Here is an 876,401-nt window from a genome sequence, read left to right as displayed (position 1 = left end):
AACGAAAAGTTTTAGTTGTAGCGATTCATATTTTTTTTTATTGTATCAATATCAAATTTATGTAAATCAATAAAAAACAAATTCCCTTACATATTCTATGTCAATTCAGGTTTTTAGAAAATTTCGAACAATACGTTTGGTCGCATAAAAAGCATTCTTCGAGTCGGAATCAAATTCAATCATATCATTCAAATATGAAAAGGATAACGAACAAAATTTGTAACAATTGTATGGTATTGCGTGTTTACTGCGATTTTTTCACGTCACCGCTGAAATTGTAATTACATGAATTAATTTGATAATAATTTGAAATAATCTACACAATTTAATAAAATTATGGCTTACATTTTTAGAGCAATAATAACGAAGGCAAAGGCAGGAGGAACCTCTTTTCGTTTGCCAAACGATGCTGACACAGACTCACAGTTTGAAACGTGCACTTAAAAAATATTCAGTTAAAACAATCAAAGTAACCATTTCGATTGAAAAAATATATAATTGTTACAAACCAAATATCGTTTATTTAAATCAATCGCATTAATGATGCAATTCAATAAAATTTATATATTTAAAGTGAATGGAGCGCTCTATTAATTTAAAAACTTTTTAATGAACAGAAACAAACCAAGGCATTGTATTAAAAAACAACAAAATATTTTGTTGATTCATTACAGAGCGTTTTTTCAATGTTGATTCGTTTACTTCGAGGTTTACACATGCTCTTCTATAAATTCGCCATGGTTATACGTCAAAATTGAGACCGAGTTCGACCTGCTAGAATTTACTTTACACTTGTTTTACAGTGTTTACACTTGTGCTGATATTAGGTTGGGTCGGCTCAGTGAACGCTAAAAAGGAGATCGCAAGTTGTTGCGATCTGTTTCGAGCGCTTATTATACAAAGCTAATTCTCGCGTAACATTTGAAAAGGGCCTATCCTCGTTGATCGATTCTCTTCATCGAGTTTCTCTTTGGTTTACCACGGCAACATAAACGAATTTCTCGCTAAGCTCGCGCCTGAAATAACACACTGAATGGGAAATTCATTTGCAGTCGGGTTATTCGCGAAAGAGAAAATTGACGAAGAGAATCGATCAACAATCATTGGCCCTTTTCTCGTGTTGCCCGGGAATTTAGGAATCATATGTAGGTAGTTAACAAAAAAAGATTGCACAGTTATAAAAAAAATCTTTATTATTAATTATTGCTTATTTCTCGATAAAGAAAAATTAATAATAATGAAGTGAAGTGATCTATTTTCAAAGTAGGAATCAAGCATTTACATTTGAGAACTCGAGAGTACTGCATATATTTAGAGTTGAACAAAAAAGAAACACATTTAAAATAAATATAATAATTCAAGATTGAATTTACATTCATGCACCCTTCGAGAGCTACATCTGTGCAAGTAAGAATAAGAACAAGCTTTTGAAATTAGTGGCGTCGGTGGTGTAGTGGTAAGCGTGATTATCACTCACCCCAGCAGGCCTGGGTTCAATCCCAGTTGGCGCCACCCTTGGCGGGGAATAGAAAGGTGACACAGTAGGAAGAAGTGCTAATTTGTTTACTAAAATGAACTATGCCCATTTTGTTATGGCAAGTTTTGCTATAAGAAATGCTCCTCGTGTCTATTAGCGAAATTCACATCAAAGGTCGATTAATTGCGTAGGAAATCAGTTTGGCACGCCATTTGTGACCAGCATACACCTTTCGGTCGTATGAAACAGGTCAACAACTGTTCAAATCCGCCCATAAAAAATTTTGTTCTGAATTTCTGTATGGCAAAATAGTGAACTTTTCGTTGAACATTAACGGCAAAGAACTCACCAACACTAGGAGACCGTGAGTTCCTGCCCACCTGTCATAAAAACATCTCGATACAGTAGGAATAAGTGTTAGTTTGTTTACTAAAATGAACTATGACCATTTCGTGTGGCAAGTTTTGCAATAAGAAATGCTCATCGTGTTTATTCGCTAAATTCAGATCAAATATTGATCACTTGTATAGGAAATTAATTTGGCAAGGCATTTGTGACCAACATACACCTTCTGGTGATATGAAGCAGATCCAAATCTACCCGTAAACTTTATTTGTTTTGGAAACCTTTTTTGTTTTGGAAAGTGAACTATTCATGAACCTTAACGGCAAATAACTCGCCAACACAAGCGGACCGTGAGTTCTTGACCACCTATACATATTCCCATCTTGATTGTTGGTGATGATTTCGAGAAGCCCGCCACAACCCGAGATGGTTTTATCACAGGTGGGCAGGAGCTCAATTTTATGGGCGGATTTTGACATTTTTTTACCTGTTTCATACGACTGCTGGTCACAAATGCCGTGTCAAACTGATTTCCTACACAATTAATCAACCTTTGATGTGAATTTTGCTAATAAACACGAGAAGCATTTCTTATAGCAAAACTTGCCATAACAAAATGGGCATAGTTCATATTAGTAAACAAACTAACACTTTGATAAAGCTCCTAGGCCGCAACCGATTGAGAAATAGTTTCTGTTAGATTGAGAGAGCGGTGAGGGGAAATATACGATGTGTCGATCTTCCAGCTTCCGGGTCTCCTAATCGTGCAGAGAACGTTAGTTTTTGACGGATGTTGCGTATGCAACGAAAGGGAAACACTTTTCCGTAATTTTAACTCGTATATTTGGGTGAAACGGTTAAAATTTCCCTATAAGTATACAAAATTGTGAGGAACAATAATTTAGAAATATAATGTTTTCTTACGTTTGTGAGGGTTTCCGATTTGTAAGCCGGATCTTCGTAACGGTATTCAGAGACGTAATCTTTCTGTATATTTTTAGTGAATTAGGAAAATTAGGTTTAAGCTAGGTTAATTCAATTATTTTTACCTCAACTTCCTCGATGATTATCGAATTATAGAGCGGACTCAATGTGCAGTTGTACGTATAACAATTAAATCCTCCTACGTATAGCAATGTTTCGTTTCAATGTTAGTTATTTTCATTATTTCATTATTGTGTGAGTAAACTGCCTACCGTACGCTAAGCCACTAGTTTAAGTAGTTTTAAGGTAATTGTATGCGCTATTTTAGGTAAATTAAACAGTAAATTGTAGTTTTTAAAGACGCGTGTTACACTATTGTCAGCTTTCTTCCACAATGATCTGCACTTTCTTCTTTCACCGCCGAATTGACAGCTCCGTATGGCCATTATGCCTCTGTCAGCTCCAACGCGGCGCCGCTGCATCCATGAGATATATTAGTAGGTGTGGCGTCGCACGAAGGGTGCACGCAACAACGGATTTTAAGACCATAAGGTATTTCACGTGTGTGCTCGAAGTGCATAAAAAAATGAGAAATCCTACAGTTAATACTACATAGAAATCAGATGTACAAAAAGATAGATTCATAAATTGTCCAGTTAAAAAGTGATGCAACTTAAAGCATTATCTTGGAACAAAATCAAGCAACATTGAAAAATAGAATGCAAATGGATAGATTACATTTAAGATTCATTTCAATCAATGTACGTGGATTTATAAATGTTGGTTATAAAAGTTTTACTAATTTCTTCACTTCCTCAACGGAGATTAATATTTTACTGAACACATTAAGTTGATTTCCGAAAACAAAAGCACTAAAATCATCAGTTTAAATTAAAAAAAAAAAACATAATTTCTGAAACCACCGTCTTCAATTTCCATGAAAATTGGCATAACTCTGGATAGAGCTGGAATTAAGGCCTAACAACTTTTGTAAACAATGACTTCTCTTGATGATTTCTAGGGAAGGACTTTCCCTATCCGATGGTTATGTTGGTCTGCGTGGGCGTGCCTTGAATTCCTAGAAATCATCGATAGAAGCCATTGTTTATAAAAGCTGTTACGCCCTAATTCCAGCTCTATCTAGAACTGTTCACTAATGTTACGCTATTGAAATTAAAAAAAAAACTTTTAATTTCACCCAATTTTACATATAAAAAACAGTCTATCAGTTTTTCTTATTTCCGGCCGTATCGGATACGTCTTATTTTTTGTATGGCGTACCCGGCCGAAAACAAGAATAAGGGTGTATATTTTTCTTGAACGTCCAATTATTTATTGACGTTTTCATTATGTGTTTTTTCCTGTGTTTATTGAAAAAAAAAATCTAAAACACATTTTTTTAAATGTGGCGATAATCTACTTCTAGGCTTTTACGCTTCTGTAGTGAGTGCTTTGCTGGCTCTCAACGTAGATTAATTTTCACAGCTATTAGTTTAAAGCTTTTAATACCAACCACCCGCATAGAAAAATACCATTTTTAGAACAGTTCAAACTTCACTTACACCTTAATAGTTATGTTAGCTTTATATAAAATAGCTTTGTTATTGTTTATGGAATGTTATAAACTTAAAATAAACAACACTATCTACTGTTACAGTTTCTCGTATGTTCCAGCTACATTTTGTTACGGTTAATCAACTATACTAGACTTTATTGAACTGTTACAGAACATTACGAATACAAATTGTAAACAACTTGTAAAACGCTTAAGTGTTTCGTTTATGGTTGTTTTATGTTTTTACAATTACAATTTACAGAAGAACGGTGGTCGTGAGCTCATAACGTCGAGAAAAATGAATATCGTTAGTTATATTAGCTTAAAGTATAAAGTATTTTCTAAAAGCACATGCATTTTATACAATTTTTTTAGGGACTTTGACAATCCCAACCATCATGGCTAACACAAAGGAGATTTTGATTCTCCTAGCTCACATTAACCAAAAAAGGAAATCGAAGCAGGTTCATTTTGCCAGGGTATGTTTATCTTCCAGAAATGGAATGGAGGTTCATTTTGTAGGGTGTCACCTTATTCTAACGTTAATGGAAAAATATTTTATGATATGGTTAAGCTATATATATAGTAACTTTGCAATTTTTTTTTAGAAAAAGTGAGATTACGTATGGTGAACGTTCTACCACACATTATTCGTATGGAAAAGCGGAGACGAACCAGCGTTCGGCTGAAAGTCTCCTTAATAAAGATAACTAACTAGCTAACGTATGGATAAGCCTTTGAAAGCCTTAATCAATATGGTCAAAACTATATTTAGGTTGTAAGCTTGTTGATATTACAAACAAACAGACGTATCTCTTTCTTCTCAATCGTCGTACACTCAACGATCAATTTAAATATTATTACTTTCATGAATCTTCCACCACTGCCGGATAACTTGGTCATGTTTGCAAGCAAGATTTTTTTCGAAACGCTCGTGAGATGTCGTTAGTGAGCGCCATGACGATATTTTAAAGAAAAATGTATTTAAAGAGTAACGTATGTTTGTCCGTTGTAATACTATGCCTTTAATTCGGCCTTTACCAACTAGTCTAGCTGTGGCCCCATAAGGAGATCATAGTCAAAATGACCGGGTTTCGGTAGAAATTTAAATGATTGCCCCCAGCGAAGAATTCTAGACCAACAATTGAAATAGGCGGAACAACCAAACGTAAACAATGGCTTTAAACGCAAATTTCTCGAAAATCAAGGTACATCCACGCAATCTAACACAAGAATCTGAAAGAGCAAACTTCCTTTATCGAATGACATTGTTAGTTTGCGTAGGTGTATTATGATTCACGAGAAATTTGCGTTTAAAGCCATTGTTTACGTTTGGTTGTTCCGCCTATTCAATTGTTGGTCTAGAATTATTCAAAGTTGCAAGAAAATCGGAGTAAGTTGCATCTGATCAATTTTTCAGTTGAAATGCTCAATCTAAAGATTGTTAGTTTTGAATTGTGAATTGTGTTTGTTTTGTTTTAATATATTACCGTGCACCCCCGGTAATCTAACTGTTTTTAATCTGAACACTTTTTATTTGGAATCCCGCTAATCTGCAAGAATTGCAAAATAAAAATGGGTCAAACATAATTTAGCACATGGAATGAAGTAAAACAAAATTAAAAGATTTGAAACGAAACGCAGAGTCAAATCAAAATAGCAAACGAGCTTAAATTGAAAATTATTCCCGTTAATATGCACGTTCAGATTAACGGGAGTTTTTGGTATATGGAATCCGTTTTCCACTATGTGCAAAGAATTGTATGCAAATTGTTAATCACCTAGAAAATAATAATGTGAAACTTCCTTTTTTATCATTATTATGGAGACTTTCAGCCCTGGGCTGGTTCGTCTCCGAACTTTTTTAAGTCATTGTTAGCGACGGAATCGATTTACACGTGTGAACGAAGGCTATATAGCGGTGCCGGTGGTGTAGTGGTAAGCGTGATTACCTCTCACCCCAGCAGGCCTGGGTTCAATCCCAGTCGATGCCGCCGGGATGTTCTGAGGCATAACATCTCTGATCACGCCTTCCTTCGGAAGGGAAGTAAAGACGTTGGTCTCAGGTGTGGGAGCTGGCGTTGGTAGCATTGGTACCAAGCACAGAAAACAAGATCGACGAAAAACAAATCTAGGGAAAAAAAAACACAGGCTATCGCTTGCTAACAGTTATTTTATTAGTCGGGTTAAGAAGTACTCGACCAACTGAAAGTTGGAAATCTTGCTGTTTTAAATTTTATTGAAATTCCCGCAGGCTGCAGGACTCAAAGCTAGTTGCTCTAACCAGGGTGAGAGCCTTTACCTATTGAGTGGAGAGAGTCTCAATCAATTGAGAATATAGTTTTTAGCTCAAGAATACCTTTTAGATTTTATGCCCAAGAGCCAGTGCTCTAACTATTGTGGGAGCCTATTCTACTTTGGGAATATACAGTTTTCTTGAACTAGAAACTTACCAAGGAGTTTTCTGATAAAAAAAACGACACAACCGCATTGAGTATCACTTATGAACTACAATTCATTTTCCTTATATAGAAATTATCGTCTAAAAATTATCCTTGAGTAGAAAAATTCCCTAATCTAATGTGTAGGTGAAAATGGGACAACATTAAATAACTAAATTCCTTTTTTTAACTTTTTATTTGTCCAAATTCAAAATAAATTACATTTCCTTTTAACCTAGGTGCTCCAGCTGCTACAGTAACTTACCAGCCTTAATTGTTATTATATATATCTATGTGTTTTTATATTGTTCCTGCCTTGGCATTTCAGTATTTTAAACAGGTTTTTTAAACCTGCATATCAGTATAACAATTGAAATCTTAAAACTAAAACTTAAACTATACTATACTATAAAGGGTATTAATCGTTGCAATTGAGGATTGCAACGATTTTTGCCTGAAATTATTAATTATTTTATTGGACATTTGTTCTAAAGTCTCAACATTCGAAATTCTATGCACTTCGGTAGTACTGTACCAGGGAGGCAACTTCAAAAACATCTTCAGAACTTTGTTCTGAATCCTTTGAAGTGCTTTTTTCCTGGTAGTGCAACAACAAGACCATATTGGCACAGCGTAAAGCATGGCCGGTCTAAAAACATGTTTAAATATTAGAAGTTTATTCGTCAGGCAAAGTTTGGATTTCCTGTTTATAAGAGGATACAAACATTTTATATATTTGTTACATTTGGCTTGAATGCCCTCAATGAGATGTTTAAAAGTTAATTTTTGGTCAAGTGTTAATCCAAGCTATTTCACTTGTTTTGACCAGGAAATTGGAACTCCGTTCATAATGACTATGACTACTACTAGGTTTCAAAAAGGAAGCTCTAGGCTTATGTGGAAATATTATAAGTTGAATTTTCGAAGCGTTGGGAGAAATCTTCCATTTTTGTAAATAAGAAGAGAAAATATCTAAACTTTTCTGCAGTCTGCTGCAAATAACACGAAGGCTTCTTCCTTTAGCGGAAATGCCTGTGTCATCAGCGAACAAAGAAAATGTTATACAATATAGGCCCAAGAATGCTACCCTTAGGAACTCCTGCTCTAACAGGTAGTCGATTAGATTTGGAATTTTGATAGTTTATCTGCAGAGTTCTGTCAGTTAAATAATTTTGAACTTATTTCATAATATAAAGTGTAAAATTAAACTTTTTCAATTTAGCAATCAAACCTTCATGCCAAACACTGTCGAATGCTTTTTCTATATCTAGAAGAGAAACTCCAGTTGAGTAGCCTTCAGATTTGTTCGAACGAATTAAATTGGTAACTCTTAAGAGTTGATGAGTAGTTGAATGCCCATGGCGAAATCCAAACTGCTCAGCTGAAAAAAAATGAGTTCGTATTGATGTGAAGCCTCAAACTAAATTCCTTCCTTCATAGCAGTGCATATGCTACAACTCTATGCTATGCTTATACTGACCTGAGCACAAAAACCAGATAAACAAACTGGACGTCTTGTAATCTTTCATTACACTTTCTTTGCAAGACGTTATGCTTTTACCTTTTTTACTTAATGAGGAAGCATGGTTTTTCTGAATTTCAATATTTGTCCTTCTCTGTTATTTCCTTGATAGTTATTGAGGTCTTTTGATTAGCAAACTTCACGTTCGCAACAGTCATTCTCCTTTTAACATGATCCAAGCATCACTAAAATCATAAAATGCTAAACGACGTTAGTTAGGTGATCTTCCAAACGATGATTTGAAAACGTCCAGTTTGAAATAATTTCTGAACCGCGTACGGTGAATACGTCCCTCGATTTGACGAAAGAAACTAGCAGCGCCTCTACCGATTTCTACAGCAACCGTCAATTCATTCATAATGTCCGAGACAGTTTCGTTCAATTTACTACTATACCGTGGATGCTACAGTAGTAGTTGTGTTGAAGCATATGCATACATAAGCGGATCAATGCATGGTGGCACTCGTAATTGCACATTCTCGACCGAAGAGGCCCGTCTCGGCGGCACCTATACACAAACATTACGATCGGTAGCGAGACTGTCTCGCGAATGGATTTGGATAATTTGGAACATTGTTCTGCTTCCTGGGGTGGGTGTGAGGTTGTTCAGCAAATATAAAACAGTGAATAATAAATTTTGTTGATTCTTATTTATTTTGAACTAAATATATGCAATAATATTGGTTATCAGAGAAAGAGCTCAGTTTTCTCTTCTTCGATCTTCGATCCCTCGATTTTTAAATCAAAATTTAATGCGATATTGCTTTATTTAATGTATTTCATCTGACCGTAAGTTGTATTGATACATAACTAACAAATTGTTAGCTCGCCCTGAAGTACTGCCGAGGGAGGATGATGATTTCTGCTATTGTAATCACTCTGTTCCAGTGTACCAAAATTGGGTTCTTTGGGAGTATTGAGGTTAATATATATTAGTAATCTGCAGTAAAAATGGAACCGAAATCCAAAATTTCATCAATATTGGTGCACTGGAACTATTTTAACTAAGTGCTATTACATTAGCAAAAATCACCATCATAGTACCAACAATCAATACGAAACTAACGATTTTGGTTCACTACTTTACTAGCCTATTGGTCCCAAGCAAACGATTAACGTACCCCATTCTAGTCGAAATTCTACTACTACATAACGTTTGTTTTGATTTGCTATGAAAGTTTGACAGATAAAATGAGGGGTTAGTGGATTTTCATATGTTTCGAGGGGTGAATCGATTAGCTTGGGACCGAAGAGAGTACCAGAGCTGAGCCAAAAAGTTGAGCACGTTATTTCGGGACCTTCTAGTCTTAGAGTTACCTCTATGATACTTTGTGGAACTTTGTATGTGAGCGAGTTATCAATTTGTTAGTGTAGTGCCAAACAGTGAAGTTATTATTTAGCTTTAAATCTTGATGTTAACAAAGAGATGACAATCTATCGGATCGAATAAAAATACCATTGTGCTCAGAGAACGAAGCTCTTTCAGATAATGCGTAAAAACCGATATTTAATATTTTAAAAATATTCGTGCTAAAAATAAACACGAATATTTTTGTTTGCTTTGACAGCTTTGTAATCAAAAATGAATATTTTTATTTAAAACATGATTTTCAAGTTTATTTTAAACGTATTTAATGTTTAGCCTGATTTTCTCTTTATTAATATAAATTATTATCTGCACTTTTATTTGGATTATCGCCATCACATGATCCGGATGCAATCACATCCCAACAAACAATTTTAGCTGCAGACTAGCTTATACAGGCAAATATTAGCCGTATAAGCCATTTTTAGGCTGTATAAGCTAATCTGCAGCTAAAATTGTTAGTTGGGATCCGTATGTAGGCATTAGTTCTCCATCCAGGGACCAGTTCTTCGCCGTCCTATCTTTCGTACACGAATGATGGGTAATCTTCCGGAAAACCTCCCCGGTAACAACGTGTGAATGTTCATTATTCACCAGCTCCAGTATCGCTCCGTCCAGCTCTTGATGTCATCGGCCACTACCAGATCCTGCAAAATGGCCAGCAAAAGAACTACCGTCTTCTGGGCCTTTATGACCACAAACCGTTCTCGCTTGGCCAGGTCCTACCGGACCATGATTTCATTCTTATTCGCCACGTACAGAAACCGATCATTGTCAATCAATCACTCAAACGTTAAACGTCTGTGACAGATGCTGTCAAATACAATTGTTTTCGATATTGTTGAAAGTTAGTTTTAAAACTGCTTTCAATTTACTTTGAATAATTCATATGTTTAGAGTACAAACATTTATATTTTTGATTCGAATAAACAAAATTCGTATCCGTGATGATACGAAAAAAAAAATGGAAATTGCTTTAAAAAAAATCAAATAAAGATATGGCACCTACAATTCACAAAAGAAAAATTAAAAAAAATTAACTACAAGGATTCAAATTTATAAATCACCGGGGTAAAATTGGTTGATTGTTGATAGATATCAAGAGAAATCTTGATAGCTTGTCATCATTATGAGAATACAATGGTAGCTTTGACGAGTTGCTGCATAATTTTCAATTTAGTTTATTTGACGATCAAATGTCCATTTTAAAACATACAAATCACAGGATTGGAGCGATTGTTGTCCTTAACTTGCAAGTGACATTTTTCATTGAAATAAGTGTCATCGAATCTTTTTTTTTTATATATGGAAAAAAAATGTTTCCCATGTGGAAATAAATGATTTTCTGTGAAATTACAAATGACATAAAAATGCCTATACTTAGGTGCAACTCCATTAAAACTCCATTAAAATTTAACTTTAATATCTGCTGAAAATATATTTCGTACAAAGGAATTTAGGGAGCCCATATTTAATAACAGTATCCCATTGAAAGTTACACGAAAGCTATTTGAGGGGTTTATTAATTTAATCCAATATTTTTCCAATTTGAGATTCACATTTTGAGAATTGCCAAACTCTAAACAAAACAATCAATATAATATGTAATTATGCAGAACGATAGCATCGCCGCATAGTTCTAAACTTCCCTAATAAAAAATAACCATAAACGAACGATAACTCAAATCATTGAACTATTCCACAAATGGTTTGGATGATACCCAGAACACGTCGTTAAGCAAATTAACCATACAATTTTTATTAGGGTTTACAATTACGTTCTCGGGTATCAACTGTTTGCCAGCACTATTTCATTTATCGTCCACCACAACCTTAAGCTCACTCTACCATTGCTGGTTTCAAGAATTCGGTTTATGGTGATGGACCAAATAACCATTTGGGTGAATGACGGTTAAGTTAACCCGCATAAATCACAACCATATGATTACCACATTGAAAATGGTTTAACTTCCTCTGAAAACCATAATGAGAAAGGTTCGGTCAACTTTAATCAAACCATACCTAGATAAAGTTTTGACCATATTGATTAAGGTTTTCGAAGACCCAACCATACGAACAATGGGTGGTTAAGAACGTTCACCATACAAAATCTCACTTTTTCCCATACATTTTTAGCAAAACAGCTATAGCCTTACCACGTCAGAAAAGGTTCTAGTTGGATATGTGAAACTATTTCCATTAACTTTCGAATAAGGTAGTACGGTTTAGAACTAACCATTGTTGTTAACTTCATGATATACTATGAAATGGTATAAATTACCATACTTATTGACGTTATAATAAATACTGTCGTAGCTTATCCGGAATACAGCCGTCATGGGTCATGGGAGTCTTGGTAACATGTTTATTGATCTTAATATAAAATGAATAAATAAATGAATGTTTTCTTAACTTGGAAATCAGCTCTCATTGTTTAATGAAAAGCTTATCGGATTTTATTCCTAATTATGACGATTTGGATTAGAGTTACATTATCTTTCAATAAAGTGTTAGTTTATCACATGGTCTTTATTTGCATCAAATAGGTTTTTTTTTCATTAAATGGCTTATGGTTTGTTAATATTGCATTGAAGTTCACAATCCTTAATATATTAAAAAACACTTCCCCTTATGGCATCTATTAATGGCGCTAAGCTTCAACTCGGATTAACTGTTAATACTGTCCCTGTTTACTAACGCTGATGTCAAAATCAAAGCAGCTGTACATTCTTGATCGGGATTTAATCCGAGGATAATACCGGTTGGAGCTTACCACCATAAATATCTCTTGAGGCTTCGTAATTTGGTTCTCATATCATATAACGTTGACTGAATGATGTCATATATCGTTACAATACGGAATACTATCTTTTAATCATGCTTATGCCGCGGACACCCTTGAATGACAAACTTTGAGCATGAGCGTTATTTGTATAATAAATTATAAGTACTTCCATGGTCACTACCATGAGCCTGTAAATGTTCTCTACGTTCTCATACGTAATTTCCATATTTACCTATAATGTAATAAATTTGTCCCGAACTACGGTGCTCAATTTAGAGTTGCGTTTATCGTCTATGTTTCAATGCTACATAAAACAGTACAAATCAGTATAAAGAATTGTAAACATCCATGAAGCATGCTTACATTTAGCTTCAATGTAGGTGTCCATTCTTCAATTTCAATCTTCTTAAGAACATTACTTTGGATGTTCTGCAAACAAAAGGAACTCAATTATGTATCAGTTGTCGATGTCCTCAAAGACCTTAAGGGGGTGAGCTGGCATTCGAAGTTAATAACACTCTGACTTGCGATTGTAGAATAATGTATATTTCAGTTTCAGTTAGTTTTATTAATTAACCAATTGCGCAGATAGAATTCAATATTGTTTATGCTGAATCTTTCCCAAGTCCTATGTTGATATGTTGCTTCCTGTTGTTTACGAATTGACCCGATACCATGTGGCAAAACTCACACGCAATCGATTATGCTTATTGCAAGTATGCTTAGCTATGCAAACAATCATTTCATTCATTGCGCCGTCTGCGTGCTTTGTTGATCGTCTTGCGCTTGACCTAGTAAACATGTTTATTGCATTTGGGATTTCTTAGGAATGTTTATTTGAGACCCAGTGGAAATGCTTGGTATACATTAATGTCATTTTGATTTACAAGTTTGTTTTTCGTTTATGTTGCGCATCGACACTTTTAACGGAAATGATTGCGTCTTAATCAAACTGTTTTTCAATTGGTTTGCGCATCCACCACAGGGGTATTCCACTCTGGCGGCATGAAAAATAGGTAATTTTACGAATTTTTTTAGAGGATAAATAACGATCAATTAAAAAAAGGAATGCATGGTTTTGTAAATTGAAATGTCCTCTCTAATTGAGATTTTTTTTTTGACGCGATTGGATGTCTCCTGTAGCCGCTGCACAAGGTTCCCCAGGAGACCTCCCGTCTGAGTCGTCGCGGGACGGGACGTCTGGCGGTCACACCACTGGAGCTGCAACAACAATTTTTTTGTGGTTATTCTCTGATAGATGACCCAGTCTTGTACGTAGCCGTTTTTGATTTGGTTGAAAAATAAAAATTTGGCGACGTTTTGAAAAAAAAAAAAACAGTTCCGCCAATTTTGAAAACATCGTTTAGAGATAATTGCGGCAGCAGTTGGAACTACTAAGACACGCCGTTTCACCGGTAACGGGCGGGTACTCCGAGCGCTCACCTGAGCACGCTTGGAGCGTCTGGACACGAGTCCATTAATCGGCCTATAACTTTGGAATGATGCCACTTGCGGACTTGTGGTCAAGTCTTTGTCAAAGTAAACATTGCAAAGTATTTTTTAAGCCAAAAAAAAAAGATTTTTTGAAATTTACAGAGTGGACTACACCCTTAATTTGCAATTATTCAAAGCTAATTTGCATATTGTGTAACTAAAATCATTTATAACTTTCCAACAGAAAGATAAATCAACTTAGTTGCTTGAGCAAAAACATGCGCCATCAAAAGTTATAAAACCGTTTGCAACTTTAACTGGTGTAAGAGAAATCAATGCAGAAAAAAGAAATATAAAAACTAATTTTTAGAAGTCACCCTTTGTTACCATTTTAAAACAATTAGAAAACGAGAACCAATATATAAGCAAATTTGTAATTTCTACAAAGTTGCTTCAAATAAAATTTTCTACAACTTTGTGGAACAATGTGCTGGTCACAAATTACTAAAACTGATATTTTCATCTCAATAACCATAGAGACCACCGTAAGTTCACTAACACGAAAAAAAAAAATCCACTTATACTTTTTGGCAAATTTCTATTGTTTATTATTCATTTGAGTTTGCTTTAAGAATCGCTCAATAATGGTCCACGGTGTGCTTTTATTTTATTTTAAGTTTTTGAGTTCGGGCTATTTTGGTGCTGGATGGAGTTTTCCGGTGCTCATAATTTTATTAGTTTTGTAACCGGTGCGCGATAACTTGAATTGGAAAAGTTTGTGCAGATGTTTTCCACTGTGTTACTTAGGTGCTTGGTGTGCTCTCGCTTTCCTTTGCTGTCGGTGAATACAATGCCCTTGTTTGAGCATGATGGAGATGAAAGTGCCAGGTTTTGATAGGAAATATCATGGATGCAGTAATTGTTAAATTAATTGTATTATTTATTTTTTTATAATCAGTTTAAGATTTAACAATACAGTAAGAGTGAGATCTTGGCAATAAAATATAATTTACTTTAAATCTTTCCCTAATTTGCAAACCTGATTATTTGTTTACATATGAAAGTTCACAACTGGTCGAATGTCAAAATCGGAAGTGGAATTTATGATAATTATACTAAATATTCTCTATTTTCAAAAATAATTGTCGAATCAAAGCAAAAGCTACTCATGCGACTGCTAGTTTTCAGCTCCACATTTCTCAAATTTATGCGACTACAATAAATGCAATGCGTGCCGAACGATACTCAAACGATTTCTCAATTATTTAGAACCACCCTCATCACACCATTAATCCAACTGTGCGGCCTTTCGTTAAGATGGATCTAGCACTCACACATTCGAGTCATGATTGCGCTCTTTGCACCCAAATCTGCAACGTCAAGTGTATGGGTGCTTGCGTTCGCTCGTTCGGCTCTTCAGCAGTGATGTCACATATACTGATTTTTCTGTGATGGAACGGATTTTAGACAATTTTCGGTACAGAAATCTGTATATCAGATTATAGATTATTAAAAAAAAATCTGCAGAATATAACGGATTTTAAGAAAATATCTACGAATTGATACAGCGCTTTTAAGCCAAAATCGATAAATATTTGTGGCAGTAAAATACAGATGAAAAATGTGGCATCACTGCTTTCCAGATTCACACGATGACGAGACCAGACGGGCGGCCTGCTGCGATTAGTGTTGAGTTGTGAGTTGTGAAGGCAGCAGCGAGAGTAGTTGGCACGGACTATACAGATCGTCGTTTGAAGAACTCTAGCTGAAGGAAACGCGTACGCGGTTTACGGTTTTTATTTTTTCCTTTTGTCGTCGCCGTCGTTTTGCTTGCGTGTTTTTTTTTTCTAAGTGAAGTGAATCTAAACTGCTTAACATTGTAGTGTATTGCAACATTTTAGAAGAAGACAACTAAGGATAAACAGTGAAAACATAAGAAGAATATACAGTTTCTGTCCAGTGCTAATGTAACTAGATTCTGTGAATAGAGTTGGTCTACTGGAAGAAAAGTGTGTTTTTAAAGTGTAATAATTTTTATTCCTATTCGAAAAGAGTATCTCTCTTGTACATCTGAAGAAGAGTGAAGTCTGTTTCCGTTCGCGGTAGTGCGAGTATTGGTGTATAGACGGTCGTGTGTGCGTGAATCGTACAGTGCGAAAACATTCTTGAATCTCGCTTGCTTGCTCGCTCGCGCTGAAGAATTCCAGCAGCAAGTCGCGAAGGTCTCCTGCGGAGTTGGTGCGGCCAGAAGAATCTTCTTTTGTCAGGGGTGTTCAAGAAGAACAACGTTACGACAACAATAACAACAACGGAGTGGCCTACTACGACTTCCAATCAACCAGCGATCATCTCGTCGTCGTAATCATCGAAGCAATCTGCAATTGAATGTAATGACGGGCAAATCTGTCGATGAATATCTTTATTGTTCTTTTCTATGATAGGCAAACAGCAAGCTTCCATATCTTAATTAGGGTACTGTAGTTGGGGTAAATTTTGTGGGAAGGTCTTTATTTTAAAGAAATCAATTATCACTGTTTTTAACCATCCTAAATAATCGGGCAATCATTTATTGTGATGCAACGGAGTCATAGCTGCCCTTGGCCGGTCGCTTCTACCGATACTAACATGTGCCGCCTGTTAGTCATGGGTTGCTGAGTGAAATTTTGCTGATAAGTAAATATTGCAGCGAAAAGAGTGCCTTTGCTGGCATTTTTAGAGGAGAATATTCTTTCCGAAGCGACTCCAGAGTAAAGAAGTCTATTTGGATGATAATCCATCCGGAGTAGTGTTTGTGTTGTTGCGTTTCTGTTTTGTTACTTGTTTCAAAATCGAAAAGAAGAAGAAGGCCAGGAATTACTAGCCGCAGAAGAAGCAACAAATCGAGCCCACAAAGGCTTTTAGTTGACGAGAAGAAAAAGAAGTGCCTGTGAGAGTGTATAAGTGCTTCCAATGCTCTGTAGTTGAGTACGTGAAGAGCGAGTATAGAAAGAATAATAATCGTGTGGATGCCTCGAAAAACGGGATAGTGGAGCTGTCTGTTCCAATGGAGAAAAAAAAAATAAATCAGCGGAGCGGTAGGTTTGGCAAAAAGAAAATGTTTACTGTCTACCGAAAACGGTGGACCGTCCTTCTCCTCGTGGAAAATTGCGTAACTCCTCGCCACAAGCCACATGTTGCGGACAGAAGTAACAGAAAAAAAAACCGCATCCAAATTGTCCGATCAAAGTAGCCAAAAAGAAGCAGGTATTGTGTATATTGTGAGCAAACAATTTATGAGCTGTTTGTGTGATTTACGGGGCCAATCGCCTCACGTAAATTGATAATTGAAAATAGGTCTTCATCATCTTCAGAGCTGGTTGGTGGTGAGCTCATTGATATTCGAACAAACTGTTGATTTTTCTCCTTCTGTGTGCGCTCTGAAAACTTGCCCACATCAGCACCATGTATATGCATCCATTAGCAACGAGCTACTCTTTTTCTTCGAACAGGAGAGCAAATCGATTGCACATATCTCTAAAATCCCCCCCTATATGCATGCGATCAATGTGCAAACAATTTGTGTGTGGACAGATGTATTTGGCACTCGGTTGCTTTTAATACTCGAAAAGTCTCAGTAGGTTGAGAAAATGGAAGAACTACTACCTGCCAAGTTCGATTGGCGTGATAGCTGGGTCAGGGTTGTGCAGGTTGTGTCCAAACTTCATTTTTTCATGCTTGTAAACTGTTTAAGTTAAGGTCTTTACGAACTAGTTTCACTAAGATGGTTTGTTTTTCTGAAAAATCTCGATTTTCTAAATGCAAAGATTGTTTCTAGTTGTACAGTCAACTTAACTCTTTCTTACTCGATCTCGCCCTAACGCGATGAAAATCCAAGTTACTTTGGCCAATTATCCCATACAAATTTCCAAAATTAACCTCCGTAGCTTGATATCCCTAGCTCAAGTTAGGAAAACTTGACTGTATTTATGAATATTATTTTTTTTTTCAAATTGCTGCCATTTTTGGAAATTGGTAGATTATCTACAGATCTATATTGATGGCCAGATCATCATGCATTGATGGTAAATCTCACTCGTGGCTCCAGGAGGGAAATTGTGAACAGTGAAGACAATGTTCACTTCATCGAAGACGATCACCTTTCGTTTATTATATTAAACTAGCTGAGAGTGCCCGGTAATGCTCGGGATTCAATGCTATATTGTACGTAGCCCCCCCCCCCTCTTATCTAAGGGGCTACCTCCTATGACCTCCACATGCCAAATTTGGTTCCATTTGCTTGATTAGTTCTCGAGTTATGCAGGAATTTCTGTTTCATTTGTATGGGGGGAGGGGTCTCGAACCATCATAAGAACCTTTCCCTACCCCTAAAACTCCTGTATACAAATTTTCACACCGGTCGGCTCAGTAGTTTCCGAGTCTATAAGGGTCAGACAGACAGACATTTTTATAGATATACTTTGTGCCAAGCAGTTTTTGCTATACTGAAATCGTAAATTTTAGATATTTGTGGATGCCCAAGATGTATTTTTTCTGATATTTTAAATATTACTGAGCTACACAAATCATAAATGGGCCATTATGTTGCATTTAAAAAGAGAAATTCGACAGTGAGCATGCAGAAGGGCGTACACGCGATGATCGATTCTCTTCGTCGATTGTCTCTTTTGTTAATAACTCGCTAGATTTAACGTTTCTCGGTGCGTTTGCTGTTGCTTTTGATAGCCAATACAACCTGTTACAACTCTGAATTGAACAAATTCTAGAAAAATGTTTCACTTAGCTGCAGCAATGCAAAGAGAAAATCGATGAAGAGAATTGATCATCACGTATACGCCCTTATGCATGCTCACTGTCGAATTGTACTTTTCAACTATTTTAGAAATTTTAAATTTTAATAGAGATCTGGGACCATTTTTCTAGATTTCAACTAATGTGCAATCATTAGGACTGTGGGACTACAGAGAAAAAAAATTCTAACGGATTTTGGGGCGATTATAAAGAGAATTGTATGGATAAAAATTCTACATAATAAAATAAAAAAAAATCACTTAGGATTTCTCGAAGGAGTTCTCTTTGGAATTCCATATTAGTGCTGAGGACTTCAAAGTTGATTTATTTATTTAAAAAAAAGGAGAGTGAGGAGAACTTCAAGTGAAATCTAAGGATTGCTTCTAAGGTTATGTTGATGACCACCTAATTCCTGGAGAATCTTAAGAATAATGCCTAGGAAGTTCTGAAATGATTTCCAAATTAGTTTCAAAGAAAATTCTAAAAAAATTGAGATTTAATCTTAAAATGAATTCTAATGAAACATCCAAGATGGTTCTAATTAGTCAACAGTGTTATTCGACCAGGTATTCGAAGTTTACAGCAAAATGTTAATAGATACTCGGCCATTTCTCACCTTACAAGTAGCCGAGAAGGTTTTGAGGCTGCAAAGCTTGATATTCGGTCAAGTATTCGTTCCAATACTATGGCGGCCGAAAATTCTGTGCATCACTAGTTCTAATAGCATCCTACATGACGATAATTAAAGGCAGTATTTGTGATCATCTAGCTCTAAGCGCTCCACTTTATGTTGTACCAACCGAATTTGAGACAAACAGCTTTTTTGCGGGATTGTTATCTGGCATTCTCACAACATGTCCCGCCCACTACGCTCTTGCAGCCTTGACAACTTTCTGAATATAAATAAATTTCATGGGGATACTAGGATCATTCCTGGAGAATTTTGAGGAGAAATTCAGCAAGAGTTTGAAGCATGATTTTATGTGAATTTAAGAAAAACACTCCAGAAAAATGAATTGTGAGGAGAATTTCATGTGAATTTTAAAAAGAAGTAGTGAAGAGAATTCCATTACAAAAGGCTATTCGGACTGGAATTCCAAAATAATTATGGGATTTACAATTCTAAAGAAAGGGAGAAATTTAGTGAAATCTCAGGTAAATTTCAAGATAGTTCTGAGTAAATTCCCAGGGCAATTCCGATGGGAGGCTATATTTTAAAACAAATTTCGTGGTGAATTTCTATGCAATTCCTAGCAGAATGTCAAAGCAACTCAAACGATAATTCTATGAGAACTCAGTGTAGAATATTGGCGAGAATTCCGGAGTTATAATATTGTTTGAAATTTGAAACGAATTTTCGGGTGAATTTCACAGTTACCTGTGGAGAATTCTTGCAGTAAAGGGTGTCCACGATGAAATTGCCACACACAAAATTGATTCGCAAAATTCGAGTTTTCATCCGATTGCCATCAAATTTTCAGGGATTGAGAAATAACTATTAAACTTCATTTTACCATTTTACTCGTATTTTATTTACAGTCCATACGCAAATGCCCGCACCTTGGCCTTAACCCCGGCCATAAGATTCTGCACAACCTGTGAATCAACCGTTTTTTGCATGTAAACCCATACTTTCTTCAGTTCCTCGACTGTCTTCACTACCTTAGGTCGTTTAAGAAGGTGCTGCTTCATAATCGCCCAGTACTTCTCGATGGGGCGGAGCTCCGGAGTGTTGGGAGGGTTGAACATTTTCGGCACGAAATTGACCTTATTGTCCGCATACCACTTCAGCACGTCCTTGGAGTAGTGGCATGAGGCCAAATCCGGCCAAAAGATTGTTGGGACGTTGTGGGCCTTCAGGAGAGGAAGCAGCTGCTTTTGGAGGCACTCTTTTATGTACACCTGTCCGTTCATCGTGTCCTGGGTCACGAAAGGTGCACTCCGCTTCCCGCACGTGCAGATGGCTTGCCAAACCAGGAATTTCTTCGCAAATTTGGACATCTTCTGAGTGCGGACATGCTCCGGAACGCTGAACTTATCCTTGGCCCTGAAAAACAGGTTGCCGGGGATCTGTTTGAAGTCGGCCTTCACATATGTTTCGTCGTCCATGATGCAGCATTCAACTTTCGTCAGCATGTTGAGGTACAACTTCCTGGTACGGGTTTTGGCGGACTTGTTCTGCTTCTCGTCGCGATTAGGGGCCTTTTGTACCTTGAACGTTCGAAGCCCAGCCTTAGTTTTGGCCTTCTGGACAAAACTTCGGCTTAGGTGCAGCTTCTTAGCCACATCCCTAACGGAGGCGTTCGGATTTCGGTTGAAGGCCCCAAGTACGCGGTTGTGATTTTTGGTGTTGTACGGAATACTTTTTCCTTCACTTCTGGGCTTCCGATCGGTGGTCAACCGTTCCTCGAACCGCTTAATCACTCGCGACACCGTGGAATTCGCGATTTCCAACGTTTTAGCGATGGAACGATGCGAGAGATCCTTGTTCTCGTGATGAATGCGCAAGATTTTATCACGCACGAGCTGTTCTTTCGACTCCATTTCCGCGAGTTTTGATCACAGGACTTTAAAACTTGCAGGATGTAAATAATGCACTATGAACTAAATCCACCCAAATTTTCATTAAATTCTACCCAACGGTTAAAAAGTTAGAGCAATTTCATAGTGTGGCAATTTCATCGTGGACACCCTTTATTGTAACCAAAAAACTACAAGGGGCAGCCCTATGGGGTTGTACGCAATGGTGATGTAGGACTAAGTGGTCTTATAGTTATTTGTTAACTGCAGCAAGAGTTGTGCTTGGTGTAGGAATAGGAATTTGAGCGGGGTTATCTCTGTTTATACTCATTAGTATAACGCGCTTGACATAGATGGCCCACAGCGACTCACGAAGAGTTACTGATGCCGATCAATAGCGGTGCGGCTTCTTCTTCCTTCTATCGATGCTCATGTGGGCTGTAGCTCGCTGCTTGCAGGCAGCCTTTCGTTGTGTACTGGAGAACAATGTTCAACGCCACGCGTCGAAAGCACTGCTGCTGTTGATGTCAACGACCGAACGCACGGTGATTGGAACTGAATACGATTAGCGGTTGAAGCCAGCCTTAATAGCTAGCTGCTTACGGAGAGCCTTTTGTTGTGTACTGGAGATCACCATCACTCACCACGCAGTGATTGAATAAACACCGTTTGGTGAGACCCGATGGGATTCAACTTTGAAATCTGTGTTAGGGAAATCACTTTTCGCAGGCAATCGGTGATAATTTTAATAATCATAGCCACAGTTGCACATTGGTGCAATTTTTAATAGTGACATTTTGAAAAATGATAAGGACTTAAATTTGACAGATGTGTAGACATATTTCTGAACGATTGGTGATACAATTATTGAAATTGGTCCAGGGGCAGCAGAGTTATTAACGTTCAAAATCTTTCATAATTTCGTTACATGTTCCATTTTCGATTTTCACAAAGTGTACACTTATAGAAACCATAAGTGTACCATATAGAAAACACAGGTGTAGTCCTACGTCAAAATCAGGGGAATACCAAAACGAGAGACAGTGTCCAGATGGACTTTCATTATAGAGGAAATAATTTGATAGTTGTATGGAAATTATTGAAATAAATCAAAATAAAGTATAGGACATTGAAATTTTTGGAGATCTGAAAATTAAAACAAGTTGCGTTATTCCGAATTGGGATTGTGCTCTCCCCTTTGTATTACACCTAGAGCTGCTTATGTTAATCATACAACATTTACAATGGACTTTAACAATCTGGCTTCAGAGAATTTGAAAGTTCGTCTTAGAAATAAGAAGCATTATAGAAACTTCTATAACATTGTTAGATTATTCCAAGTGCGGTGGCGTTTCATGACATTGCTTGTTATCCTGTGCATCAACTTTGGGATTTTGCTATGGGTCTATATCTAGATAAACATTTCAAAAGGTCCTATCTGCATTGATCGATTCTCTTCATCGATTTTGTCTTTCGTCAATAACTCAGTTGCAAAACCTTTCCCTGTTGTATTTGACGTTTTGGACGCTCCTTCATCGAACTATGTGGTAGAATTAGCGTGAAATCTGTTTGCATAGCAGTGGTTATGAAAAGAGAAAGTCGATGAAGAGAATCGATTAATCCAGGTAGGACCATTTGATATGTTCATCGAGATATATGCTCGAACCGGTTGCAAAATGCTAATAATTTTCTAATTTTACTGATATGTATTTATTTCAAGCAGTATTTTGAAATTTGTTAACGGTTTGAGCAGTGATGTTTCCTTAACCTCACTCTACCTGTGCACTAACTTTCAAAACATAAACAATTATCAAAATATTGCTTGCAATGGATAGATATCGAGTAAACTAGAAGATTAAGTGTATTTTTCATTCGATTCGAGCATGAACATGGCATTTAATCTGATTTTAAAAGTTGGTGCAGAGGTATAAAGTGAGGTTACAGGACGACACTGGGTTTTAGAGTTGTTGCACAGGTAGATTGAGGTTAGGGTGATGCCATAGTTCAAGTGTAAAGATTTTTGTCTTTTCATAATACTCTAAATTCTGTTTTTTCGCGACTTTCATTCATCTCTATTTTTGATCGTGTAATCTCAAACTGAGGGCAATTTCGCAAATATCAAAATCACGTAAAAACAGAACTAAGTGTATACATTTTTAATTGATTGAGTAAGCAACTCAATTAAAGGTCTTGCGTGATATTTCAAGGCAGTCCAATCATCAATATATTACAGCTGTGCGGTTCTGAAACATTTATTGAATGGGACACACTTTTAAAAATGTCATTATTTTGCGAAAGAAATAGCCTTTTCATTAAAAGTATTATGTAAGTTGGTATAATGTTTCTGTTTTACATTTTTTTTTTGAATTTCAAGGACGTTCTTTTAAAAATTTTACATGATCCATATGGCCGAATTTTAGCAAAAAAAAATGTAAATCATTGCCCATAACACACAATTTTCGCTTCACTTTTCAAATAGACCCATCTAGATTGATCGATTCTCTTCGTCGACTCTCTCTTTCGTTAATAATGTTGGCATTCATATGTCGACCTAACTTTTATACATAGTCAGTTAAAAGATAGTATTGTTAAGAGTATTGGATGATAAGAACAGCTGAACATGTTTTTGAAGTCGATTCGAAAGAGACTGCTGATGAAAAGAATCGGACAATGTAGATTGGTCTATTTGAAAAGTGACGCGAGAATAATGCAAAGTTTCATGCAAATCGGAGAAGGTCGAGTTTTGTTTTTCCGTTTCGTTATTTGGCGTGGAACTGCATATCAAAAAATCAGCGATGTGTTTTTTTCGGTTTTGAGTTATATTTTTTGAAGTTATCAAGTTTTGGATTTTCGCTCAATACTCCAAGGCGACTAGACCACCATGCGTCTCCATTAGACTGATGCAAAATTTGACTTTTTCGCTCCACTGTGCTTAAATGGTTTCAAATCGGGTCCTGATTAGCCTCCAAAATTTACAACTCATTTGGTTAGAAACAGACTTCGCACAAACCATTTGAAGTTTACATGTAAATTACTATGGGAAATCTCAACTTTTTGTTCGTTGCCTTCTTTTTCCATATTGAGCTGCGAAACAGTTCGATAGCCATTCTTATAGAAAATTTTCTCAGCTACAACTTTGCTGAGAATCGTTTCTATGTAAAACGAAACAGGAAAAAGTTAATAATTATTTAAGAGATTGGTAAACTTATGACATGATCAAGCAGCTGCTCTGTAGGCAACACTGTATTTTGCAGTGTGAAATAGTAGTTATGATTTTTGTGTCCTATTCAACGCCCCAGAAACATCAATGTTGCCTGCTGATCAGTTGATTGAGCATGATCATAAGACATCAGCACATTGAACCATTGATAGTTTCGATCCTTGCATTTAATCAAAAAATGGTCTCCAGCAAAGTTGTAGCTGGGAAAATTTCCTACAAGTACAGTTGAAATTTTTTGAAGCAAACCAATATGGTGAATTATTAGATAGACATGAACAAAAATCTTGGTAATTCCCATACAAACTTCAAATGGTTTGTGCCGTCTCAGTTTCTCACCAAATGGGTTCAAATTTTGAGAGGTTAGTCAGGATCAGATTTGTATCAGAAGTATTGTGGAGCGAAAATTTCAAATTTTGTATCACTCTAGTCTCCATTGATTTATAACGACTGTAACATGGTAGTTTAGTCGCATAGGATTATTAAGCGAACCCCATAAAAATTGATAACTTCAAAAAAATTTAACTCAAAAACGAAAAAAAAACATGAAGACCATAAAAAAACAAATACAATTAATGTTTTTTACTACAAAATCCAAATTTAATATCATTATATTTTTCCTTAAAAATATTTTAAATACCTTTCATTTGATATTTTGATCTTTGCAATCAGTGGTTCAAAAGTTACGTAATTTTTTTTTGAAAAATCGATTTTTTGGACCACTCTAACATGGAAATGGTCACCCTAATGATAAAATAAAATGCGCGTCTGACTAACACCTTTTACGAATAGCTGAATAACCCAAGTAACCAACAAGCCCGCTAATTCGCCTTTTTGCAATATAAGGCTAATCTGCGGCTAATATAAAGCTTAGCATGCCCTATGTTAGCCATGTATCAGCCTTATATTGCAAAAAGGCGAATTAACGGGCTTGTTGATTACTTGGGAAGTCTCGCCTTGCCATGCTACATTTCTAGACGATCACATTGTCCATTAGATTAATCTATGTCAGTATGTCCTGTGGATACGCGGTCCTCGTTACCCTCACAGTAAAACTCTTCCAAACGTACCCTGAGATTCTGAAGTTTTGATAGATCCGAAGTCTCTGAAAATTTCGGCAGTTTCCAGAGAATCTAGAAGTTTATGATCCCTACAAAACCTGGAGTTGCAAAAGTTTCCAGTGTACCGAGATTGTCTTCAGTTCCAAGAGTACGCTTAGGTGGAGACGGAGCACTTGGCCTTAAGTAAAAGGTTAATAATTTGCTGTCTTTGCCAAAGTTGTTCTGCATAGTTTTGTTCAATCTTAATCTGTGAGCAATATTGAGCCAATGTATGAGTTTTTGACAAGCAAATGAATAGTTGCTTTCAGTTTACTCGATAAATACATTAAAGCTCTCCCGCAATTCCAGATCGTAACCAAATTTGTTCAAATTCGGCAGTTTTTGGGGACTTCAATACAGACCACCCATCCCATGCAAAGCTGACCCACCGAAATAACCAAACTATTACTTTCATTTTCCTGAATTCCACCAAAAATCCTTGAGTCCTACCGTATCGTTCTCTGTGCCGCAGCTAGCTGACCGTATAAAACATTAAAGCCCCAATGCCGACAGACTTTCCATCGCTCTGGAGTTAACAAGTCGTCGGTCCCTACATTCACTTGACAGTTTTATGTTGTTTTTTTGCAAGCTTACCGAATTGCTTAACCCCAAGATACACACATTCCTCACGAAGCACATATCTTATCACTCCGATTCACGCCAACTTGCCTGACAACAAGCTGCAACCGAAAGTAAATAAATCTCCAAACGACTGGTCGTATGGCCGGAAGAGCTGCTTTTCTGCACCTCGGTGATCGTGACCTGCTAGCTTATTAAAAAAAAAAAACAATATTCACCTATATGGAACACTTAACCACTTTCTAAAGCCGTCCCCGAATGCAATTTGCGAAGGACGACGACAGCTCCGGCGATCCGATATCGAATTAAATTTTGAAAAAAAAAAACATTCAATCACAACAAGCCGGTGTTGGACGAGCCTTCCCTCTTAGAACGCATGCGCCTCCTCGCCACCTGTCAGATCACAACATCAGCTGGCCCCAGCATCGCAACAACAAAAGGGGCAGCGGTGTGAGAAACATCTCAGATGACTCGGACTTTGTAAACAACTCTCGTTTTTGGACATGTAAATACATCGGGGCCGCAAACGCACTTCTTTTTCGGTAAACGCGATTGTTTTGTATACATTGGTATAGGTTCACGTTCGTCTATTTTCTTTTGGACCGATCGTGCAGTTGAAGGTTATGAACACCCATGGCCAAGTCAGTGGTGTGCGGTTGCTTCCGGAATGGGTTCAAGTGAAAAAAAAAAAATGAAGACGTCTTCGCTTCTGTTGGCCCCTCTGGGGCACGGCGTGTGAGCAAGGAGAAAGTTTACACCACGGTTGTAACCTGCTTTTTGCACGGTCCCTCCAAATTAATACCCTTTTTTTCGGGGAGGCTAGGAAGCCCTTTGTATCATGCACAGTGAGTTTACCCAAGGGAAAAATCAGAAGATTTCACCATGGTTGATTTAATTTTCTTTTTCTTCAACAAGAGACCCACTGGGCACTCGCTAATTGAAATCGAGCTTCTTGCTCTGTGCCCACTTTTTGTGGTACTGCACACTGAAATCGATCGACTCTATGATTTCCGCGTGACTAATAGCTGCCGAATGAAGTTAAAGTTCGTTTCGCATTGATTGAATAGCGCCACGCCAGCGATGCTCAGCACATATGGACCGGGGTCCGTTGTTGTTGATGCTGCATTTAATGAGATAGTATGGCACCCGTAGTAGCCCCTCTGTTTGGGAATTAATCGCACAGGGAGGGCCCTTTTTGTCGGATCGTAATTCATCAGTAGATGAAACTTTGCTTCCTTCTTTCACAACGTCAAAGGCTGAAAAAAGATCCGAGAGCTATTGGAGATTGACTGGGTTGGAAAGTGCAAAATTTTTGGCAGGCGTAACTGCGAATCGGGAACCTTTGCGATCAAGGTGCAATTGAGTTGGTTCAATGTCATGAGGAAGTATCGTGCTAGGGTTGGGTGTAGGCGTAATTGTTGCTCGTTTGGATAAGGAGATTTTGTGAATAATTGAAGCTTGTAATAGGACAAGATTTGCTTGTTCACCTTCTGCTCATCTAAATTGTACGATTCAGTTGATTAATTGAATTTATTTTATGTTATTAATAGTTCAGCGTTTCTCAATCTATGGGCTGCACATTGCAATATGCTCCAAGGTGCGTCGCTATGTTTTGGGAAATTTGGATTTATTTTACTATTGGCCCATGGTTTTTTTTGGATGTGTCGCGTAACCTTACTTTTTACCTGTGCACACACTTTGGAAACCTGATTCAAATCCCTAATCAGGGAATAAAAAATATCTCATAATGCCAAAATGCCAAACGAAAAATGAACCCAATGATAACGCATTGTCAGTAACGACAAGTCTAGCGTTTTTCGACGAAGAACTCCGTCTGCAGTATAGCTTGATCGGAACGGTGGAAGGAAAAAGATTAAATTGTTTGCAGATTTCTTCACACCACACGCAGGAGAAGATTTACGTAAGTAAATGGGTAATTTTGTTTATGTCATTTCTCAGTTTTGATCAAGCTATGTCGTCAATAGAGTTTGTTGCAACAAAACTGGCATTTTTTTTTATCTTTTTTCCTTCAACCGTTCCGATCAAGCTTTATTGCTGAGAGAGATTATTGTGCTAGTCGTTGCAAGCATTTTGTCTGTATTGTTATTTACTCTCTCTCTGTTTTCATTCCCTGGCCCTAATTATGCTCGATTTAGTTGCAAATTTGACTCGAGACCTAAAAAAAAAATAGCTTCAGCTTTCAAAGATTCTTAGGCTTACGGAAATACCGTTACCGTTACCCCCCCGATGTTCCGGATGTTTTTAGGTTATGGCAAATGTGCTATTTTTAGCAGCTGTTAATTTTGAATGTTGGTTGAAAATCTAATGAAAACTATTTTTCTCAAAAACTAAAACCTATAGGAAGTCCATCACCACCAATCGCTGCATAAATTACTGAGATACGGCCGCAAAAGTGTTCAATATGGATATCAAACTTCTTGTTTTTTCAAGGTGGTGTTGAGGAAATCATTTTGAGAGCCACCATCCGCATCCGGGTGCGCACTTTCAGTTATGAGTGCGTGATATTTTAAATACATCGTACTAATTTAAATACTTTGAAGACAGTAATAATTTGAATTTAAATATCGAAAGAAATAAACAAATAATTAACGATAGTGAATGTAATTAAACTTAATTTAAATACATATATTTAAAATCATTAAAATGTTAATTTTTCCCAGTAATTTAAGTATTTAATATTAGTGTATTTAAAGTAATGAATGCTGAAATGGCAAGATTTTAAATATTTGCTCCGGTCATGGGACAACTAAAATTACTTCAGTATTCAATGACTAATGTATATATGGTAACATTTAATCTTTAGAGTGACATTTTGCTACATCCGGAGATGTTCTGAACTACTTCCGGGAAGTCCGGGTAAGCGGCCAGAACTTGTAACAGAACCGGCCATGTGACTCCTCAAATTGCTTCGGCATTTAACAACATTTTTCACATCCGGACATGTTTTGGACTAATTCCGAACAGTCCCAGGGATGTGGCCATCTTTAAAAATAATAAAACCGGTCATACCGAATATTTCTTCTTCTTTTTCTTGCTCTTCTTCGCATTTCATGTTTATTGCTTTTCGCATATTAGCTTATTGCCTGTTCTCAAATTAGTGTCCTAGATACAGTTCCACAGGTATTAATTGAGAGCTTTCGATGACTCTACCAGTTAATTGTGTGGCAAGTACAATCATGTTCTATGCCCCAGGGAAGTCGAGACATTTTTCAACCTGAAAAATTCCTAGACCGGACCGGGAATCGAACCCAGCCACCTACAGCATGGTCTTGCTTTGTAGCTGAGCCTTTACATATTGAGCTAAAGGAGGCGCCAACCAGTCATACGGCTTTTCAAATTGAATTATATTTGACTAAATGAGTGGACACCAGGGTGCCAACTGAACCGGGGAAACCGGGAATCGAAAACAATCGAGAAATTCCTGGGAAATAACCGGGAATTTGATTGGAACTAATAATAATTGATTGGAAATAATAAATATTCAAAGTCCGTTGCCTCGAATATTTCTCTAAGAATTGTGAATCCTGCCTCATAATATTGAAATGTTTTCAAAAACCAGAATCTTGAAATTTGTTCTCAACTGAAGTCTCAGAATTTTGACCATTTTTGTTAATCCTGGATCTTATACTTATGTCAAGATATGTTTTTTTTTTTTTTTTAACTCTTTATTTGTTCCAAATTCAAAATAAATTACATTTCATTTTAACCTAGGTGCTCCAGTTACTGCAGTAACGTACCAGCCTTAATTGTTATGATATATATCTAAGTGTTTTTACATTGTTCATGTCTTGGCAATTCAGTATTTTAAACAGGTTTTTTAACCTGCATGTCAGTATAACAATTGATATCTTAAAACTAAACACTAAAACTAAATCTTATCTAAGTATAAAGGGAATTAATCGTTGCAATTGAGGATTGCAACGATTTTTGCCTGAAATTATTAATTATTTTGTTGGACATTTGTGCTAAAGTCTCAACATTCGAAATTCTATGTACTTCGGTTGTACTGTACCAGGGAGGCAACTTCAAAATCATTTTCAGAATTTTGTTCTGAATCCTTTGAAGTGCTTTTTTCCTGGTAGTGCAACAACTAGACCATATTGGCACAGCGTAAAGCATGGCCGGTCTAAAAACTTGTTTAAATATTAGAAGTTTATTCGTCAGGCAAAGTTTGGATTTCCTGTTTATAAGAGGATACAAACATTTAATATATTTGTTACATTTGGCTTGAATGCCCTCAATGTGATCTTTAAAAGTTAATTTTTGGTCAAGTATTAATCCAAGATATTTCACTTGGTTTGACCAGGAAATTGGAACTCCGTTCATAGTGACTATGTGACTATTACTAGGTTTCAAAAACGAAGCTCTAGGCTTATGTGGAAATATTATAAGTTGAGTTTTGGAAGCGTTGGGAGAAATCTTCCATTTTTGTAAATAAGAAGAGAAAATATCTAAACTTTTCTGCAGTCTGCTGCAAATAACACGAAGACTTCTTCCTTTAGCGGAAATGCCTGTGTCATCAGCGAACAAAGATTTGTGGCAACCCTGAGGCAAATCAGGGAGGTCCGAAGTGAAAATGTTATACAATATAGGCCCAAGAATGCTACCCTGAGGAACTCCTGCCCTAACAGGTAGTCGATTAGATTTGGAATTTTGATAATTTACTTGAAGAGTTCTGTCAGTTAAATAATTTTGAACTAATTTCATAATATAAAGTGGAAAATTAAACTTTTTCAATTTAGCAATCAAACCTTCATGCCAAACACTGTCGAATGCTTTTTCTATGTCTAGAAGAGCAACTCCAGTTGAGTGGCCTTCAGATTTGTTTGAACGAATTAAATTGTTAACTCTTAAGAGTTGATGAGTAGTTGAATGCCCATGGCGAAATCCAAACTGCTCATCTGCAAAAATTGAGTTCGTATTGATGTGAAGCATCATTCTATTCAAAATTATCTTTTCAAAAAGTTTACTTATTGAAGAAAGCAAACTTATTGGACGGTAGCTAGAAGCTTCAGCTGGATTTTTATCCGGCTTCAAAATTGGAACAACTTTTGCATTTTTCCATTTATCAGGAAAGTATGCCAAATGGAAACATCTGTTAAATAATTGTACCAAGAAAGACAAGGTACTCTCTGGGAGTTTTTTGATGAGGATATAGAAAATTCCATCATCACCTGGAGCTTTCATATTTTGAAAATTTTTAGTTATAGACCTTACTTCGTCCAAATCAGTCCCCCAGGAATCATCAAAAATATTTTCCCGAGAGAAAATATTCAGAAAATCCCGAGCAACCTGATTCTCAATAGGACTAGTAAGACCCAAACTGAAATTATGGGAACTCTCGAATTGCTTAGCAAGTTTCTGAGCTTTTTCCAAATTTGTGATCAAAATTTTACCACCTTCTTTAAGCGCTGGAATTGGCTTTTGAGGTTTTTTCAAAATTTTTGTGAGTTTCCAAAAGGGTTTGGAACTCGGGTCTAATTTAGAAACATTATTTTCAAAAGTTTTGTTCCTCAGGGCAGAGAATCGCTTTTTAATTTGTTTTTGCAAATCCCGCCAGATAACTTTCATGGCAGGATCGCGTGTTCTTTGATATTGTCTCCTACGGACATTTTTAAGACGGATCAAGAGCTGAAGATCATCGTCTATTATAATTGAATCGAATTTAACCTCGCATTTTGGTACTGAGGCAGCTCTTGCTTCAACTATAGAAGTAGTCAGAGATTCAAGAGCATAATTAATTTCATCTTTGGTTTGCAAAGGAATGTTTGGATCGAAGTTATATTCCATAAATGTTCGATACTGCTCCCAATCAGCTCTATGGTAATTGAAAGTAGAGCTGTTGGGATTACAAATTATTTCTTGGGATATTTCAAAAGTTACTGGAAGGTGATCAGAACCGAAGTCAGCATGGGTAACCAATTGGCTACAAAGTTGACATGAATCAGTTAAGACCAAATCAATAGTGGAGGGATTTCTTGCAGAAGAAAAGCATGTTGGGCTGTTTGGATATTGAATAGTGTAATAACCTGCAGAACAATCATCAAACAGAATATTACCATTGGAATTGCTTTGAGCATTATTCCATGAGCGGTGTTTTGCATTAAAATCACCAATAATGAAGAATTTAGACCTATGACGGGTAAGTTTCTGGAGGTCACCCTTGAGAAAATTCTTTTGCTGGCCTACGCATTGGAATGGCAAATAGGCAGCTATAAACGTAAGTTGTCCAAATTTTGTTTCAACAGAAACCCCCAAAGTTTCAAAAACTTTGGTTTCAAATGAAGAAAGAATTTTATGTTTGATTCGTCTATGAATAATGATGGCAACGCCACCACAGGGTCCATCAAGACGATCATTTCTATAAATCAAGTAGTTTGCGTCCTTCTTAACCTTATGGGCAGGTTTAAGGAACGTTTCAGTTATAACGGCAATATGCACGTTATGAACTCTTAAAAAGTTAAATAGCTCGTCTTCATTATCTTTAAGAGATCGAGCATTCCAATTTACAATATTTAATGCTTTAAAATCCATTACTGAATTTTAAAGTCATGACAATATTATTTGCAAATTTTACTCCAGTTTGAATAGCATCAAACATGGAGTTAGATTTAAGCATATCAGAAATCATGTCAATTAATGAATTCTGTAAAAATTCCATTTTGGGGGCAGTAATGCTTCCTAAGTCAAAATTGTCAAAATTTCCATTAGAACGTTGGTTAGTATTTTGATTTCTACCCGCTGCAATAGCAGCATAGGTAGCTCCATTAACTCGCTGAACATTGTTAGCAGCGAGGGGAGTAGGTACAGATGAAACATTTGAAGCAGGGGAGATATTTGTACCTACGGGTACGAATGTAGAATTTGTTCCTCGCTGACCGTTGTTAACAGCAGAGGAATTTGTACCTGGTCGGAAACGTGGAGCGTTTCCTACCTGACGGTTAGAACGAGATTTGAAGATCGCTTTGCGAGTCTTACATTCCCAAAAATTGGATTTGTGGTTTTCACCACAATTTGAACATTTAAATTTCTTAGGATCTTCCTTCACAGGACAGTCGTCCTTTGCGTGAGAGGAATCACCACAATTCATGCATTTAGCTGGCATGTAGCAATTTTTAGTTCCGTGACCCCATCCCTGGCACTTACGGCACTGGGTGAGGTTTTGGAAATTTCCTCCAGTCTTCCTGAAGTGTTCCCACTTCACTCGGACATGGAGCATAAGGCTAGCTTTTTCTAAGGCCTTAAGGTTGTTTAGTTCGCTAGACTTGAAGTGAACTAAATAAAAATCATTAGAAATCCCGTTGCGCGAATCGCCAGGACGGGATTTCATTTTCATTTTGATTACTTGGAGTGGCACAACTCCAAGTAATTTTGCCAGTTCATCTTTGATCTGATCCAGGGATTCACCACTGGGCAGTCCTTTCATGACAACCTTGAACACACGGTCAGTTTTGGTGTCGTAAGTAAAAAATTTGTGCTTCTTCTCAGTAAGATACTTGAGAAGACATTTAAATCCGTCCAAGGTTTCAGCCAATACACGGCATTCACCCCGACGTCCAATTTGTAGTGAAAACTTAACTTTCACGAAATTCAAAAGTTCCATGCGAAGAGCATGGAAATCGGTAGTGGTTATCACAATAGGGGGAATCTTTTCCTTCTTGGCATTAAACCGGGAAAGTTTACTAGAATTTTTCTTGGATGATGGATCATTCTCATCATCCGTGAGCAAATCAAATTGATTACTCAAATTAATTTCATCAGAAGGGGGGTCAAGAGTTTGCCCCTTTCTTTTGCGTTTAGGCGCCATGGCGGCAGTAAATTTTTATCCAAATCGACTTCCAAGCAGATTACTATAAGAATCTGAAGGATCGAAGAGGAATTTTCCAAATCGATATCCAAGAAGGATTACCTCGGGTAGGGTCCAAACAAGGATCGAAGAGGAATAAGAGTTGAACAAGGTAGAAAATTTTTACAGGTTGAGCACTGAAAAGTGCTGTTAAAATTTGTTGTAGCTTTAGGTAGTAGTAACACTTCCTTCAGCAAAAAGCAAATAGATCCGCACGGCAAGAGAGCACGATGCGGACTGTCAAGATATGTTTGCACATGGCTCTAGAGTGTCCTTAGGATTATTTCAACATGTCTTCAGAATTACCTTAAGTTTCAGGATTCCCCTGAATAATTTGTCCGGTATTACCCTAGAAATTTTCTCCATAAAAAACTATTTTCGTGCAGAATTCTTTCCGCCAGAAAACTATAGAAATGTACTCTACATTTATCTTTGTGTCGTTAAAAGTTCTCGCAATAAATTGTTTTAATATCTCTCCATTATATTTACAATTGGCTTGAAATATTCCTCGTGGTATGCTATTTATAATTTAGAAAAGTGTTATAACATTTTTTTTTCATTTTTCCTTAGATTTTTTTTAAATGCTTCTCACAAAGCTTTTGAAGAGGATCTCTCCTGGAATTCTCTTGAAACTCTCCATAGAATTTCCTTAGACATTTCTTCAAAATCTCCTGGAACACTACTCAGAATTTATTTGGAAATATGCGTATTTCCAACCCTGGGCTGGTAGCAGATCACTTTTTAGTGACTTGGTACTTGGAAGTCATAACAAAATATGCATATCTGTTCAAAAATTAACAATTCTAACCAGGGTGACCAGTGAACCGCAAAAGTTCAAGGAACTTTAAAAAATCAGGACGAACAATTTGGTAAATGCTTTCAATTTCGATTACAAATCCTAGAACATACAGTGTATCTCAAAATTGATCGTACAACCTAGAAGATTTTTTTTTAAACATGATGGATGAACGTATTTTTTAAATCGCGGCTGGTGATTGAACAGATGTTCATTGATTTATTGCTATAATGTTGGTCTTTATGATATGAAGTTAGATTTATTTTAGTAAAACGCACGACTTTCAACTTTTTACACAGTGGACGAATTTTAGTAAAATTAGTGGCAGACGAATGACCTTTATTACGACTAAAAATAAGCAAAGTTTCAAGAAGTTATGTTCATTTTATTTCAAGAAAATCAGGTTTTTTCAAGAAAAAGGCTATACCTTTTTGTAAACTCAACCAACTATGCCCAATACTGAGCCAATAATTGATAAATGTATGCTGAGTCAGCTGCCAAAAATTCAGAGACGTATCTTTTTAACCGGTTTTTCTAAAATTTAAGTACTGCTGTACGATCAATTTTGAGATACACTGTATACCTCCTTTCTCCGAAAATAAATTCTAAACCTTGGAAACTTTTCAAGGGTATTTGTCTGTACTAGATTTTCAGAAGTCTTTGAAGAATTATCAAGAACTTAAAAAAATTCAAAGGAAATTTTAAGGGAATTTTAAAGGAATTCTAAAGATGACACCAAGATACTTCAGAGAATAATACCAAAGTACAAATTACGAAAGTTCATGTAAAATTAATTGGCCTGAGGGGCGATTTCTTTACCTTTGCCCATATAGTTAAAGCTGATTTAAGGTTTAAGCGGGGGTGAAAACACCGGCCTTAAACCACTGACACATACGAGTGTTGCTTTTGATTATTGTTTAAATTATTAAATATGCAAAATTCAGCTACGAAACAATTTTGCATTTTAACGAGAGTTCTGAAAAGAATTTTATGATGATTGGATGAGGATTCTAGGTTCAATTATAATAAGAATTCAAAATTAGATTTTTTAAAGAGAGCTCTAATGAGAATTCCATGGTAATTCCGTGATCTTCAGAGATGATCTATGCGGATAGTTCTAAAAGAATTCTGGGGTGCTTTCTGAGGATAATTCCAAGAGAACTCCAAAGAATTCGAAATAATTTCCAAGAAGAATTTCAAAGGAATTTTGAGAGCTCAATCTCAAAAAAATGAGAAGAGTTTCAAGGGTATTTTGAGATGGATTTTTGTGTTGAGAATTCTGAGAAAATACCATGGGAATTCTGAGGAGAATACGATTTGAATTTCCAATAGAATTCAGGGGAGAAGTCCAAGATTATTCTATGCAGAAATTTATGACATTTCTGAGGTTGACTGCATAGGAATTCTAAGGAGAATTCAAGTTAATTTTAAATGGATTTTTGGAAGAACCTTCAGGGAATTCCTGGAAGAATCATTTCCAGGACATCGACAATAATCTGCTTTAACTAATCATGTTTTATTACTTAAGGCGTGAAGTTAACGATTTACATAGTTGGAGATGATGTATATAGAAAGTAGAAAGGGAGTAAAGGACAATGTTGAGGAAGGTACGCATCGAGTAGAGTAATCAGGTGAGATGCTTACGTCAGATGGCGACTTGAATTTAAATGAATCGATAGAAATGTTTCTGCATATCGAAGGTACATGGACAAATCGGAGATCTTCCCTTTTGCCAGTGGTGACGGAGGGAAACACCCCTCACCATCTATCGTATAAAATGTTCACTTTTAGTCTGATATTGACGTCCAACTATGTAAATTTTACTGGCTGTGGTTTAGAAAACTGCGGGAAAATCTTCTTACTTCTTCTTATTCGCATTTCAAGCTTATTGCTTAGCGCATATTAGCTTATTGCGTGCTCTCAACTTAGTGTTCTAAATGCACTTCCACAGTTATTAATTGAGAGCTTTCGATGCCAATACCAATGCATGAATTTGTATATTGTGTGGCAAGCACAATGATACTCTATGCCCAGGGAAGTCGAGAAAATTTCCAACCCGAAAGATTCCCTCGACCGGACCGGGAATCAACCCGCCGCCTCCGGCTTGGTAATACCGTGCCTTTACTGACTAGGCTATGAGGCCCCAAAATCTGTTAATTGCTATTTGGGAATTTTTCAAATCACACTGAGATTCTCTATAATTATCGGAATTATGTGATTTTAAGTTCCATGACATTATTTAAATGTTACTATTGATTACTTATTTATTTTATTAAAGTCACTATTTGGTAACTATTTCTATTTAGTCACTAAAGTCACTACTATTATATCGCATCAGAACTACCAGCCCTGCAATCAAATCCCCCCAAACTTTTTGATAAGGCGTCGCGTGCCTCATTTGTTTACCTGTGCACCAAACTTTGTTCGTTATAGCTTACCACCACATAGGGTAAATGACGGCTTCGGCAATACCTTATTCTATTATCGTCAGGGTGTTAAACAACATCCTTGAGAGTTCAATTTTGGCAAGTGGATACATTGTGTTTCAGAGCATCTATTGGCCAAATTTGAGTGCTCTAGGACATTTTTTACCCCCTGACGATAAATAGGTTAAGGTATTGCCGAAGTCGACATTTCCCCTATTAGTTTTTGTTTTTTTTTTCAATTCTCCATGAATTCTCAATTACTATATTAATCACTACCTAACATAACATTTGAAGGGCCTATCATCTTGTGTAAACAAAACTTGTATGGTCCTTTTCGCGCTAACCAAAGTAGTAGGAATTTCAAAACTTAACTAATTCTCGTTTTGGCACAAGGCTAACTCTTTCGACTGAAGTGTGATAAAGAACTAACAGAACTAAAGGTATGTTTCAAGAGGTGATAGAAGGTCTGATTGGCTTACATCAGACATTTGGCCATTCACAAACTTGCTACCCACCACCAAAAAAAGCTCGCTTTTAGGTACACTATTTAAGGAGTTTTGTCATGGTAGTGATATCGACATGCTTAGAAATCAATGCATTAGGGATTAGGCAGACCATCCGAACTGAATTTAATCCGTTTTGAAGCAAACCATGGTCGATGATTTAATTGAGCCACACTATAAAACAGTGTATTCATGGTCACTTGTGGTCTGGAGCAGTCCTGTAAACGGTCACCGTAGCCGACACATTTTCTGTGATAATCGACTGCCTTTGCATTTGACATTTGCAAAACAAGCTATCAAATTACAGTACCAAACTAAAATGTCATATGACAGGCTCTGTCATACGACACTGTCGCCGAAGACCATCACGAATGTATGTATTTTGGTTTTTCGCATAGTAAGAGCTGCTGATGTTGTGCTTGTGTGAATTCTGAAAATAGAAAGCAACGAATAAAAAATCATGAAATGAAAAAAACTTGCGATCCCATGAAATCGTACCAATGATTCATGATTTCGTCATGGAAATTCATGATTTCATAATGCAGTGGAATCAAGACCGCTACAAGCGTTACACGTACTTGGCAAACCGTGTTCATAAACCACACTACATAGGTAGCTCTTATACGCTTTTTGTCTTCCATCTTATACAAGTACATGCATTTCTGATCAGAAGTGTATTAATTTACACCAAATTGAGGAATTAGAACGAAATCGCACATCCGGAGTGATTTGAGATTTGGGCGTAATTGCTTTTGTAAACAAACACGTCAATTACTGATTTCTCTTGAATAAAAGCTCAATCTCACAAACAAACTATACCAAATGATAGAGGAATCATCCCTCTACCTCATAGTGTTATTACTTTTCGAGATTGAGCTTTTATTCGCGAGAAATCGGTTATTGACGTGTTTGTTTACAAATGCAATTACGCCCAAATCTCAAATAACTCCGGACATGTCATATGATAGTTATTTGATAATTTTCTTTTTGCTCGAATGTTGTTCTACCGTTTGTGTTGTGTAAGAGAGACGATGGTAGACCATGAGAGTACGAATACAAACATAATGTCGCGCACGACAACGAAGCGAGTGTAGTAAAAAACGTCAACAGTTTCAATCCCTGGTCTGGAGTAAAGAAGTACAGCTATAATGAGACCATGAAATCTATAAAAAAAATCTAAACGCAATTTTTTTTTAATTATTTACACCTGTGTCGTGCACAGGTTGCACATGTGGACGCGATAACTCTTAAAAATTCTTATAAATTCTTTTAGGAATTCTCTTGATAGATAGATAAATAAGCTCGAAATTCTGCAAAGATATTTTAGCTTTAATAAGAATTAGATTCTCTTGGAACTAATATCCATATTTCATTGCAGCTCTCATCAGAATTTGTCTTTGGTTAATAGATCGATCAACATGTACAAGATTTTCAGTCGTAGGTGATTATTAGATGTAGGTTCAGGATTGTAGTCATATACCCTTCCGGATCCCTTGATTACTATTCACATTCCCCATAATAGTCTCTTGAGAGATAAAAAACATAAATTTGTTTGCCGAGATTTCAACAGTCGAGTAGTTCTGCAATTTATTTTGCTGCGATTCAGTAACACAATTCAGTAAAACAAATAAGATTGTTGTGGAGATCTCAGTGAACAAACATATATTTTGCAGAGATATCAGCAAAAGTAAATGCCGGGGTAATCGGCTATTGGAGATTTTACAGAGCTAGATTGAGTGTGTAACTTAGAATTAACCTATAGTTCTCCTAACAATTTTCTTGAAATACTTCTCAGACTTACCTGAAATTTTAGTTTAAATTCCTTCAAAATACTGCCCAGAATTCGTTTTAAATCACCCCTAGAACCTCCTCAAAACTCATTTATAATTGTCATCATAACTCCCTAGGACTGTCTAGAATGTTGTCCAAGTCTAAGAGTCATAGGGGAAATAGCTCTATTGTTGGCCTATGGATCTAATATTGGGTCCATCGCTAAAAATCTGCTATTTATCAATTTTATCTAGATGAACGCGTCTAATGGTTATTTTTGGTCGCTATTGAAAAATTTAGTCGATTGCTGATTCTGAATTTATGTATGGGCCCATATTAGGGACTTTTAGACCGACATTACATCCATTTCCCCTAATATGTTTACGTCGTAGATCTTTAAAATACGCCATATTTGAAGTCAAAATCTCGCAAATTCAATAATGTGAAAAACTGGCTTAGCCTCAAATTATTAGAAAAAAATCTCATTTAAAAGGTCGGACATATCTAAACTATGCTGATTATGAATTGTTTGAAATTTTCAAAATTCTGGAAATTTACACTGTTTTTAAATAGATGGGATAGGGAGATGGTTACGACGACTTTAAAGAACACTATGTTGAGGGTAGGTGAAAGCTTTTGCAAGAGCGTCAAAGCCAGGAAAATGATCCCCGATGATTTGTCCGATCTAGACTGCATTGAATGTTCTAGATGATTGAATCTTAGATCTATGATCTAAGTCTCAGAAACTACAAAAGATTATGTATTTAAGATCTTTATAAATTTTTAAGTTTAAAATGGAGAGGCTCAGTGGTTACTGTTTCTGCTTACTGAGCAGAAGGCCAGGAGTTCAATCCCAGGCCCATCCCCTTCCTTGCAATTTTTCACTTTGCCTTATTCTATCCCCACTAGATTCAAATGAAAACGAATTCTGCTTTAACCAACCGATCGCATCGCTTACCACAGTTGAATCCTGACCTAAAAATAACCCACCTCACTAATACAACTATCCTCCCCGCAAAAGCCGTGGAGATGTAGAGGTGTATTCGGTCTCTAGTAACCAGGCTTGCCAAAAGCTCCATCAAGAGTCATCAATAAGCATATTTTGATGATGATATGTTTTGCTCTCACGGAGCTATACTTGATGCTCAAGCTAGGCTCTTGCAAACCCGCATCGCTGAGAGGGATGCGGAGCTCGTTCTCGGGTGTACATCGACTCTGCCTACCGAGCAGAAATTTTAACTTCGTGATGCGCTCGCGCAAAGCAGTAAACTTGGAGCTTCGTGATGTATTCGTAGAGAGCTTGGCTCTTAATGGCTTTTCCCAGTGCGCATGAATGAGTGATTTTGTGTTGTATTCGATAAAGAAATGCAAAACCAAGAAATTAAAAAAAAAATGGAACGTATGCATATATTCCGTAACTCCAAAGTGGCAATTGTATTCGTAGGGTAACTGTATATATTCTCGGTAAACGCCCCTATTTTAGGCAAATCATAATAGCTCTCGTGTTTGTAAACTGAACCATGATTTCGGCATTTCAACTGTCTTGTCAGCGTATAGCGGATCATCTCTTGTGTTGAAAACTAAAATCGCAATTGAGATTCAAGAGATATTGGGCTATGCCGGGAATACATACATAGATACGGAGATAGAAACTTCTACGCGTCTTATGAGTTGCACATTGCAAATTTAATGTTATGCTGAATTTTTAGGTAGAGTAAATGCATTTTTTACCCAGCTGAATATTACCTATAATTATCACGCGTTCATTGAATACGTGTCAATTATCATTGATTTAAATTTCTTTTCAAATTAAAGTTGTGTTTTGTTTTAATTTTTTTCTCACAAGATTTACACTTAAATTCACCATCTACTGAATTTCCTAATTTGTTGAAGAACAGTACCAAAATTTGATTTGGGTTTCTGCGACATCAACAACGACATGCGACAACGCTACACCAACAATTGAAATAGGCGGAACAACCAAACGTTAACAATTGTTTTTAACACAAATTTCTCAAAAATTAATGCACATCCAAACAATCTAATACCATCATCCTTTATCGAATGTCAATTTTAGTTTACGTGGTAGTGTTTTGATTCTCGAGAATTATTTGTTTAAAACCATTGCTTACGTTGGGTTGTTCAGCCTATTTAAATTGTTGGTCCAGAAAGATTTCCGAGCTACCGTGCGTGCAGCGAGAGTAGCGAATTGAATGAATGAACATGTTAAAAGGCAACAGGAGAATACGAAAACACCACCAAGGGATAATCCATAAACGTAGTAATTAGTACTTTTACTAGTTTTTCCCTCGTACATTCTAAGTCAGAAATATAATTTCGGTTATCCACTCATAAAGCACTTAGCGGAAAAAAAAAACGATCAAAGATTTTTGGGACTGAGTTTGAATAACCCAAAAAGTGGTCCCCAAGTTTAAAAAACATCAATATCTCAAAATGTTACGTTCTCTGGGAATGGTCTTATGGTCCATTGAATGTATTGTTGTGTATCATAATATTGAATGGAAGAACCGTGCATCAATCAAAGGCCTTACGTGCTCTCTCCGAAAGCATAACGAAGCTCACCGTTTCACCGAGTCCATCCCGAAGTTCAAAATGTTGTTTGGTGAGCAGAGCCGATGTAAATCATTCCTCACCCAAGAACGACCCCGTATCACTCATCGTGATGCGTGTTTGTGGAAGTGCAGCTTGAGCATCAATCTGAGCTCGAGCACTTTTGCGCTCTTTGGATTTGACATCATTGCTCTTTATATGTGAGGGATGAAATAGCTCACGATAAATGAGCATCTATACGGCATAATCTGAGTTCGAGGAGTTTGGGCAAGCCTGCTAATAACAACGGACGTCGAACTAATCAACCTTCCCTCCCCAAAAGACCGTGAGGACGTGGCCAGCGCTGTGATTGATCTATAAATAGATTGAATTAGTGTGCTTGTACATTGAAGATGGAAAACTAATCCCATGCACCACTACGTGGTTCTCTGTGCAAGTGCATTAGTTCTGATCAATCACGGAGAAAAAAAATTGAAGTTTAAAATGGGCAACATTCTCAAAATCCAGTTTTTTTGGATTTTTTATATGTTTGAACAAAATCCGAGGTCTGGATAACACTGTGTCTGGGCCTTGATCTATACAAAATTAATGGAGATTTTGGTACTTTATTTTAAAACCTGGAAATTCTCTTGGCTCTGGAAAATTTTAAATCATCAAATTGTTTGTAGATTTATTATGCCCTAGAAATTATCTATGTCTAAAAAGTTTTGTTCTTTTTATGTAGGCGTTTGAGACTGTTCAAAATTGAAATTAGAAGAGCATATTTAGCTTAATACCTAGAGTGTTAAAAATCACCTGTTAAGGAACACCGGGGCAAGTTGAAACGCGTGGTGAAGTTGAAACGGTACGTGTATCTCTTAGCGGAAGTGATTATTCACTGTAATTATTTTTGAGAGGCATTGTGTACTACCGCAAATTATTTACTAAATTAGAAATAATCTCAGTGATTTTTCACTTCCGGAGATACAAATTCCGTTTCAACATCCCCACGCGTTTTAACTTGCCTTGGTGTACCTTATCTTTCGTTGCGTTGAACCATTGTCAACCGGATATCGTCTAAAAGTCTAAATTAAACTCGCGCCACTAAAAAAAATCAGGTGAAACAAAACTGCTGCAACAACATGAATTGAAGTTATAAATAAGTAGCCAAAAATCGTTATCTCAAATTCTGCTAAATTGAAATTGATTTCTAAAATTCCATATAGGTAGCAAAACAAAGCAGCTTAAGTTCCCCCACGCCCGTTTGCTTGCATTATCGCCAACAATTCTACCGTGGAGATCCAATTTCCTACAAAACCATCCATCACCAGGGCGCAAGTGAACGCGTTCCTCCGCAGTTGTAACACGATGAGCTCACCAAGTGCCACCCGGCGTTCACGTCACACTTGGACAATTTTCCAACTCGCATTCCATATCTCACCCGGACCAATCTCTCGCTGAACAAGGAGGTCTATCAGGTTCCATTTAACCTCTTTTTGTTACCGGTGTACCTTTTTTTTACAAGCTCTGCGCTCAGTGATTACCGTCTGATAACACCCATTACGATGACGATGACGACAACGGCGACGGCGTAAGATGACAATTACAATTGGAGAAACGAGTAAATCACAGTGTGGGAGCACGGCTACAAACGATATGCCACTCCGCGCTTTGAATAGTTTTAATTTGGGAAATGAGGTCAACTGGCTTTTCCTCATTTCGTATTTTTTGGTCTTTGATTGAACATTCACATTTTTTTTTTATTATTCATGTTCGCCATGAATGGAGGTGATGACGAACAACGACGACGTCGATCGGCGCGTTTCGCATCATTTTCGCGCTTTTGTTTTGATAAGAAACCACGCGTTGATGATGATGATTACGCGGCATATCCGTTCGTGGCGTAGCAAATTTTTTATTTTCGCGATCGCAAATTTGAAATAAGATTGCTGCAGCCAGCCAGCCAGCCGTTGGTAATCAATCATTTGAGAGAGCTGATTTGAATTCACGAAATAAAAAAAATAAAAATCTGCTCGATACAAGATTCGCCTTAATTAGGCTTCTTTCTTTCGCTGCTCGCGCCTGGACGTGTTTGTGCAAGCTGATGTACGGGTATAACACTGTTTTGAATTTTCCACTTCAAAGTCCGGAGTCTGTTTTGTAATTACCGCGGATCAATCGCCTTTTGGGTGGAAAGTAACTGGATTTACACTCGTAAAAACGGTGCTATCTCTTTATCGTTGGCCCTGCTCGGTTGCCTACCAGTGAGATATTCATCCGACATTTAGTTTCCCATGTCAAATTAGTTTATAAGTTAGCGGCCCAAGTGGTGACCACTCCCTCTCTTGAGTTGAAATGGGATGCCATAAACTTCAATCAAATTAAGATACGCAGGTTAGCGACACATATTTTCCCCTTCCCAGAGAGGCTTTTACGACCAGGAAGGTGCAGGAGAGTTATGTTTATTCGATAAATTGACGATCATCAACATCGTAGTCAGGCGGCCAAGACCAATCCAAGGTTTTATTCATAAGCCACACATACATTATGTACTCTCGACGTGTTTGTTTAATATGAGGGTCAAATACAGAAATTTTTTGGCACAGCACGCAGCAGCGAAACCTCGTTCGAGGAACCGAAAGCCACGCTACATTACCCTGTGTGCCTGCCTCTCTGCCATTAGGTTTGGGCTTTTCCACCGTATGTTGTCGGTGTGCAGATTGTTTTATACTACGCATTATTCATTAGCGGGGCGGGCAGTCGCGTGTTTGCCTTTTTGTTCATTCAGGCTTTTTAATTTGGTGGCTTATTCAGCAGACGTCATGCCCATTGATGCTAATTTTCGGCTTTTGTGATGGCGTGTTGAACATTGTAATTAAACAATATTTGCAGTCGACATTGTGTGGAAGGAGGTTGATGGTTTTATAATGTACAAATACCAATAATAAATGTGTGTGTCCTAATCGAATGAATGTAAGTTGATAGTTAAGTTTGTCCAATTCTACAAAAATGGACCATGAAACAGATTGGAAACTGTTTGTTTTTGATGTTTTATTGTTTCATTTAATTTTCAACATTTTACCAGTTGCAATGAATTCAGAGATTTTTTGGAGGATGGTTTTACTCTCGCTCCTTATTTAACAAAAAAAATACGACCAATTCCTGTTAAACTTGCTGTTACTACGATAACAACTACTCTTGAGAAAGATTTGTTATAGATTTCTGGTCAACACGTCTTTCCTAAAACTCGAATATTATTTCGTATGCGTACTCGTTCCTCCAACCGAATTGCAATGCGCTTTACCTTATATTAATAATAAATCCGATTCACACTAAAACTCTATAATGTGAAGGAGCTAGTGATTGGACTCATTATTTGCTCAATAACAAAATCGGTCGCCATTAGGCCACCGAGCTCCTTATTTCACAAAAAATGCAATCAAGTTCCTGTTCAACTTGCTGTTACTAAATTTCGGTAAGAATCTATGAGAAAAAAAAGGGATTTATTTAGTTTTTTGATATCTGTTTCCATTTTTTTTTTAGAAAAATCAAATATGATATCCGGTTAATCGGCTTCTTGGTCTCACGGTGGATCAAAACGTATACTATGTTCTATATCCGACGTTTCGACCTTTGGACTTGGCCTTCTTCATAGGGGAGATAAAGTTGTACCATTTAATCACAGGGCTGGTAGGAGTCACTGTTTAGTGACTTGGTCACTTTTTTCAAGTCAGTCACTAAAAATTCTGTTTTTTTTAAGGCCAAGTCACTAAAGTCACTTTTTTTTGTTAGAATTCACTATTTTCAAATTTTTTAGCGTGAAGTTATTTTAAGATTGATTATTTTGTGCGTTTTGACGTTTAATCGTCTTTCTCTATACACAGGATGTCTACTCATGCTTCTGGATAAAATTACCTGGGTTTGCCAATTAAGTAAGTCCAAGATCTAAACATATAATGTCTTGAATAAATGTGAATTATCGCGTATTTCTGTTGTTTATTACATGCCAAGTGAAATTCGACAACGTAATTTCATTTGAATAGCTTGTTCAACCAGGTCTTAAACAATCGTCACGTCGGTCATAGCTTGTTATGAGAAAATCGAAACATTTAACGTGAAAGTGGATCTTAATGAAGGCCTCTTTCGTAGCTTTTAGTTTAAGGATTTCAAAGATCGTCGGTTTCAGTGGCTTGCTTACTGAGCAGGAAAACGCGGTCCCAGATCATTTCATATTCAAAATATATGGTAAGATCGCTTGTTTATCGTGTATTTTGTAAAACTTTTCGTTGTCGTCGGTGCCGAGTCTGAATAGTTATAAAAACTTGAGTAACGCTATAATGTGATATGAGGGGCTCGGTGGCCTTAGAACAACCGGTTTTGTTTACTGAGCAGAACATCATGAGTCTAATCTCAAACCCATCCACATTCAAGATTCGTCAATCGTTTTATTTGTTAACATGACTACATGGTAATAACAGCAACTCGATGATTAAAAAGGAGTTCGTCTGCCTAGTGGCAAACGTTTTTGCTTACTGAGCAGAAGACCGTGTGTTCAAACCCAATTTCCTTCGCGTTATATGATTGTTAGGACATCAATTCAGCTTATCGTTTACCAAAACGAACCCTGCTGTAAACCCAACCCTATTACCCAATATCCCAGTGATTCCTCGTGGAAGTGCAGAGGTGTTCTCGGCTTCCATCAAAGCGAGTGTCACGTCAACATATTCCTACCCCTTCCTTTCTTGACCTGTGTTCGTGCGCGGCCGGCGCTGGTATTGCCTAGTTTGAGATCACCAGTGTTTACACATTGAGGATGATTGCTAGTCCCAAGCATCGTCTATTGGTTCTCTGTGTAATTACAGCTGGTCTGGCAATAACAGAGTAGCAACCGTGGGCGGTCAATCATGCTCATGCTCATGCTCATGCTGCTCAAAAATATAATGTCTTGAAGTTTCGTATTCCATCTACAAGTTCAAGATATTGAAGAGATTTAAAGTGCCAGAATTAAGTAAAAAAATATTATTTTAAGTTCATAATTAACTTTATGAAAGATTAAAGATCTTCAATGCAGTCCCATTAACTTTACAACAATTGTAAGAACTATGGAAAAGGATATGCTGACAGTTTCAGTGACGCCCTATAAACAAATTGCAGGAACATAAGGGAAGTTAACACGCTGAAAATATGGGAAACTTACTGGAAGCTGTAAAATCCTCAAAGCGGTTATTTTAGCATCCGTGACTTTTCAGGAACTTTTATGAAGTTCCTAGAATTTCAGAGAACTTCACAGGTGCTAAGCGAACTTGAGAAATTTAGAAAACTTGAAGGGTATTGTGCAATTTTTTAAGAAGTTCTAAGCACCTCAGAAAAGCTAGATCTAGAGATCTTTGGGGAATTCAGATCTTAAGAGCAGTTCCCGTAACTATAGTCCAGACTTTTGGAGCTGTTGAAAGATCTGTAATCGTAAATTTAGAAAAATTCAGGATAGTTCCATGATGTGCTGGAAAAAATCGAGAACCCTTCAGATGGACCGCGAATTTCAGGGAAGTCCAGAGACCTTCAGAGAATTTATGAAAACTTCAAAAATATTTCAGAAACTTCACAGAAGTCCAGAGCATTTCAAGGAAATTTAAAGGTTTTTACGGAAATCCTATTTATTTCCGAGCAGTACCGAGATCTGCAATAGAACTGAGAGCTTTATGAAAGCTTCGAGAACACCAAGACAGGTCAGAGCATTAAAGGGCAATTCAAAAAGAAGTTTCCAGAAACTCATTGAATTTCCGAAGCTCCGAGAGAATTCCTGGAACTTTATGAACATCCGGAAAACGTGAGAGTATTTTAAGGGTGTTATATCATGGAGATTTAAAGAACTTAAAAATGCGAAAATTTAGCTAAGTTGATTAGAAAACATCAACAAAGTTCCATTAATAAAAAAAAAGCGAAAAATTTCAGCAAGCAGCGATATCTTCAAGAAATTTCAGAGAACTAAATTTAGATATTTTTAGATAGTTTAATGATAATCAGCCAAGTTCCGAGTACTTCGAGGACGATCAGATAGCTTCAGAATAATCCCATTAACTTAAGCAAATTTGCAGTGACTTAAGTACAAAGAGTTTCGTGGTATTATAGGGTATTCCAAGAATCCTTAAACTTCAGAAGCGTCAGGGAATTCTAAATATGTATCAGATAGCTGGATTATTAAACAAATTTAGAGAACTTCAGGTATGCTAGGTACGTTCAGGGAAAATAAGCGAGTTTTACTTCTTCTTCTTCCTCGCATTTCAAGCTCATTGCGTATGGCATATTAGCTTATTGCGTGCTCTCAACTTAGTGTTCTAGATGCACTTCCTTAGTTAGTTATTAATTGAGAGCTTTCGATGCCTGCTACCATTTTTGCATTAGTATAATTGTGTGGCAAGTACAATCTTACTCTATGCTCACGGAAGTCGAGAAATTTTCCAACCCGAAAAATTCCTAGACCGGACCGGGAATCGAACCCAGCCACCTCCAACATGGTCTTGCTTTGTAGCTGTGCCTTTACCGACTGAGCTAAGGGAGGTCCCCGGGTTTTAATAATGGTTATAATACTTAAGGAAAATTTTTGAAACTTCAAGGCAAATTAATTAATTTCAGTAAAGTTGCGGGTTTTTTTTTAAATATTGATAAATTCAAGGCATTCTAGAGAACTTTAAAGAAATACAGTAATCGTTTAGGCACCAGAAAAGTCTAGACTATTGAAGAAGTTTTAAATTCGTGTCGATTATTTAAGGGAAGTTTTATAATCTTCAGAAATATCTTGAGAAATTCAGTGAAAATCATAGAACGTTCTAATTCCATGAAGATTGCGGGAGCACAAAAGTTCCAGAACTTAAGAAAAACTTCGGAAACTTCACAGAAGGACAGTGGTCTTCAGAAACGTTACTTCAAAGTAATCTATGGAGCTTAAGATGAGATCCACGAACTTCCGGAAATTTTATGAACATTAGCAAAATGCAGGAGCATTTGAAAGATGGTTAATAAGCTCCGAAAATTAGTTTCAGAAAATAATAAGGGAATTTAAAACAGTTCTCAGATTTTCAGATAACTTCAGAGACGTTAAAAAGTTATTTGAGGTCTTCGCATAGGTTCAGAAGTTCACTGAAGCTTAAACATTTTTAGGACGATTTAATTAAATTCAGCGCAGTACAACAAGCTTCATGAGAATTGGAAAAACTTAAGAGAAGTTTTGAGAATTTCAGAAAAGAACAGAGAGCAGTTCCGTCAACATTGGAGAGGTCACATAAATTTTAAAGTCGTTTAGAGAACTAAAGTGAATTATTAAACCTTTAAAGGAGATCCATGATCGTTAGAAAAATTGATGAAACTTTAGGAAGTCCTATACAGTTCTGGATTTGAGGAGAAGTATTGTGAGCATCAGGCTAGTTTATCAAACTACAAAAGAACTTCAAGGCAGTTTCATTAACTTCAGGAAAAATTTGAGAACTTTCAAAATAGTCCATTTAACGGCGCCGGTGGTGTAGTGGTAAGCGTGATTACCTCTCACCCCAGCAGGCCTGGGTTCAATCCCAGTCGGCGCCGCCGGGATGTTCTGAGGCATAACATCTCTGATCACGCCTTCCTTCGGATGGGAAGTAAAGCCGTTGGTCCCCGGTTCATGAGTTGATGGGTCGATACGTAGGGTCCAGGTGTGGGAGCTGCCTTCCTGGCACGTCGGTAGCATTGGTGCTCAGCACGGAAAACAAGATCGACGGAAAAAACAAACCAAAGGGGGAAAAAAAAAAAAAATAGTCCATTTCATATTGCGATTTCCTCAAAATCTCGATGAAGTTATCGGAATTACCTTGAAATTCTCCACAATTAGAAATCCTTTGGAAAGATTCTCCGACTATTGGAATTCTACTCAAATTGAAAGTCTTCTAACAATTCAATTCTAGCATTCACATTTCTCCTCAGAAATTCCTTAGATTTCTTCTCATAATTTGTTTGGCAAACCTCTCCTGATTTTGTTTTCCGAATTCCTTTGGAGATGTTGTGGAGTTATTCGCACATTCAATTGTAATCCTTTTAGTATTTTCAAAAAATGTCCAAAGACTTGTGCTTCGGATTCTTTTTTCCCACAAACTTTATGAAATTATCCTCAGAATGCCCTTGGAACATTCCGGTGAAGTTAACAAGAGTTGTGCTCATCAGAAATTCCTAAGATTTTTCATTAACTCAATTCAGGGTTTCTTGTCATTCTACTTAAAACTAAGGCTTCACATGAAATCTAAAATTCTTCAGAACTACCTCGAAAGGAGATTGCATTTGATTTTTTTGTTCCAGAGCTCCCTTGGAATGAGATCCTTAGAAATTATAATAAATTTCATCGAGTCTTTAAAACTGTGTATGGAAGTTGACTCCTGATTATTGAAATTTTCTTGAAGTATTATAGCTTTTAAGTCCAGAACTAGTTCAAATGATTTTTTTTTAGGAAATATGCATGTTCCTAAACCAAAAAATTAAATTTATATATTTTATTAAATTTATTCGTAGCTGAAGATTAATTCACTGTTAATCTTGTAAGTTCAAAATGTGAATGAAACTAACAAGAAAATTTAAATGATTGTATTTTAAAATTCATTATTTTCTTTAAAATATCCTAAGAAGAATTTTTTTATAATTTGAGCTTTCCAGGTATTTTAAGGAAACAAAAAAATTCATGAGGATTCCCGTGGGTTTGGTTATAAACTTCTTTCGTTTTAAAGGTTCACATCGTACATAAATGTTTATGAGATAATAATTGAATAAGTCTAAAACATCAAACATTTCTCGATGAACATTTCAAATGGTCCTATCTGCTTTGATCGATTCTCTTCATCGACTTTCTCTTTCGTCAATAACTCAGCTGCAAAACCTTTCCCTGTTGTATTTGACGTTTTGGACGCTAGATAAGAACCTCCTTTATCAAACTATGTGGTAGAATTAGCGCGAAATCTGTTTGCATAGCAGTGGTTATGAAAAGAGAAAGTCGATGAAGAGAATCGATCAAAGCAGATAGGACCATTTGAAATGTTCATCGAGATTTATTTGATGCGCTTTCTCTTAGGTCACTTTTTAGTCACTATTTTTTACAACCACAAGTCACTATTTGATCACTTATTTATTCAGCATGATCACTAAAATCACTATTTATGACAGCAGTGATCGTCACGACAAAAGCCATTTTCGGAACCCATTAATGCTTTCTTATGCTTAAATTCAAATTTGGGAAAACTTCACATAGTGAGCTAATGAAATTGTTAATGAACCACCTTATCAATCCTATCTCAAAGATCTATTGAGCTTTCAATTTTGTAATCAAGGTCACCACGATCAGGTGCTCAGCTTAGTGTTGACCACACCCTCGATGGGGCGGCCATTACTCCCTTGGCCAGGATGGCTGGTGCTAGATAACTTCTCCTCCCTTCGATTATCGATAGTTATGCAGACGCAGAGCATGCGAGAGAGAGAACTGAGGATCACCTTACCCAACAGCTCCGCACCAAACCGATTGCCGGTTATTTGACACCTGATTATGATCGCATTGATCCGCCTTGGATTAATCTTACTTTGTATTACATGCCTTTGGGGCGTTCCAACTACTGCGTTACAATCTCCCGTGCAGACACTCGCTGTTGCAGCAAGGTGGGTTGCGAAAGCGCTTGAATCTCACCTTCATAAAACCCTTCATTAGTACTAGGCTTGTTGTGTACTCGTTACCCATCATCATCATCAACAGCGTCGACGCCTTTGGTACTCGAGGAAAACAAGATAAGAGTACAAACTCTTTTGCTTGTCCACTCTGGGTCTGGGCGTTGGTGTTGTTGGTGGTGGTGGACTTCAATCTCCCCCGCAAACACCCAAAGAGCAACGCAACTTAATCACGTACCAACAAACTCCTATGCGTTTTATTACCCTTCTTATCCTCCGCTCACATCGTAACGAGCAAGGCATGCAACGGAATAGATTTCATAATCGCCTTGATTTATTTAAAGTAATTATGAATATTAACTACCATGCACTTATCAAGCTTATTTCCAGTGCCTTTTTTACTTCATTTAGATGTCTATTACGGGACTCTCCGGTTTGGATTAAGTACTTGATGCCTTTTGTTAACTGTAAGACACAGACTCCCATGCAGGGGGCAGACATAATCACATCCCCCGAGGAGCTGGAACCGGTCGTCATAAACTTCTTCCGAAACATCAACTAACACATTCGCTGACATGGTAGAAAACACACGGTCGGTACCAGTTTGCCAAATGCAAACAAACAAATGAACTTGTTCGAGATGGCGTTCCTGAACTGATAACCGACCGGTTGATGTTGAAAACTCCCAGCACACTAAACTGGTTGCATAAAAAAACCTCCAGCTCAGAATAGCTCCGATGCGATGACTAATCAAGCCGGTTAGAGTCTGGCACACCGAGCGGACGAACTTGGCTGATAATGAGGGAATGTATGTGTATATGATTATAAAACTTAAACTGCGGTTGCTTGTAAAAGTACATACGCATACGATGCATAAGAAGCCAAAGCTTAGAAGGAGAAGTAATCGGCCGTTGAGCATATGAGGAGCATGTACCGAACGGTTGATGGTTACAATCGCTGTTTGCTGCTAATGAAGGGTTCAGAAATGCAGTTGTTGTCGCTCACTTAGCGATGCAGGGGAAAATGCGGTGGCGGCGTTAATTTTTTTCCCCGACCATGAATGAAAAGCTTTGTTTCAGTGGTTGAGAATGTGACTTGACATGTTTTTTTGTTGGAGTTCAACGGTGTAAGCTTGTTGCCACAGAAAGATTGCTGGTTGAAGGCGTGGCGTTGGGATGTTGCATTGGAATGACTACAACATTCTAGGTTGAAGTTAACAATGGTTGATCGCTCTGAAATGAATATGAAATATAAAATCTATGAAGAAAGGACGATTAGCCCCGGAAATGCTCTTACATTGTTAAATAGAATGGGAACTTTAGGTTAAATTCTAGACTTGATTTACTAATAGCTTCATCGGTACAATTTTGCCGTTTTTGGAAAAGTTGGGCATTTTGATGATCTACAACTACCTCTAGATCAACATGTGAAAATAGCTTATGTGCATAATGTAAGCAATCACTGTTAAGCGTCGATTTCTCGCGGATAAGGATTCATTCCATGAAATAGTATAGGCTTGTTATGATTCGTGAGCAATCGACGTTCAAAGTCATTGTTTGGGTTTTGCTGGTAAGTCTTTTCACATGTTGCTCGTGACTTTCTGATACAAATGAATAAAAAAAACGTCGTTTTCCTCCCAAACCACTGTGCTCTTGAATATATTTATGAATAAAATTACGTCATATCATTCCCATCATATGATGTCATTTCATTCCCCAAATAAAATTAAAAGCCAGCATGCGAGTAACTAACCATCAAATCGTTGCCTACCAGAATTGCTAATTTATGTCCATTGATGCATAAACGTCTCGCATAACAATCCTCGCACATTATCACCGAACTCAATCTGCACCACCGCCGCCGTCTTTAAATTTCCCAAGAAAGACATTCATACGACTTTTATGAACCTCTTGCGGTATCCAGTTTCAACCACCAACTTAATTTTGGAACCCAAATTCACACAGAGTTGAAGAAACTCGATCCACCGCTTATATTCGGCGATTCGATTCTTAACGACCATCATCGCACACAGCTTCACATTTGAATGTTGCATTTTCAAACAAAGCTGCAATAATGTTTGCCGTTGCTGCTACCAACCTCCGAAAATTGACAACCGAGAAAAAGCAAACCATCACCATTAAGCTGTTTGCGTTGATGGGAATGTGTTCGATTTGCTCGTGCACGCGCTTAGGCTTATGATTGCATTTTGATAAATAGCCGTTCCCGGTTCGAAGGCCAAAACCGAGAGGGACCCAACGCGAATCGTCCGTCCCCCGATAGATGCGTGAAGCCATTCCAAGCAACAACCAAGGCAACAAAGTCAATCGATGGCAACTCGACTGCACTCGGAGCTTAAAATATGCGTGAGAAGATTTGAACTGGGATTAAGTGAAGATGAAAGTTGTTGATAGACGCCGCCACAGAGAGCCGTTTCGTCCCGGTCCCAATAGAATGTGGCGCAGTGTTTGTTGAATAATAATTGAGCTCTCCCCATCGTCGTCGTCCGAGCCGTTTTTCCGAAACAATGAAGCCATTCGTCGTTTGCTAAGCTTCGAGTTGAGCTGAGCAGCTGATTGCCTTGCGTTGATTATTATTTATTTTTAATCGCGTGATTATCCGGCAAACAAGCAAACATTGAAAAGAAAATATTCCATCTTGATCGACCTGGATTGGAAACGCCGACGACGACGACGACGGCGACGGTGGCATAGGCGATTGCGATGGCGCTTCCCGGTCGTCAGCTTCGGCTCATGTGAAGTTACCTAACTGCCGGGTGCACACACTAGCGGCGCAACAATTATTTATGTTTATTGATAAAAATCTATATATAAACATCATTCCGAGTGCATTTTCGCCACGCAGGAAAAACCCGCCGCCACAAGGCGGGAGGACATTCGACACTCACTTTCGCTTGTGGGGAGCTCAGTGGTGAAGCTAGAAATCGGCTCCTTGAAAGAGCCTCACGGTCAGGGTTTGGAAAATTGCTCAATCAATGATAACGTTCAGGGTATTGTGAGATTGATTTTTGCAACTGATTCTATCAATCAATGAGAGATTCTCTTCATCCGTGGCTCTGTTTCGAGAAAAGTTTCAAGGGATTACCGAGGATCATTTCAAGACCATTCTGAGGGGAATTTCTGAGTAGAGTGCTCCTAGATAACTCCGAGCAGAATGCCAACACATTTATCAGGTGAATTGCATATGAATGCAATGTATAAATCACGTAGGTTTTCGGGAGATTTTAACTCGTCCGTCCCCAAGCGTGATCCGTAACCATTTTTTTTTTGAGTCATTCGAAAGCTCCCTCCCCACACACAGTAAAAACTTTATAAATTTAAATGCGCCAAATTGATTTACTTTCTGGCCTTAGTTGAAACATAGATTTTTTTAAATACTATCCTTAGAATTCAACTATTTTGAACATATTCTCAAAATTTTATTCAAATATACTAGACTAAAAACCTCTCCTCAGGCAAAGATATCTAGTTAACAAGATATCCCACTAATCAATTCATTATACAAGGCATATAGTTACCACCCTTGTGTGATCACAGTGCTATCTGTTGAGTGCACATTGAAACTGTTGGGAGTTCCCCGCCAACTTTACCACCAGGGCTCAATAACTGACAGGTGTCAGCATGACAGATGTCAACGCGGACGTTGATGATCAGCCGATGGAAGAGACGATATCATCATCGAAGTCATCATCATTATATTACGATAGCAAGATTCTTACTTTTGTTTGTGATTGCTTTGATTTTCGCTCATTACCACTTTATACGTAACATAAACACTTGAGAAGACAATCACACATCCAAGCGCGCATCATGATGTGCTTGTAATATGTTTTGCTTTCGAGCGAAAGAGTTTCCAATATACCACCGGTATCAGTAAGATGTAAATCTCTAATAGTAATTGATAATTTGCGGAGCTGTTGTTCAATATAACCTTAATAAGCATAGAAGTAAACATGGGAAAACCCCTTCCCTCTCTCTAAAGAATTTTTCCAACACCCTAGCCACTGGAAATGCAACGTATCGAAATCATTGCTAAATATGCCGTCTTCTTTGGCCAACGCAGCACGCATTCCATTCAAAAATTACGTTGGAATAAATATTACTTTCCTATTTTATAACGTAGGAAGTATTTGACAAAGCCGGAGAAAACAAACGCAAACGGGAGTAGCCGAAGCTGAATGATGACGATGAGTGATGACACCACTTCGTGTTTTGATTTACGCTGTATAGTCCACTCAGTTGTGTGGGTTCGTACATATATAGATGTTGGTGTGCGTGTTTTCTTCCAACGCAGCAGTTCAACGTTGTCTCGTCACAAACCGTTTGGCGCTGTTATCTGTCTCTTTAAATTCCAAAGAGTGAACGGGGTCTGCCTCAGGTCTTTTTGCTTTGAAATTGTCATCAGAGTACCATTTAAATTCTGTTTATATTTTACTTTGAATATTCGTTAAAATTCTCTTGGAATTATTCTTGGATATCGTAGTAGGCCGCGCTTGAAAGCTGACGTGTTTTTCTTTTGCTGCGTATTTTTCGTAAGTGAATTAAACAGGTTTTGGCTTTAAATTTGTTAATTTGTGTGCTGAAATTTAGTTTCAAGTGTTCATAAAGTTATGATTTAGTGATATATCTTGTTTTGCCTGTGTTGCCTGGAGTGGCTCGGTTAACCTTGAATCTAACCTCCAAAATATACAACGCAGCTTCAGTTCCATTGTTCGGTGCCGATTTTCATTGCCTCCCGGGAGCCCGGTTCTCCGAGTTCGGATGCTACACTTTCGGCGTGTAGTTCTATTGATAGATCGGTCCGGTTGGTGAATTAGCCCGGGAACGTGTTGGTAATGTGTCTGTCGCGAGTTTTGGTGGTGATTCGGTGGCCGACTCTGCCCATGGAGGATCAAATTAACATAGTGAGACCAGTCCAAATACTTTTTACAATAAAAAAAAAAAAAAAAAAAAAAAAAAAAACTAAATACGTGCCTGGTTTGAAAAGAATGTTTTCGAACCTAGAAGCGTGTAGTATGCAATACCAATATCAATTTGATAACGGTGATGAATACATGCGGGGCTTATTGTAAGTGAAAGTAACCTCGGAATGGGTGTGACTCTCCAGACATTCTGAAATGGGTTGCTGTATCTGCAATAGAACTATCACCTTCTAACTCCCGGACTGAAGCTGTCTACAATGACCATAAATGTAGAGAGAGTTGTTCCATAATAACAGTGCCGGCCACAAAACACACAGACACACAAACACACACACACACACACACACACACACACACACACACACACACACACACACACACACAATTCGCTTGGAACTATTCTTAAAATTAAATTTATATTCTCCTCACTATGCCGATAAACTTCTCTTCTGAATCACCAAGTTTCATAGAATTTTTCTATAATTTACCTAGGAATTCAATTCTTCTCCTTAGAAATTATTTGGAATTTATCTCAGAATCTCTTGGGACATTATGCCATGGAGTCCTGGCCAGAACCACTTAGGATATTCACCAGAATTTTGTAGTTATTCTTCTCAGCTTTTCTCTTGAATTAACACTTTAATTCCTTGCATTTAATGCACGGTTGAAACAAATGAGAGTGATTCCAGAAGAATCGAATAATATGGATTGTTTTAAAAGAATTTCTGAATAGAAATTTAAGAATATCTCTGGGAGCATTCCTTGATAATACTGCGAAGAATTTGCAGGGGTAATTTGAAAACAACTGAGAAGAATTTCAAGGAATTGTGAGAGGAGTAATTCCAGACATCGTGTGCATGGAAACTTTGAGGAAGTTTTTAAAATCCAGAGTAAATTTCAAGGTGAATGCAGTGAATTTCAAGAGAATCTATGTAATGCTGAAAAGTTTACCAAGAAGATTCTAAGGAATATCCCATGAAAATGTGACAGAGAATTCATCATTCTGGAGGCAAACTTAATTGAATGTTTCGGAGAATTTATAAGAATATGATCATATAATGAATTCCAAAAGTTTTCATTTTAGGATTTTTTTTTAATATATAGGGGAAAAGTTGGCTTCGGCAATACCTTAACCTATTATCGTCAGGGGGTAAGCAACGTCCTTGAGAACTCAATTTTGGCATGTGGATACATTGTGTTTCAGAGCAACTATTGGCCAAATTTGAGTGCTCTAGGACCCTGACGATAATAGGTTAAGGTATTGCCGAAGGTAACTTTTCCCTTATGTTTTCAAACTGTGCTTAGTGGAGTACTTAGTGCTCCGACAATCCTTTAATAATTCTTCGTGGTGTTGCTCTTAAACTTGCTGTATGATAAAATGGAATTAAATTGCCACCAAAACTAGGTTAAATTTTTCAAGTATTGAAATTGGAATTTTATTCTAAGCCTACCAATCCTACTAATAGTTAATTATTCTAGGGTAGATGTATCAGTTCTGGCTATACGTTCCTATTATGGTATATTCCAATCAGGGTTGGCAAATGTCATTTTCAATGAAAGATCTTACGCGATATTTACAGAGATATTTCTGTCACTATCATTTAATGAAAAAACGATGATAGAGATTTTTTTCAAAATCTCATCGAAATTTTTTGTCATGACAGAATGTGACAGTGTTGTGATCATCGTAATTAATAGCTCATTTAATGCTATTAAAGTTACTTGTACCGAGGAAACCTTAATAATATATTCACTCTACCGATTACATACGGTTGTTTGCTTAAATTCATCTAAATCAGTTAGAAATGTTTTAGTCAAAACCGCATAAGAATTATTCATCGAAAAATGACAAGAAAGCTAATGATAGGTAGTTCGGTCTCGTGATAGTGAGAAGACCTGTTTTCTCATCGTCACATGACGGCCGTGATATTTACCAGCTCTGGTTCCAATTATGGGAATTCCATAGGCCATAATTGTAACATACCATAACTGGTACATCTACCCTGTCTCTGAAGCTGGTTTTCACTTACTTTTTGTATTTTTTTTTTTCTAATATCAGATTGTGTAAAAATCCTAAGCTGCATTCTGAGCAGCGTTGGAAACTATCGCGATATTTCACGAAGTTCACCAAGGGAAAAGTTTGAGTTTTGGTGAACTTTTCCAACACTGATTCTGAGATTTTGCCATTTCTCCTTATTTCAATCATAGTTTAGTTTTTTTTCTATTTGCGGTATGTCTCAAATATTTCAAAGTTTCACATTAATATAAACGAGGTTCATTTTTACTTTTAAGTCCAGAATCTCAACGCTGTAATTACGCATCTGTAGTACCCGATGAATTCTTCAATCTTGATATTTGGGTTCGTCTGATATCAATAAAAAGGTTTCTTGGAATCTTTCTGACTTTGAAATTGAATTACCAAAATATAGGTACAATCGGATGACGGACCTCATAGCCTAGTCAGTAAAGGCACGGTATTACCAAGCCGGACGTGGCGGGTTCGATTCCCGGTCCGGTCGAGGGAATCTTTCGGGTTGGAAATTTTCTTGACTTCCCTGGGCATAGAGTATCATTGTGCTTGCCACTCAATATACAAATTCATGCATTGGTATTGGCATCGAAAGCTCTCATTTAATAACTGTGGAAGTGCATTTAGAACACTAAGTTGAGAGCACGCAATAAGCTAATATGCGCTAAGCAATAAGCTTGAAATGCGAACAAGAAGAAGAAGGATGACGGAAAAAATTACTAATGGCCCATACAGACAGTTGAAGATTGACCCCCTTTAAACATGTGGGTGAAGCGTTGAAAGAGTGCAAGGCGTTTATTGGCAACACTACGAATCAATTGAAAGTTTCAAATCCTATTATCAAAGGTTTACCAAAGATTCACATGCCAGGAAACGAAATGAGGGAGATTATCTCGGCTGAAGGATCCCCCACTCATAAACTTGCCAAATGGCTAGTAAAGGAATTTCTAAATAAGTCTAATCCCTTTACCACTCGCTCAGTTAACAGCACACAGGAATTCGCAAATCAACTTCAGGCATCCTAAAGAGACGAACCAGCTAAAGGCTGAAAGTCTCTATAATAATGCAAAAAAAAAACCTTCAGGCGTCAGGAGAGATTCGGGAAGATGAAGTCATGGTTTCATTTGATGCCACAGCACTTTTTCCGAGTGTACCAGTAAGGAAGCCAACAGCCTTTTAGAGGACTGGCTTCTGAAGCAACGTGAGGATTCTACTTGGAAAAACAAAGTTCGGTCAAAACTCAAGCTTATTCGTCTTTGAATGGAGGAAAATTATTTCATTTTCAGAGGAATTTTTTATAAACAAACTAAAGGCGCTCCTATGGGCAATCCGCTTTCTCCAATGTTAGGTGAATTGTTCATGGCTAACCTAGAAAATACTCTGGAGGATAGGAATTTGTTCAAACTCTAACATCAGACAAATAAAGGAATTCGTAGATCGCCTGCATGTAGGGAAGATCACGGGCTCTCAATACATCTCTTACTTCGCGGAAAGGTGTGTCTAGATTCTTATAACTATCAATAAATCAAATCTAATTTACTAACCTAATTTAAAAAAAGATATTTTTTTGAAGAAAAAATCATAGGAAAATGACCTAGTGAGTAAATCCAAATTTCAGAAAGAGCAAAAAGAGCTTTTCCAACCTGAAGTGATGTCTGATAGAATAGCATTTTGGAAATCCTTAAAATTTGTCGAACCTCTTAACGGAATCTCTCTATGAAGAGCTTTGAGTGTGTTGGTTTATTTCTTTTAAATTCCGTTATAATTGCTTATATTTTGACAGATACGCGTATTTCGTCTACTACTTGCAGACTTCATCAGTGCCAAGTACTCAACACCACTGAAGAATCCATCTTTTATCTATGAGTTAAATACTAATCAATAGGTACCATGTCACAATTTACCTAACCAGGGACCTGAATTTAGTCTCCAACGGGTAGAGGCATGTTACGATGTGTGGTTTTAGGTAGCATGCTAAAGAGTCTCGAATATCCGTTTCCTTGATCTCTATTAAGTAATGTTGATGGATTATGTTTAAATATTTCTATACTTTCTGCTACGTCTAGTTTCCAAGGCGAAGATACACTCCGCAGGATATTAATGTTATCCTTTGTCAAATTGTGTCCCTTTGTAAAGATATGTTCTGCACCCTTGAAACCAACACACTCAAAGCTCTTCATTTTGGAAATTTTTATCTACTCACCTTGAGTTCTATCCCTGGACTGGAAACCTAGTAAATAAAGAAGAAAAAACCCTTGAGTTCTATGAATAGTGAAAACTTGCCTAGTAAGAAACCTAGAAACCCTATGAACTTAAAGATATTCGTGATTATTGAAACTTGAGATCCAGAAATTCCACGGTAGCAGACAGAGTTGAGTTTAAACTATAATTAGGTTTGGATACATACCCAATTTCTGAAATCATTCAGAGTTTTCCAGAAGTACCCAGATTTCTGATTTAATGTTTTATAAGCACCGAAGGCTCCTTAGGTTCCAGAAGTTTCTGGAATTTTTGAAGTGGATGTTGCTCTGGAACTTCCCAGAAATTCGACTTGCACACAAATGTTCGATTTTATTTTCAATTCTCAGACATTGTCGTGGATTCTTCAGGATCTTCAGCTTACAGAGTAGCTGGGGTTTTCTGGTGTGCCAGAAATTGAAGCATCTGGTCATCCAGAAAATCTGGAAAAAAATAACCAAGTTATGAAGTTGACCCTACAGCTCCCAGATTGTAGTTGTGATACTAGATTTAATTAGGGTTTGTGATATAAATATAAAATAAATAGTCGTCCAAGATCATCCAGATTTCATTAAAAGTGGTCATGGCTCCTATTTTTTTTTAAAACACTTTTAGTTGAGAATGGTGTGGAGATGTGTTTTGTTTTCTTGGAAAATTTCGAAATTTTATATATTTTTAAATCTTAGGCTTAGAACAAATTTTAAGATCCAAGGCCAAGCTTTCCAAATTCTAGGGTTGTTACGACAACGCAGATTTCGCGATTTTCGAGGATTTGGCGCGGATTTGCTTATCATATTAGCTCTGGCGTGGATTTGGCGCGGATTTGCTTGTTATGGAGTGGATTGGTTCAATAAAGTTTGAATTTGGTATTATATTTTTTTAAGTCTCCATTTGATTAAAATACTATTATACCGACAATTAGTTGAACATAAAACATATTCAAAGAATGATTAAACTACCATGAGCCTGTTTATTTTCAGTGCCAGGGTAGTTTATTCTCAGCGCCAGGGTGGTTAAATAGTTCCACCACTTCAAAAGCGACAAAGCAGTTTGCTTTTTAAGCTCTGACTGATGTTGAGTTGGTAACTTAGTACATCAAGTTGATCTTACTGCTACCGGATATCAAAGAGCAGGTTCTTTTTGAGATAGGATCAGCAGAAGTGACGGAAAAGTTGCTGAAGTTTCTTGAGACGAATGAGTTTATTCTTTTCGACATATATGATAGGATTCATTCATTTTTGGTCCTTATTGATTTCAAATTAGACAAATCTAGGATACACGAATAACTCGTACTTGTAAGTGTGAAATTGGCAGGTCAAACGTTTGATTCAGACTGTGATTTAGAAATTCTGAATCCTTTATTTCGAGATGGAAGTTTCTCAGAACTCAGCACATTGTTTAACATTGTAACGTATCGCATGTCAATGCAGAAGTAGAAAGGAAGTTTTCACAATCCAAGCATTTGATGCCAGATAACCGAACTAGGCTTAGTGAACAGCATTTCAATAACCGTAAAAATATTTTGAGTGGTATGCATTTTTTTTGTAACCAAATTTGTTGTTTCGAAGGATTTAATTTTGAATGCCAAGTTCGCGAGGAAATCTTATGAAACTAAGCAAAAACAAAAGAAAGAAGGTGAATTAATGCAAGCTCAGAAAAAGAAGGAAAAAGAAAGGAAGTTAGTCAGACACCACATTAAAAGACAAGAAGAAGTGATCGGAAAGAAACGAAAGTCAAAAGAAGATATTTTTAATTTGATGGAAAAAAGAAATCAGAACAATGATATCCAATAATCCAGAAACATCATTCTTAAAAGTTCTTTTGAAGCAAAAAGATAACATTGAGCAGGAGGAAAAATCAGAAAAGGAAAAATAGGCTAAAATGAATGCTAATTAAGATTATTAGTGTTTTTGATGCATACATTAAATAAAATAAGTGCTTGTTATATCATTGACAAAATATTAAAGTCTGTCGCTGACAGAAGCCTCCTTTACTTTATTTGTTGTCCTCCTTATTGGTTATTGCTTGTTTTCTTCTGAATTTCGGTCGACTTACGCGAAATTCTGTTCCGTTATAAGAACACATTTAAAGATCCTAGACTTGGAGATATGTTTACGAACTGGTACTTTTCATAATTCTAAATGGACATTAACATTTTCGTAACTCTACTTTAAAAAAATTCACATTCCTCGCGAACCTTGAAAAACTGCTCAGAATTCTTTCCACAGTTTGTAACCAGTTGTTTACAATCCGTGGATTTCCATCTGTATGAGTTATTGTTGGTTGGGAAAATTCACGTTTTGTTAAACCTAAAACAGTAGACACACACAAGAGCGAGAGGGCATGTGCCGCTTCCAAAACACTCAAAGGATACTTAAGGGAGGAAAATCGTAGCCAGCCAAACGAGCCAGCAACGCAATTCGGTCTTTCCGATTCTTTGCGGATATGAATGACTTCCTACTGGGCCAGCGTCCCAGCAAACCAGCATCAGTTTGTCTATGTTTCACGGTTGAAACATGCACGTTTATCCCTTAATGTTGTTTAAATCCTTGTTGATATCAATAGTGCACCTTCTGGGTTCAGCTATTAACATTATTTGAACCAACCGATCCTGTTTTATACTTGTTTTTAATGGTCGTCCAGTCCGTGGGAAGTCCTCAACGTTCTTCTGTTTCAGTTTCTTGATGTTCCAAAATCTTACCAATTGACACGAAACGTTAAAGTCCCGCGCAACTTGTGCTTGTGACCTTCCATTGTCTAGAGCTTGTATGACGGCTATGACGAAACGCGACGATTTATTCTCTTTTCGCTTTGGTTTATCCATTGTGTCTAAAACAACCCTAATTAAGTTATATTGTTACAAAATATTACTTAAAGAATATACATTACCAACAACACAGTTTAAAAAGACTTTTGAGCCGCAACAGATATGTAAAAGACGCCGTGAACAGCCGTGTTTGATAACCAACTGATGATTGTATTAAACGTAAACATTGCTTCATAGCAACATACAGAGGTATGATTGACAGGGGGCTCGTGCAGTGCTGCCAGAAATTTTCAAAAATAATTCTTTGTAAAATGACTTTTGAGCGCTACCTCTAAAATTCAGTATAATGACCCATCCAGCCCGATAGCGTTCGGCTATGCGACCTTAAAAAAATCCATGACTCGGGTGCTCGAGTCTAGAAAAGTAACTCAAATTGATTCTAAGTACCTTTAAAATAACGTGATATTGCAATCACTATTTTTAACAAATTTTAAAAATATTTTGATATTTGAACCGGGCAAAAACCGGGAATTTTAAAATGAAAATTCACTGGCCACCCTGTCATTATAAACCTGGTTAGCTCGTAAAATTAGCTTCTCAGTGAAGTTTTAGTATTGAAACGTTGCTAACTTACAGCATTTTGGAGGTGACAGAGCTGTTTTACGATTTTCCACCGGAGAAATCCGCTCCTGAATTAGCTTTTGGTTAAGCGTATTATCCGGAATAACTTTCTTGTCAAATTGTGCTCAAGGCAAACAAAATATAATGGGATTAAAAACAAGTGTTTCATATGTAAAATGCAGGGTGACCAGTGAATCGGAAAAACCTGAAAGAAGCTGGGAAAGATGACAAATCTTGAAAACTATACCTCGTCTTCTCTTCCAAAACAATAAGATTTCAAGACCCTTAGACTGGACTAGATTTTCAGGCTACAGTCACTTTGAAGAACTATTAAGAGAATTTCTGAATTTTTTCCATAACTAATTTTAGCAGATTTTTGAATGAATTCTAGGGATAACACCAAGGCATTTGAGAGAATATTTTCTAGGGAGCTTTAGGAAAATATCTAAGAAAGTTTTTACTGGATCTACCAAAAGTGAAGAGGATTCCAGATTCATGAAATTTCTAGAGAATTCGAGAAATTCATTTAATTTCCAGATGAATTTAGAGGGAACTCCATGATAATTCTGAGCGTAATTTGAAGACAATTCTTGGCGTGGGAATTTCCCCCTAATTTTATGATGATCCTGTTGTAACGTAAATGTTCATCTATTATTAAGTTGTCAAGTGATTTAAATATTTAATGAAAAAGAAAATGTTTGGATTAAAAGACTGTGCGGTATTCGGTAAATTACGGTATCGATTCATTTATTGTGTTCGCATTATAATTTATCGAATGACTCAGATCGCTGTCCAAAATCCAACAGCCTTGTACTCGTACAATTTTTTACGCATTATGCTGCGTAAATGTTGGCGTTTTGCTTGATAACAGTAATTGCTCCATGCTCCCATTCAGTAACCAGTTCAGAGCATTGATTGCATTACATAATTTATTAAAGTGATTGCGCTCGCACTCTGTACATTGTTCAACTTCCGACACCTAATGTATAAATAAATCGACGTTTCATCAACAAAAGCTGCTCAATGACCACATTATGATCATTTTTCACACACACACACACACACACACACACACACACACACACACACACACACACACACACACACACACACACACACACACACAGACACAGGTGCCATTGTTCACACATTTCAAAGAAGAAAAAAAACCAAATTTGCGCTATGAGCTTGACCATTGACCCTGCGCTGTGCAACATTTTCTTCTGATGTGCTTGAACAGATTTATTTTTTTGCCATTTCCTTCCCACCACCATCGATCATGCGATCATTCAATACGCCGTGTAATTGTGAACACATCAACAGAGTGCGCCGAAAAATTGTTATTGTTGTTCGCATTATAAAGGTTTTGGAAGGTTTTTTTTTCATCTACCAAGATAACATAATCAGCCATCGTACCGCACCGGACCAACTCAAGAAGCCGGTCGCCCATATGTATGTTATGGACATGCAGAAGGCCGACGGCGGCAGCGAAGTGAAGGAAGTAAGCCAAAGGCCAAAGAAACCAAATTTGCTGCCTCGATAATTTTGGGTACACACCTGAGTACAACTATACGCATAATGGCAATTGCTGTGCATTAATTGAAGGAAACGCGAAAAAGCAGGCAAATCTCGGTTGTACTGAATTTGTTAGATCTACTTTGTCGGGCTGTTTGTTCGACTGTAACAGAGAGCGAGAGAGAGAGAGAAATACAGAAAATCAGGGGTACGAGTAAAAAAGGAAAATACAAACACGCAAATTACACCGAAAAGGAGCGGTACATAATGACGAGGTGCAAAGTTGCAGCGGCTTTGTTGGCCTCTAGGATTCGGTGTGAAATCCTTTGCAAAATTAAAACCAAATCAGAGCGAACAGCTCAAGCAGACAACGAATGTGATAAGTGGATCGCACCTGCTGCCAAGGGGGGAGGTGCCGAGCGCAAATTAAATAATTTGTTTACATCACAACTGCCAGTGACTACCTCCACCCAATAGAGATGGTTTGTAGTATGTATTGCCCCAGATGAATAGGTCTAGTTTTTTGTCCTCTTCTCCACTTCGGACTATCTATCTATGCATGAATGGCAGATACGTTATTAGCGGCAATTGAATAATTTACGCATGGTGGAAGTTACTTCCTTCCTTGTGAAACAAAAACAAAAAAAATGACAGCATTTGTATGTTACATGTGATTTAATAGATGTGTGTATGCAGATTTGTTCATTGTATAACGTGTGAATGGTTGTTTCCTTAAGTTGGTTGATGTATAATGATCGGACAGTTTGTCGTTGTCATTTTTTAAAGTCCGATCGAAACAAAACAGAAAACTGATCATATACAATCACTGGTTCAAAATGTCCCTAATTATTTCTTTAGATGACATAAGCATTTTTTTGGCTGTGTTAAGCAATCAGCTATATGCAGAAACTAATCTAAAAAACCATTTCTCATTAGCATGTACATTTCACCCGTTTGACCCGGACAGGGTAAGACCATTTACATCCTTAATTCGAATTAGGCCTAATCAAAGCGCTTTCCGTTGCTAATTTGTGATAAATCGTTTCAAAATCGCAAGCTTCAAAACATAAATTCATTAAACATATCCGATTGATGGATAGGATCATTTTTCAACTGCCCCTCGTGTCCGACTTTTCCATCCTATACTTTTTGCACGCATAAAAGTGAGAGTTTTTGTTTCCTTCATTAGTCTATCCACAAAAAAAAAATCACTTTACCTGACAACGATCATTGGACGAGCAGCGGCGGCAGTGTTTCATAATTGAATCAAAATGTGCAAATCGCGTGCGATTAGGTATCAGAAAATAGTAGCCATCATCAGTTGACCACTTCGCGGCAGTCTAAATACTACCTACGTGGAAAAGAAGATGAAAAAGAAAAGCCGTCCCGCTTAAAGGTTAGCTGCACAATCAACCGGGCACGGGCACGGGCACACACACACGTTTATCATCTCCGGCTTCTTGCCAATGCCGATATTGAATCGCCTACACTAGACTAGGTATCGTTATGGATCGAATACCGGACAGTCTTTTAATCTCGGCATTTTTTTTTTAATTAAATATTCCATCCACTCCTCCATCTGATCCACCGATCAGATCATCATCTCAGAGATAAAGCAGTAGGGTGGTTGTTGTCGGCTGTATCATCATCAGCATTATTGACGGTTCTTCAGACCTTTCTCTAGCTAATAAATTATCACACTAAAGCTTCATGTTAGATAGCATTTCCAAGCAACTCTGAAAATCGTAAATTAACGTATGAAGTAACGTAAAACACTTTGAATGTAAAAACTCAAGGCGGGAGTAACCGTCAACAATGCTGATGGTGGTACAACACGCAACTGCTTTCTCTCTGAGATGACTACGTTGGCCATGACGAGAGGAGCACGTAGTGATGAAACGTCGCTAGAACTATTCCACAGTCGCAGACAGCCTTTCTTGCCGTTAATGTATGAGTTAGGTAAAGAAGTGTGCGTTTGACTAGTACTGTCCCATTAATGGCCCTTCGCTAATTTTCAACTTCTATTCAATTTCCATACTGCCGTACTCTAGCGGAAATATCAACTTACCCTTTTCAGACCTTTCTCTAGCTAATAAATTATTACACTAAAGCTGCATATTAGATAGCATTTTCAACCAACTATAATAATTATGTTTGGTGAACATGGACGACACTAAGTACACACTAATAATGGCTTCCCAATCATTTCTGACTGGCAGAACTGTTCGGTAAAAGTTTAAAAATTCTATGATAAATTAAAAAAATAGGAAATTTACTCCGAATTTGTACTTACAGTGCACAGTGGTCCAGAATGCAGATTTAGGTGGAATGATATGTTTTGAGCCTGAAATTGAAACTTTAGACTAAAAGTCTCTTCTACAAAGTTGTTCCTTATAGTGTTAGGCCCTCATTTTTATGAAAACGAATTCTAGGGTGGTTCCTATTATCATTAAAATCAAAAATCTAACTTTTTTGTTTGAAGAAATTAAGGTATGCAAAGTTATAGCTGAGCTAATTTCAAGCAACTTTGTAAAAAAAAAACTTTTATGTATCTCTTAAATTTACCGATTTAGAGCTATTTTCTTGAATTGAGTTAGGGTGTCTCTAAAAACATAGTTATTTTGCTCTAGTTTTCTTATTTCGAATTTCTCAGCAAAGGTGTCTTCAAATTTTCGCCGATCGCCTTTATCTTTCGCCGATCAAGAGTTATTAACGTTTTTATACTAAAAATATGCACTTTTCAAATTTTAATATCTGGTTGGGGCAAACAAAAAAAAAAGTTTTTATACGGCATTTGAAAGTGCGTTTGTTATTCTCAATAATATGAAAAAAATTGAGGTATCTTATTTTTTAAATTCCGTTATAATTGCTTATCTTTTGGCAGATACGCGTATTTCGTCTACTACTTGCAGACTTCATCAGTGCCTAGTAGACGAAATACGCGTATCTGTCAAAAGATAAGCAATTATAACGGAATTTAACGGAAATAAACCAACCCACTCAAAGCTTTTCATAAAGGGATTCCGTTAAGAGGTTCGACAAATTTAAAAGATTATTCATATTTTTTACTATATTTGAGTGTATCTTTTTTATTAAAAAAGATACAGACAGCAAATTTCGCTATAAAACATTCGTCTTAAAGAGTTTTAAAAGTCTCTACAAGATGACTTTCACGAGAAACTTCAAATTCAAAGCTTCAAACTCTTCTTAAGATCTAAAAGTTATTTGAAGACACCTTTGCTGAGAAATTCGAAATAAGAAAACTAGAGCAAAACAACTGTTTTTTTAGAGCCACCCTAACTCAATTCAAGAAAATAGCTCTAAGTCGGCCAATTTAAGAGATACAAAAAAGTTGTTCTGAACAAAGTTGCTTGAAATTAGCTCAACTATAACTTTGCCGAAGAATGTATACCTTAATTTATTCAAACAAAAAAGTTAGATTTTTTATTTTAATGATAATAGGAACCATCCTAGAATTCATTGTCATAAAAATGAGGGCCTAACTATAAGGAACAACTTGGTAGAAGAGACTTTTAGTCTAAAGTTTCAATTTCAGGCTCAAAACATATCATTCCACCTAAATCTGCATTCTGGACCACTGTGCAGTGGCAAGTGATCCAGAAAAAAACCTGAAAATAGTCGGGAATTTATAATAATATTAATATTAAATATTAATAGCTTCTGAATTTCACATAGATGTCTGATGCGTTTTTCTGCTGTCAATTCTGAGTAGATGTGCAATTATCTGCTTGGTAGAATTAGCACTTGTTCGACTTTTTTCAGCCTTCAACTATGACAATTTAGCTGCTTGCTTAAATGAATGAATTTCCTCTTTATTAATTCACTCAAAAACCGGATAAACTCTAGGAACATCCCACTCTAAACTTTGTATTTCTCCCGTTGCACATAGACAGTTCACTGGACTGGTATCTTAGATATTTGGAAGTACTGACGAAAGTTGAATGCTGCATCATGGCGACGAAACATATGTGAAGGCCGACTTCAAACAGATCCCCGGCAACCTGTTTTTCACGGCCAAGGATAAGTTCAGCGTTCCGGAGCATGTCCGCACTCAGAAGATGTCCAAATTTGCGAAGAAATTCCTGGTTTGGCAAGCCATCTGCACGTGCGGAGTGCACCTTTCGTGACCCAGGACACGATGAACGGACAGGTGTACATAAAAGAGTGCCTCAAGAAGCGGCTGCTTCCTCTCCTGAAGGCCCACAACGTCCCAACAATCTTCTGACCGGATTTGGCCTCATGCCACTACTCCAAGGACGTGCTGAAGTGGTATGCGGACAATAAGGTCAATTTCGTGCCGAAAATGTTCAACCCTCCAAACACTCCGGAGCTCCGCCCCATCGAGAAGTACTGGGCGATTATGAAGCAGCACCTTCTTAAACGACCTAAGGTAGTGAAGACAGTCGAGGAACTGAAGAAAGTATGGGTTTACATGCAAAAAACGGTTGATTCACAGGTTGTGCAGAATCTTATGGCCGGGGTTAAGGCCAAGGTGCGGGCATTTGCGTATGGACTGTAAATAAAATACGAGTAAAATGGTAAAATGAAGTTTAATAGTTATTTCTCAATCCCTGAAAATTTGATGGCAATCAGATGAAAACTCGAATTTTGCGAATCAATTTTGTGTGTGGCAATTTCATCGTGGACACCCTTTACCGTTGAATTTGATAAAGAATCAAACAATGTTGAGATATTATTAAAAATCTAACACTGCTTCTTGCTTCTAAATTCGTCCTACGCGTTTCAATTCCGTCCAAACGCATTGAAACGCCATTAGATTTCCTTCGTCCTACGGATAAACGGAGAAAAATGGGATGCGCTAGGAGCGCTTCTTTTGTTTTGAGAACAATGAGCGTAAATATGCATACAATGCGCTCTAATAGGATTTATGTCGTAGCTAATGAACTAACGCATCGGAACAAATGTATTATTGTTTTGTGCATGGTGAAATCATTGATATTATTGATGATTTCTGCTCGATAGAACGGAAATGGGCGATTACGACGAAGTAGCGCTCTTCCCTATCTCGTTTTGTTACTGTTGAAAACGATTTAACAGTGATTCCAAAAGCCCTTGGTTTTCAGATCGTACTCCGTAGAGCAAGGGCTCCGCGCATACCAACAGGCGTATATGGGATCAGCGAGCTTGCGAGTCAGTGGACCTCCGTGGTCTGAAAAACACAAGAAAGGGTTGTGATATTTTAAAGCATCAATATGGACTGTTTTGGGAATGGTTTGAAATAAACTTATACAAATAACTTGCGAAATGTAGGGCTGTTACAACAGGCGCGGATTTCGCGATTTTTGCGGATTTGTAGCGGATTTGAACTTTCAGTTGCGAAAATCGCGGAAACATTAAAAAATGTCGCGAAAATCACGAAAGGACTGATGTGCTACGAATACGGAATACGCTTTTCTATTTATCGTGTTTTATGATCTACAGAGCAGTGATGCCAGTTAATGTTTGTAATCTTCCAGTTTTTTAGAATTCATCCAGAGTTTTCCATATATTAGTATAATATTTTGAAGTATGATTACCAGTACAGCATGCTTACACTTTAAACTTTTATATTGTAATTGAAATCTGGAAATGCAGTATTTCATTTAAATGCAATATTGCAAGTGAATTGCTATTACTCGCTTCACAGCATCGACACGCATTTTGTAGGTTCGGTATTATGTTTTTTACCCTACCTGATGTCGAGAGCTTGGAACAAATCAGAAAGTTTCGGAACCATCACAAATCTTGCCGTCATTATTAATTATTTATCTCTTATCTACCAATATTATTTGAAAGTATTTGGGCTTCTTATGCATTCGTCATCTTCGCTTGTGAAGTAACATTTTAGCTATCTCTTATGCAGGGTGTCCATGTATGCTAATTCCAAGGGCATAACGGAATGAATTTTTAGATAATGTTAAGGAAACTTCCAAGCAAAATTGCAGAAGAACTTAGAGAAGAAGTCCAAGATAATTCTGAACAAAATTTCAAGATATTCTTAACCAAAATTCAAGATAAGATTCAAGATTCTGAAGTGAATTGTTTGGAAATTCAAATGCGAATTAAAGCTAATTTTGAGTAGAATTTGAGCAGGAATCTTCAGTGAATTCCTAGAAAAGCTGTAAAATTTGTAGACTGTTATAAAGATTTTTTTATGGGCTCTCAGAGATAATCCCAATCTTATTTTAGAAGAATTCTGAAATTTTCTTTTTTGCACTTCAGGGATGTTGGACTAAAGACAAATTTTAAAGAATTCGAACACAGGTCCGAATTAGTCTCGGGAAAAATGCTGCTGTCTTAGTAATGACCCATTTATCCCAGTGATCATTTCGGTTTTCGGGCTTATGCTTAAGTTTAGTGTATATGTGTTGTGCAAACCGGAAAAATTTCCAAATTTACGGGTAAACATCGGGAAAAAACCGGAAAATTGCCAATCGGAATCCACTGGTTACCATTAGATCTAGAAACATTTCAAAGTTGAAAAATCCCAGAATTTGAAGAATGAAGTCTCAGCCATTTGATATATTTCAAGCTCGCAACCTTAAATTTCAAAGTTCGATGTTTCAAATATTTTTGCTAGTTTTGAAACGTTCCCTAATCTGCTCCTTCAATGTCCGAAATATTTAATTTTAAATAAAACACCCTGAACAATGAAGATTTGAATTTTGGATCATATAATTTTCTAAGCATGAAATCTTTAAAAATCTTTGGCTCAGGATTTCAATTTCTTCCCAAACCTTGAATCTTGACCTTTTTCTGTGTCCAATTGTGGAAAAAAAATTAATTCTTTTATAATTTCCTTCACAATACACTTGAGAATCTTCTGCAGCACACTCTCTGAATTCACTCTGAAATGCTGAAATTACCTGAAAAAATCAGTTGAAGTTCTACTTAGTATTTATTCTTTTGAAATTCGCATAGGAGTTAATTTTTAGTCCTGCTAAGAATTTCCATTTATTCTTTGAAATGCTTCTCATAATTTCCTTGGAAATCTATTTAACATTATCTAAAAATTATCACCGGAATATTTTTGTACTAATCTTCAGAATTCGTTAGAAATGATCCTCAAGATGTTGTCAGAGCTATCCTCGGAATTCCGAATTTAATTTTTTGGAATTTTGGTTGGAATTATCTTAAAAATTTCATCAAAACTCCTAAGCAGTATTAATTTTGTTAAAAATGAAAACCTCAAATTAAATTTATTGCATGGTAATTCGTTTTGATTCATGATGGTTTTCAAATTAATTTTCATTTCAAATAATGTTTCAGAAAAGCTATGTCGCTTTTATTCATTTGAATCTCATAATGCGTTTTATTATGTTCACTAAATAGTCAGAATTTATACTACCAAGAACATAAATAACTGAATATGATACATTATTATTATTTTTTTCAAAATGGTGCACACTCTCTTAGCTCAGTCGTTAGATGCGCAGCTACGAAGCAAGTCTATGCTGGCTTCGATTCCCGTTCGATCTTTGCATTTTTTGGGATGAAAGATTTCCCGACTTCCTTGGCATAGGAAGCTCTTGATTAAAATGTTGAAGCACTTCAAAACACTAAGTTGAGAGCAAGCAAACAACGAATATGCTATAAGCAATAAGCTTGAAATACCATGTAGTAGTAATGCAAATGGTATTTACTAGCAATGAAAACAGTTTTTTATCTGTCGTGGATTAGTATTTGAAGTCGCGAAGAAGAAGAATCGCGGATTTCGCGGATAAAATTTTAAAGATCTTGTAACAGCCCTGCTTTTGAAATATGTGAGTTAAAAAGATTTACTTTGAAATAAATTTGCATATCAGAATTTGCCCCTATAGAACAGAATGGTGACGAACCGAGTGTATTTGTTATCCTCAAGCAGCAACTTCCTGTCCTCGGTACTTTCGAAACCTAAAAGTGTGAAAGCTATGTTGATTTTAAAATAAATCATGCGCTACTAGCAGGATACTCAACTCTCTCGTCAGCCCTAGATAATGCAATGATTCCGATATATCTGTTCTGTTCCACCAACAGAACTAAATGCTGCAGCTGTAATAGCTCTCTGACAAATGACTAGCTTATCTCCAGCAAAATTGACCTGCTTTGTCAACTACAATGTTCAGCAATACCAGCAATTCCAAAATACTTTTGGACTTTGGATGATGGACGGGCAAGTGATGAAAACCAGTTTGATGTTCTTCAATACCTCCGCTATCTGACGACGATTCCTTCAACCTGGATTCCTTCAAGTGTCCTCCATACGTTTCTTCACTTTGAGAATTTACATTTTTTTTTTATCAGCCAATGTCCATTTGTTAACTATCCCAATGCTGCCACTTGACTTGTATTTTTCCGTGAAACCAAAAACGTCTCAGCAATGGAGCAGAGTTGCAACCTATCACAATCACGATCGTCAAACAGCTGATGGTAGTAACACTTGGTACATTCCTATCAATGTGCTTGTCGAAGCACTCTCCATGACCATCCATCAAGCTTGAGCTTGCTTGAGCTTGATTGACCGCCCACGGTTGCTACTCTGTTATTGCCAGATCAGCTGTAATTACACAGAGAACCAATAGACGATGCGTGGGACTAGCAATCATCCTCAATGTGTAAAAACTGGTGATCTTAAATTAGGCAATACCAGCGCCGGCCGCGCCCGAACACAGGTCAAGAAAGGAATGGGAAGGATTGTGTTGACATGACACTCGCTTTGATGGAAGCCGAGAACACCTCTGCACTTCCACGAGGAATCACTGGGATGTTGGATAAGAGGGTTGGGTTTGCAGCAGGGTTCGTTTTGGTAAACGATAAGCTGAATTAATGTCCTAACGATCATATAACGTGAAGGAGCTTGGGACTAAACCCACGGTCTTCTGCTCAGTAAGCAAAAACGTTTGCCACTAGGCAGACGAGCACCTTTTTAATCACCGAGTTGCTGTTATTACCATGTAGTCATATTAACAAATAAAACGATTGACGAATCTTGATTGTGGATGGGCCTGAGATTAGACTCATGATGTTCTGCTCAGTAAGCAAAAACGGTTGCTCTAAGGCCACCGAGCCCCTCATATCACATAATACCGTTGCTCTAATTTTTGTATCCATTCAAACCCGGAACCAACGACAACAACGAGTTTCGCAAAATACACGATACACAAGCGATTTTACTATAAATCTCTTTGATATGTAAGGACCTGGGACCGCGTTTTTCTGCTCAGTAAGCAGGCCACTGTAACCGACGATCTTTCAAATCCGAAAACTAAAAACTACGAAAAAGTACTTAGGCCTTCATTAAGTTCCACTTTCACGCGACGTACAATGTTTCAATTTGCTCTTTACGTATTGTTCAGACTAGGCCCTTTTCAAAATTTACGCGAGAAATACGCACAATCGTCACCTACCTCGCAAAACTGGTTCCAAACGACAACAAAGACATAAGCATAATGAACTTTGCTGGCTCCGGTGGTGTAGTGCACAGCAAAAAAAAAATGTAATATCGATCAACGTAATTCAAGCTGATGTATGGAATAATGATGTAATTGTAATTTTGTAATTTATCAGCACACACCCAGGTCGACAACTGTAAACCAATCTGCCGTTCAGCGTTTTCGGTTTTTGTTTCTGGATCTTTAGTTGCCTCTGTGATATACTTACTTGCGGCATACTATTTTGGGAGTGTATATGAGCGTGTACCATGTACGGTAGCTCATCTCTCATCGTGATGGTGGGACATAGTAGACAAATTAGAGAGAAAACAAGGAGGTATTAGTATTAGTTATATGTAAACAAACAAAACAAAAGTTAGATAATGCGGCACTGTAACTACTACTACCTACTACCTCATACCTCCATGATTCGTCATGTTTAACTCAATGTTTCAATTGAGGCAAACTATCTATCTTACAATTACAAAAGCAAACCTAAACTTACAATTATATGCAAATGCAAAATGAAACTTGACAAATCATCGTCAATTCCCTTATTCCAGGGCAGGACCTGACGATTTGAATCTAATTTTGATCAGTGAACGGGCACCATATGGTACATTTTCTCACCATGAACCTATCATTTCCAGCCTATCTGAACTATTTAATAAATGGAAGCCATAACATGGGTTACGCTCCCCCTAAGCGGGCCCTCCGCATCCTGTCTCTGTCTTATCTCAAATACAAAATGCCAATGGTATGAATGTATCTATATATAACTTGTAAATGACGTACAATCAAATAAACCCGTAACCCACTCACTTGGTCAGGCTTCAGAATCGTCCAGTGGGCAGTGCACTCTACACTCCAAGTTCCCTTTTTTTCAAATTTACCGCAAATTTGATATTTTACCCATTGAGTGTTGATTAGTCACAATGAAACATTGTGACAGAAGTTGAGGTTACTAGTGTATTAAATAATCTAGGTCCTATTTAGGATTATATCTGAAAAATCCAAATCTGGTCAACGCCCACCCTAAACCTAAACCTGTTCTAATCCACCTGAAATGACTAACGAATGGAAGACTTTGACTACCCAGCCATGCAATAGTCTCATTCCGTGCCTTATGGCAACTTGATGATTCTATTGCGCTCATCTTCTGGCACCACCCAGGGGAGACTTGGTCCTGTACCCAATGCTTAACTCATCTCCATTCCACTCAACTACTCGCAATTTCGTGTGATATAGTGGGCGGAATATTATTATATGAGACAATTCAATGCAGACGTCTTTCCAAATTTGGCAGATCGACAGGTAATCGGTGAGTTACCACGATAGTTGCTATTCAACAACTCGACAACGTCCCATCGTCAACGCCTGCTATGAGAATTTCCCATAGCAGACGCCAACGAAATGACGTCATCGAGCTATCGATCAACTACCCTGGTTATCGCCTGGTACCTTATAGCACGATGCTAGGAGGCGAACCGGAAGAATCGATGAGCTACCTCCCCCAACTCTCCATGACCATCCATCAAGTTGACGAAAGAAGTGAAAAGCTACTGGTGAATGTCGTCTTCGGTGGTGATCCATCTGGTTGTTCCTGACAATCACGACACTCATCTGTGCTCGTTTTGAAGCAGTTGCTGCTTTGCTTGCTTATGTGAGTGTGTTGGTGATTGAGCCTAACAGCTTCCGTTTAATTTTGCCAGCTGTGTGCCGAGACAAACTTGGAATGCGTAGGCATTTTCTTTTGTCGTTTCGCTTTCCTCATGATCGTACTGCAGAAGTCTTCACTGTTTTCGTTGTGCTTTACATCATCAGCAGCGAGTGTTACGTTTTGCCTGTGAGTAGCGATCATTACTGGTGGTTGTTGTTTGCCATGGCTCTACCTCTCACTGCATGACAATAAGTTCTATCAGCGATAGTCGGTTGATGTGTTGACGGTTGTCGAGTGAGTGTCATGATATTTTGCATCACTGCAATGGAGTATGACTGTTTCGGCAATTCAAAAACCCTTTAAAACAATACTGATTTAAAATAGCATTAATGTGTAGGATTATCCTAATATTAACGTAACATTTGGATCATATTCCATAATCCACTTTTAAAATTTTCCGATTTTACGAACTAAGTGTCCGGATATCGGTGCATTACGGTGCTCACTGGAGAGAGGTGTCCGGCGATTCGCAGCGTGGCGATTAAAAAAGCTTCAAAGCGCTTGCGATTTGGTTTGTTGTTATTGCCGTTGTTTTTCTAGCTATTGCTGAGCCTGATGAGATGATTGTAGCAGTCGTCGTCAGTTGGTACTAACATCGACCATATGTCTGTAGTAGCACCGGCGGCGAAATAATAAAAACGATTTCCTATCGAAGATTTCAATCACAGTTTTGCGAGCTTTAAATTGCCTTCCCCCTTCAGCGATGGCCAGCATAGAGCGAGCGGCTGCAGCAAGCGAAGGCGGAAAGGAAGTTTGAGCGATCCCCCGCGGGATTTTTAGTGGCCAGCATGTGTGTGAGATTAGCAGCAGCAGCAGCAGCAGATGATGATGATGGAGGTTGTTTTGACGCGCGACGCGGCCGTTGCGCTCCCGGGATTTGAAAGTGACAGTGTTTGTTGCGAACCAGAAATTGCCTTAAAACGACCGATTGGAATGGAATACAATCGTGTTGTTAGCGAAAATTTATTCCCGTTAGTGGCTGCGGAGGCGCGACGACGGTGGAGGTTCGTTGCGTAGAGAACGGGTCCGAGTGACGCCTCTGAACCGAATCGATCCATTTTTACGATCCATGAATGGTTGTGTCGTGGGGAGGATGGAAACGGGTGGAATAATAATCGTATAATCTGATTGCTGCCATTAATCAATCGTAGATAATTAAAATGTAACAAGGAGAACCAACGGCAAACTTGGGAAATTGCTCAAAGGAAGTTGATTCCGTATGGCTGTCTCCTAAATATTCTATATATTTGTTTTTATTTAATGTTGTATAGGAGAACTTTTTATTTTCTAGTGATTATTTCAAAATAATTCTGTGGAGGATTCCTAGAGAACATCGGGGGCAATTCTGAGCTGAATTCCTAGAAAGTTCTAGGCAAAATTCAAAGTAAGGCCTAAGAAGTCAGTGGGATTGAAAAAAATATCGATGTGCTCAGAAAACGAAGCCCTTTTAGATGATGTAAAGTAACCGATGTCCTTTTCAAAATTAAAGAACCCGTAATTAAAATCATTAATGTAATTCAGAGAAATATGTTATGGGAAATTAGAGATGAATTAAGACCAGGATCTTGAAATTTGTTCTCAACCGAAGTCTGAGAATCCTGACATTTTTTGCTAATACTGGATCTTAAATTGCTGTTTACGAAATCTTGAAATGTTTTAATTCACTAATTTATTTCTTGGAGACTAATCTCAGGATATTTTTGCAAATTTCCCAAGGTTTTCCTTAGGATCATTTCCAGTGGCGTCGCGTAACCTCACTTCTTATCTGTGCACCAACTTTCAAAAACAGCTTTAATGCCATATTCATACTCGAATCGGTTGAAATCACACTTAATCTTCTTGATAATTGTTTATGTTTTGAGAGTTGGTGCACAAGTAGATTGAGGTTGCCACTGATCATTTCAAAATGTCTTCGGAATAACTTCAATAATCTTATGATTCCGTCTGGTATTCTCTAGAATTTTTCTAGTCTGTTATTTTAGAAATGTAGAAAAGCATTCTCCAAAAATGTCCATGGATTTCACCTCAGAATGCCATGGAAATTTATTAAGAATTTCCTAGAAATCCTTCTCAAGATGGCCTCGAGGATCTCTGTGAATTGGATTGGAATTTTCTTGAAACTCTGGTTAGAATTCCTTTGCAAATTTCTTCATAATCTCCTTGAACACTACTCAGAGTTTCATTGGAAATATGCCAGAAATTCCCTCAAAATTCTCATGAATTCTCCAAGGAATTCTCTTGAAGCTATCTTCGAGCTAGTTTAAAACCATTCAAAGATTTTTTTGAGCTATATTATGTGTTAGGTTTCCTTCTCCAAATTCCCTTGCAGCTCTCTTCAGAATGTCTCTTTGATTGCGTTCGCGCATGAGGCGAACATTTTGTTTGATTTTCTTGTATTCATTCTTTTTAGTGCTGATTACATTGATCCCCGTTCTCCGCCTCATATTATTTGGCAAAGTCCCATCCATTATCCCGAGCCGACCGCGGGTAATCGGTCACCTCACTAACTTCAACCCTTTTCCACTTAAACACACGCACTACCGAAAGTGAGCATGTTGACGCAAGCTTTGGCTCCTCCCACTAGAAGGATTTCATAGCTTTGCACAGCAGCCACGAACACGATAGCAAAAGAGGAGAAGAAGAAGAAGATTTTATCATATAAAAGTAGTCACCTTTTGCGCAAAGCGCACACACGTGTACCAACCATTGTATCGAACGGATCATCAAATACAAAGTTTAAACTAAACAAATACGCATTCTCCTTTTCTGTGACAAGCCAAAAACAATCAGCTTTTCTCAAGGCTAACAATGGGATAATTCCTGCAAGTCGAGCATTTCGTAACCCCCATCCTTACCTTTGGTATTCCCCTTGAAAAGGGAATTGGTCGTACAGCTGGGATCCTCCGAGCCGAGGATTTAACACACCATTTTCAGTGTCCGTGAGCGGACAGATTGATTGATTGATTAATCAACATTCAAGGTATTTTCAGCCATAGGTGATCATTGGCCGTAATTTTTGGATTGTAGTCCTATCATAATATAGTTTGCTCATTGATTCCTCCTTCGAATTCCCTTAGAGCACTCCCTGAAAATCCTTCCGATTTGCTTTAATTTTTGTAATTTTATTGATAATCCCCATAATAGTCTCTTCAGAACTAGCTTGGCATTCTCCTTTACTATTGTCTTGAAACAGTTCTCAACAATCTTTAAATTTGTCGAACCTCTTAACGGAATCCCTTTATACAGAGCTGTGAGTGCGTTGGTTTATCTCCTTTTAATTCCGTTATAATTGCTTGTCTTTTGACAATTTCGCGTATTTCGTCTACTACTTTCAGACTTCATCAGTGCCAACCCAAGTAAGTAACAATTTTGGTTTTATGATGGTTCTGTAGACCATGATTTAGACTTGTAGAATGCTATAAAACCGCGATAAAACCTGCAATTTTACTTGGGAAGTGGTGGGGGCGACCCCGGCGTAGTGGTTAACATCTATACCTCTCACGCCAAAGTCACGAGTTCAAATCAAGAGTGTTAAAGTGACTATAATAAAAAAATGTGCCAAGTGGTGTTAATTACTTGGCACTGATGAAGTCTGCAAGTAGTATACGAAATACGCGTATATGTCAAAATATAAGCAATTATAACGGAATTAAAAGGAAATAAACCAACACACTCATAGCTCTTCAGTTCTCAACATTTAGCCCGAATTCCTTTAGAATTATCCCTGGAATTCTTCTGCAATGCGTCTCAATTTATTTGGCATTCTCATCATAATTAACTGCTTCAAGTATATGAATGATAAAAATTTGTCGGTTCAGCAATGTGCAAACGTAGTCTATCCTTAAAGCCTCTTGAAAATATTCTCATGTAATCTTTGAAAAAAAAAAAATCAGTTTGGGAATTCAAAAGTTATTCCATAGATATCATCGTTTCAAAAATTATGTCTTGGCTGAATGTATAATTTCGGCCTAGTGCCTTTCGAATATTCTACATGAAACATAGTTTTGACTCATAGCACAAATTTGGACTCACAAAACCACTAAAATTGTTTACAGTCCAACTTTTTTTTTTCATCAGATGATCGAAAAAATATATGTTTACAAGTAAATTTTCTCAGGAATCTCAGGAAATACTGGTTTTTTTTTTGGTTTTTTAGATAGTTTTTAGAAAAATCTAAACAGGCCATACATTTTTTTTATGGTGGTAATGTTTAGAAATCCTTTGTTTTTTTTTCTTAAATAACGAGTGTGAAATAGTATTTTTTAATATTAACCAGGAAAACTGGCAATGAAACCTGACATTTTGATCATCCTGAAATACCTAAGTCCTAAAATACTAACGTTTTTGGAAATAGGGTAAAGCTTTTTGTCGGTTCAAGCGCTTATTTTCGTCCCATTGAAAAACGTCATTAAATACAACCATGATTTCAACAAATCAATAATCAAGTTTTTTGAAGTAGGACTTTGTTTTCTATATGGGGGTACACTTTGAGACTACGAAAAATGAGCATGTAACGAAAGGGTCAGGTTTTGAACGCATATATCTCCAAAGCATTAGTGTGAAATATGTCATGCAATATGTCATTCGCCGGGGGCTTACTCCAGCAATTTTGTGGCATATAGTACAAATACTGCAAATAGTTGAACAACTAAGAAATTTGTATCATCAAAATTTCCCATACATTTGCTTAAACCATAAGGTGTATTTCCTAACAAAGACATCACATAGTTGGTCCCAAACGAATCAAGCCGTTGCCGCATTTGCTTTCGAACTTCAGACGTGTTCGAAAGGCTCCACAAGCAGCTTGCTGCCAAGGCTGCCTGCAAGAGCGCTCTAGACAGAGTAGCAGTGATGAAGCCACACTGTCACTGTTTGGGTACAGTTGCTCATCGTGAGAAAGCATTGTGGGCCACCGTCATCAAGCACGTTATCGTCATGTCGAAGCTCACCCAAGCTCAAACTAGCTCACCGTATCCGTGGAGGTCTCAGAATTTTATTACTTATTACCAATGGAACAGCGCCATCTATGTGAAAAATAGCCTTGACTTAATGGTTCATTTTGTCAACATCCTAGCAAATAGGATTGGGCGATAATCAGAGAAAGATCAATCTTGACGATTCACTGATTAAATTGGTACCAAAGAATCGATCTTTGGTAGATCGATCTTTTGATTCTTATTTTAATACGCTTGTTTACGTTCGTACGCCAAGAAATTCTTTCCTTTATAATATTAAATTAAATGTTGTCGTGACGGTAAGGTGCTGTATTCGTAAATATCGGAAACGCAAATAGTGACGTCATTTTAGGTAGCGATACTGATGTTGACGTTATGTTCGTAAATTTACAAGGCAGTTTTTCGATGTATTGCGCATTTTGCACCAAATTAGAGTCCTGTGCAAAAAATAATTGCACAGTAATATTTTCGCACAGGCCAGAAAATTTAAAAATCGACTTATTTGAAAGCAGTAACAGCTTTAGAACATTACTAGCAAGCTACACTGTTGAATTAAAGCTCTATAAAGCATTAAGATGCTCCATATTTAACTTTTATGACCAGTGCGAAAATATTACTGTGTACTTATTTTTAGCGCAGGAGTCTAATCAGGTGTGAAATCCGCAATAAATACACTTTAAAAGTTTAACATCTATTTTTTGAAGATCGAAAAGATCGAAAGAAGAGATAGATTTTTTCGATCTCTTCGTGCACAAAGAATCAATCCGAAAAATCGTAAATCGGGATGTAAAAGATCGATCTTCCAAAGATCGATCCAAGATCGCCCAGTCCTACTAGCGAAGCACAACTCACATGAAAAATTCTAGAAGTTACCACCACGTGTTACAACCTGATTGGATAATGCAACTAACCAATCACGTGTCAGCAGCCACTATATAAGATTGGCGTCGTCAAACCGATCCCACCAAGGTGGTCGACCGTGTACTAAGTCTAGGACTAATTCTGTAAAACAAATTTTGAATTTTGCCCATACCTAAAGATGAAGAAAGCAATTAAATCACTTAGTAAAAATTTATATGGTAATCGTCCAAGTTAAACTAAAATAAAGATCATTTAAACTAAAAAACTAACCGATCCTCATTCTTGTGCTTTTGTGATTACATAAGCGTTGGATAGTCCTTACTTCTTTTGAGGGCCATGCACCATCAAAACGGCTCTTTTCAGAGCCACAAATCATCAAAACGGCCCTTTTCAGGGCCACCACAATTTTCAAAGAAAGAGTTAGTTTGGAATATTTTCTAACACAAGAATAATTACATATGAACTGAACAATAATCTTATTAGTATTAAACGGAAAATGGACACTGACCAATTATTACACTTCGGAAGAAATTCACGGATGTCATAATAATATCGGGAATTTTAAATAACGTTCGTTCAAAATAGTTAACATATGTGAGCGTAGTCTTACGTCAGCTGTTCGTACAACCCCATTGGGCTGCCCCTTGTAGTTTTTCTGATACGTTGGATCATATGAATAAAACAGTTTACTTTACTCGCTCTTGAAATAGAAAATTGCAATACTGAGATTTCGAAAGCTTTCTGTTGTGTCTGAAACTTATTTTTTGTTAATACGGCTTCTGAACCAGTGTGAATTGTAAGCTTCTAACCCTATGCCGTTTTTTGCATTCCAATGGAACATCTTCGACTGGGACTGGGAGTCAAACCCACTGACTTGCTTCGTATCTACGTATCATCGGAAGACCTCCCACACTCCCACAGGTTTCACGTAATCACCCAAGGCCCAAGACCGACACAACAATAGCGCTAAAGATCCCAGTCATGCGATACGGTCATTTCGTAGATGTCCCCGGAGTACACATTTTATGGTCGGTCGGTAGCTAGTTTTAGGAGGCAGGTGATACTTTTGTGCCGTGTGCGAATGTGTCACCTGATACATACCCAAACCCACCCCTTCTCAGTGTGTCACTCACACCCGGTATTACGACAAACACAAAACAAAAAATGTTATGGCGAAGAGAAGACACACACACACACACACACGCTTCGGCTAGTTCAAATGTCGCATGTACTGTTGACTTCCTCCTCGATGACTGCAGAAAATGCACTCGCACGACTACGGATAGCGCTGCTTGCGACAGAGCAACAGAAGAACGACTATCAAGTTTCGTAAGAAGAGAGCCAAAGTCTTCTTGGTCCGCTCGGTCATCCAAATGCCGCATTTAATGAATAATTCACACCAACTGGCGTGCTGTTTTGTTTACCTATTTCATTTTCTCTGTGTGTTGTTTTGTTTGGCAGCAATAAGTTGAAAAGTGAAATTTCCTCTTCGGGTCCCTCGTCGTCATTGTCATTTTTCCACGGGTGCCGTTTGCATCTGTTTAGTTACGTATTTATATGTCGTGACAAAAAGGTGAACTGATAAGAACCGAGCGGTCACAACGGGTGAAATGTGAATCGTAATCGTCAATCGTCTGAAAATTTCGTTTGCTATATTTTAACGTGTGAATTTAATATTTAAATTATAGTTGGCCATGAGTGCCAACGTCGGCTGGTTCAAAAAACGTGGCCTGCCATGGTGATTTTTTTCAGCCTTTTTTTCTTTCATCCAATTGAGTAAATAAGGGCAATGTCCCACTCCTTAAAGGCATGAATAGAAGTCTTTGTCAGAAGGTAAATATTGTCACACAAGTTTATCAAAATGTTGCTACAGTCATCAGAAGTCAATCCAAAAAGGTTCGTCGCCGTTGAAGGAATTTAAATCCATTGTCAAATATTTGGATACAGGCTTTTCTTACGAAACGCAACAGGAAATTACTTTCAATTAAGCGGCCGCCGAAGTAATATACAAGCTATTTCATACCAATTTTAGCACCTCTCTCTTATGCAAGCTCAAGTCCCATGGCGACTGCATCGAAGGGAACTTTCCCCCCTCACTCCGGTCGATTGCTAATGCATTTACGCACCAACGACCATATTCAATTTCACAGCAGGATGATCTCCGGGTCCCTCAGCCTCTAGTAATCCATTCACCAATGCATTCCATTCATCCATTCACACGCAACCTCTGGCTGTTTGACGCTCGCCGTATGACATTATCTTATCACAAAGCTTACTCACGCAAAAGGGAAAATTTCCACATATGTTTTCAATGGATAGCTTTTCTGATACCTAAAACGCACCTAATATTGAACATAAAAGTAAATTGTCCAATTTGACAACGTTTATCTTTTCGGGAAGCACTCGGACTTAAGGTCCAGTTCGGTCCAGTATGGATTGGCTCCATGGCCTTCTCTGACCTAACCATCTGTTTGTTTTTTTTTGCCTCAATAAATCCATTTACGGTACCGTTTGTTCCCATCCAAGTGGGCTTGACTGCATAGCCTGCCATGTCGGGACTGGGTTGTTATCTAAATTCGTTTTTTTCGCTCGCTCGCATGTTTGCTGATTCGCTTCCTTCTATCTCCACGTGCAACGAACCATAATCTATTGACACATTACTTATAAAACGGGAAATAATCATCATCATCCGTCGCTGCCACCGCCGTCTGTCGGTTGAATGAGAAAGAGATTGAGTAAAAAATAGTCCCTCCATTCCAATCAAACTATCCGAAAAGAGCATAACAGCAATTGGGTAGTTGGAACAAAGGCAGAGGCAGTGCGAATGCTGCCCCTTTGCCCATGCCCATCATAATGGTGTGCCAGGCGATAATCGGACTAGCGAGGAATAAAAGTGAAATGATTTGTTTTTTAAGCGCATAGTTTACCACTACGCAACAGGGCGTTTGTGCTTTTATACATAAGTTCAAATATCGCCGCTCGTTACATACCCAATCACTTATTGTTTCGAGGTAGGATTCGGAATCGGCAATAAGCTAGGAGCTCGGTTTGCTCGGTTCTCCCATCAGCATCTCTGTGGCGAATTGTGCGTGATGAAAGTTGGAGACAATGAAAGTTCGTCATTCGCTTTCAGTTTTCTTTTGCATTGTGAATGAAGTGGAGAACAAAACGCTGGAAAGATTTCAGCAAAACAACAACATAAATTGAAATATCCGATGGAATGTTTTGCAAGTTCGTACTTTGAATGTTTTGTTTTTGATCCGGGGTCTGGTATATCTTAGTTCGAACGTCAGTTTGTCTAAGTTTAAGAAGCCTCTCCAATTTCCAAAAATCGGTATAGTGCCTTTCGGTCAAGTGACCCATTCACCTAAAGGCGGCGGGATTTTTTTCTTCGAATTTCTAAAACAGACAAGCTTTCTTACTCTCTCATGTAAACGACAAAAAGGGAGGAGTTCGCTTTGAGAATTGTTCGAGAACGGTTGTGTGGTTTTGCTCCGCTGCGTGCTTTTATTTTTTTAAATTTTTTTTGAGCTTGTGCTGTCCTTTTGCGGTGCTCGCATTTGAATAATTTTTGGTCCCGGGCGCGATAATTTGATTTGGAATGGTTTGTGCTGATGTTTCCCCCTTATTGCTTAGGTGCCTGGTGTGTTCTTGCTTCCCTTTGTTGCCGGTGTGACTCGACCGCGCTGATCTATTGTTAGGTTTTTGCGATGTGCATTGCTTTTGTGCACAGAGTGACTCAGAAAAAATAACATTTAGTTATTGTGCGGTTGGAATCATTGGAGGAGAAATTCTAGACCAACAATTGAAATAGGCAGAACAACCAAACGTAAACAATGGCTTTAAACGCAAATTCCTCGAGAATCAAAGCACATCTAAGAAATCTAACATCATCATCTGATAGAGCAAACTTTGTGTTTAAGCCATTGTTTACGTTTGGTTGTTCTGCCTATTTCAATTGTTGGTTTAGAATTGTTTTAAAATTACTTGAGAAAAATATACGTGGAAGCATCGAGAATGCGCTCCCGGTGATTTGGTGAGTACGAAGAAGATTGTTCTTATACATTTCTCTATTGCATTTTCGAGGGAAGAAGACTTCCGATGGATTTTTTTTTAAGTTTTAACCTGGCATATGAAGATTTTTGTTAAATAAATGAAGTTTTTGAGGGCCGGTTTTGATAGATTTCGACGGAGAAATTAAGAGCGTTATACGAAGAGCCAGCTGAATGTCCTTTGGCATAATTGTGACACGCTTGGCGTGAATGGCGAGAAGACCGACCAGATAGGTCGTTTATTTCAAAAACTACTTTTTTTTTTTAAACTTAAATGATCTATATTTCTTGAATTTGTGTGGTTTACATGTATAACTTATCAAGTGACACAGATGCGTCTTTTCAACTTTAGTTCCTGTGAAATTTCAATTATTATTAATTATTATTATTATTAAAAGTTCCTAGTCCTATCGGGCCTGTTTTAGAGAATGACCACCTTGGTGGGATTGGTTTGTTTTAAAATTTGAAAAAGGAGACTACTTATAAATACTATTTACAACTACAACTAACCTACAACTACTATATACACCTAATCTACTATATACAAATTGTTTATCAAAGCATGTTCTGATAAATTACATTTTTGTGCAAATTTAGTCTTAATTTCGTTAATTTTGGAATCTATTTTGGCAATGCCTGCCTCTTCATGTAAATTTGTTATTCTAGTGTCGAAAGGACGATCAAGAACCATCCTCAGCACTCTATTCTGAGCGACCTGGATTTTGTTCCTGTGAGTCTGTGCACATGATTCCCACACCGGAGCTGCGTAGAGGATCGCAGGTGCTATGATTTGTTTGTAGACGGCCAGTTTGTTCACTCTTGAGAGGCGGGATCTGCGGCAAATCAGCGGAAACAGACACCTAACCAAGGTAGAACACTTGACTACAGTTTTCTCTACATGCGAACGGAAGAGGAGCTTTTCATCGAACAACATCCCGAGATAGGTAACTTCGGTAGACCACTCAACCCTTGTGCCATCCATGATTACAGTACAAGATGGAGCCGGTTTCAGTTTGGGCGATTGCCGATGGAGGAACATGATCGCTTGTGTTTTGGTGGCATTGATTTTGATTTTCCACGTGGTGGCATAATCAGCAAAGGCGTTAAGGCATCGTTGAAGTTTGTTCGTTATTTCGCGAGGCATCCTTCCTTTGACGGCTATTGCGGTATCATCTGCGAACAGGAAAAACACGCAACCGTCACCGAGGGGAGGAATGTCGGAAGTGTAAATGCTGTAAAGCAAGGGGCCCAGCAGACTACCTTGCGGGACTCCTGCTGGGATCGAAAACGTGTCTGAGAGACAACCATTCAACGATACCTTAAACGACCTTTGCTGGAGGTAGTTACGGGTGATTTTAATAAGATGTAATGGAAAGTTGAAGTTACAAAGCTTGTACACAAGTCCATCATGCCAAACATTGTCAAACGCTTTTTCAACGTCTAACAAGGCCATGGCTGTGGACTTGGATACAGCTTTGTTACTTCGGATGTTATTCATCACCCGTACTAGCTGATGATTGGTAGAGTGCCCCTTTCTGAATCCAAACTGTTCCGGAAGGAGAATGTTGCTTTCCTCGACAAACTTGAGCAAACGATTGAGAATGAGTTTCTCGAACAATTTGCTCAGCGCTGAAAGGAGGCTGATGGGTCTGTAGCTTGAAGACAATGTTGGATCCTTACCGGGTTTGCGGATCGGTATGATTTTTGCTACTTTCCAGATGCTTGGAAAGTAGTGCAGTTCCAAACATCTGTTGAAGATAGCGGTTAGAAGAGACTGCACTTTCATGCTGAGTCTCTTCAAGATCAAGTTGAATATACCGTCAAACCCGGGAGCCTTCATGTTCTTGGTGCATTTCAGCGCTGAGCAAATTTGTTGTACTGTAATCATATCCGCCGGAGGCACGACACAAGGGGAGGTATCTAGGTTTTGAACGCATTGCGCAACCTGATCATCAAGCGGACTTTGGATAGTCGAGCCAAGCAAATGCGATGAAGCGACATGCTTGCCGATCGCATTTGCTTTCTCCTGTGGGGTAATTAAAAGCCGATCGTCATCATTTTCGACTTTGAGAGGTGGAACGGGTTTGGGATGATTTTTCAGGACCTTGGCTACCTTCCAGAATGGTCTGGAGCGGTCATCCAGATTCTGGACAACACGCCCGAAACTTTCATTTCGGAGTGAGTCCATTCTGGAAGCAATCTGCCTATTCAGATCGGCCATTTCACGTTTTTTGCCCAGATCTCCAGTCCTCTGAAACTGGCGTCTACGCACATTTCTCAACCGAATCAGTAATTGGGTGTGGGAATCAATAGCAACAAACTTACCCCTCACAGGAACTTGTCGAACGTATGCCTCGTCAGCCATGGATATGGCCTGTTGGAGCCCTTCCAACGTCCGGTCGATGTCATCTACGGTGTTGAGTAGTGGATTTTCATCGATGTTGCTGTCCACCATTCGTCCGTACTGCACCCAGTTGACATGGTGGTAGTCTTTACGCAGGCAGCTTCTAGCAGGAACCACATTGACACCGACTTCAGTCACCACCGGTTGGTGGTCGGAGCTGAGATCGTTGTGCGCCTCCGGCTTGGATAGTCCGATGTTTGACAGGAAAAAGTCCAGCGTGGAGGGATTTCCCGCCGGAGAGATGAAAGTTGGTTCGTCCGGAAATTGCACAGTGTACAGACCATGTTGTGCGTGGTCGAACAATAGACATCCGTTCCGGTTCCTCTGATAGTTCCTCCAAGCTTCATGGCGGGCGTTCAGGTCGCCCCCAACGATGAATCGGGAGCTAGTACGGGTGATGGCGGTCAGGTCCTTCTTGAATTGGATTCCTAATCCGTTGCTTGCGGTACACTGGCGTGGGCAGTAAACAGCGATGAACCGGATGTTTCCAGTTGGTGATTCCACCTCCACACTAATGGCCTCGATGATAGAAGTGCGGATGTGGGGCAGAGTGCAAAACTTAATTCCCTTTCTGACGATGACCGCTACACCACCCCCCCTGGAGCTGGTGCGATCAAGCCGGATAATGTTGTGGTCAGGCAACCAGAAGCTGTCACCGGACTTTAGGTGGGTCTCGGTTAGAAGAACCACGTCGATGCTATGCTTGCGGAGGAAGTCGGCAAGCTCAATCTGTTTTGCTCTTACAGAGCAAGCGTTCCAAGTAGCGATGGTTAGCGGTTTAGACGCCATACTGGATGATGAACTTACCGAGCACTTGGATCTGTTCGGGCTTATTGCGGCACTTACGTAGAGCACCGGTCATGTTGACGAAAATTTCCACCAGTTCATCCGCTGAAAACAGATCGGGGTTGTTGTTTTGCGCTGGTGGTTGTCTCCAGAATCCAGGGGGGGATGGAGAGCTTTGGCCAGCAGAATCACCAGAAGTTGCTTGAGCGGAATGCACCCGCGAATTTGCTTGCCTTTGCTGAGGAGCACGAAGAGGCGGGAAATCCTCCGTCCGAAATGCCGGGACTTTGTCCTTCTTGCGTCCTGGTTGGTTGTTAACTGCCGCCTGTTTTCGGATGCGTTTGAAGTCCTCGCGTTTGGAGCACTGTCTGTCGGAACCTTGGTGAGCACCACCACAGTTGGCGCATTTTAACGCCACGGCTTCATCCGCAGGGCAGTCGGAAGTGGCGTGGTCTTGAGCGCAATTGCCGCAGCGTGGCTTAATGTTACAGTTGCGGGTGCCGTGTCCAAAGTTCAGACACCGTTGGCACTGAGTCACATCGCGATGGCCGCCACGGTATGGCTCCCAGCGGACGATGATGCAATTAATGGAGCGGATGGCTTTCAGCGCGTTGAGCGTCACCTTTCCCTTCTGGAAGTGTACCAGGAAAAGGCAATCCGGATACGCCTTCACATTCTCGTCTCTTCTTGTCATCCGATAGACGGCACTTGGGGCCAGCTTGTACCGGTCCCTGATTTCAGCTTCGATAAACTTCGGGTCGAAGTTTGGTAGGCCCCTGATGACGACCTTGAATGGTTTCTCACCGGGAATGTCGTGGGTGAAGAATTCCACCTTGGAAGTCCTCAGGTGGGCGACGACCAAGTCATACTCCGCTTTGGTACGGAGCACCACCTTGGTGCCGACTCTGCCCAACTTGTATTCGGCTTTAACGCCCAGCGTCGCTAGATCCGCGATGAGCTCATTAAGATGAGCATTTTTTACCACCAATGGAGGTAGCTTCACTTTTGCCGCACTCGGGCCGGCAGAATTTTCGTTGTCGATGGTGTCGCCGAAATCACCGATGTCGCTGGCGTTCGTTGCTGTGACGTCATCACGTCCACTCGCACTATCGGACTGGCCTTGGTTTTTCTTCCTCTTTTTGGATCGCTTCACCGTGGCGGAGGTGGTATTTCCAACATCGGTGGGAAGAGTAGCGTACCTATTTGAAATAGGTACACTCGTGCTACACTCACCACTGTTCTTTTCCGCTTTCTCACGGAGCCTGCTCCGGGAGCGCTGTCTTCCCATCACACGATGCGACCGACACTACTGACGACGCGAATAAACGTTTGGAATAACTATCGAACAACTCGACAGAGCGAGCAAATACCGGACTGTACTGCTTGACGAACAAGCAGAGAATGTCGTTTATTTCACTCATCGAGGGTATACTTATACCTGCGTCGAGTAGCATAGTATTAATACAGGGAGGGTACAATACATACAGTGGGAAGCAAAATACTGAAAAGGGGAGGAGTTTCGCTTCTTATGCTACGCGCACAAAACGAGACACCACCGTCGAAACGACTATCAGTTATTCTCTACCGAAGCGAACAACTAAACTATGGCACCGAAAACCAGTGGAAAGGCCGCCAAGAAGTCCGGAAAGGCGCAGAAAGTCATCGTCAAGGAAGAGAAGAAGAAGAGGAGACAGCGTAGGAAAGAAAGCTATGCCATCTACATCTACAAGGTGTTGAAGCAGGTCCACCCGGACACCGGAGTCTCGTCGAAGGCCATGAGCATCATGAACAGCTTCGTCAATGACATCTTCGAACGTATTGCTGCTGAGTCGTCCCATCTGGCTCAATACAACAAACGCTCGACGATCACCTCCCGCGAAATCCAAACTGCTGTCCGTCTGCTGCTGCCGGGTGAGTTGGCCAAGCACGCTGTCTCTGAAGGAACCAAGGCCGTCACCAAGTACACTAGCTCCAAGTAAATTCGTACCATCCAAACAATCAATCGGCTCTTTTCAGGGCCACAAATCGATTTCCAACGTGAAAGAGGTTTTGATGATTTATTGAACTTTTAAATGTTCGAAAGCAGCGTTAGCAAAGTTCGCGATAAGAAATCAGTTGATTTGTCTTATGAAAACAATGTTGACAAAAAGAATAAGAGGTTGCATCCATGACACGACCGTACAGTTTTGACGTAGGACGTCTGTGATTTCTATATGGAGGTACACATTGTGAAAACCGAATATGGAACATGAATTAATTGTGACACGGATGGCGAACAGATCGACCTCTCGCTGAATTCCTGTAGGGCCATTAACGGCCGAGCTCTGGAAGCGCAGATCGGTCTTGAAGTCCTGGGCGATTTCACGGACCAGACGCTTGAAAGGCAACTTGCAGTCAGCAGCTCGGTCGATTTCTGGTAACGACGGATCTCACGCAGAGCGACAGTTCCTGGCCGGTAGCGATGAGACTTCTTCACTCCTCCATCTATTTGAGAGAAGCCTTTCCTCTGGTGGACTTACGAGCGGTTTGGTTGGTGCGGCCATTATACGATGTGGATACGTTGAACGCAATCTGTTTAATAATAATTTTAATTACCCAGCACAATCATGGGCATTGACTCCAAGCAATATTTCATTAGATTCAAGACAAATCTGTACGATAGTAAATAGAACAGAAAATGAAAATATAAAAATGAGGTAAGGAAAATAATTAAAATATGGTTCAGATTAATACCTGGCTGAATACACATTACCATTTATTATATAAGACCACGTAGTCCTACGTCACCATTGCGTACAACCCCATAGGGCTGTCCCTTGTAGTTTTTTTTTATTAAAACAATTCAATTACTCACATGACGACCACAGATTACATGATTTGTCATATCGATGTAATTTAAATGGCTTTCTGTAATAGAGTGTTCGAACGATAGTTGTCCGCAATGTTTGGTTGGATTTCGGTGGCCTAGTGGTGACCGTTTTTGCATACTAAGCTGAAAATCGTACGCTGATTCCTATGTCCTTCCTTTTTATGAAGTAGTAATCAAATTGCGTTGTTAGCGGAATGCTTAAATAAAACTGCAAAATAGGTTATCTTCCATTTAATTCCTCTTAATTAATTTTGGTGTCCATGTACGTCGTACTACAATGTGCAGTCTTCAGCAGTGTCATTCCCACTAAAGAGTTATCCAAATCTAACCCCCTCAATACGATAAACCTACAACGTGCAGAATCGGAACCTACCTAACTAATAACCAAAGATTTAAGTAAAGTAAAGGATAAACATCTATACCATTCTTTAATAAGTAATAAATCATATTGAAGTAATGAAATTGGGTTGTTAGCGGATTGCTAAAAAAATATCTAAATCAGCTAAAAAAAATATCTTCCAATTTGAAGTTTTTTTTATTTTGATAGAAATTGAAGTTTAAATTAAAGTGATAATGTACCGAAATTTTCCATCAACCAACTTGATTGACACCCATTTAATGAGTTTTAAAATGGCAATCTATAAAGGAGCGAAAATGAACAATAACTTAGCTGAGCGTCAAGTGGAATAAATTGCCGTCTTCCGGAACTAAATCTGTCTCAATGCAACGGTGAGTCCAACTCACCAGTTATATTGAGATTGAAAAAAAACACTTGATTAGATTTACTGTTGACTTAGAAATGATTCTATGAAATTGTATCAGTGAATTTCTCGGAAAGATTCCCAAAAATCAACTATGGGAAAGCTTAGGTGTTCCTCATTTCAATACCTTGGTCGCTTGAAGTAAAACAATAGACTTAATTCCACCTAGTACAATAGGTGAATTAATGGCGAACTCAAGCGCATAATCGCATCCAATTTGTAGAGCATTCAATAATCACAATTGTACCTCAATGCGGAATGACGATTGATTAAAATCGCCTCGTGCTTTTTATGCGATGCTAATTAAACCCATTTAACGTCGAAACAATCTCGCAGCACCTAAATCACACAATCGACACCTTCCCTTACCACTACCATCAACAACACGATCATCATCGCCAAACAATACCAATCGACATACACTACTCGACTCCTGGGACCGGCGCGCTACAACCGGCAGTGGCAGGGTGGCCATAAAGTTGACAACATCTCGCTTAGTTTGCAATAAAATTGCAAACAAACGGTAATAAAAAATATCCACCGCGAATCGTTCGTTTGCTTACTCATTTCGTTCGCAACTCTGTCGGTTTAAATGTGTGGCCCTCCTCCTCCACCTCCCGCTCACAGTGCTGATTAATTTCCTCCATTTAAAATAAAATCGCAACTATTCTCGTTACAACATTCCTTAGCTGCGTCCAAAGTGCTCGACTCGTTAAAGGCGATGAATCATTACAGAAGATTGTTCATCTTCTTCCGCTAGGCGACTTCCAAGAACTTTTACCCCAGAAGCACAGTTCCCAAGCGAAACTTGCGGTTAACAACCGTCATCAATTATCATCATTAGAAGGAAAATGCACCGCTACTGCTACTGCGCCAACATGACGGGGTTGATCTACGTTGATCGTCCCAGAGATCCGGGATCGGCTGTCCGAGGGGAGAACTGGTTCAAGAAGAACCAGTTTTTGTTCTAATTATGACGCTAAGTCACGTTCTGTCGCTCTTCTGGCGGTTGACCTATGATGAAACATAAACCACCACCCTGCAGAAAACGAAGTGACATTTTGCCAAACCAAACACGCCAAGGTTGAACGACACATCGGCGAAACGAATGTGTATGCAAATTTTGTCAATGTTCAATTGATCGTTAACTGCCAGTCGCGGGACAGCGACAAGCTATAAACCGCGTGTATTATGCCTTCGGTTGGGTGTGTCCGAAGACGGAAGAACAACATAAACTGTGACTTCGCGACTTGTTTGCTAAGCATGGAGTGTTTCCCGCCAAAAATGGTTGAACGCTCGAAATTTCTGTGGATCACCAACACAGCCGCGCGATCGCGCGAAGGTCAGCTCAAGAGGATGATGATGCACCGCCTGGAGTCAACAAATGATCAACAATTTCGCTTTTCTCCCATGATGATGATCTAGCACTGAGCTATAAATTACACGGCATCTGCGCAGATAAAAGATGGGATATTTCCACGGGTACCAGCCAGCGAGGAGCGAAGCCTACTGCACAAAAAAAGCACACAAACTCGTGATGGCTTAATATGAAAACGGCAAATTTTTCGCCCACTTGGATCGAGGGCTACGAAAAGTAAAATGAAACGGGTGTGCCGGTTTATTGAATTAGGAGAGGAGTCGAAACTGCCCGAGAGCGGTGGTACGATAACCTTTGCAATTATACTATGGCAGCAATTACCACAATGGTGAGTGGTGAGAGAAAGAGAAGTATAAGGAAGGAGAAGGGGTTTTTCTGAGTTTCGTGGATTGTGTGGCAATGTTGCAAAAGTAGGTAAAGGTGTTGGCCAAAGTGTTAAGTAATGGGTACACTTGTGCCGAGTATTGTAATTATCAGGGTTTCGGAGAGCTTGAGAAATGGTAAGGTACCTTTTCTAGGGCAAAGGTTGGCATAAAGCGGAAGATCTGCAGAAGCATTGAGTTGTCAGATTATAATCATTTGCCTTGGAAAATAGAAATGGTTCAATGTGAAAACACTTTCTCGAAAGGGTTTCGACTTAAACGATTTAATTTTCTGTATATTTATTTACATTAAGTCTACTTGGAGGCAAATGGAATTTTTGCTTGGAATAATTTTGATTAAAGTTCACAATATTTCTAACTTGACGGTGCCGGTGGTTAAGTGGTAATATAGGGTGTCTACTACCTGTAAAACCTGGAATCGTCAGGAATTTTTATTTTACCTGATAAACATGGAATTCTCAGGGAATTTTCAAATTCTTTCATCAAGCTAATTTTTTCGACTACAATATATAGAAGTTTGCCAGAGAATCATCTCAGGAATTTAAAAAATATTTTATAATTCAACCAACCTTATCAAGACTATGGACATAGGACACATTTCTAAGAACCCAGATTTCAAATAAATGAAGGATTCTTGCAAAAGTTTCAAAGCTTATGACCTTTAATGAATAAATTTGATGTTAATTTTGAAGGATTTCTACACGCAAATCAGATTTGTATTACATCCTCTGTATATGCTTCATACAACAAATGTAATGGCAGTAATTAGTCCCATCTTTGAATGACATAGGCACAATTATTACTAATATGCTTGGCTTAATTTCCAGCGAATATTTTCACAACGTCTAACGAAATTCATCACAACTTTTTACCAATTTTAATATAAATTGATACAGCTTTAGTGGACACTGGTAGCAATTTCCAAATAAATTTATCATGAGAAATTTACCAATGATAAGTTTTTTTTTTTATTTTGTCAATGTGATTCCTTTAAAATTGCTCATAGTATCATTGCAAAAAGGAAAACTTTTAAATAAGTTGGTCAATAAATTTCGTAGGAAAGCAAGACAATGTTTCACCAGCAACCAAAAAATATCCATATGTATGCCTAGATCAGTGCTGGTAAATATCATGTCCGTCATGTGAGAATGACAAAACATGTCCTATCACTATCATGAAACGAAGCTATATGTCAACGGTGCTCAAACGGTTCAAAATTGGGTTCTGCTTAGCCTCGCAAAATTTGAACTACTTTAGTAAGAAACTGACCATTCAAGCCAAACAAACCATTTCAAGTTTATATGGGAATTACTATGGGAAAACTTATGTTTTTGTTCATATCTATCTAACAATTAACCAGATCACTGTGCTTCTAAAAATGATAGCAGTGATTGTAGCTAATTTTCTCAGCTACAACTTGGTTGAAAACCATTTTTCAATCAAATGCACTGAATAAAAGCTATTAATGATTCAAGTCACTGATCTCTTATGATATTCTCATTCAACTGTTCAGCAGGCAACATTGGTGTTTCTGGTGCGAAGAATAGAGCACAAATATCATGGCTACTATGTCACACTGCCAAACAATTCTTGATAGAGCTGAAATTAGGGCGTAACAGCTTTTGTAAACAATGACTTCTATCGTCGATTTCTAGGAACTCAAGGCTCGCCCACGCAAACCTACATAACCGTCGGGTAGGGGAAGTCTTCCTCTACCCGATGGTGTTGTTGATTTGCGTTGGCGAGCCTTAACTTTCTAGGAATCATCGAAAGAAGTCATTGTTTACAAAAGCTGTTACGCCCTAATTCCAGCTCTATCTAGAATTAATAACTATTTAATTTGACATTTGGCTGAAAAACGATATTCTGCAAAGTTGTAGCTTAGAAAAATTAATAATAGTAAGAATAGTTATAGAACTTTTCGAAAAAAGCAATATGGAAAATGGGTAGAAGACAATGAACAAAAAGTTTGATTTTCCGATAGTAATTTCCGTATAAACTTCGAATGATTTGTGCCAAGTCAGTTTCTTACGAAATTAGTTTAAATTTTGGGAGGCTAATCAGGACGTGATTTGAAGCCGTTTGAGCACTGTGGAGCGATAATTTCAAATTTTGAAATTTTGAGCAGTCCTGTCATTTTTCAATGACGAAGCTCACATGAGATTAATTCTTATATATTTTGGAAACCAAATTACTATTAAATTTAGATGAATTGTCACAAGCAATAGTATGTAATCGTGAGAGTGAAAATATTTTAAAAATTTCTGCAGCCGAAGTAACATATTTATTGATAAATGAGCTCGTTATTACATTTATAACAACACTGTCACGTTCTGTTATGACAAAAAAACGATGAGAATTTGGTGAAAATCTCTGTCACTGTATTTTCGTCTTATGATAGTGACGAACCTCCTATGTAAATATCGCGTGGAATTTTTCATTGACAATGACATTTTCCAGCACTGGTCCAGATGACATATTTTTATGGAAGGCCAACATTAGCACCATTTCCCCTATATATATTCTTATATTTTAAACGTTAAGCTGTACCTGGACCAACGAATAAAACCTATTTTGAAACTCAATCCCCTGTCTTCCGGCCGCCATCGAATAAATCACAGCCCTCGAATTCTTTTCCGACGGGTAGGGAAAACATTCCCCCATAATTCACCAGAAATCGCCTGCAGGGGCCGTGCTCCAGCCAGGAAACACGGGCCAGAGATAAAAGCACCTCCAGAAAGCCAGTGGTCCAGTGGCCGCCGTTCGTCGTTGTTGTTACAGGCGACGAAACGATTTTCACTCGATGTGAGCACGGAAGAAACTCTACTCGAAAACTTCCTCCTTCGCATGCGCCCGTGCGCGCAAAATTTACCTCCATTCAAGAAGACGTAAACCGGGTGCGCAAAGACCATATTCCGGTAGCATTCCGGGGCCACAAAATCCCAACCATTAATTTCGCGCTCTAGCGCTGCGCCGGCCTCTTCCCGATGTTTGATTTATCTGCTTGGCGCCCGGGCTTCCGTGCCCGTTAATCCCCCAGCTGGACGTTGTTTTTGTGATACAGCTGTTGCATGTCTGCCTGCCTGCCTGCCTGCCTGCTTGCACACGGGAGCTACTTAAATGCCAGCTGAGTATGCACGGGCGAAATGGAAGATAGCCGTCTTTGGTGGTTTTCCGGCGCTAGCCCATATTGTGAATTGGGAGCCGGAGCACCGTTCGAAAATTGCATCGTCGGCGGCGGCGTCGTCGTCATCGTCGTCGAACTTCGAATGCGGGCTGTCTTAATGTTTATGCAATGAGATTAAAAGCAAATTCATATTTCTCTCATTCATCGTGATGCACAGAGTGGATTTTGGTGCAACTTGTTCACCTTTCAACCGCCGCAGTAGTCAGCGTTTATTGATCGATAAAAAGTCCATCAATCAGAAAAGCTACTCAAGTGTGAGAAACCCATTCCGAAGAAGGTCTGTATTTCGCCAATACCTACCGCAGGTCTCAAATCTTCCCACGTGCATCTACGGACGGACGAACAAACGAACGATTACCCGCTTCGCTACCATTTGGGTTAATAATTTAGTTCAATCAACTTCGGTGGTAGAATTCTCGAACGTGACTGAAATGAGGCAATCTCCAGAGCAGAAACCACATTCGCTCTCATAAGTGGCTAGTGTGACTTAGACTTATAGTTCGCCCAAGTACGGTTTTCGGTGGGCAGTAAGAAGACGGCTAAGTCGAAGGCGAATGTTGAAGCCTGCGCTCGCTAACTACAGTTTTGTTTAATTTGTACCCATTACATCATCATTAACCAACCAACCAACCAAACATATAATATATACGAGTGATACGTCTCTATAAAAGGTGCACACATGGGCGACGACGACGGACGGTGACCGGCAAAGGTGTATACAAACACCTCCGTTCGAAGTGGAGAGAACTTGGGTATCATATAACTGAACCCGGCGTGGTCGGTGTGCACTACTTTGCAGTAGAACTGTGCCGCCCCCGAAAAATTAAGTTACGATACTTGATCGCCTGGGTAGGGTGATATGCACCAAGATGATTGGCATTTGGCGATCATTTCTCATAAATGAGGACAATTTCTGCTGCCTCAACAGCATTTTTTAAACAGGGCTTCGAAATCTAAAACAGTAAGAAGTTGTATCCAAGACACGACCGTCGATTTGATGTAGGATTAGGGTGCTTGGTATCAATATTCGGCGACTGTGTTAGGGAAACCACTTTTCTAATCAAGGAAATGCCTCGTTTTTACGCATTTTTGTGCACAAAACGCACGGAATTTTTGGTTTATTCAATAGATAGTTAAAAAAAAAGGAAAATGGATTGGAGGAATATTTTGTTAAAATTTTCCAATCGTGAGATATTTGCGATCAATCATATAATTCGAGATTTTTTGCTTTTTCCTAGCGTCCTGGAGATAACCTTACGTTAATTCGAAGTGTTTCTGGTTAATTAACAAGGTCATGTGGTATTCGGTCATTGCGGAAACTTGACGGTACCAAATGTTATCAAAGAGCTTTGGGGATAATGTGGCTGGCAGCAAGGCGAGTGAACGTTCAATGAAAATTAACTCTTAAACAACAATAATTTATGGTGGTCCTGAAAAGAACCGTTTTATCGTGATGGTTGAGTAATGCTGAGCTATTAGAGTGTTCAACATGGATGAAGCTTGCGAGCTGTATGTTATTTGGAACGAGCGTGACGAGTTTGGCATGAATGGCCTACAGCGACTCGCTACGAGCAACTGAATCCGATCAGTAGCGGTGCGGCTTCTTCCTCCTTCTTGGGTGAATCGAGGGTTCTTGAGGGCAGCCTTGATAGCTAGCTGCTTTTTCGTTGTGTACTGGAGAACAATGTTCAACGCCACACGCCGAAAGCACTGCTGCTGCTGCTGCTGATGATGACGAAGAAACGGAGACCACCAGACACGGTGCTTAAATAAACACCGTTCGGCGAGACCGGATGGAATTCGATTTTGAAATCTGTGTTAGGAAAAGCACTTTTTTGCAGGCAATCGGTGATAATTTTGATCACCATTGCAACAGTTTTACATTTGTGAAAATTGATTAAGTGTTAATCTCAGCAGGTTCATGGAATTTCCAATCGATTGGCTTGTTTAGAATTAAAATCCATCTGCTATTGACAGAGTTATAAGTAGTCAAAACCTGAACACTTTTCGTAACGCAGTCCCCCAATATGTTGCCGAAAAACGTAATCCTACGTCAAAAATACTGACGTCCTAGCTGTTAAAAGCTCTGGTTTTCAAATGAGTCTTATTTACACAACAAAAAATAAATTTTAGTATTACATAAATAAAAGAGGATGCACTTTTTTTTTTTTTTACTTTGGTTTGTTTTCCGTCGATCTTGTTTTCCGTGCTGAGCACCAATGCTACCGACGCCAGGAAGGCAGCTCCCACACCTGGACCCTACATATCGACCCATCAACTCATGAACCGGGGACCAACGGCTTTACTTCCCTTCCGAAGGAAGGCGTGATCAGAGATGTTATGCCTCAGAACATCCCGGCGGCGCCGACTGGGATTGAACCCAGGCCTGCTGGGGTGAGAGGTAATCACGCTTACCACTACACCACCGGCACCGTTAGAGGATGCACTTAAATCATGTCGAAAATCTCATGTAGTTTTTATGGCCACAACAATAAACAAATGCAGTAAAAGCAGCGTAATGTCAGCTCATGCTCTGTATTAATGATAATTTTGGTTTTAGTTAATGATTTTTTAAAATCAACGGTACACTCCATAAACAATAAATTTTCACAGTGGAAAGATCTCATCAATATCTACCTGTAGAAAAAATTTCATACTGATCTGACGTTTGGTGTTGGAGATAGAACATAGGTATTAAAAACGGATTTCACACGTCTTGCCGTCTATGACCGCACAATCTCACCTGTATAAAACATTCCCAATCGATCCCTAATTAATGTATCTAGATTATATCAAAAATTAGATTGTGCTGGGTAACAAAGGTTCTATACACCTGAGCGGTGGATCAATGTGGGTTTTTACGGAGCTAAATCGATTTAAAGATTGTATACTCGCCAAGCTTAAAATAATGGATTAGGTCATATTTTCGGGGGAAAAAATTCGAACACCTAAATATACCCCTCAAATCTCGAATAAATGATTTATGTACCCATCAGTCTTAAAATAATGGTTTAGGTCATATTTTCATGGTTAAAAATGATTAAAACTTTTTTGATATAGATCAGTTCGGCATATCAAGCGTACTTTTTGTTTGAACGCTGGTCCAAATACTGAGAAAAAGTATTAAATTTTTTATAAGCCGCTCTCCAGTTCAATTTATGTGTGCGTGTGTGTCATCCTCTTTTTCTCACCCAGCTGGGAGTGTTGGACAGATAGAACTGTGTGATAATTTGATCAAATCTAATGCTCTACAATGGTGCCCTCTATGTTGAGAATATCAGTACTTTAAAAAGGATAACTTGCCTCAAGACACAAGTTCAGGGCTGTTACAACAGGCGCGGATTTCGCGAATTTCGCAGATTTCGTGATTTTTGCGGATTTGTCGGGGATTTGAATTTTCAGTCGCAAAAATCGCGGAAACATTAAATGATGTCGCGAAAATCGCGAAGGGACTGATGTTATGTCATCAATTTTTTTGTTCATTTGGCTCTCAATTTTTTACCGGTTCATACCAAAAAAAATCCCTGAGGTCTGTCCAATGTGAGACATTTTAATTTTTTTTTTCAATATGAACATAGTATTTTTCGTTGTTAAATAATAAACGAATCGTATATCTAGATAGAGCTGGAATTAGGGCCTAACAGCTTTTGTAAACAATGAATTCTCTTGATGATTTCTTGAAATTCAAGGCTCGCCCACGCAAACTATCATCCTCATCGGGTAAGGAAAGACTTTCCCTATGCGATGGTTATGTTGGTCTGCGTGGGCGTGCCTTGTATTCCTAGAAATCATCGATAGAAGTAATTGTTTATAAAAGCTGTTACGCCCTTATTCCAGCTCTATCTAGATATATGCGAGTAATTGCCATGTATTCCAGATATTCTAGGTTCTCCAAATCGTCCTGGAGTTCAGTTGATTTGTTCTACTATATCAACCAAGACTGCAATAATGTCTGTAGTTTCGAAATATGTACAAACAGATTCAAAGTGTCTAAGTGGATTGTACCCGACCTATTGCTACGAATACAAGATGATATAGGTTCTGAAATCATTCTGGAGATCAGATTATTTTTCTAATAGATCACCCAAGACTAATTCAATATCTGCAGTTTGCAGTGTCCATGTGGATCATGCCAACCTATTTCCTTGTATGCCAAATTTTCTAGGATTTCCAAATCGATATATCAATACTACAGATATTATCCTAGTCTTTGTTGATCTAGTAAAACAAATCATCTGAACTGCAGGACGATTTGGAGAACCTAGATCATCTGGTTTACGTGGAAATAATTAAACATTATCCATGTAGATACTATGAATCTGTTTGGAAATATTTCGATACTACATACTTTATCCCAGTCATGGTTGATTTAGTAAGATAAATCATCTGAACTCCAGAACGATTTGGAGAACTAGAAACATCTGGTATACATGACAATAGTTCATGCATGATCCACATAGACACTGTGCATCTATCTGGAAATATTTCGATACTAAAGTTATTGTCCCAATCTCGGTTGATCTAGTAGATCAAATTATCTGAACTCCAGGACGATTTGAAGAACCTTGAACAATTGATCTAGTAGAACAAATCATTGATCTAGTAGAACAAATGATGTCCTGGACGATTTGGAAAACCTATAATTTCCGGTATACATAGTAATGAGTCGTGTATGATCCACAAAGTCAGATATATACGATTCGGTTATGATTTGACAACTAAAAGTGGTGACCAAGAAGTGTGACTTATAAAACTCTGGTAATTTCTCGAAAACTAGAACCAAATTAACAACATGAGGACAGCAAAATACGTTAGAGACGCAAAGGTTAATTTTGAAGAAAATTTGCATTTCAAATGAAAATAATGTTTCATCAAATCTAGGCCGGTTTTAATCAATACAATCTCATAATGTAAGGGTGTTTTATTATATTCACTGAAGATGATACAATGTTATTTAAAAAAAAATCAAAGGTTACAAACGATACTCCTTTAGCTCAGTCGGTACAAAGCAAATCCATGCTGGAGGCGACTAGTTCGATTCCCGTCCGGTCTATACATTTTTCGGGTTGGGCATAGGATGGTACAGGCATAGAAAACTCTCAATTAAAATGTGAAAGTACTTCAAAGAACACTAAGTTGAGAGCAGGCAAAAATCTAATATCCTATAAGCAATAAGCTTGAAATGTCATGTAGTAGTATACAAATGCTATATTTAGGTAATGAAAACAGTTTTTTTTTGTCGCGAATTAGTGTTTGAAGTCGCGGATTTCTTTTAAGAAATCGCGGATTTCGCGGATCAAATTAAGAAAATCTTATAACAGCCCTGCAAGTTATAGGAAAAGGATGTACTAAAGTCCACAACATGTACAGTAGACTGATGCAAAATTTGACTTGTTCGCTCCACAGTGCTTAAATGGTTTCAAATCGGGTTCTGATTAGCCTCCAAAAGTTACAACTCATTTGGTTAGAAACAGACTTCGCACAAACCATTTGAAGTTTACATAAAAATTAATATAGGAAATCTCAATTTTGTGTTCATTGCCTTCTAGTCTTTTTCCATATTGAGCTGCGAAACAGTTCGATAACCATTCTTATAGAAAATTTTCTCAGCTACAACTTTGCTGAAGATCATTTCTATGTAAAACGAGACAGGAAAAAGTTATTAATTATTTAAGAGATTGGTAAACTTATGACATGATCAAGCAGCTGCTCTGTAGGCAACACTGTATTTTGCAGTGTGACATAGTAGCCATGATTTTTGTTCAACGCCCCAGAAACACCAATGTTGCCTGCTGAGCAGATGATTGAGCATGATCATAAGACATCAGCGCATTGAACCATTGATAACTTTCTATCCTTGCATTTAATCAAAAAGTGGTCTTGAGCAAATTTGTAGCTGGGAAAATTTCGTACAAGTACAGTTAAAAGCTTTTGAAGCAGACCGATATGGTGAATTATTAGATAGACATCAACAAAAATCTTGGTTTTACCATAGTAATTCCCATACAAACTTCAAATGGTATGTGCCATATCAGTTTCTCACCAAATGGGTTCAAATTTTGAGAGGTTAGTCAGGATCAGATTTAGAATCGTTTAAGTATTGTGGAGTGAAAATTTCTAATTTTGCATCACTGTAATGTACAGCAAACCATTACATAGACGCCCTTATTCAGGGATAGAAGGAAAAGAAGAGCCACCGCAGACAACTGAAACTCTAACCGGGTACCTGGGAAACCCACAATACCCGCGGCATCCGCCCTCCAGTTAACCCCAAAATATGAGCCTGTGCAAAAATGGTAAAGATTGATGATGGTTTAGAGGTCGCGCAAATGTTTGAAATTTGTATTGGAATTGCTAAGGAAGAATTTTACAAATCACTTATATCGCCCTACCTTTGCTTCTGCTGGTCCAAATGTTGAAATTTAAAATGTTGTTGCTATGATAATGACCAAAAACGTGTTGTTGCTACAGTAATTCACCGAAAGCTTCAATCCATTGGCGGACTTCTAAACCACCATCTTACCGCAAAAGTTCAAATAATGGACGCAGTGGTTCAACTCCCCCCAACAAAAAAAAACCTTCATCAATATTTACCATATTTTACATAGACTCATATTTTAGGGTTTTGAATCGAACTTAATGGGGGCCTATAGCAGCATAGCATCCTAAGTAACAGTGTTACTTGGGATGTTGAATTTCCGAATCAACTTTCATCTATGTCATCTTAAGTTTTTTTTCTGGTAGAAATAATATCTTGTCAAATTCCTTCCACCTTACAGGTGGTGCATACCACCCTTACTGATCGTATGTAGTCCATTGATACGCTTCGGTGCACACTCGTGTACTCACGAGCACGTCATCTGGATGTCTGTAGGTCGCGGTTCATACTAAGGTATATCCACCCAGTCTCAACGATATCGTCGTCTGAAAAGTGCCTAAATTTACGAAAACGTGCACATACATAAATAGTTCATGCTCATTGAACTCCACACCCAACCTTAGCCAATGTTTTGTTTCTTCGTCTTTTGGCTTTTTTGTTCTTCACAATTGTTGTTGTCATGTGGTTGGCGGTTGACGGCCCTAAATTGGCTTTTAAATGGTACTCACTGTCGATAGCCACCGTCGGAGCAATTGTGTCAGGTTGAATGGCATGGCTTATTGTCGTGTAGGAACCCGTTTGGGAGCAAAGACAAAACAAAAGGGGTTACCCAATTTGAAGTGAACTATAATGCGATATTTTCGGAGGGTGCTACACAGAGTGACGAAATTAGCTTCCCGTCCATTAGTGGTTGGTGACTTGGAGGCCGGTGCGTTTGAGTTTGATGGATGATCTTCAGTTTCCGAAGCTGATACGGACGGAGGTATTTCGAAACAAGTGCCACGATGTGCTAATTGGATTTTGAAAATAATGTTAATAAAAGGGTGTACTTGGGAACGAAAATATCACTAACAATGTTTCGAATGTACTTGAAACTCTTCACATTGCAACACCACGACCACATCCCGTGTCCCAATTGCCATCGCTGCATGTAGCCCGGCTGGTTGGGAGTGGAGAGAAATATCGTCGGTCATATCGTTCACGATTTTTCAATCGGCACCGATGAAAAATAGACTGCGAAGTTTGACTAAAGGCCCAAATCAGCGGGAGACCTGGAGACGTGTTCCCAATCTACCCGGGTGATGATGGGCCTCAGCTGGGAAGCGAACGCAACATTTTACATATAGATATTGCAACAACCGACCTATAATCCCAAGTCGTCGTCGCTCGTCGCTCGTCGTGATGATGTTCACCATCGCATCGCATCGCATCGGTTGAAATATTGCGCGCCAACCGCGAAGAACAACACTGCAAACCAACCGACCCGGTGCCAACGGGGAAAAAATAGCGGATTCCAGCCAGAGAGACCAAGCGATTGCCATTTTTCCTCTTTCTCGTAGATTTTCCCGAGGGTTCCACCAAATGGGGCAGTAAAATCTAATGATTGATATCGCCTCTTTTGTCGGGGAACGTAGCGAACCCCATTCGAGAGGTTGTTTCTATTAATATCGGGACTTGTGTTGTGTCACCCGGTGTGGTAAAGGAGGAATCGTGTGCTGCTGGAGAGTTCTGTTGTTGCGAAAGTTACATCGCGAAGTTGCGTTAAAGCTGTTCTCACCATAAAGTCAGAATTAGCCCCGTGTCGACGGATGAAAGATGTGCGAGAAAACAGATTTTGCACTTGTAGTCTTTAATGCTAGAGCTGTGCGTGGTGGAAAGCTATTCAGAGTTTACGATAGCATCTATCACGGCATTATTGCCACCCATCCATTCGTCTGATCGTTGTCTGAGTTTAGCGTGGAAATTTGTAAAATGTGTTTTCGTTTATTATGGAGATTATTGGCTGACCTCTTTCTATCGTAAACGTATTATTTCATGTATTCATTTAGGAAGAGGTTGCTTGTTCGCTACAGTTTGTTGTAAGAACTGCCATTGCATTTCTCGTATGAAACATACATGTACAGAGAATGTATGCAACTTATACTCAGATCCTTGTATATGCCACTCAAGATCCTGGAATATTTTTTCAGGATCAATGTCATGGAGATCAGGTCCGGCAATGTGAATTTGTCATATCTTTTATTCTCTCGCTGTTCATTGTTGCAAACTCCGTGAAACATAAGAACAGCAGCAGGTGTAGTCGAAAAACATGAACCTGGAAAATCAGGGAATCTCAGGGAATTGCATTCAAATTCAGGGGAATATTTATTAATCACAGAAACTTATTAATAAGTATGACTGACTTTGCTAGATTCAATATATTTAATTACTCGGTGTAATTTGAAGATGGTTGTTCATTTTAAGTTTTAGATATAGTTGCGAACTTGTGGTTGCTCAATGCTTGATGCTTGATATTCTTGTAAGTTAAAAAAAAAATACTCTAAAAAAGGGTATTTCGATGATTCTGGGCTCAATATAAATTCAGCTTCCACTGAGTGTTGATACATTCCTGAGTTGATAAAAATCAATTTTCGTAGACGCTAGACGTTTGTAGTTACACCTAATTGCGTCTGACAAAATTCAACCTTCGAGTAGATTGGTGTGTCTGCTCGATCCAGCTGTGTCGAAAAAAGATCAATCCTTTGAGCACATAGAGCCCCCCCCCCCCTAAAATGGCTACGTAGTTCATGAACAGCCCCTTATTGTATTCTTAATAGCCGGATTAGCTCCGATAATCAATTAAATGAGAATTTAGGATAATGGTCTTGCTTGGAGTAGCACTTTATGATTTAATAATGATAAGATACGTAGACAAACATTGCCTTGACAGCATAGAGTGGCTTTATTGAGTATTCTTTTTCTTCATTTTAAACCTAACTAGCTAGGAAAATTATCTTTAGCATTGCGATGCTGCTAATATTGGAATTGAGATGGAATTAACTTACAGACATTTTAAGATGAGCGCGCTGTTTTTTTCGATTTCTCACTGGAGGAATCTGGCCGCGAATTAGCGTTTGGTTAAGGGTATTATCCGGAATAATTTTCTTGCGGAGCTGGGTCTCAAAATGTGCACAAGACAAAAAATATATACTGAGATTAAAGACAAGTGTTTCATATGTAAAATGTAGGAGAACTGTGTGAATTTCTGCCCGTAGTGTTGAGTACGGGATCAATCAGAAAAGAACTTCTAAAGTCCATGGCATGCCAATTTTCAATTACTCTTCTTCTTATTCTTCTTCTTCTTCTTCTTCTTCGCATTTCAAGCTTATTGCATATCGCATATTAGCTTATTGCGTGCTCTCTACTTAGCGTTCTAGATGCACTTCCACAGTTATTAATTGAGAGCTTTCGATGCCTGTACCATTTTTGCATGGGTATAATTGTGTGGCAAGTCCAATCATACTTCTATGCCCAGGGAAGTCGAGAAATTTTCCAACCCGAAAAATTTCTAGACCGGACCGGGAATTGAACCCAGCCACCTCTAGCATGGTCTTGCCTTGTAGCTGCACCTTTACCGGCTGAGCTAAGGGAGGCCCGAGAGACCTTTACTCGTATCATGGAGTAAATTGAGGTAAGAAGTGGATCATGAACTTGCTGAAAACTTTAAGCGATTAAGCAAGCCTTTTTATCGAGATGGTTCCAGTTTCCTTCACACATCGCTACAAATCATAGTAACATCCCGCTTTCTGCTTGAACTGATTAACGGGCGCTTACTACGGCTAAAATTAGCAACACATGATTTCTGAATTTTTTTGCATTCTATAATATGTATCGAACGCTTTATTTAATTTTAAATCGTACTGGACCAATCTTCATGTGTTAAAGGTCCATGTGGTCCATGAAAAAATTCAAGAAAGCACTAGTACATATCTGAGAAAAGTAATAGCTGTGAGGTCATGTTGCCAAAAATGGGTAGGCCTGTACCTGGAATTTTTTGAAAATTACCGGACAATCAGGGAATATCAGGGCATTTATTTTCACAACTTCCATGGAGTTATTTATAGAATTATCTAGGAATTCATTTCATAAATTTAATTTTTCTCCCCATAAATTTCATGCAATTCATCTCATAATTCCTTAGAACATTATTTCAGAACTATTTTGGAATTCTCGTCAGAACTCCCTTAGGATGTTTACCAGAATTTTGTAATTATTCTGCTGAATTAACACTCTAATGCCTTTAACTTCTCCTAACAAATCCATAGGAGTTATCCTCAGAATTCTATGATATTTTTTTTCTATAACCTTCTTTCAATCTGTAGATCATTAAAACTTTACAGGACCAAGATATTTTCTTTTTAATCTGTGAATATTCCAATATTCCACATTATTTATATTTTTTTCAATTCCTTGTTTAAAAAAAACATTTATTTTGTTTTATAAAAGACCTTACTGTTTTCATAAATATTTAACAAATTAAAAAAAAACACTCAGTTTAATCCTCTTAACAAATCTTAAAGCTACAATTTTTTTGAATATTTCTGTTGGTTTAGATTACGCAATTTCAAACATTTTCTTACTCCGAGATCTTCAACAAATTTCCCTAGATCTCATGTGTATCAAGTTGAAGATTTTGTAAACAATGTTTTAATTCGATCTCTCACTCTTTACAATTCGGTTTAAATGGCCATTCAGAAAATTCGATTTGCATAACTTTACTAAGTTTGAGACCTCTTATGTTTGCAAAGCTCGAGAACTTACTGAGCAACTTTGTTATAAGATTTTTTATGGTCACTATGCCGAACGCTATTGAGCTGATTGGGTCATCAAAACGAAATTGTAATGAGTGAGAGATTGAATTTAGAAATTGTTTAAGAAATCATTATCTTGGTACTTGATAAAAATAAATAAAAGTACACAGTGGGCTGACAGATTCATAATTACTATTAGCTGGCCCATAATTGTGGGATGCCTGTAAAATGGATGTGTAATGGATCAACACATTGTAAAGAATAAAGATCATTGGTTTGTTTTATAACATTCGAGCCATTTTGTTGAATATACCTTCATCTTTACCATTTTTTTCCTTGAAGTATTGCATTGAAGATAATTTACCCACAAATATCATGGCAAGTTTGCACTTGGTCACGATTTAAAAAAAATGTAACACTTTTTACTGAATATTATAAATCGGGATTTTTTTTTAAAGATTTGAACCGGGAAATCCGGGAAAACCGGGAATTTCAAAAGGAAAAATCGCTGGCCACCCTAGATCCGTGTTGAGTCATGAGCATAAAGGTCATCTGAATATCCAGAATCACCGAAAAAATTTCTGAAAGTAGATCTGGAAATGTGTATTTTTTTTTCTAAATTGCATACAATCATGAGCATAGAGGAAATATGCAATCACCGTATCGATTCTGTTACCAGGTGGCCAGAAAACGATCCTCTGGATATCCGGAATCACCGGGAAAATGGTCAATTCCCAATCTCTATCCACGATTTTTTTTCTCATAGATCATAGAGATCATAGATGAAATATGCCATCTTCATATCGATTCTGCTCCCGTTTGGGCCCTCCGGATATCCGGAGTCACCGGGGAAATGGTTAATTGCTGAAAGTAGACCTAGAAACCCACGATTTTTGTTTGTTCTAAATTGCAAGCAATCTTGAGTCAAGGAGGAAATATGCCAACACCATATCGATTCTGATTCCGAGCGACCAGAAAATGCCCTTTCACATGTTCAGATTCACCGAGAAATTTATTTGAATTTATATAGAATTATCTAGGAAATTATTCGAGAAATTTAATTATTCTCCCCATAAATTTCATGCAATTCATCTCAGAATTCATCCAGAATTCCTGTTGCATCTTATTCTGCTGAATTAACACTTAAATGCCTTTTAAATTTTTCTAAAAAATCCATAGGAATCATCCTCAGAATTCTATGATATCTATTTTTCAATATAACCTTCTTCCAATTTTAGAGCCTTAAAAACTTTACAGGAACAAAATATTGTTAGTTCAATCTGTGAATTTTCCAACTTCCACAGTTTGAGTATTTTTTTCAATCCCTTATTTAAAAAAAATCAAAGTTTTTGTTTGTTTTATAAATCTAAAGCTTACTGTTTTCATAAAAAAAAACACAATTTATTCCTCTTAACAAATCTTGAAGTTTCAAAGTTCAAAGTTTTGCCCAAAGAAAATTTCTAGAACGCAATACAAATTATATGAACATCTGGAAAATGTGAGAGTATTTCAAAGGTTTTATATCATGTAAATTACAAGATCTAAAAAATTTCGAAAATTTAGCTTAAACTTAGAAAACATCAACGAAGTTCCAGCAAGTATTACAAGCACCGATATTTTCTAGAAATTCCAGAGAACTTCTAAGAAATTTTGATATTTTTATATTGTTTCATTATATTCAGTGAAGTTTCGAGTCTTTCGAGGACGATCAGATAACATCAGAAAAATCTGATTAACTTAATTTGCTGCGACTTCCTTAGAATTTTGGGATATTCCGGAAATTCTATGATTAATCTAAAAACTTTCAAAGATTCAGGGAATTAAAAATACATATATAAGAAAATTTACCCGGAACATTTGATCAATTTAGAGAAATTAAGGTAAGCATAGAAAATTTCAGGGCTGGATTTTCCAGGGAAAACTAGTGATTTAAGGCAAAGTGCCGTGAGCGTTTATAAACTTTATAAAACTTAGGGAAAATTGTTGAACTTAATGGCAATTTAATCGATTCCAGTAAAATGATGGGTTCTTTAAAAAAAAACTTAGATATTCAGGGCAGTATAGACAATTTTGAGGAAATTGATAAATATCTTGGGCAGTTTTAAAAACATGAGTAAACTCTAGACTATTGAAGAAGCTATGAATTAGTTTCGATTATTTGAACTGCAGACAAATCTTGAGAACTTCAGTGAAGGTCATAGAACTATATTAATTATTTCATTACGGGAGCTTAAAGAAGTTCCGGAAATTTCAGAATAACTTCGAAAATTTCACTGAAGTACAGTGATCTTCAGAAACATTTAAAGAACTTCATACAATTCTATGTAATCTAAGGAAAGACGCGAGAACTTCAGAAACTAGTAGAATTTCAAATAAGTTCAGTAAAGCTCCAATTACAAAATAAATTTCCGGGGAGTTCAGTTCCATTAGTTTCACGAAATACAGCGGAAAATTTCAAGAAGCTTCCAGATTTTCAGAGAACTTTAGAGATGTTAAGAAAATTACTGAGGTTTTCACAGAAGTCCAAAAGTTTACGACAGCTTAAACATTTTTAGAACAGTTCAATTAAATTCAGTGTAGTACAACAAGCTTCATGGGAACTGCAAACACTTTAGAGAAGTTTCGAGAGCTCCAAGAAACATATTGATCTCGCTAATAAAGCTCTAAAAAAAGAACAGGGAAATTCAAGAGCAGCAAAAAAATACGATTTTTAAAAATGTTTCGAGAAATTTCATGAATTGTTTAAGTCTTAGAAAAGATTCATGATCGTTAGAAAAATTGTGGATACTTCAGGAAGTCCGAAAAAGTTAAACCATTGATGAGAAGTATTGCGAGCATCAGACTAGTATCTCAAACTGAAATAGAACTTCAAGGCAGTTTCATTAACTTCAGAAATATTTTGGGAATTTTTATGTTTTTTTTCTGAAGACCTCAGAATAGTCCATTACATATTCAACGGAGATTTCTCATGAAAATTCGCTCGGAGTTCTCCTTATCATTCGCTCATATTCTCCCGAAACTCTCATGGAAGTTTTTCAAAAATTCACTTGGAACGCTTCTCTGAATTCTCTAAAAAAACAACATCGCAAGAATATAGTTAGAATACTTCTCGCAATTCCTTTGAAATATTCCTCAAAATGTCGTTAAAACTATCATCGGAATTTAATTTTCTTTTAATTTTCCTAGGAATTGCCTTTAAATTCTCCTCAGTATGAAATCCTACGGAAAGATTCTCAGAATTTTCATTGAATTTATTTCAGATTTCCTTTTTAATCTCACTCCTTCAATATAGCATGCTTTTTTTTTTAATCGGCGCGTAAGCTCAAGCTAACATTGAATCCCGAGCAAGGCCGGGCACACTCAGCTAGTATCTGATAAAAATGATCCAACATTTAGTTAAGTGAAGTGGAATAATTTAAACTGTGGTAAAAAGTGTGTTTCGTAAAAAGGATCCGAAAGAGTACTAGTCCTCTCCGTCAAATTGAGAAATAATTGAATGAGGAAGACGACAGTTTGTTCCATCCGATGCCCAGTTCAATTATTTTTCCTGGATTACAATTTTTAAACTCACAAAATACTTGTCAATCAAGTATTGCACCACCACTTGATTGAAAGTTTCTGTAAATTATCAGTTATATATAGCAGCAGGGGCGAGTTTATCGTATGTGAAGATACCTTCGGCATACTTGCATTCTAAGCATAGGCTTTTGCAGCTACCATCTAACCCAAGGATTTAAGATTTTCGCTTCCAGATATTGGGAGTTGGATTGTAAATTCTCACACACCCTGCCGGAACCTCACTCAGTCTAAGTTGTCTTTTTGTTTATGTCAGTTCCCTTCAACCTATCTGTTTTCCAATGAGAATAAATGATTCAACCTTCGTTGTGTTGAATGAATACAGTGTATCAACAAAGTACGAACCGTCAACTTCCCTTCAAGTCCACACACGTTCGATCCAATTAACTAAACCGCATCGCATCGGAAATAAAAATAAAAAACACATGACAATTTCACATGTTAGCCATTTGGTATGCATGGATGTAAACCATAAAAGGATTTGTTTCTTTTTTTTTTTCATTTCGCTTGATTTACGACTGCGAGGGAGGAGGACCGTTAGACTTCATGGAAAGGAAAGCGAAAACTTCCAACGTGAAACTACTTCATTAAGTATATAGTCTCACTCCCTCGCAAACGCAAACTAAATCCGAAGGGAAAAAATCCTGACTATTGATTTTCGTACCCCGATTCCCCTGTGGGCCCCTTGGCCACAAAATCCGTCCCACTACTCGTTTGCGCGTTTTCATTCACTGCATTAGTTTTGCTCATTTGTTGTGCCCACACAGACTATCGAATAGCGGGGAAAATGTGTCGAGGACAAGGCCTCGCTCGAGTTTTCCGTGCCAAGCTGGATTTGATTATCAACACTGAATATGCTGAATGTTGCAGTGCGATGTCCGGAGAGCAATTTGGAAACACAATATAAAATAGCAATTAAGCGTGTCCGAGACAGGAGAAGTGGGGGAAAGGTCGAACACGGGGAAAATTTTCGACCATCACGGAAGCCTCTGACGGTCGATCCGAAGGGAATTGGATGAATATTGTGCTTCCGTGACTAATTGATTAGGTACAAATCGGAGCTCCGTGGAACGGTTGTTCATTATTAGCCTAATGTTGATTTAATCTGAACGATCGTGGGCGATGAAAACGACAAATTGAAACTATTTGAGGGTTAATCAAATAGTTTGAAGAGGCTTTTAAGACATGCACAGACGAGGATATTACTTGATTTCACTGAAATTGAAAATAAACACAGATACACATTGAGTGCGTGATAAGATCTGGCAATGTGTGTCAAATCACGGCATGAGAACTTTCTTTTTGAGGTAGGTCAAAAGGGTTTCGAGGGAAGAATTTGGGTCTACGGCCCTTTTTAAATGAACCCTTGCGCTCTGGGATTTCAAACGAGTGGGATGGATTTCAAACTCCTAGATATGAATCAACTGCTGAGAAAAAAAAAGAACCCGGAGAATCCGAAGCAATTTCTGCTCCCATGCTGAGCCACCACCACCATTAGGGCAACTGTCAGTCAAGTCACCAATATCCGACAGGGGTTTCAAAGGAAATCCGACTCTCAGCCTCTGCGACGTGCGTTGATTAATACTAATGTGCCATTAGAGTGGATCGGGCAAAATTCTTGACGGATCCCGGCTTTCGCAAAAGATATGCATCCAATCCGATGCCAGTCGGACAATGTGACGTTTGATTGGCCACACATTGTAGACTAATTACGGGGAGTGTGTGTCTTCTTTCTTCGGTATCCAGCGGAAGAAGACCCCGAGGGGGGCAAGATCAAGAGAAACGGGTGGATGATGGAAATTGGGTTAGAAGATTTTTAGAGAGCTTTTTACTTGCCGCTTTCTTTGAACATGAAGGGGCTACGAGGCCTGGTTGTCCCGAATAACGATAAACGGTTATGGGAAAGCAATTCGCCTTGCAAAAGCAACATGTAATCTGTGGCAGAAATGCCAAACTACTCTACTGAAGCATGAGAACGGTATGCGAAAAAGGACGGATACCGACTGATTCGTGGTTAAGTCATTTGGTGCAATAGGTAATGCTAACTACCCGACCAGGCAATCAACGAAGAGGGAAAAACGTTGTTAAGTTGTCGCGGGAAGAAAATTAGCTTTCTGGAGCTGTCGGCACCGATGATGATTTATAGCCGCTGGTTTTACGCCGCGTTGGTCAAAGCGATTGAGAAATTCTGTTGTTGAAATCTTAGGATACCCATACCACCCCGCTGCCACCTAGACAAAATCGATCAATTTTACCTTGGAGCCGCTCGTAAAATAAGGCCAATAAATATGTGCCATTCATTCATTCGCTCATTAATCTCTCTATTGGGCTTATTGTGTTCCCTAAAAGGAATCGCATAACCGCAGAGTACACACCACCGACGAACCGACCGGTGCAAATGTCCTACATTCCCTCGCCTCGAACCCTCGCGCGTTCCTGAGAGGTGAATGGCCTCTTTTGCACCAAGCAGCTGCAGCCCAGCAAAATATTCGCCCTTCACCACTCGAGTGACTTGACTGACTGTGGTGCTGCCGTCGTAAAACCGGGGTAGATTTTTCCAAAAAGATATTCGAAAGCTCTAAAACATGTTAATTTCGAAACACTACTGCGCACCGTAATAGTTGATCACTACCGAACGCTCTGCTGCTACATTATACCTGCCGTGTGATCAAATAGTTTCAAAAAGTCTGAAACGATCTACTGCTGAATGACGACGGCTGGGGTGGAGAAACATGGGCTGGCAAAAAACATATCCAAACGATCGACACACCAGAGCTAGAGCATGCGAAATCGTGTGAACACGGACCGACCGACGTCTCGGTTCGACGTTCGGCACATTCATAAACATTGTCGTAGCAACAACCGAACTACAGCGTGCAAAGCAGACAGCCACAGTGAGCAACAATCGTAGCGCACAAATTGCTCCTTCAAAACATCAATAACGATCTCTCACTTGATCGTCTCGACTGGCAGCAACAGATTGACGTGCGCACATAATCAAGTCATAAATGCAGCATAAAACAAAACTGGAACAGGCAACACTGCCGGAAGGCTGTTGTATGTGTGTTGGATGACGACGGCGTCGAGGTAGAAGAAGTATATATATGGCCAGTAGTGGTATTAATTGAACAATTATTTTGCTAAATTTGGCACTGCCACGTTCAAGCTCAACAACGTGCTCTGGTGGCTCAGAGGTGCCCCCCTCGGTTCAATCCGACTCGATTCTGCACGAGTGAGTTCAAGTGGCCATGTGACTGAAGTTGATCTAGTTGTATGAGATTAAAACTCGGTAAAGATAATGCATAAGTCAAGTTTGCCTCACACAATGCTCTTAGATAATTAGAATTGTTTTGTTTTAGACCATTAATTTCCTCGTCATTAGAGTAAAGTGGGGCAAAAGTACGCAGGCGGAAAAATCATGCATTGGTTCGAAAGTAAGGTAACAAGATGGACAAATGGAATTGAAGCCTCTACTGAATACAAGCTTACTAGAAAAATATTGTGTATTTTGAATAATCCACCTAAAGGTTATCGCCAGAAGCATGTAGTTTTTTTTTTATTTATAAGACTATATAGGAAAGACGTAATTAATGAGAGATCCTTTTCATTATCGAGTGGGGCAAGAGTACGAATGGCTTGGAGTGTTAGACAAATCGTTTCGATTTTTAAAAATGATTTTTTTTAATGATGCCTTTTTTTCAGGCTCATTTCCGTAGCTTTGCGGAGCCGATATTTATTGTTTAGATTACAAAATTACTCAAAACTAACGTTAGTAAAGCGGGGGCTGATTACTCGCGGCTATCTCGAGGTTAGGGGTAACAAATTGTAACAAATGGATGGCAGCGTAGGGTTTGGAGAGCAATGTGTTCTTGATCCCAAACTAAGCGACATACTGATGAAAAAGACAGATATGGGGTACACCGATGGGAAGCTAACAACTTGGGAGAACACAAGATGACACTAACTACTAAATCCTCAGATCTATCCGTTTTAAAAACACATAAATTAAATTCCAATAGTCGAGATCTCGGCTCGCCAAGATGTCTCTAACGGGCCGCATACGTTGTATTCCTCGGGCCCTGATGGATGCGAATAACTCGGATCTAGCAACACAATGGAGGTGCATGACCACAGCTTGTTCGACACCTGTGGGACAATAGCATATAATCATCTTCCTATATCACTCTCATTCATTGATGCCAGTTGGTGAGGACTTGCTGACCGGTAATTGAGAAAAATTCCGCAAAAACGATTTGTCGATCAACCTTCCATAGCGCCCACTTTAGCCAACGAGTCCGCTTTCTCGTTACCCAGAATAGAGCAATGAGATGGGACCCAGACTAAAGTGATGGTATAGGAGCAGTTAGATAAAGTGCTCAATTTGGCTAGGATTTCGGTCAGGAAATACGAGGAGTGCTTCATCGGCCTCATTGAACGAATAGCCTCCAATGAGCTAAGACTATCCGTAAAAATGAAATAATGGTCAGAAGGTAGTGAGGCAATTTGCTCTCAATCTTGCGTCTCATATCAACTGCAAAAACCCTGTTCCGTATATGTTGTGGAACTAGCAGCCATATTCTACTCAGTAAAAGAGACTCATGAATCTTGTTTGAGGATTTCTGTCGAGCAGCTTCTCAAAGCATTCAATTACCAATGGGTTCATTACTTCACAGCGGATAAGAAACCGGAAGGATAGTTCCGTGAAACGATCTGTCAGTGGAAGAAAACCCGCGAGTACTTCGAGGCCCATCGTATGTGTCGAGTGCATACAGTCAAGCGCGATTCGGAGACAACGGTATTGAACCCGTTGCAGCTTCAGGATGTGTGTTTTTGCTGCGGATTGAAAGCAGAAGCTACCGTATTCTAGAATCGATACAACCTGATCAGATCTTCCGGGTGAGCTCCCCACCAAGTTCCGGTAATTGTACGAAGAAAATTGATTCTTTGTTGGCATTTTTGTTTCACATACGCAATATGTTTTCCCCACGTGCTTTTGGAATCGAACCAGACATCTAAATACTTGAAAAATATACTTTGAGTGATTGTTCTACCCTTTAGTTGAAGCTGTAACTGTGCAGGATGATGCTTCCTAGAAAAAAACAATCAACTCAGTTTTCTCCGGAGAGAATTTTATACCTAGCTGCATTACCCAAGTGAGAAATGATGATAGAACCTGTTTTAAAAATTTAATTAGTAGGATTTAGTGCAATAATATATGAATTACATCAGATCTGTAAGATTTTATGTTAAATTCCAACACTAAAAATTTACTAACTTTCAACATATGAACAAAGAAAACAGAAGAGATCATACACATAATATTTATGACTTCGCACCGTCCATTCGATTCCTTGGATAATTGTAATACTTTAGTGAATACAGGTCAATATTTTGTCCGTCAAATTCTGCTTTCCGTGTGTTTAATCTTGTTTTTATAGGCCAAGGGGAATCGGCTGAAATGGACCACTTTTTGACGTCTGATCAAAGTAAAACAAGCTCCATTCAACTCCCCAGCTCTTTTTACATGGATAAACTTCACGGTGGTTCAAATCTAACCGCACCAAGTTCATCTTATGGATGATAATTATATTTTTTTTTCCAATATTAGGGGTGTAAATCGGGCAAAACGGTCCACTTCCCGAAGTCAATCCTAAACGATTCTCCGATTTTTTCACGTAAGATAAGCTGTTCCGCAGGACTCCTACCGTGCATTTTTTAGATTCTATCACTTTCGAGAATTATTAGGAGACTTTAGTTGAAAATTCTTTAAAAAAACATAAGGAGATTTTAGAATAAATTCTAGATATAACGATAAGGCATGCCAGAGAAAAATTCAAATGGAGTTTTTGATGAACTCTAAGAGAGATTAAACGAGAAGTCCAAGTCAACTGGGTGAGTTCAAATTTTCAGGTGGTTCTGTGGAAAATTTCATAACTATTGTAAAGAGGACTACAGATCCATTTCTAATGAATGAGAAGAGTGTTAACACTCCGAATACGGTGGGTAAAAAACTTTACGCCGACTACGAAGCCTTCGAAAAACGTGTAAAGGCAAGTTTGCAATAACATAACTTATTGGAGGCGAACCAACCTAAGGCTGAAAGCCTCCTAAATAAAGCTAAATAATAATAATAACATAACTTAGCCATTTCTTGATGAATTTCAAAAAATGTGGTACCTCTTGAATTCCTAGGGTCTGTAGATTATTTTGATCTTAAAAGGATTGAAAATAAGGTCGTCTACACGTTTTTTAAGGTGACTTTATGGGTTTTGCAAGTGCTTAAGATCTATAATTTAGATTTTAGTCAAACTTGGCCAAAACGTTTATTTTGACATTCTGAACAGACGCCTTTTTTATTTAGTTCTAAAGTGCCTAGATCCTTCTGGGCTACAACCCTGTATTTTCGAGATTTAAAAAAGAAATCAATTTTCAGATTACCCCACGTAGAACGTCAATTTGAAGGTTCTTTAATGTTAATTCTTATAGGTGTAACAAAATTTTTTTTTAAATAAAAAATATTAAATTGCCTCGATTTTCCACCAAAAAAGTTCAAAACTACCACTCACTCATCTGGTCATATCTCAAAAACTATTTGTCCAAATCATTTGCCCTTGGAAATACATCTAGTAGAAGAGTTTTCCAAAGTGTGGTGAAAATTTGAGCCCAAATGATTTGGAAATAAAAAAATTCCGCCCATGGTGAAAATAGGCAATTTTTTGAAAATTTGGACACCTGCCGGTAATCAGTCTGTTTACTGTAGTTACTATAACAAACCAAAATGTTTGTATATTTATAAGAATTAACATTAAAAAACCTTCACATTGACGTTCTAAGATCACGAATAGCTTATTTGGTTGTGGAGTAATCTCTTCTGAAATTGGATTTTTTTTTTAAATCTCGAAAATCCAGGGTTGTAGCCCAGAAGGATCTAGGCACTTTAGAGCAAAATCAAAAAAAGCGTTTGTTCAGAATGCCAAAACAAGCGTTTTGGCCAAGTTTGGCTCAAATCGGTGACATCGACCACAACTTTTTTAAATTATGTACCCACTTGAGCTGGAATTGTGATAGGGGAAATGACGGCTTTGGCGTGACAGACTATTTTCGGCAACACAAATTGAAACACTATTTTTACTGGATTTTCTTACGAAAACACTTCGCTGAATGCATGCAAACGATTCTTTATGCTTTCAGCTTCAATTTGACTATATTTTTACCACTGAGAAAAAGCAATCTAGCAGGGTTTTCTTGAAATGAAACACACGCACTACAAATTGTAGCTGATTTCGAGTTGCCGATAATAGAACGGCAGATTTACATGTAGTTCAAATGGAACGGTTGCCGAAGAAAAACTGGTTGCCGACAATACTCGCTCTCACTAGAGAAGATTGGAACTTTGTAAAAGCGTTTCAAAACAGTTTTTGACAATTCTTTCGACTGAAATTGTTAGAGCAGCTGGCAGCAAAAGATTGTAAACAAACCAATACTGCATATGTGTGCGTTCCATAGAGAAAAAGGCTATAGAAAGAAGGTCGCTGCTTAGGTTGCCGAGAATACGTAAATTCCTTTATAAGATAGAATTTGGGATCGTGACATAAACATGGTCCCATGGCCATCGAACCATCTTCCGGAAGATCCGGAACCTCCACAAAAGTGGTCAATCTATGAAACTGATCCTGATCTAAGAACTGTGATATTAGGAAGAATGTGGGGTCGTGACATAAACAATGACCCGAATGACCTTGGGACTGTCCTCCGGAAGATCCATAAAAGTGGTCCATCAATGAAACTGATCCTAGAGCTACGCAGTTTTTTTTTTCAAAAATATTAGGAACTGTGATATAAGAATGAATATGGGGTAGTGACATAAACATGGCCCGGATGGCTATGGGCATCAATCAATCAACGGTCTTGTTTATATGAAATTCCTCGACATTTTTGTAAACAAAGTGTTCAGCATCAGCTGAAGATTTCAAAATGGCTGAAGCTTGGCCAAAAATCTTGAATTGCACCAGCTAACTTTAACTGCGTATGTGTGTCCATGCAAATTTAGCAATACAGTTGAATTCGTGCAACCTGGTGGTGTGGAGATCTAGCCCTCACGTATGTATTGGTAGAGGGAAAAATGTAAACATTTCAGAAGACGATTAAAAAAACACGGATTTCTAGAATCAGTTTTATAGAATTTGCACTCTTATGGATGTTCCGGATCTCGCTGAGGATGGTCTCATAGCCATCCTGGTCCATGCTTACCACTTTTACTGCAATTTTTTGTAAAATACCCATCCCGGCATTTGGTATTTGTGGCACCTTGAATGGTGGGTGTATGAACTTTCAGTGTTTTGTGATCCATAGGGCAATAAAAGTCCTGTGTTTTAGTGTTTTATAATGCCCTCAAAGGCAGACCAGAAACCTAGCCTTTCGGCCGGAAAGAGTTGGAACCGGTGGGGAGCATTGTTGGAAACCGACTATAGAGGACGATGAATAGATTTCTTTAGTTTGTTTTGTGTGAGTTGCAGCATTATTTGAATTTGGGGCACTAATGGGATCTGATTAAATGCCTCTTTCTCTTGAGCCCACTATAGAACCTACATTTCGTATTTAGATCTGAACTGCTGGTCTGAGTTCCTCTGGTATATTCTAATAGAGGATGTTCCTGAATATACAGTAACAGTACGTAATGTTGTGAACAACTTCAATGACAGTTGTGCAGCAGTGCTCCCATTTTATTTACAACAATCCAATGCCAACGAGATTGTGCCGAAGGTGTGCCGATGGATGTGCCCAAGCTGTGTCGTATATGATTTCGGCACAATGTGCTGAGTGACGTACCCCTTGGATTTACCACTTTTACAGATTTATTTATTTATTTATTAACGCCGAGATGTTCCGGATCTTCCCGAGGACGGTCGCATGGCCATCCAGGTCAATGTTTACGTCACGACCTAATTTTTTTTCTCTTATATCACAGTTCCAAGCGTATAAAAAACCCGCGGAGCTCTAGTATCAGTTTCATGGATTGGACCCCAAATTATTGTTATATCACAGATCCATGTGTGTTCGAAAAAAACTGAGGAGCTTTAGGATCAGTTTCATGGATTGACCACTTTTACGGATGCTCCGGATCTTCCGTAGGACGGTCCCATGGCCATGTTTATTTCATGTACCTTGCCGTTACACGCTTTTCGGTGTGTTAAAAGAGTTCTGGTGAAAACTCGAAGGAGATTCCGAGTTTATTGCATTTTGAGGCCATTAGAAAGATAGTTTCAAGTGAATTCTAAAGAAAGCTCCAAGGTAATTCCGTAAGAATTCCAAGGGTTTCGATTTTTCAGGGTATAATTCCAAAAGAGTTCTGAGTAGAGTTTTATGGAAATTCCAAGGATAGATAGTTCCATGGGTATTTTGAGAAGAATTTCTAGAAAAATCTTCGAAGAATTTCAGGTGAATGTTTAGAAGATTTTACAGGTGAACTCTAAGATACTTTTGAGCAGAACTTCGAGGCTTATCTGAGGTGCATTGTATGGGCATTTTAATTTAATTAAAGAATTAAGGCAAATTTTAAATAGGATTATTGAAAGAAGCTACAATGAGATCTTGGATGACTCAATTATAATTCGAAGAAAATCTTAGGATAAATTCCATGTTTATTTTGGAGTGTTTTGCAGATAATTTCTGGACATTTAAAGACATTTCCAAGGGACGAAATAGATTCTCAAATTTATTTTATAGGAATTCTGAAAAGCACTCTGTGAACGGATATTCTTGGGAAAATTACAAAGAAATCCTGTATAGAGTTCTGAGCGAAAACAGACAAATACCTACAAGCGCAGAAACAAATTCAAGATCCAGGAATAATTCTGCTGTCTTAGTTATGATCAGTGTTCGGAAAGACTTAAAAACTAAAATCTCATGCATGAGTTAATTCGCCAATGAGTTCTCCCTTCTAAAATTATACATCCCAAACATTACCGATGAGTTTTCCGGTTCAAAAATTCATTGCTTTATATGTTGGTGCAATTAATTGTACATGTATAAGCATGCTATTAATTGACGTTTGAGTGGTTTTTATGAGTTCAAAACTGGAGTGATTTTTCGGCGTTCTTGCTGAGAGGCTCAATGAATGAGATTTGAGAATGATTTTCCGAACATTGGTTATGATCCTTTTAACATAATGCTCCATTATGTACATCAGCTACAACTTTGTTCAAGACCACTTTTCGAAAAAAAAGTTACTGATGACTCAAGTCACTGATGTCTTATGATTATGCTCAATCAACTGTTCAGCAGGCAACATTAGTGTTTCCGGCGCGTAGAATAGAGCACACAAATCATGGCTACTATGTCACACTGCAGAATACAGTAAACTGCTCCTTGATCATGCCATAAAATTATCACTCTCTTAAGCAATTAATAACTATTTAAATTGACGTTTGGCTGAAAATCAATCTTATGCAAAGTTGCTGCTGAGAAAATTTAACATAAGAAAAAATATAGAACTTTTTAACAGAGCAATATAGAAAAATGCTGGAAACCAATGAACAAAACAGTTTGGTTTACCCATAGTAATTTCCATATAAACTTCAAATGATTTGTGCCAAATCAGTTTCTTACCAAATGAGCTCAAATTTTGGGAGGCTAATCAGGACCCGATTTGAAACCTCTTGAGCACTGTAAAGCGAAAATTTAAAATTTTGCATCAGTCTAATGCTCAATGTGCTTCAACCATCAACCATCCTTAGTCGTAGCAATTAAATCAGTTCATTGTTTATGAAATTATGCTAAGAATTATTTAGGAGTTCATTTAAAAAAAAACTTCCTTTCTTTTTCCTAGAAAATCTTTGGAATGCTACTCAGAGTTACTTATGGTATCCTCTGAATTATCTTGTAATCCTGGACAAATTTCCCTTATGATGTTTGCCAGAATTTTGTAATTATTCTTGTCAGAATTTTCTTTCTTCTTTCGTTACCTACCGGAGAAGACCGCCACTCACCACGCGGTGATTGAATAAACACCGTTTTGTGGGACCGGATGGAATTCAAGTTTGAAATCTGTGTTAGGGAAATCGTTTTTCCCAGGGAATCGGTGATAATTATAATACCAACAGTTGCACATTCGTGCAATTTTCAAAAATGATAAATTCTTAAAGTCAACAAATGCGTAGAAGTATTTCTGATCGATTAGTGATAAAATTATTGAAATTGGTCCAGGGGCAGCTGAGTTATTAACGTTCAAAATTTTTCATAATTTCGTTACGTGTTCCATTTTCGGTTTTCACAAAGTGTATCCCCATATGTAAATCACAGACGTAGTCCTACGTCAAAAATAAGTAGCACTTTTTTCGACGCATCGTTTCAGATTGCAAAAAGCTCGCGTCGTTCAATTTCTTTCAACTTTGAAGCTTCGTCAACTGTAAATGGAAAGATTTGAGTATAGCATTCAACATGCTACTCGATGGGAAAGAGTCGAGTACCCCCAGTGTAGCATGTGAGATGTTTGCGAAACACTTTGCTTCTATCTTCGATAAAAATATGACAAGTGACGTTGAATCTGAATCTGCTGCCTCTGATACGCCTACTGACTGAGCACATTCGAAGTAACTCGGGATATTGTACTTTCAGTAGCAAGGAAATTGAAAACGTCATTCTCTCCGGGTCCTGATAGAATTCCGGCAGTAATTTTCTGCCGTTGCTCAGCTGCCTTAGCAGAACCTTCTGAGATCTATCGAGGTATCACCAGTCTTTCGGCAGCGTCCCAACTGTTTTAGAGCTTCCTGTCTTGAATCGCTCGAAAAACTACATTTAAACTGACCAGCATGGCCGGCGCCGGTGGTGTAGTGGTAAGCGTGACTGCTTCCTAACACCCCGATGGGTCTGGGTTCAATCCCAGCCGAGGTCGGTGGGATTTTTCTGAGGCTTAAAAATCTCTGGTCACGGCTTCCTTTGGAAGGGAAGTAAAGCCGTTGGTCCTGGCCCATGTGTGTTAAATGGGTGCGATATCCTACGCAGGTGTGGAAGCTAGCTGCCTTCCTGCACATTCGATTGTCGTCAATGGATGGCAATCGATGTCCGTCGGTTATTGGCACTAGATTGTGGAACAGAGACCGACGTTAAATAAAGGAAAAGAAGACTGACCAGCATGGATTTGTTCCCGGTAGATCGAAAATTCAATGGCAACCCTGCTTTTCATATCTGTTTTTGAGTTCAATACAATTAAAATGAACTGAACTTTTAAAATTTCTCTAGTTTGAAATCAATTTTATAAAGTTCGGACTATTTGCGTCGAATGGTTTTAATCCTTTCTATATCACAGAATCTTTTTGTTTTTAAATATCTTGATTTTATTTTTCAATGTCTGATCCATCGATTTTTTAAGAGGCAACTAACCATCACTCTATTTGCTTTTGCTTCTTCTTCTTGTATTCCTAAATCATCACTTTCTAAAAGTATTGGTAAAATTCGTTGGTAGTGTGCGTGCCAAAACAGTCAATGAATCATAAATATCAACTGGTATGGTGAGCAAAATCTACCATCTCTTTTATTCTTTTACTTTTCAATGCAACAGCAAATGTGACGTCACACATGCAAGCGTATAAGAATGTCGTAGACAAAACATTTACACTGCCAGACAACGCTGTATGGCATTTTGTTTACACCCCTCAGCGGGAAAGCCAACAAAAGGCTACATGCAATGCTGCCATCTTCCCTTTTTGTGTTTAATTCAATCTTTTTTAACCTTTGCAATTGGAACGTTTATGTTCCAAGAAAGGTCCTTTTAGTTTTATTTATTCAGTGTTTGATATTCATTCACCATTAAAATCATCCACTCATCTATGTTATTGGTTGAAACTTAGTATTTGCATGTAAACTTATGTTGACTGCTAGACGTAATACATCTGGCAACGCTTGTTCAATGATTCTTTTGCGTTCCCTAGCAAAGAAGTGGAGTCGGAGTGATTTTCTTGGTGTTTTATTTTGTTCACCAAGAGATTTGACCTCCAGTTTTTATTCATTTTGTGTATTCGATTACGTGAAATTGTTGAATTCTACGAAGAACACAAGTAAGCATTTATGGTGATGGTGTTTTACTCAGAAAATATACGATGTAAAATCATGAAATACTTGCTTTAAATTTTCGAATAGCTTGTGTGTGAATGTATGTGTATACTAATGATGATGATTGAAGAATATTTCAAAAACAAGAAGAATCCTAATTGATTGACTGTGTTTTGAGCCTTAAGGCTCTGTAATCTTCATGGTTTTTAGTCGAAGATCGATGCTATCCAAGCATGTGATTTCACAATATGAGAAAATTCTTGAACATATTCCAAGACATCTTAAACATAATTTCTAATCTTTCTGATCTTGAAATCGGTTTGAGTCCAAGATGTTTTTCTTCTTCTTATTCTTGAAAGTTGATTTTGGTTTTGCCCAGGATTTTCTAAAATGCTCAGTTCGTTTGTAGCTGTTGACACAAGCAGCTATGTATTTTTTTTTCGGTATGAATCACGCGATAGTCTGTTTTTCGATAGCAACTCATTGTTGCGGTGCTTGCCCATTGTTTGCAGTTCGTTCGCTTTTGCTGTCGAAGCAAACAATTAGTGGAGATGTCCGTGGAAATAAAACTGACGATAAGATCTAGCTTCCCACGTGGCTCACCAAAACTATCAATGGAAGATATTGCGAATTTTGTGAAATCGCTGGACGCGGGTCCCACTCAGAAGATTGCTACATACCGTATAACGGAGGAAAAATCTATGTTCATTAAGTTCAAATCAGAGGATTCGATACGTTACTGTTTACTACACAACCGTGAACAATTAATGTTCCATTATGTTGATGGAAAATCAGTCGAGGTACGCCGCATTTCGCCTGCGGGGTCAGTACGTGAGAGTGTACGAACTACCACCAGAACTCCCGGATAGCGATCTAGCATTGGTGCTCGGGAAATACGGTAATGTGAAGCGTGTAGTTCGGGAGAAATTTCCTGCGCCTTGGTCCTCGATATGCTGACAAGTGTGCGAAGTATATATATGGATGTAAAAAAGGAGATATCCAAACAAGCTGCACCTCAATCGAAAGGGGAACATGTTCTATCAAGGGAACAACATGTTGTGTTTCCTTTGTAATGCGGAGGGGCATCGGATGTTTTCAATGTATGATCTTGGCATTTGTCAACACGATTTGTACGTTTTTAAAAACCTAGAATATTGACAATTTCTTAAATGTTAAATTGTATTGAATCGCTCCCAAAGTTTAGGCTGTCGCTCATCGCTCACTGGTTCAAAATACGATTTCGGGATGTGATGGTTTTCGCGACAGAAAGGTTCTAATACGTCTGTAGTGTACAATGTTTTCTTTATTTCTACTGTTCGTTTTATACAGTGTTGCCTTTTGAATTTAGAGTACAAAAATATGATTATTTGAAGTTGCAAATATTAATTAAAGATTTTTCGTTATCTCACAACCGTTCAGTGTCCTTCATTAAATTTTACTGATCCTGCAACTGAAAAAAATGTCCGTGGTCTTTAAAACCTTTTTTAGATCTCATCCTTGATAATATAAATTTTTGGGATAAGATTAAATATCAGTAGTAAAATGGAAACACAATTATTGTGACCTTTTCAACAGTCTGAAAATATAGGTAGATTAAAAAAAAATCATTTTACTAGTAATTTAATGTTGCGTTGTTGAGTAACCTCCACCGACGGTTCTCTTGATCTGTGTATTGGTCTTTAAAGGCCTTTAAAGTTTTCTTTCCAATTTCCAACTGGCCCGAAGAGATCATTAGTTGACGACGGATATCCATTACACCAAAATGAGATCCTCCCCTGAGCAATTTCGTTTTGGCAAACGCAACATGAAAACAACAATTATCGATTCGCAACATTTTCGTAAATTGTTATATTGTGGGTAACGAATCCCCAGAAACAAAAGCGCAATTACTGGCCAGGGGAGGGGGGGTGGTCAACGCTGACGAGGTGCACGCAAAAAAGCAGATGATAGATTGTGTACCCATTTCTAACAGAGCAACTTCCGAAACCGAGCCCACCTGAAAGGCCATTGACCATCAGCCACCTCCGGATTGCAAAGTGCCGGTGAGAATTTGAAAATTTCGCTCTCCGTGCCATCATAATAGAGGGGTGCTGCATGGGGCAGAATTAGCTAGCAAAGTACCTTCCACCTCCTCGCACTTTCAGCGGACAAGCCACGGTGACCATCATCAAGTGAAAGGTACTGTGCGCGCAAATTGTCCGAAAGAAAGTGAATTTCCAGAGCGCCGCCATCAGTGGCGTCGTGTGCTCGCGCCCGCATTTGAACCTCCATAATAGTCAACAAACAGACGAAAAAAAGGTACCCTAGCGCGCATAAAAGAAGGTGGGTGGGTGGATAGAAGTAAGCAGAGGGGTCCTCCCCATGAATGGTCCCATAAATCGTGTGCTGCACGCGAGAAAGTGTAATCTTTACTGCGGCGACACGGCACAAAAGCGGTCGTAAAAGTGACCTTGCAATTTTCCAGACCGTCCGTCGTGCCACTCAATGGGGCCGCGATATTCGCCTCCAGGGAGGTCAACCCGCTTCAAGGGGGTTTCATCGATCGTTCGACGGGCGCTGTAGTCCCCAAAATGGAAGCGACGAAGCATTCTTCTTTCAATCAAATTTGTATTATCGATGGCTCACCACGGGAGGAGATCGCGCGACCGATAGCTCATAGACCGCCGGGCGAATCGGTGTTAAACACGTTTCGCGTGGTTCAATTTTGCTCCGTTGCTGGATAAGGATTCGACGACCGCCTGCTTGGATGTTGCCCTTAGGGGTGTCCAATTTCCATAAAAACGCGTCAGCCTTCTCACCGTCGTCGTTAATTGGTCAGTGTGTCTTTCTGTCAACTTTGCGACATAAATTGCGCGGTTTTCCAGCGACGACTCCTCGTGTTTCCGAGTAGTTTAAATTGTCCAAACCACAAGTGATCAAGTGGTTTTGTTTCATTTTTTTTTCCTTCTCCGACCGGCACAAGGTCGCTCAATCATAGCCTACTGGTTTTGTGGAGCTGTGCTGTGGTGTTTGTAAGGTATTTTAACTGCCCCCTATCACGGTGGTTATCTGCGCGGCGCGGTTGTAGTCGTACCACCAATTATCGCCGTTCGCCATAACCATACTCCATCGTATATGGTTCACCTGTTTCACCTGTCTGCCTGACCGAAAGGGGCAAGGAGGTGTTCAAATAAGCGCGGAGAGCAATATGAATTAGCTAATTCACATATACGCGCCATCTGAGCTCCGATAGATGATAGCTCATCGGTAAACACACTTTGCTGAAGATGAGCGAGCATTGCAAATAGTACAAGTAATAGAATTGCGGTTGCTCAATGCCCGGTTCGTAAATCAAATATTTTCCTTGGGCGCGTGAAGGACCATCAGGCCTCAATTTTTGTGTATGTTTGTTTACTCAATGCGTGAAGGCGGCTGTGTGTGTGTGCGGTTGTTATCACTACCAACAAGCAGAAAGCATTCGGTTCAGCCAACGTGGTTACTTCAATCTGTCTGTGCCGATGCTGATTCATGCTCAACAGGGTTGGAATGCAAATCGTCCAATTGACTGCCCATGGCTTTTTGTAAGGATTGTTTGAAAATTGACCTTTTCGGCTAATGTTGAATAAATTCAATCAATTGCTGCGCAACCCCAGCGCCGAACTCGATCGAACGAGCCCCACTTGGGTTACGAAACTGGAAAAGTTATGGTCACGATTTTTCGCCCGTTACGCGACGTCCGGCACCATAAATCCCTGGGAACCACTTTCTTCCCTTTTGCACCGACGCTGCGCCGTGAGCGATCCTTATCTTTCAGTCGAGGGAGAGACGGCACGAAGCGTGAACCAGTTTGGCAAGAAGCGTGCGTCCGAAAAATAAAATAAAATCGAAGCATGCCGCCATAGATCTCCGAGGCGGCGCTGATCGCAGGAGGCGAGGACCGATCAATCAGAAGATTTGTGTGTTGCGGGGCCGTTGCGTTTGTATATATATATGGGGAAATGACTCTAATGTTGGGCTATGGATTTAAAGATTGGGCCCTTCGATAAAAATATCACGTTCTTAAATTTCGATTGGAGCAATGCGTCATTTGGACAATATTTTTTATTGGTATTGAAAAAATGTAAAACATTGTTTTCCTTCGAAATTTATGTATGGGTCCAATATTAGGGACACTTGGGCTGACATTGGGGACATCAACCCTATCTAAGTGCAGATCTTAATCCGGTGGGTTCCGCTTTAGGATTTGCACCACGAACACGACGACAGTGATCATTATCGACACCTCGGAATTGTGTACGCGTGACTAGACGAAAACAGCATCGGCAACAAAAAAAAAACACAGCTAGAAACGCGCAGTAGGCGGCGATTCGGCACGTTTCCTTGTTGGTTTAAATTCGGTAGAGAAGTTTTTCGCCCGTTTTATTTGAATGCCTTGACATTATGAATGTGGCAAGGTGAAATAAATATTGGTTAAAAGCGAAACGTACGTTATTATTTTCCTTTGATGCTGTGTTTGGGGTTGTAGGTAAATTACAGAGTACACGCAAAACACGCTTACTTACATGATTTGTTTATAATTCTTACGAGAAATGAAACCATACCGAACAAGTAAATTCTTTATGAATGAATATTTTCGTACAAAACCTTGGACATGATGATGCTTTAGGTCCCAATTGGAGGAAATATTTTTATTGATAACTACAACTAGTATATATAAATTTTATATAATTAACTGAAAAGTCATTCGTCGGCTATATTACATAATCGGTCCCTGTTGATTTATTAAAAATTCTGCATTTAAAATACATAACGGATAAGATAATCTTACATTCATTGGGTGCTATTTAATACACTCTGTCCAACTCCAATAAGACCACCTACAATATTGGAGATTTCAGCATAACTATTGCGAATTTTGAATCAAGTTTTCCGTTTGCTGTTGAGTGCTGAAAATATGCTTTATTTGAAGCCAATTCACTTAAAATATATCATACATTCATTTTTGGGGATGGTGACAGCACTGCTGCTGCTGATGATGACGGACCAGACATCACCCCACACTGTCATTGAATAAGCACTGTTCGGCGAGACCGGATGGAATTCGATTTTGAAATCTGTGTTAGGGAAAACGCTTTTTGCTGGCAATCGGTGATAATTCTGACCAGTTGGACATTTGTGTAATTCTCAATAGTGACCTATTGAAAATTGATAAAGTGTTCATTTTAGCAGATTCGTAGAAAAATTTCCAGTCAATTGACGTGTTTAAAATTAAAACCAGTCTTGAAAACTGTCACTGTAGAAGTCACGAAATGGCTGATCATAGTCACATTTTTTTATCACTCTCGAATCAGACGCTCAATCAAGCAACGTATCAGTTGCTTTTGACAGTTGACAATGAAAGTTGGGCACTCACCGCTCCACTAAATCAGTCGTGCTGTTCACACTCTTCTTCATAGTGAGTATCATCTCAGCAGCAATTTTTCTATCAATCAGTATTAGTATAGTAACAATCGTTTACCTATTACGTTACGTTACAAAACTAGAAAGATCTTTTGAAGCAAAAGAAATTTCACTTGCTGCATTCCTTGACATTGAAGGTGCATTCGATAATTCATCTCACGATTCAATGACTACAGCTATGATGAAACGTGGTTTCGATCAAAGCATTGTAAATTGGATCAATGAAATGTTATCAAAAAGAGAAATATCAGCAAACCTTGGAAGCTCACTCATCAGTGTAAGAGCAACCAAAGGATGCCCGCAAGGAGGCGTGTTATCACCTCTATTGTGGTCTTTAATAGTTGATGATCTTCTCAAAAATTTAAAAGCCCATGGCTTCGAAATAATTGGCTTCGCAGATGATATACATAGTCATAATTGTACGTGGCAAATATGATTGTATTATCGGTAACAGAATGCAAATTGCTTTAAGTTTTGTCTCATCGTGGTGTGATAGGGAAGAATTAAACATAAATCCTTCTAAAACTACTATCGTGACATTTACCCCAAGGAAGAAATTTTCATTAGACAACATAAGATTGAAAGGCACACTTTTGGAACTTTCTAATGCTGTCAAATATCTTGGAGTAATCCTCGATAGTAAACTTAATTGGAATATGCACCTAGAGCAGGCAATAAATAAAGCTACTAATGCTCTATGGATATGCAAAAGAATATTCGGTAAACAGTGGGAACTGAAACCGAAAATGATCCATTGGATTTACTCGGCATTTGTGAAACCCAGGATTACTTATGGTGCATTGGTCTGGTGACCAAAAACAAAAGAGAGTGTTGTTCAGAGAAAGTTAGAAAAACTCCAAAGGTTAGCAACTCTCTCAATAACAGGTGCAATGAGAAGTACACCATCGAAGGCATTGGATGCTTTGCTTTATATGCTACCATTGCATAATTACAATTAGAAGCCGAAAAGTGTACTCTAAGGATTACAAGGTCAGTGAAACTCTTTGAAGGAGACCTTAGAGGACATCTTACGATTCTAAAAACTGTTAGTATCAGCTCTCTAGTAAGGAACAACGAAGACTGGATGGAGAAAAGATACAATTTCAATCGACTTTTTCAAGTAGTTGACCCTGGGCGTAATTCATGGCAATTTGGTGGCCCGGTTCTTCGTCCAGGATCGATTGTTTTTTATACAGATGGTTCAAGATTGAACAATCAAGTGGGAGCAGGAGTAACTGGCCCAGGGATAGAAATATCGGTTCCTATGGCCAACTGTGTTCCAAGCTGAAATCCAAGCAATTTTAGAGTGTTACGTTATATGTTTGCGTAGAAACTATAAGAGTTCAAATATATGCGTCATGTCCGACAGTCAAGCTGCTCTAAATGCTTTAAAGTCGGCGACATGTACATCAAAACTTGTCTGGGAGTGTGTTCAATCACTTCAAAAATTGTCTTGTCATAATCAAGTCAACTTATATTGGGTTCCTGGTCATTGCGGGATTGAGGGAAATGAAAGAGCTGATGCACTAGAAAGACTCGGATCTTCTCATAAGTTCATCGGGCCAGAGCCCTTTTGTGGCTTATCGGCTGCATCTCTTAAAAAGTGGAGGAAAACTGGAAGAACACTTCGATTGCTAGGCAGTCGAAGCGATTTATTAATCCAAACATTTCTGTGACCCACAAAATCCTGGATCTTTCTAAGAAAGATCTTAGTATATATGCAGGTCCTATAACAGGTCATTGTCCGAGCCGTTATCACTTGAAGCTGATTGGAAAACTTCAAGATGATGTATGTCGCTTCTGTGGCATAGAAAAGGAAGACTCGGAACATTTGCTATGCCACTGTCCGGCAATTTTCAATAAAAGGTGTAAGTTCTTCGACAAGGGGCTGATAGAACCCTTTGACATTTGGAGAACAACTCCCAGTACGGCAGTGCACTTTATTCGAAGTATAATGCCGTGCTGGGATAATGCTATTAGTCAAACGATGGTGATCACTCCTAATAATAGTGATACGGCATCTTGATATAGCTAAAGAAAAAAAATGGGGAATATATCACAATAGATCAGAAAAATGGTCGCAGTGATGAAAATACCCGACAAGGAAAAAAAAAATCATTGATGATAATCTTGACATTCATTTTTTCTATAGTAGCCTCCGGCTCTAGCGCACAGTTTTTGTGCTCTTCCCACACAGCACTGTTGCTGATTATGACGGACCGGCACCACCACGGACACTGATTTTGATATCTGTGTTAGGGAAAGCGCTTTTTGGTGGCAATCGGTGATCACCATTGTAACAGTTGAACATTTGTGTAATTCTCAATAGTGACCTATTGAAAATTGATAAAGTGTTCATAGTCACCCTTTATTATTTTATCACTCTTGAATCGGACGCTCACTCAAGCAACGTACCCGTTGCTTTTGACAGTTGACAGTTAAAGTTAGTCATTCACCGCTCCACTCTTCTTTATTTCAGCAGCAATTTTTCTATCAATCAGTATTGTTGAGAATCGTTTACCTATCATTGATGATAATCTTGACATTCATTTCTATAGTAGCCTCCGGTTCTAGCGCACAATTTTTGTGCCATTCCCACGAAGAAACTAAAGAAAAATGTATATATATATATATATTTCATTGATTAATGTCACCTGAAGGATTCCGACTTGTCAACGGTTGTTAGAAAAAGTTACCATTAAACAGGGTGTCTTTGATCGCAGGGGAGACTTTGATCAGGTCGTGCAGCGCTGAGCTGCTCAGGCATCACAATTATCCCTATCCATTATCCATTATTCAATCTATCATTGTATATTATCCCTATCGCTATACGGATAATTTTGAAGCCTGGTTCGTTTTTGTGTCAATAAATCTGGAGAACTTTGAGATTTAGACGTATCAGATTTTGTAACCAAACACGCTAATCACCGATTTCTCGCAAATAACAGCTCAATCTCGCAAGAAGACAATACCAAATGATATAGGAATCATTCCTCTACCTGATTGTGGTGTAGCAGATTCATAGAAAAATTTCCAATCAATTGGCTTGTTTAAAATTAAAACCCATCCGCTATTGACAGAGTTATAAATGGTTGAAACCTGACCACTTTTCGTAACGCGGTCGATTTTGGTTTTTTGAAATTGCACCCTCAATATGTTGTCGAAAGACGTAATCATGCGTCAAAAAACTTCACATTTTCCCGAGCCCACATCTTAAGTTGAAAACAAATCTACATTCTTGCTGCAGAAAAGCAAGCATCGCGTTTAATAGTGAGATCTTCTCGATGGCGATATTGGTGCCAGTGAAAACGCGAAGTAGAAGGATTCCGTGTCTTTATTGGACTTTTCCGATTGATTGGGCAAGTGGAAAAGAAGGCCATGGGATTATAGGGATATTTGTCTACCAGAAGCACGTAAACCCAGTCTAAGGAATAATACGTCTAAACTACTATACACAGGAATGTGTAAAAGTTATCCAAAACGTGACGTTGGTTGTACAGACTTTGTGTTGGAGATAATTTTGACATGCACATATTCGTCAATTGAAGAGAGACCAGAGTAACATACAAACATATTTTTTTTAATTCGAGATTGGCAACGTTAAAATAAGACACGTTTGGTTTGTTCCGTTTATAGAACTACAAGGAAGCACTTTTCTACCATATTAATCACGTTCCAGTTTAAAAATAAATGTATAAGCTATGTCCAATATTCCGAATTAGAATGACGCGACTCGTTTCTTATTTGTCCTAAAGTTCCATCACTTATGGATGCTTTCTTCAGAGTAAAGTCGTTGTGTTTGTGTTGCGTTCCACCTACTTTCTTCTCCCCATGTAAATTTATAAGAATCATAAAAAATAAAAGATAAGATCTATAAACATTCACAATTTATTTGAATTAGGATGCACTATTTCAAGCCAAGTTTTAATCTAAACCCCCATTTTTCAACAGTATTTATCAGCACCGCACCGCGCTGCTAATCCACCTTGGATGCTTAAGCTCATTCACAACCATGATTGATGAGCAAGCTCAGACAGGGTGCATTATTTCGAAGCAGTCTGCCAACAGCCGTACATAAAATCCACGATCATCATCATCCTCATCATCCGCAACATTCACCCAAAGCCTACTATAACACCTTCTTTTCACCAAGCATAGCTCAAGAAGAAGACGACCACGACGACGACGACGATGCAAAACGCACATCATCTTCGTGACTTCACTCACTGTCTAGGTCTGCTGCAACGGCGGTGGCGGCGGTGCTCTCTGGAAGAAACGATTATTGATGCACTTTACATGCATTTTACATGTGTTTTGCATCGCCGCATCGATCAAAGCGAGGTGGTGGCGCAATTTGCCTCACTCCAAAAGAGCGAGAAGTGCTTGATGAAACATGGCACAGCAGTCAACACCGCAATCAGGTTCCGTTCAATCCCGGCTCAGCCTGCGCTAATAACCATAACAATTTAAATAAAAGAAAATAGTATCGACCTCTGCAAGTCGGTGACGAGCGCTGCGATGTAGGACTATAACGTCCACATATCTTGATGGATGGTCCAAAGTGGACGTTGTGGAAAACTTGGCCTCCATGTGATGTTGACTGCAATTATTCGGTTGAAATCTTACAACCGTCGTCGTTGTCGTCAGTCGTCGATCGTTGGTCACAACGAAGGGAGACGAAATATTTTTGGAAAGCATTTCGTAATACGATTGTTCCATAGGGTTCCTTCCGTTCGTTCGTTCGAGTGGGTCCAAGTAGGCAATGATTCGGAACAGGCGCTCGCGCGAAAAGCAAGAGCAGACCGAAGCATGCTTGGAATTTTTCCTATAAATCAGCAAGTAGACAAAATTCAAAACAAAGTCGCGCGGTTAGTCTTTCGGCTAAGTATTAATTCACACACCATGTGTTGTACTGCAGTGAACTGCATTACTGCACTGTGTGAGTGGAGCACGCCCGAATCATTTGGAATGTTGTCTACGATTGCGGTTTCAGCAGCACCGGAAAAGAGGGCTTAAGTGTCGTTTTTCATCGGGCCGGTGCCGGAGAATTAGTTTGGCAAGCAAAAGTGACTTGCTTTGGCGGCACGTGTTGGCAGCAGTCGAAGAATCATGCGGTTTAAGTAGGATTTTGATGATTCACGTTCTTATTTATTGGGTGAAGAGGGGTTCGAGATTTGCTTTAGTGATAAATTTAAAAGGCAGTATGGGACTTTAACAAACTATGTTATTTGTATTTTTAGTACTCGCAAAACAAACGATGCATACTTTTAATGTAATAAATTAAGTATGTTAAATGTAATACTTTTTCTTACATCCTATGTACATGCTTCTAACGTGATTGTGAACAAGAAACAATTTTTGGCATATGATTCGAAAAATGTGATTCCAAAGAAACTTATCATAATTTATAGATGGTTTGTTTGTTGAATTACAGTTAGCTCAATTTGAATACATCTGACAATCTTCTTTTACTAAAACCATTGGATTAAAAATCCATGTAAAATAAACCTCTTTTATAACTAGGAAATGGTATATTTAGATTTTTTTTTTCCTTTGGTTTGTTCTTTTTTCCTTTGGTTTGTTTTTTCCGTCGATCTTGTTTTCCGTGCTGAGCACCAATGCTACTGACGTGCCAGGAAGGCAGCTCCCACACCTGGACCCTACCTATCGACCCATCAACGCATGAACCGGGGACCAACGGCTTTACTTCCCATCCGAAGGAAGGCGTGATCAGAGATGTTATGCCTCAGAACATCCCGGCGGCGCCGACTGGGATTGAACCCAGGCCTGCTGGGGTGAGAGGTAATCACGCTTACCACTACACCACCGGCGCCGTTCGGTATATTTAGATAATGTTGATTAATTTTTGATGAATAATTAATTTAATGTAGTTAGGTGGTTCACAAAAGTTCAGTTAACTTATCCAAAACGATTCAATATTCTACGAAACGCTGAGTTTTATTTATGAAATAGATAAATTAAAAAGCTGTTTAAAAATGGACCATTTGTTGGGCCAAATTATCATCAAACTGTCATCATACTGGTAAAACATACTTATTCATTTTGATGATAAATAACCTGGAAATTTTTAGTGGACATTGCTCTAAAATCTCGCATAAACTGTCTACGTAGTAAGTAATCAAATGTAACGAAAGAAATGATTGTACGTAATTCTGAGATCCTTTGCATTCTTAATTTGTGGTTAAGATCAATGGGTCTTCAATTGATGAATTATGTCAAAGTGGGTTTCGATATTAGCAAGATTGAGATTGAGTATTGGCCACTATTAACCACTTATTTTATATTTTTTTTCTTCCTTAGATTTATTTGAGGAAAGTGAGAGATTGTGGACGTTGAAATAGGAATACTTAAATTTTAATTGTTTTTTCAAGGAAATTTTCATTTTTGCTGAGCTTTGTACCTATCTATGCTGAATCTTGGACATTCAGATAATGACAATAACGGGATCAGAATGCGTTGAGGGTGTTTTTTTGTGTAATTCAACCGAAGTGCAAGAAATGCATTTTTGGCGATTTTTGTAGAATCAAAATGGCACCCTTTGACCGTTCAGAAGCACTTCTAACCCTTCTAGCATGCTGCAGGGGAATGTCCCCTGGATGTAGATAATGAAAATAATGGGAATGGAATGCGTTTAGAATGTTTTTTTTTTGGTTCAACCGAAGTGCAAGAAATGCATTTTTGGCGATTTTTGTAGCATCAAAATGGCACCCTTTGACCGTTCAGAACCACTTTTAACCATTCTAGCATGGTGCAGTGGAATGTCACCTGGATGTAGATAATGAAAATAATGGGAACGGAATGCGTTTAGCGTGTTTTTTTTGTGGTTCAACCGAAGTGCAAGATATGCATTTTTGGCGATTTTTGTAGCATCAAAATGGCACCCTTTGACCGTTCAGAAGCACTTCTAACCATTCTAGCATGCTGCAGTGGAATGTCCCCTGGATGTAGATAATGAAAATAATGGGAACGAAATGCGTTTAGAATGGTTTTTTGTGGTAAAACCGAAGTGCAAGAAATGCATTTTTGGCGATTTTTGTAGCATCAAAATGGCACCCTTAACGAGTTCAGAACCACTTCTAACCATTCTAGTATGGTGCAGGGGAATGTCCCGTAGGTGTAGATAATGACAATAACGGGATCAGAATGCGTTTAGGGTGTTTTTTTGTGGTACAACCGAAGTGCAAGAAATGCATTTTTGGCGATTTTAGTAGCATCAAAATGGCACCCTTAACGAGTTCAGAACCACTTCTAACCATTCTAACATGCTGGAGTGGAATGTCCCCTGGATGTAGATAATGACAATAACGGGAACGGAATGCGCTTTCATAGAAACTGGTATAATGCTACCAATATTTTCCGTGTAAAAAGCGTACTTTCCACCGCTAGGTGGCACTCTAACGTGCATCGTTTTTTTCACCTTTTGAAGCAGATATGAGCTTCCTTTCTTTGACAATATGTTATTTGACTTATGTCGCGACAATTGAAATCAAAATAAGTTTTCATTGATAACAACTGCAATTTTTACAACTGATTTGTTTTAATTTTGTTAACCGTCTTTGCTCGGGGAGTATCTAAAAAAATCTTTATTCAATATCTCACTATTGCAATTCGGTCTCGGTATCGTAAAGAATAACGGTTGGTTTTTGAATACACTAACACAATATAATTTTCCCACACAAACTTCTAAAATTTTCAATTGCTCACGAGTATTAGCCGGGATTTTTTTTTCATATCGTAGAACACATCAGAAATAACATGGGAGACTAGTAGCGACTAGCAGTGATGCAGAAAAGGACAACGAGTTCACAAATAGGTACGAAAATTAGACAAAAGGGTGAAGAAACTGCGAAAGTTGATGAGATCGTCTTAAATTTTTAATTTTTATTATTGCTCATATATACAAAGAGCGTATGGGATTGGGAGGGACCATGATTGAAGCGATTTGGATGGGAAGAGTGAAATTGTCAACTCCCTAGTCGAAAAAGGGCGGGCTCTTCTCCACACTCATTGGGGTATCCTTCTGTCGGGCGGCTCGTTTTTTGACCAATTGTATGATCATGTGGCTGGAAGGAGATTCTCTACCATCCCGTTGAGGTGTATAGGTGAATTTACCTATCGATCCACCAAACCCGTTTTTGGCTTCATACAGTCGGTAATTTCGACTTCGACTCCTCCGTTCGGTTAATTCCTTGCAACTTGAACTCCACAGCTTTGCTTTTGATACATAACATTCAACAAAACTAGCAACGCATTTATCCCAGAATGGTTCTTGCTTATTCGCAGCTTCCTATCCCAGTTCAACACTCAGGAAAGGAAGCACCCATTTGAAATTGGAGATGATCCCCCTGCCGAATGCCGATCGCCGACCGTTGAAAGTGTACACGGTGATGATCATTGCATTTCCTTCCACCATTTCATCCATCCTTCCATCGTCGAACACAGAACATAAAGTAAACTCACTCATCTCCTCCAAGCACGCACTTGTGTACTATTCACTCAACGGGAATTAGTTTGCTTTGGTGGCGTCTTCCTCGCCATCGTCTTCCGCCCGCCAAGAAAGAAGCGCTAGATCAGAACGCTAAGCGGATGAATCACAAACAAACAACGGAGTGTGTCTTCTCCGATCGGTTTGTGTTTGCAGGAAAGAGGAAATGCAAATAAATTTCAAAGTACCTACGTTATGAACGGGGCGACAACTCTCGCTCTCTCGCTGCGACAACTCTCGCTGCCGTATGGGCAGGAGGAAATAGTAATCTTCCAAATGGGGAACATCCAGTTGAAAAGAGGGCGTTGGGCGAGTTGATGACTTTGAAATATGACGAGAATCTATTTTGGGAAGTTAATAAACTGTCCTCGGCGGGTGCGCTACATTCTTCCGTTTTCGGAGCGAATTGATTCATTGTGATGTTTCATCGAGGTTCAGTCAATTTCATGCCTGGAAACGGTCGAGTCACGTTCAAGCCTAGCAGTGTCCGTGTCACACGTTGTTTATCTTATCGCCGCGGTCGATTTCATGAAGTCGTTCGTTCGAAGCTGAGTCTCTATTTTTCCAACGCATTCCGTTCCATCGCGAGATTGGTACGCGTACGCCCATAGTTTTATAGTAGCAGAGACGTCTTTCACTCACCGTTTAAGCTAAAACTATCTAAACTATTTCAAATTTTAATTCGATCCGAACGCGAAACTATGTGTGTTGCATACGAGATTGGACGCGTCCCACTGACGCTTTCGAACTAAGTGGATATATTTGTTCAGCTTGGTGGAAAATGCTGAGTCTGAAAAACAACAACGAGAAAACGAGAAGATGAGCAATTGTGAACCATAACGATGATGTGCAAAATACCCACTCATCATTCATGACGTTCGCTCGCAGGAGGAGAAAAGCCACAACAACGACGAGGGCGATACTAAACATTGCAATCTTATTTTCTCGAAGAGACTATGGCAGCATATTTTGCTATACATCCTATACACCACCCCCCCCATCACCGGTACTAAAGAAAATCCGTCGTAAATCGTCACACAACCTCGCAACCACCGCGTCGTGTCTGTTGGACATCTCATCATCTCACGGTAGCGATTAACTAGATTTTACACACCGCGACCGTATCGTGCTGCCAGTCTCTCTGGGTCTGTCTCGGTTGTGGTAAAGATCAGCACATAAAACTTTTCCTTTCGTTTCATACCGGTCGATCGTCGGGGAGCCGCCGCGCCGAGCCGAGTGCATTACGTAGGCACGCACCGTGACGAATCGATCTCTCGCCACCCTCCATGGGCCATTAGCGGGATAGTGGCGTACCTACGACTGATATCAACCGGCATAGTAATAGGTGGCACCGCACATCATCTTCATCGTCGTCCTCGTAGTGGCAGGTGATGGCCGATTTACTACCTACCGAAGCGCGGGGACGGAATGGTTACAGATTGGTGGCTTGTGAGGAAAGTGTCTGTGGAATTTCCACTCTCGGTTGTCTTTTTTTTTTCGCTAGGTAGGAAACATAGAAGACATTGAAAAACTAGGTGCATAAGATGTTGTTTCGAAACACAACATTAGGATTCAAATATGATCTTTTCTGACCTCTAAAAATGTAGGATGGTTGCAACTTCTACACCCAGTCGGAGAATGTAAGATTATCTTACAGTTTTTTTTTTGTCACAAAAACATAAGAAAATTCTGAAGAAACCTACATTCTAGATCTGTTAAATAACAAGTTAAATGATATTTAACGTATTTCTGGACAAAACGTGTTAGCTTTATCCCCAGTACCAGGGTGGCCACTCAACTGGGAAAACCGGGAATTGACCGTGAACGTGAGGAGATAACCAATTGCAATCTCTACATAGTTTTGAATATATTTTGATCGAATTATGTTCAGGAGAATCGCTGTGACATCCTCATTCTCAGGACCACTTCAAAAATTTAAGTGCACAAATATCAGCTTCTACGACACGTGCAACATTAAAATTATTACTGCATTGCAGCATACAATTTCTGGTGAAATGGGGCACCGATTTCCGAGATTTGTGTAATTTAAAACTCGAAGAGTAAGTGCATGTATAGCCTACGTAGCGGCCATTTGTGGACTCTACAAGGAATCACCTTAATCAGGTTAACAGTTTGAGAAAATTTAATAAAACAGAGGATAAAAAGTACATTTAGAGGAAAAATCAACTTCGGCCTAATCGCCCATTCCCGGCACATCGAGTACAAAACATCAAATGTATCTATAATTTCGGCGTGAACGTGTCAAACAAACGTTTGTTACGATGTTTCTATTCAATAGCTGCAAGACGAAGTGTTGAAGATCGCAAAATAAGATCTCGAAAACAAAAGGCGCACTTGAAGTGTGGAAAAGGCGCACGCGAATTCACTTTGCTTTCCGTTCGATAGGCCAAAGAGAATTCCGATGGCGTTTCAATGGCTAATAGGCCAAAGAAAACCTGTAGGCCAAGTAGAGCCGGTAGAAGCAGTTTTGCATTTTCAATACTAAACGAATATTTCGCGACCTATTATGGTCGCGGTACATATGGAAAGGTAAATAAATTTGGAAGCCATCTTTTACAATAACATTCCGTTTGGTGCTAAACTACGCTAGATTAAGAAAGACTAAGTGCGGGGTTTGCTTAATAGAAGCCGTAAATGGTGTAGTTAACCCTAGTTAATGTACATTTGTTTCCTGATTTGTACTTTGACGCTGTTCATATTCATTTATATGTAGAATTTTGAAAATTATTCCAAATTCTAAATCTTGAATTTCTGTGTCGGAGATCTTGACATATTTTCAAAGACAATTATGGATCTATAAGAGTCCTGTAGACCAGGATTTAGACTCTACATACAACTTTAGGAGTCCCCTTCAGGAAAAACTTAAAGTTTATTCTATAATTATTTTAGAATTCTCAATATTTCTCACAACAATGCGCTTAAATTGCTCTCCATAATTCTCTTTAAAAGTAACATTTTTGGAAATTTACTCTTTGAATATTCATAAGAATTCCCTTGGAATTCAATTTGGATATCTTAACAGAATTATAATGGGATTCTCGTCAGGATTTTTGCTAGGAATCGGTGGCGTCGCGTAACCTCACTTTTTACCTGTTCAACAACTTTGAACACGTTATTTAGGGTAATTTTTACATTGAAATCGGCTTCAAAAGGTGCACGACCGTCTAGATTTGTGATTTTTTTTTACGTTGTGAGAGTTGTTGAACAGGTAGATTGAGGTTAGGGTGACGACACTGCTAGAAATGCAGCTCATAATTCCCAAAACATCCTCCTAAAATTACATTTTCAATCCGAATTCATTTGGATTACTTCCAAAAATGCAGTTGAGATTCTCTCATAATTTGTCAAGAATCCTCCAAGAAATTTACTTGCAATCCTCTCTAAATCCCCTTGTAAACTACGTATTTTGATTCCACAACCACAGACCACATTACTAAGGGTCAAAGGTTCATTATAATCTTTGATCCAAGTGACAGTTTTGGTTTTATAATGCTCTTGTGTATCATCGATAAAACTTGCAATATTACGTGGTATATGTTTAGCTGTTTCCTTATGGAAACTGAAAATAAATCCGGGAAAACATTGTTATAAAAGCAGAATGTTGCTACAATAACTGTGCATTCATGAACCGAACATTTTGTTGTAGGCTATTTTCACATGTTTTCAGATTTAATATTTTTATTTTAAGTTTATTTGAACTGAAAATCTGGTGATACAAAAGCTATGTTTAGATTTAATTGCAGTCAGTAGCGTTTGCTTAACCTCAATCTACCTGTGCACCAACTCTCAAAACATAAACAATTATCAAAATATTGCATGCAATGGATGGATATCTAGAAGATTAAGTGGGGCCTCCCTTAGCTCAGTCGGTAAAGGCGCAGCTACAAAGCAAGACCATGCTGGAGGTGACTGGGTTCAAATCCCGGTCCGGTCTAGGAATTTTCGGGTTGGAAAATTTCTCGACTTCCCTGGGCATAGAAGTATGATTGGATTTGCCACACAATTATACTAATGCAAAAATGGTACAGGCATCGAAAGCTCTCAATTAATAACTGTGGAAGTGCATCTAGAACACTAAGTTGAGAGCACGCAATAAGCTAATATGCGATATGCAATAAGCTTGAAATGCGAAGAGTGTACCGATTCAGTATGAATATGGCATTAAATCTGGCTTTGAAAGTTGGTGCACAGGTAAAAAGTGAGGTTACGGGACGCCACTGATTGCTGTAAAATAAAATTTCGCTTGATTTATTTTAAACGTAGTGTATTGATTAAAAAAATATCCATGGTCCACGAGCCTCAGAACTTTATAAATTTATGTTGGTTTGTTCCGGCATTCTTAAGTTCACTTCTGGACCAAATTTGGAGACCTTTTCAGGAAGCTGGAACAAAGATAGATATTCCAGCTGTCAGACATTGAATATTTTCCAAGACCCCTGAAATGGAAAAAAAAAACAAACGAAACTTCATGAATAAATTTGAAGAAATTTGTCATCCAACTGAAGGAGAATTCCAAGGGTGTTCTGGGAAGAATTTTGAGGAAATATCAAGTGATTTATAAGTACTGTTTTCAATGTAGTTATGTGGGACTTAATATTTTTGTTGAAACCTAAAGAGAACTCAAAGGTTGTTCTAAGGTAAACCTGAATATCATTCAAATAAAATTTAATTAAAAAAAATCTGAGAGAATTTGCATGATAATTTCACGATAATTTAGAGGAGATTTCTGGTCATCATTTTAGGAGAATTCTTAGGACATTCTAAGGAGAAATACAATTAAATGAGATTCGAACAGAAGTTCGGAAGAGATTTCCAAAGGAGTTCTGACTAGAATTCTAAACTAATTTTGAAAAAAATACCAGCTAAATAATGCCATAGGTCTTAAGTAACATTGACAGATTCTCTTCTTCGATTTTCTTGTTGTAGTCCCATGTAATGCTATTTCCAGCTATTTTCAACACACAGTTCAATGAAAGAAGCTTTTACGGCAAAGACGAAATAAACGGTTTTGTAGCCAAGTTATCAACGAAAGACGATATCGATAAAGAAAATCTTACAGACTATATCGATGAAAAACTAACACTGAAAAATAAAAATCGGAACTCAACCATCGCGCAAATTCTTTTCTCGTTTAATTTTGAGATATAGCTGGCATAAAAACCGAATTTGTGCATACTTTTACACGAAATATACATATACAGCCATTCTATAGCAAAACGATATAGTAGTTCTCAGAATTTGGTAAAAAATTGTGGGTTTGTTCCTTATCGCAAGATATTAGACCCGTATTTTTTATTTTGTCATTGTGGTGACCAGTCCCATGTTAGGTACCCGTCTCGAATGAACTAAATTCTCCTCTTGCAGGGGAACAGTTTAAAGAGACGTTAATAGACTTATCCATAAAACAGCAAAAAAGGGTTATCTTCCATTTAATTCCACTTAATTAATTTTGGTATCCATGACAGATACGTATTTCGACTACAATGTGCAGTCTTCATCAGTGTCATTCCCACTAAAGAACTTATCAAAATCTAACCCCCTTAAGTACTCATCCCCTAGGTAAAAAAGTCAAGATCATAGGTATAAAAATGAAACTACAATGTGTTGAATCGGAACCTACCTAACTAATAAAAACCAAAGATTTAAGTAAGCTAAAGGAGAAAAATCTATAAAACTCTCTAAAAAGGAAAATCCCCAAAGGCTTGGTAGCCATCATAATGAAGTAATGAAATTGGGTTGTTAGCGGAATGCTAAATAAAACAGCAAAAAAGGGTTATCTTCCATTTAATTCCACTTAATTAATTTTGGTATCCATGACAGATACGTATTTCGACTACAATGTGCAGTCTTCATCAGTGTCATTCCCTTATCCTACTTATCCATGTTAGGTAGGTCCAAAAATCCACCAATTATTTTTCAAAAAATATTTTTTCTCAAATTTTTTAAATTTTGAACCATTTCCATGGGATGTGCTGGAGTCTACTTGGGGCTTGCTGAGCTTATGAGAAAAATTCTAGGCAATCTTAAAGAAATCGGAGGAGGAGAATTCCAAGACAATTATAACTAGAATTCCCAACTTATTTTGAAAAGATTTAGTTATGAAAACTGCAAGCTAATAATTTGGGGAATTCCGAGCGAATGAGGAGAATTCAAAGGGAATGATGGAAAACAAATAATCATTGAAAATTCTGAAAATAGTTATATTATTTCCTTAATTTGTTTTCCGTCAATCTTGTTTTCGTTGCTCAGGCACCAATGCTACCGACGCCAGGGAGGCAGCTCTCACACCTGGACCCTACCTATCGACCCATTAAACTCATGAACCGGGGACCAACGGCTTTACTTCCCTCAGGCGTGATCCGATTCCATCAAAGGGAGTGTCACGTCAACACATTCCTACCCATTCCTTTCTTGACCTGCGTTCGGGCGCGGCCGGCGCTGGTTTTGTCTAGTTTGAGAACACCAGTTTTTTCACATTTTGGATGATTGCTAGTACCAAGCTTCGTCTATTGGTTCTCGGTGTAATTACAGCTGATCTGGCAATAACAGAGTAGCAACCGTGGGCGGTCAATCATGCTCATGCTCATGCTCATGCTCCGAAGTAAGGCGTGATCAGAGATTTTATGCCTCAGGAAATCCCGGCGGCGCTGACTGGAATTGAACCCAGGCCTTTTGGCGTGAGAGGCAATCACGCTTACCACTACACCACCTGAAAATAGTTGCAAAGGAGTTTTTAGAAGTGTTCCCAACAAATTCTAAATACCGTTTCAAGGGAAATCCGGGGAATATTTAAAAGTAATTGAACTGCGCGGATAGTTCCAACGAAATTTCAAGGGAATACTCAGTACAGTTTCAAAGAATTTAGAGGACATTTTTTAAAGAATTGTAAGGATAATAGTTCCAAGAGAATTTTGAGGAGTATTACCAGAAGTTAAGGGGATGCTTACTGTTCGACAAAAAAAAAACTTTTTTAATTTTCTGAAAAATTTGGAAAGAGATTGGGGAATTAACGTATTCTCATCATTCTAAGCATTCTCGACTACCTGGAAAAAACCCTGTAAAATCAGGGAATATCAAATATTTCTTTATAACAGAAACATATCAATAAGTATGGCTGACTTCACTAGTTTCAAACAACTTAATTACTCGTTGTAGTTTGAGGATGGTTTTCAATTTCAAATTTTAAATAGAGTTGCGAAGTTGTGGTTGTCCATTGCGTGATGTTGCATTTTTGCAAGTGGATTAAAAGTTACTCAAATAAAAGGGTATTAAGACGTTGTTGGTTGTTACAAATTAAGCTGCTTATGGGAATGTGCGTCTCTTAATAGATGTTGTTCCTAATTGCGTCTGACAAAATTTAACCTTCAAGTAGATTCTGCGTCTCTTGATCCAGCTGTGTCCAACAAAAATCAATCTCTTGAGCGCATTGGAGTGCTTTTGAGTAAATGCAAGAATTATTAAGAGTTAAGCTGGGTTTAGACAAGGCAAGTCATTGATCAACTCAGTTGAATTCAATTGGCTTGAAAAGTTGAGCCTGATTCGACTTTTTTCAATTTAAGTTAGTTAAATGGCATAGTTTACACGTTCAAGTCATTTGAATTCAGAATGGAGGCGAACCAGCCTCAGGCCTCCTCCGAAAGCCTCCTAAATAAAGATAAATCAATCAATCAGTTGACTTGCCTTGTCTAAACCCAGCTTTAAGAGAAGATAATGATTTTTTTTCTGAATATTTCTAGTTCTTGTTTCTTATTGTGTTTTTAACAGCTTGATTAACTCAGAGAACCAACATAATAAGAATTAAGGATAATGGTCTTGCTTGGGAGTTTTTTATTGCTTGGAGGAACACTTTTATGATTGAATAACGATTCAAAGATACGTAGACAAGCATTGCTGCTATTGCAATTCAGATGAAATTAACTTACAGAATTTTGGAGTTGAAAGCGTTGTTTTTACTATTTTCCACGCGAATTAGCTTTTGGTTAAGCATGTTATCCGGAATAATTTTCTTATGGAGCTGTGACCAGTGAACTGGGAAAACCGGAAAAAGCTGGAATTTGAAGTCTACGGGAAAATCCCATGAATTAAGTTGACAAATCTGGAAAAATATACCTCGTCCTCTCTTCGAAAACAATAAGATTTCAAGACCCTTGGACTGGTTTAGATTTTCAGGATAACTACAGTCACTTTGAAGAACTATTAAGAGAATTTTATATATTTTTTCCAGATCTAATTTGAGCAGATTTTAGAATGAATTCTAGAGATAACACCAAGGTATTTCAGAGCATATTTTTTCAAGGAGCTATAGCAAAACCTCTATGAGAGTTTTTACTTGATCTCCCAAGAGTGAAAAGGATTCCAGGATTCCAGGATTCTTGAAAAATACCAAGGAACGCGAACGTGTACAGTTCCAAAATAATTATGCGAATATCTATAAGGATATTCCGAGTATAATTCCAAGCGCATTTCGAAAGGAATTTTTAAGAATGTGAATGAGAAGTCCATGCAATATTCAGAAGAATTTAGAGGAGATCGGAGGTGGATTTCCAGAGAGAAATTCAAATTTATTTTAGAAGAATTCTGGAAAGATATCTGTGAAAGGAAATTAATCTAAGGGAAAGGCTTGAGAACAATCAAGTAAAAGCCTGTAAAGTTTTGTACAAAATGTTCATATACAAATTGAGAAAACTTCGAACATGTCGCAGATCCAAATTCAAAATCCAGCAAAAGTGCTGATGTCTTATAAATTACCCATTTAACCTTCAGCTTAATCGCATTCAGTTTTGTGCTTAATTAAAATACCTAAACCGCGATAATTTCCAAAATTCTATGAGAAAAACGGGAAAATTGCTAATCGAGATTTGCTTGTCACCATGAAGATGAAGGAGATTTGAATGAATATATGCCCCTAGGGTAGAATGCGGATCCTTCCCGTTTTTGGCAACACGGGATTTCTGTCTTCTATAAAATGTATGGAACGCTTTATTTAATTTGAAATTCTACTGGACCACTCTTCCTGGGTTAGAGGTCCGTGTGGTATTTCATGAAAAAATGTCCATAAAGCACTTATATATTCTGAGGAAAGTAATAGCTGATGGGGTTGTGGTGCCAAAACCTGGCACTGCACCTTGATTTTTTTATTTTTTGAAAATTACTGGAAAATCAGGGAATATCAGAGAAATTTTGTTTTCTTCGTTGAGTCGACACCCTGATTCTATTAGCAATTTCTCAGCATCACGCATACATATGTCGTGTTCATTTGTTTACATTTATCTGATGCTATCCATTCCAATCGACAGAATTGTCCAAAACGGCTTGGACACGTTGATACAACTCTCCAAACTTTTTAAAGTGAATGTGACTATTATCGGCAGCCTCTTTTTCTGATAACCAGCTGTTCTATTATAGGCAACTCAAAATCAATTTTTACGCTGAGCTTTCCCTTAATGGGACCAGTCCAAGAGAATTCTGAGCATATTTTAGAGAGTAATTTCTTGATAATTTTGCGAGAACATTTAGATAATACTTCGACGAATTCCAAGATAATTCTTCGATGAATTTCTTGGTGATACTTCTAAAGTATTTTAGAATTTTAAAATTATTTTAAAATGAATTCAAATAGTGTTCTGCTGAAAATTCCTAGTGCTTTGGAACAAATTTGGAATATCAGAGAGAGTTTCTTAAGACGATGCTCGAGTAAATCATGTTTGATAAAATTCAAGGATATCAAGATGTTTCAAACATTCACATCAAATGTAATCAAAATCCAGGATTCGGAAAGATGATTATTTCAAATTTTCTGGCATCACCAGAACGTTTTTCGTTATTTTGAGAAGCTAAAATGTGTTTCTGAAAAAAGTGCCAGAACAAAAGATGTTCCATGCTATCTAAAATTATTGAATCAATAAGAAACAAATTTTTATTTTAAATCAATAGTATTTTAATTGTTTTTTTTTCAATAGTGCACGGTGAAGCTCTAATAAGTACTGACTATATAATGGAAGATTGACAAACACAAGACGAAAAATTGAGGATCACCGCACCCATGGGAAGTAGTGGGCTTACATTCGAGCAGAATCAAATCCGTCTATGCCAGATCATCGACAGCTCATGGCACTTGTGTGTTTATTTTTAAATCCGTTTTATTTTGCCCATTTTCGGTCGAACCAGCAGCAGAACAGAACCGTACCGAATCGACCGAATGTGCTGCGATGATAGGCAGCTCAGTTTGCCACTCAAGAAAAGAAGGAGGGACATTGACTCGAGTGCTAGATATGTAGTGTTGTTGACTTTGGCTAAAGTGGGGAACGGCCAACGTGTTGACGTTGTTACTTTTTTGTTTTCGCTGAATCAGATTCCTGGGTCCAAAAGTCCGAAGTGCGATCGATCGATTGCATGCTTACGGATGAAGCGCATGGGACGTGCGATATACTCTCAGGGCGTGACGAAGAACCTTTTCAATCTTGAAATAGTGGAAGCTTGCTGTTTGCGTCATAGTGTTTTTATCATACCTTTCGATCGGATATTAATTCGTGTTTATTTTCGTCTCTTTATGCAGATTTTCGTCATTGAAAATGTTCATTTTGTAAGCCAGAGGGGTACGACCATCCCCTTCCAAAAATCCAAATCAACCGACACCGGACTCATCGGAAAACGGACGCAAAATGCCGGTTTTCGCGAACTGCCAGCAGTTCGGAGGACTCCACCACTTCTTCATTCGATAAGAAGCCGGACCAGGAGACCTAGACCCGACCGGAGAAGCTATCCCAGCACAAACGACCACTGGCAATCCCCACACTGAATCGCAAACGGAACACCCAAACGAACAGACTGATATCGCCATGAAGCCACCGACAGGAGAGGACACAGCAGCGCCAGCCAAGCCCTTGGTTATGGCATCGACACCAACATCGATCAGCGCCAGCGGAATGTCCAACGTGGCTACCACTTCGACACAAACACATACACAACCACAACCACAACCGCAACCACAACAACAACCCAGCAATGGCAATGGAAAGAGCTATTGTAGCTCCACAGCATTTGGAACGGTTAACTATCGGATAAAACCCCCTTCAGCGGCAAATGCGGGCTCGTCATCTGCCTCCGGTTCCAATGCTGGATGTTTCATAAAACCATCGCTGTCGCTCAACTCGCTGCCACCGCAGGCTCCACCCGAGGGTTCGGAAATGGCACAGAATAGACTGAGAATCGATCGGCCATATAATAGCTTAAAGGTAAGTTCATGCGTATTTTTCAAAACTATGCTTAATATCATTCGTGATCAATTGCAGAAAAAGCGTGACTCGGAGCGTGAACTGTGGCGCCGGTCGTGGGGCAGTGGCCACAGCCATAGCTCGTGTAGTCTACAGAGCAGCACCACGACCGGCATTGGCAAGGACGACTTTTGGGCGGCACTGCAGACCAACTACAACTTTATCATGGACACAAATCTGCTCGACAGCTGCCGGGAAGCTCGAGGCGAAATCGAAGGTCCCGTCGTTCGAGCCGAAGAAGACGACATGGACTACTATCGGAGGGTGAGTGACTTAGCATCCGCACGTAGGTAACCTATTTTCGAACGCATGTTTTCAATCCCATCCCATTTTAGGCCATGTACAAACCCTCTCCGATGCAAACATTCTACGGTGATCCCCGCCTGCTGCGGCAGTGGATCAGGGAGATGGAGATTCGCATTTCACGGATTCCTTCGATTACGGAGACGAAGAAGCTGAACATCGAGCAGCTCCTGAGGCTCTCTGGAGAACATTCGGTGAGTAATTCAAATTCTTGGCTTCTATTTTCGGCAACAAACATCAATCTAAGTATAGGATTGCTTTAAAAATAATCACCAGAGTGATTCACTTCGTTTGCTATTACTAAACTGCGATACCGAATTTGGAACACTTGAGACGATTGATTGCTTGTTATAAGTTGGTTGGGGCACTTGAGAAAATCAAAATCGCCTTCTCCCGTACCGATAAATCAGCCTGGATTAGCGCTCTTGGATGGATGGACACGCAGTAGGCGGCGTAATCGCTCAATTTATGCACCGAGCTATTTGTCAGCTCCCATGCGATGTTGTTTGTTTTGTGTTTAGTTGACAGCGTGTTGTGCATCTGGCGGAGTAGGCTGCCGATTGGTTGAGCTCTTGAAGTGTGGCCTGCTGTGATGGTCCACCAGAGCGTCGTCAAGGGCCGATTTGATGTTTATTTTGGCGCAGTAAATAGATTGTTTCATCTTTACTACTCCGTCAGAAGAGCGGATGCTGCTGCTGCTGTGCTTTTCTTCAAATTGCTGCATTAAATGCAGCATTGGAGCAAACTGCGTGGTCGGACGACAGAAGCGCTGTGTGTGTGTTAGGATGTATTGATTATGTTTTGGCGTGGTAACCTAGATTTGGGACGCTTAGTCGAATAATGTTTGCCCATCCGGGGGCTGTAAAATTTTATAACAACATGAAGGATGCGTATGTCGTATTGTAGGGTTTTGATGATGTATTTTTCTTGGTTTATTACATAACAAGTTGACAGATGTGTGTTAACTGTCTGAATAAATAAGAATGATTGACATCGTGTGGAAATCTGTGGATCTTGCAGTTGTCGAATTGTGGATTGATTTTCCATCCATGGTCATTCAGCTGTTTTCAATTGATTTACATACCTACTATCCAAATAAAATTTGAATGAATAATATGATTGCGTTAAATTACACCCAATCTTTACGCCTACGTTTTTTTGTCCGTCGGTTACGTCAATTTGCATATTATACAATAAACGCGGCATCGATTTTAACAGTTCAAGATATCGGAGCTCACCTATGCAAATCAAGTACACCATCTTGTACGGGAAAGCTTCCTCTATCCGGTAGTGCTGATGGTAAGCGTAGACGAGCCAAGGAGTAAGTCTCTCAGCACATTGTGCCGGAATTATATTCTACACAGCTTGAGCACATCCATCGGCACATTTTCGGCATACCTCCGGCACAATCTCGTAGGCATTAGATTGTTGTAAATAAAATGGGAGCACTGCTGGACAACTGTCATTGAAGTTGTTCAGAGCATTACGTGCTGTTTGACTGTATGTTCAGGAACATCTTCTAACTGAATATACCAGAGGAACTTCGACCAGCAGTTCACTTATAGATCTAAATACAAAATGTAGGTTCTAGAGTGGACTCAAGAGGAAGAGGCAGTTAATCAGACCTCTTTGGTACTCTTAATTCAAATAATGCTGCAAATCACTCAAAACAAACTAAAGAAGTCTATTCATCACCCTCTATAGTCTGGCTCTAACAATGCTCCCCACCGGTTCCAACTCTTTCCGGCCGAAAGGCTACATTTGTGGTCTGCGTTTGAGGGCATTATAAAACGCTAAAACACAGGACTTTTATTGCCCTATGGATCACAAAACACTGAAAATTCATACACCCACCACTTCCCGTGTCATCCTCAATCCGATTTATCCTTGCGATTTCAAACCAAAACATTCAAGGTGTCAGAAATACCGGGTTGCCGGGATGGGTATTTAACAAACAATCGCAGCTTGCTCTATGACCGGCACAATCGACAAACTTGCGACACACTGACAAAAAAGATGACCCAAGATTAATGTGCGGAGTGACCTACCCCTTGAGACGAGCTCAGATTCGCGGGGAACAGGGCTGGTAGCTAGGTCACTTTTTTCAAGTCAGTCATTATTTCGTAAAATTTAATCACTAATGTCATATTTTTTACGATCAATCTCCGTAAAGAATTTACCTTTAAAAATTACATCCAATCTTTGATTTGGTAACACGAGACGGGAAGAATTGATGATGACGGAGGAATCACTAATGTTTTGATTATTTGTTTTTTAACTCCGTTATCTAGTCATTCATACACATCAAGTCCATTATCTCAGATTATAATATTTCCAGTGATCTCGAAATTGTTAAAGACTTATCATACATTTTTGAGGTTAAGAAAAATGTCTGGTCCCAATATCCTTGCTTTTTACTTCGTAATCTTAACAGTTTTCTAATGCAGGGTTTACATTTGGCGAGTTATAACATAATATTGAAGTGTTTTTTTCTGTAATAACAATTTTTATAACACGTTGAACAAGGCATAAGCTTAAGATGTCGAGAAATGGTCTAAGACAATTTTCAAGCCATTTGTTCAAATACCAGAAATTTGAAGAAGCACGGTTATTGACTTTATGAAAGATTAGTGATCTTCATTGCAGTCCCATTAACTTTACAACAATTGTAGGAACTTTGGAGAAGTTCTGAGGAATGAAAGGAAATGCTGAGAATTTCACTGAAGCTCCATAAACAAACTGTGGGAACATAAGGGAAGTTAACACGCTGAAAATATGGGGATCTTATTGGAAGCTTAAAGAACCTCAAATCGGTTCTTTTAGCATCTGAAAATTTTCAGGAACTTTAATGAAGTTCCTAGAATTTCAGAGAACTTCACGGGTTTCAAGCGGACTTGGAAAATATAGAAAACTTGAGGGGAATTGTGCATTTTTTTTTATGAAGTTCTAAGCACCTCAGAAAAGCTAGATCTAGAAATTTTTAGGGAATTTCAGATCTTAAGAACAGTTCCCGTAGCTTTGGTCTAGACTTTGGGAGCAGTTTAAAGACCTATAATCGTAAATTTAGAAAAAAGTCAGGATAGTTCCATGATGTGCTGGAAACAAAAATCGAGAACCCTTCTGATGTTCCACGAATTTCAGGGAAGTACAGAAGCTTCAGATAATTAATGAAAACTTAAGAAATATTTCAGGAACTTAGAGAAGTCCAGAAATTTTTTGGGAAATTTAAAGGTGTTTACGGGAATTCCTTTTAATTCCGAGCAGAACCGACATCTTCAATAGAATTGAGAGCTTTAGGGAAGGTTGGAGAACATCAAGACAGATCAGAGAATCAAAGGGCAGTTCAAATAATTTCAAGGAAATTGTAGGAACCTTAAAGAAGTTTCGAGAAACTCAGAAAATTTCCGGAAACTTCAGCAAAGCTCTTAGACAATTTATGGAACTTGATAAAAATTATATGATCACCCGGAAAACGTGAGAGTATTTTAAGGGTGTTATATCATGAAGATTACGGGGGCGACCCCGGCGTACTGGTTAGCATCCATACCTCTCACGCCAAAGTCACGAGTTCAAATCTCACTCCCGGACAAGTCACGAATGACTTAAGAGCGTTAAAAAGACTATAATAAAAAAAAATGAAGATTACAAGAACTAAAAAAAAATGCAAAAAATTTGCTTAGTTGATTAGAGGACATCAACGGAGATCCATTAATTAAAAAAAAAATGCGAGAACTTTTAGCAAACAGCGATATCGTTAAGAAATTCCAGAGAACTTCTGATAATTTATGGTATTTTTAGATAGTTTCATGATATTCAGCGAAGTTCCGAGTACTTCGAGGACGATCATATAGCTTCAGAATAATCCCATTAACTTAAGCAAATGTGTAGCTACTTACAAGGAGTTCCTTGGAGCTATGGGGTATTCCAAGAATTCTATGATTGATCCGAAAACGTCAGAAGCGTCAGGGAATTATGAATATACATATATCAAAAAAATTATCGGATTATTAAGCAATCTTAGGAAACTTCAGGTATCCATAGATAACATCAAGGAAAATTAGTGAGCGTTTATAGTACTTAAGGAAAATTGTCGAAGCTTCAAGACAAATCAATTAATTTCCGTAAAGTAGTTGGTTCTAAAAAATACTGATAAATTCAGGGCAGTCTAGAGAACTTTAAAGAAATTCATTAATCGTTTAGGCAGTTTTAATAATACCAGGAAAGTCTAGACTATTGAAGAAATTTTAAATTAGTGACGATAATTTAAGGGAAGCATCATGAAATTCAGAAAAAAATCTTGAGAACTTCAGTAAAAATCATTATTTCGTTATAATTCCATGAAAATTGCGGGAGCACAATAATTCCAGCAATATAGAAAAACTTCGGAATTTTCACAGAAGGACAGTGGTCTTCAGAAACATTTCGAGAACTTCATAGAAATCAATGGAGCTTAAGGGGAGATCCACGAACTTCAGAAATTTGTATGAACATTATCAAAATGCGGGAGCATTTGAAAGAAGTTTAGTAAGCTCCGAAAATTGGAGGAATTTCATGGGGACGTCAGTTCCATTAGTTTCAGAAAATTAGTGGGAAATTTAAAGCAGTTACCAGATTATCAAATAACTTCAGACACGTTAAAAAGTTAATTGAGGTCTTCGCATAAGTTCAGAAGTTTACTGAAGCTTAAACATTTTTAAGACGGTTCAATTAAATTTAGCGCAGTACAACAAGCTTCATGAGAACTACAAAAACCTTAGAGAAGTTTTGAGAATTTCAGAAAAGTACAGAGAACCCGTTATCATAAGAGAGGTCATTTACATTTTAAAAAAGTTTAGAGAATTTCAACGAATTGGTAAACTTTTAGAGGAGATCCATGATCGTTAGAAAAATTGAGGAAACTTTAGGAAGTCCTTTAAAGTTCATAAAAGTTTAAGAATATGATGAGAAGTATTGTGAGCACCAGGCTGGTTTCTCAAACTAAAAAAAAAAACAATGAGGCACTTTCATTAACTTCGAGAAACATTTTGGGAACTTTCTAGTAGTTCTGAAGACCTCAGAATAGTCCATTCCATATTCAACGGAGATTTCCATTAAAATATTCATCATAATTTCGATGAAGCTATCCTCTGAATTTGCTTTTCTATTAGTTTTCCTCGGAATTACCTTGAAATTCTCCACAATAAGAAACCCTTTGAAAAGATTTTCAGAATATTAATTGAATTCATTTCAGATTTTCATTTTGAATCTCACTCCTTCCCTTGGAATTCTACTCACCTTGAAAGTCTCCTAAGAATTCATTGGCATTTCTCCTCACAAATTCCTTAGATTTTTTCTCATAATTTGTTTGGTAAACTCTCCTGAATTTATTTTCCGAATTCCTTTAAAGATGTTTTGGAGTTATTCTCAGATTTAATTGTAATCCTCCTTTTAGTATTAAAAAAAATCCAAGGACTTATGCTCCGGATTCGTTTCCTCCCACAAACTTTATGAAATTATCCTCAGAATGCCCTTGGAATTTTCCTCTGAAGTTCAGGAATTCGACTCCAGATTTTTGAAATTTTCTTGAAGTTTTATTGACTTAAGTCCAGAACTAGCTCAAATTTAAAATTTCTAGGAAATAGGCAAAACCAAAAAAAAAACAAACATCTCAAGCCTCTGTTTTTTTTTTAAATTTATTTGTTACTGAAGATTAATCCACTGTGGATCTATACAGTTCAAAGTGTGAATGAAAATGTCGAGAAAAATTAAATGCTTGTACCGTATGTATGTATGAGCAATGTCAAAATTAAAAAAAAATCTTAAAAATTTCGTTTTCGAGTTTTTTTTTATTTTTTCAAAGGGGGGATGTTTCTCAGAGTCTTAAACTATGTTCATCATCGATCGAGTTTCCACTTGCTGCAATTACGGCCTCCACACGCTTCCGGAATGCACGGCAGGTTCTAATAATGTAGTCTGGATCAATTTCTCTCCAGGTACGGGTCAATGTTTGTCTGGGGCTTGCAGTACTCGGCCGGCGTTTAGAACAGGCCTTGGCCTTCATGACGCGCCATATTGAGTAATCCAGCGGATTAAGATCGGGGCTGGCCACATATCCTTCGCCCAGAACGGGAGATGTTCCTGCAACCACTTCTGAGTGCGGTTTGAGGTGTGGCACGGTGCCCCATCTTGTTGAAATACAACATTTGGCTTCGGATCGTACTGTTCTTTGAGCCACGGAAGAACATACTTACTTAAAATCCCGATGTAGACCTCCGTGTTGACCTTGTCGCCCGCCTTCTGGAATGAACACCGGGTCCATTTTTTTGCCATCGGAAGCCACCAAACCAAACACCATAACGCTAGCAGGATGCTTGGTCATATACACGTTCTTGTGCTCGTCGGCCACGTCTTTTACCGGAAGAGAACTAATGTACCGGTTGGTTCTGGAATTTGATACGGGATCGACGGTAAACATGCACTGGATTCACCCGAATCTTTCTTTTGTTAGCGGCGATAACCCTCGGAACCCGAGCTGACCTCGGACGACCTGTGGCCACCTTCGCGGTCCTTTCTTTTCTCGGTCTAAAACCCTTTTGACGGTCCTCCGGGACACTCCCGCGGCGATTGAAATGTCTTTTTGCGACATTTGCGCGTGGTGCAACTGTCAAACTAAGTAAATCATTTTCTTTTATACACAGCCTACTACGGTATGAGCTATAGGTTACGTGCAAAGAAAACCAAGGCATTGTATGCACAGGTGAAACGGGAACCTTATTTGTACGCTGGTGCAAACATTATCACGTATACGGTATTTAAAAATTCATTCTTTTCTTTAAATATCCTTAGAAAGAAAATTAATGCTCTGAGACTCCCAGGTTTTTTAAGGTAAAATAAAATTTCCTGAGGATTCTCGGTTTTCCAGGTAGACACTCTGACGAATACCGTGGGTCTGGCCATAAACTTTCCATTGAATCTTTCGCTTTAAAGGTTCATATCATGTTTTGAGATACTAATTGAATAAGTCTACTCCTGATTAGTAAATTTCCTTGAATATTAGTACAAGACATTGAAGTAGTATGTACATTGTAGACGAAATACTCGTATCTGTCAAAGATAAGCAGATAAGGTAGGGGAATTAAATCTAAATTACTAAGTCTACTCTCTTTCTTTAATATTATTAAATTAATTTTCAATGATCCTTTCAGAATTTGACATCACACAGTTATAAACATCTAACGCGAAAGAGAGAAGACTGATTAATAAACAAAATTGAATGCCTCTAGTTACTTTGATTGATTACGCTCAACAGGTGTTCGCATGTCACCTACGATGAGTAGACTTCATTTGTGTCGACTCGGGAATTTCTCCATGGCCCAGGAACATACAATCCATGGCCCAGGTGCTGAGCATTTCCGTCCTCTGGATGGTCGCAAATACCATCTTCATGTTCAGCACCTTCAGACCTTCTAGCAGTTTCTTTTGCACGATTTCGGTCGTTGAAACCACGACATGAAAAAATCTTCACCAAATCCACGGCCAATGGGGGCTGTACCTTCATGCCTAAAATCGCAATAGTGTCCGAGATTTACTCCCTAGATAATTCGAAGTGGCATTGCAAGTCAGCCATTCTGCCGATTATTCGTGGACGCTGGATCGTATCACCTTAATACCTACTTGTGGCAGCAATAAAAATAACATTAAGTTGAGAGCAGAGACTTATTTCAGTAGGAACTTAATAAGCTAGGATAAGGAGGTTCGATACGGTTCTAAGTAATATTTGTCCCTTAATTTTATGTTTTTCCCTAAAAGATGCTTAATTTTTTAAGGTAAATGTATTTTTGTTTTGTTTTTAAGAGTGCATTTATTTTGTAACAAATCCGTAAGTACTTTAGACAAAAAAAATGAAAGAGACGTTATGAAAATGCGAATGCCGTTACGTTTATCCAAGACACCAACCAGTGCCGTATGTGCTGAAAGGTGGATTTATATTTTATTCTCACTTCTGGCGCATAGGTTGAGCCTTTTCTGCTTCCTGGCTTAGTGTGCTCTGAAGCACTTTCACAGATATTAATTGAGAGCTTTCTGTGCCAACCAATGCTTCCATTTGTAATGTGTCTATGGCCAGTCGAGACAATTTTCATTTCGAAAGATTTTCCATTCCGGACCAGGAAGTAGTCTATTTTAAGTATTGGCGAAATTATCTGTAAAGGCTTTTATATAAAGTTGGTGTACAGGTAAAAAGTGAGGATAAGCAAGACCACTGGTTCTAGATAAATATTTATTGAGTCATATTCTACAATTGGTCCTTGTATAACAATAATGCCACATGCGTAGGTTTGGCAGGAAATTACCGAGAAAACGTGATGTGCTGGGACATAAGTAGTCAAGTGTGGTTGGATTTTTCTTTTCTGATTATCACCAGTATTCACGAAATTGTTCGGAGAACTCTTAAGAAATTTCCTACAGAAAAGCTATGCAGTTTACTGTAAATTTCTCTTGGAATATTCCTCAAAATTACTTTGGAATATGCTTTAGAATTTAGATACGTGAAAACCTGCTCAGAATTCGTTAGAAGTTATCCTAAGAATTGTATATTTTACTATCTCGATATTCTTCTAAGCATTTTCCTAAAACATCCCTTGGAGTTCTCCTTAAGGTTTCTTAAGAATCCTCCCAAAATTCACCTACGAATTTCATTCAAAACTCCCTAGATATTCAACTCAGAATTATCTTGAGGTTTTTTTTTTAAATTCATAGGAAATTCATTGGAAACTCTCCTCAAATGACCATTAAATGTCTTGTCTTCAGGCACCCCCTACTCTGTATTTCATTACAAATGTGGTTAAAATAGAATTCACTTAAAAAAGAAAATCAAGAATCAATTTTTTTCAACGATTTGGGCATTGAGAAGGTTTTAAGATTTCCATAAGACACCTACAATGCATACAAATATTCAACATGGCTGGCATCGATTTTGTTATTCAATTCGTACAAATTTCCCATGTAGTTATCTAGGACTTCGAAAGTTTTTAAAATTCTGCTACCATGGAAAACTTTCATAAACTATAATTATATGTAAATAAAGCCCCAAACTGTTATTCAAACCAGTGTCTGTTTTTATCATTTACCATCACACGCAAGGAGTATCGCTTCAACCCAGTGTAGATGAATTGCGTTTGTTTTGAAAATCTTCGCTGTAACGTACAAGTGAAATGAACAAATGAGTTCATTATACATCAACGAGTACGCGTTTGTTGATATTCTCCAGTGCTTGATTATCGAACTCAAAATTGCCAAAATCAGAAATGATCCTCAAAAGCAAAATAATCAAATTCATTTAGGGCAAAATGATTATTTTGAATATTGTCGACTCCAGAGCTTAAAACCGGCATTTTATCATCAGTTCAGCTTGGGGCAATAATTTGCCATCGGTTTGTGTGTAAAAACTAACACAACACGTCCTTCAGCGCTATATTTGAGTAAAACGAAAATAATCATTTTGCATTTGATCCTCAAAATCATCCCCACCAAGATGAAGACGAATATTAATATTGACAACAACGGAGGTGATAATGAACATCCAGCCACGAATGAAGAAAAACAAATGTTGGATACTCACAGGTTGCCTTGATCAAGAGAATGTTGTTGTGTGTGTGTGTGTGTACAATCTAACCCCCACTGTCCGGCAGTGTTATTATGGAAGAAAACTGCTTTTTATTACCCTTCAATTAAAGCAGGTTTAGTCCGGGAGTTAGAAGGTGTTAGCTCTATTGCAGCTCCAGTGACCCATTTCAGAATGCCTGGTAATTCACGACCACTCCGAGGTCACTTTTACTTACAATAAGCCCCGCATGTTCACTCTACGTTTATCAAATGGATAATGGTATCATAAACACACTTCCAGATTCAAAAAATATTATTTCCAAATCTGGCACGTATATAGTTTTGAAATTTGTTTAACTGTAATAAAACGATTTGAATGGACATTTCTTACCAATTTTGTTTCGAATACCTCTTGATTCATCTGCTGGCAGCACTTACTGGACCTTACCGGCGACCAACACGTCTGCCCGCAAAAGCAACAACGCCTAAATCTCAAGGCTCTCCGGACGTCCCCTCGAAAATGCAATCGAGATATGTACATATAAGAACAATCTTCAACTGGAACGAACTCACCAAATCAATACAGCCGGGAGTACATTCCCGATGTTTATTTTTCACTCGCATGCCCGTCGTCGTCAAACGGCAAAAAAGGGAACTCGTTGAGCAATTTTGTGATACGGAATTTTCACTGAACATAAACCGCGAATTTACGAACTTCACCACTCCCAACTGCGAAACACGTTCAGAAGCACTTTTGGTACACTTTCGATCAATTTCTTTCGAACACACAAAAAAAAGTTTCAAGCAGCGAGCCAACATCAACACCGATTGTCCCTTGATCAAGAGAATGTTGTTATGTCAAAATTCAGATTCATGCAGGTTATTGGTCTATCTGTTAAGGTTGTCTTCATTTTCAGCTATGTTGAGTGTAGAAGGAATGATTTTTATCAGCACTGATTTAAACATTTAAACAGTCTAATGGTGTTAAGCACTATTCCTTTCGGTTTAACCCCACAGCGCCCATAAGGGAACGTAAACTCATTTCTATTCGTCATTTGTTCGCGATTCGTTGGTACAATTGTTTTGCCCTTAGTTCTTTTAGTTGATTAAAATCTATAAACTTAAAACTCTTTAAATAATATAACAAATGGTGACCGGTTGTGTGAAAAGGGCCAATTCAATATACGAAGTGGAATAGATAACAACAGAAAAATAGTTGAAAATCAGTGGCGTTTCCTTAACCTCAATCTACCTGCGCACTAACTCTCAAAACCTAAACAATTATCAAAATATTGCATTCAATGGATATATATATCGAGTAAACTAGAAGATTAAGTGTATTTTTCAATCGATTCGAGTATGAATATGGCATAAAATCTGGCACTGATGAAGTCTGCAAGTAGTAGACAAAATACGCGTATCTGTCAAAAGATAAGCAATTATAACGAAATTAAAAAGAAATAAACCAACACACTTCAAGCTCTTCATAAAGAGATTCCGTTAAGAGGTTCGACAAATTTAGAGATTTATTTTTTAAGGCTAAGTCACTAAAATCACTTTTTCTTGTATTAAGTCACTATTTTAAACTTTTTTAAACGGGAATTTATTTCAAGATTGATCATTCTTCTGAATAGATTTTGTTCTATTTTTTTAACAATTCGAAAATGACAACCTTGTAGAGATTTTTTTTTTACGTTTAATCGTTCTTCTCATTGTCCACTCGTTTGGCTAAATAAAGTTTCCTGAGTTTTCCAGGTTTTTCAATAACTTTGGCGGATAGTTTCCAGGCTTATGACAAGAATTCTATTTAAAAAATGCGTTAAAAATATGTTTTTAACGCAAAAGTTTCTAAGACATGACAATCAGTTTTAAAGAAACAGCTTTACTATCAAATTCATTAAATGTTGAAGTTGAACACTTACTTCATTTTAGTAAGTCTAAGATCACAGCATTTTTAATGTCTTGACGTTTCGAACTAACAAAAATGTGGAAACTTTAATTAAGTTCTATTGATCTCAGAAAAGCTAAATCTAGAGATCTTTGGTGAATTCCAGAGATCTTAAGGGGAAATCCCCGAAACTTTAGCCCAGACTATTGAATTGGTTTAAAAATCTTTAAGCGTAAGTTTAGACAAATTCAGGATAGATCCATGATGTGCTGCATTAAAATCGAGAAACCCATAAGATGTTCCGAAAGATTCAGTACAGAGACCTTCAGAAAATTTATGAATACTTCAGAAATATTTCAGGAACTTCACAGAACTCCAGTGAATTCCAGGAAGTTTAAAGGTGTTTACGAGAATTCCATTTATTTTAAGGCTGAACCGAGATATTCATTGAAGTTGAGAGTCTTAGGGAAACTCCGAGAACATCAAGACAGATCAGAGAATTAAAGGGCACTTCTAAAAATTTCAAGAAAATTGTAGAATCCGGAATTTCCGGAAACCTCGGTTTGCTCAGAGAAAATTTCTTGAACGCAATAAAAATTATATGAACATCCGGAAAATGTGAGAGTATTTCGAGGAAATTTCAAGATAAAAAAAAATCGAAAAATTAGCTAAGTTGATTAGAAAACATCAACGATGTTCCATTAATAAAAAAAAGCGAGAACTTTTAGCAAGCACCGATATTTTCAAGAACTTCAAGAGAACTTCTAAGAAATTTAGATATTTTTAGATTGTTTCATTATATTCAGTGAAGTTCCTAGTAGTTCGAGGACGATCTGATAACATCAGAAAAATCACATTAACTTAAGGAAATTTGCAGTGACTTACAAGGAGTTCCTTAGAATTATGGGATATTCCGAGAATTCTATGACTGATCCGAAAACTTTAGAAACTCCAGGGAATTATAAATATATATATCAGAAAATTTGCCGGAACATTTAATCAATTTAGAGAAATTAAGGTAAAGCATAGAAAACTTCTGGGATGTCCAGGCTTTCCAGGGAAAATTTGTGATTTAAGACAAAGTTCCGTGAGTGTTTATAAGCTTTATAAAACTTAAGGAAAATTGTAGAACTTTAAGGTAATTGAATCATTCCCAGTAAAATTGTGGGTTCTTTTAAAAAAATACTAAGATATTCAAGGCAGTCTAAAGAATTTTACGGAAATTAAGAAATATTTTGGGCAATTTTAAAAACATCAGGAAACTCTAGACTATTGAAGAAGTTAAATAATTTGGATAATTTGAACTTCAGACAAATCTTGAGAACTTTAGTGACAATCATAGAACTATATTAATTATTTCGCTGCGGAAGCTTCAACAAGTTCCTGAAATTTCAGAATAGCTTCAAAAACTTCACAGAAGTACAGAGATCTTCAGATACATTTCGAGAAGTTCATTAAAGTCTATGGAACTTTAAGGAAGATCCGAGAAATTCAGGAACTTTTATGGACATTTCGGGAGCAACGCAAATAAGTTTAGTGAAGCTCCAAAAACAAAGGGAATTTCAGGGGAGTTCAGTTCCATTAGTTTCACTAAATTAGCGGGAAATTTTAAGAAGTCCCCAGATTTTCAGAGAACTTTAGAGTTGTTAAGAAAATTATTGAGGTTTTCACATATGTAGGTCCTGAAGTTCACGCAAGCTTAACAATTTTTAGAACAGTTCAATTAAATTAACGGTAGTACAACAAGCTTCATGAGAACAGCAAACACTTAAGAGAAGTTTCGAGAGCTTCGAGAAAGATATTGATCTCGCTAATGAAGCTCTTAACAAAAAAATGTGGTAAGAACAGACATCCTCAGAGCAGAGATATTCCAGAGTAGGGAAATTACATACATTTTGAAAAAGTTTCGGAAATTCAGTGAATTTTTAACATATAAGAGAAGATTCATGATCGTTAGAAAAATTGTGGAAACCTTAGGAAGTCCGAAAAAGTTTAGAGAAGTATTGCGATCATCAGGCTAGTTTTTCAAACTACAAATAGAACTTCAAGGCAACTTAAGTAACTTCAGGAATATTTTGGGTAGTTTTGTAGATCTCAGAATAGTCCATTCCATATTTAACGGAGATTTCTCATGAAATTCGCTTGGAGTTTACTATCTTAGGCTTAGGCTGCACATGAATTCTAAAATTCCTCAGAGATACCATGAAAGCAGATTGCAGTTGAGGTTTTTCTCATAGATTTTTTCCCCCAGAACTCCCGTGGAATGAGGTCCTTAGAAATTATAATAAAATTCCATGAACCTTAAAACTGTGCAATGAATTTGACTCCAGATGCTTGAAAATTTCATGAAGCATTATAACTTTTCAGTTCAGAATTTATAAAATTTGTGGGAAATATGCATATTCTAGAACCAAAAAAAAAAAATCATTTGAAGCCTCTGAATTTTAAAAAATGTATCTTTTAACGAAGATTAATCCATTCTGGATCTATAAAGTTCAATGTGTTGATGAAAATAACTAGCAATAATAAATGTTTTTATTTTAAAATGCATTCCTAGCTAGTAAATTATTAAATTTCCCGAATAATGATAAGATTCCCTGAGCCTTCCAGGTATTTTAAGGAAAAATAAAATTCCCTGAGAATTCTCGGGTTTTCATGTTTTTCAAGGTAGTAGAAGCTTGGAGGGTTAGTCATAAACTTTCTATTTCTACGATGCTCGTACATATTTAAGTGGTTATGAGAATCTAATTGAACGACTAATTTTCTTCCCTTAGGTTACTTTTGAGTCACTTTTTTACAACTATAAGTCACTATTTGTTCACTTATTTTTTCATCATGGTCACTAAAATCACTATTTTTGACAGCATTGATCGCTACCAGCCCTGTAACTTGAAGTTCAGAACGTCTAAAGGGTGTCCACGATGAAATTGCCACACACAAAATTGATTCGCAAAATTCGAGTTTTCATCCGATTGCCATCAAATTTTCAGGGATTGAGAAATAACTATTAAACTTCATTTTACCATTTTACTCGTATTTTATTTACAGTCCATACGCAAATGCCCGCACCTTGGCCTTAACCCCGGCCATAAGATTCTGCACAACCTGTGAATCAACCGTTTTTTGCATGTAAACCCATACTTTCTTCAGTTCCTCGACTGTCTTCACTACCTTAGGTCGTTTAAGAAGGTGCTGCTTCATAATCGCCCAGTACTTCTCGATGGGGCGGAGCTCCGGAGTGTTGGGAGGGTTGAACATTTTCGGCACGAAATTGACCTTATTGTCCGCATACCACTTCAGCACGTCCTTGGAGTAGTGGCATGAGGCCAAATCCGGCCAGAAGATTGTTGGGACGTTGAGGGCCTTCAGGAGAGGAAGCAGCCGCTTCTGGAGGCACTCTTTTATGTACACCTGTCCGTTCATCGTGTCCTGGGTCACGAAAGGTGCACTCCGCTTCCCGCACGTGCAGATGGCTTGCCAAACCAGGAATTTCTTTGCAAATTTGGACATCTTCTGAGTGCGGACATGCTCCGGAACGCTGAACTTATCCTTGGCCGTGAAAAACAGGTTGCCGGGGATCTGTTTGAAGTCGGCCTTCACATATGTTTCGTCGTCCATGATGCAGCATTCAACTTTCGTCAGCGTGTTGAGGTACAACTTCCTGGCACGGGTTTTGGCGGACTTGTTCTGCTTCTCGTCGCGATTAGGGGCCTTTTGTACCTTGAACGTTCGAAGCCCAGCCTTAGTTTTGGCCTTCTGGACAAAACTTCGGCTTAGGTGCAGCTTCTTAGCCACATCCCTAACGGAGGCGTTCGGATTTCGGTTGAAGGCCCCAACTACGCGGTTGTGATTTTTGGTGTTGTACGGAATACTTTTTCCTTCACTTCTGGGCTTCCGATCGGTGGTCAACCGTTCCTCGAACCGCTTAATCACTCGCGACACCGTGGAATTCGCGAATCCCAACGTTTTAGCGATGGAACGATGCGAGAGATCCTTGTTCTCGTGATGAATGCGCAAGATTTTATCACGCACGAGCTGTTCTTTCGACTCCATTTCCGCGAGTTTTGATCACAGGACTTTAAAACTGTAAATAATGCACTATGAACTAAATCCACCCAAATTTTCATTAAATTCTACCCAACGGTTAAAAAGTTAGAGCAATTTCATAGTGTGGCAATTTCATCGTGGACACCCTTTATTCTCTAAAGCAGGTCAGACAATAACAAAGCTACTCAAATATGGACCAATAGGTCTGTGTCATAAAAAGGGAGAATAACAAAGCCGAGAAACCGTTTGTCTGGCCCTCATCTTAACATGATACTATTGCTACAATCTGTTGGAGAAGATGTTTGGTTCGAGTAAATGTTAATTTTTTTTTTCAGGCAATGGCAATTGCAGTCCTAAATCAAATTGGTTTAGTGCCTTTCGAATTATTTACATGCAACTAGAATGCATTTCAACATTTTTAGACCTTTAAGAATATTTCAAATTACGGACTTCTTAAAAATATTTAAATTACTCGCATAATTCTATAATTTGTTACAAGCCACCCAATTAATTTTCAAAGTTCTGAAAATTTGTTTTGTTTTTCCTCCAGTTTAATGCATGTATAATAAAAAGCCATTATTTTTTTTTGTCACTGGCATAAATTTTTGAAATCAATCTTTCCAGTATTCCTATTTTGTCTTATTTAGCTGTTTTTATTTATTTTTTTTAAATTCAGTAGTCACCCTGAAAATGGAAAATTTTGTGGTTTATTTATTATTAAAATATGCCTGCAAATTATGCCTAACGTCTATTATGGCTTTCGTACATTATACCTATCGTCTCAATGCCTAACGGAGTGTGCTTATCCTCTTATCCTCGACAAATTCCTGCGACAAACGATTCAGGACTTCTGGTACGGACAGAATTAAGCAACGCTTGATTTTTTTTTAATCAAATTCATATTTTGATTTTTTTTTATAAAAAGTAGTGTGGAAAGAGGGTTGTAAAGTTGACTCACCCTAGTGTTCGGCATTTCACAGAATTATAATCATTCTTCATGTGGTACTAATTTCTGACTGAACCGGTTCGTAACGAAGCCATACAATGTCTTTACTTATGATTTTAAATGATTAAATATATGTTTGGGATTCCAATGAAATAAATTTTACTTCTTGTAATACAGGAAAATTGAGGGCTTCAGAGTTAATGTACGTACCCTCTTTCTGAACTGGTATTGAGATGAAAAAAATCACAGGAATCGGTTTCAAATTTGAAATCTAAGTGTAGCGATCAGAGAATTTTCAAATTTGACTATGAAAAAAAGCTGATGAGCCTTCATTTTGTATTCTATACCGTGATCGACTTAGTATCGATGTCACGTATGTTACATACAGTATTGAGTACACAAAAACAGCAAAGCATTACAAATTGCTTTTTCAAGTTCATTAGCCCGGCTAATGAACCTGTAACGGAAAACTGGATTCCTTCAAAATTGTTTTTCGTAATCATCAATTAAATTCAAATACCCTAACAATGAGCCTTAGTTTACAGCCGTGTGTTCTCCAACACATTTGTGGAAATTTTGTCCGCTCGAAAAACAATTCTTCAGTTTGCCCAATAATGCATCATTCGTACGTAATTCACGTTCGATCGTAAGAACAAATGTTAGATCTTACGAGGAATTCCTCTACAAACACTTGTGACTCTTGCACACTGATTGTGTGAAATTTTGCGTTCTCCGCTTTGCATGTTACGAACGTGAATTTAAATTCTCAAATTATCCCAACTAGCTTTTTGACTTGATCGATTTTAAATTCCGATGCCAAATGCATTAAAAGTAAAACATACCAAATTTGACGGAATTCCTCAGTCTTCTTACAAGTGTGAATTTGCAAATTGCGTTCGTGCAAATCTAACCGCACTGCGTGGTAGGGCGATTGGGGCATCTCCCAGGCCGCTAATTTCAATATTATAAAACACTTAATTGAATTAATTTTCGCTACTGTCCATAACGGCTAAGAAATGTGTACGATGAAGATGTTGATGATGAAGATGATGCAGCAGTAATAATCAGGGATATGGCGCATACACACACACTCTGCGCACCCTCGTCGATTGCGTGTTATTCGCTCCTAGCCGTTGTTTGAGGGATGCAACATCCGTTTCGTGTGTGTGCAATTACAGTCTCTTCATCATCATAGGAATCAGCCTGTTTTGCCAATATCGGTAAGGTATCGGTGAGCGGATGGACGGGGTGGCCGCCACCGCCTTACGAATCAGAGGCACTGGGTGATTTTCGGTGCAATGGATCCACTCCACTAAACTGATGACCTAGAAAGCGAGGCGAAAGTACTGCACTGCGAAGCGGCTGACCGTTTACATAATGCAAATGGTGTAGTATCACTTCGATTTGACGTTGATTGAGGGTTGTGCACTGGTGTTTGGTACTTCGATTTAACGGGTTAAAGTGCGTCTTGAAAAAACTATACGCGGGTTTGGTTATGTTGCTAAAAGGGACCATTTTCCTCTTCAAAGACACCGACCGAAGTCCATGCGATGTCCACGTCATGGCGGTGGTGGCTTGTAATGAGTGGGTATTGGAATCGTTCGGTGGTGTGAATTATGCAACCTTAAGAGTGAGAATCACTTTGCGAATGGTTACAGATGTTGTGCCATTAGAAAGAGGATATTGGGACGAAACGTACAATCATGGTGGACGGTTTTCAAGAACTCAACCCTACTTTATTAATTGTGGCGTAAGGTTCGCAAATATAAGCAGGCGTCTGGAGGAACTTTAGTGACTTGAATAACATTATGAGATTTTTCCTGTATTTAACTTTGCCATGGTGCAGTTTCAAAGCAAATGAACCCTATGGGAAAATAATAATATAATAGCGCCCAAAAATATCCATTAGTACCGTCCCATCCAAAAATATCCATTAGTACCGTTCATCTAGATAAAATTAATAAATAACAGATTTTTAGCGATGGGCCTAATCTTTGATCCATTGGCCAACATTAGAGCCATTTCCCCTATATCTCAGATCACACGTTTCTATCAAACGTCTTGCTAAAGAGCGAGATTTTGATCATTAATTATCCACGTTTGAAGAATGTTGAAGCTATTTCCACGTTCTTTATCTTTCCCGAATAAATTTGAATGCTCGGAAATTCTGAATATAATCTTTAAAATTTCAATGATTCTTCAATCGAAAAGGTAGGGGAAATGGCTCTAATGTTGGCCTATGGATCTAAGATTGGCCCATCGCTAAAAATCTGCTATTTATCAATTTTATCTAGAGTAACGCGTAATTGGGACGGTACTAATGGATATTTTTGGTTGCCATTGAAAATTTAGTCGATTGCTGAATTTATGTCTTCTTCTTCTTCTTCTTCTTCTTCTTCTTCTTCCTCGCATTTCAAGCTTATTGCGTATGGCATATTAGCTTTTTGCGTGCTCTTAGCTTAGTGTTCTAGATGCACTTCCACAGTTATTTATTGAGAGCTTTCGATGCCTGTACCATTTTTGTATTAGTATAATTGTGTGGCAAGTACAATCATACTCTATGCCCAGGGAAGTCGAGAAATTTTGTAACCCGAAAAGTTCCTAGACCGGACCGGGAATCGAAGAGAAAATGAAATCAAGTTTGAGATTCAGTAGATTTTTTTTCAATTCCATCGATTCTTGCAAAATTTTTAAAGTTAAAAATGTTCATTCATTCATCTTAGGCCAGCTACACTTTATTCGTTAAAATCTCTTAAATGTCCGGGTACCATGTTTATACAGCTATAAACCCTATATCCGAATACGTAGCTACTCAAAACATGTTTGGTACCTCTAAACAGCCATTCCATTGCAAAACGATATAGTGGTTTTCAGAATGTCGAAAAAATTGGTAGCTATGTTCCCTATCGTAAAATATTAGACCCGTTTTTTTTTTTTATTTTGTCATTAGGGTGACCATTTCCGTGTTAGGGTGGTCCAAATGAGTCTCCATTGATACATAGCTAACATAGTTGGTAGCGTGAGGTCCAAAAAACAGCGCGGGTAATCACACTGCGAGGTGGATAACTATCGGCAAACTTTCGAGATACAGGATAAATTAAAACAACGTGGGCTACTTCTAACAATTCAATTCTTGATCGATATTTTCTGATCAGGGTTTATATACCCAATAGAACAAAAGGCAGAAAGCTCAGAAAATTCCCTTTAGAATACAGTAAAGGAGAGATAGACAAATATTACTGTAGTGCCATTAGGTGTTATTTGGTCGATGCCGTTCGTGTGCGGCAAAATAATTCAATCGATTGCGGTTGCAACGAGTAGGGTAGCACTTCTCATTCTCGCGCCCACCAAATTACGAGTAGGAATTTCCGACCCATGTCTTCCTGGAACGTACTCGTCGCTGTCGGTTGGGAATCGTCGAAACTTCCTGACGTCTCTACGGAAAACACCCTTGGCTGTCTTGACCGAGACAACCCTGACGAGTCCATCGTTCCCCGGGAAAAGCTCCATAACACGTCCGAGGGGCCACTGCTGCGATTTTTCGTTGTCATCGACAAGGAGCACAAAATCACCTTCTGCGACATTAGGGGATGATGCTTACCATTTTGCTAGCCGTTGGAGCGATACCACGTACTCGGACTGCTACCGAGCTCGAAAATCTTGAGCGATACGCTGCACATAGTTCCACCTTGATAGCGAGCCTAACTGTTGTTCCAAATGGTTGACCTCCGGGAGAGCATCAAAAGGTCGCCCGATTAAGAAGTGTGCGGGTGTAAGGGGTTGTGGATCGGTGGGGTCGTCCGAAATCGCGGAGATCGAATGCGAGTTCATACAAGCAGCTACCTGTACGAGGAGAGTGGTTAATTGTTCAAAAGTGTAGTTGTAATTACCTCCAATTTTACTGAGAAATCCCATCGCAACCTTGATACCAGCCTCCCACAACCTATGATGTGGAGAGCGAGCGGGAATGAAGAGCCATTGCACCCGTCTGTTGGTCAGAAAGTCGTTGACCTCGTCGCTGTGTTCGATGGCATCTATCTGCTGGTAGAGTTCCCGAAGTGTTCTCGCTGCTCCGCGTAGATTCGTAGCGTTGTCGGAGTACATCTTGCTGGGTACGCCCTACCGACTAGTGAACCGTGTGAAGGCAGCGAGAAATGAAGACGCCCTTAGATCAGAAACTGCTTCCAGATGCACAGCTCCCGTTCCAAGGCAAACGAACAGGGCAATGTAACCTTTTGACGATACTGTTCACTGGACTGGCGTAGTCGACGCCCTTAATGGAAAATGGTGGAAGTGGCTTCAAACGGTCTGCTGGAAACTGTCCCATTTGCTGTGTTATACGTGCTGGTCGAGCTCGATTGCACGTTACACAATCACGGCATACGCGCTGCTACATCGTAGTATCCAGAACCTTGTACTTGAAGCTGCAAGTAACGACTGAAATCCGATTACTGCAGCCTTCCGCCCACCCTGACAAGACCGTTTTCATCCAGGAACGGATTGAGTTGATGTAGCGGACTGCTACGTTCGACGCCGAGATTTCTTTGCAGTCGACTGAGTTCTCCGTGAAAATTTTGCTGTTGTGTGTGATGCAGATACTTTCTCAAAGCAAAATCGATTTCATCTGATGATACTCAGAGTGTCCAAAACGAAGCATTCGGGCAGTTATATGAAGCAGAAGCTGGAGATTCGGGAAGTACCTGGCCATCATGTCATCCAAAAAACTATTATCATACACAGTGAAACAAACCACGGCTGTGACTCGCTGCTCTTCTTATATTTTCCGTCCCTCAATAGTGTCGAGATCGCCGTTCGGTGATGATCCGCTGTTCGTCTCCGATGGTTCCCAGACGGGTCCATGCCACCAGAGAGGGTGAAGCTGATCAGGAAATGCACCACGAGATACCAGATCTGCAGGATTGTAATGAGTGCCCACGTGATACCAGTTGATAGAGGGCAGATGAGTGGAAATCTCCGCAATGCGATTAGCCACCAGCTAGCCATGCCAAGACGACTTTGGAACGCTCGAACCTCGTAGAAATTCGTCGTAGAAAGAGCAGCTCTCACGTTTGAGGTAAGTCGTGCAAGAATAACCGCTGCACACAATTCCAGACGAGGAGTAGTCGTTCTGCCGTTGCCTATAGCTACCGTTGCCAGCTTAGATTTAGCGCAGAGAAGATGGGACGAAGTATTGCCGTCGTCGTTCACGGCTCGAATGTAGATGCAACATCGGATGCGTCGCAATTGCCGTGCAGGTATAGACGAGACCAATTCCTCATGTCGATCACTTTTCGGGGAATCTGAAACGAATGGAGAAGCGAGAACTTTCGAACAAAAACTAACCAATCATTGGTTAACTCACCGGAAGGAGTTGCATCCCAGGCCACCTTCAGCTCCCACATCCGCTGCATCACTAGCTTTGCCTTCACGATGATTGATGCAAGAAGGCCAAGCGGGTCGAAAAGGCTGGCGATTTGCGATAGGATGATTCGTTTTGTGGGTTGAAGGATCTCGGTAGACTGGTAGGAGAAATGGAACTCGTCACTGCACGGCTGCCACTGCATTCCGAGGGCCTCGATAGGAATTTTCACCTCCAAATCTGCATCAGGTACTCCTTCTGCGCTGTTCGAGGCGCATTTCCGAAGGTGGAATCCACCGGCCGCAAACATTTCGGTGAGTTGTTTCCGTAGCACCTTTGCTTCTTCTTCGGACGATGCACCAGTAAGAACGTCATCGACGTAGATGCCCTTGTCCGCCTTCTCAACCGCTACCGGATATTGTTGTCTGTAGGACTCTAGGAGCTGCTGAACACATTTTGTAGCCAAGTAGGATGCGCTTTTAGGTCCAAAAGTGACCGTATTTAGTCGATACTCGCTTATGACCTCGTCGTTTGTCCACCTCCACAGGACATTGAGAAAGTTACGATCGCGCTCATTCAACCAAACCATGCGATACATTTGCATCGCGTCACCAACAAGAACGATTGGTGGGAAGCGAAATCGGATCAAAATATTGACCACTGAATCTTGAACGACTGGGCCACACAAGTGACGACGAGTGACATGTGCTCGAGATCATTATACTCACGGATGAACGGATGGTACTCATTTTAAGCTGCGGGTTTCGGTCAAGCTTTCTCTCGATATGGTGAAGCTGCAAATTTGCCTCGATCTCCTAGTTGATGTGGGTCGAGCAATGTGTTTCCAAGTGCAAATGATTTGAACAAATAGTTTTTGAGATATGAACAATAATCGTACTTCTAAAGCACAACGTTTTGGCTGTATCCCATAGGAACGTATTTTTCAGTTTTAGGACCACAATTAAATTATGAACAGAAGTAAATAAATGAGCTAGTTATGATTTCATATAATGAGAATCCTGCCCAGAACATGTGAAAAATAACATAAACATATGCCATCGGCGTGAAGAAATTCAAGGAAAAATAATAAATATTAAATAGCATTGATTTTCCACCAGAAAAGCTTAAAATTCCAACTCACTCATCTGATCATATCTCAAAAACTGTTTGTCCAAACCATTTGCCTATGGAAACACATCAAGTAGAAGAGTTTTCCAAAGTGTGGTGAAAATTTGAGCCCAAATTATTAGGAAATAAAAAATCCCGCCCATGATGAAAATAGGTTTTTTTTTGCATTTGGTTACCTGCCGTTAATCAGCCTGTTTACTGTAGTTACAACACAAAAACAAAATGTGGGTGCACCTATAAGAATCTACTTTAAAAAACCTTCAAAATCACGAATAATTTATTTGGTTGTGGAGTAATCTCTTCTGAAAAATTAATTTTTTTAAAAATATTGAGAATCCAGGGTTGTAGCCTAGAAGGATCTAGGCAAAATCGAAAAAGAAAAAGGCGTTTGTTCAGAATGCCAAAATAAGCGTTTTGGCCAAGTTAGGCTGAAATCGGTGACATCGACCACAACTTTTGACGTAGGACTACGTCTGTGATTTCTATATGGGGGTACACTTTGTGAAAACCGAAAATGGAACATGTATCAAAATTATGAAAGATTTTTAACGTTAATAACTCAGCTGCCCCTGGACCAATTTCAAAAATATTATCACCAATCGATCAGATATATTTCTACGCATCTGTTAAAATTAAGACTTTATCATTTTTCAAAATGTCACTATTGAAAATTGCACGAATATCGAAAATGCGATTGTCTGCAAAAACCGATTTTCCTAACACAGATTTCAAAGTTGAATTCCATCCCGTCTCATCAAACGATGTTTATTCAATCACCACGTGGTGAGTGGTGGTGTTCTTCAGTACACAACGAAAGGCTGCCTGCTAGCAGCGAGCAGCAGCCCACATGACCATCCATATATGGAGGAAGAAACCGCACCGCTATTGATCGGAATCAGTAGCTCTTCGTGAGTTGCTGTGAAGTTTTTTTTTAATCCTGTACCCACTTGAGCTGGAATGACCCCTATATGGTTGGGATCTCGTGATATAAACATCTCAAACATCAGAATTTGCCACTTCATGGGTATATGTTTGCAATGACTCCTCCCCCTCCAAAAAGATACTCATATTTTTTTTTTAATCTGGGGTCAAATTCACCCCCATGTACAGGCAACAAGTATATCAATAAAAAATTTCCAAAAATTATGTTTTCAAGATTTTTGGAGCAATTTTCATCTAATATTACAGAGCTCCGGTGGACGCACCTAGTCAGGAAATAATCCATCGACAGATAAAAAAGTTACAGTCTTTCAAAGTGGCTTGGGGTCAAATTGACTCAAAGGTATAGACAAAGGGTTAATATTATATTACTTGAGTCCCTTATTTGAAAATATGTTGATGTTCATGATGGCCCTTACCGTTGATTAGTTCTAAATATCAACTTTTGGGTTATTCAATATAGACCGGCATAATGTTCAACAAAGTTGTAGAAGAAGTTAATTGAAACAACATGTTTAGATTTAGACATTTGAAAATAACGGTTTGTTTTAATAAATATTGTTTATAACTTTCCAACACAAATATGTATCAACTTGGTTGCTTGGACAAAAATGTGCGTCATAAAATGTTCAAAAAGTGTCTAGAACAAAACATCTTTAATAAAAAAAAAATCAATGCAAAACTCACAAAGCTACCGTTGGAAAGCCTTTTTGTTAGGGCCACCCTCACTTGCTTATTAAAAATCAGTATAAACCGAGAACCATTAGAGATAGAAAATTGATTCCTTCAACAAAGTTGTTTCAAATAACTTGTTCTACAACTTGTTTCAACATTATGCCGGAATAACTAAAAAGTTTATATTTAGAACTCATCATCAGGACCACCCTAGATCACCAAACGATCGAAAAAATAAATAAATAAAAAAACATTCCCGAAGACATTATTTACATAAAACTCATGGTTTTGCAACAAACAATTTATTCCACCTAAATACGGCTTCTGGGTTACTGTGGCTAGAAAAATAATTAGGTTCAACATTTTGAAAAACGGCAGATATTTTTCTGACCCTCCTAAAATTAGTCAAGGAACTTTTTTTTTGGCTTTTGATACCGCTTTTGAATTAATAATAATAGCTTAACTTCATAAGCTTAGCCAGTGAAGGAATCAGCGTTATCTCATAGAAAATCAATATTTAAAAGATGACCCACTGTTTTTTCACACGCATCTCCTTTTACATAAAACCGCATAAGAACCACCACCAAATTTATCCATGCCGCTTTGTCGGCACAGAAAATAAGCGAATCATAATGTTTCCGTGTTACCAGTATCAACAGCACCGCGCACAATCGGCTCAATGTGCTAAGCCGCAGGCCACACGACGACGACGACGACGATGACGACGGGCAAGTGTTGATTGGTTTCGTGTTATGCATAATGGCCTATGATGTGCAGCGCTGCTCTGCATATTGCTATGTTGCTCAGTTGCCCCCTGCCGCTGGGCAGTGCGTGCGAGAAACGAATCAATTGAACCCGCCTGATGACGATCATCACCATCAGCATAATCATCATTTGTGTGAGATTTACCTTTGCTTCACGTGCGCGCGGACGAGAGCATAATTAATAGGCCGCCTCGGCGCACACGCACTCTCTGCGGGGCTGCACTTTGTGTGCGCGATTGCCGATGAGACCACTGCTGGATAGATTGATCCCAGCATATAAAGATCGATCACACGATAGGCTGCGGTTGAACATCGATTTGGGTTTGCTGCACTTTTCATCGCTTGATTGCCACCTCGCTGCTCGCTAATTATAGGGACGCGTGAATGTAGTTGTACAACATTCAATAGCCTCAACAGATGTTAGAAGACGTTGTTGGAGGTCACTTACAAGAGAATGGACTTTTGCAATCTCCGGCAAACTTATCCGCAACGCTTCCAGAATCCGGAAAGTGGACCACGATTTTCTCTCCGATAATCTCCGACCGCAGCTGATCTAGTTCGTGATGGCTTAATTTCGCACGCTGCTGACATAAATATCTTTTTATCGGTTCCATAAAACTCAATCTTGTTTCCGCGGGGACAGGTTGACCACATTGCCGCACGTAGTAGGCTGTGGGCCCCCGCCATATCCTTTCATGTTTTTTTTCCGCTCAACACTCTGCGCCTACTAAGGTGATAAAAAATTAGACCAGCTATCGAAGGAGGCTGGTTAATGACCACAAGGTAGTTGCAGTACTTTTTTTCCCCTCATTTACTCGCTCAAACTATTTGTTGGTGCAATATTTGTCTGTGATTGATGGAGCATTGCGAGAGACAGAGAGAGAGAGAGGTGCGGAGAAAAAAATTGCCCTGTGGGGAAAGTCCCGCGAGCGCCTACAGCTCATTAAATTAGATGATTGACGTGGATCAAATAATGTTGTAAAACTAGTTCCAATCGGAAGGCTGCCTATTTGCCGCGGCATTGTGGGTCGTAAACATAAAACGAAAAACTAGCCAATCTCGACGAGGCGCGTGGTTTTTTTTCTCATCTCCAATTTCGTTTCAATCAAAGACGAAGTCGTTACTGTGACCAAAAGTGAATAGCTCATTTGCCAATCTGTTTTGTCGTTATTGGCTCTTAATTAGATTATCGTAATACTACCGGGCTTGATTGTTGGGACACTGTGAGATGTGGTTTGAGTGGTAGTTGGCTCGATAGTGTCACCCGATAGTGATTGACAGTGATCCCCCTGGCTTAGTTATTGGATGGGAAGCAAAAGCTTAGCTTTGAATAATTGCTTGATGCTTGAACAGATATTTAGCAACGTGTAGTAGTTCAACATCTGTCATGCGGATCGAATCGAAAATTCGAACCAATATTCTTCAAAAATGGCCTTCCTCTCCTGAAACACTTTCCCCGCCATTTGGCGGTAATGGCTGCCCAGCAATAAGAAGCTTTCGCTTTTCACCAACTTTGTTGCAAAGTTTTGGAGCTAGTGATGATAAACCATAACAACTCAACTGAATAAAGCCGATGCGAAGCAAATTCAGTTAGTTGCCCCAGCAGCAGCAGCCGCGCAAAAATCCAATTGATTAAGTCATTAACTAATCCTCTTAGTTTGTAAAAGTAGAGTTTAGTTTGTTTCGCCAAGAGAAAGGCAAGTAAGAAGACGACGAAGCACGCTAATGTAATCCAATCGGTTGCGATAAACCAATAAAAGATTTGCGCACACACCGGGCATCTTTGCATTTTTCGACGAAAGCGAAAACTATTTGTTGCTCACCGTAAAAGAGTGATGAATGGGAGTGGTTGGATTAGAAATTGAAAGGTGCTGGGCGAACTATAATTTCGGTGTGGTCTCCTGTGCGTTTAAGAGTGATGGTGCAGTTTTGCGTTTTGCTGTTATCAATGTGGTAATTATAATCCATAAACAAATTCATTCACTGTGATGGTTGTGATGTTAATTTTTAAGGCACTTCCTCAACTCAGAGCTTAGAAGTCTCCTGAAGAGCTCTGAAGTTCACAGATGCTTTCTAAAGTACCTTAAGATATCCAAAGCACGCTGAACGTATGTGTAGTTCGTCGAACCTATCAGAAGTTTTCCGAGCTTCACAGAGTTTTCTTTAGGCTCCCTAGTTTCCTGAGACTTTCTGAGAAATTCATAGAATTGAATGAACATTTTTTTTAGAAATTGTTAAGAATTTCATATTATTTCAAAGACGCACAGGGAACTTCACTGTAGCATAGGAAACCGCATAAATGCTCTTTGGAAACGTTAAAACGATCCCCAGTGATGTTCATGGTATAATCAATTATGTTTTATATGATTTCCATTTTTTGTACGTAGATTTTGTCCTCATTTATGATGAGTAGAGGCGTCGCGTGCCTCATTTGTTTACCTGTGCACCAAACTATGTTCGTAATAGTTTACCACCACATATTGGGTTTTGTTGTTTTTTCAATGCTCCATGAATTCGAGGGACATATTCTCATTTACTATATTAATCACTACCTAAAGTAACATTTGAAGGGCCTATCATCTTGTGTAAACGAAACTTGTGTGGCCCTTTTCGCGCTAACCGAAGTAGGAGGAATTGTAAAACATAACTAATTCTCGTTTTTATCACAAGGCTAACTCTTTCGACTTAAGTGTAATGAAGAATATCCGTCAAACACTTCCGAAAACATTTTTTTTTTTTTTTTTTTTTTTGTAATTACTTTATTTGTACAGGCTCAATCGAATAAACTTTACAGAGCCGAGTTATCCTTTGCGTTATACATTGTTACTGTCTTATATTTAAAGTTAAAGGAACTGGACCGAGTACTCGCGGTCGTCTCGAGGTTAGTGGAGATTTACAATTTTTGGATGGGAAAAGGGAAGAAGGAGGTTTTAAATGTGGTTTACGATATAACTTTTTAATTAATCCTAAAGCATGAAATTATTTCTATTCATCTTGAAAACAAACATTGAAAAAAAAACCCCCAGATGTACAAAACACAAACTAAACACAAGGTTAATCAAACTTACAATCTAAGGTTAATATCCTTAAAGTAAACATATATGAGTTTCATAAACTCCAGATCACGTCTAGCCAAAATATCCCGAACTGGAACATTAGGTTGTCTACCTCGAGCCCGAAGGGAATCATAAAAATGTGATCTGACCCCACGATACTCCACACAAGACCAAAGGATGTGATCAGCGTCCTGGTAACCTTGTCCACATTCACAGAGATTGCTGTCTCCCAACCCCACACGGAACAAGTGAGCGTTTAGACAATAGTGATTGGACATGAGACGAGACATCACGCGTATGAAGTCTCGACTCAAGTCCAACCCTTTGAACCATGCAAACTTCGACACCTTAGGGATAATTGAATGTAGCCATCGTCCCAAGCTACCCTCACTCCATTGATGTTGCCAGCTAACGAGCGACTGCTGACGATAAATAGAGAAAAATTCACTATAGGCGATCTGTCGATCATAAATGTCGCCTTCCATAGCGCCCACCTTCGCAAGTGAATCCGCCTTCTCATTGCCCAAAATTGAGCAATGCGAAGGGACCCACGCGAAGGTGATGATGAAAGAGCGCACGGATAAAGCACTAAGCAGTTCTCGTATTTTCAAGAGAAAATACGAGAAGTGCTTTACCGGCCTAATGGAACGGATAGCCTCGACAGAACTGAGACTATCCGTAAAAATAAAGTAGTGGTCTGGAAGAAGTGAAGCAATAGTTTCCAAAGTGTAGTGAATTGCTGCCAGTTCAGCCACATACACAGAACAAGGAGCTTCAAGTTTTCGAGAGGCGCTATGAAATTCATTAAATACACCAAAACCAGCGGACTCCCCTATTAGAGATCCATCTGTGAAAAACGTTCTTGCAGAATCAACATGGCCAAACTTTGCAGCGTATAATGACGGAGCAATCATAGGACGATGATGCTCTGGAATTCCGCGGATTTCCTGCGTCATAGATAAATCAAAATTCACTGAATTGCCGAAATCGGAGAAGACTACACGATTGGGAATATTTCTTGAAGGGCTGACATCCTGTGTTAAATATAGGTAGTACAAAGTCATAAAACATGTTTGAGGATTTAGCTCCAGAAGCTTCTCAAAATTTTCGATCACCAGTGGGTTCATTACTTCGCAACGGGTGAGGAGCCTCAGAGATAACTCTGAAAAACGGACGGATAGTGGCAACATGCCCGCCAGCACTTCGAGACTCATAGTATGAGTCGAGTGCATGCATCCTAACGCGATACGAAGACAACGATACTGGATCCGTTCCAGCTTGATGATGTGCGTTTTAGCTGCCGACTGGAAGCAAAAACTGCCGTACTCTAAAACCGATAAAATCGTTGTCCGGTACAACGTCAGAAGATCTTGTGGATGGGCTCCCCACCACGTTCCGGTAATTGATCGAAGGAAATTGATCCTTAGTTGGCATTTTCTTCTCAGATACTCAATGTGGGATCTCCAGGTGCATTTGGAATCGAACCAGACCCCGAGATATTTAAAAGACATGGAATGAGTGATCGGTTTACCCAAAAGTTGAAGCTTCGGTTGTGCTGGGCTATGCTTCCTAGAAAAAACGACCAACTCAGTTTTCTCCGTGGAGAATTCGATACCTAGCTGAATAGCCCAAGTAGACAAATTGTCCAAGGTATCCTGTAAGGGTCCTTGCAGGTCAACCTCTTTTGGCCCTGTGATAGACACTACGCCATCATCTGCAAGTTGTCTCAACGTGCAATTGTCACTAAGACAATTGTCAATTTCTCTAACGTAGAAATTGTACAAAAGGGGGCTTAAACATGAGCCTTGGGGGAGACCCATGTAGCTAAATCGAAAAGCTGTAGAGTTTCCATGAGAAAAGCTCATATGTTTTTCTGACAGCAAATTGTACAAAAAATTATTCATTAATGGAGACAATCCACAAGCGTGGAGTTTCTCTGAAAGAACTTCAACGGATACTGAATCAAAAGCCCCCTTGATATCCAAGAACACAGAAGCCATTTGCTCTTTCTTAGCAAAAGCCAACTGAATTTCCGAGGAAAGCAACGCGAGACAGTCGTTCGTTCCCTTACCCCTACGGAAACCAAATTGAGTATCTGAAAGAAGGTGGTTCGTCTCAACCCATTTGTCGAGGCGAAAAAGGATCATTTTCTCCATCAATTTCCGAATACACGACAGCATCGCGATGGGCCGATACGAATTGTGATCCGACGCGGGTTTATCAGGCTTTTTAATGGCTATCACCCTCACTCGTCTCCAATCGTCGGGAACAATATTGAGCTCCAAGAACTGATTGTACAAGTTCAACATGCGCCTCTTAGCGACGTCTGGGAGGTTTTTCAGCAAGTTGAACTTGATTCTATCAGATCCCGGGGCAGAATTGCCACACGAAAGGAGAGCGAGTGAAAGTTCCACCATTGAAAAAGGCTGACTGATTTCGTCTACCGAATTCGCGGTTTCGCGAGGAATCAACTGCGACGGCACGGAATCCGGACACACTTTTCGCGCGAATTTAAGAATCCATTGATCCGAGCATTCCTCGCTTTCGTTGTTAGTAGACCGGTTACGCATTCTTCGCGCCGTACTCCAAAGCGTATTCATAGACGTTTCGCGCGACAATCCATCTACAAACTGCCGCCAGTAACCCCGTTTTTTGGCCTTGATGAGGCTCTTGAGTTCGCGTTCAAGAGATGTGTATGCGTCGAAATGCTCGCGTGTTCCGCGTTTCCGAAAAAGTTTAAACGCGTCGGACTTTTTACGGTAAACCTCCGTGCATTGTTGATCCCACCAGAGCGATGGTGTTTTCTTACGAATAGACGATCGCGGCACCGGTCGTGTTTGAGCTTGAAGTGCGCTGTCGACGATGAGATTAGAGAGGAAATTATATTCCTCCAACGGCGGAAGCTCTTCCACTGACGATGCTGTATCGTCTATCGCGGATTGGAACTTAGTCCAATCGATGTTACGGGTTAGATCATACGCGACGTTAACGGATTCTGATGAGTTGAACCCACTGGCAATCGAAATTTTGATCGGCAGATGATCACTACCGTGCGGATCCTGGATTACATGCCAAGTGCAATCCAACGATAGTGAATTGGAGCAAAAGGTGAGGTCTAATCTGCTACCATTCGAGGATGGACCAGCCAAACGTGTTACTTCTCCATTGTTAAGGATTGTCATGTTGAAGTTGTCGCAGAGATCATAAATCAAAGTAGAACGGTTATCATCGTACAGTTCCCCCCAGCCTGTACCGTGGGAGTTAAAATCTCCCATGATCAACCATGGAGCGGGAAGTACCGCACATATGTCGAAAAGTTGTTTGCGATTAACAGAGACTCTAGGAGCAATATATACAGAAGCAATACAAAGGCTCTTACCTTTAATGGTAGCCTGACATGCGACAACTTCAATACCGGGGAATTCGGGAAGATTCACTCTATAGAAGGAATGGCACTTTTTGATCCCCAAAAGTACCCCTCCTCCACGTGAATCCTCACGATCCAATCGAATAATGTTAAAATCATAAAAAGGGAGATCAATTTCTGAAGAGAGCCATGTTTCACAGAGGGCAAATGCATCGCAATTATTGTTATGGACTAAATACTTGAACGAATCTAATTTCGGAATAAGACTTCGACAATTCCACTGTAGAACAGTGATCAAATCCCCGACCTCGTTTGGAAAATTATCCATCGAAGGAGATGATAGCTGCAAGAAGGGGCCATTTTGAAGTCAATTGCTTCAAGAAGGATTTCACAGTCGGAAGCAATGTGAGGACAATGCTTTTCAGAGGATCAGAAATGTTGAGGTATTTGAGAATACCGTCCACAATGTCATCAAATGAGAACAACCCAGATGAAGAAGGGGTTTCTGTTCTTAAAATTGGGGCATCAGGGGTTTTGGATGTCCCCGGAAGTGGTGGAAAATCCTGGGTATAGTCAGTTCTGCGGAATCCAGGAGGAGTAGAAGTCTCCTTTTTTCCACCACTCCTTGATTTAGGCAAGCTGATTTGGGGTTCTTTATTTGCAACAATCCGCGAACGGATGCGCTTTCGTTTCCGTGCAGAACCTTCCGGAAAACTGAAAGAAGTTCCCTCCTCAGCCAAGTCAGAGTCAGTCTCGTCATCTGACAAAAGAGAAAAGGGATTTTTGTCATTGGTCGATGGCGTGGCGGTCTTAAGCATTTCTGCAAAAGACCGCCTGGAACGTTCCTTAAGGGAGCGTTTCATTTTGTCCCCGAGCTGTTTGTACGCCGGGCACGACGAGAGAGCATGAGGAGGAGTTCCGTTGCAGTACACGCATTTTGGTGCAGTAGCTGCGCAGGCGCCATCCTCATGCTTCTCCCCGCATGTGGAGCAGCGTGCCTTGTTGCCGCAGTGGGAGGCCGTATGTCCCAACCGCTTACAATGCTGGCAGTTCATGACCCGAGGTACAAACAACCGCACAGGAAGACGAAGTTTTCCCAGCTCGATGTATTGAGGAAGGGCAGATCCAGAAAAGGTCACCCGAAACGAGTCTGTGGGGGTAAAACTCTTTTTACCCTCGCTGAGCGATACTGACTTCATTCTATGAACGGCCAGTATCTTTACCGGAGGAAGCAAGGGGTTCTTGAATCGGCCAACCGCTTGCTTCTCCAGTATCTCGGGGTTCAGACTCGCCTCAGTGACCACGCCTTCGATCTCCACATCAGAGGCTGGAATGTACACCCTATATTCCAGTGTGAAAAATTGGGAAACAGCAATTTCATTGGCCTGTTTCAGGTTAGCGACGGTCACACGAAGTTTGTTGTGCCTAACCTTCGTTATTTCGGTCACGGCAGAGAATCGCTTTGTCAGATCATCAGATATCTGAACAACATTCAAGGGTTTGTTTTTGGGCTGAAAATAGACAACCCATGGGCCAGTCGAGTCATTCGGGTAGGCCCGCAATCTGGTGCTTTTCTCAGCCTGCCCATCGACAGACTGAGACGACGAACCAGGGATGACATCATCATTCTTCTGAGATGAATGGTCATCCATGTCGTCTTCTGACAAAACATCCATTTTGTTCAACTAGTGGGAGCGCAAAACGCTCTCCCACTGAACGCACAGACACAATACACAGAAAACACTACAAACACAGAAATACAAAATGAAAATTTAACTAATGGGGGAGTAAAAGAAACAAGAAAAAAACAAAAACTTATCTGATAATCCTATACTACTACCACCGAGCGTTATATGTGTAGGCGTTTACACAGATAGCTGGGAAGCGACGCGCAGCGTGGATGACCTTCGCTGTGGTGCACTTGATCGAGGCGCGGCACTCAGCGAACACAGGCGCACGATGATTGATGAACGATGTAGATGTAGAAACGGGTGCTCACACTCGATGATGATGATACGTGAGCGGGTATGCGTAAGCGCGTATGCGTGACCACGCAACGATGATGCCCAAATTTGTTTGCGAATTTCCAATAGCACGGATTAATCTTTCCGAAAATGACACTTTCTACTAAAAAAAACTCACTTTTCGATCAATTTACCGGGAACTATGCCAGGAGTCACTTAGTGAGAAAAAAACTGATAAATTATATCAAGCGAATACCGAAAAAACTTCCAAAACAACGGAGCGCGAAACAAGTCGACCGTACTTCTTGCTAGGACGCAGTGGGATCGAAAACATTTTTTGATACATAACAGTGTCAAAATCTAAAGAAAATTCATGAAGTCCCCTGGGTAGCAAACTAGAATTAATCAACTCTTTATTCATCAGAACAACACTATCAGAATGAACCAGGGGAAGCTCAAAAGTTCTGACAGGCGCACCGGCGCAACCATCGGTAATTGAGAGATTTACAACTGAGAGCAAGCCTTTGCGCTCTCTCTCTACATTACTCTCTTTGCCTGCAATCAGATATCCAACAGCACAGCGAGAAATGCACGCTATAGGCACACAAACATCACTAATGTTCTTCTAATTTAAACTCACACATTCAAACCGGTCTGCAAGTACCAGACTGCTGTTTCCGTGTTGCTCCCGTTGGACGCGTGACTGCTGAAAGATTCAATTACAACTAGTGGTGCAAAAGCCATGCATTGTGGAAAATTTGTGTTATGTTTCAAGAGGTGATAGAACGTCAGCTTGGCTTACATCAGGCACACTCAATTCAATTTCAATTCTTGAGATCACACGATCATACGGAAAAAAAAATCAAGGGTTATGTTCCAAGCACGACATTCAATTTAAAAACTAAAAGGGACAGCCCTATGGGGTTGTACGCAATGGTGACGTAGGACTACGTGGTCTTATAGTATAATAAATCTTATTTGTTAACTGCAGCAGGAGCTTGTGTTTTGTGTAGGAATAGGAATTTGAGCGGGGTTCTCTCTGTTTACACTTGACATAGATGGCCCACAGCGACTCACGAAGAGCTACTGATTCCGATCAATAGATGTCATGTGGGCTGCATCTCGCTGTGTGCAGGCAGCCTTTCGTTGTGTACTGGAAAACACCACCCCTCACCACGCGGTGAGTGAATAAAGAGCATTTGGTGAGACCGGATGGAATTCAACTTTGAAATCTGTGTTAGGGAAATCGCTTTTCGCAGGCAATCAGTGATAATTTTCAAAGCAACATTTGCACATTCGTGCAATTTTCAATAGTGACATTTAAAAAAAAATCTTATATTTAACAGGTGTGTAGAAATATATCTTATCAATTAGTGATAAAATTATTGAAAGTAGTCCAGGGGCAGCTGAGTTATTAACGTTCAAAATCTTTCTTTTGTTACATGTTTCATTTTCGGTTTTCACTAAGTGTACCCCCATATAACTAAGTGTACCCCCATATATCATTTAGTAGAAAAAGAACAACTTCAAATATTTCAATTGCATTAGGAAATCAAACTGTAGACAAATGTGAAAGAGTTAGGGATTTAGGAATTATCTTAGACTCTAAGCTAACTTTCATAGACCATTACAATACAATTATTCACAGGGCAAATAACATGCTAGGCTTTATCAAGCGCTTTTGCTATAACTTTCAGGACCCTTACACAATTAAAACACTATATATTGCCTATGTGAGGTCAATACTGGAATATTGCAGCATTGTATGGTCTCCATTTTCAATCACGCACGAAGAAAGATTAGAATCAGTACAAAAACAATTTCTATTATACGCTCTTCGTAAATTAGGTTGGACTTCATTTCCTCTTCCATCATATGAAGCACGCTGCATGCTTATAAACATACAAACATTAAAAGAGCGTCGTGAATATGCAATGGTTTCATTTGTAAATGATATCGTTTCGCAGCGAATTGACTCAACAGAACTTTTATCAAAATTAAATTTCCATGCACCCACTCGGCAACTCCGAAATCGAAATTTATTTGCCATAAAACATCATCGAACAAATTATGCAAAATATGGGCCATTAAACCGCATGATGGCCTCTTACAATAAACACTGCGAAACCATTGACTTTACAATGTCTCGGCATAAACTAAAGCAATATTTTTATTCCATAAGAAATAACAACTCATAAAAGAAAAGACAAGAAAGCTGACACTACTTTTTTATATAAATATATATTTAAGAAAACAAAACTGTATTAATTAATTGTACTAGTCTACGTTGGTTGACGAAATAAATAAATAAATAAATAAATATAGAAATCAGTCGAACAAAATTCAAATATTCAATTCAAAGTTTTGAATATTGAACAAAAACATTTGTTTTATTTTATTTTATTTTTCTCAAAATTACTAGAAATTAACTAGAAAGACTATATTTTTCTCTTCAACTTTGACTCAGATTTTCGATCAGAAATGACGTTTTCGTAATACAATTTGTGAATAAATGTCAAAGATGCCATTTTGAAAATTAACTACAAGATCCAAAATGGTCTAATTTTAGCAAAATTGTGAATGATTGCCCATAACAAAGGATGGATCCACCTCAGAGCAGAACAAGTGAAAAGTAAAATTTCAACTTCACTCAGTTTTCAATACCATGTCCGTTTTGCTTCGACTTTCCTCTTTACAACTGAGGACGGCTGTTCGGAGAGCCTCTTCAATGTGAGGAAATCACATTTTGACACTCTCAAGAAACTCTTTGAATCCGATGATGCGAAGAATCAAGGAATGCATGCTTCTTTTGACGTAGGATTACGTATTTCGGCAACATATTATGGTGAAATTCAAAAAAAAAAACCCAGGTCGACCGCGCTACGGAAAATGGTCAAGTTTTGACCACTTATAGCTCTGTCAATAGCGGATGGTTTTTAATTCCAAACAAGCCAATCGATTGGACAGTTTTCTACGAATGTGCTTAAATGAACACTTTATCAATTTCCAATAGGTAACTATTGAAAATTGCACAAATGTCCAACTGTTGCAATGGTGATCAAAATTATCACCGATTGCCTGCAAAAAGCGATTTCCCTAACACAGATTTCAAAATCGAATTCCATCCCGTCTCCGCCAAACGGTGCTTATTCAATAACCGCGTGTCCGCGTGTGGTGAGTGGTAGTTTCCGATCGTCATCATCATCATCATCAGCAGCAGCTGCAGCAAAGCCTTAGGTGCGCGGTGTTGTACATTTTTCTCCAATACACAACGAAAGGCTTCCCACAAGCAGCTAGCTATCAAGGCTACCCTCAAGAGCCCTCGATTCACCGAAGATGGAGGAAGAAGCCGCACCACTACTGATCGGATTCAGTTCAATTTCTGAATTTAATCTCTCCCACTAACATTCGGTATGATTACCCATTCAGCTCAATCGCAGGGCTGGTAGCGAGTCACTTTTTAGTGACTTGGTAACTTTTTTTTCAAGCCAATCACTAAGTCTCTTTTTTTAAGGCCAAGTCACTGTTCATTGTAATCAGTCACTATTTTCAACTTTTTAGCGCGAATTTATTTCAAGATTGAGCATTCTTTGCTTTGTGACGTTTAATCGTTTTTCTCTATCTACACGCATTTTTCTTAATAAAATTACCTGGTTTTTTCAGGTTTTTTTCAGAACTTTAACGGAGAAATTCCAGGTTTATAATAAGAGAGCTATTTTTTGAATGCATTAAACTAGCTTTACAATCCAATCCATTGAATGTTGAAGTTTAAAACTTACTTAATTTTTCACTTTAATAAAGTTTAAAAAAAAAACTAACTTAATTTGAGTAAGTCCAAGATCTTAAAATATTCAGTGCCTTAAAGTTTCGTATTCCATGTACAAGTTCAAGATATTGAAAATTTTCCATCTACCAGAATTAAGTAAAAACATAAATGATTCATTTCAAGTTTGTTACTAACTTTATGAAAGATTAGAGATCTTCATTGCAGTCCCATTAACTTCATAACAATTGTTGGAACTTTGGAGAAGTTCTGAGGAATGAACTGAGAAACACTGAGAATTTCAGTGAAACTCTATAAACAAACTGCGGGAACATAAAGGAAGTCAATACGCTGAAAATGTGGGGAACTTACTGGGAAGCTTAAGAACTTCAAAGAGGTTCCTTTAGCATCAGACAATTTTCAAGAACTTTTAAGAAATTCCTAGAATTTCAGAGAACTTGACAGGTGTCAGCGAACATAGAAATATAGAAATCTTGAGGGGTATTGTGTAAATTTTTAAGAAGTTCTAAGCACATCAGAAAAACTAGATCTAGAGATGTATGGGTAATTTCAGATCTTAAGGGCAGTTCCCGTAACTTTAGTCCAGGCTTTTGGAGCAGTATAAAGATCTATAATCGTAAATTAAGAAAAATGCAGGATAGTTCCATCATGTGATAAGCTGTTCCGAGAATTTCGGGGGAAGTACAGAGACCTTCAGAGAATTTATGATAAAATTCAGGAAGTCCAGAAAATTTCAGGGAAATACAAAGGTGTTTACGGGAAAACCAGTTATTTCCGAGCGGAGCCGAGATCTTCAAAAGAATTGAAAGCCTTAGTGAAGCTTCGAGAACATCAAGACAGATCAGAGAATCGAAGGGCAGTTCAAATAATGTCAAGGAAATTGTAGAAACCTTAAAGAAGTTTTGAGAAGAGCGGTGCCGGTGGTGTAGTGGTAAGCGTGATTGCCTCTCACCCCAAAAGGCCTGGGTTCAAGCGCAGTCGGCGCCGCCGGGATTTTCTGAGGCATAACATCTCTGATCACGCCTTCCTTCTACGGCATGATAGGTCGATATTTAGGATCCAGATCCAGAAATCGAGAAACTCGGGAAATTTCCGGAAACTTCAGCAAAGCTCCGAGAGAATTTCTGGAACGTGATAAAATTATATAAACATCCGGAAGACGTGAAAGTTATTTAAGGGAATGTAGGAAAATGGCACTCACTGATGGTCACTAGCGAGCACAAAAGTGCTGGCGAATATCTCCAGCGCTGATGTCGACATTCATTTGGTTCATTAAAGAGTTGTTGTTGTGCTCTTGCTACACCATTAATACAAGAGAGAGACTTTTTCTGGTCTACAACCAGAGTTTAAAGACCTAACCTCCCCATCTACTACTAGTAGTCAATGGTCCATTTCAAGATTTCAGATAAATCGAGCTGTCGAACGGCATTGTGAAGGGAAAATACAATTTTCCTTTTACATGTTATCCTAGGGCATCTGCTGGTTCCAAAATGAGCTACCCAATGGTATTATGTTGTGCAAAAATATGATTGCAGCCTACTACAGGTTCCCCCCGGGGGATTCCAGTGACTTCGGAAAGTCCAATGTGGTCAATGATCGACTTCAAGTCTATAGAAAGCATATTAATGAAAATCCATGGAGAAAGAGCTGTCGCACGGCACGTTTTTGAGTAAAAACGCAATTGTCCTCTGCTACAGGTTCTCCCGGGGGCATCTCAGTGGTTCCAAAAGCGGCCAATGTGGTCAATGATTCCTTTGAACTTTATGGAAAGCCTATTGATGAAAAACCATGGAGAATGAGTTGTCGCACGGCATGTTTTGGTGCAAAAATGCAATTGTCCCCTGCTCCAGGTTCCCCTGGGGGCATACCGGAAGTCCCGAGAGTGGCATATGTGGACAATAATGCATTTAAAGCTTATCGAAAGTCTATTGACGAGAAACCATGAAGAAGGAGCTGTCGCACGACATGTTTTGAGTGATTAAATGATCTGCCCGCATTCAGAACCCTCCACCAGAACCGATTCCAGGGAAGTGGCCATATCTCGGTTGATTATAGGCCGATGTTAGTTCTTGGCATACGATTCGCTTTAGAAATGGTTCTTCTTTCTTTCTATTTACTAAAAATATATATTTTAACTAGCATGTTATATAAAATTTCATCAAATATTTAGCAAGTTAGACAAGCCTTGCGGAATCCCGGAATATCTCCGGTATCCGGATTATTTTCGTGTCCACACCGTAAAACAATATTAGTTTTCCAGCTGAATGCTCTTAAAAGATTTAAAATCGCATCGTATTTGATGAAATTACAACACTCCAAAGTTCACCAAAAATTTGTGTATTCTAGGTATTTTGAGTAACCTCTGTATATTCAGGCGTTTATGAGTTACAGAAATTTTTTGAATAAATTTGAAATATTTTTAAATCTTATTTACACTATTTAAAAAAAGAGATGTTCACGCACTTTTTACCTTAAATATTGCTTTATGTGTGACCGTTCAAAGGCCATATCAAGAATAAAATTATCCATCCAGCTAATTGAGACAAAGTCGGGTCATTACTGTATTAACATTTGTAGACTGCATTAGTTGAAATTACCCTTAACTTTTGAATGTTAAGCTATTTCCAAATATGTACTTTGTTCAGCAAAAATGTGCGTCATAATTTTCGCTACAACTCATTTAAAGTCCACTTTCGAAACATGTGAATCACAAAAGTTATAATTGAAAAAAAAAACTGTTTTTTAGGGGCACCCTAGTAATTCTAGCATGGTCAGATTAAAAGCTAGTTAAATTATGTCTAACTTAAAATAACAAAGATAAATTCCTGATTTAAATAAAAATATGGACCACCCTAATCATCGTTTCGATACAAAGAGAGCCCATTTAATTATGAACAACTTCTTTCAAGACATCAACTTCCTAAAATTAATAGAAAAGAAGTAAATAATTTATTCCAGCAGTGCACTCAATCACATGATTAACTATCAATGTTGTATGATTTGATTATTCCTCAATTAATGTTCACAGTAATGCAATGAGCACGAAAATTTTGTGTGCCTTATAAAAAAAAATCACACTCTATTTATAAAAATCACTTAAACCTAGGAAGTCACCATTGCCCTCAAACAATCACTTCAAGTCGATACACCACTCTGACCGCTGGACAAGTGGATATCAGAATCAGTTAATCTATCTCGTTACAAACTTGAAACCACTCCAATATCCGCTAGAAGATTAAACCGCTACATTTAATTATAGACACCATGCGCCCAACACTTTCTCCCTCCAAGGAATCGCGATCTCAAGTGGGGTCCATCTTCGCCGGTCAGAAGAAAAGCAGATCCCGTTGCAATTATCAGCATTTTATCTTCCCCTGCTCTCGGCGATCGTCTTCCACGGAAGGTTCAATAGCCTCGCCCAGATCGACTTAACAGGAATCGATTCCCATCTTACCCGCGTCATTCCTGATGATGCTGCGCCGGTGAGATCCGTCAAAGCTGTCATGTTTTCCAACAGCTCCGCTCGGTCGGTTGGTCGGGTGATTGAGTTATGAAAACCTGCACGCACCAAGAACCGGAGAGATTGATGCTCCAGCTCGAAGAAAAAAGCAATTATCACCCGCGGACGTAGAACATGTTCTACGCATGACCAAATAGGAACTGGACCGAAGGGCATACCTCGTCGTCATAACCTGTCCACTGCACGTCAAGAGAAAGTATCAACAAACGGGACTTATCCCACCAGCCGAGATCGTGATACGGAGATTGGTTAATTTTGTGACTGTCGATCATCTTGAACTGGGTATCTGAAAAATTGTTTTACAACTTTGTCTTTATGGGAACGCGGTGCACGTGTCTCGGTGAGTGGTTGAAAAATGTACTCCGTGCTCCCTTAGCTTGTCGAGGTGATCTTATCGCTCAGCCCCCTAACTTGCGATCACTACGGCTCCCGGCCTTGGTGGCCTTGAGGCGGTGGCAGAGAAATGCTCTCGATGTTCCCTTTGTCTACTTTGGGGTTTTCTTTAATGGACTTCTGTTCAAAGAAAGCCACGATCTCCGATAAACTAAGGGCCACAAATGCCGCTTTCGTGATTTCGTTAACAAGATATAGGGCCCTATATGACCCATTAGCGCGGCACGATAGCTTTCCGTTTCGAAGGGAGAAAATTAATTTGCTAGACAAAAGACGAAGTTAGGATTAATGCCGCGCCTGAATCTGGAGCAAACTTCCGTCATCCAACGCCTCCATCGAGACGACAAGAAATCGATCTGCACGCTTGTCACTCCTCCATCCAGATGCGTGACCATCTTATTTTCCTGCCTAAAATCCCACAGGTCAAAAACATGAAACAGCTCGATTGAAGTTTCATCATCAATATTTTTGCCGGCCCTTCGAAAGCTCGCTTTCGAACGGCAGCAAAAGAATGCATTTTTCAGTCGACGACGACGACGACGGCCCTTTCTTTGGACTAATGAGTTGGCCCTTGATCCCGGGCCAACATCAATTACGGTCGGCGGCCTTCCCAATGTACCGTTTTCTCGAACACACCCTTCAAAATTTGATCATTTTTCATCTGCATCTCACGCGATAAGAATTGATTTCAATTTCGGCTTCGCATGCACGCACGGTGCCCGGTTGTATTTATGATGTTACATGTTTTGGGGGGGCATTTCTGAAGTATGTTACAGCAGCCTTTTTACACGATGGACGGTGTCGAATTGAATAATGCCCCATTGTGTACGACGAGATGTAACGTTTAAACTCATTTTGCTCTCTAGCAGCAGGCCTCCTCAACTGGGTTGAACCCATTCATTAGTCGCGCGATGCATCTATTTTCTACACACACACACACACACACACACACACACACACACGCAGCAGAGATTCGAGAGAGCACTATTACGCGATATGTGTATCGATCAATCACCGTCAAACGTGCATACGAACGCCATTGAAATGGTACAAATTTAGGAAAATTTATTATTGGGCTTACAAGTGTATTCGGCGTCTACTCTAGGGCTTTATGTGCATCGTTAAGTTGGTCTGCCCTTTGAGTAGTAGGGCATTTTCTGTACACATTTCATCGATCTGATTTTATTTTATTTTTCGTCTGAAGTGACATTCAGGTGAACTCACGCAACCGCAAATTCTCGGTTGAGCATGGTCGCTTTGTATTTGAGTAACATTTGAATGTTGTGTCACTTTGAAAATATCCCGTGTAACTGTTGTTTTAAGATGAAGCATTTGCTTAGTCGATATCGACTTTTAGTAGTAAAATGTAAACACAATCAAAATGGTTCATGGCATATTATCGAATGTAGATATCTGACTTGAGTTATTATAGTTACTAATACGTATGCAGTAATAAGTCAGTAAAGTTCATTAAGCTAGTTTAGAAACTAAGATTTCTCATTATGAAGTATTTTAAAATTATTTCTTGTATTAACAGCAATACTCTTGTTTTTACTTTCTTTCTAGGTAAGTGGATGAATCGTGATAAACTTTATACAAATATTCATGGGTAAGCAACAATTTAAAAATGTCTACTTCTTCTTCTTCTTCGCATTTCAAACTTATTGCTTATCGCATATTAACTTATAGCGTGCTCTCAACTTAGTGTTCTAGATACACTTCCACAGTTATTAATTGAGATCTATCGATGCCTGTACCATTTTTGCATTAGTATAATTGTGTGGTAAGTACAATCATACTCTATGCCCAGTAGAGTGATGCAAAGTTTGAAATTTTCGCTCCAAATCAGGCCTCAGGTCAACACTTTAAACTCATTTGGTAAGAAACTGACGTGGCACAAAACATTTGAAGTTTATATGGAAATTACTATGAGAAAACCAAACTTTTTAATCATAGTCTTCTAATCATTATCAATATTGCACTGTTAAAAAGCTCTATAGGTATTGTTATGCAAATTTTTGGACAAATAGAATGAACTTAGGCCTGAATTTGAAAAAAAATCTAATAAATTAATAAATTTGTAGTTTCCATGTGTTGCAAATTGTATGATCCTGGATTAAGAAGAATCTTCAAGACTCATATAGTTTAGTTTTTAAATATTCAGGATATGTAGTCCTAACAGTTCGGAAAAATATACGAGAGTGTTAAATCTTAAAAACTAACTGTGTAAGGAAGCACAATAACAGTTATTTAAGTCGGGGCTTTTGACCATTCGCGTGAACTGAACGACCTGAACTTTTGTAATCTTGACAAATTAAATTTCAATAACTGGCGCCCTATAGCGTGTTTTGCGTATATTGGCTTAACATGATACATCAAGTACTCAGAACATTGCTAAATGGACCCTTGAACCATTTTGCGAATTCATATGAGTAAATGGCATATTTCGGTACCGTTCTTAACATTATAGACGCATTTTTTTTTTTTTTACTATAAGTCTATAATTCTATAACTCGATGGTTCCTTCAATATCGAATTATGGAGATTTGACTGTATTTTAATATTTTTTTCTTCTAGAAACCCGAGAAAATAGGGTTTTTATTTTGTTTTCCTTTATTTAATGTCGGTCTCTGTTCCGCAATCTAGTGCCAATCACAGACGGACATCGATTGCCATCCATTGACGGCAATAGAATGTGCAGGAAGGCAGCTTCCACACCTGCGTAGGATATCGCACCCATTCAACACACATGGGCCGGGACCAACGGCTTTACTTCCCTTCCGAAGGAAGACGTGACCAGAGATTTTTATGCCTCAGAAAAATCCCACCGACCTCGGCTGGGATTGAACCCAGACTCATTGGGGTGAGAAAGCAGTCACGCTTACCACTACACCACCGGCGCTGGCATGGGTTTTATTTATGCCTAGCTTGAAAAACCTGAAGTTTCCCCGCTGGTCGTCCCAAAACTGCTTGACTATATGATTAATTTTTATTTTTCGTCCCTACTCTAATCCGGATGTTATTAACATGAGCCTTAAGGGGAAGTTTATTGCTCCGAAAAAATAATAACTTTTCGATTTTTCTAAAAATTTTGGAAAAAGATAACAAAAATCTAAGAGAATCACATTTTTTTCTAATTTTCCCAAGAAAATTCAGGTAAAAAAAATATGTTTGCATAATGGCATAAAGTTGGACTCAAAAAACCAGAAAATATCGACTTTTTGGTTTTGCTGAGTTTTACATGTATTGTTCATCAGGAATCTTAGGAAGAAACTGATTTTCTTGGATTTTTGATAATTTTTCCCATTATTTTTAGAAAAATACAAAAGGTTCAAAAACAAAAATTTTATTTTCGGGCCGGTAAATTTCCCCTTAAAGTAAAATATTCAAGATGCTGGATTAAAAAAAAATCGTGTCAAAACCAAAACAATCTAAACAATTTACGGGATTGGATTTTTTACGGTTTCTAATCACAATTACCGTGCAGTCTTCATTAGAATTCCCATGGGATTAATCCCACTATTTCCGTGGAATTCTGCGCAGAATAGTCTTGGTCAAACTAATAGAAAATTCTTCTCATAATACCTTGGATTTCCTTTGAAACTTTCTTAAGAATTCCCACGGAATCCTCCTTAGAATTTCTTTAAAACTATGCTGAGTATCCCAAGTAACAATTTTGGTGTGTTAAGGGTTCTGTAGACCATGATGTAGACTTGAAGCATGCTTTAAAACCACTGTAAAGCTTGCCATGTTACTTGGGTATTAGATTTCTTTTAAATTCATCTCAACATTTTCTTTGAATTCTAGTCAAACCTCACCTCAGGAATCCCTCAAATTCCCCTTGAAAATTAAAGGGAGTTTTGTAGATGTTAAGAAAACGTTGCATAAATTACAAGACATTCTTCAAATATCCTTCCTTGGCAGCATGAAATATTCAAAAAAAATTCTGGATATTTTTTTTTTTTTATTAGACTTGGAGTTTTTTTTTTAGATTTCCTAAGACTATTTTTAATTTTGCTCAATTTTTTTAAATTTATCTCTGAATACGATTCCTTTGGTATTTTCCTTGGAATTCCCTTGAATCTGTTCCATTTATTTATTTCTGATCATAATTCTCTTTGAATGCTCATAAAAATTCCTTTAGTGTTGTGAAATTTGCTTGCGCGTTCCTGAAACATTCGGAACTCCACTGAAATATTTGAAACGTCGTTGAAAGTTTTGATATTTTACTGAAGTTTTCTTAGCTTAAGTTGTTCACACTTTGTTAAAGCTTCGCTTACTTTCTTGAAATTTTATAAAATATATTTGAACTTTGACGAAGATTTATGAACTTTGATGAAGATTTTGAAGCTTTTTAACGTCGATTTTGTTTTCCATACCGAGTATCAGTGCTACCGACGCCAGGGAGGCAGCTCCCACACCTGGACTCAACTCTTCTGGATCAACTCATGGCCCGGGGACCAACGGCTTTACTTCCGCCGATTGGGATTGAACCCAGGCCCTTCGAAGTGAGATGCAGTCACGATTACCACTATACCACCAGCGCCGCTTAGTTCTTGCATATCCGTAGGCATTTTTAAATCTCTGCTGATGTTTTTGGAACTTTGCATAAGCTTAGCCGAATTTCTTGGTGTTTATCACAAGTACTTGAAGTTCTTCAAAGTTCTTGGGATTTCTCCAAAGTTCTCGGAATATCTCCGAAGTTCGCAGAGCTTACCTCAAGTTTTTTTTAACTGCGTTGAAGTATTAGGAGTTTATCTTATGTTCTTCACGTTTCACTGAAGCTCTTGAACTTTCACTGAATTATGGAGGCTTGCTTAAAATATTTGAACTCTGGTGACAATATACGAATTTATCTGAAATTTTAACTTCTGAAGTTTTTTGGAAGTTTGATGAAATTTTTGGAACTTGTTGATGATTCAGAAAGTTCGCTAAATTTCTTGCACGTTCGATAAAATTCTCAAAGTTTATCATGTGAAATAGTCCGAAATCCTCAGATTTTTTTCAAGATTTTCGGAGAATTTTCGAGAATTTCGGAGCGCTTTCAAAAGTTTCAGGCAATTTCCAAAAACATCAGCAAAGTTCATATACATATCTTCAATAAAGTTCAAATATGTTTAGCTCATCTCAAAGAAATTTAGCGAAGGTCAAATAGAGACTTGAGATAAGCTCCGGTAACTTTGGAGTGATCTGGGAAGTAGTTCAAGCTTTTGAGATAAGCTCCTATATCTTAAACGAGGGTCTAATAAATCAACAAAGTTTTAAAAACTTCAGTGAAGTTTCAAAAATTTCCACTAAGTTCAAAAAAACGTAAGTAAAGTTGAAGGGGTTTCCTTGATTTGTTTTCCGTCGATCTTGCTATGCAACTATGCTGAGTATTAGATTCATTGGAAATTGTTTTAAAGAAATTTAAACTCTAGTCAAATCTCACCTCAAGCGGTGCCGGTGGTGTAGTGGTAAGCGTGATTACCTCTCACCCCAGCAGGCCTGGGTTCAATCCCAGTCGGTGCCGCCGGGATGTTCTGAGGCATAACATCTCTGATCACGCCTTCCTTCGGATGGGAAGTAAAGCCGTTGGTCCCCGGTTCATGAGTTGATGGGTCGATAGGTAGGGTCCAGGTGTGGGAGCTGCCTTCCTGGCGTCGGTAGCATTGGTGCTCAGCACGGAAAACAAGATCGACGGAAAACAAATCAAGGAAAAAAAAAATCTCACCTCAGAAATCATTTAAATGCTCCTCAGGAATCTCTTAGAATTTTCATAAGAACTTCGTAATTTTTTGTTTTAATTTTCTCATTTGATTTTGTTCGCAGGATACAATACCTTTGGTATTTCCTCGAAAGTCCCTAAAGTCTGTTCGGAATTCCAATTCGGAACTTCATTTATCATTCTCCCTAAAATCCCTTCGAATTCGTCTCAGAATTATGTTGGTATTCTTTGCAGAACTCCTTACAATGTTTCCAAGATTTCTGTAGGGATTCTATTCACTTCTTCTTCTTCTTCTTATTCGCATTTCTAGCTTATTGCGTACTCTCAATTTAGTGTTCTAAATATACTTCCAAAGTTATTAATTGAGAGCTTTCGATGCCAATACCAATGCATGAATTTGTATACAGCAAGCTCAATTATCCTCTATGCCCAGGGAAGTCGAGGAAATTTCCAACCCAATATACAAGAAGAGGTTGAAAGGCAAGTGTTTGACACATGAAACCTGTCAAATTTGCTTTCAGATAGTCACAATCAGCGATTTTACGACTCGCGAGCGCTCACTCTAAGTGAACGCTCACGAATCATAAGATCGCTGATTGTAACACTCTGGTAGTGATATTGACAGGTTTTATGAGTCAAACACTTGTCTTTCAACCTCTTTTTGTATCTAACAAGTACAAAATATCATTATAACCAGGGTTACTTCCACTCACTTGCTATAAAAAAATGTTTTTCTGTGTTATGAAAACATTAGATGTTATAATGATAATGAGTACTTGTAAGTTACAAGGAGAGGTCGTGAAGTATGTGTTTGACGCATAACACCTGTCAATATTGCTTTCAGTACGTTACAATCAGCGATTTAACGACTCGTGAGCGCTCACTCTGAGTGAACGCTCGCGAATTATAAAATCGCTGGTTGTGACGCTTTGAAAGCAAAATAGACAGGTTTTATGAGTCAAACACATACTTTACACGCTCTTCTTGTTACTAACAAGTACAAAATATCATTATATCATCTAATGATTAAAAACATAGTTTTATAGCAAGTGAGTGGAAGCAACCCTGATTATAACATTGGCCATGAACCCAGGGATTTTTCTTTAACTTCTGGGAACTTCGTAAAACTTCAAGGGCTTCTGAGAAGTTCAGGAAACATCGTAGAAATTTAGGAAACTTAGAAATTCTGGGAAATTCATAGATCTTCAGAAAAATTCGTAGAAACAAGGATCTTGAAAAATCTGCGTAGAAATGGAAAATTTATTTAAATTTGAGGAGCTTCGTAGAAATTAGGGGAACCTGATTTTATTTCAGGGAAGCTCATTATTGATCGGGAACCTCTATATAATTTTAGGGCACTTTTTTGAAGCCTCATGGATTTGCAATAGTTGTGGAAATTACGTACAAATTAAAGAAATTTCGTTCGTGGAACTTTGCGGAAAATTAGCGAACTGACACTCGAATTTTAAGAAGGATCTTGCAATTTTATCTTAGTCCTAAAATTACATATTTCATGTGCTCGGAACTGCGTGGAAGTGCTATGGACTTTGCTTAAGTGTTGTCGACGTTTTGTCTCTCGATTTTTTGCCATTGATTCTTTATCAGATATTCAAATTTCAAGCTCGCAGGCTTCAACATATTTTGTTTAATGATTGAAACTGATTTTCGAGTTTCTGAAACTTTATTCCACTGAATCATTCCTAATTTGCGGAAGTTTATTAACTTGATATGCTTGATATGAAATTGTTGGATAGTTTTGCTAAGACCTTATCATTTTATTCAAGATCCACAGAATTTTATTCTGCGCCATAAAAAAAAAATGCGAGAATCTTCAGAAATTTAGTTTGAACATTTTCGCATTTGTTTCAATGCGCGTACTGTATTTATAAATTTATCCAATTTGACGAATGTCTTGGTCTCATACATTCTTACATTTTTTAGTATTATTTGGAATCTTGTGTTAAATTTTTCGTCATCCGGAAGCCCCCGAAGTAACATTTTAAGTATTATAATAACTTTATAGCTGTCTGAATGGAAAATATCTTAAAGCCTTATTTAATACAAGTTGTATTGTCAGTGCTTCCTGCTAACCATTATAAAACTGCATTGCACCCAGGAGAGCCCACACTAAAAAATCATTATGTGAACCTTTGCATTTCTTACTTCAATGTCATCTAAACGTTTTTAAAACTATAATGAGAGAGAGAAGGATTAGTATTTTCCATTTAATTCGACTACTTTATTGGCTTATCCTTGACAGATACGCGTATTTCGTCTACAATGTGCAGACTTCTTCAGTTTCTTAGACGTAGACGAAATACGCGTATCTGTCAAGGATAAGCAAATAAAGTAGTGGAATTAAATGGAAAATACTAATCCTTCTCTCTCTCATTATACAGGTATTCATCAGGGTTTTTAAAACTGTTTTAAAGCAGATTTGCTCATATCGAAAGCTATGATTGATTTCAATAAAATAAAAAGATACTGCTGAGAGTATAGTTTACTTTGATGGTAATCTGTCGCTCATGGCATGTTTGTCCTAGAGAGTGTCTAGTATAAGAGAGGAGCGGACTGGCTGGTTTTGAGCCAAACGAACTGTCAAATCCAGAGCCAATCTAGCAGCGCCTATCTTGATTGGATTGGCAATGTTGCTAGAAATCATCTAGGCATAGGTTGCCAAGGCAGCTTATGCTAGACCTTCTCTAGTTTGTCCAAAAGCACAAATCAGCAAGCCGAGATTGGAGAATTTCTCGACTTCTCTGGGCATAGAGTATGACTTGCTTCACAATCATACTTATGTAAAAATGGTACAGGTATCGAAAGCTCTCAATTAACAACTGTGGAGTTGCATCTAGAATATTAAGTTGAGAGCACCCAATTAGCTAATATTCTATAAGCAATAAGCTGGAAATGCCAGATAGAAGAAGATGAAGAAGAATATAGAGTAGTTTTTTAATAATAGTTTAGCTCACTTAATTATACTATTCAGTTTTAGTTGAAAGGTTGTTGTTTTAAGATAAATTTAATTGAGGCTAAACATTTATTAGGCTCACTTTAAAAACCACATAATTTTTTTTTTTCGTTTTATCATGGTTTTATCATGGTTTTATCAAATAGCCGTACAAGAAACGTTACAAAAATATAACACATTAGTTTAGAACAAATAGTTTGGAATAATGCTTGCTCGCATTAAACTTTAATAAAACTCTAATAATGTTGAGAATGTTATTTGGGCTTGCAAGATTAATGCAAATCGGAGAAAGTCACGTCAGATCGATTCATCATTTTGTGTGTTACTGCCTCTTTTATGGCGCAATCCCATATACACAATGGTATCAGTTTTTGGCTCTACCCATTCAAATCACCTATATGATGACTGAAACATGCCAAAACTGAAGCAAATTTTAAGTAGTATCATAACTGGTGCACTTCCGGTATATCTTCTATAGGATTAAATTATAGGTTTAGAATTGATTAGATGAAATTATATCTTTCTACTTCAAATTGCAGCACATCACTTAGAAACTTAACACCTTGAACCCATAAACTAGATATTCTACTAGCTTCATTTGAACATCATTAAATTAAAAGCAATGTCGATTCATCAACACATTTAGTGAACATTTAAGTCATTCCATCGACCAATTGTTGAACCCACGGAAACGAAACTGCTCTCTTGCCTTTCTCACTCACTGTCTGGCTTTGACTCGCCAAAAAAAAAAAAAAGGAGCCATCACCTATGGTTCACAAAAAAGGCTCCACCAATTTTCAGTGACCGCCAACCGTGCATTTGAACAATCGTATCTCGTTCAGATCCTACTACCATTCACAATTTGACCATTCACCTACCATGCGTCCGCCGCGTGTGGGTCTCCTCGCTACAATGTACGAAAAGTGAAAAATTAATGTTTCATTTTTTTCCATTATTATTGCCGACCAAACTCCTCCCCAACTAACGAAGCTGAAAGACTGCTGGAATTGCACGCGAGCTCTAGAATTAAGCGTAGCCCCTCTCCGAAAATGGCAATTCCCCACAGCCGTGAAGTTTGACCTCGATGGTTGTTGCTTCTTTCTGTCTGCGTGTTTCGCCTTGTGCTTGAACGGAAATTTGATCTCCCAGGTCTTCAGCCGAAACCAAAATCGATGGTTTCTAGGTTTAATTTCGAACCGGGGAGCTATTGGTTTGGTTTTGGGAAGGAATCGCAAATTTTGCTTCCTATTCGAAGCGAAAAATTGGTGCAAAAACAAAAACACAAAAATCTATAAAAAAAAACGAGACTTGTCGAAGAGGAACAGTAGCAGTAAGAGTCAGAACCGGTTCTTGAAAACCGAAGTTGGTTGGCGATTGTATAACCCAAATACATAGAGAGGTGGGTACTCGCACTTTGCGGGAGCTTTTTTTTTTATAGGGGGAGAACAACTCCGAAGAAGTGAGACAGGAGAGAAAGGCTTAATATGCAAAACCACCAAATGCTAATAAGGGAGCTATGCTCGTTGTTTACTGTACCAAGCTGCCCCGGGAAGCGAAAGATGAATGGAGAGTGGAAAGAATTTCAAGAACAGATGTTTTTAGCAGAGGATGTTGTACATTATTGTGAGCGTTGAGTGAATTATTGAGTCTGGGTGGAAATGCTTTCCAGAGGTCGGTAGTCGGCGAATTGTGTGTCAGAATTCGGTCAAAGTTCAGAAGGTTTAATAATTTAGCCTCATCCTGCCAACGTCATATTTAGTTCGCTGTCTTCACGCAAACAAAAATGACATAAATATCAAATTTAAGATTGGATTTCTTACATACTTTGTACATGTTTCTTACAACAAATGTATTGAGCAATTTTCGCTGAAACCAGATCTCTTTTTCCGCGAGGTTCTCAAAAACTTTTTTTTTTGTTTTCATTCAGGAGTTCTAGTTATGGAACTAGGCTAAATCTACCGGCAAAGATCAATTTGATGGACCCCTCGGTTACTAGGGTCGCTAACAGTTTTCACAGGGCTGGTAGCAGGTCACTTTTTAGTGGCTTGGTCACTATTTTCAAGTTAGTCACGTTACGTTACGTTAACTAATATTTTATTTTTTTTTGTTTCAACTGTTCACACAACGGCGCCGGTGGTGTAGTGGTAAGCGTGATAACCTCTCACTCCAGCAGGCCTGGTTTCAATCCCAGTCGGCGCCGCCGCGATGTTCTGAGGCATAACATCTCTGATCACGCCTTCCTTCGGATGGGAAGTAAAGCCGTTGGTCCCCGGTTCATGAGTTGATGGGTCGATAGGTAGGGTCCAGGTGTGGAAGCTGCCTTCCTGGCACGTCGGTAGTATTGGTGCTCAGCACGGAAAACAAGATCGACGGAAAAAACAAACCAAAGGAAAAAAAAAAAAAAAAAAAACTGTTCACACAAATTCGCCCAGATTATAAATTTTAATTTTTTTTTCTCTTGCCTGTAATCTCGAAATTGTCATGACTGATCACACATTTTCTGAGGTTTTGAAAGAAAATTCTGGTCGCAATATCCTAACTTGTTTAAATTAGCGATCTTGAAAGTTTTCCAAACCTAAGATGCCGAAAAATGGTGTTGGAAAATGTTCAAGTTCGAAAAAGAAAAAAATCATGTCACTGAATCGAGAGTTCTTTTCTAAGATCATTCAAATTTATTGCTTTTTTCCAATACGGAATAATTTTCAAGCCCAGATTTCAGAAAAATAAATGCTATGATCATAAAATGTTTTACATGTTTCTGAGCATTTCAATTTTTCTAGCACTGTGAACTTACATTCTATATGTTATAAACAATTATTCCAGGCAGCACAATTTGTTTGTCTTAGATATCTCGAATTTTTATGTCCCAGCAGTAACAAAAGTTGTACAACATCTCTAAAATGTATCCCATCTTAATTTTTTTTTACTGGGATCCTAAGTCATAGATGAAAATGCCCGTGAAATTTCCATCTCGAAAAGTTTTTGCTCCGGAAAGTGTCTATATCCTATGCCTTTAAAATGTAATGCCTTAAAATTGTCAATTGTCGAGAATTTGAACATATTTTTTATGCCTCAATTTTTCGTTCTAATAGATAAATGTAAGCTGTCAGTGGTGAGATTGAACACCAAACAAGTAAATCGATTGGAAATTTTTCTACCAATCTGCTAAAATGAACAATTAGTCAATTTTCAATAGGTCTTTTTTTAAATTACACAAATGTCCAACTGTTGAAATGTATGTAATGTATGTAAGGTAGCCACCATCCTTTCAAGACTTGTCTTGGATGCAGCTCCACTTAATAGCATGATCAATTTGAGCTACCGATCTGAATTCACTATATCGCTGTATGAAGGGCCAAAAACGGAAGGGTGGACCCGTAAGCAGAGACACTTACGCGAAATCCACGGGAATTTAAGAATCTCCTTCCAACGATACGCTCCAACAAATCGAATAACACAATTCGCAATACTTATTAAGCTTCCTACTGGATGGTTTGTTAAGAAGGGCGCGTCAATCGCCCTGAAACTGTTGGAGTAGAATTCACACCACCACAATCGAATCGGTAGGATAAAGAAAATGATAGGGTTTATTCCCTCCTAGACTCCAGCTGTCAATCATACCATCGTCCAGTTTCAGTTTGAATGATACCCTGATGCTCCCTCCCAACCCAGTATTTATTTATATAATGAAAATATATGCAATGGAGAAATGAAATATATCAGAACATTAAAATATGACATAATGAAATACATTTATATGGATAATATAGTTGCTACTGCAATGAAGAAATATTTTACATATAATAAGATGCAGCTCTATACCTCCTCAGCTCACAATGGCAGGTGGATGCAGCACTGAAATGTATAGGGTATATAAGGCAATTAAATATATTTTGCTCGAATGGTACTAACAATAATGCTAAAAATTGTGATGAATAACTAACAGACGAAAAATATAATTTTATTTAATGTTGTTATTTCCTCTGCTTCATCAGCTTTATATTAATTTCGATGACTTGCTTGGGTAACTCGAATATTAAGCTAATAGTAATAGTACATCATGCAATGTATAATTTATATAATATATGTAGTGACATGCAACAATTAAAAAAAATAAACATGTTTTGTTGTTTATAATCATTGGCCGTGGTATGATTGAACTCAAATTTACCTATTTAATTAATCCACAATTTAAATAAAGAATCAATTTGCTACATAGTCGAGGATATCTGAGCATACAAGATTTATAAAAAAAGTATCAATGAATAATTCTTGAAAGAGCAAAATTCTGCAAAAGTAAAACAAATTAAAAACATTGGCCTAATGTATGATGATATTTAATTTATTCTCTGGGTAGTCCAAATTCTGAAAACCATAGATCATATTATATAATAATAAAATAAAATGTAAATAACAATGATTTGCTATTTGATACACCATCAGTATCTGCAGGACAACTATTTTCTGTAAATGAAAATTATAGTTATAATGATATAATGAGATTTTAAATATGTGAAATAAAAATAATTTACTAGTCATGCAATATATAAAATATAATGAATGTAAAATAAACAAGTATTACAAAATACACATAAGTTCAATTTAAGTTAACCGCAGTACATTTTTTTATTATAATTTTTGATATTTTATTGGAATTGAACAAACTCTTTATTATGCACCATGGAATGGTTTAACGCAATATGGAAGGTTTTTTTTTTTTTAATATTGGTAAGCTTTAATAAAGAATCAATAGTCACAAAAATCAAGGTTATTTGGACAGTTAACAGTTTTCATGCAATTGTAATCAGGCATTACAATGTATTTGTATTTTCCTGAACGAAGGCTGATAAAAGTGAATCATTATAATATTAATTTAAAAATGTTCCATCATCGAAGAGCTGAAAATAAACTTAAGGATTTAAATCAATAAATCCAGCCTAAACGGAGGGTTCGCGAACACAATAAGTTTCCACATCACGCATATTCCGAATCTGATTAAATAAGTATTTACAAGTATACCAATAAATATATCAACAAGTAATGTAATTTTGTCTCCTAGAAAGGAAAAATAGAAAGGTTAATTGCACTATAAACGGTGTGCATACATTAGAGAAAATCAAACAATGTTACTGTGCTTATTCCAGTTTGTTTTGCTCCTGTTTTAAATATGTATTATTGAATATATAATAATAATATAATAGATTCGGGATCCATTCAAACTCAAACTCCACGGCGGCGCCCCCCACACAAGAACAAGCCTCTACCACCAACGATCCTCCAAACCTGGAAACAAAAAAGGTCCCATTCCCTCATTAAATTCTATTCTTACACGACGTTAATAAAAAAAATAATAAGATTCTCTTCAATTGGTCGGGTCGCGTTCACTCCGGCCGCGGCCCAAGACCGGACTTTTCTTTTTCTAGTCACTTTGTGCACCAAAGCAATGCACATAATAAACAAAAGATCAGCGCTGTTCAAGTCAAATTATCGCGCCCGGGACACAAAACAATTTCGTTCGAAAAAACTTTTTTTTTGCAAGCGTACCAATCACACACGTATAAACGTCCGGGAGGCAGAGTGACAGCGCTAATCATAAAAGAAACAGCGTAAGATTAAATTAAAATCACTTACCATAATTCCTCGTAATCCAAATAGTCCAGTAAACGTATCTTACCCTAGATACTCAATTTGCTTCCATTCCATACATTCATTCTCACGTTTTTCACTTTCACATACAGAAAACTCGCAGTCACACAATCACACAGAATGAATTTTATCTGTATTCTTAAGCTCCAGCCTAGGGTTCCACTGAGAGTGTTCTCTTTGTCTGCTACACGTATTTCCCCTCTCTCTCTCTCTCTCGTTATCTCGGCCCTCTCCGCTCCAGAATCTCTACGCAGCGCAAGCACCGCTAGAACCATTCGAACACTGCTAGGCGTGTGTACGTTCGTAGAAATTGATTCGCTTTTCTCGCTCTTTTTTTTGCTCTCTTTTTTACCACTGCACACGCCAAATAACAGCGCCTTCCAAGTAACCATGAATCAATCACACTACCACTGTGAGCATATTTTTCTTTTCTGTGTTATTCTTACTATTTCGACCCTCCTCGCACTACGGAAACTTCTTGGCCTGAGCACTCTTTTCTGTATTGGTGGAAACGATTTTTTTTTTCGTTCATTCGCTTCCTCCACACTTCACTTGCTGTAGATTTTACACTCTCTATTCGTGTGTGTGTGCGTATGAACGTTGTAATCACTCACTCCGTTTTTTCCTATTTTCCCCTCCTTTGAGAGAATTCTATCGCCGTCAAAATGGCGCCCGAAAAATTTAGAAAATTTCACCAATTTGTAGCAAAATAAACACTTCACAGGTTATCCACTGCTACCTTCTTCCGACAAGAAGGAAATTTTGCCTCCCTACATATTTTTTGAGCCACTGGGTGGCACCAGCCAGAGACCTCACAAAAAAGAAAAAAAACGTACATAATTACGCTCGTTTCCGCACTGTGCAACACTTTTATTATTCCAATGACTGGCCTTGAATTAAATTTCTTCCTCGCTGATAGCAAGACACTTCCACTTTTTCTGCAAATAAGATTTTGCCAATTTTCACCAAATAGCACTGTTTTCACTTGATTGAACCCGCCGAAATCGTAATGTTCAAGAGACATTTCCCGATGCGTTCGCGTTGCTCGACTATCAGACACCGAATGAAATGTCCAACTGTTGAAATGGTGATCAAAATTATAACCAATTGCCTGGCAAAAAGCGCTGTCCCTAACACAGATTTCAAAATAGAATTCCATGCTATGTCGCCGAACGGTGCTTATTCAATCACCGTGTGTGGTGGTGTCCGGTCGGCCGTCATTAGCAGCAGCAGTGCTTTTGTCGCGTGTCATTGAACATTGTTCTCCAGTACACAACGAAAGGCTGCCTGCACGCAGCGAGCTGCAGCCCAAATGAACGTCCATTCACCGTTGAAGGAGGAAGAAGCCGCACCGCTACTGATCAGATTCAGTAGCTCTTCGTGAGTCGGTGTGGGCCATCTATGCCAAACGCGTCACCCTCGTTGCAAACAGCATACAGCTCGTCAGCCTTATCCGTGTTTAACACCCCAATAGCTCAGCATTACTCAACCATCACGACAAAACAGTTCTTTTTTATAATGTACCGAGCAACCGAACGTTTGTGGTCAAATGCCTAGCAGTATTGAAGTGGTACATACAAATTTTCGCAGCTTGTCAATTAACCAGAAACACTTCGATTTAAGGTAAGGTTTTCTCCAGGGGGCACATTGCGCATCTCGAAACGAAAGACATTTTGTACGAACGCTGTATGAAACAGTTTTTCGTTTCGAGATGCGCAATGTGGCCCCAGAACGCCGGAAAAAAATCTAGAATGTATAGGATTGATGGCGAATATTTTGCGATTGGAAAATTTTAGCAACAAATTCCTCCAAACATTTCTTGCTTTTTTTATTATCTATTGAATAAACCAAAAATTCCATGCGTTTTTTGCACGAAAATGCGTAATTATGTCATCAGAAAACGAGTCGCTTCCGTGATGGGAAAAGTGGTTTCCCTAACGCAGTCGCCGAATATTCGTGTCTTGGATACAACCTCTTACTTTTTTATTTCCCTATATATACATGCCTTTACTAATCATAATGGTCTCAAAATCTACATGCACGTGAAATCGTTACAAGATGCTATGGAGCTGCAAGACGACTTGGAGACAATTCAAAGGTGGTGTGAGATGAATTGCATGCTCTTAAATCCCAGCAAATGTGCTACAGTCACATTTCCGAGAAAGACGACCCTTCGGCTATTCCTTGATGGGCACTCAATTTCAGAGGGAAACCCAGGTTAAAGATTTAGGAGTGTTTCTTAACGAAAAACTCAAGTTCAGGCCGCATTTGTTTGTCGTACGTAGTCACGAAAGCCTCACGAAACCTTGACTTCATTTTTCGGGTAGCAAAAGAGTTCCAAGACGTATACTGGCGCTCATCGCAAGTCGGTCCCATTTGCGTTTTTGTCAAAACAGAGTGTTTCACCCATAGATTCATTATACTGCATAAACTCAACAACTTTGTTCTGGAAAAGTTTGGAAAAACAGCCATTACATAAGAAGCATTGGAACGAAGCTATCTAAATCACGTTTTTCTCGGCTTGCTGATTTGTGCTATATAGTATACTGCCTGAAATCACTATATTGCTCCCTGGTACGAACGACATTGTTCTCCAGTTTGAACAGTTTGAAGTACAGTTTCCAAAAAGGTGTTGAACGAATCGAGTCGGTACAGCGGCGTTTTATCAGATTTGTTCTCCGAAGATTGCCTTGGAGAGATTTTTTTAATCTACCGAGCTACGACAGTCGTTGCCTCATGATTCAGCTGGACACCCTCCAAACACGACGTGAGGTGGCTAAGGCACTTGTCATCGTTGATAGTATGGTTTGTCCTGCCTTGCTCGGCAACATTGAGGTTCAAGCTCGCTCCCGTGTGCTTGGAGGCAACTCTCTTCTCAGGATCCCACTCAAGAGATCTTACTATGCGGTGAATTCCGAGCTAATCGCCCTCCAACGGACGTTCAACCGAGTCTGCTCAGTTTTTGATTTTGACATGTCACGCGACTCTCTTAGATGACAATTTTTGTTAGCGAGATATCTTTTTATCATTTGGACTCCAAATTAGGCTGCTAATAACAAACAACAAATCAATTAAAATAAATAAAAGGTGGGATCGTCTTTTTATTTATTGGGGTCTCAATTTTGCATCCAATCAACCAGTTTTTGGCTCTTCCTAAAGCGACATGATGACAACTTAAGATCAAAAGATTTCTCAGAGGTGACGAACATCATACATTGTTTTATTTCAGCAGAGCACCAAAACTTAATTTATATCGGCAACACCGTTTGTGTGTGTGTATCGATTATCCTCAACTCCTTACTAGCACAGATTGATGTAACATTAATAGGAGGTAGGGTTGTAGAGTCTTCTGCATCTCCTTTAAGTAATTGTCGTATTTTAGCCTTTGGCCGCAGTATTCACAGATTAAACTAACCATGTATGGGAAAAGATATTTTTTAATTTTTCAGTCATATTTTTCATGATATGCCGACCCAACATCATAGCCTCAATTTTTTGATGGGACATACTCCTTTATTGTAACATTCATAATTTATTATGCACCAAATAACAAACAATGCTCTAGGATTGGAAGGGACCCGATTGAAGTTATTTGAACGGGGAGAGTAGGACTGCCAACTCCCTGTTGATAACATTTCGTGGATAAAGGGCGGGCTCTTCTCCCCACTCATTGGGGCATCTTCCAGTTTGGGGGCTTGTCTTTTTGACCAATTGGCTGATCAAGTTGCTGGAAGGAGATTATTTACTGCCCCGTATATGCGTATAGGCGACATTGCCTATCGATCCACCCAATCCGTTTTTGACCCTTCATACAGCGACGTGTTGAAGACAATCAGAGGTTATTAAGCTTGATCAAGACAAACCGAGAAGAGAGCCCACTGCTATCGGACTTGGTTTTCGTGATACGACGGGTGGTAGACCACTATCATGCATCAAAAAGAAGATAAAAAAGATGGTCTGGAACAACTTTTAATTCAAGATTACTGACTGGGACAATTTTTCAAGTTTTTGTGCTTAGATTAAGTAATTTGAAAATATTTGGCATATAACATATTATCAGCATGCTTGGCATGCACAGTTGTACACACCAGCTGCTCATTTGTTAATAACTTTTCACTCAGTTGTTGACATTTTTTTTTAAAGTAATTGATAGATTATGATGAATTTTTACACTTCACACTTCTCACTTCATTTTTATAACACAAAAACAAATACAATTTATTGCTGGAATTAAAATTTGCTTTTTCTTACGTACCTATAACAAGCTTAAACTTTATTCTATCTACTGCTTCAAACAGAACTATGTTTTGTCAACTGTGTTCAAAGTTATTAGCAAATGAGCAGTTCGTGACCAAAACTGTGTATGCCAAGTATGATTATCAGAACTATGAATTTGGATATTTTTTAAGATGTCCTATTTATAACTGAGACATTTTTACTCTTCGATTTTTTCTTCTTTCAAACAAAAGCTCTTCTTAATATGATACAAATTTCTGTACTTAAATAAGTCGAATACTGGTTTTTTTTTCTTTCGAGCTGAAAAGTCCTTTCAGTCCTTATTACATCATTAATTTTTGACATCTTGGATGACTATGTGCCTTCTGTTTGGTCCTGCTCATTCTTTTTTCTTAACCCGAAAGAATAGATAACTTTTCTTTTCATCCAATTGCAACCATTCAAACATTAACAACGCTGAATGATTTTACTGACTCGAAATAGGAAATTTACGACAGTCTCTAATGTAAGTGACGTGATTTGAGAAGCATATGATGAAAACTAAACTGCTTTCTGTTTTTCAACAATCATCTCCTCTAAAATGTCTCCTCGTTTTCACTCTTTCATCGACCTAAGTGGCTCGCAACAAGATTTTATTAGATCATGTCACATAAATCAATCTGCTAGGGAAGTTAATCAAAATCACTTTACGTAACTCCGGAAATCTGCCTCAAGCGCACCTGCCGTGCATCAAACCCTTCCCCGGAGCGTTATTGTCCGAAAACACCCCTCACCACACGACAGCGGTTCACACCCCATGGGTCGGTCTCTGAAAAGGGCCTTCACTAGGTGTCCGGGCGACAAACCTCAATCATAATCAGTATTTAATCCCTGTCATTTATCATTGACAGAAAATCGTTCCAAAATTGGACAACATCAGACCGCAAAATGGCCCTTTTTGTCTTTTTTTTTTGTTGTTGTTGATCAGTGCTCGCTTCGAACTATTGAATTAATTTCGGTGTCTATTGGAGACTTATTTTGATCGCACGTCCAGACGACAAAGGCTAAGAGACGAATCACGTCGCGTCGCCTAGCTTTGAGATTACGCACTCGCCCGAGAAAGGCTCTGCTTTCGCACAAGATTTTCAGCTGTTGTCCCACTGCTGCCGCCGTAAAATGAATTATTGCGAAGAAAACGAAAAAGTGCGTTTCTATGGCATGCTTGGATCGATGTGAAGAATATCGAGAGCGAAATTGCGCAACTTCCCGAAGGCTCTGTTGGCACGACGATAGCCTACTGCGGTGGTGATTTGATACAAGAAAAGAGGAGGTAAACTAGTTGTTTTCGGAATGAATGGTTTTCATTCAGCTTGCTCTGATTTTGCTACATGTGTAGCCTCCGTAGTCACAACAATGAATGTGCAACAGTGCCAAGCCAAGGAGGATGGAAAAAGGTAATGAAAAGTGAACACAAATAGTAGTTAAACGCGTTGATATCTTGATGCGATTTCGCGCCGTCATAATTTAATTGTGCACATTTTTCATTATTTTCTCTACGCTTGGGTGCGGCGCCGCTCCGAGGTCCGAAAAAAAACACGAGAGGGTAGCAGAGGCACCCATTTTCTTAAAGGCTTTTATCTTATAAGGAAACGAAGAAACTCGTAAAGCTGCCTACTCTCTGGTCTACACGGACGACGGTCGGCACTTGCATTATAGACAGTTTTAGAGTCAAAACGCATAGCATGGAAAATTGGTACAAAGATTGCACAATTCTCGACTTGAGGCTTGCGGTTGCTGCTCAGCTGTGCGTTACACCTGGCTGAGCTACGGAAAAGCGCTTTCTCGCCATCTTTGCCTCGAATATAGCGGCATCCTCTCGGCATTTGGCGATTATTAGGCGGAGGAAAAATTTGGTTTAAGAGTTACATTTTCGGCACTTTGCTCGCTACGTCTGTAAGCGGATATCAACGAGTGATTATAAAGCCATTTAAGTCGGTCGGTCACAGGCAGGGGTGTGGTCGACCCCGAATCCGAACGGCAGCCGTCTTAACATGACTTATGTCATTGGTGGTCCAACGGGTGAATAATAGTGACTTTTACCAAACTAAATGAGGCATAATTGCGGTGGAAAATTGAATAATGTTTGTGTGTCCGCTGGCCAGGTGCTTGTTTGGTTGATTGATTCTGCGGAACGGCGATCATCAGCGAGTAATTAAATAATTAGATTTGAAACAAGGCGCCAATTCGGTAAATTTGGTTTATTATGGGCAATTTCGGAATCGAACTCGGATATCGTTGGATTTAAATCGTCATTTGGACATCATCACGCTGTAATGGGTTTCTGATGTCATAATATTCCTAAAACAGGATGATTGTTGTGGAAGTAGGGAAGTAATTTGCTCGACTGATTGGTCGAATTTTGCTGGGTGTTGTAATATAATGAGAGCTTTACACTAATGTCCCATGGATTCAACGACCTTATAGAGGAAATTTCGATCCTTTGTCGCCTTCATAAAGTTTTCACACTTCCACCGGAATTTCACCCTTGTTATTACCAATGATATTGATTGTAAGTTGGAAACAAGTTTCACAAGAGAATGTCAGTTTAGGGGAAATGTGTTCCAGAGTTTAGAGACGTGATTCAGTAGCTTAGTGGTTATCTTATTTACGGAGATAAATGTATTCAATGATTTAGAAAATCCAAACACCCTTTAAATCTCGATTGGAGCTTATTTACGAAGATAGCCCCCCTACCCTGGCATGGAAAATCATTTGCATTCATTTCGTGCATTTATTTACATTCATTTGCCCCTTATTTTTTTCATCAGCAGAATTCCGCAAAATAATGTTTGGATCTTTTGTAGGTTTTATTATTATCTACAACTTTTGTTAACAACTCACATCCGTATCTCTTATGCAAGACGAACCAGAGCGAACAGAAGCCACTACTGTTTTTCAATGAATGTATTTTACATTCACTGAAAAACAGTAACAAGATCTGCCCGCTCTAGTTCGTGATGCATAAGAGATACAGATTTGAGTTAGAGGCAAAAGTTGTAGCTAATAACAAACCCTACTAAAGTTCTATACATCATTTTGTGAAATGCTATTGATGAGAATAGTTAGATGCAAATGAATGTAAATGAATGCATGAAATGAATGTAAATGACTTTCCATGCCTGCCCCTACCACCGCGTAGTCCATCGTTCATACAAATTTTTTTGGGTCAAACTGACGTGCGTTTCCAGAAGCATTATGCGCTGAATAATTTTAAATAACGATCTTTAAAAAAACATTGACTAATCTGATCAACATCAAATATTCTCAGTCTCCCCATGTACCTTATTCAAGTCCACTTCCAACTTGTTTAAAAATTGTTGTCCTTAACCTTAACCTGTCCTTAGCCCCGAGTATTCGGTCCCCGTTCTACTAACTTTAGTCATACACTGAACCAACGAGAAACGTAAATATCACTTGAATATTCAGGTAACTTCCTTAAGATTGTAATATGGTACGAATTACTTGCTACCTTTAATATTCAATGGCATGGTAATGCATTCCACTGGATTGACTGGTCGAGTTGAGGTGTCATACTGGTGAAAGTTATGTGAAATTCACGTAGGTTTTACGAAGTCGCATTAGTGCGAAAATTTTCTTTGTTTAATCATAAGTTCAATATGGCGACAAGAGAAATTGTGTGGACAAACCCTAAATCGTCTACTTGAAGTTTTCTTAGCGTGAGTTTAATATTTATCCTTATTTATTAAATCCTAAATTAAATTGCAGTATACGGAATCGGATTGATTGAGCTCCTCACAATCTCAATCGACATGATTCAAGACTTCTTTCCATAAACGGAAGCCATATGGAGGTTAGAAAAGAAATGTATGTAATCGATATTTGATAATGTCAATACACCAATAGTTAATTTCCTGTTTCTATTATTTCATACAGAAAATAGCAATCATTAACTTATTGAACAGCGAGGAAGGCATAATGTTAATCATCTACAACAACAAAAACCTGATTAATGAAAATGAAAATATACGAGATAGAGTTGAATTGTAAGCTAACAAAAAATTAAACTAAATTTACCGTCAAAATTATCCTCCTATCTAGAATTGAACAACAACCCTAATGAACAAATACCATAAACGAACTGTATCCCGGATGGTTTTATGGTTATTTTTATTAGGGATCGCATATCAGTGAATTGTGTTTTTTTTACTGTTAGAACTAGCATGCATTGTTTATGATAAATTTCTCGATAAATTCAATAAAATAATAAACAGAAATTAACATGTAATCTACCACCTTTCCACTTGAATATTACTATAATATCCAGTTACATTTACTTGAAAATTCACGTAGCTTTTAAGTGAAACCTATGTGTAGATCATCCGATAAAATTTACGTGAAAATCTCTTGATTTCTATATGAATCACATGGAACAGATTTTCATTCCCAAAACACGTAATTTTCCCCTGAAAGTGCGATGGAAAATATCTACGTACTTTTTCAGGTGAATATTAAGTGAGCTTTTATTGCAGTGTAAGAAATATTGTTAATATTCATTGAATTACGGCTCCACAAAGCTAATGTAATTGAACCTAATGATATTAAAAAAGTAGAATGGTCTGTGCCTAGGGGCATGAACGGAAGCTTGACGTAAACCGCTAGTGAACGAAACTAATATGAAAAGCATTTAGTTCTTTTAATTGATCGATCATCTATTATCTTAACTCTTTCCGTTTTTGAATTGTAGGCGTACCAAATTTGTAGCAATTTTTTTCAAAGAGAAAGTTGATGAAGAGAATCGACCAAAATCACTTGCATCCCTGCTTTCAAGTTTGGTTACAAGATTACAACTCTGGAGAGCATTTTGGGCAAACAGGCACAGATAAATTCTATTCCAACCCTTTACTGTAATAAGCTGGTTGGCCCTGAAACCAGACCGGAGATACGTTTGACACCACCTCGGCGAGCCAGACGACGGACGGCGGTTATCACGAGGAACCTTGCGATGACGCTTGGCGCCTTCTTTACCAAGACCTTCTCCTCCTTTGCCACGACCAGTCATTGTTGCTTATTAGGTAGAATAGTGGACTACCTAACCTGCTACCGCCTTCCTACTGCTGCTTCTGCTACCTGCTCACCACGCCGTCCGAAGCGAAAATGAGTTTAGGCTAGACAGCAGCACTCTTTTGTATCTTTTAAGGTTAAAGCAGAATGATGTGCAACCATGTGGTACTCGATTATGACGACTCGGTTTGGGAAGAACGTTTATTTCATGGAAATAGTGATACAGCTATCACCTTTTATTTGTACATTGGACAATGTTTGACATTACCACTTTTTCAATAGTTTCTTGTTGATAATCATCAGTCGGAAGCATTGATGATGCGTAGAAATATTTCTGATCGATTGGTGATAGAATTATTGGAATTGGTACAGGGGCAGCTGAGTTATAAATGTTCAAAATCTTTCATAATTTTGTTACATGTTCCATTTTCGGTTTTCACAAAGTATACCCCCATATAGAAATCACAGACCTAGTCCTACGTAAAAAAAAATCTCTATAGGAAGCTCGCATCGAATTCTACATGGCAAAAAAATTTCACGTCGATCCGACGCTAGGTTACAGAGATAAAACGATTTCCCCGTTTTACTTTTGTTACACTTCGTATAACGAAGGTTTTGAATTTGGATTTACCTTTACGTTTCGTCTGCGACATTTAGCAACCCGTACAACATGTCCACCTTTGTTAAACATGTTCAAACTATGGTTCTGAGGCCACTCTAATTCTACAGTTTAGCGCCGAGTAATAACTTTATTGATATCCCACGGTCACATTGGCCATCCCGGAAATGTTCCAATGCCCTCGAGGAAATGGCCAATTCTCAACAAGAATTAAAACTCTTCATGCGACATACAAAACTTAATGATTGCAGGGCTGGTAGCAGGCCACTTTTTAGTGACTTGGTCACTATTTTGAATTCAGTCCCTAAAAAGTCACTGTTTACACAAAAAAGTCACTTTTTCGCGACGAAAATAGAGTGAAATTTAAAAATAATAACAAAATTTTTACATTGAGTACTTGGCACTAGGGAAGTCTACAGTAGTTATTACAAAATATGCATATCTGTAAAAAAATAACAATTGTTCAGTGAACCGCAAACATAAAAAGCAATTTTAAAATTCCAGGAAAAATACAGGGAACTGCCTTCAATTTCGATTACAAATCAAGGAAAATATACTTCCTGTATGTATATTGTATGTATACACAATCCAACTTCCACTGTCCGGCAGTGTTTTTATGGAAGAAAAATGTTTGCAATATAATCTATTATTATCTTATACTGATCCCATTGCAAACAATTTTAGCCCGGAAGTTGAAAGGTGATAGCTCTGTTGAGACACAGTAACCCATTTCAGAATGCCTGGTCACTCACGTCCATTCCGAGGTTACTTTCACTTACAACAAGCCCTGCATACACGTAGTACCGATATAAAATGTATATTGGTACTGCGTGTACACTTCCATCATCAAAGCAATTCCTGCTTTGTAGATGGCACGTATTTCGTAGGATGCTTTTCAAATTTTTATATCTAGTTGTAATTAGTTAGATCTCACCGCTTATGTATTGTGTCCTTGCTGCTGAATCTTGATCATCTCGATTCTCGTTGAGTCCTGTTGAATAATCGGCATCTGTAGTGGCATCTGTAGTGGAAGTCTCACATAATTCTACCAGTTGCGCAATATTATCCAAAGCCGTCACCAAACTTCCTTCTCTCATTCTTTGCGAGTATGCGCTATTTTCACTCTTCTTCTTAAATTTCTTAAGGCACTTCACCCAGGTTTTTCAAGCACTCTAGAGGTACCCGTTTTGCCCGCGAATCGGTTTCGGAAGGTTCGCTCAGAGAAATAACGTTTTCTCCTTGACAAACACAAACAGCGAGCTTTAAAAATTATTTTTTCGGAACGGGTTCCCTCGACAAAAACACATTTCTAAAGATTTTTGTCTAAATCACGAACACTTAAAAACACTTTTGAAATCATCAATCGCGTTTGAAAATTGCATAAAATCATAAAACTTCATTCGAAAAAATACAGTTGCAAAAACAAAACACGTCAACTTTTCACCGCGGCCTACCACGATCTTTTCAAATCAGGGAAAGTAGGGTTTTTGATCTAATTTCCGTCCTACTAAGCACAACCTGCGCTTTACCTCTTTTTTTCTGAACGAGTTTAAACAAAAAATGGAATATTTCTATCAAAGATGACTTGCAAATTTATTCACCTTTCCATACGTACCGTTGGATTTGATAAAGAGTCACAAATTGTTGAGATATTGTCTAAAATCTAATACTGCTTCTTGATTCTAAATTCGTTCTACGAGTTTCAATTCCGTCCTAACGCATTGAAATGCCATTAGATTTTCTTCGTCCTACGGATAAACGTAGAAAAAGAGGATTCGCTGGGAGCGCTTCTTTTGTTTTGAGAACAATGAGCGTAAATATTCATACAATGCGCTCTAACAGGATTTATGTTGTAGCTAATGAACTAACGCATCGGAACAAACCTATTATTGATTAAAGCACGGTGTAATCATTGATATTATTGATCTTTTCTGATCAATAGAACGGAAATGGGCGATTAGGACGAAGTAGCGCTCTTCCCTATACCTCCTTTCCCAAAAATTAATTCTAAACCTGGGAAACTATTTGTCTGTGCTTGATTTTCAGAACTTCAGATTTTCATCAAGAAATTAAAAAATCCAAAATAAATTTAAGACAATTTTAAAGGAATTCTAGGGATGACACCAGGAAATTTCAGAGAAGAATATCAAAGTACAGACTACGAAATTCTGATGTAAAATTAACTGCTCTGTGGACCGATTTCTTCATCTTCGCTTAAATGTTTAAGGCGGAGGTGAAAAATCGGCCCTGAGATTGACACATGCGGGAGTCACTTTAGGTTATTATTTCAATGAAAAAATTCCAATATAATTAAAATAAGTGCTTCATGTGTATTTTAACAAAGGATCTGAGAAGAATTCTTTGATGATAGGATGAGGATTCTAGGTTCAAATTTTTATTCAAGAGAGCTCTGATAATAATGTCATGAAAATCTCGTCACCTCCAAAGATGATCTCTGCGTATAGTTCTTAAAGAATTCTGGGGTCGTTTTTGAAGATACTTGCAAGAGTACTCTAAAGAGTTCGAAAAAATTCCGAGAAGAATTCCAATGGAATCGATTTTTGATGGTTCAATCTCAAACGAATTCTTAGAAGAGTTTCAAGGGTATTCTGAGATGGATTTTTGTTTTCAGAATTCTGACGACATACCATGGGAATTCTGAGGAAAATACGAATTGAATATCCAATAGAATTCAGGGGATAAGTCCTAAGGAGAAATTTATGACATTTATGAGGGTAACTGCATGGGAATTCTAAGGAGAATTGTAGTGAATTTAAAATCAATGTATAGATGGAACCTTCAGGGAATTCCTGGAAGAATCATTAAAAATCGAAAATAATCTACTTTAACAAATCATGTTTTACTACTTCATGCGTGAAGTAAACGATTTACAAAGTTAGAGATGCTTAACGTCAAATATTAGTCCAGGGTGTCGACTACCTGAAAAAACCTGGAAAATCTGGGAATTCTTTTTTGGATCTGAAAAATCAGGGATTGTCAGGGAATTTCATTCAAAGTCAGGGAAATATTTCTTTATAACAGAATCATATTAACTAGTTTGGCTGACTTCACTAGTTTCAAACAACTTAATAACTCGTTGTAGTTTGACGATGGTTTTCAATTTTAAATTTTAAATAGAGTTGCGAAGTTTTGGTTGTGCAATGCTTGATGATGCAGTTTTGCAAGTGGAGCAAATGTTATGATTTTGAGCCAATTGTAAATTCAGCTCCCACTGGGTGTTGTCACATTCATGAGTTGAACCGAGATAAAAATTCAGTTCCGTTCAGACGTTGTTAGTTGTTACAAAATTAAGCTGCTTATGGAAATGTGCGTCTCTTAATAGCCTAGTTCATTTTTTTTTTAATTCAAGTCAGTTAAATGGCATAGTTTACACGTTCAAGTCAGTTGAATTCAACTGAGTTGATCATTTGACTTGCCTTGTCTAAACCCAGCTTTAAGAGAAGTTTTTTTTTCTGAATACTTTTAGTTCTTGTTCCTTATTGTGTTCTTAAGAGCTTGATTAACTCAGAGAACAAACTAAATGAGAAATTAGGATAATGGTCTTGCTCGGGAGTTTTTTTTATTGCTTGGAATAGCATTTTTATGATTGAATAATGATTCAAATATACGTAGACAAGCATTGCTTTGACAGTATAAACTTCATTGTAAACCTGGTTAGCTCATAAAGTTGTAAAGTTTTAGTATGGTAATGTTGCTGCTATTGCAATTTAGATGAAATTACCTTACAGAATTTTGGAGATGAAAGCGTTGTTTTTACTATTTTCCACCGGAGGAATCCGCCCGCGAATTAGCTTTTGGTTAAGCAAATTATCCGGAATAATTTTCTTATGGAGCTGGGTCTCAAACAAATATAATGGGATTAAAAACAAATGTTTCATATGTGAAATGCAGAGTGACCTGTTAACTGGGAAAACCGGAAAAAGCTGTCTACGGGAAAATCCCATGAACTTAATTAACATTAATAAATCTGGAAAAATATACTTCGTCCTCTCTTCGAAAACAATAAGATTTCAAAACCCTTGGACTGGTCTAGATTTTCAGGATAACTACAGTCACTTTGAAGAACTATTAAGAGAATTTTAGATATTTTTTTTTTCCAAAACAAATTTGAGCAGATTTTAGAATGAATTCTAGAGATAACACCAAGGTATTTCAGAGAATATTTTGTAGGGAGCTTTAGGAAAACCTCTAGGAGATTTTTTACTAGATCTCTCAAGAGTGAAGAGCATACCAAGGAACGCGAATTTTGAGGGTACGTTTCCAAAATAATTAGGCGAAGATCTATAAGGATAGTCCGAGTTTAATTCCAAGAATGTTAATGAAAATTCCATGCAATATTCAGACGATTTTAGAGGAGAATGCCAAGATAATTCTGAGCAAAATTTGAAGACAATTCTCGACAGGAGAATTTCCCCTGCCAGATGGTGTTGCTAGGGAAGGGGGATTACAAGTTTTGCTCAAAAAAGCTATTAGGGCTTTTTCAATTATTGGTCGTTGGTGAATTCTTCGGAGAATTTCAGGCAAATTAAAAAAAAAATAAAGCTCAAGTGAATTTTTAGAAAGAGTTTAAATTCTAAGAAAGGGTGAATTTTAAGAATTTTTTGGAGTGTTCTACAGAGAATTTCTGTACTAGGGAAAATGACTATAATGTAGGCCTATGGATCTAAGATTGGGCCCATCGTTAAGAATCTGCTATTTATCCATTTTATCTAGATGAACGCGTCCCATTGGGTCATTGGGACGGCACTAATGGATATGTTTGGTCCCTATTGAAAATTTTGGCGATTGCTGAATTTATTTATAGGCCCAAATTAGGCGCATTTAGGCCGACATTACATCCATTTCCCCATTTACAAAAAAAGAAGGGATTTCCAGAGAAAATATCAAAATTATTTTAGAAGAATTCTGGAAAGATCTCTATGAAAGAAAATTAATCTTAAGGAAAGGTTTAAGAACAATCAAATACAAGCCTGTGTTATGAGCGAAAATTTCAAACACAAATTGTGAACCTGAAGATCCAAATTCAAGATCCAGCAAAGGTGCTGCTGTCTTTAAAATTACCCTTTAACCTTCGGCTTAATCGCATTCAGTTTTGTGCTTAATTACAGTACCTACACCGCGATCATTTCCAAAATTCCGGGAGACAAACGAGACAATTTCTAATCGAGATTTGCTGGTCACATGAAGATGAAGGAGATTTGGATGAATTTATGGCCCTTGGGTAGAATGCAGATCCTTCCCGTGTTTGGCAACACGAGATTTCTGTCTTGTTTGCATTCTATAAAATGTATGGAACGCTGTATTTAATTTGAAATTGTACTGGACCACTCTTCATGGATTAGAGGTCCGTGTGGTACTTCATGAAAAAAATGTCCATAAAGCACTTATTTATTCTGAGGACAGTTATAGCTGGTGGGGTTGGGTTGCCAAAACCGGGTAGGCATGGCACTTGGATTTTTTTTTTTTTGAAAATAACTGGAAAATCAGGGAATATCAGGGATCTTTGTTTTCTTCGTTGAGTCGACACCCTGTTAGTCTCACAGTGGACATTTTATACGATCGATGAGAAGATGACAGTATAGAGTTGATAGTTCCGTTATAGTACTACAGCGTGAAAAGAAAGTAGAAAGCGAGCAAAGGACAATTTTGAGGATGGTACGAATCGGGTAGATGCTAACGTCAGATGGTGACTTGAGTGTGAAACAATCGATCTGTTAGTGCACATCGGAGGTACATGAGCAAATTGGCGATCATCCATTTTTCCAGTGGTGGCGGAGGGAAACACCCCTCACCATCCCTCATCAACAGATGAGTTTGTTCAAGAGGATTCTCTACCCGATTTGTGCCTTCCTCAAAATGGTCCTTTACTCGCTTTCTACTCTCTAACGGAACTATCAACTCTATACTTATACTATACTATACTAGGCATCTATTTACTCATCTATCGTACGCAATGTCCACTTTAAGTCTGATATTTGAAGGTTGGCATCTCCAACTACGAGAATAATCTATTTAAAAGAACTTTGTTGATTGTTCTGCAAAGAATTTCAAGAATGCAATATTATTTCTATTAATCTTATTTAATAGGCAAGAATCAAATTCAAGACCGTTTAAAAATTATGTTATTGTAATGATCTATTTAACCCTATTTAAGCTAGCTGCTCCATTGGTTTACACATTAATTTAAATGTATATCGCACAATCAGAACTATTTTAAAAACTCCGGGAAAATCCGGAAATTGCTATTTGCTGGTCATCATATATAACGTAATGAAAAAGAAATTAATCAAATCACTTCAAATGCTCTTCATAGGAAATTCTGTATGATTCAATATAATTAGAGGAATTTATGAAATGTGATTTCAAGTTCCATGACATACCAAGTTTATTTCAATTTCAAACCGTATTTAAATTTCTAAGTCACCATATGAATGTCACAATTGGTTACTTAGTTATTATTCAAAAGACACTATTTAGTCACTATATCCGTAATTTTAGTCACTAGTCACTACTATTATATCGCATCAGCACTATCAGCCCTCAGATTGTGTAGAACTGGGCCACATTTCTCGACTTCCCACTGGGCCTAATTGGGCTGATTAGACTGTCATTTTCGGGAAGGCCAGTGTGACCGTAGTCTCTCAATAAGGCATTACTAGCCGAGTTTTGTAAAATCATGAGGTTTGATATGTCGCACGATAGGTCTTGGCTCTTGTAGAGAATAGACCACTTCCCCGAGGGCACCGGAACATTTTCTGGGATGGCCAATGTGACCGAGGCATATTAATAAAGCCATTACCGCCCGAGTTTTGAAAAATCATAAAGTTTGATATGTCGCATAATGGATTTAGGTTCTTGTCGAGAATTGGCCCCTTTTTGGGGGCACCGGAACATTTCTGGTGACACCAGAACATGACCGGAAGGACTTGTTTGACTGTGGACTGTCAATAAGGCTAATACCGGTTGGATTTGGTAAAATCATGAAGTTTGATGTGTCGGACATCGGAACATGTTTGGGAGGGCCAATGTGACCGTGGACTGTCAATAAGGCCATTACCGGCCATGTTTTGTAAAATCATGAAGTTTGATATGTAGCACGACGAATTTTGGTTCTTGTTGAGAAATGGCCACTTCCTCGGGGGAACCGGAACTTTTCTGGGATAGCCAATGTGATCATGAACCATCGGTATAGCCGCCATTGCTCGAATTACATAATTTGAGTGAGAAAATATATGTGTATAATTATTACAGCACAGTAAAACCCAATGCCGACCCAGAGTGACCCCAGCGGAAACCGGAATAACTCCGGAACCATCTATTGATCAAATTTTTTTCCACACGGATTCAAAAACTTGAATAGATGTTGAATGTTAAGCAATTATAACGGAATTAATATTATTTTACTCAACCCGCCCCAAAAGCTCCTCATCTGAATTTCTAATTTGTGAGCCATGACACTTGCGACAAACTGAATGTTTCGAAATTATTTTTTGTTTTTATGATTTGCCAAATAATGTTTGGGCATCTGCTACAACAGACGTTTTATTTGCTCGATGAAGATAATATAAAATATAATGGATTTTTTCCCCGAAATCTGCAATCGTGCTGAATTTATTACACGAGTGCAAGCCAAAAAAAAAAAGTTGCCACAATGTACACCTCCCGTGTGCATACCTCTCTCGGAAGAGCCGTTCGAAATTCCTCTCTAATGACCTTCTTCAAGAAAGCGCGCACACAGTAATGATGAGTGTAATTGTTGCAATTCGCTTCGAATCTGTTAATGAACATTAGTCATAATCATTCAGCATGTTTGGGAGTTGCTCCGCTTTCGATGCAAAATTAGATTTCCACCGCCGCAGCCAGCCAGTCGCCACCGGCGCAAACATCAAATTTCATCTATATGGTAGCGCTGAGGCTGTGAATATGGCATTGCAGCAGCAGCAGCAGCAGCCGCAACAAGCGCAGATTTCATCTCCCTTAACAGATGCGATTTGGAATGGCTGAATGGCTGAGGAGTATGAGAAGGTGCTCGGTACGGAGTGCGTTCCATATTTGAGTACACACACATATCGCATAAGCGAAGCAATTATCAATTTGATCGAAGGAGGCCTTTCTCGAATTGTGAGTATGTGCCGTTGATAAGGTTGAGGAGGAGGAACAAAAAAGCAAGGCATCTTCGCACGCCTGCTTCGATGCGATATTGTGATGCAGTGAAAAGAGTTAGGACAAGGTAGGCGGTGAGCTACGATACGCACAGTCGTGGTAACCTAAATAGATGCTCGGAACGTGGCCCTCTTACGATAGGTAGGTATTCCGAAGGTGAAACGCAATGCAACGCATGCAACCATGTGATGTCCAAGGAAATTGTGTCAAACACGGGCGAGATTGCTGCACGCTGCGGGTTCACAATTGCCGCAAGAAATTGTCACATTTTTCATATGTTTACGCTGGAGATAGATGAGTTTGCGTGATAGCAAACCTTGAACGTGTAAAGATTGATTGAATTTGTCTTTTTCGTGTCCAACAACTCCTTTCGGGTTAATCTTACGTTCGATACAATCTTCTAATGCTTAAGGCTACTTATGTTGTCATGCATTCCGCTTTCAGTCGATTCTTCGACCTAGTTTCCAGCCGAACGTTAACACCTTTGTTTCACAAATCAGTCGTTTTCTCTTTCATTCCCACCGAACGTTGTTCTGCTAAATTTAATTTAGGTCTCCACGCTCACCGCGCCCATTCTCAATCGATCCGAGCCCACCACTCCCCGCACTGCTACCGAATATTAGCCATGGCATGCTGCTGTCGTCGCATGGTCAACCGCACTCAGTTTGGTATTGTTGTTTTGCTTGCATTTGGTTGCGTTCGTTGGATTCACATGCGTCACGGTCCAACGGTTTTATCGCTTCTTGTGTTGTACTCGCGCACGTGCAAATGGATGGGCGATTCACGAAAGTCCAGTGTGAATGTCAATGTCGATCCGGCCACATGTCATTCGATCGATCCGGTCGACGTAGGGCGGTAGTATTACAGCCGCTAATTCCACCTTGGTTCAACCGGGGTTCCGAAAGTCGCGTGATTGGCGTGGTGGCTGACTGCGGACGGTGGATTATGACGGTCTATTATGTGTGAAGGAATCCGTGTATGTTTACACTGTTGGGTTTATTTTCTGTTCTCGCTTTCGTTTGCTGTTGTCGTTTCTAAATTGAAACGGAAATCGAGGGAAAGAGAAACAATTGCTAATGTAATTTACTTACACATTTTTTTTTTGTATGCTCAGTAGACACTTTTGGAAAGTGATATGAAAATTTGGGTTCTGTGTAGTTGGTAAGTAGATGTATGACACGACACTGCACCGCCCTTCGGCTGCATGCTGAGAAGAGGAAGTATTGAATTACTTTGGCCATGTTCGACAAAAAGTAACAACGACTTGGTGGTGCGCGGTGTGGGCAATAAGATACAGTGTCGAAAGATGTTTGTTGTGTTTTTGAAACGGAACTTGTTGAATTGTCGGGAGGGGGTTCAGGAGAAGAGAGTTGCTTAATACTTATGAACTGTCAGTAACTATAATCTGATGCAACGCACACACACACACACGCTAACGATTATTGTACTAATGGAGTTTTCTTTTTCCGTTTCTGGTTCATTTACAGGTGAGTTGATGGACATAATTCCTTTCGATTTCTCCTGGACCTGCGAGACCTACCGCAAGGTGATGTCGGTAAGGGTAAGGTTTTAAATTTCGATAGTTTTCTAACTTATTGCTTAGTGCAATATTAGCTTATTGTGTACTCTCAACTTAGTGTTCTAAATGCACTTCCACAGTTATTAATTGAGAGCTTTCTATGCAAATACCAATGCATGAATTTGCATATTGTGTGTCAAGCACAATGATACGCTATGTCCAGGGAAGTCGAGAAAATGTCCAACCCGAAAAGATTCCTTCGACCGGACCAAACCGTTAAATACTTTAAAAATGAACACCATAGTCAAATATACATTTCTTTGCTTCACCGATAACCATGGTAAGGCGTCTAACATCAAAGTTGAGGAAGTGAATCTATTACATCTCAAAATCAAACGCATTATTTACTCTGCAAGCGCTGTAATCTCTATATTTTTATGTTGCATTGGCCAGAAATAAAATGAAGGGCAAAAGTCAAGATGAGGAGAGATGATTGATTTGTATAGCTGTATTTTACTGGCAATAGTTAAATCGTTTTTCAGTCGACATAGAATGCCATACTTCTTGGCAATTTTCTTGATGACATTGTCAATGTGAGAGTTGAACTTAAGTCAAGATATTTAATCTCTCGAACGCGATCAATAGTCTCATCATCAATTACAACAGAGACGTTCTCATTTACTCGATTCTGCGAAATTATCATAAATTTAGTTTTACTTGTATTCAATTTTAACTGCTTACACTTCCACCATCTACGTAGAGAACTAGAGATGAACTAGCCTTAGGCTAAAAATCTCTTTAATAAAGCTTTAAAAAAAAACTACGTAGAGAACGCAAATCTTCATTCAAGTGTAAAACGGTATCATCTAAATCCTTAGCTGCAATGAATAACACAGTATCATCTGCAAAAAGATTAATGTCGCAAGTCATTAATATATATAATAAATAACAGGGGCCTTAATACACTTCCCTGGGGCACTCCAAGGTTATTCCCCACGGGACTGGAAATATAATCATTAAAAACAGTCCTTTGAGTTCTGCCACGCAAAAAGCTTTCAAACCATTTATATGCAGTACTTGTAACTCCAAAGCGCTTGATTGATCGTAACAATAAGGGCCTAGGAATTGTTTTAAAAACGAAAAATAGGAACAATCGTATCTTTACACTCCAAGTTGTTTTTCCTCTTCACTAATACCAAATTCAACAAAGTTTCACAAGAATGACCTTCCCGATATCCCGATTGTTCTGGTATCAACAAATAGTTGCTATTCAAATACTCCAACAGCTGGCCTTTAACAACAAGTTCTAAGATTTTCTCTAATGTGTGCAACTGTAGATTCATCTAAGTTACCGGCCGCGAATGGAAAATCCACGCTCCTCTCAACAAGATTAGAAACAGCTTGCGTCGAAGATATCCTCCAGCACTTCAATTTTACAAAATTATCGTTACTATTAACATGGTTTAAGATATTAGTCACTAAGGTCTCATGATAGCATTCCTTGGATTTCACCACAGAATTACCACTGAATTTCCTTGATTTTTTTTTTATCAAAATGCCCTTGAGAGGATAAGTTGGAATTCCTTAAAATTCTTATGACTGCTCTCTTTGGAAATTTGAAGATAGCTTGAACTTCGACAAAGATTTGCTTTTAACTGTATTTAGAATGAGATCCCCTCAGAACGATCACCAATGTTTCCTTGCAGCTGATCTCGGAATTTCTCTTTGATTGATTGATCATCATTAATGGTTCCGTTGGATTCATTCTCTTTGAATCATCTTCCGAATTATATTAGAGTCCTCGCTGAAATTACTTTCGATGAACTTAAGAGCTCCATGGAGTTTTACTCACGGTCCCCATCGTAGTCTCTTCAGAACTGGCTTAGGATTCACCTTTAATTTTCCTTTACATTTTCTTGAAATGCTACTCAAAACAACCTCCCTCCCCATGGTTAGTTTTTGCACTTTGACGTTGGTGGGAGGGCTTAATCTCATGTCATAATGGATCGTTGGAAATGGCAGTGTGACCATATGGCTTGAGAGAACCGAAGTTCTAGCCGCTAGTGACAGTATCACACCCCAAGTAACACAGATTCATAGAATTAGGTTGAGTAAACTTCTTTACAACCAAATCCAGTCACATAAAGGTTATATAAACTGTTATAGAACATGTGTGTAGCTTGGGACCTGTATATATTTTATTCGATAGCCATGTCGCAGCACGTTTATGTAAAGGCACTTACTTTGGGCTTGGGTGTGGTACTAGCGGGATAGGCCGCAAGTCTCTCTTACTTTATTTTGATATATATATAGTTTGATTTAGTTTTGAAAGGAAAATATACTCTTTGACAGGGTTGCTTCCACTCACTTCGCTGTGGGGGGTGTTTTCGGGTTTGTGGAATCATTGAATGCTATAGCGGTATTTTGTGCTTGACAGATGCAGGAGGAGGTTGAGGGGGTATGTGTTTGACACATGGAGCTTGTCGGTTTCGCTTTCGGTGCGTTGCAGTCGGCGAGTTTGTGACTCGTGAGCGTTCACTCAGTGAGCGCTCACGAGTAGTAGAATCGCTGATTGTGACGCGCTGGAAGAGATGGTGACGGGTTTTGGTGTGACAGGCATGTTGTTTGCAAACTTTTCTTGTGGCTTACTAGTACTGATTACCAAAAGGAGGGACTTCGAATTATAATCTAAATGAATATATAGAGGTACCAGACATGTTTTGCAGTGTCCTCTGTGAACAATGATAGGAAAACATATTGTGTGTAGATTCCGATAGATGTCACCGCAAACAACAGCAGTGACATCTGATGGAACATGAATGCAGAAGCTTGACAATATGATTAATTAGCTGTTTTTATGCTGTTTCGCGCGGCGTTCGGAACTTTCTCCGTTTACGGAACTCACTTAGTTTAGATATTTTATACTTAAACAGATTTACTAATTCAATCGGAGTACTATGCAGACGTATCCTTTGTCTCGTTAATATGTTTATTCTATTTTGTCAAGTGCATTTTTAACTTTCCGCGACTGTCGGAGCTTACGGTATTCACAATTCAATACTAATTCAATCGTATTACTACGCTGATATATCTTTTGCCTCGTTAATACGCACTCACGTCACAGCATTTTTCCCAAACCTATCTTGAATCAATATACAGGAACCAGTGTGCAAACTGCCAAAATAGGCTAGTCCTATCCCTATGTAAATCGTTGACTTCACTCAGAAGTAATACAAAACATATAGTCAAAGTACATAACACTGGATGGGAGCTTACCATCAATTACTGTCATTGGTCGAAAGGTACAGTGGCAGCACCCACCCTACCGTGTCCCTCGATATCGGCAAGTCGACGATGACAGGAGCACATACCGTGGTAGAGGTAACAATAGCTGCAATTTCCAAACCTACGACTGGATGCCTTCCTTCAGATAACAACTTGAGTGCGGTAAAAATCGATAGAACTAACACATCGTCGGTACATGAGCGAGTCGGCGATCATCTCTTTTTGCCAGTAGTGGCAGGGGAATACCCCTCACCATCCCCATCCAACGGGGGAGTTTGGTAAAGAGACATGATCAAACAGATTTGTACCTTCCTAAAGTTGTCCTTGCTCGCTTTCTACTCTCTATATACAATTTTCACACTGCCGTACTCTAACGGAACTATCAACTCTATACTTTCATCTGTTCATCTATCGTATAAGAATTACCACTTAAGTCTGTTATTTGAAATTAGCATCTTCAACTATGTGGATTCTTGCAGTTTGTAGGATAGGCCCACATTTTGTTCTAATTTTTGAACAAACCTACTCCACTAATTTCGTTAAATAAAATTCCCTTAGTTTTCCAGGTTTTTCCATAACTTTGGCGAATTATTTCCAGGTTTATAATAAGAAAGCTATTTATGAAATGCGTTAAAAATATGTTTTTTTTTGTAAAACAACAACAGCAACAATTAACGCAAACGTTGCTAAGACATGTCAATCAGTTTTAAAGAAACAGCTTTACTTCATTTTCATCAGTGTAAGATCACAACATTTTTAATGTCTTGAAGCTGAGTACTAGCAAAATTGTGGAAATTTTTAAAAAGTCCTATCGATCTCAAAAAAAACTAGATCTTGAGATCTTTAGGGAATTCCAGAGATCTTAAGTGGAAGTCGCCGAAATTTTAGCCCAGACTATTGTATTGGTTTAAAAATCTATGAGTGAGTTAAGACAAATTCAGGATAATTCCATGATGTGCTGAAATAAAATCGAGAACCCTTAAGATGTTCCGAGATATTCAGTACAGAGACCTTCAGATTATTTATGTAAACTTCAGAAATATTTCAGGAACATCACAGAAGTAATCCATAGAATTCTAGGGAAGTTTAAAGATGTTCACGAGAATTCCATTTATTTTAAGCATCAAAACAGATCATAGAATTAAAGGGTAGTTAAAAAAATTCAAGGAAATTGCAGAAATCTTAAACAAGTTTCCAGATAATTTCCGGGAACTTCGGTTTGCTAAGAGAAAATTTCTGGAAAGCAATAAAAATTATATGAACATCCGGAAAATGTGAGAGTATTTCAAGGGTGTTATATCATGGAAATTTCACGATCTAAAAAATTTCGAAAATTTAGGTAAGTTGATTAGAGAACGAAGTTCCATTAATTAAAAAAAAAGCTAGAACTTTTAGCAAGCACGGATATTTTCAAGAAATTCCAGAGAATTTCGATTTTTTTTTAGATTGTTTCGTTATATTCAGTAAAGTTTCGAGTGCTTCGAGGACGATCAGATAACATCACAAAAAATTCCATTAACCTAAGGTAATTTGCAGAGACTTACAAGAAAAACCTTGGAATTATGGGATATTCCGAGAATTCTATGATTGATCTGAAAACTTTAGAAGATTCAGGGAATTATAAATATATATCAGAAAATTCACTGGAAAAACATAGAAAACTTCAGGGCTAGACTTTCCAGAGAAAATGGCTTAAAGCAAAGTTCCGTGAGCGTTTATAAACAATATAAAACTTAAGGAAAATTATATAACTTAAAGGCAATTCAATCAATTCCAGTAAAATTCTGGGGCAGTCCAGTGAATTTTAAGAAAATTGAGAAATATTTCGATCAGTTTTAAAAACATCAGGAAACTCTGGACTATTGAATAAGCTATGAATTAGTTTCGAAAATCGACAAATCTTGAGAACATCAGTGAAAATCATAGATCGAATTATTTCGTTGCGGAAGCTTAAAGAAGTTCCTGAAAATTCAGAAAAAAAAATTTCAAAAACTTCACAGAGATCTTCAGAAACATTCCGAGAACTTCATAAAAGTCTATGGAACTTAAGGGAAGAGCCGAGAACTTCAGGAACTTTCATGGACATTTCGGAAGCATCTCAAATAAGCTTAAAAAACAAAGGGAACTTCAGGGGAGTTCAGTTCCATTAGTTTCACTAAATTAGCGGGAAATTTCAAGAAGCTCCCAGATTTTCACATAAGTCCAGAAGCTCACGCAAGCTTAAACATTTTTAGAACAGTTCAATTAAATTTATAGTAGTACAACAAGCTTCATGAGAACTGCACAAACTTAAGAGAAGTTTTGAGAAAGTTTTGATCTAGCTAATAAAGCTCTAAAAAAAAAAAAAAAAAAAAAACTTCAAGAAAGAACAGATATCCTCAGTGCAGAGATAATCCAGAGCAAGTATTTACAACTATTATCGTTTAATGATGAGCAGTTGCTTGACTTTTGCCCGACACTGTATATGGACATTTCGGGAGCATTTCAAATAAGTTTAGTAAAGCTAAAACATCACGGGGAATTTCAGGGGAGTTAAAAAAGTTTCGAAAAATACAGTGAATTGTTAATGAAGATTCATGATCGTTTGAAATTGTAGAAATTTTAGGAAGTCCGAAAAAGTTTAGAGAAGGTTAGTTTCTCAAACTTCAAAAGAACCTCAAGGTCGTTTCATTAAGTTCAGGAATATTGTGATTGAACTTTCAAGTTGTTCTGAAGACCTCAGAATAGTCCATTATATATACAACGGAGATTTCTCATGAAAATTCGCTTGGAGTTCTCCTCATCATTCGCTCGTATTCTTCCAAAACTCTCATGGAATTATTTCAGAATTTCACTAGGAACGCTTCTCTGAATTCTCTAAAAACACACAAGAATATAGTAAGAATACTTCTCGCAACTATTCTCCGAATCCTCAGTAAGAAATCCTATGGCAAGATTTTCAGAATTTTCATTTCAGATTTCTTTTTTAATCTCATTTGGAATTCTATTAACATTGAAAGCCTCCTAAGAATTGATTTTCATTTCTCCTCACAAATTCCTTAGATTTCTTCTCATAATTTGTTTGGTAATCTCTCCTGGAATTGTTTTCTCAATTTCTTATGAGATTCTCATTGAATAACTTCTTCTTCTTCTTATTATTATTCTTCTTCTTCTTCGCATTGCAAGCTTAATGCTTATGGCATATTAGCTTATTGCGTGCTCACAACTTAGTGTTCTAGATGCACTTCCATAGTTATTAATTGAGAGCTTTCGATGCCTGGTACCATTTTTGCATTAGTATAATTGTGTGGCAAGTACAATCATACTCTATGCCCAGGGAGTCGAGAAATTTTCCAACCCGAAAAATTCGTAGACTTGACCGGGAATCGAACCCAGTCACCTCCAGCATGGTCTTGCTTTGTAGCTGCGCCTTTACCGACTGAGCTAAGGGAGGCCTCATTGAATAAGTCTAAAACATTTATGTATGTCATTGATCGCTACCAGCCCTGTCCCTGTGATTATAATTCTGTTGTGCCAAATCTTTACCTCTACCGTTGTGCTGTATGGGCAGTGATGTTTCACTGGAGACCAGGCCCTATGACCCCCTTCTGTGCTTGAAAATGTAAATGAAAATGAAATACTACTCAAAATAACCTGAATTTTTTTTAGCAAAATTCCATTGGAATCTCCTCGGAATTTCTTCAGAACTATTTTTTTTTATAAAATTCGGGGTTGTTAATCTTGCCGGAAAATTTCAGTGGAAGTTTTCGGAATTTTCTGGACATCACGTTGAAAATTCATAATTCATGAACCAAGCATCGTATAAGGAACGTTTGTGCCGGGAAATTGATAAGGAAATTATCTCAGCAATCCATAAAAATATAATCTGAAAACTGTATTCCACGAAAATTTTCACAGTGGAGGAAAATCGTTGGCAAGGTAATCAAATTTCGATGACGCCCAGTCTTAGTGGAATACCTGAAGAAAGAGAGAAGGATTAGTAATTTCCATTTAATTCCACTACCTTATTTGCTTATCCGCGGATTTCGTCTACTATGTGCAGACTTCTTCAGTGTTTTGTACTAATACTCGACTGAAGAAAACATTGTAGCAACAAGGTAAACTTAAATCCAATCTCCTCGTTGATGTGTCCTAGGTCGTAACTTGAAAAGCCATGTGTTGTGTCCGTTTCCTTGATCCCTGTTGAGTAAAGTTGAACTCGAGGCTTTCTGTAACATCCAATTTCCATGGTGTGGACACGGTTCGTTAAATCGTGATATCCTCCTTCGATAGTTAGTGGATCGTAGGATTACGTCTTTCGGCAACATATTTGGGGGTGCAATTTCAAAAAACTAAAATCGACCGCGTTACGAAAAGTGGTCAGGTTTTGACCACTTATAACTCTGGCAATAGCGGATGGATATTAATTCTTAACAAGCCAATCGATTGGAATGTCATCTACAAATCTGCTAAAATGAACACTTTATGAAATTTCACTGAGCTTTTGCAAGAATGTGCAACTGTGGCTAAAATAATGAAAATTATCACCGATTGACTGCGAAAAGCGCTTTCCCTAACACAGATTTAAAAATCGAATTCATTTTGTCTCACCGTACGATGTATATTTAATCACCGCGTGGGGTGGTTATCGTCATCAGCAGCAGCAGTGCTTTTGGCACGTGGCTATAGATTGCTCTTAAGTACACGACGAAAGGCTGCCCGGAAGCGCGAGCTGCAGCCCACTGAGCGTCCATTCACCGAAGAAGGAGGAAACATTTGTACCGTTACTGATCGAATTTCAGTTGTTCGTCGTGAGCCGCTGTGGGCCATCTACACCAAGCGCGTCACCCTTCCAAACAACATACAGCTCGCCAGCATCATCTGTATTGAATACCTTAATGGCTCAGCATTAATCAACCATCACGACAAAATGGTCCACCATAAATTTGTTAAAGAGTATTTTTTGGACACTTGTCAATGTCATCAATCGAATGTAAGTTCCCATAAGTATACATCTCACATACCATTGGGGGTGCAATTTCAAAAACCAAAGCTGGTTTGATTTTGATGGATTTTAATTCTTAATACGCCAATCGATAGGACATTTTTCTACGAATCTGCTAAAATTAAGACTATCAATTTTGAAAAGTTCTCCATTGACAATTGTACGAATGTGCAACTGTCGCTATGATAATTAAAATTATCCCCGATTGACTGCGAAAAGTGCTTTCCCTAACACAGATTTCAAAATCGAATTAACTCCGGTTTCACCGAAGGGTGTTTATTCAATCACTGCATGTGGTGAGTACTGGTGTACAGTGGTGATCATCAGTCGCAGTGCTTTCGGCGCCTGCGTTGTAGATTGTTCTCCAGTACACGACCAAAGGCTGCCCGCAAGCGCGAGCTGCAGCCCACTGAGTGGTCCATTCGCCGAAGAAGGAGTTGCACCGCTGCTGATCGGATTTCAGTTGCTCGTCGTGAGCCATCTATGCCAAGCGCGTCACCGTGAGCCATCTATGCCAAACAACATACAGCTCGTCAGCCTTATCTGTGTAAAACACCTTAATAGCTCCGTATTACTCAACCAAACTGTTTACCAATCGATACAGGTGCAAGGTATGAGCACCGTTATCATCTGCAAGAAAGAATTCCACAGCATTGTTCTAAACTGGATTCCAAGCTTTCAACCCATCGGCCCTTTTCAGGACCAAAAACAACTGATAAAAGAGTTAACTAAGAACTTCAAGTAAGACCTTTTATCCAAGACACATCGTCCAGGATTGGCTTCATGTACACTAACAGAGCATCTCAAAAACAAAACTCTCAAACTTCTTCCGAATTTCAACCTGTCGAATTTTTTCACTTATAACGTGCTAAGAAAATCAATTTAATATTCCCTATACTTTTGACATCAAAACTACCTTTCAATCCTACGTCAAATCTACGGTCGTGTCTTGGATACACCCTCTGCTTCAACACTTCTTATCTTTTACTGATGAAAATTTGTGAGAGTGATTTCTCGTACCGGTTTTGAGTAACGACCAGAAAAATTAACTAATTAGTGGATTGTCAAAGTATGTGAATACCGAACAAATTAGAGAGATTAACCAATATTTTCCGGGCTGTTTTACTTTTACGATTTTCCTTAGGATATTCAGAGTATAAGATGTCTGGGATAATCCAAAAATTTTCCGGAAAATGAATCACCCGAATCTTTAGAAATTGTTTTCGATCCGGTAACCATAAACTCTAGCTGTAGGTAAAATTTCATAAAATTTTGAGACCCTTCGGCCCATTTTGTCCGATAATAAAGAAGAATCCTCCTTTGTGAGTCCATAGAAAATAAAGATCTTAACTGCAGGATGATTTGAAAAATCCATGATGTTTTGTTAATAAATCTCAAAGCTCGAAGCTCAACGAATTCATTAATGTAGTCGGGAAATTGAGCAAAATTTCATTGAACAGGTAGGATTTTAAAATTTATTCTTCAGGACGATGCGGAGATCCTAATCTGCCGTGTATGTGTATGATATTCTAATTTTCAAATTATTTGTTTAAGCTCTACGTTCTAAAATAGAGTCAGGGATTGTTGACTGCATTTTAAGTAATGTTTAAAATATTTACAAGACATCCCTAGTACGAAACATATGTGTTTTTGTAATATTTAATTCTGAAGAGAATGAAAATTATCCAGCAAGGAATAATTGACTCTACCAATTCACATGAAAATATCCATCTGCGAAGATGTTTAGCCTTCAGTCATGCCCAAACCAACCGAACAGTCAGTCAACAACCTCATGCATGTTTCGCCGATAAGGAACTGCTATTACCATTTACTAATTGAATACATTCGCTCAAATAGGTTCCACAAAAGACACCAACGCCCGCGGTTCGCCTTCCTCATGCTCTCTATAATGTATTGTCAGTCTTCGTCCATTTAATTCGCACTTGGTAGGTACTTGTCACCCGCATAGAAAACATTGAGAGCTTCACCACCTACCCATTATCATCATCGCGCCATAACGCCAGCAACAGAAAAACGAAACAAAATCGTGTGTAACATTAGCGAATCATTTGGAGTGCAAGTCGAGCGAGCGTGACTGCAATTTCAATCGTCGGTTGTTGTTTTTTGTTTTCATGCGAACCGTCCGAAGTCACTCAATAGCACCGCTTTCGATCGGTTAGTCGATTATTCGTCGATTGAGCTCCTACCACCCACTTTTCTATGCTTCGTCGATTGTTGCTGCTGCTCCGTCGGGAGGCACTCACAGCATAGGTTTTTCCCTTCCATTCCATTCCGCACGAGAAAAGCTCCCCTTTTGTTGGGAGTGAGTGATGGTCGTTCGCGACCGCGAGCTTTTTCCCGAGCGTTGTGGTGGCACTCATCGAAGAAGGCGGCGAGCGAGTGGCGTTCGGGTTGTGTTCGCGCCCGCGCGGCTTTTCGTCGTCAGTCTCACTCTGGACGTTGTACGTAGAGCACATTTAGAAGTTTAGCGGAGTGCTTAGCACTAGCACGTGGCGACGTTTTTGTTGATCTTTTTCCTCCACATTTTCAACCCCTTGATATTCGTAGCAAAGAGAAGGCGCGCGTACCTTCACAGAACTGTAACGTTTTTTTATTTGGGTTTGTTCTTCTTTTTTTTCGGAGGATAGTGTGCAGCATATTTCGTTGCATGGCGCGGTAGTTTTCGTAACTCTTATCATTTTGTGTACAGTGTATAGTGAACAGAAAGCAGTTTAGTCGGTTTCTTTATGCATTTGTAAATGTGTTCTCCTACTCTTATCGTCGTCGGTGCTGACTTCTCACTCGTGTCGATAGTCTTGTAAATAATCGGTGCATTATTGCCGGTATTAATCATCGACAGTTGAGCTTTGAGAAAGGTTTGGTGCTAAGAAAGGATACATTAAAATTGAAAATCAAGTGAAAATCTGCCCATGTGCCTTATTGGACGTGTCACGGGTGTTTTTGTTTTCCGGTGATCAAGACGAAACGGACGACGGTGACGCTGTGAAACGCACGAAATGCCTATAAATATAAAAGTAAAATCGTTCTGACAAGAGTGAATTTTATAAATAAAGTGCCCAACACATCCGCACGCACGCGGTCTTGCACACATACGCACAAATGCACGTGCATAACAGAGCCAAGAATTTTCGCCGCTACGCCGTTTCTGCAGTCAGTCAGTGTTATTAGCGTTTTCTCGAACCACGAGAAGAACCATATCTAAACGAGCGCGAGAGCAGGAAAGAAGAGATCCCTGAAATAAGAGCACACTCACTCACTTACTTACTTACTTAAACCACGCTGCCACCGCACCGGGAAGAAAAAGGAGTTTGCAATCCGGTGGCGCATCTCAAGACGACGACAAAGAAGAAGAAGAGTGAAATTGAAGCTGGTGCTGTGGATCTTGGAAATTGTTGTTGTTGTTGTTGTATGTATATAGTGTTGTTGTTATTATTGGTGGTGCTGTTTTTATTCTTGAATGTTGTTGCTGTTGTTGTTTGGATGCCGTTTTTTTCTCTGTACGAAGAACATCATTAAAGGAGAAGAAAGAGCTGGTTTTCCATTCCTGCTGATGTTGATCATCCTGAGTAACAAGAGCAAGAAGAATTCGGATTCGGAAAGAGAAGTGTGTGGATTCAACGAGTGGGAAGGCGAACAACGAGTGAGTGGTGGCATTACACTGATCATCACATCTCGCATATACAATACGACGGGCAGTAAGGGAATTCCTGTTTCACGCTTTTCGGATTAAAAAGTGAGTTTTATTTCTTTCTCTCATTCGACTTGAAGATACACAACATGAGCCGGTGCGTTTGGTCTGTTTGTTTACGTATGTTTTATGTTTTTTGATGAGCAATTAAAAGCGGGTATGTTCATGAAGATGGTGATGCATAATGTGCTAGCGTGGTCCTTCGGGAATGAGTAAGATGTTGTGATCTTGGTTGTTGTTTTATAAAGACTGACAAATACTGGCACGAACATCGTATGTGTTTCGAGTAATTTGTTTATGCTGTGAGACATGCACAACTAGTTAATTGTCAAGTGTTAATTGCTTTCAATTGCAGTCAATTTTCCATTATTGGACATCTTTAAGCATCGACAACCATTATTGAACTAATGTGGAATCGAGCTTGCATGTGACTGTAGTAGCATAGTATTTTATTGTTCGAAATTGCTATAATGTTTTTATTGTTCATATTCATTAGAATGCCTTAAATTACATTTAAGATATTTACAACATTTTAAAGCACATGCTTTTTGTTAAAATTTTGTTCTATTTTCTTATTATTTTTCATCTTACCCTCTTCTACCTGTCTTTTTACATTTGTAAAAAATAGACACTTTCCCAAGGCATATAACAGGGTGTCCATCCAACCGGGAAACTCGGCAAAACTGGGAATACGTATTTACCGAGAAAACCCAATTTTCGTTTTATCATAGTCTTGTAGGCCATAATTTGGTCTTGAAGAATCCTTTTCACCTTTATAACACTTGCAATGATACTTGCAATCAATCAATTTTATATCATACACATAATTATTTCGTCTTGTTTACACATCTGTTTACAACTTTCATATTTAGTATCAAAAATCCTCAAAATTACAAAAACTCTATTCATTTCTTTATCTCGCAATCTGTTCGAAAACTGGGTGAATGGCGATTTTGCCTTTTGTTGTTTTTACGCTTGCTTACAGAATAAATTTTTAGAATTACTTTTGGAAGAAACGCGTTTGAATTCATTTGCTACAGTTTTCCGAGTATAGTATTTCTAGTATAAAGCCTGAGCGAGACATATTCTGTAAAGAAGCTACTTGAACATAGAGAAGCAAACTCCTTGCATGCCCGATAATGCTAGGTATGCAAATGTTTGACATCAGATATGATCAACGAGCTAAAAAAAATCATGAGATCGAAGAATACCTTGGTTAGTCTGTAAAACATATAGATCTGAATCGATACCTCTCACGCCAAAGTCAAAGTACTTAATTATCTTAGAGATAAATCGTCCAGCTCAATCCTTTCTAGAGGTAAACATCATTATCGTGAGTTAAATACTAACCGGAATAAGTCACAAATAATCCAAGATTGTAGTGATTTGGTCAACCGTCCGAGAGTAGTATCTGAAGGAGGCTTCAGAAACCAGTTTCCTACCTAGCTCCTTCCAATCGAAATTGTTATCCATTAACCTCGAGCCCGCCACGAGTAATTGGTACCCAATACTAACCTAGAACTACTGCTATTTAAAATGTAAATTCAAACATTACTGAGTTTGGCTCCGCAAAGTGTCACATACGACTGAGCCTAGTAAATAAACGAACTAGTTAAAAAAATATGATCTGAACTCCAGGCATTTTGGAAAATCTAATATAGCAAACAAATGATATTGCTTCACGATTGTTCTATCATTCAGTTGAACCATCGTATACCTTATTGAGTATGCAAAACTTCAAGATCAAATATCCGGGGTGACTTGGATAATCAAACAATGCTATTTTTAAACACAGTTAATAATTAAAAAAAATGTGTAAGTCTTCACGAAGCACAAAATGCTCAAAAATACTGAGTGGAAATCGAACAAGATTTCTACTAACCTGTACAAGCATGCAAATGGGACGTAAAAGTGTTTGTCATCATTATCAAATTCGAATGTTTTTGCCTCAACTTTGTATTGATCCCATCAGGCTTGTGAAGTAAAGCGTTAAACAAAAAGTTTGATTAGTAGAAATTCAAGCACAAATGTGAATAAATGCCCATAACCGTCAATTACCAATCTAATCAATAAACCTTGTTATTTGTTTATGACTTTCGCTTTGGACTCGAAGGAAGTGGTGTTTTAATCTAAATGTATAGTGCTGTTCCCTCCAGTAGATGCAGCCTATGGACTAGTACGGGGACTCGGATATTAAATTTTGGCAAGTAACAGATCTGCCATTCCACATCAGGTCACATGGGGACCTCAAAATCAACTTTTTGACAAATATTTAGAACAGTAAAAAATAAAACTGTTATAGGGAGAATAAATTTGAAATTTCACTATCCGGATATCCGGATAGTTACTATCCGCCTGATAACCATCTCAACGTTTTCTCAATTTATTTAATTTAAATATTGGGCACTAGAAAGCCTGATAGTCTGTTTACTGAATATCAATTCAACGCTATTTCATTTGTCTAAAAATAATATTAATGAAAAAAAAAAAAAAAAAAAAACTGAAGTAGGGTAGAGAACTAGTTTGGCCTAATCGCCAATTTTGGGCCTATCGAGCAGAAAACTTCAAATAAATCCATGATTTCAGAGTTAACAAGTCAATTATGCGTTTGGTACGATACTTTAATTAATAAGCTTCCGAACGAAGTTAATAAGAACGCATGATATGAAGGTTTGCACCCATTATTCCCTAAAAACAAAAGAAGCGATCCGACCGAAATTTTTTTTTTATCTTCATCCGATAGGCCGAAGTGAATTCATTGGCGTTTCAAAGCGTTAGGCCGAGTTTAGAATCCGTAGGCCGAGTTTGGCGTCAAGAAGTAGTGTTAGACTTTTGACAATATCTCAACGATTGGATTCTCTTTATCAAATCTTACGGTACGTACGGAAAGGTAAATAAATTGGGAAGCCATCAGCAATAATAACATTCCGGTTGGTGCTAAACTGCACTAGATTAAGAAAAACTAAGTGCAGGTTGTGCTTAATAGGCCGGAAATGGGGTAGTTAACCCTATCCGGATAGTGGAAGTCCCAGCTCTACTATGGACTAGTGTTTTCTAGCATTTACCAAAAATCATGTTTTCCGATTCCTGGGAATTTGTGCCAATTTCCCGGTAAATAAATTTAGGAGGATTTTTTAGTGAACGTTACAAGAAATTTGCCAGAGGAGTCTGAAGAAACTTTTAAGGAGAAAGTTTGGATTAACTTCCACAGGAATCTGAAGATGGTTGCAGAGAATTTTCTGAGGGAAGCCAGAAGAAATATCCGGGGAGGCCAAAAAAAAAAACTTTGGGAGCAATCAGGAGACATTTCTATGGAAAGCCAAAATGGCTAATCAAGGAAGTCGGCAGATAGTTCCTGGGAATGTAGAATTATGGGATGGTTTGAAACGACTGAATATGAATATGAAAGTTTTAAGAAGCTTTCTGAAAAAGTTGGATGAACCTTCTAGCGGAAGTTAAAAAAAAAGCTATCGTGGAATTTAGAAATACTTTTGGAAGAAGCTTCCGATAAAGTCACAGGAAAATTTCTAGGAAATTAGAAAGAGACTTCTGGAAGAGACTTCTGGAAGAATTAAGATATACCTTCTACGCCAAATGAAATCCCCGAGGGTAGTCTTAATTCCAAATTTCGAAAAAATACAAAAGAAAATCAAACTCGAAAAAAAAATCAATAGCAGCAAAATATTTAAATTAATTGGTTAAACTATTCCATATTTTATAAATCAGACTACAAAAGATAAAATATATAAATCCTGATGAGTATGTGTCATGACTTTATACTTGATACTTTTCTGGCCTCTGAACTAAATTATTTCCCGATTCCTGGGAAATGCCAGGAATTGCCGGGAAGAGCCATAAGCTCTTTGCCATTTCCCGGGAAACCAAAAATGATCGAGAAATGGAAACACTACTATGGATTAATTTTCTGATTTTTTTCCATTAGATTTGCGCCATTTTTGTTTACAGATTACGTAGAGCAGGGTGGCCAGCGAACCGGAAAAACCGGGAATACCGGGAAATATCCCGGTAATTTGAAAAGTAACCGGGAAATCCGGGATAAACCTGGGAATTCGATGAGAGAACCGGTGAAAATAAATTTTCCACACCATAGGAATTTTTTTTTGTTCAGAAGAACCATTAAAACAGAGTGATTATTTACCAAATGAATGTCTTTCTCTAATTTGCTGCATAATTTTCTTCAAATTCCCGTCTTATTGTTTTTAGTATTAAATCACTCAGTCATATTTCAAATTGATTTTTGTCGATTCAATTTCAGATGTAAAGTGCATGGTCCTTAAAACAAAATATTGAAGATGCTGGAGTTCAGAAAAAAATATTTGTAAAAATTGAATCTGAACTATTCTTTTCCGGGGTTTTAATTTTTAATCAAATTTCTCATTATATAAATTCCAGAATTAACTTGGAATTCTTCTCTGAATTAACATGGATTTCTTATGAAAATAACTAGAAAACGCTCCGCGTAATATTTACAACAGCAAAATCTTTCGAAATTTTATTTAGAAACCCCTTGGAGTATGGTAAAGAATTACTTTCTAATTATTAGCAACAAATTTTGTTGGAGCTCTGTGATGAATCATTCGCACTAGGGTTTTAATTATCGCCAGAACACTTTTAGAACTCTGTGTCTTGTTGGATTCTCATCATAATTTTCTTGGAATTCTTCTTTTTGTCTCATGATCCTCATGCAAATCTCCTCCGAACCTTCCAGGATTTTTCTTTAAAATTTTATTTTCACAGCTCCTTTTGAAATCTTCAAAAACTACCTAAGAATTTAATTAAGAACTTGCTATCTTTTCCACAGAAATCCCTCAAATTCTTCTAACAATTTCTAAGAACTTCATTTCAGAAAAATTCTGGAATTCTGCTCAGAACTTCTCCTTCGAAAACTATGAGGGAATCCTCTTGAATATTTGTTTGAAATCAACACATTGAATACTTTTAAATTTTACTAAAAATTCTAGGGTTTGTTCGCAAGACTCAATCAATTGTTCTGTAATTTGTTATAACCCTTTAAATGCTTCCAAGCCTCAGAGCCTTGACAATTATAACTGCACGACTATTTATTAAATATTGTATTTTTTTTTCTACTCTGTGATCTTGAACTAATTTCAAAATCTCACATTTTAACTTTTTTTTCTCCAAATTTTGCATCACGAAGATTGTTATTAATCTTAAATTTCGAAGAAAAGTTCTAGTTTCAGACTCTACACAAATTTCAAAGCCCCAGAATCTTGGGAATCTATTTAAATCAATAAGTTCAGGTTTTTTTTTCTGAAATATTTGTTTAATTAAATCTCTTATTCTTCACAATTCTGTCTTCCAGATAGCATTTGGCCTAGTGACGTTAATCTTCTTCTTCTTCGCATTTCAAGCTTATTGCATATCGCATATTAGATTATTGCGTGCTCTCAACTTAGTGTTCTAGATGCACTTCCACAGTTATTAATTGAGAGCTTTCGATGCCTGTACCATTCTTGCATTGATATGATTGTGTGGCAAGTCCAATCATACTTCTATGCCCAGGGAAGTCGAGAAATTTTCCAACCCGAAAAATTCCTAGACCGGACCGGGAATTGAACCCAGCCACCTCCAGCATGGTCTTGCTTTGTAGCTGCGCCTTTACCGACTGAGCTAAGGGAGGCCCCAAGGCGACGTTAATCTCTGTTACTCAATAAATTCGAGGGCTTTGAAATCATAAGATGTATGGACCATCATAAATGGTAGAATTTGATTTTTTAAAGTATTTCGAAAAATCAATAAATTGTTTTGAATACATAAAGTGATTCATAGAGTTGATTTTTTTCCTTACCTTTAGAAGATACTATCTGTAATTTTGCTTTTATTTTTCCCACAAATAACCTCCGAAATTTTACAGTTGGCCACGTTATAAAAAATTCGTACAATTTCGTTTTTTGTTGAATATTGACAACCGGGAAATTTCTATGATTTGAACCGGGAAAAACCAGGAATTTCAAAATGAAAAGCCACTGGCCATCCTGGTAGAAACTTATGCTAACTCACATTACACTAACACTTACATTTAAACTGATTATTCCTTATCCTAGATTTTAAAGTCTGTCTTGAAATATTAAAATCGAACGCGCATAAACATTGTTGAAAACACGAATGCAAGCAAATAGAGGGGGTTATTCCGAGAGTCGAAGTGACTTTTGTCACTAGTGAAGTGAGAAAAGTCACGTCGTGGTGACGTGACTCTCTGTGCAAATCAAATGAAGAGTCACGTTACCACGACGTGACTTTTCTCACTTCACTAGTGACAATAGTCACTTCGACTATTGGAACCTTTATGTTTTAAAGCGTTTTCAAATTAATTAGTTTACATCACCCTGGGTACTCTGGTATGGTAAGTGGATCACGCCACGGCAGCTGTTGCAAAGCGTATCTTTGCTTGTTATATTATAACTTAAAATGTTCATAGTACCTATTATGATATACACTCTTAACAATAGGTAATCAGGCGACTTGTAAATTTGATGAGGGAGTGGTGGTAGCCAGGTTCAAGTCATTATCATTTCTGCAGTTGACCGTTTCTATGACATACTCAATTGAGGCAAACATGACTGCTGACAATTTACAATGAGTTTGACGCGCCCCTTCATACCGATTTTGAACATTGTTCCAACATTTAACCAAAAATATTTGGTTTATACAAGAATCCCCTGGAGATCACAGTGCTTGGTGTCGGCTGTCCTTTAACTTATTGACGTCATTACGGCTATAAGAGCCATAGAATATCAAATATCAAGAACCACATGTGAAAAGGGCATACAAGATTTTTTATAAACAAACTGTTGTAGGCCCTTTTCTCGCCAACCGAGGGTCACCCACACAAACCAACAACATCATCGGGAAGGGTAAAGTTTCCCCTACCCGGTGATGATGATGATGGTTTGCGTTTTTGCCATATGGGTGGCGAGAAAAGGGTATAAGAAGGTTTGTTTACAAAAAGCTTGTATGTCCTTTTCACATATTGTTCTTGATATGCATTTTTGAAAAATTAGGTTTGAGTTAAAATGGTCGAATTCTAGTACAAAATTGGGTTTTTGCACCTAGCGAACAATTATGCAAGTTTCATGGAATTTGGAGTGGAGAAAGTTTGATTGATTTGCTCTACACGAATTATGCAAAAATCTCATGGAATCAACTCGGTAATTTCCGCTTATTCTCAATAATCCGCGTGAGGATTGGATTAAATTTCTCTCCATTACTATCCTTGAAATTCTTTTGGTATATTTCTTAGTATACACTATACACATTAGGATTTAGAATCCTTGGAATTCTTCTGAATATTTCTTCAACACAAGCTAGAATTTTTTACAGATTCAAATTTTCATCAGAATTCTCTTGAATTCTTTTCACAATCTCCAAAATTTGCTCCTGAACTACCTTGGATAAAGTAACAGTTCGGAATTGCTACTCCGTGATTGACCAGAACAAGCAATATTATACAAGGAAGCACGTACAACTGTAAACAGTAAAGCAGTCATTCCATAGCAAAACGATATAGTGGTTCTTAGAATTTCGTAAAAAATGGTAGTTGTGTTCCTTATCGCAAAATATTAGACCTGTAATTAGGGTGACCATTTACATTTTGAAAAATTCATAACTTTTCAACCACTGGGCCAATTTCTAAGATCAAAATATCAAATGGAAGGTAATTAAAAATACTTTTTAGAAAAAATATTATGAAATAAAAAAGTTAGGATTTTGTAATGAAAAACATTGATTGTATTTGTTTTTTTTTATGGTATTCATGGTTTGTAGACAGAGTGCGCAATACGTTTTTTTTATATATATATATTTCCTTGAGAATTTAGGCTTTTTTACACAACATATAAAAAAATCAGCGAAGTGTTTTTTTTTTCGTTTTTGTTTTATATTTTTTTGAAGTTATCAAGTTTTGGGTTTTCGCTCAATACTCCCATACGACTAGACTACCATGCGTCTCCATTGATTTATAGCGACTGTAACATTACATACATTTACATTACATACATTACATACATTTCGAAGGATAGGATTTTTTTTTTCATTTTGTATTGTCCAGATGCATTGTTCAAAGAAAAATTGTATAAGGTAAACGCTCCTATAGTTGTGGTACGTTAGAAGCGTTAGGTTCCTATAGTTGTGTATTGAGTCTCCATACACAACTATAGGAACCTAACGCTTCTAACGTACCGCAGCTATAGGAGCGTTTCCCCTAATTGGAGATATTTATCGATGGACCAATCTTTAGATCCATTGGCCAACATTAGATCAATTTTCCCTATCTCGGATTCTATTAATCCGTTTTCTTATGTTTTTATACCGTTGTAAACGATACTACCTCAACTTTTTAATAACCTGTTGGCCTAGATTCGTCGTAAAGGTTGAATACAAAAAAAATCCGGACTCGAAAATCTTGTTGGGGTTTAAAAATGCGTTGCATTTGTCATAGTTCAATGTAACAGCAGGTATTATGCTTATTCAGGGTGTCGGCTACCTGGAAAATCAGAGAATATTAGATAATTCATTTTCGAACCTGAAAAATCAGGGGGTTTCATTCAATTTCGGGAAAATATTTCTTAACCACAGAACCTTATTAATGCTGCTGCTTTCAAGTTTGTTGCGAATTTGTGGTTGCTCAATGCTTGATGTTGTATTTTTGCGTGTTGAGCAAGAATCAGCTCCCACTGGGTGTTGACACATTCCTGAGTTGAACTGAGAAGATCCTGAGGGTTGATAAAAATCTATTACTTAAGACACTAGATGTTGTAGGTTGTTGCAAAAATGAGCCTCCAAATAGGTATGTGGGTCTCTTAATAGATGTTACACCTAATTGCGTCTGACGTAGCTCCTTCTTGTTCCTAATTGTGTTCTTAACGACCTGATTAGCTCAGAGAATCAACGAAATGAGAGTTTAGGATAATAGCGAAGACCACAAATCAAGAAGACTGGCAACTTTGCCTGAATCCAAGCGACAGACACGGAAGCAACGCATAGAAAAATGAGCAAATCTACAAACCTTTCTTCTGAGGATGGGACTTTTGCTATCCAATTCTATAGGAGCATTTACCTTTGAGCGGCAGATGACGCGATTGTGCCTGTCTCATAGCGTCCGTATGAAAAATGGAAGAGTCGCCAGTCTTCTTGATTTGTTATATTCGATAATAGTCTTGGAGTAGCACTTTTATGGTTTAATAATGATTCAAAGAAACGTAGACAGCATAGGCTTTATTGAGTATTCTAGGTTGTCGTGATTTGTATTGTTTGCGAATCAACTCTTTCTGTGAGTGAGCAGGTGTATCAGGCAGGCCTTTCAAAACACAGGTCAAATTATTCTCGCTTCATATTTGTGTAGGCTGTATTGTAAATAGTTCATAAAATTGTGTTGCATTGTTATTTTCTAATGATAGGATTTATTTTTTTTCCCTCTGGTCGGGACCTAACACTACTGCGACCAGTAAAATGATCTAATGTAGTATATCCCGTGTCCTTAGTTTAGTGCATGTCGTATTACTCCATCACTATTGAGAAATGATGAAGTATTCGATTTTTTTACAGTTGACACTCTTGCATTTATCGCAAGGATCCGAATCTAATTGAAAGGTCCCGCTATTTATACCCTTCGGAGTGTTGAAACACCCTCCAAAGGTGCGCCCTTTGTCAGTCAAAATTGGATTCCTTAGCAAAAAAATTAAGGTATGACACCGATAATGACCATGCATCAGAACCCTAGTCTTAACCACTTCAAACTAGGGAACAACGAATAGAAGATTAGGAATCACATAGATGAAGACAACTAACTCATTTTTTTCCTTGTTTCAAGATCATCCTCGGTAGACAAAGCCGAGTCTTGTCACTATCAACAAGGCATAAAAAGTAACAAGGACTAAGATGTGTTCCTTGGATTACTGAAAAATCATGTTCCCCTAGTTTGAAGTAGTCAGGACTAGGAATCGGTGGTAGATCTTACATCCCGTAACGTACCACGAAAAGGTGATCTACCCACATTACGGGGCATAGGATTTATTAGTAAAACATTTGATTTTCCATGAGTATTTAAGAGAAGCAATTGTAGTTTACGATCAAGTTTACGTTTCACCTCCGGCCAAGGCAGGACGCCTCTTGGAGGCAATAAAACAGTACCAATTCAAAGTGTAAAATGTGTTTATTCTGATGCCCTGAGACGTCCAATATCTAAATTTGCTGATCTCCATAAACCCAACGTAGGGCCAAATCCTGGACATTACAGGTCTTCACTGTACATCTGGTTAGCTCGGAAAATTAGCTTCTCAGTGAAGTGTTAGTATTGCAGTTGCCATGAATTTAACTTACAGAATTTTGGAGGTGAAAGCGCTGTTTTTACGATTTCCCACCGAAGAAATCCGTCCGCGAATTAGCGTTTGGTTAATCGTATTATCCGGAATAATGTTCTTGCGGAACTGGGTCTCAAATTGTGCTCAAGGGAAAACAAGGAATAAAGGAATTAAAGACAAGTATTTACTAGGTAAGATATAGGAGAGCTGCATGGATTTTTGCCCCTAGTTCGGAAGCAGTCAGAAAAGAAGCAGTTACAACACTGCTTCTTAGGGTGAGAAAATCGCCATGCCAAGGATCCGATAATGAACGATCGTCGGTCGTAGCTTGTTGTGATGTAAGGGGCACGGTGGCCTTAGAGCGACCGTTTTTGCTTACTGAGCAGAAGATCGTGGGTTAAAACCCAAGCCTCTTCACATTACTGAGTTGATAGGGTCGCGTCATTTGCTTAGCAGGTTTTAAAGGATCACATCACTTTCCAATGTGAATCCATATCTAATTTACCCTTCCCACTAACAAAAACGTCCTTCCCGTGTCAACCGTGGAGATGCAGAGGTATACTCGGTCTCTAGTAGCAACGCTTGTTGAAATAACAATCCTTTCCCTCCCCGATGACCGTAAGGACGTGGCCAGCGCCGTTATTGACCTAAAAAATGTGGATTCTCCGGATTTTGTACACTGAGAATGGATTGCTAGTCCCAAGCCCCATTTATATGGTTCTTTGTGCAAATTTTGCTAAATCTGGTCAATCGCGGAGTAGCAACTACTGAAATGTATGGTCGTCAATGCTCATACTCATGCCAAGAATCTCTTCTCATATCATGGAGTAAATCGAGCAAACTTGCTGGAAACTTTAAGTGATTAAGCAAGCCTTGTTTGTAGATTGATATCGAGATGGTTGCAGTTTCCTCCACACCTAGCTATTAATCATTAATTATCGCGTAACATTCGAAAAGGGCCTATCCTCGTTGATCGATTCTCTTAATCGATTTTCTCTTTCGCTTACCACGGCAACATAAACGAATTTCTCGCTAAGCTTGCAGCACAGTTCGACAGAAGATGATGTTAGCTTGCGCCTGTAACATCACACTTAATGCAGTCGGGTTATTCGCGGAAAAGAAAATCGATCAACAATGATAGGCCCTTTTCTGGTGTTGCGCGAGAATTGAACTGATTACCTGGCGCTTACTACGATAAAATTTTGTGAATTTAGAAAAATGTGGTGTCTTCTCGTTTGATGTATCGAACGCTTTATTCAATTTCAGATTATACTGGACCACTCTTCATGGGTCCATGTGGGTATTTCATGGAAAAATGTTCTGCAAGTAATACCCAACTTGTGTCTGTATAGGATAGCTAGAATTGTTTGTTGGGTTGTCCAAATCTGAGGGAAGTAATAGCTGATGACGTTGTATTGGCAAAACCACGTAGACACTGTTCCTAGAATTTTGTTTGAAAATTACTGGAATTTCAGGGAATTTGGTTTTCTTCATTGTAAGACCATTATTTCTCGAACTTTTCTTCGTACACGGCCCATCATCTTTTTGGCTGTTAAATTCAATTTCCGCTTGAAATCCTTCAGTGCAGTTCCACCCTTTTTCTTCAGTATGTGCTTCGCAATTGACCAGTATTCCTCAATTGACCTTAGTTCAGGAGTATTGGCCAGATTCATCTTCTTGGGAAGCACTGTGACGCCATTTTCGCTGTACCGCTGATTGGTGAAATTTGAATAGTGGCAGCTTGCCAAGTCCAGCCAGAATAGGCAATCCACCTCATGCTGCTCCAGAAAAGGCTGTAGTCTCTTTCGTAGGCACTCCTCCGGGTAAATTTGCTAGTTCATGGTTCCAGAAGTAACGAAAGCTTCGCTTTTCACCCCACAACTGCAGATTGCTTGCCAGACAAGGAACTTGTTGGCGAATTTCGAATTCTTTTTGATCTTAAATTCTTCCGGTCAACCGAGGTATACAATTCGGAATTTGATCGAAAACTGCCAGGAGCGGATGGACCAGGATTTTCGTTTCGGGGCGTGCTTGCTCCGGTGAAGCCATGATGTAAACTAATGAACTTTTTCTGACAACCAATGCCTACTGTGATTCAATACTTTCTTAGCTTGATTCAGTTAAATTTTGATAAATTTATTCAGTTAAATTTTGATAAATTTTACTCGAAAAATGTTTTCAATGTCCCCGGATTTTTTTGTGTTTAGTATTATTTTTTAATAACATTTTGCGGTGGCCAGTACTCTTTCAATAAAACAATTAAAAAAATTAAATTAAACAATTTTAACTTGCTAAAACGGTAGTTCGATTTCAATTGATTAACCTAAAATGTAATTATCCATTGTTTTTGCCAGTTCTTGTCAAAATCAATTCAACCATTGAGGAATTATGTAGCAGATCTCTGAGCCCTCAGGAGTCCTTCACCGTAGAACAATTCACCCACCTCATCACTTCCGCCGCTGAAGCTAGTATCCCTAGAACCAGTGGAAAAGTGGGAGTAAAAGCTGTCCCTTGGTGGAATCCCGAAGTAGGAAAAGCAGTGAAACATCGTAGGAAGAAATTACGTACACTTCGGCGAATTAGCAACGACGATCCCCGGAAAGTTGAAGCACTCCAAGCTTTTCAAGCTGCCCGCTCAGTATGTCGTAAGATGATCTGTGAAGCAAAGCAGGGAAGTTGGGAAAACTTTGTACAAACCATAAATCCCAATAGTCCTAGCAGTCAAATATGGACCCGAGTCAATCAACTACAGGGGAAAAGAAAAAAACAACTCGATAACTCTGAAGCTCCCACGAGGAGTCACCAACGATGCACAAATAGTAGCTGACGCGCTTGCAGACGAATATCAAAGAAAATCATCTGACGAAAATTACTCAGAAAAGTTTCGAAGGACAAAACTAAAGGAAAAGCATGTAACATCAAAAACATTACGCCCGAAGGACCATAAACGGTACAACGAAGAATTTTCGATAGATGAATTGATGTGGGCCCTAGATCGACGAGGAGGCTCCTCCACTGGGAATGATAACATCGGTTATCCTCTTCTACAACGCCTACCATTCTCAGCGAAGTTGTCGCTTTTGCAGTTGTACAATCAAGTATGGACAAGTGGCACATTCCCAGATGAGTGGAAAAAAGACATAGTTATTCCAATTCCAAAACCTGATGGAGATCGGAGTAAAGCAGACGGATACAGGCAATCCCCTTCTAAGCTGTCTAGGAAAAACATTCGAACGCATGGTGAACCGTCGACTCCTCACAGAGCTTGAAAACAACGGCAAACTCGACCCTCGCCAGCACGCTTTCCGTGCTGGCAAAGGCACTGATTCACACCTGGCGCAGTTGGAAGCACTACTCAAGCTCAGCGAGAACCAACATGCAGAAGTAGTATCACTCGACATTTCCAAAGCCTATGACACCACCTGGAGACCCGCAATCCTCAAGACTCTGACAACATGGAAAATAAACGGCCGCTTGTTGAACATCATCATTAGTTTCCTTAACCACAGAACATTTAGGGTTACAGCTAATGGAGCAACATCCAGCATGCGTGTTGCAGAAAACGGTGTACCACAAGGATCTATTCTGTCGGTCACACTATTTTTAGTTGCAATGCAACCTATCTTCGAAAAGATTCCACCAAATGTTCAAATTGTAGTTTACGCCGATGATGTAATTTTGATTGCTAAGGGACGAAACTTTGCACAAATTCGGAAACACTTACGAAATGCAGTTACTGAATTAACCAACTGTGGTCGGGCTATCAAAGTCAATTGTACTCCTATACCACGTGTTAGAAAGATGCGAATTCTTGGTGTGTTGATAGATGCGAAAATTAATCTTCTTCAGCACTTTGCATAAACCAAACGTAGCTGTGTGCAGCGATTAAACATACTTCGAGTTTTGGGACGTCGTCTAGTGAGAAGCAACCGTTCAACTCTCCTTACCATTGGTTCAGCTCTCGTGACTTCCAAGCTACTGTACGGCCTAGGTTTCACCAGCATCAACATCGAAGCTATGGAACGTACTCTAACCCCAACATATAATGAGGTGATACGACAAGCTTCTGGCGCGTTCAGAACTAGTCCAATTACCTCCATTATGGCTGAAGCGGGGTGTCTGCCATTTCGTCTAATACTAATCCAGCGCCTATCACAGCTAGCAATACGACTTGTGGAAAAAAAACAAATCAGTAGCCGACCTACCAGTGGTTAAGCGAGCATCTGATCTGTTTCTAGCAGTAACAGGAGTCTCCATGCCGAACATCTGTAGTGTTCTAAGACTAACCAATAGAGAGTGGTATACTCCATCACCATCTATAAGTAACGATTTGAGGGAGAAAGTAAAAGCAGGCACTTCAAGTCAAGTTGTTGTGCCAATGTTTGTTGAGCTTGTAGCAAATAAATACTCAACACACAGGAAAGTATTCACCGACGGATCTAAGGACAATGAGAAGACTGGTGCGGGAATCGTTACAGATACCAAAAGAACTGCCTTCAGTTTGCCAGGAAACTGCAGTATATTTTCTGCAGAGGCTTTTGCGCTCAAAGCTGCTGTGTCAGAAATTAGCAAAGACGAACCAACAATCATATTTACCGACTCGACCAGCTGTCTAGACGCTCTTCAAAATGGAAAATCAACTCATCCTTGGATCCAAGCAATTAAACGCGAAGTTATTGGAACTAAAATTGTGTTCTGTTGGATTCCCGGTCACGCAGGAGTTCTGGTAAATGAGGAAGCTGACAAACTGGCAAATCAAGGGCGGAAGGGAATAGCACCAAACATGCCAATTCCACCCCAGGATGCTGTGCGGTTTATTAAACAAAGCATTTGGTGTGTTTGGGAAAATGTGTGGAGACAAACCTAGGCACACCTACGTCAAATCAAACCGACTGCAGGCAAATTTGTTGACAGAAAAAATTCATCTGAGCAGCGGACTCTTACCAGATTACGCATCGGGCACACTCGGCTGACTCACTCTCACGTGTTGGAAAACAAATCTCCACCAATGTGCTGTTTTTGTGGAACTCGACTTACTGTGCATCATATACTTGTGGATTGCAGAGGATTTGCCGAATTTAGGCAAAACTGTGGAATCGATGGGACAACAACAAATGTTCATGCAAACACCTCCAGCAAAGAAAAAGCAGTAATTAAATTTTTGAAATATGCTAATTTATTCAAAGAAATTTAGTTCGTAAGATAATTCAATCTGTCATAAAAAAGAGACACGAATGTCACAGAAGTGATAAAGTGTCATTAATAAATAATAATAATAATAATAATAATTCAACCATAGTTAAAGGAAAACTAATTCCCTTTCCAGCAAGATAAAAATATAAAAGAAACCGTTGGTGCTCAATGAGTTAAGATTACTTACTTGATACTTGATACTTGATGGGCTACGAATCACCAGGTTGATTCAACGCCGAACGAAGTACTCTTCTCCATTGGACTCGGTCCTGAGCCAATCGCTTCCAGTCGCCATGAACGTTTAGCGACCTGATGTCCTCCTCAACTGCAAATAGCCAACGTGTCCGAGGTCTACCCCGGAGTCGACGACCTCTACCGGGTTCTCTGCTGAATATAATATTTGCTTGTCGTTCTTCCGGCATCCGCACTACATGCCCAGCCCACCGTAGTCTGCCGTGTTTTATAAGCTTCACTATATCCGTACCGTTATACACTTGGTACAACTCGTGATTCATGCGACGCCGCCAGATGCCATTCTCCTGTTTACCGCCGAGTATTGTTCGCAGCACCTTACGCTCGAAGACACCAAATGCTCTCCGGTCAGACTCTTTTAACGTCCACGATTCGTGGCCGTAGAGGGCTACCGGAAGTGTGAGCGTCTTATACAGAGCGAATTTCGTTTTCGTTTGCAGGCTACGGGACTTTAGCTGGCTACGTAATCCGTAAAAGGCCCTGTTTGCAGCTGCAATACGTCTCTTCACCTCGCGGGTAACATCATTATCGCATGTCACTAGTGTTCCAAGATACACAAATTCTTCCACTACCTCAAATTGTTCATCATCTAACAACACTACACTACCAACACCACTATTGCTCCCACGCTGTCTACCGGCTACCATGTACTTCGTTTTGGTAGAACTTATCGTGAGCCCAATCCTCGCCGTCTCCCTCTTAAAAGGCACAAACGCCTCTTCCACTGCTCTACGGTCAATTCCGATGATATCGATGTCGTCCGCAAAGGCAAGGAGCATGTACGATCGTGTGATGATGGTACCGTTCCTCTGCACACCAGCTCTCCTAATCGCTCCTTCAAGAGCAATGTTGAACAGTAAGTTTGAAAGTGCATCACCCTGCTTCAATCCATCTAAGGTCACGAACGAGGTCGAAATCTCATCTGCAACCCTTAAACTTGATTTCGATCCATCTAGCGTTGCGCGAATCAGTCTAATTAGTTTCGCCGGAAAACCATGTTCTAGCATAATCTGCCAAAGCTCATTTCTCTTCACTGAATCGTATGCTGCTTTGAAATCAATAAACAGATGGTGAGTCTGCAAGTTGTACTCCCGGAATTTATCAAGGATTTGACGCAGCGTAAACATTTGATCCAGTCGTTGATCGGCCCTCACGAAAACCAGCCTGGTATTCACCGACGAAGGACTCCTCAAGCGGTCTCAATCTGTTAAACAGAACGCGTGACAGTATTTTGTACGCTGAATTCAGAAGAGTTATTCCTCGATAATTGGCGCACTCGAGTCTGTGCCCTTTTTTGAATAATAGGCAAATGAGGCCATCCAACCAGCTAGCAGGCAGTTCTTCGTCCTCCCATATCTTCGTTAGAATACGGTGGATTGCTTGATGCAGCTGCTCACTTCCGTGTTTGAAAAGTTCGGCCGGGAGCTCGTCCTTCCCAGCAGCCTTATTGTTTTTCAGCTCACGTATTGCCTTTTTAACCTCGTCTAGCGTTGGAGGCTCCACAGCTTGATCGTCGTCTGCGATGTTTACTCTGTTCCTCGATACTCCCTCACTCTCTCCATTCAACAATGTCTCAAAATGTTCTTTCCACCTGGCAGCCACCATTGTTTTATCTGTCAGCAAATTCCCCTCAAGGTCATTGCACATGGCGGGAGATGGCGCTGTTTTACTCCGCACACCATTGACAGTTGCGTAGAACCTACGCATATCGTTCTGTTCCATACTTTCTTGCGCCTCAACAATCACGCGTTCTTCGTACTGCCTTTTCTTTCTGCGGTGGGTTCGTTTCTCAGCTGCCCTTGCTACCTTGTACCGCTCTCTGTTCAGCCGGGTACCAGACACTAACATCCGGCTTCTGGCAACGTTCTTCTCATCCGTCAACCTCTGGCACTCCTCATCAAACCAGCCATTACGTGGTCGTCTTTGAGCTGTACCTATCACTTCTTGTGCTGTTGTGTTCACCGCTCCGTGGATTGTGTTCCACAGATTGTTGAGGTCCTCGTTCACGTTGATTTCGCTAATCCGCTCATCAAGCTTCTGGCGGTACTCTACAGCAACACCTTCTACTGACAAGCGATGGATATTGAAACGCATCGATCTCCGGTTCGTTGAATTCGTAACGGTCGATAGACGCGCCCGAATTTTGCAGACAACAAGATAATGATCTGAGTCAATGTTAGGCCCCCTAAAAGTCCTTACATCAATGACATCTGAGAAGTGCCGGTCATCCACCAACATGTGATCGATCTGGGTGCAAGTTTCGCCATTTGGGTGTCTCCAGGTGCGCTTTCGGATATTCTTGCGTGCAAAGTAGGTGCTACTGATGGCCATACCTCTAGCAGCGGCGAAGTTTATCAGTTTCAGGCCGTTATCATTGGTTACTGTATGTAGGCTCTCTGTACCAATGATTGGACGAAAGAAATCTTCCCTCCCGACCTGCGCATTTGCATCTCCGATTACAATCTTCACGTCGTGTTTTGGGCACTCATCATAAGTTTTATCGAGACTGTCATAAAACGCGTCCTTCACGTCATCGGATTTATCGTTGGTTGGCGCATAGATGTTGATCAGGCTGTAGTTGAAGAATTTGCCCCGAATCCTTAATACACAGATGCGGTCGCTTACCGGTCTCCACCGCATAACACGCTTCATCTGCTTCCCGATCACTATGAACCCTACTCCATGTTCTGCCCTATCGCCACCGCTGTGATAGATATGATACTTGAAGGAAGTGTTGGCGATGGGATCCACCGCCCGGAATTCACGTTCTCCGGATCTAGGCCACCGTACTTCCTGAATAACAGCTACGCTCACATTCACTTTTTGCAGTTCACGAGCCAAAAGGCCCGCTCGTCCAGGTTCATTTAAGGTTCTGACATTCCAAGTACCGAGTTTCCATTCATTGTCCTTATTTCGTTGCCGGGTCGGTTGCCGAAAATTCCGTTCGTTGTTTTCTCTTTCTTCGTTTTTCTGAGTAATGTTGGGGGTTTCAGTATGCTACCTTACCGGGGTCGCGATACCTACATCATGTTGGTGGGGCTGCTCGCTCCGAGACAGACGCTGTTTGAGCCGCACCTCCATGGTGAACAGACGCTCGAGGGTCGCACCTCCTCACTTTGCTATCACCACGATCCGGATCCATGTTTTTATCGTGGTGACATTGCCCAGGCTACGCTACCAGCATCTTTTGCTGGCGGTCTTTGTCATCGGCTGACCCGTGGAAGCGTGAGGTAGGAACTTGTGAGGACCAGAGCTGTTGGGACAACACTCCTTCCAGTTTGTCGACTCACCATTTGTAGAGTTAAGATTATAATTTTCAAAATACAACCTAATTTAATGTAATTAGCTTTCGGAAGGTGTTTTGCTTAGCAAATTGTTAAACTTTGTGACTGATCATTAAACATAGCTTATTTCGTCTTCCGTACTCATTTCTTTGAATGTAGTTCGTTGGTTTAGACTTTATTTGATGAATCGCGTTGGCACATGAACACATATCTCGATGTACATTTCAAATGGTCCTATCTGCTTTGATCGATTCTCTCCATCGACATTCTCTTTTTATAACCACTGCTATGCAAACAGATTTTGTGTTATTTTTTTGTTTAATAAAGGAGGTTCTTATCTACCGTCCAAAACGTCTAATACAACAGGCAAAGGTTTTGCCTTCGAAGAGAATCGATCAATGCAGATAGGACCTTTTGAAATGTTTATCTAGATATGTTGTTTGCTTATTTTATAGTATTGGTTTTTTTGGATTCCTGGTTGGAAATGTGAGTGATCTTACTGATATGATTCTTTTCTCAAGTATCTAGATAAAAGTCACAAGTGCGATTTCACTCTCTTTGTACTCTTGTCGGTATTTGCTTTGGTATTTGTTTACTATTCTCTTCCTGTATGAAACTTCCTCAGTAATTAATTGTGAGTTATCTAACGCTGCCACTGCACGACATTATATCTCAGCACTTCGCCTAAAAATTCGAAAAACAAAACAAAAATCAATGTGAAAAAAATCCTTGGGGTGTGCTTCGCACATATTAAACTAATCTTTCTCGGACAAAGACAGTGAATAACTCTGGAAAGTCGAATTGAATAGAAACTTCATACAGTTCCACCGCACGCCACCTCGCTTCTCGGAACCCACTGCAATCGAATCGAATGTGTATTTTCTTCGAGGCTTTATAAATAAACTTGAAAACGTAAAATAAAACCCAATGATGTGTCGACTTCAATGACTGACTGTAAATAGTATGTACACACATCGGCGAGGGAAACGCAACCCATCCGTCTCTATGTGTAACAAAGCAAGTGAGCATAGCGTATGCAGCTTAAACCGACTCTGCTGGTAATGTTTAATGGATGAGCTCTCCCTTCCACCGGTTTTTTTTTCGGAGGATTGGCAACACTCTATCGGAAAACATGTGTTTTTCTGTTGTGGTTTTCCACCGTCTGATCGTACAAGCAAAGGAAAAAGGAATCATTTGCCGTTTCGCTCGTTCGTTTGTTCGCATGTGCTTGATTGGATTGGCCTTCCTCTCGGAAATTGAGAAGTAGACACATTTGCGCTCGGTTTTCTCTGTCATAGGCAGGAGGGTAATTACAATTTTTATCCAACATTCCTTTGGACAAAGGGAAGAGTTCTGATATCGGACAACGTTCGGGACAGCAGTAAATGAAAAGTAACGTTAGTTAGGTGTTGATTCTCCAAAACTAGTACTTCCCCACACCTACACCGACGAACAAACGATTGCCTTGAAAGTTAAGGTTAGCGAAGGGCAACCGATTCGACTCTCTTACCGCTTTGAACCGATCGATTCCTGAGAAATTCAACGGACGAAAGCCCAAAATTCCATGACCACCTATGTATCTGTAGTTTGAGGGAAAGGGGAGGCGGGTCTGTAGGTATATCTATGAACGCATGAGGTGGAATCAGCAGTAAATATGAAAACTGATAGGCGAAGACCTTGGAATAGCGAAAAAAGAGGCGAAACCCACCAATCTTATTAGCGTTTCTTGTGTCGGTTTTTTTTTCGGCTATTTCGTTTCGTTTCGATCTATCATCTTCTTTCAGGTGCGGTTTGTTGAACTGTTGCTGGCCCGTTTGCCCGGGGTTTGCGTAGTTGCGGTGGAATTGTTGTTGAGCATGATTCTTCTGGGTATGGGAATGAATGCCGATTTAGATTTGAATCTGTTGGAGAAGAAGGCCAATCAAAATTTATTGGAGTGGTGTTTGTTGTGTAACCGAGAGCGTCGCCATTTATGTGTCGTTTTTCGTTTGAAATTAAAGTTTTATTGGCGTCGCCGCTAGGCAGACGATGCGCACTTGATGAGGGGTTGCTTTCAAGGTGAAACTGTTGATGTTGAAGTTTTAAAATTAGGAAGGGGTTCCCGATGACTTCCAACAGCGCGCCGGAACCGATTGTTTGTTTAAGGAAAAAAGCGAAATTCTAATTACTGTACACCACGTTCTACGACTGACGACTACCTAATGAAGTTATGTGTTCTACCGGAAGTGTCGGTTGAGTAATAGTACAGGGAAGGAAACACCGACGCTGTCGGCAGTCGAAAGCAAATCGGTACCGACGGTGGTGTTCTATGCGTTCGGTAACACACAGTAGGAGCATAATTTATTCTGGATGAGTGTTCGCAATGTGGGAAGGGCCGGAAGACTGTGGAGCGTTAAATATGACATTGTTTAATAATGGGTAGGGTAAAAGTTGTATTACCCGAATCGAACCTGTTGAAATAAATTCGCTTTTAAGCTGCGTTCTTTCGTCTGTGGTTTGATTATATTTTACATTACAACAGATGTGTCACAACTCCTGAATTCTGAATTGTATTTTTATGATTGTGTTCTGATTGATTGAATGCAAGGACGTAGCCGAGTTTCGAATGAGGGGTGTGAAATTTTTCTTTTTGGATGTACTAGACCAAATGGAAATCTGGTCATTCAGCATTGCTGGAATCAAAAATTGAATTCTGCATTGTACGAATTAATAAATAACGAGGAGCAATTTAAAAAAGCAAAGCAAATTTACCCCAAAAAACTTCTCATATTTCAATTAAGCGCTGATCTCCTATTTGCATGAAACTTTGCATAATTGTTTGTTATGGGAAATCATTCACATGTGTGCTACAATTCGGACATTTTGAATCTTGAATCGTTATTCAAAATGGCGTATTTGAAATTTTTCAATAAATCGTATCACGTCACTTCTAATCAAAATCACATCTGAGGCAAAGTTTGTAGGGAAAATAAAGTAATTATAGGAAAAATTAAAAAATACAGTTAAATCTCTCTAACTCGATATTGAAAGGATCACCCAGTTGGGGAGAATATCGAGGTATGGAGGAAAATTTTGGAAATTTGTATGGAAAAAGAGGTCGAAGTAGCCTGAATTTTTGATCGAGTTAGGGAGAATATCGAGACATTGTTCAATACATTTGATTAAAAAAAAATGCTTGTGTAAAATGAAAGCTTAAAAAGTGGGCAAAACTTTAGAACAATAACACAGAAAACGATTCTAAAGGTTTTCAAAAATTGTTTTCTGTGCAAACCTCACCAAACAAAATCGTTCTAATAAAAAGTTCTCCGATTTTCGTCAATTTTGAAGTGTCTACACACTAAATAATCCAGTCAGCAGGGTTTTACTGGGTTTTCGAATTGCGAAACTGTTCGGTTAAAGTTTAAAAAGCTGTGGAAAGAATAAAACAGAGAAAATGTACTCCGAACTTGTGCATACTTTGTTCTTTTAGCCACATTTTATGATAGAACATTTATCGATTTCAATGATTCCTTGCGGATAACGGTCATTTGATGTTTTACCGACTTTTTCAGCAATTCAAAAACCCAGTTAAAAAAATTCTGATTCCTGTAAAATGATCTAAGTGTGTAAGGTTTTCTATAATTCAAAAGTTTGCATTTTTCCTAATAAAAAAAAAGAGCAAGGACAGTTTTTGTTATTTAGGTTTCTATCACCTTTTTGTATTTTTTTGCTCAAAATTACTACTTACAATTTACTGTGTATATTTTCCCTAGTAAGACTTTATTTCCCCTAAAACTTTGTCTCTGAAGTCATTTCGATTAGAAGTGACGTTTTTGTGCTTCGATTTATTGAAAAATAGCGAAGGCACCATAATAAATTGCAAGACTCAAAATGGCCGAATTTTAGCATAAATGTGCTTGTTGTTACAGTATTGTAATGTCAATAACATATCAAAGTTTTTCATCGTTTGGACAACTACAGTCAAAGTTAGAGCTATGTAAGTGAAAGTCAATAATTTCCCACAGTCCCATCCACCGATTGAAACGATCTCTAAACCGTCATCAATCTTTAAAATTTTTAGCATAGACCCATATTTCCCATTGGCCTATCAGAAATTTATTACTTTTTTCAAAATTTGTCATCCTCCATTGCCCCATATCAAGCAAATATTCAAGGGAATATGCACACCTTACTCCGTGCCGAGTGATTGCGCTGTGCGAACATAGGCACGGTTTCAATCAAAGTGTGCCGATCAAGGTGTCAATATTCCATAAGTTTGGCAACCCCGCGAGTTATGACTTTTTTTATTGTGTTTGTTACATTCTCAATTTCTCTGATGGATAAAGGCAAGTACTCAGCTTCCTTCATTTTCATTAGAGCGTTTGCGGATCGGAAGGTGGAAGAGGAAGTGGAAGCCTTCAAACATGTACAGTGTTCGACCCGTCCACCAGATTCCGGCTCGATGTCCCTTTGAACTGCAGATTCCTTGCAGATATACAGAAACGAACGCGTTACCCGATCGATGATGGATAAAATTGCCACCTGCTACCTGTCAATTTCTTCCCAACTAAAGTAACCCATAACTCGATCGGGCGAGAGGTCAGTCCCACCGTATGAACAACATCCTCGAGCCAATTTTTAATAAAGATTCAAAGCCAAATTTTCAGTAATTAGCAAGGCCTTACAGTTGACCCATTGGTAGGCCACCCATCGCACTGATACGAGCTAATTCAACAAAAGGATGATGGCAAGCATATCCGATCCAACCAGTTTGCACCATAGGTAGCTTTTGACCAACCGTTTCAGTCGTTTTGACTGCCGTATCGACAAAACTCGCTCAACCGGCCATAGATTGGCCCGAATAGAAGCTGTTCTGGATGGAACAACGAGCCGCTGGAAATTTTTTTTGTGAATCGGATGAGACGAACTGAGTTTTACTAAATTTGAAGAGATTCAGAGATTCAGAGAATATTTACAGATTTTTTTCGAGTGATCCTCGGAAGCGGTTAATCGTTTTTAAATTCTTGATTATATCGTTGTTTTACCAGTTTTATGTATGACAACAAATTCTCTAACATTTGAGTAAACAAAGTATTCAGCCAAGTAGTAAACCTTAGCAACGATTGGCAAAACGTCAACACTCAACAGTGATGCTGTTTTATATTATATTGTTTGTGTTCCACTTGTCAAAGTGTGCCCTATCGTGCCGAACAGTGTGCCATGCTGTGTTTCGGCACAGTGTGTTGATGGCCTCTTGCAAATATGCAATGTTTCATGTAAATCGGAGAAGGTCAAGCCAAACAATTTAGTTTGATATTTTGCTCGGAACTTAAGCATAAGCTAAGGGAACATGCAAAAATGGCGTAGTGTTCTATGGTTACCAGCCATCTAGAAATATTCGCTACAAGGAAAAAGGGACCGGTAAATCCCTGGGGGAACATTCAGCAGAGGCTAATTACGTTTTTACACCAAAACATGCCTTGCGACAGCCACACTCTTCATGGGTTTTCATAAACAGGCTTTCGATAGCCTTTACATAGATTATTGCATTCAAAGTGTTTTTTTATGTTACTTCATACGCGATTTTCAGAGTTGGTTGGAAATGCTAACATGAAGCTTTAGTGTGATGATTTATTAGCTAGAGAATGATCTTTAGAAGAATGTAGGTGGATAGTTCCGTTAGAGTACGGCAGTATGAAAATTGAATAGAAGTTGAAAATGAGCGAAGGGCCATTAAAGCGACAGTTTTCAAGATGACGCACATTTTTGCCTAGCCCGTACGATGTACGCGGGGACTTGAAGTATGTCTCCAAGTCCACAGGCAAAAATGTGCGTCACTCTTGTTGCTCATAAACTGACTGCGGCTGTGGAATAGTTCTAGCGACGTTTTCATCACTACCTAAAGCCCCACGTCGCGAGAGCATTTCCAGTCGATGGTGTGTTATAATGCAGTTCTTCTTTACCCAACTATTGTGTTGCTCCTCTCGTCATGACCAACGTGATCATCTCAGAGAGAAAGCAGTAGGGTGGTCTTGTTGCGTGAGCAACAAGAGGGACGCACATTTTTGCCTGTGGACTTGGAGACATACTTCAAGTCCCCGCGTACATCGTACGGGCTAGGCAAAAATGTGCGTCATCTTGAAAACTGTCGCTTTAATGGCCCTTCGCTCATTTTCAACTTCTATTCAATTTTCATACTGCCGTACTCTAACGGAACTATCCACCTACATTCTTCTAAAGATCATTCTCTAGCTAATAAATCATCACACTAAAGCTTCATGTTAGCATTTCCAACCAACTCTGAAAATAGATTATTGACCAAATTGGCCGCTCTCGAAGCCACCAGAATGCCCCCGGGGGAACCTGTAGTCGGGGACAAATACATTGTAACACCAAAACATGCCTTACAACAGCTCTCTCTTGGTTTTCATGAATATGCTTTCGATAGGCTTTAAATGTATCATTACCCACGTTGGCCGCTCTCGAAACCTCCTGGATACCCCGGGGGGACCTGTATGGGAAAATTTCATTATATTACCAAAACATGCCTTGCGACAGCTCTTTCTTTATAGTTTTTCAGTGAACCAGCCCCTGACTGAAAACCTTTTAAATAAAGCAAAGTTTATGGTTTTTTTAATAATAGGCTTTAAATGGATCAGTGACCACATTGGCTGCTCTCGGAATAATAGGGATGCCCCAAGGGAACAGGACAAGGTAGTAGGACAATTGCAAGTCTACAGCAAACATGGAGTACGATAGCTCTTTCTTCGTGGTTTTGCATCAATATTCTTTTCGTTGGAGACGGTAGGATTATGGCCGGCGTTGCTATCTCATGCCGCGATAGAATGGCGTCAGGCAATGGGGATTACTAAGCTTCCCCTCTCTGATGAACCATTGCATAAGAGAACCAAAGATCTAGTCCAGCAGTGATAGTATCACACTTGTTACTCCTTTGATTGAGAGCCGCGTCGTAGTACGCTTACGTATAGGCACTGACGTTGGGTGCGATACTGGCGGGTTTTGCCGCAAATCACTGTTATTTTATTTATTTTTACGCAGATAGATTTATTTGGGTTTTGCAAGGGAATAATACTATTGAAATATTTCAGAAAGTGCCCAACAGTGCTCCTTCTACTTGCGTGACAAAATTTCATTGTTGTTTTCATTGAGGTATTACTTTTGTTTGAACTATGGCTCGGTATTCTACTGTGGCGTGTTTCTATTGTGACATACTCATATGTATTTTTGTGGTGCGACATAGTGGAAACGTGTGGGCGTAGTTGGAGCATATACCCTATATAATTTAAAAATCAGCTAGGAAACTAACTTCAAAGTGAAGCATTTTAGTCACTTGAAGATGTCACTTGGGTTGAACTAAGATATAATAAATAGGTATAGGTCAGAATCAAAAGTACTTGAAACACGTTTAATTTTGGATTACAAGCACAAGTGCAGGTACTTAGTAAAGCATGCGTTATGATTTATTAGGTGAATTAGAGATTTCAATTATTTATTAAATTAGACTGATATAATCATCAAATGAACTTAAATTAGAAAATTCACTAAGTCTAATAATATCAGGTACATTAACAAAAGAATTAGGATGCGGGGGTCCGCTTAGGGAGGCAACTGACCTTTGAAGTTGTAGAATAAATGTCCCGGAGGTCAGTTTCTGACTGTGTAAAAATCCATTATGTGATACATTATAGAACACGAAAACCACAGTTCAATGATATTCATTTGGAGAGCCCAGGACCACGCTGGTCACATTCGGCCTCAAATCATATGAGTATTCAACTAACACCTCACTTGATTTGAGCCCTTTTTCCGGAATTTCTATTAGTAAAAAGGGTCAAATCGCACCATAGGTGCATTAATCTTTTTTTTTTTTTTTAAATGGACTGCTTGGAAAATCCATTCCCAAAGCAAAAGTTCATCTCATGAATCTAAACTCGACTTGTTCTAAAATTGGTCTTTTTAGAATCTGAGACCATGATCATTTTTCACAACCAAATTATAAATTAATATTCGCTTAGAGGAATTCTCAAGATCTCAGGCCTAGATAGTTTTTTTTAGAGAAATAAATTTTATCAATATTCTGGAGCTCAGCAAACATTACGATATATGTTTTTGAAGAAGATTTTTTTTTTAAACTAAAACTTCTACAAACTACAATTGTGGAGTACATCAAATTAAAAAAAAAAACATTTGTTGGACACACAAAAATAAGCAATAAAATCTTGAACTTGGATATTCAGCATTCTGAAACTTCGTGAATTTGCAGAGCTTTCAAAACTATCTTGATTGTGCGAATGAGAATTATTGTATGGAAGATTGTCTACGCAGGGCGTCGGGAATATGTCGGAGCATATGTTTAGATCTTTTAATTTAAAGATCTGGTTTCCGGAACTTAGAAAACTTCTAGGTGTTGGACTTGAATCATAATTATTGGCCTTGAGCTTGTGCTTGTGCCTTGATTACCTAAAACCAGCCAAATTCCACATTAGTGGGGCTATGGATGAACACCTTCTAAAGGTTATTTAATTCATGTGGTCAATAACGACGCTGTCCACGTCCTAACGATCATTGGGAAGGCGAAGCATTGGTAATTTAATAACTGTTGTTACTGAAGACCGAATTCATCCCCCACATTTTTGTTAGTGGGAGGAGTACATTACACAAGAGTAACATCTGAATTCACTTTGGGAAATTATGGAATCTTTTGAAACCTGATAAGCAAATTTTGCGACCCCGCCAAATTGGTAATGTGAAAGGGTCGTTCTTCTGCTCATTAAGCAAAAAAGGTCGCCACTAGACCACCGAGCCCCTTACTTTACAAAAATTCACTGTGACCGACGATCAATCAATGACGATTTTATGATCGCTGATTGCTCGCTCGTCGCGTTGCTCATCGTTACAGCTAATCGCTAGTTGGGACCTTCTGAAAGCAAAATTGACAAATTTTATATGTCATACACAAACTTTGTCACCTTTTCTTGCATCTTACAAATAAAAATTATCATTATAGTATCTCATTGGTTCATAATTACGAAAAATAGCATTTTAGCTGTAATGAGCAATTGCAAGCCTGTTTTTAAACATATATAGTTTATTTTCAAACTGGATGCGGTGGGTTTGATTCCCGGTCCGGTCTAGAAAATCTTTCGGATTGTAAATTTTCTCGGTGTCCCTGAGTATAGAGTATCATTGTGCTTGCAACATGCATTGGTTCGCATAAAACAACTCTCCATTAATAACTGTGGAAGTTCTTTATAGAACACTAAGTGGAGAGTATGCGAAAGGAAGATGAAAAAAAGGGATAATCTGTTGTCCAGCAGACTACGTCTTTTACAGTGGTCCTAGGCTGTATACAGCTTGCAGGATACCACTGACTAAAAACTTGTTCCGTCATCCTAATGGACACCACCTTAGCTGAATGGTTTATTTGATAGTCGGTTTGACTGAATTGAAAAAAAGTCCACCGAAAATGTGACTCCGCCAAATGAAAGGTTTTCGAATTGAATGTAGTTTACGTCATTGAATTGTTCTTCGAAAGGCTGATAAAAGGTTCACCGGATCGCATTATTCGCAATGCTAATGGAGCAACTTCGATAATAAGAATTAACCTGATATTGAATCCAGGATCTTTTGCTTAGTAAGCAAAAACGTTCGCTACTGAGTCATCGAGCTCCTTTCATTACAACAAACCACTACTACTGACGATTGGTGATCATAAGGCAATTTAAATGTAATATCCATAAACATACAACAGCGATAGGTCTAAAAATCTAAATAATAGTTTGAATACCATCTTCATGTCAGTAAAAAAAATCCAAGGATTATGAACGGCCCCTGCAGGGGGAGTCTCCATTCCATACTCACGGTTTTTCCCCATCGAGCACTTATCCAAAAATGCCTTAGGGGACATCAATCAAAAAATCATCCTATTTTTAGGACTTAAAAAAGGTTTGTAGATTTTGGATTTCAATGAAATTTAAAGTTCGTGGGCCTAAATCAATTTGCAAGACTCTTCGTATCGCAAAAAAATCAAGATTAGTAACATTTATTCTGGTATTGAATCGAGCTGGTAAAAAGAGGAAAGCACGTCTTTTTGAGTCATTTTTCATTTAAACATAGTCTTTTTGACATTTCATTAAAATTTCAGTTTTTTTTAGTTAGGTTGAATGATATTCAAAATGTGCTACTCTAGTCATATAAACTTTTAAAAACTCGTTTAAATGTGTAGTGAGTTTATTTCGGTTTCTTTTTAGTAACAAAAAATGACAGGAAACTAATGCAATTTTCAAGTAACATAACTGTTGCATTTCTTATAATACGTGGCACTTTTTGCTGAAACCACTCTGCTAACATAACACAAAATAAAGTTTCGTTTGCTCAAGAATCTATTTGCAGATATTGAAAAAAATAAAACATATCTTCCAAACTTCATCCGAACCGTTACAGCTTCCTGCTGATGCAACTCGGAGCAACCTCTGCAGAAAGCTCATATCAACGCGAAAAGGTGTCGGCTGGCTACATAGCAAATCAACCAGAGGCACGAGATATAATTCCAACTCTTGTTACTTTCATTCGTTACGGTCGAATTTTCTCCCCCATCATCGGAATGCTCCTTTTTCTTTCTCGATTTGATGGGTTTTGCTGGTGCTTTTGCCACTGCCGAAGCGCTTTTTACGGTTGATTTTTCAATTTTTCGTTTGACTTTCGCGTTCGATCTCATAACCAACAGCAACTTTACAGCCAGTATGAGTAAAATATAAAAACTCGCAACGAGAAGAATGCTCGCATTGCGCAAAAAAAAACGAAGCTAAAATCCAACATATATATATATATTGTACCATGGTACCGTTACGATAATTAAGGCTTTTTTTCGCTAGCGATCGCAAGGGGTGATCGCAACTGCACAGCGTACATAGTCTGTGCAGTGTGAGGAGTCGATCGGCCGAAAAAGGACAATTTCCCCCCCGGGCTGCAATCCAGTGGAATCGTTTTTGCTAAGTAGATATTGACAGGGATCTGATTGAGGACTTGCCACCGAGAGGAGGTCTCATTCGCTAAAATTATACCTGCCGAAATGAGGCTTCATTTGGGCGAATCAAGCGTGATGTTCCATTATTCACACTTTTCCTTCGTGGATTTATATAGTAGTTGAACCGACAACGGCAGGTCACGATCGTGCGAAATGCAAATTGCCATGATCGTACGCTTCTCCCCGGGACAGACTGTCCCAAATCATCATTATCATCATCATCATCGTCACTTTCATATCAGTTTGCCCGTCCGTGTCGTCCAGCAGCGTCAGTCAGTGTTGGGAAAAGCGGTCCCTTCACTGGACCCGCGCGCTCAAATTAACGGGGCAATTTACGACGACTGCAGTGCGATGGGAAGATTTCAATTTTCACTTCACTTTCTCGATCGAAAGTCTTTGAATTCTTGACCGAGGAAGCGAAGAAAATGGAAAACTATATCACACGTTGTTTGATTACTTTACCTCGTCTCAGAGAGCGCGTGATCCATTTTTTACCCGCAGCTGACTGATAGTGAAAGAAATGAGATCTAGAGCTCACGAAAGGGAAAATCAATCTCCTAGGAGTTTTCCACTTCCACCACCACCATCAACAGCAGCCGGCAAAGAGGAAAAAGAAGGCAAAATAACCCGTTAATAGCCGACCATAAATCATAAGTCTTGGCATTCGCACCTTCGCTTTTCTTTCCCGCTTCCAAGCTTGTGGTTGGCTGTGAACTATAATGTTGGTTTTTCTCCGGCCAAAGCTGCTAGAATTAGGATTTTTTAAACTTCAATGGAAGGCATGGACGGGCGAGAGCGGACGGAGGTAGGAACAGGTCCGATAAATATTGAACAGCAGAAATAATGATTGAGAATCAATAATAGGCTTTCCGGCTTAAGCCCGCTGGCTGCCGCTTCGCGATCGCTCGTTGGTGGCGCTGCTGCTGGTGCTGGTGCTCGTGCGGTACCACAAATGTATGATGATGAAAAATTGGTCAACCCGAGGTGCAACCCCCTAGGGCTTGCTGTCAGGCGTGAAAGGAAAATTGCATTGAATTACTCGCCTTTGGTACAATGTGTGCGGTGGTTTCATTATATGAAAATAAAGAAATTGAAAAACTGCCCGAAGCCTAGGCCAGACGACGAACACGACCACTATGACGGATTGGATCATAATGGGTTTATGTCTGGGTTGATTACTTTTCAGTCAAATTGTTGCTCTAAGCTTGGGTAAATACTGTGATTTTTTCTTCTGGGGATGTAAAATGATGAAATATGATTTGTGTTGTGCTTGGGGAGATCATCAGGAAATGCTAACTTTGATTTCAAAATAATTTGCTTTACTTTCAATGTTGAGGTGTGTAATGGATATTGTAGTTATCAATTGATGAACTTAGGTAAGGATGGTATATAACAGGGTGGTTCAAAATACCGATTTAGCTTTGTGGGTCGTCCAACTGGGAGCGTTGGACAAATAGAACTGCGAATAATTTGATCAAATCTAATGCTCCGCAATGGTGCCAAAAGGATTACTTTTGAGGCAAGACAAGATGTCCTCGACAAATTTAAGGAAAAGGATGTTCACAACAGGTACAGCAAAACATCACATAGACGCCCTTATTCGCACTGTCTATTCAGGGGTAAAAGGAAAAGTAGAGCCACCGCAGCCAACTGAAGCTTGATCCGGGTATCTGGGAAATCGACAATACCCGCGGCAACAGCCTACTAACGATGCCCTGTCGTATTTAGTTGTTGAATATTGTCGCATTTTATGTTATGTACTGGAATAAATTTTTATTAAATCGATGGATCCACTGGATCTTGTTCTTCTCCAAACATAATGTTATGTAACGCCCACTTTCACTAGATTCCTTTCTGACTTATATACCGATTCCATATACCAATCTTTCACTGCCATCATGATCTTTACTTGTTTTCTCTTCTAAACTCAAGTCATCCTTCATTTTTCACAGTTTTTCTCTCACTCCCACTGTTATTCTATAACTTTGATACTGAACTAAAGAAGCCCTTATGGGAACCTTTCACAACTACCAAACTCTTCCTTCACCCCCTCCCCATCCTTAAAAAGTCGTCCTCGGAACGGCAACACTCTGCCTCTCCTAAATAAAAATAAAATGCTAAAAGTTCGCTTCTGAATCTACCTCAGTAATCCTGTAAAATTATTATCCGAAAACCCTTTAAATTCCGTTTATGTTCTAAATTCTCCTTAGAATTTACCTGCTATTCTCCTCCAATTTACACACAATTCTCTTCAAAATTACCTAGGAATTCTCCTTGAAGATCTTCTAATACTTCGTCAGGACTTAATTCAATAATAATTTTGGGATTTTTGTCAGAGCTCCGTTAAATTTGTGTTCGATTTCTATAAAAAAAATATTAGAACCCTGAACATTTTTCCAAGCCTAAAACATTTTTCAGGCACTGTATTTGTCCAAATCTGTTACCTTGGAAATTTTTCAAAATCAGGGATCTAGAAAAATTTCCAAAATCCCACATTTTGAGTATTTTTCTCGGTGCCATATTGTTGGAAAAAAAATCCAATTGTGCGGTGCACATGTAAACGGAACCGGGGTGAAAATTAACTAGGACGATCCAACTTGGCAAAACAACAAATTCCCAACCTACAGCGTCGGGGATAAAGGCAATAGGGTGTCCGATATGGAAGTCGAACCGGTGTTCACACTAGATTACCTCGGGTGGGGTCCAGTTGTGAATCGGATCGATCGGACGGGACGCTATTGACCTTCCTGTTGGCTCCAGGTGCAACGGCTAGAATGTGGACTGTATGGGAGCGATTATCAACAGCAGCGATCGTGTGCTCCAGTGGCAATGGACATAAGGATGAAATTATGCTCGTTTGGTGATGGTTTAAATATTAATTTATTTGATGTTATTATTATAGGGTGGGTCAACATTACAACCTCCGGCTTGAAACTTTGATGATCGATTCAAAAAAATTCCCTCCGTGTTCCACCTTAAAACATGCGCAAAAGGACCGCAACTTTTTGCAACTCTGCTGTAAAAACAAAGATTTTTTCAACTTCAGTTCGCCAGTTCTTTAAGCAACTGTAGAAATTATTTTAAGTAATGAAATTTATATGAAAAAAAAAATGTATTTGTTGGCGTGTAGGTCAATCTAGTGATTACCTATAATACATATATATTCAGTCATTCCATAGCAAAACGATATAGTGGTACATACTCAGAATTTCGTAAAAATTGGTAGTTTTGTTCCTTATTGAAAAATGTAATACCTATTTTTTTATTTTGTCATTAGGGTGACCATTTCCTTGTTAGAATGGTCCGCAAAATCGTTTATTTTTTTTAAATGGTTTTTTTTACTTTTGAAAGGTAATTAAAAATATTTTTTTTAGGAAAAATATGATCTTAAAAAAATGGATTCGTATTGAAAACATTGTTTGTATTTGATTTTTTGTTTATGGTTTTCATGGTTTGTAGATAGAGTGCATAATGTATTTATAGTTTCCCTTGAAAATTTAAGCTTTTTTACACAACGTATCTTAAAATCAGCGATGTGTTTTTTGTTTGTTTTTTAGTTATATTTTTATGAAATTATCAAGTTTTGGGTTTTCGGTTTAAATATGTAGAGTTTATTCTTCAGGCTAAGTTTGGATTTCCTGTTGATAAGAGGATACAAACATTTTATATATTTGTGACTTTTGGTTTGAATGCCCTCAATGTGATCTATAAATCTTAATTTTTGGTCAACTACTAATCCAAGATATTTCACTTAACTTGACCAAGAAAGTGGAACTCCGTTCATAGTGACCATTTGACTACTACTAGGTTTCAAACATGAAGCTCTAGGCTTATGTGGAAATATTATAAGTTGAGTTTTGGAAGCGTTGGGAGAAAGCTTCCATTTTTGCAAATAAGAAGAGAAAATATCTAAAATTTTCTGCAGTCTGCTGCAAATAACACTTCTTCCTTTAGCGGAAATGCCTGTGTCATCAGCGAACAAAGATTTGTGGCAACCCTGAGGCAAATCAGGGAGTCCAAAGTGATAATGTTATACAATATATGCCCAAGAATGCTACCCTGAAAAACTCCTGCTCTAACTCTCATCTGAAAAAAAAATTGAGTTCGTATTGATTCTATTCAAAATTACAAACTTATTGCAGAAAGCAAACTTATTGGACGGTAGTAAGAAGCTTCAGCTGAATTTTTATCCGACTTCATAATTGGAACAACTTTTGCATTTTCCATTTATCAGGAAAGTATGCCAATAATTTTACCAAGAAAGACAATGTACTATCTGGGAGTTTTTTTGATGAAGATATAGAAAGTTCCATCATCACCTGGAGCTTTCATATTATGAAACTTTTTAGTTATAGATCTTACATCGTCCAAATCAGTCCCCCAGGAATCATCAAACATATTTTCCCGAGAGAAAATATTCAGATAATCCCGAGCAACCTGATTCTCAATAGGACTAGTAAGACCCAAACTGACATTATGAGAACTCTCGAAACGCTTAGCAAGTTTCTGAGATTTTTCCAAATTTGTGATCAAATGTTACCACCTTCTTCAAGCGCTGGAATAGGATTGTGCGTTTTTTTTTTTCAATTTGTTTGTGATCTTCCAAAAGGGTTTAGAACTCGGGTCCAATTTCGAAACATTATTTCCAAAAGTTTTGTTCCTCAGGGCATGTTGTTTTTTGCAAATCCCGCCAGATAAATTTCATGGCATGATCGCGTGTTCTTTGATATTGCCTCCTACGGACAGTTTTTCGGACGGATCAAGAGCTGAAGATTGTCGTCTATTATAATTGAATCAAATTTAACCACGCATTTTGGTACTGAGGCAGCTCTTGCTTCAACTATAGAAGTAGTCAGAGATTCAAAAGCATAAATAACATCATCTTCAGCTCTTATACTGAATACAGTCAACTCTCCATATCTCGATATTGAAGGGACCGTCGGGATATGGAGAGATCGTCATATAGAACAAGAATAGCCTACACGGCAAACAAAGCTGTTCAATATTACATCAAACTGCTGCAACTAGGTCACTCCATCGGTTGTGTAATATCACATTGTACGATGTACAACGATTTTGCGAACAAAATTACATCCATTGATCCATCCATATTACATCATTATTTCATACATCAGCTTGAATTACGTTGATCGATATTACATTTTTTTTTTGCTGTGTACTAGACGGTTTGAAGGGACTGAGATAACCATCGACATATAGAGAAAAATTTGTCACATCTCGATATGAAGAGTTGACTGTAGTTCACAAATTCGATCTAAGGATTCTGATTAATTTGTGATTAAGGATAGAGCCCAAATTAATCAAAGCTTGCGATGAATGTTCTAGGTAGCAAACTGTCGTTATAGGCATAACTGTCCCATGTTATATGTAACCCTTATGGACTATGGGACATTTAGGCGTTCAACAGAAGCAAAGAAGCCAAACATTCTGTGTTTCCTATAACGGAAACTCGCTGCATTAATAAATTTTTCGTTTAGCCATATGACTTGTCTAATTTTTCAATTAGCAGCCTTCGAAATTCAGTTTTTCTAAAAAAAAATACCACGAGGCCATAGATAGATAGAGATTAAATCTATCACGTGAATCAGTTTTTGTGGATCAGTGACAAACTTGTCGTTCTTTCATTGAGATATATTAGAAGGCTTAATGGTCATTTGGATAAAAGGTGTTGTCAAGGACGGTATCCCATTGCATAGCAATATTTTTGTAGTTATTATGCTTCTGATTATCAGATTAGTATACTACATATTACTATATATAAAAAAATCGGAATGAGGATGAGGGCACCCAATTCAAGCGATTTGGATGGGGAGAGTGAAGATGATAACTCCTTGTTGCTAAAATTTCGTGGATAAAGGGTGGGCTCTTCCCCCCATTCATTGGGGCATCTTCCTGTAGGATGGCTCGTTTTCTGACCAAATGGCTGATCAACTTCTTGGAAGGAGATTCTTAGCTGTCCCAAGGAAATTAATAGGCGAATTGCCTATCAATCCATTCTTGGTCCTTCATACAGCGATGATTTTCTGATGACAATCAGAGGTTATTAAGCTTGATCAAGTTCAACAGTGAGGAGAGCCCACAGTTATCGAACTAGTTTCCGTGCTACAATGAGTGGACTATCCTCATCATATTATCATTAGTGACGTTTCTACGTTTATGGGCAGATTTGTACAAATAGATCCTTCCTGAGATGTTCTCAGCTACAGCGGTTCCACGCCAAAGGACGATTCGGAAAAACTCTACCTTCTCCGATGTGCATGTAACTTTGCATAGTTGTTTGTAATGGGCAATCAGAGTGGCCAGCGAAACGGGAAAATCGGGAATACCGGGAAATATCTTGGAATTTAAAAAGTAACCGGGAAAACCGGACAAAAACCGAGAATTCGAAGAGTGAACCGGAAAAAATAAATTAACCAGTCCATAGGAACAAATTTTTACACCAGGATTTCAGAATAAACCATTAAAACAGAGTGATTCTTTACCAAATGAATGTCTTACTTTATTTGCTGCATAATTTTCTTATCTTTTCCGTCCTATTGTTTTTAGAATTTAATCACTCAGCAATATTTCAAATTTTTGTTTTAGCTTTATTATAGAGACTTTCGGCCTTGAGCTGGTTCGTCTCTATATTTCAAATTTATTTTTTTCGCTTCAGTTTCAGATGTAAAGTGCATGGGCATTGAAAGAAAATATTGAAGATGCTGGACTTTCGAAACAAATATTTGTAAAACCGAAGCTGAACTATTCTTTTCCGGGGTTTGAATTTTATTTTTTTTCTTCAAAATGTTCATGATATGAATTCCAGAATATACTTGAAATTCTGCTCTGAATTATCATGGAATTATACTGTAATTAACCAGAAAACATTCCGTGTAATAATGACTGTTGATTTTTTTTTGAATTTCGTTGAAAACTCTTTTAAAGAATTTGATTGGAATCCTTCTTAGAATTGCCTTAAACCTATTCGGAGACTTTGATTCCTTTGAAATGCTTTTCAAATTTTTCTATTCTAAGCAGCAGAAATCTTTTTAATTTTTTTTTTTCGAAACCCCTTGGAGTATTTTAAAGAATTTCTTTTTAATTATCAACAATTTTTGGCAATCAACTCTGTAGGAGCTCTGTGATGAATTTTTCGTACTAGGGCTTAAATTATCCCCAGAACACTCTTAGAAATTTGTTTTTTGTTGAATTTTCATCATATTTCTCTTGGAATTCTTCTTAAATGTCATCTATAATTTTTCTCACGATTCCCATTCACATCTCCTCAGAATCACGTAGGAATATCCCTTAAAGTTTATTTTTCAAAACTCCTTTTGAAATTTTCTAAAATTACCTAAAGGTTTAATTCAGAATTGCATTCTTCTGCACAGAAATCCTTCCAAATTCATCTAACAATTTCTGAGGATTTCATGTCAGAATAATTCTGAAATTCTGCTCAGAACCAGGGTTACTTCCACTCACTTGCTATAAAAAAATGTTTTTCCGAATTATGAAATCATTTGATGTTATAATGATAATTAGTACTTGTAAGTTACAAGAAGAGATCGTGAAGTATGTGCTTGACACATAAAACCTGTCAATATTGCTTTCAGTACGTCACAATCAGCGATTTAAAGATTCGTGAGCGCTCACTCTGAGTGAACGCTCGCGAATCATAAGATCGCTGATTGTGACGCTCTGAAAGCGAAATTGACAGGTTTTATAAGTCATACACATGTTTCACACGCTCTTCCTGTTACTTACAAGTACAACGTACAATTATATCATATAATGATTTCTTAATTCCGAAAAACATAGTTGTGGAAGCAAGCCTGCTCAGAACTTCTCCTTTAGAAAATTATGTGGGAATCCTCCTCAATATTTGAATACCTTAAATGTTTACTAAAATTCCAGGGTTTGTCCGCAAGATTTTATAGATTGTGCTGTAATTTGTTTTAATCCTTCAAATGCTTCCAAGTCTCAGAACCTTGACAATTATAACTCCACGGCCCAGAAATATGATATTTCTTCAAATCTGTTATCTTGGGTGTTTCTTTTTCAAAATCTCATATTTGAATTATTTTTTCCTCCAAATCTTGCATCACGAAAATTGTTATTTTTCCCACAAATAACCTCCGTTAGCGGAATGCTTAAATAAAACAGCAAAAAAGGACATCTTCCATTTAATTCCACTTAATTAATTTTGATATTCATGACAGATACGTATTTCGACTGTAATGTGCAGTCTTCATCAGTGTCATTCCCACGAAAGAACTTATCAAAATCTAACCCCCTTAACTACTCATTCCCCTGGGGGGTCAGCTTTTGGTAAGTTCTTTATCTAAAAAAAATCTCTAAAAGTAAATCTTCATTTTTTTTTTTCTTGTTGAGGGTATCAATCCTTAATTTATATTATTTAATTTTCTCTTTCCAGGTACGTATCTGTTGGAACACTTTACAGGCATGATCATGGTATAAAATACACTTTATTAACAACATGGTTCACTCTTTCTACTAAAAAAGGAAGGTAATGTATTCGTTAAATATTATTCGTCATTCTTCAAATCTTGATCAAAGACAGGCAGCAAAACCATTACAAAATGTGTTCATGAATATTTGTAGGTTTGAGCACCGTGCCGAATTTGCTTCCCTGTTTGTGATTAAAATGCCCGTGGAAACGTCTTTCTCATTACACTCGAAGTAATTTTAACGCTGTCTTAGCACCCTTTTAACATTTTCTAATGGAACCTTTTGTGAAAGATTTGACCACCAATCATTTATAAACAACAATAGAACGGAACGTACGGAATGAGATGTCCACGTTTCATCCAATTATTAGATTCGTTGACGAAACGTTGTGTTTAAATCTTTGATTTAATTAGGCCCGATGTTTCTGAATCATCTTGTCCCTTAAATGCTGCACAGTAGGCCTGGCCGTTTTGATATATTTGACAAGAAAATTATGGAGGTATATTTATCATTTTCCAGGATGTTTTCTGTTAGATGCTGTGTTGGTGTAATATTAGATTAGTTCAGAACCTTTTGTGAAAGATTTGATACGGATTCGTGAGTATCTTAATTTACTTAACTTTGCCTTTTGTATTAGGCTGCGTTACCAGTGCTATGTTATGAAATCAATCTTGCATGCCTTTAACAGGTAGCTATGCAGAATTTTGTTTCGTAACTCAGTTGATTTTAAGTGCTTGATTGTAGACTTCAAGCGGTCGAAGTTTGTCAACTGGCAGACGCTCAACTGCCACTCAAAACCGTATAACTTCAAATCCCCCGGGTCCGGATGGTGATGCACAAAATCAATGCTCCTCGGTTATGTGTCACATCAAGCAGTCAGTTCTCTAAATTGACTGTTTTACCAGTGAGTTTACACTCGCTTTAAAACTCGCATCGCCCGCACATGAGCGACAAACAATTGACTCGTGTGGAGTGCCGCCGCCACCAAATGCGATCTCTCGAAAGAGGAACCGACTCACTCGCGCCGCCGACGACGACGCTTGGTTAGCGAAAATCTTGATAGGCGAACAAATTATGTAAATTGCCTCTTTGGCCACGACGACTTTCCACGAATATCTGCTAGGTAGGTACTTACCTACACTACTTCCACTGTATGACAACCCAGGAAGGGAAGGAATTTTTCCCTCTTCCCCGGTCGGTGAATAGGGTTTGGCTAGTTTTTTTTTTTGGCGAGATTTATCGCTTCTGATAGGGCCACCAAGTCGAAAAAGGTTACCACGGCGGGTCGTAAATCATAGGTTAGAGCGAGAAGGGCCTCTCAGTCTCGAATCTGTGGGAGGTTGGCCCCTCGTTATCGTTGTTGTTGTTGTTGTTGTTGTTGTGTTCCGGGAGGTTACCAATTGGTACTGGCCCATGCTGTGGCAATGAAGTAATTTCATTTCCGCGTGAGACTGATGAATGTGAATGCGAAATGTGGAGATGTTAGCCCCACCCCGCCCGTAATAGGTCTATTAAGATAATGTTCTTAAGTCTACACCATCAGACAGATATGCACACCACCATCCATTCCGTATCGGATTGCCAGACGTAGCATATTTGCGGTTTGATGTTATTCCATCGCTGCTACCTAGTTGTATGTACGTGCAATAATTCAAATCTCAGTGCGTGGCATCCCAGCCAGAGTGGAGAATAATTGCTAATAATATTTCCTCTTTTCCAACTAAAAGCATATCAATTATCCACTGCTCTCCGCCCTCCACACCAACCCGTGCCTCGTTGAGGGCTATTAAACAAGCATCAGATGCGTTCGAACATTTTTCATCTGATTTCGAGTGAAAAAATGCTACGTTTATCATTCGCCACACGCAGCAGCAGCATCATCACCATCATCCCATTCCGATTCGGAGATCCTAGGAAAAACAGAGCGGGAGAAAGAGTGGAAAAACAACAACATCATTGTGAATTTACAGCATCAAGATACTCACGAGTCTGGGGAGTAACAGTTTAACTGGATCATACATATATACAACACCGAAGTCCGAACCGAAGAACGATCCGCTTCTGCGCGCACATTGCAGGTCAGTCGTGGATCATGAATAAATTAAAATAAATTTAATAAATCCACTCTCGGTTCTCGTATAATCTTGATCGGCAGCGATCGCAGCTTCAGTCATAAGGCTGACGGGATGTCGGTCCGTTACCAAGTGCTTTGGCTGTTGCTGCACGAGGAAAATGCAACTTTGTACAACACTCCAGAAATGAGCAGACTCTGGTTTTTTTGTTTGTATTTTGAGCAGCCATGTGAGTGCAAGGTCGAGTTCATGGAATTGAATGCCAAGTTGAGCATGTATTTAGCGATAAAACAATGATATTTAAGATTTTCAGAATTCCATGAAACTTGGCATAATTGTTCGCTATGGACAATGAAGCAAGTTTGTGCTAAAATTCGACCATTTTGATCCCTGCCTAATTGTTTTAAAATGGCGTGTTAGATATTTTTTTAATAAATCATAGCACGAAAACGGCGTATCCAATCGAAATGACGCCTGAGACAAATTTGTAGGAAACTCAGAATAACAGAATTTACTCCGGAAATAAAAATATCAAAATGCATTTCCATCATAAAAAAAAAAACAGCTGAAAACTTTAATAAAGAAAATAGTGTGCATTAAAGATTTTTTTAACTTATGTTTATGCTTATAAAAATGCTATTTTTTCTGAAATGGACACAATGGACACTTCAAAATTGACCAAAATCGTAAAACATAAGCTTTTAGTAACATTATTTAACTTTTTCACGCAATATTTATGTGCTCTGAAACAACTTAAAAAAAATATGATATTTGGATAAAAAAAAAATTAAAATAAATTGATTAAAAATAATTTAAATTTGTACTAATAGTTGATGATCTTCGATTTTGGTCAATGTTGAAGTGTGCATCTTAAAAATGTACTCATTTTGTTAATTTAGTTTTAAACAGTTTATTTTTATTTTCTGACGATAGTTTGTGTTTTTTTTTTCAGCGTGTATTTTTTTTTCTGGAAAAGTTGAATGCAGTTTCTTACAACTTTTTCTCAGATGTCATTTCAATTAGATGAACCGTTTTCGTACTATGATTTATTGAAACATATCTAAGCCGCCATTTTGAAAAATAAGGTGAGAGTGAAAATGGCCTAGTTCATGATATTGAAAATTTTCAAAGTGCCTGAATTAAGGAAAACATTAAATGATTTATTTCATGTTCGTAATTAACTTTATAAAATATTAGAGATCATTATTGCAGTCCCATTAACTTCACAACAATTGTAGGAACTTTGAAGAAGTTCTGAGGAATGAAAGGAAATTCTGAGAATTTCAGTAAAGCTCCATAAACAAACTGCGGGAACATAAAGGAAGTTAACACACTGAAATTATGGGGAACTTACTGGAAACTTTAAGATACTCAAATCGGTTCTTTAAACATTCTAAGATTTTCAGAAACTTTTATGAAGTTCCTAGAACTTCAGAGCACATCACAGGTGTTAAGCAAACTTGAGAAATATAGAAACCTTAAGGGGTATTGTGCAACTAAAAAACAAAAAATCTAAGCACCTCAGAAAAGCTAAATCTAGAGATCTTCGGGGAATTTCAGATCTTAAGAGCTGCCCATGACTTTAGTTCAGACTTTTTAGAGCAGTTTAAATATCTACAATCGTAAATTTTGGAAAATTTAGAACCCTTAAGATGTTCCGAGAATTTCAGGGAAGTACAGAGACCGTCAGATAATTTATGAAAACTTCATAAATATTTCAGGAATTTCACAGAAGTCCAAAGAATTTCAAGGAATCTTCAATAGAATTGAGAGCTTTAGGGAAGCTTCGAGAACATCAAAACAGATCAGAAAATCAAAGGGCAGTTAAAATAATTTAAAGAAAATTGTAGAAACCTTAAAGAAGTTCCGGAAACTTCAACAAAGCTCCGATAGAACTTCTGGATCGTGATAAAAATTACATGAACATCCGGAAAACGTGAGAGTATTTTAAGGGTGTTATTTCATGGAAATATCAAGAACTTTAAAAAATTCAAAAGTTTAGCTAAGTTGATTAGAGAATATCAACGAAGTTCCTTTAATTAAAAAAAAAATGCGCAACTTTTAGCGATAAATATCTTCATGAAATTCCAGAGAACTTAGAATTTAGATAGTTTCATGATATTCAGCGAAGTTCCGAGTACTTCGAGGACGATCAAATAACTTCAGAATAATCCCATTAACTTAAGCAACTTTGCAGCGACTTACAAGTAATTCGGTGGAATTATGGAGTATTCCAAGAATTCTATGATTGACCTTAAAACGTCAGGGAATTTTAAATATATAATACCCAAGTAACAATTAAGGTTTTATGAGGGTTCTGGAGACCAGGATTTAGACTTGTAGCATGCTTTAAAACCTCGATAAAACATGGAATGTTACTTGGGTATATATCAGAAAATTTACCGGACAAACAAATTTAGAGAACTTCAGGAGGCGCATAGTTCAGGGAAAAATAAGTGAGCGTTTTTAATGGTTAGAATACTTAAGGAAAATTGTCCAAACTTCAAAGCAAATCAATTAATTTCAGTAAATTTGCAGGTTGTTAAAAATACTGATAAATTCAGGGCAACCTAGAGAACTTTAAATAAAATCGTTTAGGCAGTTTTAATAACACCCGGAAAGTCTCGACTATTGAAGAAGTTTTAAATTAGTGTCGATAATTTAATGGAAGCTTCATGAACTTCAGAAAAATGAAAATTGCGGAAGCACAAAAGTTCCAGAAATTTAGAAAAACTTCGAAAACTTCACAGAAGGACAGTGTTATTCAGAAACATTTCGAGAACTTCATAGGAAAAATTTGGGAAGTTCTCAGAATAGTCCATTTCATATACAACGGAAATTTCGAGTAGGCTATCCTCCGAATTCAATTTTCTTTTAGTTTTTATCGGAATTACCTTGAAATTCTCCACAATAAGACACTCTTTGGAAAGATTATCAGAATATTCATTGAATTCATCTCAGATTTCCTTTTGAATCTCACTCCGTCCCTTGGAATTCTTTTCACATTGAAAGTCTCATAAGAATTCATTGGTATTTCTAATCACAATTTCCTTAGATTTCTTCTCATAATTTGTTTGGAAAACTCTCCTGAATTTGTTTTCCGAATTCCTTTGAAGATGTCCTGGAGTTATTCTCAGATTTAATTGTAATCCTTCTTTTAGTATTTTCAAACAAATTCCAAGGACTTATGCTCCGAATTTGTTTTCTCCCACACACTTTATGAAATCATTCTCAGAATGCCCTTGGAATTTTCCTTTGAAGTTCACAGTAGTTGTGCGCCTCAGAAATTCCTAAGAGTTTTCAATAAAATTCATTTTTAATTCATTTCAGGGTAGCTTTTAAGTCACTATTTTTTCAACTATCAGTCACTATTTAGTCACTTATTTCTTCAGCATGATCACTAAAATCACTATTTTTGTAAAAACTCCTGCATACATTTTTTTACGCCAATCGGTTCAGTAGTTTCCGAGTCTATAAGGGCCAGGCAGACAGACTGAAATTCATTTTTATATATAGAGGAAATGGATGTAATGTCGGCCTAAATGCCCCTAATTTGGGCCCATACATAAGCCAACATTAGAGCCATTTCCCCTCTACAGCCATTCCATAGCAAAACGATATAGTGGTTCTCAGAATTTCGTAACAATTGGTAGTTTTTTTCCTTATCGAAAAATATTAGACCCGCTTTTTTTTTCTCATTAGGGTGACCATTTCCATGTTAGGTTTTTTAGAAATTTTTAGTCTATGATCAGAAGTTGAAATAAATAAGTAATGAAACCATGTTACATTAATACATGTATCAATGGAGACGCAGGGTAATCTAGTCTTATTGGAGTAATGAGCGAAATATCTAAACATGATAATTTCAAAAAACCGTAACTCAAAACGAAGAAAAATACATCACCGATTTTTTTATATGTTGTGTAGAAAAGCCTAAATTTTCAAAGAAAATGCTACGCCCATTGTCTACAAACCATGAAAATTATAAAAAAACAAATACAATCTAAGTTCTTCTACACTAAACTCAAATTTAATTTTTTTTTAATATTTTTTTCTGAAAAGTATGTTTAAGAACCTTTCATATCATATTCTGATTATTCAAATCGGCCCATTAATTTTTGTAGAAAATAGAAAAAAATAGTTTTTTTTTTGACTACCTTAATGAAAAAAAAATACGGGTCTAATATTTTTCGATAAGGAACAAAAATAACAATTGTTACGAAATTCCGAGAACCACTATATCGTTTTGCTATGGAATGGCTGTATATATATTGTACACTGAAGTATTTTTTTACACGGTTTTTCGCGATTTACAAGGTTAATTTTTTTTACGATTTCTCGACAACGATACAACCTATCGACTTGATTCCAATCACATTATCCGTTTCAAGCTATAGGTAATCATGGCATACTTTAAAAAAATCACAATTTTTGGTGTAAATTCAGAATTTTTTAAAATATGTCTATATGGACCATAGCATGCTATAATTACAAATGGCATCAAAATTCGATTTTTTAAAAACATTTAAGCATGTGAAAAATCAAAATCTTGTAGGTTTTTTTTACACGGTGCATATCCCCCGTGTAAAAAAAGATCTGAGTGTATATACATTTAAAATTTGTTGGCGCGTAAGTCAATCTAGTGATTACGTATAATACATATATGTAATACGAATAGCATGGGCAACTTTCTCTAAAAAACCATAGTTTTATACTATTTTACAGAGAATGGCATCACTTTTGTAGTACGTACATACGTCATTTATGCAAACAGCAGTTTCCTCTCATGACTAACAACACAAAGATTTTGAACGTCAATAACTCAGCTGCCCCAACAATTTTATCTGTTTAATTTAAGACCATCATTTTTCAAAATTTCACTATTGAAAATTGCACGGATGTGCAACTGTTGCTATGATAATTAAAATTATCACCTATTGTCTGCGAAAAGCGATTTCCCTAACACAGATTTCAAAGTTGAATTCCATCCGGTCTCACCAAACGGTGTTTATTCAATCACCACGTGATGAGTGGTGGTGTTCTCCAGTACACAACGAAAGGCTGCCTGCAAGCAGCGAGCTGCAGCCCACATGAGCATCCATAGGAGGAAGAAGCCGCACCGCTATTGATCGGAATCAGTAGCTCTTCGTGAGCCGCTGTGAGCCATCTATGTCAAGCGCGTCATACTAAAAAGTATAAACAGAGAGAACCCCGCTCAAATTCCTATTCTTACACAAAACACAAGCTCCTGCTACAGTTAACAAATAAGATTTATTATTTAAGACCACGTAGTCCTGCGTCACCATTGCGTACAACCACATATGGCTATTCCTTGTAGTATTTTTTTCTTCATAAAATACCTATCATGCTATTATGTCTTGTCCTAATAATGATCTAATTTTGCTTCTTTTTCCTGACTGGAAATGTCTTAAACCTAGTCCAGTGTTTCAAAAATTTAAACAGTGTCTCCAAATGTCTAATCTTGAAAATCACACGCAATCCATTTCTTTACCATTTTACCGCTACCTTCAGAACCACCCAAGGTCCATCAAAAGGCCATCTGATCAACTTCTGATCCCCTTTAGCTCCGTTTAAATTGTAGCAACCCATCGCACGTATCTCATAAAACCCTTGTAACTGCCGTCCTCGTTTGGCGGCGATAAACGTTTCCGATCTGATCTGAATACCAACTAGCCTTCTCGAAACCACACACGAAACCAGTTGCATCGCTTTGCCCCGCCAAGTCGAATTAGAATTCCCAGCGGATCCATTAAGCCCCGCGTACAACGTCCAGAGTTACAACCTGCGTGTAATCCGTTGCATTAATTTTATGACCTTTCCTCAGCGCTCGTTCGGGCTACCTGTTTACACGCATCTCAACCGCCGCACCGGGGCCGACCGAGTTCAAGTTTGCTCATCCCGTTCGCTGTCGATGAAGCTTGATCTGAAACTGAAACACAACTGATTGACAACCGAAACTAGGCCCTCTCGCTGATGGGTCGTCCAACTTTTCCAGCAATTATTTGTCTTATGTTGGCTTGCGTGTTTATATTTATTTAACTTGGCTTCGTTCCCGGGAGGGAACGAGTTTATCCCGGCTCTGGCAGATGTCACTGCTTGGTGATGCGCCTGCAGGAATGTGGAAGCGCAAAGTTGGTAACGGTTGGCTGCGGTTTTGAAACTGGAATGCTGCCTTACCACCGTAGGCTACTCGGGTAAGATGGTCACGAGACACGAGTGGAGTAAAATGGGTTCGATTATTTACTCGCAGCTTGCTTCTTTATCCAAGGCCACGGATGCTTTCGGTTCGGCTTAGCCGGTATGGACAATTATTACAAAGTCTAGATGGAATCTAAATCTCGAGTTACTTTAGTTGTGTTTTATTGGTAACATTTACAATCTATTTAGAACATCCTTCAGCACTAAATAGTATGTATATGACAAGTTGACCACCTGAAAGATCAATGAGAATTATCCACTTCGTTAGTCCACTACTACAAAACTTCAAACGCACCTTTCCGAACTTTTCAATCCCTACGACGAAAAACTTGGCCGCAGTGATCCCTGTTTCCCGCTGCGAACGCTGTATTATCAAACGATAATATCGCTGCAGCTCTGCGGAATCCTCGTACCACGTTAGTTCGTAGACGGCTTGGCCTACTGCCTGTGCCTCGGCCGTCAGCTGCGAGCCCAGATACGCATAACCGTAGGTCTCGATCAAAGACAGCAAGAACACAACCATCACATTGAGTAGGTTGAAGTTTATGTTCTGAAACGCAGCCTACTAGTTCACACCGTTATACAAAAAACAACGTCTAAGCAACTTACCGCTGAGACGTAGAACATGGTCAAACACCAGAACAAGATGCAGACTACGAATTGTATCGCTACCGGAATACTTAGGATGTTTTCCACCAGATCAGTTATCCTGAAAATCGATCGCTGCCTAATTAGATTTTGATTTCGAAAACAAAAGCGACCGAACATACTGGAATGCTTTTTCGTGTAGCTGAACGATTTTCTCGATGCTCGCTAGCTTGACCTCCTTGTGCTCTGCTGCTTGGTCCTGTTGCTGAGGTGTAGTAAATTGTGCCAATTTTCGGACACGAATCGCCACCAACCGGTAGGTTAATGAGCTGTATTTGATCATCATGAGCAGTGTGGTAACCTTGATCACCGACATGTACGCACAAACGTAGTAGGCTGGCAGCGAGAGCACCACGAAGAGGTGGTAATGTGCGAAATTTGTACGGATGTTCAGTCCGTAAAATCTAGCAAAGAGAAGGATGAAAAACGAAACGATCAATGTCAGTCGGTAGTTTTCGAAAACGCTGACTGGTGTAGTTTCGTGTTTTACTCTTGTTCCATGGGAAGTTCGAACTCTAGCTGTTCCGACTCATTACTATCGGTGGTGGTGTTGGTGCTGAAGTATCGTACATAGCTGGTGGCCATCGCCGGAATGCAGAAAACGAGCGGTCCGAAGCAGCAATAGATGAAGTAAAATTTGGTGAATTGCTTCATTTTTGAATTTTGCTTACGTATCAGATCGTAGCATTCCTTGGATTGGTCGCCGTCGTGCGTTACTGTGGGGATTTGGAATCATTTGATTGATATTTTTAAAATGCTCTCGAAAGTTACCTTGTCTGATGAATTCACTTAAAAGATGCATCATTCGCGTGAATTGAGGCAATTTCAGAACCAAAGCAGCAAATACGATAATAAGATTTCCCTCGAACAGTAGCTCTGAAAGTCCTTTGGTGATGGCGTCGAACCTGGTGCTTCCGAACCCGAGGACGGATTTTGAGAATACGATTACGAATGTTGCCCAACCGAACGCGAGATAAAAACGGTACATGCGCCCTTTGGGGCCTACTATTCCTATCAGCTTCATCAAGCGAAGTTGAAAGGACATGATCTGCAGCTCCGGTGGCAAACTTTGATGGAGAGATGGTTCCATGGCGAAAATCCCACTCAAAATGACACGGTACTGTCGGTCAGGAATGACTGTGAACGATTGATCACGGGAACCAATTGTCTTCGGTATTGTAGCAGTGTACAAGAATAAAAAAAGGTAATCGCCATCAATAATGCTAGTAAATAATGCTTAGCATGATACAGGGTATTTTTTTTTCGCTTTTGTGTAGTGTTTCCAGATGGCGAGTGGAACTCAGCATGCGGTGCGTACTCAGCAAAATTTGTCCAACATTATTGAAATTATGCCTGCATTAATAAAACTATATATTTATGAATGGCATTTCAAAAAATTTAAGTTTTATGTTCGTTTTCGTATGATAATGTTCAGTTAGAATGCATTAATTTTTCAACGAAAAAATGCATTAATTTAAATTATTTTTTATTTCTATTCGTGTGTAATTGTAAAATATTTTAAACTTTTTAGTTGATTAAGAGAAAAATTACGTTTACCAACACACACAATGCAACATTTAGATAGTTTCAAAGCAACATGGAATCGGTTTGAAATGTTGTTTTTATGTTGACAGCTATGCTGGTTAACCTGCGGGATAATCTACCCACATGACAGCTCGTGTTTTTAGTACAATACGACGAATGAAGTGGATGGTGAGGTTTTGACAGAACAGGCAACAGCATGCCATGGAAAATTTACGTAGAACCGTTCATATGTATATATTCAAGCAGTGATGATGATGGTCACACCTCTTACCCCTACAAAGGTTTGAGATGAACGATTTATCTTTAAGATAATTATTACAAGCAATCAAGAGTTAATGAACAATCAACAAAGCATCCTATTACACTAGCAACCCCGCAATCTGATCCTATCATAATTTTTAGCAATGTCAGGAATGCTCACGAACCACCAACATTTGCCAGAAAACTTACTACTAACTCAAGGTATCTTCCAAATAAGCTTCAAAATTGCATTTTTTTTTTATCAAATGTTTATTTATTTTATCAAATAGTCCTTTGTGGACTACTATTTTTTTTAATTAATCTACTATTAAATCAAATATTAAAAATCCATCATCACCATCGAGGTGAACAGAAATAGTTTTTGCAGTGCTGCAATAATTATTAAAAAAAAAGTCGTAATGACAGCTATCCATATACAATAATCCGTTAGAGATAACTTCGTCAAAATACATAATTTGTCAATTCATAAAAAAAATCACTGGATAACCGTTCAAAAGACAGTTTTAACGTGTGAAATGCAATGTCTCTTAAATTCTGCTAATGTTGTTGAACGTTTAATGTGTCTAGGCATCGATTTGAAAACATTTATTCCATTGTAATAAATATAATGAATTATGTGAAGCACAAGTCAAGAAATGTCGTGTTCTTATTTCATCCGCGTTTCTAGAATTATATCTATGATAGTCACTTCCTCTTTCAATTCGATCACACAAATATCGAGGCAGCAAACCGTTAACTACTTTAAAAATGAACACCATAGTTAAATATACAATTCTTTGCTTCACCGACAACCATTGTAAGGCGGCTAGCATCAAAGTTGAGGATGATGAATCTATTACATCTCAAAATCAAACGCATTATTTTATTCTGCAAGCGCTGTAATCTCGATATTTGTGTTGCATTGGCCAGAAATAAAATGGAAGGGCAAAAGTCTAGATGAGGAGAGATGATTGATTTGTATAGCTGTATTTTACTGGACATAGTTAAATCGTTTTTCAGGCGACATAGAATTCCATACTTCTTGGTAATTTTCTTGACGACATTGTCAATGTGAGAGGTGAACTTAAGTGTGTCATCAATAATCACGCTAAGATATTTAATCTCCCGAACGCGATCAATAGTCTCATCATCAATTACAACAGAGACGCTCTCATTTAATCGATTCCGCGAAATTACCATAAATGTAGTTTTACTTGTATTCAGTTTCAACTGCTTTTACTTCAATCATCTACTTAGAGAACGCAAATCTTCATTCAAGTGTAAAACGGCATCATCTAAATCCTTAGCTGCAATGAATAACACAGTATCATCTGCAAAAAGATTAATGTCGCAAGATCGTTAAACACGTCGCAAGTCATTAATATACATAATAAATAACAGAGGCCCTAATACACTTCCCTGGGGCACTCCAAGGTTATTCCCCACGGGACAAATAGCTTTCAAGTGGTGGGTTGTTTATCAGCCATCCTTGGTGCAATTTCATGTTATGTCTTGCAATCGCACCAAGGTCTAAAATTATAATTCTTTTTAATAACTCAGCTATCCCGTCTCAATGTGACATGTTGAAACCTTGTAAATTTTTACTAATTGATTGCAGTAAAAATCCTAAAAAATCCAAGCACAAGAAACTTTAGTTCTGGTTTAGGTCCATATCTTAAAAGTGATGTTGATGATGGTCTATGCCTGGCAGGATTGAGCCTGTACTAATAAAGTAATTAACAAAAAAATATGCCCGGCAATTTGAATAACTTTGTAACTTTTGGAACCTTGTTCATGTCACAGAATCTATAAAACTTTTCCATTCCTTACCTCGGAATTTTCTTCAGCGTTCCATAAAAGTTTACTTCAGTGTATTCTTGAAATTCTTATCATAACTATCGAGGACATATTCTCAGGATTGTCCTGCTCTTCGAATTCACCCGAGGTTTCCGGAAGTATTGTCCTAAAGAGATCTTGAAATTCACACCAGGATTCCATGGGATTGTTTTTCAGAATTCTCTTGAAATTCTTCTTAAAATCCATTGAGATTATATCTTAAAATTTCCTTTAAATTATTCTGAGAATTCGATTCCTTTAGAATTATTCTCAAAATTCTCTTGTAAATATTCTTCTGAATCCTTCTGGAATGCTACTCAGAATTGTTTAGCAATTTTCTCAAAAATTTCTTTGAAATGCTATACATTTCATTGGAAATCTCATCACAATCGCCGTAATAGTCTCTTCAGAACTACATTGGAATTTACGTTTATGTTTCCTTAAAATGCTGCTTACAAATGGTTTTACTTTAAAACATTACCATTCACTTCTCCTTCAGTTTTTTTTTTAGAATATAAATATCTTAAAATTTAGTTCAAGCAATGTTTTTTTTTCATCGCAGTGAAAATCAAGAAAAAGCATTTGTAACGTATTTTTTCCTACAAAATCAAATATCTCTGAGTGTTTCATAATTTTTCTTAAAACCACATTAAAACATCTTTCATTTGAAGGGTCAATCGTAAAAATTGGTCTAGAGGTTCAGAAGTTATGAATTTTAGGCATTTTTGAAAAAAAAAATAGATTTATCGGACCACCCTAACACGGAAATGATCACCTTAATGGCGGAATAAAAAAGTACGAGTCTAATATTTTTTGATAAGGAAGAACTATACAAATTTTCATGAAATTCTTATACTCACTATAACATTCTTTTCTATGGAATTGCTGCTTTTACAAATTTTTCGGTCAGAGATTCGAATATTGTCCCATGGATCTTATTTTGTTTTCCAAATACATTTCCAAGTTCAAATTATCATTTGGTCCAATAACCCGTTGGGCCTTTCAAAAAAATACTTGTAATCAAGAGAAATTTCAAAATTCTGAGGCTCTTAGAAAATGTCGGTTTTATGTATATTAATTTATATAACCTTGGAAAAAAAATTCCTTTTAGGAATACCTACTCCAAAAAGCTCAACGATTGCATAAACTTGTTAAACTTTGTGCAATGATTATTTAAAATTCATAATTTTTAAATTTCCATCAAGTCGTCACTCAATGCACAGTGGTCCTGAATGCAGATTTAGCTGGATATCATTTTGAGTCGGAAATTGAAACTTTAGACTAAAAGTCTCTTCTACAAAGTTGTTCCTTATAGCTAGGCCCTTATTTTTATGACAATGAATTCTAGGGTGGTGGAAAAGTGCATATTTTTAGTACAAAAACGTCAATAACTCTTGATCGGCGAAAGATATTGACAAGCTTTCTGCAGCAAAAATTTGCGCCTTCTAAAGATCTAAAAGTTATTTGCAGACATCTTTGCTGAGAAATTTGAAATAATAAAACTAGAGCAAAATAACTGTTTTTTAGCGCCACCCTAACTCAATTCATGAAAATATCTCTAAATCGGCCAAGTTGCTTGAAATTAGCTCAGCTATAACGTTGCCGAAGAATGTATACCTAAATTTATTCAAACAAAAAAGTGATTTAGATTTTAATGATAATAAGAACCACCCTAGAATTCATTGTTATCAAAATGAGGGCCTCACTATAAGGAACAACTTTGTAGTTAAGACTTTTAGTCTAAAGTTTCAATTTCAGTCTCAAAACATATCATTCCACCTAAATCTGTATTCTGGACCACTGTGCAATGTTCTTGTATGTATGGAGCGCGGTGGCCTGGTGCGAACCGTTTTTGCTGACTGAGCAGGAGATTATGGATTCAATTCCAATCTGATTCGCATTATAAATTTATTAGTATCGCGATGCAAACAAACGATCACATCACTTACCCATTTGGTGAATTATTCTGATCTTACCCTTCCTACTAACAAAAATCCATCTGGTGCCAAACATGGGGATGCAGATGTAAAGTCGGTCTTTAGTAACAACGGTGGTCTGCGGTGCCATTGAGAGTGATTGACATGGGTCATAATCTTGGCAACAAGCTCGTCCCTACTACAAAAAAAGTCTTTTCTGGATCATATCCTGAAAGTGCACTCTGACATGTGTTCAGGTTGATTTCTTGTGGACGCAAACGACGTGTTGGTGGAATCGAAATTTAAGGCTGTTATTGAGCTCTTTGCAAAGATCATTTAATTTCGAATAAGTTGTCTAACTATTTTGAGAACACTAGCTTTAAAGTGTATTATGTTTGTTCAGAAATATTTCAATGCGCTTTACCGCTTTTCAATTAGATTCACTTGCTAAACACATCCCTAAGCACTAAATAGTATGAATACGACATTTGGATCACCTGCGGAATGAAAACGACATTTCTTATTCCTCACTGCATTGAAACCCCCCTAGAAGCCACCCTACTCACCCGTCCAAATTTGTCGATCCCAACGAGGAAAAACTTGACCGCCGTGATTCCGGTGGCACATTGAGCGCGCTGGATGATCAAACGGTAGTATCGCTGAAACGCTGCGGATGCTTCGTACCACGACAGTTCGTAGATGGCTTGTCCGACTGCCTGCGCTTCGGCTGTCAACTCCGATCCCAGATACGCATATCCGTAGGTTTCGATCATAGACAACCCGAACGGTACCATCACGTTGAACAGATTCAGGTTGACGTTCTGTAATGTGTAAATCCAGCCCATGAAACTCCACTATCAAATACAATGGTCAAACTTACCGTCGAGACGTAGAACATGACCAAACACCAGACCAGAATACAGGTCATAAACTGCATCGCCAGGGGAACATTGACTATCTCCTCTACCAAACCGGTTAACCTGCAATCAACGATCGATTTCAATTACACAGTAACGGTGACTGATTTTTCATTTTCATCAATTGCCGCTCTCACTCACTCGAATGCTTTCCTATGTAGTTTAACGATTTCGTCGATGCTGGATATCGTGACCTCCTGACCGCCGTGCTGCAATCTCCGAACTCTGATCGCCACCAGCCGGTAGGTTAACGAGTTATACCTGATCGCACTGAGCAGTGAGGTAACCTTAATCACCGACAGGTACGAACAGATGCAATAGGCCGTCAGCGAAAGCACCATGAATAGGTGGTAATGCACGAAATTTGTACGGATCTTCAATCCATAGAATCTGATCCAAGAAAGAGAGAGAAAATGAAACAAAACTATCAATGTTAGCCGGCAGCTTTCGAAAACTGCTGCTGTTGGTTTTACTCTTGTTCCATGGCAAGTTCGAACTGTAGCAGTTTCGATCCATTACCAACGGTGGTGCCGAAGTAACGCACATAGCTGGTACCCAATGCCGGAATGCAGTAAATGAACGGTCCGAAGCAGCAGTAGGTGAAGTAAAACTTGGAAAATTTGTTGAGTTTGGAATTTTGTTCTCGAATCTGATCGTAGCAATCCTTCGATTCGTCGTCGTCCGTAACTGTGAGTGAAAATAGAGACTCATTCGATTGAAATTAGTTTGATTCTTTCGAAAGTTACCTTGCTGGATGATTTCACTCAAAAGTTGAACCATCCGTTTGAAGGATGGCAGCTTCAGCACCAGTAATGCGGCCGAAGCGTAGAGATTGACCTGGAACAGCAACTCGGACAGGCCCTTGATGATGACATCGAACTCGTTGCTTCCCATGCCGAGTACGATTTTCGGAAAGATGATTATGAATGTTCCCCACCCGAAGGCGAGAAGGAACCGATGGAAGCGTCCTTGTGGACCCACCAGTCCTGTCAGCTCCATCATCCGAAGTTGAAAGCGCATGACCTGCAGTTCCGGGGGTAAGCTTCGATTGCGTGTTGGTTCCATTTTGATCGGTTGCTGTGGGTGGTTTGGAGTATTTATAAAACGCAAATTAAACGTTCCGTAATCGATTCAACCGGGGAGAATGTTTCTTTTATCGGAGGTGATTGATCGGAATGAATAATGTAAAGTTTGACGCGTTAGATGAAAAGGAGGATTTTTCGAGTGATTTATATTTGTTGTGTCTGATGATTTATTTTGTTAGATATTTTCAATTTGGAACCAAACCAAATGTCTATGTGTATATTTGATCAAGAATAATCATGAGCCATAATGCAATACCCTTCAAAAGAAAGAAGTGTTCCTTTCATGCTTCCTTAAATCAAAATACGCTACTGAAGGAAATTCTTAAATAATCAACTATTGTGATCATCGTGTGATTTAGTCGTTTTGTTAGGCAAGTGCATAATTACAGAACATGAAAGACACCTTCACTGTAGAGACAGCTCTGTTGGTTTAATCTAATTTGACTTTACAAAGAATATACATATTTTATTTATTTTTTACTAGTCGAAACGATTTGAATTTCTTATTTTAAAACCGTTAAGAAGTTATAGACAATATTTACATTTTCTTAACTAAATCCTTCATTAAGAGTTTGCAGGAGAGTTATTTCAGGGTAATTTCCTAGAAAAGCCTTTAAGTTTTTTGCGCCCCGAAACTATTTGGGAATTTCATCAACATTCACTGGTAAAGGAAACAATAGCTGAAATTTCAAAACCTATCGACTAGATGCTTACGTCAGATGGCGACTTGAGTGTGTAACAATCCATAGAACCGTTTCTGTGAGCGAAACGGTGATCGTTCCATTTGCCTGTGGTGGCGAGGGGAAACACCGATGAGTTTGGTAAAGGGAATGCTTGATCCGCTCATACCTTCCTCAAAATTGTCCTTCTTTCCTGTTTTCATACTGCCGTACTATAATGGAATTATCAACTCTATACGTTCACTTCCTCACACAAATCTAGATAGATTTGGAATTAGGGCGTAACAGCTTTTGTAAACAATGACTTCTATCGACAATTTCTAGGAACTCAAGGCACACCCACGCAAACCAACATAACCGTCGGGTAGGGGAAGCCTTCCTCTACCCGATGGTGTTGTTGATTTGCATTGGTGAGCCTTAACTTTCTAGCAATCATCGAAAGAAGTCATTGTTTACAAAAGCTGTTACGCCCTAATTCCAGCTCTATCTAGAAATGTTCACCTAATGTCCGATATTGACGTTAAGCATATTCAACTATGTTTTGCAATTGATGGACTATTTTCAGAGCGTAAAATTATTCGCAATCAGCCTGCGACAGTGCCGCATCCCACAGTAAACAAAGGAGCAAACACAAACAATCGGTCGCTTACGGAGAGGCGACCTATGGCTTCCGTCGCTCATTTTATAGAAGTCGAACTGAATGATCTTTAGAGGCAGTGTATTCAAATCATTGGTCAGTAATCAGCATCAAATTACAACCGATGGTCACAAGTAGTGCATCTTCATTCAAACACATAATGTAATTATAGAAGATGACATCCATAGCCGCTGAGGTCTAGGACCATTAGGTTGAATGGGTCATGAGTAATTTGGCAGAGAACTTAGACAGAACTTAGAGCATTCTTTGTAACAATTGCAACACTCTGAAACTTCGAAAATGTTCCAAAATCTTTGTCTGAGAAGGGACAAACATATATGAACCCAACATGAATTATTCAAGAAATGCCTTTTATAAATTTTGAACTTGAATACAGGAGTTCAGGATTTTTGGAAAAATATAAAAATTGAATCTTTGGTAACAGTTTTTCATAATTCTGAGTCTTTGAATAATTTTAACAATCTCATTCTAAGGTAGTCAGGCTCATTTTCTTATTTGATGATTGGCAAATTGGAATCCATGATTCTGAACCTTTGAACAATTTGAAGACCATAGGCGTAGAACATGTTTTTTAGAATTAAGACTTTGAAAATATATGAGAGATCTCGCAAATAGGAATACTTGCAGATGATTAATTTTTAGCCTTTGATTTCTTATAGCAAATTTCTCCTTCTCTCAACCATGAGTAGTTCTTCTGAGTTTCAAAATGTTCGTCTGATGATATATCTACACAGCAAAAAATTCTGAATTTTAATTGTGATGTAAACATTTATTCACGTAAACTTGTATTTCATTTCACGCAAACGAGCAACTTGTGAGTAATGTTGTTTACAAATATGTGCTTTTGTATACAATATTTGCAACATTTATCAGAACTTTACACGATTTATAATGTAAACTTAGATGAGATGTGACGCTCTTTTTATGTGCATCATATTGAACAGAAATTTACACTTCTTTTCCGAACTGTGTAGCTTCTTTGAAACAATAACAATATGCTGTAAGCATGGAGTTACATTTGAAAAGCGTGAAGTTGATGTAGTTTCCGAGATGTGTGCTCTAGAAAATTTGAAGTCCGTCATCATGTCAGCTATATTTGGACCCATCACACTTTTCAGGTGAATAATACGTGTTTTGGGGGAGAGATTACATTTGAGTGATTCACATAGAAATCAATTGATTTTCACGTAAATTTTATCGGACTGTACGATGATCTTCAAATTGGCATAACTAAAAAACGACGCGGATTAGCAAATAAATGTTACTGGATTTTGTAATAATGATAAAGTGAATTGGTGTTAGACTATAGATATATATTTCGATTTAATTGAGTAATCAAATTATTGCATCCTAGGAAAAAACACTAATTTACATAATTCAATAATTGGCACTGATGATCTCGTTCGTCAATTGTTGATTGTTAGCACCTCGAACAATCCGTTCCCGTGATCTGCAATTTCATTTTTAAATTATAAATGAGTGTTAATTTATGAAAATTATAAAACTTACGCTTGAAAACATGAAGAAGCCTGGTAATTCCAACTCGTCCAACAACGACGAAAGGGCACTTTCTTCTATCGCCATTTTTGAATTTCGAATACGACAAGAAATTGTTCATACCATGAAATGAAATCACGAAAAACTTACTTGAATTTCACTTAACCTTAACCAGCATGACATGTGGACTGGTCCAGTGAATCCAGTGGAATTCATTACTATGACATTGCATTTTATGTGCGGGATTCCTATTTTGAAGAGCTTACCTGAATTTTCAGGTAAAAATTACTTTTACCGTTGGTTCAATGTATAATGTCAAAACATGATCTAGGAAAATTTTCAAGCTCTCGATATTTGTTCAAAAGCCAGGCATTTTAAAAATATTTGACCCCCGGTAGCTTGAGCATTATTTGTCCAAACATCGAGAAAAAATCATTTCACAGATTCTTGAGTTCCTTTTTAAGTCCATTAATTTGTATTGTATTTTTCCCATACTAATACAAAAAATCCAGATCCGGTTCTTAAAAAAAATGTATTCCTAAATCTCAAATTTTTCACGATCGAGATTTTAAATCCTTGAGGCATTCAATTTTGTTTTATGTCCGTGATCATTCCATCTGGGAAAATTTTCCTCGTGCCGTAATAATAAGATTTTTTCTTAAACTGCGATCTAGTAAAGTTGTCTTGATCCCAGAGTTATGATTCTTTTTCTATGTTTGAGGTGTTACAGAAGATTATATTCTTGGGAGGAGTGGAGCAAAGTTAAAAGACAACCAGTTCTTTATAGCAAATACAAAGAAGAGAAGGATCTTTTATTAATATACTCATGTCTAACTTATATCTATATACATTTAATTCTAGACTGCATTACTTCATGTTGCTAAATGCATCGGAAGGATATGTATGATCCTAGATCTTCAAAAATTGCTGTCCTAGAATTTTAAAAAATTGTCTAAAATCGATACTTGTGAGGAAAGTGAGGAAATGGAGATTAGAATTGGACTGTGCTCCTGCTTATTCAATTCATACTTATTTTTTTATAGCAAATTTATGTGATCTTTAAATCAAACTCAAATTTGTTTTATTTTTAAAAAATATGAAAAGTATCTTTCCGATCAATAAATGTCACTATTGGTCACTTTTTTAATGGTTGAAAGGTCACTATTTGGTCACTATGTTCGTGATTTTAGTCACTAAAGTCACTACTACATATTACATCACATACCCACTACCAGCCTTGTAGGTGCTCATTTTCTAAAGGCGAGGAATCGAAAACCAATGTAATGTTAGGTACTCTATTCTGAAATCCGTGAAAGGGAATCTTCTATCATGTAGAATAAAACGTCCAATGTAACACTCATTGATTATGTCGTTGAGAAAAATCGTCTAATGCGCTGCGTCCTATGTGATTTTTTCTCTATATTATAGCATGAAATTCAAAGTAAAATTGTGATTTTTCTTTCCTACTGACTACGGTAAAAACAGTATTGCAAGATGTATTAAAAATAAAGATTAGTCGAACTTCAACTTCGACTGTATCATAATAGAAAAAAAAAACTTCTTTGATAGTAACACGTATTAAGTAATAAATTTTGATTTGTTACAAAAGCGAAAACGACGCAAGAAAACAAAAACATGACATTTTCGTAGCACGGCCTACTTTGATCCTACCAACTAAAAATGGGTAGGATTTCACGCATTTTGGCTATAACCGGGGTACAATCCTTATAATTGAGTAAACGGTATTTTCCGCCAATTTATAGTAACTTTTTCTCATGTTTCGAGTACTGTTTAATCAGCGCATGAGTAAGCATGCGTGTTTTTCTTCCTCTGATTTATCAATTTTTAATTTAATGCTGTTATGCTTGCAAAGTGTCGCGAAGCTTTTAAATCAATGTTGAAAAGTGCATAACAGAAACGCGTGTGAATTGTGCAAGATGAATGAGATTCAAAGCTCTTGCCGGGTAGCATGAACAGCTGGCTTGTGGGGCACGACGCAGAGGGTTGCCATACATTCAGTTTCGTTCTATTCTGCTAAGTTTCCCGAAATGTGCAGTCACTGGGGATCGTCGTCGAGGAGATTTGAAAGGTTCATCCATTCAACATGACGGAAGAAGCAAAAAAAGATAAGTTTAGTTCATTTCGAGGAATCTATCATTTGATGTTCACCCAAGCAACCATAGGCACGTTATTTCGCCTTTTCGGCTATATACAGGCCTCATCAGGACATACAAACACTGATATAGTCGTTGTTCAGCTGTGCCTATGATTACTTGGGCAGTTTATAGTCATGAGTACGTGCGTGCGTGCAAAGAATCATTACCAACATAGGAGATAATTCGGTAACATCCTTCCATTGCATTATTTTATGACTCTTCAATATTGCACAAATATTTACACATTACACACAACTACACACAGTAGCTCGGAGCGTTTGGTACGGTATGTCCACGCATCCTTCCACCCCTGTAGATTCAAGAAATGTTCCCATTCATTTCCAAGAATCATCTCTGCGGCAAATACAACGCAGTAGGCCTGGCCGTATTGGTGTTTATATCATATCTCAGATATGCTGTAAACATCAATTAGACAAGAAAAATGATTAGACCTCATCTAACCTAATCATTTTCCAGGATGCTTTCTCGTACTGGCTGCGTTTGTATGAGATTAGAGCTCAAATTTCAAATTAAATAAGGGCCTTGCAAAAGTTTCAAATATTATTAACTTTGATGACTACATTTTATGACAACTTCCAAGGATCTCTAGGCATAATTTCAATTCATTTGAAAATATCACAGGAAATCTGAGGATTCATTTCAAATTAGTTCATAGGAACTCCAGACTCCAGGTGAAACCTATGGAAAATTCTAAGGTAGTTCTTAGTAGATAGGGGAAATGAATGTATTGTCGGCCTAAAAGCCTCTTATTTGGGCCCATACATAAATTCAGCAATCGACTAAAGCAACCAAAATATACATTAGTACCATCCCAATGACGCGTTCATCTAGATAAAATTGATAAATAGCATATTTTTAGCGATGGGCCCAATTTTAGTTCCATTGGCCAACATTAGAGCCATTTCCCCTATATTATTAGAATTCCAAGGGAATCCTCAGTAGAATTCAAAGTAACTTTACAAGAGAATTCTGTGTAGAATCCCAAGGTAATTCCAAATAGAATTCAAAGAGAGTAAAGTAATTTTGAGTAGACTTTTCTAAGGGATTTATAAGGAGAACCGAAAGTGAATTCTAAGGAAAACTCAAAGGTACTTGAAAGCAGAATTCCAATAGAAGAAAGAGAATACCAGGGCTGGTAGCGAGTCACTTTTTTCAAGCCAGTCACTAAAAAGTCTTTTTTTTAAGGCCAAGTCACTGAAGTCACTTTTTCTTGTAATAAGTCACTTTTTTAAACGTGAATTTATTTCAAGATTGATCATTCTTCTGAATAGGCCTACATTTCGTTCTACTTTTGAACAATTCGAAGTTGACGACCTTGAATAGAGTTTTTTTTTTTACGTTTAATCGTTCTTCTCTATCTACAGGGTGATTCGGAATAGCTGTCCCTTTTAGAAATGGTCATAACGATTGAACGCTTGCATGAATTTTTGATATCATTATATTCCAGATATTCTACATATATAACCTTCAACTAAGCATAGTTTATTTCAGATCTCTCTCCCTTTACCTTAATAACCAGCCACATTAGTCATGAAAATTAACCACAGCTGGCACGCACGCTTTAGTTCCAGCACTTTTTGAGTCCTGGTGATACGTTTAAGCTCTGACATTGAACGGATTTTCCAAGCATGGTTCCTTTGTACCTCTATAATGATGCAAAAATAAATGTTACATTCTTTCGAAGAGATTTCAGTTTCTAAAAGATAACACACGATTTTTTTACAGATTTATGCCATGCTTCATTATGACGTCAATGGCTGCTTGAAATCACAAACGAATGAAATTTCAAAGCCTACTATCAATACAAGCTGATATTTGTACACATTTAAAACAAAAATACTTGCATATATACCCATTTTACCCATTGAGAATTGAATATTTGTGAAAGGTGACAGTTATTCTGAATCACCCTGTACAGGGTGTCCACTCATTTGGCTAAATAAAGTTCCTTGTCCTGGTTTTTCCATAACTTTGGTGGATAATTTCCAGGTTTAAGAATAAGCATGCTATTTTTAAACTGTGTTAAAGATATGTTTTTAAAGCAAACGTTCTTAAGACATGACAATCCGTTTTTAAGAAACATCTTAGACTTACTAAAATGAAGTATTTAAACACTTCAACATTTAGAGGATTTGATAGTAAAGCATCAAATCCTCTAAATGTTGAAGTGTTTAAATACTTCATTTTAGTAAGTCTAAGATCACAACATTTTTAATGTCTTGACGTTTCGTACTAACTAAAATGTGGGAACTTTGATTAAGTTCTATTGATCTCAGAAAAGCTAAATCTAGAGATCTTCGAGGAATTCCGAGATCTTAAGGGGAAATCCCCGAAACTTTAGCCCAGACTATTGAATTATTTTAAAAATCTTTAAGTGTAAGTTTAGACAAATCCATGATGTGCTGAATTAAAATCGAGAACCCATAAGATGTTCCGAAAGATTCAGTACAGAGACCTTCAGAAAATTTATGAAAACTTCATAAATATTTCAGGAACTTCACAGAAATCTAGAGAATTCCAGGGATGTTTAAAGGTGTTTACGAGAATTCCATTTATTTTAAAGCAGAACCGAGATCTTCATTAGAGTTGAGAGTTTTAGGGAAGTTCCAAGAACATCAAGACTGATCAGAGAATTAAAGGGCAGTTCTAAAAATTTCAAGGAATTTACAGAAACCGGAATTTCCGGAAACTTCGGATTGCCCAGAGAAATTTTTTGAAACGCAATTAAAATTATAGGAACATCCGGAAAATGTGAGTGTATTTCAAGGGTGTTATATAATGGAAGTTTCAAGATAAAAATAAAAAAAAAATAGAAAATTTAACTAAGTTGATTAGAGAACATCAATGATTCTATGATTGATCCGAAAACTTAAGTTTAAGGGAATTTTAAATATATATAAGAAAATCTACCGGAACATTTGATCAATTTAGAGAAATTATGGTAAGCATAGAAAACTTCTGGGCTTTCCACGGAAAATTAGTGATTTAAGGCAAAGTTCCGTGAGCATTTATAAACTTTATAAAACTTAAGGAAAATTGTAGAAATTAAAGGAAATAAAATCAAGTAAAATGGCGGGTTCTTTTAAAAAATACTAAGATATTCAGGGCAGTCTACAGAATTTTAAGGAAATTGAAAAATATTTTGGGCAGTTATAAAAACATCAGGAAACTCTAGACTATTGAAGAAGTTATGAATTAGTTTCGATAATTTGAACGTCGGACAAATCTTGAGAACTTCAGTGAAAATCATAGAACTATATTGATTATTTAGCTGCGGAAGCTTGGAGAAGTTCCTGAAATTTCAGAATATATTCGAAAACTTCACAGAAATACAGAGATCTTCAGAAACATTTCGAGAACTTCATAAAAGTATATGGAACTTAAGGAAAGGTCCGAAAATTTCAGGAACTTTCATGGACATTTCGGGAGCATCTCAAATAAGTTTAGTAAAGCTTCAAAGACAAAGGGAACTTCAGGGGAGTTCAGTTCCATTAGCGGGAAATTTCAAGAAGTTCCCAGATTTTCACATAAGTCCAGAAGTCCGCAAGCTTAAACATTTTTAGAACAGTTCAATTAAATTCAAGGTAGCACAACAAGCTTCATGAGAACTGCACAACTTAAGAGAAGTTTTGAGAAAGTTTTGATCTCGCTAATAAAGCTCTAATCAACAACAAAAACTTCAAGAAAGAACAGATATCCTCAGTGCAGAGATATTCCAGAGCAGGGAAATTACATGAATTTTAAAGAAGTTTCGAGAAATTCAGTGAATTTTTAACACTTTAGAGAAAAAATTGTGGAAACTTTAGGAAAAATTGTGGAAAGTTTAGAGAAGTTAAAAAAAGATGAGAAGTATTGCGCGCATCAGGCTAGATTTTCAAGCTACAAATGAACTTCAGGGCAGTTTAATTAACTTCAGGAACATTTTGGGAACTTTCACGTAGTTCTGAAGACCTCAGAATAGTCCATTTCATATTCAACGGAGATTTCTCATGAAAATTCGCTTGGAGTTTACTATCTTAGGCTTAAAGGGTGTCCACGATGAAATTGCCACACTATGAAATTGCTCTAACTTTTTAACCGTTGGGTAGAATTTAATGAAAATTTGGGTGGATTTAGTTCATAGTGCATTATTTACATCCTGTGATCAAAACTCGCGGAAATGGAGTCGAAAGAACAGCTCGTGCGTGATAAAATCTTGCGCATTCATCACGAGAACAAGGATCTCTCGCATCGTTCCATCCCTAAAACGTTGGGAATCGCGAATTCCACGGTGTCGCGAGTGATTAAGCGGTTCGAGGAACGATTGACCACCGATCGGAAGCCCAGAAGTGAAGGAAAAAGTATTCCGTACAACACCAAAAATCACAACCGCGTAGTTGGGGCCTTCAACCGAAATCCGAACGCCTCCGTTAGGGATGTGGCTAAGAAGCTGCACCTAAGCCGAAGTTTTGTCCAGAAGGCCAAAACTAAGGCTGGGCTTCGAACGTTCAAGGTACAAAAGGCCCCTAATCGCGACGAGAAGCAGAACAAGTCCGCCAAAACCCGTGCCAGGAAGTTGTACCTCAACATGCTGACGAAAGTTGAATGCTGCATCATGGACGACGAAACATATGTGAAGGCCGACTTCAAACAGATCCCCGGCAACCTGTTTTTTACGGCCAAGGATAAGTTCAGCGTTCCGGAGCATGTCCGCACTCAGAAGATGTCCAAATTTGCGAAGAAATTCCTGGTTTGGCAAGCCATCTGCACGTGCGGGAAGCGGAGTGCACCTTTCGTGACCCAGGACACGATGAACGGACAGGTGTTCATAAAAGAGAGGTGTTCATAAGCGGCTGCTTCCTCTTCTGAAGGCCCACAACGTCCCAACAATCTTCTGGCCGGATTTGGCCTCATGCCACTACTCCAAGGACGTGCTGAAGTGGTATGCGGACAATAAGGTCAATTTCGTGCCGAAAATGTTCAACCCTCCCAACACTCCGGAGCTCCGCCCCATCGAGAAGTACTGGGCGATTATGAAGCAGCACCTTCTTAAACGACCTAAGGTAGTGAAGACAGTCGAGGAACTGAAGAAAGTATGGGTTTACATGCAAAAAACGGTTGATTCACAGGTTGTCCAGAATCTTATGGCCGGGGTTAAGGCCAAGGTGCGGGCATTTGCGTATGGACTGTAAATAAAATACGAGTAAAATGGTAAAATGAAGTTTAATAGTTATTTCTCAATCCCTGAAAATTTGATGGCAATCGGATTAAAACTCGAATTTTGCGAATCAATTTTATGTGTGGCAATTTCATCGTGGACACCCTTTAGGCTTCACATGAAGTCTAAAATTCCTCAGAACTACCATGAAAGTAGATTGCAGTTGATGTTTTTCTCCTAGATTTTTTTCCCAGAACTCCAGGTGAATGAGGTCATTAGAAATTATAATAAAAACTTTGCAAGAAATATGACTCCAGATTCTTGAAAATTTCTTGAGTCCTATAACATTTCAGTTAACAATTTATAAAAATTGTGTGAATTATGCATATTCTAGAACCAAAAAAAAACATTTGAAGCCTCTTAATTATTAAAATGTATTTGTTACTGAAGATTAATCCATTCTTGATCTATAAAGTTCAATGTGTGAAAGAAAATAACTTGGAATATTAAATGTATTTATGTTAAAATGCATTCATAGTAATAAAATTATTAAATTTCCTGAATAATGATAAGACTCCCTGAGACTTCCAGGTATTTTCAGGAGAAATAAAATTTCCTGAGAATTCCTGGTTTTTCAGGTTTTTTCCAGGTAGTAGAAGCTTGGAGCCTTAGTCATAAACTTTCTATTGAATCTTTCGCTTTAAAGGTTTCTATCGTACATATTACAGTGTTTATGAGAATCCAAATTAATAACATTTATTTTGTATGCGATCAGAATGACAAATTTTCTACGCTTAGGTCACAATTTAGTCACTTTTTTACAACTATAAGTCACTATTTGGTCACTTATTTCTTCAACATGGTCACTAAAATCTCTAAATCACTGCAATAGATATTCTGAAAATAAGTCAATGAAAATTCCAAGGATAATCCCAACCTAGAAGTATATGAAGATGTTTTGAGGAAAGTTTTAAGGAAATTTCCAACGATGTTTTGAGGTAAATTTCAAAGGAATACAATCAAATAAGAGTTCCTTGGGATATAGAGAAAATCTTGAAGATTATTTCATGGGAATTTCAAAATAATACTTAATGAATACCGAGGAGAGATATTTTCGAAAGAAACTTTTAAGAAAATCCTAGGTAAAACAGCGGTAAACTGTGAAGAATTGTTAAGTGTTATGCAAAGTTTTCGTTAATAGATTCGTCATTCGACGTGGAACTTTTCAGATCGAAATCGAATTAAAAAAAATATCACTTCATCAAGTATTGTAATTTTGACAAATCATTGAACTTTAATCATACATTCTAAGCCGTTTCCTGTGGCAGAATGTTTTCAAACAAACTTTCACCATTTATTGCACCGCCTTGCGTCAACTTTCCTGGTGCAGGTTTTGCTTGTCGTCAATATTGCATCATTTAGCGTTTGAACAGGCTGAACTCTTGATTGCTTATTGTGTTATTAAATTGCTGTTGGAAAAAGCGCCAATGCACAATTCCTAACGATGATTGACTGTTTGCATGTTTGATGAACCCGTTACACGTGGGTCCACCTCTTCGGAATTAAATGTAAACGTTTGCAATCCATACATGAGAAACAAGGTCAAATGTGCATCTTTTGAAAAAGGCCTCCGGATCCTAATTCATCCGTTTTTCTCCTCGATGGCACGCCGTTAGACATGCATCAATTTTACTATCACCTGATTGCGAGAGAAAGGAAAAACTGGTTCACTTTCTTCGAGACTGCCATATCTAATCACCATCACACCCCATCCGTGCATGTCTGTATGTGTGCGTTTGATGGATAGCTTCTTCATTTCAGTTTTCTTCCAATCTCGGCAGTGAATGCATTTTTTGTTGCATATAGGGTTAATGTCCCTGATGTTGGGCCCATACATACATTTCGAAGGAAAGCATTTTTCGATTTCCATTTGTATTGCCCAGATGACGCACTGCTCTAAGAAAAAATCAAGAATGGGAACTTGTTAACGATGGGCCCTATCTTCAGATCCATCGGCCAATATTAGAGCCACTTCCCCTACCTACATTTGCGGTTTTTCTCGTTGTAGGGTCGCATGCATGCTACTCATAGCTTGCTGCATGCGGTGCGATATTATGATAAAGCAAGCACGCGGCTGGAATCCCATTTCGCCGCAGCCATCTTCGATGCATGGGGTGTGAAGACCACCAGCTGCCCAAAATAGGCGCGATGGTGGAATGGAAGAAAAGTGGAACCATATTTCACTGCACTCACTCGTGTACGTGCAATTACTCGCGCATTGATTAATCACCATGTCTGCTACCTTTACCATCCCCGGAGTTCTCCAAGATGGAGACGAGGCAGCAGAAATGTGTGAATATGTACACTTTTGGAAGCCCTATGGCTTCACAATGACGTTTGGTTTTTGTTTACCTACAGCAGTAGTAGGCTATGTGGCTTTTTGCTACTATTTCTCGTTATTTTTCTATGGTCGTTCGGCGGCGGTAACGTGGACGGGAATGTGCAATATAATATGACAGCAGACGGACGGAGCGCAGTCACTTTCGGCTGCTTCGGACGTTATTATTTTTTGTTTTCGAAGTCACCTTGACGTTTTCCATCGTTGACGTTTGAACTTCTTCGTCTTGTTTCGGTCATTTCGAACACGGGGTCCGCGCGGTGCAATACCGGCTTCGACGAAGTCGGTTGCTTCAGCAGAAGCTAGGAGGTTGTTTTTGCACCACTACAACGGACATTTTACATGGACTGTCGTTCACAAAACAACGCTTGGTTCCTGCAAACGAGACTCAAGGACGGATTCACTTCGGTGTAACTATGATTTTTTCTGCTGCTGCTGCTGCTCATCTTCGCCACCATTACCTATTAGTCTATTACACAGTAATATACATTGATTGTGCCTGACCAAGTGCATCCATCTTATATGGGCTTACAGAAATCGATTGTTCGTCAACGCGGGCACGGAGAAGTAGCAGCAATTGTAATTATAATCGCCATGTACTCGCCTTCTATAAACCGATAGTTTCCCCACCTATTACGGAGCTATTATTGGTCCGTTTTTCCATTATAAGTGTTATTATTTTGTGCAGTTTTTGTTCCTATCATTTGCCCCCTGCCTGTCTGCCATCATAAAATTGATCGGCAGCTAAGAAGCCGCGTTGCGATACCATTTGTGACTTTACAATTCCTAGCGGCAACACATAGTAGGCCGTGAACACGGGTGTTGTTGTTAAGGTCGCCGCTTAAAATGTTTGCTTGGAATAACAGAACATTTTCCACTGTATCGCAGCAGGTTGCCTGTTGGTTCTATATCTGCAAGGTTGTAAGCATTCTTTACGGCAGAGGGTAAGGTTATGTTTTAAAGCAACCGATTGAAGGCTTTTCCGCTGATTCATTGTTCGATGGGGATTTTATCCAAGCCGGCAGCCGACCGTTCGACGCCGGGGGAAATTGAATTTTAATTGGTTCTTAGATACTTTCAAATGACCTCTTGTTACCTTTGTTGCGCGCGCGGAATTTCGATTATACTTGACTTAACTAATGTTGTTTGTTTTTTTTTTCTACTTTCAGGTAACTATCAGATTGGGCATGCTAAAATTTTTGGGCCTGTGTTTGTGAGTAAAAGAAATAAAAGAACTTCATTTTGCTGTTCAATGCTTTATTTTGCAAAACTGTTATGTGACATGCAAAGGCTTTTCACTAAACTATCAAAAACGCGTGCGAGTAATTGTGTATTGTGCAGTCTATTTTGATCTGGATTTTCTAAGTTCGCCGTGTTTTCTATCCTAGATCCAGGAATTAATTCTTCTTTTAACTTCTTTCCTGGTGAATTTGGGCGTCTACAGATCTTCTATGCTTCCTGAATGACAGAATCTCAACTGTTAAAATCTATTCCTAGTACGATAAGCATTGGATGTCGCGTGAAAAATCTAACAGAAACTCGTGCCCTGGAATAAAAAACTGACAATGCGATACTAACAATTTGTTTTGTCGATATGCCACTTTCTAAAATCTGTTCTTCAGTATCAGGTAGTACGAGTACGACGCCTGCATCACTATTCCCAATCGTTGGATGTTAACGAAGTAGAACTTGGCTGCCGTAATCCCAGTAGGCTTTTGCGCCCGTTGCATCATGAACCGTAGGTCTCGCTGCATAGCAGCCGGCTCCAGGTGCCACGGGTATTTGTAGATGGCGTGGCTTACTGCGAGTGCCTGTAATTTGAAATTGTTAATTGGATTGGAATTGCTTGGCGTTTTATTATTAAGAGTGTTCCTACGCTCTCACTCAGCCGAGTTCCGTTGAAACAAAAGACCACCATTTCGCCCATCAAAACAATGAAGAGAACAACCACGCTGCTGGCGTTTGGACCGAAGTTCTATAAAGTTTAAATTTTCAATGTTGATACACAACGAGCATCATTAGCGATACTTACAGTCGAAAGGTAGAACATCATCAAGCACCAAATAGCCATGCAGTTCAGGATCTGGTTGAGCAATATGAAGCTGAGCGTTTCTTCCAATAGTTCCGTGTACTTCAGCGCCATCTTGTGCAACTCAATGATCATTCGAAGTTCGTCCCTTCGTTCTTCGCCTGCTTTGGCATCACCCAGATTGTTGATTCTCATCTGGATTAAATCGAACAGCTTCGCACCGTATTGGAGTGGTGTTAAAAACACGGCTGCTTTCAAACAACTTTGATATGCCGAACACATGATAGCCGGACCGGCGAAGGTAAAATAGATCAGGTAATGGACGATGTTTCGGCGGATGTCCAAGTAGTAGTACTGCACCTCGAAAATCAGAATGTAGTCAGTTCTCTTGTAGTCAGGTACGAAAATACATTTGCAGAGCGTCCAGACGATCGGAATTCCCAGAAACAGTGCCAACAGGAAACCCACGTAAGCATTGTAGCCTCTCGCGAAAGAATCCATCCGCCGATTGAACTGCCGTATCTCTTGAATGTAGTCCTTTGATTCGTATCGATCGAGCGTTTCCTTCAGCACTTGAACCAGTTGCCCATACGACCTTCGACGAGTCACGAAAATGCCAGACGCAATGCAAACGTCACTAAAGAAGATAAATTCAGCGAGATTCCTGGCCACAGAGTCGAATCCGTCTTTCCCGGAACCGAGAACTGCTTTTGGGATCATTATGTTCAGCAGCATCCAACCGACAAGGGCGAAATAGCGATAGATTCGACGATTGTCTCTGGCTTCGTTGTCCCATACGCCGATAAGATTGAGCATTTTGAGCCCCACTTGAAGGACTTTCCGTTCCGCGGAAAAGGTCTTCTTGAAGAACATCTTCACAGTGTTTGAGTGGTGATGGTTGCGAGGTGCTTTTAAACTCGATGAGGTTCGGTCCTAGCTTGTGTCGTGTTTTCGTTGATAATTATGAGGTAAGCACGCGCGGCCTTGAATAATTGTCGAGTTCGGTTGTTTGTCCTGTCACGAGTTAATTGTACGATTTGCCTCGTGGGAATGAAAGCAGCTTTCCCGTGATGATAATTGCACATCTTGCAGCCATTAGAAAAGATCGAATTGCTATGATTGCTATGTGCAGTAAACGGTGCAATATTTTACTTGGTAAACCAGATGCACCATACTTGTGAAATAACATAGCAATTAAAACCGGTTTTAAGCATCAGCATTAAATTCGCTTGACAAATCCAATAGAAACGCGTTCTCGTACAAACGACAATAGACCAATCCGGTGCGGTTTCTAGAATCTATTCTTCAGTATAAGATAATACGAGTACGAGGCCTGCATCACTAATCCTAAGCGTTCGATGTTAACAAAGTAGAAATTGGCCGCCGTTATCCCAGTAGGCCTTTGTGCCCGTTGCATCATGAACCGTAGATCACGCTGCATAGCAACCGGCTCCAGGTGCCACGGGTGTTTGAAGATGGCGTGGCTTACTGCGAGTGCCTGTAATTTGAATTTTTATTTAAACTGATTGGCGATTGATTATTAAGAGTGTTCCTACGCTCTCACTCAGCCGAGTTCCGTTGAAACAAAAGACCACCATTTCGCCCATCAAAACTATGAAGAGAACAACCACGCTGCTGGCGTTTGGACCGAAGTTCTATAAAGTTTAAATTTTCAATGTTGATGCACAATGAGCTATATTAGCTATACTTACAGTGGAAAGGTAGAACATCATCAAGCACCAAATAGCCATGCAGTTCAGGATCTGGTTGAGCAATATGAAGGTGAGCGTTTCTTCCAATAGTTTCGTGTACTTCAACGCCATCTTGTGCAACTCAATGATCATTCGAAGTTCGTCCGTCCGTTCTTCGCCTGCTTTGACATCCCTCAGATTGTTGATCCTCATCTGGATTAAATCGAACAGCTTCGCTCCGTATTGGAGTGGTGTTAAAAACACGGCTGCTTTCAAACCACTTTGATATGCCGAACACATGATAGCCGGACCGGCGCAGGCAAAATAGATCAGGTAATGGACGATATTTCGGCGGATGTCCAAGTAGTAGTACTGCACCTCGATAATCAGAATGTAGTCAGTTCTCTTGTAGTCCGATACAAAAATCCATTTGCAGAGTGTGGAGATGATCGGAATTCCCAGAAACAGTGCCAACATCAAGCCCACGTATGCATTGTAGCCTCTCGCGAAGGAATCCATCCGCCGGTTGAATTTCCGTATCTCTTGAACGTACTCTTTTGATTCGTATCGATCGAACGTTTCCTTCAGCACTTGCACCAGTTGCCCATACGATCTTCGACGAGTCACGAAAATGCCAGACGCAATACAAACGTCACTAAAGAAGATAAATTCAGCGAGATTTCTGGCCACGGAGTCGAATCCGTCCTTCCCGGAACCGAGCACTGCTTTTGGGATCATTATGTTCAGCAGCATCCAACCAACAAGGGCGAAATAGCGATAGATTCGACGATTGTCTCTGGCTTCGTTGTCCCATACGCCGATAAGATTGAGCATTTTGTGACTCACCTGAAGGACTTTCCGTTCCGCGGAAAAGGTCTTATTGAAGAACATCTTCACAGTGTTTGAGTGGCGATGGTTGTGAGGTGCTTTTAAACTGGATAAGGTTCGGTTCACGTTTTCGTTGTGTTTTGGTTTATAATTATGAGCCACTGAAAATCTCTGAAATACAGTTATAATAATAATAATAGTGATAATTAGGAAGTAAGGACACGCGTTCTTAACCAATTTTTTTATCGGTTGTTTGTCCTATCACGAGTTAATTGTTCGATTTGCCTCGTGGGAAGGAAAGCAGCTTTCCTATTTCGATAATTACATATCTTGTAGTCGTTAGAAGATTTGTAGAATCCTATGATTGCTATGTACTGCTAAACGGTGTAGTATTTTATTTAATTACTATCGATGTTTTATAGTGTTCTCTCAATGTGCATCACGTTACTAGCAACCAAAATCCTAGAATCTATCTTTCATAATTAGGTAGTACGAGTAGATTGTTTGTAATACAATTCCTAATCGCTAGATGCTGACATAGTAGAACTTGGCCGCCGTTACCACAGTAGGCCTTTGAGCACGCTGCAGTATGAGCAGCTGGTCTTTCTGCATAGCAACCGATACCAGGTATCACTGATAGAGATAAATTGCGTAGCTTAATGCCAATGTCTGAGAATAGGATCATGCTATTTTCAGTTTATCAAACAAATCCTGCAGGATATTCTTACTCTTTCATGTGGGTTCCTTTAATGCTGTTAACCATAACTTCGCTCAACAATTCGACAAAAAACACACATTGATGGCATATTGATCAAAGTTGTAGAACGTTATGAACGTTATCTTAAAATTAGTAACATTTACACTTTCACTTCCTGTACTTACATTCGAAAGGTTCACAATATGCTTAGTTGGATGTTCATTCCTCATCTTTGAGGAGTCCAGTTTCAACTGCAAAATTCAATAATCACGATAAACAGGTAGCCGGGAAAACTGGGAAATGCCAGAAATTCGATGTCACCGGAAAAAATGGATTAAATCCGTGAACTTCGATACCAAATTGAAAGAAAATGTACTTCTTCCTCTCTTTAAGAAATGTCGAGATCCTTGCACTGGACTAAATGTTCATTATATTTGATTATTTGTTTATTTGTTATGTTTGCATCAAAAGACTAGAAATCAAGCGTAATTCAACGTATCTGATTTTGTAAACAATCACTTCAATCGGCGATTTGTGGCGACTGATAGCTCACTCACAGAAATTAACAACATCAGCTAGTAAGGGAAAGATTCCCCTACCTTATGCTGGTGTTTGCTTGCGTGGGTGAGTTAGCAGTTAAGACAAACCGTCGATTGAAGTGATTGTTTACAAAAGCAGATACGTCGATTTGAATAGTTACGCTTGAAATAGTCCCAATGATGTGTTGTAAAAAAAAGTACAGATTTTATAGACTACATATACTACAGTTACAAACGAAAATAATTAGGAAAGCATTGTCAAGTTACTTAAAATGTACAACTCCTAAATTTTACATTTAGCTGTTGGGCGTCAAGCGCCTTCGGTCAGCAAAAAAGGCAGAGAATCTTCGGCGAAGCATAGTCCGTGTCAAGTGGAAATCGAACATCGGCGCTACTCGGTTGAACACTCGCTGCAAGCCGTATATAGCGCTCCCTAAGCTATAATTAGTTCGAAGAAGTGGAAGTCTCAGCATAAGACTGTTGCGTAGTGATCGAGGTTGAACATTAATGTTCACTTCCTTGCAGAGTATCGGCGACGGTTAAGGCTCTGAAAACATCTCTTCGGATACGTAAGGGCTCGAGGCATTGATCAATTGGCAGCGATTCTCGTAGCTTGGAAGACGAAGTGGGTATCTCAAAGGCAGCTTACGGAGCGCGAAGCGAAGAAAACGTCGTTGCACAGATTCAATTCGCTCGGCCCCATTATTTTAGTTAGGGCTCCAGACTGCAGAGCAGTATTCCAACGCAGATCGTACGAGGGAGCAATTGAGTGATTTCAAGCAGTAAATGTCTGTGAAGTTCTTAGTAATCTTGAAGACAAAGCCAAGAGTTCTGGACGCTATGGTGTGAGTATGTCAGCTTTGAGTCTAGAAAAAACCCCAAAGTCTTTCACGCAATGCACCCGTTCGATAGTCGTGCCTAGTAGTTTGTAGTTGAAAATAATCGATGGTTTCTTGCGTGAGAAAGTAATAACTGTCACTAGTAAGATAAATTTTTGTCCAAAGCAATTTTAAACAGATGTTACAATGGATTCTAGAGATATGTGATACCAAGGTACTTCGAACAAAAAGTCCTAGGGAGTTTTGGGATGAACTCTAAGAGGGTTATGACTAGATCTCCAAGTCAATTGTGTGAGATCAGATTGTAGCTCTGTGAAAAATTCCTTGAGTCAAATTTAAAAGGATTTGTGCGATAAGTTTTAAATTTGGATTCTTTTCAATGCCAACAAAATTTAAATCTTGGATCATTTTCGTCAATGACCAAGAACTTTTCTTTTGTTTTGAGTAATAACATCATAAAAATTCTTTCAGTTCCGGAAGCAGGAATTGTTTGTTCGTGGTCTAGATTGATTTGTCATAAAATTTTGATATATTTTTCAGGTTCCTTTAAAAGTGCTACAAGTTCAATATTTCCATGTTTTCCTTATATTCCAGGATTCACAATTTGGATCTTGACAAATTTTGGTTGTCTAGAAACTTGTTTTCAAAAAAAAAAAAAAAAAAAAAAAAATCACAGCTTTTGAACTCTTTTTTTTTTTTAATTCTGGTCTTAAAAAAAAAGTTATGCTCGTAGAAAGTTTCATGAATATGGATCGAAGGTGTACATTTCTGAAGACCCAAAACCAAGATTAAGAAACTTGAAATTTGATGAGAATGTTCAAGGGGCTCATTCCGATAGAGTTCTGAGAGGAACTGTTACGTGAAAATTGTTCTCGAGGTGGTTCAGAGGAACTACTGATTCCAGGTCAATCTTTAGAAAAAAAATACCAAGATAGATCGTAGTAGAATTCCAAGGTAACCCTGGATAGGATTCAAAAGAAATTGTAATTAAATTCATAACAGTTTTTGACGTTAATTTTTAAGGAATTTTGAGAAAATTTGAACAATAAGAAGGATTAGACCATGATAACTCTAAGGTGAACTTCAAGATAATATCAATGAGAAATCTAAGGACATTCTAAAGATAATTTCAAGGAGATGCTGAGAGAATCGAATCCGGGGCATATTTCCATGTGAGTTTTCGGAGAATTCATAGAAGGATCTTACAAATTTTGAGGAAAATTCTAAGGAAATTCGTTAGTTGAGTGAGTTGCAGCATTCTAAGATTATTGGGAAAATTTATTCAATGCAAATTTTGAGAATAATTCCAAACGATTTCTTAGGAATTTTCCTAGATAATTCTGGGGAATATTTTAAGGGGATCTTGAGAAGTATTCAATGGTTATTCTGGTGGTAATTGTTTAGATAATTCCATTTCCCAGCAGAACTAACAAAATATTCCAAAGATAATTCCATGGGAATTTCAAGAGAATATTAAGTGAATGCTGAGGAGAACTCCAAATGAATTTTCAGGAGAATTCTTTGGGGAATTCCTATGGAATAACAGCAAGAATTATTAATAATTTGCTGAGCATTGCAGAGTGAATTCAAATGGCGTTCCAAGAGATTCAAATATTGATAGTTTTTCGAGATCCTGGACACAGAAAAATAAAATAAGATCCGGGAATTAGAAATTAATTAAATTTCTGAGCTTTTGATTTTTTTAAAGTTCATCTTCTTCTTCTTCTTCTTCTTCGCATTTCAAGCTTATTGCATGTCGCCTGTTAGCTTATTGCGTGCTCTCAACTTAGTGTTCTAGATGCACTTCCACAGTTATTAATTGAGAGCTTTTCGATGCCTGTACCATTTTTGCATTGGTATAATTGTGTGGCAAGTCCAATCATACTTCTATGCCCAGGGAAGTCGAGAAATTTTTCAACCCGAAAAATTCCTAGACCGGACCGGGAATTGAACCCAGCCACCTCCAGCATGGTCTTGCTTTGTAGCTGCGCCTTTACCGACTGAGCTAAGGGAGGCCCCTTTTTAAAGTTCATGCTACCATCAACAAGTTTTCTTTTAAATTCAGTTTTCAGGGCAGCCAAAACTTATTCCAAATATTCCAAATTCTGAACAACCATTTTTTTTTTATCTTAGTCACTTTAACACTCTTGGGTCAATCGTTACTTGTCCGGCGTGAGATTTGAGCTATTGATTTTGGCGTGAGAGGTAAAGGGTGATACGGTCAAAATTTTGTCAAGGGAAAACGCGTGTAAATCGGTGAAATCGTTTATTTAAAAAATCAAATTAAATTTCTTTTTCAAGTTCAATTAGTATAAAATTCAGGAAAAATATTCAGTTAGGCTTCCGCTTTTCCAAATCCGAATTGCCGGGCCTTACGCTTGACCCCTGCCATCAGATTTTGTACAGCCACCTTGTCCACCTTCTTCGCCGCAGAAAGCCAGTTTGCCTTGAACTGCTGCTCGCCCTTAGCAGTTTTTTTGGTCTTCTTTAGGTTCCGCTTGACAATAGCCCAGTATTTCTCAATTGGGCGGAGCTCTGGCGTGTTGGGAGGGTTCTTGTCCTTGGGAACCACCTGCACGTTGTTGGCGGCGTACCACTCCATGGCCTTTTTACCGTAATGGCAAGATGCCAAATCCGGCCAAAACAGTACGGAACAACCGTGTTTCTTCAGGAAAGGCAGCAGACGTTTATTCAAACACTCTTTCACGTAAATTTCTTGGTTGACAGTCCCGGAAGCTATGAAAATGCTGCTTTTCAAGCCACAGGTACAGATGGCTTGCCAAGCCAGATATTTCTTTGCGAACTTTGACAGTTTCATGTGCTTGAAAACATCTGCTACCTTTCCCCTTCCTTTTGCCGTATAAAACTCCTGTCCCGGAAGCTGCTTGTAGTCGGCTTTGACGTAGGTTTCGTCGTCCATTACCACGCAGTCAAACTTCGTCAGCATCGTCGTGTACACCCAGCTTATTTGCGGCATCTCGGAGAGAGAGGTTAGGGTTTCGCTTGAAACTACCGGCAACTCTCTTTGTCGTCTCAGCAGCTTCCGGTTTTCGATTTACCCCCGATCCAGACTTCCTGGCAGTCGACAAACGTTCCCCAAACACTTTAATTACATTTGTAACGGTTGATTTGGCAACTTTTAGCGATTTTGCCAACTTTGCGTGCGAGTAGCTCGGATTTTCGCGATGCGCGAGCAAAATTTTGATACGCTGCTCTTCTTGATTGGACGGCATTTTGACAACTGAAGAGTGAATTCCAAAATCAAAATAGGAGCAACATTCTACACACACACACCTTCAAAATGAGGGGTGTTCAGGTTTTTTAAATGCAAAATTGAAAGAAATACGTCAAGTTGATATTGACCAAATTTTGACCGTATCACCCTTTATGGATCTTAACCACTATGCCGGAGTCCCCCACACATACATGTTGTTAGGTTGCTAATATTAAATTTATCAATTATTTGAGACTTACTTTGTTTATATTCTAGCGATTATAAAGAAAAAGCCAGATTTTGAACTTAGACTTGAAATCCGAAACTCTGATGGATGTAATTTCGGCCTAAATGCCCCTAATTTGGGCCCATACAAAAATTCAGCAATGGAGTAAATTTTCAATAGCGACCAAAAATATCTATTAGTACCGTCCCAATGACGCGTTCATCTAGATAAAATAGATAAAAAGAAGATTTTTAGCGATGGGCCTAATCTTAGATCCATAGGCCAACATTATTGCCATTTCCCCTACTTTGTAAAATTAAATAAATGCTAAGCTTGAACAAATCGTTTGGATTGAATAAATTTAAACTGAATGTAATGTTTTAAAACTTTGTAGGAATTTAATTGTTCTTTTCACTAATGCATTTAAAAAGCAGAAAACCTACCGTGAAGTATCATAATAACGCGCGTTGTCTAACTTTGCGGTTTTTATTATAGAATTTGTAGTGTAGTATAATATTTTTTTAAATCTATATTTTTCCTTTATACTAGTAAATAGAACATTTCAACATTTTTAACTCATTTTAAAATATTTTCATCAAAAATTGTGTTTGAATTTTTCAAAAATGTGTGAAACTATGGTACTTTACGGTAGACACATTCGTAAATGTTCTGCAAAAAACCTGAATAACTCAGGGAATTTAATTAAGAAAAATTAGTAGACAACCTGAAAAAGCTATAATATACAATCTAAAGCTAGAATCTGGAATACCTTTCCATGTTTTTTTTTTTATTCTCGAAGTTTTACTATATTTTGTTCAAGATTCGTGACCCTTTCCTTCCCAAGGTACCACAGGGGATGTATAGGGTTTAGGTCCGTCTTACGATTGTCATTACAGCTTAAATTAGTCAGCATTGATTTAAGTTTTTCTTGTGCTCAATGTTCCTCTTGATATCTTCATCTCGCAAATTTCTAAAAAGCTTATAATAAAAAAAAAAAGAATGTTCACTCCGACACTTCTAAATTGAGCTTGATAACTTCAAAAGTGTGTTAGTCCTATGAATTGTAAATCTCCCGCATCGTGCAGTTTTTCGTTTGTAAAATAATTGCCCTAATTTCTTGATGTTAGAAGTATCGCAAATGAATGGAGGCCATACCCAATCTACTATTTCAAACTGTACTTGACAACTGAATTAAACCAATCAAAAAGATAAATTATTTGGAATTTATTAAAACTTAATCCAAAATCTATCAAATTTCCGTAAAGTGAAAAAGCTTGAAAATAATCGAAGTCTCAGAATCTTAACAAATCTCCAAAGCCAAGACAGGATCTAGCCATAGATCTTATAACAAATTGTTCATTCAGGTACTTTTAATTTTTGTTCTTCTTTTTTAGTCGGACACTTCTCGAGTTAAAATGTATTGCAAACTTTCTAATTATATATTTTAACAATGTTAAATGTTCCAAAATCTCTTCGGAGTTCACAGTTTTCATGAAGTCCTGGAATTTTTCAAAACAAATCTGATTACTGGATTTTTTTTGTATAGTCAGTTTAACGCTCTTGGGTCATTCGTGACTTGTCCGGGGGTGATATTTGAACTCGTGATTTTTTTTTTAATAATGCTTTTATTTTTCCAGGCTTATTTGCTGTAGCTTTGCGGAGCCAATATTCATTGTTTAGTTAAAAAAAAATACTTAAAACTAACGTTAGTAAAGCGGGGGCCGATTACTCGCGGCTATCTCGAGGTTAGGGGCAACAAATTGTAACAAATGGATGGCAGGGTAGGGATTGAGAACACAAGGTTTGGAGAGAAATTTGCTCTTGATCTCGAACTAACCGAAATACTGATGAAAAAGACAAACATGCGGGTACACCGATGGGCAGCTAACAACTTGGGAGAACACAAGATGACACTAACTACTAAATCCTCAGATCTATATGTTTTAAAAACACATAAATTAAATTCAAATAGTCGAAATCTCCGCTAGCCAAGACATTTCAAACGGGGTATCGCGGGTTGTTTTCCTCGGGCCCTGAGGGATGTGGATAACTCAGATCTGACAACACGGTTTAGGGTACATGACCAAACAACATGCTCGATATCATGATAACCACTGCCACACGCACATAAATTGCTGCCTGAGAACCCAATTCGATGGAAGTGCGAGTCTAACGATCTGTGATTGGACATAAGCCTTGACATAACGCGTAGACCGTCACGGCTCACAGGTGGGTTGTTCGACACCTGTGGGAACTCGTGACTTTGGCGTGAGGGGTATGGATGCTAACCCCTACACACCGGGGTCGCCCCCAAACTTGATTTTTTGCTCATCATGTCTTTTTATGTTTTTACCAGTTTAAAATAATTTGTAAATTGATAACTCCATCAGATCCCACTCGAGCAATTATTGTTGTAGAAGAAACATGCCTTTAAGTATTAATTTTGAAAATGAGATATTTTTGTAACAATGCAATAATTAGATCTGGGTATAGAATTTCTTCAACGTACTCCATCGAGGTCGCGGATAACAAAACTGATGATTTACACGTATGTATATTTCGATAAAGAAAATGAACATCTTAAAGTCGAATCCATCTCTGCCGGGTCCGAGCACAATCTTCAGCATCATGAGGTTCACAAGTTAGTATCATACCGATAGTAGTGATGTAGATGCGAAAGATTTGACATTTATTGTTGCGCCACACGCCGATGAAATTGAGCATTTTGAGGCCCAACTGAAAGTCTTGTGGTTCCATGGTGTAGGTCTTCCTGTATCAGTTGTCATTGCTAATTGTATGTTTTGCGCCACGGAGTCGACTCGTGGGAACTAGTCCCGGTTTCCTACGCATTTTCAGTGCAACTTATTTCGATAACTTATTCATCAATGTTTTCCTTTGTTGTTGTGACGTTTTGAAACGTACAATGCTTAACGATCGTCATTAAGCCTGATTGCCGCGAATTTATTATTTTGGTTAGCGAAAACGCTGTACCGCAATGACATCACCCGAGCAACCACTTAAACCAACGGTTCAAAAGCGGTCTTTGACTTGTATACTCCTCGATTGAAGCAGCGAACTGACTATTGTCAGTGGTCAATCGAAGCATTGCGGTAATCACTTTTCACTTCCATCGATGAATTGAAAGCGAAAGTGTACGAATCTCGAAGGCATGAAATGACAATAATTTTGATGAATGCTTAGCTTTACGTCAACATCGCGGGTTGCATTTCGCACTCCGCCGGTTCGGAATTCGTTCCGAACAATTAACCTTTTTTACCGCAACTTCCTCCGAATAAGCAACTCGCTGATTTCAGTTTTTGCATCATCCGACTAAGCAGGCCAGGTGAGGCTGCAGTAGGGGAGGATTTTTTTTCCACCGCTTGCCTTGCCATGGCAACGACGGCTTACCTATAGTTGACGTCATGCGTGAATATTGCGGTTTTGGTGACAGGGCATAAAAAACGACAACAACTGTCGCTCGCCGCTACCGGGCGGCGTCGCGGCGGTGAAAACATTAAATTTTGCAATTGAAAATAGAATTGGACATCCAATGCGCCTCTGATGATGAAGTTTGGTGGCCTCGTCGGCGGTCGGGTGATGCGTGTCTGACTAACGCAACGGTCACATCACTGCACAGTGGGGCGAAGGAGGACATGATTTAGAAAAAATGGTAATTAAAACGAAAATCATCAAGTAGTTTGGATCTTTTGATATTGTCTCCATAATGGGTTAGCCATATTAGATTTTCCATAGCCGTGTTTTATCCCCTGTTTAAGAATTTAATTATAGCTTTTATTTGTCTTTTAAATGTACATCATATCCAAAAATCAAAATTAATAATGTTTGTAGGCTTTTTCACTTTATTTCCGATCGATGAAATTTAATAGAAATTCTTTTTTAACCGGATTACAAATGAAACATCCAATTTAATCACTACCAATTTAACGCTAAAAGAAAATTATATCAGTTTTTCAAATATCTCATATATTTGAAACTTTCGGAAGTCAGCGAAAAAAAGAAGTGCGGCCAAAGTAGGCTTTGAATATCTGTAACTAGGTATTTAATCAAATAATGACGATAAAAATGTCACAATTCAGCCAATGTGACTGAAATTGGTTCTTAGTCTTCAAATCGATCGAAGGAATAGAACACGTTTTTTCAAAATTTTGTCCCAGTTTTGCTAGGAGGCGCCCCACTGTGCATTGCATTAGTATATTGGTCCACCGCTGCTGCCGGTTACCGCCGGCGGCATAGAATTAGCTTTAATGAGAAAATTTTTCCGCCGGCTAATAATAACCTTTGGGGACAGCGTTTTTCGGTTAGTCAACGGGAAAATCTGCGAAATTGTGAGGAGTTCGGAGGCACCGGGGAGTGGATATTTTCAGAAGTTTAAGGTGCGGAAGCGCACCGTTCGTGACCTCGTTCAACGCTTGAACGCCGCAGACTGCGACTTCTACTACTACTACTACAACTGACTCATCCACAACTAGCGCAAGGTTTTTCATGATCAGGCAGCAGCAGTCGGTAATTTTTCCCAATTTTCGTGCGAGGTTAATTTGCCGTACCAAGAGCAAGACGGTGAACAACTTGCGCGAATCACTCTAGGCATGACTCAAGGCGGACGGAGCAAAAACAGTAAAGCGAGGAAGAAGATTGAGCAAAAACATCAGGCGGGGAGCAGCAGAACGAGAAGCCCATTAGATGAATGAACCAATTTCGAAGAGTAGAAGTATCATTGCCGGTCAATTTCGGTCGTGATGGGTTGAATGGGTTGTTGTTTTTCTTCTGCCTTTAATTCTGCGCAGAGTTGATTTAACGTGTTAGGAAGCCTACTTCGGGATTGTTTTGGGTTTGGAAAATCACCTGATCCGGAGGCATCGCCTACTGCTGTGCTTCCAATGAACCGTTCGTCAGCGAAGACGAATTAATCGCCGACGAGATGAACGTTGGAACGAGGGAAAAAGAAGCAATCACACCGCACACCTCCCGCTGACAGCCGCGGCCAGATGCAGGGATTTTTCGGTTTTTGTTTTTGAGTTTTTTGCAAACTGATTCCGGCGATATGTCGGATTGTTGCAGCAGCAGCAGCTGATTCGGATGACCGTTTCCTTCAGTTGGTTGATGTAAGCAAGGTTGCAAAGACTCATTTCAGCTAAAACAATGTTTTTCTAAATTATGAAATAATTAGATGCCATGATAAAATTTTGAATTGGTAGGATACAAGAAGAGGTTGCAAAGAATGTGTTTGACATATTAAACCTGTTTATTTCACTTCATGAGAGTCACAATCAGCGATTTTTCACAAACTCACTCACTCACTCACTCACTCACTCAGCGATCAGCAAATCGCTGATTGTGACTCTTAGAAAGCAAAATTTACAGGTTTTATGTTTCCAACGCATACTTTGTAACCTCTTCTTGTAAGTTACATGTAAAACATGCCATCATACCATCTTTTGGTTTTATTATTCCGAAAAACATTATTTTAGCTGAAATGAGTCTTTGCAACCTTGGATGTAAGGTCTTTGTGAAGCAAGAGAGGAAACGAAATGATTTAATCAGATCGATGGTCTGCAGGTGTTTCCTGACCCTCCTTTGTGTGCAGTAGGTTAAATTTAGTTGTTTTTGACCAAGATTTTGTCTTTTGCTCTTACATTCGGATTTTCTCATTGTTAACGATGAGAATATCTTCTTGAAAGCGTGTTAACATTCATGGAAGCATATTTTTGTGTGAGGATGTGTTCTGCAACTTTTGAATTGAATTTTGCTTTTTAACCTAGTTTCTTTCAGTTATATGTTCCTTAAATCTAGTTTCTAATGTTCTCCTAGTTTGTCTTAATTTTTTTTGCTATGTAAAACTAAACTAAAACATCAATTGGGTATTGGGTCGTTAGTGGATCCTGACAATGATTTCAAATGTTTATTTCTGGCATTGAAATCTCAATGTAAGCTGAATTTTTCCAACCGTGAACTTAACCTACTAGTAATATAATGATTAAAAGCTACAGACACCCGTTTCATGGGTTCAGGATCGCCTTTGTATAATTCCCTCTTTTTTATATCAATGATTGACTGGATTGTACTCTGCTTGTAGCCGACGAGCCTCGCTGTTTCGAAGATGTTTTCCAATTGCTTAACTAAGTGAAAAGTATAGTTAGACATATAAGGGATAACTTTCTTGGTGCTTGTTGGTTGTCTGTAGACTTCGAATTCAAAAGACGATGACAACGATTCCCTAATGAAAATAAGGTTGATAAATGCAAGTGTTCTGTCTATCTCTACCTCGAGAGCGAACTTTATGTCCTTGTGAATGCTGCTGATCTCCTCTAACATTTGTGGAAGGAACTCCCGTTCAACTTAGCTGCAGGAGGTCCTCCAGAATCATCGCTAAATAAGCATTTAAGGACTAACAAGAAGGTGAAAAAGGAGTTTCCAATTCGAGCTTCTTTAGCCTGTTTGTAGAAATTTTCGCGCAAGCTGAAGTGTAGTTCTCTTCTGTATACAAAGGCGGATCAGCTTGAGTGCCTTGAGTAGCTTGAGTCCGAACCTTGTTTCTTCATGCTGCGTCCTCTCCAGTGTTGGCGAAATCAGCAATCAATTGATATTTTTCCGCTCTCAGGCGCTCGCAATATCACGCGTGATATTGGAACAAAATATCATGCTTGATATTGATTTTACAAGCTCCTTTGATATTGCGAGACTATTCACAACGTGCAAAAATCAAGCTGAGAGTTGACTCGAAACAAAAATACAGTCAGGAATCCTTATTGCCGGATTCCTTATTGCCGGTATCTCTTATTGCCGGATCCTTATTGCCGGGCTATCCGCGAATAAGGATACCCACAGCTTATGGGATTTTCGCTAATGGGGGCTGTAGTGGATTATCTCCTTTGTTTCAATACATAAAGCTATACTGTCTTCGACAAAGTTGCTGTACTGGGTTAGACCAACAAGCCTGTGCCATTGGATTCGGGTTAAATTGAGAACTACGCCGCTAGAGGCGCTTCACTTTTATGTTACTTATGACGGGCGCTATAATATATGGATCATATTTCCAACATAGAATATTTCGTGATCCTGACCATATAGAAAGTTACTGTCTTCAGCAAAGTTGGGCAGGTGATCAAGTCCTTTTGGATGGTGGCCATATTAGTTCAGAACTCTCTCACTACGCAGCGCTAGTGTGCATGTGCAATTCTTATATAAACTGTATCTCGAGAGCCTGGGCATATAGAAAGTTGCTGTTTTCAGCAAAGTTGTGCAGGTGAGCAAGTCCTTTCGGATGATGTTCATATTTGTTCAGAACACGCTCACTACGCGGCGCTAGTGTGCAAGTGAATTTCCTGTATAAGCTGTATCTCGAGAACCTGGCCATATAGAAGCTTACTGTCTTCAGCAAAGTTGTGCAGGTGATCAAGTCCTTTCGGATGATGGTCATATTAGTTCAAAACACGCTCACTACGCAATTATATGGAATACAGTAAAATTGTGATTTCTGAAATATTAGCTGGTCATTGGCTCCAAATGGTCACCAGATGACCCACTGAAAGATCTGGAACATCCGTAAAATTGGTTGCAAAGTAAATTTCATTAAAGTATGCCTTGATTTTTAATTGCAACTGTATATAATGTAGTAATATTATGATTTTTTTATATATTAGCTGTTCACTGGCTCCAAGTGGCCCGCCGAAAGATCCGGAACACCCGTAAAATGTATTGCTGCGCAAATTTGATTAAAGTAGGCCTTGATTTTGCTCTGCAACTACGTGAAATGTAGTAAAATGGTGATTTTTGTTATATTAGTGGTTCAATTGTTCCGAGTGGTCACGACATAACCCGCTGGAAGATCCGGAAAATCAGATAAATTTATTGCTGTGTAAATTTGATCAAAGTAGGCCTTGATTTTACTCTGCAACTATGTGGAGTGTAGTAAAATGGTGATTTTAGATACATTAGCTGTTCAATGGCTCTGAGTAGTCACCAGATGGTCCGTGAGAAGATCCGGAGCATCCGTAAAATTGATTTTTGTGTAAATTTTATCAAAGCAGGCAACAACAACAACTGCAACCATCTTGGATTCCAAAATGGCGTCTGTCATCGATTTCCGGCCTCTACACGTCGTTCCCTTTCCGGAAATACCTGTATTATAGGGTATTTGACAGTTTTTCTTGACCCGATGGCCACCATCTTGGATTCCAAAATGACGTCTGGCAGCGATTTCCGGCCTCTACACGTCATCCCCTTTCCAAAAATATCCATATTGTACGGTATTTGACAGTTTTTCTTGAACCGATGGCCGCCATCTTGGATTCCAAAATGGCATCTGACATCGATTTCCGGCCTCTACACGTCGTTCCCTTTCCGGAAATACCTGTATTATAGGGTATTTGACAGTTTTTCTTGACCCGATGGCCACCATCTTGGATTCCAAAATGGCGACTGGCATCGATTTCCGGCCTCTACACGTCATCCCCTTTCCAAAAATATCCATATTGTAGGGTATTTGACAGTTTTTTTTGACCCGATGGTCGCCATCTTGGATTCCAAAATGGCGACTGGCATCGATTTCCGGCCTCTACACGTCGTTCCCTTTCCGGAAATACCTGTATTATAGGGTATTTGACAGTTTTTCTTGACCCGATGGCCACCATCTTGGATTCCAAAATGACGTCTGGCAGCGATTTCCGGCCTCTACACGTCATCCCCTTTCCAAAAATATCCATATTGTACGGTATTTGACAGTTTTTCTTGAACCGATGGCCGCCATCTTGGATTCCAAAATGGCATCTGACATCGATTTCCGGCCTCTACACATCATCCTTTTTCCGGTTCCTGTTCTCACATTGCACAGCAAAATCTTATATGGACAAGCTTTGGAGTCATAACATATTAAGAAGTTCATGTGCACACTAGCGCCGCGTAGTGGCGTGTTTTGAACTAATATGAACATCATCCGAAAGGACTTGCTCACCTGCACAACTTTGCTGAAAACAGCAACTTTCTATATGGCCAGGCTCTCGAGATACAGTTTATATAAGAATTGCACATGCACACTAGCGCTGCGTAGTGAGAGAATTCTGAACTAATATGGCCACCATCCAAAAGGACTTGATCACCTGCACAACTTTGCTGAAAACAGCAACTTTCTATATGGCTAGGCTCTCGAGATACAGTTTATATAGGAATTGCACATGCACACTAGCGCTGCGTAGTGAGAGAGTTCTGAACTAATATGGCCACCTTCCGAAAGGACTTGGTCACCTGAACAACTTTGCTGAAGACAGTAACTTTCTATATGGTCAGGATCACGAAATATTCTATGTTGGAAATATGATCCATATATTATAGCGCCCGTCATAAGTAACATAAAAGTGAAGCGCCTCTAGCGGCGTAGTTCTCAATTTAACCCGAATCCAATGGCACAGGCTTGTTGGTCTAACCCAGCACAGCAACTTTGTCGAAGACAGTATAGCTTTATGTATTGAAACAAATGAGATAATCCACTACAGCCCCCATTAGTGAAAATCCCATAAGCTGTGGGTATCCTTATTCGCGGTTCCTTATTCACGCCCCCGTTACCCCGGCAATAAGGATTCCTGACTGTAATTCAATTGCACATCGTTTTTTTAGAAAGAGAAAGCATTGTTTGCTATCTCTTTTTAAACTTCACCGATGGCAGACGCGAAGAGACGGCTGCAAGCCGTTATGGAAGTTTCGGTTGCATTCGGGTGTAAAGCAAAAATCATTAAACTCAATATCACCACAGTTTGGTGAGATTTGCAGTTGGTGAGTTTTGTTAGCTTGATATTCCGAGCTGCGATATCACAGCTTGCAAAATCATCAGCAGTAGTTTGCTTGTTGATTTTTGTCTACGAAAATCAAGCGTGATCTTGGGCGTTGGTGAGATTTGATTTTTTGATATTTTCCCAACACTGGTCCTCTCGTTGAGTTACATGCCAAAACAGGGATGTCGATCATCTTTAACACCCCCCAAATCCAGATTAGGGCCATATTTCTGGAGATAAACGGGTTTAAAGATTCGTAAAACCAAAATCATGATTTAGGTCGGGTAACCGAAAAACTGGTATAACCATTTCGATCACCTAAACACCCCTCAAATCGTGATTTAGGCCATATTTCTGGAGTTTAACGGGTTTAAATATTTGGAAAACCAAAATCATGATTTAAGACCAATTTACCGAAAAAATCTGGTACACAAATTTCGATCAAAATCAATCAAAATCAAAATCGACCCCTCACATCGCGTTAAGGCCACATTTCCGGGGATAAACGGGTTTAAAGTTTTAGAAAATCAAAATATTCATCGAAATGGACGAAATGTCTTCACATGTAATTACCACTACTATTCAAATTTACGACCAGGGGAGACAGCGAACTTCGTGAAAGTTCAAACCCTTCAAGGAACTTCGTAGATCTTCAGAAAACTTCATACAGCTTCATGGAATTTCGCAGAAGTTGATGAAACTTTCCAAAAGTGCAGCTAACATATAAAAGTTCAGCTAACTTTGTAGAAGCTTAGCGAACTTTATTAAACTTCAGTGGAATTTGGAGAAGATCAGTGAATTTCGAAGAATTTTAGTGAACTTTGTAGAACTTCATCGAACTTAGGTGAAATTTAATGTATTTTGTACAAAGCTGGGGAGCTTCGTTGAAGTTCAGGGATTTTTCTCTGACTTCAGGGAACTTCGCAAAACTTCAGGGACTTCGTGCATGTTCAGGGAACATCGTAGAATTTCAGTAAACTTTGTAGAAATTCTTTGTTGAGTCTCAGAGAGCTTCGTAGAAATTCATGAAACTTTGAAAAAAATCCAAACGTGTTCTTCAAGCCCTGAACGAAGATGGATCAGGAGAAAAGGATCTGGACTTATCCTCAATAATGGGTACAGAAAAGGTCCTAGGCATGTGGTGGTGCACAGCATCGGATATGTTCGTCTACAAGATTGGCTGGCAGCGATACGACGAAGCTCTTTTGAAAGGGCAGAGACCTCCAACAAAACGGGAGGTTCTCCGCGTGTTGATGAGCATTTATGATCCACTTGGCCTAATCGCTCATTTCCTCATATTCCTAAAGGTCTTGCTACAGGATATTTGGCGCTCTGGTGTGCAATGGGACGATGTAATCGGCGATTGTGAGTACGAGAAATGGCAGCTATGGGTTAAAATGTTGCCCCAGGTTGAGCAGGTGAAAGTTCCTCGCTACTATCGAGTACTAACCTCTTCAAAGGAGCACAATATAATCGAGCTACATACGTTCGTTGACGCCAGCAACAATGGATTCGCCGCTGCAACATACCTTCGCTTTGTTCAAGGCGATGTCATCGAATGTTCACTTGTCAGTGCCAAAACAAGAGTCGCACCGCTGAAGTTTCTGTCTACGCCTCGTATGGAGCTGCAAGCTGCGCTGGTTGGTGCCAGACTTGCTAGAACGATTCTGGAATCCTTGTCCATACAGATCACAAAACGCTACTACTGGACGGATTCTCGTGACGTTTACTGCTGGCTAAACTCGGATCACCGACGCTACTCATCGTTTGTTGCCTTCCGAGTGAGTGAAATCCTTGAGATCACCGAAGTGAATGAATGGCATTGGCTATCCACCAAGATCAACGTGGCGGATGATGCGACTAAATGGGAAACGGTACCAGATCTAACGCCGGAGGGAAGATGGTTCAAAGGCCCGGATTTTCTATGGAGTTCACGTTCAGAATGGGCACTAGCTACGGAAGGAAATCCATCAACTAACGAGGAAATCCGACACAACGTTCTTGCGCATCATGTCCCACATGAATCAATAGTCTGCGTCAGTGACTTCTCAAGCTGGACGCGACTGATTGAGGTGGTAGCATTCGTTCACCGTTTTATCGATAACTGCCGGCGTAAGTCTGAACACCGACCAATCATCACGGGGTCACTCACGTCCGATGAAATAAGCAAAGCCGAAACATGCCTCTACCGGCAAGCTCAGTCTGACAGATACCCGGAGGAATTAGCACTTCTGCGTAGGGCGCTGGCAGATCTCAACGCTCGGGCGAACTCGTTGCCAAAGAGCAGCTCTCTGTTCGAAGTTTCGCCGTGGCTTGACGACAAAGGACTTATGAGGATGAGGAGTAGAATAGAGGCGTGCCAGTATGCTACTGAAGAGGCCAAGAAGCCTATTATTCTTCCACGCGACCACCCCATCACAACTCTAGTTATTTACCATTACCACCACAAATATCACCATGGAAATCATGAAACCACTATCAATGAGCTGCGCCAAAAGTACTACATCCCTCGAATTCGTATGTACTATTTGAAGGCAGTAAGGAACTGTCAGAGATGCAAGAATGAAAGGGCAACTCCACAACCACCAATCATGGCGCCACTTCCACCTGGACGACTGGAGGCGTTTTCAATACCTTTCACACACACTGGGCTCGATTATTTCGGGCCAATAGAGGTCATCGTTGGCAGGAGAGCAGAAAAACGTTGGGGCATGCTTGCCACCTGCCTAACTGTACGCGCTGTGCACATCGAGGTGGTGCACTCCCTTAGTTCGGATTCTTGCATTATGGCTCTACGTAACTTTATTTCTCGACGTGGCAAACCTCGCGTCATCTATAGTGACCGAGGAACAAACTTCATCGGCGCTTCGCGAGAGATAAAAGAAGCAGAGGTAAACCTGATTCAAGAAGCTATGATGAAAGAGTTCGTCAACGCAGAAACAAGTTGGACCTTCAATCCACCCTTAGCACCTCATATGGGTGGAAGCTGGGAGCGTCTCATCGGTAGCGTGAAGCGAAACCTAGCGGTAATCAGTCCGTCTCGAAGGCCTACCGACGAGGTGCTGAAGAATTCTCTAACCGAAATTGAGAACGTAATTAATTCTCGACCACTGACCCACGTTCCAATCGATGTAGATTCAGCTCCTGCTCTTACACCGAACCACTTTCTTCTTGGTTCCTCAAATGGCGTGAAACCACTCAGTACGTTCGACGACAGTGGAGCTGCACTTCGACAAAATTGGCTTGCATCCCAAGTAATTGCAAACCAGTTTTGGAAGCGGTGGATCAGTGACTACCTACCGGTGATCACACGAAGGACGAAATGGTTCAGCTATACGAAACCAGTAGCTGTAGGTGATGTAGTGGTGATTGTCGACTCTAAGAATCCGCGGAACTGTTGGCCGAAAGGGAAGGTGATTGCCACCCGTGAAGGAAGGGACGGTGAGGTCCGATCAGCCACTGTAAGAACAGCAAACGGAGTATACGACCGGCCGGTAGCTAAACTGGCGGTCCTGGACGTCCGGCGCGAGGATCTGTAAACCAACTACCGTTGGTGTACCCGGGGGGAGTGTTAGCTGTTACGAACAGCACGCGCCCTTTACGATCATCACGAGCAGCTTGTCGACCCGATACCACCCCTGGAATCCCGATGAGTGTTGGTGGTAACCCTGCAGGGAAGTGACAGATGCCAATGTCACCACAGCGACTCGTGAGTATGCAAAAAAAGGAACAGAAGACAAAAGTGAAAACTATCAGTGCACCTTTCTATGCGGTGAAATTTCAAGTTTTCCTACATTTATAATTTAATTTGAATACTAAATTAGTTGTTAAACCTAAACTATTTACATGAACTGGAAGTTTGCCTACAAACGAAGAATCAGTACGATCACAATTGAACACAATAACCTAACTTAAAGCTAATCTGAATGCACACCGCAAGAGCGAACTTAAAACCTGACTAGAACGTGAGGAAAAATCTCACTTAGGGGAAACTAAACGAATATTATAACTTGTGGTTTAACGCAACACGACCGAAAGGGGGAATTCTTCCGTAATGATAATCTCCAGAGCACTCGTATATAATTACACTCTCCCCAATAAAGAGTGTAATTATATACGAGTGCTCTGGAGATTATCATTACGGAAGAATTCCCCCTTTCGGTCGTGTTGCGTTAAACCACATACAGGTTTGGGGAACTTCGTAGAAGTTGAAGGAATATTGTTAAATTAGAGAGAACAATTTTAGTGATTTCAGTTAAGTTCTCTGGATATTTTAAAATAATTCGAGTTGATGAAGACCTTGTACTCTCCAAAAATTAAAATAAAGTCCCACAGATACCTTCCTTAGATGGAAGATTGATCAGTAAGTTTTAAAAAGATCTCCAACTGATCATAGATTTCAATTAAGGCCACTAGATATTTATCAAGATCTCAGATTGCATTAGTAATAATATTAATTCTAATTTATTTTTTTCTGGCGCGTCAATCTAACTAAAACTGTGTTGGAGTAGAATGCAAACTATCGCAATTAATGTTTAGGATGAAGAAAATGACAGTGTTGCCAGGACGGCTATGGGTTACTGGAAGGCGAAAAATATTTTATGTAAGAGGTGGTGATTAATCCCAATGACTATCTAACAGTACTGGATGCAAGAGGTTCTTCTTGTTAACAGCAGTTTGGAACTTGTAACCCTTACGAATTTGTGCAACTTGGTTTATGCTATGCTATGGTATTAGTTGCAAATTCTCATTTAATATTTATCGTTAGCAATGATACAATTCGGGACAAATTGAAAATTCAGAGGTATTACATCTACGAGAAAGAGATCTTAAAGTATTTTCACTTTTACTAGTTATTATCTCTATCAGTCAATAGATTAGAACTTGACAGCATTTTTTTTCCACAGCTAGCTTCCATGATGTGATTAAGATATCACGACCATCATGGCCCTTTTATGATTTTATTTCAGCAAAAAAATAATCCAACAGACTAACAGAGCTAGATACCAAAACTGCATTTTTATTAGTAACACCGACTGGGTGTATCCATTGGTTTTCCCACCCTACTTACATACCCTTGATTCATATAACATTTACAAAAGGCCGTAGAATATTCTGCATTTCTCTCAAGTAAACGTCGATTTTAATTATTTAAGCCTAATTTCAGTTCATCCAAACGCCTACTATAATGGTTTTTTTTTCAGCTTTCGTCCGGAATTTTCAAAGCTCATATTAATTTTTCACATGAATTGATCTATTTACATAACATTTTATTTTCCAGTAGCAGGATTTTCAGACCCTAACCCTAACATTACATAAATATTTCAAACAAAACAGATAACACAAAATGCTGGGAGGAACCATCAGGGCATCCAATGTCAGCAATTTGGATGGGGATAGTGGCAATGCCAACTACCTGTTGTTAACATTTCGTGGATACAGCACGGGCTCTTCTCCCCGCTCATTGGGGCATCCTCCTGTTAGATGACTCGTTTTTTGACTCCAGCACTTTTGACTCCTGGCGATGCGTCTAAGCTGAGGTATTGAACGGATTTTCCAAGCATGGTTCCTTTGCACCTCTATAATGATGTTAAAAATTAATGTTTCATTATTTCGAAGAGATTTCAATTTCTAAAAGATAACACACGATTTAATACAGATTTATGACATGCTCCATTTTCACGTTCATAGCTGATTGAAATTGAAAACGAATGAAATTTCAATTCCTACTATCAATACACGCTGATATTTGTACACACTTTAAAACAAAAATATATGAACACATACCCATTTTATCCACTGAGAATTGCACATTTGTGAAATCATTGACAGTTATTCTGAATCACCCTGTAATATCATAATAATAAAAAAAAATATTTATATTTATATGGAATGAATTTTTGCAACCAAGTTTGAATTCTCGTCAAAAGTTCTTCGGAATTCTCCTCAAAATTTCCTCGGACTGCTTCAGAAATGATACTCACCCTATAATGCCCTTGAAGTCTTTCGAAGAATTAGAGTTCTCCTTATAATTCCTTTGGAACTGTTTTCAGATTAAAATTACCATGGAATTCCTTTTGACAAAAAAATTACCAAACTCCAAAAGCATCCGAACAACAATTCTAAGAGAATCCTCTCGTTGAAATCTTGTCAAGATACTTTTGGTGTTCTTGTCAGAATTTATTGAATTTGTGGTCAGATTTTCCTTATAATTATCATTAATTATTATTTTTGAATTCTCCTCAGAATTGATTATGAATTTTCCTCAGTGTTCCTATTAATTTCATTCGAGAATTTATCATGTAATTCTCATTATAATCGAAATCGAATTCTCCGTAGAACTACCATATAATTTTAATCACTCCCTTGGAATTATCCTTAGAATTCATTTGTAGTTCTCGTTGCAAAACCATAGGAATTATTCTCAGTGGAAAACCCCTTTTCAATACTTTTCTCAATGCCCAAGAGTTCTCATTAGGCTTCCTTTGGAATCATCCGAAATTTAAACGATATTATCTTGAAAATTCATAGTGTACAGTCCTGTATAGTCAAGTCCAAGAGCAACAATGTGTTCGTGGAATGTTTTCAAAGCCCAAAATCTTTAGTATTTCTATTGCTCAGGAGCATAATTCTTTCTCTAAACCAAAATTCTAAGGAAAATTTGATGCATTAGCCTTCCCTCTTCAACCTCCATCTTAATTTATAAAACAAGCTAACGTAAATTTTGTATAAATCAATGCAAAGTCCTACGACGGCTACGTTACAAATTCTGTAACTCATCCATGCAAAACCGTAAAATAATCTGTTCATGTTCTCGTTGGATGCAGTTATCGTAGATCCATGCCATATTGCGTCTCACTTGACGATCAAGAGTTTGATGAACTTTTCTCAGCCGTTACCGTTTCCTTCCCCATTTCCTAGAGACAAAAATAGAACGGCTTTCATCTCGCTTCTCTCCAGAGATCATCCGCGCGTGATCGCGTGTTAGTGACAATACATCCAACTACAACTACAGCACACGCTCGGAACCGGGGCGTACTCACTCCGGAAGAAAAAGATCATTGGCCCGTTACTTGATAGAACCAATTTACAACCGTGCATGCTCGTGAAGCGCCCTTTTCTGTACTGAAGACTTTCCTGGATGCTGGGAACCAGCCGGCCACTTCCAAGTCAAGCGGAGAGGCATTAAGATTTATGTGTTTATGTTCGATGCAACGCTGCATATGTTACCATTTTGTTGATCTTTATGTCGCTGCCATAGGTTTATTTATGTGCGCAAAGCAAAAAAGTCCTACACTATTGCAATGACATTTTGAAAGACATTTGAAAAGATTGCTTTGTATGTACTCGGGAATGAATGAATCGTGTGTTTCTGCGCAAATAGTAGCCTGAGAAAAAATGCGGCGGATGGCGATATGTAGCAGTAGGCTTTGCGAAATGCATTACGACCAGCGATTAGGATCCAATTACTTCGTATTTGGTTGTGTTTATCTTCTCCGTCGGGATCTCAAATAAAAACATGTAACAACCGTTATGTACAATTAAAATCAAACATTACGTTATAATCAACCCAACGTTGCATCAATTACGGAGCAATTAAGTATCAGCCGAAATCCCAGTCCGGTGATTGTCAAATTGTCACTCAATTATCGTCTCCTCCTTATAAGGACTCAGCAGCAGGCCATGATGCACTTTTCTTCCAATACGCAATCGCTTTCGCACTCCTCCGGTGTCTGCGATCGATTGATGAAACTCTCTTTACACGAGAAAGTTAATTGGTTCAATCAGTATTCGAGTCAGTTTTTGTTGTTGTTGTTATTGTTGATGAAAAGTCACCTCACCGCCATTCACCGAATCAAGTTCGTGGCTCCTTTCTTTCCGTTGTGTGTGCTCCGTTATGTGTGTGTGTGTGTGAGTTAATACTTTCAAATGGACACCTGTCAAATACAATCAGCCACCCCTCGGATGGCTGAAAAGGTGAAACAGAATTGCAAGTGCTAAGAGCCTCTTCGCGTTCGCTACAAAACAGCGCACGGGGAGTCAATTAGTGGTGATTGTTTTAATCCATATCGCCGGTCGAAGTGCGGCGATGGTGTCTTGCCCGGGGTCTCCGTTATTGACCTGTGGTGAAAATTTCGCACCGATCGCTACGCCACCCGGGTGAAAATTGATGTGTTAAGTGGATGGCAATCCGTTCACGGCATTCGGTAGAATCTGGAGCGTAAAGATAGCAGATCACCCGCAGGGATTTTATTGCATGGCTAGTGAAAGGGGAGTTCCTCAACATTAGCGAATTTTTTTTTTTCACAAATTATAGAAAAAAATTCCCCGCTTTTTTTACGGCACACTATGACGCACGTTTCACCATTAAGAGCCATGGAGTTTAATTATTAGCAAAGTTCTCGGCCTGCTGTGATGAACAATTTTACGACAATGATCACAGCTAGATGTTGTCTGTTGATGGTGTGTGTTTAGACGTTGTTATTACATGGCACGGCTTTCTCTTGTTTCTTAATGAAGATTTGCCGTAAAATTGGCAACATCTATTTCGCAGTCACCGGGAAGGAGTGCGAGTTATAAATCATGTCGCTTTCTACCTGCGACACATGATGTAATTGTCAGATTTTTTGTGTGCTGCTGATGTGTTGCATGAAACATTTATATTAAACCAGTAAGATGTAAGTTTGTTTAAAATCTCTCCTTCAGAATCAAATAGTACGAGTACGAAGCCTGTACCACCATTCCGAATCGACCGATATCTACAAAGTAGAACTTTGCCGCCGTGATGCCAATCTTCTTCTGCGAACGCAAAATCATCAGCTGAATCTCCTTCTGAACGGCCACGGGTTCCATGTACCAGGGATAGCTGTAGATCGTTTTGGCCACTTCTGCCGCCTGTGATTGCGAGACACACAAAAAAGACCCTCATAAAAACTTCATTGAATTAACGAACGAAACCACCGCTTACTTTTTCACTCAGTTCATCCCCATTGAAACAGTACGCAAACACTTCCACCATGAGGACGGTGAACAAGATTACCATATTGACGACATTCGGTCCGTACGTCTGTGGTGGGAGAATGGAGAATGGTGTGCAACCCATTAATAAATGCGAACTTTGATCCCACTTTGCGTCGCGAAATACTCACACTAGAGATGTAGAACATCATCAGACACGAGATGAGCAGACAGTTGACAAATTGCGATAGTAAGATGTGCTGCATCGTGTTCTCCAGCAGATCGGCAAATTCCAGTGCCGTCTGGTGCAGTTCGATAATCTCCAGCAGTTGATCGCGCCGTTGCCGCTGCTGCTCCTGGACGTTATCTTGATCTCGGAAGTTGGTCGGATTACCAAGATCTGCAATTTTGAGTGATACCAACTCGAACAGGGTCGCGCCGTAACGGATGATCGTGAAGAGTACGGTTCCCTTGACGATGCTGAGACAAGCCGAGCCGATGACGGCCGGCGTCAGCATCATCATGTAGATGATATAGTGCACCATGTTGCGTCGGGTGTCCAACCCATAGAACTTATTCTCCAGCGGCAAAACGAAGTCATCCGGCTCGGTCCCATTGGCAGCGGAAAAGTAGTTCACGAAGGTTGCCGTCATCGGTAGTGGAACGTAGAAGATCAAGCAGCTTCCTATGAAGCAGGCGTAGATTCGAGAATACCTAAAGATCCGCTCGTTGAAGTTGGTAACTGCATGCTGGCAGCTCGCAGGCTGACTCGGATGTGCAAACTTTCGGAACGTGTCCTGCAGTATGGTGATCATCCGGACGTAGGACTTGCGTCGAAAGGCAAACAGAACCATCGACGAGATGAAGTCGGTAAAGTAGATTAGCTCGGCGGTTCCTCGGGCGAACGAATCGAATCCCTCGCCTCCGTACTCCAGGCAGGTTTTCGGAGCGATGATCATGAAGGTCATCCAGAAGGCGACGCAGCCGAAACGGATAACTTTTCTGGGTTCACCCCAGAGGCCGAGGATCTCCATGGTTTGCAGACCGACGGGAAAGACGTCCAGATTGTTTCGAAAGCAACGCTTGAACAACATCGTGGCGGGCGGCAGCGGCGACTATGCGGAATTGTCGTGCTGGGTTTCATTTTATTCCGAATATGGGGAAAGCTTCTACCATCATTAGGAAGCCATCAGTGCATAATTGAGTCGGTGTCGTATGTTTGCAAACGGGTGTGAATTTTTGATTTTGTCAAGCGACGTGTGGATGGCCTTCAACTTAAGGATTTATTCAAGGTGACGGCTCATAAGTAATTAGAAAATGGTTTATTTTTCTGAGAATATCCCTGTTCTGATTGATGTTGGTGTTCTTTCTTTCTTCTTACCTAATACAAGGAACGATTTCTGTATTGAAGGCACACCACACCGTATGAAAAATTCACGTAAATTTCTGCGAATATAGCGCACACGTTAAAGAGAAAGTTCTCCAGCGCTCCGAAAAAAATAATAACGTTTTGATTTTTATAAAAATATTGGAAAAGATATCAAACATCTAAGTAAATAATTTTTTTTTCTCTACATTTTTAAGAAAATTCAATTCATTTTACGGGTTAATTTTTTCAGGAATCTATGGAAAAAACTGGTTTTCTTAGATTTTTGATAATTTTTCCCAAAATTTTTAGAATAAAGGGAAAACAAATTGTTTTAGGGATGGTGAACTTCCTTCTAGATTTAGTGTAATTTTACACGATATTTCATGTAAATTTAAGTGAATTATACAAACTTGTGTACAAACTTGTAAGCAATTTCGATGTTTATGCCATCTATAGCTTAAACGAGAAGAGATTTTACGTGATAGTTAAAACTATTATTTTTTTTTCTGAGTAGTAAATATAAACGATTTTAGATGTTACGTCTCAGAATTCCATGGATCTTCGCATAACTGTTCACTAGGAGCAATCAAGCAAATTTGTGGTGGAATTCGGCCATGTTGACTCTCGCCCAATTTTTCTAAATGGCGTATTCGTTAGTTTTCAATAAATCATTGCATGAAAACGGTTTATCTAAACGAATTGACGGTTGAGAGAATATTGTAGTTGACGGAGCTTTCTTTTTATTCAGTGAAATATTGCTCAATCATTAATAATCATGGTGATTTTTTTTAAGCCGGCGTCGGTGGTGTAGTGGTAAGCGTGACTGCTTTCTAACACCCCGATGGGTCTGGGTTCAATCCCAGCCGAGGTCGGTGGGATTTTTCTGAGGCATAAAAACCTCTGGTCACGTCTTCCTTCGGAAGGGAAGTAAAACCGTTGGTCCCGGCCCATGTATGTGTTGAATGGGTGCGATATCCTACGCAGGTGTGGAAACTGCCTTCCTGCACATTCGATTGCCGTCAATGGATGGCAATCGATGTCCGTCGGTGATTGGCACTAGATTGCAGATCAGAGACCGACGTTAAATGAAGGAAAAAAGATTTTTTTTAAATTATTTTGAAGTGAGTTTTTCCAGACATTTCAAATTAATCGGATGTTTGACTTGGGAAACTTGTGGAAATAGCTTAATTTAATTTCTGGAACATGATAAAAAATCATGCACAGAAAAAAATTCTGAATTTTAACTATCGCGTAAAATCTCCCTTCGTTTGATTTTGAGCTACACTTGGCATAAACAGTGAAATTAATTACAAGCTTGCATACAATATTGCTAATTTATGCGATATTGCGCTTAAATTTTCACGAAATATCGCGTAAATTTATGCCAAATCTAGCGTTAATTTTATGTCTTTCGAACGGTGTGGCTTAGAGTAAAACAAAATTAGCGCTGTTGGTCATATTATCCCATGGAGCGTATATTGTTTGTTATGGGAAACCATCCACATTTTAGAAAAAAAAAATTCAGGCATGTTGGATCTTGTAATTTTATTCAAAATACCGCTTTTGATATTTTTCAATAAATTGTAATCTCAGTATTCACTCGGCTGTCGACAAAAGCAGACCACTCTCAATGTGTGTCACGCGATCGTCTGTCTACTCGGCAGCAACCATTGTGTGGTCCTCCTCATTGTTCTTCATCAGCAGTTCTTCCAGTCGATGCGTCGTCGACTTTGGAAAGCAATTGTTTCTTGATGAATGTGTGAGTGCTAACCACGTTTTGCGTCCATTGCTGCAATGGAAGCACTCTGACCCCCGTTGGCGAATTTGCCATACAATGAAACCACTGGAAGCGGCTCCCGTTCTGGTAGAGGAGGCTTATTGGATAGCGGAAGATAAAATGTTTATTGTGTTATACCTTTTGACTATAGTTTTAAGATGTATTGTATAGTGAACAAGAATCCTCGGCTCTGTAAAGTTAATACGGTTGAGCATTATCAAATAAAGTAATTAATGACAACAAAATGTAGCACGAAAACGCCACTTCTGATCTAAATGAAGTCTTAAACAGAGTTGTTGAGAAAAGGAAAAAATGAATTAAAATGTTTTCAAATGTTGGTCCGCGAAATTGCATTAAAAAGCGTACTTGCAAAATTAAATTACTATTCTACTTTCACAAACCATAAATAGACAAATGCATGGAGGACAGAAACAAAAAACAATAAAATGTACCAAAGCAATAGTCGATTTTCTCTTCGTGTGGATCGGATCCCAACCATCGTACGTAGTGTCATTTGTTGCCATTGCTATCAATAATTCAAACCTCCAGGAATTTATCTCTTTTGGAAAATCTTGGTGACAGGCTTAAAGCCTTTGGAAGATGATGATGACGTGCAGGCAGCTGGATCAGCAAATCGGACCGGACAATCCCATATTCTTCGGTTCAATGATTGGGCACTCGCTAGAGTCTCGGCCCGTCTGCTGCTGGACTGGTGTGTGCGACAGGTTCGATGGCCGCAGAATATCAGTGTCCACCCAGCTAAAGCTCCTCCTCTTTTAGTTTTTCTCGTTAAACTCCTTCTCTCAACAAGTAAAGGTAAATCTTAGCCTTTAACAGAAAGACCCTTTACACTTTTTTCGGCAAATTTATGATCCTGTTTCACGTCATGGTTCTTCTCTATGCCTGTTCAGATACATGAGAATGTTTATTTATTTTTTCTACTGCGCTAAACCAAACGAGTAGAAATAAGAAGGGATGTCAGCTACGCGCTCTAATAATTGTAATTGTAATTTCATGTTTTTTGGTGGTCCTTCAAAATGTCGAACAGCAGAATTGCAACCAGCAAGTGTAACCCAAGAACCAAAACCGGTACAATGCTAGTTTTCATTGCTATGACGATGACTGAATTAAGGGGCTTAAAAGCCGAGGGGTGAAAGTCAATGCTCTTCATCGATTTCCTCTTTTGTTGACCATGGCTTCACTAACCTTTTTCGCACTATTTCTGCTATGCTCTTCTATCATTCACAACACAAAACGTATCAATGAATGTTAAAGAAACAGAAAGTCGATGAAAATCATTTGCACCCCTGTATCCAAGTTTGGCTACAAGATTTGAACTCTGGAAAGCATTTTATGTGGTCGTTGGGGACGTGTGGTTCTGAATATGGCGATGAGTGTGCGAAATGCTACACAATTGCATCCTCCCTATTTGCCCGAAGATCTGAGGCGAATGCCACTTCGACTTGTTTCGTCTACTAACGACTCTCTGACGACTGTGCTGGGGAAGCAGCATATGCATGTACGTAATTGGTGGATTTGTTAGTTATTTCGACGCTTTTGGACAATGCTTGACATTTACCACTTTTTCAATAGTTTCTTGTTGAATCAACAGTCGGAAGCATTGCTATCGATGTGTAGAAATATTTCTGATCGATTTAAGATAAAATTATTGGAATTGGTCCAGGGGCAGCTGAGTTATTAACGTTCAAAATCTTTCATAATTTCGTTACATATTCCCTTTTCTCAAAGTGTACTCCCATATAGAAATCACAGACGTAGTCCTACGTCAAAACTCGGGAAAACAGTTGCAACGAACAAAGAAGAGTATCAAAGTGTGCCAAGGTCATTCTGAGCAGAATTTAGAGTGAATTTTTAAAAGAATTCAGAATAAGACTCCTTGATAAATCTGAGCAGAATTTTGTAACATTTCTGAGTTGAATTGCATGGAAATTTGAGGAGAATCCTAGTGAATTAAGAAAGAAACCATCAGTGAATTGTTATGATTTTTTAGGAAATTCTGAAAATAATTTAAAGGAGAATGAATCTAATGTAATTCCGGAGAAATTTACAAAGAAATCCTGTAAATAGTTCTGAGAGAATTATCAAGGCAGCAAAATAATCGACAAATTTGAAAGATTTCGGATGCAGATACAAAATCCTAATGTAAAATCCTAGAAAAATGTTGCTGTCATAGTAATGACCCATCTAATTAAGTACCCCCTTCCGTTAAATCACATTAGGTTTTATGCTAAACTAAAAACTAAAAGTAATATGCTTTCAAATAAAGGTCGAAGATCTACTGACAGTTTACAGATTTGGTTGAAAATCCTGTTTAATATCAACATGAAGCTTTAGTGTGATAATTTATTAGCTAGAGAAAGTTCTGAAGAGGGTAGGTTGATAGTTCTGCTAGAGTACGGCAGTATGAAAATTGAATAGAAGTTGAAAATGAGCCAAGGGCCATTAATACGACAGTACTAGTCAAACGCACACTCCTTTACCTAACTCACACATGAATGGATGAGGAGACTTGAAGTATTTCTTCAAATCTACAGGCAAAATAGGGCGCGTTTGACTTGCTCATATACTGTCTGCGGCTGTGGAATAGTTCTAGCGACATTTAATCACTACTGACAGTTGTTGAAAGTTCATTAACTATGCCTTCGAATGAAAAACATATTGTCATTGAATTCTCTAGGGGTTCTCTTTAAAATTAACCAAGGTTGCAAAGACTCATTTCAGCTAAAATAATGTTTTTCGGAATAATAAAACCAAAAGATGGTATGATGGCATGTTTTACTCGTAACTTACGAGAAGAGGTTACAAAGTATGCGTTGGAATCATAAAACCTGTAAATTTTGCTTTCTAAGAGTCACAATCAGCGATTTGCTGATCGCTGAGTGAGTGAGTGAGTGAGTGAGTGAGTTTGTGAAAAATCGCTGATTGTGACTCTCATGAAGTGAAATAAACAGGTTTAATATGTCAAACACATTCTTTGCAACCTCTTCTTGTATCCTACCAATTCAAAATTTTATCATGGCATCTAATTATTTCATAATTTAGAAAAACATGAGAGAGAGAAGGATTAGTATTTTCCATTTAATTCCACTACTTTATTTGCTTATCCTTGACAGATACGCGTATTTCGTCTACAATGTGCAGACTTCTTCAGTGTCTTGTACTAATACTCGAGTATTAGTACAAGACACTGAAGAAGTCTGCACATTGTAGACGAAATACGCGTATCTGTCAAGGATAAGCAAATAAAGTAGTGGAATTAAATGGAAAATACTAATCCTTCTCTCTCTCATTATACAGGTATTCCACTAAGACGCCCACATTCATCAGGATTAGAAAAACATTGTTTTAGCTGAAATGAGTCTTTGCAACCTTGAAATTAACCTGATGTTCTCATAGAGATTCGCATACAATTCTCATAATCATCTAGGAAATCTTCTTGACCTTCTCCTCCTTAACTTCCCTTGAAGCTATTTTAAGAATAACATAAGAATTTAGTCCCGAACTTCTCCCCAGGAATCACAAGAAATTCATCTCAGAATTCCTTAGAACTTCATCTCAGAATTAGGTTGGAATTCTGGTCCTTACAATCAGATTTTTACATTTTTTTTTAAGGAATTCCCCTCAGCATTTTGACGTAGGACTACGTCTGTGATTTCTATATGGGGGTACAACTTGTGAAAACTGAAAATGGAACATGTAACTTAATTATGAAAGATTTTGAACGTTAATAACTCTGCCAATTTCAATAATTTTATCACCAATCGATCAGAAATATTTCCACGCATCTGCTAGATTTAAGACTTTACCTTTGTTTAAAATGTCACTATTGAAAATTGCACGAATGTGCAACTGTTGCTATGATAGTCAAAATTATCATCGATTGCCTTCGAAAAGCGATTTCCCTAACACAGATTTCAATGTTGAATTCCATCCGGTCTCACCAAACGGTGTTTATACAATCACCGCGTCGTGAGTGGTGGTGTTCTCCAGTACACAACGAAAGGCTCCCCACTAGCAGCGAGCTGCAGCCCACATGAGCATCCATAGAAGGAGGAAGAAGCCGCACCGCTATTGATCGGAATCAGTAGCTCTTCGTGAGTCGCTGTGGGCCATCTAAGTCAAGTGCTATTATATCACTGCGTAACGAAGAAGCTAAATATCATGTATTTTATCGTGTCGCCCAAAGGATTCGATCATCAAATCTACAAACGCGTTTTTTTTCTTCTCATGAATCCGTTCCACCAAGTGCGAAATCTTTCGCCAAGAGCCCGGATAATTTGTGGACCGATTCATGCCACCATTAACCTCCTTTTCGATACAATTACAAAGTTGCAAGAACCATTGCTGCCACCATACACCTATTTTCCTACATTCACACATCTGGTTGGCGATGCTAATAAAAAGGCAAACTTAAGCTTATCCACTTTGAACATTTCCTGCCTGGCCAAATGAAATACACTCAAACATTCGCAGTTTAATGCAAACCGCCGACGTTATGTGACGCGATTCTTAATAAAATGCTTTCAACTCATCATCGGGGCTCGGTTGATCGCTTGTCGTGGGATCGGGTTGGGTTGCGCGTTGGTATTGGGAAATCGTAAATTAATCAAAACGATATTTCATATGACTTCATCACCCTGTTTTTGCTTATAGCCCTGCTGTTGACATAGATTGTGATATGTGCTGCGGGAAGATCTCCTCTCGTACGTTTCAATGCTATATGTATGTAGACATAGAAGCGAGACTTGTGAATCATTGGAAGCCCAATATATTAATAAAGATTTATGCATAGCAATATAGAAAGTAACGACGATTGCCACATTAGAATAATTGACGTATGCGCGCGCGAGACTTTACGTTTACGACTTGGAGTAGGTACTGAAACGAACAGTCAAGCGCGGAGACTTAACGAGATCAAAACAGTGTGTCACAAAGTTATGGAGCCCAATCAAATTCCCCCTTCGGGGGTTTCAAACTTTCACGGCTGCCCCGTTTATGCTGCTCAAATCTAATTTAAATTTTATTCAAACTTAATTCCGCAATCTCTCTACTCTAGTTAGTTTACCGAGGGAGGAACACATTCCTCGACGGAGCAGCCCTCGTTTGCGAAAACGACGACTACGACGTTGGGTTCGAAGTAAGTGATGAATTTGCATATGGCCAACACAACCAGAAACCGCACGATCGCAATGGTTTTTGCATAATTTTTGCGGTGCGGATTCCACTCCACATTCACTCTTTCCCTCAGCTTCAGATCTCGATCTGCGCCGTCATCTTCCATCGTCGTAATCCCGATAGAGGTGATGGATGGGTAGCGAGCGGTCATTAGAGTTGACCGAACACTACACAGCTGTAGTATTTTACGAGAAGAGTGAGATTTTTGTCCTACCTTGACCCCATTTTGGCTTTTCGGTATGATGCTCGGGCTGATGCAGTTGAGGAGAAAGAAAATTTTCCCCATAAAAAAATTGCATGCATAAAAAGTGGAATGACCGCAACGAAAGAAACTGTGCGAAATCGATGGCCGACCAGACGTCTGCGGAGGCGTCAGTTGGGTCGTTAATGGGATCTTGTACTTTTCGGGGTGCTTTGAATGTCAGCGTACGTGCAAGTACTTTAGATTGGTTCGGTCAGACAGAGACATTAAATCCAGAGAACGAGTGAGGAAGACAGACGGAGAGCATATGAGACGTAATTGCGGATTTGCGAATTACGGCGTCCAAATATTGTGCGGTGTTTCGTTTTATGAGCCCAGACTCGTCAAACGTGTGAAAATGTTTCGTATTAAGACGTTCGATTTGATTGGTTTTCGTGGTGCCCCCTCTCCCGATGACGATTTAGACTCTTACAGTTGGGGAGCCTACTTGTTAATTCTTAATTATTTAAACTATAGGTATTAGGTCATGGGCATGAGCATGATTGACTGCCCGCAGAATACCAACAGACGATGCTTGAGAATAGATTACATCCTCAATGTTAAAACATGGTGATCTCAAACCGGCCGTGTCTGATTATGGAATCGGTAGGAATGTGTTGACAATTCAGGGCTGTGGAGTGTGTAGTCTGATGCATTTTTGAATGTGAGGAGTCGAAGTCAGTGTCAAAAAAAGGATCCGACTCCGACTCCGAATTTTAAATTAGATCATCCCAAAAGTTGGTCCATGAGCACCTTTTATGGTTCAGGGTCAATTTGATAAAATTGAAATGTCTATCATGAAAACTAACATTGCTGTTTAATGTTTTTAGAAACATTTTTTTTAATTTCCATAAAATGTCTGAATATTGCTATTTCTTAATTGAGGCGGAAAATAGCTATTTGTGCAACAAGTTGCAAATGGAGATCTTTCAGCAGCTCGTTGTCCTTCACTATATCACTTCCAGTTCCTGCTAGTCTCCTGAATGTCTCCCATGTTATTTCTGATGTGTTTCACGATATATCGACATAGGATGATCTTGAGCTCCTAGTTGCGTCTTATAGAACCGTAACACCATTGCGGAAAATTTACATTGCCCATCTCCGGGTATTTTCTTAACGAGCATCACTCCATTGTCGTATCGCATGTGCTTCATTTTGCTGTTCTCCTTTTACTTTTACTTTTTCGACTCCATGGTATCGGAAAAGATATAGATATATACAATGGTTTGATATAACCACAACGGGATGGCCGTTCAGCATGGTTCAACGGATGTGAAATAAGGGAACATTTAAATTTAACACGATTTAAAGTATTTCAATGCAACATTACATATCAAGAACAACATGTGAAAAGGGCATACAAGCTTTTTGTAAGCAAACATTCTTATGCCCTTTTCTTGCCACCCATATGACACCAACGCAAACCATCAACATCGCCGGATAGGGGAAGGTTTCCCCTTCCCGATGATGTTGTTAGTTTGCGTGGGCGACCCTCGGTTGGCGAGAAGAGGGCCTACAAATGTTGTTTTTTACAAAAAGCTTGTATGCCCTTTTCACATGTGGCTCTTGATTTGTTCACTAGCAATTACCATATGTTATCTTAACTAATTTCTGAAATAATTTACTTGTGTTTTATAGAATTAGTATCAATGTTCCGTCATATCGTGTCTTCGTCAAGTGATATTCGCATGCGCTACATTTCGCACATAACAAGGTTCATCACTTACTCACACAAGAAATCTGCCTCGACCAACCTGGCAGAACGTGCCCTAATTCTTACTGAACCAAAGAGCAGGGTTGCGTTGACCCTCTCCGATTTGAACCAAAATTGTCAACCAGGAAAATCTGGAAATTCCGGAAAAATTCGGGAAAATAATCTTTTTCAATTGTTTGCATAATTTATGAATTTAACATAAGAGATAATGACACATATTTCAAAATTGTAAATAGTCAACACTTATTCCGTTCAAACTAAAACTTCTACGCAGTTAAAAATGTGCTGCAAGTTGATCAAAATTTACCTAAGTAAGGGTTTAGTAAATGTATTGGGTATTTATCGTTATTTTCATGATTTTTTTAATCAATTGGATTGACGATAGCGACGTGATTCGTTGGTTGCATAATCGAGTAAAAATTGAGGTGTCGTGGCTAACTGCTGAGTCGCTTTCAAGTATAATTACTGGAAGTTTGATGGAGCAAATCAATCTTTGCGTTACACAAAATTGTGTTGATATTGATAGTAAGATATGTGCTATATTTTAGTAAATAAAATTGATCCAAATGGGTAGAATCTGTGCCAAAAACGGCTCACTTACTGATTTTAGGTATAATGGTCGGTGAGAACGTTTTCTATGTCTATGTGCAGTGATCTGCTTGGTAGAATCAACGTTGGATCAGCTAAGCCGCCAAAATGCAATTGCAATCTTTTTTAGAGTAAAGTGAAAGTTGCAATACTGACTGATTCTAAAAAAGATCAAAGATTCCTGTAATAAAAATAATCTCGCAATTTCTGTCATCATCCCAGAGAAAATTAAAGATTGACAATTTTCAAAGTTTTATCACAGCTACTATGTCTATACTTATGGTATTCTGTTGTAGAATGAAGTGCTATGATAAACATTCAAAATGACCAAAATTGGTTTTTACGATCAAGATTTTAGAGGAATTTAAAGAATTTATACAGGATTTTGTATTTTAATACATTCATACAGAAGTATCAACATTTAATGGGGCTCAATAAATTGCAGCGGTTTGAAAAGCTTATCAGTCCGCATCGTGCTCTCTTGCCATGTGGATCTATTTGCTTTTTGTTGAAGGAAATGTTAGTGCTACCTTAAGCTACAACACTTTTTCAGTGCTCAACCTAGTAACTCAAGTAAAATTTCTACCTTGTTTGACACTTATTTTTCTTCGATCCTTGTTTGGACCCTATCCGAGGTAATCCTGCTTGGCCATCGACTTGGAAAATTTCTCTTCTATCCTTTGGATTCTTATAGTAATCTGCTTAGAAGTTGTTTTGGAGAAACTTGGCTCTGCCGCCATGGCCTTTAAGCGCAACAGAAAAGGGCAATCGCTTGATCCCTCTTCTGATGAAATGCAATTGAGCAATCAATTTGAAATGCTTACGGATGATGATCATCCAAGAAAAATTTCTGTCTTAATGCCAAAAAGTAAATGGTTCCCCCTATTGTTGTAACCACTTCCTATTTCCATGCTTTTCGCAAGGAACTTTTGATCTTCGTTCAATTTAAGTTTTCACTTTAAAATGGCCGTCGGGGGAATGCCGTGTATTGGCTGAAACGTTAGAAACGCTGTTCAAGGTTGTCTGGATAGGTCTGGCCAGTGATGAATCCCTGGATCAGATTAAAAATGACTCGACAAAATTACTTGAAGTTGAGCCTGTCCAAGTAATTAAAATGAAATTGAAATCCCGTCCTGGCGATTCACGCAACTAGATTTCCAATGATTTTATTTAGTTCACTTCAAGGCTAGTGAACTAAGCAACTTAAAGGCCTTGGAAAAAGCTAGCCTTATGCTCCATGTCCGAGTGAAGTGAGAACACTTAAGGAAGACTGGAGGAAATTTCCAAAACCTCACCCAGTGCCGTAAGTGCCAGGGATGGGGTCACGGAACCACAAATTGCTATAGCCTGCCAAATGCATGAATTGTGGTGATTTTTCTGACGCTATGGACGACTGTCCTGTGAAGGAAGATCTTAAGAAATTTAAGTGTTCAATTTTTTGGGAACGCACAACGATCCTACAATCTCGTTCTAGGCGACAGAGATAGGAAACGCTCCACGTTCCCGACCAGGTGCAAACTACTCTGTTGATTACTCCGTGCTGATTTCGGTTCTGATCACCTTCCAGTAACTTTTGAAATATCCCAAGAAATAATTTGTAATCCCAACAGCTTCTTTCAATTACCATAGAGCTGATTGGGAGCAATATCGAACATTTATGGAATATAACTTCGATCCAAACATTCCTTTGCAAACCAAAGATGAAATTAATTATGCTCTTGAATCTCTGACTTCTTCTATAGTTGAAGCAAGAGCTGCCTCAATACCAAAATGCGAGGTTAAATTCGATTCAATTATAATAGACGACGATCTGCCGCTCTTGATCCGTCTGAAAAATGTCCGTAGGAGGCAATATCAAAGAACACGCGATCCAGCCATGAAAGTTATCTGGCGGGATTTGCAAAAACAAATTAAAAAGCGATTCTCTGCTCTGAGGAACAAAACTTTTGAAAATATTGTTTCTTAATTAGACCCGAGTTCCAAATCCTTTTGGAAACTCACAAATATTTTGAAAAAAAAAAAACTCAAAAGCCTATTTCAGCGCTTAAAAAAGGTGGTAAAATTTTGATCACAAATTCGGAAAACGCTCAGAAACTTGCTAAGCAATTCGAGAGTTACCATAATTTCAGGTTGGGTCTTACTAGTGCTATTATTATCCTCAAAAAATCAATCAATCATTTTCTTAGCCATACTTAATCTACCGAAATTTGTTGAAGTACATTCTAATTGTATTTTGTTCGAATAAGCGTCGGAGTGGGTTATTTTGAATTCAGAGGAGTCGGAGCTGGAGTCGGCTGGTTTAGATCCGGCTCCAAAACCTGGTTGACATGATACTCGATTTGATGAAATCCCCTTCACTTCCACGTGGATTGTGGATAGAAGGTTGGGTTTGCAGTAGTGTCCGCTGAATTGAAGTGATGTGTTCATTTTATGGTATAATAAAGCAGTTAAACGAATAATCTTTTGATCAGTATGCAAAAACGGTCACTCTAAGGCCACCAACCCTCTGTATTACAATACACCACTTATTATCTAGTTGCTGCTCTAACCATTCAAACCCGAAGACGGCGATGACGATTGTGGTATATTGGTTAAGCTGCCACCTGATAACCATCAGCTCATAATTACCAGCACAATCCACCTTCTTGTTCCCCTTCTCTCGTCATAAAACAGAATTCGACAAATTTGACACTAAACAGTTGACTGCGTTGGAACAATTCAACCAATCACACCTGCATTATTGGCAACAACCATCACGACCTTCACGCTCAACGATGCATCGCTCGCCGACACTTCATTCAGAGACACACTCAGAGGGTACCTTACGTTCAATAATTCCACATTCAAAAATCGATTGTCATAAACACCGTTCGATCGTTGTTGGGTCCCATTCAAGCGTGCTGCTCGATTAGATCGTGACATTTCAAATGCACTCGTAAATCGACATCCCCCTTCGCTTTTGGAACGTCGTCGTCCCCATAAAAGTGCGGAAAAACATCGCTTTCGTGACAAAGTTTTATTTTTTTGTTATCGACGAAATAGTTGCGCCGTAACGCGATGCTTCCAAAACGGCGTTCCTCATGCGTGTAATAAACAGGCCTCCGAAAATTGGAACTCCGAGACCCTAATTCGTGGGTCTCCCGTTCATTTTTCGACTGATGAGAAAAACCACAAAAGGGTCAGCCGGAGAGGTATAGTTTTTTTTTTTGATAAATGACCTAAGGGTGAACAAAGCATCGCGGCCCTACATATGCAGTGACTTGCGGAAGAATCTATTCGAAATAGCAAAATAATTAGTATAATAGTAGCACCTGAACTTCCTCCGGGTTGAGGGCTGATGGCGAGAAGGGTGAAATAGTGCTGTCAGCACGGAATTCTCCACGCTTGTCTCCGGCGGTCGGTTTGAAACGGAGGAGAATGTTTGCCGCAGGCTGGTTCATGCAACAATTGTAAAATAGCCCTCAGGGCAACTATTGTAAAACGGTCTACACTGATTGACGACAAATAAATAAATAAATAGAGATTTCATCATATCGGGTTTGAACCAGTCTAGTCTCCGAGGAAGGTGCTTTATGTAAATTTCGTTTTAATCGTCGGAACTCGCGAGCTTCACCTTCGCCCCGCTCGCTGTCCGACTGACTGACCCTTAACCAATTGTGTGGTTGGTGGCAGCTGTGTAATCGAAAACAGTAATTACGTAACTCTTTCTAATCTAGGTTTTTGCGTGTGAGCTATGCCATTGGTACCCTATAATCATCATCCGGTTTTCCCTCCTGTTCGAAGAATCGTTTTCCCCTGACTAGCAGTAGCAACGGTATTAATATCAGCTTTCAGAGATAGGTCAGTCAAATTATAGGGGTGGGAAAAATGGTTCGAATTCGATTGCTGTTGCTTTCTGGTTCGCCTGTATTGACAAATTAGTTACGGGATCAGTCAATCAAGCCAAAACGTGCGCCAAGTTCGATGACCCGTCGTCATTCGGATCCCATTCCACAGAGTCCTTGCAGTGATGCAGCTCCCTTTTTTATTTACTTTACTTAATTCCGAGACAGATGTTTGAAATTATCCGACACCATGACGACGGCGACTGCTCCGGCATAAGATGATTTAGAGATGCATTCCCTTTGTTTGTCCTACAATCCCGTGCTGCGTTGATACCCGGACAAGCATGTGGGAGGGTGGTGCCGTGAATTACAACCGTCGTCGTCGTCGTCGTCGTCGTTTGTGCATTCGAGCTGTAATAATAAAAATGCAGACAATTGCCATAAATGGTGGGATGCTGCGGGTTTTTGTTGTCCACAAATTCCCACCAACGACGACGCTATGATGGCGGTGATGGAAAATGTGATGCTTATTTTAAAAACGGCCTCTTAATGATATCTATCTGTTTAATTATTTTCGAAACGTGCGAATGCGAGCAGCTGTGATGATATGATATTTTTGGGGGCGTTTATATGAAATGGAAAGCCAGACAGACCATTCATCGTGGTTCACTCTCACTGTCTGAGTTGCACTGTGTCTGTTTAAATAATATTAGGAAAATTTGACATTAACTAATGTTTCTCTCTTTTGTTTCTATTTTCAGGTAAATATCATTAACGTAACGTTTTGCGTGTGGCAACTTTTGTGGTAAGATCAACTCCATATCATAACCGCCGGCTGCTGGAGTTGCGTGAATTTTCACGGTATGATTTTCGTATTAATTTAGTTTTGATTATGATAGGATTTTCGTATGCCTCAAGAGCAACATTTATTCAAGATGGGCCGAGAAACGATCTTGGGACTAAAACAAAATCACTCTGCATTTTATTTTTTTCTGAAACACGTTTGATTTGCGTGGTGAAAAAAATCTTATCTTACTGTTAATTATTATTTTGAAAACGTATAATAATAGCCGTAATTTTAGGGTTTAAAACTAAACATTGATGAACAATTTTTTTCCTGAGAATTTAGTAAATATATTTTGTATTTGTTTTTAATTTAACTTTTTCTCGAATCAATTGCATGCATGATTTGTGCTTAATTGATAGCAGACTTAAGCAGTGCTGACGCGTAACTACTTTGAAGTACCTGTTCAACATGTTCAATAAAAAAGTTCTATTTCTAAAAACTTCAGATAAGGCCTTCGAACTTCATGCAAGTTCTTCAAAATTCGGGAAAGTCTTACAAGTTTCAGGAAAATCCTGTGAACTACTGTGATGATCTACGACGGTCAGGAAATCTCTCCGAACCTTCAGAGAAGTTCTACAAATTTCAGAGAAGTCTTACAAACTTAAGGGAAGTCCTTTAACCTTCGGGGAATAACTACGAATTTTTCAGAATTTGCTACAGATTTAATGTAACTTCTACGACATTTAGGCATTGCTTAAAACTTAAGGATAATCCTATGACACTTATGGATTTTTCCGAGCTTCAGAGAAGTCTTCAATACTCTTGGGAAGTCCTCTGATCTTAACATAGTTCTCCAAGTTCATAAAAGTTCCTAGAACTTCCGAGAAATCGATTGAACCACAGGTAGTTCTACGAAATTCATGGGAGCTCTCCAAACTTCAGGGAATTTCCAAGAAATTAAGGGAAGACCCACAAACTTTTGGAAAACCCTTCGAAATTAAAAGATTATGAACATGAGCTCTTCTAAATTTAGGGTCCTTATATATTCAGATAAGTCCTTCAAACTTCAGGGAAATCCTCAGATCTTCGAGAAAGTTCTTCGAACTTGAAGGAAGTCTAACGAACTTCTGAGAATTTCTACGAACTTCGTGGCACTTCTACGATATTTAAGAAATTCCAATGAATAAAAAAAAACTCCGAACTTCAGGAAAGTCCTAAGATCTTAAAAAAAAGTACTTCGAACTTCGGGAAAGTCTCATGAAATTCAGGCAATACAAACTTCAGGAAAGACCTTAACGCTTCAGGGAAGTTCGACGAACTTTAGGGAGTTTCTATGAACTTCAGCAGTCAGTCTTTTTAATAATAAGAGTTATTAAACCAACGCTGTTTATGAAATCTTTTATTCATATGATTTTGAAATCATGTTGTAATCAAAATTCTGCTAAATAAGATCCTTAATCGTTGACAATTTGCGGAAAATTTAAACAAACTGGAAATCCGTAAAATTGTTAGAAGCAAAGGTTTGTTTAAAGAGACCTTGAGATAAACTAACCTGTTGGCTAAAATTCTCAATAATAAAGTTAAAAAAATCGCAGTTTCAAAAACAGACATCTCAAGATATAGGGGTTTATAGATCTCTAAATTTCAGACATTAGATAGGGCTCCGCGCTAGTCCGTCGTATATCAGCTTTTCTTCGTCATACACCCCTAAAATCGCTCATTTTACGGGTTATCGCAAATGTTTCAGTGCCAATCGTAATAAATCTTGTAAGCAGTCTTGTAAGCGGTCACGGTAGTCGACACATTTTCTGTGATAATCGACTGCCTTTGCCTCCGACACTTTCAAAACAAGCTATCATAGTACACTGCCAAACTCAAATGTCATTTGACAGGCTCTGTCATACGACACTGTCGCCGAAGACCGTAAAGAATGTATGTATTTTAGTTTTTCTCATAATAAGAGCTGCTGATGTTGTGCTTGTGTGAATTCTGAAAATAGCAAGCAATGATGTCCTAGGAATAACATTTCTGATCAGAAATGGTTAACCAAATTGAGGAATTAGAACGAAATCACTCATGTCATATGATAGTTATTTTATAATTTTCTTTTTGCTTGAATGTTATTCTACCGGTTGTTTTGTGTGAGAAAGACGACGGTAGAGCATGAGAGTACGAATAAAAACAGACTGTTGCGCATGACAACGAAGCGAGTGTCGTTGAAAACGTCAACAGTTCCAACCCCTGCTTGTAAGCCAAGATGTTTTTGCAAAAACATGAGTGAAAACGCTTTGCTATTATAGTTTTTTAGCACATCGAACGGAAATAGGCACCATGATACGACGAAGTAGCGCGGCTCCCTACTAGCTTCTTTATAGCAAACAATCAGATAAAGATTTCACGGGCATTCACAAGAACCTTAATCCCTTTTTTGGTTTGTGAAATTCCGCATTGCGCGAAGATTACAAGGATTCATTTTATTTTTTATTAAAAACCGTTAAACTTCCAGAATTTCCACGGCATGCTCGTGTCGACTTCCGAATGTCACGATCGTGGTGCCACACGGTCATTATACAGTTCGTTCGGGGGTCGCTTCCGAATGAATAATGATCGGTTCGCTGCATCTATCTCATGGGAATGCCATCGGTGTAAAATATCATTACTACAGATATGTACCTAGCTAGCCGCTGAAACAACATGTTGAAGGGAGATTACTCATTTTCACCGCCACCAGGCAACCAGTCAGTGCCGGGCGCGAGTGACGATGCGTGTGAAATGATATGGTAAATACATGCTATCTCCCAATATATGCTCTCCGGCGCAGCATCTTTCGTGATGATCATCATGACGCTATTATTATCCTCCTCATCATATGGTGCACAGCGTGCCGAAGAGGACCGCCCTTCGGGGGCGAGACAAACATCAACAACAGTATTTCTTTTCTCTCTTTGTTGTTGATGTTATTTTCTGTGAGTTTTCGGTGGAAACCAGTTTCCATCAAAACTCTCGGAATCGGGGTATCGAAAAAGTGCATTATGCTTAAGGCAAATATTTACATGGATGCTGCAGCAGTGCAGCGATTTCTTCGAAGCCATGGTTGCGCATAGAAAGGGAACAGCAAACAAACAACAATCTTCGAATGAAGGTTCTAAGTGAATGCAAACATCGTTCATCGAAGCCACTCAAGTCGGAAGGCAGGGATTGGAAAACTGATGCAGAAATGGCCATGCTAGTGTATAACTGCTACACGTTACTGTGAAGAAAACTCAAACCCTGCACTGTAGGTGAGAGCGTAAGTAGTTGAGACCATGTTCTAGTTAAGGTTGAGATGTGCTTGGAGCAACCGCACTCGAGTCGAGAATCCAACAAGTACTGTCTAATGAAGCTTCGGTTAACTGAGTCACTGCCACTGTTGGAAATCAATTAGCACTGTTGCTGTTGGAGGTCTCTGGCGAAGCTCCCTATGTACATACTGTGGAGGCTATCCCGCGGGTTCAACACGACGACGCTAGGCACTGTGACTTTTGACAGGTGTAGTAATAGTAGGTCGTGATCTTGGTTTTGCAGTTCACTTCGTGAGAGTTGAATTTCATCCGATCATCAGGGAAGAAAGGCACCTAGGCAAATTGGTAATTGAAAAACAGGAAGCGAACGGATGGCAAATTATCTTATGACAGAAGCTTACGTCCGTCCTTTGGCTGTGGTGGGAAGCTCGTGACACTTGAATTATTTGGAATTGTTGATCCAATTAAATGTTACGTTTGGGTTACATCCTGCACCCGGCAAAAGGAAAACGTTTTCACGTTCCATTTTCCAAACGATTAAACGACCTCAAATGGGGTCTCTTGCTCCAATCAAATGTATGTATGTTTGTCCGCTGAGGCAATTTTCCCTAACCAGTTGTGACCAACCCACTTTGAAGAAGTGGACGACTGCTGCGATGGTTTGTTTCTCATAAGAGGATTAGTTGCAGCCCTAACATTTTTGCTGGTAGCTCTTTGGCCCGCGCTTGCTGTGATGGTAGAGTAATTACATCCAAGAGGGCTGGCTCTCGAGAAATTATAAATATTTGCAACATTCTTTCCCTTGGTTTCCGTCCATTTCCACATCAGTTCATAACCCTCCAGAGGCAACGACGATGACGGTCGGTCGGTCCAGCTGTCGGTTGGTTAGACGAATATTTCATCTGACATTGAATGGTCCGTTGCATCGTCCGTTGCTTGCCGAGAGCCTTCGAGCAATAAGGGAAAATATGCCCAGTGCGTGTTATGCGAAAATATGTTGCACCGCAGCAGCATTAGAGTCCGGTTGGGGCTTTGATTTCACTCAATCCTGGCAAAAGAAAAAAAACGCAGAATAGAGGATGGACATTGTTGCCTTACGCTCTGAAACGAATCACTGTTGTTGATTCGGTTGGAGGCGGTTTCATTCGTCACATTCTTCCTACTGAGGACTATGTAGCCTTAGGTATGGAGCGATTATTCAAATGCGATCGCGAGAAGATAATTTATAATTTTTTGCGTTGAATTGCGGGAACTGTTTTATCACGGTTTGATTAAACTGCTGTCACCATTCATGCAACAAAATTACCAGAATTTTACATCATCAGTCTTTTATTGGAGCTCTTAGGTGAAACGCCAATTCGATAAAATCAATATTAATGCTTGGGATTATGATTGTCGTTAAAATTAGTTCAAAACATTCAGAATACAGGATAACCCGAACAAAATAAGATAAATTACCTCAATCGCCTCATCCAATTAAGGAAATTATGTTACCCCTTGTGGTACGTCAACGCTCTTCGACATTATACCCACCGTAGCGGGTTACCTTCCTATGCACTGATAGCAGTCTACTCATCTGGAGAACGAAGACGCCTTCTTGCGCACGAGCAGAAGCAGCCTCCACACAGCAGCCAATTGTAGTAGGCTGTGTGATGACGCGTGAACAAATTGCAATCGCTTTTGCCTCCCTCTCCGCCTCCCGCACGGCCTACTACATCTACTGTTCTGGAGCAGCAACCAACGCGGAGAGATGAGCGGAAGCTATTTAGTAGCGAACGGCCCTTCAGGGCTCTCTCCGTACTGGACTTTTGAATTGATGATAACAAGACCTGCACGGAGAGACTCGAACGATCGAAATGAAGGAAAGGTGTGGGTCGTATCTCGTTTACGGAGCCCTCCAGCGGCCGGTCCCATTCCCGGTTAAATTGAGGACAATGATGGAAATGTTCCTTCTGCTGCTACCTAACCTAGCATTGTTGGACAGTCAATTCCCTCCGCAAGGGGGGAGTAGATTAATTTTTAAATTAGATTCGCATTATTTCAGCGACTGCAATATCGCAATTCATTAAGTGAAGGGTTTCGCCTCTAGGCAGCTAGGCAAAAAGGCAGGAAGCGTTATCTATTTCACTGAGGCTATTAAAGCTCTGTAGTCGAACTCAATTAAAGTTCCGTGCCCTCACAGGCGACGGAGCAATCGAAGGTCCTAACGGTTCTACTTCGGGATGGATGACTTGTAAGAGAAGAAACAACGGTCACCAGGCTCGTGCCGTGCCCTTTTTTGGTGGGGACTAAATTCCACCCGTAGGGTGGTTCTAAGTTTTGGCATTTTTTAAAAGTCCTCTATGACAAAATAAAATTGTCCATCTATTCTCCCGCTTATCCATTTCGTTGACATGAAAATGTTTGGTTTTACAGCAACCCCAACCGCAGTGGCACGCGCAACCCGGACCAGAGGTCTGTGGTCGTGATATTTACGGTGCGATAGTGGAAATGGCTTTTCCTCCTTCTCGATTCCGTTCGGTTCAATCAACGACTCCGGTGGTGGTGACCGCTTCGGCCACAAACGACAGACGAGGGCGAGGGCCATTTCGCGAGAAACTTATAGAACTGTTGTGTTGTCGAGGTACATATACCAACCATGTTGAGGCTTTTCCAATTGGCGTGTGGGTTCTGAAGGGCAGCTCAGAAGGGCGGAGGAGGGTTTTTAATGCAACACTTTTCTCTGCCCTTCTTTTCGGTGCATGTTGTTGTTGTTCTGGTTGTTGCACTGCACATTGAACTCTATGCAATTCATGTGCCGGCCCGGGTACGACTGACTGAAGTAGTAATTTAGATCGAAATCTGCGGTTTATTTAGCTCCGTTTCCGTACTTTTGTTTCTACACTGCGAGGTCTGTCTCGTAGAACTGTGATTTTATGTTATTGCTGCTGGTGCTGTGGTTGGTGTTGAAAGCCGCAATTGAGGGAGGGCGTTTGGTGGGACAGGAACAAGTCGATCGTGTGCTATTTATTCTAGTGCATAGTGCCATGGAGAACCATGTTTGTTTGATGGGGTACACAGAGGGGTTAGGAACTGTTTTTGCTTCTCTGGTGGTTTACTTCCGTCCTTCATCGGCATTATTTGTTGTGTCAATGCAGCATGCATCATATTTACGACGCGTCAAACAAAGTTTGAACTAGTACTCTTACAATCCAGTAGAAATCGCTTTGTTATTTTCGAAATAATGGAAATTACTTTCCAAAGAAAAAAAAATCGAACAATTCTGATGCCAAGTCCCGTTTAGTTGACAAATCTTAAACAATTATTGTATCCTCTAGTTGAGATCTTTGAAACAGTGGTTTTTATCAATATTCCAAAAAGATTTATGCAAGTTTATTTAATCGTATATTCTTACCGGGTTCGACAACTCGATCATAAATGATATGATGTGATATGAGGGGCTCGGTGGCCTTAGAGCGACCGCTTTGGGTTACTGAGCAGAACATCACAATCACAAGTGGTGTGTTATAATATTGCTTGTTTGCCTAGTTGCAAACGTTTTTGCTTACTGAGCAGAAGACCGTGGGCTAGGCTTTTATCCAATATCCCAGTGATTCCTCGTGGAAGTGCAGAGTTTGCATGCATCAAAGCGAGTTTCACGTCAACACATTCCTTCCCATTCCTTTCTTGACGCTGCCGGCGCTGGTATTTCCTAGTCGCTAACATCGTCTATTGGTTCTCTGTGTTACTACAGCTAACGGAGTTGCATCTGTGGGTGGTGAATCATGCTCATGCTCATACCCATTTCCATGATTGTTTGGAGTAAATTTTTTACAAAATCATTCTAAAAAGTTATTTTGAAAATGATCTGCGATTTTCAGTAAAATTTTCTGCTTTTAATTCTAAAAGAAAATTTTATCGTTATGACACTTAAACTGAACAGAGTTTCTTTAGTTTTTGACAGAGCTCAAAATTAAATTTTATTTTCAGCTGGCCAAGTTTGATTGAAAATCGAAAAGAAAATTAATGCTCTTAAAGGCTAAGTTGATCTAGCTCAATAATTTCTACATTTTTCATACTGCCCGCCTTAAATAGTTATCAAATCTAAAAAAAAAATCAGTTGAAAGGACCTCTTTACCCTTCACTGGTTTTGGTCCTTGAGATAATTATGTATACTTTCAATCAAACGGCCATCAACGTTCAATTGAAAGTATGCAGAATTATCTCACGAATCAATACCATCATTAGGCAGTAGAGGGTTAAGAGGTCATTTTGCCCAGAAAAATGTTTTTTGGAATTACTAGATCATTGGATTTTATAATGATATAGGACGGATAACGGCTGCAGCATCACGAGTCCCCATTCCAAACACGGGTTTTTTTTTTCTAACGAAAAATAATCTGAAATCTTCCTAAACGACGCTCTATGTAGGATTCTATGTGGCAAGTCAATCAGGAAAACGTGGATAACTCGGAAAAATTTAGGAATTTTTATAACGCACCAGGAACATAATCTTGTTTTGACTTTGCATGAAACTTTGAATAATTATGTGTTTTGGGAAATCGTTCATATTTTTACAAAAATTCAGTCATTTTGATGGTTTTTTTTTTTTAAACGACGTTTATCATATTTCAATAATTGTAGCACGAAAATGTCTTTTCTGATGGAAATGACGTCTGCAATAAAGATGCTTTGAAAAGTAAGGCAATTCTGTGAAAAATATACATGGTAATATTTTATAGTAATTTTGAGTAAACTGAAATATAAAATATATGCCTCAGAACATCCCGGTGGCGCCGACTGGGATTGAACCCAGGCCTGCTGGGGTGAGAGGCAATCCCGCTTACAACTACCGGCGCCGCTTATCATCGCGCATCATCTTTTTGCATGAAATCTTCAGAATCGTCATAAATCTTCTCTCTATCTACTCAGCGTGTGCGCCGCTAACCACAAAACAAAATCGTTCCTGCATCGTAGATAGAGTCCTCCTCTTCGTTTAACAGTTCTAGAATTCCGAAATGTTTTTATCTTGAAAATTTTCCCTACTCTGAAATATCGACAATTTTTTCGGAGTTCCAAGATGTAGAAAATTGCAATTTTTGAGATCTTGATCATTTTTCCATGTCAAAGTTTTCGAGGTTAGCATTCTGAATATTTAGATTAAAATTTCCTGGAATCTTTCATATCTTACTAAGCCCCAAGATCATCCAAATTCTGTTAAGTCCGAGATCTTTTTTTATTCAGGGGCCTTACAATTGTTCCTAAATCCAAGATCTATAATTCATGTGCATACAGTGTCCATTTGAGTTTGGCAACTCGTCTACACTATTTGTAATTTGCTTGCGTTGTGCAGTTTTAAATTGGTAACTCGGTTCAATATTTTTCTTAGATTGTGTTACGTGAGACTTTTCTAACATAGAAAACAATACACAACAATTCAGGACCTATCCGCGATATCAGGTTTGTTTCTCTAAAGGTGGTAAGCTCCAACCGGTATTATCCTCGGATTAAATTCCAAACAATAATGTCGTGCTGATTTTTTGTCGATATCAGATATATATCAGAGTTTGAGCTTGCTGTCATAGGTTTTTGACTCTAAATTTTTGATCAATCCCCAGGATCATTCAATTTTTCCAGTCCAGGAACCAGAAGTTTTGCCTTAGTCCGAGAGCTCTAAAATCGTTTGGAGTTCCGTGATTGATTTTGTTTTCCTATGTAGGGAATGTTATTTTTTTTTTCAAGTCTTAAAATCTTGAAAATTTTGCCAAATTGGTTTATTCTGGAGTTTTTCCTTGATGTTTTAATCAAATATCTCAAATTTAAGTCTTAAGGTAAAAGTGACCTATTGATTAAATAAAAATTTCAAAAATCACTTCAGAATGCAAAATGCTCTCGTCGATGTTTTCCTTTTATTATGTCGCACAAAACGATGAGAGTTTTCTCCAATCCAAAGTGATGTCTCAGAGAAAACAATTTTTGATTTTTTTTTTACTCACTGAACGTGACACCTTAAGACTTAAATTTGAGATATTTGATAAAGACAATAAGGAAAAATTCCAGAATAAAACAATTAAGTTTCCGAACTTGACAACATCTTTAAACGTAAAAAAAAAACATTCCCTGCATAGGAAAAAAATCGGTATCATGGAATTTCAATCGATTTTAAAGTTACTATTACCTTAATTATGGATCTTGAATTGTGTTCTTCCAGGATCTCTTTTCCATTTTTTCCAAGCCACAGGATCTTGAGACTTTGTTCAAGCCGCATCTTTCTTTTTTTGTGATGGACTAGGATCGGAAACATTCTATATGTTCAGTATTTTTAAAACTTATCTGGTTCTGGGATTATATTATTATTATGTTTTCAAAACTCCAGATCTTGCATATTTTTGAAGCACCGTTCGACGGGGTAACATTGGGCCAAAATTGAAAAATGTTTATTGGTGCTAACATCTTGAATATGCAGAAAATGATAACATGAACTAGTTGTTTTATTTAAATAGTGTTGCAAAATTAAGTGCCATAAATAGTAGCAAAAACATGTTTTTAGAAATGTTCATAGGCAAACACAAGTTTGACCGCGCTTTTATATGGATAGACTAGGGCTACACCCGATTTTTAGTCATACATACGAATAACGTTGGGATCTTAACCAAGTGTTCTCCTAATAGCTATGAAAAAATTTCGTATTTTAAGATATTTTAACCAAATTTCCAAATGTCATTTCACATTTAAGGTTGTTCATTGGTTTATTTTTAATTAATTTTAGTAAAATGCGATATACATTTCAATCGACCATTTCCATGATAGTCGTTAATATATAGTTGATAAATATATTCACATGCCTTAAATGTTGTCCTTGCTAAAATGTGAATGTTGTAAGGTAGGAAAGACAAATTTTGATTTTTTTTTGGCCCATTGTCACCCCCACTTACGGTACCATAATTCTGAAATGCCAGCTTGAAAATTTGTCCAATTATGAGGTTTCTCGTAGATCCAGGATCAGGAAAATTTGATTTTTTTTTTACCTAGAATCTTGAACAAATATCTACGACTACGATCTTGATATTTTTTCAAGTCCAAGGTCTGAAATTACTGTGTTTTCGTAGACATTGTGAATCGTAAGTAGTTTGTTTTTATATTTTGAGTGTTTAAGCTGTTCAAACACAGTTTTTTTCGACGCATTATTTCAGATTATCTCAGCAAGCTCGCCTCATTTTTAAATAGCTAAAGGAATGCAATTACGAGAGTTTTTTTTGCAATCAGAAATGATCCGTCATGGGTTTGAATTGTTGAACATCGTATAAAAGTATATTGCGCTTTAATGTAAGTCCCAAGATAATATAAATTTAGTTAATTATGAGATCTTTTTTTTTTGGCTTATTGGAACTTGCAATTGTTCCTAAAACCAAGATCTGCAATGTGTGTTCGTTTGATTTTGTCAACACGTCTCCAATGTCTTTAATGTGCTCTGCAGTTTAAAATGAAGATAGTCTATTAAATAAAAAATGTGTTATAGTCCACAATTTGCAATAATCTTCTATCCTCATGATTTTGACATTTTTCTGTTGTCCTGGAGTTTTGAGTTTTGCAATGCCAAGGATATAAAAAAGTACGGTATATTAAAAAAAAATCTTGTTGTCAAACCAAAACAATTGTGTAAGTTCCAGAACCTTCAACGATCGTCGTAGAAGCTATTTTTATAATTAAGTAATGAATTGGGTTGCGGAATGCTTGAAATAAAACAGCAAAAAAGGTTATCTTCCATTTAATTCCACTTAATTAATGTTGGTATCCAGTCTTCATCAGTGTCATTCCCACTAAAGAACTTATCAATGGTGGTTGACTTAACGGTTAACGCAACAAAAATAAGAGCAACATTTTACATTGTTGAATCAAACGAAAAACTGATCTTGCATTCAATGAAATCAATTAGATTGTTGATTTTGAATTCATAATATTCGACTGAATACGGGCCTGGCGTAAATAGTTAGCATCCATGCTTCTTACGCTGAAAGACTTGAGTTCAACTCTCACCCCCGACAAGTCACGAATGACCTAAAATGTGTTAAACAAAACAAATTAACAATGATTGTTAATTCAACGACAGATGAACGTTAATTAAACTTTCAACAAGACGTTAACAGCAGAACTTAAAGTTAAGTCATTAAAAAAAAAAAACTCTTGACTGCATAATAAAAGAACAATATGCTATCAGACTTATGTCGCGACAATTGAAGGCAAAATTAGTTTTCATTATGATAAGAACTGTAAAATTTAATATCGAGTTCATTTCATTTGTTAACCGACTTTGCTCGGTTAGTATGACATTTAAGTTTGGTACTGTATTTTGATAGCTTGTGTTGCGAGAGTTAGAAGAGAAGGCAACGGATTGTCACAGAAAATACGTCGACAACTGTGACCGCTTACACCACTGATCCTGACCATCTGTCTTTGTTTATTAGCTTAATTTTGTATTATTGTATTGTATATGAAACGTATTTGTATGTAACTGTCTGTATTGTAGGATTTTATGTACTCTGTTGATAAAAGAGAGGAGATTTGTTTCAGTCGTTTAGTTACTTTTAACCAATTAGGTTGCTTTTACCGGAAAAAAAATCCTGAATTGAAAATCATTAGTGAGGAGCCCGGTGACCTAGGTGTGAGCGTTTTTTTGCTTACTGAGAAGAAAATTCTGAAATTAATTCCACGCTCCATTAAACTCTAAAAGACGGCGTTTGATTTCCGTTTTTCTTTGTGGTTTTCAAAATCAATACCAAACACAAATCTCAGTGATGGTAGTGATGAAACGTTGCTAGAACTATTTCACAACCACAGTATATGAGCAAGTCAAACGAGCACTTCCAGCACTTTGTTGAAAGGGTTTTTTTTTTCGATCCGCGCACAAGAAAAGTTTCTACACGCCATTGTTTGAAGTGGCGTCCCGGCACTAATATTCGATCGAATCTGTTGCCAAAACTTTAAACGCGTTAATCTCGAAACATGATTTTTCAAAACTGCGTACAATCTCATTTGAAAACGGTTCAATTTAACAAATTCTATCTTTGACCATTGGAAAGAAAACCTTTTTCATTGGAGGAAATTCTTTGTATTCACTATTTGTTCTGAAGCCTTTAAAAAGAAAAAAAGGGGTGAAAGAAATTTGAGATCGCACCATTTTGTCAAATTTGAAGTTATTTACCCGTTCTTAGGTCATTCCTCCAATAAATTTAGTTCACTTTAAAGTCTCATTAATCGTGTTGTGTTTCAGATCGATCCTGAGGTACTAGGCTGTACGTATTTTGACAATTCCAGGCGTACACTACCTTACTCAAAACATGACCACGGGTGCCAATTTGTTTTTTTGCCTTGTAAAATTTTTGAAATAAAGACGAAGTTCTTAGCTTTTTGAATTTCAAATCCACGCCCACAAAAAAATGCCAAACTTTGCTTACTTTTTGATCTTTTGAATGAAAATCTTCCCTTGAGATTGAACTGATTAATAGTATTAGTAATCAAAAAAAAAACAATGTATATGCAATTTGTGTCGTAGGTACACGGATAAAAATTTTGTTCATTTAAAACAAAAATATAAATGTTTATACCCTAAACATATGAATTATTCAAAGTAAATTGAAAGCATGTTTAAAACTAAAATATTTATGTTTGAATAAAATTCACAAGCATGTTTATTTCAACAATGTATGATTTGGGTAAACGGTTTTTAGCGTGTCATGCATCTTTATTTCCTTCTTATTGGATTCGGAAAAAGTTGCCCCAGCTTTGCTCAACTCAGCAGAAAACGACCTGAAAGTGGCATAACCGAAGATGGATCCGGAAACCAGCTCGACAAAACCGGTGGAACCCCACAGTATCAACTTCACTCCTTCGTTTATGATGCCGATCTCTATATCATCCTCATCCACATGTGACTTCGAAAGAACAACGAAAATCCGAACGTAGAAAGAAACCGGTATGATGACCAGTGGAAGAAACGACAAAACGACGGTAATGTCACAATTTTTCACCGGTTCCACTGAACTAAAATCCCCGAACACCAACCCCGACGGGTACCCGCATCCCGGACCAGGACCCCAATACCATTAGGTCACCCTTAATCGCACCCGAAAAAGAGCAGGCGTGTAGATGCCCTGCCCGAAGATCTTTTTGTTTTTCATTTGCAATAAGTTTTATTTTGCTTTACCCTGCACTCAACTTCTAAAATAATTTAAAAATATGTATGTTTAAAATAAAAACATGAGAAGCATGTTTAAAATAAGCATATTTATTTTTGTTCGCCTAGCTGTCAAACCAAAAAAAAAAACAAATACGTTTATTTTCAACACGAATATTTTTAAAATAAACGTAATATTATTTTTATTTTAAACATTGATTTCACATGACTTCAAACATGGAATACGTTTGAAATCAACCTAATTTATTTTTGTGGCCAGAACAAACTGAGTTTACGTTAAATATTTTTGTTTCGACGATAGTTTTTTCTGCGTGTAATTGCATGTACGTTCTTTACACTTTACGATTACTTTACCCCGGTAATCCAGTTCATTGAGTTCTACACTCTCGAGGCAAGGTAATATGAATAGTAATAGGTAATATGAAAGTAACACTGACGCAAAAATTTAGCTGAATTAAAGACAGATCTCAAAATATCTGTATATACATTTACCCATTCAAAAAATCTGTATTTCTGTATATTCAGAATCTTGGTTTAAAAACTTCTAAAAAATCTGTATACAGACAGATTATTCTGTATTTTTGGCATCCCTGATGATGACCACTGGACACCACCACTCACCACACGCGGTGATTGAATTAACACCGTTCGGTGAGACCGGAGTGAATTCGATTTTTAAATCCGTGTTAGGGAAAGCGCTCTTCGCAGTCAATCGGTGATAATTTTTATTATTAAAGCAACAGTTGGACATTCGTGCAATTTTCAACCTTATAAAAATTGATAAAGTGTACATTTTAGCAGATTAGTAGATGACATTCCAATTGGTTGGCTTGCTTAGAATTAATATCTATATCGCTATTGACAGAGTTATAAGTGGTCAAAACCTGACCACTTTTCGTAACGCGGTCGATTTTGGTTTTTTTTTAAATGCACCCCCAATATGTTGCCGAAAGACGTAATCCTACGTCTAAAAATGGTCTCTAGTAAAAGAGCATTTTTTAAAAAATAAATCAGTATCGCTTAAACACCCACCAGACGAAATCTTACGTGCTCCTCTTTCATTTGAGGCTAGTTTCAAAATGTTCTATCAGGAGTAATTTTTCCATAAATTTTTTAAACTTCAATAGTCGAGAGAGTAGATGTTTGGACATAATTTACACTGAAAAATACGAAGAAAAAAAAAAGAAGGGGAATTTCTATCATTTGTTTGGGCTGAAATGGGTTCATAATATTTTTTAAACGTGACGGTCACTAGAAAGTTCGAAAACTACGGTTTTCTTGAGAATTTTTTAAGATATAACCAAGTGATTACCTAGTTACCAAGAGGTCTATCAAGTTGACCTTTGCCGATAGTTGTATTGCTAGAACTTATGAAGGAGTACATACAATTGGGTTATGAGAACCTCATGCAAAAAGCGAGAATTGCTCCTCTACTGATAAAACTCGTCATTTGGGGTAAAATACGACGTATTCTAAATCCAGTTTCGAAAACATTACCGACTGCTTACGGGGCCTCACTTCATTAGAACAGCTCCATGTTTCCAAGATTGAGGTAGTCGGTTACGATCTAAAGGGTTCGGTCGCCTTAGAACGACCGTTTTTGCTTACTGCCAAAGGCCGTTTTACATGACCGCATCAGTTTCCCGATGGAAGAGAGCCGTGGATATGCATAGGTATGTTTGGTCACTAGCCGCATGGGCGTGGTGGCTTTATTTTTCATTCAAAGTAATGAACCTTCGGAACATGTGCAAAGAGAATGGTTAGCTTACTCCAAGCCCCATTATTTTTTGTTTACGTGCTATTTTCCTGTTTCTTGTTAATCTACGAAATGTAAACTCATTTAAGCTGAACCTGAAGCTCATGTCAGTCAATTGGAAGTTATGAAGAGTTATCTGAATTCTCATGTCTACAGAATAAATAAAAAACAAAAAAAAAATGGGAAATTGTTCAAAGAACTACTGTTTCACTATTTAGTTGCCATTTGTTTTAATCAAGTTTTTTCCACCGCATTGTTTGTTTATATAATCCATATTTTGGAAATCATTCAGTACGATCTGCAAAATATAATTAAATTTTTTATAAATATTAATACTCTTTTTCCTCTCTTTTTTCAGGTAAATCAATTGGAGCAACATTTACAGTGCACGAATCTGGGGGTGAAGTATTAAAATCGCAACTTTAAGAAGCCTAAAAATACTACTTATGCAATAGATTATATATTAACATCAAATCCTGGGTAGAATTAGATTTATTATACTTTGTGAACATATCAAAGTTCGTTTGTTTAAAGAACCTCTTGCCAGAACGAATTATTTCTTAGTAAATGAATTAGTTCTTCATTGAAAGATAGCACCGTAGTGCACTCAATTCTGGGCATTTCATTTTTAATTCGATATGAAATCGATTTTACAACATACAGTGAGGCAAATACTCTACTTATGAATAACACATATGAATTTCTGATAGATTTTCGCCATTCCATTTTCCCAAGCGTTGACAGACGAGTGGTTCAGATACAGGACCCGTAGTCTCAGCGTCCATGGTTTGGTTCCAGTCTGCTCCGTTTGGTAATTTTTTTGTCGACATTATTTTTCATAAGGCAAATCAATGAAATTCATATTGATTTCTTGTGACCATAATTCATAAGTGCTTCTTATGGAATTCTAACGTTATTTTGCCTCAGTGTATGTATCCCAAGTAACATTTTAAGTTTTATGAAATAATACAAAGCAACTATAAAAAACATTCATAAAACCCTGGTCAAGGCGATTTTGTCATTAATGCATCCACCAAAACCTTATTAAGACTAGAATATGTTTAGTTGGCCCACCCTGGAGAAGGTTCTGAAGGGTGTATTCTCGAAGCTCTTCAAGATTGATTTACTGCAAAAGGTTGTATGACGAACGCATTGAGAACCATTTGAAAGCTACAATAAAAACCTTTTCCGAGCCATTTCCCCTAGCCGCATGCTGAATCCACTAGGAAAGCATCAATCAATCAAATAGAAACTGATGGTATAAAAATCTTTTTGACTATCCAAATTTATTACAATAGTTCTCATTAAGTAGCCTAGTTTTAAGTGCCATATTAAATTTTATGTGAAATTTACGTGAAAACATCGAAAAAATTAAGTCCACCCTCGTAAAACGTCGATTTGACTAATTATTTAACATTGAAAAATAAAATATATTCTTCAGATCGAGCTTGGCCAAGCAAACTAATTGTAACATGGCGGTGGCATAAAAGTTGATTTTCATGGATCATTTGTGAAAAAGTTGTTTTGCTTCCAAGAATTAATAAGGTTTTAAAATGGCTTTTATGAAGAAAACTTGCCGGCTGAATTGTATTTATCTAAAGCAATTTTGCTTGATCCTAACCCGTTCAGATTTATGGAAGCATTTAAAGAGGCAAAGATGTCTGCAAAAAGTTAAACGTCAAAGTTTGTTTATCTTTCAATAGTTGCGATGTGGAATCCAGGGTTATTCCAGGTAGTTCGACAATGTTGTATGAATTCGAGGGCCCCGCTCAGTTTGCTCTTCTCCGCCAGATAGTTGGTCGTTGATGGTGTGCTGGTTCTTCTAAAGAAGTTTTGCTGAAATCGGCTTGAATTTTTCATCCTACTTCGTCTATCCTTCGAGATTTCCTTGTCATAAATTTGGCATTTATTGACTATGAGGAACCATCTGTTAAGCTCAATTTGTAAACATAGTAATTGGGGAGTTAATGATGCACTTTATAAAGCCTGAACAGCAACAATAAATGCTTTTTGCTCTAATGCAAAACCTAATGGTTTTATGGTTGCTTTTATAATGATAGAACACGTTTATAAAGTATTTTATCAAGCCATTAATAAACAATTGCTAATGACGTTTATGCTTGAATTACAGAACAGTTTTAAGAAGGGATTGATAACTGTTTAAAATTTATTTTTAAAACAAGACAGTTTTTGACTGTCTTGCCAGACTATAAAAGGTTTTAAAACAGCAAAAAGCTGAATTACTAAGCAGGAATGTTTTACATTTTGAAATGCTATATTTAAACTAAATGGATTGTTTATTGCCGTCATTAAACCATCATAAATCAGAGTGGATGCTAAATGGTTACTGAATTGTTACGTGGGATATGTGTGATCAACAAAAACTATACTATGGGACCATCCAAAAATTTACGTGCTGTTTTGAGCAAAGTAGACATCGATAATAATCTTTTAAATGTGTCCGGAATTGTATGGACTAAGTGTCCGAATATTGGTGCTTTACGGTAATGTCATTTTCAAATACTTCGCAGAATACTCTCAATTCTGTTGAATGGTTTTTGATCGTTTGATCTCAAATTGCAACCAAATTTCGTTTCGAAAAATCACAACACAAAAATCATGGAAAAATATGGTAGTATTGAAATAGCTGCATCTATCCTACATGAGGTCATAATCGAATAAATTAAAATCGCGTATAAACATGAATGTATGAATTGAATGTATTTGAAATTGCGAGGAAAAAAGCATAATTTTTCGACGAAAACACGATTTTCCACTATGTATGTAAATCAACCAGTTTTATTTTTTAAATCTTAAATAGTCAATCCACGTCTCCATGAACGAACGATATGATGTGTAATTATCCAGCGAACATAACCTGGTGGCTAGGGAAAGGAATTGAATGATGTGATGCTGTTGCTTTCCGTTTGAATGGATCACTTTCTCAAGCAGCGATTTTGAAGAAATGCGCGAAAATGTTGTGTTTTTTTTTGTGGGAGTAAATGATGTCCATTTTTTTCGGTGTAGTGGAAGAAGAAATTTCAAAACATTATGTGATTTCAAGGTTTCGTGGGTAGGAAACGACATTTTCAACTGTCTAAATGAAATTATAAATGTTCAAGAATGTACCCATTCATTTTGAAAATATAATCTACTAACTAACTAACTAACTTTCCGGATCCAGTTGTTGCACTTTCTACTCTGCATTTAGCTCAGTGAATACTCGGCAAATTATCTTGCAACTCCGACACTGACTGTAGCAGTAAAAAGAGCAAAACTAATCACGTGCAAAAATTTAACCTCATTTTGCCTACATTTCACGTTGGTTGCTTGGTACCTTCCAAGTTCCAATACCAGAGTCCATTTCCATCGTCCACTAATAGGGTACCGCAGGCACATAGTTGGACGCAAAAGAAAGGTACGCTGATTAGAAATTAGTACGCCTGAGCGTCTTATCCGAGCTACCGTTTGAAATTTTCCTGAAAATAATGGAGAAACACCTTCATTTGTGCTATGGATCGATCTATCGAGACTGATAGGCCTTATAGGTAGCAAGTGTTGATGGATGAAACCAGAGAATGGACTGAAGTCAATGGCAGTGGACCTAGGAACGACCGGTCGACTGACCGAACGAACGAACGAACGAACGAACGAACCAGCTTTAACTAGGACTGTAATTTGATTTTATTACCGGCGATTAGTGGTCGTATAAGAGTGCTCGAAAGGGTCGTAACACCTTCGTAGGGAGTGAGTGTCTATATTATCTAGGTTATGTTTTATTCTACTTTTCAGGTTCCACCACTACCTTCAAAATAAGCAGGTGGAAGGGTGGAATCACGCGATAAACAACTGAACTGTGTTGCCCTTTTTCTAATGGTTCATGTGTCAGTCGATGTCAGTCAAGTTGAAGTGGATCGATTTTTGGGGGTAATAACCTTCTGATGATTTATTTGTTATTTTGTAGATTATTCACCCAACCGGGAAGGGTAAAATTCTATTACCGATTTGGATGAAATGTATGCAGAATTTGCAATGTTGTCACCTGAAGGTTTTTAAAATAGTATTGTAATTTTTAAGTTAGCTTATTTTTCGATCAAAGTTTGTTTACCCAAATGTGCATTGCGCCTAGAAAATCATCTCACGAAGGTAATTTTTTGCCGAACTTTCAACAGCTGAACGTTCGGTAAAACTTTGACCATCATTTCAAAAGCTGCTTCACTAAATTTTAATTTCGGAACATGTGGTCATAGTGGTGACGTTTTCCAACTTATTAATGCAGCTGTTCAGCTATTGAAAGTTAGGTGAAAATGACCGAAGTTGGTAATCATTTCTAAGTGTGTAAGCATTCTAGAAAAAACTTGTTTTTACGCTGCAGTCAATTGCAAGAACTGCCATTATATTTGTTGCATGAAACATATGCAGAGGAAGTAATAAATCCAACCTTACATTGAATGTAAGAGAAATTTGTTTTCCGTGTTGTCAGTTCAGTTTGTTTCAGAGTTAACCTTAATTTCAAATGTGCAGCTTTAGAGCTGGAAGAACCTAAACGATCGCATTTTCCCTATCACAATCTAATGTAACCATTTGCCGTAGTAGCAACTGCTCAATGGAGGAAACCTGCCACCACCTTATTTGGACATGATTTAATTTTCTGCGCTAATCTATCTTATGCGAGAGATTAGTTTTTCTCTATCTTGCTCGGTTCTGTTTGGTCGGTAGAAATGTTGAAATCAAAAGAAAAATAATTGCAAAACGAGACTCCAGCTTCTTAGCGAATGGCCATAGAAAATGAAACCTTTCGGACCCTTTTTTTCTACGGTGCAAAAATGTTGCGTGAGATCCATCCCCGTTTTTTTTTTCACGTCGGCTACAACAACCCACGTTTCCAATCGTTGCGGTATGCCGCGTTTCATTTCTATGTCTTTTCTTTCTATTGCTGATATTGAATGTGACAACAACCTGGTGACATTTTTATGTGTTCTCAGAAAAAAAAAACTATGTTGGCGCTAAGTTGGCGGTGCTTTGGTTGCCACGAGAAACGCAGTGAAATCGATTTGTTCCCAATCGAAATCACGGTGCGTAGCTTTACGAATCATCATCATTGAAGAGTGCGAAAAACTGTGACACTTTTTGAAGTACACCGCAGTCGTTGGTTGACAGTTGAACGAACACGGAATTGAATCAGATCACGGTCGAAAGAAAAACTGGATCGGAAGTAAATGAAAGCGACTTCCGTCAAAGTTGCGATCGTTGCTGTTGGAATTTCATAATTGGCTGATATCCGTTGCCTTGGATCTGCGATCGATTAATCTTGTCAACGGTTTTGCGATGCAACATATGGCTTTCTGTGCGGGAGTATAATCATGTTCTTGCTGCGTAGGTGAGAACCAGTTTATATGTCTTCTCGGTTCTTGTAAAACCATACATAACGATCATGCAGGCAGTTCCTCCACAAAACGGTACAGTTAGGACTTAACGAGCCATTTAGCAGACAAGTTCGTTTGTGATTTTTCAACAGAATACTTGTGTCTCCCGGACGAACTGGGAAGAGATAAATTGGAATCCCAACCCACAAAAACGTATCCATTTTTACTATTAAGCCAAGACACAACAAGACAAAAGAAAACCTGACAAATGGCTGTTGCCCGTAATGATGATGTTCAGACACCCGATCATTCTGTCATCGTTTGCCCATAGCAGCGCCGTCTAACGGTTGTGTCTTTTCTATGCCCCCTCCCTCCCACAACAGGTAGGACACTATGGTGAACGCAGAATACCGAAAAATTAGGGACAAACACACATAGGAAATGGCACGCTCATTTGTTGTTGTCATCACGTGCGCACGAGATCGTCGTACGGGATTAACACAAACACACAAAAACACGACCCATCATTAAGCCCGGCGATGCTCCTACCATCGATCATCTGCGGCGAATTTGGCCACCTGGTCCCCATTCTGTTATCCCCCCGGCTGTCGCCGCATCATTTTTGATCGGCCAAATGCCCTAGGTACCAACTACATACAGCAATTTGAAATGTAGCAATCGCCCGACGACCACTGGACAGAGTTTGATCAAACAAAGCAGGCCGCGCTCAGCGTCCATAACACACGCATCTTTTTCTTCTTGGCGCACTCCGATCCGATCGTAGAAGGCTGTTTTGGCTTTTTTGGCACGCTGCTAAACACCGCCGCGGCCGTTGTGCAATGGTTTCATATTTTTGTTTTTAACATGGAATGGAAATAAACAACATGTGCAGTGCATTATGCTGCGGTCAAGCTCCAGAAAGGCGTGCGCCCCCCTTGAAGGAAAACCGTTTGACTGGGTGTATAATCAAATCAAATTTTTCAATTTTCGTTGCTCCAGTTTGATGTTTATGGATGCTGGTTCTCTTTTAATCTCCGATCAACTAACCTAATGTGATGGTCGACGGCGAGGAGGAGGAGGGAAAAGGGTGTTGGGAAATTTACATTACATCCATGTGGAATGTATTAATGCGTCAATGTATGATATGTTTATCCATCAGATTCCGGAATTGAGCGATGGGAGTATGTAAGTTTGTTAGTTCTCATAGCACGTCAAAGTTTATGTGTTGTGTCTAGCTGGTTGAAGCTTTGAACATATTTTAAGGCCAAACATTTCCTGGAAAATTGTGTACCAACTACACGAATCGGGTGCATGGTTTTGCGTTTCTGTGAATTGTAAAATTCAATTTAAAACGCATGGTGTGATAGTTGTTGGCAAGAATTTCTTATGAAATTTGTGAAACGTGAGGAAGCATCTATTTTTGTGGAAGTGATAAATGGTTGTTTTGTGCAAAACTTACGATAGAAATTTAACAAAAGCAACATTAATGCATGGGCAACTACTGAACTTCGTTGGGGTTTTTTTTAAATTAAATATTGGGGAGGGTAATTTTTTGGTCATCTTTATGGCGTCTTAAGTTAGAGAAATGCGTTTTTTTTTGTAAAACATCACCAAATTTAGACATTTTCAAAATATACAGTGTATTTGAGAAAAACGCCTTTTCCTCGAAAACCCATAATAGGGGAAATGGCTCTAATGTTGGCCTATGGATCTAAGATTGAGCCCATCGCTAAAAATTATATTTTATCTACATGAACGCGTCATTGGGACGGTACTAATGGATATTATTGGTCGCTATTGAAAATTTAGTCGATTGCTGAATTTATGTATGGGCCCAAATTAGGGGAATTTAGGCCGACATGACATCCATTTCCCCTATCTCTTTAAATTGTGCCCCTAAAGCTGTTTTTTTCTCCAAAATTTAAGGGCATCTGTACGCTCAATTTTGAGATACACTGTATATATTTGGAATGCTCTGTCTCTCCGCGTTCCAGAACCGTCTCAAAATATAAAAATCAGTTTAAATTTTTTAATAATAGCTTGAAATTTAGATGGTGTTAGAACAATTTCAAGTGTGATTTCACGTTGTACTCGACTAGACTAAAAATCTGTTATAGAAATTGGTTACACTGTGACCGTTATTGTCATCACAGGGCTGGTAGCGAGTCACTTTTTAGTGACTTGGTCACTTTTTCAAGCCAGTCACTAAAAAGTCTCCTTTTTTAAGCCCAAGTCACTAAAGTCACTTTTTCTTGTAATCAGTCACTATTTTCAACTTTTTTAGCGTGAATTTATTTCAAGATTGATCATTCTTTGCTTTGTGACGTTTAATCGTCTTTCTCTATCTATACTCTGAACATAGATAGAGAAAGACTATTTTTTCTAAATAATTTCCTGAGTTTTCTGGTTTTTCCAGAACTAATGGATAGATTCCAAACTTATAATAAGAAAGCTATTTTTAAAATGTGTTCAAAATATGCTTTTTTGGAAGATTAAAAACAACAGTAATCAACTCAAACATGGCAATCAGTTTTAAAGAAACAGCTTTATTTTCAAACCAATGGAATGTTGAAGTTTAGCACTTACTTAATGTCTCACATTAAAAAAGTTAAAGTAAAACGTACTTTATTTTAATTAGTCCAATATCTAAAAATATTCATTGTCTTGAAGTTTCGTATTCCAAGTACAAGTTCAAGATATGTTAAATTTTCAAAGTGTCTGAATTAAGAAAAACAAATATATTATTTATTTCAAGTTCGTAATTCACTTTATGGAAGAATAGAGATCTTCATTGCAGTCCCACAAAAATCTTCATTGCAATCCCACAAAAATTATAGGATTTCTGGAGAAGCTCTGAGGCATGAAAGAAAATCCTGAGAATTTTGGTGAAGTTCCATAAATAAACTGCGGGAACATAAGGGAAGTTAACACGCTGAAAATATGGGGAACTTACTGGAAGCTTTATGAACCTTAAAGCTGTTCCTTTAGCATCCAAAAGTTTCAGGAACTTTTATGAAGTTCCTAGAATTTGAGAGAACTTCACAGGTGTGAAGCGAACTTGAGAAATATAGAACACTTGAGGGGAATTGTGTAAATTTTTAAGAAGTTTTAAGCACCTCAAAAAAGCTAGATCTAGAGATCTTTGTGGAATTAAGTTAAGTTAAGTTTTCTTTATTAGGGAGGCTTTCAGCCTGAGGCTGGTTCGCCTTCGGCTCTGTAGGGAATTTCGGATCTTAAGAGCAGTTTCCGTAACTTTAGCCCAGACTTTTGGGGCAGTTTAAAGATCTATAATCGTAAATTTAGAAACATTCAGGATAGTTCCATTATGTGCTGAAAAATAAAATCAAGAACCCTTAAGATGTTCCGAGAATTTAAGGAAGTACAGATACCTTCAGAGAATTTATGAAAACTTCAAAAATATTTCAGGAACTTCACCGTTGTCCAGATAATTTCAGGGAAATTTAAAGGTGCTTACGGGAATTCCATTTATTTTCGAGCAGAACCGAGATCTTCAATAGAATTGAGAGCTTTAGGAAAGCACCGAAAACATCAAGACAGATCAGAGAATCAAAGGGAATTTTCGGAAACTTCTGCACAGCTCCGAGAGAATTTCTGAAAAGTGATAAAAATTATATGAACATCCGGAAACGTCAACATTAGAGAAGTCACATAAAGTTTAAAGAAGTTTAAAGAACTTCGGTGAATTGTTAAACCTTTAGAGGAGATCCATGATCATTGAAACTTTAGGAAACTTTAGGAAGTCCTTAAAAGTTCTGGGAAGTTTAGAAATTTGATGAGAAGTATTGTTAGGCTCAGGCTAGTTTTTAAACTACAAAAGAACTCCAAGGCAGTTTCATTAACTTCAGGAAAAAAATTGGGAACTTTCAAGTAGTTCTGAAAACTCCAGAATAGTCCATTCCATATTCAACGAAGATTTCCATTGAAATATTCCTCAAAATTTTGGTAAAGCTATCCTCCAAATTCAATTTTCTTTTAGTTTTCCTTTTTCAATCTCACTCCTTCCCTTGGAATTCTACTCACATTGAAAGTCTCCTATCAATTCATTGGCTTTCTCCTCAAAAATTCCTTAGATTTATTCTCATAATTTGTTTGGCAAACTCTACTAAATTCATTTTTCGAATTCCTTTGAAGATGTCCTGGAGTTATTCTCTCAAACTTAATTGTAATCCTCCTTTTAGTATTTTCAAAATATTTCCAAGGACTTATGCTCCGGATTCGTTTTCTCCCACAAGCTGTATGAAATTATGCTCAGAATACCCTTGGAATTTTCCTCTGAAGCTCACCGGAGTTGTGATCCTCAGAAATTCCTAAGAGTTTTCATCAAAATTTACTCTTATGTCTCTTTTTAGTCGCTATTTTCACAACTATAAGTCACTATTTGGTCACTTATTTCATCAACATGGTCACTAAAATCACTATTTTTAACAGCAGTGATTGCTACCAGCCCTGTAATCATAAAATGTCCATAAATTCTGTGTATTCCAGTCGTTGGAGTTGGTCATTCTACGTATTCTCTGTGAAAATTTAAATTATCCTTCGATTGTTTCATGCGATATCGAGATTTTAAGATTTTAAGAGATTTTCTCTTGATAAGCCGATTGTCTGATATGTTTTTTTTTGAACTTCATTGAACCAGATAATTTTGTTTTTGATTAATTAATAAAAATGTATGATCTTAAACAAAGTTATTCAGAAATCAATGACAATTTTTTTGCGCAAATGTGAATGATTGACCAAAACAATCAATTATGCAAAGTTTCGCGCAAATCGTAGAAGGTCGAGTCTGAAACTCATTTGTTTTTACTTTTGACCTGGAAATGCTCTATTGTCAGATATGAAGAAAATTGAAACGTAACCAGTTTGTTCTTAAATATTTAATTCAATTATGAATCACCTTTCGTTTATTATACTGATCATTCATTATCTTTTTTTTTCTTGGTTGTTCATTTTTTTCATTGATTTCCAGCTTGTTTTAATTTGCTTTTGAGTTATTTGTAAACCAATCGTAGTTTTAATTGGATTCTGGATCTTTCTTCATTCCAAGTAATAATAGTTTTTAGAGTAATTTCAGAAGCATAGGTTATTCAAACATTCCCAATGTGTGTCGCAAATGTCCCGTATACAATGTCTTCCATTTGCTCGATGATTAAATCTTTACGATCCTCACAGTTTATCTCGGAAGCACATCCGAATGGCAGTGAACAAACAAACAAATAGAAAACACGTAACATTTTAGCATAAAATCAAAAGAATCACAAATGAAATGTACACACTCTCAGTTCCCCGTCCACTGCTCAGGTTTGTTCTGCCACCCAGCATCGGTATGCGTTTAATGTGTAGATAAATGTACAAACGAAACCGAGAAAGAAGCCGCCGCATCGCCGCTCTGCTGTTGGAGCCGCGGGGGATGCGAGAGATGCAAACAAACTGAAACTATTCCAATGACCTAGATAGCGATCCCGCAGGCATACGCCATACCTACGATACGAATGACCACCGCAGTTGATGACTGTACGGAGTCCGAGATCCGAAAAAAAAACTCATTCACAAAACCAGATGAGCGCGCGAGTTACGATTTACAATTTCCGCTGTAATTAAGAATCGCCGTCATCAACAATAGCCATCAACAATGGGCAGAGGAATAGGAAGGGAACATTTCTACCTCTGGATGTAATCACAATCAACCAGCTCCCCGCTCGCAGAGCTGTTTGTCATTTGTGTGTCACATCAAACCCTCCCCCTCCCCCAACCGTCGCCATTCTCATGGGCCAAAAATTAAGCCACTCAGTTTCTTGTCAACCATTACTTTGTAACGATGATGAGGAAGCGTGAAGGCGTTTGTTCTTAATTTTTACGACTTTTTTTTTTGGCGGTGGGTGGGTCCCGAACCGTTCTCCGAGAGGTGGGAGTTATATACCATTTATCATCCGAATCGTCTTCTAGTGAGGGACGTGGTGCTTTATAATGGGAGTTGAGCTTCGCTGAAGATTGAAATGATTTCGATTGTCGTCTGTGTAGGTGTTTCTTGTGAGAAAGGGTTTGTTTGAGACCTTTTAGGGAGGAGACTTGCGTGTGCTCGCATGCTCATAAACTTGACCTTAAACGCAATGAATTGGTCCGCGTTCGGTGCTTTATGCGTTGACTTTTATTTTAGGTCATTGCATGGCCGTGAATTGCAGTCGTAAAAAAGTTTAACGTGAACGATGTGAGTTAAGTAGGCTCTTGCTTCGAAAAATGGATTATGTAAAACGTAATACTACCCTGTGATTGTTGAGAATAGCTGGTACGGTCTTGTTTAATTGGATACACCGTTCGAAATGGTAAATTATGCTGCTCATGGGGTACATAGTAATGTTTGTAAATGAAAAGATCTTAATCCGATGGAGAACAAACAAATTGTTCGACTCTCTGTTCTGGTCTCAGCAGTTTAAAGGGGAACATGTATCTGCACATTTAGTAGGGGTAGACGCTCGCTAAGACATTTATAAACTGCTGGTGAATACGCAAAATGAACGACAAGTACATCAAATGTAAATTGGATTTCTTACATCCTCTGTATATATTTCATACCAGACATGTAATGGTAGCGCTTACAATAGATTGTTGAAGAGAATAAATCAAAATTCTGAATCATATGTTCAGACAAAATATTTACAGGAAGACTTTTTAGATACATTTGTCGAAATTAACTTAGTTCAAACTTACCCAATAATTCTAAGAAATGATTGAAGAGAAATTTTAAATAGGATAACAAATTGAGGTCCAGGAATAAAGATCCGTGATTTTGAACTTAGAAACTTTCAAGATTCAGGGAATTTAAAAAATAGTTTAAATTTAGCTTAGCTTTGCTTACACTGACTGCACATATCAATGGTTGCTCCAAACCAGTGAAATTGCGCAATGAATCAACTGTATGGCTGACTGAGAGTGTACAATTTTCATTGATTCCAAATATTTAAAGATCAATAATGGCGATGCCATGTGGGAATAATAAGGAACTGTTAGAGCATGATCTTTGCTGCATTGGAGACCGAGTATACCTCTGCATCCCACACAGATCATGGGAGGGAAGTTTGGTTCGAGGGCTAGGTTTGTATGATCAGGATTCGCCTTGATAAGTGATGTGATTATGGTTAAGATACAATGTGTTGTTATGTTTCTGGATTCTAAATAAATTTTAAATACATCAGTGTAATCATGCATTACAATATTCTTGGATTTACCCGAACGATGGCTGAAAAAAGTGAATCATTATAATATAAATCAAACGATCTTCCACCATCGAAGAGCTGACACAATGAACATGAATAATTTTGATCAATAGATCCAGCCCGATGGACGGTTGGTAGAAGTGAATGTGAAGATCTTCGATCATCGAAGAGCTGACAATAACAATATACAATTTAAATCAATAAATCCAGCCTGAACGAAGGCTGAAAAACGTGAATTCAAAGATGTTTCATCATCAAAGAGCTGAAAATTAACTTAAATAATTTAAATCAATAGATCCAATGCCAGTTTTGTAACATCTGTGTAACAAGTATTGTGCTGATAATTTGATATGATTAACCATTCTTCCATATAATTTTCACTTTCATCACCAATCCAATCACACACTCCGATAGGGAACTTTGAAGAACTATTAAGAGACCGATGGGATGAAAGCTTGGAAGCCAGTTTAGAACAATGCTGAGGAATTATTTCCTCGATGTAGTGGTGCTCATGCGTTTTAGTAGTCCTCAATTGAAGTTCTTGGTGAAATAATACGTTACAAACAATGTACATCTTTGTTTCAAAGGGATATAGTCAAATGTTCTACCTTGTCTTGAAGACCCTTCTCCAGCATTCCAACCAGTACATAAAGCAATGTTGTCTCTAGTCGTTCTGATAATGTCTCGGTAACATCGATTTCTTTCAGCATCAGTCTTCGGCTGCTTCTTAGGATGTTTTTCCGCTTGCAGTTCCTTTGCGCGCTTACGTGATCCGATAAACTCGCAATCAAGTTCTCAAATATCACTTACTTTGCATTACAATTGTAGAAATTTGAAGAGATTCGATTGCCCATTAATTTTGGTATTTGGAAATTAAATCTGTGTTAGGGAAAACACATCAATCACAGAATCTGAGCTTGTTTATGCTTTTTGATGCAAATTTTAAGCCCCTCTTATTAAGAAAATTCGGGAAGAATTGTATTGAATCAAAAAGACAATCGATGATAATTTTAATTATCATAGCAACAGTTGCACATTAGCGCAATTTTCAATAGTGACCATCTGAGAGTGGTGGGCGCTGTGGAAGGCGACATTTATGATTTGCAAATCGCCTATTGTGATTTTTTTTCAATTTATCGTCAGCAGTCACTCGTTAGCTGGCAACATCAATGGAGTGAAAGGGAGCTTGGGACGATGGCTACATTCAATTATCCCTAAGGTGTCGAAGTTTGCATGGTTCAAAGGGTTGAACTTAGATCGAGACTTCATACGCGTGATGTCTCGTCTCATGACCAATCACTATTGTCTAAACGCTCACTTGTTCCGTGTGGGGTTGGGAGACAGCAATCTCTGTGAATATGGACAAGGCTACCAGGGCGCTGATCACATCCTTTGGTCTTGTGCGGAGTATCGTGGAGTCAGAACACATTTGTATGATTCCCTTCGGGCTCGAGGTAGACAACCCAATGTTCCGGTTCGAGATATCTTGGGTGGGTGCGATTTGGAATATATGAAACTCATATATAATTTTTTTAAATTCATTAACCTTACACAGCAAAAAAATAATTTTGATATCACATCAAAGTGGATGCACTACAATCATGTCGAAAATTTCATGTAATTTTTATGACCACATAAATAAACAAATGCAGTAAAAGCAGCGTAATGTCAGTTCATGCATTGTATTAATGATAATTTTGTCCTTTTTAGCAAGTAATATTACACCATATTTTCGACATGATTGTAGTGCATCCACTTTGACGTGATATCAAAATTATTTTTTTGCTGTGTAGGTTGTAGATAGTTTGTTTTCTTAATTTGGTATATTTGTCAAGATGAATGTGTTTGCGAGAAAGAGTGTGTGTGTGTATACATTCCTTCTGTAGTATTCATGTTCATCTCATGTTGAAATGATCAGTTCTTTAGATTTAAGTAAGTGTTTTAGAAATAGTTACCACATTAAAACAAATAAAATTCGTAATCCTCTCAACCTTTCCCCATCCTTAAATTTTAAAACTCCCTAACCTCGAGACGACCGCGAGTAATCGGTTAAAAAGAAAAAGAATATCTCGGCTCTGTAAAGTTTATTCGACTGAGCCTGTACAAATAAACGAATTACAAAAAAAGTAATAAATGGTGTAAAGAGTTTTGCAAGAATTTTCAAGGTAGGTTATTCATAGAAAAAATTTGTAGAACTAAACCAAACGGATCACCCTTCGGCTAAATCGCATTTGATGTTATACTTAATTTAAATGTAAAATCCGGGGAAAAACCGTGCTGATCACCGTGGTGATTTGTTCCCTCTTTTTGCATCATGGATTTCGATACTCATTTTCACACACATTCCGGGATCAAAGGTGTCCAAAATTTCGGGATTCAAGTCTTTCCAAATTGAGTGTTCACATTTTCGTAAAAATTCCGAGATCAATTCGATCTGAAGATAAGATCAAAAGAAACAGCACTAATCCAATGCTTACATTTGATTCTACTTATTTGCAGCTTTATGTTGTGGAAATTTCGTACGTTTTGGGTCAACACACAAAACAGTTTTTTAACATTTTCTTTTTAATTAAAAAAAATAATTAAGGTACCGATAGTATAAAAATCAATCTCATATTATAGTAATCAATATAGACAACATATTATGATGACTTGTCGAATAATTAACCTTTCTGTTTTTTTTAGATACCAGGGAAGGGGGATCAAGTGTATCCAGCTTCCCCTATTTATGGTATTTTTGAGGAGGATTCCATAGAGGTTCTATGAAGAATTCCAAGCAAATTGTGAGAAGAGTTTCAGCTGGATTCCAAGAGGAATTTCAAGGGAACTTCAAGGAGAGTTCAATATACATTATGTGTAGATTATCTATCGAAATCTGAGAAAATCTTCTGATAGTATTCAATAGGAATACTAAATAGTAAAAAATAGTAGAATTATCTGAGGAGTAATTTGTGAGACCAAAATCTGTGCGAAAGTCCCACATGGTAGTTTAGATTTAGTAGCCAAGATTATTTTAAGGGGTATTGCTTAGGCATTGTAAGGAGTATTCCAGAAGAGAACAAAATGCAGAGGACTTTCGAAGAGAATTCCAAAGAATTTCCGAGGAGAGTTCTGAGCGTATTCTATGGAGTATTCAATGAGAAGATTTTCAAGCAGGTTTTAAGAGCACTCCAAGATGGAATCCAAGAAATTTTTCAAGATAATTTTAAGGTAATTTTGAACACAATTCCAGCTTAGTTCAGAGGTGTACTGTTTTGAAATTTTTAAAGTATACTAATGATATTCTGAGGAATATTTGAATTCTGGGGAATATATTAAGAATCTCAAGAGAATTATAGCGTGAATTCCAGAAGATTTCTGTAGTGATTTCCTACAGTGTTTTGGGGAGAATTTCAACAGAATACTATCATTTACCGTAACTTGGGTGGATCACCTTTTCGTGGTACGTTATGGGATGTAAGATCTACCACCGATTCCTAGTCCTGACTTCTTCCAATGGGAACAGGATTTTTCAGTAATCAAAGGACACACCTCAGTCCTTGTTACTTTCTATGCCTTGTTGATAGTGACAAGACTTGGCTTTGTCCATCGAGGATAATCTTGAAACAAGGAAAAAATTAGTTAATTAGTCTTCATCTATGTGATTCTTAATCTTATATTCGTTGTTCCCTAATTTGAAGGCTAGGGTTCTGATGTATGGTCATTATCAGTGTCATTCCTTAGTTTTGTTGCCAAGGAATCCAATTTTGACTGACAAATGGGCGGCGCGCTATGTAGGGTGTTTCAACACTCCGAAAGGTATAAATAGCGGGACCTTTGAATTAGAGTCGGATCCTTACGATAAATGCAAAAATGACAACTGTAAAAAAATCGAATAGGTACTTCATCATTTCTCAATAGTGATGGAGTAATATGACATGCACAGGGGATGTACTACAATAGATCAAACTACAAATCTCAGTGGTGTTAGAGCCCGAACAGAGGAAAAAAAAATCCTTTACCTCATTCGAGATCATAGTGGAGACGAATGGGTTCGATTCCCGGTTCAGTCTAGTAATTTTTCGGGTTGAATTTTTTTGAAAAAGAACTTGATTTTTCAAAGCCGACGTTCTCTACTAATTATCATCAGTTCTTTCGAATTATATTGTAGGAGCGATGTTTGTCATCCTGAGTAATTCGTTATGCTTTAGCATCGTTTTGCTATCTTTTAGCTGCTTTTTTCCTGTGTTTTAAATTGAAAAATAAAACGGTGGGCCACATTTTTTAATCTAGTCGAAACGACGTTTTCATACAAGCGTTCATACGAAAATGGCTTCGTTTTGACTCCCCCAATGAGGCTTCTGATTTCGATTGACGAAGTATGGATGATTATTAAAATTTCGGTTAAATTACCCGTTAAATGACCCATGACCTTTACTTACGCATACGCCAGCAAGTGCTCAACACTTTTTGGATGGTTGATACTTTAGTTCACAATTAATCATGTTTCCTTGCTTCTGACTTAATTTTCCTTAAGTTGTGACTGCTGTTCTTAATGGTGACATCGATCGGAAATTATGCATACACTTGGTTCCTTCAATTGTGAACAGAGGGCAGTGCTGTACCTATATATATGCAGTTAGATTGACATCCGAATTCCCCCATTTTTTACATATTCGACGACAACAATGCTTGCCAAGCTCCACCCCTGGATGGGAAATCGAATTGAATAAATAAGGGCTCCATTTTTTCAGCATTAGGTATCATATTTTGTAGTCTGTGAAAAGGAAATCACATATTGTGGGCATTAATATACATGGCATGTTAAGAGATCGAGCACGTGAGAGAAAATTGCTTGGATTTTAATTTTTTTGGCTCTCTTGGGACTAGTAATAAAGCGGGTGAAAACGTTTGTTTTTATTAAATTGCAGTTTGTTTAACAATAATATCCGGGAAAAATCTGAACGACAAAATCCCTGACTGTTTTCTTTTACACACTAAGATTATTTTACCGAAATCTGCAATATTTTACCGATATCTCAACAGCTGAACGTTCGGTAAACAGTTCGGTGATTTTTCACAGATTTCCTGTAATTTTCCAACGAATATTTTGTCGTTCACTGGTTTTACTTAAATATGTAATAAAAGCGAATTATTCTCACTTCTCTCAATTTCTAGGGAATTTTTATTACTTCCTACTTCCTACTTCCTAAAAATGGTCTGACGATATGATAATTTTTCTCTCTACATACTAAGAGTTGCATCAGTTGCATTATGTAAATTCGTTTCGGTTCGAGAAGAAACGTGATCAAATGAAAAGTGAATTTCCTGAAAATCAATGTAATGTGGGGAAGTACTCCAATGATCAATATTCACTTAATTTATCGCGGACATTTTATATCGTTTTGGTTAACTTTTATTTTAGCGTTCTGGTGACCGTATCACCCTATCGTTCCCATGCACCTGATAGATTGATGACACAATGCAACTTCGTGCATTTTGCAGCTCGCAACCGACAGGATGGGAAGAATGAGCCTGTTAGAGACGAATGCCCTTGAAATATAAAGTCTCTTTAAACGAAACAGAAATGAGCCTGTCGCCATGCATAATTCACTTTTTGATGTTAATGTTCCGTTAACTGTTGTTAGTTGAAATTACTTGTTTTTTGGCTTATAATTAATTCATCATACGTTGCCCGATAACGTTCGGCTTAGCACCCAAATCCGACCAAGTTTGTTTTATTATTGATCTCCGAATGTCAAAAATTTTACTCTAATGAAGAAATATCATAAATCAACCCTCATCAATAGGTGAAAATCAATGTTGTGTGTACGGCTTCCTTCCTCGATGAAAGATTGCTTTTCTCCATCCCACACGAAATGCCAGATGCGATCACTTACTGATTGGGGTGTCATTAACATAAATCTGTCGAATCGCTTCCCGCTTAGATGGCTGGGCAGCACCGCAAGGCGTGCGTGTAGCTTTCCGAAAACAAAACTTCAAAAAGCCCATCGATATGTGAAAAATGGCGTTGTTTATGTTTAACCAACGGTCGAGCGAGGTGGCTTGTGGAAAATATGATCACCCTTCAGTTTGTCGAGTTGGAATTGATGGGACCCTGTCATGCTTACCGATAGAGGGACTCTACCGCTTTACGATCAACACTGTTTCCCGATGGCAAATGAACAGGGAAAAGTGAGTTATCAACGGTAATTTATTGGCCAATGTCTCTTTCTTTCTGTCAAGGAAGGGTTGTTAAGCACCTTTCTACCGGATGGGAACGCAACGAACGCAACAAATTGCACCGGGTCGGGCCGCTAGTGTGCCCTTCGAAAGCATGGAAGGACCTTTGCAAATTTGAAAGTGCTGTAACATAACCCGTATGACAACAAAGTCATAATTACTTATCTGTTCAGCGGACGCATAAATTCGAACTTAAAGTGCTGCGCTCGCTGGCAGTTGGTGTGTCGCAACAGAATGAGAAAGTACGGAAGTTGCGGGTTCATATTTCGACGGACTGAAATGGACTGGGGCCGTAAATTTGATCGTACGATCGCGATAAGATTGCGAGCATCTCTATTTGGGCACCAGCAGGAAGATGAACTGATGAATCCGAAACGAACACAAGCCCGTAGACGTGGACAAATCAATCAAAACGATCAATCTTAGAGTCGATACAGGGTAAAATGGAAAGTCATGCTCCCTCTTCCCGAGTGAGATGCATATTGGATCCAGTCCAGTCAAATTATGTATTAGCATGTGGGTATAGATTGATGATCAGAGGTCGTACAGAAAGCGAAAGTGATTAACAGTCAGTGGTTTCAAATATTGCCGTCGATCAATTACTGCCCCTAGTCGAAAGTTCAAAAACCTACCATCGACCTAGTTCTCAACCATACCAATCTAGCGAACCGAAAGAAGAATTACTATAAGCCGAGCTAAGAACATTTTCGTCTGAAAAAAAAAGCGACAAGCGATTACCGCTCGTTTCGACTTAATTACCAGCAATCACCGTGAGATTGGATACGCGATCTCCACTTGCTTCCTCGATCCGATCATACTCAACGATTGTAACGTTCTGTAAACAGCACCACAGCCAAGGGGGGTCGTTCCGTCACGCCAGCGCTTGGAACAAAGTCATTATTTCAAAATCATCATGATTCACAAGCGCTGCCGCGACTTTAATTCCACGAAAAAACAGAACCTAGTTGAAGGTTCGAAAATGAGTTATTAATTCCGATTCTAGCTTTTGCTATTGCTTTGCAATGGCATAAGTCGGATTAACGTTCTAATTCTTTTTTCCGCTGCCGGTGCTGTAGATGCCGGTAGCTGCCGAGCTGATTGGGTAAGAATTATTCATAAGTTCTGAGTTTCACCCGATTCGGCCAGTTTCCCATGCTTTTTTGCGGGCGCTATTGAATTGTAATTGAGGAAACTTTGGTATAACGATTGTAGAGTACAGTACCAACCTCATTCGGGGCAATGTCAAGAGCATACGAATTTTAGATTGCGAATTGATGGTCCTCTTGCGTGATTCCCATCGATCGGTAAGTTCAAGCTAGCGAAAAATTAGGTTCTTTCTTTCGACAGAAAGTGCAACCAATTGCGTATTCGGACAATGAGTCTAAACCCGCTCACCTTTACCCTTATATGGGCCGTACGAAAAAGCTGAAACAATGCGACACAGGCAAACAAAAAAGTGGTGCAACAATGTAGTTCGCTATGGAGGTAAAGATCCGCTATCATGATTTTAATTACTTTGTGTGCAAAAATGATTTGGTAAGAGTCGATTGTGCCTCTTTCATTGTTTGTTGTGGTCAAGGAGCGATTACTTTTATGCTATACTTATACATTAAAGTGTACCTATTGTGTTCGTTTTGTAACGAGCTTCCTTCCCATCCTCATTGGGCCGATTTTGACTTGTTATGAAATGCTATACACCTAAACGAGAGATGTAAGAACGTACACTTTATTTTAAATAATTTAGCCTTCGGAAACCGGAAGTGGATACTCAGAAATATATGCTTAAAAATAAACGAAATATCGCCTAAATTTCTGCCAAATCTAGCGTTAATTTTATGTGCGCTATGTCTCGCAGAAATTTACATGAATTTTTCGAACAGTGTAGCCATATGCAAAATAAATGGTAGCAATGCAATGCTTGAGAAAGAAACAATTAGCTTATGAAGGTTTTGTGTAAAAATATTGATTCGGGAAAAAGTTGCTATGTTTGGCTACCACAACATTGAAACACTTTTTCTGTCGCCCTGGTGCTCCGCGTATACCTACAAGCTTATATGCACCGCTTATATGCGCGGAACACATGGCCATATATAAAAAATAATATTTGTTTTTACAGAAGTCGAATCGATTTGCGATCTTAGACGAAGTTGGTCTGTTTAGTTTTCTTAATCTAATACCCAAGTTTGGTAAGAATTGAGCTGACAAGCAATTGCACAGTTTCGAACCGTTTCCCATACATTTTCTCATACAAATGATAAAGCTTTCCCGCAAATTCAGATCGTAACCCAAATTTGTTCAAATTTTGCTCAGTTGTTAGGGACCTCAGTACGAATCGAAAGAGCTGTGTGGGGGAATAGGGGTTGTTGAGTAGACCCATCCTACTATTCTTACTATATTATGCTTCGACAGCATTATTCATGTTTCAAAACTCAAGACGTGTGTTCGGAAAGACCGTTGGCCTAAATGTTTGAGCCAATTACTTTTCTTGAATTCCAACATTGTCCCAAGATCGCAATCTTGATATAAATTCTATCTGACTGATTGATTGATTGATTGATTTATCTTTATTTAGGAGGCTTTCAGTCTGAATGTTGTTTCAGCTTTGATAATCTTAACAATTATTCTAGGGTTTTGACAAATAATCCAAGTTTCAGATCCAGGACATTCCTGAAATCAATAGTTTTCCGAATTCCGAGATTTTAAAATTTGTTTATGTGCTAGAATGTTTTATGTCTGTGGCATCGGATAGATTTCGAAGTCCCAAAATCGTGATAATTATATCAAGCAATAAAATCTTTACGAATTCGCCATGTCCCTCAATTTAAAATATCCCTTAATGTTTCCTAGGCCCCAGATCTTGTGTAAAGCATGACCCACTTAGTATTGGAACAGGTCTATTTCGGATTTGCAAAAGGTTTCCACTCAAGTGTATACTATTTCTTATATTATAAGAAAAAAATCGAACCGAATTATTCGTCACGGTTTCGAACGCATTCTCGAACTTTTCCTGTAGTACGACCCATCAAGCGTACAACGGTCTCATCCACTGTTTTGGCGATTTTATACCACAATTTTTTCATCTGATCTGCCGTTTTGATGACTGCACCTTTTACCTTCAGTTTCCTCTTCATAATTGCCCAGTAGTTTTCAATGCGCCTGAACTGAGGACACTTGGGCGGATTGAGAGTTTTCGGAATAAACTGGACTCCATTGTCATTGTATCATTGTTGTACTTCCCAGCTGTAGTGACAGCTCGCAAGATCCGGCCAAAATGTCACCGAACCATCATGTGACTGGATGAAGGGCAAAATTCGCTTCTGGAGACATTCGATTTTGTAAACCTACAAGCTCATCATTTTCTCAGTGACGAAAACCTTTGAATCTGCAAGGGACACCTCCTCGAGCTTTCGCCTTGTACAATTCCTGTGAGCTGTCCGAAGTCGGCCTTTACATAGGTTTCATCATCCATAAGTATGCACCCACCGGAATTGGTCAGCAGGTTGTTATGCAGCTTTACTAAGTGGGCCGAGGTTTACCTCTGAAAAAAGTTGTCTCTCGCAGAAGACTGCAGTCACAGGACCTTAAGACTAGTCTTAGTTAGTTGTTAATTTAGTAAAGTCTCCATATCTCGATGCTCTATATATCGATATGTGACTACTTTTTTTTCTCTTTGTCGCTGGTTTTTTCGTATTCTTCAAGTGGTCTGGTAAGCTATATACAGTGTATCGCAGAATTTAGTGTACACCATAGTGAAACATTTTTTGAAACAAATATTTTTTTTAAATTTTGACTGGTGGTTAAACACATGTTATTGATTTATGGCTTTACTTTTGGACTTTATTGGAAGAACCTCTATGAAGTTAGGTTTATTTAGTAAATTTTCAACTTTTTACCTAAAAGACGAATTTTAGTAAAATTAGTGGAATATCAATGGTCTTTATTATGACTAAAAATGAGAATAATTTAAATAAGTTTAGTTCATTATATTTCAAGATATTATAGTTTTTCAAGGAAAAAGCGTTTTTCTCAAATAGCTCTTACTTTTAATAAACGCAACCAAATAAGCCCAACACTGTACCAATAATTGATAAATTTATGATGATTCAACAGACAGACATTGACAGAAAAGCAGCAGACAGCTGCTTTTCTAAAATTTAAGGACATCTGTACGCTCAATTTTCAGATACACTGTAAATCCCTCTCTTCTATCTCGATGATCCTTAAAATATTGAGATATGAAGAGTTGACTGTAATGCTATTTTTCTGACTACGAGATCTTCAAACATTAATCAAGCCCCACTTTAGAGATTCTGAAATATATGTATTGTAAATATTTGACTAAGCCCAGTTTCTGAAAGTTGTTCCATCTGAGATCTCGAAAAAGAAATCAAAGTTGCAGAATTACAAAAATTCACCCGTGTTTCAGAATCTATTTTAATTTCCTATGTCCAATAATCTTGAACTTTGCAATGTTCGGAGTTTTAAAAGTTTTCCCATGTTCAATGATTACAATTCTTTGTTCAATTCTGAGTTAATGACATTTTTCTAGCCCCAGACTCTGTCATACTTTTTCACGTAGGATTACGTCTCTGTACCATTTCATCGAAGCAGCGTCATGAAATCTTGTTAGGTTTTAAACGCATATAATTTGAGCATTCATGGATGGATTTGCATTGTTAATGTACTATTGGAATCAAATTTGATGTATGATTTGTTTGGTATTTTTTTTTTATTTATAGTCACTTTAACGTCATTGGGTCATTCGTGACTTGTGGGGGTGAGATTTGAACTCGTGACTTTGGCGTGAGAGGTATGGATGCTAAACACTACGCCGGAGTCGCCCCCATTTGTTTGGTATATAAATTATACTCAATAGTACATTATTGAAAAATGATAAAAATTGAGTATAATTTCATTAAAAATACGTTTTAATAAAAAGTTCAAAAATGTTACCAAAAGTTCTTGTCGTACAATTTTTGTTAATTTTTAACTGTAGATTTTTTTTTTAATTCTTTATTAAAGAGATTTTTAGCCTTAGGTGATAATTTTCAGAGAATTTAAAGAAGAGTTCCTCCATGGAAATTAGTTAGGGAGCGTTTTAAGGAATGTATGGAACCTCTCCAAGATAATTCTGAGCAGAATTTAGATGGAATTCCGAAAATAATTTCATGGGATTTTTTTCGGGTTAATAATGAGCGAATGCTGAGAAGAATTACATGATCATACTGCGTGAATTATTAAGAATTTGACGAGAATTTTAGAGGGAATGCAAGTAATATTCTGCAAGAATTTCTTCTTCATTGTTGATCAAATTGTATTGGAACAATAGAGAGATTTTTCTATGATGAACTCAGCGTAAAGAGTAAACTCTGATATAAGTAAATTCGAACGAATTTTGTGAATAGTAGGGTAGAGCGCTACTTCGTCGTAATCGCTCATTTCCGTTCTATCGATCAGAAAAGATCAATAATATCAATGATCTCACCGTGCACAAATCAATAATAGGTATGTGCCGATGCGTTAGTTCATTAGCTACAACATAAATCCTATTATAGCGCATTGTATGAATATTTACGCTCATTGTTTTCAAAACAAAAGAAGCGCTCCTAGTGAATTCCCTTTTTCTACGTTTATCCGTAGGACGAAGAAAATCTAATGGCGTTCCAATGCGTTAGGACGGAATTGAAGCTCGTAGAACGGATTTAGAATCAAGAAGCAGTGTTAGATTTTAGACAATATCTCAATAATTTGTGACTCTTTATCAAATCCAATGGTACGTATGGAAAGGTGAATAAATTTGCAAGTCATCTTTGACAGTAATATTCCCTTTTTTTTTAAACTCGTTCAAAAAAGAGAGATAAAGCGTGGGTTGTGCTTAGTACGACGGAAATTAGATCAAAAACCCTACCAAGGATATCAAAATGATTATAAAATAGAATTTTTTTTTCAAGGTTCGAGATATCTTTAGAGATAGCTTCCTGCACACTTAGTTTTGTTTCTGCCGAAATCGACAAAAATTGGTCTATAACGCTCAATCAATCCAAAAACGGCCTTACATGTGGAGTCAGATCCGAGTTGTACGATTACCTTCCAGTTTCGGGATATTTTGGCTAGACGCGATCTGGATTGTAAGTTTGATTAACTTGTGTTTAGTTTCTGTAATAATTGTACAATTACAGAGCTGATATAAAGTTGAATATGATTAAGTAAGTGTTTTAGAAATAGTGAGATATGTCATAATTCATATCTCCTCTGCACTAACCTCTAGAAGACCGCGAGTATTCGGTTCAATTTCATTAACTTTAGATTTAAGATATGAATAATGTATAACGCAAATGGTATCCTGGCTCTGTAAACTTTATTCGATTGAGTCTGGAAAAATAAATAAAGTATTTAAAAAATGGTTTTAACACTGCAAAAAATGGCCTCAAACCGCTGGAATTTCCTTTATACAGGCAATTCCATCGGTTTGAGGCCATTTTTTGCAGTGTTAAAACCTTTTTTTTTAATAATTTATTTATTTGTCCAGGCTCAATCGAATAAACTTTACAGAGTCAGGATACCATTTGCGTTATACATTATTAATGTCTTAAATCTAAAGTTAAAGAAATTGAACCGAATACTCGCGGTCTTCTAGAAGTTAGTGCAGAGGAGATATGAATTATATCTCAGAGAGAAACTCAACCGAAAGAAGTTTAGCAAGCTCCGAAAATTGAAGGAATTTCAGGGAGAGGTCAGTCATTAGTTTCAGAAAATTAGTGGGAAATTTAAAGCAGTTCCCAAATTTTCAGAGACGTTAAAAATTTAATTGAGATCTTCGCATAAGTTAAGAAGTTTACTGAAGCTTAAAAATGTGTAGGACGGTACAATTAAATTCAACGCAGTACAACAACAACATGAGAACTGCAAAAACGTTAGAGCAGTTTTGAGAATTTCAGAAAAGAACAGAGAACCTCAGAGCAGTTCCTTTTATCATAAGAGAAGTCACATAAAGTTTAAAGAATGTAGAGACCTTCAACGGTTAAACCAACGTTAGAAAAATCAAGGAAACTTTAGGAAGTCCTATAATGTTCAGGAAAGTTTAAGAATTTGATGAGGAGTATTGTGAGCATCAGGCTAGTTTCTCGAACTTCAAAAGAACTTCAAGGTAGATTCATTAACTTCAGGAAAAATTTGGGAAATTCTCAGAATAGTCCATTCCATTTTCAATGGAAGTTTCGATGAAGCTTTCCTCCAAATTCAATTTTCTTTTGGTTTTCCTCGAAATTACCTTGAAATTCTCCACAATAAGACACCCTTTGGAAAGATTATCAGAATATTCATTGAATTCATTTCAGGTTTCCTTTTGAATCTCACTCTTTCCCTTGGAATTCTACTCACATTGAAAAGCTCTTAAGAATTCATTGGCATTTCTACTCACAAATTCCTCCTTTCTTCTGATATTTTGTTTGGCAAACTCTCCTGAATTTATTTTCCGACTTCCTTTGAAGATGTCCTGGAGTTATTATCAGATTTAATTGTGATCCTTCTTTCAATATTTTCAAAAAATCCAAGGACTTATGCTCCAAAATTGTTTGCTCCCACAAACTTTATGAAATTATTCTCAGAATGCCCTTGGAATTTTCCTTTGAAGTTCACAGGAGTTGTGCTCCTCAGAAATTCCTAAGAGTTGTCAATAAAATTTACTTTTAATTTAATTCAGGGTAACTTTTTAGTCACTATTTTTACAACTATAAGTCACTATCTAGTCACTTATTTCTTCAAAATGGTCACTAAAATCACTATTTTTGACAGTAGTGATGGCTACCCGAGCAAAGTTAGAGATCAAATTGAAATCAGAATTTGCTGTTATGATGTAAGTTATTTTGAATACTCTATTTGATCTCATTTTGGTTGACTTAACGGTTAACACATCAAAAATGAGAGCAAAATTTTACACTGTTGAATCAAACGGAAAACTAATCCTGCTTTCAATGAAATCAATTTGATTACTGATTTTGCATTCATAATGTTTGACTGAATACGGGCCTGGCGTAAATGGTTAGCATGCAAGCTTCTCACGCTGAAAGACTTGAGCTCAAATGTCACCTCGGGCTGACTACGAATGACCTAAAATGTGTTAAACAAAACAAATAAACAATAATCGTTATCTCAACGACAGATGAGCTTAAATTAAATTTTAAACAAGACGTTAACAGCAGAACTTCAAGTTAAGATGCTTTCATTTAAAATGTCTTGACTGCATAATGAAAGCACAATATGATATCAGACTAATGTCATGACAATTGTAATCAAAATGAGTATTCATTATGATAGGAACTGCAAACTTTAATATCGATTTGCTTTCATTTTGTTAACCGACTTTGCTCGGGTACCAGCCCTGCCTACCTGATATTGGTGTTAGTAAGTGTGAGCGAGCAACCAGTTCCGCCAAATCGATGATCAAAATGCATTGTTTACAAAAGCTGATACTTCCCTTTGACAAAGTAATCGAGATTTGTTGATCTTTGAAGCTTATTTGGAAGATGCTTTGAATTAGTAGTAAGCTTTTTGGCTGAAAGTCGGTGGCTTGTAGGCGTTCCTGACATTGCTGAAAATTATGATAGCATCAGATTGTGGGATTGCTAAGGCTTTGTTGATTATTTATGAGCTCTTCGCTGGGAATGTTTGTAAATATTTGAGGTTGGCAAAAGGGTGAGTATCTTCAAAGTGTTGAGGGAATTCATATCTGTAACTGTAACCAGTTCGTTTTGTTTGCTAATTTGGGTAAGATGTCATGCTTAATTATCTTAAAGATAAATCGTTCAGCTCAAACTTTTGTAGTGGAAAGAGGTGGGATCATCATCAAAAATTAAATGGCAAGATTACATAGTCTTTCCAAACCGACTTTAAAATGGAAAAATGGCCCTGCAATCGTGAAAATTTAAATTATCGCCTCAAAAAACAAATCGTTTTGATTTTTCTCAAATTTTAAAATTTAAAAATCATTTGTTCTATGTCATCATGGAGAAAAGTTGGACTCAAACACCTGAAATAAAATGACCCTTCTGCTTTTTTTTGTTTCATGATGAGATAGATTTTATTAGCTTTTTGATATATTTTTCCAATAATTTTATAAAAATCGAATCGAGCCAGATTTTTGTTTTGGTATAGCTTCTTCTTAACGTATAAGAAAAACGTGACAAAAGGGGGTAGAAGAGTCAATTCATACTGAATTTCCCGTAACGGACCTATGCCATCTAATTAAATCGCAATTTAGTTTTTTATGTAATAGATAATTGTAATGTACTGAAATACAGATTCGCTTCTGTAAATCGTAATTACAAGTTTTCGGAGCACCTAAATCTGCTTTTGATATCAGGATCACGTTGATTACAATTCCGTTCCGTTCTTGTACCAGAAGGTCTAATAACTGCTTGCTGGCTTTCGTTCAACCTACACGTAGCCCCAGCACCCTTTCACAATTCAGAGTTTATCGTTAATTAAAACTTGCCGGTTAATTTACCATTCCAAACGTGTTTTGCCTACGACGTGATCGGTACTCCTGTCGGCACAAAGTCCAATCGGCCATGGGAATGAAACCATCGTAGCTCTGAGTTATCTCATCCTATTAAGATTACGCTTTCGACGGGCGGACAAGTACCCCCAAGTGTTCCTTTGAACTCCTTGAGCACTTTGCCAACCGAATTGAAGATCACATTTTCCGATTGCAGTGCAGCGTTGGCTTTCAGCATCCACCTCCGCACATAAATCGAAATTCTACCGTTAGATATGGATCCCTCGCCGGTCGGTGGTGGCCTCACTCGATCAAACTCCGGCGCACAGGTGGGATGTGCCGTGGAAAAAAAATATATATTTATTGGTGGGTGGGACTGCGACTGGCAGTTACCAGGCAGTTGCGACATCCCAAAGCTCATGTACCGAAGCTTCCGAACATGATCCGCAGTGCAGCTGCCTAGTTATGATGCTAGCGGTACTTCAGGTCTTGTCTAGTGAGCATGTTTTTTTTCGGAAACATCCCTCCTACAAACAACGAAAACAACGCAAAAACCACTCAGCACGACTCGTTGATCGATGATGATGATCAGCCTCCGTCTTCTTCTGCTGCTGGTTTATTAGCTTCCAGCCCTAAAGTGCCTCCAACAACAGCAAACAGTTACACCAGTGGAAAGGGAGGGGTGTTTTGCACATCATATGATTGGATTGTCCCAGCCCACTCATATTTATAATAATAAATCGGTGTGGAGAGAGACCCACGGCCACGATGGTCCGTTGGCGCAAATGGGGAAAATCCTCCGGAAAGTGCATGCTTAGCTTGTTAGCGATGAAGGCACGGGCAGGTCTGATCGGATGCGCGATCGATGCGGGAACGTGCAATTTCGTTCTTCCGCAGCACAAGGTTACTCACTCTGCTACAAGGCCCGTATGATGCCACGAACGAACACATTCGTCGTTCGTGCTCACATTCGTTATCTTAGTAATTAAGCAATTTTATCTAATTGTTCGCCAATAGGGAAATGATTTGTTCATGTAATTGAAATGTTTTGTCCGAACTCTTCGGGCGGTGGCTGGCAGCTCGCAGAAGAAAGAATCGTGACTGACGCCCGTTGCCGATGGCTTGCCTATTGGTGCTGTCGATTGCAATTTCACGAAATGATACACCACCACCATTTGGTTGGTTGAAGTGCGGCAGCAAACGGTGCTAAGTGGATTAGGACTAGAGGAACTTTTGTGTTAGAATTTTTCTTTTCACAGACATAATCAGAATGGGCGGTGGTGAGATTGAATTATGTAGGTTGATTGGGATTTTGTGGTTTTGTTTCTTGCTTGGTTAAATGGTCTGGGATGAATGTTTTTCTCTTTTGTGGTTGTTACCATTGCATAGTCCTTTATTATCCAATCACTGTTGTCAACATATTGATAAACTAGTTTAAAACTACCCTAAGCCATTAACGTAATATAAACGTTTTCGTTGACAGATATACTTTTAACAAAATAGACAATCAATAGGAAACGGTTTACCGACGGTGTCATGTCAACAAATCACCACTTAACTTCCATTCTCCGTTTGAATACACGTGTCAGCCTTTGTGCGATAAACCTATCCGACTTTACGATCTGTCAATAACAGTCATCGGCAATCGTGGTCGTATCACGATTCCATCAAATTTCACGCTTTTCATTCGCTTTTTGATAACGATCAACCGTCTGATTCGGAACCGATTACTAAATCGACTGAAATAACAAAAAGAAACTTGTCGAGCCAAAGGCCCTAAACGATTATTGTGCGCCTACGGCCTCCTCTTGATTCCTTTCCCGCTGAGCTAAGGCCGACTTCTTTTCCCAGTTCCATTCATCAATCTCTATTCTTTTACCCCACTATCCTCTCATGAAAAAAAAAAAAAAAATCGAGCCAATTGACAGAAAACCACAAGCACACTCCACCGCGTTTAACTGTAATCTGATCTTTCCGGTTTGACCTCCATTTGCCTGTGTGTGGAACATCTCCCGGGCACAAAAAGATCCCGGCCAATCCATCCCTCCCAAACATTAGAAACTTGCCAACTCCTGCTTCGATGACCTATTTTCATTCGCCTGAAATTAGTCACGAACAGCCAAATGGATGATAAATGATTCCCGATTGATGCTCATTTTGCGAAACAGGATTTCCAACTAACCAATCCACTGACTGACACACATACAACATCTCAGTTCCGATCGATGGAAATCAATTTTAACTGTGTGGTTCATCGGTTTGTTGTTTGTTTGCGAATCTCTTCCACCAACAACCTGTTCGTTTGACTCACTCTCACCAGACATAAACTTAACAACCCACCGGCAAATGCCACTGAGTCGAAACTAATCGTTGATTGTTTTTACTATTATCGTTTTTCGGAAAAATGCTGGGCCGATTCCACTTAAAATTCGCACGGTATTTTTTTAACTGCTCGTTGATGGGTCTTGTTCATGACCTCCCAGAGAGACGCACTGTCTGTTCTTAAGCTTTTCTAGGCCATAGCTTCGTGGTTCAGAAATTAGTAGGAGAGAAACGAGGTAAAATTTTGGCAACAAAGTGTGCTGCGAAAACCGCAAATCATTCTGATTGACACCATATGTGTGCGCGCGCGTGGTGATGGTCAGATTCGTCGCCTACTGCGCGCTGGTGGCATCACAAAAGAGTTTGGAGGTTGCAAGTGATGATGAGCAAATGATATTTATTTTCACCACACCGGGAGACTTTTTTGGTAGCTGGGTAGTTTGTTTTTATTGCGAATTCGTTTTAGCTGAAGATCGTGTCATCAAGTGGGGTCTTCTTTTGTACTTAATGTTTTGAAGATGGATCAACCGTCCAGGATTTACGGTTGGAGTGTTGTGTGAATTTGACCGCGGGTGGTCAAGTGGTGACCTTATTATGGATTTTTGAGAACAGGTGTACAACTGCCAAACCAAACTGATAAATTAGGCCCATTAAACTGCAAATCGAAGCATAATCAAGCAACATTATGATTCAATACCGAGTATCGATGGCACGGTTCGAACAATTTCACCAATCAAGATTCACACCCTCGGGAAAGAAAGGAAATATTGCACAACATCAATTTCGTTCTCCAGCTCGCCGTCAAAAGCCCATGTAGCAAAATTTTAATTACACCCCAATCTTCTCGCTCGCTGTTGTAAAGCAGTTCCTCCTCCTCCTGCCGGGAGCCCCAACATAATGAACAACACCCCTTTGTAGCCTTTCATCGCGATAAGAGAAGCGGGAAATTGATTTCAGGTTTCTCTCGTCTCGCGAAAACCAGAAGTGAATTCTTCACACATACACACACACACACGCATATCGCAGGGCTGCCTGCATATCGCAAAAAGTAAAACATTTCCGCCCATTTGTTTTGGAGGTCCCCAATCTTAACTACCCGCTGTCTAGATACAGGGAGGGAGAGATTGGGTGAAAATTAATATCTTCATCGGTCCCCATGACACGACCATCGGATGACCGAAAGAAATCGTCGTCGTCGGGCGATGTTTCGGTTGCAGTAAGATATTAATTTATTACTAGGGAGGCGTCTCGCGAGTGATTTTGCGGTTTCGCAAAATTGGTAGGCCAATTTTGGCTTTGTTTCATCTATTAAACGGGAAGGGTGAGGGGAGATGAATCGCGCTGCTTGGGTGAAGTAACCAGACGTGCTACGTAATCTGGTTGTAATTTAAATGGAAAGTGGATTCTCCGCGGACTCCACCCGTCCACGGTTTCCCGGTAGGATGTGCGAGAGACAGTTGGCGAGGAAGCGGGTGAACAATTTATTATACTTTCAGGAAATCCCTTTCATTCACGCGGGTGATGGATACATTGATAAGAGGGTTGAATTGAGGGGAATATCGCTGGTAATTTTCTTCTGGGACGGACACACGTGAACAAATGAGTGGAGTAGGTGATTTCGAACTTTCTCAAAGTTAATGATGGTAATTTGCAGGACATGTTTGCTGCTGGTTTTTCTTGTGAACTTACCTCACCGAAAATTCAGCAAGAAGTTACTCAACGATTACTTGATGATAAATCTGAAGCTGATTTCAGGTATCGATTGCAGTGGTGAAAGTTGAATTCCTCGTAAAATTCTATATGCGACCAAACAATCCATTAAATCAGTATCGCTGAAACAGCCACCAATTATTGACCGTTTTACCTTTTTTTGCCTTGTTTGAATTTTCTGATTAGTTTTAGCATATTTATGGTTATTATGATGATTTATGTATAGGCTTTTTTCAAGATCTTCTTATTTCTTAGATCTTATAGAAGTTGTAGTCTTGTTGAGCAATTTATGAGTTTTAAAGCCTGTTTAGATTTTGATGTAGGATTACGTCTTTCGGCTACATATTGGCGGTGCGATTCCAAAAAAACTAAAATCGACCGCGTTACGAAAAGTGGTCAGGCTTTGACCACTTATTACTCTGTCAATATCGGATGGATTTTAGTTCTAAACAAGCATATCGATTGGAAATTTTTCTACGAATCTGCTAGGTCACTATTAAAAATTACACAAATATCCAACTGTTGCAATGGTGATCAAAATAGTCACCGATTGCCTGCAAAAAGTGCTTTCCCTAACACAGATTTCAAAATCGAATTCCATCCGGTGCTTATTCAATCACCGTGTGTGGTGGTGTTCAGTCGGTCGTCATCATCAGCAGCAGCAGTAGTTCTGCGTTGAACATTGTTCTCCAGTACACAACGAACGGCTACCCCCAAGCAGCGAGCGGCAGCCCACAAGAGCGTCTATTCATCAAAGAAGGAGGAAAAAGCCGTACCGCTACTGAACGGATTCAGTAGCTCTTCGTGAGTCAAATGTCAAGCGCGTCACCCTCGTTCCAAACAACAAACAGCTCGCCAGCCTCATCTGTGTTGAACACCCTAATAGCTCAGTCAACCATCACGACACAACGGTCCTTTTCAGGACCACAATAAATTTGTTAAGGAGTATTTTCTAGACATTTGTCAAGGTCATTAATCGGATGTCAGTTCCAATAAGTTAAAATCTAACATACCATGTATTTTTAAGGCAACATTGGGGGTGCAATTTCAAAAAGCAAAATCGGTCGCGGCATGAAGGTGGTCTGATTTTGATCCAGAGACGATTTTAATTCTTAATACGCCAATCGATATGAAGTTTTGAAAATGACTTTAACAATTTTCAAAAGGTCACTATTGAAAATTTCACGAATGTGCAACTGTTGCTATGATAAGTAAAATTATCACCGACTGTCTAACACAGATTTCAAAATAGAATTCCATCCGGTCTCGCCGAACTCGATTCACCGAAGAAGGAGGAAGAAGTCGCACTGCTACTGATCGGATTCAGTTGCTCGTCGTGAGTCGCTGTGTTCCATATATGCCAAGCGCGTCACCCTCTGTCCAAACAACATACAGCTTCCGTGTTGAATATCTTAATAGCTGAGTATGACTTAACCATCTCGACAAAATGGTTCTTTTCAGGACCAATATAAAGGATTGTTGTTTAAGTGTTAATTTTCATTGAACGTTCGCGTGCCTTGCTGCCAACCACATCACCCCCAAAGTTCTTCGATAATATACCCAGCAGCCAAATGTTTGTGGTCAAATGCGTAACTGTATTGAAGTGGTACATACAAATTCTCGTAATTACCGAATACCACATGACTTTATCTATTAACCAGAAACACTTCGAAATAAGGTAAGGTTTTCTCCAGGACGCTAGAAAAAATAAAAAATAAATCGAATTTATATGATTGATCGTGAATATCTCGCGAATGGAAAATTTTAGCAAGAAATCCCTCCAATTAATTTTTGGTTTTTTATATTATCTATTGCATTAACAAAAAATTCCGTGCGTTTTGAGCACGAATATGCTTAATTTTGTCATCATAAAACGAGGCGTTTCCGTGATGGGAAAAAGTGGTTTCCCTAACACAGTCGCCGAGCATTGATACCGAGCACCTAATCCTACGTTAAATCTACGGTTGTGTCTTGGATATAACCTCTTCCATTTTTAAGCCTTTAGGCCTTTTCGGGTTTTTTAGCAACGCTGGTTATTTTAGAGAGGCTTGGCTGTCTGTACCTTTACTTTAATTTGACCCCAGGCCACTTTGAAAAGCAGTAAATTTTTTATTTGTCGATGGATTTTACTAATTCTTTCTTCACTAGGTGCATCTACCAGAGCTCTGTAATATTAGATGAAATCTGCAAAAAAAAATGAAATACTTACGTTGTCAATTTGACCCCAAATTCAAAATGCCGTATCTTAAAGAAATTTCAAGGGATTTCTGAAATTTAAAATGACTTGCAAAGTAAATTAAGAGGGCTTTCTGTTTAAATTTTCAGACTTTTTTGGAGGAGTAGATCCGGAGGAGGGGTCATTGTTAAAGTATACCCATGATGTGGTACATTTTGATGTTAGATATGTTTATATCACGAGATCTCAACCATATAAGATGTTGCTTCCTTCTGAAAACATATCCGGAGTGATTTGATATTTGGGCGTAATTGCATTTGTAAACAAGCACGTCAATCACTGATTTCTCGCGAATTAAAGCTCAATCTCGAAAACTAATAACGATATGAGGTAGTGGACTGATTCCTCTATCATTTGGTATAGTTTGTTCATGAGATTGAGCTTCAATTCAAGAGATATCTGCAATTGACGTCTTTGTTTACAAAAGCAATTACGCCCAAATCTCAAATCACTTCGGATATTCAAGCATACATAATCTTCAAAACTGTGGTCACAGTAGCGCTGCCTGTTGAGTGAATTATGAGCTGAGCTCTTGTTCATCCGAACAACTTTGCGGAAGACGGGAACCTTCTATCTAGTCAAGATGTTAAGTTAGGGCAAACAATAAAAAAATGAATGTCATACTTGCGTTGCCTTGTGAGTGAATTCTAAACTAAACTCTTTATAAAATAGAATTGGTTCATTTGAACAACTTTGCTGAAGACGGGAACCATCCATATGAGCAGGATCTGTAGATAGCGTTACATAATGTGCATTGATCATCTTAAAGGGTGTCCACCATGAAATTGCCATACTATGAAATTGCTCTAACTTTTTAACCGTTGGGTAGAATTTAATGAAAATTTGGGTGGATTTAGTTCATAGTGCATTATTTACATCCTGCAAGTTTTAAAGTCCTGTGATCAAAACTCGCGGAAATGGAGTCGAAAGAACAGCTCGTGCGTGATAAAATCTTGCGCATTCATCACGAAAACAAGGATCTCTCGCATCGTTCCATCGCTAAAACGTTGGGAATCGCGAATTCCACGGTGTCGCGAGTGATTAAGCGGTTCGAGGAACGGTTGACCACCGATCGGAAGCCCAGAAGTGAAGGAAAAAGTATTCCGTACAACACCAAAAATCACAACCGCGTAGTTGGGGCCTTCAACCGAAATCCGAACGCCTCCGTTAGGGATGTGGCTAAGAAGCTGCACCTAAGCCGAAGTTTTGTCCAGAAGGCCAAAACTAAGGCTGGGCTTCGAACGTTCAAGGTACAAAAGGCCCCTAATCGCGACGAGAAGCAGAACAAGTCCGCCAAAACCCGTGCCAGGAAGTTGTACCTCAACATGCTGACGAAAGTTGAATGCTGCATCATGGACGACGAAACATATGTGAAGGCCGACTTCAAACAGATCCCCGGCAACCTGTTTTTCACGGCCAAGGATAAGTTCAGCGTTCCGGAGCATGTCCGCACTCAGAAGATGTCCAAATTTGCGAAGAAATTCCTAGTTTGGCAAGCCATCTGCACGTGCGGGAAGCGGAGTGCACCTTTCGTGACCCAGGACACGATGAACGGACAGGTATACATAAAAGAGTGCCTCCAGAAGCGGCTGCTTCCTCTCCTGAAGGCCCACAACGTCCCAACAATCTTCTGGCCGGATTTGGCCTCATGCCACTACTCCAAGGACGTGCTGAAGTGGTATGCGGACAATAAGGTCAATTTCGTGCCGAAAATGTTCAACCCTCCCAACACTCCGGAGCTCCGCCCCATCGAGAAGTACTGGGCGATTATGAACGACCTAAGGTAGTGAAGACAGTCGAGGAACTGAAGAAAGTATGGGTTTACATGCAAAAAACGGTTGATTCACAGGTTGTGCAGAATCTTATGGCCGGGGTTAAGGCCAAGGTGCGGGCATTTGCGTATGGACTGTAAATAAAATACGAGTAAAATGGTAAAATGAAGTTTAATAGTTATTTCTCAATCCCTGAAAATTTGATGGCAATCAGATGAAAACTCGAATTTTGCGAATCAATTTTGTGTGTGGCAATTTCATCGTGGACACCCTTTATATGTATTGATCATCAACTTGATCATTTTCGTTTTAACGCCATCTAGTGTGTAAATTCTGTCATACACTATCCATAGTTTTTAAGACTTAAATATTTGCAGAAGGAAACAACATCTTATAAGTTGGAATCTCTTAGTCCATCTGACTTTAAAGTCTTAATGAAACACTTAAAGCTAAAAGTAGTCATACATTAAAAATGCCCGACATTAAGCGATTACGAAATCTGGATGAAGTGATGCCAAAATCGAATTGGTCGGATACCACGTTGAATTGACGAACCATGGCGACAAGAGAGCTGCTAGCTGCATAATTGGTATTGTGCGCTTCCTCGTGTAGTAAAGCTCTCGGACGGAGTGTACGGACAGGTGCATATACATTAATCTTAGCCAGTAACTCCGGCACATCATATTCAGCAAGCAAAACTTTGGCAACGAAGACAGCCTGCGATGCGTTTCTCCGCTCAACAAAAGTATCCAAGCCCAGCAAACGACAGCGATCAGCATACGGTGTTAGATTAAGCGGGTCGCTCCAAGGAAGATAGCGCAATGCGTATCTGACGAATCTACGTTGGACAGCTTCGAATCGTGCAATCCATACTGGACTCCAGACAACACACGCAAACTCAAGCAATGAGCGCACCAATGAGCAGTAAAGAGCTTTAAAACACAAAGGATCCCGGAATTCGTTTGAGATTTTGAACATGAATCCTAGTTGACGGTTCGCTTTGTGGATTGTGGCTGAGAAGTGGCGAGTGTAAGTAAGCCTTTCATCCAACACGACGCCAAGGTCTTTTACGTGATCAACACGTTGGAGTACAGTGTCAGCAACATTATAATCGAACAAAATAACGTTTCTAGTTCGGTGGAAGCTAATCACACAACACTTTGAGACGCACAGGAGCATAACATTACGCACACACCAATCATGAAAGATCTAGATTGTAATTCTAAGCAATCAGCTTGGTTGCGAACAACAATGTAAATTTTCAGGTCATCAGCAAAAACCAATTTACCTCCGCTAGGCAGGATAAACGTTGCATCGTTCACAAATGGAGAGAAGAGCAGTGGTCCCAGTATGCTTCCTTGTGGAACTCCGGAACTGTTCGAGAAGCAGTAAGATGAGTAGCTTCCGATGCAGACAGTAACTTGCCGTTTTACGAGGTACAATCTAAGCCAATTTTTTTTTTTTTTTTTTTTTTTTTTTTTTTTTTTTCTTTTGTAAAGAGATTTTTAGCCATAGACTAGTTTATCTCTTATCTAAGCCAACTGCAGAAGGGAGCAGAACATCCAATTTTGTCCAGTTTTGCTAGTAGAATGCCGTGCACAACTTTATCAAACGCAGCTTTAAGATCTGTGTGGATGGCATCCACTTGGAGTTTCTTAGATACATTTTCCATGCAGAAAGACGTAAAGCTGACGATATTCGTTTCGACGGAGCGGCCAACAAAGAAGCCATGTTGGCAGGTGCTAATGTAGTTTTTGCAGGAACCAAACAATCTCTCATTGACCAGCGACTTGAACACTTAAGATTCGACCCCGAGCGAGGTAATTCCACGGTAGTTTTCCACATTGCATTTGTCTCCTTTCTTGAAAACAGGGAACATAGTAGAGCATTTCCAAAGCGTGGGAAACTTACGTTGATGGAACGATAGACTAAAAAGCAGGGTCAGCGGGGTGGCTAATATATCACAGCATTTTTTCAGCACAGCAGATGGCATAACGCTCGGTCCGGGTGAAAAAGAAGATTTAGTTTTCCTTATCGCAGAGAGAACCATTTCAACATCCACAGTAAAAACATCCATGTTTACGACATCGGTTGGCACATCGTGGACTGCTAGATTGATTTCAGCTTGCGATGATGAGTCGTTCGAGAAAACGCTCGAGAAGTGCCTTGCAAAAAGCCTGCATTTATCCTCAGTTGTCAATGCTACGTCGTTGCCCAGAAACACCTTCGACGGGAGTCCAGTTTCCTTTCTTTTAGTATTTACGAACGACCAGAATCCCCTAGGATTGCTTCGCAGGTTGCGTTCAGTGCGAATTACATACCGCTGGTAGAGTAGCTTGTTGTAGCGGTGATAGTTTGTTACTGGTAATTGAAAAATTCCGTTTGGTCAAGAAACACCGCTCATGAATAAGGGCACGAAGTGTTCTAGCATGTGCTCTTTTCAGGTTGCGGAGAGTAGCATTAGTCAATGGCGGTTTTCTAGGAGGTAGGCACTTTGGCACTGAAGCAGAAATACAGTCGCGCAGAAAGCAATTATAGCGATCGACAGCTATGTCGATCTCCAGGTCATTCAACACGTTCCAGTCTATCTCGGACAAGGAACGTCGCAGCAAACGTAAATTAGTCTTCCGGAAGTTGAAACGATAGACAATCGAAGTTTCATCAAATTGAAGTTGAGATTTATTTGCGATAGAAATATCCAAAGCAGGATGGAAGTTGTCAAGAGGAACGATGACATCAGGCGCCTCAGTAACGGTACAGTCAAGAAGTGAATTTTCACTAACGAACACCAAGTCTAGGAAATGAGACTGAAAGTTGGGAACTAGATTTATCTGCCTCAATCCATGAAAACCAGTACCGTCCACAAGCAAGCGGCTGGCCGGAGTAGTAACAGATGCTATTGGATCTGGATATGCAAATCCCTGACCTGAGTGCGACCAGATAAGCCCAGGCTGATTGAAATCACCGAGCATAATAATCATGTCCGAACCATAGAAGAAGCAAATTCTACAGCATCCATATGAAGTTGCATTATGCTACAGTCGAGACGTCGTTCAGGGGGAATGTACACCGCTCCAATAAAAATGCTCCGTGAAGCGAAGCTAATTTTAACCCAAACAGTCTCAATCGAAGTAAACTGTTCATAGGCGATCTGGCAAGAGGCAAATGCGTTGGAAACAGCTACGAGAACACCACCTCCGCGAGTACGAACACTGTTGGCAAGATTACGGTCCAATCGGTAGACACTAAAGGAGTCGCCGAACAGTTGCACAGAATTGATCCTCCCATCAAGCCATGTCTCCGTGAAGACATAAACGTCAAACTCCTCGTCAAGCGCAGCAAGATAAACATCGTCCAATTTAGTCTTGAGTCCTTGTACTTGCCTGTGGTCACAGGTTGGAAGACTCCGTCTCCGTCTCCGTTTCCGAACTCAAGACCGGGACGACTATGACGGCGGGATCCAGCAAACTCGACTGACTCGGAGGGATTAGGGGCTTCCAATATTCTGAGTGCAGTGCGGCCCGGTGAAGAAGTGAACGATGATGAAGGAAGATAATGTTGAGGTACTCGTTGCTGCTCTAGGTGAACCATCCTGGTGTTTGGTTCGGAATTGAGAAGTTTGTTTTCGGTAGAGTCATGCCGTAACGATATCCTGGAAGCCAAAGAACTATCAACCAACGAATTGCTGATACGTGAGGAATACTTGCCTGTAAGAGGGTTCTGGAAGACCCCGACACCAACCTCGACCACAGGTCCAGAACGACTGTGAAGGCAGGAACAAACAGCAAGCACGACTGGGTCAGGACGACTAGGGGCTTCCACAATGCTACAGGCAGTGCGTTTTGGGTTGATTTCAGCAAGCAGCGGTGAATTGATTGATTCCAATGTAGAGGATACTATTGGCCACCGGTATCCGCTGGTGGTTTCGCACCAATACTGATGACTTGACGGTTTTTTGAGCGATTTTCAAATTCACGAAAATACACGTTCTCAGGCCATGTTTCTTCTGACAATGCAACGTCCTTCAGATCCTTACTAACGACCACTTTGAAAGTCACAAAGCTAAGTGTGGCAGGGTCTTTGTCCATAGGCACCAACCTGATAACCTTAGGTTTCACATCGGGGCCCAGATTCATGCAGGTAATTGCTAGTGATGCGATGTCATCATCTGGAGTGTTGGGATCAAATAATGGCGCTATAACCAAAGGCCACATAGGGCTAGGACAAGAGTTAGTGCTCATTTCCGGACCACTAAAGGAAGATGGAGCATCCCTTAACATTTTTAGACTAGATGCTCCAAACGGAACGTACGGTATGAGATGTCCACGTTTCATCCATTTATTGGATTCTGAAGCATTGTGTTTAAATCTTTGACTTAAACAGGCCCGATGTTTCTGAATCATCTTGCCCCTTAAATGCTGCACAGTAGGCCTGGCCGTTTTTATGTATTTTGCGCATCTCTGCAACATATACTAAATAGACAAGAAAAATGGTTTAGGTATATTTATCATTTTCCAGGATGCTTTCATGAACTGGCTGTGTTGGTGTTAGATTAGATTAGATAAGATAAGATTAGAGATCTATTTTGCATTAAATTTTAATAACATGTGAATAAGTTTTCTAAATTCCTATGACCAATATAAAATGACAGTTCGTGAGTCAAAAATTTTGAAACGCTGGTTTGTTATATTTCATATAATAATCATTCTGATATATTTGATGATTTCGTTGACGTAAATGCCTCAAGTTGTTCAAACATGACAAAATGTCTATTGGGCTATGCGTCCATTTGGTCAAACGTCCATCCAATCACGTTTTTTTTTTTTTTTTTTTATTCTTTATTTAAGAGATTTTTAGCCTTAGGCTAGTTCATCTCTAAATCATCCAATCACGTGTTCATTCGGTCATACGTCTGTTTGCTCAATCATCTATATGTCAAAGGAAGTATAATCTTCATGTTTGAACTTCCAATAATCATAGAAAAACTAAGGCTTATTTTAATTCGAAATACCAAGCTGAGACTAAGGTTGTAGTGTGAAACCAATTTTAATTTCTGTGTGATTTCTTGCATAGCGAACTAATGATATTCAACAGATATGAAAGTTTATTATTTTAGGACGCCTGAACTGATTAAATCTCTCATGAACAATTTTAATTTTGGTGTGTTGGTCATAATTTGGTCACACGGCAGAAAGGTCATGAATCTAGCCATGAAATTTCAGGTCATACATTTTCGGGATCTGAAATTGTTGCAAATTACTCCATTTAGTACTGAATTTCGATATTTACTATTGATCGTAGAATTATATTTAAAAAAACGTTTTCTAATATGATTTTATTCTTCATTTATTTTCAGGTAAGCCATGTTTCCTTTAACTGCTGATTTGTAAGTATGACTACAAAATGACCAATTGATGTTTGATTTGTTTTCACTTCATTGTGACTCTACATTAGTCCAGACGTTTTTCTACAAACTATCGAACCATCAACATAACATTGTTTCCTAAAGGGATCGTTCAATAACTATGTAAAAAGTTTTTTTTTATTATTTTGAAACCCCGACCCTTTCTCATTGTAAGACTTAGTTATGAAAGGAAATACCGCTCTCCCTTAGTAAGATATTACATCGAACATTTAAATGATCCGTATTCGATCAGCTCCTGCTTACGTAAGATATTTCCGTGATTCCGTCCCTCCCTTGTAAGAAAATCTAAGCAAATTTCAAACATCCCCTTCCTCCCTAAATTCATACCTTATTAATGAATATCCCAAAGGCTTTTTAATCAGTGTTTCTTCTACTCTTCCAAACATTCACATTGTTTAAACATTTGAAGAACTCACAGCATGGTAATTGTTCCTTTTGCACCCATTAACAATCAATTTACTTTGCAATGGATGTTCATGACGTATGGAATTAATGCAGTGAATTATGTTTAAATGTTCGCCGGGGTCTGTTTTCCGCATTTTCCCACATTGCAGAACGGCGAAGAGGCTCGTATGCAAAACTGAGCGCTTTATTGCGTCAAACCATTTCACTGCCATACATTACCTGTCCAAAAACGGCAAGCACTTGGTATGGATAGTGCCGCCAGCCGGAGCAGCGCCAACGGCAGATGAGTTAATCGCATCATAAGTTAATGGGGCTCGTAACGGCGATTCGCGTCGGTCGTGCCTGTTTCTTCCCTTTCGCGGATTCTTTGCCGGTTTGGTTTTTGCGCAACAACAACTACAACAAGTGCCTGAGTCCAAAAGTACCGCTCACTTGCAGCCTTCCCTTGCACGGAACACGAATAACGGCCGATGCTGTTTGCGATTACCTCAGACTGTGTGGTGCTCTTTTGCATCGAATTGAATTGTTTGGAGTTGGAAATATTATTTTTAATAAAATTGCGTTTACGATTGTGAGTTGGTGCGGTTCGTCGCTTGTGAAAAAGGGACACGCGTTGAATTCACCCAAAGCGGACCGACCGACAGACGCAATAGTTACGTCATCGCTTGATATGATCATGATCATCATCATCATAATCACTAACCTAGTGGTCGTTTGCGAAGAGTGTGTCAGATTCAAACGCCGTCACTAAATTAACTGGCATTTGAAGACGAAAAAGTGATCTTTAGTGCTACATTCGAATCGAAATTATCGCTAGCGTAGATCTGGCTGAACTTCTTTCCAGTTTGGACCCCCAAAAGTATCAGATATCTCGAAACAGTCGGTGCAATCGTGAACTTTTTTTTTATGACATGCGATGCAGGTTCGACATTTCAATTTCCTAAGAAAAAAGGAATGTCCAAACTTAAAGGGCACTGAACTAGTTTTCCTAAATCAAACGACCAACTTTTTGATTAACGATCGTTGAAACACACTGAATCAGTGGGGCATGTTAGTGACCTGAATTCGGTAAACAAACAACCACTGCATGCGAATTCAACAAGAGGTTCATTAGTATGTTTTCTGAAGATTTGGAGAGGTGTTATTCGATTCTTGAGAACCACCTATCGAAATCAGCGACTGAAAAACCTTCGTATTTTCAGACACTCACACGTGTGCGTTGCCCTCGTCATCAGTTGGTCGAGTAAATTGGCAACGATTTAACTGTAAGTACCTACCACACACTTGAAGGCTTGTTTGCTAACGTCCAGCACTACTTGGGGGGTGGAAGGTCTCCCCTCTCGTCTCAAGTAGTAGCGTAGTGTTACGCTGTCGATTTGCGAGAAGCCGCACTTGAAATGCGTAGCCCTCCGAAAAAAAAGTCATTATACCCCTTACCGGGGTTTGTAAAAATGCTATTAACTCAAAACAATAAAACAACTACAAACCACGAGGCCCGTATTTTAGAAGGGGCAGAACCGCTCACCACCGCAAGATGTTGAAAAGCGAACTTTAAGCAAAACAACCACTTACGCGTATTTGCAAAAAGAACCTTATCTGCGGGCTTTTTCCTGTGTTTGGAAACGTAACGTCATCGGTCGTGTGGTGTTCGAACCACAGAGCTTCAAACAGCAGTGTGCGGAACGCGGTTTAATGGGCTGACAGCTGACCGGCCTCTTTCGATGGAGCGGGCTGATTTCTTGGAAACAGTTAGGATGGAGGTTGCTCAATCTCGTGGTTTCAAGTAAGGTTACAGGCTTTCGGGTTAGGTACAAGCCATTAGGTTGACGAAATTTTTAAAATTTTCGATCCAAGGGACTTCGAATCGGTACATGTCGAAGGATTCTCGTCGGGTTCTAGTGTTCCGGAAGTTTAGGTTGCAATTCCGGAAGTTTCCAAAATTTGTGCAGTACCGGAAATTCTCGGGATTCTGAATCACAGTTTTCGATATGAGAGCTCTAAAAGCTTACGAATTTCCGAAATTCTGAATTAACTAGATTGTTTGATTGGAACCCTATCGTCTGAAAATTCATTAATGGATTTCTTAGGAAAACAAAGGAAAAATGTTTGTTTTTATTATAGTTACTTTAATACATTTTAGTTATTCGTGACTTGACCGGGGATGAGATTTGAACTCTTGGTATTTAGTGTTAATGTCACTTTCAGGATGCCCCACATTATGATTTCCGGTATTTTGTAGAAACTTTATCCATAATAGATTCGGAATTCTGTGCAGAACACTTTTAAATTTCCCCCCAGAGTTCTCTGGAAGTTTACTCCAAGTTTGAAGGTTCCACCGTTGTTTCATTATGTGCTTTACAATTGACCAGTTTAATGATTTAAACCAGTTTTATATTTTAAATTAGGGTTTTCAAAGTTTATATGATGACATTCCTCTGATCCTCTGAGGTTCTGTCCTTCTGAGGTTTCCTGAATTTATTTATGAGTTTTAATTGCTTGAAGTTTGCTGAGCTTGTTTGACGTTTTCTGAACTTTTTTTTAAATACCTTGACCTTCTTCCCCGATTTTGACGTAGACTACGTATTACGGGAAAGTACGAGAGTAATTCAAAAATCTAAAATTGTGACTGTCACGAAAAGGTGTTAGGTTTCGAATGCGTATAACTGTGTCATTTATAGATGAAATTCGAATCCAAATGCAACAATCGATAGGAAACAACTCTACGGAACTGCTGAAATAAACACGTCTCCACTTTTGCTTAAAAACCTTTGAAAAAAAAATACAAATAAAAAGAGATAATTGTGTCACTGTTTTCAAGAAATAAACGTTTTCCCTAACCCAGACATCATAATCGACTACCACTTAGTTGCGCATCGTTCTGTTTGAACCTGTAAAGCTATAAAAGAGCGCAGCTGTCGCGCGTCTCCGCTCATTTTCGCATCGGACTATGATGCGTAACTTGTTAACAGGTTAAGATCTTGTATACGAGCATTTGCTCTGATTGAATAACTGAATTCTTACTTTATTGCTACTAATTCTACTTATTGGAATCCAAACGTTTTATTTGGGTCACCTCTACTTCTACTGTATTTTAAATCAATATCAAGAAAATGTACGCGAAGTTCACTAAACAGCTTAACGTAGTCTACGTTAACCATGCGGTCTTGTGCACAACCCCACCAATTTCTTTTATTTTGGACGTCTATGAACAGTTTTGCTGAGATTTCTTTTCTGGTTTCCATTAAGCTCCTGGTTTACTTTATTTACCTGTGGCTTTCTAATCACTTCTTCGTTTGCTTTATTAAAGAGAATTTCAGTTCTGAGCTGGTTTGTCTCTTTTCCTGATCACTTGCACTAAGTTCCTCTGAGCATCTCTGAGGTTCCATTAGACATCTCTGAAGAACCTTTGATGCTTCTAAGGTTGTAACAACCTATACTGAGTCTTTTTGGGCTTTCTAAAATTACAATATGGCTCTCTGAGCTTCTTGGAATCACGCAGATTGTTTTTCAAGATTCGCTGATTAGTAATAATCTTGAATTTCAAACAGGGAACTTCCCCTAAATTTGCTGAACTTACCTGATGTTTTCTGAACTTGAACTTTTTAACTTCAAGTTTTGAACTTCTGAGAGAATCAGCGAGCTTCTGAAACGATAAAGCTGCGAAGATCGGAGCAGTCCTTAGAATTTCCCTGAGGTTTTCATGGCCGTCTTCAAAGTTCCCCAGAGCTTCTTAGATTTACTCTTTAACTTCTTTGGACAGTATTTGCTTTTCTGAAGGAGGTTTCCCCACGTTGCTCAAATCAGTGCCAGATAGTTGCAGAAACTTTACCTTTTGTAAAAAGTGTGCTAATTGGGTCCTACTTGGGTGCTCAAGATTTCTTTTTAGTTTCCGGAACATTATTGGAGGTTTTTTGAACTTTTGAATACATCAAACTGAACTTATCTGAGGATTACCTGAACTTTTAGAAAGTTCCTCTAAGCTTTTTTCTTAGGTTCCCTTGGTCAGCTGTAAGGAAACTTTGAAGCTTAAAAACCTAATTACCAGAAGCGACCTTTTCTAATTACGTACACTAATTTGTTTGGATAGCTTTTGACGTTGTAAATCAAACAACTTTATTTGCGTAAATCTTCCTGATACTTTCTGGGTTTTCCTAATTTACAATTAAGTCCCTTGAGCTTTTTTCTATTACTCTGATGAATTTTTAAATTCGTAATTGGGAAAGCGTCTCTAAAGTTATCTGATACTATTTATACATTATTCTATAAAATGAGAGCATCAGGAGATCTGAGCAGAAGCTATCGAAATTCATTGCAGAATTCCTAAAGTTCTGATTCAGTAAACTTTGGAGAGCTTAAGCGTGCTTAAAAAGACCCTCTCTTAAGCACTTTTTCATACTTTTTAGGAATACATGCATGCTTGTGTATCGTGTATTTTGCGAAACTCGTTGTTGTCGTTGGTTCCGGGTTTGAATGGATACACAAATTTGAGCAACGGTATTATGTGATATGAGGGGCTCGGTGGCCTTAGAGCAACCGTTTTTGCTTACTTAGCAGAACATCATGAGTCTAATCTCAGGCCCATCCACATTCAAGATTCGTCAATCGTTTTATTTGTTAATATGACTACATGGTAATAACAGCAACTCGGTGATTGAAAAGGTGCTCGTCTGCCTAGTGGCAAACGTTTTTGCTTACTGAGCAGAAGACCGTGGGTTTAGTCCCAAGCTCCTTCTCGTTATATGATCGTTAGGACATCAATTCAGCTTATCGTTTACCAAAACGAACCCTGCTGCAAACCCAACCCTCTTATCCAACATCCCAGTGATTCCTCGTGGAAGTGCAGAGGTGTTCTCGACTTCCATCAAAGCGAGTGTCATGTCAACACAATTCTTCCCATTCCTTTCTTGACCTGTGTTTGGGCGTGGCCGGCGCTTGTATTGCCTAATTTAAGATCACTAGTTTTTACACATTGAGGATGATTGCTAGTCCCAAGCATCGTCTATTGGTTCTCTGTGTAATAACAGCTGATCTGGCAGTAACAGAGTAGCAACCGTGGGCGGTCAATCAAGCTCAAGCTCAAGCTCAAGCTTTTTAGGAATACAGAAAAAACTTCAGAGATATTCTGAGCTCTGCAGTTTTGTTTCGGCTTAGGTCTTTTCCGCATTAAAACCAGCACTTTTCATTCGGGACTCTGGGACTCAGCCGAAACAAAACTACCAATCGATCACTCCAGTCAATCATCCTAGTATCTGGTAGACTTCGGAGAGGTTCAAACTCTTTTGGCAGAACATCGAATGAGTTTCAGGATCGTTTAGGGTGTTCAGGGGTTATTGGACAGGATCATGAAAGGGGGTGACCCCGGCGTAGTGGTTAGCATCCATATCTCTCACGCCAAAGTCACGAGTTCAAATCTCACCCCCGGACAAGTCACGAATGACCCAAGAGCGTTAAAGTGACTATAATAATAAAAAAAAGGGTCATGGAAGTCCTGAGAGGTTTTGAAAATTTCAGGAGTTTAGGTCTCAGATACGTTCTGGGAACTTTAGAGCTTTTGAATTTTTTGAGATATTTGCGAGGTTTCATGAAGCTTTAAAGAGAGTTCTCAGTATAGTATATTTTTCTTTATTAAAGAGATTTTTAGCCATAGGCTAGTTCATCTCTTAGAACTCAGTATAGCAGAGTTCACAGAAGTTTTTAATGTTACTGAATTTCCAAAGGCTCCTGGAGTTTTGAAATTCCTAAATGCTTCAGGAGTCCTACTGTTGATGTTATCGTAAAGTACCTGAATTTCAAAAAGTTTCAATCTCATAGTCCGAACGGTTGCTAGAAGTTCCAGAAGTTCTTGAAGGTTTTGAGAGTTGCTGGAAGTCTTCGAAGTTTTGAATATATTGGAGTTTTCTGGAGTTCTGTGTGTTTCCGGAGTTTTTAGAGCTCTGAAAAAATTCTAGTTGCACTCAATGTTTTGGGAGCTATATAGTATGTTTTGAACTTGGATTTTCTCTGGCTTCATACGACAAATAAATAATTGCCTACCATTGACAAATTGCCTAAAACAGCATCACGTGATAAGTTCGAAGATTTTTGAAGAACTAAATCGATAAATTAAAAGTTGTTAATGATCCAGTTTTTGGTTGCAAATTGCTTGGAATTCTTTTCTCAAGGGCAGAACTTCCAAGCGCTTTCCTATCGTTTATAATTGCTAGGAAATGTATCAACGGGAGTTAACCGGTTTTGCAGTTATCAATCAATCACACGATAAGATATTGCTCGTCCCACGTAATAAACACTGAAAAGTCGGATGACTGGCAACATCTAATCTAATTGCTTGACTGCGGAGCCGATAAACTCCCGTTAATATGTTCGTGTTATAATTGATTTATCGCGAAAAACACACAAACATATTTGTAATCTCTGCCCCATAAAAGAAGATACGACCAAATATTATTTTTTGGGCAGATGTGCTCCTGGAGCTTTGCAGTTCCTATAGCCATAAAGTAAGAGTTCTACGGATTGCTTGAGATTGAAAAGTTCCTGGAGTTCTGAGAGTTTGAGAAGAGAGCTGGAAGTTTTAAACTTAATGAGGGTAACGGGATTTCTTGGAGTTCACGAGTACGAAGTGTTGCTGGGGTTTCAGAAGTTCCTGGAGAGTCCTTGCAGATCTGAATGATCTGGGAGTTTTACAATTTAGAAAATTTATTGAGTATTTAAATATTTGGAAGCTCCCTAGAGTTCTAAGGGCTGCTGGGGATCCAGAAGTGAAGTCTCCGCAGTTACGAAAGTTGCCTGTATCCTGCTACACATTTCTGCTACAATACATTGTTCAAAACACCTTGATCTCCTATCTAATCTTATCGCTCATAAAACGATTTTCAACACTGTAAAACATTCAAATTCACAACCATCAAGTCTGTAAAATCATAAATCATTTCCGCACATAATCTGCATACGAAGGTACCTGTTTTGCGATAAACCAACGATCACAAAACGAACAAAGAAAGCTTCCCAAGCGAGATCACAATCGAGAAGAAAATAACAAGTGAATGGAGGATCTCTGCGCCCGCTGGAAACGGTCTCCATACATAATTAACCGACTCCACTCGAACTTCCTAAATCGCGATAAGACCCCGCAAAAATAGCCTCCTCGAAAACAACCCACAATTCGTTCGCTATGATTGGTCAGGTAAAAGGAAGCTACAGGCGATCACTTCCCTCCAGCCAGGCAAAACGTCAAACAGGTGTTTTATCCAAGTCTCGGATCGGCGTCGTCGTCGTCGGTCTTTCACGGTTATAATCATATTTGCATGTTTGATCGTATGGAAAATCCAATTTATCTCCACCCGAGACATTCGGTTGTTCGGTATTAACTAATTCGCAAAACAAGCAACCGAGACAGGTTTCCGTGACCATCGTCATAGTCGGCGGTTTCCCTTTCGTTGGAATCTCAGCTGATCCAAGTAGGCCGTGAGGAGCGACGGGAAATTACATCAGCTGCTGCTCGCGGCAGGAACTTCTCTCCGATAGCAGTCGACAATGGTTAAGCAAATTTCCGAAACTGACCGCAGTGCAATCTGCACAGCCTACTAGGTATGGTGAGCCAAGTTCGGTTGAGGAGGAGTTTCTGATTGTGATTAGGTTTTTTTTTTTTCATTCGCTGCGCTGCAGTACCGAGCCTAGCGGTACCTACTTTCTCTGTTGGGGTCCCTCACGCTGCAGTCGGTTACTGATGGGATGATGTGATCAGCCAGCGTCGGTGGTGGGCAGTTTCGATTTCATGCTCATTGTTTTCGCGTGTATCTCAAGTTTCCTCGAAACACATTGATTACTGGCTGCGTTGATGGCAACTGGTGAGGTAGTGAGATATAAAAAGGGGGAATCCCCTGCTCGTTAAGGTCTGTAATTTGTGCTGTGGTGGATGAATGATAATCACAAGTTGGGGATTTTATTTCCCTTGGCGGGGTCCGTAGTTAAACAATTAATTAAATACGTTTAGATTCATCGGTTTCTGCGGTCGTCTCTTGTTGATAAATCAACGCCCATTAGAAAGCATCCCTGGATTGCAGTCATTCAGCAAATGGCAGCCATTGCTGATCGCATTAAGTAACTACGGCTACGCTACAGCCTTCTACGATGGTGGTCTCCGGTATAGTGTTTGCGAAACCAAAAACTGAAAACACAACAATCACTGTAATCGAGTTAACCATTCACCGGAAATCTTAAATTTCTTGGCCAGCTATGTTCGCTGCGGTTAAGTACCATCGAATTAAATTACACCGCGCGATCAAATTATGCGTGTCAACTCACGCGGAATGTTTTTCCGCGAGTCAATTACTTGGAATTGAACACCCGGAGAGGTTCAAGAGTTCAATCCATCATTCACAGGCAGACATTTGAGACAGAGATATCCGAGCGTCAAGTTCTTTTCTCTTCACCCTGAAGAAGGGTGAAAGATTGAGATATTTACATTCCGAAAAATTGGTACAAGTGGTACAAACAAAATTGGCAGCTTCATTAAAACCACCATCATGTTTGATGATTGTTTTCATTTTGCATGCAAAATGAGGTTCACTGCCGGACTGGACAGTGGTGGTTTCGACATGAAAGAAAGCTGATTTGCCAATAACTCAGGCTGGCCACAACAAAGCGAATGGTTTGTGGCCTTTAGAGACATGTGGGTTGATTTGTGAGCTCCGGCTGTTGTGTTGTTATGCAAATTGTGCAGATCTAATTGAAAAACGCAGATTGAATTGAAATAATAAAAAAAAAATACTCTAGCGGTAATGATGATATCTATCACGTCTGAGAGATAAATAAGGGGCGGTGGACGTGAGTGATGGTACTCGGCCTATTCTAGATGAGTGGCACGAAGAGTGGGTACCCCAATTTATAGGTTGCGCCAATTTGAGCATGTTTTCTTTTTACCCCTATACAATTCTTATGCGAACAATTTGTTTCAGTAAGTACCTCTAACGCCGAATAAACCAATGGTATGAGTGATCATACACACATAGATTATATTACAAGAGTCAGTATTTTTTACTGGGTTTTTGAATTGCTTTTTCAGAGTTCCCACTAACGCTTGATTTAACTTGGAATTCTGCTCAGAATTATCATGGATTTCTTCTAGTTTACCAGAAATTCTGCTCAAAACTTTCTTGACCTATTTCGCAGGAGTTCCCTGAAATTTTCTTCTTAATAACTGAATAACGCATGATTTCACCAACTCCGACTCCGACTCCACAGCCCTGATTTTATCTACTCAACTTTTTCTTCACCTCAAACAGCAAGCTACTGGTTCCCTTTGCGCATAAATTCACTTCTCCCTTCACCTAAACTTATACCTATTATTTTTGCATACTGGTAGCTGGTCATTTTTCATCCCCTTCTACTGATAAATGCAAAAAATACCACACTTCTATGATTGATCGTAATCTACAGGGATTTATGTCTGCCCACTAAGCTGTCCATGTCGTGTCATGTCTTTATCTCCTACTATTGCGATCTCCTACACTAGCAGCAACAGCAGCAGCAACGAACGATACAAATATGAATTATAAATTGAAAATAAATTGATCGATGAGTTGTTTGAGCGGTTAATTATATGCATGTTGGGCGTGCTGCTCTGCTCTGGGTTGGTGTCTTGTGACAGAGACTCAACGACTCGCGTGTCCGCCGTAAGGCGCACGTAGTGACTTTTTCCTCTACATGGAGTTTCCTTGGCGAAGCCCAAGCAGCCAGAGATAAGATTACTACAAATTATTGGAGGTAATTAATTGTGTGTGAGCTCTCTATCTGTATGCACATATGTTCGCGCAGTAGGCTAACGGCGACACCGACGATGACGACACGATGGTGGCGTCTGACTGACTGACTGAGTCACTCACTGCTTGCTACATCGTAGTAAGCGTTCAAGATTTGACGGTAACTGTTGTTATGGTGATGAGCTTTGACGTGCTGCCTTGCAGCCACGGCAACCAACGAACGGTGGTAGCAACGGTTCGCACTCTGCGATATGTGTGTTTATGGAGCGACTACGGAACTAGGTATGTAGCAACATGGCATAACAAGATGAAAATGAGCGAAAATGAGAGAAAAATGAAGCAAGACTCCGTGATTGACAGTCAATGAGTCGGCGTGATGGCAGTCAACCGCGGTACGACGGAGCGTCGCCTCATTCAACATGATTGCGAATTACTTCTTCACACTGGTTGAGCCGATAGGGGGGAAACCGTGAATAATGAATAAAGTGGGCAAATTATGGGCGATTGAGTACATTGTAGTATTTTGTTATCAATGTTGTTGCGAAAATGGTTTCTTCAAGATCAGTCAATGTCAGTAGGTAATTAGAAAGTTCGATGAGCCAACGAAAAGCCAACATGGAAAGTCAATCATCAAATCCCTTTGTGCTTAGATCCAACAGGAAACACTACCTCTACCAATATTTCGAAATGCATAGCATTCCCAATCCGGTCAATGACCGCTCAAAGCGTGTCCACCACTTAACAACTCGAACGACACACCCCCGCAGGGTGTCAATTTTTCGTGTCGCAAATGGAGATAAAGGAAAACTATTCCGCCTGAGATCCGCCGATCACCGCCATCGCATAATTTACATAATCATACAATGCTGGATTTCCAATTTTGTCCATCCAGCTTGCAAACCAAACGGTGACCATCATCAGAGCGAGGAGGACTTCTTTGGCCAAATCAATGGAAAACAAAAAAAAAAGTTCGACCGATCGAAGCTTGCCGCGATTGAGCAAATGATGTCTATCATTATGGTTATTTGAAGTCCCGACGTCCATTACTCCAGACACCTCTCTTTCTCTACTCTCCTTATTGGCAATGATGGCAAAGCAGCTGTGCAGGCCGCAGATTGGTCAGTCATTCAAAAGAGTCAGCCGGACACTTTCCTCCTCTCACTCCAACGCAAACACCCATGTATGCAGCGCGAGACAGAGCCTTTTTACATAAAAGAATTGAACCGACGACCGACCGACGGCGAGCGGCGGTAGTGAACATGATGGATAATTACTATCATCATTACCGGTTCATTAATAAATAAAATATAGATCTCGGTACGGAGCGCAGCAGAGAGACAGACCGGCTAGCTAGAAGAGGGTTTGCCGTCACTTCGAATTGCATTCGGTTGAAGTCTTCATGTCGCCGGGCCACGGCCTGAGTTGCGAAAGCTCAGCGGGACGTCCGCGAGCAAAAACGTAATAGAAATCGCACGCTCCGTACAATCTAAGCAAGCCACGGCGCGTTTCAGTCGTCGAAATCATCTTTCACTGAAAACTCCTTTTACGATCTCGGAATTCTATGCTAGTAGGCCCCTGGATCGGGCGAGTGACGGTACAAGAGGAGAGTTAAAAGGAGCAAAGACCTTTTCAAAAGCACTTTTGCCCGAGATGGAGGAGAACTTGGAGTCACTTAGTATAGTAATTACGACCAACTCGGATCGGATCGGTCTGGGGATCGACGAGCGACCTTTTGTGGTCGAAGAATGGAGATGATCCTAGGGTCTTTGGCTCGACGTGAAGTGACTTTGAAATGAGTTTGTGGACGTTTGAGGCTGAATGACTCGGACGGCCGTTTGTGTGACTTTTTCCTTTTCTCAATTGTCGGAGGGGGGCTCCGTGTGGCGAGAGTGATAAATGGCAAACGGTGATCAATGAGTTGGAAATTACCATTGACAACATTGTGTGTGTGTGTGTCTGCGAGGCCGTTGGAGGGTTGTGGGAATATTTTTTTTTTTTCATGGGAGTCGAGAGATCGCTAGTTCCGTGCGAAGATATCACATTCATGCGCGACTGCTGTACGTTAGTTGCTCGATTCTGGCACACATTATTGAAGGTATCAATTCGTGATTTTGACCTTTAAATTCTGCAGTGAAGCAACTTTTTATTTATAAATGACATTTACATTGGTCTTTATCAAAAGTCTTGAAATAAAACAAGATTATCCACAACTTTTGGAAAGCTACATTCGTAGCACATATCACAAATTTTTTACAGCAATCTGATCAACTTAACAGTTTTGTTAAATGATTGACATTGTGAGGAATTTGTTTTATTTTTGAATAATGAACATAAGTGTCTAGCGTTCGAACATTTATAAAGTTTTCATATGAGCTTTAACCTTGACAGTCCCATTTTTTCTAAAGCTCATTCAGTTGAGATTTTTACACTATTTGTTAGAATTTGGCTGTGAAATTATCCCTAAAATTATCGATATTTTTATGTTCTAGATCGTAGAAATTATTCTTGATTTCTTGAAGCGTTGATTTTGTCGTTGTTCCTACTAAGAAAGCTAAATTTATAGAATTTCATTAGAATGCATTGGTGTCATTGCTTGAATTCTTTTGCTACAGTGTTCCGATTGAAGTAGTTCTAGTATAAAGGCTCAGCGAGACATATCATGTTACGAAGCTACTTCAAGATAGAGAAGCAGATTTTTGCCGTGTCAAACTCCTTGCAAACTCCGATCATGATTGGCATGCAAATGTTCGATACCGGTCATAGAGATAAATTAAACATTAATTTCTGCACTTTGTGCTAACCAGATACCAAGATTACGACATCTTTGAATACCGAGGTTAGTTTGTAAAACATAAAGATCTGAATCCATACCTCTCACTCCAAAATCATGAGTTCAAATCTCATCCGGATAAAGCACGAATGATCCGAGAGTGTGAAAACTACTATAAATAAAAAATACATTCCTAAAAATTGTGCTAAGCTTTCTTAAATCAGCTTCTTGGAATCCTGTAAAGATTCTTTTAAGATTATTTCAAAAATCATCATTGGAATTTACTTGCATTTCTCTTCGCAATTCCAATCCCCAATTGAGAATAACATATTTTGACCTTACTACATATTACATACTGTATTCTTTAGGGTCAACAGTTAAACGAAATAATAATATATGCTTGAAGGATTTGGGTTTTATCATGCGATAAAACTTGTGATGTTACTTGAAGTATTTTGCCATATTTAGCTGTTTCAATTAAACTGCCAAAATTAGGTTAGACAACTGAAAAAAAAAAAAACGGAAAAACACAGGTTTTGAATTTTTTCCATTGTCTATAATCTCGAGATATCACAATTCTGTTGAGGTTTCGAAAAAGATAAACTCTGGTTCCGATATCTCTTCGTCATCTTGAAAGTTTTCCAAGCCTTGAAAAATGGTCTAGGAAACTTCCCAATCGCTAGACATTTTTTCAAAGACCTGAATTTCGATAAATCTTTGAAGGCCGGGCTTTTGTATCGACAAACATCGAAAAATCATGTAGTAGAATCTTCTTTTTTTCAGAAGTTCTTTTCCAAGCCCATCCAATTGCATTTTCTACAAGTCCGGAATCAACAAATTTCCAATCCCAGATTTAAGATAAATTCTAAGTTGTAATGTAATGAATTGACATTGAAATCTTTTCTATATTTTAGAAAAATTAAAAAAATTCCGGACTATGAACTTACATTCTAACATATTGTAAATTCTTCTACGCTTTCTTAATTTGTTTGAATTAAAGATCGCGAATTACTAAGTACCAGCATTAAACAAAAAAAGTCCAATATCTCTATAATGTATAAAAGAGTCTTATTACTTTTAGATTTTCCGAGAAAATTTTCATCGTTCCAGAATAATGATAATTATTGATACAATCCAGAACACTTGTCTAGGTTCTAGAGATATGAAAAATTGTCTATGTTTGAAGTTTTTCAGAAGTTTCTATATTCGAGATCAGACGTTAAACATTTTTTCTGCGCCTCATTTTTTTTTCAATTTCAAGATTTCCTAATAAATTTCAATGATCAATCTTTTACATCCCGAAATTCAACCAATTCGCGATCTGACTCTAAACTCAACTTATTCAACGGTTGGTTTCTAAAAAATCGGGGCAGAATAATGAGTACTGTGTGAGGAAATGGAGGTTACAAATTAAACTTTTGATTATCAAATTAATACTGATTTTACAAAAACAAATTTATAAGATGCTTCAACCATTTGTTTTATTTTAAAAAAAGCTTGTAAATTGTATGATGGTTGGGAAATTTATAATATTTCTCAAAGCGGATCGCATTGAACGACAGATTAGATCCATATCTTTAATATCTTTCCGATCAATAAATGTCACAATTTCCGATCACTATTTGGTCATCTTTTTTCGTTATTGTAGTCAATACTATTGTATACAATACCCACTACCAGCCCTGCATATTGTAGAGGAATTCTGCTGACAAAATGTTATCATTATCTCTATAGGGTCTTAGGGTCATTATCTCTATAGGGCCTTTTTTGTTTAAGGTAGAGTTTTTTTTAAACCGGGAAACAAACCGGGAATTGAAAAATGGAATTTGAACGAGCCTTACATAAGAGATAAAACACCAGAAATAACACCTAAAAAATGTTCTACGAATAACGAACTAATACATAATTTAGTTATTATAATAACTGACGGATAACAAACGCTTGTTTTGATGCCAGAATATCATAATTTGTTATTTAACAGGTCTTTTAATACCAATCCAATAACTCTTTTAGGTGTTATCGTCTCAAAGCTGAAAGATCACATTTTGTTATTTAGGTATTTATTTGATATTTCACAAAATATTTCGATAACAGATCCCGAGCAGGAACGAATAGCTCAATACCTTAAATTGGTATGGATGAGCCTGACATAAGAGGTAAAATACTGTAGTTTTCATCACTGTTACTTTTCACCAGGGCTTGATATTCACATTAAGAAGTCAGCACAGTTCGGTTGTTAGAACAACCTATGAGCAAAAGAGAGCCCACACAGTCGGCACTGCCGCGCGACGTGTAGCTTGGAAACAGTCGGGTACAGTCATAAATTATTGACCCGGTAAAACGACACTTTCATGAGAAAGTGCTTATGCAAATGCAACGGCCATCGGCTCACATGTGCGATACACATGTTACAATACCAAACAATAATACCAAAAAAATGTTCCCACAATACTATTCCAATACCATATTATGATAATGCAATACCAAAACAATACCACCCAGGTATTCTTTTGGTATCCAAATATCAATTTTTGGTATTTACAAAGTATTTTCCGTGTTATTTTTGGTAATATTCATTGGTATTTTACCTCTTATGTCATGCTGGTCGATACCAAATTTTAGTATCAGATCAGAATTAGGTATTCATTAGTTATTTTCTCCTGCTCGGGATAACAAAGTTTGAAGCATTCCAAAATAAGGTATCATACCTAATTAAGATATTCATATAGTAATCTGTTCTTGGTCGGGTTATGATATCAAAAGATTTGTATTCAAAAATACTCGTATAGCTTGCCAACGGCGAATAGTCTCCATTGATTTATAGCGACTGTAACATGGTCACGACGCATGGTAGTCTAATCGCATAGGAGTATTGAGCGAAAACCCAAAACTTGATAACTTCAAACAAAAAATCTCAAACACGAAAAAATATCACATGGCTGATTTTTTATGTGTTGTGTAAAAATTCCTAAATTTTCAAGGAAAAAAAATAAGTTTTGCCCTCTGTCTACATGCAAATCATTAAAACTATAAAAAAAAAACAAATGCAATCGATGTTTTTCACGACAAAATCATAATAGTTCAATAGTAATGAATTTTTGAAAAACAAAATCGATCTTTTGACCACTCTATCATGGAAATGGTCACCCTAATGACAACATATAAAAATACGGGTCTAATATATTGCGATAAGGAACAAAACTACCAATTTTTACGAAATTCTAAGAACCACTATATCGTTTTGCTATGGAATGGCTGTATAAGTGTAAATGTAATTGTGATGACAAAGTATTTCGGGCTGTCCAATCAAGTGTCTTGTTTCGAGAAACCTTAGAGTACCTAACATATTTTTGCTAATTCAACTTATGTCACACATGAAGTAATGAGGTTTCACGAAGTTCCATGGATTATTCAGGACATCCTACAACACTTTGTAGAGCTGATGATCAGATTGAAACTCCAGGATAATTTGGCGAAAATGAAGTCGTGTAAATTTCAGTTCCCTGAGACCGACTCATGCAAGCCGCTCTTATGACATAAGAATCAGTTAAAAGGAACGAAATAATTAATAGATTGGTTGATTTTCCCAACAGATGTCCCTAGTAAAAAAAAACTTTGGTTATTTGTTTTGTACACAGAATACTGAATAAGGTAATTTTCACAAAATTAGAACCTTTTTCGAAAAAAATATTTGGCACACCTAATAGATTTAATTTTTACCTCACTGGCCACCAAATATTTTTTCTTCTAAAATCGATACTTTTGCAAAATTGTTTAAATCTTCATCCATTATTTTTTTGAACAACTTTTTTCCCATAGGAAGGTGGTGTATTTTTAAGTTCAGATGTATCTTCCTAAGTCACTCTAGTGATCATGAGAAATTTGTAAGTAGCAATTTCATGTCCATGAGCCCAAGCGAGGGGGAAGACGGCTTTCATTTTAATTACCTTTCAAATTCTCTTTTACTCAGAGTTGCTTAGAGCTACTCTGGTTTGCTCTGGGATCTGATCTAATTTGCGACGAAAACAGAATTAGTATGGCATATAGACTTTGAAATCTGACCATGCAAATGTTAGTTCGGATGCAATATTTGAGGTTCATGGAATCCCTCCACTTCGCGTTTTCACTGGCACTGGCCATGCAGAAGTCATACAGGTGGGTAAATTTATTGAGATGCTTGCTTCTCTGCAGCAGACATGTAGATTAATTTTGAACTTTGTCCATTAAGTAGATCGCCAGATGTGTGCACGTGAAATTGCGAAGTGGTTAAACCAAATTGTGTGGAAAATGGAATCCGACATTAGTGTCCTTAAATAAGAAAAGGATCTCGTTTTCTACCAGTTCATAGAGGTATTGGCTATTTTCTTAAATCACTAGCGATGGCTTTCTGCACGACACTTTTCGTTTTGCAATGGTAATGAAATTGTCCAGGATCTTGCCATCATAATACTACTGAGCATCCAGATGCTTACAGTAAGCGAATAGATAGATAAATCCTTCCAGTAACCAACAAATGGTGAGAACATGTACTTGAGGATAAGTCCTGCGAGTTCCAAACTCCGATAAATGTGATTGCTTGGGTTGCGCTGTCAAAACAATCGAGATAATAAAATCGTTCATCAGAGAGCAAGAGGGTTCCTCTGGATTACTCTGAGTTTCTCACTGTCTTCCCCCTCGAGGCCAAGGCTTTTTGAATTGTGAACAGTTTAGTTCGGAATTCTCTCGCTAGGTCGCACTAGCGTGGTTATAAAATTCGTGTAAATAGAGGATCGACTCTCGCGTTCCTTTTTTTTTGTAAACGACCGATGAGTGTTTTATTGATAGACGATTTTTTTAGAAAAATTTATCCTCTGTAGACGTGTTTTTTTTTAGCAAAGGAAAGTGTCACTCGAGCCATTAAAAATGTTCGTTATTTTATAAATTGCTGTTATGCTTCGAGTGACCTTTGATAAAAAAAAACAAATCTACCGAGGATTCATATTTCTAAAAATATCATCTATCAATGAAACAGTCATCGGTCGTAATTGAAAAGCCATGCAACTATGTTCATAGATTGAAACTTTTATTGGCTCTGCTGTCTTGTGAATTTTAGCTATAACGGCCTCTTTTCTGATTTTTATCTCTCAATCTATGGAATCTACATAAAAACTATACCGGAACGAAATTTCTAGAACAATATAAGGAACATTATGTCGTAGACTACACATTTTTATATCATATGGGTGGGAAGTTAGTAATACAAATACTTTGAAATTCTTCGCTCTTCAAAATATCTTCGAGCATCAAACTAAGTCAAACTTTAATAAAATCACTTTGAATAGTCAACATTTGGTCACGAAGTTGGTAGATAACACATTAAGCTTTGCTATGAAAGTAGTTTCAGTCTTGAGGTACAAATATTATAAGCCGTAAATTACATTAAAAATATAAAATTAACTTGAAGCACCTCTAAATCATCACCGATTTTGCTGAAAATTTGCACAGAAGTTCAAATTAACATGACGAACAGTATTCACGCTTGACCCGGTGCATCACAAAAATTTCTGTTAAAATGAACAGGTAGCTAAGTTTTTGAGGCATCTACAGCAGAATCATTAAATTGTTTTAATCATATCCGTTAGAAATGGAGAGGTCCTTGAATGACATTCAATTATAAAAATTAGGCAGTGATTGAGGTCACAATTGCAAGACTGTTTTTTTTTAACAATACCATAGAATTTCAAATGTTTCGTGTAATTTTGTTTTATTTACCTTATTAATTTTCAATAATTTCTCTTATGCTGAACAGCATTTCTTCGGCAGTATAGTTTCATATTTTCCTATCAGCTTTAGGGGCTCACTGCTTACTGGACGTTGGGCATTGTGGAAGCTACCGTTGAAACATACTAGATTTCCTAGTATATTATAATTTGAAATCGGCTTAGCGTTGTGAGCATATTTTGTACAATGTGTTCTCACCTACACTGCAACTCTATCTGCACACGAAGCACGACTTTTCCCTATAATTAGAGAGTAATTATTCCTTTTTTATTCGCTGTACCCATGCGGCCTTAGGCCAGGAAACTTATGAGCATAAATATTCGCTCCCAGGAAACAATTTGCTGCATGAGTTGCAGTGGTCTTTGAGGCTACAATAAAATCATTGGAATGGTTAAGGCAATTAGCCTATAATTGCACACCTCACCACGGGCAGCGGGTTGCATTTAAACCTAAGCATACATTTAATCGATTTTGGAATACTGTTGCTGATGTGATGTCAAGGAACATTTTATGAGAAATTTCAAAATGAATCGCAATCATCGAACTACATTATTGCTTTTTTTGTTTTTATGGAGGAGCTTCACAGCATCCTTTTGAAGTTCCACAAGTTTCCAAGTTTTGGTGAATGGATATCCCTACTTCTTTATATTGGGAGATTTACCCTATTTGGATCAATTGGAGAAACAATTGTACGACTCTCCAAACTATTATTAAATCTTTTTCATATTCAGCCAATTATAACCATAATTCTAAGCGAAAGAATTTCTCCATTATTGCGATTCGATAGTGATCTAAACATTCGTGCCCCCTAGCATGCCTACCTGTAGCACTACAAGCGCAGTGAAGTTCAGTGCAAACAATGACGCAGATAGTCCGTTTCCCGTTCCGTGGTTCGGTGCAATAATAAACCTACATATGGTTGCATATATTGAAAATCATTGGAATTTGTAATGAATGAGGTAATTGTTATTCGAAGCCCGCGAGCAAAAGTTCCATGTTTAGTCGAGAAGCAGGTAGCTGGAAAACGCGGCTGTTGAATAATCAAGTGCCCGAGAAAGTAGTGGTCCTTTTTTTTTTTTTGCTGGGTGCATCTCAAACCACAGGCTTATCTGTTGGTGGGTAGCCATCGGTGTTCACATGAGAGGTGGCAGTTGTAAGATCGAAATCTGCGTCCGTGTTTGGTGTCAATCACGGCTTTCTTCACGCTTGTTTTTCATTACTCCTCTCATGAATGAATGAAACCCTGCTTGGTGGAATATCTTAACTCGTGTAAACTTGCGCGCATGGGAATTGACTAGTTAGTAGATACGTATGCGTTAATCTAATTTTCAAGCAGAAAAAGGTGCTCTGCATTGGGTTTCGGGTTTATTTTTGGACTACACATAGAGAGATAAAAATCTCCTGACAGTTTACAGACAACCTTTACGTTTCGAGTTAACTCGTAAATCATCAATGCAACTAACCTGAGCAAATGTGAGGCAGCCGTACCCCGAACATTAGCAGGGACAATGAAAGCGTAAAATGAGTTAAAAAGATAATCATCATTTCCCTTTCGTTTGACACGTCGTCGAATGAATTTAGCTTGCTCTCCTCTGACTGACTGTGAAATCGGTAAAGAGGCATTTGATTTGATTTGGTCGGTTCGCCATAATCGTTGTGGTATGGTTCATAGGGTGGTGATTGGGTGGTGAAAGGTTAGCGCAATTCTCGGAGCACCTTTTCAACCGAACTTGTTGGTCCCGACCCCGCAGGGGCAGAGATAATTTACAATCGCTCATTAGCCACCGTTTCGCAATCGAGCTGACAGAGGAACACTCATCAACAGAATCCATTGTATGGGATACCCACTAATAAAATGCAATGGTGCAATATTTGACTTAAGCTAAAAACCAACAGTCTCGATGGGGGAGACCGAAAGTGGGATGCTGATCTTTCACCCCGGGATTTGTTTTGTTCCAAGTGGTAGCAGCATGAAAACGCTCATGAACTCTCGATGATCATTATTCAAATTGATTTCACTAGGCTGAATGCGGCTTCTTCTGCTTGATTGGTTCGTGTGATGGCAGCAGTGGTGCAGCTTAGAGCGCGAGCGCAGTTGGAAGTTCATTAGAGAGGATTTCAACTGCATAGACATTTCGAAACACTAATGAAGCTATGCGGATTGGGTAACTTTCCTGGGAATTAATATGCTGGTGGTATCAACCGCAATCAGATGAGAAATTGGTTGTTTATAGATTTCCAGGTCAAATAGTATAAAAAAAACTCTAGCTTCTCCGATTTGCATAATTTGTTGTTATGGGAAATCATTCACATTTGTGCTAAGATTCGATCATTTAGAATCTTGCATTTAAAAAAAAAGTTCAAAGATTAGACTAAAAGTTAGTGGCGAATCTAAGCAAAGCTAAAACTGGTCATGCGACACCTAGTTTCCAGATCTGCATTTACAAAAATGTTGTCCTTATCATTTTCATCCACTCGCCATATGCGAGTCGATCTTTACTTTGATTGTTAAATGGTTCTACGATTTTTGTAAATTTTTAAGTGTTCACAGTTTTCAATATTTCCGAAACTTGATTTTTTCATAAGTCTTTAAAAAAATGTAATAATTTTAACAAAGAAATTTTTTGTTATTTTTTTTTTTTCTCATTATATTGTTTTGTTTTTTACGAAGTTTACTGTTTTTTGTGTTTTGAATATTTGTACTAGAATGATTTTAATTGTGCCTACAACTTTGTCTTGGATGACATTTCGATTAAAAGTGACGTTTTTGTGCTGTGATTTATATATTAATTTTGAAAAAAAAACATGCAAGTTTCAAAATGGCCTAATTGTAGCACACATGTCATAAAAAACAATTATACAAAGTTTCATGCAAATCGGAAAAGTTTGAGTCTGATCGATTCGTAATGGAGGCCTGGAATTGTATGTATTTGTATGTCAAGCGATGCAGGTGGTAGTTCATATTATCTAATGATTTTCTTTTGCTTTTTCTACTTTCAGGTAAGCGAACATCTGTCACAATGAACTCGTGTATAAGAGGTTAGATTATTTGATTTAGCTGTTAAATTTGTTTTTGTATCTATGAGACGATTTCTTTTTTATGGCTTTCGCAATCTAGGGTAATTCAAATGGTTAGTTATGCTGCATTTTCATACTCTACTCCTTAAATGTTTTAAAAGAAATAGGGGAAATGACGGCTTCGGTATGACAGACTATTTTCGGCAACCCAAATTGAAACACTATTTTCACTGGATTTTCTTACGAAAACATTTCGCTGAATGCATGCAAACGATTCTTTATGCTTTCAGCTTCAATTTTACTATACTTTTACCACTGAGAAAAAGCAATCTAGCAAAGGTTTTCTTGAAATGCAACACACGCATTACAAATTGTAGCTGATTTCGAGTTGCCGATAATAGAACAGCAGATTTACATGCAGCTCAAATGGAACGGTTGCCGAAGAAAAACTGGTTGCCGACAATACTCGCTCTCACTAGAGAAGATTGGAGCTTTGTAAAAGCGTTTCAAAACAGTTTTTGACAGTTCTTTCGACTGAAATTGTTAGAGCAGCTGGCAGCAAAAGATTGTAAACAAACCAATACTGCATATGTGTGCGTTCCTTAGAGAAAAAGGCTATAGAAAGAAGGTCGCTGCTTAGGTTGCCGAGAATACGTAAATTCCCCTACAACTTTTGGAATAATTTTAGATTATTAGGGTGATTTTTAGCCACTACAACAACCACATTTTTTTTTATTGATAATAAAAAAAAAACAGATAGCAAACTTACCCGTTAAGCATTACCAACAGGCTAGGTGAACGAGGTGAACAAAAAGACCAGTTTTCCCACATAAACTTCAAAAAGCCAGTAAAGTGGAACCCACAATACTGTGTCACCGTCCGTCACATAACAGTTAAAAACTGTGAGTGTGCGTGTAGGTGTCTAAATAAATAACAATTCATTAACTTTCACTACCTTTAAATTCAAACTTCTAAAGTTTGTTTGTTTATTAATATTTGTTAATATGCCCCATTGTCGAAAAACTCAAAACGCGCATAGTAGATAGATCGTAGACCCGTTGATGAAACTCAGAGACGGTGGATGTCAGGTGAGACCGTACATCTTCCGTGAAGGGTCCCGCTCCGTTTGGTTACCGAAACATCTAGCAGATAGTCCCAGAGGCGGTGGATGCCTTGGCAGCATTCCCGGTTTCAGCGGAGTCACGGATAATCGAGAACTGTGGTGCAGTATCGCCGGCGTCTTCGGCCAGACATATACCAGTCTTGTTACCTGACAGAGAGCTGGTGTCCTACCAGACCGTAGACCCGATGATGAAACCCAGAGGCGACGGAAGTCTGGTTAGATCCTAGGTGTAGCAGATAATTCCAGAGTTGTTTGATGTCTGTTCTGCTATGTCGGTGACGAAAGAGTTTCTCGATGTGGGGTTTACAATTTGTTTTGGTGAACTGGTCATAGGACATACAAAGTTTGCAAGCAGGAATTGGTAGATTTGCACCCCCCAGTGAGCTTGGATCTATCTGAAGGGGGTTCGATGCTGTTACTATTACTGAATTCATTTAACCCTATATAGTTCTGAAGTTGCTTCTTATTAAACGCGACACAGTATCTTTGAACTTTTTAAAGTTTCTTTCTGCTTTTATCGTAGCTGGAAGAGTGTTGTACTACTTTTTTTTTCATAGTATGAGAACGCTCTTTCACCAAGTTCGGTATTTGCTCTTGCTATCGTTAGGTTGGACTGAGTTTTGGTGAAGTCACTATGCGGAGCTTGCTGATATAGTTGATTATGGTGCGTTGAAGCATTCCACAGGGTATGCATTTGAACTAGTGTTTGCTTTTCATGTAGTGCGGCTATAGGTAATGCTGATATAGCTGCCTCTCGATACAAGCTGAGTGTAGCATACAAACGTGGTTTCTGGTAAACTGCTTTCAAACAACGGTTTTGGATCGTTTGCACTGACATGATTTTGAATTTACTGGCAGCCCCCCAGATTGAAACCATGTACTGGAGTTTTGACTGGACGAAAGCATGATACATGGTAAGCATTTGTTTCCTTGGCAGGTATTTGACATTTCCCTTTCGAATGGTATGCAAACATTAGGGTTTTATGGAAGAATTGTAATAGATATATTAATTTAAATCATCCAATATTTATGAACCTCGCAAAACCTAGTCGACAGGTTTCAGCGAGAATTGTCCTATCTTCCTTTAAAAAGTCCTGTAATTCCTTTGAAATATTACTACATTTTAAATTATCCTTCAAATTCTCTCAGAATTCACTTGAAAATCCACCATTTATTTTCAATCAAAATATCTTGGAATTTTCTCCAAAATTATTTATAATTTTTTATGGTATTCTCCTCAGGATTACCCTCAAAAGAATTACGAAATGCTTGCTTATTTTTTCTTAAATAATTCTCTTCCTCAACAATTCTTTGAAATTCTCCTTTGTGTTCCTTAGGATTTTATGCTGGCTACCAAAATATGCCGTGTCAGGCCCTTGGCTAAGAAGAATTACAAAATGCTTGCTTTAATTTGTTGTTTGTTTGGTAATTCCCTTGAAGTTAACTTCAAAAGTTCTTTGAAATTCCCCGCAGTATTTCCTTGGAATTCCTCTATATTTCTTTTCGATCTTCATATTCTTCTTAGGATTCATTTGGAATAATACACAGAATTCATTAAGAATTTTCTTCAAAATTCCAATTAAATTAAATTGATCTGATTTGAATTCTTTAAGCTGGGATTAGACGAGGCATGGATCAACTCAAATGATTCAACGAACTTGAATTCAATTCGATTTAATCAGCTTGTGTAGACGAAGAAAGTATGTTGATCAACTGACTTGAATGCGAAATAAACGTGTAAACCTTGCCGTTCAACTAACTTGATCAACTGACTTAACTTGAACGAAAGATGATCTTGAAGTAGAAATCGAATAGAACAATTCCGATATCGACCAGCTTTCTGAGTGTTTATTTTGTAGTTCAAGTGAGTTCAACGCTGAATTGAATCATCAAAAGCTTGACCAACTTTCGTTTAGGTCAAGTGAGTTTATCAAGTTCTAATTGAATTCAAGTCACTTAAATCTAGTTAGTTGATCAATTGACTTGCCTGGTCTAAACCTGGCTTTAAAAAAAATCTCTCTAATTTGATTTCTCTATGGAATGTTCTTGCAACCATCCCTTGCCTTTTTTTTTTCTTTTGGTTTGTTTTTTCCGTCGATCTTGTTTTCCGTGCTGAGCACCAATGCTACCGACGTGCCAGGAAGGCAGCTCCCACACCTGGACCCTACCTATCGACCCATCAACTCATGAACCGGGGACCAACGGCCTTACTTCCCATCCGAAGGAAGGCGTGATCAGAGATGTTATGCCTCAGAACATCCCGGCGGCGCCGACTGGTATTGAACCCAGGCCTGCTAGGGTGAGAGGTAATCACGCTTACCACTACACCACCGGCGCCGTTATCCCTTGCCTTAAATCTCATCTAAAATTCATTCGAATTCTCCTTCACACCCCTTGAAATTCTTAAACATTATCTTAGAATTTTACTCAAAACTAATTTAATATTTTTCATAGAATTGATTGAAATATAATGTTTTAATTCCGTTGAAATTCAGGATACCCCAAAGTACCTCACAGTTTTTTTTTATATTTTTGATTGATGCGTTTTTTACCGTTTTGGGATTTGGCTCATTTTTGAATAAATATTGATGCGGATTTTATTTAGCTTTTCTCGTAAAATTCATGCAATTCTGAGGATGAATTCAAAGTAATTCTGAAAATAGTGTGCCAGATTTTGTGTGTTGTATTCTATGGAAACTCAATGGAAGATATGAGTAGAATTACATGGTAACTATGAGCATGGATATTAGAGTGATGCAAAATTTGAAATTTTCGGTCCACAGTGTTCAAACGGTTTCAAATCGGGTCCTGATTAGCCTCCGAAAGTTTAAACTCATTTGATAAGAAACTGACTTGGCACAAACCATTTGAAGTTTATATGGAAATTACTATGGGAAAACCTAACTTTTTGTTCATTGTCTTCTAGCTTTTTTCCATATTGTACTGTTAATAAGTTCTATTGCTATTATCATGAGAATTTTTATCAGCTAAAACTATACAGAAAATCGTTTTTCAGCCAAACGTCAAATTAAATAATTATTAATTGTTTAAGAGATTGATAATCTTATGGCAAGTTTAAGCAACTGTATTGTGGGCAACACTGTATTTTGCAGTGTGGCATAGTTGCCATATTTTTGTCCTCTATTCTATACGCCATAAACACCAATGTTGCCTGCTGAAAAGTTGATTGCGCATAATCATAAGACATCAGTAGCTTGAATCATTAATAATTGTTGTTCCTAAGTGGTCTTCAACAGACTTGTGAAAATGTTCAACAAGCGCATTATCATTTTCTAAATTTGAGTGAACTGGTGAATTTTGAGATAGATATGAACCGAAATTATGGTTTCCCATAGTAATTTCCATATAAACTTTAAATGGTTTGTGCGCAGTCAGGTTCTTACTAAATGAGTTCAAATTTTGGGAGGATAATCAGGACCCAATTTGGAACCGTTTGAGCACTGTGGAGCGAAAATTTCAAATTTTGCATCAGTCTAATGGATATTGTTCGAAGAAGGTCAGAAAATTCCGGTGTAAATTTTGAGGAGAATTGAAAGGGAATTCTGTGGAAAACTATGACAAGAACTCCAAACGAATTCTGATATGGGTAAAGAATTTCGCGGCAATCTGTAATTGAATACAATTTCAAAGAAAGGAGAATACAGTGAACTCTTTGCAACTCGATATAGACGGAATCATCGAGCTTTAGAAATATTGAATTCAGTGATGGCATAATCATTAGCAAATTGATATTTTTCCGCTCTCATTCGCTCTCAATATCACGTCTGGTATTGGAGGAAAATGTCTTACTTGATATTGCGAGACTATTCACAACGTGTAAAGTTGAAGCTGAGAGTTGAATCGATGCAAAAATGATTCCGTTGCACCTCGTTCTCTTAGTAAGAGAAGGTATAATATTACTATCTCTTTTTTTTTCATCGATGGCAGACACAAAGCTACTGCTGCCAGCCGTTATGGAAGTTTCGGTTGTATTTGTGGGTAAAACAAAAATCATGAAACTCAATCTCACCACAGTTTGGTGAGATTTGCAGCTGGTGAGTTTTGTTAGCTTGATATTCCGTGCTGCTTGGAATATCAACTGCAGTTGTTTGCATGTTGATTTTTGTCTTCGAAAATCAAGCATGATGTTGTTATTTGGTGAGATTTGATTTTTTGATATTTTTCCAACACTGATTGAATTATAGAACAACAATACCATAGGAAGTCATCATCACAGTAGCCCTGACGTTCATGTTTACTATGGTTTGTATAACTCGATATCGAGTTGGGGAGAGTTGATTGTACACACTAAGATTATTACAGGAAAACTATGAAAAATTACCGAAGTGTTTACCTAACAGTGCATAATTCCGAAAAATATTTTTTTTATAGCAAGTGAGTGGAAGCAACCCTGATTGGAGGTGAGAATTTTACATAGTTATCACCACTTTTGTGATTTTTTTTTGAAAGTTTTGCGTTTAAGTTTTGAGGCTCCAAAAATCTCTAAACTATTGTCCCACTTTACCACACATATATGTACCTTAAGGTGACTTACAAATCTTGGACACTATTGCGATTTCGCCCATGAAGTCCATAATTGGTGCACTTCAGGTAACATGGGGAAGTTTTAATATTGAGTATTTCCAGGTCAAATAGCAAAAACATGAATTCTATTTGATTGAAACATTGCATAATTCTTTGTTATGGTTAATCATTCACAAATGAGCTGAAATTCAGCCATTTTGAATCAAAATGACATCATATTCGATATTTTTCATCAAATAACATCGCGAAAACGTCACTTCCAATCAAAATGATATTTGAGTCAAAGTTGAAAGATCAAATAATTGCTTTTCAGGAAAGATTTACACTGCAAAATGTTTTATGTAATGTTGAGTTCGAACTTCAAAATGTGTGTTTTTTAAAAACTTTATTGAAAAAAAAGGGATTCGTTTAACTCTTAAATTACATAAAATTACCCTTTTCCAAAATATATTTTTTTTTATATTCTTCATTAAAAAGCTTATGAAAAATTCTATCTTTTGTCAACATTTCAAACTTTTCGTGAAGTTTTTGTTAGTTTATATTTTTAAATGTGCTCTAAAAATGATATTGATAGTCTGAAACATATTCAGAAGATATTGACTAGGTTATTTTGTTTTGTTAATTGAGTTTTATAACTTTTTTTAAGTTTGAATTCAAAATTTCTTGATATCTTTACCGTGGATATATCTTCTTTTTTCTGAAAATGAATTAATGTTCCTATAATTTTGTCTCAGAAGTCATTAGGATTTGAAGTGACGTTTTTGAGTTATGATTAGTTGAAAAATTTTGAAATCACCACTTTGAAGTTTTTTATGATATTCAAAATGGCCGGATGTTATCTCAAATGTGATTGATTGACTTTAACAACTTTAACTGCTATTTTGTATGTTTTCTGGTAGCTAATATTTGTGCTCTAGAAGATGTGAAATGATAATGAAATTCATCTAGAAAAGGTTTCAATACCGTATCACTTTAATAATATGGTGATTTGAGAGACTATTTCCCTGCATATGAAATTTAATTTTAGTACTAGTTATCTTAGTACTTAGTTATCCTACAAATTTTTGATACTTTTTCCGTGGGTAGATACATTTTAACTTTTTCGACGACATTTAATAACTCTCAAACCATTTATCGGTTACCAATATTTTGTATCTTTATAAAAGAGTTTATGGTGAAGAAAATTTTGCTAAAAGTTATATTCGATCGTAATTTATGGACCATTCGAAATACATTTGAATGCAAAATTTCAAACATATATTAAATAGAAGGAGAAGCGTTTGTGCGACGTTGGAACGTTGAATATTCACATGCTAATTTATTGGAACAATGAGGCGCTCTCCGCAATTGTGATGCTGTAAAATGCATATGAATATTGTGTGATTTGTCTACAATCAGCGTATGCAAATAAATTCCTATGAGATAATTAGAGGAATTATCCAATAATTACACAACCGATAAGAACGTATCTGGAGCTACTAAATCCGCAAGATTTCCGACTTGATCACATAAAATACCTTTCCAAACCCACCCACAAAAAAAAAAACGCGGGCACTCACCCACAGCAGAGTACAAACAGTTCGCCACGAGCGTGCATAAATTTCGCAGTCCGATTTCCGATAACTCCCCATCACGCAATGGTAATTATTCGCATCAATGGCTGAGTTAAGCGCGAAAAACAGCAACAACAACAACCACACTCGCTTAACCAAGGCACCTAAATTCGCCGACCAGCAACAACTACACGTGACACGACTCGTGAGAATGGTACAAGGTATGTTTGCGCTTTGAAAACCACCTAATCGCGTTTCGTTCGATAAGTGCACTCCCATCCCACCCCCGCACCATTCCATTGCTGCGGCGCGAGATTTGCATAATTGGCGCAAGTGCTCGAGGGTGCGATTCAAAGCGGATTAATTAATTAAAGGCTTCGTCTGCTGCGAATGTCTCCTACTCGCGGGATTGCAATTTCTCCATTTCGCTGCTTTCTTCCAATAAAAAAAATGTTACTGCAACTAATGAGCTGCGCACGCCCGATGATATGATGTGTGATAATAATTACACATAATCAGAGACAATTAATTAACTCCGGTAATGGGCTGTGGATGGATTGCTCTCTTTGCTTTTGCGGTTGGTCGTTCGATCGATCGTTCGATCTATGCGAAAGGTGGGTTTTGGTTATCTAACGGGAAGTTTTCAGGAAGTGGTTCTTGTTGTCACACCCGGAAGTAGTTGAAGAAAATGATTGCTCGCGTGATGATAGAGGGACATCCATTGAACTTGTTACGGATAATAGATGACACGATAGTCACGAACCGATGAAGACGAGCGGATGTGTTTGTCTGCAAATACTTCAACGAAGACGTAAGCAACTTCTAAATTGTGGACTCTAAAAAAAAAACAATATTCAAAGATGTTTCTGCAAAGAACAAGTATGATCGTAATGTGAATTTTTCACAGTGTCATCCGTGATTATTTCATGGGCCCTCCATCAAATCCAGGCAGATTGTCGCGCACATTTCGATCGTAACGGGACAGTTGCGATCGCGCTTAGTTGTCGTCTTCGTCGTTGTCGATCGTCCGCCGGCTGGAACCGCATGTCGTGATCGAACCGTATTTAAATCTTTATTATAATGGCTCCACATCGTCCGCTGTGTTTGCCAATGTTCCGCTTAATTAATGTACCCACTCTCTATGTACCGACGAGGACCGGTCCGCTGGGCTCGCTCCACACGAGAACATCAATTTCGATGTTCTTATTTATAATACTGCACTCTTGCTGCGGCTGTTGCAGTACATCCATTATTATTTATTTCTAATATCGCGTCTCGTTCCACCGGGCAAAGAAGACTTGCCATCCCTATATGAGATGGTAACGATGATCTAATCGGCTCTTGTTGAAACCGTTGTGTGTTGGCACATTTGCACACCTCTTAAGCGGAATGGGTGCTTTAACGATGACACTCCTCTTCTTGAGTATCATTTGAGTAAAGAGGGGAAATTGCTGCTGGTGCTGGCGTCAACAACGAACTCAACGGCGTCGTGAGATGCTCTTAATCTGCTTTTTTGTGCTCATCCTCTTCCCCTGTCTCAGTCACCAGCAGACGTACCTAATGTGGGGGACTGTTGAACGATCAACAGATCGCGATCGATCGGAGTCCCGCGGAAGGTGTCTGAACTTTAAAGAAACAAGCGATCGTCCACCCCCAGCTGATCGATCTTCGGGGATTTTGTGAACCAAAACCAATGCAAGAATCAAGAAGAAGATGAAGTTAATCAAAGTTCAATCGATCGATCTTGCACCTACGTGCTAATGTTGCGCTCCTCGATCGTGAGGTGATGAGAGTTGCAGCGGTCGGGGGATCGTGTGATGGGTTAGGAGCTTCTTCGGGGGATCGCGTGGGTGATGATGCTTATCTAATGGGTAGGTGGATGCTGCTAGCTTCCTAAGAAAATATATCATTGAATGTCTAATAGTGCCGATAAACACAGGAGTGACACTGCAAAATGGCCAACGTTGGTGATCGGCTGTCTGATACAGATTCTGATTCTGAAATCTCACATTTTTTTCTTTGTACCAGTTTGTCGAACAATTCCTCAAGTTCTCGTTTCTTGAAGATTTTGCTTAGTGTTGAACAGCCCCTTAACCACTACGCCCACCATGCTAACCACTACGCCCGGAAAATTCCCCAGTAAAAAATTGCTGCTGTTGTAGTTATGACCCATTTAACCTAGTGACCTTTTCGATTTCAACCAATGGTCGGCCAGGAATTCAACAAGGAAAAAAACGTGATATTGCTAATTGTCATTTGCTGGTCACAATGTGCCTCAAAATTTCGCAATATGTTTCTTTGGATTTCCTTTTCTATTGTCTTAGGAGCTCCCTGATAACTCTCCTTAGAACTCACTCGGAACTACCCTGAATTCTTCAGAGAAACAATTTGCAAACCTCCAAGAAGTTCATTTAAATTCTCACCGAATGTTCAAGAACTATCCTAGAAATTCCATTGAAACTATCTTCAGCAATAGTTTGAAAGTCTGCGAAGATTTCTTAGAATTATAATCAGTGTTTATACGGAGCTCTCATCATAGATCCTCCTAGTTTATTTCCGAACATTGCAGAAGCGTTTGCAGATTAAATATTTGGTAGGCCAATGTTCAAAAAGTTCTGATTTTGTAAAAATTAAAAAATAATCAGTCTTCTGAACTGGACCATTCTATTTCAACCGGCCATCGCAAAAAGAACTCGTAGTTTTCTCACGACTCAAATAGGAAGGAAATGACAGCAGTAAAAAATCGCTTCCACTTTGTTTGGGATTAAGTCATTCAAACGAAACTAGTGTCAGTTGGGTCAATGAGTGGCGCCACATGTAGTCGTCGTCGTCGTCGTCGTCGTCATCATCGTGGAAGTTATTCCATTTCCGACGGTCCGAGGCCGAGGCGACAAAGTAAATCAAAACAACATATCACACCAATTTGATTGCTCACGGGAAGTGTGTCGTCCACCTGCTGCTCGCAGGAGACCGACAACCGTGCATAATCCGTGCTTCCAAATAATTAAAAGAAATGCACTGCAGGGGCTTCTTCTCCTTCGAAACCGCACGGTCAATCACGCCGGGGGTTCTCCACACCAATTAATGCCCGTATACCTGCAAGACTTGCATAATCTGTTCCGGAGTGGTCGCTTTTTTAAATATTATGACACCGTAATTACTTCTAAGCGGAAAGTGGGTTGCCTTCTTTACGAGGTGGAATCCTGCTGGGAGAAGTGGCACATGGCGGGATGGCAAGTGCCTAATCCTCCATCCATCTAAGTACCTTCTGTGGGATTGGTCAACCCGGGCACTGGAACGACGGTAGCCGGTTGTTTTGTGTAGAACAAGACTTTCACATTTCTTGCCCTGCCCGCAAAAGGCTTTCTTTTTTTCGCTGCTTGCCTTCTTGTCAGACAATCCGATGATAGCGCGGAAAAGCGCAACATGACAGGCGTGCTGATTGTTCCAACTTCGGTGAGCTCTGCTCTGACTTGGAAATGTTCGAAGTTTGTAGATCGCTGTTTGCAGATTGTTTAAGCTAGGGTTGGTACGTGGCATAATTTATGGTCTCGCAGGGGTTGCCCATTGAGTGGTACATTCGATGTGTCAGGAACTGGAAACTGTTTTCTTTTTGTTTTTCCAAGACAGAATGACAGATTGACAGCCTGGAATGGCTTATAAATCAATTACACAGATTCGCAGATGTTTGAAGCCCGAAGGGAAAGTTTGCAAGGACCACATGAGTCACCAGCAGACAAGATTGCACCCGGAACCAGAAATCCATATTGCCTCACCTTCAAGCGCAAAGTCACCCTTAACGCTTGGCTGCACATCTCCACCGAGTTAATTGAGTCTTCGAGCTTCATGACAGTACCCATCCAGCAGTGACAGAAGTGAGTGGGACTGCTGTACCTATGCTAGCAAGCAGCGTGCAATTCCTTGTCGAGATCCGATGATCTGCCTCTGTCTCACCTTCAGTGCCAAGTCCGTTCGTTCCACCCGGAGTAGCACCATTGCATACGATTACTATAAAGCTACTATCATTGTTACTGTTATTGCCAAAGCACGAACTTGTACGCGATGCATTCACGGTTGAATCCCGACAACCGAAAAACGGCATGGATTTAAGTAGAAAAGTGAACATATAGACAACAAACACGGTGTGCCGGTGAGTTTCTCTTTCACCTTCTTCGAGTCAACAAAAAAACATGCAAACCATGCACCGACCGACCCGACATACCCAAACGAAGCGCGCCAAAAGTTATGACAACCAACCGTCCGTGTGTCGTCCATTCATTCTTGAAACGAACGGTTGAACTTTTACTTCGCGATGCCACTCTACTACTATTAGGTACTGACTACGAATAGGCTAGACCCAGCTGGATGCGCTCGATCGCTGAGGGACGCCAAGTGAGAGTGAGTGTGATCTGATCGCAGCAGCAGTTGAGCTTGTGGTAGAATTGAGTCGTTTCATAAATCAATTTCTCAAAGTGGCAGAGGATCGTTTGTCCTACTGGAATTAACACCATACCAAATATTTGCTGCGACGACGATGGGCGGAGAGTGGGAGGGGGGTGGATGCAGCAGATCAGTTGCATCAGTCGAACAAATTGAATTCACATAACTGCCTCGTGTCTGTTATTGTTGTTGTAGTTGTTGATAATGTTGTTGTTGCTGAGTAAAGAGTTTCCGAGTGAGGAATTCGATACTTGACACAGGGAATGGTGATGCATCATAAACACCGTGGATGTCACTGTCGTTGGCGTGTGATGGGTATTAGGTTTGAACCGAACATGACAATGTTTTGCACTGAACAAGTTCGTTGGGAAACGCTGGTTGTCACAGTTTTTTTTTTCTATTAATAATTGTGAACAGAATTAGAGATATGTGACCTACATTTCATTCTGAAGATGTATTACTAGCTCAGGGTTCGAAAGTGAAATTTCTAATTGTTTGACCTTGAGACTTGAGATCCTAATTCGGGTATCCCGAGAGTCTAGAAAATGTCTCTATATCTGGGATATTGAATTTACGTTCGCCGTTCAAAGTTTTTTTTCTTTAAAGTTTGAGACACTTTTTAGACTAGCGTTCTATCTCAATGTTACAGTTTTCAAAAATGTCTAGCCCCATAATCCTGAACAGTTTTCTTAGCCAAGTATGAAGATATTTCTTCTCTCTCAATCGAAGTCTCAGAATGTTGATTTTTTTTTTCTAAATGCTGGATTTTCAATTCTTGTGTACGGGATCTTAAAAAATCTCAAGACATTTTGACAATTTATCAAGTATTTCCTTACGATCATTCCAAAATGTCTTTAAAGCTACTTTCAGTATTCCCCTCAATATTCTCAAAAAAAATTTCGCCATTCTCCCTAACAGCCATACAATTCTGTACAGAAATTCCCTTCAGTATTCTTGGAATTCTCTCTACAATTATCTCCGTAGTGATAATGATTCTCGTGAGTCCATAATTTTCCTTAAATTTCTTTGGAATGTTCCTGAGAAATCTCTTGGTATTTTCATTAAAATTTAGAAAATATTCTTCCAAATTGTCTTTGAATTTCAGTTCGTAATTCCATGGGAATTTTTCTCGGTATTACGTTGAAATTCTTCTTAAAATACCCTTGAGAGTTTCTCTTGGAGTTTCTTTTTTAAGAATTCGCTTTGGAAAGCTCTTGGAACTCTCCTTATGATTTCTTGAGCTCCAAATTTCTTTGAAAAACGCTCAAAATTCCCTGTGAATTATCCTATTTGGCCTCTCTAGCCAATTCATTGAAATTCTCTCAAAATTCTCACGAATTGTTTTACGAATTCCCTTGAAATTGTCACGTGACGCTCCATTTGATGAGCACGGAGAGTCACGTCACCAAGACGTGACTTTTCTCACTTCCCTAGTGTCAAAAGTCATTTCGACTCTTGGAGTAACCCCCATTATCTTCAAACTACTCTGAAATTCCGTATAGAGTTTTTATGAGCTTCATTGCAGAAGATTCCCTTAGAATTCCCTTAGAATTATATTTTTTATTTATTTATTTCGTCAACCAACGTAGACTAGTCTATATTCGAATACAGTTTTGTTTTCTTAAATTTATTTATTTATTTATTTATAATCGATATTACCTTCGACCTCTCCTCAGACATCTCTTTGATGTATTGATTGACATTAAGTGAAATTCAGCCGTAGTTCATCATTTGGGGAGGTGTACAGGTGTGTGATCATCTCTTTTTGCCAGTTGTGCCGGGGTTTTGGGGGAGGATACCCCTCACCACCCCTCTTCAACGGGGGAGTATGGTAAAGAGAGATGATCATACCGATTTGTACCTTCATTCATAAAAGTTGTCCTTGCTCGCTTTCTACACTCTATATAAAAATTTCACACTGCCGTACTCTAACGGAACTATCAACTCTATACTTTCATCTCCACATCTATCGTTCAAAAATTACCACTCTAGTCTGTTATTTGAAATTAGCATCTTCAACTATGTGAGGTGTACAGATGAAAGCCATATCATCATTAAGTTTGTCGTAGAGTTCACTTGAAGTCTTCTTTAGATTTCTGTTAATGCTACTTAAAATTCATTTATATTTGCTTTAAAATTACAGTACCCGTTTGATTTCGGCAACAAGCCCGAAAATGTAGTGTTGCCAAAATCAAACCGTACCAAAATTGATCTGTTTTATTTTGAAAATTAACATATGATTTTTTTTTTTTGGACCACCGTGGGTCGTCTTTATGATATAGACCTTATTAATAATTAATGTTTTATTAAAACTTGTTATCACAAGGAGAAGAAATACAATATTTTCAAAATAGCCAAAAACGAACGGTTTGTTGCCAAAATCAAACTGTACCAAAATCGACCGAGTACTGTACCTGAAATTCTATTCAACTCCCATAATAGTCTTTGCAGAACTACTTGGTGCTAATTTTACGTTCTCCTTACAATGTTATTTAAATGCTGTCCATAGTAAAGTAGAACTTTTATTTGAGTAAAATTTCTTTAAAATTCTTCTAAAAACTGATTTTGCATTCTCATCTACATTTTCTAGAAGTGTTAGAATTCTCAAATTTCAAAATCCAAGCGTCATATGTTTTTATAATCTGAGACCTTGAAAAATACGTCATGTTTGTATTTTTTAAAGTTAAAAAATGTAAAAAAAAAATTGCTTAACCTTGGATCTTGAAAATTTTCTCATGTAATCTTCAAAACACTTCTTAGTCCAAGATCTGAAATTAACATCCGTAGATTTCATTGTTTTACTATAAATAATAATTTCTCTATCTCCTTAAAACATTCAGCCCAATGACCACCTGGAACCAGTAGCGTTCAGTCTGTAACTTTGAAAAATGTCAGAATCCAAACATCGAACGTCAATACATTATCTTATTTTAGAATGATTGAAAATTTAACTGTTACTTAGTTGCTGAAAACTACCATGCAGCTATTCATTTTGACTTAGGACTACGTCTGTGATTTCTATATGAGGGTATACTTTGTGAAAACTGAAAATGGAACATGTAACGAAATTTGGAAAGATTTTGAACGTTAATAACTCAGCTGCCCCTGGACCAATTTCAATAATTTCATCACCAATCAATCCGAAATATTTCCACGCATCGATGATAATGCTTCCGACTGAATATTTTCAACAATGAACTATTGAAAAAGTGGTAAATGTCAAGCATTGTCCAAAAACGTCGAAATAACTAACAAATCCATCAATTACGTACGAAACAAATCGCACACTCATCGCCATATTCAGAACGACACGCCCTCAACAACCACACAAAATGCTCTCCATAGCAGAAATAGTGCAAAATAGGTTAGTGAAGCCATGGTTATCAAAAGAGGAAACCGATGAAGCGAATTGACTTTCACCCCTCTGCTTCTAAGCCCCTTAATTCAGTCATCGTCGTAGCAATGAAAACTATCATTGCACTGCTTTTGGTTCTTGGGTTACATTTGCTGGTTGCAACTCTGCAGTTCGCTATTTTCGAAGCCAAACAAGATGAATTGACACTATTTCCTGTTTTACAAAAGTCCAATTATTCGATTAACGATTAATCGTTAAAAGCTTTCCAGCTATTTGATTAAATATTTATTGAATTTTCAATTATTCGAGCGTGTAACTGGCATCCCTTCTTATTTCAACTCGTTTGATTTAGCGAAGTTGAGAAAACTAATAAAAATACTAATTTATCTGAACAGGCATAGAGAAGAACCATGACGTGAAACAAGATCATAAATTCTCCGAAAAAAATGTTAAGCGTCTTTCTGCTAAAGGCTCAGATTTACCAACTTGTTGAGAAAAGGAGTTTAACGAGAAAAACTAAAAAGGGGAGGAGCTTTAGCTGGGTGTCCACTGATATTATGTGGCCTTCCAACCAGTAGCAGACGGGCCGAGACTCTTGCGAGTGCCCAATCATTGAATCGAAGAATACTGGATTGTCCGGTCTGAATTGCTGATCCTGCTGCCTACACGTCAACATCATTTTCTAAAGGCTTTAAGCCTGTCACCAAGGTTCTTTTCAGGGCGATCATAATCATACTAAAGATTATAATCATAGAGAACCCCGCTCAAATTCCTATTCCTACAAAAAGCACAAGCTCCTGCTGCAGTTAACAAATAACATTTATTATATAAGACCACGTAGTCCTACGTCACCATTGGGTACAACTCAATAGGGCTGTCTCTTGTAGTTTTTATCATGTTTATACGAAACCGAGAAAAACCACGAATTTAATTTCTAAAATCTCGTGATGAAACAGGGTTTTGATGTATGCTGAAGTTCCCGCAACATTACTGAAGTTTTCGAAACTTTAAACTTCCCTGAACTTCTCTGAGTTTGTCGAATGTTTTCGTTCCTCTTCATAAAGTCCCTGATTTTGCGTTCCCTTAGCTTTCCTGATATTCATTTAAGTTCTCTGAAAATCCAGATATTTTTCTAAAAATTTTATAGCATTCTTGAAAATATCGGAAATTTCCATAATTCCTCGAAACTTCTTATAAATCCCTGCTTTTAATTAATGGAACTTATCTGACCTTCTTCTATGTACTCGGAATTTTCCTGAAGGTAAAATAAGTAGTGGCTTAAAACTTCTATGAAGTTCTCAGAACTTTGCTTAAGTTTTCAAAACCTGTTTGTGTTTTGCGGGACATGTTTTTTAAGTTCCTGTAATTTACTTTAAGATAATTTAACTACCCTTATGTTATCTAACCTTCCGTGATGTTCTTGAAGCTACCCAAAGAAGTTCTACCGTTAAAGAAAGTTAAGTTTTCTAAATTGTTTAGGATTTCTTTGGACTTCCCTGAAATTTCTGGAAGTTGCTATAGTTTCTAATTTTTTTTCTTAAGTTTATGGAGCTGTCTTTAAATGTTCGGAACTGGCTTTTACAGATTTTTTAACTGCTCCAAACGTCTTAACATAAGGTGAAAGTGACCAAGTGGGTAAATATAAATTTCAAAAATGGTTTTTTTTTGAGACATCACTTCAGATTGCAAAAAGTTCTCGTCAGTGTTTTCTTTTCAATATTTCCAATTTGAAGTGATGTTTCAGAGAAAACATTTTTTTTTAAATTTAATTTACTCACTAAATCAGTTTCACCTCAAGGTATTTGAACTGCTCTTGCAGACTCTGAGCTTCCACGAAGATCTCTGAAATTAACTTCCCAGAAGTTCTTGGACTTGCTTATATTTTTTCTCAAGTTTTTTGAACTTCTCTAAAGTTTTCTTGATTTCAGGAAATCCCGGGAATTCGAATTCACCGGGAAAAACCACCTGAATTGATTGAAACTAGCTTTTTACAGATCTTTAAACTGCCCCAAACGTCTGAACTTAAGGTGAAAGTGACCTAGTGAGTAAATTAAAATAACAAAAAAAGGTTTTCTTTGAGGCATCATTTCAGATTGCAAAATGCTCTCGTCATTGTTTTCCTTTCATTATTTCGCACAAAACGGCGATAACTTTTTTTTTTTAATCTGAAGTTGATGTCTCAGAGCAAACCATTTTATTTTTATTTTTATTTATTCACTAGGTCATTTTCACCTTAAGTTATTAGAACTGCTCTTGCAGATTATTGAAATTGAATTTCTTGACGTTCATGGACTTATTTTTCCTTAAGTCTTCTGAACTTCTCTTAAGAATTTTTGATTTGAGGGTGACCAGTGAATTGAGAAATGACAAATCGGGGAAAATATACTTAATGTATGTCAAATATAAGTCGAAAAAAAATAAAGATTTGGCCCTTGAAAAAAAAATTCAATAACCTGGGACTGGTCTAGATTCTCATAATACAGTCACTTTGAAGAACTATTAAGATAATTTTAGATTTTTTTTTCACAGCAATTTTGAGATTTTCGAATGAATTGGTATTTCAAAGAAAATTTCCCAGGGAGTTCAGGGAAGAACTCTTATAGCGGTAAGCTCCAACTTGAAATATTTATTATTAATATTGACCCTGTTACGATAATCCGGAAAATGTTTGCTTAAAGTCGAGTTGATTTACTCTGATGAGCAGCCGTACATTTTTGATCGCGATTTAATCCGAGGATAATACCGGTTGGAGCTTACCACCATAAGAGTTTTGACTAGTACTCCAAGTCAATTGTTATCGGTTCGGAGTAAAAATTAGCTCTGTATGAATTTCATGACAAATGTGAAGGGGAATCTAAGATCCTTGAAACATACCAAGGGTACAGATCCACAGGAATTCTGCAAAGATTTTTAAATGAATCTCGATGATGATTCCAAGGGCATCTCGAAAAGAATTTCTAGTGAATTTTAATGAGAATTTTAGGTAAATTTTCAGAAGGATTTAGAGGAGATTGCCAGCATAATTCTGAACAAAATTTTACGGCAAATCGGAGGTGAATTGCGTAAGGAGATTTCAAGCGAATTAAAAAAATTAATTATCCTTCAGAGCATTCCTAGAAAAAATAGAATTTAAAGAGAATCTTAGGAGGGATTTCATTAATTTTATGGAGTGATCGGTAGATCATATCTGAACTGTTATAAATAATTTTTCAAAATATTCTGAAAAGAGCTCTGTGAAGGAAAATGATTCTAAATGAATGGCTTGTGAACCATCAAATAAAACCCTGTAAAGTTTTGAGCGGATTTCCACAGACAAATTTTGAAGACTAATTTTGAAGACTTCGAACGCAGAACCAAGATTCAAGAAAAATGCTACGGTCTTAGTAGTGTCCAATTTAACGTAATAATCTCTTCGGCTCAATCGTATTCAGTTTATGCTTAATTGAGGTGTACATCGTACAACCCGGAAAATTTCAAAAATTGCGGAGAAAAGACTGGACAGATCCGGGAAATTGCTCATTGGGATTTCCTGGTCAGCATGTGATTTCCATGAAGTGATATTGAATTCCCTGGAAGTTCTCGAAGAAGTTTCCCTGAAATTTTTGGAACTTACCGCAGTCGGTGGTCATGAAACATTCCCGAACTCCTCAGTATTTCCTTTGATCCTGCCTGCATTTTTGTGGATCACCCTGAAGTTCTTAAATCTTTCCCTGAAATTAATGAAACTGCCCGAAAGATCTCTAAGTTTCCCGAAATTTTCTGTACTTCCGTTAATTCATCGGAGCTTCTGTGTAGTTTCCGAAATTTTTCCTAAAGCCCCCTAAACTTCCTTGATGATATCTGAAGTATCTTTAGTTTTTGGAAAATCTTGAAGGTTCTCAATATTTTCCTGAATTTAATGGGATTTTCTTTAAGTACTCGAAATTTACTTGATGTTCTCGAAGTTTACTTGAAGTTCCCGGAATCTGCCTGATATTCATGGAACTGGTTTGAAGTTCTCAGAACTACCTGATATTCAAGTAACTTTCGTTAACATCATAAAACTCAACTGAATTTTGGTAATTTCTGTGAAGTTGATTGAACTGTTTTAAAGCTCTCGAAATTGCTCTAAAGAGGTCTGAACTTCCTTGAATTTCTCAGGCCTTTTATAACATTCTTACAATTTTGACATTTTTTTTTTAATTTGGTGGAAATTTCTTTCTTTCTTCACTTCGAGAGCACCTTGTAACAATTGACATCTAAACATTTCTTAATGCATTTGAAGATGTGGGTTAGGGTGCCAATGATTTTTTTTTAAAGAACCATGTACAAAATGTTCATTGCTTCGAAAAAGCCCAATTTCTTCGTTTTAGTTTTAGAAAGTCGATTTTCAGTAAAACAAATTGTTCGAGTCGAGTTCGATCTCGAAGTTTCATGCATTTTGAAGACATTATGACATAGAAAAAAAAATCGATTTCCGGGAAATTTTGGAGATGAAAAAAGTTTAAATTTTGATAACTTTGCGGCACCCCCAAATCATGCCCAATTGAGCCCAAATTTTGCATAGGGTATTTTTTCTAGACAATGAACATTTTGTATATAGGCTGTGTAAAAAATCGAGGGTTTATTTTTTCCTATACATTTCATTGGCACCCTAATGTAGGTACTGGAGCAAATGAACATTTATAAGGTTGTTTGTATCTGTTGGACGTCAAACATTTTATATCAGGAAATTTTTTATCGATGGACCCAATCTTTAGAACCATAGGCCAACATTAGATTTTTTTTCTTCATTATAGAGATTTTTAGCCGAAGCCTAGTTCATCTCTAGCCAACATTAGAGCCATTTCCCTATAACGGATTTTTTTTTTAAATCTTGCAAATCTAAAAAAAGCCTTAAACATTCAAATGCGATTTAAAGTGAGCAAGAGTGATAGATAAAGTAAGCTAGGTGGATCTGGTTTGCATCGAATCCAGGAGCTCGCGGACCTGAATCAATGGTACTGTAGTTAGTGAGCTCCTGAATTTGAATAAAATTAGATTCGATTGAAAATTTTATTTTATTTATCAATCACTTTAAATTACATTGGAATGTTTAAGACTTTTTAAATTTGATTTTTAATTTTAAAAACTGAAAAAACCACTTTATTTTGGATTCAGCCTCTGAAGGTTTCATCTGTCTCTATTTGTTATTACCGGCAGGCTGACTGGGCTGGGGCCTCAGATAGCCTAATCAGTTAAGGCATGGTTCTGTTCGATTTCCGGTTCAGATATTGCGAGCTCGATTTCTGGTCCTGTCTTTTGGGTTGAAATTTGTTAGACTTCCTTCAAAACATTCATTGAAACTAAACTGCAAAAACACTGAATTAAATCGTCACATTGTCTTTAAATGCTTTTTCTTCACGATCTGAAAATGTATATTACACATGAACAAGCTGAATGCAAGAAAGAGGCATTTCTATAAGCCGCGTAGATTTTTTGACGTATTAAAGTGGGAAGGGCTTAGAGTGTGGTTTGGCGAGTGTTCACGTTGGCGAGTTTAGAATCAAATGTTGAACGAATTTCATTTCAAAGTGCCAATCAGTAATGGTAATGAAACTTAGTTGATACAGGACTTTGTCTACTGAAGTAACTTTGCATATTTGTTCTCCTTAAACAAAATCTAGACTACAATTTGATAAGGACAGAACTTCTTAAAAATGCCAAAACCCTTCAAAGTTTTGGTCAAAGGGTGAATTGTAGGAAATTATTTGAACTTTCATGTAAACAAAACATTCCAGATGAAAATGATGACTCAGGAAATCCATGAATATATTCACCTTTTTCAAATGTCCGAAAGGGTTTTATTTTGTTGTTATTAAGCCGATGCACATATTATTCGAGGGGTGAGGGGCACGTTTAAAAATAATAATAAGGGATGAAAAACAAAATTCAATATCTCCTGGAATATCTATAGTCTTTCATCTAATCACCAAAAAATAAATAAATTAAAGCTAGTGTTTTAGCTATAATCGCATAATCGTCCCATATTAATAGGAAATCAGTTTTGGCATTTTTACTCATCTTATAGTATACATAAGCATCAACAGTTCAGAAAAGGGTTAGGGAGATTTGTCTAATTGCTATGATCAATACAGTTTTTTTTAACTGAACGAATCTTTCAAAAACTGTCTACGTAGTCTATGGATAACCCCCTTAAATCTAGTAAGAATACACATATCCATTGAAAACTACTTACGATTCCGTTGTAATCGCGAATTTAGTTTGCTTCCGTACCTGTAGTACCTTAATACAGATTTCATAACCTAGACGAAAGTAGCTGCAGATACAGGAACAACCCTATTACAAAAAAAAACGATCACAACAGGTCAAACTTTCCCAGTCTCGAATCCAGTCATCTCTCAAAGCATGTTTTTCTGCTACCAACTGACTTCGTCTAATCATCTTGAGGTAATTTATTTTTTTCGCCATCCAACTTCCGCCAGAAGGCATCCAGTTCTTCCCAACTTCGATCGTTCCTCAAAAGAAGGGGTCCACCTGATTCGCCAAAGCCATCGCGCCGACGTGCTCTCGTGCACCCGATGATAGCCACACCAAAATCGAAACCGAACCGGGCGCAAAAATTTGATTCGTCATGTTTTTCAATCAACCTGATTGGGGTCGTCTCGTTCTTTTTTTTTTCTGTGTTTTTGCCAATGGCAATTTTTTCACTTTTCAAATTGTTCTCCTCTTGTCGGTCACGTCTCGTGCTCCCATTTCCCAATGGTGAATGAATTTGTTTTGGTTTTTTTTTTCATTCACTGGTTTTAATTTGAGTGGGTCCAGTTTCATCATTCTTACGGAGATCGGTTTCTTACTCTAGAGCTTAGAAGATGACGGTGCTCATTGGTTTGGGAAGTGAAATCAATGTCACTGGCACGAGATAAACGCCGCACGCACACCCGGTGGTCACATTGTTGTGAGAGGAAATTTGTTTTATGATTTATGGCCTCCAAAAACACCTTCACTTTCCATTTTCTTGCTAGAGCTCTGGCGTGTTGTGTGATGCTATTTATGTCTTTCTGAGAACTGTGATAATGCGTTGTGCGATGCATCTCTTCCTGGTGCCCTGCCTGATGCAACGAATGTGAGTGAGCAGAGCACCCACAACTGGAGGCAACCGACACGTTAATTTACGAGCTGTCCCACCGAGTTGCTACATGACATGAAGAACAAAATGCTTTTTTCCGGGTCGGGATAATGGAAAACATAAAAACGCTTCGTTTTGAAGGGAAAGCCATAAAACGGTTATTTCTATGGGCATAAATCAGAATTTTGGTCGCTCAGACGCTGGAGGTCCATTTTTAGGCAATTGAAACGCATTGTGTAAGCCATAAAATTAATTCATGTTTTAACAACTGTTATTGCCTTCTAAACTTCATTCTAACGACGGACAGTCGTAAAATGATCGACATAATTTGATTCTATTTTAAACCTTTATTCCGTTGAAATATCGAGGAGAAAATATTGACCAAGTCCTGTCGTAATAAATGTGTGATCATTAACTCGCATGAAACCCCTATCCATGTCCATAAATCAGAGCCTCTTTTCACCGCAAACTTCAATTCAATTGTTTCCCGAGCGCACTCCAAAATCCAATCAAGTGGAAAAAGAGAAAATCTGCTCCATTCAGTATTGAAGTTGTGGCGTATTGCAATGCTTTGCAAACCTACCAGTAGAGGAAGGTTTTTTTTTTTTTTTGTGTACTGAAAATGAAAAATAAAGCCGTTATTGTACTCTTTCGCTCTGTAATGTCCAAAGTGCCCGACTTAGACACAACAAAAAACGAAATATGACAGGGACTGCGCAGTAGCACTGATTTGTACGAGATTTTCCCTAATAGAAAAAAAGAAAAAGTGGCATACTACTGACTGTACGCCGCCGAAGAGCCTGGTGATCACCAGTTCATGATCTTTCCGACGAATAAGTGAAGAAATAAAAGGCTGAGACTGAGACTGAACGGTAGCAATCGTAGATCGTTCTTCCGCGTTTGGTTGGGTCGGCTAGAGCTGCTGGACACACAATGGAACGCTTTATCAGATTTGGTGTCGCCCCGGCCAAGACATAAAACCGTTTTGCTCTCCTTTCTCCTTTGCGGGGATCGGGGAACACATTTCTTCTGCACCAGGTACTGATCTCGAAAGGCACTAATGAGCATGCTTTCACTGTCAGATCGGTTCAATTGAAATGTTTTTGTTGTTAGACAAAACAAAAATAGGCGAGGGACATTCACTGCTAAAAGACTTGCTTTATTGAAACTCGTTTGAAATACTGGAGCAACGAAAATACTCTGCTATAAATCACAATGGATCAGGACGAAAATACATCGTTTATTCTCATGCAATATGTTAACAGATGTTCCTGAATGAAATCTGATCACTTCCCAAAACTGCATTGACACCCTTTTCCTGTTAAAAAAAAAACGAATATCTTCTTTTGTTTCAGAATTGGTGAAGCATGAACAAAGTTGTGCAAACATATAGTCATATTCCAGAAATTTTAGAACTTTTAGGGATCGGATCGGAGTCCGTAATGTTGATTTTCTTTAAATAGTCTCAATTTTAAATTTTCGAAGGTTGAAATCTCGTAAAGTGCTCAAAGAGCCAGAATTCTGAAAAACTCCTTCCAATGATGTTTCAAAAGTATTTCAAAATTAAAATATTTAACTGAGTCCCAGAATGACAATCGATCCATCGATTCGATTTCATAGGTTAAACACATGAGTATACGTGATGACGGCTAAAAATCACGATAAGAAAGAAAAAAGAATCTCTCATAAGCCTTTTTCCAGCTTTTAACTTAGCAAGAACGATGAACTTCCACAATTATTAATTTAGAGTCTGAAAACTGATTTTCTAACTCATTTTTAATATGCTTTTTTTGATCGTGGAGAAAAAGCATATAAAGGTAATGTGATGATTTCATTCAGTGTTTTAACTGTTCATTTTTTTTTAAACATTGTTTAAACAGAGATTTTGGATTACTTTCTTCTTTATCGCATTTCGAACTTAATGCTTATCGTATTTTAGCTTATTGTGTGCTCTCAACTTAGTGTTCTAGATGAACTTCCAAAAATCTCTTTTTTTTAAAGTTGAACATTATCCCAACTGTTAGTTCAATGGAGCTAAAATCTTAAGGAAAATAATAATTTTTCCTAACATAATTATTTCACAACAAGTTTTCGTTATTTACCTATATACCATTTTTAATGTTCAAACATGCACCTCTGCTTTATTATCGTTTAAAAATAAATTTATCTGGTTTTCTACCATTATAAAGGCTAAAGTCTCGCATCAACTATTCGAACATCACTTTTTCTGAAACACCTTACCTATCAGAAACCTGAAAAAATTACGAAGCTCTCTACTCAAAAATTTCCAAGACTCGGGGACATGAAAAATAGTCACGGACATAAACAAAAAGAAAACAATTCTCGGATTTGGTAAATTTTGGAATATGCTGGCCCATAAAAAGTTTTCAAGATTTTGGGACTTAGATAAATATTTAAGATCTTCTTTCCTTTATTTAACGTCGGTCTCTGTTCCGCAATCTAGTGCCAATGACCGACGGACATCGATTGCCATCCATTGACGGCAATCGAATGTACAGGAAGGCAGCTTCCACACCTGCGTAGGATATCGCACCCATTCAACACACATACACATGGGCCGGGACCAACGGCATTTCTTCCCTTCCGAAGGAAGACGTGACCAGAGATTTTTATGCCTCAGAAAAATCCCACCGACCTCGGCTGGGATTGAACCCAGACCCATCGGGGTGTTAGAAAGCAGTCACGCAACACTACACCACCGGCGCCGGCCAAATATTAAAGATGTCAGACAATCAAATAACTTATAACCCATAAATTGAAAAATTAAAAAAAAGACCTTGGGTCTTGGTCCTTGAAAATTTAAGATGTCTGTTCTTGATGAACTGGTTTCAAAAGTACTCAAATAAAAAGTATATTGAAGAAATGTTCTCCGTGATGTTTAGCTGAATTGCCAAAATACACTTAACTTCAAAAAGAAAATTCCAAGGTCATATAAAAAGTGAATAGATTTGAATGATATTTGGTTCTAAACATTAATTCTGTTTTAACCAGGCTAAAATGTGCCACAAACATTTGAAAATATTGAATCCGTGAAATTGAACATCGAATAAACATAATGGGGCTGGGAGTGATCGTTCATTCTCATTGTTCAACGTTCAGTGCTTCAATATAATGAAGATAATGCTGATAGTGTCTGCGTCGCCTCGAAAGTCACAGGAAGTGAGATTTCGTTGGATCAGAATTCCTCGTGATAAGTGATGTGAAATTCACTTGAACAAGATTTGGGATTTTTAAAGCCTGATAAGCAAATGATGCGACCCTATCCACCCTTAGTAATAAAAAGACGTCTGGTATAAAACCCACGATCAGTAAGCAAAAACAGGCACTACTTGGCCACTGAGCTCCTTAGATAACAACAAACCTCTACGAACGCCGATCGTTTAAACCCAGGTGCATGGAGCTATTCAAATGTCCCTGGCAGGACTCAACCGTGGTTTTGAGTTAGGATCAGAGGTGGCAACAGTACATTTTTTTGCAAAACCATCGTCCAGAGCAAAACAAAACAGCCAGCACATGGGCGGTCGTGTGTTTCTACATTACAAGCAAACTTCGGAGATAGAGAATAGGAAAAATGTCGTAGCCCATTATTTTTCAAACAGTTAATGGAAATTATATTTTAGCTGCAAGCTTACGTGTGACAGTAAATTATCAACTCCCTTATTTACGCATAATTTTAAGATTTATGCTTATTAGTGGTTAGTATTCATTCTTATGTTATAATTCCATGCATTAAACCTCAAATAAATGCTATAATTAGTCAGAAATCTACATGACATAAATTTACGTCGCACACGCCGCGCGCTGGTCTTGTCTGCTTTATTGTGCGAAAATGTTCTGTCGCCTGCAGAAAACAGTTTAGAAATGTCATGACATTTTTCCGCTTGCCAGTTTGTGTTTGTGTGTCTTCTCTGTGGTCATTGCACAAAGTATCAAATGTTAAGGAAAAACCGTTAAACTCCAGTACTCGTGCCACCACTGGTCAGGATCAAGCATACGTCATACGTAGTTTAATTTGAATATCACTTTATACACACACAGTTTCAACAGAGTTTTATGAGTAGCGCAGTGCTGTGTTCAGTTCTACAAAAAATTTTCTTGTATACCGTAGCATTCTACTAGCCATTTTTTGCACAGTAAGCAAACACAGACACTACTAGGCCACGGAGCTCCCAATAAAACAACTCCACCAATATAAGCGACGATTGAAAGGTCCTGTGACATGAAGCTATTCCATTTGAATAGATTTGTAGAATTATGCGGTTGAGATCACCTCTATGCTGTGAAGGGGTCTGGGATAACTCACATAACGGGTGTTCAATAAAAAATGAGAATGTTTTCAGTCATATAGGGGAATTTACGTATTCTCGTCAATCTAAGCAGCGTCTGCACTTCTACTAGCATTTTCTCAGCGTCACGCACATATATGATGTGTCTGTTTGTTTACATTCATCTGCTGCTTGCTTCTCTATCCATTCCAATCGACAGAATTTTTCAAAACGTTTTGAAAGCGTTTTTACAACGCTCCAAACTTCTCAGGTGAGTGTGACTATTGTCGGCAGCCTCTTTTTCTTCGGCAACCTTCCCATTAGAACTGCGTGTTAACCAGCTGTTCTATTATCGGCAACTCGAAATCAACCCCATTTTGTAGTGCGTATGCTTTATTTGAAGAAAAATGTAGCATTACTGGATTGCTCGATCGTTCAAATATAATCAGATTGAAGCTGAAAGGCTAAACAATCGTTTGGACACATTCAGGGAAGTGCGTTGATGGGAAAACATAGTGAAATTAACGTTTAAATTTTGGTTGCCGAAAACAGTCAATGGGTGCCGAAGCCAACATTTACCCTAGCTAGTAAAATTTTTTTTTTCAACGAATTCAGTATTTTTATTAAAAACATAATGTTTATTAAAAACGTTAATGAATATTGGAGAAGGGGCCCTGGTCAGCCGTACGACACAACTTAGTCGCGATGCTCTCTCTAGAAGGCACTGAAATCATTCTCATTTTTTATTGAACACCCGTTACTACAAAGTAATGAAAATTACATGCGACGTAATCTGTTACAAGCGATAAAAAAATGAGCATGTAATGAAATTGTACATGTCATTTTACAGCTTTTGGTATGCAACTTCTTCAAACATGTAAATTTCCAATCATGTCATGTAGGTTTACATGCGATTCATGTAAGCTTGTATGATTATCATGTTTATCTCGCAAAGTTCCACGTTAAATAATGTAGAATTACTGTTAAATTACCTGTTTTTAAATTGGCAAAAAGCTTACATGAAAAAGATGGAATCTCGCGACACTTTTTTTTACTGTGCACGATATTCTGCGGAGTAAGCAAAACTGTTGCCACTAGGTCACCGAGTCCCTTAAATCGCTCATAACACTACGAACACCACCCAACAAACATTGAAAGCTGAATAAGAGCTTGATCAGGCAAAAATTTGTTTCTTCTGCTTTTAATCAGCTCCAATTGTTTGTTGGGCACGATCGTGAGTTGGTATCATCGTTAAAATCGGGTGACGTCAACGACGACAATTGTCACGTAAACTTAAAAATTAGTAAGAAACGGTATCAAAGAAAGTATTCACGTTGAACACACCTTCACACCTTCTCAGAAGGCCCAGTCAGAATTTACGATCAGGATTGGGCATTGCACCATAAACATCGCTTGTGTTTTACCAGTCCCGGTACCTATTACATTGAAATGAAGTTTTACATAATTAACAAGTCTACACACCTGGACCATCTACCCTCTAATTTTTTTAAAGGTCCAAGATTCTGGAAGTTTTTGAAATCTCAAGCTCGATAGATCTAAGCTCGAATAAAGAGAAATCACCTACTACAAATTTTGGATCCTCAATCTGGAACAAATTTGTGAATTCACAGATTAAGTTTAATAAGCCAGACCTCGCACTAGAAATAAATATCATGATGATTCAGGAACATCATAAAACTTCGTTAATCTTGGGCTAAGAATTTACTATATTTTAGATTAATTAAAAATTCCAATATGCTAAACCATAAGAAAAAATCAAAATCCCGGACTTGGACAAATTTTAAGATTCCGACACTTGGACAAGTTTTCATGGTTCATGAACTACGAGATACATTTGATAGACTTTAAGACTGCTGTTTACTGGAATATTGATATTTTTGAGATCCTGTACTAGGAAAACTTCTCGATATTCTTAAATTTTGAATATATTTCAGCATCTCGGACTCGGGAAAATATAGCGGTCCTGAATTTATATGATTTGGTCTCTGCTACTGGGACACGTAAAGTGTTTATTATCCATGTGTCAGAATTATGAAAGTTGCCATCGAACTCTCCACGATCTCGATACTTGGATGTTCAAGATTGTGGGATTTAGATAAAAGAAAATAAGGATCTGGGACTAATTAAATGTTTGCTTTCTCCGACTCAATGTAATATTCTTGATGCTGGAATTTAAAAAAATCGAAATTTTGAATATTCAAGATGCTTGGGTCAATTTTTTTTTAATTATCCGGGATACTGAAACTTAAGCGAGGGCTTGCATATGAATTTGGAAATCCCGTCAATTTTTTAGAGTTGCCCAAAAGTGGTTCATATTCGTGTTCCTACGTTGATTTTTTGCAATATGACCATTTATGTTGATTTATTGATCCTGTGTTACAAGAAGCTTTATTACAAAGTAGGGAACTGGTTGTAAAATGTCCATACTGTGCAAAATACGTCCCAATACTGCCAGTTAATATGATGGGAAAAAATTGCTGCCATACTTTAAATTTAAACTTACTATATGAATGGATGTATAAAACATTTAAACTTCACCAATTTACACAATAATTTATCGATTTTCGTTATGATATGGTTAACGAAAATCGATAAATTATTGTTTAAATTGGTGATGTTTATAATATCTAATCATTAGCCTAATCCAACAAATAGATGATATTGTAGTAAAATATCGATTAACTTAATGGATTAAACGGGCAACTTCTTTAGCATGGGCATTCTACCCCCATCTCCCCTGCATATTTTTCCAGCCAACGAGTATTTTTTCTTTACTAACTCTTTTTATCCTTCTTATTTTCTCTATTTTCAGGTAAGTCCGCCTCTAGTTATGTGATTGTAAGCATGTGAGTTACACTGTTGTTTTGATCTTAATGCGCAGCAAGCAATTTTATATTTGTATTTTATGTGAGAGCTGAAATTGTGCTCTTGAAGTTTCATGCCATAGATTCCTTAGAGTATCACCTGAACTTAGAAAGGGCAGTCGGTTAAAACGTTACTAGTAAGCAAGCCCATGCAGAAGGCGGCAAGCTCTGCTCTGGTCAAGGAAATGTATCGGCCTCCCTTCAACAACTGTGACTTGAAAGCAGGCTAAAAGTTATCTAAAAACCACTAGCTAGGGGTTCTAAATTTCTTGAACAAATTGCTTTCGATTAACCATGAACATTTGGTCGACCTGGATTGGACACATTTGATCCCAAAGCATCTATGGTAGCAACTTCTCACGTTCCAATGAAACTATGTGGGTTTGAAAATCTTCCGTTTCAACAGGATGATAAAATTGAAATACCAGATTAACGGGAGAAATTATTGGAGAAAGATATTGAAAATCTAAAGAAATCAGTGTTTTTTTTCATATTCTTAAGAAAATTAAAGTGAGTTGAATTCGGCTCAATTTTGCCAAAAGTGGATTTGCTCAAAAGTGAGTTGAATTTTATGAGAATTTCCAAGAAAACCTTCCCGAACATGAGGAAAATCGAGAGAAGTTTCAATCAGTCAATTAGTAAGTATACTCGAAGACAGAGTAAAATTTGCCATCGATTTCATTAATATTTGAGCAACTCCAGGCAAAATGGCGAAAATAAATTGTTTTGGATCGTGTAACATTTTCAAAATGGCGTTCGGAATTTTTTTCAAAAAATTGTAGCATGGAAACGAAATTTCTTATCGAAATGACGTCTGAGACAAAGTTGCAGAGAAAAATAATGTCTCTCTGGGAAAATAAGTATAGCTGAGTTTAAGCATGTTTTTTTTTTTCCATTTTAGAGTTATATTTTTTTGAAGTTATCAAGTTTTGGGGTTTCAAGCCCTGTTATAGGTATAGATTATGTGGCTATGTTAGTTATACATCAATGGAGACGCATGGTAGTCTGGTCGCATAGGAGTATTGAGCAATGATGATGATATGGAACTAGCACTCCTTATAGCAAGACAACTGTCTGTATACTGTGGACTATCTTCGCTGTTCGACTTGATCAAGCATGAAGGGCCAAAAACGGTTTCGGTGAATCCGTGGGCAACATCGCCCACGTGCATCCACGGGATAAATGAGAATCTCTTTCCAACAACAGGATCATACAAGTGGTCAAAAAACAGGCCATCCAAAAGGAGGTCGTCTCAATGAGTGGGGAGAAGAGCCCGCCCTCTTTTCACGAAATGTTAAAGATAGGGAGTTGGCATTTCCACTCTCCCCATCCATTTCTCTTCAATCGGATGCCACAGAGAACATGGCACGAGCAGAAACTGCTAACGTTGAAAGTCAAACGCAAACTGCATAGGAGTATTGAGCGAAAACCCAAAACTTTTGATAGCTTAAAAAAATATTTTACTCAAAAACGAAAAAGAACGCATCGCTGATTTTTTATATGTTGTGTAAAAAGCTTAAATTTTCAAGGAAAAATATAAACACATATTGTGCCCTCTGACAACAAACCATGAAAACAATAAAATACAGATACAATCAATGTTTTTCAAATCAAAATCCAGTGTTTTTAATGTATTTTTTTAAAAGTATTTTAATTATCTTTCATTCGATATGTTGATCTTTGAAATCGGCCCAGTCAGTAATTCAAAAGTTTGAAAAAAGTCATTTTTGAATAAAATCGTTTTTTTTTTTTGACCACCTTAACGTGGAAATAGCCACCCTAATGATACAATTTAAAAAAGTATGGGTCTAATATTTTGCCCTAAGGAACAAAACTCCCATTTTTTACAAAACTTTGAGAATCACTATATCGTTTTTTTTATATTAAATGTCGTAAAAGCTCTCAACATTTATTGAAGATTGTACAGTACAGTCAAATCTCTCTTATGCGATTTATCTGACACGATATGTTCTTTAAGTGGATGGAATTTCAAACCTTTTCGATGCGCACCTTCACCAATGGGCCAACGTGAAAGGCATTAATCCTGGGCGGTAGCTTGCTTTTGGAATTTGAGTTAAATAATGTCCATGTCGAGGTTTAGTTTACTCAAATACAAATAAAATCTCAATATGACATAGATATAACGCTACGAGCTGATTTGTACCGCAATCAAACCTTCATTTCGAATCAGTCTGTACAATGACGGCAGCGCATTATCCCTGGCCATTGGTAATTGTTTGATTTGATTCGTTAATTTCGTGAAAATATTGCAGCGCGTGCCCACAGTAGCCGGTTGGTGTTTTTAATGAGCATGAGATGAATGCTGGAGGTCCTTCAGCCCAATCCGGTCCCGTGCTTGCGCACAAAATTGTATGCAATTTCACTAATTCAAGAAAGGTCGTGATCGAGCAACGTGTATCTCAAGGGGGATGGTGATCGCTAACAATTGCACAACTCACAGTCTAATTGAATTGAAATATAGTCAAACATAACGAACACGAGCCTCTCTTTCTCTCTCTCCCACATCTCGGAAGAAGGGTAAGGAAAAATGAAAGTGAAAACTAAGAAATCAAAACAATAACAAACTTCATTCACCCGTCCGAGTGCGGAGCTCACAAACAAACACAAAGAGGCGGATTGTTTTTTCACGTTCTTTATTCGTGGGGCCCATGCTGTGGTTTGATTTTGGTTCGGAATAGGTCTTACGCCGCGATCATCGACAATGCCATGGGCTGGATTTTGTTTTTCCAGGGCTTATGTTATACCGTGTTTGGATGTTATTCTTAAAACTCTGGCAGTTTCTTCGGAATGACAAGTGGAAACTGATATCCACATGATCTCAGCTTATGATCGGCATTGCTGTCTCGAAATTGCCCAAGTGGGATTAGGGGCTGCTAGTCGAAGGCTGTTGAGTTGAAATGTGTTTTTTTTAAGATAAGTATCTTGAATAACAAGCTTCGATTACGAAATTCACTTTTTAGGGTTTGACCATGTGCATTACCTTCAGAGTAATTTCCTAATGTTCAATTTTGCAACGTAGTAGCAAACACGAACATCAACCAATCAAGAGAAATAAATTTAACACCGATAAAAGTTGTAACGCAGAACGATCAATTTGTCAGAAAAGCAAGCAACAAATAATTTACAAGCCTCAGTGAAAGGCAAAACACGATGCAAGACACCTGGCACCGAACCCGATCGTCGTTGGGAGGCCCCGCTAGGCATGCTAATGGTCACCGACACGCCATCCGCATGTAATTCTCGGTCACTTATCAACCGAAACCGCTGCTCAGTAATCTCATCTCATCTTCTTGACAAACTCCCCGTGGCTGCTGGATGGAGCGAGATAGCGATCCCCGCGCTATACACTTAACCGCTAGATGATAATTGTTACGATAATGTAGGAATCATGTAATTTGATACACTCGCCTCTGCAGGTGGTTTTGACACCATCTCCCACCAGACTGGCTGACGGCAACCGACAGCATAGGAAGCTAGCACGATCTCGAACCATAAATCATCGGTGACTGCACTGCGGAACCAAGCGACGAACTTGCTCATTCCTAGTGTAAACGCCATTACCACACTGAAAATTATGATATTTGATTTGACGGTGTACCCGAACCGATGTGGTGGGACCTAGAATTAAGATTAAACTCCTGATAATGTGGCTTTTGGTCGGCCACCCAGATCCGATCGGGCACCCGCCACAAGGAGTGAAAGTCTCCGCGCCAGAATTATTGCATTGTAATTTGTTGGGAAATTTACTACGCCCGACCGACCGCCCAGCTTTTTGTGCTGCGGCAGCAATAACACCGGTTGCGGTCATAAATTAGACTTTACCGAACGAAAGCCACGTTCAAAGTGTGCGCCTCCTTTCGAATTCGAACCGTGGTACGTAAGGCAAGGGTAAGACAAATTACAAGTAAATTATTTCGCTTAGTATCTGTTTATTTTTCACATTTCTATCGATCGATCCTTATTTATGCTGCCGCTAACCGGAGGAAAATGATCGGCTTGTGGCTTCTAAGCCAGGTGTTATCGTCATGTTCGGATCAAGGTTTTTGCTTCCTCTTGGTTCGACACATTTGAAATCTATATCAAGCTGCGATCAAATCGGGGCTATCTCTTTGGAATAATTTATTTATAATTGAATATCAACTCCCTCTCATCTGGTCTGCGCTTGATTGAAATGGGAGTCAGTGGCGTGAGTAGAGCTGAGCGTACCCTTGAAGCGAATTGTTGATTGAGAGCTGAGTGACATACATTAATTGTGCAACAAATAACCATGGGGACGCAGGATGGATCAACGGAGATTGGGTGGTAACTGGGACCGGACATTAGCCATAAATTCGTTAGCCATACGGATGTTTACCATACGTACGATTGCCATAAAGACGATAGCCATGATTTTGGTGTATTGGATTTTTTGACGTAAGACTACGTCTGTAATTTATATATGAGGGTACACTCTGTGAAAACCGAAAATGGAACATGTAACAAAATTATGAAAGATTTTGAACGTTAATAACTCAGCTGTCTCTGAACCAATTTTAATATTTTTAACACCAATCGATCAGAAACATTTCTAAGCATCTGTGAAATTTAAGACTTGTCGTTTTTCAAAACGTCATGTGCAACTGTTGCTATGATAGTTGAAATTATCACCGATTGCCTGCGAAAAGCGATTTCCCTAACACAGATTTCAAAGTTGAATTCCATCCGGTCTCACCAAACGGTGTTTATTCAATCACCGCGTGGTGAGTGGTGGTGTTCTCCAGTACACAACGAAAGGCTGCCTGCTAGCAGTGAGCTGCAGCCCACATGAGCATCCATATAAGGAGGAAGAAGCCGCACCGCTATTGATCGAAATCAGTAGCTCTTCGTGAGTTGCTGTGGGCCATGTATGTCAAGCGCGTCATACTAAAAAGTATACACAGAGAGAACCCCGCTCAAATTTCTATTCCTACACAAAACACAAGCTCCTGCTGCAGTTAACAAATAAGATTATATGTCAGCACTGCGTACAACTCCATAGGGGGCTGTCCGTTGTAGTTTTTTTTTTAATTCAATTGCAATGCAGTATCCGTTACATGTATTTGCCAACAAGCCCGAAAATTTAGTGTTGCCAAAATCAAACAATCTTTAGTAATTTTGAATCTATTAAAAATTGTGATCGTATGGAGCGAAAGTATCTTTAAAATCCGTTTAATCGAACTCCGTCCCAAAATCAAATGACTTTGTGGCTTTGTTGCTAAAATCAAACCATGCCAAAGTCGAACGGATACTGTACTCACTAATAATTGTTCTCTTTAGAAAAAAATCAATGGAAATGCACAAATCATTTCTTGCTTTGAGTTGACTCCTTCTTTATACTATAAGTTGTTCTTTAACGGACATATGCTTTAAACATTATATCATAAAATACTCATATATTATGTTGCTCTTGGAGTTGACTGCTTCTTTGTATCTTGAGCTGTTCTTTGACAGATAAAAGCTTTTGAAAATTCCATCTGACCATTCTCAAAAGTAACATCTTTCTTGGATTTGACTCCTTTTCAGCATGAGCTGCTTTCTGAAAAAAAAAAATTATGGATAATTCAATTGAAATATTCACAAGTTATTTTTCTCTTTAAGTTGACTCCTTCTTTATATGATGAGCTGTTCTTTGGAAAATAAAATAGTTTAAAAATTTCAAGCAAGCAGCTAGCTATCAAGGCTGCCCTCAAGAGCCCTCGATTCACCAAAGGAGGAAGAAGCCGCACCGCTACTGATCGGAATCAGTAGCTCTTCGTGAGTCGCTGTGGGCCATCCATGCCAAGCGCGTCACCCTCGTTCCAAACAACATACAGCTCGCCAGCCTCATCTGTATCGAACACCCTAATAGCTCAGCATTACTCAATCATCACGACAAAACGGTCCTCACCTCTCACCATCCCTCTCCAAAGGGGGAGTTTGATAAAGAGAGATGATAAAACTGATTTGTACCTTTCTAAAAGTTCGCTTTCTACTCTCTATATGCAATTTTCACACTGCCGTACTCTAAACGGAACTATCAATTCTATACTTTCATCTCCTCATCTATCGTATAAAAATTACCACTTTAGTCTGTTATTTGAAATTAGCAAGTTGGACTATGTAAATCGTTGACTTCACGCAGAAGTAATACTAAACATATAGTCAAAATTATTGTTGTTTAACGTTTGTGGTCAAATGCGTAACAGTATTTAAGTGGTACATAAACATTCTCGCAATGATTGAATACCACATGACCTTGTAAATGAACCAGAAACCCTTAGAATTAAGTTTGATCGCGAATATCTCGGGATTGGAAAATTTTAGCATGAAATTCCTCAAATAAATTTTCGCTTTTTTGACTATCTATTGAATAAACCAAAAATTCCGTGCGTTTTGTGCATGAGAATGCGTAATTTTGTCACCAGAAAACGAGGAGTTTCCGTGATAGAAAAATTGGGTTTCCCTAACACAGTCGCCGAAAATTAATACGGAGCACGTAATCCTGCGTCAAGTCTACGGTAGTTTCTTGGATACAACCTCTTACTTTTTTACACCTATAAGTCACTATTTGGGCACTTATTTCTTCAACATGATCACTTAGATCACTATTTTTGGCAGCATTGATCGGTACCAGCCCTGAATACACCGTTTTTATGTTTGATTTTTTGAAGAAAAAAATTAAACTCATGCTTGACATACGCTTTGAAAAATAAAAATAGTCCGGAAAAATTTACAATTTTTAAATGGAAAATGCCATTTTAAGTGACAACCTATGTACAATGTTTCATTCAATTCGAAGAGTCATGTCAAACCGAATTGCTGTTTGGCGTGGAAATGCAATGCGATTTTGACAAAATGTCTCCGACGTCTTCAATTTGCTTATGCACAAAAGATCAAATCCTATGAAATGTTTATGATAGCGTAGGGAAAATGGCTCTAATGTTGGCCTATGGATCTAAGATAGGGCCCATCGCTAAAAATCTGCTATTTATCAATTTTATCTAGATGAACGCGTCATTGGGGCGGTACTAATTGGTCGTCGCTGTTGAAAATTTAGTCGCTTACTGAATTTATGTATGGGCCCAAATTAGGGGCATTAAGACCGACATTGCATCCATTTCCCCTATCCAGTTATTTGTGAACGTGATAGCTCAATCAGTTTTGCAGTTATTGAAACTTGTGGAAAGTTAAAAATGCAAAAAATCGTTTGTTGGAAACGGAAGGAACCCTTATATTGGATTTATTACATCCCTGGCCTATGTTTCATAAAACAAATGTAATGGCAGTTCTTGCAATAGACTGCAGCATTCAAGCATGTTTTTCCAGAATGCATATTTTTGTATAAAACCATCCCGAGAGGATTTTCTAAACGCAATGCATTTGGCGAAACAAACTTTGTTCGAAAAATATACTAATATAGAAATTTTAAAAATATTTAGAAAAACTTCCGACGACCACATCACAAAATCTGTTCATGTCACAAAACATTGCAAATTCTGTATACTTTTCTTGTAAATTTGTAATTGAATCTTACATTTCCCGGTGAGGTGTAGGGTTGCGAATCTCTTAAATATCGTTTATTTATCTCCTAGAAAAGAAAGTATTCTGGAAGATGAACCGTCGCTATAGACTGTTCCAGAAAGTATAAGCACACTTTCAAAATTACAAATAAGTCATGTTTTTTTAAGTTTCAATAATTTTATTTGGCAAATCATATTTGTATTTGTGTTTCAAATGATATTTTACTCTCGTTTAATCAACATATTTAATCATAGCCAAGAGTCCTAACTTTTCCTCGAACATGACCCATTAGCTTCTGCACAATGGTACTTCCGACCATTTTGACCACTTTTGGTCAATCTTTTTTGAATTTTTGGATGTCGTCTGCTGGTTTTATTAATTTTCGAAGCTTTGCTTTGGTTAAAGCCCAAAAAGTCTCAATTGGTCGTGCATCCGGGCAGTTCGGCGGATTCATGTCTTTCGGCACGAAACATACATTTTGACTTTTGTACCATTCTAAAGTGTCCTTTGCGTAATTACATGACGCCAAATCAGGCCAAAATACTACTTGACCTTCGTGCTGCTTGATCATCGGCAACAATCGCTTCTGGAGACATTCCTTAACGTATTTCAGAGTGTTCATCGTCTCCGTTGTGATGTACGGACTAGATGTTTTACCACACTTGCATATTGCCTGCCAAACCATAACCTTCTTACCGAATTTTTCGGTAAAAATTGCCTTCTCCGTTTCGGGGATGTCCTTGCCTTCGCTTACAGTATAGAATTGTGGTCCGGGAAGCGTTTTGTAATCTAGTCACGTACGTTTCGTCGTCCATTATTATACACCCAGAATTTCGACACAATAACGAATCGTAGAGTTTGCGGGCCCGTGGTTTCACGGACGCGGCCTGTTTTGGGTTTTTTCTGCTTCCGGTATGTTTTTAGCCCAAGTCTTTCTTTGGCTCGCATGACGTTACTCGACGAGGTCCCTAGTTTTTTCGCAACATCCCGAACGCAAGTCGCTGGTTTTCGTTTGTAGGCATCCCTGATCTTTTTATCGATATCCGGACTTACAGGACCGGATTTCCGGCCACTCTTCGGCGCATCTTCAAACGTACACTGTTCTCTATATTTTTTAATCGCAGTTCGTACCGCTCCGACGCTTACACCCTCTTCCTTGGCCAATTTTCTCAAGGAGAGTCCGCTCACAGTGTACCATTTGTGCACGATACTTTTTCGTTGTTCCGGAGTAAGACCACGCATTTTGACAGAAAAAAAAACTGAGCACTTTTTTGATGCTATGTCATTCAGAAATGAGCAAACAAAAGGACGCATCCAAAACATGTAGAAATATTTCATTATATTCAAAGTGACCGTTAAAATAGGGTGTGCTTATACTTTCTGGAACAGTCTATACATGCGAGAAAGTTTTATTTGTTCACAATCCTAAAAAAATGGTAATGTCGTGATCTAGGGTATCTTCCAAATTGTTTGTAGATTAATTTTACCAATTGGGTTTATGATTTTAATTGATTAGGGATTATCTTTATAAACTATTTGATGTATGATATCTCACGTATGATTTAGGTTTCATTATTAACTGGCAGAACAAGAATTAACCACCTCTAAAGCCAATGGATCATTGACGACGTTAAGGTTTTGACAGTACATTTACATAAGATTGTACATACCCAGCAGTGCCAAATGCAAACTGTGTCTACCTATAAATCGGTCCTCTCAAATGATCCATTCCTAAGAATGAAAAAGCCATAAAAATCCACATCTCGGCATTCTATCTACGGGTGCGTTTTGAACTTTCTCCCCCAATATAGAATAACTTTCTGAAATGAGAACTAGCCTACCCATAAACACATAATTGTCACATATAAAATTGGAAATTGAAATTGAAAATATTAGGCTATCCGATTACGGGCAGTGACATCCTTATGATACCACTGACGATGGAAAAAAAACTACACTCAAATGACAATAATCTCCGTCAGCCCAAGAGTGATACAGGAAACCTACAGCAGCGTGGCAGCGCGCAGTCAATTTACGAATAAACATCGAACAAATTGATATCGATATTAAAATGCTAATGTCAACATGCATTTAGAGTGCGCTCTCGTTGTTGATTTTTTTTTATGTATTCACCAACCACCTCGTTCTCCTCCATCTCAGTTTTCCACCGCACATGCATTTCGAGTTATCTGGAATGATCGCATAGAAAAAAAAAATCGAATTAAAGTGACCGACGACCACCTACAAGCTCGCCTTTTCCCGGCGACTGCTACACAACCATTTAGTGTTTAGATACTTACCTAGATGTTGGGATGTCATTTCGGTATGTTTTAACTACATCATGCTTGGTGGTTGGTTGGTTGGTGGTGGCGTGGAAATAAAACCATTGAATCGATGTTTTTAACGACAACCTGATGACGGTGGGACCTCCCCCATTCAGCCTCCACTTTCGTCGCGGGAAAATGCCTGTGTGGGAGAGATTGAAAGATCTAAAAACTCTCCCACTTGATTGAGGCTGCTGCATGATGATGACGATGACGATGATGCAATAAATGTGTTGCCCCGCGTGTATTATGTTATCTTTATGTCTCCTATTAGTAATTGTGGGGTAATTTTTTATGATATAATCTGGCGGCACTTCGCGGACTGACGCCGAGAGTTCCGAGGGAACCGATGATTTGTGGAACATAAATGTGCATTCTGTCGGATGGTTATCAATTCGGAGAGCGATGAATGACGATTTTTATAGGTTTGTCTGGTGTGGGAGCGACAAAGGACCGAACCTTAAGATCAACGCAGAGAAGGGTTCTGCAACGAATGGGTGGGAAAACTTAATGTGTGGAGAATTATTCACGCGTGTCCATGGGCATGGTTTGGAGACGTGAGAAAATGACTGTTTCGATAATTTGTTAATGGAAAATTTCAAAATAACATTGGACAGCGACAATCCATCCACGTTTGGAAACATTCCTGTGCACATTTGTGCCAACACATTGCATTCCAGATAAAAAAAAACTTCCACCGCACTCGACACAGGAAGCATAGAACGGTAAAAATTCAAAAAGCTAATGCAGAGTGCAGAAAACAAGTTAGTTAGTTCCATATTTCCATGAAGTGGTGGTTGGTTCCATTCCGAACTTGAGGGCAACATTCGACAACCGTCAAACACAATAGCACTCAGTTCTGTTTCTTTTACATATTTTCTCCATTTAGTGCTGCACTTTGCTCGGCTCTTTATGGTTCCATTCCGGCAGAAAACAAAAGGCATGCCGAGAGCGATTCTAGAGCAACAGGGCACTAACAACAAGGCCATTAGCGGAAAATCTACCGGCAACCGCCCGTTCGTCGTCGTCATAAAGCGCGGAAATAAATCGATCAACCTTTTGCCTAAACGAATGCCAAAATGCGCGCCGGCTGAGTTGTATCGGGAAATGAATTTCGGAACGGATAGAGCAAAGCAAATACTGTCTGTGGGAGTGGGAGTTCAGCGGAAAAGTATGCCACTAGTTTATTTCAAGACTTGTTACAACTATGGCCGGTTGCTAAGGTTGAATAACAGAAAACCGACTGACTGAATGATGTCGGGGCCGGTGCTGCCGACATCCAAGAGTGCGTTGCATCAAACGTCTTGAAATGTTTATGTTCGTTCTGTTTTTTGCGTTGATCCACTTTGCTTCCTACTTTTCGCCGCAGTACCTACCTACCTCTGTAACCGGTGCTGTTGTTGTTCTTTCGTGTCAGTGGATTTCCGTCGGATTAGGTGTTTGCAAAATTGGCTTTCTTTGTGATGAGTGTATAATATTTAGAACAATGTTTTGTGGAGGTAATTTTACTTGAAAGCTTGTTATTGTTTTCCTTAATATTGATCATGTACCAACCTACCAAATGCATTGGCGCTTCTAAGTATAAACGTATTTTAATTGTCTGAATTCATAGCATTAGGCACACCCAAATGTTTTGAAGATGAACTAACTAGTACTAGCTAGTACCAGTTATGGACCTAATCAATTTTTATCCCATACGCCGTAACTAATACGTGCCAGAACTGGTGTAGTTTTTAAGGAGTGTCATAACTACTAATTGAATTAAGTAATCGGTCTCCGGCACCTTAATTCGGCAGTGGTTTTAAGCTTAACTCCAATATTATACTTTGTGTTCGACGCTATGATCCAATTAGATATTTTTGGTTGTCTTTAGCCTACGACCCTAAGAGAAAGGTAGGAATAAAAGGTTGATGAGGAAACTAACGCTGAATTATAATTACATTTTCTAACTGTCACCCAGTTTTGCTTTCTTAATTTGAATATGATTTAGCACATTAATGGGATGTTAACTCGATTCCACAACCAAGAATTTTTCGTTTTTTCGATGTAGATAGAACAAAAATAGGCACATGTCAGTGCCGTATTGACGGTAGGACGATGGTGGGCTAAAGCCAGGGCCCCAAATTTGGAGGAGGCGTCAGAGACATCCTTCTCAATAATTTGTTTCAAGAAATTAATCGTTGACTATTTTCGTATTTGTATTTTAAACGAAAGCATTGACAACATGATACAATAAATCATACAAGTAGATATTGCGAAATTTTTCTCCAGTTAGACTCTAGTGATTTTGATTTCGTCGATCTCATATTTCGCTTTCGATTTTCGCTCTTACCGTTTCCTTGTAATATATCTAACGCTTGTCAATGACACTTCTTCGGATGTTTTCTTAAGACCCCTTTGATCTCAAGCTTCTAGCTGATCATGTTAACATAACAAAACCAGCTGGTGAATTCGTTTGTGTGCAAAAACGTCCAGGAAAAGCTGAAATGGTAAGAGTTCTAAAAATCATACAAGATTTTGGCAGGTTCCACATTTCGCCAAGAAGTCTAAATATTCATAGAACACGCAATAACATGAAAATAAAAACAAAAACTCTCACATATATTGCCAGATTACAGAAGAACATTAGGGTAGTTAGGCCGGTAACGCTCTGTTTAGTTCTTGTTCCCACAAGTGGCTTAAAAGTCCATTTTGACGCTCTTAATTAATAGCACCGTGGAAAGTGGATTTAGAGTAATGACGCCGTCAGCAAAAGTGATGTGTTTTACCAAAACACATATTTTCTTTTAGTTTAGCTCTTCATCATGTTTTATAAAGTTGTTTGTCAAACTAAAATACGCTACTTTCTAGAACAAACTATACCTGCATCATTTGAATACGATGGTTATTGATAATTTTTCTTCAATTTTCCTCATACTTTGGACTTGTGTATCTTTCATTGATGCAGGTAGGTTAGGTGCACGCGAGGTCAAATGCATCTACAACTACATTAAAAGAGCTTTCATATGGTGGTTTTCTTGTCCGTCCACGACCGTCTGCTGGGGGAGATGTGCTCAAAGCAAACACCCGTTGATAGGGTGTATGGAAATCATGTTAGCATGGTTATATTGTATTGTATACCGCGGGGTACAATGGGTATAACTGGCTCCATACACAAACTTTCCATTTCTCAGAGCATATACATTGCAAAAACTGTACAGTTTCCCAGACGGAATAAATTGAAGCATCGAAAATCTGTCAAATTCATTAAAAATTCTGAGTCTTTAAGTGTTTTTCCACATCACTGTTTTTTTTCAATAATCGGGAAGCTATTGTGAATGCATATGAAAGAAAGTAAAATAGAAGGAGAAAGGGAAATACTAATTCAGCCAAAGAAACCAGACAGCGCCAGTGGAGGAAGCTACGAGAGCAGGGCTTTCAAGTAAAATGGCATCATCTAGTAGGACTTAATTCCTTTTGAACGTTTCAAATTATCGTTAGACCACATCAAGTGCAAATGATTATCGACTTACACCCGGGCGTCGTCGTTTACGCTGTTTGGCACCCATGGTTACAATTTTTATGATCTTTAAAGTTACTGGCAACACTGAACTTTTTCTGCGCTTACGCAGTGTGCATGTGTCAAAATTTGTTATTGTTGTTGCCACAATATAATCAAATTATTTTAAAAACAACCGTGAATCTCTACCAAATCTCGCCATGGATTCTCAAAATCGTTACACCCGTCGGCAGTCGCATCCACATTTCCTCCCAGACGAAGAACAGCTAACAGCGGTATCTTGACCTGACCGAGGTTTCCGGCAATGGCTTCACGAACTAGCGATGCAGCTCCCACGGCTGCGGCTGCTTCCAATTCTGCTGCTAGTCTGTCTTTTTTTTTATGAATTTTAGAGGAGACGGACCAGCAGAAGGAACAGCACCAGCAGCAACTAAAGCAGAAACAGCATAGGAAGCAGCCGCATTCGTGGGAGCTGAATAGCTATTTTTTGTAGCCGTGGCTGACGCTGGAAATCTCAGGCCGGTCCTTTCTTTTCTCAGATAAAGAAAACTAACGTGTATTCAAAGTTCTCGTTGCTCCACGCACCGGTCATTTTCTTGGAGGAGGAGAAGCACAGCTTCATAATGAACGGGAGTTTTGTGCATTTGTGATCGATCGCGCTGCGGTTGCACTTGATTGAACGCATTCAACTGGTTCGACTGCGATGGCGTTCCCATCTAGACCATGGCGGTACCCCCTTGGGTCTTCAGGAACTTTATTCTGACAACATTTCCATACAGGAAGGATAGATTGAACATCTTATCGGTGTTGGCTGTGTTGTTATCGAGTCCGTAGACCATCATCACTGCGCCCTGTTGCTGTGCGGGTTGAATGAAGTTGATTGGTCCGTTTCGGGTCAGCGGTGCGTCCTTCATCAGTCCGACGTGTGCTCCGGCCGGTGTTGGTTTCCAGTTCTCCGAAATATGCTACTCGGGCGGTGACAAATTCGGTGCAAATCCTCCGCCGGCTCCCAGAAGGGCTGGTTGTCTAATGATTGACGTTCGTTGTGCGGGGTCGGCCTTCCACCGAAGATGGATGTTTTTGAAAACATTGCAAATCCAAACAAAAAACAAGAGCTGTTAAAATACCAGGTTGCCAAACAAGGCATTATTCACAAGCAAACAAAAGTTAGTTCAATGACTTATTCTTGGCACTGTCGATACAGCTGCGGCACACTGAGGTACACTGAGAAAAATGTTGGCGCAAAATAAGTGTGTAGAGTGACCACCCCTTGGCTCGAGTACCTTATCATAAACGCATTTAAATTTTGATGATCGGTCTCCACTCGTTTTTGACCAAAGTGACAAGAGGTCACGCTCATCGTCACGTTCATGTCTTTAGCAAAGTTGTTTGTAACATTTTTTGCTATAACTTTGCTGAAGACGTTAAACCTCTATCTCGACATTGTGAAAAACAAAATTTTCATCTCACTTTTAGGGGGATTAATCATAAATTCATATCTGTAATCATGAGCAACAAGGCTGTGATTAAGCCAAAATTGCTATTTGTGAAATAGGTTTTCCCGACTGTGGAACTAATCCTCAGGATATTTAAATAACCATTAAGTGCTCAATATAGATTAAAATTAGTAAAAACTAAATTGAGGGTGATATTAACCATACCAAATTTGTTACTGATCGTGAATATTGAGTAGGAAATATTTATGAAGATTGATATCATCACTCTTATTAACAAATTTTCAAGGATAAGGTCTTTTTTTACAATGCGTTTATTTTTTCAGGCTCATTTGCCGTAGCTTTGCGGAGCCAATATTCATTGCTTGAATCACAAAATTACTTAAAATAAAATGATCTTGAAACCGCCAAAAATGGTCGAAAAACGTCAAAATAGCCTATTAATGGCGCCAAAAATTATGCAATAATGTCGAAATAAAAATATTAAAATGGCATATAAATCGCCTAAATAGCCTGGAACGACAGAATAATCCTGAAATTAAATTAATGAAAGACCTTGAAAACGTCATAACAACTTTAATAACCCATTAACAGGGCTGGTAGCAGACTTGGTCACTATTTGGAAGCCAGTTACCAAAAAAAAAAAATTTCCCTAAAAATAGTCACTTAAGTCAATTTTTACTACTAAAATAGAGTGAAATTTAAAAATATCAACAAAATGTTTAAATTGAGTACTTGGCACAAAAAAAGTCAGTAGTTTTAACAAAATATACCTATCTGTTAAAAAATTGAAATTTAAACCAGGGTGACCAGTGAACCGCAAAACTTTAGAAACACCAGGAAAACTATTGGGAAATGCCTTCAATTTCGATTAAAAATCGGGGAAAATATACCTCTTTTCCCAAAAAATAAATTGTAAACCTTGGAAACATTCCGAAGGTATTTGTCTGTGATAGATTTTCAGACTTTTGATAAAGGATGATTAAGAACTTTAAAAAATCCAAAGTAAATTTTAAGAGGATTTCAAAGGATTCCTAGGGATGACACCAAGATGTATCAGAGAAGAATACCAAAGTACAGACTACGAAAGGCGCATATAAAATAAAGTGCTCTGAGGACCGATTTCTTCATCTCCGCTTAAATCTTAAGCCAGGTTTACCTATATAGTTATGCTTGGCTTAACACATACGAGCGTCGCTTTTGATTATTGTTTAAATTATTAGAGACGCAAAATTCTGCTCCGAAACAATTTTGGAAATAATTCCAATATAATTGAGAGTGCATTTTAACGAGAGTTCTGAGAAAAATTCTATGATGTTTGGATGAGGATTCTAGGTCCAATTCTAATAAGAATTCAAAATTAGTTCTGAAATTTTCCTTAAGGGAGCTATTATATAATTCCATGAAAATCCCGTGAACTCCAAAGCTGGTCTCTGTGGATAGTTCTAAAAGAATTCTAGGTGATTTCTGAAGATACTTCCAAGAGAATTCTAAAGAGTTCGAAATAAATTCCGAGAAGAATTCCAATGGAATTTTGAGGATTCAATCTCAAAGGAGTTCTGAGAAGAGTTTCAAAATTTGCGATGGATTTTTGTTTTGAGAATTCTGAGGAAATACTATGAGAATTCTAAGGAGAATACGAATTTAATGCTGAGAATAAGTCCAAGATTATACTAAGCAGAAATTTATGAAATTTCTGAGGTTAATTGCATGGAAATTCTAAGTAGAATTCAAATAATTTTAAAATGAATTTATGGAAGGAGCCTTCAGGGAGTTCCTAGAAGGGTCAATACAAAATCGAAAATAATCTTCTCTAACTTATCAATGGTTATTACTTCATGCGTGAATTTAACGATTTACATAGTCGGAGATGCTTAACGTCGAATATCAGACTTAAAGTGGAGGTTTTATACGATAGATGATGAGATTAAATTATAAAGTTGATAGTTCCGCAGTGTTAGCAGTGTAAAAATTGTATATATACAAAGTAGAAAGCGAGCAAAGTACAATTTTGAGGAAGGTACGAATCGGGTAGTTGTTTACGTCAGATGGCGACTTGAGTGTAAAACAATCGATGGAACTGTTTCCGCACATCGGAGATACATGAGCAAATCGGTGACCATTCTTTTTTCCAGTGGTGGCAGGGGGAAACACCCCTCACCATCCATCATTAACGGATGAGCTTGGTAAAGGAGATGTTCTATTCGATTCGTATCTTCCTCAAAATTATCCTTTGTTCGCTTTCTACTTTCTATATACAATTTCCACACTGCCGTACTATAACGGAACTATCAACTCTTCACTTTCATCTCCTCATCTATCGTATAAATGTCCACTTTAATTCTGATATTTGATGTTGAGCATTTCCAACTACGAAAATAATCAATTTCCAAGAATTTTGTTGATTTTCTGCAAAGAATTTCAAGAATGCAATATTTTGTAAAAGCTTATTTGCCTCTAAGTTTAAGAGGAGAAGAATTATTATAAAAAAGTTCTTGAGATCATTCTGAAGAAATTCTGTGAAAAGTTCTTAGCGAATTATCAAAGTTACCTACCTAGATATATAAAAATTATAAAGATTTCGAACGCAGAATCAAATTCAAGATTATCATAAAAATGGGAATCTCTATTTGCTAGTCTTCATGTATAACGTAAGCAAAAGTAAATTATTAAAATCACTTCAAATGCTCTTCACAGGATATTCCGTTGTGAGATTCGATTAAATAAGAGGAATTTATGAAACTTGATTTTAAGCTCCATGACATTTTTTTTCCGTGTTGGGTATTTTGATCACTGCGACCAGTACTTAGATCTATAGTGATATATTCCCCGTTTTAATATTGCTTTATCAGCATGTCGTATCACCATTTTATGAAGCGACCGACATAGACTGACCGAAAGCATTTTCCCAGTCAGGCATTACATTTCGAATGAATTGTACTACTTGGCTGGGAACTGAATTCCAAATATCAAAGGGTTCTGTCAGCCCCTTTTTCCAGAAAAAAAGGCCTCTTATTGAAGATTGCTGTACAAGAGCATAGCAGGTGTTCAGAGTCTTCTTTTTCTATGCCACATAATCGACACATGTCATCTTGAAGTTTTCCTATTAGCTTCAAGTGATATTTACATCGACAGTGTCCTGTTATTAAACCACCCAAGTAACATTGCAAGTTTTATCGAGCTTTTAAAGAACTCTTCAGGCCTACACCATGGTCTCCAAGAGCGTTATAAAACCATAATTGTTGCTTGAGCAGTGTACATACTGAGATCTTTTGAGAATTTTGCTAGTCATTGAAATGCTCGGAATAATAAACCGTTTAGACTGCCTAGCAATGAGAGTGTTGTTCCAATTGGTCTCCACTTTCTCCATGACTCCATGACATAAAAAGTTTATTTCAATGTCAAACCATATTTGAATTTCTAAGTTTCCATATAAATGGTTACTTATTATGTATTTACAAGTCACTATTTGGTCACTATTTCCGTAATTTTAGTCACTAAAGTCACTACTATTATATCGTATCAGCACTACCAGCCCTGCATTAATCACCAAAATGGCATTGAGAATTTCAAAAGTAAAAAAAAATGAACTTCAATGTTTGACCTATGATCCTTATGTAAAATCGTGCACTGAACCCAAAATTACAGTAAAAAATATCAGTAGTGTATATTTCAAAACACAGCTTAAAACGATTTTTCACTTAAAAAAGTTTGTTTTCTAAAATACAAATAGGGGAAATGACGGCTTCGGCATGACAGACTATTTTCGGCAACCCAAATTGAAACACTATTTTCACTGGATTTTCTTACGAAAACACTTCGCTGAATGCATGCAAACGATTCTTTATGCTTTCAGCTTCAATTTGACTATATTTTTACCACTGAGAAAAAGCAATCTAGCAAGGTTTTCTTGAAATGAAACACACGCACTACAAATTGTAGCTGATTTCGAGTTGCCGATAATAGAACAGCAGATTTACATGCAGTTCAAATGGAACGGTTGCCGAAGAAAAACTTGTTGCCGACAATACTCGCTCTCACTAGAGAAGATTGGAGCTTTGTAAAAGCGTTTCAAAACAGTTTTTGACAATTCTTTCGACTGAAATTGTTAGAGCAGCTGGCAGCAAAAGATTGTAAACAAACCAATACTGCATATGTGTGCGTTCCTTAGAGAAAAAGGCTATAGGAAGAAGGTCGCTGCTTAGGTTGCCGAGAATACGTAAATTCCCCTATTTGCTGTAATGTAAATCGATTATTTTAACGCCAAATTAAAGGTGAGAATTTTTTTCGATCGACTCAGTTAGATTAGTGAAATTGTTGTAAATGAATAGTTTTTGTTGCTGTCCCTCCCCTTGGCTAGTTTTTGCACCTTGCTGTTGGTGGGCGGGCTTAATTTCATGCTTTATAGTGGAGTGTTGGAGACGGTAGGTTTATGGCCGGCGTTGCTGGCTCATGCCGCTATAGAATGGAGCCATGGGTGGGCAATGGGGATTGCTAAGCTTCCCCTCTCTGATAAACCACTGTATGAGAGAACCAAAGATCTAGTCTAGCAGTGATAGTATCACACTTGTTACTCCTTTGATTAAGAGCCGCGTCGTAGTACGAAATTTTGAAAAAATTGATACGTGCGGTAAAAGAACTAAATTGAATCAAAGCTCAACAGTAAAATAAGTTGAATATTTAGGGAGGAAACCAAAATTAATCAACTTGCCAACATAGGCTATCACATTTATTTTGGTGGCACTCTTTAAGTGATAATAAGCTGTTTTTTTTTTCTACGGATGTCTCGCGTGGTGTTCACAATTTGCGCGATTTTCGTATCTTACGTAATTTAGATGTTTAGCTCTAAACGGTTTTACTGACTCGAGGTCGTTCCTTAAGCGGTGTTGGTACAGGTTAAACCTTTGCCGACTGTCGGATTCAACGCGCCTACGTCTACGGAGCTTACGCAGAAGTGATACGCAATTCGGTAGAGCTTGTCAAACGCTTTTGAGCTTATGTAGTATAGAATTTGTTCGCTGTGGTCGCGAAATCTTGAAATGATTGATACGTTCTTTAAATTAACGAATTTGATACAAAGGTCAGTAATAAATACGCGCACACGTCACAGCATTTTTTCTATAACTATCTTGAAACAATACATACGGAATCCAGTGTTCAAGCAGCCAACATAGGCTAGTCCTTCTGCTGTATTGTCAAAGATAGAAGCAAAATTTATTCAAATGGGTCAAGTCTTGAAAACTAAGCTGTCACGCAGCTCCAGCTTGATACTCAATAAAAAAATGATATTCAGCTATGCCCGGGAAGAAGTTTGCAAGTAGTTAAAAGGAAAAACAAGTTCTGATAAGGTTCTACTTTGTACTGCTCAGACATAAGGTTATTTAAAAGAGGTTTCATTTATGCGTTCACGAAATTAATTTAAAAAAGGGTTGCCAAATTTGAGATATTTTTAAAATAGAGGCGAAAATACGGTACGGGATATTTTTTGCGAACTACCGGAGATCAGCCCGCGGCCTTCAAGGGAGTCGTCGCGATTCATAGTTTGGGAATGTATGCTGTAAACCATGCTTTGTTCGACACTTTTGGGAGATTATAATGTAGCTATCTTCCCAAATTACCACTTTTGTTGCCAGTTGACGAGCAGTTTATGATCAACAATTGAAAAGGCCTCATCTTCTTTTGTAAACAAAACTCCATGTAAATCAAAGCTCCTCATGCAAACCCAGCACATTATCAGGTAGGGGAAAGCTTCCTCTATCCGATAGTGTTGATAGTGTGAAAGAGTCACATATTCTCGTCGAGCGAATGGGCCTGAATGTCTTTTCAGACACTGAATTTTTGTATTGTTATAGCAATTAGCTCTCTCGTGGTTCAATAATTGGAATATATTTTTTTAAATATGAAAGTTCCACGAACTTGTTGTGGAATTATAACTTTATATTCCATTATGTATCAAATATGATAACACTCGCCAGAAACCAAATCTTTTTCATCTAAACAGATTTTATTTTTGAATTTAAGAACAGCACTTTACTCAACCTCTTCATCGGTGCACTTGCACACGTTTGCTTGAAGCCTCGACTAGGCAGCCAGAAGCGGTGTATGATGAAATCCACCAACTCCGACTGGGATCTGATTAGCCCATTTAAATGCTACGCTCACGATCAGCAATCACACGAACGACGACGATCAAGGAAGTGTGGCATTCAATGCTCCCGCAGGACATAAGCCCCCCTGATAGAGAACGCGGCTACACCCACACCTGGTCATGCAGCCACAAACACACCTGGTGGCGGTGGGAGTCTCGAATCGGATAATGACATGTTTTATAATCAACCCATAATGAGTATGTATGTGCTGCTGCTGCTGCTGCTGTTGATGCAGTGAGAGGCAGACTGACATCATCATCATCTTTGCATCGCGCTGAAGTCGTTGCATTCAAATGTGCAGCCCAGGGTGATCTCACATGTTTGAACAAAGCGCATGTTTTAATAGAGGTGCTAGATTTAAGTTTGCAGCCGTCGCTGATTTATAGGGAGCAGCAGCACGACACGACAGCACGGCACACGCTGCTGGACCCACCGATATGGCTCGCGGGATGGTTTGCAATGCTATGTTGAAACTCGTGGTTTATAGTTGGACGGTAGTTGCATTGTACAATTGATTAATTCTGGAGCGCCTGGCTGGAGCTGTTTTTCGAAACCTGTACATTTCCTACTCTATGAGACGGGGGGAGTCAATTGCACAGAGCGCACACATGATTGTGTGAGTCGGTCGAGGGAGGTGTTAGATATAAATGGATTCACTAACAAAGCCCACAGGCTGAGCGTGTTGGGATTTTATTGGTAATGATAGGTCTTTGTGCGCCAATTAAATGCACACGGACGGTTTTCGCGCTTCTTATTATAACAGTGCTCGAGGGGGGGACTGACAGCGCGAAGAAAACCGTAACTTGATGTGTTTGTAACCTAGTGACTCAGTTGGGACGTCGCTGTCTAGACAGGGTTTCTTTCACGACGTAAATAAAGTGGAATTTCAAATTTAATAAATATTATTTTTTTTCTTTTCCATTCCAGGTAAGACGAAAACGGTAGCCGCAAATCACCAAATCCATAAGTATTTCGCAAACAAATCAGCTTTATGACATTAAACGTGTGTAGGAGTTCATTTGCATTCACCGAATAATTCGTTGGAAATTACTCCCGACTCGTCTGCATGACACCACTAGCGCTTCACGGAGTTGATTTTTGACAGGTTTTCGACACTTCATCATTGAATGATGTCAACCTCCCATTTTGGTGTTCGTCACCTGACTGCGATCCATTAGGTGCGCGTCTAACGAAAGTAAAAGCAGCCAACCATTCCCTTATCCACCTGTTCGATCATGTCGCCAGAGCCGGCGATTGTCGCCATATTCTCAAAAGTGAATTCCAACCGATTTATCGAAAGTGAAAAACGCCATCGGTTTTATATTCCCCGCCATAAGCCATAAAGTTCGAAGCTGTCTCCACTTTCCACCTTCACCGACAGATCTCCGACCTGCGCCACCGCCGCCACAAACCCATCACGTCTGGGCGGTAGATTAGATAATTAAGCTTTTAGACAATGTGCCTACGTTCACCGGCTCCAGGGGTCCACTTGGCTCGATTATCTTCTAGACCCATGTGCCTTGGAGCCAGGAGAAGGCATCAGGCGAGGTCAATAAATGTAAAAATAGAAAACGTCCAGGAAAGACACCGCCTCGGTCGGACGGTGGTTTGGTAATCGATATTGATTAATCAACACACTATTAAAAATCGTTTTTTTTTTCTGAGAAGCATAAGGTACCTGTTCGCTGATAGGTACGTTAAAGCTTACCTTGTCTCGCGCAGGGGTGTGCGTGTTGGTTGCAATGGCCTGGACAAATCGCAAAAATGGTTGTCCCGCTTTCATCCAAGCTCTGTAGATTAGGTAGTTGTGGGTGTTGCTCATAGAAAAATGGTTAAATACGATATTCTCGGAATAATTCAGAAAATGGGGTTTCAATCTAATTTTGGGTGCACCGTAAAACGGAGTAACATTGATAGTTTTTCAAAGTATATTCTAAATATTTTTTACAGCAATTACTGTTTTTCAAATTTTATATTTTTTCAAACAAGTACGGAGGATTCAAGAGTTAATTCGTTAGTAATATGTTGAACGAAAATTAAAGCATTTGCACTATTTTTTTAGTTTTCTAACCGAAATTCAGTATTTTGATGTGGGGTTACTATCAACTCGATGAATGCAGATAAAAAATGAGTGAAACTCAAACAATTTCGTTCTTTAAATATGAAACTTTGAATAAGTATATAATCAGAAAACTTCATAAGCAATAAGAAAACAACATTGAATTTGTAATGGCTGTATCGGAAATGCATTTCAAAAGTAATAGTTTGAGTGCTTTTTCAAAAAGGAGAAAAACACGATAATGGTTTTTTAATAATTTTGTAAAATATGTAACACAAATATATAAAAACTATATACCATATCAACGGAAAAAATCCTAAGCTAAAATATGGAACCAATGTTTCTTATTTGAAAAAAGCACAGCGAGTAAATTTATTCTTTATATTATACCTTCAAAGTTACCCGCATTATCAAAGATACCTCGTTTTACGGTACTAAGCAACGTCAGCAGTGGATTTTAACACAAAATGGAATATTTCTACTATAGATGACTTCCAAATTTATTTACCTTTCCATACGTACCGTTAGACTTGACAAAGGAGTCACACATTGTTGAGATATTATTATAAATCTAACACTGCTTGTTGATTCCAAATTTGTGCTATTTAGAAGAAAATTCCCTCCTAACGCATTGAAACGCCATTGGATTGTCTTCGTCGTACGGAATTGATTCGTTGACGGCGAAATTATAGATGTATGTGATCTTCAGAGCAGCTAGAGAAAGGTCTGAAGAGGGTAGGTTGATAGTTCCGCTAGAGTACGGCTGTGTGAAAATTGAATAGAAGTTGAAAATGAGCGAAGGGCCATTAATGCGGCAGTACTAGTCAAACGCACACTGCTTTACCTAACTCATACATTAATGGATGATAGATTTAAGAAATACTTTAGAGGTACAATATTTTAGACGTACAGACATAGGGTTAAGAGAAAATGTCCTAGTGAGTTTTTGGATGTCCTCTAAGAGAATATTCACTAGAACTCCAAGTCAATTATGTGAGTTCAGATTTTTTTTTAAAGTTGCTCTTTGAAAAGCTCCACTGTCTGACTGTAAAGAGGATTCCAGGATCCGTGAAAAATACGAAGGAAATTTTGAGGGTACCATTCCAAAGAAATTCTGCGATTAATTTTAAGGAAACTCCTAGGGGGTGATGCACATATTATATCACGCTCTTAGGGGTGAGGGGGGCTTATGATTTTGTGAAAGCAATGCATTAGGTATAGTAAAAACGGCACGAAAGTGGGGATGGTGGGTTAATTTTTCCTCAATTTAGCGTAACATGAAAAATGGATCGCCCCTGGGATAATTTCAAGGGCATCTTGTAAATATTTTTTTGGCAATTTTAAGGAGAATCCCTGGTGAGTTTTCTGAAGAATACAAAGGTTAACTCTAAGATAATTATTTGAATAAGTTTAAAAATCGAAGAGAATCTAAGGGCGTATTTATTTTTTAGTTTCTGCAGATAATTTCTGGACTGTTATCTGTTATTAAGAAATAATCAAGGGACTCTCAGAGATAATCTTCAATTTATGTTTGAAAAATTAAGAAAATAACTCTGTGCAAGAAAAATATTTTACATGAAATATTTGAAAACAATCAAATAATCAGGGCTTCGTAAATCTAAATTCAAGACCCAAAATAAATCTTGATGTCTTCGTAATGATCTATTTAACCTAGTGATCTCCTGGGTTCATTCGCATTTGGTTATATGCTTAATATACCTTTTTGGAAATTTTTCCTTTTAATTCTACTACTTTTGTATCACTTTCAGTTTCACTAATTCACTTTCTCTATCACTTTGTACTATAACAGATTCGTATTTCGTTTACTACTTGCAAACTTCTTCAGTGTCTAGTCATAGACTATGACTATGACTAGTGAAAGTGATGCAAAAGTAGTAGAATGAAAAGGAAAAATCTACGAAAAGGTGTACAATTATTCTACTAAAACGCTTATCAATCAATTTAGATTATATACTTAATATAAATAAATATCGCACAACCGGAAAAATTTCCAACAATTCGGGAAAAACCGGACAATTGTTAATCGGGATTTTCTACTCACCATGGTATTAAAAGTATGTGCAGAATCTTCCGCATAGCGGAAATATGTCATCTCCATATACATTTATAAAACGCCGGGCGACCATTATACCGACCTTCAGATATCCAGTTCCTCCACTTTCTGAAAAGAATAATACAGCACTGTCATTTTTTTTTTCAATTTATATTCTGAAGCAGTTTTTAGTTTAGGACACTATTTTCAAGTCGGTCACTAAAAAATATGTTTACTCCGAAAAGTCACTAAACTCATTATTTCCCAAAAAAAAAAAAAATAGTCACTAAAGTCACCTCTTCACAACCAATATATCTACTACCGTTCTACGCAAACAAGTCCCACGATCTCCGAAAAACAAATAAAAGTAAGACTCTGGATCTAGGAAACTTTTCAAGGATAGCGTGGAATAGATTTTCAATGGAATTTATGTGAAAATTGCGAAGGAAGAAACTTAGAAGAAATGCTACATATGGATAACACCAGTATATTTGAGAAGAATTCCAAGGTGCACATTTCGAAAATCCTATGTGAATTTCGGTGACTATAATTTGCATAACATGTATGATTACGTTGTATTCTCTACGTGAAATATCAATTCCATCCTTTGTAAATTTAGTTATTTCTAAGAACCGTGCAATTACCATAAGTTGAACATTGCCTAACTACGGACAGTTAGGTGTTTACCCGATTTACTCGTTGATTCCGCGACTACCAATATGATTATCTTTTAAGGATGAGATAGAGATGAATGCTCAAATCAAGATAATCATTTGACAATCGAATAATGTTTAATTGACATCAAACCAACATTAGGCAATATTCAAACTATGGTGAATACTCGGTATGAAGCTCTGCGAAGAACTTCAAGGGAAAAAGAATTCATTGACGATTGCACAATGGCTTATTTTTAGCACAATCCTGTAATCGATTGGAGGAGGATTCCAGCTTCAATTCCACTAATTATTCAAAATATGTTATGAGAATTTTTTTTTTTAAGATTGACTCTCTTCAGACAATTTAATTCTGAGAAGAGTTTCAAGGACATTTCTTGCTGATTTTTCGAGCATTCTGAGGAAATTCCATGGGAATTTTGAGGAGAATTCCAGTTGATTTTCTAATAAAAGTCACAGGTGAAGTGGAAGTTTGAGACATTTCTGGGTTTAATTGTATATAAATTCTAAGAATAAATCAAGTGACACTGTTGAAGTTGTAGCCGGCACAAAGTTGGCTAGCCTAAATCGGTCTACTAGAGTGTTCCGTGGATTGGTTTTTAAACAAATGGCTTAAGCGCCACCTCCATAGAGGACCACTTGTCGTTTCGGATGCCCGGCAAACTCAAAACCCCAGGGCGAGTTCAGTCTAATGCAAAAGATTGGAACGCGCTAGTAGACGTTAAGTACTTGGGATTCAAAGAAAAACACTAAATCCAACCGAATGAAAACTAACCAGAAACCGTCTTTCTACCGGAGCGAATGCACTGGACGACCTGTTTCTCATCACAGGTCAAGCTCTTCCCCAAACACAAAATCTACACGCTTCAGGACAGAAATGGTGGACCAAGCAGTCCGACTTGGAGTAAAACCAAACAACGAAAACTACAACAACGAACGAAACGTGAGAAACTTCTTTAGACCAGTGCACTCATTGAACGGGAAATTCAACACAATTATTTAGCAGAATAGAAAAACATTTATTTAGAAAAAACTAATAGAACGAAAATTTTATTATCTAAACATTTTTATCCGGGAACCCTCATTCTTCTCTTACTCTCTCTCTCTCTAATTCCCTACCTAACTGTGCGGATTTCTAAACGGCTATTTATAACTGGCGCTTCATCCAGATTTAATGCATGCATGCGGACATTGTACGGTTCTACTCACGCTTCTGCTTTACCGACTGCTCCTCACCATCGTCTGTCGCCCCTGCGACACTCGCTGCACGGAATACAAAAGATTCACCAAATTGGGTGCGAGTCTTGATTCTCTAATTCACCAACTGCTTTTCGTGGTGATATCCCGGTGGGTGGGAAAATTGCTCACCTGGAGCGCGATATTGACGGCGCAGCTCCCTTCTAACTCCGGCCGAAGTTAGGTCCTTTAATACCGACACGTGGGGTCAGGGTAGTGGTAATAACGGGGGGCGCGGTATGCCGAGCAGGACCGCATAGTAAATCATTTACCTTTTTGTTGAAACTTAAATCACACACAGTACCGCACTAGCCTACTAAACTTATTCAGTAGTAACTACACCTAATCAAAAGGCATTAACGAACAATTAATTACACTGAACTTAAAGACACTTAGAAGTAGAGCTACAAACACACCGCGAAACTATACCAAAAAACTTCACAGTCCTGCCTCTTCCACGGGTTGGATTAAAGTGGACGAGAAAGATCTTGGGATTCCTCAGAAAGGCCGCTAAAACAATTCTTGGCCTTCGTTCCGGAAACCGAAAAAACGATCTCCGATTACCTTCCGATTCGATCAGAGATACTATCTCTTTTCCTCCCAAGTATCCCACATCTGTCTAGCTCATTCCAATTTTTAACTTAAAGTGTTTTTCTTATTATTAAATTTCCGACGACAAGTAATCCTACTGGGAGATTATACTCAATCCCACGGATCAAATTTCATGCCACCTCAATTGAGAAAACTTACGCACCTAGTGAGCGGATGAACAAATAATGAGTGAAATTTCATGCAGAGATAATTTACTCTTTATATGAGTTCACCAGTTGCATACAAGTGAACTGGGATAGTGCGTGTCGTTTCGAATAGTAACAGTGAACATTTGTAGCATTTGAACTTCATGCTACATTAATTTAATATCTAATTCGAATACCGCTACAAAGTAGAGAGTTCTCGGGACAATGATTAAAATTGGAATTCAATCTCTTCCAAGAATTTTGTGGAATGTTCCGCAGTGTTTTCCTGGAGTAATATAGAAATTGTTAAATCTTAAGCCAGTGATGCAGCCTGCATTTTTGTCGTACCAGCAAATTTTGTAAGATCGCAAAATTGTAAACATACAAGGAAACGATTCAAGTGATTTTTTTTTTTCCAAACATCACGTTCAATGCATGTTTATTTTCCTGAGAAATGACTAAAAAAGAATCAAGATAAATGACCGCAGGCAGCTGATGAAAACTTTTATGAGTAGTGTAAAAGACTTTCGGGACAAGTCAGTAGTACTCCTGGAGAAGTAAGAAAGAGCCTCCATGATAAATTGCAAGAATCTCCCGGTAGCAGTAAGAATAAACTATTGGAGTATGTCTCCCAAGCAGTGATGGCATAATCATTAGCAAATCTATATTTTTCCGGTCTCATACGCTCTCAAGATACACTCGTGATATTGGAGAAAATATCATGTCATATTGATTTTACAAGCTCCTTTGATATTGCGAGACTATTCTCACAACGTGTAAAGTTGAGGCTGAGACTCAAAAGCGATTCCGTTGCTATCTCGTTTTCTCTTCACCGATGACAGACACGAAGTGCCTGCAGCCAGCCGTTATGGAAGTTTCGGTTGCGTTCGGATGTAAAGCAAAAATCATGAAACTCAATTTCATCACAGTTTGGTGTGATAAGCAGCTGGTGAGTTTTGTTTGCTTGCAATATCCACCGCAGTTGTTTGCTTGTTGATGTTTGTCTACGAAAATCAAGCGCTATCTTGTTCTTTGGTGAAATTAGATTTTTTTTTAAATTATCCCAACGCTGCTACAATTTTGGTTTTATGAGGGTTCTGTATATCATGATTTAGACTTGTAGATTGCTTTAAAATCTCGATAGAACTTGCAATGTCTTTTGGACTGGAGCAAACTGCCAGATGATGTCGGAAGAAGGTTCTGGAGGAAACCAGAAACATTTCTGGGGTAAATCGAAAGAATCCTTCTTGAAAAGTTGTAAAATATTATTATTATTATTTAGCTTTATTAAGGAGGCTTTCAGCCTTGGGCTGGTTCGCCTCCAATTGTAAAATATTTCGGTGAAGTCAGAATCATACTAATTAAACATAAATTAGCCTCCGCGGAAATATGGAGCAAATTTCCGAGGAACATTGGAAGAGCCTTCTTGGAGAAATCAGAAAAACTTCCTGGAGTGATCTGAAGGCATTTTCAGGGGAAATAAATAAAAAAACCTTCTCAGAAGAAAAGGAATGACTTTCATTTTGAGACTACTATAGAAATGTTGCATCGGAGTATCTTGAACAAACAATTTCTATTTCAATATTTTTTATATTAAAGATTTGAGAAAAAAATGACTCAAATGTTGTTGAAATTTGTGTGGGAAATCTGGTCGAACTATCCTGGATTTCCAGTTTAGGGAATTTTGAAATTTCGGAAGAACATTCCAAAGAAATCCTTTAAGAAGCACTGAAAGAATTATCAAGGTTACGACAGACATATTCTGAAGATCACCTTGTCCTAACAACTTCAACCTAGGGGAGCAGGATTTTTTTTGGTGATCAAAGGAACACATTTATGCCTTCTTGATAGTGAAAAGACTCGGAGATGTAGTCACAATGCCTGTTGAATTGTGAAGTTAATTTAAATCAAATTAAAAATTAAAATCAAAAATTCTTGAAGGAAGGGATACTTTTGGATAAGATACACTGGGTAAATTGCTCAACGCTTATACAGGGTGAAAGGTAATTCCTGTCAGTGTTTTTCAAGCAATTGTAGTATCAGATGGGTTAATCACATACATGTCTGCATATTTGTCTTTTAGAGTGTGTTAAAATGTCACCACGGCATGCAAGTTTGTTTTGAATTTTCATTCGTTTGATACTCGTGATAACCATGGACGTGAAAAGGGAACTCGTGTTAAGCCTGTTTTTGAAGCATCATAGACCGTGTTCTATTTTGAAGACGCTGAAACCACTCGGAATAAACGAAAGATTCATCTTTCGCACCATTAAACGGTACAAGGAAACCGTTTCGTGAAAAATCCCCCCCAGGCCAGGCCGAAAACGCAGTGTCAGGACTCCGGAAGTCATCAAACGAGTGAGAGAGCGAATTTGGTGGAATCCCTGTAAGTCTGGGCGTAAGATAGCCAAAGAACTCGGAATGTCGCAGCCAACGATCAGGATTATTTTGAAAAATAATCTCGGATTGAATACTTACCAAAAACAGCGGGTGCATGGTTTGCCCGGAAAGCAAAAGATAGCTAGAGTCGAAAGATGTCGGAAACTGCTCAAACGGCACGGTGATTGCGAAATTCTGATTTCAGATGAGAAAATATTCCTGCTACAGAATCACCACAACCAGCAAAATGATCGGGTATATGCTGCATATCTTGCTGATATTCCTCGTGACAAACTGGCTGTTCAAAGGTTCCAGAATGTTTCCAGGGTGATGGTTTGGGGATGTTTCTCCAAAACATTGAAAGTTCCATTGCTGTTCATTGAACCTGGTGTTAAAATCAACAGTAAATATTACATCGATAATGTTTTGAAGAACCACTTGCTTCCACTTCGTCCAAAAACATTATAAGAATGCACCATACTGCTTCCAACAAGCCTCTGCACCGTCCCATCAGGTCAATTTCCCGGATTTCATTTTGTCGAAAGAGTGGCCTGCCTCCTCACCCGATTTGAATCTTCTCGACTTCTTTGCATGGGACTACATATTAGGTGAACTAGGGAATACCAAGGAACTAACCGTAGAAAGTTTTAAGCAACGTTTGGTGATAATATGGGACGAAATGCCTCAAGATATCGTGCGTGCCAGCTGTAACGATTTTCAAAAAACGGATGCGGCTCGTAATTAAAGGAAAGGGAGAAAGATTTGAATTAGACTAAGTTAAGACATACACGATACAAGAAACAGGAAATACACTGAAAATTAAATTTCACATCATCTCCTCATTTTTATGACCATATACTTTACTGACAGGAATTACCTTTCACCCTGTATAGTTTAGTGTAAGGTAAAAGTGTTTGTTGCTGATATTTCTTCGGAGATACTACTTTCGAGAATGTAATGTCATTTGAATAGCTGCTTTAACCAGGGCTTGAACAATCGTCACGTCGGTCATAGCTTGTTATGATAGCCTGAACAATGCGTAAAGAGCAAATCGAAACATTGAACGTGGAACCTAATATGTTATATTAACAATATGGTCCACTTTTTCGCTTAGCTGGCGAACCGAATTTTTAGCAATGAAAGCGCCTATGTGGTAAAAAAGGCTACCAATACATTTGTTTATGTTCACGAGGAGTAAAACAAATGAAAGTTTGTTTAATATTTTATGTATGTTTCACCATATTATTTTATTTGATGACAACAATGACACGCCAGACAAATTTGCATTTTGTATATTTTCCTATACAAAATGAAAATAATTTGACTTTAATTTTTGTAATAAGTGCTCTTCGTGCCCCTCGATTGTTGATTTTTGGTGACCTTTTTCAACGCTAGATAGTGTGTGAAGCAATATTTTTCGGGTCGCCATTGCAATGAATGGAAAGGCATGAATGGATCATATTGCTAATATGATATATTTGGTGGAACTTAATGAAGGTCTAGGTTCTTTTTCGTAGCTCTTAGTTTTCGGGTTTGAAAAATCGTCGGTTGCAGTGACTTGCTTACTGAGCCGAAAAATGCAGTTCTAGCTCCTTTATGGTTAAATCACTTGTTTAGTGTTTAGTGCATTTTCCGAAACTTGTCGTCGTCGTAGGTGCCGGGTTTGAATGGTTACAACAACTCGAGTTACGGAATGATGTGATATGTAGGGCTCAGTGGCTTTAGAGCGGCCGTTTTTGCTTACTGAGCAACATAATAAGTCTAATCTCAGGCCCATTCACATTCAAAATTCTTTAATCGTTTTATTTTTGACTGCATGGTAATATCAGCAATTCGATGATTATAAAGGAACTTGTTTGTCTTATGGCAAACGTTTTTTTGCTAACTGTGCAGAAGACCGTGGATTAAATCCCAAGGTCCTTCGCGTTTTATGATCGGTAGGGCATCAATTTACTTAATCGTTTACCAAAACGAACCATGCTGCAAACCCAACCCTCTTACTCAACATCCCAGTGATTCATCGTCTACGTGCATATGATTTCTCGGCTTCCATCAAAGCAAGTGTCACATCAAAAAATTCCTACCCATTCCTTTCTTAACCTGAGTTTGGGGCGCGGTGTCGGCGCTGGTATTGTCTAGTCTGAGATCACCAGTTTTTACATATTGATGATGATTGCTAGTACCAAGCATCGTCTATTCGTTCTCTGTGTAATTACAGCTGATTTGGCAATAACATCAATGTAGCAACCGTGGGCGGTCAATCATGCTCATGCTCATATTCTGAAGATTGCCAACGCAGAAATAAAGTGAAGCTCTTGGGAAAAAATGCTGTTATAGTAATGAGCAAGATGACTGGTCATCTGGTGGCTGGTGGCTTTTTCGGTTCAATATTAATCGATTACAAATAATTAATTTTACTGTACATCATACCAGCAAATTTTGCAATAAAAAAACCGAAAATTGTCAAAACCCATCATATTGTTAATATATTGAAAGGAAGCTTCTAAACTCACTCCAAAACTTCTTTATATAGGATTCCATTAAGAGTTGTGCTAAAATTAGCGGAATTGTTGAAGTATGACTTTAAGTTTCTTTGACAAAAAGGTATTTTTACTTCAATATCATAAATACACTATTGGTAACTTAATTATTATTTCAAAGTCACTATTTGGTCACTATTGGTGTAATTTTAGTCATTAAACAAACTACTATATCGTATCGCCACTACCAGCCCGGTATACACTCAATTCTGTTTTTACACCATTTGTGTTCGCCTCTATTTTTGATCGCGTGATTTCAAGTTGCAACCAAATGTAATGTCACTTGTTCAAATCACAAAAAATAAATAAAAATGGTGGTATTAAAAATGCTGGATGAGGGAAAAATTGACAAAATGAAAATCGTGTAATATCAGAATCGAGTGTAAATGTAATCTTGTTGCTATTAATTGCATTTCACTTGTTCCATCCTTTTATGAATTCGAGTCGATTATTTCTAATTGGAATATGTGTTTCTCGTTTAGTTCTTTTTACCTTTCTCGTTTCACATTTTTTTTTTCGTTTATGTCTTCAGTAAAATTATTTCCATGTGATTTACATTTTTCCCGTTTCGCGATCGCTCGCTAACAGGGATTAAGGTATCTAAGTTGACAAAATATGGGCAAGTTTTTCTGCACCATCTGTTTGTTTTTCTATCCCTTTGTCGCGACCGTCATCGTCGTCGTCGTCGTCGTCGTTGGCCGCATTGGAAGGCAAGGAGCGGTGATTAATTGCTGTGCCCTAACTTGTGAAAGGTTTGGCCTACCTAAGCCCCCACGAGATAAATCCGCGCATCGCTTTAATTAGCTGCCATGGGGACAATTAAGCCTAAAAGGTTCATAAAACTGTTTCGATTGACTCGCGGTGGTGGTTCGTGGTGGTAATAAAATTAATTATTCTCCTACTACCACCACCAGCGCCGCCCCGTGGTTGATCGCGAAGCGATGACTTCTAACCTTTTTTCTCCGTGTGCTTTCTTCCTGCAAGTTGGCTTTCTTTCAGCAAAGTACAAGCTTACGCGGAGTGACATTGCACAATGTTAACTCTGTTGCAACGTTGTTGGAGACAAGCCTCTTAGGAGATTATCTGCTGTTGCAGCACTGCTGCTGTCTGTGCAGCATAAATGATGATTTTATCTGGCCTCGAGCGCTCTACATTCCTGCTTCCCCTCTGCTGACAGTAGTGTAGTTATGACAAAAGCCATGTGTAGTGCTCAGTTAATTTTATGCGAAGCCCAACTGCATTTATTGCATAAAAAGGCATGATTTTAATCGCTTTGATTTCGTGAACCCAACACGCGTGTGTTACCTATCCTACCAGCAACCAACCAACTACCCAACGTGAGCTAATCGCAGAGGCTTCGAAGCGCTATGGGAATTTTACGATTCCGTCTGCCACCGTCACCACCTTCGCCACTCTCGCCGTTCAACCAGGTGCGAAGGGCTATGCAACGGCACAATGTTGGTGTGCACGACATTTTTCGCAATGTGTATCATGTTTCGTCACATGTGCCGTGCTTGACTCGAGAGCGGATGCAAGCGCGTGATTTCGAATGTCCTAATGAAGATTTATCGACGGCCAGGTTAATTAAAATTTGACAAATGTGACAACGACGTCCTCTTGGATGGGTTGTACCTGGTAAGGCCTTCATTTCCTACTGCGCTGGAAGAAGAGATTGTGCAATTAATGGGTAATTGCTTTTGTATGCCATGGACAAAATGTAGTGGCAGTCAAATTGTTGGACATTCCAATCTGTGTCTCGATTTTGCAATTGAATAAAGTATGTAAAATAATTGCAAGCACCTCGCCACCTTGTGACGTTTTACAATTTTCGGAAGTTGCTCTTAAATTACTTTCATGTTGTTTTAATAAAATTTGCCTCTCGCGCTGTATTGCATCTCATTAGACCGAATTGGGCAATTAGTTGGCCGTGTCTATTTATAAATTAGACAAGCATCAAGCATGATTTTTTCATATGGATTTATCTGCTTTTGTAAACAAATATTTAAGCGTCAATTTGTCGAAGCCATTAGCTAGCCCACGCAAGCTAACAGCACCATCAGAAAGGCAATGTTTCCCCAATAAGATATTAGTGCTAGTTTGTGTGGGAGAGCTAAGAGTTTCGACAAGGTGACGTTTGAATCTTTGTTTCCAAAAGCAGATACGTCCTTTTGAACAATCATCCTTGGAATGTCCAATCGATGGGCCTGGTAACTGGTCAGTTTGATGACAAATTAATCTAACTGCCATAGATGCCAGCACAAATCTTAGCTGTCACATAGTAGACTGATAAAACGACCCATGCTAAAAACTGGTTGTAGGTGGTGTCTTCAATTGTACTTTTTCATTAAAATGTTTATCATTTGCACGATTAGTTCCGATTTCACCGTCCCACATGGCCAACATTCGACGGTTTGCTACCGCACATATCCACACTACAAGTGCAACATGACCATTTTCTCAGCTTCCTACCGATTACCATCTGCTTTCTTCAGCACTCACCACACAACAAGACCCAGTACAATGTCGCAATGTCTATTACCATACAGTACAATCGCTGCTTGTTACTACCTTTCATGTGCTACTACTACTATGCTGTTGGTGCTGATAGCTGCCGGTCTCTTTTCGCGCCTTTTGCAAGCATCCCCCTCAGCCGCCACCGCCGTACCACCGTGATTTGTCTCGAGAGTAAAAATTTCATAATTGGCAAATATTATGCACATGTAAATTAACATAACTTTCCATCCACAGCACATACCGACGACGATTGAACGGAGTGCCTTACAGCTACTTCTGTTACCCTGCCAGCCCAGCTCTACTCGACGTCGTCGATGCAGATCGCGATGAAGAAAGGAGTATTTCGAGTGTGTGTGTGTGTGTGTGTGTGTAACCCAAGCAGCGATCTCGAAGCCACTTGTAAATTGGAGAAAATCTTATCTCTATTGACGCGATTTCCTACTTCCCCTTCATCCACAAGCCTTGATGCTGCGAAACGTGATATTGTGTCCATCTGTGGCTGGCAGGAAAAATTATTAAATTTACACCTTCTTCCGACAGTCACTGTTCCGAGGCACGGTGCTACTGTTGTTGGTGCGTTGTGAATATGCTGCGGGAAAATAATAAAAAAATATATGTCTTTGGAAGCGCTAGGCAATTATTGTGCAATATAAACATAAATATTTCCCCTTTTTCTCGCTTTACCTCGCGAATTACTCATAAACGTCCGTCGGAACCGTATTCCGGTGGGACGCTCAGAGTGATAGAGCAGCTTGTTTACAGCAGGTTAAGCATGGTGTATTCCCAGGAGTCTTTTAGTGGGGCTTTATGGTAATTGTGTGACTACCATATTTTTCTCAATTTACACTTACTTTACCTTAATTGGTACTTATAGCTGACAGCCTGTGGCCAATTTTGTATTTCAATCTGTGGAATGCAATGAAAAATGTATCCAATCCTCTGAGTAAAGATTTATGATTAAAATGTGCTGAGATATTAAACTTCAGAAAATACGCTTAGTTATTAGTTTTATCTATGTCTGTGCCACATGAGTGAAGTCTTTTGAAAAATAATGGAGGGAACATTGGACCGTTCTCGATGCTAGATGAGAACCTCGTTTATCGAACTATGGTTATCAAAAAAAAAAGACGATGAAGAGAATCGATTAAAGTCACTTACACCCGTTTTCCTTCTAACCCCCTCAATTGTAAATCATCATGTACCATGTTTTTACTGCCATCTTTATTCACCCACCGTTATTTCTGTCTTTTGGCAAATCTAACTATTTTCTTTACCAGTGCTCTAAATTAGTCATGTGCAATTAATCTGTTCGATTGGTTAGAGGACAACCGAGAAATAGCGATGGGAAAATGGTACAACCCCCCTCGCTAAAGGGCGAACACGAAATTATTGCGACACATTGAACAGGGCATAACTTTTTTACCATTGGGTAAAAATCAAACAAATTTTGCACACTTTCTCATTGATGTGTATTGTGTACATGCTGTCAAACTCGAAGTCGTGTTTTTCGATTCAACGAAAATGGAGGTGAACCAACGCGAGTTGAGAGAACAAATTCTTTCCAAACACCTGGAATTTCCTGACCTGTCGCACCGGCAGTTGGGAAAAATGTTGAACATTCACCATTCAACCGTCTCCAGAGTGTTGAAGCGGTTCTAGGAGCGGTTGACGTTGGACCACGGCAAAGGAGCTGGAAGAAAACCGGGACCGGAGAACAAAAAGACGGAGGGAAAGGTGAAGCGGATGATTAAAGCAAATCCCAACGTCTCAAGCCGTGATTTGGCTAAAAAGATCGGCATGTTGCAGAGCTACGTCCAGAATGCAAAGAAGAGAGCTGGACTACATACATACAAGGTACAGAACTTCCCAAACCGCGATGAGCGGCAACAATCGACGGCTAAAACTCGGGCACGGAAGCTCTACGAGAAGATGCTGACAAAATATGGCTGCTGTGTGATGGACGACGAAACGTATATAAAAGCCGATTTTAAGCAAATTCCGGGGTTTGAGTTTTTCACCAGCAAGAGCAAGTTCGATGTGGACGACAAATTTAAGAAGAAGAAAATGTCGAAGTACGCCTCCAAATATTTCATTTGGCAGGCCATCTGCTCTTACGGACTGAGGAGTGAGCCTTTCGTGACAAAGGGCACAGTAAATGGCGAGATCTACAAATCTGAGTGCCTCAAGAAGCGCCTTTTGCCGTTCTTGCAGCAGCACGACGAAACTCCGCTATTTTGGCCAGATTTGGCATCATGCCACTATTCTAAAAGTGTCCTGGAGTGGTATGAGGCCAATTCTGTCCATTTTGTTCCAAAGGACATGAATCCGCCAAACTGTCCGGAGCTGCGCCCGGTGGAGCAGTACTAGGCAATAATGAAGCGGGAACTTCGGAAGAGCAAGAAGACAGTCAAAGACGAGAAGGACATGTTAAGAAAATGGAAAAAAAAAACTGAGAAACTGGTACCGGATGACACTGTAAAGACTTTGATGGAGGGCATCAAGCGAAAATGCGTTCAATTTTACACTCAAGGCTCCATCCATTAACTTTTCTTTTGATTTTTGAAGTAAATATAGGTATAAAACTACCCTAAAATTTTGGTTTGATTCTAAACATTATAAGAAAATTGGCATGACATTTTCGGTGTCGCAATAATTTCGTGTTCGCCCTTTATTCGGAGGATGGTACCATGGTACTTATTTTACATACTTGCGATTCAGTTTTACATAAATCTATCTGTTTGCTACCAGTGAAGTGAGATGAAATATTTTTTGAAGTGCTCCCAACGTTTAAAATGTAACTCTTCTTATGTCCCAGGCGAATTTTGTCTTCTGAGCACAAACACAACTTACTTGTTTTGTTTTTTATTTCTCTAAATGAATACGTATAAGTGCAGGTTCGTCCACTTGTATGCGTGCAAGCCTAAAAATCTATACTAATACTTATACATAAATATAAGTTTGCAACTGTTTCCTGTGCGTAATTTCAAACGCATAGAAGAAGAACATGACAGTTACGTTCATGAATGGAAAAATGAAAAATAGTGGTTCAACGTTTATTTTCCTTTATAACTATTATAAAAAAGCATACTTGCTCATCGGAGTTTATATAAAAAAATAAATTAATTACACAAATAAGGGTATTATTCAAGTAGCTGTCATCCACAACTGAAATTTTATTTACCTGATAATCTATCTGATTGCATCGTACTTCTAAAGGAACGTATTTTTCACTTTTAAGACCACAATTAAATTATGGACAGAAGTAAATAAATGAGCAACTTATGATTTCTTATAATGATAATCCTGCCCAGAACATGTGAAAAATAAATAAAAACATTATTGTGCCACGCCCATTGATTTTCCACCAGAAAAGCTCAAAACTACCTCTCACTCATCTGGTCATATCACAAAAACTATTTGTTCATATCATTTTCCCTTGGAAACACATCTAGTAGAAGAGTTATCCAAACTGTGGTGAAAATTTGAGACCAAAATATTAAGAAATAAAAAATCCCGCCCATGGTGGAAATAGGCCATTTTTTGACAAGTTGGATACCTACCGGTAATCAGTCTGTCTGTTTACTGTAGTTACTATAACAAAAACAAAATGTGGGTACACCTTTAAGAATCTACCTTAAAAACCTTCAAATTGTGACGTTCTAAGATCACGAATAGCTTATTTGGTTGTGGAGTAATCTCTTCTGAAAGTTGAAATTTTTAAAAATCTCGGAAATCCAGGGTTGTAGGCCAGAAGGATCTAGGCGCTTCAGAGCAAAATAAAAAAGGCGTCTGTTCAGAACGCCAAAATAAGCGTTTTGGCCAAGTTTGGCTCAAATCGGGGTGACATCGATCACAACTTTTTTAAATTCTGTACCCACTTAAACTGGAATGAAAAAAAAAAAAAAAACAAAAAACAAAAATGCCGAGAGAACAAAAAGTCTTTTTTTTTTTTTTTTTTCCTTTATTTACAAGGCTTTCAGCCATTGGCTGGTTCGCCTGAACAAAAACAAAAAGTCGAATAATGCGAAGGGGGATAAAAGGTCGGTTGGATAAAAGGTCGAATGGTTCAATAAGGGAAATTTGAAAAATAATCGGGAAAACGGAGAAAATCAACATACATTAATTATTTTACGTCAGAGTTTCAGAATCAGGTATTAAAATCTAACGACTTCCTACCAAAAGAAAGACTTGCTCTTTCTGAAAGTTATAGTTATCCTTGAATTTTGAACTATTAAAAATCAAAGTTAACAAGAAATTTTTATCAGAAGCAGGCATGGAAAATCACTTACATTAATGTCATGCATTCATTTACATTCCTTTGCCTCTAAAATTTTTCATCAACAGAATGCCGTAAAATGATGTGTGAAACTTTTGTAGGTTTTGATATTAGCTACAACTTTTGTGAATAACTCAAATCTGTATCTCTTATGTATGACGAACTAAAGAGGGCAGAACTTGTTTTTGTTTTTCAGTGAATGTAATTTACATTCACTGAAAAACAAAAATGGGTTCTGTTCGCTTTGGATCATCATCCATAAGAGATACAGATTTGAGTTCCAGGCATAAGTTGTAGCTAATATCAAAACCTACAAAAGCTTCATACACCATTTTACGGGGTATTGTTGATGAAAGGAGTTAGAGGAAAATGAATGTAAACAAATGCATGGAATTAGTGTAAATAATTTTCCATGCCTCATCAGAAGTAAAGGGTGTCCCACACCAAATTGCATCACGGAAAAATGTGGTAGAATATTACCTAGTTGACCGATCCTTTTTAAATTTTCAGACTTGCTTCCGTAGTGCCTGCTTCATAATAGCCCAGTATTTTTCGATGGGCCTTAGTTCCGGTGCGTTGGGGGGGGGGGGGGGGGAGGTCATGTCCTTGAGTACGAAAGTGACCCCGTTGGCTTCGTACCACTCCAGGACAATATTTGAATAGTGGCACGAAGCTGGATCTGGCCAGAAGATCGTAGGACCCTCGTGAGGAAGCAGACGTTTCTGTAGACACACCTTGAAGTAGATCTCCCCGTTTACAGTCCCGGTAGTCACGAACGGCGCACTCCGTTTGCCACATGAGCAGATCGCTTGCCAAATCACGTATTTCTTGGCAAACTTTGAAAGTTTCTGCTTCCTTACTTCCTCCGGAACATCAAACTTGTGCTGGGCGATGAAGAACAGTAGCCCCGGAAGTCCGCCTTGACGTAAGTCTAATCATCCATGATGAGCCAATGAGGCTTCGTCAGCATCTGGGTGTACAGTTTCCGGGCCCGTGACTTTCCCACCGTATTTTGCCGTTTGTCACGATTTAGAGCCTTCTACGCTTTGTACGTATGCAGTCCCTCCCGGTCCTTGACTCTCTGTACAAAAGACTTGGACAGATTCAACTTTTTGGCCACATCCCTGACCGAAGCTACAAAGTAAGATCATGCTGGAGGTGGCTGGGCATAGAAGTATGATTGGACTTGCCACACAATTATACAAATGCAAAAATGGTACAGGCATCGAAAGCTCTCAATTAATAACTGGAAGTGCATCTAGAACACTAAGTTGAGAGCACGCAATAAGCTAATATGCGATATGCAATAAGCTTGAAATGCGAAGAAGAAGAAGAAGTTGTGATCCTGATCACTAATAAAACATCCATTAAGACAGCATTTATCCTTCCGTTCGATGCTCAGAGTTTCGTAGTAACGTTTAATCACAATAATTGTTTTCCGATTTCCCAATGAGAGAGTTGAGGATTTTCCAGGTGCTTTCGCAAAAACACTTTGCGACGCTGCTTTTCGGGTGACGCCATTTTTTCCAAATTTCGCAATTAGACAGTGGAAACAATACACTCTATACTACTTCTAACTAAATTTTCAAGAGAAAATACCCAATGGGTAGTTTTCTACAGCGTTTTTTCCTTGATGCAATTTGATGTGGGACACCCTTTAATCAGAGAATTACCTTGGATTTTTGCTCATAATTATTATGGAATTCTTCTTAAAATTATCTGAATATTCTCCTTGAAATCACCTCGGAATTCTTAATTCTTATTGAAATTTCTTAAAAACTTTAAAACTCTCCTTTGAAACTACCGTGAAAACTCGAATCCTTTGAATTAATTTTATTTTATTTTCTTTGAACTGTAGTCAAAATTCTTCTCAGAAACCCTTCGAAGTTCTTTTCAGAAATTCCCTAGAGTTTTCGTCATAAATCCTTCGATTTCACTTCTGAATTTACTTTTCTTTGAGTTTCTTTAAGTTCTGTTATAAGTCTTCCTTCGTAATCTTTTGAAATTATCTTTTGAGTAGTCTTTAAATTCTGTTTGTAATTCTCTTTGAATTCTCATCAGAACTCTCAAAATGTTTATTTATATTCACCTGATGTTCTTCTCACAACCATACAATTCTTTTCAGAAGCAGATAGAAATTCTGCTCTAAGTTCTTCTCACAATTCTTTTGAAATTCTTTTAAGAATGATTTAGGATTTTTTTCAGCTTCCTAGAAATATCTTGGAATTTATCTCACAATTTTTAGAACTTTCTCTCAGAATTATCTTGCAATTCTAGTTGGAATTCCTTAAAATTTCTTAGGTTCCTCCTCAACACATAATTTATTTTTAATTCTACTTTAAATTCTCGGTATGCTCGTCGGAATTTTATAAAACATTCTTTAAATTGTAAAGAATTGAGAAATTCAACTTAAAGTTAATATTTTCGAAACAAAGCACTTTAAAATTCAGTTTTACATACAATTATTAAGAGCATAATTTTTTGTTCGGATCATGTTTCGACTTCCACAGAAACTCGATTGAACAAATATAAAATAATAATTTTTGGGTCGCAATTTCAGTTTGACATATTATTTCGGGTTTATCATCGCTACGATTGCAGCGCCACGGTGGCTGATTCAAACTTGGATTTGTCAATAGAGAATTGTTTTTTTTATTTCAAATCTATGATCTTAAATTTTTGATAATCCCACATTTTGTATTTTTCAGATTCATTCATTCACAAAAAATGAATCTAGGATCACGAATTTTTGTAAATTCACACACCTCGAAAAAAGTTCATTCATTTCTGGCCACATGGTTGCAGAATCGATATGGTGAAGGTTTATTTCCTCTATGCTCATGATTGTATGAAATTTATAACAAAAATCGTGGATCTCTAGGTCTACTTTCCGGAATTGACCATTTTCCCGGTGAATCCGGATATCCAGAAGGGCATTCAATAACCCTTGCGGGACCAAATCAATATGGCACTGATAAATATCTTCGCAACTAAGGGTTCTTCACATTTTCTAAAAACTCACGGATCTCCAGGTCTACTTTTAAGAATTGACTATTTTCAAGGTGATTCCGGATATCCAGAGGACCGTATTCTGGTCACCCGGTAGCAAAATTGATATCTTGATGCCATATTTCATGCTAATGATTGTATGCATTTTTGAAAAAAATCGCGGATCTCTAGGTCTACTTTCAGGATTTGACTAATTTCCCGGTGATTCCGGATAACCAGAGGACCGTATTCTGGTCACTTGGTTGCAGAATCGACATGGTGATGGTATATTTCCTCTATACTCATGATTGTTTCAAATAAGAAGCAATCGCGCAGCTCTAGGACTACTTTTAAGAATTGACCAATCTCCCGGTTAATCCGGATATCCATAAAGGCATTTAATGGCCACCGGGGGAGCAAATCAATATGTCACTGAGATATATCTTTTTAACTAAGGGTTCTTCACATTTTCTAAAAAAGCACGGATCTCCAGGTCTACTTTTAAGAATTGACTTCAAGGTGATTCCGGATATCCAGAGAACCGTATTCTGGCCACTCGGTAGCAGAATCGATATGTTGATGTCATATTTTCTCTTTGTTAATGATCATATGTAAGTAAGAAAAAATCGCGGATCTCTAGGACTCTAGGATCTCTACTTTCAGGATTTAACTGATTTCCCACTGATTCCGGATATCCAGAGGACCGTTTTCTGGCCACTTGGTTGCAGAATCGATATGGTGATGGTATATTTCCTCTATGCTCATGATTGTATGCAATTTAGTAAAAAATCGCGGATCTCTAGGTCTACTTTCAGGAATTGACCATTTTTTCGGTGAATCCGAATTTCCACAGAGCCACCTTTCACGGGTTTTATCGTTTCGATTGGCCACTCACTACTCCAATCGGTTCTTGGTCTGTTTCGTTTGAAAGTAGATAGTCATACCTTTCAAGTAGTGGCTCAATATTAAGATGTGGTAACCAAATTTCCGAGAACCAGTCATGTCAACATGAATGGACACGCATTTTGCTTGGGACTTTTCTGGGTTTTTCCGTTCCGGCTGACCAACCACAGGTCCAATCTATTCAAAATAAAATAAGATAGCCATATCTTTCGATTGGTGGCTGAATCATAACGATTGTCCACCAGCCAGCCATGTCAACATGCATCGACACGCATTTTGCAGCATTGGGGTTATGTCAGTTAAGGCCTAAATTGCGATTTTTTCATCAAATTGATGTAGGGTGGAAGTTTTTTCGAAATTTTTGTTCAGTATTTTTTGATACAGAAATAACGACGTGATAAAGTTAACTTTTTTTTAATATATATATATTATTTAAGCGATAAACTTGCAAGGACGATAAATTTTAAGCTTATGAAACTTTAGGGGACCAGATTATTGCAGATCATTCGAATGAGATGCGTTCCAGTTATTTGTTTAAATTTAATTCAATCTTTACCAAATTTCGTCTTAAAAAATTAATTGAGGAGCTTTGGCTGATGGTTGCCACTTAATGTTGAATCGGAAATATGTAATATGTGATATGTAACATGTAATATTTAATGTGTGTTTGTTTAATCGGAAATCCATATCAAATCCTTCTCTAGAACACTTGTTGTCGTCGTCTGTGAGGTCGCCGCTGATATGAAGAGCTCGGTGGCCTAGTGGCGACCGATTTTGCGTATTGAGCAGAAAAGTATGTGTTCAATCTCAAGATTCTTCACACAATAGAGCTTTAGTGTGAATCAGATTTATTCTTAACTAACTGAGTGTGCCCGGCCTTGCTCAAAAATCAATATTAGCTTGAGTTTATGTGCCAATTTAAAAAAAAAAGCATGCTATATTGTACGTAGCACCCCCCCCCCCTTCCACTTTATCTAAGGGGCTACCCCCTATGACCAAATTTGGTTCCATTTGCTTGATTAGTTCTCAAGTTATGCAGAAATTTCTGTATCATTTGTATGGGAGCCCCCCTTTACAGACGGGGGAGGGGTGTCGAACCATCATAAGAACCTTTCCCTGTCCCAAAAACCACTGCATTCAAATTTTCACACCGATCTATTCAGTAGTTTCTGAGTCTTTAAGGGTCAAACAGACAGACAGAAATTCATTTATATGTATATATAGATATGAGATAAAGCGTAGGGGAAATGACGGCTTCGGCATGCCAGACTATTTTCGGCAATCCAAATTGAAACACTATTTTCAATGGATTTTCTTACGAAAACACTTCGCTGAATGCATGCAAACGATTCTTTATGCTTTCAGCTTCAATTTGACTATATTTTTACCACTGAGAAAAAGCAATCTAGCAAGGTTTTCTTGAAAAGAAACACAAGCACTACAAATTGTAGCTGATTTCGAGTTGCCGATAATAGAAAAGCAGATTTACATGCAGTTCAAATGGAACGGTTGCCGAAGAAAAACTGGTTGCTGACAATATTATTATTATTTATCTTTATTAGGGAGACTTTCAGCCTTGGGCTGGTTCGCCTCCATTGCCGACAATACTCGCTCTCACTAGAGAAGATTGGAGCTTTGTAAAAGCGTTTCAAAACAGCTTTTGACAATTCTTTCGACTGAAATTGTTAGAGCAGCTGGCAGCAAAAGATTGTAAACAAACCAATACTGCATATGTGTGCGTTCCTTAGAGAAAAAGGCTATAGAAAGAAGGTTGCTGCTTAGGTTACCGAGAATACGTAAATTCCCGTATTGAAATTCGGTTAGAGAAACGAGTATGTAAAAGAAATAATATTCAAGTTTTAAAAGAGACGTGTTGATCGGAAATCTATTCACAAATCCTTTTCAATAGTAGCAGTTATCGAAGTAAGAGAAAGTTGAACAGGAACTTGGTCGTAATTGTTTTGTGAAGTAAGGAGCTCGGTGGCCTTGTCGTGACTGATTTTCCTTACTAAGCAGAAAATCATGATTTCAATCCAAAGCTCCTTCATATTATAGAGTTATACTCTAATTTGGCTTTCTTTCATAATTTGATGTAAAGCGTAAAGAAATTCATTTGAAGGACCGGGTACGCAAAAGAAGTAATATTTGAGTTTTAGGAAAGACTTGTTGATTGGAAATCCAAATCAAATTCTTCTCAAGAGCAGTTGCTGTCGTCGTCGGTGAGGTTGCCGCTGGGATAACAACCAGTTGAACGGAAACTTGATCGTAATTGTTTTGGAAAATAAGGAGCTCGGTGGCCCTATGGCGACCGATTTTGCTTACTGAACAGAAGACCGTGGGTTCACGCTCCTTCGCGCTATTGAATCGTTAGGACATCAATTCAGCGTATCGTTTAGCTAAAGGAATCCTGCTGCGGGGCTGGTAGCAGGGCACTTTAAGTAACTATTCCTTAAAATATGGTCACTGGTCACTAAAGTCACTTTTCTATGACCAATGTTGAGAGTAAAGAATTTGACTTTACAAACTCACATCAAATCACAGCTTGATTTGGTAACAAATTTGTGTTGGACAGATTGATTAAAAATCCGCGTGTACATTCTGACTGATAAGAAGAGTTGCGAACAGACCGACAAGTTAACTGTCCAATTGAAGTTGACGGAATCACTAATATTTTGATTTTTTGTACACGAAATCGTCAAAGACCTATGGAAAATTGTCAGAGGTTTCGAAAAAAAGTTCTAGACCCAATAGGGTTTTTGATCTAATTTCCGTCCTACTAAGCGTAACGCGCACTTTACCTCTCTTTCCTGAACGAGTTTAAACTAAAAATGGAATTTTTCTGCCAAAGATGACATCTAAATTAATTCACCTTTCCAGACGTACCGTTGAATTTCATAAAAAGCCACAAATTGTTGAGATATTGTTTAAAATCTAATACAGCTTCTTGATTCTAAATTCGTTCTACGAGTTTCAATTCCGTCCTAACGCATTGAAACGCCATTAGATTTTCTTCGTCCTACGGATAAACGTAGAAAAAGGGGATTCGCCAGGAGCGCTTCTTTTGTTTTGAGAACAATAAGCGTAAATATTCATACAATGCGCTCTAACCAGGTTTATGTTGTAGCTAATGAACTAACGCATCGGAACAAACATATTATTGATTTGTGCACGGTGAAATCATTGATATTATTGATCTTTTCTGATCGATAGAACGGAAATGGGCGATTACGACGAAGTAGCGCTCTACCCTATTCTGGCTATTTTTCTTCAAAAATTTTGAATGTTTTCCAAGCCTAAAATGTTAAAAAATGTTTAGGAAAATGTTCAAGCTCTCGACAAAGGCCAGATATTAAAAAAAAATAGATTTGACACCCGGTAGCTTTAGTATTTGTTCAAGCACCAAGATCACCCCGTAACGTGGGTAGATCACCTTTTCGTGGTACGCTACGGGATGTAAGATCTACCACCGATTTCTAGTCCTGACTACTGCAAACTAGGCGAACAGGATTTTTCAGTAGTCAAAGGAACACATCTTAGTCCTTGTTACTTTTTATGCCTTGTTGATAGTGACTAGACTCGGCTTTGTCCACCGAGGATGATCTTGAAACAAGGAAAAAAACGAGTTAGTTAGTCTTCATCTATGTGATTCCTAATCTTCTATTCGCTGTTCTCTAGTTTGAAGACTGAAATGGACTTAACTCCATTTTGTAAACAAACCTTGTAAGGCAATTTTCTCACAAACGGAAACCTACATTCGCAAACCTAAACCACAATCGTTTCCTTTGGTGGACTTCGGTTCGCGAGAAAATGGCCTTACAATGTTTGTTTACAAAATGAAGTTGAGGCCTTTTCAATTGTTGGTCTTGATTTGTATTGAAATACTCATGGCTAACTTAGATCTATTTTTAATATTAGACTGCAGTTCTTCGCATGGAATTCATCTATATACTAGATCTTTAAAATTGACTGTCCTAAGCTAGTAAAAATTTGTCTAAATCCATGAATTTGTACATATTTCTCTGTGCCTCAATGTTGCGATCGCGTCTAATATCAACTTACTAAGTGTTCTCGGCTTTCATTAAAGTGGGTGATCGCGCACGGGTGAAAGAAATAGAAATAAAAGCACACAGATTGTTCGGCCGTTCTGGAGGCATGCGAGATACTATTTATTGTTTTGTATGAGGTTTTGCAGACTGCAGTATCCATACAGTGTGTAAGGTAAATGTACATGTATATGACGTTGTACAAACAGTGAGTATTACGTCAACATATTCCAACCCATGCCTTTCTTAGCCTGCATTCGGGCGTGGCCGGCGCTGGTGTTACCTTATTTTAGATCACCAGTATTTATACATTGAGGATGATTGCTAGTCCCAAGCAACGTATATTTGTTCTCTGTGTAATTGTAGCTGATCTTGTAATAACAGAGTTGCATCCACGGGCTGCTCATGCTCATGCTCATTAGGGAGGCTTGATCAATGAACAGCAAGCGATCAAACGCTGAAAATCAGAAATTGTCATGTAAAGTTGTCCATCCTAATTCGCAATAAACCGATTGTTTACTAACATCTTATTTTTTCCCTCCATCTCGTTTCAGGTAAGTTCATGATTGATGGATGACACTTGCTACTCGTCTGTATTTACATGGCTTCGCCGGTGACATTCAAGCAGTGTCCAACAAGAGAGATCATGTTTGATCTTCCCAGGCACAGTTGACTGTCGGATTCTTATGAGCTCATCACCGCACGTCATGTTTCCCCCCATCAAGTCGCTCAGCATCATATTTACTTAATTACCTCTTTATGAGTAGTACGTAGGTAGCAATAAAACACAACTCGTTATGAGTTTGATGTCCCAGGATGAAAAGTATCAAATTTCACTTTCCATCGCCATTAATCTCGGGAGAGAAAGATGGAACTTCTGACGCGTTGGAATGGAAAACCGGAGGGCTGCAGTGTGCCACTTTCCCAGGTTCCTCCAGACAAGATCGTAACTAACTTTCACTCCGACCTAACTTAGGGTATTGCTTCTAGTTTTTTTTTCATCCCATTTCCTATAGTCCGATTCGCAGCGCTTGGCTCCATAAACGCTGCGCTTCCAAGTAATTACATAAAGTAAATTTCTCGCCCCAACCCATTTAAAAAGTGAGGTGATCAACTACTTACTACAACGTGTATTTTATTATGCAAAAACAAAACAATTTCCTCACCCCCTGCTATAAAAAGGGCCTTCTGCCCGCGAGCACACCGATTTAAGTGGGACCCAATTTTCTAACATATGAGCTCGGTGTTTAGTAGCCACCTTTGTATATTTTTTTTTCGCTCCCTCAGGTGCGCTGCTTACCTTCGACGAAAAACGGCACGATTCATTAACTCTTTGTAGGCAGGTTGCTCCTAAAAGCATTTCGTTTCTCACCTACTATCAACTAATGGGAATAGTTGCTGTTCATTTAGTATTACTAAAACACTGTCTTACATAAAAAGGTAGCAACCTTGGGAATGGAGCGAAAAGAAAGCAACTCTGTTTGTATCATGTAATTTGTTGTTTTGATGCATATTTTTTTTTAATTTCCTGCCATATCGTCAAATAAGGGGATCCAGTGCAATTCCAACTACCATGTGTTTATCTCACCTTGCGGAGTTTGCTCCAATCCAGAGGGGATATTCCATCCATTCCCCCAAGTCCGCGAGCAGGGTCTATATTTATGTTCGCCATGATTTTCTTCCACGTCTTTCTTCTGTTGAGTGAAAAGACAACAACATCTTCAAATGTGGAAGCAGCTGCTGCAGAATCTCCGCCTTTATTTACACTCGCTTGGCACCGTGTAGAATCCTAAAACATTGTAATTCGCTCCCAGAAAGAGACCGTCGAGCAAAGATTAGTATCGTAAAAGTGGACCCTGTTTTCCATTTATTTCCACACTCAACTTAACTCGGATATCAAAGTGGTTGGATCTTGGGGCACTGCGCGCTACTCCCATCTGTTATTATATTGTTGTTTCAGATGCATATTTTTTTTTTTTCGCTGGTGCTGCAGCAGCGCAGAAATAAAGCAACGAGATATAGTAGAATCCGAAAGTAACTGTTTTGCTTTGGCCCAGAAATAGGGTCGATCGGGGAGAGCTTTGTAAGCTAAAATAGTCATTATGTCCGTTTTTGGGACACACAAATGCATACATTGTCTGCGCTAGTGGGAAATTAGTTTGAATTGAGATTACCTTTTAACCGCTTTTAGGAAGTAAAGTAGAACATTGGGCGTTAATGGATATGGTGAAAAGTTTTCAAAACTATACGGATATAAATAGACGGTTGCCAGGCTTTTAATTTACTTTTCCCTAATATGCTCTTAGCGAAAACGTAAATTGTTGATATCTTGGATTTCTTTTGATGAATCTGTATTGAATTGCTAATTTGTACCAATTAAACTATAAATTTGTTTTCCATATGTGTTTCTAATTTGCTTCTTACCAAATGCTCTCATGATCAATTCTCAACTTTATATCATTTCAATGATGTATAAAATACACTACAAGGCATCAAGCCAAGCAGAATTCCTATCAATCTCGCAATGTAACATTTGTAGTTGATAAATCCTAGACCGGACCGGGAATCGAACCCAGCTGCCTCCAGTGTGATCTTGCTGCATAATAGCTGCACCATAACTTCATCTTCCCGAATCTCTCCTGATGCCTGAAGGCTAGTAAAATCAAGTAACTTTTATCACTCTAACTTACCCCAGTCTCCCTAAGCCACACAAACTGCTTACACCTAATCACATTTTGAACGGCTGTGATTACCATCTTATATTTATTACATAGTCAAAAGAGAAGAAATATGAAAACACCACTTAACATTGCTCGCAACGGAAACAGAAACAAAAGCAGAGCGAAAACATCGACTCGCATCGGACTCAAACACAAATCTAATCAAACAAACGTAGCATTCAGCTTATGGCATTTACTGCCGAATACTATGTAGCAGAGGAGGTGCCATAAAAATAACACTTCTCGCAGATTACTGGGCATCCGGCTTTTGTTCCGAGCCACCTAATCTTTCACAATTGAATTTAACCGGAATGAAGAGTTTCCAGCCCCTGAATGATGGCTAAGAGAAGATCTCGCCAATTGAAACAAAACTTAACTGTATATCATTTTGCCTAGATGATGGAAGATGACGAGTTTGACGAAGGGACAACCTCAAGTGTTACAAAAAGGGAATGGTTTCTAAACGAAATAGTTAGTCATCATAAGTAATGGAAATCGATGTTTCTCAAACAACGAAATCAGATTAGACCGATGATGGGGAAAGAAGAAAGCAGTTACGCAACACACCGCGCCACATCAATAAAAATGGTTTGGGACGGAGAGTGAGAAAAATAATTTACCGCCAGTAGTGGATAAAACGGGGTACATATAAAAATATGAAAGAAATAATTCCCCGCTGTCAATTAGTGCAGGTTTATAATACAAAAAAAAAACTTCTTCCAGCTGTTTACCAACAACGGCCATAGCTGACGTAAGTGAAGAAAGTGAAATGGGCTGATACTAAACGATCCCAGCATGCGTCCAGAGTGTAAACATAGCAAGCTGGGCGACACAGGGGGGTGAGACATTCCGCATGCGAAATTCGTCGAGTTTGTAGTGCAACATGAATAGACTAACTAGGAAGTATGTATGACCTAAGAGCCGGGATTTGATGAGTAAGCGTTTTGGAAAAAGAATATTGCTTTCGGTTTATGCTGCCACGATGCAACACACAAAATGTGCGTCGTCTGTCATGCGGCATCATCGTCGTCATTTACGAACGAACGCGAACATCGTCAGCTGCTTTGAGTAGGAGAACATTTGCATGACAAAGTGCGTTTCTGGAGTTAGACTTGGGCACCGTCGTTGGAAAGCGTTGAACTAGAGAGCTGTTTGGCGTTTTTAACATGAAGTATTTCGACTTTTAACCACAGTGTTAATCCACGCCCAGCGACGAATCGATCTTATGCTACCTTCTCTGATTTGCTTACGTCATTTTGATTCGAAGTGACATTTTCGAATTGTGTTTTTCGCGAAATTCTAAATGGCTGACTAATTTTACCTCAAATGTGAATTATTGATCATAACAAACAATTATGCAAAATTGCAAGCAAATCAGAGAAGGTCGAGTCAGTAATTCTTTTTTATTATGCTATTTGACCTGGAAATGCTCTGCAATCTGTTAGTTTTTTTTTCAATAAATTTTTAATTAACAGCTTGTTATTTTGCTTAAGAGGATTCTCTTTTGCTAATTTTGTTTATAACGTTTATTTTTCTTGAAAAGCTGTATGTTTTCGTACACCCATGGGTCTCGGAAATCAACCAACATGTTTTTACATTTTCGTGCAATATGTATCTTAATTTAAATATGTTGCGATAAGGCCGTTACAAATAACAAAAACATGTTGTTCTTGCTTATTCAATTCATATTTATTATGTATAAATTAATGGGATCTTTAGACCATTTGTTTTATTTTTTAGAAACATCACAAATGTGCATGATGGGTTTGTGAGTTTATAAAATCTCTCGAAGTGCCAATCGCAATCAATGGAAAATTGGAGACTTATCTTTTCGATAAATAAATGTCACTATTGGTCACTTTTTACTGCTTGAAAGTCACTATTTTGTCACTATTTTTGTTATTTTAGCTTAGCTTAGCTTAGCTTAGCTTAGTCTGACTGCACGTATCGATAGTTGCACTCCGTGATTGATCTGAACCAGTGAAATTGTACAAAGAATCAACTGAATGGGGCTTGGGAGTAACCTGCCATTCTCAGTGTACATGTTCCAGTGACTCCTACCTTTAAAGATCAATAACGTCACCGGCCACGTCCTTGCAATCAGGTGGGAGAGGGAAGGAATGTTAGTGTGTGACTTTTGTTGTTTTGGGACCGTGTTTACCTCTGCATCCCACAAAAGTCACAGGAAGGAGGTTTTGTTAGTGGGTTAGGTTCGTTGGATCAGGATTCACCTTGATAAGTGATGCGATCTTTTGTTTTGTGTAGTTATTTATAAGTGTTTTCGATTTATGCTCTAAACAGCCGGCTGTCTAGAGATGTAGATCATTATTAGATGTGTGTATACCGATTTAAACCAACAATAAGGATACTGTTGGGGCCCCTCACAAAGTGTGATGATGGTTTATTTTATTTTATCAATGACCAAAATAATTAATTATAAGCGGTTTGAACCGATTTAAACCAACAGCAAGGATGCTGTTGGGGCCACTCACAAAGTGTGATGGTGGTTTACTTGATTGAATATAAAATAATTATTAGAACCGATTTGACCCGATTTAGACCAACGGCAAGGATACTGTTGGGGCCACTCACAAAGTGTGATGGTGGTTTATTTAGTTCGGAAGAAAATGAATATGTATACTTCTTTTTTTTTATATATAATAGAACGAATTTGTACTGATTCAAACCAAAAGCAAGGGTTCTATTGGGACAACTCACGAAGTGCGATGGTGGTTTATACTATAAGGGCATAAAACAAAATCAAGAGCCATTTCGGTTTCCATAGCTTCCTAGACACTCGGCCGCAAAATAATCTTATCCGACGGAAACGTCTCGATCATCGCGCGATTTACCGTATTGATTCAAATTCCGAACAGTGCGTTAAAATCATCCTTTGAAAAACACCTTTTCTACCTAAAATATTGCTGATCCGCTCAGAATGTATTTAAACTCACGACTTATCGTAATATGGACATCCTAAAAGAAAATTTTTCAAAATCCGTCCCATACAAAAACACAAGTGCTCAGACTTTGAGCGTGTTCGTAATATGAATCAGAACGGTACAAACTGTAAAAATACCATTATACAATACATACTGGTATCACGTATGCCCCATTAACATTCACTCATGCATTTTGGGTTCATTCACACTCTTAGTCATAGAATAAAATTCACGTAAAGTTTCGAAGTGGTTCCGAGAATAAAGATGTCACAGCTCTTCACTTTAACCCGTAACGGTTCTCCCTTGAGGGGAAAAGCATTCCTACACTGTGCGCCGGCCGGCCAGAGTGGCCAGATTATTTTTTTCATTATCGGTAGCTTCTCAAAACTTTTATCGGTAGTTATCGGTAGGTCGACTTAAGAAAGTTTTCCCGATACTTGAAACTTTTGTGAGCGGGGGGGAGGTATGTCTCTGCTCCAGAACAATACACTGTCCTTCAGTTCTTCTACTTTAAACGTGTCGAAATCAATTTTTCTAATTATAATCTAAAAATCTGTGATTCTCGGTAGGAAAAGTGAAAAATCGGTAGTTTTGAACCTTTCGTCTGTGAATCGGTAGGCACCCCGAAAATCGGTAGGACTACCGATAAATCGGTAGGTCTGGCCACCCTGCGGCCGGCACTCACGCTGGTATGAAAGAAGCAACTAGAGCAAGTTTACTCTCTCACACCATCGCAAAACACGCCCGACCAGGACAGCGCACAGTGCAGTTAGATGAGCTCTTCTACCACTACCACGAAACACAATTTCGGCGCTCACACTTTCCCACTCCAGCAAAGATCGACCGTTTCTAATAAGAATTTCCAGTTGGGAGAAAGGATAGTAAAAATCAAGCACACCAACAAAACAAAACATCACACACTCATAACGAATTTTGTATCTGCCTAATTCACAATATCACAGTATTAGCTACTCGAGAATTTTTGACAATATTTTAGTTTGAAACATGATACTTAGCTGATTCCTTTGCGATTATGTATTTAGTCCAAATACTCCGGGCAGACAACATTCCTCACAGCCAGAGCATAAGCTTTGTCTCACGGTAGAAGTGGCATCAGGAGATATTTTGCTGTCAATACACACACTCACACCCATTATTATACTGCGATCCACGTATCCGAAGTATAGACAAAAAAAAATATGGCTGACTCAAACTTTCCCTTTCCAGAGCAACATAAATTAGGACTCCTGTCCATATTTAGACACCGTTTTCACTAAAACTCGTTGACCTGTACTGTATTTCACTTAATGCTAACACTTCCATCAAATTAAAATATTTAACACCGGCTTAAACTCACGAAATAGTTTCTTAATATCAGTCCTACAAAAAACAACGACCGAACGCAGGGCCAGTGAGGCCAGCGCAAAACTCAGAATACTCTTTGTCACTATTTTTGTTATTTTAGTTGCTAAAGTCACTACTATTACATCACATGCCCATTATCAGCCCTAAGGTCGTCCAAAGAAAAACTTAAGTTAAATTTGATGAATTGAAGTGTATGTTTCGAAAACTTCTAATAAACAAAACATGAATTTAGCTTTTTAGACTACACATAATTTTAAACTAATTTTCATTATAAGTATGGAAGTAAATGTTTACTAGTGTTTTGTTCTTCAACATTACGAAGATAATAATAATTCTTATCACATGAAATGTTTAAAAATACCAATATTACATATTCAGAATTATCATGCATTTTTTCTTAAACTTACCAGAAAAATCGTTTGGAACTCTACTCGTAATTACCTTGGATTTTTTATGAGAATTGGATTCCTTTATAATTTATCTAAAAATTTCCTTTGATCTTAAAACTCACATCAGAAATACTACGGAATTTTCCTCAGAAAACCATTGAAATTCTCTTCTGAAATTTTTTAGGTTTCCTTAAGAATTAATATAAAAATTCTTATTTTTTTAACTATCTGGAAATTATTCTTAAGATGCCTTTCAAATTTTGTTTTTCTTATGAGTTTTTTTTTCTGAATGTTTCTCAGAATTCCTTCGAAATTATCCTTGAAATTCTGCTTCCCTTTCAATTCTGCTCATAATACTTTTTATTTGAATTGGGTTTTGAAGAATGTATCGTTTTTTATACATCATCTGAAAGAGCTTCATTTTCTGAGCACAGCGATATTTTTTTCGATCCCACACACTGTCATCTCGATTTCAAATCAAGATTTGAAGCAAAATAATAACTTCACTGTTTGACGCTAAACTAACAAACTGACAGCTCGCTCCCATACAAAGTGACACCGATGGGCGCTACCCGAGCAAAGTAAAATATCAAATTGATAACAATTTCTATTACCCGGTTATCACTTTTTGATAACTGAATATGTTATCATTATGGTTGAATTAACAGCCAACATAACCAAAATGATTACAAAAAATTGCTCGTTGGATATCACAAAAATAACTAATTTTGTTATCATTGATAATATCTTGATAACAAATTCTGTAAGCCATACGTATTTTTACCATAAATTTCGAATCATGTTATCATTTTGATATCAAAGCCACGCTGATAACAGAAATATGATTAGGGATTAAAAGCACTATTTTTTTTTTGTTTCAAATCGAATAATATTTAAAGTTTTGAACCAACCTTGCATCGATAATAAATATATAGTGGATTTTTCATGATAACAACTGATAACAAAATTGATCAAGGCTGATAACTAAATAAGTTATGCGATAACAACTGAAAACAATTTATATCTGGGATAACAATACTTGTTATCTAGATTATATCGGGTTGTTATTCTACTTTGCTCGGGTAGAATAACAAGACTTGTTTTCCAGTTGATATCAGGTTGTTATTTTACTTTGCTCGGGTTTGCAGTCAATTTTAATTGCTTATGAGAAAGTTAGAAGAAACGTAAAAGACGTGAGTGTGAGAAAATTTGCGAAAACATCTAAGGACAGCGGTGGGATTCGAACCCACAATTACCATTCAGTACACGGGTGTATTGTCAATTATACAACGGTGAAGGTATGGTATACGGATGTATTTGACTAAATGAAATTTGAGCTTCGAATCCGTTTCCCTCCCTAGTCTTTTTGCGAAATCGAACGCTTATAGAAAACAATCGTCTATTACTTTTTGAACTCTCATTTGCATTCTCTTGGAATTTCCCTTAACATTCTTCTGCTATTCTCATCGCGATTCCTAATGAATTTTCCTAAGAAATTCGTTGTAGAAATTATTAGAACTTTTTCTCAATATTATCGTGGAATGTTGGTTTCAACTTCCTTCTATTTTTTCACATATTTTATGTAAAAAAAATGTTCTTCCTCTTTTACTTTATTATAGCGATTTTCGGTCCTTAGCCGGTTCGTCTCTCAGCATTTCTTTGGACTTAAATCTTTAATTAATTCTAAATCATCCCCGAAACTCAATAGGTATTCTCGGTAGTATTAAATAATAAAAAATCATAAAAGTTTTAGACTCCTAAACATTCTTCAACATCTCAAGACTTTACATTTTTTCAGGGCAAAATCTGCAATCTTGGAAACTTCACATTTTGAGAATGAAAACATGTCTCTTCCTTTTTTTTAAATCTAGGATCACCAAGATAATGAGTCACAAATCTCAAAAAAATGTCAAGTCTAAGATTCTAAACAAACGTCAAAGCCCCACCATCTTAGAAATTTTCCAAAATTTCAAAATGTTTAAGCTTTCTATTAGAACAGACGTGGGGCCTCCCTTAGCTCAGTCGGTAAAGGCGCAACTACAAAGCAAGACCATGCTGGAAGTGGCTGGGTTCGATTCCCGGTCCGGTCTAGGAATTTTTCGGGTTGGAAAATTTCTCGACTTCCCTGGGCATAGAGTATGATTGTACTTGCCACACAATTATACTAATGCAGAAATGGTACAGGCATCGAAAGCTCTCAATTAATAACTGTGGAAGTGCATCTAGAACACTAAGTAGAGAGCACGCAATAAGCTAATATGCGATATGCAATAAGCTTGAAATGCGAAGAAGAAGAAGAAGACGGACCGTTAATTTGTAATCAAATTCAAGATTTCTGAAACAATTTTACTTACAATTTGATCTAATGACCAATTCAGTCCAATAGTGTTCGGTCTAGCGATTTAAAAAATATGAGCTATTTTCTTTGATCTGCCTGTATTGCTAAGAGGAAGAGTTTGCATCCTGTGAACCATGTGGTGAAAAGCGGCCATTTTGTGTTGATGGGAATGGTTCGAAGAGCTTGGTATTACCAACCGGTGGAAACTAACGATTTTTAATTGGCTCACTACTTGACTAGCCTATTGGTCCCAAGCAAACGATTAACGTACCCCATTCTAGTCGAAATTCTAGTACTACACTATGTTTGTTTTGATTCACTATGAAAGTTTGACAGTTTGACGTGGACTTTCCTATGTTTCGAGGGGGGTGCATCGATTAACTTGGGACCGAAGAGAGTACCAGAGCTGAGCCAAAAAGTTGAGCGCGTTTCTTCAGGACCTTCTGGTCTTAGAGTTAACTCTATGGTATTACTATCTTTGTATTTGTTGGTTTCCTAAAAATTTCGAAAATGAATGAAGATGATGATGAGAAGATCTAAGAAAGAGAGTTTGCCGTCTTTCTCTTCTTCGTGAGTAAATTTGATGTCCTTGTGAACGTTGCTTATGGCTTCCAAATTGTTTGATAAATCTTCCCTTTTGACAATGCTAAAAATGGCATCCACGTACCTATACCAACACTTGGGCAACAAATTCCTATCTTCCAGAATATTTTCTAGGTTAGCCCATGAACAATTCACATAAAAATGAGGAAAGCGGATTGCCCTTAGGAGCACCTTTAGTTTGTTTATAAAAATTTCCTCCGAAAATGAAATAATTTTCCTCCATACAAAGACGAGTAAGCTTGAGATATGACCGAAAAGATTGATACAAACTGACTTTTCTAAGTATTTCGAAAATAACATTTACATGGTTGGTTGCAGTTGGCTAACAACAAAGATTCAAAATAATTATTAGCTGAATCTTATTTTGTAGGATGAATATAAAACGTAGGGTTTACTACCCCATTTCCGGCCTATTAACTATACAACCCGCACTTAGTCTTTCTTAATCTAGTTCAGTTTAGCACCAAACGGAATGTTACTATTACTGATGGCTTCCAAATATATTTACCTTTCCGTACGTATCGTAAGATTTGATAAAGAGAAACCAATCGTTGAGATATTGTCAAAAGTCTAACACTGCTTCTTGACGCCAAACTCGGTCTAACGCATTGAAACACTAATGAATTCACTTCAGCCTATCGGATAAAGATAAAAATTGATTCGGTCGGAGCGCTTCTTTTGTTTTTGGGAATAATGGGTGCAAACCTTCATATCACGCGTTCTCACTGACTTCGTTCGGTAGATTGTTAGCTGAAGTATCGTACCAAACGCATAATTGACTAGTTAACTCTGATATCATGGATTTATTTGAAGTTTTCTGCTCGATAGGCCCAAAATGGGCGATTAGGCCGAAGTAGTTCTCTACCCTATTTATACATTGATCAAAACATTACACTAGATTACAGCATATTTGAACTTTGTACGCTGATAGCCATTTCCCATGTAACATGCGCTGAATTCAAAAATGTAGTCAGAAAAAATGTCAGTAGGATAGTCTTCAAGATACAGCAGACGCATTTCGCACCAAATCGTATCGGAACTGGCAGCACCCTCTCAGATTTCAGTGAAACTTTCTGGATGTGATTCTTGACTAAATAAAACACTTAGCATACTTAGTTTTTTTTTCCAAACTGTATCTAGAATATCATTTGAGAAGGGCCAAACTTTTTTTGTTGATTTTTTTTCAATAAAATACATTGAAAAAATTACAATTCCTACAAAAAAGCGTTGTATGGATGACTTTAGAAAATTGTTCAAGTTTTCCAATAAAAATACTGAAAAAAAAAATCCATTAGATACCTACACTGAAAAAAATCGACTTTTAAAATTTTAAAGACGATTTTTAAAAAATGGCCATGTTTGCTGAAATTTTGTTTCAAGGTTGGTAATAATGTTTACTATCAACCGAGATGGGCACTTTTAAGGATAACAAGTATTTCTAACAAAAACTTTTTCATATCTGAACTGAAATTTTTTAACGTGCTATTTTCATGCAAAACTAAACCAGTGAAGGTCTTAATCATCTCAGAATCCAATGAAGCTTAATTTGCGAGTCAATTTTGTCTAATCAGCAACTAGGAGCACTTTGAGTAATCGGGAATTTCATTTGAAAAAGGCCTATATCATTAGAACATAATATGATTGATTATATTGTCTACTACTTAGGCAAAATCCAATGCTACTATAGCAACTTAGCATTCTTAGCTAACAGTATCCATAAAGGAATAGGTATGAATAACATTTAAATGGATATCTTCCTTCGTATCAACATCAATGTGGGAAGTTGATTGACCCAAGTAACAATTCAAGTTGAACAGTAATAACAGAAGCTGATTATTGGTTGATTTAAGGTGTACAAAGCTGATTAACATTAAGCTGAATACATAGTTGATTAGTAGTGCATGAAGTGAATTGTATCCCCATAATCCAACCTCAATAAGTTAGCTGATCTAAAGATTGAACAAACCTTCTTTAAGCTTAACACAACTCCACAAATCAGCAATGCGTTATACATATTTTGATAGCTTGATCTGTTAAATGTCGTCAGTATATGTGCCACTCGTTGCATTTCCGGCATTTTAGTTCTTCTAAATTCACTGCCTACCTTTCTAATTACAAGCAGTGGCAGCAGTAGAGATTAGAAAGAGGAGATTTTTAGGAATAGCTCCAGGTAGATGTGGGCTGCGACGACGTCGGAAGAATTAACATTTGCATTCCTGTGTTTTGTCTGTTATATTGCACTGAAGTTTCAGACCGCATCCAAAATTATTACTCAATTATGGCACTAGAATAGCATCCAAATGACCATCGAAATAAATCACGCACTTGTGTCCACATTGTATTAACCGCACTTGAAAATAAGAGGAATGTTTTACTGTCACCAGTTGTTGTTTACAATTCTGCATTGCTGTATAATACTCTTCCGGTTGCTGTTATTCAACTTAAATTCGACGTGCTTCAAGTCAATGATCATACCTTTTGCCACACATATGCTTAAGTGCTCCAGGAGGTATGGTTGACGCCCGATCAGCGACTGCCGGCTCCAATTAGCCAGCAACAAAATAAAAGCAGTTCCACATAAATGCATAAGATATGAAGCGGGCTTCCATTATTATTTTTGAAATAGAATTAGAAGGCTGAATAAGGATTGGAAAAGACTGTTATTTAATGCCTTAAAAAGCTTATAATGTACATTACTGTTAAGCTTTTGGCTGATTAAAATCACCAGATTTAGATGTTTAAAAGCTGAACAAAGGTTAACGTGGTCTATTTACAGCAATTTTCAATCTAAGGCTGAATTAAAATCGATTAGCCAACACTTGTCAAGCATCAAATTGTTACCTGGGAACCTATCGCATCATAATTCTGAATATCCTTCTGTTATTTACACTTCAACCATTTACAATATACACCTACTACTTCTACTAGAACAACTGACTGCTTTTCCTTGATTGCGAAAAGTGTGCTTCCAACGAACATATTGAAGAAGAACTCACATTGCTATTAGAATCAAATGACAAACAAGATGTTGCGTTTCAACAGTTGCTGAATGCAACGGCGCCGGTGGTGTAGTGGTAAGCGTGATTACCTCTCACCCCAGCAGGCCTGGGTTCAATCCCAGTCGGCGCCGCCGGGATGTTCTGAGGCATAACATCTCTGATCACGCCTTCCTTCGGATGGGAAGTAAAGCCGTTGGTCCCCGGTTCATGAGTTGATGGGTCGATAGGTAGGGTCCAGGTGTGGGAGCTGCCTTCCTGGCACGTCGGTAGCATTGGTGCTCAGCACGGAAAACAAGATCGACGGAAAAAACAAACCAAAGGAAAAAAAAACAGTTGCTGAATACTGATCGTTGTAATTTGAAAACGATTATTAAGCGAATTTGTTCCGCATTTTGTTGATAAAATTGACAAACTTATAACTCATGACTTTATTTATAAACAACAGTCATCCTTTCTACCCAAGTAATACAAATTTGTAGAATAATGTTGAGTAAACTGCTATACAACCAAAACCAGTCGTATTATGGTTATATAAACTGTTATAGAACATTTGTGTTGCTTGGGTAAGAACTAAAAACGAATCATCAAAGGAAGGCGAAATTCTAGCTATTTGTGATTTTTCTGAAAAATATTCATTCATTATCCAATACGCTGCTCAAGGATATCACTGGAATAATTCTCAAGCAACAATACATCCATTTGAAGTTTATTATAAGAAAGACAATTAACTTTTAAATGTTAGCTTCATTATCATATCAGAAGTAAAGACGCTGGCTGGCGGTAAGCTTCCGCTTAAGGTTAATGGGTTATTTTGGAATATATAAGGGACCCAATTAGTTGAATATAATTTCGGCTTCAAAAAATCGTCCTGTAGTTTTCTTCTTCTTCTTCTTCTTCTTCTTCTTCTTCTTCTTCTTCTTCTTCTTCTTCTTCTTCTTCGCATTTCAAGCTTATTGCTTATCGCATATTAGCTTATTGCGTGTTCTCATCTAAATGTTATGGATTCACCTCCACAGTTATATTTTGAGAGCTTTCGATGTCAGTACCATTTTTGCATTAGTATAAAGTCTGTTCCAGTTAGTATTTGGCCGCTTTTTTTTTAATTACTGTAGCGCCTCTAGTTTTCGTAGCAAGAAACTATTGACAGCGTTTTGATCCGGAAGGATTGTTTATTTAGTAGTGAAAATTTCATTAATATTCATAAACTTGTTCAAAAGTTAAGTAAGATGGAACGTGACAGACGTGAAAAAATTCTGCACACTCACGTGAAAAATCCAACGTGGTCAGGAGGAATGATTGCAAAGGCTCTCAAATTTCCAAAATCGACTGTAAATACCGTGCTCAAACGTTACCGGGAAACACTAACGTTGGATCGGGCAAAACAAAACAAACGTAGAAGTGGAACATATGACCGAAAAATACGAGCGAAGGTCATAAGGGCAGTCCAAAAGAATCCTGTGATTTGGCGAAAAGGTTCAGCGCGGCACACAGTACAGTTCGGCGAATCTGTATGCGAGAAGGTTTCCGGTCGTACCATGCCAGCAAACATCCCAACAGAACGCTGAAACAAAACCTGGTTGCCAAAAACCGTGTAAGGAAGCTGTACGAGCAAGTTCTGACCAAGTATAACGGATGTATTTTGATGGACGATGAAACTTACGTAAAACTGGACTTTGGACAAATCCCGGGTTAAAATTTGTTGTCTTTGCAGATAAATTCGCTCGCAAGTTGATCGTTTGGCAAAGCATCTGCAGTTGCGGAAAGAAAACAAAGGTCGCTGGAGCGGCTATGAATGGACAACTTTACAAGGAGGAGTGTCTCCAGAACATAATTTTGTCGATCATTCAATCACACGAAGGTCCCGTTAAGTTTTGGCCTGACTTAGCCAGCTGCCATGGCAGCCGCGATGTCATAGAGTGGTATAAGCAGAATAATGTCGATTTTATTGAGAAAAGTATCGATCCACCAAATTGTCTAGATTTTCGTCCCATTGAAAATTTTCGGGCAATTGTCAAGCGCAAATTGAAGAAATGTGGCAAAACAATCAAAGCACCATCTGATTTGGAGAAGTGGTGGAAAAGGATGGTAGATGAGGTTGACAGTACTACTGTGCAAGACATGAGGAGAGGTATTCCGCAAAAAGTTCGAAAATTCATCCGAAAAGCTGACTAATAATTTTTGTTGTCTGTTTCCCTTAAAGCTAAATAGAAATCCTACAAATTGATACCTTTAGCGTTTTTGTACTTTATTACCCCTTGGAGAAATGACATATTTTGTGGGGCCAAATTCTAAATGGAACAGACTTTCATGCTGTGCCAAGTACAATCATGCTCTCTGCCAAGGGAAGTCGAGAAATTATCAAACACGAAAAATTCCCTGATCGGATCGGGAATCGAACCCAGCGACCTCCAGCATGGTCTTGCTTTGTAGCTGCGCCTTTATCGACTGAGCTAAGAGAGGTCCTGTATTTTGGCTACCTTTAGATAACTTTGAAGAATTTGCACGTGTTCACGATACATAAAAATGTGATGATAGATCACTTTCGTTTCAATCTGAATTTCTAAAACCGGGAAGTTTTCTAGATGTTCTTACATTCATTTCAGGACTATTTACGCGATTTCATGTAATTTTGGAGATTTCAGGGTCATTTTTCCATTTGAATGTCAGTCAGTAGACATTATGCCATTTTGCCATTTTTGGTGTTTTTGTGACCATTTTTACGTTTGAAGTAATTGAACGTTATTGCGGGGCCTTTTTTGGTACTTTGATAAGATTATTTTGAGAATTTCTTTTTTTTTTTCAGGACGCTATTTCAGCGTTTTGAGGCCATGTTTTGAATTTTTTAAATAATTTTAGCGTTGCAAGTATATCCGGAGTCGGTTTGGTTTGGCCCATTTTATCGTTTTTAGGTGCTTGTTATGTTTATAGTACTCACTTTTTTCGAATATTTTGCTATGTTTTCAAATCATTTTCTCATATTTAAAGTTGTTTTTGTACTGATTTGGCGTTTTAGATAAATTTAGTAATTGTTGGCTAATTTTATTTGTTTGGATTTGTTGTTGCTTCTTTGGCGATTTGAACCCGTTTCAATATCATTTTGTTTTTTTTTTTGGGTTTCAGGCAATCAAACAGCCTTAATATTTTTTTTTGTTTTGCATTTTCAAACCATTTTGGATGCAATTTTGACCTTACAACATCTGTAGCTCGCAATCGAAAAATCGATTCATCAGTTGGTGTGGAAATGCTCTGTTAATCGATTTCGTCGAATTCATTTGAAACGCAATCGGTGCACAAGTCTATGGCAAACCTAAACCCTGCACCAAACAGCTATTATAAAAGAAGGTGATGAGCTTATGCCGTTGGTATGCTGCACTTTTCGAGAGCCGATTGGCATTTAGGTAGGTCTATGCTAAAGCTTGCGTACACCAACGAATGAACAGGGTGATAAATCTACGCAGCTCAAAAACTAGTCGTCGTCGTCGTCGTCGTCGTCGTCGTCGCCGCCTTCGTTGACTAGTGCCAAGTTGAGGTGTTAAGTCTATAGCGCGTGAGTGAAGATGATGACATCCCCTTTTTTCAGCGAGTGTGATATTAATCGCCTAGTTGTCGACTCTAGCAACTTGAAGGATCGCTGTTCGGTGTCGTAAGTAAGTTGTGGCCGCTGAGTTGCTTCAGGATTGAGAGTGATTAATTTCCACAGATGTGACACTCCCGATGATGGCGGGGAAAATTGCCTGGGAATATTTTAATTGGCACGGAGGAGTTTCGTTTGGTTCCACTCGAAGATGATGGCCGCGCGATAAATTATGAATAGGGAATAATGAAAGTTTTCAGAAGCAACTGCAAACCGTCGCTTCCGCGAAGTCCACCTGAATTTCAGTTATCAACCTCAGCAGGAAGCCGTTGACTGACCAAGGCACCCTTTTTATGCAGAAACAATCACCTATTGATCGGTTCTCGATTGGGATCGGTGTACGGTGAGAGGTTTCTTCAGATGCCAATCAGTTTCCAACCCACAATACCCATTATTAGCGCATCATTCATAAGTTTTATCTTATATTTTTTATTGCACTCTTCTCGCGCATCGTGATCCATTATGACCAGATATGTATACGGGGTGTATCGACTATTATGAAAGGGCTTTATCCCCCCAGGGGCAACTTGGTGGCTTGGTTCGTTTCCTTCTTGGGAATCTGCGGGGAGGTCTCGTCGAACGAGCAATGACGAAATACTTCTTTCCCTTTCCAGTGCGAATCGCCAACAGGAACTGGTGGAAGGAAGCGTGATCTTTCTATCAGATTTGGCCCGGATGATTTTGATGAACTTTGGTAGACAATTAATTGAAAAAAATAAATAACTGATTCTTCTGGATTCGCGAACCATGCGAACAATGCACTGGTGGTCCTGGAAGTTCGACTTGAAACAGTCATGCCTTGCCACCGCCGCCATCCATCCATGGCGAATTATCAACTAAAAGATAAGTGAACATTGTGTAATTGTGCCTGGCGTGACTCGCTTGGTATGCACATATATTTTACATACCAAATTGAATGCACTGCTACTCTCTGTGTGTTGAATGGCGCGGGGGAAAATGCATACAACAATTCCGAAACGACCAGGGTCTGTGAAGGTTGGAGTCGATAAGAGTGCCAGCTCGAAAGCATATTGAGTGGAAACACACAAAATTGTAGCGAAAGTGACATTTCGTCAAACAGAAACTTACGACGAGGACGGATGGACGGACGAGGACGAGAGAACCATTCGTAGGGAAATGAGAAATTGTACGGGACTGGCATGACAATGACCAAACTGTTTTGCTTTTTTTTTCCGTTCAATTTTTATATCGCTTCCACTTGGCTTCGGATGACGATGATGATGATGATGATGATGGTGGTGGTGGTGGTAGAGGTAATTCAGTACAGATTGTATCACAAAAGCAACGCGACCAATAATGTGGTCAATGACCCTTAAGGTACCTCTACTGCTGGTGCTGGCGGAGCTATTAGGGCCCGCTAAATTAAGTTCAATTGAGATTGACGTGTTGCAGTGCGCCGCTCTGCAAACTGCGGGTGGGATCGTCAAGATGTCGTGTTTTGAATAGTAATGATGAGAGTTCGTTTCTTCTGTGGAGCGAGTGGTTACTGTTGCTTGAAGGAAGGAACGAGTTTTGTATCGAAAGTGTCGATGACAATGTCACAAGGCATTGAAAAAACTCGACGGCTTACTTGCACATGGTTCTTTTATAAATTGTATTGCTGCTCGTTGAAACTAGTAAAAACTAACGTGAGTTTGAACTACAATATTCTTCAATTACTTTAGATTTAATGTTGAGGCACTGCCAACTAACTAGAAATCACTTTCATAGCCGAGAACGCTTTGTAAGAAATATTGTTTTCCATTACATACCGCTAGTCGGCAGTGTTGTATACCCTTCGACCATTTGCAATGAATTTAATAGATTTTGCCTAGCTGAATTCACATATTTACTCCGATTTTTTAAAACTCGCACAGTTTCTGAGAAAACCGGGATTAAATTCACAAAGTACGTATTTTCATGAAAATTTGATTCTTTGATTGATTGATAGGCTTTGATTTTAAGAATGGACCTAACTGAATTCATGCATGAAGTCAAGTTTGCGAGTTGACATGAAGTTACATGATATCATAAAATGCGTTTTAAAAGCTTGAACTTCAATAAATTTCAAAGATGCAGGATCATGGAAAAAATATCAAAATGACACATTTAAACAATTAAATCTTTAGGAATATGTTTCATAACTATGTGTCATTGAATAATTTTAAAATTCAAAAATTTTCCTAATTTTAAGATTTTCAATTTGAAATCCAAGTTTGTGAACATTTGAACAAAACGTTTTAAGAACTAAGATTTTGAAAAGTATTCGAGAGGTCTCGCAAATAGGATCATTTTCAGATGAGGCCTTTGATTTTTCATATCAGATTTTTCATCTGATGATTCATAGCAGATTTTTTCTTCTTTGCAACATAAGCGGTTATTTTGAAGTTTATTGTCGTGATGGATTTTAACATGTTGGATGAACAATGCATCAACATAATTTATTTGTTGCTGATTGATTCTTAACGTAGTATGCTAAGGCGTTATTTCTGGTTAATATCTCCTTAACCTAAAACAATAAAGAGCACAAATATCAGCTCCAATGGAAATGGATCCAAACGTTCATGTAGTTTCCGAAATGTGTACTCTGGAAAATTTGAAGTGATAGTGAAAGTCCGTCATTATGTCAGCCATGTTTGGACTCCACCGACACATCGAACCAATTTACCTAGTGACCGATTTGACCTAACCCAAGTAACAAGTTTTATGAGGCTTCTGTAGACCATGATTTAGGCTTGTAAAATGCTTTAAATCCTCGATAAAACATGGAAATGGCCTTGTGACGTTCGACCTAATATCCCATCACCTCTTAGTCAACGATCTTGAAATTGGTTCTCAATCCTGGATCAAGGATGTTGAATTTCTATGTACGTTTCTCAAGGATGTATTTAGGACCATATCAAAATGTCTTCGTATTCTTCACAGCAATGTTCGGAAAATCATTCTCAAATCTGATCCATTGAGCGCATCAGAGAGAAAAATCTACACACCAAAACTCACGCATAAGATTCTCATTCATTTTCAAGCACTCACACTCTTGATTTCTTTATTTAACGACCGTCTCTGTGTAACGACGGTGAAAAAAAAAACAGTCCAAGGTAAATCTAATCTAAACTAATCTAATCTAACACCAACACAGCCAGTTCTTGAAAGCATCGTGGAAAATGATATATATATATACCTACATCATTTTTCTTGTCTATTTGATATATGTGTGATACTGTGCAGCATTTAAGGGGCAAGATGATTCAGAAAACATCGGGCCTGTTTAAATCGAAGATTCAAACACGATGCTTCAGAATCCAATAAATGGATGAAACGTGGACATCTCGTACCGTACATTCCGATTTTGGTAATTATATGATCGTTGGAAGCATCAAAGCTAGAAAGGTTAAGTGATGCTCCATTTTCTTCTGACGGTTGGGGCATGAGCACTAACTCTTTACCCTTTAATGACTTATGGCTATAGCGCCATTACTCGCTTTCTGAAAAGAGAAGAGGGAAAGGAAAAGGAAAAGGGCAAAGAGAAAAGGATTCTGTGAAATCTATGAGCATAAATAATATTTTTTATTTGAAATATACAACATAAACATGCATAACGGCGCGGTGGTCACCACCCGAGTCTTGTCACTATTATCAAGTCATAAAAAGTAACAAGTAAAATCCAGATTCCCTAGTTTGAAGTTGTCACGACTAGGGTTCGGTAGTAGATCTTAACGCACCAAAAAAAGGTGATCTCCCAACGTTACTGGTTTGAAAAGATACAAATTTACAGAATGGAACGAACTCACCAAGTTTAGCCAATTGAACCTGAAGGCTGCCTGACATGTGTTGATGTAGAAGTCCAAATTGTAGGCAAAGCTTGACGAACAGTTCAAGATAAAACTTATAAACCCTCAACCGTCTATTGATAGCATGCCCAACTCTTAGAACAATGAAAACGCCAAAATATATAAAACAAGGCATTTTTGAATCGGTAATCCCATCGATGATTATTGTGCAGTTGCATTTGGCAATGCAAAACTCATGCATGAGCTTTGAGTTTTTGAGTTTTTCCGAACGCTGACTGGCGTGAATTTGTTTTACTTTATCTCCGAAATTTTCTTTAAGATTGCTTGGAAATCTCTTGAAATTTTGTTTTAGATTTCGTGGAATGAAGCTCTTTTAGATTTCCCCTGAATCTTTCTTCAGAATCTTCTGGAGCACTACTAAGACTTTATTTGGAAGTATGCTCAAAAATCCCTGTTAATTATCCTCGTAGCAACCTTTTCAGAGTTTTCTTGAAATTCTTCTAAAATTCTCATTAATTGGAGCTCTCCTCAGAATTCTCTTTGATTGACTGATTGATGCTTTGTTGATTGGTTTTAACATTTAAGAGATTTTCAACCGCAGGTGATTATTAGCGACAGTGTCCGAATTGTAGTCATGTCATCACAAAGTTTGTCCAATTTGAATTCTCCTCCAAATTATCCTAGAATGCTCTTTGAAACACCATAAGATTTGCTCTAAAATTCTCTTAAATTCTACTGATAATCCCGTTTTAGAATTTCCTTGGAATTCACCATTTTATTTCATTGCAATTTACAATTAGTGATATAGGGGAAATAGATCTAATGTTGGCCTATGGATCTAAGATTGGGCCCATCGCTAAAAATTTGCTATTTATCAATTTTATCTAGATGAACGCGTCATGGGGACGGTATTAATGGATTTTTTGGTCGCTATTGAAGATTTAGTCGATTGCTGAATTTATGTCCAAATTAGGGACATTTAGGCCGACATTACATTCATTTCCCCTACTTATCAAAAGTCACCCGAAACTTCTTACGATAACAACAATTTGTGGAACTGAGCAAGTCTTTTACAAACGAAACGATTTGTATACGGTTTCAAATTAAAATTACCATGCAATTCTATTCAGAATTCCCATGATATTAGTTTCACGATTACCATGTTTATTCCGATCAGAATTATCATGGTGTTCTATGTAAAACTACTAGGAAACTCCGCTCGTGAGACGAATGGAATTCGCTTAGGAATTCAATTGAAACTCTCCTCCGCAGTGTTCTGAGAATTTGGCGCATTTGAAATTCTGACCAAATTTTTTTTGAGCTCTAGGAAAAATTCTTCTCAGAAATCCTTTAGAATTCTCCTCAGAAATCCATTGCGATTTTCTTGAATTTTTTCTAATAATTTATTTGTAATGTTCCTCCTTTTTTGGGATTAACCTAATCCTAGATTTTGGTATTTATCTCAGATCTGTGAATTTCTTTGAATTCGGTTCCCATAAATTATTTATATTTCTCTTTGAATTCTCATAATAATTCTCTTTGGATTTCCTCAAGATCCCTCCATGAAGTTCTCCTCACAACTCCCTTGGAATTGTTCTAAGAATAACATAGCAATTCAGTGTAAAACTTATCTTCTTCTTCCCAGAAATCCGTTGGAATTCATCTGACAATTCCTTCGGACAGCATATCTGAAATATTTTAAAATGCTAGGCATATAGAAAATAAAACTTTTTGTTAATTGTCTTCTAACCTTTTTACATATTGTACTGTTAAAAAATTATATTGCTATTCTTATGGGAATTTTTATCAGCTACAACTGTGCAGAAAATCGTCAAACGTCAAATTAAATAGTTATTAATTGTTTAAGAGATTGATAATCTTCTGGCAAGATTAAACAACTGTATTGCGGGCAACACTGTATTCTGCAGTGTGACATAGTAGCCATGATTTTTGTCCTCTATTCTACACGCCATATACACCAATGTTGCCTGCTGAACAGTTGATTGAGCATACTCATAAGACATCAGTTACTTGAATCATTAATAACTTTTGTTCCTTAAATTTGATCGAAAAATGGTCTTCAACAAAGTTGTAGCTGAGAAAATTTTGTGTTTTGAAAAAAGCTGTCATTTTATAAAGTAGAGTGAACTGGTGAATTGAGATAGACATGATCCAAAATTATGGTTTCTCCATAGTAATTCACATATAAACTTCAAATGGTTTGTGCCAAGTCAGTTTCTCACTAAATGAGTTCAAATTTTGGGAGGCTAATCAGGGCCAAATTTGGAACCGTTCGAGCACTGTGGAGTGAAAATTTCAAATTTTGCATCAGTCTACTGTACAACGTACATAATGAATCAACTCATAAAGATAGGTGGTTCCTTTTTGAATATAGCAAGCGATCTATTTAGTTGAATTATAGTTTCTACTTTAAAATATGCTTCCTTAAGTTTTGCTAATATTTAAGAAAGTTTTCTCACAAAAAACTTCGAAATTTGATTACTGATCGGGGGCGACCCCGGCGTAGTGGTTAGCATCCATACCTCTCACGCCAAAGTCACGAGTTCTAATCTCATCCCCGGACAAGTCACGAATGACCCAAGAGCGTTAAAGTGTATATAATTAAAAAAAAAAAGAAAAAAAAATGAATACTGATCATGTTTTTAAAGTCGTTCGTTTTTTGCTGAATATTAGTTACCGGGAAACTTCTGGGATTTGATCCGGGAATCCGGAAAAAAATACCGGAAATTTGAAAATGGCAAGTGTTCATTTTGTCCTCAATTCCTTTTGCTGGAATTGCTCATTAAGAATATTGCTCAAACAATACAAAACAATGGTATATTTGTTTCTGTAATAATTGTATAATTACAGAGTTGATTTAACGTTGTTAGGATTAAGTAAATGTTTTAGAAATAGTGAAATTTTTGAATCATAAATCATGTTCCAAATCTCCTAATCCTATCATCCACTAACCTCGAGGAGACTGCCAGTAATCGGTTCAAATTCTTTAATTTTAGATTTAAGACAATAATGTATAACGAAAATGATAACTTGGCTCTGTAAAGTTTATTCGATTGAGCCTGTACAAATAAAGTAATTTAAAAAAAACAAGGTCGTGTTAAAGCCTTTAGGACTTGTTAAAGTTGTCAATTCCTTCTTGACTTATGTACCATTTTATTAATTCTGTCATCAAAGGTCTTCTCAACACAATTGATGGAAACGTCATATACAGGGGATAGACAGAACGAATTGGAACAGGTAAAATTCAAATGGCATTCACTTTTTGAAAAGAAATACATCGGATGCATTTGACGAGAAATTTATAGCAGTTTAAGTAAATAATTTGAACATTTGTGGTTCAGCAGCACAAGTTGAGATGGCCATCCTAGAGCCTGTTTTGGGTTACCCATAGGAAATAGCCAATTTTGGACATGACCAGAACCATATCAACGTGGGTGTCAAACTTCAAGATTTTGCAAGCCAATGCCAATGGTAGCATTTTCAGGACCACAGCTTTCCCCGAGCAGGATCTGGATGAAGAAATTGGCCACTTCCTCCGGGATATGCAAAAACTGCTCTAGAGTAATTGCGACAAGCTGTGGATATGAAAATTCTACTATTGGTTTTACATTGGTTTGCAAAATCTTTAAGTTAGCCACTTTTCCCGGAGCATCCAGAACCTGCTTCAGGGTTACTATGCCAAGCTGTGGACATGGAAAATCTACCATTGGCAATGGTTTGAACAATCTTGAAGTTTGACACCCATATTGATATGTTTCCGGTCATGTCCCAAATTGGCCACTACCCTCGTGGCACCCAGAACCTGTTCCAAGGAAACCTGGGCAAGCTGTGGATTTGAAAAAGCTATCATTTTCATTGGTTTACAATATCTTGAAGTTTGACACCAATATTGATATCAAAATGTTTTAAGAGACAATGGAATATCAACTGCACTATAGGTCAAGGTGGAGTGTCCAATGAAATCTATATTATTATACTCGCTTGTAATTTATTATTTTAGGTGATATTCAGATAAAAATCATTAGTTTTGCTACTGGAACAATATTATAAGTGTTCCAGACAGAAACTAGGTGAACACTTTTGTCAGTGTAGAACGACCATAGTTGGTTGTACTAATACTTAGGTATTCTAAGAAGTCTATATGCCAATCTACAAGAATTTGTTTCGAAAGATACCACGGTGTCATTACTCAATATTTCTGTTATTCTGCTGCTCGATTTAGGGCCTTCGACCACAAATCCAGATCGTTACAAATTTACTTCAAATTTTACCCAATTATCGGGGACCTCCAGAATAAGCAAAAGGAAACCAGTACTCACCGACCCAACCTAGAGTAAATCGCACTGAAAAAAGCTACCAAACCCAACAATACTCAAATTGACATAGTACCACACCTCGCATTCATTATTACCATGAACGAACATGGATTTCGTCACAATCGATTCATCTGTTCCGATTCCCACGTGACTCTCGCTTTGATCCAATCCCATTCGATAAGGCCTCAACCCGCAGACTAACACCGACGATTGCAATCCAAAGAATCATTCTCGTTTACCCATCCCATCACAATTCATGATGTCTAACTGGGTGTCTCTTTGTACTTTTTACTTCAACCACAGCCAAAGTACAATGTTCAATCATAATAGACTCTGGGCACCACAACATAATGGCGTGTTTATGACACTGCACTGTGCACCACTGCTTTTAAATAATAGTAGAACAACAGTGCAACATTGCAGCAACCGAACAGCACGGGGACCCTCGTCATAATGGTGCGCGATACGGCAGGGGTTGGCAAATTGGTAACCTTCAAATTAGCACCACCACCCACCGCAGAAAACCGCGCTTTGCTTGCTCAGTCGACTGCCTTAATCGCCCGCGGAGTTCTTTTGTGCTGTTCGTCGATGGAAGGTAACCTAGTAGCGCTACCAAGAAATGGAATCGCGATAAAAAAAGGGCTCGTGTGCTGTGGGGGGGGACTTGGTGGGAGTGCTATTGTTTCTTCAGAAGGCGACGGAAGGGGGGTTCACGATCTACATGATCTGGCAAAAGCAAAGTGATGATCGTATTGTTTCACCAGCTAAGAACCTTGCCCTTTTGCGGTATGATGTTAGGTAATACATTTTAACAATTGCAACTAGCAGAATTCCATTCTTCGAGAAGGAATGCTTGCAAAATGCGGTAGACAAAGAGATTTATGAGCGCCTTGCCAATCGGCTGAACATTTTTTTTTTTTAGGCGAAAGGTGACTTCAGTCCGAGGTCAAAGGCGCAATTATTTGTATTTGCAAACCCGTCATAAGCCTTGGAGATATAGCTGTCAATCTTCGACTCAACGCTGTCAACATATGTTATGGTTATGGTAGATCAGATTTTCTCAGAAGTCAAACATTACGCAAGCGAGTCAACAATAAATCACGCTCTTCCATTCCCTGTACTGGAGGTTGGTTGGTTGGTTAGTTGAATGACGTGATCGCAAGCTCGCTCACGTCTTCTGTGTCAATGGGTAAGAAGTTGAGAGCTTAGAAAAAGGGCTTCCGTCATAGTTGCACGTTTGCCGGTTGTCGCTCAAACTGTCGGTCGTCGTCGCTGGAAGCCTCACGGGAAATGTATCAATTATAGTAGATTTATGATACCCGTGTGCTGCAGCAGTACAGTGCCAATCTTCTCCTCGGGGAGAATAGGGGAGCCCAACAAAGGCAGACCAGAAACATAAACAGTTGCATAAGATACCGCCCGAAAGATGTCAATCATCTGTGGTTGTCGTCTACGGGTGATAGTGGGGTAAGAGTTTTTCCTAGATTAGCGATTTTCAATTTTCTGAACAGCATAAGTGGTGACGTTTTCAATTTATTAATTAAAGAACAACGATTCAGATTAGAAGCGTAGTATGCTCTGCCAGTGGACGGTTATAGCGAATTTGTTTATTAACCAGTTCCAACCCGTGCGAACTCGAGCTTATTGTCAGTGCGAACCTCAACCCGAGCCAGGTTACAAAAACAAACTTTAACACTGACGTTTGAAAGGCAACCAGTAAACCCAATCTTGATACCCGATCCAGGTTGGAACTGAATCAAAAACAAATTCGCTATTATTTTGGCTTGCGCTATCACGAGTATTCACTTTGTTTTGTGCTTGTATGGAAGATTAAAATAAAGTTTTGTTACGATGAAAGTTTTCGGCAACCCGGATTATGAGATTGGGAATATCTAGGTAGGCTATGATTTCCTATACCGCATTACTTGACAGCTTAAGGTACGTTTAGACTATCTGATTTGTTTGTCTGATTCGAGATAATTTTGTCGGATGCAACGGTCGAATGCGTTCACACTTTTTCGACATGATGATTAGATTTGACGTTTGATTTGTCGAACGTAATAGGTTTGTGGTTAATTTTCATTCGACTCAATCAGCAAAATAGCCGCAAGGGAAATGAAAATATTGATTTTTTTCATCTAAAATTTAAAGGATTTAATTTGTGTTTTGATGGGTAAACCGATTTCACTATTCAATATGTATGATTTGACTGATTTTCCAGTGTGTTTGGCCGTCAAAAAAACAGTGTTTATATATTACGAAGTATGTATTATATGAGAATAAGCATGAGCTTCTGAGAGATTTGGAGATCTACTGAGAAATTTGTTGAGATTCAGGGTAGTTCGTCAGAAAATTTTACAGAAAATAAAAGAAATTTGCAGAAATTCAGAAAAATTCACAAGAGAGATCGTAGATCTTCAGAAAAATGTTCAAAGAAATTTTCAAAACTTCAAGCAAGCTTGAATATTTTCAGATCAATTTGTAAAACTATAAGGGAAATTTTGGTGAATATTCAGGGAATTTCGCAGACCTTTAGAAAAGTCCAAGAATCTACAGTGAAATGTAAAGAATTTCACAGAAGTTTGGAGATCTACTGAAAAATTATTGCACATCAGAAAAGATTCTAGATTTTCAGATCAAAGCTACAGAACTTTGGAAAAATCACAAGAATGGTCACAGATCCTCAGATAAATTTTTAGACCTTCAAGAAAGAGTGCAGCTTTTCTGCTGCATTTTTAGAATGTCAGAAGTTTTAATGTATCTTCAGGGAAGTTCAGCGGCTTAAAAAATAAATTTGATTTTGATAAATTTGATTGAGAGAAACATTTAAAACTTCAAGAAAGCTCAACTATTTTCAGATACATTTTTGAGAGCTTTAGGTAATTTAGAAGTTCTGCAAAGACATTTTCAGATGTTCAGGGTAGCCCGAAAGCTCACAGAGGAATTTACAAAACTTCAGACAACTTCGCAGATCTACTGAGAAATGTATTGAGCCTCAAGGTAATTTGTAGATCTTGAGAATAAAACTACAGAACTTTAAAGATACTTGCATAACTTCAGGAGAGTTGATATTTAGAGAAATCTGCAGAACTGCAAGGAATTTTGCAGATGTTCAGAGACATTCAGTGATTCAGTGTATCAGAAAAGTACTTCACTTCCAAAAAATAAATCTCAGCGAAGTACGATAGTCCAAGATTTTGCAGAACTTCATGGAAGTTGGTAATAGATAGATCTGAAGAACTTCAGAAAAGTCCGTAGGCCTTGAGAGAAGTCTGTAGAACTTCAGGAAGTTCGTACATTTTTAGAAAAAAAATGCAAAACTTCAACAACACTCACAGAACTTCTGGAAAGTTCGTCGATCTTTAGAAGTATTTACCTAGAGATGGGCAAATCAGTTCAGTTCACAGAACCGTTGCTTGTAGAACCATTCCGCATAAAGAACTAGTTATTTGGAACCGTTCTTCGCTCTTACAGATTTTTTTCGTTATTTGTTTTTTTTTTTTTGAAAAAAAAATAGAAATGGCAAAAGTAAATTCAATCAATTTAATAATTTCCAAGCAACTTTTTCTTCTAAATAAAACAACCTATATTTTTGAAATCATATTTGCGTCTTTGGATTGTATTCAATGATTTATATTCGGTGATCGTTTTTACAGTTATATTTCGAAAATAATTTTCGAAACGTTCGTGGCCTTCAATTTGCTTCTTTCGTTGCATATCTGTCCTTTTTTAGAAAAAATGCGTTCGCATGGTACGAAGGTAGCGGGGATGCAAAGAATTTCTTGCATTACAGTATAAAGCCTTGGGTAGATCGATTTCCGTTCTGCCCACCATGCTAAGGGATCATTGATCCTTGAGAGAAGAGGTTCTGCCAAGTATTTGTCCAGCTCGATACTACAAACAGCAACGGGGTCTTGCTCATTCTGCAACTTGCACACGGAATCGTGAAAGTCTTCCCACAGAGTGATGATTTTGGCGTTGATTTCAACATCTCCAGTGGATCCAGTTTTATTTCTTCAGACGGTTGATCCTACTTTTGGTTTTGTAGTTTTCGTAGTAGAGACTCATGTACCACCGTATACTGGCTATCTGAGTCAAAACCTTGCTTCTTGAACCGCGGACATTCCCAGGTATTTTCAGCACACAGACCGATAAAAGAAACTTCTATCTACCATCTAATACGACAAACACAATAAGAAACGGTTATGTGCTCAAGTTATTAACGAAAAAGAAAGCCGACAAAGACAATCGATTAATGTTACTTAAGACCTAATGCAATGTTCAGCTTGAAATGCCCTCAACGTTAATTTAAAAAAATAGAGATAAATGTTTATCTATTCATAACTTCATTATATGCCGAGCGAATAACGGGAGAACTTATTGTCACAATAGACAAGTGCAAGTGTCATTTTTCAAATGACGGGACGGGACGAATTTTCGCGCAAAAGTGATGTTTTACCTCCTTCCACACCCATGCTTATAAGATAAATAAACATCGTTAGAGTAAAGATAGTCGCTAGAACCGATGGAAACTATTTTCTATATCTTTACTCCAACAGGGTTCGTCATTTACAACAATTCTTTCTCTCACTATCTTGCATGAAACCGTAAACATACCTGAGCTATCGTCCGCTCGACATACATGTCGTTCTCAGTCTTTTCAGTTCATTCTTTCTCGTTCTTGCTCTTCGGTCGTTCTTTCTCGTTCATACACGGCGAATGAGAACGACTCAAATTTGAGTTTAGTTCACTCATAATCGCCAAAAGTGCAGGAACTCAGCGATGAGTAAATTTGCCCCATGTTTTCCCAGGTTTTCCAGGATTTTCCAGGGAAAAATTCCCGAATTTGAGAAAAGTAAAGATTGGATTTACTCAGTCTATTGGTACTACTCCGAGACTGAATAAAATTTTCGTCAATTTCCCCATATTCCTTCAGATTTTTTAGGTTTTCCACAGGAAACCATGAGACAAATTTTACTCATCGCTGAGTTCCTGCACTTTTGGCGATTATGAGTGAACTAAACTCAAATTTGGGTCGTTCTCATTCGCCGTGTACCGGGAGTACTCACCACTCAGAACGAACGAGAGCGACATACACTCTTATTGCGAACTACCACTCTAATTCAGAACTACCGTTCTTTGAAAAAAGAACTACCGTTTTTTCACTCACTGCCGCGACCTAGTTCTTCTGAACCGTTCGAGAACGAAGCGCCCATCTCTTATTTACACAACCTCAGAGAAATTCAAATATTTTCAGATATTTTGTAGAGCTTAAGAAATTTAAAAGAATTTCAGATAAATCTGCAAAACTTTAAGGAATCCAAGAATACACAAGGAAATGTACAGAACTTTAAAGAAGATCTACTGAAAAATATGCAGAATTTTATTGAGGTTCTTGGATTTTAAGTGAAATTTACAGAACTTCTGGGATGTTCGCAGATCTTTATTGATATTTGCACAAATTCAGAAAAATTAGTAGATCTTCAGCGAACTTCCTTAAGTTTCCGGGAAGCTAAAAAATTTCTATTATTTTTTATACTTCACTACTAGATGTTCAGAGATATTTGCAGATATTAATTGAATCATGATAATCTACAAAGAAAATAATGTAACTTTCGAGAAGTTCGTAGATTATTAGACATTTAGTGAACCTTAGAGATAATTGTTGATATTTAAGGATCTTAAATCTGCATGGATTCAGGAACTTTGTAATTTTTTAGAGAAATTTGCAGATCTTCTAAAGAACACACAGGACTTCTAAGAAATATGCAGAACTACCGAGAATTTTGCAGATCTTCAGGAAAGTTTGTTGATCTTCAAAGATATTTTACCAGAGAACAGAACTAATACTTCAGGGACGTCCGAAGGTCTTCAGAGAACTATGCAGAATTGAGATCTTAACAGAAATTTTCAGAACTCAAGGAATCATATAGATCTATAAAGAACTCCCACTAGCTTGTCGAAAAGTGGTATCGTCATCCTGGCGAAGTTTTGAAATCCTTTTTCGTCTTAATATCGCAGTTCTTGAAGGACAAGATGAGCCAGATCCCTGTCGGTGTTCCTCCTGAGCAACCATTTCCTACTCCACAAAATTCACCTTCTTCTTCTTATTTTATTTAAAATAATAAAAGCAAAAACGCCTGCTAAAGCTAGAGCAATTTTCCGGTAATTCATTATGGAAGCATTTACTTTTGATTCCGGATACAATTTTGTTTTGAAATCTAAATTGAGAATTCTTTCGACATGTGCAAGCAGCGTGAACACCAGCAAACAGGGGGATTCGACAAAGTGCGTCGAAAGTAAAATCGAGCAGATTTTTCATTATGCTCATACCGTAGTAGGCTGTGTATAAAAGAAAATGATTTACTTAGTTTGACAGTTGCACCATGACGAATTGGCAGCGTATTCGTGATTTGTCCCACGCGCAAATGTTGCAAAAAGACATATCAATCGCCGTGGGAGTGTCCCGGTGGACCGTCAAAAGGGTTTTAGACCGAGAAAAGAAAGGACAACTATCCGCGAAGGTGGCCACAGGTCGTCCGAGGTCAGCTCGGGTTCCGAGGGTTATCGCTGCTATCAAAAGGAAGATTCGGGTGAATCCAGTGCGTTCAATAAGGAAAATGGCAAAGGAACACGGGATCAGTGACTCTACGCCACGGAAGATCGTAAAGGAAGATTGCGGGGTGAAGTCGAGGGCACGGAAAAAAAACTCACATGATTACCAACCGCATCCGGGAGCCACGAGTCGAACGATGCAAGAAAATCTTGAACTTCCTTAAGCGAAAAAATCCGGTAATCCTGTCGATCCCGTATCAAATTCCAGAACTGACCGGTATATTAGTTCTCTTCCGGTAAAAGACGTGGCCGACGAGCACTAGAACGTGTATCTGACCAACCATCCTGCTAGCGTTATAGTGTTTGGATTGGTGGCTTCCGATGGCAAAAAAATGGACCCGGTGTTCATTCCAGAAGGCGACAAGGTCAACACGGAGGTCTACATAGGGATTTTAGGTAAGTATGTTCTTCCGTGGATCAAAGAACAGTACGGTCCGAAGCCAAATGTTGTATTTCTACAAGATTGGGCACCGTGCCACACCGCGAACCGCACTCAGAAGTGGTTGCAGGAACATCTTCCGTTCTGGGCGAAGGATATGTAGCCGCCATCCAGCCCCGATCTTAATCCGCTGGATTACTCAATATGGCGCGTCATGAAGGCCAAGGCCTGTTCTAAACGCCACCCGAGTACAGCAAGACTCAGACAAACATTGACCCGTACTTGGAGAGAAATGGATCCAAACTACATTATTAGAATCTGCCGTGCGAAGCGTGTGGCCGTAATTGCAGCAAGTGGAAACTCGATCGATGATAAACATAGTTTAAGACTCTGAGAAACATTCCCCCTTTGAATAAATAAAAAAAAAACTCGAAAACGAAATTTTTGAGAATTATTTTAAATTTTGACATTGCTCAATGGTGCAAACATTATCACTGCGTCGCGAGTGGTTTTCCTGTATTCATTTTGATCGATTTTCACACGAATTTAGTGGTCGCAGAATTTGTTCTCTGGTTTCAATAGTAAAAGCGGTGAAATAGTAATTAATCTGCTTTTCGTGATATTTCGGAAGTCTCATCATCACGAGCAAGTACGCTTTGAGAGTGTGAGTGAGTGTTGGTTTTGCTGTCTAGAATTTTTTCAAAGACCGTCTTATTTACAGTACCTTATCTATTGGAAACTTATTCTGTTACCGTGCGTTGAGTTAGAGTTAGAGATCTCAAGCTGCTAGGAGTTTATTAGCTAAAGTATGGCTTGCAAATCAACCCATTTAACTATTTAATGCAAAACTGTCCTAAGGGGGTTTAAGCTACTTTTGTACTTGAAGCTAGATTCTTTCGGTCTTCGAACGTTCAGTCAATTATAAGAAACAATTACTGCTTGCCTGAAGTTATTTCTCATGCAATAACGCCACGCGCATTCATGGCAAACATAATTGATTTAGTGCACATTAATTCACTTCCTCTATTCGAGTGCCACTTGTTCAGACGTCATCTGACATTATTTACGTTTCAATAATCCTTCCTTTCAATGGTAAAAAGGAAAAAAAAGTACACTTTTACATGTCATATAACCCCTATTGGCTTTGCCATTCTATTGCACCTTGTATTATATTTATATCTCAATTTCCAATCTTCTTTGTTATTTTAATTCCCCTCCAGTCAAACGGTAAGCAGCGCGGCTAAGCTTTTATGACTACTGGTGCCACTTTTAGCTTCAATATATATTTCTATCACACAAATGCACCGCAATCCACCTGTGCAAGTAGTGTGTTAGTGCATAAAGTAAGTGTCATCGGATGAATGTTTTTTTATTGTTTGAAAGTTAAATGGCTTGGTTTGATGCTGCTGCATTCGTTGCACCGTCAGCGTCCGTCGTCGGGATGCTCATAAAAGTGAGGTGAAATTTTTCCTACTCCCTTTTACCTCTCTATATGAAGTGATTTAAGTACCCTGTAAAATGTCAACCCGTTGTCAGCTTCTGTCACACATACTTCGAATGACACAGACCCACACGCTGCAGTCGGTCGCCGAGTGCCATTGTCGCGTGCCGTTGTGCATGGCGGCGTGATTGTTTAGGAGAGATTTTAACCCATTTCTTTTTGATGTTCTCGGAAATGGGTGTAGTATTTTTTATGCGCCTTTTTTTAAAACGTTTCGATATAAAATCACACATTTTCATCTTACTATTTCTACTAAGTGTCTATCGAGCTATTAGTCGATTAGTCAGAGCGCTCAGGACTTAATTTAAATCCCTACTGATGAATAGTGCCACTTTATTACCCACCAAAGGCAATTATTCGTTCGCCATGGCCCCCCAACCGGAGGCCACCGGCTAGCAGTAATTGATAGAAATTACTTCCAATCAATCGATCATCGGCATTTGACTTTCGGGACTCGGCGTTTTTCGCTTTATTTATGTAAGCCTAATAGCGAAACAAATGTTCCCTTGTTAACAGTAGTCTCCCCACTGACAAACCAAAACGCTTAATCAGATCGCAGCTATGCTCGCATGTGAGTTCGAACATTTTTTCGGCGCCTGTAGCATATTTATCTTAATTAGACACCACCGAGAGCGGGCAGATACAATTTTCTGATTACATAGCTGCATGCGTTCCATCCATTAATCCACCCACTGCTCCTGAACTGGCAAATTGTCGATTACCAAAAAACTTCAAGTGGTTAGTTCCGCCCCAGCGACCGGGAGGAATTAAAATGCGGGAATGCCCTGCGGGATCCAGCAAAACCCATGAATGCGTATGCTTCACACTTCGGAGAGTAAGGCGAAAGCTGCAACAACAGGAAATAAGAAGAAAAACTCGTGCTCAAATTAGGCTCACTAAATGGGCCCTTTATTGCGGGGCCACTGACTGTCGTGATTGAAAAGGTACTGTCGGTGCGAGCATTAATCGACGGAACCTAGCAAACAAAAAATCAACAGACGGACTGTCTTTGGAGCCGACACGTCTGCAAAGATGGAGTTTGTTTGTTTATTCCTTGGTATTGACCGAAATGAAAAAAATGAAAATGGGGCTGAGGCAATTTCCGCCAATAGTTGACAGTGACTTGCGTAATTTTTTCTAAAACAATAATCGGTTGTTTGGTAAATTAAAATTCAAATAAAATCATAATCTACATTTCAGACATTCCGTGATTGGAAAAAGATGCATATTTTGAAGATAGCAACTTCCAAAAAATGTGCACGCCCTAATTTATTTAAATTTTTTACTCAAACAAAAACTGATTAGGGACTGTTTCAAAAACCATTCACAGTTCGAAAAAGTAGAGTAAATTCCTGTTCAATACCATGCACATAAAAGGAAGAAACCCAAGATCATTATACAAAAATAATGGACGTCGAAATATCGTAGAATGCATCATAAATAATATGGGAGACTAGTAGCGACTAACAGTAACGCAGAGAAGTACCACGAGTTCACAAATAGGTACGAAAATTGGACAGAAGGGTGAAGAAACAGGGAAAATTGCACCAATCGTTTTAAATTTGAATTGTTATGCAAAACAATGCTGGGATTGGGATGATTAGGACGGGGAGAGTGGAAATGCCAACTCCCTGTTGATAACATTTCGTGGATATAGGGCGGGCTCGTCTCCCCGCTCATTGGGGCATCTTCCTGTTTGAGGCTCGTCTTTTTGACCAATTGTCCTGCAAGGAGATTCTTTGCGTATAGGCGACTTTGCGTATCGATCAACCCAATCCGTTTTGGTCCTTCATACAGTGACATTTTGAGGACAATCATAGGTTATTAAGCTTGATCAAGACAAACAAGGAAGATGCCACAGCTATCGAACTTAGTTTCCGTGCTACAATGGGTGGTAAACCACTTTAATGCGTCATATATCATATAAGTTTACTTTTAAGACCGTGGAAAGTTGTATGGAATATTTCAAATATTGAATGAAAATTGCAATTCTTGTATGCAACTTTTCTTGAACCGTTGGTTTACAGGTGGTTGTTCTACCTTTTTTAAATGAAATTAAATTGAATCATTTATATTAATAGGTAATGGTTCCCTTTAAAGGAACTTAGTTCCACTGGGAACAGCCCAACATTATTAACTTTGTTTGTTTTACATATAGCTCATCACACACGCCTCCAAATTATCAGCATATGTTAGTATTACTTCTAATTCCGATATTTATTTTTAAATTAAAATCTTAACGAGGAGTCTATTACCAGGAGGCTCTTGATGAGGTTCTCTTTGGTTTAGGGTGAGTTGGTGGGCCTCCTCAAAAAAAAATGTTAACTTAGAAATAGCCTGATTTTTGGTTCAAATTCCAAAAGTTCATCCATAGACGCCAGGAACATAAATTAACTTTTCTAGCAACGAAAACAAATAAATACTACTATTCAATTGTCACTGGAAGCGTTTGGAACGGGAGTTCCACGCTTTCTTCCTTTTCCTTGATCACAAGTGGTGGAGTGGTTTCAGATACTTATTTCTGACATCACTTGGCTCCTTGAAATCCTCTCTACGACACATGCTGCGCAGTTGGCCTTGGCCGTTGATAAGAAAAATGACGGATTCATGAAGTCGTCATTTTCCAGGATGCTTTCAATGTATTGACTGCGTAAATGTGAGATTGGATTAGATGGATGTTTGCAGCACCAATAATATTCAGAATTTTGTTTCTGGGGTCCTGTAGCTTATGAACAGCTCCTTATTCAAATATATATGACTTCATTGCTCAGGAAACTTCGTCGAAAGAAAGATTGTAACCACACAGACATTAAATCTGAATTTAAATGTTGCTGTTAACATCCATGAGATTACATCTCAACCCAGCAGGCCTGGGTTCAATCCCAGTCGGCGCCGCCGGGATGTACTGAGGCATAACATCTCTGATCACGCCTTCCTTCGGAAGGGAAGTAAAGCCATTGGTCCCCGGTTCATGACTTTGATGGGTCGATAGGGTAGGGACCAGGTGTGAGAGCTGCCTCCCTGGCGTCGGTAGCATTGGTTCTCAGCACGAAAAACAAGATCGACGGAAAACAAATCAAGGAAAAAAACATCCATGCATGCAAGCAAACTACCTTTTCACGTTAACTAGCAACTTGCAAGAAATGTTCCTTACAAAGATAGACGATTGCATACAATATTTGAAATATTTCATGAAACGTCTCATAAATTTACACGATCTATAATGAAAACTTGTATGACGCTCGATTTGCATCATAGTAACAGAAATTTAAACTACTTTTTCTAACTGAGCATGGCAAAATTCACTCATCTAATCATTAATGAAATAGCCATCATTTGTTGTTGACTTCTTTTTCTAGATGCACTTCCACAGTTATTAATTGAGAGCTTTCGATGCCTGTATCATTTTTGCATTGGTATAATTGTGTGGCGAGTCCAATCATACTTCTATGCCCAGGGAAGTTGAGAAATTTTCCAACCCGAAAAATACCTAGACCGGACCGGGAATCGAACCCAGCCACCTCCAGCATGGTCTTGCTTTGTAGCTGCGCCTTTACCGACTGATCTAAGGGAGGCCCCTGTTGTTGACTTAATCAGCCCGAAAAATGCCTAAACCGGACCGGGAATCCAGATCCAGATCATTTTAACAGCGATTTCAAATGCTTCCAACGACGGTTGTAGACGTTCCTTTACGAAGAAGGTTCCACACGATTTCGACAGAGATTCCTCAAAATTCCACCACGAATTGAAATCGTCGGGAACTCCGTTGCTGTCGTCTGGAATCTTCTTCGTCGGAATCGTCTGAAACCTTCGTTCGCAGCATCAGAAATTTTCATCGAACATGACTGAAACCTCCTCGACTCGTTAGAAAACTCCGTCGAAATCGTCCAGTTTTTATTCCAGTAAGAAATCTCCGTCGTAATCATCTGGAAACTCCTTCGTTGAAATCTTCTGGAACCTCAATTATCAGAATCAGTTTGGAAGCTGTCTTGGCAGCAACTGAAATCAAATCACCACCAAAATAGGCTGAAACCTCCTCCGTCGGGAACGTCTGGAACCTTCGTTGGTACCGTCTGGAATCTCAACCGAAATCGTCTGGATCCTCGTATGTCGACAACATCAGCCAACACCATCGATATCGGCTGGAAACGTCTTTAAACTCCGTCGAAATCGTCTTGGACCTCGTCCGTTGGGAATGTCTGAAACATTCATAGGCAGTAACTGAAATCCCTACCGAAATCTGCTTTGTCGAGAGCTTCAGAAAACTCCTTAGCAACCATCTGGAATGTGTCAAAATCGTCTGGAAACTCCTCTGTCGAAATCGTCTGGTTTCTTCGTTGGAAGCTTCTGAAATCTCCATCGATATCGTTGGAACTTCAGCAAACTCCATCGGCATATTCTGGAATCTCTGTCGTCTGAAAACTTTGCGGTTGGAATCGTCTGAAGTCTTCGTTCGTAGCATCAGAAATCACCTTCGAACTTGTCTGGAACCTCCTCCGATTTCAATGTCAGAAAACTCCGTCGAAATCGTCCAGTATTTCCACAGAAATCGTCAGGAACCTCCTCCTTCTGAATAGTTTGAAATCTCTGTCGAAATCTGTACCGAAATCTTCTGGAACCTCCTCCGTCAGTAACGTCAGTAGATCCCATCTGAATCGTTTTAAATCTCTGTTAAAATCGTCCGGAACCTCCTCCGTTGGAATCGTCTAGAACCTTCATTGGCAGCATATGCAAATCTCCACCGATATCGTCTGGAAGCTCCTCCGTCGGGATCATCAGTAAACTCCGTTGAAATCGTCTGGAATCTCCATTGGCAGCATCTGAAATCTCCACCGAAACTGTCTGGAAACTCCTCCGTCAGGAGCGGCAGCCAAGTCCGTCTAAATCCTGTGGAATCTATCGACACCGTTTGAAGCTTTCGTTGATAGCATCTGGAATCTCCATCTCCTGGATCCTCCTTCGTCGAGAACGTCCGTCAACTCCGTCGAAATCAGGTTGAATCTCATCCCCATCGATTGGAATCTTTGTCGGAATCGGCTGGAACTTTGGTTTGTGGCATCTGCAATCTCCATCGAAATCGTCTGAAATCCGTCAGGAATGTCAACAAACCCCGTCGAAATCGTTCCGAATCTCTTCCGTTAGAAACGCCAGCATTGTTTTAAATGAGTTCCAATTTTGGGAGGATGATCAGGACCTGATTTGGAACCGTTTAAGCACTGTGGGGTAAAAAATTCATATTTTGCATCAGTCTAATGCCCAGGGAAGTCGAGAAATTTGTCTACCTGTAAAATTCCTAGCCTGGATCGGGAATCAAACCAAGCCGCCTTTAGCACGGTCTTGCTTTATACCGGCGGCTTTATCGACTGAGCTAAGGAAAACGTGATCAGAGATTTTATGCCTCAGAATTATGAAAGTCAAGGATTTTGAAAATTTATTCTGATGAATTATTCGTAAAGAACTGTTTTGTTCTTTAGCAAAAATTACATCATATGTTCAGATACGATTGATACCAGCCATGGGTGCAGCCAGGTTTCAATACAAAGGGGCGATTTTATCTCATTAATCATACCGGATTCCGCTATGGAGATCCCCATTAGGCACTAAGTCAAAAGGGTTACTATACTGAAATTCACAGTTCGTTTGTTTTTTCTTTTTCATTTCATTTATTTGGCTCAACCGTGTTCGCTTTACGGTGCCGATTGTTTGATGTTAAACAAGAATACTACGTCTAGTAGGAGTTGATCGATTGCTCGCGCTTGACTCGAGGATAGAAAGGGTAACATTGTTGAGGAAAGGATCATCCACACTTCGTTATACGACATCTGTTATGCTCGAGTTTGAAGGCAATATGATTGATATACAAAGCCAATTCTGACTGGTATCATATAAAAGGTAAAATGGGTAGCACAATTTTCATCGAAATGTAAGTATTATTGACAATAATCATTACTAGATGAAATGCAAATTTATATGCTAGGTAACTGAATCAACGATATTTAAATATGCGCATTCAATATCGACCACCTCTAATCCTGAATGATTCTCCTTTCTCTTATCCTTCACCTATGCATCTACGCTTCTATGTTAAGAATCAACTTACTATATATCAAAAATGCGGGATGAGAAGGAACCATCAGGGCACCAAATTGAAGCATTTTGGATGGGGAGAGTGAACTCCCTGTTACTAACATTTCGTTGATAAAGAGCGGGCTCTTCTCCCCATTCGTTGGGGCATCTTCTTGTAGGATGGCTCGTTTTCTGACCAATTGGCTGATCAAGTTGTTGGAAGGAGATTCTTAGCTGTCCCAAGGAAATTAATAGGCGAATTGCCTATCAATCCATCCATTCGATTTTGGCCCTTCATACCGGCGGCTTTATCGACTGAGCTAAGGAAAACGTGATCAGAGATTTTATGCCTCAGAATTATGAAAGTCAAGATGAAAACGTTTATATAATAAAATTAGTATCGCTGAAACACCCACCAGACCAATGCTTGGACTCGCTCCTTTCGTATGAGGCTAGTATCCAAATGTTCCATCGGGGATCAAGAACATTATTTTTGTATTATATTTTTGAGTGTAAATCACAGCCAAAAAATATGTTTTAAGCTCAGAAAATATATGAAAAAATGATTAATATGTGAAATGAGAAATAAAATGATTAAATATGAAATGATAAATGAATGATTAAACATTTCTAAACTAGCCTCAAATGAAAGATAAGCACCTTGGGTTTTGTTTGCTGGGTGTTTCAGGGATACTGATTTTTTATAATAATATTGTTTTGTCAGAAAGATGAGAAATCTGCTCCCGAAATTTCAACAAGTAACTTACTTATAACTTATTTATTAAAATAAATATTCGAGAGTCATAGTGAGTTTGCACTGCCAAGTCCTGCAATTTGAGAGAATGTTCGATGTCCTTTTTGCTAACGTTTCTCGAAAATTCTTGAAAATTTCTTATAACCTAGGTTTTGAAAATAAACATCCCAGAATTTCGATTTTAATGGACCTGAGTCCCCGAAAAGTGTTTTTAATGTCTTGGAGTTTCGTTTCAATTTGCGACCCTAGAATGTTGAATACTTTTTTTAAATTCTGTATATTGAAATATTTTCTGTGTCCGAAATTAATCTACATTGGACAACACAATATATTACAATATTGAAAATTCATTTAAGTAAGATAAGGAACTGCTTCAGCATCCCGGACCATATTCCAAGCATGGGGTTAACATTAACGTTCAATACTCATGTTCTGCAGCGAGATACTACACATTATAGAGTATGTTTGGCATAGACTTCCGATCAATTTTCTTCAGATAAACCCAGTCTCAGTGGGGTTGAAGCCGTGCTTCACCCTATCAGAATATTGTTTTGATTACTTTGCACTGGAAGTTTGTCAATGATTTTGAATTTTGAAAAAGAATTTTCTTCCAAATCCTGGATATATTTCAAGAATCCATATTTTAGAATCTTTATTTATTTCCTAAACTATTTTCTTAAAATTGTCCATCTCAGTATTTGTCATATAATTTGTTGGCATCATTTTCCAATATTGGTTCTAACGACAATCGATCCAGGATCTATGGGAGCTCTTCGAAATGTGATCGGGGTTTCTCTTAACTTCCATTCCATTATTATATGAATTACTAAATGCTGGGTACGGGAGGGTTCATCAGGGTACCCAATTGAAGCGAAATGAATGGGGAGAGTGGAAATGCACACTCCCTACCTTTAACATTTCGTGAATTGAGGACGGGCTCTTCTCCCCACTCTTTGGGACATCCTCCTGTTGGATGGCTTATTTCTACCGGTTGTTGGAAGGGGATTCTCAACTATCCTTTGGATGCTCGTGGGCGATGTTTTTCACGGATCTACCAACACGATTTTGGCCCTTCATAAAATGCCAGGTTGAGTACACTTAGAGGTTATTAAACTTGATCATGTTTAACAGCGATGACAGTCCACAGTCTACTGAAAGTTGTCTTGCTACAGTGAGTGGTAGTGCCAATCGATCCTTAAAATTTTCCTTATAATAAACCTTAACCTCTTGCGGGTTAAGCGATCATGCAGAATTGCCCATACATCCCCACATTCCCTGTCAAATGATTTCATCTTCTGTTTTATTATGAATAGCCCATATCATAAACAATAACAGTTTTACCACATCTTGTTTCCTCTCTAGTCTTCCAGTGCAGCCCGATGAGTTGCTTTATCTTTGGTAAAATAGTACAATCTTTCGTTTTGTTGCCACTTTGCCAGTGATAGTGCGGTGTGAATCATGTTTTCAATCTTCAATCTTAAAGAGCGTCAGTCTCGGTCTTCGTTGGTTGGTAAGGTAATCTTTCCCACACACTTGACAGAAAACAAAAGCCTTTCCAAAACGGATATCTTCAAACTCAAACATTCCTACCTACACCACCGAGGTTCGAGCTGGTAGCTGGTCAGCAGCACAGTTGTGTTGGTTTTCCAATTGCGAAATGGAAGGAACATTTTTTGTTTTGTTTTTTGAATATCAGTTTCTGTTTGTGTTCACACTGGAGGACAAAACACGAACGGCAATTACGTAAATGATCTCAATCGGTAGATATTTAGGTAGTTATTTTTTTCTGAAAACATGCAAACGATTACGTCACATCGTTTCTTTTTCGGGAGGTGAGAACATTCTTTGCTACTTATCTCAATCAGAGGTTCGATCGCAGTTGGCTGTGACTGCCATGCTAGCAGTGAAGTGACGCGTTATAAAAATAGTGCAAAGACCTTCACATTCCTCCACAGTGGAAAAAAAAATCGTTATGACCAGGGTGTCCGTGAAAAGTTGAAATAGTTTTTCCAACACTCAATTCTCGCAGCGAGATTAATATTTTGACGGAAACGCGGCTCGAGTGGATCAAGTATCATCACATCACACGTCGTCGTCGTCGTCGTCGTCGTCGAAGAAAACGCGCCAAGCAATCCGACAGATTCTGGTTCGAAACGCTCAACCCGTCCCGTCGCGGCCGTCCATTTGAAATCGTAAAATCCGTGCTAATTTACTGCCTGTTTATGTTTTCCGCCTGTGTGCCATACTGCTCCTCGGTGTGCATTGGAGAAAAGCGACGAAGTAGGCGAGATTTTCGCAATTGCAATCATTCATGAGCTGCTGAAAGTTTGTGCGTGCGGTGATCGTGCGTGATGGTTTTGCGTGGGTTGTTCAGTGTTTAGAGTGTCCATTTCAGGAGGATGTTTATGTTAGCCCTGTTGGTAAATACAACTGGCTAACTGGCGATCGTTGATTACTGGTTTGGATGTGAGTTTATGGGTTTATTTTATAACTTTTTTTAGTAAGGCCATATTTCAGAATACTTTTTTTAACTACGCACGGCCAACGATGGACAATTAAGCCTACCTGCAACACTGTTTTTAATAACATTTTAACAACTCATTCGATTGCGTTTGCAAAAGGAATTCCATTAAAAGTTGGTTGTAATAGGCAATACCCAAATTGCTGATCATAACGCACATGGACCCATTTTACGCCATTTGCTTGAACTGGTTTTTGTTTCTTTGCTCTCCATTTGAACTGCTACGTGCAATATCCGGTTGGCATTGAACTGACCCGCGCCTGCTTCGATGTGTGTAATTTTCGACCTAATGTGTTTGAATTTCGCAAATTACTGTTCGCTAAATTTTCCTACCTTGAACTTTTTCGCTTGTCCCAAAACTGAATGCCTTTTCGTGTTGCTTTGAATTTATGATTATTGGTCAATAATAACAACAGTGACCCCTTGTATGCAACTTTCTCACAGCGCGGTATTACGCAAGCGAGTTGTCTGATTGAAGAAAATTGATGATGATGTTGGTTCGGAGAGTCGCACTTCCTGCCGTCGTCGTGGGCCCTTCAAACCCTTCGGGGTTTCTCATTCGACGTTTTACTCTGTGTAATGTGTCCTCTACTGATATATGGTAAAATATCAATAAAACCATAAATTAGCGACCTACCGGTGTTGCGCACCGCTCAGTCCAAGAAAATTCACTCATTTGCATAATCACTTGCCGCGTGGACTTTAAAGCTGGACGGGCACTAATGATAGCCCCTTTCCGGACCCCGATCGATCCATTCGGCATCTTTGTTTTCGTCATTGTCGAAGGCGTCCCGTCTCCTTCAAGGTTGGGATCCCCATTAATGCTAAGGAAAGTGAAGTATGGCGTAATGCATAATTACGAGAGTTTTCGTTCGCTCAATTAGAGATTCGGATCGATGAAAGAGACTTGAAAAGGGCAGCTTAGGCGGTAGTCTTCTAATATGTCGAACCTAAAGGGACCGACCGGACGGCTTGCGGTTATAGGAGCTGACCGATCGCAGATTGACCACAACCGCAGTCCGTTGGCCTAGGCGGATCCCGTGGAGGGATTTATCAACTATCGGCCACTGTGAATACAGTGGGCTTTATTGTTTCCGGTTTCACTTTCATTTGAAAATGCGATTAAGGCGATTTGATATTTTAACATTCGTCGTAAGTGAACGGATTATGTGAGCATAAATTCAATGCAGCTGGCCATGATTTTTTGAAAAATCGATTTAAATTTCAAATAGCTCTTAGGATGCCGATGAAATATAAATTTTGAAAATCGTGAAGAATTTATGTCATTACATGAAGGTTATGTGAAATTAAGAAGAATATTATTAGTTTTTTTTATTGGGGAAAAATCATGCGCGTTTCCAGTGCCACATGAACACTATTTTTGGTATGAAAGTCAGGATTTTTCTGTGATTTTTAAACAAAGTGTTTTGACTAATTCTTGAGATCATTTACACCATCTTTCACTGAAATTAATGGTTGCAATAGAAACTAGATTTTTCTTCTTAGAGTTTTGGTAAATTGTAATCAATTTTCATCCTCACCTGTCAGCTCGCGTGTGCCTGTTTTAGGTCAAAATACTATGTCCATGATGATTTTAGCAATTTAAGGACAAGCTTGATAGAATCCACGAATGGCCGTGGTCATGGCTGATTTTCCTTTGTATAATCGGCCATGATAGCAGGCATTTGTGGCTTCTATCAATCGTGTGCTTAATGCCGTTCGCAGTGCTGAGTTTCAAAATTGTTTCAAACTACTCGACAGTTCTAAAATTTGTAAACTGCAACACGATCAGCGCACAGTTTTAAAAGGTGTTTGGTATCCCCACATATGTGTGCGTGTGCAAAGTTTGTTTGCTTGGGTGATTTTAGCACGAATCTTATCACCTGTTGGCCTTTGGAATAATTTCGGAGTGACCTGGTATCATAGGAGAATATTTTAGAGACGTGATAGGTATTATTGGACAGTACAAGATTTTCAGAATAATTGATCAATTTTGGAGATCTCTGATCCTGATCCTGAGAGGATATCTGAGAAACATTATTTGAATTGTTAAAAAGTTTGGAATTTTCAGAGTAGTACCTGATCAACCAGATGTCTTCAAAATAATACCTGAACAGCCTAAAGACTTGAAAAAATATCCTGGCGATTTGAAATATTATGGAGATCTCGGATAACCTGAAGAGTTATGAAATAATTTCTGAGTTGCTTGGTATAATATGAGAAAATATCTTAGGATTGTTGATTATTTATGGAGATCCCTTGTTTCCTAATCACCTTTAAAACCATTTCTGAGCAACCTGGTACCGTGGGTTAATATCTGAGAGACGTAATTTAAGTTGTTGCACAGTTGAAGATCTTCAGAATATTACTTGATCAACCTAAAGACTTGACAAAATACCATGAGGAGTTTTAGGAGATCTCTGATCACCTGAAGGACTTTGGAAGATATTCTGAGTCACCTGGTATCATTAGAGTTTGAAATAATAGTACCTGATCAAACTGAGGTGTTGAAAAAGTATCCCGAGGACTTCGGAATAATTTCTGAGCTGCTTGGTATCATTTGAGAGAATATCTGAGATTTGGATTGTTGGATATTTCCAGAATGATCCCCCTGATCCAATCTGATGTCTTGAAAAAGTAAGCTGAAAATATCATATCTGATCACCTGATGGTCTCCGGAATAATTTCTGAGCAACCTGGTATCATGAGGGAACATCTAATATACGTGATTTGAATTCAATGTTGGGAAAATATCAAAAAATCAAATCTTACCACTGCCCAAAATCACGCTTGATTTTCGTAGACAAAAATCAATAAACAAACAACTGCGGTTGATTTTGCAAGCTGTGATATCGCAGCTCGGAATATCAAGCTAACAAAACTTACTAGCTGCAAATCTCAACAAACTGTGGTGGGATTGAGTTTCATGATTTTTGCTTTACACCCGAACGCAACCGAAACTTCCATAACGGCTGGCAGCAGTCACTTCGTGTGTGCCATCGATGAAGAGTAAAAAGAGATAGCAAACTCTACTTTTGCTTTCTAAGAAAACGATGTGCAACGGAATCATTTTTGTGTCGAATCAACTCTCAGTTTGATTTTTGCACGTTGTGAATAGTCTCGCAATATCAAAGGAGCTTTTAATATCATGCGTGATAATGAGAACGTATGAGAGCGGAAAAATATCATTTAATTGATTTGCCAACACGGTTTGAATGGTTGGATAGATGAAGATTTTTAGGCTAATACCCAAGGAATCAAAAATATCTCCAAATGACAAAATGACAAGCGATCAACGAACTTTATAATGCTAATGTTATGCTAAACGCTATGTCAAAGTGGAAAGCAATAATGATATAATCTTCTTCGTTCTTTGTCATGACAAGCAGCCCGTGCGGCACAACTCACTCGGGGCGGTAGAAGGAAACGAGCAAATTGTTGGCAAGCTGTTCACGAAGTAAAGCCGAAGATGATACACGTGTGTTAATGGGATTTTTTTTGTGTTATGTCTTTTCTCGATTCAGATCAAGCTATGTCCTCATCCATGTATATTGCAACAAAGCAGGCAAGCAATATATCATTATCCTTCTACAACTCGGATCGAGCTATGTTACAGAGCGAGTTTGTCATGATAGTCGTAGCAACCGTTTTGTCTGTATCGTTGGTTGCTTTATGTGTTTGGATTCGCTGCTAATACCTGATCAATCTGAAGTTTTGAAAAAATGTCAAGAGGACTTCATGGAGATCTTAGAAAACTTGAAGATCGTTGGAATAATTTCTGAGCAGCCTGGTATCATGTGAGAGAATATTTGTAAGCGCTTTCATACAATTCTGTGAAGAACCATGAAGTTCCATAATATATCTTGAAAGTTTCGGCACTTCTTTGATTTCCCCCCGATCTTTTATGAAATACCTCTTCCTTCTGTAAAATTACCTGAGCTTCAATGATTCTGAATGAAACCCTTTTTTAAATACAAATTCCGTAAAGTGTACTGTTCTCTATGAAGTTCTTTAATTTTTGTGTGAAGCTCTCCGAAGTATTTTTTATGAAGTTCTCCGAACTTCTATGGAATATCCCCAACCTTCTCAGAGGTTCCCAAAACTTCTGTAAATTAAAAAAAAAAATTAAGGGTTGTGTCCAAAGCACGACCGCATTGTTGACGTAGAATTGCTTGATATTTTTTGCCGCTCCATTCGCTTATATATTAATAACAGAATAAATGGTTTAGAAACTTAACTCCAATACCGCCAATTTATCCCAGGAATATAACTCTTTCTGTAAAAATGTGTGGTCCTGAGAAGGGCTGATTGTCCGATGCAAAAATGAGCTTCGGTGCGACATCGTTCTTAACTTAAAGCTCATTCCACACCTGCCCGATATCATCCGGTCACAGCGCCTGCGAGAACCAGTGCTGTAAATTCTCAAATACACTTGAACATTTTTGATGAAAATGAAAAAAGTAGCTATTCGCTATCAAAGGAGACCTCCTCCGAATGGGTGATATCAGTTGCTTAGTAATTTGACGAAGGTATGGATCATTCTCATTTGAGAAACGCTATATATCATTCAATTGAGTGTAACCTAAACACAAACGGAGCTCTGGTCGACATTCCGGCTAAAAAGCGAAGCCAACCCGGCACCAACCTGACTTCTATCAAATCCCAACTCGATATTGACCCGACATTGACCCGACATAAACCCAAAATTGACCCGACATTAACACGACATTGGGTCGACATCGACCTTAAATTAGCCTTACATTGATCCGACATCGGGTCGACTTGTCTGTTCGGGACCATTTTGCTGGATTTCTTCCATACTCCACTGTCGTATATCAAATGATACTGAGTGACTCAATTGACAGTGACAATGAGCTTCGAATGAGAAAGGGGCTCTTCAAATTATGGTCATGTGAGAATTCGTTTACACAGAATTGATTGAATGGTTGTATTGGTTCATCTTCAATCGAATGATATGAAAATTTACAGCACTGGCGAGAACAATCTGCACGACGACAGAAAGAGAGGGAGAAAATCCACCTCTTGCTCATGCTTGCTCCTTGCCATGCCGTCCAAAGCGGAAATGAACAGAGGCACGCGTCAGCAGCGCTGTTTTATAACTTTTCAGGTTCAAGCAGAATGATGTGAAACCAAGTGGTACTAGATTATGACGACTGGATTTGGGGGAAACGTTTATTTCATAAAGACAGTGATAAAATTATTATTTGTAAATTTTTCAAATGTTTTTTTTTTTATGGAAAATTGGAAAAGTATTTATTCCAACAGATTCGTAGAGTTATTTACGAGCGATTAGCGTATTTGGATTTTAATTTCATCTTTAATTGACAAAATTACAAGCGTTCAAAACCTAACACTTTTTCGTAAGACATTTTCTTGATTTGCACCTCAGTATAGTCCACAAATACGTCAAAAAATCCAACAAATTCTCTCAACTACTATGAAGTTCTCTGAAGATTTAAGATAAACATCCATAAATACATCCAAATAAATTTGAAACAGAGTTCCAATCGTGTTTCAAATCTGCTCAGAAATAATCAGAATAGTCGAGCAGTTGCAAATTGTCCACTTTGTCAAGCAGTTTTGGCGTTACTTTCTACCAGCGATTCCATAAAACTGAACCAACTAATTTCTATTTTTTTTATGAAACGCACTACTTTTCTCGTGGTTCTAGAAGAAAAAATCTCAAAGTAATGTTTTATTTCAAAGTTCGAGTGGTAGTAAACGTCATTTCAACTGCTCGAATGAAGAGGTTAATTTGTACATAATAGTGCTCGAATAATTGTATTGTAATCAGTATTGCGAGGGATGCCTTTCTGTTCTAGTTTCAAATTGTAACAGTCCATATAAAATACAACAGCATTACGAACGGACGGCCAAATTTTGATCTTTTGTCATACACTGATATTTTTTTTATTTAGCTTCTATTAGGACTGCGCATAATATTTTTCAATAACAAAATTGATGATTTTTATCATATCATAAATTCTACTCAGCACTCAATCTGCCGTACCGGTATGCAGTGTTGCCAGATTCACTTCTGCGGTGTTGCAACAATATAGATTTCATTGGACACATAAGGTTCATGTGATTTAGTGGTCCAATTTTCAATTATGGGATCACATGAAAGTTATGTGAAATTCACAGGGATATTTTCCACTGGTTATGTGATTTATTTTATGAGTGTAGCATTGCAGAAATTCCATGCCAAATGACGAATCGGAAAACTCAACCTTCTCCGATTTGTATGATAATTTGCGTAATTGTTTGTTATAGGAATTGATTCAAATTTTTGCTTAAATTAAACCATTTTGAATCTTGTATTTTTTTCAAAATTGCGTCCGTGAAATTTTTCAAAATTTTTTTGCTTGGAAACGGCCCTTCTGATCGATATAACGTCTAAGGCAACGTTGTAGAGGAAACAAGGGGTAAGTTACTCAGCACATTGTGCCGAAATTAGATTCGGTACAACTTGGGCACATCCATCGGCACACCTTCGGCACAATCTCGAAGGCATTGGATTGTTATAAATAAAATGGAAGCACTGCTGGACAACTGTCATCGAAGTTGTTCACAACATTACGTGCTGTTTGACTGTATATTCAGGAACATCCTCTTATTTAATATACCAAAGGAACTCAGACCAGCAGTTCGCCAATGGATCTACGAAATGTAGGTTCTAGAGTGGACTCAAGAGAAAGAGGCAGTTAATCAGACCCTATTAGTACCCTTAATTCAAATAATGCTGCAACTCACACAAAACAAACTACAGAAGTCTATTCATCATCCTCTATACAATGTTCCCCACCGGTTCCAACTCTTTCCGGCCGCTGATAGACCGATGCATTTCACGAAAGGCTATGTTTCTGGTCTACCTTTGAGGGCATTATATAACCCTAAGCCACAGGACTTTTATTATCATATGAACACAAAACACTAAAATTTTGCCATTCACCACTTTCCGCGTCATCTTCAATGCGATTTATCCTTGTGATGTCAAACCAAAACATTCAAGGTGTCAGAAATACCGGATTGCCGCGATGGGTATTTTACAAACAATCGCAGCTTGCTCTATGTCCGGCACAATTGGCACACTGATAAAAAAGATTAGGAATCAAACCATCTATGCAGAAGAAGCCTTGCGAGAACTGCATCCCATCCCCAAGGGATACTGTATATACGTCATGCTGCTGTACTGAGTGTGATTTGCCGCTGACATACGGTTTCAAAAATGAAGAGGATATTCCATTGTTCGTCGTATTCGTGTCGAGAAATTGCATGTTGCTGGTCCTGATACTTGACTACCTTGTCCCCCAGATCCAGCAATCGGCTACAGCCGATTATCTTTTATCCCAAGGATCACTACATTTGGACACTTCAAACTAGTTCTTGATTCCCATCAAGCGAACCGTCTTTGATTGGAACTAAACTGCAACAATAGCACGGATGCTTCTTGTGGATTCATTTGGACTCACTTGGTGAGATCATATCTGATTTTATCTATTGAAACTAAATTTACATGATTCACTTAAATTTGACAAATTCTTAATGGAGTTTTCTCCACGCATCCCATTTTTTGTGTCTTTGAAATCATCATTGAACGTCAAATGAAGCTGATTCACCCTGCTGCAACAAACCATCAGGCAGAACTTTACAACCGGTAAAGTATCTGCAGACATTGGTTACCATTGCACAGATGGTGGGTTCCATTCACATCACATCACATCACATCACTTTAGAACATTTAAGATAATTTTGGAATTTTGTAAAAAAAAATCAAGTTAAATACCATTTTGTTGATTCTTCGGATTTTTTTTTGTTTCATTCGAATACCTACATTGTAGAACCGGGAAAAATGTTCAAATGTGGACCAGAAAAATTCCACGACCATACCTGGCATTTTAAAATGGAATTAAATAAGCGATCGATTAATCAAACTACTTTTAGTTGAGGAGGCTGACCCAAGTCATAAAACATCCATTTGATCTCTCTTCGGAAAATTGAGGTCGAAACGTTTAATGCAAAGTCCTGAACATGCCAATCGCCCACCCTCAAACAACTTCTTTGAAAATGTTACAACCGCTACATATAGCAATTTATCAAACAAACATTCCATGGGAATTCAACCCGAAGATCTGTACATTTACTCGCGCTAGCTTACCTCATCAATCCTTTTAATGAGATCTCCCAGCTTCAATCAGCTGTTTAATTTTTTTTTCATTTCTTCAAGCGAAAAACCTTCATGAAGAGACCGTCCACCGCGCAAACATGAGCCGTGCCGATTCGCTTAACCCGTCATCGCCGGGATCACCACAAACCTTTAATTGGGGTTTCGCGCGCTCTAAACATTTATTTCGCTTGTTATAAAACAATTTACCCACTTTGGCAGCAGTTCAAGTGCGATTCGCTACGCGACGACGACTCTATTCTACTCTCACTCACTCACTCACTCACTCACTCACTCACTCACTCACTATATCGCTGGCTTCTTCGTACTCCTCCTAATGGGTTTTGGACATTTAATATTTGAGAGAGCTAAATCGAAAGGGGTTTTCTTCCGCATGGGCCGCGATGACCTCACCGTGATATCGTTTTATATTTTAAATTGAAAAACATGAGCTTCGGAACGCGTCGCCGTCGATGGTCCTGGTCGTGCACGCGAGCTGGAAACCGCTCGAAATGGAGGCGTTTTCTATGGGAACTGGTGAAAATGCGACTATTCAATGAGAGTTTGATTGATCGCCCGAAACGTTGAACGCAGAACATCATCACTCACTGACTACAACGTTCATTACCCACCGATTCCCACGCTCATGAAATGACTTTAACAAAGTTCCGCAAGAACAAAGCTCACCACGAAGCTCTGTCGGCCGCAATCAAAGTAGGCCACGCTTTTGTTTCTCTGCTTGAGCGATTACCTCTGCGCCTACCGCGATGAGTATTCAATCATCGTTCTGTTGCTGTACGCGTCATGTTCATCAAAATAGCGTCACTCCCTTGATTCATCGAGTTTCGAATTTTTACGTTTTAAATGATAAACGCCTGGCGGCTGTCCGTTGCTGTGTTTGCGAACCAGTAATTTATCACTCAAAACTCATTGGGGCGGCAGCATAACATACATAACTACATTCTTCGGACAAGAAAAGTGATCCACGGTACGAATTATTGTCTAGCTCGAATGCCATAAACTTCCGAGTTGTCAAATGGCTTGGAATGTCGCCGTTTGTTAAATGTTTCGAAGCTTTTCAACAGACTCATCAAACGAGTCAATAGAAACCGAAAACGATGGCTGTTTTGAGCAGCACAATCGATTCCTAAATGATCTCCCCGCTGCTCGTTGCCTCTTTTTTCCCCCTAATTCGAGTTTAATCCATCCTTGATTTACAAATTTGGAACCTCCTATCATCATCATCATCATCATCATCATCGTCGATTCGAGGGAGGATAGTGTCTTGTAAGCAGATGATGGCGAGGCTGCCAATTGAATTAGGAGGGCCCGCTGCTAAAGTGGAAAATTGGTTTATGTTACACACCTCGTAATGATGCGCGTATATATTCAAGTTCGTTCAACCGCGACGAAACAAATTTGTTTACATTCTTCGCTTGCTAGTGGTGCGCCTTTATGATTAACATATTTTATGCATAATATTTTGTTTTGTTAAAGGATAGGAGTTTATTTATTGCCATAGGAAGGCGGAGCTGTTCGATGCACACTTGACCTCAATTGATTGGAGTTTTGTGCGTGTTTGAATTGAATTTTGACAATGGTGTATCGGATTTTATGAAAATTTTGTGGGTGAGGTGAGTGACCGTGAAAATTACAAATTTGGAGATTTGAGTTGAGTAAGCAAAGCTACTTATTCAAATTATTGGAGCGAGACGAACTGTGGGGAATCTGCGAACTGATTTGAAATATGCATGTCAGAAGCTTAGCTACAAACTAATAAATTTCTAGTAACAAAGCAGATTTCTACGTTTTATAAACGTTATTTTATAGTTTATAGTGTTTGGGTTGTAATCAAACTGTGGCAATTAACAGCTAAGGTGGTATAGTACATACAAGAGAAGGTTCAGCGCCTTAAGTCTGAGGATACATTTAAAAACGTGAGCATTTTCCTTCAATTACATTTTTAAAACTCCTTTTCGTAAGTATTTCTCACTATCTTAAAAAAATCTAGGTTTAATAAAATTAAGTGAATCTAGAAAGTTGTTCTAGAAAGTTGTAGAACAATCAATTTAAAGCAACTTTGCTGAATACACTAAATTTATTTCTCTTATGGTACATGAGTTATTATTTTTTTTGAACAAGCATTTTAGGGTTGCCCCTAAAAAATATAGACTCTCATAAGTTCATTTCTCGTAAAATCGTTGTTCTGAACAAACAAAAACGGAGAACATTTGACGACGACTGGATAAATTTTGAACTTTTGATTGTCCTTGGCAAGGTGACAGACACGACGTAAGGGATTGTCCTTCACCACCGCAACGGTATTTCTCTATGGAAAACTAACTTTTTGTTTCACCATGTGTGGATGCCAAACAACAGACAAGAATGCCATATGAAAAAAGCTAATTTATGATTTTCGTGGTGAAGTGCAATAAATCCAAAAAGCTACTGATTCCGATCAATAGCGGTGTGGCTTCTTCTTCTTTCTTTGGATGCTCATGTGGACTGAAGCTCGTTGCTTCCAGACGGCCCTTCGTTGTATACTGGAGAACACCACCACTCACCACGCTGTGATTGAATAAACACCGTTTGGTGAGACCGGATGGAATTCATCTTTGAAATCTGTGTTAGGGAAATCGCTTTTCACAAGCAATCGGTGCTTAAAGCAACAGTTGCACATTCGTGCAATTTCAATATTGAAATTTTGAAAAATGATAATGTCTTAAATTTGACAGATGCGTAGAAATATATCTGATCGATTGTTGATAAAATTATTGAAAATGGTCCAGGGGCAGTTGAGTTATTAGCGTTCAAAATCTTTAAGATTTTTGTTACATGCTTCATTTTTGGTTTTCACAAAGTGTACCCCCATGCAGAAATCACAGACGACTGAAAATCAAAACGACATTTCTCACTGGCATCACTGGACTAATGTTAATTTTGACGTCGGTCACGCGTTCCGGTTTGGTGGGCGCGTGACAATGAGATGAATTTTAAGCTTGGATTTTATTTATTGTACATCATTTCCGCATTCACCCTATTCAGATAACCCTTCTGAAACTTGTGAGTTTGACAGCACCACCAGCACCCAAATTGTCGGGGTACACTGGCAATATACTGGAGTTGTCAAGTTGCCCCCGGATTGCGAAGAACAAACAAGGATATCGTTTTGAACATTTTAGAAGATTAAAAACGACAAAAATTAAGATTTTTAAACTTATTTGAAAGCTAATCATAAATGTTAGGTTTTCTGAAATGGACACAGTGGACACTTCAAAATTGACCAAAATCGTAGAACATCAACTATTAGTACAAACACAGACATAACACTAGAATGTTTTTAATCGTACTCACATTTATCAGTCAATTTATATTAATAAACGTTATTCTATTAACTTTAACAAAAGTTAAAACAAGCTTAAAATGTGATTTTTTTTTGTAATTGAAGTTTTTTTAAGCCTTTGGCAAAAAATAGAGATTTTTTAAAGCTTGTATTTTTTTTTTTTTTTTTTTTGAAAAGACAATCCCAGATTCCTACAACTGTGTGTCAGACGTAATTTCGATTAGATGAGCCTTTTTTGCGCTATAATATATTGAAAATATCGAATACGCCATTTTTAAAAAGAGGTGTAAGTCAAACTGGCCAAATTCTGACACAAACTTGGATCATTGTCCGAGATTGCAGTAGGCCACACTTGAAAGCTGACGTGTTTTTCTTTTGCTGCGGATTTTTTGCTAGCGAATTAATCATTTTTTGATTTATTTGTTAAATTGTGTGCTAAAATTTTGTTTCAAGTGTTTATGAAGTTATCATTTAGTGATATATCGTGTTTTGCCTTGAGTGACTCGGTTGACCTTGAATCTAACCTCCAACATCTACGACGCAGCTTCAGTTCCATTGTTCGGTGTCGGTTTTCATTGCCTCCCGGGAACCCGGTTTTCCGAGCTCGGATGCCATACTTTCGGCGTGTAGTTCTATTGAGAGATTCGTCACCGAGGGCGAGTTTGAAACCGTTCCGGTTGGTGAATTAGCCCGGGAACGTGCTGATAATGTGTCGGTCGCGAGTTTGGGTGGTGATTCGGTGGCCGACGTTGCCGTGAATCAGTAAGTTTTTCGCTTGCAAAAATGCTCGGCAATGCAAGCAAATTCGTGTTCGTTGAAGGAAGTATTTCGACAAAGGTGCATCAAGGAATGAGATGCAAAGCTTAGAGAAAATCAAAACTTCGGAACGCAAGGATTGGAGCATCAAATTAACATGGTGAGACCAGTCCAAATACTTTTTACAATTAAAGAAAAACATAAGCTAAATACGTGCCAGGATTCAACAGAACATTTTGAAACTGGAAGTGTGTGTGTAATACTAATATCCAATTGATAGAGGTAATACCCTATCAATAATCGCATAACAGTCCCATATGGATAGGAAATCAAGCAAAAATGGGACTGATATGTGATTATGGGCAGTACATACATGCGGAGCTTATTGTAAGTGAAAGTAACCTCGGAATGGGCGTGACTCTCCAGACATTCTGAAATGGGTTGCTGGATCTGCAATAGAGCAATCACTTTCTAACTCCCGGACTAAAGCTGTCTACAATGACCACAAATGCGACATTGTAGAGAGAGTTCTTTCAGCTCCTGGTGTTCTGAGAGTTCTTGCGGTTCTTTTAGTCGTAGAGTTTCAGATTTCTGTTTTAAGACATTTAAGGGTTGCTCAGGATATCATGAAGAAGCTCCTGCATGTGCCAAAACTTCACAGATTTCTCGGGTGTTAGAGGTATTGCTGGAGTTCGAAAACAGTTTTTAAACCTCTTACCGATCAGAATGTTCCTACATTTCTTATGGAAGTTTCTTGAAGTTATCGGGAGTTCTAAGGGGTTTTAGAGTGCTAAGAGTTCGTGGAGTTCATGGATATATTTAAAGTAATCAAATTGAGGTTGCCTAGAGCTCCAAGGGTTACTGGAGATCCAGAAGTTCCGGAATTTCCTAAAGTTGTTCGAGAGTTTCAAAATGCTCCAAAGCTTCGGAAATTCTTGGTATTTCGATGGCTTATGCAGCTGTGGAACTTTTTGACAATTCTCGCATCTGTGGCAGAACTGGACTTCGGATATTATAATTGACGTTAGTCGCCTATGGAGTCTTAACTGGGAATGAATTTATTTTAACTAAAGACCAGGATGGAAAGTTTACAGAGTTGCTATGGAATGCGACGTAAGTAATGTTTGCAAAATAGGTTGTTAGCGCACATGCGGTAAGAATTATGAGGGTTTCCAAATAGGAAAGAGGAAAATGTTCTACTGCTGACTGTGAGATCACAGTCAACTAGTACACAAAGAGCAACTAGGAAATGGATAATTTGTATGTTTTGGACGGAATTTCACACATGAGAGCCATGTGTACATTATTAGAAAATGTGCGATTTGTTTTCGAGTGTTTGGTTACTATACAGCTCTGGCAATTATTGGAGTTCCAAAAGCACTCGGATTGCTAAAAATCCTGGATAAATTAGTGTAACTCGAATTCCACATGCATTTAGATATTCTGGGAATTAAGGGAGTGCATAGAATTTGAAGAGTTTCGAAAGTGTTTGCAGTGTCACATTAAGTTCTGCAATCCAAAATCATGCGAAATTCTTAGAGCTCTACAAGATCTCGCAGAACTTCATAAGTACTGATTTTTTTGACGCTCCCGTTGATTAACTCCCGAAACAGCGAACATATCACCGGAACTACTCTTAGCTGTTCCTAAAATTACTATCAGTATTAGCATTTATTCTGGTCAAGGAATCAAAAATATCTCCAAATGACAAAATGACAAGCGATCAACGAACCGAACAATAACGCTACTTCAGAAGTGGAAAGCAATAATGATATAATCTTCTTCGTTCTTTTTCATGACAAGCAGCCCGTGCGGCACAACTCACTCGGGGCGGTAGAAGGAAACGAGCAAATTGTTGGCAAGCTGCTTCACAATGTAAACCCGAAGATGATACACGTGTGTTAATGGGATTTTTTTTGTTATGTCTTTTCTCGATTCATATAAAGCTTTGTCCTCATCCGTGTATATTGCAACAAAGCAGGCAAGCAATATATCATTATCCTTCTACCACTCGGATCGAGCTATGTTACAGAGCGAGCGTTTTGTCTGTATCGTTGGTTGCTTTATGTGTTTGGATTCGCTGATTCTGGTGCATTGTTCGAAACAAAATACTTATTCTACTTAATTTTCGGTCGCTGAATCCGAATCTAAAATTGAATTTAGGTAAAATGAACGATTTAGTATCATACAAATGATTGTATGTCAAAAACTGATGTTAGTTGCATACATTTAGGCAAATTTTTTAAATATTTTACAGCAAAATATGCCGTTTTTTTTTCGAGACTCACAACTTGTGTTGAAATGTTAACAACACATTCTTCTTAAGTGAACACAAATCAAGTATTTATTGCTTGAGCAACTTCACCCCAGAATTGAAAATAAGCACTTTTAATTTAATTGTATTTCTAAAAAACGTGCAATTTAAAAAAGCATTTACTAGTACAGGTTCGCGAGCTATTTGTTTGAGTGCCAAACATATGGTTGGAAATTTGTTGGTTGGTTTTACAGTATAGGGAAAGACGCTACAAAGATAAAGGAGGTTTTTAAATTGATCAGAAATATATAAGAATTCAATTTCACCATGTTTTTGCATTTCGCAAATTTTACAAGAGCTTTCAAAACAAGGGAATCACAAATTGTGAACCACTCGGGAAATTAGACGCATGATATTCATATGATTAATCTTAAGAAACTCAAAACAAGCGTTGAAAATTAATTCGTATCGTTGGACTATTGCATCATATACAAATTCACGTATTCTATTGCTCGACTTTTTCGTGAAATTTTTCATACGATTGTCGTATGGCTTACTTTCTCTAGGTACTAATAGCAAGTTAGTCACAATTTCTCCCGTTATCAATAGGCTTGTTTACCCTGCAAAGCTTTCCAGTCTAGCCTAATCTTCGGCGCATATGCTCTCTTCTATTCGAAGCACTGCTTTCCAGCAATTCCTGCCCTAGCGGAATCAACTATGCAAATAAAAATAAGATAACACCCTATCAGTCGAGTGACGCCAGCTTTCGTGGCCATTGAATCCGTCCCAACTCCAACCTTCTCTCTGTTATGCCAGCCTTTGCACATGTGCAACAACAGCCCATCGAACCATCGAATCGCGCACAGTACAGCACACTAATTGGTTTTCTGGTTCTCTTTTCGCACAATTACAGGAAATCTACCGTGAAATAGAGTCCAACTCGCGTGCAGTAGCGGCCTGTGTTCGTGCCTACGAGAAGAAAGCGGCCAAGGCAAGCAAATTTTCCGGCAACATCTCCGGAGTTTCTTCGGCCATCAATACTACGAGTTCAGACCTCGGGGGACCACCGTCTGGATCCGGCTCGCTCACTCCGGAAGTTGACGTCCAACCAGGAACGTCCGGTGCGTACTGTTCCGGTAGACTCAGCAACAAATCCAAGGAGAATAGCGTCATCAAAGGACTCGAGAGACGCTACTATCTGCTGTATTTGAAGGCGTATGAAATTCGGTGTCTGTTGGAGGGACTGTTGGACAATAAAACCTCGGTAAGTGTGTGAGTGGATTGTTTACAGGCCATGAGGCGTACACAGGGATGTACTGTAGTACTAATCCTGTATACGCCCATGCTTAATCGATATTGCTGCGGTAAACAACAGTAATTAGATGATAACACCCGACTTCCATTGATTTACCCCTTTCCACAGAGCTCTGATAACAACGCTAGTCTTTCGGATACGGATGAAGAGCCGGTCAATAAGTTAGCTCGACTCAGCTCCAGTGTGAAATCAAAATCGTCCGCTTCGCTGCAGAATGAGTGTTTGAGTGGCGTAAGTTCATCTGGTCTAATTTTCTTAAAATTATATCAAACTAATACCTCCTCTATTTCACAAACCTTTTGCAGGAAGAATGGGTTAAAGGCAAGAAGCTCTCGAACGCTGGTTTCGATGCCGATTCCGAGGGTAGTGATTGTGAAATTGTACCGAAAATTATCACCTACCACCACCAGAGCCCAACATCGTCTACGACGGCCACAACGAACACGCCGTCGACACCCCCTTCATCCGCCGCGAAACTATTACTACCGAGCGAAGCGAACCCTATGATGGAAGCAGCGGACATACAAAATCTATCGACTAAAACGATTACCAACGGCAACAGTACGGCAAATTCCTCTGCAACGCTGATCGGTGCCAAGGACACATGCGGAAAGCTATCCGGCGAGGACATTATCGATGGGATTATCCGGGAAGCCACCGCACAGGACTTGATCAACAACAACAACGACAACAGCAGCAGCAGTAACAATGAAAACTCTAACCCCTTAATCAAGAAAAGCCCTTCGCCGAAGCAAAATGGCAGTGGCAAACAGAAACGCAGCAAGACAAGCGAGGCCAAGTTCAATCGATCCACTAGGAAGTCGAAAAACTGTGCCACCTTCTACTTCAAGCATTTGGACACTGATTCGGAGCTGAATAAAGATTCCAGCGAACGGACCAAGTCGGAAGAATCGTCCAGCTCGTCGGAAGGAGACGAGTGGGTGTACACCAACAATGGCGACGATGGCGGTCCGGAAGGAGAAATCAGCCAGGATAGTAGCTCCGGTGATCAGGCCAAGTCGTCGGGTGAGGTGATTCCCCTGGGCGATGAGGACGAAAAGGAAAACAAACCGGATGGTGACGGCATGCAGGACGGATTGTTGAAACAGAGTGGAACCATGGCTGTTGGGAAGGAGATAAAGTCGAAAAAGTGCCTGGATTTCACGCAGCAATCGCTGGGTGGAGTCAACCTGAGCAGTCGGCCGCTGATGATGACTTCGATCGGGAGCTTTGGCAAGAGTACGGATTCTGTGGACAGTAACGGCAAGAGCGGATCGCTGAACTCGGCTAAGGTGAGTGGGTTGGAATGTTTTTGGTTTTTTTTTATGTATTCATAAATGAATGTTGCGAGGTTAGCGTCTTCTTAACAGTCTTTTATGCTTAACTTGTAATCCGGGGGCAATTTGGTCACTTTAAAAATGTAAATAGAGAAGTGTATTTCTACAATAAACGAAATTGACTAACTAATGATATTAAAATCAGAAGTTATGTGGTCTTTATCGTTCAGCTCGATTACTTATCATATTGAGTGTTTTGTTTATTGTTAAGGCATTTTTGGAATCTTAAATTTGTAAATATCGATATGGCATGAAATTGATCAACGCCTCAAACTTTCGAGAACATTTCTAGCAAATGTTTTCATGAATCCGAATCAGATGCTAACATCCTTGTGCGAAGTGTATATCAGCAGAAATTACAAAAGAGGTTTCTTAAAATGCATAGTTGCACCTATATGTAGGCAATTTCTTTAAAAATCACAGACATTTCACAGAAACCCATAGTTTTCTCAATATGGCAACCATTTTACCGTAATTTTTTAAACAATTCAGATTAATTAACTCTTAGTTTAATGAAAAATATCACTATCCAGTTAATGGTCTACAATCCACAGTGGTCCACGGTAGGAATTTAGCAAGACAATACTGCCGCTTTCCGCATGTCGGTCCCATAGTTATTTTGGCCAAAACCGAGTTCTTCAATGCAAATTTTAGATAATTACCCACATTTTCATAATACTGAATGAACTAAACAAGTTAGGCTTAGTGTCTTCTGTAAAAATTTTCAACGTTCCTTCTTTTGACTGGTTTTAAAATTAGGGTTCGTCTCAAATTATTGATATAGATAAACTAACTTTTTTGTCTGAATGTTAAGACGCATGTTGTTTAGCAAAGCTATACCTGAGATGATTTCAAGCAACTTAACTGAACATTGTTTCTATCTCTAACCGTTTCCAAGCAACACACATGTTCTATAACAGTTTATATAACCATTGTATGACTGGTTTTGGTTGTATAGCAGTTTACTCAACATAATCCTATGAATTTGTGTTACTTGGGTTATCATTTATCAAATTGCACTTAAGTTTTAAAAACATTAAAAGTTAATTCAGAAAAATTGCTCTAAAATGAGAACGTTACGAGTTAAAAAAAAATGTTTCTGTTTTTGGCAAAAGAGGTTGAAAGTATCTCACAGCTACAACTTTGCTGAAGAACGTGTGTCTTTATTTTCAAAAATTGTAAAGTTAGCTTTTTTTACATCAACCATTTTGTTCGCGATTGAAGCGAACGTAATGTGTTGTAGAAATAGTAGTAGTAGTTGTTTTGTGTAATCGCCCTAACCACTTACCCAATCCTTTAAAACTCTACTAACCCCGAGGCGACCGCGGGTAATCGGTTTCCGAAACTAACCCTAATGTGCTACATGTGTAATTTGTATCAAGACCCTGAAAAACAAGCTTTGATCATTTACTTACGCTGCCGCTGGCTTGGCACGAGCATGCAAGCAGCAGCACCGACCGAGCGACGAGCGACCGACCGACCACAAACCAACGAGCGTGCAGCGAGTGCTGATTGGTTATGAATGAAGGAGAAATGAATGAATGCAATATCAAGAAGAAGAAAGCCAAACACATTTAAAGCGACGCATTTTGCGCGTCGCGATCATACAGTCCACAAGCTTTGTAAAGCAAACACCGAAATATAGCGCCGTTGAAAGTTTTAATTCATTCTCGTTTTTTCCTCTTTGGACAAGCCGAAGCCAAAACAGTCCTTTTCAGGGCTATGAGTTGAGTTGGATTTCAGTCGAGCTTTTCGTTGTGTTCCTGTTGGCATTCCCACAGGGGGAATTGGCCAAATCAGCTGGAATCCTCCGAGCCGAGGATTGCCACACCATCTCCAGTGTCCGTGATCGGACACATTTGAGGGCTAAATTTTCATATTTTTCTTCAAAGAACGGGTGGTATCTCGTAAATGATAAAAGATATCAATTTCCTTTTTTGGACAAAAATGTGTATTTCACCAAACCCTAGCAATTATCTGAAAATGTCTTTCACGAAAAAAAAAACAAGTTAGAGCTAACCACCCTAAGTCAATTCTGAAAAATTGCTTCAAAATGAGAACGGTAAGAGATATAAAAAATATTTCTTCAGCAAAGTTGCTTGAAATCATCTTTGCTGAACAACATGCGTTTTAATTTACAAAAATATAAAAGTTTTTTCTATAACAATAATTTGAGGACCATCCTTATTTTAAAAACGACCAAAAGAATGAGCTTTTTAAACGTCAGTAAAATAAAATTTTAATATTTATGCAGTAAAATCTACTTTTTGTTATGGGTAGGAGCAATCTCATGGAGGTTCATGATGAAATGCTATAAAGTTATCTCTTGAAGTCTATCACCGAAATTTTTCTTCGTAACAACTAAAAACGCAACCCATAATGATCAATTTCACCCTGGATTACGGTACTTTAATATCTGGATGCAAGGCCAGGTTACGAGCTAGAGAGAGGCGATGTTCAATCATTTCGACAATATGATGTTATTTCAAAGAAGATGAAATCGCCTATGAAAAAGGGTACACGACGTTAGGCATAATGTACGATAGGCATAATGGGCGTTGGGCATAAAGGACGTTAGGCATAATGGACGTTAGGCATAATCTACCCGATGAATTCCAGAAGGATGATGATGGGGATCGTCTATTGATTGCTGACTTCGGTGCCTTAATTTTTGGAACTCATGAAAACTTGCGACGTCTTGGACAGGCAAAGTATTGGGTTACAGATGGTAAGTTTGCCACGGTTCCTTGTTTGTGTCGGCAACTCGTCACTGTTCATGGAAGCATCGCTCCCTCACATCAGCAGACGGTTCCGCTAGTTTTCATTCTGATGACAACAAAAACAGAATCGTTGAATCGAAAAGTTTGGCAGGAAATCCTGGGCGCAGCAGGTATGTTTTTTGTTATTGAATGAAAAATCACAGAATTCACCATTCTTTATTTCATGAGCTGTTCTCTGAGGAAAACCTTTTCTTCTTTGACAATTGCAATATGTGTGTAAGAATATATTACAACTAATGTGTGATTTTTTTGTTTTCGTTTTATAGTTCAAAACTATGCTGAGTTTTCATTGACAGACTACTTAACCGCAATCGCTACTAATCTTGGATCTAAGTAAATATGTAGCTACGTCACTTATGATATGATAAATAATGGATTCCAAACTGTGCTTAATAAGCAACTATATTTGTTTAACGTGTATCATTTTTTATTCAACGCTTAGCCTAATTTAAGCATTGTTTACCATGCTCGAAACAGGTTTCTAGAGTTGCACAGCAGCAAGGTATGTTATGCCTAATGTCCATTATGCCTAACGTATATTATGCCTAACGTCCATTATGCCTAATTACTTTATGCCTAACGTCCGTATGCCTAATGGGGTACACTCTCTGAAAAATAATATCTTTGTATCAGGAAGCCCAAAGAACTTCTTAGAAGTTTAGATAACTATAGAATAATTCCTGGAATTTCACAGAAGTTCAAAGAACGCCAAGAAAGTACAGTTCCCAATAGTTTAGGAGAATCTCAAGTACTAAAGACCAGTTCCGAGAAAATCGGAAGCAATTCTATTAACTTCAGGGAAATTGCAAATATTTTTAGGGAAGTACTGACTACGTCAGCAAAATGGCGGCAACTTCAGGAAAGATCCACGAACACGAATTGAGGAAACTTCAGAGAGGTTTAGTGATGTTTAGGGAAGATTCATGAGTTTAAAGCAAGTTCCGTGAGCATGAAACTTTCGGAAACTTTTAATTGCGGGAATTTCAAGACAGTTTCATGAACTTAAAAAAATTGTTGGAGCTTTAAAACTGCAGAGAAGTTCAGAGAATTTCACTTTTAGAGTCTTGATAAATTTTCGAAAGTTTATACATCTTTATGGAAGTCACGTAAACTTCAAAACAGTACCGAGGCTGCTTTATGAACATCTGGACAATTGTGGGACCGTGGAGTCCTGAGACCTTTTGAAAATTTGAAGAACTCCAAGAAAACTGCGAGAGCTAAAGAAATATCTTTTAATATTCTCCAGAACCTTTCTAGGGTTGTTTGTTCTTTGCCCGCCAACCATTATTTCAAAATACTCGTAGGCGTAGCCAGAGGGGGGCCCCAAACCCAGCAACACAAAGGCTAACGACCGTATGGCGTTCGGTGAAATGGCATTCGTCCAAATTTTCCATAGACAATTTTTTTCGCTCCTTTTCTAGCTCGAAACCTGGCTACGCCCTTGAAAATACTCATTGGATTTGATGAGAGCTTTTGTTGAAGAAAAATATAACCCCTCCTCCATCCGACTTACTGTTTCTTATGAAACGAATTATAAATTATGTTTACATGCACTTATGTATTCATATAATACAATGCAATGATTTGAGGTGGGTGGAGGGCGCATATAAGAAAAATCAGTGAGTAATCAGCTCTAAATTAGCGATGAAAGCATTGTCCAATATCGTCCAAGATTTTCTAAATTGGTTCCAGTGAAAATCCTAAACAAAACAGTGTTCAGAACTTAAATAAGTTTGAAGCTGTTAGAATCTCTTTGAAGTTCGCCGTATTTCACTGGAATTCGCAAAACTTTACACATCTTCTTAACTAAAGTTTACAAAACTGTCAAAAACGTCGTTTAAGTTTGCAGAACCTTCACTGAAGTTCCCTGATGTTCGCTAAACTTCTCTAAAGTTCTCAGAACTTCCTTGAAAGTCGCAGAACTTTCCTGAAAGCTTTCTTAGAAAACAAATATGGGAACTGCGTTGAAACTCAGGCAACTCACTGAACATGAGGGCTACCTAATCTCACTTGGCAAAAGTATTTGCTAATCGAGTAATTTTTCCGCCCCTGAGGATTTTTTGGGTTGCGAATATGCCACCTTCGCCACTTGCAAAGTATGGTGCTGCCTCGAGGAACTGGCCTATTTATGGTTAAGGAACATCCATAATTTTTTGTTTGTTTATTAATTCATTTGATAAGGCTCAACGGAATTAACTTTACAGAGCCGAGTATTCTTGTTCACTATACAATACATCTTAAAACCACAGACAAACAGACATAACACTCGCTAGTTGTTCATCGAACAAGCATTTAACGGTCAATTTAAAAGTATCGTAGTTGGTAGTACCACCACCTGTGGCGCGCATAGTCAATTCCCTTGCGTTTGACGTTTACACACTACCGCCATCTGTTCAGCGTAGTGCCAACCACAGTGTACTCAACAGATGGCTGTAATGTTTTAGCGACGATGTATTACAGTAAGAAATATTCAATGTGTTATGTCTGTTTGTCTGTGTTAAAACTATTGTCAAAAGGTATAACACAATAAATATTTTATCTTCCGCTATGCAATAAGCCTCCTCCACCAGAATGGGAGCCGCTTCCAGTGGTTTCATTGTATGGCAGATTCGCCAAAGAGGATCAGAGCGCTTCCATTGCAGCAATGGACGCAAAACGTGGTCATCACTCACACACTCATCACGAAACGGTTGCTTTCCAAAGTCGACGACGCATCGACTGAAAGAACTGCTCGCGTGACACACATCAAGAGTGGCCTGCTTCTGTCGACAGCCGAGTGAACACTGACATCCATAAATGACGTAGCCTATTTTTGACTAATTTAAGACCCTTCTCATAGCGTATTTAACTATACTCCAAAACTCATCATGCGATACATCAGAATTCAAAAATAAGATAAATGACGGTGTGACTGTCATGAAGTTGCTCAAAATTTGATTTAGTAAGAAACATCAGATCTCACCACTGGTGGATTAATTCAGGTTTTTCCCTTTTTAAACATAAGTTCGGATAATGAAAATGTGGTCGCTGTATTCAGCTTGGCAAGTGGAGTACAGTGAACACATTTTCATAAAAATATTTTCGGTTTTGACCATTTGACCATTCTTAAGCACCTTGCCAAAGGTGTGAGAGCTTAATATCATGCTGTAGGCTTGCATGGGAAACCAAGACAGTGGCCCAAAGTGATGGTATCACATATTCTTTTCATTCATTTCTTAGCCACGTCATAGTTTACTTACTTACTTAAGTGTCCTGAGCGCCATCCCTGGCGCAAAGGGCCAACGTGAAAGATCTCCATCCTGGGCGATTGTTTGCTTTCGCCTTGACCTGGGCCCAGGTCAAATTCCGGTCGACTTGCTTAATCTCCTTGTTTAGGCTTCGCCGCCATGAGCCCCTGGGTCTGCCTCTGCTGCGATGTCCGGCTGGATTCCAATCCAGCGCTTGTTTGCAGATTTCATTTCCGCTCTTCCGTAGAGTGTGGCCAACCCACCTCCACTTACGTTCCCGAATTTCTGTCGATATCGGCTTCTGGTGACACCGTCGATGGAGCTCGGCATTCGAAATCCAGTTGTGAGGCCACCAAGCACGAATTATATACCGCAGGCATCGGTTGATGAACACCTGCAGCTTCTGTGTGATCTCCGCTGATACGCACCATGTTTCGCTAGCGTACAGCAGTACAGATTTCACGTTAGAGTTGAAAATTCGGATCTTCGTGCGGAGACTAATCTGATTTGACTTCCAGATGTTTCGTAAACTCGCAAAAACAGCCCTTGCCTTCTTGATCCGTGCACCTATGTCACTCTTGGTTCCGCCGTCCGACGCTATCTGGCTGCCAAGATATTGGAAACTTTCAACCTTCTCCACTTCCTGACCAGCTACCGTAAAATTGGATGGATTTCCCGTGTTGATATCCAACGATTTAGTCTTGCTGACGTTGATGTTGAGACCTGTCGCTGAGGAGCGTTCGGCGAGATCGTCGAGCTTACTCTGCATGTCAGAACGCCGTTGTGATACTAAAGCAACGTCATCCGCCAAATCTAGGTCGTTTAGATGCTCCATTGTAATAGGCTGCCAGAGCAACCCACGGTTCGGCACACGGTCGATCGCACCAACCATTATCTCGTCGATTACGATGAGGAACAGTAGCGGTGATAGAATACATCCTTGCCTCACTCCAGCGACTACCACGTCATAGTACGTTTATATAAAGGCACGTGTGATACCGGCGGGTTTTGCCGCAATTCACTTTAAAATTTGACGATTCTAGTTAGATTCATCTTATCTTATCTTATCTTATCTTTCTTTATTAAAGAAATTTTCAACCGTCGCCTGGTTCATATCTGCTGTTAGATTAAATCATTCTATCGCTATTCTAAATACAGGCGTGGATGAAGCAAATTACGATTTTTGCAGATTTGAACTTTCAGTCGTGAAAATCGCATAAACCATTAAATGGTGTTGCAAAAATCGCGAAGGGACTGATGTGAAATCGTAAAAAAATGAGGAATTTATTTGGCGCTATTCAAAAATTGCGGAATAATGGTGCGAATTGTTTATGGTAATTTTTAGGAACAAAATATCACGATTTTCTTTTGATCGTGTATTATGATTTTATGCAGTATTATGCAGTGATGCCAACATTCAAGTTTAAACTAGATTCTTCCAGTTTTTTTGGACGCATCCAGTCAAACAGTTAATGTTTGAAATCTTCCAGTTTTTTTTAGAATTCCCCCTGTTTTATCCTGTTTTCCATTATTAATAGCAAAATATGTTGAAGTATAATGACCAGTACAGAATGATTAAGATCAAGGTAGCAATTACTCATTTCAGCTAAAATAATGTTTTTCGGAATAATAAAACCAAAAGATGGTATGATGACATGTTTTACTTTGAACTTACAAGAAGAGGTTACACAGTATGCGTTTGAAACATAAAACCTGTAAATTTTGCTTTCTATGAGTCACAATCAGCGATTTGCTGATCGCTTAGTAAGTGAATGAGTGAGTGTGTGACAAATCGCTGATTGTGACTCTCATGAAGTGAAATAATCAGGTTTAATATGTCGAAACACATTCTTTGCAACCTCTTCTTGTATCTTACCAATTCAAAATATGATCATAGCATCTAACTATTTCATAATTAAAAAAAAAAAACATAGTTTTAGCTGAAATGAGTATTTGAAACCTTGATTAAGATGCTTGAAGTTTAAACTTTTATATTGGAGTCTTATCTTGTGAGTTTATTTAATGAAATTGAAGTAACATTTCAGCTGGTTCTTATGCAGGGTGTCCACTCATTTTGCTAAATAAAATTTCCTGAGATTTCCAGATTTTTCCAGAACTTTTTGGATAATTTTCTATAAACATGAAAGTTGTTTTCTAGATGCGATAAACATTATGTTATTTTTGGTAAAGCAACTACTTTCCCGAGCAAAGCTGGAGATCAAATTGAAATCAAAATTTACTGTTATGATGTAACTTATTTTGAATACTCCAGTTGATCTCATTTTGGTTGACTTAACGGTTAACACAGCAAAAATGAGAGCAAACTTTTACACTGTTGAATCAAACGGAAAACTAATCTTGCTTTCAATGAAATCAATTTGATTTCTGATTTTGCATTCATAATGTTTAAATGAATACGGGCCTGGCGTAAATCGTAAGCATCCATGATTCTCACCCTGAAAGACTTGAGCTCAAAGTTCACCCTGGGAAAATTACGAATGATCTAAAATGTGTTTAAACAAAACAAATAAACAATAAGCGTTAGTTCAACGACAGATGAGCTTAAATTAAATTTTAAACAAGACGTTAACAGCAGAACTTCAAGTTAAGTTGCTTTCATTTAAAAAGTCTTGACTGCATAATGAAAGCACAATATGATATCAGACTAAAGTCGTGACAATTGAAATCAAAATGAGTTTTCATTATGATAGGAACTGCAAACTTTAATATAGATTTGCTTTCATCGACTTTGCTCGGGTTATTTCCACACACGTTTTTAAGGCATGACAATCAGTTTTAAAAGATCAAGTTTACAATCAAAACCATTGAACGTTGAAGTTTAACATTGTGTTATGTCTAAGATCTCATAAAATATCTAAGCCTCATCAAAGTTTCGAACTACCAGAAACTTTTCAAAGTGTTAAAATCCCAGATTTAGAAGAATGAAGTCCAAAACAGGATGAAAAATACATTTCATTTTGTATCATTTTCAAAAATATAGGTGAACCAGCCTCAGGCTGAAAGCCTCCTAAATAAAAATAAATCAATCAATCAATCCAAAAATATGGTTCATATCATTTCTGTAGGTAAACAACCTGCGAAATTGAATGGAAATAGTTTCATCATGGGGATAATACAGGAAGTAAAATTTGTTTGCTATTTTATTCTCAAGGGAAAAATTTTTTAGGAAGGAAAAGCAAAAAAAAATCAAATTTCCTGTATTCTCCCCATGATGAAACCATTTCCATTCGATTCCGCAAGTTTTTTGCCTACAGAAATGATATGAACTATATTTTTATTTCGTCGAATTTCAGTGGTATTAATTTCAAAGTTAGGCATTTCAAAAAATTTTGCTAGTTTTGGAACTTGAAACTTATCACGTTCCCTAATCTTCTCCCTAATATCCCCCTCCATGTCCGGAAGATTTAATTTTAAATAAAACACCCTGAACCTTGAACCTTTATCTAAATCTTGGATCATATAGTTTTCTAAGCATGAAATCTTAAAAAATCTAAGCATCAGAATTTCTATTTTTCCTTTTTTTGTGTCCAGGGAAAATGGAAATGTTTTGTGGAAAAATTGATTCCTCCATAATACTCTTGAAACTCTTCTGCAGATCACTCCCGGAATTCACTCTGAAATGTTCTTCATCTTACTAATAATTCTAGCAATTCCCCGAACAATAATCTTGAAACAAAAACACTTGGAGTTTTCCTCAGCATGCACTTTGTATTCTCCTGAAATCTCCATGGAATTACCATATGGATTCCTTTTTAGTTCTGCTCAGAATTCCCATTAATTCTTTGAAATCCTACTCATAATTACCTTGGAACTCTCTTTTGATTTTTTTTTTAAATTACCACCGTAGTATCCTCAGAATTCCTTAGAAATTTGCCTCATAATGTCTAATAGACTGATGCAAAATTTGAAATTTTCGCTCCACAGTGCTCAAACGGTTTCAAATCAGGTCCTGATTAGCCTCCCAAAATTTAAACTCATTTGGTAAGAAACTGACTTGGCACAAACCATTTGAAGTTTATATGAAAATTACTATGGGAAAACCAAACTTTTTGTTCATTGTCTACTAGGCATTTTCCATATTGATTTTTCGAAAAGTTCTATAACTATTCTTATGGGAATTTTTCTAAGCTACAACTTTGCGGAATATCGTTTTTCAGCCAAATGTCAAATTAAATTGTTATTAATTGTTTAAGAGATTGATAATCTTATGGCATGATCAAGCAGCTGTTCTGTTAGCAACACTGTATTCTGCAGTCTGACATAGTAGCCATGATATTTGTGCTCTATTCTTCTCACCAGAAACACCAATGTTGCCTGCTGAACAGTTGAATGAGCATAATCATAAGGCATCAGTGACTTGAATCATTAATAACTTTTGTTCCTTAAATTTGATTGAAAAGTGGGTTTCAACAAAGTTGTAGCTGGGAAAATTTTCTACAATCACTGCTATCATTTTCAAAGCATAGTGATGTGGTGAATTGTTAGATACATATGAACAAAAACATAAGTTTTCCCATAGTAATGCCCATATAAACTTGAAATGGTTTGTGCGAAGTCAGTTCAGTTCTAAAGAAGTTCAATTTCTGGGAGGCTAAGCAGGACCCAATTTGGAACCGTTTAAGCACTGTGGAGCGAAAATTTCAAATTTTGCATCAGTGTAATGTCTATGCTCAAAATTCAGAATTCAATTCCCTTGGGATTATCTTAAAATTGTGACGCAGGACTAAGTGGTCTTATATAATAAATGTTATTTGTTAACTGCAGTAGGAGCTTGTGTTTTGTGTGGGAATAGGAATGTTAGCGGGGTTCTCTCTGTTTATAGTCTTTAGTATGACGCGCTTGACATAGATGGCCCACAGCGACTCACGAAGAGCACGAATAAACAGCGTTTGGTGAGACCGAATGAAATTCAACTTTGAAATCTGTGTTAGGGAAATCGCTTTTCGCATGCAATCGGTGATAATTTTAATTATCATAGCAACAGCTGCACATGACATTTAAAAAAAAAGATGCGTAGAAATATTTCTGATCGATTGGTGTTAAAATTATTGAAACTGCTTCAGGGGAAGCTGAGTTATTAACGTTCAAAATCTTTCATAATTTTGTTACATGTTCCATTTTCAGTTTTCACAAAGTGTACCCCCATATAGAAATCACAGACGTAGTCCTACGTCAAAACTAATATTTGGTGGTAAACTATGTATAACGAACAAAGTTTGGTGCACGGGTAAACAAATGAGGCACGCGACGCCTCTGAGTTAATCTATTTTAATCAATCCTGAACTAGTCCAGGTTGAGCATTAAATCCTTCCTGGTGATTCCGCTGGTTGGTGGTTCTGGTTGTGTGCCGGAAGTGTATCTATGTCTGGAGCACTACAACAGGCAATGTTAGTGAAATCCGTGAAACATCTGGAAGTCAATACAGAAGTGCATAAACTGAATTCCGTGGCAGTTTCTGCACTTCTGCGTTGGTTTTATTTATTAAATCCACCCAATCGTCGTCGTGATGTCGGCATCTTCCGTTGCTCCGGTTGCGGATCATAGCAGTAAGGGTGAGTTGGAGGCTCCGGCGAAATTATTTGTTGCAGATACCGAAAATTGTTTGTGTCAACAATCAAATTTTGACACATCCTCACTGCGCATGCGCAGAAAAAAATAATGCAGCGATGCCAGTTACTTTAGAGATCACATAAAATATGTACCTTGGGTGCCAAACAGTGCCAATGAGTGAGCCATGGTGTGCCCTACTGTGTTTTTGGCTCACAGTGCTGAGTGACCTACCCCTTGGGTATACAGTCAGGAATCCTTATTGCCGGGGTAACGGGGGCGTGAATAAGGAACCGCGAATAAGGATACCCACAGCTTATGGGATTTTCACTAATGGGGGCTGTAGTGGATTATCTCATTTGTTTCAATACATAAAGCTATACTGTCTTGGACAAAGTTGCTGTACTGGGTTAGACCAACAAGCCTGTGCCATTGGATTAAGGTTAAATTGGGAACTACGCCGCTAGAGGCGCTTCACTTTTATCTTACTTATGACGGGCGCTATAATATATGGATCATATTTCCAACATAGAATATTTCGTGATCCTGGCCATATAGAAAGTTACTGTTTTCAGCAAAGTTGTTCAGGTGACCAAGTCTTTTCGGATGGTGGCCATATTAGTTCAGAACTCTGTCACTACGCAGCGCTAGTGTGCATGTGCAATTCCTATATAAACTGTATCTCGAGAGCCTGGCCATATAGAAAGTTGCTGTTTTCAGCAAAGTTGTGCAGGTGATCAAGTCTTTTCGGATGATGGTCATATTAGTTCATAACACGCTCACTACGTGGCACTAGTGTGCAAGTGAATTTCCTGTATAAGCTGTATCTCGAGAACCTGGCCATATAGAAGGTTACTGTCTTCAGCAAAGTTGTTCAGGTGACTAAGTCCTTTCGGATGATCATATTAGTGCAGAACTCTCACACTACGCGGCGCTAGTGTGTACATGAACTTCCTTAATATGTTATGTATCGAAAGCTTGTCCATATAAGATGTTGCTGTGCAGTGTGAGAACAGGAACAGGAACCGGAAAAGGGATGAGGCCGGAAATTGATGTCAGATGCCATTTTGGAATCCAAGATGGCGGCCATCGGTTCAAGAAAAACTGTCAAATACCCTATAATACGGGTATTTCCGGAAAGGGAACAACGTGTAGAGGCCAGAAATCGATGCCAGACATCATTTTGGAGTCCAAGATGGTGTCCATCGGGTCAAGAAAAACTGTCAAATACCCTACAATATGGGTATTTCCAGATAGGGAACGACGTGTAGAGGCCGGAAATCGATGTCAGACGCCATTTTGGAATCTAAGATGGTGACCATCGGGTCAAGAAAAACTGTCAAATACCCTACAACATGGGTATTTTCGGTTAGGAGATGACATGTAGAGACCGGAAATCGATGTCAGATGCCATTTTGAAATCCAAGATGGCGGCAATCGGTTCAATAAAACCCTCTACACGTCGTTTCCTTTTCGGAAATACTCATATTGTAGAGTATTTGACAATTTTTCTTGACTCGATGGCCACCATATTGGATCCCAAAATGTCGACGACAGGTTTCTTTGACTCCCTATATTCAATAACTTTCCTTGCTATCGGCATTTCAAAGCAGAATTCATTTGACCCCTGTTGTTATTATTTTGTGATGTCAAATCTATATCTCTACCCTGGTGCTGTATGGACAGTGATTTTTCACTGGAGACCTGGCCCTAAGACTCCCTTCTGTGTTTGAAAACGAAAACGAAAAACGCTATTGACTTTTTTGAAAAATGTGTTGTGTCCCCTTGCATCTTAGCTGGCTATATTATAGCTTATATTTGAAATGTTTATTATTTGTAATTTTATGTAATTTTATTCATATGAAGGTCTCAAATTGAAACCCCTGCTCTTTTTCTTATGATTTTTTCCCTTTGCATAATTGGAGGTGAAAATTTTGCATATGAATTTATCCCTCTGGTCAGCGGCACTGGTGTTGTAGTGGTAAGCGTTATTACCTCTCATCCCAGCAGGCCTCGGTTCAAACCCAGTCGGCGCCTCCGGGATGTTCTGAGGCATAACATCTCAGATCACGCCTTCCTACTGAAGGGAAGTAAAGCCGTTGGTCTCCGGTTAATGAGTTGATGGGTCGATAGGTAGGGTCCAGGTGTGGGAGCTGCCTCCCTGGCGTCGGTAGCATTGGTGCTCAGCACGGAAAACAAGATCGACGGAAAACAAATCAAGGAGAAATTGGATTGAAATTAGTAAAATACACATGATGATGTGAAGAATCTCTGGCAAAATCAGGAATGCACTGTAATTTATTTGATCTACCTTCCCTACTGACGCCAATGTAAAGCAAGAGTCGTTCAAAAGCACCCCGCCTCGTATTGATGTCGTTTGCCCCTGTATGCCAAAGGAAAAGCACCTGAGCATTCCAAATCTCTTAAAAACGTTGCTGCCTGAAACACCTCGAGATTAGCACTTTCCAAATAATGTGTGTCATTTGCCACTGCGAGGTCCACCGCAGGCCGCCAGTCAGCCGTACGACGAGAACGAAAACGAATTTCCCCCTTATAAATTAGCTTAATTCAGAGCTTAACCATTGATGATGGCTTTCGTTCGGCACGGTTCAAATTAGCACCATTCCATCCATCAATCCGTCTGCGTGGTTGTGTGTTGCCAAAATGTTTAGACTCGAGCCACCAGCCACCGTAAACCAGACAGACAGACAGACCTAAATGCTTAATCATGGCAATGACTTTTATTTATTTTTTCGCGATGTTTTCCGATTCTCTTTTATTGGACGAATGCCGAGCCTGGGTGAGAAAGGGTAGCTGTAGTTTTTTTTTATGACCCTCACCAAATGATCTCAGTCGAAGGGGACACGAACAAGAATCAACACAGCTCATTAGTCAAACTGCGGTGCCCGGCAAAAAGAGTTGAAATTTCATCAAATTGGCATCTGAGATCACCCCAGAGGACCGGCCGGACTCCGACTTGGCAAAGTCCGCAGAATAAATCAATCATTGTACTGAACTCTGGAGTACGTGCAATTTGTCCGGTTCTACATACATTTATCGATGTCCTACCACTTCGATCATTTTCTGCATATATTTTGTATATGTGAATGTTTACTTTATGCACACGCTCTTTGCTCGGCTCAGTCAGTGTGGTGTGCAGTATAGAGGAGCTAGGAGTGTCTGTTTGGTTGCGTTATCTTATCTTCACCGACCGGCTGGCCGTGGGCAAAACAAAAAGCTCTTTTCAGCGTTTCCCATCTTTTCATTCGTTCGTTTCGCATCCGCATGTCCGGAAAGTGTTACAGTGCGTTCCAGAAGGGTGGTGTCACTTGTGCAAAAAAAGAAACCCAAGAGAGAGACTGCTACCTAATGTGAGTTAAGTTGTGGCTGTGGGCTGGGCGATTTGAATTATGGCTATGGAAATTGATTCGATTATTGCAACTTATTCTGCACAGCTTTTAGTCCGAAAACGGTTTTTTGAAGTTTTACGGTTCAGTTCAACTATCGAAGACCTTTTACTAGTTGGGCTACGTACTTAGCTTAACGATCGTGATGTGGTTGTTATATCAGGGAAAACGTCACTACCACCTTCCATAAGAACGGCATTCCATAGATGCTACTGTTCTTAAACTAGTTGAACAAAAATACATTGAGACAAAAATCGTTGGTATATTTTTTTAATAAATAAGGATTCGCTTTGGTAAAAGATTTGATAAATCATGTGGGTACGTTTAGAGAGAAAAAAATATTAAGTAAAAACGGTCTCCATTAGGCCACCGAGCCCCTTTCATCACAAAAAACCACTGCAATTGATGATCAGTAAAGCCTGGAATAAAATTGTTCAAATGAAATGACTCCTGCGGAAGAAGTCAACTAACATGTTATGGTATTGGCTATGTTCCAGATTCTGGATGGCATGCGTCATATTTTACCGAAGATACTTTATTCAATTATCGTCAGCGGGGTAAACAACGTCCTTGAGAGCTCAATTTGGGCATGTAGATACATTGTGTTTCAGAGCATCTATTGGCCAAATTTGAGTGCTCTAGGACTTTGTTTACCCTCTGACGATAATAGGTTAAGATATTGCCGAAGCCGACATTTCCCCTACGTACTTTTCAAACAAAACAAAAATCTAAAAAAAAATACAAACAACGGTTGCTTACATTTTTATAACAAGAAAGAGCCTGGGATTGAATCTACAATATTTTTTGGTCTCTATTTTTGTAAGCATTTTTTTGAATTTTGCTGCATGGTCAAATTACCTTTCTGAAAATTGCATTTATTCATTCAGAAGCCATTGAAAATCCATGTAGATTCGATTTCGATTGGTCGTTATCGCCAAACTTTGACTCCACTGACAACAACCGGCAACCCACAGTCCAGGCTATCGCGATCTTAATAGGGAATCTTGGTGAGCTGAGCTGCTTGGCGATATCTCTCTTACACTTGCACTTCCAAACAGAGCAATCAAAGGCTCGGAGCGTGTCGGAGAAATACTCGCTTTGCTCTGTGGTTTGGCTTTTTCAGTAACTCGACTCGAAGTCGAAGCCGCCCGTTCAGTCTCGGTTTGAAATTGACACACAGCAGCCATCAAACGCAAAAGCAGCTGTTTGAGAGTGGCGTGTTTCGTTTTTTCCTCTTCAGTTGTTTTGTGTTTTTTTTTTCGTCAATAATTGTTATTTATTAGATATAACGCGGACTCACGTCATCTAGGTACTGTTGTTTTGCTACTACTCTGTTATATCTGCTTGTTTTCTGTGTTGCGGGTTGCACTCTGTCGAACTTCTGCAACGTCGTCGTCGTCGTCGTCGTCGGCAAACTCCAATCTTATCGCGCTGCTAATTATTCGATATTATCCGTTTGTTTCTGTGTTTCGTTTTCTGATTTATATCTCGTTATTTTTTTCCCGTTTTCGGTTGTTTCATCCATTCATTCATCATACCCGTGCGGATCAATCACCGAATCAATCAACCACCACCACAACCATCTGAATCAATCAACAGCAGCAGCAGCAGCATCAGCAGCAATATGCAACGAGTCCAGCGATCCAAAGGTTAGTGCTGCATGCCGAAACGCTCGTGCGGGACGAGATCTTTGCAAAGACTCCCAAAACTGCCGTGAAGAATCCGCACTATCTGCACCACTATCACCATCATCATCACGGTAGTGCCAGCGCCAGTGGAAGCAGCAGCAATAGCCATCATAAGCTTTATCACAACCTCCACCATCACCACCATCATCATCATCCGTCGTCAACGACGTCCTCGTCGCGTCACCATCAGGGCACGGTTAACATCAACGGTGGTGGTGGGGGCAGTGGCGCCGGTGGTACCAGCAGCAGTCGGAAGGCGGAGAAAGTGATGAGCAATCTCAAGATCAACCGGATCGAGGTGAGTGCAGTTGCTTCTTCTACATGGTTTTACATGTTTCTTGTTGCGAATCGTCTATTGTCTCGTGTTAATTAGATTGCTGCATGCTGTTGCGAATTGCTTTAGCGACTGTGTTTCGCAACAATGTTTCAATTTCATTTGGAATCGAAGCTTATTTTGATGCTAGGATTTTGCGAGTTGGCAAACATTCGACTGGTCTCAAATCAATGTGAGTGGTTTGTTTGTTGCGTAAATTGAGACCGGCAACCGAGAATACGTAAACCAACCAGGAACTCTATTCGAAAATTTATTGTTCAAATTTAGTTTAATGCAATTAAAATTTTCAGTTTTTTTTAAAAGTAGGAATACGTCTTTCGGCCTCATATTAGGGGTGCAATTAAAAAAAAAACAAAATCGACCGCGTTATGAAAAGTGCTTAGATTTTGACCACTTACAACTCTTCCAATAGTGGATGGATTTTAATTCTAAAGAAACCAATGGATTGGAAATGTTTCTACAAATCTGCACTTTATAAATTTTTATTAGGTCACTATTGAAAATTACACAAATATCCAACTGTTGCAATGGTGTTCAAAATTATCACTGATTGCCTGCAAAAAGTGCTTTCCCTAGCACAGATTTCAAAGTCGAATTCCATCCGGTCTCGCCGAATGGTGCTTATTCAATCACCGTGTGTGGTGGTGTCCGGTCGGTCGTTATCAGCAGCAGCAGTGCTTTCGGCGCGTGGCGTTGAACATGGTTCTCCAGTACGCAACGAAAGGCTGCCCGCAAGCAGCAAGCTGCAGCCCACATGAGCGTCCATTCGCTGAAGAAGGAGGAAGAAGCGGCACAGCTACTGATCGAATTCAGTAGCTCTTCGTGAGTCGCTGTGGGCCATCTATGTCCGAACTGATCACACATTTGCTGAGATTTTTCCTAAAGAAAATTCTGGTCCAATATTCTGGCTTTTTTAATTAGCGATTTTGAAAGTTTTCTAATCCTAAGGTGTCGAAAAATGGTTTAGGAAAATGTACAAGCTCTAGACATTTTCTGAAAGACGAGGAAAATTTGAGCTATTTGCTCAATTATCGAGAAAAATTCATGTTGCTGAATCAAGAGTCCTTTTTTAAGTCCATTAAAAAGTATTGCATTCTTTCCCGGGCTTGTAATACGGGATCAAAAATACGTTAAAAACCGACAATTAACAAGAAACACTTCGAATTAAGGTGATTCCTTGTTGAATCCACAAATGGCCGCAACGTAGGCTATACATGGACTTTCACTTCCAATTTTACAATTACACAAATCTTGGAAATCAGTGCTGAAATTGCTACTTCATGTATGCTGCAGTTCAGCAAACAAAGAGTAACAATTTGAATGTTGCACGTGTCGCAGAAGCTGATATTTGTACACTTAAAGTTTCGAAGTGGTTCCGAGAATAAGGATGTCACAGCGATTCACCTTAAGGTAAGGTTTTCTCCAGGACGCTTGAAAAAAGCAAAACAAAATCTTGAATTTACATGATTGATCGCGAAAATCTCGCGATTGGAAAATGTTAGTAAGAAATTTCTGGCTTTTTTATTATCTATTGAATAAACCAAAAATTCCATGCGTTTTGTGCACGAAAATGCGTATTTTTGTCATCAGAAAACGAGGCGTTTCCCTGATGGGAAGAAGTGTTTTCCCTAACACAGCCGCCGAATATTGATACCGAGCACGTAATCCTACGTCAAATCTACGGTCGTGTCTTGGATAAAATCTCTGACTTTTTCTTTTTCGTTTGGATCTAGGAACATCAATACCTAGTTTAGGATTTCTGACTTATCCTTAGTCCTGATGTCTCTGAAAGCTTAAACTAAGTTTTCATTTTTATATTAGATTGTGTAAAATTTAGATTTTTTTTGTCACTTTGTTTATGAGAAAAGTCATACAAAACATTCTGATCACATACTCAGTGCTGTTAATTTTCATATCATTCGATTGAAGATGAACCAATACAACCATTCAATCAATTCTGTGAAAACGAATTCTCCCATGACCATAATTTGAAGAGCCCCTTTCTCATTTGATATACGACAGTGGAGTATGGAAGAAACCCAGCAAAATTGTCCCGAACAGACAAGTAGACTCGATGTCGGATCAATTTAAGGCATATTTAAGTTCAATGTCGACCCAATTTCGTGTGCTTGTCGGGTAAATTTTGGGTTTATCTAGGATGAATGTCGGGTCAACATGGAGTTGGGGTTTGCTCGAAGTCAGGTTGGTGTCGAGTTGGCTTAGCTTTTTCGCCGGAATGTCGACCAAAGCTCCATTTATGTGTCGGTTACACTCATACAGGAAGGATATCAAGCGTTTCTCAAATGAGAATGATCTATGCCTTCGTTAAATGACTAAGCAACTGATATCACCCATTCGAAGGAGCTGCTGCTTTTCTCATTTTCATCAAAAATGTTCAATTGATTGTGAGAATTTCCAGCACTGCACATACTTACTCAAACGACCCACGGCGTAATACCAAGGCGGCTCAGCTTTCCGATAGCGAGGTCATGAGTCGAAAGCCTTAGAAAAGTCAATGTAAACGGCGTCCACTTACTGACGATTTTCTTTGCTACCAATAAGAGTGTTGATGTAGGACATCAAGTTGAAGATCGTCAAGCGCTTTTTCATGAATCCATGCTGGAACTCCGAGATTATAGATTGCACAGCTGGATACAACTTGTCATGCAGACGACTTTCGAGGACCAAACAATTAAGGATCGAGATAGGTCGGTAGTCATGGCTGAAGTTAAGCTGCTGCAGACGAATGTTGTAGTTCAGTAACTGGTCGATGGAGGAGGAGTTTGATCGAGTTCGAAAACGCTTCGGAAGAATTCAACGAAGAGGTTTGCAGAAGTGGCATCGGTAGAGGAGCTTCGATTACAGCAGGTAACGTCTGCCGGAATACCAGCTGATCTTTTGCGAGCGTTTACGAAAGACCAGAGCGACTATGGGTTTTCTTTGAAGCCACTCAGGAGGTTATCGATATACTCACGAAAGCGAACTTCATGCAAACTGTTGTACTCGGCTTCTGCAAGCTTCGTACCAGACTTGTTTTCAGCAGTCCTGCAGCGAAAGTAACGTTTACGGGCCTTATGCATACGGTTACGCAGATTACGCAACTGCGGATTCCACCACGGTTGTTGGAAATGCACAGAAGGTCTAGCCTTTACGGGAACAGTACCATGGATTACTTGATAAATATTGTCATAGAATACGAACACGGCGGCATCAATAATGATTGGTAAGTTAGGTAATTGCAATCAAACACTGAGATCCTCGCATTAATAGCATTGAAATCACACCGTGCGAAATTGTACTCACAGCGTGCTTCTGGATACGATGACGGATGGTCGCTCAACTTTCAAAACTAACGGCTTATGATGGCGATGAACTTTCAAAATGGCAGACTATGGTTCAAACAGCTCAGTAGGATCTGAATCACTGGCGAGCACCGGGTCGAGAAGTTTACCATTCACGTTGCCCAGATCGCTGATTTGCTGTCAGTTATGCAGACAGTAAAGCTGGGCTTAGACTAGGCAAGTCAAATGATCAACTCAGTTTTACATTCAATTCGCGTTTCAGTCAGATGAATTCAACTGACTTGATCAATTGACTTGCCCTGTCTAAACCCAGCTTAAGGACTCGACTACAGCGAGATAAGAATCCTTGGACAAGCTAGATTCGGTAGCTTGTAACCACCCATAACTATACCCGTATCATGAGGGCTAGCCATTTCAAGAAGCTGTTGACCGGAGTCGGCGTGCTGGGTGTAGGTGTCGAGTTGACTACTGGGACGAATGTAGATGCAACAAAGGAAAAGCGATTAATGTGGTAGTATAACTGGCTCAGCAATTTATTCGAGATTCTCGCAATCAACCAGATGCACGGCTTTACAATTCAGCACGGATTTCACGGCAATTTAGAGACCACCACGTCGTAGTACACTGGTGTGGGAATTCCGGTCACAGCGGTAGATAGTGAAGTTTCTTGACAGCTCAGCAGGCAGTGAATTTATAACAACTAAAATGCCGGAAATGCAACGAGTGACACTGACTACATTTAACAAATCAGGCTATCAAAATATTTGTAGTGCATTGCTGATTTGTGGAGTAGTGTTAAGCTAAAATAAAGCTTGTTCAATCTATAGGGATACAATAAGCTTCATTCACTACTTATCACCTACATATTCAGCCTGATGTTAATCAGCTTTGTACACCTTAAATTAACCAATAATCAGCTTCTATTCTTACTGTTCAGCTTGAATTGTTACTTGGGTAGGATCTGCGTTCAGCACCGGCTTCCAAAAATGCCGGGTCGTTGTATCATCCTCAATAAACTCCCGAAATTCGATTCCTTGTGGCCAAGATAAAGGATCCATACACACTTCGAAATAACTACTTTTACACCAGACGTAATCCATATTTGACGTTAATCATTGAACGTAAAACATTTCATGTAAAATTAGGCGTTCTCCTACCGAAACATAAGCAACACGACGAAGAGAATGTTTGATTGAATTGATTTTCTCGTTTCTTTCAACTGATTCTTGCGTCAAAAGGGCCGCTTACATGTGTCGGTCTCAGAAGACCGAAATTTACACGACATTTTCGTAGTGTGTAGCTTTCGACTGCGATTCGAGGCTGACTTCCACCTTTTATGATACGAAAGACAGTGTCGACAGTGGCCGGCCACTTGGTATCAGCGATTTCACAACAACTTCATCCACATGCAAAGATTCCTTGGCGAGTTTCTCGATGTCTGACTGTGAAACATCGGATGCTATATTGGTTAGGTAGACCCAGAACTTGTCTGTCGGTTTATCTACAGGGGCTGATGCCACGTTGACCACCGTCTGACCGATGCTGCGTAGAATTTTAGCTGGTCGATTAGATGAAGCCTTTTCGTCATCACGGCTTCTTTTTGACTTTTAACAAACACGAAAAGCCAAGGAAGAGGAGATAGTAGCGCATGGGAAAGCTTTTTAAACCCTCCTTGGATCTAATCTCGGCAATCAGGTTGGCCTTTATCTTACTATTCGATTCTTCAATTATTGTTTGGTACGTATCGTTGAGTTCCATCGCAATAGCATTCATGGATGTCAGAGCGTTCTTAAAACGAGCATTACTCATAATGTCGCGGCAGCCTTTACACACAAAAAAAAAACATATTTTTAACGTATTTAATAAATAGCTGTAAGTTGTCCGTTAAAGTTCTGGAAAAACCCACAAAACTAAGGGAAATTGATTTACCTAAATGAGTAGACACCCCAAGTGGTAGGTCACTCCGCATACCAATCTTGGGTAATTTTTTTTGTCAGTGTGCCGCAAGTGTGCCGATTGTGCCAGTCATAGAGCAAGCTGCGATTGTTTGTAAAATACCAATCCTGGCAACCCGGTATTTGTGACATCTTCAATGTTTTGGTTTCAAATCGCAAGGATAAATCGGATTGAGAATGGCGCGGGAAGTGGCGGGTGTGCGAAATGTTGGTGAATAAAGGGTACTAATGGGGTCTGATGAACTGCCTCTTCCTCTTGAGCCCACTCTAGAACCTACATTTCGTATTTAGATCTATAAGTGAACTGCTGGTGTGAGTTCCTCTGGTATGTTCAATTAGAGGATGTTCCTGAATATACATTCAAACAGCACGTAATGTTGTGAACAACTTCAATGACAGTTGTCCAGCAGTGCTCCCATTTTATTTACAACAATCCAATGCCTACGAGATTGTGCCGAAGGTATTTCGAAGGTATGCCAAAGGTGTGCCGATGGATGTGCCCAAGCTGAGCCGAATCTAATTTTGGCACAATGTGCTGAGTGAGTAAGTCACTTGAGGTACCCAGTAGATCGAGAAAGGTGATTAAACGACAAAAAGCTCTATAGAAGCACAACACCTTCGAATTGTTCGAACATTACACTCAAAAAATTCCATTGAAACACATCCATTTCATGTGTGAATCTAATGCTTTGAACCATGCCTATACACTATTGGTTCGAATTGTGACACACTCGGAGTCTATGTGCCTCACATGGTGGTATCAGTAGCTTTATCTCCAAAATTGAATCGACGAATATATAAACAAACCTGCCAGAATGTCTTTTTTAATGGGTCTGATTTGGGAATTGATCCAGGACTGATGGGGTGTGCTGCTTCAGTTGTCTTCGTTCGATCTCACTGGGCCACGATTGTTCTCCTTTATGAGGCTGGTTGATAAGTATGAAGTCACATCTCATGTTTTCAATGTTTACCTTGCAGAACAAGGTCCATATGTTTTGAACAGTAGTATGATTCACTGTGCATTTCAATTTATAGAGAAAGATTATCAACACTTCAAAGTTTGAAACACAAGAAATAAACGTGTAGAACACATTGAACCATGGTGAAATACACTTAAAATAAATGAGATTGTGCATATGATAAATTAAGTGTTCGATCAGAAGTGTGGACTTTTTTGAGTGTAGAACAAATTGTAGGACTATCAGATCAGATCAGAAGAATGATTAATCTTGAAATGAATTCACGCTAAAAAAAAAGTTGAAAACAACGACTTCAGTGACTGTCTTCTTCATCTTCACATTTCAAGCTTATTGCTTATATCATATTTAGCTTATTGTGTGCTCTCGGCTTAGTGCATTAAAAAATCAAAAAGCGAGCAGCCCGGGAAATTCATCTCACTTTTGAGTAAATACACTTTTGGCGAAATTGAGTCGACTCGAGCCAAATTTGAGTCGGTCTGATCGTCCGTATAGATACGAGAAAATATGATGCATTGACGTAAAGTTTTTAGTCTATCAAATACCATGCACTGGGTTATGACCGAAAATTGATTTGTTTTCTCATGAGTCATGCATATATGCATCTGCAACCCACGGCCGAATCAAATTGATTAATCAACCATACTGTTGAGTTGAAGGTTTGCATCATTAAGATGGATCTCGCGATTGGTTCCGTTCAGGGTCGAACGAAGTATAGTTTCGCAGGCTAAAGACCTGCTGGGACCTAGCCTCCGTTCCTTTGGAAGTTTACTGCATCTACAGAAGGTTGTCTCTTATTAATATATGTATGTTCTTTTTTCTCCCCCCAGGAATGGCTCGAAAAGCAACCGCTGGACGCGACCACCACGGCTCCCATCCTCCCCGGTTCGGCCCCCACTACCGATTGCGAAGCATCCGGCGAATACACCGACTCCGATTCGATCGCCCGGGACACGGACAGTTCGGAGGGACTGGCCAACTCGGTTGCCACTTGCCTTCAAGGTGATCAAACCTCCCAGGAGATGCTCGCCGACAACGTGTACCCATCGGAAACGTCCAACGTGTCAAATGATGAAGTCGAATCCAAGAACAACAACAGCAACTCGAATCCCTCGCTGGTGAAACGACGGGTGAACAAATCCTCCGGCGAACGACCGTGGTCCGTGTCGTGCATTTCCCAGCTCAACACATCCGCCGTGGAGATCAACCAGTACGGCGAACGACATGAGACACACTCAAACCAGCGGCTGACGGCAAGCTTCTCAATTAGCGAGTCGGCACTCAACACGATGTCGCCGGTGCGGCCCGGATCGCTGAAACAGACGACGAGCAGTGGCAATGGGAGTCAGTTGGTGGTGAAGAGCTCGGACAGCAAAGGTTCGCTGAAGAAGCGGAAGCTGCGCGCGAGACGAAAGGTAGGTGTTTTGCAATTTTGTGTGCAGTTGTGTCGTGGTGTCGTTTCGTGGGCGATTTTTGATAACGATGGGGACAAAGAAAGTCTTCTGTGATAAGAGGGTTGATAAACAAGTTGGGGATTTTTCGCTGGGAGTAGCACAATTTTGATAATGGCAAGTAGACTCATTGCAATTTATTAGAAAAGTTCAAAACTCAAATTGTAATTTTAGGGCAAAACCTATGTTTAAATTGACGTTCAATTTACGTGTGTTAAATTACTCTGTACCGAGTAGAAGACATCAGTAGTTAAAGGGTTATTTTCATTATCAAGACACATGACCTCATACTTGAAGAAAAGCTCTTCAAACAAGCTGAGATTTATTGCTTGCAGATAAAATTAACAATCTCTCGTCTGCTCTCTTCCCACCTTTAGAACCGCATCGACGAGTCTGGGTCGGACGAATCGCAGCCAACGCAGCCTTCCACGTTGCACCTTCTACAGCACTCGTTAATCATACAGCATCAGCAGCAGTTGCTCCAGCAGCAACAGCAGCAACCCCTGAGAGAAATTCAACTATCGGCCGGAAGTAGTAGTGGTAGTGGCGGCCGCCAACAGCATCATCATCATCACCAATCCAACACCCATCGGGGAGGTTTGCTCAAGTCCGAGTCCTTCTCCGGTCGGATTCGGCTGTCGGATGACTTGGTCACGCTGTCGTCACTGTCCGGGTCGTCTGGATCGCGCAAATCGTCCTCTGCTCGGCAGACGACGAGGTCAACGACCATGACGGCAATGATGGCCACCGTGTCGACGAAGAAATCCGCTCCGGATAGCGAAGAGGAACATCAACAGCAGCAGGCATTGATGGCGAAGCCCCACTTCAAGATCGGTTCCGCCACTCGCGCTCGCTGCGGCAGTCTCAATCTAGGATCATTAGCCGCGTTGGCTAATTATAATCTAGATGGTGTGGAGCGGACCGAGGCCAACCTGATTGGAACCGGTACCGGTACCGAGGAGATGAGCAGCTTCTCGGAGCAAGCATGGGACAACTACCAGGAAAAGTATATGAGCGAACCGTACTCGGAGGACAGGGATACGGACGCAGCCCGGCGTTTGCTGGACTTTGGCGATGACTATCGGAACTTTATTGATTCACAGTCGGACTGTGCATCCTCGTCGCTGTCGGCGGCAAACATGGACTCCCTGTCGCCACCGCGATTCCGCAAAAATGACTCGCTCAGCAAGAGTTCCGAGCCGAACACAAACTCGTTGAACCGGCGGAAGCGATTGGACGAGTACCGGATGGATGACCGATACAGTAAGTATCTAGCCTAACGTCTGATACTGAAAAAAAAATGCTAAAACATCGCAATTTGCTAAATTATTTTTATTCTGAAAATATTTTGGATTTCAATGGGGTAGCTGAAGACCTAATTATTCCAATCCATTTACAATCTCCAAACTTTCCATTTCCAACCCTAGGTCACAACATGAACTCCTGGTCCAGCAAATCGGGCAGCCCGCCGCACCACTCGCTGGACAAGACGCTTACCTCGAGTCGAGGCAAGCACCACGTCCTGTACGAAAGTCCCGACCACTCGCCGAGTGGTAGCAGTGGTGCCGCTGCCGGTGGTGCACTCAGCGGAAGTGGCCGCCGTCGGTCGCTCCGCTCGGTGGACAAGCACAACTCCTTCCTGCGGTCGTTGTCTCACGAGACGAGCTCCAGCTCGAACAACGAGTTCGACGAGGACATGGAAGCGGAGATGAAGAAGCTGCTGATCCAGAGCAAAATGCGGCTGGCCAACACCGAAGCCCTCAAGGCAAAGTCGCACCTGCTCAAGCCGGAGGACTATGTAAGATTGTTGATTTTCTATTTCTGTGATGTTTGTTTGCGCTATGCATGCACCTACTGCTGCTGTCTCAATACGATCCTGTTTGTGTTGGTTTATATCTATGTGGAGCTGTGTTATGGTAATGTTTGAGGAGTGTTGAGAGTTATCTATTAAGGCCGGGTATGATTGTAAATATAAAAGCATTGTTTTCCTACACTTTCTCGATATGCTTTTTTTGATTTCGTTTGATTGTTTTTTTTTCTGGAGGAAAGTCTGTTTTGAATTGGCATAGGACCTCAAAAACTCAACCTCCTCCAGAACAAAGTGTCGTGCATTTAACTGAATATAGTAACAGAGTGATCCGTTTTTCTTCGCGGAACAAGCCATTCGGTGGGTATTTTTTGTTTGAGTTATTCAAAACTAATCGGCATCGCCTCTAACCGCTTCTCTAGTTGTGTTTGAACAGGTCATTAGCACCTCAAAAATCATAAATATAATCCTCTACTCATACAAGCTATACTGATGCTTTGAGACCTGCCACCGCGGTCGTTTTGAAACCACTAATTATGACTAATTATTACCAATCGGTTGTGTGCACGCGGTTTGTCAGATTCCGAATGTGATAAACTGGGTTTAATATGATTAACATGTGCAATTTTCTTAGGCTTAGGTCGAACAAGTCGGCACCGACAAACCGACATGAATGACCATAGAAATTACCACGAAATTTCTGCTCAAAGCACACTACCGACATCTGTCTCCATGTTCGCTTGAAACGTTTATCTAAGCCATGAACACGAGTGCAAAATGTATGGATTAGTTCGTGTTTGATCTGTTCTGGACAAGTTATTTTTATCTAGATGAAAAGTTTCTATGGTTCTGACCGATGGTATCGCTGAACATTTGAATCGGTCGTTATAGATTTTTGAGCGAAAGTTAAGTTTAAGTTTCATGTCGGTTTGTCGGTGAAATCGGTTCAAATAATTTAACACCGCTTAGATTAAAACATCTAGCCCTGTCGTAATATGCGTTAATACAGTGTAAACATCTGTTATGTTGTTTCGGTGCCATCGGATTTCAGAAAAAGTGTCAAATACCGTACAATATGGTTAGTTTCAGAATAGGAACGGCGCATGGATGCCGACAACCGATACTGAACGCCATTTTGGAATCCAACATGGTAGCCATTGGGTTTCAGAAGTGTCAAATACCCTGAAATCTGGGTATTTTCGGAACGAGGACGACGCGTAGATGCTGAAAATCGATACCTGACACTTCTTCTGCTATTGGAATCCGCCATCTTGAATCTCAAGATGGCGTTGAACATCGATTTCTGTCTGTCCTCTACCCACATTTATGAGTATTTAACAGAACTTCCCACCTTTTCTTGAACCGAAAGTCGTCATCTTGAATTTTAAATGACGTCGCATATCGATTTTCAGCCTCTAGACGTCATCTCGATTCAAATAACACCTATATTAATAACGTCGCATATCGCTTTTCGAGAAGTTACCCCCATTCCAAAAATATCCATATTGATCCATTTTGATCATTAGTTTCCACTTTTGACGTAGGACTACGTCTTTGATTTCTATATGGGGTACACTTTGTGAAAATCAAAAATGGAACATGTAACAAAATCATGAAAGATTTTGAACGTTAATAACTCAGCAGCCCCTGGACCTATTGAAAAATGCACGAATGTGCAACTGTTGCTATGAAAATTAAAATTATCACCGATTGCCTGCGAAAAGCGATTTCCCTCACACAGATTTCATAGTTGAATTGCATCCGGTCTCACCAAACGGTATTTATTCAATCACCGCGTGGTGAGTGGTGGTGTTCTCCGGTACACAACGAAAGGCTCCCCGCAAGGCTGACCTCAACCGCTGATCGGATTCAGTTCCAATTATCGTGTGTGGTGATGTCCGGTCGTCGGCATCAGCAGCAGCAGTGCTTTTGGCACATGGCGTTGAACATTGTACTCCAGTACACAACGAAAAGCTGCCTGCAAGCAGCGAGCAGCAGCCCACATGAGCATCCATAGAAGGAAGATGAAGCCGCACCGCTATTGATCGGAATCAGTAGCTCTTCGTGAGTTTCATCTATGTCAAGCGCGTCATACTAAAGAGTATAAATAGAGAGAACCCCGCTCAAATTTCTATTCCTACACAAAACTCAAGCTCCTGCTGCAGTTAAAAAATAAGATTTATTATATAAGACCCCGTAGTCCTACGTCGCGTACAACCTATAGGGCTGTTCCTTTGTGGTTTTTTGCTTAAATCGGATGCCGACATCTTTGATTTCAAATAGGCGTCGGCTATCGATTTCTGGTTTCTTAAGGTCAACACGAATACAAAATTACCCATATTGATGGGTAAACAAACCACCCGACATTGATAAATTTGTCATCCACGTGCACAGAATCAACAAAAGTCAGAAAAACTGTGCAAATTTTGATTGAATAGCTTCGCTTCAATGCGATAGTAAGTTCATTTGACAATGAAAGACGAAACGAACACGAGTCAAGCCAAAACAAACAGCATGAAAACTGATCGAAAGTGGTTCTGTTGATGTTGAAGGGGATCTGCTTGAAGTAAAGACAGAATGATTTTCAACCTCTAGTTGAAGACGGTGTCAATTGTCTTATAGAGATTCCGATGGAACTAAATTCTGAGGGTGGATTCAAAAAAGAATACCTGAGGATACCTCCTAACACTTTTTGTGAGTACCTAAGGGAATTTCAAAGAAGAATTTAAAGTAATTCTTTGAAACCATTCCAAGGAAACTCTAACAAAATCTCATATGGACTTCTGAAGGGAAACCCGAGGGGGGCGACACATCCAAATCTCAATTCTAGATGCTCAACAAATCTCCCACTAGCGAATCAATCTTCGAAAAATATTCTTTCATTTCTCGCATCCACTTGCATCGCGCCTCATCTTTTTACAGGAAATCTTCAGAATCGTGATTAATCTTCTTTCTATCTACTCAGCGTGCGCGCAGCTAGCCGAAACAAAACACAATCTTTCCTGCATCGTACCTAGAGTCGCTTCCCTCGGCGAAACCTGAGGTCAATCGAAAAGTCAAGCGACGACCAAGCTGTCAACCATCACTTTCAATTGAGGGGGTTAGAACGAAAGGGGTGTAAGTGACTTTGATCGATTATCTTCATCGACTTTCTCTTTCGTTAATAATCCAGCTACAAACACATCCCTTGATTCGTGTGCTATTCTGGATGCTAGATGAGAACCTCCTTTATCAAACTATGTGGCAGAAATAGCATAAAATCTGTTTATAGAGCTGTGGCTATCAAAAGAGAAAGTCGATGAAGAGAATCGATCAAAGTCACTTACACCCCTTTCCTTCTAACCCCCTCAATTGAAAGTGATGGTTGACAGCTTCTTCGTCGCTTGACGATTTTCGATTGAAAGTGACTGACTTCAGGATTCCTCTCAGAAGTCCACATGAGATTTTGTTGGAGTATCCTTGGAATGGTTTCAAAGAATTACTTGAAATTCTTCTCTTAAATTTCCTTAGGTCCTCACAAAAAGTATTAGGAGGTATCCTTAGATATTCTTTTGAATCCACCTCCACCCTCAGAATTCAGTTGCTTTGAAATTGTTCTCGGAATCTTTATAAGACAATAGACACCGTCTTCAACTAGAGAGTGCACAGAATGAGCACTTAACACTTGAACAACGAACATCCTCAGAAGTCCTTTTGAGATTTTCTTAGCATTTCCTTGGAATGGTTTCTAAAAATTACTTGGATTTATTCTATTTTGGATCCACCCTCAGAATTTGGTTCCTTTGAAATTGTTTTCGGATTTTTTAAAAATAGAATTGACACCGTCCTCAACCAGAGGTTGCACAAACTGATCACTTAACATTTGGCAATGGACAACACCCAACAACCTGTAGGAAACTTTCCTTTTACGAAAAGTCTCACCGGCAGGAGCGGGAAATCGAACCTTCACTTTGTGGCACATACTATACGCCTGAACGACGGGTGACACCGCTAATTGCACGACCACGAAGCTCACAATATTTGCATTATAATTGGCTTAGAATTCTCCACTAATGTCGTCTTCAGAATCCACCTGGAAGCCTCATTTGAATTCATCTGAATCCATTTCACATGAACTGACTTGGCGTAAAATGTAGAACTATTTACACTAACCATGCCTCAAAAAACCGAACTGGTTCATGAAAATTGCGGCTTATGAAAACACGGTTTTCAAAATCACGGTTTAGGTTAAATGTTCTAATTTCTTCATCACGTTGGTTCAGTGAACCGCGATAGAAATTGTCCTGTGCAGCCTCGGTTTACTGCCCAAGTCCGGTCAGAACTCCATTGGAATTGTCTTCAGAATTACATAGAAACTTTCCTTAGAAGTCTTTTGGATATATCCTGAGAAACTTGATTACCTTGGAATTCTTCTTGGTATAACATTGAAACTCCGCTCAGTACTCCCTTTGAGATATCCTCAGAATTCCATATATATGTTTCTCAAAATTCCCTCCGCATTCTCCTTAGATTTCACATGGATTTCTGTTCAGAACAACATTAGGTTTTCCCTTAAACTTCACCTGGAGATCTCCTCACAATCATCGTGGAGTTGTTTTCAGAGATACGTTGGAATTTAAGTCAGAGCTTCCTTGGGATTTTCCCTATACTAATTCTCTTGAAAGTTCTTAACATTTTCATAATTTGGAGAATGTTTTTTTCAAGTTCTAGTCTAAAAAAATTTTCACGATCCACAGTTTAGATTCAGTGTTGGCAAAATCAGAAACCAATGAAAATTTTTCCGCACTCGCAATATCACGCGTGATATTGGAACAAAATATCATGCTTGAAATTGATTTTACAAGCTCCTTTGATATTGCGAGACTATTCACAACGTGCAAAAATTAATCTGAGAGTTGACTCGACACAAAAATGATTCCATTGCACATCGTTTTCTTAGAAAGAGAAAGCATAGTTTGCTATCTCTTTTTAATCTTCACCGATGGCAGACGCGCTGCAAGGCGTTATGGAAGCTTCGGTTGCATTCGGGTGTAAAGCAAAAATCATTAAACTCAATCTCACCACAGTTTGGTGAGATTTGCGGTTGGTGAGTTTTGTTAGCTTGATATTCCGAGCTGCGATATGACAGCTTGCAAAATCAACCGCAGTTGTTTGCTTGTTGATTTTTGTCTACGAAAATCAAGCGTGATCTTGGGCGTTGGTGAGATTTGATTTTTTGATATTTTCCCAACACTGGTTTAGATTTTATTTATCAAATCTGTGTCATCAAATTTAGAAGATCGAGCGCCAGAATTTTTAAAATTCCTATTATTGTGATTTTTTAAAATCAAGGATCTCAGTCTAAAATTCTTAAAAAAAAATGTCCAACGCTAAAAATCTTGGAAATTCAAGTACAAGAAGATTCGTCTTAGCCTGAAATCTTGAAACATATTTTTAGTTCAAGATTGCCAAAACAATATCCAAGTTCAGTCTTAAATCGAGAGGTTCTTCGTAATCCGATCCATTCAACCTAATATCGTGCGGCTAGGTTCGACATTGTGGCCTTCGATACATTCTTATGAGCTCAGTTTTTTTTACTTGAAAATACAGTCTTACAATAAAAGTTATGTGAATAGTAGAACTTGAACAACATTTAGCGTAGAACTAATTTTTTTTTTCAAAGTTCTGGCCCCGTCTGGCTTCGTTCATATCTTTTCTTTTCACGTTGCAAACGTTTAGACACAGTAGATGTTTATCACCATTCTACTACAACAATATGTTGGTGAGGCTGAACGAATGCATCGCACTGTAGAATCCAAGGAATAAAGGTACAAATTTGAATGCTAATCATAAGTTTGGCTACGCCAAAATCATCTGAGTGGGACGGGGCTTAATATTATAGGCTACTGATTTGGTAGTCAATAATAGTCCTTTTTGTAATAAAACATGGCTTCTGAACTTTATATTAGACGTATGTCAGCCATATGTCTCAGGAATGGCAATTGTTGGTATAGTTGATTACCTGGGATGAACCTAATATGCTATTAAAAACCGATGATGTCCAAAAAAACATCACTCAAGGTAGGTTCCCTATAACACTAACTACTAACACTTTTTCGCTAATCTTGGAACTGCAACCGTTGTGTTTGATTCAAGAACAACATAACCTAGTAATTTCGATAGCATAAGCAATTAATTTCTAACCAAACAATTTAAATCACTGATTGGCATGATTGCAATCCGAATTCAACATCATGCCATTACCAACAAACACCACCACTTACCACACAAACATGATCATCGAAGAGCTTCCCGGGAACCTTCAGTACTAATGCGGTCATCCAAACAAAACAATAACACTGAGCTCCGCTGGATTTTACTTTATTGACTCGAATTTCTTTTTTTTTCCGTTCTTCCTTTTTCCTCCGAAACGCAGGACGAGATCATCAAGACGTGCCGCGAAAACGTACGCTGTCTCGAGACGGTGCTACTGTCCCAGCCGGGAACGGTGCTAACGGCAGCCAAGTGCCAAGACTTGAGAGGTAAGCGGAAACCATCCAAACGGGCAACTCATTCGAAAAAACATAGCTCCTTGACTAGAACACTGATCAATCGAAGGAGTAGGAAAGTGTATCACTTTACTGACAATCAAGATCCCAAGCCATCATCGTTAGCTGGCGAGGAAAGTTTGCGGGGGGATGGTACTGGTATTAGTCAATCAGGAGAGAAAACAACTGAGACTGACAGAGTAGGCGACGACATGGACGAAAATCATGAAGACGACGACGACGAGGAACAAGACTTCTCGGATGACGACAGTGGAGTTAGGGTCGAAGACAAACAATCACGTCGGAAGATCGTAGTAGTCCGACACGAGTGTCGTTGCGCGCGAATTACCCGCTTCATAGCAACCTTGATCGATTTCCTGTTCGATATTGGAAATGTGGTCCGACATTTTAGAATGTACAAATTTTTCGTGGGCGTCCTAAATGGGTTCTATCGCTTGGTGGGTTTCTTCGGACGGAAACCGCCAAGCGACGGAAATGGTGGTGATGGTGCAAGTGGCGATGGTGCCGCGCTCAGAACGTTGTCTGTTGGAATCGTTTGATGAACGAAGGTTTTGTTTTTTTTTGCATTGTATGGGCGCTCACTTTTTTTTGTGTATAAACGATCTGATTTGAGTATCTTTTTTTTTTGCTTTCTAGTAGCAGGTGATAGATTCTATTTAAAGTGTACAAAGTTATTGTTTTATATAAGGTAAAAAAATAACCATCGAAGATAGGTTACCATTCGTGCCAGTTGATCATTATTTTTCCCTCGCACAAGTACGCTTCTAAATCGGTGTAGTTTCCTTTTTGTAATCACAAAGTTACTCGTTTTATGGCACGCTTATTTTGAGTTTATATTTTAAGTTGCTTCATTTCGGCTGTCAATAAAGTTTATTTCAATTATTCAAAATTCAAACATCATCCATTTTGGCTTTTCATTTAGTTTTTAGTTCCTTTTATCCCGTGTGACTGTCTAAAGCATTGCATTTATATGTTTGTTTATTTGTATGTTAGTTTCACGTGTGCAAATGCTTTATCATTTAGAGTGAACTTCTTCCTTTCGGTTTTTTTTTCGGTGCACCTGCTTCTATCTCTATCTCACTGACTGCACTATCTTCTTTCACATCTGTTCTATGCGTAACATCTCGCATCACTAAAGCTACTTTCTTCACGCCTTTACAGAAAATTAAACCCCATCAAAACGCTTTTCCAACAGACAATAGCCAGATTTCCACTAAAACTTAAACAAAATCAACCTCACTTTAGCATGCCAGTAAGCAGACTGAGAGACACAGCATCATTTTGCATGTACAATAGCACACTAGCCGACTACTTAGCTCAGTCACGCAAGTAAACGTGAGACCAGAAGATCCGGTGAAAGATCATCCCCTCCGTAGCGAAATTCGTTGACCTTGCCATTTGTTCTCGACGCACTCGGTTTGTTGAATTGTACAGACGGTGCTGGTGTTATTTGATATGGAAATTGACATAGTGCACAGGTAAGTAGCATCGCAGATCACGTGGATAGAAGGGTGCGATTGAATCTCGGTAATATAATATGGGCTGTTCTGGTTTCTCGGTTTGGGTCAGTGCTTCGATGCTTTATGATGGCATGGGAACATGAAGAAGGTGCCGTACATTATGTCTGCAGTGCTGTATTGTTGCGAAATATAAATGAATAAGCTCAATATAATAACTACTAGCCGAGCAAAGCTGGAGAGCACAGTGAAATCAAAATTTGGTGTTATGATGTAACTTATTTTTAATGCTCCAGTTGATCTCATTTTGGTTGACTTAGTGGTTAACATAAATGAGAGCTAAATTTTACACTGTTGGACCAAACGGAAAGCTAATCCTGCTTTCAATGAAACCAATTTGATTACTGATTTTGCATCCATAATATTTAAATGCATACGGGCCTGGCGTAAATGGTTAACATCCATGCTTATCACGCTGAAACATTCAAATGTCATCCCGAACAATTCCCTTAAATATGTTAAATAAACAATAATCGTTCGTTCAACGACAGATGACCCAAGCAGGGTTGCTTCCACTTACTTGCTATAAAACAATGTTTTTCAAAATTATTAAATTATTAGATGATATAATGATGACCCAAATAATAATTCAAGCTGAATAATAAGAACAAAAGCTGATTATCAGTTGATTTAGGATGTACAAAGCTGATTAACACCAGGCTGAATATAGAGTTGATTAATAGTTCATAAAGCGAATTGTATCCCCGTTAAATGACCATCGGAATAAATCAGGCAATTGTTTACTGCACTTGAAATTGAGAGGAATGAGAGAAATGTAAATCAGCGACTGCTGGTTCGAAACGGTCTTCCATGAAACTTAAAAGCTGTTGATTAATGCTTTATAAAGCTTAATATTTATATTATGTACTGTTAAGTTTTCGGCTGGTGAAAATCATAGATTTAGATGTTTAAAAGATGAACAAAGTTTAACGTAGTCTATGTACAACAATTATTCAAACTAAGGCTGAATTAAAATCGTTGAAAGAACACTTATTAAGCATCAAATTGTCACCTAGGGCTCGTAAATTAAATTTTAAGCAGAACTTGAAGTTCAGTTGCTTTCATTTAAAACATTCTTGGCTGCATATTAAAAGTATAATATGGTATCAGACTTATGTCACCATCAGATGGCAAGCAGCCTTCAATCGTATGGGCTGGTGGAAAATTGACTAGAGCATGTATAGCGAAATTCACTTTTAATTAAGATAATCAATAATGGTGTAATTTGTCCGAAATATTATTTCTACATGTACAAAATGTAGTACCTCTCTCACCGTTGGAAGCAAGGTTTGAAGAGTAATCGATTAACGGTTTATCCACCAGTGGCGGGGCGAAATTTGTTAGATTTGATGGTAGAAACTATTACTCAATTGAAATCAAAATGAGTTTTCGTTATGATAGGAATTGCAAACATTCGGCGTTCGGCCTTGTGCTTTTCGAAAAAATTAAACGTAAACGAATTCTGAGACTCTCAAGTCTTTTTTTTTGTATGCTCCATTATGAAACATCATTTTACCATAATCGTATTTTATTGAAAAATTATGATAATGGAGCCTAATACATTTTAAAAATTACATTCACTGACAAACAATAACAAGTTCTAACCGCTCTAGTTCGTCATGCATAAGAGATAAAGATTTGGGTTAGTGACAAAAGTTGTAGCTAATGTCAAAACCTACAAAAGTATCGTATTTTATTTTATGGCATTCTGTTGATGAAAAAAGTTAGTGGAAATGAATGTATGTGTCCCAGAGGAAAAGCCGGGAAAATACATGGAATTAAATTTCTTCAATCCAGTGGCCACCCTGGTAGTAGAATTATTCCATTTTTCGATCATATCCGCTCGAAAAAGAAAGGTAAAGCGCGAATTGTGATTAGTTGGACGCAAATTAGATCAAAAATCTTATGATGCATGATGCATATTACTCCGAATTCAATTACCTAAAATGATCTAAGCTCACGTAAACAATGGCTTTTAACGCAAATTTCTCAAGAATCAAAACATATACACGCAATATAACAACAACATCTGATAGAGTAAACTTTTTTTTAACAAATATCATTTTTAGTTTGCGAGGTGTGTTTTGATTCTTGCGTCCGTATTTTCACCGCAAAAGAAATTTTCTTTAAAAAGAAAAGAACTATGTGTCAGTTGTTCGAAAATCTTTGAAAATACAGACTGAGAGTTATCCGATGAAATCAAGGCTCGTGTGTTTTTATCATTTTAATGTAGCGGATTCACTTGTATCCTGTGCACATGAACTTTGTTTGTATAATAAAGTATGAGCACATCTACGGTCACACTTGTATAGTTTTAGGATTTGCTCATTATTTATAATACAAATAATGCTCATGTTCACAGTTTATCATACAAGTGCATATGTGGCATAATAAAACAATGACATTCCACATAGTTTAGCCATATGAATGTACGTAAAGTATTAAGTTTGTTATGTTTAAAATATTCGCTGTGAGCTGAGAAACACGCCTTCAATGGCTTCGGAAACGTATCAACGATGGCCATATTTCTTCCCAATTTTTTATAGGTAATTCAGTGATTTGTGATTTGTTCTACAACTTCTTACTCCAGAGTTGTCCAAATTAAAAAAAAAATCTTTGAATTCCAATCTGTCGAGTTTTTGAAGCCCTTTCGTCTTTGGTCAAAATGATCGGAAAAAGACGTTCTCAGAGGCTGATAGTCTTGATCAGGGCCCAATAAAGTCACTTTCAATCGAAAATCGTCAAGCGACGGCGAAGCTGTCAACAATCACTTTCAATTGAAAGTCATTCTGTCTTCTCTTCGAGCAGATTCCCTTCAACATCAACAGAACAACTTTCGATCAATTTTCATGCTGTTTGATTTAACTTGACTCGTGTTCATTTCGTCTTTTATTGTCAAATGAACTTATTTTTGCATTGAAGCGATCCAAATTCGTGCAGTTTTTCTAACTTTTCTTGATTGTACACTCGGTTCATTTAAGCGAATGCGTTTCAATGACGTTCGTATAAGGTCCACACCAACAGGCCGCTTGCTGGTGTTAGAAGCAAAAAGATTGTAAACATTGCTGAGAACTCAAGTGACGACGTCACTCTACCGTAACATTCCATACTGCGAGCAGTTAGATTTACGTCACTGCCAACAGCTGTTTCATGTAAAAAGATAAACGCTGCAATTTATCATTGTCGGATGGTTTGTTTGGGTATTTTTGGAATCGGGGTGCCGTCTAGAGGTTGGAATCGATGACCGACGCCATTTGTAAATCCATGATGTCGGCTTGCGAATTCAGAAAAAGTGGAAAATACTGACGCCGACCCATCAATATGGCTGATTTTAGAATCGGGGTGACGTCTATAGATCGAAAATCGATATGGGACGTCATTTTGAAATCCAAGATTGTGGCTTCCAGTTTATAAAAAGTGGGAAATACTGTCTAATATAATATAGGTATTTTTTTAAATCGGGATGACGTCTAGAGGATGAAAATCGATATTCAACGTCATTTTGAAATACAAGCTGTCAGATTTGGTTCATAAAAAGTGTAGATTACTGTCAAATTTCGACCGGTAGTTTTGGAATCGGGATACTATCTAGAGACCGGAAACCGATGTCCGACGCATTCTTGACATTAAAGACGGTGGCTTCCGATTCAGAAAATGTGACAAATACCCTACAAATGGCGTCGAATATCGATTTTCAGCATTTACGTGTCTTCCCCGTTCGGAAAATACCCATATCTTAGGGTATTTGAAATGTTTTCTGAAAACCTATTGTTGGATATTTGACACTTTTATGAACCCGATGGCCGCCATCTTGGATTTCAAAATGCCGTCGGATATCGATTTTAGGCATCTACGTGTCGTTCCCGTTCCGAAAATACTCATATGTTATGATATTTGACACTTATTCTGAAAACCGATGGCCGCTATATCAGATTCCAAAATGACGTCGAAAATCGATTTTCAGCACCTTCACGTCGTCCCCGGTCCAAAACTACCCTATTGTAAGGTATTTGACACTTTTCCTTAGCCGCCATTTTGGACTTCAGAATGAACTCGTTATTTTAATTTTTGTTTAATATAAACTAAAAATTTATTACTACCTATAACCCAGATGCCATCCCTATCGACAAATGATATTGTGCGGATACTATCCGGATACTATGTTATGATGCCTGACGACGCGACGCGTGACAGGAATGAGCCCCGAATTGAAGTGAAAGTGGAAAAAAAACGGAGGAAGCAGTTTTTGAGTCATTCACTGCGTCAATTGAAACAAGTCGTTGCCTCAAATGAAATGAACTGATGATATTGACGAAAGAAACAAGCGATAGCCAAGTCATGTTGAACAGGAGGAATGTTCGTCGTGACTCGATATCAAGAAACACAATGGCTTACACGAATACGATATTGCTCGAAATGAAGCGATTCTGCGGAGGGTTCAATTTCCTTTCTTTGTTTCGAAAATGCAGAACCCTGGTCTTGATAGAAACATTTTCAGAATCAAACCAACCAAGCCCATACATTTCAAGGTGGATTCCTACATGTGACTATCGGTAGAAGCGGTTTCTACCGGTTAATTGGACACCGAAACGTATTTTAAACGTGGAATTTGTATTTCAATTTTCTGTAAAAATTCCCAAATTGCACAAAACGAAAACAGTCGTTTTTTTTTCCAGTGGTTTCCGAATATAATGTACGATAAATTTTTTAAGTGTATGTTTTGTCAATGCTAATAAGAGGTTTAAAATGATCCTGATATTAATCCCACTGGATGGGTGTCATTTTTTTCACCAGCTATCACTAAATTTTGTGTGTATTTGATTAGTTGGTGTGTTAGAAAGATTTGAATCAGATTCATAGAAATACCTCCTATAAACTTTGTTTGGTACCATTCGACTGTCCTGTTTTTTCGGGTACAGAACTTACTTGAGTTTCACCGAGTTTTAAGCATTTCAAAAACCCAGATAAAATAACTGGCTTCTGTAGAAAAAAATCTGAGTGTGTATGGAAGAAAATAGGAATACAAGTCAAGAGCAAATTTTCATTAATTAATCAGGATTTTAATGATACAAAGCAGATCGGTAGCTTTCGTGCTTTCGTGGTTTTTGAGTCAAAGGTTATTATAATTCGTTTGGTGGCCCCGTTATTTAAGTCAAAGTGTATTTACCAGGAAATTCGGGAGAATTAAAGGGTGATACGGTCAAAATTTGGTCAAGGGAAAACGCGTGAAAACGTTTATTTAAAAAATCAAATTAAATTTCTTTTTCAAGTTCAATTAGTATAAAATTCAGGAAAAATATTCAGTTAGGCTTCCGCTTTTCCAAATCCGAATTGCCGGGCCTTACGCTTGACCCCTGCCATCAGATTTTGTACAGCCACCTTGTCCACCTTCTTCGCCGCAGAAAGCCAGTTTGCCTTGAACTGCTGCTCGCCCTTAGCAGTTTTTTTGGTCTTCTTTAGGTTCCGCTTGACAATAGCCCAGTATTTCTCAATTGGGCGGAGCTCTGGCGTGTTGGGAGGGTTCTTGTCCTTGGGACGTTGTTGGCGGCGTACCACTCCATGGCCTTTTTACCGTAATGGCAAGATGCCAAATCCGGCCAAAACAGTACGGAACAACCGTGTTTCTTCAGGAAAGGCAGCAGACGTTTATTCAAACACTCTTTCACGTAAATTTCTTGGTTGACAGTCCCGGAAGCTATGAAAATGCTGCTTTTCAAGCCACAGGTACAGATGGCTTGCCAAACCAGATATTTCTTTGCGAACTTTGACAGTTTCATGTGCTTGAAAACATCTGCTACCTTTCCCCTTCCTTTTTCCGTATAAAACTCCTGTCCCGGAAGCTGCTTGTAGTCAGCTTTGACGTAGGTTTCGTCGTCCATTACCACGCAGTCAAACTTCGTCAGCATCGTCGTGTACAGCCTCCGGGATCGCGCTTTGGCCGTCGTATTTTGTTTATCATCGCGATTTGGAGTCGCTACCTTCTTGTAAGTCGATAGTCCGGCTCGTTTTTTGGCTCGATGCACGGTTGTAGACGATACACCCAGCTTATTTGCGGCATCTCGGAGAGAGAGGTTAGGGTTTCGCTTGAAACTACCGGCAACTCTCTTTGTCGTCTCAGCGGCTTCCGGTTTTCGATTTCCCCCCGATCCAGACTTCCTGGCTGTCGACAAACGTTCCCCAAACACTTTAATTACATTTGTAACGGTTGATTTGGCAACTTTTAGCGATTTTGCCAACTTTGCGTGCGAGTAGCTCGGATTTTCGCGATGCGCGAGCGAAATTTTGATACGCTGCTCTTCTTGCTTGGACGGCATTTTGACAACTGAAGAGTGAATTCCAAAATCAAAATAGGAGCAACATTCTACACACACACACACCTTCAAAATGAGGGGTGTTCAGGTTTTTTAAATGCAAAATTGAAAGAAATACGTCAAGTTGATATTGACCAAATTTTGACCGTATCACCCTTTATCAATCACGTCTCCTTACGTGCAGCCTATTCATCATTTTAAGACAACCAAAATCATCTTAGCAACAAACAGTTCGATTAATTCACTTTAATAATGAGAAAGCGAAACGACGAACGTACATTTTTCACAGGTTTCTCTGCGCTGTTATTGAAGTGCATCTCCATAGAAATCTGGTGACTTAAGTAACATTGAAAAATATTTTGATCGGAAGGTGATTACGTCAAAAAGTAATTTGACTGGTAAATAAATTAACAAAGGGGATGTGATCCCATATTCGGACAGTATATAGTATAATAGCAGGAGCTTCGATTGACACTGATAGCTCGACTTTGTTTACATTTGTTACTTCCGACGTAATGAAAATTTGCTCCTGGAGTAAAAGAAGGGGCGCTCCTTTAACAAATATGGTATCTGCGTAACAATATTCACGAAGGATATTTGAATGACTTAAAATATCAATTCCCTGGGGGTAGGGTAACGATCCCATAAATTGGTCCCCTCCATATTTTGCTCACTTGGTGGTTGTTTTCAACGTATTTCAAGCAAACTTATGAGAGTGTTATTCCAGGAATAATTATATTTAAGGTATTCTTGATCCAGTAGCACTGCATCATAAGATAAAACCGATTTTACATCTTACTTAAATATTAAGAAAAAAATACCTTGAGCTGAGGGTTCGATGTTTTGATAAATGACTAGAGCAGTTGAAATTTGTTTAGAAGCAAACTTATTAATAAGCTATGGGCACACATGTTAACCGATGTTAATTTAATTAAATACAGTTCACTTTCAGCGGCACCGGTGGTGTAATGGTAAGCGTGATTACTTCTCACCCCAGCAGGCCTGGGTTCAATCCAAGTCGGTGTTGCCGGGATGTTCTGAGGCATAACATCTCTGATCTTGCCTTCCTTTCGAAGGGAAGTGAAGCCACTGGTTCCCGGTTCATGAGTTGATGGGTAGGGCCCAGGTGTGGGAGCTACCTACCTGGCGTCGGTAGCATTGGTGCTCAGCACGGAAAACAAGATCGACGGAAAACAAATAAAGAAAAAAATAAACAGTTCACTTTCAATGTTCTAACGTATATTTTTTATCAAAACAAGCATGAGTTTAGAGCAAAATATACGTGAACATTTGTCCATCTTGAAATTTCGACTGGATCCTAAAATTCACCCAGACTTTGTATACTTTCCTCTCACAGGCATCAGAAGAAATTAATGGCACTAAAAAAACGGACGGTACTTCTATTTATCCCTTCTAATTCATATTCTATGTTCTGTGTACTTGGAGTACTATTCTCTAAGATGGCTGGCCAAGCTCCTTTTACGATGCTTTTAACGGTTGGGTGTTATGTTGGATTCTGCAGTGAATATAGGATATGTAGAAGCAAATGTAGGATCCAAAACACACATTAAAATAATTAAAATTCTTATGTTATATATTATGTTGTTATAGAGATCAGTTTCAGGCCAAATACGATGTTTCGTCTCGGAAAAGGTCAAGTTTTTCCTATTCGTCATATGGCGTGAAACGGCTGGGGAATCAGTAGTATAAACCCTAAAATACATATTTTAAAAGTCAATGTACTTCCATGAAATAAAGTATATGATTTGTTATCATTTTGATTTCATTTTTGTGAAGGTTTATGGGTTCGTTCCTATACAGTAGCGCTTTTGAGCGAGTTGTTTCGTGACGTTCTTGACCTATCCTAATAAGTCCGTTCTTGTCCTTTCCACACTTTCATGACCATTCAAGAGTGATATAAGATTTTTTTTTCCTAGGGAAATCTAAAAGTAGGTCACATCAAACACTAATCTAAGACAATACCAGTATCGATTTGGTCAATGGTCCTCAACCCTGCAAAGTTAAGTCTCAACCCTTTCGGTCATCGCACCGATTCGCGGATGATTCATCCCAACCGAATGACCTACACTCAATGGGAAAGCAGAAGTAAAAGGCATAGTTGGACAGCAGGTATGTGCGCATGTCCATTCTTTGTCGCCGATTCTATGGTGTTGTGTTCTTTCGTCGGGATACTAAACGTCATCCAATAGAATCAGGCACCAGACGCCCCCTTTTATAGTGAATTGGACTTGTATCAGTTATGATGTCATCACTTACCACTACGGCCGTCGAAACGTTGTAATTCGATTACTCTCTGTGAATAGGTGGAAGTTTTAAATTATTCACATATTAAGCACTATTTGAATGTTGCACAAACAGATTTTAGCTAACCAGAGTGGAACCGTGTAGTGGAAAACGATCCTACTAATCAGTGATTCATCACTCGCTGCCATGGTGCGTGCGATTCGAAAATACGCAACTTGGATGCAAGTAGTGTGAATGAAATAGCAACGACCTTGACACAGAGATAGCACGTGCAGCTTGTTTGTATCTTGGGTCGCGACGTAGTTGAATTGTCGTAAAGTGCAGTAGGCCGTGCCAAAATAAAGCTTGTTGCTATGAAGTGCAGAAGTAAAACGGACAGAGAGAGGGAGATAGAGATGTGAAAGTGAATTTTTCGACGTAGCATTGCAACAGTGGTGATTGTTTATGTATTCGCTTTTGATTGAGTGGGAAGATTAATTTGGAGTATGCTAAATATTTAGGGTTTCTGGTTTTCATATCAGTTTTTCTCGCTGCTGGTGGACGATTCAAGAGGTTTTTTTTTGTTGGTGTCAGGGCTGTAGTGATTACGGGTAACGGTTTCCAAAAGGAAAGTCATAGCATTTATCGTATTTTTGTTAAGAAATATGATGCACTATTATGTAGATCTCAGTCTTATTTTAATTAATCAAATAATTTCATACGTATTAGATTAAGAAAATTTTGGATTACTTTTGGTAAGTTCTATCGATATTTTTTGCAGATAGATGCGCTGCAACTGTTGTTCTTGAAAATGGATGTAACACCTTCTGACGACCACATCACATAATTAATATATATGAAGATTTCATTTCAAAGAAAATCGTACCTGAAAGTCTGCAATGATCTTTTTCAACTCCCGAGCAAGACCCGCGCCCGCCAGAATCTGCAACCCTGTAACCGTAATTGATACATATCGCGTTCCCATTTGAAGCTCCGAGCACGTTTTGAACACCACACAGCAAGCAGTCAACGAGCGATGTGGTTCGCATCTCTCGCACAGTCATGTTTTTCGATATCAAAAGCGACCTAGTATTATAGTTTAGTAGTGCTTAGACTGAGGCTTTTAAGACACTTATGCCGACGACGGCGACGTTACCCTAATGGTCACATCTGGCGAGAACATTGTTAGGTAGTTTAGCTGGCACGTGCGTACGTCTGCAACGCATTTTCCACTCTCGCGCTCTCTGGCTGGCCGTTTCTCTTTCCGCTTCGGCGCCGGGTTGCTATGGTTACGCATAAACCTGCGGCTTTCGACTGTCGTGAGGGGCGACTATGATTTAGTGATTGTGTATTATTATTCTTCCCCTTTGAAAAACGGCGCCTAATACGATGATCATCCCCGTCGTCGTGGGAATTGCACAAACTGATGGAATAAAAAATCCGATCTAGTCAGCACAAATACTACGTCTACTTTGTTTAAAAAAAAAGCGTGATCACATCGCATTGACTGTGTTTGAGCATTTTGCTGTCCGTAGTAGTGCACAGCCTATTACGGCTTTGGTAGTAGGTTCGATCGGAAGTTTTCGCCCGTGTGTAGTCTAGTGTTTACGTTCGAACCGCGCGCGCGCTGCGACACACGACACTCTTTACTATGACGGAGAACCGCGATCAAGTTTGTTGGCTAAATTTCAATCGACTGTCAGTATGAAAAAAATATCACAATTCAAATCGATTCATCAAGAATCGATCAGCATCTCCACCACGACCACCACCCGGAGGGTGGTGCAGAAAAGCCACGCCGGAGTACAGACGGACCGATTAGCTGGTAGCTACCTACACTTGACGATCGCATAACATAAAAATCATTCTAAATCTCGAAATCGATTGTGCCAAATTGGAAACTAATCAGAGCGATGACATAAATGTGGTGATCAATTTCCTTCCTCTTGTTCCGCCGTAGATACCATCCTGTGCTGGGAGAAGCTGCTGAGCTGGGGCGAACGGCGACAGATTACGACCCAATTCCAGGAGAAAATTCAATCCCTGAAGGATGTTCTGGAAGACCTGGGCAGCAAGGCGTTCGATTTCTCCTCGGAGGCACACATACAGTTGGCCATCGATCAGCTGAAGGTGAGTGTTGTTTTATTTGCTTTAAGTATTATTCGAGATTGATAAGGGGGGGTCAGAAGAAAGTAGAATTATTCAAGAAGGTGAAGGTCAAGGGATCAAACTGGCAAGCGCCGTTATTTTCGTTTTTTTTTTTTCTTCAAATTTCTTCGTTGGCGTGCTGAAACTAAGCAGATGCACTTGACTCGAGGCAGACTAAAATAGGAATGTGTTGCAAAATGATGCCATTAGTGGCGGTATTTTTACGATAATCAATTTCCTAGACGAGCTCCTTAATGGTTTACGAGTGAGGGAGAAAAAAAAACATCGAAGTAATTAGTAAACGACTTGATCGCATTCCTGTCCGGCACTAAGTGTTTACGGATCGCGTAAAGGGAAAGGGTTTTGACCGCGTAGGTGTGTTGTTTATACAGGTGTGATGCAATTTCGGGTAGGTTTCCGTGAAGATAAAACAAATATTAAAACATTTGCGTCAGTGCAGGCAGTCATGTATGATGCTGGTGCTGAATGTGAAACTATTTCCATTTTTTACGGCTGGTTGTTTACTTTTTTCATGGTCTATGATCAGTGCCAGGTTAGGGCGACGGATGGCGTGTTGTTCACTACTTCGGATATTGAGCCACCGCCGCTGATAAGCCCTCGTCTGTAATGGTCGGTAAATTGGGGGTGTTGTTTGTTAAAACACTGAACTTGAAATGTAAATAAAAGGTGATGAGAATTTACTTTTGTTTTCAACTACTGCTGGTATTGATAGAATTGACATTCCATGTTAAAACGCTTACAGTCATGTTTCTGATTATTCTGATCAATCAAGTTGATAGGTTGTATCGTTATCGAGAAAGCGTTCCAAACGTTCCGTGTAAATTGCGACTCAGCGGTGTCAACAGTGTAAAAAAAACTGTGTAAAAAATACTTGAGTGTATATTAGTTTATTTAGTTCAATTGGGTTCTTTAATTTTGAAAAAAATTATCGTTTTTTATACATCATCAAAGAGCTTCGTTTTCTGAGCACAGCGATAATTTTTTCGAACACACACACATTCATCTCGATTTTTAAATCAGATTTAAAGCAAAATAATAACTTCACTGTTTGACACTAAACTAACAAACTGACAGCTCTCTCCCATACAAAGTGACACCGAGGGGTGCTCATAAGGTGATTTTTGAAAATGTAATCGTACTTATTTAAAATAGTTCCACTGTACCAAAATTGATGAAATTTTGGGTTTTTGTTACATTTTTAATGCAGATTACGAGTATGCATTTACCTCACTACCCTTAAAGAACCCAATTATATTTGTTTATATTGATTTCGGCCGATTTCTAAGATCAAATATCAAATGAAAGGTTATTATATTTGTTTAAGCTTTCAAGTTTTGAGTTTTAGCTCAACATTTTTATGCGACTGGACTACCATGCGTCTCCATTGATACATAGCTGACATAGTCTTCCTATTTTCGCATGGTAGTCTAGTCGCAAAGGAGTATTGAGCGAAAACCCAAAACTTGATAGAAGATAGAAAAATATAACTCAAAATCGAAAATAATAATACATCGCTGATTTATTGATATGTAGTGCAGTGATACAAATTATTACGACACTCACGCTACATTCGTCAACGCATCAACCGACTATCGCTGACAGAACGTTTTGTCCCGCGTTGAGAGGTTGAGCCATGGAAAACAACAATCACCAGTAATGGTCGCTGCTCACAGGGAAAACGAAACACTCGCCGCTGATTATGCAAAGCACAACGAAAACAGTGAAGACTTCTGTAGTACAGCGATGAGAAGAAACGAAACGACAGAAGAAAATGAAAACAATGCCTACGCATTCCAAGTTCGTTTGGACAGGCGCGACTGTGTGAGTTACAAACAAAGCTGACAAAATTAAACGGAAGCTGTTGGGCTCACTCACCAACACACTCACATAAGCAAGCAAAGCAGCAACTGGTTCAAAACGAGCACAGTTGATTGTCGTGATTGTCGGGAATGACCAGATCGGTGATGGATCACCACCGAAGACGACATTCACCAGTTGCTTTTCACTTCTTTCGTCAATTCGATGGATGGTCATGGCGAGTGCTTCGTCAAGAGCATTGATAGGAATGTACCAAGTGTAACTACCATCAGCTGTTTGACGACCGTGATTGTGATAGGGCGCAACTCTAATGTAGCGTTAAAAATCCTAAATTTTAAAGAAAAATATAAAAACATATTGCGCCTTCTGTCTAAAAACCATTAAAACAGTAAAAAACGAGTACAGCAACGTTTTCAATACAGAATCTATTTTTTTTTGATAAAAAGTTGTAATTACCTTTCATTTGATGGTTCAAACACAGACAAACAGACATAACACATTGAATATTTCTCAATGTAAAACATCGTCGCTAAAACATTACCGCCATCTGTTGAGTACACTGTGGTGGGTAGTACGCTGAACAGATGGCGGTAGTGTGTAAACGTCAAACGCAAGGGAATTGACTATGCGCGCCACAGGTGGCGGTACTACCAACTACGATACTTTTGAATTGACCGTTAAATGCTTGTTCGATGAACAACTTGCGAGTGTTATGTCTGTTTGTCTGTGGTTCAAATGTTATAAATTTTGGTAAAAGCCATTAAAAAAAAAATTTGTTTGGACCACAAAAACATGGAAATGGTCACCCTAATAAAAAAATAAAAAAATACGAGTTTAATATTTTGATATAAGGAACTAATATACTATTTTTTTACGAAATTTTGAGAACCACTATGGGAAGTACACCAGTATTGGCCATAGGTTTCTATTTTGGCCACACCTCAGAAAAACGATTCAATTACAATATTCATGCATTTTGTGGTCGAAATGTTTATGTACACCGATGAATATGATTTGTATCAACAAACTGAACGCAACTGAACATCACAAAATTGTAAACAACGTGAAATATTGTCAAAAGGTGGAGGAACATGACCAATACTGGTGCGTTTCCCCTACAGTCGCATTTCGCTGGTTGGGTCATAACCCAATTAAAAACTACAAGGGACAGTCCTATGGGGTTGTACGCAATGGTGACGTAGGACTACGTGGTCTTATATAATAAATCTTATTTGTTAACTGCAGCAGGAGCTTGTGTTTTGTGTAGGAATAGAAATTTGAGCGGGGTTCTCTCTGTGTATACTTTTTAGTATGACGCGCTTGACATACATGGCCCACAGCAACTCACGAAGAGCTACTGATTCCGATCAATAGCGGTGCGGCTTCTTCCTCCTTATATGGATGGTCATGTGGGCTGCAAGGGGCCTCATAGCCTAGTCAGTAAAAGGCACGGTATTACCAAGCCGGAGGTGGCGGGTTCGATTCCCGGTCCGGTCCGGCTTGCCACACAATATGCAAATTCATGCATTGGTATTGGCATCGAAAGCTCTCAATTAATAACTGTGGAAGTGCATTTAGAACACTAAGTTGAGAGCACGCAATAAGCTAATATGCGCTAAGCAATAAGCTTGAAATGCGAACAAGAAGAAGAAGAAGAAGATGTGGGCTGCAGCTCGCTGCTAGCAGGCAGCCTATCGTTGTGTACTGGAGAACACCAACACTCACCACGCGGTGATTGAATAAACACCGTTTGGTGACACCGGATAGAATTCAACTTTGAAATCCGTGTTAGGGAAATCGCTTTTCGCAGGCAATCGGTGATAATTTTAATTATCATAGCAACAGTTGCACATGAAATTTTGAAAAATTATAAAGTTTTAAATTTAGTTATTAACGTTCAAAATCTTTCACAATTTTGTTACATGTTCCATTTTCGGTTTTCACAAAGTGTTCTCCCATTTAGAAATCACAGACGTATTCCTACGTCAAAAACAACTGGATGTCAAAATCTCACGTCAAATTGGATTTGACAATCGAACATAAATCCATTCAAGGGGTGGTCATATGCGTTTTGGACAGCGCATTACGTGTAATAATTGTAAACATTTGAGCAAAATTGCAGAAAACAATAACCTTATGTATATCCAGGATCTTGAGATGTCAGTATTGTAAGTACATACAGTTATCTCAAGAGCCACCTAGTAAGAGAATTCCGATATACACTGTCCCCAATTCTAAAGTTCTAAGCAACAACATCCTAGAAAAAAGCAGCCAGGATCATGAGATGTTGATCATGCAAGTACACGAAGTTTACCAGAACACTAAATCCACCTAGTGTGAGAATTCCGAGCTAAACTATCCACCATTCAAAACCTCTTAGTTTCCTGAACAAGATTACAGAAAACAACAACTTTAAATATAGCCAGGTTCTTGAGACGTTGTACCTTCAAGTACACGAAGATTACCAGAACACTACTGCCATCTACTGAGAGAATTCTAAACTAAACTCTCCACTGTTCAAAAGGTCTTAGTCAAGTGAACACAATTGCAGAAAACAGCAACTTGGAGGATCTTGAGATGTTGATCCTGTAAGTACACTAAGTTCTCCAGAACACTAGAGATACCTAGTGAGACAATTCAGAGGTAAACTGCCCACAATTCCAGAAATCATAGCCTCCTGAACAAGAATGCAGAAAACAGCATCCTTGTATATTGCAATATCTAATGAGAGAATTTCGAACTAAACTCTCCACAATTCAAAAGGTCACCTTTTAATGTAGCCAGGATCTTGAGACATCTAACCTGCAAGTATACGAAGATTACCAGAACACTTGAGTCACCTAGTGAAAGAAACCCTAACTAATCTGTCCGCCATTCAAAAAGTCTTTCTCTCCTGAACAAAATTGCAGAACATAGAATCCTTGCATACAGCAAGAATCTTGAGATGTTGATCCTTTAAGTACACCAAGTTTACCAGAATGATAGAGCCACCTGGTGAGATAATTTCAAACTAAATTCTTCACAACTCAAAAAATCTTACCCAATCACAGAAAGCAGCATTCTTATATATAGCAAGAATCTCGAGATATCGAACCTGCCTGAACACGAAGTTTTCCTGAAAACTAGTGCCCCCCCAGTGAGAAAATCTCCCTGAACTAAATTACAGAAAACATTATCTTTGATTATAGCCAGGATCTTGATATATCGAACCTGCAAGTACACGAAGCATATCAGAATACTAGAACCATCTTGTGAGAGAAATCTAAACAAAAATGTCCAAGATTCAAAAGATCTTAGTCTAACAAAACTGCAGAAAACAGCAACTTTGAATATGGCAAGGATTTTGTGATGATGATCTTGTAAGTAAGCTAAGTTCTTCAGATTACTTAAGACAGAATCCCGAACTAAACTATCCACAGTTTAAATGGTCTTGTAGCCTCGTGCACAACATTGCCGAAAACCACATCTTTCTAACTAATCAAGATCACGAAAGCTATAGGCTATACAAATTGATGAAACGAACTTTTCGTCACACACCAGCAACATCTGATGAGTGACTTTCAAACTAATATTTCGTATTTTTTTTTAATTTAGCAGCACTTTTGAGCTCATCCCATGCCTCTTCCATTTTAGAAACGGTTCCTAGCTTGGTACATCTCTTGCAATTTTTTAGATTCTAATATAAATCACTGTGTCTCCAGTATTGACTAGAGATGGACACAACGGATCACTTAGGTAATCGACTCAGAACCGGTTCATTAATTTAGATGATCCGGATATTTTCAAGGGCCGTAGGATGAAACGTCGCTAGAACTATTCCACAGCTGCATACAGTAATAAGCAAAGGCGGGCGCACACTTTTTGCCTGTACATTTGAAGACATACTTCAAATCTTCACGGGTTAGGCAAAAGGTGTGCGTTTGACTTTGTACTGTCGCATTAATGGCCCTTCGTTCATTTTCAACTTCTATTCAATTTTTATACTGCCGTACTCTAACGGAACTATCCACCTACCCTCTTCTAAAGATCATTCTCTAGTTAATAAATTATCACACTGAAGCTTCATATTAGATAGCATTTCCAACCAACTCTTTTCAATGGATCGGATCACGTAACCCTTGTAAAATTTGATCTTTTGTAAAGTATATTCTTTACAATATTTGTCACATCCACATAAAATTTGCATGTTGCAATGCGAATGTTGTTGCGGATGTAAATATTCATGCAAATGGAAATACTATTAACGGACGATATTCTTAATTTGACTGCGTAGAATTAATTGAATGATAATTCATTCTAAATTCTTACTATGTACGATATCCGATATCGGCCCTTATCGATGATCCGATTATTTACTCTCCATCCCTAGTATTGACCTGTATTGACGGATATATTTGTTTTCATTTTGAAGTAAGCAAACCTTAGCAACGGGTAAATCGATTAGAAAAACTTCATCGCTCAACAGTGTTGCCGCTTTATATAATAGTGTTCGTGACATACTTGTCAACGTGTCCTTAACGTGCCAAACAGTGTGCCATCCTGTCCTTCGGCACAGTGTGCAGAGTTGATTACCCCTTGAGGTGAACCTAAATGTGTTTATATTCAACGTTCAATGTTTAGTTAAAAAATTCACAGTATAATTGTAAATTCCTCACCTCATAGTGCAATAATGATTGTGAAAACAAATTTATAACTAATTTAAAGTAGGATTAATTGCGATATTTAAATTTATGTTCCAAAGATAAGTTTTAGGAACGATCAGCAAGCGTGATTTGCACTTTTATCTTCTCATATGGACAGCTCCGCATGGCCATTATTCCGCTGTCAGCTTCAACGCGGCGCCGCTGCATCAATGAGGTAGATTAGTAGGTGTGGCGTCGCACGAGGGTGCACGCAACACTGATAATAATTTTAAGGAAATTCCAAGGATAATTCCGAGGTTATCACGAAAAGAATGTCTACTGAATTTTAAGGAATTTCAGACTAATTCAAAGGAGAACTCCAAGAGAAGAATTGCTTAGGAATTCTAAACAGAATTCTAGCAAATTTGAGATAGAATTATGGAAGTAAGCTTCAGCGGATTTCTACAAAAAAGCTTTTTCATTTGAAGAAAATCTAAGAACTCCATGTTATTTTTTGAATTGATTTGCAGAGAATTTCTGGACTAATATAAAGAAATTTTCAATGGATTTCCAAAGAGAATCTCAAACTTATTTTAAAAGAATTCTGAAATAAACTCTGTGTATGGAAAGGCTTCTAATGGAAATGTTTGAGAATATTTGAATAAAATCCTGTAATTAGTACTGACCCATTCAACCAAGCGATCCCTTCGGCTTTCGGTACTATGCTCATATAAGCTTAAAAATTCAATAAGACCCATTTATCATTTTTCACCATTTGGATTTATTAAGCAAAATATAAGTTTGATCTTGGAGCCTCCCCCTCAGCTCAGTTGGTAAAGGCGCAGCTAAAAAGCAAGGTTATTTTTAAGGCGGCTTGGTTCGATTCCTGATTAGAAAAAATTCGGGTTGAAACATTTCTCGACTTCCCTTGGCATAGAGTATGATTGTTCTTCTCACGCAATTATCTAATGCAAAAATGGTACAGGCTTAGAAAGCTATCAATGTGGAACTGTGGAACTTCAACTAGAACACTGAGTTGAGGGTTGGCGTAAATACCCACTAAAACTACATTACGATAGTTCATAAGTCGTGCTTATTTGTAGAATTCAAATGTGTCTTATGAAATCAAAATTGTTCAGCTTCATAAGTTATGCCTTATGGATTTCTTAAGCAGGGCTTGAAACGGTTGACGTTTTTACTTCACTCGCTTCATTGTTGTGCGCGACAGTCTGTTTGTATTGGTACACTCATGCTCTTCCGTCGTCTCTCTAATAAATCACAAATGGTAGAATAACATTCGAGCAAAAAGAAAATTATCAAATAACTATCATATGACATGTGTGATTTCATTCTAATTCCTCAATTTGGTGTAAATTAAACCATTTCTGATCAGAAATGTTATTACTAGGAAATTATTGCTTGCTATTTTCAGAATTCCCACAAGCAAAACATCAGCAGCTCTTATTATGAGAAAAAACTGAAATACATACATTCATGACGGCCTTCGGCGGCAGTGTCGTTTGCCAGAGCCTGTCATATGACATTTTAGTTTGGTACTGTTATTTGATATCTTGTTTTGCAAGTGTCGGAAGCAAAGGCAGTCGATTGTCACAGAAAATCTGTCGACTACCGTGACCGCTTACAAGACTGTTCTTAAGTTAATTTCCGCACTGTGTCACAAAATTTTTCATTGTTAAAAAAAATTAATTTCTTGAAAATATATTTTTTCAAATTAAGTTTTTAACACTGTTTGGATATTTCACCCAAAATTACTTGAATTTTTAACCGTTTTTTCCTGAAAAGGATATATTATTTCCTACTGCTTTGTCTCGTTTTCGAGTTATGATTTGTTGATAAACATCGAATACTCCATTTTGATTCAAAATGGCCGAATTTTTGCCTAATGATTGACCATAACAAACAATTATGCAAAGTTTCATGCAAATCGGAGAAGATCGCATCAGATAATAACCTTCGGTCATCCAATCACTCAATAACGACTTCAAACAAATTGTCTCCTCCTTGCCTTGCAGAATGAACGCAAGGTGCTGCAGAACCAGCGTCCCAAGATGCTCACGCTCAATGCCACCGTACACAACTGGGTCTCGGCCCAGGAGCTGCAGCGGAAGGAACTTCTGGACGATTCGTCGATCGACGCCAAAATGGAACAGCTCGACCGGGACAAGAACGTCACCAAGTGTGCGGACCACAAGTGTGGTGCTTGCTACGATTGTCTGAACGAGCTCCGCGAGGATTGCACCATCAACCGGGACATGAAGGATGGCATCAGTCTGCTGTACAGCACATGGGATGAGGCGGAAGTGAGGTATGGATACCCTGAACCCTATTTACCTATTTAGTACTAGTATAATATTAATGATTTCGAAAATTCCAGGATAAGGAACCGAATCGAAAAACTGTCCAGCTCGATGATGACGTGGAAGCAGCTGGAGGACGGTTTGAGCGATTTCAAGGATATCCTGGACCGTGATCGTGGGAAACTTCAGGGGATCGAAGGGGCCCTGCAAAGCGGGGCCGGAAGGACTGACGAAATGGTCAATAGTGTCAAGGAAGTGGTTAAAGCTCTGTCCGAAAATGTTGAGCCGCTTTTTCAGGTACTGATTCGGATGCTCGCTGCAATTTGGGGGAAATATTCTAATTTGCGTGTTTTTTTTTTAATTCTAATCCGCCAACAGGAGCATAATATATCCATACCGGTCAATCTTAAGCTCTCGTCGAGTGGTTCTCTTTCTGATAGTGGCATTTCCGATGGTGGTGGCATGTCTGATGGCAGCCTATCGGAGCGGGAGAAGCGATTGAGCGCGCTGAAGAGGCTGGTCAAGCAGTTGGAAGTGGCCCTCGCTCCGGGAAGTGAAGCCATGCAGACGATCACCAAGCGACTGGAGATGGCCGAGCATGACCTGCGCTCGCTGCAGAACACCTGCCGGAAGATCATCATGAACGAGAAGGGCGATGGTACCGGCAGTCGGAACGAAGGCGAAAGCGATCATGGGGAAAGCAGCAGCAATAACAACGATGCGAGCGTGAAGAATAAGAACAGGAACAAGCAGGGAAGGTAATTGTCATCGACAAGCTGGCAATCAAAATCAAGGTGCTCAAATGTGTTTTTTTACTTTCCAGCAAGAAAAATCGTAACTCCAGCCCGTCTAAATCGGACCGATCCAAGTCCCGTTCAGTTCAGTCACTGGACGAAACGGATTCGGAAGAAAGTCGCCTCCACCAGGATGGGCTAACGGAAACTCTAACTCATCAGCAGCAGCACCAGCACCAGGATCACATCCAGCATGCCACTACCGCCCAATTGGGTCTGATTCAGACCACCAAATTGAAACTGTCTCAGAATCGCTGGGTCTGGCGCATCACCAAGATCGCCGTCCCGGTCCAGCTGGCGCTGGTTCTGGTAATGTGTGCGGCGTGTTTCTTCGAACCGCACTGCTGCGATGCCCTCAATACGTACTCGATGAGTTTTACGCCTCAGTTGCGCTACATCAAGGGACCTCCACCGGTGTGAATCCACCGGAGGTGCAACCCCCCCTAACAACATTCAAACTTTTCCTTCGCTCCGGCGAGGGGAAAATGAAGCGTTTTTGTTTTTGATTTTACACGGATAATTTTTATATCCTGGAGATATAGAATAGTTGTGCATTATTTCTTAGCATATAAGGGTTCCACTTTTTAATCGCAATCTATTTATAAAATGAACTTCAGCAATCAGATTCATTTCCTTCGTGGAGGTTTAAACATTTCAAAAATGTTTTTACCTCACAAAGGGTTTCTTATTTTATAGGAAGTGAGGGAAAGGGAAGAAGCAGTGGAAACTGGAGTGCTCTTAGCAGGTAAATTATCACTGTTTCCTATTTCACTACTTTTTTAGTTGTTAGCGAATAAGTCAGTGTTGGGCGTCGACCATTGTCGTAGGTTTGAATTGAAAATTGATCGGCCCCAACCAAAGATAGCAAAGTGTGCACGACGAGTGAAGGAGAATGCAACTGAAAAACGGATGTGCCTTCAGCGTATGCAGAACCTATCAGAAACAGATTACCATTCTTTCTTTTTTAAGCAGAAATTTGTTGTTGCTACAAAATAGCATTAGAAATAAATCCAGCAGAGTGGATGTTCCTCCGTTAACACTTGTTTTCCCCCATCGTTTCCGTCAATACAGCAATGCAGTCAGTACTATTTTGAACATCTCTTAGTTGCTCAAACAACGGAATTCTAAAACTGCCTTTTTACCAAGAAATAGAACCATATAAAACGTTCGGTGTCGTCAGAAATTAATTTCACTAATCCGTTGCAATATATGTATTGTAGAACAAATTAAACTGTCCTTATTTTGTAAATTTTTGGGCGTTCGTATTGATCTTTTCTTCAACTAACTCGAGTTCTGTCTATATATCTGTATGTAAATCTTCTCCAATTACCGAGAGTACTATCGATTTTGTTTTTAATAATATTAGTAGATGTTTTCTTCTTTCATATATTTTGGAGGGATAAAAATAAAAGGAGAACGCATTTTTTAGCGTATCCCTCCGCGGTAAGTGTAAACTACAAGTTTATGGTGAAACTTGTGGAAGAAAAACAGATAAGTACATTGAAAATATATGTTTATATTTTTAATAAAAGCTGCCGGGAATCGTCATTTCATCCGAAACTCTCCTGTTAATGTTCCATTGGTTGCATCAATCATACGGGCTCATTTAACTCGTGACTTCAAGCATACCCTCTTCTTCACTTATAAGTTCATAAATTTGAATACATGTGGTAGGTCTCTAGCTAATCTGTACATCCTATCAGCGTTGGAAAAGTTCGCAATATTTCACGAATATCACCAAGGGAAAAATTTGCAAGTCGTATATGATTGTGCATATCAGAATGTATGCATCAACATTTTAACTGCGAATAATCGAAGGCTTAATATCAAGAAGACTGTGGCAACTTTGCCAGAATCCAAGCGTCAGATACAGTAACGCTGCGCTTGAGTGAAGGTGGCAGTAACGCATAGAAAAATGAGCAAATACACAAACTTTTCTTCTGAGGATGTAATCTTTGCTATCAAATTCGTTCGAAGCATTTACTTTTGAGCGGCAGATGACGCGATTGTACCTGTTTCATAGCGTTCGTATGAGAAAATGGTTGCCAGTCTACTTGATGTTGTCTTCGGAATAATGCATGCTGAGCCTTCCTATATTTCTGGTTGTCCACGCTTTGGTTATATTTGTAGGTATCAGTTCTTTTTTTATCTAGTTCGTTTATTGAGAAGGCTCAATCGCGTTAGCTGTACGGAGCCAATAATTCATTGTTTTTATCAAAATTCACTTATTTCTATGTCTAGTAGAAGTTGGGCCGAATACTCATGGCTTACCCGAGGTTAGAGGGGCACATTGTCGAAGTATAGAATCAGGGGAGTAGCTTGGGGGTGGTGTTTCGTTGTCTCATCAGAGCGTTGTCGTCTGTATTATAACTGATGTAAGAACTCAGCACTCACCAGCTACCTACTCGGAGATCAAATATACAGCACCCGGTCGATTCACGCGACAAGAACAAGCTCCGGAACACCCAGGGTCGGCTAACTACCGGATAATCAGAGGGTTTCGCGATACAAAAACGAAGAACTTTCACTTTTCTTTAAACGCATTTATTTGCCACTTTCTGTATTATGTGCGTGTTGTTCTGTGTTCATAATTTCGTGTAATATGTGTCGTGTAGCCTAATCGCGTTGTTCACTGTACCGGTACATACCGCTGCTGCCGTTGATGGTTAATCAGGATGGCCGACACAGTGACTCCTGTCCTACTGTGCGGCCGGAACTCTCGATAGATTGGCGGAGCGAGCGGATGACGGGCCAGCGGGCGTTGCTGAACGGTGGGATGGCAGGCGTCGTCCTTCGTTGGCACGATCAGCCGATCGTGGCAAAGCCACCTTGGTCAAGCCGAGAAGGGAAAACTCCTGTGGGATTATGGCCTACGTTTGGCCAGATAATAGTGTTTGGTCCTTGACAATTAGGCTCGGAAACTCCCAACAAACAATTTTAGCTGCAGGCAAAAATTAGCTGTATAAGCCAATTTGTGGCTGTATAAGCTAATCTGCAGCTAAAATTGTTAGTTGGGCTGTTTCCAATTTCACGAGCCGGCCGTGTGCTGACGGATGACCTTTTTAAGGACCAACATAAAAGAGGTCCTGAACGTTAAATTTCCCTAGCGCACACTAGCTGCTGCTAGGGGGGCGTCCTGATTCTCGTTCAAAAACAGCAACCACTGCACTTAGTTAATTAAAATGCGTCTTTGCACACAGACGTCTGATATTTAAAGAGGCCGATTTTGGGCAATGGCCGTTCTTTCTCCCAATTTTCCTTCAGCCCGTCATCCTGGTTTTGTATGGTAGCTCTATGGTGAACATAACGTAACGGCACAACATTTTCACAGCGGTACAGAACCCTATCACTTCTGTGGTATACTGCTGTTCTTGCACTATGAACTTGTGACCAAACGGTTACAGTATGAACGGTAGTGCGGTTCTAGATTCGCCAAGAGTTCAACCATTTAGCTATTTCTAAACAATCCAATTTTGAGTAGGATTTACTCATATCCGTCAAAAGTAGGGCTACCCAAAATTGAGTAAACAAATTTGGGAGTGACAAGATGACGAATGGATAACATCAACCTGAATCAGAATATTAATTTGTTATCTTTTTTTTTTCCTTTACTTAACGTCGGTCTCTGTTCCGCAATCTAGTGCCAATCACCGACGGACATCGATTGCCATCCATTGACGGCAACCGCATGTGCAGGAAGGCAGCTTCCACACCTGCATCATCAAATTTCTTCTTGCTGAATCGATTTCTCATATTCAATTTGATTCTACGATGTCGTAATCGAACTGTTGAGTTAGAGCGAATTAAGTTCTATCGATTGGGAATGTCTTATACATGTGACATAACTTGTGTGGATGGCTATTGGTCGCAGAGGAAATTTTTTTTGAATCCAATCTTAAACCCTTAGTTATACGAAATGATAACAAAGGTAATATCATAGAGGTAACTCTAAGACTAGTAGGTCACGAAGAAACGTGCTCAACTTTTTGGCTCAGCTCTGGTACTATCTTCGGTCCCAAGCTAATCGATGCACCCCTCGAAACATGGGAAAATCCGCGAACTCCTCATTTTATCTATCAAACTTTCATAGATAAACAAAAAAAAATGGTGTAGTACTATAATTCCGACTAGAATGGGTTGCGTTAATCGTTTGCTTGGGACCAATAGGCTAGTCAAGTAGTGAGCCAATTTCAAATCGTTAGTAAATGTTGGTAATACGGCTTCAGGTGTTAAAAATTTGTATTCCCTTATTTTCTCCGTAAATACCCAGGTAACATTGCTAGCTTTATAGAGGTATTATAGCAGTGGTTCCCTTCCTTTTCAGCTCCGCGACCCCCTTTATGAACGATTGGGTGCTCCGCAGCTCCCTGAAAAGTACCTTGTACGCTGAGATGAATAAAAACCATTCATTTGATTTCTTAGTTATTCGTTTTATTTCAAAATACTATGTTAACAACAGCCAACAACTCGTTCAGTGCGATTGTTGTAGATCTCAAATCTGCTTACGATGCTGCGTTTGTGATCATGCCAATCTCATATCCTCGTCAACGTTCAATCTGTTTCTTGTCATGGTTTTAATGTGGAGAAGAGTTGAAAATCCGCGCTCGTACGTACGTACGAAGATGCAAATGGGACAAGGAACTTCAATGTTTGCTAGTAGACTTTGGGATACGACATGGCACGTCAGAACCACTGGTTCAAATCTTTTTCACGGAACACATCACGAGATGATGAATCATTTCTCAGGTCCAAATATTCATCCTGTGTTTCATCAAGACTTTTACATCCATTGAGGAAGAAAACGGATTGCGGACTACATCAGCATCTTCGTGTATCAGCTCAGGGAAACACAGCTCACATTGATAATCTGGTGAGTGAAAATGAGTAATAATTTTTCGAATTTAGCTCGTGCGCGTTTTTGTCAGCCATACTTCTGAGTCTATGGAACATGGCAACATTTTCCATACTAACCTTTCGGAGTTTTGCTTGAATGCTTGAAGATCGTCTTGGAAGTGAATTAGATGGGCTTGCTAGCCCTCTGAGATGAACTAGCCATCGGCTAAAAATGTCATTAATAAAGTATTTAAAAAATAGTTTACTGGCCCCGTTGAAAGTACGGCGAATTTTTAAAAATGTATTGATCAAGCCCGCGTCGTTGTGCCAATTTGGTCGTGGCACATTTCGAGTATGAGAGAGTGATTGCATTTAGATCAAGGGTGCCTGAGAAAACTGCAGGTACTTTCGCGGATTACCCGAGGTTGCGATAGTGAAGGTATGATCACAGACAAGCAAACATAACATGCTTAAAATGTTCATCGAAATTGCTTTTATCGATCAATTTAAATGTTGTGGCGCACATAATCAATTTCCTTGCGTTTGGCGTATACACACAACAGCCATCTGTTGAGTGAATTGTCCATCACAGTGTATACGACAGATGGCGGTAGGGTTTACAATAAGAAATGTTCAATGTGTTGTGTCTGTTTGTCTGTGATATAACATTGAGGTAATGTTAGGATAAGGTTGAACGTTGAGAAATATAACGCATCACTTTCAGAAATACTTCACTTCGCAACCGATGAACCATTCTGACGGCCATATGTGTACCCAAGTAGCCATATAGTCTCAATATAGCTTGTATTTTCTTACTTTGCTTGAGTATGGTTGGTTGGGGAATCTGATGAGACTGTCACGTCTTGAAACTGATTCCTTTCGTATTTCTTTCATTCTCTTTTCGCACATGGAGCGCTCGGTGGATCAGCGATTTTGGACGTGAGCCTCGTCCCAGATCACCATGGCGGTTCAGTGGCAGAAGGTGGACATGAAACCGACCACACGAAAATCGAACCAGGAACGGAGGTTAATGCGGATTTGTCTCCCTCGGAAGACAAGAAAAACCCGGAAAGGGTGGAACCATGTTAGAACTAACCAAGGACGATCTACTGAAGGAAATGGCCGGTGAAGTACGGAATGAAATACGAAGCGTTAGAGAAAAAGTCCAAGGGATTCCAAAGGAAGCAATTAACGACGACGGAAGAGCAGAATATGGTGAGAACTTTCCAATCTTTAAAAAAAATATCAAAATTAAACTAGGGGAAATGACGGCTTCGGCATGACAGACTATTTTCGGCAACCCAAATTGAAACACTATTTTCACTGGATTTTCTTACGAAAACACTTCGCTGAATGCATGCAAACGATTCTTTACGCTTTCAGCTTCAATTTGACTATATTTTTACCACTGAGAAAAAGCAATCTAGCAAGGTTTTCTTGAAATTAAACACACGCACTACAAATTGTAGCTGATTTCGAGTTGCCGATAATAGAACAGCAGATTTACATGCAGTTCAAATGGAACGGTTGCCGAAGAAAAACTGGTTGCCGACAATACTCGCTCTCACTAGAGAAGATTGGAGCTTTGTAAAAGCGTTTCAAAACAGTTTTTGACAATTCTTTCGACTGAAATTGTTAGAGCAGCTGGCAGCAAAAGATTGTAAACAAACCAATACTGCATATGTGTGCGTTCCATAGAGAAAAAGGCTATAGAAAGAAGGTCGCTGCTTAGGTTGCCGAGAATACGTAAATTCCCCTATTAGTTACATATTAAATACATGCCTGGTTCGAAAAAAATATTTTCGAACCTGGAAGTGTGTATATATAGGGGAAACAGCCCTATTGTTGCGGTACGTTAGCAGCGTTAGAAGCCCATTGTTGTGTATGGAGGTCTCCATTTGATAACGGTGATGTATACATGCGGTGCTTATTGTAAATGAAAGTAAACTCGGAATGGGCGTGACTCTCCAGATATTCTGAAATGGGTTGCTGGATCTGCAATAGAGCGATCACCTTTTAACTCCCGGACTAAAGCTATCTACAATGACCATAAATGCGACATTGTAGAGAGATTTCTTCCATGCTGGCACTGCCGGCCAGTGGGGGTTAGAGGGAGTACACACACAAACACACACACACACACACACACACACACACACACACACACACACACACACACACACACACACACACACACACACACACACACACACACACACACACACACACACACACACACACACACACACACACACACACACACACACACACTCACACACACACACACACACACACACACACACACACATTTATTGATCAAGCGAGACGCTTATGCCAACCTTCCACACTAAAATTAGCAATGAAATCATTTTTCCCTTGAACTTCCAAGAACATTTTGATTTCGTCCTTCAATTCAAAAGCACGGTTGAGAACATTGCCTCTGGACACAACAGTTCCACTTAATTAATTTAATGACAGATACACTACCGAAACCCCAAAAAACCATGCAAATATGTTTTGTTCAATTTTCGATCTCCAAAGGTTATTTGAATGGTATAAATGGTATAGCACAAATTTGGCCCATTTTCAACCCCCCCTCCCCCCTTTGTCACATTTTGTATATGGACCTTAATTGTTTTTTGTAAGGCTCGTCACAGTTTCCAAAATCCCCCTCCCTAAGTGTTCTACTACTACTTTTATTTTAAAATTTGGCCAACCCAATTCTGAGAAAATCAGTCACGATTTTCAGAGTAAATTTTGAAAAATATTGTAACTTTGGGTGAACTTTACACACAAAATTTGAAATTATATTGAACAATTTGCCTACGAGGAATGTTGCATTCAATACCTTTCAAATGATCTAAAGAGAACGAAAATTGGACGTAACGTGACAGAGATATGAACATAAAAAATTTGTCATGTTTTTTTTTTCGTGGTGTCCTTAAACTTATGCTCGGGAGTGTACGTATTTCGACGACAATGTGCAGTCTTTATCAGTGTCATTCCCACTAAAGAACTTATCAAAACCTAACCCCCTTTAAGTATTCATCCCCTAGGTAAATATGTCAAGATCACAGGTATAAAAATGAAACTACAATTTGCAGAATCGGAACCTATCTAACTAAAAAAAAAAACCAAAGATTTAAGTAAACTAAAGGAGAAAAATCGATACAAATCTTTAATAAGGAAAATTCCCAAAGGCTTGGGAACCATCATAATGAAGTAATGAAATTGGGTCCTTTAGTTTACTTAAATTTTTAGATTTTTTAGTTAGGTAGGTTCCGATTCTGCACATTACTCTCATTTTAATACCTGTGATCATGACTTTTTTTTAAAGTTTTAAGTGGAATTGAATGGAAGATAACCTTTTTTGCTGTTTTATTTAATCATTCCGCTAACAACCCAATTTCATTACTTCATTGCTTGTCTTTGAATAAACGAGTGTTCAGAGCTCCAGATTTGACATAGTTAACAATGTTGATGACAGAATCAAGTACTTTTAACATTAAAGGGTGATACTGTCAAAATTTGGTCAATATCAACTTGACGTATTTCTTTCAATTTTGCATTTAAAAAACCTGAACACCCCTCATTTTGAAGGTGTGTGTGTGTAGAATGTTGCTCCTATTTTGATTTTGGAATTCACTCTTCAGTTGTCAAAATGCCGTCCAAGCAAGAAGAGCAGCGTATCAAAATTTTGCTCGCGCATCGCGAAAATCCGAGCTACTCGCACGCAAAGTTGGCAAAATCGCTAAAAGTTGCCAAATCAACCGTTACAAATGTAATTAAAGTGTTTGGGGAACGTTTGTCGACAGCCAGGAAGTCTGGATCGGGGGGAAATCGAAAACCGGAAGCCGCTGAGACGACAAAGAGAGTTGCCGGTAGTTTCAAGCGAAACCCTAACCTCTCTCTCCGAGATGCCGCAAATAAGCTGGGTGTATCGTCTACAACCGTGCATCGAGCCAAAAAACGAGCCGGACTATCGACTTACAAGAAGGTAGTGACTCCAAATCGCGATGATAAACAAAATACGACGGCCTGTACACGACGATGCTGACGAAGTTTGACTGCGTGGTAATGGACGACGAAACCTACGTCAAAGCCGACTACAAGCAGCTTCCGGGACAGGAGTTTTATACGGCAAAAGGAAGGGGAAAGGTAGCAGATGTTTTCAAGCACATGAAACTGTCAAAGTTCGCAAAGAAATATCTGGTTTGGCAAGCCATCTGTACCTGTGGCTTGAAAAGCAGCATTTTCATAGCTTCCGGGACTGTCAACCAAGAAATTTACGTGAAAGAGTGTTTGAATAAACGTCTGCTGCCTTTCCTGAAGAAACACGGTTGTTCCGTACTGTTTTGGCCGGATTTGGCATCTTGCCATTACGGTAAAAAGGCCATGGAGTGGTACGCCGCCAACAACGTGCAGGTGGTTCCCAAGGACAAGAACCCTCCCAACACGCCAGAGCTCCGCCCAATTGAGAAATACTGGGCTATTGTCAAGCGGAACCTAAAGAAGACCAAAAAAACTGCTAAGGGCGAGCAGTAGTTCAAGGCAAACTGGCTTTCTGCGGCGAAGAAGGTGGACAAGGTGGCTGTACAAAATCTGATGGCAGGGGTCAAGCGTAAGGCCCGGCAATTCGGATTTGGAAAAGCGGAAGCCTAACTGAATATTTTTCCTGAATTTTGTACTAATTGAACTTGAAAAAGAAATTTAATTTGATTTTTTAAATAAACGATTTCACCGATTTACACGCGTTTTTCCTTGACCAAATTTTGACCGTATCACCCTTTAGTTCCGACAGAGTCTTGCTCTTAATGACAAGGACATATCGAACACCTGTGGCGTATGGAGCAAGCGCTATAATCTCTTTCTGAAATCTTGATTTGTTACCAAGCATTGCTAGAGCGCCACTTACTTTTTCCCACTGTAAGCCACCCGATTCAAAAACCGGCTCCTGATCTTCAAGAAGTTGAGGAGTGTCGTGACCGGACCTAGGTTTCCAGCCTATCTACTAAAAGGAGGAGATTGGAAACATTGACAATGATTCCGAAGATGTTCATCAATTTCAACAAGACTGCTCAAATAAAGTACTCAAAAAATGAAGAAACATTTTTGAAGACATCAAAATGCTCAATAGTTTCGTCGGATATTTTTTGTTGATTTCGTCCCACTGTGCGACCCAGACAGACGCTGGAATGTACGATAACATTGTTTAAACCAGGAGGAACGACACATCGTCTTCCCCATCTAATTTATCCACAAATTTAGCATACGTATCCTCATCCATGAAAAATCCAGAAAATCTTATTTTTATACCATTCATTCCTTTTCTATTCCTTTGCATCCCTATCAATATTTTTGCAAGATATCCTGAACATCTCTGTTTATCCTTTTGTCTATTTCGATCTATTGTTTTCATCCCGCTCGCATGACAACTCATCGCAGCAAAGTATTTTTTGAAATAAATTTCGCGTTTTATAATTTTTCAATTATTAAGTCACGAATGACCCAAGAGCGTTAAAGTGACTATAATAAATTAAAAAAAAAAAATCAATTTTATTTTTTACTATCCCCTTGTCCCCTCGCCAGATTCGAATGTTGTGTGGAAAAAGTAATTCATTTTCCCGGCCTAAGTGGTGGAAACATTTGAAGGCACATTTGTATTGTGAGCAGAGAGGTTAAACTTTTCAAATAAAAAAAACCTGACATTTCTAGCTGTTGAAGCGTTCTATTATTTTTCCTTGCACTCCCATAAAATATAAATGTGCTTAACCGCTTCCAACAATCGGAATGCAACTCCGTTTCCGTTTTTTTTTATATTCCTTGGAAATTTTCCTTTCACGCGGTGCTTCACATTTATCAATGATCAATCAGCTGGAATCGCTACATCAGTTGTCTAGCTTGAAATCTGTTAGTTATATTACATACTGCTATTATTGCCGCCCTACCGTCCACTCTGTATGATTAACGAACCCCAATTATTCTGGACAACAGCAACCGGGGGGAAAATGCGTCCGATGTTGCGATAACACTCCTGCTCTAGGCAGGCGGTGATCTAATTCAAACGCATGTGTGCTACTTTGATCCCATCGAATCGGGTAGGTAGTTAGGTAGATACTCGACACATTCACGCATGACCGAGCACAGCCTACTAAGAATGTCGGTGGAGCCAAATGAATATTCTATTGAGGGAAAATTGCACGCTTTTGATTTATGTAACCGCAGTATACATGAAGTAGGCAGGTAAGTACACACGCGTACGGAAACTGTTTCGAACTAAAGCTGCTATGACGCACTTCAAGAATTTGCTTTCACGTTATGGAAAGAATGCTACTACTTGTTTTGCAAAGTTGCTCTTCAGGACAAGATTCAATGAACAATTTAAATGGCCACCGCCTTGAACTCTATCGCTACCTTCGTGGCCACCGTCGTCGTTCAATGAGCTCGGGTAAGTGCAGTATAATAGTCATCGAGATTTTGCCACACTTACTGATGTGCAATATTCAAGAAACCAATAAAACACTTAATTGGTATGGTTAATTACTCCCGCATGAAGTGGTGCCCACATTAATTTATAGTTTTTTGAGGAATGATCAATCCACAGTTGATAGCAAATTACACAGTTTTGTAGAACATTTTAAATCCATACACGTGGCAGGATTTTTTGCACAACTCACGGTCACTTAATTTCCATGATATCCAGTTCGAAAAGTACGATATGGTTCAATCATCCGTGAATTTAAGTAAATCAATTAATGAGTCGATGGGAACCGCTTGGTCCGGCAATGTAGTTGTATTTCCTTCGTCCATTTATCGGTCTTTGTTTTTGGTGAGGACTCCAACAAGAATGAAAGTGACGCGTGTGGCGCTGAAGTTTTGTTGAGTCATCTAAATTTGCATACATCGTCGCTTGCGTACGCAGAAACTGTTGTAATTGTACATGTGCATCGAACTGATTCAAAGCAATTCGCTATTAGCAATGAAAAGTATCAATTTTGAGTCCTAATTCACTTACCCGACCGGTTATACTTCACCGTAGGCATTAGTTTATGTAATACTCTTTCTAAGCTAAATTCACATTATTGATTCATGGGATTACCATTGTCTCAGATCAATTACTGGTTAAAAATCAAACTGTATCGGGAAATGCTGCTTTCCCGGGAATTTTAAGATATTCTCGGGGAATCGCGAATGTTGAATCATTGGCAAATACCCGGTCTATCATTTACAAGTGGTTGCCATTACGAGTGAAACATTGATGAACTGCCTGCTCTATAGAGGAGTATTTCCCCAGCATTCAGTTACCTTCAAATAGTTAGAAGGTTCCATCTCACACGGAAAGTTATAGCCTGATCGGGTAACCTCTTCGATTACCGTGGGAAACCGAAATCCGCACACCTAAGAAATCAATTAAAATCCGTACATTTGGAATTTTTTTAACTTTGATAACTTGCCAATTACGATTATCAAACGTACTCCAAGGCCTTTCATTTCTACTAACAAACGTCCAGCAGAAAAAAAAGTGTGAACTTGATTTTATCGTTCCTCCATCAACTGATCAATTTGCGTTCAATAGCCAGTAAACTGAACTTGATATGTGATGCAAAGTAGGTCAGGCAGGATTGTTACTTGCTTTTTGTTACGCCGGCAAACATATGCAAGTGAAATCTTAGTAGGCGTTCACGTCATTTTATGATTTTATGACGCCCCATCTATGGTGATCATTGGAGAGGATTAGCGGCGGCTAGTCAATCAAAAGTGAAAATTCTCTATTGAATGTAAATTTAATTGTGGGATAGAATTGCAAATAATGATAAAATATTCCTAGCAAGGTGTAGGGATCTATTTAAGTCCACACATTACATTTTTCTTGAAATTTTTGATATTATCTATATTAGCAACTATATCTCAACATTTAGAGTTTATCAAATTATATAATTGGTTTAAATTTGCCTTACAAATACAGCAGGATTGAAGTGTTTGTGTTGTCAGTATGATGATTCATCGAAGCTTTTTAAAAATCATTTCATAAAGTACAAGTACATATTCCACGTGCTAAGTTCACAAATCCGGTTTGGCGCATGCAGCGGATGGATTGAGAGATCACATATTTTAAAACCATTATATTCCACTCACGTGCCTTCTGGTCTGCGGTTGATCAATTCAGTCGACAAAAAAAATAATTCGAAAAGAAAACCTACCACGGCTGTCATCAGAACATGGCAATCTTCGTTTTCATGCTTACCCCAGCTGAATGTAATAACCTGTCACTATTCACTACTGTCAGCTGAGAAGTTTTGCATAGTAATTGATCAGGTGTGTGCATCTTCCTATTATTTTGATGCAGATTGACGCATCCCCAAGCTGTATGTGCTTCCGATTTCAATCTTCAGACATTGTGTTACGTTGTGACATGTCACGTTGCGGTTAGCCACTACCGTCTTCTGCGTCGTCGTCGTCGATGAGAGCACGCAACCAGGAAAGGAGTAGAATTTCTGTGGCTTCTACGTGCCTACTAAGGTACTTTTGCTTGCTCTGTGCAAGGCTTGCTATTTTCATTGCAGAGCTTCAACAACCATTTCCGAGTTCTTGACAAAGGGGAGAATGGACTCTGATAAAAAAAAACTACAGCGGATCAATATGAGAATTTTAAATCATTCCATCAATCTGTGTGTATTGGGAAATGCTATGCGGATGTCTAATTAATGGAAATTACTATTCCGCCCCATGCTCCCATCGGAGTCTTGTTTAGCCGGTGTCAGCAGCTTACCGGTAAAACAAAAATAGAAGATAATGCAAAACATGGGAGAAAAAGCGCGCAAAGCTGCGAAAGATTCCCCTCGCGTTGCGGCCGGGTGTTCGCGAGCGCGCAAGTGTTAAAGCTTATTCGGAGGGGGATGTTTTATTGTGTATTACAATCTTTCATATCAAAAGCAAAAACAATTACACTAAGACGGGAGAGGAGACCTGCCCTCGGAAGAACAACTATAAAATTCCAACTATAAATAGTTCAGCATCGGGCTCGATTGGGTTCAGTTGGCAACGCAGCCGTTAACAGCAAACAGTGCAGGGATCAGTACTCACAGGGCTTATGTGGAAAACGTGGCCGGTGACCTCCTGAGACATCAAGGATACAACACCAACCCGATCATAGTAGGCGAGGATAACAGAAAGTGACAACTACGCTTTGGTTACTTGGATTGACTCGGAGAAAGTGTTTGTGATAGTTAGAATATATTAAGTAGATCACGTAAGATCCAGTGCACAGTGAAAAGTTGCGGAAAGCGGAGGGCTTCAAAATGCGTCAGTGCCATTCATCGGTCATCGTTATTGGTGTGATAACGATAGCGGTTCTAATCAATTCAGTGAACAGTGCGCTACGTAAGTGGTTTATCGTTTATATCGGTTGGGAGGGAATTAATTATAACAATTAAACATAGCTCGTCTTGTTGAAATCTTGTTCAATTGACCTTGTAGTTCATCAGCTGAACGGAAGCGGAAAACGTTAGTTAACTTGGCACTCATTGGTGTAATGTGAGAAACTGCTGTGAAATGTGAATGTAGGGGAAATGGATGTAATGTCGGCCTAAATGCTCCTAATTTGGACCCATACATAAATTTTACAATCGACTAAATTTTCAATAGCGACCAAAAATATCCATAACTATCATCCAAATAATTAATTCGAAAATTTTTCGTCACGTTTGTTTGGCGGAAAGGCTATAGTTTTCCAATTCGTGTCATTAAAATACAGTCAACTCTCCATATCTTGATACTTGACCACTTTTTCTATGTGTTGATGCTATTCATTAGGATGGGTCATCTTGATCATTTTTTTTCAGAACAATGCTTTTTTGGTTCCATTTGGGGTCCCAAACAACTGTGCGAAATTTGGGGACAATTGGTTGTAACACGGCGTTCCGCATTGCGTTTGAAATTTGTATGAAAATTAGTATGAGAAACCCTACTTTTTGCATATTCATTCCTAGAGACCACAATTTTGTTTGAACGATGCAACTAATCAAATAGAAGTATAGTCAACTTTGCCCAACAAAGATTTGTGCTAGAATGTCTCTAAAACAAGTTATAGCTGTTCAAAGATCAAAGTTTCGAATTAAATGCCAAAAATCACTTTTCCTGCCAACACTTTAGGCCGGAACAAATATCAAATTTTTCTTTTGTCATCCCCCCCCCCCTTTAAAATTTTGGAATATCACCAAGGGGGAAATAAAATAAAACTTTCAGTGTATATTTATTTTTCGCAAATTCATTTAGGTATGGATACTCGCTTTGCTAGATTTTATTATGTTGTTGTTGTTGTTGTTGTTGTTGTTGTATCACCTTGTTCTTTTAAATAATTTTCACATAAATTGGTACTTGACCAATACGGCATAACAGGTCCTTGAAATCGGATCATCCGGTTTCAGTTGTTGAAAACGGATTTTATAGAACATCTTGTTTGGCAACTCACTAGGTAAGCCAGCCACCTTCAATCTGATCAATCCCTCTTGTTCGTTGCGCACATCTTCGTCTTGTCCCAGTCGGATCACTACAAAGAACCATTTTCAGTGGTTCGTTATCCGACATTATTACGATGTGCCCAGCCCACCGTAGTCGCCAGATTTTTGCATTCGATCTACATGTCTTAACTTACAAACCTTCTGCAATGATACTTAATGATTCACTTCTTTTCTACAGTGATTCAATAATTTCCGAGCTAAATCCAATCTTTTCAAAATTGGTATAAAATTTTTAGAAGTGAGACCAAATCAGAAACGATTCAGGAAATTCCTAACTGAGGTGACACTTTTCAAAGCAGATTCAAAACTGAGTCTGAACTTCTTTGAAGTGAGTTCAAACTTTCGAATAAGTCATCAATATTTTTCTAACTGAGTCTAAACTTTTCTGTTATGTTATTCAATCCTTTTTAAAGTTGTCAAAACTTTCCTGAAGTGATTCAACATATTCCAAATCCAATCTTGAATGAATTGGTTTCGCATTTTCTGAAGTGAGGCAACATTAGCTGATTAATCCTTTTCCTAAATGAATCCAAGGTTTCCTGCATTGAATCAACTTTTTCCGAACTGAAACCAAACTAGTCAGAACGGGTGTGATATTTTCCTAAGTGAGCTCCAGATTTTTGTTAACTGCTTTGGCGTTTGGCAACGACACTATCTTGCAGTCTTTTCCGAAGTGAACCGACAATTTTTTGAGCTTAAATTTTCCAAATGGTCTCCAACCTTTTCTGAAGTGGTTCAAAACCTTCCTTAGGAAGTCCAAACTTTTCTGTTGAGTGATTGAATTATATTGAATGTTAGTCTGAGTTTTCCTGAAGTGATTTAACTAGCTTTTAACGTAGATTCCGCTCCCTTAGATCCCTTCCCCGTTTTTGTGAGATTCACATCCTTTGAAAATTAGGCTGAGATTTTAAAGAATGAACCTTCGTGTGTTCATACCTGATGGTAGATTTTTTTTAAAGCAAGCACAATTTTTGAGAAAACTGGGTTTACATCCACAAAAGTACGCATTTTTATAGAAATTTGGGTTTCTTGATCAGCCACGTTGGGTTTTGGCTCCGTCCTTTGAAAAACAACCTTGGATGTTATGGACTAGATCTTTGTGAGTTCATACGTGATGGTAGATTTTTTTAAAGCTAGGTTGGATTTCGGTTCAATCTTTTGAAATTTGTGCTTGGATTTTATAGAATGGAACTTGCTGAATACCGGAAGGACGAACCTGGTTAATATTCACAAAAGAAGGTATTTTTATAGAAAATTATTTTTTCTGTATCCCGAACTGAATTTTGGCTTCTATCTTTGAAAAATATGCTTGTATTTTAATAGAAGTTGCTGAATCCATACGTGAGGGTTGAATTTCTTCAATTTTTGAGAATACCGAGTTTAAATTCACAAAAGTACGTATTTTCATAAAAACTTTGATTTTCTATTCTGCCAAGTTGAATTTCGGCTCCAATATTTGAAAATAGACTTGAATTTTATAAAATGGACTTTGCTGAATCCATACGTGACGGTAAATTTTTTGAAGCATGCACAATTTTTTAGATAACTGGGTTTGAATTCTCAAAAGTACGTATTTTTATAGAAATTTGGGTTTCTTGTTCAGCCAAGTTGAATTTCGGCTCCTTCCTTTGAAAAATAGGAATGGATTTGACCGAACTGCTGAATCCATCCGTATTTTTATAGAAATTTGGTTTTTCGGTTCTTCCAAATTGCATTTTGGCTCATAACTTTTAAAAATAGGCTTGTATTTTTTAGAATGGACCTTGCTGAATCTATACGTGAAGGTTGAACCGGGTTTGTAATTCGAAAAGGTTTTTTTTGTTTTCCTTTTCTGCTAAGTTGGATTTTGATACAGTCCTTTGAAAGTTATGCTTAGATTTTATAGAACTGACCTTGTTGAATTCATATGTGATGATTATTTTTTTAAGCACACCGAAAGCCAAGTTTAAATTGACAAAACTACGTATTTTTGTTAAAATTTGGTTTTTATGTTCAGCCAAGATGGATGTTGACTCCTTTCTTTGAATATTATGCTTGGATTTTGTTGAATAGACCTTCCTGAATCCATACGTCTTGTTAGATTTTTTGAAGCACGAACAATTGTTGAAAAAACTGAGTTATATTTGGATAGGGAAGAAGTATCGAAAACAGAACGTTTTTTTTTTCATAAGAACTGTTACGTTTGTGGTATTCCGCTTGATGGTTTATCCGAAATTTATCAATACCCAAAAATCAATTGCTTTGATCCTATTCATCTACATTATTACCAATGTTCTTCCTTGAAAGGATACACAAACTTATGCGCGAAATGTCTTGTTGATAACTCGAGTGTTACACATAATAAAGTCAACATCTGTGGCATTAGTGTCAAAAATGAACCCTACCTATCGATCCATCAACTCATGAACTGGGGACCAACGGCTTCACTTCCTTTCCAAAGAAAGGCGTGATCAGAGATGTTATGGCTCAGAACATCCCGGCGGCACCGACTGGGATTGAACCCAGGCCTGCTGGGGTGATACACAATCACGCTTACAATTCTGGTTATTTCAATGCAAAACATCTAGTTGCGTTGTCTACGAGATGGTTGTCAACGATGTTGAATCCAATCTCCAACTTCAACAAGAAATCCGCTCAAGATCCAGTTCAACAGCAATATTTGCTTCAGGTGATCGAACAGTGTCGAAAAGTGTACCCTTAGAAATCGTAGGATATATTAAGGGGGTAGTACACTTTGAACGTCCAAAAAGTAAGGCATTTTCGTTAATTTTTTTAAGCAATAAAACACTTAGGGAGGTCAAATATGTTATAACCCATTTATTAGTCATCCTTCAAACTACAAATTGTATTTTTTTGAACTCGATTGGCGTCTCCCCGTGGCCGGTGCACCAGGTCACGCGGGCGTCCTCGCGCGGATGTCGGAAAACGGCGTGGGAAAATACTCCTTTCCATGTGATCCTGGAACATAAATCGAACAAAAATCCTGATTAGTAATAAAATTTGGGTTAGAAATACGTATTCCGATTTTTTTTTTAATTAATTTTTTCAAAAGTTGTGGCCTTAGGAAAAAAAGTCCATTTTTTCACCCTAAAAATGCTTACAAAATCGTGGATTAAAAATCCATTTTTGACAAAATCGAAAATGTGGATACGTATTTCTAAGCAGAATTTAATTCTGCACAAGAAAACCTAGGCGATATCCAAATTTGATGATAACTGGTTAGAGTTATTTCACACACCAGTTTGAAAAACCCCGTTTTGAGATAAACGCGTTTAAAGATAAAAATGCTCTCTCAGCGCGCCGGTACATGTTTTAGGAAATCGCTTCGTAAAGCGGTAAGGAATATTCTGGCGGACTTGGAGTCTTTTCTTAATTAAAGTATACATCCCAAGGAACATTTTAAGCCAAAAAAATTCATTTTTTTGAAAAATCGTAGTGTACTTCCCCCTTAAGCTGAAATATAATCGTTACAATGAAATATAACATTTGTTGAGTAATTTTTTTTTTTTTACAAACTTGACAAGATGAGAAACACCGAAGTTATTTCAGTTTGAAGCTTTGCTTTCATTGACATGAGTGAGGGGGTGAGGGTATAATATTCTTGCCCCCCCTCCCCGTGCGTAGAGAATTGTCCATACAATTTTTTTTTAAAATTTGTATGGGCCGTGGATAATTGTCAACCCCTCCCCCATAATCTGTCTACGTTGTTAATGAACAGCCCCTTATGAGATTGAGCAATTGTGTTTTGAATAATTCATCTGAAAATACCAAACCGATAAGATAAGAAAGTCCGAAATTATTTCAGTTAGGAAACTGACTTCCATTTGTATACCGGCAGTGTTGGCAGAAAAAGTGATTTTTGGCATTCAATCCATAATTGTTTCAACAGTTATAAATTTTTTAAGAGACTTTCTAGCAGCGTGCATTCTTTGTCAAAGCTGTTAGACTCTTCCTGGACTATATTTGAATACGGTTAGTTGCAAGCAGTTCAAGAAAAATTATGCAGAAAAGTAGATTTTTCCATACTAATTTCCATACAAATTTCAAACGCAATGCGGAAAGCCGGGTCAAAACCAATCGTCCTCTAATTTTGCTTTATTTTTTGGGACCCCAAATGGATCCAAAAAAGGGTTGTTTTCACTTGATGAGATCAAGTTTGCGTTTTTCCACGTAACGGTGCCCCACTAGACTGATGCAAAATTTGAAATTGTCGCTCCACAGTGTTCAAACGGTTTCACATCGGGTCCTGATTAGCCTCCGAAAGTTTAAACTCATTTGATAAGAAACTGACTTGGCACAAACCATTTGAAGTTTATATGGAAATTACTATGGGAAAACCAAAACTTTTTGTTCATTGTCTTTTAGCCTTATTACATATTGTACTGTTAACAAATTCTATTGCTATTCTTATGGGAATTTTTATCAGCTAAAACTTTGCAGAACATTGTTTTTCATCCAAACGTCAAATTAAATAGTTATTAAGAGATTGATAATCTTATGTCAAGATTAAGCAACTGTATTGTGGGCAACACTGTATTCTGCAGTGTGACATAGTAGCCATGATTTTTGTCCTCTATTCTACGCGCCATAAACGCCAATGTTGCCTGCTGAACAGTTGATTGAGCATAATCATAAGACATCAGTGAGTTGAACCATTAATAACTTTTGTTTCTTTCATTTGATCAAAAACTTGTATTGAACAAAGTTGTAGCTGAGAAAATTTTCAACAAGTATAGCTATCATTTTCTAAAGAAGAGTGAACTGGTGAATTTTGAGATAGATATGAATCAATATTAAGGTTTCTCCATAGTAATTCCCATATTAAATTCGAATGGTTTGTGCCAAGTCAGTTTCTCACTAAATGAGTTCAAATTTCGGGAGGCTAATCAGGGCTCAATTTGGAACCGTTTGAGCACTGTGGAGCGAAAATTTCAAATTTTGCATCGGTCTAGTGCCCCACCCTAATATCTACGGAATAGCAAAAAAGCGAACCCTAGAATTTTCAAGGCTAATAGCATTCAATATTAGATATACCGTATGTGTGATAATGTTTGCACCATGAAAAAAATGTAGAAATTTTTGGGGTGAAAAAAAAAGGTATTTATTCAAAAGGGATTAGAAAGGTTTGTAAGATCTTAAACCTATGTTAATTATCGATAAATTTTCCATTTGCCGCAATTACGGCCTCCACAAACTTCCGGAATGCTCTACAGGTTCTGATAATATAGTCCGGATCCATATCTCTCCAGGCGCGGGTCAATGTTTGCATGAGACTTGTTGTACTGGAGGGGTGTTTGGCACAGGTCTTGGCCTTCATGACACGTCACACTGAATAATCCAATGGGTTAAGATCGGGGATGGATGACGGTGACAAATCTTTCGGCCAGAACGGCAGATGTTTCGTCTGCCAATTCTGCGTGCGGTTCGAGGTGTGGTATGGTGGCCCGTCCTGTTGGAAAAGTACATTTGGCTCCGGTCCATATTGCTCAGTAATCCACCGAAGAACATACTAATTAAGAATGCCGATACACATCTCCGTATTCACACTAGAGTGATGTAAAATTTGAAATTTTCGCTCCACAATACTTAAACGATTCCAAATCGGATCCTGACTAACCTCTCAAAATTTGAATCCATTTGGTGAGAAACTGAGATGGCACAAACCATTTGAAGTTTGTATGGGAATTTCTATTGTAAAACCAAGATTTTTGTTCATGTCTATCTTATAATTCACCATATCGGTCTGCTTCAAAAGCTTTCAACTATACTTGTAGGAAATTTTCCCAGCTACAAATTTGCTCAAGACTACTTTTTGATTAAATGCAAGAATCGAAAGTTATCAATGGTTCAATGCACTGATGTCTTATGATCAGGCTCAATCAACTGCTCAGCAGGCAACATTGGTGTTTATTGGGCGTTGAATAGGACACACAAATCATGGCTACTATGTCACACTGCAAAATACAGTGTTGCCTACAGAGCAGCTGCTTGATCATGTCATAAGTTTACCAATCTCTTAAATAATTAATAACTTTTTCCTATCTCGTTTTACATAGAAACGATCTTCAGCAAAGTTGTAGCTGAGAAAATTTTCTATAAGAATGATTATCGAACTGTTTCGCAGCTTAATATGGAAAAAGACTAGAAGGCAATGAACAAAAAGTTGAGATTTCCCATAGTAATTTACATGCAAACTTCAAATGGCTTGTGCGAAGTCTGTTTCTAACCAAATGAGTTGTAACTTTGGAAGGCTAATCAGGACCCGATATGAAACCATTTAAGCACTGTGGAGCGAAAAGGTCAAATTTTGCATCAGTCTAATTCACACACACCCTTCAGGAATAGTGCAAACATTATCACGCATACGGTATATTGACAACAGTTGATGTATATGTGTACTACTCAAAAGAGCTGATGAAAACGCAGTAGGCCATTGCATAACAATGTTGTTAACCTAACCTTTATACTCTAAAAAGGATAAAAATACTCCCATTTTGTCATATCTTGATCTATATTGATCAATAGCTTGAAATAAAACAGGAATTGCTTATTATTTTCAATTTGTCAACTGATTAGCATAATTTTTGCTGAATTTTTACACACAGAGTTTAGATCAACGAAGTCGGTAAAATTGTACTAGGTTTTTAAACAGCTGAGTTTTCAGTAATCAGCCCAGTAGTTTTTAATTTACCGGAAAATTCCGTAAATCGTAGAATCTCTGAACTGTCAAAAATTAACGTTTAAGCGAAGACAACAAATAAAGAAGACTGGCAACTTTGCCAGAATCCAACCGACAGATACAATGGTGCTGCGCTTGAGTGAAGGTGGAAGCAACGCATAGAACAATGAGCAAATACACCAACCTTTCTTCTGAGGATGTAATCTTTGCTATCAAATTCGTTCGAAGCATTTACCTTTGAGCGGCAGATGACGCGATTGTACCAGTCTCATAGCGTTCGTATGAGAAAATGGAAGAGTTGCCAGTCTTCTTGATTTGTTGCCTTCGGTTTAAGTCAGTAAATAATTGCTGTATATATCAGAAATTTATTTGTGTTCATGTTTTTTGTAGAGTTCTTCAATATTTTTATTTCAGTAGTTTGATAAATAAGTCAGTAAATTTATCAAAATAAAAAATAAAGGGTTGCGTCCAAGACACGACCGCAGTATGACATAGAACTACGCAAAAATAATGTATGTCATGCGTTTTTGATTTCTATACATTATCTTAAATTTTTAAAGTATTTCAATATTTCGGTTATGGTTCAAAACTCGCGACAATTCATGTTAGCATAATGAGATCACGGTTCGTCTTACGCATGCGATAATGTATTTAAATTTAATGTAATGGTTAAGAATTGACAGAATTTCCCCTACATAACTACCTTCGGTTGATCAATGTTGAGTTCAAAGTGTTTTTTATGTTACATCATACGCGAAGTTAACGATTTTCAGAGTTGGTTGGAAATGCTAACATGAAGCTTTAGTGTGATGATTTATTAGCTAGAGAATGATCTTTAGAAGAGGGTAGGTGGATAGTTCCGTTAGAGTACGGCAGAATGAAAATTGAAAAGAAGTTGAAAATGAGCGAAGGGCCATTAAAGCGACAGTTTTTCAAGATAGACGCACACTTTTGCCTAACCCGTACGATGTACGCGGGGACTTGAAGTATGTCTCCAAGTCCACAGGCAAAAATGTGCGTCCCTCTTTTTGCTCATAAACTGACTGCGGCTGTGGAATAGTTCTAGCGACGTTTTCATCACTACCTAAAGCCCCACGTTGCGAGAGCATTTCCAGTCGATGGTGTGTTATAATGCAGTTCTTCTTTACCCAACTAAAAGAGGGACGCAGAGCAAAAGCTCGTATACAGGTTCTCCACCTGTTTAATGTTTTGATAGTAAACATCATAGTTAAGGTACATCGGTGCTAGTTGAAACAGTACGTATATCTCTTAGTGGAAGTGAATATGCACTGTAATTATTTTTGAGAGGCATTGTGTACTACCGCAAACTATATTAGAAATAATCTCAATGATTATTCACTTCCGCTAAGAGCTACATCTACCGTTTCAACTTCCCCACGCGTTTCTACTTGCCCCGGTGTAGGGTAATGGATTTTGGTTGAACCTATTCATGTCATTTTCGCACTGCGTCTAAATGTATGCCGTGTATTTCGTTTTTTGAGCACAATGATATTTTTTCGAAACCGTAGACTTTCATCTCGATTTTTAAATCAAAGTTTAAAGCAAAATATTAAATCCACTGTTTGACACTAAACTAACAAATTGACAGCTCGCTCCCATATAAAGTCCCACTGAGGGGCGCTAAGATGGTGATATTTGCTAATGTAATCACACTTATTTAAAATAGTTTCAATGCTCCAAATTTAATCAAATTTCGGATTTCGGTTCCATGTTTAATGTAGATTACGAATATGCCTTTACCTCAATACCCTTAAAGAACCCAATTGGAAACAGTAGATAGAGCTTCTTTCTCTATGATGCACGGTATATGCATTTGGGTTAACATCCGACGCCCCTCCTTCTTTACATATTCTGCACAAAAAATACTTTCTAAGCCCCGCCCAAGACAGGATTACTCACCGTTTTTTTATGAATGGGAAAAATTGGGAAAAACGCGTATTTCATGAAAACAGTGATAAAATTATCATTTGTACATTTTCAAAAGTTTTATTACAGAAAAATTTAAAAAATCTTTATTTTAGCAGGTTTGTAATGTAATATCCTATCGATTGGCGTATTTGGATTTTAATTTAATTTATAAATGACAAAGTTACAAGCGTTCAAAACCTAACATAACTTTACCACACATATTTTTTGATTTGCACCCCAGTATAGTCGACAGACGTAGATCTACGTCAAAAGTTGATTTACTGGTAGTTAATGTTTTTTTTTGTATCCAATTCTCTGAACTTCTGTGAGGTTCTCAAAATCTTTTCTTAGTGTTTGTGAACATCTCTGGATTTCTAAAAACTTTGGGAGCCTCATTGTCCACTATCTCTAAGAAATTAATGTAACTTCAAGTTCTCTGAACATCAGTGAAGTCCTCGAAGTTTTCCTGAAATTTCGTAACTTCCCTGAAGATCTTTGGACTTTTCCGAAATTTCTCGAAGTTTCTGAATGGAAAACATTTCCTGAAATTGGGTTGTGTAGGGGTATTGAGGTAAATACATATTCGTAGTCTGCATAAAAAAGGAACTTAAATTCAAAATTTCATCAATGTTGGTGCACTGGAACTATTTTAAATCAGTACGATTACATGAGCAAAAAAAAACATCTTAGCGCCCCTCCGTGGGACTTTGTATGGGAGCGATCTGTCAACTAATGGATTTAGTGTCAACGATTAAAAAATTTAAATCTTGATTTGCAAATCGAGATGAATGTCTAGGGGATTGACAAAAATATCGTGGTGCTCAGAAAATGAAGCTCTTTCAAATGATCTACAAAAACCGGTATGTTTTTCGAATTGAAACAACCCAATTATGAATGTAGTTCTTTGATTTTCAATGCTGTTCTCGAAATTTTCCTGATATTCATGGAACTGCCCTTAAATTAACAAAACAAAATCTTCAACACCCTTTCCTGTTGTTATTGGAACTACCCGAAACATCTCTGAACTGCGTTAAGCTATCTAGACTTCCCTGAATTTCACTTCTATGAGGTTCGCTGATTCCCCCCAAATTTTCAAATTGATCTGAACTTCTATGGACTTCTTGGAGTTTTAGGGCTTCCCTGAAGTTGCTTATATTTTCTGATATTCAATAAAATTCATTGATAGCCTTTATTGAACAATTTTCCAAACTTCTTCGGAACTCCTTGAAAGTTCCTAAAATCTTCCTGAAGCTCTCTGTCATGAAAATCATGGAACTTCTCTTCAAATGTTTTCGCATTTTCTTGATGTTCACGTTTCCAAAATTTTCGTGGAGCCCTCGGAATTACGCTGGAGTTTTCGTACACTTTCTGAGTTTCTCAGAACTCCTTCAAAGGTCCATCCATCCATCTATATATTTGAACTACCCATAGGTCAAGGTTGAAAATTCTCATTTCGCATAAAAACATGTTTTACGGCATAATGAAATCAATAAGTTATGATCACATGTTTTGTAAGTAAGTTACAAGACACATACAATCTGTCGGTTTTGCTTTCTGTGAGTCACAATCAGTGATTTTGTGATTTTTGAGAGAGTGAAAATTGATAAAATTGTTGAATACAAATCTCAGGAAGCGAAATTTAGAGGTTTTGTTTTGTGTCATACACATAGGTTTGCAACCTCTTCTTGTATCTTACAAACATAAAATATGATCATAACATCTTATAATTTCGTATAATAAGAAACGAGTATTTGAAACCTTTGTTTTCTGTTCTCTCCTGATTTTTTAGGGGCATCCCTGAAGTATCTCATTTCTTTGGACGGTCTTGGTACGGTCCTGAAATAAATTGAACTATCCTGAAAACCTTTAAACTTCTTTGAAGTTCTCTGGACTTCTGTGAAGCTTCCAAAATCTTACTGATGTTTTGTTAAGTTCTTAAAAGTTTTTTTTTGACTTTTCTGAAATTCCTTCTTCTTGAGAGTTCTTGAACTGTTTCAGAAGTTAATGGATATGTCAAGGATTTATCGTAACTTACCCTTACAGATCTAGACCATCCTGAAGTTTTTTTTTAACTTCCCTGATATCATTGGAACTACCTTTAAGATCTCTGAAAATCCCTTAAAATTTCAAGACCTAACTTATCTGTAGTACTTGGAACTTCTAAAACTCTTAAAAAATTTTCTCAAGTCTATACTTTTCTTAAGTTCCTTTGAGTTCCCAGACATTTTCTGGATACCCCTGAAGTGCTTAGGACTTTTTAAATATTCCTTTAATTTTCCTGAAGCTAATGGAATCGGGTCGAAGTTCCCATAATATTCGGTATTCGGCATTAGGTACTTGGCTAACTCTCCCGAAGTTTGTTTATCAATCTTTCCTGAATTTCTGGTCGTTTCCTTTCATTCCCAAGAACTTCTTGAAAGCTCCTAAAATTTGTTTGTTGTTAATAGGGCTACCCTGAAGATCTATCATCTTCCAAAAGTTCACGAAACTTCCCTGAAGTTCTCGCTATTCTTCTGATCATGTTCCTGGAGTTGCCCTAAAGATCTGCAAATTTTCCTGAAGTTTTCTAAACTTCCGTGAGTTTCCTGGATCTTCAGTGAAGTTTCCGAATTTTTCCTTTTATTCACAGGGAAGTTTACCTGAAGTTCTTTGGACTATCATAAGATTTTTGGAATTTTTGAAGGTTCCCGCTATTTACCTGAACTTAATTGAACTGCTCTAAATTCCTCTAAATTTAGCTGCAGTTTTCAGAACATCCCTGAAGATCCTGAAAATTATCCTTATATTCATGAAACAGCCTTAAAGTTCCCTAAATAATTTTGCACTTTTCCTGAAGTTAATGGAACTGCTCTAAAGCTCATTGGTCTTCACTGAAGTGAATTTTCATGAAATCTTTGGGACTGTTCTGAATCTATCGGAACTTACCCTTTAAGATCTTTAAACTTCCCTGTAGATCTAGACGATTTTGATGTTCTTGGAACTACCCTGAAATTTTCGTAACATCCATGAAATTATCAGATTTTATAGAAGATTCCCGCAGTTGTTATATGTTAATGGAACTACCATATAAGATCCGAGATTATAACATTAACATAGGTACTAAAATATCTTCAAATGTTTAGATTACGTTTTCTCGTGTAATTTGTTTTTTTTTTTTTTTTTTTTCAATCCGGTGGAGTTTTATCTGAAAGGTACTGCAAATATTATAACTTTCGAGCCCAGATCATTTTTGAATAAAATTTTTAGACGAATTTGATTTCAAACGATTTTTAATGCGAGGAGCAATACTAAATATGTTCTCCTTCAAGAGCGCATATGGGCATCAGCATGATCTAAATAAAACCAAACGTTTGTACGTGATGGTTGCATACCATTTTATAACTGATTGATGCGAACTGAATACACATTTTTTTAAATGTTTGTTTTTGACTTTTAATTTTTATCACATTTATCATGTTGTATGTTTGCAGTCCATTTTTTTTGCATATTAGCGCATTATTATCTAGATGGGCGTCTAAAAATTCCCTTATGTATTTAGATGCGTAGCTTTTGTAAGAGGATCGTATGTAGATCAATATTTTTGTGCCCAGTTAATAATGGTTAAATAATAATAATTGGTTTTCGGAGCTGGATAATCTTGGAGTAACAATGAGTAACCTCTGTCGGCAGGCCTACATAAAAAGCTCTCAAATTAAATGAAGAAGTTAATTACCATTAAAATGCCCACATAAAATAATTAAGGCAATATAAAAGTTAATGGTAATGAAGCTATTGGCTAATAAATTCGAAAACCAAACCCGCATGAAGGAGGCAAAAGTGCGCGTCTGAATCCGATCAGCACCAAGTTCACTGTCATGCTTGTTTTTATTTTTTCGCCATGTTTACCACCAAACTTTTATTTTTTGTTTTCCTTTCAATAACCTCTAATTATATTTCCATCGCATTGTTTACAGCCAGCAAATTGAAGGTATGCTCGCGGAACGATCCCAAAATCGACCAGTGCATTATGGACGCGGTGAATCACATCCGGCCAAACCTGGCGTCCGGCGATTTCGGAGAGGATTTCAGCATCCCGAAGATCGAGCCGCTGTACATCGAGCAGATGAAGATGCAACGGGGCCAGGACTTTCAGGCTGTGTTCAGCAAACTCAACGTGTACGGGTGCAGTTCGTTCAAGTTCGAACGGTTACAGTGAGTGTTGTGTTGTGTTTTGCGGATGTTTGTTTTCCCTCGGGAATGGGTGGTTTAAATTTGAATTCTTATACTTTTAGATCCAAACCAATGAACTTGTCCTTCGACATTACGGTGGGCATACCGAAGTTGAATTTTACTGGAAAATACTCGCTCAAGATGAAACTGCTGCTGCTGAATTTGCAAGGAAAGGGTGATCTCAAGGGATCGCTGAGTAAGTATTGGAGTGTTGAACTTCTCGCTATGAGCTCTTCGTCGTTTTGGGAGGGTTGCCTACTGCCTACCCAGTGATTTCGATGCATTGATAATAGGAACCTGTTCTCATAGTAGAATGATTGTTGAATATCTTCGTTCCGTTGGTGCTCGTGGTTGACAGCAGGTGGTTGTATTTGATTGATGAAATGAAAACTTATAAAAATTAACGAAATTTAGTAATCTTTGAAAAAGAGACTGGACTGACTTTGATGAAATTCTATTTAATTTTAGATTAGATTTTCAAACACGTTCGAGTAGTTTTTGACTATATTTTGATTAAAACTGAAATAGGATAGGTGCGTCAGAGGCCTACAGGCCCTCTAATTGACCCCATCTTAAATTTAACAGTTTTTCATTCTTAACCAAATTCATTTCAATACCTTTTGCCAAATCACGCAAATTGTCTTACCTCCATTATAAGGTTGAATTTATTTCATCTTCTGCATATGTTTCATACACAAGTTCATACAAAAATGTAATGGCAGTTCTTGAATGATTTTCTAGACGCAATTTGGGGAAGCTAACTATGTTTGAAAAATAAGCTGACATACACTTATATGACAAACTATGAACATGAGCATTATTTGTATAATAAATTATGAGCACATCCTAAAACTATAGAAGTGTGACCATGGATGTGCTCATAATTTATTATATAAATAATGCTCATGCTCACAGTTTGTCAATAAATAAATAAAGTGTCTTCGCGGCATAAGGGTTTTCTTATACGACACTTATCCTGCTCATTTTATAATAGTAGTATGTTCGAACAAGTTTAACCGTCAGGTTTTATATCAACCCGGTTCTAATAAGGTTCTAACTACATTGATCGATTCTCTTAATGATTTTCTCTTTGGATTGCCACGGCCATGTAAACTCGTTTCGGGCTATTTTCGACAAGCAGTTTGATGGAAGAAGCTATTATCTAGCAATTTATACGACAAGCACAGCTAGAGGCACAGCTTACAGAGGGGGAGGGGCTCAAACCATCATAAGAGCCTTTCGCGGCCCCAGACAGACAGACAGAAATTCATTTTTATATACAGGGGAAATGGATGTAATGTCGGCCTAAATGCCCCTAATTTGGGCCCGTACATAAATTCAGCAATCGACTAAATTTTCAATAGCGACCAAAAATATCCATTAGTACTGTCTCAATGACGCGTTCATCTAGATAAAATTGATAAATAGCAGATTTTTAGCAATGGGCCCAATCTTAGATCCATAGGCCTACGTTAGAGCCATTTACCTTATATAGATTCCTTGTTGTGCTCATACTGAGCATTGATTCTGAGATCGTGGCATTCATGCCGTGATGCAGAACCTAGCAAGGATAATTACTAGCTACTGTGTTTCTCCTTCACTGCGATTATTGCTCAGAGGTTGCTTGTTACTTTCGAAATGTGAATTTTCAATCTGAACAAACAATTTGCCGGACTACTTTGTCTGTCAAAGTGTATTGCCGTCGTATCGCATCATATTTTGACAGTCAGCATTTCAATAGAGGTTTCGTCAGTGAGAATGGAGAAATGTAGCACGTAAGTTGTCACGTGATATTGATGAAATAATGCAGCACAGGACCACTAGCGTGCACAGGAATCTTGTTGGAATGTCGTTTAATCTGGGGATGGGGAGTACTCCAAAGTGCGTGGGAGATGGTGCTGTCCACCCACCACAATTTTGCTATTGTTTAATTTAGCTAATTTTTTTATTGTTTACTCCGGTGGTGGTTCATCTTCTTCAATGTAAACTGCGGAAATTGGCAATTTAATCGCATCGACGATGATGAACCGTCCCAAAGTTCCGTCAGTCGGGGTGACAGAAAATGATGCCGAACATTCAACATATTTAAAGATAATATAAAAGACAAACCCGAATTTATTGCAACGCACATAAACAGCTGTAACTTTTTAAAAACGGTAGCAAATTACTTGAAATTTTCAGAGAAGATTCTTAGATGAATTTTTAGTAAGACAACAATAGACCAAGGTTCAAAGGCAAACTAATACCCACTTTACAATTAGGGAATCCAAAAGCTGCTTTTAAACTTTGTACAGTTGCGAAAAAGTCCATCCTCAGAATTCCTTGTGGTTCTTTTCGAAATTTTTAGAACTCTATGAGTTCTTTTGAAATTCTTCTCAGAAGTCCTCTGGAATTATTTTTAGAACTCTTCTTGACTTTTACTCACAACACCTTGGAACTGAAATTCCCTTAGAGTTTCAGAAGAATTTCCTCAAAAAAAAAAATGAAATTATCGGTACTCCCTTGGAATTTTCCTCAAAATCCCTTTGGAATTTCACTCAAAATTTAATTTTCTCGATATTCTTTTCGGAATTATCTAGGAACTATCTGCAGGATTCACAAGAAATTACACGCAGAATTTTCTTGGAATACTCCCCAGAAATTCTTTGGAACTTTCCTCAGAATTCAATATCCTTGAGGTTCTTCTCGGATTTTTTTAGAACTCTCTTAAGAGCTCTTTTAAAATTCTTCTCAGAATTCCACTGGAATTATATTTAGAACTCTTCATGATTTTTTCTCAGAGCACATTGAAATTGAATGAGCTAGAAATCATCCTCGGAATTCGCTTGAAATTTTGCTTAAAATCCCTTAGAAATTACACTCAAAATTGAATTTTCTCGGTATTCTTTTCGAAATTGTCTTGGAACTATCTGCAAAATGCACTAAAAATTATCTGCAGAATTTTATTTGAATTCTCCCCAGAAATATTTTGGATCTGTCATAAGAATTCTTCTCGGAATATTTTAAAACTTTTTTTTTCTCTTGGAACTGAAATTCCCCTAAAGTTTCAGAAGAATTTCCTCTGCATTCTCCAGAAAGTCTTCCCAGAATGAGGTTGAAATTATCCTCTGAACTCCATTATAAAGTTTCTCAACATCCCTTTGGAATTTCATTCAAAATTTGATTCTCTCGGTATTTTTTTTCGAAATTACCTTGGAACTATCTGCAGGATTCACTAGAAATTGTTCGCAGAATTTTCATGGAATCATCCCCAGAAATCTTTTCTTTTAGAACTGTCCTTAGAATTCAATACCCTTGAGGTTCTTCTCGGAAATCAAGTTTAAGTTGTCCGCCCATTCACCAAATCGTTGTAGTTTTTCCACCATAAACGTTCAATAAAGCTTGCCCCTCCATTCACCAGAACTGTGCATTTTTTACATCAAGCCTCTCCATGCAGCAGATTGTTGCAAATCTTACACCAGAAATTTTCAATACAAACTTGCCACCAGAAAATTTCAATTGATCAGAACGATGCAAATTTACCACCGTTAATGTTCAATAAAAATTGCTTCTCCAATCTTCTGATTGGTGCAGATTTCCTTTTTCCATTTTTTTTCCACCAGACATTTTCAATATAGCTTGCTTTTCCTATCATCAGAATGTTGCAGGTTTTCCACCAAATAAAGCTTGTCCCTATTTTTGGATTTTTCATCGTAAATTTTCAGTAAAGCAGCTTCCCTCCAAACATCAGAATGGTGCAAATTTTACACCAGAAATTATTATTAAAGTTTGTTTCTCTATTCAGCACAAGGATGCAAATTTAAGACCAAAATTTTTTCAAAAAGCTTGCCCATCCGTTCACCAGAACGGTGCAGATTTTCCACCAGAATTTTTCAATATAGCTTAATTTCAAATAAAGCTTGTGCCTTCATTTACCAAACCTGTGCAAGTTTTTCACCAGAAATTTTCCGTTCATTTCATTTATCAGAGCGATGCAAATTTTGCACAAGAAATTTTCAATAAATCATGCTCCTCCATTCACCAGAACGGTGCATTCAAAATTGTCAGTGAAGTTTGTTTCACAATGCACCTTTGTGATACAATTTTCAGGCTTTGGCTCTTCATGCACCAGAATGCTGCAAATTTTCCACCATAAATTTTAAATGAAGCTTGCATTCATCAGAACGATGCAAATTATGCACCAGACAAAATGAATAAACCTTGCTTCTAAATTCACCACAGTGTAGCGATCTTTCCACCAGACATTTTCAGTTAAATGTACACCTCCACATTTTTAGCGTGATTAAATTTTTTCAATTTTCGTTTTGATTAGCGCCACCTTGATGATATTTTTACACCAGACATATTCAATAAAAAGCTTTTTCTTCGATCTACCATCACGAAGGTGAATTTTTTCAACCCTAAATTTACCCTCTTCTTTAAACCCTCCACAGTTTAATTATAGTTGATTTTTTTTTGTATGCGACCAAAAAAATTCATTGAAGTTTGTCCCTTCATGGACCTTTGTGGTGCAATTTTCAGGGACCATCTAAAAGGAATTGACGCAATAAAAGGTTTTCAGTGCTCTTATTTTATGAAATGATGTTATTTTAACTTCAAATCAAGTTGTCAAGAAATCAAATTATTTTATATCATAATTTTGTAAATGTGGAAATAAAAATCTTTTTTATAAAAGGAGGGGCAATTGCCCCACCTTGCCCCACCCTGTGTGACAGGACTCGTGATATGAAAAACACTATGAAAGAAGAACATTTCAGAAGATAACAGAGGTACCTATACGATCAGTACCCAAAATGTTGTAGGAACATCCCAAATTTGTACAAGCCAGCAGGGAGAACAAATTCACTTGATGGTTGCTCATGACGTTGAAGCCGTTAATTGCAGCGGTAACATCTGCAATGCAAATTCCCATTGTCTTAACCAAGCTGAGTTGTTGAAGCACACTTAGTTTTTTTTTCACCATCTTGGCAACTTTTAGTAGAGATTTGCGCAATATTTAGTAGAGATTCCTCGGCAAAACATTTTAATGAAATTTCAACTAACACTACGTTTGAAAAATATGAAACATTTTCCGAAATTCTACAACCTTTGTTGAAACCTCAGTAAAATTTGTTTGCGGAGTACTCGGCTGTACTCGAACCTTAAGTAGCACAGCCCAACTAACATTGCCAGTATTAAAGTGGTTTTAAAGCATTCCAAAAGCCAAATCATGGTCTACACAACCCTCATCAAACCAAAATTGTTAATTCTGAGGTAATTCACAACTTTTTGGTCCGTCTCAAGTTTGTCAATCTACCATTAACTAGTTATTAATTATTTAAGGTTCTCTGTGTACTCATTAATCTCGTCCATACGTATTTTTTAGAATTCAATTGAGGAAATATTGTGAATCATTTTAAATACTATTGATTTTAAACAATTTTTTTATGGATGCGTTCATTTTAGACCATATGGAACATCTTTTGTTCCAGCACTTTCTTAAAACCATGTAGGTATTTGCATCTCAAAACAATGAAAACCTTCTAGAACGGAAAGGGTTAGTTTGAATTGTCAAGTAAAATCTCCCTCGTGTAATTAGGGTAGGTGAGTCTGGTTTTGGCCCTTAAACTAGTTCATTTAATTTTAAGGTGAGATTTAATATTCTAAATAATCGCATAACTATCCCTTATGAATGGGGAATCAAGCACTTATAAGCAGTATGCTATTCACAGCAAAAAAAATTCAACAGTGCAAATGCAATATCCTAGAATGCATCAAAATACGTCGTGCATCAAAATACGAATGTTTACAGAACATTTAGTTAACTCTCTATTTGACTTATATCCCACACGAATGCTTCACTTCCCAGGTTTAATGATTTAAAATGCTTTTTAGACATGATAATGATCTGCAAGTGGTCTTAGCTGAAACACCTGTGAAACTAGTTGTACTAGATATCAAATCGCCAAACACTGGATAGCGATAGCAAGATAAACAGTTCGATAACTCATTCGCCTTTTCGTTAATTTCACACAGCAAACACCCGACTGGCAGTTCGCATCCGAGGTTTCACGGAGAAAATCGACGGCAAGGAGTACGTCCGCTTCCACCGGTTGGGCCTTCGGCTGAAGGTCGAAAGTGGCAACTTCCAGCTGGACAACCTGTTCAACGGGGATCCCGTGCTGGGGCAGGTCGGCAATCAGGTGATCAATGATAATTCGCGCGTTTTCCTGGACGAACTCATCCCTGGACTGGAGAAGAACCTGGGTAGGATTTTTACGGAAATTGTCAACAACCTGCTGAAGACGGCTACCATCGACGATATGTTTCCCGAGAAAGTCTAGCACCGAGGGGGACGAGGGGGTTTTGTTCCGGAGGGTTTGGGAGTGCCTCGCACTGGCGAGCATGATTGTGATTTATATAGTAGTCATTTATGTACAAATAAAGAAGTGAGCCTTTTTCAGTCTCTATTTGAGTACGAAGATTTCAAATCGTTGCGATTGTTTTAGTGTAGCTGTAGTTTGTGTGGCAATGAGTTTTACCCAGAAAGAAATCACCTTCCCATACTAATGTAATTTAGTAACATCTGGAGACATAGGAGTAGCCCCCCTAACTCAGTATCAGTTTTTTCAACATTGCTGAGAAATATACCTTATTACGTTGTTTTTCCTTTTAACTCTACTGCTATTGTATCACTTTCACTTACCCCGTAACGTGTGTAGATCACCTTTTCGTGGTACGTTACGGGATGTAAGATCTACCACCGATTCCTAGTCCTGACTACTTCAAACTAGGGGAACAGGATTTTTTCAGTAATCAAAGGAACACATATTAGTCCTTGATATGCCTTGTTGATAGTGACAAGACTCGGCTTTGTCCACCGTTAGTTAGTTAGTCTTCATCTATGTGATTCCTAATCTTCTATTCATTGTTCCCTAATTTGAAGGCTAGGGTTCTGATGCATGGTCATTATCGTTGTCATTGCCTAATTTTATTGCTAAATAATCAAATTTTAACTTACAAGGAAGCCAGCTGGTCATCTCAATGTTCGATTTGCCACCAAAGGGAGACAAAATTTCTTCAAAATTATTACCCACCACAGGCATGGAAAATCATCTGCATTCATTTCGTGCATTCATTTACATTCATTTGCCCCTAACTTTTTTTATCAACAGAATTTCTCAAAATTTTGTATGGAACTTTAGTAGGTTTTGCTATTACTTACAACTTTTGTTAACAACTCAAATCCGTATCTCTTATGCATGACGAACCAGAGCGAACAGAAGCCACTACTGTTTTTCAGTGAATGTATTTTACATTCACTGAAAAACAGTAACAAGTTCTGTCCGCTCTAATTCGCGATGCATACGAGATACAAATTTGAGTTATGGGCAAAAGTTGTAGCTTATAACAAAACCTACTAAAGCTCTAAACAACATTTTGCGGCATGCTGTTGATGAAAAAAGTTAGAGGCAAATTAATGTAAATGAATGCATGAAATGAATGTAAATGATTTTCCATGCCTGGCCACCACGTCTAGCTCCACAAAGATACAACTTGTATATCCACTATGGACCATATGGACCATACATAGAGAGTAGCGAGCTTTACCCGTAATTGGTCAGTATCTACTATGCATGCAGCTAGCAGGTGTTCGGGGAGAGGTAGAGGCAAGAGTTTTGGTGCGAGCAGTCGGTTAGCTTTTGAAAATGCTTGCCATTTTCTGATAGGCTGAGGACATAATCCTGATGGAAATCTCCGCACTAGTCATGGGAAGTTTGGAACTCTCTTGAGAAGTCCTATGGGATTTCCCGTCCAATGGATATCGTAAGCCGTATAAACTCCTCCGTGAAGTTCCAGTCAGTTTGGTCTATTTTATCTTGATCCATTATTTTTAGGCTAATCATCCATTGTTCGTTTGTATTGTAATATGAAAGCGCAGAAGCATGATTGGATCCCCTCAAGAAAATCAAAGCTGTTTGCAGTTTTAGTTCGAAGCAAAAGCTGATAATGGATTATAGAAGTATCTCACGTTGTCCAGCTATTTACCGTGTAGTGTTTTACATAAAAGTCGTGAAAAAGTCAAGTGGGATGATCAGTGGTGTGATTTTTGTGAGTGATTTTTGGATAATATTGCATTTGTATTCATAAAAAGTGCGGCTGTGAATTTATTGTTTGCTGTTAATCATTTAGCCGAAGCCGAAAATGTAAGTAGATTATCAATAACTAAACATGAGCCTGCTGGCACCGCAGTGCATCGTCATGCAATCGATTTTTCATTGACTCAGTGGAAGCAAAACCTGTCATTGTGAGCGGCGTGGTGTGATGATTAGAGTAAAACCAGGATTGACTAGACATACAGTATTGATCGATTATTCAAATGTTAGCATAAGCTGGCAACTATGCGTGTGTATTAATATTAATACGAGCTGTCGAGCATTGATAGAAACATCTTGACAATCGAAAAGAGAAACAGTTTTATTCCATGAAAATTGTTTCGTCCATTTTGTGTTAAAACCAGTTCTTTATGATTAGCATGAATTAGAAAATAATACTCTTTATAGCTTATTGAACCTTGCGATTCCTTATTTGGTTTGTTATCCTAGTTTCAACCTTCGGTACAAAACAAATGCGAGAGTCTGTAAAAATTAGTCAAGTTAACGAAATGAATGTAAAACAGACAAACACAAATATCAGCTGATCTTCAGGGGTATTCACCCATCTTGGAATAATTATGTTGATATACTGTCATTTGGTAGAATGGTTTTGGATGTCTTCTTTTTTTATTTTACTTCATTCAGCATTTTGAAAAAAGGCAATTTTAATTTTGTTTTCAATGATCTTGTTCTATAGTTATTTGAACATGCGCCGGTGACATTACTAGATGAATTTTTCAAATTGTCCTAGCTGATTTGATTTTATCATCCTTGATCAATTCGATTAGCTCTAAGTATTTGTATTTTTATTTATTTAGTGTAAAGTTAGTCTATAGTTGACACTTTTTACCAGGTCAAGGAAGAATACATTATTAAAGAATAAAAACAAACCAGCATAAGGCTGAAAGTCTCTTTAATAAAGAAACGAACAAAAACACATTATTAAAGAAGAACTGATTTTAAACAAAAAAGTATTAGTTTTTCATCGTAGCTATTAATCAACATTTATTTTTATGGTGCACGGACGAATAATAAAAATCTTCAGTAGACTAAGGGCCAAATTCTTCACCACCGCATAGGCTTTAAACCAGGCCCCTTATTGTGCAAGTCTAAACGAACTCAACTTGAGTGCATAATGTGGTCTAAGGTTTAACCATATGAGTAAACCTGGTTTAAAACTTAAGCGCATGTGAAGAAATTGTAAATCCGGTTTAACCCAAGTTTCACCTAAATTTAAAACCTGGGGGGGGGGGGGGGAGAGGTAGCTCATCGATTCTTCCGGTTCGCCTCCTAGCATCGTGCTATAAGGTACCAGGCGATAACCAGGGTAGTTGATCGATAGCTCGATGACGTCATTTCGTTGGCGTCTGCAATGGGAAATTCTCATAGCAGGCGTTGACGATGGGACGTTGTCGAGTTGCTGAATAGCAACTATCGTGGTAACTCACCGATTACCTGTCGATCTGCCAAATTTGGAAAGACGTCTGCATTGAATTGTCTCATATAATAATATTCCGCCCACTATATCACAAGAAATTGCGAGTAGCTGAGTGGAATGGAGATAAGTTAAGCATTGGGTACAGGACCAAGTCTCCCCTGGGTGGTGCAAGAAGATGAGCGCAATAGAATCATCAAGTTGCCATAAGGCACGGAATGAGACTATTGCATGGCTGGGTAGTCAAAGTCTTCAATTCGTTAGTCATTTCAGGTGGATTAGAACAGGTTTAGGTTTAGGGTGGGCGTTGGCCAGATTTGGATTTTTCAGATATAATCCTGGATAGGACCCTATCATTGAACGTCGCGTGAAAGTGGAACTTAATGAAGGCCTAAGTACTTTTTCGTAGTTTTTAGTTTTCGGATTTGAAAGATCGTCGGTTACAGTGGCCTGCTTACTGAGCAGAAAAACGCGGTCCCAGGTCCTTACATATCAAAGAAATTTATGGTAAAATCGCTTGTGTATCGTGTATTTTGCGAAACTCGTTGTTGTCGTTGGTTCCGGGTTTGAATGGATACACAAATTTGAGCAACGGTATTATGTGATATGAGGGGCTCGGTGGCCTTAGAGCAACCGTTTTTGCTTACTGAGCAGAACATCATGAGTCTAATCTCAGGCCCATCCCCATTCAAGATTCGTCAATCGTTTTATTTGTTAATATGACTACATGGTAATAACAGCAACTCGGCGATTAAAAAGGTGCTCGTCTGCCTAGTGGCAAACGTTTTTGCTTACTGAGCAGAAGACCGTGGGTTTAGTCCCAAGCTCCTTCGCGTTATATGATCGTTAGGACATCAATTCAGCTTATCGTTTACCAAAACGAACCCTGCTGCAAACCCAACCCTATTATCCAACATCCCAGTGATTCCTCGTGGAAGTGCAGAGGTGTTCTCGGCTTCCATCAAAGCGAGTGTCATGTCAACACAATCCTTCCCATTCCTTTCTTGACCTGTGTTCGGGCGCGGCCGGCGCTGGTATTGCCTAATTTAAGATCACCAGTTTTTACACATTGAGGATGATTGCTAGTCCCAAGCATCGTCTATTGGTTCTCTGTGTAATTACAGCTGATCTGGCAGTAACAGAGTAGCAACCGTGGGCGGTCAATCAAGCTCAAGCTCAAGCTCAAGCTATAGAAGTATCTCACGTTGTCCATGTTGTCCCTATTCACTGAACGTATCTCAAAGATTATTCCATAAAAAAGTTATACTGGACACCTCTGAGCATGTTTGCGAAAAGATTATCGCTTATTTAATGAATTCCAGTCATTTAAAATTCAATTCAATAAAATGCTAATAGTGATTTAATTCTAGAAAATAATATTTAAAAGTCCAAATTTATATCATTTATGTTTTGGTTAAACTTAATCTGAATCATGTTTGTTTTTGTTTATGATCTGGCATGAACGTTATGCTATATCACGCCCGCGTAGTGCGAACAAATCCACTTGATATAGATATCATCGCGCTAAATAACGTGATATAGAGCGTAATGAGAACGGGGTATTATAATACAAGGCCGTTCGATCGAACGTATTTGGGTTGCCTGGGCATTATACATAAATATTGTAAAATAAGAATATTGTTGGAGATGGAGCTAACATGCATTTATTTAAATATCTACCTAAACGCACCACACAACACCCTACAGTGTAAATCTCTCTGTAAAGAGTGGATAGAGCGCGCATGCGCTATCAGCCTCCATCCACCGATCACTGACCGTTAACCAAAACGATCGATGCAAAACCCACTCCCTATGTAAAAATTGTATATAGATTAGTAGTCATTAACAAACGAATTGAAACAGACGTGCGGTCGATAGTTCTGTGCTTCACTTTCTTATCACGGTCTGGGTACTTAACGTTCGACGTGCAACTTTGTGGGACTTAGTCATTTGTGCGGTGGTACTTAAGTAGTGTAGCTTCAGTCGGACCTTAGTGAAAAGGTCGACGAGCTTCTCAAGTGGCCTACATCTGAAGAAATAGTGGTGTTTCCTGGACGAAAAAGGCTTGTGGCGACCCAAGCCCCCGGTCAGTAATTCGGTTCATGCAAACCGGACTTTGTACATTTTTCGGTGGCTGCTAAACAGCAGCAAAGTAAGACCTTCGGTGGCCGGCATAGTTCTTGCTCGAACAAATATGTATACATGTATTTTTAGAATCTTGGAATTTAAATAAATTATGTCAAAGAAAAGTATTTCAAATTGCCAACATAGATAATAAAACTACAAGGGACAGCCTTACGGGGTTGTACGCAATGGTGACGTGACTACGTAGTCTTATATAATAAATCTTATTTGTTAACTGCAGCAGAGACTTGTGTTTTGTGGAGGAATAGAAATTTGAGCGGAGTTCTCTCTGTTTATACTCTTTAGTATGGTGCACTTGCCATAGATGACCCCCTGCAACTCACGAAGAGCTAATGATTCCGATCAATAGCGGTGCGGCTTCTTATTCCTTCTATGGATGCTCATGTGGGCTGCAGCTCGCTACTTGCAGGCAGCCTTTCGTGGTATACTGGAGAACACCACCACTCACCACGCGGTGATTGAATAAACACCGTTTGGTGAGACCGGATGGAAATTAGGGAAATCACTTTTCATAGGCAATCGGTGATAATTTTAGTTATCATAGTAACAGTTGCACATTTGTGTAATTTTCAATAGTGACGTTTTGAAAAATGATACAGATACGTAGAAATATTTCTGATCGATTGGTGATAAAATTATTGAAATTAGTCCTGGGGCAGCTGAGTTATTAATGTTCCAAATCTTTCATGATTTTGTTACATATTCCATTTCTGGTTTTCACAAACTGTACCCCCATATAGAAATCACAGACGTTGTCCTACGTCAAAAACTTAATATTGCAGTGATAAAAAATATCTCAACTGATCTCATAACAAAGACTTGGATTTTATACGATGTTTTCCCGGCAGTGGAACTTAAGAAATATTGGGTAAAGGTGGCGGTGTCAGACTTAAAAAAAAGTCCAAAAGCTGCGGTGCTGTGCTTGAAGACGGAAGCGAAAATTTTTCCTCCCGTCATATTTTTGGATTTTGCGCTTATCCGGATTTTTGCACAGTAAAGTGATATTGGTGAAGTACAAAGACTTGAATTTTCTGAATAGAATTCCTCAGTATCGAGACTACATTCGAGATATTCTATGCAAGCTCTACCACAAACCTGATTAGTTCATATCGGTCCCCGTGAAGCAAACCGTCTACAATTGGGACATCTTCTACAACAAACACATAAAGGCAGCTTGTTAGGTTTACTTGGCCAGATTTGATGAGTTCGTTCCATTTTGTTCTTTTAATACTTCTTTTTGTCGTTTAATGTTACAGGAAGGTGCTATAGAATAAAGTGCTGGTGTTTCCGTTCATCATACCTCAGAGAATTGAGTTGTTCCCCTTGCGTAAACGCTGGATCTCCGATTAAGTGGCAGTCCGGAAAAGTTGATGATCACAGTCAAGCAGACTAGTTTTGGGGAGGTCATTCCATTTTTATCTATAAATTAGGAATTTGGACAACATTGGAAGCAGTAGGCGAGATCCTTCAATTATACTATATTATATAAACCATTAATTACATCACATATGATTGTTAAATTCACTCTTACATAACTCGAAGCGTTTGTAACGTATGTCCACGCATCCTTCCACCCTGTAGATTTGAAATGCATCGCTGTTCAAATATATTTATTTAAACTCGAATCATTTCACAGAATCATCTTTGCGGCAAATGCCGTTTGTATTCGATTAAAGGGTGATACGGTCAAAATTTGGTCAATATCAACTTGACGTATTTCTTTCAATTTTGCATTTAAAAAACCTGAACACCCCTCATTTCGAAGGTGTGTGTGTGTAGAATGTTGCTCCTATTTTGATTTTGGAATTCACTCTTCAGTTGTCAAAATGCCGTCCAAGCAAGAAGAGCAGCGTATCAAAATTTTGCTCGCGCATCGCGAAAATCCGAGCTACTCGCACGCAAAGTTGGCAAAATCGCTAAAAGTTGCCAAATCAACCGTTACAAATGTAATTAAAGTGTTTGGGGAACGTTTGTCGACAGCCAGGAAGTCTGGATCGGGGGGAAATCGAAAACCGGAAGCCGCTGAGACGACAAAGAGAGTTGCCGGTAGTTTCAAGCGAAACCCTAACCTCTCTCTCCGAGATGCCGCAAATAAGCTGGGTGTATCGTCTACAACCGTGCATCGAGCCAAAACACGAGCCGGACTATCGACTTACAAGAAGGTAGTGACTCCAAATCTCGATGATAAACAAAATACGACGGCCAAAGCGCGATCCCGGAGGCTGTACACGACGATGCTGACGAAGTTTGACTGCGTGGTAATGGACGACGAAACCTACGTCAAAGCCGACTACAAGCAGCTTCCGGGACAGGAGTTTTATACGGCAAAACGAAGGGGAAAGGTAGCAGATGTTTTCAAGCACATGAAACTGTCAAAGTTCGCAAAGAAATATCTGGTTTGGCAAGCCATCTGTACCTGTGGCTTGAAAAGCAGCATTTTCATAGCTTCCGGAACTGTCAACCAAGAAATTTACGTGAAAGAGTGTTTGAATAAACGTCTGCTGCCTTTCCTGAAGAAACACGGTTGTTCCGTACTGTTTTGGCCGGATTTGGCATCTTGCCATTACGGTAAAAAGGCCATGGAGTGGTACGCCGCCAACAACGTGCAGGTGGTTCCCAAGGACAAGAACCCTCCCAACACGCCAGAGCTCCGCCCAATTGAGAAATACTGGGCTATTGTCAAGCGGAACCTAAAGAAGACCAAAAAAACTGCTAAGGGCGAGCAGCAGTTCAAGGCAAACTGGCTTTCTGCGGCGAAGAAGGTGGACAAGGTGGCTGTACAACATCTGATGGCAGGGGTCAAGCGTAAGGCCCGGCAATTCGGATTTGGAAAAGCGGAAGCCTAACTGAATATTTTTCCTGAATTTTATACTAATTGAACTTGAAAAAGAAATTTAATTTGATTTTTTAAATAAACGATTTCACCGATTTACACGCGTTTTCCCTTGACCAAATTTTGACCGTATCACCCTTTAGATTTAGCTGCATTTCAAAACATAATCGAAGATTCTGAGGCTTAGAACATTTTCAAACCTACATATTTTTATTTTTTTTCAAAGCACAAGCAAATTTTGAGGAGAAATCGGGGTCAATAAATCACGAGAATTGTGAGAAGAAATACCTGATAGTTTTTCTGAAGAGAAATATTTTTTTGCCCTGCGCTACACAATTCTCAACTTTCATTCCTCAGTTTTTATCCTTTAATAAGTAAAAATAAACACAATTGCTTGACTTGAGAATTTGACTAACATAAGCATCTGAACATAATTCGGTTGTTTTATGAAATCGCAAGAAAACAACACAAAATCAGAGGAAATCCTATTTCTTCCAAAGAACTCGAGGAGAACACAAAGGGAACATGTTAGTCTGTCAGGATATTTAAAAAATGATTTTTTTTATTCAGGAAAATAGAACAACACAGAATTAAAAAAAAAAAGATTTCTAATAATGAATATCAACATTGAAATTAATTTCAAGTTCTTCGTAGTGCTACTATTAAACTTCTTATATGTTAAAGTGGAATTAAAATGGCAACAAATAGAAGATCAATGTAAGCCATTGCACTTTAAAATATATTATAATCATGGGGCTGGATTTCACTGTTTCTTTTGTATTTTTTTTTTCACCAGATCCCAGGTTGTATACAAATTTTTAAATGTATTTATTTTTAACTTAAGATCTTCCACAATTTTAAATTCTTTTCTTAGTTTTCTAAGTCTGTGTTTGTGTCAATGTATCTCACTTTTTTTTGAGTACAGTCCTTATTTATTCATTCTGGAAAAACTGCAGTCATTGTAAGACCTGTCATTACATTTGTAATAAGAAAAGTATACAGAGGATTTGAAAAATTCACCCTTACAATTGAAGTTCATGCAAATTGTTTGGCGTGTAAGTATGATGAAGTGTAGAATTTACCATAATTTTTTGCAAATAACACTAGGATTTACTACTAAACTAAAGAACATTATACCCCGTTCACATTACAGCGTATATCACGTGATATACGCTGTCTTGCAATGAGCACTCATACATCTAGTTTTCACTGAACATCCTGTTCATTTATTTATTTATTTGTCTGCATCAACAGGCTGTGTATAGCCCCAATGATGATTTAAGTAACTTATATAGGTAAGTCAAAAAATAAAAACTAAGAATAAAATACATAAATACAACACACAATCATTCACGGTTAACTGTGCCAGAAAAGAACGATGAGAAGTATCTTCGTAGCAGCTGTCGAGGCATATGGAAATCGAAGATGCCCGAGACTTGATTGAACACTCGTTGCAGCCCACCTACTGCACCGTTCATGCCATAGTTTGTGCGCCGAAGTGGCAATCCCAGCATAACGTTGTTACGTAGCGCACGGGGTTGGACGTTAATGTTGACTTGCCCCAAGATTGCACTGCAATCAATTCTACCTTGTAAAGTGTCCGCAATGAACAGGGCCCTAGAGGTGTCTCTTCTAGTTCGGAGAGGCTCCAGATCAATCAGATGGCAACGACTTTCATAGCTGGGCAGATGAAATGGGTCTCTCCAAGGTAGCTTCCGCAGAGCGAATCGAAGAAAACGGCGTTGAACGGACTCAACTCTCTCAGCACCATTGTTGTAGTTTGGACTCCAGACCATAGAACAATATTCCAGAATGGATCGCACCAAGGAACAGTACAGTGACTTCAAACAGTAGATATCGGAGAAATTCTTTGCTATCCTGAAGATAAATCCCAATGTCCTAGACGCCTTGTCGACAATGTGCTGCTTGTACGTAAGTTGAGAATCCAGAATAACACCCAGATCTTTCACATGGTTCACACGGTCGATTACAGTGCCGATAAGTTTGTATTCAAATGTGATTGGTTCTTTCTTCCGAGTAAAAGTGATCACTGAACACTTAGTGGGGTTAACCACCATTCGGTTCAAACTTCGAACTGACGTTGAAGGAAGTGACAGTCATCAATCGAGAGGATTCGTAGGTAGATTTTAAGATCGTCTGCATACGATAGTCGTGGGCCTTCGATGACCAAGTTCACGTCATTGAAGTAGAGTAAGAAAATCAAAGGTCCCAGGTGACTTCCTTGAGGTATTCCTGACGTAGCTTGATATATATTGGACCGGTTGTCACCAATGGCAACCATCAGTTGCCGATCAGTGAGATATGAACGAAACCATCGCAAGAGGTTGCCGCTGACCCCAAGTCTATGCAACTTGGCAATCGCGATGGCATGGTTTAGCTTATCGAAGGCAGCTGAAAAGTCGGTGTATATGACGTCTGTTTGAGTCCTCTCTGCCATGCTTTCCGTAAGATACGATGTCAAACACAGCAGATTTGTGGAAGTAGAACGACCGGAAGTGAAGCCGTGTTGATCACCACTTAGATACTGCTTACAATGAGAGAGTAGAGGCTCCATGATAACTAACTCGAATAACTTCGAAACTGCACTCAACGACGTAATTCCACGATAATTGTCCACATCCCGTTTGCTGCCCTTTTTGTGGATAGGAAACATATGTGCGAATTTCCAACAAGATGGAAATGTACCACTCGAGATGGACAAACGAAATAGGTGAAGCACGGGCATCAGCAAGCTGGCCATATGCTTTTTCAGGAATACGGATGGAACGCCATCGGGTCCTGGATTGAAGGACGACTTGAGTTGTGATGCGGCAGTGGAAATCATCTCGACGTTGACATCCATCGCACCCAGTGTTTGACCGTACAGTGGAACATTACTAGCTGCTAGGGTAACGTGTTCGTCAGTTAATCTCTCATTCGTGAAAACACTGGCGAACTTCTCAGAAAACAAGCGACAGATCTGCTGAGGAGTGGAAGCAACTGCTCCATTCAACACCATTGAAGAAGGTAGGCCGGATTCCTTGCGCTGCTCATTTACGTAATTCCAGAATGACTTCGGGTGCGACTTGAGTTTCCTCTGAATCCCTCGTTGATATCGCGAATGATATGCGAATCCTATGTATGAGTGCTCATTGCAAGACAGTCTATATAACGTGATATAGGCTGTAATGTGAACGGGGTATTATACTGTTTTTAATGGCAAAATGCATGGCACGAGTGCTTTGATGAGCAAAGCAATATTTTAATTTCTCAACAAAAACCAAGAGCTGCGACGAGCAAATTTCAACGAAACGTATAATACAACCAACAATGGAATTATTCCTGTCATCAGAACATGGCAATCTTTGTTTTCGTGCTTACACCAGCTGAATGTAATAACCTGTCACTATTCACTACTGTCAGCTGAGTAGTTTCGCATGGTAATTGATCAGGTGTGTCCATCTTCTTTTATTTTGAAGTAGATTGACGCATCCACAAGATGCATGTGCTTCCGATTTTAATCTACGGACATTGTGTTGAAATGTGACATGTTGCGTTGCGGTTAGCCATTACCACCTACTGTGTCGTTGTCGTCGATGAGAGCACGCAACCCGATAAGGAGTAGAATTTCAGTGGCTTCTACTTAACAACTACCGTGAAGGCACCATATTTGTCGTGGTTCCTATTTTGTAAATGTCGACTATTCCCGATTGATATTTTTTTAAATAGTACCAATGCAAATATTTCTTCCCGTGCGCTTGGGATGCTGGTGTAGCAAAGCTAATCTAGTCAAAATCTAGATGCCATAAAAAAATGCTCGGACTGCTGAGAACCGGATCAATCTGTATTCGCTCAAAACAGATTACAACGACTGTCGGACTACTGCATTCCGTAGCTACATCGCACGAATGGAGCTGACCGCAAAGCAAGACCCGTCATCCTTTTGGCCGTTTATACATAGCCGCAAGCAATCCAATCGTATTCCTGCCGAGATGACTTTCAAGAATTCCTCTGCTGATTCACCGCATGAGCTAGCTAATCTTTTTGCCAAATTATTCGAAAATGTGCACAGTACAACATCGCCGATATTTTCTCCTGACAGTGTAAGGACCTGCCCTGCATACAATCTGAACTGTCCACCTCTAGTTGTGAGCCAGAACGAAATATTTTTAGCTTTGCAAAAGTTAGACGTTTCGAAAGGGCCTGGTACTGACAACATACCGCCGTTGTTTTTAAGAGAATGTGCTGGTTCACTGCTGACGCCGCTGCCGATTATTTTTTGTTTCGATTTTATGCTGTGTGTTCGAACAATTGGTTCACAAAGCTCTGTATGTCGCCTCCCGACCGCTGATATCGGATTTGTTAAGCGATCTACGACGACTAACCTGATGTCCTTTCTGTCTTCAAAAATCGAGAATCGGCAAGTTGATGTCATATACTTTGATTTCTCGAAGGCGTTTGATATGGTTCCACATGACCTCGCAATTGACAAATTCAAGCATCTGGGCTTTCCTACACTGAACCAAAACATCCGCCATACTTCGAATGATTATTGCATTGCTCGAGCCCTTTCACAATATGCATTCGAATTTCGGATGATTTTCTTATGGTTGAACTCGTCGTCAGATGATGAACATCCATATGACTGTCATCCAAATACAGGATGATTTTCGTTTGAAAATTAGCTATAAAACATATGGCACTCAGAGGACAAACATTTAAGAATAGTGTGACATGCAAGTGCTTTTAATTAGATTTATAATTTGATTATCTACAATTCCATACTGCATAGCCATAAAGCCATTCCATTATGGATACAAAAATTTTTCGTGGTGGAGGTTTTCTTTTAGCCAAACATTGGTTTTCATCCTTTACCTATGTTCGTAACAGCTCTGATAGCGATCCATATGCTTCCACCTTGTTTGTCAGCTCAGATCAACAAATGACATTCGATAGAATTATTTACATCATCGTTTTGAATGATTTGCGCTATGGGGCTGAAGCAATACCATATGCATTTCCATTTAGTATGACAGTCATTCTGCAGAGAGCATTACGCATTTCAACTGAAGGCCCTATCCCTTCTCATAACAAGTTTCATCCAGTGTTCGAGAGGAAAATCATCTGATTTCAAAACAACCGTCATCCGGTTGCAGCTATCATTCGAAAAAGCGATTTCGGTCTTTTGTTTTGAATGGTCTGAGGTTTCATTCGATCGGAGGATGATGTTTGTGTACAGTGTAATTGGATCACCGAATGGCTGCGCTCTTACCTATCCGGTCGGAGGGCAAACGGTACTCGTTCTCGCGATTTTTCCATCACGTCACGTGTCCCACAAGGAAACATTCTGGGACCACTGATTTTTGTATTATTCGTGAATGATTTGTGCTTTCGGCTGAAATCGAGCCTACTGCTTTACGCTGACGATCTAAAAATATACAAAGTGATATTGCTGATAAACAGTAATCTTAGCATGCATCGACATTTCAAAAATAAGAACAAGCAACATCCGCAACTGTCAAACATAAACACAACCGGATAATAACGATCATTGTTCGAAGCCTCGGTTGAAGACAGATCGAATCCTCTTGATGCAATCGACACGATCCGCTGGATTATTAATTGTATCAATCAGGCTATACTGGAAACACATGTATCCCTAGAATCTAATCTACTAAATAATTGTGGAGACTGGTGTCCTCATGAAATGAAGTAGTGTAATAGCATAGAGGTAACTCTAAGAGAAGAAGGTCCCGAAGCAACGTGCTCAACTTTTTGGCTCAGCTCTGGTACTATCTTCGGTCCCAAGCTAATCGATGCACCCTTCGAAACAAAGGAAAATCCACGAACCCCTCATTTTATCTGTCAAACTTTCATAGCGAATCAAAATAAACATAGTGTAGTACTAGAATTTAGACTAGAATGGGGTACGCTTATAAATGTACTTGGGACCAATAGGATGGTCAAGTAGTGAGCCAATTTAAAATCTTTAGTTTCCACCGGTTGGTAGTAGTCCATCGAGGATCATCTTGGGTCAATGCGCTGAAATGCTATAATTCTCTTTTCTATTTAGCTTCAGATTTCTTCAATTTATCTTGCAATCTTCCATCTGAATTGTTGTTTTGAATAGTTTGGTAAATTTTTGAAACTCGGAGTTTGAGTATTTTTTTAAATCATTAAGATTTTTTTTTAAATCCCAGACTTAAAAAAATAAGATTATCTTTATAAAGATTTTCAAAATTCTTAAAGAAATTTTCAAAGATACCGGACATTTTTTTTTAAGGATTCTAGAACATTTCTTCTCAATTGAAGCTTTTTTTTGGCTTGTGATTTTTTGAATCGACATCATTCGGTAGCGATCAAGCAACTTTTTCCAGATCGATACTTTCGTATAAAACCTTCACAAAACGAGTTTTTTTTATGTAGAATAAAAATCTACTTGCTTCATATCAATTGTTAAGATAAATTCTATTTATTTGAAAAGTCTTTCCACGACTACATAACAGAATTTGCACATGCGGCAATTTATTTAAAATTCTGCGCACCTGAGGGGTGATTCGAAAAAGACGTCCACTACTCAAGCATTTTTTCCCAATCTACTGCACGTACTGACACAAGTTGCAGTACTCCTACCCCCTCTCAAGGAAGGACGTAATGTTTGAATCGCTTCTAAGAGAATCTTGCATTCCCCGGTCGGGTGTGTGTAATAGGAAATTATATAGGGATGTTAACGGAAATATCTATTCAGCGTCTTGTTTGGCCGGTATCAGCAGCTTCCCGCAAAACAAAATCAGCAGACATTGTAAAACATGGGAGGAAGAAAAGCACGCAAACCTGCATTGCCTTGCACCTAATTGCATTGCCTTGCCCTGGTGTTTACAAGTGACTGATTCAGAGAGGGTTGTTTTATTGTCTATCTGGTTAATAGCCTTCCATATCAAAAGCGAAAACAATGTGTACTAATTCTGGAGATCAAACGCGTCCTCGGAAGAACGACAAAAAATGCCACCTATAAATAGTTCATCACTCGGGCTTGACTGGGTTTAGTAGGCAACGAGCCGCTAACAGCAAACCAGTGCAGAAATCAGGACTAATGTGGATAACGTGGCTAGTGACCTACCGAGGCATTACAAAAAACAAAGTCGTTCACATCGTAGTGGGCGAGGAAAACAGAAAGTGACAACAACGCATTGGTTACTTGGATTGAGCCAAAGAAAGTGATAGTGATAGGTATAAGAAGATCGCGTAAAGACTATTTTACAGTGAAAAGATGCGGAAAGCGGAGGTTTTCAAAATGAGTCAGATTCATTCATCGGTGATCGCGATTAGTGTGATAATTTTAGTGGTGCTAATCAATTCAGCGAACAGCGCACTACGTAAGTAGTTTATTGGTGCTTATTTCCGTTGTGAGTGAATTAATTAGAACCAGTGAATATAGAATCATGTTCAAATGACCTTGTAGTTAATCAGCTGAACGGAAGGGGAAAACGTTCTGGTTAACTTGGTGCTCATTGGTGTGATGTGAGAAAAGGCAGACAAATGTGATTGCATTAATTTTACAAAATCAAAATGGTGATAAACTTATTAAAGTTAGAGTTAAAACCGCGATTAACGGAATCCATTCCTCATACTATTTGATTTGTCACTTTGCATTTTCTCGGGGCCAAATCTGGTGATCTACTTAATGTACGAAGTTCAAATTGTATCTGAGTGTTTGCTAACGCAAAAAAAAAACTGTTTCGATATTCGTGAACAAAAAAATACCATAAGCTGAACTATTAGTTCTTTCGAATTCATGACGTAGTTCCCATAAACGTGATCGAGTAAATCGAATATTCATGAATTTAATCTCAAATCCGTGATCTTACACCGAGGTATAAGAACCACTGAATTTAAACCACAAGAAATCGATATGAATATGCAAAATAATGTTTGTTATATGCAAAAACATGGACGTGATTCAAATAAGTAATCACGCTTTGATGGTTTATCCGATTCTGTTTATTATGAAATATTTTTGGTTACAAGTTACTTAAACTCTACATAGTAAAATATCTCTACAATGTTATTTGTTCTAGAGAGAGAGAGACGCTTGACGCAAAGTAAGAGAGTCCGGCGCCAGCACGTGTAACTAGTCAAACATAGCGGTGCGTATGCAATAAATATTGGTTGGCTATTAGTCGTGTATGGGAATGTTTAATCACAGACAAACAGACGTAACACTTCACTGTGTATCTTCGTTCACGCATTTAACGGTTGATTTGAATATTATCAGTTCCGCGAACTACTCGTCGCAGCGCTGGCATCGGATCACTTTGACGTTTCTATACATTCTTAGAACTTGTATGCAATATTGTTTGCGAGTTAGCGAGCAAGCTTGTTTTCCGTGAGAAGGCCGAGAGATGTCGTTACTGAGGTCCTATGTTTTGAGATACTATGTTTTCAAGAAAAACTTTTTCAAAGAGTTATGTCTGCTTGTCTTGGGTTTAATGAGGTTTGGAAAAGGCAGAGTCAGATTACGTTTTGTTGTGTGGGAATCTGGATTTGGTTTTGTCTTAAGGTGATGAAAACGTGGGTCGTCATTATGTATTACATGGGAAAATGCTTTAGCAATAATTTTAGTTTGAAGTGGTGTTTTGCACTTGTGCTGCAAAACAATCAATTGTAAAACTCCACGTACGGAATGGTCTGGAGTATGTGAACATTTTATTTGGAATGTGGGAATGTCTGGTTTTTGTCAAATGTGTCAATGTAAGGATTTCTGTACTGTGGGAAAGTTTAGAGCCTTAGAGCATAAGCTAATAAAGGCTTGAGGATAATGTATTATGTTACTATCTGGGATGCTACACATTCGTCTATCAGCGGTTGGATAAATAGAATGACTTACCTTATGGTAGACAAAAATCGTTCATAAATCGCGCTCATGAAATTCATATGTGTCGTTCATAAGTCTTGCTTTATGAAATTCTTAAGTCTATTGGCCTCAGTTCGCGTCTTTTCAGCGCGATTAGTGATTTCGTAACGCTACACGCTTAGTTCAGTTCACCCAAATATAGGTAAAGAATACCCATAATCGCGAAAATGTGCACATATCCATTTTATGGGTAAAATTTGGTTTCAGCACGGAAAACAAGATCGACGGACGGCGCGACCCCGGCGTAGTGGATAACATCCATACCCCTCACGCCAAAGTCACGAGTTCAAATCTCACCCCCGGACAAGTCACGAATGACCCAAGAGTGTTAAAGTGACTATGATTAAAAAAAAAAGATCGACGGAAAACAAATCAAGGAAAATATGAAAATTGAGCAGTGTTGCCAAAATTATTAAATTAAACAACGGAATTTTTAGATGTTATATTTGTATTTTTGCCCTGTATATTTGCCCTATAATGAATAATTTTTTCCCGACAACTTTGTCTCAGAAATGTTCGACAAAGTTGTAGAACAACTCATTCGAAGTAGCTTTGCTGAATGGAAGCAATTTTCAATCTCCAATGGTTCACGATTCATGCATGTTTTTAGGGTGAGTCCTAAAAAATCAGGTTTTCAAGAATAACTTTTTATATATTGATTAGTATGTTCTAGAAATTTGTTCTAAGGTGCTATCTCAGTTAAGATCAATGTGCAGTAAAAATGTGCTCTATTAAAAAGTGAATTAAATGAGTTAAACGAAAATATCCTTCACAGTTTTTTTCACCCAGATACATTAAATAATATTCTTTCAAATGCAACTAATAGCATAAAACTCTACTAACGGTAACGTGCCAAAAACGAACAGTTTTGTAGTTTCGTTGCCAAAATTGAACCGTCCAAAAATTTAACGGGTACTGTATACGGGTCATGATATAGGAACATGACATCGAAATAAGGACCATGAATGGAAACTCGGTTCTTGGAATGTCAGAACCTTAAATGAACCTGGAAGAGTGAGCCTTTTAGCTCGTGAACTGCAAAAAGTCAATGTGAGCGTAGCTGCTATTCAGGAAGTACGGTGCCCTAGATCTGGAGAACGTGAATTCCAGGCGGTAGATCCCATTGCCAACACTTCCTTCAAATATCATATCTTTCGAAGCGGTGGCGATAGGGCAGAACATGGAGTAGGGTTCATAGTGATCGGGAAGCAGATGAAGCGTGTTATGTGATGGAGACCGGTAAGCGACGCATCTGTGTATTAAGGATACGGGGAAAATTCTTCAACTACAGCCTGATCAACATCTATGCGCCATCTAACGATAAATCCAATGACGTGAAGGACACATTTTATGACAATCTCGATAAAACTTATGATAGATGCCCAAAACACGCCGTGAAAATTGTAATTAAGTAACCAATGATAACGGCCTGAAACTAATATACTTCGCTGCTGCTAGAGGTATGGCCATCAGTAGCACCTACTTTGCACGCAAGAATATCCGAAAGCACCTGGAGACATCCAAATGGCGAAACTTGCACTCAGATCGATCACATGTTGGTGGATGGTCGGCACTTCTCAGATGTTATCGATGTAAGGACTTTCAGGGGGCCTAACATTGGCTTAGATAATTATATTGTTGTCTGCAAAATTCGAGCGCGACTGTCGACCGTTATAAATCCAATCCGAACCGGAGATCGATGCGTTTCAATATCCATCGCTTGTCAGCAGAAGGTGTTGCTGCAGAGTATCGCCAGAAGCTTGATGAGCGGATTAGCGAAATCAGCGTGAACGAGGACCTCAACAATCTGTGGAACACAATCCACGGAGTGGTAAACAGCACCGCATTGACCGTTGAGCAGGCTTTTGTGCCTTTTAAGACGGAGACGGCGAGGATTGGGCTTACGACAAGTTCTACCAAAACGAAGTACTTGGTAGCCGGTAGACAGCGTGGCAGCAATAGTGGTTTTGGTAGTGAAGTGGTGTTAGATGGTGAACAATTTGAGGTAGTGGAAGAATTTGTGTATCTTGGAACACTAGTGACTTACGATAATGATGTTACCCGCAAGGTGAAGATACGTATTGCAGCTGCAAACAGGGCCTTTTACGGATTACGTAACCAGCTGAAGTCCCGTAGTTTGCAATAATGCAAATTTTTACCGAAATCTGAACAGCTGAACTGTTCGGTAAAATTTATGCAATTCAATTAAATTTCTTTTGAGCTACTTTGAAACTAAATCTTCACTAAAATGACAAGATTTGATCATTTAAACAAGGTTGAACATGTTTTGAAATTATTTTCAAATTCAATAGCCTTTAAAATGAAGGTCTTCACAGCATAATCCTCATCGTGTATGCTTCTCCGACTTCGGCAATTCAGTTAGTTTTGATTTATCTATGACGCGGGAGATTCATGGGATCCCAGAACATCATCGTTCCATGATTGTTCCGTCAATTTACGCTGCAAAGTTTGGCCAAGTTGATTCCGCAAGATCGTTCTTCACAGATGGATCACTAATAGAGTCGTCCGCTGGTTTTGGTATTTTTAACGAATTTCATAGCGCCTCTCGAATGCTTCAAGCTCCTTGTTCCGTATATGTTGCTGAGCTGGCGGCAATACATTATACGCTAGAAACGATCGCCTCACTTGCACCAGATCATTATTTTATTTTTACGGATAGTCTCAGTTCTGTCGAGGCTATTCGCTCTATGAGGCCGGTAAAGCACTCCTCGTATTTTCTCATGAAAATACGAGAGCTTTTAAGTGCTTTATCTTTAAGATCTTTTGTCATCACCTTTGCATGGGTCCCATCTCATTGCTCGATTCCGGGCAATGAGATGGCTGACTCACTTGCTAAGGTGGGCGCTATGGAAGGCGATATTTACGATCGACAAATCGCCTACGATGAATTTTTCTTCATTTATCGTCAACAGTCACTCGTCAGCTGGCAGAATAAGTGGAGTGAAGGGAGTTTGGGACGATGGCTATATTCGATCATCCCTAAGGTGTCGAAGAGTTCTTGGTTCAAGGGGTTGGATGTGGGTCGAGACTTCATTCGTATGATGTCTCACCTCATGTCCAATCACTACTCGTTAAACGCTCACTTGTTCCGTGTTGGGCTGAAGGACAGCAATCTCTGTGATTGTGGACAAGGTTACCAGGACGCTGATCACATCCTTTGGTCTTGTGTGGAGTATCGTGGAGTCAGATCACATTTTTATGATTCCCTTCGGGCTCGAGGTAGACAACCTAATGTTCCAGTTCGGGATATTTTGGCTAGACGCGATCTGGAGTTTATGAAACTCATATATGTTTACTTTAAGAATATTAACATTAGATTGTAAGTTTTATTAACCTTGTGTTTAGTTTGTATTTTGTACGTGTGGGTTTTTTTATGTTTGTTTTCAAGATGAATAGAAATTAGTTCATGTTTTAGGATTAATTAAATATTTGTATCGTAAACCACATTTCAAACCTCCCTTTCCCTTTTCCCATCCAAAAAAAATTGTAAATCCCCACTAACCTCGAGACAACCGCGAGTATCCGGTCCAGCTCCTTTAACTTTAAATATATAAGAAATCAATAATGTATAAATCCTGATGAATGTGGGCGTCTTAGTGGAATACCTGTATAATGAGAGAGAGAAGGATTAGTATTTTCCATTTAATTCCACTACTTTATTTGCTTATCCTTGACAGATACGCGTATTTCGTCTACAATGTGCAGACTTCTTCAGTGTCTTGTACTAATACTCGACAGTCGAGTATTAGTACAAGACACTGAAGAAGTCTGCACATTGTAGACGAAATACGCGTATCTGTCAAGGATAAGCAAATAAAGTAGTGGAATTAAATGGAAAATACTAATCCTTCTCTCTCTCATTATAATCAATAATGTATAACAAAAATGATAACTCGGCTCTGTAAAGTTTATTCGATTGAGCCTGTACAAATAAAGTAATTAACAAAAAAAAAAAAAAAAAAATGAAGGTCGAAGTTTTACCGATCGTTCAGCTATTCTGATTTCGGTAAAATTTACCGAACACGAAAACAAATTCTTAGTGTGTACGATCTATACTCGGCGGTAAACAAGAAAATGGCATCTGGCGGCGTCGCATGAATCACGAGTTGTACCAAGTGTATAACGGTACGGATATAGTGAAGTTTTTAAAACACGGCAGACTAAGGTGGGCTGGGCATGTAGTGCTGATGCCGAAGGAACGACAAGCAAAGATTATATTCAGCAAACCCCGCACACGTTAGCTTTTTGCAGTTGAGGAGGACATCAGGTCGCTAAACGTCGTGGCGACTGGAAGTGATTGGTTCAGGACCGAGTCCAGTGGAGAAGACTACTTCGGTCGGTGCAGAATCAACAAGGCGATTCGTAGCCCATCAAGTATCAAGTAAGTATAGGAACATGACCGTTGGACGGCTGCCACATCGATTTTCCGGATGCAGTTTTTGATCCTGTTGGTGAGATGCTTGGTATCCTTGGCCTTTCAATTCAAGACCAACATTTGAAAAGGCCTCAACTCCATTTTGTAAATAAACCTTGTAAGGCCATTTTGAAGCGAACCGTAGTCCATCAACGCAAACCAACAAAATGAACAGGTAGGGGGAATTCTCTTCTATCTGATTGTGTTGTAGGTTTACGAATATATGTTTCGGTTCGCGAGAGGTTCGGTGTAGCGAGGCCTTTTCAATTATTGGTCATGAATTATCCTTGTATACCATGAGCTTTGTCAGATTCCGGTCTTTTGGCAAATAAGGTATATTTTGGCTTTCCGCCGTACTTCCGGGTCATCCAGGGTCATTGCGATCGCACGGTTTGGATTAGCTCGTCGGAGTACTCTGGGGATTTGGTTTTATTTCTACACACTATCGCAGATGTGTGACTTCGAACAACGGAACTTTCTGGCCGCTTCCCGTTGGCTTACCGAATCATTGTTGTTGAGCATGTTGTGCAGCGAGCGGAGCATCTTCTTATTCATTATCTTCGTTGGACGGCTACCTCTTTTCCGGGCTACTGCCATGGATGCCAGGATACGGTATGCGATGGACCGACACATTTTCGCTCTTAAATTGGCAAACCGCGTACTTTTTTCCACGATCCTCATTCGTTTGAATGTACAATGCACGTGCGCAGTTCTTCCTGTTTCGACAGCATACTGAACAAGACGGTTATACCCCGTACAGACTATGGCTTATATCATGTAATATAGGCTGTCTTGCAATTTGTGCAGTCATACATAGGTTTTTTTTTTTTTTTTTTTTCTTTATTATAGAGATTTTTAGCCTGAGGCTAGTTCATCTCTTAGTCATACATAGGATTTCCAGTGATAACTAGATGTATGACTGCTCATTGCAAGACAGCCTATATTACATGATGTAAGCCATAGTCTGTACGGGGTATTACAGTGAAATAAAGTGTGTGGCAATTTTCTGGAGGGTGTAAGAATTCATTAACCATTTTGTTTTGTTAGAAAAGTATTGAAATCATTCTCATTTTTTAGTGGACACCCGTTACGTATTTTTCAGTGAAAATCGTTTATAACTTTTCAACAAAATGAGATAGTAACTGTGATGCTTCGGAAAATAAGGCGTCTGAAAATTTGAAAAACTTCTAAATTATATATTTTTAAAAAGCTACTGTTCAAAACCGATTTTTTAGGGGTCACCCTAAGTTACTTAGTACAATTCAGTAGAAATCATGAAGCATTATAGATAAAAAATGCTTCTTTCAGCAAAGTTTTTTTTAATAGCTTGTTCTTCATCTTTGTCTAACATTACACTGGTGTATCTCGAATAAGCTGATCGAAAAGTTGATATTTGGAACTCATCAACTGTATGGACCACCCTAATTTCTTGCATATAAAAATATTGGTCAAAATTAATGAAAAAACTTTCCTGAAGACATTATATACCTAAAACTAATGATTTAGGTACATACAATTTATTCCATCTAAATACGGATTCTGGACCACTGTGCCTTGTGGCTGTGTGACCATCACACAAACACAAAACTGAATTAATTTCGTTTTTTTGTGTTATCTAGCACCATATTAACCTCTCAAATGAAAAAAAATAATAACAGTCTGTGAAAACCATTTAGCATATAAATTATTGAAAGTCATACGCATACTAAAGCTAGTCGATAAAAAGACGTTCAACGTGCGGTCAAACTTGTTTTTAATTTTTCGCATTGTTTTCGGTTCAATGAATTTATACATATAATCATTCTCTATTCACAGCCAGTACAATTAAAGTATGCTCGCGAAACGATCCCAATGTCGACCAATGCATTATGGACGCGGTGAATCACATCCGGCCCAACCTGGCGTCCGGTGATTTTGGAGAGGGATTCACCATGCCGAAGATCGATCCACTGTACATCGAGCAGATGAAGATGCAACGGGGCAAGGACTTTCAGGTTGTGGTCAGAAAGCTCAATGTGTACGGGAACAGTGCGTTCCAGTTGGAACGGTTGCAGTGAGTTTTCTGAGAGCATTTTCCCCGTAATCGATGATTTAAATACGGTTGTTTTGTTTTCAGATCCAAACCAATGAACTTGTCCTTCGACTTTGTAGTGAACATCCCGAAATCAAACTTCACTGGGAAATACGCGCTCAAGATGAAATTGTTGATGCTCGATTTGCAAGGAAAGGGTGATCTCAACGGAACGATGAGTAAGTTGAATTGAGTGCATTTGGTCTTGGTCATGCGTTAGTGTTGATCCATCTTTACTGACAGCGATGACTTCAATGCGCTGAGAGCAGGAACCTGTTCTCATGTTAGAGTGCATGCGCGGACGATGAGAACCGACTCAAAAGTGAGTTGAATTCGACTCAATTTTGCCAGACGTAGATTTGCTCAACAGTGAATTGAATTTTCCAGGAAAAACTTCTCGGATGTGAGAAAAATCCAGAGAGGTTTCACACAGTCTAGCAGTATACTTCTAGACGGAGTGAAATTTTCATCGATTTTCTTCATATTCATGTTTTTCTTGCACTGGAAACATAACTAACTCAATTAGGTAGTCACTTTTTCTCAGTTGTGAGTCACTTTAACTCATTCATATGGAGACATTTCTAAAAGCGCATGAGTAACCATGGATTTTAGAAATGTTTCCATACGAATGAGTAAAAGTGACTTACTCTCTGAGTAGGATTCGTTTTCAGTGTGGAATATCTCGGAAAATTTTACTCACTTTGTGAGCAAATCCACTTTTGATAAAATTGAGTCGAATGCAACTAACTTTTGAGTTGATCTAATCGTCCGTGTACCTTTAATGCATTGGGGCTCGTGATTGGCAGCTAGTATACTAGCAGGCGATTGCATTTGATTGAGTTTGTGATTCAAATTGAGGCTGTGATGTTGAGGAATGATGCTATCTCTAATAAAATGGTTATGGTTATTTTGCTTAACGACGTGTTCCGGGTATCATCCAAACTATTTGTTGGAAAGTTCTATTTTTTGGGTTATCGTTCGCTTATGGTATGTTTTTTAATATGGATGTTCAGTTCTTTAGTTAATGGCGACCCACTTCAAATCCGTCATGTTTATTTGAAGGCTTCTTTATAATGAGGGAAGAAGTGAAAAGGTCCCATAAGATCGGAGATGAACTAGCCATAGGCTTAAAATCTCCTTAATAAAGAATTAAAAAAAAAGTCCCATAAGTTTGCTGTTAAAAAAATAATTTCTTAAATTTCCACACCTCGTACTCTTATTTAACCTATTTTTTTATTTTAAACAAACGACCTCAAACTGTCAAATACTTGTTAAACATTTTGAAGTCCCAGAATCGTCAAATTTTGTTATAGAAAATAACCACGTTTTTGTCTATGTTACCTGGGATAAAATTACAAAACGCAACTGAAAATCAATCGCGTAGCAGTTTTGGCGTGACTTTCTACCAGCGATTTCACAAAACTGGACCAACTAATTTGTATTTTTTTATGAAACGCGCAAATTATGGCTACTTTTCTCGTGGTTTTAGAAGAAAAAATCTCAAAATCTCGATAACTTTTTCAAAGGGACGTATCAGCTTTTGTAAACAATGCATTTGATCGCCGATTTGGCGTACCTGGTAGCTCGGATACGCTAACACCACTAGCAGGTAGGGGAAAAATTTCCCTATCTGATGGTAGCATTAGCATGCGTGGGCGAGTGGTAGTATACGTCATTTTAACTGCTCGAATGAAGTGGTTAATTGTAATCCATTACAAGACTACAGAAAAAAATCATGAAAAAAAGAGCTATAAAACTGTATGTTTTCTAATCTAATCTAATCTAATTTAACAGCAACACAGCCAGTTCATGAAAGCATCTTGGAAAATTATATATATAAATATATATATATACCTACATCATTTTTCTTGTCTATTTGATATATGTTTCACATCGAAGATGCGTCACACATATTAAAACGGCCAGGCCTACTGTGCAGCATTTAAGGGGCAAGATGATTCAGAAAACATCGGGTCTGTTTAAATCAAAGATTTAAACACGATGCTTCAGAATCCAATAAATGGATGAAACGTGGACATCTCGTAACGTACGTTCCGATTTTGGTTATTATATGATTGGTTGCTCTATGGAAGCATCAAAGCTAGCAAGGTTAAGTGATGCTCCCTTTTCTTCTGACATTGGGGCATGAGCACTAACTCTTGCCCTAGCCTTTTATGACTTATGGCTATAGCGCCATTACTCGCTTTCTGAAAAGAGAAGAGGGAAAGGAAAAAGAAAAGGACAAAGGGAAAAGGATTATGTGAAATCTATGAACATAAACAATATTCTTGATTTGAAATATACTAGGGGAAATGACGGCTTCGGCATGCCAGACTATTGTAGGCAACCCAAATTGAACGGCCAATTTCACTGGGTTTTCTTGAGAAAATGCTTCTCTGAATGCATTCAAACTATTCTATAGGCTTTCAGCTTCAATTTGATTATATTTTTACTTCTGAGAAAAAGCAATCTAGCAGGGTTTTCTTGAAATGAAACACACGCACTACAAAACCGCTGCTGATTTCGAGTTGCCGATGAAAGCACAGCTGTTTAACACGCAACTCAAATAGAAAGGTTGCCGAATAAAAAGACGTTGCCCACAATAGTCGCTCCCCGTAGTGAATTTTGGAGCTTTGTAAAAGCATTTCAAAACAGTTTTTGACAATTCTTTCGACTGAAATTGTTAGAGCAGCTGGCAGCAAAAGATTGTAAACAAACCAATACTGTATATTTGTGCGTTGCTTAGAGAAAAAGGCTATAGGAAGATGGTCGCTGCTTAGGTTGCCGAGAATACGTATATTCCCCTATATAGAAATGCATAACGACGCGGTGGTCACTACCCGAGTCTTGTCACTATTATCAAGTCATAAAAAGTAACAAGGACTAACACGTGATTCTTTGATTACTGGAAAATCCTGATTACCTAGTTTGAAGTTGTCACGACTAGGGTTCTGTTGCAGACCTGAAGGCTGCCTGACATGCGTTGATATAGAAGTCCAAATTGTAGACGAAGTTCAACATGAACTAGTCCGGTTTATGGTAGTTGCGCGGAGTGTCTTTCGTCGATTTGTGATAAACAAATGTTCAGATGTATGTAGTCGATTTTTGTTGTGCATTGACAAGCCTTTTCGTGGCCAATAGTCAGGTTCAACGCTGCGACACAACGAATGATGGAACTAATGATGTGTCGCCTCTTGGAGGTTCTACTTGGCTTCGGAACAGCTTCTCAGCGGCAAATAATAGGGACCTAGAATGACGAACTAGAAATTGTTTCGTGGGCCTGCTTATGGCCAGATCAGCAGCCGATTATAGATTTAAAAAACTCCACGGAAAAAAACAAACGTCAGGTTCAAACACACGCACAGCCTACTCTCCAGAGCTATAAATCTGCATGTTTTGGTGAAAAACTATAATTTTACCCTATTACAACTTCCACCGGGGTCATCCTTGGGATCTCAATATAATCTAACCTTTTCAACAGAAGCTGCAATTACACTGTACCCGATTTACAATTTTAACCATAACTGATACTGTCTGGAACTTCACAATCTTTTGGAAAAAAAAACTACAAGGGACAGCCCAATGGGGTTGTACGAACAGTTAACGTAGGACTACGCTAACATATGTTAACTATTTTGAACGAACGTTATTTAAAATTCCCGATATTATTATGACATCCGTGAATTTTTTTTGAAGTGTAATGATTGGTCAGTGTCCATTTTCAGTTTAATACTAATAAGATTCTTTTTCAGTTCATGTGTAATTATTCTTGTGTTAGAAAATATTCCAAACTAGCTCTTTCTTTGAAAATTGAGGTGGCCCTGATAGCCCTCAAAAGAAGTAAGGACTATCCAACGCTTATGTAATCACAAAAGCTTATATAGTGGCTGCTGACACGTGACTGGTTAGTTGCATTATCCAATCAGGTTGCAACGCGTGGTGGTAACTTCTAGATTTTTTCATGCGAGTTGTGCTTCGCTAGGATGTTGACAAAATTAACCATTAAGTCAAGGCTATTTTTCACATAGATAGCGCTCTTCCATTGGTAGTAAGTAACAAAATTCTGAGACCTCTACGGATACGGTGAGCTAGTTTGAGCTTGGGTGAGCTTCGACATGACGATAATGTGCTTGATGACGGTGGCCCACAATGCTTTCTCACGATGAGCAACTGTACCCAAACAGTGACAGTCTGGCTTCATCACTGCTATTATGTCTAGAGCGCTCTTGCAGGCAGCCTTGGCAGCAAGCTGCTTGTGGAGCCTTTCGAACACGTCTGAAGTTCGAAAGGAAATGCGGCAACGGCTTGATTCGTTTGGGACCAACTATGTGATGTCTTTGTTTGGAAATACAGCTTATGGTGTAAGCAAATGTATGGGAAATGTTAATGCTACACATTTTAGTTAAATTTCTTAGTTGTTTAACTATTTGCACTATATGCCACAAAATTGCTGGAGTAAGCCCCCGTCGAATGGCATATTGCATGACATATTTCACACTAATGCTTTGGAGACATATGCGTTCAAAACCTGACCTTTTCGTTACATGCTCATTTTTTGTACTCTCAAAGTGTACCCCCATATAGAAACCGTCTCGAATGAACTAAATTCTCCTCTTGTAGGGGAACAGTTTAAAGAGACGTTAATAGACGTATCCCATATAGAAAACAAAGACGTAGTCCTACGTCAAAAAATCAGCCTTATAGATCGAAAACTGGAATCGCATTGCACTGAAAATGCTGCAAAAAAAAACAGAACTGGCGGACTCCAAGTTTTAAGTATTTTCCTAATAACTTAGAAATTAACTTTTCTTCAACTGCAAAGCAAATCGTTTTTAGAAAAAAATATTTCAATATAATAACCTGCAAATTCTATGATGTAAAGCAAATTTGTTTTCTCGTTCAATTTGCCGATTCTGACCAATAACAGAATGAGATTTCGACGCGTCACCTCGTTTTTCCCTGGCCATCTGCCATCTGTCAGATTAGGCTCTGAACCACTGTTCATTTTGTTGGTTTGCGTTGGTGGACTTCGGTTCGCGACAAATTGTTATTTGTTAACAAAATGGAGTTGATGCCTTTTCAGTTGGTCTTGATTTGGTTGCAATTTGACCACTGGCGTGCACAGGGTGGGGCAAGGTGAGGATTTTTATTTCCACGTTTACAAAATTATGATATAAAATAACTTTCTAGATAACTTGATTTGAAGGTAAAATAATATCATTTCATAATATAAGGGCACTGGAAACCTTTTATTGCGTCAATTCCTTTGCGAGGGTGCCTGAAAATTGCACCACAAAGGTGCATGAAGGGACAAACTTCAATGACATTTTTTGGTCAAAAAATTGCACCACAGTACTGCATACAAAAAATTTCTGGTGTAATTTTTTTTTTCAAGTTGGTTCATGCAGGGTTAAAAGAAGATGGTAAATTTAAGGTTGAAAAAAATTACCTTCGTGGTGGTAAATCGAAGAAAAAACTTTTTATTGAATATTTCTGGTGTAAAAATATCATCAAGGTGGTTGTTCATGGAGGGACTTATCAAAATGAATAACTCTGGTGGAAAAATTGAATCACGCTAAAAATTTGGAGGTTCACATTTAACTTTCTTTTTTTTTATCTTTATTTAAGAGATTTTTAGCCATAGACTAGATCATCTCTATTCACATTTAACTGAAAATTTCTGGTGAAAAGTTCGCAGCACTGTGGTGAATGTAGAAGCAAGGTTTATTCATTTTTCTGGTGCATAATTTGCATCGTTCTGATGAATGCAAGCTTCATTGAAAATTTATGGTGGAAAATTTGCACCATTTTGGTGCATGAAGAGGCAAAGCCTGAAAATTGCATTACAAAGGTGCATGGTGAAACAAACTTCATTGACAAGTTCTGGTGCACCGTTCTGGTGATCGGAGGAGCATGCTTTATTGAAAATTTCTGGTGTTAACTTTGCATCGCTCTGATAAATGAAATGAACAAAATATTTCTGGTGGAAAACTTGCACTGGTATGGTAAATGAAGGCACAAGCTTTATTTAAAATTAAGCTACATTGAAAATTTCTGGTAGAAAATCTGCACCGTTCTGGTGAAAAGATGGGCAAGCTTTTCGGAAAATTTTTGGTCTTAATTTTGCATCCTTTAGCTGAATAGAGAAACAAATTTTAATAATAATTCCTGGTGTAAAATTTGCACCATTATGATGATTGGAGAGAAGCTGATTTACTGTAGATTTATGATGAAAAATCCGAAAATAGGGGTAATCTTTATTAAGTGGAAAACCTGCAACATTCTGATGATAGGAGAAGCAACCTATATTGAAAATTTCTGGTGGAAAATGGAAAAAGGAAATCTGCACCAATCAGAAGATTGAAGAAGCAATTTTTCATTGAACATTAACGGTGGAAAATTTGCATCGTTCTGGTCAATTGAAATTTTCTTATTAAAATTACCTGAGGACAACTTATTATTGAAAATTTCTGGTGTAAGATTTGCAACAATCTGCTGCATGGAGGGGAAAGCTGAATTGAAAATTCCTTATGTAAAAATTGCACAGTTCTGGTGAATGGAGGGACTAGCTTTATTGAACATTTCCGAGAAGAACCTCAAGGGTATTGAATTCTGAGGACAGTTTCAAAAGAAAAGGTTTCTGGGGATGATTTCATGAAAATTCTGCAAATAATTTCTACTTTGTTGCAATCGTTACTTATTTTTTAAACCCTTTTAATGATCCTATTAGCTTTGACATTTAGGTCTAAATTTGAAAAAAATGAATTACAATTTTTGCTGAAGTATAGTAAAGTGTAACTACAACAGCATATAATACCCCACAGACTATGGCTTATATCATGTAATATAGACTGTCTTGCAATGAGCACTCACATATAGAATTTCCATTGAAAACTAGATGTATGAGTTCGCATTGCAAGACAGCCTATATTACATAATATAAGCCATAGTTTGTATGGGGTATAACGCAAAGCGGCTGCAAAATCGCTATATAATGGAACGTTTTATCGATATTGTGCGCATACTTTGCAAAGGTTGCCGACCACTTCGTGAACATTCTGGGAAAGTGTGTCTCCCAGTTGGTGGCTAACTACGATCCTGTGCTGGAAAACACTTGGTGGAAGGTGCCAAAAATTGCCAGTACACAAGTTACCGTATTCAAAATGACATGATTACGTCGTTGCACAATGTAATGTTGCGGAACATTGCGAAAACCTTGCGAGGAAAACCAATAGTAATCATTGCAGATGAGACGAGCGATTGTGGCCACTACGAGCAGTTGGCGAGTGTCATCAGGTATATTGATAATGATCGACCGACGGAAACATTTGTGGGTGTTGAAAAAAGACGCGACGACCATCTTCAATACCATTTCTGAGGTCCTGACAGCGATGCAGATTTCTTGGGAGCAGTTTATGGCAGTATGTTTTGACATTGCCAGCACAATGGCTGGCAACACTGCTGGAGTACAAGCCAAGTGCAAGGACAAAAACAGCAATATACTTTTATGAAGAGCTTTGAGTGTGTTGGTTTATTTCCTTTTAATTCCGTTATAATTGCTTATCTTTTGACAGATACGCGTATTCCGTCTACTACTTGCAGACTTCATCAGTGCCAAGCACTCAACACCATTGATCAAGATTGGATTGATCAAGAGCAATATACTGTTTGTTCACTGCTATGCTGTTTGAACCTTGTACTTGTCGACGCAGTGTGCATGCGAAAGGAGAATGCGATTCTTATTGGTCATTTAGCTGAATCCAACCACCAAGGCAACAAAATTTGAGCAAATCAGGCATAGCATTTGATAACGGCACAAAAGCATTTGTTAATAAACTTGCTAAGGCCCTTTACACGCGAACCAAAGTACACCCACGCAAACCAACAACATCATCGGATCGGGGCAACTATCACCTTTCCGAAAGTGGTTTTGGTTTGCGTGGGCGTACTTTGGTTCGCGTGTAAAGGGCCTTAGCAATTTACAAATGCTTTTGTGCCATTATCAAATGTTATGCCTGAAATGTATCATTTCGGTTATTATTGCAACCATTTGACGAATCGACCATCATCGACATCGTCGATGGGATTAAAATACCAATTTCATTGGCTGTCTGAAAGCAGTTTGCATTGCAGAAGATGAACCACCACCGGAGCAAAAAATGAATAAAATAAGCTGAATTGAACAGTAGGGAAACAGTGGTGGACGTACAGCACCATCGACCACGCACTTTGAAGTACTCCCATCCCCAGATTAAATGCATCATAGAAAAACAAATTGCCCCTCCTAAACAATCCAAGCACGGTTATTTCTGACAGGAAAGAAGTTAGATTTTGAAAACCGTGGCTAAATTTTGCACGACATTTGTATTTTCGTACATGGAAAATAACTTGGTAAATGTCACTTCTAGCCACGAGTTAAATTTAACTCGGCAAATGGTTCACAGCCTTAGAAGCTCGTCGTTTTTCTTTTTTTTATGTTTGCAGTTACATCTGGCACAGCAGTAAATAAGGGCTAGTGACTTTGATTGTATGAAGCTCACCATGAAATTTGAAACAGAGTTCCATTCGAGTTTCGAATCCGCTCAGAAATAAAACAGAATAGTCGAGCAGTTGCAAATCTGGTGCAAAATAGTGCTCGAATAATGAAACTGCAAAGCTGGAACTCACTATTGTGACGGGTGCGTTTCTGTTCTAGTTTCAAATTGAAACAGTCCATAACTATGATATATTAGTAGTCATCGATTGTTTTAAATTTAATCATTTTTTTCATTCGCGAGATTAACACGTAGCTTAGTATAAAAAGTATACTATCTTCATTATATAGTTTAAACTAAACCCGATTTGTGCGAGAGTATTTTGACCAGTGTATTCTTTAGTAAACCATCATGGATAAATGGAACAGATGACTGTTGTGTCGGACATTTATTTTTCGTGAAATGAAGTAAATTAAAACCTGTTTTACTTTATCAGAGAGACTTTCAGCCGTGCAAATAAAAAACTTAAATTGTGTTATCAACTGAATGTCGAAAGATTGAATATGTGAGTAGTTTATGTAAATGGGCATTTTACAAAGGATGGAAGCATCAACAATCAATACGAAACTAACGATTTTAAATTGGCTCACTACTTGACTAGCCTATTGGTCCCAAGTAAACGATTAACGTACCCCATTCTAGTCGAAATTCTAGTACTACACAATGTTTGTTTTGATTCGCTATGAAAGTTTGACAGATAAAATGAGGGGTTATTGGTTTTTCCTATGTTTCGAGGGGTGAATCGATTAGCTTGGGACCGATGAAAGTACCAGAGCTGAGCCAAAAAGTTGAACACGTTATTTCGGGACCTTCTAGTCTTAGAGTTACCTCTATGAAAGCATCGTATAGAAATGACTCTTTCAAACAATTCACATATCCATTCTGTCAGTGTTATTATTCTATTGATGAGCCTTTTGACAATCAAAACAAACATAGGGGCGTCGAAAACGTTCTGGGATAAACCAGCATTAAACTACGCATGTATATTCAAAAGATATACTATACCCCTTTTATTTCAAGTTTATACTAGGCCCGTTTTGTTGGCAACTGAACGCAGCCTAGGGTCAACCAGGCGAATATCGTTTTAGTGTGAATTCTATACTAATTAGTTTAAATTTTTTTCTGAGTGTACAATACAACAGTATTGCAAACGGCCTAACGATCCAATTTTGGAAACTCACATTTTTTGACTTTTCAGACCACCCTAATTTCACTCAAATCTATAGATGGTTCAGGCACAAACAAATATTTCCTTCTGGACATTAGAACTACTACACGCTCAAGGAGAAAAGTAATTTTAAAAACATGTAAAAATCATAAATTGTCGATTTTCTAGAAAGACCTCACCTTTTTAAATTTTGAGTTTGAATAAAGCTGAAGATATACAGAAAAACTTCCATAGCACTGCTAGGTGGATTGTCTTTGAATTTGCTAATGAGGTGATACGCCATTCATTAATGGAAATCATCTCATTAATAGGAAACCACCCGTATTAACTGGGAATGTAACCAAGTCACGGAATGTAACACGTCTGCAGTTTTCGAACCGACACATTATGATAATAACCTGTAACAAGTGAATACAAAAGAAGTTCTCATGTATCATAAAAAGCAAATCTGCTATTTACATCTCACTCGAATGCTTCACTTCCCATGACTAATGATGAAAAATGCCACATTGACAAGACAAATGAGCTGTAAGAGATGTTATCTAAAATCCCAGTGAAACTAGTTTAACTGGATGTCAAAACCCAGCCACGCTATCAAGATTAAAGTTCAATTGCCAATCGATCTAATCATTATTATGCGGATGGGCATCTCTCTCATTATTCTTATCGTTAATTTCACTCAGCAAACACCCGACTAGCGGTTCGAATCCGAGGTTATACGGAGAAAATCGACGGCAAGGAGTACGCCCGCTTCCATCGGTTGGGCATTCGGATGAAGGTGGAAAGCGCCACGTTCCAGCTGGATAATCTGTTCAACGGGGATCCCGTGCTGGGGCAGGTCGGAAATCAGGTGATCAATGAAAATTCGCGCCTTTTCCTGAACGAACTCATTCCTGGACTGGAGAAGAATCTGCGAGGGATTTTTACGGAAATCATCAATAATTTGCTGAAGACGGCTACCATCGACGATATGTTTCCTGAGTATGTGTAGCACCTAGCGGGGAGGGTGGCAGTCGTGTTTGTTTTGGAGGGTTTGGGAGGCCGAAGAGCATGGGAGAGCATCACGATCGCGAGCATGATTGTCATCGAGTTGCAGTCATTCATGTGCAAATAATGATGTTAAATTTATTCAGTCTCTATTGTGGAAAAATACTTCAAATTGATGCAATTGATCGAGTGTAGCTTCTTGAGAAAGAAATGTCCTTGTCTGTGGTTAAGGGGACAACGATGCCAATAGTGTGGCCAAGTCCTCTAACGCCGTGGGTATAATTAGCACAGGATTGGCAAAGTTTCTCAGTTTACAAAGGACCAGCTTATGGCGGTTTTTCATTAGGTTATTTTTGCGCCGCATAGGTGGCACTCTATTCTATCCCTTGAACGGAAATGTTAGTTGGGAATACAGTGTTGCCCACAATACAGCTCCTTAATCATGCCATAAGATTATAAATCTCTTAATCAATTAATAAATATTTAGTTTTACCCTTGGCTTAAAAACGATTTTCTGCAAAGTTGTAGCTGAGAAAATTGCTCATAAGAATAGCGATAGAACTTGTTAACAGTACAATATGGAAAAAGACTAGAAGACAATGAACAAAAAGTTTGGGTTTCCCATAGTAATTTCCATATAAACTTCAAATGCCCATGCCCATGCATTAGTTATGTCACGCTAAATCGAGGAGAAATTTACCCCTCCCCCCTATCGTGATGTTTTTCCTATACCTATGCATTGCTTGTCACAAAATCTTAGACCCCCTTCCCCCCTACAGTGTTACATAATATATGCATCAACCCCAAGTCAGTTTCTTACCAAATTAGATTAAATGTTGGGAGGCTTATCAGGACCCGATTTGGAACCGATTGAGCACTGTTCAATCAAATTTTTGCATCAGTCTAACATAGATCCCACCTCTTGCGTTTTTTCGTTATAAATGAGTTGTATAAAGGGTGTGCAACACCAAATTGCATCACGGAAATAAAAAAACGCTGTAGAAAATCACCCATTGGGTATTTTCTCTTGAAAATTTGGGTAGAAGTAGCTTAGAGTGTGTTGCTTATACTGTATTTTTATCGCTGTCAGTTCTTCGAAAGTTGGAAAAAATGGTATCACCCGAAAAGCAACGTCGTGAATTGATTTTGCGCAAGCACCTGGAAAATCCTCAACTCTCTCATCGGGACATCGGAGAACAACTCGGAATCGTGCAGTCAACGGTGAGTCGTGTGATTAAACGTTACTACGAAACTCTGAGCATCGAACGGAAGAAGAAATACGGTCAGAATGGATGTTTTATTAGTGATCAGGATCACAAGCGTGTCGTGGAGGCGTTTAAGCGGAATCCCAATACTTCGGTCATGGATGTGGTCAAAAAGTTGAATCTGTCCAAGCCTTTCGTTCAGAGAGCCAAAGACCGGGAGGGACTGCTCTGAGCTTAAAATTGAGAATGTGTTATGAAAAAGTATGAATCATTTTTATGAGATTACTATACCTGACGATAGTTAAGAACAGTAGCTGCATTTGTTGCTTCTGAATGTTTGGCTCCCGCTTGACAGTTCACACTGGCTCCCAAGTGACAATGAATGAGTCCGCAGTACTCAGTTTATGACTACCCTTATGTAAAGAGGAACAATCGATTATCTGTCAAAGTCATATGAAAATTTATTCCAATCGAGCAGAAGACCTGTCAAATGGATAAGATGTCGCCTCTTTACCCAATAAGGTGATCCAAGAGATGTTTCTCAGTGGAACTGACAGCTAGAAATCTAGAGTGTGTGAGTGATCTGGTGTTAATGGTGCTGAATGTAAACATAAACAAAGCAGAAATTCATATGAGAATAAACTGCCAGTTCTACTGTGATCGGTCAAAAGTTCTCGATAAACAAAAAAGTCAGCTGATCGCAACTGTCTCGTGGACAGCCTTATTCAGTCTCTTTACTTTTATGGAGTGTGAAAGAGCCAGGAAGAGGGGCGCAAAACTGAGAATTCGCCACCTACACTCAAAAAAATCCACACGTATCATCATGTCACATGTCATCACACTTAATTGAGCACTTATTGTGAAACACATCCATTTCATGTGTGAATCTTATGCTGTGAACCATGCCTCAACACTATTGGTTCGAACTGTGACACGCTTGGAGTCTATGTGCCTCACATGGTGATAATAATAGCTTTGCACATCATAGTTCAATGTTGTACAATGTTCTACTTTATCGACTTCTACTTTACCGATTCTAAAAATCGACGAATATGTATATAAAAAAGCTGCCAGAGCTGAGTGCCACCACCGAAGAACCGACATGCCACAGGAGCATTTCGTTTGTCCACAATTCGAATTGTCAAACGAGCGATTCGAACTTTCAAACGGGCGATCAGATCTGTCAAACGAGGTGAGACGCAAACCAAGGCAATATAAATTATACGTGGGTTCGTGTCCTTGCTCATTAGACTGATGCAAAATTTGAAATTTTCGCTCCACAGTGCTCAAACGGTGCCAAATCGGGTCCTGATTAGCCTCCAAAAGTGAAAACTCATTTTATAAGAAACTGACTTGGCACAAACCATTTGAAGTTTACATGGAAATTACTATAGGAAAACAAAACTTTTTGTTCATTGTCTTCTAGCCTTTTTACATATTGTACTGTTAACAAATTTTCTTGCTATTCTTATGGGAATTTTTATCAGCTACAACTTTGCAGAAGATCTTTTTTCAGCAAAAAGTCAAATTAAATAGCTATTAATTTTTTAAGAGATTGATAATCTTATGGCAAGATTAAGCAACTGTATTGTGGGCAACACTGTATTCTGCAGTGTGACATAGTAGCCATGATTTTTGCCTCTATTCTACGCGCCATAAACACCAATGTTGCCTGTTGAACAGTTGAATCATTAATAATTTTTGTTCCTTACATTTGATCGAAAAGTGGTTTTCAACAAAGTTGTAGCTGAGAAAGCTCAGCTATCATTTTCTAAAGTAGAGTGAACTGGTGAATTTTGAGATAGATATGAAATGAAATTATGGTTTCTCCATAGTAATTCCCAAATAAACTTGAAATGGTTTGTGCCTAGTCAATTTTAAACTAAATGAATTCAAATTTTGGGAGGCTAATCAGGGACCAATTTGGAACCATTTGAGCACTGTGGAGTGAAAATGTCAAATTTTGCATCAGTCTATTGCTCATGGTATGACGCGATCGTATGAGTAGATGTCGGTAGTGTTTAACGTATTTTAAATATGGCGTCTTGGGCACAAATTTTAAAGTAGCTTGTATGAGCTGTCACGTTGGTTCGTCCGTGGTGCCACTCTGTTTATGTATGAATTTAGCGTTACAATTACTGCGTATTTCACACCGCATGAGACTCCTGTTCTAAAAATGATCCTGCTGATAAAACTTTGATACTGATACTCTTTTTTTATTTATTGTCTCGTCAAACAAATCTGATCGATTATTTATAAAGTCTAATGAATAGCATTTTTTCTGTATCAGATTTTTTAAAGATTAGAGTTGTGTTATTGAATTCAAATTGAAATCTTACTAACGTCATCATCTGCTGATTTTCTCACTATATTAAAAAAAAAAAAACAAAATGCGTGTATCTATCCAGAGTAAGCAATTATGGTAATAGAATTAAGTGGTTGTTTTTGCGCTCTTCCTTCATTCCTACTTTTCCACTGATACGATAGACTCAAAAATTCGATACACTAAGAATTAAAATTCAATCAAAGAAAGAAGCGTCTGTCTGACGATATCAGAATGAGTTGCACTATCACCATCGCCTGCCAATTCCCCAAACAAAGCCCGCCCGAACTTATTTACCTACGTCAATTCGCGCGGTAGAGCAATCAACCGACACAACATGTGTTTCGGCTACCAGCTAAGTAGTTTTTGCTCGTTCCCAAGCTTCCATGGCGTATACTCGAATCATGTTTCGCTTGAGCAACTTCGCCTCATTTGTCTTATCCCGAGTAGCATCCGACAGTAGCATACGTAAATAGAAGCAGTTTAGGAATTCTTTGCTGCACACAGTGTGAATATTTTCGTTTAGGTCTCTTTTTTACATTCGCGTTGTTTTCGAAGATCAAATGTCCAAAAACGCAAATATTTACATTGAGTACAGCGAAGAATATGAATATTTACACGGCAGTCAGCTAACAACGAGGAAGATAAAATCAGGTGCAGAACTTCAAGCACACAAGAAGCCGGAACCAGTAAATTCTGAAAAACGGCTCACATGCTTAGAACGGCCGGGGTTGCGTGAAAAATCGTTTACCAACAACTTAATAAAGCCGTTTTGTTGAGTTTGCAACTCTTAATGGTCCTTATTTAATTAGATGGTGCTTCCTAGAACGATCAAGACAGAGGAGGTAAGGCAATCGATTTGAACTGATCTTGAGATGTCTTTCACGCAGAGGGCGCTCATCCTGGGTGAAGCATCATCGAATTTTGAGGTATTAAGCGAAGTTGTGTTTTTGTTTTGCAAATGGGGATTTACGTTCTAATCAAACGGGAATTTCATGTTGAACCGGTTAGCGGCGGATAATCACAGGTAGATTGGAACCTAGGAGCTTCATCAAAGGGGACACACAAGGAAAAAGTGTTAGTTTGTTTACTAAAATGAACTATGCCCATTTTGTTATGGCAAAGTTTTTTTTTATATAAGAAATGCTCCTCGTGTTTATTAGCAAAATTCACATCAAAGATTGATTAATTGCGTAGGAAATCAGTTTGGCACGGATTTGTGACCAGCATACAGGTACCAGGCGAGTAAGAGAGGTGCCATAGTCGGAAGAAGTGTTAGTTTGTTTACTAAAATGTATCGCCCATTTTGTTATGGCAAGTTTTGCTAGTGAACTTTTCGTGAACATTAACGGCAAAGAACTCACCAACTTTGGGAGACCGTGAGATCCTGCCCACCTGCGATAAAACCATCTCGGCCTGGAACTCACGGTTTGCTTGTGGTGGTGAGTTATTTGCCGTTAATGTTCATGAACAATTCTTACAACCAGAAGGTTAGATCACAAATGCCTTGCCAAATTGATTTCCTACGCAAGTGATGTGAGTTTCGCGAATAAACACGAGGAGGATTGATTACAGCAAAACTTGCCATTTACAATCGTCATCGTTCATTTTAGTAAACAAACTAACGCTTCTTCCTTCTGTGGCACCTTTGATTATCCGCCTTGAGTGGCTGACAGGGTACTTCGTGTGAAGTCGTCCGGTGAGTTGTTGTTTTAGATTGGCATGGTGATTTATTAATTGTTGAGGAGTTACTCGTGCCAGGATAGAACAAACGTGCACTAAAATCATATAATCGGGTGTTCTACGAGTGAAAGATCATAAGTATATAATTGAATGTGTTCGACTTGCAGTTACCCCTGAGAATAACGATGCCTACTTATTTATTTTCCTGTCGCTTTTATTATTATTTGAAGTGTATGACATAGACGAAAAATTGGATCTATAATCTTTGGGTGCTTTGAACTTTGCTTTATGCCTTTCGCGCAATTGAAGTGGAACGTGCACTGAGGCAGAAGAGCGTAAGCATTCCATAAGAATCACTTATTAAGTTTAGCGACATGAAATCGGTATAAATTGCATTGAATTGCCTTATGAAAAGTAATGTTGACAAACAAATAATAAAATGGAGCGGACTGGAACCAGCCGGCACCGGTGGTGTAGTGGTAAGCGCGACTGCTTTCTAACACCCCAATGGGTCTGGGTTCAATCCCAGCCGAGGTCGGTGGGATTTTTCTGAGGCATAAAAATCTCTGGTCACGTCTTCCTTCGGAAGGGAAGTAAAGCCGTTCGTCCCGGCCCATGTGTGTTGTGAATGGGTGCGATTAAAGAGGCTGAATTTATAAAGAGACGACATGTCAAAATTGGAACAATCGATTGTCTGTCAAAGTCATAGGAAAAGTCATTCCAATCGAGCAGAAGACCTGTCAAATGGATAAGATGTCACCTCTTTATAAATGGTGCGATATCCTACGCAGGTGTGGAAGCTGCCTTCCTGCACATTCGATTGCCGTCAATGGGTGGCAATCGATGTCCGTCGGTGATTGGCACTAGATTGCGGCACAGAGACCGACGTTTAATAAAGGAAAGAAGAAGAAGAAGGACTGGAACCAAACCATGTGCGATGAGATTACGGGACGAGTGTGTTGACCACTCGTCTATCAACGCTGTCATCAATCAAATGGTTAAAGGTGGTTCGGATGGGTTATTCAAAAACATTTGCTCAATCTCATAAAAGCAGATGTAAAGCGAACCCCCATTCCCTTCCCTACTCTTTTGGTGCAATATACAATGTCAGATACATTCACACAAATGTCATTGGATTGTAATTATTATATTTCATTTTAATATATTCTACGATTTATCAGGGTACTCTTTTCGATGCTGTTCTATCCCCTGAAGCAAATTTTGCTGTTGAACAAGGTCACGAGTGGATATTTTGATAAGTCAGAAATTAGCTTCACCCCTCATTCAGCCATATCGTTGGCAACCATCAAGGAAGCAACTCGTTGTATCGCATTGAAATAATCTGTATCATTACTCCACTCGTTTGTAGGGACGATTGACCGTTTACGGTTAAAGTCCCGTTAAAACAAAGACACACACACTCCACTCGTTTGCCGGTTTTTGTATGAAGCCGGTCGAAATTTCGAAAAGGAATCAGCACTGTTAGAAATGACGATTGACTTGGGAACCCAACTGAAACGTAGCCCACTTAAAGTTAGTCCAACAAGCGAAATCCGACTGTACCTGTGTCTGAGACGACACTGGTGAAGACAGTTTTTGTTTTCTCATAGTTTTTGGTTTTTGACGTACGACTATAGCTTTATATAGAAATAATATAGCAGTTGGACTAATAATTCAAACAACATCTCCTTACTAACAAATGAACGGATAGCTGGATATTAAATATTTACACTACAAAAATTTTCGTTTTAAAAACTGCATATAGTAAGCCCTCACCCCCGCTCTCTAACTACGCTTATGAGATTGAGCAAATGTTTTTGAATAATTCATCTGAACATACCAAATCGATAAGATAAGAAACACCGAATTATTTCAGTTTGGAATCTGACTCCCATTGGTACACCGGCAGTGTTAGCGTTAGTTAGCGATGTTATGATATACTTCGTAGATTGGATACTAGCGACACTCACGTCTCTTCTGAAATTCTCAGTTAGATTACTTTCAGGAATAATGCTGGGGAGTAAACATTGGTTCCAATCTAAACAAGAGTAACAGAAGCATGACTGCCGCTATTCCTGGCCACGCCCATCTTTACCATAACTAGGGATAGGGAAGGAAATGTTGATGTAGTACTTACTTAACGAGAGGCCACCGACTTAGCGACACCCTCATAAGTGCTACGGAGTTGGAGGGTTGGGTAGGGTATTCGGTTAGGATTCACCTCAAGTTGGCGATGCAACCAAAAGTATGTATTGTTTATTTGTTGTTTATTTAATCTCTCGATAGCCGGCTATCGAAAGAACATATTCATTTTGTTTAGTGATAATGAATTTTAAGAGTCATGACGGAGAGCTTGGGATTAAACCCATGATTTTCTGCTCAGTAAGCAAAAACGATCCCTCCAGGGTCATCGAGCATCTCAGAACCATAACGCTTCTCGACAATACAGGACTACGTTTTCGCTTGATATGCAAATAGTTTCCGAGGCTAATGTTTAATATCAAATATACAAATGATGGTGGCGATTTATTGTGCTGTGGAAGAGCTTGGAGTTAAGTCCATGATTTTCTGCTCAGTAAGCAAAACCGATCCCTCCAGGGTCATCAAGCATCTCATAATCCACAGCGCTTCGCGTCAAAGTACGAATATATGGATGAACTATCTATTATTGAATAACTATTATTTACGATAATTACATGAAAGAAATAAAACATAAACTACAAACAAAACGTTACAACTAAAATCTCAAAAAGATATTCTCACAAATATATTTCACGCAACTAGGAATCTCAAAACAATTAGACGCTATAATGATACTCTGCACTAGTTAGACACAAGAAGAGGCCAAAAAGCAAGCGTCCGACACACAAAACCCGCCAGATCCACTTGCAGTCACAATCAACGATTCTACGAATCGCGAGCGCTCGCGAATCATAAAACCGCTGACTGTGACACTCTGAAAGCGAAAATGACAGGCTCCATTAGAACATCTAACGAATTCAAAACTCCGAAAATAATTCATCTATAGCTAGTGAGTGGAAGTAACCTTGTATCCAACCATTCTTCATGATACACTATTTCTGTCTATCTTTCTATTAGGCCTGTGGACATGCGTTAGCTTCAAAACTTCTAACCAAATAAGAAAAAAAAAAAAAAAAAAAAAAAAACTTTGAAAGGTAATTACAAGTAAAATAAATATTGATTATTTTACGCAAAAAAGAGCAAGTAATATTAAATCTCTTGTATCGTATGCTAATGCTAATTGACTGTAACAACAATAATATGCTTAAATAAAATAAAATATTAATAAAATTATATGCAAAATTAACTAGAAGATCATTTACTATAATCAGAATTGCTCAGTCTGCATGAAGCAGCCGATTTCATCAAGGAAGTTCTATTAACAACCAAGAATTAATCGTTTGAGGCATACTGAAGCATTAAGAAGGTGATATGTGTCACTATAGGAAATCATCATCGTTGCAAATATAAAGAAATTAAACATAACCCTTTGCTTCAGTACCGTCAACCTCCATGTCCATGGGGAGGGACCATTGATACACCGGCAGTGTTGGCAGAAAAAGGGATTTTTCGAGGGAGACGACTCTATCTACGATGCAGAAAATATTGTGTTTTGCTGTGCCTAGCTGCTCGCACGCTAAGTAGATAGAAAGAAGATTGATGACAATACTGAAGATTTCCTGTAAAAAGATGATGCGCAATGCAAGTAGATGCGCGAAATGAAAGAAGATTTTTCGAAGATTAATTCACTAGTGTGAGATTTTTTGAGCATCTACAATTGAGATTTAAATGTGTCGCCCCCCTCGGGATTTTTGGAGTTTAATTCAAACCATAAATATTTGAATAGTTATAACTTTTTTTATAGATTCATTCCAGCACCGTACTTTCTTTGGCAAAGTTGTTAGACACTTACTGGACTATATTTGTACGCAAGGTTGCAAAGACTCATTTCAGCTAAAATAATGTTTTTCGGAATAATAAAACCAAAAGATGGTATGATGGCATATTTTACTTGTAACTTACAAGAAGAGGTTACAAAGTATGCGTTGGAAACATAAAACCTGTAAATTTTGCTTTCTATGAGTCACAATCAGCGATTTGCTGATCGCTGAGTGAGTGAGTGAGTGAGTGAGTGAGTTTGTGAAAAATCGCTGATTGTGACTCTCATGAAGTGAAATAAACAGGCTTAATATGTCAAACACATTCTTTGCAACCTCTTCTTGTATCCTACCAATTCAAAATTTTATCATGGCATCTAATTACTTCATAATTTAGAAAAACATTGTTTTAGCTGAAATGAGTCTTTGCAACCTTGTTTGTACGTGCTTAGTTGCATGGTTCATGCAAAATTGTGGTCTCTAGGGATAAAACTGCAAAAAGGTTGGTTTTCCCATACTAATTTCTAGATACTAGAAGTTTGATCTAATAATAAACTGAGTAAGTGTAATTTGCACATACATTGATGCTTTAATTCGACTGTTTTCAATTGATTTAATAACATACTTTATTAGATTTCTTATAAATGTTTTCTAGCTCCATTATAAGGTTTTATTGCATTGCTTTACAATATTGCTGTATAGATGTGGATACAGTCAGCAAAATAGCTTTTATACAACTATGCGTCCATGTTTTAATTGCATGCTTTGTACATTCTTTATAAACGACGTATTAGATTCATTATTCTACAACACTGGTTCAGTCAAGCAACAAGATGAAATAAATAGAGTAGTGGTTACCGTTTCCGCTTTCCAAGTAGAAGTTCGTGAGGTCAATTACAAGCTCAACCCCTTTTTTAATTTGTGTTCTAAATTTTAATCATCGCCCAGACAACCAGAATGCACGTATATTCAAAGTTGTTTTCGTGATATACAAACATATATACAAACCAACAAATCGTATAGAATGCAAAGAAATGGCTTATACGTACAAAAGTGGAGGCCATATACGTGCAAATTTTAATTTAATTTTAAACGAGTAGATTTAACATCATATACGATTTAATCTGTAATAACAAATTCACTTTGAAAAGACTTACGATGTAATCCGATTTTATTTGTGATACCGTACGACTGAAAAATGAATCATCGCATAGAGGTCGGAAATTTGGATTCTATACGATTTAACTTAGACATAATGCGATGCATGCCATTCTTATATGCGATTTTGACTTAAACTATAGCAATTTACGATACTGTCTGCACATTGCTATACGACTTCTGGTTGTCTGGGCGATCACATCACTTACGACAACAAATTCATTGATTTAGTTTAATACACAGCCTTTCCTTGGAAATTGGAGAGGTGAAGAGGTAGAATTGGTCTCATATAAAACAACGTTGAATGAATTAATGATTTCCACTGGACCTTGGGACGGTATTCAGTTTCAAGAAAGTTTTTATTATTTTTTTATTGATGAACCATCTTTTGAGGTTTGGGAAGAGATAATAGTCTGAGGGAGCCAAATCGGGCGACTACGGTGGATGCGGAAGCAATTGAAGCCGTAAGTCATTGTTTTTAGCCGTGGTTGCGATGCTCTTGTGCACCGGGGCATTGTCTTGCAAAAACAATTTTTTTTCGCTTCATGTGAGGCCGTTTTGCAGCGATTTTGGCCTTCAATCGCTCCAATAATGCACAGTAATATTCGCTGTTGATGGTTTTTCTTTTTTCGAGGTAGTCCACGAGAGTATGCCATGACAATCCCAGAAAACCGACGCCATACACCGAAAATAGTTTTCATGTAGCTTCAATTGGAAACGCAAATGATTTTCATCCATAAACAAAATTAATGGAATTCATCTGAATTTCACATAACATTTATGCGATCACGTTAATTTTATATGATTTTTTATATGAATTTCATCGGCCTCATGATATTCATGTGATTTTGTGGTGGGATTTTTAGCTATGTGATCACATGAAAGCTAAGTGAAATACACATGGTTTTCATCCATTAGATATGTGATAAATTTTTTGAGTGTAACCTTTCCGACCCATCGAACCTCTTTCGGCCGTTTCAAAACACTCGTGCCGACTTCAGTCCATTGCCAGGCACTCATTCTGTTCTCTGGGGTGTACTAGTGGATCCAGGTTTCATCAAAAGTTACCCATTGACGCCAAAAGTCCGCCCGATTCAAACCGATCCAAACACTCTTTCAGCTGTCAAAACAAAACTAAAGACAGTATAATCAACAATCAATACGAAACTAACGATGTTAAATTGGCTCACCACTTTTGTAGCCTGTTGGTCCCAAGCAAACGATTAACGTACCCTATTCTAGTTGAAATTCTATTACTACACTATGTTTGTTTTGATTCGCTATGAAAGTTTGACAGATAACATCAGGGGTGTGTGGATTCATGCAGAACATGCAGGGGTGAGTGAAATAGCTTGGGACTGCTTGGGACCGTTGTTCTGGTACTGAGTGAGCCAAACATAATAATGATTTTCTTCGGGACCCAGTGGTCTTAGAGTTACCTCTATGGTATAATCAACAATCAATACGAAACTAACGATTTTAAATTGGCTCACTACTTGACTAGTCTATTGGTCCCAAGCAAACGATTAACGCACCCCATTCTAGTCGAAAATCTAGTACTACGCAATGTTTGTTTTGATTCGCTATGAAAGTTTGACAGATAAAATGAGGGGTTATTGGTTTTTCCTATGTTTCGAGGGGTGAATCGATTAGCTTGGGACCGAAGAGAGTACCAGAGCTGAGCCAAAAAGTTGAGCACGTTATTTCGGGACCTTCTAGTTTTAGAGTTACCTCTATGGTATAATGGTGGGTTTATACATGGTGATACATCTTTGTCACTATATAGGCGAGAAGGTCGGGGGGTGGGGGGGAGGTGCGAGTTCGGTTTTAGAACAAATTGTAAACAAACTCGGTCGCTTTCCCATACAAAAATCCAATATGGCTGAATCATGAATTTGACACATTAGAACACCTATATGTAGTCACCTTGGACAGTATCGCACTGAAATTTTGCATGTCAGCCTAAATATGAACGGACTACAAGGCACCATAACCTTTTTTGCAGTAGCAGCGCATTCTGGCGGTCAAGGAGCTTACTTTACACCCCATTAGTATAAGCACAGAGAACAGACGCCCAAGCTCGGTCTGAAACTTGTGTAAAGTTAAGTGGAAACGACGCCGTTACGTAGCGCTGGCATCTCCTGATTTCCTCTATAAATTTATCAATTTCAACCAATTTGGCGCTAGTATCGATAAATTATCTGCTGAAAATTGCTACATGGCGCTACCAGCACTTAGTGTCTAGTGTAAGTTTTACAACGACAGCGCCATCATGTTGTCAAAGAGGGTTTTTAAGTGGGGAAGTCGTCGTTAGTGGCGCTTAAGTCGAATAGGAATCTTTACACAAGTTTTTAGAGAAATGTTCTCTGTGGTATAAGTATGTAATAAATTTTCTATTATCTGTGTGGTGCGTGCTTCGTCAGAAATAATGAAAACAATCATTAAAGAAAAGAAAACTCTGTCTCTCCACCGCTCTTGATTTTTGGGTTAACTTTCCTGCAGTTAAATAATCGTTTAATAAATGTATAATAGTGTCTTATTAAACATTTCTTCTCCTGATAACCCAAGCGTATACAGTAACACTACTTCAACCACGCAACTTCGAAGTCGTAGCACTGCAGGAACTTTGCTGGACGGGACAAAAGGTATGGAAAAGCGGGCATCGAGCGGCTACTTTCTACCAGAGCTGTGGCACCACCAACGAGCTGGGAACCGGCTTTGTAGTGCTGGGTAAGATGCGCCAACGCGTGATTGGTTGGCAGCCGATCAACGCGAGGATGTGCAAGTTGAGGATTAAGGGCCGTTTCTTCAACTACAGCATCATGAACGTGCACTGCCCACACGAAGGGAGACCCGACGACGAGAAAGAAGCGTTCTATGCGCAGCTGGAGCAGGTGTACGACGGCTGTTCGCAACGGGACGTCAAAATCGTCATCGGCGACATGAACGCTCAGGTAGGACGGGAGGCAATGTATAGACCGGCAATCGGGCCAAACAGCCTGCATGCCGTATCGAACGACAACGGCCAACGATGCGTGAACTTTGCAGCCTCCCGGGGTATGGTAGTTCGAAGTACCTTTTTCCCCCGCAAGGATATCCACAAAGCCACCTGGAGATCACCTGACCAACACACAGAAAACCAAATCGATCACGTTCTAATCGACGGGAAATTCTTCTCCGACATTATCAACGTCCGCACGTACCGCAGTGCGAACATAGATTCGGACCACTACCTAGTTGCAGTATGCATGCGCTCAAAACTCTCGACGGTGCATAACACACGTCGAAGTCGAACGCCACGACCCAACATTGAGCAACTACGGGACACCGGAGTTGCCCAGGACTACGCGCAGCAGCTGGAAGTTGCACTACCCACGGAAGAGCAGCTTGGCGCAGCTTCTCTTGAAGATGGCTGGAGGGACATCCGTTCAGCCATAGGTAGTACTGCTGTAGCGGCACTAGGTACTGCAATCCCGGACCGAAGAAATGACTGGTTTGACGGCGAATGCAAACTGTTAGTAGAGGAGAAGAATGCAGCACGGGCGAGAATGCTGCAACACCGCACGAGATTGAATGTGGAGCGATACAGACAAGCGCGGAACAGACAAAACTCGGTTTTCCGAAGGAAGAAGCGTCAGCAGGAAGATCGAGATCGCGAGGCGATGGAAAATCTGTACCGCGTAAACGACACACGGAAGTTCTACGAGAAGCTAAATAGTTCGCGCAAAGGCTACGTGCCGCAAGCCGATATGTGCAAGGACTTGGACGGTAACCTTCTCACGAACGAGTGTGAGGTGATTGAGAGGTGGAAGCAGTACTATGACGAGCACCTCAACGGTGAAGCAGCAGAAAACGAAGGTGGCACGGCAACAGACCTTGGAGCACGCGCAGAAGACGACAGGCTACCGGCCCCTGATCTTCAAGAAGTTGAGGAGGAGATCGGTCGGCTGAAGAACAACAAAGCAACTGGTGTAGATCAACTACCAAGTGAGCTATTGAAATACGGTGGTGAAGCACTGGCTAGAGCGCTGCACTGGGTAATTGCCAAGATTTGGGAGGAGGAGATATTACCGGAGGAGTGGATGGAAGGTGTCGTATGCCCAATTTACAAAAAGGGCGACAAGTTGGATTGCTGCAACTACCGCGCGATCACACTGCTGAGCGCCGCCTACAAGGTACTCTCCCAAATTCTATGCCGCCGTCTGTCACCATATGCAAGAGAGTTCGTGGGGCAATACCAGGCGGGATTCATGGGTGCCCGCGCTACCACGGACCAAATTTTCGCGATTCGGCAGGTTCTGCAGAAATGCCGCGAATACAACGTGCCCACACATCATTTGTTCATCGATTTCAAATCCGCATACGACACAATCGATCGAGATCAGCTATGGCAGATTATGCACGAGTACGGATTTCCGGATAAACTGACGCGATTGGTCAAGGCGACGATGGATCGAGTGACGTGCGTTGTTCGAGTATCGGGGACACTCTCGAGTCCCTTTGAATCTCGAAGGGGGTTACGGCAGGGTGATGGACTTTCGTGTCTGCTGTTCAACATCGCGTTAGAAGGTGTGATCAGAAGAGCTGGGATAGACACGAGTGGCACGATATTCAGGAAGTCCATCCAGCTCCTTGGTTTCGCCGATGACATTGACATTATGGCACGGAACTTTGAGATGATGGCGGAAACGTACATCAGACTGAAGGCTGAAGCTAGACGGATTGGACTTGCCATCAACGCATCAAAGACAAAATATATGAAAGCAAGAGGTTCTAGGGAAGACAATGTTAGCCTCCCACCCCGAGTTCAGATTGACGGTGACGAAATCGAGGTGGTCGATGAGTTCGTGTATTTGGGCTCACTGGTGACCGCCGAAAATGATACCAGCAGAGAAATTCAAAGACGCATTATGGCAGGGAATCGTGCCTACTTTGGACTCCGGAGGACGCTCCGGTCGAATAAAATTCGCCGCCGCACGAAGTTGACTGTCTACAAGACGCTGATTAGACCGGTGGTCCTTTACGGCCACGAGACCTGGACTATGCTCGTGGAGGACCAACGCGCCCTTGGTGTTTTCGAACGGAAGGTGTTGCGTACCATCTACGGTGGAGTGCAGATGGATGACGGAACGTGGAGGAGGCGAATGAACCACGAATTGCACCAGCTGCTGGGAGAACCATCCATCGTCCACATTGCAAAAATTGGGCGACTACGGTGGGCTGGGCACGTCGTAAGAATGCCGCACGACGACCCAGTGAAAATGGTTCTAGAAAGCGACCCAACAGGAACAAGAAGAAGAGGCGCGCAGCGGGCAAGGTGGATCGACCAAGTAGAAGGTGACCTGCGGACCCTTCGCAGACTACGAGGCTGGCGAACTGTGGCCATGGATCGAGTAGAGTGGAGACGACTTCTTCGGACAGCAGAGGACAACAAGGCCTTAGCCTGATTGGTAAGGTAAGTATACAGTAACACTGTTGAAGTAAACAATGATGTCTAATAAACGCTGAATAATCAAAAATTTGATCGAATAAGCTCTGTTACAACTCATGGAAGTCAAATAAAAGCTTCTCGGCATTCCTTAACCAACACCATGCATAAATTCTCGCCTAACTTTTCAAAATGTCCTACACAGAAAAAAATGTTGTTGAATATTACATCCAAACTGCTGCAACCAGGTCAATCCATCGGTTGTGTAAAATAACGTTGTACGATTTACATGATTTTGCGAACAAAATTACATCCATTGATGTAATATTGTATCTGCTTTTTGCTATTACATCATTATTTCATACATCAGCTTGAATTACATTGATCGATATTACATTTTTTTTTGCTGTGTAGCTAAGATTTCACTCTTTTCGAGAAAAACGAGGTTGAAGATTGACAAAATCTTTTTTGATACTATTTTAAACCAAATCAACTTTTGACATTTTTAAGACCTTTAATAGTAAAATGCGATAGTAAAATTTAAATTGAAATTATAATCTACCCGTTTCATACATTTTTTTTCTATGAAAACGTGAAAAATGTTACATAGGACATTTTGCTCTTGTCAGGTGTACATTGGACATGTTGTATAGGACGTTTTGTTATAATCACAGTTACATAGGTCATTTATGTTTTCAACATTATTTGTTTGTTTTTAAGCATTATGAGTGCATAATTTAAGTTATACGAGTTAAACGAACAATATGAGTATTAAACAATGCATCAACTTTTTTTTAACATTATATCGCAACACTGCCCACAGATTGTTTTGGTCGATCGTTGGTGGTCGCGTGAGCTGCTTTTTATTTGATAACAGTATTATTTTAGGGGCTGTTCATTAACTACGTAGACAGTTTTTTGGTATTCTTAACCCCTCCCCCCCTCCCGATGTTTAGACAATTGTACATATAAAAATTTTAAAATTTGTATGGGCCGTTCCCATAATTTGTTTTCTATAGATTTAAATATTCTTTTCTGAGATCCTCTGTTTAATTACGTAGAACTCTTTAGGTAAAGAATCCTATCATTTACATTCGACAACAAAATAATCAGAACGAAATTTATTTTATGTATTTCAAATGTGTATATTCAATTCAAATTTAAAGAAAACTGTTTTGAATAGCTTTAACTTACGGTATTAGGAGGTATCACAATTTTTGAGATATTATAACTATTTTTCAAAGTTGTAAACGTAGCGACGCCGGTGGTGTAGTGGTAAGCGTGATTACCTCTCATCCCAGCAGGCCTAGGTTTAATCCCAGTCGGCGCCGCCGGGATTTTCTGTGGCATAACATCTCTGATCACGCCTTCCTTCGGAAGGGAAGTAAAGCCGTTGGTCCCCGGTTCATGAGTTGATGGGTCTATAAGTAGGGTCCAGATGTGGAATTTGCCTCCCTGGCGTCGGTAGCATTGGTGATCAGCACGGAAAACAAGATCGATGAAAAACAAATCAAGGAAAAAAAAATTGTAAACTGGAACTAAAATAATGCCAAATCGTACAAACACATAGAAAATTCATATTTCTTTTAGTTGGTGTGTATCATTTTTTAGAAGAACTCAACTAAAAATATCTGGGATGATACAATTGCAAAATACTGTTCATTATTTTATCTATGTTATTTATGAGTCGAGGTTAAAACTTGCTGAAGAAATATTAAGTTAAGTAGTCAAATAAAAAAGTTGGGAATGAAAGTGTGTATCCATTTTAAAACTTGAACAGACCTTAAGGGAAAGGGAAATCGAAATAATGTAAACATAATTGGGTGACTTTTATTTGGAGAACCTGATGTACCATATAATCAGCTGAAAAATCAATCACGATAACACTTAATCATCTTTTTTTTTTAAACTCCGAACACGATGTCTCTGGTAAAATGCATAACGGCAAATTGGAAATGTTTGAAAAGAATTTTAAATCTATTGACACCGAATATTTTTTTAAAGTATGGTAAATGGCTCTAATGTTGGCCTATGGATCTAAGATATGGCCCATCGCTAAAAATCTGCTATTTATCAATTTTATCTAGATGAACGCGTCATTGGGACGGTACTAATGGATATTTTTGTACGCTTTTGAAAATTTAGTCGATTGCTGAATTTATGTACGGGTCCAAATTAGGGACATTTAGGCCGACATTACGTCCATTTCCTCTATGTAGTTGCAAATGGCACCAATAGATTTGAAATTTGTCGTGGCTGAGCTATGATTTTTCAAACATTGCAAGCTTGCCGTTACACATTTTACCGGAGGCATCGTGTTCGTAGTGTTAAAGCTTCATAAGGATAATTTATAGCCACTTCTGGGCTAGTTCATCCCCATGAAACACCTAATCATCCCGCTCTACGGAAGTCCCTATACCATTCCCCAATCTGATTACCTACACGAAAATGTTTCATCCACACTACCGACTCTAATGAAGACCGACCGAACCAACCATTCTAACCGATTCTAACGCTCCTCGTGTTCGATCGCCGCCGCATCAGCTAGAACCCGACATATCGATGGCGAGTGCAAAACCACGCGAAGAACCCCAGATCGATCGATCGTTCTAACCGACGCGACGCCGACGCTGCTGCCGCCGCAGGTACATATAAAACTGGCCCGGCCAGATCGTTCATAGATCAGTTCGGTTTCAGTAATTAGACGGTTTGGTTAGCAGCATTTTGGCTGGCGTCCGGCGGCTTCCCCCTATCAGTTCCTTCGACGTCGACTTTGCACTTGTTGATTTTTGTGTTATCTAAAAGTAAGGGTTTGCCGGAAAATCCTTTTCGGAAACCAAGTCAGTCGAGTTAGTCGGCGTCGTTGACAGCTATTACGGCAATAACTAGGTAGCGGTGGAAAAGGTCCTAGCAAGTCAAACGCGCCAATAACCAGTTGATGCGAGCCGGTAGCCGTGGTTGATCTTGGCAGTGATTTTTCACGACGTGCATCTCAGAATTGTCTGGTGTTAGGGGAAGTGAACAAAAAAGCAGTTGCCCCAGTACGTGATTAGAGTGAGAGTGAAAGAGAGCAAATCGCGGACACAGGTCGACAGAAAATCGCACGCGATCCAGCATCATGCAGTCGCTGTACATTACCGGGTTGTTGGTGATATTGAACTTGGGGCTGAGTTATGCCGCGTTGGGTAAGTAAGATTATTTGCGGTAGCGTGGCCTCCGGCGCGTGTCGGAACCTGAAAGTGGAGTTATTTATGATTTATACACGCGAGTTAAATGAAATGTCATTTTCAAGTAAACCCTCGTAATATGTTGCGTGGTTGGTATGTGACATGCGCATATCGTAAATGTGATTGTGAATGTGATGACAGTTGTGATTATGGATCGATCCTAGAGGCTTGTGATTACAGTGTTCAATCAAAAGACACACATTTTATGTACTCATTCAAATCAAGATTAGAGCGTGATAGTTTTAATGGCATGGAATTAGTTCGAAATGAGAAACGTTGTTTTATTACGTTCCACTAATCACGTACTAAAAAAAGTAAAGTGCGTGATTAGCAGAAGGCAATTAACCTAGGTTTGATACTGGTTATTTCGTATAGTTTTTTGTTCTTGGTACAGTAAGGATCCGATTTAGGCAACACTAATTGTTTTAATTTTAACTTTCCATAAATTTATTTAATTGCATACCTCCATTCTAACCTAGTACCTGAATAGTCAATGGAAAATATTTAATAGTGTATGATGTTTTTAAGTGCATATTACAGGCAAACTAAAAGCATTGGAGACCTGTTGCTAAAATCGGATCATTGCTGTTTCATTAGAAACTGTGATTGCATGATATTCTGTTCAATTGTAAGCAGATATTCGACAGTGAGTTCTTGACATACCATATTCATTAGACACACAATGATTAATGCAATGATTTGAGCTCTTGTAAAGTGAAATATTCATGTTTAGCATGCCCTAATACTGCAATTAGTTTAGATCTAGTTTTTGCATTTTTATTTTTTAAATAGTAAAAATGAGATCGCAATTTTGAAACATATTTGAATTTTTACGATTACCATAGGAAACAAATCCATAATTAGTTTTGGTTAATATTTGGTGGCCTAGATCATGCAATAATTTGACTATACACTTATCGTTTTCCAAGTGAAAGATTTTTAGTTTTATTATCACTGAACTGGAATTCCGCTAACTGTATTAAGTTTCATTCGTCGGTCGGTTAAAAGTTTTGCAATACCGTAAGACGGGGTGCATTGGTCCAAAATTGAAAAATGTTTATTGATGCAAATATCTTGAATATGCAGAAAATGATCACTCCCTTAGCTCAGTCGGTAAACGCACAGCTACAAAGCAAGACCATGCTGGAGGTGGCTGGGTTTGATTCCCGGTCCGGTCTAGGAATTTTTCGGGTTGGAAAATGTCTCGACTTTCTTGGGCATATAGAGTATGATTGTGCTTGCCACACAATCATACCAATGCAAAAATGGTACAGGCATCGAAAGCTCTCAATTAATAACCGTGAAAGTGCATCTAGAACACTAAGTTGTGAGCACGCAATAAGCTAACATGCCATACGCAATAAGCTTGAAATGCTAGAAATAAGAAGAAGATCACTAGAATATGTTCTTTGAACTCCTGGAGTAAAGAGTTGATAACATTAACCGGTTGTTTTATTTAAATAGTGCTGTTCAGTTAAGTATCATAAATAGTAGTGAAAACACGTTTTTAAAAATGTCCATAGTTAAATATAAGTCACCCCACATAAGGTTATTCATTGGTCTATTTTTATATTTAATATCAGTAAAATGAAATATCAATTTCAATTAACAATTGGATGACAGTTGCAAAAATATCATTCATGAATATATTCAAATGCTTAAAATTGTTTTTCTTGTTGAAATGTGAATGTTGTAGGGAAGAGAACGACAATAATGTCATAATGTCACCCCCATTTACTGCACTCTGTGTGTTTCACTGAAGTGCAAGTGCACTCTTTAGTGAATATTCAGTGAAAACACAGACGTTGAGCCATCTGCGTTTTTTTTTAGTTTGAACGGGAGAATACTAGCATGAATCTATTTATTTTAATATGGATTAACTGAAACTTTAATTGGACTCAACGTTAGCTTTCCATATCAAAAAGTAGTGCACGATGCTCCAAAGAGCGATCCATCCCTGCTTTTCGTAAAATTATAGTATTGCAAAACTTATAAGCGCCCTTAAAATGAAACTTGGTACAGTAGACAATTTTCGCTTTTTCGCTCCACAGTGCTTAAACGGTTCCAAATCGGGTCCTGGTTAGCCTCCCAAAATTTGAACTACTTTAGTAAGAAACTGACTTGGCACAAACCATTTCATGTTTATATGGGAATTACTATGGGAAAACTTATGTTTTTGTTCATATCTATCTAACAATTCACCACATCACTATGCTTTTAAAAATCATAGCAGTGATTGTAGAAAATTTTCTCAGCTACAACTTTGGTGAAAATCACTTTTCAATCAAAAGTAAGGAACAAAAGTTATTAATGATTCAAGCCACTGATGTATTATAATTGTGCTCATTCAACTGTTCAGCAGGCAACATTGGTACTTCTGGTGCGAAAAATAGAACACAAATATCATGGCTACTATGTCACACTGCACAATACAGTGTTGCCCACAGAACAGCTGCTTGATCATGCCATAAGATTATCAATCTCTTAAAGAATTAATAACATTTTGATTTGACATTTGACTGAAAAACGATGTTCCGCAAAGTTGTAGCTTAGAAAATTTCCCGTAAGAATAATTATTGCAATTTTCGAAAAACAATATGGAAAATTGGTAGAAGACAATGAACAGAAAGTTTGGTTTTCCCATAGTAATTTCCATATAAACTTCGAATAGTTTGTGCCAAGTCTGTTTCTAACCAAATGAGTTTAAATTTTGGGAGGCTTATCAGGACCTGATTTGAAACCGTTTGAGCACTGTGGAGCGAAAATATCAAATTTTGCATCAGTCTATTGGTACAGTTAGCGGAAAAAAACGTTTAGCTTTAGTACAATCCTAATGTATTTGGCAATTAGTTGTATGATCTGCATCAGTTAGCGCTAAGGCTATGCGATATGAGATTTTTTAAGGTCGATACAAAACGAAACGGATTTTTTTTTTCAACAAACGTATTCCGTGAAATTCACGAAACGAAATGCTTTCGACGCCAGGGAGGCAGCTCCCACACCTGGACCCTATCTATCGACCCATCAACTAATGGACCGGTCATCAACGGCTTTACGTGATCAGAGATTCCTCAGCATATCTCGACGGCTCCGACTGGGATTGAACCCAGGCCCTTTGGAGTGAGAGGCAGTCATGCTTACCACTATACCATTTATTGCTTTATACTTTAATTTTTTCATTGCTCTAAATGTGCACCCAGACAACCAGAAGTCGTATAACAATGTACAGACAGTATCGTAAATTGCTACAGTCAGTCAAAATCGCATATTAGAATGGCATACCTTGCATTATGTTTAAGTTAAATCGTATAGAATGCAAATTTCCGACTTATATGCGATGACTCATTTTTCCGTCGTACTGTATCACAAATTTAATCGGATTACATCGTAAGACTTTTCAAAATGGATTTGTTATTACAGATCAAATCGCATATGATGTTAAATCAACTCGTTTAAAATTAAACGAAAATATGCACGTATATGGCCTCCACTTTCGTATAAGCCATTTATTTGCATTCTATACGACTTGTTTGTTTGTATATATGTTTGTATATCACGAAAACAACTTTGAATATACGTGCATTCTGGTTGTCTGGGCATGTAATCTTTTAACGTATGATTGGTATTTATGGTGAAATGAAATTTTGGCGATGTGAGTGTGAGTGCGTGAAAATGCCGGAGAGTCTCAGTTTTGGTTTGCTGAATCGCCGTCTTCTTCAGCCATAAGTAGTTCCCTAGATTTGCTTGTATGGAGGTTGAGTAAACATTGTCTCATATCGTAAAACATTTTAATATACACACGTGACGGAATCCATCTTTGACATAAAGGATGAGACGTTAACAAACATGTAATGTAAAATTAAGTGCTCTGAGACTGAAAAGAGAGTCGCTCGTATATGTCAGTCTCAGAGCACCTGAATTGACATGAATTTTTCTAAGTGTGTAGCTTGTGGCTGTATAAATGAAATGAGAAAAGCGTTTACTTTGTGAAAATTTGTTAGTTGGGTAGCGCTTTAAAATTCCCAGTTGAGTGTCACTATTGTCGATAACCTATTTGACAGTCTTTATATTTGAACTGCGTGTTGAACAGCTGTTTTATTATCAGTAACTCGATATTAGCGTCTATGGTGCACGGATAAAAATTCTGAATTTTAAAAGTGATGAAAACATTAATTCACGTAAATTTTTATTTAATTTCACGCAACCGAGAAACTTGTAAACAATGTTGTTTATAACAATGGGCTTTTGTATACAATATTTGCTACATTGAATGAAATGTCTCACAACTTTACATGATATATAATGTAAACTTATATGATATGTGACGCTCCATTCATGTGAATCATATTGAACATAAATTTACACTACTTTTTAGAACTGTGTGGAATACCTGCTTAAAGAAAGAGAGAAAGATTAGTTATTTTCAATTAATTCCACTACCTGCACATTGTAGACGCAATATGCGCATTTGTGAAGAAAGCAATTAAGGTAGTGGAATTAAATGGAAATTACTAATCCTTCTCTCTTTCTTTAAACACTTTGTATGATTAATTTCATGAAAAATTTGGTACAATGCGATATGCGTCATAAAAAGTGAATCAAATTGAAACTAAAACAGTACTAAGTGTTGCGTGAAAATCCAGAGAATTTTACGTAATAATTTTGTTTGCCGATAACAGTCACTGTCTGCCAAAGCCGTCATTTATCCTATCAGTTCAGTTTAGTTTTTATGGCAATAAAATCGGGGGCGACCCACGTCACGAGTCACGAGTTCAAATCTCACCCCCGGACAAGTCACGAATGACCCAAGAGTGTTAAAGTGACTATGATTAAAAAAAAAAAAAAAAAAAAAAAAAAAAAAAAAAAAAAAAAATATGGCAATAATAGTAATAATAATAATAATAATAATTTTAATAATAATAATAATATATTTTTGAATTTTACTTTCGTTCATAGAACTAATACTGAGTAATTCTCTCTGAAACCGGTGGTCTAGTTTTTCGAGGTTTTTAAATATTGATTGATGTAAATTAATGTATCTGAAAAAAAAATATTGTTCAAATTTTAGAAAATTGTTTCGCTTAGCTGTAGCAATGCAAAGAGAAAATCGATGAAGAGAATCAATCATCGCGTATACACCCTTAAGCATGTTTACTGTCGAGTTCCTCTTACTCTTCCTGAGAGGTGACTTGAGCTTAGCTTCCGCTTTCAGTTGTGCCCTCAACTCGCTTGCTTCTTAAAATTGTTTTTCCATCACCAGCGCCAGCCGCTTGGCCTCCTCTTCGACTTTTATCCGCTCCTTCCCGGTATAGTACACTTTCCAGAATTTGTAGTAGTAATATGATTCTCAGCAATGCTTGCTTCCTCTCCATTGTTCTTGTCGGCATCCGGGGTAGTCACAGCCATCTCCACTGTCTCTTCTTCCAGCACTTCTACCATAGAGGTAACTCTTAGACCAGAAGGTCCCGAAGAAATGAGCTCAACTTTTTGGTTCAGCTCTGGTACTATCTTCGGTCCCAAGCTAATCGATGCACACCTCGAAACATAGGAAAATCCACGAACCCCTCATTTTATCTGTCAAACTTTCATAGCGAATCGAAACAAACATTGACTTCTCGACGCAAGATCTCACTAACACAACCTTGCTAGTGTATTCGTGTAAAATCGATTTGTTTATTATTTTCAACCACGAAATCAGCTGTCAAAGTGTTCGACTTGACAGTGGTTTGTTTTTTATTTTCAACCAGTAAAACGTATGTATTAATGAAATTGATCACTAATACTAACGGTGGTAGAGAACTCTATAGTGTAGTACTGGAATTTATGCTAGCATGGGGTACGTTAATCGATTTGCTAGGGACCAATAGGCTAGTCAAGTAGTGAGCCAATTTAAAATCGTTAGTTTCGTATTGATTGTTGCTTCTACCGCTTTCTCTGTGTCTTTATCGTTGTCCACTTTCAACGCACCTCCATTCACTACACCAGTGTACGTACTGGCACTGGTTTCTTCTTCGTTCTGTTGTTTGCTTGAGGCAGGAGTTCATCCGATGCCCCTCAATCTAACAAAAGAAACACAAGTTTTTGTGCTCTTGGTAGAATATGTTCCTCTTCTGATTGGTGAAATACAGGCAGTTGAGAATCTTCTTTTTTACGTCCATGTAAATTCCCCGTACACCTGTTAGCATATCGAGACGCAAGGCAGCTGGAAATCTCTCTCCCTAGTACCAATGCTAGAACGCTATCCGGAACTTTTGGTGGTAGGTTGTAAACTGTGACGCACTGAACGATGAACGATTTTCTACCGGTATAATGGATAATTCATTGTTCACGGTTCTTTAGCAAACAATGAAGCATCGAATACTCTGATTTGAACTTGATGAACATAGATTGTTCCTTCGCTATATGGTATGTAGCGATCATCTGAGTAGGATCCGCTGCCAGCGCTTTCACAAAGGTCGCTATTTCGTCCACTGACGGTTTTTTGCAGCTAGCTAGGAAGCTGAACGTAACAGTCAGTTTTATTTTCACCGACATTTCCAGTTGTTTGATACCAATACTAGCGAACGAACTTCACACAATAGGCAAGCACTGCAACAATAAAGACTGTACTCGAAAAAAAAATGCAACGAACCAAAATGATCACCAAAAATTCATTTTATGTCGGATATTTTTGAAACTTTCAACTAAACACCTATTAGCTATATTTTTGCAAAGTTGCTTTATTCAACTTTCTCTCCTAGGCTAAATTTCCGCACCTTGGACTTAACGCTACCCATCAAATCTTGTGCAACACTTGCGTCATCTTTCTTACACACTTTCATGCACTCTTTCTTCAAATCCTTGTCGTTTTTGAAGACCTTCCCTGTTTTCCGGAGCTTGCCCTCCATAATCGCCTAGAATTTTTATATTGTGTGCAGTTCTGATGACTTTGGCGGATTTGCTTCCTTGGGCACAAAAACAAAATCGTTGGGTTCGTACTACTCAATCACCGGTTTCGCGTAATGGCACGATGCCAGATCCGGCCAAAACAGAGTGTCACCTTCATGGGACCGGACGAAGGACAGCAGGCGCGTCTGGAGGCATTCTTATTTATATATTTGGTCGGTCGTTATGTACGACTGAATTTGCCGCACTCACAGATCGCGTGCCACACTAAGGACTTCATGGCAAATTTGTCGACCTTCTTCTTCCGAAACTTCTCCGGAACATTCAGGCGGGAATTGCCAACGAAAAACTCCAGGCCGGGGATCTGCTTGGCGTCTGCTCTAATGTACGTCTCATCATCCATTACGATGCATTTCGGCTGCACCGAAACCGAAGCACTTCTTGCTTGGAAGCCATCTCGATAAACACGTGACAAATTGAAACGAGACTTTGCACATGTAAACATTTCACTCTAAACTAGTTGTAAATTTCATCAATGTTTACCTATGCAATAAAAAGCTGTACACATATTTTTTCGACTACAATCTTTAGTTGCTATCCAATAACAGGATATCGCCTGATCCGGACCGAAAAAATCTAAGTCGACAGCAAATAGAGCACTGTTGAGCCCTAGATAACAAGGGGTCAATCGATTCAACACGTAGAACGATTAGCTATGTAACGATTTTGTTTATATCTTTTTTTATGATTTTTAGGAACCTCGAACAAAAAGTGCTGGTTTAAACGAGAAGTGTAGGACGAGAAGAGTAGGACAAATAAAAAAAAAGATCTGGGTGGCTCAAACAAACCAATTGAGGCCTACAGGAGAAAAAAAAATACGACAAACGTTGTACAGTAAGACAAAAGCTCTCGTTAGTTGAATTTATCAGGTAGCAATTTCCGCCTACAATTCAACTGTTATAATAGGTTGTAATAAATTATGATAATTTTCAATTTTTTTCCATTGTTCTACGCTCCAAAAACCCGATCTCCCTGGATTCTTCGAAAGATTCTATGCTAATTTCTAGGTCGTAAAAATGTGGGGATGCGCCACATTGAATAATTAATATAACTAACCGGTTGATCTCTTTTTAATGGTTAGCAGGGGGTGTGCTTCCGTCAGAGAACAACATTTGCACATCTAATTAAAAACATAGCCAAAGTTCTGGTTCTACGAGATTTGGGTTCTGTCTGTTTTAAAAGAAGCGTTGGAATTCTAAGACGTGATCCAATGCATGATTTGCATAGCAGATACAAAGATCAAATATCGATAGACTCTAATATTATATGCACCCTGAGTAGTTTGGTAACAATTCTTAACACAAATCGTTTCTTTGAATTATTTCAATAGATTTTTATACATCTTTGGGACATTTTTTGTTTCTGGACTAAAATTGCTTTTAATAATTTTATTAAATAATTTCATCAGTAGAGGTACTGGACGGGAGGAGATAAAATGACTCTATATTGTGTATACACTTCAAAATGATTCGTTACCAGTATTACAATAGGTAATTCACGAAATTAATAATATTTAAATTGAACGTGAATGATGATCCAGAATGAAGTGTTGCGGCTGTTGGTAAAATGTGATAAAACCATAGATTTAATCATTTATTTTTATTGTTACTGTATGCTTAAAATCTGTTTCTTGACCAAAAACCACGATACAGCTGTCATATATCTTTCCTAATTAAAAAAAGGTTGTTCAGATGTACAAATTGATAAATTTAAACATAGTTGATGAAATTGGCAATTCGTATCATATCGTTCAAGCATGTGATGATATTACTTCCATGGTTGTCCAATTCACTCCTCACTTTTTTTTTTACTTTTGTAGATTATTAGTTAGCAAAACAAAAATACTCATCATCTCTTCAAGGATGGTCATTGACATGCGGAAGAAGATGTTACAAAGTATAGCAAAGTCATTTAAAGCACTTTAAGATAAATGCTCATGTTCCTTAGCACGTGTTGATGCCCGCGATTTGCTACACCTCACCCTTAAATGAATACATCCTAGTCGGTACAGCTAACGCAGCAAACGGCTCGCAATTTCGTAGGTATCACTCAACAGCGTTTCGTGTTAAACTATTATTAGGGTATACGTCCCTAACCTCGGTCTAATATGCAGCCATAGATTACGTTTTTAATCATAACTCATCAATTAATTTACCTGCAAACGATATTCTACTGCTAAATGGTATGCTTAGATATGCTTATCATGTCGTTTGCTATCAGGAACCGCAAAAAGTTGAAAAACTTACTTTTTTTAAGACAAAAACTCACCAGGGAAATGTATGTAATATCGGTCTATTGTCCCCAAATTGGGTCTATTTATGGATGCAACTTCGTCCTATCCTGTTTGATTCTCAAAAAAAAACGCTCTTGGTAACGTTTTCTTATGTATTTTTTTTTATCACTATCACTGTTAACTTAATACTCTTCATTCCTCAAAACATTTCTTAGAGAAAATTTTACGAAAACTACATTAAATCACTCAAGTTAAAAATTAAAAATTAAAAATTTCGCTTATCGTCTTTCGACCGCAGAATATCTAAATCAAAACATTGTGATGTTCATTATACAGGTTTGGCAGAAAAAATCTCCCTTCCTGTTCGTTCCTTATCATCCAAATGCAAACCACATTGTTGACGTTACTCTTATTGCTATATGCTGTCAAATGAATTTCATGGGCCAAAGTTAGGAACATAGAAAAGAAATGTGTCCCTAAAGTTGGGTCCATGATTTACTTGTGAAAACGTTGTTAAACAATTAAAATAAACATAAAATATTCAAACAGTAACTGTGAGTTTTACGTCTAGTGTGTATTATCAGGTAATTCCATTCAATAAATGCCATAATCAGGCCATTTGATGATCGTCAGTGCAACCTTCCCATCTTAACCTTAGAAGTCATGGCGGCTAAAAACTCCGAACAGAGTGATATTCTCAACCAGTTTTATTACTTACGAGAGCTGAAAATGTATTGAAATGTTGTGATATAAATTGATTTGTGTGTGGTACACATTTATCAATCATCAGTGATCAATATTTTCCTTATTTTTTGTGTAATATTCCTTAATTAATTATTTATTTGCGTGATAGGCCGAATGAAAGGACTAGACCCACATTACATACCGTAACCCTATTACTATTTACCTTAACACCCGTCGTTTATTCGCTACCTGGGAGGGTAATTAAAGTAGTGCAAACAGGCGGAATCTTGATGCGGCGTCGCTAATCGCGTGAAAAACTTTTGATCGTAGCCGGATGCTCGTAGCGAGCGTTTGAACTACAAGTTGAAGAGTGCGCATTTTTTTATATACGTGTGAGAAATTCGCACTCTTCTGCTGCCATCGAAGTAGGCTGCTAACCAGTCGGTAACGATGGCAAAGATTATCAACGAGTGGCTAATATCTACTTGTAGGCGTTTTATCGGACGTCGTATCGTGGTCTGCTGAATCGAGAATGATTGATTGTGGGATTCTCAGAACATAATTTGTTAACGTTTTCCTAGAATGTACAAGCAACATATTGAATAAACGCTTACAATAACAGATAATTTAAAGCTAATTAGCCTATTCAACCCACTAAGTAATGGATTTTTTTTACAACCCTTACATTGCAGAACCCGCCTTAACGGTGTGCAAAAGGAAGGACCCAAACCTGGACAAATGCATTACCGACGTTGTGGAGCGGATACGGCCGAACATCGCCAGCGGCAATTATGGCTCGGACAAGCAACTTCCCACTCTGGAACCGGTGGTAATCGAGAAGATCCGCATCGATCGTGGACCGTCATTTTCGGCTAATTTTTCCAACCTGGTCATCGGTGGGGCGTCTCAGTTTATCATCAAGAAGCTCAAGTATGGTTTTTTAGATTTCGTTTTTTTTAAATTGATACATTTTTTTTAACTTTGCATCTCTATTTTAGGACCAATTTGGACAAAAAGCAAATCAACGTGAGTGTCATTCTTCCATCGTTGGATGTCAATGGAAAGTACTCGTTGAACATGAATATTCTGGTCTTGCGCATTTCCGGCAAGGGAGACCTCAAAGCTGTGCTGAGTAAGTTAAACATCGTTTGGTAATATTTAATTTAAATTATAGAAATCAGTGGGCATTATTAATGGAAGCTAGGTGCGGGAGTTTTTATACCAAAATTTGATAAATTTTGAATGTTGTGGCAGAAGAAGTATACCGCCCATAAAAGCATAACAATCCCATCTTTGTTTGATTTCCTATTTCAATGGGAATATGTTAACATGTTGTTGCATATATGAATATGTTAAATCAGAAATACTTCTTAAAAAACCTTAATGTAAAACACATTTCACTTATCAGTCAAGCTAATTAACGGTAACAGCTCTTCGTGCTCTTGTTACTAAAATAGAAAAATCCTTTGCGGCTAAGGAAATTCTACTAGCAACGTTTCTTGATATTGAAGGACCATTTGACGCAACATCCTTCACGTTTGGAAATGCTTTCCAAAAGCGAAATATCAGCAAATCTAGGAGATTCAGCAGTGAAAGAAACAGCTGAAAAGGCTGGCCTCAAGGAGGTGTTATTTGTCCCCTGCTGTGGTCGCAAAAGCAGTGCACTCAGGAAACATTTATGAATAATAACAAAAAAATATTTCATTTATGTTCGATTTAATTATAGTAATGATCACAATACTTACACCCCATTGATACAAAAAGAAACAGTCATGCTCGATTGGCTCCCGAAAGTGACAGGCCCAATTGGCTCCCGTTATTGTCTTCGCCAGACTATGAATATAGCGACTATAACTAACAGTGGTCGGAAGTGCGTTTATGGAATAAATCTGGCGTAACATTTGAAAAGGGACTATCAACTTTTGTTAGGTTTTTTTCTTCGCGCAAACTAAAGTACACCCACGCCAACCAGGAGCATTATCGGGAAGGGGTGTTATTGGTTTGCGTGGACGTACTTTTGTTCTCGCGAAAAGGGTTTTGTTTACGAAAGTTGATGAGCTCCTTTTCAAATGTTATGCGTGAAATTTTTCATTTGATGATATAATTGTTTGCAATGGGTGCAATCATTTTTAGCCCTAGAGATGGGGAAGGGTCCCGGCTTAGTGGTTAGTATCCATGCCTCTCACGCTGAAGCTCAACCTCGGACAGGTCACGAATGACCTAAAATGTATTGAAGTGACAATAATACAGAAAATATACCTAAAAATGGAAGACTAGTTCTATTGGAGATAGCTACAGCGTATCTCAAAATTGATCGTACACCCTAGACGATAATGTTTTGAAACATGGTGAATATATATATATATTTTTTCAATCGTGGGTGGTGATTGAACAGCTGTTTATTGATTTATTGCTATAGTTTTGGTTCTTATTGCAAGAGATTTATTTGAATAAAACGCTCGAATTTGAACTTTTTACCTAGTTGTCGAATTTTAGTAAAATTAGTGGCATATGAATCATCCTTACTACGACTAATTTCAAGAAGTTGTGATCATTTTGTTTCAAGAAAATAAGGTTTTTCAAGAAATTTGCGTTCTATTGCCTTTTTCTTAAATTGCTCTAACTTTTTGTAAAATCAACCAAATATGCCTAATACCAAGATAATACTTGATAAATGTATGCTGAGTCAGCTGTCAAAAATTCAGTGACGTATCTTTTTAACTTGTGCTTTAAGAGCCGTTTTAATACAGCGTACGATCAATTTTGAGATACACTGTATGTTGCCAATTCGACGACCCATTTCAAGATTGACTGCTCGTGCATTTTGAGGTCACTTTCATAAAAAAATATGTCCTGCGTGACTATATCCACATAGGGAAAATGGCTCTAATGTTGGCCTATGGATCTAAGATTGGGCCCATCGCTAAAAATCTGCTATTTATCAATTTTATCTAGATGAACTTCCCACTCTGGAATCATAAATATCCATTAGTACCGTCATTGGGACGGTACTAATGGATATTTATGGTTGCTATTGAAAATTTAGTCGATTGCTGAATTTATGTATGGACCCAAATTAGGTGCATTTGGGCCGACATTACATCCATTTCCCCTACTCCGCAAAATTTGCAAAAAATAAACAGCAACAAAAACCAAACATGTCGAATTTCTAGCGTAACCTACTTCGATCCAAACATTTGATTGCATACAAGCTATTTCAAAAGTACCCAAATTTGGGTAGAATCCATCCAGATCGGTCAAAACTGAACCTATCCAAAATGGGTACACTATGTTAGAAGTGACTATTTAACAAATAGACAATGGACGACCGACGTTGTTCATTTGTCAACATGTCAGTTCCAACATAGATTACCCAAGTTTAGGTAGGTTCAATTTTGACCGATCTGGGATTTACTAGCGCCGATACATCTGTGCGGATTTACTAGCGCTAGAGTACAAGCCAACTAGCACAAATTCCAGTTGCTCCCGAAATCTCATGGTGGTAGACGCTGATGACTTGTTTCCATTATGCTAGTGAGTTTTGTTGCTAGCAGCTGGCTCATTAGCGCTAGTGGAAAAGCATAAGTGTAAACACCCCATAAGAACGGTTGCTTTGAATTCCAATGTGTTGTCAATCAGGCTAATGTCTTGATGTTTTCTGCTGTCCATAGAAGTCGTTTCTACTCTACTCGATCCATGGCTACTAGATTTGATGCAAAATTTAAAATTATCGCTCCACAGTGCTCAAACGATTCCAAATTGAGTCCTGATTTGCCTCCCAATATTTGAACTCTTTTAGTAAGAAACTGATTTGGCACAAACCATTTGAAGTTTATATGGAAACCACTATGGGAAAACCATAATTTCGCTTCATATATACCTCAAGTTCACCAGTTCACTCTGCTTTAGAAAATGATAGCTGCGCTTGTTGAAAATTTACTCAGCTACAACTTTGTCAAATGTAAGAAACAGAAGTTATTAATGATTCAAGTCACTGATGTCTTATGATTATGCTCCATCAACTGTTCAGCAGGCAACATTGGTGTTTCTGGCCCGAAGAATAGATGAGGACAAACATCATGGCTACTACGTCACACTGCAGAATACAGTGTTGCCCACGATACAGTTGCTTAATCATGCCATAAGATTATCAATCTCTTAAATAATTAATAACTATGTAGTTTGACGCTTGGTTGGAAAACGATCTTCTGCAAAGTAGAAGCTGAGAAAATTTCCCATAAGAATAGTAATAGAACATGTTAACAGTATAATATGGAAAAAAAAGGCTAGAAGACAATGACCAAATAGTTTGGTTTTCCCATAGTAATTTCTATATGAACTTCAAATGGTTTGTGCCAAGCCAGTTTCTTATCAAATGAGTTTAAACTTTCGGAGGTTAATCAGGACCCGATTTGGAACCGTTTGAGCACTGTGGACCAAACATTTCAAATTTTGCATCAGTCTAATGGCCACACGTCGCCAACCTCGTAGGCTGCGAAGGGTGCGCAGGTCACCTGCGTCAGTACCGTAAACCACCATAATTCTGCGCACTGCCTAATTCCGCGCATTCGGAACAAACGGAGGATTTATGTACACGCTATTTCAAAACTACCCAAATTTAGGTAGAATTCATCAAAAGATCGGTCTAAACTGATATTACCAAAAAATGGGTAAACTATGTTGGGAGTCACAAGTTGACAAATGAACAAAGTCGATCGAATTCAGGTCGATGTTGTTCATTAGTCAACTAGTCACTCCCAACATAGTTTACCCATTTTTGTGTAGATTCAGTTTTGACCAATCTGGGTGGACTCTACCCATTGTGGTAGTTTTGAAATAGCGTGTAAATCAAATTCTAAATTGAACCTTAATTATTCGTTACGAGTTCCATACACGCTATTTGGAGGCTACTCAGTGACTGGGTAGATCGCACTCATTTTTGCATGCTGTATGGAGTTGTCAAAAAATAAGTAAACTGGTTTTGCTCCGATGAGTGGGAGCTACCCAGATTCAGGGTAAATGGTTCTAATATATTTTTTTTCCTAAGTTCAAAATGGCGCAATTTGAAGTTGTAAACAGGCGATTTTTGTGCAGTTAGTTTAAAATTAATTTTGGAGGTGAAGCAGTAGAAATGGTGCAGCTACGTAATGACCTGGTAGCGAAAGTTATCAGCAGCTAGTTGGTAAGGTACAAAACGCTAATACCCCGTTCACATTACAGCCTATATCACGTAATATAGACTGTCTTGCAATGAGCACTCATACATAGGATTTCCAGTGAAAACTAGATGTATGAGTGCTCATTGCAAGACAGCGTATATCACGGATCTAACATTGGGCCCATCGCTAAAAATCTGCTTATTTATAAATTTTATCTAGACGATCGTTTCTTTGGGACGGGTCTAATGGATATTTTTGGTCGCTATTGAAAATTTAGTATTGCCCAAATTAGGGGCATTTAGGCCGACATTACATCCATTTCCCCAATATAAAGCATTCATGGGACATTTATTTGTTTCTACCGAAATGGGTAAGGTTTACTCAGTTGACAAATGTCACAATCTGAGTAACCGTTACCCACTTTCCTCTATAGGCACGTTTACTCAAATGTGAGTAAAAGCATGTTTACTCATTTTTGAGTAACTTCCCTTTTGGCTGACTGAGTCATTTTCAACTCAAAAATGAGTAGCCTAAAAATAGCGTGTAGTCCTCTCAAGGCGGGTTCGCAGTGTTAGTGCACGGTAAGAAAAAATACTCAAAATTAAGTTAAAATAAACTCAACTCATGAGATGAATTTTTTTGTTAGTTGTGAGAAATTTTTGGTTTGCTGTAAGAATTGTCATTCGAAAGTAAAAATAAACAACAAAACGAAAACAAACCCTACACGGTAAGAAAAAAGTACCCAACGGCCAGTTCACTTTTACCTACTTTTGATTAGTTTGTCTCCTTTTCTCCTTCTTATGTTGTCAAAAACGGAGGAGCAAAACCACCCAACAGGGATAGTAAAGTGTGGGAATATTTACCTACTTTTGGGTACAACTAACTTACTATTGGGTAGAAAGCGAGTGGAAAATTCCTTACGAATTGCACACAAGTAAATGAAAACTACTTTGGCCCGCTTTACCTACTGTTGGGTTCCTGCACTATAGTGCCGAGATGAGTGAAAAGAACTTACTTTTGGGTACTTTTTTCTTACCGTGTACGTTTGCATGGTAAGAATAAAATACTCTTTTATGAGTAAAAGTTAACCCAGTTAAAAAAAAAAGTGGCTACGGGTATAATAAATTACTCATTAATTAGTAGTGCCACTTTGATTGAAGATGGGTTAACTTTTACTCATAAATAAATGTTTTATTCTTACCGTGTACATGACAGTATATGCTACACAGTAACCGCAAAATACCCACTAATGACTACAAAGTAAGCATTTTCGAGGGAAACTGGGACTACCCATTAAATGAGTAAAAGTTTACCCATTTATGAGTAATTACAACTACAAAAACGAGTAGTAAGTATTCATTTTTGAAAAACAAATACTCATAAATGGGTAATATTTTCACTCATTTAAAGGGTAGTCACAGTCTCCCTCGAAAATGCTTATTTTGTAGTCATTATTGGGTATTTTGCGGTTACCAAGTAGTGTGTGTTTTAATTGATATTATACACGGAGAAAAAACACATTCCAAAATTTGAGTTCTTTTAACTCACTTGCACTCTTTATTGTTGTCAAAAAAGGAACGAGAGTTTCGACCCAACTAAAAAGCTCAGCCCAATAAGTTACTTGTGAGTAAATTGCATGTTCTAAAATTTACGTGAGTTAAACTTAATTTTGGGTAGAAGAGTAGGTATTTTTTTTCTTGGTGTTAAATGGAAATTACTATATGCGATTTACTTAAATTTGGGTTATTGGGCTGAACCCCGGAATTGAGGGAAAAGTACTTAATTTTGGGCACTTTTTCATCTCCGTGTAGTATAGTGTTTGTGAGATCCGGCTTGGAGAACTCAATTGTTTATGGTTTTAAAATGAGTGCTGCATAAATCCTAAGAGAAGAGGTGACAATACGGGGGCGAAAATGACCCACTTTTCTGTTAAACGTTGGTTTTCCAAGTAACATTGCAAGTTTCATTGTGGTTTTAAAGCACTCTACAAGTCTAAATCATGGGCTACAGAACCCTCATAAAACTCAAATTGTTACTTGGGTGGGTTGCCTTTATTGAGGAGATTTTCAGCCAGACGCTGGTTCATCTCCGTTCATCTGTCAAACGTGAACCAGCTCCTGATTGAACGATTTCATGTGCGTAAGATAAAGATAGAGATAGAGATAGAAATAAAAGATGAAGAAGCCAATTGTCACCTCTTCCTCTTAGCATAAATCAATGATAAACATTTCGTTTTTTTTTATGCAAACTTATTTCAAATGCGCATTTTTACAGAAACTACTTTACTTCTGTGGCCTAGTGATTATGCTGTCCGAATATGGGATTCCATCCCAGTTTTAAATTTATTTACCAGTCAAATTTCTTTTTGACGTAATCACCTTCCGATCAAAATATTTTTCGATGTTACTTAAGTCACCCGATTTCTATGGAGATGCCGTTTGTCTTAAGTAACAGCGATGAGAAACCCGTGAAAAGTGTACGTTCGTCGTTTCGCTTTCTCATTATTAAAGTGAATAAATTGAACTGTTTGTTGCTATGATAATTTCGGTGGTCCTAAAATGATGAATAGACTGCACGTAAGGAGACGTGATTGATAATTATCCCGAATATCCTGGTAAATACATGTTACTTAACATTTGGCGGCCACCAAACGACGTATAATAACTTTTGACTCAAAAACAAGTATTTTTTAGCATGAGAGCTACCAATCTGCTTTGTATGATTAAAACCCTGCTTAATATGTTAAACATTGCTATCACTGTGAGATTATATGCGTTTAATTGGAAATAGGAATAACTTTTCGACCATCAAAACAAAACTTTATTTTTCTCGGATCGGTACGAATGTTACTTTCAACATAGTGAAAATTTGCTTGAATTGAATTGAAACATGCAGATTAATTGAATTACAATAGAATATTTTATCCGCGGAATTCGGACACTTTTTTTTTTGCTTGAGCCTAATTTCGTGGGTTGCATTACAAACTACCATCACGGCAAAATCATTCCGTACTTGCCTGAATAATTGTTGAAAGTGATATAAAAACGTTAGGGGATGTTCATGAGTCACGAATAATGCTTTTGCTTAGATTTTAGTTAAGTTTAAAAATTTTGCTGATTAGATGCCCTACACTCTTCTAAATTTTATGCGTAATTTATTTCCAGTCCTGAAATGAATTATTTATGTCTTAAGGATAAGACGGGCATAGTGAACACGTGGGGCTAGTTCAAAACTTCTATTTTTTCAAAACAAATTAATTGGTTGTAGGTTCAATATCAACATTGCAATGACCATATAAATAACAAGCGGGCGTTTAGACTCGGTGGGCGTTTGATACACTCCTATGTACCATATCTAAATGCCATTAATAATTTTCACAATTCACAATTACATACTCATCAACATGTACATCAATTACTGGCGACAACGCTCTGATGAGACAACGAAAACCCACCCCTAAGCTCCTCCCCTGATCCTATCCTTCGCCTATGTCCCCATCTAACCTCGAGTAAGCCGCGAGTATTCGGCCCAACTTCTACTAGACATAGAATTAACTGAATTTTGTTACAAACAAAGAGCAATGAGTTATCGGCTCCGTAAAGCTAACGCAATTGAGCTTTCTAAATAAACGAACTGAAAAAAAATGTACATCAATTAATCACCATTGTCTTCCTCTCGCTATTCTAGACGACACCAAGGCAATCCTGAAGTTGGAATATTATACCGAAAATGTCGATGGAAAGGATCTGGTTCGCTTCCGGCCGATCGATCTGAAGATCAAGTTCGACAAGGCTTCATTCTATCTGATGAATCTGTTCAACGGTGACCCGACCCTGGAAAAGGTTGGCAATGAGGCCATCAACGAGAACCCGATGGTGCTGCTGGACGAGGTGAAACCATCCTTCGAGGAGAATCTCTCCATCAAGTTCACCGAACTGGCGAACAGCCTGGTGAAGGACGCCGAGGTAAGCGAGATCTTCCCCGAGTAGAGTGAGAGGAAGCGGCGATGGAAGATGGAAGGCGTAAACGAGAGACGAGGACTGACCCGTCAACTGTGAAGCTTGTTCGCTTGCTCAGTGTTTGTGGTTGTTGTGTAGTATGATTAGGTTGTAAGATTACCCCCCCGTGCCTGGCTGGGCTTGGGGACTGTAATAAAACGTTTTATATTAGTAATGGCACGCCGACCGTCCGGTCGGGGTTTGTTTATTGGTATGAGAAAGCATCGCACGTGGCACGGTATGAGTAATTCCACACGTTTTGACGTCTCCGGTTGGCGTGACGGGACCCAGGTCGAACGCAAATATGACAATTTCAATTGATTTCCGCGAATCGAGGGGACTATTTCCATTCACACTTCAGAACAAACGAGCAAAGGGTCAGTAACGTAAATCACCTTAGATCCAATTGTAAGGCGATTGAATATGAGTAAAAGGAATTAATAGAATGTTCCACTTCAGTAGATTTAAACTTTTAAATTATTTTTAACTTTGCCTGAACTGTTGAGCAAATCTTAACAATCTGGATATCAAGATTATAGGTGTGGTTGCATGAATTGAATTAATTTATATGGGAAAAGGTTCTGATTCACGATTGCCCAATTTGATTTAATAATCATGTACCTTCATTCACACTACCAGAACTAATTAGAAGGAGTGTATTATCAGGATAAATATGTGATGCGCACGTTGTGCAAACGATGACGTATACTTTGCCGGTTGCAATTGAGGTGCTGACTGGTAGAGTGATCCAACTCCTACGTTGATTATTCATTATGCGTACATGCATTGAAAAATCAGTTATGGTTGCAGTAATCCTTGATTTGACGTGACACTTAAGGGTGTATACATTGGACTTCTATCATTCTGCTTGTTAGCGCCATAATTCTTGGCTTAACGATCTATTGCCGGCATGGTACAGCAACCTACACCCCCCGACGTAACGACGACGACGATGATAATAGATTGTATCAACCGTTGGCGATTGCTTACTACTACTGCCGACTGTCGACCCGGACAGAGGTCGCACCGACTCGTTAAAGATCAAGTAGGAGTCGATTGTCTTTGATGCTCACACTCGTTAGAATTAGATGCCCGTTGGCAATGATGATTGTCAAGTCGTGTGTTGATACATCTCAAGCCTCCTGATGTCTACAGTTGGTATAAATGAGACCGCGTTCTGATCGGTTAGGATTAGTTTTTGGTTTAGAATCTCGCTAGGTGGATAGTGCAACGCTCGCGAATATCAGCAGCAGGATGAAGTTCTACGTTGTTGGAGTTTTGGTGGTGTTACATTTTGGATGCAGCAGTGCACGATTAGGTTGGTTTACAGTGTTGAAAGTGTTAAAGGTTTTGTGATTTGCTTTCACGAAATCTGAAATAATTAAAAATATTAGAGGACACAATATGCCACAATGTGAAGCTGGTTGTGTAATTTCCGGTACATACAAGTACTAATGCAGTGTTGATGTATAGATTCAAGCGTTAGGGTGGATTATGTCAAAAGCAGCAGGGAGGCCCTATTTAAACCACGTTTTTTAAAGAAAGTTAATCGATATACAAATTAAAAAGTGATTTGGGTGTGACCGTTGGTGAATACTGTTTGTGCCCTCTATGAAATAAAGTTTCTTTTCCACTTATGTACAAAAGGCTCCTATTGCTCCCAATTCCCTTGATCTGGCAATAAACTTTGAATCCGGTTTGAAGGACCAAGGGACGAGGGTTGCAATTCTGACAAGTTGTTAATATTTATATGTATTCAAGAGCTGTCATAATCAGGCTTGCAATTGCTCATTACAGCTAAAATGTTATTTTTCGTTATAAGTTGTGACCATCTGAAAGCAAAATTGACAAATGTTATACGTCATATACAATCTTTACCACCTCTTCTTATCTTACAAATAAAAATTATCATTATAGTATCCCATTGTTTCATAATAACGAAAAATAGCATTTTAGCTGTAATGAGCAATTGCAAGCCTGGTCATAATATCCGGTTCGAGAAATGTTACCGCTGACGTGTCAGGTTCTGTCCGCATTCCCGAGGAAACCCAGTACATAGCTAGACGAAATATTTGAAGATCCATCTAGATTATTCAAGGTATTAAAATCCTAATTATCAATGCCATCGTGGATTCTGTGATGTTAAGGTTAGGATTAGAGATGAACAAAATAGTTCCTTTCACTTAACGATTCCGAGTCGTTCAGTTCACTGAAAAGAAGTAGTTCTTTGGAACCGTTCATTCGTTTTTTCGCAGGAAGGTGATATTTTTCAGGCAGTTTAAAAAAGCTGCTTGGAGTTTCTAACTAAAATTGGTTTCAAATGCTTAAATTTCGGTTGAATATAGTGTGTGTTTTATTTTTTTTTGGAAGAAAGAAACCTTCAAAAGGCCATTGTGCCACCGCTTGATGACTGGGCGCACAGTCGCGGTGACACGGTGTGTGGGATTTTTACCGCCCTACTGTGAACCCTACACGATTGCTTTTATTGACAATAATCGTATTGTCAATACATGCTATATTGACGTCAATACATCGAGATTGACAATATTTCTGAATTCACATCATCAATATTATTGTCAATAATTCCCCTTCGCGTCAATATATTGATGCGTGTGGGGTTTGCTTAAAACCTCCTTGGACGCCTTGTCCTTTTCCCCCGGAACCACTTGTCGTATTACTTCGGAGGGGGCCGTGCATTATGCACCTAACTTTACCTCAGCTAATTGGCGCTTCCAGTTCGCTGATCGTCTCTCCAATTTGTGAGCCATTTAGCTCCCAGCGTCGCGTTCTACTCGGCTAACCCCCGGTGGTGGATTCAGCATACTCTGACGGAGAGTTCTCCTGGCTTCGGCTTTCAGTTCGCACTTGTGTGAGCACATTACTACTTTCTAGTTGGTCTTCTCGCCATTTTCGCTGCAGCGCTGACATGATCTGCATTACTGCTCTGCTGACGGCGTTAAAGGTGCCTTCCTCTCAACACATTTCTTCGACGACATTCTCCCCGCTAAGGGCGAGCATACCCTCTCGCACAGCATCAAATCTAGGACATTCGAAGACCACGTGCTCTGGTGATTCTTCCACATTCCCACACTCCGGACAGAAAGGTGACGTTGTGTGTCCGAACCGATGCAGGTACTTCCTGAAGCAGCCATGACCAGACAAGAACTGCGTTAAGTGGAAGTTGACTTCTCCATGCTTCCTGTTCACCCAGGTCGAAAGAATCGGTATTAGCCTGTGTGTCCATCTACCGTTCTCCGGTGCATCCCACTCCTGCTACCACTTGGCCATCGACTCCGTTCTCAACGTTTTTCTTACTCCTCTGGTTTCTCTCCTCATATAGGACTCATAGTCCTCCGCCAAGGTGATACCGATTCAATGACGTTTATATAAGGTCTGGGCCAAGGGGCTTATTGGTGTTAGTGAAATGTGCAAATATTTAGTGGTGTTCGTATTTTATTGCAATGTTTATCTTTTTACACGAAACAGCTGTTGGCAGTGACGTATTTCTATCTGTTCTCAGTACGTTGGCAGTGACGTATTTCTATCTGTTCGCTGATGTTCAGCAATGTTTACAACATTTTTGCTTCTAACACCAGCAAGCTGCCTGTTGGCCCAGACCTTATATAAATGTCATTGATACCGATTGGGATCATACCGGCGATAACGCATACTGCCTCCATCGAAATGGTTCTGTACGCACTCACGACTCGCATGACCATGAGCCGGAACGTATTGTTAAATTTCCTTTGGTTCTGCTTCGTTTTCAGCGCTTCAATCCAGGCTGGACCTCCGTACCTTAGTATCTATGAGGACACGCTGGCCAGAAGACGCCTCTTGCTGCTGCTTGGACCAGAATTGTTCGGCTTGATTCTGGCTATTGCGTTGATGACCTTCGCCGCCTTCTCGCAGGCATATTCGATGTGGCTGTTTAGCCGGTCATCGATCATCACTCCCAGATACTCTCCAACGGTGATTTCTGCCCGCTGCACTGCTTTGCAGTTGCTGACCAACATCACTTCTATTTTGTGGTGGGCTATCTGCAGCTTCGCTCCTTGCATCCAGATCCAGTTACCAATTGTACATCCCATATCGCCTCGGCCGCCAGCATTTCCACTTCTTCCAGCGTCTCACCGGTTACCGCCAAGACGACATCGTCCGCAAAGCCAACGATCTCAACTCCTTTGGGCAGCTTGAGCGTCAGCACGCCATTGCACATTCCATTCCACAGCGTGGGACCTAGAATGGAGTCTTGTGGAACTCTCGCCGTGATTCTAAGCGATTTCTGCCCCGTGTCTGTCTCGTAGACCAGGACCCGGTTCTGGAAGTAACCACTTAGAATCCTGCAGAGGTAGTCTGGAACCCTCATTCTATGGAGCGCCTTGGCGATGACCTCCCAGCTGGCGCTATTGAATGCATTCTTTACATCAATTGTAATCACGGCGCAGTATCGATTTCCTCTCCGCTTCTGTTTGGAAGCTTTTTCGGCTCTGTCAATCACTGTCCGAATTGCATTCACCGTCGATCTCCCTTTCCGGAATCCGAACTGCCTCTCCGACAACCCGTGTTCACTCTCCGTGCATTTCGTCAGCCTGTTCAGGATGATCCTCTCCAAGAGCTTTCCGACAGTATCCAGCAAGCATATTGGCCTATATGATGCAGGATACCCCGGCGGTTTTCCGGGCTTCGGCAACAGCACAAGCTTTTGTACCTTCCACCTATCAGGGAACTGACCATCGTCCAGACATTTCTGCAGCACCATCCTGAACATGTCCGGGAACGTCTGGATCGCCGCCTTCAACGCCACGTTGGGAATTCCATCCGGGCCGGGAGCTTTCTTTGCCTTCAACCCTTCCGCTGCTGCTAGGAGTTCAACGTTGTCTCCATCTTCCTCGCCATATGGTGTAGGTGGCCAGGTCGTTGGGTCATGCTGTGGGAAAAGTCCCTCCACGATGACTTTCAGCTTGTTGGGACATATTTCAACCGGCATCGTTGGACCTCTGATCTTCGCCATCGCGACTCGGTATGCGTTGCCCCAGGGGTTGGCATCGGCATCGCGGCACAGCTCCTTGAAACTGTTTGACTTGCTCAGCTTTATCTTTCGTTTTAGTGCAGCCCTGGCCTCTCGGAACACCACCCTGTGCTCCTCTCTGTCTGCTTCCGTTCTTGCTCTCTGAACGCGCTTTCTGGCTAGAAGACAACTAGCACGTGTGTGTGTGTGTGTTCCCTCTAATGCCCACTGACCGGGAGTGTTAGCATGAAAGAACTATCTCAACAATGTCGCATTTATGGTCAATGTAGATAGCTTTAGTCCAGGAGTTAGAAGGTGATAGCTCATTGCAGATCCAGTAACCCATTTCAGCATGTCTGGAGAGTCACGCCCATGCCGAGGTTACTTTCACTCACATAAGCCCCGCATGTATGTATTACCTCTATCAATTGGATATTAGTAATACAGACATGCTGAAATGGGTTACTGGATCTGTAATAATTACATACACACTTCCAGGTTCGAAAATATTCTTTTCAAGCCTAGCGCGTATTTAGTTTAATTTTTATGTTTAATTTATAAATAATAATTGGCTCGGTTTCACCATGTTCCACTGATCTGCCGCCATTGATGGCTTCTTTTGGAATCCCTTGTACTTTTTCTCTAACGCTTCGTATTTCATTCCGCACTTCCTTCCGTAGATTGTCATTAGTTGGTTCTGACATGATTCCGCCTTATCCGGGATTTTCCTGTTTTCCGAGGGTGATAAATCCGCACTTATACCTGGTACCTGGTTCGATGTTGACTCTTCTTCGCTGGTTGGTGTGGTTGATCTCATGTCCACCTCATGTCCATCTGTTACTGTATTGCCATGGGCATCTGGCATAAGGTTCGCGTCTTAAGTATGAGATGGTGTAATATGCAAAGTGCGAAAATAGAATGAATGGAATATAAAAAGGATGAGTTTTATGAAACGATAGTTTCATCCAATTCCCCAACTAACCATACTCAAGCAAGTAAGTAAATACAAGCTGTATTGCGACTAAATGGTTACTTGGCTACATATTTATTTATTTTGTCAAGCAAAGTAGACTACATACAATGGTTACAATGTTTTACTTACATACTATGCATTATTTCTATAATGTTTTAGTTTGGTTTTAATTGCTTCTTTTAATATAGTGATGCTAATAACTTCACAGTGTAGATAATACTGTCGTATCATTCGATTGAAGGGGCCATTTTTTGCGTAATTTGTTCTGTGTGATTTTTCTGAGAATAATTTTCGTGTTCTTAGATGCCGACAGGGTGTGTAGAAGTTTAATTTTGAAAGTATTTCTGATGATTCTATGCGATGTGAAATAATGTCATTGATGAAGAAAAGCATTGCAAATTCGGCGTTCTTTGAGTGTTTGTAAGTTGATGAGCATATATGCTTCATATGATGGAAGAGGAAATGCGGTCCAATTCAATTTCCGAAGGACATATAAAAGGAACTGTTTTTGGACGGATTCTATGCGTGGCAATGTACGGATTCCATACCAGGTTACAGTATTCCAGAAAAGGTCTTACGTATGTAATATATAATAATTTGATAGTGTATGGGTCTTGAAAATTATAGCTGAACCTCTTAATGAAGCCCAACATACTATTTGCTTTCGTTATGATTGTATTATAATTTTCTACAAAAGTGAGTTTGGAGTCTAGGATCACACCTAGGTCCCTTACAGTTTTACATTTTTCTACTTTTTGGTTGCCTAAAAATATTTCAAAAAGAGGTGTTTCTACTTTTCTGCTAAATACAATTGCGTTGCGCGTTGCATTTTTTTTTTACATTAAGTTGGAGTAGATTTTTACTACACCAAGTGTTGAATAAGTTGATTTCATTCTGGAATTCTTCTGTGTCGCTAGAATTACTTATTTCCATGAAGAGCTTCATGCCGTCTGCATATATAAGAACTTTTATTTTTTTTTAAGTATGTAGGAAATGTCGTTTACGTATAAAATAAAAAGAATTGGGTGTAAATGAGAGTCCTGGGGCACCCCAGAGGTGACCGAAATAGGTTCTAAAAGTTTATTATGAAAACGAACTATTTGTTTGCGTTGCGTTTAGTATGATTGGAGTCAATTCAGAAGTCCACATTCCATTCCTATTTTTTGCAATTTAAAGAGTAATAATGGTATGTCGATTCGGTCAAATGCTTTACTGAAGTCAGTATAAAGAGCTTCCACTTGCCATTGCCATTGCGTTAAGAATGAAGGTTACAAATTCAAGAAGATTAGAGGTAGCTGAATGACCTTTAAAAAAGCCGTGCTGTTTGTTTGTAATTTGATTTTTTACTTGCTGAAGAATTTTGTCGTTTACGATTGATTCAAAAAGTTTTGGGATGCAAGAGATAATGGCAATTCCACGATAATAACGGATGTCAGATTTCTTGCCTGATTTGAAAATAGGCACCAAATGAGACGATTTCCAAATTTCAGGGAATTTCCCATTTTTCAGAGACATATTGAAAAGGCGTTCTAAAGGAAGGGTAAGTTTTTCTGAAAGATTCTTCAAGAATACAGGTGTAATTCTGCCAGGTCCTGGTCCATTAGATGCGTCCAAATTTTTTAGTGCATTGAGGACTTCATTTTGACATATTTGATTGACAGATATGTTGTTAGAGACTTCGGGAATGAATGCAAAGAAGTCGCGGTCTTTTTCAGAAAATGTTGTGTATACTTCCTGAAAGAAATTTGCAAAGAGATTGCAGATTTCAGAAGGATTTTCACCTTCATTTCCATCAAAATGCATTCGTGACGGAAAATTATTACTTTTCAATTTCGTTTTTACATAATTGAAAAAGTTCGTAGGATATGATTTGACTTCATTTTCGACTTTACGATTATATTCTTCATGTGCAGTGTTAATGGCTGTGTTGAGTTGGTTGCATATGTTATGATAGTGTTGTAAATTTGTGCTAGTGCTTTCCTTTTTGTATAATTTGTGTGCTTTCTGCTTTTTGTTCTTCAAATGTTTTAGTTGTGGATTGAACCACACTGGAAGGTTGTTGTTTTGTGTTCGCCTTCTTCTTTTTATTGGTACGGTTTCGGTTTCTACTCATATGGCCGTCAGAATGCACAGTTCGAAAAAGTAGTGTAAATTTCTGATTAGTATGATACACATAAATGGAGCGTCACATAGCATATAAGTTTACATTATACATCATGTAAAGCTCTGAGACATTTCATGCAATGTAGCAAATATTGTATACAAAAGCCCATTGTTGTAAACAACATTGTCTACAAGTTGCTCGGTTGCGTGAAATGAAATACAAGTTTACGTGAATGAATGTTTACATCACTATTAAAATACAGAATTTTTATCTGTGTGGTTCATCGGTTGCGAAGTGAAGCGTTATATCTCTCAATGTTTTGATATTATCCTAACGTTACCTCAATGTTATATCACAGACAAACAGACACAACACATTGAATATTTATCATTGTAAACCCTATCGCTAACGGCGCCGGTGGTGTAGTGGTAAGCGTGATTACCTCTCACCCCAGCAGGCCTGGGTTCAATCCCAGTCGGCGCCGCCGGGATGTTCTGAGGCATAACATCTCTGATCACGCCTTCCTTCGGATGGGAAGTAAAGCCGTTGGTCCCCGGTTCATGAGTTGATGGGTCGATAGGTAGGGTCCAGGTGTGGGAGCTGCCTTCCTGGCACGTCGGTAGCATTGGAAAACAAGATCGACGGAAAAAACAAACCAAAGGAAAAAAAAAACCCTATCGCTATATGTCGTACACACTATGATGGGCAATACACTCAACAGATGGCTGTAGTGTGTATACGTCAAACGCCACAAGTGACAGTACTATCAACTAAGATACATTCAAATTGACCGTTAAAAGCGATTTCAACGAACATCTTTAGCATTTTATGTCTGCTTGTCTGTGATCATACCTTCACTATCGCAACTCCGGGTAATCCGCGAAAGTACTTACATTTTTCTCAGGCTCTTTTGATCTAACTGCAATCACTCTATCATACTCGAAATGTGCCACGACCAAATTGGTACAACGACGCCCTATACGCAGGGACGAAGTTTTAAAATCGTAATTTTGTTGTTATTCTTATCTCGAAGGTATTTCCTCTCGAAGAATGATGTGAGTCTGCTAGTCCATGAGCCCCCTCCAGAAAATTTTTCTAGTTACACCAATGCTCGTTAGAAGGGATGTTAGTTTTTATTTCTTGTAAATTGGGTGTGAAATTGAGCATTAGGGTGTCCCAAAATTGCACTGATGTTTTTTTTTTGTACATCACTGCATTCAATCATCAAAAGTGGGTGTCAAACATAGCGCTATTGTCAATGAGCATGCAACAAAAAGATGGGAAATTGTATGCGCAAAAACTTTGCCGAACCTCATTTTGAGCCGTTAAAAAGTTATTCGTGATTTACTGTGGAAAGAAAAGTTCAGAATTTCAATACTTGGAGTATGTCCACCAGCAAATCAAACTATCATTGGAATCGTTCATTACAAATCACCTACTTTGTTGCAAATCACTTGATAACATTTGTATCGAAGTTTATAGAATTCAATAGGAGGATATATAAGCGGAGAGCTAGCAGAACCAAAAAAGAAAATCATGTCACCAAAAACCAAGCTAAAGTCGGATCTCATCACCGGTATTGCGAGGAAGCATTTACCCAGAAACCGTTTGTCGTTGGAGTTGGCCGTCATCAGGTATTTTCGATTCAAGCATGACACACAACAACTTTCAATCGGAAAAAGCATTCAAGTTGTGGCTACCGAAGCTGCTTGTATATCAATGGTGCACTGCTTGAGAAGCTTTTCGGAAACTCAACCGGAACATTGTTTGTCACCTGCTGGCTCCAGAATTCTGCCAAACAGTATCGTTTCGTAGCTCTTCATCGATGTGGTTCAGGTTTATGTTGAAGAAGTAACTCAACCGCATCCTACACATCTTCAAAGCTGGCAATAGCTCTTTTTTTTCTTCTTGAAGGCCTTACTTTGGCGTTGCCATGTCACAACGAGCTTGGCAACCCTTCTAACAACTTTCCGCTTGAGCTGGTGTGAAAGTCCGGCTTGATTCCAAATCTTCCCAGCTTCGGTAGCCACAACTTGAATGCTTTGTCCGATTGAAAGTTGTTGGGTTTCATGCTTGAATCGAAAGTACCTGATGATGTCCAACTCCAACGACAAACGGTTTCTGGGCAAATGCATCCTCGCAATACCGGTGATGAGATCCGACTTGTGCTTGGTTTTTGGTGACATGATTTTCTTTTTTGGTTCTGCTTGCTACGGCAATCAAATGGAAACTAATAAATTTTGTGATCCCTCTCCGCTCATATATCCTCCTAAATTGCATTCTAGAAACTTCGAAACAAATGTTATCAAGTGATTTGCAACATAGTAGATGACTTGTATTGGACGATTTCAATAATAGTTTGGTGGACATACTGCAAGTATTGAAATTCTGAACTTTTCTTTCCACAATAAATCACGAATAACTTTTTAACGGCTCAAAATGAGGTTAAAATTTCTGGGGCAAAGTTTTTGTCCATAAAATTTCCCATCTTTCTGTTGCATTTGATTGATAATAACGCTATGTTTGATACCCACTTTTGATGATTGAATGCAGTGATGTACCAAAAAAAAACATCGTTTTAGAGAATTTGAAAAATTGTAACTAACAAATTGGACACAGAAAATGCCGTAGCAATTTTTTCTCTCATAGTTTTGACCCTTGGGAATCTGCGAAAAATATAAAAGGGTAGGGTTTCACTGAAATTTAAAGAACTAAAAATATTTATTCGATAATAGCTATGAAAAATGTCTTTTTTCAAAAATCTCGTCGGGGCGACCTCTAAACAACATTTGCCAGAGTTGCCGCCATACAAAAGTTTGTTTGTAACACCCTTAGGTATCATTTGGAGGGTGAGCCCCCAGATTGCCAGACATAGTGCAATTTTGGGACACCCTATTGAGCATGCACTCTGAAAGTGATTATATACGATGTTTATAAAACCACTACACTGAATATCAATCTCAACCGTACAACCGCACATTTAATCCATCCTACAGCCCCCATTTTGACGGCTTGCTCCCGCAATGATCCCAAATTCGAGCGCTGCGTCAAGGGAGCGGTGGAACGGATACGGTCCAACATTGCCGACGGAAACTATGGCGAAGGGCAACCCACCGCACCATTGCTCGAGCCGATCTACATCGAAAAGATGAGCATTGACCACGGGCCGGGATTCCGGGCAAAGCTTCTGAATGTAACGATCAAGGGCGCCGGCAATTTTGTAGTTCGTCGAGTCAAGTAAGTATGCAGCGTAACAGCGTAATATTGAGATTGATTAAACCGATTACGAAAATATTCATTTTCACTTCAATGCAGGCTAAATCTGGATGAGAAAATGTTCAACGTAAGCGTGAAGCTTCCCAACATGCTCGTCAATGGACAATATACTTTGGACATGAAGGTGCTAGTGTTACGCATCTCCGGACAGGGCGATTTTGATCTGAATCTCGGTGAGTGCATTACGCAATCACATGTAACCAGTGTTATGCCGGGAACAGTTAGCATCGTGTGATTTTTCCAGACAATACAATTGCCAACATGAGATTGAAATACTATCTGAAGCCGGGGTCAGACGGGAAGGAGTATGTTCAGTTTCATCCGATTCAGGTCAAGCTCCGGTTCGATAAGGGTAAGTTTAACTTGCAAAACCTGTTTAATGGCGATCCCGCGCTCGGAAAGATTGGAAACAGTGCAATCAACGAAGATCCGCACGTGCTGCTGGATGAGGTGAAACCGGCATTCGAGGAGAGCTTGAGCAGAATATTCACCGCCATGGCGAACAGCGCGGTGAGTGGGGCGACTGAGATGGATATTCTTCCTCTGTGATATTTATTAGTGTGTGGTTAGGTTTTGTTTAATATTTTGTAGTAAAATTGGTGTGATAAACATAAGTTGCTTTTGATAATCAGAAAGAATATTCCACAAATGGTTAGCTAGGGAAAATGTCTGTAATGTTGGCCCATGGATCTAATATTGGGCCCATCGCTAAAAATCTGCTATTTATCAATTTTTTCTAGATGAACGCGTTATTGGGACGTTACTAATGGATATTTTTGGTTGCTATTGAAAATTTAGTCGATTGCTGAATTTATGTATGGGCCCAAATTAGGGACACTTAGGCCGACATTACCTGCATTTCCCCTATATTTTTTCTAGTATATTTTACTAGTGGTACATCATGAATTTAGAGGGGCTTTGGGTAGCCTAGTCGGCAAAAGCACGGTATTATTAAGCCGGAGTTGGAAATTTTCTCCATTACCCTTGTTTAGTTGGAAATTGTCTAGACTTCCCTGGGCAAAGAGTATCACCACCGACGAACCGACGTGACAGTTCATACAAGCTACTTTCAAATTCGTGCCATATTTAAAATACGTTAAATACTACCGACATCTACTGATCTGATCACGTCATCACAGAACAGATAGGTAACATGGGAATCAAAAACGGAGCCATTTAAATTTCAATTGGTAGTGACACCTAGCGGTGGAGAGCACGCTTTTTACACTCAAAATGTATTTACACTTATATCACCTTTTACCATTTATACCAGCTTTACTGGTATGTACAATTCAAACATACCCAAGATTTATATATTGAAAGGTGTGTACACTTCTGTTGGCGCTTATGTATAGAGTGTCTGTAGGCAACATCTTATTCACAGACTTCATCAATGCTTCCTGCAAAAGCAAAGGGTGAGTAACATGCTAATTGTGGAGTGAGACGATCACATCAAACAAAAACTGTATTTTTTTTCTGCTAATTCTAGTACGATTATCATAATTCCATACTTTAGGATATTCAAAAACACATTTGGAATAAAACATATTCAAAGATTAACGATAGATTAATTTATCAAGATTATCATTAGCGGGTATTTAAGATTATCATTAGCGGGTATTTATTTGCATCATGTTCCAATGCATTGTTCTGCAAAAAATTAACACTCTGAGTCTGTGCTCTAAGATTTCATTAACTCCCCTGGCGATGAAAAGGAAAGAAGCGCCGAGGCCGACATACCCCCTAATTAAATCCAATGTTTCATTCATCCTGAATTCTCAAAACAATATTCAATCCACATGCAGATCGCTTTACCTGTAGGATTTGAACATATCTTGGGTTGTCAGAAGATATGTCGAAGGAATGCACTATGGGCAAAAATGGGTTCAAAATTACCCAAAATTCAATATCTCAACAGCACGCTGAATTCCGGCCATGAAAAATGACTTTTCCGAAGGAAAATCGTCCGGGGAATCGATTGCACGTGGTCCCATAGAGAGCCTTGTGGGTATGTGTTTTGGACCATTTTACCCCATTTTGCCCTACTTTTTTAGGAAATGTTTTTTCACAGCTGTATTTTTCGTAAAACATAAGCACTTTATGCATGGTTTTAGAATACTATGTCTTTAAACAACAGTTCATGAGATATTAGAGGAATACGGGGTACACTTTATAGGGGAGTAAGGGGTTAAAGTGAACCCTCGCTAAATTTATTTTAATTCATACAAATGTTGAACGATGCGATTGTTTGAATGACCCCAAAGGTTGCCTGCAATAATAAGATTGTTTTTTCGAAATTTTAAGGTTAATTGGGGTTAAATAAGTTTTAATTTACTGCTATCTGTTTGAAAAGAGTTTTCACTTTTTTTGTCACTATACAGAAAAACGATATAGTGGTTCTCAGAATTTTGTAAAAATTGGTAGTTTTGTTCCTTATCGCAATATATTAGACCCTTATTTTATATGTTGTCATTAAAGTGACTATTTATATATTAGGGCGGTCAAAAAAAAAATTTCGATATTTTCAAAAATTTCGATATTTTCAAAAATTTATAACTTTTGAACTGTTTGGCCGATGACGGAACTCAAAATACCAAATGAAAGTTAATTAAGAGTATTTTTCAGTAAAAAATATGATAATATTAAAAAAAAATGTGTTTTGTATTAAAAATATTGATTGTATTTATTTTTTATGGTTTCACTTTAACCCCTTACTCCCCTATAAAGTGTACCCCGTATTTCCCTAATATCTCATGAACTGTTGTTTAACGACATAGTATTCTAAAACCATGCATAAAGTGCTTATGTTTTACGAAAAATACAGCTGTGAAAAAACATTTCCTCCAAAAAGTAGGGCAAAATGGGGTAAAATGGTCCAAAACACATACCTACAAGGCTCTCCGGTCTATGGGACCACGTGCAATCGATTTCCCGGACGATTTTCCTTCGGAAAAGTCATTTTTCATGGCCGAAATTCAGCGTGCTCTTGAGATATTGAATTTTGGGTAATTTTGAACCCATTTTTGCCCATAGTGGAATGGCAGGGAAACTCTCTTTACTCCAATGACATTTCTCATGGCCGTGTGCGTTTGTGTTAAAAAGCAAAACATTTTCCTTCTTTCACTTTTCATGCGTAAAAACCGTCGTCCAGAAAAAGCGAAATGATAATGCATTTCGTCATATAAAAAAATCGTTCCATTGTTTACGATTTATGAGAGGGAAAGCGAATACGAGCTTATCTGTCATGTAGCATATACTTGGCGTCTCTTTTGTTCTTTCAGTCCTCCTGGTAGCAGTTAGTGGGACACCACACTCGACATAGGAATTGGCGTTGACGAGAGCTCTGTAACTCTTTACTCCTATCATGAAAAGCAAATTAGTGGCGCCTTGTTGCCAGTTTTCCCAGACTTTGCGATACGTTGCATGTGTGATAATAATTTTTGCATTCCTTTGTTTAATGCCTTTGATGTTTTGATCGAATAATTCAATGAAACAATTAAATAAATGTAACATTTGTATGCTCATCAGTACAGGGTGCGTGACGAATTTTTGCAGTAAATGGCATATTTGAGAAAAAATACACCAGTTAGTTATTCTAGCAATGAATTTTGTGCGATTTATTTTCTTTCGCAACATATGGAAGTTGTAAGTAAATTTATTCAAAAAAATTGCCTTCCCTTTCGACGACTGTAGTTAGACGCTTCCGGAAACTGCAGTATGCACGTTTTAAAATGTTTCGATCCATAGATGTCATCACTGCCTTGATTTTAGCTTTTAGCGACTTAAGTGTGGTGTGAGGGGTTCTATTGGTATCCCGTTGGACGACGCCCTATACAAAATAATCCAACAGATTGATATCGGGACTGCTTGGGGGCCAAATTTCTTCCTCCCAAATTTACGAAATATTTTCCGTAAGCCATTTCTGTACTTTATTAGCAGTATGAGCAGGTGCTTCGTCTTATCACTTTCCCAAGCCTTTTTTAATATTATACACTGTTCTTTCAGACACATTTATCGACCGAATTATTTCTTTCATGCATACTCCGGCGCGCAACAAACCGACAACGGCTGACAGATTGCTCTCTTGTTTCGACATCTTTACGTTTACTCAACATTGTTTGTTTAAATCTTACACCTAACAGTATAAGCTATCCAGTGCTGCCAAATATATCTAAATCATGATGCACAAGCATGAGAAATTACTATTTGAAATTTACTGCAAAAATTCGTCACGCACCCTTTACATAGTGGCTTTAGCAGTTTTTAATCCAAGGTTAGTTGTGTACTAGGATTTAATATTTTTCTTTCAATCTGGCATTGCTGGTACTGGTATAATTGACAACAAGAATCGTACAGTACTATCAACAATCAATACGAAACTAACGATTTTAAATTGGCTCACTACTTGACTAGCCTATTGGTCCCAAGCGAACGATTAACGTACCCCATTCTAGTCAAAATTCTACTACTACGCAATGTTTGTTTTGATACGTTATGAAAGTTTGACAGATAGAATGAGGGGTTAGTGGATTTCCTATGTTTTGAGGGGTGAATCGATTAGCTTGGGACTGAAGAGAGTACCAGACCTGAGCCAAAAAGTTGAGCACGTTATTTCAGGACCTTCTAGTCTTAGAGTTACATCTATGGTACTATCCTAATATTTTATCATGTGAATTACCGTTTTATTAAAGTACGTTAAATTTATTTTACTAAAGATTGCTAGTATTGAAAAGCCAAACGCAACAGATTATAATTATGTTATGCATGCACAACTTATTTGACACATGATCTTTATTAGCATATTTGTATAGCTTTAGCTTATTGGTGAATTTATGAATTTAATGAATAAACATCAGTAGAAATTCATCAAAAAAATATTTGAAATTATATATTGCACACAAGAGGGTGTCAATGCAGTCAGATTTTAGTTTTGTTTTAATAGTTAATTATTTTTTAAACACACAATTTTAAGTTCCGTTCCTTATCAAATTCACATTTTAGCGAGGAAATTAGTTTTAAGCATGTATTCATCAATAATATAATTACAACTGTTGAAGAGATGGACCATTGACTTTGGGCCAAAAAATTACATTTGACCATAAATCTCAAAATAAGTAAATGCAATGTAACTATTAGGAGTTCATTTGGAAATGATCTCGTAATGTCAATCGTATACATGAATAAGGATCACGTTTAATCCATGTCTATCCACATAAAAGTGTGTTAAAATATGTGATTACCAATGGACAATTTTAAACAACGCTTTTTTAAGGTAGTATGGCACTTAACTTTTGAACACTATTTAAACAAAACTTTACCCCAGGAGTGCAAGCAACATGATTTAGTCATCCATTTTCCCAAAGCATCTGTGGTTTAGGGTTACTAAGCCTCTCATCTCGGTTGTTCGGGGTTCAATCCCAATGTTCTCGGTTACTTTTGGTTTGATTAAAGTTAGTAATGCATCCGGTTTTGTCACATATCAAGTTTCTTTTATATCACTGGAACCAAATGAAGTTTTTGGATTGTTTTATAGTGGCACCGTGATTGCCTCTCACCTCAAAAAGCCTGGGTTCAATCCCAGTCGACGCCGCCGGATTTTCTGAGGCATAAAATCCCTGATCACGCCTTCCTTCGGAAAGGAAGTAAAGCTGTTGGTCCCCGGTCCATGAGTTGATGGGTCGGAATCAACGGAAAACAAATCAAAGGAAAAAAAAGTGTCTTATAATTAAGTGAAATTATCTCATAAATTCATAAAAATATAATCTGAAAAATGTTTTCCATGAAAATTTTCACGATGGAGAAAAATTGCAAAGAAAAACCAAAAGAACCATTTTCTAAGTAATCACATTTTTTCAATATTTTTTCGACGGATGCCAGGTTTTAACCCCAGTTGTCATCTAATTGGCGCTATCCTGAATTTCAGATTTTTTCATTCATTATATTATTGATTTCGTTACAATATTAGAGCACAAAACTGGAGCATTAGTTTTAAACTGGCACACTTACCCTACTTGAAGATTTCTTATCGTTCACTGGTGAAAACTTCAGAATGGATTCCCTTACCTTTTTTGTGTTAAGATCAAAAATCTAACTAATTGAAAATTTGAATATAAATCATTATTTTTACAATGCAAAGGCAAAATTGCAAAGCAAGTGAAGAATATAAAAATTAGTCAAATTGTGGGCAAAGTTTCTAAAAAATTCTGAGACTCCTCTTTGGCACAAACCTGCAGACAGATCTTTTGAACCATATCATTTTTTTCCGCGCACGGACTTTAAACTTTTACGTTGCGTTTTCGTTGTTGTGTAGTTGAATTGAACAAAAAAAAATACACCAATTGGGTTCTTTAAGGGTATTGAGGTAAATGCATATTCTTAATCTGCATTAAAAATGGAACCCAAACCCAAAATTTCATCAATTTTGGTACATTGGAACTATTTTAAATAAGTACGATTACATTAGCAAAAATCACCTTATTAGCGCTGTGCTCAGAGAACGAAGCTCTTTCGGATGATGTATAAAAAACAATACATTTTTCAAAATTAAAGAACCCAATTGCTTGACCATGAATGGTTAAATGGCGGAGGCATCGAACCTTATTATTATCAGACAGAGTCAGAACAGCAAGTAGCATAGTTGTACATACATACATAGTTGTTACATAAACAAATTTGCAATCACCATATTTAAAAACGAGACATTTCACCAACATCCCATCAAATATGTTTATAATTGGTTCAAACAAATTGTAATACTAATTAGTGATTTTATGCAAAGCAATGTAATACCCCATTCACGTATTCAAACAAAACCGCTGGAATTACATCAATAATGATTGGCCAAGCATTGAAAAATAGAAAATGTAATTATTGCATGTTCAAACAGTTAGGAGCGTACTGTAAGCAAAATGTTTTAACGGTTATTATACCAATTTATACAAGATTTAAAATCATCATGTGCACTGCGAAATGAAAATAGAAAGGAATAGCAAAAATTACAAGGAAAGCATGAACTCAGTTTCAGATGAAACCGTTTGCTCTGAGTTACCTATCTGTTCTGTGACGTCATGCAATTATCAAGTACACAAACCCACGTATAATTTATATTGTCTTGGTTTGCGTCTCACCTCGTTTGACAGATCTGATCACCCGTTTGAAAGTTCGAATCGCTCGTTTGACAATTCGAATTGCGGACAAACGAAATGCTCTCTGAGTTAACGCTCACGAATCATAAATCGCTGATTGTAGCGCTCTTAAATCGAAAATTACATATTTTATGAGTCAAACGCATACTTTTTAGCATCATCTTATAACCTACAAGTACTAATTATCATTACAACATCTTATAATTTCATAATTCCGAAAACATGTTTCTAAAGCAAGTGAGTGTAAGCAACCCTGAGTGCAGAAAGTAAATTTAATCATTATATTCTACTATCAAAGTTACCCGCATTATCAAAGATACCTTTTTTTTAAGAGGCATGTAGTTTCTTGGGGAAGTTTGTTAGAATGTTGAACGCTATCTTTTGCCATACCTTAAGGTAGAAGATAGCGCTCAACATTTTACAAAATTCCCCAGGAAACTACATGGCTCACCAAATCAAGTTTTCTCACACAAATCTCGAACGATCATGGTTCTGCATATTTAGACCGTTGTGTAGTAAATATCTAGTTGAAGTTGTTCACATTTTTTTCATCCATCCATACTTAAATTACCAATAAGCAATGTTTGTAAGCTACTTGTTTTATTAATTGCCTCCCAGTAGAAATAAATCACCATTGCTGCCAGTTTGCACTGTATGTCACATTATCCACTCGCGTTAATTGATACGAATTGATTAAATCTCAAACAACTTAGCACACAATGCACTACAAAATTAAACAATTTAATGCGCATGCATAATTCATCGGAACGCTACTCCCCCGAGTAGGGGAAATAGCTCTCTAATGTTGGCCTATGGATCTAAGATTGGGACCATCGCTAAAAATCTGCTATCTATCAATTTTATCTAGATGAACGCGTCATTGGGACGGTACTAATGGATATTTTTGGTCGCTATTGAAAATTTAGTCGATTTCTGAATGTATATATGGGCCCAAATTAGGGGCATTTAGGCCGACATTACATCCATTTCCCCTACATGTCCGTTCCGTACTCTCCCATCGTAAACATTTTCCATTATAGCACAACAGTTTGCAACTGAGGCCGACCGTTCATAAGTAAGCAGCAGAGTGGCGCAGTGGAAGCGTGCTGGGCTCATAACCCAGAGGTCCGTAGATCAAAACTACGCTATGCTAATTTCGGTTTAGTTTTTTTTTATTGCTTGCTAATTTAGAATTACTTTCAATTATCCCAGCAAAATCCGCTCGTCGTGACTTGAACTCATCCCCACGGGGCAACTGTGTAGATAATAGAAAAGTAAATCGTCTTCAATCTCGGTATGGTAATAGATTCGTGATTACTTTGGTTGGGGTTGATCGTGCTCTCCCATTTCAACACTTAATTTTTCATCAACCCTCCTCATACACACTGGGCGAGAATGTTCAATAAAGTTATTAACATTGCCGTCGGGGGGTTGGGAGATTTGAGCGAAATAATTTCGAAAGGCTTTTAATTGATGACAGTCTATTATGCACATGCAAGCTTCTTCTATTTTAATAGTATTCTATCAGCGATCCAAGATTCGTTGATAATCAGAGGAATAGGCTGACTACAGGAGCACTGTATAAAATCGATGCGTTGAAGCAATTCCGGTTGCAATGATTGTGCGGAAGCTGTTAGTGAATGAACGTTCTTCCAGCTCAGTCTGCAGTCAGTCGAGGTTCGAAATGAAACAGTTAGCAATACATTTTCTAGTGATTCTGAGCTTTCACTACGGAAAGTCTTACGTGGGTACGTGCGCGGAAGTGATAGTGATTAGATAAATTATTAAGTCACCTCTGAATCTCTTGTAGCGCCTGTGTTGAGTGTCTGTTCGAGGAATGATCCGAATTTGGAAAAGTGCATAATCGACGTAGTGGAGCGAATTCGGCCGAATGTGATCGAAGCGAATTACGGAGATGACCGAAAAGCACCCAGGTTCGATCCGATCTACTTCGAGCGAATGGATATCAACAATGGAGCCGGATTTCATCTGGTACTGTCCAATGTGACTATTAGGGGAACGGGTGGATTCGTCATCAAGAAAATCCGGTTAGTGTGATTGAGGTGTTAGGAAAAAGTGGACCTGTGATGTTAATCTTATCTGATTTCCGGTGTTCTAGATATGATCAATCAGCGAAGAGACTTGATATTGCTTCAGTTATTCCTGCAATGAACATCGTCGGACAGTATAATCTCAACATGAACATTTTGCTTTTGCAAGCCTCTGGGAAAGGAGATTTCCGTTTACAATTGAGTAAGTAGCTAGCTTTCACTGGCAAAAGGATGTGATCACAGATTACAATAAGGAACACCGGGGCAAGTGGGACCGCGTGGTAAGTGAAAACTAGTCCCGTGCGCCGCCGCCGGCATTTTTTTCACACGCCGCTGACGATTTTTAGTCGGCGCGTCGCCATGATGATTTTTGATACGCTGTCAATGTAATATTTTTATACTTTTAAATTTTGAAAGACGCATTTCTCGCCAACCATTGCACATAATAAAACACAAACAAGGTCAAAGCTTTAAAAAATACCGTAGACTCCCGGTAATCTGATCATTTTTAATCTGAGCACTTATCTGCACACCATGCAAATTATTGCTCAAACGACATTTGGCAGATGAAATGGAGAAAAGCGAAATGGAACGCAGAATCAAAACAAACCAGCAAATAAGGATACCAGAAACTCCTTTTTCTGATGGTCATAGGGTTACTAGAACTGTTTCCGCATGTCCGGAGTTTCAAGCACTTCCACTCTATGCTCATGGAAGTCGAGAAAATCTTAAACCAGTAAAATTTTCTTGACCGGGGCGTAAATCGAAACCACCGTCATCGGTTTGGTGAAACCGCCATAATTGCATAAAATTTTCAATAAATGTGATTTTTTTTAAACACACGTACCCAATCAGAACCTTTAAATTTAGTTTTCTGAATACCCGTACCCGATCCAAACTCGTCGGGTACAGGCATGGTTTTAGTTTTGGATAAACAAACCCGTTCCTGATCATCTACAGTTCAATGAACATATGTAATTATTGTTTAAGGTTTCTGTTTTTGTCAAGGCACATGATATGTGTTATTTGTTGAAGAAATTCGCCTAAGAACTTGTTTTGATGCTCAAAATCATTACATTCTTAATTGGATAAGATGCTAGAAATACCCGTACCCGACCTGGCCCGAAAATTTAGTTATTTGCATACCCGTACCCAACCGAAACCGTAGAGTACGGGTACGGGTCGTGTTTCGGATAAAAATACCCGTACCTAACCTTCTCTACTCAATAGGCTATTTAATCTGGAATGATTTTAATTACTGAAAAAAAAAACTACCTTAGGAAATAGTTCCGTTGTTTTGATGGTGTTTTCGGTAACAAATTAAAAATTGAGTTATCTGTAACAAGTCACATATACAGTAATACAATTTTTGGGTTAAATTCAACATTGAAATGTGACATTTTGACAGCCACCATAGTGATAAGCCGATACACGCCGCCGCCGAGACAAAAATGGTTTTCACGCCACCGCCATAAAAGGACCGACGCACAGGTCTAGTGGAAAAGGCCATTTTCAAATCTAAATGCTGATATGTGGGCACGATAAAACGGGAAACTCCATAGAGCCAATGACTTCGTTCTACTGATGACGTCATTGGTTCTATGGAGTTGCCCACTATTTCTGCATTAACTCGGCTATGATTTCGGCTTCGTGCTGTAACCGGGTGAAGGTTAGACTAATAGATTATTTCACGGAATCTATGACAAAAGATCCTTCCACAGATATCATCTAATCTAATCTAATCTAATATTACAAACGCAGCCAGTACGAGAAAGCATCCTGGAAAATGATTCGGATGGATAACGCCTAATCATTTTTTGGTCAACATTGATGTTTGCAGCATATCTGAGATATGACACAAACATCAAAACGGCCAGGCCTACTGCGTTGCGAAGATAATTCTATGAAATCATTGTAGTTTAAGTAAATATATTTAAACAGCGATGCATTTCGTGAATCTACAGGGGTGGAATGTCCACCTTCATACCGTTCCAAACGCTCCGTGTTATGTAAGAGTAAATTTTACAATCATATGTGATGTAATGAATGGTTTATATATTATAATATAATTGAAGGATGTAACCAAATTCCTCCAATGTTCCCAAATTCCTAATTTATAGGGGAAATTGATGTAATGTCAGCAGTGGCGCCTCGTGAGAAGATTCACTAGTTGTGCACCTATTTTATTTATATTTTGTCTGTAACAGTAGAAGCCAATTTTGATGCAGAATTTTTTGCCTCTTAAATTTTATGAAATATAAATTTCACTTTTTGAAAATTCGAGACTGTGCAGTGCACGAGGTGCACATATGGACGAGACGCCACTGAATGTCAGCCCAAATGCCGCTAATTTGGGCCCATACATAAATTCAACAATCGACTAAATTTTGAATAGCGACCAAAAATATCCATTAGTACCGTCCCAACGACGCGTTCATCTAGATAAATTTGATAAATAGCAGATTTTTAGCGATGGGCCCAATCTTAGATCCATAGGCCAACATTAGAGCCATTTCCCCTAGATAAAAATGGAATGATTTCACCAAAATTAGTCTGCTTGACTGTGATCGATCATCAACTTTTCCGGACTTCTGAAAACTGCTACTAAATGTCACAAATGGAGCATTGATAGACGAGTGGGTAAAGCATTGGTCATAAATGTTTAAACAATTCAACTTTTGGTTATTAACTACGATCTATGCTCTCGGAACTCGGGAGAGCTTGGGATTAAATGCATGATATTCCACTCATCAAGCAAAAAACGATCCCAGGGTCATCGAGCTTGTAAAAACCACAACACTCCACGACAAAATATGATTAAGTTTTCACTTGGTATGTAATGAACAACAGAGATTCGTGATTGTTCATTTAGCTTCAGCGTTTGATAGCCAATATCAAATATACGAATGGTACTGCCTATGGCGCCTACGACGACGACAACAGCGAACTTGGAACCTACCATTTGTCAAAAATACAACACCCGGCACCTCCACTGGATGTTCATGTCCGCTATCTGGAACTGTTTACAAAATAATAATAGCAATTACCTGTGCCGTAATATTTCCTTTAACGAAAACAAATTTTCTTTCATGGTAATGGTCATCTGGGAGGAGGTTCGTGTCTAGTGCTTTCCCCAGGAACCGTTCGCGGCCACCAGCTACCGCCCGTTCAGTCTTAGGCGTATGCAGCGAGGCATCCTTCAGATTGCTCGCAATGTTCGACACCGGCGAGAAGCCAGCAGCCGAATCACCACCAAAACTCGCGATCGACTCATTATCAGCACTTTCCCGAGCTAATTCACCAACCGGACCGGGTTCAAACTCGCCGACGACCCGACGAGACTCTCGATAGTGTGGCATCCGAACTCGGAGAATCCATCATAGCACAATCTTAAGAACACTTAAAACTCAATTACAGCACAAACAAATGATGTTTAATGCAAACAATTCCATAACCACGGAAGAAAAACACGCAGCAAAAATAAGCACGTCAGATTTCAAGCGCGGCTTACTGTGATCTTTCGTTAAATCTCGATAACTTTTTCAAAGGGACGTATCAGATTTTGTAAACAATGCATTTGATCGTCGATTTGGCGTAACTGGTAGCTCGCCCACGCATGTTAACACTACCATCAGATAGGGGAAATTTTCCCCTACCTGTTAGTGGTGTTAGTAAGCGTGTGTGAGCTACCAGTTACGCCAAATCGACGATCAAATGCATTGTTTACAAAAACTGATACGTCCCTTTGAAAAAGTTATCGAGAAATATTCTTTGTTTCTATCACTCATCACTATTCATCATGACAAAAACTTGGACTTTAAACAACATCGAAAGGCTAGTCAAAAATTGACCATTTTGCGGTGTTAGTCTAACTTTGTGAAAAATCGTTTTACCCGTAAATTTTCTAAATTTAAAAAAACTGTAATTTTTTACAAAAACAGTTTCTTTTTGTATCTTTTTCCATTATTAAGAAAAACGCATTTTTTTTTCGGGCGGTAAGCTACCCTTAATATCATAATTAACTTCAACTTCACATTCCAGATGACACCATTGGCAACCTGAAGATGCAATACCGCTTGGTTCCTAGAGACGGCAAGAGCTTCGTCCAGTTCGATCCGATTGATTTGAAGCTGAAATTCCAGAAAGCAAAGTTCCACTTCACCGGCCTATTTAACGGGGATCCGTCACTCGAGGAGTTTGGCAACCGGGCCATCAACGATAATCCCAACTTGATTCTGGACGAGGTGAAATCTAGCTTCGAAAAGAACCTGGGTCAGGTGTTTACCGATATCTCCAATAGTGTCGTGGAGGGCGCGGAGGAATCGGAGTTGCTGCCCCCGTAAAGAAGTGTTCCTAGTGATAGTTTATGAAAAGCATTAATGTTTCCATGATAATGATATTAAATGTTGTTTCTTTATTATAAATCCGATACTGAAAAGGGGCTGTTCCTTGGGCTGTTCACAAACTTCTTAAAACAGTGTTTGAGAGAATTCTGCGTTTATAGTCAAACAAGTTGTTTTCATTGTTGTAGGCAACGTGATATTTATTGGGTGCCTTGCTTTTTCCAGCTTACATAGATTGACGACCGCTTTTTGCAATGTAAATTAATGTGTCGAAAAGAGCTGGGTTTCAAATCATCGAAAGTTCACTAAAGTAAATTGAACCTTACAAACAGAAATTTGTTCAGATGACTGAAAGAGATGATGACCAGTCCTCTCGTCATTTGATCTCAAGCAGCATATGCTTTCTCTCCGTGGGTTCCTTGTTAAGTAACATTAATTTTTAAAGTAATTGCCGATTCTTATTTTTTTCGTGTCTCTTCACGGAATTATTATTTTTTTTTCAGGGTTGAGCGGTATACATTAAAATTAAGCATTAAACAAATTGCGATTGATCCGAAATGATCGGTTTGATGAGTCATTACAAAGATAGCATAATTTGTCTACCTTGTACTAACTTGAAAACTAGTGTTATTCTTCACGAATTTCTATAGAATGTTATCATGAATTATTTATTTATCACCGTCTTCAACTAGTCGTACAGACTGAACTATTTTACTTATAAACTAGAAATTACTACTAATCCTTTCTAAAAACGTTTTTAGTCAAGTTAAAATCGAATTCGTCACAGACAACATTGAACAAGCGAAGACACGAATCGAAAGGGTTGTTGTAGCCGTAGTTTGTTCTGTGGTATGGGACTGCCATTAAAGCTGAGCTCCGAAACCGTCGAGGAGGAATGTTGAGCGGGATCTGTGCGGGAAGTTCAGGGCAATCTATAGATTCTCCAATGACATCGAAAATAAATAGCCGCTGCATCGTTACTCGTCTGACAGATAGTGGTTCCAATCCTATGAGCTTGCATCGGTCAGAATAAGGAGGAAGATTGGTCGGATCGTTCCAAGGAAGTTGTCTCAGTGCAAACCGTAAGAACCTTTTCTGCACCCGTTCAATCGTGAGAACATGAGCTACATAATAAGGGGACCAAATCGGAGCAGCGTACTCCAGAATGCTACGAACCAACGAGCAATAGAGAGTTTTTAAAGCGTGGATGCCGGTGAACTCGGAAGCGTGGCGACGGATGAATCCCAGCACAGAAAAAAGCTTTGGCAGTGGTACTGCTCACGTGTTCGTTGAATCTGAGCCTCGAATCGATGGTAACGCCAAGGTCACAGATGGACGACACACGTTCCAATGATGCAGTTTCCATTCTGTATTGATGAAGAATGGGTGTTGCCACTGGTGTGAATTCCACTTGGTTTTTTCGGACCTCTTTATAGCAAACTCTGGTTTTTCCGTAGAGTAAGCTTTAAGCTACAAAATGTGATTTTTATTAGCTAGATTATAATAATAAATTGCATGAAACTTACAGATTTTAGTCCATTAATATTTAAGAATTCACGTCGTAGCTGATTGTTTGTGTTTGCTGTTGGTGTCTAAATTTTATCGTATTGTACATTAGATTATAAGTTTAATTAATCAAATATAATATAAGTTTACCTCCAATTCAATTAATATAAGTAATTTTAACTTCGTAAACTAGAATTTTAATAATACAATTTAGGATAAAGTTTTGTGAACGCACATTTTAATTCGTCTACTTTGTGTCTTTGTTCACTTGTAAACAGTCATTGTCCGCTTGTGCTCTTTGTCCGGATTGAAGGTTTACATCAACGTCAAAGCTATCCGTTATCCGTATTCAATGCCTAACGTTACGGATCGACGGTGCAAGGTGTGTGCCTGCAAGGTGAGGACTGTCGCGAACATCCCCCGACCCGTATTGCTGCAGACTTCCATCAGCTATACCTCCATCCATCACGTCCAACACTGCCAGCTTTGTTACTGGTCGCCGGAACACGCCACTGCCTGTCTTCACATCAACGCTTCGAATCCTTCCATCTTTCCCTGGATGTGTCTTGAGGACCCTGCCACGAATCCAGCTGTTCCGTATAGCTTCATCCATGACGATCACCAAATCTCCCGCTTGCACTGGTTTGACTTCGATGAACCACTTTGTGCGGCGACTGAGGGTAGGGAGGTATTCCCTAATCCACCTTGTCCAAAACCTGTCCAAACAAGCCTGAACGTGTCCCCAGTTGGTTCGGAGTGTAGTTGCAACGTCCACAGGCTGCTTTGCTGGTTGTACGACACCACTGGAACTCAACATCAGAAAATGGTTGGGAGTCAGAGCTTCCTCATGTTCTGCGCTCACGGGAACGTACGTCAATGGCCTGGAGTTGACCATCGCTTCTACTTCGACCAATATAGTGCAAAAGGATTCCTCGTCCGGGTTCCTGGAGGTAGAGAGAGTGCCTAGACCGACCTTGACGGACCGAACTAAGCGTTCCCACGATCCACCCATGTGTGGGGCTGACGGTGGATTGAACCGCCACGACGTATTCCGATTGGTGAAGGTATTGGCCAATGAAATGTTGATTTGTGCTATCTCCCGCTTCAAATCGTTGCTTGCACCTTGAAAGTTCGTGCCCTGATCACTATAGATCTCTTGCGGAGCACCTCTGCGAGCAATAAACCGCCTCACCGCCATTTTGCAGGATTCTGTAGACAATGAGTTCGCTACTTCAAGGTGGATGGCTCGTACCGTCTGGCAAACAAACAGAGCCACCCATCTCTTGGCACTTGCTCTGCCAATCCGGATAAGGAACGGTCCACAATAATCCACACCCACGAAGGTGAACGGTCGAATGTACGCTGCTAGCCTGCATTCTGGAAGCGATGCCATACGAGGAGGTTGAGGAGTTGCCTTTCGAACGACGCACCATTTGCACGTCTTTGCTACTTTCCGGACCGCATTCCGCAAACTGGAGACATGAAACCTCTGTCTCACCTCGTTCACCACAGTCTCAGAGTTGCCGTGACCGTATTGTCGATGATACCAGTTCAAGATAAGGCCGGTGACGTAGTGGTTTTTCGGCAGAATAACCGGAAATCTAGCGGCGTACGGTGCATAATGAGCGGCACCAATACGCCCATCCATCCGCAGCATTCCTGCCTCGTCCAACATCGGAGACAACTTGCAAAGTGGACTGGTTCTCTCGAGTCTGGGGGCTTGTTCCGGAAATCGTTGATGCTGTTCTTCGACTGCGATCATTTCGTCGGGGTACGTTTCCATTTGTATCCAGCGAAAGAGTGTTTCCTCCGCGGACTGCAGCTCTTCCTGAGACAAATATTCACCGGCTTCTGTTGGATCTCCACGCACCTTTCCGGAACAGTTAGCACAGAAGCGGAGCATGTACGCGGTTGCTCGCAGGAGTCTTTCCCACTTGGAGAAACGTCTCTAGTCGATCAATGGTTCGGTGATTTCACGATGATGTGCGTGGACGGTTCGTAATTCCTCTGGTATGTTCGGTTCTGGCAGCTCGTTGCCTGGCCATTCCGATTCAGCCTTGTAGAGGAACTCCGGACCCGTAAACCACCGAGAACCGTTTTTGAAGCATGGACCTTCTCCCCATTTTGTCGCCTCGTCAGCCACGTTCAGCTTTCCAGGAACTTTCCGCCATTCGCCCACACAGGTTTCGCTCAGGATTTCACCGACTCTCACTGCAACGAACTGTCGATATCTACGTTGGTCCGACTGGATCCAAGATAATACCGTGCTTGAATCGCTCCAGATCATTCGACGTCGTATAGGTAAGGTGTGGCTCTCTTGAACAGACTTCATTAGGCGACTTCCAAGAACTGCCGCTTGCAGTTCCAGCCGTGGAATGGACAGTGGTTTCAACGGGGCTACCTTGGACTTTGCTGCCACCAATGCGCAGCGTACTTGTCCTTCATCGATGATGCGAAAGTATGCCACGCAAGAAAATGCCACCAGACTTGCATCCACGAAGACATGTAATTCTATGTTGTCTAAGCCGGCACTGCTGTATCCTGGGAAGTAGCATCGCGGCACTGTTTCTCGATCCAGTCCTTTAAGTGCTTGCACCCACTGACGCCATCGACTGCAGATTTCCTCTGGAATTCGCTGATCCCATCCTATCTTGCTTCTCCATATGTCTTGCACCAAACACTTCCCGTGAACAACGTATGCTGCTACTAGTCCCAGTGGATCAAAGACGCTCATGACGACTCGAAGAACTTCTCGCTTGGTCGGAATCATATCGCCACTCAACAACTGCGCGACGTCTTCCCGCAAGCAAAGTCTGAATGTGAATTCGTCGTTGATGGGCTGCCATCGCATGCCGAGGACTCTTTCGATCCCTGTAGACTTGTCCGTCGCGAAGCTTTTGCATTCGCTTGCAGAGCTTTCCCCGACCCGTCGAACAACTTCTTCCGAATTCGACAACCAGTTACGGAGCTCGAACCCAGCCTTTGCATGAACTTGCTTAACCTCTGACGCTATTCGGATTGCCTCTTCTTCGGTGTCCCTACTGTCGAGGTAGTCATCGACGTAGTGGTTGTTGACTATTGCTTCGACGGCTTCTGGAAATTCTATTCTGTTCTCCTCAGCATTCCGGTTCTTTACGTACTGCGCCAAGCATGGTGAGCACGTTGAACCGAAAGTGGCAACATCGATCACGTAGACTTCGACTGGTAGTGATGAATCATCATGCCATACGAAGCATTGCGATTGACGATCCCAGGCGCGAATGAGAAGTTGGAAAAACATTTCCCTAACATCCCCTACCACAGCTACCTGCCGCTGTCGGAAACGGTGTAGAACTGACTTGAGGGATGTTAGAAGATCGGGTCCTTTCAGAAGCATGGAGTTTAATGACACGCCTTCCACCTTCGCTGCCGCATCCCACACCATACGGATCTTTCCTGGTTTGTTTGGGTTGATAACCAATCCCAACGGAAGGAACCAGGTTCTCCGCGGATCAAAGTTCGCCAGTTCCTCCGGTGTCGCCTTATGGATGTATCCTTTGGCCTCCAGGTCAGCGATGTGTAACTTCACTTTGTTGTAAAGTTCCGCATCTGCAGTCAGTTTACGCTCGAGACACTTAAGCCGCCGCTCTGCCATCGGGCGGCTTTCGGGAAACTCTATACAGTCATAACGCCATAACAAACCCGTTTCAAATCTCCCAGATGGTGTACGAATCGTGGTTTTCTCCATGATTTCCCGTGCCCGACGATCATCATCTGCTTCGACTATCGGTGCGACCTTCACACCAGTACTTTCAACTGTGAAGAACTCCTCGACGAGATCATGTAGTTCACGATCGGCTGATCCCGAGCAAACGTGCAGAAGGCGATGTTCTGGTGGATCATCAAGGCCTTCCACGTTCCCATAGACTGTCCATCCTAGCTTCGTTTTCGTCGCAACTGGCTCCAGAGGTTTGCCGATCCGCTTCTTCAGTGTCACCATCAAGTCGGTATTGTCTAAGCCAATCAGGATACGTGGAACTGCTCCGCTGTAGCTGTTCACTGGTAGCCCCCGAAGATATGGAAATTGTTGTTCCATTTGTTCGAAGCGAAGAGATTGTGGAGGTAGCCCGAGACTTTCAACCGTTCTTACTCGCTCTAACATATATCGCTTGTCACCGCTAATACTGGAGATTCCCAACTGTACTACCTTGGATTCCGATTCCGTGCGTGTAACATTGTTTGTCCACTGAAGGCAAAGGGGTTCAATCACACCGTCGATTCCGAGCTGATCCGCAACTCCTTGCTCCATCAACGTAAACGACGACCCGTCATCCAAGAAAGCCAATATGTCGATTGATGAGTCCTTACCGTACAACCGCACTGGCACAATCCGGAAGAGAGTAGACCGCGAGCCTTGACGGTGCACATTCACCTTCGCAGTTGATTGAGAAGAGATTTCTTTGGTTGCTGGAGTCTCCGCCTTTTCTGAATGCAACAGACTATGGTGCTTTAATTCGCAGCCATTCTGTCCACATAATGGTGCCTTGCAGGGCCATTTTCCATGGGATGCCAAACAGCGTCGACACAGATGTAGCTGCTGGACTAATTTCCAACGCTCATCGATGTTGCTCTTCTGAAACTTGTAGCACTCTTTCAGCTTATGACCATTCTTCTGACACACTGGACATGGTTTCGGCTGAACTGGACCTTTTTCCACAGTGTTGACGTTGCGCTTCCATTCACCTTGCACCTTTACTCTATCACCATCATCCGTATGAGTGTTCAGGAAACCCTTTTCTTTCCCTTTCGGTTTCTCCGACTTCGAAGCTGCTGATGAGCGTATCGTTTCGAAGTCACTTTGAAACGTGACGTTGCTGGCAGCAGAGACAATTGTCGACATGAACTCCCCGAAAGCACGCAGATCTACAACAGGAATTCGATGTTGGTGAAGAGCCCAATCAAGTTTGACTCCCGCCGGAAGCTTGGTCACCAGCTCTTGCAACAGAGTCGGGTTTGACAGATGGTTCTCCATACCCAACGAGCACAGATGACCACAAAGATTCTGCACTACGAGACCGAAGCTGATAATACTCTCCAATTTGTCAGCCCTTGGTGCGGGAGTGGATCGAACTTTAGTGAGAAGACTGTTCACGACCAACTCCGGCCGACCGTACAATGTTCGCAAAGTTTCCATTACTTGCGGGACGGAAGATGGATGCAGAAGTTGATAGCTCACCGCACTAAGAGCATTGCCCTTCAAGCAACGCTGTAACCGCATCAGATTCTCTGCATCAGTGTAGCCACACATTTGGGTTGAGTTTGTGTAGCTACTGAAGAACAAAGGCCAATCCAATGGATTACCATCGAAGTGAGGAAGTTCCTTTGGCACGACATGCCGGGCAGCAAGTTGCTGGGCATTCGGACCACATATCGGAACGTTTGGTGGAACTACTGGCATCCTTGGAGGAACTACTGGCATCCTTGGCGGAACTACTGGCATCCTTGGCGGAACCCATGGAGATGGAATTGGATTAGGGTAACTAGGAATAGTCGTCACTATGGGGTGTGGTAGAGGCACACTGGAAGGTGCTGATGAGAGAACGGTACCCAAAGCACTACTTATTCTAACGTGGGAGTTGTGGGGGATTGTTTCAGGGGTCGAATTCAACAATGGTTCCCTGAATCGTGGAGTGGGCACTTGATTTGCCGAAAAAGAATCTAGCAGCTGGCTTGACCTACCTTCCCACGGTACCCTACCGTGTGAACTTGAATCAGTTACAGCTGGAATTTGAGTCATCAGAATATCTCGATCCTGCTGGGACCGAAGTTGATTCGCTGACTGCCGTTGAAGATCGTCCATCTGTTGCTGCAAATCGAGTATCTGTTGCTCCAGTTTCCTCTGGGCCATCACTGCGTTCGACGAGATTTCGGAGAAAGTCTTCGCAAGTTCCTCTTGTTTTGAAGTTGGTGGAGAGATCAAATCGCAGAATGCAGGTATTGGATTACGAACGGGAGCCGGAAATGTATCGACGTTTGATACTGGAACTGATGCGCCGACCGCCTCGAAAAATTGGCCACTGACAGGGGCTGGTACTCCACCTACTGCGATGTCGTACAGCGAGTTTTCATCCGTATACCTGACCTGTGCTTGTCTCGATGAAATGCTTGTTATGACTGGTGTGGTTGGGTTCCTACTGGTAATTATGCTCCTTGCAGTGGTCCGTTTCGGGATCGTTCCAGTATACGATGTGGTAACTACTGGGACTTCAACGTTCCCAGCACAAGCTGTCATGATCGTTTCTCTCTGGTCTTCCAACCACCGATGAACCGTGCTTTTAGAGCTACGATTACTACGTAGGCTCCTCACACTCACATTGTCGTCACCTTCATTCACGGACTGCAGAAGGTTGTACTTCCTGCCGATGAATTGCCTCTCCAATTCCCACCGTTGCTGATTCGCTTTCCGCTTGCTTTCAAGCTCTTGCTGCATCGATTTTTCTCGTAAAGCCTTCTCCTGCTCCTCAATTTCCCGCATGAGCCTCTCCTGGACCCGCTTCTCTTCCTCTATACGTTGCATTTGAAGTTCGACCCTTGCTTGAATGGCACTAGTGGTCGATGATTTCCCGACTTGCGAGGAGACAGGCGAATGACGATGTAGACACTGGGTACAACAGAAGCTTCGATCCATCACGGACTCATCAACCCCGACGCAGATAGAGTGATACCAGATTTCACACGAGTCACACTTGACCATCAAACGGTCCGTCACACCTGATCGGTCGCAAGCGGGACATTCGGTTTGCAATGCCGAGTCTTCCGATGCAATGATTCGCACTGAACAACAGGCGCGGTTAGTTTCATCCGGCATAGTTCACAACAATAATGTGACGAAGTTGAACAAAGTTCGAGTGAATAATCACAGCTGTGATTGATAGCGTCCGAATAACCTCAAATGCGTTAAAATCTCTTAAAGATTTGTTGCCACTGGTGTGAATTCCACTTGGTTTTTTCGGACCTCTTTATAGCAAACTCTGGTTTTTCCGTAGAGTAAGCTTTAAGCTACAAAATGTGATTTTTATTAGCTAGATTATAATAATAAATTGCATGAAACTTACAGATTTTAGTCCATTAATATTTAAGAATTCACGTCGTAGCTGATTGTTTGTGTTTGCTGTTGGTGTCTAAATTTTATCGTATTGTACATTAGATTATAAGTTTAATTAATCAAATATAATATAAGTTTACCTCCAATTCAATTAATATAAGTAATTTTAACTTCGTAAACTAGAATTTTAATAATACAATTTAGGATAAAGTTTTGTGAACGCACATTTTAATTCGTCTACTTTGTGTCTTTGTTCACTTGTAAACAGTCATTGTCCGCTTGTGCTCTTTGTCCGGATTGAAGGTTTACATCAACGTCAAAGCTATCCGTTATCCGTATTCAATGCCTAACGTTACGGATCGACGGTGCAAGGTGTGTGCCTGCAAGGTGAGGACTGTCGCGAACAATGGGGTTATTTCAGCGACCGAAGGTAATAACTTTGCACTTCATGTTATTAAACCGCATGCCGTTATCGCCACACCATACCAGTATAGTATCAATATCTTCTTGTAGGGCAATTCAATCCGGAAGAGAAGCTATGACACGATACATTTTTAGGTCATCAGCGAATGAAAGCTTAAACGAGGAAAGCAGCAGACGCAGGTCATTTATAAAAATGTTGAATATTAATGGTCCCAGAACACTTTCTTGGGGTACACCAGAAGTGATTTTGAAAGTGCGGGATCGAGTCGAGTTGACCGCAACATATGCAGTAAGATCGCACAAGTAATAATGTATCCACTCTGTAATCCAATCTGGAAAACCTATGTGTTTCAGTTTTTCCACGGCTAGAATGTGCGGTACAGTGTCGAAGGCTTTCGCAAAGTCAACATACACCGCGTCAACTTGCCGCCTCTCTTCTACTTCGCGAGACAGTGCTGTGACGTAACACATGAGGTTCATTGTTGTAGAACGATGCTTCATAAAGCCATGCTGACCATCAAAGATGATGGGAGACGCTACGTTGTATAGAACGTTGTGCACCAGTCTTTCAAACAGTTTGCTGAGATAGCAAAGTATAGATACGCCGCGATAATTTGTCACCTGATTACAGTTGCCTGATTTGTGAATAGGAACGATGCAAGCAGCTTTCCAAGCTGTCGGAAAGGTTCTTTCGTGAAGTGATCGGTTGAATAAGCGAGCAATTGGGTTCGCTAGTTCTCTTGAACAGTTTTTCAGCAACAGGGGTGATACCCCGTCCGTCCCAGGTCCTTTTTTGATGTCAAGCTCATCGATGACTTCTACTACTTCATTTGCGGATCTTCAAAATCATTAGCCTTTACATTGTTCTTTTGAAAATAAATATAGAATTCAGCGTCTTTCTGCTAAAGGTTAAGATTTACCAACTTGCTGAGAGAAGGAGTTTAGCGAGAAAAACTAAAAAGGGGAGGAGCTTTAGCTGGGTGGACACTTATATTCTGCGGCCTTCCAATCTGTCGCAGACACCAGTTCTACCCCTGTCCAGCAGCAGACGGGCCGAGACTATTGCGAGTGCGCAATCATTGAACCGAAGAATGTGGGATTCTTCGGTCCGATTTGCTGATCCAGCTGCCTATACGTCGTCATCATCTTCCAAAGGCTTTAAGCCTGTACTACCATCGGCCAACAAGATTTTCCAAAAGAGTTAAATTTCTTAACCAACTAAAATTCATATCTAAAGGTTCTTTTCAGGGCAATCATAGTCATACTAAAAAGTATAAACACAGAGAAACCTGCTCAAATTCCTATTCCTACACAAAACACAAGCTCCTGGTGCAGTTAAAAAACATTTTTTTTTATAAAAGACCACGTAGTCCTACGTCACCATTGTGTACAACCGCATAGCCCAAGTAACAATTTAACAACCTTTTGGCTTTCACTCTGATTTATTGTGGTTTTATAACGGCAACAGGCAATCTTTTTAGTTTAAATACAGCATTTAACAGTGCAAATCATTCTTGATTGGTAGTTCAGCGTTATGCTGTTTTAATAACCTTTTAAAGTTTGACGAGAAAATCAGAAAGTGTCTGATTTAAAAATGAATTTAATGCAGCACTCTATCCCTTTATAAAACTGTTCAGTAAATCAATTAATTATATGATTTGAGACGTAGCTACACTGAAGATCCGAGAGATGTCGCCCCTTCAGTGGTAGGAAAATCATTTTTGCAGTATGGAGAATATCAGAAAATCCACGATTTGTGACTAAACATGCTTTCACAGAAGGAAACAAATAAACGGGTGTTTACCTTATCACCATAGTAATGTACTCATGCAATTTTTGTGCATCTAAAACTGCCCATAGAGACGATAATGAATAAAAACTGAAAATGTTCATGCATTTCTAAATGGTTTCCTACCATTCCCATACATTCGAAGTGACTGGCCCTCTGGATGTGGATGATGTCAAAAACAACAAAACATGATTAATTGGTATTTGTTTTATTGATGTCACGACAAAGTTCTCCATCAAGATGTTTTAGATGTTTTAGCAATTATGAAACCGTTCGGTTTTAAACGGGATCTAAAAGCATATATTGATGCGTTTTGGTGTCAATGAAGTGTATCACAATACCTCCCACTGATTACAAATAAAACTAAAAAGATGGATCCACCTAGAGACAGAGAGAAACATAATCGAGCGGGGCATTCAAATGCAGAGTCACTAGGAAATGCGAAAGGATAATCGAGTAATAATTCTAGCAATGCTGTCGACGGAAGAGAAAAGGAATCCAATTCCAGAACTTTCTGGGAGGGCAGCTCCGAAACATCGGTCAACAACAACTGAACAGCCGACTGAGAGGAGCGAAGGGAATGCGGTTTTCGAAGCACTGGAAGCCGTCAAATTAGACGCTTAGAATTGATGGGAATGCACAGCATATTGTCAATGGCAGCCTTCTCCAGAAATAACGTTGCGATGATGATCCGAATAGCATTAGTGTCAAACTGGAACTGCGGAAAACTGCTGACAGGAAACTCATCCGGAAGAAGGAAAACTTTTCGGGAACGATTGAGCTGTTCCAATAGATGAATTGCCATTATCATGGATGTCACGCAACTTGTTGATCCAACACTGGAGTAGAATATCGTTGCAATGATCGCACAACAAAACTGTCGACAGATAAACAAATGTGACCTTTAACTTGTTCCAGACAACTTTGTCACTATTAATTCCGTAATAAAACTAAACGGAATAGGATCAAGCAACATGGCTTCAGATAAAAACAATTCAGTCTGCAAATTATCTTCATAAAAGCCGTATAAAATGTTTTGCATTTGTTAGAGATTTCATGAAATCAAAACAGCTTTTTGACAAATGGCTTTTGGAAAATTAATGTTTATGCTATCGCCATATTGTTAATTTTTCCATTTACTTTTGTACAATCTTCGTGTCTCAAGATGTTTTTCCTTTAAAATCAACGTTTTCCGAAGGCGGACTATTTTTTTTCGATTTTCCGAAGCACATTCCACATCAGATTTAATCTGTCACCTAAAAATAGACCACAATATGAGTGTTGATAATTTTAGTAATTCTGAAAGTAATTCTTAAATGATGATGATTTTTGAACAATGAATTTGGCAAGATCGGACGATATTTATGTAGGGGAATTTACGTATTCTCGGCAACCTAAGCAGCGATAAACTTTCTATAGTCTTTTTCTCTAAGGAACTCAGACATACGCATTATTGGTTTGTTTACAATCTTTTGCTGCCAGCTGCTTTAACAATTTCAGTCGAAATAATTGTCAATAACTGTTTTGAAACGCTTTTACAAAGCTCCAATCTTCTCTAGTGAGAGCGACTATTGTGGGCAACATCTTTTTATTCGGCAACCTTTCTATTTGAGCTGCGTGTTAAACAGCTGTGCTTTCATCGGCAACTCGAAATCAGCAGCATTTTGTAGTGCGTGTGTTTAATTTCATGAAAACCCTGCTAGATTGCTTTTTTTTCAGTGGTAAAAATATAATCAAATTGAAGCTGAAAGCCTTAAAAATCGTTAGAATGCATTCAGCGAAGTTTTTTCGTAAGAAAATCCAGTATAATTAGCGTTTCAATTTGGGTTGCGGAAAATAGTCTGTCATGCCGAAGCCGTCATTTCCCCTATCCCTTTTTATCTTGATTGATGCTTTATTTTTAGTGAGCTTAGAAAACGTCAAATGAATTCGTCATATAACCTTTTTGCAGCAAGTCATTCTTGAAATGTCTTGATAATGCACTCTTTAGAACCTTCTTCAGTGTGGGCCAACTAGACAGATTCTAGTCTTAATGAGGTTTTGGTGGATGTAGTAAAAGCAAAGCTATCTTGACCAGGTTTTTATGAATGTTGTTTTATAGAAGCCTTGTAGTACTGCATAAAACGTTAAATGTTACTTGGGAGGGCTGTCCCTTGTACTTTTTATGTGTCTTTTAATGTTATTAATTTGTATGATCTAATGTTTCAGGTTTTCATTTCATTTTCATTTTCATTTTGCAGCGTTTGGTGGGGCAATGGGAGCGCAAGTCAATCCAAAGCCGAGGATAAAGGACGGGTAATGGCTGAATTGTCTATGCGGACCACTTGATCACCATGGGAAAAGGAAGGGATTGAAGAGGCCGGTTATTGGGGGGTTTTGAGGAAATGACACATAGTGATGCTAAATGTAAAGAAACCGAAAATCCTTTCACATATATACCAAATTGATATTTTAAAGCAATAATCAAAATAAACAGGCAATACATGAAGGGCTAGTTGCCAGTTGCTTTAAAGGCTAGTTGCCTCCCTAAGCGGACCCTTCGCATCTTAACTCTTCTGTTAATCCACTTAATGCTACTAGGCTGTCTAAATTTTCTTATTTAAGTTCGTTTAATGATTATGATATTTCTAGTCTAATTTAATAAATAATTGAAATCTCTAATATACCTACCATGCTTTATTCAGTACCTGCACTTGTAAATGTAATCGAAAATTTAACGTGTTTCAAGTTGTTTTTGACTTTGACCTTTATTTAATATATATCAGTTCGTCCCAGGTGATGTTAAGGAAGCAACCTCTATCAGTAAGCAGCCCTATTTTTATTTTACGCAGTGTGCTTGAGGTTTTCACTTTATTATTACCGTTACTATCATTAGTGTATAAAACTAATAGCGAATTCGTTTATTACCGGGGTTAACACCAGTTCCAACCCAGTGCGAAACCGAACTTTTTGTCAGTGCGAACCTCAACCTGAGCTAGGTTTTAAAAACAAACGAGCAAACTGACGTTTGTCAGAAAACAAGCAGACCCAATCTTGATACCCGATCCAGGTTGGAACTGAATAATAAACGAATTCGCTATAACTCTAAATACAAAACTCGTTGTTCTTTTGCTCTCTTTAAATAATTATTGTTTCGTGAGTTTCTTGTGTCCATCCGAAAACCATTTCAGGTTTTGGACCCAGAACGTTTTCAGCATCATCGGAAAATATCGGTCGAAGTGGTTTGCACGATGGAAGAAGAGAAATCGGAACGGCTCTTTCTGCCTCTATTTGACGGCACTAACTATTCCGCGTGGAAGTTCCGGATGGAACTCCTTTTGGAAGAACACGAGCTCGTGGAGTGTGTTCGCACGCTCGCTAGTGAAGTGCAGGAACTCAAGGATGCGGAAGGTGACAGTGCCGAAGTGAAGAGAGGAAAAGCTGCTGAACGGGAAAAGCGAGCTAAACGTGACCGGAAATGCAAATCGCTTCTGGTATCTCGGATCCATGACTCGCAGCTCGAGTACATCCGGGATAAACAGTACCCGAAGGACATCTGGGATGCATTACGGCGAGTGTTCGAGCGGCGGAGCATCGCGAGTCGGATGCATCTTAAGCGAAAGATGTTGACCATGCATTTCGACGGAGGAAATTTGCAGCAGCACTTTCTTCAGTTTGACAAACTCGTCCGGGAGTACCGTGCGACAGGTGCCGAGCTGGAAGAGGTCGATGTCATCTGCCACCTTTTGCTGACTATCGGGTCATCGTACTCCACTGTGGTGACAGCGCTTGAGACGATGCCTGAGGAAAATCTGTCGCTGGAATTCGTGAAGTGAGGAGACGAAGTGAAAAGGTGTGGAATCGTGCACCCCAATCAGCGAGCAAACTGCTTTCGCTGGCTCACAATGGCAGCCAAAGAAGCCGATCAAATGTTTTGGCTGTAAGAAAGACGGGCACAAGAGGTCGGAAGATCAAGCAATTAATTCTTCCGATGTTTTCGTGTATCCAGCTGCAAAGGGTAAGTCCGCCGAGGAGTTGGTTGATAGCGACGATGATTCAAGTGACAGCGACGAGCAGTCAAGTGATAGCGAAGAGCAGCTGACCAGTGGCGGTGAGCAATCGGATGATAGCGATGATGAAGCGTCGGGAGAAGATTCAGAGGACAAATTCAGCAGTCTAATCGAAGAAGGTGAAGAAGAGTTAGAAGCTGATGTTAATCCGTGTGATGACTTCCAGGACGATAAAAGGCCACAACGTGAGCGGAACGCTCCTCGGTGGCACAAGGACTACGATGTCGAATACGCTGCGTATGCTCTGAATGCTACAGAGTACGTCGACAAATTTCCGAACTCCTTGGCGGAGGCACGGAAGCGGCATGATTGGCCAAAGTGGGAAGAAGCTGTGATGAAGGAAATGGAATCGTTGAATAAAAATGAAACTTGGACCTTAACGAAGTTGCCTGAAAACCGAACGCCCATCACCAGCAAGTGGGTGTTTCGGATCAAGCGTGGTTTTGACGGACAGCCCGAAAGGTATAAGGCTCGCTTGGTAGCACGAGGTTTTAGCCAACGGCGAGGCTTCGACTACAGTGAGACCTACTCACCTGTCGCGAAGTTGGATACCCTGCGTACCGTGTTGGCGATAGCCAATCGAGAAAATATGATCGTTCACCAGATGGACGTGAAGACGGCCTTCTTGAATGGAGAGCTTTCTGAGGAGATCTTCATGGTGCAGCCGGAAGGCTGATAACCTGGTATGCCGTCTGAAAAAGTGTTTGTATGGGTTGAAGCAGGCGTCGCGTGCGTGGAACGAGCGGTTCCATAGTTTTGTGAAGAACAGACTAAAGTTTGTGCGAAGCTTAAACGATCAGTGCTTATACATGTGGAAGTCCGATAAGGGAACAGTGATTATGGTGATTTACGTGGACGATATTGTAATCGCCGGTACGTCACTGTTACTGGTGAAGACGGTGAAAGATTGCCTGGCTCAAGAATTTGAAATGACTGACTGTGGGGAGATTAAGTGTTTCCTTGGAATGCGTATTGATTGCGACATGAAGAAAGGTGAAATACGAATTAGTCAGAGACAGTACCTCGAGGATATGTTGCGGCGGTTCAACATGGAAGACTGTAAGGCAGTTTCAACACCCATGGAAAATCGCTTGAAGCTTCCTCGTGGTGAAGACATGGATCGAACGACTCAACCTTTCAGAGAATTGATTGGGTGTTTGACCTATGCTACGTTGACAACCAGGCCGGACTTGGCAGCATCCGTTAACTTTTTCAGCCAATATCAGAGCTGCCCAACCGATGTCCACTGGGGGTATTTGAAACGAATTTTGCGCTACGTAAAGGGGTCACTGGATATGGGTCTAGCACAGACAAACAGACATAACACATTGAATATTTCTCACTGTAAAACATCGTCGCTAAAACATTACCGCCATCTGTTGAGTACACTGTGGTGGGTAGTACGCTGAACAGATGGCGGTAGTGTGTAAACGTCAAACGCAAGGGAATTGACTATGCACGCCACAGGTGGCGGTACTACCAACTACGATACTTTTAAATTGACCGTTAAATGCTTGTTCGATGAACAACTTGCGAGTGTTATGTCTGTTTGTCTGTGGGTCTAGTGTACAGGAGGAGTATTGAGGCAGCCACTATGGAAGTGTTTTCAGACGCAGACTGCGCCAATGACGTTTCGGATAGGCGTTCTGTTAGTGGTGCTGTATTCAAAGTGTTTGGTTGCACCGTATGCTGGATTACGCGGAAACAGCAAACTGTGTCTCTTTCTTCGACGGAGGCGGAACTGGCTGCGCTTTGCGTGGCAGCTTGCCATGAACAGTGGTTGGTACGGTTGTTACGAGATTTGGGGTACGATCCTGGAGAACCAATCGTATTCTACGAGGATAACCAATCTACGATGCGTATTGCGGAAGAATCGAAGGATTTCGGACGTATCAAACATGTAGATGTCAAGTTTCACTATGTACGAGACCTTGTGCGACAGAAGAGAATCAAACTTCAGTACGTTCCTTCAGCAGATCAACAAGCCGACATAATGACCAAGAGTCTTCCCGTGGCGGCTTTTCGGAAGCATTGCGCTGGCATTGGGCTAGCTAATTCCAATGGTTGAGCAGGGGTGTTAAGGAAGCAACATCTATCAGTAAGCAGCCCTATTTTTATTTCACGCAGTGTGCTTGAGGTGTTCACTTTATTATTACCGTTACTATCATTAGTGTATAAAACTAACTCTAAATACAAAACACGTTGTTCTTTTGCTCTCTTTAAATAATTCTCGATGAACATTTCAAATGGTCCTATCTGCTTTGATCGATTCTCTTCATCGACTTTCTCTTTTCATAACCACTGCTATGCAAACAGATTTCGCGCTAATTCTACCACATAGTTTGATAAAGGAGGTTCTTATCTAGCGTCCGAAACGTCAAATACAACAGGGAAAGGTTTTGCAGCTGAGTTATTAACGAAAGAGAAAGTCAATGAAGAGAATCGATCAAAGCAGATAGGACCATTTGAAATGTTCATCGAGAATTATTGTTTCGTGAGTTTCTTGTGTCCATCCGAAAACCATTTCAGGTGACACCTTCAAGTGACTAAAATGCTTCACTTTGAAGTTAGTTTCATAGCTGATTTTTAAATTACATAGGGTATATGCTTCAACTACGCTCACACGTTTCCACTATGTCGCACCACAAAAATACGTATGGTTATGTCACAATAGAAGCACACCACAGTGGAAATCCCGAGCCATAGTTCAAACACTTATCCCAAATCAAAATGAAGCACATATAAGATTAGTTGCAATACCATGTACAAAAATGGTGTTTAACATTGTTCCCTGAGTAATACCTCAATTAAAACAGCAACGAAAGCTTGTCACACAAGTAGAAGGAGTAATGTTGGGCACTTTCTCAAATATTTCAATAGTATAATTCCCTTGCAAACCCAAATAAATCTATCTGCGTAAAAATAAATAAAATAAGAGTGATTTGCGGCAAAACCCGCCAGTATCGCACCCAACGTCAGTGCCTATACGTAAGCGTACTACAACGTGGCTTTCAAACAAAGGAGTAACAAGTGTGATACTATCACTTAAGGCTAGAACTTTGGTTCTCTCATGCAATGGTTTATCAGAGAGGGGAAGCTCAGTAATCCTCATCGCATGCTCATGACGCTATTTTGTCACGGCATGAGCCAACGATGCCGGACCTAAACCAACCGTCTCCAACGCTCCGCTATGAAGCATAAGATTAGGCCCGCCCACTAGCCAAGGGGAGGGTGATCTAGTGTTTCAGGTTTTCAAGACTTTAGTGTTCGATACAAATACAAAACTAACCAACGCTTAATTTCTTGAAAGATATTATTGAGAATTATATGATTGATGTCTTTGAGTCGGGGGGCCCCTCCAACTTGGGGGTCCGGCTTTAGCCCAGCATCACTATATCGTTAATAAGGCAATGTGCGTGTATCTGAATAACTTTGCCGAACACAGCAATTACCCATTTGGTCAGTATCTCGAGATATAGCACATACTAAAAATTTACATAAACACTAGCACTCCGTTGGAAATGAATTTTAAACTAATATCTCCACCACCATTTGACAGGCATTAGCTACCTGTCCAAATTTGCCGAAGACTTCTCGATGAACATTTCAAATGGTCCTATCTGCTTTGATCGATTCTCTTCATCGACTTTCTCTTTTCATAACCACTGCTATGCAAACAGATTTCGCGCTAATTCTACCACATAGTTTGATAAAGGAGGTTCTTATCTAGCGTCCAAAACGTCAAATACAACAGGGAAAGGTTTTGCAGCTGAGTTATTAACGAAAGAGAAAGTCGATGAAGAGAATCGATCAAAGCAGATAGAACCATTTGAAATGTTCATCTAGACTTCTACTTTCTAAATGGCCTGAATCTCGAGATAAGCACATTATACTCACTTGATATGGGGAATCTTCAGTGACGACAGTGAATGATGATTTGAGATTATCGCTGCTGGTTATGTTGTTGGCTAATGTGTAACAATGATAATCACATTATCGTTACCAGAATTGTCCCTTGTGATTTGGTTAGTACTGATCATGAGTGTAAACAAAAATGGCAAATTAATTATCTTTATCGGAATCGGTGATTTTCATTCCCTGCGTAGAGCAGGTTAATATTTGAAATTCAAACGTTTGTCACACAGAAAGTGATTTGCATTCAAATCGATATTTATTACAAAAGGTAGACTGATGGCACTTAGTCAAGTCTGGTTTTAATACGACTAGATTGATTCCAGTTTAAATCGGCGCTAAATTTCCGTTCATCGGTTCATATAAGGGATCCGTTTTAGCATTGCAAGAAACATGCGCAAGTCATCAGGCCCTTGCTTCAATGTGACATAATTGTAAACCTTTTACGAACAGTTTTGTTTTTCGTGCTCGTAAAGTGTCAAAGTACATTATCTACATGTAAGAGGTCTCTTTCAAAAAAAAAAAAAATATTTGAACGTACAACGTACGTTTCGTGCCGTATCTACTACAAGTTGAGGAATAGGGTGCGTCAAGATTGTATGGTGGATCACAACCCCCTGTTCTCCACTGCTCTTCCGATGTGTATTGAGTTCCCCAACAACGATGTCTAAATTTAACGAATTTGGTAATGATCTGAATATACGGGAGAATTTAAAATTCTGTATGGGAAACGAAACGAACCTTTGCATTTACTTGCCAAAAATTCAAATATTGCTCAAATTTCACTAAATCTCGGAAATCGATTGGGAATACTATGAAAAACAACTTTGTCTAAGCCTGTCTAGACTTATGAGAAAAAAGTTACTATTATATTAATTTAGCCCTATTGCTCCGCACATATCTGTAGGTGTATATGAGGTTGTAGGTACGTGTGGAACACTTGGGCTAAAGTGAAAGATCAGTAACTTTTTATACAAAGATCACATCGATGTGCAGTCTTGGACAAAGTTGTTTTGTATAGTATTTTCAATCTAAGTCCAAGATCTGGTGAAATTTGATCAATGTTTATATTTTTGATAAGCAAATAAATATGATCGTTTTATTTACCATACATTTTCCCATACACAATTTTAGGTTCTCCGCAAATCGAGATTAAAACCAAATTTTTGAAATTTTTACACAGTTGTTGTGAACCTCAATAAGTATTGGGGAACAGGGGGTTGTAAAGTTGACCTACCCTATTGAGGAACCTATACCTATGTTACATTGTTACATGTTCATTAACCAGTTAGACAACGACCACAACCAGTTGGGGATGTACTATTGAAGTGTTAAACTCATCAGTTACTCATATTTCAGCTCGGAATCCACTAGCTAGGCAGTACAGAAAAGGGTTCCACTACACAATTCACACATTTTGTTCCCATATAGGCTGTGATGTCTAGGCGAGTAAACGCGTGTGATGGGCGCAAGACGAAAGTAATTGCACTAGGAGGATCATTAGCCTAAGCGTTTGCTGTCAGTGGATAGGATTCTCTCGGTATAGAATAAAGCAGCTTTGGTAATTAAGTGTTGATCTAATGATCTCTATTAACAACCTGCAAAACACCACAGCGTCGAAGCAACTCCGGGTGGGAACGTGTTTCCGATAGGAGATTGCGTATCTCGGTATTGTATCAGTATTGAGAAGTGTTTAAATCGTATAAAAATCTGGAAAAGAACAACAGTCGGACTGCAACGGTTAGAAGCGGCGCGTGCGCGAGTTGAAAATGAAACTGATAGCAAGTGCTTTTGTTGTGATTTTAAATTTAGTCGTGGTGTTGGCGGAGCTTGGTGAGTTTTTTACCATCTGAAATTCGAATCTGCAGCAACATGTGAGGTCCTTATGCTTTGGTCGAATTTCAGCACCGGTTTTGGAAGTGTGCAGCAAAAATGATCCCCAGTTGGCACAATGCATCATAAAGGTGGTTGACAAAATACGGCCAAACATCGCCAATGGAGATTACGGAGGTGGACGAATGGCTCCGAAACTGGATCCATTCTCCATCGAGAAGTTAGATATTGATCGTGGAGCAAGCTTTCGTGCCAAGATGCGGAATGTGATCATCGATGGACTAAGCAACTTTGTGATCAAGAAAATTCGGTAATTAGTGTGTTTAAAAGCCGCACCTGATTGCATTGGAAATCTTTGTTTGATATTAACAATTAAATTAATTTCGCAGTCCCGATTTGGAAAACAAACGCTTCCACATCATAGCAAAAATTCCCAACTGTTTTGTCCATGGAAAGTACGAGCTGAACATGAACATCCTCCTTTTGAAAATCGCCGGCAAAGGAGATTTCAATCTGACACTAGGTGACGAACTCTTTTCGTATGAAAATCACCCTCCATCTAATCGTAATCAAACTCTATCTATACTATCGCAGATGACACGTTGGTAAATCTCAAGGTCCAATACTATCTGGAACCGAAGGATGGCAAGTCCTACACAAAGTTCCATCCGGTCGATCTGAAGATCAAGTTTGACAAGGCGAAGTTCTACCTGAAGAATCTGTTCGGTGGAGATCCAGCTCTGGAGCAGATCGGTAATCAAGCAATCAACGCCAATCCCCACCTCTTGCTGGACGAGGTGAAACCAGCCATTCAGGAAAATTTGAAAATTTCGCTCACGAACATTTCCAATGCCGTGGTTGATGGGGCGGAGGAGGATGAGTTGCTTCCGGAGAAGAAACCATAATGTGAACCGTAATGCAAATCAGAATAACGTGAGCTGTGAACAGTCCAAAAAAAGTGTTTGTTAGAATGACCAAGTTTGTTTTTTAATGTTAATGGATTTGTGTTTAGAAATAAAGAAGTTGTTGTGAGGTGAAATATGATCATTTTCGATCAATTTTGACAAAAGAAACTGTCGGTGTCGATTCAACAGATATTGAGCCCATTTCGCATTAGAAATAATTAAATCAAACCGGTTGATGATTCTTAATTTTTGCTATAATTTTACTTACTTTTATAAATCTTTTTTTAATTTTTCGTCGCGTTCTGTCAGCGTCAGCTGCTCATTCTTCTTAATATTTATGATGAAAGCATTTCACAAATTAGTGCATGGTTTTTGACGCAGTTGACCAATGATGCCAGGGTTGCAGAATGATTTTTCTATTTTAATTTGGATTTCATTCGGAGTTTCTACCGCAGTTTAGCACCATTGCTTAACATAATAAAACAACCATAAACAAACAAGAATATCCATCGCTTTAAAACATGCCGTGCACTCCATTTTACAACTTTCCTTTTGCACATATAAACAATTAACAACGTCATTGACGCCAACATTGATGTGATGCCAGTTATGGTTGATATGATCCCTTTGTCCTTTTTATTCCACGATTGCTACTGTCAAATCGACCATCACCAACTGGCTCGGATTTAACGCAAATTGGCCCGTTCCAGATCCTAATAACTGTTGACCTGAATTTGAATTCAGCCCGATAATCAGCTTCATATTAGTGGTAGTAATGATTACTTTCAATGGTTGCATTGATTATATCATACGATTTTATCAGAAAAAAAAACAATCAAACCCTTATGATCTGAGATCACCCAAACACACCTACATATGCAAGGATCATTAGTGAGTCAACGTGTTTCAGAATTTCATTCTGTTCTAAGCGATGTTGTTTAACTTGAAAGTTGTTATTAGTTCCCACTGGCGTTGAGCTGAAATTCTTCTCACACGATGAATAATACGATAGCCTAATAATTGAGCAACTCTATGGCAAACGAGCAAGCGAACCAGCAAGAGCATCCCAGATTTGGTTAAACCTTGATTCATATTTGCGGTACTGGGGATCACGTGTTTCACATAGGTCGAGACCATTACGGCTCGATAATAATTGGGTGTGGGTACATTTGTCATTAATCATTGCTCGTTTTGCACATCTTGATAAATTTACCGTTGTAGATGGAGAATTATCAAAGTATTGAACCGGTTCGGATTGTTTTGACGTAGGACTACGACTTTGTGGACTATATTGGGGTGCAAATCTAAACAATGTGTGACGAAATTATGTGACGAAACATGGTCATTTATGAATGAAATTCAATTTGTATTGCACCATTTTATTCAGATTGAATGTAAGATTTATTTGACATAAAAATGATAGTTACTTATCAATAGTAAACCGTTGAAAATTGAAATTTTCAAACTCAAAATAAATTACATTTCATTTTAACCTAGGTGCTCCAGCTACTTCAGTAACTTACTAGCCTTAATTGTTATGATATACATCTAAGTGTTTTTACATTGTTCCTACCTTCAGTATTTTAAACAGGTTTTCTAAACCTGCATGTCAGAATAACAATTGACATCTTAAAACTAAAACTAAAACTAAATCTTATTCAAGTATAATGCGCATAAGTCTTACCATTCTCAATTCTATGTAGCACTGTACCAGGGAGGCAACTTCAAAATCATCTTCAGAACTTTATTCTGAATCCTTTGAAGTGCTGTTTAGTGCAACAACTGGACCATATTGGCACAGCGTAAACATGGCCAGTTTAAAACTTGTTTAAATATTAGAAGTTTATTCTTCAGGCAAAGTTTATTGTACATTGATCAAAGTTTTTAGCCTTAATCAACCAATCACGTGCTCGTTCGACAGAGTTTCCCGGACGAACCTGGATTTGACTTTCACCGCGCTGATTTTGAAAGATTATTTGAAGCGCTTCGCCACACTGACTGGCACATCCGCTGAAGATATTGACATTGCCGTAGGTTACTTTTTTTCCTTGATTTTTTTTCCGTCGATCTTGTTTTCCGTGCTACCAATGCTACCGACGCCAGGGAGGAAGCTCCCATACCTGGACCCTACCTATCGACCCATCAACTCATGAACCGGGGTCCAACGGCTTTTACTTCTAGCCTCAGAACATCCCGGCGGCGCCGACTGGGATTGAACCCAGGCCTGCTGGGGTGAGAGTTAATCACGCTTACCACTACACCACCGGCGCCGCTCTGTAGGTTACTTTACCAGTGTGTTGAAGAGTTGCTTGGGTGATTTTGTCCCACTGGGCAGGTCATCTACGAAACCACCTTGGGGAAATACATATTTACGACGGCTCAAACGCCAGTCTCCTTGTCTTTTTGGTAAGCAACATTTAGCACGTGCTAGTAGCAATTATCGTACATATAACCGTTATCTGAACAAACGTTACTGCAAACGAACTCTACGAAATCCACGCAGACATCCTCGACATTGTTGGAACTATCACCTCTTATTATAAAAAGGGGGAACCAAGATGAAAATATCATATGACAAATTGTCTCCTCCAATTATGATAAGAGGGGACCAAGGTGAAAATATAATTTGAAAAATTGTCCCCTTTCAATTATGATAAGGGGGGACCATGGTGAATATATCATAAGATAAATTGTCACTTCCAATTATGATAAGGGAGGACCAAGATGAAAATATCATATGAAAAATTGTCTCCTCCAATTATGAAAAGGGGGACCAAGATGAAAATATCATATGCCAAACTGTCCCCTTCAATTATGATACAGGGGGACCAAGGTGAAAACATCATATGAAAAATTGTTTCCTTCAATTATGATAAGGGGGGACCAAAGTGAAAATATTATATAAAAAATTGTCACTTCCAATTATGATAAGGGGAACCAAGGTGAAAATATCATAAGAAAAATTGTCACCTCCTATTATGATAAGGGGGACCATGCTGAAAATATTATATGAAAAATTTTCACCTCCAATTACCTCAAACTACCAAGATGAAAACATCATAAGAAAAATTGTCCCCTCCAATTATGATAAGGGGGGACCATAGTGAATATATCATAAGATAAATTGTCACCTCCAATTATGATAAGGGGGATCCAAGATCAAAATATCATACGACAAATTGTCTCCTCCAATTATGAAAAGGTGGAACCAAAGTGATAATGTCATTTGAAAAATTGTCACCTGCAATTATGATAAGGGGGACCACTGTGAAAATATCATATGAAAAATTGTCTCCTCCAATTATGAATATATCTTACATCTTATCTTATATAAAATATATCTTATCTTATATAAAATATATCTTATCTTATATAAAATATATCTTATCTTACATAAAATATCTTATGACAAATTGTCACTTCCAATTATGATAAGAGAGGACCAAGATGAAAATAACATATGAAAAATTGTCTCCTCCAATTATGATAAGGGGGACCAAGATGAAAATATCATATGCCAAACTGTCCCCTTCAATTGTGATAAAGAGGGACCAAGGTGAAAACATCATATGAAAAATTTTCTCCTCCAATTATGAAAAGGGGGGCCAAGATGAAAATGTCTTATGACAAATTGTCACTTCCAATTATCATAAGGGGGACCAAGATGAAATATCATATGCCAAACTGTCCCCTTCAATTATGATAAAGAGGGACCAAGGTGAAAACATCATATGAAAAATTGTCTCCTCCAATTATGAAAAGGGGGGACCAAGATGAAAATATCTTATGACAAATTGTCACTTCCAATTATCATAAGGGGGACCAAGATGAAATATCATATGCCAAACTGTCCCCTTCAATTATGATAAAGAGGGACCAAGGTGAAAACATCATATGAAAAATTGTCTCCTCCAATTATGATAAGGGGGGACCAAGGTGAAAATATCATATGACAAATTGTCACTTCCAATTATGATAAGGAGGCCACCAAGGTGAAAATATCATGTGACAAATTGTCACTTCCAATTATGATAACGGGGGGACCAAGATGAAAATATCATATGACAAATTTTCACTTCCAATTATGATAAGGGGGACCAAGATGAAAGTATCATAAGAAAAATTGTCCCCTCCAATTATGATAAGGGGGGACCATAGTGAATATATAATAAGATAAATTGTCACCTCCAGTTATGATAAGGGGGATCCAAGATCAAAATATCATACGACAAATTGTCTCCTCCAATTATGAAAAAGGGGAACCAAAGTGATAATATCATATGAAAAATTGTCACCTGCAATTATGAATATATCTTATATCTTATCTCATATAAAATATATCTTATCTTATATAAAATATATCTTATCTTACATAAAATATCTTATGACAAATTGTCACTTCCAATTATGATAAGGGAGGACCAAGATGAAAATATCTTATGACAATTTGTCACTTCCATTTATGATAAGATATGAAAATATAAGATATAAGATATAAGATGAAAATATCATATGCCAAACTGTCCCCTTCAATTATGATAAAGAGGGACCAAGGTGAAAACATCATATGAAAAATTGTTTCCTCCAATTATGATAAGAGGGGACCAAGATGAAAATATCATATGAAAATTGTCCCCTCCAATTATAAGGAAGAAAAGAGATGAAAATATTATAGGAAAATTATTATAAAATTGATTAAATTTTCACCTCCAATTATGATAAGGGGGACTAAGTTGCAAACATCATATGAAAAATGATCACTCCTCCTCAATTGTAAATTTTAACAATATCTCATCAATTTGTGAATCTTTATCATATATTCCATTACGTGTTGAAAGGTAAATCAATTTAGAAGCAATGTTTGATATAAATATTCCATTTTGTGTTCACAACCGTTCGAATTTTTTTTTTGTAAAGGTCGTTTTGTACTTGGTACGACTGAAATTAGATCTTAACACTATGGTGGAATATTTTGCATGCGTTTGTTTTATCACTATGGGCGGTGTAATTTCCTTCAGTGCTTAGTAAAAGTTAGCATCCTAAAATTCCTTCATTCATTTGGAGATGTAGATTCCTTCCTAGTATCAATTTTGGTTCTTTAGACCACGAGTTACACTTGTAGAATGCTTTAAAACTTCGATAAAACTTTCAATGTTACTTAGGATGTCTTTACAGGAGCACGTGAGCACTCATAAGGTGGCCCATATAAGATCAATCTGTTTGTCTGACAGAATCTGTAAGGCTCAATCGCGTTAGCTTTACCGAGCCGATAATTCACTGTTCTTTGTTTGTAACAAAATTCACTTAATTCTATGTCTAGTAGGAATTGGGCCGAATATTCGCGGCTTACTCGAGGTTAGAAAGGTACATTATCAAATGATAGCATCAGGGGAGGAGCTTGGGGGTAAGGTTTCGTTGTCGCCAGTATGAACGGTAGTGTGGCTCTAGATTCGGCTGGAGTTCGACCGGCTATGGTGACCAGTGGGCGACGATGAGACTCATCGAGACGGGGTCTGATAGAATCTGGATGAAGACAGAATGCAATTTTTCTCTTTTGAGAGTATAGTAATGGCTTATGCATTTTGGTCACAGTTTATATAAGAGAAGTGCATGTAGATTGATGTTTTCACGCTCAGTTGGTTTTGATAAAAATAAAAACTAATTGGGTTACTCCATGATCAGAAGTGACGTTTTCGTGCTCCAATTTATTGAAAAATGTCAAAGACGCCATTTTGCAAAAAAAAAACTACAAGGGGTTGTACGCGGTCTTATATAATAAATCTTATTTGTTAACTACAGCAGGAGCTGGTTTTTTGTGTAGGAATTCGAGTGGATTTCTCTCTATTTATACTCTATAGTATGACGCGCTTGACATGGCCCACAGCTTCTCACGAAGAGCTACTGATTCCGATCAATAGCGATGCGGCTTCTTCTTCCTCTATGGATGCTCATGTGGGCTGCAGCTCGCTGCCTGCAGGCAGCCTATTGTTGTGTACTGGAAAAACACCACCACTCACCACGCGGTGATTGAATAAACACCGTTTGGTGACACCGGATAGAATTCAACTTTGAAATCCGTGTTAGGGAAAATAGCTCTTCGCAGACAATCTGTGATAATTTTAATTATCATAGCAACAGTTGCACATTCGTGCAATTTTTAATAGTGACATTTTGAAAATTATAAAGTTTTAAGTTTAACAGTTTCGTAGAAAATAATCCTATCGATTGACGTATTAAGAACTTAAATCCATCATCTCTGGATCAAAATCAGACCACTGTTATGCCACGACCGACTTTGGTTTTTGAAATTGCACCCCCAATGTTGCCTTAAAGTACATGTTATGTTAGATTTAAACATATCTAGATAGAGCTGGAATTAGGCGTAACAGCTTTTGTAAACAATGACTTCTCTCGATGAGTTTTAGGAATTTAAGGCACGCCCACGCAAACCAACATTACCGTCGGGTAGGTGAAGTCTTACCCTACCTGGTGATGATATAAAATTTGTGTGGGCGAGCCTTAACTTTCAAGAATTCCAGCTCTCTTGATATGAGAATTGACATCCGATTGAAAATATTATAATACTCTTTTACAAATTTATGGTGGTCCTGAAAAGGACCGTTTTGTCGTGATGATTGAGTAGTGCTGGTGTTATTATGGTGTGAAACTCAGATGAGGCTGGTGAGCTGTATGTTGATTGGAATGAGGGTGACGCGATTGGCATAGATGGTCCACAGCGACTCACGAAGAGCTACTGATTCCGATCAATAGCGGTACGGGTACTTTCTCCTTCTATGGATGCTCATGTGGGCTGCAGCTCGCTGCTTGCAGGCAGCCTTTCGTTGTGTACTGGAGAACAATGACGACCGGACACCACCACACACGGTGATTGGAACTGAATCCGATCAGTGGTTGAAGGCAGCCTTGATAGCTATCTGCTTGCCGGGAGCCTTTCGTTGTTAACTGGAGAACACCACCACTCACCACGCGGTTATTGAATTAACCACGAAACGGGATGGAATTCAACTTAGAAATCTGTGTTAGGGAAATCGCTTCTCGCAGGCAATTGGTGATAATTTTAATTATAATAGCAACAGCTGCAGATTCGTGAAGTTTCCAATAGTGACAATTTGAAAATGATAAAGTTCTAGATGCGTAGAAATATTTCCAACCGATTGCTGATAAAATTATTGAAATTGGGCCAAGGACAGCTGAGTTATTAACGTTCAAAATCTTTCATAATTTTGTTACATGTTTCATTTTCGGTTTTTTACAGAATGTACCCCCATATAGAAATCACAGATGTAGTCCTATGTGAAAAAACAAGATTCAAAATGGCAGAATTTTAGCAAAAATGTGAATGATTGCCCAAAACGTTTCATGAAAATCGGAGAAAGTCGAGTCAAACATCAAATTTTGTTTTGTTCTTTGGCCTGGAACTGCTCTGTGCAGAACTCCTCCGAAGAGAGCGGTTTACCCAAGCAACACTCATGTTCAATAGAGGTTTATATAAGCTTTGTATGACTGGATTTGGCTGTATAGCAGTTTACTCAACACAATTCTATGAATTTGTGTTAAATACTTGGGTAGCTGCTGTCCTACAACCAACTGAGCTGGCATTCTAAAGGTTGCTTGTTTATGACTATTAACTCTATCAACATGGGGACCATAGCCATATATCTGAACGTGTAAAATGGGTATAGAAAAAAATAATAAGAGTAAATTGTGAGTAGGGTATAAAGAGTGAAGATTTGAGACATATTTACAGTTTCGCAAAGTTCAACATCCTGAGATTTTACTTACATACGCATACACATATCAATCCAAAACAAACAAGAATTGTAGTAATGCTTGTAAATTTATTTTCATGACTTCAATGCTATAAACAAATATCTATGGCACATTGTTCATGCTAAAAACCTTCCACAAGAGCTCTTCCAGTTATCCATGGTAGACTGATGAATTAGCAGCAGCTTTGTTTGAATTTCTTTGGCCGAGTTGTTGCGTATCAAGAGCATTTTTTGGATGTAATGGAAAATAATTATACCTAACCGGATTTATTTCACTCAATTATGCTCATCTCAATCATTCTTATCCGGTCTTCAGAAAGGCCAAACCACTGACGTATCGAAGCAATGGAATATTTTTCTCTTAGTCTAGCGATTTAATTAACAAGCAAACCATGTGGGGCGGGCTAAAAAGAAACATTACGCAGAATTATATGCTCTACTGGCGATAAACGTTGTATTCTGGAGATTCATTACTCTTTTTTTTTTGTTTCGCAGGCCTAAATGGTGTTGGTGGCAACAACTCCTTTTTTGCAACCATCGCAAAATTTTACTGCTTGTTCTGTAGATTCCGTTAGTATAAAAGATCAACTCAGGATGATCTTTGTCGCATTTAGTGACATTAGTTGAAGAAAAGTGGAACGGTGTTAAAACTAAAAAGAAGATGTTAGGATTTGCGTTACTGTTAGTGTTAGGTTGCGTAAACGGTTACATACGTATGTATTAAACAGTTGCTTTCAATTTGGAATAGTTTTCGGACTGTTAAATTGTTTTGTTATTGCAGCTCCATCCATCAGCATTTGTAACCGCGATGATCTCAATCTGGACAAGTGTGTGCTGGCGGTAGTGCAAAAAATGCGATCCAATCTCGTATCTGGAGACTATGGTAATGGTACCAAGTTGCCCAGCTTGGATCCGGCGTTCGTCGATCGGTTAGTCATTGACGATGGAGCAAACCTGCAAGCCACGTTCCGAAATTTAATCGTGTCAGGTACCAAGAACTTCCACGTAGATAAGATGCGGTAAGCTATTAATGGTGAGTTAGTCAAACTTTAATGGAACTAACACACGTTCTTTTTAGCGTCAATGTCGAAAGCAAAACTTTCAACATGTTGGTCACTTTGGATAAGGTGCAGTTAAAGGGAAAATATAACATGAAGATGAGGCTTGCGTTGCTTTTGATCGATGGAGATGGTGACTCAACATTGGATATAAGTATGGTGCTTAAGTGATCTTTGACTCAAAAAAAATCACATCTAACGATCCATTTCAGATGACGTTAAGCTACTGCTAAAGATAAAATACTTCTTCGCGGAAAACGATGACGGTAAGAAGACGATGCGCTTCCATCCGATTGATGTGAAAATCAAATTTGCCGGTGATGCCAAATTCCACATGACGAACCTTCTGAAGGGTAAACCACGCCTAGCGCAAGCTGCCAACGATGCCATCAACGAAAGCCCTGAACTGCTCCTGGAGAAGGGTAGACCGGCGGTAGAACAATTCTTTTCCAAACTGTTCACTTCGATCGCTAATGGACTGATGAAAGAAGCGGACGAAGAGGAAGCTTTTCCACGGTGATGGGCTGATCTGTTGTTGTTTTGGATTGTAATCCAAAAAGCAGGAACAGAACATCTCTACTCTTTATAACTTAAATTTTATTGTCTATTCAATACACAACAAACCATTTATGTACATTAGAAGCAATATAAAAAAATCTATAGTTTTTGTGATGATGTTATTACGTCTTCTCAAGTATGTGGATCGTAGCAATTAGCACCGTAAACAAGAGTGTAGAATTGGAAGATAAAAATCAAAAGCGTAGCCAGGTTTTGAAATGGATGGGATAAATTGTGTAATAGGGGAAAAGTTGGCTTCCGCAATACCTTAACCTATTATCGTCAGGGGGTAAACAACGTCCTTGAGAGCTCAATTTTGGCATGTGGATACATTGTGTTTCAGAGCAACTTTTGGCCAACTTTGAGTGCTCTAGGACTTTGTTTAACCCCCTGACGATAATAGATTAAGGTATTGCCGAAGCCAACTTTTCCCCTAGATCATTAGACCGAAGTCATCACTACTGTGTTACCTGACTTATAACAAATATACGTTATATACGGGGGTACTCGACTCGTCTAATTTTGCATAGCATTTGCAATGTAAAATTAGACGAACTATACGTTGTATTCGGGGTACTCGTATACAACGTATATTCGTTATAGGTCAGGTAGCACAGTAGCTCAAATGGGCCATTCATCAACAAATGGATTAAGTAATAGGGTGGTTCAAATACCGATAAAAAAATATCAATCCACAAAATCGATGCGACGAAGAGACCGCTAGTTTTATTTTTTTTGTTGAAGTCGAGCAGCTTCGCATCATCCTAGCCTCTATAGGCGTCTACACACATATTTTCAATCGTTTGTTTTTCTTTCTCCCATCACTTCATTCGTGTTTTTTCAAGCTTCGATGAAGCGGACGAGTGAAAGAGTCCTTGACATTGCTCAGTTCGTCTTTCGTGAGACCCATCAACCAGTGCTGAGATTTGTCATTGTCATTGACAGACTTTTGCGCGATATTGACAAAATTGTTTTTCACATAGTCAATGATAGACTTGATCCTCAAAAAAATCTTTGTCAAAATCTCATTCATTTTTTCGTCAATGACAAAGATTCACCTGGTAACAGAAAGTGTAATTTCTTGCATTCTGAGACACATTATTGTTATTCAAGCGGTTCAGGACGTAGATGCTTATTCACTTTAATGGCTCCATGTAATTGTTTTGCTCAAGCCATTTAATTTCATTTCAAATTTAGCTAATAAACAAATCAGCACATGTTCGTCACTGACAAAAATGCTACTGACAATTGACATGGTTTGCCTTGACGATGACTGTTAGCTCAAACGAGTGACCAAAGCAGAATTTTGAGTATCACCGTGTATTGTCGAAATTTTGCAGCACTGCCATCAACCGATGTTTCGTGACGTAGGGTAGATAACTACTTCGGCTTAATCGTCCATTTTGGGTCTATCGACCAGAAAACATCAAACAAATCCATGATTTCAGCGTTAGCAAGTCAATTATGCGTTTGGTGCGACACTTTAGTTTTAAATCTACCGAACGAAGTCAATGAGATCGCGTGATATGAATGTTTGCACCCATTATCCCGAAAACAAAAGAAGCGCTCTGACCGAATCAATTTTTACCTTCATTGGGTAGGCCGAAGTGAATTCAATGCCGTTTGAATGGCATTTCTATGCGTTAGGCCGAATTTAGAATCCGTAGGCAGAGTTTGGGGTCAATGAGCAGTGTTAGATTTTTAACAATATCTCAACAATTTACGTACGTACGGAAAGGTAAATCATTTTAAACGTCATCGACAGTGAAAAAATTCCATTTGTGAAAAACAATCGTTTTGAAAAATACAGGCAAAGGGCGGGTTAGATCTTAGTCCTATATGACTGAAAATGTAAATATATATTTAAAGCATTTCGCTCATGTAAGATTATACGTATAAAACATAAAATTAACAAAAAAAAAAAGGCATTGCAAAAATATATTTATTTGTACTAAAAGTTGATGCTCTCCGACTCATTTTGCTAAATAAATTCCCTAAGTTTTACAGGTTTTTTTTTCGGAACTTCAACGGATTATTTCCAGGTTTTCAAAGTAACTTTTTTTTAAACGTTAAAATATACCATTTCGGCTAAAACAATAACTCAATTACCCAAACGTTTTTTTTTTTTCATTGTGTATGTGACCTTTTCGTTGGTAACCCTTAAATTTACAATTACACCATAAGGCGATCCATGAGACGTTTCGCAGTTGACCTGACAGCCAAAAAGCTGTGAGTGTGTAAATAATCAGATGTTGTCGATGCAAGATGTAAATATAAACAAAGCTATTTTCAATGGGAAAGATATGTCAGTTCAACTGTGAACTGTCAAAACTTCTCGGCAAACAAAAAAATCAGCTGACTGCAGCTGTCTCATGGAATGTCTTATTGGAGATCTTGACAACTCAGACTTCTGAACTTCAGTTTAGTGGAGGCGCATCAATAACTTACATGTCATTAACAGTTTTAAAAGAACAGCTTTTTAATAAAAGCTATTTAAAGTTAAAATTTAAGACTAGTTTAACAAATTGAAAAATATTTACTTTAAATTATTTGCATTATGATGGTGGAACACGAAACAGTCCGAACACAATAAAAACGCTGTCATTAAGGCAGTCTTTTAGTAATTTTTCAATATTTCTCTGAATCAAGATAAGAGTGTATCTAATAATAGTAGGCGTTGGTTGTCTGGATAAGTTCGTTTGTTTACATCATTGCTTCACAGGCTACTACTACTACTACTACTACTACTACTACTACTACTACTACTACTACTACTACTACTACTACTACTACTACTACTACTACTACTACTACTACTACTACTACTACTACTACTACTACTACTACTACTACTACTACTACTACTACTACTACTACTACTACTACTACTACTACTACTACTACTACTACTACTACTACTACTACTACTACTACTACTACTACTACTACTACTACTACTACTACTACTACTACTACTACTACTACTACTACTACTACTACTACTACTACTACTACTACTACTACTACTACTACTACTACTACTACTACTACTACTACTACTACTACTACTACTACTACTACTACTACTACTACTACTACTACTACTACTACTACTACTACTACTACTACTACTACTACTACTACTACTACTACTACTACTACTACTACTACTACTACTACTACTACCATAGAGGTAACTCTAAGACCACTGGGTCCCGAAGAAAATCATTATTATTTTTGGCTCACTCAGTACCAGAACAACGGTCCCAACCAGTCCCAAGCTATTTCACTCACCCCTGCATGTTCTGCATGAATCCACACACCCCTGATGTTATCTGTCAAACTTTCATAGCGAATCAAAACAAACATAGTGTAGTAATAGAATTTCAACTAGAATAGGGTACGTTAATCGTTTGCTTGGGACCAATAGGCTCCTAAAGTGGTGAGCCAATTTAAAATCGTTAGTTTCGTATTGATTGTTGCTACTACTACTACTACTACTACTACTACTACTACTACTCACGTGTCTATCAGCACTGGTGTGTATAGTGTTGTACAGATCAGAAGTTCATTTATTGGAACAAAGTATGCAAATATTAATTCTCCTCCGAACACCTCGGTTGACCGCCCAAGTAACATTTTGGGTTTTATGAGGGTTCTGTAGACCATGATTTAAACTTGTACAGTGCTTTAAAACCTTAACAAAACTTACAATGTTACTTGGGTGGAATGTAAAATCAAAAATAAATCGAAATTCCTCAAAAAGCTCCTTGTCTAGCAAAACAGTTGTGGGCTGAAAAGCGAAACTTTCGTTACTTCAGGGACCATGAACCAGCAAATTTACCAGGAGGAGTGCCTACGGAAGAGATTACTACCTTTTCTGGAGCAGCATGAGGTGGATTGCCAATTCTGGCCGGACTTGGCTGCCACTATTCAAATTCCATCAAAAAGTGTTGCAGCAAGGGGTAATCAACTCTGCACACTGTGCCGAAACACATCATGGCACACTGCTCGGCACCCTAGGACACAAATTGACAAGAATGACACAGAATATATTATAAAACGGCATCACTGTTTTTTTGCTGACGATTTTCCAATACTTGCTAAGGTTTTGCGCTTTGTTGACAGTCGCTGATCTTCGCTTCAGGATGAATTTAATAAATCCATCGGACTAGACGATCATATCCCGGATTAGAAGTCAAACCTATAGGACTTTGCTCGGATCTCTCCTGCAGAAAGTACAGTAAAGTACGTCTAATTCCCTTCAAGAGTTGTTAAAGTGTGGTAATAAATAGCAGCGCCAAGATCGTAGCCAGAACAGCAATAACTAAATCACCCTCAGGTTCATCCACTTTTGCAACCAACGTGATTGCAACAGTTGCTTGTCGTTTACGGTAGCGACAATATCGGTAATCACGGTTTACATGGGTCAATTCCATAGCGTCATACAAATCATGCTCCTCGGATGAGTGATATTCATAGCCACCGGTAGCTCACCCTGTTTAAGTAATCAGGATTCGTTCAATAAATGTTGATACCCTATTTAATTATTTATGTTATGGTCAACAGGTAAAATATTCACCCCAACGGCAGTATACTTATTCTAGACTAATTAACATAAAATACTCTTGATATTGCACTTATTTCTAAAACGGGAAACATTGAAGTAAAATACATTGTAGCATATGTTGGAGGATGTAACAACATATAACATTGTTATATGTTGTTACATCCTCCGCATGGGCTCATTACATCCGTAGTTGGTTCGTGAGAGGCGGTTGTTCAGGAAAGCATGCGATCGTAGATTACGGCGGCGGGTATTGATGTCGATACTACTCAGCAGTGTATAACAGTCAATGTTTCCCTGAAGAAGATCGGCATGCACCCAGGCTACAATCAGTCGTCTTGGAACAATTTCGTTTTCTTGCACAATCACAAATAAACAATCACAAAAGTCATTAAATCTTAAAGGTTGCCCAACTCATGGGATACTTGATTGACACGCTTCGGCACAGCGTTGGGCATAGCTTCCGGCACAGCGAAAACTATCAGCACAGATTGGGGTGTGCAGAGTTGATTCCCCCTTGTGGTACAGCGAAAATGGCGTCACGGTGGTTCCCTAAGAAATGAATCCGGCCAATACTCCGGAACTAAGGCCGGCCTGGTCAATTGTGAACCACATACTGAAGAAAAAGGGTGGAACTGCAACTGACCTGAAGGATTTCAAGCGGAAATTGAATTTGGCAGTAAAAAAAAGTGGGAACAGGGCACGTTGCAAAGATGATGGGCCGTGTACGAAGAAAAGTTCGAGCAATAGTATATGGTAAGAAGGAAGACTGAAACAATAGTCTTACAATAAGCATAATATTGAGGACAACACATCAAGAAGACTGGCAACTCTTCCATTTTCTCATACGAACGCTATGAGACAGGTACAATCGCGTCATCAGCCGCTCAAAGGTAAATGCTTCGAACGAATTTGATAGCAAAGATTACATCCGCAGAAGAAAGGCTAGTGTATTTGCTCATTTTTTCTATGCGTTGCTTCCACCTTCACTCAAGCACAGCGCTATTGTATCTGTCGCTTGGATTCTGGCAAAGTTGTCAGTCTTCTTGATTTGATGTCTTCGATAATACCTAAGGGGTAAGTCACTCAGCATATTTTGCCGAAATTAGATTCGGAACAATCTCGTAGGCATTTGATTGTTGTAAATAAAATGGGAGCACTGCTGGACAACTGAAGTTGAAGTTTTTCACATCATTACGTGCTGATTGACTGTATATTGAGGAACATCCTCTAATTGAATACACCAGAGGAATTCAGACCAGCAGTACGCTTATAAATCTAAATACGAATTGTAAGTTCTAGAGTGGGCTCATGAAATAGAGGCAGTTAATCAGACCCCATTAGTACCCTTAATTGAAATAATGCTGCAAATCACACAAAACAAACACATCATCCTCTATAGTCGATCTCCAACAACAGCCCCCACCGGTTCCGACTCTTTCCGGCCGCTGATAGACCGATACTTTTCACATCACGAAAGGCTAGGTTTCTGGTCTGCCTTTGAGGGCATTATAAAACACTAAAACACAGGACTTTTATTACCCTATGAACTCAAAACACCCAAATTTTCCACACCGGCCACTTCCCACGTCATCCTCAATCCGATTTTTCTTTGCGATTTCAAACCAAAACATTCAAGGTGTCAGAAATACCGGGTTGCCGGAATGGGTATTTTACAAAAATCGCAGCTTGCTCTATGACCGGCACAATCGGCACACTGACAAAAAAAGATGACCCAAGATTGGTGTACGTAGTGACCTACCCCATTTGATAATGCCATATAGCTGTTAGATTGAACAATGAAAAATAAAACGCATTTGTATACCCCAACAAGATTTTTGTGCCCGGATTGTTACGTGTTCAACCTTTACATTCTAGACCAAACCAAATTAATTAGAACACTACATTTAGAAACAATATACACAGATGAAATTGAGCATTGTTTATGTACACAAATTAAATAATCACAATTTATTGTGCATTTTGTACAACTTTAGACTCCCGTGCAAAAAATAATTGAACAGTTACATCAACCGGTCAAACCGGTTACACGTGTTTATTTCAGTTGCCATGGGGACGTAATTTGTCATTAGCCGTGGTCCCTTTCAAATTGTCGCATTATTTTTTAGCAGCCCGTTTGAAATGTCGTTTCACATTCACCCAGTGATGTATTTTATTCGAATAACCGATTAATCTATTAATGAACGGAAAAGTAATCTATTCTTAAAAAATGATTGACAAGGAAATTTAAAAATTCCCACATTATTCCAAGTTTTTCCAGGTAAAATATTTTTTTCTGAAGATTCTAGGTTTTCCAGGTTCTATTCAGGCACTCTCTTAAAGTGTTCATTGCGTATTTGTCATAAGATTTCAAATAAACCAAGGGCAATCAACTCTGCACACTGTGCCGAAACACAGCATGTCACACTGTTCCGCACATCAAGGCACACTTTGACAAGTAGGACACACGCAATATAATATAAAACGGCATCACTGTTGAGTGTTAATGTTTTGCCAATCTTTGCTAAGTCCAAGTAACATTGCAAGTTTTATAGAGGTTTTATAGCATTATACAAGTCTGAATCGCGGTCTACAAAACCCTCATAAAACCAAAATTGTTACTTGGGAAGGTTTACTACTCGTTTCAATACTTTATTTACTCACAAATGAAGCTAGTGAGAGAGTGTTATACATAAAACTGGTGATACAAGGCTTCAATCAAGAATTTTAAAAACGTCAAACGGGTTCCCACCGGGTGTTGAAGATCGTTCGAAAAGTTTTGTAAATATTGTCTGAATCATGCATATCTTCAAACCTAGCAAAACTAAGTCCGCCTCTTCCAAATCACAGCAAAAATCCCAGCGGATCGTTTTTTCATCTAGAACCGTTTCTATTCGAGCCTCACTTCAGTCGAGCTCATCTACATCCGGTCTAGAACGTCTGAAACAGGTTACCTCTAGAGACGATTCGTTTTCGAATCATTGTGAAAAATGGCCGACGGTTGGCTTAGATGATAAATTCGGAAGGCCACACCAACAATTTCATCAATATCAAGCAAACGGCAAATCAAGCAAATCTCAGCTATACGACAGAGATGGTATCCCAAGTAACAAATCTAGAGCTGCTTGGCTATATTCCAAATTTATAAAGGTTTTATTGCAGCTGCAACCATTACTTACAGCTTTATGACGGTCATATACAATGCAAGTCATGAAACATTCTTATAGCTATCTACAAAACCCCTATAAAGCTAATTAAAAAACCAACTGATGCTTATGCTATTTTCACTTATGAAAGGTTTTATGATTGCTTTGAAGTATACAAAAAAGTAATATAAATTGCCCTTATAAAACCAAAAAATTAATCCTTTCGTTGCTTTATAAATAAGCGCAATAAAACTAGTTGGCCATGAAACAGTTATTTTAAAACAATTATAAGCATTCAGTTGCGACTTGTCAGAAATGTAAATAGGTGGTTTATTTTTACAACATAGAAAATAATCAAAACTTTCCGGTACTTCCAAGCGGAGCGCAAAGAAAATCAACAAAATTGTTAGCATGAGCATGAAAACATTTCGTGTATACGTCTCGCTCGCATATACATGGGGTGACACGGTCGAATCTTGGTCGAAATGGTGACAGTCCTAGGGCAAAAAGGTTGAAATCACGCATAACTTTTCATAAAGGTTAATGTACCATTCAAAACTTTTCTAAATGTTTGTAAAATTCATCGGTTGCACCCGTAGAATAGAAATATACATTTGCCCTCAAATAAAAAAATGAATTCATGCTGAACATTGCATTAGGTTCTAAGTAATATTGACAGATTCGCTTCGTCAACTTTCTCTTTGCATCCCCACGGTCATGTAAAAACATTCCCAGGTATTTTCAGCACATAAATCGATAAAAGAAGCTTTTATCAAGCATCCAATACGACAAACACATCAAGAAACGGTTCTGTGAATAAGTTATCAACGAAAGAGAAAGTTGCGATTTTTTGCGCTTTGGGAGATATTAATGTTCAAAAATTGTGTTTTTTTTTTCTCGTTTTTTCAACAATATCTTTGAAATTTGAAGCTTAATCCAGTATGTTTCTTCACAAAAGCTATTTATTTAGTGTATTTGCATAAGAGAATAATAAAACATTATAAAGCTGTAAGCAAAAAAACCTAAACAGAAAAAAACCATATTTTCGACATTTTTTCTTTAACTCCATATAACTTGGAACCAGTAGACAGTGGAAATTTAACATCTTTGAAATAGCTGTTTATTTTGTCAAGATAAACAACTTTGCCCAAAACATCAAGTCTCCAAAACGTCAGAGAAAGAAGTTAGATTGTGGCACCATCTTTGCGGAAGAGTTTTGAACTATTTGTTTATGTCAATAGATGGTCCTTATTATGACGAGAAATTTTGCCGAAGACACCAAGTCGCGGAAATGCTTCGTTTCGGAGTTATTAATTTTGATCCGCTAGGTTGCATTCCTGACCCAGTGTGCAATGTAAGCATTAGACATTTTAAGAAATTGCGCTTGGTGTTTTTCTTGCCTGCTGTCCTCTGTCGCCATATTGTCATTATGAAAATGCCATTAGCCTTGGAATAAAATCCAAGAAATTTCAATAAAATAATGGCTAAATAAGAGATCCGAAATGATTTCCAGTGTGCATTGTTATGAATTTATGTATTGAGATCAATTTTCTGTAAAATTAAGGTAATTCCATCAAATTCATTTGATTTCTGAAACAATCTTTTTTGTTAACTTGAATTATTTTGGAGGCGCATTTATTTAACGCTCATATTATCTCAATATACACGATAACATTTCAAGCGCATATGTTTTGGAACTTCTAAAAAGTCATATATTTTCTTTAAAATTTTCACTAATGTCGCCATGAAACAAAATTGATGGCATGGTGATCTTGACACCAACACTCAAACATATTTTTACCGCAAAAGATTTCCATTTGGAAAAAAAGTTTCAGCAGAACAGAACAACAACAAGCTAATTTATGGCGGTTGCTTTGAAGCCAATACAAATTAAATTGGCTTTATAACTGATTTTCACCAAAGCGTAATAAAACTGCTTGGATACAATATTACTCTTATAGAGGCTATGAGAACCTTTTGTAGAGTATGAGGCTTCCTGACAAAAGGTTTTAAGACAGCTTTATTGTGATTCTCAAACATGCTTTATAAACCTTATCAAGAGTGGTCCACTAAGCTGTATGACGATCTTATAGCGGTTATCAAAAGGTTGTGCTGGAGCTATTAATTTTATTGGCGGTTTTATGAAATTGATCTCAATAACCACTAATAGAGTGCAATAAAACAAGAAATGCTACTTGGGATAACACCTACACTCAAAAAATTCCACACGTCATCACCATGTGTCTCACACTTAATTTTGCGCTTATTGTGAAACACATCCATTTCATGTGTGGGGGCGACCCCGGCGTAGTGGTTAACATCCATACCTCTCACGCCAAAGTCACGAGTTCAAATCTCACCCCCGGACAAGTCACGAATGACCCAAGAGTGTTAAAGTGACTATAATAAAAAAAAAAAAAAAAAAAATCCATTTCATGTGTGAATCTTATGCTATATGAATCATGCCTGAACACTATGGATTTGAATTGTGACACACTTGAATTCTGTGTGTCTCATTTGGTGATATCAATAGCTTTGCCCATCATAGTTCAATATTCTACAATATCCTACTTTATCGACTTCTACTTTGCCGACTCTAAAAATGAATCGACAAATATATACACAAAACTGCCAGAGGCCAGAGCTTTCACATATCTTTTTAATGGGTCTAATTTGGGATTCGATCATGGACTGTTGGGGTGTGCTGCTGCCGGAGTCTTCGTTCGATCCCACTATGCCACGGTTGTTCTCATATATGAGGCGTGTTGATATGATAAAGTCACAACTCTTGTTTTCGATGTTTACCTTTCTGAGCAAGCAATTCACATTGCATTGAAATGCAAAACACTTTAAATCGATCTTTTTTGAACAGTAGTGTGATTCAATGTGCAATACACCTGAATAGATAGTGAAAGATTTTCAACATTTCAAAGTTTGAAACATTAGAAATTAACGTGTATGACACATTGGACCAAGGTGAAATACACTTAAAGTAATTGAGATTGTGCATTTAAAAAATCAAGTGTTTAAACACTTCGATCAAACGTGTGGAATTTTTTGAGTGTACACTATTATTCGTTATGTTATTCGTATGAAAAGAAGAGTACCATGCGACATAGAGTTTAGAAAGATGTATCAGTACTGCTATAAGCTCTTGAACCACGGATCGCCCATGTTTGTCATCTGTCTGGAGCTAAGGACGGAAACTTTTCGAGTTCTATACAAACCTACAGGCGCCGGATAAAGTGCTTCAGCTGAAGTCTGCGGTGGCCGAGAATCTTATTTTCGAAGCATGACAGCTTTTCAGGGGGAGATGTTTGATAGATTTCATCAGTGGTACATTGCGGAAGGTACCACAACTGAATCAGATTGTAACTTGGTAGGCTTGAACGGATGGTGATGTGTAATTAGGAGGTGATAAAAGGCATCATAATAAGCTATATGATAGGCTTGGGTTATATCTTTGAGGACACGCACTTCGGTTTATGGTTTCCAGTTCCTCTTCTACCTCCCAAACCACTAACGCTCTAATGAGAATGAAGGTGAATGCTTGCCAAGATCCATCAGAGAAATTGAGATTGTAAACTCAATCACAAAAGTCATAGCTTTCGGGGTTTCCAAACTCATGGAATATTGACACCTTTATAGGCATACTATGATTGGCCTTGATAGGCACGTTCGGCACAGTGCTTGGCACAACTCAATCACTCGGCATGAAAGCTGTGCAAAGTTGAATACCTCTTAATTCGTACGATGACGATTCGTAGCAAATATATTTCTGTTTCGTAAATGCCTAGATGGTGTATTGAAATTTAAGGATGACAATAGTTCTATTGAATCAGTGCGATGTGATACGATATCGTTTACGAATGAAATCATAGCAAATTCACGACGCTCTTTCAATGTTTGGATATTTATTAGCATCCACCGAACTGTTTAAGCTGGCAGAGAAAATACAGCCCAACCTTACTTGCGGAGTGTATACAATAGAAACTGCTGTCTTCGTGTATGATTGAAAAAGGAGACCAAACTATGCTGCAATATTCTAATATCGACCTTACATAAGCAATTTACAATGTTTTTATCGTATAAGGACCGTGAAAGTTATAGCAGAAACGTTTTATGAAAGGAAGCATGTTGTTAGCTCTGTTAATAATTGTGTTATAATGATCGGTGAAAGTAAGCTTTAAGTCCAAAATAACACCTAGATCCCTGACTCTACCACACTTTTCTACGTTCTGGTTTCCTAAAGTGATTGCTATGTCGGGTTGGATTCGTTTTCTACTAATGGTAATTGAGTTACATTTTTTATATATAATTGTAGCAGGCTTTTATGTTACAAAGTATGAAATATCTGTGTTTCCTCTTTGAATGTGTTGATGCCTTTGACATGTTTTATTTCCAATAAAAGTTAAATGTCGTCAGCATAAAAGCGTAATGAATTCCAAATTTTCAAAGTTTAAAAAGAAGCATGGGTATGTCAATCCGATCAAACGTTTTGCTGAAATCTGTATAAAACACTTCTACATGGTTTCCGTTATCCATCGCATTCAAGGAATAATTAATTGATTCGAGCAAATTCGTAGTTGTTGAACGGCCTTTAAAGAAGCCATGTTGCATAGTAGTTATTCTGTTTTTAATTTGAAGAAAGAGTTTTTCATTTACAATCGCCTCGAAAAGTTTCGGAATGCATGGAGATATTATTTCCCTGTGAGCCTGTGCGACCGCATCAAGTTTCGATTTTTTCGCTAAGATATATATATATCCAAAATTCAATCTTGAATAAACACGGAATAAGTTTGCAAGTAGTCAACGAAATACGTATCTGTTATAGTTTTTTTTCAAACATAGAGAATTAGTGAAAGTGATACAATAGTAGTAGAATTGAATGCAAAAACAACGTGCTAAGCTATACATTTATTCTACTCAAAACGCTCATGAATCGATTTATAAAATAAAACAAGAAATCATATGTGTCCGTCATAATTTATCTTATGTGTCCTTCAAGGAGTGCTAGTTTATTCAATCTTGACGTCACAATTACAATAAATAATGTGAACATATCACATATTTCGAATGTGCAAACATTTTGCTGACAAAATATTTGACTTCTTCGAAACGAGTTCTGGAGAAAAACAATTCCAGATCTCTTGCATCGCTCCTCTTGGTTCCGATGATGGAACTGTGTACATAGCCGTCGGACGGCTCCGCCACATTCTCAAGAAGTTCTTCAATCGCGAATCGAGCCGTCTTCCTGATGTCGCGCACCACCACTGATCGTGAAAATCCCCGATCATCGTAGCAATCGGTGCGCCGTGCTCTTACGCGTATGTAAACAAGCAACGCCGCCGTTAATGTTGCCTACTTCGATGATAAAGTGTAGCTTGTGTTTATATCCCCTACGTGAAGACCACTATCGGCAGCGGCGGGCGACAATGGGCCAAATTCGATAAATATCCTCTCGTTCAGACAATATCGAAACCGGCAGCGGCGGTTTTGTGCTGCACGCGCACGATCACACCTCGATAGGGTAGATGGCTACGCAACGCGACTCAGAATGAGAATCCCGCCGCCACCGTCGACGAGTGGACACATTCTATAAAAGGCACCCGATTGCACAGCTTTGAAAACAGTCGGCTTCGGTTCTGCGCTAGTCAGAGTAGGTGGTTGAAGAATTTCCTGGATTCATAGTTCCTATGGTAACCCAGTAGCGGTTGTAGGATCCTTTGTGTCTGGTTTCTCTGTCATTCTCGAAATAAGCTTCCGGTGAAGAGTTCTGCTCAAGGATAACCGGTGAAAGCGAGAAAAGAATATCTTCTACAAGGAAGCTGTGCGAGTGCTCGAAACAGTGTTGCTTACAAAGAAAGGATCTCAAGTTCATGGACTTTGAAGTGCTGTGAAAGTTGACTTGATCGGAAAAAAAATCGAAAAGAGTGTGATAACGAAGATAAATCAAGGCAAAATGAAAGCAGTCACCGCACTTCTACTAATCGGAGTCGTTCTAAGGATAGATTCCATTCTTGGAGCATTACGTGAGTGTCATCTTATTATTTGCTATGCGATTACTCAACAACATAAGGAAACAAAAATCGTAAAGGGAGTGTAGTAATGCAAAATGTGCTTAATGCGAGAAAATTTATGAGAGCCACTTAAGCATACTTTGGCAAAATTGATGCAAACATGCAACGTAAATTGATGCCGTTAGCACTGCTAGTGATGTACTGCCAAGATTTATGGAGCTTTAGATTGGAGTTGAAATTACTGCTTATCGTGGAAATGTGCTGCATATTTTGTTTACAATAGTTGGAATTTTCCACTGATTTCTTGTATCTCTTATAGTTCGACAAAAGTAATTTTGATTGCGCATATTTTGGTTCTGGCCAACCATCTCATTCATACACTAAAAATATCGGATCACTTATGTGAATAAACAACAGGAACTACCTAATCATCAGAGTGATATTGAATAGAATATTTCGCTAAATACAGTTTTTGAAGTGAGACGAGTGATAGCATATCCCAGGATTTTATGAGAAAATGATTTTTTTATATAAACTTTCATTGGAAATTGTTTCAATACTAAAAGTAGAACAATTGCAATTCCATAATCTTTGCATTAAAATGTACACTATTTTTTCAAGTTGAGCTAAAAAAAACTTCGCAAATTAAAATATTAAAAAAAGCATTTTTTATAGCTTGGAAAAACTGCTTATTGCATAGTGTTTGAAAAAAAAAATAGTTTAATCCTTTTGTGGCAAAAAGTTTATCAGAAGAATAATGTATGGAGATTTGATTTTCTTTCCAAAAAAAAAATGGATTTTGAATGCGAATCAGAAAAAAAAAATTGATAGCGATAAATGCACAATATTTTTTAGAATAGTCCATATTTCGTTAAAATCAATATTTCCACAACTACAGAAAAAAACAATGCATATAACTTTCAAAATTAGACTGTAAGCAAAAAACGTCATCTTCTTTGGTTTTATTATGTCCCGTGTTAGTGTTTTTTTCCCTTGATTTCCATCGATCTTGGTTTCCGTGCTGAGCACCAATGCTACCGACGCCAGGGAGGCAGCTTCCACACCTGGACCCTGCATATTGACCCATCAACTCATGAACCGGGGACCATCGGCTTTACTTCCCTTCCGAAGTAAGCCGTGATCAGAGATGTTATGCCTCAAAACAAGATTGAGATAAGATTATTAAAACCAATCAATATGGCTTAAAGTTTTAAGGTTTTTGTAAATAGTTGTCTAGTTTCTTTAAAAATCACAAATTGTATTAAAATATTTGATTACTATCGTTTGCAAATAAGAACATTTTGTTAAAAGCAAGGTTGCAAAGACTCATTTCAGCTAAAACAATGTTTTTCTAAATTATGAAATAATTAGATGCCATGATCAAATTTTGAATTGGTAGGATACAAGAAGAGGTTGCAAAGAATTTGTTTGACATATTAAACCTGTTTATTTCACTTCATGAGAGTCACAATCAGCGATTTTTCACAAACTCACTCACTCACTCACTCACTCACTCAGCGATCAGCAAATCGCTGATTGTGACTCATAGAAAGCAAAATTTACAGGTTTTATGTTTCCAACGCATACTTTGTAACCTCTTCTTGTAAGTTACAAGTAAAACATGCCATCATACCATCTTTTGGTTTTATTATTCCAAAAAACATTATTTTAGCTGAAATTAGTCTTTGCAACCTTGGTTAAAAGTTATGCTACAATTTTGAAACCAATATGTAATTTTTCTACAAAATACGCAGGATTATTATGCATATATTGTTTTGTTTTTTGTTCGTTATTATTTCTTTATTCGGAGCAGGTAAAAGTCCATTTGAGTAGACACTTCAAAGCGTTTTTCAAATGGGCATAAAACCTCCTCATCTTTTAGTATCAACTGATGAACGTATTGGTGGGCATCCATACATTTCACGCCTAAATCACTAATTCAATTCTCATCCCAGTCCAGTCACGAATGTCCCAATCTCGATCGATCTAATCTTTCAGTAAATTAAAAAATAAAAACAAGGGGTGGTTACACTACACACGCATTCTGCGCTAACTTTTTTCTCAGTGTACCTCAACTGTGCCGATAGTGTCATGATATCGTGGGGGTACTGCGGAGTAGTTTGATTTTATTTTGCAAGCCAGTGGAAAACTACTTGAAAATTGTCTCAAGTTTAAAACTGTTTTGCTCTTTCTCAGCTGATTCCCGCCAAAAGCTCTGAGCCAGGAGTGCTCGATCCCCCATGACTCTATCAAGGTTTGTTCACACACTTGTTTCGCCAAAGTATGTTTTACTGCAATCGAAAATTCTGCTGAGGCATAAATACCATGCTGCTCAAGGGGTAATCAACTCTGCACACTGTGCCGAAACACATCGTGTCACACTGATCGGTACTCATGGCACACGGTGACAAGTATGACATAGAATATAATATAAAACGGCAGCACTGTAGAAATTTTACCATAGTTGCTAAGGTTTACTTCTTGGTTTACTTCAAAGTAAGGAGGAAAATGATTTTTTGCAGCTTAATTTTTTTGTCGATTTTCCAGCGGAATTGTCCCCAATCATAATTAGAAATTATATAATTGTGTCCCTATACCTTGCGGGGGATGAACCTCTACAGACATTCCATACGACTTTTGAGAGATGCCCATAGTTTCGAGGAAGTCCAAACGAATAAGTTAGAGTCACCACTCCACGCAAAATAGGTCGTAGGATCCGGACCGAGAGCCAATTGTATGGGTAAGGACAATTTCAGAATTCAGTTCTGATTACAGCGCTAATGTACGGTGTCAACAACAGCCCGGTGCCGAGAAATCCTACCATTCTGCAGATGTATCTGCAACCGCAGCAGTTTCCCCCACATCGGTACGATTGATGGTTCACCAGCCGTACAGCTCATTCTATGGATTGAACAATCTCGGTGATTCTATTGACTGTATGGTGGAGTCAATGGATCCCGTATTACCGGTCGCAGTCTCTCCACGCTCTTTCACAACTGGGTGTTACATTAAGATAGATGCTGCTAACATAATTGTGCAGGTAACCACACCGGAGGCAACGGCGCCAATCTTAATCGTGGTATTATTGAACGCAATCGGAACCGGCAGCAGTTGCAGGGAGTTTAATATGCGATTCTGGCATGACCAAGCAAGGATAAAAGAACAACATGCAGATACAAGGAGTTGGTAGTCATCAAACGACTGCAACCAGTATCCTGGACTGACATTTGGATGCTGTTGGAGATTATTCGATGGAAGATGTGGATGAACGGATTAAAATTAAGAAGTTGAGAACCATGAGAAAGAAGAATAGCAACATTAGTAAATTTGCTATCGTTAATGACTAATCTCAGTAGTTTCCTGGGTCTCCTATTTGTTTATTAGGGTTTTCAAAAATTCTAAATCTAAATCAGTCACCCTTCTCCTTTCCGCTGAGGACCTGAACTTCGACTATCACTTCTTCAAAGCGAATGACCGACAACGAGCACGTTGAATATAAAAATTTATCTTGGAATTTATGTTCACAACTTTTTTTTCCGTTCTTGACTTGAAAATGTAAATAAAAGTCATAACTGCAGGGTTGCCAAACTCATAGGATACTGAGACTGATACCTTGATTGCAATATTTCGGCACGTTCGGCACAACGCTTGACCCAGCATTCGACACGGATGAAGTACTCGGCGCCCCTTGATGCTGCTTTTTATACGTTCATCATTGAGCCTGAGCTTAACATTAAGAATGTGGATAATTTTTATGAGAACACAATGCTTGTTGGTAGATTAGAACAGTAACTGCATTTGTTGCTTCTGCATGTTTGGCTCCCGTTTGACAGTTCACATTGGCTCCCAAGTGACAAGCACATTGAGTGAGTCCGCAGTACCTAGGGTTTTATCACCCGCGCTGCTCTCTCTTTCTGTTCTAGCGTCAACTGTGGGGGTCTGCTCACTGAAAGACGTTTGAACCGTTTCCATTCTTTTAATCGGTCGGATCAATTCCATTAAGGCGGAAAGTGAGAACAACTCTAGATAGAGCTGGAATTAGGGCGTAACAGCCTTTGTAAACAATGACTTCTCTCGTTGATTTCTCGGAATTCAAGGCACGCCTTCACAAACCTTCATATCCATCGGGTAGGAGAAGTCTTCCTCTACTCGATGGTTATGTCGATTTGCCAGGGAGAGCCATGGCTTCCGAGAAATCATCAAGAGAAGTCATTGTTTACAAAAGCTGTTACGCCCTAATTCCAGCTCTATCTAGAACTGTTCGATAGCTCTAATAGGAATGTAGTCACGCGCACGCTTACTTGAAAGTACCCATTAATGGGTAAAAAAGAAAATAGGAAAGTGGCTTAACTAATTGGTGAGTAAATTTTTAACCCATTAATTGAGTAACAGCTACTCATTAATGGGGTAATAGTTACTCATGAATGGGTAACTGATACTCATTAAAAGGTAAAACACTCATATTCATCAATGAGTTAAGCCACTTTTCATCAAAATGAGTATTTTTTACCTAATAATGGGTACTTTCAAGTTAGCGTGCGCGTGACTACGGAACGCAGACTGGTGGTCTTTGTTGGAATGGTTCCTGAAAGTTCTCAATAGAGGCGGTGGTTCCAGCTGCCAGAATGTATTAAATGATTTGTCGGTCAGCTTGATATTTTCAACGTGGTAGCTACGCTGTTCGATGGCATATCATAGTTGGAATCGAACATGAAAGCTGCAGCTATGGTGAATAGCTTTAACGAATGCGAACTTCTGAATGTCATCCTAAAACGGGAACAGCGCTAAGTTACTACTCGTGCATTCCCCAGGATCATATAAAATCGAGCTCTACTCATTCTCTTTGTGGAAGTACATCGCCCAAAAGCAGAAATAAAAGACATCGCTTAACCACGAAAGCTAGAAGTAGGTAATCCAATTAAGGATTTTGTACAATTCTTGAAATTTTTAATTCAAAACAGTCTGGCAGTATACCTCAAATCCACAGTCGATCTATCCAACACCCATTTTGTGTCGTCACTAAATTCCCTCCCAACTACAACATATCCCCCGGCGTCCGAAAACCCGCCTTCTGATGATTCAACACGCTCTGAATCTTACAGGCTGCTTCCAGATGCTTGCTTATCTCTCGGACCGTACGCTCAGCATGTCGATGGTCTAATCTGCCATCGATCGCTCTGCAAAAGACGTACATATTTAAGGATTGCATGAAATATTCCACTGCGATTACTCATCTCGCTAATACAGATCTGCTTAAGTGACGCGGTCCGCTACTGATCGGACATTTCAGTGAACAAGTAGGTAGTTGGAGAACTGCAACGCTAAATCCACCTACCTTCTATCCATTAGCATTCGGCACCTGTCCCGGAGGTTATCCAACACATGAAGACAACATTCGTAGCTGGTGCTAGCTCTTCCCTCCAGTTCACTCGGCTGCTTCTTGCCCTTCTGCTCAATGACAATGAAAATCACATCATCGAATCATTAAGCAACTTCGGCATTTCCTAGAAGCAGCAAGTAATAATATTATCTGTTACATTCTGACCAATTCCTTAAAAATTGATGATCCGTAAGATGTAAACAATGGCTTAACCGACACTTATGCATGTGCCCAGGTGTGCCAAACTGTGTTTTTGGCACACTGTGTGGAGTGACCCTTGAAAAAGACTGAACATCATTGAAGTTAATTTTTAGTTGGTTATTTTCAAATCATTACTTTGTGATGTTACATCTACATCTGTAAGATCTTCTTTAAACTTATTCTCTCTTTCATCGCGGCAGTGAAACGAGAAACAAAATACTCATAGCTAGAGTGAAGACGATCGATCAATGATGCGCAGCGTATGATTGAAAATACGTCCGACCGAAAGGAACACTTATCACAGTGAATCATGGTCTAAATAAAACCCCAATTCACTAACAAAACTGTTTGGTTGTTTAGTGTCTGATGGCACGGTTCTTTACCATTAGGGTATGCAAGCACGAAAGCCTCTTGGGGTCAATGTGATGTAAATAGGTACGGATAGGTAGAATAAAAAATAACCGAAGTAAGTCGAAACAACATTGGAGGAAGGCTTAAAATCTTCCGGGGGAAGTAATAAGACAATTCCAGATGATGCTTCCGGAAGAAGTCCGGAGAAATTTGATGCATCCATAGGAACTTTAAAAAGAAATGCGCCGATAAGGACTTCTGGGGCAAGTAGAATCCAGAAGAAACTTTTGGGAGGAATCGGAATAATCTTCCGGGGGAAGTCCAATGGAAATTGAAAGAAACTTACTAGAGAAAGTCGGAAGACACTTCCGGCGGAAGCCATAAAGACTTCCCAGGTGTGACAGATGTAACGAAACCAATTGTATAGTCGTGAAGGGGGGTATTTGACGGAGAGTTTATTCTAAACGATGATTTATTAATCTGTTTTATTAACATCCCTTTTTTATTTATATAGGCTAAATTATGGCTTCGGCACCCATTGACTATTTTCGGCAACCGAAATTGAAACGTTAATTTCACTGTATTTTCCCATAAAAACTCTTCGCTGAATGTATTAAGCCGATTCCTTACCTTTTCAGCTTCAATCTGATTACATTTTGAAGACTGTGCAATCCTGTTATGCCATATGTTTCTTTAAATTAAATATACACACTACAAAATACGGCTGATTTCGAGTTGCCGATAATAGAACAGCTGGTTAACACGCAGTTCAAATGGAAAGGGTGCCGAAGAAAAAGAGACTGCCGACAATAGTCACACTCACCTGAGAAGTTTGGAGCGTTGTAAAAACATATTCAACCCGTTTTGATCAATTCTGTCGATTGGAATTGGTAGAACAGCAAGCAGCAGATAAATGTCAACAAATAAATCTGTCATGTATGTGTGTGACGCTGAGAAATCGCTAATAAAAGTTCGGACGCTGCTTAGATTGACGAGAATACGTAAATTCCCCTACGTATACAGTAGACTGATGCAAAATTTGAAATTTTCGCTCCACAGTGTTTCAAATCAGGTCTTGAAAAGCCTCCGAAAGTTTAAACTCATTTGATAAGAAACTGACTTGGCATAAACCATTTGAATTTTATATGGAAATTACTAAGGGAAAACAAAACTTTTTGTTCATTGTCTTTTAGCCTATTTACATATTGTACTGTTAAAAAATTCTATTGCTATTATTATGGAAATTTTTATCAGCTACAACTTTGTAGAAAATCGTTTTTCAGCCAAACGTCAAATTAAATAGTTATTAATTGTTTAAGAGATTGATAATCTTATGGCAAGATTAAGCAACTGTATTGTGGGCAACACTGTATTCTGCAGTGTGACATAGAAGCCATGATTTTTGTCCTCTATTTTTAGCGCCATAAACACCAATGTTGCCTGCTGAACAGTTGATTGAGCATAATCATAAGACGTCAGTGACTTGAATCATTAATAACTTTTGTTCCTTAAATTTGATCGAAAACTGGTTTTGAACAAAGTTGTAGCTGAGAAAATTTTCAATAAGCTCAGTTATCATTTTATAAAGTAGAGTGAACTGGTGCATTTTAAGATAGATATGAACCTAAATTATGGTTTTTCCATAGTAATTCCCATATAAACTTTAAATGGTTTGTGCCAAGTCAGTTTCTCACTAAATGAGTTCAAATTTTGGGAGGCTAATCAGGGCCCAATTTGGAACCGTTTGAGCTCTGTGGGGCGAAAATTTCAAATTTCTAGTATACAGGTAAATCCCTGGCGGTAGGTAAATATTCTTTAATAATTTACCTCCAGAAATCTACCCATGTTTCTCCTACAACTGTGCGAGGTAGTTCTTTAGGAGTATTGGTGGTAATTCATCGCACAGATGAAACTTTCGGGAAAATTCCGTGGAATCTTCAGGGCAAACTCAGAATTATTTTCAGAAGGAAGTTAAGAAAAAGCTTTTAGGAGAAGTCGGAAAATTCTTTTGAAGGTAGCCAAAGTACTAAAAAGAAGTGGCTAAACCTACAAACGGCTGGTATTACCTGCATCTGGTCACTGGAAATCATCATTGCGAACAGTCAAACTGGGGATGTGATGCTTACACGAGCTTGTGTCAGCTCTCAACTTAGTGTTCTTTGAAGCACTTCCAAAGTTATTAGTTATTAATACTGTTGATCAGTTTTGAGATGGCTTTCTATCAGTGATTTAAAGGTGATTCCTTGCAGCGTTAACAAATGGCCGCCATGATGGCTGATATGCCCTATCACTTCAAGTTTTCTAGATCACAAATTTCGATCACTGTTGCGACTTCGCTCATACTATTTGGACTCCCTTTTTACTGCACTGCAGTGAGGTCGTTCGCAATGTTGTTGTATTTTATAGGGACAGTTTAAATTTGAAACTAGAACAGAGGCGAATCCCCGCAATGATGAGTTGCAGTTTCATTATTCGAGCACTATGTTGCACTTGATTTGCAAATGCTCGTCTATTCGGTTTTATTTCTGAGCGGGTTTTAAACATGAATGGAACACTGTTTAAAATTTCTTTGCATGTATTTATTGATGTTTCTCGTAAAAGTTCAGAGAGCTTCGTACAAGTTGAGAAGATTCAATAGAAATTTGGGAATTTTTCAGAAATTTTGGGAACTTCTGAGAAGTTTGAGAATATTTTATAGAAGTTCGGCGAACTTCATTTACAAAACGAAGAGCTTCACACAAAAGCTGCATGGAAATTGTGTTATAAAAAAGTGTCAGGAAGTATGAAGTTTAGGTAATTTCAAAGAAGTGAGAGGTATTTCAATAAAAACCGGGAACATCTAGTAGATCGATGACAAGAAAATCTAAAAAGAAAAAAAAAATCGAACGAAAAGTAAAGAAAAAAAGAGAATTCTCATTGAAACCAGGCCGTCATTCTAGCAATTCTCGACCTATTTATTATGTAAAATCTTTGAAACTTCATATGCAACTTATGCAAACAACACGTTGTTACGAAGAGGAAGGATAGGGCTTTCATTTGGAATGAATTTTTTTTGGCGGCCATCTTCAATTTGACTGCCATATTGGATTTCAACACTTCACTATGTTCGCAACCATAGATTTTGATTCAGAGGTCACCATCTGAAAGCTGGTGAAAAAATGCTATCAGATCCTTTCAACAGATTAGGTAAGCCAGGACATTAACACAATGAAACAACAATTTTTATATAACGAGGTTTACAATTTTCCACGCATGACGCACCATCAACGTCAAAACAGCGGCGTTATTTTCGGAAATATTTTCAAATATCTCAAAATATCAACGATTAATTGAAACATATTCTAAAACTAATGCATGTTGAAGAGAGAACTATTTATGTTGAACAATGTTTGTTCTATAGATATATTTGCTTTCTAGTATATCCCAAGTAAAGCTAAATACCTCCTAATATTTTGATACATTCAATCAAGTTGTCCCACCCCCAGGTGACCCATACATGAGGTACAATATCTGACTCATTTGACTTGAAACCTTTTTCTCTTGATCATCAGTCATAACAATTAAAGCAGCTCCAGCCCCAAGACTTACATAAATGAAGCAATCCATTATTTATTTCACCTACGTTTCAGAGCATTCTGCACCCTAGAAATAACCAATCATTATCGATAGAATCTGACCTCATTGGTTTAGTAGATTGAAATGGAGAAATATTGTACTAAGGTTTACGACTCTCGAGAATGGCTAGCTATTATCGTGTGTTAGAACTCATCCAGGAAATGCTTTGGAAGCCTAAATTAGTCAGACCTTCACAAATTGTGACATAAGATCGAACGATTTCCTTGATGTGCATTCAACTTATCGGTAATTCAATTCACGTGCCGTCCATTGAGATTCGTCTTTGACCAATATCAATCCAATCAATATGCAGCACGCGCAGGTTTCGATCATACGGCTTGGTTAATCGATGGAGTACTCTCCCCGTTCATATCGAATGTCAGTCGTACCGGTAGATGCTATCATTCCTATGTCCTATGGCACGTTCTACCGTCAGTTCAAAAGAAATTTACTGATTCATCGTTATGGTGTTGACATCCAATCAGAACTGCCACTCTTTTGCTTTTCGATAATCTCACTCAATGTTATCTCAATTACAGCATCCTCCATCCAGGTGTGCAGGCGCAGTAATCCCGAGATAAACAAATGCATCGTCGATTCGGTGAATGCTCTGCGGCCACTTTTGGCGTCGGGAAAAATTTCCGATGACTTCTCGATCCCACCGCTGGAACCTCTGGCCCTGGCCACCGTCAACATGGACCGTGGATCGGAATTCAAGGCGACGTTCAGCGATCTGTTGGTCAGTGGACCCAGTCAGTTCCAAATAGATAATCTCAAGTAAGTTAACGCTTATTCAACCATGTGCCAACACTTAACACGATCGCATCTCACATTACAGAGTCAACCTTGAAAAAATGACATTTGACTTCAACATCTATCTGCCGAAGCTTTCCTTCCGCGGAAAGTACGACCTCAAGATCAAGTTGTTGCTGCTCAACATTGCCGGTATCGGTGATCTGAAGGGAGTCCTAGGTAAGATCGAACAATTAAATACGTCCAAGTCAGTGACTAACAGCCACTTAATCATTCAGAAAACTCTCGTGCACGTGTCAAGCTGTACACCGAACGCTACAACAAGGACGGCCAGCAGTACATGCGCGTGAAGCGGTTGGCCGTCAAGATTCAAATCGAAAAAGGTCAATTCGATATGAAGGATCTGTTCAACGGTGACCCGGTGCTGTCTCAAGTAGGCAACCAATTCATCAACGACAACTCGCGTCTCTTCCTGGACGAACTGACGCCCGGTCTGGAGCGAAGTCTATCGGAAACATTCAAGAGCACGGCCAACGAAATCCTCCAGTTGGCCACCATGGACGACATCTTCCCAGCGTAGAACAGTCTCCCCCCTCTTTTGAATCTCTTTCCCCTCCACCCAGACTCGAAAGGGATGAATGGGAACATGCACCAAATATCGCTCTCATTATGAAACTATGTGCACATTTATTCTAGTGATCCTAGTTAAAGCGTAAGGCGTAAAGGTTTCCATGATTACCTTCGTTAACATGTTACTGCATGGTAGCTTTTAGACGATCCACCAACTATACTACAAATCCTCCTAATACGGTGTTACTAAACTGGAACAATGTTGTCTGTGATGAGTTTGTTTATATGTGTTTTTATAATCAAATCGTAAATTAAAAAAACTAGTTTGTAAGCACGTACAGTAGAGTTTTTTTTTATCCTGGCGAAAGGAAAACAGCCAAGAAGATTACTTCTTAACAAATGATTCATCCAGTATAGAATAAAGATTGAATGAAAAGAACAAAGTCATCATGATACTGCCCGATGGTCTGTCGATTGAAAAGAAACATCCGAAAGTTGACCTTGAAATTTGGAATACACTAATTGACGGCGCCCATCCCGGTTTGCCGTTCCTGTCTGGTGAGAATGGAAATATTGTTTGCATAACCAATTGCGTCCAGCTAAACAAAATTCGATTTCACACAACTGTGTGATGGGGAATGGTGGCGATATTTACTCGCATTTTTTGGTACTTGTTGAGAGCGTTACCACTAAAGTAATGTTGATTGGAAAGAATTATACGATAACTTTTTTTCTGACATCAGTTTGTCAGTCAACAAGGAGGTTTAACAATTCTTTTAACATATTTGAAGATATTTGCAACTATATCCAATTCATGGTTTCGCTTTATAGAGTATCATTGTGCATGCAGCATGCCACCATGTATGGATGTTTGGTAAAGCTATAATCAGCAACTATGAAAGTGTTCAAAGAACAAATAGCAGATGTAGGGATCCAATTGAGATGAAATAAACATGAAGGAGAAGAGAGTGCAAGGGTTGTTTTGAAGAAAGGGACAGCACGCCGAATGAGAACGACCCAAATTTGAGTTTAGTTTACTCATAATCACCAAAAGTGCAGATGAGTAAATTTGACTCTCTTTATAGGAGTAGTAGCATCATAGAGGTAACTCTAAGACCAGAAGGTCCCGAAGAAATGTGCTTAACTCTTTGGGTTAGCTCTGGTACTATCTTCGGTCCCAAGCTAATCGATGCAGCTCTCAAACCATAGGAAAATCCACGAACCCCTCATTTTATCCGTCAAACTTTCATAGCGAATCAAAACAAACATAGTGTAGTACTAGAATTTAGACTACCACGGACCAAATTTTCGCAATTTGGCAGGTTCTGCAGAAATGCCACGATTAAAACGTGCCACACACCATTTGTTCATCGATTTCAAATCCGCATACGACACAATCGATCGAGATCAGCTATGGCAGATTATGCACGAGTACGGATTTCTGGATAAACTGACACGATTGATCAAGGCGACGATGGATCGAGTGATGTGAGTGAGTGAGTGAGTGATGAATCTCGAAGGGGGTTACGGCAAGGTGATGGACTTTCGTGTCTGCTATTCAACATCGCGTTAGAAGGTGTGATCAGAAGAGCTGGGATAGACACGAGTGGCACGATCTTCAGGAAGTCCATCCAGCTTCTTGGCTTCGCCGATAACATTGACATCATGGCACGGAACTTTGAGACGATAGCGGAAACGTACATCAGACTGAAGGCTGAAGCTAGGCGGATTGGACTTGCCATCAACGCATCAAAGACAAAATACATGAAAGGAAGAGGTTATAGGGAAGACAATGTTAGCCTTCCTCGCCGAGTTCAGATTGACGGTGACGAAATCGAGTTGGTCGATGAGTTCGTGTATTTGGGCTCACTGCCCAAGTAACCAAAAGTTCTGATAAAAGGCTATTTATGGCTTAAGCACCTTGGTTGAAGGGGGTCTATAGAATTCTAAGCAGCCTCATTTTTAAGTCGTTATAAGAACTTGAAAGTTCCGGTGCCATAATTGAAGAGCATTCTAAGCAGCCTCTGGCGGAACTTGAACGGAACTTTTAGAAAATAAATTAAAACAGGTTTTTGTCCTCTACACCAATTCTATATTTAGTTCGCACTTTTATGAAAGTTATTTCTAAAGGCAGGTTATAAATGTGTATTGATTTATCAGCATTAGTAGTAGTAATGGAGCTGTTGGAAGAATTAAACCCAGTCCTTCTGCGTGAGGGTCTCAGCACGAACCACTACGTCATCTGAAATATATTAAAGTGAGCTGTTGTCCCGCCTATTGTTAGAGTTTTCTGAGCCAGCTGACTGACTTGAATACGAAACACAACACCTTGATGAATTGAAATTGGTGTTTGCCCGCATGGTATTCCATCACACTTGTGGCGCAGTGGTTAGCAATGGTAGATCACATGCCGAGTACACGGACTCGAATCCAGGTAATCACTTTTGACGTAGAACTACGTCTTTGTCGACTATACTGGGGTGCAAGTCAAAAAATATGTGTGGTGAAGGAGTGTTAGGTTTTGAACGCTTGTAACTTTGTTATTTATAGATGAAATTAAAATCCAAATACGCCAATCGATAGGATATTACATTACGAACCTGTTGAAATAAATATTTTTCCAATTTTTCTGCACGGAAGGCTACAAACTGATGGTCCCGGCCGAAAAACACTTCAACGCAGTTCAGGCCCTCTTGGACAGAATGAAGCTGGAGTACTTCTCCCACGACATCGAGGCCACCAAGCCGCTGAAAGTGGTGCTGCGCGGGCTCCACGACATGGACACCACCACCTTAATGGACGAGATTAAGGCGAACGGCCTCAAGCCGGTCGAAGTCCACAAGATGACCCGCAGCAAGGCCATCAAGTATCGTGACCAGCTCTACCTGGTCCATCTGGAGAAGAACTCCACAACCGTGAAGGATCTCCAGACGACACGCACACTGTTCCACATCGTAGTGAAGTGGGAGCGGTATAAACCCACCCACCGTGGCGTCACTCAGTGCTCGAACTGCCTATTGTTCGGGCACGGCACCAGGAATTGCCGCATGGCCAGCCGCTGCATCAAATGCGGCAAAAACCACAAGATCGACAACTGCGACAGCATCGAGGAAGCCACTCCCACATGCGCCAACTGCGGTGCCGCCCACAAGGCCACGAGTAAGGCCTGTCCGAAGCGGGCCGAATACGCCGAGATCCGGAAGAAGGCCTCGTCCAACAGCCAGCTCGGTCGCAAGAAGGTACCAGAAAACAACGCGCAGAACTTTCCTCCGTTATCACCGGTCCAATCACGGCCAATTCCAGTGTTGCCGCCGCTCCCGCTCAACCAACAGTTGGCTGCCGCTGCAGTACCCGGTCAAGCCTCCGGGCCATCGACGGATCCCCCTGCTCCGGGATTGGCCGGTACAACCGGTGAAGCTACAGACGATTCTCCGCTGTCAACGGATGAGATCGTCACACTGTTGGCCCAGGCCATCATCATCAAGCGCACCTGCGCAACAAGAACACAACAGCTCCAAGCTATCATCTCCTTCGTCGCTAATTATGGACCGTGAACCCATAAAGATTGCCAACTGGAACGCTCGCTCCGTAGGGGCGAAAAACATTGAGCTTGCAGACTTCCTCCGCAAGCACGACATCGACGTGGGCCTTCTCACCGAGACCCACCTCAAGACCGGTGACAGCTTCTGGCTGCCCGACCACAGCATTGTCCGGCTTGATCGCACCAGCTCCAGGGGGGGCGGTGTCGCGGTCATCATCAAGAAAGGCATCAAGTACTGCACCCTACCCCACTACCGCACTTCCATCATCGAGGCCGTCGGCGTTGAGGTGGAAACATCGACCGGAAACGTCCGGTTCATCGTTGTCTACTGCCCCCGGCAATGTACCGTTAGCAATGGTACAGCACAGCAGTTCAAGAACGACCTTGCCATCATAACCCGCACCAATGCCCGCTTCGTAATCGGAGGGGACCTGAACGCCCGGCACGAGTCCTGGTGGAACTACCAGCAGAACCAGAACGGCCGCCTGCTATTCGACCATTCCCAGCATGGTCTCTATTCCGTCTGGTTTCCGGACGAACCAACCTTCACATCACCGACGGGCAACCCATCGACGCTGGACCTGTTCTTGGCAAACACCAGATTAGCCAAGCCGGTTGCCGTCAACGACCTGAGTTCGGACCACCAACCGGTGCTGACCGAGCTGGGCTACAACGTGGCCCCTGCACCGTGCCAGCGGAAGGACTACCATCGAGTCAACTGGGTCCAGTTTCGACGCGTGGTCGACCGCCACATCGACGACAACCCACCGCTCGACACAGTGGATGACATCGACCGGGCCCTGGAGGGTCTCCATCAAGCCATATCCGTGGCTGACGAAGAGTGCGTTCGACGAGTTCCTGTGAGGGGTAAGTTTCAAGCAATTGATTCCCACACCAAACTCTTGATTCGGCTCAGAAATGTTCGTAGACGCCAGTTTCAGCGGACTGGGGATCTGCAGCGTAAATACGAAATGGTCGATCTGAATCGGGAGATCGCTTCCAGAATGGTCTCAATCCGGAACGAGAGTTTCGGGCGGCTCGTTCAGAACCTGGACGACCGTTCCAGACCATTCTGGAAGGTTGCCAAGGTGCTGAAGTCTCACCCCAAGCCCATTCCACCACTTAGAGTCAATGACGAACGGCTTATCACCAACGAAGAGAAGGCCAATGCAATTGGGGAGCACATTGCCCAGTCGCATTTGCTTGGCTCTACAATCCCAAGTCCACTCGAGAACCAGGTTGTGCAGTGCGTCCAGACGTTAGATGCCTCCCCTTGTGCCGTCCCTCCAGAAGAACGGATTACAGAGGAACAAATTTGCTCAGCGCTGAAACACAGTACGAACATGAAGGCTCCCGGGTTTGACGGAATATTCAACCTAGAGTTGAAAAATCTCAGCGCGAGGGTGCACTCGCTGCTGGCTGCCATCCTCAACAGATGCTTGGAGCTGCACTACTTTCCAAGCATCTGGAAGGTGGCAAAAATCATCCCGATCCGCAAACCTGGGAAAGACCCTTCACTACCGTCAAGCTACAGACCGATTAGCCTGCTCTCAGCGCTGAGCAAGCTGTTCGAAAAATTGATCCTCAGCCGACTAAACAAGTTTGTGGAGGAACATGACATTCTTCTTCCGGAACAGTTCGGGTTCCGTAAGGGGCATTCCACCAATCATCAGCTAGTGCGGGTGATGAATAACATCCGGAGTAACAAAGCTGTATCCAAGTCCACAGCCATGGCCTTGTTAGACGTCGAAAAGGCGTTTGACAATGTCTGGCACGACGGACTTATATACAAGCTTTGTAACTCCAACTTTCCACCATACCTTGTGAAAATCACCCGTAACTATCTCCAGCAAAGGTCGTTCAGGGTGTCGTTGAATAGTTCCCTTTCGGGACAATTTCCGATCCCAGCAGGTGTTCCGCAAGGGAGTCTGCTGGGACCACTGCTTTACAGCATCTACACGTCGGACATCCCTCCTCTAGGAGACGGTTGCGTGTTCTTTCTGTTTGCAGATGACACCGCGATAGCCGTCAAGGGTAGGATGCCTCGTGAAATTACGAACAAGCTCCAACGATGCCTTGACACCTTTACTGATTATGCCACCACGTGGAAAATCAAAATCAACGCCTCGAAAACCCAAGCGATCATGTTCCTTCACAGACAATCACCAAAACTTAAACCGTCTCCCTCCTGTACCGTAATAATGGATGGTACAAGGGTCGAGTGGTCCACTGATGTTACTTATCTCGGGATGTTGTTCGATGAGAAGCTCCTGTTCCGCTCGCACATAGAGAAAACCCTAGTTAAGTGCTCCGCCTTGGTTAGGTGTTTGTATCCGCTCATTTGCCGCAGATCCCGCCTCTCAAGGCAAAACAAACTGGCTGTTTACAAACAGATCATAGCCCCCGCGATCTTCTATGCCGCCCCGGTGTGGGAATCGTGCGCTCAGACCCACAGGAACAAAATCCAGGTTGCACAGAATAGAGTGTTGAGGATGATCCTAGATCGTCCATTCGACACAAGAATAGCAGACCTCCATCAAGAGGCAGAAATTCCCAAAGTAGATTCCAAAATTGATGATATGACAACTAAATTTATTCAAAAATGCAATCTTTCTGAACATGCTTTAATAAGCAATTTGTACATAGTAGGTTAAGTGTATATAGTAGAGTAGGTTAGTTTTAAGCTGTAAATAGTAGTATTAAGTAGTTTCTCTTCAAATTCTAAAAACAAAACAAACCAATCCCACCAAGGTGGTCGACCGTGTACTAAGTCTAGGACTAATTCTGTAAAACAAATTTTGAATTTTGCCCATACCTAAAGATGAAGAAAGCAATTAAATCACTTAGTAAAAATTTATATGGTAATCGTCCAAGTTAAACTAAAATAAAGATCATTTAAACTAACTAACTGCTACTGCTCATTACCGCTTCGGACGGCGTGGCGCTAGGTCCTGCATCAAGCAGGACTAGGTTAGCGGTTAAAGGTGGATCACGGCGTGTCCACCACAATGATGAATGATACTTGTAAAAACGTGCATGAAAAACTCCCTCCCGCTTAACAACCCCCTCCCCTCCCCCTTAATAACAATAACCCGAAAAAGACATGGACTATGTATGACGATCATTTTTTTCGAGAAATAAATTTTAAGCAAAACCCCAATAATGTATGAACAATTAATTTTTTACATGCAGAGCCAACATTTTCAAAAAAAATATTGCTTAATAGGAGACATACACTCGATGGATTACCAACAACTGACTGTAAAACATATCTGGTACCTCTATATATGCAATTATATTAACATACAAAGTCCATCCTTTATTACATATTCTGCACAAAAGAAACTTTTTACTCCGCCCCATTCATAAAAAAAACTGCGGGAAATCATATCAGGTTCTGAACCTGAAAAGATATAAAACAGCGCTGCTGTCATGCTTTTGCTCATTGTCGCTTCGGACGGCGTGGCACTTGGTCCTAGCAGCAGTAAGCAAGTCTAAATCAGCGGCTTAAGGTGGATCACGACGTGACCACAATGAGGAAAAGCAATACATGTACCCCCTCCTCCCTTCATAACAATCCCTCGCCCCCCCCCCCCTCAACAACCTCTCGCCCCTCCCTCAACAATCGCTCACCCCCCCCCCCCTCAACAACCTCTCCCCCCCCATTTTCCATCAACCTCTCCATCAAATGTGTAAATTGTTTTGAGTCAACCATAACCGAAACATTGCAATACTTGAAAATTTAAGATAAAGTATAATAGTCAAAAATGCATGAAAAATATCAATTTTGTGTGGTTCTACGTCATACTGCGGTTGTGTCTAGGACACAACCCTTTAATTTTTTTTTTATTTTTTTTTATTTTTGGATAGAATGTTGCATAAATATAAGAATTATGATTTATTCGGGCCACTGATTATTTCATATTTACGTAAATTAAATTTTATTACAAAAAAGATTTGTGTGGATTGCTTCATGTGGCTTGAAAATTCTGTCGGAACTTTATTTGAACTTTATGGAACTTGAAAGTTCTGTCGGAACTTTATTTGAACTTTATGGAACTTGAAAGTTCTGTCGGAACTTTGTTTGAACTTTATGGAACTTGAAAGTTCTGTCGGAACTTTATTTAAACTTTATGGAACTTGGAAGTGTTGAATGCGGAACTTTTGGTTACTTGAGTGGTGACCGCCGAAAATGATACCAGCAGAGAAATTCAAAGACGCATTATGGCAGGGAATCGTGCCTACTTTTTACTCCGGAGGACGCTCCGGTCGAATAAAATTCGCCACCGCACGAAGTTGACTGTCTACAAGACGCTGATTAGACCGGTGGTCCTCTACGGCCACGAGACCTGGACTATGCTCGTGGTTAACCAACGCGCCCTTGGTGCCAAAACATTGTTAACGATCGCTCCAGTTTTGGTCCTTGCACAAGCAAACTTCGCTGCAATGGCTGAATCCGCAAAATTTTCTTCACAAGTTCGTTGCTGCAATTACAGCTCAGTTAGTTGTGATTGTATGGCACTGTATGGTATGCCATTGTTGCTTCAGCTGCTAATACCAAGGGGGAAGACGGCTTTCATTTGAGTACCTCTTTTACTCAGAGTTGCTCAGAGCTACTCTGGTTTGCTCTGGGATCTGATCTAATTTGTGACGAAAAGAATTAGTAGGACATATAGTTTTGGAATCTGACCATGCAAATGTCAGCTCGATAACGAAACGAAAACAATTAATGAAGAAAATAAATGGATGCAATATTTAAATAAGTTTAAGCTAAGTTTTGGCTATTTTCTTAAATCACACTGATGATGGCTTTCTGCAGGACACTTTTCTCTTTGCAATGGTAATGAAATTGACCAGGATCTTGCTACGTAGTACCATAGAGGTAACTCTAAGACCACTGGGTCCCGAAGAAAATCATTATTATTTTTGGCTCACTCAGTACCAGAACAACGGTCCCAAGCAGTCCCAAGCTATTTCACTCACCCCTGCATGTTCTGCATGAATCCACACACCCCTGATGTTATCTGTCAAACTTTCATAGCGAATCAAAACAAACATAGTGTAGTAATAGAATTTCAACTAGAATAGGGTACGTTAATCGTTTGCTTGGGACCAATAGGCTACTAAAGTGGTGAGCCAATTTAAAATCGTTAGTTTCGTATTGATTGTTGGTAGTACTGGGCATCCAGATGCTTAGAGCAAGGGAATGGATATTCCCTTCCAGCTACCAACTCCGGTGCGGACATGTACTTGAGGATGAATCCTGTGAGAGTCTTGGTTGATATAATAGGACAATACAAACGTATAAACTATTCCACAAAACCCCCACAGACGCACTCCTAGCCCATTTATTTTGTATTAAAACAGCAACGTTATTGCGTGATGTTTGTTTTGCTATCAGGTTCTTCAATGAATTGAGTGTACTTTACGGCATAGATCACCGGCTGAAAAAATTAACGTTCCTTTACACCGAAAACATTGATAGCTTGGGCTGCGCTGTCAAAACAACGAGTTAATAAAATCGTTCATCAGAGAGCAAAAGAGCTCCTCAGAGTTACTCTGGATTGCTCTTAATTTCTCACTGTCTTCCCCCTCGGCTCATACCTTCAACTCCAGGGGTGTGTTTTGAACTACAAAAAGCTCGTTCAACTTTTGAGACGATCCAGCCGCCTTCACCCAAGCCTGGTGTTTCTGCGATTACAAATGCTGGATCAGATCTGCTCTTCCCTTATTCGCGACAGAAATCGTTTTCTAACATAGCACTTTGGATTTACTGTTGGTAGTTTTGAATTGCCGAAATTCTGCCTGAAAACCTTCCGAAAACTTGTTTCTTCGGCGAGACATGATGACATGTGAATGATTGCCAGTTAAAATAATAAAGCTCGGTGGGATAATAATCTTGCAACTTACCAAAACGATTACAACTATACGTGTATGGTATCAATAGTTTAAATTTTGCTGCCGAGAAGATACCAAATTGATCGGACACATTAAAAACTTTTGTTTATGCTTGGAGTGGAATGCATATTCTCAGCAGGCTGAGCAGCTATCTCGTAACTCGTTAAGGTGATTCCTTGTGGAATCCACTAAAGGCCGCCACGTAGGCCATACATGCCCTTCCACTTCGAATCTTCAGTTACACAAATCTCGGAAATCAGTGCCCCATTTAACCTGAAATTGCTACTTCATGTATGCTGCAGTGCAGCAAACGTGGAGTAACAGTTTCATTATGGTACGTGTCGTGAAAGCTGATATTTGTGCACTTGAAGTTGCGAAGTGGTTGCGAGAATACGGATCTCACAGCGAAGCACCTTAAACATCACCTTGAACGTCACTCACAGCTGCTGTTAAACCATAGAGGTAACTATAAGACCAGAAGGTCCCAAAATAACGTGCTCACCTTTTTGGCTCAGCTCTGGTACTCTCTAATCGATTCACCCCTCGGAACATAGGAAAAACCAATAACCCCTCATTTTATCTGTCAAACTTTCATAGCGAATCAAAACAAACATTGCGTAGTACTAGAATGTCGACTAGAATGGGGTACGTTAATCGATTTGCTTGGGACCAATAGGCTAGTCAAGTAGTGCGCCAATTTAAAATCGATAGTTTCGTATGGATTGTTGGTTAAACTGTCAAACGAGGGGTTATTCAAAGTGCTAATATTTCGATACACTAACATGAATAGGTTAAATTTGACTATATTCTTCCCAATTTGGTTTGTTTTGACGTAGGACTACGTCTTTGATTTCTATATGGGAGTACACTTTGTGAAAACCGAAAGTGGAACATGTAACAAATTAAGAAAGATTTTGAACGTTAATAATACAGCTGCCCCTGGTCCAATTTCAATAATTTTATCACCAATCGATCAGAAATATGGCTACGCATCGATAAAAATGTTGATTTCTAACAAGAAACTATTGAAAAACTGGTAAATGTCCAGCATTGTCCAAAAGCGTCGAATTAACTAACAAATCCACCAACTACCTACATGCATATGCTGCTTATCCGTGCGAATAGGGAGGATGGAATTGCGTAATATTTTGCACACTCATCGCCATATCCAGAACCAAACGTAAATTCTTCGAGATAACCACCATCCGTCGTCTGGCTCGCCGTGGCGGTGTCTGACGTATCTCCGGTGATTTGCGAGGTGTGTTGAAGGTGTTCCTGAAAGCGTAAGCGGCCATGGATGTCATCTACGTTTTGAAGTGACAGAGACGCTCTCTGTTTGGTTTCGGAGGTTTAATCATCACCAACTTTGGCAACAAAACGGCTCTTTTCAGGGCGACCAAGCTTATTACAGTAAAGAGTAGGAATAGAATTCATCTGTCTGTGTGTCCATATTCAGAACCAACGATCACACAAAGTGCTCATGTAATCAAACTGGAAGCAGCGGTACAAATTATTTTGATCAACCTTGATCAACTTTGAATCGCCACGGCCGGATATTTTCGATGGAAGAAGCAACAATCAAGCTTCTAATTCGACGAAGACGGCAGGAAACATTTGTGAAGCCGAGTTATTTACCGAAGAGAGTGTCGATGAAGAGAATCGATCAATGTAGATAGGACGTATTGAAAAGTGACGCGGGATTTGTTTTCCGTACTGAGCTCCAATTTTACCGACGCCAGGGAGGCAGCTCTCACACCTGGGCCCTACCAATCGACCCATCAACTCAACCGGGGACCAACGGCTTTACTTCCCGAAGGAAGGCGTGATCAGAGATGTTATGCCTTAGAACATGCAGGTGGCACCGACTGAGATTGGACCCAGGCCTGCTGGGGTGAGAGGTAATCACGCTAACCACCGGCGCCGATATCTTTCAAGGTGATATCACGGCGAATGAGATCGACCCAAATTTGAGTTTAGTTATCTCAGAAATAATAAATAAAGTGCAGTACCTCAGCGATGAGTAAATTTGCCTCATGTTTTCCCAAGTTTTTCCAGGATTTTCCAGGGAAAAATTCCCGAATTTGAGAAAAGTAAAGATTGGATTCACTCAGTCTATTGGTACTACTCCGAGACTGAATAAAATTTTCGTCAATTTCCTCATTTTTTGGCAGATTTTTTAGGTTAACCACAGAAAACCATGAGAAAAATTTACTCATCGCTGAGTTCCTGCACTCTTGGCGAGTATGAGTGAACTAAACTCAAATTTGGGTCGTTCTCATTCGTCGTGTACGCAAAAGGAAAAGAGCCAGAGTCGCTACTTGATAGCAAACTACTCGTAATGGGAGGAGTCTTTGTAGCTTTTATACCACTTGGTTGCACATCATTCTGATTAAACCTGAAAAGATATAAAAGAGCGCTGCTGTATGGCATTAGCTCATTTTTGCTTCGGACGGCGTGGAGAACAGCAATAGCAGCAGTAGGAAGGTGGTGGATAGTCCACTCCTTCACACCTAACAAGCAACAATTGACTGGTCGTGGCAAAGGAGGAAAAGGTCTGGTAAAGAAGGCACAAAGTTCTTCGAGATAACCGCCATCGGTCGTCTGGCTCACCGTGGTGGTGTCAAACGTATCTCCGGTCTGATCTACGAGGTGTGCTGAAGGTGTGTTCTTGGAAGATGAAGTCCGTGATGCTGTCACCTACACTAAACACGCCAAGCGTAAGTGGCCATGGATGTCCTCTTCAATAAAACGGCCATCAAGCTTACATCAGTAAAGAGTTGGAATAGAATATATCTGTGCTTGTTTGTCTATATTCAGAAACACAAGCCCCCAATGACCACACAAACTTGGAATCAGGGGTGCAAGTGATTTTGATTGATTCTCTTAATCAACTTTCTCTTTGAATAAAAATTACTACAAATTTGGTACGCCTACAATTCAAAAACTGTGCCCCTGGGCACAGACCTTTCTACTTTTTTATTCGAATGAAAACAAATAACTATAGACAATGGCGTAGGAGGTAGTCGGTTTAATACGGTGAAGTTATAAGTTTTCTGCTAAAAGAAGAGGACTAGTTTTTTCAAAGCAAAAAAAAATACTTGTACTCTTAAAAGAATACGTATTGTAACCCTAGCCTTGTGACCACGTATAGAACTTGTTGGAAACCTAGTAAATTTGTTATGGTTATATTGCTTAACGAAGTGTTCAGGGTATCATCCAAACCATTTGTGGAATAGTTTTACCATTTGGGCTATCGATCGGGTATAGTATTTTTTATTAGGGAAGCGGTATGCGTCATGGGGCTGGAATGATCCCCATCGGTATCAGCTTGGTGGAACATAGTGAGTGCTACAATCGGAAAGAAACCAGCGAAATACGTAAGGTAGAGAGAGCTGAGTCGATGATCAGATGACTGCAGAAATAGAACACGATGGGGAACGGTAGATGGACCCGCAATCTAATACCGAATTCCCCGACATGGGTAAACAAAAAACCAGTCCTCTGACTGGTGTGTGGACTAACTGAGGAAACACGAGTACGTGGTCTTCAACTGCCCAAGAATTAAGGCAGGGTGACTGTTGTGTATTATGTAGCGAAATCTGTCCAGAGTTGCAACAAAAATGGAGAGAAGATCTGCGATCCAGAAATGTCAATATATACAATATGTCAGGTTTGATATATACATTTACATATATAAAATCATACAAACATATTTCACACCATTACTGGATCACTAGTGCCTAAACTGGTTGATTTACCCTCGTAAATAATAACGATTGAATGAAATCATTCTTCGAACTCAAGTGATTTATGAATTTCGAAGAAAATTGAGCTTTGCATTTGGCCTTTATTGATTTTGTTCAGATAATTAAATTCTATAAGCAATAGAACAATACATACCTAAATCGCTTATTATACGTATCTCATTCATATAATACTACGACAGAGAGTAGTATTGCAAGGTGTCAGTTACACTCGCTTGAACTTGATCAAATTATACCAATTTGAACGTCAATTTCAATCAAGCAAACGTTGACAACATTACAGTACCGCACAGTGTTGAGTTCCGATGCACCACCTTCGATCATAACATTCCCAGAACGTCAGCATTAGACGTCACTCACATTTCCTTATCACTCTGAGATGGCCTTGCGTGACTCACAAACACTGGTTGTCGTTGTGCCAACAGGTTCTCCAGAGAGGATGCAACCTTGCAATCGTCCGTCCAGATTTTATGACATTTTTCTTGTGCACCTCCTTTGTTTCCAGTCGGTACCTAAGTACCACCGAACCGGCTTTGAGAAAGTCATTCCCCATCAAAGCAAGTAGGCACTTGTTTGCTATACTGACCAGAAGTCAGCGCCTGCTTTATGCACTACGCGTATAGACTCTCATCTCAGAGTAGAGCTTACCGAACTTAGAAGCTATGCGAAGAAGAAAGAGCAGAGGAAAAGTACTACATATGTAGCTACATACATTCCTTTTCGTTGCCATTATCATCATCCATCCATCCATCCCTCGTCAGTGAGAATGGAGAATGATGAACATAGAAGTGTAATGGTTTCGCTACATATTACAGTTGAGGGGTCGAATTCCGGTAATCGAGTGAATTGAAATCACCGAGATGAGCAACTCAAAGAGCGTTTTAGAAGCATCAGTGATTAATTGAAAATTTCTCCAAGAAGCAAGAGTACGATAATTGCATCGTTGACGGTAATCCCGAGCGTTTGATGATGATGATGCTTCTTCGCATACAGGATCGTGCAAATGATGGTTCTGGAAATTGCTGACCGCTCTCGGCGATGACCGTAATGACTACGATCGCTCTCTTTCTGCACCTTTTTCCTGGCCTGGTCAAGATCGACGCTGGCGGTCCGCTTTGTTAGAGAAGAATTTCATTCGTGAATTCACTTTCGCAGTCGAAGGGAGTGCTGTCGTGTTATTCGAGTCGATTGATAAGCGTGATTAGTTTCGGGAGTAGAGCGAGTGAGCGAGGCGATATTTGACAAAGAAAGGAATTATGGCACTGACGAGGAGGTCATGGCTCGTGGCCGTTACCATGGCGGCGCTGCTGCTAGGAGAATTTTCTCCGCTCGTCAAAGGATTTCCTCGTAAGTTATGAGCGTGTAATTGATGATCATAAATCACGGCACAATACTTGCAACTCGATATAGGCGAGTGAAGCCACAAAGCCTGATGGGTCTGCTTTATTTGCGTTCCGGAAAAGGAGATCTGTTCCGCGTTTCCAAGAACAGAACGGGTGTGCAAAAATAGACTCAAGAGAAGAATAAGAACTGTGCGTAATTTGTGCTCGCTCCGAGAGATAGGAAACCATGAGCAGGGATCGCCCCGGCAATTACTCTCGAGTTATGAACTGCTGTCGGATTGTACATGTGTACATTAGGGTGCTTCATTTTGAAAAAAAAAGTATTTGCTATCTTAGATACCACCCTGCAGTTTGATACATATCCCGAAAATATGAGCCTGCGTAAAAAAATGATTAAGATTGATGAAGATCTAGAGGTCGCGCATATGGTTTAAAATTTGTATGGAGATTAGTATGGAAGAACTTTAATTTTCTCAAATATCGCTCTAACTTTGGTTGTTGTTGTCCACACGCTGAAAAAAATAATATGTGGTTGCTATGAAAATGACCAACAAGCCTGGTTTTGTTATGATAAATTTGTTAGCAATTCTAGAATGATAAAAATGTGGCAAAATGACTAATACGGAAAATTGATAACAACACCAATTTAATCACAACAACGACAGGCTTGTTTATCATTGTCACGGAAACCACATATTCAATTTTGACGGCATGCTGAGGGCTTGAACCAATGATAGAGCGGTAGTAGTGGAATTAAAAAAAATCCATGGTAAACCTCCATCAATTTTTACATTGTTTGCACAGGCTCCTATTTTGGGGTTATGAATCAAACCTATAAGATTGCAGATACTTTTTTAAGGAGGCACCCTAGTATACATGTATGTGTGTGCATGTACACTGGATTGAAGGAAGCATCGAAACAAGTTATTCACACTCGACATTGGCCTTGAAACATTATACACCCGTACGTACGCGTATGAAATAAAAATATACATTCATGAGCTCGGGAGTACGCGACCACTATCTTCACGGCGGCAGCCCAATGGTTGATCTGAATCGTGCAGAGTCAGAAACCGCACATTGCCGCCGTTTGCAATAGTTGTATAAATTTACCGATTTAGGTTGCTCAATTCATTGAACAAGTTTAAAAAAAACTCAATAGTAATGGATCATGCTAAATTAACAAAAAAATCGTCTATCTTGAGCACCGCAAAAGAACACATTGACGATAGACTCCTAGTAGTTATGTGCATCACAATATCGGTGACGCCTCCGTTGTGTCTCCGTGCTCTGTGGTGACCCCGCGTAGTAGTAGGTACCTATATTTAGTGTGCCGTGTGGATCACCTTGTTCTGGCTGGCGAGCAACATTTGTTGTTTACTACTTTACGGGTAGTAAGTAGGTAGGTACTTACACCTAGACATAAAAAGCTCGAAACGGAAAGAAATGCGAGTCTCGTGTGTTGCAAAAGTTGAATGATCTCGTTCTCCACCCATAGAAGGTAGCGAGGGCGGTGGAGAGGTAATCCGAGCAAGAACTGGAAGAGTGAGTCAGTTAAGCTGAGAGTGAGTATGCTGTGGGAAGAAAGAAGAAAGAATGATGATGATGATTGGCAGGATATGCACTTCACGCGACTGCATCAATGGGGAGAAAGAGATCTTGCGGTGGTGATGGATGATCAAGTGTCTTCGTGATCGAGATCAAATAATAACAGGTGCCTCGATAGGCAGTTCTTATGAGATCTTATCATCTATTTTCAACACAAATTGTACCGGAAACGACGTTTATTAAGACTACGTTAGCTTACCATTTTTTGCGGTTTTGATCGCGTATACTTCATTAACTTTAATAGTTCATTAATATTTGTTTTAGGGAATATGACAATACAAGAAATTTTGCCAGCTACCTGCTTGTTTCATGTTTGATATTTTTGGATATTTTCCTAGGTACACGATTTTTACAAGGTCCACTTATTTCATTTAAATACGCCCTTTTAGAAAGGCAATTAAATAAGTCGAACAAAAAAATCCTCACAATTTTCTCGCATACCTAAAAATGTATCTTTAAAGTGCCACTACAAGCTTAAAACTTGCTCCATTTTGAGTTCATTCGAACATTTGAAAACTAATTAACTTCCCGTTTATAACTTTCCTTCATAAAGAGATAGCAACTTGGTTGTTTCTACAAAATTGTAAACTACCGTAACTTTATTCAATAGAATCATGTTCTTAGGGATCACCCAAGAGGTGGTAACTTTACATACTCATTTTGCGCCAGCTTTACTCTAAGTGTGCCGCAGCTGTGCCCGCCAAGGGTTCAACAATCAATTCGTCGTTGCTCACAACAATGTGATGAATATAGGGGTTAGGATGACTGCAACAGACTCTTGAACCAACTACTCTTTCTAGCATTCACCACTGTGATGCAAGAGTGAAAGAGTAAGCTGTTTTGTTCTGTCGTACATCTATACATGGTTGACAGTGATAGAGCCCCCCTGGTGCCCGCAGTGCCGAGAGTGTCAGTCATCGGACTAGATCGGACTGACATAGAGATTGCTGACGTTTATCGTACAGTCTCTACGTCACGTATACGTATACGCAAAATGTTTTCATCGAAAAAAAAAATTATAGCGGAAAATTTTCCCGATGAAAACAAATCATTGACAATCTATTGTTTGCTTGAATAATGGCATGTTTGGCAAACCGGTTTTTTTTTACAGTTCAAATGTTTTGTTTTGAAGCAACAAAAGACGATTATCCAGAGGCACTCAAATAGGACATGTTCATACCGGACAAATTGACCCGACCGGAAGATGGTGATCAAGTTCCTCAGACCCCTCAACAAAAACAATATAGAATCTCATCTGATGACATTCCAAATTTGCAGCCACTGCAGCAAGATTCTGCTGATGTTTCAATCGCTAGAACGGGCTCACTATCGATTCGACCACCCGACTGTTGCATTTTAGAAAGCAAGATTGATGGCATTAAGTTGACGAAAGCGTGAAGCTGGTCATCGATCAGGCAACTACTTACGTCCTTTATTTATAACTATATAGCTAGCTGCATCCAATGACCTGCCACCCAACGATTAATCCTAAAATGCTATAAGCTATACGTATTGTTTTTCTGTAGTTCTGGCAAAAAAGTGGGGAAACTCCACGCCAATACTTCATTAATTCTTCTAACCTTAAATCTTTTTGTAAACTTAGAAGAAACAATTCGAAGATTTTATGTTTGCGTTGAATACACCGTTCGAAAAATTCATGAAAATTTCTGTGAAATATAGCGCACATAAAGTTAACGCTAGATTTGGCATAAATTCACGCTATATTTCGTGTAAATTTAAGCGCAATATAGCATAAATTAGCAATATTGAATGTAAGCTTGTAAACGATTTCGCTGTTTATGCCAAGTATAGCTCAAAACGATGGGAGATTACATTTTGAAGTCCAGAGAGAAGCAGCATCATTTTGCAACAAGTGTCCCGGTTTATGCGGAAATTATGCAGTGTTTTGAGCTGACCATCGTTCCATTCGCAAGAATTTCGCAAGTAGGACGATAAATCAAATTGAGCGCTTATTGAATTTTTTTTTCAGCAGACGCAACACAAAGAACTACTCCAACTACTTTGCACTAAAACGTGGAAAGATTGATCGAAAAGGCGAAGGGCGTTCCTGGCAAACTTTTTCGATCACTATGACTAAGGTCCTAGACTGGGGCTCCCAGCAAGCTGTCTCAAAGTTACCAGGAACGGGTATTTTTTTCTAGCAACAACAAGCACTTTTTACGAACGAAAGTATTCGTTTGAATCTATTTTACATAGAATAAGTGTACCAGTTTTGGCCCTAGTGGTCCAGTTTTTGACCCTAGGGCCTTAGTCAAATTTGAAATAAATTTAAATGGCTTTATTTGGGTAGATTTTTGCCAAAACATATGTTTTTAACCTTGTATCGAAACATATTTAGAAAGAAAATTAAAAAGTGAAATTTAAGATAAGGCCAATTAGACGACCACTAGGGTCTAAAAGTGATACACTTACCTTAGTTATTTTGCTAGATTTCTTAGAAAAATCTCGACTTTTTATAAATGTCAACAGAATATTTCATGATGTATTATAACACTCATAACCTTACTTACTAATAGCACAGTGAACAATATTATTAATTCAAAATGTTAGTTTTATTACACATACACAGTAAAAAATCTGAATTTTAACTATCGCGTACAATCTCCCTTCGTTTAATTTTGAGCTATACTCGGCATAAACAGCGAAATCGTTTACAAGCTTACATTCAATATTGCTAATTTATGCTATATTGCGCTTAAATTTACACGAAATATCGCGTAAATTTATGCCAAATCTAGCGTTAATTTTATGTGCGCTATATCTCGCAGAAATTTACATGAATTTTTCGAACGGTGTATTCAACGCAAACATAAAATCTTCGAATAGTTTCCATTCAATTACATTCAACTATCGCAATTTACGAAATGAATCGAATGGAATTCAACCAAGTCAACGCTCTTGATTGGCTTCTGACCGGCTTGAAAATACAAGTTAAAAAAAGAACCTTTGATAAGCCCCCTGTAAGCTAGTCGAAAAAAAGGCCGCATTACCCGATGTCAATCATATAAGGTCTGCAACAGCAGGCAGCTTGCTGGTGTTAGAAACAGAAATGCTGTAAACATTGCTGTGCAAGCGAATGACGACGTCACGTGAGCACAACATTCCATACTGAGAACAGTAGATGTGACATCACAGACAACAGCTGTTTCGTGTAAAAAGACAAACACTGCGCTGAAATACGAACAATGAGATACATAGAGAGGTGAAGCAGATCGTAAAATATTGTTGTATTAGTAAACCAAAAAATCAACGTAAACACAAGTAGTGACGTCACTAATTGCTTGTATCGTACAGGGGTTTTACTCACACAACTTAACCGATTGCTTCACCTCGGTAATCCAGCTCATTGAAATACGAACACCACATTCCACATTCTACTATGTAATACCAATAAGTCAGTTGGGTCAGACCTTGTATGATTGACATCGCGCATTACCCAGGGGTGGGATGTGCTGTGAAATCTGCCTACTGATCATCCATTCACGATATTTATTTATTTATTTATTTATTGCACACCGTCTTCGACTACGTCGTACAGACTGATTACTTAAAACTAAAACTTAACCTCTTACTCTATTTCTTAGCCCATTTTTGGACATAGTAAAATCAAACTCATTAAAGGAACGCAAACATGAATTATTCCATCCAAAGTTAGTTCTGTGGAATGGAATTGCCAGTGGAGGGTTACGAAATCTACGAGGAGAAATGTTCCATGGAATCCGTTCCAGGAGTTTGGGACAGTCCACATTGCCGGTGATTAGGTCGAAGATGAACAGTCGTTGCAATTTGATACGCCTTGCTGAGAGAGATTCCAAATCAATCAGCATGCATCGGTCTGGATAACTGAGAAGAATGACTGGATCATTCCATGGGAGCTGACGTAAAGCAAACCTCATGTAACTTTTCTGAATCCGTTCAATCGTAAGAATATGCGTAGTGTAAAATGGAGTCCACACTGGGGAAGCATATTCTAAGAAACTACGAACCAACGAGCAGAATAGTGTCTTGAGGCAATAAACGTCGGTGAAACCAGAAGAATGACGACGAATGATACCAAGCACAGTGTATGATTTGGCAGTTACGATGCTTATGTGTTCGCAAAACATTAACCTGGAATCGATCGTAACGCCTAGATCGCAGACTGAGTTTACACGTTCTAGGGAATCCGGTCCCATGATATGTAAGGTAAGGCGCAGTGAATTTGTCGTCTCTTTCATTCTTCCACTTCCAAATGGTTATACGAGTGTGACGTCCAACTCCGTCATCCATTTAAACAGCCGAAGAACAAAAGAGACGATAAATTCACTGGGCCTCACCTGTTTACGCTCATTGATTTTCCATATGTGAATTTGGTTCCAAACATCAACAAACTAGCGTTGCTTATGGTTTTTCTCCGTTTGGAACCAGTTATGCGAGGTAGGCGACGATTGTTCGTTACACGAGAATACGAGAATTTACAATTCGCCTTCACTCTATATCTCTTGACTCATATGGTAAAATTTCATCAGCAATCGTCAGTCTGTACGTGAAACCTTGTGAACATTTCCTTACCTTTTCAACCCTGACTTTGAACTACAAGAAATATAGGAATGAAGCCATTGTTTACGTTTTCGACATTGGTCCTAATGAACGCACAGCTTCGATATCACGACAATTTTGTTTTGACAGATCGATTGCCAACTATACCAGTTATATCACTGCGGCAACACAAAAAAAGAGGCCAGCTTTCAGAAAGTTATTTTGCATGCAGTTTCACATATGTTATGTGCCCTGAAAAAGGTCGGTTGTTTTTCAAATGGTGGCCCTGAGAAATGATACCTGTAATTTAAAAGCTTGTTTGTAACATTAAATTCTGCATAATGATATTACTACTTAAATGCTTGGCATTGTTAATAACTTTTCACTCAGTTGTTGAAATTTAGTTTTCTTCAAAGTAATTGATAGATTAGGATCACAGTTCACTGTAGACATGCAAAGAGTAGGTAAATCTTATCATTTGAATCAACACCAATAAATTTAAACACTTACAGTCCGAAATGTGTAGCGAGCATTTCTCACTTCATTTTTGCAACGCAAAATCAAATACAGTTTATTACTATAATTACAATCTCCTTTTTTTGCATACCTATAAAAAGCTTAAACTATATTCTATCGACTATGTTTCGTCAACTAAATATGTGCAAAGTTATTAGCAAATGAGCAGTTCGCGAGCAAAACTGTGTATGCCAAGCATGACTATTTACACACTACGAAAAAGGCATGCACATTTCGGTGCCCAACACATGTAAGCGGCTCTTTTGACATAATAATCAGTTGAGAGAAACGAGAAAATCAATTCAATCAAACGTTCTCTTCGCCGACTTGCTTATATTTCGGTTTGAGAACACTCAATTCTACATGAAATGTTTGTTTATGTTGCAAGATTTACGTCCAATATGGATTAAGTCTCGTGTAAAAGTAGTTATTTCTAAGTGTGTACCTATATCAGTAAGTATAGTAAAGGGTGTCCACGATGAAATTGCCACACACAAAATTGATTCGCAAAATTCGAGTTTTCATCCGATTGCCATCAAATTTTCAGGGATTGAGAAATAACTATTAAACTTCATTTTACCATTTTACTCGTATTTTATTTACAGTCCATACGCAAATGCCCGCACCTTGGCCTTAACCCCGGCCATAAGATTCTGCACAACCTGTGAATCAACCGTTTTTTGCATGTAAACCCATACTTTCTTCAGTTCCTCGACTGTCTTCACTACCTTAGGTCGTTTAAGAAGGTGCTGCTTCATAATCGCCCAGTACTTCTCGATGGAGCGGAGCTCCGGAGTGTTGGGAGGGTTGAACATTTTCGGCACGAAATTGACCTTATTGTCCGCATACCACTTCAGCACGTCCTTGGAGTAGTGGCATGAGGCCAAATCCGGCCAGAAGATTGTTGAGACGTTGTGGGCCTTCAGGAGAGGAAGCAGCCGCTTCTGGAGGCACTCTTTTATGTACACCTGTCCGTTCATCGTGTCCTGGGTCACGAAAGGTGCACTCCGCTTCCCGCACGTGCAGATGGCTTGCCAAACCAGGAATTTCTTCGTAAATTTGGACATCTTCTGAGTGCGGACATGCTCCGGAACGCTGAACTTATCCTTGGCCGTGAAAAACAGGTTGCCGGGGATCTGTTTGAAGTCGGCCTTCACATTTGTTTCGTCGTCCATGATGCAGCATTCAACTTTCGTCAGCATGTTGAGGTACAACTTCCTGGCACGGGTTTTGGCGGACTTGTTCTGCTTCTCGTCGCGATTAGGGGCCTTTTGTACCTTGAACGTTCGAAGCCCAGCCTTAGTTTTGGCCTTCTGGACAAAACTTCGGCTTAGGTGCAGCTTCTTAGCCACATCCCTAACGGAGGCGTTCGGATTTCGGTTGAAGGCCCCAACTACGCGGTTGTGATTTTTGGTGTTGTACGGAATACTTTTTCCTTCACTTCTGGGCTTCCGATCGGTGGTCAACCGTTCCTCGAACCGCTTAATCACTCGCGACACCGTGGAATTCGCGATTCCCAACGTTTTAGCGATGGAACGATGCGAGAGATCCTTGTTCTCGTGATGAATGCGCAAGATTTTATCACGCACGAGCTGTTCTTTCGACTCCATTTCCGCGAGTTTTGATCACAGGACTTTAAAACTTGCAGGATGTAAATAATGCACTATGAACTAAATCCACCCAAATTTTCATTAAATTCTACCCAACGGTTAAAAAGTTAGAGCAATTTCATAGTGTGGCAATTTCATCGTGGACACCCTTTATAGGCCGTTGGTAAGAGAAATAGGGGAATTTACGTATTCTCGTCAATCTAAGCAGTGTCCGAACTTCTATTAGCGATTTCTCAGCGTCACACACATACATGACAGGTTTGTTTGTTGACATTTATCTGCTGCTTGCTGTTCTACCGATTCCAATCGACAGAATTGATCAAAACGGGTTGAACATGTTTTTACAACGCTCCAAACTTCTCAGGTGAGTGTGACTATTGTCGGCAGTCTCTTTTTCTTCGGCACCCTTTCCATTTGAACTGCGTGTTAACCAGCTGTTCTATTTTCGGCAACTCGAAATCAGCCGTATTTTGTAGTGTGTATATTCATTTAAAGAAAAATATGGCATAACAGGATTGCACAGTCGTAAAAATGTAATCCGATTGAAGCTGAAAAGTTAAGGAATCGGCTTAATACATTCAGCGAAGAGTTTTGATGGGAAAATAGAGTGAAAATAACGTTTCAATTTCGGTTGCCGAAAACAGTCAATAGGTGCCGAAGCCATAATTTACCCTATGTAGGTGATGAATACTTTACATCATATTATATAGGCTGCCTTGCAATGAGCACTCATACATCTAGTTTTCACTGGAAATCCTATGTATGAGTGCTCATAGCAAAATAGCCCACACAGATAAAATTTTTGAATTTTAATTGTGATGTAAACATTCATTCACGTAATCTTGTATTTCATTTCACGCAACCGAGCATCTTGTAAACAATGTTGTTTACAACAATGAGCTTTTGTATACTATATTTGCTACATTGCATGAAATGTCTCAGAACTTTACATGATATATAATGTAAACTTATATGAAATGTGACACTCCATTTATGTGCATCATACTGAACAGAAATTTACACTACTTTTTTGAACTGTGTATATAACATGATATAAGCCATAGATCTGAATTATGTTGCGCAAAGGCCGTGAGTGGTCGGAGCAAACAGGTTTGCTCTTAGTTATATTCATTATTCGAAAATCTATAATCTTAACTCCTTCTGTATTTGCCCTGAAAGAACTGTCTGTTTGTTGGTTGTTGACCCTGAAAAGGGCCTTTTGTTTTTCAAATGGTGGCCCTGGAAAGGACCGTTTGTTGTTTTTTTCCTGGTGTCCATCGAAAGGGTTGTTGAAGTTGGAGGGTACGGAACGAATGGGTACTAATCGCTGTTGCCTTTTGGCGCTCCTTTTAAACAATAAAAAAGTGACTAATAGTTACATTTATTGATCGGATCGGTCGTTGATTCCGGCCTGCATTGAGAAATATTATGAACTCACAGCCCACCAGGAGCATTTTCCAAGCTTCTTTAAAATAAAACAAATGGTTAAAGGTTCCCGTAAATTTGATTTCGAAAAATCACTATTAATTGAATAATCAAGAACACCGATCATTTCTAGATTGAGCTGGAATTAGGGCGTAACAGCTTTTGTAAACAATGACTTCTCTCGATGATTTCTCGTAAGCCATGGCTCTTCCTGGCAAATCGACATCACCATCGAGTAGAGGAAGACTTCCTCTACCCGATGGTTATGTTGGTTTGTGTAGGCGTGTCTTGAATTCTGAGAAATCAACGAAAGAAGTCATTGTTTACAAAGGCTGTTACGCCCTAATTCCAGCTCTATCTAGATTTCTAAACTCGATTTCCTCACACAGTACTCATTTTCCGTCCTTGATTTCTTGGAATCAAACCATTTAGTAAGTTGAATTTAGATTCAGATCATGAATTGCTTATTAGAATAAATTTCTACATTTATTTTGAAATCTTGGAGTCCGGAGAAGTTAAAAAAAAAATTAAGCCAAGCAATTTAAAGGTCTGTAACACCTCAAACATAGACACATTTTTATAACTCTGGAACCTAGACAACTGAAAAATTATCGATATACTGGAGCGAGGAAAATTAACCTACTTGGAAAAATTACGGACATAGAAAATTTTGTGAAAGTTTGTAAAATTTCTATCTTGAAAGCTGTTGTAAGATTCTGGGATAAATTTTAGATGTATTGGAGATTTTCTTAAATCCTGGGACTTGCGATCTCTTATACAAACAAATTAAGAAAATCTGCAATTATTTTCTATATGGAAGAATGTAAGTTCACAGACCTAGAACAATTTAAATGCTTCTGAAACATAGAAAAGATTTCATGATCTTGGACATAGAGTTTTTTTAAAAAACCTGGGGTTGGATTTTTTTTTTGATTCCGCCCTTGTAAAAATACAATTTTATGAACATAGAAAAAAATAAAATTCTGCTACATGGTTTTTCGATATTTGGACTGATACTGAAGCTACCGAGCTTCAAAGATTTTTCAAAAATCGGGTCATTGAAAAAACATCTGAGGCTTCGAAATCGTTCAAGTTGACGGAGTAAAAACCCAGGATATTGAAACTTCAGGAAATTTATGATCATCGGTAATTTAGATCATATACAATGGAAAAGTGAAATTGTATAATCTAAAATGATTATGAAGATAACGGACTTTAAACAAGTGCACCCTGGCCACTCTATTTAAGAAATTAAATACCTGTTTTTTTTAGGTTTTCCCGGTTGACTAACCTAGTTTTCCCGGTTTAATTGGAACATCTAAATATGGTAAAATACCCCAAGTAACATCACAAGTTTTATCTATTATTAAATCAAATTACTTACTTGAAGCATAGATTATTACTTTTCAGTGAAGTATTTTGACAAATTTAAAAATCATCTTTACGGAAGAGCTTTGAGTGTGTTGGTTTAGAAGGGATTTCGTTAAGAGGTTCGACAAATTTAAAAGATTGATCTTTACGGAATTAAAAGGGAATTCTAGGAGGATGATTTGTGAATGCTTGGCTTAACTTGAAGGGATGTTGCTGGGAAAAAATCCTGAGAATTCCTAGATGTATCTGTTTTCATTTCCAACCCAACTCTGAGATGAACTCCAAGGAAATTCTTAGCAATATTTGAAGCACTATTTCAAACGGTAACTTTCAAAAAGAGTTATTTGGATAAAATTAACGGAAACCTCGGGAGATTTATTAAGAATACTAAGATACGATGTAACTTAATATCATTTAGTAGAAAAAGAACAACTTCAAATATTTCAATTGCATTAGGAAATCAAACTGTAGACAAATGTGAAAGAGTTAGGGATTTAGGAATTATCTTAGACTCTAAGCTAACTTTCATAGACCATTACAATACAATTATTCACAGGGCAAATAACATGCTAGGCTTTATCAAGCGCTTTTGCTATAACTTTCAGGACCCTTACACACTTAAAACACTATATATTGCCTATGTGAGGTCAATACTGGAATATTGCAGTATTGTATGGTCTCCATTTTCAATCACGCACGAAGAAAGATTAGAATCAGTACAAAAACAATTTCTATTATACGCTCTTCGTAAATTAGGTTGGACTTCTCCATCATATGAAGCACGCTGCATGCTTATAAACATACAAACATTAAAAGAGCGTCGTGAATATGCAATGGTTTCATTTGTAAATGATATCGTTTCGCAGCGAATTGACTCAACAGAACTTTTATCAAAATTAAATTTCCATGCACCCACTCGGCAACTCGAAATCGAAATTTATTTGCCATAAAACATCATCGCACAAATTATGCAAAATATGGGCCATTAAACCGCATGATGGCCTCTTACAATAAACACTGCGAAACCATTGACTTTACAATGTCTCGGCATAAACTAAAGCAATATTTTTATTCCATAAGAAATAACAACTCATAAAAGAAAAGACAAGAAAGCTGACACTACTTTTTTTTTATAAATATATATTTAAGAAAACAAAACTGTATTAATTGTACTAGTCTACGTTGGTTGACGAAATAAATAAATAAATAAATAGATGCTAAGAATTTCCTATTGAGGATTCCAAATCAGGTATACAGAGAAATTTGAAGACTTTTAGATACAAAAGTTTCAATGGAACGCCAGAGAGAATAATAACATTATTCAGGGGAATCAAGGGAAAAGCAAATCTGACGACATCTTGAGATGATTATAAAGGAAATTATTAAAAAATAATTCAAATATATCCAATGAAACTTCAGATCAGACATCGATCATTTGCTCAAGCTCCGGACATAGTAATTCAAGATTCAGGATTGGGTAAATAGCTTTAAAAATTCTGAGGCTTCAAACAGTTGTTAAAATTTCATGCTTACAAAATAATTAAGATTCCAGTATAGGAAAACTCTTCAAATGGGAAAGTCTGAGTCACACGGCACGAGTTGGACCTCAATTATAAGTCTGATCGGTAAAATCCCCACAGGACTTCAAAAAAATATGAGACTCCGAAGTACTTGATGCTAAGGACTTTTTAATGGTTCTGTATTCCTGACTAAGGAAAATTAAGTCGATAAGTTAAGTGTTTCACCTCTGAAAAGCACAAATCAGTTTATATATATAGGTAGAGTTTGGCTCTCTTCAGATATCGATCTTCCTTTTTATGATTTTAATATTATTCGACTGGATCGTGAGGATTCGCGTGGAGTAGGAGTGTTTTTTTTTTGATCAAAAAGTTGCCATTCCTTCTATAAAGCGAATCTTCCACAATTTCCTGGTGTTGAAGTTGTCGCATGTTAGGCTATTATTAAAGGTAAGAGTCTTTGTATTGCTTCTGTGTACATTCCTCCCCGAGTTTCGGTTAATCGAAAACCATTTTCAGATATCTGTTCAGTTCTTCCTACTCCACGGTTGATGATGGCAGATTTTAATTCCCACGGTACAGGCGGGGATTTGTATGATGACAACAGTTCTTTTTTGATATATGACCTCTGCGACAACTTCAATATGACAATTCTTAACAATGGAGAAGTAACACGTTTGGCTTGCCCATCCTCACTACTGGTTTTATTCAAATAATATCATTGAACCGAACACGTTTTCACTGATCACAGGTTTACAAAACCAGATTTGATCAATAAGAGGTTACAGTCAAAAAGGCTGGTCGAAACAATGGTCTATGACCGGAAATGTTTCTTATATTTCAGTAATTATGTTATTCATTATAGTAACAATTCAACATGTTAATTCACATTCACATTTCTGCTCCTCTGAATACAGGTTATGAAGGTAATGGATGCCCACGGCAGTCGCCCTCTCTGAACAAGTGTATCCAAGATAACATCCAGTACTACGTTTCGTACATGTCCAATGGGAAGATCTCCGATCGAATATACGTGATGTCAATCGATCCGCTTGCGTTCCCGAATGCCACCCTGGTGCGAAACAGGAACATCCACACGTACTTCCAGAGCCGGGAGATGCGAGGATTTAAGAATTCCTTTGTCACAGATGTGAAGTAGGTCGTGCTATTTGAATTGTATCAATCATCTTCTAACAATGACCGAATTTTGCAGGGCAGATTTGAACAAACTTGAATTTTTGCTGCAATTCCATATGCCTGCTCTGGATGTGCATGGATCGTACAGGGCTGAACTGGCCAATGACAGACAGATAGCAGAGTGGGCCAAAATGTTCTCCTCGATTCGTGAGATGCATGTTGCTGGAATCTGATCGTCTTTGAGACTAACGAGTTTATTTTTAGGAAACTCCACCCTGCGTATGCACCTAAAGGGAATGACCTACGAGAGCGACGACCGGATATACGTGCGGGTAAATATTACGGATTTTGACATCACCATCGGCGATCACACGGTGGGCTTCGGTTGGTTCACCATGAGTGGAAACTACACGGAGCACAGCCAAATGTTCGATCTGGAACGGGGGCGAAACATCCTTTCGATTGTGGAGAGCGAATTTACGCAAAGCTTCCGGGCGAACTTCCAGCAACTGCTGAACGATATTCTGCGACTGGCGCCGTTCGAAAAATTCTTTTCGAGTCAGTGATGGGTGCTATGTGACGCGGGAGAGGTTATCGCAGTGATACATACGTACAGGCGACGAATGTAAATAGAACTTTATTTGTATTAATAAATGAATATTTATTTTTGTACAAACTGGTGATTAGATTGGAGCGTAGAGTTGAGAAATTCACATTTGGAGCATCATTTGATTTCGCATCAGTCTAACGCTGAATAAGGACATCACAAACAATTCAATATAATGACATGTCTTCAAATTTGGCATCCCTGCTGTCAGGTAACAAGAACTGGTATATGGCCACGCCCGCCAGTGATACTGCGCCCCTAAAGCTGTTCCACAATTGGTCCGGTAATACGGCTTCATCTTCAAATTTCCTCAGTCTGGTAGTACATCAGTCTCACCTGGCTTGGAAGCATCAATAAGGAATCGGCTTCAGTTTTTAACTATTGGAACTCTTCAGCAGATGATACACACTCTGCCAATCCAACTACAGTCTATGCCGATAAACCTTTAATTTTTGATTCCCCACCAGATAAAATTTTAGAAATGTTGATACACATACTGAAAAGTAATAGCTTTTTGAACTTTTTTTTGGAAGCATATAATAAATAACGATGTATTATTGTTTATGTAACACATACTCTTTTTTTAGAGTATCATTGTTTGGTCAACAAATTTTAGTTCATCAAGATTCAAAATTTAATTTTTTAATTGAAGAATTCTGTAATTGTACGTGGAAATTATTTATTAAAATAACAAGAGCATTTTCAGTATGAATTAAATTATTCAGTTTCACAAAGTTATGATTGGCCTGATCCCCATACAAATGGATCCTCAAATAAGTGTTTCGATAGCCCTATCAATCTCAATTCATGTAGCGCAGATCCAAACCACTGTGTGGGGCCAACATCATTGTACGCAAGAACTTCTATGCAACATTGCTATCAAGAACTCACTACCCGTTCGACGCATCATTCAAAAGATCCTTCCAGCTCGCATGCTACTCCGCAGCTATCGAAAGCTTTCAAGTTGCGGTTCGTTCCCTGACCTATGTCAACACGTTTCGTGTTAATCCATTCACGCATCAAATGGCTAGTTTTTGCCACTTTGTTTTATGGACCTGTTGCTCGCGATTGGTAGGAGTTGATCGACCGTTCGCAGTCAGCCAAACTCGTTCAGATGTGCCTACAAGAGAGCATGAATGGAATTATCGGAGCAGAGCCGGTACAATTTTGCCCATTCCGTCGTCATAGACACACGATACAATTTACAGTTATTCCCATCATCTCGCACCGAATATTCATCAGATCCATTGAGTCAATTTTCGCTACGATGTTTCATTTCTCTTCAATGAATGCTTGCTCAGCGCTAGCCAAAAATAAAAAAAAAAAAGTTCCTCGCATCAATTAGACGTCGGCAACGACGTCGAACGATTCAGTCGCAGTAGTCTGTCTGCCAACGTCTCCGGGGGCACCAATTGGATCTGGTTTTGTCGCAGAGGTTGTCATGGAAATAGAGCGTGCTTAAAATATGCACTCCGTCTCCGGAGCAATCGGGTTCAACGCAGCAAAGATCGGTCAATCAAGGGGACTAGCCTCGTGAATTGAGAACACCACTTCTCCCTTCAGCTTGTCGGAATCGGGGTGCAATATCGAGATATGGTCCATTTCTGCATCACTTCGCAGTTGCAATTCGGGATAGCCGTTGATGGGAGATGGAAAGAGATGGCAGTCAGGCCCACTAAAGCGCCACCATTTAATTGAATCAACGCGAATTTCAATTGATCAGTGCTTGCTTGGATCGCATATGTTCAAACACTGGGATGACTCTCCCCATTGAAGACCTATCTGGACGTTGAAGATACTTGTCGTAGATGGGGTGAATTTTGGCAAACGATAATTTTTGCAACATATTAGAGCTGTACAATCTGGACCGAAGCGATTGATTGGCACAGTCGCAGTCGAGATCGATCGTTGGTGTCGTGCGGAGTTCTAGTCCCGTCAGTGCGCTGAATCTGTGATTTTCTGTCAAGAAACAAAATGGTCTCATCCGGCGTATGTCTGCTGCTACTGGCCAGCTTTCACCTAGCTTTGACTGCACCAACTCGTAAGATCTACATTTTTAACTGAAATCGTGATGCTGAATTTTGAACATTTCACTCTGTTACAGGACGACGACAAGCAACGGAAGGATGTCCGCGGAGTTTATCGGATTTGAGCGATTGCGTTGGGAACTCGATACAGCACTATGTAAACTTCATGGCCAGCGGGAAGCTATCTCCGAAGGTATCCGTGACGCCATTCGATCCTCTGTTACTCCCAAATATGACAATCACCCATCAGAGCAAAGAGTTCACGGCAGTTTTCGTCAATCGGTATCTAGTAGGATTGAAGAACAGCTTCGTTCATGATACCAGGTAAACAATATAATTATATCTACCCTAGTTAATTTTGAAATCAGAACTAATCACACATTCCCAACAGTGTTGATCTCAGTCAGAAAGAACTAAGTCTCACCCTCCTGATGCCTGCTTTGGAACTGCTCGGGATGTACTCAACCGAATCCATCGAGAACCACGATGCGACGGAGAATACAATCCTGACAATTTCCATCAGTAAGTTTTTTTTTCCCCTTCGTAATAAGCCTCGTTTTAATCTGTCGTTTTATTCAACAGGGAGTTCAACGGCAAAGTTCCGGGCTCAAGGTGAGCTGTATAAATCAGCATCCGGTATCGAGCACATACGCCTCAACGTAACAGACATCGATCTGGTGATGGGTCACTACATGATCAACGATATGGACCACAGCACTCACATTCCGCGGTCGAACCGACACTTTGACAGTGTCTCACGGCCCGAATTTGTTAAGCTGATTGAAAAAGACCTCCGAGTGCAGCTTGGCTTCCGACTGCAGCACATTGCTAACGAAGTGTTTGCGCTGGCACCATACGAAAAGCTCTTTCCTGTATGATATCGTACCAAGACGGCCCCAATAAAGCACTGAGAAAAATAACAAGCGAACGATCAATTGCCAATAAAAACAATGTATCACAGATCCCCTCCGCGCCCATCCAAGCAAGCGTTGCTGATGTCAAATGCAACGGCTGTCTCTTTCTTCCCGCGGGCTACTTTGTCGCTGTTGATTAGTTTCAATCAAAATGGCATTGATGCAGTTCAAAAGCCTTCACGCGAATGGAGAATAAGAACAAAAAACTACCACAAAGAAACGTCCATCGTGGTGAGTATTGATATTGGATTCGAAGTGCATTCCTAGTGATGCAAAAGTGCCTTTGTTGATATTAATTTATGGTGGAAATGTGCAGTTTTTCGGTGAAGCGAGACGGAGCCAACGAAGACGACGATGTGCAGAATCTAAACCGTCCAACGACCCTGAACTCGTGGAGTGTCCGCATGGCAATGTCTCGCCACCACGTACGAAGAGGGTGCATTTATATTTTCGGCGCGTCGTCGATTTGGGTCGGTTGTTGAACTGGACCGGGTCCGGCTGGGAGTAGGTAGGTATGTATGTATGCATGAAGATACGAACAGATATGATCAATGGGATCATAATTAGATTGTTTGGGTGCGTCGAATTTGGGCAATGATCAGTCCGTAATCAACAATTGATGGTGTAGGTTTCCGTGTGACGGGTCGCGATACGCTGCGTGGCAAACCTAGTGCTTGAGCTGAATGAAATTTATTTCAATGAATCTTCGCAACGGAGACTTTGCAATTTGAACTTGATTTGCTTTTGATCTAAGCAAAAAAGTTAATATTTTGAAATTTTTGGAGCAGACCAATCCGTTTCAAATTGGTTCCTGATCATCCTCCTTAAATTTGAACTCGTTTAGTATAAAACTGACTTTGCACAAACAATTGCAATTTCGTATATAAACTACTATATGTATACCAAATTTTTCGTTCCAGTCCATCTAGCTTTTCACCTTAATGTATTCCGTAATGCATCGAATACCGGACGGTCCGTTAATCCGGAAATGTCTACATTGAAGCATAATAAATAAATGTGATGCTCTAGAATGATTCAAAAAACCATGATAAAATATTCGTGCCTTTTTGAGCATAGCAGGCAGAGATAATCAACTTTCAACAGTGTTCGGATTTATAGAGGAATTTTGAGTATTTACGATACGTTTATTATTTTTGTTCAGCTAATTTGTTTCTTTGTACTTCGAGACAATGCAATTTTTATAAGGATGCTTGAAAACTACCTGTTCTCAAAACAAATTTTCCTTAAATCCTTCGTTTATAAAGCCTTCTACAAAAATGCTTAGACGCCCTGCCGGATGGCCTTACGGCAGTTGGCCGGAGCCGTAGCCATGGCCGAAAAAAAAATGATTGTAGGCATGTTCTTCAGCTCTTTCGTGGCGTGGCCTTGACGATCAGCTGCTCCTTTGTTTTGGGCACGAAATTATTGGAATAGATCCTCCGTTTGAGGTTCGCCAAATTTTTGTTCTATCGGTCGTAGCTGGTGGAGGAGGGTTGGGAGGGTTGGAGGTCTTCCACGACCACGACGTCGCGCTTCGCCGGAATGATGTTTTCACCAGCACCTCCAGGCCCGGCCGGCATCGACTGAAGCTTCCACATAACAATGCCCATCTTGTCCAGGTACTTCTTCGCCGTTTGACCAGTTGCTCCGACATCCCGGCCCAAGGCGCGGAATAATAGAGTCACCTTGCCCGCGCTCTTCCTCTGCAGCTTCTGCTGCACTTTACGATCGCGCAGCACCAGGCTTTCGTTCGACGCTCTCGCTTTTCTCCAGAAGTGAGAGGATGTAGTGCCTCACTATGTCTAACGTCTTCGTTCCGGGGTAGAGCTGGCAGTACGAACAAACCATCGAGCGTAGTTGCTTGACCGTTTTCGCCATGGCTGCTGAAAATCAACTGATAACGCTGTCATTTCTTTTCAGTACACAACAGAGTTGCTATGATTGGCGATGCATAGGTGGATTCACTACCTGTTTGTGTCGCTAAAGTCAGTAATTTTTTTTAAATGCATTCGTTATGAACCCATAGATGTCATTATTTTTATATGTAATATTGTTTTCTGCCTCCGTAATTTAATTACAAATAAAATATATGCAATATAATCATTGCCTCCGCCATGGCAGGACGACCACAAACCATTGCCTTTTATCTTCAAATAACAACGTAAATAAACCTAACGTGTGCGACCACAACGTTTTACTTAAATTGCTCAAACTTCGTACAGACTCAGCCATCAATCTAACTCAGAACGAGAGAACTATAAAGATAAATGGTGAATATTTGATAAACCATCAACAATGATTTCGGACAATTTAATTTGTATCCTGTTATGTTTAATCGCTTTGATTTTTATCGCACAAAAAAATAACTAATAGTACTTGTTCCCCAGTCATCTTACCGTCAAATTCACTAAGTGGATGAAACGTTTAAAAATGTGAAACTAACCATTTAAATTAATCAAAAAGACTGATGATATCGATTTACACCAACCAAAATTCAAACTAATAGACAACTAAGGCTCATAACATAATTTATATAGACGTTTTGAAAGTTCTAATATTCTTCGTCTTTGAAGTTCAAACTTCCAAAATACAGATACTCTTAACCATAACGTAAAATAAGCGAAAAAAGAGCAGTGTTGTTTCCTGATATCTGTCATCTTATACGAGATGAAATAAATGGATTTCGATTTTCGTAACATAAAATAAAAAATTGTAAGTTAATTAGGTTGATTGGAAGCAATACAAATTCCGTGTGATTGTGCCGTGATTTGTATTTCGATATTGTTCAAGTGAGTTTGGTTTGGTAGATGACCAATTGACCGATAGTTGTTGATTTGCTGCTGAAAATTTGATGTGGAGGCAACGGCTCGGGAGTAAGACTTGTAAGGACCCTACTTTTCAGCAGCAAATCACCAGCACTTGGTCAATTGGTCATCTATCCAACTAAACTCACTTGAACAATACCGAACTACTTTTCATCACACGAAATGTTTATTACTTTCACTCAACATAATTAACTTAGAATTTTTAATCCATATTTTACTGGTTGAGGTACTACGATCGAAATCTTCCGGAATTCCAACCCGATGGCAAAACCGTACGTCTTAGCTTGGGATCATTCTTGTTAGCATAATCCATTCCGACGTCAAGAACCTCCGAGAGCTTCTTGCCCGGGATGTGATGCTTCTTCACCCTCAGCAGTTCTTTTTCCAGATTGAGCAGAAAGGTGTAGTGCTTCTGAATCTTTTCCGTCGGATTGACCAGCAACGTTCGGACGACATTGCACAGTGGTCTAAAAGTGCCAAAACGTACGTCCATTTAAGCCATATAGTGTCTTGGGAGAAGTTTGTGCACTCAAAAAGCCCCTTCTTATAGACTTAGCCATTTCATGATTAATCTACCTAGCAGGGAGATAAAAAATGAACTGTGTTTGTGTTTTTGTTTGTCGAGATAGCAAATTGGTATTTTGAGCAAAGTTTTAGACAATATTAAATCAAACATTTTTGCTGAAGACGTCAACCCGCTGTCTCTTCAGAAAATCAATGATCTGCAAATAACTTTTCAGGAAGCAATTTTTTGGCATTAGTACATTTGTTCTACACAAATTTTTGTTTTTTTTAAATACGCCATTTTGTTTTGAGAAGCAAGTTCCTAACTTCAATATTTCTTAAGATATTCAAGGTTTGACCCAAAATTAGCACTATTTCCAAGGCCAACAGCTTGAAGTTGGGCAAAGCTTGGCAAACCAGGCTAATTACATTTGAAAGCATACTTAAAATGCTGCCCAGTGCATACCAAATCATTAGTCTTCTTTAGTATTCTCTGTCGAACTGCTTCTTACCAAACTATAGTAAACCGTGTACAGATAATCGCTTTTTTGCATTTATACATAGAGCAGCTCCTTCATACGTCACTTACTCGTGATGTTAAATCGAAGTAGGCATGCAAAAAAAGGTATGCATTGGAAAGCAGTGTGTGGTAAAAGCGAGGGTAAAAGTTTTGATTCCAAATTCTAATTTGTAGTGACCGGTTGACTGGAAGTGATTCGTAGTGGCTATTGTAGTGATCGGATGACTGAATGAACAGTGATTCATGTTTCTCGTGGCAGGTGAGTCCCGGTGTCTATTGTAGTGACCAAAATTGACTGAACTATGATTGGGCTCTGTACCCCCTGGCAGGTGATTCAAAGTGTCGGTAGCAGTGAATGATTAATTGAACACCTAGAATGTTATTGAAAAATCGTAGAGATTATCAAATTATTGTAGTGGTATTCAGAAATGAAGTGCCAATACTTTTCTTAACTTTTCGTGGATCTCAATGCTTACAACTTATTTGATTTGCATAATTTATTTTAGCAATTCTTAGGGTAATCAACAAAATACTAGATTATATTGAACGAATTTTTCGGGAAATTGGTACAAAAATTTGATTTCCATAGCATAAAATTAGAAGGGTCTGTGCCCAGGGGCACGAACGGAAGCTTCACGTAGGACCGCTAGAGGACGGAATAAATATGAAGAGCATTTAGTTCTTTTAATTGATCAATTATCTATTATCTCAACTATTTCCGTTTTTGAATTGTAGGCGTACCAAGCTTGATGGCCGTTTTATTGAAGAGGACATCCATGGCCACTTACGCTTGGCGTGTTTAGTGTAGGTGACAGCATCACGGACCTCATCTTCCAAGAACACACCTTCAGCACACCTCGTAGATCAGACCGGAGATACGTTTGACACCACCACGGCGAGCCAGACGACCGATGGCGGTTATCTCGAAGAACTTTGCGCCTCCTTTACCAGACCTTTTCCTCCTTTGCCACGACCAGTCAATTGTTGCTTGTTAGGTGTGAAGGAGTGGACTAGCCACCACCTTCCTACTGCTGCTATTGCTGTTCTCCACGCCGTCCGAAGCAAAAATGAGCTAATGCCATACAGCAGCGCAGGTTTAATCAGAATGATGTGCAACCAAGTGGTATAAAGCTACAAAGACTCCTCCCATTATGAGTAGTTTTCTATCAAGTAGTGACACTGGCTCTTTTCCTTTTGCGTACACGGCGAATGAGAAAGACCCAAATTTGAGTTTAGTTCACTCATAATCGCCAAAAGTGGTGGAACTCAGCGATGAGTAAATTTGTCTCATGGTTTCCTGTGGAAAACCTAAAAAATCTGCCAAAAAATGAGGAAATTGACGAAAATTTTATTCAGTCTCGGAGTAGTACCAATAGACTGAGTGAATCCAATCTTTACTAGTCTAGTCTAGTCTAGTCTTCACATATACAGCCAGTACTTGAAAGAATCCTGGAAAATGATACATCTATCATTTTTCTTGTCATTATTAATGCCTGCTGCACATCAAGGATGTGAAACAAACAATAAAGCGGCCAGGCCTACTGTGTAGCGTTTAGTTAATTTTTGTGGAAGTGAATGTTTACCATGTCTACTTAATAAGTATAGACAGTGGTTAACATTTAATCCACAGGTAATCAAAGAGCGGGGACATACCGTACCAACCGCTCCGTATGCAGGCTTTGAAAATAGGCTATATAAATCGTTGGGAGTGACAGAGCTAGGAAAGTTAATGTACACTCCTTGGTTGTCCGATCTCCTGGGATGGAACACAGGTATTTACCCCTTGTGTTCGAGCGTACAGTCCTCCCTCCGTACAAGCGTGGACGGCACCGCCAACCCACTGCCATCCCTCAATCGATCCAACCGACCTCAGTCGAAGGACAACAGAGAGCGGTGTGCGGACGTAACCTATACGGAGGGAATGCTGTATTCGCCTAGGTTATAGCGCCCTTGTTCGCTACCATTTTCTTCTAGCGGTTGGGACCTGAGCACTAACTCTTGTCCTAGCCCTATATGGCATATGGTTATAGCGCCATTACTCGCTTTCTGAAAAGAGAAGAAGGGAAGGGAAGGAGAGGAAAAGGACTTGGGAAAAGGAAATGCGGAATTCCTTTCCTCATTAGTATTTGTATCGTCAACTTTTATGAAAACTATATAAATCATTTTTCCTTGGTCAGAGTTATTATTACGACATTTGAATAAGATTGTCTTATCATTTGTTATTCAAAATTTAATGTTATAATGATCAACATAGCTTTGGATTATCCAATATAAATCGGTAACACTGTCCTGCAACCGTTGTTTTTTTAATCCGAAAACTAAAAGTTACGAAAAAGCACTGATGTCTTCATTAAGTTCCACTTTCACGCGACGTTCAATGGTTAAACAAGTAAACAAGTTATTAAAATGAAATCAGTCAATAATGTATCTTGAACCGGATCAAGCGTGCGCCCTATTTTTCTAAACATTCCGACGCGTTCCGCCCAATATCTATCAATTACGTTTTTCTACAATAGTAGCCTGGGATAAATCCTAATTCGACCGACACGTGTTTGTTGAAAAATTATATTCTGCCTAATATCAGTAGTCAGTAGTCATTAGGAAACCTGTTACTATATTACCACATATGTATCCTTCTCTCATGAATTTGTTTTACGAACATGATCTAACACAACCTTTTTCTATGACAAAACTATATTCTGATAAAATTGGATCATTGCCTAGACCAACTATTGAAACTAAAGAACAAAACAATTGGCCATAAAATCTACCTGTAACCATTTTTTTATGACTGCAAAAAGTTTGAACTCTGGAGTTCGAAGGTGATAGCTTTACCGTATACCCATTAGCCCATTTCAAGATCGCATGCTTCCGAAGATTTTGCTTACAATAAGCCCGGCTCCGGTACAGTATCGATGCTGATAATGTACTGAAACTTTCTATAAAACAGTAGCGCAAAATTTGATTGACGCGTATTTAATGATTTAAAAAAAATATTTACGATAGAATTACCACAAAAATTAAGGAACGAGCTCACCAAATTAGTATCCAGAAAAGAACGGCACGGCTTAACAGGGTTTAACCTCGTTTAACCAATGGGAATCTTTTCTTTCCATGCTGATTTCACGGTCTAAATCACTAACACTGGCACAACACGGTTACTAAATACGTAAAAACTGAACTGGACTATACATTTGGAAATAATTCAAACGAAAATTCTTCCGGATGGCGTAGCGCCACCAGCCAAAACGCTGACAGAAGATTATCGCAAAAAATCCCGACAATAGAAAACAAACACGTTTAATCGCTGCCAAGGCACACTTCGATTTCCGGCCATAAAAAGAAAAACTATTCTTCCAAAAACTTTCTATTTTCAAAAATGGCAAATCATCTTCAGATAAAATTTGGAAAACCGCGACGAAAACATAATATACGAGCAATTTCAGACTGAGTGAATCCAATCTTTACTTTACTTAAATTCGGGAATTTTTCCCTGGAAATCCTGGAGAAACTTGCGAAAACATGAGGCAAATTTACTCATCGCTGAATTCCTGCACTTTATTTCTTATTTCTGAGATAACTAAACTCAAATTTGGGTCGATCTCATTCGCCGTGATATCACCTTGAAAGATATCGGCGCCGGTGGTTAGCGTGATTACCTCTCACCCCAGCAGGCCTGGGTCCAATCTCAGTCGGTGCCACCGGCATGTTCTAAGGCATAACATCTCTGATCACGCCTTCCTTCGGGAAGTAAAGCCGTTGGTCCCCGGTTGAGTTGATGGGTCGATTGGTAGGGCCCAGGTGTGGGAGCTGCCTCCCTGGCGTCGGTAACATTGGAGCTCAGTACGGAAAACAAATCCCGCGTCACTTTTCAATAGGTCCTATCGACATTGATCGATTCTCTTCATCGACACTCTCTTTCGTAAATAACTCGGCTTCACAAATGTTTCCTGCCGTCTTCGTCGAATTAGAAGCTTGATTGTTGCTTCTTCCATCGAAAATATCCGGCCGTGGCGATTCAAAGTTGATCAAGGTTGATCAAAATAATTTTTACCGCTGCTTCCAGTTTGATTACATGAGCATTTTGTGTGATCGTTGGTTCTGAATATGGACAAACAGGCAGATGAATTCTATTCCTACTCTTTACTGTAATAAGCTTGGTCGCTCTGAAAAGAGCCGTTTTGTTGCCAAAGTTGGTGATGATTTAACCTCCGAAACCAAACAGAGTGCGTCTCTGTCACTTCAAAACGTAGATGGCATCCATGGCCGCTTACGCTTTCAGGAACACCTTCAGCACACCTCGCAAATCACCGGAGATACGTCAGACACCGCCACGGCGAGCCAGACGACGGATGGTGGTTATCTCGAAGAATTTACGTTTGGTTCTGGATATGGCGATGAGTGTGCAAAATATTACGCAATTCCATCCTCCCTATTCGCACGGATAAGCAGCATATGCATGTAGGTAATTGGTGGATTTGTTAGTTAATTCGACGCTTTTGGACAATGCTGGACATTTACCAGTTTTTCAATAGTTTCGTGTTAGAAATCAACATTCGGAAGCATTGTTATCGATGCGTAGCCATATTTCTGATCGATTGGTGATAAAATTATTGAAATTGGACCAGGGGCAGCTGTATTATTAACGTTCAAAATCTTTCTTAATTTGTTACATGTTTCACTTTCGGTTTTCACAAAGTGTACCCCCATATAGAAATCAAAGACGTAGTCCTCCGTAAAAAAAAAAAGATTTTTTCCTTTGATTTGTTTTCCGTAGGTCTTATTTTCCGCCGACTACACCACTGACGCTGCTGAAAAAAAAAAGATTGTTCAGAGTATTTCAGCTTTATCTAGTGGCCACATTTCGCATTTTGAAAAAAAAAAGAGTTTCATACAAAGAAAATGTTTTGTTTCGAGCTACGCAATGAACCATCCAGGTTTTATATTTTAACTTGAACAGATTTTCCTGAAAATGACCTGGCAATGCAGCACACAATATTCAATTTCATGCATTGGTTGGCATAGATCTCAATTAATAACTGTAGAAGTGCATCTAAAACACTCAGTAGAGAGCCGGTAAAACGATTGCAACAGAAGCGTAAAATGCCTGGAAGAAGAAAACGTTGTTCAGTTCGTTTCTATCAACACTATTTTAATAATGCCTCTTTAAACTATAAAATATTAAATAATAAAATAGATACTTCATAACATCAGTGCGGCCTACTTTGATCTTCATTTGAAAAAATGGACCAGACAAGTTACACTTCCAGTCAGACAGACAGTTTCACTTTCAGTCAGTTAACCTTTCCTTAACATTTTTATTTATTTCTCAAAGTATTGGTATAATGTACGTTTTGAAAAATAAACCAGTACCTTAAAAATAGAACTAGAAAGCGAACCAGCACAAAACAGATAAGACAAGCAAAACAAATCAATCACTTGAACTTCGCTCTTCGAGAGCCAAGCGAAGTGCATTCACCAACTGCATCAAGTGCAATGCAAATTTTTCCGAGTAACGCTTATTCCATCCCGTTGGCCGTAATCGGGTGTAACGTGCGAAAATAGAGAAACCAAAGCATGGCAAAACAAACCGCCAAAGATTGAGAAAAGGGAATGGCACGCACTCGCCGTCGTCGTGACATTCTGCCATAAACAAATCAATAACGGACCAACAGATTACGCTGAACTGACTAGAAGATTTGCATGGGTACTTGTTCTAAAGTCGGTTTATCTGGTGACACCCCATTAGTCAGCGGCGCTTGAGCGATGTCAATGGCACTTCAGTGCGAGGGTATCAACGAGATACAATGATCATGCATTTCAAAGGGGAATTGATTCAGCGACAACACGTAAGTAGACCAGTAGATGAAAATTTAAACGACTAGATCAGCTATTTGAACCCAGATCGTACGTGCTCCCTGGGACGGAGCACCGCTGATAATAACGAAATATTCAACCATTTATCGCGCTACAGTAACCGTTGTCACCTCGGTTCATGTGTAATCATCGTCCCTCTTGACTCAAGTAAACAATTAATAATTCAACGATCGATCGATTGATCGTTCAACAAAAAGAAAGTGTTCGATTCCACCGGCCTTACGCGATCTATGATACGCCGCGGGCACTAAACAAAGGGCTCTTGGATCGATGAGCTGGCTGCGTTCTTTGTTCCAGAACTTCCTGCTGCTGGTCGACTCATCGTCCATGGCTGTCACAAAACGTTGTTCGGTTTCCCATCAGTTGCAGTTATCGCCTTCTTCGATCCACTCGATGAGACTCAAATTCCGTTTCCATTCACGGAGTCAGCGAGTGAGTGAAAGAGGAAGACCTGATAAGAAGTCTTCGTTGAGGGACTCTTCGTATGGCTGCGCAATCGATAAGGACGGAAAGCATAATTTCTTCGTTTGAACCAAGCTGGCCAATACCAACACAGCTATCAAGTGACTTAAGTTTGGAACTGATAAAATATAGACATACAGTGTGCTGTTTGAAGAAGCGTTCGTGGTGTGTATTTCTATATTTTTAATAAATACACATGTTATTCTAAGTGAAAATATTTTTTTTTTCTTTCCTGTTCGGGTTCAAATGCGATAGGAACTTTACTGAGTGTCTTTGGTTTGTAAGTGATTAGCGGTAAAGCCTCGTGCATCAGTAGCTAATCGAACGTTCCTCCGAACGGATCTCCACTGAGTGAGAGCAGCAGAAGCAACCTAGGCTTAGTTGGTCATCTTGAGTTAGTTTCAAAGTGTTCAAAGTAACCTATCATCAGCTGGAAAGTGAGTTGTGCTCGAACGAGTATATTATCGAAGAAAACTCATCCTACACGTTATTCCTTAGTCATGCCTCACGAGTTTGATATCGAAACCGGTCCGGCCTCTCCGGAGCTGCTGGAGATAGCTCGGATGGAACTTCGGGAGACTCCGGAACTTCGCGAAGCATCGATTAAGGAGCTACGCAGTCTGCTGAAGGAAGCCACCGATTTGCACTACAAAGACGACGATGAATTTCTGCTGATTTTCCTGCGTCCTTGCCACTTTTACCCGGAGAGTGCGCTTAAAATGGTAAGTGATTGATTTAGAGCCCATCACCCATCAATCAGATTCCATATGGTAGATATTCAAACCCAAGTACCTACACCCCTGCCGTGCTAATCTTCCTTCAAGGTGATGCCATGCGTTTCAAAGTTATCAGCCCAAACTTATCAAAGCCTACTCTTATCCGCTATTGATAGCAAACAAAAATTAATTGCTACGTGAATTTCTTTTCCACTGGTCAAACGAGACCTTGAGTCATTATCGCAGCAAGCTGCGTACGCTTCGGAAGCTCCAGGTCCTGCGTCTCTATGGACAAAGGAAAAAATAAATCAACGGCCAACCACTTGTGTTTTTGCTGCTGCCTAAATGCAATTCTCTGATAATGATTTAATAACACAATCAGCATGCACACGAAATGCCTTCGTTGTCTCCAAGAGAATTGGTGTTGTTTTTTTTTTGTTTGTTTATTAGCATTATTGGCCGAGACGGACTTTAGCATCAAGCGAGCGTGTCAGCCATTGTGACGTTACCCGTGCGACAGTCAACCCTTCGCGTGCTATTTTGAATCGTAGCACTCGCACTGCTGATTCGTTGTGTTGTCATGGGGAGGCACGGATTTTCCTGCTACTGCAACGTTTGTTTAGGTTTGATGAAGCAGGGAAATGAGCGTCGTTATGTAATATTAATATATTGTATTGCTCTGCTACAGTAATGGTCAAAAATGTAGTTGAGTCGTTACAAAAAGCAAGCGTAGGAAATTGAAAATTTGACTGTCTAAGTAAACATGTTTACAATCCACTAATCATATCTACGTAATTGAATGGGACGAAGTTGATTGCAAATAGACAAAGCAAATTATTTTAAGTCGCAAAGTTTCTTATCTGTTAGTGCGCAGAAATTCAGCACAATCAGATATGTTTTCCCTAAGGCGTTAGAGCCACATAAGAAACGATGTACATATTGAGGTAGACAGCACCAAAGGACAATTTTTCACATTGTACATCATTGCAATTGTAGGGCTAAGGTGGTCAAATGACAGGGTTTCCAAGTTGGCGGTGGCCCGCAGGTGGCAGACACATATGAGAGCCCCCTATATACAATTGTTATATTCATTCTGGCTATACCCCAAGCAACACACATCTATCAAAATAGGTTGCTTCAACTTGATTGTGACTGAAATAAGGTGTATACAAGTAACCTTAACTGTTAAATGACAAGTGTGCTGCTAGGGACGTATAATGCCAACTATACAGATTGTATGACCGATAACGTAAAAATAAGTGTGATTTATGTAAAAGCATAGTAATAAGGGGTAATTTTTGATGAGTTTATGAAATGATGAATCAAAATGTGCTTCAACTTTAATTTCAGCTGTTAGACCGTACGTACCGTAATACATGGTGGATTTGATCAATAATATACTATCATATTTATTCTTTGAACTTCTTGTTTTTATTGTATCAAGTTGAAATATAGGGAACCTCACAACATTCTCAAAGAAATAAATTATAATACTGAATACAAAGTAATGGAAACTGTCAGAGATTAGGTACCGTAATCCGGGGGCAAATTGATCACCGGGATGAAGTTGATCAAAATGTCGTGCGTTTTCAGCTGCACCGTTGACAATTTTCGGTAATAGATATCATGAGAAATCTTGATAGGATTTTTCATCAATCATGTATATTTTACTGCATAAACTTATATTTTATTTATCTGGCGATCAATATTAACATTATCACCATGCAAACAAGCAATCATAGGTTTTTTATGTAAATTACTTTATTTGACAGGCTAAATCGAATAAACTTTACAGAGCCAAGCTACCATTTGCGTTATACATTATTGATATTTTAAATCTAAAATTAAAGGATTTGAACCGATTACTCGCGGTCTTCTCGAGGTTAAATTACAAAGGTTTTTAACGACTATTTTTATTAGCTTTAAAGCGATTTTTACTTAACTTATTGTCATAGAATTCAAATTATTTAAAACATCATGATATTTTTTTTTTAGAAATTCAAGAATTTCTGGAAATTTTTGAGAATGTTTATAGAAATTGTCAACCATTAGTTGATCAATATCCTTTTTGTAGAAATATATTGCGATATGTTTTACTCCTTTGCATTAAAGGGATCTTGGACAATATTTCGATATTTAAGTAAAACAGTGATCAATTTGCCCCGGTTTACGGTACTGTTGCTCTAGAGAAAAAAAAACACTGAAAATGACAAACGCAGCCTACTTATTGTGCATTTAGATGCATTATTTTCCGTATCCAGATATTTCGTAAGCTTGCAAAGGAGCTCAACTCGACCCTTTCCGATTTGGATGAAACTTTCAACATGTCTTCGGTATGGAAGATCATGATCTTTTCCACAAGTCAAGAGACCTTTTTGACTCAAGACTCTAAGACTTTTTCAAAAGAGCGTATGTGTTTTAACCATATGTATTTGTTCAATAAATTTCCTGAACATTGTATGGACGATTTTCTACAACCCTGTACATTGGAAGATATATTCCAAGCCTCCTCATCCATTACTCATCAGAATTTCTTGGGAATTATCAGAATTATTTTCAGAATTCCATTTGGATTCAGTCCAACATTTTGTTAGAATTATTCAAGGCTGTGGAGTCACCATGCTGTAACTGAGGATTCTGATCCTATCACAAATGCTTCCGTCTCTGATCCGGGTCCGTGGAGTTATACACGAGATTCCGTTGAAATTCTTTTCACGATTCCGATGAAAACTCAAATGAAATTTTTCTCAAAACTCAGTTGAAATTTCACTGCAATTCTCTTCACAACCGTGGAATTCTCCTAAAAAGTGCTGAGTAACAACCACTTTAGAATTCAGACCATATCTATTATTACTACTATTCGTTAGGGATTCTCCACAACATTCCCTGAGTCAGGCGTGCCCAACGTACGGCCGAGGCCCGCAACGAGCTTTGAAAAAGTCTTCGCATCCGCATCATCTTTGTTAGACGAAAACTTGAAATCCTGTTTACGGATTTCGGTAACAGTTTCTTAGAACAATATGCAACGAGTGCTGGATAGTAGCTAACAATTTTAAGCTTCTCATTAAATCACTAAGCTGATTATCTTAACCATATTGATCTGGTAGATCTCCTTTTGGTGGAGCGTTAATGGTATAAAATCTACCACCGAATTCCAGTCCTGACTACTACAAACTAGGGGAACAGGATTTTTCAGTAATCAAAGGAACACAGTTTATTCCTGGTTACTTTGTATGCCTTTGTATTACTAATAGTAAGAGTAACAGTAAGACACGGGTAGTGACCACCCTTGTTATGAGTTTTGATGTTGTATATTTTAAATCGAAAATATTGTTTATGTTTATAGAGTACATTCCTCACAAATCGAAGGCTGCTTACACAATTCAACACTATCATCGTGTAGGTGGAAGTTTCCCCTATCCGATGATGGTGTTGGTTTGCGTGGGTGGCCTTCGCTTTGTGAGTAAAGGGCTTTGGAAAGGTTTGTTTACAAATGCTGATAGGCCCTTTTCTATTGTTGATCCAGATATATGATCCCTTTCCCTATGTTCTTCTCCTTTTCCTTCCGTTCTACTTTTCTTTTCATAAACCGAGTAATGGCACTTCAGGTGTTTCGTTGTGAGATCCTTATTCTCGTGACCAGGCATGGTAAATCATTTGCATTCATTTCGTGCATTCATTTACATTCATTTGTCCCTAACTTTTTTCATCAACAGAATTCCACAAATTGATGTATGAAGTTTTTGTAGGTTTTGTTATTAGCTACAACTTTTGTCAACAACTCAAATCCGTATCTCTTCTTCATGACGAACCAGAGCGAACAGAAGCCACTTATGTTTTTCAGTGAATGTATTTTACATTCACTGAAAAACAGTAATAAGTTCTGCCCGCTATAGTTCTTGATGCATAAGAGATACAGATTTGAGTTATGGGCAAAAGTTGTAGTTAATAACAAAAACTACAAAAGCTCTTTTAATCATTTTGCGGAATGCTGTTGATGAGAAAAGTTAGAGGCAAATAAATGTAAATGAATGCATTAAATGAATGTAAATGATTTTCCATGCCTGCTCGTGACCATTTCGAAACTTAAGTGTACAAATAACAGCTTCCCCGAAACGTACCACATTGAAACTGTTACTTTGTGTAATTTAAAATTCGAAGTGGAAGTGCATGTATAGCCTACGTGGCGGCCATTTGTGGACTCTACAAGGAATCACCTTAACTAGAGCTTCCAACCTGGGATGTTTCGGGATGAAAAAGCAAGAGATTGTATCCAAGACTCGACCGTAGATTTGACGTAGGATTACGTGCTCGGTATCAATATTTGGCGACTATGTTAGGGAAACCACTTTTTGCAGGCAATCGGTGATAATTTTGATAACCATTTCCACAATTGGACATTTGTGTAATTTTCAATAGTAACCTAAATGAAAATTGATGAAGTATTGAATTTAGCAGCTTTGAAGAAAAATTACCAATCAATTGGCTTGTTTAGAATTAAAATCCATCCGCTATTGACAGAGTTATAAGTGGTCAACACCTGACCACTTTTGGTAACACGGTCGATTTTGTTTTTTTTTAATTGCATCCCCAATATGTTGCCAAGAGACGTAATCCTATGTCAAAATGTAAACTTTGCGGGAGACGATTTTATAACACTCGAAAGCAATTTTGTGAAATATGAAGTGAAACAAATCCTCGTTCTGCATGATGATTTTGTTTGATTGTATTTATTTATAAAGTCGCCGGGTAATACCAGCTAGCAAATTGTTTCTTTATGATAACTCCTTACTTGAAAACAGAAAACAGAAAAGTCAGCAATCAACTAAATTTTCAAAAGCAACCAAAAATATTCATTAGTACCGTCCCAATGACGCGTTCAACTGAATAAAATTGATAAATAGCAGATTCTGCTTCTGCTTTCATGTTCCATCAGATGTCACTGCTGTTGTTGGCGGTGGCATCGATCGGAAACTACACATAATTTGTTTTCTAATAACTGTTCACAGAGGACAGTGCAGTGCAAAACATGTCTGGTACCTCTATATATGCATTTAGATTAACAGCTGAAGTCCCTCCTTCTTTACACATTCTGCACTCAAAATAGCTCACCCCTCTCAGGATTTCCTTCCGAATTGTATGAATGGGGCGGGGCAGAAAGTAGCGTTTGAGCATATGTAAAAAAGGAGGGACTTAGAATGTTAATCTAAATGTGGTACCAGACATGTTTTGTACTGTCAGATAGGGTTCACTACCTTATTTCCGGCTTATTAAGCACAACCCGCACTTAGTCTTTCTTAATCTAGCGCAGTTTAGCACCCAACGGAATTTTATTATTACTGATGGCTTCCAAATTTATTTACGTTTATGTACGTACCCTAAAATTTGATATAGAGAAACAAATTGTTTAGATATTGTTATAAGTCTAAAGCAAACCCCACACGGTAAGAAATATTGTCAAAACTTACAAGTATTGACAATAATATTAATGATGTGAATTCAGAAATATTGTCAATCTCGATGTATTGACGTCAATATAGAATGTATTGACAATACGATTATTGTCAATAAAAGCAACCGTGTAGGGCCCACTTAACACTGCTTATTGACGCCTAACTCGGCCTATGGATTCTAAACTCGGCCTTACGCATTGAAACGCCAATGAATTCACTTCGGCCTATCTGATAAAGAAAAAAAAAAACGATTCGGTCGGAGAACTTCTTTTATTTGTGGGAATTATGGGTGCAAACCTTCATATCACGCGTTTGCATTGACCTTATTATCGGTAGCTTATTAACTAAATTATCGTACAAAACGCCTAATTGACTTGTTAACTCTGAAATCATGGATTTATTTGAAGTTTTCTGCTCGATAGGCCCAAAATCGGCTATTAGACCGAAGTAGTTCTCTACCCTACTCTATTTTGTAATCTATGAAAGGAAATCACAAATTGGGTTTCATAAAAATATGGCAATTGAGTGATTGAGCTCGTGAGAGCTAATTTACTCACAAATTTGATTATTTTGTGGCTTTCTGAGGATTGGTAGTAAAGCAGGTAAAACTGTATGAAGAAAAATCATTTATATTAAACAGTATTTTCCGGGAAAACTAATGATTGTCCCTGACTAATAAATTTAACTTGTCGTTCACTTTTTAACTGAATATGCACCTAAAGCGAATTATTTCCACTTCTTTCAAATTCTATATGTGGATTTTTATAACTTCCTACCAGCGGAACAGCTCCGTCTCTGGAAAATGGCCGGACGATATGATTAATCTCACCAATACAATCAGGCCTACAATTCCACACCTTATATAGACAGGTTGAGCCTTGATAGCTAGCTGGTTGCGGGAACTGATGACCTCGACAAATGTCCAAATAATACTCTTTAACAATTTTATGCTGGTCCTGAAAAGGACCGTTTAGTCGTGATGGTTGAGTAATGCTGAGCTATTAAGGTGTTCAACACGGATGAGGCTGGCGATCTGTTAATTGTTTGGAGCAAGGTTGACGGCGCTAGGCATTGATGACCCACAGCTTCTCACGAGGAAACTGATTTCGATCCAGCGGCTTCTTCCTCCTTCTATGGGTGTTCATGTGGGCTCTGCAGCTCACTGCTTGCAGGCTGCCTATCGTGGGGTACGCCACACGCTAATCACTGCTGCTGCTGCTGACGTTGACGACCGGACACCACCACACACGGTGATTGAATGAGCACCGTTCAGTGAGACAGGATAGAATTCGATTTTTAAATCTGTGTTAGGGAATGCGCTGTTTGCAGGTAATAGGTTATAATTTTGATCACCATTGCAACAGTTGGACATTTGTGTATTTCTCAATAGTGACCTATTGAAAATTAATAAAGTGTTCAATTTAGCAGATTGGTAGATAAATTCCCAATTCTTTGGCTTGTTTAGAATTAACATTCATCTGCTATTGACAGTGGTATATGTGGTCAAAACCTGACCTATTTTCGTCCCGCGGTTGATTTTGGTTTTTTTTTTAAATTGCACCCCCAATATGTTGCCGAAAGACATAATCCTACGTCAAAATTCCAGGATTTTGACATTTCCCGGGTTTCCCGAATCCCAGGAAATAAATGTATACATCCCGGGATCGCGTGTATCCCGGGAATTTTAATTTGAGACTCCCCTTTAAATATTTCTTGGAATATCTTTAGCAGAATTTAAATCCAGAACTTTCACATCTTATGAAATATATCTCTTCCTTTCGTTTGTCATTTATTCTGATTTATCGTAAGTATTGCACACTGACATCATTTTTTGAATATAATTGTTGTACAAGAAGCACTCGTGAAAAATCCGATCTAGCAGTGAAACAAACCGTGAAAATTTTGATCAAATTTTATAAACGCGTATCTAGATGGTACATAGATGAAAATCAGGTTGAGCGTCGTGAGATGTCCATCATTCATAATTGATCGAAAAACCATTGAAACGCATCGTTAAGACGGTTGGAAGTACGGTATGATGCTAGTCTCGACTAATGAAAAGACTCAGTATTTGCAGTATTTAGAGTCCTTCATTAGATTCTAAAGCTAGCTGAATCTTGTAAAATTCTTACTCCTTCCGGAAGGAACTTCTATATGTCACTGACTTCTATCGTGGCTTGCATAGCTCTCCGTCGCTGTTATTTTCTAACCATTTCATACGTTCACAGGTATGCATTACCTTACCCGTTAGTATGTTATCTATGTAACCATCATAGCACGGTAAAATAGTTTTTACAAATACATCAGAAATCAACCACCACAATCATCATAATCTGCATGGACTATTGTGAAATTTGGCTGACAGACATAACATAACGTCAAATCAGGGAACTTCTTAGAAGACAAGAGCCAATCATTTGATTAGATGTTCGTGAAACTTCGTTAAAGTTCTAGGACTGTTATAGATCTTCAAGGAATTTCATAGATCTTTATGATTCTTCGTAGAATGTAGACAACTTCGTGCAAGTTTAGGGAACTACATTGAAATTATGGATTTTATTTTTGGAAATGCAGCAAATAGAAGCTCAGTTAACTCTGAGAATCCTCAGCGAACTTTGTACAACTTCAGTGAACTTCGTAGAAGTGCAGAGAAGTTTGTTGAACTTCAGCAACATTTATAGAAATTTAGCGAATTTTAAAGAAATTTCGAGAATCTTGTAGAAACTCGGAGAACTTCGTTGATGTTCTGGAAGCGGAGATGAACCAGCCTGCGGCTGAAAATCTCCTAAATAGAGATAATAATAATAATGTTCTGGAATCGTTTCTTTAATTCCATAGAACGTCGTAAAATTTCAGCAAATTTTTCGATGTTCAGGGAACAGCGTAGCAATCCAGTAAATTTAAGAGACATTTGGAGGAATTCACATAGCTTCAGAGAATTTCATATTTGAGATTCAGGAAAACTTCATTGAAGTCGGAACGTTTGTTTGGGGGACTTTGTTGAAATTTAGGGAACCTTGTTTCATTTCAGGAAACTTCATAAAACTGCTCCTGGACCTTCTCTCAATTACAGGGTACTTCGTTAATGGTTTTTATGAGTTTATGGAATTCCATAGAAGTTCAGGAAACTTTGAAACTTTGCAGAAAATGAACTTTGTAAAAGTTTACTACAAAGAATTTTGTAAAAGAGCAAAAAACTTGCTTTGTTTAACGTCTTTCTCGATCTTTAAATACTCTAACGGCTACGATGTAATCTGTCCGACGTTTCGGCCATGCGTCGTGGCGTTTTCAAAGAAAAATCTGCATTGTACATAGTTAATTAGTAGTTTTACATAGTCATTGCTTGTTTGTCTTACATTGCCTGTCGTTATTGTCAATAGCTTAGTCGTTGCTGTGGAATCTTCAAAAAATTTCGGCAAACTTTCTAGAAGTTTGACAAAATTTGTAGAAGTCCGGCAAAATGTGTAGATGTTCAGGAAATTTCGTAGAAGCTCAAGAAATTTCGTATCAGTTTGGGGAACTGTGTAACTTTGAGAGCTTCATTTCGCCAAAATGTTCAGGGCAATTCCTAGAAAATGTTCAGATTGTTTTCGGATGTTGGGAGTAGGTAATGGATGTTCTGAGATCGAATAAACAATTCTGGATCCTAATAAGATCGGAGAAATTTTTAAAACTTTGTAGATGATTACGGAAATAGTTTTTACAAATACATCGAAATCATCCACCACAATCATCATGATCTGCATGGACTGTTGTGAAATTTGGCTGACAAACATTACATCGTCCAAACATTCAACTTACTTCTTTCAGACATCCTTCCAAGACGGAATTTTGATTAGAGAGTAGGTATTTAAAGGATATGCAGCTGGTCGAAGATTTAAGGAGGTCATGAGAACACATTTTTAAGAATAATTTCAATATGGCGATCATACCCAACAAACAATTTGAGTTGATCAACAGCTGAATAAGCTATTTTTTAGCTGAAGGAGCTTATTTTTGCCTGAATAAGCTCTTAATCAACATTCAATGTTTGTTGGGTATACAATATAGCCTTCATATTTTTTGTACATGGCAAATGAAAGCCCTAACTTTCCCCTTTTAAACAGTTTGTAAACATTAGCGGTATTATTGAGATTTTTTAAAGATATAATGATTTGACTGAATCAAGATTACTCAAAAATTAAGCACCATTGAAAATTTTTTGAGGTGTCAATTACCGAGGGGTCCATCAATTTGACCTTAACCAACCATTTTTGTAGCTCATAGCTAGAACTACTGTTAACTACGAGTTAAAAAAAACTACAAGGGACAGCCCTAAGGGGTTGTGCGCAATGGTGACGTTAGACTACGTGGTCTTATATAATAAATATTATTTGTTTACTGTAGCAGGAGCTTCTGTTTTGTGTAGGAATAGGAATTTCAGCGGAGTTCTCTCTGTTTATACTTTTTAGTATGACGCGCTTGACATAGATGGCCCACAGCGACTCACAAAGAGCTACTGATTCCTATCAATAGCGGTGCGGCTTCTTCATTTTTCTATAAATGCTCATGTGGGCTACAGCTCGCTGCTAGCAGGCAGCCTTTTGTTGTGTACTGGAGAACACCACCACTCACCAAGCGGTGATTGAATAATCACCATTTGGTGAGACCGGATGGAATTCAACTTTGAAATCTGTGTTACTGTGTTAGGGAAATCGGTTTTCGCAGGCAATCGGTGCTAATTTTAATTAGCATAGCAACAGTTGCACATTCGTGCAATTTTGAATATTGACATTTTGAAAAAAATATAGTCTTAATTTAAACAGATTCGTGGAAAAATTTTCTATTGGCGTATTAAGAATTAAAATCCATCATCTCTGGATCAAAATCAGACCACTTTTTGGGCGCGACCGACTTTGGTTTTTGAAATTGCACCCCGCATGTTGCCTTAAAGTACATGGTATGTTAGATTTAAGCATATTTTGATAGAGCTGGAATTCGTCGTAACAGCTTTTTTTTTAACAATAACTTCTCTCGGTGATTTTTAGGAATTCAAGGCACGCCCACGCAAACCAACATTACCGTCGGGTAGGGGAAGTCTTACCCTACCTGATGGTGATTGTGAACAAAAGCTGTTGCGCCCTAATTCCAGCTCTATCTTGATATGGGAACTGGCATCCGATTGATGACCTTGACAAATGTCCAAAAAATACTCTTTTACAAAATTTATGGTGGTCCTGAAAAACCACCTTGGTTTTGTCGTGATGGTTGAGTAATGCTAAACTATAAGAGTGTTAAACACAGATGAGGCTGGTGAGCTGTATGTTGTTTGGAATGAGGGTGACCCGCTTGGCATAGATGGCCCACGCGACTCACGAAGAGCTACTGATTCCGATCAATAGCAGTGCGGCTTCTTCCTCTTTCTATGGATGCTCATGTGGGCTGCACCTCGCTTCTTGCAGGCAGCCTTTCGTTGTGTACAGGAGAACAATGTTAAAATCCACGCGACGAAAGCCTTGCTGCTGTTGCTGACCGGACACCACCACACATGGTAATTGGAATTGAATCCGATCAGCGGTTGGAGGCAGCCTTGATAGCTAGCTGCTTGCGGGGAGCTTTTCGTTGTGTACTGGAGAAAACCACCACTCACCACGTGGTGATTGAATTAACACCATTTGGTGAGACCGGATGGAATTCTACTTTGAAAGCTGTGTTAGGGAAATCACAAAATGTACCCCATATAGAAATCACAGACGTAGTCCTACGTCAAAAATTTTGAGAACCTCGTGAAAAGTGAACTGCTTGTAGTGAGAATTGCTCTACTACAATTCAAAAGTAAAATGTCAGAATTAATTATATACCATGGCATTTGGTTACATGATACGTCGAAAGTTTACGCACTTCAAAAAAAAAGTTATGTAAATTTTGGTTCCCTGATACCGACACATGTAAGTGGACCTTTTGACATAACAATCAGTTGAAAGATACGAGAAAATCAATTCAATCAAACGTTCTCTTCGTCTAGTGTTTCGGTTTGAGAACACTTAATATTACATGAAATGTTTATTTACGTCCAATATTTGTCCAAAAATTGGTCAATCATGATTAAGTGCACACTGATTATGTTATTGTATAAATGATCAAACATTATTTCTTTTCGAAGTTCAATGACTTCAAAATACAGCAAAATTATATGATTAGACTTCCGATTTTCCAAATGCGAGTTGTCGGGCTTTACGTTTAACACCTTCCATGAGATTTCGTACCGCTGTTGTATCAACCTTATTTGATGCTGAACGTCAATTTACTTTGAACTGTTTCTCAGCTTCAACTGTATTCAGAGTTTTCTTGAGGTTCCGCTTAACGATTGCCCAATACTGGTCAATTGGGTGCAGTTCCGGCAAGTTTTGAGGGTTTTTGTCCTTGAGTTAAACTTGCACGTTGTTGGCCGTTCCTGAGCCGTTTTCCCGTAGTGACCGAAACTTAGCTCCAGCCAAAACAGCACGGAATAACTTGTGTTTCTTCAAAAAAGGCAACAGGTGTTTTGCAAACATTCCTTTACATAAATATCTTGGTTGACAATGCCAGTTTTTGCTTTTCAGCCCACAGATGCAAACACCTGCCAAACCAAGTAGTTTTTCGGGAACTTTGACAACTTTTTCTGCTTAAACTAATCTCGAACCTTTCTTTTTCCGGTAGCCGTGTAAACTCTTGACCTGGGAGCTGCTTGAAATGTGCAATCAAATTTCTGACGCAATCAATCTGCGTGGGAATAATTGGATTTCGCTTATTTTAATACGATGTTCCTCTTGCTTCGACGCCATTTTGACAACTGAATTGAAAATGGCAAAAACAAAATAGAGACAACATTCCGTACGCTTTTTTAAATGCACGATTAAAAATCAATCGCCATATCTGAGTCGACTAATTTTTGACCGTTCCACCCTTCACGTCTCGTGTACAATTAATTAATTCTATAGGCCCAAACGCAATGTGGGCGGAAGCGGAACGGAAACGAAAAGTTTGACAGTTGTCACTAATGACATCAAGATGCCTAACCGAAGTCGATTTGGATCTAACTAGTTTTCAATCCAACAACTAGGCTTACTCAGATCGGGCTTTTCCGCTGTTGTTGCCGTTCCGCTTCCGCCGTCATTGCGCTTGGGCCTTAAGTGTTTAGGCTGTAGAATGAACCTATAAATTGAGAATGTTGATAAAGCTGACGAAATATCCCTTTTCCTTTAAGAATCTCCCAAACCGTTCGAAAATTATTAGTTAACATTTAATAATTCCCTTTTCCATCAACAATCTTCATTTCTTCTGCCAGATGCGTCGCATTGCCGAGTTCAAGAAGAACTACCACAACCTGCTGCACAACCTGATGCCGGAGGACGAAAGACGCGCCTTCACCGAGCACAACGTTGTCAATGTGCTGGCGAACCGTGACCAGAAGGGACGCCGCGTGCTGCTGGTCAACTGCGGTGCCCTGTGGGACCCGAAGCAGGTCAGCTCCGAGCAGCTGTTCCGCCTGTTCTATCTCATCCACCTGATTGCCCAGCTGGAACCGGCCACCCAGATCAACGGCGCCGTCGTCATCATGGACTTTGACGGTCTCTCACTCAAGCAAGTCCGAGCTCTCTCGCCATCCTTCTCCAAGCTGCTGCTGACGTTCATCCAGGAGGCTTTACCGCTGCGGTTGAAGGCGGTCCACATCATCAAGCAACCGTTCATCTTCAAGATGGTCTGGGCTCTGTTCACACCGTTCATCAAGGAGAAGCTCAACAAGCGAGTAAGTTTCAACGGCGCACCACCGAACGGTACATGTTATCAATTGTGTGGGGGTTGACCGTGGTATGTCGACACGTAAATAATTCAAGAAGCGATCAAAGTTCGAGCTGGCGACAATTGTCTCATGTTTGAGGTTGGTTCGATACTGAGATAACGTTATCAGCGTGAACTTCAATGGTGCCTACCTATAATCTCCTTATAGGTTGACATTCCGCCTCCTTCGATTTGACGAACTGTGTGAGTTCCAGGTCCAAGAATGAGTGTCGTGGCGTACATTGAGACAATGCATTGATAGGATGAGCTGTGTTGATGTTACGTAATGCTGATAGGAACAACGCACACATTTTTGTTTTTATGGCACATCGCGAGATTGAATGATGTACCAATCATACGGTGATGTTTATAAATAATATAATCACTCGTACGATGTTGATGACCTTTTGGAACATTTTCGCCTGAAATGGAAACATTCACTTAAAAATATATCACTCATTTACTTTAATTAAATGAAATTTTAACACTCCGCACACGATGCATCTTGTAAAATAAGTAGTGGCACACTTGCAACGTTTAAAAAATCATAGCTCAGCCATTTATTGATGAATTTCAAATCTATTAGTGCCATTTGAAACTGTATACTTGAAAGATTCATCGGTTGTTAATAGATTAAGAATCTATTAATAAATTGTTGAGCAATGGTTTTTCAAACATTGCAAATTTGCTGTTGCACATTTTGTGGGAGGCATCGTGTTCGGAGTTTTAAAAACTATATTCCCTACGTGAACCACCGATCAGGCATGGCAAAGCATTACATTCATTTACATTCATTGGCCTCTAACTTTTTTCATCAACAAAATACCATGAAATGATGTATGAAATTTTTGTAGGTTTTAATATTAACTACAACTTTTTTCAACAACTCAAATCTGTACATCTGTATGATGAACAGGGGCGAACAGAACTTATCTATGATTTTCAGTGAATGTAAATTACATTCACTGAAAAATAGTAACAAGTTCTGTCCGCTCTAGTTCGTCATGCATAAAAGGTACAGATTTGAGTTATCGACAAAAGTTGTAGTTAATATCACAACCTACAAAAATTTCATACATGATTTAACGGAATTCTGTTGATGGAAAAAGTTAGAGGCCAATGAATGTAAATGAATGTAATGCTTTGCCATGCCTGATCGGTGGTTCACGTAGGGAATATAGTTTTTAAAACTCCGAACACGATGCCTCCCGCAAAATGTGCAACAGCAAATTTGCAATCTTTGAAAAATCATTGCTCAGCAATTTGTTAATAGATTCTTAATCTATTAATAACCAATGAATCTTTCAAGTATACAGTTTCAAATGGCACTAATAGATTTGAAATTCATCAATAAATGGCTGAGCTATGATTTTTTAAACGTTGCAAGTGTGCCACTACTTATTTTACAAGATGCATCGTGTTCGGAGGTTTAAAATTTCATTTAATTAAAGTAAATGAGTGACAGATTTTTATATGAATGCTTCCATTTCATTCCAATGAATGAACGAAATGAATGTAAATGAATGTTAATTATTTACCATGCCTGCCACCGATTACCCATAAAGTTAGTATAATGAAGGAAGATTGAAGGATTAAAAATATTATTTTAATTCCAGCATTTAATTGCTGATTAAGATGCTGTTCAGTTCAGTATTCGTATCAAAAATGAATATTTCGAATACCGTCTTCAACAAAGAGATACAAACATGCTCTCTAAAACAAACCGTGTGTCTTGCTAAGTTTAAATAATTTTTTGAAGATAAATTTCAATAGAAATTGTAAATGAAACAAGTTGTAAGCAACAGACGGTTTTCAAAAGACCACCCTAACAACAATTCTAAACACAATATGCTAGTACTTTTAATTTAAATTTTAGTTAATTGGTGCCTTCAGTAATTTTTTTTAATAAAAATCACCTTCTTGTGGTCTACATGGTGGTCCTGACATTATTTGATAATCAAAAATAATGTTCCGTATTTTTGAAAATATATACACATGTTCTTCGGAATAGCTGTGGATGGCTTAATTTAAAACTACTTTGATGAATGAGAAAAGTCAAGATTGGATTCACTCAGTCTATTGGTACTAGTTCTAGACTGAGTAAAATTTTAGTCAATTTTCCGGCAGACTTTAGAGGTTTTCCTGATACCCTGAACCCATAATTGTGATTTTCGCTCCTGCAATCGTGAGCTAGGATCTCTTGCAAAGCTACAGCTGTCATTTACAGGTTGTTGCCAAACTTATCCCTACACGGCCAATCATACCAACTCAGCGACTGAGATTAATTGACTCAGAATCGTAGTGTGTTGTTTATTAGTGCATTCAGTGAAGCCGTATCGTCAGAATTGTGGTGGAGTTCATCAAGCTGGCCGAAATCCTCGAAGGAAAGGGTGAACCAGTGATCGTTCTGGTGATATGCGATAAAACGGTATCAGTTGTGGAGAAAACTTTGAAGATTGTCCCAGAGGCGGTGGGTATGTTTTCCACTAGTTCGGACCATGTGATCAGTACTTGTTGCTTGTTATGATGATGATGAAGGTGGTCGTAGCTGCCTTCATGATCCGTTGAGTTGATAAACTCAAAGTGTGTCCACCTACCGCCTGCTGCCAATTTGGAGGATGAATGAAATCTGCAATGTTCGGTTGTTCCAGCCAAGTCTTCCACCGTTTTCAGTTTCCTTCCACTGTACAATTCAATCAGAACAATGGAAATTATTTTAATGTTGACGTTTTACTGTCCATGAACCGTGATTCCATTTTCGAGAACAGGTTCACGATATTAAGCACAACTCATGAACTCTAATCACGTTTACCAGAACAAGATCATGATTTTCAGAACAGAGATCACGTTTCTATGTTGGCTTTGCTGGTGCCCGGTGCAACTTAGCGCAGGCGTTACGTTTATTTTGTGGAACTATTTTCATGATTTCATGGTTTTTATTCATGGAGTACTTTTGTAAACGAACAATTGGCTTGTTCCGAAAATGGTGACTTGAGATTAACGAACTTCGGTACAGATTTTTTTCCCGTGTAGAGTCAGACAGGAAAGTACCGAAAAAGGTTTCCTATGCGCGCATAGGCTTCCTATGCGCATATTGGATATGGATAGCTTGGTAGTCAAAATTATTCGAACTGTTTGACTTAAGTCAGAGCCATGATTCATCTGCTTTCAAAAAAATCACAGAAACCATTGATTTATGTCAGGGCTGTGAAGACGGAGATGGATTCGTGGAAACGGAGTCGGACGCATTTTTGAGCAAAAAAAGTCGGAGTCGAAGTCGTAAAATACTGACTCTGACTCGGACTGTTATGGAAAATAATGTTGGTACACTTGCAATTTATTGGATCATAATCAAACCATGCATCAGAACCCTAGTCTTAACCACTTCTGAAGGCTAACTAACTCATTTTTCCTTGTTTCAAGATCATACTCGGTGGACAAAGCCGAGTCTTGTCACTATCAACAAGGCATAAAAGTAAAAAGGACTAAGATGTGATTACTGAAAAATCCTGTTCCCCTAGTTTCTTGGTTCTGCTTCGTTTCCAGCGCTACAACCCAGGCTGGACCTCCATACTTCAGTATGGAAGACGACACACTAGCCAGAAGACGCCTCTTGTTACTGCTGAGGCCAGTGTTGTTTGGCATGATTCTAGCTATCGCGTCGCCTTCGAAGCCTTCTGACAGGCATATTCGACGTGGCTGTTGAAGTTTAGCCTATTATCGATCATCACTCCCAGGTATTTCAACACGCGCTTCGAGGCTATGGCGTGCTACCCGACGGTGATTTCCGCACGCTGCACCGCTTTTCAGTTACTGACCAATAGCATTTCAGTTTTGTGGTGGGCTATCTGCAGCTTTGCTCCTTGCATCCAGTTACCAATCATGTCGATCGCCTCGGTTGGCAACACTTCCACCTATTCCTGCGTCTCGTCTGTTACCGTCAAGACGATGTCGTCCGCAAAGCAAACGATCGCAACTCCTTTGGGCAGCTTCAGCGTTAGCAAACCGTTGTACATCCCGTTCCAAAGCGTTTGACCAAGGATGAAGCCTTGTGGAACTCCCTCTGTGATCCTAATCGATTTCTGCCCATGTTTGTCTCGTAGGGGCCAGAACTCGGTTCTGGAAATAACTCCTCAGGATCCTGCACAGGTACCAGGGACCCTTATTATATACAGCGCTTCGGTGACGGCCTCCCAGCTGGTGCATTCTTGACGTCGATCGTTATCACGGCACAATATCGATCTCCTATCCGCTTCTGTTTGGACGCCGTCTCGGCTCTCTCGACCACTGTCCGAATTTCATCCACCGTTGATTTCCCTTTCCGGAATCCGAACTGCCTCTCCGACAATCCGTGATCCCCTCGAAGACTTTTCCGAGTGTATCCAGCAGACATATAGGTCTGTAACTATCTATTTATCTATCTATATATAGGGTTTTTGATCTAATTTCCGTCCTACTAAGCACAACCCGCACTTTACCTCTCTTTTATGAACGAGTTTAAACAAAAAATTGAATATTTCTGTCAAAGATGACTTGCAAATTTATTCACCTTTCCATAGGTACCGTTGGATTTGATAAAGAGTCACATATTGTTGAGATATTGTCTAAAATCTAACACTGCTTCTTGATTCTAAATTCGTTCTACGAGTTTCAATTCCGTCCGAACGCATTGAAACGCCATTAGGTTTTCTTCGTCCTACGGATAAACGTAGAAAAATGGGATTCGCTAGGAGCGCTTCTTTTGTTTTGAGAACAATGAGCGTAAATATTCATATAATGCGCTCTAACAGGATTTATGTTGTAGCTAATGAACTAACGCATCGGAACAAACCTATTATTGATTTGTGCACGGTGAAATCATTGATATTATTGATCTTTTCTGACCAATAGAACGGAAATGGGTGATTACGACGAAGTAGCGCTCTACCCTATATATATATCTATCACAGATCTTAGATATGGCACAAACGGCGTTGCATTTTCCGCAAAGATTTTATTTTTTTTCTTAATACACAATTTCAGAATGTTCAATCACATTGATCGGTCAAAAACTGCTCATGTTTTAAAGAAAAATTCATCTCCAAGAGAGAGATTGTTGAATAGAATTATCTGTCAAAAAACTGCTATTTTTTTAAAGAAGGTGCAATAGTGGATTTGCATTGCAAACGTTAACGCTGGCGTTATCTACGGTTATCGATTAACAAGCCTGGTATTGTCCATTACTCTTTGTCAGTAGGTGGCGAAAAAATTGCTCAAATAGTCCTTGTACGTTTACAAAATTCCGTTATATTTATTTCTTCCAAAATATCTCAACTTTTACGAAGTTGCATCAACTTCTTTCTAGTTCTCTCAATTCGACAAAGACCTCAAAACATCCATGACCTTCTCCTAACTTCAGGAAAAGTTTTTAACCTTTTCTATGAATTTTCGTTAACATCAAAACAAAGTTCCCAATACATCCAGTAAGTTGCAAAATCATATTCTTAATTTTTAAGAAGTATGTTGAACTTCTACAATACTGAGCTTCTACGAAAGCTCCAGAATTTCATCGAAATTCATTGAGCATCTTCAATTTCTCCTGAATTTCTACTATGCCCTTGTTCAATACTACACAGCCTGCTGACCAAATATTTAAAATTTTGCCATTACTGCATTGAAAACTTTAAATGCTCTCTTAATTTCAATAAATACTTTAATAACTCACAAAATTTTATAATTAAATTATTTTCAATATAGTTATATAATTTTTCATTACATAAATTATCGTTAATTATTTGTTAATTACTTTCAAAATCACTTAAAGTATTTAAATTCAATTTATGACTGCCTTCAAAGTATTTAACTTACCACGATGAATTTTAAATATCACGCGCTTATATCTGGGAGGGCACGGCCCTCGCCTTGATCTTTTAAAAACATATCGTAATCCATTTGACTTCTACAAAGTTCTCATAATTTCTGTAAAGTTCTTCTTCTTCTTCGCATTTCAGGCTTATTGCATATCGCATATTAGCTTATTGCGTGCTCTCAACTTAGTGTTCTAGATGCACTTCCACAGTTATTAATTGAGAGCTTTCGATGCCTGTACCATTTTTGCATTGGTAAAGGGCGAACACGAAATTATTGCGACACCGAAAATGTCATGCCAATTTTCTTATAATGTTTAGAATCAAACCAAAATTTTAGGGTAGTTTTATACATATATTTACTTCAAAAATCAAAAGAAAATTTAATCGATGGAGCCTTGAGTGTAAAATTGAACACATTTTCGCTTGATGCCCTCCATCAAAGTCTTTACTGTGTCATCCGGTACCAGTTTCTCAGTTTTTTTTCCATTTTCTTAACATGTCCTTCTCGTCTTTGACTGTCTTCTTGCTCTTCCGAAGTTCCCGCTTCATTATTGCCCAGTACTGCTCCACCGGGCGCAGCTCCGGACAGTTTGGCGGATTCATGTCCTTTGGAACAAAATGGACAGAATTGGCCTCATACCACTCCAGAACACTTTTAGAATAGTAGCATGATGCCAAATCTGGCCAAAATAGCGGAGCTTCATCGTGCTGCTGCAAGAACGGCAAAAGGCGCTTCTCGAGGCACTCAGATTTGTAGATCTCGCCACTTACTGTGCCCTTTGTCACGAAAGGCTCACTCCTCAGTCCGCAAGAGCAGATGGCATGCCAAATGAGATATTTGGAGGCGAACTTCGACATTTTCTTCTTCTTAAATTTGTCGTCCACATCGAACTTGCGCTTGCCGGTGAAAAACTCCAACCCCGGAATTTGCTTAAAATCGGCTTTTATATACGTTTCGTCGTCCATCACACAGCAGCCATATTTTGTCAGCATCTTCTCGTAGAGCTTCCGTGCCCAAGTTTTAGCCGTCGATTGTTGCCGCTCATCGTGGTTTGGGAAGTTCTGTACCTTGTATGTATGTAGTCCAGCTCTCTTCTTTGCATTCTGGACGTAGCTCTGCGACATGCCGATCTTTTTAGCCAAATCACGGCTTGAGACGTTGGGATTTGCTTTAATCATCCGCTTGACCTTTCCCTCCGTCTTTTTGTTCTCCGGTCCCGGTTTTATTCCAGCTCCTTTGCCGTGGTCCAACGTCAACCGCTCCTGGAACCGCTTCAACACTATGGAGACGGTTGAATGGTGAATGTTCAACATTTTTCCCAACTGCCGGTGCGACTGGTCAGGAAATTCCAGGTGTTTGGAAAGAATTTGTTCTCTCAACTCGCGTTGGTTCACCTCCATTTTCGTTGAATCGAAAAACATGACTTCGAGTTTAACAGCATGTACACAATACACATCAATGAGAAAGTGTGCAAAATTTGATTGATTTTTACCCAATGGTAAAAAAGTTATGCCCTGTTGAATGTGTCGCAATAATTTCGTGTTCGCCCTTTATAATTGTGTGGCAAGTCCAATCATACTCTATGCCCAGGGAAGTCGAGAAATTTTTCAACCCGAAAAATTCCTAGACCGGACCGGGAATCGAACCCAGCCACCTCCAGCATGGTCTTGCTTTGTAGCTGCGCCTTTACCGACTGAGCTAAGGGAGGCCCCTGTAAAGTTCGCTACATTTCTAGATAGAGCTGGAATTAGGGCGTAACAGCTTTTGTAAACAATGACTTCTATCGATGATTTTTAGAAAGTTAAGGCTTGCCAACTCAAATCAAGAACACCATCGGGTAGGGGAAGACTTCCCCTACCCGACGGTTATGTTTGTTTGCGTGGGCGTGCCTTGAGTTCTTAGAAATCATCGATAGAAGTCATTGTTTACAAAGGCTGTTACGCCCTAATTCCAGCTCTATCTAGATTTGTTTAAAGTTTTCTGTACTTTCTAGAATTTCGTTAACTTTCTGCGAAATTGTTGATCTATTTTAAGTCCATAAATCTTCAACCTCTAATGCTATAAAAGGAACTTTTTTGATAGTTTCGTGAAATGAAACATAGCCCTTTTAATTTCAACGCAGTTTCCTAAATTTGTATAAAATATCCAATACCACTAAGTTTTTAATATTTTGATAATTTTATTATAAATTCTCTGAAGCTTCCCGGTTGCCGAATATATTTATTAAATTTCCTGATTTTCTATGATGTTCTCTGAACATCTACAATGTCCGTAAATAGATTCTTGAATCCCTTAAACATTCGCTAAATTTATCTTAAAATTACTTATATTTAACAATATTTGATATAGTTACTAAAATTTATCTGTACTCACACAAAACTTTCTGAAAATCTACGAAATTCTCTTAAGTGCACTGAGCTTCCACAAAGTTGGCTGAACTTTTATAAAATTTGCAGCACTTCTAGATAGTATCCAGAATGTCTATGCAGTTCAATGGATGTAAACGAAGTTTTCGAAAGTTCTACGATGTTTTTTGAAGTTCTATGAAGTTCCCTGAAGTTCTACAACATTATAATAATATAAAAAGTGTTCCGAGCTTTTACGAAGCTGGCCTGAAGCACCCTGAACTTCTGGGAAGATTCAGTTTTATTAATCTGAAATATTGGACACCTCGCGCCGCCCGCAAATTTCAAAAATAGCGTTGAATAGGTGTGAAGACATCTCGTCGATCTCGTTGAAGATTTCTTCCAAATACACCTCCCAAGTAACAATTTTGATTTTATGAGGGTTCTGTAAACCATGATTTAGGCTTGTAGAGTGCTATAAAACCTCTATATAGCTTGCAATGTTATTTAGGCTAGCATCCCTGCGCTGAATAACTTCCACATCATGTGAGAGAGACCAGGTCTAAAAGTGAGAATTTGTTGCAATATCTCTATCTTTTTTTGCTGCCGTTTTTTTTTTTAATCTATTTTCATTTGTTTTATTATGAAATGTGATAAGGGCTTTTGAAAGGGGAAAGAACCAGAGGGAGGGACGCAGAACTGAGACTTGACCACCTAAACAAAAATCCTGAGTAATACTCTGCTCTTTGTATGTTGATTTCAAGGCCTACATAGATTTAAATAAATAAAAATTAACTTCGTCAAGAATGTCAAAAGGGCACTCATTAAAACTCACTCGGTAGCCATCATCGAGCACAAAATATTGTATTCATGCACACTTAGTTTTATTTGGCAAATCTCGGAAATTTAGGAACCGTTTAGCACCTTGGCAATAAGTTTGAAGAGTGTCGGGAAATATTCCGCTGAATCACATATCATTTTTTGTAAACTTTATTGCATAGCCAAGTAGAGGTACTGCATTTTTCAAAGTGATTGCTGAAAACATATTTCTAATGCATAAAAAAGTGCATGCTAATTCAATATCATTTAGCTGTATTAAACCGATTATGAGTCTTATTTTAACACTCACTTTTGATGATTAAATGACATTATGCTCCTAAAAATCGTCATTTATGAGAATTGAAAAATTAAGCATCTAACAAGTCGTGAATTTTTTTCTCACATCGTCGGGTTCAAGCAATACTGTCACTGCTTGAAATTTCACATTTTTCCCTTTTTCTCGTTTCAAAGCATCTATAAACCATATAATGTCACTATATTTTACTTTATTTTCAAAGGCTATACATTCTTCTAGCGGTGGATTAACATAACATTGAAATCCATTCATAAAATCGACATGAAAAATCAAAACCAAAGTGAAATTTTCAACGATTTTTATGTTGAGTTGTGACATTATTGCATTAACCCGTCGATATAGCAACACCCCAAGAAATGTGTTGAAAATATAAAAGGGATGGAACACAGTGCATTAGAAATATGTTTTCGACATTAATATGCAAAAGTAGTATTTTTTTTTTCAAAAAGCTCATTGGTGTACATCTCTAAATCACGATTTTCAGAGTTGCCGCCATACAAATGTTTTTTTTTTTTTTGCAAAACCCTTAGCTTATCATTTGATGGGTGAGGCCCTAGGTTTCCAGATACTCTGTTATTTTGGCCACCCTAATGGACATGGTTGCTCCTTCAGCTCCCTCACACACTAAAACCTCAAAATTCATTTCCAAAAACAACTTCCGGCAAAGATTTATTCGAAATCACACAAACCTGGACCACTTTGGCAAGTACAGAATAAAGTTAATTGAAATGACTGTGCAACTTATTTCAAATATGACGCAATTTTTTCCCCGTGTGTGGCAGATCTTCTTCCACGGTAACGACATGCGCAAAATTCATCAGTTCATCGACCCGGAGCTGCTGCCGGCCAACTACGGCGGAGATCAACCGGCAATCAACTACGGTGGCGACGAGTGGTATCCGTGCGTGTTCCGTCACATCGACCACGTCAACGATTGGAACACGTTCGGTTTCGTGGATGATCCCCTGTTGCAAAAGTATTGGAAGTAGATTCTTTGTGACATGGAGAGAAATCAGAATTATACATATGTACTGCCTTAGTTATTTACTTCTTGTAGAAGTGCTAGGATGTTTGGCATAGTGATTTTAGGGAGTAGAACTATCGTGTGATTATATGTAGAGTGTAGTAGACATTATTGGTATTAGAATTTGCCTAGAATCAATGGGTAGAATAGGTACACTATGAAAGTATTATACAACAATCTCAATTCCTCTATATGTATATATTTTTTTCCTTCAAAGTGATCAAACAAATAAACTTACATTACTGGATGTGTAGTCTGCTTTCATTGCATCTTTAATTCCTCTGTCTGTTAATCTTGTCGCACTAAGGAAATTGAAGTCACTAACACTTCAAGTGTGATATCAATTGCATAAATCTTACACAGCTCTGATATAGGTAACATGACCTTGAAAGTTATACTTATGGAAACAGAGTCTGTACCTCGGCCTAAAGGTTGACCTTGAAAACTATGTAGATGTAGGTCATCCTGAGTTTGTAGGTATGCGTATGATGTACTTCTTTGTAAGGAAACATCCGCATCTACACTACTACTCTGTGATTGCATCACTAGACTTATCAAACTCGTTTGACGTCACCGACTGCTGAGCAAGGATTAACTTGATTGATTGACGTTCTTTTACAAATCACAACTCGTCACGGTTGGCCAATCTTAAGGCATGCTCCATAAAATACCTTCTTCAAATTGCGTTGGCAGATCAATCTGATATCCCCCCTCTAACACTTGGTTGGGGGTGCACTGTTATCACAAACTATTTTCCAGTTATTATTTTCCCATCAATCACCGAGTACGATGAACTAATTACTCACTAATCTAATCGTGTGCGTTCTTCCTTTTTTTCTTTTCAGATGTTCTTCCACGGTGGCGATATGAAGAAATTCCACCAGTACGTTAGCCCGGATGTACTGCCGATGAACTACGGTGGTGAGCTGCCCGAGATCGATTACTCCGGAAAAGATTGGTTCCCGTGCGTGGGCAAGTACATTGACCACATCCGCGCGTACAACGAGTGCGGTTTCGTGGAAAAGACTGACATTAAGTAACTGGAGAGACCTAGAATACGTAACGATCATTCCAAACCACATGAATATTGAAAGGACATACGGGTGCAATGTGTGAATGTTAATGTTGTACTTTAAGAAGATGAAATATGTTCTTATGATGAAAGTTCAAAGTTTTTAACTATGTTATGTTTGTCTAGTACAAGAAGTTTTTTATACATAAAGTATACCACATCAATTTGAACGTTCAGGGATTCTGCTATAAATATCAGCACATCTTGCCGTTGTTAAAAAATAAGTTTTAATAAATATAAAAGTTTGTTCCAACTAAACTAACATAATCGTAGTTACATCGAAAGAAGTTTTCATAACCTTAGGAGAACAACAAACTGAAATACTGAGGAAAAATGTACCAATGCCAATTTTAAATGCATTTTTAAACTCTTCGTGAAACCATGG

The 876,401-nt window shown here is 38.7% G+C and overlaps 18 protein-coding genes and 1 non-coding gene across 21 annotated transcripts; 13 read left to right on the top strand and 6 right to left on the bottom strand.

Moving 5' to 3' along the window:
- Positions 1-15,550: 15,550 nt before the first annotated feature.
- klar (klarsicht) lies at positions 15,551-622,968 on the top strand. 3 transcript variants are annotated; one of them, XM_065238463.1, is made up of 17 exons: positions 15,551-16,236; positions 150,847-151,525; positions 151,583-151,828; positions 151,900-152,061; positions 564,862-565,212; positions 565,372-565,494; positions 565,569-566,555; positions 583,194-583,568; positions 590,669-591,253; positions 591,667-592,552; positions 592,717-593,087; positions 599,512-599,617; positions 611,677-611,846; positions 620,359-620,651; positions 620,721-620,940; positions 621,022-621,401; positions 621,467-622,968. In XM_065238463.1, the coding sequence occupies exons 2-17, from the start codon at positions 151,130-151,132 to the stop codon at positions 621,855-621,857; spliced, it is 6,042 nt and encodes a 2,013-aa protein (XP_065094535.1). In that variant the 5' UTR covers positions 15,551-16,236; positions 150,847-151,129; the 3' UTR covers positions 621,858-622,968. The 3 variants fall into 3 exon arrangements, with proteins under 3 accessions (XP_065094535.1, XP_065094528.1, XP_065094523.1); XM_065238456.1 differs by having other exon boundaries at positions 583,191-583,568; XM_065238451.1 differs by having other exon boundaries at positions 583,182-583,568.
- Positions 91,557-91,931, top strand: LOC135714508 (histone H2B-like). The gene has a single exon (XM_065237884.1). The coding sequence runs from the start codon at positions 91,557-91,559 to the stop codon at positions 91,929-91,931; it is 375 nt and encodes a 124-aa protein (XP_065093956.1).
- On the bottom strand, positions 286,230-287,949 carry LOC135714685 (odorant receptor 45b-like). Its single transcript, XM_065238073.1, has 6 exons — positions 287,475-287,949; positions 287,194-287,419; positions 286,826-287,107; positions 286,665-286,764; positions 286,351-286,605; positions 286,230-286,289 (listed from the first exon to the last, which is right to left on the bottom strand). The coding sequence occupies exons 1-6, from the start codon at positions 287,791-287,793 to the stop codon at positions 286,230-286,232; spliced, it is 1,242 nt and encodes a 413-aa protein (XP_065094145.1). The 5' UTR covers positions 287,794-287,949.
- LOC135714475 (uncharacterized) lies at positions 292,681-294,222 on the bottom strand. Its single transcript, XM_065237851.1, has 6 exons — positions 293,904-294,222; positions 293,631-293,844; positions 293,299-293,547; positions 293,121-293,220; positions 292,807-293,061; positions 292,681-292,737 (listed from the first exon to the last, which is right to left on the bottom strand). Exons 1-6 carry the CDS (start codon positions 294,220-294,222, stop codon positions 292,681-292,683), a joined length of 1,194 nt encoding a protein of 397 aa, XP_065093923.1.
- LOC135715404 (putative odorant receptor 85d) lies at positions 306,057-311,503 on the bottom strand. The gene is made up of 4 exons (XM_065238689.1): positions 310,531-311,503; positions 310,375-310,473; positions 310,121-310,316; positions 306,057-306,194 (listed from the first exon to the last, which is right to left on the bottom strand). Exons 1-4 carry the CDS (start codon positions 311,398-311,400, stop codon positions 306,064-306,066), a joined length of 1,296 nt encoding a protein of 431 aa, XP_065094761.1. The 5' UTR covers positions 311,401-311,503; the 3' UTR covers positions 306,057-306,063.
- On the bottom strand, positions 308,013-309,691 carry LOC135714466 (uncharacterized). The gene is made up of 2 exons (XM_065237847.1): positions 308,795-309,691; positions 308,013-308,600 (listed from the first exon to the last, which is right to left on the bottom strand). The coding sequence occupies exons 1-2, from the start codon at positions 309,689-309,691 to the stop codon at positions 308,394-308,396; spliced, it is 1,104 nt and encodes a 367-aa protein (XP_065093919.1). The 3' UTR covers positions 308,013-308,393.
- Positions 335,325-336,663, bottom strand: LOC135715202 (uncharacterized). Its single transcript, XM_065238578.1, has 3 exons — positions 335,787-336,663; positions 335,606-335,704; positions 335,325-335,532 (listed from the first exon to the last, which is right to left on the bottom strand). Exons 1-3 carry the CDS (start codon positions 336,627-336,629, stop codon positions 335,326-335,328), a joined length of 1,149 nt encoding a protein of 382 aa, XP_065094650.1. The 5' UTR covers positions 336,630-336,663; the 3' UTR covers position 335,325.
- A 12,314-nt stretch (positions 622,969-635,282) lies between the features above and the next one.
- Positions 635,283-656,077, top strand: LOC135715324 (uncharacterized). Its single transcript, XM_065238643.1, has 4 exons — positions 635,283-635,651; positions 649,352-649,589; positions 649,670-649,803; positions 655,623-656,077. Exons 1-4 carry the CDS (start codon positions 635,570-635,572, stop codon positions 655,928-655,930), a joined length of 762 nt encoding a protein of 253 aa, XP_065094715.1. The 5' UTR covers positions 635,283-635,569; the 3' UTR covers positions 655,931-656,077.
- A 15,149-nt stretch (positions 656,078-671,226) lies between these two features.
- Positions 671,227-690,281, top strand: LOC135714677 (protein takeout-like). The gene is made up of 4 exons (XM_065238062.1): positions 671,227-671,531; positions 679,320-679,557; positions 679,621-679,754; positions 689,961-690,281. Exons 1-4 carry the CDS (start codon positions 671,426-671,428, stop codon positions 690,266-690,268), a joined length of 786 nt encoding a protein of 261 aa, XP_065094134.1. The 5' UTR covers positions 671,227-671,425; the 3' UTR covers positions 690,269-690,281.
- An 18,344-nt stretch (positions 690,282-708,625) lies between these two features.
- Positions 708,626-740,137, top strand: LOC135714502 (uncharacterized). The gene is made up of 10 exons (XM_065237878.1): positions 708,626-709,145; positions 719,742-719,979; positions 720,048-720,181; positions 727,896-728,193; positions 728,568-728,583; positions 729,126-729,251; positions 729,425-729,524; positions 739,288-739,528; positions 739,607-739,740; positions 739,812-740,137. The coding sequence occupies exons 1-10, from the start codon at positions 709,079-709,081 to the stop codon at positions 740,114-740,116; spliced, it is 1,659 nt and encodes a 552-aa protein (XP_065093950.1). The 5' UTR covers positions 708,626-709,078; the 3' UTR covers positions 740,117-740,137.
- A 7,656-nt stretch (positions 740,138-747,793) lies between these two features.
- Positions 747,794-747,865, top strand: TRNAM-CAU (transfer RNA methionine (anticodon CAU)). The gene has a single exon. It is a non-coding gene; the product is annotated as a tRNA-Met (tRNA).
- A 466-nt stretch (positions 747,866-748,331) lies between these two features.
- LOC135714668 (protein takeout-like) lies at positions 748,332-753,168 on the top strand. The gene is made up of 4 exons (XM_065238053.1): positions 748,332-748,460; positions 748,523-748,760; positions 748,832-748,965; positions 752,805-753,168. Exons 1-4 carry the CDS (start codon positions 748,397-748,399, stop codon positions 753,104-753,106), a joined length of 738 nt encoding a protein of 245 aa, XP_065094125.1. The 5' UTR covers positions 748,332-748,396; the 3' UTR covers positions 753,107-753,168.
- A 1,793-nt stretch (positions 753,169-754,961) lies between these two features.
- Positions 754,962-756,515, bottom strand: LOC135714493 (uncharacterized). The gene has a single exon (XM_065237868.1). It carries the CDS (start codon positions 756,513-756,515, stop codon positions 754,962-754,964), a length of 1,554 nt encoding a protein of 517 aa, XP_065093940.1.
- A 16,802-nt stretch (positions 756,516-773,317) lies between these two features.
- LOC135714658 (protein takeout-like) lies at positions 773,318-774,781 on the top strand. The gene is made up of 4 exons (XM_065238042.1): positions 773,318-773,702; positions 773,775-774,012; positions 774,092-774,225; positions 774,297-774,781. Exons 1-4 carry the CDS (start codon positions 773,639-773,641, stop codon positions 774,605-774,607), a joined length of 747 nt encoding a protein of 248 aa, XP_065094114.1. The 5' UTR covers positions 773,318-773,638; the 3' UTR covers positions 774,608-774,781.
- Positions 774,782-783,058: 8,277 nt separating this feature from the next.
- On the top strand, positions 783,059-783,978 carry LOC135714649 (uncharacterized). Its single transcript, XM_065238031.1, has 4 exons — positions 783,059-783,110; positions 783,179-783,416; positions 783,476-783,609; positions 783,668-783,978. The coding sequence occupies exons 1-4, from the start codon at positions 783,059-783,061 to the stop codon at positions 783,973-783,975; spliced, it is 732 nt and encodes a 243-aa protein (XP_065094103.1). The 3' UTR covers positions 783,976-783,978.
- A 13,362-nt stretch (positions 783,979-797,340) lies between these two features.
- On the top strand, positions 797,341-809,069 carry LOC135715331 (circadian clock-controlled protein daywake-like). The gene is made up of 4 exons (XM_065238653.1): positions 797,341-797,758; positions 807,833-808,070; positions 808,132-808,265; positions 808,325-809,069. The coding sequence occupies exons 1-4, from the start codon at positions 797,689-797,691 to the stop codon at positions 808,624-808,626; spliced, it is 744 nt and encodes a 247-aa protein (XP_065094725.1). The 5' UTR covers positions 797,341-797,688; the 3' UTR covers positions 808,627-809,069.
- A 13,872-nt stretch (positions 809,070-822,941) lies between these two features.
- On the top strand, positions 822,942-837,561 carry LOC135715315 (uncharacterized). Its single transcript, XM_065238633.1, has 4 exons — positions 822,942-823,166; positions 836,666-836,903; positions 836,962-837,092; positions 837,150-837,561. Exons 1-4 carry the CDS (start codon positions 823,076-823,078, stop codon positions 837,449-837,451), a joined length of 762 nt encoding a protein of 253 aa, XP_065094705.1. The 5' UTR covers positions 822,942-823,075; the 3' UTR covers positions 837,452-837,561.
- Positions 837,562-839,227: 1,666 nt separating this feature from the next.
- On the top strand, positions 839,228-840,442 carry LOC135714643 (uncharacterized). Its single transcript, XM_065238021.1, has 4 exons — positions 839,228-839,533; positions 839,597-839,843; positions 839,911-840,041; positions 840,102-840,442. Exons 1-4 carry the CDS (start codon positions 839,467-839,469, stop codon positions 840,395-840,397), a joined length of 741 nt encoding a protein of 246 aa, XP_065094093.1. The 5' UTR covers positions 839,228-839,466; the 3' UTR covers positions 840,398-840,442.
- A 10,444-nt stretch (positions 840,443-850,886) lies between these two features.
- Positions 850,887-876,037, top strand: LOC135714935 (retinaldehyde-binding protein 1-like). Its single transcript, XM_065238335.1, has 4 exons — positions 850,887-851,058; positions 851,120-851,343; positions 864,097-864,558; positions 875,790-876,037. Exons 2-4 carry the CDS (start codon positions 851,122-851,124, stop codon positions 875,982-875,984), a joined length of 879 nt encoding a protein of 292 aa, XP_065094407.1. The 5' UTR covers positions 850,887-851,058; positions 851,120-851,121; the 3' UTR covers positions 875,985-876,037.
- The last annotated feature ends 364 nt before the right edge of the window (positions 876,038-876,401 follow it).

Source organism: Ochlerotatus camptorhynchus, unplaced genomic scaffold (genome assembly GCF_037179485.1).
Source record: "Ochlerotatus camptorhynchus isolate MF236.1 unplaced genomic scaffold, CSIRO-AGI_Acam_v1.1 ptg000045l, whole genome shotgun sequence".
NCBI lineage: Eukaryota > Metazoa > Arthropoda > Insecta > Diptera > Culicidae > Ochlerotatus > Ochlerotatus camptorhynchus.
Note: the sequence above shows the minus strand (reverse complement) of the source record. Positions and strands in the feature narration are given on the sequence as shown.

Bases quoted from the DNA above. Each gene is read 5' to 3' on its own strand.
- LOC135714658 (XM_065238042.1), top strand. From the start codon at position 773,639: ATGAAACTGATAGCAAGTGCTTTTGTTGTGATTTTAAATTTAGTCGTG. The intron at 773,703-773,774 runs GTGAGTTTTTTA...GTCGAATTTCAG, and splicing joins CGTGGTGTTGGCGGAGCTTG to CACCGGTTTTGGAAGTGTGC. The intron at 774,013-774,091 runs GTAATTAGTGTG...TTAATTTCGCAG, and splicing joins TTTGTGATCAAGAAAATTCG to TCCCGATTTGGAAAACAAAC.
- LOC135714643 (XM_065238021.1), top strand. From the start codon at position 839,467: ATGGTCTCATCCGGCGTATGTCTGCTGCTACTGGCCAGCTTTCACCTA. The intron at 839,534-839,596 runs GTAAGATCTACA...ACTCTGTTACAG, and splicing joins AGCTTTGACTGCACCAACTC to GACGACGACAAGCAACGGAA. The intron at 839,844-839,910 runs GTAAACAATATA...CATTCCCAACAG, and splicing joins AGCTTCGTTCATGATACCAG to TGTTGATCTCAGTCAGAAAG.
- LOC135715331 (XM_065238653.1), top strand. From the start codon at position 797,689: ATGAAAGCAGTCACCGCACTTCTACTAATCGGAGTCGTTCTAAGGATA. The intron at 808,071-808,131 runs GTAAGTTAACGC...CTCACATTACAG, and splicing joins TTCCAAATAGATAATCTCAA to AGTCAACCTTGAAAAAATGA. The intron at 808,266-808,324 runs GTAAGATCGAAC...TTAATCATTCAG, and splicing joins TGATCTGAAGGGAGTCCTAG to AAAACTCTCGTGCACGTGTC.
- LOC135714668 (XM_065238053.1), top strand. From the start codon at position 748,397: ATGAAACAGTTAGCAATACATTTTCTAGTGATTCTGAGCTTTCACTAC. The intron at 748,461-748,522 runs GTACGTGCGCGG...AATCTCTTGTAG, and splicing joins CTACGGAAAGTCTTACGTGG to CGCCTGTGTTGAGTGTCTGT. The intron at 748,761-748,831 runs GTTAGTGTGATT...CCGGTGTTCTAG, and splicing joins TTCGTCATCAAGAAAATCCG to ATATGATCAATCAGCGAAGA.
- LOC135714508 (XM_065237884.1), top strand. From the start codon at position 91,557: ATGGCACCGAAAACCAGTGGAAAGGCCGCCAAGAAGTCCGGAAAGGCG.
- LOC135715404 (XM_065238689.1), bottom strand. From the start codon at position 311,400: ATGTTCTTCAATAAGACCTTTTCCGCGGAACGGAAAGTCCTTCAGGTG. The intron at 310,474-310,530 runs GTAAGTATAGCT...TAAACTTTATAG, and splicing joins TGATGTTCTACCTTTCCACT to AACTTCGGTCCAAACGCCAG. The intron at 306,195-310,120 runs ATAGATTCTAGA...TGAAGAAGCTAT, and splicing joins GTATTATCTTATACTGAAGA to CCATCAAACGCACACATACA.
- LOC135714685 (XM_065238073.1), bottom strand. From the start codon at position 287,793: ATGGAACCATCTCTCCATCAAAGTTTGCCACCGGAGCTGCAGATCATG. The intron at 287,420-287,474 runs GTAACTTTCGAG...AAATCCCCACAG, and splicing joins AAGTGAATTCATCAGACAAG to TAACGCACGACGGCGACCAA. The intron at 287,108-287,193 runs GTAAAACACGAA...TCTCTTTGCTAG, and splicing joins GAACTTCCCATGGAACAAGA to ATTTTACGGACTGAACATCC.
- LOC135714475 (XM_065237851.1), bottom strand. From the start codon at position 294,222: ATGGAACCAACACGCAATCGAAGCTTACCCCCGGAACTGCAGGTCATG. The intron at 293,221-293,298 runs GTGAGTGAGAGC...CGTTGATTGCAG, and splicing joins CTACATAGGAAAGCATTCGA to GTTAACCGGTTTGGTAGAGG. The intron at 293,062-293,120 runs GTAAGTTTGACC...TACACATTACAG, and splicing joins TCATGTTCTACGTCTCGACG to AACGTCAACCTGAATCTGTT.
- LOC135714466 (XM_065237847.1), bottom strand. From the start codon at position 309,691: ATGTTCTTCAAGAAGACCTTTTCCGCGGAACGGAAAGTCCTTCAAGTG. The intron at 308,601-308,794 runs GTATCAACATTG...TTCAAATTACAG, and splicing joins TCGCTAATGATGCTCGTTGT to GCACTCGCAGTAAGCCACGC.
- LOC135714677 (XM_065238062.1), top strand. From the start codon at position 671,426: ATGCGGAAAGCGGAGGTTTTCAAAATGAGTCAGATTCATTCATCGGTG. The intron at 671,532-679,319 runs GTAAGTAGTTTA...CTCTATTCACAG, and splicing joins TTCAGCGAACAGCGCACTAC to CCAGTACAATTAAAGTATGC. The intron at 679,755-689,960 runs GTAAGTTGAATT...AATTTCACTCAG, and splicing joins TGATCTCAACGGAACGATGA to CAAACACCCGACTAGCGGTT.
- LOC135714502 (XM_065237878.1), top strand. From the start codon at position 709,079: ATGCAGTCGCTGTACATTACCGGGTTGTTGGTGATATTGAACTTGGGG. The intron at 709,146-719,741 runs GTAAGTAAGATT...CTTACATTGCAG, and splicing joins GCTGAGTTATGCCGCGTTGG to AACCCGCCTTAACGGTGTGC. The intron at 729,252-729,424 runs GTAGGAGTCGAT...GAATCTCGCTAG, and splicing joins ACCGACTCGTTAAAGATCAA to GTGGATAGTGCAACGCTCGC.
- LOC135714493 (XM_065237868.1), bottom strand. From the start codon at position 756,515: ATGCTCCGCTTCTGTGCTAACTGTTCCGGAAAGGTGCGTGGAGATCCA.
- LOC135714935 (XM_065238335.1), top strand. From the start codon at position 851,122: ATGCCTCACGAGTTTGATATCGAAACCGGTCCGGCCTCTCCGGAGCTG. The intron at 851,344-864,096 runs GTAAGTGATTGA...TTCTTCTGCCAG, and splicing joins CGGAGAGTGCGCTTAAAATG to ATGCGTCGCATTGCCGAGTT. The intron at 864,559-875,789 runs GTAAGTTTCAAC...TTTTCTTTTCAG, and splicing joins AGGAGAAGCTCAACAAGCGA to ATGTTCTTCCACGGTGGCGA.
- LOC135715202 (XM_065238578.1), bottom strand. From the start codon at position 336,629: ATGGAGATCCTCGGCCTCTGGGGTGAACCCAGAAAAGTTATCCGTTTC. The intron at 335,705-335,786 runs GTGAGTATTTCG...CTCCCACCACAG, and splicing joins TGATGTTCTACATCTCTAGT to ACGTACGGACCGAATGTCGT. The intron at 335,533-335,605 runs GTAAGCGGTGGT...TCGCAATCACAG, and splicing joins GGGATGAACTGAGTGAAAAA to GCGGCAGAAGTGGCCAAAAC.
- LOC135715324 (XM_065238643.1), top strand. From the start codon at position 635,570: ATGCGTCAGTGCCATTCATCGGTCATCGTTATTGGTGTGATAACGATA. The intron at 649,590-649,669 runs GTGAGTGTTGTG...TTATACTTTTAG, and splicing joins TTCAAGTTCGAACGGTTACA to ATCCAAACCAATGAACTTGT. The intron at 649,804-655,622 runs GTAAGTATTGGA...AATTTCACACAG, and splicing joins TGATCTCAAGGGATCGCTGA to CAAACACCCGACTGGCAGTT.
- klar (XM_065238451.1), top strand. From the start codon at position 151,130: ATGAAGCCACCGACAGGAGAGGACACAGCAGCGCCAGCCAAGCCCTTG. The intron at 565,495-565,568 runs GTAAGTTCATCT...AACCTTTTGCAG, and splicing joins AGAATGAGTGTTTGAGTGGC to GAAGAATGGGTTAAAGGCAA. The intron at 592,553-592,716 runs GTAAGTATCTAG...TTCCAACCCTAG, and splicing joins CCGGATGGATGACCGATACA to GTCACAACATGAACTCCTGG.
- LOC135714649 (XM_065238031.1), top strand. From the start codon at position 783,059: ATGTTAGGATTTGCGTTACTGTTAGTGTTAGGTTGCGTAAACGGTTAC. The intron at 783,111-783,178 runs GTATGTATTAAA...TTGTTATTGCAG, and splicing joins TTGCGTAAACGGTTACATAC to CTCCATCCATCAGCATTTGT. The intron at 783,610-783,667 runs GTATGGTGCTTA...GATCCATTTCAG, and splicing joins TGACTCAACATTGGATATAA to ATGACGTTAAGCTACTGCTA.
- LOC135715315 (XM_065238633.1), top strand. From the start codon at position 823,076: ATGGCACTGACGAGGAGGTCATGGCTCGTGGCCGTTACCATGGCGGCG. The intron at 823,167-836,665 runs GTAAGTTATGAG...CTCTGAATACAG, and splicing joins GCTCGTCAAAGGATTTCCTC to GTTATGAAGGTAATGGATGC. The intron at 837,093-837,149 runs GTGAGATGCATG...GTTTATTTTTAG, and splicing joins CAAAATGTTCTCCTCGATTC to GAAACTCCACCCTGCGTATG.